Here is a 1,153,137-nt window from a genome sequence, read left to right on the forward strand (position 1 = left end):
GTTGGGAGGTATGGGAAATGGGATTTTCCCAGGTCTCAACCCAGTCTCCAAAGGACAATGCACTTTAGTTTCACTAAAGCTTGCCTAGGCCCAGCTACACCACGTGATGCTGCCACGGTGGAAGGATCAGCACCCTGGAATTGCAATCCAGAGGTCTCCGGTTCGACCTCAAATCCACTCCCTCCAATACCAATATCTGCCATTCCCCACGAAGTCCCGTTGACGTCACGACGACGCCTGTGCCAGGCCAGGTACACTTTGAGGCCACGTGAAGTGTCAAAGGCTCGCTGACGGGAGGTCACGGGACAGACCCAGGAGCCCATGGGGTTGACTTGACTGAGAAGATTCGTAGATCCACCAGCTCTGCCCCCTTACTGTGCCCCTCCCCCACACACACCTCCATCCAGCCAGCAATACAGCTGGGTTCAACACAGTTGGGTCAATCGGCAGCTCGCCCGATGGTGGGGTAAAGCGTGGGCGCTCCCAACACTTCACAAGACGTCTGGTCAGCGTGGAAGAGGGGAGCTCTCTCTCTCGAGCTCAGTTTGGTGGAGGCCCTTTCGCGAAGTGGGTGGAGCAAGCACGAAGTGCAGCGCTGCACCTTCACAATTTGAAGCCCAGCTGCAGATCCATGAACACGTTTAACCCACGTGGAGAATGTCGTGCGATTGGCATTGCAGCACACGTCATTAATACGGGCGGGCAGGTCCCACAGCACTGGCACGTACACGCAACACACTCAAGAGACTTAAATATACAGTTTAATGTACCTAAGATCATCATTATTTACAGTTAAAATCAATACAGTGTAAAAAAAAACCCGTTGCACACAATATATATTATTTCATATACACAGCGTAAAGTAGCTGAGAATAAATTACTATCTTTGTGTTTTTGTTTTGTTCTTCTGTAAATCTTACGATTATTAGTAAAGCGAACGTAATAATAACAACAGTAGTAGTAACAAGAGTTGCTGAATAATATAATACTCTTTGGTTCTTTCGGTTAAAGTCACGTAGGTAGAAATAAAATCGATCACGACGTTTCGATCGCATCACAAGCATTCGTCATCAGGCAAAGGACCGCTTGTGTTTCGCGATCGAAACGTCGTGATTTACTTGATTTTTCTACCTACGTGACTTTACCGAAAGAACCAAAGAGTATGGATTCCTGCAGTCACGAAAGCTTCAAATCAAGAGTGAATAATATAATGCAGAGCCAATCCGCCGCGTCCAGACACGTGGCGTCAATGGGGAGAAAACAGCCTCCCGTGTTCATGGATTTTTCAGGAGGGTGCTGCACTGGGAGGGTTAGGCCAATTCCTTCTCCGAGTGTTGGTTTAGATTTGGTGCCCTTCCCCGCCACCTCCCGATTAGCACGGTTGGCTCCGTACGGCACGAAAGGTCAACATACGCACGTTTTGTTCGCGGGAGAAGTTCTGATTTTATCAATCCACTGCCGGATTGAAGGCATCCTCCCCATGCCACGGCATGTTGACCATTTTTCACCACGCCGTTCAGTGTGGGCTGGCGAAGGGATCTGTCTAGGACAGATTTATGTATTATCACTCATCGCTGATGTTAACGAACTCGGATCGCCGGGTTCACGGCAAGCCACGATCTCTGTGTGAGCCTCCAACTCCGCCTCCAGAGGTGCCGGATCGCAGGCGTTTGTCTCTTAGGGTTGCCACCTGTCCCGGTTTTCTAAAGGCTCGTCCTCTTGTTGATGCAGCTGCTGTCCCGGGAAATCTGCGAGTCCTCCCAGGGACATTTACGAGTCCAGATTTGTTTTTTTGTTTAATAGTTGCCGAATCATTCACCACTCAGGACAATGAATCCACTTTTAGTTCTCCCGTCAAAAGCTTCACGCTTCATTTCTTTAACCAGGTGAGCACTAATGAGACCAGGATAGCCTCACAAGCAAGACTGGCTTGGGGCCATAGTCCGTCAGTAAAATGGGGCTATAGTACGTATGCGTGTTGAACTTCTTTCGCACCGTACGTAGACACCCGCGTTAATCGGAGGTGCGGAAATCTAATGCAGTTGCCCCAACTTCTGTCCTCGTGAACTATGACTTTTAGCGTTACACGCCCCGGTTTCGTTTCACATCTCGGCGATCTCGGCAACGCGAGCGACCGCCACACCCCGGAGGGTAGCTTTGGCGACGACTCACACTTGATTTATTTAGCAATTATTACAATAACCGAATCAATGTTTGAACTTATATTGCTCCCAACGCGCGCAAACACGAGCGTGCAGTCGTCGATCCATGGGCAAGGGCGCCTTGATGCGCAGCTGTTTGGCCAACGTCGGTACGCACGCGGTTGGAACCGTTGGACGAACGTCGGACAAACGTTGGCACAACGTTCCATGACGCCCGTGTCTCGTTTTCGGTGGAGCGGGCGGCGGGGGGGGGTGGGGGGCTCTTTTGTTATGGTTTCACGGGACGAACGTTTGTACGCGCGGTCGCATTGAGCGCGCGTGTGCGTGGTCGCGATCGTCACGAAACACTACAAGTAACAATGAGCACTAGTCGTTCCAATAGCCGTCGTTTTTAAACCCTTCGTCCTTGACAAACCACGCCGAGTCTCAAGGTTCTATTTCGGGGGTTTGAGTTGGGCGGGACCTTTGGAGAGTTTCCTGATTGAAAACGTAACTTTTTTTTTTGTTTAGCCTGAGCCGCGAGCCAGATATACTGCTAACGTTGGCGGAGGAGCTGTCGAGTGCGCAGGCTGTGCCACTGCACCAGGACCTATTTGTCGGAGGGGCCCAGGCAGACATATAAATGTTTTGCCAACCACGCCACTGGATTCCACAGCAAGCGCTTCATAATGTCGATCCCTGCCTTAGGACGTAGAGGAAAGCCCCACGCAGCAGCGGTAAGTCAACAGCGACCGCACGAGCCCAGGGGGAGACTGCTCCAACCAGAGCAACGTGGAATGTCCACCGCCGTCCCAGGGCAGCCGATGGCGATAAGCGTTGTTCCGCGACGCTCGTTTAAAACGGATTACAGCGCTGGAGAAAATGTGGCCGTGCTGATATTTGGTGAGAGAGAGAGAAAAAAAAAATGTTTCTGCCAATTGCCTAGATTTTGGCGATTTTTTTTCTGCCAAGGCTTAAGGCGCAGCCCCGCAAATTGCTTGCTCAGGCCACCGCTTTTTTGCCGCTCGTAATTTGCACGAAGAGAACATTCTGACGCATCGTTCCCACTGACTTTGCAAACCCCACAGAGCGCCGTACAGGATTTTTAGCTGCAGGCTATTCTTTGCGTGGGTTGATCTTTGTACCTCCTGCGCGCTTAATAAATGTTGCGCACGTTTTCCACGCGCTCGGTGGATTGTTGCATCACAAGACCGCGGGGGACGGCGGCGGCCTTGGTCGACCTTCAATCTAGCAGTGGATGGATCAAGGCTGATGATGATGATGAACACTTCACGACAACGCACAATGCATCTTTTTATATATATACGTCTGAGTTGCTTGGCGCACGAGACCTATGGTGCAAATGTGTTTACACCAATGGTATTGTCTGCTATAGCAGGGTTTTTTTTCCTCTCTCAAATATCTCGGGTTGCCCCGATTTATCGCCGAGATCAACACGTGCAACAGCGCTCCGTGACCTTTCGATGAAAGCCGCAGAATAACAATTAATTACGATCATTTTTTAGCTTTGCCCACGCAGAGAAACAGAAAAGAGCCCGACTGAAGTCAATTGAACCCCGCTGCTAATCAATAACCAAAGTCATTCAAAGTGCGCCCCACAACTCAAACGAACGTCGCGTGCCGCTCGTCGCTTTTGGCAGTCTCGAGCCAGTGGCGGCAATGCCACGAACCCGTGGCAAGGGACCAGTTTGACCCCAGAGGACGAGCCCCTTTGTTGGCATCGCCCAAGGCGGTGCCCATTTGTAACGACCCTCCCCCCCACCCCCCCCCCCCCCGAAAGAATCGTGGATTGACCCGAATCAACCGCGGAGGATCATGAGCCGCTTTCGATCGCGAGCCGCCGTGCCAAGCAGCTGGACTCGAAACACTCGACCCACACAAATCTCAAGATCCCCCTCCCCCCGTTTGTTGAGGAGGGTCCTGCTTGAGGTATTCTACCGGCTCCTCTCCACATTCCTTATTCGAGAGTAAAACCGGAGCGCCGGGGGGACACCGCGCACACGTACAAAGAAGGGAAGACTGCTCAGCAGTGTTTGCTTGCTGCTCCATCCTCTTATAGAGGCATCACTTTGCTGCCACCACAGTTTGGGTGTCAGAACCATTGTCATCAGCGGCGGGGGGGGGGGGCGGGCATCATTACCTTGTGATCCACCAACCCCCATTTACAAGTCGCTGCATGGTCGGCGTCTGCCATTGCGCCACCTTGCCAGGAGTGCCGTGACTCGATAGCAGTGACACGTGGAGATTTCAGGCACACTCCCGTAACGACGGGGTCACAGGGGCTAGAGGGGGCTTAGGGGCCTTAGGATCAAGGAATTACGAATGAGGTTTGAATTAGAGGCCAGGTGTTCAGGTTGACACATTTAACATGCGGGCTGTGGCGACCAATGGTACGATTCGTGATTGATGGTTTGGTGCAGATCGCAGCGTGATTACAACGCTGACGTGCGTCGGACACCCCTCTCCACCCGACACAGACAAATAAAGTCGTCACGTGGTAAAAAAAAAAAACGCGCCGATTTATGATTGCTTACGCACACCGGTTGCGCTGGAGAGCGATCCACACACGCATTTAACAATCTGGTACGACGTTTCGCTGGTAGTTACAACCAGGGGTAGTTGCTGGATGCTGCGAATGATGTTGGCTGTAATTGCCAATGAGACATCGTACCAACTTGTTAAACGTGCTGGATTTCGATGCAGCGTGCCGGACTGCTGAAACAGTAATACACTGGCGTCAGATGGTGAAGGGTGTATGACACACACACATTGGCATTGTGCTCACGTGGCGATCTGACCCCCCCAAAAAATATTTTAAATCGCTAAGGTTGATGTACAGTATGTTGAACTTCTTTCGCCCCGTACGTAGCCAACCGTGCTAATCGCAGGCGCGTTCGGGGGTCTAATCTAATTTTACATTTATAGAGCAACTTTATTATGGTTGTGGGTTTAGCATAGGGGTTAATTATGCTTAAGGTCGGGGGTTAATATGGATGAGGCATTGGGGTTAGGGTTATGATTGGGAGAAGGGAATAAGGTGAGAAGTTTAATTAAGGGGGATGCATGTCAGATTCGGCATGAAGTGTAGCGATAATAATGACGCCAATTATTAAACCAGGAATGACTCAACGAGTCTGACGACTATTTTTTGCAGAAGGGCCCTGGTGCTGCATTTGGGATGTTTCGCCAAAACACCAACGGCGAGTTCCTGGCTTTGTGTGGGAGGAAAAGCCGGAGCACCCGGAGAAAACCCACCAGACACGATCATCTCCTGGCCACCCAGAAGATGGCATTGGCTGGGAGGGCTGGCCATCACCTGGCCACCACTCCCAGCCCACTACGTCCACAACACCTGGCAGTAACCCGGTCACCTCAAATTAAAAAAATCCTGCTTAGCTTTCAAAATTCGACAAGATCGGGGCGCATTCGCAGGTGGTCAGGTCATCGGTAATAGTCATGGGCGGTGCTCATGGTCAAGTATCAATGATCGAGGTGAGTTGTTACACTTAAGAGGGCAATAATGAAAGAGGTTCGAGGTAGGTTGAAGGGTTATAGGTTCGGCCTCATACGTAAGGGCAGCAATTGAACCAGGGCATGGAGAGAGCCAGACGGTCACCGCATTGCGTGCTTTCAGATGCGCTTCTGCGGCCGTCTGGAACGCTCTTCCTTCTGATATTAGGAACCACTGGAGCTGTAAACTTTTAAATCTAGATTGAAAACTCATTCCTTTAGAACTGCTTTTTGTGTTAAGATTGTTGTCCTTATCTCCGCACCTCCGATTAGCGCAGTTGAACATACACGGTGAGAAGGGAGAGTTGCAGTGGCGAATTCTGCAAAGGCAGAGCAAGGGGAAGTGCAAATGCTTCGCCCCCACAGCGAGCCAGTGAGAATGGCCGGCCGGGCATGAAATCCACAGTCTGTAAGTCGGGAGGCAAAATCTAAATTTTAGCATTCCTGAGAGCCACAACCGTGATAGCAGATGTAGAACAGAGAGACAAGGAAGGAGTGGATCAGTGAGAGCGTTGAATCGTCGATCATTAAACAGGCAGGTGGGCGGCTTTAAAACGTCGAACCTCTGTCGAGTACCGGGAGCTCCGTCCCGAATGCGACAGCGGTTTAGGGGGTCTTGCGTATCCGGGGGCTGGGGGGTGGGAGGTGAGGGAGGGGAGAGGGAGGTAGGGAGGGGCGGTGGGGAACGCGTGACGAGGCGATGCTGCTCACGCGACGTGACAGGAGCGGTGGCAGCAGTGGTTAGCGGCAACTGCGCTACGAAGCCGTCAACCCCGAGTTCGTTTCCCGCTCACGGCCACGAACGCCGGTGACGATTATCTCAACCGGTCGTGGGCCTCCCCTAGGTCGACTCGGCCTCAAATGAGTACCTGGTGCGGTGTGCAAACATCGCCACTGGGGAGACAAAGGCGGCCGGGCGTGGCGTTGGCCACGGACCCCCCGGTGTGCCGTGCCGGCTTTCGTAGGTGCTCGCTAACAGCACTTGCCCCCGACAGTCTGTCACAGGCGACACGGCGGGCATTTTTGTGTTTGTCCCCTCCCTCCAGCGCTCCGCTTCGCCGCGGCCGCCGCTTCGAAGTTCGCGGCCGCTGCATCGACGACCACTCCCCGGGTCTCTCGTCGCGCGGTCCCAGCCGCACCACGAGGTTGCCGACGACGTGGCCGGGTTTGGGTTTTTTTTTTCTTTTTCCGGCGGCCCCTCCTCGGGGGTCTCCTCCGGGCGGACGCGTCTCCGGGCGCGTCGTTTCGCGCTCGTCCGCCTGTCGCTGTCGCTTGGTCGCCGGGCGGGGCGGGGGGGGGCGCGGGGCGGCGGGGTCGACGCCGAGTCTCTCCGGGTGAGCGGGCGCGCGTTCACGCCGCCGCGGCCTGAGCACCGAAGCGAGCCGCCACGATCCCGGTCGAGCGCTCGGCGCGTTCCGTCTCTGGCGCGTTGGCCGCTAACACTGAGTGTCTTCTTGCTGCATCGGCACGGGGAACGACACGCGTGGAACGATGGTTAGACACGACTTTTTTTTTTTTAACCAGGTAGGGCCCCCGCTGAGCTCTGTAGCTCTTTGTTTCAGAAGCCACCTAGGCCACAAATGATAGCTCAGCAAGGTGGCTTGTCGCGTGGACAATTTAAATCCGCCAAATACTCGGAACGCCCGTTGATTCTAAATGTGGGGGGCGGAGGGAGGGGGAACCGGAGGACAGAAAAAAATCCACACGACCACGGGGGAGAGAGACACGCAAACTCCAAATATGCAGGCGTCAGGGTCGTGATCAAACCCACGACTTCCTGTATACCAGGCTACCACCACACAACTACTCCCCACATTAATATACAAGACAAAGAACCCCCGTATAGCCGTAACAGACTGTTGGGGCAAGAGTTGTTTGCGAGCACCTATGAAGGCCAGCACGGTACACAAGGGGGGGGGGGGGGTGGTAGCACCAGACCCAGCCGCCTTTGTACAGAAGCACAGGAGGAATTAATGTGACGCGGTTCGGCAATATCGTTTCCGTTGCCCTCAACGTGTAAAAAAGTAAACGTGGAAAAACGCACGATGACCGTAATTGAATGGGCATTTAAAGGTTTTGCATCTTTACAAGAGCCATCGCCGGCGCTCGCTTCCGGCGCACCTCCGGTAAGCACCGTTCGGCTCCGTGCGGTGCTAAAGAAGTTCAACGTACACACACGCGTACGTGAGACGCGCGCGCTGGCTCGCAAAGGCGCATCCATCACGCGCTGCGCCGCCACGTTCATAGTGGAATACAAAAAAAATTATATATTTACATCGATAAAAAATATATATATTTCGCTCCACATCCTTCCTCACATCGTACATTGCAACATCCTGACGTGCCAGGCCAGTCGTCGCAGGGGGCATTGGAGGTATCAGCAGGCACACCAGACTCATCAGAGCAGGCCGGGGGGAGGAAGACATATGGGGGGTGGGAGTGGGGGCCAGGTCATTACCCTCCTGGGCTCAGGTATTTAAGACTGGTCTAAGATTTAGGAATGGACCCCGTGTTTGTGTGCAGTCTTCTTCCTCGTCTCTGAACTTACAGCTCGGATGCTCCAGTGCTGAGATTGGGCCTCCTGAATTCAGCCATCGAGTATGGGAGAGGAGAGAGGGGGGGGGGGGTTGTGATTCTTCCACGTTCTCAATGCTTTTGTTTTTCTTAAACACGGTGGACCCTTAACGATTTATCTCGGGGGCGATTACCGCTGGCCACCTTGCGGCCGAGATTTGCGCAGTTGGCGTGCACAAGCGTGCACGCGATCGTGACTGGGAGAGCAGCAAAGCACGGCTTTCTGGGAAATCCCAGTGAGGCGTTGGCCACTGAGTCATTCTGCGCTTTTGGCTCGATGTGAGAGATAGAGGCAAGGTCTGTACCAGTGCCGTGAGGGGGAGGGAGGGGGGTGCAGCCAAGAAGGAAAGGCAACGGATGCCCACGGGGGGGGGGGGGGGGCATGGAGCCAGCACTGCTGCTGGATCTCTGGGTTCGAATTAAATCATTCTCATCCACTCAGCCACTTACCCACCGACCCATTGAGTTTCTCTCCAGTTAATGATGGTTATTATGTTTGTAATTACGCTCGTTTACCCAGGAAAGCATCACCAAGTACCTACCGTATTACAATCCAGTCAGGTTGTCACGTGGGCTAATATACCAATTGATTTGGTCACCAGGTTTACAGTGCAGTGCACTAACCAGAGTGTACTCACCGTCAAGCAATGCTTTGACAAAGGCCTCTGAATGGATGATTAATTAAAAATGTACATAAATATTAAGTACGGTAATGTAGCATACAATGGATGCTACATTACCGTACTTCAAACCCAACATTCTGAGAGGGTGCTACATTATTTGCACTCATCATGTTCACAATAGTGATTATTAAGAGAATACAGAAATACAAATGAGATGGAACAGGTGCTAAGTGTGGCAGAGACGCACTTGCGTTCCGCATGCGCCTGGCACATATTTGTGAAATAAATTATCAAGCATTCATAATTAGTTCACGGAGCTTAACTCAACACCGCTAAGTGCTTGCCGATTTGAAACACCATTCGAATTTTTTTTCACAGAAACCCAGGCCTCCCTCGAACCAGCATCAGAATCTTCATTGAGACTGGAGGAATCTGATGAGCTATGAAGCTCTTTTTCACAGATGTCCAGTGTGGGTGGTACTGTCAAGTATGCGCGGGTCAACCAGAAACCTCTGGTGGCAGCGGGTCCATCAGCAGATCAGCCACGGTGTGCGATGAGCCGTCTGGCGCTGCACGCCAGCTGATTGTCATCGCTTGTCACTCCGGCCCGTGAACTTTGTGTAGCGGAAAAAAAATTCCAGCGGAGAAAGCGCTCGGTAACCATTGGGCCAGCTCGCATTATTTGCAAGACAGTATTTCCTCGGATGGAAATGACCATATATGGAAGTGACCCAAACATAACGTGACAAAACAACTGTGACACCTCCTTTAATTGTGTATTCACTTGTTATTCTTTCTCCCTAAGGATGTATTATCACCATCGGCCCTGAGCAGTCCACTGCGGAAGCCACTTCAGACTCTCACGATCTTACAATACGACAATCCACCCAGCACCTACTGCACATGAGCTCATTTCATCACTCCATCTCCTCGGTAGTCGTGCTCTCGAACGCGTTCCATCCCTTGGCTGCCCACTCCGTTGCTGTTCGATGCCACCGTTCATCATCGCTCCTATAGCGGGTGGTACCCTCCTACAGCGGGTGGTATGCACTGATTGAACGCTTCTCCACAAGTTTACTTTTCACTTTCAGCTTTCCGAAAGCATGACGACCTACTCTTCTTCCCCCTCCTTTTAAAATGTTCTTGATCCTGTTACAGCTTCAGAAGCCGCCCTACCATTAGCACGGTTGGCTACGTGTAGTGTGAAAGAAGTTTTCCACACATACACACACGCTCCGCTGGGTTTTCCCAGTGATGTCCCTCTGGCAGATGCGTGTTCTCCCCATGGTGGCGTGGATATTTCTTCGGGTCCTCGCGTTTTTCCCTCCACAATTAAAGAACGTGCGTTTAGAGTGTTTGGCTGCTATAAATTTCCACGTGATAAGCCACTTCGCTGAACTATCATTTGTGGCCAGGTCGCTTCTGAAAAAGAGCTAAATTAGCTCAGTGGGCGTTATCTGGTAAAAAAAAAAAACGCTTAGTTTCAGATTGTGTAACGAACTTGTTGCAAGTGACCTATAGTTTTTGATGGCATTTGTCCTGAAACGACTTTGCGGCCTTCTCTGTCACAGCCCTTATCACAATACACGGCAGTTCCTTCCCATTGGATGTGATCATGTTTTTGCCGTCAATATTCATTCCGTTGCATCTTTCCCCCCCCCCCCCCCCAATACAATTCTCAGAAAACAGTCGAATGTTTGATAACATTGGCAAAGATTATGATTTGCGGTGATATTAGCATTCATGATTGTGGGACCATTCGTGTGTATCTATCCTGGTGATCAATTGAACTGCTCACCCCCACGTGAGCACACTTCTCGTAAACTGCATTAAAAACTGAAAATACTTTACACAAAAGTCTCATTGATTCTGAGGCCAGATTTAAACCGAGATGTATAAGAGCATGACCACAGTTGAAATGGATGATGACGGTGACGATTAATAGCAATTCATCTAGATACCAGTGCTGGCTTTGTGGCCAGGAATATGGAATTAAAACTCTGCAGCGGTCACAATTTGGAAATGAACAGAAATCGGCGGTTTTGTTCCGGTAATTTCCACACCCACTGCCATCGCCAACCAGAAACGCCTTGCACGTGCATAAAATCTTACATTTCGCGATAAAAAAAAAAGATCCTGTTGCGTGCAGGCAGACTGGGGAGCAATGGAAACTTTGCGACACGTTTTGCTTGCACGTTCTGTTGCCATCACAAAATAGTGAAGAAACAGTTCCGTGATATTTGGCCTTTTTCGGATATATATATTTTTTTAAGTCATCGTGGCCCATATTTGGCTCTAGGGCCAAAGCAGGCACCTTTAACCACCAAAAGGTAGCAAAACGAGATTTATTCATATGTAATAATATGTAATAACCCACTCAGATCGTTGCGTTTGATCTTCTACGAAGCTCATGGTCCACTCTAAATCTCCTCCGCACAAACCATGGCAGATGCGGATGAGCTGATGCACTAATTTAAAATAACAAAAACTGTCCAGCGTGCGACTGTGGGCATCCACATATAACGACGCAGTTCCCAATCCACCAACACGAAGGAGACATCACAGCGACACACTCCGCTGCTCCTGGCACGAAATTGTCGTTGTTGTTCCGCTTCTATGTCAGCGATACGAAAGAGGGCCCACTGATTTTCAAGTGGGTATCACATGATTCACTGCCATTGGCCACTTAAGAAATTGGAACAGCTCGACCCGATGCCACCGCAGGTGGGTACCGACACAAGTGAGATATCCCGTCAGGGCTTACGTACTTTCTTTTTTAAGGATCTCACAACTATTTGAAAGTCGTGACCTGACTTCCAAAGGCCACTCTGATAGTCCTCATCACCACCACCACCACCACGGTCTGGCACCAGGTCTTCCCCTTGGTCGCAGACCTCTGGGTGGGTGCCACTGCAATGCCCATCTCGGTGACCTGCCCTGCTCCCTCCAGCCTACAAACGCGACCCACCTATTGCCTCAACCTTGCGTGACGCGATTGGAGAACCTCGTCTAAGCAATCGCCTTGGATCAGAATCCAGGATCACCGCAGTGGTGGCCGAGTGCCTCTGACACGGGCCGGTAGGAGCATTGCCGGCGCTGGGTTTTATACAAACGGAGCCACGGCGTCTGGAGACATCAGCCCGCGGGGATGCACAATGCCGCTTCATATTCTGCTTCGGCTCCGATGGGGGTGTAGACGTGTGTGCCGTGCGGGAGGAAGTGCCCACATCCTCGTGGGCACCGTAAGAACGTACCCGCAGCGGGTCTCCTTCTGGGGCCTGTGGCGCTTGCTTTCTTGATTGTGCTTGCTGTGGCAGACGAAAAAAAAGACAAAGATCCCCTGTTTAGCCTTAACAGACTGTTGGGGCAAGCGCTGTTAGCGAGCAGCACCGTTCAAGGGTGGCACGATACAGCGAGGGAGTGGGTGGCCAGTACCACGCCTTTGTCTCCCTAGTGGCAATGTTTACACACCGCACCAAGTACTCATTTGAGGCCGAGTCCACCTAGGGGAGGCCCAGGACCGGTTCAGATATTCGTCACCGATGTTGGCCGTGAGCGGGAATCGAACTAGCATCGACCGGGTTCGTAGCGCAGCGCCCTAAGCGCTCCACTACCGCTCCACTACCGCTACACTACCGCTCCCCACCCACACAACAGACTCCCACACATATAGCGTCTATGTTTTGAAGCCGTGGTGTGGCGGTTGTCACACTGGACTTGAAATAATGGGGAAAGTTTCTCAAATTCCACCCCCACCAATGGTGAGCACTCCACATTCCTATGGTGGTGTTCAGTCTCCGCAGGGCAATTTTTCACGTTTAAATATCGTACTATTGGAAGAAAAAAAACGAAAATGACATTTAAAAAACAACGGCCAAGATTACTATATTGTGAAAGTGGCAATAACATGCTGCGGCTTTATTTGAAGGCTGTCAAGAGATAAATTGGCCAAATTTTTGCCGATATCGTCTGGGGGTGGTGGGGGGGGGTGCGGGGGCGGGGGAAGTGAGCAATAGAAAATGTTGTGCATGGCTGCTGGAAAGATATTCAACTGGGTACATCCACGACTGTGATGCTACCGATCGTGGCGGTAATGGAAATATTTAGAGGTGGTGGTGATAATGATGAACATTGAGGAGGTGACGATTGCAGTGGAAAAGATAATGAGTGGGCCGAGTTGATCCGTATGTGTGTGTGTGTGCATGTGGAGCTCTAACTCGCGATCTACACTCACGTGCCTTAACAGACTGTTGGGGCGAGTGCTGTTAGCGAGCACCTATGAAGGCCGGCACGGCACACGAGGAGGATGTGCCGGCCAGCACCACGCCCGGCCGCCTTTTTCTCCCGAGTGGCGATGTTTGCACAACGCACCAGGTACTCGTTTGAGGCTGAGTCGACCTAGGGGAGGCCGTGGTCGTTGTCGTGTTGGGGCGTGAGCGGACAAACCTTGCGGGCTATGAGCCAGCCCAGGAGCATGCCCAGCAGCAGCGACGACAGCGAGCTCATCAGGCCGAGCAACAGCATGGTGCCGAGAGTGCCACCCGTGCCACCACCTCCTGCACCGGCCTGGCTGTGGTCTGCAGGGAGACATCACACCACCAGAGACATCACACCACACGAGAGACATCACACCACACGAGACATCACACCACGAGAGACATCACACCACACGAGACATCACACCACGAGAGACATCACACCACGTGAGACATCACATCACGAGAGACATCACACCACACGAGACATCACACCACACGAGACATCACACCACAAGAGACATCACACCACGTGAGACATCACACCACGAGGGACATCACACCACACGAGACATCACACCACACGAGACATCACACCACAATAGACATCACACCACGAGAGACCCCACACCACACGAGACATCACACCACGAGAGACATCACACCACACGAGACATCACACCACGAGAGACATCACACCACACGAGACATCACACCACGAGAGACATCACACCACACGAGACATCACACCACGAGAGACATCACACCACACGAGACATCACACCACGAGAGACATCACCCAACACGAAACATCACACCACGAGAGACATCACACCACACGAGACATCACACCACGAGAGACATCACACCACGAGAGACATCACACCACCCCCCACCCCGCGTGTAGCCTTAGCAGACTGTTGGGGGCAAGTAGCTGTGTGTTCGCGAGTAGCACCGATGAAGGCTGGCACTGTGGCACGCGAGGGGATGGTGTGGCCTGCACCACATCCCACACCAAAGAACAAATACAAAGATCCCCCGTATAACCTTAGCAGGCTGTTGGGGCAAGTGCTTTTTGCGAGCACCTATGAAGGCTGCCACTGTGGCACACAAAGGGGTGGGTGGCCAGCAACCACGCCCGGCCGCCTGCGCTTCCCCAGCGGCGATGTTTACACGCCGCACCAGGTAAGTAATTTGAGGCTGAGTCGACCTAGGGGAGGCCCAGAACCGGTTCAGATAACCGTCACTGGTGCTGTTGGGGGGAAACGAACTTGGGGGTCCGTGGGATTCGTAGCGCAGCGTAGCGCTAACCGCTACACCACCGCTCCCCACTGGAGGCGTGAACAACGCCGACGCACACGAACAACAGATGCAGTGTAACACAGGGGTCGGACACTTGCAGCTCCGAAGCCGCATGCGGTGGCTCAGCGGCTTTCCCCCTTTGCGGGCAGCCGGTTTAAAAACAATGAAGAAAAACCCCCTCCTTAAATCTTCAAACATAATTGAACGTAAACAAAATTGATCAAATATGGCAGAGGTGAATGGGTCATTATGTGGAATGTCTTGGTAACAACAGAATGTACAACAGTGTGTTTTGTTATTAAAAATAGCCACGTTTATTCCATTACCTATTTTGTTTAAGTCATCATGTGTTTGTCGTCTGCTGTATACCTGCGCTGCTGCTGCTGTGTTCATATACAAGGGGATCTGCGTGAGATGCGGCTCTCGAACTATTTTGGTCAAAGACGAAAAACAAACGTCTCTTCTTCTTTGAAAGGTTGCCGACCACTGGCGTAGCGTGGTTGGGCATGGGCCCCTCGTGTAAGGAACTAACATGGGGGGGGGGGGAGCGCCCCCCCGCCCCCATCCGCCCACCTCCCGCCCACCCCCCGAGTGCCAATTTCTGACCTCTCCTCTAAGCCCGCCAGCGACCGCTGGGAGGCCAGGTCGTGGTGCAGCGGCACCGCGCTTGGCACACGTTCCCAGCTGGGCCGCTGCTGTGGCACTCGTGCTGATACTGGGGGCAGTGCCCTTGAGGAGATGCGGCTGCGTTGCGACACCACGGTGCGCGTCTGCCCGAGTTGCATCGTACGCGGCGAGTCCTCGCCTAACGCGTGTTCACGCTTGCAGCGCGTTTTCGCGACGACGGGGTTCCTCCATTCGGGAACGGGTTTGAGCACAACGCGGAACGCGCACGGGTTATAACGGGGAACGCGCACGGGTTATAACGGGGAACGCGCACGGGTTATAACGGGGAACGTGCACGGGTTATAACGGGGAACGCGCACGGGTTATAACGGGGAACGCGCACCGTTATAACGTGGAACACGCACTGTTATAACGGGGAACGCGCACCGTTATAACGGGGAACGCGCACCGTTATAACGGGGAACTCGCACCGTTATAACGTGGAACGCGCACTGTTATAACGGAGAACGCGCACCGTTATAACGGGGAACGCACACTGTTATAACGGGGAACTCGCACCGTTATAACGGGGAACACGCACTGTTATAACGGGGAACACGCACCGTTATAACGGGGAACACGCACCGTTATAACGGGGAACACGCACCGTTATAACGGGGAACGCACACTGTTATAACGGGGAACTCGCACCGTTATAACGGGGAACGCGCACCGTTATAACGGGAAACACGCAACGTCATAACGGGGAACTCGCACCGTTATAACGGGGAACACGCACCGTTATAACGGGGAACACGCACCGTTATAACGGGGAACGCACACTGTTATAACGGGGAACGCGCACCGTTATAACGGGGAACTCGCACCGTTATAACGCGGAACGCGCACTGTTAGAACACGTCTTCTGAGCGGTCGATGACGAACTACTTTGTTGAGCTGCGCGGCTGAGCGGGACGGTGATACAGTACGCGGAATGATACAGTAACGCGACAGCGCATTCCTCACTGCTTAGTCCCACCATCTCACTGTGTGTGCGCGCAGTAGTACAATGTAAACCCGCCAAAATGTGTCGGCAAACTTTATCGTCACATTATTTATGGGGAAATTGTTGTCGCGCGTTTTTTTTTCGCTTAACGCGCCGCTCTTCAGGAACGCATCGACCGCGTTAAACAACGACCTACCCTAATTGTATGCGACTGCTGTTTGCAATGAAGATGATTATGTTGTTGATGACGATGTTCACGTGATATGCTGATGGTGTTGATGTCCTTGATTGTTTCCGATTCGACTGCCATTGCTGACCGAGACGATGACGACGATGATAGCGATGGTAACAGTGTTTTATCCATTGCCACCGTTGCAAATTAAATGAATAATTGCGTAAACAGTTGGACGTATAATCTAAATACCATAAGCATGTCAAGGCGCCGTGAAAGCGAAGCGAATAAATGTAAACGTCACACTCAAGACAACAAAGGACAACACAAATACACAAGCCGGGGCTTGTTGAGCGGTGTCGCTGCACTCATCACATTGTGACGACGATGATACAGCAGTGCCTCGGTTAACGGTGACATCGGTTCACGCTTTTTCGGTGAACGTACCGCCTCCCGTAGGACTCCCACGGTTTCAAGGAACGCGAGCATTGTGATCAAACGGTCACGTGGTTACGTTCTAAGCACGCGGGCGCCAATTTCGGCCAATCCGAGCGCTCGTAAGTGGGGGGGCTGAGCCATGCCCTCAGCCAATCAGCGACGCCCATTTATGAGCGGTTTAGACCTCGACTGGGATTTGTTTACATTTTAAGTTCTCTTTTTTTTTTGGCAGTGGAAAAACAGCTCTCTTGCAGACTCGGTGATGTTTGATTGTTGTTCCACGTCTAAGACAATTCGATGAACAGCTATTTCGGCTCACAGTCGTGGTACGTGGAACGGATTATGAACGTTAACCCGAGGAACTGCAGTAGTCCTCTTGAACGTGGCGCAGGGTGAAATTCACAGGCACGCTTTGGTAAAGCGTCGCAAAAGAAAATCGCCAAGTCTGGCTGATAGCCACATTTAAACCGGGCCATCCATTTTTGACATTGGGAGGAATCTCGTCTGTCTACCAAGCGTGCATTGTCCCAACACGGTCAGATAATGAGAATGTGTGTCCATCCCTCGCGTTGGAGCGTGGAAGGAAGTCCTCGCCTGCCTTTCGCTTTTCATAAAATCGTGCATTGCACCATGTGCCGCGTGCGTTCAGAGCCTCGGGGCGGCAAATAAAATGTGTTAACGATAAGGGAAGTCGTGTTTCCTTGAATCGGCGTGTTACAATTAATAAGTGCGAAACTAGGGAATGGCTGTGCTCACAATTGCTTAATTCTTCGAGAAGGTGGGGGGTCGAGTCTTCAGCATGGAGGAGGGGGGGAGCAGCCCCCCTCCCCCGCCCCCCTGCAGTCTTTCCAAAGCTATGGGGCTGCCACATTTGATTCTATTACCAGGCAAGGCCCACGGAGATATGTAGCTCTTTGTCAGAAGCCACTTGGCTATCACAAATGATAGCTCAACGAAGTGGCTCATCAACGTGGACACGCATAGCAGCCAAATACTCTAAACGCGTGATTCGGGATTCTAAATGTGGAGGGGGGTGCAAACCGGAGGACCCGGAGAAAAATCCACGCGGCCACGGGGAGAGAGACACCGCAAAGTCCAAATATACAGCAGGCGTCAGGGTCGGGGTCGAACCCAAGACCTCCTGTACACCAGGCGAGGTAGTTAACATCTCATAGCCACCGTGATGATGATGAGAGACACCGCAAACTCCGAATATACAGCAGCAGGCGGCGTCAGGGTCGGGATCGAACCCACGCCCTCCTGTACACCAGGCGAGGTAGTTAACATCTGGTCACAGCGGCACCCCACTGCCAAGCTCTGTAACTCATCACACTCCTGTGCTTCCATCTGTTGACCACCTGCAGTGCTGTGGGTCCACTGTCACGTGCTTGTCACGTGCTTATCACGCGCAGACACGTGCCGCACATAGATTAGCTCAGCATTGGATTTCATCCAACTTTGATTAAAATGGAAATGCACAATCGGCCACTATCTATTCCTTTTAAACGTTGAGCACATTTTTCATACATTTTGAAGACTCACAACTACGTGGTGTCAAGATAGCAAAGCTTGAGAAGTACCAACTTATTTATACGGCAAATGAGAGTTAATTTCTTTATGACCCCAATCAGTGCAAATGGTTATCGCGTAATTCACTGTTTTATTGGCCTTATGAAGGAATTGGAACTTCCGTAATATTTTTCCACCTCAGGTGCAAACGACAAGGGAAATAAATACCTGACTCTGCTGTGCCGTGAAGAATGGGCCATTGTCTGAAATGTCGCATGTCAATATTTTTTATACGAAGGCCACGGTGTTATCGACGAATGTGTTGAGGTTGTTAATTCTGCTCGTGTGCGTTTCACGCGCCAAATGTCATTATTTCTGCTCGCCGTTCAGCTGACGACCAATGGACGCCGTGAAGATTGTTCTTTAACTAATAAAGGATGGTCGAACCACACCGCCAATGGCTGACAGAGTGGGGAGGCCTTCATCCAGCAGTGTATTGACAGTGGTCTGTAAATTATGATATAGACCAAATATATATTCTGCAATAGTCTGACATTTCTGGCAACAGCCCTTCAGATCAGCAAAAACGACAAGAGAGATGGGCTGAGCGACATTTGGAGATCTCACCTAAATAAAGTCACGGTCCTATACAATTAGTAGCCATCGGAGCACCCCAAAAAAAGACAAAACACTCTGGAGTAAACCAAATATTACCACGAATGGATTTCAATGCCAATTTGGGTGAACTGCGTAACTTCTATCTGCCGGGTGGTTTAATGTCGGAGTCGCTCAAGGAGACTGCGTGCCCTCACAGCGCTGCGCCACGAAAATAATACTTCGTCGCAACGAGTGCGGTTTCTGACGAGCCATTGGCAAGGGTCGCTTCGAGTGTTCTGCCGCCGTACATCTCCACGCGATGAGCGACTTTGTCGAGCCGCCATTTGTGGCCCGGTCGCTTCTGGGAAAAAAATAAAATGAGGCTGTAATAGCCCGTTGGGCTTTACATGGTACGATTTAAAAACAATAAATATTTGTTTAGTTGAATTTAAAGTGATTACCTTTCCTGTATCGTGTATAGAAAAAGTGCCGGTTAAACCCGCCCCCACCCGACACAGCCAATCAGTAAGGTCTGTCACGTAAACATGCCAATTCGTGACCAGTACAGCACAACGTTGTGTTGGAGAGTAAAGTCACAACATTTACAATATGATCTTTCCTATACTTTGCACTCCTATCGTGCTTTTGTATTGTTTGTTGTTGCAACGTTTTGATCCGCCCCAAACTGGACATCTGTGAATAAGAGCTTTACATCTCATCGGATTCCTCCATTATGAATAAATATTTCTGCAGGGTGAAGGTGCGTCTCACCGCAGACTGTCCGCTTGTGACGAGGTGTAAAACCAAATATCTTAATTTACTCTTTACTTTTATGAACATGCTTTATGAAAGCAACAGCTGCAGTCAAGAGGAACGCGTGTTGTAATCTGCGGTTGTGAACACATGTCGAGGCCAATGTTGAGAAAATGTGGTCATGACCAGGGGAAGTGTGTATATATATTTTTTAAACTTCTAAATCGGATATTGAAGTTTCAATCGTCTCAAAAGCAGCTTTTGTTGGGGCTGCAACATTGACGATTGTTCGCAAATGAACCCCTGCCCACGACCAATCGTTATTGGGGGGGATGAAAATCGATTGTTACAGTCGTGATATATGCATCAAATTGAATATGAATTACTATTTATTCCACTATTTTCATTTTAATAGGTAACGCCCACTGAGCAATATAGCTCTTTTTTCAGAAGCGGCCTGGCCACAAATTATAGCTCAACGAAGTAGCTTATCGTCGTGTGTAAATGTTTCGCAGCAGCCAAAGACTTTAAACGCGTGATGGTGATTCTAAATGTGGAAGGGAAAAACCGGAGGAGTCGGAGGAAAATCCACGTGATCACGGGAAGGGATACATGGAGATTCCAAATATACAGTAGGCGTCAGGGTTGAGATCGAACCCAGGACCTCCTGTGTACCAGGCGAGGTATGTATGCTGTATTGCCAGGAGCAATTGGGATAGTGAATCGGTCTGTGTTGACCTTTATGTGTTATTCCCCACAACGTGAGAGTCACCTCCGAGTAGCAGTCAGTTTTTTTTCCCGCTAACACGTGAAAAAATAAACCTTCATGAAAACGGAATTGGCCTAACATCCAAATGTAGGAGGGCCCTAATGAAAATAATATTTGGACTTAGACGAGGCCTTCATTGACAACGGAATTTTATTGTTGTTATCACTGGGTGGACCCATTGACTCACTATATTTCAGAGCGTGATCGAATCACACAGCTGTCCGCATACTGGATCCATTCCCCGGGTCTCAACAGTGGCAGCGCGGCGTCTTTGGCGCAGCAATTACGCGCGCGTGTTGCACTTCTTTCACACGGAAGCCATCCGCGCTAATCGCATTGTGTGCGGGAAATCGGAGGCACAGACCCGCGCCTCCTCTGGGAACAATACAAAAAAAGGTCTGAAATGCTCTGCAGTTGAGGTGACCAAGAGGCTTACAGGTCAGAATCCGGGTTTCAGCCTCCTGCGAATATGCCGCGTGTCTCAAATGCCGTGAGTTTATTGTCTCAGCCCCGGCAACCAAATAATGACTGCACGCGAATAAAAAAAACACGTTTAGTTTTCCACTTGATTTGCGATCACATTTGTGCCCCTAATATCATGAAACTTTTTAAATATAAGTTTTGTTTTTAGCCATGGGGACTTTCTGATGATGGATCATCTGATGATGGACTCCTGATGATGGTCCCTCTGATGATGGATCATCTGATGATGGATCATCTGATGATGGACCTCTGATGATGGATCACCTGATAATTGGCCCTCTGATGATGGATCATCTGATGATGGATCATCTGATGATGGACCTCTGATGATGGATCACCTGATGATTGGTCCTCTGATGATTGGCCCTCTGATGATGGATCATCTGATGATGGACCTCTGATGATGGATCATCTGATGATTGGTCCTCTGATGATTGGCCCTCTGATGATGGGCCCTCTGATGATGGATCATCTGATGATGGATCATCTGATGATGGACCTCTGATGATGCATCACCTGATGATTGGCCCTCTGATGATGGATCATCTGATGATGGATCATCTGATGATGGACCTCTGATGATGGATCATCTGATGATTGGTCCTCTGATGATGGGCCCTCTGATGATGGGCCCTCTGATGATGGATCCTCTGATGATGGACCTCTGATGATGGACCTCTGATGATGGATCACCTGATGATTGGCCCTCTGATGATGGATCATCTGATGATGGATCATCTGATGATGGACCTCTGATGATGGATCATCTGATGATTGGTCCTCTGATGATTGGCCCTCTGATGATTGGCCCTCTGATGATGGATCATCTGATAATGGCTCCTCTGATGATGGACCTCTGATGATGGATCATCTGATGATTGGCCCTCTGATGATGAATGCTCGGATGATGGATCCTCTGATGATGGATATCTGATGATGGACTCCTGATGATGGATCATCTGATGATTGGTCCTCTGATGATAGACCTCTGATGATGGACTCCTGATGACGGATATCTGATGATGGACCTCTGATGATGGACCTCTGATGATGGACTCCTGATGATGGATCCTCTGATGATGGATTTCTGGTGATGGTCCCCCTGATGATGAAACCCCCTCTCCCTGTGCGGCAATGGTCGTCTCAGCACCGGCGTGCACGTGAGGGTGATGATTGCTGCCGGCGGTGATCCCGCTCGAGTCATTTGGCCAAATCCCAGCTGCGAGGAGGGGAAATTTACAAAAAGGGAGGAGCGCGCGGAGTGTTTGGGGAGAGGCACTGCGGCCCTCCCCCCGATGCCTGTGGGTTCAGTCCAAATTGATTCTCCATCTCGTGACGGTCACCGCTCGCTCCTTTTTGTGGTTTTATCGGCGAGAAAGCCAGAGAACCCAACGATGTCACGTTTTCTTTTTTCTTTTTCAGGAAGACCACAATCGGTGGCGTTGTTAGGAAGGATTCCAAATACGGTGGGGAGGGGGGGGGTGTCGTTGTGTATGAATGAACGTTACCCTCGGCTGTTCCAGCAGAGGGCACAACAGCCACGCGCATGCATGCCGGTGGTCAGTGAGAGAATATGAACGCGCTCTGTGCGTATACTGCAGGTCATCTTCATCATCATCATCAGACATGTTCTATCCACTGCATTGTCACCCCACCCCCGCATTGCTCGCGGTAGCCTGCGATGGCACAATCCATCTCAACGGCTGCGCTTTTTCGGCTCTCATCCACGCTCCCTTCTCGTTTGGCTGCCGTTCCCGTCTACCGATGTGCCCTGCTCAATGCCCACCACGCTCACTTTGCCTTCACACGCCACGCGAACTCCCTGAATTGCAGTCGCATGCATCGCTCTACGTTCCTTTGGGCACTGTTACGTTTTTATTCCATTTTCCAGTTATCCGATTAGTAGCCGGTAATTATAATAACTTCAGGACGCTGCGAAGTTATGCCCCCAATCTTAGGTAAACTCAACCTTGATTTTTATTTTACAAGGTAAGGCCCACTGAGCCTATCTCGCTATATTATCAGAAGCGACCTGGCCACAAATGATAGCTCAACGAAGTGGCTTATCATCATGTGGACATTTATCGCAGCCAATTGCTCTCAAAGCGTGCTTATTCTGAATGTGGAGTGAAAAACCGGAGGACCGGGAGAAAAATCCACACGACCACGGGAGAGAGAGAACAAATATATAGGTGTCAAGGTCGAGATCGAAACCGCGACCTCCTGCATACCAGGCGAGGTAGTTAACATCTCCTAGCCACCGTGGATTAATGAGGAAAGTTTCTAAAACACGCCCCCTCCCTGGCGCCCTCTGTCCAACCAGCAATATAAATCTATTTAAGGAAAACAGTTATAAAACATAATAGGGTTTTTTCCCCTTTTTTCTGGACGCCAAAAGGCGTCATCTGGTTGAGCACCAATTGGGTCGAGGCTAAAATGAAAGCCGTCCCTTGGTGTGGACCAATCAGTTTCAAGGACAATGCATATATTATCATAGTATGTTTTTTTTGCATTTTGACTGCAGGTATTGTGGTTAATGCAGACATGAATCCACGTAAAAAGGTTTCAGTTTTGTTGCCAGAAAAAAGGGGAAAACCCCTATTGTTATATTTTTGTACTAGCAAAAGGGATCTAATGAAGTTTTAAAACAGTTTAGAATCCAGCTGGCACGCCAGGACATCGAATTGAACCGACGACCCTCTGGATGGTAAGTCCAGTTTACCAAACCATTGCAACGCCGTGGCAGCAGCATCTGCAAGGGGGATTCGTGCGAATCAAAGCTTCTGGGCCATTAGGTACAGGTGGCGGAAGAGGAGGAGGAGGAGGAGCAGGAGGACGAGGAGGAGGCAAGTTTGGCGTCGTTGCCTTCCTGGTCACTCTTCGCGTTTCCCCAAATCTCCCGGCAACCTCCAGGGACCCCCGAGGCTCTACTCACACGCGGTGGGACACTCGAGGTCCCTGGCGGGCGGAGTGGTGGGCGCCACCGCAGGCCACCCAGTGGGCACCGGCTTCGTCGTCTTCTTCTTCAGCGTTCCTTCATCTACTCCTCCTCCACCTCGCCTCCATCCTGAGGTCGGCGGCATCTGAGAAGTTCTGCTCGCCGAGCTGGGCCGCATTGGCGAAATGCCGTCACCACCACCAACGCCACCAATGCCACCAACGCCCGCCTGCACCACCGTTCGCCTCCCGCCGCTCGGCTGCGTTGTTCTTATCCCCTCCTTGCCATGGCCGGGGTGGTGGTGGTCGTGATTAGAGCCGTCGTCCGGTCCCTTGGTCGGTGCAGTGTGGCTCAAGGTTGGGTCATTGTCGTGGGAGAGGTCTGGCTGAAGGAGCTGTCCATCGGCTGCTTGTGAACGAAGCTGCTTGTCTGTCTGATTGCTCGCGGGGTTGATGGTGATGTTGGCCATGGTGGTGATGTTGGCCGTGGTGGTTGTGGTGGTGTTTGCCATGGTGGAGTTGGCGATGCTGGTCGCTGTGATCGTGTGAGGCCTTCCGGCTCCCCTCGTCGAACCCGTCCAGTTTGTCGTGACGAGGTCGCTGCTGCTGCTGTCACCACCACCATGACTATCGTCATCGTCGTCATCATCGTCACCACTGCCATTTCCATAATCGTCGCCGCCGCTAAGATCGCTCGTTGATGGCCCCGATGATGATGATGACGACGACGATGATGGTGGTGATGATGACGACGATGATGGTGATGATGATGATGATGACGAAGATGATGGTGATGGTGATGATGATGACGACGACGATGGTGATGATGACGAGGATGGTGGCAGCGATGCCTGTGACGGCACCGCCTGCCCCGCGGTCCGTTCCACCGGATGCGCCGTGGTCCCCGTTTGACCGGGACTCGAACCTGTGCCCGAGTCCCTCGCCGTCGCCGCGGAGTCGACGGCGCGCCCCGCCTCGCCGTGGCGGGGGCACGCGGGCGGCCCGCACGCCAGGTCCCTCCCGGGGTCGTCGAACGGGCAGCTCGAGTCGAGCGCCCGCGACGCCGCCTCCATGTCGGAGCGCAGGCGCGAGAAGAAGTTCCGCTGTGGAATGGAGGAGGAGCGCGTGCACCCCAGCGGCAAGCCCTGCGCTCGCGCAACGTGTTGGGGTGGGGGGCGGGTAGAGGGGCCGGCGGGCAACGCGTGTGAAGGGGGGGGGGGTTTGTTTGTTTATCGTCATCATCGTCGTCGTCAACAACATCAATCGCCGTCCTCATCGTCGTCGTCATTGACGTCAACTCCAGCCACCGTGGTGTCAGGACCAGTTTAAGCATCATCCAGACCACCACCACCGATTAGTACGGTGGGCTATGTACGGTGTGAAAGAAGTCCAACACAGGATACATACACCGAGACGAGAATTGTTAGTGCCATTATCAGAAGCAGCTATCCAGTGATGCATTAGCGATAGCAGAAGCATCAGCAGATGCGACGGCGATATCTGATCATTATAATCATTCATCAAGCAGCAGTGGCATCAGCAGTAGCCAGGAACAGCATCCACAATGTGAGTGAGCACATCAGTAGCGTTCATCATCATCGATAATCGGCAGCAGCGTCTGCATCCTGAGCATCATCAACATAATCATCACCAGTAATTTCAGCAGTAATCCGACGGTGATGATAATGACGACGACGATAATGATACCATAATAATTATTTATATTTATAAGGCACCCTTAACGGATGCCAGAGCGCCGTGCATGTAAATGCGGACCTTGAGTGAGAGGTAACCGGGGGGAGAGAGGGAGAGAGAGGGAGACTAAAGAGACACAGATAGAGAACGAGAGAGAGAGAGGCCGTGTTAAACACGTGGTGGGGTCTTCTTACTCATCTCTGAGGACAGGGAATTCCAGAGCCTGGGTACTGTGCGGACAATTGTCCGGTGGTCAACCCACGTTCGATGCTTGGAGTGCGTTCACGCTGAGTACAGGGGGCATCATCGGTAGCTCTCAATGATTGTCGATGATGATGACGATGATGCCATTTATAATGATTTTCATTGATAAACATGGTGATCAGTGTCATGCTGATGATGATATCGTTGATGATGATAATGTTCACATTTATGACATTGCTCGCGGTGACGATCGGAGTCATCACGATGATGACGACTCCATGATGATGATCACGACGGTAACATTCATGACGATGGCGACGATATTCATGTTCAGCGATGGGCCGCCGAGCGTACGCTGAAGTGCACGTATCCGTAGAAGGCGAGGCTGCTGAGCAGGGTGCGCGTGCTGTTGTAGATCAGCGTGCGCTCCTCCACGTTCTCCTGAAGCCTCTGCAGGGTGGGCCGCAGCACCAGCAGGGCCCTCAGCGCCCTGCACACATCCTGCACAAGCCAGACAGACGTGGGGGGGGGGGGTGGAGGGGGGCGGGGGGTAAGGTCTAAGGGTGGCCGACACAGGACGGGATGACCCGCCCCTACTGGACGTCTGTGAAGAAGAGCTTCATAGCTCATCGGATTCCTCCAGGATGGATAAAGACTCTGATTATAATAAGGTGGCATCGCGGTGGTGACTGACACTTGTGCTTCAAGGCAAGGAATACCTGGGTTCGATTTCCAACTCGAGTTGGTATGATCTCTCCTCAGTGCTGCGTGGATTTCCCCAGGGGTTCTTCGCTTTGCTTTCTGGTATACTGTAACAAGCCTAGCTGCATCTTGATTATATATTTTTTTAAATAATCATTACGTTGCTTGTTTGCCCAGAAAAGCCTCACTGCGTCTTTTTTCAGGGGGGTCCTGCCAACTGTTCGCAGTAGGAGGGAGCGATGTTGCTTCTGGGCGTGATCCCAATTGAGTAATCCAATAACAAAACCATTATATTGTTTCCATAGCTAGTAAATAAAATAATTATTACCATGAATGGGCAAATGAAATAAAAAAGCACAACTGCACAAATGAGACAGAGGAAACCAGAACCGATATAAACGAGACATCAAAAAATGAGACGAATGGGGAATGCATGATTTTTTGTTTTTATAACATCGAAGCGCTGAATTGCGACCAATCACGGGTTCGCTGATCCTGCAGATCACTGCATGGCTCTACTATCCCATCCTCCCACTTGTCTCGTGTCGTACTTACCTGGAACAATCTGGCCGTGCACCAGCGCTGGCTCAAGCAAGCCTGGCTCTGCTGATAAGACACTGCATGTCGAAACCAGCCCAGAGAGTTTGCGTGTGTCGAACCAATTGCTGCTGAAATTACGCACTTTCAAGGGGGACCCTTGTAGGATTGTTGTGGTGTATGGGTCTTGTGGGCAACTGGTGGCTCTTGGGCATGAGCTTGTGACGAGGCTATGCCCGTGTAGCGTCATGAGATGTGGCCGCCTGCAGCGGTTCTGTAAATCCATGTTACCTTGCAATTGTTACGCGAGCATTGCGTTCACACGCGACACATCGAGGGCAATAATAAAGCCAGCGGGAATAATGAGCTCCGGAGGAGCTCCCCCGGAGACAAATTGGCATTGGCTCGGCTGCAGGTTCCGAGGCGGGGGTGGTGGGTGGCATGTGGGGGGGGGGGGGGGTGGCGGGGAGGGTGAATATGAGAATTCATTAGCCACAGTCCACGTTAGCGGAGTGTGCTGGGGCATATGGCCGGGTCGCTGGAGGGAGAGCAGTTGGACTGAGCCTTTGGAAGATGATGGACAGGGCGGACAAATAGATGGACAATTGGATAGACTGATACGTGAAAGGGGCTGATGAATGAGTGGATGCACGCGAAGGCATATGAGGCGTGGATTGAAAAGTTTGATAGACCGATATTTGGATGAGCGGGCAATGACGGATAGAGAGTCCGATGGACGGATGAACAGATTGGTCCACCAAGAGGCGTATACGGTTAAGGATGGACATGCTTGATGGACAATCTACTGGTCATACTGACGGGTGGACGTACTGACAGACAGATGGATAGGCTGATAGATTATTCAAGACGAGGACAGACGGTCAGACCCATTCATAATGTGGCAGATGGCCAGATTCGCGGATGAGCAGACGTGAAAAAAGGGTCGGCCTTAAGTATGAACGAACAGCCTCTTGACGCACGGAGGCAACGGCCGGACAGACAGATATTTGACGCACGGAGGCAACGGCCGGACAGACACACAGACATTTGACGCACGGGGCGCGGGCGGGAGGCCAAGCAGCCCGGCACGGCAAGCCCCGCGAAATCCCTTTTGCGGAACTTCGTGAAGAAATCCCGTAAGCTGCTAATAGCCTGCTCTCCGCCGCATTATCCCCCGTTCCCTAAGCCCGGACATCGGCCCAGGCGATCCATACGAATCAAGGGTGGACGGCGTGCGTAGCGCACGATCGCGGTGCCCCCAAGAGCCGGGTCGCGAGCACCCCTGGGGCGGCTGGCGGCCGAGGGGGCACCGCGTAGACGGGAGAGCGGCGGAGGCAGCGAACCCCCACCCCAACCCCCACCCGCGCTACTGCCCCTCTGTCATCGCTGCTACGACTAGACCCACGCTATGGGCCACGTGGATGGCCTCTAATTGGTGGTGGAACGCCGTGGTGGGGCGGGCAGGGGGGGAGAGCTGCAAGGGGATGGGTGCTCTCTGATCAGATCATCTCCTCAATTCCCGCGCTCTGAGGAGCCTAGGGTAGGAAAATTGGATCGGCGGCCATAGCGGTTGCCCACCCATAATCCACAGCCTTACAGGATGGAGGTTTGCGGATCACGCGGAGATCAGCGTGTGATTCCAAGGGGGGGGGGGGTCGGCTCAGTGGGGTGGGAGGGCGGGGGGCGGGGTGGGGTGGGAGGGTAGGAGGGGGGGGGGTGTAACGGACTTGAGTTGGGGTTGAGGGGTGGCGAGTCGGGGTTAAGTAGGGCTGTATGGGCAGGTGTTGATGTGGTGGTCTGTCGGTGATGATGTGGTCATGAGGTGGTGGCGACGTGGTGATGATGCCGTGGTGATAATGCGGTGGTGATGCGGTAATGATGTGGTTACTTAGAGGGGGTTGAGGTGTGTGTTCAGCACGAATTGAATTGAGGTTGGGTAGGCGATGGGTATGTGACCGTGTCGAGGTTGAGTCGAGCTGGAGTGGGGGTTTGGGGGGGCGGCGGGGCGGGTGAGCCGTGGTTGACTCCACTGTCCATCTCCGCTACCTTCTCCATGACGCCGGGGTGGACGGAGAGCGCCGTCACAACGTAGTCTCGAGGCAGGTTGTTGCTCTGCGCACGCGGGCACCACACACACACACGGCAGGGGCGTCACTGCGGAGTGACTCACGCACGCACGCACAGACCCCCGGTGTGGGTAATGCGACACCGGGAGCGGTGGCGCACCGGTTAGCGCGTTTCGCTACGAACCCGGTGACCCGAGGAGCAATGACAGTGGTGAATGTTTGAACCGCTCCTGGGCCTCCCCGAAGTCGACTCAGCCTTGCTTCGACGTGAAAACATAAACATCGGCATTGGTTGCGTTATTCTTATATATAGGTTAAATTCAACGACGAAAAAATAAAACGTAGACTGCGCCATGAACCCCATAAACCGGAGTCGGATTCTCGGCCACAGCTAAAATGTCAGTGGCGAGCGACATCCAATCCCACCGCCTGTTTCACCCAAACTGCGCTGACCGGCGTGGTGAAGTATGGTCAAGCAACCCGCACAACCGACACGGCATGGGGACGTCTTCGTCCAGCAGTGCATCAACAAACGGGGCTGAAAGTCATCGCTGTTGTTGTTTATTTATTTTCTAAACAAATGCAGAAATCATATTTTATTCGTCCCTTTCATTCTATAGAATTGTCTATTTTCATGTTTGAGCATCAACTGTGATGGTGACGCTTTGAGTGGCAGCTTTGAGCCAGAAAGGCGCCGCACGTGCTTGACGCGAGATCCCATGAGCACGGTTGGCTACGTACAGCGCGAAAGAAGTTCAGCATGCGGCACGTAGAACAAGCAAATTTACTGTTCAGCCGTCGCGGCAAGCGCTGGTAGCGAGCATCCATTCACTGAGGTACGGCAAATAGACGACGCATGACGCCGCGGCCGCCTTTGTCTTCCCCCACAGTGCTCACGTGACAACAACGTTGATCCAGCTGATATATAGATTCACTACCAGAATGCAGTGTGGCGGATGAGGATATTGAAAGAAAGTCCTTTTCAGTTTTTTTTTACGTGGAGGTACAGATATGTGAGGGAGGCGTATATACGTCCGCGGATTTGTTCTGTGGCTTCTCTTCTGCACAACGACGCTGATAAATATTTCAGGTCGAGGTGACCTAGGGGAGTCACGAGCCAGGATCAGGTGCCAATGAGTGCAGCCAGCATGGCCAAGTTCAGCTGCTCGCTCCCCCAAAGACAAAGCTCCCCCCCCCGGTGTAGCCTTCACAGGCCGTTGGGGCAAGTGCTGCCAGCAGAGCACCACCCGGTGGCCACGCGCCGGGTGTGGGATTCATCCTCGAGCCGGAGCCAGATGTGCAACGACAGACTTAGAGCATCGTTGTCCTCAAGAGGGGCGACCGTGAGGGATCAGCGGTGCAGCACGCGATGGACTGTCCTCGTAAAAGTTTGCCCAATGACACATTTTGGAGAATTTTAGAAAAAAGCAACGTGCAAATGCGGCCCCCAAAATGCCTCCCACTTGGATTTTAAAAACAACATTCAGAGATTTTAACAAACGCACGCACGCACGCGTTGGAATGTATTTTCCCCGCATGATGATGTTCAACAGCAGCTCAAAGCACAAAAGCTTTCACATCCAAACTCGCTCGATTATGTACACACTCTCACCACGTGTATACTAACACTCACAAACATACTAACACTCACAAACACACAGACTGCCCCCCTATGCAAACACTCCTGTAAACCCCTCGCATCCACATCCATTCACACGGCACACACGCACGCATGCTACATGCGTGTTTCTTTCTTAAGACCCACCCCCCGTATAGACGTTCTACAGATCTGTTGGAGCGAGTGATGTTCGCGGTGGCTCGGTGTGGTCATAAAAACCACGCCGGAGCCGCCCTTCGTCTCCCAAGTGCCGATGTTTTACACGCGCCATCGGGTACTCGTGTTATCGGCTCAGAGAGTTATCGTCACCGATTGTAGCTGTGAGCGGGAATCGAACTCGGGTCCGCCGGGTGGTTCGTAGCGCAGCGCGCTAACCGGCGCGCCACCACTCCCCATCCACCATCAAATACAAAGACAAAGATCCCCCCGTACAGCCTGAACAGACTGCTGGGGCAAGTGCTGTTAGCAAGCACCTATAAGGACCGGTAAAGCACACGAGGGGGTGGGTGGCCAACACCACGCCCGGCCGCCTTTGTTTCCCCCAGTGGCGATGTTTACGCACCGCACTTGGTACTCATTTGAGGCTGAGTCGACCTAGCGGAGGCCCAGGACCGGTTCCGATAATCGTCACTGGTGTTGGCCGTGAGCAGGAATCGAACTCAGGTTCGCCGAATCGTTCGTGGCGCAGCGCGAACAATCGAATGCACACACACACATACACGTGCGCACGCCTCCAAGTCACGTGTCGTCGTAAAACGAGACAATGAATGCACGTGACCGAGGGTTGTTCCTATCGACACATTCTTTCCCCATGCAGGTTGTAATTTAGTTTTGAGTCACGGCAATTGGCTTGCCGCGTGTTTATCCTGAGCGTGCAGTTTTGCATTCGTGCATATTTGTCGCTTTTAAACTTGAACGGGTAAAACTAAATCAGAGCCAACACCACCAAAGCTCTGATGCACAGATTTGTTTTTTTTGTTTGTTTGTTAAAATCACCCAGCAGTGTTGACCATGAATTAGTACATCGTAATGCCAATTCTTTTCAGCCCTTTTGTTGATTCACCGTCGGATGAAGGCCTCTCCATGCCGTGTCGATTGTGCGCTGTTGCTTGACCATACTTCACCACGCCGGTCAGTGCAGTTTGGTGAAGGAGGCGGTTGGGATTGAATATCGCTCGCCACTGATATTTTAGCTGTGGCTGAGAATCGAACTCCGATTATTGGGTTCAAAATATATGTAACTAAAGTTAGCCTACCAAATATAATAACGCAAACAAACGCTGATGTTTACCCATCGGCTGAGTCAACATAGGGGAGGCTCAGGATCGGTTCAAATAGTCGCCACTCTTATTGCTCGTGAGCGGCAGACGAAGTTGGGTCGCTGGTCTTGGTTTGAGCAGCGCGCTAACCACTGCGCCACCGCTCCCCATATCGCATTACACACATTACACATACTCATATGCAGAGCTCCATTGGTCAACTCCATCCGTAGGCGAGGCTGGCATCATGACGTCATAACGTGAGTGGCAGAATTAAGGAGGAGGAGGATGGTGTCCGGACGCGACCCACCAGTTCGGCGATGGTGGAGGCGAACCCCGAGGCGATGGGGTTGGTGATGGCGCACGTCCCGTCTCCACGCGTCACTCCCAGCGCCAGAGTCACAGCGAGCACGAGTGAGAGGCCAGCGAACTACAAAGACACACATCAGAGACAAAGACACACACCAGAGACAAAGATGCAGAGATACCCTGCGCACAAGTGGAGAGTGCACGTACAGACTCTCTCGCCTGTGCGCGACTCTACTTACGAACACCGCACCATGAATCCTGCAACTTCACACTGCCCCAAATACAAATGTGGAGGCGTGGGTGAGTGAATTCGTGGGTTAGTGAGTTCGTGGGTGGGTTGATGGATGAGTGCATGAGTGATCGGGTGGGTGGGTGTATTTGCAATGCACCAACTTTCAAGCCAAGCAACTGAATGTCTAAATCACTTGGAATCTGCATCTCGAATAGCGTGCTCTTTATTGGCCCACACGAGATCACAAGCGGTTGGTTCTGGTGCCTCGCCTCTGGAAGCCCTGGGGCATAGCCACGGGCACAACCACCAGGAGCAGCCATTCGCCGAACTGGCGTGGGGGCAGGGGGGTGGCTTGATAGCCAAAGCGACGAGTTAAGGCCCCCTTGACAACAACCATGAGATATGTTTTCAACAACAGTGCAATAGAACAAAACACGTATTTAAAACGCGGTTAATTGTTTTTTTGCAGAGCTGTAGTGGCTTGCATTTTCTTCGAAGACGGAGACGCCCCCCCCCCCCCATAGCGTTAAATGTTCGAGACCGTGAGCGTATCGACGATGTGGTTCAGGTAAGAGGAACCGCGATACGTATGAGCCTCGAGGGCGCGACCGTGCGAGACAAATCATAATATTTGGGCCTCCACCTGACCGATTGCCGCACCCCCCTGAGCTGATAATCTTGTCGACTTCGCCACTGAGTGTAGCGGCGGCAGCCATGCGCCCATGATCGCAACCCTCCCCGTCACGTTCCTTCGGTCGGCGAAAATGTTACCTAACGCGGGGCCCTCCTCTTGGGTGCGCTGACGTTTATAATGATGGTGTGCGACTTAGCGATTTGGTTTAAGCGCTGTTTACCCGGTCTCCCTGACACTCCGCCACCGATCGTGCACAGGATGGGGGGTAGCGTGAATTTCGTTTTTGTTTAAAAATCCTTTTCGACCGGCGGACTAAAAAGGAATTTTTTTTTTTATCCTTCTCGAGGATAAAAAATAGTTCACGTTTTACTCGACCGGCCACTAAAACGTGTTCTCCGCGGGTGATGTCATCGTGAGCACTTAACGGGGAGGGCGGCGGCGGTGGTGATGATGGAGGAAACGCGCTCTGAATATCTCGACATTGACCGCGATCAATCGATGCGCGGTGATGCGCGTGCATCGCCGGCTGCATTTCGGCCACTGAAGAGCCGGGCGTCTGCTATGCGTACACGATGTTCATGCGCTTCCAGTCAGGTTCGTGAGGTGCACACCAAAAAAATAGACGAAAAGGTGCAGCCCTGAAATTGCTTGCTCGCGTCACGACTGAGTGCCCCCACTTCAGAGGCGAGAGTGCAAATCACTTTACCCCCCAAGCACTGCGCGAACTGCTGATCGACTAACCGTGTCGTACCGATGATAACTGTTGGGTGGACATAGGCAAAGGGGATTTGAGACACACGATGTGAGACAAATATGCAACTCAAGCGTCGTAATCGTCGCAGCCAAAATGGACGTGCATTCTTAAGCGTGCTTCATTTTTTTCCCACATGTTATATTCCACCCGGAAGACCCCCTTTGGGATGTACGGAGCGACATCTCGAACGCAAAATGTCCAGGGTGCCGATTTGGCACTGAAACGTAGCGAGGCACCGCACGCGAAGCGTCCCTTTGGCAAGGGAGGTTCTGCAGGGGGACTTACATACTTGGCACGCAGACACGACGAACGCGCAAAGACAAACATCGCCCACCCCCCCCCCCCCTAGTGCTGATGTTTACACACTGCCAGCAGGTGCTGCTCATCGCGTAAGGCGGAGTCACACGTTGCGTTTTAGAACAGAAGCGATGGGAGGAAAGAAACGAAAACAAACATTTCTTAGAAGCGACACGGGAGCGAGAGAGGTTTTTTTTTTTTGCGACTCGGACGCAATCGGAAACTTGAGACGGTTTAGCCGTCGTCGGATTCGTGGCCACCACGCACAAAGCAAGGGTTTGCTGTGGAGGCTACTGCCATGGGACGCGTGGTGCCCGGCGGTGCAGGGAAATCAACTGTTGTACGGTACTACACTCCAACATCCGATGCTCACTCGCCTTCCCCAACCCGCGCTGATCGGCGTCGCGAATATAAATATCAGAATAAGTATTTAGACGGGAGGAATCCGGTGAGCTACAAAGCTCTCGTTCACAGATGTCCAAATGTGGTCAAATAACCGGGCCGTGGTTCTGCACGGCGTGGGTTGAGGCGGGGGGGGGGGGCCCACCGCCCGCCCCTTCCTATCCAGCAGTGGATTGCACATGTACTCAATCAGAATCAGAATAACGCACTCGTGCTGGAGGAATCCGATGAGCTACAAGGCTCCCTGCTCACAGATGTCCAGTATCGTGGGAGTTGTCCCTGGTGGACAAGGGAATGGTGGTCACTCCCGGGTCGGTCACAATGTGCGCGTACGTTGTGTTTGCACCTCTTTCGCACCGGCGCGTCGCCGGCCGTGCTACATCGGAGGTGCGGTCGACTCGCGTTCGTCCGTCCGCCTTTCTCTCTCTCTCTCTCTCGCTCCCTCGCTCGCTCGTAATTGCCGCTCACATGAATGTTTAATGGGCGACTGTGGGCGATCGCTGCTCAATCTCCTCCCTGCCCTCCCCCCTCCCTCCCACCACGCTTGGACCGCCGCTAAGAATAACATCATCACCTCGTCGGCGGCGATTATAAACCAACTGCGAGAGGGGGCTGGAAGTGCTGGTGCCGTCCCATTGGGGAGTTGTGGGGGGGGGGGCACCTAAAGAGACATCATATTGTACCCCCTCCCTACCCACAGCCACAATCCCTGCCCCCCCACCCCCACCGGCCTCTTTCGATAAACTCCTCTTGAGATGGCAGAAGAGTCGCGCGAGAGAGATGGAGACGAGTTAGAGATGGAATTCGTTGCTTACCGCGACTTTGTAGCCATGGAGCCACTGATGCCAGGTTGGTAGCAGGTGGGCACGTGCGTCTGTGCTACGCGTGTGCGCAAAGACAAAGATCACCCGTATTGACTTAGACTGTTGGGGCAAGTGCTGTTACTATACACCTATGAAGGCCGGCGTTGCACACGGGGGTTAGTGGCGAGTACCACGCCCGGCCGCCTTTGTCCCCCCAGTGCTGATGTTTACCACACCGCACCAGGTACTCATTGTTGAGGCTAAGTCGACCTAGGCGAGCCCCCGGGACCGAGTCAGATAACCGTCACTGGTGTTGGCCGTGAGCGGGAGTCGAACTCGGGCTGCCGGGGTTGTTCGCATCGCGCTACCGCTCCCACTCAGACGTACACATCATACACAGACACACACACACACGTGTCCACGTACACACACCCCATTCACACAGGTTCCATCTACGCTTCACAGCGAACGCTTTGAATATCACACGACGGATCGTAATCCCCAAGTCAAAGAAGCAAACGTCAAATGTAATCTCTCGCTGGCGGATGGCATCGTCTATGCTTCTCCCGACCTCTCCCCCGCAGCTTCTGCTTCGGTTGTCCTGATAATAACAGCCTTGACTCTCGGTTTGTTTACTTGGACCGGTGAAGACTCTGCTTATACGGGTCCCGGGAGAGTGATTTACAGCTCCACAATTAAGTCTGTGGCCTGGGGAAGTGTCATTCACCACTTAAATTGTGTTTAAATGAAAGGGGGGGGGGGGGGGGTGGAGGTAGGGGATTGGAGGGAGTAACAGGCAATAGTATTATAAAGATCAGAGGAAAGTTTGCGATGGAGAGCTGAGCTGCAGCAGTAATTTGGCCGTTCTGCTGCTGTTGTTGTTTTAGTTAAACGGAGCCCATAGGCTGCCGCTTATTGCTGTGTCTGGGAAATCGCCTTTCCCATCCGTCCGTAGACACAATGCGCGGTTTCCAGGAAAACTGCAATCACGCCAATGCGAATCGCTACGAAAGAGGTAGTGATTGCACCTCCGATTAGCGCGGTTGGCTTACGTACAGGTGCAAAAGAAGCGTAACACACATACACACCGACATACATAGGAAACTCGTGTTCGGGAACGATTAGCTATGAAATCGCGCATTGGAAAATGTTTGTGTATGTATATTTTTTTGAACTCAATTAATATTGAGGGAGCCAGGTGGCTCTTGAGAGTTCACCATGGGGAGCTGCCACACCTGGGATCCGGCGTTCTAATGCAGTGTTCATTACTCGATTGTCAGCTGGAGCGAGTGATTTCTCTTGTTCTATGCTGACGTACCACGGATCTACCATGCAAGCTATCTGGGTAACTGGCTAAAATTGGACTTTCCATGGAACAAATAAACATTGATTGATGATTGATTGATTGATAATGGTCTCAACACAGTCATCGCTGACCGCACACGCACACAAAATAATGCCAAGTCAAATTTGGTTCTGCACTTAATTTGGATATATTTCAGCTGTTGGAAATGAGATGATGAACATTCTATTTAACTTTTGTCGTGCTGTGACGAAGATCACTCTCATATGGCAGAGCGGGGTGGGAAAGTGCTGCCCTCTATCGAGCCGGCCAGAGGTCACGTGGACGGATCTCAGATGTAGCTCCGTAATATCTGCTTCCGTGGGCCGTCGTCTAACGTGCTGCTGTGCGAGATGTCCACACGAATTCCTCGTCTCTTGACGTGAAGTCAACTGCACAATTTACATCATTTTCATTTTTGGGCGGGGGGGGGGGAGGCATCAGAAATGACAAATAAAAAAATTAACCGCTCCCAAAATAAAAACGTAACTCACTCAAATATAGGAGTGGTTAAATGTTTTGGTAAAAAAAAACCACCTTCTTGAGATATACGGTAATCTTCATTTTTGTTTTTTAAATCCGTTCATTCTTGGAGTAACCACCGCTTTTGAAGAAGCTCCACACCTTTGCTCCCAGGCTTGAGATGTTAAAAAACCCGTCAAATTGTAAGCCTTGCACATCTCATTATCCGAGAGCTGAGTGGTCAGCAAAATCCACCATCAAAAGGACACCCACCCAGACTAAACTACAATTTTCATTGAACCAGGCAAAGCCCATTGAGCCATTGGCTCTTTTCCAGAGGCGACCTGGCCATCCCAATGTACGCATCTTGAATTTCTTTCGCGCCGTACGTAGCCAATCGTGCTATGCGGAGGTGCGGGGGAAGGACAACAAACTGAACACAAAAACAGTTCTAAAATAAAAGAGTTTTAAATCCAGATATAAAAGTGCCACAGCTCCCAGCGGCTTCCTAATATCGGAAAGAAGAGCGTTCCAGACGGCCGCAAAAGCGCATCTGAAAGCGCGCGATGCGGTGACCGCCGCCTTTGTTCGATGGCCAGCAGCCAAAAGCCGCTGCTGCTGCCGCTGCTACTGCCGCTGCCGCCGCTGCTGCTGCTGCGAGGATTTACCGGAGTTCTCGGGATGGTTTATGCTCCTTGTTCGAGATCAGCAAAGGTTATCGTGGTTCATTTGTGGCCATCACTTTGTGCGACCTTATCATGTGATGGAAACAAAGTGCCGTGCAGGTTTCCTCCTCGCTCTACATATACACACATATACACACACATATACATATATACATGCCATCGGCGTTAATGCTAAGCGTGCGTAATTATGATGGTATTCCTTACGCAGGTGGAGATCACGAACGCTCTACACTTCGGAACCTGGTTTGATCACGGACGGCTGGAGCCCGGATTCGAACCCAGATTTTGAACCCAAGAGCTCGGTGTCTCTGACACGGCTATTATGATCCCACTGAGAAAGGAAAAACACTCAGCCACCACCACCAACAACAACAAACAATGCCCGCCATTCGCCGCTAAGTTGCGGTGACATCACCACGGAGCCTGTGCCAGGCCAAGTGCACTTTGAGGCCACCTAACCCGAACGCACACACACGCACGCACACTCGAAACCCCCTGATTAGCATTGTCACCATCGAGGAACGCCGATTGTCTCGACACAAATCAGGCTGCACTTGCAGTTTCAACGCAGACCATTGTACACAGCAGACGCGCAGATGAAGAGCCACTAATCGCAACAACAACAATCCTAATGAACAACATCGACTTACAATCGCATGCGTATTTGCCCAACTTTGCAAACGCTCTGAACCGTGCCGTCGTCGTCACCGATGGAGAGGCAGTGCCACGCACGGTGTGTCATGTAGGCACACATCCACGCACATGTGTCATGTAAGGCACACATCCACGCACGGTGCGTCATGTAAGGCACACATCCACGCACATGTGTCATGTAATGCAACACATCCACGCACATGTGTCATGTAAGGCACACATCCACGCACATATGTCATGTAATGCAACACATCCACGCACATGTGTCATGTAATGCAACACATCCACGCACATGTGTCATTTAAGGCACACATCCACGCACATGTGGGTGTGTGCACGTCACACGAGCGGGCGAGTGGCTAGCACAACGCCCGACCGCCTTTGCATCCCCTGTGGCGATGTTTACACATTGCACCAGGTACTCATTTGAGGCTAAGTCGACCTAGAGGGGGAAGGGGGGGTTAAGGCCCGGAGACTCACTGGGACGCGTGCCCTGTGGGGAGCATGTTTACGTGTAAATGTGCACGCGCGCACACACCCACACACAAAGATCACCCGTGTAGCCTCAACAGAATTCCGGGGAAAGCGTTCTTGGCGAGTAACCTGTTCAGGCTGGAACCGCACACGATGGGGGTTTGGGTGGCCAGCAAACAACGCCCGGCCGCCTTTGTATCCCCAATGTCTATGTTTACACGTAATTTGAGGCTGAGTCAACCTAGGGGAGGCTCGGCACCGCCTCCGATATATATTCATCACAGATATTGGCCCCGAGCGAGACTCGAACTCGGGGGCCGGCCGGGTTCGTAGCGCAGGCGGCGCTCACCGCTCGCCACCAGCCGCGTGCAACGGAGATGCGCGTCCCACGCCGACACGGCCTGCTGCTGCTGCCTGCATCACGTCAACCACACACGCAGCCTCCGTCACGGACTCGCACGCTCGCCCGCTCGCTCGCCAGACGGCAACATGGGCGTGGGTCACTGACGTGCGCACGTGTGTGCTGTGTGTGTGTGCTGTATGTGTGTGTGTCGTGTGCGTGTGTGCGCTGTGTGTGTGTGCTGTGTGTGTGTGCTGGGTGTCATTGTGTGTGTGTCGTGTGTGTGTGCTCTGTGTGTGTCGTGTGTGTGTGTGCTGTGTGTTGTGTGTGTGTGTCGTGTGTGTGTGTGCTGTGTGTGTGTGCTGGGTGTCATTGTGTGTGTGTCGTGTGTGTGTGTGCTGTGTGTGTGTCGTGTGTGTGTTTGCTGTGTGTGTGTGTCGTGTGTGTGCTGTGTGTGTGTGTCGTGTGTGTGTCGTGTGCGTGTGTGCGCTGTGTGTGTGTCATGTGCGTGTGTCGTGTGTGGGCTGTGTGTGTGTGTCGTAGGGGAGCAGAGGTGTAGCGGTGAGTTCGCTGCGCTACGAATCCGGCGAAATCCGAGTTCGAATCCCGCTCACGGACAACACCGGTGACGATTATCCGAGCCGGTCCTGGGCCTCCCCTAGGTCGACTCAACCTCAAATGAGTACATGGTGTGGTGTTTAAACATCGCCATTGGGGAGAGAAAGGCGGTCGGGCGTGGTGCTGGCCACTCACCCCCTCGTGTGCCGTTCCGGCCTTCATAGGTGCTACTCGCTAACAACACTTGCCCCAACAGTCTGTTCAGGCGACACGGAGGATCTTTGTCTTTGTCGTGTGACGCGGTGGCGCACAGAGGCGGTGCCGAGCCTCCCCTAGGTTGACTCAGCCTCAATTGATGTGTAAACACAGGCATTGGGGAGACAAAGGCGGCTGGGCGTTGTTTGCTGACCACCCGAAAACTCCACCGCGTGCTGTCCCAGCCTGAAGAGGTCGTTCGCCCAGAACGCTTTCCCCGGCATTCTGTTGAGCCTACGCGGGTGATCTTTGTCTTTGTGTGTGGGTGTGTGCGCGCGGGCATGCACATGAACACGTAAACATGCCCCCCCCCCCTACTGGGGGCACGCGTCCCACTGAGCCCTCGCGTCCCCGGGGCTCACACGCAGCGCGGAGCAGCGCGACTGCGTGGGAATGCAAACCCCGGGTGGACCGGGTTGAGTCGGCGGGATGCGTGAACCGCTCGTGGAAACGGGCGCGCGATTTCATAACTTTTTAGTTCATCAACGGGAGGGAGGGGCGAGCGGTGGCGCAGTGGTTAGCGCACCGCGCTGTGAACCGCGGACGGCATCAAACCCGAGTTTGATTCCCGGCCGCAACTAACGCCAGCCGCGAGCGACCGTCACCTGCATCGAGCGACGTAAAACATCCTTCGGCAATCCCGATGCGACCAGCACGATGTGATTGATGTATGCTCAATCAGCAACCCACTGTGGCTCGAAAGACACGGTGTATTGGCAAATAGCCGTAAATTATTAAACGTGCATTGATTTGTGATCATATTCACGATGGCGACCGAATCCGAGTCGCATCTCTGGTGAGAGACCGGGCGTGACTTCTACCCCACCGAATATGAACCGGATCATTGGTATATTCAGTTCGTGGTGGGTATGTACTATGTTGAACTTCTTTCGCACCGCACGTCGCCAGCCGCGCTAATCGGAGGCGTCAAGCAAGCAGTATACTGGATGTAGTGTACTGGGTGCCGTTATACAAGGCATTAATAATACACACACGCACACGTGACGAAGCTTTGGCACCTCAGGAGTGAACTATGTGGTCTGCCTGAGCCCATGGACTAGAAGGGATGTCGAGTCTGGAGGTGATGGTGAGCGGGGATGGTTTGGGCGGGTGAGGAGTTGAGTCGGGCGATGAGCAATTGGTGAGCAAGGGATCGTGCTGGTGGTGCTGGTGGTGCTGGTGGTGGTGCTGGTGGTGTTGGCGGTGATGCTGGCGGTGATGCTGGTGGTGATATTGATGGTGCTGGTGGTGCTGGTACTGGTGGTGGTGCTTGTGGTGGCGGTGCTGGTTGTTCTGGTGGTGCTGGTGGTGGTGTTGGCGGTGATGCTGGTGGTGGTATTGATGATGCTGGTTGTTCTGGTGGTGGTGCTGCTGAACCTGGAGCTTGCTACTAAGACGTGGGGCCTTACCATCAAATCTAAGCACCTGCCTGGGTATTTTGTACCATCGGACACTCCACCCCCACAACTCCCAATTGGTGATGGGGCAGTTGTGGCGAGAGTGGAGAGTTTCCCATATCTGGGCAGTGTGCTCATGACCGGCTCCAGTTTGATAGCAGAGGTCTCACTCCGAATCAGTCGAGTGGCATTATCTTTTCGTCGGCTGCATAACGCTGTGTGGAAGCTACCTGGTCTGTCGCTCCGCACGAAGCTTCAGGTCTTCTCGGCCACAATCATTCCCTCCCTTCTCTACGCTTGCGAAACGTGGACCCCCGTAATGGAACATCTTCGCTGGTTAGAAACATTTAGGCTGGCCGGCCTACGATCCATCCTGGGTTTCACCAGGCTGGATTGTGTGAGGAGCTCACATATCCTTGAAAGATCTGGACAAAGTCCCATCGGTGAGCTCCTCCGGGAGGCAAGGCTGCGTTGGCTGGGTCATGTAGCCCGCATGCCCAGCCACCGCATGCCTAAACAGCTTTTGTTCGGCCGGATCGAGGGGGCTAAACGGGCGCGGCACGGGATAAATAAGAGATTGAGTGATGTGGTACAAGAGGATGTGGAGCTGAGTGGACTTGCCGATGACTGGTACCAGCGGTGTCAATATCGGCCTCTGTGGAGGAGGCTCGTGAAGGACGCTACTGGGCAGTTGGAGGCAGTCTCCCTCCAACAATAACGGAGGGCGGAGGAGCGACGCTCACAACAACGAGCGGAGCGCAGGGTGCCTAAAGCACAGCAATTTGGCACAGTAGGGGGCACAGGTGGTGCATCAGCCAGTCATCACGGTCAGTCGACCCTTGGCGTCTGGGTCTGCCCCGTGACTTCGTGGCAGCGGGCGTTCGATACTTCACGTTGCCTCAATGTGCACATAGCCTGGCACAAGCGTCGTGGTGACGTTACCGCCACTTCGTGGCGAATGGCGGTTGTTGTTGATGGTGGTGGTGCGTACGCAGAAGGGCGGCGTTTTGGCCGTGAGGTTCGGTGGGTTGTGTGATGAATGTGTCCGTGAGGTTCGTTGGGTTGTGTGATGAATGTGGCCGTGAGGTTCGGTGGGTTGTGTGATCAATGTGTCCGTGAGGTTCGTTGGGTTGTGTGATGAATGTGGCCGTGAGGTTCGGTGGGTTGTGTGATCAATGTGTCCGTGAGGTTCGTTGGGTTGTTTGATGAATGTTACCGTGAGGTTCGTTGGGTTGTTTGATGAATGTGGCTGTGAGGCTTTAGGAGTGAGGAGACGGTGTGTGAGAGAGGAGGCAGGGAGGGAGGGGAGTCGGCAAAAAACGCTCCACCCCAGGGCATACACACACACACACGCACATGCACGCGGCGACTGATGTGCAGGTATTTAGAGAATCATAATCGCACTGTAAGTCGGTGTAAACGCACCCACACTTTGTTCATCACGTCAAGAGACCGGCTTCTCTCGGCATTCTTTTTAACCATTAGCACGTCAATCCGAGCCGGTGGCACCCAGGCCAGAGAGCGAGAGCCGGGACGACTGACGGGTTCAAATCCTGGTTCGGCTCGGGGTCAACTCGCCGCCTTGTCGACATCGCCACCCGCAGAGAGTAGAGACTGAACGCCCCCGCTGCCCCTCCCCCCCCCCCACACACACACACTTTTTAAAAGTTGCTTATTCTCGCATGCACCTTATGTACGTTGAGCTCATTTCGCACCGTGCGGAGTAAAACCGCGCTCATCGGAGGTGCGGGGGGAAGGACAACAAACGGAGCTACAAAAAGCAGTTCTAAAAAGAATGAGTTTTCAAATCTCGGTGATTTAAAAGTGCACGACTCCAGCGCCCTTCCTCATATCGGAAGGAAGAGCGGTTCCACACGGCCGCAGAAGCGCATCTGAAAGCGCCGCGCGATGATGCGCTGACCGCCGTCTTTGTTCGATGGCTTAGCAGCCAAAAGCTGCCACCGCCGCCGCTGCTGCTGTGAGGTTGACCCGCGGAGTTCGCGAGATGGTTCATGCTCCTTGAACGTCGCATTCGGTCTGCAAATCTCAGCTCTTCCTTCTGTCACCTCGACAGGCACTACACGGGAGGCGCGGTACATATAATTTGCGATGACGGCGATTATGATGATGATCATCGTATGGTTGATTAAAAATAAGCACGACTTTGTAAGAGGTCAACCATGGCAAATCCTATGAAGATATATGCTGTTTTTTTTCTCCCCACCATAGGAATGTGGAATTTCCACCAGCGGCTCAGGACTGCCAAGGGAGCTGAATGGCCACCACGGAGTGATATGTGCGGGGGAGACAGTTCGACTCGAGTTTTTATGACTGTGTCACGCCACATTCTTACGTTGTCCCGCAGGCAGGCACGCACACAGTTGCCGTCCTGCTCGTGAAAATACACCTCTGTGCTGCGGTGCATGTAGGGTACAAGGCACGCCTGTGGTGCATGTAGGGTGCAAGGGATGTGTGTGGTGCATGTAGGGTACAAGGCACGCCTGTGCTGCATGTAGGGTACAAGGGATGTGTGTGGTGCATGTAGGGTGCGAGGGATGCCTGTGGTGCATGTAGGGTGCAAGGGATGTGTGTGGTGCATGTAGGGTGCAAGGGATGTGTGTGGTGCATGTAGGGTGCGAGGGATGTGTGTGGTGCATGTAGGGTGCAAGGGATGTGTGGTGCATGTAGGGTGCGAGGGATGTGTGTGGTGCATGTAGGGTGTAGGGGATGTGTGTGGTGCATGTAGGGTGCAAGGGATGCCTGTGGTGCATGTAGGGTGCGAGGGGTGTGTGGTGCATGTAGGGTGCGAGGGATGCCTGTGGTGCATGTAGGGTGCGAGGGGTGTGTGGTGCATGTAGGGTGTAAGGGATGTGTGTGGTGCATGTAGGGTGCGAGGGATGTGTGTGGTGCATGTAGGGTGTAAGGGATGTGTGTGGTGCATGTAGGGTGCGAGGGATGTGTGTGGTGCATGTAGGGTGCGAGGGATGTGTGTGGTGCATGTAGGGTGCGAGGGATGTGTGTGGTGCATGTAGGGTACAAGGGATGTGTGTGGTGCATGTAGGGTGCAAGGGATGAGTGTGGTGCATGTAGGGTGCAAGGGATGAGTGTGGTGCATGTAGGGTGCGAGGGATGTGTGTGGTGCATGTAGGGTACAAGGCACGCCTGTGGTGCATGTAGGGTGCAAGGGATGTGTGTGGTGCATGTAGGGTGCAAGGGATGCCTGTGGTGCATGTAGGGTGCGAGGGATGTGTGTGGTGCATGTAGGGTGCAAGGGATGAGTGTGGTGCATGTAGGGTGCGAGGGATGTGTGTGGTGCATGTAGGGTGCGAGGGATGTCTGTGGTGCATGTAGGGTGCGAGGGATGTCTGTGGTGCATGTAGGGTGCAAGGGATGAGTGTGGTGCATGTAGGGTGCGAGGGATGTGTGTGGTGCATGTAGGGTACAAGGGATGCTTGTGGTGCATGTAGGGTGCGAGGGATGTGTGTGGTGCATGTAGGGTGCGAGGGATGTGTGTGGTGCATGTAGGGTGCAAGGGATGTGTGTGGTGCATGTAGGGTGAAAGGGATGCCTGTGGTGCATGTAGGGTGCGAGGGATGTGTGTGGTGCATGTAGGGTGCGAGGGATATGTGTGGTGCATGTAGGGTGCAAGGGATGTGTGTGGTGCATGTAGGGTGCGAGGGATGTGTGTGGTGCATGTAGGGTACAAGGGATGCTTGTGGACAATTGATATTTGCGTGTTTATTTATTGGTATGATGATGATGGTCGTGACGCATGCAGTGATTCTGTCCTCCCCCATCGTCACGCTCGCTTTTACAGAATCTTGTCGCTGATGATGCTCGACGCAGTTTCAATCAAAGCGTCACGCACACAAACACGGGGTTGGGCCTGACGGGGGGGGTGGGGGGGGGGCTGGGCGTACTGTATCAGAATCCTATTTTCTATCCTGCATCCTGCAAGTGGGCATCCAGCGCACGCGATGAACCCCATCTCATCTCCGCCTGAGCCACCAACCCTCCCTCCGCGTTGCGCCAGCTACCCCCCCCCCCCCCCCCCACGGGGGCGAGATCGACGGTTCCACGAAAAAGACGCCCGCGCGCGCGTCATGGCCATTGGGCGGACGTGACAGCGCCTCGCGATTGTTGAATTTGGCGCATGCGACTTACTGTTTTGACAGGGGCGTAAAGCGACGGACGCGCACGGGAAACTTGAGACGCACTCGCGTCTCGCCCCCCAACACGCCGACACGCGCGCGCGCGCGCGCGCACGCACTGACACGCGCATTCATACCGACACGCGCGCGCGCGCGTTCCCACCGACACGCACAGATTCACACCGACACGCACACATTCACACACTGACGACACGCGCGCGCGCACATTCACACCGACATGCACAAATTCACACCGACACGCACACCTTCACACACTGACACGCGCACGCACACATTCACACCGACACGCGGACGCGCACACTGACACGTGCACACACTGACACGCGCACACACTGACACGCGGGTGTCACACCGCACACACTGACACGCGGGTGTCACACCGCACACACTGACACGCGGGTGTCACACCGCACACACTGACACGCGTGCGCGCACAAAGCAGCAACAACAACCAGCACAAAGACAATGACCCACGCTTGTACCCCACGTCTACTGCTGGGGCGAGTGCTGTTACGGCGAGAATCTCCTGAGGCTCGAGCGGGCGAAGCGGCCGGTTCCACGCTGCCCGTCTCCAATGCTGTAGATGAGTTGTGCCATCGAAAGTGGGGGGGGGGGGGGGAGCAAAACAACGAGGAAGAAAGAAGCCACGCACGTGCATGGACTCTCGAACGATTTCCAACACGCGTGCGTCCTCGTGAGTACGTGACGAGTGGAGGCACAACGTCCGCAAGGCTGCGATGGGACACCGGGGCGGGAGGGTGTGGGAAACACTCCGATCAATGGGGGGGGGGGTCTGGTATCGCCTGCGCCGAGTTCCAAACATCAACGCAAAATCACGCGAAAGTTTCGTTCACATTGGATCGTCTTTACGAGAGTTATCATGGCACACCCCGCCCGCCCGCCATCACAAACAAACATACCGATTTGCTCCGATTAGCACGGTTTTTGCTGCGTATGCTGCGAACGAATTTCAACATACACGGATGGATGGATGGACCAGACGGACATAGCTAATGCAGCAAAAAAATAACAACCTTTTCAACCCGAGTTGGGAGGTGTTAGAAAAATAAATGGAAACGTCGGAGCACGGTCCGAGGCTACGCGCACGCGCGCTCGGGGACATATGGAGCCAGGGGGTTTCCGGGAAGGTCCGAGCCGATTCATCACGTCGCAATGCGTTGAGTGCACATTGCAGTGCATTTGGGGTCTCGGCGCCAACGTGCTGTATTGATCATGTGGGTTCTGAGTGAGGTTCTTCGTGACGCTGCCTACGCAAGGTATGAGTTACTATGATCAGCATTATCAAGCATGGGTTTGGTTACGGATAGAGTTGCAATTTCCAGTCTGGAGACCCCAGCAGATACCTGTCAGTCCATTGTCGAGAGACCCCAGCAAAGAACGGTCTCTGTTAGTTCATTGTCTGACGACCACATCAGAGGCCGGTCTGTCCGTCAATTGTCTAGAGACACCAACAAAGGGCGGTCTGTCCGTCCGTCAATTGTCTAGAGACATCATCAGAGACCGGTCTGTAAATCTTTTTTCGAGAGACCCCATCGGAGAGCGGTTCGTGAGTCTATTGTCTAGAGACCCCATCAGAGACCGGTCTGTCAGTCAATTGGCTACAAACACCATTAGAGACCGGTCTGTCAGTCTGTTGTCTAAAGACCCCATCAGAGACCAGTCTGTCAGTCAATTGTCTAGAGACTCCATCAGAGACCGGTCTGTCAGTCAATTGTCTAGAGCAGGGGTGGGGAATCTTTTTTCTGCCAAGGGCCATTTGTATATTTATAACATCATTCGCGAGCCTTACAAAATTATCAACTTAAAAATTAGCCTGTTATATTTGGTCAAACATTTAAGTAACTCACCCCTAATGTGATGGCTGGAACTGCTCCTCTTTGGCGAGGCGTGTGATGATGTAAAGCTGGTATTGATGATGTTGCTACTCGCAACTGCTTTTTCCAGGTTTGCTCCTAGATTTATTGAATTTCGAGTCCCGCCTGCGGTTGCCTTGGCAGGGCAGGCAGACCAAATGATTTCGCGGGCTTTATACGCCCCGTGGGCCGGACGTTCCTCACCCCTGGTCTAGAGACACCATTAGTGACCGGTCTGTCAGTTTGTTGTCTAAAAGACCCAATCAGAGAGCGTTTTGCCAGTCAACTCATATCGATTCATCATTACCATCATCATCCAACCGGGTCAATAAGATTCCTACAACTTTGTGTGAATTATACAGAGCAACTTGTTGCCACCATTGGAGCAGCGGGAACTACGAGCTCCGAGCTGTCAATGATGGCAAACAGCCAAGGTTACATTTTCTGAACTTTTTCAGAAATGTGTGGTTCGCGCGTCCGACACGTGTCCTCAACAGTCACCACGTGGAATGTTGGCGCCATTTCTCCAGGAGGTGCAGGTGCGTCGCCGTCCGGCAATGAAGCCAGCAAGCCAATCATCAGCTGGGGGAGGAGCAAGGTTATTATGCCATGGGGCGTTGTTACATCATGATGTTTCGCCCCACCCAACAGACCAAACAGGCCAATCAGGCTGTAGGGCCTTCTCCCGCACATGCACACGCAATATAAACGTGGACACGTGTGCCTGTGTGTGAGCGGAAGTGTAGCGGTTATGCTCTGCATTATGAACCTGCCCATCCGAGTTTGGTTCCCTCTTCGGGCAAACACCGGTGACGATTATTTGAACCGGTCCTGGGCTTCCCCTAAGTCGACTCAGCTGCAAAGGAGTACCTGGTGCGATGCGTAAATATCCCTACTGGGGGGGCTCATAGGTGCACTTGCCCAAACATTCTGTTAAGGCTACAGACGGATGATCTTTGTCTTTGTGCAGCACTGACACCTGCAAATGTGGCGAATACAGCGCAAAGCATTGGCGAATTTGTGCTGATATAGGATCGATATGGCTGGTGGGAAAGTACACAGACAGAAGACAGATACAGCCCCCCCCCCCTAGTGTGTACAGGATGACAAAGTTCACTGGAAGGGTTTTTTTCTTCTTATTATTCTTCTTCTCAAAAGTCCTTGGAAAAAAGATGTCGTGCGTGACACTCTCTTGACACCGCCACTCCGTGAGGTCTTCCCGAACGGATCGCTCATCTCGTGGCGGCGATGGCACGCAGGCGGAATCAATTGGCGCGGGTAGCAAGACAAAAACAACAACAAAAAAGCCACACACGCACACACACACACACAAAACCCCGCACCAGACTACCCCCCTTTGCACTCTCGCCGTCTACTCGTTCGTTCTCTTTCTCCGAAAGACTCCAAATGCTCGGGTTGTGGCTAATGGTCGGGGCGCTGGTGGTGGGGAGGAGAGAGTCGCGCTAACGGCATTGGCACTTGGGGCTACGGCGCATTCGGCGCTTCATCACAGCTGCGATGCCGACGCTTCAAGTGCGGCGAGTCACTCCCTGAAATGTCAAGGCGCACTTTTAGAGAGGCCGGGGCCGAGTTGGCCTGTAACGAGAGGCGGGGGGGGGTGAGCCTTTGTGAGTGCATCCACTCTCCTCCAACTCCCCCCGCCGCAGGGACACATCTCGCGGGACACATTTCAGTGGTGACAAGCGGCGTGCATTAGAAGCCCCCCCCCCCCACCACCCACCCACCCTCCAACTCCTCTCGACGACGGTCATTCTTCTTCTTGTTCCACACTCACGTGGTGGAGGTGCTCCGCTGCCCTGGCCCAACTTCTCCACGCTGCCCTGTCCTGCGCCATCTCTCTTTCCGCTCCTCGTGCCACCGTGGTCCGGTCGCACCACATCGCCCACCACCACCCCACACCTCTTCTTCTGCCCTTCCTCTTGACCTCTTTCCTTCCACTTGCATCACCTTCTGACCCACGTCGTCTTCCTGTCGCCTCTTAACGACGGCGATTGGTTCCCACGAAAGCGGTCGTTAAGTGATTTTGGTCGTTAAGCGAGTATAGGGAGTGATTTTGATCGTTAAGAGAGTATAGGGAGTACACGGTAAAGGATTAATTCGTTCCGATAGCATCGAAAGTTACCCCTTTTTCACCCAAAAAACGTACTTTACAATATTAAAACGATGGATGTTAATGCACAAATATGCTAACAACATTATAAACTCATACACTTAAAAGAAACACGGTTAATAAATGCATTAATTAATATTTACTGTACCTACAACAGCCCATTGTTATCAGGGGAATGATCGGTAAGTAAACCAATTGGGCTCTATAGAGGCACTACACTATTATACACTACACTATACACTACACTATTATACACTACACTATATACTACACTACTATACACTACACTATTATACACTACACTACTATACACTACACTACTATACACTACACTACTATACACTACACTATACTACTATACACTACACTATACTACTATACACTACACTATACACTACACTATTGTACACTACTATACACTACACTACTATACACTGCACTACTATACACTACTATACACAACTATACACTTCACTATTGTACACTACTATATACTACACTATGCACTACACTATACACTACACTATTATACACTACACTATTATACACTGCTATACACTACACTACTATATACTGCACTACTATACACTACACTATTATACACTACTATACCCAACTATACACTACACTATTGTACACTACTATACACTACACTACTATACACTACACTATACACTACACATTGGGCTCTACGGCGGCCTGTCGATAAGCGATTAGTCGTTAACAGGGGTGGTCGTCTATAGGGGGTCTACTGTACGCGTTAATTAAATAAACTCAACTGACGTTCATCCACGAGAATTAGCTCTAAGCTTAGCTCTTAACTCAAACCAGAGGAGTGACCCACAGACCTAACGCTGGCTCTAATGTTTAAGCCGAACCGTCACAATACATTTTTATTTGCGACACGGCACTACTATACAGTCCCGTTCAGCCAGCTACCCAGCTAGTTTGCATGGAAGATCCGTGTGCAAGTTCTGGGGCGAATTTCTGCATCGCTTGACCACGAAGGATGGCGACGGCTTGGCGAGGCCTTCATCCAGCAGTGGACAGATTGTGTCTGATGATAGTGATGATGTTGATGATGTCGATGACCGACTTGTGTGGCTCTACCAGTGGGTCCCACCAGCTCTATACTCGCCAGCCAATCACCAGCGAAACGTCGCACTCAAATTGTGAATCTTGTGAGTTTAAATCTTGACTTAAAGCTTTCGTGGCTCACCAACACACCGATGTGCTGAACTAGTAACTAATTGGTACGTTCTGTTTACGTGACAAGCCTTACTACTTCGCTGCGTCGGATGGCGACGGGTGAACGACACATTTATAAATTGACGCGATCTAAATCCATAAATATTTATACCATGAGCTCTATCCCGAGCCAGGCTGCACCTGAACCCAACATCCAGCCTCTCCCATCTCCCTCCCTCTGTCTATCTCTCTATCTCTCTGTGTCTCTCTGTCTCTCTCTCTCTCCGTCTCTCTCTCTCTTCATGTCTCTCTCTGTGCTTCCAGTGTTCAGGGGCCTGCTTAAGGCGCGGCTCCGTCTGGATCACGCATACCACACAGATGCCGGTGATGTGCGCGTCTTCTTCGAACGCTGGGGAGCCGGACAAGCCCCTCTCTGTACCAGCGTGGACGGCACCCCACGTGTTCACCTTCTGAAGCGCTCGCTCGTCACCGTGGCGTGCACGATGACCACCACCACCACGTGACTTTTCTTTCGTGTTGTGCGCGGTGCATTTAGCGCCACAGCGCGTGTATCTATAGCGATAATTTTAATTTGTTTGTTGGTGACTTTGTGTGTTTCATATCAGAATCGCCTCCAGTGCTGTTGCTACTGGCGGCAATAAAAGTTGTTTCAGGGTCTCTCTGTCTCTCTCTCTCTCCGTCTCTCTCACTCTCTCCGTCTCTCTCTCTCTCTCTGCCCGTGTTATGAATCGATGCTCGCGTGAAAGAGAAAGGCCATCGATCTGGGATCCCGCTTTCTCTTTTTTTTGCTAGCGAGCTCACCGCCCAGTTCGATCTCGCGTGACGACGCCGCCTTTGAAGGGACCGCGGTTCCTTGTCTCGTGCCTTTTTTTGTTGTCGCTTTGATGAGGACACCCAGCAACGCCCCCCCCCCCCCACCTGCACCCCCCCCCCCCCCCCCCGGGGGTCTCTTTATCTGCCTTCAAGGGCCGTGGAGGAAAGGTTGGGTTCGCTGTTATCGATGATGGAAAGAAACGCTTTTGATAGGTAAATTGTGTTGTTCCAATGAACTAAAGCTCAATGTGTGTGTGTGTGTTTAAATGATAATGACGATGATGAAGTCATCAATGCCTGCACAAAGTCCATCAGGTTAAATTTGGTTCTGCGACCAATGTGGCTACATTCCACCTCTGACATTGAAGGCTAATACCTAGATGAGTGACATTGACGAAAAATACTGGCTTGACATTACTCTTTGTCGGCAAAGTGCGTGGGAATGCGTTCCCCTAGCCCTCCCCCCGTGTCGACCAGAGGTCATTTGAAGGGATCTCAGTGCTTGCTCTCAGTGCTAGCTCTGTGATATCCACGTCCGATGGGTTGCAACGCTCCGCGATGGTTCCGAAGGGATGCTGCTTTCGATGACAGTTGCATTACAGCGCAGGTGACTCCTGCAAACGAGGTTCTTATCCTTGGTCTCCAGAATTATAACTAGAATCTTGACTTAAAGCTTTCGTGACTGCAGGAATTCATATTCTTTTGGGTCTTTCGGTAAAGTCACGTAGATAGGTACAAAATATAATAAAATAAACGAAAAAACTACGACGTTTTGATCGCAACACAAGCGATCGTCATCAGGTGGAAAAAAGGGGGGGGGGAGCACTGATGACGATGGCTTGTGTTGCGATCGAAACGTCGTAGGTTTTTTTCGTTTATTTTATGATATTTTGAACCTATCTACGTGACTTTACCGAAAGATCCAAAATAATATAGTTCTAAGGTGGCTAAACAAATAGACTTGACTTGACTCTGAACGAGGCTATTTTTTTTTATTTACCAGGTAAGGCCAACTGAGCTCTATAGCTCTTTTCCAAAAGCGACCAGGCCACAAACGATTGTTCAACGACGCGGATTATCAACGCGTGGAGATTTGTAACAGCAGCCAAATGCTTTAAACGCGTGGATGTTGCTTCTAAATGTGGAGAGAAAAGTCCACGCGACCACGGGGAGAACATGCAACATCCAAATGTGCAGGCGGCAGTGGTCGTGATTTAACCCACGACCTCCTGTATACCAGGCGAGGTAGTTAACATCTCCTAGCCACCGCGGCGCTCGTAGCTGGGGTTGCCACCTGTCCGGATTTGACGCGGACAGTCCAGGAATGTTTTTATTCAAGTAAAAAAAAAGATGCAATGCTGTAACGTCACATTGTATTTGGTATTTTCAAATGCACTGTCATACGAATATATGTTTACGTTTGTGATAGCTTTTTTTTCAAACGCTGGCAGAATGGGTTGATAGAAAACACCAACTTGCTGTCACGATATCATCAGTGTTTTTTAAATAAATCGCCAAAATAAACAAACAGTCACGCTCGGCTAATTGTTTAGACTCCCTGAATGGATTTAGTTTTTTTTTCCCTTCACACAATGAGAGTGGAGGAGAAGGACGGAGCATGTGTCGAGGTACAGCCCAAGGGCGGCTCGGGTCTCGTGCCTGTATCGCTATTCAACTATTTTACTATTTTACCGGCAAAGACCCACTGAGCTCTCGGCTCCTTGTTTCGAAGCGACCCTGTGCGCAAACGATAGCTCAACGAAGTGGCTTATCGCGTGGACAGTTATGGCAGCCAAATAAGTATGGAGGGGGAAAAACTGGAGGACCCGGAGCAAAATCGACGCGACCACCGGGAAAGAGACACGCAAACTCCAAATATACAGCATGCGTCAGGTTCGGGATCCAACCCCCGCCTCTTATATACCAGGCGAGGTTGTTAACATCTCGCCACCGTGGCACCCTAGTGCTCGTGGGAACGCATCAGCAGCAGCAGCAACCACGAGACTCCCACAGTAACCCTCCTCTCCCCTCTCCCCTACCAGATGAGTTCCGTGGCGTAGAAGGTGAAACGTCCTTTCAACTCGTAGCGCGCTGCGGAGTATTCACTTGGCTATCGAAGAGTGAGCGACTCAGAGGCGCGAGAAAGAATCACAGCGCACACTGGAATGCAGCAGCAGCCAACGGTTACCCACGCTCTGCGATCCTCTACATACGAAAATATGCGATTATTGAGAAAATCGGAGCTCCCGGGGGGGAGGGGGGGAAATTTTGAAATCCGTGTAGCGATATTGGGGCGCGTTCGAGTGCATGGAGGATTAGACACCCCACACCCCTCCTCCTCCCCTCCTCCGTGATCGCTCCCAAGCGCAATAAACCCCACTCCCTGGGGGCTAGCGGCCTGACACGAAAATGAAATAATCGTGACGAGAAAATGGCTTCGTTCGCACATCGCGGCCAAATTACCGCGGCCACGGCGGCGCAGTGGCCCCGGGCGCCGTGACGCACGGCGGCGGCGGCGGCGGCGAGTTTGTGTCCCGCGGCGAGTTTGTGTCCCGCGGCGAGTTTCCCCAGCAGCGAGCCTGCAGATCGCAGAAGCTCCTGCGGCAAACATACCGGGGGTGGTCGAGTAGACATCGGATTCGCCTGGAATGCGACCACGTCGAGTGACCCGCATCTCCCCCCCTTCCACCCCCCCGCATTCGCCGCGATCGGAAGAAACGCACGCGGTAGCCGCTTATCCCGGAGGTGGAAACTGCGCCGCAAGGATGGACGTGTTGCCGAACTGCCTCGCCCAGCAGAAAAAAAACGCGTCGGGCCACCTTCAATGCGGTTGGAATTGTTGGACCAAGTCACCCGGAATGCGCCCCATCGCCCGATCTTGTCCAGACCACGCAAGCTCAGCAGGGGTTCAGCCTGAAACGTCGCTTGCACGCACGGGTGACGTCCACCGTGCATGCCGGGTTGTCATAGACGTGCTGATGGGGCTACGTGGTGGACAACAGAGACACAGAGAGAGAGAGAGAGAGCCGCGCAGCAAAAGCCATTGCGCCGTTACGTCCGCGTTCAGGGCCCATGAATTAACCCGCAACCGACCAGCGTGGTGAAGTATGGTCAAATTATCGCGGCGTGACAGACGGAAAAAAAATGTGTTCTTGTGACCATAGGGAACGGCGCCTCGCAAGTCACGAGACATCACGGCCACGTGTTTTGACTCTTGAGTTGGTGGTTTAAACAAGGCTGTGTGCGGTATGCACGCACAAAGTACGACGCAACAAGGCTGGATGCATGATTGTGAAATCATTGTCAGTCGATAGAAGAAGCCTCGAGGTCTTGCTAAATTTAGCAGGGACACTAAAAATAAATATTGTTTACAACAACAAAACACACAGACACCTCGCTCGCCCCCACCCGGACGTCCCCTCGAATCATCCTCCTCTGACATTCCCCCCCCCACCACCACCACCCCCCGCCGCCACCCCCGCCGCCACCACCCCCCACCGCCACCACCCACCACTGTCACCTCTTATCCCCCTCCCCGCCATCGTAGCTGCTTATGGTTACCCCCCCCCCCCAGCCTCTCGGCCACGTGTAGCGCCGTTCCATGCTGCGGGTGCCCATGGCGTGGAGCTTGCCACGAGTTGGGGCGGATGAGTCGTGTGAGGTGCGTGGGGAGCGGTGGCGCAATGGTTAGCGCTACGCTGCGCTACGAACCTGGAGACCTGAGTTCGATTCCCGCTCACGGCCAACACCGGAGACGATTATCTGAATTGGTCCTGGGCCTCCCCTAGGTTGACAGCCTCAAATGAGCACCCTGTGCGGTGTTTAAACATCGCCACTGGGGAGACAAAGGCGGTCGGGCGTGGTGCTCGCCACCCACACCCTCGTGTACCGTTCCGGCCTTCATAAGTGCTCGCTAACAGCACTTGCCCCAACAGTCTGTTCAGGCTATACGGGGCATCTTTTTTGTCTATGATATACAGTGAGGGAAAAAAAGTATTTGATCCCCTGCTGATTTTGTACGTTTGCCCACTGACAAAGAAATGATCAGTCTATAATTTTAATGGTAGGTTTATTTGAACAGTGAGAGACATAATAACAACAACAAAAATCCAGAAAAACGCATGTCAAAAATGTTGTAAATTGATTTGCATTATAATGAGGAAAATAAGTATTTGACCCCTCTGCAAAACATGACTTAGTACTTGGTGGCAAAACCCTTGTTGGCAATCACAGAGGTCAGACGTGTAGTTGGCCACCAAGTTTGCACACATCTCAGGAGGGGTTTTGTCCCACTCCTCTTTGCAGATCTTCTCCAAGTCATTAAGGTTTCGAGGCTGACGTTTGGCTACTCGAACCTTCAGCTCCCTCCACAGATTTTCTATGGGATTAAGGTCTGGAGACTGGCTAGGCCACTCCAGGACCTTAATGTGCTTCTTCTTGAGCCACTCCTTTGTTGCCTTGGCCGTGTGTTTTGGGTCATTGTCATGCTGGAATACCCATCCACGACCCATTTTCAATGCCCTGGCTGAGGGATGGAGGTTCTCACCCAAGATTTGACGGTACATGGCCCCGTCCATTGTCCCTTTGATGCGGTGAAGTTTTCCTGTCTCCTTAGCAGAAAAACACCCCCAAAACATAATGTTTCCACCTCCATGTTTGACGGTGGGGATGGTGTTCTTAGGGTCATAGGCAGCATTCCTCCTCCTCCAAACACGGCGAGTTGAGTTGATGCCAAAAAGCTCCATTTTGGTCTCATCTGACCACAACACTTTCACCCAGTTGTCCTTTGAATCATTCATATGTTCATTGGCAAACTTCAGACGGGCATGTATATGTGCTTTCCTGAGCAGGGGAACCTTGCGGGCACTGCAGGATTTCAGTCCTTCACGGCGTAGTGTGTTACCAATTGTTTTCTTGGTGACTATGGCCCCAGCTGCCTTGAGATCATTGACAAGATCCTCCCGTGTAGTTCTGGGCTGATTCCTCACCGTTCTCATGATCATTGCAACTCCACGAGGTGAGATCTTGCATGGAGCCCCAGGCCGAGGGAGATTGACAGTTCTTTTGTGTTTCTTCCAATTGCGAATGATCGCACTGTTGTCACCTTCTCACCAAGCTGCTTGGCAATGGTCTTGTAGCCCATTCCAGCCTTGTGTAGGTCTACAATATTGTCCCTGACATCCTTGGAGAGCTCTTTGGTCTTGGCCATGGTGGAGAGTTTGGAATCTGATTGATTGAGTGCTTCTGTGGACAGGTGTCTTTTATACAGGTAACAAGCTGAGATTAGGAGCACTCCCTTTAAGAGAGGGGGTCAAATACTTATTTCCCTCATTAAAATGCAAATCAATTCATAACATTTTTGACATGCGTTTTTCTAGATTTTTGTTGTTATTCTGTCTCTCACTGTTCAAATAAACCTACCATTAAAATTATAAACTGATCATTTCTTTGTCAGTGGGCAAACGTACAAAATCAGCAGGGGATCAAATACTTTTTTCCCTCACTGTATATGTGTGTGTGTGTGCTGTGTGAGATGTGTGTATTTTGTGAGATATCTGTCTGTGTACTTTGTGAGGTGTGTGTGTATGCTGTGTGTGAGATGTGTGTCTGTGCTATGTGAGATGTGTGTGCGTGCTGTCTATAATATACGTGTGTGATGTGCGTGCTGTGCGTGTGTACGTGCTGTATGCAGTCCGTGATGTGAGATTTGTGTGTGTGTGTTGTGTGTGAGATGTGAGCTGAGCTAACCGTGGGTGTGATACTCACAAGCTGGCAAACCAGCATAATAAGGGAGCCTCGAGCTCGTTCACGAGCGCGGTAGGTTCGACGGCACAAAGACATTGGGCGAACACAAACAGAGGAACACAACGCGCGCTCACGCAGACACGCGCGCACGTGTGGCACATAGGCACGCGTGCCGAACCCCCCCCCCCCCCCCCCCGGAACACGGCGTAACAACTCGCGATTTAAAAATAATAATAATAATAACCCTTCGAAAGAATCTGTTTTGTTAAATCTTGCCCGAAAAAACGACACACGGCTCGGGGCACCGCTATTGGTGAGCTGCGCGCCGAGATTGAAATGCGATTGGTTCATCGTGAACTTTTTTTTCGTGTTTGAGGAAATTCGAGCTTTGTCTTTCGATGGAGAAAGACAAAAATCCGACCCCGTGTAGCCTGAACAGAATGTTGGGGCAGGTTCTGTGAGCGAGCGTCTACGAAGGCCGGCACGATACACGAAGGGGTGGCATGGCCAGCACCACGCCGGACCGCCTTTGTCTCCCCAGTGGCGACGTTTACACACCGCACCAGGTACTCATTTGAGGCTGAGTCGACCTAGGGGAGGCTCCGGGACCGGTTCAGATAATCGTCACTGGTGTTGGCCGTGAGCGGGAATCGAACCACTGCACCACCGCTCCTCACGACTGAAGGGGGGGGGCTTACGCGTTGCTTGCAAGGGGCGGGGGGGGGACACAAACAATACGAGAAGCTGCTCCGTCAGTGACAGGCACACGGTCAGGAGTGACAGGTCGACAACAATCAGCCTGAGAGAGAGAGAGAGGTGTGGGAGCGGGGAAGCAGCAATTTAGATGACAATGGTGAGTGGATGTCCGGTGGGAGTGAGGTGTGGGTGGGGGAGTGACCGTGAATGGATTTCATCAACAATGGATCAATTAGCTGCACTTTCACTTTACTTTCAGAGCATTCTCGGGCGTTCTCTGGCCTTCGCTTCGGCATGACTCTGGCTGTCTGAACTCAAAGACTTTGTTTTTTCTTCATGTGTGCGAGCAATTTGTGCGTGTGTCTGTGTGTGTGTGTATGGGGAGGGGATAGGCAGGGATGAGCGCGCTGCGCTACGAACCCGCTGACCCGAGTTCGATTCCCACTCACGGCCACCGACACCCGTGACGATTATCTGAAATGGCCCTGGGCCTCCCCTAGGTCGACTCAGCCTCAAATCAGTACCCGGTGCGATGCGTAAAATATCGCTACTGGGGAGACAAAGGCGACTGGGCGTGGTGCTGGCCACCCACCCCCTCATGTGCCGTGCCAGCTTTCATAGGTGTAGTCTACCGGCACTTGCTCCAACAGTCTGTTAAGGCTATACGGGATTATCTTGGTCTGTGTTGTGTGTGGAGGAGGCTCGTGCGTCCGGCAAAAACATTTAGGACTGTGGCACATGCAGCTGCAATGGCCGCTTTGGGTACACGGTCCAGACCTCATCGGCTACAGTATCCTACGTCGGAGAATGAGGAGGCCTACCGCAGCCTTCGCTCGGAGGTTCGGAGAGCCGTGAGGCGCTGCAAGGATGGGTGATGGTCGCGGGTTGCTGAGGAGATGGAGTCTGCCTCAATGGCCCGCGATCGCAAATCGCTCTTTAACTCCGTCAGAAAAAGTAACCTGCAGCACCATACCTATTTCCATCATTTGGGAAAAGAATGGTGATCCAATCTCCGACCCCCAGGAACAGGTTTGCAGATTTCCTGAGCATTTCTGTGAGGTCCTGGGGGAGTGGAAATCCCTCAGCCTGGAAAACAACGTGGGACAAAGTGGGGATGACCCTGCTGAGGCTGCGGTGCCTCAAATATTTGAATAAGAAGTCACCCCCTGTGAGTGGCTGGCTGAGGTGCCATCTGTTGAGGAAGTACTGAAGGCGATCCGGAGTCTGAGACCAGGAAAGGCACTGGGCAGAGATGATCTCCCAAGCGATATGCTGAGGGAGGGTGGCGTTTGTGCACAGACTGCCCTACATGACATCATAACAACAGTCTGGACCACTGGACGGGTTCTGCAGGATTGGAAGGATGCCATGGACCGCACAGACTGCAACAACTACAGGGGCATCTCACTCCTCAGTGTGCCGGGAAAGGTCTTGGCAAGGATTATTCAAAATCGCCTTGCTCGGCACACTGAGGAGAGGCTTGCGGTGCCCCAATGCGGTTTTAGGAAGGGGCGGTCCTGCACAGATGTCATATTTTCTGTCCGTCTGCTACAGCAGAGTTGTAGGAAATTCGAAAAAGACCTACATCTCTGTTTTATTCAGCTGGTCAAGGCCTTTAATACCATCAGTAGGCCTGTGCTCTGGGTTGTTATTCGTGCTTTCGGAGTCCCCGATCCTCTGCTCTTGATCATTAAGGACCTTCATGATGGTGAGCGGGCTCGGGTAACACTACGTGGCCGGGAGTCAGAGTCATTATCTGTACACCTTGGGGTACGACAGGGATGTCCTCTGGCTGTACCAGAGGAATGTCCATCTGGTAAAGATACAATGAGAGGCTGATCAATGCCCGGGTGCAGTCAAAGGATGGCTCCCTATTGCTCAACCATGTTATGTAAGCCGATGATCTAGTAATTGCTGCTCACTCAGAGGAGGAGTTGGAGGCGCTGCTGCTGAACCTGGAGCTTGTTACTAAGAGGTGGGGCCTTACTATCAAATCTAAGCACCTGCCTGGGTATTTTGTACCATCGGACACTCCACCCCCACAACTCCCAATTGCTGATGGGGCAGTTGTGGAGAGAGTGGAGAGTTTCCTATACCTGGGCAGTGTGCTCATGACCGGCACCGGTTTGACAGCAGAGGTCTCACTCCGAATCAGTCTAACGGCGTTATATTTTCATCGGTTGCGTAACGCTGTGTGGAAGCTACCTGGTCTGTCGCTCCGCACGAAGCTTCAGGTCTTCTCGGCCACAGTCAATCCCTCCCTTCCCTACGCTTGCGAAACGTGGACCCCTCTAATGAAACATCTTCGCCGGTTTAACCAGGCTGGATTGTGTGAGGAGCTCACAATCCTTGAAAGAGCTGGACAAATTCCCATCGGTGAGCTCCTCTGGCAGGCAAGGCTGCGTTGGCTGAGTCATGTAGCCCTCATGCCCAGCCACCGCATGCTGAAACAGTTTTTGTTTGTCCGGATCGAGGGGGATAAACGGGCGCGGCACTGGCTAGAGACGAGATGCAGTGATGTGGTACAGGAGGATGTGGAGCTGAGTGGACTTGCCGATGACTGGTACCAGCGGTGTCATGATCGGCCTCTGTGGAGGAGGCTCGTGAAGGACGCTACTGGGCAGTTGCAGGCAGTCGCCCTCCAACAACATCGGAGGGCGGAGGAGCGACGCTCACAACAACGAGCGGAGCGCCGGGTGGCTAAAGCACAGCAGGTTGGCACAGTAGGGGCCATAGGTGGTGCATCAGCCACTCATCTCAGAAGGTCGACCTGTGGCACCTGGGTCTATCCCGTGACCTCGTGCCAGCGGGCGTTCGACACTTCACGCGGCCTCAACGTGCACATAGCCTGGCACAACCGTCGTGGTGACGTCACCGCCACTTAGTGGCGAATGGCGGTTGTTGTTGGCTCGTGCAGGCCGTGACTGGGCAGTCGGGAGGCAATCGGCCCTCAACAACAACGAAGGGCGGAGGAGCAACGCTCACTCAATTTCATGTGTTCGTTTATCGAGGAAGCGTCACACTTTACAGGCGGGTCTAGTGGGAGAGGTGAGTCAGTGGGTGAATGACTCGGTGAGTGGGTGAGTGTGTGGGTGAGTGTTGCTGTGACTTGCAGTGCGGTGGTTGGACACATTGTGGATTAGGCGAAGCGGTCACTGTGGTGAACCTGAGTATGGGGTGGAGGGATCAAGGAGTGTAGTGTGCATCTGTGGTACAGCTGGGCGAAAGCCGAGCTGTACCACAGATACCAACGTTGTGATCGCACCTTGCAGACCACGCTCCGTGCTGCCCCTAATGCGAATTACTTCACTTCGCCCAACTGCTCATCGTGGTTTACCTCCCCTCACCTGCGCCCCTCACCTACACCCCTTACCTGCGCCCCACACCTACACCGGCCTCCTCGCTTTGATGCCCTTCAGTGGCTTAAGTTGCGGTGGCTGAGAGGACCGCAGCCAACTTCGCTTAATCCGCAGGGCTCTCGCTCCATCTCGCTCCCTCTCTTTTTTTTTACGATCAGAGGAAACAAGAAGTATGCTCGGTGTAGTCGGCACTTTGCTCCGTTCATCATTTCGTTTTTTTATGCTTTGCTTCTCTCACTCGCCCTCTCGCTCCCCTCTCTCCCTGTCGCTCCCCCTCTCTCTCCCTGTCACTCCCATTCACTCCCTCTCTTGCTCCCTCTCTCTCACCATCGCTCCCTCTCTCACTCCCCCTCTCTATCCCCATCGCTCCCTCTCTCACTCCCCCTCTCTCTCCCCATCCATCCCTCTATAACTCCTCCTCTCTTTTTTTACGACAAGTGCTGCATCTGCACCCAGCCCTCCTCGCAGTCCTACGGCCTCCGACGGTAGCTCATATCCGCATGCAGAGCTCTCCGTCTTCTGCCACCGAGCACACGGCCTCCTCCAGCGCCCACTGCTCCTTGAAGGCCGGCACGGCGTGGGTCAGCCGCGCATGGCGGAACTCCAGCCCACACACCCTGGCTCCGACCAGAGCGCGGAAGATGCCCAGGCTGCTGGCCGGACGTTTCCCCTCCACGGCCACCTTCCTCGCCCTGTATATGACGAGCTTGGCGTAGCCGACAATTACGTTGACCAGCCCCTAAAGATGTTGGGATCCGTCGCCCTTCGGGTATCCAAAGATGAGGACCGTCGGGGAGAAGTGGAGGCTGAACCTTAGGAGGATGTTTCTCAGGACCTTGAACAGCGAGTTCAGGCTCTTGCACTCCACGTATTGGTGCGCCACCGTCTCCGCTTTACCACAGAACCGGCACTCTTTCCCAATCGCTCCCTCTCTCGCTCCCTCTCTCTCTCTCCCCATCGCTCCCTCTGTCGCTCCCTCTCTCTCCCCTTCACTCTCCCCCCATCACTCCTTCCCTCCCTCGCTCCGCCTCTCTCATCCCATCGCTCCCTCTCTCGCTCCCGCCTCTCACCCCTCTCGCTCCCTCTGTCGCTCCCGCCTCTCACCCCTCTCGCTCCCTCTGTCGCTCGCGTGTAGTGTGGACGTTCACCAATGCTCGTCACACGTTTGAGACGCGAGCGGTCCAAAGCGGAGCTTAAGACGACGTGGCGCCTCTCGCTCGCTCGTCTCCAGAACTCAGCTCGTGTAGAGGCGGTGCGTCTGTCATCCCATTGTCCTTCGATCGACAACGACCATCGTGACTGCGTGTCGGCTAAATTCCTCCTCTCATAGTTACAGCTCAGTCAAACGTCTAAACAGCACCCTTCTCATCAGTGAGCCGTGTGACAGCCGTGTAGTTTTAATCCGCCCGAGAGAGAATGTGTCTGTCTTAGATCGATGTTGGACCACATCTAAGTCTTTTTTTGTTTTGTTTAAAGCGATCTATTGTAAAACAAAGGGAACCTTTATGGCTAAAGACCCCCATCAGGGACCGGTCTGTCAGTCCACTGACAGCTCCGATGGATACAATACAATGCAATTTGAATGGATGTACCATCAAGATGTGACCTTCAGATCGAGGTGCATGTTTATGTAATCGTCAAGGAGTAGAAACGGCCACGCGAACTCCGGCTAACCATGGGACAGAGACGGTCACTGCATCGCGCGAGATGAACGCCCACGGAGGAGATGGAACGGTGAAATCGGTTCGTGCGCAGGGGCTCTGGGATTTTCTGCATCGCAGGATCCTGAGAGGTGGCGGTGGCTTGAGGGGAGGCCCTCAAGCATAGCTGATGACGACGATGATCGTGGTGGCGATGATGATGATGATGAGAGTGAGGCTGTCTGGTACTGTGCAGCCGCGCGTGTTGTCTCAATCCGCACCCCCCCCCCCCCTAGACACCCTCGCCCCCCTCGACACCCGCACCCCCCCCCCCCCCCACCCCCGCTGGAGCTGCCTCACGTGCGCCCCGTGTGAGCGCCAACCAAGGCGGGCATTTACGGGAGCTCACACTCCCACCCCCCCCACCACCACGCTACGACAACGGCGGGTGCCCCTGCACGGCAGGCGAATTGTGTGCGCGCACTGAATGAGGGGCGTGTGGTAAGAGGTGCACCACAGATTGTGACGGCTGATCCCCCCACTCCCCATACCCCCCCCCCCCGCCCCGCCACTGACAATGCCCCTGGAAGCGCTTTGTTGCCCGCCTAAGATTTGTTGCCTAATAGCTCGGAGAACGGTGGAGGATCTCGGCTGTGCCGCACGAACTGTCGCAGCGCCTCGACAGCCGCCTTCTCTAATCGCCGATTGTGTCGTGGCTGTGCTCTTGCTATTGTTGTTGTTGTTATTATTATCATCGGCAGCTCCTCGTTCTCCTCTACAATGCGTGCCGTGGGGAAGAAGAAGTAGCAAAGGTCACAGCGCGCCGCACTTGAAATCCTGCAAGGGCCTCTGCGTGCGGGCACAAGGGGGCTGGGTGCAGATGAAGGAGTTTGAGCAACGCTTTGCTAAAGCTTCCTCTTGCTTCACTGACAATCCCTGTTATGTTGTCTAAAGAAATTCGGTCAATCACGCGACGACGCTGGATAAATAATTGTAATAATCATAATAATATATTATAATGACTTGAAATAATAACTATTCATTAGGATAACTATTGTTTTAACAATTATACTATTATAATAATTATTTTTTTTGTGCATACATTTTAATTGTGTAATGGTTTGCCCCACACAAGTCACCGTAATAATATGTTTAAAAAATGACTATTGAGTTCATTTCTAGATTTAAAGCTTTCGTGACTGCTAGGATCCATACTCTTTGGTTCTATTGGGTAAAGTCACGTAGGTAAAAAATATAATAACAAAAATCACGACGTTTCGGCCACAACACAAGCGGCCTTCATCAGGTGAAGGGACGAGACTGTCTGGAGGACAGCGCTGGAGTGAAAAAAGCCACGCTCAGATCACGCGGCATCAAAAGATGCCGCGATCACAAGCTTAAAAGTTGTGATCTGAGCGTGGCTTTTTTCACTCCAGCGCTGTCCTCCAGACAGTCTCGTCCCTTCACCTGATGAAAGCCGCTTGTGTTGTGGCCGAAACGTCGTGATTTTTGTTATTTTATTTTTTGCCTACGTGACTTTACCCAATAGAACCAAGGAGTATTGAGTTCATCTCAGATAGGCACATTCCTTTAAATTATAAGGGAAAACGACAACATCGGATTGTTTTGTCAGCCACTGTCGACGAAGCTACATTTGATACTCCCAGTTCACGCTTGGGCAGCTGAACCCCAGATTCGAACCCCATGATCTCAGCGGTGTCGACTCAGTGGCTCTGACATGGCCATCGTGAGCACCACCCCCCCCCCCCCCCGAACCGCTTAGACACCTGTCGACCAGGTATTTTAGGCGTCATTGACCCTGTGGCATATAAAAGGGCCCCCTCCGTAAATATGCTCTGCTAACGCATTTCGGCTTAATGGAAATGCAAAATGTTACCTACACCTGCCAACGTTGGGTTATTTGACTGTTTTTCTTTTTCACGCTTTTAAAATTGCACGCGAAGCTGCGCTGCGCGCACGCTCGCAGACCACGGATGCCATTGTATTATTACTATCGCTTCTGATGCAGGACTGCCGGTAGAGAGGATGATAAGTCTCCAGCGGCTCCCAATGCGCATTTCATTGCGGTGGTGGTGAACCTTTGAAATCGTTACAAGGTGACTACTTTTGTTCAATAATCGCTGGCTTGTGTCCGACAATGGCTTGTATTTATAGAACGGGGTGGCGGCAGTGACTCAGAGGTCAGAGCGCTTAACTGACACCACTGAGATCTTTGGGAGTCGCAACTGGATTTCTTTTTGTAGCCAACTGTGAAGAAACTGGAAAGTTTGACACATTCGTCGATAACACCGTGCGTGGCCTCAAAAAGAAAAAAAGCATACAACAGGTGACGTTGTGGGCATTGGCCTTTCTTCGCAGCACACATAGAGAGGCCACGGAGAGAGGGGGCCAGACAGCTACAGCTGACTCAACCTCGCGTGGACAATTTCCACTCCAAAAAATCTCTACACATGGGTCTGCACCCTACTTGCCGTACTCGCTCATACAGGCCGACCTGTATCCACGCTGGTGGGAATCTCTCTGCGCGATTCCACTTGCTTTCTATTAAGGATGACGATGGCGACGATGATGATTATGATGACGATATGAAGAATCGTTCGGCGTGTGCGGCACCACACCACCTCAACCCCCTGAAACCGAATGTGCGGGGTCAAGGCCAGAGCCCTGAGGATGGAGAAGGATGGGAAACGGCAGGGGGTGGAGGAGGGGGGGGTGGTGTGAGTGGCAGGGGTAGGGTTGTCTCTGAATGAACGTTTCAGAGTTCGTGTTACGCACACAGGGACAGGGGCCGCATTAGAAGGGGTTAAAAAAAAAGGCACAATGGGTATTCAATGGGGAAGCGAACGCAGGGCAGTGACTCCCATTTCGATTGACGATGCCAAGCCAATGGTGGAGCCGCAAACAAAAACTTCACGATTATATGGCAGGGACTCCATTCTCAACTACCAGGAAAGAAACACGCTTTGCAATTTCAACCTGCGATTTTCATTCTAAAATGTTATGCTTTGCTTTCTAGAAGCACAGGTTTATGGAGGAGGAGGAGGAGGATGAGGTGTTTTGAGCCCTTGTACCTATTCATTTAGCTATTTGCTCGAACAAAAGAGGAGAGGGGGAAAGCTGAACAATGATGCGGGGTAACTCTACACACGGTGAGCATGACAGCGATCTGCCGCCTATGCTTGTTCACTCGCTCAGTGCAGGGTGAGGAGCTGGGGAGGGGGGGGGAGCATGCTGTCCCGTCCACTCGCTGACAAGCCAGGCCCAATCTTCCCAGAGACACCGACAAGCCAGGCCCAATCCTCCCAGAGACACTGATACACCAGGCCCAACCTTCCCAGAGACACTGACAAGGCAGGCCTAACGTTTCCAGAGAATCTGATAAACCAGACCAAAACTTGCCCAGAGGCACTAATAAACCAGGCCTAAACCTGCCCAGAGACACTGATAAACCAGGCCCAACCTTCCCAGAGACACCGACAAGCCAGGCCCAACCTTCTCAGAGACACCAACAAGCCAGGCCCAATCTTCCCAGAGACACCGACAAGCCAGGCCCAACCTTCCCAGAAACACCGACAAGGCAGGCCCAATCTTTGTCAAAGACATTGACACATCACGCACATTCAATGTGGTGCTGTCATACCATCGTTATTATTTATGGTGAGTCATTATTATAATGTTTAAATTATTTAACCATGTGGCTGCTGCGGTTAGAGCACTCGATTCGCAATCATCCCTTGCCCGGTGGCAAATACAAACACGTACCACTATGTTTAAGGTCACCAGAGGCTATCCTTCGGATAGGCCGGTCTCTGCCGAAGGTATGTGGAATTCCTATACGAGCTCGCTCAGGGCCACGAACAGAGTAGTGCGAGCAGAGCTGCGGCGCCCTGGGCTTCCGTGAGCACAGGGTTCATTCAATCTGCTTGCGAGTTGTCTTTATCGGAGCTTGACCGAAAGAATAGCTTCACGCTCGTGTAACCCGCAGGGGGGGATCCCAAAAACATTTTAACGGCTCACGTTTCACACCTGGGCACGTTCACGGCTGACGAACGCTCGCGATGAATCACAGGGTTTGGACAGGAAGGGCTTAAGGGATTTTCAATTACAATTGAAAATGCTGCTGAACATCTCTCAGCCTGTCCCTTGCTCTCACTCGCTGGCTCACTCACTCACAAACAAAATCTCACTCTCTAACAAGGTGTTTTGGGCGGTGGTGATCGTCTCGTTCTGACGGATTCTGAACTTGGCGTGGAAAATCCACATTCCTATGGTGAGGCCGAGTTGGGTCATGATTGCAACATAACCGACTCATTCAAATCCAACACTTTCTGTCAGTGATGAGGACGCAGCGTGCCGGATGCAACCAGAGGTAAATACTATAAGCAACGCGAGGGTGCGCTGCTCACAAACAGCAGCAAAAGCCACACTTTCGGTTCTCATTGGAGTTGGTGGTCTCGGCAAGGCTGCCGAGCACTTTGCTAGTGGCATAGCGTGCACACAAGGCGTATGTATGGGCGCCGGGCCCTCCTGCTCATTGCGAGTTGTTCATTCATTCAAACCACTTTTAACTTTGTGGCGCCACGGTGGAGAAATGTTGAACAATCTCGCCGAAGGTCATGGATGCAGAAGGTCATGGATGCGATCCCGACCCTGACGATGCCTGCATATTTGCAGTTTGCATGTTCTCTTCCCGTGGTCGCGTGGATTTTTCTCCGGGCACCTCCGGATTTTCCCTCCACGTTTAGAATCAACGTGCGGTTAGAGTATTTGGCTGCTATACATTTCCACGTGATAAGCCCCTCCATTGAGCTATCATTTGTGGTCACCTCGCTTTTGAAAAAGAGCGACATAGCTCAGTGAGCCTTACCTGGTAAAATAAAAAAATATATAGTTTAGTTTAGATGTCTTGTGAAAGTTCCCCATGAGCCGTGTGTGACTGGAAACGGATGACGATGATGATGCTGATAACAATGACGATCATTTGAACAAAAAAAAGGACAACTGAAAACCTCCCCTGCTCTACCAAATGTAACTACATCCGGGCCCAAAAATTGAGGATTACAGTAAGTACAGGTTCTTGCCCGGGGCGACCACCGCTCGATTGAGATTGAGATCCGATGATGACTCTTGAAGATTGCGCACATTGCAGCCCTTTGTCAATCCACTGCTGGATGGAGGCATTTTGCAACTAAAGCAGTGACAGTTCTCATTGGGCTCAACAGAGAGACCACACTCTGACGAACTGCCCAGGCATGCGTGGGCCCACTCAATGGACTATTTTGTCAGGTAGCTACATCATTGATGTTTCCTGTTACGAGACGAAGGGAAATAGAACATAGTTGAGCGCGTCATTGAACGTCGTCATAAATAATTATAGTACACAACGCTCAGGCCTCCGTCAATCTGCAGCTGGATGAATGATGACTCTCACCTATGCCCCGTCGCAGGCGTAGGCGCTGTGGGACGCGCCTGCCGCTGGCCAATCAGAGGGAGAGGGAAAGACGCAAGCGCCGTGCCGTCTGGACGTCCGCGCCTGCCGGTGAGTGCATTCGTTCCCCTTCGTTAATTCATTCATTCGTTCCCGACATTCATCAGGAAACAGTTGACTTTTGCAAACCGGTAACCGATTATTCCGAACGGTTTAACAACCCGAATCAGCGGTTGCTCCACACCAGCCAGCCCGTATTGGGCAGTGACCTCTGCCTCCTGCCTCCCCCCCCCCCCATTGGTGCCCCCCGTATTTGACTGTCTCTTGGAATTGCCAGTGGGCTCAGTCGACCCTGAACTCGCGATCACGGGCCCCACTGTTCCTCCGAACGGTCTCGGAGCCACCGCATGACTCGCGGTATTCATGGTGGGTTAAAATATGCGACCGATACCGGGAGGGGGCGGGGGACGAGGACGACATTAAAACGTGCGGCTGGATGGCCGTGAGCGACGTTGGCTCGTTACAGCCGCCCGCTTGTTCCGACCTCGTAAATGGGGCCGAGTCAAGCGCGCGTTGTCTCGGCAGAGCTGGGCACAGCAGACGCGGGGGAGTGGAAGAGGAGAGAGGGGGGGGGGAGGATGATAGCGGGGATTTCCAGAAGATTTCATCATCAGCCCGATGATTAAATCCCGTGGAACGTGCCTGATCTCATCGGATCTCGGAAGCTAAGCGGGTATGAGCCTGGATAATGATTTCGACGGGTGACCGCCGTGCAAAACAGGTGTTATCGGCTGCGGCGGGGCTACGTTACGGGCAGCAGACGGCTTTGCAGATACATCAAATGTTGTACTTTACTGTGATTCAACATCTATGCGCCCGCCCTTCATTCACCACCACCCCTCACCGGCACGGACGAGCGTGGCGAAGCACGGTCGAGCAAAAATCACGATGACGCGCACGGCGCGGGGAGGGCCTCATCCAGCAGTGGAGGGACAGAAGGAAGGGTCTCCGCGTGCGCTTGTGGTCATCAAGAGCGAAGCAAAGGCACGTGACGTGGGCAAGGTCGGGCGGCACCCGAGGTGAGTCTCACAGAAAACTGCCGTGGGGTCACGGGACCTTGTGGGGCCTGGCGCTGGGACTAGGTGGAGCGGCACAACATCCGGACATTTGTCCACGGCCCACAACCTCCAGGAGGGCCCCATGTCGGGTTGATCAAACATGTTTTTTACGTGTTGGGAATAAGTGTGGCTGCGTTAGTCATATCGTCGTTTTAATATGAACGTCATAGACGATGCTGTAGCGCAGTGCTCTTCATTGCGAGGCCCGTGGCCCACTGGCGGTTCCTGGTGGCCTTTAGTGCGGGCCCTGGCAATCCAGAAATGTGAAAGCCACCTCTGGCAGGCGGCGTGGCGGCCCACACATATATGATGATGTCTTATAGGCGAGAGTGACCCACCTGTGAAACGTGGTAAAGAACACTGTTCGAACGTGTAAGAGCATGTTCAGACATTGATCAATTCGCTGGAAACATCTTCACGTGTCGACAACAGCAGAGCTTGGGCACTTGTTCCAGCCGGCTCTAGCTATTTTTAAAATATGTTTTCACATTTTACCAGTGTAAGGACCCACTGAGCTAGATATCTTTTTTTCAGAAGCGACCTGGCCACAAATGATAGCTCAACGAAAGTGGCTCGTCATCACGCGAACGTTTATAGCAGCCAAATACTCCAAACGCATGAGGGTAACAACCGGAGGACCCGGAGAAAAACCCAAGCGACCACGCGGAGGTAGAGACGCAAACTACAAATAAACAGCAGCAGGCGTCAGGGTCGGGATCGAACTCCCGACCCTCCTGCATACCAGGCGAGCTAGTTAACATCCTCGCCACCGCCTGGCTGCTGCTGCCATCCAGCTCGTGTCCGTGGTTCCTAGGCGATTGTGCGATGTCATTTTGCATGAACGACGACGCGACGCTGTATGAGACTAAACATGGTGAGCTAAGAGTCGGACAAATGCCCTCTCGAGGGGCTCTTTGGCGCGTCGTCGAGTGAAGGTCCTCCTGCCAGCAGTGACCGCAGCAAGCAAATTTCACCTTTGCAGGACTTAGGCGTTTAGGCGTGTTTCCCTGATCGCTTTACCCGGAGCCAGTGGTGGATATTCCACATTCCTTTGGCGGAGGGGAGTCTATCTAAGGGTATATCAAAGAGACCACCCCCCCCCCCCCACCGTTGAGTTACGTACAATGTGGGATCGAACCCCCTTCCCCCCCTCCGAGGGATGGTAGCTTGGCGTCAAACCTCGACCCCAACCAGAATTTGAACTCGCGAGGACCTTCAGGGGGGAACAGGCGGTGGGTGGGAGGGGAGGGGAGGGTGGGGCGCGGCATTTTCTGCTCAGGTGTCCCGGGGACAAGAAGATCTAAATCTGGTCATAATTACGTAACACAATTATTGTTCCTGGGTACTAAGTGTTATATTTTAATTGCGTATGCCTGAAAAGTATAGAAAATTGCTATTATTATTATTCCCCATAAACTTTGCTTTTGTGACCGGGACTTTATGTGAAAGAAAGACACAAATGCACACGCTTTCTCATTGAAAATAGGTACATTTAAAAACATCACTGTCCTGGTCACAAAAGCAAAGTTTGTGGAAAATAAGCCTTTTTCTGTACTTTTGAGGCATAAGCAATTAGGAAATAACACTTACTATCCAGGAACCAAAAAAACATGTTTTTGTTACAGTGATTAGCCTGGCACGAGCATCACCAAAGGACAAAGACAAAGACCCCCCCCCCCCCCGGATAGCCTTTAACCGACTGTTGGGGCAAGTGCTGTTAGCGAGCACTTATGAAGTCCGGAACGGCACACGAGGGGCTGGGTGGCCAACACTACGCCCGACCGCCTTTGTCTCCCCAGTGGCGACGTTTACACACCGCACCAGGTACTCATTTGAAGCCGAGTCGACCTAGGGGAGGCCCAGAAGCGGGTTCAGATAATCGTCACTGGTGTTGGCCAGCGAGCGGGAATCGAACCCAGGGTGGCCGGGGTTCGTAGCGCAGCACGCTCGCCGCTACACGACCGCTCTCCACTACATACACACACGTGCATGCACACCGAGCCCACGCTCGCACACACACACACGCACATGCGGCAGATGACTCACAGCTATTGAGGCACGTGAACCGAAGTGGGTCCTGATTGTGTGAGCCTCGTTCATGAATCGGGGGCGGGAGGAGGTGGGGGGTGCTGGCCCCGGGTTCCCAGCGGAGTCACCCGAGTTGGGGTTGTCCGCGTCGCGTGACTGTGGAGTCGGGTGGCCCGATCCGCCGAGTTCGACTCCCGCTCAAGGCGAGCGCCAGCGACGATTGCCTGCACGAGCCAATCCTGCGGAGTGCCCCCCCCCAAAGAGTCGCCGCAAAAAAAGCGAACACGTGGTGCTGACCTCCCATCCCCTCGTGGGCCGTGCCGGCCTTCATAGCTACTCGCTAACAGCACTTGTCCCGACAACCTGTCAAAGGCTACACACGGAGGGTCTCTGTGTGTACACATCAGCGAGGTTGCGTGTGCCAATGTTACACGTATTGTGTGTGTGTGTGCGTGTGTGTACACGCGTGTGTCTGTTAATGGCTACACGGTGGGGGGGGGGGGGGGGTGGCCTCTTTGTCTTTGCGACTGTCGCGCCGCGCTCACCCAGCACCCAGCACGCAGCGCGGCAGGTGACTCCCGACTCGTGAGCAACCTGAGCCCTGATTGTGAGTAAACACTCAGGTGCTCGCGGCTCATCAAGGGGCTGGAAACTCTGCACCGAGCGGCTACACACAGAGGAGGAGGAGGAGGGTGAGCAGGGGGGGGGGGCGGCGGAGGAGGGAGGGGGGGGGGAACCGAGAGTTTTGGTGGCTCGAGTGCGGCGAGGAAAACGAGGGAGAGACGAGGCCACGTGAGAGACGAGAGAGTGAGCGCCGCAGCGCGTCTCTTGGTTCGGAGAGACGCCGCCTCTTATCTCCCTCCCTCGCTCTCTCCGTAGCACAATCTCTTTCTGTCCTACACACACACGCGCGCTCTCTGTCTGGCTCGCACGCCCTCCTGCTCCCTTTTATGTATCTTCCTCAACCTGTAGCTGTCACTGCTGACCTTTCTCAGATCTTGTTATAACCCCTTTATATATTTTTCAACTCTTTTTTTGCTCTCTCTCTCTCTCTTATGGTGTCCATCTCGAACACTTGTTCAAGCCCAGACTGCTTTTTGTGTTTAGTTTGGTGTCCTTCCCCCCCCCTCCCCGCGCCTCGGTTGGCTAAGTACGGTGCGAAAGAAGTTCAACACACACATTAAAAACACGTCACGGCAATGCGACTGTGGCCACGCAAGTTAAACTGTGGACCAATATCGCAGACAACTGTAGTCTGCGCTCCTTCAACGGAGGAGGTATAGTAACACTAACACGAACTCCAGTTGGCACGGTTAGGGCTACGCACGGTGAGAAAGAAGTTCAACGTACAGGGACTCCTCTATTTACGAACATTCGACTTGCGAACTCTCAGGGATACGAATAAACCTACATCATTAGACCTCCTTTGCCAGTGCCAAAATATAATAATAGGGTTTTCCCCCTTTTTTTCTGGCAACAAAACTGAAACCTTTTTACAAGGAATCATGTGTGCGTTAACCACAATACCTGTGGTCAAAATGCAAACAAAAAACACACTCTGAGCCTCGTCTCAAAAAGAAAGCCGTCTCAGGTGTGAACCAATCAGTTTCAAGGACAATGCATATATTATCAGTGTGTTTTTTGTTTGCATTTTGACCACAAGTATTGTGGTTAATGCACACATGATTCCTCGTATAAAGGTTTCAGTTTTGTTGCCAGAAAAAAAGGGGAAAACCCCTATTATTACGAAATAAACCTGTACATATGTCCAGTTGCCTGTTCGGACCGAGAGTCGTAAGTTCAACCGCCGTACAATAGATGGCGGTGGTGGAACCTACATCTGCAAAATGCGAAGAATCGGTGGCATCTACGTCTACAGGAGATTATACAACTTTTACAGCCATTACCCGTGTTTAGTGTACACGCCGTTCAACATGTTTGGAATCGACAGCAGTAAAATTGGACTTACGAACAAATCGACTTACGAACAGACCGCTGGAACCTAACTCGTTCGTAAGTGGAGGAGTCCCTGTACATAAATCTCCTGAATCCCTCTCATGGCTGGCAAACCTCCACATTGGCAGCTAGCCCCTGAACACACTGCTGCTGCCACCATACGAAATAATAGAAATGTCTCTGCCTCGCCCGTTTAATATCCCTCGTTATCTCCCGCTATCTGCCCCCCGCCTCTCTCTCTGTCCGTCCCGTACAAAGAGGAAAGTATTGGAGTCTGGGCTTGAACAGGAGCAGGAAGCTGACAGCACAGGTGTGGTTGGGAGGGTTACGGAGTTCCAGACTCTAGAGGCAACATGCGTGTCGAACTTCATGATGTTACTTGATATAAACATTCGCATTCAGAACCCTCGCAGCTAGCGGAGCACCACCCCGTGCCAGAAAAGGGCCCCAGAATATGACATCACAGCGCAACTTCAGACGTGACAGCAATAGGTCACTCACTCTCCAAACTGAAGGAGGCACAACTTGACATGCCCTGCCAAGAGTGGCCAATCAAATTCAAGTGTTGCATTCTCAAGAGAGAGAATTAACATGATTTGATTGAAACGCCAAATTCAAATTGTTATTATTTTGGGCAAACGCGAGTAATCTACGCATTCAATCATCGCAGGTGGCCGACACCGGGGTTCGAACCCAGGTTTCTCAGGCGTGCTGGCTCATCGCTCCAACACAGCCTCCTGCGCCAACCGCCACCTCCCCTGCTCTCTCTCTCTCTTTCAGCTCTCTCTCTCTCCCTTTGCCATCCCTTTTCTCCCCGCATCTCTCAGCGTCTCCCTTTCACCGCTTCTCTCGATACCTCGTTACCTCCCCCTCCCTTTCTCTCCAAATAAAACACTCACTGTGGATCAGCATTGGCCTTCCACAAAGCGGTATTCAATGTATTGTCGTGGCCCCAGATGTACGGATGAGCTGAGGTTACCCACTCTCCCACCGCCCCGATTTCTTTTTCAAATCACCGTTTTTTTGTTTTGTTTTAATTGTTGGGAGTCTAGCACGGACTTGATTTCTCTTTCTCATGGCTCTCGGTCGTCCCCCTCCCCTCTCTCCCCCCCCTACCTTCCTCTCTCTCAATAAAACTCTTGCGCTAACGGCGACCGCCTGGGTCTTCAATTCCCGGCCGAGGGCTGGCGTCGGTGGCGGCGGGTAATGTCTGAACCGGTCCTGGACCTCCACTAGGTCGACTCAGCCTTAAACATTTTTTTCAAAAATAGTACCTGCTATGCTCTGTCGAACAGCACTGGGGAGAAAGAAAGGTCAGGCCAGGCGTGGTTAACGGCCACACCACTCGCTCGTCCTCGCTAACAGCACTTGGCCCAACATTCTATGCTGCCTATACGAGGGGGTCTTTGTCTCTTCCGTATATATAGTGTGCCAGTAACTTAGCTTTGCTTAGCTCACTTTCCATCGGATTCTGGCCCCGCTCTACAAGAGGAAAAATTCTTGGTGCATTGAAAATGGAGAGGAGCGATGACTTTGGAATTCAAGATTTGGATCTTCAGGGGTTTTTAATCTTTTCTCATATTTTCCAGATGAATCCGAAAATTTGGGAAGACATCCCCGACAGACAGCGTATATATGTGCGCGTGTGTGTGCTAAGCATTTCGCTTAAATCGCATAGGTTTTCTGAATAATTCAAACCTCCTTCAAGCTTCCTTTCAAATGTCAAATGAAATGTCTCCGTGCTAAACAAGAGCGTCGCGGCACCACTCATCCGCATCGGTGGCCCTGAGCCAGAGGCGGAAATTCGACATTCCTGTGGCGGTGACGTGACGTCGCAGTTGCGCGTAGCACCCGGCTTGTCGCAGATGCTCACGGTTCTTTTCGAGCGGCGGGCGCCCTGATTAATATCGCGGGTTTAATTAACTGTAAAAGCAAGCAAAAAAGACTACTACTACCAGTGCCGGATTAAGCTGGTGTGGGCCCGTAGCATATGTTGTAAAGGGGCCCTAAATAAAAAAAACACGTAAATATTAAAACACAGATGTTTAACTTGCATAGTAAAGTAATTGTATTTTTTTCATTTGCTTTCCAGCCAGATAATACGACAAATGGCTAACCTTAAACACCGAGTCGTCCATAAAAGTTGAAGGCGGTATAGTACTATAGTAATAGAGCAAGTTCAGAATCACTGAACCGGAATTTATATCTTGAAGGCATTTAGCGCGGGGCCCTTGAAAGTGCGGGGCCCGTAGCATTTGAAGCGGCTTGTGCTACTAGGATCGTCCAGCACTGCCTACTACGACTGCACGCCGTCCGCTTCACAGTGGACGTTAAAGATCCCGTGACGCCATCCGCAAGAGTTGGTCACTGTGTGTGCGTGTGTGGCCGATGTCATTGTGTGTGTGGCCGACGTCATTGTGTGTGTGTGTGTGTGGCCGACGTCATGGCAGGGTGATAGGGCCGCTCGGCGTGCGCGCTTTGGGTTGACGAGTGAGCACGTGGTGCGTCAAACGCGGCTGCCCCCATCGGTGTCGCGAAGAGGAAGAGTTCGCGGGGCACGACAAGGCGGGCCGCCCCCACCCCTCATCCACCGCCCCCCTTAGTCACGGCAAGAGTTACGAGCGGGAGAAAGGGAGCTATTGAGACGTTTATTGCCCTGCAGAGAAGACGAGGGTCTTGTTTGTGGAAGTCTTTCATCTGCTTCGTAATCTCCTTTGTAGGCATTGAGGTGTTTCTCAGTGATGTTTCTCAATGACTACAAAAGAGGGTGTTGGAAAGTTCCCCCTCCCTCCCCCCCCCCCATTTTTATGCAGACGACGTTCTTAGCAGACGGCGTTCTTCACAGGCGACGTTCTTCACAGGCGACGTTCTTAGCAGGCGACGTTCTTCACAGGCGACGTTCTTCACAGGCGGCGTTCTTCACAGGCGACGTTCTTCACAGGCGACGTTCTTAGCAGGCGACGTTCTTCACAGGCGACGTTCTTCACAGGCGACGTTCTTCACAGGCGACGTTCTTAGCAGGCCGCGTTCTTCACAGGCGACGTTCTTCAGAGGCGACGTTCTTCAGAGGCGACGTTTTTCACAGGCGGAGTTCTTCACAGGCGACGTTCTTCACAGGCGACGTTCTTCACAGGCGGCGTTCTTAGCAGGCGGCGTTCTTAGCAGGCGACGTTCTTCACAGGCGACGTTCTTCACAGGCGACGTTCTTCACAGGCGACGTTCTTCACAGGCGACGTTCTTCACAGGCGACGTTCTTCACAGGCGACGTTCTTCACTGAGGACGTTCTTGTAAATCAATGCACCGTGCCACACGCCACGCGTAAATCTCGCAACGAGGCGCGCCAAGTGTCTCGCCGAGAAACCGCGCGCGACTCGGAGCCACACACACAATGCTCATCTCCCACTAGCAGCCCCTGCGCCGGTGGTGGTTGGACATTCCACATTCCTGCGGCGGTTTATGTCAGCCACTGTTTATTTCCTACTTGCTGCTGCTCTTTGTTAGTAGCAATAATATTAATAACAAAAGCACTTGTATTTTTTTTATTAATGTGGTGCCTCCGGCACATTTGCTGCGTTGATATTTGACGCTAAATGTCTCGTGCTGCATACATTCAATGCGTTGAGACATTCGCGTGAAGTCTATTTTGACAAGTACGCCATGCAAATGAAGATGGGTTCGTTCGTTCAAGGCGCGGCCCTGCAATTGCATCCATCGCTGCACCGCTGGCGGAAGAGCCTCCACTCGGGGGAGCTCTATAAGGCCTCTCTAGTGGGTGTACGTTACGCCTACTCCTCCCGATATCAATTGATGTATTTAGGTTCGCGCGATATCATGTTAACGATGCGGTGTAAACCTTCGCGAAATGATGATTCTCGTGATATCGATTTCCCATCACTTAAGATTCTTATTTCACTATTTTATTGCATTGTTTTTGTCCTTTGCTGTAGTTTTAAGTACGGATTTTAAATGTTTCAATTAATAGTCTTTGAATCATTCGGCAATTATATTCGCGAGATAACGATATTTTGCAAAACCGACGTCACCGGAAATATTGTTCGACGCAGCAATGATTGATGTTTGTGCACTCTGTTCGATTTCTCCAGTCACGTGGTTGTTTTTGTTTTGGTTTATATGTTATTGTTCTGCATCCGATTTCTATTTGCTTATTTGATGCTTTTTCGTAACTTCAGTGACCCGTATCTTTCTTGCAAATGAGACTCTTCCCTGGTCTCTCGAATTCTCACCCGGTTTAACAGAATCCACTTCATCAACGTGAACCTTATATTGCAGCCTTGCCATATCACGTCAACCCTATTATTCACATAGCTGTGGGAGGTTTGGCAAAGCCAGAACAGCGCACGCACGGCCACCTTTGTCTCCCTGTCTTTACTGATGCTTTTCGTCGCACCGTCACTGAACCAGGCATTGCTTTCGGCTGAAAATATGGTGCAATGCATCATGGCCAGGGATTGAACCCAGGTGGACGGCATTGTTGTGCAGAGCAGTAACCACTTCTCTAACATTGTTTTCACTTAGTTTGGTCAAACCCAGCTCCAAGCGCTATCGTGCGAATACCTGCTTACAGTAGAGTATACGAGATGATTGACATGTGGCCATACTTTTATAGGAGTGTGTGATGCAGACCGCATGCCTACGTAAGAGGTAATATACGCGTATATATACTGTATATCACACAAGCATCTCGAATATAGCCTACACAGACTGTTGGGGCAAGTGCTTTTAGCGAGCACTTACGACGGGCGGCACAGCACGCTTGAGGGGTCGAGGGGGGGTGGGCGCCTCTGGCTCCCAAGTGCCGTTGTGTGCACGCCACCTTAGGTACTTGTTTAAGGTTGAGTCAACCTAGGGGAGGCACAGTACAGGTTCGGATAAAATTCGTCACCGATGTTATCCATGGCTAGCAATTCGAATCCCAGGCCGGCCGTGTGGCTTTAAAGCGAAGTGCGCGGGCCACTCTTCCCACAACCCCCCCCCCCACTCCGCGTGTGATAGAGGCCATACACGAACGTCATAGGTGGGCACATGCGTGTGTCATAGGCACCACATGAAGATGCGGCACAGACACTTGCAAGCACACCCACACACATTCAAAAGCAAAGATTCGCCCATATAACTTCATAGGTTTATGTTCCAAGTGGCTTTTTTTAGCAGATGGCAGTGGTATAATGATTAGCGCAGTCATCCTGAGTTCAATTCCCGACCACAGCTCACATTAAGTTCCGCCAGTTCAGAGCCTCCCCTAGATGGACGCAGCCTTAAATTGGTACCTGGTGGAGGGTTGTGAACACGTCAGTTTGTGTGCACACCTGTGATCCATAACATTTGGAGGCAAAGAGTTCGCAGAGCACAGAGATTGGAGGTTCTTGAATGTGAAAACATTAATGCTCTTAGAGAAAAAAATAAAATTCAGCAATGAGAGAACGACCCAGTACGCGAGGTGACACTCATAGACGTGCTCCAAGAGAAATTACCGCAGTGGTTTGGAACATTGTGACGAGAATACATCTGGAAGGTAGCACGCACGCGGCACTAGACGGATCTAAGTGTGATTGGTCGACTGAGGCGAGCGTCGTGACGTCATAAAGACAGCAGGATTATTTGTCTTGCCCAACCCTCACCAACCCGGTCTGCTGATTGGTCGCATTCGCCTGTGGGATTCGTTTTTCCAGATATTCCGGTCGCGGTAATTTATACTGAAAACAAGCAGGGCAACAACAACAACAACACAACTCCAGTGCAGGAATTCGGCCCATGTGTGCATGCACGTGCGCGTGTGTGTGTGTATACGGGGAGCGGTAGTGTAGCGGTTAGCGCGCTGCGCTATGAACCTGGTGACAAGGTTCGATTCCCGCTCACGGCCAACAACAGTGACGATTATCTGAGCCGGTCCTGGGCCTCCCCTAGGTCGACTCAGCCTCAAATGAGTACCTGGTGCGGTGTGTAAATATCGCCACTAGGGAGACAAAGGCGGTCGGGCGTGGTGCTGGCCACCCACCCCCTCGTGTACCGTTCCGGCCTTCATAGGTGCTCGCTAACAGCACTTGCCCCTACAGTCTGTTAAGGCTATACGGGGATATTTATCTTTGTGTGTATGGGGAGCGGTAGTCTAGTCTAGCGGTTAGCGCGCTGCCCTATGAACCCGCCAACCCGGCTCCGATTCCCGCTCACGACTAACACCGGTGACGATCATCTGAACCGGTTATGGGTCTCCCCTAGGTCGACTCAGCCTCATATGAGTACTTGGTACGGTGTGTAAACATTTCCACTGGGGAGACAAAGGCGGGCGGGCGTGGTGCTGGCCAGCCACCCCCTCCGTGCACCGTTCCGGCCTTTATAGGTAAGATCGCTAAAGGCACTTTCCCCCTACAGTCTGTTAAGGCTATACGGGGGATCTGTGTGTTTTGAGGTGCTCGCTAACAGCACCTGCCCCAACAGCCTGTTACGGCTATGCGGGCGATCTCTGTTTTGTAGCTTGTGTACAGGACGTGTGTGGGCAAGGCGACTTATTAGAAAGACTGCTACAGTATTTCGCAGAACGGAACGGACTCGACACATGTATGTATGTAAAGGCAAAACTGCCGCGAGGCAATATTTGTCGCTCTCTCTCTATATATATAGACGCACTCATGCAGGTGCACGATGAAGGGCGGCTCCTTATACAGGTATTGCCGTCACGTGACAGCAGCACACCTCTATGGGGGGGAGGGGAGATTCTGGGTAATCGCCCCCCCCTCCCTCCCACGTACCCCCCAGGGGCCCAGGTGGGCTGGGGGGAGGGGGAGACAAGACACACCTGAGTGAGCGCAGAGGACTCTAATTGACGTCACGTGTGACGTCTAAACCGCTGACACGATGCGTGATCCCTGCACCCCGGGGGGTCGGGGGGAGTGGGGCCGGTGAAGGGGGGGGGGGCAATGATGGGGGAATTTGGGGGCGGGGACACGTGACCAAGGAGTCACGTTATGTACGTGGATGTTGTGCACTTTGTGTGTGTGTGTTGTGTATCTGCGTAAATAACTACCAACGCAGCTCTGTGTGTGTACTCCTGTTTTGGGGAGGAGGGAAATCGTTGGCGTCGTGGTTAACGCGCTGCACGACAACCACAGCGACGATCTTTGTTGAATTCCCAACCACGACTAATATCAGCGGCGGCTGAAGATCTGAACCGGTCATGGGTATCCACGAGTTAGATTCAACCTTAAATATATATTGCTCCTGGTGCGGTGTATAAACATCATCATTTGGGGGAGACAAAGGCGGCCGGGCGCGGTGATTGCAACACCACAATTGCAAGTTCACGCCACTGCCCGCGAAACGAAATAATCACCAGCCCCTCAAGGGACTATTTGGTCTGCTCTGCCACGCTCACGAAATCGTCTCGGAAGGGGTGGGAGCACCCATACTTCACCACCCCACCAGCCAAGGCCGTAATTATAATATATATTGGGGGGGACACACATCCCCCCCCAATATTCCAATATTCAAATATGCTCAAAATGTCCCCCCCCCCAATATATTGCTTTTAAATAGATGTATGTTTATATGATTGTGGTTATGGTTGTACTTTATTAATCCCTAATCTCTGCCATTACATACAATGAAACAAGAAAAGGTAAAAAAGAAAAAACAGAGCAATGTAATACGATACACTGTTAGACATTATTGTTAAAAATAAATAAAAAGTTCATCGTATTTGTTAGTGAATTTTTTTTTTATATTTTAGGCAGGAAATGGCAGGAAAATCGTTTTCAAATTTAGATTTTTTTCTGGGGGGGGGACCCCCACATCCCCTGGAAGATTTGGTCCCCCCCAATGTTGACTCCATGGCTACGGCCTTGCCACCAGCACGCGACCTTGCGATGGCGAGGCGGGAGAGGGGGGTGGGGGAGCTTATTTAAGAAACCTGCACCATTGTTTGAACATTTTCACCGGGAGACGGAATCGAACCGTAGCCCCGGACCCTGATAGGCCATAACATCTGCCAACTCACCGCCACTGATTCAAGCAAACCTTGCTGATGAACCGGCCCCGAGTTTTGCGAGTACTCAGACAATACTGCTGACAATTACGCACTCCCAGAAGGCCGCGGGGGGGGGGGGGGGGGCAATGGGTTGTGTTCGAAAACACGTGTAGATGTTTTTTGCACGTGGAGCGGCAGCGATACCAATTGGACGTCAATCGTCCGCTTATCTGTTACGCTTAGATTCTGCAGAACGCCGCTAATGGTTATGCTATGGCAGGTACCTGACTCAATAGGCTCTGGCTATCAGCACCTGCCACACTCAGCCAGCGACTTGTCAAAGGCTGCATGGATGGATGGGGGTGGGGGAGATCTGTGTGTGTGTGAGACGCGCACATTGGGGGGTGGGGGGGAGCGGTAGTGCAGCGGTTAGCGCGCTGCGTTACGAACCAGGCGAGCCGGGTTCGGATTCCCACTCACGGCCAACACCGGTGACGAGTATCTGAACCTGGTCATAGGCCTCCTCTCCTAGGTCGACTCAGCCTCAAATTAGTTCCCGGTGCGTTGTGTAAAATCGCATGCGTAGTGCTGACCACCCCCCCTCCCCTCCCTCGTGTGCCGAGCTGGCCTTCATAGGTGATCGCTAACATCGCTTGCGTAACAGTCTGGTGAGGCTATACGGGGAGAGGGGCCTTTATCTTTGTGAGTGTATATCTGGGTTTGAGTGCTCGCGCACAGCACTTGCCCCAAACGTCTGGTGATGATATAAAGGGGGTGGGGGGGGGGGGTTATTTGCCTTTGTCTGAGATTTGGAGAAGTATTCTACCACCTCGAGCCCCGCTGCTCACGCTTGAGCGCGCGCAGCAGGTGAGGACACCTGTGTGGAGGGGCGGAATGGCTCGCGTCTCACGTGGAGCTCTGTTCTGTTTGTCTTTGGGCGGCTGCTGCCTCCATTAGAGGACCGCGCGTCGTGAGTGAGAGGATTTGCGGGGATCTTGAACCGTAAACCCCTCCACAGCCACCACCACCACCCAGGGACCCCGCGGAACGCGGGCGTGAGAAAGGGGGACGCGGGGGCGGTGGTTGGTCCTGGTAATGGTTTTAGTAGTGTATACGCGTATATTACCTCGTGTTGGCGGTGGTGGTGGTGTTAGTATGGGGGAGCGGTGGTGCAGCGGATGGCGCATGCTGCGCTACGAATCCAGCGTCCCGAGTTCGATTCCCGCTCATGGCCAACACCAGTGACGATTATCTGAACCGGTCCTGGGTCTCAACTAGGTCGACTAAGCCTCAATTGAGTACCTGGTGCCGTCGGCCCTGGTGCTGGCCACCCCACCCCCTCGTCTGCCATGCCGGCCTTAATAGGTGCTCGCTAACAGAACTTGCCCCTCAACAGTGTGTTGGTGCTGATGGTGATATTAATCGCAGTAATGGTGGTGGTGGTGCTGATGGTGATATTAATCGCAGTAATGCTGGTGGTGGTGATATTAATCGCAGTAATGCTGGTGGTGGTGGTGAAGTTGTTGGTGCTACTCGTGGTGTTCATGGATGTGGTGGTGATAATAGTATCGATGGTGGTGATGGTGGTGGTTGTTGTGTTAATTTTAGTATCGATGGGGACAGTGACTGGAGTAATGATGGTGGTGGTTGTTCTGGTTATGGCCAAACATAATTAAAATCATTATAGCCACATATGGTAGCCGCGCTATTATCCATAGCGCGAGGCGTTATGATTCGCAGATGAGTTTACAGTCGTTTCACAATGTGATGGGGCGATGTTGCTCCTGCGGTATATGGTTTTACCCAATCATTGTAAATTTTGGTTAATACCACCGCAGCATTAATCGGTGGTGAGCGCTGGGCACTGGCCGTCAACGCGTTCACAAAAAGTGCACGACCCCGGAACCAGTGGCTGGAACAAATCGAAGCACACGGCTCGCCAATTCCAAACGCCCACATTTCGGGGGCAAAATTGCCAAAACAAATATATGGGACGTTGAACTTCTTTCGCACCGTACGCAGGCAACTGTGGGAATCGGAGGTGCGTGGAAGGACAACAATGTAAACAACGCAAACGCTGTATAACCACGTGTTCTTTTTTTTTACCTCGTTGTTTAAATATTTACGTTGAATTAAATAATGCGTTCTTTTTTGTGCGATCGTTTGGAACCTTTGAGAGATCGCGTGCACGAGAGGAATAAAAGGAGAGTAGTGGTCTCGAGAAGGAGACAGAGAGTGTGAAGGGCGACGAGAGAGCGAGAGAGAGCGAGCGAGCGAGCGAGAGACGCTCTCGAATGGCGATAGCTGATTGATGAATGCAGAGTGAGATGTCACCGCTCGCTACGTCGTGCCGCCAGGGACAGCCGGGACATTTGCAGACACTAGAATCTCCCACCTACCTAGCCGCCTCCCCCACTTAGCACCCCCTCCACCCCACATATCCCTCCCTACCCCCCACCTAGCCCCCCCACCTAGCCCCACCCCCCACCTAGCCTCCCCCACCTAGATCCCCCCCCTAGCCTCTCCCACCTAGCCCCACCCCCCACCTAGCCCCCCCACCTCGCCGCCCCACCTGCCCCCCCCCACCTAGCCCTAACCCCCACCTAGCCCTACCTCCCACCTAGCCCCCCCACATAGCCTCCCCCACTTAGCCCCCCCCCACCTAGCCCCCCCACCTAGCCCCCCACCTGCCCCCCCACCTCGCCCTACCCCCCACCTAGCCCTCCCCCCACCTAGCCCCCCACCTGCCCCCCCACCTAGCCCCCCCCCCACCTAGCCCCCCCCCCCCACCTACCCTCCCTCCCCGAGTTGCACAGAATGGCAGGCAGGTCGGCGAGGCCCGAAGTGGATGTTTTTGTTTAACACGATCCAGGTAGCCGCACAGATTTGCGGGGGAATTCACATTCCTGCGTGTACCTACAGACTCTCGTGTATTTCTGGTGTCGTTTCGTTTATTTTTATTATTAATCACCAGCGCTGTTGCTGTGGTCATTGTCAACGTCAATGTTACACATCACGGCGACAAACCATCGTCGTCTCAATCATCGTCACGAATTCGAAAACCGAATGATTCATCCCATGTCAGATCTAGGAAGCTCAGCAGGGGCTGAGCCTGCTTACCGCTTGAGTGGGTCGCCAGCATGCACAACGGGTTGCTATAGGCTGCTGCTGCTGCGACGGCTCCAAGTGGTTTGTTGTTGGCAAGTGCTGCAACAACGTCTGTCGTTGTTCTGTACTTCCATGCTCCCCCTGATCCACCAAAACAGCGCTGCGATCGTCCAACAACTCCCATGACGGGCACGGCACGGGGGTGGTCTTCATCCAGCAGTGGATTGACAACGGGGTGTGCATCACAGCGTGCATCCATTCTTACAATATTATAACAGCTGTTAACCCCTGGTGGAAGGCTATTGCCTGAAAGTTTAGCGTCGACTATGATCATACTATATGGTGCAGGCGGACGGACGTAATTCATGCATTTAGCACTCGCAAATTTGGTTGATTGGCATGTGTCAGAAGTGCAGAAGCTGCCAGCGTGATTTGGTAAGAAGGTAAACCAATTATTGGGGCCACGCGGTGGCGAGATGTTATTTGGCCTCGCTTGGTACGCAGGAGGGCACGAGTTTGATCCCGAACCCTGACGACGCCTGTTGTATATTTGTCGTTCGCAAGTTCTCTCCCCGTGCGCTTAGATTATTTGGCTGCTACTATAAATTTCCACGTGTGATGATTATGATATAAGCCATTTCGATTATGAGCTATCACGTGTGACCAGGTTGCCTCTGAAAAAGAGCAAATAGTTCAATGGGCTTTACCTGGTAAAAATAAAAACGTGGTGATGCTGCTGCTGCTGCTGCTGCGTTGGTAGTGGTGCACAAAGCAAAATTAACAACAACACAAATAAACACATTCGTTAATAACGCTGCCTGATCAAATGTAGTAGCTTTAAATAAGGCTCAATTGTTGCAGCCGGTAAGGCACCATGGCGCTAAACAGCTGTGTTATTATTATAATAATAATTATAATAATAATAATTATAATAATAATAATAACGACACTGGCCGAAGACCCCCGGGGCCGGCCCAGGACACAAGCTGCAGGCGGGACGGTGTCGCTCGGCTGGCCTGGGAACGCCTGGAAATGAATTCGCAGAATAAATTCGCTCGACATTATCATCAGCTATGATCTATCCACTGCTGCGCTGGTGAATATGGAGTGCATAGATGAGGGGGGCGGGGGCATCTAGTACCATTTAACAATTAATGCAGCTGCACTGCTACGGTCTGCCCACCATGCGGGGCGCACAGCCCGTGGCCTATAGCACCTGTAACACCTGTGACACCTGTGACACCTGTGATACCTGACACACCTGTGACACCTGCAACACCTGTGGCACCTGTGACACCTGTGATACCTGACACACCTGTGACACCTGCAACACCTGTGGCACCTGTGACACCTGTGATACCTGACACACCTGTGACACCTGCAACACCTGTGGCACCTGTAACACCTGTGATACCTGACACACCTGTGACACCTGCAACACCTGTGACACCTGTGACACCTGTGATACCTGACACACCTGTGACACCTGCAACACCTGTGGCACCTCTGACACCTGTGATACCTGACACACCTGTGACACCTGCAACACCTGTGGCACCTGTAACACCTGAAACCCAACCCTGATTTTTCCCGAGGTCCCGATGTGATCGGGTGCATCCACCTCCTCGCTGAGTCTCCTGACTCTTTTTCAGGGGTCATGCCGAGTTTTCGCAGTTGGGGAGGAGTGGGGGGGGGCGATTGCTATGAATCATTCACATTCAGTAATTTGTGGTGTCTTTTTTTTTCTTCAAGTTTGGCAAACACATGGACCATGACGTCGGCACACAAATCGCCTGCTCTTGTGAATGACATCACGGGACTTTAACGTCCTCCGTATATAGAAATTTGTATACGTTTTAATTACACCGGCAGTATTAATCAGGGCGGCCGCTGGGATTCGAACCGTGACTCTGCAACAAACGCCGAACGCGTCGCCGCTCATAGGCCGTGACGTTCTGGGGTTGCTTCGTTCACACAACGTCTTGATGCAATGTGGTCTTTTGAAAGTGTCACAACTTCTCTCAAACGAGTATCGGAGCGCCTGTTATCTCCGTTGGCCGCCCTGAGCCGAAGTAGGAAATTCCACATTCCATTGACGGGTACGGTCAATCCATTATAAAACTACGGTCGTCGTGGAATATGGGGTTGTAACGATTTGCGCATTACACTGCCGGCGATGATATATAGACGATATATGATATATATAATTGATGTATATCCGATATATATATCAATTATATATATAGCAATTCAGGGTCGCGGTTCGGTTTTTTTTATTGTTGGTGAATGTTGCGGCCTCTAGTGGCTGGAGGGGTCACGTGAACACACGCGCAATTCAGTCTCATGCATCGCTAGACCCACAGCAGCAAGAGGTTTTCATACGCGTATTAAATGCGTGCGGAGGCATGCATGGGTAGATCTTTCACCAACCGGCATTGACCAGGGATGGTGAAGTATGGTCAAACAACCCCCACCCCCCTCACCCTCCCTGCGAAGACCCGCGCGGTGTGCCGAGGCCCTCGCTCAGCGGTGGGTGGACGCACGTGGCCGTAGCGTGGCCGATAAAGGTCACCTGTCCGAAACGTCTAATCTATCTCTCGTTGAGCGAGAGGAATGCATCGCATTGAAATTGTTAAGATGCGTTTGTGAAGAGCGTCGATAACAGGTATAATACAGACATCGTGCATACTTGCGTGGGAGGGCATTGTGATGGTATCAGTTTTGCATGGATCACACGCACACCCTTACGCATACAAACACGGCATCACACGCACAAAGACAATGATCCCCAATGTAGCGCAGACTGGTGGGGCGAGTGCTGCTAGCAAGCATCTACAAAAGCCGAAACAGTACACGAGGAGGTGGTGTGGCCAGCAAACACGCCCGGCCGCCTTCGTCTCCCCAGTGCTGATGTTTACGCACACCGCACCAGGTACTAGGGAAGGCCCAGGACCGGTTTAGATAACCGTCATACGGTGTTGACCGTAAGCGGGACTGGAACTCGGATCGCAGGGATCGTAGCGCAATGCGCTAACCACGACGCCACCGCTCCCCACATACGCAAACACACACACACACACTTCCAGACAACAACGCCACTAAGTTGGCGGTGACATCGCCTTACGGCGCTTGTGCCAAGCTAGGTGCACTTTGAGGCCACGTCAAGCGCGGAATGCTCGCTGGCAAGGGGTTACTGGGCAGGTAAAAGTTATTGCGGGGTCACAAACGGAAATGCTTTGCAGATGTTCCAACCTCTGCTTCATACTGTGGCAAAATGTGCACGCACACCCAGCCACTAAGCCACTCCAACACCCGCGTGTACACACGCGCACACCGACACCCGTGTAACACTGACGCGCACACACAAACAGCCTCACTGATGTTGTACACACATCGACAAACAAAAATACAAAGATCCCCCGTGTAGCATTTGACAGACTGTTAGAGCAAGTGCTGTTAACGAGTAGCACCAATGAAGGCCGGCACGGCGCACGAGGATGTGGTGTGTGACCAGCAACCACGCCCGGCCGCCTTTGTCTCCCCAGTTGCGATGTTAACACACCGCACCAGGTACTCGTTTAAGGCTGAGTCGACACCCAGAGAGAGAGAGAGAGACACACACACAGGCGTCACGGGAATGAGTGTCGTCAGCTATCTGATGTACACTGCCATAGCCAGAGCTTAATTTGAACCGTGCCCGTCCGGGTCGTTGCCCCGGAAAATGCTTCAATGCCTGTTACACCACATCAAGCATTGCAAAATAATAATAATAATAAAAAACTCAACACATTCGTCAAAAAAACAGCCTTCGTTTTAAATAATGCAGTGAGGGAAAAAGTATTTGATCCCCTGCTGATTTTGTACGTTTGCCCACCGACAAAGAAATGATCAGTCTATAATTTTTATGGTAGGTTTATTTGAATAGTGAGAGACAGAATAACAACAAGAAATCCAGAAAAACGCATGTCAAAAATGTTATAAATTGATTGGCATTTTAATGAGGGAAATAAGTATGACCCCTCTGCAAAACATGACTTAGTACTTGGTGGCAAAACCCTTGTTGGCAATCACAGAGGTCAGACGTTTCTTGTAGTTGGCCACCAGGTTTGCACACATCTCAGGAGGGATTTTGTTCCACTCCTCTTTGCAGATCTTCTCCAAGTCATTAAGGTTTCGAGGCTGACGTTTGGCAACTCGAACCTTCAGCTCCCTCCACAGATTTAATATGGAATTAAGGTCTGGAGACTGGCTAGGCCACTCCAGGACCTTAATATGCTTCTTCTTGAGCCACTCCTTTGTTGCCTTGGCCGTGTGTTTTGGGTCATTGTCATGCTGGAATACCCATGCACGACCCATTTTCAATGCCCTGGCTGAGGGAAGGAGGTTCTCACCCAAGATTTGACGGTACATGGCCCCGTCCATCGTCCCTTTGATGCGGTGAAGTTGTCCTGTCCCCTTAGCAGAAAAACACCCCCAAAGCATAATGTTTCCACCTCCATGTTTGACGGTGGGGATGGTGTTCTTGGGGTCATAGGCTGCATTCCTCCTCCAAACACGGCGAGTTGAGTTGATGCCAAAGAGCTCCATTTTGGTCTCATCTGACCACAACACTTTCACCCAGTTGTCCTCTGAATCATTCGGATGTTCATTGGCAAACTTCAGACGGGCATGTATATGTGCTTTCTTGAGCAGGGGGACCTTGCGGGCGCTGCAGGATTTCAACCCTTCACGGCGTAGTGTGTTACCAATTGTTTTCTTGGTGACTATGGTCCCAGCTGCTTTGAGATCATTGACAAGATCATCCCGTGTAGTTCTGGGATGATTCCTCAACGTTCTCAAGATCATTGCAACTCCACGAGGTGAGATATTGCATGGAGCCCCAGGCCGAGGGAGATTGACAGCTATTTTGTGTTTCTTCCATTTGCGAATAATCGCACCAACTGTTGTCACCTCACCAAGCTGCTTGGCAATGTCTTGTAGCTCATTCCAGCCTTGTGTAGGTCTACAATCTTGTCCCTGACATCCTTGGAGAGCTTTTTGGTCTTGGCCATGGTGGAGAGTTTGGAATCTGATTGATTGATTGCTTCTGTGGACAGGTGTCTTTTATACAGGTAACAAGCTGCGATTAGGAGCACTCCCTTTAAGAGTGTGCTCCTAATCTCAACTCGTTATCTGTATAAAAGACACCTGGGAGCCAGAAATCTTTCTGATTGAGAGGGGGTCAAATACTTATTTCCCTCATTAAAATGCAAATCAATTTATAACATCTTTGAAATGCGTTTTTCTGGATTTTGTTGTTGTTATTCTGTCTCTCACTGTTCAAATGAACCTACCATTAAAATTATAGACTGATCATTTCTTTGTCAGTGGGCAAACGTACAAAATCAGCAGGGGATAAAATATTTTTTCCCCTCACTGTATATCTTAAGTGACGTTTCGGGCAATAACTCTTCTTCACGGAACATAGAGAGGCAAGAGAGGCCGAGTGGCCTTCTTCAAAGCATGTGATAATTTCAACTTAACAACATTGATGTGCTACGAAGAAGGGCCATTGTCCAAAACGTTGCCGATTGCATACTTTTAAAATATATTTTTTTCTTCCGATTAAGGTTTGCGGTGTAATATTTTGACTTTTTCCCCGTTTAATAACAATACGGGCGCCAATAGCAGCGGCAGCAGCAACAGCACGAGTGCTCGCGTATCGGGAAGACGCGCGCACACGTGGTGCCGAGCACGCGTCCTGCCGCCTGGTTTCAATAAAACCACGTGGAATGCTCTCTTCTAACACTCGCTGCAGAGATGAAACACTGCAATGAGCGCACGTCAGTTGAAACATCAAACGATTATCGCATTCAATTTCGCTGATGAACCCCCCCCCACGCTGTCTCGCCATCGCTTCCTTCCCTTTGCTAGAGCTCGTGAAAAAAAAAATCTGGTCTTAAAGTCGTCCACGACGTGGTTTTAAGGTCATTGCCTTCTGCTCGCTGACCTCTTGGGGTGCCCCTTCAATAACCGCATCGGTAACTTGGCCCCCTTCCATCCCGCACACGTGCACCACCCATCACAACAACCTCCTCTTAAGCGATTCAAGCATGTCGCATCGTCCACGTATCCCGCGCACGCATTCGAACGTTATTACACACGTACGTTATCGCCCAGCTATCTGACCCGAACAGTAACACGGCGGGCATGAATTGTACAAGTAGTCCCACACAATGTTGTTGTGCAGCGGAGTAAATCTAAGCAAACCGAGTTCGACTCCCCGCCACTGGTTCTGACATCAGCAGACAGGGTTCTGTGCACTATTACTTTAGTTTTTGACCGACCCGCAAATGACCAACGTGGTGAAGCATGGTCGGGGCGTGCAGAGGCCTTCGTCCAGCAGTGAAATTACGAGTCAATTATTGATTTAATCGTACGATGTTTCTTTTTTTACCCTACAATCATGAGAAGTGAATATTTTAAGCTCCAGGTTGGAAACACTGAATTTGTGAAATCGTAGCATCATTCTCACGCAGTGATGCCATTCCAAACACCAGAAACCTGTGATCTGTTTTAAGCATCGTACAGCTAAGCAGGAAATGGTGTCTGCTTCATGCATCTGCCTGGCTCTCCGAATCTAAATAAAAAAGAAAGTTGTTTGTTTTTTTACACAAGCAGCCCGCACATCATTTGAACGTGTCCGTCCGTCCAGCGTCCAGCCAGCCAGCAAAACTTTTTTTCTCATCTTGGTTGAAAACCCATTGGCCCCAAGGCCTTCTGGGAGTGCACACATTTCAGCAGCATTTTGCTTCGACAGAGGCAAACTCGGCATCGGTTTCGTCACTCGGTGTCTTATCCAGCAGAGTCAGGATGATGTCTGAGTTCGCTTGACGATGCGCGTGTAACGATAACGGCGATGCTCCGGGACGAGAAGCACAAGTGTAAATAACATAAAATAAATTTTTGCAACATCGAAACTGCGACACGAACACAAGACATCAGCTACCACAAAGCAGAAGGGTCGTCGGTTCGATTCCGGCCCTGACGCCTGCTGTATATTTAAGAGTTTGCACGTCCTCCACGTGGTCGCGTGGATTTTCTCTCCGGGTCCTCCAGATGTTTTTTCCACTCCACATCGAGAATGAACACGCGAGTATTTGGCTGCTACAAATGTGCACACGATGAGCCACTTCGTTGAGCTATCATCTGTGGCCAGGTCGCTGCTGTAAAAGAGCTACGTAGCAGTTCAGTGGGCCTTAACTGGCCAAATAAAGCATGGAACAGTACAATACGCAGAACAACTCGAGCTAGGTTGCGCCATCAACGCGACAACCCGCACCTCCGATTAGCGCGGTTGGCTACGTACCGGTGCGAAAGAAGTTCAACATCATACATATATACGTAGAGTGGAGGTCAGTTGAGGGACAGTCAGCGTCTGGCCTCCACTCTTGTCTGGCCTCTCTGGGTGCTTTGGAGAAGTGTCATTGCCCGAAACGTCGCCCATTATATATATTTTAAGGCAGTGTTATTGACGAGTGTGTTGAGTTTGTTGTTATTTGTGCTTGTGGATCACTGCCAACGCAGTTATCACAAACTAATCTGGGCGTGCATGTGTGTGTTTTTCCTTGCCTCTGCGTGCATGTTGCGTGCAAGTGTTCACGTGTGTGTGTGCGTTTATCCATGCGCGATCACGTATGCACGTATGTTGAACTTATTTTGCACCGTACGTAGTCAACCATGCTAATCGTATGTGCGTATGCCTTTGTGAGCGTTCATCCGTTGTGCATCTGTGCGTGTGCTCGTGAACAGCACTTTTCCCCGAAGAGTCTGTTAAAGGCTATACGTGGGATCGTTGTCTTTGTGTGTACGCGTTCGATTCCCAATCACGACTAACATAGGTAACGAATGTCTGAATCGGTCCTGGGTCTACCCCTAGGTCGACTCAGCCGGAAAAAATAGTACATGGTGCGGTGTGTGTGAACATCATCATTGGGGAGACAAAGGCGGCCCGGCGTGGTGCTTACCACGTACCCCCCTCCTGTGCCGTACCGACCTTCATAGGTGCTCGCTAACAGCACTTGCCGCAACAGTCTGGTGAGGCTATACGGGGGACCTTTGCCTTTGTGTGTGTGTGTGCGTGCCTTCGTTCCTGGTTAGCGGTAATGTAGCAGTTAGCGCGCTGCGCTACGAACCCGGCGATCCGAGTTCGATTCCCGCTCACGGCCAACACCAGTGACGATTATCTGAACCGGTTCTGGGCCTCCCCTAGGTGACTGAGCCTCAAATGACTACCTGGTGCGGTATGTAAATATCGCCACTGGGGAGACAAAGGCGGCCGGCGTTGTGCTGACCATTCACCCCCTCGTGTACCGTTCCGGCCTTCATAGATGCTCGCTAACAGCACTTGCCCCTACAGTCTGTCAAGGCTATACGGAGGATATTTGTCTTTGCCTTAGTTCCTTGACGTGTCTTGTAGCCTAGCGCGTGTTGTCGCGTGTGCGTGTTCCTCCCGACCTGTGAGTTCGCACACTGAACTCGAGGTTGATTCCCGACCCCGGCTCACAGCGGTGGCGGATGGAGTCAGAACTTGGTCTGAACCATCCATTAACTCGGCCTTAATCAAGTACCCGGTACGGTGTGTGTCGACATCGGTAAGCGGAAGACAAAGGCGGCCGGCCACGGGTTCTTAAATCACCACCACCATGTGCGCCATTGCGGCTTTAATAGGCGCTCGCTAAGATCACTTGCCCCCAACATTCTGTTATGGCGACAACGTCGCTGCAGGTTTTGTTCATGTACACAGAGCTGTCGTGTGTCCGTGTACACACGCGTCCCCGTGTCTATATAGACACGCGTTCTCGCGCCCATGCATACGCGTGCGTGTATCCGTGTACACGTGTACCTGTGTACACGTATACCCGTGTGCACGTGTACCCGTGTGCACGTGTGTGCGCGCGCGCGTGTACTCACCGACAGAGACATGCCTGAGTCGCTCCCCTCGCCGCCCGGCCTCCGACGCCTCCCAGGGCACTCCCTCCCCCCGCCCCTGTCCGTGACCACCTCCGCCGCTGCCAGCCACCGGGGTCCGCGTCTCGACCCCTCCTCAACAGGGTCCAACTCCCTTTACCCACCGAGAGACCCTGCCGGACCCTGATCGAGGGGTCCAGGCAACCGGGACCGACCCCCGCCCGCCCCCCCCGGCCCTCGATCACCGCGCCCCCGGTTCCTCGCAGAGTCGAGCTCCCTTGCGCGCTCGCCTCGGCATCGTCGCCACCCCGCGGTCTCACTCGGGGCACATGGGCACCTCGCGGGGAGAGGACTTCGTGGCTGCGGCGGCGGGCCGAGGCAGGAGCCGCTTGAGCGCGGCTTTTAAAAGAGCCACCGCCTCGCTCCTCGTCGAGGTTGACCGAGTCGCCCGGACTCGGTGTCGGGTGCGCGAGTGTCTGCGTCTACCTGCGTCCGTCTGTGCGTGTGTGAGGTTGTCTGCGTGTGCGTCTGTCAGTCGACCCGTGGCACCTGCTGGGTCTGCCCCTTGACCTCCTGCCAGCGGGCGCTCGACACTTCACGTGGCCTCAACGTGCACCTAGCCTGGCACAAGCGTCGTGGTGGCTTTACCGCCACTTAGTGGCGAATGGCGGTTGTTGTTGTCTGTGAATGTGTCAATCTACGCGTGCCCGTACCTGTATCCGCGTGCTTGTGTGTGTGTGTGTGCTGGTGTACGTCTGTCTGTCTACCGTGCGTCTACTTTGTGTGACTGCGTATGTGTGTGCGTGAGCCCGTGCCACTACTGTGTGCGTGAGCCCGTGCCGCTACTGTGTGCGTGAGCCCGTGCCGTTGCGTGTGAGCTCGTGTCATTGTGCATGAGTTCGTGTCGCTCTATCTGAGCCCGTGCCGCTGTGTGTGAGCCCGTGCCGCTGTGTGTGAGCTCGTGTCACGGTGTGTGTGAGCTCGTGTCACGGTGTGTGTGTGTGAGCTCGTGCCAGTTGCGTGTGCGAGTCCGCGTCTCTGTGAGTGAGCGGCGATGGTTGTATTTAGGTGGGGTGGGGAAGGAGGCGGCTTGTACGTGTGTTGCGGGGATGCGTCACGCGCGTCTCCACCCCCCATCACAGCACCCACGGCGCGCCCGCCCTCCGCCAACCTCCCAACACACACCTCACCCATCCACCCCCTTTCCTGTTGGTGGTGGTGGTGGCATGGAGAGAGAGGTGTGCGCTCATTACGATGTGCCACCACAACGTCAGGAAGCGCCGCCTCTCCCTGGTCGGACGAGCCACGGGGCGCGCGCGCGCGTCGTTGTGCCGAAATGGAAATCCCACGTTACCATGGCGAGTACAGTACATCCATGATGAAAACAAATGTACCCCCCACATTCCAGTGGAGAGTATAGTACTTTTATCCATAATGATAACAATGCGTCAAAGGAAGGAAGGAAGAAGAAAAAGAGGAATGCGTACGCGTCAAGTGTCTAACGCTCTCTACGCGCGCCTGTGTCGTCGGAAGCGTTCCATTAGTGCAGTGATTCTTCTTCTTCTACTTAACCCTGGGGTGCACGCAGCCCACTGGGGGCGCGAGATGCCCTTTCCGGGAGGTGGGAGACGTGGCCACATTTTTTGTTCGAGGGCAAATCATACAAACACAAATTAGTGCTTAATTTGTCGCGTAAGTACAACGACTTCGTTTCACCAAACCCTATGTATTTATTAACATTATTATAAATGTCTTTATTTTTACGACTGACAACCAAACGGGGTGCATGGCTGCAGTTAAACGGTTGAGGACCGCTGCATTCGGTGATGATAACGGGAGCGCCGGCGCCAGGCACGCGCGAAGCAGCATCTTGAGCGTTCGTATGGGGCCGTCCATAAATGACGTCACGTACCTATTGGGGGGGGGGGATCAGACATTTGTGACGATGTGTGACGAGGGGGGGGGGTTTGAGAAATGTGACGTCACGTAAAAATGTGAAATTTTAAATAAATATAGACAACACGTTCTATTTAATTAAATAGACTTTTGAATAAATGTTTTCTCCTACAACATCAGAGTGCAGCGCCACATTAAATACGCGCTACAATGACAATAGTTTAAAGCGATTTGAAGCATGTTTTATATATTTTGGGGGGGGGGCAGAGCTTTGTGACGTCATATTTGAGGGGGGGGTCTGACTTTTTGTGACGCCGTGTGACGAGGGGGGGGGGGGATCAAAAATCGTCCATAAGCGCGTGACGTCATTTATGGACGTCCCCTAGGCCGCGACGAGACACGGGAGCTCGGATGGGTGGCTCCGCCCGGGAGGACGCGCCTCGGCGGGCAGTGCCCAGAACCTCCTGAACGGTGTCGGGGCTCGTTCCCCACGGCGCGCATCCGATGCTGGTGTTGTTGATCTTGGTCCTCATTTGTTTGGCCAACCGCCTCATCGATGTGGCCGGGTTCTCCGTCATGGAACGACACCGAGAAGAACACACGTTAATACGAGCGTTGGGTTCACATTGCATCATTTGTGGCTCGTCATCGAACAAAGGCGGCGGTCGTTGCATCGCGCGCTTTCGGATGCGCTTCTGCGGCCGTCCGGAACGCCTCTTCCTTCCGATATTCGGAAGCCACTGGAGCCGCGCGCTTTTAAAATAATCTAGGCTGAAAAACTAATGTATTTACAACGGCGTGTTGTATTTATTGTGTCATCTTCTTTGGTTCTTTCGGTAAAGTCACGTAGAATGAGAATAAAATAATAAATTGATAAAATAAAATAACACAATAATATTCTCACGACGTTTCGGCCACAACACAAGCGGCCTTCATCAGGTGAAGGGACGAGACTGTCTGGTAGGACAGCGCTGTGTTGTGGCCGAAACGTCGTGAGAATATTATTGTGTTATTTTATTTTATCAATGTATTATTTTATTCTCATTCTACGTGACTTTACCGAAAGAACCAAAGAAGATGAATCATTGCAGTCACGAAAGCTTTAAATCGATATTTATTGTGTGTTCATCACTGCGCCATTGGCCGTGAGCGGCCACCGCTCCACGATGATACGTGATAGATCCATGATACGTATTGCACTTGTGCGTATATCTTCATGAGGAAGACCAAGTAGCCGAAACGTCGTTACCCGTCTCGTAGGGACATTAACACATTTTTACTTTCTCAGACTAAACTCGAGGGATTGTATCCTGAATTGTGAAAATAAAATACTTTAACGAAAATAAGTGGCAATCAATGTCTTCCCTATGTGCGTGCCCAGTATAGTTTGTGTGTATGGGCAGTCCCACAGATTACAAAGCACATTTCAGACACTTTGGGTGGATGTGTGTATGGGTGGGTGGATGGGTAGGTGCGTGGATGTGTGGGTGGATGGGTGGGTGGGTGGATGGGTGGGTGGGTGCGTGAATAGGTGACCAGCAAGGGCTTGCCGGGTGCTGTAGACTTGGTGCAGCGAGGCAGTCACGGCTGTGACGTCACTAGGTGCACCCACGAACAGTCACTTTGAACGCTCTTGTCTTCATATTTTTTGCTTCTTTCGGTATAGTCACGTAGATAGAATAATAGTAATAAAAATTAAGTGAATAAAAAGAATGCAAATAAAATAAAAAGATAATAAAAACCACTAATGTAGACTGTAGCCTGGTTCTTAATCGGAGTGAGTGTACTGGCAGTCTTTAATGTCTTGTCTTCATTTAAGGGCACGTGGAACTTAGTGGAACTTAGTACCACGTGCCTCCTGGGTGTGTGGCGTTAGATAGTTACGTAACAACTGCAGTTGTGTAAATGTAACGCACCACACGCACGCACGCACGCGTCTAAATACCGCTCCGTCGGTGTTGCATTATGACACAAAAAGCCATCAGCAGTTCCTGAATAAATGCATTGTTTGAGCTAATACGACCGACCAACGTTAGCAGCAGCAGCAGCAGCGATGTAGAGAATAGATAACCGCGGTGGAACCGGTTTCGTCCTCATTAGGACTCATCAGCACGGCGCAAGTCACCAATGTTCACTGCTGCAAAATCTACACGGCTGGGAGGGGGGAGCGGGGGGGGGGCCCACACGTATCGTCCGGGAGTTGTGGAAATACTGCGACGGCCTTAACTCTCGCTCAAAGACGCCTATATACTGTTAGCGAGCACCCATTAAGGCGGGCGCACGACGATTTGGTGCTCCGGCCTCCGGTCGCAACTGACGTGAGCCGTGGGCGCGATTCGAACTCGGCACGCCGGGATCGAAAAGCGGTGCGCCCACCACTACGCTGCCGCCTCGAACCCACGCACGCGTGCGCGCGTGTGCGCTTTACGACGACACGAAATGCCACTGGAGGCACCTCCGCGTAGCACGGTTGGCTACGAACGGTGCGAAAGAAGTTCGACATGCGTGTACAGCAGACTGTTGGGGCAAGGTGCTGTTAGCGAGGACCTATGAAGGCCGGCACAGCGTCTTTGTCTCCCGCTCCCCCCCCGCCCCCAAGCGCTAATGGGTACACACCGCACCGGTAGAGTGTCATGGTTCATGTTAGTCACGGCCAACATCAAAGTCAAAGATCCCCCGCAGAGTCGGTAACTGCCCGGCGGGGCCAGGTGCTGCTAGCGAATGCCTACGAAGGCCGCCTTGGCACACGAGGAGGAGGGGGGGATGAGCAGCAGCACATCCGGCCCCCTTTATCTATCTCCCTCGTGACGATGATTTCACAGTGCACCAGGTACTCATTTGAAAGCTGCGTCGACCTAGGGGAGGCCCAGGACCGGATCAAATAATCGTCACTGTGTGTTGGTGGCCGTGAGCGTGAATTGGAACTCGGGTCGCTGGTTTTCGTTGCGCAGCGCGCGAACTGCTACGCTACCGCTCCCCACAACAACAACAACAAAACTGACACACACACACATATACAACCCACATACGACGACCACCACACCTACATACGTACACACGGACGTGCAAGCACGCGCGTGTGTGCAGACGCAGTCGCACACACGCGCGTGGAGGAGGCCCAGCGGCAGGTAGCTGTCGGGTGAGTGGTTTTCGAAGCCTTTTAACAAAGGGTAAACTGAATGAAAAACGCATTAAATGTGACAACATCCACACACACACACGGAGAGAGAGAGAGAGAAGTGGCGAGTGATGATTGCGTGGTTGTGTGTGGCTTATCGCTCTCACGCAATTGAGAGCCGAGATAGGATGTCGCAACCGTAGAGGGTGTGAAGCAATGGAGCAGCTTTGTCAATCCACTGCTGGCTGGATGAAGGTCCTCTTCTATTCCCCGTCCCTGGTCGTGGGAGTTCGTTTGACCATACTTCACCACGTCGGTCAAGCGCGGGTTGATATAACTCGCCACTGGTATCGCCGCGGGATGGCCACGGTAGCAACAGTAAGAATGACGACGATTGCAAACTCTGATAATAATAAAAATAATAATGAGTATTTTAATCTTGATTTGAAGCTTTCGTGACTGCAGGAATCCATACTCTTTGGTTCTTTCGGTAAAGTCACGTACAGTGAGGGAAAAAAGTATTTGATCCCCTGCTGATTTTGTACGTTTGCCCACTGACAAAGAAATGAGCAGTCTATAATTTTAATGGTAGGTTTATTTGAGCAGTGAGAGACAGAATAACAACACCAAAATCCAGAAAAACGCATGTCAAAAATTTTATAAATTGATTTGCATTTTAATGAGGGAAATAAGTATTTGACCCCTCTGCAAAATTTGACTCAGTACTTGGTGGCAAAACCCTTGTTGGCAATCACAGAGGTCAGACGTTTCTTGTAGTTGGCCACCAGGTTTGCACACATCTCAGGAGGGATTTTGTCCCACTCCTCTTTGCAGATCTTCTCCAAGTCATTAAGGTTTCGAGGCTGACGTTTGGCAACTCGAACCTTCAGCTCCCTCCACAGATTTTATATGGGATTAAGGTCTGGAGACTGGTTAGGCCACTCCAGGACTTTAATGTGCTTCTTCTTGAGCCACTCCTTTGTTGCCTTAGCCGTGTGTTTTGGGTCATTGTCATGCTGGAATACCCATCCACGACCCATGTTCAATGCCCTGGCTGAGGGAAGGAGGTTCTCACCCAAGATTTGACGGTACATGGCCCCGTCCATCGTCCCTTTGATGCGGTGAAGTTGTCCTGTCCCCTAAGCAGAAAAACACCCCCAAAGCATAATGTTTCCACATCCATGTTTGACGGTGGGGATGGTGTTCTTGGGTCATAGGCAGCATTCCTCCTCCTCCAAACACGGCGAGTTGAGTTGATGCCAATGACCTCCATTTTGGTCTCATCTGACCACAACACTTTCACCCAGTTGTCCTCTGAATCCTTCAGATGTTAATTGCAAAACTAAAGACGGGCACGTATATGTGTTTCCTGAGCAGGGGGACCTTGCGGGCGCTGCAGGATTTCAGTCCTTCACGGCGTAGTGTGTTACCAATTATGTTCTTGGTGACTATGGTCCCAGCTGCCTTGAGATCATTGACAATATCCTCCCGTGTAGTTCTGGGCTGATTCCTCACCGTTCTCATGATCATTGCAACTCCACGAGGTGAGATCTTGCATGGAGCCCCAGGCCGAGGGAGATTGACAGTTCTTTTGTGTTTCTTCCATTTGCGAATAATCGCACCAACTGTTGTCACCTTCTCACCAAGGTGCTTGGCAATGGTCTTGTAGCCCATTCCAGCCTTGTGTAGGTCTACAATCTTGTCCCTGACATCCTTGGAGAGCTCTTTGGTCTTGGCCATGGTGGAGAGTTTGGAATTTGATTGATTGATTGCTTCTGTGGACAGGTGTCTTTTATACAGGTAACAAGCTGAGATTAGGAGCACTCCCTTTAAGAGTGTGCTCCTAGTCTCAGCTCGTTACCTGTATAAAAGACACCTGGGAGCCAGAAATCTTTCTGATTGAGAGGGGGTCAAATACTTATTTCCCTCATTAAAATGCAAATCAATTTATAACGTTTTTGACATGGGTTTTTGGGATTTTGTTGTTATTCTGTCTCTCACTGTTCAAATAAACCTACCATTAAAATTATAGAATGATCATTTCTTTGTCAGTGGGCAAACGTACAAAATAAGCAGGGGATCAAATACTTTTTTCCCTCATTGTAGGTAGAAAATAATAGATTACGACGTTTCGATAGCAACACAAGCAACCATCATCAGGTGAAACAAACACAGCAGGAGAACTGCTGACGTCGGAGAAAGAGCTGGTTGCAGCGTCGTGATCTAGTAATTTTCCATCTACGTGACTTCACGGAAAGGACCAAAGAGCAATGAGTCTTTTGTTGACACGATGGACTTATTTAACTGTTACGACGTCATTAAAATATGGGATAATTAAATGTCGTTGGAAATTGCACGGCTGTACAGACAAGGTGGCTAAAGTCGACGTTGGGTGATGTCCGTGACCGGTTCAAATATTTGCCAAACTCGGTTCGCCGGCTACTTTGCTCACGTGGATCAGAGGCACACCGCGAGAGAACGTGGAACCCACAAGGCTGACGGGTGCGAGAAGAATGTACTGACGCCACAACACACAATTGGCTTGTCTCACTTTAACATGCATCGGGGGTCATCACATTATACGTGCAATGTCATCTTTTTTGCCGTGCTCGAAACTTTAAATTGGTGTGTCAATCCACATGCGGAAATCCGCTCGGCAGCGGCACACGCGCCGATTTCGTCGCTCCATCTCCGCGTAGGGTCGTCCCCGACGGACGCGTGCCCTTCATTTGGCTCCCACTCCTTAGTTAGCCTCGACCACATGGGGGTGGGCATCATCCCCTGCTAGCCGTGACGTATCGTCGACAATTACCCACTCAAGTTTTCTTTCCAGTAAAAATAACAATAAATGTTAGAAACGTCAAAAAAAATATGACGTTTCTAACGAGCGGATGTCCTCTAATCCACGCGTTCCTATTTCTGCCCGTCAGTGAAGCCTTTTCAGGAAGTAATTTTTGAGATACCGAGGAACGACATAACGATACATTTTTAAACAAAACGGTCGATATGATTATCGCCTATCGTATACCGGAATATCGACATATCGCGGCGACCATAATTTGAGGTGCATCTATTTTGCTTCTTATATTCTCTACAGAGACGCTCATGATTATATATTTAAAAAAACTAAAATATCTGGTGACGCTATTGCGTTGTCAGGCGATAGACAAGCACCGTCAACAACAACAGCAGCATAACTCAAGGCGTTCATCAATACCCCTGTGAGTTTGTGCGGCCTTAAAGGACACACAATATATTAGAGACATCTCAGGTCAGAATTTTGACTTAGCCTGCGGGAGGAATCGGATGAGCTATGAGGCTCTCTCTTTTTTAATTAACAGATGTCCAATATGGGCGGGACAGCGAGTTACACCTGCAAACATCACAACAACAACAACAAACAGCCGATGGGAATGCAAAACAGAGGAAACGGTGAGAAAGTCGCTACATATTAAATATTTTCCTTTAATTTCATTGTATGCATCGGATTTATCACGGTTGGACAAGGCAGCAGGAACAAAAGAGTCCCAGAGCACACCAAAGGTAACATCATCGCGCAGCCGTAGTGCAGTGGTTCATCGCCTGTACTGCCGTCCTGTACCCCCTTCGGTTCTTAATCGTTAATAATTACCGAGGTTTGACGACGCTGTCCGTGCTTAATGTGTGTTTCGATGATTTCCCTTCTAAAAATATATATATCTGGCCACGTCTCGCACTCCCTAGGTTAAAACCCACCAAATAAAATGGTTCGTTAACATTACGCTACGCAGATGGTCCACTGTCCATAACGTCACCTATAATACGCGTTCGGTTTTTTTTTCCTTTCAAGGCCACACACACACACACAGTGCTGCTGACGGATGCTGTGTGGGTTTATAATAATTATTAGCGCTCGCGAACTCCTTCACTCATCAACTCACAACCGCCCACGCGCTCACGTCGCCCTCTGCTGACCGGAGCAATTGAACCATCGACTTTGAAATCGATGCCGCGATCAGCGCGCGCACCGCAAATCGTGCGCGTGCGTAATTCACACGTTACGTGAATGGGGGGGGGGGGGTCCCTCGGGCTAACGTAACCAGCGAGGCAAATATAGACGAAGATCACCCGTGTAGCCTTCACAGACTGTCGGGGCAAGTGCTGTTAGCGAGTAGCACCTATGAAGGCCGGCATGGCACACGACGGGGGGGCGGGGGGGGAGGGGTTGTGGCAACATCACGACCGGCCGCCTTTGTCTCCCCAGTGTTGGTGATGTTTACACAACCGCACCGAGTATTCATTTGAGGCTCCCCGTCCAGTCGACATAACAGCGCACCCCCTACTACAAAGATCAAAGATTCCCCCAGAAAGCCTTAACAGACTGTAGGGGCAAGTGCTGTTAGCGAGCACCTATGAAGGCCGGAACGGTCCACGAGGGGGTGGGTGGCCAGCACCACGGCTGACCGTCTTTGTCTCCCCAGTGGCGATGTTTACACATCGCACCAGGTGCTCATTTGAGGCTGAGTCGACCTAGGGGAGGCCCAGGACCGGTTCAGATAATCGTCACTGGTGTTAGCCGTGAGCGGGAATCGAACCCGGGTCGCCGGGTTCATAGCGCAGCGTAGCGCTAACCTGCTACACTAGCGCTCCCCACCCTACTACGTACACACAGAGACAGGACGAGCTTCATTAACCAACCGGTGTATCGCCGGTAAACGAACCACCCACGTCACCCTCACTCATCTCGCGACGCGCGTCCGCCACACGATTGGCCCCGCTGTGAGTGCAGCCGTCGAAGGGGCGAACGCGGATGGGGTTTGATGACGGCGGCGAGGATAGGAATTCGTCTCGGCAGAGAAGACAGCTGTGGCCCTCGGCTTTAACAGCCGGAAAGAGCAAATCCATTACGTGGGAAGAGATATCGCATCGTCGCAGCGTTATCGTGTCCCTGGCGAGCGGCGTGAGTGGAGACCTACAAAAAATCTCTAGGAATGCCCGCGTGACGATGATGAATGGTGATGGACAGAGAAGCCCCCCCTCCCCTTTAACTCTGCACACTTTCGGCGAGATCACCGATTTCGGTCTTCAAGGCCTTCAAATTCCGAGCACGTGGACATCTCCTAACTTCACAACACCCCACGCGATGTTGCAGACGTGAGCATTCGACCTGCGGTGAACCATTGATTGTGCCGATTAGATGTTCTGTCTGACATGGATTTTGTTCGCAATTACACCCGGTAAAAAGGGGGGGGGGGTGTGCTGGTGAAGATGATTCGATCAAGTTATCGCGTGTCGCGGGTTAGTACCGTGCTGCACTGCGAGCCCGGTGACCCGAGTTCCATTCTCGCTCACGGCCATCAGTAAACCTCGGTGAAGGCCCCCTCTCCCTTAGGTGGACTCAGCCTCAAATGAGGACCCGGTGGAGTGTGTAAACACCGCCACTGGGGAGACGAAGGCGGCCGGTCGTGGTGCTGGCCATCCATTCCTGCCTTGATAGATGCTCGCGCACAGCACTCGTGCCAACATTCTGTTCAGGAGATACGGGGGGAGGATTGTTTGTTTTAGATTGTTTGTTCCATCTGAAGACGTAGCTCGCATTTCCTCACACGCGACAAAGTTCACGATTAACCAATCGCAGTTCAATCTCGGCGCGCAGCTCATCAATAGCGATGCCGGCTTATTCGTACGGTCTTTGCTTGCTCTATCTACTGTTAGCCGTCGCCATCGACCACGGGTTGGCAGATAAAACGCTCCATTTAGGACCTGCCTGAGCGCCGATGTCACCGCTCCATCTCCGCAACGGACGCCCTCGCCGCTATGGTTGGGTCCATCCTCGTTTTGGTTGCCATTCTACTGGCTATGAGCAAAGATTCGTCCATGAAGTCATCCATATGTACAGACACAGGCATAATTTCAACCGAGAGGATGGTTATAAGCTCAGCAATCATTGGAAAGATGTCATCAACCACTTTGGGTTATGACTTAATTTGTGTTTTCTTGTCAACCTCCACCGTCAGCAGTGTGGGTGTGTGGAGCAAGGTGGGAATGCTTTGATTGGTATAGGCCTCCTGCCGGTGTCGGGGTTTTCTCGAACATTGACATCAGCTGCCCCGCCCATGCTGCTGACACACTTAGGCTCTGCCCATCTCTAAACCTTTATAAACAGTTTGCCTTTAGAGGCTAAAACCCATTTTCCTGATGACGATCGCTTGTGTTGCGATCGAGACGTCGTGGTTTTTATTTTTTTTCATGTTAATTTTATTTTATTACTGAAAGAACTAGAATATGTCTAGATTATAGACTGCCAGTGCACTTAATCAGGTTAAGAACCAGGCTACAGCCTACATTATAGACTTCCAGTACGCTCACCGAGATTAAGAACCAGGCTACAGTCTACATTAGTGTTTTTTGTTTTTATTATTTTTATTTCATTTATATTTTTATTCACTTTCTTTTAATTATTACTTTTTCTATCTACGTGACTTTACCGAAAGAACCAAATAATATGAATTCCTGCAGTCACGAAAGTTTTAAGTCAAAATTACCTCCCTCTTCAGTCTCGATCATTAGGAGATGGCGAACGACCTCCTTCCTGTTTACCACGTCCTGGTGACATGGCAAACATGTCCTGGTGGCATTGTAAACATGTCCTGGTGGCATGGTAAACAGAAAGGAGGTCGTGGGCTCGTTGCCGACCCTGACGCCTGCTGTATATTTGGAGTTTGCATGTCTCTCTCTCCCCGTGGTCGCGTGGATTTTCATCGGTCCTCCGGTTTCCCCCCTCCACATTTAGAATCAACATCACGCGTCTAGATAGAGTATTTGGCTGCTTATATACATTTCCACGCGATAAGCCACTTCGTTGAGCTATCATTTGTGGCCAGGTCGCTTCTGAAAAAGAGCAGCATAGCGCAGTGGACCTTACCTGGTACGTAAAAAAGGTTTAGTTTAGACATTGTCCCTCCCAGCGACGCATCCTGCCCAGTGCCATTCGCTTTTCTCAAGTCGAAATTGTGTTCGCGTGGGAGACAGGGTATAGACAAGACGGCGTGTGTATTCTTCTACACGGGGGGGGGGGGGGGTCTTCGTCGCGAACAGTGCAGTTAGAGTATCTGTAGGGAACATCTTTACGAATCTCGCGGTGAACCGCGAATGGTCGAGCCACAGGTGAGCGATCGGCGAACTGAACCTCAATAAATTTTCTTTGGTTCTTTTGGTAAAGTCACGTAGAATGAGAATAAAATAATACATTGATAAAATAAAATAACACAATAATATTCTCACGACGTTTCGGCCACAACACAAGCGGCCTTCATCAGGTGAAGGGACGAGACCGTCAGGTAGGACAGCGCTGTCCTACCAGACAGTCAGTCTCGTCCCTTCACCTGATGAAGGCCGCTTGTGTTGTGGCCGAAACGTCGTGAGAATATTATTGTGTTATTTTATTTTATCAATTTATTATTTTATTCTCATTCTACGTGACTTTACCGAAAGAACCAAAGAAGATGAATCATTGCAGTCACGAAAGCTTTAAATCGAAACTCAATAAATTTGTCGAGAATGGTCAAATCCAAAATAGGAAAACCCGCGATTGGGTGAGGTTTTGGTATACTTTTTTGCGTTGGAACTATGGCCCACATTTAAAAGAGGGTCCTTGCCCGTTAACGTCAATGTTATTCCTGTAACTTGGGTACATATTCTCGAATCCACACGTCCCCCTGTCTACCTCTGATTGCAAACCCAATCATGCATCTCACCACGCACGCCTCTTTGGTGCACCTTTCAGTGTGTTACACGTCATTTGAAAAAGTCCATGGTTCCTTTGCAATCATTGCATCAAAGCAGGGCAAAGGCACTCATTGGAACTTTTCCTTTGCAGGGCACATTTCCCAGATGAGCGTAAAGATTTGTTTTTGTATATATTTTTTGGCAACCTTTTAACCAGAGTATAACGATAATTGGGGTTGAGAAATGGGGGAGTATGTTCTTTGGACTATAACATTTACCAGAAACCACACCGTTTGATCTCGTACCGCTACATGCAGTTAAGAGACCGCGGAGCCAAATCCAATAGTTCCTGGAATGTATTAAACTGGAAACGGTGCCCCACCTACAATACACAGGCACCGATGTTAAGTTTGAAGCTTCTCGCAAACACCAAAATCCGGTCATGCAATTACCCAATTAATCAGGGCGATGATGATGCAATTCATATTTATGTGCTATGAAGAAGTGCCATTAGCCCAAAACGCCGTCTATTGTTTTTACTTTAAGGCCAGTGGGATTGACGAATTTGTTGTTGCATTGCATTACACTTCTTAATTTTACTAAATTTGCTTTTATCAAACTTTCGATTTTCTTGCTCTAAACCAGTCTCTCCTCCGGCCACTGTGGTCTGGAATTCCACGCTGCTCCCTCCTTGTCCGCTGGTCCCATCGTGTGTCCGCCTCCCCAGTCCTCTCTCTGCCCCCTCTCTCTACTTAAGGCCTCGGCACAGTCGTTGTCCTTATGTTTGTCTTGGTGTCTCGCTCGGTGTCTTTGTGTGCGTCTCTCTCTGCATGTGTCTGCCTATGTTGTTTCCGTGTCTGTGTTTTATCATTCATTCTTACCTGATGATGGTTGCTTGTGTTGCAATCGAAACGTCGTATTCTATTTTTTTTATTTTCTACGTGACTTTACCGAAAGAACCAAAGAGTAATTCCTGCAGTCACAAAAGCTTCGAATCAAGTTTGAATTTGTTGAGTTTTACTTTTTCATATATAGTTAATATAAGGTGGCCCAGATGGCTCAGAGGTCAGAGCGCTGACCTGGCTTAGCATAGGTGAGCTCATGGGTGCAGGCCCGGTAACTAAATAAAAGAAAATCCCACACGATATTCGACGTTTTCTTTAATCATCAAAAGTTGTAAATTCCAGCTCTGAGAATCGAAAAATGGCAGTTTTACTGCCATGCTACGAACACTACTCCATCGTGTCGACCAGAGATCATTTGCAGGTATCTCATAGGTATATCTGCAGTTGCTAGTTCTGTGGGCCGTTCTCCGAAACATAAAGGGTTGCACGCTCGAGAAATCCGGAGGTATCGCTCGTGTCGTGACACCTTTAGCACGTGATAAATTAGGCAACATGACAAACAGTACTGATAGATCGAATACAACTTAATGAAAGCCATTGTGTCAGATGCTCTTGATGTCACCACGCTCTGCCGGCATTTCGTTCATTCTGCCGTATTCAATAACTGTTGGGAGTCACACTCGACCTTCAATGGATGCTTTTACAGGCTCCATCTCACGCCGCTGGTTTTTAAGGTCTGCCTTGGACAATGCACTAGACGTTTGGATTTATAAAGCGTGTGATGATCGTGAAGAGCAATGTGCCGAAAGGATGATGTTGAACATCAGTTTTTTTCGACCTGTCAAAGTAAGACCTCTATCAGATACATGGCCACGAGAATCAAATCTGTAAATGGCGAGAAACCCCCCATGACAGAACGGTGCAGCTTGGAAACCCAAAGTGCATTGTGGTCCTGTTGTCTGAGATCACCACCACAATAAACGTCAGCAAATGTGACCGACCGACAGCAGCAGTGATGCAGTGGACAACTGCGGATCCTTTTTTTTACCACAATGAGGATTGCAATGCTCCGCCAAGCACCTCTCTTCAGGACATGCTGATGGGTGGAGTTTTTTTCACCTCACAATTCACAAACGACTGTGTGCCTTTAACACATTGTGATGTGTTGTTTAAAAACACGGCCAAACTGGAGCGGCTGGAGGGTGCAAAGAAACTCGTGCGTGCACGTAAAGTGTACGTGTAGACATGGTCGTGTTTTTGTGTGTATGGACGCATTTGTGTGTGCAAATGTGTAGGTTTGTGTTGAGGAGCGGTGGCGCAGCGGTTAGCACACTGCGCTACGAACCTGTCAGCCCAAGCTCCATTGCCGCTCACGACCAATAACAGGAGCAGATATTTGAACTGGTCCCGGCCCTCCCATAGGTCTACTCAGTCTACCCGGTGCAATGTGTCAACATCAGCACTGGGGAGACAAAGGCTGTCGGGCGTGGTGCTCGCCACCCCTCCCCCCTTGTGCCATGCTGGCATTCATAGGTCCTCGCGAACAGCACTTGCCCCAAGCAGTCTGTTTAGGCTATAGGGGGGATCTTTGTCTTTGCTTATGTGCGTGCGTGATTGATATTTGGTCGTAAAACTGATCGAGCACAACTGGTCAGCTCAGATTGTTGGGTGACAATTTTGACAATCACCTAAGCAATCTTGAGTGTCTTGTGCTAGGATTTTATCTACAATGCTCGGGCAAATTCGTTAACGTGTGATTCGCACGTGGCGATTGCCGTCTCCACACGTGTGTAACATGTGCACGGTAAGCCCAGTTCTTATGAGGCCTCGAACACGATATTCTACCATTGTTTCGTCTCTCTTGCCGTGTTCGTCTCAGTGGTGGAGCGTTGTGTGCATGGGCCTTGGTGCAAGGAACTAAATGCCACTCCCACCCCCCCCCCCCCAATGTCACCGCAGGGCAGCATCTGGGCACCTCGAGCCCCTATAGGCCACGTTGCAATTTCACCGCCTGCACATTAGATGGCTGATCTCCGAGTGGGGATCAAACTCTAGTGTGATCTTCCGAAATCTACCGGACTACAGCTCTGTATGTTAGAAAAACAGCAGTGCACAGAGGGAGATAACAATCAAAAGCCAACCACGAAACATCAGACGCCATACTTGTTTTACTGCCAATGCCCAACTTTCAGCTCAGCAGGTTTGGAGTCTCGCGCCCACAAATCATTGTGTAATCCACAAGCCAAAAGTCCTGAATTACCACAATTTGTTTGAACAATGTCTGTTGGACATCTGTGAGGAAGAGCGTTATAGCTCATCGGATTCCTCCAGTATAAATAAATGCACAGGTACACTTATTCATGGTCACGATGAGGAAACCACACCATTATTATCCACTTCAAAATCTGGATTTATTTCCATAAAGCTGCACAAGCGCCACCGCAAACCCTATACAACACGTGCCCCTCAGATCACAATCACGTTACCTTTCATCACTCAAATCCTACTTACATTGGTTATTAAATTATACATATATGTAAATGCCACCAGTATCATAATTATAAATGTAATCAAATAATGGATTACAGCCACCTTTGTAGAACAGCGGAGCTCAGCTGTCTGAACACGAGTTCAAATCCTTGGCAGGGTTGACAGCCTCATTATCATTCAAGCAAACCCGGGGGAGTGGGGGGGGTTAAATAGCATTGTAATTGCGCATTTCGTAATTAATTTGATAGACAATGAAATCAGTATTTTACATTGTTGTTGTAATCGTAAATATAACCGACCCTAGGTCTGCCAAAAAAACAGCGGCTGTCCCCCTGTAGGCAGACTGATCAATGCAAAAAAAAGATCGAATTTCCACGCAATGGCGACCACTTAATGCGAGGTCAGATTCACATTTCGGCAGGAAACACCATTTAAGCCATTTTTGGTGGGAATTGTCTGCAACCTGCGTGCAATCATTTTCCACCAAGCGGAACATTCCAATTCAGGGTTGCTCGGAAATTAATAACGAGCGGTTGCCAACGGCCGCTAAAACTTAAGAGGCAAACTGGGTAGGGGAGGGGGCATGCCGTTGAATTTTTAGACATTCTAGCTCCGAGATGGTGGTTAGCTGTGCCAGGCAGTGAGTAGCCACCACACGGAGGGTGGTACAGACTCCCTTGGCCAACGAATGCGCCCTACACACACACAACAGAGCCTCAGCGCCGCTTGCCAAATGTCACACTTCACGCTGCTCCTAATATTCATCACCGTATCAACACAGTGATGCGACTGTGAAGTAGGCCCCCTGCTCCACCACACCGGGTACCGTGAGCGGAGAGCGATGGCACCAGTTGTGGTGGTTTGATGCGGGAGTTTTGATGTGCGTTGTGAAACAATCGGCTGCAAAGCACGGACAACTTTGCTTTGCACTGAAAAGACATTGGTGGGAAAAACCGAGCTCATCAGCCTCAATCTCTCCGCAGCCTAGTGCTATGAATGTCATAACACTGCCTTGCGCGTTCGGCCCACCCTCTGGATGAGATAGCTGGCGAGTTTGCCTACTATATGCTCCTGGTTGTTGCATTTTGAGCACGGATATGCGACGGGGGTCTGCAGTAGCCGCTTTGTAGACAAGAGATACTCATTCGATTATGTGTCCTGTGAAGAGTGCCCTTTGAACTTAACGTTGATACAATTAACAAACACTGGTGGTAAAAGTTTTCAATTTGAAAGAACTTAAGTGTATACATGTTTTCCACTATTTTAATCCCCATTGTTACACCATGAGAAGCCATGTGATAATATTGCAAGCCATGTGATAAGATTACAAGGCACGGACCCAACATAAGACGGCGCAAAAAAAATGTATCTTTATAGGATTGGTTTTTGGCATTAAAATCATGCAATCGAGTATGTTAAACTTTAGCCTCCACAGCTTAAGTTGTACAAATTAAGTGAAATAAAAAATAAAGTGCAGTCATTATTGGTGACTGGGCTTAGACAATGCATTTGCAACATGCCTTACACACCTAGTTTAATCACCAGTGACAGGAACTAGGGCATTTTAAACCAGGATGTCAGCGCTGCTGACTTGGGGCCCTGACAGTCAATTAGCCTTTTGAGCAATCCAGCCATCTTAAATGAAGCACTTTTAAATATATATCTTCTTTTATCAAACACTTGCAAACATTGGCAGTGATCATGAAACTCAATATCATATTGTTTACAAACTGTGGTGAATGGGAAAGCCACATGTTGCCAACTGGGAAAACATTTTCAAAATAATTACACTTGGCAGTTGAGATCTGAACCACAAATATGCTCACTTGTGTTGGAGTAATAAATGAAAATCACAACCCAAGTAGGGAACATGTAAAGACGAAGCAAATCGCTCATCGTTGCCAATGCGTGATGTCACAAATCAGTCACGTTACTTACAAGGTTATCTCAACAGTTGGAATGAATCGACTTTTATCAAGTTTCGGTTTTTGGTGAAAAAGCACACCAAAGTAGTCGCACATGTTCGGCGCAATTCAAGCGTTGTTAAAATCCTTGGCAAGTCCAAAGTAACTTGCTTCCAACTCGACCGCAGATGGAACAACTTTCTTGTAAAGCTTCCCGAGTGAGTTGAGTTTATTTGCGGTGAAGCCTATTAAGCTAAGCTGCTGTTTTTTTCAAAGGTCACTCGGACAAGGGTAATATCGCCGAGTGAAGTTCACGGGTAAAACTTTGCTTCACGATTAAGGATTTGCTTTTTCTTTTTCACTGCCTGACAAAGCAAAAACTGAAATGGACATATAAATTAATTTAGCGTTACACAAAACAACAAAAAAATGATCGGTCACAATATAAGCACGAGAGGGATGCAAGGTTAAGTTTCGGGATTAGTAAGGAAAACTAAGGGGGGGGGGGGGTTCATGAGGAAATTAGATACTTGACTGATTATTTCCCCTCATTAAGATTTAAATAACAAATATTCAGCTCCCACCTAATCCATTGCTGGATGGTGGGCCTTCCGACCTCTTGTCGATTGTGGGGACATCTTTGAATTTACATAAACAAAGTAACAAAACATTAACTAATTCCCGCAGCACTGACACCATTGCTCACAAAGCCATACGCAGCTGCTTTGTTGAAACGAAGATATTCATAAGGGCGACCAAGCGATTGTAAAGTGCAACTAAGCTCCTCGTCTCATATTGCCAATAACATAGGGGGGGAAAAATACAAATGCAAAAACAGGTGATGGCATTAAGCCCAGTTCATAGACAGCGATTTTCATAGAATGACGCGGGATTTTTTTTCTTCTAAAGTCTCGCCCATTCTAAACCGCAATGAACTATTAACTGTCGAGCAAATCATTTTGGGGAGTCTAGAGAGACATTTGATAACACGGGAGCACACGTGAGATGATAACACTTACTTGAGTGAATCAGATCCATGCCACTGGTGGGACATCAAGTCATATATAATGTCAAATCAAATCTCTGGGGCCCTTGAACAAAACCAATGACAAGCCTTGCTGTTATCAATCAAATAACTTAAGACGACACAGAGCAGCGACAAAGCATGTGCCACCGAGACCATCGCACAATGATGTGACGCCAACGTTACACTGGACTATTTTGAGTGATGGTGCAATCATGGAAGGGCTCTGTCGATGTGGTGAGGTCATATCTTGCTCAACACCCCACCACCAAATGTTGATTCATTAATTTCAGCAAGATTGACATCAGTGTGTCAAAGGAAGTCGCATCACGTCGCGTCACGCCGTTATCTTATGTTTCTCTAGGCTCGCCGAGATCCTTCCGGTTGCGATCGGAGTTAATAGCCGGATTGAACGAGCAACCCCGTTTGGGATAAAACAAAAAAAAAAACGCTCAGACCAGAAATTACAAGCGATATAATCATCGCTCGCGACACCGACACGAGCATAATCTACACTCGAGGAGCGACAAACTGACTCCACGCTAACTGCTGGGTAGTTGGGAATTAACAATTTAGATTAGAGGAATCATATATATACTCTATGTTATGATATAAAAAAATAATTCAAAATATAAAACAAACGCAACTTGAGATTTAATCTACATCGTTACTGTGCTGAAAGTATTTTTCAACAACAAAACAGCAACACTGGTGGTTATTATTATTTTTTTGCAATAAAACGCTTTTCTTCTTCTCTTTTTCTTCTTCTTCACTTGAATTGTTTTGTCGAGTTCACAAAGGACCACTGGCAAATGCAGCACCAGAAAAAAAGACTTTCTCCAACAAAGTCACCCTATTTCAATGGCAGCTCTCAGGCTTCAGGTGGACAATCCAAAATCGAGTCACCAAAATATAGGACGCATCACCTCTTTCTCCTCTCCCTCAATTCCCACCCTCTGATCACTCATGCACGAGCACGCGTGTTTGTCTGTGGCACTTACCGTGTGTGTGTTCCTCGGAGTGCACCCAACCTGGCACAAGTGCCGTCACCGCCACTTAGTGGGGAATGGGGGCTATTGTTTGTTCACCTTTGCACGCCAAGTCTTATGTAGTGAGAAAGTTGTCGCAAAACTTGAATGCGTCTAATCAACTTTTTTTTTTAAGATCGACACACTTTTATAGATTATGCTAAAGTTGCTTCAGTGAGTTTATAAAAAAAAACATGTAATACGACTGGACTATTTAATCCATCTCTTAAGGCCCATCAGCCAAAAAAGGTTTAAGCAGATTGTCAGTAAACATACCACTGAAATAGGGTTAACATAATCTACTACGACTCCTTTGTTAACTTTCAGGATCCCCACGGGGCAGCTGTGATCTCCTGGGCCTGTAACACTTTGGGAGGTCATAGCTGCCGTCGATAGCTAGGTTTGCTGAGCCTTGTAAAAACCCAACAAAAGCGCTCTGGCCTCTCCTTGGCAGTTAATAGCTGGCTATGGCTCACCGAGAACCCCTTATACAGGTAAAAGGCATCCGCGTTTACATTTATGTAGAGGGCCTAACCTGTACTTGAACGTCTGTTGGTTAAAGGTGAAAAGTCAGAGTAATCCTCACAATGTATTTATCATTTAAGACCAATTTCAGAATCCTTTAGTTTCCAAAAAAATATATTTGACTGAGGCTATTTTGACATCCAATCTATACAACAACAAAAATCTGCTACCTTTTAAATAGTTGATAACATTTTCAGTGTCAACTTCCAGATAAAAAAATAAACAGGGGGTGTGGGGGGGGGTTAGTTTGAAACGGAGCAGATGGACAAAGAAGCTGTCGGGCATCATGGCGCGATTCCCAGAGGATCGCAAATGCAGTCTCGGCAAACAGGGCTGAGCCAGGGCATTCGGTGCCAGCCCACGATGGCGAGGTACGGCGGTGCCGGGTTCATCTCACAGCAGGTACGTTTTGATGACGGCCTGGATGGGGCTGCGGCACACGGGGCAAGGCTTATTACGGCGCTTCAGCTTCTTGGCGCACATGTAGCACGTCACCAGGTGGCCCGTCTTTCCGTGCACGATGGTGCAGCTCCTGGGCTCGTGCTGGCAGATGATGCACATATCCAGCAGCGTGCACGCGTTGTTGGCGCCGCCCGAGCCGCTTCTGCCGTCGTTCTGGTAGGCGGAGCTCGCGGAAGCCGAGGAAGCGGCAGAAACGACGTCGGCGGGCTGCAGCGCCTCCGATTTTGACGACTTCTTCATTTTGCCATCGTCGTCAACGTCCTCCTCGTATTCGTCTTCTTCCGGTTCCTGTTCGTCCTCCGAGCCGCAGCGTAATGTGTGCGTCGCCGCTCCCGATGGGCCCCGCATCCCCGCTTCCTCCTCCTTCTCATACTCCTTCTCATACACCTTCTCATACACCTTCTCATACTCATCGTCCTCATCGTCCTCATTGGCCGCTTTCTTGCTCCTCCTGCCGTCAATCTCGTCGTGGCCGTCGTCCGAATCGATGTCTCGTGCGAGCGCTTCCTCCAAGAGGGCGGTAGCGATGCCCGGCATAGTGAAGACGCCCCTCGGGGCAGCGGGCGACCCCATCGTTGTCGGCAACGTTGTTGTCGTCGTCGTGGTCGTGTGCTGCTGCTGCTGTTGCTGTTGCTCCTGTTGCTGCTGCTGCTGCTGGGCAGCGTCAGGAAGCCAGTCCTTACGGAGGCACCAGCATCGCTGGCAATAGCCGTGCATCGGGTGGTTGGTCTCCGAGCACTCGGTGCAGCGCCACCCATCCTGCGTGCGAGAAGCAGGGGCGGCGAGCGATGCGCGTCAACGTTCTGTTATTTCATATTCCACAATTAGTGTTTTTTGAATGACATTTTGCATAACATTTTTCAGATGGTATGTATTTAACAGGACTGAAGCCGATGGGTAGCTTCACCGCAAAAGGCGATTGCATAGTCGCAAAGTTATTTTTGCTCCGATTTGAGTCTCAAAGTTTTGGTAAATTCTCATGACTACCTTTGCCAGTATTCAATAGGGCAAGTCTCAAACAGCAAAACAACTTAATCATATATTTTCGTTCATATTGGATCATTTTTTAAGAGAGTTATACTCCTTACAAAAGTTTAATTTTGTGGCCAAGCGCCGGGGGTTGTGTGCGGGCTGTTTGACAAGAGGTGGAAGCAGCTTCATTAATGGGAAGGACATTAAATTGACTTTCAGTCATTCCACCACAGTGATTGCCATACCTTTGAATTATTCACCGCAGTGATATCACTAAAGGTTCTTCAGGACATATGCCGAGGCACACATCTACGTTAAAACAATTGCAGTATTTATATTCCGCTTTTTGTCTTGCTTTAATTTAAACAGATATTCCCATAGACATTATTTCTTGCAACATTTTTCAGTCTGTCTCGTAAATAGCTTCATAGCCTCCCTACGAGTCGAGAAACCAAAAATGGCACAAGAATGCTGATTTTAAAGTGACTATCTGGAACCCTTTAACAGCAACTGCCCCACAATAAGATTAACTCAAATCCAAGTCGATGAAACGAGTGCAAATTTCCAGCCAGTCAACACTGGTTGTCCTATGGCTGTCTGAGCCTCCCGTACGGGAATGTGGTATTTACCACACTTGCTCTGGGCCACAAATAAATAAGCCCCGCCACGATGCTCATCTGGGCACTTTGAGCAGAGTCTACGGTTATTTACATCGTTTGAGTCTAGTTCCGACTACCATGTTGCATGTATAGCCCTATTGCCAACCCACTCCGGGATGTGGGCCTCTCATGCCCGTGTAGGGCGTGAGGGTTATTTGACTCTACTTCACCACGCTGGTCAGTGCGGGTTTAAGGGAAGTTGTGCATTTTATACTAATCATAATTTTGGGGCCGTAAGCCTGAAACACCCAGTTGTGGGGCAGAAAGGTAATGCCTGCTGTCGAGACTTTTTTCTTCCTCATCTGTCGAGATGAAATGCGTAGCACTTTGTTGAAAGCCAACAGCGCTCGCTGTACTGAATGTACCTGCAGAATGTGGAATTTCTCACATTGATTACCAGTTGATATGAACACTGCCCCGATTGAGCACGCAAACTCTATTGGTCGGATTCATTTGCTGGTCAATGTTCCTCTCCTTTGAAATTTTTTTTGCGAGAACGTGCCTTCACCTGCGTCATCAACAATGGGTCAAACCACCCAGGCAATGTTTTGAAACATTACTTGCGCAAGCGACGACAAGGACGTTCACTTGCAAATTTATCAAGTGCCAAAGAAAATGTTACACCACAAATGCTTTTTTTCAGTGGGCACAACGGTTTCTAAACGGTGTGAAAAGATGTCTGTGGGGATATCTTTGAACTTACTTCTAAAACTAATCACCAATGACACTGTACAGCAGTGTTTCCCCAAGTTCAGTCCTCGCAGCCCCTTACAGTACAGCTTTCAGTGATCACCAACCGTCAGGTCCACGAATGAAGCGTGTGCAGTGGCTTAATTTGAAAGAAGAGATTGGTAATTATGGACGTAAAAGGGGTGAAGACATAAATCGGGGTTTTCCTGCAGATAATTTTATGCTGGAAACAAAGTCAATGTCAAAGTGTCTCCAAGCTCAATGAAGCACAGGGTGATTTGTGTTTGAGCCAGTGGTGAAAATTCCAAAATCCAATGCCATGGGTCAGTCCATCAAAATGACATCCACCCATTTAAAATTAACTGTCTATAAATGTGTAGTTTTCAGTAAGGAACACTTTTAATAATTTGGCTTATAGTCATTTTAGTAAGGAATTAAGACAGTCTGCAGCATGCAATATATGGATGGATTCTAAGACATCCTTCACCACGCTGGCCAGTGCGGGTTGGTATGGAGGAAGGCCAAGACATCACTCATCACCGATGTTGGCTGCCGCGAAGATTCGAACTCGGGTAAACGGGTTCAATACAAAATGTACGTAAACGCACAGGTTTAACAGTTACGGACATACTAAAAACAACAGAAATATTGTTACCTCTTCTGGAAACTCTGCGTCCGATGACTCGTTATAGGAGGACTGGGAGTCAGAATAAATCACGGTCACGTCGTAAACCTTTGGGTGCACAAAGAAAGGGAAACAATAAAAGTGAAAACAGTACCCAGGCGATGCCGAGACTTGCCCAACTGTGCCATTCTCCCCCCCCCCCCCCCCCCCACTTTGGACACGCAAAACACAATAACCGACTTTTGTAAAGGGGGGAAAAAAATTAAGCAAAACCACATGTACGCAAACACAAAGAAACCTACAGCGCGTGCTGCAATACTCCCACACATGGTCTTGCCAGAGGCGCAATCTCTTCCTGATTAAGCCTAAGTTTTCCTGCCACTCTCGTAAAAAAAAAAAATCCCAATTGCATTGAAACACATATCATTATCTACATATATCTTTATTGCTTTCCAAAGTCCAGCTCTCAAAGCCATACCTGCACGCAGGCATTAGCCCTACCAGAAACATGTTTAATACAAAGAGGCCCTTTACTTTTTCAAGGTGGTTTATGTAAATTGTATTGTGTGTGTGGTATCCACGAACGTTGGGATAGCAGTAGCTACTGCTTAGAAAAATATTTATTTAAATTTCAACTTAGTTTCCTTCCAATAGTATACCAGTGTGGTATCATGAGAGATGAAGTCACTTTTCGGATATCTCGCGGACCATCTGTGGCGAGTGATATCGGAAACATATCCTGGGCAACCCCCCCCCCCTCACTTTGGCAGCAGATACCAACTAGTGTGGTGAGGTTTAAAAGTTTATTTTGTTTAACCAAGTGACAATTCAAGAGACAAGGATAACCGCATTTGCAAGAGTGACCTGGAACATTAGTCTGCCAGTAGGGTGTGATGATTGCTGCTATCCGTGATCCCAACCCAGCAAAGTGCCGTGTAATTTAAAAACTTGCCAAATTTGGACCCCGAAGTAAAAACATTTTCGTGAAGTATGGTCAATGGACCGCCACGTAGGACATGACGTGGGGAAGCCCCCTCTTCAAGTAGTGGATAGACCAAGGGTTGCAAAATATTGTGAAATTACAAGGAAATGCAGTTCACCGTTCAAATTCAAGAGCAAAGAGGAAATTCTCATCGTAGCTGGTGGCCAAAGCCAATGGCGAAAAAACGCCACGGTCCTATGGTGGGTTATCTTTGAAAAGAAACATAGTTTGCAATATTATTATTATTCAGGTTTATTCGGGCATGTTTTGCGCTCACGACATGTTTTTTTGTGTAAAAAAAATGTCATGAGCTGCTAGGATTGCCGCAAAGCTGTTTACAAAATGAGCCGAGACTCCTTTCTGCTCACTGTCACCACCAAGCCCATACTTTGGGGAGGAGTGGGTGTGAGGGCACAATTGTTTGAAAAGAAACCATCAAATCTGTTCTCGCTGAACCAGTTCCAACAGTCTGGAACAAAAAAACAGTCTGTAAAAATAAAATTGAATGTGTTGACTTTTTAGGTATCTTTATTAAATTCAGAAAAACGCTTATCCCCTACTTCAATTTATACGGAAAACAGAGACAACCCCAATAATTTGCATGGCCTCAGGAAAGAAGCTTATGATACAGACTCAAAAGGAGAGTACAGATAACCCCATATTTGATGCCGTAGCACATTGTGAAGAAACATCAGTGCAATGGTGTGTGACAGGAGGATTTTGACATCAAGGGTAAAGTATATAATGCAGTAACAAAGCCAGAATTACTCTACAGGTCTGTATGAGCCTTCTGTCACTGCACAAAAAGCAAGGGAGAAGACTACGTGCTCCATAGAAACGAGGATGATGAGACGGATCTCAGGGATCACCGTATTGAATCGGATCAGAAATTAAGAGACATGGAGTAAGGTGGTGGTTGCCCGTCTCAAACGAGATGAAAGTCAACTCAGATAGTGGCTACCACATGTCACAAGAAGAGGAGAGGGGGGTGGAGGAATAGATGATAAACATGGAAGCACCACAGCGTTAATAAGACGTGAACCAGGACTTAAATGACTGCATGGAATAGATGTGGAGATGGCCCAATTGTCAGTAAGCGAGCGATATCTGAACCAGTCCTTGGCCAATTTAACCAAATAATAATTAAGTCATGATCTCGTATAGGAGTGCAACCCTTTCTGCTGGAGAATGTCCAACAAAGCGACTATTACAGAGCTAGCTCTGGGATCCCTTCAAGTGACCTCCATTCCACACAGTAGGGGGGGGGGGGGTAGCACTTTTCTACCCGTTCTGTCACCGAGACACGTTCGTCACATGAGTGACAAAAATATTTGAATTTCTCAAGAGCTGGAATTTGTCCAAATTAAATGCACAACGAAAATGTAATGTTTTTTGTGCAGTCGTTGATGACTAGGTTAAGGCCATCAACTCACTTCACTTGAGTACCTGGTTTTATTTACAAGCGACTGCCTGGATTCAAACCCAGGATTCTCAACGGTGTCAGCTTAGTGCTCAAGATTTATGAGCCACCTGGCCACCACCAAGTTTATCATACAGACCCAACACAAACTCAAGGCTTCAACACTAACACACAGCCTCAACACTAACCCCACAGCCTCAACACTAACCCACAGTCTCAACACTAACCCCACAGCCTCAACACTAACTCACAGATTCAATACTAACCCACAGCCTCCACACCGACCCACATTTTTTGGTTTCGTGTGATATTTTTATGGCCGTTTGTGAATCGACGCGAGACCTCATCGTCAGACGAGCGCTCCCCGCTCTCGCCGTCCTCGCCCTCCCCGTCGTAGTCCTCGCTGTGGATGGACTCCACCTCGAACTCCACGCTGAACTGGTCCGAGTTGGACTCATCCAGGAACCACAGGTCATCACTCGAGTCCGTGACCACTGCCGTCTCATAGCCCTGGGCACAGCAGAGGATGGCGGAACAGAAACCATATATAGACAAGTTTGCTTGTGTAAAATAATGTAAAGATATTCCCATAAGAAAATAGATAATTTGTACTGCTTGCCAACCAAGGCTGAGGATATTAGCTCTGCCTGTCGTTCTTGTCTCGTAGGGGGTCACGATGACTATCTTTAAGGGTTGTATTTTTGTTCATAGTTAACGCTGCTGTGAGAGACTCGCCTAATATATATAAAAAACAGACAAATTAATCAAAGTAAGACAAACAGAAATAAAACAGCACTTTCAGCCAAGGTGATGACATCACACACCACGTGCGTGTTTCTCTTCCCCGTGACATCATGCGCCATGTGACATAATCTCGTGCAACTCGGAATGTAATATTATCTTGGCTAATTATATACTTCCGAGGGTAAAAATACATTTGAAGTGTTGTGAAAACCATGCATATGCAAGTGTTTTTGTTTGATAATTCAAAGTGCTGTTTAATGATGCATAAAGTTGACTTATTTATCTACTATATTAACCCATAATACGTAGATCTGTCCTGTTCTCCTGTGTGAACTGGTCATTTAAATGGCCACGACTCTCAGTTCCACTCATTGCGAGCATCAATTTGCGCTAACCGCTACACTACCGCTTCCCATACTACTAAACAAAGACAAAGATCCCCCGTATAGCCTTAACAGACTGTAGGGACAAGTGCTGTTAGCGAGCACCTATAAAGGCCGGCACGGCACATGAGGGGGTGGGTGACCAACACCATGCCCGACCGCCTTTGTCTCCCTAGTGGCGAAGTTTTTACATATTGTACCAGGCACTAATTTGAGGCTGAGACCACCTAGGGGAGGCCCAGGACCAGTTCAGATTAAATATCATCACTAGTGTTGGACGTGAGCGGGAATCGAACTCGGGTCGCCAGAATCGTAGCGCAGCGCACTAACCGCTACACTACCACTCCTCACATACGCCTAAACTCACTCACACACACACACGTGTGCGAGTGCGTACCCGTCGGCTACAGATGTCAGTGGACGAGGCGGTGCTGACACGGTCGAGCGTGTGTGGCAGGGAGCGCAGGAACCACCAGGGCACGCCCTGGTCATCATCGTTCCAGCACGGCGGCGCAGGGCTGGGCGCACGCGGACGCTTCGCTCCGCTATCCTCCTCCTCCGGGGACCCCGCTGCCACAACTCCGCTGCCTGCAACGCCCAAACACCCGCACAGCGACAGCAACAGCTTCACCCCACGCCCAATGCGCGAGGGTGAAAGGCGACGATGCGTACGACGAGGACAGTACACTGGACCAGTGGCGCAGCGATGTTGATATGGGCATGGGTGCAAGAATTTAAGTAGGGTCCTCTGTCCGCCTCGGCCCTTTCAGCTTGTGGGCCCCGGTGCAGGTGCACTGCCTGCGCACTTTATCGCGATGCCGCCGCACATTACTCTGCCCTCTACCCAAGTGCACATCATATAACAGCACGGTCTGCTGTAAGAGGGGCCCAGACACATCCAGTTCAACCTATCATTCCTGCGGGTACGATAAAACTAGCACCACCTTGTGGGAATTCAACAGTGGTCATCCGAGAAAGAGTGATCTTCCTATGGAGAAGACTTCCACTGTCATGAAAAAGTGCAATCCACACCAACAAACCGGGGCTCCCAAGCAGGAAGACGAGTGCGACCCCATTTATCCAGGATAGTGTCAGAGTACCAGGACTACATTTCAGGAGGGGCTTGCATTGAGACAGATAACCGTTTTGTTTAAAATGAGTCATGTTTTACATGTGGGAGAAAGCCAGCTGTACCCAGACAAAACCCATCATACATAATACTCAAGAGTCTGCACAAAGTTTCACCCCACCCAATTGCTCTACAACATCTCGCAGCCCAACAGGTTTGGAAGTCTCACAAACGTCTTGTCACATAGCCACCAACCCTGGCCCTTAAAGTGCGAGATCACATGCGCGCACTGCCGCCACCACCACACCCGGGCTAGCCGAGCAGCGTGAGCCGCTGAGCGAGTGCCATACCACACTCCGAGTCTCTCCTGCGCTTCGCTGCAACAGTTGTGGTCCCTGTCATGGGGGTGGAGGTGGAACCTCCATGAGGAGAATCGCCCTGCCTTACCGAGTCCACCACCAGGGCCACCTGGAGACAAGAAACAGAAAAAAAACATTTTATGACTGTTCGAATCAAGTTATGTGCATACCACAAACCGCCATGCATTTCACAAGTGGAAAGATTTTAACTGGTGCGCAGGAGGTCGTGGATTCAATCTCGACCCTAACGCCTGTTGTATATTTGGACTTTGCATGTTCTGCCCATGGTTGTGTGGAATTTTCTCCGGGTCCTCCGGTGTTTCCCTCAATGTATATAAACATGCTTTTAGAATATTTGGCTGCAATGCATTTTCACATAAGCCACTTTGTTGAGCTATCATTTGTGGTCAAGTCACTCCTGAAAGAGCGCTATATAGCTGTGAGCCTTACCTGGTAAAAAATAAAATAGTTTAGTTTTTAAATAGTTTACTTTAAGTGTATAACACTTTGCTGGAAGTTGTCTTCCGACCATTCCCTTCGTCGTCATCATCATCAGCCACTTTCTAGTCACTGTTGGATGAACGTCTCCACATACCATCACCATTCCTGATGGTCTTGCGATGCCACAATCCGTGCCGCTTCTTGCGTATGAGCTGATCTCAACGCTCCATCTCCAAGGTGGTGGCGTCCTCTCGGGTGTGTTTTCTCATTTGACTGCCATTCTGTCACCAGTCTCGTCCATCGGCCATGATCCCCTTCTAGTGACGTGTCCCTGCCTGAGCCCATTTACGCTTATTAACAGTCAATATCATGTCTCACGCTGGGTGGTGCTGTGGTTAGAGCACTCAACGCAAAAGTCTGTGCTGAAATTCTGATAGGGGGTTGATGCGCACAACCTTCTGGGGTTCATAAAATGAGTACCATTTGTGGAAAGGCAACAATGGTTGGTCACTGCTATAGCAATGTGAAATTCCTGGTAAAGGGTTACCAAATTGAGATGGGCACTGCCTAGTAGTACATGGTGACAATTTGAGGGCTTCCTACACATTAAATGCTCCACATGGCAGATATAATCATTTGAGTATTTGCATGCTTAAATGAGTGTCAAGCGATGCTCATCTCCATTGGCGGTCTTGGGCCCATGATAGAAACTTGACATTGCCATAGTTCATGTGTTAGCCATGCCGTATAATTACATCCCAGTGGTATTCAGTTTATCTACTCCACGACTAATTAGTTCAGTTGATCCCTGCTACATTTACAGTCCTTTGTTAATCCAGTGCTGGATGTATGAAGGCCTTCCCCCCACCATGTCAGTCATTGCGATGGTTTGACCATACTTCACCATGCTGGTCAGTACGGGTTAGTGAAATGGGGGGGGGGGGCGGCTCTGGACTGGTTTGGATATCACTCGCCACTGACGTTAGATGTGGCCAAGATCAGACTCTGGTAGTCTGGCTCGTAGTCTAGTGCACTAACCACTGCGGCACTACAAAATTATACTCACAGCATAGGTACATATGAAGTCAACTACAAATGTTGGTTATCATTCAAAATGCATAATTGAAAAAACTATGCTATAGTTGACCTGCTAATTTATACACTTCTTATATTTATAGAGCACCTTAGCAGAGACAGCTACAATAATGGAACCAGCAAATAGTTGTGCACACTGCGGTGTTACTTTAGGCAAAGCCATCATATAAGGTGCGACACTGAGCTATGTTCCCATGCATACTCCACTTAATAGTGTGGCACCAACGTGGGTCCAAGAACTATGCACACAAACACAATTGAATGAACTTGTACATGTTTGGGCAGAAGCTTTGACACCAATTAAGCGGAATGAAAAACTATTTTTTCTCAACAAAAATAATTCTTTAGAAATTTACAGACCAAAAATGGCCGTCAGCGAAACAATCTGGCGGATGTCTGGTGGTTTGTTTTGTGAAAAAATTGAAGTCAATTGTCCCCAGTTTTACAAAAGAGAAAGCGCATTTTTTTTTCCTCAGAATCGTTGACAAAATGACAAGAGCCCATTTTAAGACTATGGGCGAGCTCCTCACAGAAGACAGAGGCAGACGGGTGCCTGTTGTTCCCTCTATGTGGGCAAGCCGACTACGGTGCAGGACACAACACGCAGACACACGCCGTCTCACGCAAGCACACACACACACACTCACGCACGCAGCCTCCACGTGGCGCTGCCTCAGGGCATGGGTGGGGACGACCCTTTTCTCTATTGAGGGCCGAATAAAAACTTTCAAATACCTTTTGGCAGCGCTCAGACATTAATACGCATTTCAGTCACTTATGCCACTGCAAGAGGAGGTTCTTGTCGCGAAAGAAGTGCCTTGAGCAGGCTGACATTATAAATCCAGCTTTGCCGAGTGAAGAGCATTCCCCTCTCGCACCCGATTAGTGCGGCTTCCAAGTGGGAGACCTCACGTGGCTGCAGGCCCGCACGATACGAAGTCGTAGCGAGCCAAATGTTTCCCCACCCCTCGCCTACAGTCGACACGTGCTAGCGAACACGCACGTCTATTAGCTCGACGGGGCAACACACAGAAGCGGGTGAATTCTTTGCATCGTGTGGGCCAACCGATTCCCACGCTCGCACCAACCGCACGCACAAGCACACACACACAAACGCTCCAATGTGCTCGTACGCCACACCTAAATTTACCTGCTTGTTGTCCCCGTCGGCTGCCGCTAATGAGCTTTCCTTCACGGCTCCGTCGCCCACTCCCGTGTGATCTGCATTCCGCAAAACGACACCCACCAATACATTAGCACGGCGACAGCAAGCCATCGTCGCTCCGGGTGCCTTGTGCTGTCTGACAGGTGGTCATTTGGCTCATTAAAGCAAATGCCGAAAATTATTGAATTATTTTAATGCAGGCCAACAGTGAGTGGGAGGAAAATCATCAAGCGTGACGATGACGACAACTGCTGTCCAACCACGACCGAAGAGGCACTACGATAAAGTCACCCAGTCGGAATGAAGACGTGGACTACGACAATTTTTGTAATGTTAACAGACAGAAATGCACTGTGGAAGACCACAAATGTAAAACCCTGGCTAGCCAGACTAATAGCGGCGAGGGCTGGTCCGGCGAGCTGACAAGTCCAGTTTGGCCACAGTTGCAATCCTTGTAAAAGAACAATACGCTTGTGTATGTGCATATTTCATGAATTGCATATACTATACATCATGTGCGTGCATAATAGTTACGTACATTAGTGTTTGAAGTGTGCCTCAGTGAAGACAATAGAAAGTACTTACGGTCTGCATGCTGTACAGTACTCTAGTTTTTGTGCCCATTAATCCATGGGTACCCAGCTCCCCCTACCACCAACACCCATCCCCCCCGCTCCGTGATAGCCCCTTTCCCCATCACAAACTTATTGCAATCATCTCTTTGTTTTTTTCGGTAAAGTCACGTAGAAATAAGACAATAAAATAACATAATACTATACTAATACTATACGACGTTTCGATTGCAACACAAGCAATCTTCATCAGGTACAGAAGAGCTAAATTTAAGAGAGAAACACATAACCGCAGATATATATACAGACACCCAAATAGAGGGAATTAACAGATACACAAGGTGATACAAAGACGTAGGAGCACACTAAATCAAACAGAGTTTAGCAAAATTTAGAAACTATATAAAGCAACACAGACGGTCGGTCAAAACAAAATTAACGCATGGTCTGGTTGAATATGTTATTTCAAAGATTGCTAAATTATAAGTTAAGTGTGAAATCCAAGAGAGTGCTGGAAAACATACAGCATACACATATATCGACATCCAAGCATCACGGGTTAGCACAGATACATATGGGGAGAGACACGCACACAGAGTGAAGCAACCTCTCTGTGCCGTGGCCTTTTTTATTGCAATCAGTAAAGAACACACTTTGCATATAATACACGTGAAATTGCATAGTGCATTTTGTTATGCAGTATGTATTACATAGGATATTCTTAGGTAATATAAAAATTCTAAATAAATTCTAATTTAAAAAAATTATATAGATTTTTCAATTTCATTCGTAATCGGGGTTATTTGAATGAGCTGACCTCATCAGGCTAAGTGAGAAACCTGGCTAGCCAGGGACCAGCTAGCTGGGGTTTTACCGTATATGTACATGAAAACATTTAGTGAGTTCATGAATTTGGTGACCTAACAACAAAAATTCAATAACTCAGTGGACGACATTTTGATGGCTTCAGTCGACTCGACTGAAAGAGAATGGCTAAATGAAATCCAGTCTCAAAGACTAGATGGAAATTCCACAGGTTCTCGTCAACTAGACGAAGACAACGATGATCAACACTGACTGAATAAACACTGCATCTTATCTGACAAAAAAAGCAATGGGCCGGTCAATTGGACTGTTTGTCTGCTACTATAGCAGCGCCAGGTATAATAAGTAGTGTGCGTACTTCTAAGGCCAGTCCACACGCATAAATATTGACAGAGAAGACTACAAACTGACTTCATCAAGACCGTTGCTCTTTGATGTAACAAGCATGTGATTTAATAACCATCTCTGGTTCGCCAAACAAGCAATCTTTGCCTTCATTCTGCTGTCACTACCCCATTCAGTTGAGCCATTTGCCACCGAGACAGCAACTGCTGACCACGGACAGGCGTGGTGGTACACGCCTTTAAAGCAGCGCTTTGAAGGCGAAGTTGGTGGTTCACAAAACGATAATCGTGCTCTGCAAGACTCCTAACCTGCTTAGGCTATGAGGTGGTGAACCAAAACTGGGTTCATGACCCATCTGTACAGACCTTTGAGTTTCCGTTCCCTTGTAAATGCGTGGTTTTTTTTCGGGGTACTTACATTTCCACTTCCGTGCAAAATAATATCCCAAGGGCATTACCTCCTGAAATAGGTATTATTATTGTGATAAATGCAGATCAAATAAAACCTCGGTTAAATGCGCTTATAAGGGGAGCCCTGGCGCAACAAACTCATATCTGGCTAACCGTTAAAATTATTCATATAAATTTAATACATCTCTTGTCATGAAAACTCTAACCAGCGTAAAAAAATACAATAAAAATTAGTTTAAATACAATTACTCCACCCAAAACACTGAGATACACAATACATAAGTCAAAAAGAGGATATGATGGGGGGTAAACACTCCAATCAAATAAAGCATTGTTTAAAAAAAATCGTATTTTCCATTTTTCCCAAACCATTTTGCAATCTGCTTAAACGGAAAAGGCTTACTGACTTTCATCAGTAGTCTTATCCGCTGTCCACCAAAACAATGCCTTCTCTCTTAATCCTTCATCAATATCTGTGTAATGGGGAAATAAATGGGTATAATTGGGGGTGGATTTACTTTTTTATCCTATGCTGCTCTTACTGTCTTGTTATGACCTCACCCCCCTCAGCTCTCTGTACATCCGACAGCACCGAGACTTTATTAAGTCCGGAACCAAAGATCCATCTGTTCTTTGCTGCCAAAGAGCGATTCCGGAAAAACGTAAACTTCCTCCGCTAGACGTATCAACCGTGATCATGTCTCTTTGTTAATATATAATGTGGCAATTGTGGATGGTTCTTTTGCACATAAACCCCCTCGTGTCCTCACGTCAATTACCACTGACCCCCGTCGACTCGTAATAATCAATGGCGGCTAGAATTATGTCATTGTCTCTTTGGCGGGCGCAGTACTACCAAGCGTCACGCGCTGCCACGTCCCTTAAGCGGAACAGGAAGGGCGCGAGATAGTGAGGCCCGGCACAGGGCAACAGTGACGAGTGAGGAGCCCACCTTTGCGTTTGTCAGTCGCAGCTATAAAGAGTGCCTTTGCCAGGAGTGCACCCACCGATCCGCTGGAAGAGCTGCAGACACAGGAAAGATCTTTGATATAACGCTGGAGTTGAGAGGCACGACCCAACAACACAAGCGCACGAGGCGGCCAGGGGGCTCCTGCTTGTCACGCAGGGGGCTCATTCATGACGGGCGTGTCGGAGCCATGGAGTCAGCACCGCTGAGATCCTGGGTGTTGGAATCCAGGCTCCCGGTCGGTCCAGTGTTTAAACGGGATTCTCAAGTCTAGCGAGTGGATGGTCTCAACCTGGTCACCAATGACCACAAACAAAAATCATCATGTTAAATTAGATTTTTCACCGTTTGCAACTCCAACTGAGGGTTAATGTGCATGTTCGTCCGATAGTCAATAATTGATTGCAAGCTACTGAACAACCATTTCACACACATGCTGGTTTACATATGAAACCGATTATAACACTTTCTGTAAACAATGAGAGTTTATTTTATTTAACCAGGTGAGAACTCAATAGTCCGGGATTAGTTTCATATGCAAGGGTGACCTGGATAACCAAGCTGCCAAAACCAAATCAAATAACGTGAAATACAGCAATCAAATAGAAATCAGAGAAAAAACAGTGTCATATGAGAAATGGGAAAAATATGGCAGATATAAACCAATGTTCAATAATACACTCTTTTGTAGTATGTTGGCTCAGCCATATTTTGAAACCGATCATAGTACAATTACAATTAAGTTACGGAATTGTTTTACAGGGTATGTGTGAAATGAACATTTTAAATTAGCACAAGCTGTAGCACAAACAATATTAACAATGCAAAGGTAGATTTTATACGGCAAATTGGAAAAGTTGTGACCATTAGATCAGTTCTCCCATCACACCTTGCACATCATGTGACAGGACCGATCCAGTGGTTACAACAGTGCCCTTTGCTGTCTATAGGTCATCTGTTGTACATATTATTGTAACCCTTGGGTCGCAAACTCCTTGACACAGCGGTCTTTCTCACCTTGGCTCTTTGAGGGAGAAGCTCTCCACACCGAACACCTCCCCCAGAGGGTCACCCTTGCAGTGCACGATGTGCTGCCTCTGCTTGTCGTAGAGTTGCTTCGTCTTGATGTACTGGCCAAGGTGATGTATGACCTGCGCAGGATACCTCCGTCAAATGAGAAGCCTCCTCCAAGATGGGTTATCTCTCAATATAGTAGACCATAGTGACCATGCCAGTGCACCAAGCGAGCAGTGCTGATAGTCTAGGTTAGAGCTCTGAATTGTCAATGACTTGGGCACTGACCTGGATCATTCCAGGGTAAATCTTTCTGCAGATGACACGATACTGATTACTGCTGGCCGCTCTCCGGATGACGTCATTGTTAAGCTCCAGGGTGATTTCAACAAACTACATCAGCTAGTTGCTCTTAAACTAGTCCTGAATACCTCCAAAACCAAGGTGCTATGCTTCTCACCAGGACTAAAGCAGGAAGATATTTTTGCCAAATTACATTCCTTAAATAATTAACAAATAGAGCAAGTCAAGATTTATAAGTATCTTGGGGTCATCCTGGATTCAAAACTGAATTTTGAAGATCATATTGTTTATATTGGTAAAAAACCAAAAATAAAAATTGGTTTTCTGTATCGATACAAGCACTGCTTCCCCCCTATGTTTCGTTTGGAATTGATAAAAGCTACCATACTGCCTCTACTTGTTTACTGTGACATCGTGTATAAATCAGCCCCAAGTACTGTACACTGAAGAAGCTTGATTCCATTTATCACTCGGCCTGAAGATTTGCATTAAACTGCCCATATAGGACTCACCACTGTGATCTCTACATTGGGTCAAACTTAACTTCTCTTAATGATCGACGGCTTGTGCATCAGATCTTATTTATTCACGATGCACTTACAAAAAAATCCGCAGACTACCTGCTGGACCTCCTCTGTTTCAAAGAACAAATTTGACCTAAGGTCTTCGCTCATTTACCAGCTTCACATTCCCTATTGCCGTACAAATACTGGAGGAAGAGCCTCTGCTATTGATGCCCCCAGGGTCTGGAATGCTATTGCCAATAAACTCCAACTTGAATCACTACCTATGAGATCTTCACTTAACACTGCTATAGAGGAGTTGTACACCCCTAGCTGCCACTGCTATTCAGTGGCCTAAAATAAAATGTCTCGTTCCGGATGACCGCTGTATTTTGATTTAGTGTGCTGACCTTAAAGGTGCATTTAAAAATGTGATACTCCGACTGATGCTCCTGCTGTTGTGGAGTGACTAATGCAGCCAGCCATGGCTGCAGGGTTTCGTGTTACTTGTTGTTTGTCGTTTCTTGTGAAAATTCGGTCACAGTCCCTATGATCACTGTTACATTGCTTTTATGGCTTTATTTTGGTGATTTCGAAAAGTTTTTTGGTTTGGTCATGTTTATTTGTTGTAGTACGGAGTTAGACTGATGGCCTAAACCTAAGTTGTCTTGTGGTTGTTGTTGTTTGACTTGCATCCCACTGGGCTTTTTGCACACAGCGTTGGTGTATGGTGCTTTTTCTGGAATATTTTGCTGTTTTTTCCTCGATTTTCTGTTTGCTCAGTCACATAGTCACTTTAAGATGGTTTCTTGTTCATGTTTTATTTTGTTGCGGTTGCCCCCGATTAAAGAGCCGAATGGCTCACAGGGCTATAACAAATAAATGAAACTGAAAACTCTGCTCTTCGATTGTCAAAAGTGCCTCCCCGCTCAAACAGGTATGGGGTGATGCTCAACTCTGCTGAATTGCCAGTGGTGCGAATTCCCCATTTATATGGCAGGGGTGTTTTTTTATATAGGACAACTTTGATTTTCCACGCAGTAATAGATTGTGATGGAGCACTGAGGCAGACGTATCAAGATCCTGGGTACAGGCCCTGAGCCTGGGTGGCTAGCTTCTCAGCAAGCACATAACGGCTGAGTAATGAGAACAGAGCCACCAATGCTGAGATCTGGGTTCAAGCAATTGAGCAGGGTGTGTCTCTGACTCTCAAGGGACTTATAATAACCATGTCTGAGCATGCAGTCTATAACCATGGGTTACAATCTGGGTTCCAGCCACCCATGATTTAAAAAGTTTGTTAATGGCTTCTCAAAATACCATAAAACATTTTTTTTAACTTAATTCAGCCTAACCCATATCTGCAGACTAAAACTTGTAAATATGTTTTATGATTGACTTGCGGCAAACCACTTTACAGGGCACGAAAGAAGGTGCCTTGCCAAGTGTTGGGTCAAACAGACACACTGCATTGAAGTTACTCCAGAAATAATACTGTGCATCATCTTCCAGAGCTGTTGCCCGACACCATGTGCTATGCCACAGGGCTGTGATAATTCATGAATGTTTTTTTGTGACTCATGACAGGCCTCCGTCACGACTAGCTAACTCCCATCATCAGAACTACATGTAGCTGTCCCGCTGAAACACAGAACATGTATCTTCCTCTTTATTTTCTTGCACAGCTTGGCTTTACAACTCCCTACATCTGTCTTGCAAGCCTCGTATTTTCTGTCTAATTTACGGCCCTTTACGATGACAGAACTTAACTAGATTAAGGCCTCTACCACACCATTCCAGTCATGGTGTTTGTGCGACCATACTTGGTCACACTGGTCAGTGTGAGTTGGTGATGGGGAGTGGTGTGGGCGCAAGGCCAGCCAAGATATGTCATCCGCCATTGATGTTAGCCATTGCCCGGGACTCGAACTGAGGTTGCCGAGTTCAGAGCACAGTCAACAAACCACTGTAATAATACACATCCTCATATAAGCTGACTCAAGATCTTTATCTAAAACCTAGTTTCTTTGTTGAACACCACTTTTGTTTGACAAGTATTATAATAAAACGCCAATTTGCCATATAATTGGATGTTCATCAATATTTTAGAAAATGTAATGAAACAAAAAGCGTAATGAGTAATGAAAACTATTTAAAAACTTGGGGCCAACAAAATGCAAAGATATGTAAAGTTGTTTTAAATGATGAGGCTTTTATTTTCTTACCAAATTTTTGTGATACTTTTGTATGCCATTTGCAAAACGATAGACATCGCTTGATTTTGTAAAACCATGTCCATGGCTTCTGGGGGTCACCAAATAGATGCCATTTGTACCTCCCGAAAAAGTGTGTTGAACAATAAGCGGCGCTGTTCTTGATGGATTGCACCTTCTCCGCAGGCACAATTAGGCAACTCCTTAATGACCCCACCCCCTTTAATGGAGGAGGGGAGGGAGGAGCAGCACTTCCCATTTTGTTGTTCCACTCAGTTAAAAGCCGGTGTCGCTGTGAATAGGCGAGGTCAATGAAATAGATATTCCTTCGTGAGAAGTCAACAACAGCAACGCTGCCCATGAAAATGAGTTGGGCCTCAATACTCGTCTGAACGGACACTTTTGGCTCGACGAGGGCATTCAAATTTGACAGCGAGTTCTCAAACGAGTGGCAAACGTCGCAGTGTTCATCAACGTGGTTTTTTTTTTCGTTTTAGCAGAATCGGCACGATTTTCGGCAATGCCAGGCAAGCGGCGGCATACCGCGCATGCCTCGGGACAGGCGTCGCGAGTGTTGGCATTTCACCTGCTGCACCGTGAACGTGTCGCTTTTCGCACCAACAGACTGCAAGAGACGCAGTAGTAGAGGCACAGGCCTTACCTGCAGAACAGACAAGACACAATCATTACGTTACTCTCGTATTCAAATCACCCTCAAAGAAATTTTGCACAAATCATAATTGTGCACACTTTTTAGCTTGCTGGATTGTTACAGAAGAGACGCACTCACGCCAAAAACACGCACCTCCGACAGTTGGCTAAGTACAGTGCGAAAGAAGCTCAACACACACGTGCGCAGACATACAAAGCAAAGGGACACAAACAGCAAACACACAGACATGAGGCATTGCAGGTGGGCAACCCCCTCAATGCACGCATGCTGTGCAAAGCTTAGGTTTATTTTACTGTTGTCTGCAAGTGGAGTGTCACATGCAAGCCTCAACATGCCCGGCGGCTCTCATAGACAGAGCCAGCTGTTCTATCCCTAAGACCAATTCCACAGCCTGCAGCCAGTCTTCCTCTCTTACCAGAGACACAGAGCACGTGCTGTCTAGCATCACATATCTACACTGCTCAGTAAGCCATCCGAGCAACATGCGAGCGGTGCACAAATTCCTCGTTTCCACGTCACAATGAACACCACATTTTAACCAGACTGTTCCCAGGCCATTCTCGTGCTGCTCAGGTCTCATGATATTCAAAGCAGGCCCATAACATCATAAACATTCCAGAACCATGATAATACGTACTACCAGGGCCGACCGGCCATCAAGCGGCCACCAAATACAATGGGACAATCACACAGAAATTCACTTGAAATCTTGATTTTAATTACACAGCCTAGCTAAACCAATTTACATCCCCCTCCCACCCCTGGGTGCATCAGCCGCATCAAGCAACCTTCGTGCAACAAAGCGCTGCTTTTTTCGCTCAGGTGGTGAACACAAAGTGCAGTATAGTGCAAGTCTTGTAAAGTCCTCAGAAACTGATCAGAGACTCACAAGTGGAATAAGCACAAACCTAGGCAAGGTCACAAAGACATTTTGCATGTGTGCATGCCCTAGCCGACAATAACCAACGCGACACGTTGCTGAAATGCAAGATCGTTGATTGGTACAACACTTGAGCGATGCCAACCCTTTGTGTCGACTTTACAATCGATAAAAGCCTGGATTTATAGTTGCAATCAACTCACCGGACTCGATCGTAAAATAAATATTGTGGTCAAGGAAACTTCCACTTTCATCTTCCGCTTTGAACAACATCCACCACCCCTCACCCCCTACCATCTCAACGAGAGTGATAATCCCAACCCCTCCCTCTTTACCAACGCAGTAAACCGAGCTAAGAGATTAACACCTTCAACCTTAGGTGACTCTTCGAGTTGTGGGAACCTAAGGACATTGGACATAGAAACAGCAAGGACAGAGTCCAACAAAAATCACACCAATTTTGGATACAAGACGTTTTAAAGCCTCCCTCGCAGATGTTTGACAGTAATCATCAAGCAATGGTCCTATGGTATTGATACATTCCAGCCAGAGTCCAGTGAATGATGCCACAGTGATTGATCACAGTGGGGTTCTGCCTGTACCTAAATAATTAAAAGTGGCCAGAGCAGGATGTTTTAAATGTGATTTCTCTAATATGCGATGTGCTGGGAGAAAACCCACACACACGCATGGCACGTACCATGGAAAATACAATAATATTGCATGTAAATGCGAGATACAGAGAAAAGGTTGCATGGAAATGCCAAAACATTTTCACTCAATTTGCCAAGTTTACTTAATCTGTCAGCTGACAGGCCATACACAGAGTCCACAGCATGGAACTGCCAGTGTGTTAGAGAAGGTGACACCGCAGCTCAGAGGAAGCGCGTGAAAATTGTTTAAACAAAATAGGAATGAAGGTATTGCTGGAGTTTGTTATGCATGTTAAAGCAAAAAGGTAGATATCAGTCTTTGAATAAATATTCTCAATGTTTATGTTCATATATTTTTGCATTTTTTCCCAAATAACTTTGATTAAAAACTCAAGATTGGATAAAAAAAACCCTTGTTATTGGGTAGAACGGTAGCGTAGAGGTTAACATAATTCTATATGAACTCGCCGCCGTGAATTCAATGCCTGGCCATACTAACATCAGTGGCGAGTGACATCTGAACTGGCTCTGGATTTCCCCACCCATTATCTACTTGCACGCTCGGAAAGCAAGGGGTGACCTTTATCTACTAGTGGATTGACAGTGCTGTTGAACTATCATTATTATTGATCAATACCAAGGATTTCCCAAAACCTTATGACACCAGATACTACCTTCCTTCCCCTCTCAGTGTCTCCTTTCTTCCCAGAATAGCCAGGCAATTGGAATGCATTGGTAAATTTGGCATAGCTGATATAATCTACTATAAGTATACATCAGCAGGCAGACACACAGAAGTCACATGTACACAACAAATGACGCAAGACGACCCAGTTACTTAACAACCCAGCCATGAAGTGCACGCAACAAATCTATTTGCAGCACTGGCATAGAATGCTTGTAATCACTGTCTTACTGTTCGTGACAAACATTTATCTCATGCATGAGGCTTACCCTTAATGCTGAAAGCTCACAAAAAGCACATTTCAATCGTGGGAAAACTGCAGGTAACCAGCAAGCAAACACTGTATACAATGTAAAAGGATCAAGTCTTTATTAATATAGACAATCTGAACTGGAAAGTCTAGGCTATTAAGTCCAGACACATGAAGACTGCATACAATCCACTTACTGCAGTGGAAACATCTCCGGCTGTTGTTCCTCATCTAGATTCCCTAAATTTTGATTTAAAGCTTTCATGACTGCAGCGATTCATATTCTTGGTTCTTTCTTTTATTATTTTACGGTTTGCCTTCTACGTGACTTTACCGAAAGAACCAAGAATATAGATTCCCTAACTTATGCGACCTGGCTGTGTTCACAACATGCGGCTTACCCAACAACCCACTCAAACCCGAAACAACACTCAGCCTAAAGCGATTTTCTCAAACATATTGTAAACACATGGCGAGATGAAAGCAATACCAAACACTTACCAGATCTTCCTTACGAACTCCTGAAGCCGAAGAGGCGGAGGGGCTGGCACTCATTATGATTACAACTGCAGAGACACACAGAGACAGGGACATGTCGGTTAGCCTTAGGCACAGTGATGATCGAGCCTGATAATCACCACCAATTAAGTGTGGTGTTGTTTTGCATCATGGTCCGGAACTGAACTTGACTTTTACAGATTGTAGCACGATGTAATAACCACTGCAACGCCATTTATTCATTAAAGTAGCAACGTTACACACATAAAGGAGACACGTTAATTATGACAGGAGAAAGGATGATAAATATATGTATGTTGTCGAGGATAAGTTAAAGCATTTTGGATTGGGGATTGTTGCAGCTTTTCTGATCAATGAAACTACATTTATTCCAAATTGTCAATTTTCTAGTGCTCCGAGATCATAAATACTAAAAAAATTTCTACCAGGTAAGGCCCACTGAGCTACATAGCTCTTTTTCAGAAGCGACTTGGCCACAAATGATAGCTGAATGAAGTGACTGATTTCGTGAAAATGTAATCGCAGCCGGAGGACTCAGAAAAATCCATGCGACCACGGGGAGAACATGCAAACTCCAAATATACAAACGTCATAGTCGGGATCGAACCACGCCCTCCTCCATACCAAGTGAGGTAGTTAACATCTCACCACCGTGCTTCAACAAAGCGTCCGGCTTCAGGCCTCACAGAGTGGTTTCAACTGAAGAGGTGAGATTAGTGCCATAAATACTGTTTAAAAAGTCTATGGTTTCCAAATAAAGTTTTACTATGTCCAGGCATAACCAGAAGGCATGAAGGTAGGAGTGGACCATGCCCGGAGAGCATCTATGTAATGTAGGTGCCATGTATGAACTTAATCTGGATAAGCCTTAGTAGAAACGATCTTGGGCCAGATTAAGGGGCCCAACAAATGTGTCCATTTCTGCAGGTGGATCTCATAGGACAGACACCTATTCCAAAGTTTCCGAGAGACCAGCCTGGTTCGGGAGCCCTCGCCATACATCAGGCGATAGGCCTCTAGCCAGTCCATATTCTATGATTGGGTAAAATAAATTGCTAAGATTATTTCCGGGGGCTTTCACAATCGCGTCTCTGATCTATAAATATATTTTTTAATGGGAGCGCCAGATATTATCCTTAGCCTGCACCTGACTAAAGGACAGCACACTGCCCGCCTTAGACAAGAAATAACCTACAATTTCCATGCCGGACTCACTCCAGCTAGCCCACATCATCACCTTCCCCCCGACATTCAAAGTCGGATTACCCCAGAAAAACGATCTTCTATGGAGAGGAACTGGGAAGGGGATACGTCTATCCCTTTGCAAATCCCCAGCGTCGAAGAGAGCGTCCACGCCAGATTCTATGCTCCGGGGTCTACCTCTGGGCAAGGCAAGGAAAAAACCCAGCGAGGGAGCACGGCCTTACATACTCCTCTTCCTAATTTTCGTAGGATCCAACTAGCGTTCCATGTTCTGAAGGGCTACCGCCCTATGGTATTTCAATAAGTCCGGGAGAGTCAAGAGCGCCCTTCTTCACCGGTAGAGTGAGAGAGAGGGGTAATCGATGCGTGCAAGTTTGCGATTCAAAAAAAAACAACGAAATTTTACAGTGGGGCACCCGAAAAATTACCTCGGGGAGGCACCCATCACCTGAAGCCAGGGGAGTGGAAATTATTCCGGAAGAGCAATGAGGAAGGGACCGTAACGCCGAGATATTTGATGTGGGATGAAGACCACTTAAAGGGCAACAGGCTCTCTGGGGGTTTAGGGGATATTGGTGATAGGGGCATTAATTCCGACTTGGTTACATTTCATTTATGTCCAGAAGCTCCCCCATACTCCTTCACTAGGGCTGCACTAGGGACTTAACTCTTAGACAATCATGGATGAAATGGAAATTATTGTGTAATATGCAAGAGCTCATGAAACCTTGTCAAGAACAGACTTCTCTGTCTCCATACACTCTAGGACATGACCTCTGCTTTTAACTCACTAGTACATACATTATGGTACCTCCACAGAGAATTACTCAAGGACCGACACCCGCTGGCTAAACCGACTAAGAAGACAATCACTTCCTCCAGGTTGATGCCAAGGCATCGACATCCACCTCTCAAGATCATTCATCACGTCATTAACAGTACACCTTTAAGGAATATTCATATTTATATGTACTCATGAGAAAGTCGGGACTCCAACAAATTAATTATACAACTAGAAAATAAATTCGACAACGTGCACACAAAAACCTGAGCAAAATCTCTATCACATGTACCATACGTTAAAAGGGTTGTACCCTAAACAAAACTCAAATGGCTGCACAGATAAACCGGATCCTTCACAGGCAATATTATTCCACTCCTACATCCCCAATGTCACGTGCATTCACAATCAGAAGAGGACCCTTTTCGCCACATCAATCGCTCTACCAGGACTCACAGAAGCGGTTACAGGATCGCCCACTGTGAGTTCAGGAATGCCCACTGGACACACGGTCGAGATGGATCGCTGACGAGAACCGCGTTGTGCATTCGGGTCCACGTTTCTCAAAACACTTGCAGGCTCTGTAGAATAACTCAATCAATGTTGGCCATCTACCTACCCCCAACCCGCTGCAAGCAAGAAGCCATAACAACACGCCTTCACAAGCTTGACACGCCTCCAAGTTATAAATAGAACTGCCACCAAATATAGCTGCTAAATACCAAGTAAAAAAATGTTAGCTAAGGCTAGGGTGTTAAGTTTAGAAATAGTGCTCCCACGCATAATATGTCACCAAACTATATTTATTTTTTAAAAATTTTGACAAGTAATGTAAGAAATAGAATGAACTCAAGACATACAGTGAGGGAAAAAAGTATTTGATCCCCTGCTGATTTTGTACGCTTGCCCACTGACAAAGAAATTATCAGTCTATAATTTTAATGGTAGGTTTATTTGAACAGTGACAGACAGAATAACAACAACAAAATACAGAAACATGCCTGTCAAAAATGTTATAAATTGATTTGCATTTTAATGAGGGAAATAAGTATTTGATCCCTCTCAATCAGAAAGATTTCTGGCTCCCAGGTGTCTTTTATACAGGTAACGAGCTGAGATTAGGAGCACACTCTTAAAGGGAGTGCTCCTAATCTCAGCTTGTTACCTGGATAAAAGGCACCTGTCCACAGAAGCAATCAATCAGATTTCAAACTCTCCACCATGGCCAAGACCAAAGAGCTCTCCAAGGATGTCAGGGACAAGATTGTAGACCTACACAAGGCAGGAATGGGCTACAAGACCATTGCCAATCAGCTTGGTGAGAAGGTGACAACAGTTGGTGCAATAATTCGCAAATGGAAGAAACACAAAAGAACTGTCAATCTCCCTCGGCCTGGGGCTCCATGCAAGATCTCACCTCGTGGAGTTGCAATGATCATGAGAACGGTGAGGACTCAGCCCAGAACTACACGGGAGGATCTTGTCAATGATCTCAAGGCTGCTGGGACCATAGTCACTAGGAAAACAATTGGTAACACACTACGCCGCGAAGGACTGAAATTCTGCAGCGCCCGCAAGGTCCCTCTGCTCAAGAAAGCACATATACATGCCCGTCTGAAGTTTGCCAATGAACATCTGAATGATTCAGAGGACAACTGGGTGAAAGTGTTGTGGTCAGATGAGACCAAATTGGAACTCTTTGGCATCAACTCAACTCACCGTGTTTGGAGGAGCAGGAATGCTGCCTATGACCCCAAGAACACCATCCCCACCGTCAAACATGGAGGTGGAAACATTATGCTTTGGGGGTGTTTTTCTGCTAAGGGGACAGGACAACGTACCGTCAAATCTTGGGTGAGAACCTCCTTCCCTCAGCCAGAGCATTGAAAATGGGTCGTGAATGGGTATTCCAGCATGACAATGACCCGAAACACACGGCCAAGTCAACAAAGGAGTGACTCAAGAAGAAGCACATTAAGGTCCTGGAGTGGCATAGCCAATCTCCAGACCTTAATCCCATAGACAATCTGTGGAGGGAGCTGAAGGTTCGAGTTTCCAAAAGTCAGCCTCGAAACCTTAATGACTTGAAGAAGATCTGCAAAGAGGAGTGGGACAAAATCCCTCCTGAGATGTGTGCAAACCTGGTGGCCAACTACAAGTCTGACGTCTGTGATTGCCAACAAGGGTTTTGCCACCAAGTACTAAGTCATGTTTTGCAGAGGGGTCAAATACTTATTTCCCTCATTAAAATGCAAATCAATTTATAACATTTTTGACATGCGTTTTTCTGGATTTTTTGTTGTTATTCTGTCTCTCACTGTTAAAATAAACCTACCATTAAAATTATAGACTGATCATTTCTTTGTCAGTGGGCAAACGTACAAAATCAGCAGGGGATCAAATACTTTTTTTCCCTCACTGTAGCCCAAAGATGGAAACATACGCTATTACCCTGGATGGAAAGAAGGCTTTCTCTGTGTAGAAGAGGCAGTTTCTATATCTATTCTTCATGGATGTATGAAAATCATTGTCCATTATTTCTTCTTCTCTTCACACTATCAAATGAATCTATTGCCATTCCCATTCAGGAAGGCCCAACTTCGGGATAGATGTGAACTCAGTTTATATGTGGATCATATGTTAATCATGAGAAAATCTGCATGTTCCCTTTTTCAGCTTTAAAGTCTGAAACAACATATTAGGGAGGTCTTAATATTATAACTCAAACTCCACAAAGTCTGAAAGCATTCCCCTGCTTTGTGACTCACCGCAACTTGTTAGATTGCATAATCTCAACAAAAATTCAACAGAGTAATGAGTCGAGTAGTGGCAAAATGGTTAGTGGTCACCTAATCCTTAAATATTCGTAGACCCAAACAAATACGACAAAATATTTTATTACAAAAAATAAAATATCCTCCTGAAATGGAAAATCCACACACCAACAATTCCAAGACGTACATCAATATAATGTACAAATCAGCATTCCTAAATCCTGGGCATGGAATTCAGAACAAATCGCACTTTTGTAAGGCACAATGTCCTTATTATTAACCACTTACTTGAAGTGCAAACCTGGCAATAACTCGTTATATTGCTGCATCTGTATAACGCACTAAATAAAGCAACAAACAATTGCGTTAAGCAGTTATGTGAAATATGCACAGAATCAAAAGGAATTTAGTACTGCTAACCCTGCAAGTGGGAAAATACGGCTAAAAAACGATAAGCTCTTAAACAGGATCTGCAGAGATGCGGTCCGTGCTTAGGCAGTCAGCTGTACTTACGTGCTGCAACCTGTAAATTGGCTGCACTGACAAAAGACTGGCCGTCCCAAAAGGGGTCGGAGTAGGCGCAAAGAGGCGTGAGCCTCGGTGGGCAGAAGAAGAGAAAAAAATCTCAAACGCGTGCACCCTTATAACAGCTTGACCCTAGTCCCCAGTGACTCATGCAGGAAAGTGGGCTGGTTTCAGCTGGTCCGTGTGACTTATCCGGCATGTGCCCAGACATGTCCACACACAAACGCAGAGACACGCACACACATGTTCACACACCTGCCCACACACATCCGCACACAAAGACATAGCCCAAATAGCCTGAGCCGACTTTTGAGGCAAATGCTGTTAGCAAGCACCTATGCAGGCCGGCACTGTATAGGAGGGGGTGTGTGGCCAGCACACGCCCAGCCGCCATTGTCTTCCTTGGGGCGATGTTTACACATCGTAACAGGTACTCATTTTAGGCGGAGTGGACCAAGGGGAGGCCCAGGACCAGTCCACATAAGTCACTGGCGTTGGCCATGAGTGTGACTCGAACTCGAGTTGCTGGGTTCGTAGCGAACCGCTACACTACGGCACATTCACAACACATGCTCACATACACAGTCCAACACAAAGACATATCACACACAGAGGATGACAAAGATTGCAAGCATGAGGGGTAGCCTTGGCTGGGAATCGAACTCAGGTCCGATGGGTGGAGAGTAGTGTACTAATCACTTCACCAGTACTCCCCCACACAGATGTCCTAACTTTACACTTTTCTGCCAAGACTATATCACATGGCCTCCACTTCACTGCATACTGACAAACACCACAACCAATGGCCCCATTCCCCAGGAAGTTCCCAAGTCTCAATTGTAAAAAAACTATAGCGTCTCACCACCTTACTTCTATTCGGTGTATTTGATAAATTGTTAAATATACAACAAATGGCCAGGAAGTAAGACAAATCCTCCTCCAATTCCAACAAAAATATATTGAGTTCCAGTGATTATCCATTGTTTGCTTTATTTAAAAAATATAGCGGGATACATGTATTTGAAAGACTGGGTAATGGATTCAATGTGATTAAATTTTAATAACTTAACAAATCTCTTATAAGTTAATGTATTGATTCTTGTTCGTAAATTACCCAAGTACTGACACACGATTTATTTTAAATGAATATATTTTAAAAAATGTGGCATGAATAGATATGAAGTGTAAGCTCTTGTGGTACAATAATGCCAAAGAATATGAATAAAGCTTAACATTTCAATTATAAACCATTCAAAGCATGAACGGTCGCCCCTAAACGCAATTAAAAGAACGTAATGAAACGAAAACAAACGTAACAGAGTACACAACAATGCTGACCACCCACTCGGCTAGCTTCAAACCTCACAACTATTCACCACATCCCCGGAAGCTCCTCTCATTTGATGTCCCCCAAACCAGTGCAAATCTTCCATCAACACCTTCTGCTAATGATCCATCATCAACCCCAACCCCCACCACCGAAAAAAAATCTTACTCCCACAACACTCCAGCCAGTGCCCCACCCCGGAGATGCCCTTTACTCAGAGCAAATGAGAACTGTGACATCAATTGAAAAAGTGTGGGCCTAATTACAAATATTGCTGGAGAAATAAAAAATAACAGTTGGGCTACTTAAGATATGTTTTTGCAATCAAAGTGTATCTGACTACGAGCGTTGTGCCGTGCTCATATCCACAGCTTTGAGCGAGTTGGGAAAAGTCCACATTCCTATAACAAGGATCTGCCTGTGCAATGACAAATGTTGGCGTGTGCAAAATAATTATTACCTTCAATGATGGCAGAGTAAAGATAACATTTAGTGATGCTTTTCTAACTATATAAACACGAAGACCATATCAAGATATACATATAGAGATAATGACTGATTTACATTCTACTGAGTTTTAAGGACTAAAACTATAAAATGTGGCAAAAGGTCGATTCTATGCTTAAAACCAAAAAACTAATCAAAATAACTCAATGCCATTATCATTAACACAGCATTTTTTAATAAACAAATAAAGACTGTTTCAGGCAGAGGCTCTGAAGGAGGGCCAAAGGTGAAAAGATGACAACACGTTCGCTTATTACGTTTTGTATTATAGTATAGCACCGATGTCAAAGGTGGTACGGTCTTTTCAAATAACGAATGTAAAAACAGTCCTTTGTTTACCCAGGAAAGCCTCACCGAGTCTCCCGACGCTTTCTAATCGTAAGCTTGGAATGTTTATTCAACGACTTACCCTGAGTATCCGTAAATATGGGAGGAACTCGATTAATCAAAGAAACACTCAACTCAAATGTTGCATACAAGTGCCTAAAACAAGCAGCAGCTTCTTAGCCAAGGAGGTTGGAATTGTCACAAGCACTCACAATGATCATCACGATCCACCAACCCCACCCCCTCAAAGCTGTGCCTGGCAGGCGCCATCAAGGCTGGAAAAATTATTTTAACAAAGCAGGCGGTGACTAATTAGGGTGTTCACATGCCTGTGGGGTCGTGAGGGCAGGGCCTTGCCCGGGCTAGCTCACTGCGTGTGGGGACCTGCCCGTCTTCTCACGCCTTATGTGTTTAAAAGCCTTGTATGTGTTTAAAAGCCTTGTATGTGTTTTAAAGCACTGTGTTGAAGGTACTCTGCTCAAAGTCCACCCGTTCTCACAAACTCATGACAACCACATTGATACAAAGCCATAGCAACTCCTTTAGACATATCCAAAAAGACCAATTCCAGGGCTCAAGTTCGCATTCATTATTTTCTAGGACCCCCCCCCCCGCGCCAGATGCCCTGCCCCCCCTCCAACCCTGCTCCCCTCCTCCCTGAATGGCAGAGGGAGAGGAAATATTTTCCAGAGCTCAGCCTAGGACAACTCCAGCTGAAGTAAAGCCCTGTCACCATTATTTTAGACATTTTAGGTGGCTAACTTCACATTTAAATGGGGATCAGTAACTTTTCCATAACTTTGGTTGCCACTCCGTAGTTCAGTCTCGACCACCAGCCAATTTCCCTTCATCGGGACATGTCCTGCCAAAGCCCCCTTTTCTAAACAATATAAATTTTGTGTCTAACTAGCATATGCCCGATAGGATGTTTTCCACAGAGGTAAAGGGATTAAATCAGCTCATGTGCAGGAGCCAGTCAGATTATTGCATCGCAAGAGATGGCAACAGCCTGGGCGAGTTTCAACCAGCAATGGATAAATCACGGCTGGTGATTACTTTTTTTTCTACGTAATGTCCACAGAGCAAACAGAAACCCAGGAGCGGTGTGTATCGTCAAAAACACAGCATCTGTAAACCCACTTTTGAAAGAGTACTCAGGGCGCCAGGCAAGTACTTCCTTGCACAACACCTATCACATACCAAGCCATGGTAGTTTTTAATGTGTAGGGCTCTAAACTTACTTTGCAATTTCAAAAAGTCTAAAATTTGTCTCATGCTCAAACGAGCAGGTCCTGATCTACAGGTGGAAATTCCAAGTTAATTTGTATTTCAATCGCGCAACCACTGCTAACTTCCTGTAAAGGGGTAAACATTTCCTCGACCTAGGATCTGGATGGAATTGATTGGTATTTGAATTTGCAACCTTCAAATTTACCAAGCACTACCACAGCAGTGCATAGCCAAGCTCTGTATACGCAAGGTGATACAAATTTATTTTGTAGATATGTACATGACACGCTAACATAGCCATATAATGAAATAAAAAATGCAGCTTTCTTACATTGCTTCCAGACCATCATCACCCCTATAAAAGGTGGACGTAGCAAAAATATCCATTACGGAAAGGTTAAAATTTAAATACCCTATAAAGGTCAAAAAGGCTTATTGAAATTCCTTATAAAGGTCAAAGTGGAAATGTAATGGTCCCCCCCAAGTTGAAAGCTGTAAGCACCACCGCTTTCACGTTTGCAGACGTTCAATATGCACAATCCACCCCGCATACAATGCATGTAACCATCACTAAACAAATATATACAGAGAAAACAGCACATTTAAAAAACACCTTTGATAACAAAAATTCTCCAGTGAATAAAGCTCTATCATATAATGTAAACCTCCCATTAAAGCTCAAAAGTTAATACAACACTGAGTTTATTGGACCTGTTTTTAAATTACATTCACTTCCTGTTTAGTTGCTCCTGTCTCAATGCGTGAGAAGCTGAACAGCTTTTGGCCTTGGAAAAGTGTCTTAAACAGAGCTGTCAATCATACACCTGGTCACACCCACACACTTGGCTCCTCCCTCTCTGGCTGCAGCTTTCCATTGTAATTCTTTACAGCGAATATTAGATTACAATCTTAACACTCATGCAGTATTGCCTATAGGTTTTTTATGTTTAAAACCTAGGTTTTGTTCAGATTTCGTTAGGAAAGGCGATTTACAAAATCAAGATTATGTCAGGGCCTCATGGCACATCCGCCCAATGTTGTCTACGGCTACTACTAACACTTCTCCTTTTAAGTAGGCCAGCCGTGTCTGATGAGGTGCACACCCTCGTTTGTGATGTGGGTGTCCACCTCCATAAAATTAACTCAGCATTTAGTGACAACAGCGAGAGGCCTGCAAGAAAAGAATGCACGAGAGTGAAATGTGTGTATTGATGTCGCTCTGTGGAAACGCAATATTGTTCGTTTTAAAACTTTGTAGTACAGCCATATTAACTATGCTAGGAATTATAATACTGTAGGGTTTTTGCCTTGCTGGCAATAACACAGGTGTTAAGATCTTCTTTGATTATTTCGGTAAAGTCACGTAGAATGAGAATAAAATAATAAATTTATAAAATAAAAGAACACAATAAAATTCTCACCAAACTGAAACCTTTGCAAGGAATCATGTCTGCATTAAAACACATATACTTGTGATGAAAATGCAAACAAAAAAACATGCTCTGACAGTATGTGCATTGTCTTTGAAACGGATTGGTCCACACCAGACAGCTTTCTTTGCTAGGAATGTCGATGTATGCTCGGAATGTTAAAGCTGATGACGTGGTAGAATTAAATGCTAACTGCGCAAACAACCACAATTGTATACCAAAAGAGCTCAAAGAACCACAACCATACACCACGACGACTCCAACTAAAACCATACACCGCCACAACTTAAATCAGAACCAACCACAATTACACACCATAAAAAGTTCCCTAACAACTACATATGCAAATACAACTGCTCACACAAAACAGCCACAAAGACAAGCAACAAACAATTGCTCAAACACAACTACAAAGAAAAAAAACGACCTTCGACGCATCTGTGTGAGAGTAACGGTCGACATGAGTCTGCTCCTGACTATAGTCCCAAACTTTCTCATATATATTTACCCAATCCCATCTCCCCCTGCACACACACTGCATCCAAGCATCATCAACCTTCAAGCACGCGCTCAAGGCTCACCGGTTCAGGATGGTATACGAGGGGGGGGGGGGGGACTCTTTTGACCTCTGGTTCCGTGCCTCCGAGTTTTCGAACAAGGCGTACGATTCGCCAAACGTGAGCACGTTATTTTAAATTGTAATCAATGTTACACTTCACCAGCATACATACACTTAAATACTTGCTACATTAATAAACAAACACTCACTAATACAAACTTTACATCGATTCATAATAAATAACATACAGTGCATTACAGAAACCCTTTTATAAACAATTAACAGAGGTACATTCAATAAGTAAAATGCAGTTGCATACAACACATACAATATTATTTGATGACGTTGCGTTGGCAGTGCTGCACAAGTACAATGGGGAAAAAAGCTCATTCGTCAATAACAGTCTAAAAATGCAACTATATAACAGGAGAATTTATGGGCAACGTCCCTTTTTCATAGCACACGTGTTGTGCTCTGAAGAATAACACTGGGTAGGTAACACGTAACACATTTGATTGGAATAAGCACATTCAGTAATCCATTCGCATCACTACGCGCGTCTTAAAATGTGGAGTAAAAAAAATGTGCGCGTTGCCTTTATAAAAAACAGCACAAGCCGATTGGACAGGTGGCGCATAGAATGGCTTGGATAACATCTTTACCTGTGTTATAAATAACGCACGTGTGCATTTGCTGTATCCATGAGGCATTTTGTCAAATGCTCGAGAGAAACGCTGCTTTATTATTGACGGCGGCATCCGGTATCGAACCCGATGCAGACGCTCAGTGACTCCCAAGGAAACGGGGTTGGAACGCACAGCATTGTCCGTCATTTAAAACACGTAATTCAGCTTTAAGAAAACATACATACTTTAAACGAATGCAATTGTTAAAATGGTGTTTATTTTTACATGGCATCGGTTATGAAAACATACGTGCCTACGCAGACCGGGAGATCTCCGATGCGAGGCCGCGTGTCCCGATTTCCGGCCAAAATTCAGGCGAGACCGAGGTTTACGAGCAAAACCGGGCCGCGGCGGTCGCGGTAAGGTGTTTTATTCGTTTAAACCCCAAAAAAGTTGCATTCAATTACCGACTAGAACGTAATTAAAGCTACTCTAAAAGAGCACCGACATGCAATCGTTTGCAAATAATACACATTTTTGGACAGGGTTGTTGTTTTTTTTTATTAGAAAATTAGGCCTAATTAAACAGGCTTTTCGAACACAAAAGGCTCACGCGCGGGCGAGGTAAACAAAGCGCCTGCAGCGTTTTGTTATTCAATAACTCCACTGTGCTCGCTTAACAATAAACTAACCATTCCAACACACCATTTCAAAATCAATACATTCAAGTTACAGCTTAAAACAATTCGAATTAAATTCAAATGAAATCAACAACTCGAAGCGCTTGAGTGCGGCCTAGCGACTCAGGCGACGCTGCGCTCACACACACACAAAAAACCACTCGGCAGACTTCCCGTATTTAGAACACAATTCCTGACATTTTGTTACACTGATAGCCTTGGGTTTAGCATTATTTATACGCAATAGCAAATGTTGCGAGTTTATTTTTGTTTAGGTGCTGTTGGTTATCGAAGGATGGCTGAACGCCGCTCAACTTACCGAGTTGGAGGATCTTGCCCGGGCAGGTCTGGGCACGCGGCGGACGTGAGGGGCCCCGGAACGCGCATGGAGCCAATACGCCTGAGATTCCGCCAATGGCATCCAATGGAATTTGATCGATTACACACGCCTCAATTCAACTTACCAACGATTTTGCCAATCGAACAGCAGGCGTGAAGACGTTAATGCACAAAAACTGAAACCTTTCTTCAAGGATTTCATGCCCCGCATTCGCCACATGTGCTTTGTGGTGAACATGCATGCAAACAGACAAAAAAAACGTGGGCTGGTAGTATGTGATGCATTGTCTTTGAAACTGATTGGTCCACAGCAGAGACAGCTTTCTTTAGAGCCCAGTCTCCAACAGTGTTAGGCCAAAAAGGCGAACAGCACAAAGACAATGCACTATCAGGACATTGCGAACTCAGGGTAAAACATCTCCATATATATAAAAGGCAGAGTTGTGAATATGTGTGTCTGTTCAAAAAGTTTAGCGTACTTCCCGACATGCAACAAACTTGAAATTTCCCATGTGGGTACTTTCCAGACTGCACACCATGCAAACATTATAAAAATACACTTTTGTTTTTTCTAGGGGTGGGTGGAGCTCATTAATGCATTTATTTTTTGCACGGCAAGTGAGCTGTGACGTCAAATCTGTCACGTGACCCTCGCATGTGGAAGCCTAACGCATTGTAGTGTAGCGGTGAGCACGCCCCGCTACGAACCCGGCCACCCGAGTTCGATTCCCGCTCACGGCCACCACCGGTGACGATTATTTGAACCGGTCCTGGGCGTCCCCTAGGTTGACTCAGCCTCAAACAATGACTGTAATTGGTGTGGTGTGTGAACATCGCCACTGGGGAGACAAAGTCGGCCGGGCGTGTTGAATCCAAGTCCCGGGCGAAGCGATGTTTAGTGTTTTTTGCCAAGCAAAGCCAACACTGAGCTGCTATATAAGGCACTTTTAGTTTGTTCAGAAGCAGCCTGGGCCACAAATGTTAGTCCAACGAAGTGGCTTATAATGTCGAAATATGTAAATGTTGTGGATTTTACTCTGCAACACTGCACTAGTAACGAATTTGCATGTTCTGTTTACGTAACAAACCTTACTAATTGGCTGTGTCGAGTGGTGGCAGTTTTATCGACGCATTTATATTTACACGATCTAACCCAATAACACCTGTATTATGGTAATGTATTGCAGGTTCATTTACTCTAAAGGTTGACCTAAAGCGTTCGTGACTGCAGGAATTCATACTCTTTGGGTCTTTCGGTAAAGCCACGTAGATAGAAAAATTATAATAAAAAAATATTTCACCTGAAGACGATTGCTTGTGTGGCGATTGAAACATCGTGATTTATTTTTATATCTACGTGACTTTACCGAAAGATCCAAAAAGTATACTCTAAATGCATGTTGATTCTAAATGTGGAGGAAAAACAGGAGAACCCGGAGAAAAATCCACGCGACCACGGGGAGAGTAACATGCAAAAGTCTAAATATACAGGCGTCGGGGTCGGGATCGAACACACGATCTCCTGTATGCTCGTGTAATGTATTTAATTCGGATTAATTCGACAGTTAAATAACCAAATTGATTAAATGCAATGCATATAATCTATTAACATTAATGTAATATATTTTGAATTAAAACTTTCGTGACTGCAGGAATTCATATTCTTGGCTCTCTCGGTAAAGTCACGTAGATAGAAAATAAAAATCAAATAAAATTTTAAATAAATTAAAAATAAAAGCAAAAACCCCACGACGTTTCGATCGCAACACAAGCGGTCTTCATCAGGCGGAGAGAAAAGAGGGGGCAAGCCTCCAAATGCAACTGCTCCTAAGGGCTTTCAAAGTGAGCAAAGCTGTGCGGCGTAAACAGTATGGGCGGGGCAGCCAGCACCAATGTAGGAGCACGAGAAGTAGGACTAAAGCGCGCAGTCCAAGTGTGTTAGACAATTGGGGGGAGGAAGGGAGTAGAGATAGGGGGGAGAGAGGGAGGTAGAGATGGGGGGGGGGGGGCATTACACCACGCTACACCCATCCACACTGCTGACGGTAGAGGTTAACAAAAAAACACAAATCAAGTCATGACCCAAAGTGGTTGATGACATCTTTCCAATGATTGCTGAATTTATAACCGTCATCTCGGTTTAAATTGTGTCTGTGTCTGTATATATGGATGGCTTCATGAACGAATCTTTGTTGATAGCCAGTCGGCTTGCAAAATACCATAGTCTTAGAGAAAACAATTTAATGTGAGCCAGCCGCATTAAAGTAATGATCAGCCACGACAGATATATTGGTCCTGCCGTGTTTCAGATCTGCCTTATGTTCACGAACACGGTTCGAGACATGTCGTTTAGTTTCCCCAATGTAACTGCAGCCGCAGATACAGCTTAGTTTGTAGACGCCGAGATATTGCATGTCAGGAATCTTGTCCTTCACAGATGGGATCAGATCACGAATTTTATCCACTGTTCTAGATTTTAAAGCTTTCGTGACTGCAAGAATCCATACTCTTTGGTTCTATTCGGAATAGAACCAAAGAGTATTTATCCACTGTGTTAAATCGGACCTGGAACTTGTGTTTGTTCAAGATTTTGGAAATATTTTTGGTTATCCCTGCTATGTAAGGCAAGGTGATGATTTTAATTGGATCTTCAGATGGCTCCTTCCTCACGGTTGGGGTGATGGCTTTGCGGATTGTGTAGTCAGAATATCCAAGCTCTCAAGACAGCTGGAGCAGCAACGGCGAGTTGTCTTCACTCCTGGTTCCCGGCAACAACTCCCCTCACTCACACACACTCCTGCTTATATCCCCCTGCTCATCCAGAATCCTCACATTCTTTCATGTAAGCTGCCGCCAGGCCGACGCCAATTGTCCCATTATTCTCTTATCATCACCCCCCATCTCCCGTCTTCTAGGCGCCAACCTCCGGTCACAGCATAGCACCTTCTTTGGTTCTTTCGGTAAAGTCACGTAGAATGAGAATAAAATAATAAAATAACACAATAAAATTCTCACGACGTTTTGGCCACAACGCAAGCGGCCGTCTTCAGGTGAAAGGTATAGAACTGTCAGGACGACAGAGCTTCAATGAACGATGTTAAGATTCGTAGCGACTTTTAAGCTGGTTGGGAGAAGTGAGGCACCTTGACAAAGGGGTTTACATATCAATAGCTGAGGGATTAGCTTGTGACTGGTCACGGAAATGGCTATGTTAAAGTCAAAACCTACACATCCACAGAGGCAACTAGTAATTTAGCATTGAAATAGCTAAGGGATTAGCTTGTGACTGGTCACAGGAATGGCTATGTGTGTTATTTCATTATTTTATTCTCATTCTACGTGACTTTACCGAAAGAACCAAAGAAGATGAATCCTTGCAGTCACGAAAGCTTCAAAGCGTAGCATCTGTTCGACCTCGGTTGCACCCGCTTCTCCCCTTAACTACTGTCGGTTTGTCTGTGCAAACCTCATGTTGCAACACGCACACCTGTTTGCCCTCCGTTGCACCCGCTTCTCCCCCTAACTACTGTCGGTTTGTCGGTGCAAACCTCATGTTGCAACACGCACACCTGTTTGCCCTCCGTTGCACCCGCTTAACTGTGCACACCGTGTATTTCTCTCCTCTACACATATATCATTTATTCTGAATACATCTCTTGCCTCCCTCATCTGATTTCTGAACACATATCATCTCTCATAGCTCTTCTGGATACATATCTCTTGACCCGAGCGTTATATTTATATATTCTATAGTTGTGACCTAGGGCTGCCAGAATGCTCGTCTTATTCAGTCCACACAAAAAGTTTGCACATCCTGCATTACATAATAGGCTACATACAAGCAGAAGGGACCCATAAAAGGCAGTTTTTTTTCCATACAGACTGCTCATATGAGCTGCTGTGTTATTATAGAGAATCTGTTAAGGTCAACACGTGACTGGAGCATGGTGGGGTCAGCCCCATGATCCCAGTAAATATGAAAAGTTGTGCCAACGTTCCATGTTTTCTGGGATGTTTCATGATCAGGGCTTGATTTCTAACTTAATATTTTCCGGAAGGGTGCTAGGCTGGTTTGGAGTAGGGATTCGGAGCCGTTCATAAATGACGTCACGCACCTGGGGGGGGGGGGGTCAGACATTTGTGACGATGTGTGACGAGGGAGGGGGGGGAGGATTTGAGGAATGTGACGTCACGTAAAAATATGCAACTTTAAATAAATATAAACACGTTCTACTTAATTAAATGGACTTTTTAATACATGTTTTCTCCTACAAGATCAGAGTGCAGCGCCACATTAAATACGCACTACATTGACAATAGTTTAAAGCGATTTGAAGCATGTTTTATTTTGGGGGGGGGGGGCGCAGAGCTTTGTGACTTTTTGTCACGCCGTGTGACGAAGGGGGGTAAAAAATAGTCCAAAATTGCGGGACATCATTTATGGACGGCCCCTTATCGATGTGAGGCACTACGAATAGAGGACATGTTACATCTATCCATAATTCAATATGATGTCCCAATTATCATATGAAACGTTTATTTAAACAAAAAAACATTTTTTAGATGGATGTAGCGTGCCAAATAATTCCAGGGAACAGCAAGTGTTCTGGACTGTTCTGCCTGAATAAGCACCACCACCACCGCACATCTGGTATTAATTTCAGACCGAGTCGATGTAGGGCACGTCCAAGCCACATCCACGTGTAGTGACATGGAATGGGTCACTATGAAGCATAGCGCGGGTTGCTGGCAAGGAAAGGGATCTGCGGTTGCAGCAGCCCCGTCTGTCAGCAGGTCACGTGATAAGCAGAGAGGGGGCTATAGGGCAAAAGTGATAAAGGGGGCACGTGAGGCAAGTCCAGGAACTCACGAGTAGGTTCCAGAAGGGTGGCGTGGCCGGGGGCGGAGTGAGGCCACGGCAGGAGGATCAAAGGGGACCCCGAGCGAAGGTTCGGGGCTGTTTGGAGTGGAATCCCATCGGACTGCTAGAGTCTTCATCATCGTCTTCACCTTTTCGGCGTTGTCAGTCAGGCAGTCTGTTAGTTGTCCTCACTGAAGTTTAGTTTCCCCTTGTACTCTGTGAAGGCTACAATAAATAGACTGCCTCCTATTCCTAGTGTCTCCGAGTGCATCACTACACACGTATGCAGGAAGTGAGGTGGGGGGGGGGGACATGTGCGTGGGTAGGTCACGCCTCTCCGAGTATAGCGCCCTCTAATTATGTCATTAAGTCCCTACTGTGTCGCATATGTCAAAGTCTTCTCACACGCTAATCCGTACCCTGTGCCGCTGTTGTGCGGTGGAATTCATTGGGTAATGGCTACACTTGAGAGGAGATCTCCCAGTACAGCCGCTCTCTCATAAGCAAATTGCTCAGTGAGTCATTCATTTGGGACTTGTGCTTGACCCCCACTAACCCTGTACGTGTAAACTGTTTGCACGCACCTACCTTGTGACCATCTCGAAGCGTCGTCATCGTCATTATTTAATAATTTCCATTTGTGCATCAGGTATCCACATCTGCCATGGTTTGTGCAGATGCGATTTAGCTCACGGCTCACCCTAAATCGCATCCTTGCAAACCATGGCAGAAGCGGATACCTGATGCACAAATGGAAAATTAAAGACTCTCCAGTGTGCGACTGTGATCATCCAGAACAGACCACACACCATCACAGCGATACACTCCCCTGCTTATCACGCAGTTATCTGGCTTGTCCACCTGAATGTTCAATTGTAGTTGTTGCCCTGCATCTTCATCAGCCGTACGAAAGAAATAATACATTTCAACTGTAAACAATCACGTAGGAAACGTTTGCTTCCCGTCCAGGTAGATGGCTTGCACATGGAATATTCAGCCTTGGAAACAGCAGTGATTTAGCCTACATTTGGTCCTCCACGCTCACCTATCAATTGCACTGCCATTTGTGCCAATGTCGATATACAGACTTTTTAGTTTAAATCGGCATCCACAAGTGGCAACAAAATCACAGATTTTTATTGGTTGGGGGCCCAATGACGATGCGCTTCCGAACCAAAGCTCCAAGCACTGTGGGAAATTCAAGTTTTGTTTAAAAAAACATTCTCCCAACCACTCCTCTTCTGTAGCTGGGACGGCCAATTGAGTACTTGGGAAACCTCAATTACAATGCGTGAGACGTAGTATTGGCTGACCCCGTGACAAGAGGGCACCCAGGAAGGTGGGGGACGTTGAGGGTGGGGGAGGACCGTCGTTTGACGGGGGTTTAATATTATCCATACAGTACTCCGTTATAAAATAAGGTTTGCTGATTGGTTCGGGAGGGAGGGACAGACGGGCGGTCACATCCAAAGAATGGATCCGTTCAGCAGCATTGGGTTCAATGCCCATCAGCAAAGTCAATCTTGCTTTTAATCGGTTTGCTTGGCGAACTGACCAATTTCGATTTAAAGCTTTCCTGACTGCAATGATTCATCTTCTTTGGTTCTTTCGGTAAAGTCACGTAGAATGAGAATAAAATAATAATAGAATAAAATAATAATAAAATAATAAATTGATTTATCAATTTATTATTTTATTCTCATTCTACGTGACTTTACTGAAAGAACCAAAGAAGATGAACTGACCAATGCTTAAAGGTAATGGCTTTCTTTCTAACAGCAACTTTCATACTGGGTATGGTGGGGGAGTGGCAACCGCCTCAGATGTGATGTCCGCACATCATCATCACCAACACCACCACCACCATCACCATCGCTGTCGCGCTCTGTTACCCACTCACTCTCCTTGGAAGGATCCCAAAGCGCGCCCGCTTTGAGCCATTCAATATTCGACATCAAAAGGGGGGTGGATTATTGAGTGTTGGCTGTTATGCGCCCGGATTTATTTTAATTATTTCGTGTGTAGTGTCGCTTTGCCCACCTCACCTTTGTTCTTCTTTGTGTGGCGTGTGTGCGAGGCGTTGTAATGCTAGTAATTATTTATTAAAGTGCGGCATCGTTATTTATTTATTTGTTGTGTGCATATGCGTGAGTGTTGTTACAAAGCCGCGCGGTTCAATGATGGGCGGAGGTTTGATTCCTTTGATTTTTTTTCAGAAGGGGGGATGGGGGCATGTGTGTGTGTGGGGGGGGGGGGAGTAACAATTCTAGGGGGATCAAGGGGACCATTCGCTTCCCTGTCAGATTTTTTAATGTGTCTGTATGTATGGCGGGCTTGTATATAGGTGCTCGCTAACAGCGCTATACGGGGAGATCTTTGTCTTCGTACGACAGGTGCAAGGGGTTAGCGCACTACGTGCTCCACAAATCAACCTGGCCACCTGAGTTCGATTCCCCCTTTGGCTAACATCAGTGGTGCCTCATATCCAAACCGAACCTGGGCTTCCCCATTGTCGACAAATCCTTAAATGCACGTACCCGGTGCAGTGTGTGTAAATAAGCGGTTGGCGCACTGTGCTACGAACCCGGCCAATCGAGTTCGATTCCAGCTCACGGCCAACACCGGTGACGATTATCTGAACCGGTCTTGGGCCTACCCTAGGTCGACTCAGCCTCAAATGAGCGGCTCGTGTGGTGTGTAAACATCGCCACTAGGAATACAAAGGCTGCCGGGCGCGGTGCTGGCCACCCATCTGCTCGTGTGCCGTGCCGGCCTTCATAGGTTCTACTCGCTAATGGCACTTGCCCTCACGGTCTGTTAAAGGCTATATGGGAGACCTTTGTCTTTGTTTGTATAACTTCCATGCGGGAAGAGGGGGAGTGCCTGCACCCCGCCGCCACGTCGCATGATTGTGGCCGCGTCTCTGTTGACTTTTCCCCATTTGAGTTTTCTCGAAAATCCACCTCGTGATCTCCAGTAGCCACATCACAAGCGACATTCTCACACATTTTGCGAGGGGCTTTATAATATAAATATGCTATGTATTATAACACGTTTTGAACATGTGAGATGACATTTTTAAAAAAAACACGCACGGGATGACTTTTTTTGGTTGAATATTACGAATAAAATAACGTGATTAATTTACAAATACCCCACCGATTTCTAATTAACCACAAATTTTCATTGAAATGATTTCGAAAAAGTGAGCTACAGAAATGTTTTGGCTGCCAGATGTCACCGCTACCCCCCTCCTCCCTCCACACCGCTACCATGTGTGCGAGTGTACACGTACGTACGTCGACTCAGCCTCAAATGAGTACCTGGTACGATGTGTGCACATCGCTGCTTGGTGAGACAAAGGCAGCCGGGCGTGGGGCTGGCCAACCCCCCCCCCCCCCCGTGTGCTCGCTAACAGCACTTGCCTCAAGTCTTTTTCAGGCTAAATTTGTCTTTGTACACGCACAGCTTTTCTCAGTCCACTCTTAGTTGAAGACCTCTAACACCACGTTGTCACTTATATATATAGGGGGGGGTTATTTCTGACCTCCCTTACACCGCGCTGGTCGGTAGCGGTTCGGGAAGGAGACCGGAGCAGGGGGTGGAACAGCACCAGTTGAGATACCATTTGACCGGGGATCGAACTCAGGTGGCCGGGTGTTTTTTTTCTCTCGTACAAAACACGCGTTCCGATCACGGCCTCAAACGAGAGACCGAGAGAGCGCAATGCGTGAGGATCCGCGTCGCGCAGAAGTTGACCCTCCAAGGTAACATTCATCATGCAACGCTTTTGGACGTCAAAGAGATGCCGCCGACGTGATCCGCCGCCGAAGCAGTCGCGCGTGAGAGCGGCGCCGGATGATCATAGTAGCAAAAGTATAGCTACATATGTAGCTACTACACATGTGTAGTAGCTACATATGTAGCTACTACACATGTGTAGCTACAACATATGTAGTAGCTACGGGCCCCGCACTTTCAAGGGCCCCGCGCTAAACGCTTTCAAGCTATCAATTCCGGTTCAGTGATTTTGCACTTGCTCTATTACTATAGTACTATACTGCCCTTCAACTTTTACGAACGACTGGGTGTTTAAGGTTAGCAATTTATCATATTATCCGGCTGTATATCAAATGAAAAAATACAATTCAATATGCAAGTAAAAAAAATGTTTTAATATTTACGTGTTTTTTATTTAGGGCCCCTTTGTAACATCATATGCTGCAGGCCCCGCACGAGCTTAGTCCGGCACTGCGTGAGAGGCGTCCGTCCGCTCAAGGCTTGCCGAGAGTTGCGCCGCCGTGTTGAATGTGGGCAACAAAAACGACAACAACAACAACAACAAAAAACCACAGAGTTTCATTTCGTTGAACCGCGTGAGAGCTTTCAAGAGACGCGCATTGGCGAAGCCTCGTTTGTAAGAGAGCGACTGAACCTTGGGCGCCAAAAAAAATGAGAAAAGGTAGTAAAGGGGGAGAAATAAAGTTAAAAAACCACCCCAAAGTAAAAAATGTAGTACGGCAATGAAGCGAGGAGAAATGAGAGGCGAAAGCAACTGCGAAGCGTCGGCGAAGCACAACCCTGCGCGTGTTTATTCAGGGCTCATCCTTGCCAACTGAATGCGGCTCGTTCTTGACGCTGGTGTTTGTGTTGCTGTTGTTGATGTGGAACGGTTTGTTGTCCGTCCCACGCACCTCCCATTAGCACGGGTGGCTATGCACGCTGCAAAAGAAGTTCAACATACAGTACATACAGACCACCAAACAAAGACGAAGATCCCCCCCCCTATAACCTATAGCGGCCTGTTGGGGCAAGTGCTGTTCGCGAGCACCTATGAAGGCTGGCACGGCACACGATGGGGTGGGTGGCCAACATCACGCCCGACCATCTTTGTCTCCCCAGTGGCGGTGTTTACACACGGCATCATGTACTCATTTGAGGTTGAGTCTACCTAGGGGAGGCGGCACATGACCGATTCAGATAATCACCACCGGTGTTGGCCGTGAGCGGGACTCGAACTCGTGCCGCCGGGTTCGTAGCGCAGCGCGCCCACCGCTGCACTCACCGCTCCCCACAACGCATCACGTGCATCAATACAGGCGTAACGTTTCACTACAAGGCACCCACAAAACCCTGCTATATCTGCATCCTGTTCAACTAATAGCTATGTTTTAACACGCTGTCATTATATTTTAAAAAAATACCTCCGTAGCCGTAAGGGAGGAGCGGTGGCGCAGTGGTTAGCGACCCAAGTCCAAATTCCCACCCACATCCAACGTCTGAACATCCTCCCCCCCATGTCGTCAACCCGCAATGCTCAGCGTGGTGAAGTATGGCGCAATCACGGCTTGGGGAGGTATTCACCCACCACTCCGTAACACTGGAATTGACAAAGGAGCAGTTAGTTGTTATTATTACAAGGCGACATCACAAGTAATTATCATTCTTCGTAATCACTATTAATTATATAACGGTTATGCAACGTCAATTATAGAGAGAGTGACATGCGATAACCTGATATGCTGTGATTTCCAAATGTCTAGGTTAGAGAGGCGTGTGTTGTTTGGCCGCTATACATTTCCACGCGATGAGCAACTTCGTTGAGCTATCACACGTGGCCAGGTCGCCCCCGGAAAATAGCTGCATAGCTCAGTGGGCCTTGCCCGGTGAAATTAGAAGAGTTTAGTTTCGTTGTTGGCGAGCACCTATTAAGGCCGGTGGAGCTCCGAGCTGGCCGAGTTGAGTGAGTGGAGCCGGGCTCTCTACTACAGCCTCCTCTCCATCCCTCCCTCGCTCCCTCGCTCCCCCGCCTTCCTCCCCGTCTCACCCCCAACCACCAACCCCACCCCACTCGCCTCCCCTACACTCGCCACCTGTGCAAAGGGCGCGCCACGCCTCGCTCGTGCGCGCCGCTCTTCTAAACAAAACTTGTGAGCGGTGACCGCCTTGACAGACGACAGGTGCGAGACGACGGGGGGGAAGGAGGTGGGTGGGGTGGGGGGTACCGAGGGGAGGGGGTAGTGGAGAATAGGGGAGGCGTGCTGAGGAGGATGAGGAAGCAGGAGAGGCGAAAGAGGAGAGTGAGTGGGGGGAAGAATGATGGAAGATGAGGGTAGGAGGAGATGAGAGGGGGGTGAAGAGGAGATCGGGGGGGGGGGGGTGGGCGAAATGAGAGGGGGGAGGCGTCATGAAAATGTGGGAGAGAGGAATAGAGGAGGTGAGATGGAGAGTGGAAGGGGAGAATAGATGAGGAGAGGCGAGGGGGATGGTGGGTGAGTGAGAGAGAGAGAGAGGCCCGTGTCCCTTACACTCGTGGTTCTCAACCGAGGGTACGCGGACCCCTGGGGGTAACCACGTGGCAATGTCCTAGGGGGTGCGTGGGGTGATTTATAAACGTATACAATTATATCATACATGAGAGTCATTGGTGAATAGTCATGTATCACGTATCAATCTGCCAATATAAAACATAGTAACCTATAGAACGTTATAAAATATATTTTTAAACTCATTGATTGTAAACAATCTGGTTTCCAAAAGTTGCCAGCGAGCACGAATAAATTGCCACATGCATGCAGAGCGTCCGTTGCTTTGTTTCTTTATGAATGTGCAGTTACCAGCTAGTTGGGATACCTCACAAAATGGTCAAACAAAATATTCATGTCCACTATTCATACATTTATTTCTCAGAACCATGTTGGGTGAGGCTAGGTTTAGGGTACTCGGTTGAAACAAAATTCAACTAGGGGGGTACATTCCACATATCTAAACCAAACAGAGGGGTTTTAGTGTGCTTAAAGCTATTGATTTTGCTTCAAAGGTGTCCATGTACAAATTCGCAATCGCAGGGCACAAAGAAGAGCCCATTGCTGCTTCTTTTGTTTATAGAAGTAATCTTTCCGCGAGAAATAGTTGTTCTTTGGAAAGTGCTCAGCTAGTTGTGGGATATCTTTGGCTAAATTGGAATGTGTCGGGTGGTAGCGGGTTTAACGACACATTTCTATCCGTAAGAGGTGTTTGGCTTAGATCGCGTAAATATAGATGTGTCGTTAAACCCGCCGCCACCCCACACGGCGAATGAGTAAGGTTCGTCACGTAAACAAAAACACGCCAATTCGTCACTAGTTCAGGCACACACCGCTTGTGTGTTGGAGAGTAAAGCCACCACAACATTTACAATTCGAGTACCGTGACGAGCATCATCAGGCGTCACAGACAGATTTGTGGATAAATCCTCCTGCTTCGGTATTTTTTTAAAGGGATCAATGTTACGTCGTCACTTGTGAGAGATCTAACCTTAATAAAAAAATACCTCTATTATGGAGAGCATTGGTCGCGAACGCCTCACACGTGTTCAGCTAAAGGGGGTGGTACAGTTTGCAACAACAACATTTCGTGGATGTACTCTCCAACACACCGGTGTGCTGTACTAGTGACGAATTGGCGTGTTTTGTTTACGTGACAAACCTTACTATTTGGCTGTGTCGGGTGGTGGCGGGTTTAACGACACATTTATATATTTACGCGATCTAACGCCCCCCCCCCCTCCCTGTATGATGGATAATAGTGGTCGCGAAAGCCTACGTGTTAAACTAAACGAACAACAACAAAAAAGATCGCTACCCCCACTGTAGACTTAAACGACCGCGCACGGAAACCTTTTAGCTATGCGGGGCTCTCTCGCTCGCTCGCCTGGTCCAGCTTCGAGCCGCAATGCTGGCGACGGCTGCTCGGAGATCTCGGGGGTCAGGGGGATGGCGCAGGGGGCAGTCGCGACGGGGGGGGTTAGAGGGGAACGAGCAAATTGGCCCGGGTAGGAATTGGCCCCGGGGCCGAGTGGAACATTGCGAGCCGAGTGCTGGGAGGCGAGCCGAGGGGTTCGGTAGGCGAATTGAAGGCGGCGGGGGGTGGGGGGTGCGAGTGAGAACGTGTCTTGTGTGTCCTGGATCTCCACTAGGTCGACTCAGCCTCAAATGAGTACCTGGTGCGCAGCGCGTGAACATCAACACTATGAGAGACAAAGGCGGCCGGGGGTGGTGCCCGCTACCCACCCCACTCGTGTGCAGGTGTTCGCTAACAGCTGCTCACTGAATGACTGTACGGGGGATCTTGTCTTTTTGTGTCTCTTCCGTGTGTTTATGTGGGGGAGCGGTGAGCTCATTGCCTTACCAACCCGGAGACCCGGGTTCGATTCCATCTCACAGTAAACATCAGTGGTGAATATCTGAACAAGTCACAGGCGCCCGCTCGGTCGACTGGCGCTTAAAGGAGTTACAACCTGAACGGTGCTGTGTGTAATGTACGTATGTATACGGGTATGTCGAACTTATTTCGCACCGTACGTAGCCAACCGTGCTTATAAAAAAAAACACTGGGGAGCGAAAGACGGCCGGTCGTGGTGTTGGCTAACACGACCCCCTCGTGCGCCACGCGTCGGCCCTTTATAATAGGCGCTCGCTAACAAAACTTGCCACAAGATTCCCGTTGTCGGCCCTACGAGGAGTTCGTTCGTCTTTGTGAACGGCGAATCTCTGTAACACGCGGCTAACGCGTCACCGCAAGTCCGCATGTCAATTGTACAATTAGCAACTAATTTGTATATACAAATTAGTTGCTAATTGTACAATTGGGCTAAAGGGGCTCGGCAATACTTTACAAACAAGACGGAAAGAACGAGAAACAGGACGAAGGAGCCGATCAAAACGACACAAATATAATCAAGATCGGAATAATCATCGAGTGCGGATGGATCGATGCTTTTAGAAGTACGTTGTTGCCGTATATGCGTCGCTGAATTTGAGCAGGAGCTGTCCGAGACTGAGCCCCGGAAAGTACCCCCCCCCCCCTCCCACCATTGTAATCGCTCCCAATAACAGAGTGGAACGCGTCCTAGAGGGCGTCCAACGGGGGCGAGTGGAGGCACGACGTTGGCCCAGGCGCACGTGGCAGCGGCTTGGCGGCGGAGGCCATCCTCCAGCGGTGGATTGAGCATGGCCGATGGTGAGGATGAGCGGCGCAGGGCACAGCTGGGAGGCGGTGGCGCTGTTTGGACTCGCAGGGTCCCGCGGGCCCACGGCGTGGCGGTTTGCGCGCCTTCACAGGAATGTGTGCGAGTGTGCGTGTGTGTGTACCACTGTGTATGTGTGTAGTGGGCATGCATGTACCTGGTGCGATGTGTACACATCAGCACTGGGGAGACAAAGGCGGCCGGGCGTGGTGCTGGCCACCCACCACCTCGTCTGCCGTGCCGGCCTTTCAAAGGTGCTCTTGCCCCAACATTCTGCTAAGGCTATACAGGGGATCTTTGCCTTTGTGCACGTGTGTACGACTGTGTATGCGTATGTACGTGCGAGTGTGGGGAGCGGTAGTGTAGCGGCGAGTTCGATTCCCGATCACGACCAACACCAGTGACGAGTTTGTGAACCGGTGCTAGGCCTCCTTTAGGTCGACTCAGCCTTAAATGAGTCCCTGGTGCAGTGTACAGGCATCGTCTATTGGGAGACAAAGGCGGGTGACCCGCTCGTGTGCCGCGCCGGCCTTCATAGGTGCCACTCGCTCAACAGCACTTGCCCCGACTGTCTTTTGAGAGAGTGTAAGTGCGTAAATTGTTGTGGTCACTGCTCTCGAGAGAAACTCGGCCACAGCCATGAGTTCGACTCCAAACCACGGCTAACATCAATGGTCCCTGGGGTCCCCATCTGGATTCCTTCCTCCACCAACCTACACTGATCAGCGTAGTGATGGGGGAGGCCTTCATCCAGCAGTGGATTGACTGTTCTATATATATTACAAAACTATGACTCGACTCGTTTAAATATTCTGTGACATTCCTCTAATTACGGGGCCACGTGTGTGTCTTCACGGGTGATGCAGCTCGTCGCAAATTGTCAGAATCAGAATGCGTATTCATACCGGAGGAATCCGATGAGCTATAAAGCTCTTTTTTCACAGATGTGCAGTAGAAATTAAATTGTAGCTATGGTGTGGGGAGGGGGGTGCGAACGGAGGGGCGGAGCGCGGTTGGGGGTGGGCTGTACGAGTCGAGGGCTGACTCAGGGCGCCGTGACAGGAAGAACATCACGACAAATCGCCAGATATGAAAATGACACATCAGAGACAAACGCAAAACGAGGTTCCGCCTTTAATCGAACGGCTCCGGTAGGCTGGGTTGGTGGATCACGCGAGCACCGTCGAGCGCGCGTGGCGCCCCGTGCGCGTGACGCTGTACGAGGTCGAGGTGGCGAGGCCATGTAGCACCGTACCGACATTAATTTGCGATATAATATAGAGTTAAATATAATTACTATTGTAAGGCCACACTTAAAACTCTTTTTAAAGAGGGTCCTGCCTTGTTTTTGCCGTGCGGGCGGGGGGGGGGCGATGGCGCTGCTGGTGCTGTGTGCAATCCCAATTGAGTATTTCGCAGGAAATTTGAATCATTTCAGCATTGGGATGGTTTGGCCAATTTCATTTACATTGGATGGTTTTTTTTAATTTTAATTAGCTATGAGAGGAGGAAACAGGAGGGAGGATCTGGAGAAATCCCGACGTAGAAAAATCTGAGAACGTCGAGTCCGCGCAGAAAGGCGCCCAATTCGGGGAATCAATCCGAGACTCTTCTTCCTCTCAGACACATGTGTGACTACTGCGCCACCCTGCGGCCCATTAGCTCTACACTCTCTAAAGAATGCTGATACATTGAGGTTAAGCCTGACTGCTACGGATACGTTAGAGCATTCATTTGCACGCGTGCGCTGTATAAAGCTTGGCAGCGTGCGTTTGTCTTCATGAGTATTTAATTTTGGGTAGAGTTTTTGGTAAAAACATAGTTAGACTCTCGTGGTTTAGAGCCCAAGTTACATTGCCAATGTTTTGTGTTGAGGTCCGGGACTTGCGGGGCCATGTCGGCAAGGAAAGTTGGCTCTTGACAACAAAAGCATCGTTATATATACACAGAACCAACGAGTATGTAAATACGGAGCAAAAGCGCGTACGTCAATCGCATTGAATTTGTCGCCGGATTACTCGGGCACGAGTTGACACGATGTGTGAATTGGATACATCAATCAGGAAATCGACCCCTCGACTCATCATCGTGGCGGCACGCGTAATGAATGGAACGATAGGGAAGCGTCACGGTATTGCCAGCCGACGTGAAAATTGCCGGTTGGACACCGCCCCCTGGCGGGTGACGGTTGACATCTCGCGATTGACATGGCACTTTGACATCTGTGCAAAAGTGTCAATGGGTCGTCGGAATTCCTCCGGTCTGAATAAATATTCTGCTAGATAAATTAAAAGAAACACAAATCGTGATTTCGCAGTGAGTCCCTCGATATAGTTGACCCACTCTTCCGCACCATCGGCGGAACGAACTCACGCTGGCTGCAACACTGCCAACCAAAGAAAACGCTCGCGTCGTTTTGCTGCCACGATGGTTTTGCTCGTTTGAGCTTTGCGTTTTAATTGGATTGATTCGGGAACATGTTGCTGTTGTTGTCTTCTTGCGTGCAGTGGCAGCAATAACTTCGGGATCAGAAATGCCAAAGTCGAGCGCCCGTGGTCAGATAATTATCGGGGACATTTTTGTATCTCGAACAACTTCGGCTGTTTTTGACTTATGAGTCACGATTCGTAGCGAGAGACATCGTGAAGAAAGCGAGAGAGAGAGAGGGAAAAAAATCTCAGATTTCAAAGTATTTGTTGTTTTCCACCAAAGTAGCTACGCGGGAATGGAACACGCTGAGACACGCTGCCAGTGAGAAGGAGCACGCGTCCAAAAAGACACGGCTCACTTTGCGGGCACGTTGCCTTGTGAGAACTCGGGGAGCGCGCGGACAACTCCAGCTCCGGGTTTATTTGAAACCACTCATGAGCAGTGAGTCGGGGTTTTGTTGGTGTTGTTGTTGCTGTTGCTGTTGTTGTTCTTCAAGACAACACGTGGTGGTTAGTTAAGACCACTGCTGCGCTACGAACCCGACGCCGGCCCAGTGTTCGACACTCGCTCACGGGCCAACAACCGGTGACGATTCATCGAACGGGTCCTGGGCCTCTCCTGGGTCGGCTCAGCCTTAAATTAGTAGCTGGTGCGATCTGTAAACATTGCCACTAGGGGGGGGGGGCATGATCCAAATATGACCCAAGCATGTGTGTCTGTGAGGCAGACTTCCAACACTGTGGGATTTGGCTAGGGCCCCGCACCCACCCCCACCCCACCCCACCCCCCCCTATTTACGGCCCTGCCTACCACCCTCGACAATTCCATTCCAATTAAACGGTGTTCATGTAAATAGTATGCACGTGACATTCTCGTGTTACAAAGAGGGTCGAACAAAGGCGCTCCCCGCATCGCGCGCTTTCAGGTGCGCCTCTGCGGCCGTCTGGAACGCTCTTCCTTCCGATATTAGGAAGCCACTGGAGCGATGTGGCTTTGAAATCACCTAGATTGAAAACTAATTTTTTTAGAATTGCTTTTTTATGTTAGTTTGTTGTCCTTCCCCCGCACCTCGGAATAGCACGGGTGGCTGCGTACGGTGCGAAAAAAGTTCAACGTACACACGCAGGGGCGGAGCCAGGATTTTGACTTTGGGGGGGGCTGACTTCAATATTCTGAGATATCCAGCGTATGTTTTCCAATGGGCGCCACAAATGTATAAACATTTAATATTGTATTTGAACGCAGAGTTTATTAATAGGTCGGAGCCGCTGATGTGGCTAATAAGTTCGACACGTTCGAAAGGCTGCCGCTCAAGCAGCCTGCAGGGCAGCACAAGGTGGCAGCCAGCATTTTGCAGCAGCCGGATATCCAGTTATCCCGATTACCGACTTTCCCAAAATTTCAGGGGGGCTAAGCCCCCCCCAGCCCCCCCTGTGGCTCCGCCCCTGTACACACAAACATGCATGCGTTACATTCAGGCAAATGGAGCGAACAAAGGGGCAAAAACTAGACGAGGCATGAACACATTTAATTTAAAAAATACAAACGAGACGGATAGAAATGGGCACCAACAGCATCGGAAATTCTGGAACAGATTATTAAATGGAATGTCGATACCAAGTCCACGGCAATCCGTTGAATCGCTGGTGGTGGACGGGAAGGGAAAGTCAGGACCGGCCTCTATGGAGGAGGCTCGTGAAGGACCCTCCTGGGCAGTTGGAGGCAGTCGCCTTCCAACAACAACAACGGAGGGCAGAGGAGCGACGCTCATAACAACGAGCGCAACGTCGGGTGGCTAAAATACAGCAAGTTGGCAGAGAAGGGGGGCACAGCTGATGCGTCTACCAGTCATCTCGGTCAGTAAAACCCATGGCACCTGCTGGGTCTGTCGCGTGACCTCTTGTCAGCAAACGAGCTTTCGACACTTCAAGTGATAAGCCTCAGTGCACCTGGGCTGGCACAGGGGCCGTGGTGACGCCACCGCCGCTTATTGGCGAAGGGTGGCCGTTGTTGTTTTTCTCGTTGAAGGGAAAGTGAATCGTTATGCCGGCTGTGTGCAGCCCATCAATCCACTGCTGGACGAAGGCCTCCCCATACCTTCGCTAACCACGGGGGTTGTTTGACCAGACTTCAGTACGCTGGTCAGCACGGATTCGTAGTGAAGGGCGAGCGTGAATTTGAACTCGGGTAACCGGGTTTGATAGCGCAGTGTGATAACCGCTGCCATATACGGAATTCCTTGTGCCAGGATGCAAGTGGCGTGGTTATCGCCTCTTATAACCGCGGACGTCAGAGATGCAAGCTCCATTGTCCCTGTATCTTATCTTTCGTAGTGCGCGTCACGTCCTTGTAAGTGGACGCCTCGGGTTAGTGAGGCCTTGGAGCATTTTTGGATAAAGCAGAAAAGGCTCTTCTAGTGAGGCTGCGGTGCAATAGGATTGGAAGCGATCAACATGACCCCTGTGACCTCACAAAACCCCCACGCTCGCACCGTACGTAGTTGGCCCAACCGTGCTAATCGGAGGTGCGGGGTAAGGACAACAAACTAAACACAAAACGCAATTCTTAAGAAATTAGTTTTAAATGTAGATTTAAAAGCACATAGCTCCAGTGGCTCCTCATATCGGAAGGAAGAGAGCGTTCCAGACGGCCGCAGAAGCGCGTCTGAATGCGCCGAGCGATGCCAGTGACCGCCGCCTTATGTTCGATGGCTCAGCAGTCACAGCCGCCGCTGCGAGGGTGATTGCCGGAGTTCTCGTGATGGTTTATGCTCCTTGACGAGATCAGCGATTGTGGTTCATTTGTGGCGAGCATTTTATGTGTAATGAGTGCGACCTTCTAATGAACGAGCACCATGTAGAATAACGCAGCGGACATGCGATCTTTATGAACCAATTAAATGCAATAGAGTAGACAGAGCACAAATACCACCAATGCGAAATGTGCGTCAATCCGTGTGCTGAACGAAGGAGGTCTCCCCGCACCGTCCCAGTTGTAGGAGCTGTTTGACCATACTTCACCACACTGGTCAGTGCGAGTTGGGCGAAGTGGACTGGTTATCACACTCACTGCGCTCTAAACCCGGCGGCATAGAACTGGGCTTCCGGTCACGGCGAACATCAGTGGCGGAGCGATGTCTCGAAAACGTGTCCTGGTTTTCTAACGCCTTCACCAACCCGCGCACTGAGCTAGCACGGTGAAGTATGGTCAAACAGGAACCCCTCGACATTATTGACGCGGCATGGGGAGGCCTTTGTCCAGCAGTGGATCGATGAAGGGCCGCTCATGTGGGACTCGGGGCGGATGGCGAGGGGGGGGGGGACCCGGAGACATCTGGCAAACAATTTTCCGTGAAATCATATTTTCCGAATTATTTCACTGCCGCTAAATCATAATTTCATGATTCAAACAAAACATCGTAAAGTTAATGATGCCAGGTGTACCATATGCAAACATGCCAACACCTGCGTCGCTGCTGTAAAGTAACATATCAAGCAAGGCCTCTTGGCCACACTCTCAGGTTCCCGGGTGTCAGACACGCGGTGTCGACACACGTGGCACAGGTGTACGGTTACGAGTTTGGAACCTGGTTCGGCGTGGGTGGCACGAGCCAATTATCCACCCTAGGTGGGTACAATCAGTACCGCTTTGTGGGAAGTCGCCTATTGTGACAATGTCACCTTAAATGCGTCAAATCTCGTCAAATTTCAGGTTTAGCCAGGATGTACACTGTTTATATATACACATATATATACAGTGCAGTCCTCACGCTTGGATGGGTGACCACCAGTGGAATGCTGTCCCGGACATTATGCTGGCACGCCGCAACCATCTCGTGGTGTGTGTGCAGTGGTATGCGGTGGTGTGTGTGCAGTAGGGATCGGGAGTGTAGCGGGTTAGCGCGCTGTGCGACTAACCTAGCGACACGAGTTTGATTCCTGTTCACGGCCAACACCGGTGACGATTATCTGAACCGGTCCTGGGTCTCACCTAGGTCTACTCAGCCTCAAATGAGTGCCTGTTGCGGTGTGTAGTTAACATACACGACAACTTCAAATCTAGAATGTAGTAAACATCGCCACTAGGGAGACAAAGGCGGCCGAGCGTGGTGCTGGCCACCCACCCCCTCGTGTGCCGTGCCGGCCTTTATAAGTGCTTCTCGCTAACAACACTTGCCCCAATTGTTTGTTCAGGCTAGACGGGGGATATTTGTCTTGTGTACGGTGGCGTTTGTAGTTGGACGTCATCAAACGTACGTGAATATTGGTCAAGGTTGTCAGATGTCCTTGAGGGCCGCACTCAAATATAAATGTCTCGTCCTCAAGATAAAGCGCTTTGAACAAGGACACGGCGCATATGTCCTGCGATGTCAAATCACGATGACAAATCACGATGTCAAATCACGATGTCAAATCACGATGTCAAATCACGATGTCAAATCAAGATGTCAAATCACGATGTCAAATCAAGATGTCAAATCACGATGTCAAATCAAGATGTGAAATCACGATGATCACGATGCCAAATCACGATGCCAAATCACGATGTCAAATCAAGATGACAAATCACGATGTAAAATCACGATGTCAAATCATTATATCAAATCATGATGTCAAATCACGATGCCATATCACAGGATATCTGTGGTGTCACGCCAACCGAGAAGCGAGTGGAAACTCAATCCCTGTTTTTTCAGTGTGCACACACGCACGAGAAAGGTTGCTTCTGCTGTGGGGTGTGCGAAGGTGCTACGTGGTGTAGCAAAATTTACTGTGGTACTGCACTTCTATGTACCCCATCTTAACCAAACCCCCAACTCGCCAACGCGGTGAAGTATGGCCAAATAACAGCCGGCAACCCTCACGGCGTGGAGAGAGAGGCCTTAATCCAGCAGTGGATTGATAGCTGCTGCTTTCATGCCTAACCTAGAGATCCTGCCCATATCGTAAACAAATCCACCTCTAAAACCACTTTGGATTGACTACGTAATGTCTGCCTTTTGCGTTACCGAATTCGAAAAAAAAGTATTTTCTTGTTATGTTTGGTTACAGACCTCTGGTCTGGAGCCTCTACAATTCCCTCCATTGGCGGCCCTTCCGCCAGCAGTGGCGTAAGCAAGCAGTTGCAGGGCTGTGCCTTGACCACGTGAGACAGAGTGCTGTTCAGCAAGCGGCGTTCGTTTCCTCCGAGACGGCTGTTCACCTCGTCCTTTAAACGGGAGGCAGAATCGTTGGCCCGAGTTCATCTTGACTGCAAACGACAAAGATCCTTTGTATAGCCTGTAACAGACTGTTGGGGCAAGTGCTGTTAGCGAGCACCTATCAAGGCCGGCACGGCACACGAGGGGGTGGGTGGCCAGCACCACTCCCGGCCGCCTTTGTCTCCCTCGTGGCGATGTTTACACACTGCACCAGGTACTCATTTGAGGCTGAATCGACCTAGGGGAGGCGCAGGATCGGTTCAGATATAATGGTCACTGGTGTTGACCGTGAGCGGGAATCGAACTCGAGTCGCTGGGTTCGTAGCGCAGCGCTCTAACCGCTACACTACCACTCACCCACACATACACAAACACACCTATAACCCTGTCCTTTACCTACGTATGTCCAAGGTATTTATGCAGGACCAACATCCTCGCACTCTTAGACAAGTACAACTCACCCGTTCGCCACTCAATCTCTCTGTGAATGCCCCAAAAACACCTGGAAACCCATCGCTTCACAAATGTCCCCGGGTTACTCTCCCATCGAGATCACAGTTCGATGCCAAGCTGTCGATTCTCGATGACAACGCTAGCTTGTCACCGCGTTCGACTCGCATGCCCAAATTGACCGTTTCCATATCTCAGTACATTAGTCGCCCCATGTGTGTTTAATGCTTTGTCCTGTAACTTGTGCTGTCATTCTCATCCGGAGGTCAACTGCCCGAGCCGATCCGCGCTGTGGAGGAATTATGTGTTTGCAACATTTTGAAATCCTCGTCATGCGATGCACAACCTGCCTCTGTGTTGTGTACGCGTGTCGATGCTTGCACAGGGCTCGGTGTGGGGACCACTCACTCGAAGTGCCGAAGACACAGAGGCCTGTGGCGTGGCACGAGAGTCCATCTCGCGGCCTGCCAAGGAGGCTAGAGGTGAACGAACACGCGATATACTTGAAGTTGTTGTTTTTGTGCCGATTTGTATTTTTGTTTTGCTTTGTTGGTGACTCAGGTGACTCTTGCACACGTGACTCACCCTGCATGGGTCCCTTGAATTGTCACCTGGGAAAACTAAATAACCTTAAAACTTGAACAATCCCCAGTCATCATATATATGTGTGTAAGAATACGTATCTCATATATATAATGTGCACACCCTCTCGGCTGTCTGCGGCTGGCAGTGAATCAATGATCTTAAAAAAGGTTGTGCGATGAGATTTTAATTCTATATGATCCCCTTGTGCCTTTTGCTTGGTTTTTTTTTACTCTATCAGTGGATGTGAAACTCTCCCCCCGTGAGGTCCTTTATGGCCAATAAACGTGAGGTGCCAGAGCGAGAGGGAGCAAGTGCCGAGGTTCGTGCCCCAAACCCCATCGTGCGCAGCCCTCTGTGGACACAGCTGCGATTGTCTACCAGCCACTGAGGTGCTGCATCGATTTAAAAATCGATTTGCAAAATCGATGCAGCATAGCCGGTGGCGAGATGTTAACCACCTCGCGCGGTTTACAGGAGGTCGTGTATATCTCTCTTTCAGAAGCGACCTGGCCACACAATGGTAGCTCAACGCAGTGGCTTAGCACGTGGACATTTATAGCGGCTACATACTCGAAACGCATGTTGTTTTATTAAAGTGGAGGGAAAACCCAGAAGACTCGGAGAAAAATCCACGTGACCACGGAGAGAGCGACACGCAAACTCCAAATATACAGAAGGCGTCAGGGTCAGGATCAAACCCACGACCTCCTGCATTCCAGGCAAGGTAATTAACATCTCGCCACCCGCCACAATCAACATCAGTGGCGAGTGATGCTTGAACTGGTCTTTCCCCCCCACCTCCCCCCCCCCCACGCCATCCCTGTCATCGTCACCAACCCGCAGAGACCGGCGTGGTGAAGTATGGTTCAAAACAAGCCCCGTGACCAAAACGGCATGGAAAGGCGTCCCATCCATAGACAGTTAAAGTGCACATTAAGATGACAGTATCATCACCGTCATCATCGTCGTCATCGTTTTTTCTTGTTTATGACGCACGCACTGAAAGTGTGGGTCTACAGTCAATCACGTAGCCATGCCTTGGCGCAGCGCCCGAGCAAGCGGCGGGCAGCCTCCCCATTCACCAGCCGTGTCGAACGCGTCCACGCAGGTGTGCGCACACCGACGCCCTCGCATCTCGGGCTCGTGCGGCAGATTCCCCGAGGCCGACGCAGTCACAGAGATACGCGTGAGTCGACGACGGAGTGACACAATAAGCCGCAGTAGCGGTGCGATCCCCCCGTTCTGTTCGAGGGGTGCCACGGTCAGCGTACACTGGACATTGCCACACAGGTTCGAACTCTCCCCGCGTGGCAAATTGCTCCAATCTTCCCCCGCCTCCGCCCAGCCAGCGGCGTAAATAGGAACAACACGGTCAGTCCGTTCGTGAAATCGCGTGTGGTGGGGCAAAATAAGGGTGCTCCCACACACCCTCTCGAGGTGGGCTTCTCTCGAGTCTGGAGCGGGGGTCGGCAACCCGCGGCTCCTGAGCCGCATGCGGCTCTCTTAACGACTGCTTCATGACAGTCGTTTATTAAGGACCCATCACCGTCTCGTATTCGCGCGCATTGCGGCTCCGTGAAATATTGAGCGCTTTTTTTTTGCGTTACCGAATTCGAAAAAAATAATTGTAATCTTCTTGTTGTTGCAGACCCCTGGTCTGGAGCCTCTGGTTCTCTACAATTTCCCCCATTGGCGGCCCTTCCACCAGCAGTGGCGTGAGCAAGCCATTGCAGGGCTGCGCCTTGACCTTCACTACGTTAACCGTTTGAGACAAAGTGCTGTTCGGCCAGCGGCGTCACCCCTTGCCTCTGTTTCACCGGTGCCGAAGGTTCACGCGCGGCGTGGGCGACTCGTCTGACGCTGAGCCGAAATAGAGCGGTGGTTCTTAACGTTTACTGCAGCCTCGCACCCCCTTTGGTTCTCAAATGTAGGGAAAAAACACGTGTAATGTTAACAAATACATAGGGTTTGATGAAACAAAGTTGTACAAACGTGCCCGTGCTTAATTTGCGTTTCGATGATTTACCTTCTAAAAAAAAAATCGGCCTACGTATCGCACCCCCCCCTCCCCCCCCCCAGAAAGGGCATCTCGCACCCCCAGGGGATGCGTGCACCCCAGGTTAAGGAACCATTGCCACAGAGGTTGGCCCAGGGCTGGGTCACACGGCCCCAATAGAACTCGACCAGCTCTGCGTAAAGGAAGGCCGTGGCCCAAATACCGTCGGCAGTGGCGGGAGTTAGAGGACACTTGCAGGGTAAGAATGTTCAAACAACAAAAACAACAACTAAATTTTGATTTAAAGCTTTCTTGACTGTAGTGATTCATATTCTTGGTTCTTTCGGTAAAGTCACGTTGAAGGGAAACAATGAAATAATAAAATATATATAAAAAATACAATTCTCACGACGTTTCGACTGTAACACAAACAGTCATCATCAGGTGAGAAAAAAACCAACGGCAAGAAGCATTTGAAAGAAGTGGCGGTTTGTATTTATTAATTTATTTTAAACGTTTGTATTTATTTATTGTTTCATATATATTTTATTATTTTATTGTTTCCCTTCAACGTGACTTTACCGAAAGAACCAAGAATATAAAAAACAACGGTACATTTTTTTGCACCTCGTTAGTTGAAGCGCAGAGGGACATTGAAGAAAGCCGCCACCACCACCACCATTCGGGGTTCAGATGTTCGCCATGGCTGGGAATCGAACTCGGGTGCTATGGTTAATGGCGCAGTTCACGAACCACTGCGCATTCACTTCCCACGGTAAGTCGAAGACAAAAACAAAGATCATCCGTATAGCCTGCACAGACTGTTGGGGCAAGTGCTGTTAGCGAGCACCTATGAAGGCCGACACGGCACGCGAGAGGGTGAGTGGCCAGCACCACCATCGTCACCTAAGTTGGCCGTAAGACGGGAATCGAACTCGGGTGGCCGGGTTCGTAGCGCAGCGCGCTAACCGCTACACTACCGTTACCCACCATTCACTTCCCACGGTAAGTAAACACGCACACACACGCGCGCGCGTGTACCGCACTGGAAGCACAACCGCCATAATCTAACACCACCCTGTGCACAAACATACGTGGCAAGGTTACAACACACACACTCTCTCTCTCTGACGCAAGATTACGCTATCACCTGCTCTTCACACCCGGGTCATAATCACGTTTCAAAACGCCTCCGAGTATCACGTGATCCTTCTACGTGTGTGTAGGTGCCTCGCTTAGGTCGACTCGGCTTCAAATGAGTACCGGAGGGGAGGGGGGGCGGTGTATAAACATCAGCACTGGGGAGACAAAGGCGACCGGGCGTGGTGTTGGCCACCCACCCCCTTGTGTGCCGTGCAAGCCTTAATAGGTGTTCGCTAACAGCACTTACCCCCCCCCCTTCCCCCACAATCTGCGAGAGGCTATACGGGGAGCTTTGCTTTCTTTGTTTGCTGTGTACGAGCGGCTGCTAAAAAAAAACCCTACACACTGCTCATAAAAATGACCCAGAGTCTGTGGAAGTTAAAGTCAACTAAACACATTTTTATTTCAACAGGTAAGGCCCATTAAGCTGCTGTATAGTTATTTTTCAGAAGCGACCTGGCCACACACGATAGCTCTACGAAGTGGCTTTTCACGTGGACATTTTTTTCATTTTGATTCTAAATGTTGCGGGTAAACCCAGAGGACGCGGGGAAAAATCCTCGCGACCATGGGGAGAGAGAGAGACACGCAAACTCCAAATATACAACAGGCGTCAGGGTCTGGATCGAATCCACGACCTACTGCATACCAAGCGAGGTAGTTAACATCTCGCCACCGTGCCCCCCACCCGCCCCGAGAACCTGTGTCAGAAGACCCCGAAGGGACACGGCTTCCACGACGTCCCCCCTTGGCCAAAGCCCCCCATTTGGTGGAACCAGAGGTGTGGAACCAGGAGTGTGAAGCCACCATCCCAACCCCTCCCCACAACTCCCGCCTCCCTCCCGCCGCCACTGCCCCCAGATTCTGGGACCTCCAAAAACAACAATCAATTGTTATCGCTGGCCACGTGGAATGTACAAACACCCGCTGGGTGCAGTTGTTGCAATTGCTACGGTCCCCGTATGACGGTTGGGGGAGGGGGGGTATCCTACCGGGGCATAAGTACGGTATGAGCAGAAACCTGTCCTGTGGTCCCAGTACGCCACGGTGGCTAAGAGATGTTAGCTACCTCGCCTGGTACACAGAGATGTCGTGGGTTCGATACCGACCCTGACGCCTGCTGCATATTTGGAGTTTGCGTGTCTCCTCTCTCCCCGTGGTGGAGTGGATTTTTTTTCCTCCGGGTCCTCCGTGTTTAGATTATTTACATGATTTGGCTGCTATATATTTCCGCATAATAAGCCACTTCGTTGAGCTTTCATTTGTGGCCAGGTCGCTTCTGAAAAGGAGTTACATTGCAGCCCAGTGGGCCTTACCTGGTAAAATAAAAAAAAAAACTTCACACGAAGGCCTATCCTGCACAGTAGACCTTTTTCGCGGTTACCAATATTTTAATATTCATGTGCAAATTACAGCCACTGCACACTGCACGCACCTGATAGTTGGTAATCGCGGAACGTCGTGCCTTGTGGGGAGGGGGTGGGGGTTCGAGATCACTGGCATTGAGAGACTTTGCCTTCATCTGTGGGCAGGGTGATTGGGGTGAGCTAAAGACAGACATGTTTAGGGGAGAGAGATTACACTGGCAGGTGCTCATTTACATACAGGTGTCCTAGGTATACACACCTGTGCGTGTGTACGTGTGTGTATTTGTGCGTGTTAGCGCCTGTGGGGAGCTGTGGCATAGTGATTAGAGCACCGGCAAAACTACGAAACTGGAAGAAAAAAAACTGGTTAGATTTATGCCCACGGCCAACATGGGTGGCGAATATCTGAATTGGTCATGGGCCTCGCCTAGATCAACTCAGCCTTAAATGAGAACCTGGTGCGGTGTGTAAACGCATCTCCTCGTAGGGCTAGCGCCACCCTCCGTGTTGAAGAGTTTGCACGGAAGTGGATACTGCAGAGCTTCCTTGGAGATCCCTTCACGTGACCTCTGGGTTCTCATAGTAGAGGGCAGCACTTCTACAGCCTCTCTTCATATGAGAGTGATGTTTTGTAGCATGACATTCAACCAGATATTGTTATTCTCAGAGCTGGCATCCGGTCAAATTTAGTGGAGAACCAATTTAATGTGATGACTTTTGTTGTTGTTTCTGCAGCCATTGGTGACCGGGCTGAGACCGTCAACTCCCTCCACCTGAGGACCCGGTTTAATAAGAGGTAGCTGTGAGCCACAGGCAGCTGCGATTAAACCGCGATTAGAACCCACGTGCTCTGACCTCTGGAGACACCCAGCCAGCCCTTGCCAGGTGTACGGCTTGCCAGAGTGTAGCCGGTGACTCGGCCTCACGGGAGCGCGCTAGCCGCTTGTTTCAGAGGTCCGCGGTTCGAATTCCAGCGGCTGCCCTGATTAATACTGCGGCGGGTGTTAACCGTAGACGAAAAAAAGATATTACTCACCGTGTGCTTGACGGTGGACGTTAAGGAGTCCGTGACCTCGTTCGCAAGGTGTTAGCCATCGTATGCCAGCGTCCACATGTGAACAATTCTCCCGCTGCTTACTCATTGGGGAATCGCAAGTGGAAATCATTCACCCACCGTTCACCCCCTCCGCATGATAACGAAACTCGGTGGGATTAAAGAAGCGTGGTGGTGATGATAATAAGAGTAATAATAATAAATAAAGTGTGCGCCCAGGTGCCATGAGCCATAATCTGTCCAACGCACCTGGGGGTGGGAGAGGGTGGCTGTGTTTATAAGAAGCAGCTGTAGCATTGGAGTCCCCGCTCATTAACTTGCATGAACCACCCGTTCGCTATCGCAAAAGCAACGTGAATCATTGATAGCCTTCGGGGGTGGGAGGGGGGGGGGGGTGACCCGGGGGAAGCAATGTTGCTGTCGGAAACACTGAGCCTATACCCATAGATTATATTATTATTATTATCATTAGGGTTTATGGTGGTGCAGACGACGCTGACAGAGAAGAGGTTACAGCCGCTACCATAGAGCAGCGGCAGGGTAACGGTGCCATTATTGATCCATCAGTTAAGATCGGTTCTAAAGAAATCACGATCATGTCGGCATCGACGTTACGTGGCAGTGGCTGAGTTGGATTCCCAGCCACGGCTAACACCAGTAGTGAGTAGTATCTGAACTCTGTCCGCCCGCCCCCCACCACTACACCAACCCGCGCTGACGAACGTGGTGAAGTATGGTCATTCCATCTCCGTGACTGACGCAACATGGGGAGAGACCTTTATTCAGCCCCGCAGTGTATTGAAGCAGGGTTCTGTAAATGATCTATTTTAAATTTCAATAGAAACAATACATATATTATGATCGTTTGTAATATTAATCCAGTATCCAGTGTTACATCGTAATCGCTGACAGACTTGTGGTGTTAATGTCTATGGGTCATCGGGCCTGTTTGACCATACTTCACCACACTAGCCAGTGAGGTTTACGGTGAGGGAGTGAAGAGAGCCCAGCATTTGGTTCAAATCTCACTCGCCAACAGAAGCCTCGTGTATCCGTGTTCACAGTGGTGGCCCACTCCAACCCTTAACACCTGCAGGCTGAAAGTCAAACGGAAGTGCATGAATACGTAATGTGCGTGCGCCTCGCTATTGTTGAATAATTGATTAAGGAAGCGGCTATTGACAGCGGTCGTGGTGGGAGTCGATTTTATATTTTGCTGAAGGCACCGCGAACGATGACTGATCGGTAACGTGGATTTCGCGTCGTCGCTCCACCCCCTCTCTCCCCACACCCTCCCCCACTCTACACCCCCCCCCCAGCTCTCTGTCTCTCCCCCCACTCTCTCCCTACACTCTCCTCCACTCCTCACCCCCAAAGCTCTCTCTTTCTCTGATGCGGATACTTGATGATGATGATGATTCACTGGTTGAAAATGTAAAACTCTCTTATATTGTACGGTAACTGTGGTCAGAGCAGAGCCATGGAGCCACGGGACGTATATCGAGTCAATGGCCCATTCACAAACACGAACTACATTAAAATGAAATTTTAATTATTTCACCCGGTAAGGTCCACTGAGCTATTTAGCTGTTTTTTTCAGAAGCGACCTGGCTATCACAAATGATGAGCTCAACGAAGTGGCTCATCATGTGGAAATTTATAGCGGTCAAATACTCTAAACGCGTGTTGATTCTAAATGTGGAGGGGGGAAAAAAACTAGAGGACCCAGAGAAAAATCCACGGGGAGAGCACGAAAACTCGAAATGTATAGCAGGCATCGTCAGGGTCGGGATTGAACCCAGGCCCTCGTGCATACCAGGCGGGCGACAGAGATAACGTCTCGCCACCGCGTCTTAAGGAGGAGGCGTCATCACCGCGATGAAACCACGCGGCTACTCCTGACTCCGCAGTCATCTGGCTCATTAACCATCTCGATGTAAACTTCCGGATGTTGTTCTGTCCCGGGTCTCGCCACTGGGTCGACTTCAACCTGTTTTCAATTACCGCTTGAGTAACATAATAAGAGAGTAATAACATTCGTCAAATAACTCGTTAAATAATCGTAAAGGGGATTATATATATATACATCATCACTGAATACAGGAATAATTCGATCGTTGGATCCAATTACCATAATCATATGAATGAGCATCGTCGTGTTTTGGGGGGAAAAAAATGTCAGTTAACCAGAGTGGCCAAAATAGGTGCTCGCTAACAGAGCTTGCCACGAGAAGGGTGTGGATGGTCCTGGCATTGTTTAATAAAGCCCTTTGGTGTGTTTGTTTGATTCGTATGACGCATGTTGTGAAAGGTAGAATTGTGCATCCATCTCACTTCCACGCGACACAAGGTGCGAGTGCGCGCGTGTTCGGCGCGTGTAAGTCTGTCGCAGAGAAGAGACGGAGTGATGCGGTACAGGAGGATGTGGTGCTGAGCGGACTTGCCGATGACCGGTACCAGCGGTGTCAAGATCGGCCTCTGTGGGGGAGGCTCGTGAAGGACGCTGCTACTACTGGGCAGTTGGAGGCAGTCGCCCTCCAGCAACAACGGAGGGCAGAGGAGCGACGCTCACAACAACGAGCGGAGAGACGGGTGGATAAAACGCAGCGAGTTGGCGTGGTGGGGGAAGCACAGTTGGTGCATCTGCCAGTCATCTCTGTCAGTCAACCCATGGCACTTGGAACTGTCCCGTGATCTCCTGCCGGCGATCCTTTGACACTTCACCTGGCCTCTAGGTGCACCTAGCCTGGCACAAGCGCCGCCGTAACATCACCGCCACTTAGTGACGAACGGCGGTTGTTGTTGGTATGTGTAAGTCTCTCACTGTGGTGTGTGTGTGTGGTATGTGTGTAGTCCTCTGTGTGTTTAAGGTAATACCGGTATTTTTGGGTTAAATCGCGTAAATATAAATGTGTCACCTGATGATGCTAGTTGTAATTACTGGCAAAACGTCGTACTCAGAGTGTAAATGTTGTGGATTTACTCTCCAACACACCAATGTGCTGTACTAGTAACGAATTGGCATGTTCTGTTTACGTGACAAACCTTATTAGTTGGCTGTGTCGGGTGGTGGCGGCTTTATCGACACATTTATATATGTACGCGATCTAACCCTAAAAAAACTGTATTGTGGATGATATCGGTCGCGAAAGCCTTCGTGTTAAACTATGTTGAAGGTGTGCGTCATTCTGTACGTGTGTGCGTGTGTAATACTCAACGTTACATTTTAATTAACGGAGTTTAAAAACAAAACATCCTGTCCGAACAAGACAGAAGGATCGAGGTGGTGCAATACAAACGCGGGCCAAACAAAACTGAAAACGAGCGGTGAAAGTCATTGCACATTTGATTCTGTGCCGCTTTCCGACGCGAGTTTGTCTTCGGAAGCATTTAATTAGCAATAACACCGGTCGCCTAGGAAACGGAAGCAATGAACCCGTTCCACATGCCCACTGAATCAATGAATGCAATTGCTTTGCCAGCCACAAAATCAGCTCGATGGCTGCTTGCCCATTTCGGAATGAGCGCGTTGCCCGCGCGTGCGGCTTACACGAGCGGCAACGGACGCCGGTGCCAAAGGGGTTTCGCTGGGATGGGCTCTGCACCGCAGCGGAATATTCCATTTGACTCCCAATGCTTCGGTTCACTCTCGTACAACAGCTTGATTACCCCTCTCCCCGATCACCCCCCCACCCCCGCTCTCCCGATTACCCCCCCCCCACACCCCACCCGCGCGCTCACCAGATTGTTTGGTCATGAAGGTTGATGCGCGGTGGATTGCTTCAGTGCCTCCGCTGAGTTTACGGAGTTCGCCGTGAGTCACCGCTGCGTGGTCTCGCACAGAGACCCACAAACTCACGCACGGTGGTTCACAGTAAGGCACTACTGTGTAGCTTCGCATAACTCACCCAGACACTCTCACGGAGACCCACAAACTCACACAGAGACCCTTAGACGCACATGAGAGACCCACAAACGCGCACAGGGTTCACAGTAAGACTGGCATCGAGACTCGTAGACTCACACGGAGACCCACAAACTCACGGACAGAGTTCACAGTGGTGCTCGACTTAGTGGCTTCATACGGAGACCCATAGATTCACGATGGACACTCATAGACTCACCTCCGATTAGCACGGTTGGGTACGTACGGTGCGAAAGAAGTTCAACAAACATACATGCAAAGTGTCTTGACATTCAGTGAGGTCACAGACACTCAGCTGAAAGGCTGAGTTCAACTCTTGAGCTTTTGCCCACCAGTCATCAAACCAGGTTCTCAGATGTCACTCATGACTGCGTACACAAACAGAGGCTCACACGGATGACCCACAGAGTCACGCACAGGGTTCACCGTGGCCCACCACTTTGCGGTCGGTGCCGGGTTCAGTTCGGTGTCTGGCAGGCGAGATTGTTGGGACGCCAAGCGCCGTGTCAGTGAGGGCTGGGGGGGTTCATCGCGCAGGGCGGCGGCATGCAGGGGGCAGCACTCGCAAGCGGATGACGGCCAGGCAGCGTGCGTCCTGCCCTAGCCCGCCTCGAAGGGAGATGTCAACCAGAGCAAGCGGAGCCTTTGTGTTGGACTGGAGGAATCAGATGAGTTATGGAGCTCATTTTTTTCATAGACGTCCAAGTAGGGCCGGGTCAGAGAGTTACAACGACGAGCGGTCCAAAAAGCGAAGAGAACCACGTCAATAGTACCCGGGTGTCAGCCTGGCCATGGGCATTAAAAGCGAACCTTTAAAAAAAAGCAAAAGGTGCAAAGAGAGATAGAATACACCAGACGCTGGCTGAGAGACGCAGAGGAGACAACAAGAGATACGCAGATATGCAGAGACAGGCACACGGAGACACTGACACTGGCAACATGGAGAGGTTCGGAGGCGGATTTCTGGGGACTTTCCCTAATGGCCACGTGAATGCAAACCCGCGACTCCTTTGAACCTACTCCAAAAATGCGTACGTGCAGCGTGGGGGGAAGGCCCTCATCCAGCAGTGGATTGGCTGACAAACGGGCCGGGCCGGGCTGGCTGAGGCGCGCGTGCATGTACGTGTGTGTGTGCGCGCGCGTTCGCGTGCGGTAGTGTAGCGGTGAGCGCTACGCTGGGCTACGAACCTGAAGATCCGGGTTCGATTCGCGCTCGCGACCAACACCGGTGACGATTATCTGAACCGGTGCTGGGCCTCCCCTAGGTCGACTCAGCCTCAAATGAGTACCTGGTGTGGTGTGTAAACATCGCCACTGGGTGAGACAAAGGCGGCCGGGCGTGGTGCTGGCCACCAACCCCCTCGTGTACCGTGCCGGCCTGCATAGGTGCTCGCTAACAGCACTTGCCGTGCATCCCTACGCTACCACCCGAGGGCGCGTTTGCAATTAGCAGGGGAAAGAAAAAGAAGTCTATTTACGGCTGACCCCGACAGCCTCATGGGCCTGGCATGTGTGCAAAGAAGGAAAACAACACAACACGTTCGTCAATATAACTGTGGCCGTCAAAAAGGAAGAATAAAACGTGTATAACAGGCGACGTTTCAGGCAATGGCCCTTCGCAGCACGTAGAATGGCAGCGTGATTGGCGAACGTGTTGTTGTTCTCGTTGTTTTTGGTATTGCACCACTGCCAACGCAGCATGCAGCAGCAGCGTCACCAGATCGCCTGCGTATTTGGCGAGGCGAGAGAGCCGTTGAGTGGGCGAGAGGAAGGCATTGTCCTTGTGGGTCGCAACAAGGTGTGATGCACCAGGTGTTTTGTGATGTAAAGGGTGCGAAGTGCCAGGTATTGTTGTGATGTAATGGGTGTGACGCACCTGGTGTGTTGTGGATGTGATGGGTGTGAAGCCTCAGGTGTGACATTCCAAGTGTGTTGTGACGAACCAGGTGTTTTTTTTATGAGATTCCGGGTGTTACGCACCGGGTGTGATGCACCAGATTTGTTGTGACGCGCCAGGTGTGACGCACCTGGTGTGTCGTGGCGCGTGTGTTGCCTCTGGAACCGCTTACACCCTCCACATCACCTGGACAGCTGTGGAGCAGCAGCAAGGAAATTTAAACATCTCCACTCAATTATTCATATCGAGTGAGATAGTGCAAAGAGCGCACACACACAGGTGTGTACATACGTGCGTATAACTTGCCAATACAGTTACACACACACTTTACATACCACCTACCAACATAACAAAGACATGCGTACAAGGTACCAACACACACATACAGACAACACGCAGAAAGGCGCCTGAGTCGGGAATCGAACCTTGCTCCTTCTTGCTGTGAGCCACGAGGGTTATCACTGCGCCACCCTGTGGTGCGGGTTTTTGCTGGGTGAGATTTGGGTGAATGGATGAGGGTGTGTGATGGTGGTGATGGTGGTGATGGGGGGGGGGGAGTTGGGGCGTGGGGTGATGGGGGTTGGTGATGGTGATGGGGGGGATGAGTTGGGGCGTGGGGTGATGGGGGGGGGGTGATGGTGGTGATAGGGGGGTGAGTTGGGGCGTGGGGTTATAGGGGTGATGGGGGGGATGTGTTTATAGGGGATTGATAATGGTTGAGTTGGCGCGTGGGGTGATGGGGGTGATGGGGCGGCTGTCGGCTGGAGACGCCAGATGCACAGCGGAAACCCAGGGCCCCGGTGGCCCCGAGCGCGGGACCTGAACCCCGACCCCACGGCCCACGACCCCCCCCCCCCCCCGTTGTCCAGACCCCTCCCTCTACCCCGCGTGTCTCACTCACTCCGTGCATTTCTAATGAACGTTCCGTACGCCCGTGTTGAATGTGAACGTCGTGGCTTGCTCAGTCAGTCCAACTGTAGTGACCCACATCACCGTGGGAGATGCAAAGCAAGTAAAACTGGGTACGGAATGGGATCTGGTGAGATATTTTTCCAGTACAGTATATTATAAATAAAACAGCCTATAGCTAAATTATCCATGACCGATCTCGTCAGATTTCGCAAGCTAAGCAGTTGTTGAGCCCGGTTCGTACTCGAGTGGGAGACTGCCTGGAAGTCATCAGGTATTGTCGGCTTGTGCTGTGCGGCGGTCAAACAGTTGGCGGCACAGCGATGGATTTCTTGAATGAATCCGTGCGAAGTTTTTTGAGCGTGGTCTTTGTTCTCCATCATATGCGTGGTTGGCCTTTCTCGATTTATCCAGTTTCCTTCCACGTGGCCAAAAAAAAATTGCAGCAGGATTCTCTTGACACCTCTTATAGCTACTGTGCGCTTTCATATGGAGACCCATAGACTCGCATCGAGACCTGTAGACTCACATGGAGACCCACAAACTCACGGACAGAGTTCACAGTGGTGCTCGACTATGTGGCTTTATGCGGAGACCCATAGATTCACGATGGACACTCATAGACTCACCTTCGATTAGCACGGGTGGTTACGTACGGTGCGAAAGAAGTTCAGCATACACACAAAGTGTTTTGAGGCTCAGTGAGGTCACAGACACTGAGCTGGAAGGCTGGATTCAACTCTTGAGCGTTTGCCCACCAGCGATCAAACCAGGTTCTTAGATGTCACTCATGACTGCACACACACACAGGTACACACCAAGCTATCATATTAAATTAGTTTTTGTTTTACTTAATCTTGCTACATTTATGCTCTCAGGGCTAAAGTAAAACATTTCTTTGCCCCCTGCCTGGGCTACGACGACTCCCGGCAAGCCACACAAAGCCACCCGTGCCACCCACCGCTCTCCCTACCTGAAGCACAAAGCCGTACACAATAAGGCCTCGGGGCACGAGATAAATGACACCTATCACGCAAACACAAATAAACACCGCGTACAACACACGCGCACACAGAGATATAAATACAAATGCAAGACAATGGTCCGCTCTGTGGCCTTTGACACGCTATTAGGGCGAGTGCTGTTAACGAGCACCTATTACATCCAGAAAAACACGCGATGTGGGGGGGTGGAGGGGGGCACAACACGGCCATGCCGAACCGTCTTTGTCTCCCCACTGTGCTCTTAACACCACACCACGCACGCGCCAACGATTAGCCCGGCTGGCCACGTACGGCGCGAAAGAAGTTCAACGGACGCACACATGCATCGAAGGCTCATGGACTCACGCGGATGGTCCCACAGAGTCACGCACAGGGTTCACAGTGGACCACCACTGTGTGGTCCATGCCGGGGTCAGGTCAGTGTCTGGCAGGCGAGATTGTCCGTGATGTGCATAATAACATAGCATTTGCGACGACGGTTTTTTTTTATCCGTTAATCATCTCAAATGCCACGACACAAACGAACGTTTGCACTCAACAATGGACATACTCTTCACGGACAAACTCCCCTGCCGTTGGCAAGAGTTGTTAGCGAGCACCTATTAAGACCGGTAGCGGTCGAGTGACTCTGGTCGTTCTGTGTGCTGTGAAGAAGGGCCATTGCCCGAAACGTCGCCTATTATATACATCGATGTTATTGACGACCGTGTGTTAGTTATCGTTCTGTCGTTCGTGCGCTGTGCGCCACTGCCAACGCAGCGGGCAGACGCATCGCCACCAGATCCTTTAAAATGTGTTCAATTGTGTTTTGAGAAACGATTCGTCACTTGCTCTCTCCGGGAAAAGTTTAATTCGACTCGATTTCACTTCCATCGTTTTAATTTTAATTTAGCGCGTCGGAGCCAGGGATTGAACCCGCGTGCGTGGGTCACCTTTGTGTTTTTGTTTTGCTTGTCCTGTCCACTGCAGTGAACACCTTCGCCTCGTCCTCCCCGAGTCGCCTCCACCTGCCAGCGATTATACAGTACACGACCCGTGGCTCACCGAGCCCCCGTCCCGAGCCACTGCGCGCAGCATCACCCCCGAGCCACACGCCGATCGTTGTTTATGTGCGCAGGGCTGAGCGCCCCTTCAGCTAGCATTGTTTAAGGTAAATTGCCAGCATCAGCCCCCCACCCTCAACCTCACTTGTCTTCTGCACCCCCCCCCCCAGCCCCTCGTCGCCCCCCCCCCTTCATATTTAAACAAAAAAAACCCTCGCCAGAATCCGGACGCGAGCTACCGGCTAGCGCAGGGATCGGCAACATCAACACAAAACAACAAGAAGAAGAGACATTTTTTTTTTATCTTGTTCGAATTCGGTACAAAACTCAATAGTATTTTCAAGAGCCGCATTGCATTGTGTTTAGATATACACAGAACGTACATTACGACACCGATCCCGGCCGTGAAAGAGCCGCGCGCAGCTCTGGAGGCGAAGGTTTCCGACCCCTGTGCTCGTACAGCACCCACCGTGTCTCCTATAATTAATTAATCTACTGCTGTCGTTCCATCATCGTTATCTTCCTCTCTCCCAAGGGATCACCATTCTTCGACTCGTTGAACGCGGAGTCGACCTGGAAGGAAGAGCAAGAGATGTATTTTTAAGTGTCATGAAAAAGAGCCATTGCCTAAAACGTCGCCTATGGTATTGTTTGCGATTAAGACCACGGCGTTATTGACGAATGCGTTGAGTGTTTGTTGTTGTTGCAGCATCAGCAAATGATTTGTTGCGTTTTGAAGGAGGCCAAGACGGGTTCAGATAGCACGTGCGGCCACAAACAACCGCATGAGTGTCTGGGGTGGCAGTACGAGTGACTTTCGTGGTGGATTCAAGGTAGTGATTTGTGATCGCGGACTGCTGGAGAGGCCACAGGCCGCCGCATCAACTCTCTCGTGCGGAAAATGAAGGTTGCGTTAAGTCTCCCCTCATCATCGGATGTTGCGAAATGACCCTGAACACCTTACTTCGTCGGCCGAGGTATCTGGCGAGGTGGGGACCTGGCTACCCATCGCATGGACGCATCAGCTGCGTGAGCCACATTCCTCAACCTTCACCCATTGCCCCCTGCAAGCGCTCTTTGTTGATTTTGTTCAGCCAAATGAGAAATCAAAAGATGATGATAAAGAGTCCCATTTGCGAGAGTGACCTGGGTGGGACATTAGTCCGCCAGTAGCGGTGGGGGGGGGGGGGGCGGAGGTGTCGATACATCATGCGTGTATTGTCCCAATTGAGTCATTTGCGGGTTTATATTCGAAAATTGGCAAATTCATGACGGGGGGGGGGGGGGGGGTAGTAAAGATGCCAGCTCCAGCTGCGAGTGGCGAATGATGGCTCAATTATTGCATGCAACTTTTCAACAGTTGGGACCTAACTACTGTGGGTTTGGATGGGATCCGCGGTGAACGCCAACCCCCGCCGTGAGCGCATGTCTTTAAATTAAAAAGCCAAATGGTCAGAAGATAGGCCAGCTCCGTGGTAGGTCACTAGTGAAAAGCACGTGGACTCACATTCACTCTTCCTAGGAGGGGCTAGCGGAGGGTGACGGGATGAGGGGGGCTACGGGTGAATGACTATGGGATGGAGGCTTTGGGGTGGTTGACTAGAAGAGGGTGATTAAGGGAATGAGGGGCTCGGGGGTGGGTTTGCTATGGGAGGGTGACTCGGGGATGGTGAGTAAGGGACGGGAGGTTAGGGGTCAGGGGAGGGTGACTAGACGAAGGTGACTAGGAAATGGGGAGCTATGGGAGAGTGACGATGGGACGGGGGGGGGAGGCTAAGAAATGGGGGCTAGAGGTCAGGGCTAGGGGAGGGTGACTGGGTGAGAGCTAGGGGGTGGGGGGCTAGAGGAGGGTGACTAGGGGAGGGTGACTGGGTGAGAGATAGTGCATGGAGGGCTAGGGGAGGGTGACTAGGTGAGGGCTAGGGGAGGGTGACTGGGTGAGGGTGACTAGGTGAGAGCTAGGGGATGGGGGCTAGGGGAGGGTGACTAGTTGAGAGCTAGGGCATGGGGGGCCAGGGGAGGGTGACTAAGGGAGGAGGGTGGGGGGCGAGGCGATGAGGGCACTGGGATGGGGGCACTGAGAGGGGTGTCTGGGCAGGATGGCGGTGAGGCTCTCAGCGCACATCCGTGCAGATAACATCGCCACTCGGGCCGGGTGCGCGCGTGCGCGTGTGTCTGCGCCGCGTGGTGTAAGTCAGACTTGTGTGTATGCTGCAACGCATACACACAAGTCTACATCAAACTTGTGTGTATGCTCCAACGCATACACACAAGTCTACATCAGACTTGTGTGTATGCGTTGCAGCGTGTGTGTGTGACTGTGTGCGTGCGTGTGTCCGTGGCTGTGTGTGTGTGTAGCTGTGTGGCACTTGCCCCAACAGTCTGTTAAGGCTATATGGGGGATCTTTGTCTTTGTGTGCGTAGCTGTGTGTGGGTGTGAGTGTTTAGTTTCATGACGTCGCGGTAATTATCTTGGCCCGTGATCGACAGCACCTGCCGCTGACATGTACGGGTGTAGTAGGGCTCTCCGTCTCGCTCTCTCTTCCGATTGTGTGTGTACGTCCGTCCGTCTGTCTGCATTCTCCGGAGTATAAAAAAACGCTCCGGAAAGTAAGACGCACCCTCAAACTCGTGCCCGGTGTCAATAAAGTTACGAAAATCTGGTCAAAGACACGCAGACACACCTACCGGATTATAATAGGCGCCCTCCACTTTCACTTGATAATTGTTTTGTTATTATAATAATGACGCTCGTTTTACCCATGAAAGCCTCAATGAGTCTCTTGATTGTTTTATTTTTTTTCAGAATGGTCATGCCAAGTTTCCGCAGTGCGGTACGCCGAAGCCACGGAACCTGTAACGTCCGCTGTGGTTCATGAACCCCGCAGTATTAACCAGGGCGGCCGGCGGAAATTGAACCGTGAGCCCCATGCAACGAGAGCGCCGAACTCGCTCCCGCTGGGCCAGGTCGCCGCCCATAATACGGCGCAGTACGTGATTTGTCCTACTGGACATCTGTATATAATTAAATACGCTTATTCTGATTCTGAAATTACAATATAATATAGGTCTGCGTGCCTCTAATCGATTGCATTGATCGACTGTTTTATATATATACACACGCAGGGTTCTTCAAAAAAATGTTAACACTTCGGGGAATTTGCAACAATACCACGAGAAATGCGCCTTCGGGCTCTCGAGACCACCTGGAGAGGATTCCAGGCACGCGTTGACAATGATGGCGAACAAGTGGAGACTCTGACTTTTTGAAACTATTAACATTCCTTTGTTATCACGTTACAGTGTATTATAATTTGTATTTGTTCTTTTTCCATTAAAAACGACAGTCCCATACTCGTGTTAACATATTTTGGAAACACCCTGTATATTAAAACAAAACGATGCAAATGTATATATCTAGAAGAAGCCTCGCACAATCTCAAGACACGTTGTCAGGAGTAGGGGGAGATAGGGAGGGAGGGGGGGGGGGTTGTCCTGCTGCGTTGGGGATGTTTTGGCCATTTCCACTTGGGCAGAGGAACTGGAGAGTCCGGAGAGAATCCACCACGTGGTGACCCCCAGCGCCGCCACCTCCCGGCCACGCGCCCACAACGCCCCGGGACAAACGCAAAGCGCTCGCCAGGCCTGACGCCGCCTGCTGAGCTTCCGCAAATCCGCGAATCGAGCGCGTGCGTCCACACCTCACCGAGAGGGAATGCACCACCGATTTGCGCGGTTGGCCAAGGTAGGGCGCAAAAGAAGTTCAACGTAGAGATGCGCACACGCATGCTCTCCACAACGGGCGTTGATCGGGCTTGCAATCCAGAAGCCTCCGGTTCGATCTCCGGGCGCGGCGGCAGGTTCCTTAAATGGTCCCGCCCAGCGGGCCACCTGCAAACGTGTTCCACCGCGGCGGTTCCGTTCATCTCCGCGCGGGTCGCGTGCGGTGAGGCAAAGTGTGGGGACTCGCGCCTCTTCCGACGCGGTTCTACGACCAGCACGGAAGAGTAGGCCGAATATCCTCCCCGGCGGATCTCGAGAGCTCCCTCTCGTCGAAGGCCCCTTGCGCCAGTCGTGGCGTGAGCAGGCAATTTGCAAGGCTGCGCCTTTATCTTTCTTTTTTTTAAAACTGACAAAGCACTGGTCTATCTTGACCCCCCCCCCCCCACACACACACCCCCCCCCCCCTTGCTGAACCCTCTTCCCAGCTCCCCCCCCCACCACCACTCTCTTGAAGGGCTCAGAGGGGGCTTGAAATCCGGAAGGAAGCTTTTGCGACAGAATGGGTCTCGTCTCGGGTTTCTCTGGGGGAAGGGGGAATAGGAGGGGGGGGGGGTGAGGTTGGGGGGGGGGGTGATGTGACCCGGCCCCAAATCCCCCCTCTCAACATTCCGCTCACTCACAAAGCACCCAACCCCAAGATCGCCCCTATAGCTTTAACAGACTGGCTGCGTTGAGACCAGTGCTGTTAGCGAACTCCCCTTAATGTAGGGCGGCACGAAGGGCTGGTGGAGTGCAGCAGCAGCACGTCCGGTTGCCTTTGTATCCCCAGCGCTCATGTTTACACTTAGCGCCAGGCAGTAACGTTGTAAGGCTGAGTCGACCTAGGGGAGGCACATGATCGGTTCAGATAATCGTCACTGGTGTGTTCCGTGAGCGGGAATCGAACTAGGGTCACCGGGTTCGTAGCGCTCCACCCAATGAGCCCACTCACGAACCAACCACCACCACGGGTTCGTAGCGCGAGTGTGCTCACCATTGTGCCACCGCTCCACTGAATGAACACGCGCGTGAACCAACCAACCTCTTCGCCCCATCACCCACCACTAACCCTAACCACGACCCCCACGAACCCCCAACCACGACCCCCGTCTCCATCAACTCCCTCCCCAAAGCCGACCCCTCATCCCTATGGGTTGGATGAGGAGCGCCGTGCGCTGGAAACAACACAAGCCGACAGCCCGGTCCGTTAAGGGAGCCTCGCCTCTGTTACGCCAGCGAGGCTCCGCGTACTGAACGCTCTCATTCGCAGTCATCGCATTACGTGAAGGCCGCACACAATGTAAATTGATATATTTTCACAAAAATCCTTCAGACGGGTGTTGGGTTTGGTTGGCTTGCGCCGTGGTGGTGGTGAAGTTTCGGTAGTGAATCTCGTCGTGGGGTCTGATCATGGCGTTAGGGAATAAGGCCCCGAGACTAGAATCGACGCCACGCGCCCAATGGTGATGCTCGTGGCTGGGAATCGAACACACAAAGACAAAGACGCCTCCCCCCCCCCCATAGCCTTAACATACTGTTGGGGCAAGTGCTGTTAGCGAACACCTATTAAGGCAGACACTGCACCCTGAGGTGGTTGGCGGTCAGCACCACGCCCGGCCGTCTTTGTTTTACCAGCGCTGATGTTAATCATACACCGGCACCAGGTACTCATTTTGAGGCTGAGTCGACCTGGGGGAGGCCCAGAACCGATTTAGATATTCGTCACCGATGTTGGCCGTCGTGATGCGAGGCCATCGAACTCGCGCTAGCCTGCCTTTCGCCATGCGGTGCGGCGCTAACCACTTGCCCCACCGCTCCCTGCACGCACGCGCGCGCACGCACGCGCGTGCTCTCACACAGACGCACTCACAAGCGTGAACGTGAGCGCTCGGTAATTGCCGTATCTCCTTACTTAAAAGGCTCTCTCTCTCTCTCGTGTTCCGTGTCGCTTTATCTAAACGCTATGGGACTGCCGATGGGAGGAATGGTGGGGGGGGACATTGGATGGAGGGGTGGGTGGTGGTGGTGGGGGGTTATTGGAGGAAGGGGTGGGTGGTGGTGTTGGTGGGGGGCATTGGAGGGAGGGGTGGTGGTGGTGGGGGGTTATTGGAGGGACGGGTGGGTGGTGGTGTTGGTGGGGGGCATTGTAGGGAGGGGTGGTGGTGGTGGGGGGATTATTGGAGGGAGGGGTGGGTGGTGGTGGTGGGGGTTATTGGAGGGAGGGGTGGGTGGTGGTGGGAAGTTATTGGAGGGAGGGGTGGGTGGTGGGGGGTTATTGGAGGGAGGGGTGGGTGGTGGTGGTGGGGGGGGGGGCATTGGAGGCAGGGGTGGGTGGTGGTGGGGGGTTATTGGAGGGAGGGTGGATGGTGGTGGGGAGGGGGCATTGGAAGGAGGGGTGGGTGGTGGTGGGGGGTTATGGAGGGAGGGGTGGGTGGTGGTGGGGGGGTTATGGAGGCGAGGAGTGGGTGGTGGTGGGGGGATTATTGGAGGGAGGGGTGGGTGGTGGTGGTGGGGGGTTATGGAGGCGAGGGGTGGGTGGTGGTGGGGGGATTATTGGAGGGAGGGGTGGGTGGTGGTGGTGGGGGGGTTATGGAGGCGAGGAGTGGGTGGTGGTGGGGGATTATTGGAGGGAGGGGTGGGTGGTGGTGGGGGGTTATGGAGGCGAGGGGTGGGTAGTGGTGGGGGATTATTGGAGGGAGGGGTGAGTGGTGGTGGTGGGCGGTTATGGAGGCGAGGGGGCGGTGTTGGGGCTCGAAGCAACCCGAGTCGGATCACGCGACTCGACTCGACTCGGGTGTTTCGCGTTATGCTCGCAGTCACTTACACCCTCACTTCTTACACCATCACCTCTTACACCCTCACTTCTTACAACCTCACCTCTTACACCCTGACCTCTTACACCCTCACCTCTTACATCCTCACCTCTTACACCATCACTTCTCACACCCTCACCTCTTACACCATCACTTCTTACACCATCATCTCTTACACCCTCACCTCTTACACCCTCACCTCTTACACCCTCACCTCTTACACCCTCACCTCTTACACCATCGCCTCTTACACCCTCACCTCTTACACCCTCACTTCTTACACCATCACTTCTTACACCGTCACCTCTTACACCATCACCTCTTACACCCTCACTTCTTACACCCTCACTTCTTACACCATCACTTCTTACACCATCACTTCTTACACCATCACTTCTTACACCATCACGTCTTACACACTCACTTCTTACACCCTCACCTCTTACACCATCACCTCTTACACCATCACCTCTTACACACTCAGTTCTTACACTCTCACCTCTTACACCATCACTTCTTACACCATCACTTCTTACACCATCACTTCTTACACCCTCACCTCTTACACCATCACCTCTTACACCATCACTTCTTACACCATCACCTCTTACACCCTCACTTCTCACACCATCACCTCTTACATCATCACTTCTTACACCCTCACTTCTTACACCCTCACTTCTTACACCCTCACCTCTTACACCATCACTTCTTACACCATCACCTCTTACACCATCACTTCTTACACCATCACTTCTTACACCATCACCTCTTACACCCTCACTTCTTACACCATCACTTCTTACACCCTCACCTCTTACACCCTCACCTCTTACACCATCACTTCTTACACCCTCACTTCTTACACCATCACTTCTTACACCCTCACTTCTTACACCATCACTTCTTACACCCTCACGTCTTACACCATCACTTCCTACACCCTCACTTCGGGCTAAGTTACGGGCGCTTGTGAGATCGCCATCATCATCAGCAGCAGCAGCAGCAGCCATGTCTATCCACTGCTGGAGGATGCCCCCAATGCCGTTACCATCCGACACCATGTCCCCGCGATGCCACAACCCGCACTCTGCCTGCCACGCGTCAGCAGACCCACTTCGCCGCTCCCTCTGTGCTGACTGGTTTGATGGTCGTCCTCTCAGGCGTGAGGGAGCTTTGTCCGCACTTTGGCTGACATTCAGGCACCGGTCTCGCCCATCGGTCATTAGCGACGATGGGCCCTGCCCAAGGTTATTTGCTCTTTCCTCAACACCCCCCGACCCCACCCCCCACCCCCCATTTCCCGAATTACAATTAACGACCCACAGCCCTACCCCCCACCCTAGCCATAGACCAAGTCCTCGAACGTGTGTGTGTGTGCATTGCACCTTTTTCGCACACCGTGCGAAGACAACCGCGCTTCACGTCAGCACCCAACCCCCTTGTCGCGGGATCGAAACCGCACTCAGCCAGCCGGAAGACTGCCGCGCGAACCGCCTTGGCCCACCGAGGAGCAAGCGGGCACAGCGACTGGCCACACTGCGCGCGTCTTCTGCAGAGAGCGGTGGCGCAGTTATGGAATTGCGCAGGCGGTGCAACTGCGCCAGGGCCCACGGGCAGGACAGAGCCCAGGTTGTCGGTCTACGGAGGGGAGGGGGAGATTGGACATGCGGGGGGCGGAGGCGGGAGGGTCCCCGTTTAATTTGTTGCACCCAATGGGTCCATGCCCACCCACGCGTCACGCCACTGAGACAAGGGGATCAAGACGACCAAGAGGAAGGTGTTGGCCAACGGCCATGTCTTCAGAGAGCCATGCAGGTGAAGCGGCGTGACGTGGCTCACAGAGGAGCGAGGGGAGACTCTATGCCCCCCGCCCCCCACTAGATAAACAGGCAATGAAAAGGAGCGCCAGGCGGTTCGTTTGAGACCAACCAAGGAACGTGGACACGTTCCAAGAGGCTCGGCCGGGCCGCCTCACCCGAGCTGCTCAATGGGAGTGTCACGGGAGATGGTTCCCACCGACTGCTGTCCAGTCTGCAGGGGCCTCGCCTGCCGCAGCGTTGCACGGGGTGGACTAACATACACCACGCGCTGTGTGTGTGTGTAGTGGGAGGGGGGTTCCGCCAGCTCGGTTTAAACTAAAATGAGTCCCTCTTGCGATGTGCAACTATCGCCGCTCGGGTGGCAAAGGCTCCTCGGGGTGGATTCTGGTCACCCACCCGTCCGCCCGGGTGCCGTGGCGGGCTTCATGAGTGCTCGCTAACAGCAGTGCTGGATATCTGTAGATAAGAGCTTCGTAGCTCATCGGATTCCTCCAGTATAAACAAATATTCTGATTTACTCCTAAAGTGTGCTAAGGTTATACGGGGGAATGTTTGTCTTTGTCTCTGTACGTGTATGTGCACGTGTGTGTGCATGTGTGTGTGCATTGTTTTGGAGGGAGATAGCGTCCATTCCTATGATGACTGTTGGCTTTATCTTTGTGAGTTTGCAAGGCGTGAGAGAGCGGGTATAACGTGAGGTGTGGGGTCGGTTGTGTGGGTGTGTAGGTGCGCATTGAAAACAGTGTGTGTGGAGCGGTGGCGTAGTGAGTGGCTCGCAGAGTGAATACGGCGATCCGAGTTCGATTTCTTTTTTTCAGTGGCGTACATCTGAACCGGTCCCGTGCCTCCCCTAGGTCGACTCAGCCGTATATGGGTACCTTGATGCTCGCCACCCGTGTGCTGTTCCGGACTTAATAAGTGCTCGCTAACAGGAGGTACAAGCGCAGCCCTGCAATTGCTCGCTCACGCCGCTGCTGTCGGGAGGGCCTCGCCAAGGCAGGGCTCTAGAAGATAGCGGTAGCCATATAAATATGTTTTTTAACGGGGTTTTATTATTTTGTGTTCTGTACGTACCGACATCCCTTCGCAAAGCACCTTTAATCATTAAGAAGAACGACCGCGTTACTTTAGCACGGCAGTCTAGCAGGGGATCAAACCACGGCTGGTAATCGGGACAATGGGGCCTCGTGCGCACGTGATCCTCGTTGTTGAAGGCTGGCGTGGCGCCCTCTAGTGACAGGGCGTGTGCCACGTAGCTGCGGGGCACCCGATGGCACGTGCTGGTGTTTCTCTTGTCGTCGTCGTCGTTGTTGTTGTGCAGAGACTGCCCAGGTTTGTTTGTAAACCAGCATCGGTAAGGAGATAGCAAAGCACGTTAACAATATTCTTGGATCTTTCGGTAAAGTCACGTAGAAGGGAAGTAATAAAATAATTAAAAATATCTATATAATATAATAAAATGAGAATATTTTATGCTTGATTATTATTTTATTATTTCCCTTCCACGTGACTTTACCGAACGAACCAAGAATATTAATCCCTAAAGTCACGAAAGCTTTAAATCGAAATTTAACCAGGTTAACAATGTTAGACCGGTGGTTCTTAAAATAATTGTGTATGCCCCGCGTGGCGAGATGTTAACAACCTCGCCTGGTATGCAGGAGGTCGTGGGTTCGACCCTGACGTCTGCTGTATATTTGGAAGTTTGCTGTGTGTGTCTCTCTCTCTCCGGTGGTGGTGTGGACTTTTTCCTCCGGGTCCTCCCGGTTTTTTTGCTCCACATTTAGAAACATCACGCGTTTAGATTATTTAGATTATTTGGCTGCTATACATTTCCACACGAGAAGCCGCTTCGTTGAGCTTTCATTTGTGGCGGCCAGGTCGCTTCTGTAAAAGAAGCTAATAGCTTCGGGGGCTTTACTTGGCAAAATAAAAGGGTTTAGTTTTAACCCAATTGTTTTTGTCATGTCCCACACTTTGCACTCCCATCGTGTTCTCTTCGCGTTTCTTGTAACGTTCTGACCCGCTTCTTGCTGGATGTCTGTGAAAATAAAAGCTTTGTTGCTTATCGGATTCCTCTCCTCCAGTATAAATAAAGATTCTGATTCTGGTAAACACGTGGCTCGCTCTCTCTCTCTCTCTCATTGCTCGGCACGTCGGCGTTACGTCCCGTTTTGACACATTAAGGTTATGCCTATTGACGATACAAACACCGCGGTGACTTTTATTAGCCTTTTATTGAGGAGGGGGGGGGGGGTCTCGAGGTTGGGGGGTAGGGCGGGGGATGAAAGGGGAGGGGGAGATGTTTAAGATTCTTGCTGAGAGTAACAGCGGCGTAATAAAGTGAGGTCTGGGAATGCGTGGAGTGTTGGGGGTGGGGGTGCAGTGGGTATGGGAGGGGGGTGGTTGGATGAGCGAAGCGGTGGGTGTGAATAGTGTGGGGGGGGGGGGGGTGGGACGATTCGATTAGTGAATACTCCAATTAACAAATAATCTGTCTTTACTGGCGTGAAGACTGGGCTCCTCTCCACCCCAACAATAACTCTGTTGTTAGTTTGTGGCCGCGGGTCGTTGCCACCGGAACTAGCTGGGTAGCTGGCTAAGCGGGATCTTTATTTTTTTGTCCGTGGACCAAATGCACACTGAGTTTATTTAAAACGGCGGAAGAAGTTCGGAGGACGTAATTTATTTAAACAACAATACTAATAGATAGCGACACTGAAGAGGCGGTAGTAACGAATACAGAAGGCTGAGCACAGTTCATTTAGAACGGCTCTAACTTTTCAATGGCGTGCTCCTATTGGTATTATAATTTGGCCAGGATATTCTTTTAATCTCTGAGAATATTACAAAAAAAACACGTCACAATTAATATTATCTTGCCATTTTATCATTACGCAGAAAGGCAGATTACTTCAAGTGTTCCGAGTACAGGAGCGTGGTCTGAAGAGCATAAAAATAACAGCCGTGTCTTATTGCCAGTTGCAGAGCAAGGGATTATATCCGAGTATGTTCTCAAAAAAAGTATAAATTTCAGCAAATGTAGCGGCCTCCAGTGGTTGCAGGGGTCACGTCAAGACCCCATTACATACATAACCGCTACACTATCACTCTCCTTTTCCACCACCACCAACACCACCACCAACACCATCCTAACTCTGGCCAGAGGCAGGAAGAATAGTGCCACATTTGTGAAGTTGCACCAGTCCACAACTTAAGGAAGTTCACAGTGGACGTATTTTTTTTCGTCGTGATAACTACGGATATACTTGTTCCCGATGCATGAATGTGGAATTCTCCACCGCTGGAACGCGCCAAACAATAGAAGGGGAGAGACTCGGGCCTTTTAAATCGCATCTGCGCTATCACGCACCTGCCTGCTTTGAAATTTCAAACATTTTTCACCCGACGATATTCTACCTTGGGGCAAATATTTGTTCCTTCTCAGGCTTGTATAAACCTGTAAACCCTCACATCTGTCTCGTAAATGGTTCTGCGGCAAACACATAATCGGACCGAAGATTAAACTCAGGACTCTAAGCGTTTAAATAAGAAAAATAAGGCTTGTCCCCCCACCCCCTCCCCCAGTCTCAACGTAATTTTTTTTCTCTGTCGGCTTCGCGGCACGCGACGAACAAAGAATCTGTTCAAGGTCCTTCGGGCCCAGCAGCCGAACCCGTCGCCCGCGGAAGTGGATATCACTGAGCTACTTGCAGAGGAGCCCTTCACCGGCCGCTAGTTGACAAGTGTGGCTATCTGACCATGCTTCACACCACACTGATGCTGGTTTACGGTGAGTTGGTGAGAACGGGGGGGGGGGGGTTGCGTGGCCCTGGACTAGTTCTGATATCGCTCGCCGCTAATGCGAGCTGTGGTCAGGAATTGAACTCGGATTTTTGTTGTTGTAATTTTTGCGAGGTAAAGCCAACGGAGCCATGCAGCTCTTTTTTTCAGAAGCGACCTGTCCACAAACGATAGCCCAATTAAGCGGCGTATCACGTGGGCATTTAAATCCGCCGCACCCTCTAAACGCATGTTCATTATCAATGTGGAGGGGAAAACACGCCACCACGGGGAGAGGGAGAGATAAACAAACTTGAAATATCAATAGGCGTTAGGGTCGGGATCGAACCCATGGCCTCCTGTACATCAGGCGAGGTAGCGAACATCTCATAGCCACCGCGACGCCCCACATCGCCGGTTTGATAGCGCGGTGTGCGAACGGCTGCACCACCTCTCTGCCCGCCCACCTCTCCAGCACTGCGATCACCCTCAGCATTCGCCCGTTGTGAGGCAGAGTTAAGACGACTTCGGTGCGGTGCTCCCATCCATAACCGAACATACGCATTTAGCCCCGTTGAAGGAGAAAAAAACCCCACACACAGAGACTTGAAACATTTCTTCAAACATCAGACCCCCCGCGGCACTGGCATTTACAGCCCAGCTGCAGCAATTTTTTTTAAGTTTCACCGGCAGCTGTTGCTATATAGCCAGGTCTCGTTTGAAGCAGATGATTTAAAAGTGCTGGAAACACCGTTGTGTTTTACTTTCCCTCTCCGCGCTGGAGAGAAGTTTTGTTTTCGTTGTTGGCGTGCTGCTCGCCTCGTGCTGACATGAGCCATGGGGAAAAGCGGCTCGCCTTCATCCAGTTGGTCGGTCGGAGCGGTCTCCACGTGTCCGGCGCACCCAGGGGAAGACCTTTCAGGTGCAGATGGTGCATGGGAGCAGCATCTCACCCACGGTCAGCCAAAAGCCGCCGCTGCGAGAATGACCGGAGGTTCGCGTGATGGTTTACTCGTCTTGACGAGATGATCGAGACTAAGAAGGCAACTTGGCCAAAGCCATTGCTGCCGCGACCACCACCACTACCACCACAGCCACAACCAACGCCAGATCCCGTAGCTGCTGTGGTGGTGGCATTCCGGTCATCCTCGCAGAGGCGGCTCTTGGCTAACCATCGGACAAAGACAGTCACGCGCTTTCAGATGCTCTTCGGAAAACTCTTGCTTCCGATATTAGGAAGCCGATGGAGCTGTGCACTTTTAAATCTGGACTGAAAACGTATTTCTTTAGAAAACGTACTTCTTTAGAAATGCGTTTTGTATTTAGTTTGTTGTCCTTCCCCCGCACCTCCGATTAGCACGGTTGCCTACGTGCGGTGCGAAAGAAGTTCAACATTCATACATCTCTGTTGGCAGGTCCTGATCGGGTGCCGGAAATCACGTGTCTCACTTTCAGAAGAGTGGGGAGTGGTGGTGGGGGGGCGGTCGTGAGCACTGCCCCTGAGGAGGCATTGCTCGACAGGACAACCAACATTGGCCTCCCACAAAGTGCTACTCATTTAATCGACGACCAACCTGGTGGCAAGACGACGACAGGGATAGAGAATTCACTTGGAACGTAACATTTCCCCGTAAGCCGCAGAGACGAGCGAGGCGAGTGCCGTTGGCAAAACCCCGTCCCCCAGCGCACCGTTATGTCGACTCCCTGTCCCCTGTTTAAAGTTCAGGCTCCAAATTTACTTGACCACGATGAGTCTCAATTGCAAGAGTGACCTGGGGGCATTAATCTGCCAGTAGGGGGTGATAAGTGATAGATTATATTTACTTCTCGACCTCAAACAAAGTCAAAGTGATCTTCTGCTCAAAATGAGAATTGAGGCGATGCTCATCACCTCTGTACAGCCCTGAGTCGGTGGGGGAAATTCCACATTTCTAAGGCAGGGGGCAACTCTCCCCATACGCCAACCGCTCCTGATGGGCTGAGTCAGAACCAAATCAGGATTTGAGCTCACAAACTTACGATTTAGGAGCCGCAAATCGGAAGGTGCCAAGGTAGGTGCACTCTGAGGCCACCGTGAATGGTCGAATGCTTGCAGGCCGGAGGTCACAGGACAGACCCCAGGAATAATACAGTGCTCTTAGTGAGCACCTATGAAGGCCAACACGGTACACGAGGGGATGGGTGGCCAGCACCACGCCCGACCGCCTAGCGATGTTTACACATCACACCAGGTAATCATTTGAGGTTGAGTCGACCTAGGGGAGGCCCAGGACCGGTTCAGATAATCGTCACTGGTTTTGGCTGTGAACGGAAATCGAACGCCGGGGTGCAGGGTTCGTAGCGCAACGCGCTAACCGCGATGCCGCCACTCTCCCTCCCCACTGGCACAATACGCACACACATTTCTCACATCCTGACCACAGCAATCCCCTCTACGATAGGGCCACGTGGGGAAGTCAAACAGTGGCATTGGCACCCCCCACTCCCACGCGGAATGCAGTCTTCAAAGCGTCGTGGGGGTCGACTCCTTCTCCTCCTCCTCCATGGCGTCATGAAGCGAAACTGTTTCCTGGTCGGGAATGGCCTGGCAGGGAGAGGAGAGTGACTATCCTCCTCTGCACCGGGGATTCCTTGGGACGTGAAGAGCGTGGGAGACAGAGAGCCAGGGCCCGTCCTGGCCATAGGGCAATCCGGGCATCTCTCATGAACCATCGGGAAAATGCTCGGTGAGCCGGTCCATTCCGAGGGCCGGTGGGCGGTTCTGTGTATGGGAAATTGCAAAAGTGATCAAACTGCAAAAAAATAATGTATAGATAAAATATTGCATTACCTCGAAGGTGTACGCTTCATTGCTTATTGACGCTCTCAGTTGGCATGAAGTCTCCATATTCGGCAGCCCCGAAGATTCCCTCTCACCGGCCAATTTGTGCTTTTTTGGACCCAGCCCCAAATGGACTAATTTATATCGCATGACAAAATCACGCTCATACATCGCATCGCAAATCTATTTCAGATAAGTACACAGTTTGGCGCACAACTCATACACAAATTAGTTGGCCATAGCCCGAATTTGGGCCGGAGTGTTTACAAACGGCTGGGGCGATTTTTATGTTCCGGTCAGTTCGTTCACGAGAGGCAGCATACGAAGCCAATCGACGAGTTTGGTTGGCAGTGTCCAGGATTGGCCCCAGTCGCGGTAAGCCGTGGCCCAGGATTATCACCAAAGGCCCCTGGGATGAGTGTCCCCATGCTCCGCGAGGCCGCGAGGCTCGAACCTCAATCGCTCTGCCACTTTGCCCTGCAAACGAGGAGTCTGCTTCAATGATTGACCGAGAGGGCCGTCCGTTCCGCATCTGGCAACGCGAGGGCTTCGTTTCGAGTGGCCGGGCCGTGCCCTTGCCCAAAAGCAGACGAGGCGCCGCTGTGGCGAGATGTTAACCACCTCGCCCGGTATACAGGAGGTCGGGGGTTCGATCGCGACCCTGACTCCTGTATATTTGGAGTTTGCATGTTCTTCCTGTTGTCGCGTGGATTTGTCTCCGGATCTTCCGATTTATACCCTCCACGTTTAGAAACGTGCGTTTAGAGTGTTTGGCTGCTATAAATGTCCACACGATCATAAGCCACTTCGTTGAGCTATCATTTGTGGCCAGGACTCTTCTAAAAGAGAGTTACATAGCTCAGTGGGCCTTACCTGGAAAAGTAAAATTAGTCAAGTTTAGCATGGCTTACCGCGACAAAACGAGGCACAGATTATTATTATTATTATTTAGTGAGATAAACGACGAGAGATATACCAAGAGATAAAGATGGGAGAGCTGCGAACGAGAAGAAAGCGAGATACGTAAGGGAGATACGAGTGACCTGGAAAGATGAGAGGTGTCGGACTCGGCTGAGCGGTATGGCATTTGCTGCTTGTTGCAGAGGTTCGCGGTTCGCACCCCAGCGGTCGCCCTGTTTAATATGGCAGCTGTATGAGTCATAAACAGTCGCTGCCTGCATCGCAACATCACGCTGTCCCATAACGCATGTACACGTCACATATACAGTGAGGGAAAAAAGTATTTTATCCTCTGCTGATTTTGTACGTTTGTCCACTGACAAAGAAATTATCAGTCTATAATTTTAATGGTAGGTTTATTTGAACAGTGAGAGACAGAATAACAACAGAATCCAGAAAAACGCATGTCAAAAATGTTATAAATTGTGCCAGAACGGCACACGTGGGTGTGGTTGGCCAGCACAACGCCCGTCCGCCTTTGTCTCCCCAGTGGCGATGTTCACACACCATTCACCGGGGGCTCATTTGAGGCATCACGTGGCTCGGCAGCACACGCCGATTTGCATTTAGTGAGCCACCAGCAAATGCCGTTGAAGAATCCCGGTCGGTGGGTTATGAATGAACCCGAGGCAAGGATGTCACTCCACTCGCAACGTGCTTGGCCATCCCCATCAGCCGCCCCACGGGCCACCCGTGGGATCCTCCACACTTCGACGACAGGGGCAAGTTCATCCGGAGCGCAATCACTGCCGACATTTAAAAAAAAAAGTCGTGCTCACCAAATCAGGATCTCGATAGGCACTCGGCCAGTAAGCCGGAGAAGACTGCCGCACAATCCGACAACTTTCGCAACTCTGACCTCCTCCCCCCCCCCCCGGGTCGTGGAATTAGACAACCCTGGTGGGGGTCGGAGTGACCATCGATGTTCTGGCTCTGTGGGCACTGCAACCACGGTGCCCGGCACGAGCCCACGATTGCGCGACCGCGTCCGCCAACTAGCGTGTTGTCTTTGGCTCTCGCCAGATTAATGTTTTGTTGCCGTTGCGGCCACGGAGAGGGAGCTCGTCTATTGCCCGCAAGGCCCTTTGAGAAGGCCTGGGATGATGCCGCACAAGGAGACCTGGAGATGCGCTGACTTGCCAAAGACTCGGTACCTGTAAGTGTCAACAAGAGAGTCCCTCTGGGGAGGCGAATGTTGAAGGATGCTATTTGGGTGGCTGGCAGCAGCTGCTGCCCTCCATCAACAACGGAGGTATGGAGGCGAGTCTCTGACAATGAGCTGAACTTCAGGCGGCTAAAATACAGCAAGGTGCAGGCACAATGTCGGAGTGCAGTCACCTGAGGCAGTAAACCCACAGCACCCGGGGTCCGTCTCGTACCTAGCCTGGCACAATCACCACGTTGACGTCACCCAGCACTGAGTGGTTTCCTGTCGTGCGTGGAGCAGTGGTGCAGTGGTTTCCGTACTGCCCCACGAACCTGGCGACCCAGGTTCGACTCCTGGCCATGATGCGACATCAACGAGGACCTTCTCCACATCGATGCAGACTGAAATCGAGTGCTTGCTCCAGCCTACGAACATCGGCACTGTGCAGAGTTTGGCTACCTGTGTGTGTGTGGTTCTCGTCGTACCACCCCAATAAGTGCAATGTCGGCAGTGGCGTGGCAAGGCTGGCACATGCCCTGGTTCCAGGAATGAAACGGGGTGGGCTCGCTCCGTCCAATTCTCTTCTCTCTTCGTAGCCACGGCTCGTGGGCATCCCCCCAGTCCTTGTGCCCCGGTGCAGTTTCACCGCCTGCACCCTCGGCAGCACTCACCGCTGGCGTGGCGGCTTTAAACAATTGCTCACTAATGTAACCCTCGCCGCTCACAAGTGCCATCCCGGTGAATGTGCCAACAGAGGGCCGGCTGAACAGAGGACACTCGTCCATCGCCTGTTCAAAACATTTGCTCATTGCAGGTTAGAACAAAATGAAAAATAAAGTAGAGGAAACCTGCCGTGCGTCTCCCCCTCTAGGTCGACTCAGCCCAAACAGAGCACCTGGCGTGGCGGTGCATTTTTCAGTTTTCAGTTTAATTTATTAGGTATAGCCCTGTGAGCCATGCGGCTCTTGAATCGCGTGCAACCGCAACAAACAAAATCCTGAACAAGGAACATCTTAAAGTGACGACGCGCAACAGACAAATGACCATCAGCACCGCAGGGGGATACAAAGGCGGCCGGCCAGTCGGCCGGCTGTCCGTGCGTAGCCAACGACAAACACCCCGCGTGCCAATGTTGATGTGGCTGATGTCGGGGGTCATTTCGCGGCGATGTGAGATGACAATGCTGCTCGGTCCGTCACTCTGGATAGCAACAGGCGGTGAGTGGGATTGGCTAAGCTGGCTCCGGGGGGGGGGGGGGTGGAAGGAGGAGTGGGGGAGGGGATGACGGGGGTGGGGATTGGGCAGAGTTGGTGGTGGGGGGGATGAGGAGGAGGTGGACGAGGGGAGGAGGGATGGAGCGGGGAGGTGGAGGTCTCGGGGTGGAGTTGACACGTGGCAAGGTGTGTGGATTGGGGGAGTGGTGGCGCAGCGGTTAGCGCTACGGTACCTGGCGACCCGAGTTCGATTTCCCGCTCAGGCCGACACCAGTGACGATTATCTAAACCGGTCCTGGGCCTTCCCTAGGTCAACTCAGCCTCAAATGAGTACCTGGTGCTGTGAGTAAACCTCGCCACTTGGGAGACAAAGGCGCCCGGGCGTGGTGCTGGCCACCCAACCCCTCGTGTGCCGTGTCGGCCTTAATAGGTGCTCGCTAACAGCACTTGCCCCAACAGTCTAGTAGGTCTATATGGGTGATCTTTGTCTTTGATTGCACGGTAAGGATTCTGGTAACTTTCAATGACGGAGCCCCCCACTTTGACCCCCCCCCCCCCCCATTATATACAGGCAGGCTGTCGGGGCAAATGGTATTAGCGAGCACCTATTAAAACTTCCACGGAACAAGCACGGGTGGTGTGGCATGCGTCACTCAGGCCTGACCTGACCCTCTGTGCCTGCCCATTACTATTGATGCTCACACATTGCTTTAGGCATTCATTTAAGGCTGAATCGACCCAGCCGAAGCCCAGGACAGGTTCATGTAGCACTCGGCAATGGTGTTAGCCATGGCGAGGAATCGAACTCGCTTTCGCTGGTGAAATAACGCTAACGACTGCGCCGCACATACGCACGCGGAACAGTCCCACGTGGTGCGATTAGCGAGCACCTATTAAGGTCGAAATGACGCACGGCTGTGGCCAGCACCACCCACGCCTGACCACCGTTGCTGACGCTTGCACAGCGCATCAGGGCACTTGTTTAATGCTGAGTCGACTTAGGGGAAGTCCCGCGGCCACGTGTACGCACAAATTCGCCACGTGGCTTCGAATGCTCAACGCCACTGCCTTACGCACAACAGCCAAGGGACTTGTGCCAGGCTCGGTGCAATTTGATGCCGCTTGCAGTGACAAGGGCTTGCTGCAAGACAGGAGGCGGGGGGGGGGGTGGCCTTACTAATTGGCTGTGTCGGGTGGTGGCGGGTTTAACGACACATTTATATTTACGCGATCTAATCCCAAAAAACTTTATTATGGTTATTATCGGTCGCGAAAGCCTACTGTGTTAAACTGAGTGGATTGATCATGGCCGATGATGATGATGTCCATGGGCTGCTACGTACACCGCACACAACATTTACCAGCGCGTGCCATTATCTCTCCGCTTCGGTTTGTATGCAGTACCTTGATTCCTCAAGTGCAGTCGTACGCGATATTACTCCCATTTTTTTATGCTTTCCTTTCTGCACCGTTTCATTGTTGCACCGCCCTTTCGAATCACGTTCCGTCGCTGCGGGCTATTGCCCTCAGCGAGGAATGCTATTGTCAGCACTTGTATTCGGCAGCCGTGTGAACGCTACGATTCCCCCTCCGTCACTGCCGTGTGAGTGACGAGCCGAGATCGGCAGCAGCTGCAGCAACAAAAAGCATCACCCGCAATGCGCACCGATCTCGTCCGAGACCTCGCAAGCCAAGCAGGTTTGACGCCTGGATAGCGACTGCCTTGGGTGCGACCAACGCGCATAGCCGGCGGTGCAGGCTGCTACGGAGCAGCAGAGAGCATTGCAGCGACACGGGCTGTTGTGATTCTAACTTCGATGCCCCCGGATCAACTAACCCCGCACTCGCAAGCGTCGTGGCGACCTGTGACCCAGTCACCCACGCGCGGCGTGGGCGGGGACGGGCGGGCGTGCGGGGGGCTGGGATTTTCTAGGTCCTCATCCAGCAGTGGATAGACCACGGAAGGGGCCGTGCCCACGAAGGGGCCGTGCCCACGTACACGCCACCCACCTGTGCGCCCACGGGTGGGACTCGGTGCAGTTGCACCGCCTGCGCACTCGAAACGCACACGGCGCTGTCTGTCGCTTCCTCGCGGCGGCGGCGGCGGCCGTTTGAGGTTTTGTTTGCGAGCGGGGGGAGGGAGTGTGGGAGGCGGGGGGCGGGAGTGGGGGGGGCGGGGGGCGGGGTTGGGTGGTGGGGGGCACCCCCGCGTATTTGCACTGCGGATCTGCGCGACAGGGCGACCCTCACTCACCCCGAAAATACCGAGCGGATGGCGTGGGTTGTGACAACTCGACACGCTCCTCAGTAACAGCGTGTGGCCTTAAAACCGGAGTGCTCCACTGCAAGGCCCCGCGGGTGCTACTGGCGGCCCCCGGTGGCCTTTAGTGCGCGCCCCCCTCCCCCAACAAATACACGCCACGTGACAACACTCACCCCCAGCGTGCTGCCAACCCCCTCCAACGGTGTCAAATGTGTGGTGGGCCCTGACACCGACGATGTGTTATCGGCAAAAGTGGGCCCACCCCACCCTCTCTATCTGAAGATGAGTGAAGAACAATTCCCTTAAACGGAACGAGATATCATGGGCGCAGTTTCACGCAGTGTGCCTTCTTCACAACGCGCAAATGATCGCCTAAGTTGAGCGTCTTGTTTTGTGTTGTGTCAGCTGTGCACCCCTGCCAATGCAGTGTCAACAAACCATTTACGGAGTGGCGAGGCCTGGGGAAAGGTGAGGATGTCACCTGTTTATACAGGTGAGAGAGAAATAAAAACACATTAGCGTCAGTTAATAATTTGCCTCAATTGTGGGTAGCAGCCACCAAATTCCTGGAGTTGGTATATCAACATTATTTCTTTTACTAATCTATGAAAATATAAACACTTTTTTTTACTTTACCAGGTAATGCCCACTGAGCTACGTAGCTCTTTTTCAGAAGTGACCTGGTCACAAATGATCGTTCAACGACGTGCTTATCGCGTGGAAATTTATTGCATCAAAATACTATACACGCTTGTTTATAAATGTGAAAGGAAATTCCAGAGGACCCGCAGAAAAATGATCTCGACCACAGGGAGAACACGCAAACTACAAATATACAGACATTGTCAGGGTCGGGATAGAACCAACGACCTCCATGCATACCATGCGAGGGAGTTAACATCTCGCCACCGCGACGAACGCTGCTGCTGAGGCCCATTAGGGCGACATCGTGTTTAAAATTGGCGCTGGTTAACATCAGCCTCGAAGGCCAACAGGCACATTGAGAGACTCCAACGTGCGGCACGTGAATCCGACGGCCCGAATTCAATTCCTGCCCATGGCCCAACATCGGCGGCGAGAGCGCGTCGCGAACCAGCCCTGATGTCTACTCCGCAACCTCCATCGATCCCTCCCACACTTAACAGCGCGGGGTGAAGTATGGTCAACCCCGCCCACGCCACCCCCCATGTCCGACACGGCGCGTGGGGCGGGAGTAAAGGGATGCCTTCAATCGTTGGCAAAGAGCTAGTAAAACATATATATCAAAAGAACTGAAGGTTTACGCTTCGTTGGGACATTACCAAGTTGGCAGACCTGGAACGCGCCCTTTGTTGGGACCAGGGTTGAATGAAGCTGGCGTAAGAACTACAGAGGGATGGGCGACCCATCCCAGCGCACTTCTATATAGGCCACGGAGTTACATTTCAAAGGTAAGCCCGCCTTGCCCGCGTTAAGACGCAGTGTAAACACTACACACAACGCGACGGCGTTGACTCGGTTGTACAATGACACGCGGCCCCCACTCCGTTGTTAAGTGAGAAATCACGACGAACGCCCACAACGGGGCGACCGAACATCCGATCATCGATCCGCCGGTCTCCAGAGCGACGACGACGACGACAACAACAACAACAACAACAACACGAAGACACGCTAAGGGGCCCTTCTTCAGGGCCAAACGACGACGCGCCCGTGAGGGCCCCGGGGACAAAGATCCTGCAACTGAACATTGCGGGAGGAATGTCCCCGGGCGAAGTGCGAGTGTCTCGCGATCAGAGCGGACGGCCACGTCGCATTTGATGTCCCGAGGCACGCTCATAGAGACCCCCACGTCTCGGATGTCCCCCCGACATGCCAGCCGCTAAGCATGTATCCATTGGACGCAACCTCACGACATTAGCACCCGAAACAAGGCGTGGGCCATGTACCCGTGATACATGGCCCACGCCAGTTCCCGTGTCCTCCACTCTGAAAGGACCACCTGACGGTGGAATCAAATGCGCGCCACCCCTGATTTACTGCCACGGGAAAGTGTCTCCGAGTCTCAAGACTGATTCGAGGAGGCTCTTGCTTGGATTTGTTGTTGTTGTTGTTGTTGTTGTTTTATTCTGGGTCCGGTTCATCGTCATCATCGAGCGGTTTTTGGGCGCGAGAGAAGCGTGCACGCCGTGGAGAAGCCCGTGCACGCGATGGAATGACCGCGCAAACATGTGCTCGCGGGTTGGATTAAAAAAAAAAAACCTGCTTGCTGTACTGCAGCATACTCCTCTCGGTTCGGGTGTCTCGTGTAGGCGACGATGCCCGTGTGAGCCACCAACTGCGTGGCGCGATCAGCGTGGTTGGCACGAGTTCTGCTGCGGTAATGAGATGTTAACTACCTCGCCTGGTACGCAGGGGAGGGGGGAGCATTGGGATGTTGCAGAGTGGTTGTGATAGGATGGATGGTGAGTGGTATGAATGAGGCTCGTTAAGGAGGCTACTGGTCAATTAGAGGCAGTCGCCCTCCAACAACAAAGAAAGGACAGAGGAGCAACGCTCACAACAACGAATGGGGGGCGCCGGGCGGCTAAAACTGTAGTAAGTTGGCACAGTAGGGGGGGCACAGCTTGTGTGCATCTGCCAGTCATCTCAGTCAGTCAACCCATGGCACCTGGGCCTGTCCCGTGACCTCCTGCAAGCAGCGAGCCTTCGACACTTCACGCGGACTCAAAGTGCACCTAGCCTGGCACAGGCGCCGTGGCGAAATCATCGTCACTTCGTGGCTAATGGCGGGTATTGTATTGGTGAGCGACATGGTATCGAGTAAGGAGGCATGCCGTGCTGGGGGATGCGCGTGTGGGGAGGGAGAGAGAGAGAGAGTAAGGTGTGATGGGAGGGTGACCGACTTGGCACACCTCTGCTATTACAGGAGGATTATTCTCCAGGAAGGAATGCGCGTGGGGGGGGGGGAACCACGGGGCGAGTGTGTGCGGACACGTGAGTCGTGTTGACGCATTTCATGGCGACCCGTCCGGGGCGGTGGGAGGTGAAACGTTTGACTCCAAAAGTAGGAAAGCATCGCGGCCATCGAACCTCCATGAATTATCTCCGATCCAGCTACAACCCCGCTGATGTTCCACAGTCGGCACTGCTCTGTGGCATGCGATTGGCATGTGACGTGGAATGAATTCGTTTATTGAAAGAAAAACAATGTGTCCTTGAAGAGTCTGTGAACTGTACGGTCTGCTGTGTATGTGTCTACAGCCTGTCGCCTCACCTCCTGCGTGTACAGCTCCATTTCTGGTCTGATATGTGTACCTTGTGTGTGTGTGTTACGTGCAGAGCCAGCTATGCCTGTTATGTTGTACATCGAGCGCAGTGGTTCGTTACCTTTACTACAGCATTGCCAACCTTTGATTCTCAATCGTCAACAAATTGATGACGTTAAAAAATACATAGAGTTTGATGAAACAAAGTAAGTTGTACTGTCGTGTCCGTCCATAATTTGTGTTTCGATCATTTACCTTCTAAAAAGAATCTGGCCACGTCTCGCAGCCCGAGAAAGGGCATCTCGCACCCCCCACGGAGGATGCGTGCACCCCAGGTTAAGAAGATGAATCTAGATTTGTAAGAAGAAGATGACCCACTGGCATCGCTCGCGGACGCTGCTGTGTGATGCCACCCTTCTGCTGGGGGGTCGGCTGTATCTCAGCATCTGCGTATCCACTGCATCTATGCCTCCGATTCCAAAAAGCGGCCTGGTGCGTCGGCGGTAGAACGTTTGGCTCGCAATGGGACGGTTGCGAATTCAAATCCTAATCGGTGCTTCGCTCGGCTCATCCTCCATCAAGGGGTGATGAAATGGGTAACCACTTTCTGGCGACGATTTGGGTGATGGTCATTCTTTATTGCACATCAATGTTCTATGAAGAATGGCCATTGCTTAAAGTCTCACTTATTTTTTTAAGTAGTGCTACTGACAAAAAAAAGACGTTTTGTTTTTCGTGCTTGTGCATCGCTACCAACGCGATATTGCCAAATAATTTGTTTAACCACTTTCTCGGGGAAGTCAGCCGTGGCCGTTGTCCAAGAGATAGACTCGCTCCGACAAGAGGAATGTTGAAATTCCACCGTCGGCTAAGAGAGCTATAAACAGAAGACGAGCAGCAGCACCTCGATGACTCGTTTGAGCAAGGAATAACTTTGATTCCCCCCCCCCCCCCCTCCTCAGCAGCTGAAACGCTCTACCGGATGCAAATGCAGCCTCCACGCGCTGCAGTGTGCTGTGGGCCCGCAGCACGAGTGGAGAAGCGAGCGCCACAGTGTTTACAGACAGGTGGAGGGACCGCGGGGGTGGTGGTGCTGGGTGCTCGGAAAGTCCCTGGAAGCCCCTGGCTATCCGATCTGGCATTGTCAGGTCACCTGGTAGAGGCATTGAAGCTAGTGACCCCTTTGTGTGTTAAGGTTATTTTAACGCTTTCCAACGAATGTTGAAAGCGATTATACATTAGCTCTGTCCATCTGTCTGTAACGGCGGGGGAGGGCTGGGTCACTATAACTATTGTAAAGCTGATGCAGCCCGAACAAAAGCTGAGTATTAAAGTGTGTTGCTGTTAAAGGGACTTACCCGATAGGAAAGCGGCTAAATAGATCAAAGATTTTCTTTTTTTTCGCTCTCTCTCCAAAAACCTTACGATGCGAACCGGAGCCGACGGGACAGCGGCTCTGTGTGCAAACAAAGCTCGCAGTAGTCGAGTCTGCGAGTTGGTCGAGTCCTGTGTAACAAAAAAAAACCAAAGCGCTTTGTAGCTCATCGGGTTCCTCCAATGTAAATAAATAATTCCGATTCCGTCGCGCCGTCGTCGGACTTCCGCACTGACGACTAAAACGATTCCCGAATCCACGCGCACGCTGGTGAGGACCACGTAACCCGTGTGTGTGTCTGTGTTGGGGAGCGGCAGTGTAGCGGTTAGCGCGCTGCGCTATGAACCTGGCGACCCGGGTTCGATTCCCGCTCACGGCCAACACCAGTGACGATTATCTGAACCGGTCCCGGGCCTCCCCTAGGTCGACTCAGCCTCAAATGAGTACCTGGTGCGGTGTGTAAACATCGCCACTAGGGAGACAAAGGCGGTCGGGCGTGGTGCTGGCTACCCACCCCCTTGTGTACCGTTCCGGCCTTCATAGGTGCTCGCTAACAGCACTTGCCCCTACAGTCTGTTACAGGCTATATGGGGAATCTTTGTGTCTGTGTTTGCCATAACTCTGTCGTGGACAGTGCTGTGGGGGGAGGGCCAATTCCGATTGACTCCTCCCCTCATGGCGTCTGTGACCACCACAAAACCACGACGGAAATATGTAACTAATAAGCTTGTGCTGGAGGCCCCGGGGGGACAGGCGTCTATGACGTCTTCTGGCCAAACCCCAATTTGCGGAGCCAGGAGATTGAATCTCTACCCTCGGGGCTCCTCCAGAAACAACGAAAAGCCACTTCGTGTGGCCACGTGGAATGTTCGAACGCTCACTGCGGAGGAGAGGCTGCCACTCCTCTGTCGGGAGCTGGACCGGTACCGCCTGGATCTCTGTGGCATTCAGGAGGTCCGGTGGACCGGTTCTTGCTCCTGCCACCATGAGGGTTGGACAGTCCTCTACTCGGGGCAGCAGACTGATAAACAACAGGGTGTGGCTCTTCTTTTGAACAAAAGAATGAAGGGGGCATGGGAGTGTGGCGGTGAGGTGTGGGAAGCTGTAAGCCCTAGGCTACTTTGGGCTCTCCTTTCCATCAACCGGAGGCGAGGAGTGGTGGTCGAACATCCGTGGAGGGATGCAGGCAAAGCCGATGAGTCAGATGCTTTCTATGACCTCCTGTCACAGGTGCTGACTAAAGTGGCCCCTCGGGATAGAGTCATCTTGTTGAGTGACTTCAATGCCCGAGTTGGTCATGATGCTGGCACCTGGTCTGGAGTGATTGGAGGGCATGGGTCAGATCAGCTCAATAACAACGATAGGAGGCTGCTAGATTTTTGTGCAGCCCATTAATTACCAACACGCTGTTCCGGCATCGGCGCATCCACACAACATCATGGATGCATGCCGGGTCCAAGCAAGAACATCTGCTGGACTACATAGTGACAGACCAGCGGATGCGAGCCCATGTCCTTGACACCAGGACCTACCGTGGAGCTGATCTGCCCTCTGACCATCGACTAGTCATCTGTAAGATGCGCCTGCCATTCTTCCACTCCGGTGGTGGGTGTACACCCAGGACCCCATTCCAACCTAAAGTGGCCTGGTCTCAGTTATCTGACGAAAGTTGCAAGCGAGAATTTCATCATCGCTTGCGGCTGGGGTTGGCATCGTCCCCCACTCCTCCTGATGTCGAGGGTAACTGGGCGAGGTTTAGGACTGTGACTCATGCAGTCGCAATGGCTGCTTTGGGTACGCGGTCCAGACCTCCCCAGAGACCCTGGCTGACAGAGGAGGTGTTCAGGATGGTTGAGAAAAAGCGACAGGCCCACTGTCATCGGCTACAGAATCCCACGTCAGAGAATGAGGAGGCTTACCGCAGCCTTCGCTCGGAGGTTCGGAGAGCCGTGAGGCGCTGCAAGGATGGGTGGTGTTCGTGGGTTGCTGAGGAGATGGAGTCTGCCTCAGTGGCCCGCGATCACACATCTCTATTTAACTCCATCAACAAAGTAACCTGCAGCGCCACACCTATTACCATCATTAGGGGAAAAAACGGTGATCCAATCTCCGACCCCCAGGAACAGGTTTGCGGATTTGCTGAGCATTTCTGTGAGGTCCTGGGGGAGGGAAAATCCCTCAGCTAGGAAAACATCGTGGCACAAAGTGGGGATGACCCTGCTAAGGCTGCAGTGCCTCAGAAGTCACCCCCTGTGAGTAGCTGGCTGAGGTGCCATCTGTTGAGGAAGTACTGAAGGCGATCTGGAGTCTGAGACCAGGAAAGGCACTGGGTAGAGATGATCTCCCAAGAGAAATGCTGAGGGAGGGTGGTGTTTGTGTACAGACTGCCCTATATGACATCATAACAACAGTCTGGTCCACTGGACAGGTTCCGCAGGATTGGAAGGATGCCTTGGTGGTCCCCCTCTTTAAGAACGGGGACCACACAGACTGTAACAACTACAGGGGCATCTCACTCCTCAGTGTGCCGGGAAAGGTCCTGGCAAGGATTATTCAACATCGCCTTGCCAGGCACGCTGAGGAGAGGCTTGCGGAGCCCCAATGCGGTTTCAGGAAAGGGCGATCCTGCACAGATGCCATATTTTCTGTCCGTCAGCTACAGCAGAGGTGTACGGAATTCCAACAAGACCTACATCTCTGCTTTATTGACCTGGTCAAGGCCTATGATACCATCAGTAGGCCTAGGCTCTGGGTTGTTCTACGTGCTTTTTGAGTCCCTGACCCTCTGCTCAAGATCATTAAGGACCTTCATGATGGTGAGCGGGCCCGGGTAAAACTACGTGGCCGGGAGTCAGAGCCATTCCCTGTACACCTTGGGGTGCGATGGGGATGCCCTCTGGCTCCCACATCATTTAACATCAATTTTGACCACGTAGTTCGTGAAGCCTTCAATAGCTGTACCGGGGGCTCTCCATTTGGTACAGATTTAATGGGAGGCTGATCGATGCCTGGGTGCGGTCAAGGGATGGCTCCCTATTGCTCAACCACGTTATGTATGCCGATGATTTGGTAATAGCCGCTCATTCAGAGGAGTTGGAGACGCTGCTGCTGAGACTGGAGCGTGCCACTAAGAGATGGGGCCTTACCATCAGCCCTACCAAAACTAAGCACCTGCCTGGGTATTTTGTACCATCGGACACTCCACCCCCACAACTCCCAATCGGTCTCACTCCGAATCAGTCGAGCGGCAATATATTTTCATCGGTTGGGTAACGCTGTGTGGAAGCTACCTGGTCTGTCGCTCCGCACTAAGCTTCAGGTCTTCTCGGCCACGGTCATTCCCTCCCTTCTCTACGCTTGCGAAACGTGGACCCCCCCTAATGGAACATTTTCGCCGGTTAGAAACATTTAGGCTAGCCTGCCTACGATCCATCCTGGGATTAATCAGGCTGGATTGTGTGAGGAGATAACAAATCCTTGAAAGATCTGGGCAAGGTCCCATCGGTGAGCTCCTCTGGCAGGCAAGGCTGCGTTGTCTGGGTCATGTAGCCCGCATGCCCAGCCACCGCATGCCGAAACAGCTTTTGTTCGGCCGGATCGAGGGGGCTAAACGGGCGCGGGACGGGCTAGAGAAGAGATGGAGTGATGTGGTACAGGAGGACGTGGAGCTGAGTGGACTTGCCGATGACTGGTACCAGCGGTGTCAAGATCGGCCTCTGTGGAGGAGGCTCGTGAAGGACGCTACTGGGCAGTTGGAGGTAGTCGCCCTCCAACAACAACATAGGGCATAGGAGCGACGCTCACAACAACGAGGGAGCGCCGGATGGCTAAAGCACAGCAGGTTTGCACAATAGGGGGCACAGGTGGTGCATCAGTCAGTCATCTTAGTCAGTCGACCCGTGGCACTTGGGTCTGCCCCGTGACCTCCTGCCCACGGGCGTTCGACACTTCACGTGGCCTCAAGGTGCACATGGCCTGGCAGAAGCGTCGTGGTGACGTCACCGCCACTTAGTGGCGAATGGCGGTTGTTGTTGTGTTTGCCATTGGGGAGACTAAGGCGGTCGGGTGGGGAGCGATAGTGTAGCGGTTAGTGCGCTGCGCTATGAACCTGGCGACCCAGGTTCGATTCCCGTTCACGGCCAACACCGGTGACGATTATCTGAACCGGTCCCAGGCCTCCCCTAGGTCGACTCAGCCTCAAATGAGTACCTGGTGCGGTGTGTAAACATCGCCGCTAGGGAGACAAAGGCGGTCGGGCGTGGTGCTGGCCACCCACCAACCCCTTCGTGTGCCGTCCCGACCTCCATGGGTGCTCGCTCACAGCACTTGCCCCAACAGCTTACTCAGGCTATACGGGGGATGTTTGAATTTGTAAGGATGATTCTTCTCATCAGCCAATCACGTATTGGCGAAACGTTCCACCACGTGCTGTGTACATCGACAGACCCTTGGTCAATCCACGGTACAACGAGGGGGTTGTTGCGGCCAGAAACCACGCCCGGCCGCCTTTGTCTCCCCAGTTGCGATGTTTACACACCGCACCAGGTATTCAATTGAAGCTGATTTGACCTAGAGGAGGCTCAGGATCGGGTCAGAAAAAAATCGTCACTCGTTTTTGGCCGCGAGCGGCAAATCGAACTCGGCTCGCCGCGTTCCTAGCGCAGCGCGCTAACCACTGCACCACCGCTCCCCACTACATAAACACACCCTTTTATACACACACACACACCCCGTGCCTCTCTCACACGCACACTCGCACATCCGACAAGACATCGCACACAGCGGCGCTGAGTTTCGTTTTCCATCAATCACGCGGCTGAGAAAGCAAAGTGGAAATATTTGAGCCCTCCCCTAACCACCCGTACCACCTCTAGCACCGCTCTCCCCTCCACTGACTCCACTGACGAGATGGGGGTGGTCACACCAAGGTTTGCTCGTGAGGGTCCTGCGATGAGGGGAGCGGTGGCGGTCTGGTTAGCGCACCGCGCTACGAACGCGGCGACCCAGAGTTCAATTCCCGCTCACGATCAATTACAGAGGCGAATAATTGAACCGGACCCTGGGCTCCCCCCCCCCTCCCCCTAGATCGACTAGGCCTTACATGATAACCTGTTGCGGCGTGTGTGAACATCGCCACTGGAGAGACAAAGGCGGTCGGGCGTGGTTTTGAGTGCCGTGCTGGCCTTAATAGGTGCCTAAAAGGCACTTGCCCAAACAGTCTGTTACAGGCTATACAGGGGGATCTTTGTGTGTATATGTGTGTATATGTGTGTGTATATGTGTGTATATGTGTGTGTATATGTGTGTGTACGTGTGTGTGTACGTGTGTGTGTGTGTTTAATTGCGTGTGTTTGTACGTGTGTGTACGTGTGTGTACGTGCGTGTGTATATGCGTGTGTGTGTGTGCACATGTGTATGTACGTGTATGTGTGTACGTGTGTGTCTGTGCGCGTGTGTGTGTACGTGGGTTCGATTCCCGCTCACGGTCCAAACAGCAGCGACGATGATCTAAAACGGCCCCTCGTTCTCTCCCAGGGTCAACTCAGCCTCAAGTGAGTACCTGGCGCGTTGTGGATTCAACATCGCCACCCGGGAGACAAAGGTGCAGGTGGGTGCAGGGTGGATCTTTCTCTTCGTGCACTGAAGGTGCACGCCGGTTCAGCTGGAAGTTTTGGGTATGAAGAGTCGGATGGTGAGTGTTGGGTGGCGAGAGGGGGGGGGGCATTGGGGGTGGTGGTGATGTAGGACACAGAGAGAGGGCTAGCAAGAGAGACTTTTTTTAACTTCTTCTTTGAACGGAAACTCAAGATTAAGAGGCCACAATGGCAGCAATCAGGGAGGCCACAACGCGTGGAGGTTTGGGGGAGGGGGGGCGTGCACTGCTCCCGGAATGTCTGCGGCTCGGTGAGCCGTGCCACGCCACACACGCATCCATCCACCCCTCGCTCTCTCTCTCTGTGAGAAGGCGCGCCAACGCGACGTTTCCACTGAGATCAGACTTAAGAGCCGAGCCGTGCCAGCTCGATTGGGGATGCCACGGTGGCGATATGTTACAACTACCTCGCCCGGTATGCAGGAAGGTCGTGGGTTCGATCCCGACCCTCTGACGCCTGCTGTGTATTTGGAGTTTGCGTTTCTCTCTCGCCGTGGTCGCGTGGATCTTGCCCCAGGGTCCCTCCGTTGTTTACCGCATGCTGTCAATTCCCACGTGATAAGCAACTGCGTTGAACTATCATTTGTAGTCTGGTCGCTTCTTAAACAGAGCTATATAGACTTGAAGCTTTCGTGACTGCAGGAATCCATACTCTTTGGTTCTTTCGGTAAAGTCACGTAGGTATAAAATAAAACGTGATTTATTTTATTTAAAATGTGATTTATTTTATTTTAGACCTACGTGAATTTACCGAAAGAACCAACGAGTATAGAGCTGTATAGCTCAGTGGGCCTTACCTGGTAAAATAATAAAATACATATCTTAGCTTTGCTAGCTTGGCTTGTCTGTGTATCGTCAGCGATGGTGAGATTCAATGTCACATGAAAGGTGCTCACCCTTCAGTACATGCATCGGAACAGCATTACATAAATTGCCCTATCGGCACGCAGCGTGTGCTTGTGTGGTGTTAGCCCGGCTGCTACAGACTCTCACCTGACCATTCCGCTCAGGGCAGGATGAGGTTGGAGGGCTGTCCATCGTTTAATTTCCATGCCGCTCAGCTCAACCACCGCCCCCCCTCCCACTCCTTTCGCCCCCCGATGTCCGAGCCATACTCATCATTGGCTAAAACTTCAACACATTCGTCAATAGCACAGTGGCTTTAAACAAATAAAAGTCGACGTTTCAGGCAATGGCCCTGCAATGCAGAAGAGCCATTGACCGAAACGTCGCCTATCAAATGTTTTGTTTTGATGTTAAGGCATCACAGAGTGTGTTAATAATGTATGTGTTGAGGTGTCGTTGTATCCCTGTGTATACAGTTGAACGCAACTCAGTTTTGTCATTTAGACCAGCGATCCCCAACCTTTTTGGCACCAGGGACCGGTTTCGTGGAAGACAATTTTTTCACGGAGCGGGGGGGGGGTCATCATTGGGTTTTTCCTCCTTTTTAAAGAAGCTCTCCAGCGACGTTTGTTTTTTTTACTAATTTTGGCTACTAGGGGTTAGAGCTTGTGGGCTTACCAAAACTTTGATTGAGACAAGTGCGCAGTGCGGGAAAGAGGCGCGGACGGAAGTGGTAAATAATAAAATAATGTGGCGGGCCACGTGCGGACTCACCGCTCACCTCCTGCTGCTGTGCGGCCCGGTTCCTAACAGGTTCACGGACCGGTACCGGTCCGTGGCCCGGGGGTTGTGGACCGCTAATTTAGGCTGATCCCCGGTCATTCTTGCAAATGAGACTCTCCCGGTCTCTCGAGCTTCTCACCTCGTTAAACAAATGAACTCCACCTGAACTATTCAAAATGCAAATATGACTTGGATTTTTTTTTCACGAGAAATGTCACTGGGCTATTTACTCCTTTCACGACGGAAGGACACATCCTCGTCTGTGTTGTTTTAAGGCTGAATAGCAGTGACGAGAGTGATCGGGTATTTTCAGTGTGTTCGGATTCACCACTGCAAACGCAGTGGGGTCGCTCTTATTTGTAGTTACTCAACCCCACTCACATACTCAAAAGATCCCCCGTATAGCCTTAACAAACTGTTGGGGCAAGTGCTTGTTAATAAGTAAGCACACATACATGAAGGCCGGATTGGCACACAAGGTAGTGGGTGGCCAACACCACGACCGGCCGCCTTTGTATCCCCAGTGGCGATGTTTTTACGCACCGCACCAGGTACTCATTTGAGGCTGAGTAGACCTAGAGGATGCCCAGGACCGGTTCAGATAATCGTTACTGATGTTGGCCGTGAGCGGGAATCGAACTCGTGCCACCGAGTTTGGAGCGCAGCGTAGCGCGAACCACTACACCACCGCTCCCCACATAAACTCACACACAAAGTCATACGCACACCAACTCACACACCCATGTAAACAAACACTCAGACACCGATACAATGCACACACAGACACACCCATTACGGGGAATATGGCACGGCCATCACACACCACTGCATGCCTCTCTCCAGGTCTCCCTTTTCTGCCGGAGACCAAGCGGAGCGAGTGGGAGCAGGAGGGGGGGGCATGAGGGAGCAGGAGGGGGAGGGTACGAGGGACCCAGCATTCGATTACCCGGTCCATGGCAACAGCGCTTAGTGCGTACACGCCCAGTGCATACAGATCACAGCGGCCCCGACACGTCACCGTCGCCATAGCCATGCTCAATCCACTGCTCGATGAGGGTCTCCCCACGCCGTGCGGATTGCGAGGTTTACTTGACCATACTTCACCGCGACGCTGGCCCTTTGCTGGTTGGTGAATGTGGGGGAGCGAAGAAGACGTGGGAGCATAGAAGTCCATTACAGCGCACCGATGAGTGTTGCTCCATTGTTCTCGTCTGCCCACCACGTGGACCCGCAGACTGTAACAACATGTCATGCATGGGTGAGTGGGAGGGGAGCGCCCATCCGAGCACTATTCAGACTTCAACCTGCTTAGCTTCTGAGATCTGATGGGATCGGACACAGGAACGGTGACCTGGCCTGGCGTTCATACATTGGCCGCTTGTTGGAGATGGTCGCAGTTCGAATTCCAGAGGCCGCCCTGCTTATAACTGCGGATGCAGTAACCATAACAATACGCGCCGTCTGCTTCACAGTGGACGTTAAAGATCCAGTGACGTCTTTCGCAGGAGTAGGTCACTTTGTGTCCGGCGGCGTCATGGTTAAAATCTGCCAAATTTGAAAAAAATGTCGCAAATTACGCAATTCGAATACATAACAATCATCACCCGCTACTCCAAAAAAATTGCCAGGACCCTTCTGAAAAAGCATCACGAGACTCAGCGAAAATCATTCCTGGGCGGATTCAAACGAAATCACAACAACAACAAGTCCGGGTGATATTTGGCCGCGGCGGTTATTTTTTTTTTACCCTAGACGCCACGTAAACCCAAAACTGCATTGTTGCACCCCTTGAAGCCCCCCATGTCTCGACTGAGTTGGGGGCCACCGTGGGATTTCAATGCGAATTCCAGAGTTCAGAGAGAGAGAGAGAGCGCGCGCACGGGGTGGTGGGGGTTGTGGGGTGGTGGTGTGGTGGCGGGGCTGGGGGAGACACGCGGAGGGGGGCCCTGTTTTTACAGGAATGGCCGTGAAATCCCACGCATTGCAGAGGAAATTGTGGCTCGACTGCGGCGCGAGTGAGTTGCGCGCGTTTGAGACAACCTCGTTGCGGAAATATTGGTAAAGGTGCAGCCCTGGAAGTACTTTTGCTCGCGCCAAATAATTATGGGAGGGCCTCCGATGTAAGGGATCTTGAGAACTGCCATTTGAGGAGGGGGGAGGGAGTTTTGGCCTACTCTTCCACGCTCGTATCAGCAAAACCACGGGAAAAATGTATATTTCCTTTTATAAATAAAACACTGTTACCCGACTCGTGACCCCGAGTAAATGCGCGTGGGATGCCGTCATTCCGTCTCGTTTCTGGGTGGAATGTTGGTCGCTTGTTTTTTTGTTGGCGGAAGATTATCCCAGTGGCACCACTGTTCGCCATTGACGGAAGGTCTCATTTCAATCATCTTGACGAATCCCATTCAGCAGCTCATCATCCAAGTGGACTGGGTTAGGGGTAGGCGCCATGAATCACGGTAGTTAAGTATCCACCATTGGAGGAAGAGTGAATCCGTGTAATATAAAATAAATAAACCTACGTCAACCAAAATGTGTGGACGTGGCCACTGAAGGGAGCGCCAAGCTAAGCTCAACAATGTTTTATTTGACCAGGTAAGGCCCACTGAGCTGTATATCTCTTTTTTAGAAGCGATCTGGCCACACATGATAGCTCAACAAAGTGGCTTGTCATCATGTGGACATTTATAGCAGCCAAATACTCCAAAAGTTGATTCTAAATGTCGTGGGAAAACCCGGAGGACCTATACAAAAATCCACGCGACCACGGGGAGAACATGCAAACTCCAAAAATACAGGTGTCAGGGTCGGGATGGAACCCAAGACCTCCTGTATAACGGGCGAGGTAGTTAACATCTCACCACCGTGGTGCCCTGACAAGGCGTTGTCGACCAACGACCGAGAGGATCTCGCTCGGAATCACAGCGCCACCCGTCTGGGTGTGAAGTGAGAGGAGTTCGGTGGAGAGGCGGAGCGATCAACGTGCAGTGGTCAGACGACGAACCATGGATGGCCTCGCGCGCTCAGCGTCTCACGGCCCTGAAGGTTTCGGGGTCTCTGATGCGGGGGCGGGGGTTGGGTTCAGGGCGCCACGGTGGCGAGATGTGAACTCCGTCACCTGGTATGCACGGAATTCGTGGGTTCGATCCCGACCCTGACGCCCGCTGTATATTTGGAGCTTCCAGGTTCTCCCCGTGGTCTCGTGGATTTTTCTTCGGGTCCCCCGGTTCCCCCCCCTCCCCCCCCCACATCAATAATCAACGTGTGTTTAGTGTATTTGGCCGCTATGAATTTCCACATGGTAAGCCAATTCGTTGAGCTATCATTGGTGACCAGGTCGCTCCTGAAAAAGAGCTAAATAGCTCAGTGAGCCTTACCTGGTGAAAATGTAACAAATATTTTTTCATAGTGTTAATTGATAAGAGGGAAGGGAGAGAGGGAGGAGAGGTGCGGATCGACTGAGGGGAGGAGGTGATGAAGGAAGAAAGACGGACGAGTGGTGCAGAGAGGGGGGACATAAGAGATGGGACAGGGATTGGAGGAAGCAGGGCGAGTGAGGGAATTGGAGGGCGTGGGTAATTGGAGGGGAGAGAGGGATGCACGTGGAGGAATTGCAGCCACGTGGGGTAAAACGAGGTCTTCGTGTTTGGTACAAGGCCACGATTGGCGGCAGGCGGCATCATTTTTTGAGACCGTGACATCACCGTCAAGAGCATTAACCACAAATGACCCTGCGAGAGCATCGTGTGGCTTCCGTAGCAGCTATCGAACCTTCGACTTGGCGCTGACCGGCCTCCGTTGACCGCAAAACGCCTCCACTTCATAGCCGCCTAATGACTCGTTCAGTGGAAAGGTCTCCAGTAATTAGGGGATAGCGTCACGAGCTGTGGCTAAGACGCGGTCGGTGCCTGGGGGGGGCGGGGGTTTCTTGGGTCAAAGGGGGCTCGCAGCTCCACTCACAGCCCCGGTACAGCTCGCCACGTCTCTGCATGCGCCCTGCACGATCTGGGATTGGATGAGGCCGGTCTGGGCTTTCCTCCTCCTCCTCCTCCTACCAGTGTCCCGTCCCCCCCCCCCCCCCCCCCGTGTCTCCCTCCTCCCCATGCCTCCCATCCTCATGTCTATCTCCTCCTCTCCGTGTCTCGCCTCGTATTCCCCGTGCAATCCTCGTTCTCCCTGTGTCTTCCTCACTCCTCGTGTCCCCTCCTCCCCAGGTCCACCTCCTTCACCAATTGTCCATCTCCTCTGCCCCGTGTCTCCCTCCTCCTCCCCTTGTCTCCTCCCCCCGCCTTCTTTCATCCCCCAGAAGTCCCAATAGTCCCCTATAAACAGACATAAGCACTCACAGGAATCGCCCCACCACCACCATCACCTCCCCTAACCATCGCCTGCTTCCCCCTCAACTCCCCCCCCCAACCCAAGCCCGAAACAACCCCGGTCTCGTCTCGTTTTACAGCATCCCTTCCGTCGTGACAATCGGGGGAATGCGTTCTCTCCTCTCAGTGGTCCTTTTTAAAGGAGATACTTAAAGATCTCTTCCGATGATTTAGATGCCAGCCAGCTACGCGCGGGTGGGCTGCCGGGAGGGATATCCATTACAGGGATGTAACGAATCTCCCCACCCGCTACCCCCACCACCACCCCCAGCGATTTGAGGAATTGTCACGATCCCGGTTCCGGATTCAATCCAAGTATCGTTTATTTTCTTTCGTTTTTACACACACACGCGCGCGTGCGCGCGCATCATGGTGAATGCAGAGGCATCTAGTGGCTGCAGGAATTGCTGAATCCCATTACGTACAATGCACAGCATCCAGTCATGATTTTAATTGCTGTAATATGTTCCGTTTGGCTTGTAGGCTCCAGCAGGCGAGTGATTCGTGGCCACAGCCATAGCGAGAAGTAAACAAAAACACTCCTGTTGTGATTTTTGTATTGCTTGTTGTTGTGAAGAGCTGAACCCGCCACTACTGGACATCTGTGAAACAGAGCTTTACAGTTCACCGGATTCCTCCTGTATGAATGAATATTCTGATATGATGGATGTGATATGCCGGGTGTGGATACATTTTCCGGATCACCGACCCGAACAGACCCTTGCTGTTATTGCGCCTTGGTAGTCTTGATAGTTAGTAGAAGTGGTCGTTAGTCGTTGGCGTGTTTTCACGTGTCGACTTAACTCATCACGTGGACTGCGAATTGCGACAAGGAGCGCTTCGCGAAACGAGGCTCCTCCAACCTCGCTACCCATTGGCTCCCGTCCCTGCGCGTGGTCACCCACGTTCCCCATCAACAGAAAAAAATTAATGATGCTAATAAACTCAACACATAAAAAAAAAATCAACACATGACCTGAATTTGAAAAAATATATAATAATAATTGGTCTTCCTTTATCAATGTGCTATAAGAAAAGGGTCATTGCCCGAAACGTTATCACGTGTTCAACGAGCTCGCTCGCGTTAACGAGCACGTGTTGAGCGAGCGTGCGGAGTAGTCGAGGTGGCCGCGTGGTGACTGTCGCGCAGACGCGTTTACTTAGTTGGGTCACGTTCGGGGAGCTAGTCCCCGGGCTGGTGAAGAGCGAGTGCGCGAGCACGTGATGCCCTAACAAGCGAGCTCAGATTAATGAGCACAATTCTCCCAGCAGCCTAGGAAACCGACTTTAGCGAGATGGTGGGTGGTGGTGGGTGGGTGGGTGGGTAGGGGGGGGTGGATGGAGGGAGGGAGAGAGTCTCGGGGGAAGGAGGGGAGGGGGGTACAACCCTGCCTTACTTCCCTCCCCTGGAACATCAAAGGGTCAGAGTGTGACCCGGGCAGCGAGGTCAGATCAGGGGCCAGTGGGTCGGGGCAGGAGGCCCCTGCCCCTGCTTGCTGTAATGGGCAGGGCATGGGAGGTCTGTGTCTGGGCGGAGGGGAGGGGGGGAGGTCGGGGTGGGTGGGCGCTGGGAAGGGAGGATAGGACTCGGAACACTGGGACGCAAGGGCGTATCTGTATTTGCAGGCCGAGGCGCGTTTCCATGCTGCAAGTGCCAGCAAGAACAAAGTCGCCGAGATGCAAATTGACAATTAATAAAAAAAATACGCCTCCTTCACATAGCTGTGCCTCTACAGAAAACATACACGTGTTCTTAACGCATCCCGTCGGCTGCACGGCTTTTTGGAAGTGCATCATTTCAGCAACATGAGTCTAACACAAGCACAGTCTGGACCGGTTGCGACATGCAGTGTCTTATCAGCAGAGTCAGGCTCGCTTGAACCAATGCTGGTCAATTGCCAGATGTTTATGTGCAAGTACCCTCTGTTACGTAGCGTCGGGAGGGTAACCTTTAAAAATTACTCGGCCTTTCATTACGGATTAGAAGAGGTGTGTGAAGTGAACTGACGTCCTCCCAATTTTGGCGTTTTCGCAGAAACATAATCTAATTACTGGGCTGCGTTTGATTGCTTTAAGGATCGAGCTATTGAAATGAACACATTTGCTTTCTTTCATCAGCAGCAGCAGCCATGGAGATGAACACTGGGACGCAAGGGCGTATCTGTATTTGCAGGCCGAGGCGCGTTTCCATGCTGCAAGTGCCAGCAAGAACAAAGTCGCCGAGATGCAAATTGACAATTAATAAAAAAAATACGCCTCCTTCACATAGCTGTGCCTCTACAGAAAACATACACGTGTTCTTAACGCATCCCGTCGGCTGCACGGCTTTTTGGAAGTGCATCATTTCAGCAACATGAGTCTAACACAAGCACAGTCTGGACCGGTTGCGACATGCAGTGTCTTATCAGCAGAGTCAGGCTCGCTTGAACCAATGCTGGTCAATTGCCAGATGTTTATGTGCAAGTACCCTCTGTTACGTAGCGTCGGGAGGGTAACCTTTAAAAATTACTCGGCCTTTCATTACGGATTAGAAGAGGTGTGTGAAGTGAACTGACGTCCTCCCAATTTTGGCGTTTTCGCAGAAACATAATCTAATTACTGGGCTGCGTTTGATTGCTTTAAGGATCGAGCTATTGAAATGAACACATTTGCTTTCTTTCATCAGCAGCAGCAGCCATGGAGATTATATAACACACGATGTAATGGACTACGGCATTCTCTTCTTGCCTGTGGCAATATGTTCATATGAGCTAAATGCCAATGTCGAGGTCTGCTAACCACGAGAGTGCTTCGGGAGAGAGACTTTGTGTTGATTTGCTCTTACTCCATTGAGCTGCATGGCCACAGTCGCACTGCTGTGGCTTGTGTCTTTCGTTTTTCATTCACGAAGGAGGTGTGCGCATCGGCCTGCTGGTGTTCTGATGCGGTTTTTGGTGACACCGCCGTTGTCCTCGAGGGATGCCAAATCCAGGGGATTGTGACGTTCGGGTGACTAAAGAGGAGGAGTTTATCCTGGAAGTCCGCATTGTTCCACCCTGTTCGCCAGCGTTCTTTTGGATCTGCGTGAGGTTCTAGGGCAGTGACAGCAGCGCGATGCCCAGAACGGAGATCGGGACTTGAATCGGCGGCACATTGTCGAGGTCTTCGTTGATGGGTAGGTGGTTGTGGTTGGCGAAAGAACGTGACAATTCCATTGCAGTTAGCACGTCTCTGCGAATATTTGGTGGCAGGATGTTCGCCAGAACAGGGAATCCAGGAGGGGGTTGGTGTCGGTTGCAGTGTTCTGGTTATGACGCGAAATTGCCTCACTTAACTGCGCGTCGAGCAGTTTTGTGTAAGAGCTCCCCAAACCAGGCCTGGGACGCATTGACTCTACCACTGAGTAGATCGTCGAGTGTGTGGCAGGTCGCAGTACAACAGCCGAGGCGCCCCCAGGTCGTTCCTGCAAGTTTCTGGACTCGTCTCATGGTGGAGGGGGGGGGGGGTGTCGCAGTGGCTAGCGTATTGCGCTACGAACCCAGCATCCCGAGTTCAATTCCCGCACACGGCCAATATCAGTGGCGAATATCTGAATCGGTGCTGAACCTCCCACCCCAAGTCGACTCCGACTTAACATAGCCACTGGAGAGACAAAGGCGGCCAGGCGTAGTGCTATCCACAACACCCTCTTCGTGTGCCGTATTTGCATTCATAGGTGTTTCCTAACAGGCACTTGTCCCCAACAGTCTGTTAAAGCTATAGGCGTGATCTCTGTCTTTGAATGCATATATATGTATGGGTGTGTGTGTGTGTGAGAGAGAGAGATGGAGTGCACGAGGCGTGCCCACAATAGAGCCATCTCCCCGCTCGCCCATTGGCATGGAAATGTGGCTTTTGTGCGCTGCGCGGCTGCCCCGGTTAGCAGCCTTGTCGGAGCCGCTCCATTCACTCACTAATCGCCCGCGGCACCTTCAAGGCTTTGCTCCATGCGCCACTGCTGGCTCATTGTGTGTGTGTCTGTGCGTGTGACAGCCCAGCCACCGCATGTCCGACCGCCGCATGCCTGGCCACCGCGTGTCCAGCCACCGTATTCAGTCACCGTAGAGCCATCACATTCCCAGCGACCGTATGCCCAACCACCGCATTCAGTCACTCAACAGCCACCACATTCCCATCAACCGCACGCCCAACCTCCGCATTCAGAGTCACTGCACCGCCACCACATGCCCAGAAACCGCACGCCCAACCGCCGCATGTCCAGCCACCACGTGGTCAAGCGGCTTTTGTGTGGCCGGATAGTTGGGGAGGAAGGTATATGTATGGGTTGATTTGTCCAGTAATGTCGAGCCATCATTATCATGATCAACAACCGTGATCCATCCACTATTCTATGCTTGTGTATGATGACGATATTATCAAGAGCTAAATGCCAATGTCGATGTCTGTTCGTAAAGTAGGTACAGAAGAACTTCGCATATCTGACTCGTTGGAGAGATATTGGTGGATAAGTGAAAAGGTCGGATTTGTGAATATCTGTTTAACACGTAGGCTTTCGCGACCAGTAGTATGCATAAGAAATGTTTTTTTTGGGTTAGATCGCGTTATTTATTTGTTCATATCTATACACAAAATGACAGTTAATCGCACGCACACACACACCGCACCGTGTGCGGGCAACTTAATTGGTCAGAGCGGATATGCGGCGGTCGGATATGCGACGTCCGACTGCAGCGACGGGATGAGAAGGGCTGTTTGCTTTTCGAGTGGTGGCTTGCTCAGCGAGGCACGATGCAAAGGGCGATGTTGCGCCACTAACTTGAGCGACGTATTTAAGAACGCGCCTCGGCAACGTTCTTTAGAGGAAGTACGCACTTACTGCGTGACACGCCGAATCCAGGCCTGCAAAGCTGTTTACTTTGGTTTAAACATTGTGCCGAATCGAATTTGTAATCGACGAGAAAACCTCAACAACAACAAAAAAACATATTGTAAAAACATTTTTGTGTAAATGTTGTGCGTTGACTCTCCATCACACCTGTGTGTGTTGAACTAGTAACGCATTGGCATGTTGTGTTAACGTGACAAGCCTTGCTAATTGGTTGTGTCGGGTGGTGGCGGGATTAACGACACATCTATATTTCGCGCCATCTCACCCTAAACAGCCCCTATTATGGATATTGGTGGCGAAATCCTTGCTACTGCTGCGTGCTAAACTAACATCGCGTAGCAAGCACATGGTCATTGTGCATTACTGTATCCCCCCCCCCCCCCCCCCATAGCCATGCCCTGAAGATGAACATCTTGGTACATTCCAGTCCTGGTTGGGACGACACCAGCGTCCAGCCATAGGTGTCCATCACTGCGCATCGCTGCCCCGCTGTCACTCGCTCACGCCGCGTCGCGAGGGTGACGTGAGAGGAAAGCGGACCACAATGCACTGCTTCGGCAAGTGCTGCTCGTTGTTTCGCACGACGCGTTGACGTGCCTTACTTTGAGATTCGCCGTGGTGGGGGGGGGGGATTGTGGCGACCTCCAGTAGCTTGGCGGTTTGTCATCAGGATCGAGGTCACTCTCGCAAATGAGAAGACTACGGATCCAGGTCTCACCTCGTTACACGAAATCAACGTGTTACGCAATTAACGAAATGAGACGCGGGATCACAGTGGCAGAGCCGTGGTGCTAACGGTGGCTGCGGCGACGGTGGCGGTGGTGGTGGCGGTGGTGGTGGTGGCGGTTGTGGCTGCGGTGACGGTGGTGGTAGTGGCGGTGATGGCGGTGGTGACGGCCGCGTGTTTGATGTGAGGCTGCTGGGTCTCCCTGGACGCTGGGTCTCGCTCGAGCCGCGAGTGTCGCTTAATGTGATTTTAATGTGGCGCGGGCCGGCCGTGGGAAACATTCCCCGCATTCCGCCACGGGAGAGAGAGACGGGGGTTGGGGTGGTCGCGTGGGGGAGGGGGCGAGGTTGGGGTGGATACGGCGAGAGCTGATCCAGCCTTGTGGCGATAAGGCGGATTTGGCGACCACCAGCCCCCCCCCCGCCATCCTATCCTCCCCGATCGTACCCGCACACCCAGCCGCCACCTACAGCGTTGCTTTGCCCACCGTGCTCTCTGCCTACCACCATGGCCAGGCTATCTACCTCATCGCCCGAATGCTCCGCCAGACCGTGCGCCACCGTGGGCCACGTTTCCTCCGCCACGGTCCGAGCGCGTGCACCCCGCCGTGCGTAACCACACCGGAGGGCTTCGTGTGACTTCACCGTGGCGGCCAGCTGCTGCTGCTGATGCCCTCATTGAGCGCGGCAGTAGAGCACAGGAGACTGGGTCACATTTCCGTAATAACCCAAATACAAAACACGCGTTTCTCCGCACTGGTGGTGGTAGCCGGATGAAAAGACGGGGGGGGGGGCTGGGGGGGAGGAGGGTGAGTAGCAGTTTTGGAATTGGGATGCGTGATGCGCCTCTTTCATCAATTTCCATTCAGAAAACTGCTCGCAGGCACTTCCAGAGTCACGGCTGGCCAGGGCTCTGTGCCAGGCCCCTAGTGTGGGAGGAAGGGGGGGGGCGTGAGCCCCCCTCCCCCACATGTTCATGGTGGTTTGTGGATAAGTGGTCAGTGGTAGGTGGATCATGGTGATAGGTACACCGTGGTAGCAGGTAAATCTTGGTAAGTAGGTGGACCATGGTGGTACGTGGTAGGTAGTCGGCCTTGGTGGGTAGGTGGAACATGGTAGTGGTTGGTAGGTAGACCATGGTGGTAGGAGGAGGTCGAGCATGGTGTTATGTGGCCCATGGTGATAGGTGGTAGCTGCGAGGTGGTAGGTTGACCTTGATGGTAGTCAAGTAAAACAAACTGTTGCATGCAACAGTAGATGCGGGCTGAACTAGGTCAAAATAAAAATGGGTATAGTTTTAACAGCGGGCATCGCAGCCTCTCCTGCTAGACGCGGGGCAAGCGAGAGTGGCACGCACAAAGCGTCACGGCGGCGAGAGGTGGACTCTCTCGCCTGGTATGCAGGAAGACGTGGGTTCGATTTCGACCCTTGACGCATGGATATTTGGAGTTGGCATGTTCTCTCTCCGCGTGGTCGCGTGGATTTTTTTCTCCGGGTCCTCCGGGTTTTGCACCCCGCGATTTGGAATGAACATCGCGCGTTTAGAGTTATTTGCCTGCTGTACATGTCCACGTGATAAGCCACTTCATTGAGCTATCATTTGTGGCCAGGTCGCTTCTGAAAAATAGCTATATAGCTCAGTGGGCTTTGTCCGGTTAAAGAAAAATAAATAAAGTAGTTTAGTTCCGTATAGTTACTCATTCTGTTCATCATTTAAATGTTTGTTTCAAGTTTATTTAACATCGCCTGACTTTTTTGTATGCCAACCCCTCCCCCCCTCTTCCTGCCCCCTTATGCCGGTCCTCAATTGAGAGCATCTGTAGGCGAAATGTAGATAACTGTGGTCTGTGGAACTTCCTAAACCAAACTGTGGGAGGTGGAAGTTTTGTTTTAATAATTCACGGAGAGTCACTGGTCCGGCATTTATACTTTCCGTCAATAAAGCTGTCGTTCGTGAGGTGGGGGGGGGGTCGCGTACTAATGATGATGCACACGTAGACCACGGGGCCAAACCTGTGAATAGGATTTGCATTGTGCGTTGTGTTGGTGTGTGAGTGTGTGATTGAGTGAGTGTGTGGGGAGCTGCGGTGCTGGGGTGCACGCTGTGCTATGAACCCGGCGAGCCGAGTTCGATTCGTGACCACAATAAACGTCAGTGGCGACCGATAACTAAAACTATCCTATGTATTATTTTGTTTACCAGGTAAGGCCCACTGACCTAATAAGGTCTTTTGCAACAGCGACGTGACCACAAATGATAGCTCATCTTAATGGCTTATCACGTGGAAAATTATAGCAGCCAAATAGTCTCAAACGCATGTTGATTCTAAAGGTGTAAGGGAAAACCCGGAGGACCTGGAGTAAAATCCACGCGACCACAAGGAGAACATGCAAACTCCAAATATGCAGGCGTCAGGATCGGGATCGAAACCACAACCTCCTGTATACTTGGCGAGGTAGTTGACATCTCGCCGTGGCGCCCTGAACCGATCCTCGACGACCCCAAGTCAACCCCCAAGCAGAATTTGAACTCGGGTAAACTTTCCAATTGCGAGCCGCACGCCTCACCGCTGAGCCACGTGGCCGGTAATTTTTTTTTTAAATGTATCCCAGCTACACGCGCGTTTCGGTTGCTCATCAATCAACAACAACAACAATACGGGCGAGGCTTCTCTCCCGTTGATTCTCACGTTCTCCACCCCTCTCGCTCTCTCTCTCTCTCGCTCTGGCTCCGTGTCTCCCCATAAGTGCAGCTGATTTACAACCCGGAGGGGCAGGCTAACTTCCTGGCTTTCGGATTTCAAGAGAGAAACGATATATATTTTAGATGTGTGCCTCCTCCTCCGCCCACCAATCTCTCTCCTCCTCCCCCTGCTCACTTGGAGAGAAGGAAAAAAAGCATCGTGAGTTCATCTCCCAAATACCTCGCTTAAGTTCTCACTCACACCACCGCCGCTGCCGCCACAATCGCAACCATAATCACTTGTGCCAGATCCATCTTCTTTATAATCAGGACAATCACCGCCAACATCACCAGCACAATTGCCACTACCACCGCCATAACCACCACCGCCACCATCACGAGCAACATGTCCACTATCATCAGACACCGGCACCATCACCACCAGAAACACCATCATCATCATCAATACTTGTACTACGATCACCGCACCCGGTGGAACAATTTGCTATTAATCACGATCAGCAACAACCACCATGATCACCACCACCATCAGCAGCAGGTTTTCGTGAGTTTTCCCTTCGAGGAAATTGAAGATTAATGACCGACGCTGAGTTAGCCCTGCGTGGATGAGCCTCGCACACAAAAGACAATGATCCTCTGTTAAGTCCTAGATCCAAAAGTGGGAAACTACTGTTAGCAAGCACCTATTAAGGCCGGCACTGTGCGCGAGGGAGTGGCGTGGCCAGGGCAACACCCGGTCATCGTTTTCTCTTCACTGCTCCTTATTGTCACACGTGGCACCCAGGAAACAGATTTATGGCCGAGTCAATCTAGCGGAGGCCCAGGACAAAGGTTCACATCCCTCGCCAATGATGTTGTGCCTGGCCTGGAATCGAACCAGGCAGCTCAGCGCGTGAACCACTGCATCGCCAATAACGACAGAACTTCTCTTATCCGTGGTGATATGGGGGGGGGGGGGGGTGCAATCGGCGATTTTACTCATATCAGCGGGGTAAATAATCGCGGATGACCCCTTTCAAGGACCCAGCGGATAAAAGGAGTCGCGGGTGTTAGGACCGCGGATTACTGGAATTCTGTGGACACATTGACACACATATGAGATGAATATCCCCCGTACAGCCTAAACGGACTGCTGGGGCAAGTGCTGTTAGCGAGCACCTATGAAGGCCGGAACGGCACACGAGGGGGAGGGTGACCAGCACCACGCGCGACCGCCTTTATCTCCCGAAATGGCGATATTTACACACCACACCAGGTATTCATTTGAGGCTGAGTCAACCTAGGAGAGGCCCAGGACCGGTTCAGAGAATCGTCACCGGTGTTGTCAGTGAGCGGGGATCGAACTCGTGTCGCCAGGTTCGTAGCGCAGCGCGCTAACCGCTGCACCACCGCTCCCCACCGTACACACACACACACACCGAGACAGACACACGCGACATCATCGCATCTCTCCCCACCAATGGCCCCAAGCGCCAAACCCTGGCCCCCACGGAGCTTCGGCCCAAAAACATCTGCCAAGATTCTGGCCTTTGTTCGGGTTTTCCCATGGCCGCGTGTGATGGGATTCCGCAGTGGTGGGAATGTTGAAGCAGCGAGAGAGTGAGTGAGTGGAGGGTGGGGTGGGTGGGGTGGGGGGAGACGGGGAGAGAGGAGAGAAAAGTAGAACACAGTGTGACAGAGCTGTTACAAAGTGTTTATTAACAAGAACCCGGAGTGAACCATTCACACGCGGAACGGCACAGACACTGAGCGAGAACCGATGACACGGAGTGAGGGATGGACAGGCGAGATACTTGTTATCATCATTATGAGCCATGATCAATCCACCAATGATAGTTCGCTTAATGATCACTGTGTGGTGTCTGGTCTCAGTGGCAGTAGCATCAGTCACGTGGGATCAGGCCAAGCTGTGCCGTTCAGGCATAACTACGGGGCCACAGCGGATATGGGCAAAATACATTAATGTCACAAGTTACCGGAATAATGTAATGTATGTAAGCAAATGAATAGTTACAATAAGGCGCGTAATTTATATACAAATTACAATTGTGTTGGAATTACATGTACGTACTATGCTGTATTGGGGGGTGGACCTAAGTTTTGCTGGCTGACGCGCCGGCGGGCAAGTGCTTGTTGGTGACGTCAGCGCGCACGCGTGCGCGCTGACGTCAGCCGCATCGCACAGCCTTGGGCCGTGTGCGTGCATGCTTACGTTACGCATACCCCCCCCCCGTACACCCAGCCCCTCACCCATGATCCACACCAGCCGTGTATCCAGGGCGGGCAGTGTCTCGCAGTTTCGATGACTGAATACTGTACTGAATACGATGGCGATGCTGTGTCCCCTCTCTGCACTATAACAATAATTCAAATGTATAACGCGCATTCCATCCTAGGATCCCAAGGCGCAAACGCGAGTTCGGCATGTGGATGTGTCAGCAGTTCGGCCGTTGGCGGCCATAGCTATCGAGTGCGCAAGCGGTGCAACTGCACAAGGTCCCACGGGACATGTGTGTGGGGGGGGGGGGGCTACGGATAGAGCTTCATTGCTCATCGGATTCGTCAAGTAATAAAATATTCTGATTCTCGAGGCGCGAGTATAGGAAGAGTAGTGGAATTGGACAAGGGCGGGAGGGGATGTCCTATTGTATTGCTCGAACCAGGGCCCACGTCAACCAACCACACAATGGCACTGGGATGGGGACGCGATTTTCTTTTTACACCTTTGAGTTTTACAAAATATACGAAGGTCGCGCGCGCGCCGCACGCACTATACTGCGCTCCTCGCATATCATACGTAGACAATCGGTGTTTGGGATGAAGGCGTCACATCACTCGAGCTATTTCCGGAGTCCATGGGAGAGAGAATAGCACTGAGGAAGAGACCCACTAGCGTAACGTCCTGGAACTCTTCAACCTTGACAACTTTTGCCAGTGCAGTGCAAATGTGACTTTGTCAGAAGGATCCTCGATGCCGGCCAGCGAGGTTGCTAGGAGATAAACATTCTCCCGTGCTTGCAACACGCCTCTGCCAGTGAATGCCCAGAATTTTGGGCAAGACAGCGCTGGTGGAATTGAAATTGTCCGAGGTGTCGGATGTGGCGACTGTACGGAGTCCAGGGCCCCACGATGCATGGCACCTGGCGCATTTCCCAACTCGCTGCCAGAAAAGTACCCGACGGGGCTCGTGTTCGCCATTCATGAGCGTCGCTGGGCGCCCTGCCGGCCGGCGGAATGGGTGGAGATGGAAGTGGGGTACCGAGCCCCGCTCCTTTTGGCGTTAACCAATCATAGCCGGGTAAGGGAGAGCAACCACGGCGTTAAATGTTGACTTAAAGCTTTCGTGACTGCAGGAATTCATATTGTTTGTGTCTTTCGGTAAAGTCACGTAGATAGGTTCAAAGAAAATAACAAAAAAAAACTACGACGTTTCGATCGCAACACAAGCGGTCGTCATCGGGAAAAGGGGGTTAGCCTCTAAAGGCAATTTGTTTATAAAGGTTTAAAATGGGCGGAGCCCAAGTGTCAGCAGCATGGGCGGGGCAGCTAATGATTGTTGCTGTGTAGACTGGGTCTTTTTCTTTCGTATTGATAATAGCAGAATAAAGATGCAATTTTAAATTTGTCATACCCTCAATTGCCTGTTCAGACGCAGAGTGAATCTCGTCCGTTCCTCCTTTAGAGGAGTGAAGGCACCAGCAGCGGCAGTGGCGGAGTGTTCACGATGCGGTCGACGGTTTGAGATTCGTGGCCACACCACTCGCAGGCCGCCGAATCTTTGACGCGCCATTTGTGCATCAGGTGGCCGCATCGGCCACGTGGCCCGGTCCTGATTCGGTTGATGGTCGACCATTTGCGGCGTGGAAGGTTGAAGCCGGGAGGTTCGACAGTAGGGTCGCTGTACGAGAGGTTCATCTTTGACGTCGGCCACAGTCCAGGCTTGCTTCCATATCCAGCTGTGATCCAGACGGGTGTGGGCATTTATTTTTGTTATGTGTATGGGACAGACGCAGCAGGGATATCGATCCAAGAGTGGATTTAAAACGAACTGTGCTTCATATAGATCATGTCTGAACCTCACTGTGGTATCATTATCACATGGTCGTAAAAATGTATCCACATGTCCACTGCATTTCTATTGTCGAGATTTCGGGTCGCGATTTTATTTCAAGAAACAAATATATTTTAAACATTTCGGTGAATATAGCGGCCTCTAGCGGCTGCAAGGATCGGGGTGACCCATTACATACAACGCACACTAATAAAAAAGCATAAATGCACATGCCCGTGAGTTTAAATAATCGCTGACAATAATTGATGCACACGTGTGCACGTGACCGGGGAACGGTGTCGCAGCGGTTCGTGCACTGCGCGATCAACCAGACAACCTAAGTTCGATTCCCGGCGATGGCTTAAATCAGTGGCAAATCCCCATATTTCCCAACCCGCACTCTCCAAAATGATGAAATATGGTCAAACAGCCTTCATCCAGAGGGGCTATAATTTATATATATTTACTGTATATGTATATTTCTAACACGTGTAAGACTTGATGCCATCGTACGACTGTAGGCCAAAATACCCTCCAAAGGGGCTTTTTAGAGCTATTGGTAGCCGAGGCCCTTATTGCAGCAGTGGAGCGAGCAAGCAAGAACTTGCAGGACTGCACCTTCACCTTTTACGTGTGTGTGTTTGCATGTGTCACACGTGTCACTGAGCAACTCAAGCGAGAGGAGCAGGGGACGTTGATGGAGGAGGAGAAGGAGACGTTGGCTGGGTAATGGGGGGTGGTGGAGCTATAAGGGAGGGTTTGTGGAGAGAGGGGTTGAGTCAGGGGAGAGAAAGGGTGGTTAGTGGTGGGTGTTGGTGGGGGGAGGCGATGGGGAGTGGGGGGGGGGTGATGGAGGGGGGGCCTCAGTTCGCTCCTCCGCCCTTTGAAGTGTCGCGAGGTTTGCTGATTGGCGCTGGAAGAGTCGGCGGAGCCAAAATAAACATCCTCATTCTAACCCTGGGATTCCAAAAACTCGGTCGGGGTCACGGTGCAGGGTTGGGGGAGGGGCAGAGGGGGAGGGGGTGGGTGCCGGGGGAGGAAGGGAAGGGAGGGAGGCGTCGACGGCAGCTGAATAGCGGAGGAGCTCGGTGAGGTTGTGCGCTTATGCATCGCGCGCCAGTGAGTCGTCATAATCATCATCGGCCATGATCATTCCACTGCTGGTCGAAGGCCCTCCATAAAGCCGTCGCCATCCCACGCTCTCACGATCCGACAATCGACCTAGCCACCCTGCACGCGAGCTCATTCGTCGCTCCATCTCCGCTGCGATGAACGTCCTCCCCATGCATGTTTTCCTTTTTTCGGCTGCGACATCGTGGTTAGCTCCCGATCGCCGGCCACCGTCCCTTTTAGCGACGACGTTACCTTGCGCACGTCAACTTTTTTTTTCCTTAAGTGCGAACAGACATCTTTAACTTGCGAATGGTCTCTAATCCTCGCGTTTCTCTCCCTCTGTCTGTCGCAGCGTAATTCCAAGCATGCATCCAATCCCTGCTTCTTTGCGCAACTTTTCGGCGGTTTTTTTTCCCACTCGTGAGGCTTGAGTGAGAATGGCGCTGGAATGTGGGTGGAGGTCGTGTGGAGCGGGGGGGGGGGGTCAATGGGTAGGGTGGGATGGGGGTGATGGTGAGTTTTGAGTAGATGGGGACAAATGGTGAATATACCATTGAGAGGAAGAAAAAAACATCTTACATCCGTAAACGGTTATGACACAAGTGGTCGAGCTCTGATTTGTTTTGATAATCTGACCTGACAAATATTACTTTAGAACTCCGATTATTATGGAATTTAGAACTCACACCTACAGTATATGGAAGTGGAACTCAGATTAAGTATGGGAGTAGAACTCAGTCTCGTCTTATTCGTCTTTCGTACGGTTGATGTAGATGCAGAGCAACAACTACAATTTCACATTCGGGTGGTCAAGCCAGACAGCAACCGCGTAAGGAGAAGCACAGTGTGTCGCTGTGATTTCTCCTTCGTATATATGGATCGGCCATTGCATCGTTATATGTCGTACGGTCTGTACTGGATGACCACAGTCGCACACTGCTGAAGAGTTGTTAAGTTTCCACTTGTGCATCAGGCACTATCCGCATCTGAAATGCTTTGTGCGGATGCGGTTTAGAGTCGATCATGAGCTTCATGGAAGATCGGTCTAGTTTGAGATTAGAACTCAGACGATTATGAGATTATTATCATAGGCAAGTTGGGAAATATTACGTCTGTCCATTTGTTTGTCCTAAGGCAACACGTGTTTTCACAAAATTTTAAAAAAAACCCGAACCCCGTTTTGTATAAACTCACCACGCACCTCACTCACCACCAGTACCCAGATCTGCACCATTTTTGGCCGAAATTGGCACACACACAAAAACACATTTCCAAAAAGCGCTTCAAATTTTCTCGACCGTAACGTTAAGCCGTGCACACGTGCGCGCGTGTGCTTCTTTGCGGAAAACGTTGCCCTAAAACGATTGGAACCCCCTGAAAATATCGAGGCTCACTTGATGGACTCTCGTACCGGCTTGTTTTGTTTTAGCTTTAAATTCGGTATTATTCCATTGGGCACAAAAGCCTTCAGAGCAGTCCACAGGGGAGGCGTTCGAGAAATCGCCTCTTCGCCTTGCATCTTGGTGCATTATTTAGTTTCTTTCACAAAGGGGGGGGGGGAGGTTCTGGAAGGTTTCTTCGAAGAAGCTTGCAAACTGTTCTTAGAAAACTGTCTCTTTCCCCCAGTCCTCCATCTCAGCACTCTGTTGTTTATGAATGAAGTCATTGAGACTTAAAGGCCTCCTCCTCCACGGGGGGTGCCGTGATGCAGGCAGGGCGGGCGGGCGGGTGTGAGCCCCCCCCCGTACCCATGTAAGTGCATCTGCAGTAGCTTCCTGCATACATATGATTTACTGAAAGGGCAGCCCGTCCTAGGATCGAGATACATCTTCCCCGTCGACACCCTTCACACCCTCGGATTCTTCCTATTTTTGAGAGAGTTACTGTCCCGTGGAATCTGTACGTATTCCAAGAACATTTAAAGTCCCGGTTTTGCCAGTTGCGTACCCATGCACCACTCTGGGCAATGCATTCACACTTCGTCCATTCCTCATTTGGTGTTGTAATATATTCTTCTTCCCGTCATGTGTCCTTTTATTCTTGTATCTGAAATGGAGAAAACTCTTCCGTTGATCGCTTCCACTGCTTATATATATGCACAGCTGTCAACCCATACGGGTTACCCCGTATTCTTGTACAGGGAAATTGAGTTTTAAGGCCCATACGGCGTACAGACGTTTCAATCCGGCCACATTTTTTTTGGTCTATTTGCGTTTCTCCCTTGTGATGGCACTTTGTAGGAGGAACGTTGCGATTTCTAAGGGGCACGGGGTGACCAATAAAGTCTGAGTTGGACTGTAATAAAGTAGGTCACTGATAAGGGGCATGTATATGGCAACATCCCTTTTGTCAATCCACTGCTGGATGGCGGCCTCCCCCCTCCCTCCCCCACACCAATCTGCGGGTCGTGAGGGTCATTTGACCCCCACACAGAGTTCAACACGCGCTGGTGGGCGCGGGTTGCCGATGTTGGGGGATCGTCAAAGCGACGTAAATAAATATTCGACGCGAGGCAGAGTTGATCCTGGCGAGTAACTCAGATGAGTTGGGCCACCATTTGGGGCTTTTGCAGATCCGTGGCTGCGCGGGATCCCTCCCCCCACCACCAACACGAAGCCATAACGCTCCGATGCAGAACTCTCCTGAGTTAAAGGTCTTGAGGAATCGTTGAGGCTCGCCTGAGTAAATTATTTGCGATGGTTTTTTTCCCCCTCCCCCCCCATCGGAAACAAAGCAACTTGGTCTGCCTCTTCGTTCTGAAACCAAAGTTGCAATTGCCGAGCCTCTGTAGTCAATCACGTCTGCCCAGTGACCGGTCGGTTGCATGAAAAGGAACACGTTAGTGGAAAATCTCCCTTAATTGACACTGATTTAAATGGGGGCTAAGTTGTACTTATGCTCTTTTATGTAGTGACACCCCCCCCCTAAAGGTCCTTTAATCATTCACCGAGCAGCGGCTGCGAGGCCCGACCCCCGCCCCCCCCCTCCCCCTTTGCCTGGGGAAACCAGCAAGGGAATCTAGGCGAAGAAAGGCGCCATTTCGGCCCATAAATTAAAGACATAACCACGAACTTTAGATATGTAATTGAGGTGCAAATGAGAAAGTACACGGTGAACTAACTAATTCGAGTGCGTTACATTCATTAGGATACATTTACTTTTTTTATATCGCCAAATTTCATTGTTATACCACTGCTTTATTTTGCATTATTATGGCCACCACGTAACCAATCAGAGAGCGTGGTTCTTGCACGGCAAATTTTTATTTTAACGTTGAGCGCAGAGTCTAAATGTTCGCATTTTCGGACGATGTTACAGAGGAAACGACACCCACAATATCAGTGGTTTTTAACGAGATCACACTAAGCTTTGAGGCGGCTGGGAGATGTAAGTGCATACAAATTATAATTAGATCCAATGGTGCGGAGCTTTGGGTGTTGCCTTTATGTTAAGTTTTCTGCATAGCAGAGCTTTGAACGTTATGCGAACTTCTATTTGTGATTTCAATTACGACTGTTAACTGGTTAACTTTCTTAAAACACACATACAGTACATGGCACCACTTACACACTGCATACGCACGCACATCACACCCTACACACAACACACATACAGGGCCGCATTATCTGATAGGCACAGTATAAGCAGTGTGCCTGTAGCCTATGCAAACTAAAGGGCCTGCGAAATTTGACGATTTTGTTTGTATGATTAACAAAAATGTAACCAAGATATCTTCTTGAATAAATATATTACATGTGAGTAAATTATTTGAAATAAGAAATACACAAAGCAAGAAGCCAATAACAATCTCTGAACAGCCAGACCAAACAGGAATTAAAGAGAGACCACTAAGTAAGGAAAAATGCAATGACGCTAGATTTCTAATAAGGATAGACCCAAGGTCTAAGGCACTCATGTTTTTGCTAATTTAGCCTAAAATAGCAGCCAAGTAGCCCTAGTCCCTTCCACTTCAGAAATTATAATATATAAGGTAAACTGGGGGAATATGACTTGTTTATCTATGCAGTCATTTTGTACTTTAGAAAAAAAACGAATTAAAATGGGGTTTTTTCATTCTTTTTAGCCAGTTAATTTTTTGGCTGCTCTTTGCAATTTCTTTGCAGTGGCAACAAATTCGTTGACTCGTGAGGAATATTGCATCTAAAATAACAGTCAAACAAACCTTTAAACGAAGGTAAAGCAATATGGCGCTTGCCATGCGTTCGTCCTGTCAGAACGCTGAATGTTGTTGATGCAAATGAACCAGGGGCGGAGCCACAGGGGGGGCTGGGGGGGGCTCAGCCCCCCCTGAAATTTTGGGAAAATCGGGATAACCGGATATCCGGCTGCTGCAAAATACTGGCTGCAACTTTGTGCTGCCCTGCAGGCTGCTTGAGCGGCAGCCTTTCGAACTTATCGAACTTATTAGCCACATCAGCGGCTCCGACCTATTAATAAAGTCCGCGTTCAAATCCAATGAAATTTGTTTATACATTTGTGGCGTCCATTGGAAAACATACACTGGATATCTCAGAATATTGAAGTCAGCCCCCCCAAAGTTAAAATCCTGGCTCCGCCCCTGAACTGAACGGTATCCTTTTAAACCTGCGTATTCTGATATGATAATCATGGTATAAAAATAGTTGAAGACATTTTCGTTGATAATATTGTTAGGCTTACCTTTTTTTCCCTCTCAATAATTTCATGTTAAATCTGCTTATCTGCGGCACACAGCGCGTTCCCATCGAATTAGGGCACAGACGAAATATTGAACGTATCAGGTACGACATCTGTTCAGCGACTGGACGAAGTACGCGTGAAATAAGCAAGTGACAGCGATGGTAGTAACATGGGGCAGCAGCACTACCAAATGTAGAAAGTTATCACTGAAGCCCTACGAAAAATAAGTTCCTAGGGCCTACAAGAACCTTAATCCAGCCCTGCACACATACCACACACACACTACTGACACACATCACAGACACACCACACGTATGCCACAAACAGACCACTGGCAAACAGCAAGATACACACAACACAGACACCCCATATAGAATAATCAGAATTAGAATATTTATACTGGAGGAATCCGATAAGCTATAGAGCTTTTTTTCACATATGTCCACACACCGCGCTCTGCTCTGAATCTCTACTTTGGTCCCTCCCCTTCCCCCAATCCTTCTACATCCTCGACCACATTTTGCTCCCTCTTCCACACAACTCCCCCCCCCCCCTCTCTATTTAAGGCCTTGACACAGCGATGTTGTCTTTGTGTGTGCCTATGTGTGTGTCTCTCTGTCATCGGCTACAGAATCCCACGTCAGAGAATGAGGAGGCTTACCGTAGCCTTCGCTCAGAGGTTCGGAGAGCCGTGAGGCGCTGCAAGGATGGGTGGTGGTCGCGTGTTGCTGAGGAGATAGAGTCTGCCTCAGTGGCCTGTGATCACAAATCTCTATTTAACTCCATCAAAAAAGTAACCTTCAGCGCCACACCTAATACCATCATTAGGGGAAAAAACGGTGATCCAATCTCCGACCCCTAGGAACAGGTTTGCGGATTTGCTGAGCATTTCTGTGAGGTCCTGGGGGAGGGGAAATCCCTCAGCCAGGAAAACATCGTGGCACAAAGTGGGGATGACCCTGCTGAGGCTGCGGTGCCTCAAATATTGGAAGAAGTCACCCCCTGTGAGTGGCTGGCTGAGGTGCCATCTGTTGAGGAAGTACTGAAGGCGATCCGGAGTCTGAGACCAGGAAAGGCACCGGGTAGAGACGATCTCCCAAGTGAAATGCTGAGAGAGGGTGGCGTTTGTGCACAGACTGCCCTATATGACATCATAACAACAATCTGGACCACTGGACGGGTTCCGCAGGATTGGAAGGATGCCCTGGTGGTCCCCCTCTTTAAGAAGGGGGACCGCACAGACTGTAAGAACTACAGGGGCATCTCACTCCTCAGTGTGCCGGGAAAGGTCCTGGCAAGGATTATTCAACATCGCCTTGCCAGGCACGCTGAGGAGAGGCTTGCGGAGCCCCAATGCGGTTTCAGGAAAGGGCGGTCCTGCACAGATGCCATATTTTCTGTCCGTCTGCTACAACAGAGGTGTAGGGAATTCCAACAAGACCTACATCTCCGCTTTATTGACCTGGTCAAGGCCTATGATACCATCAGTAGGCCTGGGCTCTGGGTTGTCCTTCGTGCTTTTGGAGTCCCTGACCCTCTGCTCACGATCATTAAGGACCTTCATGATGGTGAGTGGGCCCGGGTAAAACTATGTGGCCGGGAGTCAGAGCCATTCCCTGTACACATTGGGGTGCGACAGGGATGTCCTCTGGCTCCCACATTATTTAACATCTTTTTTTACCACGTAGTTCGGGAAGCCTTCAATAGCTGTACCGGGGGAATCTCCGTATGGTACAGATATAATGGGAGGCTGATCGATGCCCGGGTGCGGTCAAGGGATGGCTCCCTATTGCTCAACCACGTTATGTATGACAATGATTTGGTAATAGCTGCTCATTCAGAGGAGGAGTTGGAGACGCTGCTGTTGAGACTGGAGCGTGCCACTAAAAAATGGGGCCTTACCATCAGCCCCACCAAAACTAAGCACCTGCCTGGGTATTTTGTACCATCGGACACTCCACCCCCACAACTCCCAATCGGTGATGGGGCAGTTGTGGAGAGAGTGGAGAGTTTCCCATACTTGGGCAGTGTGCTTATGGCCGGCTCCAGTTTAACAGCAGAGGTCTCACTCCGAATCAGTCGAGCGGCAATATCTTTTCATCAGTTGCGTAACGCTGTGTGGAAGCTACCTGGTCTGTCGCTCCGCACTAAGCTTCAGGTCTTCTCGGCCACGGTCATTCCCTCCCTTCTCTACGCTTGCGAAACGTGGACCCCCTTAATGGAACATCTTCGCCGGTTGAAATATTTAGGCTAGCCTGCCTACGATACATCCAGGGTTTAACCAGGCTGGATTGTGTGAGGAGCTCACAAATCTTTGAAAGATCTGGGCAAGGTCCCATCGGTGAGCTCCTCCGGCAGGCAAGGCTGCGTTGGCTGGGTCATGTAGCCCGCATGCCGAGCCACCGCATGCCGAAACAGCTTTTGTTCGGCCGGATCGAGGGGGCTAAACGGGCGCGGCACGGGCTAGAGAAGAGATGGAGTGATGTGGTACAGGAGGACGTGGAGCTGAGTGGACTTGCTGATGACTGGTACCAGCGGTGTCAAGATCGGCCTCTGTGGAGGAGGCTCGTGAAGGACGCTACTGGGCAGTTGGAGGCAGTCGCCCTCCAATAACAACGGAGGGCGGAGGATCGACGCTCATAACAACGAGCGGAGCGCCGGGTGGCTAAAGCACAGCAAGTTGGCACAGTAGGGGGCACGGGTGGTGCATCAGCCAGTCATCTCAGTCAGTCGACCTGTGGCACCTGGGTCTGCCCCGTGACCTCCTGCCGACACTTCACGTGGCCTCAAGGTGCACATGGCCTGGCACAAGCGTCGTGGTGACGTCACCGCCACTTAGTGGCGAATGGCGGTTGTTGTTGTCTCTCTCTGTTTGTCTCTGTGTGAGTCTCTCTGCTTGTGTGTCTGTCTGTGTGTCTATGTTGTGTGTCTCTCTCTCTGTGTGCCTCTGTGTTGTGTCTGTGTGTCTGTCTGTGTGTCTATGTTGTGTGTCTCTGTTTTTCTCTGTGTGAGTCTCTCTCTGCTTGTGTCTGTCTGTGTGTCTCTGTGTGAGTCTGTCTATATATGTCTCTGTGTGAGTCTCTCTCTGCTTGTGTCTGTCTGTGTGTCTCTGTGTGAGTCTCTCTCTGTGTGTGTCTCTGTGTTGTCTCTCTCTGCTTGTGTCTGTGTGTCTATGTTGTGTCTTTCTCTGTGTGTGTCTCTGTGTTGTCTCTCTCTGTGTGTCTGCCTGTGTGTCTATGTTGTGTGTCTCTCTCTGTGTGTCTCTGTGTTGTCTCTCTGTGTGTCTGTCTGTGTGTCTATGTTGTGTGTCTCTCTCTGTGTGTCTCTGTGTTGTATCTCTGTGTGTCTGTCTGTGTGTCTCTCTCTGTGTGTCTCTCTCTGCTTGTGTGTTTGTCTGTGTCTATGTTGTGTGTCTCTCTCTGTGTGTCTCTGTGTTGTCTCTCTGTGTGTCTGTCTGTGTGTCTCCATGTCTTTGTTTTATCTCTCTCTCAAATTTAGCAATCTTTGGAAGAACGTAATCAACCAGGTGGGGTGTTGACTGTTTTGTTGGCCGATTCTCTGTGTTGTATTTCATTATATTTCTAAGTTTACTAGGTTTGTTTTCTCATTCATTTGTACCTGATGATGGTTGCTTGTGTTGCAATCGAAACGTCGTATTCTATTATTATTTAATTTCATTACTTTCTACGTGACTTTACCGAAAGAACCAAAGAGTGATTCCTGCAGTCACGAAAGCTTCGAATCTACGTGGTTTTTAATACCGTAAAACAACAGCATCCTTCCACAGGAAACACATTCCTGACCACAATAGCATCTGAGTATTTTGAAGACTCTTGGTTGAAGATAAATATAGATGTGTCTTCCTGTCAATCGCAAGTTGGGTGGTGCTCATCCAACAACCCCGATACACTGGTGAAAACTCCACATTCTTAATGATGATGCAGTCCAGTCTCTGTATGGAACAAATTCAGATAACCTCGCCATGCTTGTTATTATTTGATTTGCACTTATTTCCAGGTTAGCTCCTTATTGCTTATTTGATTTTTTCCATAGCGACAAAGACTGTGGGATTCCCACAAAAGCTGAACATTATTTTATAGTCCTCTAAGTGTTGAGGGGCCAAGTCAATTGAACATTGGGTTTTGATTAGCACATACATGGAAATTATTTATTCAAATACAACACTTGGAGGGCTGCATAGCAAAGAATGTGAACTTTTTTTAAATACATATTTTTTCTGTTACACAGCCAATTAGTAAGGTTTGTCATGTTAACAAAACATGCAAATTCGTTACTAGTTCAGCACACTGGTGTGTTGGAGAGTAAATCCACAACATTTACAATCGAGTACGAGGTTTCGCCGGAAATTACAACAGGCCTCATTAGACGTACAGCCAGAATTGTGGATAAATCATCCTGTTTTGGTCTTAAATAGATGGGATTAATGTAATGTCGTCACTTGTGAGCTAAGCAAGACACAGCATGGCACTTGAGCAGGTGACACGTGTCAGGTGTGTCCCCATGCATGTTTTGCGCCGTGTGAGTGTGGAGTTGAGGTGAGGTATCATTAGCATAATGTTTTTCTTCGGTAGGAGCAATGGGGGGAGGGGGGGGGGAAGCGAGGGGTGGGGGCTACGGGGGGAGGAGTGGTGGCTGCGGGGGGAAGGGGGCTGTACATTGTCGCTCTTGAACTCCGTTATCACGGCGCGTTCTTGTGCAACCGCCGTGCCGTGTGTGGGTGTGTGATTGACGCGAGTTGCCACCTCGGACAACAAACTGACCAGGGAGGAGCCCGTGTCAAGGCGGGGAAATCATCTTCTGATGGAAGCCGTGGAGTTATCTTTTTTTGTATCTCTTTCCTCCATGTGTATCCCAATTGCGCACCCTTTAGCAGCGTCATGGCAGAGCAATACGGCTGTTCATGCCGGAGAATGGCCTCGCGGAAGGGGATATCACAGAACTGCGTTTGAGATTTTTCTGAGATGACTGGACGACTGAAATTACGGAGCCGCCTCTGGGCACCTCATAAGTGGCACAGTTAACCCGATTTTTTTTCCATTCTCGGGCGTGACATTTTACTTATATTAAGGGCAGAATAAAAACAAAAGTGTGGTTTTATTTCTGCAGTCACGAGAGGGTGGCTGAAGACCGTCAGCTCACTCACTGCACTTGATGATCCAGTTTAATCACAGGCAAATGCCTGCAATTAGAACCCAGCATGTCAGTATTACCGGGTCAGCTGTGCAGTTAATAGCGAATATACACATCAATCAGATTATTAGATTCATCATAGCGGATTTTTTTGTTACATTTCTTCGACACATTTTTTTTCTTCCCCGTTTTCTGCAAAGCTCTTCCAATTGTCACTAGACGTAGAAATTCCCATCCCGAACTTTCACAAGCAGCAAGTGCCCCTCCTTGTGCACCATGTGCAAATTATATTTTTGAATTAAAGCTGGCTTGTTCCGTGAAAAAATGTTCGTTGCGTGACACTGCTGATTTCCAGTAGCGATTTCAGCTTCGACTCCCGATGATGGCATGTTGCCGATATCACAATTATTGTACGATTGGGGAAATAGCATATAATAACAACAACACATGCATGTAAAAAAATGCAAAAATATCCCAAGATTAAACCTCATACCTCTTTTGTTGAAGTATATAAACTTAGTGAGGCTCCCCCTACCTTAACACACGTAAATTACCATTATCTAATGGTTCTGCTATCTTGTGTGCAGGCGGTGCAATTGCACCCGGATATCACGAGCCGGGGGGGGGGTCAGCCGCTGGCTTTATGAAAAGGGTGAGGGGGGGTGCAACGTATGCGAGGACACTTGTCATGGGAACGTGGAATTTCCACCGCCTGCGTTTGCAGCAACAACCCGGTCGGTCGTATTTCCTCCATGTATCAGTGAAAGTCCTCCAAAGGTGAACTTCCTCATACCAGTTCTCCGTTAGACTTTGCTATTGTTTGCGTAAGGAATAGGCGGGCTGTATCCGAGAGTATGCGTGCGTGCGTGCATGTTACCTGCCTTCCCGGTTATTCGCGACCTATCCGTTTTACTCTGACAGCGAACTTTTGTTGTGCTTGCATTTTTTTTTTTCCTGTTTACAGTTATGGCTCGCTTATCTCTCTTTTTTTTACGGTCAAACTGCCTTTCCCATGACCGCTTATCGACGAACTCACGGGGCAGCAGTTGCTCCTCTCGCTCACTCATTTGCACTTTCACTCGCTCTCTCGCTCGCACTTTCAGTCGCTCATTCTTTCCTCGCTCACTCGCCCACTTACTCTCTCCGTTGCAAACTCGCTCGCTCATTCACTCGCCCTTTTTTACGCACGCACTCACTCTTTCAATCACTCAATATTTCAGTTCACTCTTTGCACTCACTCGCCCTTTCACTCACTCGTTCATGCCTTCACTCACTTACTCAACCTGTCACTCACTAAGTCATGATTTAATTAACTCAATCACGATTTCACTTTCTCACTTCCTTTTTCACTCACTCACTCACTCACCTTTTCACTCAATCACCGAGGGTCCAATTAAATAATTTCCCGATTTTTACTCTTGTGAGGGTTAGGGTAAAATGCATTTTGCGAAGTTACTTGATGAGACAGATCAAACTTTATTCCTGTGCAGGTGCCTACGACGTGAATTGTTCCACCGGCCCCGTGGGATATGGTACAGCTTGGGAGGGTTTTCATCCAGCAGCGGATCGATCATGGCTGATGATTTTTTTCATGATCCCACTCAAGTACAGGACACACATTACACCTGCTTATTTAAGGCAAGGCTCTGGGTTCCATTCAGCAGTAAGATAACGAATTCAACGTCATCACTCATACGAAGCACAAACATCCTCTCGATAGCCTTAACAGATTGTTGGGACAAGTGCTATTTAACGAGCACCAATGAAGGCCGGCAAGGCATACACGGAGTTGAGTGACCAACAACCACGCCCGGCCGCCCGTGTCTCCCTCGTGGCGATGTATAAACTTGTACGAACATCGCCACTAGGGAGACACGTGCGGCCACGAGGTAGAGGCTGAGTCTACCTAAAGAAGGCCCAGGACCAGTTCAGAAAATCGTCACTTGTGTTGGCCGTGAGCGAATCGAACTCAGGTCGCCGGATTTGCAGCGAAGCGTGCTAACCACGACACCGCCGCTCCCGACACATGCACAGAAAAACAAAGATCCCCCGGATAGTCTTAACAGACTGAAGGGGCAAGTGCTGTTAGCGAGCACCTTGGAAAGACAACCTCCACCCCCTCCCCCCCCCCCATATAGCCTGAACAAACTGCTGGAGCAAGTGCTGTTCGCGAGCACCTTGCATAGATACATGCATACGTACACTCGCATGCATACACCGCTGTCAAACTATCTCAAGGTCAAAAAGTGAAAGCTGGAAGCGTGCAGCAGTGCTCATATCTGCCTTTGAGGCCCCCGAGTAAGTGGTGTAGATTACACGGTCCATCCGTAGCAAACCCACTGTTGATATTCTCCCACAAAAATCGTTGCTCGTTCATTATTTTCAATACAGGGTACGCTTTTAAAAAAAAAAATGTTATCACTTCTGGGAATTTGCAACAATATCACAATAAATGTGCTGCTGCCTCCGGGCTCTCGAGACCACCTGGAGAAGATTCCAGGCCACGTGTTGACAATGATGGCGAACAAGTGGAGACTCTTTCACTTTTTGAAGCTATTAACATACATTTGTTTTGTCATGTTACAGTGTCGTATCCGTTCTTTTTCCATAAAAACGATAGTCCCATGTAATTGTTAACATGTTTTTGAAGCACCTTATGTATATATGTGTGTATATATAAAAGAGCATTCATATTTATTTAGCGTTAAACTAAATAAAAGAGCATTCGTATTTTTTTCAATCCTCTGCTGTGTATCGGTCATTGGGGTTGTTGGACCATTCTTCACCGCCCTCGTCAGTGCGTGTTGATAAGGGAGATGCGGGGGGCGGGGGTTGAAGCGGTTCAGATATCACAGATGTTAGCCGTAGGTGGGAATCGAACACGGGTCGCCTGGTCCATAGTGCAGTGTGTTAACCACTGCGCTACCCCTCTTCCCCTTTCAGTCTGACGCACCCCTACTTTCTCTCACCCTCACGCGCACTTTTGCACTTTCACGCATTCACTCTCCCAGCCAGCGGCTCCCTTATTCGTTCAGCCGCTCAAACACTCACCGACACATGAATTCACTCACCCACCTGCACACGCGCGACCCTCACTCACCGACTCACCCGGTCAATCCCACACCCACCAACACATTCGCTCACCCAAACACTGCCACACTCATCCAGGCACGCGCGTGATCGAACCTTAACTTGACCATTGACTTACTCGCACGTACACTCGGTATCTCAACCGTTAAATCCCTTACCCACCTACTCACTCGCTGTATCACCCCATTCAATCACTCACACCACCCACACGCCCGCGCATTCACTAAATCACCCACCCACCAACTCCCTCATTCGCCCGATCACTCACACGCCCATTCACTCCCCCAAATATTTTCCAACGCCGACTTTATGGTTCGCTCAAGGTCGTTTCAAGTTAAGTGAAACTATGAATGGGTGTACTCCAGGCGGGGTACAAACTACAATTTCCTGAAAGCGTGTTGGAAGTTTTTTTTTATTGCAGTCTGCTTTATCAGTCTGCTTATCTCTTACGACCTTATGAATTGGCCCGCTATCATCGCGAGCAATAGTCTTAATTATGGGCGTCGGGGTAAATGCTTAAACTCTCCCTCTCTCTCTCTCTCTTCACCTGTTACTACGGTTATAAGCTAAAGTGTTGCGTTTTCGTTTCAAGGAACTCACGCACACACACTCACCTGAGTGGGTGCACACGCACGCATACTCACATACTCACGTACACACACACCTGGGTGGGTGCACACGCACGCATACTCACGTACACACACACACACCTAGGTGCAAACTCGCGCACATGCGCACACAGACACACATGCGCACACAGACACACATGCGCACACAGACACACATGCGCACACAGACACACATGCGCACACCGACACACATGCGCAAGCTGCGGGTGAGTACGCACACTCACACACATTCACGCACACTCGCACACACTCACGCACACTCGCACACACATTCACGCACACTCGCACACACTCACGCACGCTCACACGCGCACTTACGCGCGCAAGCACGTGGGTGCGCCCTCACGCACACAAAACAAGACGAAAATCTCCGTATAGCCTTAACAGACTGTAGAGGCAAGTGCTTTTAGCGAGCACTTATGAAGGCCGGCACTGTGCCACACGAGGGGGTGGGCGGCCAGCACCACGCCCGGCCGCCTTTGTCTCCCCCAGTGGCGATGTTTACACACCACACCAGGTATTCATTTGAGGCTGAGTCGACCTAGGGGAGGCTCAGGACCGGTTGAGATAATCGTCACTGGTGTTGGCCATGAGCGGGAATCGAACTCGGGTCGCCAGGTTCGTAGCGCAGCTCTCTTAACCGCTACCTTACCGCTCTCCACACGCATACACCTTGGTGAGAGCAAACACACACGCATACTTACGTACACACACACTTGGGTGCAAACTCGCGCACATGCGAACACAGACACATGCGCAAGCTGTGGGTGAGCACTCACACACATATTCACACACACACACTCACACACTCACACACACTCACTCACTTACACTCACGCATACTCGCACGTGCACTTACGCGCGCAAGCACGTGGGTGCGCACTCGCGGACACAAAACAGACAAAGATCTCCGTATCGCCTCAACAGACTGTTGGGGCCAAGTGCTGTTAGCGAATAGCACCTATGAAGACCGGTACGGCACACGAGGGGATGGGTGACCAGCACCACGCCAGACCGCCTTTGTCTCCCTAGTGGCGATGTTTTTACGCACCGCACCAGGTAGTCATTTGGGGCTGAGTCGACCTACGGGAGGCCCAGGACCGGTTCAGATAATCGTCACTGACGTTGGCCGTGAGCGGGCTTCGATCCAGGGTCGCCGGGTTCGTAGCGCAGCGCGCCTAACCACTACACTACCTCTCCCCACACTCACGCACACACACACACGTGTGTGGGTGTACACACACTCCATTCCAAGAATCACACACACTCATGTGTGTGCACACTCCCGCACAAAGACAAAAGTCCTCCGTATAGCCATAACAGACTTTTGGGGCAAGTTCTGTTCCCACGGCTCACATCCGTAACCAGTGATATCTCAACCCACACACTCACTAACTCTCACACACACACACCTACACGTGGGTGCACACTCGCACTCACGTACACTTACACACACCGCGCTACCAAACTCGCTACGTTCTGTAACGTGTACTTTTATTGTGTATGTGAATTAACACAACCGCAGCAGACTGTCAGCACTTTCAAACGCGCATTTGATTAAGGAATCGACGGCCAGTGTGGAAGGCGCCTGCGTTATACAATCCTCCCTTGCGTGGTTAGACCTGGGTTAAATACGACGGGAGACGATGCAATTCAAGGCAGGTAAACTCACGGACTTAAGCCCATCAGACCTCCGAGGTCTATAAAATGAGTACCGCTTCGCGTGAAATATATCGTGGGTGTCGGTAGGGGAAGCCTGGCTCCCTCGAGGGAAACCTGGGACGTTCTCAATCATCCAATCCTTGCTATTCGATTAATTATCGCGATTACATTCAAGGATAGATTAGGGTTTTTTTTAGCGGCTGCAGGAGTAAGCCGTGTTCCCATCGTAGACGGATATAAAAAAAAAAACATCGACTCTTGTTCGAATCCGGTTGACGCAGTCTCGGACAATTTCTTTAAAAAGAAAAAGTGACGTAAAATGTTGTTTTGTTATTAATGAATATACAGTATGAACAATTAAGTGGGTCGTTCCCCCACCTCACCCCACCATCCCACCCCCCTTCCTCCACCCCGCTCCCTCCCTCACTCCTCGTCCCCAAAGACAAAGCTCCCCCGTGTAACTTTTACAGACTGTAGGGGCAAGTGCTGTTAGGGAGCACATATGAAGGCCGGCACGGCACACGAGGGCGTGGGTGGCAAGCGCCACGCCCGACCGCCTTTGTCTCCCCAGTGGCGATGTTTACACCCCGCGCCAGGTACTCATTTGAGGCTGAGTCGACCTAGGGGAGGCCCAGGACCGGTTCAGATAATCGTCGCCTGTGTCGGCCGTGAGCGGGAATCGAACTCGGGCCGCCGGGGTTCGTAGCGCGGCGTAGCGCTCACCGTTACACCGCCGCTCCCCGCTTCTCGTCCACGTCCCACACCCCCTTTCTCCGCTCTCCGTTACACACACAGGTTGGACTACGGAAGCAGAAAGTGACACGTCGAACAAAAACACAGAAGTGCGTTTGTGGTGTGAGATTTGGGTGGTGGCGTGAGCAGCGGTGGTGTTGGGGGGGGGGGAGTGTTCGAGACAGTAGCGAAGAAGGGACCATGTGGTGGGGTTTGTGGTGGGGGTAATGAGGAGATGAGTGGAAGATTTGGGGGGGGGGGTTGGGAGGGGGGCGGTGGGGAATTGGTGGAAGAGGGGGGTAGGGGAGGCTTCCCCTTTGCGCGCTCTCGGCTTGCGGGAAGCGGCCTCGCCGTTTCTGGGAAGGAACGCTCTTGCGCCGCTGCGGTCGGACACGGGGTCACGATCTGTAACCTGCGGGGACACGCCGAGCCCGAGCCGCGGGGTTCAAAAGGTTGAAGGCCGCGTGATGACCGCGTCCCGTGGCCATCGGGATCGGAATATCTATTTAGAGCGGAGGAATCCGATGAGCCGTAAAGCTCTTTGTTGCAGATGTCCGGTAAGGGAGGGGCACGGGGTCAGAGCGTTGCGAGGGCAAATCATAGGAAGGAAAAAAAACCCGACAGGAGTGCAGAGTATAGGAAAGTTAAACAAATCACTTTAAAATATATATATAAAAAAACTCAACGATGTTTTAAAATCTCTACCAGGTAAAGCCCACTGAGCTATTAACGTATCTTTTCAGAAGCGATCTGGTCATGATGGTGCTGCGGGACTCCGTGGTGAAGCGACGTGCATGGGGTCACTACGCCCCACCTCCTCACCCCCCCCTCCACTTCCCAATATAGTACCGTCATACCCCGGTTTACGTCGGGGGATGCGTACCTGAAATTTACGACAAATATCGAAACGACGTAAATCCAAAGCGATTGAATACGAGAACAGACGGGTGATGCTGTCAGCGATGTCAGTGTGGAGTTTGAGGCGACGCAAATCGGGCAGTGGCATTAATAAAGTGACGATCTACACACACGGCGCTCTGAGATCCATTGATTAAGGACGCCTTGTACATCTAAATGACAATAATTATTGCATTGCATAATTCCCTTTTATCGGCGATTTGAAGATGGTTCGTACAACTCAGGGATTATCATCTCCGGTGGTACCAGCAAGTCACGTGTGTGGTCTGGGCTCATGGAAAAACACTCCCAACATCATCATCATCATCTCTGCTCCAGTACCACCTTCCGGCACCACCTCCGTGTGACCTCAGCTGCACGGTCACCACTCCGCTTCCCCGCTTTTACGACTTGCCGCCACTCACTCTCGCCCTCGCAGAGAGGAGAGGAGGGGAGAGTGTGAGAGAGTGAAGGAGGGTGAGGGAGAGAGAGATCTGAAGAGAGCGAGAAAGATGGAGAGAGAGAGAGGGCGGGAGATAGAGAAAGAAAGGGAGATATATAGAATGGAGGGAGTGGGATAGATTGAGAGGGATCAATTCTCTCCAGCTGTTCCCACTAACGACACTCAGATCACAGCTGCTGAGATGTGTATCTTTCTGCGTGCGTGCGTGAGTGCATTGCGTCTGTGAACGTCTCTGTGTCTCTGTCATTGCTAACAGAGAGTTACTCATGGCTGGGAATCAAACTCAAACAGCCGGGATGTACGCGTGTGTGTATATATATATAGCGCAGTGATTAGCCTGCTCCGCCACGAACCCGGCCACCCGAGTTCGATTCCCGCTCACGGCCAACACCAGTAACGATTATCTGAACCGGCCCTGGGCCTCCCCTAGGTGAGACAAAGGCGGCCGTGCGTGGTGCTGGCCACCCACCCCCTGGTGTGCCACAGTGCCGGCCTTCATAGGTGCTCGCTAACATCACTTGCCCCAACAGTCTGTTTACAGGCTATACGGGGGATCTTTGTGGATGTGTGTGTGGGCTTGGAGGCGTGAGTGTGCCCCTCATGTATGTTCGTGGAGCGGTGGCGTAGTTGTTAGCGCACCATGTTACGAACCCGGTCATCTGGGTTCGAACTCCGGCCGCGGCTAACATCAGTGGTGGGTGACATCTGAATCCGGTTGTGAGTCTCCCCCGATGTCAACTCGGCCTCAAATGTGCGCGTAAACGTCAGCACTGGTGAGACAAAGGCGGCCCTTCGTGTGTCATGCCGGCCCCGCTAACAGCACTTGCCCCAACAGCCTATGCGGGCTTCACATGTAGGATCTTTGTCTTTGTCTCATGTATGTACTTTGGGCCATGTATGAGGGAAGTGTGGAGGGGTGGGGGGGGCGAAACAGGGAGAGGGGTCGTGGAGGAAGGAGTGAGTGGTGGTGGGGGGTATGGTAAACTTGGGGCCCCAAAGTGGGGACACGGAGACAGACAATAGTGGCCATTATGAATCTGCGTTGGCAGCGCTGGTACGGCCAAAGATGCCCTGTCGCAGCTGCGTGTGTCTGCTGCTCAACATTCCTCATAGCACACTCAACGCTGGAAATAAAAAAAATATATATAACGCGGAGCCTCTTTGTAAATCCACTGCTCGATGAAGGCCTCAACATCGGGGCCGCCTCGACCGGTCACCGGAGCTGTTTGACCCGCACGTAATCACGCTGATCAGTGCCGGTTTCGTGAAGTGAGTGGCCCAAGGCCTAGCAGTGTGCTCGCCAATGCACCACCGCCCCCCCCCCGCCCCCCCCCCGAACCACCCAGGTATCCTTTTGAGTCAAGCAAGGGGAGGTCCAGGACAGTGTTTTTTGTTCTAGCGGATATCTGTGGAAAAAAGCTTTATAGCTTATCGGAATCCTCCAGCATAAGTAAATATTCTGATTCTGAGATGTGGTCTGGTTCTTTGCGCAGTGTGCTAACCACTGCGCCACCAACCCACAATGCTCACTGAATAAATGTGCATGCGCCAGGGACGCTGGCTCCATCACTCTTTAACGGCAATATTTGGCTAGAAGGTTCTATGCATTGCATAATAGCGAGGTGGCCAGGTGGCTTGGTTCGGGGTGGGGGGGGGCATTCATAATGGACGCGTTTAAGCACTCAGTCTGCATCTTGTAGAAACTGAGCCTGCGGGTTTGAAATCCTGGCTAGAGCCGCACTATCATTGCGCCGGGCCAGGTGAAAGTGCAGCGAGTTGAATCGGTCTCAGTCAGGTCACCCATCACCTCGCCGTATTGGCCAATCCGCTGCTGGACGAAGGCCTCCCAACGCCGTGCGGGTCGTGGAGATTTTCTTTGGGCCAAGGTGGTGAGTCTGCGCGTTGGTGAAAGGCGGGGAGCATAGAGATGCGGCAGCATGGAAGTATAGTACAACAATATGTTGTTTTCATTGTCCTTCCACCGTACTTCCGATTAGCGTGGTTGGCTGCGTACGGTGCAAAATAAGTTCAACATACATATACAACTCATAAATACGCACCATCGTCTATAAATTATCACTTAATGTAAACAAGCACAGCTCTAAAAGCTATATGTTCTACATTACAAGATATATGGTGACGGAATGGTGGCGCAGTGGTTAGCACATTGCGCTATGAATCCCGCGACCTGAGTTCGATGTCCGGCTATGGCTGTAACGTGAGCAGCGAGTGATGTTTGAATCAGTCCTGGGACCCTACCCCCCGGGCCTTCACCAACCTGCACTGACCAGCGCGGTGAAGTATGGACAAACAACCACCAACATCACCAGCACGGTGTGGGAAGATCTTCATCAAGCAGTAGATAAACAAAAGGGTTGTGTATGTACATGTACTTGCTGTAACAGATGCAACTGGAACTCAAAAGCAAGGGTGTATATATATAGTTGGTTTTGATGATCCAAGGTGAGAATTCAAGATAATTCTCACCTTGGATCATTTGCAAGAGTGCCACCTGGGGCACTCAAACTGGCAAAAGGAAAACAAATAAAAAAAGAGCACTGTACAGCAATGAAGCAAATAAAAACCGGAGCAAAAGCAACTGCGTCACGTGAGAAACATAGGCACACCACTACCTTGGAGCAGCGCTCATATTTTCTCGCGGCCCTGGCAATTCGACATTCCTACGGCGGGGGTCAGTCTGTCCATTGAACCATCACCATCACTGATGAATTACCACGATGCAGTGTCGTACTCAGAACGCGAACTAACTCGATGCACAGCACCCGGAGTGGGCGATCCGCAAGACTGACTGAGGCCAGACCAGGTCCCCATCCAATACGCGAAGCCGGCCGTGAGTTATTGAACAAGTAATGCCGATTCTAATGACGTTCTAGAAGGGCCAAGGAGATGATTTTTTTTTGTGCGACAGATGTTGAAGAGTCTTGAGTTGGGCCGTGATTTTTGGTCAATTGAGCGAGCTTCGCCCGCTCTCGCCCACTCGCCTGGCTCTGGCGCACCAGCTGATTGCGTCGTTCCGTCTCCATAGTGGACATCCTCTTGCGGTGGGGGGTTGGGGGGGGGCGTGTTCCTCTCACGTGGCCACCACTCCGTTATTAAGCCCCCGACAAACCCAAGCGCAATGGTCGATGCCATCAGGCGCAGGTGTCCGTCCACATGACGGTGCTGCATGGCCCCGTGGCCTGAACCCCCGCCCCCCCCCCCCCCACTTGCCCGCACACTTACGACACAAACCCCTTAAACCGCACTGCGGGAGAGCCGGGGTGGGGGGGGGGGAAGTTGGCTCAGAGGCTCCCGGGTCCCTCGCGAGCCCCTCACGCTGCGAGACAGCAGGCACAGTGCCAGTGGAGAGAGATGGGGAAAGCAATCTGCCTATTTGGACATATAGATGCGGGGGGGGGCACATTGTTAGGAGAGGGGGGGGCAGAGCAGCCTAGCCAGCCAGAATCTCGCTGTACACATAATTATCTTTACATTAATCAACCAGACACTGCCTCTACCCATAGCTCTAACCACACCAGCCATTCAGACCCTATACTTTTACCTATTGCCTTGACCACCATTCATATGTTCACACAGTCCTTTTTGTGAATTCATATAAAAAGAGTTAATTAATGTGATTGCAGTGCTGTTGCAGGCTGTTTATTCATACCGTAGCATATGTTTGTAAGACGTCGCGGACCGGGTTAGGTGAGTTGGCGGATTGGATTAGACCTGCACGGAACGCACAAACGTTGTCAACGTGATTCGTTTCGAGAAAGACACAACCTTGCGCACAATGAGCAGCGCTTATCGTGCGCGTACATGTGCACGCGTAAGCTGTGTGTCCAGGGCTTACTCAATGCGGTGACATCACAAAAATGGATATGACGGAGCGACTGTGCGTGAACGTTTGTTTTTACATTCTTTAACCAATTTCATCCCGATTGTGCTATTGGCGGCATGCCGCGAAGATGACGTGAAGCTTCTATTCGTTTAAAATCTCTCACGGAGCAGTGCAAACATTCACGTTAGAGAACGGCCCGCGGAAGCGGATAACACGGAGCTACTCCTGAGATCATTTCAAGTGACCCCCTGGTCCGCACAGTAGGGGGCAGCACTTCCCCACCTGGCATGCGACCGAGAACAATGTTCGTCGCATGAAATTCCAAGGAAATGTTTTTTTGTTTGGTAATTCTCAGTTACTGAGTCATTGGTGACATCGCTGGCACCATCAACTCAATAACCTTGAGAACACATACTCTTTGGTTCTTTCGGTAAAGTCACGTAGGTGGAAATAAAATAAAATAAAACAGAGAAACCAGTTCGTGCACGGGCGGCTGCGTGGATTCGAGCCCCCAGGACCGGTTCAGATAATCGCCACTGGTGTTGTCCGTGAGCGGGAATCGAACTCTCCTCGCCCGATTTTGTAGCGCAGCGCGCTAACCATTGCACTACCAATCCCCACTTCCCTTCACCCCGACACCTCCATATCCCCATGGCCCCCAGAAGCCCCGGGATAGGCGCGGGGTCCCTTCCCGGCCTCTCGTGCCCCCCCCCCCCGTGTACCCCGGGGACACGGGGGGGCGACTCCACCACGGGCAGTGTCCAGACACGTCGATGCGGGCACGCGTGTGCGACTCACGTATCTGTACGCCTGTCGCAGCCAGCGTCCACGTGCAGGTGAAACAATGATAAAGATGCAGCCCTGAAATTGCTCCCTTGAGTACACTGCTGCCGGCAGAAGGGCCTCCACGAGAACGGAGCACCAGAGATGCCCTCTCAGAGGGCATTTATCTTACCCGCACTTCGGCCCGCCACACGCAACTTGCCAATCGACTAACTGCGGTGTACCGATATGTATAATACAGAACTGTACTGACGAATGGACAGGAAACATGGGGAATTAATAAACCTGAAGAATGTTCGACTGTCGCGTCTGGAGATCGAACCTGCGACCTCTGGGTTGCAGGTTCGATCAAGAGGGAGGCATCTTTACAGCGACACGCACGGTCAACTGCGCTACGAACCCCGGCCCCGCTCCTACTCGTCTCGAGCAGTGGGCGAATGACATCTCGGCCGTTCCTGTGCGTGCTCCCACGAGGCCGACTCGGCATTCGATTATAACAATCAGCGCTGGAGAAACAAAGGCGGCGCCGCGTGATTGCTCGCCACACCATTCCTCAGTGCGGCTCGCGAACAGCGCTTGCCCCAAGAACAGTTTGTTAGAAAGGAAAAAAAAGTCTACACGGAGGAATCTGTGTTTGGTGGGGAGCGGTGGCGCAAGTGGTTAGCGCTGTGCGCCGCGATTTCCGTGCCGACACGAGTTTGATTCCCCGATGTCTTTATTTGTTTAATTTCGGGCATGCTGGTGTGGTCGTACGCGTTCGCACTCGTGTGTTCACGCGCGCGTGTGTCTGTGTGTGTGCGTCTACACGTTCATTTCGTGACATTGAGAGCGTGGCAACACGTGCACTGACCGCGAGGGATTTTCTTTGAAACGGCATAAAAGAGAAAGTGCTCCTTGCAAGTTCTGTCTTGCCAACCCTGGTTGTCTCACGCACTCGCTGGGGGGGGGGGGGGGGGGGGTAGGTATCTAAAGATCGCAAACGAAGGAGACAAAGGCGGCCGCGCGTGGTCGTGGCCGCCTACCCCCTCGTGGTGCTGTCCCGACCTTCGTAGGTGCTACTCGCGAACAGCACTTGCCCCAACAGTCCGTTAAGGCTATACGGGGGGGGGTCGTTGTGTGTGTATGTGAGGAGCGGTGGCGCAGTGGTTAGCGCAGTGCGCTACGAACCCGGCCACCCGAGTTCCCGACACCAATGACGATTTTCTAAACCGATCCTGGGCGTTCCCTAGGTTGGCTGAGCCTCAAATGAGTTATTTACCTGGTTCTATATGTAAATATCGCCACGAGGGAGACAAAGGTGGCCGGGTGGGCGTGGTGCTGGCCACCCACTCCCCCTCGTGTGCCGTTCCGGCCTCAATAGGTGCTCCCTAGCAGCAAACACTTGCCCCAGCAGTCTGTTAAGGCTATACGGGGGATCTTTTTGTGCGGGTATGTTGAGCGCGTGTATTTATATCCAAATGTGCCTATACACGTTTGCGCATACGTGTGGGTGGATGGGTGGGATGTGGTGGATGGGGGCGGTAGCGGTGAGCGGTGAGCACACTTCGCTACGAAACCCGACGCTTTGGATCGATTCCCGTGAGCGAATACCTGAACCGGTCCCGGGGCCTCCCCTTAGATGGACTCAGCCCTGCGTACCTGCAAGGCCGAATTCGATCCCTGACCATGACTCACACACACACACAACGCGAGCGCGACACGTGGAGATGTGGGCCTCCCCTAGGTCGACTCAGCCCTAAAACGGTACGGTGTGCAAACCACGCGACTCTGGAAACGCTATCCGCTCATTTTACAATCTACACGCACCAGGCATCTTATGTGTGCAGTGTCAACGATTCGGAGACAGAGTTTGTAGGGGGCACTTTCTTTGTTAACCACGCTTCCACGGTCTGGTCCACAGTAGCTCAGCCGAGCCTGTACACAACACCAGCCGTCTAACACTGACGGCGCTGACTGAGACATACAACTACTCTCCTTTGTAACGCAATGTCTAGCGAAAACGTTTTAACGACGACGAGACAGCAACGACGAGACGCGTCCACTCCCAGAACCGGCAGCCTCGAGCTCCCCCCTCTCGGCTCCTTTTATGCTCCCGGCACGAGCCTGGCAACGCCCTGACCGCGCCTCCCTTCTCGAACCCGCTAGCAGGTTCCAGGGGCCTCCAGATGAGGTCCTCCGTGACCCTTGCCCCAGTTCCTTCGCCCTGCCCACACACACCGTGCACACCATCACCGGCGTGTGTGCTGTCTGTCCACCACAGTTGCCGCTGCTGTCCACCAGCCGGCGCTATTACACTACACGTGCATAACTGCATTGAGGGCGTCCACCAGGAAGATGGAGTGATCATATCAGTGAATGTATGTGGCTAGATACGCGAGTGATCATGTATGTAGTGTGACTGAGTGCGCATGTGACTGGGTGTGTAAGTGGGTATGTATATCGGTGAGTATGGAGCTGAGTACGCGAGTGGGCATGTGAGTGTGTGACTGCGTGAGTAATATTAGTGTAGTGGTTAGCGCTACGCTGCACTACGAACCTGGCGACCTGGGTTCGATTCCCGCTCACGGCCAACACCAGTGACGATTATTTGAATCGGTCCTGGGCCTCCCCTCGGTCGACTCAGCCTCAAATGAGTACCTAGTGCGGTGTGTAAACATCGCCACTAGGGAGACAAAGGCGGTCGGGCGTGGCACTGGCCACCCACGCCCTCGTGTGCTGTGCCGGCCCTTATAGGTGCTCGCTAACAGCACTTGCCGCAACAGTCCGCTAACCAACAGTCCGCTAAGGCCATGTGGGGGATCTTTGTCTTTGAGTTATGTTTGCATGTGTCGTGTACTCATTCAGAGACACGAGCAGGAGGCGTTATCCCTCTTGTTTATTCCGACTATCACAGCCATAGGGGATAACTCCAAGCCGGGTCGGGATAGCCAACATGCTTCCAGACCCACAGCTTGGAGAGGCGAACACCACGACGACAGCAGCATGACGAGTTCCATTCCCGATGGCAGCAGCCCCGACTGTCAGTCGGAGCTCGCCTTTTATTCTCCCAGCGTGGCCAGGCCCCGCCCTCGGCCACGCCCCCTTCTGGATCCCCCAGAAGGCTCCGGGCTTGGCCCACGGGCCCAACTGGTAGAACGGGCTGCTACCCCTAATTCCATTGTCTACCAATCACCCAGCGCCACGCGCTACAGTGACTCATTCAATGTCACTACACATGTTATGTCATTTGGGTTAGAGTGTGTGTGTGTGCCCTGCCTGCCTGCCTGCATGGTAGCGTGGTCGCGTTGATTCACCGTGGATACTTTTGCGCGCAAGTCCTGAGCAACCCATTAACAATCACCGTCATTCGAGCTGCTGCTTGTGAAAATAACAACAAAATAACAACATGCGGAGGCTCACAAACGACCGCCATATTCACCGCTGTCGGAATTCTTTCGCGGGCTTTCCGGCCTGCTCGACTGTGGGTCACTCGGCTCTCTCGATACGTCATCTGTGGTGACCTAAACTGTCCCGGACCGACTGGTTCTGGTAGCGAAATCAACCAGTTGATCTCGCCGAGATTATCGGCGGTCGCAGTCGAACCCGGAACGTCAGCGGCGCAACATGTCGCTTGGGATATATTGCTGGATCGCTTCTTTACATCCGCCAATGCCGTAACTGTGGCTGACGTTATCAAAGACGTGGGCGTTTCGGATCACCGTCTTGTGAAATGCAAAGTGGCATCATCGATTAGTCGCCCACCCGTCACAACGATATCATTCAGAGGCTGAAAAGGACTGGACCACGATTGCTTTCGGTCAGAGGATCCCGGTCTCTCGTCGGTTTGTCTAAATCCAGCATTGACAGTCGATGCATTTGCAGCTCAATTAGAAAATGTCATCACTGCTGTTCTTGATGAACCCGCGCTCATCCGAACAAGCACAAAGAGAACAGGGGAACGAGCAGTAACTGGCTGTCGTCAGAGGCGACTGCTGCGAAGGAGACGCGGAGGAGGCTGGGGCATCTTTGGACGAAAACTTATTTCTAGACCGTCCGACTCGCTTACAGAGCGGCGTGCAGAGCCGCCAACCGGCTCGTTGTTGAGTCTCGCAGATCGTTTCACGCTCTGCGCGTTGATGAGTCGGCTCGCGACCACCGTGCTCTGTGGCGCGTCGTGAAGGGTCCTGTCTGCACTCCAACGACCCGCTAACTCGTCAAACCCGGTCTGTGCACAGTACATGCGACGCTCCTTCTTCAATGAAAGTGACGATGAAGACGGCAGTTTCTAACTTGACGGCAACCACATTCTGCCGGTCTGCCATCTGAGTTTGATCAACCTGAATCCAATGCAAAACTCGAATCTGTTGAGGCTATACGGGGGATCTTTGTCTTTGTAAACCCTGTGCCAACCACACACACACACACACCAAGCGGCCGCAGTCCAAAGATGAACATGCAAGGAATGCGCCTGACCGTGTGTGTATTAGCGGAGCGGTGGCGCACACGGTTAGCGCAGTGGCACTACGAACCCGGCGACCCGAGTTCGATTCCGGCTCACAACGCACGAACCCGGCCGCACGAGTTTGATTCCCGACCATTTTTAGCATCGGTGGCGTATATTTGAGCCAGCCCTGTGACTCCGCGAGGTCGACTCAGCGTGAAATAAATACCTGGCTCAGTTTGTTGAAACGTAAGCGTAAGCAAAGGCCGCCCCGGGCGTGGTTCTGGTCACAGCAACTCCCTGGTGTACCGTGCCGGCCTTCATAGGTGCTACTCGCGAACAACACCGAGCCTGTACGGGGGATCTTTGGCTTCGTGACTCGAGTCAAACGGCGGTGTGCGCCAAGCCACTCTTGCAAACGAGACTCGATCATCGTCTCCTGGAGTTCTCATCTGGCTAAACAAAATACATTGCAACTTAAACACCGATGAAACTTGTGGTGGCGAAAGAAAGCACGACATCGCTAGAGGTTCTGCTCCTGCTCAAGACGCACAGGTGCCGACGCGTACTGTCCTGGTGCATCGAATCGTACGCGCGCGAATCAATGTACAAGCTTCTGTCACCAACGCGCGCTGTCCAGCGGGGTGAAGTATGGTCGAATAACCCCCCCCCCCCCGGGGGAGCCCTCATCCAGCAATGAATTGACAACTCCACTTGGACTGTTCTGCCCCCCACCCCACTTCCCCTCGCCCCCCCCCCCAAATCCGCGAACCTTCGTCCTCCCTTCCCCTCTCCTTGTGCCCCAGAGCCCAACCCTCCCCCTCCCTTCCAACCCATTGCCCCCCCCCCTCCCCACGCTGTCCCTCCCCTCCAACCCATTGCGCCCTCCGGCCCCTGGGCAGTGCTGCTTGATGTGCCTGTCCGCCAGCTGTTCCACATAACAACAGCCTTGCGTCACGTGACGGGCGGCGCAGGGGCTGGCGAGCCGCTCGGGGTAGTGCGTGGATGGTTTGTGTCGGACGAGCCGGTCCCGGGCCTCCCCTAGGTCAACTCAGCCTTGAATGAGTGCCCAGTTGCGGTGTGTTAAACGTCGCCACTGGCGAGACAAAGGCGGCCCCGGGCGTGGTGGTGGTGGTGGTGGCCACCCATCCCCCGTCGTGCACCGTTCTGGCTTTTCAAAGGTGCTCGCTGACAGCACTTGCCGCAACAGTCTTAAGGCTACACGGGGGATCATTGATCCTCATGGCGGTACCCCGGGGTACCAAATAACACTAAATGGCCGAGGCAATTAAATATTTGTATTTCTGGAACACTTTTTTTTTCCAGGGCTGTACTGAACTCCGCGACTCGATCCGAAATCAGTGCCACTATGGGATGTCGAAACGCCAAACAGCATAAAAGAAATCCGTTATCGATAAAGTCAACTTTGAATAGTGCATCGTGTACAGCTCTTCGAGATGAGTCGATTGCCGCATCGCCGACCATCAACAGACTAAAAGTGACTGCATCACGGACATTATCCGAGAGCCGGGTCACCATGGTACCCCGGGGTAACATCATAAGGTTAATTTGTCTTGTGTGTTGGACGATGGTGGATGTGGTTGGTGTGTTGATGGGTGCTTGTGTCGGTGTGTGTTTGAGTGTGTTGATACGTGGGTGTGTGGGTGTGTTCATGGGTTGGGGGGTACAACGGTGTGTTCAACTGTGGCGGGTGAGTGCGTTGACGGGTTTGCTTTGTCGGTGTGTCACATGGGGTGTTGATACATAGGGGGGGGGGGTGTGGGTGTTGCTGAACTGTGGTGGGTGGCTTACGTCGGTAGCTGGGGGATGTTGCTGGGTGGATGTATCGGGAGGTGGGTGGTTGCCTGAGTGGGTGGGGAGTTTCGTCGAGTGAGTGGGTGGGTATGTTTCGGTTGGTTCGTAGGTCGACGCCGGCGGGAATCGACGTAACGTCGGGTGGGTATTCGGGTGAGTGGATGTACCGGTGAGTGGATGCATCGGCGTTGTGGGTGTGCTGGTGGGTGTGTTAGCGGCTCGGTGGGTGTGTTAGCGGCTCGGTGGGTGTGTTAGTGGGTCGGCTCTCGTATAGGGTGAATGGGCCCGTGCGTGTTGGTGCAGACCTCCCGTTCGCCCGACGGACGAACGAGCAATCCGTCCCACTCCTCTGCGCGTGCGGCCGCCACCACCACCACCACCACCTCGCTCAGCCACATTCCCATTGTTCCACGCAGCGCCAGGGAGCAGCAACAGCGACTCTCTGCAAGCAGCAGCAGCAGCGGCAAACAGCAGGAACACACACGCAGAGACCCTGGCGCCGTGGGCTTGTTCGCACGGACGGGCGGAGACGGGACAATCGTAGTTCAGCAGCAGCCGCCGCCGCAACAACCACCACCACCACAACCGAAACAACAACAGCAGCAGCAGCAGCAAAGCCAGCAACGAGGCACGGGGGGGAACGCGGAGGAAGAAATCGAAAGAACTTTCGCTGCTTTGTTTTGGGGGGAACAGGGGGGGGGGTGGAGGGGGGTAATTTTCTGCGGCTTTTATTTTTTATTTCTGGTGAGGGGTGAGCTGCTTGCTGAGTTGGTGAGCTTGCTGGTGAGCTGCCGCTTTGGGCTAGGCTGCCTAAATTGATTAGCTGCTAGGCTGTGCTCGCTGTGGCTGGATTATTGGTGATCTGCTGGCTTTGCTGACTGATTGACTGGACGAGCTGGCTGGTCTTGCCGGTTAGTTAATTGTTGAGCTGCCTGGATGATTTGCGACCTGCCGACTCTGCTTCTCGGGCGGCCGGCTGGCCGATTGCGATTCGTTTGAGCCCTCTCCTGCGGTGTCTTTGGCTGTTTTCTTTGTGAGCTGGCTGGCTGCTTGATTGCGGTGGAGTTGTGAGCCGCTTAGCTTCTTCTCCTCCTTCTCCTTGCCTTCGTCGAGTGGAGGGAGGAGGGGGAGGGAAAGGGGTGAGGAGCGGGGGGAGATGGACGCGGGCCGCCTGCTCTGCTGGGAGAGCGAGCGACCGGAGAAGGTCCATAGGGCCCGCCTCGACCCTCACCTCGTGTGCGACCGCGCGCTGCGCAACCTCCTGCTGGCCGAGGAGCGATACGCGCCCAGCCACAGCTACTTCAAGCACGTGCAGCGCGACATTAAGCAGCCCATGCGGCGAATCGTGGCCACGTGGATGCTGGAGGTAGGTTTCGGCTCGAGGAGCTTAAGCCGCGTTTCGATCTGCCGGCAACGCGGTTGAACCAACGGGGGGGCCAGAGTTTGCTTAAATCTTAAATTCGCTCCCTCCGCCCCCCATCCCGCTCGATCCACATCACCCACCGGCCTCTTATCCGGCCACCCAGCCAGCAAGCAGTGTGAAGGGGTGCACCACCACCGTTAATCATCGATCGGTATGTCGCGTGTGGTGGGGTCAAGTGTGGGTGCTGACACGTCTGGCAAGGGTGGAGGGTGGAAGAGTAGGCCAAATAGCCTGTGGAGGAGGCCTCCCAAGAGCTCTCTCCTCTCGTGGTGGGGCCCCGCCTACCGCTAGCAGTGCCGTGAGCAAGCAATTGCAGGGCTGCACCCATTTCCCACACAATGCCATCGGTTCCTCTCGACGGCAGGTCGTGCATTCGTCTCCTGTAGGACTCCCATCTTCTCCCAGCCTTCCGTGCTGTCGACCCCCTTCTCCCCTGTTCCAAGTGTAGGCTGCCGAGACTCTTTTCATGAAGCATCTTCTTGAGATGCGGTCGCATTTCATTGGCAGCCAGGGGCGGATCGCTGCCATTTCGGCCGTGGAGGTTGTTTCTCCATACTTCACCACGCTGGTCAATGCGTGTTGGTCAAGGGGAGGTCGAGGGGGGAGGGGGCAGCCCAGGACCACCGCTTCGTGGATTATTAACCAGATCATTTGCACCGTGGCAGGGAATCGAACCCATGTCGCCCCTGTCACTGTGTTGTGCATGTGCAGTGTTCTTTAAGTAGCAGGAATCAAATGTTATCCGAGGGATATATAAAAAAGGAGGAAGTGATGGAGAGCATGACATGAGTGGGTTTGTTAAGGCTTTGTTATCTTGCTTGTTGCACTTAAATACAGCGCGAATTAGTGGAGGAGTTGGTGGAGCACGTAGAGATGGGGGGGGGGGAGTACGCCTGACACGTAGCGGCGTTAACGATGCATCGATTGGTATCGATTCTTAAGCCTCGCAATGTATGAATATAATCGAGTGCCAACCACAAGAGGCCGCTGCAGTCACAGCATTGTGTTAAGATGTTTTATTTTATCTATATATTGTTTTAATCGATTCACGACCTTTAACCAGGGCGAAATTATTATTTATTGCTCCGCCCGTGTTGATGATTCTGTGGACCGGAGTGCTTTGTCTGAACCACAATGTGGGTTCAACCACCAACGCTGATTCTAAATAAACAATAATAAAATCCCCTCGCGACTCGAGAGAGCCAAAGCCGAGGCATTGTCTGCGATTAACTCGAGATCACGCGCAATGGGCACAGAATGCTCGTCGAGCAAAACTTTAATTTCAAGTTTTGATTTAGTCTAACCGAGGGGCGAGATGACTCAGAGACCAGGATAGGAGAGTGTCCCAATTTGCACGAATGACCACTCGGTCACCAAAAATGACAAATGCAGCAGCAACAACAACAACAAAAATATATAAATTACTGCAACGAAGCAAATAGACTTCCGAGTGAGAAGAAACAAAAACAATACCCCAACTGTGTCGCACGAGAGATAGAACCCCCCTCCCCCCCCCAAATCTAATAATAATGTTTTAAGAAACAAGCCCATGGAAATTTCCAAGAGCAGTGCGCGCGTGGACAGGGGTCCACACCCCGATCCGACCTGGACGGCTGCCTTATTGCTCTACAATGTTTCCCATGTGGTGCGTGTGGTGTGGGTGTGGTGTGGTGTGCGTGTGGTGTGGTTGGTGTGGTGTGCGTGGTGTGTTGCTCACGGCCAACACCGGTGACGATTATTTGAACCGGTCCTGGGCCTCCCCTCGGTCGACTCAGCCTCAAATGAGTACCGGGTGCGGTATGTAACATCGCCACTAGGGAGACAAAGGCGGTCGGGCGTGGTGCTGGCCACCCACCCCCTCGTGTACCGTTCTGGCCTTCGTAGGTGCTCGCTAACAGCACTTGCCCCTACAGTCTGTTAAGGCTATATGGGTGGGGGGGGGGGTCTTTGTGTGTGGTGTGTACGGAGGCAGCTATGGGTACACAACCCCAATACGGGGGGGGGGGACGGGACTCGAACACCCCCCCCCCCCGTTTATTTTTTGTTTGACCAGGAGTACAGTGAGGAAGTACATTGGGCGACGTGAATAACTTGCAAGATGATGGGGAAGGGGAGGGGGGTTGACTCCTCGTTGCGTGATCTCATTTCCTTCACCCCCCCCCCCAAAAAAAAAAATTCAGAAAAAAACCCCAACGCGCAGACCACCGCCACGGAGGCAATGGCGTCGCGTAAGCAAGAGAGAGTTGTGTTGTTTATTGTTATTGTTTACTTTGCTGTCCTTCCTTGCCCGCCGCCCCCGCACCTTTCGATGAGCACGAAAGACGTTCAACATGCACGCGCACAGGAGAGAAGGACATTTGCGGAACTCTCGCTCTCTCTGCCTCAATGTGTGGTGGTGGGGGGGCGATGATTATATCTCTCTGTCCCCGTTGACTTTCACACCGAGAGCTGTTGAAGCAGTGTCTGGGTTCACGCTCGCTGCGACCTATGACGGGACAGTCCCCTCAATCCAGCACGGGGATTGAGGAAGGGGTTTGCCCATTGTTTTCTTCCTTCGAATTCGGTGCACAACCACAATCAATATGTCAAGAGCGCGCAATGCAACGTGGGGGGGAATACGAGACGAGTGATAGGCCCCTAATAAATGACCGTCACGAAGCAGTAATTTTAATAGTCGCATGTGGCTCTGGAGCCGCAGGATTCGCCGACTCCCCCTTCACGAGCGCGTTCCAGTGGTTTCCTGTAGCCGCAGCAGTCGCCGTTCGTCTTCATCGCGCGTCCGTTACGTTCCAAGTTCCCTATGGTAGCTGATTCTTGGACTGGTTCTTCGTGTCGATTCCTTCCCAGGACATTCCTCGTTCGTTTGCTTTCGTTTTTTGTCGAGCACGAAACGGTTGAAATGAACGTTTCACGTAACTCGATTAGTGAGTCGTCGGTTTATTTTTTTACTCAAACCCCTATCCCGAATACTCACCCCAGTACTGGATTATCCTAGTAGCAAAAGTATCTACATGTGTAGTAGCTACGGGCCCCGCACTTTAAAGGGCCCCGCGCTAAATGCTTTCAAGCTATCAATTCCGGTTCAGTGATTCTGCACTTGCTCTATTACTATAGTACTATACTGCCCTTCAACTTTTACGAACGTCTGGGTGTTTAAAGTTAGCGATTTGTCGTGTTATCTGGCTGTATAGCAAATTTTAAAATACAATTACTTTACAATGCAAGTAAAAAAAATTGTGTTTTAACGTTTTGTTTATTTAGGGCCCCTTTATAACATATGCTACAGGCCCAGCACTAGCTTAATCCGGCACTGACTAACCCTAGACTGAGCCCCCCACCCTTTGGCAGACGATGTGAGGAGAATATTCCAGTGAAGTCTAAAGCTTAAATTTACACTTGCCGAAATTGGCCAATATCTCCTGTTCGTATTGGATAGAATTGTTAGTCATAGGTCTTGACCGTGACCAAAGAGTATTTGTCTGCTATAAATGCCCACGCGATCAACCACATATGTTGATCTATCATTTGTGGCCTGGTCGCTTCTGAAAAAGAGCTATGTACCTGAAGTGGGCCTCACCTGGTAAATAAACAAAAAATGTGTTTAGTTTTAGTTTAGACTTGAGCCGCTGTGTTGCTTCCAAATATGCATTTGATAGGCTCATCCATGGCTCAGCTCAGGCTCAGCTCCGTGCAGATCCTGCCTGACTGGAAGCGCAATGCTCCAGAGAGCCTGCTCAAGTTGAGCAGGGCTTCTGTGAGCCGCCTCACTCGGTCAAGCCTGAGCAGAGCGGTGACTTTAAAAAAGACGGGGGCGGGTGGAGGCCCCATAGTCTCACCACCGTAAACACATCCTGTCACGTGCATTGTGTTCTTGAAAGTATGAAGTGGTCCTAAATGACCTCGAACTGCGCCTCCCACCCATTGGCACATCAAGGCGTCGCCAACAACAAAAAAGCATTTCAACGTGGCGAAATCGTTACTTGATTTGTGCACGCAAGTGCGCCGCGACTTGTCCACGCAAGTGCGCCGCGACTTGTCTCGTTCACGCAGTGCGCGACTTCGCGCACGATGCCAAAACAACAACAAAACGTTGACACGCGGCCGGGTCAGGACGGGCTGGCGGCACGGCACAAGTGGCACATCTCTCCCCGACTCCTACCACATCGACTCCCCTCCTCCTCCTCCCCCTGTTCTCGAGCTGACGCGGATGTTGTTGTTGTTGTCGTCGTTGTTGTTGATGTTTGTATTTTGTTGCGTGTGTGTGTGTGTTGAACTTCTTTCGCACCGTATGTAGCCAGCCGTGCTCATCGGAGGTGTGGGGAATGGGAGAGGGCAACGAACTAAAACACAAAAAGCAGTTCCAGCAATTAAAAAATTGTATCCACGGCCTTATTAGTCAGCGGCGACCATAACCCGGGGTTGTTATGAGTCTTTAAGTCGAGACCTAGCCTCCCTCTCTGTGGAAATGTCATCCGAGTCCATCCGAGTCCGTCCATCTCGCTCCTCCTTCCGCCCGGGCTGTGCGGCGCTTTTGCCCGGAGTTGCCCGTCCTGTCATCCGCAGACCGCAGCGCTAGCCTCGAGACGTTCGTCCGCCCCGTTTTTGGCCAAGAGCACCCCTCTCTAGTGGGGCGGTCATGAGACCCCTCTCTAGTGGGGGGGGGGGGAGACCCTTCTGCAAACAGTGGCATGAACGGGCGATTTGCGGGGCCTTTTGTCTCCGCCCATTTTTTTATCGTCGCCATTAGGAAAGATGTTTTGGGTGATGGTGCTGCTGCTGCTGCCACCGCCGCTGTGTTGGCAGCGGCACACAAGCAACAAAAACCCGACACGTCCGTGAATGACCCTGCGGCCCGGAAAAGGAAAGAGATAACATAACGGGCCTTGTTTTTTTGGGCAGTGGGCCCCATCTTCATAGCGCACAGACAAAAGGAGTCATCTGCGTGCTATGAAGACGGTCCATTGCCTGAAACGTCACTTTATTATACATTCGCCCTAACCACAGCTGTCGTTGACTAAACTTCGTTAAGTTTGTTCTCCGTTCCACCCGCGCGTCCGATTGGCACGGTTGCCTACGGACGGCGCGAAAGAAGTTCAACGTACAATTCGGTCAACTGAATTTTCCATCGAACGCCGGCGTGCGCCCCCCCCCACACCCCGGCCCGCCAGGTGTGCGAGGAGCAGCGCTGCGAGGAGGAGGTGTTCGCGCTCTCCATGAACTGCCTCGACCGCTACCTCTCCACGGTGCCCACCGCCAAGTCGCGCCTGCAGCTCCTGGGCGCCGCCTGCATGTTCCTGGCGTCGAAGCTGCGCGAGACGGTTCCGCTCACGGCCGAGAAGCTCTGCATCTACACCGACCACTCGGTGCGGCTGCACGACCTGCTGGTGAGGCGCTCGCGCGCGCTGCCGCCCCGACGCGCCCCGACGCGCCCCGCCGTCCCCCAACTAAACACAAAAAAATTATTAAAAAATATTTTACCGGCTATTTTTCAGAAAGTGGCTCATCGTCGCGTGGAAATTGATAGCAGCAGCCAAATACTCTTGAACGCGCGATGTCGATTCTAAATGTTGGAGAGCAAAACCGGACGACCCCACGTGACCACCGGGGAGAGAGACATGCAAACCCCAAATATGCAGAATCGTCAGGGTTGGGATTGAACCCACAACCTCCTGTAGACCAGGCAAGGTAGTTAACATCGCACCACTCTGGCACCCTAGCCAACCCCCCACCACAGCCCTGTGCGTGAAACAAGCCACAACCGGTCTATGACAGCTGCGCGCACGACCGCCGACCATGGCGCTCCTCCGCGGTAAACGAAGACCTGAGAATTGTTTTCTGGCCGCGGCTGCAAACGTCGGTGGCAATCGATTATTATCCGAACTAGTCGCGCCCGTCCATCCCGCCGCACTGACAAAGGGTGGTGAAGTGCGGTCAAGCAACCGCTATGGCTGACACAGCGCCGGGGGAGGCCCTCATCCAGCGGTGGATTTGCACTGGGCTGCAAGCAGTTATCGTTATCGCTGTATCTGATAATATGTTACGGGCCCAATTCCTGGTAAAACTCATTTTGTGGGCGACGATTCAGCGCGTTGTCATCGGTGATGGAGAGACATGGGGCAAGTTTTTTTCTTGCTCCAAAAAATTGGATGCGTGGATCTGGCCTCTAGCGTGCAGTGGTTCTGGCGCCACAAGGAGGTACTTGCCGGAGCCTACAAAGCTGATGCCAAGCGCTGTGGGTGGTCACTGCGGATCGTTGTGCAAGGGCGGAAGGGAAAGGGGAAAATCAGCACAGTGGCGACCCCTGTAGGGACCTCTGGTCGGTGGTGTAGCGTGGTGGGCAATGGGCGCCGGAGCGAGGAATGAACCTGGGGCCTCTTGCCCAAATGTCCTTTTTCCTCTGTAGCCCACCACCCCCTCCAGCCCATGGACCCTGGTGCAGTTGCACGGCCTGCACATTACTGATAGCTATGCCCACAGTTACAAGCTACTATACCCCCCCCACCACCCTTTCTGGTGGTGGTGTTTGTTGCAGTCCTGAGCCACAAGTTGGAATTCCACATTCCTAAGAGGGAGACTGTAGGGAGGGGGATTGTACATACCTACATTCGTACTTACATCAGTAGATACCTGAAGCGGTCCTGAGACACCCTGCCTTCACTGACCTGTGCTGACCAGTGTGTGGTCAAACAGGTCCCATGAAAGTGTGGTCAATCAGGTGTGTGGTCAAACAGGTGTGTGGTCAAACAAGTGTGCGGTCAAACAGGTGTGTGGTCAACCAGGTCCCATGAAAGTGTGGTCAAACAGGTGTGTGGTCAAACAGGTGTGGTCAAACAGGGTATTGAGTGTGGGATGTTTGGCAAATGTAGTCATTAAAGAGACTTGAGTTAGCAACGTTATCATCATTGGGGAATTTTTTACACTTGGGTTTTCGCGACCAATGGATCAAATCGTCACGCGAGTTCAATGGCAATGTGTGTGGTACACCCTCCTCCACCTGACACAGCCACTTGAATACATTTGTGACGTCAACAAACGCATCAACTTAGCATTGCTCTTTGGTTTTTTCGGTCAAGTCACGTAGAAATAATAAATAATAATAAAATTACATAATAGCACACGGCGTTTCGATTGCAACGCAAGCAATCATCATCAGGCATAGAAGAGCTAAATTTAAGAGAGGAAATACAAAACCGCAGATATATATACAGACACCTAAGCAGAGGGCGTTAACACAGAGACACAAAGAGACACGACGCATGGAGCACAGAGAGATAGGGTCTCCGTGCCGAGGCCTTAGCATGTAGGGGGTACAAAGAGAGGTGGAGAAGCACATCAAATCGAACAAGATTTTGTAAAATTTGGAAACAATATAATGCAGCACAGAGGGTCGGTCAAAACACAATTAACACATGGTCTGGCTGATTACGCTATTTCAAAGATTGCTAAATTATAGGTTAAGAGTGACCTATAATTTAGTCACGAAAGCACCAAATCAAGTTTGAACTTAGCATTGCTTTGGCACACCGGTGCGCTGCAGAGCGATCCACACACAATTGAGCAATCTGGTATGACGTTTGACTGGTGGTTGCATCCAACATCGTCAGACTATTGCCAAAATTATGGAAATCGCATGATGATGGAGAGAGAGATGTTCTGGCTAGGTTTGGAGGAAGATTGTTTGATTTATTGGTACTCTTTATATAAACCATGTGAGGATCCCTTCTCTCAAACGATATGGATGTAAATCGTCATCTCTTGACCTGACACCCGTAGAAATATTTGGGAGAGAACAACATTTCCATAAGTTTTTTTCAACCGGTCGTCTCTGGGGTTGATAAATATACGAAAAAAATTTGAGCACAACTCCGTGGAAACTCAACAGCTTGCCCCTCCGCCAATAACACGGTTCCCGCAAAAAGAATGTGGAATTTCCACCACTGGCTCACTTGAGTCAGCATCCCACCCAGCTGCAACAGCATGATGACGCCATCTCTCCGTTCGGCCGGGGCTAGCGCCGCAACTCTCATTGAGGGGAGGACGGGGGGGGGGAAGGCAGGCAGGGCAGGCGGTGGGTGGTGGGGGAGTTGACATCTTAGATTGGACCCAGTGGGGAAGCAAGAGGAAGAGACGGGGGGAGGGGGGAAGGCAGGGAGGGTGGGGTGTTGAGGCTCGTGGTTTTGTGGAGATGTCGGAGATGCCAGCAAATCCTTGATGTCGCTGATTTATAAGACGAAGCGATTTGCGAGCCTCGGTTCTCACGCCCACGCACGCTGGGCACGTGGACGTGCAGATTTCCGATGGCTCGCCCACGAGCGTCAGCTGTGGAAAGCGGCGTTGGTTCATGATCAACGATGACGACAATGATGCTGACGACGACGACGACGTTGACGACGGCGATCGTGCATGAGGTGGTACGATCAGATTTGGCGTAATCATCATTGCTTCCATTACTCATCATCATCAGCCGTGATCTATCCGCTACTGGATGAGCACCTCCCCGAGCCGTCGTCATCTCTCCCACGGTCTCGCAGTGCAACAATCCGGCATTCCATCTCGCTCTTGTACGCACGCACGACGCAGCAATTGATTTTGTCGGCAGTGCTGCGCAACTCTCCGAGACGCTCCTCACCACCACCCCACCCTCCCCCTCCGGGTTGTTTGCAACGCGCGAGTCGCTCGGCACGACGTCCGACGCGTCGCCCCCCGTGTGCTTGGGAGCGTTCTCCCGGGCAGCACGTCGAGCAAAACTTTGGGCAGGCGTCGTGCCAAAAGGCTCGCGGCGCTTCGCAACACGGGAATCGTGAGAGCGAAATGCGACCCTCGCCCTGAAAACTATTTAACTCTTTTATTTTAGCCATGCAGCTTTTTCAGAAGCGACCTGGCTATGGTAAATGATAGCTGAACGAAGTGGCTTGTCATCATGTGGAAACGTATTGCAGCCAAATGCTCTAAACGCACATTGATTCGAAATGTGGAGGCAATAACCGGAGGAGCCGGAGAAAAATCCACGCGACCACGGGAGAAAGAGACACGCAGGCTCAAAATATACAGCAGCAGGCGTCATGGTCGGGATCGAACCCACGACCTCCTGTAAACCAGGCGAGGTAGCTAACATCTCGCCACCGTGTGTATATACGTTGAACTTCCTTCACACCGTACGTAGCCAACCATGCTAATTGTGGCACCCACCCGCACCCCCCCCTCCCCATTACCACCCCCGCCCTTCCACCGTCGTCGTACCCCAGGACATGGAGCTGCTGGTGCTGACACGTCTCAAGTGGGACATCTCGGCAGTGACGCCGCACGACTTTGTGGAGCACGTGCTGCACCGGCTGCCCCTGCCTCGCGAGAGCGTGGACCTCGTGCGCAAGCATACGCAGACGTTCATCGCGCTCTGCGCCACAGGTCATTACCGCGCTCGTTTAACCCCCGCGCTCCCATCCCCCCCCCCCACCTACATGCGGTTTCTCCCACGTCGTGTCATTTGTAAGTAGGGGGGGGGGGAAATTTTTACTTTTCAAGTCTGTCAAATTCGGACCGTGACGCCGGCACACGGTGGCCTAACGGGGAATCTCTCGCGTCCACTGTTAAGCAGACACGCTGCGTGGTACCGTCGCTGTCATTACCGCCGAGCGGTGTTAATCAGGGCGGCTGCTGGATTTGGGAGATTTTTGTTGCCTTTGTAGGGGAGCGTGCACCCACATGGCTGCCACGGTGGCGAGATGTTAACTCCCTTGCCTGTCATGCGGAAGGTCGTGAGTCCGATCCCGACCCCGACGCCTGCTGTAATATTTCGGGTTTACGTGTTCTCTCTCCCCCGTGGTCGCATGGATTTTTCTTTTGGGTCATCCGATTCTTCCCTACACAATTACAATCGACGTGCGTTGTGAGCATTTGGCTGCTATACATTTCCACGTCATGACAAGCCTCACCGTTGAGCTATCGTTTGCGGCCAGGTCCCTACATAGCCTTGTAAAATAAATAATAAACATCGTTTCGGTTTTTTTTACTCGAGCCATGCGGCGAAAGCGCCGCCGACGAGGCCCACATCGCCGCCCCCGAACAACGCGTCTGGCTTACGGTTCGCTCGTTGAATTCCCCCGAACAACGCGTCTGGCTTACGGTTCGCTCGTTGAATTCCCGATGGCCAAAAATCGCCCGGCATGCGCCTGATCTCGGACGCATAACCGCGAAGACCGTAACAACCCCCAACTGGCATTTGTCAAAAAAAGTTCGAGTAACTTTTTTTTTTTTGCTTCATGAAATCCGCTCATTGAGCAGGGGCGCCGGACAGATCGCCGAACCGCTGGTGCCAGGAGTGGCACGGTAGCGCGGGCGCCAACGGTACGAGCAGGGAGACTCCCCAAGCCGCCGCCGTGTGCGGTCCCATTGTTTCTGCTCAGCGAGTCACAATATCTCACGGACGGAAACTTTTGTGCTTACGTGCGCAGTTGTTCGAGTTTCTGGCAGGTGTTCGTCACACAATCGGCGGCAATTAAGAGCGCCTGGGCCCCATCGACGGCACCACCTCGCCCCCCCCCCCCCAATCCTCCACCACCCCCCTTCCTCCGCAACACAATCTCCAAATTGGGTTAAGGCCGCAGATAGAGCGCCCGAGGAGTTTTTTTTTATCTATTCTAAAAACCTTTAACAAGAGTAAACGACACGTAGAAATGTCAACAGCTTGCGCCGCCCCGGTCGGCGGTGGGACGGAGCAGGTGGAATCTGCAGCTGGGCCGGGGGTCAAAAAAATGCCCTAGGGGTAAGGAGAGAGAGGGAGAGCGCGAGCAGGTGAGGCCTGCGTGTGGAGCCCCCACCCCCTTCCAGGGTCAAAGGTCGCCCAGATCAGCTGTGCGGCAACGGCTGGCTATTGCCCCTCAAGTCTCAAACAGATAATGACCGTGTAAATAGCGCGGGTGGGGATAACTCGTTGGGTTAACTTTTTTCTTTCTTTCTCAAAGCCAAGGCAGTAGACATCCTTCAATAGAACCCTTTGTCTGCCATCCTCTTATCTGTATGTAATTCCTGTTGTACGTGCTATCCGGCCAATCTGATAATCGCCCTTTCGGCAGCTACTCGGCTCTTCTCCTTGGCTCTCTCTTCACCTTGTTTGACATGTCCGACTGCAGGGTGCCACGGTGGCGAGATGTTAACAACCTCACCTGGTTTGCAGGAGGTCGTGGGTTCGATCCTGACCCTGATGGCCTGTTAAATTGGGTGTTTGTGTCTTCTCCGTCCGGCGTTGCATGGATTTTTCTCCAGGTCCTCCAGTTTTTCCCTCCACATTCGGAGACATGCGTTTAGAGTATTTGGCCGCTCTAAATTTCCACACGATAAGCCACTCCGTTGAGCTATCATTTGTGGCCAAGTAATTTCTTTTGAAAAAGAGCAATATAGCTCGGTGTTTGTAGTAGAACAAAAATAATTGTTAATAGTTTTATTCACTGTGCAGGAACCAAACCCTGCAGCTCCCTCTCTCGATGATGATGATGCAGCATCGCCAGCTCCTACTGCTGCTGGTGGTGGGCACGGTCAGTTCTTGGCTCAGCTCTCTGACGTAGAAGCGCACGGCACGTGGAGAGAAATGTCGGACACCGTGCCGAACAACGCACGGAGCTAGCAACCCGAAAGCGTGTCAGAGAGCATTGGAGCTCAACTGCGAGACCTTGCGCAGTGGTACGGCTCGTCCCATTATCCGTGTGTTCACTGATATCGGGAAGATCACCGGTGTAGTTGGGATGAATAATGATAGAGTCTCCCCTTGATCTTTTGTAAAAGAATAAAAGCAAAAACCCAACTCGTTGCATTCTTCCACACTCAAATAAGCATGTGGCAGTGCTCATTCTCATGGCAGGGCCCAGTCTATCCCATACACAGGACACCGCACACACTGGAATGTGTTTGACTTTGAGAGCTTGGTTCTCAGGGTCTCCTAAAACGAGTGCAGTTTGTTGGCAAAACGTAAATAACCGCGCAATACCAATCGCGAAAATACATTTTTTTTTAAACCCACGCTCCCATCCACCAAATCCCGCGTGCACGAACCTGACGTTATTTTTGCCGTGACGGTGGGAATTTGTGCCGACTGAGATGGCCGTCACGTTTTATTACCATCCCTCGTGCGTTCCAGCCTGAGGGTTGACTATCGTGGGCTTTGTGGAGCAGAGGAGAAAGCCTTCTCCTTTCGTACGGCTGCTGATGTAGATGCAGAGCAGCAACTGCAATTTCACATTCAGGTGGTCAAGCCGGACAAACGCGATGGGAGCAGCGGAGTTGTGCCGCCATGTCTCCTTCGTATTTGTGGATACGGTCTGTTCTGGATGACCAGAGTCGCACACTACTGGAGAGTTTTTATTTTCCATTATCCGATTCTACCATGGTTTGTGCAGTGGATGCGGTTTAGGGTGCACTAGCAGAGAAGATGTGCAGAGAATTAGGGACATCGCCGCAAAGTGTGGGATTGGTGGGTGGGACACGCGATGGTGGCCGTGGATTGAAGCTAACGGCGGACCGGCAGTCAGAGGGACTTCTACCGTAGAGATGGAGCGAGGAGATGAGATCAGGGTCCCGTGTCTTGTGCGTGAGCCAGATCGTTACATTACGGGGCCATGAGAGATGGTGACAGATTGTGGGAGGGGAGGCCTTGTTACATCAGTGAAGAGTTTATATTTTTTTGACTCATCAAAGTCATCGTCTTCTCATCAGGGAGCAAAAACCATTACTTGATCTCCGATCATCCTCGCAGCAGCTTTTGGCTAGCCATCGAACAAAGACGGTCACAGCATCACGTGCTTTCAGATGCTCTTCTGCGGCCGTATGAAACGCTCATCCTTCCAATATTAGGAAGCCATTGGAACTATGCACTTTTAAATGATCTAGATTGAAAACTAATTTCTTTACCACTGCTCTTTGTATTTCGTTTGTTATCCTAACCCCGCACCTCCGATTAGCGCGGTGGATACGTACAGTGCGAAAAAAGTTCTACGTACGTACCCGGGGCAGGGAGTTGAGTGACGAAGAGAGGTTTGGTAGGGGGAGAATGACGGAGAGAAAGACGAAGAGTGTGAGAGAGAATGTGAGAGAGTGAGGAATGGAGGGAGGGAGGGAGGGACGGAGGTTGCTCGTGAGAGAGTGAGGAATGGAGGAGGAGGGTGGGAACAGGCAGCAGGAGGCTGTCTACAGATTCATTAGGCTCAAGGTAACGGCCAGCTGTGGCAAGCCCTGTCCACGGCAGGGAGGGGTGGCTGCGATTGTAGGCCATCGAATGGAACTGGTGGGGGTGAGGAGGAGGATTAACTATTTGGAGTGGATGAGGCAGAGGGAGGCCCCAGGTGGACAGTGGTGGCATTGTATGTATGAACTTCCTTCCCACCGTACGTAGCCAACCGTGGAGGTTGCTGGAGAAGGAAAACAAGCTTAACACAAAAATAAGCTCTCGAGAAATGAGTTTTCAATCTAGATTTAAAAGTGCATAGCTCCAGTGGTTTCCTAATATTGGAAGTGAAGAGCGTTCCAGACGGCCGCAGAAGCGCGTTTTGTGACGCATTGGTGAGCCACGTTTGGGGCAATTGCTCGCAAACGCGGTGCAGAATTCTCCTCCCGCTGTACCCCGGCTCACTCTGACCGTGGTATTTTTTCCCCCAGGGGTTGGCAATGGCACTTCGTGCAAGGAATGAACGAGTGGTTCGTTCCATCGCTGTGCCCCCTCCCCCCCACTCCTCTCAATGCTCGCGTCCTCCAACGATGCAGGCCATGGCGTCTCAGTCTCGCGCGTGCGCACCCACCAATCCCAGCCACCCAACCGTGGAACTGAAACTAAAAACTACTTTTTATTTGATTTTACCAGGTAAGGCCCACTAGCTATGTGGCATATTTATCAGAAGCGACCTGGCCACAAATGATAGCTCACCGAAGTGGCTTATCGTGTGGATATTTATAGCAGCCAAAATACTCTCATGATCTCCTGTATACCTCCTGTACACCAGGCGTGGTAGTTAACATCTCACCACCATGGCACCCCTCCCCTTTTTCCCGAGTCCCAAAAATCTGCCAACGCCCTGGGCAAATGTCTGCGTTGTCTGCGTCTAAAACCGGCACTGCCAGGCTTCCCAAACCCAACCGCCAGCACTCGCCTCCGCCCACCGCACCCTCCCAAACTCAACCGCCAGCACTCACCCCCGCCTACCGCACCCTCTCCGTAGCGCAGCGCCCGTTGCAGTTTCCCCGTCCGCACACTCTCGGCCGCTGCGCCGCTGACATTCGGATCTCTTAATGGGCCGGTCGAAAACCGCCGCCTAAAACAGTGGGAGGCTCGGAAGGGCATTTTATGGCTCGTTGCTAGAAGTTTGTGGTTCGAGCCCAGCGGCTGCCCCGGTTAATAATGCGGGTGTATTTAACCCCGGCGGGTGGTAAAGGTCCCGTGACGTCATCCGAAGGAGTGTAGGCCATGTGTGGCAGCGTCACGGTCCAAATCTGCTGAAGGTGAAAATCTACCCCCCCCCCCCAATTACTTAATCGGGTAAAGCAAAAAAATGCAGACGTTACTCACCTGTGAGTAGCGTCTACGCGGTGTACTTAGGAAACATAATCAACGTTACTGCGGGAGGATATCGATCAGGAAGAGAGCGATTGTGCAGGACCACGAGAATGTGGACAGTTAGAAGGCATGGGGGGGGAGGGCGGGGGGTGGGGATCGCGGTAGATTGCGCGGACTGCAGTTGAGAGACACGGATGTCGAGAACCTGGTGGGAATTGCGCGAAAGCGCGACACTGATCGTGGCAAGAATAAAATAATGCGAAGGTATGAAGGTAAGGATGAAGATAAAGGCGCAGCCCTGCAATTTATTTTTAGTGCAACTGCTGGTGGAGGGGCCTCCAATGGAGGGGAGCTCTGGCGAGAGAGCACTGTGCAGTTGAACATAGACACAGCGTTTAAGTATAAATATTTGCAAGATGCTCCCGTGGTTTAAACACGTGGCACAGCATCAATGACGGGCAAGCTCAAGAGTAATAATACTTGTAAGTTATGATATCGAATTACGCGTGTGTGTGTATATATAGTGGCGAGTGAGTGATTTCATTCTACGGATGTTATACTTGGGATAGAGAGCTGACATTTGAAATAATAACTTATAACTGTGAATATTGTGTTCTATAACTCAATTTCCCCCCCCCCACCACCACTGAAATTAAGAGGCAGTGGTGGAGGAGGATTTAAAAATGTTCTTCAACTTTAACATTTTTTAAATCTGGGGTGTAATTGTTTCCATCTGGGAGGTATTGAAGAATGCCTAGTCTGCGTATGACGTCAAATTTTGTATAACTCCCGATATTTTTCCGTGTACTTTGTTAATGGTTGCGTGGATTTTTTTCTCCAGGATCTACGGTTTTCCCCCTCCACATTTAGAATAGAACGTGCATTAACAATCTTTGACTGCTGCTATAAATTTCCGCACGATAAGCCACTTCGTTGAGCTATCATTTGTGGCCAGCTCGCTTCTGAAAAAGAAGCTAATAGCTCAGTGGGCCTTACCTGGTAAAATAAAATAAAAACATTTATTTTGAATTATAATAAAATTAAAATATTTATTCATTAAAAAAATGTATCCTTTTATTCGATTTTTTTGTGTGATTAGCTTGCCTTTCCTATACTTTGCACGCCTGTCGTGTGTTCGTATCGTTTGTTGTCGTAAAGTTCTGACCCCGTGCCCCGACTGGACATCTGTGCGAAAAGAGATTTATATAGCTCATCGGATTCCTCCTGTATCAAGATAAATTTTAAAAAATTCCGATTCTGAAGGTTTGCAACGCAGCACGCGTCCGTCTGGGGACCCCGCTGTCTCACGGCGCTCCCCACCGCACGCGCCGTGCTCTGCGCGTGGCAGAGATCCTCGGAGCCTGGGGTGCAGGAAGTGAGGGCGCGCAGGCGGATGGGCAAAGGTGAAGGGAAAATGGACAAAGAGAATTTACGATGTCAGCTTGCATGGGGAGAAGACGGCGACAGAGATGTGGACGAATGGACCAAAACAGACGGGATAGGGGGCGAGGCAGGCACAGACGAGAAAGGCAGATGCAAAAAGACAGACTGAAAAAGGCAGACAGATAGAGAGGGACAAACGGACAAAGAGAGATGTGACAGACAGAAATAAAGCCGAGTGATGCACAGACGGAGACTAAAAAGATGGTACAGACATATTGAAAGACAGACAGAAGCAAGAAAGAGGGATGCATGAGAGACGGAGAGACGGAGAGAGGAGTAAATTAAAGGCACACGGAGAATTCAAAAGAGATGGAGGAGACGGGGGAGTGCGAAACACAAGCCGAAAAGTGTTATGATCCGGAGAGATGGTTTTACGGAAGAGAGCATTTACAAAACCACTTAGACACTGATGGAGGGAACGGAAGGACAGAGGATTAAGATGCAAAGCATATGGCGAGAGACTTGAAGAGAGAGCGAGAGAGATGGAGAGAGGAGTGGGCGATGCGATGGAAATGTAGAGCGAGGGAGAGAGTGCGCAGATGAAGGTGGTTATTAAATTAACTTTCCCATACCCACCCCTCCTTGTATCTGAGCCAAAAAGGGGCAGTTTCTGAGTTAGTTGCCCTGACCACGCGGTGAAAACGTGTGTGCGTTTCTGTGCGTGTGTGTATGTACGTGTGTACGTGTGTATGGGGAGCCATAGTGTGTCCCAGTTAGCGCGACCCTAGTTCGATTCCTGCTCACGGCCAACACCAGTGACGATTATTTAAACCAATCCTGGGCCTCCCCTAGGTCGACCCGGCCTCAATTGAGTACCTGGTGTGGTGCGCAAACATCGCCACTAGGGAGACAAAGGCGGCCGGGCGTGGTGCTGGCCACCCACCCCCTCGTGTGCCGTGCTGGCCTTCATAGGTGTTCGCTAACAGCACTTGCCTCAATAGTCTGTTAAGGCTATACGGGGGGATCTTTGTGTGTGTGTGTGGAGCGGTAGTGTAGCGGTTAGCGTGCCGCGCCACGAACCCGGTGACCCGAGTTCAATTCCCGCTCACGCTCGCCACCAGTGACGAACCAGTCCTGGGCCTACCTCCCCTAGATCGACTTGGCCTTACTATGAGAACCTGATGGCGATGTGTAAAAAAACATCAGACCGGGCGTGCCATTGGCCACCCACTCCCTCGTGTGCATGTGCCGGCCTTCGTGGGTGCTCACTCCTCGCTCACAGTGTGGGCGGTCCGGATCTTCGTCTCTTGCGCGCCTCTATGCGCCAGTGCCCGTCGGGCTTCATGTGTGGCATCGCGCTTTCTACGGTCCGAGTTCAATCCGACGCCACGCCTCGCAGTTGGCGTTGGCGTCGTCCGTACCTGGCGTGGGCTTCGCTTGCGTTGACTCGGCTACGAGAAGTGAGTAGCTGGTGCCCCGCGTCTGAACATCAGCAACCGGCCCAACTGTCCCCTTCCCGTGCCTTATCAAACCTCAGTGGGGGCGTTCGATACCTAACAGCACCTGGTTCACGTTGTGAAAAAAAAAGATACCGGCCAGAGCGAATGTTAGGTTGCACGGTTATTCCCCCTGTATAGAGGCAATGAGGAGTCTAATCCGGGGAGGGATGGGGGGGGGGTGGTCGGGTGGCTTTGGTGAGGGGGGGGGACGGTGGGGGGGGGACAGTGGACTTGGGTGGGGAGGGGAGGTGCTGAGTCGCAAAATTAATCGTGGTCGCTGGGCGGAGGAGGAGGAGAAATCCTTTAATTTCACTTCATTCAATGCTGACTGAGGCCACCAGATCCTGGGGGGGGGAGGGGGGGCCCCCTCGCCACCGTGCCACCTGTGTGAAACTTTAGCCACCCCCATAGAGGTGGCTCCACGCGGTGAGAGGAGAAGGAGGGGAAACAAAAAGTTAGAAAAGAAGAAGAGAAGGGAGAAACAACATGAAGCACGGACAAACTAAATTGCCCTCCTTTGAGTTTGTGGTGGGTATGGTTTTTTTTGGCGGGGGGGGGGGGGGTGTGCAAGGGATGGGAGGAGGAGACGAGAGGGGTGATTTGGGGGGGGGGAGTCAGCCATTGTGCCAGGTTTTTTTAATCTTTGAAGCCCTCCATGAAGTGGAGTGATTCACAAAACTCGCACGCAGGAAACCGGGACGAGCATCTGGATGGGGGGACAAGTAGGGGGCGGCCTGTGATCGGCCTCTCCCCTTCTGATGTCCCCACGATCCGATTTCTGCAATCAAAAGTTTACGTTCAAACGTGGCTATTTACTTATGTGTTTTGTTTGTGGTGTGCTTTCAAAGTGCTCGTTTTCAAGGCCTCCAGGGCCAATTGACATTGAGCAGGCCGACACCACGGCGGCGGTGGTGGTGTCGGGTCGGCAAGTTGCCTTGCGTATCAACTGCTGTCAAATTGTTGTTAATCGTGGTCCAAAAATGTAATCGCACCTGGCTGCTTCGCTGCTGGATGAAAGCCATTCCTTCCCACGCCCGGGAAGGTCGTCGATGTTGTTCTGACCGTGCTCCGCCGCGCCTGTCAGTCCGGGTGGGTGCAGGCGGAGAGCGTGGACATGGCAACGTAGAAGTATAGTCCGTCAACTAATGTACAGCTTCGTGGCATACTGTTGGCATGAATGACGCTGTATAAAACGAAAGTATTATTATTAAACTGATTTGCCTGCGCTGTTGTCTGCTGCCCTCAATCGTAGCTGCACGACAGCCTGCGACGCCTGTGTTTTGCGTCTCATGCACGGTGGTTGATCGTCCGAGCACTGTGCAGGCTCAACCTTGATCGGCTTCCAAGGTCGGCCTCCAAAGCGTTGGACTACACTTAGCTATGCACTTGGCCTGTGATCCAGCACTGTGGAGCCAGCAAGGGTTGCCGGATCGCAGCACAAATCTTGTGAAACTCCCTTCTTGTGGGCATCGAGATGGAGCATGTACCCCCGCTCGCCAGAAGGCAGTACAACAAAAATGCGCACCCCACCTGTTTCCGCCTGTATGGGATAGAGTGTTTCCCCCTCGTATGTGAGGTTTTTTTTCCCGGTTGCTCCCGTTTTTCCTCACAAATGTAAACGCTCATTAAATGGCCGATGACACTTTCATATATATAGAGGACCGCAGAGCTTGGTAAATTGTTGGCATCGGCTAATCGCGTGGCTGCCCCTTCCCGCTGGTCTGTGGTTCCTCGCACCTCTGAGTTTCTCTCAACTTGCGACGCGTCACAAGTTGACATTATTTCTAATGTAACAGCCAGGCACCGCCTCGCCCCGGCTATTCTGATTATTATTTGACGTTCGTGTGAATGTTTCCCTGCTGCTGCTGCTGCTCTCGCGTGCTAACCTGCGTGCGTATGCGTTCAGATTTCAAGTTCGTGACGTACACCGCGTCGATGGTGGCGTGCGGCAGCGTCGCGGCGGCCGTGCGAGGTCTGCGTCTGCACGTGCGGCACCCGGCGCTGTCCCCGCAGAGCCTCACGCTGCGACTTGCCAAGATCACCAACGCCGACCCGGTGAGCTGACACGCGCACACACGCACACACACGCACGCACCGAAGTCGACTGGCGGATGCACCGCCTGTACTCCACGCTCGTGTGCCACCTCGCTGCGTGTTTAGCCGCCCAGTGCTCTGGTCGTTGTTGCGAGCGTCGCTCAACCGCCTCCCGTTGTCACCGCCTCCGTTGCCCCTTCTACGGAGGCCGATCTTGACGCCGCCGGTACCGGTCGCCGGCAGGTCCACTCGGATCAAAGTCCCACACTGGCGCCTCATTCCTTCTGTGTACTTGCACATGAACACGAAGGCACACGCGATCATAGCGCGAGGGCGCAAAGTTGTTTATGCCACTCTAAGCCTGTGAGTGGTCGGTCGGGAGGCCCTGGCCCTCTGGGCCTCGTTGAGTCAAGGAGGGGGGGGGGGGTCCTCGACGCTCATCTCGGCTCCCCTCTCTCATCTCCATCTCATCGTCCCGCTCGAGTGCGGAAGGCATCGCGAGCCCTCCAGTGCCACTTGTCCGAGGGTGGGCAGCGTCTGGGTGGAGCCTGGCCCCGCCCCGCCGGTCAAAACACCGGGGCCTGGCTTGCACACCGAGCGTACAAAAGACAAAGATCCTCCCCACCCCCACCCCCGTATAGCCTTAACAGACTTTTTGGGCAAGTGCTGTTAGCGAGTAGCACCTAATGAAGGCCAACACACGGCCTTCGTGGGTCTAACCCAAGAAACGCTTTATTATATGGGTATGGTGGAAATGGGACGGGGCCACTGACGCGCCGTGGCGGCGTGCGTGCCGGAGTACATGCCAACCGGCGTGTCAGCGTCTTACCTGGCACGCGTTACCAGCGCGAAGGGTTGCCCCAACCTCTTCGAAGGAACGAACCAACCGAGACGTCGCCTCCAACAAAAATTAAATATCTCCCAAGGTCCCGGCGCAAAGGAGGGGAGAGGTACACGTTGAGTGCAACGTGGTTCGCCGTTAGGCAAATCGACACGTCACCGGGGAGTTGCGAACACTCGCGGATTTTCCCAGGGCGGCAGCTACCTGAGCAACAGGACGATGCTGGCAAAACCCTGGACAGGTGGCGATCCTGGCAGCACACGTCTGGGTGTGTGTGTGTGTGTGCGTGCGCGTTGTTAGGGGTGCGTGTGTCGGCCGGTGTTATTACGCTATGGGAATGGAGGCAGAGATCTGTGTGTGTGTGTGGGGGTGGTGGATGGGGTGGGTGGATAAGGTGGGGGGGGGGGGCTCGCAGACCGTGGCTGGCCCCGTACGTGCACATTTTATTCGGCATAAGTCATTGTTTTTCTTTCCATTCCCACGGGGGCAGCTGGGAGGGAGGGAGGCGGGGGAGGGGGTGATGGTGGGGGGGCCCGCGGGTTCAGGGGAAGGGAGAGAGGGGGTGGAGGGAGCTGGTGGGGGGGGGGAGGTTGTGGGTGCAGGAGAGGGGGAGGGAGGTAGGGAACCGGTGAGAGAGAGAAGAACGCAAGAGGGAGGGAGTTGCGCGCGCGGCATCGTACGCGCACGTCAGGTGACCCTCGGATTACAGCCCTCGGAAATCCTGTAGGCGCATCTCGTCTGCCCCGCTGCCTTTCATCTCCCGCTTTGTTTCAAATCCTCCGGCGGGCTGGCGAGCGGCGGCGGCGGCGGCGGCGGCGAGCGGGAGAGACAATGACCACGCCACTGAAAGCCCCATTGTCCGCCCTCCCCGGAATTCCCTCTTAAAGCAGCGGCGGGCAGTCGGTCGGTCGGTCGGTGTGCTTGTCGATGTGCCGTCTTGTTGGCCACGGGCAGCCTGGTGCGAGGCCCCCTCGCAGGAGTTGGGAGGTAGCGGGGCGGGGGGGGTGGGTAGGTAGGTGAGTGGGCGGCAAGGAATGCCGGGCTAATTTACGGCTCGCCTTGTTCATTTCCCAACCAGCTCGTTGGATAGTTTCGTTTACTGGCCTTGAGGGACACTGTAAAAGGCGAGAAAATGATCTGTCGAGGTGCAGGATGGGGAGTCGGAGGAGGAAGTGTTTGATGATAAGGTGACTATACGCGATGCAATTCGATGCATACGTCTCTGCTGCACAACATCTGAGAGCGCGTTGCGCGGCGCTTGCAGATGCGCTCCTGCGGCCGTCTGGAATGCTCTCCCTTCAGATATTTGCAAGCCACTGGAGCAGTGCACGTTTCAATCTTGATTCCTTAGAACTGCTTGTTGTTGTGTTTAGTTTGTTGTCCTTCACCCGCACCTCCGATTCGCGCAGTTGGCTACGTACCGTGTGAAAAAGGTTCTGCGTACGTACAGCACCACAGGAACATTTGCACCTCCTGCGGACCTCTAAAAGACGCACACGTCGACCGAGCCTTGCACGCAAGCACAGAGGTCCCATGTATGGCCCCAAAACTGACCGCTGGTGCAAGTGCTGTTAGCTAGAACCTATTGAGGCCGGCACACACACTTGTTTTCCACGGGAAGCGAGACTGGGCATAGCAGCAGCAGCAGCAGCAGCAAGGGGAGGCACAGTCGGATGTGACAAAGCCCGACCGTGACCGCTGGGACCGTCAAAGAGTAATTTAAACTTTCGGAGTTGGGGGGGGAAGCGCTTTAGGCAGCCAAGGTGGGAACGACCGAAATTGATAAGTACAGAAAATCAAAGTCAAAAAGCCTCGCCGGGTCAAAGAGGCGTTCATCTCCATTGGCAGCCCCCGAGCCAGTGGTGAAAATTCCACATTCCAGTAGTTGTGGTGGTGATGGTGGTTGGAGGTGGTGGCCAATAGCTGGCATAGTCCACTAACTAGATATGTTAATAGTGAACTGCGTCTGTTTGCGTGACGCCATTCGGTTCGCGTGGGAAAATGTATTTATTCATGAAGCCGTTGACCGGATTTTGATTCGTGGCCGCGGCTAATGTGCGGGACGGTGAGCGGTTATCTGAACTGGTCCCAAATCGAATGAATGTCAATGCTGACAATTAATAGCGAGCAACTAAATAGGCTCAATATTTGTGATGGGTCGGCTGAGATGCACACTGTGGCATGCTCGTGAATTCCCACTGCTCGTGCCCGTGTGCTTGTCAGTGGTTCTGAGAGTGCTGGTTGTAGGTGGTGCTGGTGGTGGTCGGGGAGCCAGTGCCGCATCGGTTTTCTCGCGACGCTACAAAACCCGGCCACCCGAGTTCAATTCTCGCTCACTGCCAAACACCAGTGGCGATTATTTGAACCGGTCCCGGGCCTCCCCAAGGTCGACTCGGCCTCAAATGACTACCTGGTGTGGTGTGTAAACATCACCACTGGGGAGACAAAGGCGGACGGGCGTGGTGTTGGCCACCCCACACGCTCGTGTGCTGTGCCGGTCTTCATAGGAGCATGCTAACAGCACTTGCCCCAAAAGTCTGTTCCAGGCTATACAGTATGGGGGATCTTTGTCTTCAGTGGTGGTGGTGGTGGTGGCAGTAGCCATTGTGGCAGCAGTTGTGGTGGTGGAGGGTGGCCGGGGTGACAGATGGCGTGGCTGGGCGTCTCGCGTGACCGTCACCTTCACCTGCGGAACCTAGAACCATGGAAATTTCCGCAGCCACTGAACTTGGAAATGCGAGCGAGAGTGGGGGCACGGAGTGTGTGGCACGGAGTGGGGGCACGGAGTGGGGGCACGGAGTGGGGGGTCGGAGTGGGGGCACGGAGTGGGGGCACGGAGTGGGGGCACGGAGTGGGGGCACGGAGTGTGTGGCACGGAGTGGGGGCACGGAGTGGGGGCACGGAGTGGGGGCACGGAGTGGGGGCACGGAGTCGGGGGTCGAGTCTGGACCAGGGGGGCAGCGTCTGCGTGGCAGGAGAGTGGCGCGGCGGTGTGGTGCTTTCGCGCACTTCGCTACAAACCTGACGACCTGTGTTCAATTCCAGGCCGTGGCTAATATCAGGAAACCGATCTCGGGTCTCCCCTAGGTCGGCTGGGCCTTAAATGAGTATCTCGTGTGGTGTGTGTCCCATCAAGACTGGGTAGACTTAAAGGTGGGGTGCTGGTCACACCACTTCCTTGTGCGCCGCCGTGCTGGCGAACAGCACTTGCCCTAACAATCCCCCTAAAGCTGCCTGGGGGAACTGCATTCGTGTAATTGGGTGTGTGCTTGTCTAGATGTGTGTGTGTGTGTGCATATCTACGTGTGTGTGTGTGCTTGTCTAGATGTGTGTGTGCTTGTCTAGATGTGTGTGTATCTACGTGTGTGTGTGCGCCAAACGGTAGCGAAGGCGGTTGGCGCGCTGAGCTACGAACCCGGCCCCCCGAGTTCGATTCCCGCTCACGGCGAACACCAGTGACGATGATCTGAACCGGTCCCTTGCCTCCCCGAGGTTGACTCGGCCTCATATGACTACTTGATGCGATGTGTAAACATTGCCACTAGGGAAACAAAGGCGGCCGGGCGTGGTGCTGGCCACCCACCCCCTCGTGTGCAGTGCCGGCCTTCATAGGTGCTGCTGCTCGCGAACAGCACTTGCCCCAACAGTCTGTTAAGGCTACACGGGGGATCTTTTTCTTCACGTGTGTGTGCTTGTGAGTGGAGGGACCTGCTCAAGCATACTTGCGAAGATGTATTCCCTTCACCCACCCCTACATCACCCTTACTACATCATACCCCCCCCCCCAACTATAAAGCCTCACCACTCGTAAACGAACAAGCCCCCCCATTCATCCTGGCCCATTCTACATCATCCTCTCTCTGCAAGACTCTCTCTCATCTCTCCGTCTTTTGCCCTTCCCACCATAAGTTTTCCCCCCACCCCCTTGCCTTGTGTTTGCGTCACCTCTCTTGTCACCTCTCATCTTACCGTGTCGCTCTTCGTAACTTGCTGGCCTCGTGCCCCTACTGGACATCTGTGAAAAAGAGCTTTCATAGTTCGTCGGGATTCCTCCGGTCTAAGTAAAGATTCTGATCCTTCGGGTGTTATGGGTGTTAATCGGGAGCTTAATCCTCACTCGATGTCTTTCGGAACTCTGGCTCCGTTGGCTTCGGGTCTATATTATTGGCATAAGGCACTACCACTAGAGAACAACAATCCTATATTCTCGTACCCAAAAGTACATGTCCGCATCCGTTGATGCTCTTAACCAGATGTCCAAACTCGATCTACTCTTGTGATTTTGCTATTTCCACTTTCGTTTATAATTTAGGGTACAGTCGGCGAAGAGGAGAAAGTGGTGCTCCGGTTTCCTCCCACGTGTACAAACGGTCATCAATTGGCTGAAAACATCTTCATGTGTAGAGGAGCGCAGAGCTTGGGAAATTGTTGATACCACTGGCTGACCGCGCGGCCCGTTACAAGTTGACGAAATTATTATTAATTGTTATTATAATCCTATGCAGAGTCGTTATGGGTGTTCTTTTCTTTAACGGAACCGGATTCGCATGAAACGAATGTCACCTTAACCGCATTGACGAAGGGCTGGTAATTATGATCAGTTAATACGCGTTACGCACGCGATGAAATAATTGTGAGTCTGGTTTAACGCCCACGTATATATATCCTGGATTCCACCGCTTATGAATAGGTCTCACTCTTTTTATACCCTAACATTTGCAATCGTATTTAATCGGGTGATTCGGTCAAAGCTGTGTCTCTCTCTCTCTCGTGTGATTTCTGTTATGTCTCTTTTTCCCCGTCTCTCTCATCGTCCCATCTCCCTCTGTCTAACGCTCTCCCTTATCTCTTATCTCTACGTCTTGATTACTTCTCTGGCTTTCCCTTCTCATCTTTCTTTCTCGTAGAGCCCCTTCATACTTTCTCTTTCACGTTCTCTCTCGCTCTCGCCCCCTGCCTCCCTACATCACCCCGACTGCACACGTACGCGCACGCACGCGCTCGCCCTCGCGCGAAGACAAAGACGCCCACGCATATAGTCTTCTAACAGCCCGTTGGGGCAAGTGCTGTTAGCGAGTAGCACCGACGAAGGCCACGCACACACATGCCCCCACACAAGCACTCCCACCCAAACATGCACTCATACGTGTACACACATGCAGAAACATGTGCGCACGCACACTCGCACGCACGCCCACACACACACACGCACGCCCACACACACGCGCACACACACTCGCACGCCCGCACGCACGCACGCCCACACACGCGCACACGCGCACACACACGCACGCACGCGCACACGCGCACACACACGCACGCACACGCGCACGCGCACCCTAGGCCCTGGCGCTCCCCGGCCGGGCCCCGGATTGGGCTGCAGATCTGACACCCAAATTCCACCCCTTGGGCCCCGTCATGGGAAAGCGGTGGCGTCTGACCGCCTCACGGCTCATGGCCAGCGGGGGGCCGGGGGGGAGGCACAATCTCAGTCGCCACGCACAAAGACAAAGGTTCCCCGTATAGCCTTCAACAGACTGTTGAAACAAGTGCTGTTAGTGAACAGCACCTATGAAGGTCGGGACTTTGTCTCCCCAGTGGCGATGTTTACACACCGCACCAGGTACTCATTTGAGGCTCAGTCGACCTAAGAGAGGCCCAGGACCGATTCAGATAATCGTCACTGGTGTTGACCGTGAGAGCGAGAATCAAACTCGGGTCGCCGGGTTCTAAGCGCAGCAAGCTAATCATTGCACTACCGCTCCCCAATACTCACCGCCCACACCCACTCACTCACTGGCCACTCACCAACTAGCCACCGGTTCACTCAAACACACTTCAACTCGCCTCATTGCGCATCAGGCACACCGGCCGCTCACGCGCATGTTCGCTCACCAACGAATCTCTCGCACACCAGCCAGCCACTTGCTCACCAGCCGCTCACCACCCACTTATTAGCCAGCCTCTCACTCATGCAAATAGACAGAGAGACACCCGTCACCGATTCACACTCACTCAAACACGCATACATACATACATACACAGACTCACTCACCACTCACTCAAACTTGCATACACCCACTCGCCAACCAGGCACTCACCACTCACACTATGCACACCCACTCACAACCTACTCGCCGGTCGCTCACCATGCACACGCATTCATCACCCACCCACTCACCGCTCGCTCTCAGCTTGGGCACAACTTCACACACTCGCCACAGGTTGCACCCTTCACGAAGCCATGCACACAGCTTGACTCAATAGGGACGCATGGCTACACTCTACTGATTATATATTATTTTCAATCGGCAGTGAAACACAGTTATGTAACGATCTCTCATTACCTTTCAGGCCCCCGCATTAATAATATAATTACCACTCTGTGTGCCTATACCCCATACGCCCTCTGCAGGTCTCTCGTTGCCATTTGGGGTTTTTTTTTTATCCCATGATTCCGTGTGACCTAAATATTGGGGTTGTGATCATTCACGACCACCGTCACTTGCCCCGGCCTCACGAGTCAATGGCTGGGAGGGGCTTGCGTGAACCCATCATGGTGCGCCGTGATCAATCTACTGCTGGATGGGAGGCCTCTCCTCTTGTAACAGCCCGCACCCGGCACCTGCAACGCGAGATGATTTTTTGTTTCACGGCTCACTCTCCTCGGTTAACGAGTCGCTCCTTGCACGCGCAATTCGATGAGTGAAAGCATCGCGAGCTTCAATGCACACACACACGAGCGCGTCACACCCCAGCATTAGCCACAGCGAGAGGGTGCGTTCCCACCAACCAGTCTCCAAACACAAAAGGTCCCCTGCACAGCCTTCGCAGACTGCCGGGCACAGTGACGGGTTTGACACTGTGCGCGTTTTTTTTTTTGTCCCCGTCTCGTCGTGGGGGTCGGCAGGACTTCCTGCGCGCGTGCCAGGAGCAGATCGAGGGCCTCCTCGAGCACAGCCTGCGGCAGGCGCACGGCACGGGGCCCACGGGCGGCCCCGACGGTGACCCCAAGGGCCTGGAGGAGCCCGACCTGGCCTGCACCCCCACGGACGTGCGCGACGTCAACCTGTGACGAACCCAACCGCTGGCAGAGCCGCCGCCGCCGCCGCCGCCGGCGGGCGCCGGGGAAAGACGACAGAGGGAAAAACGCACGGCGGGCGAGAGACGGACCTTCGACCGCGGCAGCGTGCGTTGCCTAATAATACGACGACCCGCCGCTTGTGCTACCCCTCCTCCTGTGCCAGCCGGTGACTCCTCGCGGCGGCAGCACCAGCAGCAGTTCCGTGTGCCTTCCGGAACAGGGCGGCTCGTGTCCATCGCGATGCGGCATGGGCAGGTGTTGTGACGCGGCCGGCCAGGTGCCGGATGCTTCCTATCCGCCCGCTTGGGGTCTCGCTCCGTGTCCGCGCCTGCCGTCCCCTGCATCCATCAAAAAAGCGATCGCGACTGGGGGGAGCGGGGGGGAGCGGGGGGGGGGGTCGGGGGGTGGAGCTCGTCTTCTCCGCTGGTGGTACCCAACAAACAAACCCAGCAGCGTCAATCGCCGCATCCCTTTGGCGTGGACTCGCTTTGGTGCCCGCAGGACCGACGCTGTGGATTTTGTCGCGCAAGATCGTGCTTGTTGTGTCGGCGGCCTTGGAGAGGGGGTGGGGGGTGGGGAATAAATATGGTATTTGAACTTGGAACTCTAGGATTGAATTGAAACGACTGCCTTGACGACGTCGTCATCAGAATGGGGGACGAGTCGTTGGCAAGGAAAGAGACGGTTGAGGGAGAGCGGACCATGTGCGCGCACTGCAAGATTTCAATCCCTGCAAGATGCGCGTGTTTATCTCGCACGTTGCAGGAGATGTGATTTTGTGTGTTTTTTTTTACGATCGTTTCGATGTTGTTTTTTTTATGGTTGTTGGGGAGTTGCTGCGAATGTGGTCTATTGTGGGAGGGGGTGAGGGGGGAAGGGAGAAGGAAGACGACAGAAAGAAGAACTGAAATAAATTCGCCCATTACCCGCTCACAAAGGGACCTCTGAAAGGGAAATGAAACAAATATAAAATTAAACAGAGCACCAGCGCTGGCGTGGCGTTAGCGACGTGCCATGCTTTGCCGGTATTTGGGACAACTCCCTGAACAGAGAGTGAATGGGCAACAAAAAATGTCAAAGAGAAGATCTTTTATTTTTGACGGAAAATAATTCACCTGGAAAATCCCCTTGCTGAGACGGAACATCTTATTTGAAAGGTTGTCCAGGTTGTCATTTGAGACAATGTGCACCCTCGCCGCATGCAAATCGGCGTCGTGCAAACCCAAACCTGTTCTGAGAGCGCTTATTTTTTTTCAACCGCATTGCGCAGGTACTTTGGAAGGGCTTTGATCGTGCTGTGGCGCACAATGTTACCACGCTTTTGATATCCAACAAACCTTCTGGTTCAAGTAGCAAATCACCTCCTTTGGTCAGCTGACAAGGGACTCGCGAGTGCACGAGTCATCCTTGATCTGAGCGCCGCATTTGTCTCCATCGATCATCCAAATTCTTCGCCCACGCCTTGAAACCTTGATGGGAATTTCTCTGCTCAGCCCTGTGATTTGGCTTCGCTCCTTCACCAGAACCCAATATGTCTCCCAAAAATGGCTTCACATCAACCGGCGAAACAGTCCTTGTATGGTGTCCCACAGGGCTCCATCCATGGACTCCCGATTTTCAATATTCACCTCGCGCCACTGGATTCATTGCCTAAGGAACTTGGACTGACGTCACGCAGATATATCCCCACCTCTCCTCCCACCCGCGATCCACTGCAGCCGACTCCCAACTTCACTATAATTAATGAAGTCATGGCTGAACCAGAACTACCTATACAACTGAACATAGCCAAAACCAAATATGTTTCTCCTCGATCTCGCCTTCTCTCGTGTTGACTATCGCAACGCTGTTGCTCGGGGTTCCGACCAATGTCTGGGGCCGACTGCAGCTGGCCCAGAACGCGGCCGCCGGGGTGCTCACGCAGACCCCATCCAGCGAGCACGCTCATCGCCCCAATAATATTAATAATAAAACATCCGCATTGGCTTCCAATTAAATGGTGCTGGGGTGACCGACGGAGGCTGTGGATGCGCTGCGCCGAGACGATGGAATGCCCTGCCCCACCACCAGTTGTTAAGACAGGCGAGGTCGCTTGCCCTGTCTCGCTCTTCTCTAAAAACCTAGACCTGTTTTGCCTGCAGGCCTACTAGTGAACTCCAGACTACCTTGTAGTATTTATATTTCCTAACTCCGTGCATGGAGCACCAAGATCCCTGCATGAATTGCGCCTTCATAAATGTCAATTGTGATTATTATCACAGTGCCTTTCTCGTCTTGTCGGATGGGGAGCATCTTTGCTTCGGTATACCGTCCTTGCCTTCATAACTTTGAGAGGAACTCGTGGAAAGGGTGGGGTGGGGAAGGAACCCTTGACCCTCCTGCCCTGTCGGGGGTGGGGGGGGGGTCTCGCCCACAGGACTTGTTTTGTGGGACCACGTTGCGTGCCATTGCCGACGCGTGACCACATGACCAACGATCGGAAGCATCCGTCTGTTTGTGCGGTCTTGGAAATGAAAAAAAGGTTTTCTCCTAAAAGAGAAATTGCCTCGTAAAATGCGTTGTGGCTTTAGTGCTACTAAAAGAGGTGGCGTGCGGTAAGGGCCGCCATTTCACTCCGTTTAAATTTGATTTATTTTGTTCCATTTGAAACTTTTAATTTGTTGCCATTGTACTGCCGCTGTCAGCGCATTCACTGCCAAGTTTGTGCCTTCCCTGCGCTCTGCATTCGTCGGCAAACAGCAACACTTTAAAGCGTGTAACCTTTCACTGCCTAAAGGGCGCCGCCCCACTTCTCCGATTGAAATCGAAGCCAATAAATCAAGAGCTCCTCGTCGGTCGATAGGCGTCGGCCGCTTCACGTTCGTATAATTTTTGCCGCGAATTAATCACGAACGTTTCTGTCTTTTATTTAAACGAGCAACAAGCCCCCCCCCCCCCCCCCCGCCAAAATAATGCTGCTCGGGACTCGTTGGGAGAATGAAGCCACGTGTCTTCGTGAATCACTCCGCATCAAATCACACAGCAGAGCACTTTTTTCGCCTCTCTTGGGTCGAGATTTTCGACCCCAAACCCAAACCCCCCCCCCCGCCCCACGTGTCGAGGCAGGAAAATAGCGATGGGAGTGTTTCGAGATGAGGGAAGCACACGCGCCACGTGGCGGGGGTGCCTTCTCTGTTGTTACCTCCTCGTGGGAGAAGGAGCAACCGACGCTCTCTGTGTGTCGTTAAATTTTCGTCAAAACATTCCAAAAATATATAAATATATAGCGCCTAAAACAAAAGTTGGGGGGAGGGGGTAAAACAGGACAGTCGTAACCAATGATGCATTCCGCAAGCGTCGCCTGCTCGTTTTGTGTATAAACTAGCGGCAACTGTTAACTAGGTAAATCATAACGGTGTGTTAAACATTCCTGAGTCGTGATACGCCATAGAAAGATTGTAGACTAGTAGGGAGGCGCTAGGCATAGTACTGTTCGTAGGGGTGAGAGACGAAAATAATATTTTGCGGAGAAATATCTCGATTATTTGCTGTCAAGTGTGGTTACAGTTCTGCCGAAGGACTCGGTTGGTCTTTACGAGGTTGTAGGGGCTTAGGCGGTAAGCGTTTCCCCGCCGGGAGTGAAATGAATGTGACAAGTGTGTTTCGTGGAGGGCAACTCCGGTGTACGTTGGCTATTTTGTATGTGTTGCGTGCAGAGGCGAGAGGTGGGTGTGGAATGGAAGGTGCGTGGCATGCTGCGTTCGCCCGCGGGCACGCTGGGGAGCGAGAGGTTCTGGCGGTTTAGGCGGCAGGGTTGTTGTATGTTTGGCGTGCGCTGGTGGCGCGAACGCGACCGCACGCGTCGCGAGCATCAGGACGTCGCGTGGCATCCGTACGCGGAGGGGCTCCTCCCGCGGGGCCGCATCGGGTCCCCTCGGAGCTGCGCTGCCAGTTGGAGGACCGATCCCGATTTTAACGGTGGGGGGGCGGGAGACGAGATGGGAGAGGAGCCCGGAGGAAGAGGGACTTTGATGAATAAGAGACACTTCGTGGGGGTTTTGTGTAGCGGTTTGGGTACATCCCTGGCATCTGCCGCACACGGGCAAAAAGCGAAAACGCTGATGTGAGCGCGGGGTGCGGGGAGTAGGGGACTGAAAGGACCTCGCGAGACGAGCGGCGCGAGTTGCTAAAGCTGCTTGACATTTTTTTTTTTATAATCAGTGCCTGTTGCCGTGACGTCGGTTTATAAATATTAACCTTGTGCTGCTATTTTATTAAACACGTTGTTATGACCTTTTATTATTATTATCATCATCATCATCAAAACAATGACCTTAAATGTAGTAGACCACAGTTCATTTTAAGTTTTTTTTTATTGGATCAGAATGTTAACGTCGCCGCGTGTGTAAATTAAACGTGCCCGTTTTTGTGTAACCATCGCTAACCCCACCCGCCCCCCCCCCCCCAAAAAAAAAACCTACGCTGTGCCACCAACAAACCGGATCCACCCACCCCTCACTTTGCCCAAATCCGCAGAATGATGAGGTACTGTGCAGTCACATCAAGGTGGCTGGCCGGGCGGGATCAGGAGGGGGGGACATTCATAATGGCCCGTGTCAGAGACACTGAATCGGCACCGTTGGCGAACATCGTTTCGACTCCTTCCTCCAGCCACCAATGCGTGAGATTGGCTTATGAACGTGTAGTGTCCTCGGCGGTCTGATTGTTGCCCGCAAACACGTGCACCACTAACCGTATGAATTAACAACTCTGTTCCCGCTTAAATTGGCCAACCCCAGCTCTTGAGGGCTGGAGTAGAAAATCAAAATAGTTCGAGTGGCTGACAGGCGGCGAAAAACTGTTCCTTTGAATCATGGATTCGCCTTCTGATACTGAACTGGTGGAAGGAAAATCGGTGATGAAATCCCAACTCTCCGTTCGTGTTTTTTTGGGGTCGTCGTACCGCACGTCTGGTTCGGCAAGATGTCCCGACGTTTCGCTCCACGACGAGCTGGGAGTTTAGTCGGGAACTAGATCGTTCACTTTCGGAAGAACGCTGAACATGCAGTGGAGGTCTTGTCGACAGAGACCACCTGCTCATTGTCATGTCGAGTTGAGGTCCCTGCAAAGTCAAGCTTGGGAGTGTGCCAGTATGCCTGTTCCATTCTAATTTATCGATTTCAGGCACGGACATAGGTAGTATTTAAGCAAGTTGCTAACGTGGTGCGCATGTTTCTAGCAAACTTTGGCAATGTGGATCGATCAACTCTTCGTCCGTCCTCCCCTTCGATTCGATGTTTTCCCATACGGTGGGGGGGGGGAGTTTGATCAGCCACGGTTTATTATGAGTTTGTGTCCAGTTTGGCGAGTGAACCGGTGGACGGCGTCACGAGTAGCCTGGTGAATATCTGAAACTCTGCCGGTGAATGATCGAAGCGGGCAGTGGCGTTAACTGTGTGGGTCGATGGTTTTGAGTTTGGCGTTCGCGTTCCAACGGTTGGATACTGTTACAGTTTTGCCATCTGTGCAAGGGGTTTTATATTCCCATGGAACAGGACACATTCTTGACTCAACTCCGTTGTTTCGGCCACTCGCCGTAGATAGGCCGCCCGGGTTGGATACATTTCTCCGTGCGTGCACTCCTCCTTAAACCGCACCGCCGTTAGCCAACGCTTCACTCCCGTCAACCGCGCTTTAACGATGAACTCAAGTTTTCGTTTAGCTTAGTCGCATCGGGGGGCGGGGGAGGGTGGGGGTGTTGGTTTTTTAAACAGCTTTTGAAAGTGAGAAGCAAATTGAGGGGAGAAGTTGCGCGTTAGGGGTGGAGGGAAAAAGATTTCGCTCGACTGCCGCCACATCCCCCAACAGCTCCGACACACGACCGGCAAAGTTGACCCGACCGCGCGACATTAACACATTAACAACGACTTTGCATTGTTGTTCATGTGTCTCGCACGGTGGCGACCAAGGCACAGGATATGGCTCGTTGAAACCTCTTCAAGTGATGATGATGATGTCTCGCTTTTTGTTGTTGCTGTTATCGTTTTTAATTGTAAGCATTTTGGTGGATGTTTTCGATTTCATCGTTCTTACTCTCCAGAAAAAAGAAAAAAAATGCCATATTCAGTACCTCACCTGAGCTGCTAACACAGATCACACGGATGAATGGGTGCGTCCGCTACGATGGCCGCTTTGTTTTTGTGACGTTTGCTGCTCTTCTCACCACTGGTGCTTCAGTGCCACCACGATGGCCAGGGTGTCCTCCTCATGCTGGCATTCACAAACCGTACCCCCACCACGTTTTCGTGCCCCCCCGCCCACGTATACACGAGAGGGTTCAAGCCGCCCCATTGCAGATGTGGACACATGACAAACCGGTCTCCAAACAGGGTCTTTAGACGATAGGCCAAAGAGAGAGAGAGCTCTAATGGCAGCTTACGACCGTGGGGGGGGGCTTTATGTGATGGACCAAGAGACCAGTCTGGTGGGTTTTAAGACCACGGACTGACAAGACTATGATGATCGTCTTCAATGCACCGACACACTAATCCCCAATGAGATCTTGAGAAAGTATTGTAAATTGACAAGGTGGGTCCTCCGATGGCCATTCGTTCTCCTTTTTCATCTTAATATTGTTGCTTCATATAATCGGCTGTTTCTGCTCTATGCCAAATCGATTTGGGGTAGCATCATTCTTGGGTTGATTTGATTACGTAACCCTTGCATTGAAACGACCCTAAATTTGCAGTTTTTGTGATCGCAATTACCTTGCGGTGGACATACAAGGTAGTTTTGATTTGGACACAGCTCAGCTGGTGGAACGGTAGAGTCCCATTCAAGAGATCGCGAGTTGCGATTGTCCATTTTGAGTCCGATTAAAATGAGCATGACCTGGGGCAATGCCTCACGGAAAGTCATGAGCCGTTGTCCATGTGGAGTTTCCAACACGGTCTCGCCAGCCTCTTTAAGATGCGCCGCTGTCCAATACCCTTTGAACTATGATCCCACATTTGAAGCTTTCGTGACTGCAGGAATCCACACTCTTTGGTTCTTTCGCTTACTTCAGCAGTTGTTTCTTGCTGTGGTTGTCTCACCTGATGACGATTGCTTGTGCTGCGATCGACACGTCGTCATAAATTTTTCTACCTACGTGACTTTTTCCCGAAAGAACCAAAGAGTATGATCCCACAATTAAAATTCTGATTTAACTGGGCAAAGCCAGTGTGCCGGTGGTGGGAGTACGGTTCGTAAGTGTGCATTCCCCGTGCCACTCTCGCAATAAACTTGAATGCAAACACTGAGTGCGGTGTCCGTGCGCGACGTTGTGGGTATTTGTCGGTCACACAGCTTGGTATGTGTGCGTGGAATTTTAAAAAGGGGCATTGAGTGCTCACAAAGTTATTAATTCAAACATTTCTTTTAATGGAAATGTCCATTTGACCATCTTGCACAGCCTTTGTCAACACAATAAAGTTTGCAAGGAATCGTGGCTTTTCGTCGCTTTCTTCGGTTCTTTGTAAATCCCTCCCGTTGTCGTTGCAACCTCCGCAAAGTTCATACCGAGAAGAGCTGTAACCCATGAATACCAATGGAAGAAACGACTCGAAAACATACTGTGTTAGGAAGCGTCTAAATGCAACCGAATCCTGCTATCTCGAGGAGCATAAACTATCACGTAAACTCTGGATCCTCGCAGCAGCTTTTGGCTAACCATCGAACGAAGACGGTCACTGCATCACGTGCTTTCAGACGCTCTTCCGATATTAGGCAGCCACTGGAGCTGTATGCATTTTTAAATCTACGGGGAAAAATGATTTAGAACTGCATTGTTTAGTTTGTTCTTCCCCCGCACCTCCGGTTAGCTACATACAGTGCAAAATAAGTTCAACAGGATGACGTGGATGGAAAATAAATGTTACAAGTTGCACATGCCTGATCATTGCAAAACATGCTCCACGTAACTGAGGGCTCATTCAAATTAAGACCGAGATCTTGTGTGCAGAGCTCATTCAACTTGGGACTGATCTTCTGTGTGGGCGTGATTAAGAAGTGTGCCGTAACCTGGGGCTATTCCACAATATTGAGGCGTAGCATCGCATGTGAAGACTTGCCTATCTCAATGGAGCAGAGTGATACACTTCAAAAGGTCGACTTGTTATAGTTGAAATTGCACTGGTGCATAACTTAGAGCTCACCACGTGTATTTCAAACACAACCAAATCGCTTTAGAAACAAGTTTAATATATGTTGTAGAACGCCTGCAGAGTATTTGTGGCTTGCAGCATAGAGCAGTAAGTTGGCTGCTGGCCTGTCTGCAGATTTGTTCCGTGTTATTCTCATTTCTGCATTTTCTTCAGACATTCCAGTTTTTTGCGTGTGTGGGAACCAGTTACATGTGTATTGCGATATGGAATGGGTGCGCACTAGCTATCTAAAGCTAGATATGTATTTTTTTTATATAGTTTGTGGGTGGAGATTTACATTGAATCCCGTGAACAAGATCCAGTTGATCCAGTTCACATCTGATACGATGACATCAGATATGATGTGAACTGACAGCTCAAGTGTAAAAGCAGCTACAGTTCCAGAAGTGACATTTGTGGGAAGAGGAGGGATTAGGAGTTATGGGGTCAATGCTTTGCACTGTTCCCACATTACCACACCCAGTTTTATGCGTGCCAAAGCAACGCTGCTGCCTGAACCATGCAAGTAGCGTGCCAAGCCAGTCCGAGGCGTGTCCTCAAACCGCACGACCTTGTCTCGCGCCCTAGGCCCCTGGCACACGTTTTTTTTTTTACCCACCCACCACTTTCTCCACTGCTCTTGGCCAATGTGGCCCGATCTCAGGAATTCACTTGCCCGCTTGGCAGAAATCTAGCCGAGGTTGGGGTGGTGGTGATTAGCAAATGCTCTTTTAAAGATAATTGGTTATAGAGTTGAATGGTTGCACATCTTAGCTTATGGTAAACTGATTACAATTCCACTTCTTTTTCATTTTGAAATGTTGTTGCCATTATTGTGTGTGCTTGGTGTCAGACGAAGTATGAAATCAGGTCTCGTAGAGAGCAGTGCAATCCTTGGTGTTAGAGAATGATCCAGTCCAAGCAGATGCCACACAGCTACCTCTAAGATGCTTTGAAGTGATCTTGGTCCTCAGTCAGGGCCAACACTATCCATCTCACACCGGGAGTAGCCTTCGCTATGAAATTCAGGTTTATCTTTTGTAATTCTCAGAGCTAAAAATGTGATTGTTTTTTAATGTTCATTGGTCACCAGGCTGAGAACTTCAACACACTACACCTGAGAATCCGGTTTAATCACAGGCAGCTACCTGGATTTTAACCCAGGCCAACACCTTGACCTCTGAGCCCCCTGGGGACCTCATCACCAAGCAGTCTCAAAGCCAATGTAGCCAAGTTATTGATAGGAGGTGAGTGATGCAACATCATCGGTCTCTCAAAGCCGAGTTGACTTCATAAGGGTTCAGACTGGATTAGAAGTTGGTCCGTGCAGAAGCGGTGTGCACAGTATTGGAAGTACACCTCCACACCACGGTTCTGGCCAGGTTTGAAAATCAGAGAAAAGTCCAACGAGCACGCATATTAACGTGTGCGTAGAGACATCAGAATGTGGTCCCAGATGCTGATGGTTGGCTCATATGGATGGGGACATTGATCAGCGAGCACACCTGCAAAAAAAAGTGGGAGGCAGCACACACACACACACAAAGGGCTGTAAACATTAGCAATATCTCAAGTGATTGCGCAGACCAGCAGCCAACACTTGCCACTGAGCCATTTCTGACACCCATACAGCGATCATGCATTCCCAGGATGTCGAATGCAATACTCCTTCCAAGAACAGTGGTCTGGCCCACTGACTGAATCACCTAACCGCAGCAACGTCATCATCATGGGCTACAGTATGACCAATCCAGATCTGGATTAAAGCCCCTCCAACATGGCCACCTCTCACGGTCATGCGGTGTAATAATCCATCTTGCATCTATTATGACTGTGTTCCCACAAAAGCCTCGCAGAGTCTCCTGACTCTTTTTCAGGAGGGCCCTGCCAAGTTTTCGCAGTAAGAGGCGACGATTGCTAGGAATATTTCAACCGGGTCATTTGTAGGTATTTTTTCAAATTTGGACTGCGATGCCAGCACAAAATGGCCGACTTTTGCAAATGATGTCACGCGGTCTACTGCAAATCTGACGGTGTATATATATTTTTTATCATTAATACACCTACAATAGTCAATCAGGACGGCCAATAAATTTAAACCATGAACCTCTACAACAAGCGGCAAACACGTTAGCGCTAGGCCATGTCACTGCCAATGAATCTGCATAAACAAAAGCTTGGCATTTACACTGAAAACTGTCACCTGCTTGAATTTAGCCCGAATCTTGTCCAGGTTTTCCTGCAGCTCAGGATGGGTCGCATCCTGGACCGGACAGGTACGGATGAGCAAGGATAGCGCCTCCAAAGCCTTGAGTTTCCGGCTAAAAACACAAGCAATTCCACAGGTAAGGGCACATTCGTACCGGGCTTTATGACCCAAAACCACATCCACCTCCACAACCGTACCCATCATGATCACCAGCAATGCTCTTATCCACTGCTGGATTAAGGCCTCCCCGAGCCATCACCCATCCCTTATGGTCCCGCAATCCTCTTGGACGTATATCCTCCATGACCTGCCACTCCATCACTCGTTTACATCATCCCAACTACGTGTCCTGCCCAACACCGCTTACTGTTCTTAACAGTAAATACGATGTGTTTAACCTGCGTATGTTTTCTAATCTACGTGTTCCTCCGTCTCTCAAGAATAATTCCAAGTACGTTTTTCAGCTTTTGTTACAATTTCTTTGCCATTGTCCATGTTTATGATTCATGTGACATCGCAAGTAATACAATCACAAAACACTTTTTTTAGTAAGGATATTGGTATGTTTGTTGCTTGATCTGTAGGCAGTAGTAAAACGAGAAGGATGCCGACCTAACCGTACAGATTTAGTTTTTATCTCCTTCTATGTGTGGGATATCTCCTGCCACTCCGGTTTACTCCTGCAAGCAAAGATAATTAATCAATTATTGGCCAAAAATTGACAAGGAAATGGCCAAACATTACTCTTGGAAAAGTGTGCCAAATCTCAAATCAATAAAGTATGATTATTACCTTGACTTGACATCGCTTTCACCTCCTCTTTGCAGTAGGCTCTGCCAGGTAACCGTGAAGCCATAGTAGAATGCTACCTGATGAAGATCACAAAACACAGTCCACTTACCTCATTACAATAAAATAACTAGTTACAGCCCTTTGTCAATTCGCTGCTTGATTAAAGCCTAAAGCCTCTCCATATCGACTCATATCAATCATGGGGGGTGGGCTGTTTGACCACACACTGGTTAGTGTGGGTTGGAGTAAAGGTGGCGGCAGTGAGAGAGAGGGATATAAGGACCAGAATGTGCTGTCTGTCTGATACAGCAGATGCAGCATAGTGTATGTAACAAATGTGGAAGCAGTGACGTACATATTCTTTTGGTCTTTCGGTAAAGTCATGTAGATAGGTTCAAGTAAAAAAAAAATACGACGTTTCGATCACAACACAAGCGATCGTCATCAGGAGGAAAAAAATGATCGAAACGTCGTAGTTTTTTGTTTATTTTATTTTTATTAATTTGAACCTCCAGTCACGAAAGCTTTTAAGTCAAGATTCAGTGACGTACAGTTGACATTTCTGTACTGCCCTCGACTGCCCAACGTGGAGTGGGGAGCATGTTTCTAAAGGGTAGGTTAAACCTCCCTCCTAGAGCGAGACGTCTGCTGGCAGTCGAATGATCAGAGTTTGCAGGTCATGATAACGAAAGGGGCTTTGTGATTAACATCGTTGTGTTTAGTTTGTTGTCCTTCCCGTCCGCCCGCCCGTGCCCGCCCCAGCATCTCCGATGAGCACGGTTTCAGCTCCGTACGTTACCTCGGCCGCGATGGCGCCTCCGTGCCTGACGCCGAGCTGCCAGCCCTCGACGAGACCCTGGCGTCGGCCTCGCTCAAACCCCTCCTCGTAACCCTGAACCTGTATCCTGTGGTGGCAATGGGGGCGAGACGGGGAGGAGAGAGGAGGAGGAGGAGGCATACACACGGGCATGTCGTTTCATGGGCACGCGCGCGCATTTGTAAAAAGAAAAACACGCACATTGGCAACATGGCTCAACGTGCGCATGAAACGGCTAATCCAGACACATTCCAGTATGATGGGAAAGTAGTTAAGCCTGCTCCTTTACACAGTTGCTGCCAACAAACGTGACTTTTGACAGCCGTGTGCGTCGCTGACAATGGCCGGGGCAAGTCAACGCAGTGTACATTCACGCCGCGTCTTAATGTGACCGCATCTCAGAGGTGATGTATGGCAACAGTGGGCATGGGCGGTCAAAGGCAGAGGGGCGGCAAAATTCGTTCTTGAGCATGGACTTGAATAGCGGCAGGGAGTCAACAGCACGGATGGCAGGGGTAAGGAAGTTGCCAGACCGTATGGGCAGCACAGGAGAATGAGCGATCTCCTGACATGAGAAGGGCTTCGATTAGAAAGCCTCGATTATCGGAGCGGATATTTCATAGAGGGGAGTAGAGTGAGATGAGAGGGGGAGAGGTAGGAGAGTGAGTGGAGGGGAGTGGAGTGAGATGAGAGGGGAGAGGTAGGAGAGTGAGTGGAGGGGAGTAGAGTGAGATGAGAGGTAGGAGAGTGAGTGGAGGGGAGTGGAGTGAGATGAGAGGGGAGAGGTAGGAGAGTGTATGGAGGGGAGTAGAGTGAGATGAGAGGGAGAGGTAGGAGAGTGTATGGAGGGGAGTAGAGTGAGATGAGATAGGAGAGGTAGGAGAGTGAGTGGAGGGGAGTAGAGTGAGATGAGAGGGGGAGAGGTAGGAGAGTGTGTGGAGGGGAGTAGAGTGAGATGAGAGGGGAGAGGTAGGAGAGTACGTGGAGGGGAGTAGAGTGAGATGAGAGGGGAGAGGTAGGAGAGTACGTGGAGGGGAGTAGAGTGAGATGAGAGGGGAGAGGTAGGAGAGTGTGTGGAGGGGAGTAGAGCGAGACAAGAGGGGAGAGGTAGGAGAGTGTGTGGAGGGGAGTGGAGTGAGATGAGAGGGGAGAGGTAGGGGAGTGTGTGGAGGGGAGTGGAGTGAGATGAGAGGGGAGAGGTAGGAGAGTGTGTGGAGGGGTGTAGAGTGAGATGAGAGGGTAGAGGAAGGAGTGTGTGGAGGGGAGTAGAGTGAGATGAGAGGGGAGAGGTAGGAGAGTGTGTGGAGGGGTGTAGAGTGAGATGAGAGGGGGAGAGATAGGAGAGTGCGTGGAGGGGAGTAGAGTGAGATGAGAGGGGAGAGGTAGGAGAGTGCGTGGAGGGGAGTGGAGTGAGATGAGAGGGGAGAGGTAGGAGAGTGCGTGGAGGGGAGTGGAGTGAGATGAGAGGGGAGAGGTAGGGGAGTGTGTGGAGGGGAGTGGAGTGAGATGAGGGGGGGGAGAGGTAGGAGAGTGAGTGGAGGGGAGTAGAGTGAGATGAGGGGGGGAGAGGTAGGAGAGTGAGTGGAGGGGAGTAGAGTGAGATGAGAGGGGAGAGGTAGGAGAGTACGTGGAGGGGAGTAGAGTGAGATGAGAGGGGAGAGGTAGGAGAGTGCGTGGAGGGGAGTGGAGTGATGAGAGGGGGAGAGGTAAGGGAGTGTGTGGAGGGGAGTGGAGTGAGATGAGAGGGGAGAGGTAGGAGAGTGAGTGGAGGGGAGTGGAGTGAGATGAGAGGGAGGGAGGCAGGAGAGTGCGTGGAGGGGAGTGGAGTGAGATGAGAGGGGGAGAGGTAGAAAATATCGCAAAAGCCTCAGGCACTCCTGTCCCTGGATAAGTAAATGGGTGAGAACAACTCCTGGCCTCGATGTTGAGTAATAACACCAAGTTAGTGGTGCCTGAGCACGTTGTAGTACAACTAAGTCAATCCACTGCTAAAACGAGGGTCTCCGCACATCGTCATGCAGGGGTCGTGGGGTGAAGTTATTTGACCATACTTCACCACGCCCGTCGGTTGGTGAACGCACGTAAAAAAGTGGGGTCAATAGAAGTGCAGTACAACACTTGATTTGACTGCACCGCCGACCCACGTGGAGTGATTATATTCTGCAAACGCTGCTCTTGTTATCGCGAGATCGAATCGTATTTTAATATGATTCTAATGAATATGTATGTGTTCATAACATAGGTTTTTATTTTATTTGGGTTAGATCGCGTAAATGTAATTGTGTCGTTAACCCCGCCACCAATTCGTTACCAGTATAGCACACCGGTTGTGTTGGAGAGCAAATCGGCAACATTTACAATATATGTGTAAGTATTTGTCAACAACACAACAACAACACAACAACAACAAAACAACAACACAACAATAATCCGTTCCCGTCCCATCACCGTTCCGGAGCCATCACGATCGGGTCGAAAATATCTCCCGCGACGTCTCCGTGATTCTCCATGGATTACAGCCTCTCTCCCCCTCGCCGTCATATGCTACACATATATATTAACGTGTGCGAGTGTGTCACTGTGGTAATGTTAATTGTTACAACAGTGGCACACTTTAATATTGTCGCTCGGCTTGCCCTGCCGCCTCATGCCGACGGCTCGTGTCGCCTCCCCTCCTCCCCCTCCCATCGAGCGTTGCGAATCGCCATCTTGGTTAGGGCACCATTGACTGTTCGAGGTTTTTGTTGTTTAATTTTGTTTCATTTGTGTTGTCTTTCTCTCTTTTTTTTTAGCGCAGCAACAACTTAACCCGTTACGGGTTAACTCAGTTGTTCTTGTGTAGAAAGGGAAGTTGAGGTTTTTTTTTCCGGGTCAGTGCGACGTTTTTAATGCGGGCCAAACCAAAAACAAATGCCCCTTGTGTGTTTCTCCGCTTGTGATGGGACTTTGTAAGGGCGAACGTTGAGATTATAAGGGCCACGGGGGTGACCAATACGGTCTGTAATCATGTAGGCACTGATAAGGGGTGGACAGGTATGCGCGTTAAATAAAAGCGTGTAAAGAAAACACAGTGGCCTTAAAAGTACAAATGTTTACTATTTTTTTATGTTACCAGATAATGCCCACTGAGCTATATATGTAGATATTTTTCAGAAGCGAACTGGCCATCGCAAATGTTAGCTCAACGAAGTGGCTTATCCATCATGTGGACATTTATTGCATGGTGACGTTTCGGGCAATGACCCTTCATCATAGCACACAACACTGTTTTTGACAAATGTGATTTTTATATCATTACCTCTGCTTGTGCACCATTACCAACGCCACAACAGCAGCAAATTATATGTTTAAATGTTGTAGCGTTGTATAGTGATATAGCGTACTGTACCACCTCAAGGTTCAATACAAATTATAACGGCGACGTCCCTTAGAAACATGGCCGCCAAGTTGCAGAGCCTCGTGTCGCGGGACGCTACGGAACCCCCGGGGGTTCAAAACTCGCTTTGTGAAATGGATCACAGACAGGGTGTCCCGTGCGTCATTCCCCTGTTGCATGAGGATTTCCCTCACCTCCCACCCCTCGCTTTCCCCCCCACACCCCCCACAAACCCCCCCACCCACCCCTCGCCTCCCACCCACCCCTCACCTCCCCCCCAATCCCCCACCCACCCCTCGCCTCCCCCACAATCCCCCCACCCACCCCTCGCCTCCCCCCCACCCTCCCCTCGCCTCCCCCCCACCCCCCCACCCACCCCTCGCCGCCCCCCAAACCCTCCCACCCACCCCTCGCCTCCCCCCAAACCCTCCCACCCACCCCTCGCCTCCCCCCAAACCCCCCCACCCCTCGCCTCCCCCCAACCCTCCCACCCACCCTCCCACCCACCCCTCGCCTCCCCCCCAACCCCCCCACCCCTCGCCTCCCCCCAACCCTCCCACCCACCCCTCGCCTCCCCCCCAACCCCCCACCCACCCCTCGCCTCCCCCCAACCCTCCCACCCACCCCTCGCCTCCCCCCAACCCCCCCACCCACCCCTCGCCTCCCCCCCAACCCCCCCACCCACCCCTCGCCTCCCCCCCAACCCCCCCACCCACCCCACGCCACCCCCCAACCCCCCACCCCTCGCCTCCCCCCCACCCATCCCTCGCTTCCCCCCACTCGCCTCCCCCACCACCCCCCTCACCTCTCCCCCTCGCCTCTCCCCCTCGCCTCTCCTCCCTACGCTGTGCGTTTCGTGGGGGTTGTACTCATTTTATCGAGCTCTCAGGGATGATTGTGAGCTGAATGAACTTCCCATCCAGAATTGAAACTCGCACGCTCACAATCGCAGGCGCGCTCTACCGCTGGGAAACCACCTGGCCGGATCGACGGGAGGCCCTGCCCACACTGTTGTCGGTCATGGGGGTTGTTTGACCATACTTCACCACAATATTGTGGGCTGGTGGATCGTGGATTGGTAGATCCATGGATTTGTCGAACTCTGGTTTCATAGCAGCAACAAAAAATGTAGAATCACTGCAATGGCTCCCCCACCAACCACTTGGCAGGCATTATGAATTATCTTAACACTTTATATATTTTTAAGTAAGATTTATTTAAAACAGAAATGAATATGCAGAGTGAAAAATATGTTAGGGGTCAATTAATTGGGGGTCACAAGACATCGGCACCACCCTGTATATTTGTTGCTATGTTTGATTATATAAGTGGCCGTCCATAAATGACGTCACGCGATTTTGGACGATTTTTGACCCCCCCCCCTTCGTCATACGGCGTCACATAAAGTCAGACCCCCCTCAAATATGACGTCACAAAGCTCTGCCCCCCCCCCCCCCCAAAAAAAAACATGCTTCAAATCGCTTTAAACTATTGTCATTGTAGTGCGTATTTAATGTGGCGCTGCACTCTGATGTTGTAGGAGAAAACACTAAAAAGTCAATTTAATTAAGTAGAACGTTTTGATTTAAAGCTTTCGTGACTGCAGGGATTCATATTCTTGGTTCTTTCGGCAAAGTCACGTAGAAGGGAAACAATAAAATGATAAAAATATAAAACAATACAATTCTCACGACGTTTCGACTGCAACACAGACCTAAAACACGGTAGGACCAACACCTCGGTCGTGGCAGATCACTGTTATAATTCAGTAGGCTCACATGACATTTCATTTTTAATTTCATTTCATTTATTTGGTATAGCCCTGTGATCCATTCGGCTCTTGAATCGGGTGCAACCGCAACAAACAAAAAAACAAAAACATGAACAAGAAAACATCTTAAAGTGACTTTGTGCATGTGCAAACAGAAAATCCAGGAAATAACATCAAAATATTCCTGAAATAGCGCCGTACACCAACGCTGTGTGCAAAAATCCCAGTGGGATGCAAGTCAAACAACAACAAGAAAACTTAGATTAAGGCCATCAGTCTAACTCCGTACTACAATAAACAAAAACATGGCCAAACCAAAAAACTTTTAGAAATCACCAAAATAAAGCCATAAATGCAATGTAACAGTGATCATAGGAACTGTGACCGAATTTTTAACAATAAACTACATAAATAACATGTAACACCAAACCCTAGAGCAACAGCTGGCTGCATGAGTCACTCCACAAACAACAGGAGCATCAGTCGGAGTATCACATTTTTCAATGCACCTTTAAGATCAGCACACTAAATCAAAATACAGATAATACTTTGCAGCGGTCATCCGAAGCGAAACATTTTATTTTATTTTAGGCCACTGAATAGCAGTGGCAGCTAGGGGTGTACAACTCCTCTAGAGCAGTTTTGAGTGAAGATCTCATAGGTAGTGATTCAAGTTGCAGTTTATTGGCAATAACATTCCAGACCCTGGGGGCATCAATAGCAAAGGCCCTTTCTCCGGTTTTTGTACGGCAATAGGGAATGTGAAGCTGGTAGATGAGCGAAGACCTGAGGTCAAATTTGTTATTTGAAACAGAGAGGAGATCCAGCAGGTAGTCTGCGGATTTTTTTGTAAGTACATCGTGAATATATAAGATCTGGTGTATAAGCCGTCGAACATTAAGAGATGTTAAGTTTGACCCAATGTAGAGATCACAGTGGTGAGTCCTATATGGGCAGTTCAATGCAAATCTTAAGGCCTAATGATAGATGGAATCAAGCTTCTTCAGTACAGTACTTGGGGCTGATTTATACACGATATCACAGTAGTCAAGTAGAGGCAGTATGGTAGCTTTTATCAATTCCAAACGGAACATAGGGGGGAAGCAGTGCCTGTGTCGATACAGAAAACCAATTTTTATTTTTGTCTTTTTACCAAAATAATCAATGTGATCTTCAAAATTAAGTTTTGAATCCAGGATGACCCCAAGATACTTATAGATCTTGACTTGCTCTATTTGATAATTATTTAAGGAATGTAATTTGGGAAAATAACTTCCTGCTTTAGTCCCGGTGAGAAGAATAGCACCTTGGTTTTGGAGGTATTTAGGACTAGTTTAAGAGCAACTAGCTGATGTTGTAGTTTGTTGAAATCACCTTGGAGCTTAGCAATCACGTCATGCGGAGAGCGGCCAGCAGTAATCAGTATCGTGTCATCTGCAAAAAGATTTACCCTGGAATAATCCAGGTCAGTGCCCAAGTCATTGACATAAAGAGAGAACAAGAGGGGACCGAGGATGGAACTCTGTGGAACCCCTTTTGTTATCTTAACACTGTTTGACCTCCAACCATCTGTGAATACAGTTTGGGTGCGAGAAAAGAGGTAATTTTTTAAACCATTTTACTGTGTTTTTGGAAAAACCGAGGCAACTTAGTTTACCAAGCAGGGTGTTGTGGTCTACTGTATCAAAAGCTTTGGATAGGTCAAGTAAAAGACAGGCACAGTACTGCTTATTATCAAGGCTACTGTAAATTTTATTCAGAGAGTCTAATGCAGCAGATGTGGTGCTGTATTTTTTTTCGGAACCCAGATTGTTTTAGATGTAGTAGATTGTTGGTGGACAGGAAACTGCTAATTTGGTAGTTCAATAATTTTTCAAAAATGTTCATCAATGGGGACAAAATTGAGTTAGGTCGGTAGTTATTGGGATCATCTTTAGGGCCCCCTTTGTGAAGTGGACGGACATAGGAATGTTTCCATTCTAGAGGAACTGATGCTTCTTTGATGGACAGGTTGAAAATATCGGCTATAGGTTTGTATATTAGGTGACCAACAGTTAGTAGAGCAAAGACGGGAAAACTATCTACTCCGGTAGAGGAGAACCCTTTGAGGTAGGACAGCTGTTTCAGAACATTACATGACTTCTCCAAGACAGAGGTTATTTGCAAGCCATCTGGCTACAATGAGAGATTCGTTCATGAGGCTATTCACATATACAAACACAGAGACAATTTGATGGATTCTGGCTTAGCAATCATTGGAAGGATTTGATCAACCATTTCGGGTCTTAATTGATTGTTCACGCTTACGGTGGCTTTCAGACCACATTCATTATTTTCGTCTCCCCCCTCCTCTTTTCCGAACATAGATGGACTCGTCCATCTGAATAACTGCCAAATCGCCCTCCGTGGTGCTAACGTTAAAAAAACGCCACTTTTTAAATTTTCTTGCTGTGGTTTTCACACCTGATGATGATTGCTTGTATTGCAGTCGAAACGTCGTGAGAATTTATTGTTTTACATTTTTATTATTTTATTATTTCCCTTCTACGTGACTTTACTGAAAGAACCAAGAATATAAGTAGAGCGTGTTGTCTATATGTATTTAAAGTTGCGCATTTTGATGTGACGTCACATTTCTCACCCCCCCCCCCCCTCGTCACACATCGTCACAAATGTCTGACCCCGACACCCCCCCCCCAGGTGCGTGACGTCATATATGGATGGCCCCTAAGATAAAATAATTGACAATTGAACATATCCTCAATGAACAACATGAAGTAACTTAATGTATCCGTAATTGTATTGTCGACGACATTAATTCCAAGACAAATATTGTGCCACGTAATTGGAGGCAGTGCGTTGAACTGTCGTCGCAGCATTGGCGTGGTTATTTACTCATGAGCTGATGAGATTTGCCATGAGCTGATGAGGTGTGTAATGATTTGGTCAGGTGGGTGATGATCTGGTCAGGTGGCTGATGAGCTGGTCAGGTGGGTAATTATCTGGTCAGGTAGGTGATGATCTAGTCAGGTGGGTGATGATCTGGTCAGGTGGCTGATGAGCTGGTCAGGTGGGTATTGAGCTGATGAGGGCGTGGGTCGACCTCGTCTATAAGTAAGGGTGGTGTGGCCGTCTTCAGCTCCGTGTTCTTTGTAGTTTTTCGGTCCCAACTCCGTGGGCTGGGCCTCCGCTCTTGCTCCATCCACTTGGCGCACGCTCTTGCGCCGGTGTGTTGTACCGCGTGTAAGGAGAGTACAATTAGAAATCGTCATCCGCCAAGATCGAGCCACTGCTGGATGAAGCCCCCACCTCCCCGCATTGGTCCTGCCAATGTATCAATGCACCGAACAACTTGCAAAAGAGCCGATATATCGCTCCATCTCCGCGGCGCGCGTAAACCCCTTGAGTTGCAGAGGGACTTGGCTGCCAATGTTTTGTCAGTGCAGTCGGTGGCGCAGTGGTCGGAGAACCGCGGTGCACAAACCCAGCAACCTGCGTTCAAATCCAGGCAGTGGCTCGTCTCGGAAATATCCAGGACCCTCTGCTTGGTCAAATTCCACCTTAAATGAGTTGTTTTGCGGCGTGTGAAACATCGGGATTTTGATACAAATGCGATCAGACGTGGTTCTGCCCACACCACCCTCGTTTCTCCGTCGCGTCGACCTCAATAGGTGCTCGCTAACAGCACTTGTCCCCACAGTCGGGCGTGCCTTGCGCGTGAACTCTTTGTCGTGTGTGTGTGTGTTTGTGCGCGCGCAACGGTGTGCTTGCGTCGCAGGTCGCAATGAATCGGACTTTTCTTCCAGCTTGGCCAGGAATCTGGATCTCCTGTCTCCTGGTCGCAAATGTCACCTCCGTTGGGAGTTTCCCACCCCTCAACCAAGGTACGTTGCCGCACTGCCGAGAGCTATGTCACGCACCCAGTAAACTTGCCAAAGTTTGTGCGCCAAGATTGGCTCAACATTCCTGCAAATGTGGTTCATTTTAACGATCGGCGGAGTTTTGGGGGTGGGGGGGGTACGGGGGAACAAGCCCCCTCCCCCCAAAATGGGCACCGTTATTAATTTATTTTCAATAGTTTGCAATTGCGATGAGCAATTAATTATATGCTCCCGCAATTTCCAATGTGAACGACAAAGCGAACCCCGCCCCCCCCCAAATATAGAAGTCAAACTCCGCCTATGCTTTTAATGTACTGTACGTAATAAAGTTGAGAGCCATCATTTTAGCGGGACCCTTTGTGGTGCAGTTAATTGCCTCTGAGGGTTTCAGCCGGGTTCCTGGTGCCTCCTGCTGGGCGCGTTGCGGTATTTGATTTTGCTGCATGAAGCCACTGCGCAAAATTTGCAGCTAAATTAATTGCCTTGTTTTCGTGGAGCTATTGAGGTCTCGCGATCATGAATTTAAGCCGTGATCTCAGCATTCCATGACAATGGAAGTCCGCTTCATGAAGCTATTTTCTTATATGGCAATTTGCATTGCCACAGAACATTTACTAAAGATCTGACTAAAGTTTAATGCCTCCGAAAGTACATGGTGACACGATGGCCCAAATTGTTGATCCTGGTGAACATTCAAGTAGTCGTCGTTATTATTAAAGTTGTACGTGTGCCGCTTTTTCGTTACTTTCACTCGACGACAGCATCAAAAGTGACATGTTGTGTAAGTTGCAGATATTCAAGTATTGCCCAATTAACCCATCCACAGCTAACATCAGTGTCGAGTGATTTTTTTTCAATCGGTCCTGGCATACTCCTAAACGAACGCGCACTGACCGTTGTGGCGAAGTATTGCCAACACAACCCCCATGGCCACCGACATGGCATGGAAAGCCCTTCATCCAGCAGTGGATTGACAAAGGGCTGTAAATTATTATAATTACACGAAGCCTTGTCAGCATTGTGGAAACATCAGGCTCCATCGTAATTTGACAGAACTGTTGCTACTATTCTCCACGAATTTGTGGTTTCTTTGAATCCAGAATAGTTTTTTAAAGCGTTTATACATTCTGTTAAGACCTAATGTGCACGTGTTGAATGTGCAATGGTGTGTGCGTGCCCTTCACAAATTCGGCAACCTGAAATGAATTCCTGGCCATGGCTAGCGTCAGCAGAAAGATGTATCCGACCCTTATCATGCGCCTCCCGAATGTTGATTCTTTCTCAAATGACCACCTGGTTATGGGGTGAAAACATCAATACTTGTGAGACACAGGCGGCTGGGTGTTGCGCTGGCCATGCCCCGCCCCTTTGTGTGCCGTGTGAATATTAATAGGTGCTCGCTAACAGGACTTGCCCCACCAATCTCTACGAGCATAGGAGGGATATTATTCCTTGTTGCACTCCACAGATGAAGAAGGCGTTTTCGCTGACCAACGGCCACTTGGACGGAGTGAAGAGATAGGTGGGTGTTGTGAAGATGAATGTGGTGTGTAATGCGTGTTTTCGGTGTGAAGATACCTACATTTTTTATGATGATGTTGGTGAAGGTGTTGTCGGATTGTTGAGAGAGCAACTGTGGTGATGGTGTGGCGATGAGATGGTGTGTGGTGATCAGATGATGATGTAGTTATGGCCAGGCCTTAATTTCAACCGGGTCTGTCTGGGTCACCACCGCAAAAATGTCTCTGCACCTGGCACACCACATCCAGTACATATCTTGCCAAGGTTGCGGCTACTGCTTATAAGGGGCCTACTACAGTATGCCGGCAATCTGGAAAATACTTGAGAATTGCAGCCCTGGTTATAGTAGGATGGTGAATTGTGGATGGACTGGCGAGACGATGCCATGCGTTAATGGGTGAATTTTACGTTTTAGGTTTTTACAGTTGTGCTCCTATTGCTTTTACGGTGTTTTTTGGTTATTTACGGCGTGTTTTGCATTGTCCGATAATTCGCTCAATGTGCAGGGAGCTTCAGAAATTGAATGACATTCGAGGAATGACGGTGACATTCAGTGAACGATATTAGGTTCCTGAAGAAGCTCCCAGCATGTGGGGGCGAAACATCTGACATTATGTTGAACAACATTCGGTTCAACCTGAAAACGCTGCGGAAAGCTGTGGGTGGACTTTGTTTTACCGGCCCGAAATTCACCCTCCTGCGGTATCCGCCCCTCTGTCGACTTGGCAGGTGTCGCCGAGCTTGCGGAGAGCGCAGATGCGCTGGGCCCGATTGAGACCATGAAGAACAGAACCAAGATTCTTCCCTCCCGGCTTGGAGAAGCACCCCCAGGAATTCTCTACTCAAGCCCCCAGCCATCCCCTCGGCACACCGTCACTCAGCCATCCATCCACTCTGTCACCCAACCATCGACGCATCCAGTCCAAGAGTCTAGAGCTTATCCAATAGTCCTGAACAATTCTACAAACTCAATCCCACATTCCTCCAGTATTCCAATCCCACAGTCCCCTTCTCATGCAGTCTCACAGTATTCCACTCATCCAGACCCACAGTCTTCCACAAATCCAATAGTGCTTGCTTCCACTAGCTCCGCACCAAGGTCTTCCACGAACTCAGGACCACAGTCTACTGTTCCAATCCCAGAGTCTTCCTCCACCGGCTTGGTCCCAGAGTCCTCCTCCACCGGCTCGATCCCAGAGTCTTCATCCACCGGCTCGGTCCCAGAGTCTTCCTCCACCGGCTCGGTCCCAGAGTTTGCATCCACCGGCTCGGTCCCAGAGTCTGCATCCACCGGCTCGGTCACAGAGTCTTCCTCCACCGCCTCGGTCCCAGAGTCTTCATCCACCGGCTCGGTCCCAGAGTCTGCATCCACCGGCTCGGTCCCAGAGTCTTCCTCCACCGGCTCGGTCCCAGAGTCCTCCTCCACCGGCTCGGTCCCAGAGTCCTCCTCCACCGGCTCGGTCCCAGAGTCTTCCTCCACCGGCTCGGTCCCAGAGTCTTCCTCCACCGGCTCGGTCCCAGGCTGTTCCACTAACTCAACCTCAGAATTTTCAACAAATCCCACATTGCCCTCTTCCACTCCCTCTGCTACTGGCACAAACTCCTCTCGCCACCAGCCACAGTACATATTTAACGGCCACTCGATCCTGCGCGAGAGAACTCGGCGATACATCGACTACGGTAAGCTGGTAACGTGACCGATCTCGCCGCCTATATACATGTAAGGCCCATTTGTCGATCCACTGCTGGATGAGGGCCCTCCCCATGCCGTGCAGGTCGTGGAGATCATGTTTTTTACCAGAGCTTCACCACGCCGGTCGGTGCGGGTTCGTGAAAGGGGGTGAAAAAATGTGCGCAATTCCGGGATTCAATCTCTGGTGGTGGATGCCTTTCAATCTGTAATGCCTTTAATTTTCCATGGCAAAAATGATACGCTTGTATGAGTAAAATGGTGAAGTAAAGTTTGATTTCGCCAAAGAACTTCACACATTTGTCAAAACACACTGCCTTAAAAAGGGGAAAAAGTACGTGATGGGTGTGACAATTCAGGCAATGCCCCTTTGCCCTGTGGACAGTAATCTGACCTGTGGCCTCTTTGGCCTCTTTGGCCTCTCTGTACTATGAAAAGGGCCATTGCCATAAACGTGAGTTTTTAATTTCATTGGCACTTGTGCGCTGTCAAGGGCCGTATCGCCAAATATTTTTTCTTGCGTCACCAAGCGATGGGGGGGGGGGGGAACATCGGTTAAGATGACATGAAACGTGGTCTTAATCGCACGTGTCCTGGGTTAAATCGTACACGTTTGACTTAAGAATCGCACATGTAAACAAAGTGTTACTGGCACTGATGATAATAATGACCAAGTTCCAGACCACCACTTTAAGCTCAACACGGGAGGAGAGACCCCCAGAGGCCACGCAGGTAAAAAGCCAAGTGGGGAAATTCACGGCCGAGGCCAGGAGGCGATTTTACGCAAAGGAGCGGTCGGAGTTACTGGAATCGGCTGCATGGGAGGTTTTAACGAACGCATTCTGAGATTCTGGAATCGATCTGTCTGCTATGAACAACCGAGCGAATCAGATTTGTGGAATGCTCCCGTCTCGTTTGTAATCCTTCGTTATGTTCTTGTGTTCTCAAATCTGATCGACAACAAACCGTAATTCCTTGTGGTGCACCACAGTACTGCTGTTCACGTTAACCAATTTACCTATTTGCAAACGCACATTGAATCGTTACATGCTGAGTATATACCCGAAGGCTAAGCACTTTTTTTCATCGCTCAAATGGATTTCACATGCGAGCTCAAGTTCATTACTGAAACTTGGAAACAATTGTAGTTTATTAAGCCTTTGTTTTTTGGGGGGAATTGACCTTTTGCTCTGTGCATTTGCAGGAATTTTGGATTTCGAAGTGCCAGGTGAGCACGCGTTTTCTTTGCAAATAACTTAAACCTCAATCGCACATCTGGCCTCTAGGTCTCAATTGTATGTTTTCAGATGGGTATTTTAATGCGAACGCTTGTGGCGACTGTCCATTGGTGAACGAATGGAGTGCGCATTGTCTTAGATTCTAGCAAGACATCGAGTAAATACTTTGTCTTATAACACCGATGGCGCAATCACAATGAAATTGGTTAAAAGGACGACGGCAAGAATCTTAAAACAGATGCTTTCTTTGTTGGTTTGCGGTGGGTGCCGCACCAAGCAGCCAAGTGTGGCAGCCGCCCGTTCGAAGAGTTCGCAGGCATCGGACCCCTCCCGTCCGCCCCCGTCAACTTTGTCAGCCGCATCGTTGGGGGACGAAACTCTGAGCCTGGAGGGCAGCCCTGGCAGGTGAGGTGATCAGATCCGTATTCCTCACGTCGAACCAGCTGCTGGATGGACCTTGGTTTGGGGGGTAGGGGGGTAGGATAGCGCTTGGCTTACTCTCCCAGTTCTCACTGTGGCGTGTGCTCAATTCCTGCAGTTGCCCGGTGGTGCGAGCAAAGACGCTTCGCAGAAAGTGGAACATGTGCAATTGCGGGTGCGAAAAAGAGATGTATTTGTATGTGTAGTGACGCAGATCGGAGAATGTAATAACTGGAGGCGCTTCTTTTATTAAACAAGCACCATCGGGATAATACGCACCCTACGTGGGTGCACGCTAGTATTATTATTATTAAGTCCGTCTCTTGTCGGCGGCACTACTTAGAACAGTTGGTAGGCTGTCTGACTAACAGCGCCCCGGGATGGTGGAGATGGTGACCACAACGACGAGATGGTGACGACGGACTTGAACAGCACGACGGGGATCCCACTTACAGCAACAGCCACGTGCGGGAGCTGAGGGGGGCGGGGGGCCCTCTTGTACCCCCCCAGCGTGGCCTTGGTCTGCCTCGGCCACGCCCCCTTTCTGGAACCTACTGGCAGGTTCCCGGGGCTTCCCGATGGGCCCCTTCTGTGACCTTTCCCCGAGATGTCCCCCTCTCGTGTATATCGTGGCCTGCTGACGCGAGTACTGCCGTACACAGCAGTTGCCCTTTTCCACCAGCACCCAGCGCTATACCACTACGTATGTAAAGTTTGGTGAGATTTAAACCACCTCATAGGTCGGGGGGGGGGGGGTAGTCGCGAGGAAAGGAAGGTTTTGCGCTTTGTCCTGAAAAGACGCAGGGTTTGGCAGGATGGATGGTCTGGGGGGAGTAAATTCCAGCTTGTGAGAAATATTGAGCAAAGGTTTATTGAGTTTTTGCCAGAAAGTCAGTTTGTCCAGCAAGCAAGGCTTTGTTGAACGTTCACACCGTACAGAGCCAACCGTGCTAATCGGAGGTGCTAGGTTATGACGACAAACTAAACACAACTTGGTGTGGCAATGAAAACTGTTTAGCCAATAAAACATTTTGAAAAAATGTTTGAACAATTGGGCAAAACAGAACAGTACAGTACACGCCTCTTTTTAATGTCTACCTTGTGCTGTGTCGTCACCTAACCTAGGTCTCCCTAAAGCGTGGGTCAGCGCACTTCTGTGGAGGGACCATTATAGACACAAAATGGGTGCTCACTGCGGCGCACTGCATTCCTCCCAGGGACAGGTACTCGTCGACCGATCGCTTCCAGCTCGTCGGCACTCCATTTGGGGGGGAAAAAAGGCCCTCTATACATCATCCCTTGCCATTATTGGGGGTTGGTTGACCACGCTTCACCACACTTCACCACATCGACATCCTCGCAGTGCCTTTTTGCCTTGCCATTGAACAAAGACGGGGTCACTGCGTTGTGTGATTTCGGGTGCACTCGCGGCCGTTTGGAACACTTTTCCGTCTGATATTAGGAGCTGAATTATCACAACTTTAGAACTGCTTTTTATCACCAGGTGTAGAGTGCGATGCGTTAACCGCTGCGCCATTACCTCCCACACTTTAACAGTAATGTTCATCGGCCATGATCAATCCACTGCTGGATGAATGAAGGAACGCCTTCCCTATCCATTACCGCCATATCTCGTGATCTGACGATGTGACAGCCAGTCCGAGTACCTACACAAGCTGATTCCATCTCCCCAGCTCTGTCGTAGACTTGGCCTACTCTTACACGCCGGCCGGATGTCTCGGAAGAGGTGGAGTTTACCCACACGTTACCCCGCCAAATGTGGCCTTGCGATCGACTAACTGTGGTTTTAACACATTTACAATCTTTCCTGTGCCATGTTGGCCTGACCGCCTCGCTCCCTCACACCCGTTCCCTTTGCGGTGGACAGGAACTTCGAGAAGGCGCTGAGCGTGGTGGTGGGCGAGTACGACATGGAGACGAGCGACGACGAGGAGCAGACGCTGCGGGTCTCCCGCGTGATCGTCCACCCCAAGTTCCGGCCGCTCAACCCGGTCAACAACGACGTGGCTCTGCTGGAGCTGACCAAGGACATTGTGTACGGTGAGGGAGAAACCGCCGAGCGATGGCGATCACAACCCCCCCAACCCCTCCCTTCACCCCCCCCCCCTCTTGGTTGTGAATTGTCATCCAGGTGCACAAAACAAAACAATCTCTTTCGTTATCTTTCATTCATTTTATAGGTACACGCCGTGAACACAAAGTCGCCGTGTGGCTGTTTTGCGTGATTTGTGTGTGCGCCTGTCGTTTTGGGGAGTGGTGGCGCACAGTGGTTTCCGTGCCACGCTACTAACCCGCCGACCAGAGTTCGATTCCCGCTCAAGGCCAATACCGGTGATGCGTTGATGGATAATTTGAACCAGTGCTGGGCCCTCTAAGTAAATACCCGATGCGGTGTGTAAAATATCAGCACTGGGGAGACCAAGGTGGTCGAGCGTGGTGCTGGCCACCACCCACCCCCTTCGTGTGCCTTGCTGGCCTTCGTAGGTGCTACCCGTTGAACAGCACTTGCCCCAACAGTCGGTTAAAAGGCTGTTATGGGATTTCGTTGTCTCTTTGTGTTTTAGGGGTGATGGTGCAACCGGCGTGCCTCCCGTACCAGGACGAAGAGTTCCTCGCGGGCACGCTGTGCACCGTGAGCGGCTGGGGGAAGATGCAAGAGGGTGAGGGCCCAGGCTTTGGGGGGGGGGGGGGGCGAGAGAGAGGAGGGCAAGGGTGGCTCAGAAGTCGGGGCGCTGTGCTTGATAGGGTTGAGAAATCCCTCTGTGTTCAAATCGAGGATTCGGCCACTGCCTGTGCTTCTCGAGGTGTCGCAAGTTGATGACCTCAGCCTGGTCATCGATGGCACGAGTTGTGACCGACCATAAGAAGGGGGTAATGTTGCAGTTAGTTTGCACGTTAAGTCATTGGCAGGAAAACTTTGAAATGTAGCAAATGTTGGCCGTGAAGCTAGCCAGACTGCGTGTAGTTTTTATGGTTAATATAATTTGCCATATTAACCTGGGGTGGGTGTGGGACCCGAACCGGGAACGTCTCCAACAAGCGGAGAACTCTTTACCGTTTGGCCACGTCACCGCCCATTCACCATGCCATTGTTTGTGGTGGGGAGTGGTGGTGTAGCGGATAGCGTGCTGCGCGACAAACCCGGCCACTAGAATTCAATTCCCGCTCACTACCGACACCAGTGACGATTATCTGAACCACGCCTGTGCCTCCCCTAGGTCGACTGGGCCTTAACTGAGTACCTGATACAGTATCTGTAATCGTGTGCACTGGGAAGACAAAGGCGGCCACGGGTGGCCCTAGCCGCCCAGCAACCCCCTCCCCCCCACGCCCCTCTTGTGCCGTGGCGACCTTCATAGGTGCTCGCGAACAGCACTTTCCCCAACCGGTCTGTTAAAGGCTTTACGGTGTGTGGGTGGGGGGGGTGTATCTTTTGCCTTTTCCCCTTCAGACGGAGAGATGCCCAACATCCTACAGGAAGTGTCCCTGCCCTTGCTCGACCCGGAGCTGTGTGCACGCGTGCTCTCAGCTCAGCACCTGCCCGCGATGGACCGCACCATGCTGTGCGCCGGCTTTCCCAACGGGGGCCGGGATGCCTGCCAGGTGGGAGGGGCGGTGGGGGAGTGGGGGCGGAGGGGCGCCAAGGGCAGTGGGAGGGGAATATTGAACCAGTGGCGTAGCGTGGGTGGCATGGGCCCTGGTGCCCATTTCACCTTTTATTTAGAAACATCCATCTATGGGTGTTATTATTTTGCTGCTTTCAATTTCCACGTGATGGGCCGCTTCGTTGAGCTTTCATTGTGGCTGGGTCGCTTCTGAAAACGAAACTAATAGCTCAGTGGGAATTACCTGGCAAGATACAAAAATAGTTTGGTTTTATTTGTATATATTTTTAAGTGATTTTGTTTATTTTTCCTATACTTTACACTCCTATCATGCCTTCGTACTGCTTGTTGTAACGTTCGTACTGATTGTTGTAACGTTCTTACTCGCCCTTCTGGACATCTGTGAAAAAGAGCTTTATAGCTCATCGGATTCTTCCAGACTAAATGAATATTCTGGTTCTGAGCTCCCCCACCCCCCCTCTGCCATCCTCTTTGTAGCCCGGTGCCTGGGCCCCTACATCTGTCGATGTGTGTTCATCTGTCAGTAGCGTGGGGTTCACCAGAACGCTTGTATTGATGAGCCCAATAAACTACATTTATAATTGTGTTGCTAGGGGAAAAAACAGCCTAATCAATGGGGAGCTCACAAAAGGAAGGTACAATCAGTACAATAATTATTTGCAAATGTGCAAACCGTACTGCTAAAATACTTCTGCCGACAAAGCTTTGTGGGGGAGCATTCCAGAATCCATGCGTATGCACGGTTTTTCCTCATTTTTGTAACATTAATTGCTTTGAAGCGGCCGTTTTAGAGGTTAGGGTGTCTGCGTGTGTGGTTGGCCAGCGGTGGTGTAGCGGTTAGTGCGCTGCACTACGAACCCTTCACTACGAACCCGGCGACCAGAGTTTGATTCCCGCTCGTGGTCAGTACCCAGTGACGATTGTCTGAACCGGTGCTGGGCCTCTCCTAGGTCGACTCGGCCTCAACATGAGTACCTGGTGCTACTAGGGAGACAAAGGCGGTCGGGCGTAGTGCTGGCCACCCACGTGCACCGTGGTGGGGTGGCCTTCGTAGGTACCGCTCGATTAACAGCACTCGCCCCAAAAGTCTGCTAAGGGCTACACGGGGGATCTTTTTTTGTGGTGGGGGATCCAGGGGGACTCCGGGGGACCCTTGGTGTGCCAGCGCCCGAGTGGCGCGTGGAGCCTGCACGGCGTGGTGTCCTGGGGGGTTGGGTGCGCCCGGGGCTGGGCCGGGGGTGCCGGGGGTGCGGGGGGCACGGGCGGCCCGGGCGGCCGTGACGCCACACGGCAGGGCACCCCGGGAATCTTCGCTCGCGTCGCCAACTTTCTGCCATGGATCCAGCAGCACATGGATGGCGGTGGGTGGGCTCGCGGTGTGACGGTGGGGGGGGGGGGTCGTGGCGGACAAATGGGGGGGGGGGGTGGGGGCGGTGGGGAATGTTCCCAGGGTGGCTTTCGAGCGAAAATGTCTTTTAGCATATTGGCAAATAGTTATTTTTAGCACTGGGTTTTTTTTTAAATTCGTGATCCGTTTTAAATTTAACACAAACAATTGAGCGTTTGTCTTCCCCCTCCCACCCACCCCTGGAAGCTGGTTTTCTGTCATCCTTTTAATATTTTTTCGTCATTAAACAAGAGCCCAAATACAACGCCATAATGACTGCAGGCAAGGAGAGTACACACACCTTGCGAGTGACGAACACGGGACCAGGTGCGCTGGGAGTAGGGGGGGGGGGACCCTACTTGGGTAGCGGGCAATGATCGGGAGCCTGGTATGTTTAGGGGAGGGAAGGATGAGCTGTCAAATCTTTTTTTAGAAACCTCAACATTCGCCGTTCCTGCAGCCAATACCGTTCCTGTAGATGCAACCTGCTCTGCACAGTGTAAACCTCACCCATGTGTCTCGTTGCACGTCTGCTCCATTGTACCCACAAAACGGTTGTGTGCCAAAGTTAATCGTGCTCTTGTGTCGCAGGTAGCAGAGGAAGAAGTAATCTCGGTGAGTACTTTCGAGTGAATTGGGCAGCTTTCTCGCCTGCTTCAGCAGTTTTATTGCTGTGGTTGTCCCACCTGATGAAGATTGCTTGTGTTGCGATCGAAACGTCGTGATCTATTATTTTTCCTACCTACGTGACTTTACCGAAAGAACCAAAGAATATGGATTCCTGCAGTCACGAAAGCTTCAAATCAAACAATTGATGACGGAAGTTTCAGTAGGATGGCCATCCACGGGGGGGGGGGAAGTACTGAACTGTGTGCACATTAGCCTGATATTGGTGTGCCGCCTTTTAGAAATTGTTTCTTTATTTAATGATGGGTGGGCCAGTATATATGATCCACGAAGTATCTTGGAGTGGCCTGCGAGGAGGAGATGGAGAGATGCAGATTTGTGGGCGAGAGATCTCGTGCCGTGTCGTGTTGTTCTACGTCTGTGCTCGTGGTACACGTGGCCTGCTGCACCGGGCGCTGAAACGTGACCTGCCACACGTGCAAATATGTATGTGTATTTTTCGATTTAAAGCTTTCGTGACTGCAATGATTCATCTTCTTTGGTTCTTTCGGTAAAGTCACGTAGAATGAGAATAAAATAATAAATTGATAAAATAAAATAACACAATAATATTCTCACGACGTTTCGGCCACAACACAAGCGGCCTTCATCAGGTGAAGGGAGCGAGACTGTCTGGTAGGACAGCGCTGGAGTGAGAGAGCCACGTTCAGATCACGGCTTTTTAAGCTGTGTGAGAGGAACAAAGAGCCTTGACGAAGGAATTAGCATAAAATTTTGCATTGAAATGGCTGAATGATTACCTTGTGACTGGTCACAGAAATAGCTATGTTAAAAGTTAAAGCATACACATCCGCAGAGGCACCCATTGTTAAAAGGAATTAGCATAGAATTTAGCATTGAAATAGCTAAATTAAGGCATACACATCCGCAGAGGCACCCCTTGATAATGGGATTAGCATAGAATTTAGCATTGAAATGGCTGAGTGATTCGCTTGTAACTGCTACAGAAATAGTTACGTTGAAGTCAGAGCATACACATTCACCGAGGCACTTAGTACAAATCAAACAGGAGAATTTAGCATTGAAATAACTAGGCGAATTTAGCATTGAAATAACTGGGTGATTTGCTAGTGACTGGTCACAGAAATGACTACACATCTGAGCTATTCACAGTACTATATAGTGAACCAATAAAAACTAAAATATAAATTACCTTCATGTTATCAATAAACTCTATATTCTCCAATCAGCTAAGCTACCAACCATAAGTCGTTATATATCACATGCTATATGGCGAAAAAAAGGGTGGATTCTTACCCTCAAATTTCCGTACCACGGATAGCTACGGGCCCCGTTCAGACGGACGAGTTCGTCCATGGTCGGAACAGAGGAGGGGAGAGAGACAGCTGCGAAGCCTAGTATACTCCATGTTGTAAACCATACCATTAACGTGGTGTGAGAGGTATTAAGAGGCAATGCTGGCGAAAGAGCTGCGGTCTGAAGGTCATCGTAAAATTACAATTAATTAAATTCGCCTAGTTATTTCAATGCTAAATTCTCCTGTTTGATTTGTACTAAGTGCCTCGGTGAATGTGTATGCTCTGACTTCAACGTAACTATTTCTGTAGCAGTTACAAGCGAATCACTCAGCCATTTCAATGCTAAATTCTATGCTAATCCCATTATCAAGGGGTGCCTCTGCGGATGTGTATGCCTTATTTAGCTATTTCAATGCTAAATTCTATGCTAATTCCTTTTAACAATGGGTGCCTCTGCGGATGTGTATGCTTTAACTTTTAACATAGCTATTTCTGTGACCAGTCACAAGGTAATCATTCAGCCATTTCAATGCAAAATTTTATGCTAATTCCTTCGTCAAGGCTCTTTGTTCCTCTCACACAGCTTAAAAAGCCGTGATCTGAACGTGGCTCTCTCACTCCAGCGCTGTCCTACCAGACAGTCTCGCTCCCTTCACCTGATGAAGGCCGCTTTGTGTTGTGGCCGAAACGTCGTGAGAATATTATTGTGTTATTTTATTTTATCAATTTATTATTTTATTCTCATTCTACGTGACTTTATGTATGTGTATGTTGAACATCTTTCACATTGATGTAGCCAACCATGCTAATCGGCGATGTGGGCACATTGTAAAATGTGGCCTGCCGGAAAATGTCGTCTCAGAACTCTGGCAGTGTCCCACTCTTCTTGATTAATGCCACGGTTCTCGGTTTAACCATTTGGAAATATTATGGGCTTTTCATAAATCCTTTCTCTATCTGTTTCTTCCCCCCCCACCCTTTTGCGCTCGACTCCAGGGAACTGCAACGCGACCGGCGTGATCCTGACGGGGGAGTCTGGAACCCTCGCCTACCCTGTCCAGACAACACGACCTACCCTGACAACACGTGAGCTTTTGGCTCGGACGGCGGGGGAGGGTGCCTGGCGGGGGATTGCATCGATTCACTCTTTTACAAATGACACATCCCATGCTGACCTAGCCGGGAGGCGGCTCTCAATTGTTTTCCACTGGCCCTATGCCAACCCAGAACCAAACCGTGCTATGCTGGCCTTACAAGGCATCCTAATTGATTGGGCTCAGGGGCCAAGCCAGGCTAGAGGTGGGGCTAATGCACCCGATGCATATGACATAAGTGGCATGGCTGTGGTTCTGCAGTGCAAAGGGGGGGGGGGGGGGGGTATCGGTGCAGGCGTGCATGCGCGAACTAAACTCTGCCTTATTTTAGTACCTGGTGGGGTATGTAAACATCGGCTCTAGGAGACAAAGGCAGCCACACATGGTGTGGGCACAACACCCTTCGTGTTTATAATTGGTGCTTGCTAATGAGAACTTTCTCTGTTGTGAGGTCGTACGTGTGTGTGCTCGGTGGTTCGTGCATTCGGTTGTTTGTGTGTAGTTGGCATATGTGCTGGTGCAATGGGTAGTGTAGTAGTCGGCATGCATGTTTGTGTCTTGATGGGGTGGCCATTGTGTAGTTGTGGACGTGTGTGAATGTGCCTCTGTGCGTGTATCAGCCAGTCATCACAGTCGATCAACCCACGGCACCTGGGGTCTGGTCCCGTATTATTGTTGGTTTGTGGTGGGTGCCGTGAGCGTTCGACACTTCACTTGGCCTCAAAGTGAACATACCCTGGCACAAGCGCTGTGGCGACATCACCGCCACTTGGTGGCGAATGGCGGTTGTCGCTGCTGCTGCTGCTGCGTGCGTGTGTGTACGCCTGCAGATTCTGCGTGTGGACGGTGCAGGTGCCGGCAGGCAAGTCGATCGTGCTCACGTTCACGCGGTTTGACCTGGAGCCGCACGTGAGCTGCGAGCTCGACCACCTTGCGGTGTACACGGACATCGACGTCTACTCGGGTACCCCCCCCCTTCTCCCCCCCCCACGCTCGTCAAACCGCTTTGCGCTGCGAAATTCCCTCGTCGATGACTGCCTGTGCTCGGCAAATGCTCGGGAATGTACTGAATAATGCTGCTAGTGAACGTCCTACGTGATAAGCCGCTTTGTCGAGCTATCATTTGTGGGCAAGGTTGCTTCTGACAAATAAGTTAAATCCTTGGTGGGCTTTACCTGGAAAGATACAAACATTGTTTAGTTTAATTTGTATTTTATTAAGTGTTTTGTTCCATTTAAAGCTTTCGTGACTGCAATGATTCATCTTCTTTGGTTCTTTCGGTAAAGGCCTTCATCAGGCCGCTTGTGTTTGTGGCCGAAACGTCCGAAACGTCGTGAGAATATTATTGTGTTATTTTATTTTATCAATTTATTATTTTATTCTCATTCTACGTGACTTTACCGAAAGAACCAAAGAAGATGTTTTGTTTGCCTTCCCTATACTTTGCACTCCTATCGCTCATCGGGGGATTCCTCCAGTATAAATATTCTGATTCTGAATGTTGGTGGCCGCGCGTGTGTGTGGCCGCGCGTGTGTGCACTCGCAGGCCGCTTCTGTGGAACGTCGCTGCCAGTACCCATCGTGATCCACTCCAACCAGACGACCCTCAAGTTCGTCTCGGACAAGAGCACGGGCGGGAGAGGCTTCTCTCTGCGCTTCGCAGCCGGCGACCCCTAGTTCCCTGCCGTGTGAGCGCGAGGGGGGAGGGGGCAAGGCAGCAGATGTGGCACGGCTGTGTGGGGCCAGTCATGGGCTAAGTAAAAATCTGAATATTTGGACGAATCCGATGAGCTGTCAAACTCTTTCACAGATGTCGAATAGGGGCGGCTAAGAACGTTACAAGGGAAAACATACTAAAGCATGATAGTAGTGCAAAGTACAAGTCGTTTGCATTTGAATCCTCTTAAGAGTGGCTCTTTCATAGCCTGTACGGAAGAAGTGGTCGGAAAATCACGGCTAATGTTGGGAACGGTCCTTAGAATTTACACGTGAAATCGCTGGACATGTGCAGACTTGTGGGGGTTATTTTACCATACTTCACGCTGGTCTGTGCGAGTTGGAGAAGGTGATGGGGGGGGGGCATAGAAGTACAGTACAGCAGTTGATTTTTCTGTGTTCCCTAGTGATGCCCACCACAACGGCCCATCCTCTAACACGCCTGTTAAATGCACGTCGGCCACCCGTCCTCGCTCTATCCAGGCTCAACCCTGCTTAACATCTAAGATCTGCTCTGATTGGCTGTGTTCCCAGTGATTCGGTCATGAGCACGCGCCGAGAGGGCCTTTGCTGCAGAGGCGGAGAGATGCAGTCTGCTCGTGTGCAGGTGTTCGGATTGTTGCATTGCCCAGACCGTCAGGATGGTTCTAGGCTTGGGGGGGGGGGAGGGTGGGAGGCCTTCATCCAACAGTGGCTAGATCGTGACTGACGATGATGCTTGTCCTTGGCGTAAGTTTACATTGGCGGTGTGCGTGGTGTGCGCCGGTGGGGAGCGGCAGTGCAAGCGGTTAGCGTGCTGCGCTACGAACCCGAGTTCCGTTCATGGCCACCCCATCAATTTGCATACCCGGTGCGGTGTGTAAACATCGCCGCTGGGGGAGACAAAGGTGGCCGGGCGTGGTGACTGTCCAACCCCCGCCCCCCCCCCCCCCCTTGTGATCCGGTGCGGGCCTTCGTAGCTGCTCGCCTATAACGGCAGCCTGTTAAAGGGCGATACGGGGGTGGGTGTGTGTGTGTGGTGGGGGGATCCTTTGTCTCTGTCTTCGTGTGCCGGTCGTCATCCCTCGGTGGCACGGCGCGCTGCGAGAGAAGTCTCCGGCTGCGGTAGCCTCGCCGTGCTGCGGCGCGAGGGGGAGCTGCAGTCCCTGAACTACCCCCGCGGACGCCCGGCCGCCGCCGCGGGGGTCACCTGCCGCTGGCTGCTCCACGCCCCTCGTGGGAAGCGCCTCCAGGTGCGTGGCTCCCCGGCAATCCCCTGGTGGCGGTGGGCACGCAGTTGGGGAGAAGGAGGGGGGGGGGTGTTTTTGTGTTACTACAACAACGGGCTCATTTATGTTGCTATGTTTACGCGATCTAACCCCCCCCACCCCCCACCCAAAAAGAAACCTGTGTGGATGATATTGGTTGCGGAAGGCTTGCTATGTGTTTAGTCTAACAAAATACGTTATTTAGATGAGTTGTGAAGCGTTTTCACAGATGTCCCAGTAAGGGAGGCGCACGGGTTGAGATCGTTATAACAATAAACCATTACAAACGTACGATAGGAGTTAAAAGTATAGCCAAGGTAAACAAATTGCTTAAATATGCAAATAAAACGAAACAATTTTTATTTTACTACTGAGCTGCTTTATAGTTTTTTCAGAAGCGACCTGCCTACCACAATGACAGCTTGACGATGAAAGTGGCTTATCACGTGGTATATTTATATAGCAGCCAAAATACTCTGAATCTATGTTGATTCTAAAATATTGAGGGGGGATGGGGGGGGGAAACAGGAGGTCCCGGAGGGAAAAAAAACACCCCACTACTGGGAAGAGACCTGCACACTCTGTATACAGCAGGCGTAAAAAAAATCAGCCGAACCCACAACCTCCTGTAAACCAAGCGAGGTAGTTGACACTCCGCCGTGGCGCCTTGTGTGCCTCCCCAGCAAGGAGGCAGAGATCTGGGTTCGATTCCTGACTCGGGCCCCTTGTGTGGAGCTTGTAAGGTCTTTCCCTCTGCTGCATGAGCTTTCCTTCAGGTTCTCTCTGGTTGCCTCTCCTAGCTTAACAAACAATAAAAAACGGTGTAACCGGTATTGGCCAAAACTTCCAAATGCTGAAAAATTACCTGCAAAATTACTCCATTGAGATTGCACAGCAGCAAGATTGACCCCCCCCCCCACCAAGCTGCTAAAAACGTGGCAGGACCCTCCCGAATAGGGGAGGAGACTCATCGAGAATTGAAGAAAAATGTTTGCATGGTTTTTGGGTTCTACTTTGTTGCCAGTTGTACGTGCAGAGCATGGCTCAATCTGGGTGGGGGGGGGGGGGGCGCGGTTGGATGGACACGGTGGCACGTGAACGATAACAAAATCCACCGTCCCTAACAAATATACCGTGCTCCACAGCTTCGCTTCACCGACTTTGAGCTGGGCTCGAGCCCCAACTGCACGGACGACTACGTCGCCATCTACGGCGACGTGGAACGCACGCTTAAACTCGGTGAGTTTGTGTGGGGGGCGCGCGCGCGCGTGTTTGCCAGTGTGCTTCGCCAAGGGGGCGAGACCCCCCCCCCCGTTTGGAGGGGGGGGACGGCAGGATGTGGGTAGAAGTGACGCTGTGGATGCTTCTGGGTAACGTGTTCGGTACGGAAAGGGCAGAGTTTCTCTCTTGCGAGCTGTGGAGCGGAGGCTGGGGGGGGGAGGGGGTGGTGTGTGGGGATCCAGGGCACACGGAAGGTTCGCTTGACGCACGGCGAGGGGAGGGTGCGACGATTGGGCTTCCCGGCTCGGGTTTAAAATCCGCGTTTTTGATACCGTTGCACGCTGAATTACATTTCTGAAGTAAGCTCAATAGCGGGCAACAACAAAGTTGCCCTGCGTGTGTTTCCTTTGTGCTCGGAGTCTGGCTTCGAGATGTTTACATGGCTGGTATCCAGTTTTGAGGTTGGGACTATGCCCTTGATATTAGCGTTCACCACCCAACGCCAAATGCTCGTCAGCTGTCGTATCTCCATGCCTCCATCAGCTCCCCCTGTTCTCTTGTTTTCTGCTGCCGGTGTGCAGTGCCAGATTGAGCTAGTGCAGGGGCCTGTAGCATATGTTATCTTTTTTTAAACACAAATTGAAACGCTTTTTTTTACTTGTATAGTAAAGTAATTGTGTTTTTATTTGCTATACAGACAGATAATACGACAAATCGCTAACCTTACGCAGTCGTTCATCAATGTTGAAGGCAGTATAGTACTATAGTCATAGAGCAAGTGCAGAATCCCTGTCACCGCCCCCCCCTTGTGTTCCCCCTGCACTTCGCAGCCCAATTGTGTGGGGCTGGGCTCCCGTCGCCTGTGTTGAGCCCCGGGGAGACGATGAGCGTGGTGTTCGCGTCCGACCACGAGAGCTCCCTCAGAGGCTTCAAGGCCACGTTCTCGTTCCTCGCGCCAGGTGCGTCCCCGCCGCTCGCCCCCCCCCCCGCCGCTCCCCCCGCCGCTCCCCCCCCGCCGCTCCCCCCCTCCCCCCTGTTTCTCACCACGTCGCTCCTGTGGCAGTTGTCTAAAAACTCTGAATTTAGTTTCTGTCAGGGGCCCCGTGGTGTTTAGCGGAGTCTACAACTTGTTTGCTCTCTGCTATGAAGTGGCGGCACCGTTGTCTGACGTTCCACCCGTGTAGCTTTCCCGCTTCGGAGCAAAATTATTTCGGTCATCGGTAAGAAACTCGTGACGCAAAGTATTTCACCGGACCTCGTAGACGCCAATGCCCCCTGTTGCTACGTGCACACGTGTGTGAGTGAATGCTGTGGTGTTTACAAGCGTGCACTCGTGCCCCAACGTGTGCCTGTGTGGATAAGCGATTGTCTCTCCCCCCCCCCCCCCCCCCCACTAGAAGAGGCTGCTGCTGCAGTGGCAGAAGCGAGCGTGGACTCTGCGTCACCGACACCGCCCTTGCCTACGCTCCGCCCTGTGCCTCTCGGTACCGCAGACCCACAACCTCAGACTCTCTCGCTCGCAGACACGCGCACACCAGCGGCGATGCGTGCTCCCCTCCGGAGACACCCAAGTGCTCGTTGTGTGAGCCTGCACATCTCAGAATTAAATTGAGAATTTGTAATTCTCCTCGAGGAATCCGATGAGCTGTCAAGCTCTGCTTCACAGATGTCCAGTAGGGGTGGGTTGGCAAGTCAAGTAGGGGTGGGTAATCTTGGGGAGGCCCTCGTCCAGCAGTGCATTTCCACAAAGGGTTGTATGCGTCAAGGAGCACAAACCATCACGTGAACTCCGCGGCTTATGGCTAACCATTGAAACAAAAAATGGTTACTGCATCGCGCCCTTTCAGATGCGCTTCTGCGGCCGTCTGGAATGCTCTTCCTTCCAATGTTAGGAAGCCACTGGGGCTATGCACTTTTAAATCGTCTAAATTAAAAAACTCATTCCTTTTAGAACTGCTTTTTGTGCTTAGTTTGTCGTCCGTTCTCCCCGCACCTCCGATTATCGCGGTCGGGCTACGTACGGTGCAAAAGAAGTTTCAACCGTGTGTGTGCGTGTGTGTGCGCCTCCATTCCCACCACCCACACCGCCAGTGGTGCGGTGTGTGGCACGCCTCTACACATTGCGGCGTTGGTGACGTTGCAAACCGTGGTGTGTGTGTGTGCGTGTGTGTGCGTGCGTGCGTTCGTACCTCCACCCCCCACCCCCGTACCGGCCAGAGTCGTGCGGCGTGGCCCCCGTGTCGCCGCGCGCGTCGGCGCGCGTGCTCGGCGGCGAGGAGGTGCGGCCCAACTCGTGGCCGTGGACGGCGAGCCTGCGCCTGCTGGGCGACCACGCGTGCGGCGCCGTGCTCGTCCACCCCCAGTGGCTACTCACGGCCGCCCACTGCTTCCGAAAGTAACGACCGCTGCGCGGGTGGGGCGGTGGGTGGGGCGGGAGAGACGTGGAGGAGGGGTGAAAGCGCGGTTGTGTTCGTGGCGACGTGTGGGGTGGGAGAACATGGGGGGGGGGGTTTTTAACGCTGTGTATTTGGAGTTTGCATTTCTGCGTGGATTTTTATTGCCTCCCCCGGGGTCCTCCGGGTTTTCTCTCCACATTTTGGAACCATGCATTGAGATTAGATGGTATTGATGCTATCGTTTGTGGCCATTATAGGACATCTAATTCCTCCTATCTAAATAAATATTCTGATTCTAGCAAATGGGGGGGGGGGGGCGGGGAGGCGCATAGCAGTGGGTGTGGAATGGCGTGTGGGTTGAGCAGGGCCATTGCTCATGCCACGTTGTGCGTGCCTCTCCCATGGGGGGGGGGGGTGGGGGGGGGGCCTTGATCTCTCTGAGCTTAACTCCCGAGTTTCTTAATGCGCCGCTGTGGTTACAAGTAGGGGGTGCTCGTTTAATTAATGGTGCGTCTGGGCACATTGTTGCGTGGTTTTTTTTTGTGCAGCGTGCGTTACCCCCTGTACTGGGAGGCATTGCTGGGAGATCACGACCGAACCCAGCAGGAGCCTACGGAGCAGGTGTCCGGGGGGGGGGGGAGTGCGCACGTGCAATCTTACAAATACTACCGCACCCAACCTCGCCCTCTGTTGTGTGTGTTTTAAAATCCTCTACATACTCACCCCCGTTCCTCTACCCCTATCATCTTGCTCTACTTCCCCGCCCCCCTGCACTCTCTCTCTCTCTCTGCTCTGACATGCACATGCATTAGAGGAGCAGTGGTGGGTGTATTGATTAGTGCACTACACCAACAGCCCTTGCCTGACTAGTCTCTGTGTACGACTCTAGGTAGGTAGGTGGGGTGGTGGGGGAGTGGGATGTTTCTCTCGTGGCTTTTGTCCGCGTGAAAGACACGCAGGGTGTCTCTGGTCCTGTGCCACGAGCGCTACAACGAAACCACGGCGGACTACGACGTGGCGCTGGTGCGCCTGGCGTCGCCGGCACGGCTGGGCGACGCCGTGCGGCTCGCGTGTCTTCCGGAGGCGGCGCGGGACGTGGCGCCGTCGTCCGTGTGCGTCGTCACGGGCTGGGGCGCGCTTGTCCAAGGTAGCCCGCGCGGGTTTAGTTCGTGAGTGCTTTCCAGCGGAGGTTTTGATGGTTTGGCTCGAGTTCGCAACCTTCCAGCTTCCTGGAGCCCGCACGCAGTTCAGTACGGACTGCTTCGTGACGGCGGCAGCGATGCACTCGCGTGCAGTCGCGGCTCTTGAAATCTTCAGTTTTGTACCGATTTCGATAAAAATAGCTCGTTGTTTTTTGGTTTCCGACTCCTGATGGCACTGCGCCGTATGCTTTTTAGGTGGCCAACACCGCGCCCGGCCGCCTTTGTCTCCGCAAGTGACGATGTTTACACGCGCTCATCCAGCCGCCTCGAACGTATCTTTATCATTGCCGAGTCGAACGGCACCGAGGGTCCAACACCGTGGAAACGACTTCCCTGTTCCCATCCTCCCTTCCCCACCACCCCTGGCTGTGCCCCCCCCCCCCGCGCCTAGACGGGGAGCCGGCCGAGCGGCTCCAGCAGCTGCAGGTCCCCGTGCTGGACTCGGCGCTGTGCGAGAGGGAACATTACCCGCGCCATCCTGGCGGCATCTCCGCCCGCATGCTGTGCGCGGGGTTCCCGTCCAGCAGCAACAAGGACACGTGCCAGGTGCGCGCTCGCATGAAGACAAATATAATTCCCCCTCCCCCCCTTTGTAGCCCTTTGACGGACTGTTGGGGCAAGTACTGTTCGCGGGCACCGAATGAAGGCTGGCACGTCGCACCCTCGTGGTGCTGTGCAATGCTTCACGGCACCCCACGCCCGGCCGCTTTTGTCTCCTGAGTGACGTTGTTTACACACACACACACACACGTGCGTACACGCAAAGAGGTGCAAACGTGTTTTGTGTGCACGTACTACAAATGCGTGCGTGCATGTGTGCAAGCACGTGTTTGCTTCTATCACGACAATACGGTTTAGTCGTGCCGATTGCGAGCACCTGTTAAGAATCGGCGGTGCACTTCATGTGGTCGTGCGGCTGGAACAAAGCCTGGCAATCTCTCTCCCCCTCCGTTCCGCTGATGACATGCGGTACCTGCCCCCCCCCGTCTCGAACGACTGCCCTCCACACACTCTGCTCCAGCAATCAAGGCGTTCCATTGAAGCCCCCCCCCCCCCCATTCAACATTTGCTCGGTGAGACATCGCTCCATCTCCTCTACTCCTACAGCCTGGAACTCCCATCCCCCTGCAGTCTGTGCTGTCGACTCCCTGCGTCTGTTCAGAGACCTCTTTCTTGCCTATCGCCTACATGGGCATGTGCAGACTATAACTAAAATGTCCTTTATCTAAACGTTCAATTGATGTGAACACGAGCAAAACGAAATCCAAAAGCTCGGACGGACAACACCCAAACAGACCCCCCCCCCATCTCTCGCCCACATGGGAGGAACTCTGTTCTCGCTAATAAACAGGACCCCAAAGCGTTACAGAATCCATGCGCGGCTCTGCTACTCGGCTCATTTGTTCGTGTACCTTGCACCAAATGAAGCTCCTCGCTTGTCCTCCCTCCCCCCCCGCCGGGGTGTGACTGGCTGGCGCAGGGCGACTCTGGCGGGCCGCTGGTCTGCTCCTTGACCAACGGCTCCATGGCCGTGTTCGGGCTGACGAGCTGGGGCGAGGACTGCGGCAAGCAGGGCCGTCCCGGCGTGTACACGCGCGTCGCAAGCCTCCTGCCCTGGATACAAGCGGCGCTGAGCCGTGAGGGCACCACCCCCCCCCCACCCCTTCCCCCATTGCTCGCCATAAAACTTACAACCAAACTTTTATTATTTTACCAGGTAAGGCCCCAGAAGTATATTAGCTCTTTTTTTTTCAGAAGCGAACTGGCAATCGCTAATGATAGCCGCTCAACGAAGTGGCTTGTCGTCATCGTATGGGTATTTATAGCAGCAGCCAAATATTCTAAACGGCAATTTCTACAGACTCGTAGACACCCACAGAGCTTTACACCACAGTGGCCAGTTGGCAGCAGTGGCCCGGCCGTTAGAACAAATACTGTGCCATGAACCCGGCAACTCCGGGTTCATTACGGTTAACACCAGTGGCGAGTGGGTGACATCTGAACCGGTCCTTCTGCCCATTGTACAGCCCTGTGATCAACGCTGACAAACAAGCCCTGTGAACAACGTTGCTGAACAGCCCCGCTTGTGATATCTTCACTCTCATTGCCTTTCAGCTCCTCCCACGGCTCCTGCCCCAGCTCTCGTCCGCAAGTATAAAGCCGGTCGACCCCACAAAATGGGTACGCGTTTGTAGAACGTCCCTTGGGTGGCTTAAACACGTGTGCCCTGGGACACGTGTGTGTGTGTGATGGGGAGCGGTAGCGCAGCGCTTAGTGCCGCTGCGCTACGAACCCGGAGACCCGAGTTCGATTCCTGCTCACGGCCAACACCAGTGGCGATTATCTGAACAGGTCCTGGGCCTTCCGCTAGGTCGACTCAGCCTCAAATGAGTACCTGGTGCGGTGTGTAGACATCACCACAAGGGAGACAAAGGCGGCCGGGCGTGGTGCTGGCCACCCCACCCCCTCGTGTGCCGTGCTGGCCTTCATAGGTGCTCGCTAGCAGCACTTGCTCCATCAGTCTGATCAAGCTATACGGGGGGGGATCTTTGTCTTTTGATGGGGGTGGCCCCAATCTCCCGATAATATCCTGGGATTCCTTGGTGCGGCTTGTCCCTTGCAATCATCTTTGGTGCAGAGTGTATCGAGGTGGAGAGGATTTAAGAAACCTACCACCGATCGTTTCAGTTTCCTCGCCGAACGATTTGAGCTGGTGACCTGTGGATTTCCGGGCACGCGTTTGCGGGGGGCCCTGTGCAAACTTTTGACGGTCTCTCGCTGCGCGCATGCGACAGCGTGGGACTGCTCGGGCGTTGCGCAGGTGGCGGTGGCGCCGTCGACGGAGGGGCAGCTGTCATCGCCCGGCTACCCGGACTCGTACCCGGGCGGCCGCAGCTGCAGCTGGCTCCTGCGTGCGGGACCAGACCCTAACCCCCCGGAGGTTGGCACGGCGTCGCCACCGCTCTCTGTGGCGCCACCGGCAGCGGCGCGCGGCACCGCTCTGCAACTGGTGCTGGAAGACCTGTCCCTGTACAACTCGACGGGCTGTGCGCAGGATGCGCTGGAGTTGTACGATGGGAACTCGCTTGCCGCTCCGCTCCTGGGTGGGTGGGTGGGGGGGGGGGGGGGGCACACTGTTGTGCGCTTAAAGAAAAAAATCTATGGGGGGTGGGGGACGAATTCGAATTTATGAAAGATCACTAGGCTTTTTACGATTTACAAAAATAATACAGGTGTTAAGTTGCTCCAACACCAAATGGACACCTTTTGCAAGGCAATCGCGTCTGGATTAACTATTCGTGCGCTGTGGTAAAACATGCAAACAAACGTGCTTTGAATAATGTACTACACGTTGTCTTTGAAACTGATTGGCCTACACCAGAGACAGCAACCTCCTTTTTTATGGCCTTGTCCTCACCAGATTGACAAAATCCGAACAGCGCAAAGGCAATGCAAATATCAAAGCATTAACAGCTCTGGTTGAGCAGCTGTACGAATGGGATACATTTTTTTTTCCCAACAAAATATTTCGTCTTTCCTATATTTCATCCCAACTTCTATTGGTGTTGTGTCAAGTGACCAGAGTGATCCATTCAGATATCCCACAGCAGTGCAGCACTGAGTGTTTAATAATGAGAATACTGTAATGATTTAGTGCTTTTGGTGTCCGTGCCATTTGTTGATGCACAGGCTACCGCCAAAGGTGCTATGTTTCACAGACGGCTGTGGTGTTTTGTGAAGAATTGCTCGCACAAACGGATCCCGCGCAGCTACCTGTACGAACCCAGTCCTGGGCCCCTCCCCTAGGTTGTCTCCGCCTCAAGCAGCACTTGCACCACCAGCCAGTAATGAGCTATGCCTTGCATATAGGTGTCTGTCAATGTGTGTGTGCGCATAGCTGTAGGTATCCGTCAGGGTGTGTGTCATTCAGCCTTAATGAGTACCTTGCACGATGTATACACATCAACACTGGGGAGACGAAGGTGGCCGGGCGTGGTGCTGGCCACCCACCCACCCAGTCGTGTGCCACGCGCCAGCTTTCATAGCTGCTCGCTTAACAGCACTTGCCCCCCAAACATTCTTGTTAAAGGCTACATGGGACGGGGGGGTGTGTGGGGTTGAGGATCTTTTGTCTTTGTTCTTGCCACCTCGTGGGTGTCGTCGCCATGGCGCAGGCCGGTTCTGTGGGCTCCTGTCGCGACCGCTGCTGGTGCGCAGCTCTGGACCGCGAGTTCTTCTTCACTTCCGCTCCGGGCCACTGCCTCTGTCGTCCAACCGTGGCTTTGCAATCAAATACCTGGCGGTGCAAATGCCAGGTACCTTTTTTTTTCTTCCCCCGACGTGAGAAAAGCTGTCTCGTTTTTGGTGTTTTTTTAACAACGTACGAGGCTCTAATGCGGGGGGTTCAACCTCATTACTTTTTTTATCATTTTCATAAGAACGAAAAGTGATCCCACATTTGCCGCTTCCGAAGCGGTGTAGCCTTGAACCCTTGCCAATTAATGACTTGGAAGGCCACCTTGAGTTTGGTTCATTTAACCTCGTGGCAATTTTCAGGACCTCCAGTGCAGCTGCTGGATGGGATGGTGCCGCCAACCTCCAACTCCACTCTGGTCGTCTCGGCATCGCATGGCCCAGCGGCCCCCACCGCCTCCGCGGCCCCCACGTCCCCCCCCGTCTCCCCTATTCCTCCACGACGACCTCCTCCACTCTACCACCGTCCCTCCGAGGTAGCCGCCAGCCCCCAGTGCGGCGATCTGGTGCTTGAGCAACCCGCGGGGACGATCTCTTCTCCCGCCTTCCCGTGGCCCTACCCGCCACACGTACGGTGAGTTGTCGCGCTTGAGGCGGCTCCACGCCTGAGCAAATCGGTCGCTCTCAACTTTGTTGCGTGCAACGGCGTTCTTTGCCGTGTGAACGTCTCTGCAACCAGTTGCGAGCGGTCGGGCAAACCGGGTTGCATACAAGCAATTTTTCGCGACGTATTTCATCACGTGCACAATCAAGCTATGATTGGTCGTTAAAATCCTGATTTGGGGGGTGGGGGCGGTGGAGCTAACTGGGAAAAGGGGTGTGGGGTGTTACATATTTATTGTTCAACTACTTGCTCAACTGTGGACAAAGCAGTTACAGGCGAATGTTGTGCAATTTGGGAGTGATTTTGTCGTAAACTTCTCGCGCCGGCGTGGACCTCAGGCCCTTCTCGCGGCCCCCCCCTCCCCCGCTGCGACGCGTCGTTCAGCGGGAGCTCCAGAGCTCCGTGTCCCATGCACAGCTGACCCTTCTCGCTGCCCCCACCCCCGTGTGTTCACTCTCATCAGATGCTCGTGGCGAGTGGTGGCCCCCAACTCTGCGCTAATCCGCCTGGACTTCGCGAGCTTCTCGACGCGCGTGAGCTCCGCCGGCGACTGCACGGACTCGCTCTCCGTCTACGAGCTCAACGCCACCGCCGACACGCGCTCCCTCGTAGGTCCGTCCCTCGTGCTGGCGTCCGCCGTCACATCCTCGGATGAGTATCCGCTGGCACGGGTGGTGGGCCAGCCCGGCATGGTGCTGCCCCCCCCCCCCCCCCAACCCTCTCGTATTCCGTGCCAGCCTTCGTAGGTGCTCGCCCTAACAGCACTTTACCCCCAACGGTCTGTTTAGGCTACACGGGGGGATCTGTGTCTTTGTGCGTGTTTCCCTACATGTGAACGTGCCGCCTGCATACGTACAGCACACCTGTGCGGTCAAACGCTGCCCCCACCACTGAAGACGGGTCACGACATCGCGTTGGAATTTGTGGCGGGAGGTCCGGGGAAGCCAGGGGAGCTGAGAGGTTTTGCTGATGACCTGGGATTCAACTTGACCTATGCATTTCAAGAGCCAATTGCAGGTAAGACCACCCCCACTCACCCGCACCTCTCCGCCACCTTGTGCACTGTCACCTGAGGGTTATGGGAGATTTCACTGGCAGGACCAAGCCCCTCCCCCACTTCTTGATGTGTGAATTAGTTTGTTTTGCACATCTTGCTGGCGATGAGCCCAGCGGTTTTCACACTGGACTTTGATCTGGGTTATCGCAATTTGATTTCCACCCATCTCATTTTGATTTCCAGCCACAGCTACCATCGACGTAATATCTAAACTGGTCCAGCCACCCCCCCCCCTCCTTTTTAACTAACCCCCACTAACCAGCACGGTGAAGTATGGTCAAACAAACGCCATGACCGACAACCTTGTGAGGGATGGCCCTCAGCAGTCATTTGACAAAGGGCGGTGAATAAATAATGATTTATTTATGAAGTGTGGTTTTGTGGATCGACTTGCATTTGCTGTAGAATTGTGGAATTTCTTACACCGCAGGCTCAGGGCTACAGCTCCCTCTCTATTGGAGAGGCACTGTTTAGTGGTCGACAAACATTGGTATCCACCGTATTCAGGTCGCCCTTGTCGTGTACACGTGCTTATGTGGGTATTAAGTGGTTACAACTGGTCCTGGGCCCGTCCCCTAGGTCCGACTCTGCTTTTAAATGAGTACCTGGTGCTGTGCGGAGTCGTGTGGCGCTGCCAACAACCAAGGAGCGTCTCGTGTGCCATGCCGGCTTTTAAAAGACGCTCGCTAACAGAATATGTTCGGTCTGGTAGAGGCTACACGATGGATATTTTTGTTCATGCAGAATTACCCAGTGTGCCAAGTGGCAGCCCATCTGCTCCTGGAGAAACGGGTGAGTGACGTTCACCATTGGCAAGGCTCTCGCCCTGCGTGTGAGCTGCTCGCAAAACGACTCGCTAGCTCATCCATAACAATGCCCTCTGTATCGTCGTTCACACACACACTCTTGCCAGGTTTTCCAATTCACGTATACATTAATAAACAAATGTGTTCATCCTTAGAAAGCACTGTATATTCTACTTTAAAATATAATTAAAAAATGAGGTTTTCTAATAGGATTCATGACACAGCAAATACGTTTTCAGTTTAATCGGGCTGCACGTGAATTCTTACACGGTCACCGTTACAATCGGGGCACGGCCGCAGAAACGACGTGTACATCATGGACACGCGCGACGTCAGTCGAACACGAGAAACAACTCCTCATTTCGAAAAACAGAACGTTACCCGACTTGACCAATTAATTGTGAATCGCAATACGCCGTGTGTGTGTGTTCCCATTGCGCGTGGCTGACCGATGGCCAAGGTGCGATTGCAATCGTGAAGGTCAGAAGGTTGAGAGGACGCCCTCTACTGGCAGTTCCAAGCTTATAAATAGACGAGCGGTAGACAAAGGGGCAGTCCCACTGAACTGTGATGCTAGTGGTTGGAGGCCCCAGGCTGCTCTATGTAAGCAGGACTCAATTTCTCACTTCTGGAGTGCTGGTCCCGCCGGCTTGGAGTAAGAGCTTACCAGCGTGTAAGGTACCAACCACTACAAGAGCATCAAGGAATGGCTATCCATAACCCTTTATTATTGTTATATCTTGATGTGAAGCTTTCGTGACTGCAGGAATCCATACTCTTTGGTTCTTTTGGTAAAGTCACGTAGGTATAAAATAATGTATTATCCTGTGAGAACTACGTACCATGAGGACAAGGAGAGCTGGATGGATGTGGCGTTGCCAAACTTTCCCAGAATAACATTTTGAACTGTTTTGGCTGAAATTTGGAGCTGCTGACGTTTTAACCCCCCCCCCCCTCCCTGCACCTCCACTCCACCAGCAGGCTGCCTGGCGCTTGAGGTGGTGCGCGCGGGCCCCGCGGGGGGCTTCGTGTCGTCGCCGGCGTACCCGCAAGCATACGGTGCGGGCCTACAGTGCACGTGGACGCTCTACTCGGTGTCAGGCGCTCCGCTCCGCGTGCACGTCCTCGACGTGGACCTGGAGACGAGCCCCGGGTGCGCGTGGGACGCGCTGAGCCTGCACGACGGGCCCGACGTTAGGGCGCCCCTCCTAGGTGAGTTGCAGCAGCGATGGTGAGGGCGTGTCCCCCCCCTCCCCTCCCTCTCCTAGGTTAACATCTCGCCACGGGGGGCCATGTTAAATACCTCGCCTGGTATGCAGGATCTCGTGGGTACAATCCCGACCCTGACGCCTGCTGTATGTTTGAAGTTTGTCTCCTTGTGATAGCATATTTTTCTCAGTGTTTTTTCCTCTACATTTAGCGAAATTTCCACATGACGAGCCACTTCGTTGACCTAATCATTGTGGCCAGGTCGCTTCTGCAAGAGCCATGTAGCTCGGTGGGCCTTACCTGGTAAAATAAAAAAATTGAGTGGCGGCGATGATGAGGGGGCAGCCCCTCCTAAGTGAGAATGGCGGTTCTCGCCGTCATTGTGCGTGCGTACGCTCGTAGGTTTGTTCTGCTCGCAGAGCCCCCCCACGTCCGTCGTCTCTTCGGGGCCGCTCCTCACCGTCGCCTTCCACTCGGACTTCGCACTTGGGGGCCGCGGCTTCCGCTTGCGCTTCGAGGCGGGCGACGCACTCGAGGCCCTCCCCAGCGTCCCACCCGGCAGCAGCCCCGCACCGCCGACCCCTGTCCTCGGCAGGGCAGCCGTGGGCGGTGGACGACGCCTCCTCGGTGCCACCGGTCAGTGCCTGCTGCCAGCCGGATCGACACCGCTCCTCGTGAACCTGGCCAAGCAACATCCGTGTCTCCCCCCCCCCCCCCCCCGTTTGTCCTGCATCTTGCCCCTCGTGTCTCCTCCCGACATCCCCCCCCCCTCTTGTATTCTCCCTCGCGTCCACACGTCTCGAACGTCCACCCCCCGCCCCGTGGTGCCGCACAGCGTCGTGCGGGGCGCCCGTGACCCGCGGCCTGCACGGGACTGCGGCGGCCGGCAGCGCTCGCGTCCTGGTGGACCCCGTGCTGGGGCTGTCGCGCGTCGTCGGCGGAACGGAGGCGGCGCAGCGCGCGTGGCCCTGGCAGGGCAGCGTGCAGTACGGGCAAAGAGGTCACTACTGCGGCGCCACCCTCATCCACCCCCACTGGGCCATCACGGCCGCGCACTGCGGTGTCAGGTGACCGCTCATGCGCAACCGAGCAGTCCTGGTTTTGCCGGGACAGTCCCAGTTTGTAAAAATCGGAATTATTGTCCTTAATTGTCAGGTGTTCTGGATTTCAGGCTTCAACGCGCATGCAATGAGCTAAAAATGTGCAACTGCTTGAGCATAGTGTGCGGAGTTGTCCGAGTGAGCAGGGCCTGAGCAGCAGGCGGGGCCAATGACGGGGCTAGCGGTTGAGTGTGGTGTGGCTGTGTGAAAGTGGGCAGGGCTGACGGAAGGGAGTTGCCCAGCCCCCGTCCGTGTGTCCTGGTTGAGCCTCCCCAAAAGCTGGTAGCTTTTACTTAATGGGGGGGGGGGGAACTATGCTACGTGTTGTCTTTTTGCGCGTGGCCAGCGCTGCCTCCGACACACTGGTCCTGGGCCTAAACGACCTGCGGGAGCGTGGAGGGGACGGGCAGCGGCTGCAGGTGGCGCGTGTCATCACCCACCCGGGTTACGGGGGGATGCCCCCCCAAAACGATCTGGCGCTGCTGCAGCTTGCAACACCCGCTCACATCGGTACGCCCTCCTCCTCTTCCTTCCATCACACCTGAGGTCAAAGGGCATCTCCCCCCCCCCCCCCCCCGAATACAAACCACCACTACTAAGCAGTGAGGTTTGTACCCATACACGAATAACTGCTGTGTTAACTCTCGATCATCTGCAGGTTGCAAATGAAGGACTGGTTTGGATACCGCATGCCAAGTGATGTTAGCCATGGCCGGTAATCAAACTCTTTAATCGCCAGGTTGAGAGTGCAGTTCAAAGCGCAGTACTGCAGCAACTAGCAGGGAGACGAAGCTGGCCCATTCAGAGTCGTCCACATCGCCCCTTCATATACGCCCCTGGGCACCCTTGATAGGTGCGTGTTTTATATAACGATGCTTGTTTTCTGGAAGTGTGTAGGACTAAATGGGTTTGCCAATCCTTGTTTTTTTTTGTTGTGCGCAGGTCCCAGTGTGATGGCTGTGTGCCTGCCCAAGGCTGGAGAGGAGTTCGAGGAGGGGAAGATGTGTGTGACGACGGGATGGGGGTCCACAGACCCATTCGGTGGGTGGGGATTTTCATTCCATCATCATTGGGATCCTTGGATGGCAAGTGTGGGAGTTGTATTGTGACAGTCAGTCATCAGCAGCCATGGATTTATCTCCTACTGGATGAATGCCTCCCCGAGCCATCCGCTATCCCTCCATCGTCGACACAATAATCCATGTGGCACCGGAGCACGAGCCGAGTTCATCGCTTTCCACCTTCTGCGATGAATCCCTTCTAGCGACGTGTCCTGACCCAGGTAGGGTCCGCGTCCTTTTCTCAAGTCGATGTACTGTGCGCGTTCTCCGATCCACGTGGGTTCCCCTTTGTGGTTGCCTCAACGTAATTGCAAGCAGTTACATCTCCTTGGTGTTTCTTTGCGCTGTGTTCAACCCGTGCTCCGTGTCCTCCATCAATGGCCGTGCACGTCTAGCAACACTTCAGGCTTCACCGCTGTCCCGGAGTGCAACTTGGGGAAAAAATGAGCCAATCCTTACCGCTGCCCAGCTGAGGTTAAAAGCTTTTCCGCATTGGCTCTGCCGGTCCTCGTGCAACGGGCGGGCGCGGAGGGAGTGGGCGCACGATAACACTCGTGAAGGTGATCGTGCATATGAAGTAAGTTGGAGTGTGAAGTTGTGTTGCTATCCAAGGACTTGCTCAACAGAAAACCTGCCCAAAGGGGGTTGCTGGTTCCCCCCAACAGTCTCTATCAGAGCCCCGTGTCTCCTTGCAGCCTATATACATAGTGGGGAGTGGTGATGCTAGCAGTTACCTCAAACGGTCCTGGTCCTCCCCTAGGTCAACGCGGCCTCAAATTAGTACCTGGTGCCATGAGTAAACATCTCCACTAAGGGAGACGAAGGCGACCGAGTGGTACTGGCCACCCCCCCCCCCCCCCACCCCTTGGTGCTGTTCACGCTTACAGCACTTGCCCCAACAGTCTGGTAAGACTATACGGGGGATATTTGTCTTGTGTAAATCAAGTGCCTGCGCGTCTGGTGCAAGCAACTGCCACTGCTGTTCTCGCTAATGAACAGGACCCCAAAGCGTTACAGAATCCATGCGCGGCTCTGCTACTCGGCTCGTTTGTTCATGTACCTTGCACCAAATGAAACTCCTCGCTTGTCCCCCCCCTCCCCTCACCTCTGCAGACGAGGTGTACCCTGACCAGCTGCAGCAGGCCACGCTGCCCCTCATCGGCACCGAAGAGTGCGGGAAGCGCTGGGGGCTCGAGGCGGTGACGGCCGAGAATGTGTGCGCGGGCGCGGCGGGGGCGTCCTCGTGCTTGGTGCGTGCCGAGGGGGGGCGGCGGCGGCGGCGTCGCGCGTCAGGGCTAGGGTTTGAGTTTACCTGGCGCTTGAATTACAGCAGCGTCTTTTCTCCGATGCTCTTTAAACTCTTTTATTTTATTTTACCAGGTGAGGGCTCACGGAGCTGCTTCATATAAGCTGTTTTTTTTTACAAGCGACATGGTTATCACAAATGATAGATGAACAAAGTGGCTTATCGTGTGGAAATTTATAGCGGTCAAATACTCTAAATGCACGTTGATTCTAAATGTGGTGGGGAAAAACCAGAAGATCCGGATAATAAATCCACGCGACCAAGGGGAAGAGACGTGCATACTCCAAAATGTCCAGCAGACGTCAGGGTCGGGATCGAACTGACCTCCTGTAATACCAGGCGAGGTAGTTAACATCTCCTCGCCACCGTGGTGCGCATCTCACTTGGCACGAGGCCACCCTAGAAATGATGCCCACGGGAAAGTTATATACCCTACAGTTGTGTGGTTCTGTGTGCTTGCGTACTCTGGGCCACCCATCCCCCTCCCCCCCTCGTATGCCGTGCTGGCCTTCGTAGGTGCTCCGTTAAGGGCACTTGCCACGAAAGTATGTTTATGTTATATAGGGGATCTTTGTCTTTCTGTACTCTCGTACCCCCTTCCAAACACATCAGGGCCCCGTGCTGGTGCGGGGCCCTGATGGTGTTCTGACGGATTTGCCCACTTTCTATTTTCCGAGCCAGAAACGAACCGTGAAGCTAGCGAGACATCTGAAATCGGACGTTGGACCAAGCAGTGCCCAGAGGAGGGGTGGAGGGCGTTAGTCGAATGTTTCATTTCGTGTGACGTCGGCAATCCAGGAGCACGTCTGCAGTGGAAAAACAACCTGGTGCCACTTGAGTTAGGCCAGGCTGGCCCAACTGTAGGATGGAATGTAGGTCTTTGTCATCGCTGTTCTGAAAGGGCACTTGTGTTCATCTAACAAAAACACGTGTGTGTGCATCTGCTAGTCATCTCTCAGTCAACCCTTGGCACCTGGGGTCTGCCCTACGACCTGCCAGCAGGTGTTTGACACTTCACGTGGCCTAAAAATGCACACAGCCTGGCACAAGCGCTGGAGTGATGTCACCGCCACTTAGTGACGTATGGCGGTCGTGGTTGTGTGTGTGCATTCCCCCCTCCACTATTCCCGTGTAGGGTGACTCGGGGGGACCGCTGGTGTGCCACCGCGGCGGGTTGCACGTGCTGGTGGGCGTCGTGAGCTGGGGCAGCGAGACGTGCCAGCCCAACGTGCCGTCCGTCTACACCAACATCGCCAGCCACACCTTGTGGATCGCTGAGATGACGGGAGGTGTCGTGTGAGCGGGGCTTCGGTGGTGTATCCCGCCACCTCCCACCCCCCCCTGCCTGTACTCCGTTTGGATGTTTACCCAACAGAGCTTCGCTTCTGGTTTGGAAGCACCTGTGGAATGACAGGCAGCAGTAGCAGCTCGACAGCAACCCAAGCAATTTGTGAACTTCTAGCAACCCTTGCAGCTTGGCCTATCGCATTCTGGCAACAGTTTACACCTTTGCGACATTTTAGCAACCCTTACGGATATCCTATCACATTGCAGCAGTCATTGTGTAGCAGTTTTGCATATTTGCAGGCAACTTCTCAATGCGTTTATTTGTAATTGTAATTTTTTTGTGATGTGGGGGGGGAGAATCTGTCTGTTTCCACTAAGGTGGCGTTCTGCGTTTTATCAGTGTATTCTCACAGCTGCTATGCGGTTGACCTTAATTTGGCACGTGTGGTTTGATAATGAATAGTGTGGATTGTTTTTCAAGAAACTTGTATACTTGGTACTCGGCTAAAATCAATTACTCTGCTCTTGTTGCGATTTTATTTTCGCTTCTGTTCAGTAGTTGCCATCGGGCAGGTATTGGACGGTCATTTGCAAGCCACACCAGTGATTGGGGCCTGTGAATCTGTCGGGAAAGAGGGGGCTCAACTATTTTCTGACTTGTGTTGAGCACAGGTCCCGCCCGAGGACCCGCAGCATGCTCCTTTGTGATCTCTGGCTCTGTCAACTGAATATGAAAATAAATTCTCATTTATTTATTAACCCTCCTTCAAACAGGGTCGGGGCAAGCAGCAGCTAGAGCAAGCTGCTTGCCGTTTCTTGTGGGGGCCCCTTTGGTTTAGAGCAGAGAATGTGGGGTCATGTGTCCTGGCTTTTAGGGGCCTTGTTTCCCCCCCTCCCCCTCTGCTGTCTCTGCCTTTCAGCAGTGGTGGTGTTTTAATGACAATGACAGTTAATGTACGATTGTGGTTTTGGCATGAGGGAATTTCCAAGTTACCTTTTGCCTAGGTCTGTAACCCAATTATATTTGATCTCGCTGGGGTGCACCTCTTAGTGTCCTGGAAAGGGGACGGGGGTGGGATACACGATTTTGAGAAGCTACTTAACCCTCGTGCAATAAAAAATATATATTTGTCTGTTGTACAATATGTGCGTGTGGTTCTTTTTTGCCTTCATTGGCCACATTGTGTTTGCGAGTTGGTGGAAGTGGCACAGGGCCTGTTTTGGGCACCAGGCCAGCACTTTGAGGATGTGGAGATTTGTGGCTGCTGATGACTCGTATAGGCACTGATCTGCAACTTGCAAATGCGTGGTTCATACCATCGGATAACAGCTGCTGTTGACGAAAATACGGTGGGTTATGGTTGAATGCGCCAACAGCCGTACCCGGGTCATATCTCAGATTGATTTTGCAGTGAAGTGTGCTAACCACTGTGCCACCACTCCGTTTAAAATAATTCGGCCCCAGTAGTCTAACACTTTTTTTGGGGGGCGGGGGGGGGTCTTTAGTTGTGGTGAGCGGTAGTGGGTTAAGCTCTGCTCTCTGCACCAGGTGACTTGGATGTAATGTCTGGCCATGTATGGTGGTGGTGAATGGTATATGTCCGAGCCTTACCTGGGCCTCCCTTAGGTTGATTTGGCCTTCAAAGAGCACCTAATATTCGCACGTTGGCACGGGTCCATTTCATGGCTAGGGGATTACTGATGTGGGCCAGCTCGCCGAGCCGTGAGATTACCGGTGAGTGCACCACAGCGAGTGGGTAAATAAAATAACGGCGTGTCGGATATCGTGCATCTGGGCGATATGGAGCATAACGCCGGAAACCCACACGGTCAGAGGCGCATTTTTTTATCCATTGATAACGTTGATCTGGCTTTAAGATTGCGATGTATGGAAGGTTTCGGGGTGGATTGGGAACGTTAATCTTGATGTGGTTTCACCCACGGGAGTTTGGGCCCTGTGAAAATTACTCTTTACCCCCCCCCCCCCCCACCAAAGACGGCGCTGAACAGGATGTTTATTTTCAATTAGCAGTGTCACGCAGAAATTAAAAGGTGGCCATCTGCAAAGGACTGAGATGAGACGGAGATACCCTCGATGGTGCTTGGGGGGAGGGGGAATGGGAACACCGCGATGTGTTTGCGCGTCAATCGTTAGGGCATTGGACGGGGATGGAAGCGGCCGTAAGAAATGTTGTGGCGAGGAGAGCGCATGGCAAGGAGCGATGCCCGCTCGAGGACCTGGTCGTGTGACGGAGGCCAAGTGAACTTGATTGGAGAGAAGACCGTTTATACGTATAACGGTGTATAATGACAACGGCGCTGATTTAAAACATGCATATACGTATAGCGCAGCCAAACTATGTGCAGTATAATAAACTTGATGTAATGGCAGCAATGCAAATTGTGCATTGCAATATTTTTTTGGTAAATGTGCAGAAAAGATCATTGCTGTGAAACGGCAATAATAGTAAACTATATTATTGGTGAGCGGGGGGGGGGGGGGCATTTCCAGTCCTTGTAACTCACATTGACCAGGATGGTGAAGTATGGTCAAACCACCAATGGCTGATGTGGGGAGGCATACATAAGTGGATTTGAAAAGAGCCGTGTAAATATGTTCGTGTAACAATCAATCGGTCATAGAAATATGTAAATACGTGGGAATTTAAAACAAGTCTCGTATCTCCAGGAACACACTGCAGGAAACCCCGTTGCAATGATTTGCATGCACAGGAGCTTGAGGAAATGTGTGGAGCTGCACAAACGGCCCAACCAGTAACGAGCCGAGTGACTTTCATGCCCAGTGTTATTTTTGCGGCGTTATTGTATGCAGCCCAATAGCGCGAGTCGGAGCGGGGGGGATATAGGGGGGCTAAGCCCCCCCCCCCCCACGTTGTTGAAGGTTAGGTCCCCCGTGATAATTTCTTCCGCTTTAATACAGTATTTTTATGGTAAACTTTTTTCGCACCGTACGTAGCAGACCGTGCTCGTCGAATGTGCGGGGGGGGGGAAGGACAACATGAGTGTAATTCAGGGATGGGCGTCTCGTCAAATCCTGAAATGCACAAGAGACGCCGCAGCATTGTGCTTATGCACGTGCACAGCCTTTTGTTGTTAACACGCTAGTGGCAGAGAGCCCTCCCCACGCCGTGCCAGGTCACGGCGTGGGGGGGGGGGTTATTCCCCTCCGTACTGCACCACGCTGGCGGCCGCTTGAAGGCGGAGGGCAAAGTGCCGTGACAACGTCGGAGCGCACCGGACGGGGTAGCAATGCCCTGCTGTTCTCTGGTGCCCACCGTGTAGCCCTGCAGCCCTGCCACGCCTGTTCGCGCAGCCGCGGTCACGCATCCCGACCACTGAGTGCAGCTAAGCGCACGCGGGGTTCGGCTTTTGAGTTCTTGATGAGATGGGGTGCGTATGTGAGATCGGGGCGTATGTGTGCTGTCGCCACTACACTGCTCTCGCTCTTTCGTTATCGTACACAGGTGTGCGGTGTGGTATGTTTTCTGCCTGTCGCCCAACAATGGTCGAATTCCTGGAATCGAAGGGGGCTGCTGCTCTGATTCTTTTTTTCCGGTAAAGTGGCAGCCCGGGTGAATGTTTTCGGGAAATGTAATTTAAAAAAAAAACCCTGGTAATGTGTGGCCAATGTTTCAAGGAAAGCAGCCCGTTAATTTGTTCTTGCTTTCATGATTAAAATCCCTATCTTTAGCCTGCAGTTACCCCAATAATTTTTTTTAAAAGTATCCGGTTTTTTTCCTTCTTAAAAGCCATTGTCAATAATAATGTCACTTATGCACCAATGAGAGCCCCGCCGAGTCTCGCAAATCTTTTTTTTGGCAGGAGTCTCCTTCGTTTGGGATGTTTGGCATGTGGGCGCGCTGGGTTGTACTCCGAGCTAAATTTCTCACGGAATACTTTCCGTTTTGCTCGTAGCTTCGAGTAGGGCATGTGATGAGTAGTAGCCATAAGCAAATAGGAAGAGGTGTTGATGGATGTTGTGTGCTGGATGCGAGATTTAAAACAAACATAGAAACCGGCTGAAACTAAGCGCTGATCGTACTCCGTTTATTGCCGTTCTGAGCTGCTGACGGGAGTTCCACGTACTGGTTTCGACGGGTCAATACGACAATACCGTTGTCATTGTTTATACTTTACCGCAATCGTCCGTGTACAGCGTTTAGTCAGGTGAGAGCCCACCGACCATAATCACTTTTGTAAGCTCAACCCTACACAAACATCAGCCGTGGTCTCTCCGCTGCTGGGATGGACGCCTCGACCAAGCCATCGCCAGATCTCGCGGCTCTGCGATGTAACAATCCTCATAGCTGCTGCACCTCCCCAGTGGATGTCCTTTCGGGCGAGTTCCATCCTCTGGCTACCACTCCGTTATTCGTCTTCACCGCTGGCGACCTTGACAGCCATGTCCTTGACGGTGAGAGTGATGTCTAACCAGCCTGTGTAAGTTCTCTAATCGACGTGTTCCTCTTTCCGTCTCTCAAATGTAATTTCAAGCATGCGTCCTTCCCTGTGCTTCGCTGCCCATTTTTTTTGCAGCGTTTGTGCGCTTTTTTGTTGTTGACTCGCATCAATCGTAGGTAATATGCAATGATTGTAACGCTCTGTTTAGCCACACCGTTACGTTGCCTTTCGACCGGTTGTTACCGCCTGCGAATCGCTGCATCAGCACGTGGTGGCCGTCAGGAGCGAGTTCTGGAGTCATTTAAAATGTGAGCGAGGGTGACGATGCGTGTGATGCGTGTGTCTGTCGCCGGTGAGTTTGTGGTGCCCGTACAGAGGAGGGGTGGCGGCGGCGGGCTACTGTGGTCCCGTCAAGCACCAGGCGGCCGTGTGTTAAGAGTGTGAGCATGCATATGGAGGAGGCTCGTGAAAGTACGCTACTGGTCAGTTGTGGCCCTCCAACAACAATGGGGGGCAGAGGAGCGACGCTCACAACAACGAGCGGAGCGCCTGGCAGCTAAAATGCAGCGAGTTGGCACAGTAGGGGGCGCAGCTGGTGCATCTGCCAGTCATATCAGTCAGTCAACCCATGGCACCTGGGTCTGTCCTGTGACCTCCTGTCAGCAGTGAACCTTCGACACTTCACGTGGCCTCCAAGTGCACCTGGCCTGGCACAGGCGCGGCGGTGACCTCATCGTCACTTCGTGAGACGTGACAGCTCGCTACGGCTGGAGAGTTGCGTGATTTGTAGTGCATTTAGTGCGTGTGTCTGAGGACGCGTGATGACAGAACGGAGGCCCTCTACTGATTGCTCCTGATTAAGGCATGGGGACATGTCCCTGAATACTCGTACCTCTGACTTCTTATACTGAAGTCTATAATGCTACATGTAGTCTCATGAAAACCAGATATTTCCACTTGAAGGTGCTACCTCAGGTGGGGGTAGCTGTAGTGGTTGCAATATTTTGCAGTGATAAATAACAGTGAATTGTGTAATAACCATTTGAAATGGGTGATTTATCAGGTACTATACTGTACACGTATTTTCCCTTTAAATAAATAAATACGACTAAAGTATTGCCACCTTAGGTGGGATCAATTTCTCCTCTGACCCATGGACTATGAAGATGAGAATTATTGTGAGGCCCTCTTGCAATGACTGACAGTAGTTGTGGTAAGGCCCTCATCCAGTAAGAGTAGAATACTCTGATTTGAAGCTTTCGTGACTGAAGTAATCCATACTCTTTGGTTCTTTCAATAAAGTTACGTAGGTAGAAAATAATAGATCACGACGTTTCGATCGCAATACAAGCAATCGTCATCAGGTCGGCCTACTTCAGTTTTTTTCTTGCTGTGGTTGTCCCACCTGATGACGATTGCTTGTGTTGGCAATCGAAACGTCGTGATCTATTATTTTTTTACCTACGTGACTTTACCGAAATAACCAAATAGTATAGAGTACTCTGCTCTGCCCTACCACCATTAATCGGTCAAGCTCCTTCCAAATGTAACCCGGCTTTTGGCAAGTCACAAAACAAAGACAGTCACTGCATCGCCCGATTTCAGATGCGCTTCTTCGGCCGTCTGGTATGCTCTTCCTACCGATATCAGGAATAGACTGGAGCTATCCACTTTTAAATCATCTAGATTGAAAACTTATTTTTGTGTTTGGTTTGTTGTCCTTCCCCCGCACCTCCGATTAGCACGGTTGCCCACGTACGGTGCGAAAGAAGTTCTACTTACATACAACCCCAGGTTCATACCATGCATCTGGCTCCGATTGATTAAATGTTTGTGTTTCAAATGGGTGGGCCAAGCTTTTTCCTGAAGCAACTTTTCGCATATGAATTCATATTGATCACTGACCTCTGAACTTCCACCTTCACCAACACGCAGCATTCACCAGCGTGGGGAAGTATGGAAAGATAAAATAAAGTCCACTCTCAACACAGTGTGGAAAGACCCTCATCCAGCAGTGGATTAACAAATAGGCCTATACCTTCAGATGTATTTGCAAGAGGCTTGGCTTTAGTGTGAGCAAGTGAAGATGTCCTGCCATCGCAATACACTTAAATTCAAGACTCAAGTCATTCATTGGCAATCAATTGTATGTATGTAGAACTTATTTCGCACCGTACGTAGCCAACTCTGCTCATCATTAATGTTGGTGTTTCTGATTATCAGGGTGGATAGGGGGGAATTGATATCTGAATTGGCTCTGCTTGTACTCGTCACCAATACACACTGAACAGCGCAGCAAAGTATGGTTAAATGTCCCCAGCAGTGGGCTGATAAAATTAGTTATTTTTTTGTTATTATTGACTTTATAAAAGAGACCAAGATTGGGTGTTTTGGTCATGAAAAGTGAACACACAAATGCGCTGAAAGACGCACATGCTTAATCAGTGCGTACTACCTGCTATGGGGTCTGAAACACCGTGGCCCGCTGAGGAAAAAATATTGAACATAAAGCTAAAAAATGTGCAAAGAAGTACGTGGCTATGCACGCTTGCAAATACGCCGAGACAAAAAGAGGAACACGTGGATTGGAGAACATACGCAGTACATACACGGCAAGTTTACAGTCGTGTTATGATTCACTAAGTTTCTCCATGGACACACGGGGCTTGCGATTTACGGGGTCAAAAAGTTCAAAACCAGGAGCCGCGTTGCAGTACGAGGTGCTGCCTCTCGAGCAGAATCAGTCTTTATTTATACTGGACGAATCCGATAAGCTATAAAGCGCTTTTTCACAAGTGTCCAGGCGTAGAGCGATGAGGAGGCCCCAGAATAAGGAGGTTCAAATGAACGAATACAAGCTGGACATGTGGCAAAGATGGAACAAGACCCGTATGAGATGGGCGAGGCTACAGGAGCTCATGGTGGAGATGTTGAAGATTGCTGATGAAGGAGGAACCTTGAGAAGGGAGATATGGAGAGATAGACCCGAAGGGACGAGTAGTGATGTCCTTAATGGATGGTTTCCTATTTACAGTATTGATGCTACACAAATTTAATCGAACGCTTAAGTGACTTAAATTATCCAGTCGTTAGGTTTTAAAAAAAACTCAACGTTCATATAGTTTTTCGATCTTTTTTACATATCTATAAAATTAATTAAAATACACTTTGGTTGTGGCACATTATTAGGTTATCAGAATATAAGTAACAACAAAGATAAGACATGTCTCCTTTATAAAACTCCACATATTGTTTTACACGCGTCAGCAACCCCCACTGCCTTATGGAAGTGAAAACAGTTGCGGTAATTACGGTAAACTTAGACCAGTTTCGACATTCAATGTTTCTTCATTAGCAAGAGTCAGACGTGTAGATACATCATTCAACGTGTTCGTCAATAGCACTGTGATCTTAAAAAAAAACGTATACGGTAGAATATGCAACGTTTTTTTTTAAATATTAATTAGCCTTCATCATAGAACAGGGATAGGCTCAACAAAGAATGAACAGATACAAGTTTGAATAATTAAATTATCAGTGATTTATTTTAAAAAATATGTTTATTTTGGGGTTAGATCTCGTAAATATAAATGTGTCGTTAAACCCGCCACCACCCGACACGGCGAATGAGTAAGGTTCGTCACGTAAACAAAAACACGCCAATTCGTCACTAGTTCAGGCACACACCGCTTGTGTGTTGGAAAGTAAACCCACCACAACATTTACAATTCGAGTACCGTGACGAGCATCATCAGGCGTCACAGACAGATTTGTGGAGAAATCCTCCTGGTTGGGTCCAAAAAAACCACAAACTCTAGATTATTGATACTGGTCGCAAAAGCCTTCCTCAGCGTTTAACGAATTTATTATTATTGGATATTTCGGTAAAGTCGCGTAGAAGGGAAACAATAAAATAATAAAAATATAAAACAATACAATTCTCACGACCTTTCGACTGCAACACAAGCAATCATCATCACCTGATCATCATCACCAATCATCATCAGGTGAAGCAATCATCACCTGATGATGATTGCTTGTGTTGCAGTCGAAACGTCGTGAGAATTGTATTGTTTTACTTTTGTTATGTTTTTATTGTTGCCTTTCTACGTGACTTTACCGAAAGAACCAAGAATATGAATCCCTGCAGTCACGAAAGCTTTAAATCAGAATTTGTTATTGCCAATTTACCAGCGTGGGCGTGGATTATCGTGACGGGGCGTGGCTTATCACCACGAGGCGTGGCTTGTCAACCAAGGGTCGTAGCTTGTCATCGCGGGGCGTGGCTTATTGCCCAGAGGGGCGGGGTCCGTTAAGGGGGTGTGTGTGTGAGAGAGGCGGGGGGGGGGTTACTTAGTTATGGGCGGGGCTTGTTGTCAAGGTGGGGAAGGGCGGGCGGTGAGATGCTGGGGGGAGGGAGCTGAAGGCGTAGCCCTCGGGTGACGTCACGCGTTTCGAAGTTGTAAACAGGGGGCGGGGGTAGGGCGGGGCCGTTCCCCCCCCCCACCACCCAGCCCCCCCCCTCCACCGCCTCCTCCTCCTCCTCCGGCTTTCGCGTGTTTGTTCCGTGTGCTCGGCGTTGGCCGGCCCGTGTGTGTGTGTGTCGCGCGCGTGTGTGTGTGTCGTGTGTTAGCGATGGTGGTGTCTGTGTGTGCCTGTGTGTTTATTCCTGCGTGTTTATTCCTGCGTCTCCTCGCCTCTTGTTGACTCTCTCCGCCGTGTGCTAAGGGGGGAAGGGGGAGGCCGTTGCACACTCTCTCGTGTGTGTGTGTGATTGTGTTTGTGTGTGATTGTGTGTGAGTGTGTTGTGTGTGCAAGTCTCGCTCTGTGTGTGTGTACGCAAAAGTTGTACGTTTGCATGTACTGTAAGTCTTGCCTGTGTTGTACGTGTGCTGGGTACTTTGTAATGTGTGTACGATACAGTGTGCATTACATTACTTTGCGTGTGTTTCCGTGTGCGTGAATCCGTTTGTGTGTACCCAAGTGTACATTTCGTGTACAGTACTGTGTGTGTTCTTGTGTTTCTTTGTGTACATTACAGTATACATTACACATACAGTACTGTGTATTCTTGTGCGTGTCTGTATGTGTGTATCTCTATATGTACCTTGGTGTGTGTGTGTAAGTGTATAAGTGTGTATGCGTGTCCGTTCATCGCAACCACCTCCGCCTTGACATCTCTTCACCTACAGTGAGACCGGCTGCTGGCGGCAGCATCGCGTTATCTTAAACGGGCCCTAAACATCGTGCCCTAAACACCGTGCCCTAAACACCATGATGGACTCGGACCAGGACTCCAACCAGGACGAGGCACCCTCCTGGGGATCGGCGGCCGCCCCGGAGGAGCCGCGCCGGGCCGCAGGCCGAGAGGCTCCGCGAGGCCCCCCCGAGCTGAGGCGGACTCTGGAGCAGGAGCGAGCAGCGTCACCCGCGCTGGACGGGCCCCGTCGACGATCTCCAAGGTACCTGGATGCGAACCTGAACGAGGCGTTCCCGTGGGACGAGGCCCAAGACCGAGCAGCCCCACCGCGATACGCGGCCCAGCACCGCCATGCGGACCCGCTCAACTGGGACCAGGACCAGCGAGACCTACGCTACTGGGACCAGGCTCCCGCTGCGGGGTCGCTCCGCGTCGACCAAGAAGGCGAGCGGGGTGACCCGCGCGACTGGCGGCTGGACCCGGAGCCCGCCGCGTCCCCGCCGCGGGTCCCGGGCCAGCGTGGGGGGTCCCCGCAGCTGCGCGCCCGCCGCCGCCTCTTCTCGTGCCCCTCCGGCGCCCGCGGCTCCACCGCAGGTGCGGACGTGCGGCAGCAGCTGCGCTCGGTGGCCGAGAGGGACCGCCTCAAGTGGAACTTCGACTTCGAGTCGGAGCAGCCGCTGCCCGGCGGAGACTTCGCGTGGGAGGCCGTTCCCGCGGCCTCGGTGTGCGCCTTCTATCGGCCCGTGAACCTGCGCAGGGCCGGTAAGCGCGTGTCGGACAACGTAGCGGCAGCGGCGTCGTCGTCTTCTTCTTCGTCTTCGTGCCCTCCTCGTGTGTCCTCCTCGTCGTCCGCATCCTCCTCCTCCTCGTCGTCCAGCTCGTCTCCCTCATCGGCCACTGTTAGTCCAGAGCCGAGTGGGCCAGGCCCTGGACCGCCAAGCTCCAGGGAGGCGAGCAGAGGAGGTAGGGGAGGAGTTGGTGGAGATGGAGGCGGTGGAGGAGTCGGTGATGCCACGGGATCTCCTGCAGGTAGAGGTGAGTGGGATGAGAGTCGGAGGTGGTAGCGGAGTGATAGTGGCGTGTTGTGGTTGGCATAGGCCCTGGTGCAAGCAATACAACTCAACGTCCTGTACCTTTGCCCCCTTCTAGCCGTGAGTCCTAAACTAAAACTGTTTTTTTATATTTTACCAGGTAAGGCCCACATAGCTATATGGCTCTTTTTTCAGAAGCGAGCTGGCCACAAATGATAGCTGAACGAAAGTGGCTTATCTTGTGGAAATTTAGAGCAGCCAAATACTCTGAACGCGTGTTGATGATACATGTGGAGGGAAATCCCAGAGGACGCGGAGAAAAATCCACGCAACCATGGGGAGAGAGACAAGCTCCAAATATACAGACGCCAGGGTCTGGATCGAACCCACGAAATCCTTGTATACCATGCGAGGTAGTTAACAGCTCACCACCGTGGCGCCTCTGGTGCAGATGCACTGCGTGTATGCTCTATAAGTCTATATCTATGCCACTGAAGGGTTGATGATGCCATATGCTATTCTCGAGGTAGAGGTGTGGTGTTTGATGGGAGATGATGGTGGAGACACGGGTGACACCGCAGGCTGGACCTCCAGGTTGAGTTCAGTGGGATGAAAGATGAAGTTGGTGAGTGTGATGGGAGAGGTGAGTGGGATGGAAGATGAGGGTGGTGAGTGTGATGGGAGAGGTGAGTGGGATGGAAAGGGAGATGCGAGGCGATGGGCGCTTGAAAATTGCCAAATCCTGCTGATATATTTTTCAACAAATACCTCCAGAGTTTTCTAAATACTCTCCTATTGTTTTACTCAATATAGTTGAAAAGTACAATAGTTGCAGATACACGCAGTTTGCCTGACAATCTTGCAGGTATCTTTTTAGATGTTGATTTGTGTCAATATGTTAGCACACAATGGCATAACTCTTGACCGACGTATTTTTGCAAATAATTTTCCAAGATAACTTTAAAAACTATTAAACAATAAAACCCAGCGATTGAAATTAACCGCAAAAAAAACCCCTTGTGTAAATTTTTACTAATTTCCCTGAATGCAAAATGAAAAACAATAAATTTGTAGACCATGTAAGAGTGAAAGTGGCTGGGTTCGCCAATTTCCCGGTAAAGCTAAACAACTTTGCAAGAAATCCACAATTCTTTTGCCGCATCAACACGGCAGTTTCTGTTTAGGACATTATCACCTGCATTAGAGGAGCCATGAAACATCTTGAGGCGTTATTCTCAACCATTGACCAAATAAATGTTGGTAGTATCAGTTAAAAAAAATGGATATATGCTGTGTTTAACCAAATTTGATTGGCTATTTTTTTGCAAGGGAGACCCAGGTAATTATAGTTTCACGTTATGGAAATATGCGGTCACATTTAGCATCTGTGTAAATCCAAACAAAATTGTATATTGTTATTACAAGAATTCTGCCTTAAAAAGAATGAGTATATATACAGGTGACGTGTCATGCTATAGTTCTTCACAGTGCATAGAGAGGCCAGAGAGTTTCAGGCAATGGGCCAGGCCAGAGAGGCCTGGCCCATTGCCTGAAACGTCATGTATTATATTTTTTTGTCTTTTTAATGTGGCAGTGTTATTGATGAATGTGTTGAGTTTTGTTATTTTTGCTAGTGCACCACTGTCAAACGCAGTATGACCAAATCATTTATTTTATTACGATGTAGTTTGGAGGATAGTTTTCCAGATTTCAATTTGTGCCATGACCCTGGCCTACAGCGTCTTACTCTGAAGGATGATGCCAAGGGATCTTTGATCCCCCCCCTACGTAAGGGACTGCACTTTTAAATGGTTTTACGCTGCACAATTTTAACCAGTTCTTCTCGCGCATGCATGCCCGGCCGAGCCAGTCCGAAGCGCCTTCGTGTGCAGCGTCCGGTGCTCTCAGCCCACCATCCAGCCTGGTCAGAGGGCAATCCTCCTGCTTCCACATCATGCGTCACAGTCTGCACCTGTCTGCATTCACACTCTGGGCAATCCCAGATGGCCCATCTGGCATCGTTGGCCGCGCAATGACCTCGTCCAGTTACAAAAACAATTCGGTGGAGCCCATGCACGGCTCGGTGGTCCCGTGCCCTGGGTGTCCTCGAGTCTGTATGTCTCCCCATCTCCCTTGCCCATGCACGGCGAGGCCACAGTGGTGAGGTCATAGCAGGGCGGTGGTTGCGCACGCCTGTAATCCGGCGCTGTGGAAGCCGACGTGTTGGTGGATCAAACAAATGTCATGAAACTCCCTTCCCGTGAGTGTTGAGGTGTGATCTCCTGACACGACAGGACAAGGTGGTACAGCAAGTGTGGACTAAATATCCATCTGTCCCATCTATGTTATGGGGTAGAGTTCTTCTCGCTTGCATGTGTGTGTTTTCCCCAGGGGCTTGTCTCCTTCCACTTGTTATAGACACTCATTAATTGTCTGAAATCACCTGAACATATATGCACATGCATGTTTCGGATTACACTGCGTTTTCTGACGTTGCATACATTACGCAATACAAAGCCCTAAATATGTTTCATTGTTGACGGGGCTCATTCTGTCCACTGCCAAGTTGTTGGTGAGAAGTTGTGGAGTTGCAGCTCGGACCACTGAGTGTCATGATGCAAATCAAGTACAAGGGTGAGGTTGGAACGGTAATGATGATTTGATCTATTGACTCCATGCGATGTGGCTCAATGGTAAGCTCACTAAACAACTGCAGGTCTTTCCAGTGGGGCAATCCATAGCTTAATCTGATTTTCCAGGTATCACTAATGACAGACACAATGAACAATGCCAAAATGGCATGTGGTTATAAATTAAGATATTATTCCCATGAATTATGTCTTCGATTAAATATGTCTTCTGTTTCTGCGCCCTGCTGACTCTTACCTGCCTTGCACGATTAAGAAGTTAAACCTGGATGTAAACAGCAGTGTGTCCTGAAACAGGACCCGTGCATTGTCTCTTTGACACAACACAACTGATTACAGGGGGTAGCCTGGTGAAAGACTCCCATCGTTCAGCCACTTCACTCGTGGTTTTACAAAGTCCCAATTTCCCATGGCCTTAAAACTAGCTTAAGAGAAATAATCACAATGCTCTTTTAATTTGAAAACAAAGGGTCGTCGCTTAAAAACGTGGGCAATTCACCAGCATTGGTTCAAGCAAGCCTGAATGCAAATGAGACACTGAATGTCAAAACAGGTCCACAGTTTGCCTGGATTGAACACATGCCGCTAAGTTGCAATCTCAGAAGGCCATGGGGCCAATGATTTGTGTACAACATTCTTTTATTTGTTACGTGAAGAGACAAATGTGGAAAGGAGGCATTATTTTATTTTTGTTTATTTTTCAAAGATCCAGCAGCATCATTTGAAAATGTATGGCAGTATCCTGATTAACATTTGCCAATACAACGTTTTATTTCAATGCGGAGTTGGGACAAACATTTTTGTGTTGGGAGTATTGCACATTGGTCGAGACACATCTCAGCAGTTTTATCCACAGATCCAAGGGTTAGATACAAATGTGATGGCTCTAAAAAATGTGATGACGTTGTTCATTAGTCTGATGCTTTTGTCATTGAGATCCTAAATTCAAAGTCTGAACTTCCACTTAATATTATAATAATAATGGCCTTTACTTAGGAATGCTTCACTTAGTATCAAGACTGTCTTACAGGAGGGTTCCAAATAGGAATGTTTGACTCGTTCCATTTATGAGTGGCTTGTGAAAGGAAACTAGAGTGCCCGAAGAAAACACGTGCACAAGAGGGCATAACACTAAAAGCTCCACACGGATGGCTTGTAGGTTAAACCACGATTTCACATGCTGGGAGTTTGTCCAAGTCCATTCACCAAGGTCTGTCCTGAAATGTTAACTATTTTCTCAAGTTATTGGGTTTGCACCTCCGATTAGCACGGTTGGCTTACGTACGAAAGAAATGTTCTGGGGCTCCATCGAGCAGCTGAGGGCAGTGTAGCAAATTCCTCTGTTATACTGTACTTATATGCTCCTACATAAATTATCTCCACCTTCTCCAGCCCCAAATGACCAGCATGGCAAAGCAGGGTTAAATAACCTCGGCATCCCACAGGTGTGGTGGGCTGCTGTGGGGGCTATGCTCTCAGTAGTCGGTGGTGCAGCAAACTATACTTTACTCCACTATCTACTGTACTCGCCGTCTTCACCAACTAGTACTGATCAACGAGGTGAAGTATGGTCAAATAACTTTCATGACCTGCGTGGCATTTGTGAGGCCCTCATCTATCAGTGGATTGGCAAATTAGCTGTACAGATGCATGGACTCATAGACGAGTGTTGCACATCAGGGGCACCATAACGCGGTTGCTTGGAGAGTCGGCCTGCGGTGTCTTTGAGCTGCTTCCCGAGTGTGACACTTGACAAGGTGCAGTTGTCCCGACCGAGGACTCGGCCTCAACTGAAATTTCCAGGTCCAAGGTCTTGAGCCCAGGATATCAACGGAACCGGCTCAGCCTCACGGATAGTTCCCAGAGAGACCCCCCCCCCCACGTCCCTCCCCCACCCCACCCCAACCTTGAACTTTTGACCTAAGTGGCGCCAGCTCAGTGTCCGATGGTCCTTGGCCATTGGTGCCTTGATGGAGCTTGGATAGGTGACCTGCATGCCAAACAGGTGTTACAAGCTGCTGGGCTACATGGTGGGCAGCAGATGGGGGCAGTGCAGCAAAAATACATCGTTGTGCTGTACAGGTTTCTTCCCTCGCTTTACGCGGTAGTAGGAGATGCGGTACAAAAAAGGGGGGCGCACAAAGAGATATCTCGTAGGTTGGACCGCACCATCACCCAACCCACAATGCACTGCACGAGACAGCTGCCTGCCGAGTAGCGCACACAGTACACAGAGTACAAACACACAGTACACACTCAATACACACAATGTCCCACGTCTGACTGCATATCCGCCCGCATATGAGTGAATTTGAACCGCATATATATAGATAATTTTGGTAAGCGAGCCGCATATACGCAAAATTTCACAAACCGAACCTGCGTGAAGAAAGGCAAACCTGTACAGTACTTCTAATGCTTGAACATATATTCTGTCCACCTTCACCAACCTGAACTGACCAGCGCGTGGTAAAGTATGGCCAAACAACCCGTACGGTGTAGGGAGGGCCTTCACCCATCAGTGGATTGACAACGGGGCTGTACGAGAACGTGCACTTACGTTTGCATTGTGTGGAGGTGGAAGTTTTTAGGATATTGGGAAATCATAATTCAACCGTGGCAGTAAAACGCGTTTTCCCACACGCATTTCCATGCAAGATAACTGCCGCAATCTGTTTTTTTGTACGGAAATTTGTATAGATAAAGCGTACGTGTGTGGGAGCAAGGAGAGATAAATAGGCAACGATATCTGAAAAAGGAACGTTGACAGATTTTGATGCTTGTATTCTGCACAATGACGTGGACGATTATTTTATGTTACGTATTACATCGTTTTTGCGTGAACCAGGGACCCTTTATCAAACAGTGAAAGGGTCCTTGCCTGTTTATCAGCAAGCAGTTGTGACCAGTGTTGGTTCAAGCCAGACTCAACTGACTGGGCACTTAGCTGATGATGTTGACACCGGTACAGAGTTTTGCTTGTGTTGAACCAATGCTGCTGAAATTATGCGCTCCAAGAGAAGGCCACGGCGGCCGAAGGGATGTAGTATCTAAATAATCATCTTTAAATATTATATATTTTTTTAGAAATGAAAGCTCAACACATTCGTATAAAAACACACTGTGCTTGTGAAAGGTGGTGGGGGGGGGAGGATATAAAATAGGTGACTTTTCCGGCAATGGCCCTTCTTCATAGCAAACATTAACTTGTAGTGTTATGTGGAGGCAATTGAAAAATGTAAGTGATGCGTGTTGTCCGCATGTTTGTTTGGAACCTTATATCCTTCCACAGCGACGCTAATAATAATTTTGCGTTATGGATTACGTGTGACAAGAGACTGGCGAGCGTACACGGGGAGGTGGGGGGGGTGGTGCTGTATGAGAGCGAACCGAGCCAGTCCGGGTAGCGGTGCCTCGTGCTGGAATTTAAATAGCGTGTGGGTGCGGCGTGACTGTGAAACTGCTGACACGGCAGAGGGAACAAATCCTCAGCGTAAACAAGAACGCGACCCCCCCCCCCCTCCACTCCCGCACCCCCCCCCCGCCTCTGGCCCATGACGCTTCTCTCGACTTAGCCGGCACGCACGCGCTACGCACGGTACGCACGTGTGCGTGTGTGGAGCGGTGGTGCATTGGTTAGCGCGCCGCGCTACAAACCCGGCGGCCCGAGTTCGATTCCCGATCACGGCCAACACTGGTGACGATTATCTGAAGCGGTCCTGGGCCTTCCCTAGGTCGACTCGGCCTCAAATGAGTACCTGTTGCTGTGTGTAAAAAAAAAATCGCCAACTGGAGAGACAAAGGCGGTCGGGCGTGATGCTGGCCACACCCCCCCCCGGTGTGCCGTGGCTGCCTTCATAGGTGCTCGCTAACAGCACTTGCCTCAACAGTCTGTTAAGGCTACACGGGGGATCTTTGTCTTGTCTAGCAGTGTTTTCCTCGTTATTCATGAGGGATACGTTCCGGAGATGCTCGTGAATAGAAAATTACGCGGACAATGATAATTGGCCGACCAAAACCTGTCTTGTTTTTAATGAATTGCCTTAAATAAAAATACGTAAATGATTCTATTAAATGCATGAAAATTGTCATTAAAACTAAAAATCTGTAAATTGGTTATAATAAATATCTCATCGTTTTATCTCGCATCACTTTCTCTCTCTCTCTCGATGCAGTCGTGTAGAGTCCCAGATGCGATTTGCGTATAGCCAAAATCGCGGATAGCAAGTTCGCGAATAACAAGAGCGTACTGTATATCTCTATTTGAACCGGTCCTTGGTCGACTCGGTCTCAAATGAGTACCTGGTGCAGTGTGTAAAGAAAACATCGCCACTGGTGAGATAAATGCAGCAGGGCATGGTGCTGGCCAGCCACCCCCATAGTATTTCACAGCCATGTGTGCATATACATTTTCAATTTATCTCTCGTGTGTGTATCTCAACACGTATATGTATGTATCTGTTGTATTCCATACCCATGTGTGCCTTTCCATCCCTCGTGTGTGTGTGTATATAACTCAACTCTGGCATAATTTACATCTCATAGCCTTGAGCTTGGAGTTGAATGGGGGCAGAGTGTCGACAACACGAGACGCTTGTCAAATGTGGGATCTCGGTTTATCTGATCGCTTGCATCTTGCTGTCACATGCCAGGCTGGTTCAGAACAAACGTTTCATGTCGTGAACTTGGGTGCACGATTGGTTTCCCAGTGTTGCAGCCCACGTCAGAGGGAGTCGTACACTTGAACGATGTCGCAATAACCGATTTTGCAGAATGCAGCGGTTGCGCTGTTTGATGTCCCCGTTATTCCGGAGATAAACGTGCGGGAAATAAAGGCGGTTAATTCCGACGCAAACAAATATTGTTTTTAAGACGTGTTGGAAATTTAGTAATTGTGCAATTCACTGGTCGTATTTTTGATATCGAGAAAGCATGTAAAATAATTCCTGGAAATTTCTTAATTTATTGTCATCCCCATACACCAGTGTTCTTCAGTGTTTTTTTTTCTCTAAGAGGCACCACAATGAAACAATTTTTAAAATAATATTAGCATGTACTGACGGGCCATGTGATGCTCCCGTCACGTGTATCGACAGTACGACAGACGGTACGACATCACATGGCGTCACCAGAGTTATCGCATCTGTACACGTGACCACTAATCTGTCCGTCTTTTCTCCAGGCCGTTCTTTTTTTATCTCGCTCATCTTTATCTCCTGTCTACAGCTCTCCCTTCTCTTTGTCTCATTGAACTCTCCTTTATCTCACTAATCTGTATCTATTTACGGCGCTGCTCGCCGGATATCTCGGAGGGTGTCGCACGGCGCACCACACCGAAAGCCTTAACGAGCCGCGTCTGGCCCTCGGTACACCGGTCGAAGAACCCTACTCTATGCAATTATTCTAAATAAAAATTGTGGCTTCTTGGTTTGTTTCCCCACACCTCGTCTGTACATTTGAATACAAATTACCGTGACAAGATTGTAGCCTTCGTCATAATAAGTGTGGCTGGGACCAGCGCTGTGAAATAAATGACTGACGTGCTTGTGTGTGCACGCGTGTGCACGTGTGCGTGCAGAATGCTCCGTCACCTGCGTGCCGCGCAAGAGGAGCAAACTCAGTGGGTCGCGGCGACGGGCTAACCCTGCGCTGTGCGCCTCACGGACGGCGTCCCCCGCAGCCCGGGGTTCCACCACGTGAGCGACGTGACCCCCGCCGCCTCCTCCGCGCCGCCCCCTGCCCCCTCACCCCCGGCGCTCGGGGTCAAGTCGCGCCTCGGCACCCCGCGAGAGACGCCCGCTGCCCTCGCATGGAAAAAAAAACCCCACAACTGCGGTGCCAAATTTTGCGGAAGATTTGCAGGCACTCTTGATGCGCTTGAGGATATGGAAGAGCGAAAGTGTGGGCCCGTTAGTTTTTATGACTCGTCCGGAGCTGAAGTGGCCGAGTGGCCCTGGCGGTCGAATAATTTTTTCAGAGTTATCTTTATCTAGGCGAAATCTGATGACCTTTGAAGCTCTTATTCACAGATGTCCAGTTTGTGCAGGATCGACGGTGTGATTCCTTCCCCGCCGCCCGCAAACTTACGTGGGGAGTTAACGAAACACTCTGTCCACTGCAAAATTGGAACAATGAAATCCCTATGATGTTATGTGCCAATTTTTGGCCCATTGCGTGCTGGATTCTAAATTCCAACGAATAATACTGTATTGCTACTTTTGTCATGAAAACAAATCCCAGGTGTCTCCCCTGCAAGAACCGATGATGGAACTAGGCTCTCGCACGGCTGCCCTGAAAAAAGGAAGTCTCTGGGAGGCACAGACAATGGGGCCATGGCCATTTGACAAGAGGGGGGCACTCGCGTGACGGGTAGAACTCGAGGGGGGCCCTAGCATGGTGTTCGTGTTGCCCAGCATAGGTTGAAGAGGACCTTGAAGATCAGACACGTTTGCAGCTAAAAGTCGTGACCTCTGTAGTCCTATAGAATTTGAATTGACTCAATTTTTATTGGAGTCGACGTGTGTCCTGGTCTACCATCACAGCCTCCGATCGGACAGCGCCATAATGAATCCTGTGCGATACCAAGTGATTTAGAAGTGCCCCCCGATAGGACCGATGGTAGATTTTTGTATTATGCGTTGTGTGCCTCACAGCAAAAAGGGCCTGGGTTCACTTCCCGACAAGTGCCTTTCTGTGTGTATGTGTGATTCTTTTCTGTACTTTCTCCCCCCCTGTTCTGCACGGGTTTCTTCCGGGTTCTCCGGTTCTCCTCCCCTAGCTCAAATAAAATACAATGTATACTGGTCTTGGCCAAATATGCCGATGTTGAAAGAATGACCTCCAAATGACGCAATAGGGATAACACAGCAGCATCGCCCTCTACCGCAAAAACGTGGTAGGGGAACCACTTTGATAAAGCATCTCAAGACTTGGTGACTCTTGCCTGGGTAAACCAGTGTAATAATAGAGAATAATAATTCTTAATAAAGATAGTGGAAGCGAATACTTTGAGCGTGCTATTTAGTACAGGTTCGCTTAGAAACTCGAGACACTGAGACAGAACGCCAATACACCAAGGTAAAACACACATTCAATCACGATCATGTTCCATTAGCAAATGCTGTACGTGGCGTTTGGAAGTAACGTGTTACTGAAATAATATTCACAAAGGGAATTAGCGGTAATGCATTGTTAACCCGTGTTCATTTTTCACTAAATTGTTACTTGGCATGAACTGGTTCACAATTATTTATGAATACTTTTAAACAATTACAAAAAAAACAATTAAAAGCTTGGGTTAATGGAAGGACAGTAGCAGCCAATGAGTATATAGAGCACCTCCGATTAGCCTGAGTGTCCAGAACATACGGCCTTAGGTCCGATGATGCAATTATAAAGTCAATCATCGACCTTCGGCCCAAGGTGCTCTGGGTACCAAGTACACTTATGAGCATTCTTGTGTTCGAACATGGTGTTTGTTATTGACATTCCGTGACTAGCGCAGAATCCCAATAACATGTGACAATTTTGGTCAAAACAGGGGGCCATTCCTCTCAATAACGCCTCTCCAGCTATCTCCATCGTTTCCCACGTGAGCATTGAAGTCGCCCAGTAAGACTGTGGAAGGCCGAATACTCTGAGCTGCTATTTAGTGCATAAGCACAGACAACAGTCAAGAGTTTTCCTTTCTGAGACCCGGAAGTCTCATTTAGGCGACCCTATGGTCCACTGGGACAAACTCCAGTGAAACAGCAGCCAACCAGGGGCTTGTGAGTATACCCACACCTGCCCGGGACCTCTCACCAGTGAATACTCCGGAATAGGAGAGAGACCACCCCCTAATTAAGAAGTTTGGTTCCAGTGCCAATGGCTGTGTGTGGAGGTGAGACGAACGATATCTAGTCGGTACCTTTCCACCGGCTCTGGCTCCTTTACACCCCCCCCCACCTCCAGCGATGTCACATCCCATGTCCCAATAGCTAGTGTCCATCGCCAAGGTCCAGTTCGTCTGAGACCATCCATACTGGCATCGCACACCCGCCCCTCACCCTTCGGACGGTGAGCCCACAGGACAGCGCCACGTAGCATTGTCGGGCTGGGCCCCACCAGGTTACGTGGGGGGGGGGGTCACCCGGCCACCAGGCGCTTGCCGGCAAACACCACCCCCAGGCCTGGCTCCAGGGATGTGTCCCGGTATTCCTTGTCCAGGCAAAGTTCTCTGATTTCGGTACTTTGTTACCATTCCATGGGGGAGCTTTATTTTGGACCGTTATTTGTTTGGAACCTCTTCCCCCCAGATCTGTTCTCCACGGGAGAACTTAGCAGGAGTACAAGACTCTAGGCGACATACAGTGAGGGAAAAAAGTATTTGATCCCCTGCTGGTTTTGTACGTTTGCCCACTGACAAATAAATGATCAGTCTATAATTTTAATGGTTGGTTTATTTGAACAGTGAGAGACAGAATAACAACAAAATCCAGAAAAACGCATGTCAAAAATGTTATAAATTGATTTGCATTTTAATGAGGGAAATAAGTATTTGACCCCCTCTCAATCAGAAATATTTCTGGCTCCCAGGTGTTTTTTATACAGGTAACGAGCTGATAATAGGAGCACACTCTTAAAGGGAGTGCTCCTAATCTCAGAATGTTACCTGTATAAAAGGCACCTGTCGACAGAAGCAATTAAATCAGATTCCAAACTCTCCACCATGGCCAAGACCAAAGAGCTCTCCAAGGATGTCAGGGACAAGATTGTAGACCTACACAAGGCTGGAATGGGCTACAAGACCATTGCCAAGCAGCTTGGTGAGAAGGTGACAACAGTTGGTGCGATTATTCGCAAATGGAAGAAACACAAAAGAACTGTCAATCTCCCTCGGCCTGGGGCTCCATGCAAGATCTCACCTCGTGGAGTTGCAATGATCATGAGAACGGTGAAGAATCAGCCCAGAACTACACGAAAGGATCTTGTCAATGATCTCAAGGCAGCTGGGACCATAGTCACCAAGAAAACAATTGGTAACACACTACACCGTGAAGGACTGAAATCCTGCAGCGCCCGCAAGGTCCCCCTGCTCAAGAAAGCACATATACATGCCCATCTGAAGTTTGCCAATGAACATCTGAATGATTCAGAGGACAACTGGGTGAAAGTGTTGTGGTCAGATGAGACCAAAATGGAGCTCTTTGGCATCAACTCAACTCGCCGTGTTTGGAGGAGGAATGTTGCCTATGACCCCAAGAACACCATCTCCACCGTCAAACATGGAGGTGGAAACAGTATGCTTTGGGGGTGTTTTCCTGCTAAGGGGACGATGGACGGGGCCATGTACCGTCAAATCTTGGGTGAGAACCTCCTTCCCTCAGCCAGGGCATTGAAAATGGGTCGTGGATGGGTATTCCAGCATGACAATGACCCAAAAAACACGGCCAAGGCAACAAAGGAGTGGCTCAAGAAGAAGCACATTAATGTCCTGGAGTGGCCTAGCCAGTCTCCAGACCTTAATCCCATAGAAAATCTGTGGAGGGAGCTGAAGGTTCGAGTTGCCAAACGTCAGCCTCGAAACCTTAATGACTTGGAGAAGATCTGCAAAGAGGAGTGGAACAAAATCCCTCCTGAGATGTGTGCAAACCTGGTGGCCAACTACCTGAAACGTCTGACCTCTCTGATTGCCAACAAGGGTTTTGCCACCAAGTACTAAGTCATGTTTTGCAGAGGGGTCAAATACTTATTTCCCTCATTACAATGCAAATCAATTTATAACATTTTTGACATGCGTTTTTCTGGATTTTTTTGTTATATTCTGTATCTCACTTCAAATAAACCTACCATTAAAATTACAGACTGATCATTTCTTTGTCAGTGGGCAAACGTACAAAATCAGCAGGGGATCAAATACTTTTTTCCCTCACTGTAGCTCTGAGGGTCAATGAACACACAAACCCCACCACCACGATAAGGTTACGATACTTTGGTGGTTATCGAGAGTCGCTCGTGCATATGAGACTCACTCTGGTGCCTTGATTTCTTACCCTTGGTTAAACAACGTCAACTTAATTTAAACTCGGCTCCTAAAAAAACAACAATCTTGAGACTGATGCTTTCTTGGAGAGATGTTGCTAGCAAGCCTTTGCTTCAAACTAAATCTCACAGTTTGTGGAGCGCTGGCTCAGTGCTATGACACAGGGCGTAGCATTCGCTCGCCAAATTTTTGTCCATCTCTGAATTGGATTGCCTAATTTTGTTATAAGAGTACAGCAATTATGTTTCATTATTTAAATTATACATTGTTTGGTGTGGTGTTAAATAAATATGTGTGCTCTATATTCAAGTGTATCATATCCTAGCTGTGCCGGCAGATGTAGTATTTACAAAGAGTTATGACGATTGCCACGCGCCTATTAAGTTGTGACAGTGTATCCGTCTTATCTAAGAAGGATAGTTACCAAAAAGTTTACAGTGTCGTGTTTATACGTTCGCCTTTGATGAACTCATGGACACGTGCTGAATCACATTGAGGGCAATGCAATCGCCTTTCAGGCAATGTTTTTCACCCAGCTGTTTAATTTCCACCACGGCCAAGTAATTTTGAAGGGCATTAACGATATTACCAAAGCCATTGTGCGATGGTATCATAGCCCAAATTTGATTCCGACTCCTATCAACGTCATGACATGAGACAAAGAATTCCTTCGGATCTTTTGAATAGCAGTGCAACCCTTCCTGTTAGACAATGGCCCATGGAAGCTGTTGTCAAAGAGCTACTTCTAAACATTATTCAAGTGACCTCTGGTCTCTACATTAGGATGCATAACTTTTTTAAAAATAGTTCTATAATCTTTTTTTACAGAATACATTATTTTTATATAGTTATACAGTAACTCTTCCGATGTAAATGTGGCATCCAAGTCTCCTTAACAAAAGAGGTTCTTTATCTCAGCGAGAAAGAAAACAAGATGACAATAGTCATGTTTTATACATGTGTGTATGCGCAGCATTTCGTAGGCTAGTTGTGTTGTACATACACTGTAAATGTACACTGTGTGTAAGTGTATATAGATTTTGTCTGCAAACCTGGAACATGGCCTTAGACACTTGGTGAAGAACATTGGGAGCTTCAGAAGATGTTTATATAGGCCACGGACTCGAAGTGAACGAAATTGCCTGCATACTTACACGATCTCCTCTGATGGTCCTAAGTCAGTGGCAGATATTCCACGTCTCTGTGACAGGGACTACTCTCTCCATAGGACAACCACCGCATGATGTCCTCTACAAAGTGGTACACATTTGATTGATCCTGGAAAGATCGATTATCAAAACTCACAAGCCACCAAATTGTGATTTGGAAACTGATGTCCAGCACTGAAGTCATTGCACCACTGGATGTAGGCCTCCCCACACCACGTGGGCCATGGTTGGTTAATCGTAACTTCACGCTGCCAGTCAGTGTCGGTTGGCGAAGGGGGGGCCCTGGGCCGGTTAACAGATCAGTCACCAGTGATGTTAGCTGTGACCGGTAATCAGATCTTTGCCATGTCAGGTAACCACACTCATATCACCGTTTCGTAGCGCAGTATGATAACTAATGCACCATCGCTACACTCCAATAAAGGCACACTGTCTTTGTTATGCTGGGCACCATTGTGGTGAGATGTTAACTACCTCGCCTGGTATATAGGAGGCCGGGGGTTTCGATCCGAACCCTGGCGTCTGTATATTTTGATTGTGCATATCTCTCTCTCCCCGTGGTTGCATGGATTTTTCTCAGGGTCCTCCGGTTTTTCCCTCCACATTTAGAAATATGCGTTTAGAGTAATTTGGCCGCTCTAATTTTCCACGACGAGCCACTTCGTTGAGCTATCATTTGTGATAGCCACTTTGCTTCTAAAAAAAGAGCTATACAGTTCGGTGGGCCTTACCTGGTAAAATAAAATAAAAAAAAACGAATGAAACTTTTAAAAAAATACGATCCCACGCAAGATTCCATAATTTCTGCGAACAGTTGGTGATCCAGGTTCCGCAAAACCTTGGGAGAAGCCTGTGACAATGAAAACATTTGCAGGGTCCAGCGCACATCCTCGCTCTGTTTCTGCTAAGAATGCCAGTGGATCCCCACAAAGCCTTTCTGAGAATAATCTTTAACTTATCTGTCATCAGCCTTGACTGTGTCTGCTACACTACACGGCGGTGATAACGCCACAATGGGCCACATTGCTACAACCTGCCGAAACATGGCAGAGATAAAGCCAAACTGCCCACATAACATCAAAGTAGCCCACAGACCCCACCAACATGTTGTAGTCTCACTTGCCCGATGCCAGATGCTTGAGCTCCCCAAACAAAAAATATCGTGTCGTGTGTACTCTTATTACCCTCGCACTTTGTCCAGTAATAGATTGCTGATGAAACAAGCAGGCTTCTGACAACTCGGTGCATGAGTAAATGACAATCTTGATGAGAGCAAGTCGAGTTTTGACCTTTGTTTAAGTTGGTACTGCAGTTTTTGGAACATTTAAATGACCGCAGTGCTGTGTCTTTAGAGCTGAGTTCATATTTAAAGGTTACAAGTTCGAATCTCATTAGATGGTTGCAGTGGCCCATTGTCTTAGAGTTTGATACATTGAGTACCACTTTGTGAGATCTCAGTGGTGGTTGTTTCTTGGACACAACTGACCCTGCCATAGGAATGTAGAATTACTACCGCTGGCTACGATGATGGAAAATTGACACTTCCTTAAATTGCCTTGACTTAAAACAACGTTTGAATGGGTGAAGTGCCTTGATAATGACACGACATCATGATCAAGAGTTCACTCCTGATCAATGCCATCCTGAATCGGTCAGACTGAGCACACAATGCGTTTGTCATGCTACGAGTACCTTCCGTTGTGAGGAGGCCCTCATCCAGAAGTGGATTGACGTGACTAAACCATCACTGACGGCCGCAGAGTTGTGGAATCCAGCAAGGTTGACACTCATCAGGTGAAACAGTCTTTGAGTTTGGAATGTTGGACTTATGAAACACAAGTATACTCTCATCAGCTAAGCGTGTATGTGTGCGTGTGTGTGTGTATATATGTTAACATAGTGTATATTCATTCTGAATTATATGTACATTCCCTTTGCGATTGCTTCAGCCAATACTCTCGGTGGGTTGAACATCAACGGGCCAGCTTCCAAGGTCTGATGTCGCTGATGACCCTGGTATGTTGTCGGTGGGGGCATCCCCCTGGTCAGTGACCTCTGTCTGTCACTCCAATGCCCGTCTCAGGGACCTGCCTCTTCCATGCTCCATCCTCACATTTCCAAGGTGGTTGATCATGTCACACCTGCTACACAATGAGTCCTGGTGGAGGTGATTGATCCTCAGCTGACATCCCAGGAAATTACGTGAATGAGATGGCACAGGTGACTCTGGTTTGCATTAAGTTACAACTATGAAACGTGTGGTAAGACATTGTGCATGCTGTGTGTTTATGCACATGCATAGGGGGTGCTTAGTGCTGTTGTATATGACTGTTCCTCGCCGATAGCATTCCAGGAAATTATAGGAGAGACGGCACAGCTGAGTCTGCTTGGGATGGCGTGACAAGCCTTGTCCTTGACATTGTGCGAGGCGGGCATGTCAGCTTCCAAAGTGCTCCAAGCGTGCATTCGTCACATGTATTTATGTATATACATTAGTAAAGAGTTTTTATATATAAAAATATTATGGGTTATTAGAAAATGACCTACTTTTTCACCAGAAGTAACATTCAAAAGTCAATGTGTGTGTGTTTTTTTATTGTGCAACACAACACGCCTGGACTGGTTTTGGACGCATAACACGTCGGTTAAACCACAGTGTGTCACGCGCTTAGCAAAGGCAATATGTGCATCGTGCACGATATTGTAAATATATACATTTCATGTTGATGTGAGATATATTTACGTCTAAAATATTATTTTGGTTTTTTTATTATTAAAATACGATATTGTTGTTGGCTTCCGTGTCTTGTTACTTTTTAACGCGTGAAATATTAACGTTATCAAATGAAAGAGGGATATTTAATACTGCCGTGAACAAAAACATGTCAGTTCAAATTGTCCATTTATCAATTTTATTTTCTCAGGGCGCCACATTGTAAAATGTGATCTACAACTCTGGTCAATCACTCTACCTTCTGCTCTAAAGATTGCCCCAAGACTTCCACCTATTATAATTTTGCTCTAATATAAGATGGTGTTAATGACAAATGTGCTGATTTTTTAATGTTAATCTGTATGAATGCACAACTACCAATACATACCCATTTTGTATACAAGCCTGGCATGCATTACATATATTATAGGGCAGTGCTATTTAAAACGATACTACACTGAGAGGTGACCGAGTCACTCACAAGGCTCATGATGCCCATGCCAGGGCACCGAGAGGACATCACGTGGGTCCTTATTTGGATTCATAGGTATCCACATTAATGAGCTCAGTCTGGTCACCCAAATAATTCATGCAAAAATAAGATAATTAACTTCAGCTTATTTCAGTGCTGAGAATTCAAAACAGCATGGTTATCCGATGACTTTTACAGGGCATAAATGTGTGCCGTATAGTATTGGATAGAATAAGCTTACAGTATTTCCGTGACTTCAAAGGTGGCCACGTTCGAAATCTGTCCAACACTGCAATGCATGACTTGGTTTGGTGTATAGATGTGGATTTTAAAAATACAAATATTTTAAAAAAAACGTGACAAAAATGATTGTGCGTAGAATATTGAGACTGAGCCTTTTATTCTGGATAAACAATTACCATTGCAAAGACAAGTTTCTCGTTTCGTTTATACTGCAACAATTGTGCAAAATAGTAACAAGGTAAGGAAGTGGTTTTGTTTCCAGCCTCAACCAAGCATGTGATAATTATAATCAGCACTCTGCTGTAATACTGTGGGACATTGCTCGTATATCTATGGGGTTTGCTGCCTGTCATAGTTTTCCCAGGATCCTCAGGAAACTTGTCAGTCTTCCCAGGACGTAAATCCTGATTTTTGTCAGTTGATCAATACACCATGCAAGACAATTTAGAATGAGATATTCCTCTTCATGATATGTACCGATATTTTTTGTTTATCACAATCTTTATTTAGACTGGAGGAATCCGATGAGCTATGAAGCTCTTTTTCACAGATGTCCAGTATGGGCGGATCAGCGCAAGTTATTTCGGAGGTTGCAACCCTCCATGTTACAGCGTATGTCAATGAGAATTCGAACACGTGCGGCAGCGCGTGCGTCTTCTATATATAAAGACAAAGGTCCCCCGTACAGCCGCAACAGACTGTTGGGGCAAGTGCTGTTAGCGAGCACCTACGAAGGCCGGCACGGCACACGACGGAGGTGGATGGCCAGCACCACGCCCGGTCGCCTTTGTCTCCCTAGCGGCGATGTTTACGCATCGCACCAGGTACTCATTTGAGGCTGAGTGGACCTAGGGGAGGCCCAGGACCGGTTCAGATAATGGCCACTGGTGTCGGCCGTGAACCGGGACTCGAACTCGGGCCGCAGGGTTCGTAGCGCAGCGCGCTAACCGCTACACTACCGCTCCCCGCCTATTATTTATACGCGCTGCACGCACGCAACGTCAATTGACGCAATCGTGTTCCTCGTTACTTAGGAACGCCGCGTTGCAACACGTGCGCCAGGTGCCGCGGGGAGTTTTGCGTTCGCAGCCGAGAGACGCACGATGGCGGTGCCCGAAAAATCGCGGAGGAGTCGAAGGAAGCTTCGAGGCGCGGCGCCTCTTAGATGTCAGGGTCAGTTCTCGTGCCCGGGGGGGGCGGGGGGCGGATCAACAACACGGGGGCGGGGGGGGGCTGGGGGGGATCAACAACACGGGGGGGGGGCGGGGGGGATCAACAACACGGGGAGGCGGATCAACAGGGGGGGGGCGGGGGGGATAAACAACACGGGGGGGGGGGCGGAGGGGCCGGATCAACAACACGGGGGGCGGGGGGGATCAACAACACGGGGGGGAGGAGGGAGGGGGGATCAACAACACGGGGGGCGGGGGGGGGTTAAACAACACGGGGGGGGGGCTTTAAAGGCTGCAGCCCGGACTTTGAGGGCGCTCCCCATAACGACATCTCGCTTCAGTTTCGGGTTGAAACTCAACGCTGATAGCGCCGGAGGTAAATTCTTGTTAGTGGTTCGTATTGGTCATTAAAGACGTAGCATCCCATATCCCTTACGCGCTGTTTACTGCCAGTAGTGAGGCAGCGTCAGTATCGTTTTTTAAATTTATTTATTCAGCATTACAATTCGTGCAAAACACAGAGACTGACACTAACCGATGTGAATAACGACGGGGGTGTTTAGCGTCGGCGATGTGTGGTGGTTCAACGTTACAACCCCGACGAGGCGTCAAGAGAGCCAGACATCCCTGATGCCCAAGGTTTAGTGGGCGTCACGGTGACTGGGAGATGTTAACCACCTCGCCTGGTGTACAGGAGGATCGTGGGTTCCATCCCTGTTTTAGGGGCCGTCCATAAATGACGTCACGCGATTTTGGACGATTTTTGACCCCCCCCCCCCTTCGTCACACGGCGTCACAAAAAGTAAGACCCCCCCCCTCAAATATGACGTCACAAAGCTCTGCACCCCCTCCCACACAAAAAAATTAAACATGCTTCAAATCGCTTTAAACTATTGTCATTGTAGTGCGTATTTAATGTGGCGCTGCACTCTGATGTTGTAGGAGAAAACATTTATTAAAAAGTCAATTTAATTAAGTAGAACGTGTTGTGTCTATATTTATTTAAAGTTGCGCATTTTGATGTGACGTCACATTTCTCAAACTCCCCCCCCCCCCGTCGTCACACATCGTCACAAATGTCTGACCCCCCCCCCCCTAGGTGCGTGACGTCATTTATGGACGGCCCCTTACTCTGTGATCTCAAGTGTAGTTGAGTTTATGGTATCAGCCCGGTCACCAATGATTTAAAACGGAGGTTCTAAATTTTGTTTGGCTAAATCCCAGCGCTGAGAATAAACATTCCAGTCTCTTACAACGCGTTATAATAAATAATAGAGGGGTAAAGCACAGTCCGCGATAACACGTGAGATGCGTGTGCATGCTGAGCAACGACTGAGGCGCGCGGGCAGCATCCAGAAGCATCCAGCAGCATCCCGCCCTTGTGCGATGCTTCGCAGAGGCAGCCGTCCCAATCGCTTATTCCTCCTCGCGTGACGCAGTTCTGTTCACTCCAAGGCCGTAATTCAAATATGCTCAAAATGCCCCCCCCCCAATATATTGCTGTAAAATAGATTTATGTTAATATGATTGTGGTTATGGTTGTACTTTATTAATCCCTAATCTCTGCCATTACATACAATGAAACAAAAAAGGTAAAAAAAAACAGAGCAATGTAATACACTATTAGACATTATTGTAAAAAAAAAAAATTAAAAGTCCATCCTATGTGTTAGTGATTTTTTTTTTGTATTTTAGGTAGGAAATGGCAGGAAAATAGTTTTCAAATTTAGATTTTTTTCTGGGGGGGGGGACCCCCAACCCCCCTAGAAGATTTGATCCCCCCCAATGTTGACTCCATGGCTACGGCCTTGGTTCACTCGATCGCGTTGTATCCAATTCGGATCCGCGTTATAAACAAATGTGTTGCCTAATACATTCGTCACGTTATATCCAATTGGCGTTATGTTAACAACACGCGTGGTCGGGGAACAGATTGCACAAACACAATTATATGCGACGAACACTGCTCTCAGTGGGGAAGTGCTGCACCCTGCCGTGTGGAACAGAGGTCATTTGAAGGTGACCTCACAGCGGGTAGTAGCTCTGTGAGAACCGCTTCAGCGGGCCAGTCTCCGACACGGAAGGGGTGCGTGGTCACTGCTGCTCAAGACGCGTGACGACGGTTGACGCGGTGAATACAATCAGCGAGAATGTCCAACACGGCCTTGCGTTCGAGAATAAAATATTAGTTTCGGTTCATTTGTTAATTCGCGTGCAAGTGGCTCAGCGTGAGCCACCCGCAGTCGTCGGCAGCCCACTGACGGCGATTGCTAATTGCAAAGCGCGTCGCGTCATTTTGAAATATTTCGCAACGCGGCTTCGTGCCCGCGCCCCGTTCTCACGAGATACGCGTCTGAGAGGCGTCGAGAACGGTCGAGTAGAGCATTGGGACACATGCGGGTGCCTTGGGTCATGCCCACGGCTGGCTCTTCTTGCATGTGCCTGCAATGGATGCATTACATCAGTGTCTTCCACTGTACTTCGAGGAATTCTAATATCCGACTGTGGCCTTATTGCTGAGTGAACGTCTCGTCGAGTGGCTGATGTCTGGGTTGGAATACGAAGCCGGGAACGTGCTTATTTATTTTTGTTCATCTAACCGTGCTGACCTCCAATTAGCGCGGTTGGCTACGTAAGGTGCGAAAGAAGTTCAACATACATACATGCATACATCTATTTTTCCCCCCAATTCTGTCCTGATTGTGCCATCAGCATCAAGTCACGAGACGAAGTTTCAACTCAGCTCAAACTGTTGCACAGCACAGAACGGCCCCCGGAAGCAAACGACACAGAGCTCCTGCGGGGATCTCTTCAGGTGGCCACTGGTTCGTGCAATAGGGGCAGCATTTTCGTACTAATTCTACTACTGAGAGTACTGCTCATGGCCTGACAGTCAGATATTTTTAATTATCAGAGATGGAATTTAACCAAATTAAGTGCAGAACCAAATTGAATGCGTTGGCTTTTGTGCGACCAGTTTGAGACCATCAGTTCTCTATTTGATGATAACCAGTTGGCTGGATTCGAACCCAGGATCTCAGCAGTGCGAACTCAGCACTCTAATCTATGAGACACCCGGCCACCTCACCGAACCAGTGACCTGACGGTCTGGGTTCAAGTTCTGGGGCTGATTGTCTAAGAGGCACGGATTGTCACGGGGATAATGAACCAGCACTGATGAGATACTGGATATGTGAGAAATAGCTTCATAGTTCCTCCAGTTTAAAGTTTCTGATTCTTTTAAGAGATTCGAACCATAACCGGACTCCAACCGCACGATTTAAACAATATATATCTCAACACATCCACACCAGATGGCGCTACTAAACTGGGTGGTGTTTATGACCGCAGTACATTGAAACGTGTTTTTCAAAGGCAATTATAAATACAGTGCTTAACCCCGAAATGACAATGAGCCGATGGTTAAAACTGTCGACAGTTATCGCCAATGGGGGGTGGCGGGGGGGTGGTGGGGGGGGGGTGGCGGGGGGGTTTGGTGGGGGGGGGTACGTTTCCCAAGAGGTTGCTGCTCACTGCAGAGATGGAACAATGCAATCAGCTCACGTGCGGGAGCTACACAGTTATACCGCGGGAGCACGCGAGAGATGGCGATGGCTTTGGGAGGGCTTTCATCCAGCAGTGGATTGATCATGGCGGTTGATGATTTATCCGGTAAGAGAGGTAATTAACAATGCTCTGCTTTACATAATTCAATGGTTACGTCACGGTTCGGATTCGAGATTCGATCCCAGATTTGACACTGGTTAACCCAATGGTTTATACGCCTGCACATGATAGCGTGATATCGGACCGTCACGCACTAATGTAACGAGCCCAACAATATCTCTGATCGCTTGAACACTCCCTTCCCCCTGCCATCCGTGCTGTCAACTCTATGCCCCTTGTTCAAGTCCGGGTTCAAGACCTCCCTCATTCCCCTTTTGCCTATGACTGCCTGCCTCTCTAACACAAATTCTCCTACAGTTTTTGTACATCCTCTTCATATGAAGTCGCATGTATATGCTATACTGTATACATACACCGCTGCATGTATATAGGTACCGCTTATATGAACACAGACCTGGTACAATCAACAACACATTACACTGGTGAGAAAACACAAGGGCAACTTCCGATAAAATCACACTGTCTGCAATAAGCACACCTCACCGTGCTCCCAATGGGTGTCCTTAAATGGGACTGTGGCATGGGCTGGTGGTAGCGAGGTCGCCGCTTGTTGTAGCGGTTCACGGTTCGAATCCAGCGGCCACCCTGGTAAATACTTTGGTGTGTATTAATAATAAAAAATACCTACTAAGTTAAATATCCTGTAGCGCCGTTCGCAAGAGTAGACCATTGTGTGCCGGCGTCACGATCCAAATTTGCCAAATTGGATTTTTTTATATATATACGAACAAATGACAAGTTTATTTGATGGATGGTTCCGTTCAGCCATTTTCCCGGCTATATTACAGGGGGAGATCGGTGGTGCCGTGATCACTGCAACAGTTGTGAATAGAGTAGAGTACACAGTAATATAATATTGTACACATAGCAAGCATGGCCCCCCCGAACTTGGCAGGACGCTCCTGAAAAAGAGCCGTGAGACTCAGTGAGGTTTTTCCTGAGGGTAATGACAATGATATCCCGCTCCGACTGCCTGTGTATCCGCAGTCGAAACCTCTGATCTGAACATCCAGTGGGCACGGAGATAAGGCAGCAGAGGGCCAAAAATAGTGGATGGCAGGACTCTGGGGGATTGGGGGTAGACTAGGGGTAGAGAGGGGTCTGCATTTGGACTTGGGGGCCGGGCAGGTGGAAGTGTGGTGGGGGGGGGCTGGGTATATCCCTGACAGTGCGTTGCTAAGCACCCGCACACAAAGACAAATATGCTCTGTGTAGCCTTTCACTTGCTGTTGGGGCAAGTGCTGTTCGCGAGCACCTATGAAGGTCATCGCGGCACACGACGGGGGTGGGTGGCCAATGATCATGCCCGGCTGCCTTTGTCTCCCCGGCACTGATGTTTACACCACCGCACCGCGTACTCGTTACGGCTGAGTTGGCCTAGGGGGGAGGCCCAGGATTCGTTCAAATCAAATGTTGGTCGCGAGCGGCAATCGAACTCGGGTGGCCGGGTTTGTAGCACAGCGTGCTAACCACTGTGCCACCGCTCCCCACACACACGCGCATACATCATCATCATCGTTGAATAATTTTAATGCGTTTCATGTGTCATTTCAAATGAAGCTCATTTGACACTGAAGCTGCGTTGGTGGTGGTGCAAAAGCACACTCAACACGTTCGTCACGAACAACGCTGTGTGTGGCCTTAAAAGGGGAAAATATATAATAGGTTACGACGTTTCGGGCAATGACCCTTCTAGACAGCACACCAATCATGCGTCATTACGCCTTTAGGCACATGAAAACTTGTTTTTTTTACGTGTGAAGCAATTGCCCACAGATCCATGAACATAAAGCCACAACCGTAGCCAATTACTGTTCAAAGAAATACCATGTCACGGAATATTTTTTGTGATTGAACTTGTTTGCCCTCGAAATCCTCACCGAGTCTCGTGACTCTGTTTTCAAGGAGGTTGCGGCAAAGTTTTTGTTTTTGCAGTAGGGGGAGACAATTTTTGGGTTTCAAAATTACGGTCAGTATTTTCGTGAGCAAATTTCTTTTTTCACATAGAACGTGGCGAGGGCACACAATGGTCAACTCTTATTCTTTTTTTCAAATCACGTCACGGATCTTTTTAACGTCAACTGTCAACAACAAAAATGCAATATATGACTCGTATTTTTTGGGGGAGGGGGGGGGGTGTTTATCCACTCGCAGTATTAACCAGGGTGGCCTAACGGGTGCCGAACCACGAACCTCTTACAGCTAGCGGCGTACGTGCCACTGCTGTAACGTGCCGCTGCCCTAAAGCGTCCAGTGGTAGACAGTAAGTCCTCGCTTAACGCGTGATAAGCCACTTCGTTGATAGCCCAACGAAGTGGCTTATCGCGTGGACATTTATAAGCAGCCAGATTATAAATGTGGAGGGAAAAACCGAAGGACCCAGAGAAAACCCACGTGACCACGGGGAGAACATGCAAACTCCAAATATACAGACGTCAATATCGAGATCGAACCCACGACCTCCTGTATACCAGGTGAGTTATTTAACATCTGGCAGCCGTGGCGCCCAGAGTCGACACCGCTGAGACTGTGTCCAAATCTACGGCAACCGCCTGGTCTCAGCCCAGCCACAAATGACCTGCACAACGGCCAAAAAAACCAACTCATCACATTAAATTTGTATCTGCACTTAATTTGGCTAAATTCCAACTCCGAGAATTACAAATATAGCTTTGAGACTGTCATGCGACGAACATTACTTGGTAGAGTGGGTGACAAAGTGTTACCACCTACTCTGTGGGCCAGAGGTCACTTGAAGGGAACGTTGAAGGTAGCTCTATGACATCCTCTTCTGTGGGCCGTTCGCGAACACAAAGAGTTGTTCTGAATGCGTTCTTAAGGCTTATAATGGCGAAAGAACAATTTGGATAAAACTGGAGGCTGGGAAAGATCCTGAATGAGAAAAAAAAAGAACAAGATAAAATGTTGGCTCGCCAAGAGAGGATGTCGTGGGGGACGGCAGCATCTGCAGCCAATTTCGCCAGGCCGCTGTTGCTACATCGCGACGGGCACTCACTTTGAGCTCCGAGAAGACCAAAGGGAAGCCCGGACCAAGCTTACATTTCATTTACCGCCCATGTGCATGGCCAGGACTTGAACCCCGAACAGCTGACAGCTGGTGTATATTGTCACGCGGCGTGCTGGGCCGAACACACAGCGGGCGGCACTTTGCACGATCGAGCGGGCGTGACGCTCGCCAGGGCCGATGGTGCTCCTCGGCCGAAGGCTGCTGGCAAATAATTTGGCCGAGACATTAGTGCCAAAGTGCGGCACATCACGGGGGGCGGGGGCGGGCTAACGTGAATTCCGTAGACCCCTGTGATTTGATTTGTGAGAGATGACCGTCGCGTACCACGGCGACAGAAGAGAGTGGAGAGATTTGAGTTCGGTGGTGGGGGATGGGGAGTAAGTTAACGGCGTGGATATTCGGACAATGAACTCCAAACAATTGGATAAGTGCAAAATGAATTTTAATTTGAAGAAAACAAATCCGGAACACAGTTCCAGCAATTACTTTGGCAGACCATATCCATTTCACTTTAGTATGCCCCGATGATACTGCCGTCGTGTTCATAACATTATAGGAAAATCAGGTACAATCATATTGGTTTATTATTGATTGGCATGGCTTGAACTGTGGTGGTAGTGCCTTATGCCGATAACCCCTACTCCAAGCCGGGGATAACGAGACAAGGATAACGAGGAACTGTTTGGAAAGGAATTGATGACGGGTTTTTTTTGGACTGGCTGAGTGGAGTCGATGAAAGTGTGTTTCTTTAAAACCATCACAGGTGACTCAGACAGTGTGCTCTCTGACGCCGCGAGCCAGAGGCCACATCGTGAAACGAGTGAGTCACTTAAATTCGCTCTGAATGATGAACGACACCTACGGTACAGGTGACGCGTGAGGTTTGCACGTTATTGAAAGACGATCGTCGTTAGTGAAGAGGAAAAGTTAGGCCGGCGACTGATGGGTCAAGGCAGAACCCTGAAATAAATCAGTGTTACTCAGGGGGGAAAAAAAGGTCTAGAGCAAGGACCGTCAACATTGTCAGAGATGTGACTAAAGACAGCTACACGAGCAGGACGCAAGCGGGGGGGATGATTGCGCAGTGGTTAGCGCACCGTGCCATCGACTCGGTGAGCTGAGTTCGGCAAGTGCCGCAAAATCCATTGTTGTGCTGTTCTAAGCTCCAGCGTATACGCTCCCCTCCCTCACCAAATTACCCCCACGACCCGCAGGCGTTGGGGAGGCCCTTATCCAGCAGTGGGCTGTAGATGTACACAATTACAATAATTAGACTGGAGAACATGTTTGTTTTTATCATGCAGCGGGGGAGGGGGTGGGCCACTTTTGAGCCCCCTTTGCATTAGCGGTGATGGCTCAGTGCTCCGGCGCGGATGTTTGAAGATGCGAACCCAACCGCTTGTCAGCTGAATCTCTTGAATAGTTCTACGGCCGAGAATGGCTTCGGTTATTGATTGTGTAGCGAGCAAGCAGGGCTGCTCAATCACCGTGACTGCCCATTCAGTGAATTACCACAGGAACCATTCTCTCTGTGGCCAGCTCATCATGACACCGTTTTCACCAACAGCTTTGGAGGCCTGAAGGTGGCTTAGAAGAGACTCGTGCTAATGTGCAGATCGTTTTTTGTCAATAGACAGATGGATCAGTGGGCCTTACCTGTTGAAATAACAAAAAAATATAGTTTCGCTTTAGTTTGGATCAGGGCCTTCCCTTATGTCGTGCAGGTGATGGTCTTTGTTATTTGGCCCTACTTTACCACACTGGTCAGTGTGGGTTGGTGAAGGTGGAGATCAATAGATGTGGAAATTTATGGATTCATAATTTCCTTTATTCTACGATAAGATTTGACGGTAAAGTTCAAAACAATATCAGAGCAGAGTGCATTAAGAAAGTGTGCACCCCCTATGATGTATGGGACAAAGGGGCGTCACATCAAGGCATTTTAGAAGCCCTGGAACATTACTTTTCAGCAGCCATTCTCTCACACAAAAAATACACTGCTCTGTGAGAATACCAAATATGGATTATGTGTCCCATGACATGACACCGATAGTATTATTTTTTTTAAAAATCCGTTTTGATGGGTTTTCGATCATATACAGATTTTTATTTACGCTGAATAAAATAAGCACATTTTCAGCTGTTATAATTCACATCCCTCTTTGTCAAAAGTCTTCTTCACTCAAACTCTGTTGGTCGTGGAAGTTGTTTGACCATACTCCACCACGCTGGTCAGTGTGAGTTGGTGAAAGGGGAGACCGAGAACCGGATCAGATATCACTCGACACTGATGTTAACCATGGCAGGGAATCAAACTCATGTCATCGGGTACGAAAACCAACACATGTATTTTATCTTGGGTGGGAAGGTGGGATGTGAACCCAGGATTTCATTGTGCTTTGACCCTCTGAATTACTCACCTTCTTCAATAACTTCATTAGCATCCTCTTCATCGTATTTGAATAAAGGGAACGGAACAACCTGAACAAAAAACAAAACTATGCAAAGAAGCATGTAGGGATGCATGCTTGGAATTGTATTGAGAGACAGAGAGATGAACGCTTGGGGTTCGGGAGCATAAGTAAGTCAGAGACATAATTATTGTCGTAAGTGTGCTTGGGCAGGACATGTCGCAAGAAAAAAAATGATGGCCCTTAGTCGAGAATAATCACCAAGTGGTACAGCCAAAATGAAGGCGCGTGTCCAAGAGGCGGCCAGTCACAGCGATGAAATCAGTTCGCGTGCAGGATTGTTGCATCGCAAGACCATGACACGGAGACGGCATGGGGAGGAAGGCATTCATGCAGCAGTGATTTGAATATGGCTGATGAAGAATCGTATTATCTGCGCGTTGTGCCTCTATCAACAATCATCGTAGCTCTTGCAACACTGGATAACATCAGTTTGTTGTCCTCACCCTCTCCGCCGCCCGCACACTCCGATTCGCACGGTTGGCTCCGTAAGGGGCGAAAGAAGCTCAACATACAGCGCGTTACGCAATCGCGGTATGCGTTTGGGTAAAAAATAGCTTTCGAGGCTGGCCTTTAAGGGCATTAAGAGAATTTGCAATTTTGAGCGGCGTAGGTAATGCATTCCACGGTCACAAAGTGTGCAAAGCCAGCATCGCTCCGCGACGGGGAGCTCGGGTCGAGTTGTTCGGCATGGTGTCTAACCGTTCGCTTCACGTGCCAGGAGCTTCTTCAGGAACTGAATGGCGCAAGCCCGCATAATCTGATAGATATTTTACCGGCTGCTGCTGCTGCTCGTGGTGGTGTTTCATTGTAGGGGGCCGGTCGATGTTATTTCGTCACCTGTGCCGTGACAACTACGCGCCAGCATTGAGCAGTTAATCCACAGGGGCTGCCTGGCTGGGTAACAGCTCAGCCCCTCAGTCCCTGAGCCTATACCTGATGACAGCCTGCGTCCACAGACTAAGGAGGTGCCACCTGGATTATTCATGAAGTGCATTTCATTAAACAAATGTACAGCCCTTTATGAATCCACTGCTGAAAGAGGGCATCCCGATGGCGTGCGGGTCGTGAGGATTGTTTGACCATACTTCACCAAGCTGGTCAGTGGGGGTTGGTATAGAGGCGGGTAGCATAGAGGTGGGAGCGTATAAGTTGAATGCAACAATGGATTTCACTGCACTGCCCCCTGCTGCCCACCGTATTATTTGTCGTATATGTGGAGTGGAGCACACCTGACTCCTCTTTAACTTGTGCAGATGGCTGAGTGGATGAGTCCCTCTGCTTACACACGAGCCTGATGAGAGGGGGTGGCGGTATTACCTATTGAGGCCCCAAGCTCAAATTTTGTACCGGCAGCCCTATATTTCTCTCTCGACGAGCCAAGCTTTTTTTTTGTATTGTTTGCTCTTGTAACTTGGTGACCCGCCCATACGGGGTATCTGTAAACAAAAATAGCTTCATAGCACACCGGATTCCTCGAGTCTAAATCGAGATTTCAAGTCTGAGTTACACGAATAGTTGCACAAATGCGTTGTGAACGTTCATCAGTGACTCAGCTGATGTCATCAAATGCGATCGATTTTAGAATGTTTTTTTTATTATCTTGGGTGGCAGCCAAGGATTTAAGAATCCCCCGGATTTCAGCAGTGCTGGTGCTGGCTCGCCGCTCTGGCACAGCGGTTTTGTGAGTGAGTAAATGAACTTGCGTCTCGTCAGCTGGATCTCGTGAATCGCTCCCACGCTTAGGGCGGCTTCCGTTATTGATTTGGACCGCGAATGAAATGGCTCCGCGGGTCAATGGCTTAGGTGTTGTTATCGCACGGCGGCGCCCATGCGGGGTGCGGGCCCCGGCGAACGTCCTCTGAAACGTAACGCGGCCACTTCGAGCCCCACGTTACTACGCTCGACCAGGAGAGTGGTTCCGAACCTTTGTGGTCCCGTGGACCGCTCGCTGCTCGCCAGAAAATCCATGGGAAGTGAGCCACGGAGATGTTGCAGATTTTAAATGTTTATATAAACATTTTGTAAGTTTTTTTTTCTGCCAAGAGCACAATTTTTATTTTAGTAAATATAGCGTGAGTTCATCGAGTTTTTTTTCCCATGGATTTTTATTCATGTTTTTTTTAAGTTGCTTTAGAGACGTTTTCATATTGAAAAGTGTTATCGGTGCACGGATGGTTGACTATGGTCCACGGGTCCAGCAAGGTGGGGAAGCACTGCACAAGAGGTGGGCGTTCGTCAGGGCGAGTGGGTGAACAGGTGAGTGGGTGAGCGGGTGAGCAGGTGAGCGGGTAAGCAGGTGATTGGGTGAGTGGGTGAGCGGGTGAGCGGGTGAGTGGGTGAGCGGGTGAGTGGGAGAGCGGGTGAGCGGGTGAGTGGGTGAGCGGGTGAGCGGGTGAGTAGGTGAGCGGGTGAACGGGTGAGTGGGTGAGCGGGCTGTGAATGGCCAGGTGAGGGGAATTAGATGGGGAGGATATAAGGAGATGTCACGTGCCACTGAGCCACCACGTCGCTACAATGCAATACATTAAAAGTGATTATATGGCGTGCTTACAGTCAGTCGATTGGCAGGTCAGGTGTGGAGGGGCAAAGTGTGGGTACGCCCACCTCCTCCAAGACGTCTGGCCCAGCGTGGAAGAGTAGGCCAAATAACCCTCTAGGGTGGAGGCCCTTCCGCCAGCAGTGGCGTGAGCAAGACATTGCAGGGCTTCACCTTTACACTTTACCATCATCTTATAGCACTCTTAATGCAGAGCATAAGAGGGCACTTTACAATAAAAACTCAAGCAAACGTAAAAATAATCTAACTCAAAGATTGTGTTCTTATATTTAATTTGAAAGATTTGTGCCGACAGCATTCCTGATATGACTTGTGCGGAAACAGAGCTGCAGAGCCAAGGAGCAGAGCAACCAAAGGCTCTCGTCCATTCTGATTTTTTCAGACGACTTCTTACGTCTTTTATTTCGTGAGTCACAAAGAGGTGCGCGTGGTGAACATTGACCCACATGTGAATGTTCATAATAATGATACAGAAGTACTCCGAAAGGTGGGGAGCTTTATGGCGCAGCGATCAGTGAACGGTTTGTACTAGTAGGAACCTCCTGGTTACACCAGCCCACAGGGGATTATTGTGTCCGTCCGTCCGTCGTGCAACCAAAAATGGGAGGGGTGGGGCTGGGTGGAGAGGGTAGGGTGGGGAGGGGCTGGGTGAGGAGGGAGGGAGGGGCTGGGTGGGGAGGGTGGGGAGGGGCTGGGTGGGAAGGGTGGAGCTGGGTGGGGAGGGGAGGGTGGGGAGGGGCTGGGTGGGGAGGGTGGGGAGGGGCTGGGTGGAGGGTGGGAGGGGTGGGGCTGAGTGGGGAGGGGCTGGTCACCCCGTGGTGCCCTTATAAAACTCAACGTTTAACCTACTCACGCCGGCTTGTGCCCGCCCTCACAGTCGGGCATATTTGCGGAATACACCACGTGGTGCCGCCGTTGACCCTGGCCATTGACCGAGCAACCCAACGTTCCTACCAACTCCCTCCGCAGGAATGTGTTACGAACTTCGCACCCCGAGTACGATTCCTGGTCACGGTTAACGTTAGTGGTAAACTAAATACACACAATAGTGTGCGTGGACGAGGCATTATCTTTACGTAAATCTTTGTGTGAACCTTCGTGTTATATCTGTGTGCACATGTTTATAAACACATACAAACCTAGAGCGCCAGGCGGCTAAAACACGGCGAGTTGGCACAGTGGGGAGCGCAGGTGAGGAATCTGCCAGTCATCTCAGTCAGCCAACCCATAACACCTGGGGCCATCCCCGTGACCTCCGGCCAGCAGCGAGCCTTTGGTACTTCAATTTGTGGCGTTGACGTCACCACGACGCTTGTGCCAGGCTAGGTGCATTTTGAGGTCACATGAAGCGTCAAATGTTCCCTGTTAGCGAGAGGGCATGGGACAGACCCAGGTGCCATGGATTGACTGACGAGCATGACTTGTAGAGGCACCAACCACATGGGCTCCCTTTTGTGTCAATTTCCTGCATTTTATTCGCAAAGCGCTCCGCTCGTTGTTGTGAGTGTCGCTCCTACACCCCTCCGCTTTTACTGGAGGGCGACTGCCTCAAACTGCCCAGTAGTGCCTATTCACGTTCCTCCTCAAAGTACACCTAGACTGACACAAGCACCGTGGTTGTCACAGCCACTGAGTGGCTATTGGGTGTTTAGCTGTTGCTAGGAATTCAACTCAGGCCGCCGGATCAATCCTCTATGCAGTATGAATATTTTGCAATTATCTAACTTTTCCTGAAAAATAATCAGTCCGTTGAGAATTAATGTCACCATCTGTTCACATTCCTTCCCAGGGACGATAAAATGGTACTACTTTGTTGGAAGTCAATAGCGGTATTCCTACAAATAGACTGGCCCCTGACATGGGAATGTGGAATGTACGCCGCTGGCTCCGGGTCGCCAATGGGACTGAGCACAGCCGCATTGCTCCATTTGAGCAAAAGCCAATTTGATTTTGAAAAGAAACGCAATTGAAGGGAATTGAATTGGATTAGTGGTGTGTGGTTGTGATGGATGGGTTAGGGCTTAAGAAGACATGTATTAGCCATAGGATGGCTAAGGGGGCATTCCCTTAGGAATTTGTGGGTATGGATAAGAGGGCATTGAAACAACGGTAGCAGCAGTGGGTAAGCAAGAGGGCATACCATTGTCTTAGGACACAAGTGAATGGATACGGCTACTTTATGGGCTGGCAAGAATGGGTGAGAGGAAATCCCTACATTGCCTTAAAGGTGCACAACAGGTCATTGCATTAGCGATTGCAGCGATAGTTAGAGGCGTTAAGAGGGATGACGGAGTGAAGGAAAAGGGTTATTGTCTTCAAGATTTCGGGAGAAAGTCAAGGGGACATTCGATTTGGGAAATATTTTCGAAGGGGGCAATTATTGGACCGGCCAGGGAACAGTCTTGAAGTTGGTGTTGCAGGGGACCAGGTATCCATGTTGGCCCACGTTCATCAATGAAGAGGAGGAGGAGTTCATATGAAGACTCTTCATTATTACAATCATCATCGTCAGCAGCTGTAATCCGCTGTTGGCTGAAGTGCTCCCCGCTCCGTCGCTAATCGCTCACGGTCCTAGCGACGCAACGAACCACAACTTAGGCCGCGGCGCGCAATTCCATCGCTCCATCTCCGAGGCGGTCGAACCTCTTTGATGAGAAGCACCGAAGCAGAGGCGTCGATTCCATCACCCCGCAACGAGATCCCCGGGCCAGGCGGGCGACTGCCAACGCAGCGCTGTGCAAGTGGCACCCAAACGCCACGCCGACAGGCAGCCTCGGAGATCCAGAAATGACGTTTATTTTCACATCAGCAAAAAATACACTGAGCACAGCCTTTCAAAGCAATTTGAAGTGGGTGGTTGGTTGGTGGTGGTGGGGGTACACCATATGGCCTAGCAGCTTGCCCCCCACCAACCCAATCAACTCCCGCCCCCTACTCCCCCTATATTCTGACCATCATAAGTCTGGCTGAAAAGGGGTGGGGGCGGTTGGGTGGAGGGGGGAGCAGTCTGGGGGGGGGCATGGGGGGTGGGGCTATTAAGGTGCGGGTGGGGGGGTCAGGTCGGGGGGGGGGGCAGAAGCCGTTGGGCGGAGGGGGACCCAATGGGGGGGGGGGTGCTTAGTGGGGGCGTGGGGGTTAGGGCCGTGGGCAGAGGTCGGTGGGGTGAAGGGGGGAGCCGTTGGGGGGGCACGGGTGGTTGGGCCGTGGAGGTGCCGGTGGGGGGGGGGGCGGGTGGGGGGGGGGCAGAGGCCGGTGGGGCGGATGGGAGCCCGGTGGGAGGGGGCTGGGGACCCATGGGGGGTTGGGGAGGGGGTCGTGGGGGACATTCCCCGAGGCAGAATCTGACCCCTGCGCCTGATCCGTGGCCGCGCTGGTGGTGCCCGCAGGCGCGCGCTCCCATTGGCTGCCGATGACGCCACGCGATGACGCCACGCGCTATTCTCACGGCAGGTGATGTCATCGCAACCGGCCGCCGAAGCTCGCTCGGGGATTATTTATATCAGCTGGGGGGGGGGGTAGTGAGGGGGTCTCTCTCTCTCTGTAGCCACACACACACAGGGGTCCAGAGCACACAAGCCGCATACGACAACAACAACATCATCATCAACAACAGCACCACCACCAACCAACCACCATCATCTTGATAACCAGCAGCGGCTTGTGGACTGTCTCGCGATGATCCAGCGAATGGATTCATTAATTTAATTGCTGCTGCGCCGCCGCCGCCGCTGCTGCTGTTGTTGTTGTTTTGCCCCCCCTCCTCTGCTCGCCGCTGGGATTAATGGCTCTGGCTCGGCTTTCAGGAGGGAGGAGGCAGTAGCTTTGAGAAGGAAGAAGAGAAGGAGGAGGAGGAAGGAGAAGATCGCTGCTGCTGCTGTTGACGAGGAGGTGAGAGACGCAGCCCGCGGATGGCGCGGTTAGGGATGGCGATGTCGAGTGTGGTGGTGTCATTGTGTGTGCTGTGTGGACGTGTGTGTGTTGTCTGTGTCGCTGTGTGTGCACATGTGGTGTGTGTGTGTTGTTGTCTGTGTCGCTGTATGTGCACATGCTGGTGTGTGTGTGTGTTGTCTGTGTCGCTGTGTGTGCACATGTGGTGTGTGTGTGTTGTCTGTGTCGCTGTGTGTGCACATGTGGTGTGTGTTGTCTGTGTCGCTGTGTGTGCACATGTGGTGTGTGTGTGTTGTCTGTGTCGCTGTGTGTGCACATGTGGTGTGTGTGTGTTGTCTGTGTCGCTGTGTGTGCACATGTGGTGTGTGTGTGTTGTCTGTGTCGCTGTATGTGCACATGTGGTGTGTGTGTGTTGTCTGTGTCGCTGTATGTGCACATGTGGTGTGTGTGTGTTGTCTGTGTCGCTGTGTGTGCACGTGGTGTTTGTGTGTTGTCTGTGTCGCTGTATGTGCACATGCGGTGTGTGTGTGTGTTCTCTGTGTCGCTGTGTGCACGTGGTGTGTGTGTTGTCTGTGTCGCTGTGTGTGCACATGTGGTGTGTGTGTGTGTTGTCTGTGTCGCTGTGTGTCCACGTGGTGTGTGTGTGTGTTGTCTGTGTCGCTGTGTGTGCACATGTGGTGTGTGTGTGTGTGTGTTGTCTGTGTCGCTGTGTGTGCACACGTGGTGTGTGTGTGTGTTGTCTGTGTCGCTGTGTGTGCACGTGGTGTGTGTGTGTGTTGTCTGTGTCGCTGTGTGTGCACGTGGTGTGTGTGTGTGTTGTCTGTGTCGCTGTGTGTGCACATGTGGTGTGTGTGTGTGTTGTCTGTGTCGCTGTGTGTGCACACGTGGTGTGTGTGTGTGTTGTCTGTGTCGCTGTGTGTGCACGTGGTGTGTGTGTGTGTTGTCTGTGTCGCTGTGTGTGCACGTGGTGTGTGTGTGTTTGTGTCGCTGTGTGTGCACGTGGTGTGTGTGTGTGTGTGTTGTCTGTGTCGCTGTGTGCACATGCTGGTGTGTGTGTGCGTGTTGTCTGTGTCGCTGTGTGTGCACGTGGTGTGTGTGTGTGTTGTCTGTGTCGCTGTGTGTGCACGTGGTGTGTGTGTGTTTGTGTCGCTGTGTGTGCACGTGGTGTGTGTGTGTGTGTGTTGTCTGTGTCGCTGTGTGCACATGCTGGTGTGTGTGTGCGTGTTGTCTGTGTCGCTGTGTGTGCACGTGGTGTGTGTGTGTTGTCTGTGTCGCTCTGTGTGCACATGTGGTGTGTGGTGTTGTTGTCTGTGTCGCTGTGTGTGTGTGTGTTGTCTGTGTCGCTGTGTGTGTGTGTTATCTGTGTCGCTCTGTGTGCACGTGGTGTGTGTGTTGTTGTCTGTGTCGCTGTGTGTGTGTTATCTGTGTCGCTCTGTGTGCACGTGGTGTGTGTGTGTTGTTGTCTGTGTCGCTGTGTTTGCACGTGGTGTGTGTGTGTTGTCTGTGTCGCTGTGTGTGTGTGTTATCTGTGTCGCTCTGTGTGCACGTGGTGTGTGTGTGTTGTCTGTGTCGCTGTGTGTGCACATGTGGAGTGTGTCGGCGTAATAGGTGCTCTCGAACAGCACTTGCACCAACAGCCGGTGACGTGCAATGTTATGCGTGGGGAATCTTTCTCTTTGCATGTAGGTGTGTATCTATCTGTCAGTGTGTGAGCGTGTGGTATGTGCGTGTGTGTGCGCATAGCTGTACCATAGCTTGTAGCTGTGTGTGTGTGCATAGCTATCTGTGTGTGTGTCATTCAGCCTTGATGAGTAGTACCTGGCGCTGTGTGTAAGCATCACCATTTGGGAAGACAAAGGCGGCCGGGCGTGGTGTTGGTCACTCACCCCTACTGGTGTGCCGTGCCGTGCCGGCCTTCGCCTATATCAGCACTTGCCCCCAACAGCTGTCAAGGCCGTACGGGGATCTTTGTCTTTGCGTGTGACTGTGTGTGCATGTTAGGTATTGCCAGTGTGTCCACACGTGTGTGTGTGTGAACATATAGGTGTGTGTCATTGTGTGTGTGTGTCTCCGCACTAAGCTTCAGGTCTTCTCGGCCACGGTCATTCCCTCCCTTCTCTACGCTTGCGAAACGTGGACCCCCCTAATGGAACATCTTCGCCGGTTAGAAACATTTAGGCTGGCCTGCCTACGATCCATCCTGGGTTTAACCAGGCTGGATTGTGTGAGGAGCTCACAAATCCATGAAAGATCTGGGCAAGGTCCCATCGGTGAGCTCCTCCGGCAGGCAAGGCTGCGTTGGCTGGGTCATGTAGCCCACATGCCCAGCCACCGCATACCGAAACAGCTTTTGTTCGGCCGGATCGAGGGGGCTAAGCGGGCGCGGCACGGGCTAAAGAAGAGATGGAGTGATGTGGTACAGGAGGATGTGGAGCTGAGTGGACTTGCCGATGACTGGTACCAGCGGTGTCAAGATCGGCCTCTGTGGAGGAGGCTCGTGAAGGACGCTACTGGGCAGTTGGAGGCAGTCGCCCTCCAACAACAACGGAGGGCGGAGGAGCGACGCTCACAACAACGAGCAGAGCGCCGGGTGGCTAAAGCACAGCATGTTAGCACAGTAGGGGGCACAGGTGGTGCATCAGACAGTCATCTCAGTCATCTCAGTCAGTCGACCCGTGGCACCTGGGTCTGCCCCGTGACCTCCTGCCAGCGGGCATTCGACACTTCACGTGGCCTCAAGGTGCACATGGCCTGGCACAAGCGTCGTGGTGACATCACCGCCACTTAGTGGCGAATGGCGATTGTTGTTGTTGTGTGTGTGCCCCTGTGTGTCAGTGTCATTGTGTGTTTGCATATGCAGTACTGTATATATAGGTGTGTGTCTGTGTCACTGCACATTTGGGTGTTTGGCATTGTGTCTACACGTGTGTGTGTATATATTGAGGTGTGTTTCTATACTGCCTTACTCATATTTAGATATGTGTAACACTCGGCATATTCACGTGCGTCACTGTGTACATGGTTCATTGTGTCATTGTGTAAACTTAAATTTGTATGTATGCATATTCCTTTGTATTGTGTTCAGATGTGTGTCTGCATACTGTAATGCAATGTGTATATGTGTCACTGTCCGTCTTTATGATTTTGTGTGCCATATTTACACGTGGTATAAAGCACAGTTGTGTGTCATAGTGTATGCATGTGGCAAAATTCCTAAAAACATTGTCTTCCAAAAGTCCACGAATCCTGAAAGTCACGGCGTCCCTGTGCTTCAGGGAAATGCCCATAATCTGCATTGGCGAACATCCTAAAAACCGGGTGTGTTTTTGTTGTTGTTGCATATTTGACAAAAAAAATTGTAGGGTGGCTAAAAACTCATGGAATCCGCACAAAAAAAAACACCGTGCAAGTTATAGCAGCCAAAAATTATCCTAAAATTCGCGAGAGACTGCGATGGGATGATTTTGTGATTGTAGTGTTGGCTGGATTCGAAGGAGCCGGTCGGCTTTTAAGTGTGGCGGTTGCACTTTAACAACAAGAATCATTCCCATCTTGTTTGAAACGCTTCAAACACGTGTCTCACTCGAACTCTGCCTTTGAGAGCAGCAGAGAGAGAGAGAGAGACAAATGGAGATGCTTACGTCTCACGGACTTTTAGTGATTTTTTTTATTTATTGTTCTCAAATAAAGATCCCTTTAGGACGTTTTCCTCCATTTAAATTTTTTTCCAAAATAATTCGGGAACCTCCCAACAATCCGCTATTTTTTTTCCCCTACAAATAATTCGTGCTTAGTCACGTGCCCCTCTGATCCTTTACTTAAAAAAATATTTCAGTGCGGATTTTTGAGTTAATATCGCACGCAATGTGCCCCGGATTACAGGGTCCGCGAATCCACCATGCCCCTCCCCCCACATCACTGCTAAATATTTGGAGTTGTACTCTATTTAGATACATGTGTCACTGTGCATATTTAGGTGTGTGTCGCTGGTGTATATATTTAGGTGGCTGCTGTTTTGCCAAGGTGTGTTTTATATTTATGTATGTCTAATAGCGACGCTTGAGTTCATGACATGAATCAAATAGCACGTGCAAGAATACATATTTTCTATTCATAGGTGTGTCTAGTGGGTGAACGTGACCCTTCCTGCCACTAGAGGCCGCTACAATAACCACAAAGTACAAAATCAAATCGACTCTTGTATCGAAACATCGAATTGTGATTTTGACAAATCTTTACACCCATAATATTGTGTATATGCGTTGCTCGTCACGTGAATGTCGCTGTGCATATTTGCAACTGTGGTCCACTGTATTGTGTTACTGTAAACTTGTGTTAAATGTAACTGTTCACACCCGCAACTGTATGTAGGTGTGTGCCATTCATGTATAGCAACTGTACTGTTTCCATACAGTGAGGAAAAAAAGTATTTGATCCCCTGCTTATTTTGTACGTTTGCCCACTGACAAAAAACATATCAGTCTATAATTTTAATGGTAGGTTTATTTCAACAGTGAGAGACAGAATAACAACAACACAAATCCAGAAAAACGCATGTCAAAAATGTTATAAATTGATTTGCATTTTAATGAGGGAAATAAGTATTTGACCCCCTCTCAATCAGAAAGATTTCTGGCTCCCAGGTGTCTTTTACACAGGTAACGAGCTGAGATTTGGAGCACACTCTTAAAGGGGTGCTCCTAATCTCAGCTTGTTACCTGTATAAAAGACACCTGTCCACAGAGGCAATCAATCAGATTCCAAACTCTCCACCATAGCCAAGACCAAAGAGCTTTCGAAGGATGTCAGGGACAAGATTGTAGGCCTACACAAGGCTGGAATGGGTTACAAGACCATTGCCAAGCAGCTTGGTGAGAAGGTAACAACAGTTGGTGCGATTATTCGCAAATGGAAGAAACACAAAAGAACTGTCAATCTCCCTCGGCCTGGGGCTCCATGCAAGATCTCACCTCGTGGGGTTGCAATGATCATGAGAATGGTGAGGAATCAGCCCAGAACTACACGGAAGGATCTTGTAAATTATCTCAAGGCAGCTGGGACCATAGTCACCAAGAAAACAATTGGTAACACACTACGCCGTGAAGGACTGAAATCCTACAGCGCCCGTAAGGTCCCCCTGCTCAAGAAAGCACATATACATGCCCGTCTGAAGTTTGCCAATGAACGTCTGAATGATTCAGAGGACAACTGGGTGAAAGTGTTGTGGTCAGATGAGACCAAAATGGAGCTCTTTGGCATCAACTCAACTCGCCGTGTTTGGAGGAGGAGGAATGCTGCCTGTGACCCCAAGAACACCATCCCCACCGTCAAACATGGAGGTGGAAACATGCTTTGGGGGTGTTTTTTTGCTAAGGGGACAGGACAACTTCACCGCATCAAAGGGACGATGGACGGGGCCATGTACTGTCAAATCTTGGGTGAGAACCTCCTTCCCTCAGCCAGGGCATTGAAAATGGGTCGTGGATGGGTATTCCAGCATGACAATGACCCTAAACACACGGCCAAGGCAACAAAGGAGTGGTTCAAGAAGAAGCACATTAAGGTCCTGGAGTGGCCTAGCCAATCTCCAGACCTTAATCCCATAGAAAATCTGTGGAGGGAGCTGACGGTTCGAGTTGCCAAACGTCAGCCTCGAAACCTTAATGACTTGGAGAAGATCTGCATAGAGGAGTGGGATAAAATCCCTCCTGAGATGTGTGCAAACCTGGTGGCCAACTACAAGAAACGTCTGACCTCTGTGATTGCCAACAAGGGTTTTGCCACCAAGTACTAAGTCATGTTTTGCAGAGGGGTCAAATACTTATTTCCCTCATTAAAATGCAAATCAATTTATAACATTTTTGACATGCGTTTTTCTGGATTTTTTTGTTGTTATTCTGTCTCACTATTCAAATAAACCTACCATTAAAATTATAGACTGATCATTTCTTTGTCAGTGGGCAAACGTACAAAATCAGCAGGGGATCAAATACGTTTTTCCCTCACTCTATGTGTGCCACTGTGTGGGCATGTGTCACTTAATAGGTGGTCCCTATGGTGGCCCCCTTTTTAATAAGGATGACCGCACCGATTATAACCACTATTAGGGGCACATCGCCTTTCTCAACATGCCAGGAAGGATTCTGGCGATTTTTTTTTTACATCATCTTGCCAGACATGCTGAGAAGAACCTCCCAGATCTCCAATGTGGTTTGAGGCAGGAGCAACACTGTACAGACACCATATTCTCTGTCTGTCTGCTGCAGCAAAGCTGTGGCTATTTCTACATGACCAACAACACCTCTGCTTTATGGACCTGGTCAAAGCCTACAATACCATCCAGAGGCCAGGGCTTTGGGTTCTTCATGTTTTCTGAGTATCTAACCCTTTGCTCTCAATCATTAAGAATTTTCATGATGGTGGGCAGGCCCAGGTAAAGCTGTGTGGCCAGGGGTCAGAGCCATCTCCTCTTCATTTTAGGGCATGAAAGAGATGTATTCTGGCTTCTACACTGTTTAACATATTTTTTATCACCCAGTTCGAGAAGTTTTCTAGGGATGTAACCGTGGCATGTCCTGCTACAGATAGAATGGGAAGTTGATTGGTGCCCAGGTGCTGCCCACTGATCAGTCATGTTATTTAAACAGTGCTGACCATATGATATTTGCTGCTCACTCCAAGCAGGAGTTTGAGACTCTTGAAGTTGGATTTTTTTGCCACAAAGAGACGGGGCCTTACCATCATCATTAGAAATGCGGAGGCGAGGAATATCTCATTACGTCAACCAAAGTGTCCACGTTTCACCGCATTGTGGAAAGGCATCCTGCAAAGGTTATTTTATGAGGTTATTCTCATCAGCCCCACCAAAACAATGTGCCTGCTGGCGTCCTTTTGTCATTGAACACTCCACCCCCTCAACTCTCCATGATTAATGAGGTGGTGAGGAGAGAGTGGAGAAGTTACCATACCTGGACAGTGTGCTCATGGCCAGCTTCAGCTTGGCAGCGGTGGTCTCTAAATCATTAGTGCGGCATTATTTTTTCATCGGCTACGTAATGCTGTTTGGAAGCTGCCTTTGACTTGTCATGCTACAAAAAGCTCTAGGTTTTCACCACCACCAATCATGTCCTCTCTTCTCTTTGCCAATAAAACGTAGAACCAAAAAAATTACCCCTTTACAGGAACATCTGCTCTTGCTTGGACATGCAGCATGGCCTGCCTACGATCCTTCCTACGTTTAACCAAAATGGATTACGTGAGGAACTCGCAAATCCTTGAAAGATTATAACACAGCTCCGTCAGAGAGCTCAGTCACCAAGTGAGGATGCATTGGCTGAGTGTTGTAGCCCACATGCTCAGACAGTAGCATAGTTACAGAAAAGATGGGTTGATGTGGTACAGGAGGAATTGGAGCTGAGTGAACTTGGCGACAGCTGGCCAGAGGTGTCTAGATTGACCTGTTTGGAGGAGGCTCGTGAAGGACACTGCTGGTCAGTTGGAGCTAACTGGTACACCAACAACAGAGGGTTTGGGGATCCATACAACAACGAGCAGAGCACCCGGTGACTAAAAACACAGCAAGTTTGCTCAGTGGAGAGCGCAAGTGGTGCAATCTGCCAATCATCTCAGTCGGTCAATCTGTAACATCTGGGTCTGTCCTGTGACCTCTTGTCAGCAGCGAGTCATTGATGCTTCACGTGGCTTCAGAGTGCACCGAGCATACCATAAGCAGTGTGATGACATCACCGTCACTTAGTGGCGAATGGCGGCGGCGGCTGTTGTTGTTTAATGCATGTGTCAACATATTCATGTACGGCACCATTGTGTTTAAGGGTGTACAACAGGTCTGACCTGTCACTGTTGATGTGCCATTGTGTGTGTGTGTCGAACGATATGTCTAGCGTTCAATCATTTAAATGCGTGGCACTGCATTTTCACACGGCATGAACGCACGCGTGCTCCCAATGGCACGCGCGTGTTCATGTTACCGCCTCTGTCTAGTACGGTATTGCAGAGTGCGATGCAGTGTTTACAGTGTTCCGTTGTGTTGTCCCTGTTATGACCTTCATGGATATCGTCACCCAGTTTGTGTGTCCCTGTGTTGGTGTGTGTGTCTGTTCCATATAAGTGGCGTGGGACCTGTGTGTGTGTGTATATGTGGGCCACTGCGTATTCATGTTGCGGTACGTGTGTGTGTGTGCAGTTGTGATGTCACTGCGAATTATTGTACTCTAGTGTACCGCGTTTGCGAGGAGCAGTGGTTACCGTACAGCGGTTTGACACGGGTAACGTCAGTTGTGAGTGCTATCCACACCAGTGTGGTGAAGTATGGCTAAGCAACTCCCACGTGACCGACACGAGGCCATCATTTTAGCAGTGAATTGGCAAAAGGGGCCGTCCATAAATGACGTCACGCGATTTCGGACGATTTTGACACCCCCCGCTTCGTCACGACGTCACAAAAAGTCAGACCCCCCCTCAAATATGACGTCACAGCTCTGCTCCCCCCCCCCCCCAAAAAAAAAGAACGTGTTGTTTTATAGTTGCGCACTTTGATGTGACGTCATATTTCTCAAACCCCCCCCCCCTCGTCGCACCGACCAGGTGCGTGACGTCATTTATGGACGGCCCCAAAGGGGTGTACATTTTTTTAAAATCTAGTATCAATGTATCCATTGTGTGCATCTGTGTTCAGGTCGGCTCGGCCACAAATTAATATCTGATGCAGTGTGTAAACGTCAGCGTTGGGGAAACAAAGGCGGCCAGGCGTGGTGCTGGCCAGCCACCCCCTTCGTGTGCCCTTTCGGCCTTAATAGGTGCTCGCTAACAGTGCTTTCCCCATCAGTCTGCTTAGGTTACACGGGTGGAAGGGGGAGGGATCTTTGTGTTTATTCGGTGAGTGCACACAATTTGTGTGTTACGGTATCATTGTGCTTGTGTAGAGGTGTAAGTTTCTACAGTTATGGCAATGTACCTGCCTGTGTATGTGTGCTGTTGAATCTGTGCCACCACTGAGGGTTTAAATACATTAACTGCGCTCGAATAATCCATTCAATATGATGCCCACATGAAGGCAATTTTTATAATGATAAGATGTTGCATCATCAGCCAAATGCCAGTTTGGGCCCACAAGACTTGATTGTACAATGTGGAGTCATTCAAACGTTGCGCGGATTTCTCAATGCGCTTTGAAAATTGCACTTCTGCATTTTCCTTTTTGCATTGTGATTAAATATAATTGCCGGTTTTTCGTTTTACTTCATATTCAACATGCAATTATTACAAAAATAAAATGACAACACTGTACAGATACAATGTAAATTATAATTTACTAGCCTTTGTTAATCCCCTGCCTGCTGGCTAAACCCCTCCCCTTGCCATTTTGTCCAGGAGGTCGTTTGACCATACTTCACCACGCTGGTTAGTGCGTGTTGGTGAAGGTGGGGGCAACCCTGGATTGATTTAGGTACTTTTTGCCACTGATGTTAGCTGTGGTCAGGAATTGAACTCGGGTAACCGCTGCAGCATCCTCGCTCTCTCGTGTTAATGGATACCTGGTAAAAATTGCGTATTTGTTGAACAGAGGGTTGGTACATTTAAGCAGCAGTGAACATATTTGTACAAAGGAACAATATAACAAGCCTTGCATGAACTGCCCTTGGTAATATTTCACAAACAGATGTAAAATCTGTAGACACTGTTTAATATCACTATCAATGTACTTGAACGTTTAGCAGGTGAGAACCCATCGATATTTCGGAAGGGTACTTTGATTATATTTTTGGCACTTGGCGCTCTGCGGAGCAGCATTTGCATAGGATGAGTTTTTGCTGTTTCATTATGAGAAATTAATCTGTCTGGCTGGGTGATATTGTGGCAGAGATTTTGATAAAAAGGTTATAAGTTGAAATCCTGGCCAGGGGGTCGACTGTCCATCATTACTCTGGGGTTATTGTCTTTTTTGCGTGTTTTTTTCTCAGTTTTGCCCTGATTTTGCGATGTGTGTGACATCATGAGACAAAATATCCACTCGGATATCTTACAAAGCTGTGCTGCCATTCGTATCGCAGAACAGCCCACGGAAGCAAACATCACAGAATTGCCTCTGAGATCGCTTTAAGTGACCTGTGTTCTGCACAGTAGGGGGCAGCACTGTTCTCACCCGCACTGTGCGTATGTATGTTTTTTTTCGCACCGTATGTAGCCAACCGTGCTAATCGGAGGTGCGGGGAAAGGACAGCAAACTAACACAAAAATAACTGAGAGTGACGTTCATCGCATGCCATTAAAATGTATATAATTTGTTAGTAATTTACAGAGTTGCAACTTAACCAAATAAAGTGCAGAATAATATGTAATGTGATGGATTGTTTGATTTTGGCGCAGCCATTGGTGACCGCATTGAGACCATCAACGCACTGCACTTGTGAACCCGGTTTAATTCCAGGCAGCTACCTGGATTCAAACCCATCACTTGTGTGGCGTCAGCTCAGAGCTCTTGACCTTTGCGCCATCACAGCCACCTTTCTACCCAGGGGTCAATCCTATGAAAGTCAACGGAGGTTATCCTATGCGGACCATGAACCCCACCATATAAATGTGAAATGTCTACGCTTGGCTGAGAGCCAGCAACAGGGAATATTAATTTGCAGGGAAACCGTTTCACTTGGCTTCATCTCATTTGGGATATGGGTTATGACTCGGGAGCGCATTGGCTCTCCTGAAAGATGACCCAGGGTCTTTGATGTCAATGTTACGTCAGGCAGCAGACACGACTTAGTTAACTGTTGCACACACATTGCCAGGCGGATGCGGAAATTTAATTCTGGCAAAAATGTTGTCATATCCAACAGGAATTGCTGAGCGACTCTCAGGAACTAACCTTTTACTGTCACCAAATCGGGCTTTGTGGTTCGTTCGCTGACCGCGTTTTATGTAGTTATCTATTTGTACATAATTGTGTAAAATAACGTAGAGCCCTTTGTCAATCTTGTTGATGGAGGTCTCTACACCACATGGCAGTAATGAGGATTGTAAGGCAATGCTTCACCACGCTGGTCAGTGCGAGAGAGTGAAGGGGTGGTGCCCAGGTCCAGCTCGGATATCGCATCGCCACTCATTTGGAGCAAAGTGCGCTAACTGCTGCGCCACCACTCCGCGTGTGTTATTGCTTAGTTAGAACCGGTAAGCACAGTGCTCGCTCCATTCATTGCTTGTCGAGTCGGCTGTCATTGACCACAGCCGCCGGTGGTTAATTAAAGGGAATTACCACAGTTACCCGTCAGATATGAATTGGATGCTAAAGGCTTGTGACGTTAGTTTCAGGAATTAATACGTGCAAATGTTTTTTTATTAATTACCTGTGCGTCAGTTTCGACACCCTATGCAAACCTCACTGTCAAAACATTTCCTAATAATACATATGGTGGAGGGGGGGGGGTTAAACTTTGAATGCAATTATAGTTTAATTAAATTTGTTTAATTTATTGAAGAAGACTTGCTTGACACATGTGTACGAAAATGAATGCATCCTCTGCAAAATCGTAAGATGTAAAAGTGAGTTCATCCGAGTACGTGCCACCGCTGTGGTATGTTCGCATTCCTTTCTCCCTTAGGTGGAAACATTACTTATATCTCAATTACTCTGTATATTCCTAATTGGTTGACATGCTTTGCCCAAGTAAAAAGCCCCGTTGTGATTTCACTGACGATTATCAACACCTTTAATGTGCCCGAATTGCACGTCCGAAATAGTGGAATTGCCCTGTGATTAAATGTTCATAAAAAACACAAGAAATGCAGTATTTAAATAAGGTTTTCTAAGTTTCCCCTAGGAAAACGGTAATCTCACACTGGTTAATTGGAGCTCACACAGTAACATTAAGGACATTTTTGTTATAGTGTATTTAGTTAGGTCTGTGTATGTCAATGCTGTACATTATGTGGATATCGATTTTCACACTGTATACAGTACAGGATATTGATTTCCGGCCTCGACTACCACGAGCGTGACTGTCATCCGAACCAGTCCTGGGGACCTCTCTCTCTCTCGTTCGCGTGGTGAAGTACCGTCGAACAACAACGCAACGCGTACACCCGCATTGGGCAGCGATGTGGCAATGCCGTGCCGCGCCGTGCACAATCCGTGGCGACCACCACGACCACCCCTGCGATGTGCAAATTATTGGAGAACAGCAAATGTCGCTTAGGTAATGAAACCGGGGGGGGGGGGGGGGGTATATGTAACAAACCTCAAAGATTACTGGCCATTTATGAAAATGGTGGTGTTTCACAGCAGTTGATATTGCTGCTAACTGCCGCTGCGATAATCAAAATCAAATGTGAAAATTCGTTTCAAGTCTGCGTTCTCGCTTATTCTCGAGGGAGCACTCCCCAGACTTGGCAATGTGAGAAAAGCAATATTCGAGGAAAGCCGAAAAGCACCTAAGCTGGTCGAGTGGGGTTCACTGCCACGTCCTTGATTTACCCAGGACGAGAGAGAGAGAGCGGCATCGGTGTTGTTTTACAGTAAGTCATCTTATTTGCTGAGACACATTCGTCACCGTTGACAATTGTGTGGGTACATTTGCATATATGGGATGTTGGGCTCCCAACATCAACGTCAACGGCAATGATTGCACGTCACTGGCTTCTCACCGTCCACCACCAGAAAGCAAATGGCAAGCGCTGATAGTGCAGCACTGTACTGCAATGCACTCATGAGATTTGCCAAAGAGCACTGGAAATTTAACTCGGCCTGACACAGCGAGGAAGAGCACCGTCAATACTGGGGGGTGTAGCTGTTCGTATTCCACGCGATTCAATAATCGCTATTCATTTTCGCAATTCAGGGTCACGGTTCACCTGCAGATTCTATTTTGACATTCAGTTGAATGTAACAGCTTCTCCATGGCTGGATGGGTCATGTAACCCTGTTACATACAACATGCAAAATATTAATCAAATGTTTGATTGCTGCACACATGTGACGCGATGCCTTATGGGTATATTGTGTGTAAGAAGAATGACTTCATCGACACATCAGCGCATCGTGACACCCCGCGTAGTCATGTTAATGATGCTGCTGTTGCACTGTGGTGAAATGAAATGCGCTCGAATTATATGAAAGTATGATGAGTGGTAAATTAGCAATGAAAAAGGTAAAAAAATGCCACGCGTATTTGACAGTCATGGGAGAGGGACGTCTCATTAGGGGAGCGTGGCACAGTGGTTCGGGCGTTTCACCATGGTCCCCGGCCACCGGAGTTTGATTCTTGGCCGTGGCTCGCATCAGTGGTCCTGGGCGATTTCTTCGCAAACCCGCACTAACAAGCATGGTGAAGTATGGTCAAACAACCCACATTGCTGACAGGTATGGAGATACATGCACCGTGCTAAAGAAGTTCAACATACATACATCCAGTGGTGGATTGACAAAGGGCTGTTTATTATATTGCATTATTATATAATATGTTGTATGTAATGGATTAACGTGACCCCTGTCGCCGCTCCAGGCTTCTAACGTCACTTTAAGGTAAACAAAACAAAAAAATCGATTTTTTAAAAATCGAACACACGGATCAGATAACTTATCTATTTTCGAGACATCATGTTGACTGTGAAGTAAACCAAATGGCCTCTGGCCGGACGAGACGTTGCGAGGAGGGATGATGTTCGGTGACCGAGATTAACAACAAAAGGGAATACATCCAAGAGCACGTCCACTACAGAGATGGAGTGGCGAAATCAGCTTGTTGGCAGGAGCTAGATGGATTTGTGTGTTTTGCATCGCGACACCCGTGAGAGATGGTGTACGTTTGTGGACGATCGTCGCTTTGATCAGAATGCTAAGGACCGCACATGGCAAATGTTGTCAGGCGTGGAGATTGATTCACTTTTCTGCTGTGGAGATGAGGGGCAATCACTAAAATTTTCATGAGCCTCATGACATCGCAGACCAGAGGACGGCCCCAATATTCCTTCCCAATATGTGACATCTGCGCATATATAACGCACGTGTATGATGTGTCATGAGGATTGCTTGACCATACTTATACTCAGTATAAGTAAAAGAAAAGTTTGTGGGGAATAATATCCATTTTCTATACTTTTTAGGCATAAGCAATGCAAAATAACACTACCCAGGGACAAAAGTCGTGTTGCATACTGAATTATCCTAGTAGCAAAAGTAGCTACATGTGTATCTACGGGCCCCGCGTTTTCAAGGGCCCCGCGCTAAATGCTTTCAAGCCATCAATTCCGGTGCAGTGATTCTGCACTTGTTCTATTACTATAGCACTATACTGCCTTCAACTTTTACGAACGACTGGGCGTTTAAGGTTTGCGATTCGTCGTATTATCTGGCTGTATAGCAAATGAAAAAATACAATTACTTTACTATGCAAGTGAAAAATTAGTGTTTTAATATTTGTGTGGTTTGTTTTAACTAAGGGCCCCTTTATAACATATGCTACAGGCCCCGCACTAGCTTAATCCGGCACTGCTTATACTGCGCTGGTCATTGCAGATTGGTGAAGGGAATGTTCGGGAACCGGTTCGTGCTTTACTTCATACCGATGTTAGCCATGGTCGGGAATTGAACTCAGTTCGCCGGGTGTATGGCACAGCTTGCTAACCACGGCACTATTCCATCTAGTAGCTTACATTGCTGTAGTGCTGTTCTTGTACTACATGTAAATGTTGTTCCTGGACTGCATTAGGTACACGCTGCATTATTGTACAGTTACTCTTACGCACAAAAGACAAAGATCCCCCGTATAGCCTTAGCAGACTGTTGGGGCAAGTGCTGTTAGCCAGCACCTATGAAGGACGGCGCTGCACACGAGCGGGTGCGTGGCCAGCCCCACGCCGGGCCGCCTTTGTCTCCCCAGTGGCTGAGCCGACCTAGGGGAGGCCCAGGACCGATTCAGATCATCGTCACCGGTGTTGGCCGTGAGCGGCAATCTCGAACTCGGGCCACCGGCTTCGTAGCGCGAGCGCGCTAACCGCTGCACCACCGCTCCCCATGTTACCTGCGTGCAACAGCGGCACGTCCATCAGCTGTCCATTCTGACGAGCTGTATCTGCATGCGTGCAACAGCGGCGGTGGTTTGGAGTGCCACCTGCCCGTAATCGGCGCGGACAGTACGTATTTCAGGCGGGTCTCCGCCTGGGCACTGTTGCGACTCCCTTTGACTCTCTTTAAATATAGCCTTGCCGTGATTTGATCACGCCATTGTCCCAAGCAGCTGGTTCGCCAGGATGGCACCACTTTGGGTTGTTCAGACAAACGCCTTCATTCGCGTGCTTCTGCGCTCTTTCTCCAGCACATTTGCTTTGTTCAATTCGGAGGTGGCTACCATAGCCGATGGCGCATGCCCATTGATTCATGGGCGCCGTGGTTAAAAGCGTTTGGGCATAGCTGTGTGCCAGAGGCACAGGGGGCCTCGGTGGGTGTCATGTGCATTTGTGTCCAGACACCACTCCCCACGACCCTTTTTTAGCTGTGACTAAGACACCCACAATAAGTTTGGATGAAAAAAATCATGGTACATATGGGTCTGCCGTTTTGTCCGCCTCTGAGAAGGAGTCGTAATTGCCGATGATGCTGATGATGTAAGGGACCGTCCATAAATTACGTCACGCATCTGGGGGGGGGGGGGGTCAGACATTTGTGACGATGTGTGACGAGGAGGGGGGGATGAGAAATGTGACGTCACATCAGAATGCGCAACTTTAAATAAATATAGGCAACACGTTCTACTTAATTAAATAGACTTTTTAATAAATGTTTTCTCCTACAACATCAGAGTGCAGCGTCACATTAAATACGCACTACAATGACAATAGTTTAAAGCGATTTGAAGCATGTTTTATTTTCAAAATGGAAATATGGTTTTAGGGGGGGGGGGCAGAGCTTTTTGACGTCATATTTGAGGGGGGGGGGGCTGACTTTTTGTGACGCCGTGTGACGAGGGGGGGGGGGAGTCAAAAATCGTACAAAATCGCGTGACGTCATTTATGGACGGCCCCTAACGACGCAACCTTGAAATGCACAGTGGGGGCACGGAGAAGTAGGTTCAGCTGAGTCCGGAGCCAGTGGTTGCGTCGGTCTAGTGTCGACTTGGTCTACCAAGCTGTTTCATCTCACGCAGGCTGGGTTCAACCATCGCCATAACCGCTGTCCAAAACACTTCTCATTCTGCTGCTTATCCTCTCACGGCTCAGCTCTTTAATTCCCTCCCGTTGTCTGTTGTCTCCAAGTTGAGAGTATTTGGCTGCTAAAAATGTCCACGTGATAAGCCACTTCGTTGAGCTGTAATTGAGCAACAGCTCGTGAGCTCAGAGGGCCTTACCTGGTGAGATAAAAAAAAATATTGTTTCGTTTAGTGAGCACTTATAATAATTTTGCTCGAATTTACCTGATCTCTTACACATCCAGGAGTGCTGTTTGTTTCTGCACACTCGGTGTTATCGACCTTGGGGCCCTATGTTCAGCAAACATAAAAAATAGTAACAGTATCTATAACCAAGTAGGGGGGGGGGGGGGAACTTTATGATAATCATTAGAATTTGTTTTATTTATTGAGTGCCTTTTACGCTGGGGTATCTCAGAATTCTTGACATTACATCTCGTCTCAACAATTTGCAAGGGCACCCCTAGCGGCAGCTATCCTTGAAACTCGGCACCTGGCCTGCAAGCGGTCATTGGTCTGCCGGTAGGGGGCGATGATTGTGACGCGTAATCCCAATTGAGGAATTTCTCGGCTCCTATATAATTGACCTGTTTATCCAGGAACGCCATGCTGAGTCGAAGGACTCGTTTTCAGGTGGGGGCCCTGCATTGGGTTTTTATTTTAAGACGTTTTCAGCCAATTAATGACAATGAGTGTTTATTGTACAAGTGGGAGGAAACTGGAGCACCCGGCGAAAACCCACGGGTGCAACGCTCTATCGCCGTGCAGATGGAAACGGATGGCGATGAGTCCACGTGCTGTGCCGCCATCTTCTGGTGAGCCAGGGTTATGGCACGTGGGAAGGAAGTTTCAACAACATTGGTGTGATCTACCAACCCTTGCGTCCACAGTGCTAGATTACAGGCGTGCATGGCCACCACCGCCTGGTTAAATACCTCCTGTAATCACCCAGGAATGTCTGTCCTTAATGTTCGTGACGTCACTCCACATCTAACAGCCCCCCTCATTAATAATTATGAGCAGATGACGTCCCCCAAATTGACACCCCCCCCCCCCCCCCCATTATTATTACCTACTATAATGAGCCAAGAATGTCTGTGTGCAACGCTCGTGACGTCACTCCACGTCGACCAGCTCCCCTCATTAATAATCATGAGCATGTGACGTCACTCCATATGGAGCACCCTCCCTCATTAATAATCATGAGTAGGTGACGTAACTCCACATCGAACAGCGCCCCTCATTCATAATCATTAACAGGTGACGTCCTCCAAATGGACACCCCCCCCCCCCATTAATAATAATTATCGACTGACGTCACTCCACGAGGGGGGGCCGAGGCGCCTCCTCCCCCCTCCTCGGCGTCAACTTACAACCCTCACTACAAAGGCAGAACCCTCACGTCATCACGCGATCTCCGTCACGCTGTTGAGACATCAAAGTAAAAAGGACGTCATGATGAACAAGGGATTATAACCTTTAAATGAAATAGGTTTGTGTCACCGCGCCCTTACAAATTGCACACGCATTTATGCAATGAATATCACGTCGAGGTCTGCTTTTCGCTTGCAAGTTTTAGATTTACTGCAATACACCCGTCCTTGGACGGGCAAAAGGCTAGTTTAAACATTAACAAGCTATGGGAACCATTTGCGACTAGGACAGCCCCCAACTTCCAAGTGTGTGGCTGTGCCCCTGCGTGGCGGCGTGCTTGTGCGTGCCTGTACGTGCGTTGCCCACCACTCCAGCACCCGCCACTGTCAGGGTATTAATAGGAATTCGCTATTAAAGGGTGTCCCAGCCATGCCTGGCTTGGAGCTCACTGTATGACGGACTCGTTCTCTCTTTAGCTCTTTGCTGTGCGCGTGTATGTATGTGTGTGTGCGTGTGTGTGCGCTGAGCTGTGGTGCAGGGATTCGTGCACTGCACTGCAAACTCAAGTGGCCTTGGGTTCGATACCTATCCATGTGTATCATCAGTGGTGCTTCTTTTATGAACAGCCTGTACCAGACCTCACCTAGGCTACGTACGAGTGTGCGGCCCTTTTGTCAGTCCGCTGGTGAGTGAGGGCTTCGACCCCAACGGCGTACGAGTCATGGGTGGTTATTTAGCCATTATCACCTGATCATCATCACCTGAATGATGATTGCTTGTGTTGCAGTCGAAAGGTCGTGAGAATTTTATTGGTTTATATTTTTATTATTTTATTGTTTCCCTTCTACGTGACTTTACCGAAAGAACCAAGAATATGAATCCCTGCAGTCACGAAAGCTTTAAATCAATATTTATCCATACTTCACCACGCTGGTCAATGCGAGTTGGTGAAGGTGGCGAACATAGACGTGGGAACATAGATATACAGTATAATATTTTTTTTGTTGCACTGCCTGTAACGACGAGGTTAATGCATGATGGTGGTTACCTATCCAAGTATTATCCAGGATTAAATTTGCTTAGCTTTTCCAGATGCAATGAGATTGGCTGCATTCTAGGTGGTCATAGGCCCCCTAAGTTCACTGTGGCATAAAAAATATCAGCACTAGGGATATACACAGGTGGGACTTAATGAGTGCTTGTTAACACCACTTCCCTCGACAGATTGCACTTCTGAATGCGAGATATTTGTATTCAGGGTTAGTGTGAGAATTGAAAAGTGGCGCATTGCGCTACAATATCACCATCCCGGGTTCAATCGTTCACCTTTACACCGGCGGCAATTGGTATCTGAACCTGGCCTGGGCAACCCCTAGGTCAACTCAGCCCTTTAATGATTACACTCGGATGTAGCTCCCAACTTGAGCACCAAACAGATGTATGCAAACGTGGTGGAGGGGGAGAGTATGGTGCTGTTCTCACCATCTTTTTGTAAACTCGGCATTGGTTGTAGGGCCTTTGTGAACGCACACCTGGATGAAGGCCTCCCCGTGCCGTGTTAGTCGTGGGGTTTGTTTCACCGTCCTTGCCTACTGCTGGCCAGCGTGGGTCTGTGTGAAGGAGGGAGGCCCAGGATCGGTTCGGATGTCACTCGCCACTGACGTTAGCCGTGGCCGGGGACTCCCAACTCGTGTCGCCGGGTTCGTAGCGCGGTGCTCTGCCCGCTTCGCCACCGCTCGTAGCCAGCAACAGCTCATCCTGCCCAAACAGGCGGCCGTGGTCTTGGGTGTCTCCGTGTGCGCGTGTGTAACCGTGGGGGGCAGCAGCGTTGCAATTAGCGCGCTCCCTTACAAACCCTGTGACCTGCGTTCGATTCCTGCTCACGGCCAATGCCAGTGACGATTACGTGAACCGGTCTTGGGCCTCCCTGAGGTCAAGTTGGTGCGGTGTGTAAACATCGCTACTGGGGAGACGAAGCTGGCTGGGACGTGATGCCGGCCACCCACCCCCTCGTGTGCCGTGCCTGGCTTCATAGGTGCTCGCTAACAGCACTTGTCCCAACAGCCTGTCAAGGCTCTATGGGGGAATGTTGTCTTTGATGCCTGTTAAGGCGATAATGAGGGATCTCTGTCTCTCTGTGTGTGACTGTGCGCACAGGTTGGAGCAGCATGGCACTCATGCCTCCTACGGGGTGACTTCTCCCTCCTCGAGGTGGCTTCTGTCCCCCTTGAGCTGCGTTAACGTTGAGGTTCGCATTAAAAACCGTGCGCAGGGAGGAGGACGAAGGTGTGTATCTTTCTCTTTGGACCTATGCATGGTGTGCGTACAGAATTCGTTTTTCTTTTTTTAACACTCAACTTGCTGCGACGTGTTTCCTCCTCACCTTCGCCAACCCGCACTAATCAGCATTGGTGAAGTATGGCAAAATGACCCCACAATACCCGTACGTTGTGAGAAGGCCCTCATTGACTGTTAAGGCTCGGGGCACCTGAATCAAATTGATGATTATCAATTCATGAAAATTGTTTGCAAACAGGCTAATCGAGTAAACAATACAAACGAGATGGTAAGAGGTAAAAAAGTTTGTAAAAAAAAACAACAACCATTTATTGCATCGAATAGTGACTTTTAACTTTGACAATTCATCGAATAACGGGGGAGGCGAATCATCACATTTAATATGCTGTTGTATGTGAATGCATATTCGCGTCTGCGCATTGCACTTGTGTGCTTATGTGTGTGTTTGTAGGGGAGCGGTAGTGCAGTGGTTAGGACGCCGTGCTATGAACCCGGCGACCCGAGTTCGGTTCCCGCGCAGTGCCAACACCAGTGACGATTATCTGAACCGGTCCTGGGCCTCCCCTAGATCGACTCAGCCACTAATGAGTACCTGGTACGATGTGTAAACATCGCCACTGGGGAGATAAAGGCGGCTGGGGCGTGGTGCTGGCCTGCCCACTCCTCCGTGTGCCATGCCTGCCTTCATAGGTGCTACTCGCAAACAGCAGTTGCGCCAAGAGTCTGTTAAGGTTATACGGGGGGATCTTTGTCTCTGGAGAGACGCACAGCAGTGGTCAGTACACACCGCTCCACCGTCGCAGCGGCCCAAATGCAATTCCTGGCGACGCATAACGGTGCCGCCAGAACTTGGCTTGGGTCTCCCCCAAATCCACTCTGCCTGGAGCGCCGTGTCGAAATCACCGCCGCTGGCGAGACAAAAACGGCTCTGCGCGTTGCTAAATCCACCACCTGTTAATCTGCCCTGCCGGCCATAATAGGTGCTCACTAACAGCACTTTCTCCTACGGTGCGATGCAGGCTAAAAATGGGATCCTTCGTCTTTATTCGTGCGCCCTGTATGTGCTAATGTTAATTAAGCTTGCGTGCGTGTGCTTGTTAAGCCCCAATCCCCAGGAGGAATTTCCATTCTGAGAGCGACCACCACCACCACCAGCACCGCCAGCACCGCCAGCACCGCCAGCACCGCCAGCACCGCCCCCCCCCCACCGCCACTCAAGATGGGGCCGTCGCTCAGATACGACGCCGACGCGCCATCGTCCAGGCTGGCGGAATTTTCACCGGCGCCGCTTCTGCTGACGCTGACGCCGCCGCCGCTGCCACCGACCTCGTCTGACCTTGCCTGACCTCGAGGTCGACCCTCGTCAGGTCGACCGGCAGATCCGCTGCACCCCACCCACCCCTCTCCCGCCCACTGCCACGGCAGCCGCTACCAACTGCCGCCCGCATCCAGCCGCCCTCTCTTTCTACCCCCCCCCCCTTATTTTTTTCTGCCGTCTGCCGCCACCTACTGTCGCGCCTCTCTCTACTTCCGCCGCCGCGTCGCTCACCTGATCGTGTTCCGCCGCGACGGCACGGCCGAAGCCGGTTCCTGCGATCGACGGCTGCTGGGGCGCCATGGTCGGAGGGAAGGTGGTGGGGCCCCGGCCGATGGAGGCCGACGCCCTGGCGGCCGTACTGCGGCGGCGCGACTCGCGCTCGACGCTCATCGTCGACAGTCGTCCCTTCGTGGAGTTCGCCTCGTCGCACATCGTCGGCGCCGTCAACGTGGGCAGCTCGACGCTCGTGAAGCGCCGCCTGCAGCAGGACCGCGTGAGCGTGCGGGAGCTGGTTCAGCACGCGGCGCAGGTGGGCGAGCGAGCACGTGACTCGTTGCTGTACGAGTGTGCGCACGCACGTTCAACTTCTTTCGCACCACCGCCGTACGTAGCCAACCGTGCCGATCGGAGGTGGGATGGAAGGACAACAAACTTAACGCAAAGAGCGGTTCTAAGGAAGTTAGTTTTCAATCTCGATTATTTAAAAGCGCATAGCTCCAGTGGCTTCCTAATATTGGAAGGGAAAGCGGTTCCAGACGGCCGCAGAAGCGCATCTTTAAGCGCGCGATGCGGTGACCGTCTTTGTTCGACGGCCAGCCAAAAAGCGGCTGGGAGGAAGACCAGAACGCACGCAATGGTGAGTTGTTTCTCACCCCGCGGCACGTAACTCACGGGTGATCGTCTAAGTTGAGCTTCCCAAAAGCTCTCCAACCAGCTGTCACCCTCCTCTTTATTTTAGCTTTTTGATTCCATTGCAATCATTGCCCGAGGTATACATATTCAGTTTTTCTCCCCATGTGGGTTCCCGGAAGAGATACCTTCAGATGTTTAGAGACCATGGTGTAATTATCTTGACCCCAACCTTACGGCCCTATGTATTAAGTACTCCGGTTGTCGTGAGGTGTCATGTTTTCCAGTTTTTATCCAGTGTATGTAACCCACTGGAGTATTATGCATTCACGTAGAAGTCCCTTCTACGTGACTTTGCCGAAAGAACCAAGAATATGAATCCCTGCAGTCACGAAAGCTTTAAATCAAAATGTATTATGCGTTCGCCAAATTAAAACGTTCAATATTTCCGAGGACAAGAGGATGTTGGAATCCATGCGTATGCATGCCTGATTTTTCTCGCACGCACGTCGCTTTTCTCTCTGAATTGATCCCCGACCGAGCTATTGGCATCGCGTCTTGGGACAAAGCATCCAGTCGGATCTCTTTGCAGAGTAGCGCGAGATCTTTTTCGTGTTGGAAAACTGTCCACAGGAGCGGATACCACGGATAGTTTGAGATGCATGATGCACGCGTGCATGAGAGAACGCGAGCAAGTTCGAGACAGCGGATTGACTCTTGAGAAAAATAAGCGGGCTTGAGCAGGACACGTTGCTAGAAAGGATCGTGGCCAGAGGTCAAGACTGACGTTGGAATGGCAGCCAAAGGAGGAATCCGCGCTTGAAAGGACATTTACTGGAGGACACGAAGCAGTCAAATCAGTTCTTGTGTGGGTGCCAAATGGATTTCTACATCGCAGGATCATGAGTGTTGGCAGTCAGTTGGGGAGGCCTTCATCCAGCAGTGGATTGATCATGGCTGCCACTGCTCCTGTGGCATCACGCTCAAATTCATTCTCTAAAAGTTTAGTTGAAATTGCCGTTGGCGCTCGACTCGGCTTATCAACCATATGGGGGCTGATCAGCCTTGAGTACCACTTCGTGGGAATTTAAGATTGCAGGTGCTTGTGTGCGTGTTGTTAGTGTGCTGCGCCACAAACCTGGCGACCGTGGTTCGATTCCCGCTCACAGCCAACACCAATGGGCCTCCCCTAGGTCGAAACAGCTTTAAATGAGTACCTGGTGCAGTGTGTAAATATCGCTACGAGGAAGACGAAGGCGGTCGAGCGTGATGCTGGCCACCCACCCCCTCGTGTGCCGTTCCAGCCTCCATAGGTGCTCGCAAACAGCACTTGCCCCAACAGTCCGTTAAGGCTATACGGGGAGAGGATATTTGTATTTGCGTTGTGTAAGTAAGAGCGTGCATGTCGGGAGTGTCTCCATTGTGTTCACGTGGGTGCCGCGTCTTGCTTTCCTTCCTCATTACTTCACTTTAATAATATCCCAATGACGCAAGTCGCCTGACATCACGCACGCGCGAGCACGCACCCAAGTCGCCGCTCGATGCTGGTCAGACCGGCATCTCCTGCCCCCACCCACCCACGACACTGGTCGCGGGTGGACGGGGCAGGGTTTTTACGAGCGAAGAGGAGAGCCTCCCAGGGAGGTGTTGGTTGGCTCGAGGCGCTCATGTTCTTCCCCGTTAAAACTGCTGAGCCAGCGGTAGCACTCAACGCGTCGTCACCACCACCAGCAGCAGCTGTGTCCTCGTTTTCCTGGAATCGTCTCCTTCTTCGAGGTAGCCGCTGTCCTGGGAAACTCACAATGTTTTTGTTCCAAGTTGCGCAACAGTGCACCGGTCGAGACAATGCGTTCACGTACGTACGTACGTTGGACCTCTTTTGCGCCGCACGTAGCCAACCGTGCTCATCGGAGGTGCGATTGTGGTCTCGGCTTTGTCACCGACGTGGTGAGGTATGGTGAAATAACCTCCCACGATCGATATCGCGTGGGAGGCCTTCGTCTAGCAGTGGATTGACCAAGTAAGCAATTTCACCATTTTTTAGCGAATCCTGGAAAACCCAGATCTGGGAATTGCCATTGCTTCCTCAAATAAAACATGGGCCACGTGCCACTTGACTGCCACACTGTGCGTATGAAGGGGTTGGAAATGGATCTGGAAAAGTAAATTTTCGAGGTGTGTGGGTAGCCCATAGGTTTGGATGCTCAGCTGACACTGCTAAAGTCGTGGATTGAAATACAGGCAACCACCTGTGATTAAGGCAGTTTTCAAGTGTAGAAAGGATATGGTCTTAGCCTGGTCACCCGCGTTCCATTCTTGGAATATGAGCAGGAGTTACATGCCAATGTTGAGGTCTGCTAGCCATGAGTAGGTCTTCGGGAGAGAGTTCTTGAAGTTTTGCTTTTTCTCCTCTGAATGAGCGCAGACCACAGTGGTTTACCACGTGGCAACAGGTTTCGGTTGTGTGGCCACAGTCGCACCGTGGTTTTGTCTCTCATTTCCCATCCTCCAATAGGAAGCATCCAACAGATGGATGCTTCCTATTGACACGATAGCCCGTGCGAATGAACGTACGTGTTTGCGGGGGCGCAGGTGGACACGACGGAGTGCCGCAGCGTGGTGGTGTACGACCAGAGCACGCGCGACGTGCGCCGGCTCGCTCCCGACCACTTCGTGTGCGTGCTGCTCGCCAAGCTGGAGCGAACCTTCCCCGGCGTCGCCCTGCTCACGGGTAACGCACGCAAGCGCGCACGCAGCCACGCACGCACGCACGCGTTCACGCGCGTTTCGTAGGTGCTCACTAACGGCACTTGCCCCCGACAGTCCCGGTTCAAGGCTACACGGGGGGGATCTCACGCGTTTACACAAAGTGAGTGCATGTGTAATGACAGGGTGACACCTGCTGGCCTGGAAGGGGAATCACGGGTAGTGGCACAGTTAAGTAACAACTGATGATCAGAGAGGGAGGTGCATCTGGGGCAAAGGTGACAGGTGGGGCTGGCCGAGATACTCCGGGAACCTGCTCGAAGTTTCCACGAGAGGGCGTGGCCGGAGGCGGGGCTTAGCCACGCCCGGGGGGATATAAGGGGGAGCGGACCGGGGGCTCGGGGCTCGTGTGTGGGGTCCTGGGTGCGTCGCTGCTCGCCGACATCTCTCTCCGTCCACCGGCCACGAGCTGAGATTAGGAGAACACTCTTAAAGGGAGTGCTTCTAATCTCAGCTTGTTACCTGTATAAAATACACCTGTCCACAGAAGCAATCAATCAATCAGATTCCAAACTCTCCACCGTGGCCAAGACCAAAGAGCTCTCCAAGGATGTCAGGGACAAGATTGTAGACCTACACAAGGCTGGAATGGGCTACAAGACCATTGCCAAGCAGCTTGGTGAGAAGGTAACAACAGTTGGTGCGATTATTCGCACATGGAAGAAACACAAAAGAACTGTCAATCTCCCTCGGACTGGGGCTCCATGCAAGATCTTACCTCGTAGAGTTGCAATGATCATGAGAACGGTGAGGAATCAGCCCAGAACTACACGGGAGGATCTTGTCAATGATCTCAAGGCAGCTGGGACCATAGTCACCAAGAAAACAATTGGTAACACACTATGCCGTGAAGGACTGAAATCCTGCAGCACCCGCAAGGTCCCCCTGCTCAAGAAAGCACATATACATGCCCGTCTGAAGTTTGCCAATGAACATCTGAATGATTCAGAGGACAACTGGGTGAAAGTGTTGTGGTCAGATTATACCAAAATGGAGCTCTTTGGCATCAACTCAACTCGCCGTGTTTGGAGGAGGAGGAATGCTGCCTAGACCCCAAGAACACCATCGCCACCGTCAAACATGGAGGTGGAAACATTATGCTTTGGGGGTGTTTTTCTGCTAAGGGGACAGGACAACTTCACCGCATCAAAGGGACGATGGACGGGGCCATGTACCGTCAAATCTTGGTGAGAACCTCCTTCCCTCAGCCAGGGCATTGAAAATGGGTCGTGGATGGGTATTCCAGCATGACAATGACCCAAAACACACGGCCAAGGCAACAAAAGAGTGGCTCAAGAAGAAGCACATTAAGGTCCTAGAGTGGCCTAGCCAGTCTCCAGACCTTAATCCCATAGAAAATCTATGGAGGGAGCTGAAGGTTCGAGTTGCCAAACGTCAGCCTCGAAACCTTAATGACTTGGAGAAGATCTGCAAAGAGGAGTGGGACAAAATCCCTCCTGAGATGTGTGCAAACCTGGTGGCCAACTACAGGAAACGTCTGACCTCTGTGATTGCCAACAAGGGTTTTGCCACCAAGTACTAAGTCATGTTTTGCAGATGGGTCAAATACTTATTTCCCTTATTAAAATGCTAATCAATTTATAACATTTTTGACATGCGTTTTTCTGGATTTTTTTATTGTTATTCTGTCTCTCACTGTTCAGATAAACCTACCATTAAAATTATAGACTGATCATTTCTTTGTCAGTGGGCAAACGTACAAAATCAGCAGGGGATCAGATACTTTTTTCCCTCACTGTAAGTGTTGGCCTGTGTTGTGCCCAGTGTGAGTGATAAAGAAGGAAGTACCCTCTACACGACGTGTCGCGTAAGTCGCTCATTGCACATGTGAACGTAGCCTCAACAGACTGCTGGGGCAAGTGCTGTTAGCGAGCGCCTATGAAAGCCGGCACGGCACACAGGCGGGTGGGGTAGCCAACGCCACGCCTGGCCACCTCTGTCTCCGCAGTGCTGATGTTTACACACCGCACCAAGTGCTCACTTAAGGCTAATTAGACCTAGGGGAGGCCCAGCAGCGGTTCAGATATTCTTTGCTGATGTCGGCCATGAGCGTGAATCGAACTCGGGTAGCTGAGTTCATAGAGCAGTAAGCTAACCAGGTTGTGTTACAATATTTTGAGGTCTTGGCACGCGCGCGCACACCCGTGCGTGTGTGTATGTGTGTGCAGTCTCATCGCGTTATTTCGCTTGCCACTGTTGTGGCGATGGAGGGGGACGGCAGTAGTGGGGAGAGAGAAAGGGTTGCCCAAGGGACGATGGTTGCCAGGCAGTGACCCCACAGGTACCGTGTTTACCAGTTTGGCTCACCAGACCATTGGTTCAGATGCTCTCTGTCGAGCCACTTTGTACAGAGCCAACAGTCCGATGTTTCCAATTTCCATGGATCGTTCTTAACAAAGTGCATTGTCTGCGAATTACAGCTATCATCAACATCAGTAGACATGTTCTATCTGCTGCTTGATGAAATCTCCCCATGCCACGGTGCCGGTCAGGCTATCCCATTGGCGATTATGTCATGATAACTCCAGAAAAACAGAGCTAGAGCGACGAAATTTACGGGTTACAGAGTCGTCACTGGGAAAAGAACAACATCTCAGTAGAATTTTGATTTAAAGCTTTCGTGACTGCAGTGATTCATATTCTTGGTTCTTTCGGCAAAGTCACGTTGAAGGGAAACAATAAAATAATAAAATATATATAAAACAATAACATTTTCACGACGTTTCAACTGCAACACAAGCAGTCATCATCATGTGTGAAAACCAATTCACACCTGATGATGACTGCTTGTGTTGCAGTCGAAACGTCGTGAGAATTTTATTGTTTTATACATATTTTTATTATTTTATTGTTTCCCTTCAACGTGACTTTACCGAAAGAACCAAGAATATAACGTCTCAGTAGCCACGTGAGTGGGGAAGCGATCAGGGAGCCCTCTGCCCAGCGGTGGGTAGATACGGGGACCGATTCAAACTCGTGCAACTTGGCATCCTCTCTGGATCTCTACCAGGCGCCGAGAAATCGGCCCGCATAGTCGCTGGCCGGTCGAAGTTTCTCGTGTCAGCCTCGGTCGCTATCCGCTTTCTGGATGCCCTTCCCCGCTGCCGGTCTTCTTCATCTCTGGCTTGTTGTTGTCGTCGTCGTGGTCGTCGTTGTGTTCAACAGCCACGGCTTGGCCGTCCGCGACGGACACCACGTCACTCGGCGTCCCCGCTGAGCGCTGGTGTTTCCTGACAGCCCAGTGCGTGTACACGTGCGGCCCTTTGTCAATATTCATTGCTGGCTGAAGGACCTTCTAACACCCATGTGGGTTGTGGTGTGGGCAGGGGGGGGCTCCTTCAGGTGGTTGGGTGTGGGTGGGCAAAGGCGAGGAGCATACATGTAATAGCATGTAAGTATCGTATAACAATGGATTTACTGCAGTCAGCTGCCCACCACGTAGCCCGCTACACGCGTACCATTTTTCTTTCCGTGCGTGTCGCCCACAGAACCCTTGGACGTATGTATGCATGTTGAACTTCTTTTGCGCTGTACGTCAACCAACCGTACAAATCGGAGGCTCGGGAAAAGGACAACAAACGAGACGACACTGGAACGTGCAATGTGACTTCCCGTGAATGTGTTTGCTGAAAGCAGCACTTTGTCTGACAAGCCTGACACTGCTGATGAGAGCCAGAAGGTCAAAACGGGTCCAGAGCTTGCTTGTTGATACAAATACTGCTTGCTCATATTGCCCTCGAAAGAAATCGACTGCTATACCATTTGTATGCGGAGATACAGAAAAGGCTTCTGCTGACACGTGCTGTCCTTCGTGATAGTCAAAGGGGTGGGCAGTTGGCGCTGAGGCTGGACACGATGACATAGTTGTCACTGATTGGCCTGTTGATTACAATGTGCCAGGCAAAGCCATGCCCTTTTTATTACCCGCTTTTATTGAACTCACTCTGTCCGTTGTTGTCATTGTTGTACCCTCAAATCTTGTAACTCAATTTTAACCCACTTCCCAATGTGGTATCGACTGCAAACTTGGTATACTTATGTCATACCGATGACAATATTTATATTCTAAAAAAAATGTTTTTAACATTATTTTTTAGATCTTATGTTTCGGCTAATTGTCCACGCTCAACTGACGTTGGCTGTAAATCACCACGGTCCCCTTACGTCTTGGCGAGCTTCGGGCCCACTTCCTGGAGTCGCGGAGTTCTGTCATTACTAGTACGGTACATTTCATTAAAGCGTGTTTTAAAAAAAAACATTTTTAAATATTACTTCTTGCACGCTGAAGTCACCAAAAATCGTAACCCCCGATGCCACGCAGACACCGCCGCCACCAGAGCAACAGTCTTGACGATGGGCGCTCCGTTGCTCTGTGCAAATCGCTCCTCGCCGACTGCGTTCTAAGTTGCTGAGGCCGGGTTTTTGGCCACGTCAGGAGAATCGTGCCTCCGACTGAGCAGTGCGCCGGTGTTTTAATGCTGTTAAGTACGATTAACATCTCACCCGTATGACCATATGAAGCAATTGGCGGGACCCCGGGGTCCCATCACTGCCCCGGGGTGGGAAAAACCGCGTAGCGACACGAGTTTTGTTGCCTTACCGACAACAAAACTAGTGTCAATCGATTGGCCTCGTCGAGAGCTACTCGGGGCACTAAGTTTCGTAAAAAGTTTAAAAATTACATAAACACGTTAAATTCACTGCGGGGGCAGGCTCGCTTTGGCAAAGAAGCTGAGGATCGACGGCTGACCGGAGGGCGGTGTCGTCGCCGCGCGCGACTGCGGCGGACGCCCCCCGGGGCTCGCGTTTGGCCGGTGGGGTGGCGCCCATCGTGTCGATCGCCGCCTGCTGCTGGCGCTTGTTGGCGCGAGTCTGGGCGGGCGGCGCGTTGCTGTCGGGATCACGAGTGGGCGGACTGAAAAATATTATTGACCTGATTTTTGCGGGACCCCGGGGTCTGTTTTTAGCTGCTGTGGGGCTATGTGGTAGGCAGCAGAAGGCATTGCCACGGAATCCATGTTGTACTGTACTTATATGGCCCTGTGTCTCTGCTCCCCGCCTTCATCAACCTGCACTGACCAGCGTGGTGAAGTATTGCCACACTGTGCCACTGCTTACGATAGCATCAGAAGTACTGTAATGTCATTTGAAGGCTATTTTCAGGAGAGCCTCCGTTTAGTTTACAGGGTGTTGCATGGTGTCTGCAGCAGGGAGTTGGGTTGTGAGGTCAAATCCTTTCTGAGTGGGCCGTTTCAAAGGTCCTTGTAAAATGTGCCGATTGAAACAGATTATCTGGCGATGCTGCTGCTGCTGGATTGGCAGTGGGTGCAAAAGCACAACTCACAACAAAACAACTCAACACATTCGTCAATAAGACGTGGGTATACTTTTAAAAGACACGCCCTTGGTAATAACAGGCGTCGATTCGGGCCAATGGCCCCTCCCTTCTTTACAGCACAATTAAAAGGCAATGGCAAAGGCCCGCTGCCCGAAACGTCGCCCATTATATACTTTTCCCTTTAAGGCTACAGTGTTGTCGACGAAGGTGCAGCTTTAAGTGTCGCAGTGCTTGCAATGTACGGGCATAAAATATGAATTGCACAACGCCCTGCGAATTTGTTATACAACAGTGGAAGGCTGTGTTGCCTGAAAGCTACGTTCTCACCAGCCTAGCCTTGACTTGCGTGCGACTAGATTGTGGAATTAAATTGGCTGGGATGCTTGCGTATCCTGGTGGCGTCACCGAAATAATACTCGCGTTGCTCCGGCACGTTACTGAAAGTTATGCGGTGATTGTGTAATGTTTAGATCGTATTTGTGTTGATCCACTGCTGGATGAGGGCCTCCTCATGTCGGTCGTAGGGGTTTTGACCATGCTGGAGCATAGAAACACAGTACAACAATGGATTTTACTAAACTGCCCTCTGCTGCCCACCATGCAGCCCTGTAGACCTATGACAGCGTGTTTGTTCATGGTTGTCACCCATCCAAGTACTGTGCAGGCTTCCATGCACATTCCAGGTGATTTAATATTTAGGTTATCTGGAGATTTAAAAAAAAACATTCACATTTAAAATTAGTGCAACTGACTTGAAATAACAAAAGCATATCGCCCATTAAAACCTGATTAAGGCAGCCGTGCACACCAGCTTGAGACATGTCTTCCGATATGATCATTTTCAATCCGGAGCACAGCATGCAGCCATGTGTGCGTAATCACCAGGTTGTTTTTTATTTCCATGTTTTGCAACGTTGCTTTGAGGGGGAAGTGCAAATCGTCGTTTCTTAAGTGGGCGGCAAGGTCATACAGTCGTAACGTTTGCGTGTCGCAGCGAGAAGGCCCTGGGTTCGATTCCTGACTCGGACGCCTTTCTTGCGTGTGGCATTGGTATGTCCCCCCCCCCCGCTCCCCCCCCCTGTCCGTGTTTTGCATGGGTTTCTTCCGCGTTGTCCTGGTTTCCTCCCATAGTTAAACATTAAACACACACACAATGTAACTGGTATTAGGCCAAACATACCAATTCTGCGATAAAAGATTCCTGCAAATTACTCAATTGGGATTACGCACAGGAGCAGCATCGCCCCCTACTCCTAAAAAAAGAGTCTTCAGATTCATTGAGGCTTTCTTTAGAAAACAAGCGTAATAATAATAATGATTAACTGCCATTTTGTGCCAAATTAATAGCGGTAAGTTACGTAGTTCCGGAGCATTTGAGACGAATGTAAAACATTTTGTCTTATGTCAACACCCTTGACAATAGTATCTTCATCGGGGAATAAGTAAGATAAGAACAAATGTTCTTACGTTAATCTTATTATTGAACGTCCATATCGTCCGCTTGCACGTCCGCTTGCAGGGTGGGGTCATGCCGCTGCGGTTAGCGCACTGCACTGCGAACCTGGCGGTCCGAGTTAGATTCCCGGCGATGGTTGAGCGACATCGGAACAGGCCCTGGGCCACCGCTTCACCAACCCACGCTGACCAACGTGGTGGAGTATGGTCGATATATATAAAACATTAAACTAAAGTTGTTGTTTTTTTTACCAAGGAGGTGCCCCAATGGGCTATGTGGCTCTTTTTTCAGAAGCGACCTGGCCACAAATGATAGCTCAACGAAGTGGCTTATCGTGCGGAAATTTTTAGCTGCCAAAAACTCTAAATGCATGACTTGACACAGTGTGGTGATGCAATCATTCAGTCCTGAATGAACATTAATTCAATTATTGCACAATGCACTAGGTTATTGGCAAAAATGGTGTGGAAAATTGCACGGTAATCAATGTTTGAAAACATTTACAGGACACAATATTCAGACAAAATCAACCGTGAACCCACAGTCCGTGACAACTTTTAACATTCCGCGGGGGTGAAAATCCCTAAATTCGTGAGTCGTGTGGCTAAGAACTCACGGTGTGTCACGGACTTAAGGACCCATGAACAGCATTCCCAACATTAACGCTACATTTTTTATGTTTATCGTAATTCACAACTTTACAAGTGGCATAATTTTGGTATTTTTTTGTTTCTCTGTTACGTAGGCATGTATGTTGAACTCCTTTCGCACTGTACATAGCCAACCATGCTAATCGAAGGTGTCTTTATTTAATCCCAGAGTTCCATTCACCTATTAGCAGATGACATCTGGGCGACGATCGCTGACAATCATTGTAAATGGATTGTGTCTTTTTTAGACGTTTTGGCTATAAGGCCATCCTTCAATGACTTACCGTAGCAGACGATGTGACAGGTATTTACTGCCCATTTTAGAGAAGAAGTTGGTCATAAAAGTGCTTTCCTTTTACAAGTTTCTGGGTCTTCTTTGAAAACGCAGTCATTTGTCTTAAAATGGCCTGGCGGCTCAGAGGTCAAAGCCTCAGGCCAGCAGCGCTTAGATCATGGGTTTCAATCCAGACAGCCGCCAGTGATTGAACCGGTTTCTCAAGTGTAATAAGTTGATGGGCTCAGCCCGGTCACCAATGACTTAACACGCAACAAAAACCCCTCATTGTATTAAATTTGGTTCTGCACTGAATTTTGCTCCAGTCTAGTTCCGAGTATTACAAAAAACATTCGTTTGAAAGCCACGTGACGCACATTCGTCTGGAGCAGGGCGGGTGGGGAAATGCTGTCCACTACTTCATAGAAGAGAGTTTTCTCAGAAGCAGCTCTGTGGTATCCACTTCAGTGAGCAGTTCTCGAACACAAAGAAGAAACCCAAAGATGGGGTTTTCCGTCTTGTGATGGGGGGCTCTGATTGAACAATTGTTTTAAAGTTGGTTAAAAAGACAAAATGCCGTGCAGCAATATAATTCGCCCTGTTGTAAATATGTGAGCTGTTGCATTATTTTCCTCACGTGACTCACTGCCCCTTTAGCCGGGGGCTGGTGGCGCACGTGGCCTGTAACCCCGCACTGTGAAGGGAGCAGCGAGGATTGGTGGATCACACATTCCTGAAACTCCCAATCCCCTCTGTCCCGCGAGGTCACCATCTCCTGGCGGGCCAGGGTATGACGGCAGTACAGCAAGTGGACTCATTTTCATCTGTATTCCATCTGTATGGGGTTGTGCCTACCCCTACGGTTCCCCTCAATCCACGTGTTGGTTTTCTCTGTGTACAGTACTCCAGTTTTCTCCCATGTGTATAAACACTCGTTGATGGAGTTGGACAAACATCCCAATATTGGGCCACAACTATAAACTAAACCATTTTTTATTTTACCAAGTAAATCCAACTGAGCTATATAGTTCTCTTTCAGGAGTGACCTGGCCACAAATAATAGCTCAACGAAGTGGCTTATCATGTGGAGATTTATAGCATCCAAAGACTCTAAACGCATGTTTAAAAATTCGGAGGGATAAACCGGAGAACCCGGAGAAATTTCCACACGACCATGGGGAGAACATGCAAACTCCAAATGAACAGGCGTATACGAGGCGAGGTAGTTGACATTTTCTAATTGTTGGTAGCGCCACTTCTGTCTGCGGTTTCTCACGCCAATGAATCTCCCTCTCAGTGAACGAAAACTGCTCGCATTTATTATTTGAGCCACCCACCCAAGCTGAAGGCTCGCGAACAACCAGGCTCTCCCAAAAGTTGTCGCCTCGCCCCCCCTCCCCCCCGAGTCTCAGCATGAGCCCCTTATCGCACGCTTCCTGAGCCGCACAGACCCAGGGTTTGATGAACTCGGGGGCTTCCCAGCGGTGCTCGCCGAGTTCCCCCGCACGGCCATCGGGCGCCGTGAGACCAAAACGCGAGTGCAGGCTGCCTGCAGATGCTCACGAGAAAAGCATGCACGGGTGAGGTCATGGCGCCTGTGAAGTGCAGCTGGGGAGTGGCGTTTATATGGGTGGTGGTTGGGAGGTATGGGGGGGCGGTTGGAGGGGGGGGGTTGCGAAGAGGAGATGACTCAATTTGTTTGGGGTTACACCTTGTGCAGGAACACACACACAACACACACACACAACACACTCACACACCACACACACACACAGCACACACAACACAACACACACTCACACACACAACACACACCCACAACACACACCCACACACACAACACACACTCACACACCACACACACACAACACACACACAACACACACCCACAACACACCCACACACCCACACACACAACACACACCCACACACACCCACACACACCCACACACACAACACACACCCACATACCCAACACACCCCACACACACCCACACACACACAACACACACCCACAACACACACCCACACACACAACACACACTCACACACACAACACACACCCACACACACAACACACACACACAACACACACTCACACACACAACACACACTCACACAGACGACACACACTCGCACAACACACACACAAACACCCACAACACACACCCCACACACACCCACACATAACACACGTATGCAAGCACCACACGTGCAAATGCACACTCTAAACGAGCGCGCGCTTTTGCACGCATGGTGCAGTATATACGGCGCGGTCCGTGTTCAGACACCACAACTGATTTCTAATGATCCTCTTAACTTTCTTGTCAGCAAATCGGACCACCTGTAATTGGACGAAGCGCCTAGAATATTACGTTGGACTAGCATCCATCTCTCCTTGCCAATAACATCTGGCAGTTCACCAGCATTGGTTCAAGCAAGCCTGCGCACTGATGAGACATTGTCGAAACCACTCCAGAATGTTCTTGTATTGAACAAAAGCCGCTGAAATTGTGCACTCCCAGAATTCCTTGTAATTGATGGGAACCGTCGAAAAATACTTTGGCTTTTTTTATGTGGAGAAACACGTATGAAGGAGATATATTGCCTACTTATTTATGATGTTTGACTAAGTATATCAGGAGAGTGTTACGTGGAGTGAGACCGGTGTTGATTTCTCTTACTTCTTCAAATTACTTTAGTGCAGTATCTCTAAGTGAATCAACACTCCACATGCAGAACAGCGTGTAAACACGCAATGCCCGTACACACACACACCTTCACAGAGGCTCCTCCGTGTGTGTGCGTGTGTGACCGTGGAATGTGTCTGTTTTTCTTGCTTGCACACGTGCGCATGAGCTAATATATGTGTGTGTAAGCAATTACATACATTTACAAGTGGACATAAATGCGTATGTACGTACGTGCTTGCATGTGTACAAGTGTGTGTGTGTGTCTGCACATAAGGAAGTCGCCCTCCAGCAACAGAGGAGCGATGCTCACAACATCGGGCAGAACGCCGTGTGGCTAAAATGCAGAAAGTTGGCACAGTGGGGAGCACCGTCTGGTGCATCTCTGCCAGTCATCTAGAAAGCACATCAAGCGATATCTGAACCGGTCCCGTGCCTCTCTGTCCTCTCCGAGATTGAATCGGCCTCAAACAAGTGACTGGTGAAGGCGTACAAACATCAGCGCTGGGGAGAGAAAGGTGGCCGGGAATGGTGTTGGCCACGCCACCCTTTCATGCGTCGTGCCAGTTACAATGAGTGCTCGCTGACAACGCTTGCCCCCAACAGTCTACGCATTACAGTAGATACGGGTAGGGAGGAGAGGATCATTGTCTCTCTGTATGCACGTGTCTGCTGCACGAGTTTGTGTGTGCAGGGGGCTTTGCACACGTGTGCGTGTTTGCCTGCTGCACATGCATGTGTGCAGGAGGCTTTGCACATGTTCACAATCACATGTGTGCGCGTGCAGGGGGCTTTGCTGCGTTCTCCGCGTGTTTCCCGGGGCTGGTGGAGGTGGCTCGGCCGCCCGCCCCCCTCCCGTCCAGCATCTCCCAGCCGTGCCTCTCCTCCTCCTCCTCCTGCAGCCTGGGCCCCACCTGCATCCTGCCGCACCTCTACCTGGGCTCGCAGAGGGACGTGCTCGACCGGGTGAGAGCGACGCGCACACAAAGACAAAGGCTCCCCTACCCCCCCCCCCCTCCCATATAGCCTTTATCAGGCTTTCAGGGCAAGTGCTGTTGGCGAGCACCTATGAAGGCCGGAACGGTACACGAGGGGGTGGGTGGCCAGCACCACACCCGACCGCCTTTGTTTTCCCAGTGGCGATGTTTACATACTGCACCAGGTACTCATTTGAGGCTGAGTCGATCTAAGGGAGGCCCAGGACCGGTTCAGATGATCGTCACCGGTTTTGGCCGTGAGCGGGAATCGAACTCGGTTCGCCGGGTTCATAGCGCAGCACGCTAACCGCTACACTACCGCTCCCCGCACAATCACTCGCACACAATCACACATTCACACTTACATACACCCGCACCTCTGATTAACACGGCTGACTACGTATGGTGGGCAAGAAGTTCAACATACATACAGTTCAATATACACGCAATTTCATGCACATACACACACACATTCACACTTCTATATACACACACGCATGCCACAAATGCACAAACGCAACAATCACACTTGAACACGTTCACTTGTGCACATTAAAAGACAAAGCTCCCTCATATATTATTTAAGCGACCGTTCGGGCAAGTGCTGTTAGCAAACGCCTATTAATGCCGACTTGGCACATGATGAGTGGTGTGGCCAGCTGGGCCGCTGTTGTCTCCCCATTGCTGGATTGTTTACATGCAGCACCAGGTACTGATTTTCAAGCCGAGTTGAACCTGGGGAGGCCCAGAATCTATTCAGATATCGCTCACGGTTAACGTCATTAGCCGTGGCCGTGAATGGAGCTCACGCCCCGGAGTTGCACTAACCACCACGCCACCGCTCCTCGTGCACAGTCAACAACAACATCAACAACCCTGATTCGCCACCAAGTGGCGGTGACGTCACCACGGCGCTTGTGCCAGGCTATGTGCACTTTAAGGCCACGTGAAGTCTCAACGCCCGCTGGCAGGAGGTCACGGGACAGACCCCGGTGCCATGGGTTGGCCGAATGAGATGTCCGGCCGATGCATCACCTGTGCACATTTACAAAAGACAAAGATCCCCCCCGTGTAGCCTGAACAGACTGTCGGGGCAAGTGCTGTTAGCGAACACCTATGAAGGCCGGCACGGCACACGAGGGGGTGGGTGGTCAACACCACGCCCGGCCGCCTTTGTCTCTCCAGTGACGATGTTTATACACCGCACCAGGTCCTCATTTGGGGCTGAGTGGACCTAGCGGAGGCCCAGAACCGGTTCAGATAACCGTCACCGGTGTTGGCCCTGAGCGGTAATCGAACCCGGGTTGCCGAGTTCGTAGCGCAGCGCGCTGATCGCTACACCGCCGCTCCCCACATTGACACACACAATGACATGTGCGCGCTCGCACAACGCACAGGCAATCACAGCGAATGACACAGGTGTGTGGTGAAGTCATCAACTCACACAGTGCCTCTGTGTCCGCGCTAATGATATTGAGCTCTGTAGCAGAGCAGGTGCTCATTTTATGTCAAGTCGACCTATGGCAGGCTCGGAGCAGATCCACTTTAGCACTTGGCACTGCTTGCGAGTGAAGTGACCGAGGATTATAACCCTTGAGACTCACGGTTTTGAGTTGTCTCACGTCCGCGAAATGGATTCTCACGTTTCTCGTCGTTGTTGTTGTGGTTGTTTCCCTGATGTAAATACCTCAACTCAGCCCTAATTACTGCGGTCCACGGGCAGCTGTTGCCGATGATTCAGGGTCATATTTAAGGGTCAGTTCCGACAGTTGTGTCGTTCCTCGCAACCTTTTCTATGAGAAAGCAACAGGCAACGAGTAAAAAAAAAAAGTTATCCAAGGTTATTCTTATTAAATCGTTGGCAGTGGGGGTGTTCACATAGTGGTGTACGTTAACCCATTGCTGCTACACAAACTCCTTCATTAACCCCCCCCCCGCCCCACTTCTTTTGTTCAAAGTAGACTCACCCTTGCCTCCTGCGTGATACGCGATTCTGTGCCTCAGTTGCTTGAATGTCAGGCTCTCGTTTCTTCGGAATCTTGGGTTTCTGTTTCCATTTCTCGAGTTTTAGTCTCAGTCTCTTTTGGGGTCCCCCCACCCCGAGGTCTTTCAGGAGGGGGTCTCACGGCTTCCAGAGCCCCTTTTGGGAGTTTGACGTGCACGGCGCTGTTGCGAGTGGTCAGCGATCGAACCAAGGTTGCCGGCGCTTGGCCGCGTTGCGCCCGTTTGCTGTCGTGCCATGCACTCTCTCAAGCAAGCGCGCGTGCACATGTTATATATATGTATGTTTTTAAAAAACATGAACACGGGTACATGCGCAGACTTGCAACCACACAAACGTGTTCGCTTGCGCACGCTACGAGGTGGGAAACTTTTGTTGTCCACGTGGTATAAGTGGAGCTGCTGTGGCGTCGAGCAATTATTTTTGGGTGGCAGGGTGGTGCAGTGGCAACACATCAAGAAGGGCCTGGGTTTAATCACCATCTCTGGCAGCGATCTGCACGGAGTTTGTACGTTCTCCCGCTGCTCTGCTTGGGTTCCCGAGTTCTCCGGTTTCCTCCCAAAGAAAATCAAAACCATACAATGTACATGTTGTTAGCCGTACATCCCAATGCTGAAAAGTGACCTGCAAATCACTCAATTGGGATTAAACACTGCAGCAGCAGTATCGCTCCCGACTGAAAACTTGGCAGGACCCTTCTGAAAAAGAGTGTTGAGACTCAGTGAGGCTTCCCTTGTTAAATAAGTGTAATGATGAATCGATCAATTGTCTAATAAACTGTGTAGGCTGGTTATTATGGAGCTTTGAGATAAGTTCATGCCTTGGAGTAAGATGGATTGTGGCATGGTGGGATCGTAAAGGGATGACGTGGGCATGGTTAGGCCTTCATCCAGCAGTGGATAGACAATGGGTGATGATGATGGCGTGAGTCTGGTATGCATTTATACCAAGTACACTGAACAGCGTAAATCTCAAATCGTCAACAAATTCATAAATGCATTAAAAAAAACACATGCACGTAAGTGCACTAAGATCCTCCGTATAGCCTTAACAGACTGTTGGGGCAAGCGCTTTTTAGCGAACACCTATGAAGGCCGGCACGGCATACGAGGGGGTGGGCGGCCAGCACCACGCCTGGTTATTATTTTAAGTGCACGTACACACGCGCACCAACACGTGTACCAACACGCGGATGTGCTCACACTTGCAGGCAAACACATAGTGTACATTTATGCATAGTTACGCGCACACACCGTGTAAACAATGACATAAAGCCAACTAAATACGCTCTTTCATAAATGCACCGACCGTTTTAGTAACAGCCAGACGTAGGAGTGGTGTAATAATGATTAGCACGGGTACAATTACATTCCCTTTTGTCAGTCCACTGCTGTAAAAGGGTCTCCCTATGCCGAGTGGGTTGTGGGGGGGTTATAATGCTGTACTTCACCGCGCCGGTCACTGCGGATTGCTGAAGGCGGGGGAGCATAGACGCGGGAGCGTGAAAGCACAGTACAGCACAACGGTGGATTGTTTCGCAGCACTGCCCTGTGCTGCCCACCACTTAACCCCACAGCAGCCGATAACACCCTGTCACACACGGCGGTCGCCCATCCAAGCACTATTCCTGCTCATCCCTGCTCAGCGTCCGAGATCTGACCAGATGGGTCACAATTCAGGTGTATTATTTCATCACGGGCGAAGGCGATAATGATGATGGTGAGGAAGATGATCTCACTGCCAGTGACCTCCCAGGTGTCATTCCTAGCTGCGGGCAAAAGCCGCTGCTATGTGGTTAATAATAAAAGCAGTACTTTCCTGCTCGAGTGAGTTCTGCGGCGTCGCTCATCACCTACGTCGAGTGGTCTGAGCCAGCGCTGGATATTTCGTATCCTCGTGGCAAGGGCCAAGTCTCTACGTCGGATCAGTGGTGGCACTAAGCCCAAGCAAACCAAGCAAAAGTTTTGGGCTCCAAGCGGAGCAAGGGGGCTTCCAGATTCACTGAAAAAAATAGGGGTGCATGAAATATCAGCTGATAAGTAAAATTTTCATGAACAAAATAAGCCGATTAACGCAAACGAGCCAATTCATCTTGGTCATCTCTGTCTCGTCTGCATCTCTCATCACATATCACTACATCTCAATCTTTTGCTTTTGCCTACATTTCTCTTGTCTCGAAAAGGAGCCTACCCCCCCAAAAATTGTAAGCTTAAGGTTCCCCAATTGCCTAGAACTACCACTGAATGTAACCAACACTATAGCTTTCTTACAAAGCGGTACTCGATTTATCGACCCCCTCCCCTAAGGAATGATGGGCCATTGACGACCACAGACTGTGATTGTCGCTCGTGGCGGTCCAGTTGCCGATTTAGGCGCTTTACTGACAAGGCCATCCGGCCAGATTTCACTTGACCTCAAATAAGCATCTTCCACAAATGTATGTTGACATTTGTTAACATGCATGTCAACATGCATCACTGCAGGGCCGTGGTGGACGAATGGCTAAGAATGCTCATCTAATTTCCATGTTGGAACACTGAGCCCAACGCTGGTAAGAAACTGGGTTCCATTGCGGGTTCACGTGGCGATGGCACACAATGGCCAATTATCTTTCTTCTTCTTCTGCTGCTTCCTTCTTATTCATATTCTTTGGGTCTTTCAGTCAAGCCACGTAGATAGTAAAATAAGAATATCATGACGTTTCGATTGTAACACGAGCAATCGTCATCAGGTGAAAAAATATAGCGGGAGAGCTGCTGAGGCAGGAAAACATATTCTTATTCTTCCTGATTCTTCCTTCATCTTCCTTCTCTTTGTCCTTCTTCTTTGTCCTTCGTCCTTCTTCTTCCTTCTTCATACTTCTTCTTCCTGCTTTTTCCTTCATCTTCCTTCTTCTTTGTCCTTCTTCGTCCTTCTTCATTGTCCTTCTTTGTCCTTCTTCGTCCTTCTTCCTTCTTATTTATCCTTCTTCGTCCTTCTTCCTTCTTCTTTGTCCTTCTTCGTCCTTCTTCCTTCTTGTCCTTCGTCCTTCTTTGTCCTTCGTCCTTCTTCTTTGTCCTTCGTCCTTCTTCTTCCTGCTTCTTCCTTCATTTTCGTTCTTCATATTCGTCCTTCTTCTTTGTCCTTCGTCCTTCTTCCAGCTGCTTCTTCCTTCTTCATACTTCTTCTTCTTCGTCCTTCTTCCTGCTTCTCCCTTCTTCCTTCTTGTTCTTCTCCCTTGTGGTGGTGGTGGGGGGGGGGGGTGGATCAGCCATGTTCACGAGTTCACGTCGAGGTCGGTGGTTGATCCAGTGGACGGTTACAGATGTAGCCTCATGGTGGTGAACATCTGAAACGCTGCCTGCGAATTGATCGAACCCTGGCACTGGTGTTACCGTGCGGTCCGTGGTTTGGAGACTGACTGGTGACTACAGTCGCGCTGTGGGATATTGACACCTGCGATAAGCCCACAGACTCGCACCGTGGAGAAATTCTGACATCGGTTGCCGTTGGCTGCACAATCGAACCTTAATTTAACGTTGCCCAGCTCCGAAGGTTCATTCAATCGATAGCCACTAAGTAGATGACTTTATTACACATTTCAAGAGAGTGCGGTTTTATTGCACGTGTAAAATGCACCATTAAAGGACATCGGACGAAGGCTTGCGAGTCAATTTCTTGTTCGTTTCAACATTGGCAAGCGCGACTGCTGTTTGTCGACAGAATTTAAATATCCATAAATGCCGATGGAGCATATTGCACAGTGGGATTGATGACAATAAGTAATATTTAAAAGAAAAACACTTTTTTTAAAACACGCTTTCATGAAATGTACCGTACGCGTAATGGCAGGACTCCAGAAAGTGGCCCCGAAGCTTGCCATAACGTAAGGGACCGTGGTGATTCCAGTTGAGCGTGGACAATTAGACCCAAGCCGAAACATAACATATAAATAAATGAATGTTTAATAATATATACTTTTTATTTTTATGATAGAATATAGTGTTGTCGTCAGTATGACATAAGTATACCAAGTTTGCAGTCGATACCACATTGGGAAGTGGGTACAAATTGAGTTACAAGATTTGGGGATACAACAACAGACAGAGTGAGTTAATAAAAAGCGTTGTAATAACAAAGAAAGATACTGCAATGCCGCAGGGGAAGTACGCGGGGTCGCTTGGGACGTTTCTCCTGCTCAATACTGACCCTGCTCGCCTTATCACAAGGCGAGGCCGCGGCCTGGAATCGTTTCACCTGCGTAACCTGTACACTTGCCTGTAAAATATATAAATATATACAAGTTCTTGGTTCTTTCGGTAAAGTCACGTAGAAGGGAAACAATAAAATAATAAAAATATAAAACAATACAATTCTCACGACGTTTCGACTGCAACACGAGCAATCATCATCAGATGTGAAAACCACAAAAATTTTCTTGCTGTGGGTTTCAACGTCGTGAGAATTTTATTGTTTTATATTTTTATTATTTTATTGTTTCCCTTCTACGTGACTTTACCGAAAGAACCAAGAATATTAATCCCTGCAGTCACGAAAGCTTTAAGTCAAAATATATACATGGTTTAGTTGCAGGATGGTCCTAGACCAGGGGTCGGCAACATGCAGGTCCGGAGCCGTGTGCGGCTCTTCAAGGACCGCTGCTTCGTGACGTTGCTTATTAAGCACCAGCTTCTCGGAATTATTCACGTGCATTGCAACTCTTGAAATATTGAGGTTTTTTTAATACCGAATTTGAAAAAAAGTCTCTCATTATTATTCTGGTTGCAGACCCATGTCCTAGACTCATGACTTACTCTGCGGATGTCTCCAAGCTGCATGGGTGCCGCGGTGGGGAGATGTTAACTCCCTCGCCTTGTATGCAGGAGGTCGTGAGTTCGATCCCGACCCTGTATATTTTGAGTTTGTATGTTCACTCTCCTCGTGGTAGCGTGGATTTTTCTCCGGGTCCTCTGATTTTTTTTCCCTCCATATTTAGAAACATTCATTTAGAGTATTTGGCTGCGATACATTTTCACGTGATAAGCTTCTTTGTTGAGCTATCGCTTGTGGCCAGATAGCTTCTGCAAAGAGCTGTATAGCTAAATGGGCCTTCCCTGGTAAAATAAATACGTTGTCTGATCCACACGTGTCCCTCCTCCTCCTCCTGTGCTTGTGCAGGGGCTGATGCTGCAGACGGGCATCGCGTACGTGCTCAACGCCAGCACGTCGTGCCCGCGCCCCGACTGGCTGCCCGAGAGCCGCTTCATGCGCGTCCCCGTCAACGACGGCTACGGAGACAAGATCCTGCCCTGGCTCGAGCCGTCCGTCTCCTTCATCGGTGCGCGCGTCCACACTCGTGCATGCACCCACGCGCGTCCACTGAACTCGCGCACGCACGTCCGTGGACTCTTACGCACGTATGCACCTCTCCTTCATCGGTGCGCGCGTCAACGCGTTTGCGTGCACAAAGACGACAAAAGATTCCCCCTCCGTAAGGTCTTAGCACAGACTGTTGGGGCAAGCGTTGTTAGCGAGCAGCACCTACAGTGAGGGAGAAAAAGTATTTCATCCCCTGCTGATATTGTACGTTTGCCCACTGACAAAGAAATGGTCAGTCTATAATTTTAATGGTAGGTATATTTGAACAGTGAGAGACAGAATAACAATAAAAAAATCCAGAAAAACGCATGTCAAAAATGTTATAAATTGATTTGCATTTTAATGAGGGAAATAAGTATTTGACCCCTCTGCAAAACATGACTTAGTACTTGGTGACAAAACCCTTGTTGGCTATCACAGAGGTCAGACGTTTCTTGTAGTTGGCCACCAGGTTTGCACACATCTCAGGAGGGATTTTGTCCCACTCCTCTTTGTAGATCTTCTCCAAGTCATTAAGGTTTCGAGGCTGACGTTTGGCAACTCGAACCTTCAGCTCTCTCCACATCTTTTCTATGGGATTTAGGTCTGGAGACTGGCTAGGCCACTCCAGGACCTTAATGTGCTTCTTCTTGAGCCACTCCTTTGTTGCCTTGGCCGTGTGTTTTTGGTCATTGTCATGCTGGAATACCCATCCACGACCCATTTTCATTGCCCTGGTTGAGGGAAGGAGGTTCTCACCCAAGATTTGACGGTACATGGCCCCGTCCATCGTCCCTTTGATGTGGTGAAGTTGTCCTGTCCCCTGAGCAGAAAAACACCCGAAAGCATAATGTTTCCACTTCCATGTTAGACAGTGGGGATGGTGTTCTTGGGGTCATAGGCAGCATTCCTCCTCCTCCAAACATGGCGAGTTGAGTTGATGCCAAAGAGCTCCATTTTGGTCTCATCTGACCACAACACTTTCACCCAGTTGTCCTCTTGAATCATTCAGATGTTCATTGGCAAACTTCAGATGGGCATGTATATGTGCTTCCTTGAGCAGGGGGATCTTGCGGGCGCTGCAGGATTTCAGTCCTTCACGGCGTAGTGCGTTACCAATTATTTTCTTGGTGACTATGATCCCAGCTACCTTGAGATCGTTGACAAGATCCTCCCGTGTAGTTCTGGGCTGATGCCTCACCGTTCTCATGATCATTGCAACTCCACGAGGTGAGATCTTGCATGGAGCCCCAGGCCGAGGGAGATTGACAGTTCTTTTGTGTTTCTTCCATGTGCGAATAATCGTACCAACTGTTGTCATCTTCTCACCAAGCTGTTTGGCAATGGTATTGTAGCCTATTCCAGCCTTGTGTAGGTCTACAATCTTGTCCCTGACATCCTTGGAGAGCTCTTTGGTCTTGGCCATGGTGGAGAGTTTGGAATCTGATTGATTGATTGCTTCTGTGGACAGGTGTCTTTTATACAGGTAACAATCTGAGATTAGGAGCACTCCCTTTAAGAGTGTGCTCCTAATCTCAGCTCGTTACCTGTATAAAAGACACCTGGGAGCCAGAAATCTTTCTGATTGAGAGGTGGTCAAATACTTATTTCCCTTACTAAAATGCAAATCAATTCATAATATTTTTGACATGCGTTTTTCTGGATTTTTTTGTTATTCTGTCTCTCACTGTTCAAATAAACCTACCATTAAAATTATAGACTGATCATTTCTTTGTCAGTGGGCACACGTACAAAATCAGCAGGGGATCAAATACTTTTTTCCCTCACTGTATGAAGGCCGGCACGGCACACGAGGGGGTGGGTGGCCAGCACCACGTCCGGCCTCCTTTGTCTCTTTGGTGGCGATGTTTACACACCGCACCAGGTACTCATTTGAGGCCGAGTCAACCTAGCAGAGGCCCAGGACCGATGCAGATAATCGTCACTGGTGTTGGCCGTGAATGGGAATTGAACTCGGGTTTGCCGGGTTCGTAGTGCAGTGTGCTAACCACGACACTACCGCTCCCCATTGCACACACACGCACACGCGCATATACACGGACGTGTGTGTGCAAACTGAACTCGCGAACGCACGCACGCCCCTTGGACTCTTACACATGCACGCACATCGTCGTCGGCGCGCACTGTTAACGCTCGTGCACGGACACACGGACTTACACTGATGCACACGCACAGATACAGTACGCGAGCATGCGTGCGCACATACAACTTTTCCGTGTCGCTTGTTATGTAGACTTGAGGAGGCCTAGAGACAGATTCGCAGAGGGGAGACTAAGCTGGAATTGGGAAGTCAGAGATAAATTCAATGGCTCAGCATTATCATCGCACAACGTTGCAACACCTGGACAAGGAGATGACTACATGGTTCCACATGCACCTCATGTTGTTGTCGTATTTTATGGCTCACCGACCCAGCTCAAATTGACCGGTGGTGAATGTAAATTTGATGTGTCGTTGTTAAGTGTGGGTTTATGCACAATGTTTTATCGGCATTGGTTGATGTTCGATGGCCGACGGGCGTGTTCGTTGGTGCGGCAAGTTGTCGGTGAGAGTCGTTGATGCAAGAACGCTGAAGGTGACCGCTGTTGCGATGTAACCCCCATACGATGCGGCTTTCCAAAGACCTCGCCGCTTACCGTGGGTGAGGTTGGCGACGGTTACCAAGTGCTGATTTGGCCGCGCCTGCGTCGTTCTGCAGATCACGTGCGGGTGTCACAGTCGCGCGTCCTCGTCCACTGTCTCGCTGGGATCTCGCGATCGGCCACCGTGGCCATCGCGTACGTCATGCGGACCACGGGGCTATCGTCCGACGATGCTTACCGGTGGGTGTGCGCACACAATGATCACTCCGCGTAGCCTTCACAGACTGTTGGGGGCGAGTGTTGTTAGTGAGCAGCACTTATGAAGGCCGGCATGGCACAAAACGAGGGGGCGGGGTGACCAGCACAACGCCCGTCCGGCTTTGTCTCCCCAGTGGCGATGTTTACACACCGCACCAGGTACTCGACCTAGGGGAGGCCCGGGACCAGTTCAGATAAACGTGACTGGCGTTGGTCGTGAGCGGGAATCGAACCCGAGTCGCCGGGTTCGTGTAGCCCAGAGCGCTAACCGCTGCACTACCGCTCCCTGCGGTGTGTGCACACTTACCCACACTCTTGGTTTGTGGGCCGTTATGCTCATGTTTGTACAGCACACTGGGTACTCATTGTAAGACTGAGGCGAGCTATACGGGAGGCCCAGAACCGGTTCAGATATTTTCCACTTGTGTGGAGAAAATGTATTCGCCCAGGTAAACAGTGGAGTGACCTTTTGGACGATCACGTGAGAGGGTTAATAGATTCATAATAATCAGTGTGCGTTATAATGAGTGGCCAGAAGCAGGAACTAAGAATCGTTGTCATCTCGTTCCACCCCCCCCCCCCCCCACCCTTGACAGCTTCGTGAAGGAGAAGCGACCCTCCATCTCGCCAAACTTCAACTTCCTGGGGCAGCTGCTGGAGTACGAAAGGGGCCTCCGTGGCTCGAAATGGAGCAGCATCTCCATTCCCCAAAACTGCCTCGGCCCTCCGACGCCTCTGCCCGCCAATAGCCACGAGCGAGTTCCAAACGACACGCCGGATGATGTGCGCGCGACCGGGAGGCCCGCCGCCTCGTTGTGCAATGGCAGGGGACACTCCTCCTCCTGCTCGTCCTCCTCCTGCTCGTCCTCCTCTTCTTCGGAGGGCAGCGGCGGTGGCCGAGTGGGGCCCCCGGTCCTCATGACGAGTCCGCCGCCTTCGCCCGAGCGCGTGCACAAGTACAGCCTCCTCAAGCGGTCGTTCTCGCTCAACCTGCGCTCCACCGTCTACCCGGCCGGCGGCGACTCGGCGCTGACGATTCTCACGCCGACCGAGGACACGGCGCAGGCGCTGCGCGGGTTTTGCCTCCGCGAGAGCCCCGCTGGGGATGGCAGCGACGGGGAGGACGGCGGAGGCGTCGCGCGGCGGCCCAAGAAGAAGCTCTCGCCCGACGAATCCACCCCGGCGAGCCCGATGGCCGTCTTTCCGCGCGGCCAAGCCAACGGCTACTGCGACGCCCCGTGGCTGCCCGTCTCCTGCGACGGCGTTGGGGCGGCGGGCGGCGTCGCGCCGGGCCTCTGGGACCATTACCGGCTGCTGTCTCCCAGCACTCCTTCGACGCCGCCCAGCCCTTGGGAGAGCACCCCACCCCCCTTGCCGGGACCACCTCTCGAATTCCTGCCGGGCGCTCCTACCTCTCCGTTCGTCGCTCCGTTCCCCGGTCCTCCACCGGACTCGTCGCTCCTACCCGCGAAGGCGTCGCACCCGCGATGCGCGCGGTCGCCCGCCGCCGATGGCCGCCAGAGTTTGGATTCCCCGCGGCTGCCGGTCCTCGGCATGGCGTCGGTGTCGGCCAGCGGCGAGGACGGGAAGGAGGCCGGCGCCTGCGAGCGCGTCTCCGCCGGGAAGGGGAAGAAGCAGCAGGAGAAAGTGGAACCGCAGCCGCCGTCGTTGTTGATGTGCGGTGGGGGGGCGGGGGCGGCGCCGGGTGCAGCGCGGCCCTCGGGAAGCTGCCGGCCCGAGGAGCCCCCCTCGGTACAACGCTGCGGGAGCGAAGCGCTGGAGCTCGACGAGTCGAACGTCGTCGGCAGGGCGACGTCGGCGGACGGTGCCGAGGTGGGCGCGACGCCGGGCCCCAACGCTAACCCGAGCCTGCATTCCATTAGCAAGCAGTCAAGCCTGGAGGCCATACAGGTATTGTGAGCAGGGTCACAATTTGGAGAGGGGGGGCAGCCCGCTCGCTCGCGATGAGGCTTCAGAACACCAGAGTTACAAATGGCCTGGATTTGAGGCCTGAAGCGTGTTTTGTTCACTGCTGCCTGGTGGTAGTGACGGTGTTTGTTTCGAAGCCGTGGTGCTTAGCGGATGGCCCAGCAGAGTGAGCGGCGGATCACATAGACGGCAGGCAGCAGGCCGCGAGCCGGCCATCTTCTTGAAATGCACTCCGTGAAACCTGCCGAGTGCGTTGTGCTTTTTCTTTGAAATATGATCTTGAGTGACCAGTTGGCGAGGCTCCTACCCTCCCACAAATGTGTTCTGGAGTCCAAACATCTGCAATCCTGAGAAGAAGAAGAATGAGAAAAAAGGTTGACAAACGATACTCCTCATACCAAAAAAATTGTTAGCTTGCAGGAGGGAAGCACACTTAATTACTGCAAACGCAGGTGATTTGCCTCCAGGTGTTCTGAAGACTCTACGTAGAGACGGGACTTGGCCTGAAAGCTGGAACAACTTTAAGGATTGCAACGGCTGCCCTCCTCTGAATAAACTACAAAGACGTTCTGTCGACTAATCTCTGAGCAGCTGCCGTGGAAGTCCACGTGAAACATTTTATTTATTTTTAAACATTTTTTTTTTCTCTCCCAGGACAGATGTGAGACTCTGCCTGTGTGTGGTGTCCTAGGTGCATGGTGATACTTTGGCGTATTAGGCATCGTGTTTGAGCGTGTGAGTGTACCTTACCGTGGGTTTGCGCACGCGCGTGTGTGCATAAAGTATGTGTGTGTGAGAGAGAGAAGGTGAGTCTCTGTGAGTGTTTGTTTGTGTGCGCGTACTTGCGCATGCCTGACTACCTAACTGCATGTGCGCGTGTGCGTGCCCGTGTCTCTGTGTGTATACCCGTGTACATGCTTGTTCACGCACGTACGTTTTTGCATGCGTCTGTGCATGTACGTGCGTGTCCCTGTATGTATGTGCATGCACATAACTGAAGCGGGGCTTGCATGCACACTTACGGATGTGCGAGCGTGGGTATGAATGCTTGAATCCACTTGTGTGCGTGCGGGTACAGATGTTTGAAGGTGTGTGAGCGTGCACGTGTTAAAGTGTTTGTGTGTCTCCTCTCCAAAGCTTTACGTGATAATTCATCTGATGATTATAATTAATATCTATGAGAGGATCAACAACAATTTGTGTTATTTAGGTGATTATTTATGAACACTCCTGAAGCACTTATGACACAATTCTTCTCTTAATCTGGAATTTGGATTTAAGGGATTTAAATTATAATTTATTGACATTTACGTTGTTTCACTTTATAATTTATATCGGTCGTAAAACTGTAGGTCTCTGGGAACTTCTGTATAGTTTTCAGTTTTCGCTTCTTTGTACAAACTATCGTGTGTATTTCATATACATACACACACACAATGGCAAAGACGTTTTAAGAATGTGACGTGAGAAAAACACTCGCTCTGACCTAAACAATGAGCTTATTTTAAACCCCAAATCGGTGAGCGGTAGGCGATCGTGTCATGTGATCACACCTGACAAAAAGGTGGGCCGCATTACAAACCTCCACAGTCCTTTGGAGTTTGTAGAAAATGTCAATGTCCTTTTCTCAAAACCCCTCGGATGTAGAAGTAAAAATGACCACGCAACTCCTCTGAGCCTTGGCCACGTGCAACTGTAACTGTGAATATTACGGCAAGATGAAGATGTTTTGTTTCGTCAAATGCCACGATCGTAGCAGCAATTGCAGCAACGTGACAGAACTTACGCGTTAATCTCTTTGGGCTGTGGTTTTTACTGCAGATAAAATGCATTTGTGGTCAGTAGGAGTTAGAGATAACAAACTGTGGATGTAAGGACTCTCTTACATTGTTTGTGTGTGTATATATATACAAAAGTTGTGTTTTCCATGACTGGGGTAGCCATTGATGTTATAAGGCCTGGAGCTGGGCAGAACACACTGGAGACAATGGCCTAGCGGATCTGAGGTTCGTTAGCCCAGGGACATGAGCTGTTGGGAGATTAAAAGCGCCGTTCTGCCCCGGCCTAATCTCCAGGCCTGACCCAAGCCTTGATCCAACCCGTTGCCACTGATTAGGCTGGGCCAGCAAGGGATTTGGGGCAGGCAGGGCCCACATTTAAAAATCAGAAGGTTCCCATGAAAACAAAGTTTGTTTAATTCATTTTTTAATGTTAATTTTATCGCCAATCTATAAGAAGTTTTTTTGGGTTATAATGCATAAAAATATAAATGTCGTTAAAACCCACCACCACCCGACACAGCCAACTAGTAAGGGTTGTCACGTACACAAAACACGCCAATTCGTTACTAGAAGAGCACACCGGTGTGTTGGAGAGCGACGCCACAACATTTGCAACCTAGGTACGACGTTTCGCCAGTAATTACAACTCGCTTCATCAGGCGACAGCCAGATTTGTGGAGAAGTCTAAGCCTTACTGTTGGCTGTGTCGGGTGGTGGCGGCGGCGGGTTTTAACAACACATTTACGCGATCTAACCCAAAAAAAACTATTATGGATGATATTGGTCGCGATAGCCTATACTCCGTATTAAACTCTATCGCCAATGTTACCTTCATTAGTCCCCGTTTTATCGGGCTGTTTTCATTTCATTCTCCAGTCTTTTTTTTTGTTTCCCAATCTGACATAGGATCCACCGTCCTGCCTCCTGAGGCATGCGTCCCGGGGGGGGGGGGGGGGGGGGGTATAGATAGCGAAATCGCGGCCCTGGCCCGGCCGTAGGCTGTGAGGGACCGGCGGTCAGCGTGGAAGAGAAGTGCGAGGGCATTAATCTTTTTTAATACGAGCTCCACCATCTCTTGAGAGGCCACGCCACGGCCCTACCGAGTGTGCGGGTTGTCCATGGGCCGGCGAGACCTCGAGGCCAGGTCGCTGCAATACCTCAAGAATAAGTTATTCACGGCTCATCCGAGTTTTGCGCTCCCTCCGACAGGGGTTGTGAGACCTCGTGACGCTGCGTGGGGTCTCCCCTGCTCTCCGCTCTCTCTCTCTCTGTATCCTGCCCTTGTTCTCTCCCTAAACGCACTTATCTTCCTCGCAGTTTTTCCGTGTTCATTTACATTTGCTTTGGTTTTGCTTATTTTTCTATCGCATTCCTCGCTATCGCCCCCCTCGCTATTGCCCCCCTAGTTCATCCTATCTATAGCTCTCTGGCGACCTTCATATTGCCCCCTTCGCTGTATCTTGGCTTCCCTCGTGTTTCTCTGCATCTTCCTGTGTCCCATTTCTGAATGCAGCTTTCAATCGATTTGTGTCTGCAAACGTTCTCCCTCTCCGTCCATCTCTCATCCTTTCCCGTTCCGAGACGACTGCAAGTTGCTGGGTGGGTCCAGTTCGCCGCTGAATTGCGGAAAGCGCAAAGCGGTTCAGCCTTCATTTTTATTTAGAGAGGCAAAACGCCGTTGTTTTTAAAGACCTTTGCACTCACCGCAAAGAACTGTAGCGACACGACCGCACTCTATGATAGCTGGCGTCAAACTGTGCAACACGCCCTCCCGCATAGCCTTGTGGGAGCCTCGGTACCAATACATTTATTTTAGTTTAGTTTTTCAAAACCGGAAGAAGTGCACGTACGTCATCAGAACGGGAACGGGTTAAACCATCCACCTTTCCACCCTCTTGGTGTTTCTCCACCTCTGCCTTGCTCTTTAATATTTGTCTCCTACCCCCATCGTCACCTCTATGGTATGAATGTGTGTTCCGGATGCTGTCCTTGTTGTGCAATACAAGCGGCCGTTTGGCCTTCTCGCCGTGGGCCCGTCCCCCTCCCTTTGTGCTGTATTGTTGTGCACACACAAATTACCGTCTCGGCTCGAACCTCAGCGTTCTACCGCGGCAAGAGGCCGTTCCTCCAGCCACACGTGAGACAGGGTGGGGGTTTCGGGAGGATGGATGTCGGGTTTGGGAGGGTAAACAGTGGGGGGGGGGCTCAGACAGCTGAGCCTGTCTCGGACCCGTTAATGTGCACGTATTTAATTTTACTTGATGCGATTTAAGTGCGTGATTTTTCGTATTTCTGTGTCCCCTTGCCTAGTGCACCTACATTTGTGATATGATTATTGTAAACGCACGCGCACGTGCTCGCACGTGAACACGCAGGGACAGTTTCACAGGTGCGCAGTCTCGTGTACGCTTGCATACGCATGCACACGCATCACGTGTACATGTGCAGTCAACTCTCGATTACCTGGGGCAATGGGGGTATGGGTGGCCAGGATAAAACGCAAAACGTACGTAAGCTCAGCTATTAAACATGTATTGCTTACATGCGTAGATTGGGGGCGAAGTCGTAGAATCTGTCATCTGTTGTATTTTTTAAGTAATCGGTTTACTGGCTGATGAGTTTGCGGCCATGTGGGCACTGAATCATTGACCCTCGACGAGTGGGGAGCTGCTCATAATGAAACCAGTGTGCGCACGTAAAGGTATCTTATTTTTTTTCACAACCAGGATAATCTGTCCACGGATGTATCGAGATTTCACTGTACACATGCATGAAAAACACAGGCATATACACACTTCCACAAGCGCACACACACACAAACAACAGGGCAGCCAAGACAGGACAGGAAGCGACCATAACATTTGTTTTTGCGGGGTCTGGATAGCTGCACCAAGGGCCCAAAATTGTAGTGAGTTGGGCGATAAACCGTTTGCTGTGTGGACGTGCGAGAATGGAGAGGGAGCCAGACCGAACAAGCACAGCACCCCGGGTGAAGGTGCTCCATCGCAGCACCCCACTTCAGCGTTACCGAGCTTAAGTCAGTGCGAGGATAGTCGAAATTATTTTTGTAGCTGCCAGTGGTTTAACGCTGGCAAAACATATCCACCGCTCTCTCAGACGAGAGATACTGTTGGAGTAAGTGCTGTTCGCGAGTGCCCGTTGATGCCAGTGGAGGGCACAATGGGGCAGTGAGGATTCAACCAGCCGTGCATGCCCGGAGGCATTTCTATTCCCACGGTGAGATGCACACAAATTAGCATGAGGTCAAAGTAAGTGGGATTAGGCCGGAGCCTAGCGATGGTGAAAACTGTATGCCAAGTTCGCGCGCACTTTGGCGTTAATAGTGGATAACATTAAGGTGTGCGGTGATGGGGAATGAAAGGTCATTTAAAAATGTGTGAAATATGTTCCCCTCCCTCGGATGTATACACCATTTGTCACGTATTCACACGCAGGGATTGAACCCAGGTTGAAGAGATTGTAATACAAGAGTGCTCCATTAACTCTGGCACCACTCCTCACCGTGCCTGGGTGAGAATGGCGTGACGCCACGTTGACAAATTCGGACGCAAATATTCTCAGCATTTTTATTAATGGTTCCTTGGTGCAGTTATGCTTAAACGTAAAAACACATTCGATAAGAATAAAGTGTCCGAATGTTTTTTTTTGTTATATACAATTACATTAGATTATGTTTTACTCCGTGAAGGCGAGCATATCAAAGTCTTAAGCTGAAGTTAAAATCTACAACTTTGTTGAATGTCATTTTGTCGGGTCTACAAAAGTTGTGTGGCATTCATTGTTTGGTATTGCAACTTCGTGAACGTTTTAGGTTGTGTAATGCATCATAGATGCATGTAATTTAGCCACACGACCCAATCACGGCAAATTTAAAAACATTTTAAATAATGAATATAGGATAACATAAGCCACAGGCATTTGACCCCCAACATACCCCTCTTGCCTAGATGCCAAAAAAAAATTGGCTCTGTGATCGAGGCAAACAGTTGCGGCCTACTCAAATATACTCGGGTTATAAAAAAAAATCCATAGGCATTGTAGAGAACGAAAAAGCAACTGTGTAATTCAGAATTTACAGATCAGTATATACTAACTATAAGTCACTTAATGGCATGTAATATTTTAATATGCCATTTTTTAATTCACCCACATGACCTATCGGTCACGAGGGTTGTTTGATTACACTTCTCCGCGCAGGTCAGTGAAGGTTGGCAGAGTCAGGGCCCAGAACTGCTTCTAATTGTCACTCACCACGGATGTTTTCGATGGCCGGGAATTGGACTAAGTTGAACGGGTTCATAGGGCAGTGCACAAACCATTTCGCCGCCACTCTCCATGGTTTTACTTTTCACGTTGGCAATTTTCCAGAAAATTCAGGCACATTTGCCACGATAACACTGACACCTTTTACAGCTGTGACATGGCTTTTTGACGTGCCTGTCAAACCCATATTACTTTATTACAACCGATCACAGCAAAGTTGCATGAGGGGAGTCGCATTTCCAAACTGGTTTTGGGGAACATCGTTTCAGAGCCACAACCCCAAACGCAAACAAAAACATTCCCCCAATGGTTGCAGCCCTTGTTAAACTGTTCAATATAAAACGACATTATTGCAAGCAACAATAATGCATACAGATTGCACTGTATTCACTTCACCTTAAGAGAGGTTTTGGCTTGGATGAGACACAAATGAAAATCATCATTGGATAGCTGTACACGCAGTCCTGATTCGCAATTAAGGACATATTCCTCGTCTGTTGTTAAAACTACTGCCTTGTCACGAACTATGTTAACATTTCCTGGGAAAATGTAAGGTCTCCAGGACTTCATGTCAAGGGTAGCATAAGCTGTTGTTTTCCACACGTTTTTGGTGTTAAAAGTCACCCCTGTGGTAAGTGTAAGGTCTTGGAGGAAGTGAAGAAAATCCTTGGGTGTTTAGTTAATTGAAATAGTAAATCCAATAACGTCCGGGTAAAGATACGAGAGCTTAATGATTGCTACGATGAGTTTGACATTTTCAGCAATTTCACCTGCGTGTTTTTCAAGAGGATAATTAAAACGCGCGTGCATTAGGTTTGTGTTTATGGCGAACGTCAAATGTATAATTTAATCTTTTTGGGCAACTTCTTAAAAAAGAAACAACGTTCGCATTTTCTTGGAAAATGAAATCGTTAAATTATGCGGTCGCTCATGCAGAAAGGTCACCGTACTCACTCACCGGACCGGATCAATTCCCACATCCTCCGCCGGGGAATTTCTGCAGAGAACTATAAAATCGTTGTGTTTGCTGTCGAGAGAATGGTAAGGGTCCTGCGTGGCGCCATGAAGGAAAGGCACTGTGCGCTGGCGTCATGAAAGAATGCCACATTTTATCATCGGCAGCAGTCTCCCAAAAATACCAACTCTTCCCCCCCCCCCCGTCCCCTTAATCAGTATGGTACAATTTCTCGGGTCATTGGTATCAGTGGGCACTCGCTTTGATCATGGACGTTCAATCCAATGTAAAAAAAAAAAACTAATGGTGTTGTTACAGAATATATGTAACGTAAAAACATGTTTAATCACTGGCAATTTATTTTCCAATGTGAACAATTATCAAAGTTGCATTTTTAAAATGTTATATTCTATTGTAGCTATTGATGACAAATCACAGACGTTTGCACAATATCCTTTAAGGCTCTGCCCTACCTTGGCCATGAGTCTATACAGATGAATGAGTTTTCACTGTGCCTGCTTACAAAATATGCCCTCAAAGGAGAGGCTCGATAAGCACTTAAAAACTTTCAAATACTCTTTTACTGTTGTGCCATAATTGGTGACCTGACTGAAGATGATCAGAGCCTGCTTCATTTTGGAACACTGATAATCAATTGGGAGGCCCTTCAGACACCCAGCCACATCTGTACCTAACCATCCTTAAGTTTATCACATTCTTAATCTGATCGTTCATAAGACAGCGGTGTTTAAAAACATCGTCAAATCGTAAAGGTTTAGTTTCCCTGGGGGAATTTTTTTTTTTAAACGACAGTGGTTAGTAGAAGTGGTTGTAATGAGTGGTGTGGTGGAGAGTATTTTGCCATGTATCCACTTAGTTTTTAAAAAAGAAATAAAAAATATAGCATATGCCTACTTTTTTGTGAATTACACAGGCATGTTCTGCAACAAATTGTGTATCCCTGTATAAACGATGTAACATTCAAATAAAAAAAACTCATTCGTGCATGTAAGCAATGTTACCAAAATCTTACACACATCTAAAAACTGCAAAAACAAATGCGATATATACATTTCGAGCTTTGAGCAGTAGCTCATCTCCCTTACAGCCATTGGTGGAAAGTACGCATTCCTGTGCCGAGTTGAGTAACTTCACCAGACGGTACTTGTTTTATTAACATTGACTTTGGGGGATGATGTGGATGATGATACATTGCGACTGGATGAACCCCAAAAAACAGATGATTGGCAACTCTGCTTTTCCAACAACTGACGTGTACTCATGTGATGTACGCTCATTTAAATCTTGGCACATTTCATTCGGGTTTCTAAAACGTACCGAGCATCATTTTGTCTGTATTTTAACACGGGACAGGAGAACGCCGACTGAATCTTTGGACATTAAAATGCGATGTCAATGAAGCGAATTCAGGAAGTTGGGTATACGTGCACATGTGAAGTGAACAAGTCAACAACCGCACACACAACACGCGGACACACACAAAACACTCTCATTGATACAATTACCGAATGTGATGGCACAAACGGCATCTGCACAACAAGGTAATCACACCCGCGCATTGCTACGAGATGGACAATAGCCTGCTTCGCCGGTGTTGACAATGGCTCTTGCACTGTGGGTTTTAACGCGAGCCGAGCAGGCACAAACGACTACACAGCAATTATTTATGATGTGATGTTATGATTATTATGTGCTGTTGAATAAAACAAATATGTTTCCCTTAATACGTTGTCGGTATTGTGTGGTGTTCTCTCGTTTCCTTTTCTTCATTGCAATCCTAGTGGTTTAAACAGAATTCCGTCTATTCTAGGTTGGTTTGACATTTGTATCCTTTATCCCAGCATCTCTTTTCTTCATCAAGCCTTTATCCATAAGAGGTTTTATGGGTTAGATGAATAATATTTGTCGCGAAAGCCGACGTATGAAACTGATCAAGCCTTTGTCTGAAAACATCTTAATACATAGAGGACTGCAGAGGTTTTCGGGAATAGATTTCACTTCCCAATATATATTTTACAAAATTGACTAAGTATATCTCTCCAGTACCATATTACAAATTCAATGTAGTGTTTTTGTAAGTTTATCGCCGGATATATCGATTATATGGACACCACCAACCACCACCACCCGCAATGGAGTGGCCGCATGAAACTCGCCACCTATTGTAAGTGGACGTGTTCGTTAATTTGTTAATCTACCTGCATAATTATTGATCATTTATAACGCGTGTATAATTCTGTAGTGCCCACGCCAATTTAACAAGTTAAGCGTATTTAATACCGAATATTAATTGCGTATTACCGAATACTTTCAAAATAAGTATATTTCAAAGCAAACGTTGTGGGTGCGTCTTACATTCCGGTACGTATTATCCGGATAAAATATCAAGTAATAATTTCTAAACAATATAACCGTAGTGCTGGTTATTTATTTATGCTTAAAATGTGTACGTATCACTTGCGCATTTTTGCTCGTGCAACGTGACGTTTTAAAAGTTACGGATTGTGCAGTGAACGATCAGGAGGCATCTATGACGGTCATTTGATGGGTGAGCTGCGTCCCAGGAAACATCCGAAATCTTATTTATATATCTTTGTTATTCTTAGTCAGTCCAGCAGAGGACAAAACGACACACGTGACAAATACAATTACAAAGAGATGGGGAAACCGATATAGAGATACTCGACATCGCGAAATTTTACATCGTCAAACAAGGTTAACCTCCAATAACGGTGCATGATCGATGACTGACAGGTGATGTAATGTTACCCAAAGTTAACGCTCGTGTACGGCCCCTTTTTGTCCATCCACTGCTGGACGAGGTCCTCCCATGCAGTGCGGGCTCGTGGGGGTTATTTGACCATACTTCACCACGCTTGCGCGGATAGACGAATGATGGGATCATAGACGGTAACACTGCAGCCACCGTACTAACAATGGGAATTTTACTGCATTGCTCCCCCTGGTGACCGCCACTTTAAGCCTCAAAACGGACCACAAAAAAAGCAGCAGCGTCTATTCATGGTGGCCAACCCATCCAGGTACTATCCAGGCTCAAGTCTGCTGAGCATTACGGGTTACTTGGCTTGCCACGTTGATGTGTCAAACTGCTGTCATGTGATTGGATGACCATGTGCTCACCCACACAGATATGATACCAGTCCACTCGGGCATGTCTTGTGCAACAAAACTCCTCGTGCTCATGCGCTGCCACCTGGTGTCACGCAGGCAGTAGTGGCGTGGTTGGAGGGCATCAGCAGAGATGGTGGTGGGACAAAGAAGGGGGTTTTCACCTCCTGCAGTGTTCTTCATTGCAAGGGGCACGCGGGCCCAATGCTGGCCACTGGTGGCCTTTGGTGCGGCCCCCGACAAATCACAACATGTGAAAACACCCCACATCGTGCTGCTGTCAAACCCCCAACAGTTAAACAATAGTGTGGCGGCCCGCGCACTGATTATGTCTTATCGGTGAAAGTGGCCCGCCCTCTGAAAATTAGCGAGGACCACTGGCCTGCTGTAATACGTAATGACTTTGACAGCTTCAATGCTGTTATTTTATCGTCCCAAATCATTATCAGTCGTCATCAATCAGCTGCAAAAGAAATTCCTCCCACACGCCGACGCCATATCGTAAGTATTGCAATGTCACAATCATTCTCACTCCTGAAAGATGGATCTTGTCTCATTAAATCTAACTCGACTCAAATTTCAAAATAAATTTCAGCCCCAACATCTTGTCAACATCCAACCACCTTCAGGAGCAAGCATCTGTGACCACCACTTGTCAGAGGTGAAAATTCCACATTCCTATGATGGGGGTTCGTGTCACGACAGAACCACCACTGTTGACTTCCCACTGTAGTATGGAGGTTTATCAAACCCCCTATAGTTGATGAGCCGAGTTGACCTCCAACCACAATTTTAATTCAACCTGCAGATGATATATTGATAAGGATGCCACAGCAACATGATCACACATTATCGGTCCACTGCTGGATTACGTCCTACCCAAGCCATCTATTATATGGTCAAGCAACGCAACATTCCATCTAGCATCTGTACGGTATGCAACTTGATTTCGTTGCACCGTCTCTGTAGTTCGTCTTCTCATTTGTTCCTTCTGAAAATGGCAGCAACACCCCACCGGCTGAAAGCAGTAAACCCCCGAACAAGCCACGCCCAAAACCCACCAAACAGCTCCCGTCTAGCGGCACACGCTGGAACTGGGGTAAGACTTTATTTTGTTGTTAAACTGTTATCCATTTCGTCGAGTAATCACACCGTTAATCGACAATTTAAATAACTGGATATTCCGGCTCCACATGGAAGTAATGTTTACAACACGTGTGGTTTTCAATGCATGGAACATATTGACCAGATTTGTGCCCGTCCAATGACATCATCCCCCAAAGTCTGCCAGTTAGGAGCAATGTTGCTACGTTTCAACAATAATTTGTAAATTATGTCTCATTTGTAACATGAAACTAGCACATATGGCCTACAATATTAAACATCTGAATTCTAACAATGTTGAAGATGGTGCCACCCCCCATAGCTTTTCCTGACATAGCAGCCTCTCCGCCTAGGACATATTTAACAACCGGAGAACAAGAATAACGCATGCATGTTCCCTTGATTGAACAGAAATATGGTTTGTGGAGGCTGGGACACATTGGACAATACACACACCAGAAATAAACATCACCAGGTACACATCACCTTGGTATCAGCTTTTTATTAAGTTTTCAAAGATATCAGTAGAAAATACATAATACTATCATATCAATTTGCCAAAAAAATAGGTTGTGCAGTATATGGTTAGAGTTTTGTGTCGTCGGGTTTTAACAACTTTCTTTGTAAAACTGAAAGGAAAATTGTTTTTGCCACCGTGGATTCACTTTGCTATTGGCGTTTGACCAGAATTCGGACAGGTCGCGTTTTAAGACGATGACATTACACATTTTATATTTCCTACAGGACTCCACTTTTTAAGGGTGGTTTGATAAAAAAAAAACCCACATCAACCCACAACGTTACAACAGTTTGTGATTTGTATGTTTTTATTCCCCACTATTTTCTGTCATCGCACAGTGCCATGCTTCCCAGCGATGTCTCGTCATCACAACAAAAACAACACACGACTAACCTTCGTTTCTTTTAGAAGTACGGTCTGAAACATTGCAGTTTATCTTTTGTGATTTATTTCCTCAGCCCTTTGTAAACCTCCCTCAAATAGCCCAATTTACCCCCAGCTGTTACACCTTTCTCATCACTTTCTTTTTATGTCGCCACTAATATCCCAGTTGAGGGTAGAGTGGTAACGCAATGGTAACCACGCTGCTGTAAAAATCCAGAAAATTGTATTCCTGAAAATGAGCGGTGGGCACACTGATTCTGAACCCAATTATCTTTTGTTCTTTTGCCGGTTATTGGAGATCAGTGGCGAGTGAAAATTCGAACGGGTCCTTAGCGCCCCCTATCGTCAAACTCCCGTCACCGCCGTGGCATGCCGAGGCCTTTTTTTCTGCACAGAATTAACAAAGGGTTGCCAATTATTGTCAACATCGCGATTGTGTTAACGGAGTCACGTCACAATACAACTATCCTGGGAACGTTGTACAGATTCTCACACCCAAGGTGTCACAAAAGCGCACAAGAGACACCACAGAGGCACCTTGGCATCGTTTCTTCGCGAGGGCCATTTGTTGCCACAACCACAAGACGGCGCTTCGTCGTGCCCTGTGAAGCGTGGAACGCCCCGAATCCATCATCTTTATTACACACATTTACAATCGTCTACCTCAGAGCTGCGCTGGGCCACGTCTAATGCGAAACTTGTCACATCTATAATAACACCCGGGTGGCACTGTGGTGGGCGCGCTTGACTCACAATTGGTGCAGGGGTGGGTGGGTGGGTGGGGGTGTTACTAGTTGAGAGTTCAAATCGGATTTCAAGTTTGCCTTTCATCCCTCTATAAGAAGAGTACTGCATTGTGGGAAGTCACTCTTTTTGGAGTAACTCAGTCCTGCCATCAGAATACGGAATTTCCACCACTGGCTCCATCACTTGCTCGAGCAGGGAAAAGCTCCAGCGGATTAGTGAGTACACACCTGCACAGTATGGTGTGAGAACCAGGTTTAACGTGTCACAATAACCTTACAATCCAAAGATCTCAGCAGTGCCACCTCAATGCTCTGGCCTGGGCATGACATTGATCTGCACAACTGACGCGAGTCACCAGTCCACCTGGGTTTTAAAAAAAAATATCAATTGATAAAAACCGAAAACACATCAACTCTTAGGGCATGACAACTTTGAAGCATGGTGGTGTAAACGGAAGTGGCGAGAAGGGTGAATCTTCTCAGCGAACTTGTGAAGTACTGGCCAGTTTAAATTGTCGAGGCTTGGGGGCTGTGTACACGAGTCACGTGGAGCTCTCAAGCCGTTTGGCTCTTTCCCTCTCCGCCAAAAGGGGTGTCGAGATCTCCAACCCCATTTGACTTGGTTGACATTCACATTGCAGCAGTCGTAGTGGTACCGTCCAATCCCAGTTCACTCAAAACCACAATGGGAAATCCAACCTCGCATAGAATCGAGTAATTCTGCGGCCAATTGCGTAAAACCGCTCGAGTGATTTGCTTCACCTCAACTCGTGTCGAATCTGCTTTAAAATATAAACGTGTTTTCAGCAACCAGCCACTGATCTGACGTGAACTCAAATATAAACTTGAGATATAACCTAAACCATACCACCAACTCTATCCATAATGATAAAGCTAACTTCAATTGTACACATGCCTATAGCCATAGCCAACAATAACGCCTCTAACCTACCCTGCTACACACAAACCTTTGTTTATAAACCTAACCCTTACAGTAAAGCTAACTCCACTAAATCAAATCATAACGCTTACGACAGAGCCAACCAGAACCCCCTAAAAGTTCAACTCATGACCTGTATGATCAGGTTTGGAAAGCCGACATCAGAGATACCACCTGTCTGGTTGTCCTAGGTGTTGTGTGGTGGTGGTGGCGGTGGCGAGGGTGAGGGCATGAGAGCGGTGAAGTATGGGGACTCAGTTGCTGCGGAAAACCGCAACGAGCGACCCCATTCGCCCATGCAAACGTCCCCAGGTTCCTAAAGCACACGGGGCACCAAGTGAGGGTACGACGCAACCTCACAGCTTACTAACAACTACACCTAACCAGCGGACAAGGCGCATCGCAACGACCTTACCGACGCAAGCTACGTAAACATTAACGATGAAAACAGAAAGAACACTGAACTCCTAATCTACGGCATTGGTGCGAGCGGCGCATGAAAAGCGGTCGCAAGCTTTTGTTCTGCGCCACCTCGAACTTAACCGAACAAAAGCATTGATTCGGCGGTGGAAAGCAGTCACATCTTGGGGCGTACTCGACTAGCGTGCATCACCAAAGGGGGGATGTTGTTGTTGTGAGGTGGCTAGATTTATCGTCTATATTTGTCTGGCCACCGGTTGTGTGTAAAGTTTGGGCTATGGCACTGGCCACACAATGGCCAACACCTGCACATGAGTTATCGGTGAACATGCAAATCACGAGGTCACATATCCTCACACACAACGGCCATCTGCACATCCTTATATGTGATGAGACGCATGATATATATTAAGCATTTGTATGCTACGGCGATGCTGCCATGGATAAATCTTAGTGCAGCAGCTGAAGCAATGGGCACGTTTCTTAAATGAACCCATCTCCGTCAACCCAGTCAATCGGCAGGTCACGCGTGATGTGGGTACTCGCACATATTCCAAGACGTCTGGCCAACGTGGAAGAGAAGGCCAACTATCCACTAGAGGGGTTCTCTAAAGCTCCACGTTGTGGGGGCCATGCTTCTTCGAAGCAGCGGCGTGTGCATGAAATTGCAGGGCTGCATCTTTACTTTTTGCCTTTCTGTTTGGATGATGATCTTCCTTGCCTTGCAGCAGCTTTGCATCTCAAGAAGAATCAAACAATATTCCTACGTGAATACTAAAAAAAAGAGCAGTTATGACGACAACTTAATCTTAACATTATTTTGAAAACTACTTTTGAACTATCTTTTTTGAAAATGTAATCATTTAGTAATAACTTGCTTGAGATGGACTTTTTTTTCTTCCCTTGCGGCTGATGGCCACACCAAGAGTTAATTATCAGCCAGTACATTAAGTCCAAACTTGGGTGTGCAATCCATTAGCCCACACAGACATAACTGGTTGAACAGGAATATCGAGTGCGGTGATCACAGCCCAGTTTATAGTTTATGCACAATATGCACCATCACAAGAACTATGCATTACATTCAGAGCAGCTTGGCTCCGAGGGCTAATTCAGAATAGGCAAACCGCCCACCCATCTGCGCTGGTAATTAAAGCACAGGTAAGCGATGGTAGGAAAAGAGGCCCTCTAAATATTTCAAGCAAAACCCCAACAAAAAATTGATCTGTTCTCTACGTAGAGGGATTCAGAATGGGGGGGGGGGGGGGGGGGGAAATGCTGCATGTTGCATGTAAATGCCAAAGGCACAATCGGGATATAACGATTGAAAGTTCCCAAAAATATATACCTTTCATGTAATGCTCTTCGAACGGCCTGCAGAAAGCCAGCGAAGCAAGTCTGACATAGGCCTGCACTAGAATCAGCCAACGCCAGAGCCCGTTTCGTACAAACGGATTGCGGTCAACTCGACAAGATTTATTAACTTGTAGGAAAACAAAAATATTTGTTCTGAAGAGTTTCAGGCTCAGAAATTTTAAGCTAAAAGCTACAAAAATGTATCGGTCTGTGTACCCAATCGGCTGCCTGTGGGTTTAACTTCCAGACCAGACGTGTCACTCGATTAATTTCTAGCTTGAGATTGTTGCATGCTTAAATGTCTCAAGATATAGGCCAGCATGCCACGTCATATTTCCCAACTGCAAATATTTCAAGAGTTATGACTTAACGACAGTATTCAACCGATGTGGGTCTGCATAACGTCATTTTGTTGTATTTTTTGGTGGCAGAATGATCATCTAGAAGAGGTAAAATGCTGGAGTGTAGATTACTTGCAAACATCAACTCCCTTTAATGACATGTTCATTCAATGTTTCAATATTGTTTACAATGCAGGTTATTACGAAAAGTTAATAATAATAATACATTTCCCTAACTGTGAAACAGACAGGGATTTAATTCTGCCAAGTCCCATCTACAAACTTTTCACATGCCAAAGGTTAAATCATTGATGTGTAAACTCTAGATTCAAAAGGCAAAGCTTCGTTAGAGCAGGTTGCACAGTAAACTGTTTTGAAACCCCCATGTCACCAAAAAGGCCAGGCAAGCTAGAACAATTTGGAGGCAAACCATTCGAGGCTCTTTGCGATGCACAAATTGGGTGGCGCAGTGGTTAGCAACCTACGCTATATGAATCCATTGACCATAAAGCTCATTCCCGGGCACGGCGAACTTCAGTGGCAGGTGATATCAGTACCGGTCATGTGCTCTTCTCCTTTACCGATCTGCATTGACTAGCGTAAAGTTTGGTAAAAAAAACAATTACCCACAGTGTTGTGGGGAGTTTAATTAAATGTTATCAGCTGGGTGGCACCACATTTGGCATACGTCCCAATTAACCAGTTCGCACGGAGCTTGCACAAAGAGGACGGTTCAATTGCAGTCACTCGTTTGTTTATTGGCGGCAGAATTTTCCCCAATCCACGTGGCACTGTGTCCCGATGCCCAAACTGGCAGTCAGAAGCCAATTCTCATTGGTTCAAATGCTGGTTGGGGGTTAATTTGACCCATAATCCCAATGGGGGTTGATACTACAATGAGGGAAAGTCAACCGTTGTCATCCTACGAACAGGCTGGCCCGTTGGCTGAGCAATGTGGAATTTCTACGACAGCCTTCGGATCAGCACCGGTGCACACGAGGCGGGGACACCGCGAATGCATTTGTTACCTCAAGCATGCCACCTCCTGCAAAGAAAATGCTGTAAATTGTGATCATTTGCACAAGGATGGTGCGAGAGTCGCAAGTTTTCACATTTGGGAATTATCCCCCCTCCCCCCCAACTTAAATGTAACAAAAATGAATTAGTCTTTATGCAATTATGGTTACACACAAAACCTGCCACGGTAGTGAATTCCAACAGGTCCCTACCTGGTTAAAACACAGGCCATAGTAATTGAAATGAAACAACCAATTTAAATAATGTTTAAAATAAATAAAGGCATAATCGTTAACCAAGATTTAAAACCCTCGGGGGAAATGCAAACCATACGGAACTTCGATCGGATTGTCACCACGTGACCTCTGCATTTCAGTTTGTGAGCCACTCCGAAATGGAAAGCGCTGTTCACGTGACGACAGACTACGTGTCGAGAGCAGCGAGTGTACAACTAGTATGAAGCCCAATACAAACTTAGAGTGCAGCTAGAGTAATAGCACAGGGGATGCAAGGCTCGGCGATGTCACGGCTGCAAAATAAAAGAAGCTGTGCAGTTTGGTGCAATGCAGCCTTTAGTCGAAGACTAAACTATGCCCCGTTCACCTTGCCCAAAGCAATCAGGGGGGACAAAAGAAAACTCAATGCTTTTAAACGTCTTAAAACTACAACTTGAAACCGTCGCGCCAATCCAACTCAAAGTGACTGCGATGCCGGATTGTTGAGCACGAACAACAAGAGGTCACTTATTCAGGATCATTTACAGGAAACTGGATCTGATGACACTTTTGTAGTGCCGAGAAGTCATTGTGTTTAAATAAATATTACTTTAATGCCAGTTGTTTCAGGATTTGCTCAGTAATCCTTGCTCAGATAAATGTGTTGCTGGATGAAATATATTTCTTTGTAGCGATCCCAATGCACTGTTAAGCAGACATGCGTAAAGAAAGCACAAGACAAACGCTTCAAACACTGTGATGGATCCATAACCTCACTCCTCTATGGTCTCCAGGAATATCTCATTAACACATCAAACATATCATGTGGACATCAATAGGTGCCATGGAGCCTCAAACCCTTCTATAGCATGTGCCCACAGCTTGGCCCAAACCCCTGTCTTTCAGAACGGAGTTTCAGGACACATTAGAGCTGTGTTTCTGTATCGTAAATATGCGTGAATTGTGTGTTAGCTGCGTGGCAAACTCAAGATAATAAATGTCACAGCAATAAGCCAAACTGCTAAATTGATGAGCTCTGATCTGGGCCACCTGTGATTAAACCTCATTATCAAGTGCAGTGAATTTATCATCTCAGCCCAATCACAAAATGTCCGATTGTGACATGCAAAGAGCTGCTTCTTTTACTTTTACTAAACACAAATCAGTGCAGCAGTTTAGTGTTGCGTTAGAGAGATCATCCATAAGGTGACGCTAGGAGCAGTTCTGAGATGTCATCGCCCACATATTTCAACACCAACGTGAGGTCCCCCTGGCTAGTAAATAAATCCCAATATTATTTTAAATATGCACATATTGTTAATGTTAGTGGTTTTTAGTAACACCTGACGGATACAAGGAAAATGGCTCAGTTTTTCTGTTTGAAACTATGTTGCAAGAGACCAGGTTTAAAGCCACTGTGTGGATACCTGAGGCTCCAATAAAAGCCAATCAGAACAAAAATGCATTCCAAAGTTCCTCCAAGCTACCGGAGGAGTTTAACGGCAGCTTTCTGCATTTGAAGCATTCGTCTGAAACTTGCTCTTTACACCCTAGCTTTGAAAGTGAAATAACAACAGAGGTTTCTACCAAAAAAATGAGTGCAACGTTACAACATCCACATCCCATTTCTGCCGTTTTTTTTCATAAACCAGACAAGACATGATTACATTCTAAAACATTGCTGGCTAAAGCACGATTGTCTCCAGGTGAAGTCATGAAAAAAAAATAAGCTCTGAAAATGTTTTTTATCCAATGGGCTAATTAAAATTCGAAATCACGGATCGAGAAGTGGCTTTATTTTCACAGGAGAGTAGATGGGAGTTATTGGGAGGAATTTTTCACGTGCCCCTTTCCTCGAGCCCCCAAAAACCAAGTGTGAATATCTTTAACAAGTCACCCCCCCCCCCTTGCCTCACCCCTGCTGAAAACAGCACCCGATCACTTAAAATGTTTCTGAACATTTTGAAATAGGGCATTGCGATGAGTTTGTCCATCAGCAGATCGCATGTGGCGAGGTAAATTGTGGGTTCGCCTACCTCTTGCTAGATGTCTGGCCAATGTGTATGCGTAGGCCAAAGCACGCTCTGGAAGGGCTCCCTATAATAGAGGCCCATCTACCAGCAGTTGTGTGAGCAAGCAATAACAGTGCTGCACCTCTACCCTTTATTCATTAGGGCTGCGGTGACGCACATCGTCGGCTGTCCAAAAGCAACAACAGTAAACCGAACACACGAACGTGGCAAAAATGCGCATAAGACGCCGACAACGCAATCAAAAAATAGCGATAGAAACAAAAACAAAAAAAACACTTGTATTTGCAGCGGGGCGGGATAGATGGTGAGCGATAAGGGACAAGAGGCACGCACGCGAGTCACACAACGAGAGCGCAGAGAGACAGGGAGGCCGAAGGTGTGAATCGCATGTCGATCCAGACCCCTCGTCTCCGCCCTGTAATCCGGCGGTCTAACCATGCGCGCGAGTCTCAGGTCGGACTTGGCTCTTCGATGTTTTTTCGGGTTGCACTGCGTGTTGCTCGACATGACGTCCAACGTGTTTGTCACTCCACGCGACGAACAACACGTGGTTCAACCAGAAAACACATCGGGGAGAGCTATACAGCGCAACTGTGAAAACCTACGCGGCAGTGTTATTCAGTCGGACTTGTCTTTCTTCTTTGGCACAAAGGGGACTTTGCTGCTTACGGCCGATCCCATGGCTGAGACCCCGCCGGCAACGGCCGACACGCTGCCCTTCACCAGCCCGACCCCCGCCGCTGGCACCGTGGTCACCACCGTCTTGGTCACCTCGTAGCCCTTGCCGCCCAGCCAGGCCACGCCGCCTAGCGTGGCGCCCACCGCCCCTTTGGTGGCGCTGAATATGCCGCCCGAGACCCGCCAGAGCATGCCCGGCGCGGGAGCCGGCTTGCCATGGTCTCGCTCATCATCTGGGGGGGGGGGGGCGGAAGGAGACAAAGGTGGGTTGGGATTCAAGCGACACAGAGTATTTGCCATCAGTTGGTTGCACTCAATTGGAACAGAGTTGCGCTAAGGAGTTGGGGAACCTAAAACAAATGACTGAATTTGACCTGAGCGAGGAATGGTATTTGACCTCACATCTCTCTTAAACGATAACCCCATGTCACAGGATCAGTTCGTTTCTAAGAGTGGTCCAGGTGAAAGTATGTTGCGCATGCTTATGACAGCGAGCAAAGTAGGCCAGGGCACCTACCTAAAAAAAAAGCCACATGGTACGGACGAGTCCAGTTATTGCTCCTGACCAGCTCCGAACAAACTCGGCACCGAGTCTAAAGGCTCAAATCAATGAAGGGTTTGGGGGCTCAGAATGTTTTTTTGCACCACCAAATTAGAAAGCGAGATGCCTGTTCCCACTCAGGCCACCGGGGGAATCGCAGCAACAACAAAATTGCAAACTTTGTTGTTAAAGGCAACGTCCCTGCAGGGCTGTGATAAATATATCGGGACCCAGGAGGCACACGTGTTTAGTGCCTGTACCACCACCCTTTTACACTCCCTGTACAAGACGGACATGTCTGCATGTGTGTATTGGTCTCTTTGAGAATACAGCGAGGGAAAAAAGTATTTGATCCCCTGCTGATTTTGTACGTTTGCCCACTGACATAGAAATGATCAGTCTATAATTTTAATGGTAGGTTTATTTGAACAGTGAGAGACAGAATAACAACAAAAAAATCCAGAAAAACGCATGTCAAAAATGTTATAAATTGATTTGCATTTTAATGAGGGAAATAAGTATGACCCCTCTGCAAAACATGACTTAGTACTTGGTGGCAAAACCCTTGTTGGCAATCACAGAGTTCAAACGCGTTTCTTGTAGTTGGCCACCAGGTTTGCACACATCTCAGGAGGGATTCTGTCCCACTCCTCTTTGCAGATCTTCTCCAAGTCATTAAGGTTTCGAGGCTGACGCTTGGCAACTCGAACCTTCAGCTCCCTCCACAGATTTTCTATGGGATTAAGGTCTGGAGACTGGCTAGGCCACTCCACGACCTTAATGTGCTTCTTCTTGAGCCACTCCTTTGTTGCTTTGGCCATGTGTTTTGGGTCATTGTCATGCTGGAATACCCATCCACGACCCATTTTCAATGCCCTGGCTGAGAAAAGGAGGTTCTCACCCAAGATTTGACGGTACATGGCCCCGTCCATCGTCCCTTTGATGTGGTGAAGTTGTCCTGTCCCCTTAGCAGAAAAACACCCCCAAAGCATAATGTTTCCACCTCCATGTTTGACGGTGGGGATGGTGTTCTTGGGGTCATAGGCAGCATTCCTCCTCCTCCAAACACGGCGAGTAGAGTTGATGCCAAAGAGCTCCATTTTGGTCTCATCTGACCACAACACTTTCACCCAGTTGTCCTCCGAATCATTCAGATGTTCATTGGCAAACTTCAGACGGGCATGTATATGTGCTTTCTTGAGCAAGGGGACCTTGCGGGCGCTGCAGGATTTCAGTCCTTCACGGCATAGTGTGTTACCAATTGTTTTCTTGGTGACTATGGTCCCAGCTGCCTTGAGATCATTGACAAGATCCTCCCGTGTAGTTCTGGGCTGATTCCTCACCGTTCTCATGATCATTGCAACTCCACGAGGTGAGATCTTGCATGGAGCCCCAGGCCGAGGGAGATTGACAGTTCTTTTGTGTTTCTTCCATTTGCGAATAATCGCACCAACTGTTGTCACCTTCTCACCAAGCTGCTTGGCAATGGTCTTGTAGCCCATTCCAGCCTTGTGTAGGTCTACAATCTTGTGCCTGACATCCTTGGAGAGCTCTTTGGTCTTGGCCATGGTGGAGAGTTTGGAATCTGATTGATTGATTGCTTCTATGGACAGATGTCTTTTATACAGGTAACAAGCTGAGATTAGAAGCACTTCCTTTCAGAGTGTGCTACTAATCTCAGCTCGTTATCTGTATAAAAGACACCTGGGAGCCAGAAATCTTTCTGATTGAGAGGGGGTCAAATACTTATTTCCCTCATTAAAATGCAAATCAATTGATAAAATTTTTGACATGCGTTTTCTGGATTTTGTTGTTATTCTGTCTCTCACTGTTCAAATAAACCTACCATTAAAATTATAGACTGATCATTCTTTGTCAGTAGGCAAACGTACAAAATCAGTAGGGGATCAAATACTTTTTGCCCTCACTGTATATGCGGTTGTTCAAGACTGTGGGTCTCATTTATGCTTTGAACGAAAGACATTCTGCAAATAGTCGATGGAAACTAGGCCAAATGACTACGATTTTTTTTACCAAATATACGTTGCATTTTTGTCAAAATGTACAGCACCACCGTATTTCTACCAAATATTAAAGGATGCTACTTTTTCATCAACAGATTTTTCGGGTCTATCAGATGTGCAGGATTAATTAAAGCAGTGAATGACTGCAAGTTATTATCGTATAATACTTTGCATGTACTTGCAGTACTTGCTCAGTATTCGCCATGTGCAAAATATTTGTAGTATTCTGTGTGTGGTGTGTGTGCGATGCTGTTGTTATGCACGTGTGTGTTGTTGATACTTGTGTGCAGGCTACGCTGGTACATATGAAAACTTTGTTGGCACTTGTTTGCGCTTATTGTTAATGCCCGTGTGTATTAATCCTGTGATCATGCCATTGTAAGCTGCGCTTGTGTATGTTCGTGTGGTATCGGTTTGCATGCATGCTGTGTCAATGTGAGTATAAGCTGCATCTGTGTGTTCGTTAGTGTGCGTGGTGTATTCTTGTGCAAGCATGCTGTTGGTGGCATTTCAAGCTGCATTTGTGTGTGTGTGCGTGTTGTATTATTGTGCATGCGTCCTGTAACGGTGTGTTTCTTGTGTGTGTAAAATTGATTGCTTGCATACCATTTTCACATGTGTAACTGTGCCCTGTGTTACTTGTGAGCATGCAAGCACGTTGTTTACCCATCATTTATGCATTCCTGAACACATACGCGTGTGGTTCTTAACGCACACACATAGCAATGAGGGTCAAATGGCTCCACCCAACATCTGCTAAAAATAACCAAGGGTGGTTTTGTCTTGCCAAACTGGGAATATTTGCTGGAAAACGAATCGCCTCAGGTTGGAGGATCACTTTCCTCGTCACTGCAGGAAAGTATTTTTCCAGGCCATGAGTAACTGGGCTGGAGTGTCTCCTTGACTTTATTGAGCCTATGACCTCATCGGCTCAATACAAATGTCACGGAGACCGTCAGTAACATAGGCCAGGGGACAGTACCATCTCCGACAACTCATTTGGTGACGCAAAAATATTCCAAGCAAAACTCTCCACGTTAAAATTGAGACAGACTTAGGGAGGGCTTCACCGCAATCCTCGTGCAGAGTTTTTTTTATTGACAGTTGGCCAGGAGCTAGAACTGGACTAGGCCACACCTGTGGTTTTGTAGCCAGAAGTGTTGATATGTTGTCTTCACTTGAATTTGGACAATTGATGGATTAAGTCGATTAATCGCAACAACGATTGTAATCGACTACATTTTTTTAGGTAAATTACTTGGGTCCCTTAATAAAAATGTCAGACGCCCTGACACCCTGCCTCCCGAAGGCAAAAAACCTCTGACAATTCACGCCAAGCGAGACAGCTGGTGATACGTCCCCAAGCCACGCCATTCACCTCCCGTCCAGCGGCGCACGTGAGAACAGAGGTTAAACTATTTTCGTGCTATCCGATTATGGCGGATAAATATAATTTAACTGATAATCGGTCATGGTAATCAGCGATTTGAATAATCAGACAGCCCGGCCTGAGTCATAACCATGCTTGACAATGAGCCCTGCCGATTCCTCCGAGCAAGAGAGATGGGCGCTGCGTATTCGGGCCAGAGACTTCACGATACCACTCTTGCCTGCAATCATTTGTATTGATAACGCAGAGCCAAATGCACGAGAGTAGTTTTGTGTCAATTCAAGTAAGAGATAAGGGCCATTGTTTATCAGAAGGAGAGTTCAAGTAATTTTAAAAGCACAGTTGTTAAATTATTGAATGCTTTACGACCTACATTCCTCCTCCGATATCTTTCCCACCCTAACGTTGTCTAGGTGTATAATACGCCTGGCAAAGGTGCACATTCTGCCAGTTGGTTAATGGGCCGTAAGCACGGGGTGGGGGTGGGTAAATTAAGGAAAAAAAGTATAGCCATGCCATCCCCTCGATACCTCTTTGCCACTACATAACCAAGCCGTGCCAAGCCAGCCCTGCATGGCTAAGCAGATACCAGGTTGTTTTTTCAATGCAGAATCCGAGCAGTGCACCTGACATTACAGGCAATTAACCAGTCGAGTCGCGTGTAGATGACACGGAGGACGCGATTAGCCCCATCCCTGGCTCCTGCTTGTCCTCAAGCCAGATTCAGACAGACGTCTTTATGAGACCAGCGTATCAGGTTTTGGATCCGGGTCGACAGGGGAAATAGACAGTGAAGGACCACGTGAGGGCCCGCCCGCGTGCTAGCTTCTGATGTGCCAGTGAGAAAAGGAGTACGAGATCTGACGTGGTGTTAGGCCATATCGGGGGGCCACGAGTTTCGCGGTATGGAGACGCTGGAGGGTTGTGTGTGTGGGCACGGTTTACCTGTGGGCGGTTCAGTCTGCAAGTGAGGAGGTGTGCCCATCATATCCGCATTCATGCTCTCCGTTCCGTTTGGGCCCTGACGTCCACACGCGGACAAATGCGCACATGCACGCACGCGCACAGAAAAAAAAGACATGCCGTTAGTCTCGTAGCGTGTTGAGATGTGCCATTCGTGAGCGCCTATTCAGGCCGATTCAGTAAGACTCCTTTAATTCATGATGCTAACATCCACTCCGATAATTCACAGTCCTAGGCTGATCCGAATATATTCCTATTGTCGCGCAGGTCTATTTTTGTATTATCGATTCTTCTGCGAATTAGGGGGGGGGGGAATCTATAATTACAGATGTCACAGATAATAAGGCCTGCCAATGGCAGTCTCGACATCATTCACGGATAGTAGGCGTCCCACCGTACCTGGCAAGCGCAAACAGGCTGTCCAGCACCACCCACCACACCTGCTGACGCCGACATACCTCACCAAGTACTCATTGAAGGACTACACTGCGCGCAGGACTCTGTGTGTGCCAAGGTGCGAGTCATAGCGAATCACGAATCTGCGAGAAGGAGAATAAACTTCGTCGAGGTCAATTATATTGTCATTGTTTTCTTGCTGAATATTATAATCCTGCTATCAGCGGCACGATCCGAGATGAGACGTAAGGCTCTATTCGGAACTAGTGCAGCTTGTACTGCATCACAGTGTGTAAAAAAACAACCTCGAAGCTAACATCACAGGACCTTTGAAGAAAAATTTGAGCGTTTTTTGTTACATATATGTGCCCTGCAAAGAGCGTGTTCCTTCACATTTCAATTCAATGTTATTCTCACCTGGAATTTGCCAAATCAAGTGAAAACCATATCGAATACATTTGCAATTGTTTTGATTGGTGACCAGGCTGACACCATAAACTTGCCACACTTGACAAGCCGGTTTTAACCAAGGATAATTGCCTGGATCCAAGCGAATGATTGTCAGCAGTGCCAGCTCAGTGCTCTGACATGTTATTAGCCCCGCGAGCCACCTCCAGCCACCCATATGTAGAGTGCATATACACGTTCATGCGTTTTTCCTTTTTAATTACGCGTACTGCATCAGGCACTCGAAGCCCACATGTACGTGCGGTGAGCGGTGTTTTGGCAGAGTGAGTGGGGGGGTTGAGTAGGGGTTGGGGGACCTTTTTGTACGTCTATTTTTTTAATAGATTGAAACCAGTTCATTCGGTTGTGGGGGTGGGGGGGGGCAATACACATTTATATTCCTTTGCAAAACCAAACAGAGGGCAATCACATACCCAGCAGCAATACTGCGAGACCGCTTTCATCTCTGCTCCTCTTATCCATGACTCGAGTTATTCATGGGGTCAGTCAGGTCAAATCAATGAACCGGCCGTTTAGACGGCTCAGTGCCATTTAAGTTTGTAAGTGTAGGTTGATTTTATTCGTTACACGGATGGTCCGGTTTAGCCAGTAGGCTGGCACTTTTACAAGGGAGATCGTCGGCCGTGTGTGAGCACAGCAACAGCAAAAGAAAGACAACACAACTTCAATATTGCAGAGAACGAGGACAGGGGTCCTTCAGGAATATGGCACAACCAACCGGAAGGAGTTCAGTGATAGTTCCACTCTGTAATCGTAAATCTTTGCGTAATTAAAAGTTCACGTGAGGGTATAAAGGTTCACGTTTTTAATGTGAAATGCCAGATATGTCTCGTGTCGCAATTGCACACACTGCACTTTTCACAAACTTTTGCGTTCGGACAGTGTTCGGGCAAACTGGACAGCAAGTTGTGTAATGGGTGTTGCAAAATGCACTGCTTGGCAATGCCCACAAAGGCCAAGTGGGTTGCATGTATTTTCCAAGTTTATGGTTTTACATATCGTAACCCACTGTGCGCAACACAAGTCGAGTTACAAAGTCATCCCCTTATGCACTCTGTTGTGGATACGGTTGGTAAAGGTGCAGCCCTGCGAACCTCGAGTGACGCCACTGCCGGCGTACGGGCCTTTGCTATGGGTCAGCTCTTCTGTGGAGGTTATTTGGCCTACTCCTCCACACTGCCCAAACATTTTGGAAGAGGTGAATAGAGTCGGCGGTGGGGGGGGGCAGGGGAGGGGGGGTTAAGAATCTTGCCCACCGGGAGATGCAACCCGGCCATCTGTGGCTTGCAAGTCCAGTGTGATAACAATCGCACCACGGCAGCATCAGTAATAAGAGTAATAGTTCACGACGTAACATTACAAGCATTTACACGGACAAAACCATTGTGGTTCTCAATGCGATAACAGCAACCACTGTACATGGACACAGCCAGTGATTTATCTGACACCCCCTGCAAGTCCACTGACACACATAGCGGTCCTCACAGCGGAACACTAAACTTGAAGCAGAAATGCGCCTTCGCCACATTTTTCAAGATTCCCCTGCAGGGGCAAAACTGTATTGTGTGTTCCAGTCAATCAACCGTTGCCCTTTGTTTAACCAAGCGATTCTCACATTTAAGCATTGCGCTGCGACACCCTACCAGCAGGGAAGTGGCCCACTCTTGTCAATGACACCCCAGGGTCTTTAACAACCACTTTAACAGCTCAAGAAACCAATGGGGTGATGGTCAGTATGGGTTGGTGAAGTGGAGGTCCAGGACAAGCCCGGAGATCACTCGACAGTGACGTTAGCCGTAGCTCCGAATCGAACTCAGGGCACCGTGTTCATAAATCAGTTTACTAACCACCACAATTCCATAGTAATATAACACAATTTGTATTTATGAACCATCTAAATGCAACCGCATCTCAACGTGCTGTGCGAAAGAGTGTGACATGTTGGTCATTGGCGGATGGAAGGTGCCGTTAATTTATATAAAAAAAATTCTCAAGAAATGACGCAGTTATAATCGAGAAGAGAAAGACCCTGAGGCAGTACAGAGGCAGGGAGTTGAAAGCACGGATGGCCGGGGGTAGTGTATTTTCAACCAGACCTCAGGGTTAGCAGAGGAGAGAATATCCATTGAGTGAATGTTCACGAAGAGCTTCAATGTTCATTTACACCTAAAAACTATAAATAACTTTTATTTAAAGATGTGTACGTTACATTTTGTATAGTTGTCCAGCACAAGGTAAGACCAGCACACAGCGTATGAATGGGAAACTGATGGAATGTTGATCGGTAGTTGAAATTTTACTCAGCTCAGTGGCACTGGCAATCCTCTCCAACACAAACCACATCACTAGCTCCCCCGCAAACCATCCACGATTTCCCACTGCAGTCTATTCATGTTTATCATTTTGTTTTCTACACACAGCAGGGTTCTGCTTCCACTATGCAAATGATTCAATTTTTTGCATTACATCTGATACCAGCCCCTGCTGAATTATTAAAGTCAAGCCCAAATATCTTGGCACAACAATTTGTTTCAGAAAGTGATTAGTGTCATAGCCTTTCCTCGTATACATAAGGGGTTGAGAGCAAGAGCAAAACGCACAACAGACACAAAGCAGATCATGCACATTGTGTTTAGTGTTTACACATTCTGTGTTTAGTGTTTACACATTCTGTGATTCGTGTTTAGCATAAATAAAAAAATGGTTTAATATTGACTTTGCCATGTCCCCCCCCCACCCCGAGTTGTTTTATGCCCCCTCTTTAAGCAAGGTCATGCTGCAGAGTTGTCAAATGGCAAAGCTATGTCCCTGTAATTATCGTTCGTGGTGAATTAAATTCCAATTGCATTTTTTTGCAATTATGTTTGTATTTATGTGGCAATCGGTTTTTTGGCTGAGATGTTGTTTTTCATGCACATTCATAAGGAGTATCAGCCAGCTAACAGACAGCCCCCAGGGTTTGAACTCAAGGGTTGAGATGTGCGGGACACATACCCAGATCTCGGCAACGGCGTACTGACAGATTACTAGCCCTGGGCCTCAAACCCACAAACTCAATCGGTGCTGCTGGCTCAGAGACTAAAACAACAATTTATATAACGTCTAAACACAACAATACCTCAAGACACTTTATACAAGCGGATGACTACATAATGGTGGAAGTCGGGTCGGTTTTAGGGAGTAGGTCAAGATAGTCGAGGTGACAAGGTTGAAAGTGAATTTCTCATCCACAGTCCAGTTTATCTGCGATTCATCTGGAATTGACAGATAATGGGAGTGTAATTTCAGTTCTATAACTGAGCTTGCACCGCTGAGGTCCTGGGTTCGAATCCAAGCAAACGCTCGTGACTAAACCAGTTTCACAAGTGTAGTTTAGTGGTCTCAGCCCAGTGAAAAAATGAGTGCACAAAAAGCAACACTAAAAGTGTTGCACTTCGTTTGGTTAAATATTTTAGAATTTGCCTGCCAAATTAAGAACATTTTTCTCTGTAGCAGCACACAGGAACTATAACAGTAATAGAAGTAACAAAGTAACTGCAGTACCATATACCGTACTGCCAAGGACCAAGTCAACCGCAATGCATCCAATTTCATCAGATCTCAGCAGTTAAGCAGGGCTGAGCCTGTATACTTTTTAGATGGGCGACAACCATACATAACAGGCATTATAGGCAGTGGTGACTACATTTTTTATACCAGAGGGCAGCGAAGAAAAATACAGTGTTGTACTTAATGGAATTTCTAGGCTCCTGTGTGTCTGTGGTCCCTGCCTTCACCGACCCGCACTGAAAGCGTGAAGTATGGTCATATAACTCCAAGAACCCAAACGGTTTGGGGAGACCTTCATCCAGCAGCGGGTTCACAGAAGGCGTCGTACATGTAAACAAATACTACCTACAGCACCATGTTATGTTTGTATAAAAGTACCACGTAGGTTTCCGCATGTTCAACTCACTTTAAAGCAGCGATACATTTTGAGTGGTTACGACACATTTATAAGGGTGACGTGGCGAGAGAAAGCTGCGTAAAGCGAGTGAGGGCTTTGATTCCGTGTGCTCCGTTCTAAAAGTATAAAATTCAGATATGCACTGACAAAATCTCATTGACTGATATAATCAATGAAAGCGTGGCTGTAGTCAACAGCGAATAGAAGAGGGGGCCTTGCGGTTCAGTCAGCGCATCAATTATTTTATGAATTCAACACACACGTGTGCTTGTGGTTTGCATAAAGAAGCTAACGCAAATCTGGGCTTTGGAGTATAACTCGAGAGGTCTGGCCGCACTAGTCTTGGTATCGGATAGGCCGCTGCAGCTGTGGGACGTGGCTGATCGATGCCACCATTTCCACTCTAAATGCTATTCTCCACTCAAATAAGTCGACAATTTTCACGACGAAACAATAAAAATGTACGGCTGCCCGACAGTTATCGTAGCACGATTTCAAGGGCCTGGTACTGGATGGGGTTGTCTCGGCCATGTGATGTGGGCGATTGCAAAGACATAATTTCCACTGTAAACTCTATTCTCCAGGGCAAAGTGTCTACTCATTTATTTTTTCACGACTAATCAACAAACCCTTGTGGCTGCACCTAAAAACACCAGCCAATATAATAAATTACCCCCGTAATCCAGACTCAAATAACCTTTAAAGCCACGGTACCTTTTATTCGGAATTAATGGTTTTAAAAGCAAGCTGTGGGAGTTAATAAACTGAGTGTCTGGCCACATTCGCAAATTAATAAAACAAGCCTTCTTGTGCAGGGATGAAACCAGAAGGTTTGTGTTTTTTAGCTGTTGACGTTGCAGGATATTTAATCACGCTCCTATGGTTTTTAGAGATTCTAAACATTTTCTACTGCTATGCGATCCAATGCAGCTGGTCATTCATCTTACAGTGAATGAGGTTTACAGGAGAACGCCACCTCTTAACCATAGTAAAGTAGGGAGCGAACATTGCGGATATTATTATTGACAGGATTACTCGCGAATCTACTCCACTTATCTACAGGAAAGAATCCGCAGATAATCACATAATCGGATGGGTTTGCCGATGAACTTGTATCCAGAAAAACGTTGTGAATACTTGGAAGCCATTGCAAAGCAGGATGGGAAAATGCATAGATAAGTGTAAAAACAGAATAGAGTCATGGATAACAAGTTTCCCTTTACTCAATGAACGAAAAAAGTCAAGAATAAAGATGTTATTTCTCTTTCATGTCATACAGTATCATGTAAATAATGTATTTCATAAGGACACTTCAAACGCTGCAAGCCATTTGTGGGCCTCACTATGATTTATACGAGCATTAACATATTCAATGGATTATCCTTTGTTGGCCATCATTGTGAGTCCACCCAATGGCCTGACCTGAATCCCAGTTTCCTGGCTACAATGTGGGTCCCGTTTCCACCACACAACACAATAACGAACATGATATACCACATTACCCAACGCACAGCTTGACTTTAACAACACCACCACGCTCTTACACCAAAACTGAATGCAACATGGACTTTTATCTTTATCCACGATCGTATCAGGCAGGGCAAACGCTGGGTTTGTTTGAAACGCAGTTAAAGTGTAAGTCTTCACAACTCAAACCAACATTTAACCGAACGTGAAACTTGACCTCATCTTACAATACGCTTTGTGTCAATCCCAAGCTTAACCAGAAACATTCCCATCACATAAACCTCATTCTGATCACTGCTAATCCCAGAGCATGATGCTCACCATAACTCCTAATGCAAATCTATCTCAATAAACAGCATACAAAATCACAAAACTCCATAATCTGAAATCATGTTATATCCAGTGCTGAATGAAGGCATTATCCAACCATCACTCTATTCTTCTAGCTCCACCACATGATCTTCACTCCATCTCCACGATGATCAACCTCGGGGTAAACCAAATTAAAACCTTACCTCCTCCTGAACCGCAATACAAACTCCCATAAAAATGTTAACCAAACCCAACATTTACTAATTCTGAATTCCAGACTCAAGCAGGTAGCCCATCACCCAACCTAACCCTGTCCTAAACAAACCCTGACCATCAACTCACCTAAAGCCATAGTACTGACTGTATAGCTTGAACGCTAACCACAAACCCAACTGTCCTGTTAACTCAATCCGTTTCATAACCGCAGCTAAACTCTAGCTTAGCACTAACGCAGATGTTAACTCAGCTAAACTCAAGCTTAGCACTAACACAGATGTTAACTCAGCTAAACGCGAGCCTAGCACTAACGCAGATGCTAACTCAGCTAAACTCGAGCTTAGCACTAACGCAGATGCTAACTCAGCTAAACTCAAGCTTAGCACTAACGCAGATGCTAACTCAGCTAAACTGGAGCCTAGTACTAACGCAGATGTTAACTCAGCTAAACTCAAGCTTAGCACTAACGCAGATGTTAACTCAGCTAAACGCTAGCTTAGTACTAACGCAGATGTTAACTCGGCTAAACTCGAGCCTAGCACTCGCTCAGATGTTAACTCAGCTAAACTCGAGCCTAGCACTAACGCAGATGCTAACTCAGCTAAACTCGAGCCTAGCACTAACGCAGATGTCAACTCAGCTAAACTCGAGCCAAGCACTAACGCAGATGTTAACTCAGCTAAACTCCAGCCTAGCACTAACGCAGATGTTAACTCGGCTAAACTCGAGCCTAGCACCCGCTCAGATGTTAACTCAGTTAAACTGGAGCCTAGCACTAACGCAGATGTTAACTCAGTTAAACTGGAGCCTAGTACTAACGCAGATGCTAACTCAGCTAAACTCGAGCCTAGAACTAACGCAGATGTCAACTCAGCTAAACTCGAGCCTAGCACTAACGCAGATGCTAACTCAGCTAAACTCAAGCTTAGCACTAACGCAGATGCTAACTCAGCTAAACTGGAGCCGAGTACTAACGCAGATGCTAACTCAGCTAAACTCAAGCTTAGCACTAACGCAGATGCTAACTCAGCTAAACTGGAGCCGAGTACTAACGCAGATGCTAACTCAGCCAAACTCAAGCTTAGCACTAACGCAGATGTTAACTCAGCTAAACTCGATCCTAGCACTAACGCAGATGCTAACTCAGCTAAACTGGAGCCGAGTACTAACGCAGATGCTAACTCAGCTAAACTCGAGCCGAGTACTAACGCAGATGCTAACTCAGCTAAACTCGAGCCTTGCACTAACGCAGATGTTAACTCAGCTAAACTCAAGCTTAGCACTAACGCAGATGTTAACTCAGCTAAACTCGAGCCTAGCACTCGCTCAGATGTTAACTCAGCTAAACTGGAGCCGAGTACTAACGCAGATGCTAACTCAGCTAAACTCGAGCCTAGCACTAACGCAGATGTCAACTCAGCTAAACTCGAGCCAAGCACTAACGCAGATGTTAACTCAGCTAAACTGGAGCCGAGTACTAACGCAGATGCTAACTCAGCTAAACTCGAGCCTAGCACTAACGCAGATGTTAACTCAGTTAAACTCGATCCTAGCACTAACGCAGATGTTAACTCAGCTAAACTGGAGCCGAGTACTAACGCAGATGCTAACTCAGCTAAACTGGAGCCTAGTACTAACGCAGATGCTAACTCAGCTAAACTCGAGCCTAGCACTAACGCAGATGTTAACTCAGTTAAACTGGAGTCTAGTACTAACGCAGATGCTAACTCAGCTAAACTCGAGCCTAGCACTAACGCAGATGCTAACTTAGCGAAACTGGAGCCTAGCACTAACGCAGATGCTAACTCATCACCATTCAGAACACAGTGCAATGTTAATTTTGTTCATGAAAATAGTGACGAAAATAACTTCGACAAAGTGTTTTTTTTTTCAATTAGCAACGGCTATGGATGACAATCACCAAGAGTGACATTCACCATGGACTATCCGCCGAAGGGCTAAGCATGATCGACTGATTTTAGAGATTAAATTAACAATATTCTTGGTTCTTTCGGTAAAGTCACGTAGAAGGGAACACAATAAAATAATCAAAATAGAAAACAATAAAATATAAAACTTTTTTTTAATTTTATTGTTTCCCTTCTACGTGATTTTACCGAAAGAACCAAGAATATGAATCCCTACAGTCACGAAAGCTTTAAATCAAAATTAAATTAACAAGTTAAGGAAAATACAAACTACGATAACTTGGTAACGCTATTAAGACTGCATTTCACTGAAGGCCAAACTTGGCAATACAGTATATTAGCTATACAGTATATTCTTTTAAAAATAAGTTTCACATACTCTACATTGAATGTCTGACCGGATAGTATTGTTGAGAGGAATTTGCGTCCCCTTCACCAACACTGATTAATAACGAGGGCTCTTGCATTGTCTGCGCGATCAACGCGACTTTCGGGAAACGCCTAACTTAATCCGCGGACTAAAGACTGCGCCAACATCTTCAAAAGTCTGTTGCCGACTAAGAACGTGACTAAAGTAAAGACATTTTTTGACTAAACAACCAGTGCCCAAGTCGCTGCTGCTTGCCTCCGTCGCTATATTTGCACGGGGGAGGGAAATGACCACGTACCGTGTGGACGCCTTTGCCACGTGTGCACCTCCAGCAAGAAAAGCTCTCTGCCCCCAAGGCTCACTCACTCACGCCCACCCCCCCCTCTTAACCACCAATCGGCAGGCTGAGTCTCAGGGTTGTGTGTAAACCTGGAAATGTGAGCGTCAAAACCTCAAAATTCGCCGCCACCGTCATCATTATCAGCGGCCACGGTCGATCCACTGCTGGATGGAGGCAGCAACCAATCGGCCAGCGCCACTTAAATCACCCAGCGCTGTGCCCGAGCGTGATCGCTCCATCTCCCTCTTGTGGAAAGTGCTGATTTCTACTTCGTCAAATGTACTTCATCGCGTTATATAACGCAAACTCCGACTCGTGCGAGGAAGGTTAACGCCATAAAGCTTGGGGCTCTGTGGCCTTTAAAAAAATAAATACAGGGGCCACGATCATAACTCGAACTTAAGCCTTAATCTCAGTCTGATACTTCACAATAATGTTACACCTACCTTTCGTGCTAAGCCTATCTATAGACTTAACCGTAACGGTCAAGATAACCTTATTTCATAATACTAAATTTAGCTTTAGCGGTAAACAATCATAACTCGTCTTTATTCGGCCAAATAAACTAATAATATCTCTGAGCTTAACCCCAACATGTAATACGAACCATAACACCTTACCCTAACATTAGGTGCACTAAAAAGCGTAACCTTTATCAGCATCCCTTAATAATTGGCATAATTCAAACCAGAACAAAATCACAAGCTACATAGCAGAGGCAGGTCCACTTTAGTGTAATACCAATGAGCAAAAACCGAACCACAGTGTATGTTAACACAACCAACGACACGAAGGCCCTTAACAATCAAACCCACCAACCACAAACACACCAACGACGTGACCCCCAGATATAAACCACCACGTTCACCAACAATACCACTCACTTTCCAACGCATACAGACTTTCAAAGCAAAAATTACATTACAAAAAATCATAAATTGTATGAGGTGGCACGATTAGCTTTGAAAATGGGTATGCACTAAAGAAGGATTGAAAAATTGCAGCAAAGTCTTAAATCGATATGGTTGGCAAGTATACAAGACTTTAAAATCGCTAACCCAATCGGAGCTAACGCTATCAACGCAAGCAATGACAAAGGAATCCCTCATCACACAACCACACCGCCACCAGCAACACCCCCTCTCTTTCCAGAACAATGACAACCACCCCTACTGCCGACCTTACATCTCCGAGTGTCGTAAACACGTCCCGCGTGTCCCACCACGGCATTCGGTTGAGCAAATACTTAATTGCGAACATCCAGGGCTTAATTTAGGCGAGGTCTGCCCATGTCAGTCACCCAGAAAATAGGGCACGCCGCATCCAATATACCTACCTCTTGTTTTCACTATCAGACACGTGCCGACTATAAACCAGGACATTGAGAAATTAAGCAGTGCCTAACACCGCATTCACAAGTTCAGCTATGGAGATGATATCCGTGACCCTTCAGGATGACCTTGCCTCTTGCAATGGATCTCATTTCCCAATGAATGTCTGAGTATAGTTAGTGCGAGGCAATTATGGCTTGCCTTATTTCAATACAGTCTTGACCTTAACCTACCGAGGACACATTATATTGAGTTATATGCCTCTTGGTCTTATGATTAGGACTATGTTTGAAATTGGGGTCAGGGGTTCTGGGGCTAGGCCTGGATTTAGGTCTGGACTACAGTTGGGTTTAGAACTAGATACAGGATAGAGCTGCTATCGGTAATAGCTAAGGGTTCTTGATAGGAGCAGTGTATAAGGTTAAGTCTAGGATTGCGATTCGTTATTAATCAAGGGATAGGAATTATGACTTGAACATTATGTTATCGTTAGAACTATGGTTAGGTGGATAGAATTAGGCTTATCGTTAGTACAAGTGTTGGTGGGTGGGAGGGCAAAACACTGAGCTCGAATTCGGTTGAAGGCGAACTGTAGGTTGAGGGCCCGATATTGGGGTTAGAGTCGAGAGCAGAGGTAATGGTAGGTTTGGCACCGGGGCTATGGTTAGGGGGTAGTGTTGGAGTTAATTTGCCATTCGCTCTCATCCTTCACCTCCTAACAGAGCCACTTGTTGCTCCCACCCCCTGAGTGACAAGCCTCCTCCAACACCACCACCACCCAAAGACCCCACCCCATAGGCAGCAAAACGTGGCACAGGCAAAGCTGGGGTCATCCGACCCAAACCCTGACCTGGTGTCAGCCAGAGGCTACTTTTTTCCCTCTCCCCCCGTATGTGTGCGCCATGTGTATATCATCATCAGCAGCCCGGTTAAATACACTGCTGGATGAACGCATAAAAAAGCTGCCCATCCACCTCACAACCCTATAGTGTAATAATCCACCTGGTACCTGGGCACGAGCCGATTAAATCGCTCCATCTCCTCCGCGGACGTGCTTACGGAAGCGTTACTTTCCCTTGGCTGCCACTCTCTACCTACATTGTCTTCTACGCGCCGCAGTACCCAGTCTAACTCCCTTCATCTTCCTCACCTTCTGCAAATCCCTTCCCTCGACATATCGCTCACTATCTCCCACACACAACCATGACCCCCCCCCTCCTTCTGCATCTACAGCACGTTCTGTCGATACAACATTAAATATCTTCCTCCATCTCCCGAACTGCACAACCATTCCCTATGCACGCACACTCTATGTACCATTATGTGTGTGCATCTCTCTCTCTCACTACAAAGTCCTATCTTTTTCTCTCTCCCTCCTCTGCCCATCTCCTCCGCCTCTCTCCATCGTTCGCTGTAACCATGCCTTCTCTGCATCTCTCAACATTTCCAGCACCATCATCCGCTGGGCTCCTCTACAGTGTCTCACTATCTCACTTTAGATTATGCCAGCCCTCCCCTCGCTTTATACAAATGCGTTACTCCTATCCCCTGCCCGGTCCCCTTTAGCCACATCTTATGCAACTCTTCCCTTGTTAAACAAACATCTTATATCTCCTACCTCATGTCCCTTACCTGGAAGGGCCTGGTTTTACTCCCACCTATGAGCTTCCTTGCCTGCACAAACCTGCACTGACAGGCGTGGTGAAGTATGGTCAACCACCCCACTGCCTCTCCCCCCCCCCCACACTCACAACTAATACAGGCATCATCCAGCAGTGGATTTCCCCCCCAAAAAAACCCCGTCGTGTATTATTACTTCCACAGCAACAGACAACCCAACCCCACTGCGGTATGGCAGACAGTGTAATGCAGTATATACACGGCGAATAACTCGTGCGACACACTGAACGCGGAGGAAACTAAATCCATCGACGCGTCGCCTAATCGATTTACAGGTAACATTGATGATCGAAAAGGTCACTCGGGCAAACATCCACCAAAGTCGACCGATGGTTCGAACGGTACACACACGTTGCGTACACGCTGCACGTTACTCCCGGTCCACCCCCACACCACCACCACCACAACAGCTGCAGCAGCCACAGAAAGGGGGGCACAATTTCGCGACGATGTCAATGACAACGAACGCAGGCCAAGAGGGACTGTGTTGTGCAGGAGGGGGGTGTCGACGACATCGAGACGAATGTAGTGGCGAGACGAACACGGATTTCACCCCAAACCCTTCCCCCCGACTTTGCAAACAACAGAGCCGCTTGCTTGCTGGGCTGGTGGCTTCGTGGGTCGCCGTGATAAAGCAGAGACAGTAGCAGCAGCGGGGCCCGTGCCCAAGAGCAATTAGACGGCACTACAACTCCACACATTCACACGTGCGAGTACACTCCCAGGGCCACACACTAGGTACAATGCCGCAAGACGAGACGCGGCGTTTGTACTCTCACACAGAGGCAGAGAGACGTGGCCGATGGCTGTTACAAAACTAGCTCCGGCCAAACACCATCATCATCACCACCACCATCATCTTCTTCTTCACCGCACCAGTCAATGCCCCGCGTACAACAACCAAATCCCTGTTGTGTGTGGTGTGCGCGTGTGTCTCTCTCACCTTCATGGCCTTGTTGAGGTGCAAGGTAAGAAGAAGGGGAGGGGGAGAACACGCGCACCACTGGGAAGATGGACCGTGGTTAGAGACGCAGAAGGTGATGGTGGAGAGATGGTGCGAGATGAGAGAGAGACAGCCAGCCGAGAGCAAGCAGGAGAAGTAGGAGAGGGACCCCCCCTAGTCTTCACTGCACCGAGCTTGCTTTGCCTACGCCACCGCCGCCGCCGCTGCTGCTGCTGCCTACGTGGCCAGGCGGGGGGTGGGGGTGTGACGTCGTCAGTGTGTTTACAGCGGCGGTGGTGGTTGGTGGTGGCAGTAGCAGCAACACGTGCGGGCGAGAGGCATTGATGTGTATTTATAGTGGAGGGATCCGATGAGCTATGAAGCTCTTTTCCACCCCCCACCCCCGCAGATGTCCAGTTTAGGAGGAGGGGGGGGGCACGGGAGGGTCAGAACGTTCAAGAAACAATACAAAAAAACGCGATAGGAGTGCAAAGTGTGGGGAATGTAAACGCATCACTTTAAAAAAATATATACACAAATAAAACCATACAATTGTTTGTATCTTACCAGGGCAAAGCCCACTGAGCTAATGAGCTTGCTTTTCAGAAGCGACCTGGCGACAAATGATGGATTTTTGCGTAGAAATTTCTCGCAGCAAAAGAATAAAAATAATCTCACCCACCCAACTCCCTCTTCCTCATTCTCGTCATGAGACGGCCTCCACTGCTGGGGTGGATGTTTTAGCATTCATCGTCAGCTGTGATGTACGGTGCTATTTCAGGGATATTTTGATAGTTTTTTCCTGGATTTTCTGTTTGCACAGTCACATAGTCACTTTAAGATGTTTTTCTTGTTCGTGTTTTTTGTTTGTTGCGGTTCCACCCGATCCAAGAACCGAATGGCTCACAGGGCTATACCAAATAAATTGAACTAAAAAAACACTAAACTCCACTGCAGAGTGGACGTTTGGGCATATTTTTCATAAGTCATGGTCTATCCACTGTTAGGTGGATTAATATCCACAGTTTATATGGCTTCAGTTGATGTGCAGTGGATAAATAACTTCACTGCCTTCAATTAATTGTTGGAGCTCACATTGGTTCACTACTGCATGGTCTCACATAGTGACCCCTATACGTATAGACTTCTAAAGGGACCCAAAGACCCACAAGCTCACGTAGAATTCACAATGGCTCACGACCATGTGGCCATCGGCGTGGTCATTGTTTCTGCAATCGCACACCAGGCTTGCTTTGAATTTATATTTGTGGAGGTCGTATTGGGCTGATCCGCCGTGAGACATGCAGATTGTATTTAATACGGACCATTGTTTTGTGACAAAGGTTTACTCCCCCTGTGAATTAATTTTGGTCCATAGTCTATTGATCTTGCCATATTTACACTGCACACTCTCAGTTTGGTGATGGAAATGAGATGTGGAGAGGGAGGCAGGATCAATGAAAACCTCAAAGGATCTACTTTGACACGAATGAACTTCAATGTTATGAAGGGTAATATTTTACAAATGCAGGAATTATATAGTTTTTTCGTCTGGGAAACAAACATTTCCACTGCTTAGGTTTTCTCAGTTATGCTGTATATCTCTCCGATATTTTTTCAGCTTTGTACCACGTGTTGTTCGGCACGATGCCCGACGTTTCGCTCGACGTGCTGGAAGATTCGCCAGGAACTGAAGATTATTCTGGAATTGAAGCTCCTCAATTCCATACATTTAATTTACAGTTCTTTGTCAATCTGCTGGTCGATAAAAGCCTCATGCCATCTTCGTCGTAGAGATTTTTTGACATTGGTCAGAGCTGGTTGATGAACAGAAGGTCCAAGAACGGTTCAAATATATACTCTTTGGTTTTTTCGGTAAAGTCACGTAGGTAAAATAAAATAAAACTAAATTACTTGACACAGATATTCTGCTGTGACTATTCCACCTGAAGACGGAAGCTTGTGTTGCCTCCGAAACGTCGTGATTTAATTTAGTTGTTTTATTTTATTTTACCTACGTGACTTTACCGAAAAAACCAAAGAGTAAGAATCCTTGCAGTCACGAAAGCTTCAAATCTAGGTTCAAATACAATTTACCATCGATGTTAAACTGTGGCTCGGAATTTCACTCAGATCGCTAGGCTCATAGCGTACTGTACAAACCACTGCCACCATTCTCCCATCTTCCACATTAGGCAGCGATTATAATTATGTGTACGTAACTGTTGTGTAAATATTTAAGTGTATGTTCAAGTGTAAACATATGCGTGCAGTATCCTTCAATAACCCTCTCGCTATGGTAGGGTGTGACAGTGACATCAGGGAAAATGCTAAGATTAGTTGGTCCAACCTTGGGCTGTAAGGTCACACCTCTCATGGCGAGTGAACGGAGGGGCCATTTGTGGATATTTATTTTCGTTTTCCCCAAATAACATTCGAGCTGCGTTATGTCTTGATATGAAGACGTTTGTATTTGGAACTCCGCAGCGAACAGTGCATCACACTGTCAGAGAAATGTCTGGCAAGACGCTGTCGAATATCGAGTTGTGCATTCCCATTACAGATCTCTTTTTCTCACAATAGACACATTTAATGCATTGCGAAAACTTCCTGTTGCTTATGAAGATAAATATGCCTTAAATCAGTGAAAAAGTGTGTTGATTGCTCTCTTCAACAGCAGCCTGATGCCTTTTGCCTATTTGCTTTTTTATTCTTCATTTTGTGATATAATAAACATTGCTTTTGAATATTTCCATTTCTCTTTCCGAGTCAATAAAAAAAGAACATCAATGATTGTTTCGATATTTTAGTGTAAATCGATGTTTTCTTTCAAACCACGAAGTACGTAGTCTTACGAACTCCCATCCCCACTCCAATCGCTCGTTCACCGGCGACCAGTCGCCTCCACATCACTCTTCTCTCGCTACTACCATGATTTGAGTTCCCGTGCACGTCACATTTCATTATCATCCCATGTTGTTGAGGACTCGGGTCTACCAGACTTGGCTGTTGCCTCTGATCCACGCGTTTCCACCACGCTGCTGGTCACAACACACTCTCATACCTGTCAGCCACTGATCAGTGCCTAACTTATTACAGACCAATTTAGATCTTAATTGGTCACCCCGTGACCCTATACATCTCAACGTTCATCCTACCAAGTGCCATCACAAGGTAGAAACACAGACAAATGTGGTTTTGGCCGTATTGAAACGGGTGTACGCCGTATGGACCTGAAAACTCAATTTCCCTGTACAAGAATGCGGGGTAAACCGTGATGGGTTGACAGGTTTACACTCACTAGCCACATTGCAGATCACAGCACTTCTCCATCCGCTTGTTCCATAGCGCTGCTCCCACGTTTAGAACTACGTCCTATCGTGTTTTCGCCATGCTTTTACAACCTTGCACGATTCAAGAAAGATGTCACATGACTCCATCTATTAAAATTTTCATCATCGTACTACGAAGAAGGGCGTTTGTCCGAAACGTCGCATTATCTATGCCTTTTAAAGCAGCACGTGTTATTGACGATTGGTGTTGATTTGTTTTGGTGCGTGCGTTTAAATTTGCCTTTGTGCACACACCGCCAAAGCAGCAATCGCCCCCCCCCCCCAAAAAAAAGCGTCTTCGTAAAATTAGTGATAGTGCTGTTCGTCGCTAGCCGCTTTGACGTTTCGGGGCCTTTGTGTGTGTGTACAGAGGGACGCGCTTGCTCAGGCTCAGGGAGGCGGCTCCGTTGTGGCTGTGAGAGAGAGCGCGCGCGCCTTCGGATGTCCACATTGGCCCTTCGTCGGCTCGTTTCTCAGTCCGCCAGTCCTCGTGAGGGTCGCGGCGGCGGCGGCGGCGTGTTGATGAGTCGTGGCGGTCCCAGAGCGCCCTTTCCCCGGCGACAGATACCGACAGCCTTTGCCCCCTTTTAACAACACAAAGCGAACGAGGGGATGCGGCTTCCCTCGGTAAAATGGCGGAAGGGGTTAGGGCGTGGGGGCGGAGCCGAGTGCGAGGGGGCGGGGCCGAGCGGGGGGGAGGGGCACGTGAGGTCATCGGCGCGCGACCGCGTGCTGTAGTGGCGCGCTGCACACGTGGAGTGGTGGTGCGGTGTGTCGGAGAGGTGGAGTGAGTGTTGGGTGTCTGTGTAGGGTGGTGTGTACAAGAGGAGTGTGTAGAGTGGAGTATATATAGGGGGGGCGGTGTGGAGAAGCGGTAGTGCAACGGTTAAGCCGCGCCGCGCAACTACGAAGAACTCGGCCAACAACGCAAGTTCGCTTCCCGCTCACGGCCAACGTCAGGTCACATAGGTGCCCGCTTACAGCACTTGCCCCAATCGTCTTAATATGGTTATACGGGGGATCTTTGGAGCGGGCGGGCGGGCGGGGGGTCTAGAGTAATGTTTAGAGTGGTGTGTGTACAGCATTGTGGGGAGTGCATAGATTGTGGCGTGTACTGTAGTGTCTATAGTGTGTTGTAAACAGTGAGAGTTGGATGCATAATGGTGTGTGCTGCAGAGTGGAGCAATTTGTGTGATGGAGCGATTTCATATCTTGTAGTGGTGGTGTTTATGTTAGTATCCTGTAGTATGGCGTGTTATAGAGACGTGTTTAATTGTAGTGGTGTGGTACAGAGTGGCGTGGAGTTCGGTAGGGTGGCATGCTCAGAACAAGGACCATTGCTTGAAACGTCACCTTATTTTTAACGTACAGCATATGTTGCAAGACAATGCTATTGACTTGTGTTTTTTTATGTGAAGTTTACATTCATGAGTGTACTTGCCTTATGGACACAAAGGTGTCCATATGTAATTTAGAAGGGACTTTTCGTGTGGCGCACAGTGTAACGTCGCATATCCGACCGTCACGTATCCGCCCTGACACAATAAGCCACCAACACCCAGTCTCTATATGTCTACATGGTGTTGCTGGCATTTCCTATCGATGTTCACGTATCCGCCTGATACCTCAGTTCCTCCAGCGAGTCGGATATGCGACGTTCCACTGAAATAGCACGCTGCTGTTCATTGTTGAGGATACTGTAGATGTCAGCGCAACGTGGTGGCACGGTGGTTGGGCGTTCGCAAAGTCGCGAGTTTAAATCCTGCTTGGAGGTTGACAACCCATCATTCAATCGGGGGTCGATAAAATATGTACCGCTGTGGGTAAGCGGTTATATATGTATGGAGAAACGCCCTTGACGTCAAAGTACTGGGGATTTTACATGGTTGATTCATGGCTGTGAATGCATACCTGTCAACTCCTTATCAGAAGCCTAAGTTATTACAGACCAATTCAGACCTTTTAGGTCACCCCGTGCCCTTATACATCTCAACGTTCATCCTACAAAGCTCCATCACAAGAGAGAAACACAAACAAATAGACACGAACATTTTTGCCCGTATTGAAACGGCTGCACGCCGTACGGACCTGCAAACTCAATGTCCCTGTACAAGTACACGGAGTAAAACCGTATGTGTTGACAGCTGTGTGAACCGGAGATGAGCGCTAGCTCTCAACTGAGAAGTGAACTCGCGTTGTTGGTGTCGCCGTTGCAGTGACCTTGGCGTGAGCCCAGCAGCATGGAGTATTTCGAGGAAGATTTTGCCAAGCTGACATCGGAGCAACTTACAGCACCCATCAGGACCATTGAGGTGGGCAGGATCCGTGGATAACGCTTCCGCGGTTGTGCTGCACAGCGCTTAGCCCGCAACCTCTGTTCCCATTCCACCGCGCTCGTATTCGAGCTCGCTCGATCGTTCACGACACAACGAACCATAAACTCACCTTTGGTCTGGGTTGGGTGGTTGGGTTTGTAGGGGGGTGGGTGGCGGGGGGCAGCTGTCTGCTGCTGTATTGCGCCGCAATCGATGGAGAGGGGGGGTGGATGGGTGGGGAGGGGCTGGATCAGACACTGAATGGCACGGAGAGTTCATCTTGTCCGAGTTTGCTAACAGTGAAGTTCCAATGATTTTGTTTTTGTGGATCACCGCTGTACAGCACTCTGATGGGTGTTCGGGTTGTTGCCGCACATTGATTGGCGTGACATTTGACCTTTTCGTTTTGCGTGCTGGGAACTTATTCTGAAATGTAGTTGCTGAGCAACACAATGCACGGTACCAGTTGATTGTTAAACCAATGCGACTGTGCTAGATGCCATCTGTATGAAATTCGTATCAATATTCATAACTTTTGGAATGGTTTTTTTTTGTATTCCAAACATAATACTTTCCTGAGAGGCTCGGTGAACCAGTGTAATGTTACATTGCTACTTGGAAACATGAATCGTCTCTGCCTGTTGATGGGTTTTGCCAGTTCAGTTTAACAAACGCTACCTGTTTTAATGTAAAACGTGTAGAGCTGTCAAATGAATTCTGGCCGAAGGCCTCTCCATTTCGTGATGGTGATCGATATCCCACCTTGCTGATCAGTGCAGAAAATGGTGAAGGGTGAAGAGCTCAGGACCAGTTCAGATATCATTCAACACTGATTTTACCAGTAGCCTAGAATCTAACCAAGGTCGAAATATTCATAGTGCAGTGTGCTAACCACTATGCCACCGCTCTACCCCATGGTTTTTATATTGCAGCATGTTTCGCCAAAGCAGTACAGCTATTTTTTAGTATGTAATGAATTGTATACTAACAGTTAACATTTGCCTTGACAGGACAAATGGAAACTTCTTCCAGCATTCTTGAAGGTATGCAGATCTAAAATCCTGCACATTCATAAATACATATACTTATTCAATATTGTCTGACCTCCCGAACCACGTAATATAAATGCGGTCTGGAGCATGTAAAGTCACATATGATGCTCCTCTTACTTTTGTGTGCAATTGCCACGTGTCCTGAGACGATGCGTCGTGTAGGAATCTTTCCGTAGAGTGAAATAAATTGACCGTGGAAAGCTTTGCATGAGTGATGTTGCTCATGTGCCTGTTCCGCATGACACATAGCGGACTTCGCATACAGAGGGCACAGCGAGTTCCTTGTGTTCGCGGCATAATAGGCTTTGTAGTAAAACACATTTTGTTCGCCTTGTTTCCACCGTGAAGATATGTGGTTGCCTTATCAATTTCTGGGTATTTTTTTTACCTGGTCTGGGTTAAAGAAATGTGTCATGTCTGCAGGTGAAGGGTTTGGTGAAGCAGCACATAGACTCCTTCAACTACTTCATCAATGTGGAGGTGGGTGCATTATTTCAGACAGCATGTATTTAACAGTAGCACCTACCTATCCATGATACCTATCCATAATTGTAACACTTTTCTTTAACCAGCATTTACTCTAAACCTTTATCTAATCATACAATTCAACATACGAACGTGCCTAAGAAAGAAAGGTGACGTTTTCCTGGCCATGACCTTTTGACCCTAACCATCTTTGGTTTCACAATTGGTTCCGGTTCATCATCAGTAATGATCTGCCCATTGCTAGATTAAAGACTGCGCAAGTAGTCGCCATCACTAATGGCCACATGATGCAACATCCATCTAGCTCTTACACACGACGCCGATTTCATCGCTCTGCCTGTGGTAATCGTTCTCTTGAGCATGTTCCTGCCTTTGGCTGTCACTCCGACGTTAGTCTTGACCATCAGCCATCGTCCGTTACCAAGCCCACTTAATTTACTTGACAGCTAATAGAATAAATGTAATGTGCGTGTATTCTCTTAACCACGTGTCCTTCCTGTCTCCGTATAATTCAAAGCATCCACCTCTCCATGCTTCCTTTTGCACTTTGCAAGTTTCCCCTGCACCTCCGATTAACGCAGTTGGCTACATACAGTGCGAAAAAGTTCAACATACATACAGACATTGTTGATGTGTGAGCCACAGTTCCGTGAATCTCCATCCTTTCCGACCGCCTTACGTAACCGTTCCTCTGTAAGATTTGCCGCCATCGCCTTAACAATATTCAACTACCTCTTTGAGAAGAAAGTCAAAGGGTCATCGGAAGTCAATGGGGTATTTGTAACTTATTGGATCACCATGCGTTTCCAGCTTTTCTCTGCTTACAAATCAGCCAAGGGGTTTCCTGCGGGCGAATCATGGACTCTTGCGCTCTCGTATGCAGATCAAGAAGATCATGATGGCCAATGAGAAGATCACGAGCGACGCTGACCCCATGTGGTATCTGAAGTAAGTCCCACTGTCGCGTTGGCCGTGAGATTTCTGACTCGCGATGTCTTCCATCTCATAACCTGGTTCCCCGCACCTCCGATTAGGACGGTTGGCTATGTACGGTGCGAAATAAGTTCAGCATGCATACAGGTTAAGTCTGCTCTCTTACCTCGTGTAGTAAATACATGCATTATGCTGATATTGTGAAACATGAGTAAACTTGCTACCCATCCCAGTGCAATAGAAGTTCAACATACACACATAAGAGGCAGTGACTCACCATCCGCCTCCTCGGAACAAGTCACTTGCCTGAGTAAATAATTAATTCAAACACTCCACTCTCCCCCATCACATTGAGTGGCAGGGTGGTTATTGTGAGGGTAGAGAAGTTTCCATACCTTGGCAATGTCTACGTGGCTGGATCTGGGCTGTCAACAGTCTGTACAAATTACAAACGCATGAGATAATTTTATCAGCTGCACATTGCTTACTGAGTAGCTCTACATTTGTTCTCCGCTTGGTTTATGCTCTCATTGCGACTGTGCACATGGATTGTCTGCATTTGCACCTATGCTGGCTTTAAACAGACTTGCCATTACTAAATCTAGCAATGTCCTGGTTTCGCCAGAGCTGTTCCAAGATTCAGGCATGCTGTCCTGGTGTTCCAAGGCATTTGTGAAAATTGATATCTAGTCTTGGTCAACTCATGATGTGGGAAACGGTGGGGATACCTGAGTAACGGTGGGGATACCTGAGTAATGGGAGAGGTTGGTAGCGGAATGGGTGGGGGCTGTGATCAGTGGGTGGGGGCCAATTGTCAGAGAGTGAGTCCACTCACTGGGTGGGTTTAGCGGTTCAGTGGGTGTGGCTTTGTAAAAGTGGGCGGGGTATACAGAGGAAGCGACTGCCAGCTCGACGGAAGTCCTGGTTGAACCTCCTAAACATTTGCTAGCCAATGCCCAACATGGGATTTCTGAGGTTGAAATGTGTAAGGTGTTCAAAGGCAAAATGAAAAATTGGGCAAAGTCACGCGAGTAGGTATATCCAGCGTGCGAGGCAACATTGTCCGGATCATGGAGCCTGGGTTCCTGTATAGATTATTACCAAGCAGCTTCTCTTTGGATGGAGAGGTCCAAACAAACACAGAATGTGTTCAAGAGCAGGCATATCTGTTCGATGCAGGAGGAACTAGAGCGGTATTTCTCAACTCCAGGCCTCAACAAACGTCACCGCGAGCAGTGGATCCCAAGCGCCGTTACGGTTGCGAGGCGTTTCTAACGGCACTCGCAGTGCCGGTCGGTACGGTATACGCGCGCTGTGCTTGTGTGCTGTCTGCATGCCAGGTACCTGAACATATACGTGGGAACGCCTGACGTGGAGGAGAGCTTCAACGTCACGAGGCCCGTGGCTCCTCACGAGGTCAGTGCGCTCGCGTGGAAGCAAACGGCAGCTCTGACACAATAATGCCCCGTTTGTACACGCACACAAACGCATTCAAACGCATGTATATTAATGTACAGATTTGCTAACCCATGTATTCATACATATATGCACACACACACACACAGTGTCGCTTAAGGGACATGACGTACTCTGCCCCCATCACGGTGGACATCGAGTATACGCGCGGGAACCAGAGAATCATCCGCAACGCCCTGCCCATTGGACGGTGGGTTCACCCGCGCACAGAAAATCAAGATTCCCGTATCGCCTTTAACGCACTGAAAGAGCAAGTGCAGTTCGTGAGCACCCATTAAGGGCCTGCACTGCGCACAAGACAGCCGTGTGACCAGAATCGCGCCTGGCCATCTTTTTCTCCGCATTGCCCATGTTTATACACCGCAAAAGGCAGCCAGAATTAGTTCCAACGTTTACCCAAGCTCTGTGATCCTATATTGGGATATTTGGCCAACTCCAAATTAAATAAACTTAGTAAGAAGCGGAATGGGGCCTGCAGAACCGCATGGAACATTGGGTGGGGGGGACCGATTCAACCCTAGAAATGGACTGGATTAGCCCAGTTCCCAACGGTTGTGGAAATGTAGCATAAGAACCCAGGTGTACACGTACTATGAACACGCTAACGTACCATATGTAGTCGGTGTACCTTGTTGTATTGTGTACCCTACTATACAGTGAGGGAAAAAAGTATTTGATCCCCTGCTGATTTTGTACGTTTGCCCACTGACAAAGAAATGATCAGTCTATAATTTTAATGTTAGGTTTATTTGAACAGTGAGAGAAAGAATAACAACATAAAAATCCAGAAAAACGCATGTCAAAAATTGTATAAATTGATGTGCATTTTAATGAGGGAAATAAGTATTTGACCCCCTCTCAATCAGAAATATTTCTGGCTACCAGGTGTCGTTTATACAGGTAACGAGCTGAGATTAGGAGCACACTCTTAAAGGGAGTGTTCCTAATCTCAGCTTGTTACCTGTATAAAAGACACCTGTCCAGAAAAGCAATCAATCAATCAGATTCCAAACTCTCCACCATGGCCAAGACCAAAGAGCTCTCCAAGGATGTCAGGGACAAGATTGTAGACCTACACAAGGCTGGAATGGGCTACAAGACCATTGCCAAGCAGCTTGGTGAGAAGGTGACAACAGTTGGTGCGATTATTCGCAAATGGAAGAAACACAAAAGAACTGTCAATTTCCCTTGGCCTGGGGCTCCATGCAAGATCTCACCTCGTGGAGTTGCAATGATCATGAGAACGGTGAGGAATCAGCCCAGAACTACACGGGAGGATCTTGTCAATGATCTCAAGGCAGCTGGGACCATAGTCACCAAGAAAACAATTGGTAACACACTACGCCATGAAGGACTGAAATCTTGCAGCGCCCGCAAGGTCCCCCTGCTCAAGAAAGCACATATACATGCCCGTCTGAAGTTTGCCAATGAACATCTGAATGATTCAGAGGACAACTGAGTGAAAGTGTTGTGGTCAGATGAGACCAAAATGGAACTCTTTGGCATCAACTCAACTCGCCGTGTTTGGAGGAGGAGGAATGCTGCCTATGACCTCAAGAACACCATCCCCACCGTCATATATAGAGGTGGAAACATTATGCTTTGGGGGTGTTTTTCTGCTAAGGAGACAGGACAACTTCACCGCATCAAAGGGACGATGGACGGGGCCATGTACCATCAAATCTTGGGTGAGAACCTCCTTCCCTCAGCCAGGGCATTGAAAATGGATCGTGGATGGGTGTTCCAGCATGACAATGACCCAAAACACATGGCCAAGGCAACAAAGGAGTGGCTCAAGAAGAAGCACATTAAGGTTCTGAAGTGGCCTAGCCAGTCTCCAGACCTTAATCCCATAGAAAATCTGTGAAGAGAGCTGAAGGTTCGAGTTGCCAAACGTCAGCCTCGAAACCTTAATGACTTGGAGAAGATCTGCAAAGAGGAGTGGGACAAAATCCCTCCTGAGATGTGTGCAAACCTGGTGGCCAACTACAAGAAACGTCTGACCTCTGTGATTGCCAACAAGGGTTTTGCCACCAAGTACTAAGTCATGTTTTGCAGATGGGTCAAATACTTATTTCCCTCATTAAAATGCAAATCAATTTATAACATTTTTGACATGCGTTTTCTGGATTTTTTTGTTGTTATTCTCGCTCACTGTTCAAATAAACCTACCATTAAAATTATAGACTGATCATTTCTTTGTCAGTGGGCAAACGTACAAAATCAGCAGGGGATCAAATACTTTTTTCTCTCACTGTATAACCCCGGGTAGAGGTTTGCTCTGGTCACTATGCACCATGCACATGCATATGCCACGTGAGTGCCACGCACACGTTTGTACAACCCTATGCTCTGCGTGCATGGTCTGTGCCGGCATACCCCATGTGTTTGCCACATGTGTGCCTGCGCGCGTCTGCGTTTTTGCGTATGCTATGCGCACTCGGGCTATGCGGCAATCACCACTTGTGTGCCGTGTGTGCTGCATGTGTGCTTTGTGCGTGTGTAGGATGCCTATTATGTTGAGAAGCTCGAACTGCGTGCTGACGGGGAAGACTCCTGCCGAGATGGCCAAGCTCAATGAGTGCCCACTGGACCCGGGTGCGTGTGTTTTTGTGCGCACAATAGTTGTGTGTGTGTGTGTGGTGAATGTGTGTGTTAGAATGTATAGGTCGACTTAGCCTCAAATGAGTACCTGGCACAATGTGTAAACATAGCCATTAGGGAGACAAAGGCAGCCAGGCATGGTGCTGGCCACCCACCTCTTAGTGTGCCGTTCCGGCCTTCATAGGTGCTCCCTAACAGCACTTGCCCGAACAGTCTCCATGGGCTACACAGGGGATATTTGTCTTTGCAGGAGGGTACTTTGTGGTGCGCGGCGTCGAGAAGGTGTGCCTCATCCAGGAGCAGCTCTCAAAGAACCGCATCATCGTGGACATCGACCGCAAGGGCAACGTGGGGGCATCGGTCACCAGGTCAGGGGGCAGGGGGTGTCAGGATCATTTCTGGACCAGAGGCCAGTTTCATCGGTATGTTTGTATAAATCGTGCGTCCAATCTTTTGACGGCGCTGGTTGTGTTTCTTTGGCTGCGGTTGCCCCCCAGCTCGACGCACGAGAAGAAATCTCGCACGAACCTCGTGATGAAGCAGGGCCGCTTCTACATGAAGCACAACACCCTGGCCGAGGACATCCCCGTCGCCATCATCCTGAAGGTGACGCAGCCACAGCAGCAGCAGCAGCGACGCAGCGTGACATGGCGGAACCCGGCGACGTTACACCACGCTGCATCGGGTCGTGGACCCACGGGTGAACCCTTCAGTGTCCTAATGGGGGGTGACCTGTGGGTGTGCGAGGATGGTGCTGGCTGCATTCGGGTTGGTGACGGCATTAGTTGCGATGTCTCACCTAACAGAGTGGGCCTCGTGAAGGCTGATATCTTCCACTCAACATCAGCCATACGAAAGAGGAACACTAACAGCACATCCTGTTGTGCATTTTTTTTATTAGTGTTCTACTTTTTCACCCAGGAAAACCTCACCGAGTCTCATGACTCTTTTTACAGGAAATTTTGCCAAGTTTTTTTTTCAGTAGGGGGCGATGTTGTTAAATATATAATCCCAATTGAATGATTTGCACGGAATTTTGTCAAATTTGGATCACGACGCTAGCACGCAATGGCGAACTCTGGCGAATTGCGTCACAGGATTTTATAGCGTCCACTGTGAGTTAAGAAGATGGCGTGGAATATGTGATGGTTAATATAACCATAGTAATGTCCAGGGCGGCTGTTGGATTTGGTACTATGAACCTCTGCAACAAGTGGGTGCCACTGTGGTGAGATGTTAACTACCTCCCCTGGTATACAGGAGGTCGTGGGTTTGATCCCGACTCTTAACATCTGTACATTTGGAGTTTACATATTCTCCCCGTGGTCACGTGGATTTTACCCCGGGTCCTCCGGTTTCTCCCTCCACATTTGGAAACATGCGTTTAGAGTATTTGGCTGCTATAATTTTCCACTTGAAAAGCCACTTCGTTGAGCTATCATTTGTGACCAGGTCGCTTCTGAAAAAGTGCTACATAGCTCATTGGGCCTTACCTGGTAAAATAAAAAATAATTTAGTTTACTTTAAGAGGTGAACATGCTGCCGCTAGGACATCCCCCTGCCCATTTATGGATAATGTGTGTGCCACCATGCCTCGCAGGCCATGGGTGTGGAGTGTGACCAGGACATTGTGCAGATGATCGGCACGGAGGAGCGCGTCATGGCTGCGTTTTCCCCCAGCCTGGAGGAGTGCCAGAAGGCACAGGTCTTTACTCAGCTGCAGGTGAGGATCACTCGCCCTATCCTCAGCTCTCTTCCACTGCTCACCATCCACTCTACTTCACCACCTGATCTCACCACCTCGTTCACTCACCTCTCCAGAAGCTCAACATCTCTCCACACACCCACTCTCCATCCCACCTCTTTTCAGCCCTCCAAGTATGTCTTCTTTTGTCTCTTTTTGTCTTCTCCAACCTCGTCTTGTCTTATTCTGACGAACACAATGAACCCTGTTAACTGACCCTGTCCCTCACAAGTTCTCCCCTCCCCTTATCTACCTCTGCATCTCTCTGCCCTTCTGTCTCACCATATTGCTCATCTCTCTATCCTCCCTCTCCATTTCTAATTTCTTACTCAGCATCACACTTATTCTTACACGTCTTCTCTTCTATCACCCTCTCTATTGTTCTTTCCACTTCTCTCCAATCTCTCTCTCACCCTCATTCCCTCTTTAAGTTTCTCTTTGTTTCCTGATCGATGTCGTGAACTCTCTTCATAACGTACCTCCCATCTCTCTGTCTCTCCCTTCTACTGCCATCGTCATCTCCATCTGTCTCAACGTATTTTTCTTTCCACGTCTTTCCCTCCTCCTGTCCCTCAGTCTCCTCCTGCCGCCATCTCCCTCCCCCTTGCTTCCCCTCCCAGGCGCTGCGCTACGTTGGTAACAAGGTGCGGAGGCAGCGCATGTGGGGCGGCCCCAAGAAATCTAAGATGGACGAGGCACGGGAGCTCCTGGCGACCACCGTGCTGGCGCACGTGCCGGTATTCACATGGGGAGAGAGACCCCCCCCCCCCCTTGTAAAGTGCCACCGTCGCGGATAATCGAACGATTCCTTTAGTCCTGGTTCAAGTGAACCCGGACGGCGTTGTTTTATCCGCAAATAGTTTTACGGATAATCGGCTCAAAAGATTTTTACAGCACCGTCGCAAGCATTGGATGTGGGTTTAATTGATTAGAATTTTCTCACGTGAATATACTAAACCGTGAATTGTCTCCTATCCGCATTGATATGGGCAGCTCTACTGCAGGATCCTGTGGGCTGCATTTATTTGTGCACACTGCTCCTGTTGTTTTCCTTGCAGATATACAGGAGTAATAGGATGCATTTGCCACGTTTCAGATCAGTCCTCTTATCTGGGGATAAAAGTGGAGAATGAGACGAACTTTGTGCCTCTGCAAGACTATATCCCAGCGGTTACACATTTGCGGATAAACGCATTTCATCAAAAGGATTTGCTGCCATTCCTGGGCGACCCCTCCTTCCCTGAGGCTAGAATAATGAATTGAGCGCTTCTTCTGCTACGCCACTGGCGTCACCACCACCGTCCCATTGAGTGAGTCCCGGTTCCGCCGCAGGTGAAGGAGTTCAACTTCCGGCCCAAGTGCGTGTACGTGGCCGTGATGGTGCGGCGCATCATCCTGGCGCAGGGAGACAACCGCGTCGACGACCGCGATTACTACGGCAACAAAAGGCTCGAGCTTGCCGGGCAGGCGAGACCCACACCAGGCCCGCAACAACCACACCTAGCGCAGCTCTCATAATGGGCCTTAGGGTTGTTAATGTACTTATTGAATTTTCAGTAACAGTAAAAACAAAAGTGATTATGGACTCGAAACGGTCGTGAAATCGGAGGTCAAATTGCATTCAGTTTTATTGGCGGTCGAATCGATTGGCACACACAAGAATGTTCAAACCGTATGGAACGTTCCAATGTGATTTTATCATTACACTGCTGGATAAAGTCCTCAGCCCACCGTGTTGACGTTTGGGCTTCTTTGACACAACTCTTCCACACTAGGCAGAGTCGATGGGTGATTTTTGGTTAACCAATAATATTTTTTCAAAATATGTTTTGCATACCATTATTGCTTACGCTCAAATAACTTGTAATGGAATAAAACGGCCTAGCATTAAACTGGGCCTCAACCCGGTTTTCCTTAAAAATTGTAAGTTACATAACAGAAATCTAGTCAGGGCCCAGCACAGCCTAACCATTAACCAGGCCCGATTTAGCATTGTCATAAACCAATCTTGAATCTACCCTATGCATCTAGTAGGTTCTACATTAATTAATCCATTGCTTTCACCCAGGTATAATCCCAACTGCTAATAGACCTACTGTAGCTTAGCCTTTATTCAGCCTTTCCTCACCTAACCATCCCCCATTCCTAGCATAGCTTATTTGTAACTGTGCCTAACATAAATATGTTTTCCACGCAATACCTAACAGAGACCTAACATATTCTAGCACTCACTTTGGCTCTGTAATTCCTGTTGCTCTCCAAGGCCAAACATACCATATACCTATCTTGCGTCGAGCAATTGTGGGTACGTTCATAACCAAAAAGGCAATATTGGTGCAATCCCTTAAATTATGTACATTTTTGGTCTATGAATCTAAATCTGAGTGACCCAGCAGGTTGACTTTGCTTGCATCAGTGCACTGAACTAGTGCTCGTGAGATTTTGGCTTTACATTCCTAACTAGTAAACCCTGGTTGTGCGTGACACTCCGCTTGTTATCTGCCCTGCAGCTCCTTTCGCTCCTCTTCGAGGACCTCTTCAAGAAGTTCAACTCGGAGTTGAAGAAGATCGCCGACCAGACGATCCCCAAGCCGCGCGCCGCGCAGTTCGACATCGCCAAGCACATCCGCCAAGACCAGATCACCAACGGACTGGCCAACGCCATCTCCACGGTAGCCGGCCAAGCCAGTGGCGCCACATATCGACGTGTGTCCCTCTCTTGTTGGCCATTAGACGTGGTTCATCTACCATGTGCTCTTTTTTATCGGTGGCCTTGAAGCAGTATAGCCATACGATCACTGTGTTCGCCCTTTCCCGTTCCAAGATGTCCGCGAGTTGCAGGCTGGTTCCCGTTCACCGCTGAATCTCGGAACGCACAAGCTGTTAGCGTCGATTTTATTTAGAGAGGTGCAGCACTGCTACACATGACCGCACTCCACGATAGCTGGCGCCAAACTGTGCCACACGCCCTTGTGGGGGCTAATGTCCCCCCCCACTCCCCACTATGTGGGGGCCGATCCCCCCTCACCCACCATGGGCGGGAGGGGCGCCACATCTACTTGGTGGGGGCTGATGCCCTCCCCCCCACCCGCCATTGGGGGGGGGTCACTCACCTCCTCCCCCTCCTCGCGTGGGGGGGGGGGGTGTTTCCCTCCTCCCCCCGTCCCCTCCGCATTTGTGTCACTCGTGCCCCCCGCCCCATCGATCGGGTGACCCCCCCTCCCCCGCATCAGCGTCCTCTGACCGACATAGCTAGCGGCTGGCCGACACCGCCTAGGGGTTGATTACGCGCGTGCCCTCCCCCACTCGCGCGTCCTAACCACGTGGATTACGTAATTGTTTGACTCGCCGCTGTGTGGGGTTTAATTAATAATTTCCACTAAGCCGTTGTGTCAACAAGGCAAACGCTCCCGCGCGGTCCGGATATTAATAAATAAATCGCCACTCACGCGGCCCCCCCCACCCATCGCGTTTTCTCCGCGCGACACTCGCGCGTGTCTCACCGTCAACACTGCGGTGCGCGCATATAGACACACGTGACACTCGCGTGTGTCTCACCGTTAACATTGCGGTGCGCACATAGACACTAGTGACACTCACGCGTGTCTCACCGTTAACACCGCGGTGTGCACACAGACACTAGTGACACTCGCGTGTGTCTCACCGTCAACACCGCGGTGCGCACATAGACACACGTGACACTCGCGTGTGTCTCACCGTCAACACTGTGGTGCACACACAGACACACGTGACACTCACGCGTGTCTCACCGTTAACACTGCGGTGCGCACATAGACGCGCGCCGGCGTGGGCCACCGTTGGTATTTTAATATGCGCGAGCGTCACCCCCACACTGAGTTATAGTCACCCACACACCGTCGTATGCCGATCGCTGTCCCACCGCTCTTCACACGCACACATGCACCACGCGTCACAACGTCAGTCTGTGCTACGATTTATTTCCAGGAGCGAATAGGGACCCCTGTTTATGGCCCCCTCCAGCCAGCACCCTTCGGAGAGCGCCTAACCTCCTATCACCTGGCCGTCGCAGAGTGCGTCTATCCCCCAAGCTCGAGCTGACTGCGAGCTGGGCTGAATTGGCCCTTGGGGACGTTTTCTGGCCGATCGTTTCCAGCTCCACCCTGCATATGTCGCACGGACGCTGAGGATGGCTGGTCTCTTCCACCGCTCCAGAAGAACTCGGATCCAATTTTCCCTCCTTCCCCCCTTATGTTCCCAAAGGCCGTTAATCCCCGGGTCATATGACGTCATCCTGCGCGTCCAATCGAATCCTCGTTGCGGCCGTTTTGAGCGCTCTGGCCGTTGGGTGGGGGGGGGGGTCACTTCATCCCCCCCTGTCCATTGTCTCTGTACCTGCGTTTCCCGCCGGTGACTCACCGATAATCCCCTCGGGCCCTCTCTCTTAAATCCTCCTATATGCCTAGGGGCTTTTCCCTCCCACCCCACTGTTTACACTGCCGCAGGGTGCTTGCCTTGGGGTACCATCCCCCGTGCTGTGTATGCTTCAACGCGGCCGGCCTGGAAAGCTCTATGCCCCCTTTTAGGGGGCGGCCGCCATGTAATTCGGTCTGGGGGGCTCAGCCAATTTCCTGGTCCGGGGAAACCGTGGAACGTCCCTGTTAATGGGGTCCTCGGGTGAAAACCCATCGCACCAGGTGATCCCTCCTCGAGACCCTACGGGGGTGCATGTGAGTGTTTAGTGGGGCGTGCGTGCGTTGGGGGGGGGGGGTGCAAGGAGAGGGTAGCGCCAGCCGAGCTGCTCCGCTGCTGTGGCACCACACCCTCCCACATGGCCTTTTACTTACGACTCTGTTTGGAATGGATTGAATCCGTTCGGAAGCGATTCCGTTCCAATGACATACACGTACGTATGTCATCGGAACGGGAAAGGTTAACTCTGCACAAAGTGGTACCTCTTTTATCACCCTCAAATGGATGATGGACTCAGTAGGCCCCAAACCGGTATTTTAACTTACTATAGGCAGAGAAATGGGCAGATAAAGGACAAAAGTTTTGAGCCTGAACTAGAACAGGGGCAGGGAATCATTGGCAAGGATCGCTCTGAGCGTTGAGACAGGGGACAGCCGAGAATGGGTGACCTCTACTGCTGCCATTACCTGGAGTTCCAAACGACGGGGGGAACACCTGTGGAGGCAGCCTATGCAGGCCAATCAGGGGAAGCCTGTGTTGTGTGTGCAGGGCAACTGGTCCCTGAAGCGCTTCAAGATGGAGCGGCAGGGAGTGACTCAGGTGCTGTCGCGCCTCTCCTACATCTCGGCGCTGGGCATGATGACGCGCATCTCCTCGCAGTTCGAGAAGACGCGCAAAGTGAGCGGCCCGCGCTCTCTGCAGCCGTCGCAGTGGGGGATGCTGTGCCCCTCCGACACCCCCGAGGGGGAGGTGAGCGATATGCGCCCGTCCGGCGAGCACGGCCACTGGCTGTGCAGACGTGACACGTGTGGGTGCACACGTGTGCACAGATTAAATATAACGTGTGTGTGTGCATGGGGACACGTGGGGAGCGGTAGTGTAGCGGCTAGTGCGCTGTGCTACGAACCCGGCGACCTGGATTCGATACCCGCTCGCGGCCAACACCGGTGACGATTTTCTGAACCGGTATGGGCCTCCCCTAGGTCGACTCAGCCTCAAATGAGTACCTGGTGCGGTGTGTTAACATCGACACTAGGGGAGGCAAGGTGGCCGGGTGTGGTGCTGGCCACCCACCCCCTCGTGTGCCGCGTCAGCCTTCATAGGTGCTCGCTAACACCACTTTCCCCAACAGTTTGTTAAGGCTATATGGGGGATCTTGATATTGTGTGTGTGTGTGTGCGCGATCATTCAGGCTTGCGGGCTTGTTAAGAACCTGGCATTAATGACCCACATAACGACGGACATGGAGGATGGGCCCATCCTCAAGCTGGCCTTCAACTTGGGCATTGAGGACCTGTCCTTGCTGTCGGGCGAGGAACTCAGCTACCCCAACACCTACCTCGTGTTCCTCAACGGTGTGTGTGTGTTTGTTGGGGAGTGGTGGCGTAGTGGTTAGAGCACTGCACTATTTCTTTGGGGCGCCACGGTGGCGAGATGGTAACTACCTTGCCAGGTGTACAGAAGGTCGTGGGTTCGATCCCAACCCTGACGCCTGTATATTGGGAGTCTCTCTCCCCGTGGTCGCGTGGATTTTTCTCCGTGTCCTCAGGTTTTTCCCTCCACATTTAGAATCAACGTGCATTCATAGTATTTCGCTGCAATACATTTCCACGTGATAATCCATTTCATGGAGCTATCATTTGTGGCCAGGTCGCTCCTGTAAAAGACCCGTTTAGCTCAGTCGGCCTTACCTGGTTAAACAAACAAAATGTTTTAGTTCATAGCTTCGTTCGCCTTTAAAGTTGCTGGACTCCTCGGCAGTCCCCGTGCCCTGCCGCTCGAGTGAAAACGCGCGCCGTGCTCGGGTGTGTTGGTGTGTGAACGTGCGCACACGTGCAGGCAACATCCTGGGAGTGACACAAGACCCGCCCAAGCTGGTGCAGACGTTCCGGATCATGCGCCGCGCCGGTTACATCAACGAGTTCGTCTCCATCTCCACCAACCTCAACGACCGCTGTGTCTACATCTCGTCCGACGGCGGGCGCCTCTGCAGGTGCTCGCAACTGCATCTGTCATCATCGGGCGTTAACAAAAGCTCAACCTGACATACCCAATGCACGGTCTAACCCAAGAGAAACGAATTAAGAATCATGATGTTGGTCACAGAAGCCTTCGAAACGGTTGCGTTTGTAGAGTTTTTTATCTCTCCCGTGCCTTGTGTGTTCCTGTTTCTCCCTCTTCCGTCTTCATCCTGTCTAATTCTTCTTTTGCTCTCTGGCGTTCCCTCGTTCCCCCTCACCACTGAAGGCCGTACATCATCGTGAACAACAGGCAGCCCATGGTGACGAGCAAACACATCGAGGAGCTGTGCCAAGGCTGCCGGTGAGTGGGCGTCACGGGTCCTATAGTGCGGCTTGAGTTTGATGGGGTCCCTCTCGTGTACTGGGCGCACCGCGCGTGTTATATTCATAACGAGGTGGTTGTGTAGAATGCAAACGTGGTGTGTCGTAGGTGTGGTGAGGTGTGACGCGGTGTCGTATCGTGCGGCTTACGTTTGCTGTGGTGGGGTGCGTTGCAGGGTGCACCAGTTGCGTCGTGCAGTCGAACACTCGGTGTGTTGGCTGGAGATGAAGGAGGAGGCCTGCAATATGTCGATGGAAGCGCGTGACGTTGTTGTGGTTATAACGAGTTCTTTTATGTATCGAGTTCCAACTCGGTGTGACGTAGTCGTGATGAGGTGCGTCAATCATGGAGAGGCCTCAAACGTTGTGTTCTACAGTTGCCGTGTGGCCCATCTTTCAGCCATATCACTTTCCGCTTGACTTTGACTGAAAGCGTTTGCCTTTCTTCATGGGCACACGCAGTTTTAATGTCGAGGACATTTTCGTGCATATGTTGTCGTTGTGTTTTAAGTGTCAAGTTTACTCTTGTTTAACCAGGTGGGAGTTCAAAAGACCACACTAGTCTTCATCTGCAGGAGGGACCTGGGTCACCAATATAACAAAACAAAAAAAGTACAGCAAAGAAGCGACATTTTAATTGGATCAAAATAACTGTCTCGTGTGAGAAATCTAAATTAATGCACAAACATAAATCGCCATTAAATAACTTCCCTGTAGCTTGGGCAGATTATGTATAGACTGATCATAGTGTGTGTGTGTCGATACTGATGTACCTGTGTGTGTGCTGATGTGGCATGTGTGTAACTGTGTGTTTGATTAGTGGGGAGGGTAGTGTCGTGGTTAACGCACGACCGAGGTTCGATTCCCAACGTCGGTGACAAATATCTGAACCGGTACTGGGCCTCACCTTGGTCGACTCGGCCTTAAATGAGTACCTGATGCAGTGTGTGAACATCAGCACTGGGGAGACAAAGGTGATTGGGCGTGGTGGTGTTGGCCACCGACGCCCTTCGTGTGTCATGGCGGCCTTCGTGGGTGCTCGCGAACAGCACTTGCCCCAACAGTGTTAAACGCTGTACGAGTGGATCCTTGACAGTGTCTTAATAACAGCTTTGCCCCCTGCGCTTTATAGAGCTACACGGGAAAATCTGTCTCTACGCTCCCATTGGTTACAGGACATTTGAGGACTTCCTCCACGAGGGACTGGTCGAGTATCTGGACGTGAACGAGGAGAATGACTGCAACATCGCGCTCTATGAGCACATCATCAATCCGTAAGTGGGGGGGGGGGGGGGCGGCACGTCGTCACCGTGCCGTGACTGCTTCATCGTTGTGTGTAGCCCGTGTGTATCGACCATGTGTCTACCATTTGTGTCTACCCTGTGGCAACGTTGGGTTGTGTCCGTGTTGCCCCGTGTCATCCTCAGTGCTCGTAAAGCACCTCCGATTAGCACGGTTGGCTACGTACGGTGCTCAACATGTTCAACATGCATACATACTTAATATATAGCCAGTATGTGATTTCCTTGCAACTGCGCTATGTTAATTTCATGCTGTTACCCGCGTGCTATTTATGCAGGCATGTGTCATCACTGTGTTTTCTCTGTGTCTGTCACAATGTCATCTCCAAGTCTTGAATAGCGCTCATGTTTATCTCCACGTGTTTTTGTAATCTAACGAAGTGCCGGGTTGTGCGTTGTTGTCCCCTTGTTCGTATCAGCTCTGCTGTCTCGTGCCATTCCGCCATTATCCCCGATGTCATTTGCGTGATCTCAAATTTGGTACCCCTCTTCCCATGCCATGCGTTCCCCTGTCACGCGCCTCCATCATACTGCGTAATTTCCCTTGTCAACGTGCTACAACCTTCCCTGCCGCCTGGATGTTGTCTCCGTGTCACCGTCGTTTCGTCCGCTTGTTGCGGTGTTCTCCGGCACTTCGCTCCGCGTTGCGTGTCACGTGTGTTATCTTCAGTGAGTCTTTCTTTTACGTTGCGAATGTAGCCCTCAATAAAATAGGCATCTTATTGTCACATTTGTGTCCCCATGTCATGTCTTGCCTCATTCCCTTGTTCCATCGTGCTGTCACGTGTCTCCACTGTCCCATTTGGCCGCCAACCCCCACCTCTCATTCCCACATAATCCACGCTGTTTCCTTGTTGACTATTTTCCATCGTCGCCATTGCTGTGGCATTCGGGAATGCGTTTGTCCGCACCTCGTTTCCGTGTCACGCCGCTGTTTTCTGCCCGCCTTGCGCCGTGTCTGCCGTCGTCCCCCCGCGCCGTATGTAACACTTCCCCGCGGGCGGCAGGAATACGACGCACCTGGAGATCGAGCCGTTCACGCTGCTGGGCGTGTGCGCGGGACTCGTGCCCTACCCCCACCACAACCAATCCCCCCGCAACACCTACCAGTGCGCCATGGGCAAGCAGGCCATGGGTGAGTGAGCGAGCGAGCGAGCATCCGCCCCAACGGGAAACCGATCCAACCAAAAGATTTACAGTGTTTAGGGGATAAACTGCTTCCAGATTCGGCACCACTTGCTTGTCGAGTTATGTAGGCCGGCTGGCACTAATTGTCACCCCAATCCTTAATGTTCTCTCTGCACGAATCTGGACACGTGATCGCTTTCTTCGTCATGCATCTCACGAGATCGGCTCCTCGTATCACCCTCCGTGTACTCCTGTGTCCGTGAGCCCATGAATCTGCGTCTCAGTGCAGCGTAAGTCCGTGACAGAGAATATATGTTCCCTGCCTACCCCCAAATATTGGTTGTTCCAGGAACATTCATTTGTTCCCCTCCTGAATATTTGGCATCATGATTAGTTACAAATCTAGCAACCTAAATTTGAGTTGTGGCCACGGCTAACATCAGTGAACCAGTCCCTGGGCCTACACCAACCTGCACTGACCGACATGGTGAAGTGTGGTCAAACAATTCAGGTGGCTGACACTTAATTCGGCAATGTATTGACGGTGGAGCTGTAAATTATTATTTATATTCTTTATCTCTTCTTAGTCTGTATGCATTGCAAAAACCTGTTTTACTTGTGCATCTTGTTGTAGCGGGCTGAATCGCACGCCGGTTGCATCGACGAGATCGATGCTAATCATCGCTGCAACCGACCTCCCCTACCCCCTCACCCCTGTTCCGCCAGGCACCATCGGCTACAACCAGCGCAACCGCATCGACACTCTCATGTACCTGCTGGCCTACCCGCAGCGGCCCATGGTGCAGACGCGCACCATCGAGCTCATCCAGTTCGACAAGCTGCCGGCGGGCCAGAACGCCACGTTGGCCGTCATGAGCTACAGCGGCTACGACATCGAGGATGCCCTCGTCCTCAACAAAGCCTCGCTCGACCGCGGTGCGGCTACGTCACGAGCGGGCGGCGGGCGGTGCGCGTCACCGGTTGACCCGCCGGTGTGAAGGGGGTTGGGGGGGGGCGGGATGTTTGCGTTAGGTGCTCGACATCAGCGCTTGCCCCCCAACAAAGTCTGTGTGATGAAGGCCGCTTGTGTTGTGGCCGAAACGTCGTGAGAATTTTATTGTGTTATTTTATTTTATCAATTTATTATTTTATTCTCATTCTACGTGACTTTACCGAAAGAACCAAAGAAAAAGTCTGTGTGGCTATAAAAGTTAAACAAATATTTAGGGATGCTGCATTGGCAGTGGTGCACAAAACCAAATAATGAAATACGCAAACACATAAGTTACGTGCTATGAGGAAGGGCCTTTGCCCGGTTATATATTATATATTTTTCCTTTAAGGCCACGGTGTTATTGGAGAATGCGTTGATTTTTGTATGGCTATGGAGGGAATCCTCTGTGTGTGCGATCTTCTCCACCGAAAATGGGTTATCTGATGCAATGTGAACAGCATCAATGCAAGAGTGACGCAGGCAGCTGTCCACAGGGGGCGGACCACTGCCCGCCTCCTTGCGCGCCCCGGCAGCTTTTAGACTCTCGACGGCACTTTCCCTGCTGCTCCGTGAGGCTGAACACCGGGGGATCTCTGTCCGTGTGCGCAGGCTTTGGCCGCTGCTTGGTGTACAAGAACGCCAAGTGCACGCTCAAGCGCTACACCAACCAGACCTTCGACCGCGTGATGGGGCCCATGCTCGACGCGGCAACACGCAAGCCCATCTGGCGGCACAAGGTGCTCGACTCTGATGGGATCTGCAGCCCAGGTCAGGCACGCATGCGACGCACGCGCGCGCGAGCACCGTGGAAATGTGGGTGTGCTGTAATACATTGCCAAAATTATATCTGTCTGTGTGTGTGTGTGTGTGCGCGTAAGTTTCCAACAACGAGCAGAGCGCCGGGTGGCTCAAACACAGGAAGTTGGCGCAGTGCCAGTCACTTCAAGTCAGGTCACCCATAGCACACCGCTCTGTTGCGTAACCTCCTCTTGCCAGGGAGGCTTTGACACTTCACATGGCCTCAAAGTGCATCGAGCCTAGCTCAGTTAGTTGGGAATGGTGACTGTTGTGTGTATGCGTGTTTGGTTTGCGGTAGCACCGCAGTGACTAGTGCACTTTGCACAAACCCAGCAAGCAAAGTTGAATTTTCAGCCTTGGCTAAAATCAGTGGGGAGTGATATCAGAACCGGTTCCAGTCAGTTAGGTTGACTCAGCCTTAAAATAGTACATAGTGCAGGTGTGTGAAGCATCAGCAGCATTCTTAGGTGCTCACTAACATCGCTTGCCCCAAACAGTCTATGCAGGGGCCAGTGTTTATATTTTTTTCGTGAGTGTGTGTGGTGTACCATGGAGCGGTAGTGTAGTGGTTAGCGCGCTGCGCTATGAACCCGGTGACTCAAGTTCAATTCCCGCTCAAGGCCAACACCAGTGATTATAATCTGAAGCGATCCTGGGCGTCCCCTAGGTTGACTCAGCCTCAATAGGTGCTCGCTAACAGCGCTTGCCCCAACCAGTCTGTTACGTCTGTACGGCGGGGGGGTGGGATGTTTGTCTTTGACCGGTGCTGGTGCAGGCGAGAGGGTGGAGAACAAGCAGGTGCTCGTGAACAAGTCGATGCCGTCGATGACGCAGACGCCAATCCAGGGCGCGAGCGCGCCCACACAAGTGCAGTACAAGGACGTGCCCATCACGTGCGTTGCCCGCACGAGCGCGAGATGCACGCGTGCGCTCGCGGCCACGTGCACACGTATACATGAGCCACCTCGCCCATCTCACGCACACCCGGGTGTACGGTTGCGACCATGTGTGCGAGCGCACGTGCGCTCGCACGCGTGTTTATTCACACCCATACACGCACACCAGTGTTAACAGCTGGTACCCCTGTGCAGTTACACGTGTGCACAAGGCGCACACGTACGCACGCTCGCACACATGCAGAGCTGCCACGATTGAAACGCTTCACTGTGTTTTGTGCCAAAAAGACCCCTGACGGAACAGGAAGTGGAAATTGTGATATTTAATTAGAGCGTCCATTCTTTGAACAGTTTAGAGTCACAATCCTGCCCCCCTTCTTTCTCTATTCTCATACTGTACGCGCGTGTTCACGTGTCCGCCTCTATATTTATCGCTGCGCGTGTCACTCTGCCGGTTTGCCATGAACGCACACATGTCCACTCGTTGGTGTCCATTCGCACCCATGCGTCTACATTGTCCCCCCGTGCATCTGCATCACAGTCTCGTGTCTGCTTGTGAGTGCCTCTTTGCCCGTGTGAATTTCACCATCCCACTTGTGGGCCTGCTTCTCTTATTGCTTACGTGGCCCTCTGTTTGCCGCCTTGTGTATCCATCTCTTCCGTGTCCATCTTCGCGTCCCATCCGCGCGTATCCTCGCTTCCGTTCTCACGTCGCAGGTACAAGGGGTCGACCGACTCGTACGTCGAGAAGGTGATGATCTCCTCCAACAACGAGGACGCCTTCCTCATCAAGATGCTTTTGCGGCAGACGAGGCGCCCGGAGATCGGAGACAAGTTCAGCAGCCGCCACGGGCAGAAGGGTGGGGGTCTCACAGTCCTCTTCACCACCGCGCCGACACCGTGACTGCGTGCCGTCGAGAGCAACTCCCCCCCCACCTCTCATTCACCCGATGCACGCCCAGCCACCGCACTTTCGATTAGCACGATTTGCTATGTGCGGTGTACGTGACTTTACCGACAACCAAAGAAAATGTGCGAGAGAAGTTGAACGTGCATCCATGTCCAGCCATCGCATGTCCGGCCACCGCATGTCCGCCGGCCCTTTCCGACCAGCGCACGCACGCAGCCGATGCCAACCACTGCGTGCACAGCTACAACAGCCCACCAAATGTCCAGGCCCTTTGTCGTCCACAATATGCACGGCCAAATGCATGCCCAGCCACCGCCAACCGCTATGTCCAAAGACCATTGCGTGCTCAGTGCCTGCTAACCATTGCACACGCAGCCAACGCATGCACAGCCCTCGCACGTTGGGCCTTCTTTAACCAGCGTATGCACAGGCAGTATATTCTTGTCTTTTCAACCGTTGCGTGCACAGCCAAGGCATGCCCAGCCAGGGCCGGCCAGCTAATGCTCATGTCGACGCATGCTCGGCACTCGCCAACCGCTGCATGCGCAGTCAACGCGTGCACGGCTACCACATTGTCAATCCCTCGCCACCAAACCCAGCCCTCTCCCTGCACTGTACATGCACACTGAGAAACCGGCGGAGGGACACGTGGGTCAGAGGAAAGACAGGCTTGAGCAGGACGCGTCACGAGGAGGGGTGATGGTCAATGGTCTCGGCTAATGACGCGAGTGGCAGCCAAAGGAAGGAACATGATCCGAGAGGTGGGGCAACTGTGGAGATGGAACAATGAAATCGTCTCGTGCGTGGGACCGAGGTGGAATATTGCATCGCGGGGCTGTAGATATGGCGACCGTGTGGGGAGGCCTTCAGCCAGTAGTGGATGGATCCTGGCTGTTGACGATGATCACTGTGTGTGTGCAGGCGTGTGTGGACTCATCGCCTCCCAAGAGGACGTCCCGTTCTGTGACTCGGGCATCTGCCCCGACATCATCATGAACCCCCACGGCTTCCCCTCTCGCATGACGGTAGCGTGTTCCGTCTCGTTATCGTGTTACACGTGTCGGTAGGGATAATTTTGAAAAGTCACCCAGCTCTGATTATAGGTTAGATGCCGGGTTTCAGTAGTGATGTCAGTAACGCAGTGTACACAGTAGCATCACGATGTGACTGCAGGGGGGCAATTTTGGCAGCAGAGGGCAGTGCAGCCAAATCCATTGCTGTGCCCGATGACGCTCCAGCGTCTTTGCACCCCTTCATCGTTAACTGAATCGGTGGCAGTTATCTGTACCTGTCCTGGCCCACCTTTTGATCGACTCGGCCTTAAGTTAGTACTTGGTGCGGCGTGTGCCCATCAGCACTGGCCACACTATCCCCTGGTGTGCTGTTCTGGCCTTAATAGGTGCGCGCGAACAGCACTTGTCCCAACAGTCTGTTAAAGCACACACGGAGGTGTCTTTGTCGTTATGTAAATGCTTGTGTACGTAACGTGTACTCACCATAGTTGTACGCGCATCTGTGCGAGTTCACGCATACGTGTGCGTATGTGCGCGCGCATTTTGTAAAGATGCGTTTTTGTCCGTACGCATGCGCGCTTGTGGTTGTAACCGTACGGCCGGCTCTGTATGTTGCGTGCTTGTGTATCTGCATATCCGTGCGTGCATATACGTGCTGCAGGTCGGGAAGCTGATGGAGCTGCTGGCCGGCAAGGCGGGCGTTCTCGACGGACGCTTCCACTATGGCACAGCGTTCGGGGGCAGCCGCGTGCGCGACGTTTGCGAGGACCTGATCCGACACGGCTACAACTACCAGGGCAAGGACTTCGTCACGTCCGGCATCACGGGGTACTACGCCGTGCCGGCAATCGCGAGAACATACGGGGCAGTGTGCACGCGGGCAAACGCGCACACGCACGCACAAACTAATGAACGGACTAATGAGTGAACGATTGAACGCGTGCGCACGCACGCAACCAACCATCAAATGACCCACGCGTACACGGACAGGGAAGCACCTGACCACCCACGCTCGCCCGTTCACAGCCACACCTGGAAAGGCCACGCACTAGGCATGTAACGACACATCATTCCACCGATTCCGGTTTTATTTTTACGTTTTACGGCAATAACAAATCATTGCCAGTGACAGGTAAACAAAATGCAAGATTGGCATCGCGTGTGCAACGCGATGCAAACTGCGCATGGCACTTCCCAAACCGACATGTCGTACGTAGGTTACGTGACATTGACCGAGCCCCCACGTGCTATCGAATCCAAATCTTAGCAAACCGCGTGCTGTCCTTCACCTCCACGTTCCCCGCCCCCCCCCCCCCGTCTCCCTCTGTGTGCCCGCTGTCTACGTTTGGCCGCTCGCCCCCCGCCGCAGGGAGCCGCTGGAAGCGTACATCTACATCGGGCCCGTCTACTACCAAAAGCTGAAGCACATGGTCCTGGATAAGATGCATGCACGAGCACGAGGACCAAGGGCCGTGCTTACCAGGTAGCCCGCGATAGGCGGAGGGGTCCACTGCGCACCGCACGTTCGACCCTGTGAGATGATCACCACACAGGGGAGGTGTGGCCTGCCTCCTACATAAGCGGGGAGGGGGGGGGGGGGTGAGGAGAGGGGCCGGTTACGGAGTCGTCGAATTATTACTGTGGTGAAGTGCAGTCATCGCTCGCAAGCACGTTGCGTTGTACAGCATGGATCTCGAGGTGTGTCAAGGAGAGACTCATTGGATGCCCTCCGCTTGTTGTCATATTTCACGGCTTCGTGACACAACAATCCCCTCGGCTCCTGTCGTTGTGACTCTCTGACCCGCCCCGACTGGACATCTGTGCAAAAAAGAGCTTCATCGCTCGTTGGTGTCTGTATACGAGTGTCATTATCCATACGTTAGTCTCTTGGTCTCTGTGAGTCAGTGGGTCTCTATGACCATGGACTTCAAAGGGGCGAGTCCACGGTTCATCTTAAACACTGCGAACTTGAAGTTGATCCGGGAGTGGATTTAGGAGCCAGTGGATGGATCGGAGTGCTGGCGCCACGTGGTCACTTTGACGGGCGCGGAGTCCGGCAGGGGCTGCTCGGGATCGCGTCGCCTGCCGTTGCCTTGTGTTTCCCCGCGCCATCCTCGTGCGCGCGACAGGCAGCCCACGGAGGGGCGGTCTCGCGACGGGGGCCTGCGACTGGGCGAGATGGAGCGCGACTGCCTGATTGGCTACGGCGCCAGCATGCTGCTGCTGGAGCGGCTCATGATCTCCAGCGACTCCTTCCAAGTCGACGTGTGCGGCACCTGCGGGCTCATGGCGTACTCGGGCTGGTGAGCGTGCCGTGCATGCACGCACGCGCGTGCGTGTGTGCATGTGTGCGTGCGTGCAGGCGGTTTAATGCTTCACCACGTGGGAGACGGAAGTCGGCCGGGCGTGGTGCTGGCAACCCACCCACTTTGTGTGTCGCGCCGGTGTTCATAAGTTCTCGCTAACAGCACTTGCCCCAAAAGTCTCTTGAGGCTATATGGGGTGGGGGGGGGGTCTCTGTCTTATGCTCACTCTCGCTCCGCAGGTGCCACTACTGCCGTTCGTCGAGGCAGGTGTCGTCCCTGCGCATCCCGTACGCGTGCAAGCTGCTCTTCCAGGAGCTGCAGTCCATGAACATCATCCCTCGCCTCAAGCTGGCCAAGTATAACGAATGAGACCGAGACCTAAGGGGTCTGTGCTTGGGGCCAAACTCATCACTGCAAAAGCGCCCGTTACACCTTTCCCACGGTCCTTTGCAGAATCATGCTGTTTTGTACCGGGGTCCCCCAGGCCCCCACTCACCTACACAGAATCAGAATCTTTATTTATACTGGAGGAATCCGTTGAGCTATGAAGCTCTTTTTCCCAGATGTCCAGTATTTTTTTCACAGGTGTTCACTGGGTCCTCACTCCCTACACAGATGTAACATCAGAGTTTAATTTGCTTGTAATTTGCATATATTGTAAATAGTGTATTGTTACACGCCGAGGAAGAGAATCGAGTTTAATGAATGTTAAACTTCTTTCGCACCATACTTAGCCAACCGTGCTAATCGGGAGGTGCGGGGGAAGGACAACAAATTAAACGCAACAACAGGCGGTTCTAAAGAAAATTAGCGGTTCTAAAGAAAGAGTCGTTACGTGCCTACAGCGGAGATCAGTCGGGAGCAGACGATCAGGGAGGGCACAATTTCCCCTCCCTCTCCGTAGCGCAGACCCCCGGGGCCCTTCACTACGTGGGCCCCGGTGCAGTTGCACTGCCCGTGCACTTCATGTAGCTCCGCCCACTGCCTTGCAGGTAGCCAGCTGCTCTGCATACCTCTCGTTCACTCTTGTTGTAGCCAAGGTCCATTCCACCACGAGGTGGCCACGGCAGGACAGCCCAAGTCGATGTAATTGCCCGTCGCTGTGGGTTGGAACCCTGCTCGAAATCGGACGGCTGCGAGTCCCACATTCCTAAACAGGGGTCACCTCGGCCAGACACTTGGGGGGGGTGGTCTATTAAAATAAGTACCGCTTTACACGAGGCCCTTTGGAGAGACTGTGACCCTGTCATTGATGTGGAATTTCTACCACTGGCTCAGGGCTGTAAATAGCGAGATGGGCATTATCCAACGCATATTTGAGCAAGCAGACACTTTTTGAACTCGATGGGCTGTCATCTCGTGAGTGCGGAGTGACCTGGATTCGCTGAATCAACGTCGAAAAAGAATGAATAGGCAAAATTATTCGAAATCAAGTTTGCTGCCTGTTCATGTGTACATACGAATAAAACACAGCGCTCGCCTTTATATGTGACTCTTCAAATGTGTGCATGTGCATGGCACGAAAACGAAAACAATCTGTGTATCGCTCTGGGTTCATCCCTGGATGGGTTGCATGGGAACATTGCAGACAGTGTTAAAGTCTGCAATAGTCGTGTCCACGTACCCATTTATCAAATTCAGATGCAGGTTTTGTCCGGCGATAAAAATGGAATCAACTGGGCACATCATCGCCAGAGATGCAGGGGTGGATGCAGGGGCTTCCATTTCAGCCGGGTCTACCCGGGTCAGCCATCCGAGAAAAAAATCTGGGCTCAGCACACCATATCCATGCTATGGCCGTGGCGGCTACTAGTCACATGCCTATTCCAATATAGAAGCAACCCGGAAAATATTTGGTGGGAAGTCCCGGGTGGATGTGAATGTAGGGCATGAGGACTCGAAGGTAGTGGGGGCATTTCAACAGCCTCGTATCAGCAGTGTCGGCACTGGCCCGTGGAGAAGGCTTGCACAGTGAAACTCTGGGTCTCTACTATCCGTGCTTCCGATTACTCATGTTCCTGTACAGGATCCCCACACACCTTCCGATTCATGCCGCTGATTTGCTATTATAAGAGCCTTTGTAGCGATGAGAGGAAGTGACCCATCTTCATTATCCGTGATTTCCTGCTGTGATACATGGATCAGAAATGTGGACACGGACAAAGGAAATGTAACAAACGCTAAAAAGTGTGCAAAGAAGCCCACAGCTGTTAGCTTCTTTTTTTAGAAGCTACCTGGCCACACGATAGCTAAATTTATAGCAGCCAAATCATCTAAATAATGGGCTTTGGAGGCCATCTAGCAATGGATCGATAATGGTTGGTGGTATTTGTGTTTTAGCTCTAGCTTACGTTTCAGATATAAGGAGTAAAGTTTGTGGAAAATCATGGAAATGGATCTGCCCATAGCCACCCCCTCCTCCTCGACCTCCATATCAAGTCGGTTGAGATGATTTTTGATGTAAATGAAAATGCCCATTGGCCAGACTCCGGCAAGGCAATAAGGAAGCACACCGATCGCAACACGGGGAAAACAATGCCATGGTGTCAGTGGGTAAGGGATATGGTGCAAGGGGCTTGATACAATTACCAGTACACCAACTACGCATTTCTCTCCGGTCAGTAAGCCTTTGGCAAGGCCATGTGTCCTCGCAGTAAACCTAGCTTGGCACAGGGCCATGGAAACGTCAGCACCACTTAGTGATGAATGTCAGCTTATGGCGCTGCGCTTGGCTGTGGTGTGTGTGTGTGCGAACTAAAATCCACGTCTCTGTGTGAGTCTGTACGTGCCCCGTGTGCGCGTCCATCTCTTATCTGCGCTGTGCACACCTGCGTGTGTGTTTGCACGCGTGCATGACTCTGCATGTTCGTGTGGGTGGGGGGTGTATTATTGTGCATACTTGTGTTTTTGTGTGGGTTTTTTGTTGTCCGTCCATATGGGTATACGTGTGTGTTTTCACGCGTGTGTTATCTTCTCTGACCTGGTGTGGTGTGTCAACATCGGCGATGGGGAGACAAAGGCAACCAGGGCATGTTGCTGGCCGCACCGACCCCCCTTGTTCACAGTGCAGGCTTTTAAAGAGGTGATTACGAACAACGCTTGCCCCAACAGTCACTTAACGGCTGTAGGGCAGACTGCTTGTCTTCTGTTGTCGTCAGGAGCAGCAACGGCGTGAATATCGTTTGCTGGCATCTTCATCATTGGCCGCTTATCACCGGGAAATCGCAGATAATGGAAATAATTTTAGTGCCCACCACAATAGCTTCCGGTGTCTAGTCTGATTAGAGAAAATTTGTGGATGTTCTGAGGAAAATAACAGCCGCCGTGACTTCTGATTGGCTCTTCCTATCCGTGTTGTTGAAATTGATAATTGATGAACGGACAATTTGGTTGTGGAAAAGAGTGCTGCCATGACAACAACTACCACAACCACCGCATCGCAGTCACCGCCAACATATCACCACCAACCACACCACCACTTTTACTACCACCATCCGAAACCACCGCCCCCAACATCACATTGTGACCCCTATGATGTGTACTCAACATCAGAGGTTCACATCTCACAAGTGTCTCAACAGGGGGCACAGGTCGTGAGATTATGGCAGGAAGGATTAGTTGGAGAGATGCCTGGCGTTTCTCCCAGAGCTGCCTACGTATCTGGAGTAGGAAGTACACGTTTGTAAAACAAGTGTCTGAAAAGTGATGAATGAATAGATGGAATTTTGGATGGCCCTGTATTGATAACAAACTTTTCTCTCTTAACTTTGCACATTAGGGCACATAGGCATTCTAATATGTGCCATCTATCCTTCTATGCATAGGTGCTGGCCGCGGATAACAGAAGTCACAATACCTTGCTGATTGAACCGCAATCACCTTGCTAATCTCGTCATGGAACATAAACCACCACGCGAACTGGGGTCATCCTCGCGGGGGCTTTTGGCTGCTGGCCATCAAACAAAGACGGTCACCGCAATGCGCGCTTGCAGATGCACTTCTGCGGCCGTCTGGAACGCTCTTCCGATATTAGCAAGCCACTGGAGCTGTGCGCTTTTAAATCATCCAGATTGTAAACTCATTTCTTCAGAAGCGCTTGTTGTGTTTAGTTTGTTGTCCTTCCCCCGCACCTCCGATTAGCACGGTTGGCTACGCACGGTGGGAAATAAGTTCAACATACGTACATACACATAGGGTCTCGCACAAGGAAAGCTCCGCTGCTTGAAATTTGTGGTGAGTGGGGAGGTGGCTTCACCCCCAACCCCCCACATTACCCACCCACATTACCCACCCACATTACCCACCCACAACGCAATCCGCCATTGGCTCGGCGTGTGCGTGAACGTAGAACAGCATTGGGTGCTCGCCGATGGACGGACGAGGCACGTGCAGCTGGGGCCAGAATTGGAGGAATGTTAAGTGGAACGTGCAGGACGCGCGGTGGACGTGCACGGGGGCACGGGCTCCAGTGGGGGAGGGGGGAACATTTATCAGTGAACGATCCAACAGCGCCCCCACTCTCCCCCCCCCTTCCCCCCCCCCCCGATCAGACGACCTTGTCGCGGGACATTGAGCAGCGGGGGTCTCGAGGCCCCCTCGGAACATTAGGGTGCCTGATGTCCCCATTGAGGTGCAAGCACCTTGTTTCCCTGTCGCTCGCTTGCTGCTGCTTACTGCTTCTGTGTCCAGTCAATATACACCTGGGTCTTTTGCTCGAGCCAAGGATACAACGAGCGGCTTCTACGACTGCTCCTCCTGTACTTGATTTGCAAAGGGGTCACTCGCAACAGTCCGTGCTTCCGAGGCCAATAAGCCCGTGTCTCACACTCACGACACTCGAGTTTAAATGATTGGGTAATATTCTTGAAATTCCCATGACCGGGTCCAATCTCGCCCGGAGTTCGATGGCTGATTATTTCCCACGAAGTGGTCCTTGTTATATACACCCTGGAATGATAACTGAGTCGACGCCTTTACCTTATGTAGTTTTGTATTCACCAGTGTTACTTTCCTGGGTAAATAGGTGAATTATTTTTTATTAGGTTGGCATCGGCAGTATTCGTCAACAAATGAGCCAAACTATGGCATATGCCATTAAAAAAAAACCTTTACGTTAAAATTACTTCTGCAACTGAATTTGGTTACATTCCAGTTCCGCAGATAAAAAAAAATATGGGTCCTAGAGTCACGCGACGAACATTATTCTCAGTGGCGGGGCTGGGGAATTGCTGTTCCCTGCTCTGCTACGTAGACCAGAGGTCACTTGGAGGATACCTCAGCAGATGTAGCTCTGTGATATTCACTTGTATGGTTCATACTCTCACAAAGTGGTTCTTAACCTTTATTGCAGCCTTGCAACCCCTTTGGTTTTGAATAGTAAAAAATGCATAATGTTAATAAATACAGTGGGGTTTGATGAAACAAAGTAGTTGTATACTCTTTAGTTCTATTCGGTAAAGTCACGTAGGTAAAAATAAAATAATAAAAATCACCACGTTTCGGCCACAACATAACAAAAATCACGACGTTTCGGCCACTTGTGTTGTGGCCGAAACGTCGTGATTTTTGTTATTTTATTTTTACCTACGTAACTTTACCGAATAGAACCAAAGAGTATGGATCCTTGCAGTCACGAAAGCTTCAAATCTAGAAAAGTAGTTGTACTTTACGTGCCCGTCCTTAATTTGTATTTCAATTATTTACCTTGTAAAACATGCTGGCATGTCTCGCACCCCTAGAAAGGGCATCTCGCACTCCAAAGGGACGCGTGCACGCCAGATTAAGAAGACTTACTCTGCTCTAACACGAAGGCATACCACTGCTTGTTTCCATGCCATCGGCATATGGGAACAATTTTGAAACTGGGAGGGCAATAATAAGGGGAGAGAGTTTGCGTGAAGACTCTTGAGAAGGCAGAATATAAATATGTTGCCCTAACCACTTGGCTCATACAACAGTTGGGCAGGCAGCTGCCCTTGCCTCAAAGGTTCCCAGGCCCATGTGATATGTAAGGAAGTTCTAAATGGCGTCCCTCTTCGTGTGTGCTTTGTATGACTGACGTAATAACCCCCCCCGCCACGCATCCCCTCGTGCCACGTGGCAGTAATTGATGTCAACATATGTTGAATTGAGGAGGTTTATAATGAACACGCTGGCATGGAATAAGCCTGGCATCGACAAGGCTGCATTGCGTAGGGAATGTTTTATGTTTGTTTGTTTGTTTTTAAAACGGGAATGGCATTTCCACACAAGGAGGAATTTAACCGCAATGACTTTCACCCTAAATATTGCTGGGGTGGTTTTCTCTTTGTCTTCTCACAATGGAAAAGCACCAAGGATAATTATATCCCAGTGGTTGTTATCAGCGTCTAAGCAAAGTGAAGTACAGGGTGGCCTGGAAAGTTAATGCCGAGAAGATAACAATAACACTGAATGTGTATCTGTCTTGGTGAATTAAATTTCTGGGCTACCCTTTACGTTAAACGGTGTTGCATTTTTTTTTTAAACCAAAAGTTGCGACCGAAAATATTTCGAAACCTTAATTTTATTTTCAGAAAAATAAAATAATCAAGCGTGACGATTGGCTATGACTGCCGCCCAACCAAAGACCAAATCAGCATTGATTATGCCGACACGAAATGAACGAGCCTGAATGAAGAAGTGAAGTATGGTAAGAACCAAGAATATGAATCCCTGCAGTCACGAAAGCTTTAAATCGAAAAGATGGTAATTTAGTGACGTTATTAGAGACTGCAGCACACCGAAGAAGACAAACATTTAAATTGGCCGTATATTGTATATGTAATATACACATTTACTGAGCTCACTTGATTGGCCAACCCGATAATATTTGGGGGGGGGGGGGCAGGGTGGAATTGCCCACCCCCTCACACACCAACGTTTGGTGACTGCCCAGTAATCACGAATCGTTAGGCCAATGGTGGCATACGGTTAGAACCTCTGGCCCAACGTTGACACAACGTTGCGTGTTGACTCGGTTAGGAGAACAAAATATTTGACCACTTCCGTGAAATGGACTAAGCCAAAGACTGAAATCCACAGACTAAGCGTTGACTAAAAACTGCCTCGGTTGTTGACCTGACCAAGGCCACGACCGACACAATAAGTGGCGACGACATTGACACTGCTTCTGAATTCACTTTGGAAGCCCCCTACCGTGAGCAGACCACCCTTCGTCGAATATTTTCCACGCGTCCGTCTGACACGAGCAGCACAAATGTGAAGGTGTGGCGACGAGTCAAAGTTGTTCGGTGTTGTGACTCTGGTCTGATGTCTGACTGCACGGTGTTCGTTAACTTGAGATCAAAATCAAAATGTTATGTTTTTTTTTTCTCCTGTCACCGTTGTCCCAAGTCGTTGCATCCTGCACATGGGTCCAAGACCTCGGCTTTGCTGGATCATTGCCCCCACATCAGCGCCTTTTGGCTAGTCGTCGAACTAAGAGCGGTCACTGCATCGCGCAATTTCAGCTGCGCTTCTGCTGCCTTCTGGAACGCCCTTACTTGTGAAAACAGGAAGCCACTGGAGCTATGGCACTTTTAAATCATCCATATTGCAAAGTAATTTCTTTAAAACTGATTTTTTTTTTGGGGGGGGGGGGGGTGTTTAGCTTGTTGTCCTTTCCCCGCACCTCCGATTAGCACGGTTGGATACGTGCGGTGCGAAAGAAGTTCAACATACACGCGTACATACAACAGCCCTGACCAAAAGACAGCCAGCCACCTCCACGCTTTCGGAACCATGCAACTGGCAGCGAAATGCGGCGTACTGATGACCACTTCGGCGCAGCAACCCGCGTCGCTCGCACGTAGAGAACAACAACAACATCACCACGTCACCCGGCTTATCGTAAATAAGGTACTCGCATTTATTAATGGTACAGTACATTACCAAGTCAACACACAGGGACGATAAGCGCCACGGGGCTTCTGGAGACGGGGGTTCAGCGCAGCGGCAAATTCCAACTCACAATTCACGCTTGGTTACACGCGTCGCGTTACAGCTCCGCACATCGCGCGCGCACGCGCACACGTGTTGAACTTCCTTCGCACCGCACGTGGCCGACCGTGCCAGTCGCCAATGAGCACGTCGCCTTGTCTCGCTTCCGTACGGTGTCCGTATGCCTTGGACTGAGGACGGTTCGGGCTGCGGATTCGGTAGCGGACTGACAACAATTGTGGACCGAGATTGTTCATAACTCGGGAATGAACGTGGCTGTGTGAGTAGCTGTCCCAACAAGTACGCTGGTGATAGACACAGCCGTGGAGTTCACTCTGCAAGGGAACAAAATCAACTGAGCGAGTGCTGTTGATCTCTAGCAAGGGCGATCCCAGTATGTGGATTTTCGTTGACCTTGCTGCTGCATAGATATATCGTCATGATTCCTGTTTAAAAAAAAAAGTGAATTGTACAAGATTGCATCGTGGTGCAATGCATCGTTGGTTTGCATCCCATTCTTCTTTTAACCTTGTGCCTCTTGCGTAGGCCTAGAGTTTACGCGTGCCTTGCGTCGATTTACAGTTTAACCAGGGTTTACCCGCTTCAGATGATTTCACGTTTACGGGAGACAAGGGTCGTGTCAAAATTGGCTCGCTGGCCAATTTGCCACGACCAAAAAAACCCCGCGGAGTCGAGAATGCAACGGCAGGTGGTGCGGAAATCTGCACCGCTGAACGGCGTTGCGTGGATTGCGGCGGAAACGCCGTTGTGGGTGCCTTTTTTTCGGGAGGGCGGAGGGGCGACGATCGGACGCACGTTGTGTGCGTGTGGGAAGCGCGTGTGTGTGCGCGTACCCGTTGCGCGCGCGTGTATAGACCTCCGCGTGTGGGTAGCACGTGCGTGCGTGTGTGGGTAACACGTGTGGGTACAGGTCCATGTGTGTACACGCGCGCGTGTGTGTGTGGGGAGAGGTAGTGTAGCGGTTAGCGCGCTGCGCTATGAACCTGGCCACCGGGTTCGATTCCCGTTCACGGCCAACACCCAGTGACGATTATCTGAACCGGTCTCGGGCTTCCCCTAGGTCGACTCAGCCTCAAATTAGTACCTGGTGCGATGTGTAAACATCGTCACAAGGGAGACAAAGACGGCCGCGCGTGGTGTTGGTCACCCACCCCCTCGTGTGTCGTGCCGGCCTTCATAGGTGCTCGCTAACAGCACTTGTCCCTACAGTCTGTTAAGGCTAAATGGGGGATGTTTTGTGTGTGTGTGTACCGCGTGTGTGTGGCTAACTCGTGCGTGTGTTCGCGTGCGTGTTGGAGCGCGCGTCGTTCAAATAGGAGCCCCCCTCCTCCGTTGGCGCGGGTGGAGGCCCCCGTCACTCGGGGCCCTTGTCGCGGTAATTCTTGATGTTGGCCATGATGTAGGACGAGGGGATCAGCATGGTGGCGAAGAGCGTGATGAGCGCGATCGCCTGCTCCTGTTGGGGGGTTAGAGTTGATTTTGCAGACCGTGGGATGGGAGAGTCGGTGGAGACGGGGGGTGGTGGGGGGATTGATATTGTGGGGAACAGGAGGAGGAGAGAGACAAATACAAAGGAGCGGTTAAGTGGCAAAGTGGTGTCGCAGCCGCGTCGGGAGCGTTTGTTTATATCCGGATTGCATTGGATAAAAATGTTTCCCCACCAAACCAAACAATTTCCGTTGGAATTTCATTGTGCGGGGGGAGTACATTCCCACCGAGGAGACGGAGCGATGATATCAACTCACGAGCATGACGTTATTATTGTTGCTGCTGCAGTAGCAGGGTCGTGCGATTTTTTGTAAGAGATGGCGACGGGTTGAAGAGGGCCTTCATCCAGCGGTGCGGAGACCGTGAATTGTGATGGGCAGGGGTGGTGGGGGGCGAGGGAGAGATCAATCGCTGCTTCTAATCACCAATAATATCGGCAATCCAAGTTGGCTTGGCTCTCCAACACACCGGTGTGCTGTACTAGTGACGAATTGGCCGCGTTCTATTTACGTGACAAACCTTACTAGTTGTCTGTGTCGGGTGGTGGCGGTTTTTAACGACACATTTATATTTTTACGTGATCTAACCCCAAAAAAACTCTCTATCAATATCGACAACCACTGCGCCACCGTTCCACCCCGCTCCCAGTAGCAGCAGGCTCACGCAAATCGGTGCCAGCGTTCATTTGGTAATCGGCCGCGTCGCTGGGGTTTGAACGGCGACGCAGCGATCGGCGCACTGCGCTACGAACCCGGCGACCTGAATTCGCTCCTCAGGGGGGGAAGGGAAGGGGCAGCCAACGACGGTGGTGGGCGATATGTGAACTCTGTGAGCAGTGTGGTGGAGTTTGGTCGAACCACCTCCGTGACCCAGCACGGTGTGGGGAGGCTTTCGCCCAGCGGTGGATTTGGTGAAGGACTGGGCATTGTTAATTCAAGGCACAGAATGAGCAAGAATGTTTAGGGCAGCATTAAACTTACTCCGCTTGAGAGCATCTTGGCTTTCACCTCTATTTGCTATTAGAAGATTAATCCCTGAACCGGATGTGCCCTGACATGGACGCAATAGTCCCACGCGATAAGACATGATTGGTCTTGTTTAGCTCACGATGTAATGTAGAACCCTTTGTTTGTCCACTGCTGGATGAAGGACTCCTGATGCAGTGGTTAGACTCCTGATGCAGTGGTTAGCAGTGTGCTAACCACTGCATCACCATTTCCGCCACATTAAATGATTACATATTCACGCACAAAAAAAAGACAGACGCGTAGTCGGCAGGATTCGAACCTGCGCGGGGAGACCCCAATGGATTTCTAGTCCATCGCCTTAACCGCTCGGCCACGACTACCCTAGTGCACGTTTGTGTACTGCAACTTCGAGCATCACACTCATTTAGAAACAGGGGCATCTCTCCCATTGAGGGCTATAATCTTTCAGGTTTTATTTAAAAAACTGAACTTACAGCTTGTTGTTAATCCACTGCTGCACGAATGCCTCCCTACACTATTTCGGCCGCGGTGGTTGTTTGATCGTTCTCTTACCAAGCTGGTCAGTGTGGACTGGATGAAGGCGAGGAGAGCCCAGGACCGTTTGAGATATCATTCGCCACTTGATGTTAACCGTGGCCGGGAATCAAACTTAGGTTGGCAGCGTTCAGATCGCAGTGCGCTCACCAATAATCCTATTGGTGATCAAATTCAAGGTAGCTCAGGACGCTGCTACAGTGGTGTAATGGTTATCACAGTGGGCTTACACTCCAGAGGTGGTGGGGTCAATCATGCAGCTCGGCGTTTGAAGCAACGGATCATCTTATAGTCTTGGTTCTTTCGGTAAAGAATATGAATCAGTGCAGTCACGAAAGCTTTAAATCAAAATTCAACGGATCATCATTGCGATCCATGGACAGATGGCCCGTAGGTGTCCACTGCGCATCACGCCATTTGTGTCCACTCTCCTCTGTCTTCGGCCAATGTACTCAAGTGGTGCAACATCTTTCTGGCACCAATCTCTGATGTCGTCGTGAAGTCATTTCTTTGATAGGCCTTCTTCTCTTTCCGGTTCCTTCCCTTTCTCCAAACAACACACTTTAAAAATTTCCAGTTTTTGTCCATTATACAAATGTGTCCAAATAGTGCCAGTTTCATTCTCATCACTGCCTGCATCATCAGATCTCCTTCGATGTGCAACATTATTTTCTAACGTCTACGTTGGTCACTCTTTGGGTCCAGCTGGCAATGCAGTAAATGCGGCCGACACACCCGCCGCCTCCGTCAACCCGGCGGTGCACACGTGTGTACACCGCCGTCGATCGGCAGGTTCTACGTACGGCGGGGTAAAGTCTGGGTAAATCTTCGATGGGTATTTTCGGAGTTGCCTCTACTGGAGGCCCTGCCGCCAGCAGAGGCGTGAACACAACAATCGCAGGGCTGCGGCCATCCTCACGAGGTTCCACGGGTTTACGATCTCCAGGCGTCTTGGCTGGCCCGAGTAAAACAAAACCCCGTCTCGGGGCCTTACGAACGACAGCTTTGGTTTTAATTGCCCCAACGGAAAAAAAAATAAAGAAAAAACATGTGGGCCGAACGTTTCTGTTTACTGACCTTGAGCAAGATTAATGTATGTACTCAGCTATGCGCGCGCGTGTGTGTGTTTTCATGCAGTATGCATACCACCTCGGGGCAGCTGTAAATGCCGGACTGTGTAGAGGGGTCGGCCCGCTAATGAGTAACCCGCTCCTTTATGTGTTCTCACCTTGGCGAAGCTGCCCCAGCGGGGGAGAGGCTGAGAAAGGGAGCTCGCCAAATCTATTCTAAGGGTTGGGTCTCGAACTCGCAGCCATATCCAACGGAGAGGTTCCTTGCCGATAAACATCTGGCGGTTTACCAGCACCTCCGATTAGCACGGAAGGATACGTACGGTGCGAAATAAGTTCGACGTGCATACATGCATGCAAGCTGTAGAGACCCTGAGTGTCGAAATCGGTCAAGAGTTTACTTGTGTTGAACCAATACTGCTGAAACATGTACTCCCATAAGGCGTTGTGGCCGATAAAATACGTACGTGGAAGGACAGGTATGGGAATGAGGCGGATTGTCTGTTCATGTCCACGAATACGTTGCATTTGGCGGAGCGGAGATGAAGTCAATTCGTGTGCAGGTTCTCCTATGTCGTTACATCGCAAGATGGTGAGAGATGGTGACGGCTTAGGGAGAGACAATCATCTAACAGTGGATAGGTCATGGCTCGTGATATTGTCTAAAACGCGGACATATTTTTTTTACGTATAGATTTTTAATTGAGTGGGGGGCATCAATTAACGCATGTACACATTGTGGGCTCGTGTTAAGGTCTCCGGATACCTCGCCTTCAGTATAACTTACGAGTTAGGGCTAGCTATGAGTAGGGTTGAGGTTCATCTAATCGAAAGAGCAAATTCTCTGATTACAGCGAAGTCTCTGACCTAGCTTCAGGCTAGAATAAGCATGATGGTTGCGGTCAAAGTCAAAGCTTATATCAGGATTAATGTTAGAGGTTTCTAACAATATTGAAAAGCTACAAGTTCCACTAGTAATTATTTGTTATGGAGCATCGTGGATAGGTAAACAAATGAACATTAATCAAATTGTATTTTCGCAATATTATGATCAGTCCATGAGCTTCACCGGACCAATATTATCTAACAGCATTTGTTCAAACAAGCGTGGTCTCATTAGCAAAATCAGGCTCGTTATACACATACCGATTGGCTGCCAGATGTTATTGGCACGAGCGCTTTGTCCACAAGAGCCAACACAAAAGCAATGATGGATAAATTACGGAAAAAATAAAAAAACGCATTACGCGTTATTATGGAGCATGAGGGGTAATGATGTTTTAAGTGGCTCTGGTTACAGTTATGGCTTTGATTGTAGCCAGGATTTGGATTAGTGCCCAGGATTATGGGCTCTAGTGTTACAACTAATGCACAGTTCGTGTTTGAGTGAGAATATTTGACGGTGCGACTTTGAATCCCTGTAAAAATTCCCACCGTCCACGTTTTTGAAAGCCACCGCAATTCTGGGAGAAGGGACACGCGATGAGCCACATCAGACCCGCCCACTTTTACATAGCCACGCCCACTCAACCACTCGCCCCGCTCATACAGGGAGTGGATTGGCTCTCCATGACTCAGGCCCCACCGATTGCTTGTAGGCCCACGCCCACACCGCTGGAAAGCTCCACCCACTGTCCCGATAGCTCCACCCACTGCTCAGGTAGCCCCACCCTCTGACAGTATCATGAATGGAGCGCGAGGCCAGAGCATTTCAAAGTGTGGACAAAATCTCGAATTTAATTTTTTTGACTTTTCTGAAACCGCCAGGACTGTCCCGGCCCAACCGTAACATTTGGCAGCTTTACTCTGTGACCATCAGCTTGAGGTCTCTTAAGTGTTGTGACAGCATTAGAGGAGTGTCAGCGTAATGCATTCATATGGTCAAGAGCTGTGGGCGTGTGGGTTATGTCACAAGCCACATATTCTAAGTTTATCTGGATTTTGCCTAAACTCGGCTTGAGCAAGATCAAAGCTTTCATCTGGCGCATGCCGCGTACCCGACTTGGTACGGTCAAAATTCCGCTCAACCGGTTCTCGTATTAATAGCCAGTCGGGATTGACCGATGACGCATCGATTGATTAATTAATATTCTCCATTCTTAAGGCTGTCAGAAACGCAATACGTATATTGAATTGTGCGTGAGCGGATCGATTATCAAGGAGCGGTCAAAACTGCACAAATGAAACAAAAAGCATAGAAACGGGACGGCATATAATCGTGACAATTGATCGAATCGCAGTGTTCGCGCTTAATCGGCACGCCCCCCTGAGTGAATGATGGATTCATTAACACGCGCCGACCGCCGCGTGCATTGTGAGCCTTTTAATAATTGTCGATACGAATCGATGGAATCGTTACACTCTTGATGCCCTGCTGCAGGCAAAAGATGCGGAGTCCACCGTTTTGGCAGCAGAACAGGGCACGCGCGCGCACCCACTCAGGCGTTACGGTCTAAATCTGTCCCTCGTTCGTGTTCCGTGCCTCTGGAAGATCGACTCGATCTGACGGTCACTGCATCGCGCGGTTTCAGATACGCTTCTGCGGCCGTCTGGAACGCTCTTCCTTCCGACATTAGGAAGCCACTGGAGCTGTGCACTTTTAAATCATCTAGATTGAAAACTAGTTTCTTGAAAAACTGCTTTTTTAAAGTGTGTTGTTCTTCCCCGCACCTCCGATTATCGCGGTTGGCTACGTACGGTGCGAAGGAAGTTGATATTACTGAATTGGAATTGGGCTGCCACTCGATGAGGCCCCCGGTGGTTCATTGGATTAACTTGTTCCTTTGCATATCGCTTCGCTCAACTCGTAATTGTTGGTTAAACAATAAATACAGTATACATTCTAAACTGTATTCAGTGCATGGATTAGCAGCAGCAAAAGGAGAGAACAATCTCGAGAGATATCTACCACGAAGATTAAAGGAACAATTAAAACCGCTCGTCTGCACGAGCTAAACGTATGCATCGCTTGACCATGATGCATGGTGGTCACCCCATCCAAGCACTATCCAGGCTCAAACTTGCTTCGCTTCAGAAATCTGATGTGATCCGGCTCATCCCGGGTACTTCTCTCGTCAGCTGTGCAGGTGCGTTCAAGCGAATACAGGTTGAGTGCAGGAGCGTGCAGCTTTATACAGCTTCGATTGTTCAAGTTAATGCGGCTAGGTGCAGGTGCAAGGTAGGTGGACGCCAGTTTACTGCAGGTGTGATCAGGTGAGTGCGGGTAAACTTAGATGGATCGAGTGCAACACAAGCCAAGAACATGGCGCGGATACGGGTGAACGTAGGCGTCGGCCGGTAAACGCGGGTTAACCGCGAGCAGCATCGAGCTCGAATGCAGGTGTGCCCAGGTGTGCGCAGGTGAATGCGTGCGTGTACTTGACTGTAGTCGTGTACTTTTGTGTGCGTCGTGCAGGTGCGTGCGTGCATGTGAGTGGATACGCTAATGGGTAACTTGTAACGCCCAACACTCGTAGAGAGAGAGAACGACTGCTAGGCGCACGGAACCACAGACGAGCGGGAAGGAGCAGCCACGCGATAAGCGGGCGCCAACAATTACCCAAGTTCTGCGGTCCTCTATATATTGAGCTGCTATCAAACAATCGATGAGCGTTTTACACGTGGGGAGGAAACCGGAGCGGCCGGGGAAAACCCACGCGTGCGAGGGGGGAACACTCGATCCCATACGGACGATACCAGTGAAGTCCACAATCTTGCTGTATACAGCCTTCTCTTGGCGAGCCAAGAGCATTGACACCTTGACGCCCACGGGAAGTGAGTTTCTAAACAGTTGCGCGATCCGCCGACCCTCGCCTCCACAGCGCTGGATTACAGGCGCGCGTAAGCCACCACCCGCCCGGCTATTAACCGTGCGCGCGTGCGTTCAGACGATTGCCCGCGTGCAAGTGCGTGCGCGCGAGTGCGCGCGAGTGCATATTATCACGTGCGCGCAGGTACGTGGGTTACGGCGATCGCACGCGTACTCGTGCGCGTATACGATTAAACTGCACGCACGTGCACACAGGTAGGCGCGCGATGGTGGATAGCTCCGCGCAACGGGCGCGCGAGGGTGGGCGCGTACAATGTGCGTAAAAGATGACTCGATATTTGCAGGTGCGTGCAGATGTGCCCTGGTGCGTGAGGGTGGATCGCTGCACGTAGGTGCGTGCAGGGGGTGCGTAATGGTGAATCGCTGCACGCAGGTGCGTGCAGGGGGTGCTTGATGGTGAATCGCTGCACGAAGGTGCGTGCAGGGGGTGCGTGATGGTGAATCGCTGCACATAGGTGGGTGCAGGTGTGCGTGATGGTGAATCGCTGCACGCAGGTGCGTGCAGGGGGTGCGTGATGGTGAATCGCTGCACGTAGGTGCGTGCAGGGGGTGCGTGATGGTGAATCGCTGCACGTAGGTGCGTGCAGGGGGTGCGTGATGGTGAATCGCTGCACGCAGGTGCGTGCAGGTGTGCGTGATGGTGAATCGCTGCACGTAGGTGCGTGCAGGGGGTGCGTGATGGTGAATCGCTGCACGCAGGTGCGTGCAGGTGTGCGTGCAGGTGTGCGTGTGGGTGTCTCCACGTGCGCGCACTCACGCCCGCGGGAATGCTGCCACCCTGGGCGCCGCCGCCTCCGCTCGCGTGCGCGCACGAACGCCGCGCCACCCACGCCACCTGCGGCGCTCGCACGCCGGACCTCTGAGCCAACAGTTGCCACCACATCGTCTTCTTTGGCCTCTTCCTCCTTCTCCTGCTCCTGCTCGTCAGCCAAGGGTGCAGTCACCGACAGCCGCTGCGGGACTTTTGGGAGATACAATTATTTGACGCCCTCTCTGTCGTGAGCCGGAGCCACCACGGGGGAAGCACTCGCGGACAACCCGGGGTGGGGTGATGTGATGCGAAGGAGTTGGAGCTGCCGAGAGGGTGGGTGGCGAGAGGTGATGTTGATGGAGGGTGGGTGAAGGTTTGTGTGCTGGTGTTTGGTGGTGATGTGCAAAGGGAGGGTCGAAGCGTGTATTCCGCCCACCCTTGCGATTGGCTGGGAGTTTATTCAAATATTGGATTTTTTAAGGAACCCGCCATTGCAGCACGTAGGAAGAAGACCACGCGAGATATTTATAACTTTGGGGGCGGGGGGAGGGGCGGGGGTGTGAGGGGTGTTTGATCAGCCGCCCTGAATGGTCATTGTTATATTCTGTTAAAATGTGAGGAGCCGCGCCCACGACACTGTGTTTTTGACAGGGGGTGTGCGCATTTATATGTGTGCGTGCAGGGGTTGGTGTGGGTGCAGGGGTTGGTGTGTGCAGGGGTTGGTGTGTGTGTGTACAGGGGTTGGTGTGTGTGTAGGGGTTGGTGTGTGTGCGTGCAGGGGTTGGTGTGTGTGCGTGCAGGGGTTGGTGTGTGTGTGTAGGGGTTGGTGTGTGTGTGTAGGGGTTGGTGTGTGTGCGTGCAGGGGTTGGTGTGTGTGTGTGTGCTCGCTAACAGCACTTGCCCCTACAGTCTGTTAAGGCTATATGGGGGATCTTTGTTTGTTCTTTGTTGTGTGTGTGTAGGGGGTGGTGTGTGTGTGTAGGGGTTGGTGTGTGTGTGTAGGGGTTGGTGTGTGTGTGTAGGGGTTGGTGTGTGTGTGTAGGGGTTGGTGTGTGTGTGTAGGGGTTGGTGTGTGTGCGGGCAGGGGTTGGTGTGTGTGTCTTGGGGCGGACCGCGCTACAAACCCGGCGATCCGAGTTCGATTCCCGGCCAACACCAGTAACGATTATCTGAACCGGTCATGGGCCTCCCCTAGGTCGACTCAGCCTCAAATTAGCACCTGATGCGATGTATAAACATCGCCACGAGGGAGACAAAGGCGGCCGGGCGTGGTGTTGGCCACCCACCCCCTCGTGTGCCGTGCCGGCCTTCACATGTGCTACTCGCTAACAGCACTTGCCCCTCCAGTCTGTTACAGGCTACACGGGGGATATTCGTATTTGTTCGTGTCCGTGTATGTTCAGGTCAGGGTGTGCGTGCAGGTTTCATGTTCAGGGGTGTGTGTGTGTAGAGTTCAATGTGCATGTGTGGTGGAGTGGTGGGGAGCGGTGGCACAGTGGTTAGCGCACCGCGCCACCACTTGCTGAACTCGACTCCCGGCCACGGTTAACATCGGCGGGCAGTGATATCTGAATCGGTCATGGGCCTCCCCTAGGTCGACTCGGCCCAAAATGGGGTACCTTGCCACCCACCCACTCGTGCGCCGTGCCGACCTTAATAGGTGTTCGCAAACTGCCGAACCTGTGCCGTGAGCTTCGGCCACATTCCTCCTCGTTTCAAAGTGCACCTAGCCTGGCACAAGAGCCGCGGCTGACGTTACCCCGTTTCCACTTACAAATAGTGTTAAAAAAAACAACCTGTTGCCAACAACTGTCCCCAATATTCGTTTCATCCTCACGATGGATGATTGTGTGTCACCGCGAAAGAATGAGGAACCTGGTCATGCTCAATTAGGGCCGTAGGCAAACATCGGCGGCGCTGGGGAGACAAAGGCGGCCGGGGGCGCGCGCGCGCGTGTTGCTGAGCCGAACTGATCCCAGGTCCCGCACACCTCTGAGCGCGCCGCCGCTCGTAATAGGTGCTCGCTGACCATAGAGTCTTGCCAATATATCCCTCCCCCACTAATAATAATGTTAAGCCCCGAGGTGTTGCGGCGTTTGTGTCTTCAACGTGGCGCTACATCACCCACGGACGTGCCGTGGTGTTGTTGTTGTTGGGCAAGAGCAGCAAGGCGGTTGCCACGTGGCTCAAGATGGACCGATAACGCTGCAGTGTTATTGTTTACAGGCGGACTTTGTCATGACCGTGGATGACCCCCCCCCACGCTTCCCACCACCCCCACCCTCCCCTACCCCCCACCCCTATCCTCCACCCACCCCTATCCTCCACCCACCCCTATCCTCCACCCACCCCTACCCCCCACCCTCTTCCTCCACCTTCCCTATCGCCCCTCCCCTACTCTTTTACTCTTTAACCCCCTCCCCCCCGCGAGGCACGTGACTCGTGTGTACGTGCAGAGCGTGGGTGGTGTGAGAGCCGTCCGGTATTTCGTTGGTTAATAATAATAGTTAATAATAATAACTATTAATAACTATTATTAACTATTATTATTACTAATGACAATGTTTATTATTATTATCTACTCTTATTATTATGAAAGATACTTTCTACGGGTGCTGTTTAACGTTGAGCCCGAACTTTAGTAGAACGTCAGTAAGTGTCGCTGTGATAAGTCGCGCAGAAGGAACGAGGAACTTTTTGAGTGTTGCGTGGGTCAACATTGGGTAGGCAGCCACGCCCAGGCCTTCTCTCCGTAAATTCACTCGAGGACAATCACTTCACTCCGCTCATCACTTCTCGCGAGCCATCCGTCAAACGTTTGCATCACTCAAAACCAAGGCCGTAATTATAATATTCAAATATGCTCAAAATGTCCCCCCCCCCCCCAATATATTGCTATAAAATAGATGTATGTTTATATGATTGTGGTTATGGTTGTACTTTATTAATCCCTAATCTCAGCCATTACATGCAATGAAACAAGAAAAGGTAAAAAAGAAAAAACAGAGCAATGTAATACAATACACTATTAGACATTATTGCTAAAAATAAATAAAAAGTCAATCCCATGTGTTAGTGAATTTTTTTTTAATATTTTAGGCAGGAAATAGCAGGAAATGAGTTTTCAAATTTAGATTTATTTATTTTTCCGGGGGGAGACCCCCCAGACCCTCTGGAAGATTTGGTCTCCCCAGCCCCAATGTTGACCCTATGGCTACGGCCTTGCTCTAAACCACGCTTGCGCCGCGCGAGACACGCGCATCACGTGAAACAGTAGCGACATCCTCCCGTACCATTCAGCTTCATGGACACTTCCCTTCCTTCACCAGAGACCTCGGCACAAGATGCTGCTGCTGCTGCTGTCGCCACAACATCTAGACACAGATTCTCAGTGTAGCCTTGACTGCTGGGGCAAGTGCTGCTCGCGAGCACCGTTTAATTGCCAACACGGCACACGAGGTACTCATTTGAGGCTGAGCCGGTCTAGGGGAAGGACAAGTTCAGATCATTGTCACCGAGCCGGAATGGGTCGTCACGGCGCGCTAACCACTGCGCCACCGCTCCCACGACGCACGTCACCCTATTCACCAGCCTATTTGAATTCCCCTGGCTGCAAAGACTAGGAAGCGATTGATTCCTTACGATTATCTTGACCGAAAAGTGTAGGTTAACATTGAATCACCCACATATATATTTAATGGAAATTTAAAATAGTATTTACAATTTGCCAGGATGTGATGTGCATCTCCGTTGGGTCATTGGTTTAAATCCACATTCCTGTGCCAAGGGGCAGTTCGTTGACGGACAACCGCTGCTGCTATCTCTTTTATCGACCCTGGCAGCATGATGGGTTGCGTCAAGTACTTTTAAAGGATAGCGTCACTTGGCCAGATGTTGTTTCCTATGCCATCATCATTATGATAAAAAAAAACATTGTTAAAATGTGCCGATTGAATACCAACTGATTATTTATAACGAACACACTGAATCACAAAGGTACCTTTGTACAGTACAGGTACTTTGCGATGTAAAGTAGTGACTACAATGAGCTTTGAGCTTGTACTCACATAAAAAAAACCGAGTGGCCTTACAAGTTGCGTTGCTAAGTGATACGATGCCAGCGGCTGCGTTATTGTGGTTGGGCAAATACCAGCACCCCTACAGGTCCGCATTTCGCGTACTACACAATAAAGTACTGTCCTACAATTATTATTCGTAGCTAATAGTTGTCGGTCCTTTGTTACTCCACTGCAATCTAAAATAAGGCCTTCTCGGTACGGCTGGGGATTGTTTGACCATACCTCACCACGCGGGTAAACGTGAGGATTGTTAAAGCGGAAGGGATGCTTAGGACATTTTTTAAAAAATATTTCACCTTGGCAAATTAAACATACTCCTGATCCCTTCTGGTTCTCGACTGGTTAAATGGAAGAAGAAGAAAAGAACAAACTTGACCACTCACCAATGGTGTCAGCAGCCGTGGTCGGAAATCGACCTCGTGGGGTCGGGTTCACGGCGCAGTGGGTACCAACTTCCGCGCCGCTCTCTAAAAACACGGTGCCGAAATGCAAGCCGTGTGGCAATACAAAACTCCGTAACAATAGCGGGAAGGGCATTGGGGGGAAGGAGGCAGTAAACGTTATGGAAAATGTGAAATGGTGGGGGTGGAGATGGGTGGGATGTTGAGTGACAGCTGAGAAGAAGATGGCTTCTGTGTCACAATGAGTGATGCACCCAACTCGGCCACTTTTAGTGGTGGACGGCGGTTGTTGTTGGTGTTGTTCAACGCACAAAGTCTATGTGTGTTGAACTTCTTTCGCGATTCTAAATTTACAATTGTAACTGGTGTGGGTTTACTCTCCAACGCACAAACCGGTGTGCTGCTGTACTCGTAACGAATTGGCACTTTTTAGTTGACGTGGCAAACCTTACGAATTGGCCGTGTCGGGTCGGGTGGTGTGCGGGTTTAACGACACACACGACACACCCCCCCCCCCCCCCCAAAAAAAAAACACGAACCTCTATTGTGCGTGTGTTCTCTCATCGACGCGTTCCTCTTTCAGTCTCTCAGTGTAATTCCAAGCAAGCGCCTCTCTCTCCTATTCTTTGCGCACATTTCACCTCGTAGGCTTTCCCGTGCATGCGGGGTGGTGTATAATAAGAGCAGTGGTTCTTAACCCTTGACTGCAGCCTTACAACCCTTTGGTTCACAATCGTTAAGCAAATGTTATGTGAATACAAACAGAGGGTTTGATGAGACAAAGTAGGTTGTACTGACGTGCCCGTGCTTAATTTGTGCTTTCGATTATTTACCTTCTTGAAAAAATCTGGCCACGTCTCGCACGCCCCCTCCCCCACACCCCCCCAGAAAGGGCATCTCGCACCCCCAGGGAGTGCGTGCACCCCAGGATAAGGAGAACCACTGGTGTATAACGTACCGTACCTTTAGGTGTGTGTGTGTAATGCATTGCTTTGTATGTACACTATGTTGAACTTCCTTCGCACCGTACGTAGTGGCCAACCCCACGCGGGCTGCACCATGGAATATTTTGCGCGTAGTCCCGCAACGCTCACGGTTATCAGGTCGTCAACACGAGGCCCCAAGGAAACGCGGTCAACACCGGGTAAGAGCACACGTTGCGGCGGTGCGAAGTGGCAAGCAGGCGGTTGGGTTAGCGCACTTATTAGTCAGCCTGAACATCAACTTTGGGGCCGTCCATAAATGACGTCACGCGATTTTGGACCGTTTTTTAACCCCCCCCTCCTCGTCACACGGCGTCACAAAAAGTCAGACCCCCCTCCTCAAATATGACATCACAAAGCTCTGCCTCCCTCCCCCCCAAAAAATGCTTCAAATCCCTTTGAACTATTGTCATTGTAGTGCGTATTTAAAGTGGCGCTGCACTCTGATGTAGGAGAAAACACAGTATTAAAAAGTCTATTTAATTAAGTAGAACGTCTTCTTGGTTCTTTCGGTAAAGTCACGTAGAAGGGAAATAATAAAATAATAACAAAATAAAACATAACAAAATAAATGATGTCAGGACCAAGATTATTATCCTGCAACCGATGGGGGGGGAGGGGCGAGGTACTCGTGAAGGCACACGCCATTTCAGAACCACAAACTCTCTACCGTGTTCCTCCCACCCTCTCCATCAACTCGTACCATGCCTTTTCTGCATCAAATGTTCCATTTTTGTCCATTGGTCTAAATATCAGCTCGTGTTGTTGTTCTCCTTCGAGGTCCATCGACTGCCATTAACTTCTTCCTTTTAGTTCAGCCGCTCCAGGAATTACCAAAAAGCCACGTTTCCTAACCGCAGACGCATTCCTCCGCAGCGAGGGGGAAGCACGCGGCAGTCACTTCTGTGCGTTCAATTAGCCCCGCGATTCGAGTTGAACCGTGACATTAAGTCTCCCGAGAGGAGGCAGCAAGAGGGAAGCCAGCCCTTCTCGACGGAGAGGGCTCGCGAGAAAAGAGATTCGCGATGGTTTATTTACAACATCCATGCCCGGCTGGCGCTGCGGTTACAACGTGAGGCTCAAAATCGTAAGATTGTGATTTCAATCCCCCGGTGAGCGATGAACACACCCCATCATTCTCGAGGTTGATATAAATGAGAACTACGGTGTAGGTTTTGTTTTGCGATTGTGCTGAACAGCTGCCCGATTGCTGTTCCAGGTTGTACCACGTGTTGTTGTTGTTGAGCACGATGCCTGACGTTGGTTGTTGTCTACAGCTCTCTCTCTCTCTTTCTGCAGATGTATCTTACTACAGTGCAACTAACTGTAGACAACATCAAGTTTATTTTGTTTAACTAGGTGAGAACTCAACAGACCAGGATGAGTCTCATTTGCGAGAGTGAGCTGAGACATTAGTCTGCCAGTAGAGGGCAGTGATTCCCGTGTTTAATCCTTATTGAGTCATTTGGCAAATTTGGGCTCTGGCGCTGGTATCATTGGCCTACTCTTGCCAGTGATGCCAGGCGATCTTTAACGTTCACTGTGAAGCAGACGTGGCGCGTATTCTTACGGATATTCCACTCGCAGTAATAATAATCACTGTCTATGTTTGTTGAATTTCTTTCGCACAGTACGTAGCCAACCGTGGATAATCGGAGGTGCGGGGGGGGAAGGACAACAAACTAAACACAACAACAAGCAGTTCTTAAAGAAATGCCCTTTTCAATCTAGATTATTTAAAACTCCAGTGGCTTCCTAATATCAGAAGGAAGATGCGTTCCAGACGGCCGTAGAAGCGCAGCTGAAAGCGCGCGATGCGGTGACCGTCTTTCTTCTACGGCGTAGCAGCCAAAAGCCGCCGCCGCCGCTGCGAGGATGACTACCGGAGTTCACGTGACGATGGTTTATGCCCCTTGATGAGATCAGCGTTGTGGCGAGCTCTGCGTTGTGCTACACGTACCAACGCTGCGAACCCAGCGACCTGCGTTACCTTCCCGGCCACAGCCAACACTGGTGGTTGGGTGATAGCTGAACTGCTCCCGGGTGTACATGTCACGCAACCTGGAATGATCAGCGTATCGTCAAACAACCTCTCTTGGCAGTCAGGGCGTGGGCAGGCTTTCACCCAGACGTGGCTTAGCAAACAGCTATGCACATCATGGTTTAATGTTTAACTCGGAGCCTCTGTTGTGGGAGGTTCTCTGCGTTCTGGAACTGGCCATTACGAGTCACGTGCAAAGGACTGCCCAGCCACCTCCTCTCCTGGACATCTGTGAAAACGACTGGACATCTATTAAAAAGAGCTTCATGGCTCATCGGATTCCTCCAGTGTAAATACAGATTTTGAAGCACCTGTTCTTGGTGCCACCGTGCTGCGTGGCTTTCCGATGGCCGACATTCTTCGCTCCACGTGGCCGGGAACCTCAACGTGAACTAAATATTCAGTTCTAGATTTGAAGCTTTCGTGACTGCAAGGATCCATACTCTTTGGTTCTATTCGGTAAAGTCACGTAGGTAAAAAAATAAAACAACAAAAATCACGACGTTTCGGCCACAACACAAGCGGCCTTCATCAGGTGAAGGGACCAGACTGTTTCGAAGACTGCGCTGGAGTGAAACAGAGCCAAGCTCAGACCACGGCCTTTAAGCTGTGTGAGAGGGATTAAGGTGCCTTGACAAAGGAATTAGCATAAAAAATTAGCATTTAATTGGCGGACTTAGCATGATGAAAGGTGTAGAGAGGGTGAACATGCGGGTGCACATGCTACTCTGTGCATGTGCACCCGCATGTTGGGCTACCACTACTTGAAAATTTTTAATCGGCGGACTTAGTATGATGAAAGGTGTAAAGGAGGTGAACATGCGGGTGCACATGCACCTGCATGTGCTGCGAAAGTTTGAGGTACCACTACTTGAAAAAAATATACCGTACCATTGAAAATTAGTTTAATGTTTGGTTCGATTTAGAACATCTTTCCAATGGTTGCTTAATTTGAAACCATCTTCTCGGTTGAAATTGTGTCTGTGTTTGTAGATCTGAATTGCATGTGCACCCGCATGTTCACCCTCCCTACACCTTTCAGCATGCTAAGTCCGCCAATTATTCAAGTAGTGGTACCCCAAACTTTCGCAGCACATGCGAGTGCATGTGCACAGAGTAGCATGTGCACCTGCATGTTCACCCTCTCTACACCTTTCATCATGCTAAGTCCGCCAATTAAATGCTAAATTTTTATGCTAATTCCTTTGTCAAGGCACCTTAATCCCTCTCACACAGCTTAAAGGCCGTGGTCTGAGCTTGGCTCTGTTTCACTCCAGCGCAGTCTTCGAGACAGTCTGGTCCCTTCACCTGATGAAGTCCGCTTGTGTTGTGGCCGAAACGTCGTGATTTTTGTTGTTTTATTTTTTTACCTACGTGACTTTACCGAATAGAACCAAAGCGTATACATATTCAGTGCTGGTGCCATGATGCCCAACGACAGCAGCACAAGCAGAAAGACCACACTGCGGAGCCATTACAGCAATAGAGATGTAACCGCCGAAAGGCCCTGCGAAACATTATATGACGTACTCTTTGGTTCTATTCGGTAAAGTCACGTAGGTAAAAATAAAATAACAAAAATCACGACGTTTCGGCCACAACACAAGTGGCCTTCATCAGGTGAAGGGACCGGACTGTGTTGTGGCCGAAACGTCGTGATTTTTGTTATTTTATTTTTACCTACGTGACTTTACCGAATAGAACCAAAGAGTATGGATCCTTGCAGTCACGAAAGTTTCAAATCTAGAATTATATGACGTCCCACCAGTGCCGAATGAAGCTAGTGTGGGCCTGTAGCATACGTTATAAAGGGGCCCTAAATTAAAAAAAAAATATTCTTGGTTCTTTCGGTAAAGTCACGTAGAAGGGAAAGAATAAAATAATAAAAATAAAAAAATAAAATTATCAACGACATTTCGACTGCAACACACGCAATCATCATCAGGTGTGAAAACCACAGCAAGAAAATTTGAAACGTCGTTGAGAATTGTATTGTTTTATATTTTTATTATTTTATTGTTTCCCTTCTACGTGACTTTACCGAAAGAACCAAGAATATGAATCACTGCAGTCACGAAAGCTTTAAATAAAAAACAAATATTAAAACACAATTTTTTTACTTGCATAGTAAAGTAATTGTATTTTTCATTTGCTTTACAGCCAGATAATACGACAAATCGCTAACCTTAAACACCCAGTCGTTCGTAAAAGTTGAAGGCTGTATCGTACTAAATTAATAGAGCAAGTGCAGAATCACTTAACCGGAATTAATAGCTTGAAGGCATTTAGCGCGGGGCCCTTGAAAGTGCGGACCCGTAGCATATGTAGCTACTTTTGCTACTACGATAATATAATCCGGCACTGCGTCCAACTCTCTGGCTTCCTCTGTCTCCCACGCCATTCGCCCAACCCACATTGGTACACGTTCGTGCGTTGAGCAACGTTTGTCAATTACGAGAAAAAAAACGCGTCACAACAGAAGACATTGTGCAGGCCGGAAACCCATATGTTTCAAACAATACACACAAACTCGTGCAACAAGTAAGCACACAGCACAGCCCTTTGACCATAACGCAAAAACCACTATCAGTTCCTGAAGAATTGCATTGTGGTCCTCTCGTCTTGGGTCACCATTAGAATACGTTTGAGCAAACGTGACGGACTGACGGGCAGCAGTGATAGACAACGGTGAACCGGTTTTGTAACTATTAGGACTCATCAGTACACTGGGCCGTATTATTTAATGTGCACAGTAGGCACTGTGCCTAGTGCCTACGAACAACTAAAGGGCCTACGAAAACAATTGACCGTGTTTTTTTTGTATGATAACAAAACATGTAACCAAGATACCTTCTTAAATAAATATATTCATGTTTAAATTAACGGCAACCTTGTAAAGCTGCGTCATCCGATGTGATAATCAGAGTAAAAGATAGTTGAAGAAATTTGCGCTCACAATATTTTTAGGCTTACCTTGGGTTTTTTCAACAATTTCAAATTAAATCTGCTCATCCGCGGCACACAGCGGCGCTCCCATCGAATGAGGGCACAGACTAAATGATGAACGTATCAGCAGTAACGACATCTGTCCAGCGGCTGGACGAAGTATCGCGTGAAGCAAGCGGCGATAGTGACAATGGGGCAGCAGCAGTAACAACTGTAAAACAGTTATCACTGAAGGCCTACGAAACACAAGTGCCTATGGCCCAACAAGAAGCCTAATCCGGCCCTGTCAGTACAGCACAGTTCACCAATTCTCACTGGTGCAAAGCCTGCCTCTGGGAAGCATCTATTTTGTACAAAGATGTGCAGTCCCCGCTCCCACGCCACGGGGCTCTGTAGCTTGGCCAACGTCGATGCATTAGCCCGTGGACTAGGCAGCTTTGCACACGTTTAAGTCCCGTCGGTCGGCTTTGTATTGTTTTCATGCTCTGAGCCTCGGGCTATTATGTTGAACGGCAGTAACCCTGAAGGAAGCGTGCGTGGCCACACGCACGTACACGACGCTGGCCGACTCCAAGAAGAAATGAAACCACATTCCTTATCTTTTTTACACACCACCGGTTCTTGCAGTCGACCCAGGTATGCACCCGTATGATAATATTTTGGTACTGGCAAAGGAGGTCCCATGATATATGCACCCGTAGGTAGGTGCATATTTCGCTCTTGAGGCAAAGGAGGATAGGTGGTGTACCTTGATGTGCCAGTGAGTCAACCGCCTGCCTTACGATGAACTTCACACATTTTGCAATTCCAGCCGTAGTCAAATGACAAACAACCACGAACTACCATGCCGGGCCCCCAGCTCCGTCTCGGATGGGAGTGAAAACGAAAAGCTTTGGTCAAACAAAGCCAAAGGCGAGACATGGCTTAACACTTGCAACGCTGTAGTCCACGGGCAAATGTCGAACGTTTACCAATGTGGATTGGGTGTGCCAGTAAAAGTAGTGGTGCTGTAGAATACCGCTAAGGAGAGTGAATTTGAGTGGCCCAAAGGGTAGATTTTGGTGGTTTAGGGCCCACGCTTTGCACTCCATAAGCCCCCACCCTGATTACTATCCGCATGGCACGGAGAGACCCATCATCTATCCAGCTGTGGATTGGCAAATATCTTTACAATAAAGTAATTTATATTATTTTTTGGAAGTAGTTGCAACGCGCAACCTTATATGAATTTCCACAAAATGTCCGCTCCCTTCTGCCCCTCCACCACCAGCAGCACCAACTACCCCTGCTCCAATTCCAAACGCTCCAAAAGTTTTCAGCCGTCAGCGGCACCCTTGGGCTCCCCCCCCCCCCCCCCCCATCGTTGCTCCGTTGTGGTGGTGGTGGCGGGGGGGTAGTCAGCAAGCAACAGTAGAAGCATCGCGTGACCTCACGCACGCATCGGATAACGCGCGGCTTGTGGAAACGTGTGCGGCCTGCGGGGCCGCGCGCGACAAACTCAGCGCACGGGCCACGTGGCGAGATGAACGACTTCTCCACGCAGGAGGTGCCGTGGGGACTGTGGGATAGGACTCCAGGCAGGGTGGTCCAGATGTTTTCTGATTCCCCCCCCCGCCGCCGCCACCCCCCAATTAATTGACCCCGAACATTTTGTTTCTCGTTACATATTAATTTCTGTTTTAAATTCACCTTTCTTAACCAAATATATATTAACTTAAAGCTTTCGTGACTGTAGGAATTCATACTCTTTGGGTCTTTGTCTTTCGGTACAGTCACGTCGATATAATTTTTCACTTGAGGACGATTGCTTGTGTTGCCATCTCAACGTCGTTTTTTAAAACTATTTTTGTAATTATTTTTATATCGACGTGACTTTACCGAAAGACCGAAAGAGTATGTAAATAAATATGAAGCGTTAGAGAAGTAAATGGGGGTCACAAGACATCTGGACCCACCCTGCACATACCCCTTCTTCTGTCAACCCACTGCTGAATGAGGACCTCCCCATCAGCCCTATAACGTCGGATTGGGGTGGGGGGTGAGTTCCCTCCCAGCCCTCCCCCCCTTTTTCAAAAGTCTTAGACGTGGCCGAAAATGTCGGTTCAATATTTAACAGCAGTGATGGATTTTCCTTCGGCATTTCAAATGCTAACAACTAACACGAGCGTGGGAGACATCGAGCAGAGTGGCACGATCGACAAAGGCAGATCGTGTCGCTTATACTCATACCGTTTCGGCGTTCAACACTTGGTTAAAGTTTATTTAACATTGACTGTGTGGTAACCCACCTCCCATAACACTTTAAACAATGTTACTATTGGGCCGCTCCTCACGCCGTGTCGGTCGTGGCGGTTGTTCGACCATACTTCACCGTCCTGGTCAGCACGGTGGGTATGTTGCTGTACAAGTACAGTACTGCTCTCTGCCCCCCCCCATACTGCTCACGGCGTATAGCCCCGACCAGCATTGGATGAAGTCTTGTCCGGAAATTCGGTTTCCGATGCAAACTTTGCTGGACACTGAGTGAAGTTACGTTTTGTGAGTTTACCGAATCTCAGAACCGGGCAGTCATATTTTTATGGTGATATACAGGGTGCTTAAAAAAATGTCAAACTTATATGGGCCTATCGATTTTCATGTAAAAAGAACGGATAATACATTGTGACATGATAGCACATGCATGTTAACAGCTTCAAAATGTCAAAGAGTATCCACGTGTTCACCATCATTGTCAGCACATGCCTGGAATCTTCTCCAGGTGGTCCCCAGAGCATTGTGGTATTGTTGCAAATTCTCACAAGTGTTAACATTTTTGTAAAGCCCCCTGTATATTGTTTTTTACCACCAGGGCTGTGAAGTCTTACAGGCAGCTGACCCTGTCACGTGTTTACACGAGACGGCGGCAACCCTTTGTTACCAAAGAGGGGCATCTCTCGTGGACCATGGCTCCCTTCCCGTGACATCGCTGATCTCGCCAAGAAGCACAAACCATCACGCGAACTCACTCCGGTCATCCATGCCACAGCAGCAGCTGATTTTGGCTCAGCCATCGAACAAAGACGAATCACCGTATCGCGCGCTTTCAGATGCGCTTCTGCGGCTGTCTGGAGCGCTCTTCCGTCCGATATTAGGAAGCCACTGGAGCTATATGCACTTTTAACACTGATTTATTCACAACAGCTTATTGTGTGCTTAATTTGTTGTCCTTCCCCGGCACGTCCGATGTCCGCGGTTAGCTATGTACGGTGCGAAAGAAGTTCAAAATACATTGTTTATATAAAGATACCTATTTTCTGCCTATCTGTTGTGTTACTTATTTTATCCACAACGACGCTGGTATGTGGTGTGCGTTGTATAATTTTGCGTTTTTACGAACACATACAAAAATGATTTTACAGTAAGTGGCCAGAGGCAATGCGTTATGCAGTAAAGAGCCCGAATGTGTGTACATTGGACAGTACGAAGTCACAGCAATAAATGTGAACTTTTACATGAGTGGTCCTGATAATATCCAACTCATAAATCTCAGTCACACTTTTACGGAAGAAAAAATGGATCGCTATATGTCACAAAGTTGTGGGGCGAAACCCCATTTCCTCCGCAGAGAGATGTCTCAAATATTTCAGTGTAAGGATTCCATCCACAGTTCACAGCATTCCATGGCCTACGCGGCCTTCTGGGAGCGCAATAGCTTTGGGCTTTTCGCAATATTCGTTCAAGCCGAAGCTAAACTCCGAATCGGTTTTCGACGGACGGAAAGCGCATCTTCTGTTTGGGCTATAACGGGGATCTTTGTCTTGTACGCGCGTGTATATGTATGGAGAGCGGTGGCGCAGTGGTTAAGGCGCTGCGCCGCAAACCCGGCGAACCCGAGTTCGATTCCCGGCTCACGGCCAACTACAATGACGATTATCTGAACCGGACCTGGGCCACCCCTAGGTCGACTCAGCCTCAGATGAGTACCTGTTGCGGTGTGTAAACATCGCCACTGGAGAGACAAAGGCCGTCGGGCGTGGTGTTGGCCATCCACCCCCTCGTGTGCCGTGCCGGCCTTCATAGGTGCTCGCTAACAGCACGTGCCCCAAAATAATGTAAAGGCTATACGGGGAGTCTTTGTCTTGAACGTAACTGGTATGTGCTTTCTTTAACATGCGGAGGGGTCTCCTGCTCTTCACTACTTTCCTCTCGGGGGGAGGCGGGGATGAGCTCAGAGAGTCTCTCTGTTGACCGTTGCGGAGTGTTTACCCTCACTGCCAATGCGATCAGTGGTCGAGTTGTATCAAATATCTTCAGTGACATTTTCCCTTCACTTCGATTCCGATGTAAAATCAGTGTGAATGAAGGGGTCATTTTACGCAACTTACCACGTGACTTAATTTCAGCTGCATGGGTTTGTCCGGGTCAGCGAACTGAAAAAAAAACTAAACCATATCCGGCATACAACATCCAGTATACATCTGGCTCTGGCTATGGCTGGTCGTCACGTGCCACCTACTCCAAACTACCGGACAGCTGCAAAGTATTCAGTGAGAAATTGAACCCCGTATGGGATCAGACAAGACTCGTTATTCGCTGGCATTGCCCGCATTGTCAAGGATGTCTGTATTAGAATCAGGATCTTCATTTACACTTAGAGGAATCCGATGAGCTATACAGCTTTGTTTCACAGATATCCATTAAGGGCGGATCAGAAAGTGACAACAATATTCAACAAATTTCAAATCCACGATAGGAGTGCATAATATAGGAAAGGTAAGAAAATCACATTCAAAAAATTATATTTGTATTTGACCAGGTAAAGCCCACTGAGATATTAGCTTCTTTATCAGGGACGCATCCCTAGCCGATTCTCAAGGCAGGTGCTGTTATGGCAGCCAAAGGAGAGACGATGCTTGAGAGGGTGGACACCCTGCTGTTATGGCAGCCAAAGGAAACTGTTTCATCCAGCAGTGGCTGCTGCTGATGATGAAGATGTACGCACGTTTGCGTGTATCCATGTCACTCACTGTGTATGAGCTATGTTGCCGTCACACCGAGCCCGTTCGCTTGGCCCCCGGGGGTCGTGAGAACTTGGCAGCGGTGCAAAGGGACGCGTTAATGATTGCCGAAATTCCATGAGATGTCCAGACTGTGACACTTTTGGAGGATTGCGATTTATTCCGCCTGCATGCGGCTTATTAAAGTCGGCGGAGAGACCGAGAGAGGCACGGGAGGGATCTGGAGAGACGAGCAGACAGGAGAACGGCAAGCGGGAGACGTAAATGTGCCGTTAGAAACAGACCACTGTGCTGGAAAGCAGGAATACATTGCAATAGGATGACCGACATTACGAAGAGGAAGGGAGAGGTGCAAGGGTACCGGGAGAAAATGTTGTATGGTTTGTTATTGTAACGTTCTGACCTTACCACCGACTGGACATCTGTGGAACAAAGCGCTCTATAACTCATCGGATTCCTCCAGTGTAAATATTCTGATTCTAATTCTGAAACACAATCGTGTAACGGCACCGGGGTGGGAAAGCATTAGGTCCCTAGTGAGACTTCTGAGAAGCTGAGAGAAGGATACACGTGGGGACGTGCTGTACGTGAAGACAGAGACAAGGCCGTGGACGGAAGGGCTTGAAAACGGAGATAGGGCAGGGGCGTAGCTATCGAGTGTGCAGGCGGTGCAACTGCACCGGGAAACCCGTGGACCAGAGGAGCTCTCAGGTGCTACGAAGTGAGTGGAGTGGGGGGGGGGCATTTGGACCGGGAGAGGCCTCATTTCCTTGCTTGCCCCAGGGCCGATGCCACCCACCCATGCTGGGCCACTGAGACGAACAGCGGCGGACGGAACAAAGAGGGGGGGGGGGGCTGCTGAGTGTGAGGGGGGGTGGGCTGGAGGCAGGAAGGAGGTCGCTGTGGGGAAGATCGGAGAGGGTTTAGGGAAGTTGTTATGGCCTTTGGAGGAAACGTTCCAGCCCGGGCCGCGGCGTCTGACCCACAGGTTCGCATCCTGAGCCGGGTCCATGGTACTGTGCTGAGCAGGGAGTCTTCTTTGCGGGTAAGGGACCTCTCCTCATCACATTATCATCATCGTCGTCGTTCTCATCATCGGCCGTGGTCAATCCACTGCTCATGTTCACTGCCGGCGTTCTCATCGTGGCTCACACTCATTGTCTTTTGAAGCAGCTGAAATTAGACATCGATTTATAGTTGCTGCTCAAGTCAAAAAGTAGAATCCCCCTACTGTATGTATGTTGACCTTCTTTCGCACCGTACGTAAACCAACCGTGCTAATCGGAGGTGCGGGGCTGTGTTTGTGTCACCTGATGACGGTTGCTTGTGTTGCAATCGAAACGTCGTGATCTATGCGACTTTAGTGAAAGAACCAAAGAGTATGGATTCCTGCAGTCACGAAAGCTTAAAATCAAGATAGTATTCGTTATTTTTGCTGTAATCAATCTTGTCCATCCCTTCACGTCTGCCCCCTCTTTGTTTCTACCGCAGCCTCTCCCGAGCTACATGACCTTCGTGCAGAAGGCCACCCTGTGGGGTCAGGGTCCTTTCGCTACCGCGGTGAGTGAGTCCAGCGTGAAGTCTTCGCTTTCAAAAGTCTCGCGCCTCTGTCCCCTAAAGTGTCCATGAGACTATTCGTAATTAAGGGTTTTTTATTGTTTCTTTGGGGGGGGGGGGTAGATCTCGTAAATACGAATGCGTCGTTAGTCCACAACCACCCTGCAACTTCGGGCTGGCGGAGCATTGGCGCAGCGCTGTGTCGCTTCATCATTATCACCATCAGCAGCCACTGCTGGATGAAGGCCTCACCTCAAGCCGTCGCCTCTCTTCACGGTCTTGCGATGGCGTAAATTAATCTCTTATCTGTTTATTCGCTGGTCACATTGCCCCAGCTCCACGGAGGGCTTGCCCCTAATTCCACATTCCACAATCTTGAGAGGTTCCAATACCTCGGGGATTGGAGCGCTGAGATCCAGGTTTTAGCCGCCTGTCATACAAACTATATATTTGTATTGTACCAGGTAAGGCCCACTGAGCTATCGGGAGGTCTGTTTTCCCAGAAGCGACCCTGACCACACATGATGGCTGAAACGAAGTGGCGTTATAACAGCAGCCAAATACTGTACTCTAAAACTCCAACTCTGAGAATGAGCTTAAGGGTCGCGCTGACAGCTTTCGTCCTGCAGCTGGGACGGGTGGTGAAGTGCTGCCCCCTCGTGTAGTGTGCATCAGAAGTCACTTGAAAGGATCTCAAAGGCAGTTCTGAGATATCCACTTCTGCGGGCTAATTCTTTGACCCGGGGTACGGTGCGCGGGGGGGGGTTAAGGAGGCGGGCGTTGGGCTTGACATGGACAGAGCTCAATCGGGATAAGAAGAGGTTGATTTAGAAGCCAACTCCACAGCCAAGTCAAGGCTGACACCCAGCAGCATGCGTTACTGAAGCGAAGCACTGCAGGGGGCGCTACGTGACAGTAATGTGCTGTAGTTTTATTTACGAAAAAAATGCAGTCAACTGCAGCGAATGAGACAGAAATGAAACCGCGCCTAGGATGATTGAAGAGGCTTAAGCGACGGTGGCTTGTGAAGTTGGCCACAAGATAGATGAGAGAAAATCAAAAGTCACTTAAAATCGGTTCGCTAAACAAAATAAAATACGAGTGCCGTAGGGGACACGTCGGGAAGACAGCCGAGAGAGTGGTAACACCGGGAGCGATTGCTGAAGGTGGAGTGGCAATTAATAAACACATTAAATACAGTTTGCAGAGAAAATTGCAGGTGCGGAGTGTTTTTGGGGTAATTGAAGTTGATGATCAAAAGCATAGCAATGTGCCCAGAGAGGAAACATTTCAACAGTGGGAACATAGTCTGTTATGACACGAATGTGGAACACGTGGTTCAGGGAACAGACACAATCTGGACACGTAACATTGCCTATTAAACTACAAAACTAAACTATTTTTCATTTTACCAGGTAAAGCCCACTGAGCTATATGGATATTTTTCAGAAACGGTATGGCCACCAATGATAGTCCAACGAAGTGGCTTATCACGTGCACATCTATAACAGCCAAATACCCTAAACGCGTGTTCATTCTAAATGTGGAGGGGAAATTCGTAGAAAAATCCACGCGACCACGGAGGGAGAGAGAGAGAGAGACCACACGCAAGCTCCAAATATACACCAGGCGTCAGGGTCGGCTTCGAACCCACGACCTGCTGTGTACTAGGCGAGGTAGTTAACATCTCGCCACCGTGGTACCTCTTACTTAAGCAAAGTAAGTGGGGCATGGGCGCGTGCAGAACACGTCGCTAGATAAAGGGCCTCGTGGCTGATGGTCGAGACTGGCGACTGAATGGCAGCCAAAGCAGGGAAACACACCCGAGGGGACGACCGTGACCGAGATGCAGCGATAAGATTGGCTCGCGTGTCAGAGCGAGATGTCCCTGTGACATCATCGTAAGAACGTGAAGGGATGGCGCCTGAGAGGGGAAGCCTCTTCATCAAGCAGTGGGTGGATGATGACACTTTACGATGATGATGATGATGGATGAAAAGTGGCAATAATTGAAACCTTGGAACCCACTTGCAAAGCGAGATGTTCCTTCCATCTCGAGGGGTTTTTCAGGTGATTTTTTTTAAAACTCTTACAAATAATGACCCGCACAAAAGTCTAAAAAAATCTCTCCGCCGGTGCGACCACCTTACCTACCCGTTCGGATTGCCCACAATGCAACAGTGCACGTTTGTCAGCCTCGAATGCGAGTGGTGAACAACAACAACAAAACCAGTCACGGGGAATTGCTGCCCCCCTCCCGTTGAATGTCTCTGATTGATGTCTCCCTCTCTCTCTCTCTGTGTGTCGGGGCCGCGCTCTTTGGCTTGATAAAAGCGAGCCATATTTTACGCGGCAATCGAGGCGCTGGCTGGCTGGCTGGCTCGACAGTGACGCGTTGCCCGCGTTTCCGAGCCAGCGCACCTGTGCTTTATAGCCCACGTGTGTGTTCAGGTGTCACGGACGTGTGCGGGGAGCGCCAAGTGCGGCGACGCTGCCAAAACCTCGGGCCCCCCGGTCCGAGTTCGATTCCGGCCCGCGGCCACCAACACCAGTGACGAATATCTAAACCGGCCTCCCCTAGGTAGACTCAGCCTAAAATGTGTATAACTGGTGCGATGTGTGAACATCGTCACTTGAGAGACAAAGGCGGCCGGGCGTGGTGCTACTCCCCCCCCCCAATTCCCCCCCCCCCCTCATGTGTCATTACGGCCTTCATAGATTGTTGCTAAAGTCCGTAAAGGATATACGGGGGATTACGGGTAGGATTTTCGTCTTTGCGCTTGCGTACGTATTCCGCAAGCTTACAGACAGTTACGGCAGCTGACCTTTGCACCCATTGTTGCATTGTTGCCGGAGCGATTCCATAAATGCCCGAGACCTTCAGATGCTCCGGACCCATCAGGATGCTTCGCTGACTGTGGCAGCACCGTACGCGGTGCTTGCTGTCTGGCTTTGGGGCCACATTTGTGCGTTTTAGAGAGCCACATACGTTCGGGAAAAAAAAAGATGCATATCTTATGCCTTCCAATTGGTGTCTCTCTTTGAGAGTGTTTAATTAGCAGTAAGGTAACCCACGGGTAGCATGCGTATCTGCGAATAGGAATCTTTTTAGATCTGTTTTTTTTGTCTTTTTAGGAGCAATCGAAAAACAGTGCACAAGCTGAACTAAAACTAAACATTTTTTTTTTATTTTACCAGGTAAGGCCCACTGAGCTATATCGTTCTTTTTCAGAAGCGACCTGGCCACAAATAATAACTCAACGAAGTTGGCTTATCATATGGAAATGTATAGCAGCCAAAAATACTATCAACGCATGTTGATTCTAAATGTGGAGGGAAAACACGGAGCACGAGGAGAATCATCCACATGGGCACGGGGAGAACATGCAAACTCCAAATATACAGACGTCAGGGATCGAAACCACGACCTATTGTATACCAGGCGAGGTAGTTAACATCTCGCCAACATGGTGCCAAATTAAAACATGAGACCCTGTTGAATATGGTGTGGTATCATCATCATCACAAGCCATGATCTATAAACTGCTGTATGAAGGCTCCCCCAAGCCGTAGGGTACGAGTTACACATGTACCTGCGTGTGTGTGCCTCTCTGTGTGCCGGGTGTTAGTGGGGAGCGGTCGCGTAGCGGTTAGCGTGCTGTGCTACGAACCTGGCGACCCGGGTTCGATTCCCGCCAACACCAGTGACGATTATTTTAACCGGTCCTGGGCCTTCCTAAGTCGACTCAGCCTCAAATGTGCTGTGCCGGCCTCTTTAGATGCTCGCTAACAGCACTTGCCCCTACAGTCTGGTAAGGCTATACGGGGGATCTTTGTCTTTTGTTGTCGCTGCTGCTGCCGGGTGTTTTATGTTCCGACTGTGCTGCAGCCTGCAGGTCGCTCAGCGGAGAGAGACGAACCGTGTCCACGCTACTTGGCCCACATGCTCCTGACCCCCAAGGCTCCCCCCTGCAGGTCGCACCGAGCAGCCCACCGCCCCCAACGTAGCGACCCCAATCCGCCTCTGCGCGCTTCGAGGGGACCTCCACGGACACGGGACCCCGGGTGCCCGGCTCCCTTCTGCAAGTGGCCCCCGCCCTGCGGTGAGTGGCAGTGCAAGCGTCTGGGAACCACCCCTGCCCGGTTATACGGTTGTGGTATCAATTCTAGATTTGAAGCTTTCGTGACTGCAAGGATCCATACTCTTTGGTTCTATTCGGTGAAGTCACGTAGGTAAAAATAAAACAACAAAAATCACGACGTTTCGGCCACAACACAAGTGGCCTTCATCAGGTGAAGGGACCGGACTGTCCAGAGGACAGCGTTGGAGTGAAGACAGCCAAGCCCAGGTCGCATCCTTTAAGCTGTGTGGGAGGAAACAAAAAACGCCTTGACAAAGGAATTAGCATAAAATGATGTACTGGACCGGCATGGTGGGGGGGGGGGGGTTACATAATGTTGTTGTGAAGGGAAATAAGCTGCTGTGAAAGTTTGGGATACCACTACTTGAAAAAATATACTATACCATTGAAAATGAGTGTAATGTTTGGTTTGATTTAGAACATCTTTCCAATGATTGCTTAATTTGAAACCATCCTCTCGGTTGAAATTGTGTCTGTGTTTGTAAATCTGAATTGCCTCGTGGACAAATCTCTGATAAAAAAACGTGGGTTTGCAGAGAACCTTGGTATCGGAGAAAATTATATCGTGATCACGAACAGCGTTGTAACAGTGATCAGCTACGGCAGAAGAATTCGTTCTGCCGTGTTTCAAATCTGATTTCGTCTCCCCCGATATAGCAGTCACCACAGGTGGTATCATCATCGTCGTCGTCGTCGTCATCAGCCGTGATCTATCTACTGCTGCACGAAGGCTCCCCTCTGTCCGTCACAATCTCTCACGGCCTCGCGATGCAGCAACCCATCTCGTTTCTGCACGCAGCACGGGGAAGGTCTTCATCCAGCAGTGGATTGACAAAGGGATATACATTTTTTCTAAATGATTATTCTCGGGTCGTGGTGTCTCTATGTTAGTGGGGGGAAGGGGGGTTCTCTTTGCTATATATCTGATTTTTTTTAAGCTTTCGTGACTGCAGGAATCCAGTTTGCATGTTCTCCCCGTGCTCCGGGTTTTCCCTCCACATTTAGAAACAAAATACGTTGATAGTATTTTTGGCTGCTATACATTTCCATATGATAAGCCAACTTCGTTGAGTTATTATTTGTGGCCAGGTCGCTTCCATACTCTTTGGTTCTTTCGGTAAAGTCACGTAGGTATAACAGAAAATAAATCACGACGTTTCGGGCGCAACACAAGCGTTCGTCATCAGGTGGGAAAGCACCTGATGACGGACGCTTATGTTGCGCCCGAAACGTCGTGATTTATTTTATTTTATACCTATGTGACTTTACTGAAAGAACCAAAGAGTATAAGTCTGCTTTTTTTCTCTCTCTCTCAATTCAACTTGCACTATGGGCATCATGCCGTTCGGCACATTTTCAGCAAAATTTCAAAAATGCAGCGAGCGGTGCACCAAAACGTGCCAGAGAGAACATCCCCCGGAAGACGACGTCAAAGGGACTGCCTTCAGAGGTCACTTCAATCGACCTCTTTGTCTAAACGAGGGCATCCATTATCAACGCCCTGTTCCTTGTGCGTCGGTCGAAAACGAAATGTTTAATTCTCAGAGCAGGAGCTTACTCAAATGAAGTGACAAACCGTACGTAGTATGGTTGGCTACATACGGTGCAAAAGAAGTTCAATATACATCCAAATTAAACTTAATGTGATGGGTTTGTTTTGTGGCCAGTTATTGGTGACTGGCCGGCGACCAGCAATTGAATCACAGGGCGGCTACCTGGATCCGAACCCAGGATTCTCAGCAGTGCCAGATCAGAGCTCAGACTCCTAAACCATCCGGCGAACTCTACGTTGGTGTTATTAAGGAAACGTTTTTTTTTACGATTTATTTACTGTTTTATGAGTTGACAAAGTGCCTTTATTGTTCCAACTTGCAAGCCTACAAGCTTGTGTGGCGTTGCTTTAAAGGATGTTAATTTTACAGGAGCCAGTGCGGAGATATTTCAATTGAACATACTTTCCATTGGCAAATGTGAAAGTCATTCATTTGCATGTTTGTGTGTATGTGTGTGTATGTGTGTATGTGTGTGTATGTGTGACCGGCTCCAGTTTAACAGCAGAGGTCTCACTCCGAATCAGTCAAGCGGCAATATCTTTTCATCGGTTGCGTAACGCTGTGTGGAAGCTACCTGGTCTGTCGCTCCGCACTAAGCTTCAGGTCTTCTCGGCTACGATCATTCCCTCCCTTCTCTACGCTTGCGAAACGTGGACCCCCCTAATGGAACATCTTCGCCGGTTAGAAACATTTAGACTAGCCTGCCTACGATCCATCCTGGGTTTAACCAGGCTGGATTGTGTGAGGAGCTCACAAATCCTTGAAAGATCTGGGCAAGGTCCCATCGGTGAGCTCCTCCGGCAGGCAACGCTGCGTTGGCTGGATCATGTAGTCCGCATGCCCAGCCACCGCATGCCGAAACAGCTTTTGTTCGGCCGGATCGAGGGGGCTAAACGGGCGCGGCACGGGCTAGAGAAGAGATGGAGTGATGTGGTACAGGAGAACGTGGAGCTAAGTGGACTTACCGATGACTGGTACCAGCGGTTTCAAGATCGGCCTCTGTGGAGGAGGCTCGTGAAGGACGCTACTGGGCAGTTGGAGGCAGTCGCCCTCCAACAACAACGGAGGGCAGAGGAGCGACGCTCACAACAACGAGCGGAGTGCCGGGTGGCTAAAGCACAGCAGGTTGGCACAGTAGGGGGTACAGGTGGTGCATCAGCCAGTCATCTCAGTCATCTTAGTCAGTCGACCCGTGGCACTTGGGTCTGCCCCGTGACCTCCTGCCAGCAGGCGTTCGACACTTCACGTGGCCTCAAGGTGCACATGGCCTGGCACAAGCGTCGTGGTGACGTCAGCGCCACTTAGTGGCGAATGGCGGTTGTTGTTGTATGTTGAACTTCTTTCGCACCGCACGTCGCCAACCGTATTAAACTGAGGTGCGGGGAAGGACAACAAACTAAAGGCAGAAAAATTATTCACGTGAACAAATGTTCATGATTGTCCTTTTTAAAACATGGTATTACCTTACTTAAAGCTTTCGTGACTGCAGTAATTCATACTCTTTGGGTCTTTCGGTAAAGTCACGTAGATAGAAAAATAATAAAATTCACGACGTTTCGATAGCAAAAATGCAGCAGGCGGACAATAGTCCGCCTGCTGCATTTTTTAACCTGAAGACGATTGCTTGTGTTGCGATCGAAACGTCGTGATTTTGATTATTTTATGATTTTTCTATCTACGTGACTTTACCGAAAGACCCAAAGAGCATGGTATTACCTGATATGATGTGTAGGTTAGAAACTTAGACGAAGACACTGGAATGAAGGATGCATAGCGCGTAAAGAGCCGTGGAAAAGTGCACGCTTGAAATTACACCGAGAGACAGAAAGGGGAACACGTGGATCACGGAACGTGCATAAATGAGACTTTATTTTGATTGTTAAGAAAAGGAAGTGGACTTGAGCAGGACGTGTCACGCGAAAAGATGGCGGAAACTGGCAGAGACGAACGACAGAATTTCGGCCAAAGGAGAGAACACATCTCAGAATCAGAATCATTAGGTTCACTGTTGCATCGTACATCCTGCCAAAAGCAATGGTGCAATAAATAAAAAAATATTCTCATGTTTACGACCTCATGAATAGCGTTCCTTCCACGTTTATGTGCAATTTGCCCACTAACAGATCACTTTAATTATTTCGTTGCCTAGAAAACACTGCGAATGTAAAAAAACAAAACCTCAAAACTGAACTCTACATGGAATTGGTCGCCCCTATAGTTGTGGCTGTCGTTTAATAGGACCCCTCCCGCCCCACCTCGCACCAGAACACCCCCCCCTCCACGTCCCACCCAGTATGGCGAATGGATGCCATGGCCTCACTGAGTGCTGGTGCCAGTATGAATGGATGCCATGGCCTCACTGAGTGCCGGTGGCAGTGTTAATGGATGCCATGGCCTCACTGAGTGCTGGTGGCAGTGTTAATGGATGCCATTACCTCACTGAGTGCCAGTGTGAATGGATGCCATGGCCTCACTGAGTGCCAGTGGCAGTGCGAATAGATGCCATGGCCTCACTGAGTGACAGTGGCAGTGTTAATGGATGCCATTGCCTCACTGAGTGCTGGTGGTAGTGTCAATGGATGCCATGGCCTCACTGAATGCCAGTGGCAGTGCGAATGGATGCCATGGCCTCACTGAGTTACAGTGGCAGTGTTAATGGATGCCATGGCCTCACTGAATGCCGGTGGCAGTGTTAATGGATGCCATGCGAACACTGCCTGGGTGCCTGAGGTGGATTACGGTGACCCCCGCATCTTGCTGCTAAAGCATAACTTTACATAACCCCAGGGTCAAGGCCCAGGCAGGGGCCGTGATACAACGGGCCTCTAAAAAAAACAAACGGCCTCTTTCCTCCCCGTGTCGCTCTGTTTGCCTGTGCGTTTTACGCGCTTTATTATGTTTGGAGACGGTGGCAAACCTCATCCGTGCAGAACTTGTGCACGGTGATGTTATGCTGCTGTTCCCATCCCCCGTGGTGTTATCCATTCGTTTAAACATCAAACCTGTTCTTTTTCTTTTTACATTTCAACAATTTCTACGCCTATCGTTTGAGGGCTCAGTCCTGGTCACAGTTCACGGTGCCGCGCTAGAGGGATGCCACCTTCTGCGGCGCAACAAAAATAAACGGGGGGCATCACAGGAATAAGGAGAATATCTCACGATACCGGAGGAGGAGGAAGGAGGAAGGAGGACTGTCTTGAGTGGTGTCTCGCAAACTGACAAAAATCGGGGCTTTTCGTGTTCCAGAAAATCTTCATATTTTCCAGGGCAGCCCACCTCGATAAGAGGACGATCCTTGGAAGACAACGAATGGCAGTTGGCAACCCTCGCTGACGTCGTACTCCTGACCCAAAAGATAAAGATGCCCCGTATAGCCTCAACATATTGTTGTGGCAAGTGCTGTTAGCGAGCGAGCACTTATGAAGGCCGGCACGGCACACGAGGGGGGTGATGTGGGTGGCCAGCACCATGCCAGATTGCTTTTGTCTCCTTCATGGCGACGATTACGCACCGCATTCAGGTTCTCATTTGAGGCTGAGTCGACCTAGGGGAGGCCAAAATCCGGTTCAGATAATCGTCACCGGTGTTGGCCATGAACAGGAATCGAACTCTGGATGCCGGGTTCGTAGGGCAGCGCGCTTACCACTGCGCTTCCGCTTCCCAGATTGCATTCACACACCCACAAACGACTTGGAGAACATCACTATTATACCATTATCGCCAGCCACCAGTTATCCACCACTGGATGAAGGCCTCCCGAAACCGTTGCCATCATCCCACAGGGTCTTGCAATGCAGCAATCCGTCAAACTCGCTGCATCTATGCGGCAGACCTATTCTCGGACGCATTCCCTACTTGTAGAAGAATATTACATTCATTATTTATTTGAGTCAGTATATATATTTTTAAAATCCAGACTGTACTGCCTTTAAACGTGAAACATTAGTCCATGATCGCTCTGTATCTTTATGATTAATGACCCTCCCATAGCTAAGCCTGAGCAAATTAAACACGACATTAATTACTTGTATTCACAATGTTATGCCTTTGCTGTGTTTTCACTGGTGACTATGCATAGGCCATAAAATACGGGTGCACCCAAGTTCCACTGAGGTTCTAACTCCAGTGAGAGTCTGGGGTTTGAACCTAGGATCTCAGCAGTCCCAATTCACTACCTTGAACACAGACACAGTGTTACCTGGTCATTTGTTGCGGGGTTTTTTTTCGTTCGTTGTTTATATATCGCCGACCAGCGCAGGTGTTGAATGAGCCCAGGTGAGAGCTGTATAGTTTTGTGATCGTGTGTTCGTGTGTGCGTGTTTCGGAGATTCTTGTTTTGCCACAGCTCGTAGCGGGGTAAAGATAACGCGAGACAGACTTTTCTTGTTGTCCTCAAACGTCACCAAAAGCCGCACTCGCACCTCCTCATCGACGCGAAACACCCCGAGTCCCCGCTGGTGTCAGCCGAGCCTGAGCCAACGTGAGGCCCTCAAGGCACGGGTGCTTTTCCACCGGCTGTTTAGGGTGCCGAGCCAGGAACAAACCGTGAAACCTCCTTTTGGCTTCACGACAACATCTGAGTCTGGCTCAAGGCTCGGGTTCTGCAGTGAAAAGAGACAAAAAAACAACAACAACCTGGCCCCGGCATGGCTAAGGTTTGAAGTGGAAAAAAAAGAGCAAAAGCACGGGATGCTTTCGTTTGATTTTCATCGTCAAATATGGTCAACATTTTACTACGACTATCACGGTGGATAGCGCTGGCACAGAAGTCAGGCGCGCTGTGCTTTGAACCCAGCGACCTGAGTTCAAATTCCTGGCCACAGCTCACATCAGTGGTGACTCATATATACGTACAGTATATGTGCATTTCAAAGGATGATATGTAGGCAGTAAAGAGAGGGTGAAATATTTCAAGAACAAATGTTATCTCTCATGAGCAATGGCAGATAAAGATCTGTAGAGGGTAAGAGAGAACGCAGAGCGAAGAGGAGCAAATAGTGTTACTGCAGAGAGATAACGGAGACAAATTGTTGCGCACGGAAAGGTAAAGAAAGACCGATAACGAGAGATAATGCAGCCACTGTTAATGACAGATAAGAAAAGAGTGGAAGAAATTTTCCATTTACCACCCAAAATTGTAACCCCATTGTGTCATCAGCATCACACCATGAGAGATGTCCATTTGGAGATCTGGCAGAAAGGTGCAACCTGTCTTTGTTAGAGAGCAACACTACAACGTGGATAAAGTAGAATGGAGGAGAGACGAAATAGGCGAATGCGTTTTTCGTGAGCAAGGGAATGAGAAGTTAAATTTCGATTTAAAGCTTTCGTGACTGCAAGGATTCATCTTCTTTGGTTCTTTCGGTAAAGTCACGTAGAATGAGAATAAAATAATAAATTGATAAAATAAAAACGTCGTGAGAATATTATTGCGTTATTTTATTTTATCAATGTATTATTTTATTCTCATTCTACGTGACTTTACCGAAAGAACCAAAGAAGATGAATGAGAGTTTGTAAATGAACGGGGACCTGGCAGTGCCCTCCTAAAAAAAAAACTTCACTGTCTCCGCAGCGACCCTGCCGAATCGGAACCTATGGCCACAGCACTGGAGCAAGCACCGCGTCCTCCACCCTCCTGCTCCCTGCTCACCACAGGCCGAGTGGCCTGGGAGGCGAGCGGAACACAAGAACCGGTGCACTGCGGAGAAGAAGACGCCTGAGGCAAGGGGAAGCTGGACACCTCTAGGAGAAAGGAAGCGGGCTGAACCTCTCCTGGATGTCCCGGAGGCCACGGGCAGAGCCGGGGTGGGTGCAGGGGACAGCTGTGGTGGGGCACAGCGTGAGGAAGACCATCGGGATGATCCAGTGGGTATGCGGGGCATGGTGGCAGAGGAGGAGGATAAGGAGGAAGAGGGGGAGAAAGAGGTTGGTGCTCGAATGGAGCAGAAAATGGAGACGCGTAGCCTTACATCTGAAAGGGAGTCGCTTCTGGATACTGGTGAGCCATGCTCCGGCACAAGTATGCACGACCTCACTTTTAATTCACGTGCGCGCACCTCGCACGCACGCGAGTATTATTGATACCGCGCGTCCCATGCAGCACGATGCCCGCATGCACGGAGGTCAATCTTCCTTCAATACTAAGCTCCTCCCTACCCCAGCTGGCCTGGAATCACCCCCCCCACCCCAGCGATCCGTGCAGTCGACTTCCTACTCCCGTTCAAGTCTGTAACCTCAAGAACCTTCCTCTCCTCTTCTCGGTCTCTCCTCGTCTTCTTTGTTACCACGAACACGCTCGGGAATTCCGCAACAGCGTCTCGTTGTGGCAGTTGCAGCTCCATGCTCCAGTAATCCGCACTGTACACTTCAGGTTGATCCAGATGTCTTGTGATCCCCCCCCCCCCATTTAATTCTCTACAACTTAAAAAAATGTGTAAATAAGGTTTATTTAACACAACAAATGAATGTGCAAAGGTGAAAAAATAATGTTAGGGGTCAATTAATTGGAGGTCACAAGACATCTGGACCATGCTGTATTGTATAATATTGTGTGGGCTGTACACAGGGCCGGTGCTAAGGGGGTGCTGGGGTGGGCCCTGCACCACCAAATATCCCCTTTGGGCCACCCGAGGTCACTCTCCTTAGCGGTTCGTCACTGCTCTTGTGGCCCCCCACGAAACAGATCTACTGAGCCCCCCCCCCCCGCCGTCCCCCTATCCGGCCTGAGTTGGGAGCCAGCCCTGGCTACATAATCCAAAGCAATTTGGATTCGCTTCCTCTTCTCGCTTCGTTATGATTTCTTCATTAAATGTCTTCCCGATTGATTCCCACGCCTTTTTGTTAGAAAGAGAAACAAAAACGTGCGTCTCTCATCCGTCTCTGACGTTTGCTATCAATCGTCCGTTCCTTAATCTCTCTGCATTGCTTAAAATATACGGTTGGATGTTATCACCGCGTTCATACATACGAGTTAAAGCATATTAGACCGGACTCGAGCTACAAGGTGCTAGACGTTGCGTATCCTGTTCACTCCCCACGGACACCAAGGGCCATCAAAGCGTGACAACCGTAATTAGGATGCAGTTTCTTGCCGACCCAAACAACAGCCGCCACGGGTTTTAAGCAAATGTGTTTCGCTCAGGACTCCGAGTTGATGAACAGCCCTGATTGTTGAAGCCAAGCTGTTTTTCGACGATTGCCTCAGTTCCTCGAGGTTATCGTTTGGGGGTTGGGAAGGTGTTTTTGTTTACCCAGAAATGTTCGAATGTCAGAGCCACCTCGAGAAGGGAAACCGTGTGAGACGTTGTAGCCCAAGCCTATGGCGTCGGTAGTTAGCGCATCGTGCTACCAACCCATTCACCCGAGTTCGATTCCCGCTCACGGCCAACACCAGTGACGATTAACTGAAACCGGTCATGGGCCTCCCCCTAGGTCGACTCAGCCTCAAATGAGTTCCTGGTGCGATGCGTAAATGTCGCCACTGGGGAGACAATGGCGGCCGGGCGTGGTGCTGGCCCAACCACCCCCTCGTATGCCGTGCCGTCTTTCATGAATAGGTGCTACTCGCTCAGAGCACTTGCCCCAACAGTCTGTTCAGTGGCTATACGGGGGAGGTGGGGGGGGTCTTTGTAGCCGAGGCATAGACCACAAGGTGGCAGAGTCTGACACACGACCGAGGAACGTTGGTGCCACTCCCTGGCTCAGGTCACACGGTACGGGTATATCGTGGGGTTTATTTAACCAAAGCCCGCCCCGGCTACAGCTTCTCTCCACCGAGCGACGCTTTAAAAATGTGTCGCTTTTTTTTCTTCTTTAAACGATGCGGTGTGCCTTGTATGCCTTTGCTTGGCTGTGAAGGAGATGAGGTCGTTTGAGCGGGGACCTCCCTGGGCTCTCTGCCACCTACCCAGTAAACGTGCCAACGTTTGAGACAACGTTGGCATGTGGATGCAACCGTTGGCCCAACGTTGGCCCAACATTCCATGCCAACCCGTCCCTCCTCATCCCATGGCCTGGTATACAGCAGGAGGTGGTGGGTTCGATCCCAACCCTGACGCCTGCTGCTGTATATTTGGAGTTTGCGGTGTCTCTCTCCCCCTGTGGTCGCGTGGATTTTGCTCTGGGCCCTCCGGTTTTTCCCTCCGCAATTAGAAGCAACATACATTTTAAGTCTTTGGCTGCAATACATTTCGACGTGATAAGCCACTTCGTTGAGCTATCATTTGTGGCCAGGTAACTTCTGAAAAGGTTACATAGCTCAGTGGGTCATACCTGGTAAAATAAAAAATAGTTTTACTTTTAGTTTATGTTTTGGACTTTTCATTGACATAAGCTAGCGGAGTAGAAGGCAGATATAGGCACACACCTTGGCATCTAGGCGAGAGGGCCAGCATAGTGTTAGGGTAGGCCCCGTGGTCTATCCAACGTGAACACACGGAGCTTTCGACAGACAGCAAAGTTTAATAATGAGAACGTGAGATGGAAAATCGTTTATGAGCAATAGCTACGCCGCTGCCCTCACCCCCTCTGCCCAGCATTGCTCCCCCGTATTACCAAACCCCGAATGCCCACGCCATCGTCCGTCACCACTTGCGCCACCCCCACCCCCCAACTCGCCGCCCTCCGCAGATGATGATTTCTCGGGACGCGTGACGCCGCTGAGCGGGCTCTGCTCCTCCCTGGAGGCGAGCCCCGGCGCGGGGAGCTTCTCCGGCCGTTCTTCTCTCTCCTCTGCCATCCCCAGCGCGCGCGACAAGTGCCGAAGGTTCCTCGAGGACTTCCCTGACGAGGTGGTGGTGGTGAACCGGTGTGACGTTCAGGTGCAAGGCGCTCAAGGTGTATCAGCGCTGACCAGGTGTGTTCTCGCTGGTGGGGGGGTGGGGGGGCGGTGAATGTTCTTTATTGCGCCTACGAGCAACTTCACAGGGAATTCGCGCGCCCGGCGGACGTGCGGATGGTTGAAGCTGAGCAGAGTCGAGAGCGTGGTTTGGTGTTTTGGATGGCAGACGGCAGACAGCAGGTGAGCTGTGGGCGTTGAGGCAGGAGGAGAGGGCCCATTCGGCATTGCTCCACATTCAGCATCCCGCACTGACCAGTGCGGTGAGGCATGGTCAAAATAACCCTCCATGATACAGGTTTTTTTTTTTTTGGGTTAGATCGCGTGATAATATATACAGTGAGGGAAAAAAGTATTTGATCCCCTGCTGATTTTGTACGTTTGCCCACTGGTAGGTTTTTTTGAACAGTGAGAGACAGAATAACAACAACAACAAAATCCAGAAAAACGCATGTCAAAAATGTTATAAATTGATTGGCATTTTAATGAGGGAAATAAGTATTTGACCCCCTCTCAATCAGAAAGATTTCTGGCTCCCAGATATCTTTTATACAGGTAACGAGCTGAGATTAGGAGTACACTCTTAAAGGGAGTGCTCCTAATCTCAGCTTGTTACCTGTATAAAAGACACCTGTCCACAGAAGTAATCAATCAATCAGATTCCAAACGCTCCACCATGGCCAAGACCAAAGAGCTCTCCAAGGATGTCAGGGACAAGATTGTAGGCCTACACAAGGCTGGAATGGGCTACAAGACCATTGCCAAGCAGCTTGGTGAGAAGGTGATAACAGTTGGTGCGATTATTCGCAAATAGAAGAAACACAAAAGAACTGTCAATCTCCCTCGGCCTGGGGCTCCATGCCAGATCTCACCTCGTATAGTTACAATGATCATGAGAACGGTGAGGAATCAGCCCAGAACTACACGGGAGGATCTTGTCAATGATCTCAAGGCAGCTGGGACCATAGTCACCAAGAAAACAATTGGTAACACACTACGCAGTGAAGGACTGAAATCCTGCAGCGCCCGCAAGGTCCCCCTGCTCAAGAAAGCACGTATACATGCCCGTCTGAAGTTTGCCAATGAACATCTGAATTATTCAGAGGACAACTGGGTGAAAGTGCTGTGGTCAGATGAGACCAAAATGGACCTCTTTGGCATCAACTCAACTCACCGTGTTTGGAGGAGGAGGGGGAATGCTGCCTACGACCCCAAGAACACCATCCCCACCGTCAAACATGGAGGTGCAAAATTATGCTTTGGTGGTGTTTTTCTGCTAAGGAGACAGGACAACTTCACCGCATCAAAGGGACGATGGACGGGGCCATGTACCATCAAATCTTGAGTGAGAACCTCCTTCCCTCAGCCAGGGCATTGAAAATGGGTCGTGGATGGGTATTCCAGCATGACAGTGACCCAAAACACACGGCCAAGGCAACAAAGGAGTGGCTCAAGAAGAAGCACATTAAGGTTCTGGAGTGGCCTAGCCAGTCTCCAGACCTTAATCCCATAGAAAATCTGTGGAGGGAGCTGAAGGTTCGAGTTGCCAAACGTCAGCCCCGAAACCTTAATGACTTGGAGAAGATCTGCAAAGATCAGTGGGACAAAATCCCTCCTGAGATGTGTGCAAACCTGGTGGGCAACTACAAGAAACGTCTGACCTCTGTGATTGCCAACAAGGGTTTTGCCACCAAGTACTAAGTCATGTTTTGCAGAGGGGTCAAATACTTATTTCCCTCATTAAAATGCAAATCAATTTATAACATTTTTGACATGCGTTATTCTGGATTTTGTTGTTGTTATTCTGTCTCACTGTTCATATAAACCTACCATTAAAAATAGACTGATCATTTCTTTGTCAGTGGGCAAACGTACAAAATCAGCAGGGGATCAAATACTTTTTTCCCTCACTGTAAATGTGTCGTAAAACCCGCCACCACCCGACACAGCCAACTAGTAAGGGTTGTCACATAAACAGAACGTGCCAATTCGTCACTAGTACAGCACACCGGTGTGTTGGAGAGCCAAGCCACAACATTTACAATCTGAGTACAACGTTTCGCCAGTAATTACAACTAGCTTCATCAGGCGACAGCCAGATTTGTGAAGTCCACCTGTTTCGTTCCTTAAATAGAGATGTGTTCGACAACTCTTGTGCCCTCTTCTTGCGCGAAGGGGGGGGGGGGGGATTAAGGACCCTCATGGCCACGCAAGGCGTGGGGGAGGCCCTTACTCATCCAGCAGTGGATTGACAATAACGGACTTCACGCTTACACATTACACGTTGCATTTGGCTGATTAGGATGGAGCAGTAGCGCGATGGTTTGTGTACAGCAGTAGTGTGAAATGAACCCGGCGGCCTGAGTTTGGTTCCCAGCGACGACCAATGTCAGTGGCGAGTCAAATACTGGATGTCTGTGATATTGATCGTCTGTGACACTTGACGTCTGTGATAGTGGACGTCTGTGACACTGGACGTCTGTGACACCGGACATCTGTGATATTGATCGTCTGTGATAATGAACGTCTGTGACACCGGACGTCTGTGATAGTGGACGTCTGTGATATTGGACGTCTATGATACCGGACGTCTGTGATACCGGACGTCTGTGATAGTGGACGTCTGTGATATTGATCGTCTGTGACACTGGACGTCTGTGACACTGGACGTCTGTGATACCGGACGTCTGTGATAGTGGACATCTGTGACACTGGACGTCTGTGACACTGGACGTCTGTGACAGTGGACATCTGTGATAGTGGACGTCTGTGATACTGGACGTCTGTGATAGTGGGCGTCTGTGACAGTGGACGTCTGTGATAGTGGACGTCTGTGATACTGGACGTCTGTGATAGTGGACGTCTGTGATAGTGGACGTCTGTGATACTGGACGTCTGTGATACTGGACGTCTGTGATACTGGACGTCTGTGACATTGGACGTCTGTGATAGTGGATGTCTGTGATATTGGACGTCCGTGATATTGGACGTCTGTGATAGTGGACATCTGTGATACTGGACGTCTGTGACATTGGACGTCTGTGATAGTGGACGTCTGTGATATTAATCGTCTGTGATATTGGACGTCTGTGATACTGGGCATCTGTGATACCGGACGTCTGTGAAAAAGAGTTTCGTATCTCATCGAATTCCTCCAGGATAAATACAGATCCTAATTCTTAAATCTCAACCGGTCTTCCGCCCTTCACCAGCCCACACTGTACGGGTGCCTTATCTGCCATTCTACCACTCATCGCATCCAGTCCACCCATACTGCCAGGCGCCATCCCATTCACCACTCCACCGACATAATGGAGGAGTCAACCTGGCACGAGCACCTGTTGGAACGTCACCGTCCCTTGGGAGTGATTAGCGGCTGTTATATGTTGTTGACACGTTTGTGTGTGTGTGGATGCGCCGTGTGTGTGTTTATATCAGCAGGAGCAGCTCCAACTGGATTGAGTGCGGATCTGGTCCCTTGAGCCGGCGGAGATCTGGTGAAGCCGATGCGGGTGGATGCCCCTACCCTGTCTTACCACCCATCTCTCCGCGTGTCGGTGGGTCGACAACCGTGCGCTTTCGAGACTGATCTTCCAGTGCTCGAGGACACACAGTCCCAGCTCCCGTGCTTGACCTTGGCATCGCGGTGGGGGGGGGGATGTGGACTTGGTCCGGGAACTCGGCTCGTGTGTAAACCCCCATTACTATTTTAACCACAGCTGGGAATTGAACTCGTCCGTAATGGAGTTTTATTTGATTTGGGTTACCCGACACAGCCAATTAGTAAGGTTCGTCACGTAAACAGAACATGCCAATTAGTAAAGAGAACATGGCAATTGCTTTCTCATTGCGAATTAGTTACTAATTGGCATGTGCTGTTTATGTGACCAACCTTACTAATTGGCTGTGTTGGGTGTTTCCGGGTTTAACGACACATTTATATCATTTGACCTCTTTTGCCAGTACCAAAATATAATAATAGTGTTTTTCCCTTTTTTCTGGCAACAAAACTGAAACCTTTTTACAAGGATTCATATCTGCATTAGCCACAATGCCTGCAGTCAAAATGCAAACAAAAAACATACTACACCAAGGGAAAGCCGTCCCTTGGTGTGGACCAATCAGTTTCAAGGACAATGCATATATTATCATAGTATGTTTTTTGTTTGCATTTTGACTGCAGGTATTGTGGTTAATGCAGTAACATGAATCCTTGTAAAAAGGTTTCAGTTTTGTTGCCAGAAAAAAGGGGAAAAAACCCTATTATTATGACACATTTATATTCACGCGATCTTACACACACACAAAAAAACCAACAACAACTCTATTATGGATAATATTGGTCGCGAAAGAGCTATGTGTTAAAAGTAACTCGGCGCGCCAGGTCTATAGCGCAGTGCGATCACCACCACTGCGCCACCGTGCTGGACATGTGTTTTCGCGTCGTTGTGTTTCTCGGACAGGCTCAGCGTTTGCGTGCGTCAGCGACACGGCGGGGGACAAAGCAGTGGAGCGAGCATGCGAGGAGGAAGGCGACTCTGAGATCCCTCCTGATCCCGCAGCCCTGAGCCAGGAAGCAGGTAACACATGTTCACCCGACATTGACCAAAAACGTCAATATCTGCAACACAAATTCAAAGGGAAATGAGCGCGAACGTTTCCATTCTCTTGCAGAGCAGTGGCACCCTTCAAGTTGGACTACAACCGAAGGAAGTGGATGTCACGGAGCATTCTCTTAGATCCCTTCAATTGACCTCTGGTCCACAGGACAGGGGGCAGCGCTACCCCACTCACCCCACTCCCCCGTCGGCAAAGTGCTCCCCCTGGGCACATGTAAAGTCACACATCTGTTTTGTTTCAGGAGACACCGCGGGCGAACTCCCAGCTGATTGCCAGGGGTCACCGGACAAAACGAAACACGCAGAGGGGCCACGAGCGGGAGAAACCACAAACTCCGGGCAGGAGGGGTGGGGCATCCTCCTGGACCTTCTCCCCTCGGGGGACGCGATGGACTTCTGGTTGGCGAGAGCCGACGAGGCCTGGGGCGAGACGGGGGAGCGGGAAGACGACGACGACGATGGGGAGGTGGTGGTGGAAGAAGAGGAAGGGGAGAGAATGCTCGCTCGCAACGAGCGACACGACGAGGCGGGTGAGGCCCGGTTTGCGAACGACGTCCGTGACGCAAGTTGGGAAGCGCACGTCCCCATATCCATCTCATAGACAATCCGAATCTCAACGTAGACTGTGGCAATCCGATGAGCTGTGAAGCTCTTTTTCACAGATGTTCGGTGGGGAGGGGGGGGGGTGTCAGTAAGTTACAGATAAGTAAGTGGGTGGACAAGAGGAGTTTGGCTGTTGGGTCCAGCGCGGTGATGTCTGGGTCTCTGCTAGTCGCTCCCCAATGTTTCACACGGCAATGTTGTTGTCAAATATCGACAACAACAGTGGTGAAGATAAAGGCTCAGCCCGGCAATTTCTTACTCACGCTACTGCCGGCAGAAGGGCCTCCTCTAGACTGGACTCCGGATGATAATTTTAGCCTGGCAGTGATGGCTATGCACGCCTCTAATACAGCACCACGCAGAGAATAGGGTTGGTGGATTACGCAAATGTGGCGGAACTTCCTTCCTGTGGACATCGAGGTGTCATGCCCTGGATTGCCAGAAGGCAGTTGAGCAAAAATGTGAACTTCACCTGTTCCGTCTGCTTGGGATCGAGTGTTTCCCCCTCACACACGTGGGGTTTTCTCTATGGGCGACGGTTTCCTTCCACGTGTAAACACTCATTAATTGGCCGATAACACCTTAATCCACAGAGGATTGCAGAGCCTGGGCAATTGTTGGCACGGGCTCATCACGTCGCTGCCTTGCCGCTGGTTCCTCGTGCTTCTTAAGTGTTCTCTCTCTGCTCTCCAACAAGAGTGAGCGATTACTGTGCGGCGAGTTACAGGTTGAAATTATTATTTTTGTTAGTCTTATATTTTGGCCTACCTTTTCACACTGGCCAGGGGTCTTGCAAGAGGTGGAAGGTCACCCACGATTTACCCCACTACACGCGACCTTACACAGCTGGCTGGACCACACTGGCGGCCTCTGGATCGCAAGTCCAGCGAGCTGCCTGTAGCATCGCGGCATTCGGAGTGGAAGGTGGCAGGCAGCCTTCACGTGGCGCCACTGTGTCGTTGAGTGAGAAATCACGACGGAATTGCCATCCGCACGGCGACCGAACATCCGATCGTCGATCTCCCCGTTCGCAGAGAATGAGCGCGGTCGGAACTTACCCTGAAATGTGTGGTGTTTTGCTTCCGCAGCGGATGCACGTGATGGCGTGAAAACAACCACTCCTGACATCTGCCACTCATCACCACCAGCAACTCTCGTGCGGGTACGTTTGTGCTCCTCATTATCCCTCGGGTCACCTTGGTGTCGCACTCGCGTGGTCAACACCTGCACGGGCATTTAGCCTCACCGAGTCCCATAACTCTCACGTGATTGCTATGCCTATTGAAATGGCGGTAATTTGTCGGCTGAGATTTAGAATGTGGCTTATGACGCCCGCACACAACGGCCTACCTACTCTTGCGAATGACGTCGCGGGGTCTTAAACCTCCACCGTGAAGCAGACAGCACGTAGAACAGTTAATACACCTGCAGTATTAACCAGGACGGTCGTTGGAGTCGAACCGTGAACCTCTGCAGCGAGCGGTGAACCACGCCTTTGCTGGGCCACACCACTGACCACACATCACGGCGTGGCCCCTCCATGCATTGTGCTGCGTCGCGCTGTGTTGCGCTGTGGTGTGCTGTGTTGTTCTGCATCGTGCTGTGTTGTGCTGCCTTGTGCTGTGTTGTTCTGCATCATGCTGTGTTGTGTTGTGGTGTGCTGCATCATGCTGTGTTGTTCTGCATCATGCTGTGCTGTTCTGCATCATGCTGTGTTGTTCTGCATCATGCTATGTTGTTCTGCATCATGCTGTGTTGTTCGGCATCAAGCTGTGTTGTTCTGCATCATGCTGTGTTGTTCTGCATCATGCTGTGTTGTTCTGCATCATGCTGTGTTGTTCTGCATCATGCTGTGTTGTTCTGCATCATGCTGTGTTATTCTGCATCATGCTGTGTTGTTCTGCATCATGCTGTGTTGTTCGGCATCATGCTGTGTTGTTCTGCATCATGCTGTGTTGTTCGGCATCATGCTGTGTTGTTCTGCATCATGCTGTGTTGTTCTGCATCATGCTGTGTTGTGTTGTTCTGCATCATGCTGTGTTGTTTTGCATCATGCTGTGTTGTTCTGCATCATGCTGTGTTGTTCGGCATCATGCTGTGTTGTTCTGCAGCATGCTGTGTTGTTCTGCATCATGCTGTGTTGTTCGGCATCATGCTGTGTTGTTCTGCATCATGCTGTGTTGTTCGGCATCATGCTGTGTTGTTCTGCATCAAGCTGTGTTGTTCTGCATCATGCTGTGTTGTTCTGCATCATGCTGTGTTGTTCTGCATCATGCTGTGTTGTTCGGCATCATGCTGTGTTGTTCTGCATCATGCTGTGTTGTTCTGCATCATGCTGTGTTGTTCGGCATCATGCTGTGTTGTTCTGCAGCATGCTGTGTTGTTCTGCATCATGCTGTGTTGTTCGGCATATGCTGTGTTGTTCTGCATCATGCTGTGTTGTTCTGCATCATGTTGTGTTGTTCTGCATCATGCTGTGTTGTTCTGCATCATGCTGTGTTATTCTGCATCATGCTGTGTTGTTCTGCATCATGCTGTGTTGTTCTGCATCATGCTGTGTTGTGCTGCATCATGCTGTGTTGTTCTGCATCATGCTGTGTTGTTCTGCATCATGCTGTGTTGTTCGGCATCATGCTGTGTTGTTCTGCATCATGCTGTGTTGTTCTGCATCATGCTGTGTTGTTCGGCATCATGCTGTGTTGTTCTGCATCATGCTGTGTTGTTCTGCATCATGCTGTGTTGTTCTGCATCATGCTGTGTTGTTCTGCATCATGCTGTGTTATTCTGCATCATGCTGTGTTGTTCTGCATCATGCTGTGTTGTTCTGCATCATGCTGTGTTGTTCTGCATCATGCTGTGTTGTTCTGCATCATGCTGTGTTGTTCTGCATCATGCTGTGTTGTTCTGCATCATGCTGTGTTATTCTGCATCATGCTGTGTTGTTCTGCATCATGCTGTGTTGTTCGGCATCATGCTGTGTTGTTCTGCATCATGCTGTGTTGTTCGGCATCATGCTGTGTTGTTCTGCATCATGCTGTGTTGTTCTGCATCATGCTGTGTTGTGTTGTTCTGCATCATGCTGTGTTGTTCTGCATCATGCTGTGTTGTTCTGCATCATGCTGTGTTGTTCGGCATCATGCTGTGTTGTTCTGCAGCATGCTGTGTTGTTCTGCATCATGCTGTGTTGTTCGGCATCATGCTGTGTTGTTCTGCATCATGCTGTGTTGTTCGGCATCATGCTGTGTTGTTCTGCATCAAGCTGTGTTGTTCTGCATCATGCTGTGTTGTTCTGCATCATGCTGTGTTGTTCTGCATCATGCTGTGTTGTTCGGCATCATGCTGTGTTGTTCTGCATCATGCTGTGTTGTTCTGCATCATGCTGTGTTGTTCGGCATCATGCTGTGTTGTTCTGCAGCATGCTGTGTTGTTCTGCATCATGCTGTGTTGTTCGGCATATGCTGTGTTGTTCTGCATCATGCTGTGTTGTTCTGCATCATGCTGTGTTGTTCTGCATCATGCTGTGTTGTTCTGCATCATGCTGTGTTATTCTGCATCATGCTGTGTTGTTCTGCATCATGCTGTGTTGTTCTGCATCATGCTGTGTTGTGCTGCATCATGCTGTGTTGTTCTGCATCATGCTGTGTTGTTCTGCATCATGCTGTGTTGTTCGGCATCATGCTGTGTTGTTCTGCATCATGCTGTGTTGTTCTGCATCATGCTGTGTTGTTCGGCATCATGCTGTGTTGTTCTGCATCATGCTGTGTTGTTCTGCATCATGCTGTGTTGTTCTGCATCATGCTGTGTTGTTCTGCATCATGCTGTGTTATTCTGCATCATGCTGTGTTGTTCTGCATCATGCTGTGTTGTTCTGCATCATGCTGTGTTGTTCTGCATCATGCTGTGTTGTTCTGCATCATGCTGTGTTGTTCTGCATCATGCTGTGTTGTTCTGCATCATGCTGTGTTGTTCGGCATCATGCTGTGTTGTTCTGCAGCATGCTGTGTTGTTCTGCATCATGCTGTGTTGTTCGGCATCATGCTGTGTTGTTCTGCATCATGCTGTGTTGTTCGGCATCATGCTGTGTTGTTCTGCATCAAGCTGTGTTGTTCTGCATCATGCTGTGTTGTTCTGCATCATGCTGTGTTGTTCTGCATCATGCTGTGTTGTTCGGCATCATGCTGTGTTGTTCTGCATCATGCTGTGTTGTTCTGCATCATGCTGTGTTGTTCGGCATCATGCTGTGTTGTTCTGCAGCATGCTGTGTTGTTCTGCATCATGCTGTGTTGTTCGGCATCATGCTGTGTTGTTCTGCATCATGCTGTGTTGTTCTGCATCATGCTGTGTTGTTCTGCATCATGCTGTGTTGTTCTGCATCATGCTGTGTTATTCTGCATCATGCTGTGTTGTTCTGCATCATGCTGTGTTGTTCTGCATCATGCTGTGTTGTGCTGCATCATGCTGTGTTGTTCTGCATCATGCTGTGTTGTTCTGCATCATGCTGTGTTGTTCGGCATCATGCTGTGTTGTTCTGCAGCATGCTGTGTTGTTCTGCATCATGCTGTGTTGTTCGGCATCATGCTGTGTTGTTCTGCATCATGCTGTGTTGTTCTGCATCATGCTGTGTTGTTCTGCATCATGCTGTGTTGTTCTGCATCATGCTGTGTTATTCTGCATCATGCTGTGTTGTTCTGCATCATGCTGTGTTGTTCTGCATCATGCTGTGTTGTTCTGCATCATGCTGTGTTGTTCTGCATCATGCTGTGTTGTTCTGCATCATGCTGTGTTGTTCTGCATCATGCTGTGTTGTTCTGCATCATGCTGTGTTGTTCTGCATCATGCTGTGTTGTGTTGTGCCGCATCGTGCTGCGTCGCCCAGGCTGCATCCTGTGACGAGCGCGGAGACGTCCAGGCCTGCGCTGTCCCCTGCCACTCCACGCGTCGCCCCTGCCGTGCCGCGACGTTCCGCACGCACCGCACAGGTGCCCATTGCGTGCGCGTAGCGGCTCTGTCCCGTGACCTTCTGCCAGCGAGCATTCGACACTTCACGTGACCCCAAAGTGCACCGAGCGTGGCACAAGCGCTGCGGCCACGTCGCCGTCACTCGGCGGCGAACGTTGCCGTCATTGTGTAGCGAGCAGCGGTGGTGGCGGCGTCGTCGGAGTCGTGGTCGCGGAGCAGGGTGCCTTGTAAGCGTGTGACCGTGTGTGACTGCTCGTATATCCAGGGACTCCTCTACTTACGAACGGGTTAGGCTCCAGAGGTCTGTTCGTTAAGTCGACTTGTTCGTAGGTCGAACTTTACTCCTGTCGATTCCAAACACGTTGTACGGCATGTACACTAAACACGGGGAATGGCTTTAGAAGCTGTACAATCTCCTGTAGACGTAGATGCCACTGGGTCTTCACGTTCTGCGGATGTAGATGCCACCACCGCCGTCTATTGCTCCGGCGGTTGAACTTACGACTCTCGGTCCGAACAGGCAACTGGACACACGGCCCGGGTTTGTTCGTACCTCTGGAAGTTCGTAAGTCAAATGTTCGTAAGTAGAGGAGTCCCTGAGTGGAGCAGCTGCACGCTGGCTTGTGAATCGCAGTTCAGTCCCCCGGCGACCCACGCTCGCGTTGTTGCACGATGCCAAGCGAATTGTTAACGTTGGTATTGGTAGGTGTTGTACTGGATCTCCTTTAGGTGAACTCAGCCTAAAATGGGAACACGATGAGGAACCATCTCAACGTCCGGTTCTCGTACCGTCCCCGAGTTGTCTCTCGGACGCGTCACGTCGCCCTGAACGCCTTCATCCAGCAGCGGATTGATCCTGACTGATGATGATGATGCCGCCCCAGGTGATGTGACGTCCAACGCGTCGTTAGTTCCCGCCGCTGAAGCCTCCTCCAATGCCGAGGGACTCTCTCCCGGTGAGTTTCAGCATCTCGGCGGGCGCTCAGGTGATGAATTTCTGAGCCTGCGGGACTCGATGCGAGTCTGCGGGTCTCGATGCGAGTCTGCGGGTCTCGATGCGAGTCTGTGGGTCTCCATGCGAGTCTGTGAGTCTCCATGCGAGTCTGTGGGTCTCCATGCGAGCCTGTGGGTCTCAATACGAGTCTGCGGGTCTCGATGCGAGTCTGTGGGTCTCCATGCGAGTCTGTAGGTCTCCATGCGAGTCTGTGGGTCTCTATGCGAGTCTGTGGGTCTCTATGCGAGTCTGTGGGTCTCTATGCGAGTCTGTGGGTCTCGATGCGAGTCTGCGGGTCTCTATGCGAGTCTGCGGGTCTCGATGTGAGCCTGCGGGTCTCGATGCGAGTCTGCGGGTCTCGATGCGAGTCTGTGGGTCTCCATGCGAGTCTGCGGGTCTCGATACGAGTCTGTGGGGCTCCATGCGAGTCTGTGGGTCTCTATGCGAGTCTGTGGGTCTCGATGTGAGTCTGCGGGTCTCCATGCGAGTCTGTGGGTCTCTATGTGAGTCTGCGGGTCTCCATGCGAGTCTGCGGGTCTCGATGTGAGTCTGTGGTCCTCGCATCCAGGTCACCCAATCTCCTTCGTCACGTGAACGAAATCTGTCGGAGCCCAACACTGGTTGCAGCATCCTCCCCAATCCCACACTGCCTTTGGGACCCGTTGATCAGTGAATCCAGTTGCGTTCTCAACCCGGAAGGCACGAACCGCCACGAAGCAGCAACAACAACAACAACGACAACAATAACAAACACTCTTAAATCTCAAAAATGCTAACGTCAAATCTCTCTTGCCTTTACCCCTCCACCACGACCCCACACCTTCCCCCTTCCACGCCTCAGGTGGGGAGAAGGCCTGCGCCCGGGAAGCGGTGCCCGAGGAGCGAGAGCAGCACGGGAGCGGGGAGAGGGACACGGGCGTGATGGAGGAAGGCCCCGAGCGGGGACGCGAGGAGTCGAGGGAGGCCCGGGAGCGACGGTTGGAGCGGGCCGAGGGCGTCGCGCGGGCCCAGGCGCTGCTGCAGCGACTGCGCGACGCCGAGCGGCCGGCGGTGCCCGCGATCGGCGGGGTCGGTGGCGGCGGGAGCCCCAACGTCTCCAACTTCGACGACTGTGAGACGACTCTTGATTGATTTGCCTCACTTCCACAACGTGTCTCTCTCTCTCTATCCCCGTGGTCGCGTGGATTTTTCTCCAGGGTCCCCCGGGGTTTATTTCCTCCCCTCCACGATTAGGATCAGCATCACGGCTTTAGAGTATTTGGCTGCTATGAATACCATTAACCATTGCTAGATGAAGGACTCCAAACCCCGTTATTTAGATTATTTGGCCGTATTAAATTTCCCACATGATAAGCCACGTCGTTGAGCTATCGTTTGTGGCCAGGTCGCTTCTGAAGAAGAGCTATATAGCTCTGTGGGCATTACCTGGTAAAATACTAAAACTAGTTTGCTTTTTAGTTCATGTTTTGGACTTTTCAGTTAAATAAGCTGGCGGAGTAGAAGGCGGATACGGACACACACCTTGGCATCTAGGCGAGAGGGCCGGTATGGTGTTAGGGTAGGCCCCGTGGTATATCCAACGTGAACACACGGAGCTTGCTGCAGACAGCAAGGTTTTCTAATGGGAACGTGAGATGGACAATCCAAGTTGACTGTTGTTTTGAGAAACTGGAGGCGTGAGTTACTGCTGCTGACCAAAGGACTAATTACCCTGGAGGAGTTGTTTTAATGTATATTCTGTACGTGAGCCGGCTGGCTGGGTGGCTCAGAACTAATAAGTCAACTGTCTCCTGTTGTTCTCGATTTCAGTCGATTTTCTGGCCAAGTACTGCATCTTCAACCAGCAGGCCCTGGGAGAATACCAGCGTGCATTCTCTGCCGTGAGTACAAGGACACGCGCACGCGTGCATGTTACGGTCGTGACGATGGATTGATTCATCGACGATTAGAATTGCTTCTCGCGCTCCCGATACACGAAAGTGTACAAATCATTTAGGGGGCTTCTTTTTATATATATGATGAAATTGAATTAACGTCCCATCACAATTCTAAACATTCAGGGTCAAACCGAGGGCCCTACATGAACACCAATGTCTGGGGTCACAATGGGGGATGGGGTGGGGGGGGCGATCGGCCCTATTGCCCCGCCCCTTGGGTCCTCCAGTAGATTCACGATTCCATTCAAGAGTCAATTGTTTAACATCGTTAGTGGAGCGGCCTCTAGTGGCTGGCGAGGTCATCCACCGTTCGTTGAGGCGAGGTGAAATGTGCAACATTACGCGAGGGTCTACGGCGGCCTTCTTCTTTCGTGTGCGCCGCCGGTGGTGTAGATGCAGAGCAACGGCTTTTACAATATCACATTTCACGTTGTTCAAGCCAGACAACCGCGTCGGGAGCAGTAGCGGAGTATCGCTGTGGTGTCTCCGCCACACGGTCTGTCCCGAACGACCACAGTCGCACACTGGACAGTTTTAACATCTTCCATTTGTGCATCAGGTATCCGCATCTGCTGCCATGGTTTGTGTGGATGCGGCTGAGGTGAAGCCATTCCACAGCCTCTGTGGAGGCTTGGTGGATCTCGGTGATACTGCCCGTGAATCGGCGGTGCGTAGGGGCGGTGTTGGCTTCTACGATCGATCGTCTGGCTGTGGTGACCGCAGTCACATTCACATGCGGACCCACGACGTACAACAAGCATGAATAAACCAAATGTTAACTCTCACATGCATGCAAATCGACACGAGGATCACAAAGCTAGGAGGTTCAATGAGGATCGATCGATGAATCGGTGTGTCGTTGCACCGCTAATGCTGCACGTGTGCGGTAGTGTAGCGGTTAAGCGCACTCCGCTACGAAACCGGCGACCTGAGTTCGATTTCCACTCATGAACAACATCAGTGGCGATTGTCTGAACCGGTTCTGGACCTCCCCTAGGTCGACTCAGCCTCAAATGAGTAGCTGATGTGGTGTGTAGTAAACATCGCCACTGGCAAGACAAAGGTGGCCGGGCGTGGTGCTGACCACCCACCGCCCTCGTGCGCCGTGCCGGCCTTCATAGGTGCCCGCTCGCTCGCTGACAGCACTTGCCCCAACAGTGCGTTAAGGCTACACGGGGGCACCTTTGCCTTTGTGTGTGCGTGCAGGTGGATGAGGATGAGGACGGGTACCTGTCGGGAGCCGAGGTGTGCGTCGCCCTCAAGGCGGTGCTGCCCCCCGGCTCGCTGACCGACGCCGAGGAGATCTACGTCTACCGTGTACGTCTCCCGCCGCGTGCGCGTGCATATACACGCGCGTGACACCAGCCGGTGGCCCAGCTGTCGAGTGCGTAAACATTTGTGCGTGCACGGCAGTATTTATATTCGCCTCGTTCGGCCCCTGCGTTGAACGCGCCCCAACTGTTGGATGCAGCGTCTTGAAAGTGAGGGCCTCCAGGTATAAAGTGTAAGTCGTTTGCAGCCCATTGTCAATCCGATACCGGACGAAGGCCTCATCCAATAACGGCAGTGAGGAGTCGTTTCGCCACACTTCACCGCACTTGCCAGCGCTCGCTAGTAGATGGGTCCAGACGTTCCCGCGCCCCTCTGTGCACCGATGGGCCGTGTGTCGCCGCAGGTTTTGGAGATCGTGGATTACCGCGTCGCCGACGGGCTCACCGACTTCCGCCTGTTCGCCGTCATCGCCAGCCTCGCTCGTCGCATAGCTGCCCTCGAGTGAGTGGGTGACGAGTGGGTGACGAGTGGGTGACGAGTGGGTGACGAGTGGGTGAGGAGTGGGTGACGAGTGGGTGACGAGTGGGAGACGAGTGGGTGACGAGTGGGCGGGTGGCTCCACTTACACGGACTCGCTCGCGCACACCTCTGTATTGGTTCTTGAAGTGATTCCAGTCGTGTTATTGTGCGACCCGTTACGAGATGATGAAGAGTCCATTCGGTAATCTCCTGGCGCAGTGTGTCCCACGTGTGAGAGAGATACCAGCGGTAGGTGCCTCCCTGAAACATATTCACCGGTCACACCTCTTTAAGATTTGTTTTTGCCCTTCCCCAAAATGTACGACTCGTGGAAGGGATTTGTCGCAGGGATTGTCCAGGAATATCTGTCAAGTGGATGTCAATTGTCAAGGTAGGAATTCGGCCAAATCAAGTGCAAAATCAAACGTAATATTACGGGGTTTTTTTAATGCAGCCATTAGTGACAGCTAAAACCGTGGCCCAGAATCAAACTCAGATTGGCAGGTTTATAGCGCCGTGTGCTAACCACTGCACTGCTGCTCCGCACATACACATACAATGATTGCCCGTATAGCCTTAACAGACTGTAGGGGCAAGTGCTGTTAGCGAGTAGCACCTATGAAGGCCGGCACGGCACACGAGGGGGTGGGTGGCCAGTACTACGCCCGACCGATTTTCTCTCCCTAGTCGTGATGTTTACACACCGCACCAGGTACTAATTTGAGGCTGAGTCGACCGAGGAGAGGTCCAGGACCGGTTCAGATGATCGTCACCGGTGTTGGCCGTGAGCCGGGAAACCGAACTCGGGTCGCCGGGTTCGTAGCGCGGCGTAGCGCTAACCGTTGCACCACCGCTCCCCGCCGCACAGACAACACCCTCACACACAACCACGCCCGCCTCCGACGCTCATTCTCTGATCATTATTTGTGTCAATATTAGTGATGAACGCCATCCACCCCCCCCCCCCCCCCTTACCACCGCCGTTATCCACACAAGCGCGCAGGTGTCCGCCCACACCCCACCCGAGCTGTAAAACAGGTGAGAGGCGCGTGGCCGCGCACCTGTGATTGCCGCAAGATCAGCACGCGCCTCCTGCTCCCGCGTCGCACCTGCGCCGTGAGCGCTGTGGCAGGGCGGGCTGTAACTCACGAGAAAGAGAGAGGCAGACACACACACACAGTGGTTTCAGTGTTTCTCGAGAGAGAAAGAGAGGAGAGAGAGAGAACAAAAACCGCCCGCACACACCTCCAGGGTCGTGAAGTGAGCCTCCGGTGAGCTCTCTGGGCTCGCGGTTGTTTTAGACTTTCGCTGGTTGACATCTAAGCTTTCCGGCTGGTTACTGTGATTCGGTAAAGAAATTTGAACAAAATTCCCGTTGGGGTGTTCGGTGGCTGCTTCGACCGATCGCAATGCGCACGTCAAGTGGCGGTTGTCTTGGACCACGTTCACTGCCGCGCTGCGTGTCGCTGAAGATGGGAAGGAATAGACACTGGAGCATAGATGTACACAGGACAATCATTTATTTTTCTGCCGTCTGTTAACATCGTAGACTCACAGCAGCTTCTCACACTTTTTGGTTTAATGAAGAATGGCCTAAATTTCGATTTCAAACTTTCGTGACTGCAAGGATTCATCTTCTTTGGTTCTTTCGGTAAAGTCATGTAGAGTGAGAATAAAATAATACAATTGTGAGAATTTTATTGTCTTATTTTATTTCATTATTTTATTCTCATTCTACGTGACTTTACCGAAAGAACCAAAGAAGAAGAATGGCCTACCCATCAAAGCACTCTGCAAGCCCAAACTTGCGTAGGTTCATAATAGATGTTTTTGGGTTAGATCGCGTCAATATAAATGTGTCGTTAAACCCGCCACCACCCGACACAGCCAATTAGTAAGATTTGCCACGTAAACAGAACTTGCCAATTAGTAACTAATTAGCAATTAGTAAGTAATTGGCATGTTCGCTTTACTAGTACAGGACGCCGGTGTGTTGGGGAGGAATTGTAAATTTGATTGGAATTCTAAATGTTGTGGGCACAACCCTGTTCAGGTTGCAGGATCGGATGAGACCACGTGCACCATGTAGTCACGTGACCAAATGTAATGGCAATTAATTAGAGCACAAAGAAGGTTGGAATTTTAACGCTCCAGTGCCAGGGCCCGGCAACAAAAATACAAAGAAGAGCCATTTGTTTCGAATTCTGTTGTAAAAAAAAACAACCCTCAGTATCTCAAGAGCCACAATGCACTGTGTGGTGAATACGAGACCCCTGGTACAGTGGGTTGATGAGTGGCTCGCGGCCAGACCTGTTCTCCTGGAAGGCTGTATCGATTTCTGGGCTGCAAAACCTGAGACGGAGCTCACTGCCTAACCGAGAGCCACACATCACGCCAGCGGAATCAATACCTGTCAACCCCTTATCAGTGCCCTACATTATTACAGACCAATTCAGACCTTATTGGTCACCTCGTGCCCTTATAAATCTCAACGTTCATCCTTCAAAGCCCCATCACAAGGGAGAAACACAAACAAATCGGCAAAAATTATGTTTGACAAAACACAAAAGCTGTTTTGTGTGTTCATTTAGAAAATGTGTGTCAATGATGCTACGTATCATGCTCTCTGTGAACATGCATGCTGATGCTGCTGCTTGCTTGATATGTGGATGGAAACGGCTGTACGCCGTATGGACCACAATTTCCCTCTACGAGAATACGGGGTAAACCGTATGGGTTGGCTGATATGGGAATCCCTCAATGATACCACAGGAGAGACTGTGTTATGTTATGTTTATATAACACCGCTCAGAAATCGCCACATCTCCTTGGTTTCTGGGCAGCGCCGTGCCGCGGTCAATGAGCTAGACTCAACAATTGAGAGTTTTGTTGAGTTTATTTTGGGTTTACTCAGCTTATCAGCCCCCCCCGCCCGCCGCCGTGGGACTGATAAGATGAATAACGCTTTTTGTGCAGTCGACGGTGGCGATGACCACACCGGGAGACGGCTCCCCACTGGGGCCTTCCAACGGAGATGGACGCTGCTCAATTCGCTTCCTTTGAGCAGTGGAGACGCTCTGAAGATCGCGCGCAGTCTGCGTGAGTGGTCGTGGCTGAGCGGTTAAGGCGGTGGACTGGAAATCGGAGCGGGGAGGGTCTCCCCGTGCAAGTTCGAATCCTGCCGGCTATGCAGTAATCTTTTCTTTTAACAATCATTAATATATACTTTGTAAACATTGGGGGTGAAAGCCGTATACTCCAGGAGTTGGTGCACTGTGTTGTGAACCCATTGCCTTGAGGTTGATTCCCGGACATGGCTGGCATGAGTGGCGAGGCATATCTGAATTGGCTCTTGATCGACTTTCACAACTTACACCAGCCAATTCTAGATTTAAAGCTTTCGTGACTGCAAGGATCCATACTCTTTGGTTCTATTGGGTAAAGTCACGTAGGTAAAAAGTAAAATAACAAAAATCACGACGTTTCGACCACAACACAAGTGGCCTTCATCAGGTGAAGGGACCAACCTGTCCGGAGGACAGCGTTGGAGTGACCAACCTGCGTTGGAGTGACCAACCTGTCCGGAGGACAGGTTGGTCCCTTCACCTGATGAAGGCCACTTGTGTTGTGGTCGAAACGTCGTGATTTTTGTTATTTTATTTTTTACCTACGTGACTTTACACCAGCCAGTCGAGTGAGGTATGGTCAAACCAACCCCCATGGGTGAAATGGTGTGCGGAGGCATTCATCAAGCATTGCAACAAGGTCGTAGCCATGGAGTCAACATTGGGGGGGACCAAATCTTCCAGGGGGTTTGGGGGTCCCCTCCCAGAAAAACATCGAAATTTGAAAACTAATTTCCTGCCTAAAATATAAAAAAGTTCACTAACACATGGGATGGACTTTTTATAATTTTTTAACAAAATGTCTAATAGTGTATTGTATTACACTGCTCTGTTTTTTCTTTTTTTACCTTTTCTTGTTTCATTGTATGTAATGGCAGAGATTCGGGATAAATAAAGTACAACCATAACCACAATCATATAAACATAAATCTATTTTATAGCAATATATTCGGGGGGACATTTTGAGCATATTTGAATATTGGGGCGGGGATGTGTCCCCCTCAATATACATTATAATTACGGTCTTGCGTTGCAATAACACGCTGTAAGTTCCGTTTTCTAAAACCTGCAACATCACAGCCATCAATGAGAGTAATGCCCCTCGGTTTTGGCCTTGTTGCCCCTGTTTCTAAACGAGTGTGATACTCTCAATTGCATCACCTGAGTAGTCGTGGCCGAGCGGTTAAGGCGATGGACTAGAAATCCATTGGGGTCTCCCCGCGCAGGTTCGAATCCTGCCGACTACGTGTCTGTTTTTCTGTTTGTGCGCGTGAATAATGTGTGCTCTTGTAACGTTGGGGAATGGGGGAGCAGTGGTTACCACACACCTCCATGAACCCAGCGACCAGAGTTTTTATTCCCAGCCAAGAATGTTGTGAGATGGATTCGACAAGTCTGCAGAAAAGATATTACGAGGAAAGAACAAGTGAGATGACAGGCGAAAGGTAGCCTGGATAGACGATGGGGACAAGATGAGTGAGAATATGTCGGAGAGGCTGACCCCCATCTCCTCGCTCATGTGGGATCCACTGCTCCCCTCTTCCGTGTCCTGGGAAGGGTTGCCGCTCACCGGCTTCGCTGGGGCCCCTCGGGGCATGATTCGCGGCTGGCGCGTAGCCACCTGGGATTAATTCGCTCCCCCCTCGCGTGCTCCTCTAAACGTTACGCACGCCGTAACGCGCCCGCAGCCACCAAAATTCGACGCGGCTACCTGCCCGGCGCCGCGCACCAATCGCACGCGCGGGACCCGGGGTCGGGGGTCAGAGGGCGGGGGCGTCACTCGTACGCACGCCGCCGATTGGAGGAGGCGACCCCGGAGCTGATTTAAAGGGCTGTACGAACAAACTCACAGGTTACGCCGCCCGTGCACCTCTCGCACACGCTAACCACGAGCTACACAGCTAACCTCGCGTGCACGCCGCCCGTCTACCTTGCGCACACGTTAAGCAGAGGCGGCACGGGTGATCTCGCGTGCACGATGCCCGTCTACCTCGCGTACACGTTAACTACGAGCTACACGCAGCGGCGAGCGCACACACGCGGGTAGAATACACGCTCGTGCGCGAACACAGGACACCACAACGAGAAGGCTCACAGCACCGTGCACTCCTCTCCGCACTCGCAGGGACGACACGACAAGGTTCATTGACTACCGGCGATTTATTCTCCGCGAATAACGAAGCTAAACTACCCGTGACAGTGTGGGCCAGCAGGGCAGGTCTAACCTATCTCCCGGTGGTCTAGGACTCAATCTGTCCCGTCTCTATCCTAATTACTCTTCCTAAGGGATGTTCCCCTTTACCTCACCTCCCTCTTGCGTACTCACGGTTCCGCCTCCGAGGTGCATGAAGCCGCGGAAAGGCGAGGCTGTACGTAGTCCTCGCTGGGAACGGGGCCTGGCTGTGCTGCGACTCGTCTCACGGACGATCCAGTGGCAGGCACGATGACCCCTCCGCTCCTTGACTCCTGAAGAACCCGGATCCCTACCACTACCTCCTCTACCCTTTTAATCGTACTTACATCAAAGATAACGTGCTGCTAATCCGCTGGCCTCTCGTCCAATCAGGAGCCTCGGATTTCCCGCTCCTCGCTAATCCGATCGGTGCTCTCTCCGACGTCCGCTTTTTACACACGCTGTGCAAGGGGAGGGCCCCCTGCCTTCCCGCCGCTCGCTACTCCACCCCACCCCTTACATGCCTGCTGACCCGTGTGTGTTTTGGGTGCCTCCTATCCGCGGTGGCTCAGCAGCCCCATCGTGACCACGTGATTACAACCCAAGTCACGGCGCCGTGGTGCGAGTTAGCCTCGGGGGAGGTCGCCCAATTCCCTGGTCGCAGGAAACCGTGAAGTTTGTTCCCATGAAAGGGCTTCTGGGTGAAAACCTGTTGGCCAGGTGACCTCCCCTCGGGGCTCTATGTGGGGGTGTGTGTGTTCATATGGGGGCTCTATGTGGGGCGGGGGGGGGGGGTGTGTGTTCATGTGGGGGCTCTATGTGGGGGGTGTGTGTGTTCATGTGGGGGCTCTATGTGGGGGGGGGGGTGTGTGTTCATGTGGGGGCTCTATGTGTGTGTGTGTGTGTTCATGTGGGGGCTCTATGTGGGTGTGTGTGTTCATGTGGGGGCTCTATGTGGGGGGGTGTTCATGTGGGGGCTCTATGTGGGTGTGTGTGTTCATGTGGGGGCTCTATGTGGGGTGTGTTCATGTGGGGGCTCTATGTGTGTGTGTGTTCATGTGGGGGCTCTATGTGTGTGTGTTCATGTGGGGGCTCTATGTGAGGGTATGTGTGTTCATGTGGGGGCTCTATGTGGGTGTGTGTGTTCATGTGTGGGCTCTATGTGGGGGTGTGTGTGTGTTCATGTGGGGGCTCTATGTGCGTGTGTGTGTGTGTTCATGTGGGGGCTCTATGTGGGTGTGGGTGTGTGTTCATGTGGGGGCTCTATGTGGGTGTGTGTGTTCATGTGGGGGCTCTATGTGGGGTGTGTGTGTTCATGTGGGGGGCTCTATGTGTGTGTGTTCATGTGGGGGCTCTATGTGGGTGTGTGTGTGTGTTCATGTGGGGACTCTATGTGGGTGTGTGTGTGTTCATGTGGGGGCTCTATGTGGGGGGTGTGTGTGTTCATGTGGGGGCTCTGTGTGTGTGTTCATGTGGGGGCTCTATGTGGGGGTGTGTGTGTGTGTTCATGTGGGGGCTCTATGTGGGGGTGTGTGTGTGTGTTCATGTGGGGGCTCTATGTGTGTGTGTGTTCATGTGGGGGCTCTATGTGTGTGTGTGTGTTCATGTGGGGGCTCTATGTGGGTGTGTGTGTGTGTGTTCATGTGGGGACTCTATGTGGGTGTGTGTGTGTGTTCATGTGGGGGCTCTACGTGGGGGTGTGTGTGTGTGTGTGTTCATGTGGAGGCTCTATGTGAGGTGTGTGTGTGTTCATGTGGGGGCTCTATGTCGGTGTGTGTGTGTTCATGTGGGGGCTCTATGTGTGTGTGTGTTCATGTGGGGGGTGGTGAGGGAGGATCAGCGTGGGCCACGTCTCCGACGGAGCGGCCTCGCTGCTGCGGCACCACAAATAGAGTGAGACGATTCGGGAACGTTGCCAGACACGAGATTGCATCAGAAATAAATTAAAACCACGACCGTTGAAGAAGAGGTCTAGAGGAAGGGACAGAGGAGTGCGTGGTGAGAAGTTGTTCATTAGGCAGAGAGACCAAGCGGCTGTTGCTGTGAAGAGGATGGCGATGGTTGGGAGTCTGTAGAGATATAGGGGGGAGGGACTCAGAGAGAGAGAGATGCACACTGGGACAATGGCTCTGAAGAAGAAGTAGGGTATAGAGGCAATCGGTTTGCGTGAGTAGTCGTGGCCGAGCGGTTAAGGCGATGGACTAGAAATCCATTGGGGTCTCCCCGCGCAGGTTCGAATCCTGCCGACTACGCAAGGAACATTTTGTTTTAACAATCATTCATTTCTCTCCTTTGTAAACATTGAGGGTAAGAGCCGTATACTCCAGAAGTTGGTGCACTGTGCTATGAACCCATTGACCTGAGGTTGATTGCCAGCCATGGCTTGCATGAGTGGCGAGGCATATCTGAATTTGGCTCTTGCTCTACTTTTCACAACTCACACTGCACAGCAGAGTGAAGTATGGTCAAAACAACCTCCATGTGTACACACTGTGTTCATCAAGCAGTGGATTGACAACACGCTGTAAGTTCCGTTTTCTAAAACCTGCAACGTCACGGCCATCAATGAGAGTTATGCCCCCTCGATTGAGGTCTTGCAGCTCCTGTTTCTAAACCAGTGTGATGCTCTTAAGTTACACAGCATTTTTGTATTCATGGTATTTAGAAAGATAAGTAAATGCGTTTTGTCACCAGGGGTTGGGGGGCTGGGTGATCCTGCTGAAATGTTTGCATCAGCTGAGCGATCCGCGGGCCAGTAAAGTTCGAGACACACCGTACCATGACGATGTCGCCACAGATGCAACGGTGGCGTTGTCTGTGTCTCTGCCAGTCATCTCAGACAGCAAACCCACGGCACCTGCTGGGTTGCGTCCCGTGACGTCCTTGCCTGCGGGCGTTCGACACTTCACGTGGCCTTAAAGTGCACGTAGCCTGGCACGTCACCGCCAATTAGTGGCGAATGGCGGCTGTTGTTGTTGTTTGTGTGTTGTCGTCTGTGCGCAGTGACTTTATGCGAAATCTCATCAACCACATGGACTTCAAGGCCCTGGAAATGCGCATGAGTAAAGCCAGGGTGAGTGAGCCACCGTTCTTCGCAATCGATGGGGGGGGGGGGGGGGATGCCAATCAAAACACCCACACTCAAGCAAAGCCTTTAACAAATAACGTTAACCTCAGAAAGTGATGATTTGATTTTGAAAAGCCCCCCCCAGTGGCAGCTCTCCCTGTGTGGCACAATGTGTCACACCTCCTCGCCAGCAAAAGGGCACCCGTCTGCCAGTAGGGGGAAGCTATGAATGCCGCGTGCCATCAAAATGTTAGTCGTTTAGCAGGCAAGTGAAACAAGGAGACACGCGTTTTGCCGATGCGTGCCACAGAAGATGGTTTCCTCTATTGAATTGGAGAAACCAAAGGTGCAACTCCACCGCAGCCCCAGGCATCAGGCTACAAAGAAAGGGGGGAGGGGGGACGGGTGACCAAGAACTTCTTTCGCACCGTACGCAACCAACCGTGCTAATCGGGGGTGAGCGCGGGGGTAAGGACAACCAAACAAAACCTGCCACGTTACGCCACTGACGGCGACGGCACGGGTAAGGAGGCCTTCATCTTCCTGCTGCCTCTCTACCTCCCCGTGGTCACGTGGACTTTGCTGCTCCGGGTCCTCCTTCTCCAGGTTTTATTTCTCCCCACCCACCCCCTCCCCTCCACATTCAGAATCAACGTCACCGTTGCGTTTACTTGGTCTTTGGTCGCCGTTATAAATTCCCACGCGGTGATGGTAAGCCGACTTCGTTGAAGCTATCATTTGTGGTGGCCAGGTCGCTTCTGGAAACAACAAAACCGAGCTATATTAGCAGCTCAGCTTGGGGCCCCTTATCTGGTCAAATAAAAAAAAATGTGTTCGGTTTCGTTGACGAATTGGCACGTTCTGTTAACGTGACAACCCTTACTAGTTGGCTGTGTCGGGTGGTGGCGGCTTTTAACGACGCAACATTTATATATTTACGCGATCTAACCCAAACAAACGCCTCTATTATGGGTATTCTTTGGGTCTTTCGGTAAAGTCACGTAGAACATTTTTTTTTCAAAAAGCTACGACGTTTGATGATCGTCATCATGATGATCGTCATCAGGATGATCGCCGTCAGGATGATCGTCATCAGGATGATCGTCATCATGATGATCGTCATCAGGATGATCGTCATCATGATGATCGTCGTCGTGATGATCGTCGTCAGGATGATCGTCGTCATGATGATCGTCGTCAGGATGATCGTCATCATGATGCTCGTCATCCGGATGATCGTCATCAGGATGACAATTGCTTGCGTTGCGATCGAAACGTGACTTTACCGAAAGACCCAAAGTAATATGAATTCTCGCGGTCACGAAAGCTCTGAGTCTATTGTGGGTGTCTAGTTTCGTTTCGTTGTCGAGGATCACGACGACGAAGACGACAACGAACACGATTCTCCGTGCGCACGCGCCCGCCGGTATCCCGCGCGTCACGCAGGCCCTGTTCGAGTGCAACGTGGAGGCACACACGCGGCGCATCCAGCCGGCCCAGCTCGCGCTGGAGCTACGCGCGGGCGGCGTGAGCGGCGGTCCCCAGGACCGGTCGCTCGACCTCCTCGACTTCCTCTCCTTCCTGCCGCTCTTCGTGCGCATCCACGGCAGCGTGCTCGCTCGCCCGCTCGCCTCCCCGTGACTCGACGGCGGTGGTGGCGTCGGCGCCGCTTCTCTCCCCCCCCACCACCACCACCACCCCTCCCGGGGTCCCAACCTCGGGGCTCAACGGTTTGGGGAAAATCTGTAATAGACATTTTTCTGGCGGATATTTGCGATTGCGATGCGATTTGCGATTCAATTTGTTGAAGTCAAGCTTCAGGTCAATATTCACTGTGTGATAGATTTAAAACACGTGATGGAGCAGTACCACGTGATGTCATCAAAGTATGAACTGCTCTATATATTCTGGGGCCGTCCATAAATGACGTCACGCGATTTTTGACCCCCCCCCCCTCGTCACACGGTGTCATAGAAAGTCAGACCCCCTCCTCAAATATGACGTCACAAAGCTCTGCGCCCCCCCCCAAAAAAAAAACATATTTACATTTTGAAAATAAAACATGCTTCAAATCGCTTTAAACTATTGTCATGGTCGTGCGTATTTAATGTGGCGCTGGACTGATGTTTGTAGGAGTGTTGATTTAACAATTATATATTAATTTAAAGTTGCGCATTTTGATGTGACGTCACATTTCTCACCCCCCCCCCCCTCACACATCGTCACAAATGTCTGACCCCCCACCCCCCCCCCCCTAGGTGCGTGACGTCATTTATGAACGGCCCCTCTAATGCAAGGATGAGAACTTAAAATACATGAATTGCTTCCAACATGTATTTATTAAAATGTTTTAATTGAAATGGAACAATCAAACATAGAACAATTGTTAAGTTAAATAAATAAAGTGAGAAGAATAAAAAATAAACAATTCTAATAAGAAAGTAATAGGACTTTTCAAATCACAGCCTTTGCGATTTGCCTAATCGCATTGTTTCAAATATGCGACTTCGATTTGAAATCGATTAATCGTTCAGCCCTACCCCAACCTACGGACGTCTCCAGGGGCGTAACAGCGTTGGTCGAGGAGCGGCGGCAGCGGCGGAAATTTTGGAACGGCCGCGTCGTAAAACGAGACCCCCCCAACCACCCCTCCGCCACCCACCGTGTTGGTTTTACAGCAACGACAAACGCGAGTTTTAAAATTTACGTCCATCCGCCCGTGGTCAGAGGCAGGGTCAAGACTCTCTCTCTCTCTGCTCCAGGGATACCCAGCAGAAATAGGAAAAGACACCACCCCCACCACCACCCCCCACCGCCCCCACCACACCTCCACACCCCCACACCCCCTTCATGGACTTACAAAGACAAAGATCACACATGGAAGCCGTTGGGGCAAGTGCTATTAGCGAGCACCTATGAAGGCTGGCACAGCACACGAGGAGATGGGTGGCCAGCACTACGCACGGCCGCCTTTGTCTCCCGAGCGGCGATGTTTACACATCGCACCAGGTACTCATTTGAGGCTGAGTGGACATAGGGGAGGCCCAGGACCGGTACAGAATAGTCACCGGTGTTGGCCGTGAGCGTGCATTGATCTCGGGTTCCTGGGTTCGTATCGCAGCATGCTAACCGCCACACTACCGCTCCTCATCGACTTACAGATACATACAAACGTACAGATATCCACACTATTCCCCAGCCCTCACTGCCCCCGATGTCTGGAACGACTTTCTCCAGCTGGGGTGCCATCTATCGTTGGATCCTCATCATAAGCCATGATCTATCAGCTGTTGGATGAAGGCCCCACTAAAGCGATTTCCCTCCCTCTAGATCTTGAAACGCAGAGTTCCATCTGACTCGTGCGCACGAGCTGATTCCATCACTCTGTCTCCGTGGTGGATGTGTTCCCTACTTTGGTTGCCGCTTTCTCGTTACATTATCGTCCAGTGGTTCTTAACCTGGGGCATCAAGCACCCCCTGGGGGTGCGTGATGCCCTTTCTGGGGGTGCGAGACGTGGCCGGATTTTTTTAGAAGCTAAACCATCGAAAACACAAATTGAGTACGGGCACGTGTACAACTACTTTGTTGTCACCAAACCCTATGTGATTATTAACATTATACCTTTTATTTACGATTGAGAACCAAAGGAACGTAAGGCTGCAGTAAAGGTTAAGAACCACTGCACTGCACTATACACCGCATACAATACACTACACTACTTATACACTCCCCTATACACTACACCAGTGGTTCTTCTTCTTTACCTGGGGTGCACGCACGTCCTGGGGGTGCGACATGCCCTTTCTGGGGGTGCGAGACATGGCCGGATATTTTTTAAGAAGGTAAATAATCGAAACACAAATTAAGCACGGGGACGTCAGTGACAACTACTTTGTTGTCATCAAATCCTATGTAGTTATTAACATTATATATTTTAAAAAGTACGATTCAGAACCAAATGGGTGCAAGTCTGCAGTTAAAAGGTGAATAACCGCTGGTCGAGTCAGAGGCCGATTGAAAGGGCGTTCTGTGATGCCATCTTCCGTGGCTGTGTTGTCATCCCACTCGCCCTCAGCGTGTTTTAAAAGTCTCCGGGCTAAAGTGAGTGCTAAAACTAAAACGATATCTGAACAGTTCTTGGCACTCCCCGGCATACCCCGCATTGGCTAGCGTAATAAAGAATGGTGAAACTAATCCCATGACGTGGAACGGAGTGACGACGCCTTCATCCGGCAGCGGAGTGATGAAGGACCGCAAATTATTGTAGACATGCAGAGGGCGTGACCATATTGTATCTCCCTGGAAAAGTATCATACGAAATATTTTAAATGATCAGGATGAGGGCCCTTATCCAGCAGTGGATCGCCAAAAAGAGGGCCGCACAATGTGCACGTGCGCATCAGAGAGGTGGCAAAACGCATTATCTGCAAACGGCCACCAACCCCCCTCCCCCCCACATCGCTACAGATAAGATGCACTCCACTGCAGATTTATTGACGGTGCACTCCGTCTTATCCGTCGATGTTTAATCTGGAACTTCTCCTAAACAGCAGGTGCTGGACATTTTATGGCTCTTGTGAATTGTGAGGACCTTAACGATCTGGGTCGACACTTGGCCAACGCTGTAATCTAAACCCTAGGCGGGTGGCTTTTAGCAAACTAGGGAAGTTGAATTGTGGGGAGAGTAAGGTGGTGGGGTGGGGTGGGGGGGGGGGCATTGTTGCCCAATTATTGCCTGTCGTCCGGCGCGTGGATTTATTTGCCATTGAAAGCGACGGTGGCTGTGGCTTGGGCGAACAGGTGCGAAGCGGGCGGGCGGGCGGGTGGGTGACGAGGTGGAGGCAGGTGCGGTGGCGCGTGGCGGCCACACTGGCGTTTTTGTATTTCCCCTCCGGCTGAGAGGCGGTGGTGTAACGGTGCCCCCAGTGTAAACACGCCACAGCGTTAAGGGCACACGCGCGCTTGCATAGACACGATAAACACCCCAGCCTATCAGATAAGCCCGAAAGCCAATGAATTGATTGGTCTGTAAAGGTATCTCTTGTAATACATTATATTGTGGCGGTGTTTCAACAAATAAGATATGTTTAGTCCTCAACCCTCCGGGGTATTGCCGGTTTCGGTAAAAACAAAATAAATTGGTTCGGAGCTTGGAGCGCCGAGCTGACTAACGCGGAGATCCTGGGTTTGAATCCAGGCAGGCAAAATGCCTGTGATTAAACTGGGCTCTCAATGTGAAGCAGGTTTGGGAGGGTGCAGGGCTATTTGAGATATACAAATGGATTGCTGGCTGGCCACCAAAAGCACAATTCATATAAGATTAGCAGAAAAGACAAAACATATATTTTTAATAATGAAGCATCGAAATAAGATATTACAACAATGTTTAGTAATCGGGGCATTGCCCTGGTGCTGAGTTGATATTGTTGATCAACTCAGTGATAAACAATATCAACTGATATTGACTGATATTGTTTATCAACTCAGTAATAGAAATGCCTGCTTTGGCATCTTGATTCAGGCATTCTTCGGAGGAGCTGTCCAGCCTGCTGAATCAAGAACAGGGGGGGGGGGGGGGGGGGGGTTGGGTAGGAGACCTACCTACCGCCCGCGATATCGTTCCACAGGGCCTGTAATTTCATTTGACACGGCCCAAACCTTGCTCTTGAAGGATGGATATTCGGAACACAAGCTCCAGCGAGAAAAAAGAAAGTACTGATTGACAACGTGAGGATTGGAGGCCTAGATGATGGAGTGAAGCGTTAAAGCACAAGCGTGGATAGAATGGTCTCATATCATGGAGCCTTTTTGCCAGTGTCTGTTTGGTGCTTGAACATCTCAACACATGTTTTATTGCCAGAAAGGGTAAGACACCTATTCTTATTTTTCATAGGATGGAGGATATTTGAGATAACAGGGTACTCTCACTTAGGCAGAGAACGCGACCAAGAGAAGGAACTGTTTGGTTGTAATAAATGGCATTTTTTTTCGTATGAGTCAATTACAGTACATTATAACGGGCTGGGTGGTGTAACCTTCCTGTGTGAGGCTCGCATTAGGAAGGTTGTGAGTTCAATCTCTTGTCGCTGCTTGACTCAGCCTCTCATTTCTCCGGGGCACAATGAAACGAGTACCATTTTGTGGGGGGAAGTCGACATTATTTGTCCTCTTGAGAGAATTGCCCCTGTCATGGGAATGTGGAATTTCTACCACTGGCTGCAGGCTGGAAACGTTTGGCCAGTGTGGAGAAATGTGGCCAACATACCCTCAAATTTGGGGCCCTTCTGCCAGATGTGGCGTGGGCCATAAAAGGTGATCATAGACCAAATGTACAGAGCGTGGGACTGAACACAACGTGCCTATTTCTGACCGGAAAACAAAACAGAGGTTGAAAAATCACGTTGGGCGTGTGAATCAAGAACAAATGTGGTGCTTTATCTCCCCAGAAAACCACGTTATTTCTGCATTAAACTTGCGATAAACCCTAAACTGAAACTATTTTTTATTGTGATAATAGGTTTTCTCCTTTTTGTGGCAACAAAACAGGTGTTAAGATGTTAAAACACCAAACTGAAACCTTTTACAAGGAATCATGTCTGCATTAACCACAATGCTTGTGGTCAGAATGCAAACAAAAAAACACACTGATAATATATGCATTGTCCTTGAAACGGATTGGTCCACACCTGAGACAGCTTTCTTTTGAGCCTCGTCTCAAACGGTGTTAGACCAGAGGACGCCAAAAGGCGTACATCTTAACACCTGTTTTGCCAGAAAAAAAGGAAAAAACCTATGATCATATTTTGGTACTGGCAAAGGAGGTCCCAGGATATATGTTTTTATAATTTTACCAGGTAAGGCCCACTGACCTATATTAGTTTTATTAGAAGCGACCTGGCTATCACAAATGATAGCTCAACGAAGTGGCTTATTATCGTGTGGACAATTATGGCAGGAGCCAAATACTCTAAACGAGTAATGTTGATTCTAAATGCGGAGGGAAAAACCGGAGTAGCCGCAGAAAAAGCCATGCGACCACGGGGAGAGAGCGAACATGCAAACTCCAAATAATACACAACAGGCATCGTCAGGGTCGGGATCGAACCCAAGACCTCCTGTATACCAAGCGATGTTGCTAACATCTCGCCACCGCGTTTTGACGCGGACAGGAGCACGTGGCAAGCCGCGATGATCGTCAGTGGTCGAGACTAGGACACGACTACAACCACCACGACTGTCACTTTCTCCTCCTTCAATCGCTCCCCCCCCCCCACCACTCCCACACCGACACCGTTCCCCGCACAGATATTCGGGTCACCTCAAAGCCTGCCGATTCTTTACAATATCAGCGCACCTGTGCACACCTGGGTCGTGAGTGGAGAGGAGGAGATTGGGTGTGGAGGGGTTAGATAACTGGTGGGGGGGGGGGGATTTGAGTGGATGCCTGGTGATGGTGGGGGGTGTGTCTATGGGGTATAGGGGGGGGGGCTTGTGGCCCGTGTTGAATTGTGCGATAGTGTGCGTGCACCTGTGTTTACCTGCACGGGGCGGGCGGTCTACTCTCTCGGGCAGGTGCGCTATGAGCTGAGCAAATAAAGGTTGTGTGGATTGGGGGGGGGGGGGGGGGATTGCATGAGTCTGTGTTTGTTTGTGTCCGTGTATATGTTCGTTTCGTTGTATTTAATTTACAGCCCCTGCACGCCTCGTCGGTCTTGGAGGTTGTTTGACCATACTTCACCACGCTGGTCACTGTTGCTTTGCGGCCAGGATTGGCCTTACGTGTAACTTGCCGCTGAAGTTAGCCGTGGCCGGAATTGAGCTCATGACACCCATAGCAATAACAATGCAACCTAAATGTGACACTCCTACATACGTTGACTACGTATGTATGTCGACCTTCGTTCGCACCATATGTAGCCAACCGTGCTAACCGGAGGTGTGATTATCTACTGGACATCTGTGAACACTAACTGGACATCTGTCAAAAAAGAGCTTTATAGCTCATCGAATTCCTCCAGTTTAAATTAGTGTTCTGACTACGATATTTCGCATATATTGAAAACTATTTATTTTAAAGCTCGCAATGCGGTATCGTGAACCTTAAGAATCCAAATTAATTTGTGCGCCCATGCATCGTTGCGCCTCCAGTTGATTGTAGAGAATATGAATCCTGTCCTGATGCCTCCCCAAATTACAACGCCCCACTTAGAGCCCGAAGGCTGCTTGCTGTCCGTTGTCGATGAGGATTGACACATCTCATTGATTTTGCTTTGCTGTTTTGCAACAATAAAAGGCATTTCCAGACAGAAGTGGATGATAATAATCATATAATGACTTCGCTTTTCCACCCAGGGAAAGCCTCGTTGAGTCTCACAACTCTTTTTCGGAAGTGCACTGCCGATCTTCTTTGGTTCTTTCGGTAAAGTCACGTAAAATGAGAATAAAATAATAAATTGATAAAATAAAATAACACAATAATATTCTCACGACGTTATATTGTGTTATTTTATTTTGTCAATTTATTATTTTATTCTCATTCTACGTGACTTTACCGAAAGAACCAAAGAGGATGAATCCTTGCAGTCACGAAAGCTTTAAATCGAAATGCGCTGCCGATGTTTCGCAGTAGGGGGCGATGTTGCTACGGATGTACGGTTGTATGTCGAACTTCTTTCGCACCGTACGTAGCCAACCGTGCAAATCGGAGGTGCGGGGGGAGGACGACAAACTAAACACAAACAGCAGTCCTAAACAAATGAGTTTTCAATCTAGAGTATTTAAAAGTGCATAGCTCCAATGGTTTCCTAATATCGGGCGGAAGAACGTTCCAGACGGCCGCAGAAGCGCATCTGAAAGGGCCGCAATGCGGCGACCGTCTTTATTCGATGGCCAGCAGCCAAAAGCCGCTGCTGCTGTGAGGATGACCGGGTGAGTTCGCGTGATGATTTATGCTACTCAACGAGATCAGCGAGGTATTGTGGTATATTCCAATTGAAGAAATGTGTGGGTAATATTAACGCTTGCGAATGATGTCAGGGGATTGTTAACGTTCACTGTAAAACAGAGGGCACTTGCTTTTTTCCGGTTAATACAACCCCAGTATTAACAAGGGTTGCCGTTGGTTAGAACCGTGAACCAGTTGCAACAGGCGATGAAGGCGCTACCAATTAGGCCTCGCCACCGCTCTGAAACTATAAACTAAAACTAAAATTTTTAATTTTACCGATAAGGGCCACTGAGCTATACAGCTCTTTTTCAGAAGCGGCCTGGCCACAATTTATAGCTCAACGAAGTGGCTTATCATCAACGTGGATATTTATTTATACTCTAAACGCATGAAGATTCTAAACGTGGAGGGGAAAATACGGACGAGCTGGAGAAACATCCACACGACCACGGGGAGAGAGACCATGAAAACTCCAGATATACAGGAGTCGGGATCGGGATCGAACCCACGACCTCCTGTATACAAGGCGAGGTAGTTAACATCTCATAGCCACCGTGGCACGCACTGCGAGTTCTCCACCCCGCTGTGAGCCGTGAGCGAGACTGAATGTACAGTGAGGGAAAAAAGTATTTGATCCCCTGCTGATTTTGTACGTTTTCCCACTGACAAAGAAATGATCAGACTATAATTTTAATGGTAGGTTTATTTGAACAGTGAGAGACAATAACAACAAAAAAATCCAGAAAAAACGCATGTCAAAAATGTTATAAACTGATTGGCATTTTAATGAGGGAAATAAGTATTTGACCCCTCTGCAAAACATGACTTAGTACTTGGTGGCAAAACCCTTGTTGGCAATCACAGAGGTCAGACGTTTCTTGGAGTTGGCCACCAGGTTTGCACACATCTCAGGAGGGATTTTGTCCCACTCCTCTTTGCAGATCTTCTCCAAGTCATTAAGGTTTCGAGGCTGACGTTTGGCAACTCGAACCTTCGTCTCCCTCCACATATTTTCTATGGGATTAAGGTCTGGAGACTGGCTAGGCCACTCCAGGACCTTAATGTGCTTCTTCTTGAGCCACTCCTTTGTTGCCTTGGCTGTGTGTTTTGGGTCATTGTCATGCTGGAATACCCCCACGATCCATTTTCAATGCCCTGGCTGAGGGAAAGAGGTTCTCACCCAAGATGACGGTACATGGCCCCGTCCATTGTCCCTTTGATGCGGTGAAGTTGTCCTGTCCCCTTAGCAGAAAACACCCCCAAAGCATAATGTGTCCACCTCCATGTTTGACGGTGGAGATGGTGTTATTGGGGTCATAGGCAACATTCCTCCTCCAAACACGGCGAGTTGAGTTGATGCCAAAGAGCTCCATTTTGGTCTCATCTGACCACAACACTTTCACCCAGTTGTCCTCTGAATCATTCAGATGTTCATTGGCAAACTTCAGACGGGCATGTATATGTGCTTTCTTGAGCAGGGGGACCTTGCGGGCGCTGCAGGATTTCAGTCCTTCACGGCATAGTGTGTTACCAATTGTTTTCTTGGTGACTATGGTCCCAGCTGCCTTGAGATCATTGACAAGATCCTCCCGTGTAGTTCTGGGCTGATTCTTCACCGTTCTCATGATCATTGCAACTCCACGAGGTGAGATCTTGCATGGAGCCCCAGGCCGAGGAAGATTGACAGTTCTTTTGTGTTTCTTCCATTTGCGAATAATCGCACTAACTGTTGTCACCTTCTCACCAAGCTGCTTGGCAATGGTCTTGTAGCCCATTCCAGCCTTGTGTAGGTCTACAATCTTGTCCCTGACATCCTTGGAGAGCTCTTTGGTCTTGGCCATGGTGGAGAGTTTGGAATCTGATTGATTGATAGTTTCTGTGGACAGGTGTCTTTTATACAGGTAACAAGCTGAGATTAGGAGCACTCCCTTTAAGAGTGTGCTCCTAATCTCAGCTCGTTACCTGTATAAAAGACACCTGGGAGCCAGAAATCTTTCTGATTGAGAGGTGGTCAAATACTTATTTCCCTCATTAAAATGCAAATCAATTTATAACATTTTTGACATGCGTTTTTCTGGATTTTTATTGTTGTTATTCTGTCTCTCACTGTTCAAATAAACCTACCATTAAAATTATGGACTGATCATTTCTTTGTCAGTAGGCAAACGTACAAAATCAGCAGGGGATCAAATGCTTTTTTCCCTCACTGTAGCAATGAATAGGACGGGTCAACGTGTGGCGGCGACCATAGCATTCCACGCAGATTTACGTCAACTTTTTATTGTTGATTTGTTTGTTACAACTTTATCTTATAAACTCGCGAAATAAAGCTACTTGCAACAATTCCTGAACAAGGGGTCATATATACGAGGGTCATGGAGAAGGTGAAACCTGCACTCTTAGTTTGAATTCTGAACGTGAATTGAAGGTGAATGAAACTCGCCCAATATCCTCCCCCCACCGAAACGCGTTCGCATTTGTCACGTGGGGTGCTGTGATGCCTTCCATGGCAGAGCCATGGAGTTGTTTGTCTTTTTTAGAGCACACACGCGCACAGCCATTTCAGGACATCTGCCTGTGTTCAGTTTGTTGTCCTTTCCCGCACATCTGATTAGCGCGGCTGGAAACGTGCGGTGCGACACACGTTCAATATGCAACACTCGTCCATTTGTCTCGCTCTTTGCATCGCTCAAACACGCGAGAACCACGCGGACCACCCAAACTGCTTCGATATCCTCCCGTACATTTCAGCTTCCCTGGACATTTCCCTTCGCCGGAGACCTCGTCAAACGACGCTGCTGTCTCACAGCGCAGGGCACAATTAATTATGCCCCCCATACATTGGGAATACCCAGGCTGCGTTGCGCCGCTGTGTGTACGTTGAACTTCTTCCACACCGTACGTAGCCAACCGTGCTAAAGAAAATAGGCGGTCGCGCGTGGTGCGGGCCTCGTGTACCGTTCCGGCCTTCATAGGTGCTCGCTAACAGCACTTGCCCCTACAGTCTGTAAAGGCTATACGGGGTGTCTTTGTTGTGTTGAACTTCTTTTGCACCGTACGTAGGCCCACCGCGCTAATATGGGAGGTGCGGGTGGTCACCTCACGGAGAAGTTGCCGGATTGTGCCACTTGCCACCGCACAACGTTGCAGCAGAGGACTGCCATTCTTTTTACAAATTAACTGAGAACCATGCAAAGTGCAAGGAAACCACGAAGGGTTCCTCATACGAGAGCAATTTCATAATGGTCGCGGAATAATGCGCACATTGCGGGCGTTATATCGGTTAATGCGTATACTGCACCACAAGTCTGGCAGTGTCATTTTAATAACATCGCTATCAACATCAACACAGCATGTCGCCAACAGAGTTATTCATCTTCCTCCTTCGTCACATGCAAGTGAATACAAATACTCTTTGGTTCTATTCGGTAAAGTCACGTAGGTAAAAAATAAAACAACAAAAATCACGACGTTTCGGCCACAACACAAGTAGCCTTCTTCAGGTGAAGGAACAGAACTGTCGGGACGACAGAGCTTCAAAACGCTGCTAAGATTCGTGGCGTCTTTTTAAGCTGGGTGAGAGAAGTGAGGCACCTGAAGAAGGCTACTTGTGTTGTGGCCGAAACGTCGTGGTTTTTGTTGTTTTATTTTTTACCTTCGTGACTTTACCGAATAGAACCAAAGAGTATGGATCCTCGCAGTCACGAAAGCTTCAAATCTAGAATTGAATACAAATAGTGGGTTGTCCAGGACATATATACACAACTGTTAACCAAGTTAGTGCCCAATTGGTGATATCTTTCAAAAGTTGCAATGTTTTTTTTACATTACCAGTCACAAATATTTAAAAAAACAAAAATAACACCAGGGCGCATTGGTCTACTGGAGACTCGAATGACGCCAGAAGGACCGTTAGAAAATATTTAAACGAGGAAGCCGCAGATGTCCCGCGAGTTCAAAGCACTGAGCCGGCATCGGTGAGAACCCGGGGATTTTCACGTTCGTGGTCTCCGCCCAGCTACCAACGGCTCGCACACAGAAAAAGAAAAATAAACCCGCGATGCAAAATCCACTCCGTGAAGTGGGACCAATGATCATCAGAACCTCGAATGTATGAAATAAATAACCCTCCTTTTTGTTCCATATGTGCACATAAATATATATTTTGCCATATCTGTTTGCTGACTTAAATAAATAAAAAACTCACGATAGCCAGCGTATATTTATGCAAGCAAACTCTCGACTGGTTTCGACCTTCCGGGTCTCATCAGCAGTCAGACTCGCTAAACAAATAGTGGTTATCCAAGGCTTTATTTATTTTTGTCCAAGGAATTCAGTTTTGTTCATTGTTCACCTCGGCTCTTTCCCATCACATTCAAGCACAATCATTTTAAAGTCACTTAGACAACATTGTAAAAATGTGGCTATTTGGCTCGCTGATGAGTTCAAAGCGTATTGCATTCCACATGTTACCCGTGACAACAAATTTGATCTTTGACGGCTACCAACAGCAACGATGATAACTCCTTTCAGAGAGGACAAATTTCGTCAAATAAAGTAATTATCCCCAAATTCACATGAATATTAGGCAGTTAAAACGGCGTCTTTCTGTTAATATTCCTAAGGCAGTGGTGGAAATTCCACATTCTAATGACGGGGACCAGTTCATCAATAAAACACGAATCGAACACGATATGCATTTCGTGCTGCGTGCCAAACTATTGCGTAATCATCATCATCATCATCGGATGCATTTATCCATGCAAAGCCACGCACGTGCAGCCTAGAAAACTGGAGGTGATATAATTCGATTTAAAACTGCATTTTACGATAACTGATGACTGAGAACACACGCGAGTCAGGCGCATCGTAACGACTGTCAAGTGAAGAGAGCGAGGCTTGGGCAGCACGGGTCGCTGGCAGTGATGGGGGACCGGTGGTCGAGACTAACGACGGAGCGGCAGTCAATGGAGGAAAAACACCGCCCCGATGGAACGCCCTCCGTGGAGTCGGAGCGATGTACGGCGGCCAGATGAGTTATTGCATCGCGAGAGGGCGATCGATGGCGGTGACCCCGAGTGGCGGGGGGTGGGGGTGGGGTGGGGGGAGTCACCATCCCTCGCAGCGAGAGGAAGGTGACCGGCGTTAGAGATCCGACGCCTCGGCGCCTTGTTACGCCGCACGGAAGCGCGAGGTCAGAGACGACGGAGGAACCTCGCGCCGCGGAACCCGTGCCCTCAGTACGAGTAGGAAGACGAAGCCGACGATAATGAAAGTCCGAACGTGCGCTGGCTTCCCCAAGTGTCCGTGGGGAGCGGGGGCGCGGGAACTGCCCCGTGCCCAACGTAACGGGGCTGCTCTGCCGGTGCCCAGCCCAGACCCGGCTCCTGGGAGGTTTGAAGAAAGGAGCCTCCCGCGCTCTCCGCGTGCCCCGCTCCCGTCCAGAACTCGTGGCCCGTCCAAGCTGGAGAGGCTTCGTGCGACTGCTCGTGCGTGCCGAACAACGGATGGTACTTGGCGTCCAAGCCAAACCAGCTGGCCAGATGGCAGGGCTCGGCTGCTCCACTGCCAGCGCGGCTCGTCGTGGAGAAGGCGACGGTGGACGGGGAGGAGGCGGCGGCGCTGGTGGTGGTGGTGTTGTCGGGGCTGGCGGTGACCTCTGGATAATAACGGGGCGACTCGGAGAGCATCAGCAGACGCTGGAGAGCGCGGATGTATTCGGCGGCGGCTCGGAGTGTCTCCACCTTGCTGAGCCGAGTCGGCCCCGATGACCCGGCGCCTTCGCCCGACGACCCCGGCGAGAGCGGCCCCCCGGGGCAGGGGTCTTGCTGCGGGGTCCAACTGGGACCCAGGGCAGCGGGGACGCGGTCTCGCAGCGCGGCGAAGCCTCTGTTTACCAGCGCCACGCGGTTGCGTTCTCGCGCGTTGCGGCGCGCCGTGCCGGGTCTCCTGCTGCTGCTGATGCCGCCCGTGGCTCCAGCCGAGGTCCCCTTCCCAGATCGCTCTCGCACTGGGAGCAGTAGCCGGGCCCCCGCACCGCGACGCGGGGACCCCACTTCTTGACGAAACGCAAGGCGCCTCTCGCAGCTTCGCAAGAGGCGACAACCGTCGTCATCGTCGTCATCACCGCCACCGTCGCCGCGATCATCGTCACCACCATCATCATCATCATCTTCGGCGCCGGTGTCTTCTCGGGTCGCGGGCGGAGGTCGACGGCGAGTAGCGGCGGTGCAGCGAGGGATTTGCGGGCTGGTTTGGGGGGCCTCCCATGGATGGGGGCGCGTGCCGTGTGCAGCCCCCCCAGACGACATCGCCGTCCCGCGAGAATTTTCGTGCGCGCTTGGCGCGCTGGTCTGTAGCATCGTCGTCGTGGTCGTGGTCGCTTGCGCGCGCGTGCCCGCGTGCTTCTCTCTTGACGGTGGAAGTCGCGTCCCGGATATTTGGTAGCAAAGTCGCGAGTTAGACGCTGTCCGGGACTATTCTTCTTCGCTGCAAGCCGCACGGGTTTGACTCCCAGCAGCGACGGTAGACGCGGCCTTTTGAGAGGTGGGGACACGCGGTCGAGGGTGGTAGTAGAGACTCGTGGTGGGTGGGTGAGGCGGTGGGGGGGGGAGAGGAATTACCTGCAGGGTCAAGGGTTCTGCGGTTGTAAATACACTTCGGCAGCGGGTGTATATATTTGAGTGCGCAGGCGGTGCAACTGCGTGGCCCATGCCAACCGTGGCTAAGCCACGTTTTTATCTTCTCCAGCCAGGCAGCGATGTGCAACATCTTTATTATTTCAGAATCAGAATCTTTATTGTCCTGAAGAAATCCGATGGGCTATGAAGCTCTTTTTTTTGTTTCAAAGATGTCCGGTACAACGCTAGTCCTATCACACTCAGTGGCGGAGCTATCGAGTGCGCAGGACGGTGCAACTGCGTCGGGGCTTACGGGGTACCGGTCGAGGTGGCCCACACCAATGCCCACCTGGGCCCGCCCGCCCTCCCACTTCACCGGCCTGCGCTGACCAGCGTGGTGAAGTATGGTCCAGCAACCTCCAGGACTAACACGGTGTGTTCAGGACTTCATCCCGCAGTGGATTGACAATAAAATGTGAATACATTGTATTGTATGAATCGTCTGTGTGAATGAAAGCTTCAAATTAGTTTAACGCTATTCAAAGTTAAAACCGTAAAACAATATTACGCATTCGTATTTAATTGGTTAAAAGTATACACTGTGCATACCGCACCTCCGATTCGCACGGGTTGGCTACGTACGGTGCGAAAGAAGTTCAACATGCATGCAACATTAAACTTGGGACTTCTTCTGATGTCACTCGCCACTGACGTTAGCCACGGTCGGGACTTGAACTCAGAGAGGGTCGGGGTTCGCACGTTAGCGGGCAAACCACTGTGCCACCGCTCCACCGCAGGGGTTGAAAAACAACCAGCCCACACATTTTTCCCAAATGCAAACACATAACAGATTTATAGGCTGTTGGGCAACTTTCTGCAGGATGTATGTTGGGGTCAAGATTGCCACACGAGGTGCGCTGTGGAGGCCTTTGTCTCACCGGTGTTGCGGTGCACTGACTGCCAATCACCGGAGAATCGGGAGGAAACCCATGTGGAACAGGGAGAGAACATACCAACTACACTCACACACTGTAGAATATGGAGAGAACATTCCAACTCCACACTCTCACACTCTGTAGAACAGAGAGAGAGAACATACCAACTACACTCACTCTCACACTCTGAAGAACACAGGGAGAGAACATACAAACTCCACTCACTCTCACACTCTGTAGAACAGAGAGAGAACATACCAACTACACTCACACACTGTAGAATATGGAGAGAACATTCCAACTCCACACTCCCACACTCTATAGAACATAGGGAGAGAACATACCAACTACACTCACTCTCACACTCTGAAGAACACAGGGAGAGAACATACAAACTCTACACTCTCACACTCTGTAGAACAGAGAGAGAACATACCAACTACACTCACACACTGTAGAATATGGAGAGAACATACCAACTCCACACTCTCACACTCTGTAGAACAGAGAGAGAACATGCAAACTCCACCCAAACAGGCGTCCCAGTCGGGAATTGAACCATGAGCGGAGTTTGACTTCGATATTTGGATGGGCAGGGGTTCGCTTTGTACCTCAACATTAGGAATCACGGGTGCATATAATTCATATTTTTTTCCTTACTTGAAAACCACTGAAAATAAATTAATACAGGCGTCCAGTTTGGAGGAGCGTTGCTTCCCCTCTCCCGTACCCCCCTCCCCTAAATTCCGCCCATGACATTGAACCCATGGCCACTCTTGCTGAAAGGCCACACGGTTCCGACTGCGCCACGCTAATTTGGTGGAGCTCAGCTCGGAGTGATTTTGCCCAGGAGGAGGCGAAACGGGCCCTGTGCCGGACTAAGCTTGTGCGGGGCCTGTAGCATATGTTTTAAAGGGGCCCTAAATAAAAAAAAAACATAAATATTAAAGCACAAATTTTTCACTTAAATCAGTAAAGTTTTTGTATTTTTTCATTTGCTATACAGCCAGATAATACGACAAATCGCTAACCTTAAACACCCAAGTCGTTCATAAAAGTTGAAGGCAGTATAATACTATAGTAATAGAGCAAGTGCAGAATCACTGAACCTGAATTCATAGCTTGCAAGCATTTAGCGCGGGGCTCTTGAGAGTGCGGGGCCCGTAGCACGTGTAGCTACTTTTGCTACGAGGATAATCCGGCACTGCATGGACCGCTCCACACGGCCGTGGAAAGCGACCCCGAGCCGTGCTGGTGAGGACGCCTTCACAGGTGGTGGTTCGTGAGCCCCGCACCGGACATTTCACTTTGTCGGCACCACGCGAGCGTGGAGGTTCGGGGGGGTCGCGGTCGCGTTCCCCTACTCGCTCTGCGTGAGGCCAATAACGGCGAATTACGTGATAGCCATTTGCAATGAGCGGGCTAATCAATACGTTCACTCGTATGAGCCGTACAATAAATACATTTGCACCTCAACTGCAAAATATGGACGGCACCACCCAGGGGACTTGATGCGCCTGCCGCTGGCCGTCTGTGCCGTCCGCGCCTGCTCCATCGGCGCGTTCATTCATTCATTTCCAGCATTCTGCAGGAAACGTTTTGCTTTTGCGGGTCCTAACTTTCTGGTAACGGCACACCGCTATAATAAATACGAGCGGTGACCGGTTAACCGATTGCCGTTTGACAAGCCTACTTTTTAAGCGGGCACCTATACATTATGCTGAATACAGTGGCGGCGCCAGGATTTCAGGCCGGGGTGACATTTAACAAATGTTAATTTCAAGAATGATTTAGAGAGTCAGGCTGTTGAACTAGACGCCAACGGTTGGCGACACACTCTGACAATGCAGTTGCACGGAGTCCGCCAGACCGAGTGTCGTACACTTATACAGCAGAATGTCACCCCTGTCACCCCCCCTGGCTCCGCCCCTGGCTGTATACATATAACATTAAATGTTCTGGATCACCTTTGATCAATCACTAGATCGAGCGCAAAGCTTACACGCTATCGTGTGTAATAATAATTATCGATGGGCCAGAGCAGGGCAGGAATCGGTGCCACCAAAAATGGAAAAAAACTTTATCAGGAACCGATTTATATCCGTGGCCAATCAGGGTGAATTACTCGATAACCACTCTCATTTCAAGTGATTGTCACAACAAGGCCACTGTCACTGGCCACGTAAAGACATTGGAACTGGTAAAGTTACTCCACCTCAGGCGCTACCAACAAGTGAAATATCAGGTCAAGGCTCATTGCCAACAGAAAAAGTTCGGGATTCGCGCACCTCCGTTATCCTCATCGCGCATTGTGCTAATCAGGATAACGCACCTCCGATTAGCACGGTTGGCTACGTACGGTGCGAAAGAAGTTCAACATGCATATATACATACAATGTGGTTGATATACGTCAACTGCCGTGATGCGATACTCCAAATGCCGCGAGCGAGTTTGAGTTCACCGAGCTCCCAGTGCCCTCTTGTGGGCACGGGCGACTCGTCAAGACACCCACGATCGGGTTGACGGTGGAGAAAAAAAATGTAGCATGCCGTGCACACACTGTTGGTCTTTATTACGGGGGAGGCGGGGTGCTTTATCTGTAACGACAGAAGCGGTGGCATCGTGGTTAGTGCATTGCGCTATATTAACGTTAAGTTCGATTCCCAGCCAGGGCTATCATCGGTGCCAGGTGATATCTAAACCGGGCCCAGGTCCACCTTGCACCATCCCAGTGGATACACAGACACACACACATTTATATTAAATGGCAACAATTCACAGCTGAGATTTAATGGAGACAGTGGCAACATACCAAACGTAAGGAGGAGTCAAACAAGGAGATACACACTCTGAACAAAGTCACTCGTGGCAACATTATGCTACGTAACATATCTTACAAATGGCGAATCACGGGAACGCGGAGTCGAGCCAATCATATAAATGTATGGAAAGAGAAAGATGATCGAGAAGAGAGAAGATACGGGCACAGCTAGGACAAGGGGAATGGAAAGGGGAAATGATTCCGGGACGGAAATCCTTAAGACAACCATTCGTTGTAATGACTTACTCTTTTTACCAAGCAAGGCCCACTGAGCTATATAGCCCTTATGCAGAAGCGACCTGCTCACAACTAAAAGCTTAAATTAAGTGGCTTATCGTGTGGAAATGTTTAGTAGCCAAACACCCTAAACTCATGATTCTAAATGTGGAGGTAAAAGTTGGAGGACCAGGAGAAACAATCCACGTGGCCACGGGGAGAACATGCAAACTCCAAATGGACAGCAGGCGTCAGGGTCAGGATGGAACCCACAACAACCTGTATACCAGGAGAGGTAGTTAACATCTCGCCACCGTGGCGCCCCAGACAAAGAGGGCACGGCTCAAGATGAGCAGCAGGAAGAAACGAGGAGGAGCGCTGGGCAGGAAGGGCAGGAGCGGGAGAAGGAATAACCGGGCTAAGATGCCGGGGGATGAGAGGTGATGCTGAGAGGGGGGAGGAAAGAGCGAGATTCAGAGAGAAGGAAGGAGCGGGCAGAAATGAGCTGCACGGAGCAGCGTCAGTTTTCGCAGTGGGCGGGGACAGGGGAGGGATTCACAGTGGGGGTGGTGATGCATGAATCACGTGATTTACGGGAGGCTGAGCCGATTTAGAGATTTACTCTTAAAGATAGATTTTCGAAACTGAATTGAAGAAACAAAGGCATGAACACAGACGGTGGTAGTGTTGACCAGCTTAGATTTTCTGATTACAGAAATATATTTAAAATTACGGATATACATTCACCTGGATACTGTAATCTCTTGAGATGGAACTTCTCGATTGCAAGGGGGGGGGGGTCCAGATATATTAAGCTCATGAAAATAAACTACAGGACAATGCGAGACTGAAGAAGACTGCAGCGTTGAACTTAAGATGCATACGAGAAAAAAAGCGATACATATGCCAAACCAAACAGAGTTGTTATTGGAGGGACGCAACTGAATAGAAAGCAATAGAAACATCGGACGATTATTGAAACGCTCACATGGATCAAGATTAATTGTGAGTTCAGAACCCTGTACTCGCACACACCGGTATAGACAGTACTGGTACTGCATCACCAGATCTCGCTGTGTGCGTGCGGTTTTTTTTTGGGAATTTCCTCAAGTGACCTCCTGTAGCTGGCAGTCTGTGAGTAACGGCCACGAATTTCGGCTGAAACTGAGGAAAATAAATCACGGCCGATTAGATCAAAGGCGGCGCATCTCGCGGGCAATAGCAGCAGCAGCAGCAGCACCACGCTCCGTCAGTCGGACCTGACAATTTTCTGGAGCGGAAATGCTTTTAAAGAATGAATTAATTAATAAACCCCACAATCACCACGCTGCAATTAACGGGCAAATGTCCACGCCACGTGCCTGGCGCGTGCTCTTAGTGCCACCTGCTCACGCGTACACGTGCACAGACGGAATTTCAGCATTGATGACCTTTGCTGATGAGCCCCCGACAAACCAAGGCGAAAACCGGTCCAGAGTTTGCGTGTTTATGAAGCTGATGATGCTGGTTTAACACAAGTCCAATAAATGCACAGGCTAAACTCGAATTTATTTTCTATGCGGAGGTACCAGCATCGGATGATTTAATCGCACCGTCTCCACGGTGGAATCGCCTCGTGTGCAGGAGCGAGATGGATTGTCAATCCACAAAGACCGCGAGAGATTGCTACGGCTTAGGGAGGACTTCAGCCAGCAGTGGATAGACCATGCACTACGATGCTCAACCGCAGATGATTTTGTTTTAATCATCGCTGATGTGTAATGCAATGGGGAGGTGGTGGATTGGGCGGATTGAAAACCGTGAGGTACCCAGTTTAAACCGCTGGGTGGACAGAGAGGCAAGAGCAATGTAGGAAACTTGCCCCATTATTTCAAACTGCCGCGCCCTGGAGATCTAACGGACGGGCGACCTACGGATCGCCAAGTCCAGTAGTGCTGACCATCGACTCACGATAAATGGGGCCTTATGGAAGTCAACCGAGACATGGCCACGCCACGTCAAGCCAATACGTGCACACAGAGATGCCAATGAAAGTGCACGCACTCTCGCGGTGACTCGGTCACCGTGAATGCGCCAGATCTCGTCGAACCTCGCAAGCTAAGCAGGAAGTTTGGAAGCCTGCTTAGCGCTTAGATGGGTGTCTACTAGGGGTTGCCAGGTGTTGTAGGTGTGCCGCCTAGGCAAAGTGTGGACAGGAGATGGTAGTGGTGAGTGTCATCATCAGCAGCAGCAGCTGTTGTCTGTCCACTGCTGGATGGAGGCATCACCAAGCCGTTGACATCACTCACGGTCCAGCAATCGTCTCACCGCTGCACGCGAGCTGAGCTCACGGAGCGCCACTTTCTCGTGTGACGCCACGTGGATGTTTTTTTTATTCTCCTCCGGGTTCTTCGTTTTTCTAATCACACGAAGCCAAACACTCATTGATACGATCGGTCCCAACATCCCGATATAATCAGGACCCCTCCTGACAAAGAGGTGTGAGACTCAGTGAGGCTTTCCTGGAAAATGTATCGGCCGAAGACGTGAGGATTGACCAATCACACCAGGTATTTTATCTTGCGTGCAAGTCGACCTCGAAAGAGCGCGTCGAGCCTCGGCGTCTTCAATAAACAGATTGAGCCATCGATGCTGGCGAGCTGTAGAGTGTGCAGGCGGTTCAACTGCACCGGGACCCACAGGCAGGTCGAATGGGCCGAGGGCATCGGTCTACGCAGGAGGGGGACAGGGTAGGGATGGAATCTTGACACGGTGCCCAATTTCAATCCTTGCCCCAGGGCCCATACCAACCATGCTCCGCCATTAACTTCAGGTAGGGTGTGCACGGTATAAGGGGGACGCACGTGGCACATGGAGTCAATTGCCATCATCGGTGACGATTGTGACCTGACAGGCACCTGAGATCCAGAACAAGTTAATTTGCTTGCGCGTGACCAGGTGTTCCCATACCTGGGCCGCTGGGATCGCTAACCGCTCGCCCACTAACAAGCACACACAAACAAACACACAAAGGCACCCCGCGTGCGAGGCCATACAGACGATGTTGGTCGAAGTGTTGTTAGCGAGGGCCTATTAAGGCCGGTATGGTACGCGAGGAGGTGATGTGACCACTAACAACACCAACCCAGGACTCCTTCGTCTCCCACCGTGGCTGATGTGCACGCACGACACACACGCGCATGCACTGCACCCACACCTGTCCATCCCTGCGCATGGCATAGAACAACACTTTTACGCTCTACCAAGTTCCATTTGCCAAGCGCTTGCTAATGGCAATCGAGCAATTAGGCTAAAAGCAGTGGACACCACTCGCGTTTGGCTTCGAGTTGAGAATGTTCCGTGGCACGCGGCGAGCGCGTGCAGCTAGCGGCTGATCCGTGATCGTAATTCTGACAACGACTGCAAAAAACGATATATTTTTTGAGCGAAAAAAAAGTTGGGTGGAAGCTCCGAACGGGGTATATAAGCAGGCGCGAAGATCTCCATCAGCCGCACAACTTCGTCAGTCGACCAGGACAGAAGTTTCACCTCCCAACAGCTTTCGTCAGCACCCGCCGGCCTCTCCGACTCTACGCAGGTAAGGTGACAGATAACCCCAATGCGTGATCTCTCGGCCACACTCGCTCTGGTGCACGCCTTCCCTGGGTCGTGTGCCCGATGGCAGTGTCTTTGTCTCAAACGACCCTCAAAGCCTGTCCGATCTTGAGCTCTCTTCTTCGTTTCCCTCTCGTTGCAACGTTCTTCAAGTCACTGAGCAGCATTTGCCGAATCCGTATCGTTTTCACTTTCTTGCATTGTTCCTAAGTGGGGTTTATCTCCTCCTCGTCTGCTCTAGAACTGTCTCATTACTCGTTCTCTCCAATTTCATATCTCCATCAGACGCCACAATCCATAACTGTGACACAGGTCTTCGTATGTCTCCCTTTCTGGGAGTCCAACCTTCTGCACTTTACACTCGGCTCTTCTTAAGCCATCTGTTGAAACTCTGCCACAGTGGCGAGGGGCACCACGGTGTCTAAGAGATGTTAACTACCTCGCCTGGTATACAGGAGGTCGTGGGTTGGATTCCGAGCCTGCTGTATATTTGGAGTTTGCACGTTCTCCCCGTGACCACACGGATTTTTCTATGGGTCCTCCGGTTAATTCCTCCATATTTATGTGGCTGCCATACGTAAATTTCCACGCGATAATCCACTTCGTTCGAGCTATCAATTGTGGTCAGGTCGCTTCTGAAAAAAAGAGCTATGAAGCTCAGTGGATCTTACCTGGTAAAATAAAATAAAAATACTTTATAGTTTCATTCGTCTTTGTCAGCAGCAGCAGCATCCTTCTCTTCTGAAATGCCGCTTTTGCTTCCCCCATGGCGATCCTGGCTCCAATCTCCGTCGAGCTGCCGCAATCTGTTTCTTCAATCCACTGCTAGATGAGGGCCCTTGCCCCCCCCCCCCCCCCCCCCCCCCCCCAGCCCGCGTATCGACACCGTTTGACCAAAACGTCACTTTTTGCTTGTCGGGCCAGGCAAGTGGAGAGCCCAGGACCGGTTGGGAGACGCCGTTCGCCGCACTGGCGTCGATTTTTTCCGACCGCGTCAAACGTTCGCCGGGCTCGTCGTGCCCGGAACGTTCGCCGAACCCTCGCTTGGGGAAACGCGGTGCCGATGCGAAGAGACCTGCAATTGTGACGTCATATATATACTTCTTATTACGACGGGGGCAGTTCCCGATTAAGCTAGTGCGGTGCCTGTAGCATATGTTATAAAGTGGCCCTAAATAAAAATAAAAATAAAACATAAATACTAAAACACCGATTTTTTTTTTCACTTGCATAGTAAAGTAATTGTATTTTTTCATTTGCTATACAGGCAGATAATACGACAAATCGCTAAACTTATACACCCAGTCGTTCATACAAGTTTAAGGCGGTATAATACTATAGTAATAGAGCAAGTGCAGAATCACTGATCCGGAATATGATAGCTTGAAAGCATTTATCGCGGGGTTCTTGAGAGTGCGGGGCCCGTAGCTACTACATATGTAGCTACTATATATGTAGCTACACGTGTAGTAGCTACATATGTAGTAGCTACATATGTAGCAGCTACATTTGTGGCTGATGTCTGAAGGGGTCTTGGGCAACCATTTTTGTTTCAACCAACACGCACTGACCAACGCCCCTCTCGCCCCCCACGACCAACTCGGCGTGGGGGAAGTCTTCATGCAGCAGTGGGAATGATCAAAAGGAAAGGCTGACGTACGAATGGCTCTGCATCTTACCCCTCGGTGGAAACCCGCTCAACGCGACAGCGTGACAAACGACGTCGTGATGCTTTTATCGATTTATTCGTTTTGCGATGTTGCCCTGCTCGGCTCTGTTCCGACGATGCCCTTGGCGAAAGTAAAACTGTCTCGCGTTAAGGAACGTCCCGCAGAAACAGCTATCAACGGAGCTACCTACGAGATCTCCTTCGCAAGTGTGCCGCTGTTTCGCACAGGAGGCGATACCGCGATCCAAAGGAGGCGAAGAACCGAAACGCAACGTGACGGGGAGACGTTGGGTGACGTTCGGACTCGGAACCATCGACCCACTTGCACTTTGCGCGCTCGTGGTGACCCGAGCTTGTTGGTTTCCCGTTCAGGAATCAACTTACGCTGGACAAACCCCGGGTTATATCACGGGGGCGGCTGAATCCCGCGTTCGGAATCAGAATCTGTATTTACACTGGAGGAATCCGATGAGCGATAGAGGTCTTTTCCACACAATGCCCAATGCATCTCTGCGTTGCCGGCTGCGAGCCACCCGCATGGGCTACCTCTCTAACGCCGCAATATTCCCCCACGCCTGTCCTGTTGCAGCCTCTCCACCACCACCCACCACCCACGATGTCACCACGTTCTCCGAGGGCGCCGTCTGCCATGCTCACCCTGCTGCTGCTGCTGCCCGCGCTGCTGCTGCTGCTGCTGTCGCTGATGAGTCCGGTACCCGCCCACGCGTCGGCGCTGACGGGCGCCGGCGGCACGCACCTGTGCGGCTCGCACCTGGTGGAGGCGCTCTACGTGGTGTGCGGCGACCGCGGCTTCTTCTACACGCCCAGCAAGACGCGCAGGGAGCTGTCTGACGGTGAGCGCCCTGCCCCCCCCCCCAAGTGCCTCTGCGCCGATTGTGTGTGTCTGTGTGCGTGTCTACCTGTGTGTGTCTACCTGTGTACCTGTGTGTGTGTCTCCCTGTGCGTCTTGTGTACCTGTGTGTGTGTGTGCGTATGTCTCCCTGTGCGTCTGTGTGTGTGTGTGTGCGTGTGTTTCCCTGTGTGTGTGTGTGTACGTGCGCATGTCTCTGTGTGCGCGTTTACCTGTGTGTGTCTACCTGTGTGCCTGTGTGTGTGTGTCTCCCTGTGCGTCTTGTGTACCTGTGTGTGTGTGTATGCGTGTGTCTCCCTGTGCGTCTTGTGTACCTGTGTGTGTGTGTCTCCCTGTGCGTCTTGTGTACCTGTGTGTGTGTGTGTGCGTGTGTCTCCCTATGCGTCTGTGTTTGTGTGTGTGTGCGTGTGTCTCCCTGTGCGTCTGTGTGTGCGTGCGCATGTCTCTGTGTGCGCGTTTACCTGTGTAGGTTTGTCACGTAAACAGAAGATGCCAATTCGTTACTAGTACAGCACTAACCGGTTGTGTGTTGGAGAGCAAAGCCACAACATTTACAATCTGACCTTGACCTAAAGCTTTCGTGACTGCAGGAATTCATATCCTTTGGGTCTTTCGGTAAAGCCACGTAGATAGGTTCAAAATCAATAAATAAGTAAACAAAAGCAACGGTCATCAAGTGTAAAACCGAAGACGGTTGCTTGTGTTGCGATCGAAACGTCGGGGTTTTTGTTTTTTGTTTTTTTATAAATTTTGAACCTTTAACGAAAGATCCAAAGAATATTTACAATCTGAGTTCGACGTTTCGCCAGTAATTACAACGAGCCTCATCAGGCAACAGCTGTTGTGGCTTTGCTCTACAACACACAACCGGTGTTGCTGTACTGGTAGCGAATCGGCACGTTCTGTTCACATTACAAAACCTTACAAATTGGCCGTGTCCGGTGGTGGCGGGTTTAACGACACGTTTATACATTTACGCGATCTAACCCCCAAACAACAAAAAAAATCCCCCTCTATTATGGATGATACTTGGGTTGCGAAAGCCTTACCACGTGTTAAACCGACCAATCGACTTGTTGCCTTTATAGTCTTTAAACCTTACAGCCAGTGCTGAATGAAGCGAGTGCGGGGCCTGTAACATACGTTATAAAGGGTCCCTAAATAAATAAAATACATAAATACTAAAACACAGATTTGTTTTAACTTGCATAGTAAAGTAATTGTATTTTTTCATTTGCTATACAGCCAGATAAATACGACAAATCGTTAATAAAAGTTGAAGGCTGTATAGTACTATAGTAATAGAGCAAGTGCAGAATCACCGAACCGGAATTGATAGCTTGAAAGCGTTTAGCGCGGGGCCCTTGAAAGTGCAGGGCCCGTAGCTACTACGTTGGTAATTTTGATAGCAGGATAATCAGGTAATGCGTGCTGACCCCCCACCCACCCACCCACCTCGTTCGCTCGCAGTCATCCGGACCGAGGCCGACGCCGGCGAGCAGCAGGGGGGGGTGGTGGCGGAGGGCGAGGGCGAGCTGTGGGGAGGCGCCGCTGCTCCGGGCGCCCGAGAAGAGAGCCCGAGGACTCGGCGCGGTATCGTGGAGCAATGCTGCCACCGCAAGTGCTCCATCTACGACATGGAGAACTACTGCAACTGACCGAAAACGCCGAACGCCCGGCCACAAACCCACACCCTGGCCCTAACCTCCCCCCCCTAACTTCTTAGTACCTAACACCCCCCCCACATTACTACCACAAAAGCTGTGATCACCCAATAAAAGAAGATGGTTAATTCATTTCGCTCGGCTTGTTGTTACGTGTGTGTGTGTATGTGTGGGGAGCGGTAGTGTCGTGGTTAGTGCGCTGCGCTATGAACCCGGCGACCCGGGTTCGATTCCCGTTCACGGCCAACACCCAGTGAAGATTATCTGAACCGGTCCTGGGCCTCCCCTAGGTCGACTAAGCCTCAAATTAATACCTGGTGCGATGTGTAAATATCGCAACAGGAGAGACAAAGGCGGTCGGGCGTGGTGCTGGCCACCCACCCCCTCGTGTACCGTTCCGGCCTTCATAGGTGCTCGCTAACAGCACTTTCCCCAACACTCTGTTAAGTCTATACGGGGGATATTTGTCTTTGCGCGGATTTACAATTTTTGTTTACGTTTGCTGAGTACAGTTCTAAAGGCCCAAATCGCGAATTGAAGTTTGGGAATAGATGACAATGTATACGTTTTTTTTTAATTGGGGAAGATTGTGAGATCTTGGTGGGGTCGGGGAGACGATGGCGGTTTAATTGCAGAGTGGAACGGTTCGAGGAATGAAGCAGAAAGAGAAGCGAGGTGACCGGGTGGGTGTGAGAGTGGCTGAATGCGTGAGAGAGTGGGTAAGTGAATGGCTGATTGAGTGAATGGCTGATTGGGTTGGTGGATGAATGAGCGGACGGGTGACTGAGTGGGTGTGTGTGAGCGTTTTTGTGATGTGCAGTATGGTGGTTGAACAGTCAGTCTGTGAGATCGAGTTCTCAACCTGGGAGGAGGAATAATTTGAGTAAAGTGTTCACGGGAACAGCAAACTATGGTAGTAGCCATAGGAGAGTGACAGTGTGTGCGCTTTATCACGAATCAACCTCTGGTTGCCTTACAGGTTGCATGAATTAGTGTAAAAAATGCCGAATTTCTGGGAGGCTCAACTCGGTCACACGTGTCAGCTTGAAGCAGCTCCCATTTAAGAGTTCAGCCCGATTGAACGAATTATCAGCAATTCCTTCAACCATGTTTCTCAGTCATATATATTGCATTTAAAAAAATCTCCTTGGCTATTCCATGAGCAGCTCTTCCTTCCTTACGTAGATAAATACAATTGCAATATGGCAATCCACTGCTGGACGAGCGCCACCCGATGAAAGGGGATCGTGAGGTTAGCTGACCCTACCTCACCACGCTCATCGGTCCGGTTGCTCAAGGTAGAGAGAGGGCTCAGGATTCAGGAGACTCAAGATTCCACTCACGGCTGATGGAAAACCTCACTGAGTTCCAATATTTATTTCCTTCTTTTTCAAGAGGGTCTTGCATTGGAACGTTGGACCATATAGTCGCGTGATCAAAAGGTTTCATCAGATGGCGCATGGACGGATGAGGGCCGACTGTGTGGCGGCCAAAAGGTGAATGAAACGCCATAGAGGACTTCCACCTTTGAGATGGAGCGATGAAATCAACTCGTACGCGGTAGCTAGGAGTGATCGTCGCCTCGCGTGACAGTGTGGGGACGGCTCGGGGAGGGATTCATCCAGCGGTAGACAAATCATGGCTGACGATGATGATGATCCCATTCACAGTTTTGCTTAACAACAACAAAAATCACTCCTGAAGTCCGCGTGGCTGAATGAGATGAGTTAACAACAACAAAATAATACCTCTTCCCTTTGTTACGTCGAGGCACAGAGAGTGGAATTGAGGCCGCCTGCTCATTTATTTACATTACTTGGGGTGGCAGGGTGGGGGGGGCCTTCATCGAGCAGTGGATAGATCATGGCTGCCGATGATGACGACGTAAACACCACGCGGTGACAGCCGCAGCCCCTGCACGTCGACTGCGCGCCGCGCCACGCCCTCCACCACCCAGCATAGCGATCACTATCCAGGGGCTCGACCAATCAGATGACGTGCAGACCCCCACCCCCACCACCCCCAATCCCTTTAATTACACACGGATGACCCGGCATCTCACCTGTGCTCAGACGTCAGGTGTGCGCGTGCTGTTGACTCGTCAGTACCAGGGGTTGTAGGTAGCCTGCAAGGGCTAGCGGGCTGTGTATAAGAAGTTCGAGGTTGTATGTAGAGTATAGGACTAGCGTGTGTGTAATAAGACTCTAGTACAGGTGTGTGTGTGTGTGTTCAAGACTCGAGGAGGGTTTGCACAGAACAAGGTGTGTACAGAACTAGAGTGTGTGTGTGTGTGTGTAGGGCTATTGGTGTGTATGAGTACGCGTCTTCCAAGTCTGTAAACGGTTGATATCGCAGTACCTACACACACACGCGCGCGCGATCTTATCTACAGCAGACGCGTGTAGACTGGAGGTGAGGACACCAGGTGTGCGTTGAGGACTCCAGGTGTGCGTTGAGGACTCCAGGTGTACGTTGACGACTCCAGGTGTGCGTTGACGACTCCAGGTGTGCGTTGAGGACTCCAGGTGTGCGTTGATGACTCCAGGTGTGCGTTGAGGACTCCAGGTGTGCGTTGAGGACTCCAGGTGTGCGTTGAAGACTCCAGGTGTGCGTTGAGGACTCCAGGTGTGCGTTGAGGACTCCAGGTGTGCGCCTGTAAATCGACGACTGAAGCTTGCTACGGACATGGCCCTGAGTGACGCGGACGTGCAGAAGCAGGTAAGCGCGGAACGTCGCGACAAACCCGAACACACACTCACAAGAACAGCGGCTCAGGTGTTCATAGTTCTATTGCCGTTACCTGCATCGTCATCTTTCTCATCATTGGCAGCCGTATCCCGCTAACCGGCAATGTAACGAATAACCTCCACACTCGATGACTTCATGTCATCACCTTTCTCCCCGGTGGACGTAAAGTCCTCCCGGGCGCGTTCCATCCTTTGGCTGATGGCTAGTCCGTCCTTATCCTTGGCCGTCGGACATTATGTATGTGTGGGCACGTATGCACGTTGAACTTTTTTCGCACCGCACGTAGCCAACCGTCGGAGGTGCGTGAGGAAGGGCAACGAACTAAACACAGACAAATCAGCTCTAAGGAAATGCGGTTTCACTCGAGGTGGTTTAAAGTCCCATGGCCCCGCGGTGGCTTCCTAAAATCGGAAGGAAGAACGTTCCAGACGGCCGCCGAAGCGCGTCTGAAAGCGCCGAGCGATGCCGGTGACCGCCGCCTTATGTTCGATGGCTCAGCAGTCAAAAGCAGCCGCTGCGAGGGTGATTGCCGGAATTCTCGTGATGGTTTATGCTCCTTGACGAGATCAGCGAGGTGATTGATTGTGGTTCATTCGTGGCGAGAACTTCGTTGTGCAATGCGCCGTGACGTGACCTGCCCAAGCCCACTAACTTTTCTTAACAGTCTGGATGATGTCCCCAAACCTTGCGCAACGTCTTCTAATCCACGGGTCGATGTCAGCAAGCCACTGGGAGCTGTGCACTTTAAAATCTAAATTGAAAACGAATTTCTCTTCGAACTGCTTGTTTTGCTGTCCTTCCCGCGCACCTCCGATTGGCACGGTTGCTTACGTACGGCGCGAACGAAGTTCAACATCCATTGACCTCCCCACGCGTCATCCTTTGCCTGCGCTCCCCACCCTCACCGACCCCGCAGCGACCGAGCGTATGGCCCAAATCAGCCCAAGCGTGGCCAGGAGGCCCTCGTCCAGCAGTGGAGTGGCAACAAAAAAACGGGTCCGGCGCATGTGCAACGCGTTGTGACTTCTAGATTTGAAGCTTTCGTGACTGCAAGGATCCATACTCTTTGGTTCGTGACTTTACCGAATACCGAATAGAACCAAAGAGCTTGGTGACTTCTCTATCGCGTAGCCGTGGGGGGTGGGTGGGGGGGGGGGCGCTGTTGTCGTTATCGCTGACTGGCCCCAGCCGGTGCCAGCAGACGGCAGCCAGCGAAGCCAGCGAGGAGGAGAGGAGGCGCGCCAACTCCGCGCGGTGTTTACACAACACGCGGCATTGCGCCAGCAGCCAGCCCAGCAACGTTACGACGGTCATCATCGGGTGAATTACGTTGAAGGTTTCAGGCCTTTGAAGATCGCTTGCCACGCCGAGACTGCTGGCGGAAGGGCCCCCTGCACCTGATGGAGCCGTTAGGGGGCCAATGTTGAGGATCTTGTCGGCCTGTGCTGCTTTCACGCTGGCCCAGACGTCTTGGAAGAGGGGTTGGAGTTATCCCACGCCTTTACCCCACCAGCGCACGTGACCTAGCGATAAGCAAACTGCGGTGCACTGCCCATTAATACTGCTGGGTGGACAAGAGGCGTTTTGAGTGATTGCAAATAAACTGCCCCATTACTTCGGACGCCTGCGTGCCGGGAGATCGAACCGGCGACCTGCGTGCAATTCGTGAAACGTCGCGTGTTTAGGAGTCATCAGCCACGAGCTGTCATGGGCGTTGGTAAGGGACGTTTAGGATTCAGTGGCGATGTCAATGACTCAAAGCCAAAGTTGATGCCACCAAACCGAGAGTCTTCTGGGCTAGTGTCAGGTTCGTGCGAGACGGCTGCCAATGATGAGGATGATGACGATGATGCATGTAACGGGAGTCGAACTATGAGCTCTGCACCACCCGGCCCCACGTGAGCCGCTGTTGTTTTTTTTTTGTCCTCTACTGCAAGGCCCCGCGGGTGCCACTGGCGGCCCCCGGTGGCCTTTAGTGCGGCCCCTGACGCGTTGGAGGAGGCCATCGGACCGCTCTCTCCAGGCCATTTTTAAAAAAAAATTGAAATTCAACAAGAGCCCGGTGCAGCGCGTAACCCGTAGCAAAGGGAGGGAGGGAGGCACAGAATCTCCGCCTGACAAGAATCCTCGCTAGCTCAGTGCTCCTGGGCTTGGGGGGGGGGGGTACACAAAATATACATGCTTCCGCTCACTGCCCTCCCACCTTTGTGGGAGGGCAGTGAGCGGAAGCATGCATATTTTTTTATATGGGGAAGGAAAGATAAAAAGAGGAAGGAGGACAAAAGTCAGGGGGATAGAAGGGACGGGGATGGTGGGAGTGGGGGGGGGGGCTCTCCAGGCCATTTAACAAATGTTCACTAACAGAGTTGGTTTTGTTTGAGAGGACGTTACATGGCAGGCCCTCAGGTGGTTTGCGTGGAGTGGCGAGGACCCAATGATAGGAGGTCATGGCGTAATGATAGTTCAGGGGACGTTGCTGTAGAGTGGTGAAGGCCCAGTGAAAGGTCATGTGGCAGTGCTTTGGAGTGGTGAAGGCCCACAGGTCACGGGGCAGCTGTTTCGAGTAGAGGTGATTGCTTTCTTCTCTGAGGAGGAGGAGGATGCGAGACGGATCCAGGTGTTTCGAGCAGAAAGATCGAAGGCTCGACGTGAGGTCATGCATGGGACTGGAGTGACGAAGGCCCTCAATGACGGGAGGTCAACGGTAGAACGTCGTCTCGGCGAAGACGGAGACGTCACGGGAACCGGGATTGGGCTGATCCATTCGGCGTCCGTCAGATTGTCCCCGCAAAAGCCGTCGAGTGTTTTGGCGTTCGCTGTTGACACGACAACTACCGCGGCGATAGAATCACCCGGCCACTCTCAGGGCTCAACAGCCCCCACCCTTCTCCATCCCATGCCCCCCCCACCCGCTCTATCTACACCATCGCTTGTAACGTTACACGTCGCTTTACGATGCATGCATGCACGTACACGTGTATGTTGAACGTCTTTCGCACCGCACATCGCCAACAGTGCTAATCGGAGGTGCGGGGGAAGGACAACGAACGAAACGCAAAAAAATCAGACTGAATGCTTTCGTGGCTGCAGGAATTCATATTCTTTGGGTCTTTCGGTAAAGTCAGGTGGATAGGTTCAAAGAAAATGGCAAAAACTACGACGTTCTCATCGCAACACAAGCGGTCGTCATCAGGGGTGGGGGGGGGGGGCATAGCTCCGGTGGCTTTCTTAAAATCGGAAGGAAGAGCGTTCCAGACGGCCGCAGGAGCCACATCTGAAAGCGCGGCGCGATGGTTAAAGCCAAAAGCCGCTGCCGTTGCGAGGAGGACCGCAGCTCGCGTGGTGGAGCATGCCCCTGGACACACGTGATGACACGTGGACTTGTGCAGCTCTTTTGGACGATGCACTGCAGGGTGACAGAGCCTCCCCACACTGAGCAGATTGTGGGAGTTGTTTGACCATACTTCACCCACATTGATCAGTTCAGGCTCGTGAAGGGCTCCTCCCGCCAGGACCAGCCGAGACATCTCTCATCACCGATGTCAGATTCATGGCCGGGCTATCTGATTATTACCCGACCGTTTATCCGTTCCATCAACTAATCGGATAATACGAAGATAACGGATCATGATCAAACTATCACCTCTCTTCCCGCGTGTACCCCTGGACGAGAGGCGATGGGTGGGGTTTTAGTGACGCCATCAGCACCAGCGGCCACAGCACGCTAGGGGTGGCTTTATAGGGGGGGGGGGGGGTTCCTACCTTCCAGGGATCCCAAAAATATTATTATAAAAAAAAGTATTCGATTACAAATGTAAGCCGATTCATTGACTAATCCGTCCCAGCACCAGTTACGCGTGGCCGGGGTTTGAAGCAGGGCATCGGGTTCAGAGCGTAGTGACGCCACTACTCCACCGCGGATGCTACGAGCGGAGTGCGATCGTCACTGTTGTGTTTTACGCTCTGCTCGCAGATAAAGCAGATGATGGCATTCATCGAACAAGAGGCGAACGAGAAGGCCGAGGAAGTCGAGGCTAAGGTGAGGGGTACAGCATTGACAACTGTCCCAGCACAACCATTTACTCATCATCAGCCATGATTAATCCACTGCTGGATGACGGCTTCCCCAAGCCACTGCCACCTCTCACGATTCGGCGACGCAACAATCGATCCAGCACCCGCACACGAACCAGTCTCATCGCTCCATCTCGTGGTAGACCAAGGCGTGCTCTGGGAGTGGTGGACTTGTTCTCTCTTGCTATGAGGTGGCGAGATGTTAACTACATCGCCTGGTATACAGGAGGTTGTGGGTTCGTGGGCTCAATCCCGACCCTGACGCCTGTATATTTGGAGTTTGCCTGTCTCTCTCCCCGTGGTTGTTTTTTTTATTTTTTCCTCCGGGTCCTCCGGTTTTCCCTTCCACATTTAGAAACATACGTTTGGAGTATTTGGCTGCTCTAAATTTTCCACGCGATAAGCTACTTTCATTGAGCTATCATTTGTGGCCAAGTCGCTTATCCAAAAAGAGCTATGTAGCTCAGTGGGCCTTACCTGGTAAAATAACAAGAAATGTCTTTAATAGTTTAGACTGCGTGGGCTGAGGTGTGCATAACGCGATCCGGTGAATAGCGATAGAGCTATGCCAAGTCAGCCCCAACCACCACCCACCCACCGCCGATGATATAACAGCGGTCTCTGAAGCATACCATTTCTTTATTACTTGTTGTTTACCCAGCAACTATTGCACATTCCAACTACCACCAATCACTTTTCTAATATCCACAAACAGCCACCCGCCTTTGGGACGTTTGCAAACTTCAAAGGTCATTCCTGCAGGGCCAATCAAATAAGAGACTGGCCCTTGTCATGGGAACGTGGAATTACCAATGAGGGCAATGTACCCAACGCGTATTTCAGCATGGAGATGGACTCTTGCCACACCGCCTAAAGGAGTTGTATAGCTCTTTTTCAGAAGCGACCTGGCCACAAATTATTGCTCAACGAAAAGTGGCTTTTCGCGTGGTAAATTGATAGCAGCCAAACGCTCTAAACGCGTGATGTGGATGCTAAATGTGGAGCGGGGACAAACCAACAGGTCTTGTGCTCGCAAACTAATCAAGACCCATTTGAACTGCCGCGCTGGGAAATCGAATTGGCCACGTCCGTATTGCACGACCACCACCCCACTGTGGGAGCATCCTCGAAGGAATGAGTGTAATATTACTCGTGCAAATGAATGAATGTAATATTACTCATGCAAATGAATGAGTGTAATATTACTTGTGCAAATGAATGAATGTAATATTACTCGTGCAAATGAATGAGTGTAATATTACTCGTGCAATAGAATGAATGTAATATTACTCGTGCAAATGAATGAGTGTAATATTACTCGTGCAAACGAATGAATGTAATATTACTCGTGCAAATGAATGAGTGTAATATTACTCGTGCAATAGAATGAATGTAATATTACTCGTGCAAATGAATGAGTGCAATATTATTCGTGCAAATGCAGGCAGAAGAGGAATTTAATATCGAGAAGGGAAGACTCCTTCAGACGCAGCGCCTCAAGATCATAGACCACTTTGAGAAGAAGGAAAAGCAGATCGATATGCAGAAGAAGATGTAAGTGGCTTTACCCATGTCTGTCTGATGTCTCTCTCTCCGTTTGTCTGTGTGCAAGCTTCTCCTTGTGCCGAGGTTGAATGAACATTGACAAACGGAGTCCGATTGAAGCCAGAGCAACAGTCTGGAAGTTTGTAGGACAATGGCATTTGTTGGTGAGCCCTTAGAACGTCGAGAAATATCAATGCTCACCAGGATGCACGGGGTCAGCCAACTTACAAATAGTAATCGGTTTTTACCCTTTTATCTGGCACCAAAACTGACACCTTTATACAAGAGATCATGTTTGTAATAACCACAACACAAGCAGTCAAAATGCAAACAAAAAAAAGACAACTCTGATAATGATATGCACTGTCCTTGAGGACTGTCCTTGAGGACAGTGCATATCATTATTCTTGAGGACAGTGCATATCATTATCAGAGTTGTCTCTTTTTTGTTTGCATTTTGACTGCTTGTGTTGTGGTTATTGCAAACATGATCCCTTGTATAAAGGTGTCAGTTTCTTTAGAAACTGCTTTTTTGTATTTAATTTGTTGTCCTTCCCCCGCACCTCCGATTAGCACGGTTGGCTACGTACGGTGCAAAAAAAGTTAAACATACGTACATACGGTAATACAAATGTGAAGATTCTATTCTTGGAGTAGACGGTTGAGCGAAGTGCTATGGACGAGTGCGGACTACAATTGCAACGGAACGACCAGCAGGTTTAACAGATAATGATTCTTAACACCCATCCATACCTCACCGGTGTGCGACGGCGATGTTTATTTTTTTAATGGGAATGCGGCAACATTCGATTCCCAAACGCCACCACCGCGGCACTGGTGCCGAACGAGGCTGAAAGGACATTGGCACATGCGGTGGGGGGCTGTGAATATGTCTTGGTGCTTTGTAACTTGGCTCTTCCGTGTATTTTTTTGCGTGTGCACGACAACGTGTTTCGCATTTGTTGTTTCCGTGTGCGCGCGCGCGCTCGCGGGGAGACATTACCCGTGCGCGCGTTTCCACACCTAGCCCAAGCTGTCCCTGGTGCCATTCTTGGTGGCCGACGCCTGGAGCAGGCTATTTTCCGAGCCGAGTTCACGGACCCTCGCTGCAGATCACGGACAACTTAAAGAACGAACTTTGTGTGAAACGACGGCGCCTCATGCCGCCGGTTCTCTCGCACAATTTCAGCCGGGGCTCTTTGATGCCACGTTGTTAAATAATTACAGCAGCTGTTTGCGGTTACAATAACCGTTTTGGGGTGTGTATAACCCACGACGTGCCGCATGAACGATTAACATGATGATGATAATCGATGTGGTCATTGTGATGACCGTTGTGGCTTGTGTATGCGTGCCACGTGTCCACTCGCAGTCAGGTGTCAAACCTGATGAACCATGCCAGGCTGAAGGTGCTCAAGGCTCGTGAAGATCTCATACAGGTGAACTCATCTGGTGACCTCAAGCCACCCACCGTACCCACACCTAAACCTGCCAGCGGTGGCCTCATCACACACACACAGAACACCGATGTAGCAGGACCCTCCTGACAACGATTCTTGAGACTGAGTGAGGCTTTCCTGGCTCAATAATTGTTCAGAGAAAACGGGTTAAGGTGCAGCCCTGCAACTGCTTGCTCACGCCACTGAGGGGCCTCCACTAGACGGAGCTCTAAGGAGCCCTTGTAAGATGGCATTTGGCCTACTCTTCCACGCTGGCCAAACATCTTGAAAGAGACGAGAGTACCCACACTTTACCCCTCCACACACGCGACCTACCGATCGAGTGTGGTGCGCCCATTTATACTGCTGGGTGGACAGAGGCAAGGGGATTTAAGAAACCTGCGCGCTTTTTTTTGTTATATTGAACTGCGGCGCAGGAAGATCAAAGCGAACCGTCGCCCTCTGGATTGTAAGCTCAGTGTGCTAACGAAACTAAAGCGAAACGATTTCAATTTACCAGATAAAGCTCACGGAGCTATATAGCTCTTTTTTTCAGAAGCGAGAATCGGCTATCACTAATGACAGCTCAACGAAGTGGCTTATTAGAGCAGCGAATGGAGGCAAAAACCGGAAGACCCGGAGAAAAATCCACACAACCATCGCTATACCGCAGCAGCAGCAATACTTGCTATCATGATATTATTAGTCTGCCTTTCATTGCCACTATCCTGTCACATCTCAGTAAAACATGTAACGTTGGGTCAATGTTGGCATGTGGTTGGCCGGACGTTCTACGTTGACCGGGATGCGCCTGACTCGTGCGACGCCCCGTGTGTCCTCACGCAGGACCTGCTCGCGGATGCGAAGAAGCGACTTGTGACGGATGCCCGGGATCCGGCCCGGTACCGGTCGCTCATCGAGGGCCTTCTCATGCAGGTGCTCGTCCAGGCTGGGAGTTCCGTAAAAGGAAAAAACGAGATTTTCTCGCCTCTGGATGTGGCGTCTGGCGCGCGTTTCTCAGAAGCGGCTCCGTGAAACGAACGTCTCTCGTGCTGCCGTGCTCAAGACAACACGGGGTCGCATTTTGCTCTCCAAAGATTTCCGAATGGATTCTTCTCCGAGCGACGTGACGTCAATAGCACAACATGTGATGCAATTGGGAAAACGACGTTTTAATTTTTTTAAAAAATCTGAAATAAGTATGCAAAATGATGGTTACTCATTGGTTCTTTCGGTAAAGTCACGTAGGTAGAAAAATAAAACGATATAATGTATTCTTGGTTCTTTCGGTAAAGTCACGTAGAAGGGGAAACAATAAAATAATAAAAATTTTAAACAATAAATTCTCACGACGTTTCGACTGCAATACAAGAAATCATCATCAGGTGTGAAAACCACAGCAAGAACATTTTCTTGCTGTGGTTTTGCCACTATCCTGTCACATCTCAGTAAAACATGTAACGTTGGGCCAATGTTGGCATGTGGTTGGCCGGACGTTCTATGTTGACCAGGATGCGCCACAGCAAGAACATTTTCTTCCTGTGGATTTCACACCTGATGATGATTGCTTGTGTTGCAGTCGAAACGTCGTGAGAATTTTATTGTTTTATATTTTTTATTATTTTATTGTTTCCCTTCTACGTGGTGACTTTTCCGAAAGAACCAAGAATATGAATCCCTGCAGTCACGAAAGTTTTAAATAAAAAAATATATAATATATCACGACGTTTCGATCGCAGCGGAACAGCTGGCTCAGCAGTTCCACTGCTGGATTATTTTTTTCCGCCTGAGGACGACCGCTTGTGTTGCGATCGAAACGTCGTGATTTTTTTTGTTTGTTTTTGTTTTATTTTTCTACCTACGTGACTTTACCGAAAGAACCAGAGTATGGATTCCTGCAGTCACGAAAGCTTCAAATCAAGATAGTACTAATTATTTTTTGCTTTAATCAACCTTGTACATCCCTTCGCGTCTGTCTCCCTTCGTTAAAATGATGGTTCCCTGGCTCGAGCTTAGGGCAGGGGTGGTGGAACCGCGGTTTCACGAAACGCGTGCGGCTCCCGGCCGGTCCACGTGTGGCCTCGAGTTCGACGCGACTAATTTGTGACTTTTCACGACAACTTTATTTGAAACGGGAACAAACAAACTAAAAAAAAATCTGTGGAAACGCGAGCGACCTGGGGCGGCACTCGCTTGTGTCAGGCCCGACACGAGTACTCCTCGGGGTGCTCCCGCAGATTTCTAAATTCACAAACTCCACAGCCAAATTAGAATCACAATAAGCAAAGCCCATTGAGCTAAATAAGCTCTTTTTGTTCAAGGGCGAGCACAAGGGCTGCGTGACCACCCCGTGTAACCTGCTCAGCACCTCGTGGCTCTCGGCCGTATACCAAAGGTTGTGGCGTGAGGCTCGCAGGGTCAAGATGTTTTGGTCTCGGCCACACCTTTGCTCCTCGTGTCGTTGACCACACGTGCGTATTACATGACCCCTCACCACTTCCCTCCCTCGGTCACCCCAGGGATTGTTCCAGCTGCTGGAGCCACAGGTGGTGATTCGGTGCCGGCAGCAGGACGTGACCCTGGTGAAGGTGGGCGTCTTGCGCAGACACGCGCGTGTGTGCGTGTGTTAACTTATCCTCGCCTGCTCACCGGCATCACAATAACACAAAGATCCCCCGTGTAGCCCTTTTAACAGGTTGTTGGGGCAAGTGCCGTTAGCGAGCACCGATGAAGGCTGGCACGGCGCACGAGCCGGTGGTGCGATGTCTAAACTTTTCCATGGGACCTCCTCGAGATTGACCCAGCCTTAAACGGGTATCTGGGGCGAAGCGTCAAAAATCAGCACTTGGGAGAAAAAAGGCGATAAAGGAGCGTGGTTCTGGCCACCCACCCCACCCCCGTCTCCCCCTCGCGTGCCGCGCCAGGATTCATGGGGGCTCGCAAACAGCTCTTGCCTCAAAAACCTACGGTCGGGGATATATTTTCGGTTCTTTCTTTTTTGTGCGCGCGGGGCGTGTGCGCGTGCAGGAAGCCATGGAGAAGGGGAAGGCGGAGTACAAGGCGTGCGTCAAGAGGGACATTCACATCCGCATCGATGAGAACGACTGCCTGCCCCCTGACGTGTAACGCTGCTCACACTCAACCTGCCACACTCGCACACCCTGTCCCATATTAGTACGAGAAGGAACACCCGATACTGCTTTTTTTACTATTTTTTATTTTACCAGATAAGGCCCACTGAGCTATATAGCTCTTTCAGAAGTAACCGAAAAGCTCAACAAAGTGGTCTATCATCACGTGGAAATGTATAGCAGCGAAATACTCATAAGCGCATGTCGTTTCTAAATGTGGAGGTGAAAAACCGGAGGACCTTGAGAAAAATCCACGCCACCAGGGGGAGAGAGAGAGAGAGACACGCAAACTCCAAATATACAGCAGGCATCAGGGTTGGGATCAAACCCATTACCTCCTGCATACCAGACGAGCGAGATAACATCTCACCACTGTAGCATTATAAGGCCATGAACCACCAATCGAGAGATGTGCCAGGTGTGGCTCGTGGTTAGCGTGGTCGACTAAGCACCCGTGACCCTAATTCAATGCCCCGGCCGCAACTAACACCAGCGGCAAGTTCAGAATCTATCCTGGGCCTCTCCTAGGTTGACTCAGCCTTATAGCAGGGCAATGCCGTAGCCATGGAGTCTACGTTGGGGGGGACCGAATCTTGAAAACTAATTTCCTGCCTAAAATATTTAAAAATTCACTAACACATGGTATGGACTTTTTATATATTTTTTTTACAATAATGTCTAATAGTATATTGTATTACATTGCTCTTTTTTACTTTTTTACCATTTCTTGTTTCATTGTATGTAATGGCAGAGATTAGGGATTAATAAAGTACAACCATAACCACAATCATATAAACAGAAATCTATGCATTGATTTATATGAAGACAAGTCCAGATATTGTAGCCAAGGTTTAGCAAATTGTTGTTTTTATTTATATAGCATCGCAATTATTATTAAAACAAATATTTTTATAGCAATATATGGGGGGGGGGGGGGCCTTGTAGCAGAGAGTACCCTGGTGCAGTGTGTGAACGTCAGCACAGCAGGGTAAGATGAGGGGGGCGGCGTCGTTGGGCGTAGTGTAGGCCACAACGCTCCCCTCGTGTGCCGTGACGGCCTCAATAGGTGCTCGCTAACGGAACCTGCTTCAACAGTGGTCCGTGTCCTGTGTTCTGCGTGCGCGCAGGGCCGGTGGGCTGGAGATGTACAGCGGGGACGGGAGGATCAAGGTGGAGAACACCCTGGAGAAACGACTGGAGCTCATCGCGGAGCAGGTGCGATCGCTACGTGCAGCCCCTTTGTCAGCCCACACACGTGGCGAGGGTCTCCTCGCCACGTGTGGGGTCGTGGGGGGTTATTTGACCGGACTTTAGCGCTCTGGTCAGAGCATGCTGGCGAAGGCGGGCAGCGTAGGTGTGGCAGCACGGTGGCTGTTGCTGCGCTGCTGCACTCCATGTAACCCCGCAGCAGCCTTCAGTAACCTTCTACAATCTTGATTTGAAGCTTTCGTGACTGCAGGAATCCACACTTTTTGTTTTTTTCGGTAAAGTCACGTAGGTAGAAAAATAATAGATCACGACGTTTCGATCGTAACACGAGCAATCGTCATCAGGCAGGCCTACTTCAACAGTTTTTCTTGCTGTGGTTGTCCCACCTGATGACGATTGCTTGTGTTGCGATCTAAACGTCGTGATCGATTATCTTTCTACCTACGTGACTCTACCGAAAGAACCAAAGAGTAACCTCTTCTATACTTAAGTTGTCGTCCATCCAAACACTGCCCAGGCTGAATCTTCAGAGATACAGGATCGGGTGCAATCTGGCTGAGTTGGTTATTGGTGGGAGTACTGGCACCCAAATCTACGTAACAGCCCGAGCACGCGTTCAAAGCGTTAGGATTGAGATTCGGCGACGAATTTCTCGATACATAAGCCATTAAAAGCTGGACCGATCACGTATAGGCGGCGGTGTCTATGTTAATAAATCAAACTGGTTCATAATTCACGTGGCCCCATGGAGTGAAGGTCAAGTGATGATGACACAACACCCGGCCACGGGCTTGTCTCGTATCAACATGGGACACCGAGACCAGCAAGCAGAGTGGAAAAGCCACGGGACTTGACCGTGCCGCGTTATCACCGTTAACCTTTCGATTGACCGTGAAGCCAACGCGCTTGCGTTGTTAATTAAGATAAAAATGCCGACATCGGTACAAAAAGCCAGGTTTTTTACTGCTAATTGATGACACCTTTAAAAGAGACTCGCCACCATTGTTTTGCTGTTAAACAATTAGAATTTTAGCAGGTAAGGTCAACTGAGCTATATAGCTGTTTTTCAGAAGCGACCTGGCCACGAACGACAGCTCAACGAAGTGGCTTATCATGTGGAAATGTATAACAGCCAAACACCCTGAAGAGCATGTCGATTCTGAATGTGGAAGGGAAAACCAGATGACCCGGAGAAAGGGACGCAAATTCCAAATAAACAGGTGTCAGGGTCAGGGTCGAACCCACAACCTCCTGTATACCAGACAAGGTAGTTAACATCTTGTGACCGTGCCCATTACACTCCCAGCCCGATGGCCTGCGAGATGGCTGTAAAGAAAATGTATTTCCTGACCTACGCAGGAGATTCCTCCAATTTTGTATGTATTCTTCATTCCCTCCGAGTAAACAGCGTGTGGAAAGGAACCGAATCGCAATCACGTCAAATGTTTGCACGCCGCGCAGTTTCCGTTCACTCGGGAAGGAGGTGCAAGATTGCCCCCCCCCAAGCTCTGCGGTCCCCGATATGCGAAGGTGTTATTCTCGCCAATTAATGGGTGCTTATATGTGGGAGGATACCGGAGCACCCGGAGAGATGGTTGTAAGTTCAAATTCTGATTTGGTGGGGGGGGGGGGGTGTTGACTCATATTCCTCCAGGGTCGATCAAATTGGTACTATTTTGTGGGGTAGGTCTGCAGTGGTTGTCTGATGGGACGGATTCACGTCTGTCATAGGAATGTGGAACTTACACCACTGGCTTAAGGCTGTAAATAGATTAGCACCACCTCGATAGTCATTTGAGTAATGGTTTTCACATGCGAGAAGACAACTTAAATGGCGCTTACATTATCTCTCTTTGCTCTCTCCCTTCCCATTTACTTTTCCACCTGGAACCGTGGCTGCAGCTGCTCCCAGACGTGCGAGTAATGCTCTTCAAAGTCAACCCCAATCGACGCTTCTTCGACTGAGCACAGCTCAGCACATGGCGCGATAGCACCCACAGACCATAAACATTAATACACGATTCATGTACCATCCTCTACACACAACGTGCATCACACACACCATCTCTACATAACACACATCATATACATACAATCCACATCATGCATGCATCATCTCAACACACATACATCACATCATACACCACCTTCCACACCCATCACACGGTCATCCAGGCATCACACACACCATGACCACCATGTCAACACAACACACCTATTACACAACATACATTGCCATCGACTATAGCTTGTGAACACGTTTGTTGGTGCATTATTCAATAAACATTTCAATGTCCGAACCAAAGTTTAGGGCGTGCAACTCAAATCTGTTTATCCGGAACTTTTAACTTTGTCAATTTAATTCATCACCTTCCGATGCATTGTAAATGTTTGGGTATCAAAAGACCATGAACTGGTGGTTAAGTCACCGTTACCGTCAAGGTGAAATAAACCCTATTGAAGTTGGGGTTCTAATTAAAATCACAAAATTTACACAATTCGTATTCAGAGCTTCCGCCTTCAGAATATTAACACTGTAGGAGTGCAAGAACCTGGTTTTAACTGAAACTGGGAACTGCAAAACATTTCAAAATTCTGGACCCTGGCCAGTGTGAGGTCGACAACGCCTGCATTAATTCCAAGACACACGAGCCAATATTCTTTAACTTACCAAGCTTTTAGAAATACAACTTGTACCGTCAAGAAAAATCAGAAGACACATTTACCATAGAATGTCACTGTTGAAAACTTAATTTACGGATGTTTTATTCTTAAATGAATCTTTGCAATTGATCACAAATTGATTAAATCCATCATATTTAAACATACGAGCCCATTGAGATTTAGCATCTCCATTGAAAGAGAGTTGTTACATTATAAGGAAAAAAACATTGCTGTAATTATTTTGCGTATGCACTTTTTAATATTGTTTTATTTGGACTAAGACATTGCACAATGATTTACCCTTTCTATTGAAATACAATGGTCGATTCATACCAATTATATTCCAATTGTGCTTTCGGCATTTACGCACAGAGCGAAGGATCCGACATTTCCAGTTCCCCCATCTCATGCATCTGGCCACATTTCGCTGGGCAACATCCCAGAAGCCAGCAATCACATCATGGGTGGTGCCAATATTTGACAAGCACGGAATTCCCCGACTGCAAAGAACAGGGGGGAGCAGGTGGCATGGGTACGACGGGCCCCTTCTTTCTCAGTGATGTTTAGTCAAAAAGATACTGCATTTCGGAGGAAGAAGATGCTGTAGTCAGGAGGATGGGACAATTAGGCAGGCTCACGTGACACAAAGGAAAAATGTTTATACTGTTTAGCAGTTTTATAAATATGTTCAGGTTAATGAAGGCATGTGAATAGAGTACGTGAACATGTTTTTAACATTAAGAAAACCGAAATCGGTACCATAACCGTAGGCCGAATCTGTATCCTCCACATGGTTACAAGAAGGTCCCTGTCACAACCCTGCAACTACAACATCTTTTAATGGAGCGACACATTTTTTAAAATGTTTAAAAGTGGATTGAATTAAAGATATTCGACAACAGATAAAAGTGCAGGTAACGTTTGATTTACTGGTAAAATGTAGTCAACTGGTTCCTGCACACCTGTCCCATAATCACCCATAAGTTCAGTGAGTGGCGGGGGTAAATGATTTCCCCCCCCCCCCACCCAAGTTAGTCAGGATGTGGTTAACAGCCCCCACTGCCTCATGCGTGCCACCGTCCGTGTGCCACTGTCCGTGTGCCACCGTCCGTGTGCCACCGTCCGTGTGCCACCGTCCGTGTGAAAGACTTTGGCCCGAGATGTATGAAGGTCCCATTTTCACACAGCCAAGACACCGTGTACTTCCTTCATCTGCACGATGAGCGAGGCATTCGCTGTGCCTAAAACTGCCAAACGATGAGCCCTGGCATCTTGGCGTGTTGGGCAAATTAAGTTCTGCCACCAAATTTCGATAGGTTTTTACTCGTTCTTTTTTTTGTTCTGGTGCAGTCATTCTGTGCTGCAGCCGAAACTGTCGAGCTGGCTACACGCGGAAGAACTCGACCTCACTTTCGGTTGGGGGGAGCCTGGGAATCAAACGCAGGATACTTCAGTGGTTGGCCCCAAGTGCTCCGACATCAGCGTCTCACGAGGCACAACCCTGAGCCACTTCTCGTGTTGATGTTTTACAAGTGTAGGAGGCGAAAATGAGGTTTTGCAGTCAAATCTCAGAACTGAATCAATTCTGGAACGAAGTATTTAAATGTTTACACGCTGGGTGAAGGCAATTGGGGGGGGGGGGGGTGTCTGCTCTGAAATTTATCAACGTGGCCATTGAAAAGCTGCTAACGCCCTCTGCACAATGAGTGCACAATGAAGGGAGGAACGAAACGCAAAACTCAATGCATTCCATGGATTGAATATCATTTGAGTCGAATCAAGGGGCATTATTGTCATCAATTGGCTGCTTATGCCTGTTAAGGGATACCTATGCAAACATTTAATCGCTGAGTGACTTGAAAACTATGTGTCAGATTACCTGAGGTTATTAGGGAGAGACTCATGGCCTCATCTGATCCAATGGGAATTGGGGAGGCTTCCAGTGTTGACATACGCACGGATCATGGCGAGCGACGTTTAGCGATGGGTTTCACATTGCGCGAACCGCCCACAAAACCTGCAGCTTTTACACAATTTGGCAAACTTGTGGAATAAAACACGATGCACTTCTCGCGCCAGCCAATTCGATTTCGTTCAGCGTTATATATATAAAAAAAATTACGTGCGCGAGGTTGCATTGTCCAGATTGTATTATATATAAGAATGTATTCTTATTTCATATGCACGGGACAATGTTGTTCTTTGTATTGTTACAAAAAGATTTCACTTCGATCAACGCAAGATGTGCACCGTCCTTCAGCTGGAAACAAACGTCAACCCACCCCGATCCGAATTAAAAAAGCGGCCCCAAAGTTTCAGAATTCGAGTGTTTAAAATTCAAATGATTAAGGTGGGGCTCGTGTCAATTTGGGACAGCAGTGCTGTAAATGTTTTCAATGGTTTAAACCCCCACTTCGCCATGCGCTAAGGCGACACGGGGAGTACTTTAAAATCGGGCCAAAGCAAACACACTTGAGGTCACGCTTGCCTGCCGTAGTTCTAGTTTTGCACAGTTCGAGATTTCAATTTCCACAGCGTATTGCACGTGCTAAACACAATAACAATGTTTCCCGTAAAGCAGATGTTAAAAGACCATGTGACATCATTTGCAAGGGTAGACCACTGTGTTCATGTTAGAGCCCAAAGCTCAACAATTAAAATTACATTAAAATTACAAAAATTTAGTTTACAAATGAGAAAAGAGATACGCTTATCAATGGGCTTTCACTTTGTTTTAAGGGTAAATGGTTTAAAAATGTTGGTTCCAAGTGGTTTTTAGGCAGATATATTAATATTTCCATGCCAGACATACAAAGCTCATATGTTAAATATATTTCATAGAGATGTGCATATCTCACACTACATTTTTCATTCGTAACATAACTACACTTGTGAACAATTAAAAGACTTGGGCAAAGACGGTGGTACCCAACCACACCCTTGTAAATGAAATCACAGGCTCCTAAACCTTTGCCGTGCTGTGGGTGGCAATCCCTTCAAATGGCTACAGGAATCATGACCATGCGTACTACGCAGCCACTCTGAACACAATGGATCTCGCAGAGACGTAGGTGGGGGATGGATGTTCGTAGCTACGTTGTAAAACACCAGAACAGGGAGAACTGGCCATCCATGAAGATTGTAATCCACCGATACGCAGTTTCTCACCCAGTGTGTACACGTTGACGGGCACGTGAACCACAAACACAACTTTTCCCACAGCAAGACCTCCACAGTGCTGAGAGGTCATACCCACACTCGATTTCAGTGTCGCAAAAACAATGGCTTTAGCTACATTGGGTACAGATGGTGTAAGCCTGAAACACTCTTAATTCTACAGCAATGCCCAGGTTCGATACGAAGGCCTTGTTAAAATGGGCTCCACAAGCTGATGTGTTTGCAGGTTGAGCAGAATCAGAATATTGAATTATACTGTAGGAATCCAATGAGCCAATAACGCTCTTTTTTGCAGACGCCCAGAGAGCATCAGAACCGGCCACTATGTTGTCCAATGGAAACGGGAACAGTGACACACCACCGCAGTGTACGCTACTCGATGGGATTTCTTGTCACCCAGAGAAAGTAATGGCCAGCCCGAAGCCATGGAAGAAGCGTGTCACGACTACATGGGGAGGATGTGGGGGGGGGTGCCACAAGGTTGTTTAATATTTTCCAAATGGAAAAAAACTAGTTATGAAAATGACATTTTGTAAAATTTGACCCAAAAATCGCACCAATGGCTCCAATTTTGTTGACGCCTTTAAAAACTTTGTGCATCATGATGTATCAATGATGTGATTGGCTTAAGATTACAGCTGCACCAACCAGCACGGTGAAGTATGGTCAAATCAGCCCCATGACTGAGACACCGCATGGGCAGGCTTTCATCCAGGGGTGGATTGACAAAGGGCTGAAAATTACATTTTCTGGGAGCGGTGATCTGTATACCACGAGCAACCTGCAATGTTTTCATAGGTAAACAACAAAGTAGGCACCCAATGCTGCTCATTGAAATTTCGAGGCTACAAAACAGCTACAATGCAGCCTTGTGTAACGAGGAATTCGTATATCTTCAGAACGTTAGGCTACATGTGTCCGTAAGCATATCCCTTGCCAAACACACTGCTGGTTTTTTTCGTCTGAAAAACTTGGAATTTCTAATTCGGGGTAAACAATTTTTTCTCAATAAACCACACACAAATGCAATCCAGATTGCATGTGTGGAGAGGTCGCAGGCTCACGAATGGCTGCTTGTGGCCAGATAATAAGATTTCTCACAATCTTCAAATTTAATTCAGTTCCAATTTAATTTTAAAAATACATCTCTTACACAGGCTGTTTTTCACTGATGTGTTTTGTAGACCACTGTCTGGTCTGCCATGGCTGCTGTATGTTCTGCAACTCCCGGCTGTTACATCCATGTTATGCAGTAAGAAAGCGAAATTTTGGACACCGTGAACAAATATTTTTAACGCCTTTAAACTGTAATGCACATACTTGCCTCTCGAAGCCTAGCACTGCGCTTCAACCTGGGTTCACACCATTAGTTGACCAATGAGGTTGCATGCAACCGAATAGACGTCTATGCAATGCAGTCGTGATCACTTGTGCAATTGGTTCCTTACAGCAGAGACTGCTTTTAAGCAGTCTGAAGCTATGTATTTCATCGTACGCTACACATTTGGAACTTCTTGATGTTACAATCCTGTAAAAATGTCTTTTTTTGCTCAATTGCGTGCTCAGATGTGGACAAAACGTTTGCAGGCAATAGTCGTGCAATTTCAACGTCGATTTGGTTGCACAACCTATGGCTTCAGGTGTGCACTCTTTTCGACTGCCTCTTGGCGTTGGGTTGGGGAAGATGGGCTGGAGATGTCTATATAACCTCCCAGCAAGTATCTCAAGACACCAGGCCTTCACAAAACACATAAGCCAGACAGAGATGGGGAACACCGGCCAGCCTGCCACGGTAAATCACACATCGGATGTAAACCAAACAAAGAAAGGTAATCATAAAATCTCAAGTGGCACTGATAAACCAGTCTCAACTACTGTATTCAGGTAGACAGCAAACATCTTAATAGCTTCGATTTAAAGCTTTCGTGACTGCAGGGATTCATATTCTTGGTTCTTTCGGTAAAGACACGTATAAGGGAAGTAATAAAATAATAAAAATACATTTATTGCTTTATTTTTTATTATTTCCCTTCTACGTAACTTTACCGAAAGAACCAAGAATATCTTAATAGCTGGCTCGCTTAATGAGCTGGCTAGCTTAATAATGAGCCGGCTAGATTATCAACCAGCAAATCAGACAGCAAGCAGGTGGTTAAGCTAACCAACCAACCAGTCAGCCAAACAATCCAGACAAGCTTCCAACTGCCAAACCTACCAGCGATCCAACGAATGAACGAGCCAAAGCCAGCACATGCAGCCAACCGGGGAACAATCCAACCCGCCAAGTTCAAGAGGCAACCCAAGGCGTCAAATGCAATCCATCCATCCCAAGCGCGAACGACAACTCCGTAAGGTTGCTCCGTCATCTTCTGCTGCCGACCACAAACACTTTAATATAAGCCACTCAAGCCAAGTGTGCACAAGCACCACTAATCGTACACATACAGGCACACCTCCTTAACGACTTCGCATGACTGTACCTTTCCAAGCGAGTACGAACACAACTCTCTCAACGACCCAGCTTGGAGCATACTTTCTGAATGCATTATCCAAAAAAAACCACTTCCTCTGATGCCATCCTGAACACCCCCCGTCCCATAGATGCAACTCCATTGAAGCTAGCCACCCGGACAGATGTCGATGTGAACACAGCTGTCGAAAAAACCTCTCCACCTGAACCACCAGTTTGCTATGCCACTCCTCCACGAAATCACATTTTGCTATGAGCCTATTCTCAACGCAGCTACTTTTGAACACACCTTCATGTGAACAGATCGTGCTGTGACAATCCCTCCTCGTTAAAACATCTCCCCATAACACTAGTGTCAAGCACACCTAGCTATGAGCACACCACCTTTATGAGAACAAACCTATGAATACCATCTATGCGAACACACCTCTCAATACTAGCCTGAGCACACCTAACTATGGACACACCATCATGTCAATATATCTATTAAGACACCTCCGTATGAACACCCGTTCAACCAGACTCCCCACGACTATGTCAACAGTTGCTGCGTTCTGAAATAATAGTGCCCACCGTCCATCCAAGGCTTGCCCTACAAGCTCAATACAGGCCAACGTGAACGTTTATCACGCAACAATACTGCTCACATCGTGTCCCCTGCCTCCCCCCACCCCCCCCCCACGATGGGAAAGGCTTCATGGGATAAATCCCAAGAGATTTCTGGAAGCCGCCTACTTCCACCGAGTCCCGATAAAGCCTCATCCTTGGTTTCCAACCGCAACACTACCACCCACAAACCTACTTCACCAACACCACTGCCACGAATGGGCATTTCATCCTGATAACTGTCGAAAAAGACTAACCGTGTTCACAAACACACACGCGTGCACGGCAGGTCAAAATAATCGTTATCCTTGTGCTCAAAATGGCTTGAAAAGCTTCTCATCTCGAGTGGGAGACCTGAGCTAGAAGTGTAAATGCCACATTAATATGGTAGGGGACAAGTTTGTTTTTGTTTGTTTTCCTAATATATATGTACGAGATGGGCACAAAATTCTGCTGGTCAAAGTAAAGTGTGGTGGTGCGGATGTACAGCGCCAATCCCTTTTATCACAAACTGTATAAAATCTGCAGATATCCGCCCAGCGGATTTTTTGTTTTCAACCAATAAAAATGTGCATGATTGTTGTTGTTGTTGTAGTAAATGAATGCACGCGACTTAACGTGGACGTGCATGGAGGTGGGAGTGTGTAACACTCCATCCGAGTGTGTACATAGATGGTGGGGGGGGGGCATGCCTGAAAGTGTCACAATGTGCATGCGTCTGCAGCATCGACCTGAATGTACCCTGAATGTGCACAAAGGGGGGAGGGGGAGAGGGCATATCTGCCAACATATTTGTTGGTCTCGGGTGTAATGCACGTCAAGGTACGCGAGTACGTGTCTTGCACGCGTCAGCATGTGTGTAATCCCAATGAACACACCGGTGTATTCCTTGTTTTTTTAAAGAACAGCCCGCTGTGTTTCAGCAGATGAGCGTACAATATTTAGTAAGTACAATGTGAAACCTAAAGATGATAACACCGGCAAACACAAATTCGGTATTCCGCATTCTGATCACGTCAAGATTTATGGTTTTGCAAAGTTTGCAATTCCATGCCCATCCCCTACATAAACATGCACATATACAAAAGAAGGTAACCACACACACTTATGTATACACACAAATATAGAAATGGTATATATATACCAACATATGTTGAGAATATGCCGCATATATATACACGGGTAATATACTGCTGTAGAAAAGGGACAAATCAAATTTTGATTTGGGAGACAATAAAAACCACAGCGCCCAGTGCACGTGTTACAATATACAGGGGGTCCTCTATTTAAGAACGAGTTAGGTTCCAGATGTCTATTTGTAAGTCGATTTGTTTCTAAGTCCAACTTTACTCCTGTCGATTCCAAACACGTACGGCATACATGTTGTACGGCATACACTAAACACGGGGAATGGCTTTAAAAGTTGTATAATCTCCTCTAGACGTAGATGCCACTGGTTCTTCAGATTCGACAGATGCAGATGCCACCACCGCCATTCTATTGCGCAGCGGTTGAACTTACGCCTCTCAGTCCGAACAGGCAACTGGACATACGGACAGGTCTGGTCGTATCTCTGAAAGCTCGTAAGTCAAACGTTCGTAAGTAGAGGAGTCCCTGCATCTAACTAAAGCATCATTCAGCATTTCCCACTCAAGGAGGCAGCGTAAAAGGAACAGGAAATGCCCACGTTGCCCAAGATTTTGAGAACGTTACACATCGCTCCCCAAGTCTGTTATTGTTAGTAATTCGTGATAATGTGGCCAAAAACATCAAGGGAATTACATGGTTGAGATGAAATAAGATCCTGGAAACATGGGAATCCTGCAAGGTGAACGCAAGATATCGCAGATTTCCTGGGTACGATCCACACACAAAATTCCTCTCTCGTACAAATTTAACCCTCACCTCTCATGACCCGTGGATAAGCTCGGCTGTACAGGGCCAAATGCGAAAGAGCAACGGGAGGATTCATCCCCTTTCTAACATTTTCTAAAAAATGATACAGTATACATAGCACGCGCACACACACACACGCATTGATACATTACATGTATATGCATATACTCCCGACATCTAACATCATGAATAATAAAATATACGTAATGTAAAATGGCATTAACTTCACGTTGTATTATTCTCGCTAATGCATCATCTTAAAATCATGCCTAATATCCCATGAAATATATTCTATATGTGCACACTACAAACTGTACATTACAATGAGCAGAGCTGAGCCTGGGAGACTAGTGGCGTGGCCAATACAGGACTTTCACACTAAGCAAGGAGAACACACGCGTGTGTGAGTGAGTCTCAGTGCACAAGGTGGGGGGGGGGTTTCCACCTTTTTGGTTGACCAAAGCCAGACCCACAAGGTGCAAGTTGAGCAAACACAGGTCCAGCTGCGTAGCACGGTTGACTACGTACGGTGCGAAACAAGTTATCACACACATGTACGAGACATTGCGGCAAGCAATGCAATTTGGTTAGAGACGCATTATCAGACCATCATGCCGATGCCGCATTCATCCTGCAAGACAGACCCAAGAGTGATGATATTGTGGACTGGCCAGATTCAAAACCAGAGAGATGGAAACTTATTGTGCACCGATCACTCATACCTGTAAGAGTTTTGGGAAAATTATTTTAAATTCCAGTTTTTACATAAAACCTTTCTTTCTAAACACCGGGGCAAACAATGACATCTACCTTCACCTTTCTGAACAACGGTTACAGTAGTAAGCATGAAGCGATTCATACTTTGCCCCCTCCCTCTCCCTACCACTTCAATTGTATCACTTGTGGAGGCATCAAAGAGGTCTTGAAAGCTTGCACTGTCCATGTCTTTTCAAATGTCGTTTGTATCATTTCATTTGTGCCGTCTGCATTGTCTCCATTGCAGTTTGTATATTAATACTACAAACAAGAAAGTACAATCGAGACCTTACCAAAGCACAAAAACAGACCGGCCGTCTCCATGGCTCCATCGTTACTGTTTGTACGGTACTATTAATCTCATTTTAAAAGTCTGAACTGTCTGTTGTCATTTACAATTTGTGGCTTATTTGTTGCATTAGCTATAAATGAAACCTGGATGAACTGCGGGGCACGAATCGAACGTTAAAAAGATCCCAACATGCAAAAGTCAATGCACGAATTGCGAAATTAAGAATTTGAATCGACTAATCTATGAAATGTTACATCCATTCCAGGAGCCTACTTCCCCAATTGTGCCACCCCCTCACCGCAAAACAATTTTCCTTCATCATCACATATCTCTTCCCCTGACACCAGGCCAGACAGAACGCCAGACAGACGGCCAAAGAGAGAACCGAGCAAGACAATGGGCATAAAAGGACACTCCCCTATACACCAAGTGAAAGAGGACGACACACAATCCTGGCACAAACACTACGTCAAACACACGACCCTCCCCCTCCCAAATGCCAGGCAAAACAATGCAGCCCTCCGAGACACCGGGTCTAAAGGGAACCTCCTGGAAACACCACGCCAGACGAGCAGTCACAGTACACGAGGCCACACATTGACCCCCATCTCACTGGACATCAGGCCAACTCAGGTCCTATGGAACACCAGGCCAGACATCATGCACGTTTACAAGGACACACAGGGCCACAATGGGATTTCCTCGAGCCACTTAGAAAGGGGACTTCTAAGACACCAAAGACAGAGCAGCCTGTCCTAGACATGCACACTGCAGGAACTGTGGTTGGCAGGCTGGCAAGTAGAATCGCAGAGCAGCAGCAGCACTCCATCCATTAGACACAAGACACAGTGTTACAGCAAGACAAATAACTATTTATATATAATATATAGTGTGTATATATAAGGCACTGGGACTGAACATTGACTCCACCTCTTGAGTGAGAAGGTGAGAGTGAGGAGGAGAAAAGGGAACGAGTAGGGAGGGGGTTGGAGAGACGCGAGTGCAATGGGGGGTTGAGGGGGGGGGTTGCGTGGAGAGGGGAGGGGGGTAATTTTCCCCACTGCCCCTGCATTCAACCTTTGCCCCCGGTCAAAACATTTGGAAGGACCCCCCCGGCCATCCCAAAACCCCCAACCCCCGCCACAACTCCATTCTCCCCCCGCCACTATAAGTGCGCTTTTGCATTCCGCGCAAGTGAGCTAAAACGAGCTAACACGGGTTTACACAACTGCGTACACAAAACCAACGCATTACGACCATACCCAAGCTATGATTCTGCAACACCAGTATATATACTAGGTCATGTTTTTTCTTCGTCCAAAAATCAAAAACAGCACGCACACACACGGACGCATATAATAAGACAACAATAATAATAAACCAAACGGCACTATTTTTGTTTAAGAGTGTACGCGCACTCGTACGCACACACACTTCAAGCATAATAAACATTATCGGATCGCCTACAAAAAAAATGCACGGCACACCACCACCAAAAACACACGCATAAAACCTAGAGCCGACACAGTGACGCCGAGTAATACACGATTAGCACACCACACCGGGTGACGATAAACACATACACGCGAGGGCTTAATAAAAAAAACAGCCCCGTGTCAAACTTAGTTACAATTAAGAAGATTTACTTAATTAGTAAAACGATCACGTGGAGACAATAGTAAAAGTTTAAAAAACGTAACAAATAAAACACAGGCCACATCCGCTGGCCTACGCAGATCCCACATGCGTAGTAACTAGCCCACAGCACAACTGGACACGTTAACACAGAACGGTCGGCTCCAGCCATGATTAAGCATAACCTCTGCAACCTCGAACACCTAAGCAAAAACTTCGGACTCCTAAATGCTATACGAATACATTTCAGCCTCTTTTAATTATTGACGTCTACACCTTAAGGCCTATAAAGCAGCTCTAAGCTTTTGTAAAATCTTTACTGTATAGCCACCCGTTCTGAAAACTTTAAATGTATAACGTCCAAAACTTAATATCGGTCCTGTAACCCCAAGCTTACAAGCGCAATACCTGACTATGCTCACAGCCAACAAACAGAACTGGCCTTCGTTTTTCTTTATCCAATACGCACGTAAAGTACAGGGGGGGGAGGGGGGTCGGCCAGGGGATCGATGCCTCTTTTAAAATTCTCGACCCAGGTCGGGTGTCACATGTACAACTCGGTTTCATATAGCGTCGAAATACAAAAAAAGGGGTGGCAATCCGTACGCTGCACTCAATTGCGCGCGGGCGCGAATCGCGGGAAGGCACCGCTGGCCGAGTGAAATCAGTGAAATCAGTGAAATCAGCTCGCGCGCCATTCCGATCGGCGTCAATCCACCAGGCCTTACCGCACACTTTTCGTCTATTGCCTGTCACGTAGTCTCGATGCATGTAACAAATGCCTATTGCTCTCTTACCACCACATGGGTCTCTCAATACGTACACACATACAAAACACGCACGGACGCAGACAAACACGTACAGCAGTTAAAAGTTGTTCTTCTAGACACACACTGCGTGCAGTAGAGAACAAAACGGCACGTAACGCCTAACATGATAGAACGTGTACTTTGAATATTGAGAAGGGTATGGTTGGACCAACCCACCAAACACTTAATCAACAGAGAGTTTTGTTTAACATTTTTGAAATAAAAAAAACTAGTAAAAGCCATTAGGTTTTAAATAATAACAATTATCACCATTACCAATACAGAGTAAATCCATCAACGCTCTTTTAAGTAAAAGGAATATACCAATTAAAACATAATTTCAGTATCTACACGAGCATAGACAGTGGACACAATAAAACATCCCTAAATAGACCTTGGGACGAGTGCTGTTACAGAGGTTCTATTGAGGCCAGCATGGCATATAAATCGGTGGTGTTGGTGGTGTTCAGAACCATACACATCCGCTTATAAGAGTTCCCGGAGTGCTGGTGTTGGCCAATATACACTGGCTGATTAAATTATGCTTAAGCGGACCAATTGTAGACCAGGGTTAGGTACCGCACCCTTTGTCGTTCCCTCGCCCCTCCGATTAGCACGGTCGGCTACGTACGGTGTGAAAGAAGTTCAACATACATACACACACGCACACAAGCAACAGACAATAGTAACCACACACTCAAAACACAATCAAACTACCCACACTTTAAAAAACACAAATACCGGACACACTTGACACACAAATTCATAACGGATCAGTGAAGTTCAAAGCCGACAATCAACAGCATTGCCATGGCACTGCTTTAAGAAGGCCAACCATGGCAAGTTAGCTTCGATATATATATAAAAAAAAAATTGTTCAAGCACGTACAATACACACCACATCTAGAGATAAATGTGTATTTTGACGCTATAAAAAATTGTATTGCATACATAGAGTTCTGCATTTTTGTCATTGTTACAAAATTGTTTGTCGTTAAATGCTTACTCTGATGAAAAAGATAAAAATGCAGTTTTGAATGGGGTCGCATTAATGATCAAATTTGTTCAATACAATTTTCATTCACGACAGAAAGTGCACATTGGCAGCGGCTTGCACGTTGAGTGTGAAGAATGATTTTCACTCTTCACGAAATTACAAAGTTCGTGAAAGCACAACTCATAAGTCAATATTGTAAAATATCAGCTCGTAAAACGTTGCATTACGTAAAAAAGTACATACATGATTAAAACCTGTTAAAGTCAGAGTTGAAAATACATATTTCTTATTTGAATTCCCCCAAAAATATTTTCTTGGAAGAAACATTTGGTAAATATTACTGCGTGGTCTGAAGGTCAATGCATCCACAAAGGTTACTTTTTTTTTTAAACCAAAACAGAGCCCAGTTCCATTCTTTGGTAGTTTCTCAGGGAGCATTACTCAGAAGCTCTGCTGTAAACCTATCCATACCAAGTGGGCACTGGGTGCTACTGCAATAGTGTAAATTAAAAAATGTGAAAAACACCCTCTGGTAATCACGAGCCACGGCTCCAAAGCAGGAAAATTAAATTAATGGAAAAGGTCTCTCATGGGCCTTAATAAGTTATATTAAAATACAAACCTTTTGACAATGCAGAACTCTAGATAAACAAATGTACATTCCCAGATGTAAACCACATTCTGTATCACGGAGGAACAGATCATTCAATCCTAGTTTGAATGTTGAATTTCGATGGGATCCACCATCTTCGTACTCCGACCCCCTACACCCCTCCCCACCCCACAAACCTCTAATAAAAATTCGGAGACGCCACTCGCTCAGCCCCCCAAGATCATCACATGTAGGTGAACGTGCCGATCTTGCCGGGGCTGAGCGGGTAGCCCGTGTAGATTGCCGAGCCTTGCGATGCGCCTAGGTACGGGGCCCTCACTGGCAGAGCGGCAAAGTGCGGCGAGGGCAGCACGCGGTGACCGATGGCCACCAGGGCCCCCGGGAAACCACCGCCAGCGCCAGCGCAGCCACGACCCTGGGGGGGTGCGGCAGGGCCCCCGGCGGAAGGATGCGGGGGCCCCACCAGGTGGGCCGCGTAGGTGTAGAGGTGCGTCTGTGCGGGCGGCGGGGGAGGTGCTGCCAGGTGGGTGTGCAGCGCGTGCGGGGGGCTCGCGTGCGGGAAGCAGTAGGGAGCGATGTACGCCTGCTGGCGACGGGCGCTTATGCCTGACGGGGGCTAAGAACGAACACACACACGCACATGTACGTACAGTCGGATACACGGAGGCAGAGGTAAGCATTGACAACAGCAGCAGCAGCAGCAGCAACGACATCCGCCATTCACAAACAGCACCTTGTGCCAAGTTTGGTGTACTATGCATTTCCCAATTAAAAACTAAAGCAAGGATGCAAAAAACACGCACGCGCAGCCACGCGCAAGAACAAGGCTCATCATGAATTGGACAAGAGTACAGGGTTCCCCGAGCCACCAGGGCACTTCTCTTTGTTACGGCTCTCACCTGGCTGAGGTTTAAGGGCTGCTGCTGGTGCTGATTGTGGCTTCCCCGGTGAGGAAGGCCATGCTGCCCAGCCCCCGGCAGACCTAACCTGACTCCCCGGCCCCCAACACCACATGCATCTGTTTGGCGCACACACACACATATATATATATATACAATGACACCCAATTTAGTCTTAAACCAAGGCTCTTCAAATGTATCTTTTGGCAGGCAACATAATAATATAAGCGTGTTCTGGTGGACAATGCGATGTCATGTCAGGTGTATAGATTTTATCACTTAACATGGCACCGTGACGTCACAGCATCTGTGCATGTGACCAATCATCTGGATTGCTCATCTACAGGTCACCGGTTCATCTCTGACACTTGGGTGTTATCTTTCATCTCACTCATCAGAATCTCTTTACGTGCAGGCGAGCTAAGACCGATCATAGCTCGGTGGGGTTCATTCCGGGAGCTCTCACGAGCCACATCTTGGAAGCAGGTCGCCACTTGAAGAAGGTTGGGGCCAAGTGCTGTTGGCAAGGCACTATTACAAACAGCCCAGTTGGATACCAAGCATGAGCCAAATGCAACGTGCATCGGCCAAGCTTGTCTCCGCGGAAGTGGTGCTGATGCACAGCACCAACTGCGCACTTTACGTAACAGAGCTGTGTAACTTATTAGCCATGCGAGAGGACATTAGGACAAATTTCGATTTAAAGCTTTCGTGACTGCAGGGATTCATCTTCCTGGTTCTTTCGGTAAAGTCACGCAGAATGGAAATAAAATCATAAAAATAAAACGTAGTAAAATAAGATTCTCACGACGTTTCGGCCACAACACAAGTAGCCTTCTTCAGGTGAATAAACAGGACTGTCCAGAAGACAGCGCTTGAGTGAATTGCCGATCATTAGGACAGAAAAAAATGTGTTTGCAAGGCAGACCTGGGATGCAAAGATCATACGTAACACGAAAGTCAATTCAGAAAAAAATAAAACGATCTTCCCTCAGCATAGAAAATTATTTCCCAATAAAACATTAACTGCGTGAAAACAATCAGTATAATACTATTGATGTATTGGAAGAGGTTTGTAATTGCATTTATAACTCGAAAACTTATACGCCAAAAGAATGGCATACAATTACTATTTTTACACTATGTTCTTTGAAAGGGCAAATGTAACCTTCACCTGGAAAATGGGCACATTTAATATGGAGAGATGGTGGAATTTCAAAAACAATTCTAATCAGTCATTCCATCAATAATGTATTTAAAGAAAAACGTCTTTCATTATTTCAAGAATAAAATGATTCATGATGATTGTTTGCAATTAATTTCCTCGTTTAAGCTAACATAAGCTAACCTTTAATTCCATTTTATTGATGATACATTTAACATTTTAGATTTGGGCGAAATAATGTCACAATGATCTCCCTTCTTCCACTTCACACCCTACGGGTGATTGTAGATATTGAACCTTTTTTTTTTACAGGTGCGATATATATCTCTTTTTTTTCGAAGCAACCTGGCAACAAATGATAGCTCAGCGAAGTGGATTATCACGAGGAAATATATCGCAGCCAAATAATCTAAACGCATTTTGATTAAACTGTGGAGGGAAAAACCGGAGCGCACGGAGAAAAATCCACACGGCCACGGGGAGAGAGAAAATGCAAAATTCCAAATATACCAGGCGAGGTAGTTAACAGCTCTCCACTGTGAAGCCTGTACATGGTGCGGCACCGTACGTACCTAGAGTGATCTTGTCTGTGTGCTGGTGCTGCAGGGGCTGCACCATGGCTGAGGGGGGCGCTAGCTTCCTGTACCCCCAGTCCCCTGCGGGCGACGGACGGCCTGCGGGTGATGGGGAGCCACTCTCGGGGGAGTCGCACACCGTCACACAGCCGATAGGGGTCTGCTGGTGGCCGTTAGCTTGGCTGCAGACAGATTAAACGGAACGAGTGCACAACACACATGTCCACGCCATGAGTACAAGTGCATAGACAAAGATCCCCTTACAGACTGTTGGGGCAAGCGCTGTTAGCGTGCACCTATGAAGGCTGTCATGGCACACAAGGAAGGGGATGGGTCTCCAGCACCAGTGACGATGTTTGCACACATTGCGCCAGGCACTCAATTGAGACCGAGTCGACATAGGGGAAGCCCAGGACCAGTTCAGGTATTCGTCACTGGTGTTGGCCGTGAGCGGGAATCGAACAACTGTACGTTTAAAACAACAACAGCTCAGGCGCTTGCCCGACAGCCCGCACCTGCACGTGCGCTCCTCCCTTTCCGTGTCCGTGTCGCTGCTGATGGTGATGACGCTGGTGCTGGGGCTGGGCGTGTCCGTGATGACGATGGTGTGGGCACCCCGGTGGGCCCCGGGCGGGGCGCACCACACTGCGCCTGAGCTGCTGCCCTGGGACGGGGGGCTCCCGCGCACCACCGTGCAGTGCGGGAGCAGCGCGGTGGCGGCGGATCCCGAGGGGGCCAGAGGGGGCGTTGGCGGGGAGCAGTTCTCCTTGTTGCTCCGCTTGTGCTCCCCCCCGGTTTGGCTGCAGGCAGCACTGCGCACGCGCGGAACGCAGAGTGTAGAACGGAAGGCGCGCGAGCGCAGAAACGCAATACGATTTTACTTGGTGTCTCAAGAAGCAATGTTAAAGTTGCACAGGGCTTGGGAATCTATCGGCCGTGGGCTTTATCCGATCCACAACTTCATGTCACCCAGTCTTGCAGCCACACGACGCTAGTTTGAAACAGCCTGCAAATGATATGTCTGTCAATGCATCTTAGCCCGCACTAATTGGGTAACAGAGGGGAATATTTCTGACCTGACAAACTCTTGTGTTTGTAATTTTAGCATGCTCAGGTCACTTCCGTCACTGCCAGGGTCTTGTGTTAGTAAATGAAAGTGCGAATTAGCCACGGGAAAGAAAATGTTCCCCCGCAGCCCTGTTATAGAGAAGCGATCAGTCATGGTCAGAGAAAACGAGGTCCTATTCTTGTTCTCTTCCCAAACACATCTGGACGTGTGTCGGTGCAGCTGTGAGTGCAACCTGTACGTATATTCAGTGTGCTGTCCACGTACACACACGTGTGCATGTGTAATAGTACATGTCAACGTTTTCAGGGAGAGCGTTCTTGCATGCTTGCTTTTCACGCACTGGTAGACACCTGCTTGCTATTGCATGCACCTGTGTATGTGTACCTATGCGGTTCTGCATGTGCTACCTGTAAGGTACATGCTAACGTATGCAAATGCTAGTGCACATGCATACACATATGCTGCAAATCGGGTGTACAAGCTTGTGTACATTCACGTGTGTGCACTCACCGGCAAGACTTGGGCTTGTGCTTGCGTGTGCCGTGAACCAGCGATGGGGGCTGCTGGTGCTGCTGGTGGTGGTGCTGCTGTTGGTGCCGCTGTTGCTGTTGATGCTGCTGCTGTTGGTGCTGATGCTGCTGGTGTTGATGCTGCTGCTGCTGTTGCTGTTGATGCTGCTGCATCACGTGTGGCCCTGCCACTCCCCCGACCCCAACAGCCACACCGACGGGGGGTCCTCCAGGGAGCGTGACGCGCCCTGCCAGGATCGGCGGCTGCTGCACCAGCGTCCCGTACGACGTTCGATGCGCATGAGGTGCCCTGTACAGAACATGCAGCAGGTGGAAGTCAAGTTGATACTGGAAGTGTGTTTACTCGCCGAATGCAACAATATTTCTCGCCAGCCAATTTGCTTTTTATCATTTGGATGCTGTTCATTTCCCTCCTGAGAAATCTCCTATTTGATAACCAGTCTCCCACACTGGAAGGCTAATGGGTGAATGATTGGCTCATCCTAGTCAGGTGGTCAAGCAATACGACGACAGAATCTGGAAGTACATCGTTTTAAAACTATAGTTGTTTTCCTTGCTTGAAACACAACTTTACAACATTGATACGAGTGACAAAAGAGCAAGTCTGCAACCAGTGGGATCAGATTAGATTAGAACTCTAGAGATCAAGTTAGCCCCATTTTCAAGAGTGACTGAGGTATCTGGCTGCAGCAGGAGCAAAACACAAGTATCAAATAAAAGTGACCTCACATTCGTCAATAGTACTGCCTTATTCTTGGTTCTTCCGGTAAAGTCACCACGTAGAAGGGAAACAATAAAATAATAAAAATATGAAACAATAAAATTCTCACGACGTTTCGACTGCAACACAAGCAATCATCATCAGGTGTGAAAACCACAGCAAAATTTAGTACTGCCTTAATAAGAGGGAAAAATAGATCAATATTAAGTATTCTTTATACATAATATGGTCAATTATTACACGTGGTGAATAACACAGACACTCAGTGATACAAGAAGTAGAAAGGATAAATATAAATTCAACGAGATAAGAAATAAAAGACAGAATTCCAAGAGAGTTAAGAATCTAGAGACAATGATCACTCAATTAAGTATCCACTCTACAGCTTTTTTAACATGACCGACAATTACCCAGTCTTCTCCTAGTTTCGGGGAATATCATAGTTATGAATTAATTATTCGAGCTCACCAGTTTCAAAACTTCTCTAGAAAATTATTTGTAGATAACAGCTTCAAAAGCATATGTAGGATGGGCTGCACTTGGGGATTTTTTAAATGAAATTTCTTGCTGCAATTAAACATGTGCGAAAATTGAGTGTTTTACAACTTTATAGCCCAATTAGGTTTATACACTAATCTGGAGCGTTGAACTCATGCTGCCCAGTGGTACGTGTAAAGATAAATATGACGCAAGCGCCCAAGCAGCGGGCTAAGCGAATGCGATATGCGGCCGTTAGGGGTCACTGTTGTCTGTGTTGAAATTTCCCCTCCGCAGGTGCAAGGAAAGAAACGCTGTGAATGATGACCCGACGCATGCGCCAACCCGACATTCAGAAGAAAAACAATGCAAACAGCTTTGTGTAAAGTGAGCAGTAATTTATCTAAGGAATGGCTAACACTGTGGAAATGTGGATTTCCATCACTGCAGCAAGACAATTTCTCATGGAAATGAGAAGTTGCCAATGACTGCTTCTGCAAAGGGACACCAACATTCTTGAGTTTGGCACGACGTAGTAGTGCAGAGTATTGGTACAGTATGGTTTTGTACAGTGGCAAATGATACACATGCTGTTGTAGTGTGTAGGGTTGTATGATATGTTAATGCTATGGTATAGACGATATGAAAACCGTGGTAATTGCATCGTTAGTTTTGTTAAAATACCATCATATCATTAAAATTCATACCATATCGTTTTGTTAAAAATGACCTCGCGGCAATAATAGGGGTGTGGCATGACGTGTGAAGCGACGTAATGAGGTGAGGTTACCTCCAGTCGGTGAGGGACTCGGCGAGAACCGGAGGAGGTGGGGGAGCGGCCAACTGCTGCCAGGTTGGCAGGAGAATCTGCTGGGCTCCGCTGGGCCATGCCTGCACAACATCCAAATACAACACGACCACAATAACACACGTCACCACAGTCAGATACACATTCAAGTTACAATCACAATTGCACACGTAACCAGAATGACAATAACAATCATACCTACATTCACAACTACAAAAAGACAATGACAACGACACAAATGACCAATGCACACACCTAAAAAGATATACATAATCACCGTTACACAAGTACTAGCACATATATACACGGCCACAATTAAACACTCAATTATGAATGCACATAACCACAATACTGGCACACAAATCGACACAAACGGCAACTAAGCACAACCACGCATAATATAAATTATACACATTCAAATGCTTGACGACATAAGAGATTGATGCCGTCAAGAATGGATTGACCACATCAGAGATTGGTGCCAGAAATATGCGCACCACTTGACCATATTGGTACAAGACAGAGGAAAGTGGAAACGAAATGTACAGTGGAGAGACCTCTGGGCTATCTGCCCACAGACTGTGATGATGATGATGATGATAATGACATTCAAATGCACCATCGCAATTGCAGACATCACTTGAAAAAATAATCCTCATGCAAGACTCTGAGAGCGTGCGTGCTGGTGTCCTCACTGTGCCAGTGTGCAGCGTGGCGCGGGGAGGCGGGTACGCAGGTAGCACCAGGGTGCCGCCGACCTGTGCCAACAGCCCTCCCTGGGCCAAGAGGCCCCCTCCCTGGGGCGCCAGCGTGAGCGGCTGGGCTTGGCTCACGACCGAGAAGCCGGGCGGCTTGCTGGGGGAGGCCTGCAGGCCTGCGAGCGTACACACAAAGATCCCCGTGTAGCCTGAACAGACTGTTGGGGCAAGCGCTGTAAGCGAGCACCAATGAAGGCTGGCATGGCACACGACGGGGTGGATGGCCAGCACCACGCCCGGCCGCCTTTGTCTCCCTAGTGGCGATGTTTAAACACTGCAACAGGTACTAAATTTGAGGCTGAGTCGAACAAGGGGAGGCCCAGGAATGGTTCTGATAATCGTCACTGGAGTTAGCCGTGAGCAGGAATCGAACCAGGGTCGCCAGGTTCGTACCGCAGCCCAATAACCACTCCACCCCCAAACACACTAAATCAAAAGGCCGACATGTTCGGTAATTTTAATTTCATAGCTAAAAAGCATTGTTTTATAACTTATAGCAGTCATACAATATTTTTCAGCCTTACACATACACAAAAACAATACTGAAACCTACTCTTCCACTACCTGTGACCACATCACCCATAATATGCCCGAGGTCATCAAATCTCAGAAGCTGTATGTATCTTGGCGCTTCTTTCGCACTGTACATAGCCAACCGTGCTAATTGGAGGTGCGTGAAGCTAAGCAGGTATTTGGGCCCAGATACTGCTTGGAAGGGTGGATATACGTAGTGGGCAACAAAGGCCGGTGTAGCAAAAGCCATTATTGTAATAGACTATTTTCCCACATCTATGCTCCCCACCTTCACCAATTCATACTGGCCAGCATGGTGAAGCACTGTCGAATAACTCCCATGACCTGCACTGTTTGGGGGGAGGCCCCCCCATAACAAAGGGCTGCTGGGAGGCCTTCATCCGGCAGCCCTTTGTCAATCTCCTGCTGGATGGGGGCCTCATCAATGCCATGTCAGTCACGGACGTTGTTTGACCATGCTGGTCCGTAGAAGTCGGAGGGCACACAACCAGTTCAAGTGTAACTCACCCCTGCTATTAGCCATGGGCAGGAATCCAACTCGGTTAAAAGGGTGAAAAGTGCAGTGCATGAACCATTAGGGCACCCTTTGTTCAATTACGCCGGCATAAAAAAAAACAAAATAAACTACTTCGCAGTAATTGGAATAATCTTTACAGCAATAATGACCACTTGCGCCGCAAGTCGGAAAATCAGTACAGAATGACAGTGGTGGTGGCGACGCTCACCAGTGAAGGTAGGAGGCGGACACACAATGAGTGTCTGCTGGTAGGTGTCGTGGCGCGGTGGGTACTGAGGGGGCCCTGCGGGGCCCAGCGTCACACCGCCCCGTGCCACCGGCTGATAGAGGGCGGACGGGTAGCCCAGCAGGGAGCCGACCTCCGGGCTCAGCAAGGACAACGTGGCCCCACCAGCTGACGGAGGCCCGGCCGCCTACACGCAACACACGGGCGCACCATATACTACCCGTCACAAACCACATGCAAAAACTCGTTTAAAGCATACTGCACGGCACAATGGTCAAATTGATGGCTTTAACTTGTGTATGTTCTCTAATACGTGTTCCATTTTCTGTCTCCCCGTGTAATGCCAAGAATGCATCTCTCAGTTTAACACCTAGGCTTTCGTCACCAATATTATCCATAGAGGTTTTTGGGTTAGATCGCGTAAATATATAATAAAATTCTCCATGCTACTTTTTTGAGTTTTGAGATTTTGTTCCAGTCTCTTTGTCACGTGTCCATCTTTCTGATCCATGTTATAGCAGGTAATACACAGCGACTACAAACATTCCTATTTAGACACATTGGTAGCTTCCTTTTGTTTATTATCAAGTTCGGGTTTACCAAAGCACTCCAACCCCTGCTCTCATCTGCTTTTCGCAAGTGTCCCGAGTTATATTAAAAAAGACCAGTTAAAGGTTTAAAAAGCATGCAGGTAAAGAAAAGCATTCATAACACATATTAACATAAACAAAATAACAAGCATGAAATTACATTAAAAATTCATAAGAATTAAGTATTACATAAGGATAAACGTTTAAAGCAGTTGCATTTAGGAAACCTAATCATTTAGAATCAAAATAAGCTTCACTGTGAACTGCTTTGAGACGCAATTGGAATGCAAAGTTAGTCCAAAAAATTGATCAGACATGAAAAGATCGATTGACCAAAACTGCCCTTGGAACGGCGTTGTGGAACATCTCAAGTTGCGTACATACAAGCGGGAAGGCGTGGCCAGCCGGTGCAGACTGCAAAGTAACTTTGACCTTGGGAGTTGGCGTTGACCTTGTGGCGTGCGCTCACCTGTGTGTGCATGGTATTGAAAGTGACCGTGAGGTTTGTCGACGGTCCCTGTGCCACCTGCGCGAGGAATGGGGCCTTGCTGGGCCCCAGCTCGTACAGTTGCAGCCGCCGCTTACACACCTCCATGTTCTGAAAGCACGACTTGATGCTGCGTACGGGGTGAAACCGCAATAATAACAAAAACAAACGCATCGTCATTTCACCCCGATGTATTTAAGTGTACTTTATTGTTTAAACGTTATTTTACGTTTTATTGTGAAGGGTTATCTTTAGTCTCCTGCAGGAAGGTACTGCCAGATTTTGTCACAAGCACATATTGCATGTGTGCATATGTCATTTTTACGTCTACAGGCGATACAAGAAAAATACTTATTGCTATAAACCTGGGATCAATATTAGCATTGAAAATACTCCTCCAACAAATAAAGTTTCACTCTGGTAACTTTAGCATTTGAAAAAACAATCGAAATGTCAAGTATTCTTTTTTTTAGAAGAATTGAAAACGTGCAGACGGTTTCATACATAATGAATTAAGTCACAAATCAATTATTCATCATCGTTCACCAGCTATTCAGGTCTATGTATGCCTAAAGGGTAGTTGGGTGTGTAACAATGACAGCATTAAACAAGCCTTACAAAAAAGGGTTCGACACAAAAGACCGGCTTGGCTTAGGCGTCCAGTGCACTGAACTGGCTACACCGGTCCAGACTTCAAATTCAGGTAGTCAGTTGATACAGTGATTAAACTGTGTTGTCATTGTGTAGTAAGTTTCCAGTTCCATCCGACTCCCCTATGACTGCTTATATATCCACTACCACATTGAAGTTGTATTTTTGCTTAATTTAGCCAGTCTAGCTCTGACAGTTAAGAACATCCATTTGGCAGCAATGTGATCAACATTTAGGATATGGATAAAAGGTAACTTGAACAGCACTCAAGAGTTCTGTTATGATCTGCTTCCGTAAGCAATTTCCTAATGCATGAAGTTGCAATGCTCTGCAAAAGTTACGAATGGATTCTACATCTTGTGCCACGACGAATATAGCACAGTGAGAATAAAACTGGGAAAACACAATAAACCATTTGACAGCACCTGTGCGCTCATTATGTGATCATGGTATCGTGAATATTAAAATTATGAGTATTACTGTATTTCTTTTGTCATGTTCTACTGCTGTGTTATGTTAAAATGACTTCACTGTATGTGTAGTTCACGTAATTTCATTATGCTAACATATTATATCATTACGTAAATAATTATATGACACTTCTAGATTTGAAGCGTTCGTGACTGCAAGGATTCATACTCTTTGGTTTTATTCGGTAAAGTCACGGAGGAAAAATAAAATAAAATAAAACAATTAAATCACGACGTTTCTGAGGCAACACAAGTCTCCCTCAGGTGGAACAGACACAGCGGAACATCAGTGTCAAGTGGACAGCTCAGAGACCGGGTCTATATACAGGTCAAGGGGGGGGGGGGGGAGGAGTCAAACCGGGATGTGGGTGGGGGGGCTGAGCCAAGCCCTCCCTTGTCACGGTGCAGGGGGCTCGGAGGAGCGGAGGTGCCTCACGTGCGAACACGGGTAAAACCCCTTTGTTATGCTGCCAGGGGTTGGAGGAAAGGGATGGCGCGCTGCAAGGGTGCAAGTACAGCTTCATTTTTTTAGAAAGCATTAGAAATGGCTGTATAATTATAAGGTAGCTGAAGTTTGACATACAACCACTGAGAGATGGAAATGGCTGTACAATTAAAAGGCAGCTAACGTTCGACTTGATTTATTACCTCTTTCCAGCGGTTGCTCAATTTGAAACCATCCTCTCGGTTGAAGTTGTGTCTGTGTTTGTAAATCTGGATGGAACCGGACCTGCATCTTGTGTTTGTTTAGAATTTTGGAAAACGTTACCATACATAGCAGGCGTTACTAAAAGATTTCCAAAAGATCCAGGTCCGGTTCAACACAGTACACAAAATCCGTAATCTGATCCCATCCGTAAAGGATGTTATCCCTGACTTACAGTACCCCGGTGTTTACAAATTGAGTTGTACCTGCGGTGACTGCTATATCGGGGAGACGAAGCGACATATCTCTGACCGAATTCGTGAGCACAAATCAGATTTGAAACACGGCAGAACAAATTTTTCTGCCGTGGCTGATCACTGTTACTACGCTGTGGTTGATCATGATATTGTTTTCTCCGATACCAAGGTACTCTGCAAACCTACTGGTTATTATCAGAGATTTGTCCACGAGGCCATCCAGATTTACAAACACACACAACTTCAACCGAGAGGATGGTTTCAAATTGAGCAACCACTGGAAAGAGGTAATAAATCAAGTCGAACGTTCGCTGCCTTTTAATTGTACAGCCATTTCCATCTCTCAGCGGTTGTATGTCAAACTTTAGCTACCTTATAATTATACAGCCATTTCTAATGCTTTCTAAAAAAAGAAGCTGTACTTGCACCCTTGCAGCGCGCCAACCCTTTCCTACAACCCCTGGCAGCATAACAAAGGGGTTTTACCCGTGTTCGCACATGAGGCACCTCCGCTCCTCCGAGCCCCCTGGGCCGTGACAAGGGAGGGCTTGGCTCAGCCCCCCCTCCCACATCCCGGTTTGACTCCTCCCCCACCCCCCCTTGACCTGTATATAGACCCGGTCTCTGAACTGTCCACTTGACACTGATGTTCCGCTGTGTCTGTTCCACCTGAAGGAGACTTGTGTTGCCTCAGAAACGTCGTGATTTAATTGTTTTCTTTTATTTTCTTTTACCTACGTGACTTTACCGAATAAAACCAAAGAATATATGACACTTATTTACTCAGGAATATTAGGTTTCAGTGGAAGCACCCGAGGCTCATTCGACCAAGTGAAAACATTCAGGATTCTTAAGGCTTTTATGAAAATAGGATCATAATTAGTCTGAATAGGATCGGATTGCATCCAAGAGAGGCAGCACCATGAATCACGGTGTCGCTGTACGACGACTCTTTTGTTACGGGTGCTGCATAGGGAGCTGTGGGTGATGGGAGGTCATATTGCACTGTTGGTGATAGCTTTGAGTATACGGACAGGGGAATTTGGTGGTGGTTGTCCTATTGTAAGAAAGACGGCAATGCATCGTTCAAAGGACAGGTATGGAGTAGCGTCACAATGTGTGTAAATAAATGAACTCCTAACACTGGATAGCAACTGGTTGGCATAAATGATTCCTAAATAATTGGCTCAAAAGTGGCACCTGTGCAACCCTGAAACATGAAACTCTGTTACCTGGTTGTATAATCGGACCATGGAAACATTTGACGAGCCCTAAAGAGCATTTCATGAATTTCTAAAATAAAATAAAAACTAATCATTTAGATCACGTAGATAGGTTCCTATCTACGTGACTTTACCGAAAGACCCAAGAATATGCATTCCTGCAGTCACGAAAGCTTTAAGTAAAAAAAACTGTGAAGAAAAAAAGATGCCCCACCATCCAGGAATCTTATATTTACAGATATGAACAGAGGGCAGAGTCTTGCACATCATGCCAATGATAGAACCAAGACTGACTAATTTTAACTCGGGTAAATGTGCTAATTACATAAGAGTTTTAGACCAAAGCCAGAACCAATCCAAGTTTCCTCTGTGAACAGACTCCCATATAAACTGCACACCTGCTGTCAGCAAGCCTATTAAATGCTAGCACGGCGCATGATGGGGTCCGTTGTGGCTGAGATGATAACCTTGCTACCTTTGTCTCGCCAGAGCTGATGCTTGCACACCGCACTAGGTACTCATTTATGCATGTTGTGTATATTCAACTTGATTCGCACCATACGCAGCCTAGCCAACCGTGCTAATTGGAGGTGCTGGGGAAAGGCCGAGTCGAGTCTGGGGATCGCTCGCATGGTCACTTCGTACTGGTTGGTGCGTGGGAAGTCGACAAGGTGGGTCATGGTGACGAAGGGATGCGCCAGTGTCTCGAGCGGTGATATGCGCTTGTCGGCGTCCATCGTCAGCATGCGGCGCAGCAGCTCGATGAACTGGCGCCGGTCGGCTTTCTCCGCCAGCACGTCGCTGCCCTCCAGGTCCGACGCTGGGTTCACCTGCAGGCACAACATCGGCCCATTTTCGGATGCAAGAGCACAACAGCCGCCTTTCACCACGAAGCGACAGCGACGTCACCACAGCACGTGTGCAAGGCTAGGTGCATGTTTGGACCACAAGATGTATCGAAGGGTCAATCGTAAGTACATCCTTGAGACTAATGATGGCGCGGCAGCCAGAGGAGTGAACACACGAGAGAATATCCACTGCGGAGATGAAACCATGAAATAAGGTCATGCTTTACTACAAGACCTTGAGAAGATTGTGGCAGCTTGTGGAGGCCTCCATCCAGCAGCGGATTGATCATGACTGATAATGAAGACGAAGGACCTGCCGGCTAATGATGATGTGAAAGAATATCAGCCTGTGCCTCACTTAGGCACGGATGTGAAAGGACACGGTTCCCTGTTCCACGTACCACCACACTTTCCCCAAAACCTAACACCTTTTCCACTCACCTGGCCCATGTCCTCCAGGCAATTAAACATGTACTTCCTTGCCTCTTTAGATTTGATTCCCGTTTCTGCCTCGTGCTCCTCTGGGGACTGTACAGACAAACAAACCCATGCACGCACATCAAACAGATATTTGCATCCGAGTTCATCATGTGTGTGCAATCAGGGGTGAGTGAGCGAAGTGAAGCCGTGTGCGGTTGCAGTTGTAGGCATATAATTAAAAGAGCTTATATGATGTTTCAAACTAGAACAGATGTACTTGTAACATTCAAGCCAGTCTGCCTGTGCTCAAAACCTGGTTTTAGCAGGTTGGATTGCATAAGGAGCTCACCAATGTTAGGAAAACAAACCAAAAAGTTAAAGTTCTGGCAAAACTGACTCGCAAAGCTTGGCGATACCAACTACTTACGTGTCCAAAACGTTATTTTTGCCAAACAAAAAACACCATATGAAAACAGCAGTGGCATTACGCTACTTTTTTTTTCATCACCATTTCATATCGGACCTGAACATTCCTGTACCGGCCCAGCAACCAATATAAACCTGGCGACACAAGCTGTCGGTTCTCCTATGCCCAAAACATAAACGAACAGTCTGTGGCCTTGGCCTGCTCCAGCTCCTTCCCATCCTCCCCGTTCCTATGCCCACCCACACTCACTCTTTAACGCCATGGGGTCTGGTGACAGACACAGGGAGAACTGTACCTTCAGTGGGCAGTAATCCAGGTTATGATTGGGGGAGGGGTGGATTAGACGCATTGCTTTTATAAATTATTTTGTGCGACTGTATTGGCAGTGGTGCGCATGCACAAATAGCTGAATACATTTGGCAATAACACGGCCTTAAAATAAAATATCAAATGAAAAATAGATATTAGGCAACAAGTTATAACAGGCAACATTTTAGGCAATTGTCCTTCATAGCACAGGCGTGTAAAGAAGGTGAATTGCCTCAGCTTATTATGTAGTTTGATCATGGGACCTCCCTTGCCAGTGTCAAAATATGAGAATAGGTTTTACCCTTGCTGGCAATAAAACAGAAAGAACCAAAGAATATAAATAAAACAGGTGGTGTTAAGATGTTAAAACACCAAACAGAAACCCCTTTGCAAGGAATCATGTCTGCATTAACCACATGTACTTGTGGTGATGCATTGTCTTTGAAACAGTTTGGTCCACACTGTTTGAGACTATAATCGGAAGAAAGCTGTCTAGTGTGGACCAATTAGTTTCAAAGACAATGCATCATAATAACATGGTCCCAAACACAGTTCGACCCACAACCTGGATGATTTGCTCACAGATAATTGGGAATGTAACTGTATTTGTACAGCTAAGTCTTTGCGCAAGCACCTTGATCCTCCACAGAGGGTATCCTGCTCCTGTCTCGCGCTGGAAGAACCGCCCCGTCTTGGTGCCGGCACTGAGCAACTGCTCCGGTGGGAGGCCTTGAGTTGCAGAAATGTAGCGGATCTGTGAGGTTGCAAGCACATTACCATCAATCATCAGCAGCAGACGTGCCCAATCCACTCATGGATGAAGGCTTCCATCCACCATCGCTATCCCTCCTGGTAGTTAGTGGTCCAGGTGGAAGTTCTGGTGATCAACCCCCAATACCAGCTAGCTGGCATCGGTAAAAACCTCCACTGTAACATATTACATAGATATTGGCTAATGAATTTCAATGGTGATTCTTAATTCTGACGCTACAATGGCAACAGCATCACATCCCTCCGCTCACCCCACAATTTCACAAATCCTGCAATCCAATGAAGAACAGTATTCGATGTTAAGGATGGAATTGTGATTCCAGGCAAGGAATCGTTGCTAACCACCCAGCTATAAAAGCCCCCGACCCGGCCCCCGAGAGAAGTATCCCAACTGACATTAAGCGATCCAAGGGTCTAGCCACTTCGGCACCCAGCCATTTCACTTACCAGTCACCCATGGATCCAGTCACCCAGGTAACAGCCATCTATAGACCCAGCCATATTAGCACATACCACCGTATTTAGCCAGAGACCAAAGTATTCTACTGCAAGAACTCGACCACCCAAAGAGCAAGCTTCCAAGGACCCGGCCACTCAGGGACGATCTACTCAAGGTGCTCAGGAGAGGCTGACCTGGTCATACTCAGAGGCGCCAGGGTAGAGAGGCCAGCCCAGGAAAAGCTCCGCTATGACACAGCCAAGCGACCACATGTCGATGGCCTCGCAGAATGGCAGACCCAGAATGATTTCCGGAGCCCTGAGGACATATAGATGTAGTTCGCAAGAGATCACACACCTGCACATCATCCAATACTAAATATACATCAGGAGCAGGGGCTCTGTCATAATGCTTTTTTCTAATCAATCGTCTAGATAGACATTTTACCTTTGTAGAAATATGTAAAAAAAACCCACAAAGCACTCCACACCCCTTAGCTAAAGAAACAGACACTAACTTACTAAGATTAAGGCTCATGTACAAAAAGGACCCTTTCTCACCTGTAGACTTCCCCCACTCTCTCCTAAGCCTAACCCCCACCTCCCCCCCGTTCCCTCCTTTCCCCACCTGTAGTAACGAGACTGCAGGTAGGTGGAGCACACGGCCTTGGAGACGTGGCTGGCCGAGCCGAAGTCAATGACCTTGACACGGTAGGGCTGGCGCACGGGGTCCACCAGCATGATGTTCTCTGGCTTCAGGTCGGCGTGAATGAGACCCAGGCTCTTGAGCTTCATGAGTGCGCTGGCCACCTGCTGCAGCACGGGTCGGATGTACTTGAGGGGCAGCGGGCTGAAGTTGTTCTGCTTCAGGAAGTCGTAGAGGTTCTGCTCCAGCATCTCGAAGACGAGGCACGTGTGGCTCTTATGCTGGAAACACTCGTGCGCGCGCACAAAGTTGTAGTCATCGGCGCTTTCCGAGCTCAGGCGCGCGAGGATGCCCACCTCCACCTGGGCACGGGGCGCACATTGGGAACACAGAGGGAACACAGAGGGAGGCAATTATATAGTCTCTGTGAAAGACAAAATTACATTTGAAGTCAAATACCCCCCTCTGCAGTAACCAGGATTCTTCAACTGTATTTTTCAGTGGACCACATAATAAAATTAATGTGCGTTGGGTGGGTCACCTGACATATATCATTCACACAAGATACTGTGATGCCATACATCATCATGCCTTCACAACATCTGTACCTTTGTCTTACAGTCTGTTATTGTTCACATTTTTTCTTGCTTTCATCCAAATCTCGTCTACAACTCTCTAATCTCTATTTCCTGCTTATTTCTCTTTCATCTCTCTGTATCTTTGTAATCACTTAACGTTGGACACGGTGGAAGCAAAAGCCGATGTGGGGGGGAAAGAGGGCAGCCAGGCTCACCTGGCCCTGTCGAGCGTAAGACGGGTGGTTCTTCAGGATCTTGATGGCCACGATCTCGCTGGTGCCGCGCTTCCAGCATTTCACCACCTGGCCGAACGTACCGCGCCCCAGAAACTCCAGCACCTGCACGGGGAGGGGTGGGGAACACGTCACGGCAACAGCACCCGTTACCATAAGCATTACACGCCAGTCGACGTGTCCCCCATCTCAAATAAGCATGACACGGTTCCAATCCCTGTGGGCGGTCGAGGCAGTGGTAGAACTGACACGTTTGCCATGGTGGAAACAATTCCTTACTTTTGGCAACCCAATGTCTATCAAGTCAGCAATGTCATCATGAGCCAGGATCAATCCACTGCTGGGTGAAGGCCTCCTCAAGGCTTTTCCATCTCTCATATTGTACCAATGAACACATGTCTTTATTCTTGCCCACCGACCACCTTCCCTTCCTGTGACATGATATGCGCAATACAAATTATGTAAATACTCAGTCTATAACCCAGGAGTTATAATGATGCATCTGGGATGGCCCTGGATGAGATTTAAACTCACATGCAACATTTCCACCAGTGGTAAGCAGCTTCACAACCGACATACAGCCAAAGGAAGTTACTTCACACCAAAAATGTATATCGTGCAAGTTTACCTCTAACTGCAATGTTACACGGTCTAACAACGTCTCAACCCGGCCCCATATTTTTACATTAGAGAGATGATGACCCAAGGAAGTCTTCTCTATTGGGCCATCACTGAATATTCCGCAAACAGTGCTCCAACACTTGTCCTCAGACCACTGGCCCATACCTCATAGCTGTTGGTCATGGAGCGCAGGACCTCGTGTTGCACCAGTGTGTAGTCCCCATCCGCGGCTGGCCCCCCCGCCTTCCCTCCGCCACCCGCGCCACCACCGGGCACCGTGCCACCTCCACCTGCATTGCTCTGCAGCAGTGGTGGCGCTGCATGCAGGGGTGGCTCCTCGCCGACCATCAGCACGCTGCTGCCACCTCCTCTCCCACCACCTGTGCAACCACTGCCGCCCCCCATTGCGCCACCACCACCACCGCCGGCGGTGGTGGCGGCAGCAGCAGTGGCGGCGGCAGCAGCACAAGCGTCCAGCTCCTCACTCTTACGCTTGAGCCCGCAGCGCGTGTAGGTGTCCAGCAGGCTGACCGTGCTGCGCCGCATCAGGCTGTGTGTGGGGCCCCCACCCGCAGCTCCCGGCACGGCTGCCCCACCTGGCAAGGACCCTGCCCCTCCGACTGGTGGGCCTGGTCCACCGATGCCGCCCGCGAGTGGCCCCGAGCCTCCGCCGTCGTGTGGAAGGAGCGACGAGCCGGGGTCGCTGGCAGTGGCGGCGGCAGCAGCAGCAGCAGCAGCAGCGCCAACGGGCCGGAAGGCAGGGTGTCCGTGGTGGTGCTGGTGCTGGTACTTACGGCGGTAGGCAGCGGCGCCGTCATGGCAGCCGTAGCCGCTGGACTCCACCTTGAGCTTCTTGGCGCTGAAGAAGGCTCCCAAGTGTGGGGAGAACACCTGCACCTGGGAAGCCATGCCTTGGGAGTGGGGATCCGCAGTGAAGAGGCAAATATTAGTCACATGGCACTACGATTGTGAAGCATCAGCAATAACCAACATGCTTTCAACAATAACTCTCCTCTGATACGAAAGATTCCCAGATAAACCGCATTCTCATTCAGCCACATGCCCGATGGGCTGCACGCATGCAGAATTTATTTTTTCGGGTGAGGCTTGCGGCAAATATGCCATGCCTCCAACAATGTGCGACGCTTGCTGCAGTGCAATTACCCCTCTTGACCCATTCTGCTCCATGCACTCTCCCGCTCCACTCCTACGTTCCCCTTTTCCACAATTGATGTTTGTTTGCGTTGGTCCATTTATATAGCATGAACTGTTTATTCCCAGTTTGGTCCAACCCACCCAGTTAGTGTAGATTCAAGTCTAGTATATAATCCAATGGTGAAATATTAGCGCATATATACAGCATAACACTTCGAATTTCATAATGCTCTTTGAGTAAGCGGATAAGAAATTATAATTGTAATCAGCAGCCTGCTAAGGTTTAGGAAATGAAACTGACAGTAAAAAAAAGTACATTTTAATAATGATGTTGTTGCTGCAGATAAGTTCCCAAGTTTCTGAGCGTAATGTCCACTCCATGCGATACGCTATGAGGTAGAGGGCTTCCATACTTGAAGCTTAAGGAACCCAAGTGACTTTGGCCAATTATAGGCGGGGGATCGATAGGCTTGACAGATAACTCCTATTATGGAACTTTGTTAATCCACAACAACGGTGAATAATTATGCAGCGCATGTTTCACGATGCTGTACGATGAGAAAATGGTGTTATGGCCTCTGCAAAAGAGGGCAGTCGGGAAAATTTTATTTCTGGTCTGTACCACACTCCAATGTCTATGCTCCCTCCTCCATCAACCTCCAAAAAACTACAAAATTAGTAATCATGCCCCACATAAAATACCACAAACAGCTGAGATGATTGCGATATAATTCACCGTTTAGACTGTCCATCAGTGGACAACTAATGACAGGTTTCCAACCCAAAAATATAGTAATTACACCTTTGGAAAAGTATTTAATTAGCTACACGTGTCATGACCAGTTGTTTATAATCTGTTTATTGGTTTATTTTAACAACATACGAAGATGTGCATTGCCTGCACAAAAGCTCCCACCATGTGTTTATCAGCAATTTAATGTAAATATTGTATTATCAATCCAGCATTCCAACATCAAACCCCACCGTTAAGCCCCTGACACTCACTGCTCTATCAATAATCAACTGTGCTTTCATCAGTGATAGCCATTGCCAACTTATGAGCCAAGAATGTGCGACGAGAGATGTTGTGTGGTTGTGTCTCTGACGGGGTTATTCCTGTCTTGGAACAGAAGCTGCCCCGTCAGAGATGCCGCATTTAAGCCTTGGGGATAAATCTCTCTTTCTCAAGGGGCTCGGCGCTGTTCGGGGCAGTTATCCAAAACCTGTGATTATACAGACTTCAAAGGCAGTAGAGCTAAGTGATTTCCAGTCAGATAATATCCATGGTGAATTGTGCAACAAGTTCCTCCAACACCCTGGCTGCAACCCATATTCTGGGAATTTCTCAACTGTTGTCAAATGTTGATACCCACATGAAAATGTTTAACCAGGTAACCTTTGGCAAATGCCGAGTTAACAGAGTAGACTGCCAATGCTAGATAATTCTACAGAACTCAAAAACGCGAGGCTCGCCACGTGATGTATAAAGCAAAGATATTATGGTCAGTGCTGCTGCCATGAAGCACTGACATCAAGATACACACACTAACACTATGGTTTTACATACATGTTAGTTTTAAAATGTGTACGTGACAAATAATAGAACGAAAGGTGACATTTGCTAACGTTGTGCAGCATTATGCAATTTTACCGACAATACCTTGCATATGTGCAGGACAGCCTAAGGTACAAACCGTTATTTTCAAATGGAATGGCATAAATGCGTATTTAAAATAGCTAACATTCATAATGGAGACATGATGTTCAGACAGAATGTCAACTCGTTAAAAAAAATCCATTTCCACATCATGAATGAAAACTTGTACCGTTACCCACATGTTTACACATACTATATAACCACACACGCACACATACACACACGTATAGATCCCAAAGCCACTGACATCGACACAAACATATACAAGACGAAGATCATCTGACACAGGCAAATTCAATTAGTGTGTAGCTGTTGAGACTGACAGAGCACTTAAGGCATTGGCATAACGAGCACCACTCTCAGATGTCTTTGTGGGCCCCACCTGCACCACTATTTACATACCAGAGAGCATGTACTCAATTTGGCAAAACAAACAAGAGATACACCAGATTCGGAGTGGTGGCAGAGTAATTAGCACACTGCGCTAATAACCCAGCGAGCTGAGTGTTGACTCCCAGCCACGGCTAACATCAGTGAGGAGTGACATCTGAAATGGAATTGGATTCTCCCCTTCACAAAACTGCAGCAATGACCAGCAAGGTGAAGTATGGTCAAACAACCACCATCACTTACCAAGCATTGTGAGGGCCTTCATCCAGCAGAGGTTTGACAAAGAGTTGTAAATTATTATTATTCATAAACCAAGTTCAGATAATTTCCACTGCAATTGTGCATGGTGTGGAAGCAAACCCTTGTTGTTCGGGATCCCAGCACAGTGCAAAAACCACCATGTATACGCGAGGAGGGAGCCACCGTCCTTACATCACACGTACATGCATTATAAAGATACCCATTATAGCCTTAACAAACTTTTTGGGTTAAGTGATGAAAGTGAGCATCTATGAAGGCCGGCACGGCAAATGAGGGGGTGGTGAGTGCCCAGCACCATGCCCGACCGCCTTTGCCTCCCTAGTAGGCGATGTTGACACACCACACCAGGAACTAATTTGAGCCGACGATGTAGGGAAGGCCCAGGACCAGTTCAAATAAGTTGGCCATAAGCACAAATCGAACTCTGGTCACCGGGTATGTAGCGCAGAGCGCGAACCGCTACACTACCACTGCCCAAACCCACACACATTATGCAACCTAGTGATATGCCATGCCAGGACTTTACCATCACATGGCAGGGTTGGCATTTTCAAGGACTGTACCACCATTAATGTTTTTGGGATTATTCGGACGGGCCAGGCTACTGAATCCCCACTCGAGACAGCTGCTGTTATATTAGACCAAATGACGGTACTGATTTTACACTAAAGAACACCATTGCAAGCTGGTACACTTTCAATACTCAGAGCTCCTGCTATTATATTATAGCAGATGACTGATACTACACTAGAGATTATCTTAAGGTCACAACTAAAGCAGCTTAAGTTATATTTTAGTCTGTGCACTCAGACTAGATATTACACTTGTCGGTACCAATGGAGGTGGAAAATCTTAACTGTTTTTTGGAAAATCCCGAAAATAGACAATCCTCTTCTTTCATAAAGAAGGGTGTTATGTGCAATGCTGATATGTTCATGTCAAGGTTGGTGAGACAGAAGACAGCTTCAAGAGTAGCCTGGTGCATATCTGAAATGCTGTCAGTGAATAAAACAAGTGGGCAGTGGTTGAAAAAGACTGAGCATTCAACTATCACACGTTTCAAAACTGTCGCTTTTCCATCCTGTCATATGATAAAAGAGGAATTGCGATATTATGCTCGAAACAGGCTACTGATATTACACTTGAGATAGCCATAATACTCTTAACAGTTATTGCCCAACTGCTAAATAATTAAGAGAAGATCACCACCAAATAAGCGACACAAAATAATGTATTATGTAAGATTAGAATCGAATGCATTCATTTAGTTAAACTCCAGCACTGAGAATAAAACATTGATTTGACTTTCATGGCAAACATTTCCATCTTTGGCAGGGTGGGTAAAAAGGTGCTGCTCCCTACTGTGTGGAACAGAGGTCATTTGAAGGAATTTCAGAGTTAGCTCTGTGATATCCGCTTCCGTCCCATCGTTCTCTAACATTTAGGGTTACAATGCTCTGTGAGAAGTCTGAACGAATGCTTCATCTCGAGGCAGGTTGCCGACAGCACAATCAGGATAGCATTTGGGGAAAAGATAAAAAGAAAATTCGATGAAAATAAAATGCACAATTAAGAAGCATTCAGTGGAGACAAGGTAAACAAATGTATAGGCCATTAAATCAGATGCCATAAAAACCAATGGCATTTAGTAAAACCCTAAAATGTAATGTAGATGTGGAAGTAGATGCCTAGTTTAAGATTATTATAGACAATAGGTGGAGTAGACGGGAAGGAGCTCAACAATGGTTGAGACGTAGCTTTCAGAAATGTGGGACATGAGATATAAGAGATTAAATGGAGTGAGAACATGCATCGAAGACAATGAGACACTGCTGAATTGAATGCACTAGTGAATGGTTAGTCCGTGCGTAGCCTTGGGGACAGTTGTATTGTGGACACTTTTACAAGCATTACAAAGGAGTCTGCAAGGAGCTTTCCGAATTATGTGTACAACCATCTAAGCCCCGGGACAGCTGGACGGCCTCGTTGTTACCAAGTGCTGCCTCAAAGCCAGTTTTGAAACATTGCAGCACTGCTGAATACAAAACACAGTCGCAGATTTCATTAGAACAATGTTCAGGCCACTCAAAGGGAGACAATTCCACGGTGGTGAGATATCAACTACCTCGCCTGGTATACAGGAGGTCGTGGGTTCAATCCCGACCCTCACGCCTGCTGTATATTTGGAGTTTGCGTGTCTCTCTCCTCCTAGGTTGTGTGAATTTTTCTCCGGAGCGCCCAGTTGTTCCCTTGAAATTTAGAAACACTTCGGTGAGCTATCATGTGGCCAGGTCGTTTCTGAAGACGAGCTATATAGCTCAGTGGGGCCTTACCTGGTAAAATATAAAAGTATAGATTAAAATTGTTTTAACATTTTATTGTAGTGAAGTTAACTCAAGTATGAATTGTCCTAGCTTTAAATGACAACACATCTTTGTGTTAATGTAGATTTTAGTTTATTTATGGGTAATAAAGGGTGAAGAGTTCACGAAACCGTTTAAGGTACCATGGCAATATGAAACTAAATTCACTTTCATAACTATCTCCAGTTCAAGAAACGTCCTGTTCACGTCCACAAAAATAAGTGTAAAGCAAAATCCAAAGTACCATATTGTAATTTTTTCATATTTTAAACCTTGCGGTTAGTGGTAATACTGCTTTCGTGTTTCTATGTGAAAATGACTTTATTGAAAAGTGAACGGAAATAACAGAAACAGCACCTCGGAAAGTGTCGAGGTTGACATCACCACACATTCACAATAACCTCTTTATTGGTTCCATCATTTATTGGCCATCATTTTATGAGTATCTGTCATTTTCAAGGAATAGCAGAGAAGCCCGTTTTGTTTGTGTGTACTGTATATATAGTCATCTCAATCAGTCAACCCATGGCAACTGGGTCTGTCTCGTGACCTCCTGCCAGCGGGTGTTCGACACTTCATGTGGCCTCAAGATGCACATGGCCTGGCACAGGTGCCATGGTGATGTCACCGCCACTTAGTTGTGAATGGCGGTTGTTGTTATACATTTTGAATGTTGTAAATTTTAAATTAAAGCTTTGTGCCCTCCCTTATAAATAGGGTAATCCAATGTAACATTAATATACAGACATATTAGTGACTTAGCAGTGCAATTCTTTGTTGTAGCATTGTAAACACTCAAATATATGAGATGGCTTTTCAAGTAAATCTGCCAAACACAAACTTGCAAACGATTAAGCCAAAAAGGGTTTGATAGAAAAAACTCAAGTGTCTAAGAATAGCAACGCCTCCTCTTATTTAAATTGTATTTTACTCACCTCCGTTTTGGACTTAAGACTTATCACCAGCCTGTGATAGTTTAACACTTCAAAGTGTTTTCATTCTGAAAGGTGCACTGGATAAAGCTTATCTAATGTTGGCAGCCCTGGGCCAATGGTGAAAATCACACATTCCTATTGTCAGGGGCCAGTCTACGTAGATAACCAACATTGCTATATTATTGTGCATTAACCTTCACCCATCATTGGACAAATCTTGGCTGATGATGATTACATATAGCATTTTATATTTGCACTTTGTATGATCACGCCAGCCTTGAAAAAGACCAATACACACACCCACACATATACTTTATGCTGGGGCCGGGCCGCGTTAGTACTTTTCACAACCGCACATACTAAACATACCAGCATTTACCACTAAAAAAGTGGCCGACGTCACTTTTGCTGCCTTGCCAAGTTTGATGCACAGCAAGGCCACATAGCGTGGCGAAGGGGCAGTTAACCAGGAAGCCATCGCACGGTACAGTAGTGGGAGCTGACAAACGGGTATGGCTAAAACCCAAATATTGGGTGTCTTACCATAGCCGTGTGCTGTGTTTCAGCTGCCTGGTTTGCTGCTATACAAACACGCACTCGTATATACGCAACAACATTGTATATTCATTATTTTTTTCAAGAAAAAAATACATTCGTATTCACATACCGTGTAAAGTAAGTTCACCGCAAGGTACAGGATAACAAAGGCAAACAATAAACTAAAGAAATTATAAGGAAATACATAAAAGACCGGTTGAGGTTGGGTTCACACAAGATAAAAAAGAGGGAATATTAGATTAACGTTTGGAATAATACTGCAGTATGACGCCAGCTGATTTGACATCCAAGATTCGTACGTTCCCATGGGGACAAAGAAGAACAAAATATGATCTCACAGCGCTGAAAATGGAGATCAATTCAATAGTTGTTGCTGGAATAAATTAGTGTGATATGTGAACCTAACAAATGTCAAAGGTCACGCAAGGTATGCTGTGAAGGCATAAAGAGCAATAACTATGAGTTAATTAGTCTGCTCGTGCAGCTATGAGGACTGTCATTTGCACATATGAACTCGCAGGTGCATCATCTCGCAAGTTTGTATAAGCAGATGACATAGTCCTCGTTGCACAAAGCACAAACCTTGAGAATATTGGCCAATACTCTAACATCAGATGAATTTTGAGGGATATTTCCATCACTGGAGACTGTCCAAATCTCTCCAAAATTACGAAAAGTGTGCTTTCCACCTGAACAATCATGCAGCATATGCTGCTCTTCTTGTGTCCTTTTGTGGTAGCCAAGTGCGCTATGACCCCACTCCAAGATATCTAGGGGTTATCATGCACAGAAGCCTAACCTTAAAATCTCATAAAAGAGATCTGTGAACATACCAAATCAAAAATAGCCCCGCTACAGAAACTTGCAGGCACAACCCGGGGTATCTCAGCTGACGTGCTGGGAACTGCCGCCCAATCACTAATTTACTCGGTGATAGAGTACTGCACTACAGCCTGGTTTGGGAGCTCTTACACAACACTGTTAGATGAGCAGGTAAATAACACAATGCGCATCATAACAAGAACACTGACACCGACACCAATTGTCTGGCTTCCTGTTCTGGCAAACATTATACCACCAAATATCCACATAGACATGCAAGGGAGCCGACACTTTTCTTGCAACAACAACTGCCTTCACATTAACCAAGACCTCAACAATGTACTTTCGCTGCCAACTCAAGTTCCAATCGCCCCTTCTGGAATCGTGCTGTCAGCATTCTAGAATCTGACCCAGATCCAGAAGAACGCTGGCGAAAGGAGTGGAACACGGACATCCAGAATAAGCACCTAATTCGAGACCCAAATATTGCACCGCCTGGATTTAAAATTGGTCGAAGGCACCAGTGCACCATCCACAGTATCATATCATCAACAAGCTGATATGCAAATCTCCTTCATAAATAGAAAGCTAATGAGCAGCCACAGTGATATTGTGGATATGCAACCAAAACTAAGGACCACATAGTAAACCACTGTGGTCTGCACCCATTAACTGTAGAAATAGCAAAACATTTTTTGTTTGCATTCTGACCACAAGCATTGTGGTTAATGCAGACATGATTCTTTGTAAAAGGTTTCTGTTTGGTGTTTCAACATCTTAACACCTGTTTTGTTGCCAGAAAAAAATGGGAAAACCTATTATCATGTCCACATACTATTCTCCATTGGTGGCTCTGAAGCCAATGATGGAAATTCCACAATACCACGACATGGAAAATCTGTCAACAGAACCCGTAACTGCAATATTTTTTACTTTGAAACTTCCCATTGTGGGCATGCAATATCCAGAATCACGCAGCGAGATGTACTTTATATACATGTACGCCTTTTGGTCAATCCACTGCTAGATGAAGTGCCTCCCACACTGTGCACATTATGCTGGTTGACTGTACCTCACGACGCTGGTCAGTGTGGGTTGGTAAAGGCAGGGAGCATAGGCAATGTAGCACAGCATAGTAAAATGGATTTTTCTACACTGCCCTTTGATGATAATGTATTCCTGTAACAGTCTAGAACACCTCTAACTGTTTGTGCATGACAGTCGGCCGTCCAAGCACTTGCCAGGCTAAAACCTGTTTAGCTTCTGATATCTGAGGGGATCGTGCAAATTCCAGGTAAAATTTACACAACTTGGATTATTAAAAAAAAATCCTTTCAAGTGTCGAAAAGACTTCCTCTTCTCCACATTAAGCTGTTCTTTATCCCGGGTGATTTTATTAAAAGCCTTCTACTTCTGTCACTCCTCCACACATATCTCTCTGGACATATTCTCAAGGTTGTATATATAAATATCAACCCTCTGTAACCAACTTCCTTGGTAAAACCCTGCAAACCACCCAAAGAACATGTTCTTCCCCTGTTGTCAATGGTTGCATAACCTTCCCCCAATTTTGTATAACAAAGTTCAGCCTTTGGACAATGCATAAATAGACGGCCTCCCTACAAACACCACATCAGACATGGAAGCTGTATGACCACACAGTTCACCATGCTGGACAGGGCGGGTTGTTGAAGAAAGCATAGCCGAGTCCTGGACTGGTTCAGAGTTCGCTCGCCACTGTTAGCCCGAGCCAGGGATCAAACGTTTGTGGTAGGGATCATAGCGCAGTGCGCTAATCGTTATGCCATTTCTCCCCTGCCACCCAATATTGCGTAGCATCTTTCAAAGGTTAGGTATTAAAATATATTGAGTGCAGTAGCTAAATATGAATGCATCTCAAGACGTGGACAAACCATATGGAATAAACGTGCTCATTTAAATAGCCGAAATAATCCCTCACGATCCTACGAGGCAACGATCCACCTAGCAACCCACACACAGTATAATTTTGTCGCTCCATCTCTCTATCTGGTGGACTTTAACTCGGCTGCATTGTATCCATTGGCCGCCACTACCTTGTTAATCTTAAACATCAGTCGTCATCCCCTGGAGCGATGCCCTGCCCCTAGTCCACTTTTCTTAACAATATGAATTATATCTTTAAATCTGACGATGTTCTCTAATCCATGTGTTCGCCATCACTTCTGCAAATGCTATTCGAAGCATGCATCCCTCCATGCTTCATTACGATATTCTGCAAAGTTTGCTGCAGGCGTAAGCTGCATATACAAAAGTTGACACTGCAGGCAGCTGCATGTAACGTGAAAGAAAACATGGGCCACCAAGGGGCGGGGAGCATTGAATTGGCTTGGATTTTGGAACGTCTATAGTTTCAGTTTTTCAGTTTATTTATTTTGGTATAGCCCTGTGAGCCATTCGGCTCTTGAATCGGGTGCAACTACAACAAAAACTAAAACACGAACAAGAAAAACATCTTAAAGTGACTGACTGTGCAAACAGAAAATCCATGAAAAAAACAGCAAAATATTCCTGAAAAAAGCACCGTACACCAACGCTGTGTGCAAAAAATCCCAGTGGGATGCAAGTCAAAACAACAACAACAACAACCACAAGAAAACTTAGATTACGGCCATCAGTCTAACTCCGTGCTACAACAAAACAAACATGTCCAAACCAAAAAACTTGTCCAAATCACCAAAAACTAAAGCCATAATCGCAACGTAACAGTGATCACAGGGACTGTGACCGAATTTTAACAATAAACTACATAAATAACATGTAACACCAAATCCTAGAGCCATAGCTGGCTGCATGAGTTACTCCACAACAACAGAAGCATCAGTCGGAGTATCACATTTTCAATGCACCTTTATGATCAGCAGGCTAAATCAAAATACAGATAATACTTTGCAGCGTCATCCGGAGCGAAACATTTTATTTTACGCCAATGAATAGCAGTGGCAGCTAGGGGTGTACAACTCCTCTATAGCAGTTTTGAGAGAAGTACTCATTGGTAGCGATTCAAGTTGCAGTTTATTGGCAATAGCATTCCAGAACCTGGGGCATCAATAGCAAAGGCCCTTCAGTTTTTGAACGGCAATAGGGAATGTGAAGCTGGTAAATGAGCGAAGACCTGAGGTCAAATTTGTTCTTTGAAACAGAGAGGAGATCCAGCAGGCAGTCTGCGGATTTTTTTGTAAGTATATCGTGAATAAATATGATCTGGTGCACAAGCCGTCGAACATTAAGAGATGTTAAGTTTGACCCAATGTAGAGATCACAGTGGTGAGTCCTATATGGGCAGTTCAATGTAAATCTTAAGGCCGAGTGATAGATGGAATCAAGCTTCTTCAGTACAGTACTTGGGGCTGATTTATACACGATGTCACAGTAGTCAAGTAGAGGCAGTATAGTAGCTTGTATCAATTCCAAACAGAACATTGGGGGGGAAGCAGTGCTTGTGTCGATACAGAAAACCAATTTTTATTTTTGTCTTTTTACCAATATAATCAATGTGATCTTCAAAATTAAGTTTTGAATCCAGGATGACGCCAAGATACTTATAGATCTTGACTTGCTCTATTTGATAATTATTTAAGGAATGTAATTGGGGAAAAATAACTTCCTGCTTTAGTCCTGGAACCGTTGTTTGTATACACGTCATGTCGTCATCAGATACAATTCGATGGGCTATGGAAAATATGGATTTCCTCTACATTAATTCAGCTACGCTGTTTTGTTATACCCTCCCAATAGAATTTCACATTAACACGTACGAAACTGTGGAAGTGTCAAGTCGTACAAACTTTTCGACAGTACCTCGCGTTAACGTTACGTCTTGGCCCGAAATGTCATTGCGAATGATGCAAATAATACATTATACAACGCGTCCTCATGAACTACAAACATATATACAACCAAATAATGTTGACCGGATGCTATTGGTCCCACACGATGCTACTGTTGACATTTTCCAACGTTCATTGTTGTAGATGCTTACTAGTCATTTACTTATTTCGCTCTTGAGAGCTCTCAATTTCTAAAATTTTGAACAGATTTTTAATCACTATACATTACTTGCCTTTGTGTCCCAGAGTCCCCTTTCGTATTATTTTTTTAAAAACGTTCTTTAATTAAACACAGGCTCTTGATCTCAATGGCTTCTCACCTGGTTCCACAATAAAGGCTCTCTCAGCTGCTCCGCACATGATACAAAATACAGGCATCCGCACGGCGCTAGGAGCATACATCCTTACCCCACGTATACCCCACAACCTAGATGGTGTGCACGTTTCGAGATCTGCATTTTGGAAAATCATCGTTAAAGGCTGCCCCTCGCGTTCACGAAGGCACCGCGAAGCGTGCTTTGTCGAGCCCGCGATGGGGCGGCCTCGAGCCACCCGGGGCCCCACGTGGCTCCGCGCCGGGCGGGGAAAGCAGGCGAGACCGGGGATGAGGCGTGGGTAACACCGGGGACTCGAGCTGGTGGAGACCCGAGAACTAGGGATCCCCCCCCCCGCCGCCAACCGAACACCGAGAACCTAACTCGAGCACAGGGGAAGCCGTTCCGAGCCCTGTAAACCCATCCTGCTGGACAAAGGGAGCCCTCAGGACAGGCGGTGTTGTGACCCGGACACCGGGTCCTCACTGCCCCCACCCACCACCATCCAACCCCGAGCCAGAGGGTGCCTGCCTCTCCCGAGGCCTCCGCCGTGAGAACGGTGGTGGGTGGAGTGATGAGGTGGAGAGAGAGAGAGAGAGAAGTGGATGAGATGGGAGTAATCACCTTCGTAGATGGGGGCCATGGGAGAGGGAGGAGGAGGAGGAGCGCGCGGCGTGGACGAGATGCGCCCCGCTCATTGCGCGCTCGGGCCCGGCCGCGCCGCTGCTACCGCCGCTGCCATCTTGGCTCCGCGTCCCTCAGCGTCTCTCCCTCCTCCTCCTCCGCGTCTCTCTCGCTCTCTCGTCTCGTCCCCTTCACCCGCTGTCTCGCTCCGTCTCCGTCCCCCCTTGTGTCTCGAGGTGTCCCGTCTCGCTTTTGGGAACAATCTCGCCGCGAGCGCTTTCGTTTCCCTCTCCTCGTGTACTCGAGCCCAGCGGCGCTCCGCCTCACTACCAAATCCTCGCCTCGTCCGCCTTCGCCTTTCTCCCTCGGCGTTTTGTCTCGCTCTCGTTATCTCTGAATCTCTCCTCCCAACTCTCCCACCCTATCCGAACTCTCCCCGTTTCACTTTCTCTCCTTTTCCTTTCTCCGTCGTCTCTTCCCACCACCACCCCCCCACCAACCACCGCCGTGGTCGTCTCCTCCTCCTCCTCTCCCCACCCCACGGCTCCGCGCTCTTCACTGCTCGGGACGTAAACAACTCTCCTCCTCCTCCCCCCACAGCCCCGCCCCTCATCACACCCTCCCCCTCTCCTCCTCCTCCCCCCACAGCCCCGCCCCTCATCACACCCTCCCCCTCTCCTCCTCCTCCCCCCACAGCCCCGCGCCTCATCACACCCTCTCCTCCTCCTCCCCCCACAGCCCCGCCCCTCATCACACCCTCCCCCTCTCCTCCTCCTCCCCCCACAGCCCCGCCCCTCATCACACCCTCTCCTCCTCCTCCCCCCACAGCCCCGCCCCTCATCACACCCTCCCCCTCTCCTCCTCCTCCCCCCACAGCCCCGCCCCTCATCACACCCTCTCCTCCTCCTCCCCCCACAGCCCCGCCCCTCATCACACCCCTCCCCCTCTCCTCCTCCCCCCACAGCCCCGCCCCTCATCACACCCCTCCCCCCTCTCCTCCCCCCACAGCCCCGCCCCTCATCACACCCTCCCCCTCTCCTCCCCCCACAGCCCCGCCCCTCATCACACCCCTCCCCCTCTCCTCCCCCCACAGCCCCGCCCCTCATCACACCCCTCCCCCTCTCCTCCTCCCCCCACAGCCCCGCCCCTCATCACACCCCTCCCCCTCTCCTCCTCCCCCCACAGCCCCGCCCCTCATCACACCCACCCCCTCTCCACCTCCCCCCACAGCCCCGCCCCTCATCACACCCTCCCCCTCTCCTCCTCCCCCCACAGCCCCGCCCCTCATCACCCCCTCCCCCTCTCCTCCCACAGCCCCGCCCCTCATCACACCCCTCCCCCTCTCCTCACCCCCCCCCCCCAAAGCACCGCCCCTTATCCCCCACAGCCCCCACTCCTCATCCCTCTCAGCCCCTCCCCTCTCATTGTCCCCCCCCCCCGAGCCCCTCCCAACACCCTCCCCCTCTCTGTCATCGCAGTGACAAGGACCCTCCCCACCGTACAGACTCACCAGACTTTTGGGGCTGCTAGCGAGTAAGCAACCCATGAATGCCGTGGGCACGGCACACGAGGGGGTGGGTGGTCAGCACCACGCCCGGCCGCCTTTGTCTCTCGAATGGCGATGCTTACACACAACGCACCAGGTGCTCATTTGAGGTTGAGTCGACCATCGCCACACACACCAACTCCCTCGTAACACGGCTTACCGTGTGAGCACATATAGATACTGTATACGCCTGAACGGCAACCACTCCTACCTACCGCACAACACACTACACGTATTTTTACTGCACAATGCACTGTCTACACACACACACCAACTCCATCCGACCACACCCTGGGCTGTGTACACACACCACACAACTGTGTGTGTACACATACACGCATGTGTGGCGGGGAGCCAATCACAAAATTGTAAGTACATTAATGAAAAAAACACATTCAATGTATTTTTTTCAGTGGGGGAGGAGGCAATGCCCACCATAGCACTCTCCCCACCCCTGGATACGCCACTGCTGGGAGCCAGGCAATGCCAACCCTCTACCAGCCCTTTTCTGGCTCAAGTTCAGTACCACATCTTCTGGGTTCTTTCGGTAAAGTCACGTAGAATGGAGACAAAATAATAAAAAAATGTTGTCTCCATTCTACGTGACTTTACCGAAAGAACCCAGAAGATGAATCCCTGCAGTCACGAAAGCTTTAAATCGAAATTCAGTACTACAGTTTCTGTTCTCATGAGACTCTGTGGGCTTTGGGTCTTCCAATTATGTCCCCTCCCTACATCAGCCAGGGGTGTTGTTTGACCTTACTTCGCCGTGCTGGTTAGTGCAGGTTGGTGAAGGTATGGCGGGATCGGTTAATATATCACTTGCCACTTTTAGCCGTGGCCAAGAATTAAACGTAGGTGGCTAGGTTCAAAGCACAATACGTACGCCAACGGCAGTGCCACCACCCCCTCCTGTTCATATACAGGGCATAATGAAGTTCAAAAAACTAAATTAGTTGGTAATACATCCACGCAAAAAAATAACAATTTGGGTTTTCATCTTGTTCTACCAGGGGCCATTAGAGCTGTTCACAGTCCTAAACCACACTGTGTCATACAGGCTATAACATAAAAAAGGGAAGTTTGTTTCTTAATTTTTCATTTTTTATAATAATTTTGCAAAGTGTACATTTCAGGCTTTAATTATCCGAATATTTGTTATTCAACCATTTTACTTAAAATATCTTAAAATTGTCAGCTGGGTATCACGAGCATGTGCAAAATTATTAGCAGACCAAGGGTATGATCTTGAGGACCACCGGGCAAATTTAGAATTTGAAGCTGGTGACATCGGAGATGACGGGTAAGACTGAACCAGGGACTGCAGAGTACCAGAAACAGCAATTAAATGCTGTAAGTCGACTCAGGTTTTAAATGAGTACTGTACCTAATGCGGTGTGTAAGCATCAGTACTGGGGATATAAAGGCGGCCGAGGCTAATCTGGCCACACCACCCCATCGTGTGCCCCGTGACTGCCTTAATAAACTATAAACTTTTTTTTTTATTTTACCAGGTAAGGCCCATTGAGCCATATAGCTCTTTTTCAGAAGCAACCTGTCCAAAAATGATAGCTCAACGATGTGGCTTGTCGTATTATGGCTTATCGTGTTTAAATATAGAGGAGCCAAATGCTCTGAACGCGTGATCTTGATTCTAAATGTGGAGGGGGGAAAAACCCGGAGAAAAACCCACGCGACCACTGGGAGAGACACGCAAACTCCAACTACCTCTACTGCTAAACTGGAGGTGAAGTCTCGACACCGTGGCGCCCCGATAAGTGATCGCAACAAAACTTCCCTTGAGCAGTCTAGTTGTGTAGGCTGTATGGAGGTGGGGCGTTTGTTATTTGTGTACATGCAGTACAGTATTTAAATACCTTCCCCGTGCTACTCTGTGTAGTGGTTAGCGCGCTGCGCTACGAACCCGGTCACCCGAGTTTGATTCTCGCTCACGGCCAACATTCGCGACGATTATCCAATACTGGTCCTGGGCCTTCCCCTGGGTCGGCTCAGCCTCAAATGAGTACCTGGTGCGGTGTGGGGGAAAAAAAAACATCGCCACTGGGGAGACAAAGGCGGTCGGGCGTGGTGCTGGCCACCCACCCCCTTCGTGTAGCCGTTCCGGCCTTCATAGGTGCTTCTCGCTGACAGCACTTGCCCCAACAGTCTGTCAAGGCTATACGGGGGATCTTTGTCTTTGCAGCAGCCCCTCCCCTCCGCGCCCACTCTTCCGCCCCCTGTCCCAGTACTCCACTTCCGCTCCAATCCCCTCGCCCCCCTTTGCCCCCCCCCCCCATTTCCCTACCCCCCACCCACCCTCTTCTCCATTGATCTCTCTTGTCACAACACGCCTGACTCTGCTGATGAGACATAGTGTTGAAACGGGTGCACGGTGTGCTCGTGTTAAAAAACGGTCCTTCCGAAATGACGCACTCCCTCCCAGAAGGCCGCGTGACTAATGGCAAGGAGATTGACTGAAGACGAACGGCTTTAATTCGGTTTCTTTTATTACGTATGCTGAAGAAGGCAGCTGTAATCTTAAAATACATTCATTTCAAGTGAGAATTCAAGCATGCATTCGCCTTAATGGAAATCAGTTTGAACCCCTATGTTACGTGTTAAAATAAATATAATAACCCTACGTGGCCTGACTGTTGGGCCACCCTCAACTTTGTTGTTTCGTGTGCAATCGAAGTAGGTTATCCGTATCTGTCGGTGCACAATTCTGATGTAGCGACGTCCCATCCGAATCGGAACATTCCCAGCGCACATTCATAAATTACAGTGTTTTGTCCATCCACTGCAGGATGATGGTCCACCACGCAGGTCGGTTCGCTCTGGTGAAGAGGTGCGGATTCCCAAAGACCGATTTCAAACATCACGCGCCAGAATAGATGTTAGCCGCGGCCGGGAATCGAACTCGGTTGACTGGGGTACATTGATCAGGGCGCTAATCACTGCGCCACCGCTCGTCCTTCATTTCCATTGGCTTATACTGGTAGGAACGAAGTTGTAAACTGAGTGTACCAGCCTGCAATAGATTAATGTGTCCGTCCGTCCGTCCCCTTTCAATACTTTAACGAAGTGAAATCTCGTGCTGTTGGGTGTAAAATCAGCAATAGACAGCGCAGAGACTTGTCCTACCAGCCCACCCTGCAGGGACCTGTTATTGAGAAAGGGCTGTGAACTCTTCCCTCGTTGTACCATTTGCATACAGCTCTGGGGTATTGTGTACACAGTAATACTCCGTTCAAATGTTAAATTAAATGCTTATGCCACGAACAGCAGAATATAGTTAATATGAACTAAATCCTGTTTCAGAGGTCTGTACATAAATTCATACAATTATTTTTTTGCATTATTAATCACAACTTCTTTGGCAAGCATCGAGGTTCTATTTGTCACGTTTTATTTAAGGGCATCGCTTCAACTCCGTGATGTTGACATCACGGTTACCGTCTCCTGCTACCCTTCATTCCACTGTCAACAACAAAACGTGCACGTGCACCCCCGGTAAACAACGTTGGGCCAACTTTGGTCCAACAGTTTACTGGGCATCTGCATTCTTTTGTCAATCCACTTCCGGAGGAGGGAAAGCTTTCCCACGCCATGCGGATCGTAGGGGTTGTTTTAGCCATACTTCACGACGCTGGTCAATGTGAGTTTATGTAGGCGAGGAGGGGGTGCGTGGGATCAGGGCAGTACTGTACTGCAGTTGATTTTGCCGCACTGCCATCTGCTGGTCACCATGCACCCAAAGTCACTCGTGACAACCTGGATGGTATCCAAATTCATCCATGCTCAGCTTATGAGCTCTGGCAAGTGTCGCCGTATTCTGGGTGGTTTCGTCATAAGCCAGCACGATCACAAAATAGCATTTATCACTCATCTCCTCTTATACGCTAAGTAATAATTACAAGTATTTACTCTGAAAGCCACACTGAGCCTCCAAAACGAATATTCAGGAGGATCCTACTGCACTACGATGTTTGTCCAATTCCGTTAATGACTGTGGTTCGTGTGGAAGGAAACCAGAGAAAACTCGCGAAGCGTACGGGAGGGTGGCACTCGGCACTGCCATCTCTTGACCACCTTGTAGCCTCGAGCCTACAACATTTGGCAAGCCCTGGTGGTCACACATTCAAGTACTATCCAGGTTCAGGCCTGCTTGACTCTTTCATGATCCCATGAGGTCAGGCACATTCAGGGTGATTTGAACATATGTTGAAACATTATACTTCTCTTTTTAAGGCCGTGCTACAATTGAAATAATGCGTTGCGCTAATAATGGGTGGCTTCAATACAAGGGTAGGTAAAAAGTGCAGAGATTAGACGATGACTGACAATTTGGCGTGGGAGTGAGGCACAAGATAGGAGAACGTCTATTACATTTGCAACCAGCAGTGATGTGAAGATAATGAACTCATTTTCCCAAAATAAGTGTGGAAAGATCGCCATATAGTAGCCGTAACTGAAAAATGAGAACTGAATTTTACTTTATCGCAGATAAAACCTTATTGTAGGCTTCATAGATAACTGGAAGGTCTACCTCATGTTATCTGCAGTCGGCTGCGTGGAAACCTTGACACGGTGAAGTTAAAGATTCCCAAAGCGTGACCAAAAAAAAATCCAGATAAGCATTGAGAGCAGGTTTGCAGTTCTTGCAAACATTTACAGAAGAATGACCACCCAAATTCTGGTATTTTTTTCAAACGATTGGATTTTCAAAAGACGAGTTGTTGCTGCATTAGAAATATGTATCGCTGTAAACGCATTTCAAATGTTCTTGCACATTTTTGGAAAATGTAGGCAACTTGGTAAATTTAACTCTTTAATTTGGCCTAGTGTCCTACTGCGATTGAGCATCATCATCAGCCATTATCTATCCACTACGGTGCTGGATGAATGTCTCCCCAAGCCATTGCCATTTCTCATCTCTCACGAAGCTGACTGTGCAATCCACTGAGCTTCGCGACAGGAGCCAGTAGCGGAGTTCCTCGCGCCACCACCGCCACCCCCCGCGATGGCCAAAGCTACGAGTTGGGCCCCCCTTGACAACCACAATGTGAGATATATTTTCAACAACAATGTAAAGCAAGCACAAAACGTATGTAATGACGCGATTAAGCAAGAGGCGCTGCGGTATATAGCCTAGGTGCGACCGTGCGAGACAATTCAAATATTGGGGCCACACCTGACCGATTGCCGCACACCCCCCCCCCACCACCTGAGCTGACAATGTCGTAGTTACTACGCCACTAACACAAGCTGACCTCATCGCTCCATCTCCGTGGTGGACGTATTCCCGGGTGCGTTTCCTCTCCCTCGGCTGCCACTCACTCATTCGTCTCGACCACCGCCGACCATCATGACGAAATGGCATCAAGTCTTTACCGTTCATGCTCGGCAGTGTCCTTTGCTTTATCTCACAATTGTCACAAGGCAGGATGTAAAACCGTCCCAATGCAGTGTCTTATTGACCACTGAAATAGGCTTCCCATTTCTCTCCCCATGCATAGTCGCTAAATTTAGCAACCTACAGGTGCTATTTATAGCCTCCTCGGCATGCGTGCGTGTGGGTCATTTATTTTCATACCGCTCATATTCGTGGGTGTTACTTTGGGACTGTTATGAAGATGCGGGGCTTATGCATATATACACGTGCATGTTTATCGTTGCTGCTCATAAATAATGATTGCACATGTGTAAATCACCTGCATGTTTAGTACCAGATGGGCACCACTTGCGGTGTTAAGGCAACGTTCTCAAACCCATTGAGAATCGTAAAAGATTTCCCGTTTTGCAAGGGCGACCTGGGTTAAAATATCACTACGAGGGTACAGAGGCATATTTACTTAATGCAGGTATTTTGTACTTGGTAATACCCATACGTTTCACTATTTAAAATAAGTATGCGTTAGTACACATTAAAGCACTGTTGTAATATTGTTTAGTACTGCTCGTGTTCTTCAGATGAGACGCTGTAGACTTAGGGACAGAACACTAGGGGGCGATACTCAATATGCGACGGTTATGGACATCTCGAGGTCGGGCAGCAGCCCGCAGCAAGTCCATGTTCCGTAATGCGGCACTCAAACCTGCAGGGCACCATCATCAGCCATGATCAATCACTTGGCTGCCACTGTCATTATTTCGCCCAATGGCCATCATCCCGATAAGCGACGTATCCCACTTCAGTTTTCGTCCGTAAAAAATAATGATCTAAATGTCTTTAATCTGCGTATGTTCTCTACTCCATGCATTCCTCTTTCTCTCAACGCACTTTACAGCCTTTGTTCCATTTTCTTCGTTAAGGTCCGTGTTTCTAATGCAGTGCATCACTTGTTCGCCAGCAAAACCCACACACAAAATATGCCGCCCACAAATCGTTAAGCAGTTTCTAAAGGGCATTGAGACTCGTTAACATTTTCAGGAAAGTTTTTTTTCAAGCAAAGTAAATCTATGGAATTCTACCAATATCTAAAGCAAATGAAAATAGTTCACATTTATAAATGCATAGAAACATTGTTAAAGAATGAAACCTAGCATCACGTATTAGGATTAAAAACTTTATTCAGTACAATCAAAACAATGCCATTTCTGACAAAGATTGGCAAAGTGCTTCAATAAAACAAGCAGTATAATAAAATCACGTTTAAAAATATATTTGTAAAACGAAATAAAAATTTGTGCAAAATCTAAGATTGGCTTTAAAAAGTCTACAATGTGTATCACTATATACTGTGGCACAAACGCAGGCACACGAGGCTCATAACAAGCATCAACTGTGTAAATTCACAGAGTGCTGGGAAAGTTCAATCTTAAGGCACATTTCTATGGCATTGTCTACAGGATCTTAACACAAGTGATAAACCTCAAGAGCGTTAGTTTACTATTTAATTAGTGTGCAATTAATGCTACATTAATGCTTTGTTTCCATAACTAATGTCGGTGAATAGGCCTGAGAGCAGTCTATCCCCGCACGGTAGTCCAAGTAAGCCGCAGACCGCATTTTTGGAAGACACTACCATTGTCAGCTGGTCGATTCTGTTGTCATCAGATGTAAACAAAACGCATGCCATAATATCACCAACCTCACTCAACCAGCAAGAGTACTGGTGTTAACTGTACAGTGGAAAATTTTAAAGCAGATGATGATTTACAGCCCTTCATCAATCGATAACATCACCATGCTGGCCAGAGTGGGTTGGCAAAGGGGGCAAGAGTTCAGGACTGGATCATCTATCACTCACCACCTGTGTTAACTATCGAGAGGAATTCAACTCGAGACGCAAGTAAAGTACATTGCGCGATGTGCTATAACCACTGCGCCACCACTTCACCCCAAATAAAATTAGATGTATACTTAAATATCCTCACCACAAACTATGGGTACATTAGATTTCTCGAAAATATTCATTAAGATTGCGTCTGAACCGCCACCACCACCCACCAGGGGCAAGGTGAGGTAAATTGAGGAAGCGTAGGGAGTGATACATGGGAATGTGAGAGAATGAGGCTGGATGACCCAGGGGATCTAACTTGGTCTGGCTCAGCTGAGCTCGGGTACAGTAGTATGTAGGTTGAACTTCTTTCGCACTGTACGTAGCCAACCATGCTAGTCGGAAGTGCGGGGGAAGGACAACAAACTAAACACAAAAGCTTGTTCAGGCACCAGTAAAGGTTTTGGCCCAGATAGAACCGGTAGGCATAAACGTGGGTTGAGCTATAATCCCAATGACCTGGTTTCCATTTCTGTTTTATTTGCATCATACGCACCAAGTGCTGGTGTGCGCGTCTGCTCGGTTGCCTCATTTTAAATTAAGTACCGTCCGGATTACGTTCACAAACACCAGAGCTGGGGAGGAGAATGTGGCCCCCACATGCATGACGTTTGATGTATCACCTCATGTACTTTGCAGGCCTTATTAGAACCATGCAAACAGCAATTTTACCATCAATGCGTAAAGCTTTTCACGGGATCTGAAGTTATTTTGCAGGCAAAGACACGTTGTGTGTATATAATGAATGTCTTTGCACTGTTCACACTCACAACATTTGTCCCTCCAGACTTTAAGGCTAAATGAAGAATAAAAGTACATGAGCATTGTACAGAAAGAGGAAGATATGTATATAAGATGTAATGATCTGTGCATGTGTGCAGGAAGGAGTGCATGTGAATGTTGCGTGACTACAAGTGAGAAAGTTGTGTGTGTGTGGCTACAGCAAGAGAATGTACGTGTGTGCATTCATGTGTGCATATCCAGTGTAGAGACCGGGCTTAATATCTGTTGGGTCTGTCTGGGTCAATGACACGGAATATTTCCGGACATCCAGTATACCTCTTAGCTGACTCCTCCATTTTTACCAGGGACCCAGAACAAATTCAGTGAGAAATTAAGCCCTGGGTAGAGCGGGGTGTGATTTGTGCACGTGTATTCAAGCAGTTATTACAGATGGGGTGCATGGTGTAATGGGATGCATGGTGGTGTGTACTCAGGTCTTTATATTCCTGCCTGCTTGTACCCAGGTGATATGTTCTTGTAGAGCAGACAGGAGAGGAGCAGCACCAACAACTGACAATGGGAGACAAGGAGAGACAATGTTCTTTGAGTGACACCAAGGAAAATCTGGAACAGGAGTTTTAGATACATTTTTTTTATAAAAATGTGGACCAGTGGACGTTTGCTCAATAATCACTCATCGCCGTATTTATTTATAGCCCGTTTAAATCGCAACTTACAAAGCATATGTAAAATGCTGTTAACATTAATGTATGCGTAAATCAATTGAACCAATTCCAACAGACACGTGAAAAAAACAGGAAAGGTGTGAATGACTCATAGCCTCAATCCCACACATTTCTCTGATCTCATTTCCCTTGTATTTTCCCTGCAGGGCTTTTCTCCAAAACTCTCATCATCAAACGCCAAACATGATGAGAGGGAGGCTTTGCTTTCTCCTCTGTTGTTCCTACAAGTCTGGAGCACCATGAAACTTGTGTTCCATATATTTGATGTTATGTATTCTTTATACAACCGATTATACATCCCAAGGGATGCTGCCTTGGTATAACGCATTGCACACTGGACTTGCAATTGGGAGGTCACCAAATTCGATCTCACAGCATGGCAGATGAAACAATGGACACGTTCCTTAAATCTTACTCTGCCCTTGTCCACCCAGCAGTTTTAATGAGAACACGCCAGTTACTTTGGTGGTATAAATTGTGGGTGATGCCGCCTCTTCGAAGGCATCTAGACAGTTTGGAAAGGGGCTCTCTAGAGCTCGATATAGTGGAGGCCCTTTTCTAGCGGTGTCGCAAGCAAGTAATTGCATTACCACCCCTTTACATTATATCAAGTTGTGGCACGGTGGTTAGCACATCGCACTATAAACCCTCATTCTAAGTAAAATTATTGGATATGGCTAACAGGAGCGGCTAGTGATATACATAGGGCACACTGTTATCCTGTTCTTCATGATCAAATAAAAGTTTCCAAAATAAATCCATCCTTTCATTATTTTGATCCCAGTCCACATACAATAATTGCCCTAGACAGGCACGCACACTTTTGTGTTTTATAGTTGCGTCCCTCCGAAAATTATAGTTTGTTTGTTAAGCGAACGTGTATGGATGAATTCAATCGCGTTCAGTCAAGCATTACAACGGTAACATTTATAGTATCAGTCCAGACCTAAAAAATATATTTAAACTTTAAACGCCACTGGACTGTATATCAATGTTGGGGTTAATTGGGGGAGAATAACCTATTGCCAATAAACCCAAACTCCAGGCTACTTGCTGCATGTTTAGAACTTGATAAAAAAATTAGGCTTCCAAAATAGGTATAGAAGATATGATGGCAGATAAAAAAAGAGTGGAAGATGTTGGTGTATGTATGCGTGTTGAACTTCTTTCGCACCGTACATGGCCAACTGTGCTGATCAAAGGTGCGGGGGAAGGACAACTAAATCAAAAAGCAATTCGAAATAAATAAGTTTTAAATCTGGATTTAGAAGGAAGAAGCGCATCTGAAAGCGTGCAATGCAGTGACCGTTCGATGCCTAGCCAAAAGCAGCCACGAGGATGACCAGAGTTCGTGTCATGGTTTATGCTCCTTGACGAGAGCAAGGTATTGTGGTTCATTTGTGGCAAGCACTTAAGTGTGTAACGAGTGCAACCTTTTAATGTAATCGATCGACAACCGGAAGCCAATGCAGTTTGTCGAGCATTGGACGGACATGGTCAGATCTTGCAGTACCCGTCTTGACACGTGCCAACGAGTTTTGTGTGTTACCTCAAACACTGCAATGGCCACGCAGACTGCGAGGATGACAGACATGTTGGCTTGCAGCCAATCCTTGATGTGCATTTCGCACCCCTGTGGAACACAAATACACGAGCTTGTAAATACCCATGCACACATTCACACATAGGCACAGAGGGGATAGAAACCTTTATAACCCCATAGGCTGCTGGACTAGTGTTGTTATTTCATATTCAGGTCAGCTTGCCACACAAGAGGGTGGATGGGTGAGCTTCACGTGCAGTCATCGTTATCCCCCAATGCTGATGATGGGCACGTGGTTTAATTTTAAGACCGTTTACCTCGATGTCCAAAAATCTAATTGCACCATTGGCACCTGCGAACCCAGGTCGCTGGCATTGCAAAGGAAACAAACTACAATTACACACCTCTCGTTTTTCTTGGCATTTTCACATTTCCACACATTCCACATTGTCAGATGCATGAACACACAAAATCATAAACAGAGTGGTTTGCAATGTGAAATAGTGGCATCACTAGATGCTCTGCCATAAAAGCAACACAAAATACACATGAAGTGAGGCATACAGAGACACAGCACACAAATACAATACAGCAACACGTTGACATGAGACCCAAACCAAATCATAACCAATGAGGAAAAGCAGTGAACCTTAAGCATAGGCATACGCAGTGGGCGAGACAGTGAGATGAAGGCCACTCAAGACTGAAGGTGGAACATACTAAGGAATTATTCTGATCCTGATGTTTTCAATCAAGCACAAGACTAGTTCACAACGAAAAAGTCACCCATTCAATAAGAACAGGCTGGTATCAGCTAGCATTAGAGCTTATGCTGCCCTCTAGTGGCTATATGATTGCATAATCTATTTGCAGTCGTGTTTTTTTAATCTACACAAAAGGTCATAAGGTCGCACAAGAGTCATCTTCAAAACCATGTCTGTGATTCCTTGCAGTCAGAATGAGTCGTTACTGACTTTGTACTATGAAAATTACTCATGTGCGGTGGCTGACAGACGGACCCATTAATGAGTTGTTCTTATTATATGTGGGGTCTAGATATTGCCCGATTCAGATTGAGTGTTTTTAGGACACAAAGCCATTGCAGATATGGCTTTGTAACTGTTGCATTGGGAAAAAGAGACAGTTACAGAGGAACAATTGCCCCTTACCTGCTCGGCAATAGCAAATGTAGGCGACGAGATGCAAAACTGCGTGTTATTGTGGTCTTTCTGGACGGAACTACTGTTGTTGAAGCAGCTGCAGGGATAGGTGATATCCGGGTATGTTGCCTGGTCACAAATGTAGACGTTGTCCTTCCAGTCTTCTGTGCCGTTCAGTCCACAGCAGTTGAACTGTGTAATGGTAGGAGAGAACAGATGCGTTTCATAAGCTATGGACAGCGTCACAATTCGGACATACACTTGCGACACTTTAAAGATATGGGAAATCAATGGGCAGTGACATGACCCAAGCGGTAGCACATCAGCTGCTTATTGTAGTGGGTTTCAGTTTGAATTCAACAGGCTGCCCTAATTAATAGGACGCCGCGGTGGCAATGTGTTAACTACCTCGCCTTGTATACAGGTCGTGGGTTCGATTCAGACCCTGACGCCTGCATATTTGGAGTTTGCATTTTCTTTCCGTGGTCGCATGGATTTTTCTCTGGGAAAATAGTCTTGAGACCCAGTGAGGCTTTTCTAGGTAAATAAGTGTAAAATGAAATGATAATTTGTATAATCATTAGCCAACAACGACTGTAATTCAGATAAGAATAATTTGTATACCGCTCTTGATGAGAGAGAAATGCTCATGAAATTTCACGGTGTCGGATATACTCTGACAAACTGACTTTTTCAGCTATGGTTGGATGGTGGTGATGGTGCATTCAGTTTCATGTGTGCGTAAAACTACCGTCATATTCCACTATAAGCCATATTTTCGAAAACCATAGATAATAACTTTCAAAGTGACACCGTAAGATATATTCGAATGATTTTAAAATTTTGACTGCGTTTTCCTAATTTATGGACCTATACTTTCAGATAATATTCCAAATGTACTTTATTTATAGACAATGGAACAATGGTTTTAACTTGACGACAAATTAAGTGGCCTTAAACCCTCGATATTTTAACTGGAGACACTTTGTAATACATTTCTTGCAAAAGGCACATGTTTAGCATTTGGAATTGAACCAGCGACCTGAACCAAATCAGCATGATAATCAATATATATCTCTAACCGCTGCACTGTTCAATCCCCAGTAGAAGCAGTGCTAATTTGTATTACTTTACAAATTAAGTTATAAATGTTTTCGATGGGTGGGGGGGGGGTGATTTATACTCTTTTACACAAAATCCACGAAGCTTTGGTTTACAGACAAAATAAGCCACCACCTTTTCACATACATTTTTTATATCCATTACATGGCTTGTGTGGTGCCATATGAAGAAGGATGAAGAGTCTAAGAAATCTTTCTCATGGTTTTCCAAGACGATACCATCTGATTCGATATTCCCCCGAGTGACAAAAGTTGAAAGATAGTACAGATGGGGCACCATCTTCAAAGACTCTCTTCCATAATTAAACACAATCCACCACTTCTCCAATCATGGAATAAGATGGAGCCGATTAGCCAAATATTTCCATTTCTGTGTGGATTTTTTTGCAGGCTCATTCCCTGCCTTTGAAAATATTTTAAACTAGATTCATGCTTAAGATTTATCCATTATTTTAAATGCCCAAATTGGTCATCCTAAAAACCATCTACTTTTAAATGATAACAATAATAATTTACACTTCTAAAGCACCTTTCACCCGGAGGCCCAAGGAGCTGTACAAAACATGCATGCGGTGAGTATTCATTCCGAGTCATTATAGCACTGACGTTTCTGTCAAGCTATAGACTTACTGATCATTGATTAAAAAGCTAAGTTCTCAGATGCAGAGATTTTGATTATCTCAGCCCAGTAACAAATTAAATAATAAAAAGATAACAGAATTCAAATTAGCTTTATTTAACTCAAGTCGGTCTCATTCAACTATCATGTTGAGTGGAGGGTGTGCCAAGTCAAGCGTAAGGTTGCTCAACATAACTTTTACTTCTGCTGTAAAAACGGGGAAAAATACTTCCACGTGCCTAAATAGATTGGTAACAACTGAGATGTAATTACTCAATAAACATGCCATTATTTTTAAACCCTCAGCCTCTGCATTCTTTCCTCTACAGTGTCAGTGGAAGAGCCCATGTGACAAGGCTGTCCCATATGCCTGACTGACCCTTAGCCTCTGAACTGCGACGCTCGAGCCAAGGGTATCGTGTCGCTGCTAAGTTGCCGAGCGATGACCCCTGAACCCCAGGATTTCACACCTTCTGCTGGATGCTGTCCCACAGTCTCCATGTGTGCAGGGGATCCTCTGTGCTCAAATTCCAATAGGATTTGATGATGTTAAATGCGACGCCGTTGAGCTTGTTGTTGATCTGCATGACAACACGCATGCACACGGTCAAGTACAGAGATGTGCGGTGACGTGAGGTGATGTATGATGGTGTTTGATTTTGTTTTTTTTGTTTTCCCAAATTGTATTCTAGCTGTGCTCTCGACATCATGCTAAGAAACAAAATCCATTAAGAACTTTTAAGAAATGTTTGTCGTATGACAGTCTCAAAGCTGGAATTATCCAAATCCGAGTGCAGAATCCATTTTAAATGTGCTTTTTGTTTTTTGCACAATCTTTGGTGACTGCTGAGACCAACAACTAGCAGCAGGGCGCAGTAGCGGCTCCTGGTACCAGCTTGAGATTGAGAAAAATGGAACCTTGGGTTTCCCAGCTTCAAGAAACATCTGAAGTTTAACTGGATAATTGGAATGTGATGGCAGTGGCTTCATCAGCTTCACGTAGCATCACAGAAATGTTCTGATGAAAGGCTGGCAATGGTGCATTATTGTTTTTATTATGAATCTAACTACAAACATTCCTCTATTTCAATTATTTACTAAAACCACATTCACAACGTAACTTGAAATTTGGTGGAGATTTACATACCCCATCAACTGGAGCCTCAAGTAACTACTATCAAGAAGTTACGTGTGATGGGGAGAGTAGAATTGGAGTGTGATATGAAGGTGTGATGAAAGGATAATGTAACCCAATGAATTCCCATAAAACATGGCTTCTGTGCTATTTAGTAATAGTTGTGGTTCATCATGGACACATTGTATGTTGTGTACAGTGTGTATATGGCAAATAGGATGTAGTTAGTATGTTGTGTGCAAAATATGTTTGGCTCTCTGAGTGGTCAGTGAAGCTATGAACATCCGAGAGATATGGCTTGGCAAGAAATGAGATACATTAGTGAGATGAAAGAGAAATAACAGGAAAGAAATGAGAGAGCTGTAAACAGAAACAGAACAGTGATATGAAGGAGAGAAAGACAAGATTAATTATAGACTTAAAGACAAGGAGTACAGATTAGCAGTCACATGTACTGATGCTATGTCAGATGACCCAGCAGCACAAAATGTAAATGAAAGTTGATGAACCCTCGTGTAAAGTGTTCAAGATACGCATGTAGCATTGACAATGTGTGAGATAGGTAGGTACGTATGTATGTTGAAGGCACATCGTTTGGTGTGAAAGCACTCACTTTCTCCTTGTTGATGTAAACAACAGTCCCTATCGCCACTTGGGCCACGAGCAATCCCACCAGACATATAAAGTACTGCACAATGAAGCGAGCACAGAGAAAATGGCAAATGAGCACCACTCTACAGACATGAAAAAAATACAGGACACAGAACACAGCGCACTAAACTGCACACAGTACGACAAATGCAACAACCACAAAATAATACGTGAATATAAGGCACAGCACACAATAAATTATGGAACAGCACAAAGAACATATGATGGCAAAAGAGATACAGCCCTGTGTCAATATAATGCAGGAAAGAAAGCCTCCCCATGCTGTGGTCGATCATGTAAGGTTATTTTTTTTATCATACTTCCCCATGCTGTGTGCTAGTTAGCGAAGGGAAGGGCGCAAGATATATCGCTTGCCATTGATGTTAGCCATTGGCCACCAAACTTAAGTTGATTGGGTTCATAGCGAAGTACGCTGGCCACTGCGATACCTCTCCAACCCAAATGGGAATTACCGCTCCGGATATGAATCACAAAAAATGTGAAAAAACATAATTTACAGACAAATAAAGGAGCACTGCTTTGTGTTTGATTACAAAAGCCAACTGAAGTGACTACTGAAGCAGTTCTGCAGCATCTTCTTACAAGGACATTCCCTGATTTTATTCAACGACCTATTGGACAGGAGTGTCCCATGTTTCTTGGACATTTGTAATCCTCCTGAAGTGACTTGCATAGCATCAGTGCAATAAAAAATAACTTGAAAATAAAAACTAACTACTTGTTAATCTTGTGTAAGCTAGTATAATATTCATTACAAGTTTGGAATTTTATTCCAGGCTTCTAGATTTGAAGTTTTCGCGACAGCAAGGATCCATATTCTTTGGTTCTTTCGGTAAAGTCACGTAGGTGAAAAAAATAAATGAAATCACGACGTTTCGATTGCAATCATCATCAGGTGACGTGGTTGTCACACCTGATGATGATTGCAATCGATTGCAACACAAGCAATCATCATCAAGGTGATGTGGTTGTCACACCTGATGATGATTGCTTGTGTTGCAATCGAAACGTCGTGATTTAATTTATTTTATTTTTTCACCTACGTGACTTTACTGAAAGAATCAAAGAATATTTATTCCAGGATCTCAGTGGTATTGGCTCTAACTATTCGTCTCTTAACCAAACCCTGCCAAGTCAGTGGAGTAATGACAGCTGTGCTGTGCCACACCGTGATATTAGTGTCGTCTCACTCACCACAGCCAGTAGACAGCGCACTTCCTTGCTGGCACCCAAGCAGCCAAAGAGTGACACCAGGCACGTGATGCTGCCTATGCCAACAAGGGCATACGCTGGAATGGTGAGTTCAACGTTGCCGTCAATTACTGCAAGGTAGAGGCAGAAGGTTTCGAGAATGAGCTCAGAATGTGTGTCAACACGTGGTGTTATGTATTGTTTGTTTAGTTTCGCAATTTAAACACTGTCCCTCATGCCAGGTGTCCCGTGTCCTATTTTTTGTTTACAATTTGCTCACACACACACACGTGCATGCATGTATATAGCGTAGTCAATGTGTGTGTTTGTATCAAGGTGTTTGTGGTATGAGGTGTGTATAATGCCAACAGAATTTGCCCCAAAAGTACATGCAGGCTATATGGGGGATCTTTGTCTTATTGTGTATCATGTTGAGTGTGTGTGCATGTAGGACCATCATTTTGGTTTGGCCAGAAAAAAACATATGACAGCCTGCCCCCCTCGTGTATGAGAACGAGTAAATGTGTAAACATGCAAACAATTTTTTACGCATGCTGGCATGGTCCATACGAGTGCATAAATGCATACTGTTGGACCTGCTGACAAATGGTATCTACTATGTCAAGACTGGCCTCTTTAGCGGAGGGCTCATAAAAGTTGCCCGTCATTTACTACTGACAGTTGAGAGATAGCAGCCCTTCAACATTAAAGGAGGGAGGAGGACCAACATTCACAAGGAGCAGAGTGCCCGGCATCTAAAATAAAGCAAGGTGACATGGGAGCACACCGGGTGCATCTGTCTATTGTCTAAGTTAGTTCACACGCCTGGGTCTGTCCATTGACCTCCTGCCAGTGAACCTTTAAAACTTAACCTGGTCTCAAAAGTGCACTTTTCCTAGTACAATGCAGTTGTGACATCACTTATTGATAAATAGCCATTGTTGTACGGATGTAATGTACTGTTTTAGGGCTCACCTACGGTGTTGATAAAGCTTTGCTGGTCGTATACGATCCACAGGCCAAAGCCCATTATGATCAAGCCCAGCAGCTGCATGTGTGTACAGATGGGTTAGTTCCACAAATCAGGCAAACTCAAGTCACAATTTCAAAATTGTACTAATAACTATGCAGTGTCGTTTTGAAGGTAATTAATTATACTTAAAAAAAATCTGGATTTTTTCTGATTTGAAACACATCCGAATCTGAATGCACATCACCATTTCAGTCGATGAAAACGTGGGACGGTCGAAGTACATCCAACACCAATGACACTAGACATAGTATGTACAGTGAGGGAAAAAGTATTTGATCCCCTGCTGATTTTGTACGTTTTCCCACTGACAAAGAAATGATCAGTCTATAATTTTAATGGTAGGTTTATTTGAACAGTGAGAGACAGAATAACAACAACAAAATCCAGAAAAACGCATGTCAAAAATGTTATAAATTGATTTGGATTTTAATGAGGGAAATAAGTATTTGACCCCTCTGCAAAACATGACTTAGTACTTGGTGGCAAAACCCTTGTTGGCAATCACAGAGGTCCGACGTTTCTTGGAGTTGGCCACCAGGTTTGCACACATCTCAGGAGGGATTTTGTCCCACTCCTCTTTGCAGATCTTCTCCAAGTCATTAAGGTTTCGAGGCTGACGTTTGGCAACTCGAACCTTCAGCTCCCTCCACATATTTTCTATGGGATTAAGGTCTGGAGACTGGCTAGGCCACTCCAGGACCTTAATGTGCTTCTTCTTGAGCCACTCCTTTGTTGCCTTGGCTGTGTGTTTTGGGTCATTGTCATGCTGGAATACCCCCACGATCCATTTTCAATGCCCTGGCTGAGGGAAAGAGGTTCTCACCCAAGATGACGGTACATGGCCCCGTCCATTGTCCCTTTGATGCGGTGAAGTTGTCCTGTCCCCTTAGCAGAAAAACACCCCCAAAGCATGTGTCCACCTCCATGTTTGACGGTGGAGATGGTGTTCCTGGGGTCATAGGCAACATTCCTCCTCCAAACACGGCGAGTTGAGTTGATGCCAAAGAGCTCCATTTTGGTCTCATCTGACCACAATACTTTCACCCAGTTGTCCTCTGAATCATTCAGATGTTCATTGGCAAACTTCAGACGGGCATGTATATGTGCTTTCTTGAGCAGGGGGACCTTGCGGGCACTGCAGGATTTCAGTCCTTCACGGCATAGTGTGATACCAATTGTTTTCTTGGTGACTATGGTCCCAGCTGCCTTGAGATCATTGACAAGATCCTCCCGTGTCGTTCTGGGCTGATTCCTCACCGTTCTCATGATCATTGCAACTCCACGAGGTGAGATCTTGCATGGAGCCCCAGGCTGAGGAAGATTGACAGTTCTTTTGTGTTTCTTCCATTTGCGAATAATCGCACTAACTGTTGTCACCTTCTCACCAAGCTGCTTGGCAATGGTCTTGTGGCCCATTCCAGCCTTGTGTAGGTCTACAATCTTGTCCCTGACATCCTTGGAGAGCTCTTTGGTCTTGGCCATGGTGGAGAGTTTGGAATCTGATTGATTGATAGCTTCTGTGGACAGGTGTCTTTTATACAGGTAACAAGCTGAGATTAGGAGCACTCCTTTTAAGAGTGTGCTCCTAATCTCAGTAGTTACCTTTTAAGAGTGTGCTCCTAATCTCAGCTCGTTACCTGTATAAAAGACACCTGGGAGCCAGAAATCTTTCTGATTGAGAGGGGGTCAAATACTTATTTCCTTCATTAAAATGCAAATAAATTTATAACATTTTTGACATGCATTTGTCTGGATTTTGTTGTTATTCTGTCTCTCACTGTTCAAATAAACCTACAATTAAAATTATAGATTGATCATTTCTTTGTCAGTGGGCAAACGTACAAAATCAGCAGGGGATCAAATACTTTTTTCCCTCACTGTAGTGTCATCCTCATAACTGTCCGAGAAAGATGCTTTTGGTCACACTATGGCCAAGTAAAAAGGCATTTCATGATTATACTTATATTATATACTTATAATAATCTGCTTTAAAGTGTCTGAAATATACGTACGAAAAGGGTAAAGTGCCCACATATGAACGCAAATATACACACACACACACAAGCTTCATTCACCATATAATAGTGGCAATGTCAACCACTGCAACTTTGCTAAGCTTGGACAACAGCAAACTTACATTCAAAGGCAAGGTACCCCGACGGGATGCGAGGGGAGACACTAGGGCAATGACGGGACTGGGATGGCCAGAAAATTAGCAATGTCCTGTTTCTACAATGCGATGTTCATCATTGTTTGCATAAAGTTTGAACCAAAGTTGGAGGTTATTTACAACCAGTGTTATTTTAATAGGCGAGTTCTGAGATGGTAGTTACCAGGTTTCGAAGTAAGCACACTCACCTCTTTATTGGGCATCTGTGAAAAAAAAGCTTCATAGCTCATCAGATTTCTCCAGGATAACTAAAGCTTCTCATTCTGCGAAGTCTGTACTGTATACTTTGTGTTCCTTTGATCCCGCTGTAGTTAATTGGGCTCACTGTAGCCCATAACACCTGGGTGGGTCCCACGACCTCCTAAGCCTGCGAGCTTGTAAAACATGTGGACTATTCATCTTCTTTGGTTCTTTCGGTAAAGTCACGCCTTCATGAAGGCCGCTTGTGTTGTGGCCGAAACGTCGTGAGAATATTATTGTGTTATTTTATTTTATCAATTTATTATTTTATTCTAATTCAACGTGACTTTACCGAAAGAACCAAAGAAGATGAATCCTTGCAGTCACGAAAGCTTTAAATCGAAATTTAAATGTGGACTATTGCATAGGTCACAATGCCCCGAGTCGAGGATGAAATCCAGGCAGGGGAGCATACAAAAACACCCCACAAAATATATCAGCAGAAGCGGATTAAAGATTTAAATGTTGCGCTGCCATACTCTTATATAAGCGCACAACTTTATCTATCTGTGATGAACGCTGCACTTTCGTCGTTATCTTGCAGGGGGCGCTGCAAACCTACGCGCGCCCTGCATATGAACGACGGAGGCGCAGGGACAGACGTTTGATTACGATGGAATCGATCTGCAGACGGCGGTCTTCTCGAACGGCCAGCAGCTCTGTCGCCTTATCTCGATCCCGCAATACCAAACAGGCGAAAGTCCGCATCGAACCGAATACCCAGCAAGGCCATCTACTTAACGACGAGAGAAAATTCACACGAAATGTCCTTTTCAAATAAGCCTTCCAGATGTAAAATGACATAAGCTTTTAATGAAGAAATAACATTATCTAATTCAAAACAATACAATTCAAAACGGAGCATCGGGTGCTTTGCGTGAATGCGTCGTTTCGTGTGCAATTTTTCGTGACTTTCCTGGCCTAAGGCCGTAAATGGTTGTGAGGGGGGCCACAGGCGAACCCGAACAACCCCGAGTTTCCTGATAATCTCGCAGTCGGCTTTCTGTACCCATTGCAGTCATTATCACCTCATTATCACATGTTATCGCGTGTTTTGCCACAAGTATCTGTGGTTTAATGCAGACTTGATCCCTTGCAAAATGTATCTATTTGGCGTTTGAACACCTTAACACCTGTTTTATTGCCAGAATGGGTGAAAAAAAACCCTATTGTTATTTTTCATCATTTTGGATACTAATTTAGCAATCTTTGAAATAACGTAATCAACCAGGCTATGCGTTGTGTTTTGACCGACCGTCTGTGTTGCTTTATATGGTTTCCAAATTCTGCTAAACTCTGTTTGGTATGCTTCTCTCTGTGTCCCCTATTGTGTCGGTGTTAGGTCCCCCTACTTGGGTGTCTGTGTATACATCTGGGGTTATGTGTTTCCCCTCTCTCGTAAATTTAGCTCTTCTGTACCTGATGATGGCTGCTTGTGTTGCAACCGAAACGTCGCACGCTATTATGTTATTTTATTATTTCTTATTTATACGTGACTTTACCTAAAAAAAACAAAGATTAATTTTGGATACTGGCAACAAAATGTCCCACAGATACTACCACCTCGATGCCCAATAAGTCGGGCATCATTTCAGCCAAATCATCACCATGGCTCTCTTCCCAGGGCGATCCACCAACCCCGCCCTCAATGTCCCTCGTATCCATCACAAGCGTACATGCCCAAACCCACGACCGCCTCTTCGCAAGCACTTACAAAGAAGATGACATTGAAGATGATGATGAGGTAGCGCGTGGCGTACAGGCAGCCCCGGGACGCCATCGCGAAGCCTTCCGAGTGGAAATTTTCTGTACAAAACGACGACAGATACAGCGTGAGGAGAGACGACGGCGAGGGGTTGGCAGTGGTGGTGATGAGGAGGATGTGCGAGACGGACGATGAAGAGGAGAGACGAGGAGGGAGAGACGTACAGCACCGTATTAAGGGACTTTCTATCGCGCCGTACGTAGCCCAACCGTAGAGGTACGAGGAGGAGGGGGGTTGTGAAGGACAACAAACTAAACACAAAAAGGCAGCTCTAAAGAAAGGGAAGGGGGGGAACGATAGAGAATAACGAGGCGTGAAGTAAATAGACGAAGATTATGAGGAGGAGGAATGAGGAAAGACGAGGAGACGAGGCTGTACCTGGCTCGAGTTCCGTGTTGCTCCGTTGCCCAGTCGAGTTGCGGAAACGCAAAACGCCCTCGGGGCGACTTCAATAACCAACTCACGCGCAGTTCACACAGGTCCAGATGTCTTGTGACCCCCCCCCCTCCCGGAATGAATTGACGCCTAAATGTTTTTTTTCTTTTCCACATTCATTTCCGTTTTAAATAAATGCTATATATATTTTTTCATTACATTTTAGATAATTGAATGTGGGGAGGGGGGGGGGGTCACAAGACATCTGGACCACCCTGTGTGCAGTGCCAGTGACGTGTGGCAAGGCGTGCTAAAAGTGGCGCCATGTTGCCTAGGGATTGTCTGAGAATATTTACTTAGACTAGTATGTAGCATGTAGACTAGTATGTAGCATGTAGACTAGTATGTAGCATGTAGACTAGTATGTAGACTAGTATGTAGCATGTAGACTAGTATGTAGCATGTAGACTAGTATGTAGACTAGTATGTAGCATGTAGACTAGTATGTAGACTAGTATGTAGCATGTAGACTAGTATGTAGCATGTAGACTAGTATGTACCATGTAGACTAGTATGTAGCATGTAGACTAGTATGTAGACTAGTATGTAGCATGTAGACTAGTATGTAGCATGTAGACTAGTATGTAGACTAGTATGTAGCATGTAGACTAGTATGTAGCATGTAGACTAGTATGTACCATGTAGACTAGTATGTAGCATGTAGACTAGTATGTAGACTAGTATGTAGCATGTAGACTAGTATGTAGCATGTAGACTAGTATGTAGCATGCAGACTAGTATGTAGACTAGTATGTAGCATGTAGACTAGTATGTAGCATGTAGACTAGTATGTAGACTAGTATGTAGCATGTAGACTAGTATGTAGACTAGTATGTAGCATGTAGACTAGTATGTAGCATGCAGACTAGTATGTAGCATGTAGACTAGTATGTAGCATGTAGACTAGTATGTAGCATGTAGACTAGTAAGTAGACTAGTATGTAGCATGTAGACTAGTATGTAGACTAGTATGTAGCATGTAGACTAGTATGTAGACTAGTATGTAGCATGTAGACTAGTATGCAGACTAGTATGTAGCATGTAGACTAGTATGTAGCATGTAGACTAGTATGTAGCATGTAGACTAGTATGCAGACTAATATGTAGCATGCAGACTAGTATGTAACATGTAGACTAGTATGTAGCATGTAGACTAGTATGTAGCATGTAGACTAGTATGTAGCATGTAGGCTAGTATGTAGACTAGTATGTAGCATGTAGACTAGTATGTAGCATGTAGACTAGTATGTAGCATGTAGCCTGATTAAAAACATGTTTTAATTTAAAATGTGATGTGCTGTATAGTCTAATGCGAATAATCAATACACTGTGGGTGGCATGCGTGCATACCCATTCAGTTTTTTTTAATTTAAAGCTTTCGTGACTGCAGGGATTCATATTCTTGGTTCTTTCGGTAAAGTCACGTAGAAGGGAAACAAAATAATAAAAATATAAAACAATAAAATGTTGAGGCTCTGCGGCCAACAATAAAATGTTATTATTTTATAAAACAATAAAATTGTATTGTTTTATATTTGTATTATTTTATTGTTTCCCTTCTACGTGACTTTACCGAAAGAACCAAGAATATGTACCCATTCAGTGTTGATGTGGAGCGGTGTTCTTCATTGCAAGGCCCGCGGGCCACAGGGGCCCCTTGGTGGCCTTTAGTGCGGCCCCGACAACACACAACGAGTGACAACACTGCCCATCGTGCTGCTGTCAAACCAAAACAGTTTCAAATGTGTGGCGGCCCTGACACTGTGATGGTGTCTTGTCGGCGAAAGTGGCCCCCCACTAAACATTTGTGAAGAACACTGATGTGGAGTGTTGACTAGTTTCACTCCACCTGAGCCTCACTGCTGATGACGAGCCATGAGGATTAAAACCTGATACGAGTTCGCCTGTTTACACACATGATGGAAAATACAGTCGTGGAATGTAAAGCCCAATAGGTGAAAGCAAGCAAATTAGACTGGTTTTGTTTGACCTGGGTCTCATCAGCAGGATCAGGTTTGCTACACAAATACTGATAGATTAGCAGATGCCCTTGGGAAGAAACACTACACGGCCTGTGAATAATGGCCACATTTTCTATCACAAAGGCAAAGATGACAATAATTATAGAGTGTAATATTAGTCTCCAAGGGAAAGTGTCGTTTTAAAATTTAGCACTTCAGATAACGTTGTTCAGCGGACATTGAGGCTCTCCGGCCACTGCATTGCAGGTACACAGGCCCGCTACAAAAAAGACTTGGACTTTTAATATTCCGGTAATACTTACACATTTCCCAGGTCAACTACAGTACAGTACATCAAAAACAGGTTGATCATCCAGGTTTGACACAGTCTGGACCATGATATCCAAGTCTCAGAAATGAAGCAGCCCGGTCTACACGATGTTATTTGTGTTTTTGACCCAGCCAATGCATTATATTGTGCAATGTCACCATCTCCCTTTGCTAATTACCACACTCATCACCCCTTGCCCCAAAACATTGCCCCCATCCTTCATCAGTGTTTTTTTTCCAGTCCTGTGCCCGAATGTATGGCAAAACGGATTCATGGCAGCGATATTTGGAAGTAATTTTCCAATGTTTCACGAGGGGATTTGGAATATAATTTTTGTTTTAATCAATGTGGGTGTTTGGCGGGTGGGTCAAATTGGTGGTGGTGCAGTTCATTTTTATTTGTTCACGCCACTCCTGGTGGAAGGAAGGGCCTCTTCCACTACAGGGAGCTCTTGGAGAGTATTTGGCCTACTCTTTCACATTGACCAGACGTAATGGAAGAGTTAGGAAGACCCACCTTTTACCCAACCACATGCAACCTACTGGTGTACAGTACCAATGTATGCTCTTGGCAAAACAAAAAAATCTATTGCTGGAGATTGTTTTAAAACTAGCTTATGTTACCATGATATTGTAAAGCTTTTTGTTGAGCAACGCGTGGCGTTTTGTTTTTGCTGTTTCATGTTGTGAGTGTTATCAGCTCACGGAGGCACTAGAGTAGCATGTGTTAGTAGTCTGTGGATCACTCCAGTATATAGTTTAATATTTTGACTTAACGCTTTCGTGACTGCAGGAATTCATATTCTTTCGGTAAAGTCACGTAGATAGAAAAAATGAAAGATAAAAAACCACGTTTCCATCGCAACACAAGCAACCAGTCGTCATCAGGAATTATTTTTTCTACCTACGTGACTTTACCGAAAGAACCAAAGAATATAGTTTAGTAATGCGTTAATTACGTGGACAATTAGAATTACATTTATATTACTTTAAATACTGCATATTAATTAATTTACGTCAATGGGCAATTGATAGTGCAGTGACACGAGTAATATAGTTAATACTGTCGTTTTACTAGACATAGCGTGATATGCAAATTATGTTTTAACCCATTATTTATTTCTTCATATGTATGTGTGTTTAACTATACATAAGAGATTGGTGCAAAAAAGATGTTCAACACTTGAGCATATATAGCACAAGGCAGAGGAAAGTGGAAACAAATGAAATGTGCAGGGGACACACCGTGATCATGATGAACCATTCATTTATTTGCTAAATAGCATGAGTACCGTAGGCCACCTAACAGGTGTTTTTTTACCTGCTGAGATATAAAAAATGTTTAGTTTTATTTGTATAAATATTTAATCGATTTGTTTACTTTTCCTATACTTTACACTCCTATTGTGTTTTTGTATTGCTTGTTGTTGTAACGTTCTGAACGTTCTGATCTGAACTCCGCCTGGACATCTGTGAAAATTGCTTTATAGCTCATCGTATTCCTCCAGTATAAATATTCTGATTTTTCTGTTTGGTAGCCTACCGGGTTGCCGTGTCCTTAGATGGCCTATCGATCTAATGGGGTTGCCGCGCTTCTGGGCGTGTCCAGCGGCGTCACGTGGCCGCCGTTGCGGTGACGTCATCGCTCCCTGGGCTGTCGTCACCGATGACGTCAGACGGAGGGGCGGGGCGAGAGAGAGAAAACTTCAGCAACGGGAAATAGTTCATAGTTAATTTATTTGGTATAGCCCTGTGAGCCATTCGGCTCTTGAATCGGGTGCAACCGCAACAAACAAAAAACATGAACAAGAAAACATCTTAAAGTGATTATGTGACTGTGCAAACAGAAAATACAGGAAAAAAAATATCAAAATATTCCTGGAATAGCACCGTACACCAACGCTGTGTGCAAAAATCCCAGTGGGATGGAAGTCAAATAACAACAACAACCACAAGACAACTAACATTAAGGCCATCAGTCTAACTCCGTACTACAATAAACAAAAACATGGCCAAAACAAAAAAAACTTTTCGAAATCACCAAAATAAAAGCCATAAATCCAATGTAACAGTGATCATAGGGACTGTGACCGAATTTTTAACAATAAACTACATAAATAAATTATAACACCAAAATCTAGAGCCATATTTTAGGCCACTGAATAGCAATGGCAGCTAGGGTTGTACAACTCCTCTAGAGCAGTTTTGAGTGAAGATCTCATAGGTAGTGATTCAAGTTGCAGTTTATTGGCAATAGCATTCCAGACCCTGGGGGCATCAATAGCAAAGGCCCTTCCTCCAGTTTTTGTACGGCAATAAGGAATGTGAAGCTGGTAAATGAGCGAAGACCTGAGGTCAAATTTGTTCTTTGAAACAGAGAGGAGATCCAGGAGGTAGTCTGCGGAATTTTTTGTAAGTACATCGTGAATAAATAAGATCTGGTGCACAAGCCGTCGAACATTAAGAGATGTTAAGTTTGACCCAATGTAGAGATCACAGTGGTGAGTCCTATATGGGCAGTTCAATGCAAATCTTAAGGCCGAGTGATAGATGGAATCAAGCTTCTTCAGTACAGTACTTGGGGCTGATTTATACACGATGTCACAGTAGTCAAGTAGAGGCAGTATGGTAGCTTTTATCAATTCCAAACGGAACATTGGGGGGAAGCAGTGCTTGTGTCGATACAGAAAACCAATTTTTATTTTTGTCTTTTTACCAATATAATCAATGTGATCTTCAAAATTAAGTTTTGAATCCAGGATGACCCCAAGATACTTATAGATCTTGACTTGCTCTATTTGATAATTATTCAAGGAATGTAATTGGGGAAAAATAACTTCCTGCTTTAGTCCCGGAGAGAAGCATAGCACCTTGGTTTTGGAGGTATTCAGGACTAGTTTAAGAGAAACTAGCTGATGTTGTAGTTTGTTGAAATCACCCTGGAGCTTAGCAATCACGTCATCCGGAGAGCGGCCAGCAGTAATCAGTATCGTGTCATCTGCAAAAATATTTACCCTGGAATGATCCAGTTCAGTGCCCAAGTCATTGACATAAAGAGAGAACAAGAGGGGGCCGAGGATGGAACCCTGTGGAACCCCTTTTGTTATCTTAACACTGTTTGACCTCCAACCATCTGTGAATACAGTTTGGGTGCGAGAAAAGAGGTAATTTTTTAACCATTGTACTGTGTTCTCGGAAAAACCGAGGCAACTTAGTTTACTAAGCAGGGTGTTGTGGTCAACTGTATCAAAAGCTTTGGACAGGTCAAGAAAAAGACAGGCACAGTACTGCTTATTATCAAGGCTATTGTAAATTTGATTCAAAGAGTCTAATGCAGCAGATGTTGTGCTGTATTTTTTCCGGAACCCAGATTGTTTTAGATGTAGTAGATTGTTGGTGGACAGGAAACTGCTAATTTGGTAGTTCAATAATTTTTCAAAATTTTTCATCAATGGGGACAAAATTGAGATAGGTCAGTAGTTATTGGGATCATCTTTAGGGCCCCCTTTGTGAAGTGGACGGACATAGGAATGTTTCCATTCTAGAGGAACTGATGCTTCTTTGATGGACAGGTTGAAAATACGGGCTATAGGTTTGTATATTAGGTGACCAACAGTTAGTAGAGCAAAGACGGGAAAACTATCTGCTCCGGTAGAGGAGGACCCTTTGAGGTAGGACAGTTGTTTCAGAACATTACTTTCGTGGATTGGTTGGAAACTAAATTCGTTTAATGTTTGGACAGGGGTGTAGGAATTTGCAGGAGCAGGGGTGACTCCCAATACATTATCAAAAAGATTACCAGCTTCAGAAAAATGAAGGTTAAAATTGTCAACTATTTTTTTGGGATCTGAAAAATATTCCCCATTTCGGTGAAGCTCAACGGGCAGATTTTCTGTTTTGGATGCCTTTTCGATAGATTTGATTGTTTTCCAAAAAATCCTGGCATTTCCATGTGATTCCAGGAGAGTGGAGGAAAAATAGGCATTTTTTGCATGCCGTATTTTTTTTACGCATCTATTCCTTAAATCCTGTATTCTAGCCAGTCATTTACCAAATTACTTTTCTGAGCACATGCCCAAGCCTTGTCCCTAGGTTTCATGAGCTTTGTAATCAAAGGATCATACCATGGTGGGCGGTTGCCTTTAGTTTTAAATATAACCAACGGAGCATGTTTGTTAAGAATTTGGAGAAACGTGTACCTGAAAGTCTCCCAAGCCCAAGCCGCTATCAGGTTGGGGATATCACAGACCTTATAAATATCCGAGTGAAGCACATCATTTGTAAATGCCTGAGTGCTGAAGTGCCTCAAAGAGTGCTTCTCAACAATTTTAGGGGGGGGCTTTGGGTCTGGCTGATGATATCACACCAAAAATGAAATCAGTCGCAACGACAAGTCGCTCGCTCAGATCATCTTTCGAACAAAAAACATTTATTTATTTTTAAAACATATTTACACAAATATTTTAGTTTTCTTCCTCTTCCAAGTGTCTTCGTTCGGGCCCGCCTCTTCTCTCGTCGAGAAAAACCTCGACCATGGGGTGGCGCTCGGGCATCGCGGGATGGAGGCGCCGGTGGAATTCGCCGATCGTCGACCGTGGCTCCCGCCGCCGCCTCCTCCGCTAAGGTCCCGCGATGAGCTTGGCCCCTCAGGAGCCTCCACTCCCTTCTTCCCCTCCGCGTAGCCCACCAACGCACGAGCCAATGCTCGGCGTTCCCGCTTCTCTGTGTGTGCCTGTGCCGGTCAAAAACATTGATCGGCCAACGGGGAGCGACGTTTCGATGACACCTCCGAACATCGGGGGGGGGGGGGGCGTTTTTTTTGTTTGGTGTGAGTTGTTTCGCCTCGTGGGTTGTACGTACCCGTTATATATATACAATTAATCTGGCTTGCCCCGTTAGTTTTACAAGTAAAAAAAAATCGTGTAAAACAGGGCAATTATTTCAATAAAAATGGTCATTAAAAAGCGCGTTGCCGTGTTAACCGATTGGAGATGTCCGCTGGGTGCGCCGAGTTGTAACGGGGGAGGTGCTTTGGGGCCGTCCATAAATGACGTCACGCGATTTTGGACGATTTTTGACCCCCCCCCCTCGTCACACGGCGTCACAAAAAGTCAGACCTCAAATATGAGGTCACAAAGCTCTGCCCCTCCCCCCCCAAAACCATATTTCCATTTTGAAAATAAAACATGCTTCAAATCGCTTTAAACTATTGTCATTGTAGTGCGTATTTAATGTGGCGCTGCACTGTGATGTTGTAGGAGAAAACATTTATTAAAAATTATATTTAATTAAGTAGAACGTGTTGTCCATATTTATTTAAAGTTGACGGACGGCCCCTTTAGCATTTTTTTTTTTAGCAGGCATGTTTTATTTGACATAAATATGTAATTGTGAGCCATGTCTATACGTACAGTAGGTTGTTTTCACTGTGTTCATACATATTTGACAAGCGCACAGCGTTAGACACCCCGAGATCTCGCGAAGACGGAGATTACCTAAACCTGGTGAAGTATGGTCAAAGCAACCCCCTTGATCGACATGGCGTGGGGGGCGGGGGGGTGGCCTTCATCCAACAGCGGATTTACAAAGGTGGCTGCATTGTGCGCTAAATAATATATTGACTTGCTTTTTCCTCCCCTCAGGCAAAAGTTGAAACTGGAGTGGAGGTCGTGGGAACGGGCCTAATGAAAGCCTGTGGCGATAGGGCCAGCAAGGCAGTGAAGGCACTGGCCAAGTGAGTTTTCTATACCCTAATGGAAACGTTTACTTTCATTCTATCTCAGTGGAGAAAATGTGGGGTGTTTTTTTTCGAGCTCACAGCCATCCATACGCAATTATATTAATGCGTGAAAATATTTGGACAAATTGCTCCCTTTCTGGAAATGGTTACACCTTACGATCATCATCATCAGTCTACTGATGACATCGCGACAATGCCTTAGGGTTGTTTCGATGCCACAGTCCATCACAGCACATGAACTGCTCCGATTGCTCCATCTCTGCCGTGATTGTCCTCTCTGGCACGTTTTATCATCAGTCACCCACCGGCCATCATCACTTATGGCATTTGTGCCCTTCCTGAGCCCACTTTTGTTCGCAATGATGGCTCGGATTTGTGTTTGTGACGACAATTTATTTTGTATTTATCGTTACCAATTTATTGTTCATCCATTCACGAAAATGACAACTCTTCCTTTCCCAGGCTTTCCATGGCTGGGGGTCATTTTCCCCGGCTGGCCGACTTCCTCCAGGGCAACGAAGACGTTGAAAATATCCAGGTGTGCTGCTCCCACTGCCTGGGGTGGCATCGCATTCGGCACAAACTCAGTGCACACGCTTTGTTCCACGTATGCTCGTCACACACCCCACCAGACCTGGGGTCATTTATAATAGTAATACAAATCAACCTTGATAACTGAAATATTTTCATTTGATGTTTCTTTTTTTAATGTAACATTGCATAGTTCTGATATTTGACCATCGCTCGTGCCGCACACTTGCTTCGCCAGGTCGACAACCATGACCTCCACCTGCTGTCGAGGGACGAGGCGTTATTTAACATCCCAGCGATCGCGGCAGCCGAGGTGATCAAGCGCCACGTCGCTCAGACGTCCGACGAACTTTCTTTCGAGGTGAGTGGCACCTGTGGTTGCCGTTTATTTCATATACGTTGCAAGTCGCTTTCCCACCCACGCGGGCTCATGCGCAACTGAGGCCTGTGATATCCATGACACCAAAAGTCTCCTCCTGGACCCCCCCCCTCCACCCCGTGTCTATCTCAGGTTGGAGATATTGCATGCATCACTGAGATGCCGCCCAAGGAGGTGACCCTGTTTTGGAGGGGAAAAGGTGGCTTTAAGGTAACACGTCGCATGGAATCACAGCACAACATGGCACCGATATTGCACCACTTTATGGATACTTACATCAATGAAATTGTATTACAACAAGTACAGTGTACACCTCACCAGTGACATTGTACTATGGCACTGTCATTGTACCTCTTCATGAGTGTTGTGTGCCCTTGTCAGTGACACCAACACTGCTTCTGCAATGTACCAATGTGTATACGAATTTCCCCTCTCACAATCTCCCCCGTCCTCCACAGATCGGGAATTTCCCCAGTGGCTCTGTTGAGCTTATCAACAGAGACACTCAACTGTCTGCCTTGGGATCGGATCATTCCACCAAACTAGGTAAATGCAGCCCACATGCCCTGAGCCCTCCACCCACCCCCCTATCGTTCATGCCACCAAAGTCACAAATATGAAACACTTTTGTCACTCTGTTCCACACAGTAGAGGGCAGCAATATCCCTCCAACCCAGCTCGAAGAGTAATATTTGTTGTATCACAGTGAAACCCATATATTTAATTCTCGGAACTGGAAGTTAGCCAAATTCAGTGCAGTACCAAACTCAGTGTGATGGGTTTAACTATACTATACTGGAAAACTTGGGTTAAATCACAGCTTCCTGTACTCTATTCAAATTTAGGTTCTAGGCAGTATGAGCACAGCACCCCAACCTCTGAACCACCTGGACACTTTAGTTTACATTTTTTTTTAAACAGACAGCTTGTAATCATTGCTCAAACAATATGATTGTAAGTGCTTTTAACTATATCTTGCCTCCCTCCTCCCACAGTTATTAAGAATCAGGAGAAAGTGTTTGGCAAAGACCTGGCTCAGCACCTGGGCAACTCGGGACATGATGGTGAGCGCTGCCCATCTGCTAAGCGCTCAAATTTATCCTGCAAATCTCTGCGTTATCTGCCCATACCTTGCCTCCTGTGAAGCACTGAATCTTGGGGATACATGCGCCAATATGGCCGACCTTGTTACTAGAATGGGGTGGCGCAGTGGTTTGCACTGTACGCTATGAGTCCGATTTCTAGCCATAGCTAGCACATTAGTGGCGAGTGATATCTTAACCAGTATTATTATAAATAATGAGTAGTTTTGTGGTAATTCGATTTGGGAGGGAAACATTTGATTCTGGCACGTGCATATGAGAATATACTTTATTCAGTGAACTCCGTGCGATTCGGAACCGTGAGTGATTGGTCAACCATGTCCCTCGTGCAGTCCCACAGGTGCTGACGATGTGCACCGAGCTCATTGAGAAGCACGGCATCGTGAGCGGCATCTACCGCTGCTCCGGGCTCGTCACCGACATCAAGCAGCTGCGGTAATGCCATGCAACACTGGACCCCCCCACCACCATTATCACCACCACCAGCACTACACACCACCATCATATGTACTTGTACAGCCATATTGTCATCTACTGCTGGATGAGGGTCTTCCCACGCCGTAGAATATACATGCTCATGAATTATGCATGGCAGTGCATGTAAAATGTATTATTTTCAGTCCGTATCATGTAATTTATTAATGTCATTGTGGTGACATGCACCAAAATGGCAAAATATTTCAATTCGTAAATCTAATCATGACTCTGCAGGAGGCCTTCATTCGGCAGTCTATAGACCATTGCTCATTACTATGAGCATTAACTTAGTGGTTGTCCATCAGCACACTGACTAGACCCAACCCTATTTAGAGGCCGAGCTACGACAAGACTGAGCCCTCACTCCCCCACCCCCCACCTCCCCACTCACGCAGGGAGGAGTTCAACTCGGGGAAAGTGCCCGACTTGACGGGGATAGTGCAGAGAATTCACTGCTTCAGCAACCTCTGCAAGCTCTACTTCCGCGAGCTGCCTGACCCATTGCTCACCTACAAGCTATATGACGACTTTACCGTAAGCATGTGGTTATCGGCACACACACACACACTCAAAACGCTCGAATGTACAACACACGGATAGACACACACGTACAAGCATACTCACCCATGTGCGGACACACACGTGCATACATTCATTCACACCCACGCATGCACCCACGCATAGGACAAACACTAAGGTTGTTTAAAAGCTCTGTCCAATCGAATCATACTTATAATAGATTAAATACTGTGCGATGTTAGTACAACTACTATTATTAATCACACGTAATGTATCCAGATGAGTACATATGTTAAAGCTTAAAAAAGTTATTGCAACACAAATAAGTAGAGTGCTTTCCAGCTCAAACACACGTGGGGTAGGGCGTATCTCGTACTGCAGCCAGTGGTAGAAATTCCATATTTCTATGACAGGGGCACGTACATTAGAATAAATTCTTGCCTTCCCTGCAAAGGGACACTGCACCTTGGAGGCCGTCACAATGCCAACCTTAGTACTTCACTAGGAAGCAAATTCACGAATATAGGTTTAACCACAAACGAGTTATTCGGTCCGTTGTGCTGCTGCTGTTTGTGTTCCTATCAGTGATGTGCGTTTTGTGCAATGGCGCAGGAGGCGTTGGTTGCCCCAACGGAGCACGAAAAACTCCTCCGAATGCAGGATGTCATCCAGCTGCTGCCTGGACCTAACTACAGGTGCACTCACATTAACACACGTGCGCCAGCAACCAAAACACACACACGACAAGTCCCATCAGCCAACATAGAGACAACCAAGTCCTGGAAACCAACAAAGACACACACGGTGGGCCATACAAAGAGGACATGGCACACGTGGTGACATACGCAATGTGGCGGTGCGTTTTTAACATTGCAGGACCCTGCAGCACCTGATGAGACACCTGTCGCTCCTGGAGTCGCATGCTGATAAAACCAAAATGACCAGCATGAACCTGTCCATCGTGTGGGGGCCCAACCTGCTCCGGTATGTAGCAGAAGCACTGCCTTCATTGGCACTGCCAGTGTCACTGCAACCTTCAACGCTACTGGCACCACCGCCACAACTGCCCATCTTCACCGCCATAACCACCACCACAACCACTCTCATCACAACAGCCATCATCACCACCATCACGGCCACGTGCTTTGTGTCCATCAGCAGGCAGACGGTGGAGGAGGCAGTCTCTGACCCCAAGATGGTGGCAACAGAGATGTCTAGGCAGTCCATGGTCATCGAGTTCCTGCTGAAGCACACAGAGGAGCTATTTGGTGACCGCTGCAGACCCATCGCGTGTGAAAGTGCAGGTGATGCTCACCCCAACATAACTCTCCAAATTCCTCTTCCACTCGCCACTATCACTTACAATCCCTCGATCACTCACCGCTCTCTCAATCCCTTAACCATTCACTAGTATCACTCAATTCCTCTACCACTCACCACTCGGACACTCCCCATCCCTCTACCACTGACTATTCACAGTGCACGATGGTGACCTCTCTAGATGTATTTTCCTGTTTGATTGTTTACAGGTGGCAATTCCCTTCTGAGCCCCGAGCCACTCGTGAGCTCCCCCTCCATCACGCTGTTGAGTTTGGAGGAGGCCCAAGCCCAGAAGGGAATTCAAACTGGCGTCGTTTTCGCCGATGCCATCACTGCAGTCACCAACGCCACCACCGCTGCCACCGCTGCCACCGCTGCCACCACCGCTGCCACCACCGCTGGCAACACCGCCGATACAACCAATGCCACCACTGCTGCCGCCACCACTGCCATTGCCAATGAAGCAGGCAGCCGTGGCCCCGGCATGTAGCCGTTGGTCTGGTTGGTGCGGTTGGAGCTGACACCCGGTGTTCTTCTCGGCTCAACTGGACAGGCTTGTGCCCGGGAACTGGCGGCAGCACCATGAGCATCGGCAATCGTTGCCGGACTTGGCTCACGGCGCAGTGCGCGGTGATCGCAGGACTGAATTTCAGCGGCGTCTGGCCGAACTAAAAACTATTCTGCTCATGGCCACACCACTTACGACACCACATGCCTGCGTCGGTCTACCGAATGGACTCTTGTTGGAGCGGCCATAAAATTGTATAAAAGACAAAAATATGTATTTATAAACATTTATATGGCTTTGAAGCCAGTGAATATTTTTTTTACAAATGTATTTTATACACTGAATTGTAAATATATTTGTGTTAAGTGCCGTGCGGTGAAATGATTTCTTGAAAGTCTTGTAAACTAAATTATTTTTTCTACAATTTTTTCTTGTAAATAAATAAGTATTTTATGGCTACATTTCTTCTATTGTTTTGTTTATGCTACAAATATAAATATAGCAGTATACATAATTTATTATTAGATAGCTTTACATGTCTCTATTTGAACAGAATAAGTGCACATTCATATACATGTAAAATCCCAATATAATGCAGCTCATTACACGGTGAATTTAACTTTGTCTGCATGAGAGTTTAATGTTTCTGTGCCTCAATTCCTTTGGTATTTTCCCAATATGTTTCAGTCGGGGTCTCGCTGATTTTAACCCTTCGGGTTGACAGATCTAGACTAAAGTTCGCATTTGTGGTCCAAAGTGTTTCTCTTTGACTTAGCAGGTACCCAAATGTATCATCATGAAGAACACAGTGCCAGGAGACTAAATCGCACACTGTGAACACTGCACAGGAACTGCCTAATGGGGGCACAAGTATAATTAGATTTCAGTCAAAAGCACTTGAGTGGTTTGAAGTGCTATGTTGATCAAACGGGTGTCTTACATCCTATGTCCATGAAACCCTCTGCCTGCCTGCTCATCAATCACAGCTTCCAAAGTACGCAAATGAGGAAACATTTTCAAACAGCACCCAAGAGGAATTAAAGTACGGCAATTTGACAAAACCGAGCTGCATATCACGCAAAGACTTGCGTGATATGCAGCTCAGTTTTGTCGGTAGAGGGTGTCACAGGTAATGCAAATGCATGGATATATAGTTTTCATCCTATTATTTGCAATTAGAACTGCCCTTATGCTGAATTATAATTTGAGATGCACTGTCAAGGGAGAAAACGCGCCAGATAAGACGTCCAACGGCGTCGATGGAGCAATGATAATCGGGTCACGTGAACAGGTGCAAGGTGGATTGTCGTTACGTCGCAAGATCGTGAGAGTTGATGACGGCTTGCTTGGTCGAGGGCCTTCTTTGTCACTGTCTATTATTCCGATTCATACTTCAGCAGATATTACGTGTATGCGGTGATCTAAAACACTCTTCAGGCGCATCGGTGTGTTGGTTTTAATGACCAAATTATCTTAAGAAACGGACCCCTTCCTACTCTAATTCGCCCCTTAAAGTCATATTTTAATCCCAATCAACTTTCACGCGATGCTGCCGTGACGTAATGGTTATCGCGCTGGACTCGTAATACAGAGGTGGCAGTGCCGGATGAAGCCAGTGCGGGGCCTGTAGCATGTGTTATGAAGGGCCCCTTAATAAAAAAAAACGCAAATATGAAAACGCAAATGGTAGGTAAATTGTATGTTTTCATTTGCTATATAATACAAATCGCTAACCTTAAAACACCCAGACGTTCATAAAAGTTGAAGGCGGTATAGTACTATAGTAATAGAGCAAGTGCAGAATCATTGAACCGGAATTGATAGCTTGAAAGCATTTAGCGCGGGGCCCTTGAAAGTGCGGGGCCCATAGCATGTGTAGTAGCTACTCTTTGCTACGAGGATCATCCGGCACTGAGAGGTGGACATTTCGATCTCCTGGCACGGCAGTGGAATGTGAAAATCGATTAACCCCCCCGCCCCCACGCACCCACCTCTATCCACTCAGCAGTATTAATGGGTACACCACCATTTGATGAGGGATGTGTGGTCGGGTAACGTGTGGCTGTTCCCACCTCTTCCAAGACGTTCGGCAGCGTAGAAAATAAGATAGGATAGTATGAGGCTCTTCCGCCAGTGGTGGCGTGACAAGAATTGCAGTGCTGCACCTTTACCGCTTTCAATTGTTGCCCAAGGTGTCCATGTTCTGCTGCCTTCCAGGTGTGTCAATCCAACAATCGTTTTCTTTTGTTCAGCAAAACTTGTAGGCAGCTTTTGCTCGTATTTATTGCGAGCGGAGTTTTTCAGCCGTTTCTTTGTTGGTGTTTCAATCGTTTCACGTAATTGCAGTAATTTTCATGTGGCTGTCATAATGACGATGCCATCATTTGGCTCCAACTGGTGATTATTCTGGGGACATTTGATGACTGAGAAAATAGGAACACGGAACGGTACACAGTCATGCTTCAGAGGGCGAAGTTGCACCACATTGGTAAGTGAACCCAGCGACTTCAGTTCGCTTCCCGTCCACGATTAACATCAGCGGCGAGCAATAAACCATTTCAGTGCTACTGAACCATACTTCACCAACCCGCACTGACCAGAGTGATGAAGTATGGTCAAACAACCCCCCTGATCTACACAGCGCGAGGAGCACCTTCGTCCAAGCGCGGATTGACAAAAGGACGCACAATTTATTTTATTGAAACCCTTTTGTCAATCCACTGGCTGCATGAATGCTCCCTCACTTCACCTAATTGTCAGTCATGGGAGTTGTGTGGTTTGGTAAAGGGATGGGTCAAAACATAAATATATTATTACTACAGCAATTTTCTTACTATAGCTGATGTTGCAGACAGCAACAACTATAATTTTACACCGAGGTGGCCGGGCCAGATAATTGCCTAAGGAGTAGCGGAGTGTATCGCTGTGACGAAGCCTCCTTCGTATTTGTGAATCGGGCGCCGACCACAGTTTCACGGGCCTGTTCTGGGTGACCAGTCGCACACTACAGCAACAAAGAGCCATCACACGAAGCCAGCAAAAATAAACTTTGCTTAATAACCACTCGAGACACGGTGTTAATTCAGCCAAAAAAAAGAAAATAGTTTTAATGACAACAGCAGAAAAGCTCTCTGTGAACGCACAGATACAAATACTGCAACCAGAAAATCACACGTACGAGGACGTTCCTTATGAGTTATACATCTACATAAAGACCGCGGATTTGTATTAATTTATTTGAATTCACAGAAAAAAAAACCCGCACCATTTAAAAACTCTTAAAACAAGCGGCAATTAGATTACGCCATCTTTTGCCTTTTAATTTGGACAGTCAATTGAGATTATAAACTGATATAAAGATAGAAACTGGGACACATTATTACTACAACATTGTGAATGACAAATTTTTGCTTTATCAACTCGTCACAATGTTATTCTGCTCAGTTGCATTGGTGAATTTACATCTTCTGCAATTTTAGTTTTTTTAATCGTTCAACCATTATACAACTTACGGGCATTCAATGCCTGTGGCACTGGGGGGGTCTTCAGTTGTACATGTAATACGCATTATATAACACAGCGACGAACAACTAGAGTACTCTTGCACCACAAAGTCTGTTATTCTCCAAGGCTACACGGCAACCGTTTTCGCAGGCTTAGAATCGCGATGAGCAGGGAGCGCTGTGACCAAAGTGGGTTCCTTATAAAACCCAACAGCTCATTTGGTGCAAAGCTTGTACGCTTGCTCTACGGAAACATGCAGGCTCATTAGCTCACGCCAGTAAATTCAAAACCTAATGAAAATCAAAAGATAAAAATGGATTTAATACAAGTGCAAATGAAAATGATTGTGCATTAAAACTATATATTAGAATAATGTATTTAATATGATTATGGCACTTAAATATTACTTGTTTACAGTAGTTATTTTCCCAGCAGCATTGCTGGTTACTGTGTGGGGTTTTGCAGTTTTGCTCTCCAATGTGTTTTTGGAGTTTTTACTGCGTGCTCTGCATGCTGTCCGATGTTTCGCTACACGTGATGGGAGCATCTTAAGGAGCTGAGCTTCAGCTTCCAGCACATGGAGCAAAATGAGGGCGATACTGCCGAACGGCACGCGGTAAAACCCGAAAACACATCGGGCAGCTAGCATTGTTGGCTGTCCCACAATTACATGTAAACAGTTTTCAGCATGTAATTATAAACAGTGGTATACTTGAAGTCATGCTGTAGTGGCGGAGCACTGAGAAGGCAAGTTTCCGTGAGACAAGCATGCAGCTGTACACGTGAGATTAAATTGCACAAAATCTGCTGTATGTGGCGACCCAAGGATTGCAAGTAATCTTCTGTGCAGCCTGGTGTACGAAGGCCTAAATGCTCGATATTGAATTGACAGGTGAGTACAGAGAACGGCAGATGCTATCGGACAGTCTGTGTGTTGCGCGAGTCTTGAAGTTGTGTGTCACTTCATTAAAGTTTAATCGATGCGATGCCTTTGCTGTGGCCTGCAACAACTCACACAAAAAAACACTCATCCTAGAAGTACAGTACAACAATGAGAACATTGACCCATTACGATAAAGTGGTCCTCACCAAAAGAAACATTTTTAACATTCACGAGAAAACCTTAACCCTCAACGTGACAAATTGTGATGGGATGACAACAGGGTGAAATTGCTGCCTTAAGTGCTATTTGAAAAGAAATCAAACTGGCGATTTGCTCTGATCAGCCGTCAACGTATATGGATGAACCCAGCAAGCTATGTGGCAATGAAAGAGTGATGAGTTAACTGTTGTAGTGAGTTTCTTCATGACACGACAACGAATGGTTGGCAAAAATCACCCTGTTGTTGCCCTGATAAGAGTTGTCACAAGTGGAATGGGCTTGAAATGAACAAACCTCGCCCTTAACAAACCTAATCCTTAACACCTCGGAATACAATCCCTAGCCTAACCCTGACATTAATATTTATATCTTGAGGTGATGAGGTGGCCCAATGGCAGGGAAAGAGTACTGAACTGACGCTGCTGAGAGTCAAATCTGGGCAACTAGCAGTGAGTAAACTGGTTTCTCAAGTGGAGTGAGTTGATAGTCTCAGCACGGTCACCAATGGTTGCAACCACAAATAAACCTCCATCACGATAAATTAGGTTTTTTTTCTCACTTCATTTGGTTTATTCAGGCTTTGAGCATTTAACATTTCGGTTGCATTGCCATGCCATGCAACTAACGCAACCCTGCAGGGCATATTAAAAAATAGCTATTCCTGTTGAGTTCAGAATGAGTTGTGATGTTCTTTTTCCGGGACGGTTCTCCTACAAAGTGGTGCACTGTTGCCCGCGAGTTTGAAATGGAAAATTCTTCATCTCTATAAGTGTACGCTAAAACTAACATTCAAGTACACTGTAATTGGGCCCCCCCCCCAATTTAAAAGCCTATTCTAACCTTCAGCCTCAACAAGCCCAACCCTTACCCAAATGTCAAACTAATAATTTACCTTACAAGGCTAAACCTAATTCTAACCAGTCTTGATGAGCGAACGTGTTTAGCGACTATGTCTAACCATACGAAGCTCAGCCCTTTCGCCTAAAAACCTAGAGCCCAGTCCACGTGAAACAATGTTTACAGAACAACACAGTGCGATTGTCACCTGGGTTTTATTTTTGGTGGAACCAACTAAACCACTATGTTAACCAGAAAAAAAACATATTGACGATTGTATATTTTCATCAGACCTATAACAGAGCAATGTCACATAGCCTTCTGATGGAATGAGCACGTGGGCTAGGAAGGGGTGTCAAAGCCAAAGATGTCAAATTCTCCATCTCCGATTGATCTTTTGCGATGAGACCACGCCAAGCCTTGGTGCCACTGGAAATAGCGGTCTGCTTGAACGACTCTAGCATGCAGCACGCATTGCCACGCATTGCCACGCAAAAGCAACGGCGAAGCAACGGCCTCATTGAGCTGGTTACCAGAGAGACAGAGCCGGCGGCGATCTTTGTTGCGTCGGTGCTCTCTAAAGCCAGAGCGAGGCCTTGGAAGTTATGGCCGCTGTACACCCAGTATGCGTGCAAAGTTGGGGCCCAACGTTGGTGTGTGGTTGGAACCGTTGGGCCAACGTTGGCCCAACGTTCCGTGTTTATGGGGCATTTATATTTATTACTGCGCCGATAATTTTTTCTCTCAGATGCCATTTTTTTTGTATCACTTCAGCACATTTAACATTCATCACCATCGTGTCACTGTAATCATTACATTTTGTATAAAAAATCTTACAGTAAAAATTCTGCAAATTAGACATTGTACTGTACATTAGTCGAATACAAAACCCTCCCTCGCCCCCCATCAATGTGAGCATTCATTTTTACTTTCCTTATGAACTTATTATACAGTTATTTCTTTAAAAACAGTTTCGTTTAAATCAAGACAGCTGCACCACGTTTAAAAAGATTTCAATGACTTCTGGGAAATTACACGTTTAAGTGGAAAATGGTGACAAATTCAGGGGGCTTTAGGAACAAAGCTTAAGATTGTATATTTGTACTGTGTAAGATATTTAAATGGGTGTCACTAAACGTGTGTTATTAGGCCTAAGAGATGTTATTTAATCTTCTTCGGCCTTTCACGCACCGGAAAATACATTTTCTGTTGCAAACTATTGACCCTTTGAGAGTCGCACAGCGAAATTAAAACACATTACAGGCGCACTGACCAGCGTGGTGAAGTATGGCCAAATGGCCCCGTGCGAGCCGCGGGGAAGCCCTCATTCAACAGTGGGATTGACAAATGGCCAGTACTGCATCAGTGGTGTACAATCAACGCGTGCATAGTATAACACAAATACCTTTATAAAATTGTGATGTGCGATTGAAATGAAATTGAATTTAATTTCAAATCAGTAAATTGTTGTTTTCGATTATAGCAATGAATTACAGCACTTGCAAATGTTAAAACAATTCTCTCCCTTGTTGTACAATGTTGTATACTGCATGCACAGTATTTTCAATAGCAATGTGTCGTGAATTGGTGTGGTACATTGTATGTATTCCATACGGGCTTTTTTCGTGTAATCATGCCCAACGTTTGAATACAAAACGTATGCATGTTGTACGTATGTTGAATTTCTTTCGCAACCTACGTAGCCAACCATGCTTAATCGGAGTTGCAAAACAGGGGGTTATTGGGAGATATGGAAAGGTCCAGATTAGGCGATGTTAGGGCAGTGTTTAGTCACGTGACTCATTCATCAAACCATATATATTCACGTTCTCTTAGTGGAAAACTCAACAAATTCGTCAATAACCTTAATGCGTGAGCTCCTCCTGCTCACGATTGGCCATAGCCCACTGTGCTCAAAGCAACACAATCATCAGCCCCTTCCCTGTGATGAAGTCTGGCACTGAATTGATAATGCAGTGTACTGCTGAGGCAAGACAAAAAAATACAAATGATCAGATTTTAATAGCCTAATACGTTATTATCTATGTTATGTTTGTTGCGTATATATCTATGAATGTATTTATTGCACATGTACACTTTGTAAGCGCTCAAGATGGGAGGCGTGCGATTGGCTCATGTTGGCGTGAGAGTACAACAAACCACAGCAAGGACATGGAAGGCCATCCTTGTCTCTTGAACCCGAACGGTCATTTTTGCCAGCAGGTTGGAGGGGAAGGGGTTGTTGCTGTCACAGAATTTTAGGCATTTTTAAAACCGAGGCACATGGGAAATCGGAACGTTTTAAGGTTTTTTTTGGTGTGATTTTCTGGTCCTGGAAATTTGGCAGCTTCAGCGTGAGACCGTGATAAATTGTAAAAAAAAATGTACGAGCCTCACGCCAAATACGCGAAACTAATAGAGGTCTAGCACACACACGCTGTCAATGTACGTTAGCATTGCACCAGAGCCATCATTTTCTGATTTTCTACTCTGGCCAAATCAAAGTAATCAGCCAGCTCACGGCTGGGGCAAAGTGAAACGAAGCAAAGCGAAAACACACACACACACTTATACAAAGGCACACACATACACGAACACATAACACAGACACATACACACACACAACAGAAATGGACACAATTTACACATATATCCACATGTATAACACACAGATACACATAAGCACATATAAATCCAAACACAGACATTACACAAGACAAAAAACACAATCACGTGACGTGGACACGTATACACATATAGACAAAAACACGTACTTGTAGACAACACACACAAACACAACACAGACATATTTACTGTACACGCACTAAAGCGTACACAACAAACGTGGGCATAACATACTTGTGCACACGCCAACACAGACATACACCCCCCACCCCAACACGCACAAAGACACAAAGTGCACACCTACACATTCACACAGACAACGAGCTACCGGCCCTTGGCCATATAAAGACTGGATGAGGAAAACAAATATTCGGCTCGATATTTGTTTAAGCTGAATATGCAGGGCATCTCTATTCCATACTACGGCACATTTAAGGAATTAAGACATGTAACGATTTACCACCGCAGTTGCATCATTTGATTCAAGAATTGGTTTTCTTTCATAAGACTAGAACCAAGAAGAAGACTAGTTTCCTTTTGCCACTGCTTTATTTTCCATGTCTTTGCGGTGGGGATGCGTTCCTGCTTTGTGGCTGACTAGGTATGAAAGTTCGATTTTTTTTTTAATTCGGATTGATCTGATCAGTGTCACGTGGTATCGAAATGTAAATGATTAGAACATCTAATCTGAAACATCTCTCTCAGCCTAAAGGTGACATTTTGAATGTTCATACATAGTAGATACTGTTATCGATTTCCCACAGGCGACATTTGATGCACGTATCGTGAGCAATAAGTTGCGCCAAACAAAGGATGATGTTGTTCATGTCGCTCCGTTTAACACAGGTTGCAAAACGAAGTCAATAAAAGTTCCGCGTGTGACTCTGTGACGTGTTGTGTTGCACGCCCAACAAAGCATTCTGATTGACCGTAACGGGGTCACGGTGGTGGGCAGAGGAAATCGACAGCTACTATATTGAATCTAAGCTATATTTAACGTGGCTGCATTTTTTTGTATGCCTATTACAGCATATATATGATTAATAAACGAAAGGTATTAATATATTTAAACATAAGTCACTTGTGTTTTTTTCTTATATATCTTTTTTTTACGTTCGCTTTCTTTACTTATCTAATACGGATAAAAAAAATGTTTTTAATTAATAGGCCAAGTAGGCACCTTTCATGCCGAAATCCCCTGCCAGGCTCCCAGGGCTGGACAGTCTCCCAGGCCAAAATGTATTATGCAGATATTTTGCCAGACAGAAGCAACAGATTTCATTCTTTGAAGAGAGTTGCACGCACTATTTGAATAATGCAAAATTAAGTGTAGGAAATCTGCAGTGTTTAAGTTTAGCCTAAGGATCAGGTCAAGAAAGTGCATTTGATTAACCAGGTGAGCATTCAGAGATTAGGATAGATCCAATTGGTAGTGGCCCAGGTCACGACAATGTCAATCAACATTCATCAAAGCATCTTTGCATCGTTACATGCCTATAAAGTTATTGTGTAGACAGTGTTTTGATAAGTGTGGTATAATAATACTGAATACAGTATTGTAATATGTGGACATACAACACAGGTGCTTATGCAATGTACGTTAAGTATATACAGAACTGTAAAACAGTAATGTGGTCTTCCTATTGACAGACTAGACCAGGGATATTCAACCACTGTATATTGGGTGGGTGACAATAAAACCAGCCTGTGCGAGCAGGCCACTTGATGTCATACGTCACGTGTACATAAGTTATGACGTGCAAAGCCGTTGTGAGATCATAATGCCAGTACATGTGGCCACGAATGGTGTACCTCTTATCTCTTGCTTTGCTTGTCTCTCATCTCGATTAATCTATATCTGTTAAAATATCAGCCAAACCGTATCGGGCCATAGCACGGCAGGCCACTCCACATAAGCCTTCTCAGGTCACGTTTGGCCCACGGGCCACTGGTTTAAATTACCCTGGACTAGAACCACCGTATACGTGCAGAGTCCTTTCAGCGTTGCCTCAGGACTTGATAGACGATATCAAGACCACACGATGCTCCCTTGAGCACGGGGATCTTATTGAGTGTGCACAAGCATGTGCCAAACAAACCCACCTCCAGCTGCTATTGCTTAATTGTGAAATAACGGCACAATGAGAGAATTCGTCACACAATGTCCGCGCGTCCTATCAGGGGTGATCACGAAGTTGTGGGGCTTACGAGACCTCCCGACTTCATACTCGGTTGCCATCAGTGGGATTCAGAAGTGGGTTCAGATTGTCAGGCCCACGTGCCACTCTGTCCTTTTGCAACTCTGTTTCTCTATGCGTCTCAATCCATATTCCTCTTAATACATTTTTAAACCTATTTCTGTTATATGTCTCATTGTCTTTGTTATACGTGTCTGTGCTTTTGTCTCTTCATGTCTCTTTCTATGTTTGTCTCCATTTCTGTCTCTATGTCTGTCCCTCTGTGTCTATTTATGTGTTTCTCTATTGTGTTGAACACGATTTGTTTCTCTGTATTTATCTTCATGTTTCTCTGTATTTCCAACGATGTCCACCATGTATGCTTCGATATGTTTTTGTCCGTGTCTTCCTTATCTCTGTCTGCTTCACAACGTCTCTCTGAGTCTCTCTTTGTCTTTCTGTTTTTGGATCTGTCTCTGGTCATGTTTTTAATGCTACAAGTTACACATGAATATCGAGTTAAAAAGGGATTACAGTGTTATGGGTTTAACCTGCCCTCCTTCCAAAAGCAAGACTCAAGCAATGATTGGAAGTCGACAGAAATATGCCGCTGCCACTTCTCATAACAGTCAGTGTTCAAAAGTGTCAAGAAAATGCTTAAGGAAGGCTTACATGACCACCCTTTCACAAGTAAATTCACGGAAACATTCAAAATATGTTAGAAAGGAGGCGAGTATCACGGAGGCCTGGAGACTGTGTCGGAGAACTGAATGAGCAACGCTAGAAATGATGATTTGAACCGCAAGCTCCGACCAGAGATGAAGTCATTTTCCCAAGCGCACTGCACATAGTCTCCCATAGACAAACGTGGGTTAGAGAACCTCAAGTTAAAGAGACACCATCTCATTAACTGTTAGGAAAAGCAATTGGGCATGGGTAGAACACATCTCCGGACGGCATGATCGCCGGTGGTCTAAACAAAATGAAGGAATGGCAGCCAAAAGGAGGGAATACCCCGACGGCATTTACCGTACAGCTGGTGCCATGAAATCAGCGCCTTGTGCAGGAGCTGTATGGACTGTTGCATCGCGAGACCGTGAGACAGTGTTCTTCACAGATTTTCCGAGGAGGGCCACTTTCGCCGATAAGATATCCGTGTGAGGGCCATCACACATTTGAAACCATTGGGGTGTGACAGCACGATGATGTGGGGTGTTGTCACGTGTTGTGCATTGTCAGGGGCCGCACGTCAGGGGCCGCACTAAAGGCCACTAGGGGCCCGCGGGCCTTGCAATGAAGAACACCGCCGTGAGAGAAGACGATGACCGGTGAAAAAGAATTAATACAAACACAAGTATATAACGGTTTGTTTTTCCACTTACTATACCGCAGCTTTAAGGACAAGTAGGGAAGATGGCACATTAACCACTCGGTCACATCGACGTCTTAAGAGTAGGGCAGTTTAGCAGATGTGTAAGATTGATGCTTGAAGCTGTTTCATGGCCTGAACTATCACTTTTGCATTTGTCCCACTGTTTGATGTTCACCCTTGTTTCGTGCAAGGTTGATGTCGGATGTGAAAATGTTTTACTTGAGCCTTAGATGGCAAGAGCCATGTGTGCCACAAGTGGCAAAGCACACATTTAACATGGCTGAAAGGGAGAGAGAAAGACATAAAGTGAGGAGGAGGAGGGAGTGGGACGTGGTTACTGTGGATCAATTCTCCCACCAGATTGCTCTGCAGTTTCCCTTTATACGGTTGTTATTGTTTTATATATTGATTTTTTAACACAAAAACTCACCAAGTGCTCACACATCGCGATGTATTAGTGCAGGAAAAATCTCCGGGTAAATGTGCTTTCAAATACATTGTAAACTATTTTACTATTTGTTTTACCAGGTAAGGCGCACAGACTACAAATGATAGCCCAATTAAGTGGCTTATCACGTGGAAATGTATAGCAGCTAAATACTCTAAACGTTTGAGTATGTGCCACTGATATTGTATTACATTTGGGGGTTTCACTAAATTCGGAAACAAATGACAAATCTAGAAAATCTAATTTTTTTAAACTAATATCCGGCGAACGTGTCTACAGCGAGTCAAGTTTATTCGTTTAACAGAGTGTATGAGAAAGTGAAGGGCCATGAGCGTGGATAAGAGGTCACTTGATGGAAACCAGAAGTAGTTTTGTGACATCACCTTCCATTGAACATTCTTTGGCATGGGCAAACGCCGCTCTGTGAAAGTTCCAAAATGGTCACGTTGTCTCACGACGTGAAGCCGACTGCACGATTGGAATAAAATTGGGTAATATATATATAAGTTATAAACAAGATTAATGGAATAAAATTGGGTAAATATATATATAAGTTATAAACAAGATTAATGGATATTCATATTCTTGGTTCTTTCGGTAAAGTCACGTAGAAGGGAAACAATAAAATAATAAAAATATAAAACAATAAAATTCTCACGACGTTTCGACTGCAACACAAGCAATCATCATCAGGTGTAAAACCCACAGCAAGAAAATTTGAAAAAAGTGGCGTTTTTTTAACGTTAGCACCACGGATAGCGATTTGACAGTTTGTTCAGATGGACGTGTCCATCTATGTTCGGAAAAGAGGAGGGGGGAGACGAAAAATAATGGATGCGGTCTGAAAGCCACCTTAAGCGTGATCAATCAATTAAGACCCGAAATGGTTTATCAAATCCTTCCAACGATTCTGGCTTAGCAATCATTGGAAGGATTTGATAAACCATTTCGGGTCTTAATTGATTGATCACGCTTAAGGTGGCTTTCAGACCGCATCCATTATTTTTCATCTCCCCCCTCCTCTTTTCCGAACATAGATGGACTCGTCTATCTGAACAAACTGTCAAATCGCTGTCCGTGGTGCTAACGTTAAAAAACGCCACTTTTTTCAAATTTTCTTGTTGTGGGTTTCACACCTGATGATGATTGCTTGTGTTGCGGTCGCAACGTCAGAATTGTATTGTTTTATATTTTATTATTTTATTGTTTCCCTTCTACGTGACTTTACCGAAAGAACCAAGAATATGAATCCCTGCAGTCATGAAAGCTTTAAATCAAGATTAATGGATGCCTATCGTATGTACAGAGCAGACTGGGGTTGGTGAGGGGGCATTCTGGATGGAGTTGGTATAACTGAGAAAAAAATCTACCGTTAATGTGCATTTGAAAAAACGTTTGCTGCAAATGGGTTCATTTGTAATTTGCCAACAACTTATTGTCTCATGCCACATTTGCTTCAGGATCTAGAGATAATGTATTACATTATGTATTTATACTTGTTTACCAGGAAAGGCTCACAGAGTCTCAATACCCTTTTTCAGGAGGGTCGTACCAAGTTTTTTTTTTCGCAGGAGGGGACGATGTTTGCTGCTGCTGTGTGTGATCCCAATTGAGTAACTTTCAGGTATTTATTTTCAGCATTGGGATGTTTGGCCAATTTCCAATTACATTGTAGGTTTTGCGTTGTTGTTGTTGTTTGTAGCTGTGAGAGGAAACCGGGGAAACCAAAACAGACCAGGGCAGAACAGGGGGGAGGACATATAAGCTCAACCCAGAAAGGCGCCCGAGTCAGGAATTGAACCCAGGGGCTTCTTGCTGCGGGGCACGAGTGTTACCACCATGCCACCATCACAAACGACACGAGGGAACAGCAACCTGGGGCTCCGAAGCCGCATGCGACTCCTTAAGGACTTGCTTGGTGATGTTATTTATGAAGGACCATCACCGTTAAATTTTGACTTAACATCACCGTCTCGTATTCACCATCACCGTCTCGTATTCACCCCACGGTGCATTGCGGCTCCTGAAATATTTGCGTTTTTGTCGTTACTGAATTCGAACAAAAAAATGCCCCTTCTCGTTATTGTGGTTGCCTACCCCTGTACTAATTACATTTCCAAAAATCAAACACTGCACTATACATTTCAACGTAATTTAATCAAATGTATAGTACTCTTATTATAAATGGGGACATACAAAGATAATGTGATACGCGCGCTTCGGATCATTAGCCCGAGCGAAAAGATATAAGAAACCACGCGGAGGAGAAAAAACGATAATAAACGGTGAAACACACAAGCGTGAACAAACACACAACACTGCGAGCAAAACGACAGGTAGAGAGAACAATCCTCAAAATAAATAACAAAATCGTGCTGCTTTGGCGCGGCAATTATTGCTGCGGATGAAGTCCGATGCGCGGAACGCAGGCAGTGTCTGTCAGGGTGCTGCGGCAGGCGGTGCAGAAACGCGAGATGATTTAGAAAGGGCACCGGCCATTCGGGTCCTGTGAACGCTGCCTAACAAGCTGAAAAATTCATTGCGTGCAAATTTGCGCTCCAGAGATGGAGGGGGGCTGGGGGCAGCCCCTTTGAAGCGCTGCCACTGCTCAGAGTGTTGAATTGCAACGTGCAGTTTTTTTTTTTGTGTGTTGCTTTAGATTTTAAGATCGCGTTCGTGAAATAACCCCGATTAAAAACACCAAATTCAACGACCGCAAGGATGTTACAGATGGTTGTTGTTATACGCTTCACAAACAACTGTAAAAAAATCTTGTATCTGTTCCACCTGATGACGGACGCTTGTGTTGCGATCGAAACGTCGTGATTTATTTGATTTTATACCTACGTGACTTTACCGAAAGAACCAAAGAGTATGGATAACTGTGAGAATAGCAAAATAGGGGGTGGAACGGTGTCGCGCGGGGATGTACCCGGCGACCTGCGTATTGCTCCCGGCCACGGCGACACTGGTCCCGAGTGATAGAACTCAACTCGTGCTGGGATACTCCCTTCGCCGATCCACGCCGACCAGCGTGGTGAAGTATAGTCAAAGAACCCCAGCCGAACCCGTGACTCGCATGGCGTGGGACGGCCTTCTTCATCCAGCAGCAGATTGATACAGGGCATTACATTATTTATTATTTACTCACAACTGTCGGGGAAGCACCTGGCTGGTATGTTTGGTCACCTACGGTTTGAATTTATTTCGGTAAAGTCACGTAGGTACAAAATATAAATAAAAAAAACTGGATCACGACGTTTCGATGGCAACACAAGCAATCATCATCAGGTGTGAGAAACTACTGCAAGAATTGTGGTAAGAGGTTATATAAGAGAGGGGGGAGGGGGCAAGGGAGGGGGGAGTAGGGGGAGGGTAGCGTTGTATGGATGCTGCTGGACGGGAAGTGGGCGGGGCTAGAAGGGTGGGGGGGATGGTGCAAAAACGCGTGGGTCTTGCTGTAGTTCTCACACCTGATGATGATTGCTTGCGTTGCAATCGAAAAGTCGTGATTAAATTTATTTTATATATTTTTTTACATATATTTTATACCTACGTGACTTTACCGAAAGAACCAAAGCGTATGGATCTCTGCAGTCACGAAAACTTCAAATCTAGATTGAATTTATTTATTTCGATTTTAGACAGGAGACAGGAGTGCCCAGAGAAAACCAATGCGTACGAGAGAAGACCCACACTTCTTTGTACAGGCAGGTCAGTGATCTACTTGCTGTACCGCCTCTTACAAGCAGGGCCCAAGCAAGTGGGTGTCTGGTGGGGTTCACTGTGCAGCCATAGTCCTGGGCACCCACCAACTTGCACCGACTAGTGTGGTGAAGAATGTTCAAACAATCACCACGGCTGACCATGGCCTTCGAAAACTCCTCGTTTAAAAGCAGTGGACCGATAGAATCGAAATGATTGTGATATCGCAGTGATCTCAGACGCACTAATAAGGACATTGCTGTACTTTTAATTTCCATGCCCTACCTCGCTGCCCAGCTATTGCGAAATATAATTGAATCCCAAGTCGCAGCGATTAGGGGCCGTCCATAAATGACGTCACGCGGTTTTGGACGATTTTTGACCCCCCCTCCCCTTGTCACACGGCGTCACAAAAAGTCAGACCCCCCCTCAAATATAACGTCACAAAGCTCAGCCCCCCCAAAGAAAACATGCTTCAAATCGCTTTAAACTATTGTTGTGCGTATTTAATGTGCCGCTGCACTCTGATGTTGTAGGAGAAAACATTTATATAAAAAAGTCTATTTAATTAAGTAGAACGTGTTGTCTATATTTATTTAAAGTTGCGCATTTTTATGTGACGTCACATTTCTCAACCCCCCCCCCCTCGTCACACATCGCACAAATGTCTGACCCCTCCCCCCCACCCTAGGTTCGTGACGTCATTTATGGACGGCCCTTACTCCATCCGTGGGGAAATACAAGTTTTACCTCGGTTCTCCATGTGTGACGCTGGCCGGGAGGTCATGGCCTTTTAAGGGGTTTCCTGCCTTCAAGAGGTAGCAATATGAATTTGGAGTCGCTTAGTTTACTAAGAATTATATATCGTCCCAGATTTCGTTATAAGGAAATACATCCTGACGTACAGTGTATGCGCCATAGATTCACTAACGCTGTATAATTTATCACTTTGGATATTTTAACTACACGATCTTTGCATTCACAGAGCCTTAAAACACACGCACACGCACACAGGTGCGCACACGTCCACGTGCGGACAACACCTGGGACTCGAGGAGGAGCAGTCGAGAGCGTGGCCCTCATTAACGTGCAGGCACGAGGACGGAGCGTTCGAGCGTGCACAACGCGAGTTGGCAGGGTAGATTAGCGCTCTGAAATTACGCTTGCCTTTAATAGCTACTGTCACGCCCTGCCTGTATAATTTACCTGGATATGTTATAAAAGTGTAATGAAAAAAGATGTACACGTGGCTGAGAACAGTGTGATTTTTTTTACGTTGATAAATTATTTCAACTCCGCGATTTTTTATTTTACCATTCAGCTATACGGCTCTTTTTCAGAAGCGACCTTGCCACAAATGATAGCTCAACGAAGTGGCGTATGTGGAAATTTATAGCAGCCAAATACTCGAAATACTCCAAATGTATAGTCGGAGGACATCAAAAAAGTATTGGCAACTAAAAACCTCAAGTCTTAACAGTCCCCACCCCCATATTCACGTGTGTCAGCGGTGCTGTTTAACTTTACAAGAATATGTTTGAATTCGAATGAAATACTGAAATATCCTTTAAGCAGTCGTGAGCATGCTGAGATGTAATTGTCCCATGTAACTTGTTCCGTGGGAATGATTTATGTGTATATATATTTTTTTTACAATTACAGCTTTAAAAAGTTTGGGGTAGCAGCTATTACACGGGCACAAACATATTTTTTTAAAATTGAAGTCACAGGGTCTTTAATGTCGACCTCACATGTGACGGTGCACTTCAGTAATTTCCTTTCGTGCTCCACGTGGCTCTCCAGTGTGTTTTAGGGCCGTGCCGCGTGATGTTCGATACGATGTCTGACGTTTCGCTCCACGAGCTGGGAGCTTCTACGGGGAACTGAATTCAGTGCTGGGAGCTTCTTGACTTCAGCTCATGAAGACGCTCCTGGCATGATAAGTGAAATGTCGGACATCATGTGAAACAACACACGGTAAGGATATTACCAGAGGGAATTTGGGAATTAACTGGCGAATTAGTGCCAAATGCCTTCGTGGCAAGTGCCCCCACACGAGTTTATACTGCCACCGTGACTCACTCAACTGCTGTGTCAGTTTCTGCTCACCATACAAATCATTTGAAGTTTCGCAATTTTCGAGTTAGTGTGCGTATCTAAAGGCTCTGACCAAATCATTCGGAAATGAGCCTGTTCTCGAAAGCTAAGCAGGCGTTGAGCTTGGATAGTGCTTGGATGGGTGACGACTATGCAAAACAGGCGCTGTAGGCTGCTGCAGGGTCATGTTTGCGGGAAGCAGAGAAGCGCAACATCCACTGTTGTACTGTACTTGTACTCCCTGCCATCACCAATCCACACTCACCAGCATAGTGAAGAATGGACATACAACCCCTATGACCCATGCACTAGGGAAAGGCCATCACTGAGCAGCGGAGTGACGAACGGGATATACATGTTTTGCGCAATGTCATTTTTCACGGCTGTGATGAAGGGGCCGTGGCCATGCAGGCCATGCGAGAGAGACATCGCCTCCCCGTGCGGCCTTACATGAAGCCACTTAGTTTTGGCATGGGTATCTGGGCATAGAACCTGCTTGAATGTCACAGCTTACATGCGTGTGCCTGTCCCCAAATCACCATGAATGTGCACGATCTCATCGGATCTCATAAGCCAAGCAGGCTTTGGGGCCTGGCTCGTGCAATCAGATAACAAACCCTTTCATTCAATATTATTCCTAGAATGAGGATGGCGGAGTACAGCTTATTCATATTGCCGCAAATTGTGCTTATGATTATTACATGAAACAGCCTTCCAAACACACACACAAGAGGGCTTCAAAAAACGAAAGTGTCATTGATTAAAGTGTGGAAATCCTCTGTCTGGAAAAGAAACGGTGAACAACGCACGCTGCGGTTTGTGAGTGTTGTCCTGTACGTAAAATGAATTAACTTTTATATTATTGGTTCTTTCGGTAAAGTCACCTAGAAGAGAAACAATAAAATAATAAAAAAACGCCACGTTTTTCAAAATTTATTGCTGTGGTTATCACACCTGATGATGATTGCTTGTGCTGCAGTCGAAACGTCGTGAGAATTTTATTGTTTTATATTTTTATTATTTTATTGTTTCCCTTCTACGTGACTTTACCGAAAGAACCAAGAATATGAATCCCTGCAGTCACGAAAGCTTTAAATCAAGAATTAACTTTTGTTGGCGATGAAGGGACCAATGTGTAATTTGTGAACGGCGTTCAATCTCGCCCGATTAAACTCCATACAAATGGCCGAGGTGTTGGAGAGAATGTTGAACCCGCGGGGGAAAAAAAAAACCCTCCAGTACGCACTAAGAGGTCTCGTTACAATGTCCACTCAGGCTAATGAGGCAGATGAAAGCAATTTAAGAGGAAGGAGAAGAAATTACACATTACCTCTCAAATTCTGTCTCTCAGCTTCAACGAATAGGAGTCGCTACGCCACTTTTCGCGGCCCATTCAAAATGGATTATGCAATTGCACAATGCAGCTTAGTGCGTAGGGGGTGTGGGGGTTCTCAAATAATAAAAATCTGATATAATTATCAGGAAATCAACAAGCGTCGCATGAGGCGGCCTGCAAAACAAAACGGATGTTTCATCGTCGGTAAACATCACGCCTGCCACCCCCTGCCGCCGCCGCTGGTACTATGGCGAGAGATTCTATGGCGATATAGCCAGGGATGTATTCGAGTTTTTTGCTCACGTCTATTGTACACTGATAACGGACACACGCTGCAAGAGACAATGGCAGAAAAGCTGCGGGAGTAATCAAAATGCTGAGAACCCAGCCGTACGACATTTGCACGAGGATGATGTTGCGTTGCTGCAGGCTCTAAGGTCGCTTACGCCAGAATTTCACTGTTGGCTGTCGATAACATGTAGGTTGCAAGGGTGACCTTGCTGTCACAAGTGTAATGTGCAATATTCACAGCAAGGGCAAGTTTGTAAACATCTCGGAAAAAGTGTCATCTTTTTCCTGATTTCCTCCACCTGGATGATTCCCTCATTTACAGAAACAGGGTCACGCGTCGGTGACATCACGAGTTAAAAACGGTGGCGCTCGCAAACCTCATAATTCCAATCACCTAAGCGCACTTTTCCCAGCAACGATGCTTCCCACTTGCGTCAGATGAGCGGAGACATCGTAAAGGTTACTTTGTTATTGTGTCGTGCGTTGTGGTTTTTTTTTTGGGTCATCCATTCCTTAGGGCGTGAATCGTCAACCCGTGAAAGAAAGCGACAGCCCCCAGTGGGCAAAAGTGCGGCAAGCACTGTGGGGGCGAATAAGTCTTCGCGATCGTGACCTTTACGTTAAGCGTGAGCCTCATCCGAAAGCCTGAAATTTGCGTGCCCTCGTGACGTCGAATCGACGAAAACCAGCACACTGTCATCGCCACCAGCAATAAACGCACAGATATTCTCTGTATTTATATAATTATATATTAAAACAAAGTACCTTTTGTTAAACGCATTTCAAAGCACAGGTAAAAACACCTACACACTGCAAACAACTACACACCTTCCAGAAAGCAACTCCCCAGTTTAAAACGACAAGATGCTGAAAAGTCTCAGAACACTGGGAAGCAAGTTTTACCCAGCAGTGTTTCAAGACGCAGCACGAGGGGCAGCCCTTTTGCACCCACCCCCCACACACCGTGACACACGGATGCAGATATTGCAGCGGGAGCTGCATGAGGCCCTACTGTGGGCTCCAGTGGCAAAGAGCATCGCCTGGGGTTTTTCTCTTCAGCATAAAAGGGGCGATATCAGCCCTGCAAGAGAGCAAGAGAGAGAGAGAAAAAAACAACTAGCCAGGGTGTTCTTGCAAGTGGGCTTTACTTTGCGGACTTTTAACGATTGTGAACGGGAGGTAATGTGTTAATAGCCGATACGTGTTAAAGTAAGGAACACATAAACCATGTTGAGTACTCGATGAAGGTCAAAGAGAGACTGTCGTGGCTTTTGCTCATCTGGGAAATGGTTCCTCTGGGAACAATTTTAATCCATGAAGCCATGAGCAGCCAAACACGAGACGACAGGACTTAATCGTCAAAAAATTTATTTAATTGCGACCTAAAAGAAAAACCACTCCTGCTATCCGGACTTTAACGTTGCTGCCAGTATACACAGGAGTGCATGCGTTTGCAAAACGTGATTTGCCGACAGATGTGTTCTAACTGCATGCTTCCAAGTGTTCGGAGGCCTTTTATAAAGGTCACGAGGACAAAGAGTATAGCCACTTGGTGGCTTGAAGCGGAGTTTCAGGAGACTGGGTTCCTGGCCAGGGTGTGAGCACACCAGAGGAGGCGAGTGTCTCCATCGCAGTCGACCGAAGACAGGGCATTCAATTATAAACAATCGCCTTCGTCTCTCTCATGGAAGCAATTAGATACACCCCGCCGTTGTTTAAAGTGTCGTTTTAAAATTCGCTGGCTTCGTGGATGTCATGTACAATATAAATAGTGTCCCATACTATCGTGTATGTATCCATCACTTCCACCCCAAAGTGAAATTTGATTGAGTTTTATTTTACGTACCCCGCTCGGGACTAAGTTTGTACTGCTAGCACTTATTTTGTTAATTTTACCAGGCTGTTGAGAATAACAATTAAATTGTTGTCAAGATTCATTCATGCGTCAACCTTGAGTTCCAGTCTCTTGAAATGTAGATTCAAGTCACTGACAACATAATAACACAAAATTGGTCAAAACATATTTTGGCCACATAGCATCACGGAAAATACCTACGATGCCATTTTTTTTTTAAGTGGCTTTCTGTCCCCAGGACTTCATGAGCAAGACGGCAACCGGACAATGACTGTGAAAAGAACAAAGCAATTTTTTTTGTTTAAACCAAACCGCCCCCCCCCCCAAAAAAAAAAAAACTGACAGCAGGCGTCTCTTGATGGCAAAACGGATCTGTAATTTTTTTTATACCCCCTTGTTCTTACCAAAGAGACAACAGAAACGTGACGGACAGGCTAGGTAACGCGCAGTGCTGCGCAAGTACCGAGGCCGCATTTTGTGCCTTGCCTTACGCACGAGCACGTTATTGCATGCTTTAAATAACTTAAGAAATAAATAATCTCAATGATAATTTGTAAAAAAATATATAAAAATATTTTAGAACGCCTTTATTTTCTCTCATGATCATTGTCTTCTGTTTAATTTTTTTGAACTTTTTTTTTTTACGTTTACCAGTCTTTAGCATTATTACTGCTAAATTCAATATGGCACTCTTGAAAACATGGAGAAATCCCTATACTGAGCCACACATTTATCCAATGAACAACGAACCAACAACCCAGTCGCTGTTTAATCTCTACCCAGTCTCAACTACTGCAGTGGTGGGTGATACCAATGCTTTTGGTACCCACACTATATACAATTTATACTACAGAATATCAATATTTTAACGATACCTTTACGTGATAGGCACATGGGGTTAGGGAATTGTGGATTGGTGTTTATTGTTGTCCGTGAAAGGCTTCAGAAGATTAGGGTGGACAAATGTTGCTATTTCTTTTTTGCTGATATTGAAGTCCCATTGTCAGCCTAAAGACTTGTGTGGAATGCAAGTTATAGATACACGAAGACCCAAAAGTTAGTTTACCGAGACAAAGTGCAACAATTTCTCAATGTTTTGGCAATTTGTTTATAGTTTTTTTAATCGCCCAAGACAACTAATGCATGTGGATGTTAATAATTATTATGTAAATAAATAATAATAATGATGTAATTTCCATATAAACAGGAATACAATGTAAATCCTAATCAGTGTATCAGTAAAACAACCTTTGGGCCACACAGTATGTCCAGACCACGACCTCTTGCACTTGAGCACGTGATCAGTTTAATGAGTTTTCTTCTAAAGGGTTAATTTAGTCCGAATTGTATAACTTTTTGCATTGAACAGGGTTCCGTCGTTTAGATATGATACTCAATATCATCATATCAACCCTGCGGCGTTTATTAAAGAAGCCTGACTGCTGATGAGGCTCGGGAGGCTGAAACTGGTCCATGGTCTGCTTGCAGAATTAACCTCATGCTGCTGGATTTTGGTCTGCAAAGTCAGGAGACTGATGGCCTCAATATATATTTTACTTGCATGTGGAGGCCTACTCCTAATAAAGACCCTGACTAATATATTGAACGAATTTAAACAACGAGCTCTCTGCTAGGATAGCCTAAGGGCAGTCTGTCGTCTTTCCTGTTGTGGCCACAGATTTTGCAGCACACCGCTGTTGATGCCCTGGCTCCACAGCAACTCTTGGACACAACCGTTCATTGTGTGCATCCTAACATTCAGAGGCCTTCAGGGGTTTAAAGTTCATGGTTATGGATTGAACTAAAGGTCAAATGTAAGGTGAGCGATAGGATTTAGTGTAAAGGGGTTCGCATTATTACGTGGAGATGTGGAGGGTTTGAGATCAAAAGTAGCGTTATGTTTATTTTAACATAATCTGTAATGTATAAATTTCGTTGGGTATCGAGAACAATTGCCAAAGATCGATCCACAGATCGATCGATCTTGTAGCAGTATTAGAATATTGATAATTTGAGTTAATAGACACAGCCATAGTATAAATCCTAATTTACAAAAAGCCCTCTGTACCTAGGGCAAAAAAAAACAAACACCAGCACTCTCTCCCTCACAGCTAAATATTTTGTATATTCATTTAATTTCTGTAAACGTCTGTCTGCAATTAATGACTATTCCTGCACAAGATCCTGCACGCGTGTCTTTGCACATATATATGTATATTAGCTTCGAAATGTTTGGATAAAAAAGTAATACCTTAATACAGTGCCACAACTTTCTAAAACTACACAAACACTTCAACAAAGACACAACTACCGTATTTATCCGGATTATAAGACGTAAGTTCTGCCCGTGTTTTACTTTCCGGAGCGTTTTATAGTCCGGGAAAATACGGCAATCGTAGATATTGAGTGAAAAAACAAGCGTGAAAATTGTGTCGGCAGTACAAGAACGTCTCCCCAAATGATATTTGCTCTTCTTTATTATGCGATGCCACAGTCCTTACGGCAAATTGAACACAAACAAACAAAAACTATCACCCGAGGAGGTATTTTTTTGCCTTCGTGCCAGAATGCTTATCACATCCATTTACAAAGGAGGTGCAGCCAGCCACCTGTGATTTCGCTACTGCGTGGGGGGGGGGTTCTGCGTTTGTGCCGTGTCGCTCTCCCAACGCGTTTCCGGGCTCCGCCGCGTGCTGTTCGGCACGATGTCCGACGTTTCGCTCCATACGTGTTGAGAGCTTCTTGAGGATACCCCCGACGACGTTCTTGAATATTTTCCCGAATAAGTTTGCAAAGAAGCTCCCAGCGCGGCGGGGCAAAATGTCAAATGTCGCGCTAACAACGGCAGGGCTCTACTTGGGAACGACTCGGCGAGCACCCAGTTTGCGAACCGAGGCAGCACCCATCCTGGTGGCCGTGGCAACGCAGCATGGATCTGAAGGACCAGGGTAAGATTCAAATGTGATCCTATTCTGGCTCTGACGGCTCCGACCCATTTCCTCCTTCGAAAAGGCGATGAAGCCTATTTGTGGAATGATTGATCACATTACACGTAGCCGTTCAGAAATTAAAAAAAGATTTTACCCAAATATTTCAAAGCATATGTGTGTGAACATAGGGACATGTATATAAAGACGACGTCATTCCTCTTGCTGTTTATTCTTCCGTTTTACCCTGTTGCAATTTCCCTGCTAAAAAAGAAGGGAGGCCCCACACTGTGGCTCAACAGACAACATAAATTGTAAACCAAACACAATTTTTTTTCTTCTCTCGGGCAAATCGTTTGCTGAAGGAAATCGAGTACAGCACTGCACACATTTCTGAGGCTCACAAAAGCGTAATTTTTTTTTAGGACTCAACCAAGAACACAAGGAGACAGGGAGGGCATGAGGCACCGGGCGCGCAACCTAAAAACAAACACGCGCCATCCACCTGCAATATTACGGTCGCGAGAGATCTCGCCATCTCGGGATACAAATTTTCGATTTTCTGGGAGATCCCACAATTTCAAGACATCCCGACGATTCGAGAAAATCGCGGAGATTTGAGTCGAGATTCTACGATGTTTGAGATTCCACCACAATTATGGGAAAGTCCTATGACAGAGATAAACATATCTACATCTCACAACTTTGACAGAGATCCAACAGTTACGAAGTGTCCCATAACGTTGATGGTGATATCGTTGCTAATTCCACGAAACAAAGTGAAATGCTGGGATATAAATAAAAATCTCTAATTTTAAGAGTTTACAATATTAATAAATCAGATTATTATTGGTCGGAATCCCACAACAAATTGTGCAATATTAAAGCATCCCGTAAAATTGGATACTACACAATTTCTGAAAATCCCCAAGGGTAAAAAAAAAACATCCCCCGTTTTAATGAAATGTGATTCCATTTATTTTGATAGTCTTATCAAAACAAAATGAACGAAATTAAAATCTATTTTGCACGTAAAAAAACACACACCATCGTTTTAAACAAACAAAAAAATAGATACCCCGTTATTTTAGGGCGATTTAGATTTGTTTAGTTTGATTTAAATAAAATTAGAAAAAAACACGTGGAGAAATCTGCACAATATCAGGGCGAGAAATTTTTGCGCACGATTGTAACTGCGATCCCACAATCTCGGGGTCACACTTGGCGACTTGCACTACGAGGAAGCCCGCGGGTGCCCTAATGGCACTATTGTAAACACACCTGGGGCGTGAGCTCCTAGACGGGATACGAGAATGCACCTCAAAAACCGCACAGCAAACAAAGGACAAGAAAAAACACGCACACACATCACCGCGCGTAAAGGTGGCCAATACGTTACTTAAGCGGAAAAACCGTTAACAATAAACCAAACTAAAAACGAACAAAAAAAAATGTATATTATGCATCTATATATAATTCAACTTTGAGACGGTAACACCTAAAACAAACTTCTCTCAAAAGAAAATGAATACTTTTTTACTTCCTTAAACGCACATCAAAAAAAAAGAACAAGAGCTCTTTAAAAAATAAAAAAACACCAACAAGAAGAGATAGCGAGAGTGCGGCCATGTCAAAAGTGTTATACTCGTTAAGTAGTTAAAGCCCCGTTATTGTTAATGAGCTATGCTGGCAGTTACCAAGCACAGGAAACAAAGAGGAGGAGGAGGAGGGGTAAAGGTGGACGTGGAAACCCTCCGGCCACAAGGGAGATGGAAGTGCGACGGGGAGATTGGGAGGAGCAACGGAGGACAGCCCGGAGGATATAGGGAGAGAGATCCGGTGATGGGAAGACAGCAAGATGAAGAGAGAGAGAGTGTGGAAGAGCGAAAGATTGGAGAGAGGGAAGAGATGCAGAAAGGGAAGACTAAAAGGGGATAAAGATGGTGCGTGGGATGAGTCGAACATGGATCAAGGTAAAAACGAGAGATGCTGAGAGGGAAGGAGGGATGGAGGAGTGAAATCGAGAGTGGGAATTAGCGATCGGCAGGATGGACCAGGTGATGGCGAGACAGAGTGAGGGCGGAGAGGAGTTGGAGGGAGGGAGACGACCCTTCAGTAAGGCTTGCCGTCGCTCTTGTTGCGCTTGAGCTGCACCTTGAGACGCTTCATGCCGATCTGGAAGCCGTTCATGGCCTGGATCGCGGCCTGGGCTGACACCGGGTTATCATAGCTCACGAAACCTGCACGGCCAGGGAAGACAGGTGACAGGGACGAACACGAGTGATCAGCAAATGAGCGAGAGGCAGAGAGAGAAGAAGGCTTTCGAGAGACCCTGCAATTGCTTCCTCGTGCCACTGAGAGTCAAAAATACCTCACTTGAGGGAGCTCTTGTTGACACAAGAGAGCCCATTTTATTTGGCAGTCTCTTCGGGAAACATTTCTTAGTTCTAGATTTGAAGCTTTCGTGACTGCAAGGATTCATACTCTTTGGTTTTTTCGGTAAAATCACGTAGGTAAAATAAAATAAATGAAAACAACTAAATTAAATCACGACGTTTCGGTAGGCAACACAAGCTTCCGTCTTCACTTGATACAGCAATTTTGCTGTGACGATTTCCACCTGAAGACGGAAGCTTGTGTTGCCTCCGAAACGTCGTGATTTAATTTAGTTGTTTTCATTTATTTTATTTTACCTACGTGACTTTACCGAAAAAAAACAAAGAGTATTTGTTAGTTCCTTGTGTTCTTCCGACTTTCACCGACCCATGGCTTGATGTGAACACACAGCCAAGCACAGCATTGGACAAAGCAGGTGACCAAATACAACGGGGTCCTTGGCTCAAACTACTATGGTGTCTCCCATCGCAGCTAAACACGAGCCCCTGCGTCATTTCGTACAATTCTTTCAGCAGTCGGCTTACACTCTAACAACCTCGATGCTCCCATAGCCATTTACACCAAAATTGAATCATGCGCTCACTTAAAAGTCTAAAGAACAAATCCAAAGAACGTCCGCATGATGCCAGACCTTCCCAATATAACGTCTGGCAGTAAATATTTCCATCGGGCACACACCCTCACTGTTTTAAAGCCATGCTGGTTTTCCCTTAAGTGTCATTATTTCCGCGAGCAATACCCTGATACACTCCTTCCATTGAATACACGGTGAGCAAAGTCCTCTACAGCCTTCCCACTCTTATCCATCTTCCTTATAGCAGTCCCCTGCTATGGCTTCAACGACATGATGCAGCTCGATCCTGATATGCAATCCTTCCAGCGTATAGTTTTATTCTTTATATCAACATCTCCGTGAACTTTAACTTCTTTAGCAGGTGTCAGCTGTTACACGGAAGCATTGAGCTCTTTCACTCCCTTTGCCAGCTCTTCAGCATTCTCCGCCCGTTGCAAATGACTCTTCACCAGTGGGCCTGCCATCGCTCAGCGGACTTCTCTGCTTCCCGTCGTTTCTAACCCGCTTGAGAGTCGGCTGCACCAGCTCCGCCAACCCTCCAAGACGTCTTCCTCTCGTGACTGTTCCGTCGCTCATTTTCCTTCTGCTGGATGAAGTCCTTCCCACGCCGCGTCGGTTATGGCGGTTGTTTGACCATACTTCACCCACCGCTGGTCAATGCAGGCTGCCGAAGTGGGTCCCAGGACCGGCTCAAGATATCACTCAGCACCGACGTTAGCCCTGGCTGGGCTCGTAGTGCAGTGCGCTAATCACAGCGCCATCGCTCCACCGCTCCCCGTGGCATTTGATCCCACTTAAGACTTGGTGCCTTCTTGTCCGGTGACATCTCCTGAAAGTAGTTGAGCATGATGGCTGTGCAGTGACAACCGACACAGCAGTTTTCAACAATAGGAGTCTTTATTTCCTTAGGCACGGTCTTCAAGGATTCCCTTCTCTCCATGCGTCCCGAACGCTCTTGCTTCTATCGCTTCCCATTTATACACTGCTCAAGCACCGCTTTCCCTCCAGCCAATCAAATTCCACTTTTCCTAACGGATTCCAACCGTCCTCCCTGTCAATTAGCCTCCGTTTCCCGCTCTTTCCATTTGTATTTCTCCTCAAATCCCTTCAATTCCCTGCCTCTAACCAATCCCCTTTCAGGCCCGTTGAGTACCAATCAGAGGGCTTGTTTTACTTCCTTACTGTCCGTATCATGCAGGCCGTGTCGATGACGTAGGGTGAGTATTTTCGGTTGTGACTGAATCACTACAGTTGTACATCATATGCAAGAGGTACCGAAATTCTATCACAACTGCCCTCCAGAATAATAATCTTCTGCAGCCTAAGTTGGGTACGAAGGCTGCCACTGCTGCAACAACGCCTAAAAAAATAAAAAACCTCGCTTAACCAAACACACGATTCGGCCAATGGCAGACACAATGTGAGAGGACATCTTACGAAGCAAAGGAGCGAATGAGTGAGAATGAGGACGCGCTGAGAGGACGCGGAAAGAGATTTTGTCTCGTGCGAGGGAGCGAAGTGGGGTGCAGTCCCCTCTTGCCGTCCCCCGAAAGTGCTTTTTATCTACGCTCGCCTGGGCTCGACACAACCGATTGAATTTCACGCAATGAGACATGTGCAGTGAACTGCCCCTCCACCACCACCACTCCATGCCATCGGTTTGTTCAGCTTCTTTTTTTTTATCAAGAAACGCACGAATTTGGCAAGAGATGCGCATATGCGTACAACGTCGAGACGTGCAATCGTAAATTGGGTAATTTTCAGGTGATTTTTTTGTTCGCGCTGGGATGTTTCGGTCAACGTCGGTTACATTCTACGTGCTTGTTTTTTTTAGCCAAGGGAAAAAACCAGAGAGCCCAGCGAAGACACATGCACAAGAGAGGGAGAACACACGTACAAATTCCGCGTAGAAAGGGCACCCAAGGTCAGGAATCAAACCGGCGTTTCACGATGCAAGGGACAGGCGCTGCTGCGGCGCCACCCTGCCGCATCGTCACCTTGGCTCGCCCCTCTCCTTACGAACTGGCGTGGTGTCGAGAGCACCGACCGCTTGGGCTCGCGGCTCACCGAAGCACTTGCTGAGGTTGGTCTGCTTGTCGATGAACACCTTGGCCGAAATGACTGCGCCGAACGGCACGAACATCTGCATGAGGTCCTGGTCTCCAAACTCCTGGGGGAGGTGGTAGATGAACAGGTTCGCTCCCTCGGGGCCTGGCGCGACACAGAGACATACACGCGCAGACACACACGGACACACACGGACACACAAGACGCACGAACATGGACGCACGGACGTGGACAGACGCAAACGCACTTCTGGACGGAGACGCACGGACGCACAACCGATGGGCAAGATGGCTTACAACTCAAGTTAACAGACAACTGGATGCGTACACAGAGGCAAAGACACAATTAGGCGCACGGCGACGACGTGAACAGGAAAATGGACACACAAAGGTCGTAACAGATACACGTGAAACACAAACACATGGGCATAAACACATACACGCTATCTGTACAAAGACGCCTGAAGGCAGATGCGCAACAAAGATGTGTGACAAATGAACCACGCAGACGTCCACAGGCTTGCACGACTGCACATAGACGCGTGGATGCAGACACACGGGCGCAGCGACATGCGGAAGTGAACATGTGTGCAGGTGCATGCGCAAACAGACCCAGTGCAGAAGCATACACACACACACAGCCGCACGTGCGTCCAAGTGCGGTAACGGCACAGCGTCTCGTCACATCTGCCAATCCAGCGGGCTTCGGTCGTCCGCTTGACGCGCGCTTGGGGCTGTGCGCAGCCCGCTTCACCGTGACCAACGGCGTATTTGTGACAGCTCCGGAGAAGCCACGCGACGATGCAGCGGGGCGGGACACTGACGTCGCTAATCAGAAGCCAGGGGCCGCGTTTCCAATTAACAAAAAAAAAATCTTGCATCGGTCACCAGTGCGGCGATGATTTGTGACCAGGTCGCGTTTGAAAAAGAGCTTCATAGCAGCTCTGTGGGCCTTACCTGTGAATGTTTTTTTTTTAGTTTAGTTTTTAATGTGGAGGCTTTTAGTTTCACATTAAACTTGGTTTGTGCCGAATATTGGCAAATATCCAGCTCTGAGACTTAAAATTATTGCCATAACGTTCATGTGAAGAACATGTATGTATATTATTTGGGTCTTTCGGTAAAGTGGCATAGATAGAAAAATAAGAAAAAAATCACGACGTTTCGATCGCAACACAAGCAATCGTCTTCAGGTGACAAAATACAGCAGGAGAACTGCTGAGACAGGAGAAATATGACACGCATGTATGTTGAACTTCTTGCAATGTACATAGCCAAGAGTGCGAATCGGAGATGCGGAAGATCACTCTGTAGTAGGGCAAATAGAAGAGTTCTGCCCCCTACAGCGTCGACCGGAGATCAATTCGACGGTTCTCAGAGGGAGCTATGTGATACTCGCTTCCGCGGGTCGCTCTCAAACACAGAGGGTTGTGCACACTGCTCTTGCCGGCGGAGTCGACCGGATACTCGTCTCCTGATGGCGTGATCACAATAAAAATGAGCAACGTGCATTTGACACAAAAAAAGGAAAGAGCCCCTACCCTCCTTCTGGCTGCCCGCCACTCCCTGGCTCTGCACCAGGTTGTGGCTGTAGAGGCCGGGCAAAGCAGAGGCGGCGTACTGCTGAATGCTGGAGTACGCCTGGTTCAGTGCATCCATACCGCCTCCACCGCCACCGCCTCCTCCCCCTCCACCGGCACCGCCCGTGCCATTGGAGAGACCCGAGCCCCCCAGGCCGCCATTGAGCGAGCCCATACCTAAGGGCATTTGATAATCAACAGCATCATCATCATAATCACCACCGCCGCGTTATACGTACGTAGACCTCCCAGACAGTACATCTCGGGGCGCTCTACGGCAGGGGACAACCCCTCTCTCCCCCCCCCCCCCCCGTGGCAGCTGTTCATTTGCGGCACCAGGTGAACACAGCGCCGGCCCTGCAAGTGGGCATTAGTCTGCCGGTAGCGGGGGGGGGGGGGGGCATTGGTGCTGTTTTGTTTGGATTTCCCCACTTGTGTAATTTTTTTTCAAATGCGGACCGTGACGTCGGCACACGCGGCCAACTATCTCGTGAATAACAAAAACACGGGACGTTAAACGTCCACTGCGAAGCAGTCTGCGCGTATATTCACGTTAAGCAGACCCGGCGGTATTAACCAATGGGTGGCCACTGGGCTCGAACCGCGACCCTTTGCAACTAGCGGCAAACGCGCTGCCGCTGGGCCACGTCCCCTTAACGACGCGCGTGGGGCTTAGCGAAGTACAATGCAAATGGAAAGACAACTGCGTGTTAGTCGCCTCGATTATTAACGGCGTATCGGTTCACGGCAAACAACAAAAAATCTGGTAAGCAACGGCAACTCCTGTAGGAGTGAAACAAATAAAAAAAAAACTCATTTAATTAAACCTCTCAGATCGAAAGATTTTCAATCACGGGGGTTCCAATTCTTCACCCCCCCCGCCCCCCCCCCCGCCCCCCCGCCATGCGCCGCGGTACCTCACTTACATGCAACAGCGCCCCACCATGCACCACTCGTCGTGTTATCTGGGGGTAAACGGGGGGGAGGGGGGAGGGGGTTTCTCACCTTGCGAGTGGAGGTGAAAGGACTCCAGTGCAGCTGTGGGTTAGTATCGAGGATGTGCGTTAGTATTGAACCTTCACGGATGCCCCACCCTCTGCAGCTGTGCGCGCACGTTGTGTACGCACATGTTACAGCCCTGCCGGTCAATCCACTGCTGGACGAGGGCCTCCCCACGCCGTGCGGGTCCGCGGGGGTTAGTTTACCGTAACCCGAGCAACGCTGGACATTGCCGGTTGGGAAAGACGGGCAGCATTGGACGTGGCGGTGTAGAGGTAGAGTAACAGCAGCGGATTTTGCCGCACTGCCCTCTGCTGCCCACCACGCTGCCCCGCAGCAGCCTATAGCAACCCGTTATACAGAGTGGTCGTCCATCCAAGCACTATCCAGGCTCGACCCGACTTAGCTTCTGAGATCGGGCAAGACGAGGCACATTGAGGGCGATTTCATAGGAGGCAGTTGTCGGGGGCACTAACGTCGCGTAAATGAATCGTCGAGGGGAGGTTGGTGTCCCTGATATCACTTGGTCGCTCCTCTGTCTCTACCCGTTGTGGTCCGGGGCCGCGAATGGTGTCCCCAAAAGCCATGCTTTCCCCCTCTAGAAAACATTTAACGATGCCTAAAACTCACATTGGACAGCCTGGAGCACACGGCCTGTGTACGCATTAGAGGGCGCGATGATGCGCCAATCAGATTTTTAAAAACCTTCATATATTGTTAAAGCGTGCGATACAGGCATCCGATTGCGTTCGTGAGCGTCAACGTTTTCAGAAATTGACTACGATGAGAAAGAGAAGAAAGGAAAAAAAAAACAATCGGCTCTCCGATGGAATCGCGACCCCCGAATTGCGACAGCCAAAACCGACTCGTCACAGCCCCGGTGCACGTGGCAAGACGAGCCACGTGCGTGTCTCCCTCACGCGAGGGCCATTATCACAACGCTCTCTTGATTGCAACGCACGCACGCACGTACGTACGTACTCTGGACTCCTTTCGCGCCGTACATAGCCAAGCGTGCTAATCGGAGGTGCGCAAAAAATTTCCGATTGCCGTATATACGTACGGCCTTGGCCAGAGAGCGAAATCGTCGACGGCGTGGGGCGCGTTGTGCGCGGGGGGGGGGGGGGGGGGGGGTTGATATCGACGGCGCAGAGGCTGCCAGGCAAAAGCAACCGTCCCAACACCAGTGGCTCCATCAGCGGCGCCACGATGCACACGACGCTGTGCGTCGTCAATTTGTGTACGTGAACCATCGCCTGGGCCTCCTCTTTGCGTCGACTCGACCTAAAATGATTGCCCGGCGGAGCGTGGCCCATTGTCGCCAGCACCACCAGGGAGACAGGGGAGCACGCAGTTTGCGGACTGAAATGAGTCGATCGCTCCCGGCACTTGCCGCCACAGCTGAAGAGGCCAAATTTGCGGGAGGGGACACGGGGTGATCTCTGTGCGCTAATGGACGCGCCGGCAAATGCTGTGGCCCTGTGGCTGCAGCGGCAAGGAACAAAATGCGTATTGTGTGCAGGGGGCTTCATTTCTCACTCGGTATTTTACGGGTCACCGGTAAACCGGGTGAAGTAGGCACGTGACGGGAGAGATATAGCTGTAGCGAGAGAGGGATGTGATGGATGTGGCGTGACTGGCGTGGAAATATTTTTAAGTGTCGGTGACCCGGATAGATCCCGGATCGTAAGCACTCATTACGGTTTCACGAGCCCAGATCGAGTCTTTCACTTCCCCCGGGTAGCACCTGAGGTGGTATGACTTGTGATTCCAAGTTCGCTCTTTATTAGGATTGTAAATCAATTGGTACGACTAAAGTTTTGCAACCTTATGCGGTGCGGATTTCTGCGCCAGCCCATGGATGACGAATGTGAAACAGGGGGCTGCTGTCTCATCACATCAGTGGCGGTTGTCAACGGCGTCTGGGAGGGAAGGGGCTTTGTCATGAGTGGCATCGACTGTGAGGGCCTGGCCTGGTTCCGTCCTCTGCCTAAAATCGCCCCCCCCGCCCCCCCCCCCGCCCGATTTACCTGCCAGAGCGCCCATGGTGCTGAGCGCCGAGTTGCCCCCAAGGCCCTGCAGCCCGGCCAGCGAGCCCATGGAGCCGACACCGGAGCTGGAGGAGCTGGAGGAGCTGCCACCTGGAGCGCGTGACCCGTGACCCCCCCCCACACACCCCCATCGTCGGAACAGCCGTGCACACGCACCGACACACGCACCGACACACACACACACACACGCACCGACAAACACACACACGCACCGACACACACGCACCGACACACACACGCACACACACACACCTCCGATTAGCGCGGTTGGCTACGCACGGTGCGAAAGAAGTTCAACGTACATACACACATGCCACCGTGCATGTCTCCGCGTGTACGACCAATTGCGCGTATCCATGTGCTCCTAAATGGGTGCGTCCTCCTCATGAGTGTGCCCACTATGTACATGGGGAGCGGCGGTGCAGTGGTTGGCGCACTGTGCTACGACCACGGCCATTCAACGCACGTACATGCATATGTACAGAGCGCACCCTCTGATGAAACTTGGTCGACCAGGTTGATTGTTGGTTCGGCACGATGATGAAAAAATAAGAATAGGCTTTAACCCTTTCTGACAATAACGCGGGTTGTTGAGGTGTTCAAACATCGAGTCTGCATCAACAACACGTACTTGTGGCAAAACATGCAAAACAAACGCACTCCGATAATGATATTGAATTGTCTTTGAAACTGATTCAGCACTCGCAGATGCACTCCACTGACTTGCGGTTAGTCACCTCCTTATCACACTTCTTTTGCTGCTACTACTCCAGTGACTGTTCCCATGTGCTTCACTCACTCCTTGCTCCACCAATGTTGTGAACTCGGTCTACCAGACTAACTGTTTCGTCTCATTCTTCACACTGTGTTCACCCACTCAACACCCTGCAGGTCACAACAACAACAACAAGGCACTCACTCACCCACCCACTCACCCACCCATCCACCACCACACTGCTTCTGCTTCAACCTTCGCACTGCTCACCACTGGAATTCCCTCGTATCGTCTCCTTACAATAACCTTGCTCAGTTCAAACAACGTGTTTACCTACAGCACCTTCAATCGTGCCGTTTGTTGCTGGATGCTTGGCATTTCGGGATTTTGGATCCTTGCTCAGTAACCGTAAAAGTGCTGCAAGCAATCATCTGTGTGCGGTATATATACACACACACACACACCCCCACCATACAAAGACAAAGATCCCCCGTGTAGCCTTAACATACTGTTGGGGCAAGTGCTGTTGGCAAGCACCTATGAAGGCCATTACATACTACTACACACACACACACAAACCAATGGAAACGAACTACATTAAATGTTGTAACAACTTAACCAAGGCAAGGTGTTCACAGTGCCCGTTTGGCGAGGGACCCGTTAACGCCAGGTATATGGCGATCACAGGAGCCGGCAGTGGCGACGCTGCGTGGCAGGGCACACCGCACCGAGCGCTCGTTTTAATCTAGGCCGATGGGGAACAGCCAGCCAGGCCAGTTTCACACATCACTCGCCCCCAGTGTTGCGCTTGAGCAGAAATAATCCCAGGTCAAGGAGCTCATCTCGGGGACGAATGAGATGTCTATGCCATTGCTCCGCACACAAAAGTCACAAACGCGGGGTGTGAGTGTGCATGGGCCAAAAAAGTAATGAAAAATAAAAAGTTCGGACGTACAGGCTTGCTGGGGCGATTGCCGTATAAAGGCCACCACACAGCACAACGGTGGGACGGTGCTGACCAGCGCTACCTTAAGCCGTTGTTTGTCCCCACCACTGTGAATTTTGACACTTCATCAGCGACTCATTTCAAACCGAGTCGGTTCCAATTGGGGGAAGGTATTGCATGCGGCAATGTTCGTAAACCCTGGTCTCTGTCAATACAGCGCAGTGCATGAACTGCCGTGTCACCTCCCATCAAGCTTGCACACACACACACAAACACACACACACACGTAAAAAAGTCAGTTTCCCCGTATAGCCTGTAACAGGCTGTTGGGGCAAGTGCTGTTAGCGAGCACCTATGAAGGCCGGCACAGCACACGAGGAGGTGGGTGGCCAGCACTGTGCCCGAGCGCCTTTGTCTCCCTCGTGGCGATGTTTACACATCGCACCAGGTACTCATTTGAGGCCGAGTCGACCAAGGGGATGCCCAGGACCGGTTCAGATAATCGTCACCGGCATCGGCCGTGAGCGGGACAGGAGCCGGGTTCGTAGCGCAGCGTAGCGCTACCCACTACACTACCGCTCCCATATGCACACAGGCACGCGGAAGGTCAAAGACACCCCCACTTCCTTGGCGCATACACACAAAAGGACAGACGCATTACCAACGAAACAAAAAAAAGCAGGGCACACGCGGGGGGGGGGGGGGGGTTGGTTGGCCGGGGGGGGTGGTACACTGTTGAAAATATTCACTCACAATCAAAGGACTCGCTCACGCAGAATTTATGCATCCATAGCCATCGAGCCGAGCGCCGGGGCTTCTGAGCTGTGCGCACCACCGCCGCCAGCGCGTCGTGCCAATCCCTACTGCACTGTGCCAGTCTCCCGGTGTCGCATCCATCTCACTGCGGTCCCCGCAGTGTCACTGCTGCCTCAGTGTTCCCGGAGCAAACCACCGCTGTCGGACTCGTCTCACCGGGACCCACTGGTGCTGAGTGGGGGGCAGATCTGGGCCCAATTACAATTATATTTAGGTTCAGCATTGCGAGCCGAAATTATGATTGCCGTACATGTGCGGTACATAGATATTACACTTGCGTACAGAGATATGAGTCCATAATTCAGGGTGCTTCAAACAAATTTGAACACTTAAATGGGGCGATCGTTTTTAATGGAAAAAGAACGCATAATACCCTGTAACTTATTCTTGGTTCTTTCGGTAAAGTCACGTAGAAGGGAAACTTTACCGAAAGAACCAAGAATATGAATCCCTGCAGTCACGAAAGCTTTAAATCAAAATTTTACACTGCAACTTGATAACAAAGGTATGTTAATAGCTTAAAGAAATCAAAGAGTCTCCACTTGTTCGCCATCATTGTCAACACGTTGCCTGGAATCTTCTCCAGGTGGTCTCCAGAGCCCAGAGGCTTCATTTCTCTTGGTATTGTTGCAAATGCTCAGACGTGTCAAATCTTTTTTTTAAGCATCCGGTATGCTGAGTGCGTTTCTTACCGGCACCTCCGAGAGCGCCGAGGCCACCCGTGGACGAGCCGAGCCCGCCGCCCGAGGACCCCGAGCCGGGAGACTGTGACGCAGCTGCTGCTGCCAAAGCCAAGAGGTTCTGCAGCTGAATGGCGTTGAGACCTTAGTGCAGAGACAAAGATGCCCCCGTATGGCCTGAGCAGACTGTTGGGGCTGTCGCTGTTGGAGAGCACCTATGAAGGCTGGCACGGCAACACGAGGGGGCGGGTGGCCGGCACCACGCTCGACCGCCTTTGTCTCCCAAGTGCTGATGTTTACACACCGCACCAGGTACTTGTTTTGAGGCTGAGTCGACCTAGGGAAGACCCAGGACGAATACAGATAATCGTCACCGTTGTTGGTCGTGAGCGGGAATCGAACTCTGGTCATCGGGTTCGTAGCGCAGCGCGCTAACCGTTACACTACCGCTCCCCACAAGACTTTAGTGCGCACACAAACACACGGATCGCTCATGTAATGGTTGAGAATGTTGCGGCAAGTTTTAGTATGGCACTCAATAGGGATGAAGTATAAGCCAGAACCATGCTATAATTTTAGCTGGGTCTGTCTGGGTCAGCGACCCGGAAAATATTTCTGCAACCGGCACACCACAAATCAGCATACCTCTCGCTCGGGCTGCGGTTCCGAGATACACACACACATATTCACACGTAGAGATGCGCGCACAGATGCCGATACACAAACACACAGCGACCCGGAAAATATTCAGTGAGAAACATGGGCAGAGTCGTGCATGCCTGACTGGCTTTACTGGCTATGATGATGTTTACTGGGTATTCAATTTCGGCCGAGGTGACGTATTCGAGGCTGAGATCGGGTTCAGATACCCATTTGCCAGTGGTGTTGTGCAAGGCCATGTATGATTTCAAGGATCACAAGACGGGATCGCGTCAGAAATGAAGACATGAGGGAGAAGGGCGAGAGAGCTGTATTTTCTCACGCAATCTAACGGGACGTTGACTCCTCAGATGGCGACGGTGTGAGAAGCGAGGGACACCACCGGGAGAATAAAGATCACGAACGAGGGGGCACTCGGGTGGAGACAGAGAGGCGGACAAAGACAACGTGAGGTTCGAAACTGTGAACCAGAATGTGAAGGCATGTGGAATGGACGTGGAAATGGCCCAGGACAGGAGTGAGTAGACAGAGAAAGGAAGACCCCCCCCCCCCAAGAGTGGGGATGGATGCCAGGTGAAAAAAAAACGAAGTTAGCTCTACACCCTAAACGTCAACATGCATAATGGGCGGGGGGGGGGGGGGGCGATGGATTGGTCGTTCGGTTGTTGGTGTGACGCGCTTTGGATCTAGCCGACCGGTGACAGAATCCCGGCCATGGGCTAACATCGGTGGCGAGTGATATCTGAACCGATCCTGGGCCCTCCGCCTTCGCCAACCTGCACTGGCCAGAGCAGTGAGGTCAAACAGACCCTCATCAACAACACACGGCATTGTGCAGGGAATCTCATTGACAATTTTCTTGTATTTAAAAAAAAAACTAAAATATTACCACCGTCGAACCTCGCTTATCAACCGATACACTCAACTGCGATGCGAGACGTCCCTCCAAACGACTCTGCCACCATACCAATATCAACGCGGCCTTCGGACCTGATAACAGCTGGCTCGGTGCTTCTGACAACCGTTGGCATTAGTAATAGATCCCTGCAAGCCGCGAACGCTGCGTCAGTGCTCCAACAGCTTAAGCCTGCGAATGCGCCCATGCTCTTGCATCAATGTATGTATTGTTTACGGCGGCTGGGCAGAGCTTAGCGGTTCGTGCGCTTGATACAGAGCCAGTTTTGCAGAGTCAAACATTTTCATTCCTGATCGCAGCCGCAGGGTTATTTTGGCAGGAGCCGGTATCGTCCCAGCGTGTCGTCCGCTGTATCAGACGGCGTGAAAACAGACCTTCACGTGCTTCAATCCTAGACCAAGTCCCGACTGCAGAAATGAACCTAAATTAGCAACCGCAGTCATCTCGACTTCAGAGGTTGCGATGCAAGCGCATGATCTGCCAAGTTTAATACCGTCTGTTAGTCCCTTTGCTGATCATACGCAGGCCTCCGCGAGCCGTCGCCATCTGACACAGTCACGTGATCTAGAAAACCCGTCGACAAGCTGCACATGCGCTGGTCCCATCACTCCACCTCCGAGGCGGGCAACGAGTCAGATGCCGTCCCTCCTTTGGCTCCCACTCCGTCGACAGTCTTAACCACCAGGCAATCGTCACAGCGACGTGTGTCCCGTCCCAAGCTCACTCACGTTTCTTCGCGGTCGAGGCGATGTCTCTCACTTGGGGCATGTTCTATAATCCACGCGTTATTCCGAGTATGAACGTCTCCGCGTTTCTTTGAATGCTTTTCGGATTTTGTTCTCTGTTTTTTTCTGTACAGTACATGTATAGTAGAACTCCTGCTAGCGCGTCGCGCCTATGAAGGCCGTCACGGCACACGAGGGGGTGGCCGGTCAGCGCCACGCCCGGCCGTCGTTGTACTCAATTGAGGTTGAGTCGACTTACGGAAGGCCTTGAACTCGTTCAGATGATCGTCACTGATGTTGACCGTTAGAAGGAATCGAACCCGGATCGCTGGGTTCGTAACGCAGTGCGGTAACCGCCTGCGCCACCACTCCCCACGACATTTGAGTCTGACACGCCAACACACGTACGTTTGTGGATATGTCAATTACTAAATATCCAAGTGGCTTTTGTGTAAGTTCACACGAGGGCCGAAGCAGGCACTCCGCGGGCTGCAGAAATAGAACGTTGAAATCGTAGACGCCGCCGCAGACCCTGAGGCTCGGGCAAGCTGCTACTGGGCATTTGCTAAGTTTCTGCCCTCGTGCACCAACAGCAGAAGTGAGAGAGACAAAAAAATGGGTCAACGAGCAGTGACAGGGAGTAGATTAAACGGGCAGTGCTGAGTTTCGTACAGTGGAGCAGGTTAGGCACGATTGGAAGCACAGTTCCTGCATCAGCCGGTCAAACGTGCTATAAAAAAAAACCTGCATCTGTGGCATAACCATGCTGCTAATGAGCCTCTGCCATGTCACGTGGCCTCGCAGTGCACCTATCCTGACATCGCTTAAGTATGTATGCATGCTGAACTTATTTCGCACCGTACGTAACCAACCGTGCTAATTGTGTGTGTGTGTGATTCCCCGCTCACCGGCCATCTGCTGGAGACTCCCGTAGGCTCCCAGATTTCCTGTAGCAGCTGCCTGCAGAAGCTGCAGGTAAAGCTGAGTGCGCACAGACAGGGAAGATAGCGGGCGAGACAGCGAAGGGATAAGATGTAGTGACTGGATGCTGGTATTCAGGATTCTGGGAGTGTGTGTGTGTGTGTATGTTGAACTTCCTTTGCACCGTACATAGCCAACCGTGTATATCGGACAACTAAGCACAAAAAGCAGTTCTAAAGAAATTAGTTTTCAAGCTAGATTTAAAATTGCATAGCTCCAGTGGCTTCCCAATATTGGAAGGAAGAGCGTTCCAGACGGCCACAGAAGCGCATCTGAAACCGCGCGATGCGGTGACCGTCTTTGTTCGATGTGTGTGTGTAGTGGTTTCATTTCTGAAACATAGAGACAGACAGAGGTACTCTCTCACAGCATGTACGACCCAGAGCTGTTAAAATAAAACAGACCGGGCATATTACAGGTGTGTTCATTTTACGCAAAAAAACACTACAACTGAAAAATTACACTTGGTTTGCTGCATATGAAGAATCAATGAAAATTTTAGCTGGGTTATAAATAATAACATCCATGAGAGCCTACGAGCTTCAGGGCAGCGATTGACATCAAACGTGTGTGTCCGTAAGTGAACTCAGATTAAAATACTCAATCGGGAAAGGACGTGGCAACGTCGCTGCACAAACACTGCGCGAGACGACATCAGACTGCGTGCAACGTAGCTGCTGTCATCGTGTTCAGCCTTAGCGCTGCAAGAATGGCGAGAACGCCAAAAACATTATCATTGTTACCCAGGCTCAAACCCGGCGTGTTGGCTTCTGAGACGGAAGGATATGGGCAGCAATTACGGTGGGATTTGGCCACAGTCGATTCAAGCGGAGCTCGTCTGACCTCGTCTCCGTCCCGGCGGATTGAAAAATCGCGATGTGGCATTTGGAAGCTCTGATCTCATCTGGCAATGTGAAGCTGTGATTTAAGATTTAATTTTTTTTAATTACAATCTTCCTTGTACATAAACATAGGAAAGTTGGGATGAGGAGCATTGTCGTTGTTTTGGGCATGGAAGAAGCTTCAGCGTGTATTTGTTTATTTATTTATGAGTAAATGTCAAGTCTAAGACTCAATAGAAAACGGCAAGTTGTCCTGTGATGCGAGTCCGTGAAGCGGGAATCCTACACACTCAACCAAATTCGTACAATAAATTAAAATGTATAAATAAGAGGTGACGTTTTGGGCAAATGGCCATTCTTCACAGCACACAGAGAGGCCACTCTGAGCCACCCACCTCCCTTGCCCCCTCCGCGTGCTGCGAAGGAGCATTGTCCCCAAAAAATGTCGCCTAGTGAATACTTTGTCTTTTTTGTAAGGCAGCATTAAATTGACGAATGCGTCGAGTTCTCTGTTCTTCGTCCGTGTGCGCCGCCGCCGCCGCGAGTATCGCCGAATGCATTTGTGTACGCAAATCGGGGTTCGTGGAAACGTTCACCGAAGAGCTCGTGGCAGAGTGTGGCTGTAGAATGGTCCCCGGGGGGGGTTGGGGGGCTATAGGGGTCATGGATTATAGGGTGACAAACAAGACGAGTTTCACTTGGCGCGTTTTAATTTACTTCAAAAGGTCTTAAATCATCAATTGTTTTCAAGTTTAGTGCTACGGCGTTCCAGTATTTCGACAGAGCAGCTGCTGAACCATCATTCTGCCAGTATCACTCTTCAAAGTTGGCACTGCATATAATGACGCACATCTGCACGCGTGTGTCCGTGCACTCCTGCGCGTGCGTGCGTGCGTGCGCACCGAGTGTCCCTGCATGCAAAGCGGCACATCGGTGCACGTACGGACGCCGCGCGTCTGCGTGCCTCGCTCCCTGCACGCAACTTCTTTCTCTTGAGGCCTCTGCCCAATAGTATAGGTCCTCGGCTCAACTCCCTAGATCCTGAACTGATGCCGAGCTCCTCATTTCCAACTTCGTTCCTTTCGAGGAACGTCCGTCCCTCTAGCTTTCACAACTGAGAATGTGCCCCGATCCATGTCCTCCGCATTTTGCCTTTATTTGTTGTAATAGCAAACAAAGTGGATTGAGATACAGTCTCAATGCGACCGCATGTCGACACGCCACGCGCCAGGCTGGGGCGCATTTATTTCAACAAAAGAGGGGCGGCTGCTCACAGGCGGAGGAACAGGGGAGGGCCCTGAGCCTGGAATTGAACAGGCGGCAGGGAGTCGACAAAACAGGGACGGGCTGGCCGCGCGCCCACTCACCGCCAGGTACTGCGGTGCCAGCGCTCCCATGCCGGCCATGCCACCCCAGGCGTTGAGTTGCTGCATCTGCTGCGAGATCTGCTGCTGCAGCCTCTTGTGCTCCTTGTCCTTCTGCGTGTCGGCGAACTTGACGACGAGCGGCGCCGAGCAGCCCTGCGTGGAAGTGGAGGGCCATTACGACGAGGCCGGCGGCAAATGACCAGGCAATGACGTCATTTGCGGGGGGGGGAGGGGGGTGTCGGGGGGAACGTCTCGCGTTGCAGTCGGGCATTTCGGTTGATAAGCGAGATGTGATTATGACAATCATAAATTATTCAATTTATAAATTAATAAAATACGAGAAAATGTACGTGATTCCCAGCACAATAATAATTTGAATCAAACAATTAATTATTCTTAATATTTTATTATTTACAGGCATTTTGTTGATCCGCCGCTGGATGGATGCCTCACCCATGCCGTGTGTTGGTGGTTGGGGTCTGTTTGACCTCACTGCTCTGGTCAGTGAAGGTTGGCGAAGGCGGACGGGCCCAGGATCGGTTCAGATATCGCTCGTCACCGATGTTAGCCTGTGGCCGGGAATCCGTCACGACTAGATTGGCATTCGAAATGCATTTCTACAAAAGGATGCTGCATCCTCGACTGGACTCGGAGAGTGACCAACGCAGGAGTAAGACAACGGTTGCACACAGAAGAAGACCTGATGATGCTGGCCTGGACCGCAGCGGGACACTGGAACGGTGTAGATGAGGTGTGCCTGTAAGGTGCTTTGAAATGCCGAGGCAAGCATCCCTAGAAACGCCAATGCTCCACCTCACCCAATAAGCACGGGCACTATTTAATTAACACGCGACCACCAATGGTGGTTTTCAGTATGCGTATGTACGAAAGGTTGAACTTCTGTCGCACCTTACGTAGCCAAGCATGCTAATCGGAGGTGCGGGAAGCTAAGCAGGAATTTTGGGCCCGTTATACTGCTTGGAAGGGTGGATATACAGTACGTGGTGGGCCGGTGCAGCAAGAGGCATTATTGTACGAGACCATTATTCTCCCACATCTATGCTCCCCACCTTCATCAATCCATAATCGCCAGCATGGCTAAGCGCTGTCAAATAACCCCCACGGTTGTACGACAACAGAGGTTTCACTCAACTTCAAAGAGACAACTACGGCCTTGAAAGTGCCGAGACGTGGCAAGACGTTGAGGGGATGTGGGGAGACTTTGGACGTGCACGGAGGTCCGGTCACTTTTGCAGGAATTGAGGACGCCGAGAGAACTCATGGTGTCGTTTCAGATTTGGAGAACAAACGTGTTTAATAATCATAAAATGTATAATGCGCCAGATTTTCCAGACAAGTCAACAACTCAGAGGCGTGTAGCCAAGGCAGGGCTGCTCGAAAGCCTGACCCAACAGATAGGCCTTTAGATGTTTCTTGAAACTCAGAGTGCATTGATGTTGCCGATGTGCAAAGGGATAAGAGAGTTCCACACCGAGGGGCGACAGCAGAGAACGGACGTGAGGCTGTGACAGTTCGAGACCTTGGTGTCCGAAGCAGATTTTGAGTGACGCTGCGTAGGGTTCTACCGTGAGCCTTCAGTGCAAGGCGAGAGTAACGAGGCAAGGTATGGTGGGGGACCGGTGGTGAAGGCGCGACGACAAAGGCAGGCGATTTTATACTTTTTTTAGCATCGGGAGGTCTTGTGTGCGGTGGCTACGTGTGGAGCGGTCGGGGAGTTTGATTGGGGAAGGATTTGAGGAAGTTTGGCGAGGGCTTAGAGGGTGAAGTAAACAGATTGTCGGGGCGTGATGAGGTCTAGGAATCTGTCAGGGAGGGTTTGTTGACGAGTGCTCTTTGCGGGTTTGGGGAGTGCCGGCGAGGTCACGGTGGTTGATAGCAGGAAATCGGCTGTAGAGCCGTCGCTTTACTCACCTCCATGGTCTGGGATTGGTGCATCGCCTTGATGGCATTCAACGCCATGGCTCTCGTGGAAAACGTTACAAAAGCACAACCTGGACGGACACGAAACAAATAACGACAACAACAGCAGCAATGACAATTTGACAATTACAATGTGGTGGCGTCCTAACTACACCCGCGCCTCAAGACGCTGGACAGATGCAGCGGAACACGTTTTGAGCGCAAACGTCGGCGCGAAAACAACCGCCAGGGACAATGCGAAGACGGAGACCGCCACCGTCGCCGACTTACACACTGCGCTCTTATTTTACAAGAACATGAACCACATCGTCACGATCCGGTTACGTGAAGGTGGTATTTTAGTGGATCGCGCAGAGACTGAGCCGCTGCGTGTGAGGAACCCACGTGCGAGGGCGCGTGACTTTACAAACGATCTCCACGGCTGTCAACCGGAAACCTCGACGCTTGAGAGGCGCCGGTCCGAGGGGGGGAAAGTTCAAGGACGTCTCGAAACTCTCGCTGTCTCTATAAACCCATCACCTGATCTCTAAATCCCTCACCAACAGGTTCCCTCGCCCGGCACGGCTCTATCAAAATTACCTCCGGCCCTTCTCCGGACCGTGTGCCTTGGCGAGGAAGGAGATTGGCAGAGAGGCAAAAACACGAATCTACGCACTGCCCCCCTCCCGGCGTCGTGCGGCATAACCTGCCGCCAACACTCCGCTTTCCCGGAGTCCGGTGCAAAAAAATAATCGCTGCCCTCCGCCGAAGCGAAGAAGCCGACTCTGCGGTGTCACCTGACACGAGCGAGCTGCTACCTCTCCTGACGCCGTCCTCGCTCAGAGGAGCGCTCGCCTGAGTCCAGATACCCCCCCACGCCCCCCCCCCCCCACGCCCCCTGCTTAAACCAATCCAGCATCTCGTGGCCTATTCTGGCAATGCGATGGGCTGCCTGACAAAACATTTTGCCTCTGTGCCTCAGCTGCGCAAGCAGCACGCCTCCCACACGAGCAACCCCGGTGCCTTGGGGAGGGGAAGTCACTATTCTTTGGGTCTTTCGGTAAAGTCACGTAGATAAGTTCAAAGAAAATAACAAAAAATAACAAAAAAAAACTACGACGTTTCGATCGCAACACAAGCCTTCGTCAGCGGTCGTCATCAGGAGAGATCAGGAGAAATGACGACCGCTTGTGTTGCGATCGAAACGTCGTAGTTTCTTGTAATTTTTTTGGTTATTTTCTTTGAACCTATCTACGTGACTTTACCGAAAGACCCAAAGAATACAAATTCCTGCAGTCACTAAAGCTTTAAGTCAAGGGGAAGTCACCGTTTACCGATGCGACCGCAGTGGCGTTGTTGAAGCGCGCCGACCCTTCCAGTGCGCCCAGAAACGTCCGGAGCTCCTCGCCGAATTACTTCTGAGCTCGAGGAAGTTTACACTTGGCCACAAAAATCTGCACGGAAGCATTGACCCTGATCTGTCAATCAAAGTAAATGATCCCCCCCCCACTCACTCACCCACCTAGCACCACTGGCTGACGTTGCTCTCTGTTCCACGGTTGTAATAACATTTTAGATTGCCCCACCGGCACCAAAAGTCCCTCTTTGTCTGCACTCGAGAGAATCGATGCCCTCAGGGGGGATCTCCCCCCATTTTATTGTGTCAACTGCTGCAATAAACACCGCTGAAGCGCGCTGACGAAACACACTTGGGATTTGTAGAGCGTCGAAATGTAACCGTTGCCTCAAGAGACTCAGCGTACGCAACGGTGGCAACTGGGCACCCTGGTGAAAGGAGGTCATGTCTACTTTTTTAGTTTTCTCAAGGGAAACGGGCGGGCGGTCACAGGCAGCGGAAAAATAGGAATCTCCTGAGCCTGGACTTGAACAGGGGCAGAGAGCTGTACTATGGAAGTAAAGTGAAAGGGGAAGGCCCTTGGCCTGGAGCTGAACAGGGTGCAGGAGTCGGCTGGGAGAAAGGGGAGTCTCAGAGCCCCAGGAGCAGTGGAGGAGAACGAGTGACCTCCCACTCAGCCAACATCACTTGCCGTTGATAATATTGGTGGCCGAGAATCGAATTGAGCTCGCCGGGAGCTGTAGCTCAGTGCGCCAACCACCACTCTATAGGTACGGTGGTACACACACACGCGTGCAGACTAGAATGTCTGAAAAAAGTAATCTTTTGTGTTAATAGATTTCCATCCCACGTCTATTTCTATGCCGCTCTTCAGCAGTATGGAGTTCTCCCCCCGTCCCTTCTCACCTCGATGAGACGAACTGTATCCCAATTTCTTTCAATAAGATGGCAATGGCTTGGAGAGGTATTCATCCGGCAGTGGATTGATCATGTATGATGATGATTTTTAGACAATAAATTGGTGCTATAAATTATCATGAATAATAAAGCCATGTGTTCTCAGTCACTTAAAATAGCTTGGAAAGACCTACATCCAGCAGTGGATTGAACATGGCCAAAGATGATGATGATGATGACTTTTGTCATAAACGAGTGCTCTGCTTGATCAGGAATAATGTGATTCTGTGTTTAACACCGTCACTTACAATCAGTTGTTTACCGTACGAAGTGTATGTAAATGAACTTGACGAAGTTTCTAAAAAAAATGTAATCAAATTGTCGGAAGTTGGCAGTAATTACCGGAAATTTATCATTCCAGGTGTGTGCGCGCGATATGTCTTAATTAGCGCATAATCTGGATTCAACGCATCACACAAACCGCATTTGCCTTCATGCACCAGATGTTACTAGGCAATACAATTGATGAAATATGATGCAACCCCCCCCCCCCCACATCAAAATAACTTTTAAACCAAGATGTAATTAAAAAAACGAAATTTAAATAAAACATTAATTAACCCTTCTGAGCCATATTGACACATTTAGGCAAAACTTCCACCATGCGATGCTAAACAACGCTACAAAGCAATAATAACGCAGCAAAAAAATATGTAAATTGTGTAATTAAATTCCAATTTCGAGTCATATTTTTAACCACTAATGAACTGTGAATGTAAGCACTTTCAAATATCATTTGCCCGCAACTGTAGAAGTGAACAAGACTGTAGTTTTTTTTTAACAAAAGCAATCTGATGTAACCCTCAGGCACGATTGCGTTTTAAAGCTAAACGAACATCGACGATTATCTCCAATGTCGGCAACAGGTTCTGGAATTTAAATTTAAGATATATTGGCCAGGTGTAGAAAAGGCCCGTACTGTGTTTCGCAAATTCATAGTGACAAACCCTCGAATGTTTCTTGTTTCTCCCAGGGTCCTTGGGCCTCCTTTTACCAACCCGCATTGTGGTGAAGTATGGTCAAGGAACCCAAACCCTTGCCCTCCACCATCCTAACGGACCGAGCGTGGGGAGGCCTTCATCCAGTAGTGCCTTGACAAAGCCCTTTAAACTGCGTTCTATGCTATCCTCCTCACTACGAAATAAATAAATGAATACAAATAAAGCATTTTGGGTAATAAAGCATTTTGGGTAATGCAGCATTGGCAGTGGCGCACAAGCACAAATAACAATAGCAACAAAATCAGCGCATCCGTTGATAACGCTGCCTTAAAAGAAAAATATAATAGGCGATGTTTTGGGGCAATGGCCTTTTTTCATAGAACATGAAATACTCTCGCGGTCTTTATGTACGATGAAGAACGCCCATTTCCTGAAACGGTGTCTATTATAGATATTTTTTATATGCGTAATGTTTTTTTAAAAATATATTTTTTACCTTTCAAAGGCTGTGTTATTGATATGTGTTTAAAAATAAATATTCTCAAACGATTTCTGAACCAAAAGGCCTTAACTTCAATGAAATACAAACAAATCACGATTAACAATGCCTCGCTGGTTCTCCGGGAAAATAAAAAAAAATCGATTCACGCAAACAAAAACTCTTGAGAAAAGTAAACTTCTGAGCTGGCCGGGCGGCTATGAGGTCAGACAGAGCACTCAGTCGGCAGCACGCAAATTCCCCGTGTGTGAATGTGGGTAGCTCCCCCCTTTAATTAGCCTCAGTACACAAGTCAGTACGCTCTCAGCTCAGTCACCAAGATGGAACGTACTCATGATGGAAGCTCAAGAAACTGCTCCTGATGCGGTTGCTGTCTGGCTTGGCCACCTGAATGTGAAATTGTCGTTGTTGTTCTCCATCCACATCGGCCGTACGAAAGAAGAAGAATTGTCCGGTAACACCCCGAATTACATCTCCTTTCACGTCGTTTCCCAAAGACGTCGATACTTTATTAACACTGCGACCCTATTTGCGTCGCATCAGCCCGCACGCTCACGTCGCTGACGGCATCATCACCCGTCGTTTCTCGTTATCCGTCGCCTCTCAGCCTTCGCCTCCGCCACCTGCCCTGTAAATCGCTTGGATTGACGTCGTTTCGATATTCGTCGTCGCACCTTTCAGGAGCGCATCCCCCCGACGTAAACCGGGATATCGCTGTACTACATTTGGTTTGTGGCTACATTCTATACCTGAGAATTAATTATAAGGGGTTGACTGTCACGCAACAAACATCTCATTCTAGAGTGTGTGGGAAAGTCCGACGCCGAATGTGCATGCGATTGAAAATACCCATGGAAGGATTTTGGTGGAGAAGTTTTGTGAAAGATCTCTTGCGCGACCGTTCTCTGACACAAATTAGTTCACACATGCCATACAGATGAATTATAAGGCCTATACTGCACTGACGAGGCCTAAAAAGTTCAACGTAGTGCGCAATTATATTGACAAACAATGCAAATGTGCAGCGCTGCGATTGCTTGCTCACACCACTGCTAGCGGAAGGGCCTCCTCTAGAGTGAGCTCTATAGTCGTTGGCCTACTCTTCCACGCTGACACGATAGCTATCTTGGAAGAGGAGATGGGAAGGCCACACTTTACCATTCTATATGCAACCAGCCAATCGAGTGACTGTGGTGGGGTGGGGGAGATTTAAGAGACGTACCCGTTGTTGTTGTTGTTTTAACTACCACGCCGAGGGGGAACAATTTCAAACGGTTGACCTTTGGAGGCCCAGAGGTCGCGGTAACGTCCTATCACGGACAGTGACTTACCAGTGACTTAGTGATGCAAAATATATACACACGCCCCCCCGTTTCAAACATTCCAAGGCAGAAAATCTCTTCAATCAGCCTTCAGGCTTCCCTTTCCGAACGTGGCAATATGGTGTTGCGTCCCGTTCCTGTCCCCCTTAACGCAGCGCGTCAGAAGTGCAATTCGCACGCTCGCGGTACGACAGTCACACGGGGGGAGGGGGAGGTGAGGAAAGGGAAGGACGGAGGGAGGCCAGGGAGGAGAGAGGTGAGGAAAGGGAGGGGGGGAGGGAGGGGGGGGGAGGGAGGGAGGGGGAAAGGGGAGGGAGGGAGCCCACCCCGGCTGAGGCCGTCGGGTCCACGCAGCACGCGGCACTCCTCGATGTGTCCGAACGCAGAGAACATGACCCGCACGTCGCCCTCGTTGCACTTTTTGGACACCATCCCGATGAACAGCTTCCGGTCCTCTGTGGAGCAGTGGCGCAGCGAGAGAAAGACAGAGAATCGGAGTGTTTATTTAGACTGGAGGAGGAATCCAGTCTAAATAATCACTCTGATTCTCTGTCACGTAAGCAAAATATGCCAATTTGTTACCCGTACAGCACACCGGTGTGTTGGAGAGCAAATCCACAACATTCAGAATTCACAACTTACTAATTGGCTGTGTTGGGTGGTGGCGGGTTTAACGACACATTTTATATTTAAGCGATCTAACCCCCCAAAAATAAACCTATATCATAAATAAATAACATGGCATTCGGGGGCGATGACGTCACTGGTGTTGGCCATGAGCGCAAATTGAACTCGGGTCGCTGGGTTCGTAGCGCAGTGCCCCCAACCACTCCACTGCCGCAGGCCAGACACGGGCACTAACACTGACAAAGAGAAACATGGGCACACGGATAAGCTCAGGGCTTCATTTCAGTCGGATCTGTCCAGGTCGCTAATCCTCAAAATATTTTTGCAGCCGGCACACCGCATCCAGTATACATCTAAACTATGGCTGCGGCTACGAGTCACATGCCACCATCACGTGCCACCTACTGCAGTCAACCAGCGACCCAGAAAACATTCAGTGTGGGGAATCATGCAGGGAACGATGCTCTGTAAATTCGAGGAAAGTTAAGAAAAAGATCACAGTTGGGGACCGGCTTAAGACCATCATCACACGCCTCTACTGTGTGGAATATCCACAGCATTTGCTGTTTGGATTGATGGACCCTGCCATAGGAAGGTGGAACTTTCACCACTGGCTTAGGGTTGCTAATAGTGATGAGCACCACGCAAAAGTTCATTTGACTTGTAGATTTTTTTAAAAAAATGTTATTCCGCTTTCAAATTAGCCTGAATAAGAACGGCGTTGACATTTGTGAACTACACGGGAATTTCTTGATAATAACGCCCACCTCAAAGGATGCTCTTAATGAGGTCATCAGTGACAGACAAGCAGGGAACATAAAAAGCGTAACACACAAGGACACATGCAAAGACGAATGAAAGCAAAGAGAAAGATCTCCCATGTAGCCTTCAGAAGACTGTTATACCTAGTGCAGTTAGCGAGCACCTATTAAGGCCAGGTCAGCACACAAAGGGGTGACTGGCCAGCACCACGTCCGGCTGCCTTTGTCTCCCCAGTGTTGATGTCTACTGCACCAGCTAGATAGATTAGACATATTTTACTTATTTCATGGGCTTTCTGCAACGGTACAGATGTTATACAGTGCAGACTTCTGATACAATCATGGTTACATAGAGATGCAAATTCACTTAAGGCTGAGTCAAACCAGGGGAGATTCAAGACCACTTCAAAAACCCGTCAGCAATGTTGGCTGTGAGCGGGAATCGAACTCGGTTTGCCGTGTTCGTAGCAAAACGCGAACCACTGCACTACCACTCCCCATGTACATAGTAGGCAGATACATAAGGACACACCGAAGGCATAACACATGGATACCCACAAATAGCGGTTCACGCAGAGACATGCACGGTGACATATACATATATATGTATATATGTTGAACTTCTTTCGCGCAGGACGTAGCCAACCGTGCTAAACGGGAGGTGCGGGGCTAATCAGAGGCACAAGTACGCACGTTTTGTGGAATGCAGAGGCTCGCGAACACATGGGGGAGGCTCAACAACTGGTCGTACAGATGGAAAGCTTTAGACCAAATCACCGAGAAAAGGCCTGAGACATCGTCACAGCTCTCAGATGAAAAATCTCTCCGCTGCGCATGGGTCCTGTGTGCAGGACCGTCCATAGGGGGGAGGGGAGGGGCGTGCGAGGCCCGGGGCAAATCCTACTGTGTGCCCCCCCCCACTCCACCGAGGCCTTCAAATTAAACCAAAAGTATTACGTCTAACACCGTGACGGTAAAGTGCGGGGGCCCCGCAAAAGCGCGGGGCCCGAGGCGGTCTCCCCGATTTGCCGTGCCCTAGGGGATGGCTCTGCCTGGGGGTCATGTGACGATTAGGCCGAGTACCTAGATGTACCTATCTCAGCACTGTCCGGGATCAAAAACCTGATTAGCCTTTTTCCGAGACCTGCCAAAATCGGGAGCCATTCCGGGTGATTTGGTTATAGCCTCACAATGGGCATTTCATGTAAAACACAGGTGTACACGAGAGAGCGCTCACAATATCCTTTACATAGAAGGACACACACATGAATGTATACATATAGGCGTACATGCGTTAATGTGCATAAGTATATACGTATATATGTGCATAGAGTGAGGGAAAAAAGTATTTGATCCCCTGCTGATTTTGTACGTTTGCCCACTGACAAAGAAATGATCAGTCTATAATTTTAATGGTAGGTTTATTTGAACAGTGAGAGACAGAATAACAACAAAAAATCCTGAAAAACGCATGTCAAAAATGTTAAAAATTGATTTGCATTTCAATGAGGAAAATAAGTATTTGACCCCCTCTCAATCAGAAAGATTTCTGGCTCCCAGGTGTCTTTTATCCAGGTAACGAGCTGAGATTAGGAGCACACTCTTAAAGGGAGTGCTCCTAATCTCAGCTTGTTACCTGTATAAAAGACACCTGTCCACATAAGCAATCAATCAATCAGATTCCAAACTCTCCACCATGGCCAAGACCAAAGAGCTCTCCAAGGATGTCAGGGACAAGATTGTAGACCTACACAAGGCTGGAATGGGCTACAAGACCATTGCCAAGCAGCTTGGTGAGAAGGTGACAACAGTTGGTGTGATTATTCACAAATGGAAGAAACACAAAAGAACTGTCAATCTCCCTCGGCCTGGGGCTCCATGCAAGATCTCACCTCGTGGAGTTACAATGATCATGAGAACGGTGAGGAATCAGCCCAGAACTACACGGGAGGATCTTGTCAATGATCTCAAGCCAGCTGGGACCATAGTCACCAAGAAAACAATTGGTAACACACTACGCCGTGACGGACTGAAATCCTGCAGCGCCCGCAAGGTCCCCCTGCTCAAGAAAGCACATATACATGCCCGTCTGAAGTTTGCCAATGAACATCTGAATGATTCAGAGGACAACTGGGTGAAAGTGTTGTGGTCAGATGAGACCAAAATGGAGCTCTTTGGCATCAACTCAACTCGCCGTTTTTGGAGGAGGAGGAATGCTGCCTATGACCCCAAGAACACCATCCCCACCGTCAAACATGGAGGTGGAAACATTATGCTTTGGGGGTGTTTTTCTGCTAAGGGGACAGGACAACTTCACCGCATCAAAGGGACGATGGACGGGACCATGTACCGTCAAATATTGGGTGAGAACCTCCTTCCCTCAGCCAGGGGATTGAAAATGGGTCGTGGATGGGTATTCCAGCATGACAATGACCCAAAACACACGGCCAAGGCAACAAAGGAGTAGCTCAAGAAGAAGCACATTAAGGTCCTGGAGTGGCCTAGCCAGTCTCCAGACCTTAATCCCATAGAAAATCTGTGGAGGGAGCTGAAGGTTCGAGTTGCCAAACGTCAGCCTCGAAACCTTACTGACTTGGAGAAGATCTTCAAAGAGGAGTGGGACAAAATCCCTCCTGAGATGTGTGCAAACCTGGTGGCCAACTACAAGAAACGTCTGACCTCTGTGATTGCCAACAAGGGTTTTGCCACTAAGTACTAAGTCATGTTTCGCAGAGGGGTCAAATACTTATTTCCCTCATTAAAATGCCAATCAATTTATAACATTCTTGACATGCGTTTTTCTGGCTTTTTTTGTTGTTATTCTGTCTCTCACTGTTCAAATAAACCTACCATTAAAATTATAGACTGATCATTTCTTTGTCAGTGGACAAACGTACAAAATTAGCAGGGGATCAAATACTTTTTTTCCCTCACTATACGTACATACATACATGCATGCGTACATATGCACACACATACATATGTACATACATGCGTACATACATATGTACATACGTACATGAAGATGTTTGACGCCGGCACGTCGCAATGTACCACAACCGACAATAACGCGATAAGATATCAAGTTTGTAAAAAAAAAATGTCATCTAATTACAGCTTTAACTCAAAGCTGACGTCTGCTGACGTGGGTGTAGACATTTACGACCTCATCGGACCGTTTAGTTGCTCAGAGGCATCAATGGAAGTCCTGCATTCTGCTCACGTTTTGAAATGGCAACGCAAAACGTTATGCACAGTCGTCAGATTTAGATAGGTAAGTGCACTGCGTTGCTTTTTTTTCTTATTGAAAGCATTTTCACGTGAGCCAGGCTTCTCCACTCACCATTTGACTTTTCACTGTCAGCTGGCTTCATCTGAATTGGGTGGTGCATCTGCGTGGGATGGGAACACAAAACGCAAGATTCTGCCATTAGTCATCGATCCCGCGCACACCACCAGGACCAGCACCGTCAGAAGGGCCGATTATATATTAAAAAAGAGCCACAGGAGGCGAGATGTTAACTACCTCGCCTGGTATACAGAAGGTCGTGGGTTCGACCCCGACCCCGACGCCTGCTGCTGTATATTTAGAGTTTGCACGTCTTGCCTGTAGTCGCGTGGATTTTTCTCCGGGTCCTCCGTTTTTTTCCCCTCCACATTTGGAATCGACTTCACGCGTTTAGAGAATTTGGCTGCTATACATTTCCACGCGATAAGGCGCTTCATTGAGCTATCATTTGTGGTAGCCAGGTCGCTTCTGAAAATGCGCTGTATATCTCAGTGTGCCTTACTTGGTTAAAATAAAAATGAAAAACTGTATAAAACTTTTCAGTTTTAGTTTTTAAAGGGTAACACGGCATACGAGACGATGTTTGGACCATTACCACGGCCAGCTGCCTCTGTCTAACCAAAAAACGATGCTAACACACGGGCACCGAGCGCTATGTTTTGTTTTGCCGAGTCAACAAAGTGGAGGCCCAGTTCAGGTTCAGATAACTAATTGTCGCGGCTGTGATGCATGGCCAGGAATAGAGCACTGGCTGCAGGCTCGACTAATGACCACGGCACTGCTCCTCATATCCCTGAGCTCATAAGCACGCTCATATTAATGACAGCAACACACACAGGCGCACAGAAGAAGAAAAAAAAAAACCTCCAAGATGTGTTTAGCAATTGGACTGTAGGGACACAAGTGCCCTTAGTGAGCACCAACGAAGATTTGTGCGAAGGCGCGTCAGAGCGATGTGGCCAACACCACACGCTTGGCCGCATTTGTCTCCCCAGGGGGCGATGTTTACACAAAGAGCGCAAGATTTTAAGTTTTCGTGACTGCAAGGATCCATATTCTTTGGTTATTTCGGTAAAGTCACGTAGGTGAAAAAAATAAAATAAATTAAATCACGACGTTTCGATTGCAACACAAGCAATCATCATCAGCAAGAAATATTTTTTTTACTGAAGATTTCTTGCTGTGGTTGTCACACCTGATGATGATTGCTTGTGTTGCAATCGAAACGTCGTGATTTTTTTTTTCCACCTACGTGACTTTACCGAAAGAACCAAAGAATATCAAGAGCGCAAGTGCCCATTTAAGGTTGAGTCGACCTAGGGGAAGTTCACGAGGAGTTCAGTGTCGATTTAACATTTGATGGCAATCTTCGTCTGGGAATAAAATTCGCATTGATTTTATCACAGCACCGTGCACGAACCACTGCAACCAAACACAAACAAAGAGACAGGATCCCCCGAATAGCTTAAACAGACTTTTGGGGGCAAGCGCTATTCGCGAGCACCTAATAAGGCCGGCACGGCACACGAGGTTGTGGGTGGCCAGCACTATGCCCGGCTGCCTTTGTCTCCCCGGTGGCGATGTTTGCACACCGAAGTAGGTACTCATTTTGAGGTTGAGTCGAGAAAACACACACACACACTCGTATGTATGTATGCATGCATATAGGCCCATGTTTCGTCTGGACAGAACAAAGGTCAGGAGGGTCAAGTGAATCCATTGCATTTCCCCCAGTGCTGATTCTCACTAGATCGTAGTCTAACTGGCCTTCCTGTAAGCATCGTTGTTAGCGCTGGCAATGTGGTGGTTGCTGTTGTTTGTAATGTATTTGGCGATTACATTGCTTCTAGTTAAAAAAAAATTAAGTTGTTGTAATTGCTGGCAAAGCCTTTATAAGTCACCGGTTACAATTGCTGTTGGTTTGTTACCGTTCTTGTAATTGTTGTTAAATAGTCGAAGGGCACAATTCACGAAAATCCACAGTTTGAGATTATTATAATTTTTCTCCAGAAATTCTGCTGGCAGGAATGGGTAGGGTGCCTCTCCACACCGAAACCCGGCCGACAAGCTAAGGATAGGACCAAGAGCATTTTGTGGTGGGGTGCGAAGACATCGCGACAGAATTCCCACCCATGGCGAGAGCGAACCAATCAGGATCTAATCTCTCTGATTCAAATACAAAAGGGCAAAATGGGACCGTTTTTGCCTATAAGACAATGCATATATGATCAGAGCATGTTTGTTTGCATGTTCACCACAAGTACTGTGTGTGTGGTTAATGCAAACCTTGATTCCTTGCAAACAGTTTCTATTTGGGGTTTGAACATCTTAATACCTCTTTTATTTCCAGAGAGGGTAAATCCTAATCTTATTTTTTCAAACAAAATACAAAGATCCCTGTATAGCCTGACACACATACATACGTACGTACACAAACGTGTGCGAATTATTCTGCAAAGCCATGGACAACCTTGCTCAACACTTAACTCGGCAGCAATCGTCGTAACGACACTCCAAGTTCAAACAATGTCAACGGCAACAGAAATGAGCCAGATTCATGGATGAATTGGATTGAAAACGAATTTCCAGTTTGAAAACGAATTTCTTGAGAACTGCTTTTTGTGTTATAGTTTGTTGTCCTTCGCCCGCAACTCCGATTAGCACGGTTGGCTACGTACTGTAGGAAAAAAGTTCAATATCTATACATAATCATCATCTTCATCACTATCGTGCGGGTGGGCTAATCCCACCATGACTGACCTCATTCCAGTAGTATTTACGAGAGTCTGGCAGACAGTATTTTTAAACTGCACTTTCTGAGTCATCGTGCTCAATCCGCACTCCCTTAATTTCCCAAGACCACGGGGAGTTCACATCGTAGGGGATTCCACCTCCAATATCATCCAGAATCTTGGTACAAAAGTTGCAGAAGGATGTCTCAAAGTCTCTGTCCCAACTCTGCTCTAAACCTTCGACCCATCATTGCAAAAACGGCATCTGGTGAACTGCTAAATGCAGAGGAGCCAACAATGATTCATGTCAGCATGTACGTTGAACTTCTCTCGCACCGTATGTAGCCAACGGAGTTGCGGGCGAAGGACAACAAACTAAACACAAAAAGCAGTTCTCAAGAAATTAGTTTTCAATCTAGAAATTCGTTTTCAAGTGAGAAATTAATCTAATTCATCCATGAATTTGGCTCATTTCTGTTGCCGTTGACATTGTTAGAATTTGGAGTGTCGTTACGATTATTGCTGCAGCTGCTGCTGGTGCTGGTGCCAGTTGTGGTGACGGAAAGGCAAAGGCGCTCACCCCAGGGAGAGTCTTGATGTTGTGCAGGGCATTTTGGGCGTCCAATGCCGACTTGCGGGTGTAAAAGGTCACGAAACAGCAGCCTGCCCGGCACACCGACCCAACGCACGCACGCATTCACGCTCCGCCCAAAAAAAACACAAGAGCCATCGGCCGCCAGGCACGCGGGGTGAAACGTTGTATGTACGTTGAACTTCTTTCGCACACCGTACGAAGCCAACCGTGCTAATCGGAGGTGCGGGGGGGAAGGACAGCAAACTGCAAACACAAAAAGCAGCGATAAAGAAATGAGTTTTCAATCGACATTGATAAGCGCATAGCTCCGGCGGCTTCCTCATACTATCACGCCGGACAACACGCGACACAACCCGGCGTTGACGCTACGCCCACGATGATGTAACTGCAACTAAAGATGCTACGAAGCAATGCAAACATTCCCGCCAAGCCCTTAAATAACGCAGGGCCTAGATACAGCAGCAGCAGCAGCGCTCGCTGGGCCCGCTCTCGCATCCCCCTCCCACCCCGTCCGCGTTGTTTGGACCTCTGCTCTGCGGGGGGTTCTGTGTGCGGTCGCGCAGGACGTTGATCTCGTAGACGGGGCCAAACGACTCGAACATCTCCTTGAGCTCCTTCTCGCTCCAGGCGCGAGGCACCTGCCCCACGAACATCTTGATGGCGTCCGGGTCCGGCTGCTCCATGTGCTCCAAGCTCCCGTTCATCGTGGACTTGTTGAGGCTGCTCTTGCTGCGTGCAACAAACAAAGACGATAAATAGATCTCACCCACCGCCCACCCCCCCCCCACCCTTATAGCCTGCAACAGACTTTTTTTAGTTGACCTGCAGAGTCGCCGACTTGTCCCCCTTCACATGTAAATTTATCGAACCGTGACCACGTTTGACACCCATTGCTCCCGCCCAAAATCAAAAGAAATGATCACTTGTGCCCATGGCCACACGACCGTGCCTTACCACGTAGGACGTCTCTGCTAGGAGACCAGCACTTTATCGTTTCGCATGCTTTATTTTAATTGTTATTAATCTCGAATTCTTGATGGTGGCTACACCCATTGACGTTTGCATTTTATTGTCTAGAACAGCACCATCTGATCCCCTTTCCCTTTCCACCCTTTGGGGAGTGTGTTGTAGCCGTTACCACCATTCCCTTTCCACCCTTTGAGCAATGTGTTGTAGCCGTTACCACCTTTGCCCTACATTTTTTTATCATGTATTTCTAAAATGATGTACGCAGCTGCGGCATGTCGGCTGCTCTGACTCACTTATGTGTGAGAGTGTGAATAAACGATTTATATTATAAGTGCTCTTAGCGAGCGCATGCGATGGCCGGCACGGTACACGAGGGGTTGGGTGGCCGGTACCACACCCTACCACCCTTATCCCCCCACCCCCCCTGGTACGGTGTGTGATGCTTACACACACCGTACCAGGGATTCATTTCACGCTGAATTGACCTAGGGGAGGCCCAGGACCGGTTCAGATCATCGTCACTGGTGATGGCCGTGAGCGGGAATCGAACTCGGGTCGCTGGGTTCGGAGGGCGGTGCACTGACCGCTGAACAACCGCTCCCCGACACACAAACAGAAACACATAGACGCACACATAATGTGAAAGAGAGACATTAGTACATTGTTTTTTGACCATGCTTCTATGTAGAACAAGGACTGGTGAGACAATTCAAGACTCAGTGAGAAGAGGTGAGGCAGTGGCGTAGCTCTTGAGTGTGCCGGCGGTACAAGGGCACCAGGGCCCTCGGGACAAAGTGGCAATGGTATGAAGGAAATTAGACGGGGACAGGGTGATGTTTTTTTTTATTGAAAACTCACTACTTCAGAACGGATTTTTGTTGTCCTTCCCCCGCACCTCCGATTGGCTACGTACGGTGTGAAAGAAGTTCAACACGCGTACACGCAATTAATTCCTTGCACCAGGGCCAACGCTACGCTGCTGAGGTGAGTGGAGAGATGCGGGTGGTGTGCAAGGGAGTGGAGAGGTGGAAAGGTTTACTGACAGAACCGGGTGTTTTTAATGTTGAGCAGCGAGGTATGGAAATGCACTTGTGCAAAAGGAACTCTTTCCCACAAATAACTACACCACCCCCCCCCCCCACAGAAACATTCACTCACATTATATGCCAATGTGCTGCCCCAGCATGGAGGCTACAGCACTGCAATCTGGTGGGACGTGGGCCCTCTGTTTGGCGCAACGGGGCCTTCGTCACGGACTTGTTGCTGAATGATGACAATTATGGGAAATTGACGGCAGCTCACACAATAAGAACCGTTCATCGAAGTCAATCTCATCCCTGGGACACAGCATGGCTTTTACTCTGGCTCCAGTTGTTTCCAACCCCTTTTGCGACACTTGGGCCACTGTCAAACCTTCAAAACATTTCCACGGACCAGCGCACAGCAAAGAAAAATATATGTGTTTTGTGACAATTAAATAAATCGTGTTCTATAACGGTTACGTGGCTTTGCGGGACCACCAGTGTGTCCAGAGACCACACGTTTGGAACCACTGCCTGGAAGACTCATACGAGCAGTACCGTATATATTCGCTCGCCGAAAGATGACTTGGCGATTCCTTTACGTAATAAGACATTACATTCCTTGTGCAAGGTCGTGCAAGGGGCCTCTGACATGAATACCTAAGACGTTGTGATGGGTCGCTTTGGCCTAGGGCCGTAGCCAGCCAAAAGCCCTGACCGGCGATCAACTCTCGCCCGTGCCTCTCATCCATTGCTCCACCCATGTGACGCATCACTCTTCATTTCTTAATGCCCACCACCCCGCGTGCAGAGGGAACCCAAATGAAAACGACTCTGCGCTCAGCTTGCTAACGGCACCAGTTGTCATGCTGGGCAAAACACAAAGCGAATCTCTTAACTGGACCGTGAAACAACGTCGAGACGTAATAATGCAACAACATGCCCGTGGCCTGTCATGGGTATTACCCAATAACAAGTGCACGTACACAAGCAACAGCTTAATATTCCCCAAGGCTGTGCCTGCGTTTAGCAAAAAAAAAAACGCAAGCAACAGATTGGATTTATAAAGGAACACTTTACGACGCAGGCAATTCCAAGCCGTCGCTATCTATTTTTCTACGCGGCTTCGGGGGACCGGGTTATCAGTGTGCACTTGAGCATACTATGAGCGGTGAATCACAGCTCGTGTCCCATCGCATGTTATACAATGCCTGGGGCTTAATCAAAATATCAGTCCAATAGATGGGAGTGTACATAAATGTGTTAAGCGTCTGTATCATTCCAACATTTTAAGTACAGTACTGCGCGTACTGGACAAGTTGTACTCCACGTGCTATGGTTAACTTTGTGGGCTGTAAATGACGTGCAAAAAGTATTACAGGGAGACGCACTGGCACAGTGGCTAACATACTGCATGACGTATGAACCCCGTGACCCGAGTTATTATTCTCAGCCATGGCTAATATCAATAGCGATTGATATCTAAAACGGGATTTTGCATCCCCTTCACCATCCCCCCTCCCCCGCCGTTCCTCCACTGATCAGCATGGGGAAGTATGGTCAACAACCCCCATTGACTGACACATCACCCTCGCAGCGGCTTTTGGCCGCTCATTAAACAAAGACGGTCACTGCACCGCGCGCTTTCAGGTGCGATTCTGCGGCCCTCTGGAACGCTCTTCCACCCGATATTAGGAAGGCACTGGAGCTGTGCACTTTTAAATCGTCTACATTTAAAATGCACTTTTTTTAGAAGTGCTTTTTTGTGTTTAGTTTGTTTTCCTTCCCCCGTACCTCTGATTTAGCGCAGTTGGCTACGTACGACGCGAAAAAAGTTCAACGTACGTACGTGCGTACAAGACGGGCGAGCGTGGCCTGGGCGAAAAATCCCAGGCAATGCCCCATTACGATTCCCTACATGCATCATCCGGCGTCTTGGATAGATTGTGACTGCTGCTGCTGCTGATTAAAAAATTAGAACCCTCAACGTAGTATGCACTGAGCTGATCTATGCGGTCATGCGGTCAACGAACACTTGAGCAACTCAGACGCGTTGTTGATATCGCTTGCGCGATAGCGATGCTGTTGGCACCGTGACACGCGGGGGTTTCGACAATCCTCGCTCCACGGGGTAGGGTCCTCACCTTTCCGTTTTGCCAGATCCAGATAAGGCTCAAGTTTAGGGGAGGTTTTGTGGGCGGTGGCAGCAGAATGCTGAGCGGTGCGCTGTGGGATGCCAGGCCAAACGTACAATGCGTGCCGTCCAAATTCACAGTGGACGTTAAATATCCCGCGGTGTCATTTGAAGAAGGTGGAGGCCACTGTGCTGACTTTAAAGTCCAAACTCCTCAAATGTTTTTAATTACTCGAAAAAGACTTCATTGAGAAAGGCATGGGTCAATCGTTGTCCCCCGCCCCCCCTCTGTACTGTAAACATTTGCAAGGCTTTCCTGGAAACGCGTCTTGAGACTCAGTGAGTCTCAAGACGTGTTTCACTATTTCCCGCACCTCCGATGAGAACGGTTGGCGACATACGATGCATATGTACAAGAGGGGCGGCCATTGCCTGGGCAAAAATCCCAGGCAATGCCCGATTATGATTCCCTAATCATGGAGCTGTGCACCATAAATAAGTTTGCACCACCACCACCACAACAGCATATGGTGTGAATAATTTGGAATCTTTGCACAATGTTTGGGGGGATTTTATTATAAATTCTAATGCTATTACAGGCATGGGCAAAGGCAGCGAAGAGTCCATCTGAGTGCCCTCCTCGATAAATAAATAAAACAAGTTTTAGTTTTAATAGGTACACCACCACGCACGTGAGGAATCCAGGAAACAACCCCGAAACGACCACTGCAGAACTACCCACCTGAGCCCCACGAGTTTCTATTCGCCGTCAACAATTGTGTCGTACAACCGACCCGAATGTCTGGAGAACACGTCTCGAAGCGATCCGCAAATTCCAATGAACGGAGTGCAATTGGAAAGCTTTCTGCTACGCGGTTTACGCAAATTGGGCTAACATTACGGCAACAAAAAAATTGTACCTTCCTCTTCTGCTCAGCCCTTAAAATGCCGACCCACGCTGCCACTTACAATAAGCCTGTTACATGATGCTGCGAGATTTCAAAATCATACAATAGCTAGGCATGCGCTGTTTTTTTTTGGGGGGGGGGGGCACACGGGGGGGCCGGGATGCCAGGGGTAGGGGGGGGGGGGCTGTTTCCGAATCTCAACGGGCTTCCCGCTACATCGTATAAACCGAGGAGTGCCTAGGGTCAGCCGAGTTGATGACCTGCGAACATGGACGATGATTATATAATGGCTGGCGTAGTGATGACCGCGACACTGCTGCTGTCAGTCACGAGGCAGGCAAAGAGTTCCGTATCGGCAGCCGTGGGCAAGACCACGGCGCTCCAGTCCAGGAGAAACCCCAAACGCCTCTTAACGACGGTGATTGGTTCCCACGAAAGCGGTCGTTAAGTGATTTTGGTCGTTAAGCGAGTATAGGGAGTGATTTTGATCGTTAAGCGAGTATAGGGAGTACACGGTAAAGGCTTAATTCGTTCCGATAGCATTGAAAGTTACCCCTTTTTCACCCAAAAAACGTACCTTATAATATTCAAACAATGGATATCAATTCATAAAGATGCTAACGACATCATGGACACATACTATTAAAAGAAACATTGTTGATCAATGTATTAAAATTTACTCTACCCACAACAGCCCATTGTTAACAGGGGAATCGTCGGTAAGCGAACCAATTGGAGGCCTGTCGCTCAGCGATTAGTCGCTAACTGGGGTGGGTCGAAAAGAGGGGTTCTATTCTACAATACACTGTTGTACACTACTATACACTACACTACTATACACTACACTACTATACACTACACTATACAGTACACTATACACTACACTATTGTACACTACTATACACTACACTACTATACACTACACTATACAGTACACTATACACTACACTATTGTACACTACTATACACTACACTACTATACACTACACTATTGTACACTACTATACACTACACTACTATACACTACACTATACAGTACACTATACACTACACTATTGTACACTGCTATACACTACACTACTATACACTACACTATACAGTACACTATACACTACACTATTGTACACTACTATACACTACAATACTATACACTACACTATACAGTACACTATACACTACATATTGGGCTCTATGGAGGCCCGTCTTTATGTGATCAGTCGTTAACTGGGGGTGGTCATTAAGAGGGCTTCTGCTGTACTCTGATCGCTGGTCTCACACTCCTCCCCTCCCGCGTGCTCTCTTCGTCCCAGCAACCAAGGTTTCCTGTTGACGCCCCCAGTCAATCTTCACCCCGTTCAAGTCCAGACTCAAGAGCTTGATTTTCTGCCCTCTGGTCGTCTGTTCCTCTACAAATTACGGCGACTGATTTTGTACCGCGCCTTTCAATTCGGTCGCATTCAGACGCAGCTGCTTTTGGCTGAGCCATCGAACAAAGGAGGTCTCACTGCACCGCGCGCTTTCAGATGCGCTTCCGCGGCCGTCTGGAACGCTCTTGCTTCCGATATTAGGAAGCCATTGGAGCTATGCACTTTTAAATCTAGATTGAAAACTAATTTCTTTAGAACTGCTCTCTGTGTTTAGTTTGTTGTCCTACTCCCGGCACCTCTGATTAGGACGGTTGGCTCCGTATGGTGGGTAAGAAGTTAAACATACATACGACTTCATATTGTATTGTACTATATGTGGGTCCAACCCCCAGTTGTCAAAATCGAAGCAGAGTGCAGATATAACGCCACTGCTTCTCCACTCTACGTTAATAAACCATCCTCACTCATGCGACACAGGAGAAACGCATACACGCGCACGCACGCACACACACTCACACGCATTCACACGCACGCGAACATAAAAAAAAATTGGGACACAGCCACTCGGGGTATATTTAGTTCCTAAGATGCAGCGACAAATGATACACGGAGCATCAATCAGACGGCGGTATTGGTTGCAAAGACCTGAAAACTAAACTTGTGAGGAGCAGCAACAGCAGAAGCAGCAGCATTAGGGTAGGGCCTAGGGGACAGCATGACCTCTTGCCCAGGTCGAACTTGGGGCTGACGGAGTACCTCGTGAGATCAGGTGATGGGAGCCACAGCTGCTTCCAGCTTATAACCCATTCAGCACCTCCACTTTGCTGTAAGGGCACCAGGGTGGCTAGGAGATGGTAACTACCTCGCCTGGTATACAGGAGGTCATGGGTTTGACTGCCTGCTGTATATTTGGAGTTTGGGGTGTCTCTCTTCCCCTGGGTCACGTGGATTATTCTCCGGGTGCTCTCATTTATCCCCCCCCCCCCCACGCTTAGAATCACGCGTTTAGACGACTTGGCTGCAATGAATCTCCACGTGATAAGCCACTTCGGTGAGCTATCGTTTGTGATAGCCAGGTCGCTTCTGGAAAAGAGCTATATAGATCATTGGGCCCTTGGTAAAATAAATATAGTTACGTTTTAGTAATGGATAGAGTTTTAAAACCTCTTATACGGTTAAAGACTCCCACTTTTGCAAACTTTCACCAGAACACAAATCGCAGTCGACTGAAGATGCCTCGCTCATCCGCTCCAGCGTCGTCTGCTGGGGGAGCCGTGCGCAGCCGATGATTTAACCGCCGGTTCGGACCGTAACGCTGGGGGCCCCGTGCCCCGACACAAACGGCAGTCGTGGCCCCTAACTTAAGTTGGTCTGACGATGACAATAAAGTAAATCGTATCTGCAACGGTTCCTTCGATTTGGGGATCACCAGCGTGTCCAGGGACCACATGTTTGGAACCACTGCCTGGAAGACTCATACGAGCAGTCATGTATAATCGCTCGTCGCAAGATGACTCGGTAATTTCTTTACGCAATAAGACATTACATTCCTTGTGTAAGGTCGTGCAAGGGGCCTGTGACATGCATATGAATGGAATGAATCACCCCTATAGCCCGCGATGAATGTTCTATTAACATCAGTAACTCTTGATAGTCTGCTAGTGTATGATGTTGGACTTGAAGTGCTTTTGCACGTGAGGGTGTTTGGCTTCACGCAACTTTGCGAGATCGCGCAGCGGATGACGATGACGACGATGATCATAATCGTGTATGTTTGTTTGTTGAACCTCTGTCGCACGGTACATAGCCAACCGTGCTAATCGGAGGTGCGGCAATTGCATGAGCGAAGCCTGAACAGAGACTCATTCGCGCGGATGGACACAGGGAGGCCGATAGGATCCAAAATGAACTGAAATTGTCCATAACTTAGAGTACGGGCACGATCAGTGCCTCCACAGTGACAGCATGAATGGGCTGCAGTGCAGCGCAGTACACCTTTTTATCTGTTCTTCCTATTGTCCGTGTCTCCACACAGATAGTCCTTTCATCCCTAGCACTTATCAGCGCTCACCCACGGATACGATTTTAATGAATTCTACGAAAATCTGCAGCGAGGACGAATAACCCACAAGAAGTGGCAACCTCGTCCTCTCATCTGCGTTCCGTCCACGCTTCTTCACGTGGATGAGAGAAAGATGATGCACGGATAAGGGTGGTAAATAGAATATGCCAATGGGCAATGGCTCGAACCGCACCCCCCCCCCACTTCCCCCTATCCGATAAGTGGGTACGAGGAGGTCTGGTGTATTTGGAAAAAAGATGAGCAGAGATTTGCGCTGCTACTGCACACGGAAAAAAGAGGAGAGTGAGGCCGATAAGATAAAACAACAACGGCTCAGAGAATCCACTCTGTAGGACATTAATCGATGAATAAAGCGCTATATTATTGGGTCATTCGGTAAAGTCACGTAGATGTTTTCTTTGAACCATTCTACGTGACTTTACCGTTGAAAGACCCAAGAATATGAATCCCTGCAGTCACGAGAGCTTCAAGTCAAGATTTAATAAAGCGCTAATTAAACTACGCAATTTAAATGTTTAAGGCTCAGCCACCTCCTCCAGCTGTAGCATCTGCTTTGTGGAACGGTGACATTAACAGCATCTCTGCACCTGTGACTCTAAAAAAAAAACAATCACGCTCAATTGCAACGCCAAGATGCATCCGTCTCAATAACGAGGGAGAACGATGGCACACATCCTCCATAGCACCGCGTGCTGACGTGGACCACTGCTCTGTGTTTGAGAAAAATGGCCGGGATGCTGCAGCTGGGCCACAGTAAATATCTGACGGAGCCCGTAACGGGATTTCGTTGTAGGGACGCCACGGTGAACGGACTCCTCCGTTGGTCTCGCAGAGGGTTGCAGGCGCGCTCTTGAATTAGACGGGACGAGCTCGCGGAATCATTTATCTCCTACGTTTTGGACTCTTATCGCTAATTGTTTCCTCCCCACTGTGCTTATCAGTCACGGCTTGAGGTGAAGAGACATCCTACTGGCACCCCTTAAGTTAGCACAGCGTAACACCACATCATGGCGTCTCTTTAATAGGCCTCTCTCTCACTGGTAGTATAGCCACCCCCCCATCCCAGGCCCCCCTCCCATGTCCGCCTTTCACCCCTCCTCTTCGTAGCCAGTGGTTATGTCACTGTATCAAGTCATGGTGTCTCTTGAGTAGGTCCCTCTCACCACAAAGGCAGACGAGCCATCGAACAAAGACGGTCATTTACATCGCGGGCTCTCAGATGCGCTTCTGCGGCCGTCTGGAATGCTCTTCCTTCCCAAATTAAGAAGCCACTTTGCCCCCCCCCCCCCGCCCACACCTCCAATTAGCACGGCTGGCTACGTACGGTGCGAAAGGGGTTCAACATAAATGCAATATCCCCTCCATGTAAATAGTCACGTTTCCGCAACGCTTTCATTTGATGTCCGTGCACGCACACGCCACACGCCTTTAATTGAGATGGCTGGAAAAATACAAATTAAGTCAATAGCCAAAGCTGACACCCGGCCTCGAAGGTGCACTCACACACCGTGCCCCCCACCATCTGGCTCCAGGTCTTGCGCTGGCTCGCCGACCCCAGGGTGCCACTCCACAATGCCTGTTTCGGTGGCCAGCCCTCCTCCATCCCGCACAAGTGTTATACGCACACCACGGCGCCTCCGCTTCCCGATTATAATCTATAACGCTGCAGTTCATTGCGACGTCTGTATGTTATTTGAAAGATGACCAAATTGCTTAGCCTATCCTGCCGTGCCATTCCGAAGCATGCACTTGCATTCAAAGCTCAAAGGTCAGCTTTCTTAATGCCAACAGACAATGCCAAGTTATAGGCCGGCATTTTGAAGAGCAAGGATTAAACCTCTAAATAATCTTCCAGAGATGGGAGTGGGGGAGGGGGGTGGTAGGTCAAATGATATCTCAAACAACATTAATACGATGGTTTTGGTATACTATGGTATATTACTCTTTGGTTCTATTCGGTAAAGTCACGTAGGTAAAAAATAAAACAACAAAAATCACGACGTTTCGGCCACAACACAAGTGGCCTTCATCAGGTGAAGGGACCGTGCTGTCACGAAGACAGCATTGGAATGGTATATTGATAAATGGCCGAGGCCATCATACTTTCGACTTGAGAACCTGCTTTTCACAATAATGATTACAGGCAGATATGCACGTCTCCGTCAAAATGGAAAGTTAAAAGACACACGCCACAGCGGTGCGACTGTGGCCATGCAACCAAAACGATGGACCATAGAGTAAGCCCACTGCAGTCTGCGCTCCTTCAACAGAGCAGGAGGAAGAGCAAAACCACAGGGACTCTCTCCTGAAGCCCTCTCATGGCGAGCAGACTTGGACAGCTTATATGGCGTCTTTCATCATTTAATCTTAAGGCGCTTTATATCAATGGCAATGGAGGGGAAGGGGTAAACAGTGGCCATAAAGAGAAATGTTTTTGAGCGGAACAAAAGTGAACCAGGCTCCCTGACAGCCTTCGGCAGTGAGTTCCGCAGTCCAGGTGCCACGGAAGCAAAGGGCCCGATCATACCATGGACTTCAGCTTCGTTCTGGGGATGCAGAGGCGATCGGGGTCAACCGACCTCAAGAGTTCTTGTTGGAACGTAGGGGGTGAGAAATCATTCAAGGCCTTCGAATGTGTGGAGGACCTAGAATCACAGGGGTCGGTGGTGGCCCGGAATTTGATGACAGTTGATGAGATGGCTCTCAGTGTGCAGCCATTACGAGCCACCCCGACACCCAGCTGCTTCTGCTAAGCATTGAGCAAACGAAACCAGAACAACGGCTCACTGAGATTTAAAATAAATTAGAAACGCGATGACTTTTAAAAGATCCATTCTCAAAATTGCAATCAGGGGGTGGGGGTGGGGCTGAATGGCTGCGATATTGCCCCGGTCTATCTGTGCGCGACTTGTGCTCCGAGGATCACATTCGCTTTAGGAGTTTCGATGCCGACGTCCCACGGCTTCACACAATCAAAGGGGTTTAAATCCAGGGCATGGGGGATCACGAACGAGGGGGGGGGGGGATCCTGCAGGCTCCTAGGGAGCTGAGGGGGGCATCATCAGAAGACCCCGTAAAGGTTAAGGGGGGCCACAAGGGGTTCGCAAATTGACAAGCGGCTCTGCAACGGCAAAAAGGGGGGGGGGGTCTGTGCTGGATACACAGAGGAGCACCCCGCTGATACTCAGGCCTCAGCCGGTTTGGCTTCCACCAACAGTGTATTAACGGCGGTAATGTTATTGATTAATCTGGTATCTTTCATGAGGGTTTCTGCCTAGAAACGTCTGGCCAATTTCCTTCCATAGCACTATTGCGAATACGACTTGAGTACTCTGAACGTGGGAGGAAAGAGTATCGGGAGAAAATTCACGCATACAAGGTCACAACACACAAAGCCACTTGCTGTACTGCGCCACCTTTTGACCATTCCACGGCCAAGTGGGTTTGAGGTTCACAAATATCAGCAGCCACGGCGGCGATGACAAAAACAATCCACGACCATCACCGCGAGCTGTGTCAGCGGTGACGACTGTGGTAACCAAGGCGGTGACCCATTGTCATATCTGCAACCATCATTGTCCCCCATCATCACAATCACTGGTAACAGAACACACGTGGTCTTTCACTGCCTTCGTAGCCTTGATATCATCTGCACACCCCGAGGATAATCATGTCATTTGAGCACCCATCCGTGGTTCTTTCCTGTCATCTGTGCAATCACGGATGGTTGTAAGGCTGATCCGCTAATAAACGGGAAGAACCGCTAATCAGCCAGACCCCGCGGATATTAGAAGTTGTGGATCACTGGGCCACTGATATTGGGTTTAACGATACAGTAATGGGATCGGTGAGATTTTGGTAGTGGTTGTGAAGGTCTTTAAGTCCAAAATATGGTCAAAAATCATATATTTTTTATCAGACCGGTGAAAACAACAATAAAAAAGTGTACGTTGAAATATCACAAATCAATATTGGTTAAAAAAAAATCAAGTGTTAAAAAGCAGTGTAAAGTAAACAAATATAAATGTAATCTCAAAGTGCTGGTAAACCTTTAAAAAAAAGTTTATTTCATTTAATTTAAAAAGAAATATTATACACGTGAAAAACTTGACCCACATGGCAATGCAACAGCGATGGTGGCCAGAACAACATTTTTTACCCTCGTTAGGTTATGTTTGCACCTCAAAAAAGACAGAGACCAATTCCACTTAGGCCCTGCCTTCAAGATCATAACGGAGGCACACATTCCATACACGCGTGCCGTGAAAAAAATGTTTGCACGGCAAAGCTTAATGACCTGCTTGCTGCAGATGTTGCGTAACACGCGGCGGGTCCCTGTAAACCTGAACACTCGCACCAGGGGAATGCGCACGTGCTCTTGGAGGGAGGTGTTCTCAATTAGCGCGCCTCAAAGCCGTGACAATTCCCGCTGTGTGCGGAGGGTAAAAAAAACACATTCTCCAACCGAATAACTTTACATCTAGAATTGAGCCAGAAGTAGACCCGGATCCTCGCGGAAACGGCAGAAGGGCGACTAAGAAGGGATGTCAAAAAAAGCGTAAACAGGCACCCATGTTGCTTCACTGCCTCCAGTTTTCGACCGGTGGCTTAAGCCCTGGGTACCGCTCTTCTCGTGGCTAACGAAGCCCCCGCCGAGCCTGCAAGGACACGGTCGATTTTGTTTTTACTCTACTCACGCTGCACGGCCTTAAACATCTTCCACCTCGGTGCACGTCACTTGATAAATGTGTCCCCCTGCAGAAGAAGCGGCGAGACTCTAAAGATTCGGGGTAGGTGGGTGGGTGGGGGTGGGGGGCATTTGCGTTTACGGCTAACAGCTGTTTTGGCAGCATCGCTCGCGCCCGGCCGCTATTTTTAAACCGTCAGGAATACCGAGGGGTCAGCGCGCGCGTCAATAACCGCGCTGTGGGCGCGCGCCGCTCGGAAGCCTTTAATGAAGCGGCCTGCCGCGCTCGCTGCCAATTAACAAAGTGGCGCATATTGACCGGATAATTGGCGCGACGGCCGTTAGTGGCGACGGGGAGGCGGTCCCACAATCGTGGGAGGACGGCGAATGAAAAACGAACGCACCGGCGCAGCCGAGGCGGCAAGGTCAAAGTGAGCGGGGGGACGTTCGCGGCGGGCAAAAGTTCGCGAGAGACGAAAATCGCTCGCGCGAGAGAGAGAGAGAGGGAGCGAGCGCGAGAGAGAGAGAGCGAACGATAGTTATAGAGCGGGGATTCTCAAGCTTTTTGGGAAAGAGGATCCCTTTGGCAGTCTGCAGACCCCCTGCAGGCCCCTTACCCTTTCAGAGACCTTCCTAATGTGGCCTCAAGGGGGTCTCTTCTCTGCACCCTCTCAATTGTGAGCCCTTGGTGGTGAGAACAAAAGCGGGACATACAGCAGGAGGAGATGTTGGACAGACGGATGGTGCCGTTCGGTGTAACGGTTAGCGCACGAGGCTTGCAGTTTCCTGGATCGATCTTCCGACGCGGCAGTTTAAACAATGGGCATGTTTCTTCAATTCCCTGCCTCCCACCCCCCCATGCCTCTGTCCAACCAGCAGTGTAAATGGGCACGACCTGCAGTTAATTCATTGGCAGGCCACGTGTGGTGGGGTAAAGTGTGTGGGTAATCCTATCTCTTACAAGACGTGGAAGAGTAGGCCAAAAATACCCCCATGGGGGGGCTTCCTTCTGCCAGCAGAGGCATGAGCAGGCAATTAGCACGGTTGGCTATATGTACGGTGCGAATGAGGCTTTTTCCCTTCCTTTATATATTTTTTTGCTATGGGTTTTTAATTGTATTTGTTGTTGGAGTGTTGTTATCACTCGCCTGCATGCTTGTATTCGGTTTTTACTGGGTTTTTGTTTTACTTTGTACAATTTACTTCTGTTTTTACCTTTTCGCAGTGCCGTATGACGTCCGGGTAAAAGGTTCTTTGCAAGCATAAATTATTATGGTTATTAATTATTAATTGCAGAATGGCACCTTTATTTTTTACTTCAGTTTTACCGCCTTTTTTTCTTGTAATCCAGTTGCCAAAATACAAAATATATTGGACTTTAAGTCAACTCTCATACAAACACACACTCTGTAATCCTAAATGCATGTCTAAAAACACATCACCCCTTATAATAATTCTAACCCTGACCATAATGCACAAGAACTGTTGTCGAGACTAACAGCAGAGTGGCAGCCAAAGAAGAAGGATTCGATAAAACAAACTCGCGGAAAAATGTACCCTACCCGTACGTGTTCAATTAATTAATATAAACACATTCAGCTAAATCATGGGACCTCCTTCGCCAGTACCAAAATATGAGAATAGGTTTTTCCCCTTTTTTTCTGGCAACAAAACAAGTGTTAAGATGTTAAAACACCAAACTAAAACCTTTTACAAGGAATCATGTCTGTATTAACCACAATACTTGTGGTCAGAATGCAAACAAAAAAACATACTCTGATAATATATGCATTGTCTTTGAAATTGATTGGTCTACACCAAAGACAGCTTTCATTTGGAGCCTCGTCTCAAAAGGTGTTAGACCAGAGGACACCAAAAGGTGACCACAAGTATTGTGGTTAATGCAGACATGATTCCTTGTAAAAGGTTTCAGTTTGGTGTTCAGCTAAGTTCCTGAATGCTGGGCACGGAGATGGAGTGCTAATGTGTATAGCGTGTGTTGGTGAGCACCGTATCATTAGAGATGGACGTTTGCATCGCGAGACCCCGGGAGATGGCTCTGGCTTTTGGAGGCTTTCATCGATGATGACGATGATGATGGCGGCGGCTGGCGTTGGCGGCTGGTGGTAACGGTGCCTACGAATGCAAATATTTCACACTAACCCCAACCACCTAAACTCGTTCAACGGAAATCCTGGACGCTGACCCATAGCTGCCTACCGTTAATTTCCTACGGCCACGAAGCGTAGCTCAACACACTTGCGGGGTGTTAGGGCACCGGGGAGGGGGGGGGGGGGTCCTGGCTATTTACGGAGCCCTGTGCCCATCTCAACGAATAAAAAAAAACCTTGTGGGAGCAAAGTGCTCAGGCAAGCAGGGGCAGCGAAACCTGAGCCAAAGCGGGGGGGGGGGGGGGGGTTGGGGGGGTGACACGCCCACAATTGGTACACGGGGTCCACACTGGCGGAGATCTCTGCGGAGATCTCCGCCAGTGTGGACCTCGACGTCTGAGTGTTGGGGCAAGTCCTGTTAGCGAGCACCTCTTAAGGATGGCACGACGCACGAGGGAGGGGGGGGGATGTGGGCAGCCTTTCAAGAGCTGATGTTTACAGACTGCACCAGGTACTGAATTTAGTCGACCTAGGGGAGGCCCAGGATCGGTTCAGATATTCACCATCGATGTTGTTAGCCTTGAGCGGTAATCAAACTCGGGTCACCAGATCTGTAGCGCGATTGCGCTAACCACTACACTACCACTGGCCACATGCACGCATGCTCATGCGCGCGCGTATGCAAACGTGAAGGTTCCTTTTTGCCGCAGCTAGCACAGACCGCAGGGGTGCCGTACTGCTCACGATGTGGTGGACAGATCAAGGCCTCGCTTAGCCGGCTATCTTTCGTCTACATCTGCGCAGATGTGAATTATAATCAGTCCACTCGAACGTGGTCCTCGGTTGAGGTTATGTCAACGTAGGCAAGGAGGATGCTGCCGTGATGAGATGGCGACGCTGGACTTGCAATCCACCGGAGTTCATCGGTTCAATCTCCCGCTGCGGCATTTGACACAATGGCACACATCTCGTAGATTCCCAAACTGCCTCTGGTTCACCCAGCAGTTTAAATGGGCACGACACAATTAGTGGAATTAACAGGTTGCATGTGTTGGACTACAACGTGGGCACATATTCCCACCTCCTTCCAAGACGTCTTAGCCTGCGTGTAAGTTGTCGGCCAAACTACCCATTTGGAGGGACTCGATAGAGCTTCCTCTCACGGAGGCCCTGATGCCAGCAGTGGCGTGAGCCAGCAATTTCAGTGCTGCACCTCTCTCACGGACTGAAATATCTTACATCCAGCTGCATGGCACTGAGGGACGCCATTATGGCGAGATGTTGACTACCTCGCCTGGTATGCAGGAGGTCGTGGGTTCGATCCCTACCCTGACGCCTGCTGCCGCTGCTGCTGTATATTTGGAGTTTGCACGTGTCTCTCCCCGTGGTCGGGTGGATTTTTCTCAAGACTCCCCCTGGTTTTTCTCTCCACATTTAGAATCAACAAGAAGCGTTCAGAATATCTGGCCTGCTATAAATTTCCACGCGATAAGCCACTTCGTTGAGCTATCGTTTGAGGCCAGGTCGAGGTCGCTTCTGAAAAAGAGCTATCAAGCTCAGTGGGCCTTACCTGGTAAAATAAAAAAACACATAGTAAAATAATAAGAATGGGTAGATGTACCGATCGCGTATGCAGGGTCAAGAAAGGAATCAGGCTCTCTAGGATCGTATCGTGTACAGTATTTGCCTCGTGTATTTTTACCCTCCCCCCCCCGCCGTTTCTCCTTTGCCAAATAAATGTGTCTCAATGGGCTCACATCGGATTACGGCGTTGATTGACTGATAATGGCGCGTGTTAATAACGACCGCGGCAGCGTTAAGACACACGCACACAAAGACACCTACAGTGACTCAATACAACCGACTCACATGCCAAATAACATAAACCAACAATGGATCCACACACCGACATAGAATTATAGACTGGTCCACAGGCACACAAGACACACAATGACCAACACTGACATTAACGTAGAAATATACTGACGCGCAACACGCAGGCTATTATTATTCGGGCATGTGCCTGTTAGCGAGCAGCTATGAAGGCCGACAAGGCGTACGGGATGGTGTGGCCGGTACCATGCCCGGCCACCTTCAATGTTTACACACGACACCAGCTACTCATTTTAGGCTGTGCAGACCTAGGGGAGGCCCAGGACCGGTTCAGATAATCGTCACTGGTGTTGTCCCTGAGACAGAATTGAACTCGGACCTCCGGATTCGTAGCGCACTACGCTAGCCACGACACTGCCGCTTCCCATACAAAGACAACTATCCTCCGTATAGCCTTAACAGATTTTTGGGGCAAGTGCCCCGTATAGCCTGAACAGACTTTAGGGGCAAGTGCTGTTAGCGAGCACCTATGAAGGCCAAAACGACACACGAGGGGGTGGGTGGCCAGGTATTCATTTGAAGCTGAGTCGACCTAGGGGAGGCCCATGACCGGTTCAGATAAACGTCACCGGTGTTGGCCATGAGCGGGAATCGAACTCGGATCGACGGTTTCGTAGCGCAGCGCGCTAACCGCTACACCACCGCTCCCCACCATACACACACAATGACACACAAATACATATTACACGACTAGCCATTACACTGATAAAACTCACACGCAGCACACAAACTGACCCACATACTTCCATACAGTGCGATGTCAACACCGCATGACATAATTGCCCGGGCGACACGAAGAGTTCGACTTGGATGTCCCTCCACACCCATGCACACAAAGACAAAGAGCCCCGAGTAGCCTCGACAGACTGCAGGGGCAAGTGCTGTTATCGAGAACCTATGAAGGCCGGCACGGCACACGAGGGGGTGGTAGTGGCCAGCACCATGCCCGGCCACCTTTGTCTCCCTAGTGGCGATATTTACACACCGCACCAGGTACTCATTTGAGGCCGAGTCGACTAAAAAGAGGCCCATGGTCGGTTGAGATAATCGTCACCGGTGTCGGCCACGAGTCGAACTCGGGTCGCCGGGTTCGTAGCACAGCGCGTTGCCCGCTGCTACAACTACCGCTACAACTACCGCTCCCCACACGGCTGCTCGCGATTTGCGAGCAGGCGCGCGCGCACACAGCTGCCCTGCTCAGCACGGTATGCACCACACTGCCATCTCGAGCTCCGCGCGTGCAAGGCTACGGCTACTCGGTTATCCGTGTCTCTCCTTGCTCGCAACAAGCATTGGGGGTGGGTGGTTGCTCATCTCCGCGCTGAGCCATGTGCTCGAAATTCCACATTCCCACAGCAAGGGGCCAGTCTATTCATAGGCCAACCGCTTTTGGGCGGGGTCAGAAAGTGGTACTCGTTTTATAGACGCTTGAAAACGACGATGGCCTGGCTCAGTTGGCCGCCGACTGGGATTTGACATCACAAGCTTCCAACTTAGAGTTAGGGGTACTCAATGCCATGCGGCTGGATGTAAGAGGTGGGTCCATTCAGTCAGCAAAAAAAACAAGAACAGAACCATGTTGCGTGTGCACAACCACTGCTGCATGGGAGTCTCTCAACGCCGTGGTGGTCATGTGGGTTGTTTGATCGTATTCACCACGCTGGTCAGTGCGAGTTGAAGGGAAACAATGGACCCAAGAAGGGACCCAAGAAGGCTTTGCCACTGACGTTAGCTCAGCCTAGGGATCAGACGCGGGTTACCGGCTTCACAGCAGAGTGCGCCAACCACTGCACTACCACCCCACCCCTATCTATGGAACCGTTAAGACTTTACATTTTACACGTGTATTATTTAATGCAGTTCTACACCAAATCGGTCCATTGTGGCTCTTCCTCGTGAATGTATATCGGTGGCATTTGCCTAAATATACTAACTTGTACATTATTGTACGTATGTTGAACTTCTTTCGCACCGCACGTAGCCAACCGTGCCAATCAGAGGTGCGGGGGAAGGACAACAAACGAAACACAAAAAGCAGTTCTGAAGAAATCAGTTGTCAATCTAGATTATTTAAAAGTGCATGGCTCTAGTGGCTCGCTAATATCGGAAGAACGTTCCAGACGGCCGCAGAAGCGCATCTGAAAGCGCGCGATGCGGCGACCGTCTTTGTTCGATGGCCGGCAGCCAAAAGCCGCTGCCGCTGCTGCTGCCGCTGCCGCTGCTGCGAGGACGAGCGGAGTTTGTGTGATGAAGGTTTGTGTGATGATGGTTTGTGTGATGATGGTTTGTGTGATGATGGTTTACGCTCCTTGACGAATTATTACTGAGGCTCCTTGGGGAGCTGTAGCCTGTTAGAGCAATTCCACTGGGCCAGATGATGTTTTGGGCAGAAGCCCCCATTTGCAAGCTCCCACTTAAAATGGACAGTTGCAAGCAATGGGGCCCGACGATCGTGGGGTGACCATCCATTTAGAACGTACGCATGGAGGGGGGTTAACCCAAATGCGTACGCTTGCGTATGGGGGAGGTCTACTGATAATGTACGTACGCATAGGAAGCGGAGGGGGGGGGGGTGAAGCCTCGATAATTTGCCTACATTGGCCTTCAAATGAGTTTGCTTAAACACGTTAATATTATTAATCCTTGATCGTTTCTGGGTGTATTAAATATCGGCCGTTCTATAGGATTCGGGGGGGGGGGGGGGGGGTGCGTCAGGCGTCCTTACGCAGGTGGCAGGGGGGGAGTAAAGAGTACGTGTGCGTACAGATAGGGGGGGAGGGGTCAAGTTTTGACAGATTTTTGCGTACCTACTAAATGGATGGCCCCGACACGGACGGACAGCGGTGGCTGTCGCTACCGCCGAACGTCAGGGAACCTCGTGCCACTGCAACTGGCCACGCAGTGCTGAAGAGTCATCGGTGAACGTGAAGCCAATCCGTGGTTGCCACAATGGAAATAGAAGATACTGCGATATACGGGGCGCTTCAAAGAAATGTGAACACTTCGGAGAATTGGCAACATTCCCACAAGAAATGAGGCCTCCAGGCTCTGGAGACCACCCAGAGAAGATTCCATGGCACGAGTTGACAACGATGGCGAACAAGTGGAGACTCCTTTTTGAAGAGATCAACATTTACATTTGTTATCATGTTACAGTCTGTTATCCGTTCTTTGTACATTAAAAACGACAGTCCCATATAAGTGTTAACATTTCTTTTAAGCACCCTGTACAGACGAATGGATGACACGTTACTTCCTGCAAAAGAAAACCCCGCTGCCGAGTTTGTGAACTCTCACCCGTTGGTTTCCATTCGTCAGTCCGTTTTGTTTTTAGGTCGGCGAGTTTAAATGCCTACAACCCAAAAAATGTTGAGCCTGTACTTGTGCCGCCGCAGCCTCTCCGTGCATCTGCACGGCGAGGCATCCGTGCAGCGTCGGCACAAACCCACAGCCGCATCTGCAGTCCCTTTCAGCTCCACTGAAAAGGTGGGAACCCTTGCAGCCATTTCACAACGACCTGGACACGGCCAGCGCACATAGCTCAACGTTAATTTACGGAGCCGAGTGAGCGGAGGGAAGTTTCGATCCCGTACAAGGATGGCGATCCGCACTGCGGCCAGGAGGAAGGCTATGCGAGGGAAAGAGGGCAGGTTTCTATTTAAAGAACAGCTGCTTTGTCGCGCAAGGAACCAGTAAAGAAGTTACATGTTTTCCAATTGTCTATATCGAACAAATAACCCCCCCTCACATGCGTCAATAACACTGCGGTCTTAAAATAAGAAAGGCCCATTGCCCGAAAATGTTGCCAAATATATATTTTTATTTAAAGGCCCACAGCGTTATTGACGAATGCTTTGAGCATTTTTTGGTTTTGTCAATCGTGCTTGTGCACCACTGCCAACGCAGCAGCAGCATCACCAAATAATGTCGCTCTCCATGGAACGAAGTATGGTAGGGGGTAAGTCGAAGAATTAGGTGAAGCAATGAAGAAATAAGGATAAGGACAGGGGTATCCCGTCGATGCCGCTGCTCTTAAAGCCGCTGCTGTTAAAGCGAAATGGGCAGGGACGTGTCACGAGAACAGTTGAGATGACCAAGGCAGCAGAGGGAGAGAGCGAAAGGGATGGCAGTGAGATGATACCAACGAGTTTGGAGGCCGCGACTGGACACGAGCAACTGGGGAAGGGAAATAGTGGCAGAATATTAACCTTTGTTTAATCTCGGGTGGCTACGACAATCTGAACTCGGAAACTCAGTGGCGATGGCTCCGTGCTCTTCCAGAATAATTTTCCCGCACCTCCGATTATCGCGGTTGGCTACGTACGCCGCAAAAGAGGTTCAACATACGTACATGCATACATAACCCAGGAAGCCGCCATGATCCTATAACGCTTCCACGTCGCGTGGAGCCTTGCGAACGAACGCGAGCGCACGTTTCCGACAGAGGCAGCTGGGCCAGGTTGTCTCTCAGGGTGCCGACTCCTGCGCCGGAAACAATGAGGCTGACGAGTGCCAAGATCCCAGAATTAAACTGGTGGGTTGCCCAGCCATGGATAGAACACACTGTATCATCCAGAACCGCTCATGGTGTCAGCATGGGATAGGGGGTGGGGGGGGGGGGGAACCCCTCATTGTAATACAAACATGAACCAACATTCCACGGTCACTGCTTTTTCCAAGAAAGTAAAAAGCGGCCCGCCCGCCCGCCCGCCCGCTTGCTCTCGACAGAAAAGAGAAAACTCGCGCCCGTGCTAGCACTTAGGAGGAGACGGCGGTAAAACACAGTTGGGGCGCATCCTCAAAAAGCGCCGCCTCATTGTTCCCGGGCCAAGACGGACAGCCAGTCACCTCGGGGCGGAGTAGGGGCGGGGGGGGGGAGCCACCCGCGTGCGCTTTACAAATCAAGGCGGCAACATTTTGAGACTGCTCGCAGATTGGGAAACCTTTAAGGGAAAGGGAACAGAAATCCCCCACCGCAATTAAAGAGAATGAATGGCCTTGAGTGTCCGCAAAGGTCAGTCGCGCACACATTTAGGTCACGTACGCCCACGTCCTTCCGACGGTGTGGGGGTGGGGGGGAAGTGGAGACATAATCAAGAGGATTATAAAAAAAAAGCGGTTGGATAGCCTTGGGGGGTGGCGGGGGGGTGGGGGTGGCGGGGGGGTGGGTGGCGGGGGGGGGGTGGGGGTGGCGGGGGGGGGGTGGCGGGGGGGGGTGGGGGTGGCGGGGGGGGGGTGGCGGGGGGGCGTATTCACCATTCGGCCAAGCTGAATGGAGGCGGTTCAACGCTTTAATTCGGGCAAACCGCCTGGCGACATCAACGCCTCCGGAGTAGCACGGTTAGCTACGTACGGTGCGAAAAGAAGATCAACCAACATACATCGGCAGCAAAGTACAAAGCAGATTCCGGTGTCTCCGCATAATGATTAAAAAAATAAGATTCTAAATACGACTGTGAAGGTTTCGCGGAGTGTGGCGATTTCGCGATGGATCGCGTGCCGTTGGACACAACGCCCGTCCGACGTTTCGCCCTCGGACGTCCTGTCGGACAAACCCACGGCACAAGAACCCGAAACACACATGGGAGAGATGACATATCCGGAGTATCTCTGAAGCCCTTGACCCGGTTGGCTTTTTCCCCAACCCTACGTTAACCCGGCACTATGTTTAGGCACGAAACACTCCGGGCTGGTTTCACCCGTACGGTGTTCATCAGCAGAGCCGGCTAGACGTGCCGAGCAATTACCGCTGGTTAACCAGGCGTTGTGGGTAAGTGCCCTCTCCCGACACTGTGGGCCGTAGGTGAAAAAAATCAATAACACCTCGCCGAGGTGACCTGTGCTATAAACATAGCGTTTAGATTACAGTAGAACCCCCAACTCCTCTTAACGTCGGTAATTGGTTCCAACGAAACCGTCCGTTAAGTGATTTGGTCGTTAAGCAAGGATGGGGAATACAAGTCGAAGGCTTAATTCGTTCCGAGAGCATCGAAAGTTAAACATTTTCACCCAAAGAACGTACTTTATAACGTTTAAACAATGGATATTAATACATCAAGATATTAACCACATTATAAACACAATATTTTTAAATATGGTTAATCAATGCATTGATTAATATGTACTGTACCTACAACAGCCCTTCCTTAACAGGGGAATGGTCGGTAAGCGAACACTTTGTGCTCTATGGAGGCACTATACTACGAAACACTACTTCACACTGCACTTCTATACACTACACTATTATACACTACTCTACACTACACTACTATACACTACACTATACACTACACATTGGGCTCTATTGAGGCCTGTCATTAAGCGATTCGTCGTTAACAGGGGTGGTCGTTAAGAGGAGTTCTACTCTACACTACTATACACTACACTACTATACACTACACTATACACTACACATTGGGCTCTATGGAGTCCCGTGGTTAAGCGATTCGTCGTTAACAGGGGTGGTCGTTAAGAGAGGGTTCAACTGTATTTAGATAATTTTTCTGCGATACATTTCCACGTAATCGGCCACTTCATTGGGCTATCATGTGGCCATGTCGCTTCTGAAAAAGAGGCTGATGTAACTCAGTGGGCTTGGCCAGGTAAGATAAACAGGTTAGTGTATTTGAATCTTTTTCTCAAGTGGTTTGTTTACCTGTCATATACTTTTCACTCCTATCGTGTTGTTCTACCATTTGTTATTGTAACGTTCTGATATGCCCCTACTGGACATCTGTGCAAAAGAGCTTTATGACTCATCGGATTCCTTCAGTATAAATATTCTGATAAATTAAATACATCGCATCCCTGTTCCCTGATTCGAAATGGCAGGAAAGGGAAATGACAATTTTACACAGAATTTTCCGCTATAGTGCTCAGTGAGGCTTTATATAAAACGGTGAAATCGTCTGGGACATGAGCAAATATTGATTTTGGAATGAGAATATGTATCAAGGAATGGACGTCCACCGGGGAGATGGAGCGGATGAGATGGAGCAAGCACATGCAGGCGTTAAGTGGATCGTTCCCGTCGCAGAACGGCGAGGGATGGCGACGGCTTGGGGCGGCCTTTATCCACCAGTGGATTGATCATGGCCTATGACGATTATGTGTTTTAAGTGATAAGGGTGACCGCATTCTGCTGCCTAACGCAGACTATGATATATTTACTCATCGTACCATTCAGTGGAACTGCTTTAAGAGTCAAATTACGGCCAATGACTGTGTGTTATATGTCGGTGGAGCAGTCCCAAGCCACCTTGTACAGCTGTCTCACTTTTACGGACCATCTAAGATTTTTTTGTTGCTTCATTTTAGATTTTGACAATCATTTTTGATTGGCTAACATGACCTTGAAGCTCACGAGTTTCCCGCGAACAGCCGGCGGTAAGTGAGCGAGTGAGAGCTAGTGGAGCTGCTGGAATAATTTCAGGAAGAAGCAAAAAGAAGCTGCTCGTGGTAACGTTGAGAAGCTGTAAAAAAAAAATGTGCATCTCCGTGAAATGAGGGCTTAACAGATCTCGATTTTTTTTATGAACAGTAGCGGTGTTGCTGCCTCGTTACTCGAATTCTCTGCGGGTATCATTATCGCTGCCAGGGCCACCGCGACTGTTTATTGCCGCATAAATCACGTGCTAGTAAGCGAACCGGCCCCAACGTGTGGTCAATGTTTGCCGTCCCTACGGGCCGCAGTTGTTTAAGTTAACTGGAGCTGACAATTTACAACAGCAGCAGCAAGCACGAGAAAACTGCGACTGAAACGTCAACAAAAACTGAATATGAGGGGGGTGGGAAGGCAAGGGTTAAAACAAACCCACCGCTTTGAGATGGTGAAGACGTTGTTATTCTGGTGGATAAGGGAAATACAGACTAATAGCGAGGTGGGCACAACACTCAGCACGAAGTGAGTTTGCAATTCAAGCCTGCCTGGTGATTTCTAAGAGGCATTCTGCTTGTGGTCCAGCATTTTGGTGAAGGGCTCAGTGCATTCCTTCAACATCGCTGTGCGCATGAGAGATGCCTGTTTCCAGGGTAATGGATTTTGCCTGTGGGGAAGGAGTAGAGCAAATAGGTTGTTGACCTACTTGTGTGAAAGTTGATTATGTTCGTGAGAACGTTTGTCTGGATTCTCTCCCGAGCACTCCGGCTTTCGTAGCATGGAAAAAAAATATCACCCCAAAAGAATACTCTTGCCAATTCCTTGCCCTGAAAAGGACCCTTCTAAGAATGCTTACCCGTACCCGAACAATGAGCCTAAAAATATTTCCGCATCGGCTATATATTGAAGACAACTAACGGGACGACCTAAATGAAATAAAAAAGGAGCTATAGCAACAATTAAAATAGCGATGTTTATTTTGCTGTACGATGCGTCGCCCATCTGCAGCAATGTGATGCCCACTGAAGGAAGTTGATTTTGCGAGGAGGGCCCTGGAGAAAATTCTTTATAAGGAAATGATAAGGAAAAATCAGGCAGTGGCATGGAATCTGTAAACGCTTTCCAGCGCACGTTTTGTCCTCAGAAGTGTCCACAAACAGCGACGACGTCACACGGCACATCTGTGACGTCGCTGGGAGGGGGCGTTGTGGGGGGGGGAGGGCACACACGTGACCTGTGACATCATCGCCTTGGCCGGCAAGGAAGGATCAGTTTCGTTTCGCGATGGGGGGTTTTTATCGCCAAGCTTTGGACAAACTATTCAATCCATTTGCCCGGGTTATCAATTGGGTGAGCGTCTAATAGCAACGCAACTTTTTTACACTCAAATGTAATTAACCTTTGTGTTATCTTTACGAGAGCGTCCTTGTCCACCTGCCGGACGGACAGATGAACAGAGCTAATGCACGCACGCTTTCAACATTAGCTGTTGGGAATCATTTCAAACAATGAATATTCATGCAGGCATCGCAATTACTGTAAAACCCCTCCAAATGGAACAGCTTTGGAGATAAGCAAATTAGCAGGTATGAGGAGTTTTAATTGGATCATGTAAATGTTCTGCACACTGTGGTTTATTAAAACCGTGTGTCATTAATACTGCAGTAATGATCGATGATTTGGCAAACCAACTCTCCTGAGGCTTACTCGACCACAGTGCTCTGACTCTGGTCCAAGAGATAATTAATCTCCATATATATGTAAAAGGCAAAGTTGTGATTGTGTGTGTCTGTTCAAAATGTTAAGCCTACTTCCCGATATGCAACAAGCTTGAAATTTGCCATGTGGGTACTTTCCAGACTCTACACCATGCAAAAATTATTAAAATACACTTTTTTTTTGGGGGGGGGGGGGCCTCAATAATGCAATAATTTTTTGCACGGCAAGTGAGCTGTGACGTCAAATCTGTCACGTGACCCGCGCATGTGGAAGCCTAACGCATTGTAGTGTAGCGGTGAGCACGCCGCACTACGAACCCGGCGACCCGAGTTCGATTCCCGCTCACGGCCACCGCCGGTGACGATTATTTTAACCGGTCCTGGGCCTCAAACGCGTAACTGGTGTGGTGTGTGAACATCGCCATTGGGGAGACAAAGGCGGCCGGGCGTGGTGAATCCAAGTCCTGGGCGAAGCCGGATAATTAAGCTAGTTAATTTATATACGCGGAGTGGAGATAACATTGGCCATAGATAGCAATGGAAACCAAGTGAGGTCCAGCCTGAATAAAACATAAAAATCGTACGTAATATTTAGTTTTTTTATTCAACCAGCAAATCTTCAACCGAGTCCCAAGACTCTTATTCTCGGCTGTGCTGCTCAAGATTTTTGTTCAAATTAAGTGAAGTTCAAAAAATAGACACGATTCAAAAACGAATTATTCGGACAAAATACAACGTATTAAAACGTTTACATTCTGTAAGATGTGCAAGAACCCCACCCATCATTTGTAGACCCGGCAGGAATAACGGAGCAATCAAGACTAACGGCAATCAGAAGCACATTTATTTTTGTGATAATATATGCGTAGGATTAATTATGGCTACAAGTTGTACAACATGCTGCGACGAAGGTTCCAAATAAATCTAAGACATCTGTTCACACGACTCAAGTATGGTGGGGAGTAAAGTGTTGAGTATTTCCACCTCTTTCCGAAATGTCTATTGAGCATGGAAGAGTAGACCAAATACCCTATGAAGCTCCCTCTTGTGGTACAAAAAAGCACTTCTGCCCTCACCACACTGGATCCCGGTTCATGTTTTTCATCTTTAAGCTTAAAACTAAACTTTTTTTTTGTTTGATCAGGTAAGGCCTACTAAGCCATTAGCTCTTTTTCAGAAGCGACCTGGACATAAATGGTATCTCTACAAAGTGGCTTATCATGTGGAAATGTATAGTAGCCAAATACTCTAAACGCACGTTTCTAAATGTGGAGGGAAAAACCGGAGGACCAGGAGAAAAATCCACGCGATCACGGGAAGAACGTGCAAACCCTGAATGTACAGGCGTCAGGGTCGAGATTGAACCCACGGCCTCCTGTATACCAGGCGAGGTAATTAACTTCTCGCCACCGTGGCTGAATCGTAATCAGCCAAGAACTACCCACTGCTGAAAGAAGGCCTCCCCAATCAATCGCCATCTCTCATGGTCTTGCGATGAATAAAGCCATCTACTAGCTCCGGCACACGAGCTGATTCCACCGCTCCATCTCCGCCGTGGTCGCCATCTCAGCTGCGCCCCTAACGCCTTTGGCTGCCACTCCATCCTTAGTCTCGACCACCGGCCACCATCCCTTCCAGCGACGCGTCCTGCCCAAGCCCCACTTGCTTTACTTGACAGTTTTGACTCACGGTAACATTTGGACGAACGGTATGTGCCCTGTTATGCCGATTTCGGCCAATCCGAGCGCTCATACGGGGACTGAGCCAACGCCCTCAGCCAATCAGTAACACCCATTTAGAAGCGTTGAGACCCTCGACTGACTTCGTCAACTTCCGATCGTCTTGGAAAGGATGAATGCTTTTAACGCGTAATTCCTTCATTCGATTAACAGTTATTTTGGTTAACAGTAGTTTTTTCGTGGAACGGATTAAAAGCGTTAACCGAGGGACTAATTACTGGTGAAAGGCCGTACTCAGATTGTAAATGTTGTGCCTTTGCTCTCCAACACACCGGTGTGCTGTACTAGTAACGCATTGGCACGCTCTATTGACGTTCCGAACCTTACTAATTGGCTGTGTCGGGTGGTGGCGGGTTTAAAGACATATTTACGCGATCTAAGCCAAAAGAAAACTCAATTATTAGGGATGAAAAGAGCCCACCTCGACCTGACCGGGGAGGGACGTCAATCGGCAATGCATTGGACGGGACGGAGGAGGTGATCTCTGTTGCAAATGTGATTTGTAACTTTCGTCCTTACCCATGTATCGATAGTTCAATTTGAATTGTGCAATTTTGTTGAGGGATTTTTTGCACACAGCGTTGGTGTACGGTGCTTTTTTCAGGAATATTTTTGCTGTTTCTTTTCCATGGGATTTTCTGTTTGCACAGTCACATAGTCACTTTAAGATGTTTTTCTTGTTCGTGTTTTAGTTTTTTTGTTTGTTGTGGTTGCACCCGATTCAAGAGCCGTATGGCTCACAGGGCTATACCAAAATACATAAACTGAAACTGTCACTGTCTTGGTGTGTTTTGATTTAAAGCTTTCGTGACTGCAGTGATTCACAGTTTTGGTTCTTTCGGTGAAGTCACGTATTGTTTAATATTTTTATTATTTTATTGTTTCCCTTCTACGTGACTTTACCGAAAGAACCAAGAATATGCCTTGGTGTGGTCTGCGATTGGTTTTGCTGTTGTTTTGTTGCCTTTCCCAAGCTTGTGATTTGATGTACCAATGCAATTTGAACTTCTATGCTTTATGTATTTCTGTTTATTTATGTTTAGTGGTTTCCGTACCCTTGCTATACTTTGCACACCTTTCCTGTTTGTTGCGTTGTTTGTTGTCGTGGCTTTTTGACTCGCTCCTACTGGACAGAAAATGAGATTCATAGCTTTTCGGATTCCTCCAGTCCAAATGAAGATTATGTTTCTGCAGAAAGAGTTATCCTTTTTAATGTCGTAAAATGGCAAGAAAATGTGTATTCCTGAGGGGTTTTTGAAAATGTTCTCTAGGATTTAAAGATAAACTCACGTTAATAAGAGCGGCAATTGAAAAGTTATAGAAATTTTAAATGAACCGTGGTCAGTCTTCTGTAGCCGTTACTCCCACCTCTTCGATGTTGCTATCTATTATACGTCGACCGAACTTCTTCCGCCGTTTCAATTCAATTCAATGTTTATTGGTTACATGATAAACAAATCCCATGTAATCTGGATTTGAAGCTTTCGTGACCGCAGGGATCCATACTCTTTGGTTCTTTCGGTAAAGTCACGTAGGTAGGTATTAACAAGTGACCGGTGATGACGGTCACTTGTGTTGCGATCGAAACGTCGTGATCTATTATTTTCTACCTACGTGGCTTTACCGAAAGAACCAAAGAGTATGAATCCCATGTAGCCAGTTACCATGGCCTGCAGCCACCAACTACAGAGTTATTTTTGGGATGGAGAGGAGCCCAGCCAGCAGCCAGGCAGGAAACTCGGGGCATAGATTTTTCATAGTAACATCATAACCCATGCTTCCCCCCTCCAATTAGCACGGTTGGCTACGTACGCTGCGAAATAAGTTCAGCATACATACGTACATACGTGCTCGTCTGATTGGAGCACTTTATCATCCACTTTTCAACATATCATCTCCCCATAGATAGCCACACAATCAGCTATATAATCCATTTGTTTAATCTACTTAAGCTGCCTGCTGTCATCAAAAGGCAATGCAAGATTGTGGATTATCTGCATTACCCAGGACACCAATGAGGGATAATCTTAGTAACCCTACATTTGACCCCCCCCCGTCATCCCATCCCATTGAGCACAAGCATCCAATTACACCGCGAAGAGCTCAGTGTGACATCAAGAGCCATCCTATTGCATCGTAAACCATTCCATCTCATTAGGAACGTACAACCTCATCAAGAGCATTTCAGCCTTTGAGACAACATCTTCCATAAGAAAACTGGCTGCTGCGTTTACGTATTTGCTGTAATTTACAGCACCGGAGACCCAAGCACACACCATGCACAGAACCTCCCATGCATTAGAATTCTACCTCCGGAGTTAGCGTGGTGCTAAAAAAAGATGGCAGTACAGAAAGTAACCTATCGATTAGTTTAGATGGCGTCAATATAAATGTGCCTTTAAACCCGCCACCACCGGACACAGCAAATTAGTAAAGTTTGTCACGTAATCAAAACATACCAATTAGTTACTAGTTCAGCACACCAGTGTCCTGGAAAGTAAACCCACAACATTGACCACTCGAGTATGAAGTTTTGCCGGCAATTACAACCAGCCTCATCAGGCAACAGTCAGAACTGTGGTGAACTCATCCTGTTCCGGTCTCAAATCTATCTATTAAACTACCTATCTATGAATTCAAAAGGGGTGTTTTTCAACCGGGGTCGTCTGACTTCACTCCATGCTCAAAGTTCTCAAAAGCAAGAAAAGTATACGCGTGGATTATGTAATACAGACACAGCTAATGCATTAATGCTTTCAATGTTCGCTGGAAAGTGTTAAAAAGGAACAGAGCAAACACCCAGAGGAAGAGTCTATGATTATCATCATCGTCATCAGGGACATTCCATGCTGTCAATAAACAACTTTATCATATTCAAGATTATCTTATTCCATGTTGCATTTCACGAAGGGGGAGTTTTCATTAATTTCAAAAAATAGGCAACGGCAGACAGAAACAACAGCCGATATTTGTGAATGACACAAATCTTGACTTAAAGATTTCGTGATTGCAGGAATTGATATTCTTTGGGTCTTTCGGTAAAGCCACGTAGATAGAAAAATACTTAAAAATACAAATATTACGACGTTTCAATCGCAACACAAGCAATCGTCATCAGGTGAAAAAATATAGCGGGAGAGCTGCTCAGCAGCTATCCATCTACGTGGTTTTACCGAAAGACCCAAAGAAAATTACACAAATGTTCCTTAACCTTCATGTGTGTGTAAATCATTGTCATGCTTCTCTAATAGAGGCATAATTCAATACGAACACAGGCAGTCAAACTTACATGCAGTGCGGACTACGCTGGAATTTTCTTCACTACTGCTACGATACACAATACTTGCATCGGCACCCACGGGGGGGCTGGGAGGGAGCGGTGGCAGAATGGTGAGCGCAAAATGCCCCGTGAATCCGGCCATCATAGTTCAAATTCTTGCCCAAGGCTGGCTTAGATGGGTGGCGAGTGATATCTGGAAGGGTTCTGGGGCCCCCTTACTTCACCAACCTGCACTGACCTACATGGTGAAGAATGGCAAACCCCCTCCCCCCTCCCCACGAATGCCATAGCATGGGGGAAGGCCTTCATCCAGCCGTGAAATGACAAATGCCTGTAAGCAAATCCTTTTGCTTATACTTTATGCGCCTGTAATCGTGACCTCCGGAAGACGCACTTTTAAAATGTAATTACAAAATCTGCCCTTTTTGCAGTGAATCTCAACATACCCTCAAATGCCTAATGAAAGGGCACCGACTTGAGTGAAACTTCAACGTGAAGTCAAGAGGGCACGCCGAGTTAGTCAATCAAAGGCTCAAATGTTTCCCGGGGGGGCGGGTCTAAATCATCCGCCCACAGCACAGCTGACACAGGAACTCTGAAAACCCACACCAGGATTATTTTTAAACCCGCATCGTCACCACGTCACACGTGAACCATGCTTCTTCTCAGCTTCGCCAGAACACGTGCGCTTTCGCCACAGCAGTCTGGTGAACGAGCGAACATTTGTTCATTTAACATGTAGGCTTTCGTGACCACTATTATCCACGGAGTGCACGTTTGCCGATCACGGAGTGCACCTTTGCCGATCGCGGTGTTTTAAGTCACACCGAGATCCCTACTTGGGATGTTTTGGCCAAATCCCTTCTCTTTAAAAGTAGTTTTTTAACATGTGACCAAAATAAACAAAACCTGTCTCGCTAAATGGGGGGCTCGCGAAACCCAAAACCATCGTCGCCTTCATCGCGGCAGATGGGCAAACGTCCTGGGCAGGGTCCTTGGGATTTTTTGGTTGTGGTACCCTCGATGGAGTACAATGCTGGATCGCAAAAAACGCTTACGAACATGCAACCAGGGCTCCAATATTATTTAAAATCATCGCATCCAAACCTCTATATGGAAAAATACAAAAGTTCTCCTTTAACATAAACGAGGGGGTGTCCTGACAAAAAATACTCGGGGACCCACATGGATGTTTATATGCACCGCGGGCACTATGGTGGCGAGATGTTAACTACCTCACCTGGTATACAGGAGGTCGTGGGTTTGATCCAGACCCTGACGCCAGTATATTTGGAGTTTGCATGTTCTCCCCGTGGTCGTGTGGATTTTTCTCCGGGTCTTTTGTTCTCCCCCCCCCCCCCCCCCACATTTAGAAACACGCATTTAAAGTATATGGCTGCTGTAAATTTCCACTTGATAAGCCACTTCGTTAAGCTATCATTTGTGGCCAGGTCACTTTTGAAAAAGAGCTATATAGCTCAGTGGGCCTTACCTGGTCAAATAAAAAAAAAAGTTAAATTCTTTATATATGTTTAGATATCCCGTGCTAGTCTAATTGCAGCTCTTTACAATCCACCTTTGCTGTGTTGGACAACGCACGACAAAAGTTGCCTATTTGAAAAGTCGTTTTCCTGAATAATTTTTGACAACAGCTTTTTAAAAAGGAACACACTGCCAATTTGCAGCGTGAAGGCACCCAACCGGCCCTGCCGCGCAAGAGCAATTTCGGATAAGCAATAAGGAACATGTTTTTTTTTGCAACTCTTGCTAACATTGAAGAGGAAGCTGAATTGGAAGGAGAAACAACGCGAGAAGGATTTTAAATTGGCCGTGGTTGAGGTGGTCAATGTTTTAACTGAGTTATATATTGTTAAGATAAGGTAACTGAAACCATCCATGTTCAAGATCGCTACGAAGAAATACCTTTGTATCTGTTGCCATAGCCTTCATGCAAGCACATGATCCTGTTTGGGGAAAAAGGGAACTTCTCAGTTTTTATGGAATTCTGGGTAAGATAGGTTGGCTAATTAAGAACTTGTACAATGGAACCAAAGCTTGTGTGCATTTAAGGGGAGTCATAAGAATAGTTTGAGGTAAGGACAACAACGTTGAGTGTAATGCTTGACCTTGTGTTCAGTATAGACCATGAAGAATAGTCCTTAGCAATCACAATGAGTCATCTTTATATGATATGACATGCACGTTTAGTAGGTAAGGGACCGTGGGGGAATGGCAGTGCTAAACACTCAGGACAAGAGGTTTCCCGAAGCGGAGTTGATGGGCCACGGTTAAAGTGGGGCTCTCACATCTTTATCACAGTTATCATTGGGAAGCGTGAAGTGTGGAGACAGGAGGGGACTATTTGCAAGCGTACTGTAATTTGCGTGACACACAGGGGACTGCGAAAAGGCGGTCAAGCTGAGGTACAGGAGAAACCCCTCCTCTTAACGACCGTAATTGGTTCCCCAAAACCGGTCGTAAAGTGATTTGGCCATTAAGCGAGTATAGGAAATACACGTTAAAAGGCTTTATTCATTCCGATAGCATCGAAAGTTACCCCCTTTTTCACCGAAAAAATCGTACTTTATAATATTTTTAAAATGTATATCAATACATAAAGATACTAACGACATTATAAACACATACTATTAAAATAAACACGGTTAATCGATGCATTAATAAATGTTTACTGTACCTACAACAGCCCGTCGTTATCAGGGGAATGGTCGGTAAGCAAACACATTGGGCTATATGGAGGCACTACACTACTATACACGACTATACACTGCACTATACACTACACTACTATACACTACACTACTATACACGTCACGATGCATTATACTATACACTACATATGGGGTTCTATGCAGGCACTATGATACTATACACTACACGCTACTATACACTGCACTACTATACACTACACTATACACTACACTATACACTACACATTGGGGCTCTATGGAGGCCTGTCGTGAAGCGATTCGTCGTTAGCAGGGCTCGTCGTTAAGAGGAGTTCTACTCTACACTACTATATACACTACACTATACACTACAACACTATACACTACACTATACACTACACATTGGGGCTCTATGGAGGCCCGTCGTTAAGCGATTCGTCGTTAGCAGGGCTCGTTGTTAAGAGGAGTTCTACTCTACACTACTATACACACTACACTATACATTACAACACTATACACTACACTATATACTACACATTGGGGCTCTATGGAGGCCCGTCGTTAAGCGATTCGTCGTTAGCAGGGCTCGTTGTTAAGAGGAGTTCTACTCTACACTACTATACACACTACACTATACATTACAACACTATACACTACACTATACACTACACATTGGGGCTCTATGGAGGCCCGTCGTTAAGCGATTCGTCGTTAGCAGGGCTCGTTGTTAAGAGGAGTTCTACTGTATTGCACTCTTCTTCTCGTGAACGAGTTGCTTGGCTGAGTCAGGCCACAGCGTCGCCGTCTGAGGAGTTCAGTCCTCATAATGTATTGTTTTAGCAGGCTGAGGTTTTGATGGACCTGCCTAAATACATTTGGAAGAGAAGAGAGGCCAGCTTTACTGTTAAGGCTGTGTGTGGCAGAATAATATCACTGGTTGTGTCTGGGTCAGAGCTACACGATGATAACAAGAAGAACGACAGCTTCTAGTGTTTGAATATTTGTAGAATGCTGGGTATTTATCAGGATATGGTGTGTAACAGGAGTACAATTAGGCAAGAAAGAGTTAAAAAGCTAAAGAAGGCGAAGCTGTACAGGAGGGCATGTGACCTGGATGGAGGAGAACAGGATATCGATACAGGCCCTGGAGAGGGCATCCAGAGGTTGGCAAACCAAGAAGGCGACGTAACTCTGGTGATGTGGGACACGAATTTCCGTGAGGAGTGACGCGCATGACCACAGAATGTGGTTTATTGTCAAGTGGCCCTGTGTCTCATGGCTTTGACTGGGCGACTCAAGCGGCCACACGATGTCCACAACGGGGGGCACTGAGCCAGCACAGCCAAGGCCTCAAAAACCCCGGGATCTCAGGTGTGCTGGCTCACTGCCCCGTCATAGACGCGAGCCTTTTCAGAGACACCCAGGCACGGGAGTAGAACCCAAGGCAGAGGTGGCAAAGTGCTTTGTCTGACATCGGTATTAGCCCCCAGAATCACCCCGGTCACGTCACAGTTAAAACATTTTGTTCACGCAAGTCGAATGCAGAATGCTTACATGCGTGAAAAACAACAATTTCTTTTCAAAATGTTCACGGGAGCATAGCGGTGTGTCGTTTTATTGTATGAAATGTCAACAGCGCTTTACGAATGCAGCGTTCAGCTGATTATACAGCGGATGTCTGCACTATCAAGTATCAGTGAAAAAACACACGCACACGACACATTTATACAAGCACATACGCACACACATTCACGCACACATTCACGTAAGGACACAGTTACACGTTCATGCAGACGTGGATTCACACATGCAGTTACTCTCACAAATGTACACATGCACGCACACGTTCACACGCAAATACGGTCCACAAATATCCCTATTTTATCAATATAGTTCATCCAGGCAAGTGCCAATGTAGGCCAATATGCCACACCAAGGCATGTCAGACATATTCTGAACCCCTATCTCTGTAAATTAACCATGTGACATAATTACTTTGCATGCTGCAATGCTTTTTCAGGACATTAAATATTAATTTGAGTGCCCACGAGAAAAAGAAACTTTTAATTTAAAATAAACTACTTTACAAGTCACACAGTTCAAGTAAAATACTAAATTTTGATCGTACTGCACTTGGCACACATAGCGGTCGTTGGAACTAGGTTCCTCTTTCCATTCAAATTTAGAACCAAAACTGAAATATCTGGTGAGCTGAAACCAAACTGGTGCACTCATCACTCATGCAACACTGTTAAGTATAAAGTTTCCAATGTGGTTAAAATAAGAGGATTTAACGTTCGCTTTTAGAGGTTCCCATGTTATGCTTTTCAATTAAATTTGGGCTCCCATAAATTCAGTTTGTCTGAGGTAAAATTATACTTTTGATAAAAAAAACATTAGAATATGGAAATCATGTCATACTACAATATAATTACATTGTAACCATTCGTTGAAAAGTGTATCTAGAGGAACAAGCAAAGAATTACGCTGAAAAAAACAGAAAGAGGAACCCCCCTGGATCAGAGAAGAAACGGAAGCTAGAGACAGCAACATTGACTGTAAAAAAAAAACAAGTTGGGCATGTCGCGAGATGGGACGGTGACCGGTGGCCGAGACTAAATAAGGAACGGCAGCCACACAGTTCCGTGACATAGTTAAGGCGCTCAAATGTAATGATAGTTACAAAAAACACGAAAGCAATCGACATATCATACTTTGAAATATGTTTTAAGTTTTCACTCTTCGGCCAGATCCAAATAGTGAAAACATGGCCAGATACCAGATGGATCTCAAATTGAAGTGTCTATCCAGTGCACTACTGGCAGGGGCGGAGCAAGGATTTTGACTTCAATATTCTGAGATATATCAGTGTTTATGTTTTCCAATGGGCGCCACAAATGTATAAAACAAATTTTATTGGATTTGAACGCGGAGTTTATTAATAGGTCGGAGCCGCTGATGTGGCTAATAAGTTCAAGCAGCCTGCAGGGCAGCACGAGGTGGCAGCCTGCAGGGCAGCACGAGGTGGCAGCCTGCAGGGCAGCACACAAGGTGGCAGCCTGCAGGGCAGCACACAAGGTGGCAGCCTGCAGGGCAGCACAAGGTGACAGCCTGCAGGGCAGCACACAAGGTGGCAGCCTGCAGGGCAGCACGAGGTGGCAGCCTGCAGCATTTTGCAGCAGCCGGATATCCGGTTATCCCGATTACCGACTTTCCCAAAATTTCAGGGGGGGCTAAGCCCAGCCCCCCTGTGGCTCCGCCCATAACTACTGGTATACCTCGTGGTATTTGTTTTTAAGGCCACACTCTGCTGACGACACGAAACGAAATCAAAACTGGCATAAGGTTGCCTTGTTTAGACAAATTGCATTGGATAGCAACACTTTGGAAGGCCTACAGGTCTGTAGAATACATTGCATTTCCTTAAAGCAAATTAAAATTAAATTAAATGAGAAGGAATAGCTGTGGATGATCCCATTTGACCGTTTTAAAGTTTGTAATAAGAAGCAGTAAAGTTATAAAACACAGGAGAGAATCTAACACTACACACGAGATCTGAACTTATTTATTTCATAATGTAGTTAAGCATCATTATCAGATTTTACTTCTCGGTCTTGCCAGTCTCAAACCTGGCCTGCTCCATCAAATGATGTCATTGGAGGATTTTAAATGCCTACTTGTGAAGCAAATTTCACCCTTTGGATAATGCCCGCACTCAGCAGACCTCCGCAGACATTACCACGGAGTAATGAGAACCGGAGTCACCGAATTTGTGGAAAACTTCTCTCAGACGTGTTTTCGGGTTGTGCCGCGCGTTGTCCGACGTTTTACTCCACGTGCTTCTTCAAATTCGGGACATCGCGCCGAGCAGCAGGCGGTACAAACCGAAAACACATTTGGGAGAACCATACAGTATGCGGAGCTACCAACACGTGCCATCTACTACAAAGTGTAACATGAATACTCGACTACATTAACTAGTGTAAGCAGGTGTGGACTTTTGTTGTTGGTAAAAAGTTTATAATTTCTCATAGTTTAATGAAAACAAATAATAATAATAATAAAAAACACTGCTACTGTGATGTGGATGGCGAGCACACCGGGCTTTCAATCCAGTGGTCGTCAGTTCGGTTTGACCTCCCGGAGTGGCAGTTCAAAAGGATGGAAAAAGTTTCTTAAATCACCCAAGCCCTGTTGCACCGAGCAGTACAAATTGGGTACACCACAGCCAGAGTCGATCCGCAAGGTCGAGCAAAGTTCGAGAACTCCAAGCTCATCCAAGTCGTCTGAACGAGTAGGCGAACGATACCACCCTCGAGAGGGGCTCTCCAGAGCTAACTCTCATGCAGGCCCCTTCAGCCAGCAGTGGCGTGATTAAACATTTGCAGGGCCCCACCTTTTTGCCATTTTAACAACGAAAAAATTAGCCTAACTATTTCCTCCACCTGCTGTAACTAGTGTTATTTTTTTTAAAAATGGCGTTAAATGTGTGTTTCTACTAAAACAGTGCTTGCAATGATGATCCTACAACAGCCATAATAGCGCACGTCTGGTCCTGTCTGAAACCTCACGGCTCGGTGACTTGGGGCCAGACGGAAGGACCCTCACAACCATTTTGAGTTGATTAGATCACGATAACTGCCAACCCGTGTCCATCCATTAGATTGAGTTAACAATCGATCACTGTCCAAAAGATCTCCGTCGCCTTCGATAAGCCTCCATTAGATTTATGGCACAACCAATGCGAGCGTGTTCAGACTGAAGTTACAGTCAATTCGTGTTTCTTAGTCGAAGACCATGACCAATCTGGGCCCGACAGAGCACAACGGGCGTAAACCCACATGCCCTGCGAGGGCCCTATTACACGGAGATTACAAACCGAGTCCATTATATCGACGTCAAGTTGCGTAACTCAACGAACGGGTGGTCCCCGACGAGAGAAAAACACTCGGGTGGGTCTGTCATCACGTGACATTTTGAACGGGGGCAGCACGAAGGGTTATTTCAGAATCAGAATATGTATTTATACTGGAGGAATCTGACGAGCTGTGAAGTTATTTCTTTTCGCAGATGTCCAGTAGGGGCGGGTCAGACCGTTACAGCAACAAACAATACGAAAAAAAAACACACCATCGGAGTGCAAAGGTAAGCAAATCACCCCCAAAAAATTCGCTAAAACTAAGCAATTGCTTTTATTTGACCAGGCAGAGCCCACCGAGCCATTAGCTTCTTTTTTCCGAAGCGACCCAGCCACAAATGATAGCTCAACGAAAGTGGCTTATCATTTCACGCGCTCAACGGCGTCAAGGTGAGAGAGGAACACAACAGTGGGGGAAAGTGTGACGGTGTTGGGCGGGTGACCTTGGTACTCACGAGGGGTTTAGAGAGCAGTGCTCCACCATCATCTCGGGCAGGAAGTCGAGCTTGAAGCAAGTCATTCTGGCGCTCTCTCCTCACGTCGGCCTCGCAGACTGGAGCCCTCCCCCCACGTTCGGATGAACCGGCGACGTGACGTCGACTAAATGCTTGGCACAGTAACAAAAAAACCCCTCAACTTTCGCGACCTACTTAATAGCGACGAGGTCTAAAATAAACTCCGGGTTCAACGTGGACCGAAACGCTCTCAAGGTCACCCGGGCTAAATGCTACGGACTGGGGTACTCATGACTGGACAAAAGGATTTTTTTTTTACAGAACACTCAAGAGGAAGGAAAAAAAACTAACGCGAATGAAAATATGACGAAGCACTCAGAATCATTGAGACAATGCTCTCGGCAACACAAAGACTCGACACTCAGGATGACGCAGAGCGAACACTCTGTGGACACAGGACTATAGAGAGACTATGGTCACAGCACGCAGGCTGAAACGTACTGAACTCGGTACGGCGCACAAGCGGCTAACATCGAGTGCGCAGTGAGCAGGGGAAGGGGGTTGAGGCAGGCAAGAGGGAGGGAGGGAGAGGGTGAGAAGGGGAGGGAGAGACGAGAGAGACACACACGATGGGGTGGCAGAGAATTGGGGACGTGAGCGTTTTTGGAAGTTTGATTGTCGGGGTTTGGGTGGGAGGAAAAGAGGCGCGGGATGATGCGACGGGGGATGGGTGACAGGCAAGCCACTGGGTTCCCCTTACAGAGGAACGGACAGGAACAGGTGGGTGGTTAACCCGCTCCACTCTCGCACGCACACATGGGCAGACAAAATCAACACGTGCGCCAAGACTGGATCTGTGCAGCTGCGTCAGTAGCAACTGGGCAAACAGCATGGACACGCGCGCACACGCAAAGTGAGACGTACAAAGCTGAGCGTCTTCTCGGGAGCAGTTTTTAAGGCAGCAAGAGACGGTCGAATGTAATTGGTGGCACGTGGAGATTGTGTCCAAACAATTTTTTTTTTTAAAAAAGCGATGATGTAATTCAATGTGCGGAATAAATGCGAGATTGACAAATATTAGTCTCCGGCCGGTCGCAAGGAAGAAACAAAAACGCCCCCCAAGTATATTCACAGACAAGAAAAAAAAAGAGAGAGAGAGAGAAAAAGCAGTAACCAAACACAATCAACAGCAAAACGTAACGCCGAACAAAAGCAAGGAGTTGCGAGAGGAGCACAAACGATGTCGGTCTCGACAGGGAGCGCACGACGACGACGCACACGTGGCAGACCACTGGCACCGCCGCCGCTGAAGAGGGCGGCTTTTGTACGGCGGCGGTAGCGGCGAGATAAACATCGCGCAGCCTCACCGAATCGTCGGGCGGATCACAGGCACGGAACAATGAAATATGCCGACACGAGCGGAGTGGAGTGGTCCGTTACTCGCCCCGGTGACCGCGTGCGCACGCACGCACGCACGATCGCTCGCTCGCTCATTGATTCTTTAATACGCACGCCCATATTTATACACACACATATATACAATGTATAGGAACTAACGCAAACATTTACGGCCTTTGGCCAGGAAAGTCACGGAAACAATTGCACTTCGAACGACGCATTCACGCAAGCACCCGATGCTCCGTTTTGAAGTTTTAAAATGAAACATTTTGAATTGTATTGTTTTGAATTAGATAATTTTATTTCTTCATTAAAAGCTTATATAATTTTATCATCTGGAAGACTTCATTGAAAATGGCATTTCGTGTGAATTTTCTCTCGTCGTTAAGTAGATGGCCTTGCTGGGGGTTCGGTTCGATGCGGACTTTCGCCTGTTTGGGATTGCAGGATCGAGATCAGGCGACACGGAGCTGCTGGCCGTGCGAGAAGACCTCCGTCTGCAGATCGATTCCATCGTAATCGAACGTCAGTCCCTGCGCCTCCGTCGTTCATGCAGGGGGCGCGTAGATTTGCAGCGCCCCCTGCATGAAAACGACGGAAAGTGCAGCGTTCATCACAAATAGATAAAGTTGTGCGCTGATATAAGAGTATAATAACACACATGCAGGCACACTAACGTGTACACGACGAACACGATCCCAAATCAGAAATGCAAAAGGCAATGCTCCGACAGTCGGGCACAGTCGCACCTCCGATTAGCACGGTTGGCTACGTACTGTGCGAAAGAAGTTCAACATGCTGCACATACATACATACATGCAAAGATGAACCGGTATAGCCTAAGCAGACTGTTGTGACAGGTGCTGTTAGCGAGTCCTCATTAAAGTAGCCAACACCACGCCCGGCCACCTTTGTCTCCCTGGAGCTGATGCTTAAACACCGCACAGCGCATTAATTTATAGCTGAGCTGATCCACAAGAGGGTACACAATTGTTTCTGATATAATTCGCCATGGCCAGGAATCAGGTTCAGTGAAAAGCGATAACCACTACAGCACCACTCACTGATACACAAAGACAAAGATCCCCCGTATAGCCTTAACAGACTCTTGGGGCAAGTGCTGTTAGCGAGCACCTATGAAGGCCGGCATGGCACACGAGACGGGGTGGGTGGCCAACACCACGCCCGACCACCTTTGTCTCCCCAGTGGCGATGTTTACACCCCACACCAGGTATTCATTTGAGGTTGAGTCGATCTAGGGGAGGCCCAGGACTGGTTCAGAATCGAACTTGAGCAGCCGGATTCGTAGTGAAGCATGCTAACCGCTACACTCCCACTTCACACACACACACATAATAATACATACACCAACACAAAGATATCAATCCACTGTTATGAACTCATACACTAATACACAATCACTTAAACAATACTCAACATTCGCATATAAGGAAAACAAACCTCAATTTTTCACACACACACCAAAGACAAAGAACCCCCGTATAGCCTTCACATACTGCTGGGGCAAGTGGTGTTAGCGAGTACCATCTATGAAGGCTGGTACGACATACGAGGGGGTAGGCGGCCAGCACTACAAAGACAAAGATCCTCCCTAGACTGTTGGGGCAAGTGCTGTGAGCCAGCCAGCGCCACAGGCACCGTCACACATACGCACAAAACCCAGCATGTAATCACACAATCACACACTCACCGAATCACAAAGACAAAATATCTTCAGTTGAGTCTATACAGATGGCTGGGGACTGCGCCGTCTGTGAGCACTTTTTGCTTTTTTGTGGCCAGCAAGGCACACTAAGGAGCGGTGTGGTGAGCACCTTTATCACTCGGTGCCGATATTCAAATAAATATAAATCACACGAGGTACTCGTCTCAGGCTGTGCTGTTCTCGGCGAGGACCCAAACCAGAATCGGCAAACCCAATTGTCCCGGACGTTATGCATGGCCACCAAGTGAACGCAGGCTGCTGGGAGAGTAACCGAGGTGTGTTGGCTGTCAAAGGCCGCATCTCCCAACTCACACACGAACACGAGCACAGTTACTCACTGGTAATAAAACAAAGATCCCGTGTGGCCTGTAACAGACTGTAGGGGCAAGTGCTGTTAGCGAGCACCTATGAAGGCCAGAACGGCACACAACGGGGGGTGGGTGGCCAGCACCACGCCCGGCCGCCTTTGTCTCCCCAGTGGCGATGTTTACAAACCGCACCAGGTACTCATTTGAGGCTGAGTCGACCTAATGGAAGCCCAGGACCGGTTCAGATAATCGTCACTGATTTTGGCCGTGAGCGGGAATTGAACTCGGGTCGCCAGTTTCGTAGCGCAGCGTAGCGCTAACCGCTCCCCACTTATGGGCCAACACACACACACACACGTGCTTCCCTCCCTGACAACGATGTACACGTGCCCCTGCTTTGAGGGTACGAATATATTCGAAATATATTATGCATACACACAATGATATATCAATCGTATTGGTAGAGGTGCAGCCCTGTATTTTGTTGCTCGTGCCACTGCTGCTGGAAGGGCCTCCACTGGAGAGAGCTATAGAGAGCCCCTCCAGAGGTTATATGGACTAGTTGTCCATGCTCACCAGACGTCTTGGAAGAGGTGGGAGTAACCCACCGTTTTCCACGGTGTTGAGATGTTAACTACCTCGCCCGGTGTACAGGAGGTCGTGGGATCCATCCTAACCCTGACGCCTGTATTTTTGGAGTTTGCGTGTCTATCTCCCCGTGGTTGTGAGGATTTTTCTCCGGGTCCTCTGGGGTGTTTCCCCTTCACATTTGGAATAAGCATGCGTAGAGTATTTTTGGCTGCTATAAATGTCCACGCGATAAGCCACTTTGTTGAGCTATCATTTGTGATGGCCAGGTCGCTTCTGAAAAAGAGCTACACAGCTCTGTGGGCCTTGCACCTGGTAAACTAATATTTTTTAGAGTTTTACTTTGTGCCCATCACGTGAGTGATCTGCCCATCGACTCACCGTGGTGTGCCCATTTATATGTCTGGGTGGACGGATGCGGGGATGATTAAAAAAAAATTCTCCCAAATGTTTCCACCGCGATCGAATCGAACGTCTGGATCGCAAGTCCAGCGTGACAACCATCACACATCGCTGTGGCACTCACAGCATCCTATCGTAGTAGACATTTTTTTATTGTAAAAATAAAGAGCGGCTGTGTGAATGCGGCGAGTGAAACGCGAGGCTGACGGCGTTGTCGCTTTTCATTGCGTCCAACGCGAACGGCACAATGGGAAGTGCTGTCGAGGGTTAATCCGCGCGCACACACGCACACACGCACGCGCACACACGCACGCGCGCACAACTGCACCATCAGCTCTCGCGAGCAGAGACAATGTAATAAATAAACAAACGGTAATTATTGTTTCAATTTTTTTTTCAAAGGCTACTAACTACTGGGATGCTGCTGCGGCGGTGTGACGTATTCGCACGCCCGGACTCGCAATCCCCTGAGGTCGCCGGCTAAACTCCATCTCCTGGCGCGGCGGCTGAAACGATGGGGCGAGTTTCATAGCCCACCCCCCCCTCCCACCGCCCCCCCCCCCACCGCCCCCCCCCCCCGCCTGTCCACCCAGCAATTGAAATGCGTGTACTAACGGTAAGTCGATCGGCAGGTTTGCGTCTGCTGGGGTAAAGTGAGAGTACTCCCACCTCTTTGAACACGTCTGGCCAGCGTGTAAGAGGGGGCCAAAATACAATTTACATTGGCTCCCCAAAGCGGCCTCGAGTGGAGGTCCTTCCAGCAGAGGTGGTGTGAGCTGGCAATTTGCTGGGCCGCACCTTTTCCCGCTCCTTGGCATCCAGGTACCATGATTGTGCATTCATATTTTTACAGCAATAATGTATAGCCCCTTTTGTTATCCACTGCTGGATGAGGGTCTCCTAACAAGGTGTAGCCAATCCACCACTCAAGACCACTTGTCCGAGTTTTGTCAGGATCCTCCTCTTTTCGAGGTAGCAATCCTGAAAAATATCCAGTCATGGTCAGCTATGTGTTGACAAGACAATTAAGTTACAGTGAGGGAAAAAGTATTTGATCCCCTGCTGATTTTGTACGTTCGCCCACTGACAAAGAAATGATCAGTCTATAATTTTAATGGTAGGTTTATTTGAACAGTGAGAGACAGAATAACAACAGCAAAAATCCAGAAAAACGCATGTGAAAAATGTTATTAATTGATTTGCATTTTAATGAGGGAAATAAGTATTTGACCCCCTCTGAATCAGAAAGATTTCTGGCTCCCAGGTGTCTTTTATATAGGTAACGAGCTGAGATTAAGAGCACACTCTTAAAGGGAGTGCTCCTAATCTCAGCTTGTTACCTGTATAAAAGACACCTGTCCACAGAAGCAATCAATCAATCAGATTCCAAACTCCCCACCATGGCCAAGACCAAAGAGCTCTCCAAGGATGTCAGGGACAAGACTGTAGACCTACACAAGGCTGGAATGGGCTACAAGACCATTGCCAAGCAGCTTGGTGAGAAGGTGACAACAGTTGGTGCGATTATTCGCAAATGGAAGAAACACAAAAGAACTGTCAATCTCCCTCGGCCTGGGGCTCCATGCAAGATCTCACCTCGTGGAGTTGCAATGATCATGAGAACGGTGAGGAATCAGCCCAGAACTACACGGGAGGATCTTGTCATTGATCTCAAGGCAGCTGGGACCATAGTCACCAAGAAAACAATTGGTAACACACTACGCCGTGAGGGACTGAAATCTTGCAGCACCCACAATGTCCCCCTGCTCAAGAAAGCACATATACATGCCCGTCTGAAGTTTGCCAATGAACATCTGAATGATTCAGAGGACAACTGGGTGAAATGTTGTGGTTAGATGATACCAAAATGGAGCTCTTTTGCAGGAACTCAACTCGCCGTGTTTGGAGGAGGAGGAATGCTGCCTATGACCCCAAGAACACCATCCCCACCGTAAAACATGGAGGTGGAAACATTATGCTTTGGGAGTGTTTTTCTGCTAAGGGGACAGGACAACTTCACCGCATCAAAGGGACAATGGACGGGGCCATGTACCGTCAAATATTGGGTGAGAACCTCCTTCCCTCAGCCAGGGCATTGGAAATGGGTCGTGGATGGGTATTCCAGCATGACAATGACCCAAAACACACGGCCAAGGCAACAAAGGAGTGGCTCAAGAAGAAGCACATTAAGGTCCTGGAGTGGCCTAGCCAGTCTCCAGACCTTAATCCCAAAGAAATCTGTGGAGGGAGCTGAAGGTTCGAGTTGCCAAACGTCAGCCTCGAAACCTTAATGACTTGGAGAAGATCTGCAAAGAGGAGTGGGACAAAATCCCTCCTGAGATGTGTGCAAACCTGGTGGCCAACTACAAGAAACGTCTGACCTCTGTGATTGCTAACAAGGGTTTTGCCACCAAGTACTAAGTCATGTTTTGCAGAGGGGTCAAATACTTATTTCCCTCATTAAAATGCAAATCAACTTAGAACATTCTTGACATGCGTTTCTCTGTTTTTGTTTGTTGTTTTTCTGTCTCTCACTGTGATTGCCAACAAAAATTATAGACTGATCATTTCTTTGTCAGTGGGCAAACGTACAAAATCAGCAGGGGATCAAATACTTTTTTCCCTCACTGTACATGTATGTATATTTCAATTCTTTCGCACCGTAAATAGCCAATTATGCTAATCAGAGGTGCGGAGGAAGGACAACAAACTAAACAGAAAAAGCAGTTCTAAAGAAATGTATTTATTCAATCTAGATTTAAAAGTGCATCACTCCAGTGGCTTCCTAATATCGGAAGGAAAAGCGTTCCAGACGGCCGCAGAAGCGCATTTGAAAGCGCGCGATGCGGTGACCATCTTTGTTCGTTAGCTAGCCAAAAACCGCTGCTGCTGCTGCTGCGAGGATGACCGGATTTTACTCCGAAGATGAACGGAGTATTGTGAGATATCCTTCGTTGTGGTGCTGGGGCTCACCCGGGACTAACCGATGCTTGGCCGCGCTGATTCCTGGGAACTCTGGGCACGCGCTCGTCCTGGTGACGCCGGAATCGCCAGGGAGCGGCTGGCGTGTTGGGGGCGACCGGCCGGCAGGATCGAGGTGGTTCGAGTGGTCGTTTGCAAGAGTTGCCACCTGTTATACAAAAAAACCGGGACATGTCATGACAAGAAGAATATCTCACAAAACCAGAAGTAAGGAGGAACTACATGCAAATGAGTTGTCTTTAATAGTGTGTTATTAAGAAAATGACAAAATATGGGACATTTAAGGTCCTGGGAAGACTTATCCAGGACAGCAACTGCCCCAGCAAGAGGACTAAACTAAACTTTTTTTTATTTTACCAGGTTCAGGCCCACTGAGCTATCGAGCTCTTTTTTCAAAAGCAACCTGGCCACAAATAATAGCTCAACGAAGTAGATTATCACATGGAAATTTATAGCAGCCAAATATTCTAAACACGTGTTTATTCTAAACGTGGAGAGAAAAACCAGAAGACCCGGACGAAAATCCATGCGACCACGGGGAAAGAAAAATACAAAATACAAATATACAACAGGCGTCAGAATCGGGATCGAACCCACGATCTCCTGTATACCAGGCGAGGTAGTCAACATCCCCTAGCCACCGTGGCACTCCTCATCGTTGAGGTCACCGCTCGGTACAGTTGACGGAGTTGCCAGTGATCATTTCACTCTCGGGTTTTATTTCCCTGTCTCTTGGCCAGTCTCACCTCGCTTCGCATATCTGCGTTTATGATGCCGTGCTTAGCATTGCGATGTAAATTTTAGTTGCTGCATTGGGTTCTCATCTGGTTAAATAATGGTTACAGAATGTTCCCTTGTTTTGAGGCTTACACCTGTAAAAAAAAAATACATGGTCAGCCCTTTGTTCTGCTCTGGCCCACAGATGATATCTCGTGACATGACGCCAAAGGGGGGGGGGTGAAAAAAAGCCATCAAAACCTCGGAAAAAGAGGACGTCAAATTACAGACCGCAAAGTCAAAAGCTACCGCAGGCAATTAGACGATCGCATGAGAATGTGCGTTGGACTTCTTCCGCAACGTACGTAGCCAGCCGTGCTAATCGGACTTGCGGGGACAAGGACAACAAACTAAACACAAGGAGCAGTTCTAAAGAAATTAGTTTTCAAACTAGCTATTACAAGTGCATAGCCGCCAGTGGCTCCCTAATATCGGAAGGAAGAGTGTTTGCAGACGCGAGCCCCCAGTGCACGCCGGCAGACGATGAGGACTTCGAGAGAACGCGGAGTCTCTTTTTTGAGCAGCACAGCGAGAGGCGGGAGGCGACGCTAAGCTAGCTGTTCACGTTCTAGCGGGTGCTGAGGCCATGGGTCAGAGGCACGGGAGAGGCATCTCGAACATGTAGGGCAGGCAGCTGTCACTTGTAAAGTTCGTGGCCTACAACATTCCCATTGTTCGTGGCCCCCCCCCACTCCCCGTCCAACCTTTCTGTATGTATGTATTTATGTTGAACTTCCAACCGCGGCAAGCCAATCGGAGGTGCGGGGGAGGGGGGGAAGGATGACAAACAAAGGAATGACAACAAACGAACTCTCTGACCTCATCTCACCCCTCGCTACTCCCACCTCGCTCGGGCACCCACCGCCTCTCCCACTCACAGCTCCAACGATAAGGAGGTAAGACTCCCGACTCTGCTGCCACAGTCCCCCGCTGTCTGGAGCGCCTTCGCCGTTGTCAGCGGACTTCCTCCAGTTGTTAAGAGCGTCCTAACAGCTTTCCCTTTCTAACCCACCGCGATAGAATAATGTACCGCCCCCCTTTGTCAATCTGCTGCTGGATGGAGGCATCCCCATGCGGTGGCTCCACTTCACTATGTCTTTCATTTACCACGTGACTGGTCACCCCCCCCCCTGCCCCCCTTTAGAGTTTTGGAAGATTGTAATAATTTGGGGTTGTGATTTAATGCAAGAATTAATTATTTTTGGTTTAATGTTTGCCATTTTGCTTTTACTGTTTATAGTTTCCCTTTGGTATCATTCGTACTGTCAAATTCTCACCATTAATCTAAGTAATCCTTATGGCGGTACCCCGGGGTACCAAATAATACAAAATGGCCGAGGCAATAAAATACTTTATTTCTGGGACACAATTTTTTTCCAGGGGTGTAACTTCACTCCGCGACTGGGGTTACCAATCAATCCGAAATCAGTGCTACTCTGAGATGTTGAAACACAGCGAGGACGATTGCGCTGAAACCCTGAACGCTCGCACGTACCGTAGTGGCGGTGCGTCGTGAGTACAGCTCGTCGAGATGAGTCGATTGCCGCATCGCCGACCATCAACAGACTAAAAGTGACTGCATCACGGACATTATGCGAGAGCCGGGGTCCTATGGTACCCCGGGGTACCGCCATGAGTTTCAAATGTAACATCAGATCGCAAAATTTGCACACAATTTGCATAAACTGCGAAAAATATTCTCGAATGCACGATTTGGACGCACGGTATTTGCGAGCATGGAAAATCGATTCTAATCGGCGACACGATGCCCTGTCGCATGCCTTCCTGTCACACTCAAACACCAGATGGCACTCAATGCTCTGTAAATAGTGGTTCGCGACATCCGATACACAACGCGCATGGGGGACGCACGGACAGACACACAACGGGAGCTGCCGCGGTGTATTGGGGGTGGCAAAACTCGGCTCGCCAGTGCAGAGGGTTCCCGATTCGACTCCATCTCCCGGCACGCACCTTCGAGCGGCGGGGACGAGTTTCTCAAATCCCTCCCCGGCCGCCTCTGTCAACACCAGTGGCGCAAAAGAGGCGCACCGTGGTAATTCGATCAGTGGGTCACACGCAGTGGGGTAAAGTGTGGGCCACGGCCCACCGCATCAAAAACATTCCGGTCAACGTGGAAGAGCAGGCCAATGAAGCCTCTAGAGTTTACTCCAGCGGAGGCCCTTTTTTCTGCCAGCGGAGGCGCGAGCAAGCAGTTGTAGGGCTGCACCTTTGCGTCGTATACGTATTCATACGCTTCAGCTGACGCTGCGCTTTCAAATGTCCGCCGTGACATCACCAACCGCCAGTGAATGAATGGGCACCGCGCCTGAATTGGTCATTTCCATTCATTCGCAACCTGTAAAGAATACAAAAATTGTAACCGCAATTTGGAACTGCTTCACTCTGCGTATTTTTACGGTTAATGCAACCGCAATAACAACCAGTTCCTCATGTTGGCGTTTAGTTCCTCCACTTCAACTAAACTATACTCTTTGGTTCTTTCGGTAATGTCAAGTAGGTAGAAAAACTAATAGATCACGACGTTTCGATCGCAAGAACAAGCGACCGTCTTCAGGTGAGAGAAAGACGGTCGCTTGGTTTTGCGATCGAAACGTCGTTATCTATGATTTTTTCTACCTACGTGACTTTACCGAAAGAACCAAAGAGTATGGATTCCTGCAGTCACGAAAGCTTAAAATCAAGATTCAACTAAACTATTTAAATTTTACTATGTAAGGCCCACTAGCTATATGGTTCTTTTTCAGAAGTGACCTGGCTATCACAAATTATAGTTCAACGAAGTGGCTTAACACGTGGAAATTCATAGCAGCTCAAATACTCTAAACGCGTGATGTTGATTCCAAATGTGAAGGGAAAAACCGAAGGACCCGGAAAAAAATCCACGCTACCATGGGGAAGAGACATGCAAACTCCAAATATACAGGCGTAAGGGTCGGGCTCGAACCGACAATCTCCTGTATACCAGGTGAGGTAGTTAACATCTTGCCACCGGGGTGCCCTCAGACATATTAGGCCTTGGTGCAGAACTAGGCTACATGCAGTGAAAAGAGCATGGCGTTTTGTGCTAAGATCATGGTCTAAATTTTCAAAACGTATTCCTCGCAAAATAGTCCATCAGAATATACATTACATAGCTATAAGTGCCCCCTGCCCTCCCCCCACCTAATCTGAAAACTTAGCGGGACCCTCCTGAATCCTAAGACTGACATTCCTGGGTATCCATTAGTTGGCAGCTCAGTGCTACAACACGTGAACTACAACCCCCGCGGGACCTCCCAGCCACATCGTGAGGGGGTCACCATTCCATTCGCACAGTCACACTCGTTTCGACCTATTCGCCTATACAAAGAGAGGATTTACTCACGAGAGGTCCGTAGGTCATTCGACTGCATAAAGGAAGGGGCGCCTGGGTACATCCTCCCGCAGCACTGCCTACCCGCCCCCCCCTGCTCGCTAATGATTCAGTTCCGTTCGGTAATAATAACGCCGTTCTTATGGCACGGGGCTATCACGAAGGCGCTACATTTCGCACGCACAGATATAGTCTGCCAGAAGGGGCCCATGTTGGTGTGTTCTTTTTAACCAAATTGAGTAATTTACGAGGACATTTAAAAAAAATATCGCAAATCTGGACGGTGGCGTGCTCTGGGGCGACACTCCGCCGCCTCAATAAATCATTCTCACGTCTGTATTCTGGAGGATTTACCCGGAGAAAAAACCCCCAATACATCGTCCTGAACGAACAGCTAGCCTTCACGGATAACAAACTCCATTTCTCTTTAGGGTGGGGGGGGGGGGTGATGGTGGGGGCGGTTGGGGTGAAATAATGCGAGGAAATCCTCCCAATCTCCGCTTCAAAATCCCGCCGGGGCCGGCTAACAATCCCGACGGCGGCGATATCGTGGGGAAGGATCGACGTTGACGGAGCCGCGAGGCGTCCGGGAAAAACTCCACGAGGTCCTCGCGGCGCCCGCCGTCGCCTCGGCCGCAAATTTCAGGACGCGTGTACGCGGGCGTGTTACGGTGGCGAGATATTTACTACCTCGCTTGGTACATCTCAAAATATTGGTCGTATAATATTGACCGACAACCGGGATAAGTGTAGCAATCTGAATGAGCTCAAGCTGCCTGTAAATCGCGTGAGTTCCATGCAGACGGCCCCATTGGATCTCTCCATTCTCTCCGCCTTCTTTAAAAAACAGACACTGCTTCGATGTTGTGTTGTGGGGCGCCGTGGTGGCGAGATGTTAACCGCTTCGCCTGGGATACAGAAAGTTTGTGGGTTCGATGCCGACCCCTGACGCCTGCTGTATATTAGGAGTTTTGCGTTTCTCTCTCCGCGTGGTTGTGCGCATTTTTCTCCGGGTCATCCCCCCCCCCCCCCCCCACATTTTAGAATCAACATCCGTTCAGAATATTTGGGCTGCTATAAGAGTCCACGTGAGAAGCCACTTCGTTGAGCTATCATTTGTGGGCAGGGCGCTTCTGCAGAAAGCGCTCACACCTCGGAAGCCAAGCACCATGGCTGACCCCCGGATACTGCCTGGACAGGTGATGAGCGCCATGCATTGATAACAAGCGCCGCAAGGTGCTGCGGAGGTATGGCAGCCACCTGTCCGAGTTTCGCCATTATCCTCCTCGTTTTGACGTAGCTATCCTGAACAATCATTCCAGCCTCTGATTATGGTCACCTCATTGGTAATGAGAAGATAGTAATCGACATTTAGTTCTCACGCGCTTCCGGTAATTTGAGATGTTCTTCTTTATCTGTGTATGCAAGCAAGGGAAAGGCCCTTTGGAGAGACGCCGGATGAAGTGGAGCCCACTTGTTCTGTCATCTCCCTTCCTGGGTGCTTTCTCCGACAGCATTTAGACTGCGCTGGCCGTATTATCTGGCAGTAAAGTGAGCGGCTCGCAAAGTTACGGTTCAAATTACGGTTGGCACAGCCTCCATCATCTCTCTAGGGTCAGTAAATTGAGTGCCGCTTCGCGGGGAGGTGAACAATGGTTGTCCTTAATAGAGGTTTTTGGGTTAGATCGCGTAAATATATAAATGTGTGTCGTTAAACCCGCCACCACCTGACACAGCCGATTAGTAAGGTTTGTCACGCAAACAAACATGCCAATTAGTTACTAGTTCAGCACACCAGTGTGTTGGAGAGCAAACCCCTTTGTCAAGGTGCCTCACTTCTCCCAACCAGCTTAAAAGTCGCTACGAATCTTAACATCGTTCATTGAAGCTCTGTCGTCCCGACAGTTCTGTACCTTTCACCTGAAGATGGCCGCTTGCGTTGTGGCCGAAACGTCGTGAGAATTTTATTGTGTTATTTTTTTATTTTATTCTCATTCTACGTGACTTTACCGAAATAACCAAAGAAGATGAATCATTGCAGTCACGAAAGCTTCAAATCGAAGGTTTTGAAACAATCAACAAAGAGATAATGCAATTGGAAGCCCTGCATACAATGTACATGCCGTTCAGTTTTTGTCCATCATAGATAAGAACGTTTTCCCCAGAGATTAAATATTTCAGGACAACCTCCTTTTGGTATGCCTTACATATGTACACGTGCGGAATGGACCTATTCTCAACACATCTCAGATGTTAAACAGGGGTGAGTGTGGATAGCGCTTCGATGGGCGACAAAGCACGGGGTAAAACAGGTGCTACACGCTCTGGTTTGGGGATATGTTGCCAGCAGAGGGCTGCGTGGCAAAAATCCATTTCTTGGACTGTACTATGCTCCCACGTCTGGGCTACCCATCTTCAAGAAACCCGCACAGACTAGTGTGTGTTCAAGTTTGGCCAAACGTCCCGCAGGACCCGCACGGCGGGTGGAGGCCACCCACCCCTCACCCAGGAGTGGGATCGACAAGAGGCGCTGGAAGTTATTTAAGTAGGCCGAGAGATGGCGCTTGTTCGGGAAACTCCAGAAGGCAGAGACCACCACGGCTCGGACATCGTCTCGTAAGGCACTACATGAAGGAAGGACTCTACGCATTCTAGCAAACCGTCTATCCGAATGTTGTACGAAGAAAAGAAGAGAATCGGAGGGAGACGAAGCATGAGATTGATCGATCTATCGAAGATCTATTGACGATGGATCGATCTACTGAAGAACGACATCGAGCAGAAGCATGAAGGCTGAAGCAGGAACGCTGCGAGAGTAGAGGCAATGATCGAGGAGGTACTGTAGTTCATTCAGTCTCATCGCCACTTAAGCTGACGAATTTAACCAAGTTTCCCAAAAGTTTTCTTTCCGTTTTAAATTTTACGATTGTAAGTACGTATCTTTATATATATATTTATTTGGGGGGGGGGAGGTTGAGTTCTAAAATAAATTCCTATAAATGTCCAAATATTTTCACAAGATTTTCAACATCCACTTTACCCCAACACTTAATTTACTGCAGTGGCTCCCAATCCAATGTCAAGATCTCCCTCACCATCATCAAGATCCTCCTTGGACTCGACCCGAGCCACCAGCCTCTCCGCTCTCATCTCACTCTACCCCCCCCCCCCCTCCACACACTCTCCTACCTCTCCCCTCTCATCTCACTCTGCTCCCCTCCACGCACTCTCCTACCTCTCCCCTCTCATCTCACTCTACTCCCCTCCACGCACTCCCCTACCTCTCATCTCACTCTACCCCCCCCTCCACACACTCTCCTTCCTCTACCCTCTCATCTCAGTCTACTCCCCTCCACACACTCTCCTTCCTCTACCCTCTCATCTCACTCTACCCCCCTCCACGCACTCTCCTACCTCTCACCTCTCATCTCACTCTACACCCCTCCACGCACTCTCCAGCTCAAGCAACCAAGGCTTCCTGATGAAGCCCACAGTCAACCTCCTCTAAGTGGGAGGTCACTGATTCCTCTCTGTTGCCCCCCATTGTCCGAAACTCCCTTCCCTGTCCATGCATGCGGTCAACCCCCTGTCCCTGCTCAAGTGCAGACTCAAGCAAGCCCTTCCTTCTTTCCCTTTGATCGACACCGACGCTACACAAAATAAGCTGCCCACTTGTTCCGCACAAAGTATTACGATGCCGTCGCTTTCAGAGGGTCGCTGTGTAAATCTACAATGCGTTGTATCGATGAACCACCACCGTCAAAGGTAAACCTCTCGTACAGCGACCCTACCATCGAACCTCCCGACTTCCACCTTCCACGTCGCCAATGGTCGACCATCAACCGAACCAGGACTGGGCCACGTGGCCGATGCGGCCACCTGATGCACAAATGGCGCGTCATTTGTGCATCGTGAACACTCCGCCACTGCCGCTGCTGGTGCCTTCACTCCTCTAAAGGAGGAACGGACGAGATTCACTCTGCGTCCGAACAGACAATTGAGGGCATGACAAATCTAAAATTACATCTGTAATCTGCTATTAATCCATACGAAAGAAGTCCACCCCGTAGGGTATTTGCTCGCAGTCTGAATGTTCTTCGCTGGCATGTGTGTGGGCATACTCTAGGTACTCTGCTATACCCCCTGTACACGTGCAGGGCCTTCAAGAAACGATTTACAGTCTTGTAGGTTGAGTGGTGAGTTCCTGATTATATATTACAGTAGTAAGAAAAAAAAGTGGCCACGGACAGCAAATCCTCAAGTCAGCATCCCAAGTGAGTAATACTGAGAAATAAATAGGTTATGGTCTGCAAAATGAAGTTTATAATCCACATAAACCAGCACCTTGCGACAATGAAATACAATTCCTATCTCAAATAGAAATCATTTACGGTGTTTTTAGGCTCAGAGGGCTGGGGAGAAATAAAAACTAAGCCCATCTATTAAAGAATATGGTCGCGAACCAGTCCATTGATTGAGGATATTGCTCTGTAATACGACGCCAAATGATACAAAATTGAATTGCGCGGTATATTGCTTTGTGCCTTATTGATGCGCGTAGTGCGAGCGCACTCCCGCAAGCACACGTGCAGACATGCTTGCACAAAGACAAAGATCCCCCCCGTATAACCTCAACAGACTGTTGGGGCAAGTGCTGTTCGCGAGCAGCACCTATGAAGGCCGGCACGCCAGACAATGGTGTGGGGTAGCCAGTACCACGCCCGGCCGCCTTTGTCTCCCGAGTGGCAATGTTTTTACACGTCGCACCAGGTGCTCACTTGAGGCTGAGTCGACCTAGGGGAGGAGGACCAGGACCGATTCAGATAATCGTCACTGATGTTGGCGGTGAGCAGGAATCGAACTCGGCTCGCCGGGTTCGTAGCACAGCGCGCTAACCACTGCACCGCCGCACATTGAAGACTAATTTCTCTAGATTGAGAACTCATTTCTTTAGATCTGCTTCTTGTGAATAGTTGTCCTTCCCCCGCACCTCCAATTAGCACGCTTGGCTACGTACGGTGTGAAAGAAATTCAACGTACGTACATAGGTACATTCACACACACACATAGAATGACCGTTGAAGATGTGTTAATTAGCGAACGCCTATCAAGAGCCAACACAACGCGATGCAACACAGCAAACACGACGCGCCTACGCGAGCTCTACACGCGCGCACACTCACACACGAGAGAGACCGCACACACACGCCGGGTCGTGCTGGGATTACAGCACAAAGCCAGACTCGCACCCATTCATCTCGGCATGAGCTGGGAGCTGGCAGCCCCCCCCCCCCCCCCCCGGTACCACAAGATAAACAAGGAGGGAAAAATAGAACACATCAAGCGGGGGAAGACGCCCGTTTGTGCGTGTGTGTGTGTGTACGTGAACGTCGGCGTAGTAGTGTGCGTATGCACGGTACTATAATACATGCATACTCATGCGTGCGTTATCGTGAGTACCGACGGTGGCGTCGGTAGTTAGCGTTCTGCGCTAAAGAACGCGGCGCTTTTCAATTCGATTCCAGGCCACGGCGAACCGCCAGTGGCGAATGCCGTATCTGGACCGGTCCGTGGGCTCATCTCGGTCGAGTCGGCCTCAAATGAGTCCCTGGTGTGGGGTACAAAAAACACCGGCACTGGGACGCACACGATTGCGCTCACGAACAACACCGCTTGCCCCAGCCGCCTGTGTAAGCTATACGGGGGATCTTTGTGAGTGTTAGTAAGTGTCTTGTGTGGATGCGCGTGCGTGAGAGCGAGAGAGCGGTGCACATGGTAAACGCTGCACGGGTGTGGTGGGACTCACAATGGGAAGGAGAGAGGGGGGGGGGGCTGTGTTCCCACCTGCCGCCCACAAAATCTGCAATAAATTTCAACAACAACAGCCCAACAGCTCCTAAACGAGTCTCGAGGGACGAGCGGAGCAGCATGCTCCGCTCGTCCTCACTCCAACTCCCCCCCACCTCAACGCCCGACACACACACACCCCTGGCTCTCCCTGTCTCCAACTCCCCCCTGCCTCCCCCTGTCTGCTCCTGCCTCCCCAGTCTCCATCTCTCCCTGCCTCCTGCTGTCTCCTCCTGTATCCCCCTGCGTCCCTGTCCCCCTCCCTAACCTGTCTCCTGTCTCACCCTGCCTCCGTCTCTCCCTGTCTCTCCGTCTCCCCGTGGCTCCCCCTGGCTCCCCCTGGCTCCCCGACTCCTGCCTCTTTCTCCCCTCGCCTCTCCCTCTGCCTCCACATTTTTACTAACGTAAAAAATAGAGATCAATTAAAACAAATCGATAGTCGTTTGGCATACTGCCTTGAGATAATTAAATTGATTACTCGATGTCTACAGTAATTCCAGGTTAGCATTGCTCTGTAAAAGGGAGAGTAAATGACAATGGCATTCATCAATACTCGGCCTGGCTTGGTATTGCATACCCAAGCAAAGAGGCATTATTAGTAAGGCATTGCTACACTAGTTACCAATACATCCCGAGAGTAATTCTACGGCTGTAACGCATTCACAGCACTTTGTTGATCAGAACTGCGGTATGATGAATCCAATCGATACCTGCAGATACGACCCATATCTCACGTGGTGGATATAAGGTACCTCTGAAAAATAAGAATAGGTTTTTACCCTTTCTGGCAATACAACATGTATTAAGATGTTCGAACACCAGATAGATATATTTTCTTCTTTGGTTATTTCGGTAAAGTCACGTAGAATGAGAGCTTCGTCCCGACAGGTCTGTTCCTTTCACCTGAAGAAGGCCACTTGTGTTGTGGCCGAAACGTCGTGAAAATTTTATTGTGTTATTTTATTATTTTATTCTCATTCTACGTGACTTTACCGAAAGAACCAAAGAAGATGAATCCTTGCAGTCACGAAAGCTTTAAATCGAAATTTAGATATATTTTGCAGGGAATCAAGTCTGCATTAACCTCACGCACGTGTGGTGAACATGGATGCAAACAAACATAGCTCTGATAATTTTCGCATTGTCTTTGAAACTGATTGGCCTCCACCATAGACCGCCTTCTTCGTGGTCTCATCTCACCGGTGTCAGACCAGAGAACACCAAAAGGCGAACCGTACAAAGGCAATGCACTATCAGAGCATTTAGAGCTCAGGATGAGCAGCTATACCATGGGATCTCTTTGCCAGTTTCAAAGTATGAAAAGTATGAATCGGTCCCGACCGGCCTGCCAAGTATCTTTCGGCACCCTCATGGAATGGTGACGTGACACGCCTCAACTGGCATGGCAACGCAGTTAGCCTTAGAGGCCGTCAATAAATGACGTCACGCGATTTTGGACGCTTTTTGACTCCCCCCCCCCTTCGTCACACGGCGTCACAAAAATCAGACCCCCCCCCTCAAATATGACGTCACAAAGTTCTGCCACCCCCCCCCAAAAAAAAATATAAAACATGTTTCAAATAAACTATTGTCATTGTAGTGCGAATTTAATGTGGCGCTGCACTCTGATGTTGTAGGAGAAAACATTTATTAAAAAGTCGATTTAATTCAGTAGAACGTGTTGTCTATGTTGATTTAAAGTTGCGCATTTTTATATGACGTCACATTTCTCAAACCCCCCCCCCCTCGTCACACATCGTCACACATGCCTGACCCCCCCCCCTCCTAGGTGCGTGACGTCATTTATGGACGGCCCCTTACATGGGTGTGCCTCCACGCCACGCGCTGCCGCGTGACCCATTCTCAACGTCTGGCGGCCACAGCTAAACAACATTCACGCGCGACCTCAGGGTCATGTTTCAAGTTGTATTTGTTTAACCACGTGAGAACTCGGCGAGATGTTCACTACCTCGCCTGGTGTACAGGAGGTCGTGGGTTCGATCCCGACCCTGACGCGAGATGTATATTTGGAGTTTGAATTCTCTGACCGTGGTCGCATGGATTTTTCTCCGGGTCCTCCGGTTTTCCCCTCCATATTTAGAAACATGCGTTTTGAGTATTTGGCTGCTATAAATTTCTACGTGATAAGCAACATTTTTGTTTTTTTAAATAGTTTAGTTTAGAACTCAGCGAGGGGCCAGGGTGCGTCACCCGGGACATCGGTCGACAATCAATGTGCAATGATTGTTGCGTACAGCAGTCCCGGCACGCAATGGCCTGGGTCTCGTGATTGACGTCAGAGGATATTTAATTACACCCGCAGTGTTAACCAGGGCGGCCGCCGGAAAAATTCGAACCCGTCAACCTCTGCAACAAGCGGCGAACCTCTGCTAACCGCCGCGTCGCCGGCCCCCAGATCGCTCTCTTGCCACGCTACCAAAGTCATTCCTGTGAACGTGAACTCTCCGGGTCTCTCGCATTCTAACCTGGCTCAACAAAATGAACATGAACACAAGCCCAACAAGCAGCCGCCGAACACCGCATATTGCAGGCGCGTGTGCCCCTTTGCGACGGCTATTCAAAGCGAAACATTCAAACGCCGAGGTACGTGGCGCACACCACACCGCCACGTTCACAACGTTCCACGCGCCGCCGCAGTACAGGACACCGATACGGTTTGCCTTTCACCGTACGTGGCTCCGTTACTCTAAGAATAGCGTGCGAACAAACGTGGCGGTGTACACGCGCGCACGTACCACTGGGCAACTGTTGTCGATACACTTTTGGATGGGAGGCCTCCCGACGCCGTGTGGGTCATTTAAACTAAACAGTTTTTTATTTTACCAGTGTAAGCCCCCACTGAGCTATATGTAGCTCGTTTTCAGAAGCGACCTGGCCACAAATGATAGCCCAACAAAGTGGCTTATCACGTGGAAATTTATAGCTGCCAAAAACTCTTAAAAGCATGATTCTAAATGTGTCGGGAAAAAACCGGAGGACCTGGAGAAAAATCCACGTGGCCAGGGGGAGAGACCCACCGCGAACTCCAAATATACTGCAGGCATCGGGGTAGGTATCGAAACCCACGACCTCCCCTGCATACCAGGCGAGGTAGTTAATATCTCGCCACCTTGGCGCCCTTTTTGACCATACAGTACATGCTGGTTGGTGCGTGTTGTGGGGGAAAGAGGGGAACATGGGCGTAGAAGCGTAGAAGTTGCAGTACTGTACACGCAATGAGTAGGACGGTGGATTTTAACGCACTGCCCTCTGTTGCCCACCATGTAGCTCTGTGGTGCATTGTGTCCACTCATCCAAGCACTTTCCAGACCTAAAATGCTGCTGAGTTTCTGAAAAGATTAGGAGATTGTGCACATTCTAGGCGATTTCGGCAGAGGCTTGCCCTTTGTTCCACGCCTCCGATTAGCATGGTTGGCTACGTACGGTGCAAAATAAGTTCAACATATACATACTGCTCCAAAACAAAGTACCAATCCATAACGCGAGCTATTAGGAGCGTGCACGACATTATAAATCTTTCCTTAAGTCTCCATTATTTATCGGACTATCGAAAGTTATACACGGTGTTTATAGAAGACGATCAATGATGTTCGTTGCAACTTCCAAATCAGACCCGAAAAGCTGTCATTCAGAACCGGTATTAGGTGTTGAGTTTTATTTGCGAGTCGTTTTCAACATTTGCAACTGAGAGTAGACTGGGTTCAATGAGCACCCACTAAGTTGGGGAGACATTAGGATTAATTATCTAGCATGGGGGATTGAGGCATGAATAGTAACTCACGAACAGGTTTTCACATTTGCAATTAATTTTGGATAATTATCAAAGTTGGGATCTGGGCCAAGACAAGGAACAAAGTGGCCTAGTATTGGGAATGAAGTAATTGGGCATTCATAATAGCTATACCCAGAAGAGCCACACCGACGCTCAAAGTAACTTTTCAGGAGTGTTTTGCTCCGATTGCCACGCTAATTTGAACCGGCTAATTTGAGCCGGCTAATTTTGCACGTGAAGCGTACGAAGTAATTTTGTGATTTGCGTGGACGATTTTTGCACGCGCGCATGCGCGTGTGAATAAACCAGGGGTTGTGAGGAAACGCCCACACACGTGCGTGTATTGGGAGACAGTGAAGCTTCACGGGGAGTCGGAGGCAAGTCCAAGCCAATGCGATTTCCTTCTCAGGTGAGCACCGAGGTGGCGATCATCTCCGGTTTAACGATCCTGAAGACAGTGGTGAAAGTTCCACGTTTCTACGGTGGGGACGAGTCTTTTCCAAAGCAAAACCACCGCTTGCTTCGCCACAAAGTGGTACAATTTTTTTTTTATATATCAACCCAAAGTCAGCCACGCAACCCTCCGAACGCGGGCTGTTCACTCTGCCACCGAGCCACGTGACCACACAGTGCACCTTCCACAGGCCACCCGCACCGCTGTGGAGGTAGTTGCCTCGGCGTGCCACGATTCCACCTCCGTGTGCTCCACCAAACCCTACCTCAGGCGTGCATCTCCATCACGTCGAGCAATCCACTTTACAGCAGGGCGTACGTAGCTGTGGGAATTGAACCGGCGACCCCGCACAAACTGGCTTGGAGCGAACGGCTCCGAAGTGGCTGCTACGGGCTATACCCATCTGGTTCTGTGAACAAAAAGCCGCAGGTTTTTGAGGTCACTTGCACCCAGAGAGATGCCCCCCTCGTGAAGGAGGGCAGCATCTGCTGCCTGGGTAAATGCCTGATTTGCCAAAGCGAGAGACGCAAATGAGCAGCGAACAGCACGCTCGTGACCGAACCACTTTGATACCGCCCGCAGGAAATGCAGTGAATTCACCGTTAGGGGATGCTTCCGTGTTCTAATGGTCAGCACACTGGACTTGCAATCCAGAAGTCGCCGGTTTCGATCTGTACACCAGGCAGTGTTACTGGGCACACCACAGTTAGTCGATCGGCCGGCCCGCGTGTGGTTGTAGTACACGTACGTGCGTGCATTTTGTGGGGAGCAGTCGTGGAGCGGTGAGCGCGCTGCGCTACAAAGCCGATTGCGATTCCCGCTCACGGCCAACACCAGTGACAGTTATCAGAAATGGTCCTGGGCCTCCCCTAGGTCGACTCAGCCTCAAATGAGTACCTGGTGGAGTGTGTAAACATTGTCACTCAGGAAACAAGGGCAGCTGGGCGCGATGTTGGCCGTGCCGGCCTTCATAGGTGCTCGCTAACTAACAGCACTTGCCTTAACGGTCTGTTAAAGGCTATTCGGGGGATCTTTGTATTTTGTACGTTGAACTTCTTTCGCACCGTGCATAGCCAACCGTGCTGAATCGGAGGTGAGGGACACAATATGAGTAGCGCCAGCTGGAAGAGGAGGCCAAATACCACCCGGGGGGGGGGGTAACTCTTTGGAGCTTGCTACAGTGGGGGCCCATCCCTTCCCAGACGTCTAACGAGCATGGAAGAGTAGGGCAACCGTTCCTCGAGAGGCGTTTCTCTAGGGCTCCCCTCTAGCGGAGGCCCTCACGCCAGTAGTGGCGTGAGCAAGCAATTGCAGGGCTGCACTTTGATCAACTTTGCCATTCACCATTAGCGTGGGGGTTGCAGTGGTTGCGACGGAGTTGTGCCTGGTGTTTAGCGCGGCGAATAAGGCTGCACCAAGTCACGGTTTGAGCAATGTACTTTTATTTTCTTACCCCTTGAAAAATTATTGTTTGGTGTTTGTGCCACCATTTATGTTTCTAAAGCTATGTCACCAGGGGATATGAAATTTCGAGCACTATTTTTCCCATTAACGTTCATGCTTTCATCCACTCCAATTTTCGTAAAATACCTTCTCTAACGTTGCTGTGAATAGTTTGGGTGAGAACATATCACCTTGTATGAGATTAATTAGCCATATATCCCGAGTTTGACTCTCATGAGATATAATCTTGTAACATTTCACATTTATGTGGGGCGGAGAGGTTTAAATCTGACAAAACACATTTCTAAAATAATAAATGCCCCCCATACAACAATGGCCATTTAAAAGTCTCCATCGAAAGAGATAATTAATCACCAGGGGTTTCCACTTTGTTATGGGATCTCACCTGGTAATATAAAGTATACTGAAATTAATTGGTTGCCAGTTCGAATGATGTATTCCCATCTATTTCCCCTTCCACATCCCTTTTGCTTTCACAGCTGATTATTGCTGCTGGCCCCTGTGGATCGTGGTGAAGTGAAGGGCTTTCTTCTGTAGCCGCAGAATGGAAAATGCGCCACCCTGCTAGGCAGGCAGTGTTGTTTATCTCATGACGCTTAAACCGATGTATTTTTTTTTATTCTCAGAAGTGGAATTTTGAGCAAATTAAGTTCAAAACAAAATTTAGCGCGATGGACTTGTTTTTCTCCGTGTGTGACGACATTGAGGCCATTATCTCACTACACCTGAGAACCCGGTTTAATCGCAAACTCCTACCTGTAATCAAACCCAGGATCTCAGCGGTGTCAGCTCAGCACTCTTAACTGATGTGTATATAAAAAAAAAATCCAATCCCCATTTCTATGCACGCTACTTGATTAATAATTATTAAGATCCGTTTCTTTGAAGTGAGCTTTGATAGTAACTTCCCCCTGTGCATGCACCGCAGTTGGTCTCTCCTCACTCCGGCTCCCCTGGTTAATTGCCAGGTGGTGGAGAATTCACTAAAAAAACAAAACAAGCCAGCTGCTGCACTGCGCTAAGCACGATACATTTTTTTGTTTGTTATATATATCTCGTGGTTGCTTAGCAGAGGCTCCAAAGGCACCAAAAACGGCAAGTGGGCAGCATAAAACAGCTTTGTGAAGTGGTAAAGAGATGAGAGTTAAATACTAGCTAATCATCAAGGGCAGGGGGGGGGGACACGGCGGCTAACACACTGCGCTACGAAAATCTGGCTAACCTGAGCATCATTCCCAGCGACGGTTAACATCGGTGGCGAGTGAATATCTTAATCTGGGCCCAAATTCACCAACCTGCACTGACCAGCGTGGTCAGCAACGGTCAAACGCAACACCCGTTAACGATATGGCATGCGGAGGGCCTTAGATATAAAACTTTGTTTCGTACCTGTAGCAGATAAGACGTGTAAGTATGTGAGTGGATATGAGATATAACACATGATACGTAACAGGTTAACACATCGATATTGAGAAGCACTTTAAGGTTCTAACATTCATAATGCAGGTTTTTTGGGGTTCCTTAAAGGAACGAAATAGGAGGATTTTTCCACAAATCTGGCTGTCCCCTGATGATGCTAGTTGTAATTACTGGCGAAACGTCGTACTCAGATTGTAGATGTTGTGGCTTAGCTGTACTCGTAACGAATTGGCATGTTCTGTTTACGTGACAAACCTTACTAATTGTTTCAGTTTCATTTATTAGGGATAGCCCTGTGAGCCAAGCGGCTGTTGACTCGGGTGCAACCGCAACAAACAAAAACATGAACAAGAAAACATCTTAAAGTGACTATGCGCAACAGAAAAATCCAGGATAAAACAGCAGTCTTCCATAAAAAAACACCGTATATCAACGCTGTGTGCAAAAATCCCAGTGGGATGCAAGTCAAACAGTAACAACCATAAGACAATTTAGATTAAAGTTATTAGGCTAACTCTGTACTTCAACAAACAAGGCTAAACCAAAACGTTTTAGAAATCACAAAAAAAATGGCTGTTTAACACGTCGTACAATTGGCTGTGTCGGGTGGTGGTAGGTTTCACGACATTTATATATTTAAGCGATCTAACCTCAAAAAAACCTCTTATGGATGATATTGGTCGCGAAATCCTCCGTTTTAAACTGGTTCTAACATAAAACAAAAATGTATAATTGGTTATCACAGCTCTCAAATGGTGTCACAATACTACTGCTACAAAGAGAGAATTTTGCCTTTGAAAACGTAATTGCCATTTTTAGATTACATTTTCTTCTTCTTCTTCAGAATTCTTCTTTGTAAGGTTTTTAGTCGGGCGTTTCGTTGTTTTGCGCCGCTTTACAAAACGTTCTCAACGTCCCCGTCACGTCTTTGTTTTTCGCCGTCAAAATCTGCACCCGAGGTCCCTTGTTTCCCAATTATCCTTGGAATTCTTCCCAAACCAAAAACGGCCTTCGTTCTCTGCCTATGACCGACTGCCTCTGCAGAGAATAAATAAATACGCCCGCAACCTTCTGTACAGCGTCTGCACATGCCGTTGCATTTTAGACGCAACATCATTCCAAGTTGTATTCATGTGCAGGTATTCCTCGTGACGTACACCCGTTGTCTCGTCGGGCTTCTCTATTGGTGATGTGAAGGAACGCTGATTGTCTGGTTGAAGCGTACAAATATTATCCGGATTAAAAAGCCAAATGATAATCGTAATAATGCGATTGCGCGCACGATGTTTCACAGACGTAAATAACCGTTAGGGAGGTGCCGAGCAAGGCTCGGAAGCCACGTCAAAGAGGTGACCGGGGCCTTTAAGTGTCTCTAAAAAGTCCTACGAATGTGCAGCGGGGAATGGCGTTCCACATGGCGGGGGGCTGCCTGGCAGTGAATATGGTGCTGGTCCTAGGCGTAAAGAGGAGGAGGAGGAGGTTGTGAGTCGCGCTGCCTGCCTGCCTGCCACAGGCAGACGATCTCGCAGCCGAGGTGCAAATAATAAGCATGCAACGTGTAAACGTTCAAGCGCGAGCATGCGTAGGTCAGTGCGAGGTTCTGGCTCGAGTCAGCCTTAACAGCTGCGATCCCATCTCCTCCCACCAGCCCCTCCATCACCTCCTCCTCTTTCTGCTATTCCTCTCCCCGCGTACATCTTTAGCCCCCGAGCAGCAGTTATTTTTATCGCATCTTCTTCGGCTGCGAGATCCAAAGAGCCCACGCTTTCTCTCCGCACTGCCGCTCGTCTAAAGACGCCTTCTCCATCGAATATTTGGCGGACACTAAAAAGTGGTCGTGTGCGTTAATGCCCATTTCGTAGCAAAACCGCCAAGATCGCTTACATTTCAATTCATCACTGCCCACGGAAGGTTAAATAAAGCAGATTCCCTTGTAGAGCTGGCAAATCACAATCCCGTATCACGACGCCTATATATCACGTAGTAGCAAATGCCCCACCTGTCATCATCGCAAGCACAAATCTGATATTGGATAATGTGTCAGAAATACAGCCACGTGTATTGTGACCATTATCATTATCGCCTGCTGAGTTGAACAGCAAAGACAAAGATCCCCCAGTATAGCCTTAACATTCCGTTGGGGCAAGTGCTGTTCGCGAAAACATATGAAGGCAGAAACGGTACACGGAGGGGTGGTGGTGGTGAGGGGGGGGGGGGCAGCACCACGCCCGGCCGTCTTTGAGGCCGAGTCGACCTCGGGGAGGCGCAGGACCGGTTCCAATAATCGTTACTGGTGTTAGCCGTGAGCGGGAATCGACCCTGTGCCGCCGGATTCGCTACCGCTCCCCATTATCATTATCGCCTACCCGAGTTCAACAGCAATACACTACATACACAAATAATAATCCCACCTCACGATCACCGTGGAGGGAGTGCGAGTGCAAGCAGTTGACTGGCTCCGCTATGAACCAGACCATGTGAACCGATATCAAATTCTGGCCATCGCCAATATCAGTAACCCCCTTGGTCAAACGACTCCTATGACACGGACACAGCATGGAGAGAGCAAAAGGCTGTACGAACATCATTATTAGCAGTATGAATTCATGACACTATCACCATTACTTCCAATGGAGGCAGTAAATAATTATCCCTCTAAGAAAATTGATTGCTTAATAAAGGCACACGACACCTTGGTCTTGCTTGCATTGCCTCATGCCTTTGGATAGAGAACATTCCAAGGGATCGTAATCCGAGAAATGGGCAGGTAATGCCAACGTTGTAAATTATTAACGGCACTATTCAGGTTCTTAATGCTGGCTATCACGATGCCAACTGGTTGTACCAATCCTACGATTGTGGGCATGGAATACAACACGTGTCAATATCGGCCCACAGTAGTGGGTTTTTTAATGGACGAGCTCACCACCGAATGCAGAATCGAACGTGGCCCTTTCACTTTATTTAGCCCTGCACAGCTCTGATGACCACAGTAGTAATGCTGTGGATATAAATGCATTAAATATTACATTGTGGGGGCTACGTGGTAGGTATCAGAGGGCACTGCAGCAAAATCCATTGTTGTACCGTACTAGTTTCCTCTCGTCACTATGTCTGATAACAATAGAGAAGGGTTCTTTTTTTTCTTTTTGCTATAATGTTCATTCATCTCCACCTGCTTTTGCCAACTGGTGCTATTTTAAGCCAGTCGACTGTATTTATGTTGAACTTCTTTCACACCGTTCTAATGCGTAGACTTTCGCGACCAATATTATCCATAAGATGTTTTTTTTTTTGGGGGGGGGGGGGGGGGTTAGATAACGTAGATAGAAATGTGTCGTTAAACCCGCCACCACCCGCCACAGCCAATTTAGTCAGGTTTTGTCACGTAAACAAAACGTGACAATTCGTGACCGGTTCAGCACGCCGGTTGTGTGTCGGAGAGAGGAGGCCCACGACACTGACAATTCAAGCACGATTTTTCGTCGGTCGTTCTTTCGTAGCCAACCGTGCCCATCGGAGGCACGGTCTTGCCTTTACTTTAAATCCTCCAACTTTACCCGCGTCCCCTCGCCCCACTCGTCCTCGGGAGTCATCGGGGAGAGAGCACTGTCAAGAAGCGTCGCTTGATTTCACGCGACATGTTTTTAGTTCGTTTGCTTGTTAACGAGCACCAATTTGCAGTTCAACGTTACACCGGGCATCCCTGTCGCCGCCCAGAGCGTCGTTCTCATTCACTCCCGGAGTGTTTGCAGTTTCGATTCACCTTCCCTTGTGCGCTTTCGGAATGATTGCAAGCTCACCCCCCCCCCCCCAACTCACGGAAAAAAACTCGAAGTGAAACCGTCGTGCTTTTGTAAATCTCAAAACTTCACCTGCCACCTATCCACCTGTCCACCTGTCCACCTGCTGCTCGTCTGTCTCCAAACATTGCTCTTTTACGTCTGCGTCAAACAAGGCGATCAAATAATCTGAAGATATTTCTGCAACCATGTAAACTGTCGTAATAATAAAAAAAAGAGTCTTCCCGTCCTTTTCCCGAATGAAAGCCAAATCAGCATGTTTGAGCGTTTTATCATCCGGTGATGTCCACGTCATTTTGCGTGTCCGTTTCTTACGCAGCTGGTTATTACAGAGGACTTCGGCAATCGCTACTGCAACACACACCACAAAGCGACCCGGTTACATAACCATCCCGTCGTCTTATCCTGCGCCGACCGAGCACACGTCCTCTCCCATGCTACCTGCCCGTGTACGCGAGTAGCAAGTCTCCTAAGAAGAGGACGGCACGTGCAGTGTGGGGTGCTGCAGCATCCAAAGGCGTTCTGCGTATTCTGTGAATGAATACAACGATTGAGCGAACGACACGCATTAAACAGCTCGCTGCAGAGCAAGACAGATTTGGCATCTCGCGTTGGTTGAGAAAGAACCTACTGACTCCGGAATTAGCTCTGCGTTGTCAACTTCATCCCCTGGGTTCATTCTTTGATGATAATGTTGTTCGGCGGTCTAAGGAGTCACATACATATTCCTTTGCTTTGCCTCATGCCTTAATAATGAAGAGCATGGATAGAATATAAATGGTGATACAAATCTAAAATCCGTTGGTCTGAATTTCTGCGAGCTCAAAGTGACTCCTTGACCTCTCTCCCCCTGTCTCTGCGGTTCTAACATTCAATGCACCACGTGACTAAAATAAACATTAAAGGCACTCCTCCCTCACCAACGATCAATACGTCAACTTGATGCACAGAAGTGGTTACCAATCATCAATTTAATATTGATGGGGGTCACCACATACCAAGAAACCATGCTGGCATTTAACATATTTTTTTAATTTTACTATTTTGTGATATGCGGTATGTTGATATTGTTGTCTAAACCCGAGTGACTGTTGCAGATGGCAAATAAATCAAAACAAAGCTAAATGTATTTCATATCAATAACAAACAAAATACGTTTCGATTTAAAGCTTTCGTGACTGCAATGATTCATCTTCTTTGGTTCTTTCGGTAAAGTCACGTAGAATGATAATAAAATAATAAATTGATAAAATAAAATAACACAATAATATTCTCACGACGTTTCGGCCACAACACAAGCGGCCTTCATCAGGTGAAGGGGGCGAGACTGTCTGATAAAATAAAATAACACAATAATATTCTCACGACGTTTCGGCCACAACACAAGCGGCCTTCATCAGGTGAAGGGGGCGAGACTGTCGTGAGAATATTATTGTGTTATTTTATTTTATCAATTTATTATTTTATTATCATTCTACGTGACTTTACCGAAAGAACCAAAGAAGATGAAACAAAATACGCTCATTTTGTCACGAACATTGCACTCCGGTTAATAAATAACAACGTCCAGCGTCACGACCTGTCCAGGGCTTGACCCAGACAGTTTGAGAACCGGATATTGTAATCCACGACACAACAATGTAGCAACCCGGACATTGCAATGTCTGGATTTCTGGCAATGACCGAAGGAACAGCACGGGATTTCGCCCACGCAATTCCACAGACCCCCTGCCCATCCCATCCCCCCCCCCCCCCCATAAGCCCCGCGTCCTGCACGAACCCTACCCTTGCTCAGCTTTGCAACCATTACCGCCGCCTCCCCACCCCGCGCAGCCCCTGGTCTGGCACCACGCCCCTTACCCTATTTGCTTTGGCCAGATCCCGTGTCTGGATATTCCCCCCCCCCCCGAAACGAGAACGATGGCTCTCGTAACAACACCCCGCAATTATGCACCGGGCAAAGTCAAAAACCGACCTTCCGTGGCCCAGCACGGCAATTCAGTGGCGAGCCTCTGACCCCCGCGAAGTCACCAAGCTTCCCTCGGTGCCGGCTATCGTTTAATACCCGCCAGCAACACAAACATAATTTGATAATTATCTGGCTTTTGTGTCGGCGCTGCGCCATTATATCCCCGGCGCGGGTGGAAAATGTCCAGCGTATGCTTGAGCTCAACGACAATTTCAAGTGCTGAGCCAATGAAATATAACAACTAAAAATCCTTGACCAAACACCCATTGGAAGTTATTTTTCAAAACAACGGAACTGTATATAGTCATTTGACACCCACACCAAGCAAAAGCATTATTCAATATTACTTAATCTTCTCGAATGTGCCTAAATTAAGTCGAATAGCAGCTTAAAGTGTTAGTTCCAGGCTATTTAGCCGGTTGATGGCCGATTGCATTTCCGCTACTTCTCCGTTGAAAGACCGAAAGAGGGGCAGTGATTAACGGATGTGATCCATCGTTTGTAAACGTGCCAGCGCAGTCACCCAGCTAGGGCTATTTTTCCATTTGGGCATGAGGTGGTCGCGCATCTGCCCTCTGATGTCCTCTCGCGATCGATGGGCGACCATGGCCACCTTGGTCGTGTCGAGGCTCCGGGAGTTGTACTGCGGCGTCTGGCACGATGCGCTTGTTGTCGACGTCCGCCCGCTCCGAATGCCGGAATTCCTCCGGCGCGGATCGAGACCTCTCTCGCGTTCTCTCTCTCTCTCTCGCGTTCTCTCTCTCGCCTTCGCGCGGCGCCAAATAGATTTCAGTGAATATATTCAGGCGGGCCTTCGGGAGGTTATGTGTTCAGCCGTGCCCCGATTTACATCTTCCCTTTAAGGTCGTTTCGCAAATACGTCGTCACTTGATTAAGTCCGCTACCAAACCGCACACTCACGTCCCTGACATCGTCCGTCCTTTCTCGTTATCCGTCGCCTCTCAGCCTTCGCCTCAGCCACCTGCCCTGTAAATCGCTTGGATTGACGTCGTTTCGATATTCGTCGTCGCACCTTTCAGGAGCGCATCCCCCCGAAGTAAACCGGGGTCGTTGCTGTCCAACTTTTCACGAATATTTCCAACAATTTTTTTCTGTGATGCACTTGCTAAGGATGTTCGGACAAGTTTGCTGTTGCTGCATGTTATGGTAAAGCCACCTATCTACGTGACTTTACCGAAAGACCCAGAGAATAGGGTGGTAGGGTTGAAGAAATCCACCCGCCTCTGTCCATACCAACAGTATGAATGGGTACACCACGGTCGATTGGCTGATCACGTACGCAGCGTGGGGATTCCCCTCCTCTTTCAAGAAAGTGCGGACAGCGTGCGAGAGTCGGCCAAAATACCCTTTTCGTGGAGCTCTCCAGGGCTCCCACTTGTGGAGGCCTTTCTCCTGCCAGCAGTGGCGTGAGCAAGCAATTGCAGGGCTGTGCCTTTACTTATATTTTATGGAGGGGTAGCGGCTGAAAAGCAGAGGGTCCCCGTTGGCCACATTTTACATTATACTTGGTGTATAAATAAAGTGTGTACATAAACGACATTGTTTATTTCGTAATAATTAACCTTGCTGCCAGACCTGGAACCGTACGAGACTAAAATTATATTTAAAATGTAAAAAAAATAAAAATGTGATTTTTCACTCGCCAAATTTCTCATCCGGCTCTAAACCACGTCTCGTCGAATCAAATTCACGAGTAAATGTGCTTGTTTATTTTTGCTTGAAGCCTGCAGCGGCCCAGTGTGTCTGGTTGCATCAAGATTTCAGACGATGTCGTCCTCTCGCACTCGCTCGGGGAACGTGACGGCTACTTTGTATGGACGATAGCCACCGAGAAAATATATCAATCCATCAAATGATTTATTTATAAAATTATGAGAGCCCAATTAATCAATCCGACATCCTTGCAAACTGTTGGGGCCTGGGCAGGGGGCGACACCACTGGTAGGGACGACGGCCGACAGTTAACAATGGTGACGGAGTCGCAGCCAAGGAATGGTCTGAGAGAACGTCCGCTAGGGAGACGCAGCAATACAATCAGGTTGTGCGCACGTGGTGTCAGACGGATGGCAACGACTTGGAGAGGCCTTCACCCATCAGTGGAGTGAGCATTGCCGATGACGAATGATGTTGAATGTTACTGAATGAATGAATGGCTGATAATGATGATGCATGAATGTGTCTCTTTGAAAGGGGCGAGCCTGGTATAAAATACATGCAAGGAGATATTTCTTTTTTTTTTAAACGTCAGGCATGCCAGTGGAACACATATGCAAAGTAAAACACATCAAAGGCTCTTGCTTATGTAGTCATCTGGTCACGGTGGGGTAATGCAATTAGAGGACCAGTAAGGTGCTCTTCAAATCTCTCCTCTGTATTTGTAAAATACAGTAGGTCAGTATAATACAATGCCACGGTATTGAAATATACAACTGTAGAATACACTGGCCGTTGAATGGCACGACAAACATTTATCAGTACTATGATCCATAATTTGTTTATTTTTGGTTATATTGTGTATGTATGGCGATGTTTAACTGCGACCGTCCACTACCTGACTTAATGCATATGATAACCCTAGCCCTAAGAACCAAAAGCCTATTGCTCATTCTGACCTTGACCATACGTCTATGTCAAAGCTAAAGTGCAAACACTGGTTGTTATTCACCATCATCATCAGCCATGGTCAATCCACTGCTGGATAAAGGCCAACTCCCGTGATCCTGCAAAGTAACCAGTACCTGCCACTCGGCACACAAATGACGGCGACGTCACCACGACGCCCGAGCCAGGTCAGGTGGCACCTGCACGGCCAGGTGAACTTTCGCGGTGCAGGAGCAGGCGACGTAACAAGCCACGTGGCACCCGCACGCGGCGAGCTGGTCATTACCCTTCACACTGACCATAATCATAACATAGGACCCCGCACAGGCCCGACGGACCCCAACCAAGCACCTGATCTCCAGCAACTTGAAAGGTTGGTGACCATACTCTCTGGTTCTTTCGGTAAAGTCACGTAGGTAAGAAAAATAATAGATCACGACGTTTCGATCGCAACACAAGCAAACGTCATCAGGTGGGGCAACCACAGCAGATCACGACGTTTCGATCGCAACACACGCAATCGTCATCAGGTGGGGCAACCACAGCAGTTTTTTTTCTTGCTGTGGTTGTCCCACCTGATGACGATTGCTTGTGTTGCGATCGAAACGTCGTGATATATTATTTTTCTACCTACGTGATGACTTTGCCGAAAGAGTATGGATTCCTGCAGTCACGAAAGCTTCAAATCAAGGTTGGTGAACATTACGCTTCTCTGCAGATGGCTCCGAGGCGACAAGAGCGAATTGCCAACGTTAAGAATAACAATGCATGCCCGTACGTTGAACTTATTTTGCACCCGCGCGTAGCCAACCGTGCCAATCGGTTGGCTACAAAGATGTACGTTTCCTGTGACACTGGTATAAAATAAACCCCGAAGTCTTCAGGACCTGAGAGAAAAAGTTGGCAGATCACGCAAAGACAGAGCCATCACCGGCCGTGTGTGTATGGGTCTCAGACAGCATTGCAACGAGCCGCCTTCGAGAGGCAGTACAGAGAGTAGCCTGGCTTCCACTCTGTCTTTGTGTGTGCAGTTTGTTTTCTCTCATCCGTGCATGGGGACGCATTCAACCTGCCAGCCCCCTTGCAGCATGACCTTGTTTAAAGGGAGAAAAGGGGGGAGGAGGGTGGGTGGATGGGGGGGGTCACACAGTCAATGTTGAACACATTTTAATCCGTAAGAATTTTAGCAGGGGGGCTGATCCTTCAATGAGGAGGGGGGGTGGGCTCAGCCCCCTCCAGCCACCCCTCCCCTCCCCCAGCCTCTCCGCTGACGCTACAAGGCTATCACACGCACAAACCCCTACCAATACCTAACGTTATAATTGGCCAATAAAAAAAAACTTAAGCCAGGACACTCCATAAAAATAATTGTGAGACTTCGGCGAGTTAAACAAATAAATATTGACTCTGCAATTATTCACGTGAATGGTTTCCACTATGGCCTGCCGGTTTCACGTTTGTCAATGTTCATTACTCAAATGCAATTCAGGTCACTTATAAGTGGCACGCTCGAAGTGTTTCTTCGTCACAAGACGATAGCCCATTTCAGAGCGCAGAGGAAGACCAAGAGATGTGTGTTTTCAAAGGGTTATGGAGAATGATACGACTCACTGCGTACCGATTTTACACACCCTAAAAAAACGAACGGCTTCCTTTCCCTACCAGCAATGCAATCATCTCACCGTGACCGTTTGCCCGAAGTTAAAGTTCATCAGCTCACAGGAGACGTGCGCAAAAAGCATACACCTGCGCTGAATGACAAAACTGTCATTGTACTCGGGGTTAAAAACAAAAGGGGGAAGATGGGAAACGGATCGTTGCATTGCAGGACGACGAGGAATGACGACGAGGAATGTCAACGGGTTTGAGAAGGCCTCACAGTGTGGCAGTGGATCGGCCACGACCAGGGGGCTCGGCCACGACCAGAGGGATCGGCCACGACCAGGGGGATCGGTCACGACCAGGGGGATCGGCCACGACCAGGGGGATCGGTCACGACCAGAGGGATCGGCCACGACCAGGGGGATCGGTCACGACCAGGGGGATCGGCCACGACCAGGGGGATCGGCCACGACCAGGGGGATCGGCCACGACCAGGGGGATCGGCCACGACCAGGGGGCTCGGCCACGACCAGGGGGATCGGCCACGACCAGGGGGATCGGCCACGACCAGGGGGCTCGGCCACGACCAGGGGGCTCGGCCACGACCAGGCGGATCGGCCACGACCAGGCGGATCGGCCACGACCAGGGGGCTCGGAAAGCTGCGGCTCCGAAGCTGCGTGTGGCTCTTTCAGTGACTGCCTGGCGACGTCATTCATGGAGGGCCGTCACCGGCTCGTATTCACCACGGTGCATTGCGGCTCATGAAATATTGCGGCTCGTGAGATTTTTTTTCTTGCCATATTCGAAAGAAAAAAAAGTGACTTCTTGTTATTCTGGTTACCGACCCCTGACCGTGACTGATGATAAAGAGTTAAAAAAATAATTATTTCATATATTAGTCTGTGCATTGTGTGTACAAATTACACGCACATTTACAGAACGAACAATGCTGTATTTCTAAGAGTAAATAAAATTGAGTTCAAATCATGGATTGGTTTCGACTTTGCCCGTAAATACTCTGCCACTGTATTAAATGAGTACCACTTTGTGGGAACCAGTTGTGGTTGCAGAAGAATGACGACTCAAAATAGGAATGCGTAATATTAGGAATGTGTAATATTCTCGCTCAACTCAGAACTGCCATCGCACATGAGCACAACCCAAGGCTCATTTGAGCTTGGAGACTGATAACCGATAACAACGAAATAATCTGACTCGATTTCAGATCGTAAATAAGCACGATAATGTACAGCCCTTTGCCAATCGACTGCTGGGTGAAGGCATCTCGAAGCTATCGGTCATAGGGTTGTTCGACCACACTTCACCAAGCTGATCAGTGTGGCTTGACGAATACAGAGAGGGGGGGGGGGGTGGGGGGAGAGGCACCCAGCGCTACTTTCAGATGTCACTCGCCACTGATGTTGCTCGTGGCCGGGAATCACGCAGTGGTACGACCATGCACTGCGCTACCCCCTTTCACAAAATTTCACGCCACAATACGGCCCGGCGAACTGGACCGAAGCGTCCCGTTAAGACACTTGCCTCGTGCTGTTTCTTGTTTGGTAAAAGTTTATGAATCCGCAAGACACTGCCACCTGATCACGGCGCCAATTACCGCCGGTGTCCACCACGACACGAAACATCACACAACGGGGGCGGGGAAGCAGGGTCGACGGCTTCTCCGATTCATTTACTCCCTCACCCTGCCTGCGGTCGGCCCATTAATGGGAAGAACCTGAGCGCCGGCTGCATCGTGTGGAGCAAACCCTTCAAATTGGTGCCATTAGCGCAATAATGAATTCTGCAGTCGCGCTCCTTAGGAGACCCATACAAGCAGGCGCATAAATTAAACACGCCCATTACATATGCTACTCTGGCGGTCTAAAAAAAATGTCAGAATGCATCAGCCCGGTATCCTTTGGCTGCCTTAACCCCCCCCCCCTGCCGCGAGTCTCCTAAGACATCCCTTTGCTTGTCTAGAAAATTACTGCCTCCCACTCTCTCCTTTGTTTTCAGACTCTCCCGCGGGGAGCACTACTGCTGTCAGTTGCATTTACATACGTGTATCCGTACACAAAACGTCTCTGTGACGGCACGAGCTGCGATTACACGGCGCGCTTTCAAACGGCAGGCAGGGGACCGCCAGGTTGGTGCCCGCTCGAAAAATGTAGCTGGCTGCAGATGATATTTAAGGACGAGAATTTCTACCAAGAGAACGTTTAAAATGTCTCCACGCTTGGAATTGGGCTGAGAGATGGACAAGGGAACGTGTGGAGCAGGGAACAAATGCAAATTCGGGAGGCATCCTGATGACTGTGAAAGCGTGTAATTGGGCTTGGGCAGCTCACGTTGTTAGAGGGGATGGTGGCCGATGGTCGAGACTCATGATGATGAAACGGCAGCTAAAGGGGTGAATACATCCGATGAACACAGTACCACCACCACCACAACAAAGTTAGAGCAATGAAATGAACTAATGTACAGAAGCTAGATGCATTGTTGCATCATGAGACTGTTAGGAATAGTGAAAGGGGGAGGCCTTAATCGAGCAGTGCAAAGCTCATGACTGATGATATCAAAATCAGGTTATGTTTAAATCCACCTAGGATTTCTCTGAAGACAGAACAGCCACGGGATGTAGCATTTCTTTCAAAAGGTGTTTAATATATGCGGCCGCTTATAAAACCACTGCCTCTCCACACCGTGTCAGTGATAGCGGTTGTTTGACCATACTTCACCATTCTGGTCAGTGAATATTGGCAACCAAGGCTGGTATAGATATCACTCACTACTCATGCGAGCCAGCGCCAAGCATCAAGCTCAGGTTCATCAGGCTTACAGCATCGAGTGCTAACCTGTGTAACACTGTGGCACCCCTCTCAAACGGTAGAAATGAACAAATTCAGTTTTTGCACTCATTTGGACCGAGTCCAATTACCTCATCATAATGACTGGAAACGTTTTTTTTTATTTCAAGTGGAAATCCAGGAGATAGACCCATCTCGGGGCACTGACATGGGACATTGGCGTTGGCCATCAGAGCCATTCAGTCATTTCGACAAAACCACCATTCATTTAATATCTATGGGACCTTTTTTTTTCAACGAAAAATATTAACTTTCACAGCCACCGCGCGGCTTGGGCATCTCCAATTGGGTTCACGCTCACTTCCTGAAGACTGTGCCGGCACCACCGTGTTCCCAGGTTTTGAAAATGAGCGAGTTCGTTCTGCGATTCAACCAAATTCTCAAGCGCAAGGAGTGGAGCGCTCCTGCCATCACCGGTCACAGTGTTTTTCACTTTTCCTCACCTCTCTTACTTTCTCTCTCTCTCTCTTACAGGAGCAGTAAAGAAGTGATGCGGAGAGAAGCCCACCCATACACAAGCCAGTGCACTATATACGGCAGACTCTCGATTATTCGCGCTAATGACGGGGAGCATGGCTGCTGACAATTCAAAATCGCGGATAATAAAAAAATATACCCGTTTGGCGCGGATCTCTAACAACGCGCTTCCATTTCCCTGCCATCGCAAAATTTCGTAACTAAACATTTTTTTTTCGAATAAATCACTCAAAATGAAGCACAACTGACGACGTCGATTGTTACTCTTTTGATTTAGAACGAATACATTTTGATTTAAAGCTTTCGTGACTGCAGTAATTCATATTCTTAGCTCTTTCGGTAAAGTCACGTTGAAGGGAAACAATAAAATAACCACTTTTTTATATATATTTTATTATTTTATTGTTTCCCTTCAACGTGACTTTACCGAAAGAGCTAAGAATTAGAACGAATACTTAACGATGGCCCGATCGTAACGTGTGCTCAGCGATAACACTTGCCTGCTCCCACGCAGAAGACTCGGCCCACTTCAGTGGATAACAGAGCCACAGCCAATCAACATCAAAGTACAGCTAATTCTGTATATTTACTACAGAGCACAAAGTAGATGTCATGTGGATGGGTGATGCGGCTGTTAAAGCAAATGGCTCAGTTGGAGATCAGTTCATCCCTGCAAATCTGGTACCAATTGAACGAGTGTCACTTTTTTTTTAAGTTAACAGTGATTGTCACATGGGTAGACTGACCCTGTCATAGGAATGTGGAATTTCACCACCAGCACGTTGTAATTTTTAAAAAAATCTGAGGACGTTCCATGCTTGTTTGGTATCGCGGCAACAACACCTTCGCGGCTTCACCGGATGTAATCTTGTGATCATGTGCAGTTATTCTGGCTTTGGGAGGTCTGTACATTTTTTATAGCACAAGTGAGACGTAACTAAGGATAAAATAAAAAAATAAAACACGGTTTAATTAAAATACCCAAAAGCTCATCCTTAATAGTCAGTGTTGTTTACGTTCAATTAAACTGGCATTAATGTTCTAATCAATTCAATGGTGCCTCTGTTTTCGTCAGCTATTATTAAGCAGTGCTGTATACTAATAGTCAGGTGCCTCAGGCAGCTGTGGGGACAAAATAATTCCTTAATAGTGTATTGGGGAGTGAATGTACTCTCACGAGACATTCATATGACGACTTTAAGCACTCACATTCAAGCGCCTGTCCTCTGTTTAGAAGACGCTGCCACGCCGCCTCTTCGAATCCCCAAATTGCAAACAACTCGTCCCGACTCTCTCCAGTCTTTGGCACGTTGGAGGTGGAAAGACACGGCCTGTGCATCGTTTAGTTGCGCAGACGCCTCTGGAGTGTCGAAACAAATGGTCTTGGCGACAAAGGGAGTGTTGGGGGGGGGGGGGCAGTACGATCTCCTAACTTGTATGGAATGTCAAAAACCACCTTACTCCTACGCCAAGGTGGCAAGTAAGATCTTCAGAAGAAGTGCCTCATCCCTGTGCAGCACCGCAAAGGGAGCTGACGCCACCAAGGCCACCCCTGCAGGCCGACGTTATGGCGGGCAAGAACACATTCCCCCTAAGGGATGTAAGATTCTCCGGGCATGTCGCCAAGGGCTCGCGTGGCGCGATCCACAGAACCTTCGGCACAAAAGCGCGGAGATCCCCCAAGGCGCAACGTGCGAGGGCAAGCAGGAGGATTCCGGACGTGCTTCTCTGTCCTTTTCACTGCCGAAACGCCAAGCTCGAGTGCCCAACGGCAACACCGTTTCACCTTTTTTTGTGGACCAAATGGCCACCGCCGGTTAAACACACGGAGGCTTACAGGAGGAAGCCCTTCACGAATGCTTCCACAGCTACAAAGATTTGCTTCGTGCACCACATGAAAAAACATAAGCCAGTGACCACTGTTGATGGCCAACTAGAATGTGAAAGCTGGTCCTGTACTGCCCCCTGACAGCCCTAACTTGTCACACCTATAAACCTAAGAAGTGCTGATATGCTGTCAAGATTTCTGATGAAGCCCTCCGAGACACTCAGCCTCAGAGCTCAAACCCATGATCGCACAGATGCCTGTTCGGTGTCATTACAGGCATTAGCCACCCAAGCCCGAAAGCCCACATCCTGTGTGTTCCAGACTTGTCATTGAGATTCTAAGGGATACACTCTGCCACTCAGACAGGTACTTATTCAGGAGTGCTGACTACTAATGCGGGCATGAGCCTCCTGATGCCTCCCCTATCCATGGCATTGTGCCAGGCCCCTGGACAAGCTGGTTCCATGCCAGAGTTGTCCCTGTGAATCAATAAGACTGGTCCCACGTCACGTCGTTGACATGCCGTGGGATGGGGCCGTGGCACCCGACACTCCCGTAAAGAGGAGTGGTCCCTTGTTATTACTCGCCTCGTTCAAACACTCAACTGTATTTTGGTTGATAATCTAAGCGGTTAATATTTATCCGGAAAGTACATATTTAAGTATTCCTGGCAAAATACGTAACACCCGAAAAATACGTCCACCGTGCAGATGGAATGATGAAATCAGTTAATGTGCCGGTGCTGGGCGGATTATCACACTGCGGGATTTTGAGAAGTGACTGCAGCTTGGGTAGACCTCCATGATGAGGCTAAACTAGGCGACACGAGGCATGTAAGAATGCATCGTTTCAAAAACATCGATTGTTACGCTCACGACACACGCGTTGAATTGCGAGTTCAAAAAGTGGTTATACAACATTTGCGCGCATTCGACGCAATAGACATTCCAACGTTACGTTTAAGCCGGTGGAGTCTACAAAACTGTGCATGAGGGAAAACACATTTTTTTTTTGGAAACAATAAAATCGAGACAGCAAAAAAACGAGACGAATGTATGTGTATATATTTTTATTGTTTCATCCTGAAATCAAATCCATTCAATCAATGCGGAGGTGAGGGAGGGGGTAGTGGCAGGAGGGGATTGGGGGGGGTGGTAGATCATGATCGTACCTACGACCTACACATAAGACAAATTTGGACAAAATTATCACCACACGAGAAATACACTGAAGTGCCGTATGCAGAGTGACGGGTGGAGGGATGAGACTCTCGGGGTTTGGGAAACACAGATCCCAGCCGGCTTGCCTCTGGTGCGAGTCAACCTGAGTACGGCTCGGCCTGAAATTGATCGTTGATGTGGGGTGGGGGGTGAGTGGCACTCAGTTGAAGGGCTTTGAATTTATGACCTCAAAAAAAGACGCTGATGTCTATCAGTGGCCTAGCAGTCAGTTGCTGGTTCAATTCCTCCAACGTGGGTATCAGCCCCCTGGGAAACATGTGTAGAGGTGTTACGGGAGGGTGACACGCGGTTGTAGGGCGGTGGCCACAACCACGTCCGCTACGGTCACCACCCTGGGGGACTGTGGGGGATGCTGAGATCCCTCCCAGCCCCACCCCTCAGAGAGGGATAGTATAAAAGGTGGGACCCGGAGAGCTGAGAGGCAGTTCGACTCAAGCAAGATGAAGAGCCAGTGAAGAAAGAAGACCGACTAGCTAGACCCTATAACTCCTTTAGCCCGCTGTCCTTTTGAGGGCCGGGCAAAGCAAGCCAGGGGGTGCGGCATCAGAGCCGCGAGGGCCGATGTCCTTCTGAGGGCCGGACTCGTGTGGCTGGTGATCGGGACCTGCGCCGGAGCTGGGCCAGGTCAGACAGCCTCCTGAGAGAAGACCAGGATAGAGGGAACCAGGGAGCTAGCGTGGGCTAAAGCTCGGGGAACGTTCCCTCTGTAGAGTTCGGGTGAAGAGGCCGTTACCTCTTCAAGTATCAGATTCGCCACTGTGTTGCCTCCAAAGAACAGTCTCCGACGTCAATAAGGCCACTACACATGTAAACATCAGATGTTGCAATATCATTAACGTTGTGTTTGTCTTTAAATAGCGCATTCAACAAAAGGTTAATGTAAAATTGCAAAACATTTACATTTTTGCAGCGTCCAACACGGCATACAAATAGAAAACATGCGTGTCCTAGACATATATAGATATTTTAGGATGCGTCATCAGATGTAAGCATTTCACTGCAAGCTGACACCTCATGCTGTGAAGTGCAATATCTGATAACAACAACCATGCTGCTGTACCTCATTAGTATAATAGATTCCATCTCACGTAAAGGAAGCAATGTGCTGATTTACAACAAAAAAATAATGCACCAGCTCTGCAAAACATTTTCCATGCAGGCCTTTGTGTTAAAAAAAAGCCTGCCAACAAAAAACTCGCGCCACTACCTTCTCCACAATCATTCTTCGGACCTTCATTTTTTTCTGCGCTTTGGACGTACATCCTTACATATCAACACGAGAGTCAAACATATATTTGTTTCATAATTCAATGTTTCCGTGACTTAGTGTTGTAATTTGTGCCACGATCGGTCCCGGAGGTAGCCTTCCCGAGCCGACTGGCGCTGCAGTCAATTGAATATTTATCTTTGATTTGAATATAAATTCATGTTCGCAATATTCTTTTGATTTCCCGTGTTAGAGTAGTTTTTGTTGTTTCTTGCTCCGATTTTCTTCACTTCAATTGCTGAACTTTCTTTTTGCTTTTGTGTTTTTTTGGTCCTCCCCCCCCCCCGGCCCCCCCCCCCCGCCCCCGGGTCACTCCTGATCTCTCAAAGTTCTCTCACCTTGGTTACACCAAGTAACCTTGGCAACCTGACATCTCGCAACGTCGCCGCGGTGTGTAATATATTCGCATCGCTGGCCTTGGCATTGCAGAGGTCGCCGGTTCGATCTCCCGACATTGGCAGTTGAAACAACAGGGCACACGTCTCTTAAATTCCCACCCCCCACCCCCACCTCTGTCCACCCAGCAGACCACGGTGGTGTGGTTACTACGCCCTTCCCTTCACCAGACGTCTGACGAGCATCGAAGAGTAGGGCAACCATTCCTCTAGAGGGGTTCTCTAGGGCCCCCCTATAGCGGAGGCCCTTCTGTCGGCAGGGACGTGAGCAAGAAATTGCAGGGCTACACCCTTACCCGCCTTTGCTTCTCTCCCTTCTCACTTTTCTTTATCCCCCTGCCAACTTTTCTTACACATTCTCCAAAAATCTCCACCTGAAAATTCCACGACAATTCATCATCCCCTTACTTAATGAGCAGATGACGGCCAATTGACATTCATTATGCCGACATGACTGGGTTTCTCTGGGAGCTCATAATGGCCACGTGAGAGCGCTGAGTCAGTAGCCGTTGAACGTGCGGATCCAATCCGGGCAGCCACTCGTGATTAACAAAGACTGTCGTGCACGGCGAATTGATGGTCTCAGCTCAGTCGCTAATGATTGTACAATAACCGTAATAAAAAAACACAAAGATATAGAGGGACGTGTTGCCAGTGGTACACAGGCATACATGAATATCTTGCCACATTCATCATTAAACGCTGCCTTGTAATAGAACAACATATTATACGCTGGCATTTTTGGAGATTTGCCCTCATTCAAAGCATAAGGAGCAGCAACTTTGACTGGCTGATATAGCTGGGGATTGAGAAAACTGGAAAATTCTAAGTTGACAAATATACTTTTTTAATTAACATACGAAAAGTTTTCTATTAGTAGATATTGAGATTTTGTTTTAAAGCTTTCGTGACTGCAGGGATTCATATTCTTGGTTCTTTCGGTCAAGTCACGTAGAAGGGAAATAATAAAAATAAAACAATTAAATTCTCACAACGTTTCGATTGCAACACAAGCAATCATCATCAGGTGTGAAAAACCACAGCAAGAAAATGTTCTTGCTGTGGTTTATTATTTCCCTTCTACGTGACTTTACCAAAATAACCAAGAATAGATATTGAGAAGCAAACAAACCCTTAAAAACTCAAACTAAATGCACCGATTTGAATTAAAAGTTAAATTATAAAATGTAACCAAAACCTGCACCATGGGAAAGTCGATGTCACCAGGTGGCAGGAAAGTGCCCATTGTTATGATAAATAATCCACTTCTTGGCTGAAGTTGTAGCTTCTGTTTTACTTTGACTGCACATCATTAGCATTTTCCAATGTGGGAACAAGCCTGCTCTTCTGCAATTACGCAAGCTTTAACGATTAAGGATATCTCTTTTTTAATTTCAACTTGCTTTTTACTGCACAGTGTGAACGAGAAAGCAAAAGTACTCTGCAAACCGCTGAATTCCAATTAAGCGGGGAAAGTGCAATTTTTGTTAGTTGCCGGCTGCACAGGACAGCGAAAGGAGGCGACACTGGACGACGCTCGGGGAAGAGGAAGACCGCGGGATCTGAGTGGACATCAAACTCTGGAGGGCAAGGAAAGCTGTCGCAATTAAAAGACTCGGCAACGAGGAGGGAGCTCGAGAGGTGGGGGAAGACCACTACCAGGAGATTTCAGTTAGGAATTGGTCATGGCCCAAAAGAGGCCAAGGTACAAAGCAAAAGTTAATGCAGCTTTTATGTTTTTCATGAGTACACGAAGGAGGGTGACCTAAACATTAAAATAAAAAAATACTCCAGCAGTAGCTGTGCGGTGGCACCTTCCAGGGATGTTCAATAAAATGCTGTGAAAGTTATTCTTAGAGGGCATTTTGAAGGGACAATCGTCTTGTGCGACTGAAAACGCAACAGGAATTGGCGATACCATTTGTTTACGGATGTTGTATCGAAGAAGAGGAAAATTTTCCTTTTTTTGCATGTAAGAAATTGGGTTATCATATCTAGGTAAGGTTATAATCATTTTTAATTGGCAAGCAATTTTGAAATGCGGGATTCTGACTATGACACCAGCGCACAATAAACCTGCTCATGGGATTTACATCAAGCGGGGTGGAGCCATAGTGGTTAGCACAATTACGCTGTAAACCCGGCAACACGGTATTCCATTCCCTAACCACAGCTTGCATAAGTAGGGAGTGAGAGCTGGGGATACTACCCCACCGTCACCAATGGGCACTGACCAGCGTGGTGAAGTATGGTCAAATAGCCCCCATAACTGACAAAGTATGTAAGGGGGGGGGAGGGGGGGGGCTTTAATTCTGCAACAGATTGAACATTGTGCTGTAAATTATATATATTTTTTTTATAGCAGTCATACAATTTTATTTATAATCCCTGCCAGAAATTACAGGAGTGGTGGTTATAAGAATTGAACGGTCATGATCTCCGTATAAAAAGGTTGCAAGGACGCCAACCGCTTGGGCTATACGGATGGCCTGGGGAATTCTATTACGAGGCTCCTCTCTCGTACAGGAGTCCATGTCACGCGTATCCTTAAAGCCTCTCTCCGCTGGCTTCCAATTCGCAGGGCGCATCGACTCCAAAATCTCTCTCATCGGTTTCAAAATCCTTCAACGGCTTCACCGCTGGTCACCTTTTCTGATCTCATTTCTCCCTAATCTCGCTCATGCTCCCTCTTGTTCCCAAAAAAAAAAACCGTGCCCTTTCTCTAAAACTTCCCATCATCAATCTGCACGATAGGACGTCTATATTCCTCGCGAGCTGTTCCCACTGTCTAGAATTGCCTTTCCTCTTTCGCTGCAAGGCGCCTCTCTCTCTCTTCGCGACACTTCATGACCGCATGCAATTTATGTCATTATTTTTCATGACTGCGTGCAATTTGTGTCGCGAAACCAATCCTTCACCCTGCACCGTAATAACAGTGATATCAACCAACGGTTTCTTAAGTGCCTAAATAAAACACTTGGTTTCAGACGTGCTGTTTTTGTGGGACTTTCTGCGCTCCGCATTCCATGTGTTCGCGCGTGCATGTAGTTTGTACGGTTGTGGTGGTGGTGGTGGTATGCACCTGTAATGCATCAGCTTTGTAGGCAGTATTCGCAATAAAATGCGGAAAAAAATTACGCAGTATCGGAGAACTCATCACAACTTTTCCATTCTATTACAAAATAGCCGAGGCAATTAAATGTTTTATTTCTGGGACACTATTTTTTTTCCCAGGGGTGTTACTTAACCCCGCGACTGGGGTTACCAATCAATCCGAAATCAGTGCTACTCCGCGATGTCGAAACACAGCGAGGACGATTGCGCTGAAACTCTGAAAGCTCGCAAGAACCGTAGTGGTGGTGCGTCGTGAGTACAGCTCGTCGAGATGAGTCGACTGCCGCATCGCCGGCCATCAACAGACGACTAAAAATGACTGCATCACGGACATTATGAGAGAGCCGGGATACTATGCTACCCTAGGGTACCACCATTAGGTTCAATTGAGTTATCTCCTCATATGTGTGGGTTTTCCCCCAGGCACTATGGTTTCTACGGAAACTATCATGCAACAAAATTTCCAGGAGGAAATGTTCGTCACGTTTTCACAGATTATATCCACACGTGGCCAATGTGTTGATCAAATTCTGACCAATAAAGCTCTTCCCTCCTCACCGGTCTGTTGTTTCTCTCAAACTGCTGTGAGCCTCTTTCGGCTGGCGGAGCTCAGAGATGGAGGCTGCCGCTTCAGCTGACTCTGCGCTTTAAAATATCCACCGTGACGTCACCAACTGCCAAGGAATGAATGGGCACCTCGCCTAAATAGGTCGTTTCAAGTTATTCGCAAACTGTAAAGAAGAAAAAAATCAATTCGGAACTGCTTACTGCACGTATTTTATGGTTAATGCAACCGCAATAACAACCAGTTCCACCTACCTGGGTTTAGTTCGACCTACTTAAACTAAACTAAAATATATTTTTCAGGTAAGGCCCACTTGAGCTATATATATATAGCTCTTTTTCAGAAGCGACCTGGCCACCACTGATAGCTCAACGAAGTGGCTTATCATGTGTAAATTTAGAGCAGCCAAATACTCTAAACGTATGTTGATTATAAACGTGGAGGGGAAAACCTGGAGGAACCGGAGAACAATCCACGCGACCACAGGGAGAACATGCAAATTCCAAATAAACAGGTGTCAGGGTCGGGATCGAACCAACGACTTCCCGCATACCAGGTGATGGAGTTAACATCTCGCCACTGTGGCGCCCCCTTGGTCAGTGAATTCTGGGAGCCCGCTCCACACCTTTCTCAGCCCTCTCCTCGGTCCACCCTGCACATGTCCGTCCGTCGCAGTCTCCTCCTCTGAATGACACCCCCAATAATTTCTTGCCAGACCCTAATCTGACCAAAGGCTTCCTTTCTAGAATTCAAATGAAGGAGATCAGCAGTGGCGGTTCAGTACTCTGACAGGGGCATTACCGCCCTTGATCCATTACAGCATAATGTGTTTGCATACTGATGCTAGATACATCCACAGTCAAGTCTACACATGCCTCATGTAGTTTGAGAATCTAATGGTATGTAATGTTGATCCAGCACGGGTTGTGAAAATTGAATGTTCCTATGGCATGGATCACCCGGAATGCACCAAATCTCACCAAAGCTCGGAAGCTACGTCGGCCTGAGCTTGGACAGTGCCTGGATGGGTCACAGCCATGCACAACACAGGTGCTATAGGCTTCTGCGCTGCAACGTTGTCATTAGAGGTCAGTGCAGCAAAATCCAGTTATACTGTACTATGCTCCGTCTATGATCCTCACCTTCACCAACCGGCACTGGCCAGCATGGTGAAGTATGGTCAGATAACCCCCATGGCCCATACACTGTGGGAAGGACCTCAACCACCGCTGACTTCTCTGCAGTATGGAACCCTCCGAAAGGTGATGCTCATTTTAAGCAGCGATGACTCGGATCGGGATCGCAGCTCGCAACCTCTCACAATTCGGTAGCTCCGCTTCGAAAACCAATCGTGGTAACATTCTTGTGGTAACGCAGCGATACAAAATATATAAATAAAAAGGTTGTACTGCGTACAGAGAAATGCAATGCTGCACAAAGAGACACCATCAATCAATATTTTTTTGAACGGAAAATTAAGGCGCTAATTTTGGCGCTTGCCAGTGCGCTGCCCAAAATGAGAAAACATAATGGGAGGAGGCTTCACGTCTCCGCGGTCGAGCGGCGTCAAGCGGTGGGCAGCCCAGCACGTCTCAAAAAGTTTTAATTCAACGACAAACTCGTGAACAAAACGAGGTGGCACGGTGGCCTACGGCGGGGGTCACGATCACGTGGAAGCACCCCCAGCCACGTGTATTTCGAGCTTCGGGATGATTCAAACACTCGGTTCTCCTCTAAGGGGAAAAGCAAACAACAAAAAAACCTCTAAACCTTCGTCATCCGACCCATCGTCTATTATACATATCTCCCCACTAATGGTATGTAATGTTGATCCAGCACGGGTTGTGAAAATTTAATGTTCCTATGGCATGGATCACCCGGAATGCACCAAATCTCACCAAAGCTCGGAAGCTAAGTCGGCCTGAGCTTGGACAGTGCCTGGATGGGTCACCGCCATGCACAACACAGGTGCTATAGGCTGCTGCGCCGCAACGTTGTCATTAGAGGTCAGTGCAGCAAAATCCAGTTATACTGTACTATGCTCCGTCTATGATCCTCACCTTCACCAAACGGCACTGACCAGCATGGTGAAGTACGGTCAGATAACCCCCATGGCCCCATACACTGTGTGTTATTGGCGAATGTGTTGAGTTTGTGTTGATTGTGCTTGTGCACGACTACCCACGCAGTATCAAATGTAATTTAATTCGCAAGGTAAAATCAGGCTCTCTCATTTGCAGCTATTGCTCAACGGACCAATGCCATGTGGCCCCACGCGGCGGTGGTGGACGAATATTTATTATTATTTTTACACGCTTTTATTTAACTCACTCTGTCTGTTTTGTACGCAGCATAAACAAATGGTGCTTTTTCTGGAATATTGTATTGTTTTTGTAGGGGATGTTTAAATTTGCGTACGGTAAATTTTAAATGTATCTTGTAATTTTATGGTTTGTTGCGGTTGCACCCGAATCAAGAGCCGAATTGCTCACAGGGTTATTCCAAATAAATGAAACTGAAAACTGAAACTGTTGTTGTTGTCGTATTCTGAAATCTTGTAACTCACTTCCCAATGTGGTATCGACTGCAAACTTGGTATACTTATGTATGTATACCAAGTTGGCTGTAAATCACCACGGTACGTACGTTATGGCAAGCTTCGGGGTCACTTCCTGGAGTCGTGGCGTTCTTCCATTACTAGTTCGGTACATTTCATGAAAGCCTGTTTTAAAAAAAGTATTTTTTTATATTACTTATTTAAAATGTTTTTTTTATTTCAACTCAACGTGAGCCCCGATACAATACGCAAAACGGGGGTGGGGGGGGGGTATATGAATTTAATCCTGTGACCTGGATGGGAGGTTAACGTGTAATCCTGCAGTGAAAATTCTCGTAATTTGATTACTTGCTAATTGTGTTTTGCAAACAATTGACATTTTTCATAATTCAATAATCTAATAACATCCTTGCCGCTATCAATAACGGTGTTCTCTGGTTTTGCGGTCACATAATGAGGGAGGAGGAGGTAGAGTGATGGTGTAGTGGTTCAACGTTCTGGGTTCTGGCCACCTGAGTTCCATTCCCGGCCACAGCTAAGATCGGTGGCGAGTGATATCGGAACCGCTCCCAATCCCACTCCTTCACCAACATTCACTGACCCGCGTGGTGAAGTATGGCCAAACAACTCCGATATATGACACGGGGTGTGAATCCAGCAGCGGAATGACAAAGGGCTGCAAATTATTATTCTATGCTTTCACTTTATAGACTGATCCAGGATCCAAATAGGAGATCTGGCTGATGTAGCACTCGGTGTGAACAATGGTTATGGTGCGGGCAGGGGCTGGCAGCAGAACAAAGAGAGCAAGGATTGAGAGGGCAGACGGCGGAAGGGATGGGGGGTGGGAGCCAAAAGGCATCACAGGGCTTCTGAGGATGCGCGGCTGCACGCGTGTAGTTTCGCTGCTCCTTCTGCAGCCACTTCAAGAGAACGATGACGTTAGGGGATGGCTCTTACAGAACTACCGACATACCTTTCAGTGTAAGTGAAACATTTTTTATATAAATTACAGCGGTCTGTCAATTCACTTCTCGTATGAAGGCCTCCCCACATGCCGTGTTGGTCATGGGAGTTATATGACCACGCTTCATCTTGCAAAATTTGGTACGGGTTGGTGACAAGTAAAAGGTGGTGGGGGGGGGGCTGAGGTTTCATGCTCACGCCGCTGTTGGTGGAAGGGTCTCCGCTAGAAGGAGCTTTAGAGCCCCTCTATAGGGCGTTTGGCTACTTGGCCTACTCTTCCACGTTGGCCAGACATCTTGAAAGGGGTGGAAGTACCCGCACTGTAACCCACCATATACTGAGCGTGATGTTGCCATTCATCCTGCTGGCTGGACAGAGGTGGAGGGTTTCAAGAAACTTGCTGCATTCTTTTAAACTTTAAACTTCCACACCGGGAGGCGGAACCGTCCAGCTCTGGGTCGTAAGCCCAGTGTGCCAACCACTGCAAACCACGGCAGCATCCCTCCGCTGACTGTCTATAAATACAAGTTGTAAAAAAGTGCAATTTCACGCAAGCTCATGTCGGTGGAATCACGCAGAGCGATGCTGCCTTTACCCAAAGTCGCACGAACGCGCAGGGGGAATGAGCTGCGGTGTACTGGCCCGAGTGTTCTCGACAAGCGCTGCTCGCTGTGTACAGCCGGAAGTAAAAAAACAAATACAAACATCAAATATCCAAATCAGTCGGAAAAAATCCGCGCATGAATTATCGATGCGGCCCCACATGCAGTGGCTGATAGCAGCAGCAGCAGAGGCCACCAGGAGCGTGTGACAGCCTGGCAGAGGCGTTTGAAAGGGCGGCGGGGATGGGGTTGGAGCTGGCAAATGTGCGTGTTGACTCTCAACTACAACAGTGCTGTTTGTTGCTAGCCGCTTGCCGTTTTTGGTTCTGTGCTTGGCAACCGTGATTTAAAAAAAAGAGTGGACCAACTAATTTATTTTCCCAAACTTATCACGTTCCCCCCCCCTCCACTGCCCCTGTCACTATACGTAAATAGGCAGCAACACATTCCTGCGGAGGGAGCTGGTAGGAACGTTGGGTTGCTCGGTCAATGGCCAGGCGTGGTGTATTCCGCAAATATGCCCGACTGTGAGGGCGGGCACAAGCCGGCGTGAGTAGGTTAAACGTTGAGTTTTATAAGGGCACCACGGGGTGACCAGCCCCTCCCCACCCAGCCCCACCCTCCCCTCCCCACCAGCCCCACCCTCCCCTACCCACCCAGCCCCACCCTCCCCTACCCACCCAGCCCCACCCTCCCCTCCCCACCCAGCCCCACCCTCCCCACCCAGCCCCACCCTCCCCACCCAGCCCCTCCCCACCCTCCCCTTCCCAACCAGCCCCTCCCTCCCCACGCAGCCCCTCCCCACCCTCCACTCCCCACCCAGCCTCACCCTCCCCTCCCCACTCAACCCCACCCTCCCCACCCAGCCCCTCCCCACCCTCCCCTCTCCGCCCAGCCCCACCCCTCCCATTTTTGGATGCACGACGGACGGACGGACACAATAATCCCCTGTGGGCTGGTGGTGTAACCAGGAGGTTCCTACCAGTATAAATGCTGCCTGCGAATGCCTCCGCCAATCTACGTATCCACCAATCTACCCGGCCAACGTTATTGACTTGCACACACACACACACTTGATGACAGATGGTAAATTCGCTTACAGTAATACTGTTGGGAGGCAAAAATAAAATAAAAACACACAAGCGAAGATAATTACAAAACGAACCGCAGGAAATCACAAACGTAGCTGGCAGATGCTGACTGTGAGGAGGATGCTGCCGTATTCATTAGCTCAACAGAACACGAGTTAGGGACGTTCATGAAACAATTACACAAAGTGTAAACGCAATTTTATTAAACAAGCCGTGGACGCTTTGCGGGGGGGGAGGCAAATGTGCCGCTTGTTGCGAACTCCTTCGGTGTCTGCTTCGGGCGACACAATGAGCAGCACTACAGTCTATATTATAGACTGTCAGTACACTCAGGTTAATAACCAGGCTACAGTCTATATTATAGACTGTCAGTACACTCAGGTTAATAACCAGGCTACAGTCTACATTATAGACTGTCAGTACACTCAGGTTAATAACCAGGCTACAGTCTACATTATAGACTGTCAGTACACTCACTCAGGTTAATAACCAGGCTACAGTCTACATTATAGACTGTCAGTACACTCAGGTTAATAACCAGGCTACAGTCTACATTATAGACTGTCAGTACACTCACTCAGGTTAATAACCATTGATACAGTCTACATTATAGACTGTCAGTACACTCACTCAGGTTAATAACCAGGCTACAGTCTACATTATAGACTGTCAGTACACTCACTCAGGTTAATAACCAGGCTACAGTCTACATTATAGACTGTCAGTACACTCAGTTTAATAACCAGGCTACAGTCTACATTATAGACTGTCAGTACACTCAGGTTAATAACCAGGCTACAGTCTACATTATAGACTGTCAGTACACTCACTCAGGTTAATAACCATTGATACAGTCTACATTATAGACTGTCAGTACACTCACTCAGGTTAATAACCAGGCTACAGTCTACATTATCGACTGTCAGTACACTCAGTTTAATAACCAGGCTACAGTCTACATTATAGACTGCCAGTACACTCAGGTTAATAACCAGGCTACAGTCTACATTATAGACTGCCAGTACACTCAGGTTAATAACCAGGCTACTGTCTACATTATAGACTGTCAGTACACTCACTCAGGTTAATAACAATTGATACAGTCTACATTATAGACTGCCAGTACACTCACCCAGCCTAATAACCACTGCTACAGTCTACATTATAGACTGCCAGCACACTTAGCCAGCCTAATAACCAGGCTACAGTCTACATTATAGACTGCCAGTACACTCACCCAGCCTAATAACCACTGCTACAGTCTACATTATAGACTGCCAGTACAATTAGCCAGCCTAATAACCAGGCTACAGTCTACATTATAGACTGCCAGTACACTCACCCAGCCTATTAACCATTGCTACAGTCTACATTACAGACTGCCAGTACACTCACCCAGCCTAATAACCAGGCTACAGTCTACATTATAGACTGCCAGTACACTCACCCAGGTTAATAACAAGGCTACAGTCTACATTATAGACTGTCAGTACACTCAGGTTAATAACCAGGCTACAGTCTACATTATAGGCTGCCAGTACACTCAGGTTAATAACCAGGCTAAAAGTCTACATCATAGACTGCCAGTACACTCAGGTTAATAACCAGGCTACAGTCTACATTATAGACTGTCAGTACACTCACCCAGCGTATTAACCATTGCTACAGTCTACATTACAGACTGCCAGTACACTCACCCAGCCTATTAACCGTTGCTACAGTCTAATTTATAGACTGCCAGTATACTCACCCAGCCTAATAACTAGGCTACAGTCTACATTATAGACTGCCAGTACACTCACCCAGCCTATTAACCATTGCTACAGTCTACATTATAGACTGCCAGTACACTCACTCAGGGTAATAACCATTGCTACAGTCTACATTATAGACTGCCAGTACACTCAGGTTAATAACCAGGCTACAGTCTACATTATAGACTGCCAGTACACTCAGGTTAAATAACCAGGCTACAGTCTACATTATAGACTGTCAGTACACTCACCCAGCCTATTAACCATTGCTACAGTCTACATTATAGACTGTCAGTACACTCAGGTTAATAACCAGGCTACAGTCTACATTATAGACTGCCAGTACACTCAGGTTAATAACCAGGCTACAGTCTACATTATAGACTGCCAGTACACTCAGGTTAATAACCAGGCTACAGTCTACATTATAGACTGCCAGTACACTCAGGTTAATAACCAGGCTACAGTCTACATTATAGACTGCCAGTACACTCAGATTAATAACCAGGCTACAGTCTACATTATAGACTGCCAGTACACTCAGGTTAATAACCAGGCTACAGTCTACATTATAGACTGCCAGTACACTCAGGTTAATAACCAGGCTACAGTCTACATTATAGACTGCCAGTACACTCAGGTTAAATAACCAGGCTACAGTCTACATTATAGACTGCCAGTACACTCAGGTTAAATAACCAGGCTACAGTCTACATTATAGACTGTCAGTACACTCACTCAGCCTAATAGCCAGGCTACAGTCTACATTAGTGTTTTTTGTTTTGTTTTTATTTTTCATTTCAATTTTATTTTGTATTATTTTTATTCACTTTATTTTTATTATTTTTCTATCTACGTGACTTTACCGAAAGAACCAAAGAATATACGGAGCCACTATTTGTGCCGTAGCTTCACTTAATCGCGGCCTACGGCACAAATGTTACGCGCGTGCACAGTTCCGTCAATCCACTGCTGGACGAGGGCCACTTAGGTCGTGGCGATTACGTGACCGAACGTCCCCACGCAGGGCCGTGTCGGGTTGACAAAGGTGGGGAGCACAGCAAGTGGGAGCATAGAAGTACACTGATACCCCTGCAACAGAACTGTTTTTAACCGGAGCTGATAACATCACCGTTTGAATCCTCTTATCCGGGAAAAAAAAGACCCCCACAGATAAGAGGAAAGTATTTCTGTCATCCATTCAAGGTATATAGGTGGTCAGCCTATGCCACGGACAACATATAAAACACTTTGGTAAACGTGAGTACAAAGCGCTTTTCCAATGCTTTGTAGACGGTACGTGCAGGGCGGATGATAAAATCAGCTCGTATGCAAGGTGCCATGACGATTGTGGCATCAAGAAATCATGAGATGAGGTGACAGTTTGGGGAGGACCTTCATGCGGCATTGGATTTATCATCGCTGGTGATGAGGGGTACCGGTTTGTACCCTGTGGAATTAGCAGTGACGACAATAACATTTTCATCATCCTCATCACCACTGTATTATCTACAGGCACCATCATAAACTTAATCGTGCATCATCATCATCACCATAATTGTCGTCGTCTTCATAATCATCTTTCATTATTATCGTGATCATATTAATTCATTTTCCCATCTTCCATTGCCGGTCGTCATCACTCGCAGCCATTTCACAGTCGACCACCATCCTCCAAGTTTCGCGATTAAGAAGAGTACTGTACTGTCCCACCACATGGGTTTACAGAACCATTACTGAACACGTGTCCACCACGTGTTGGCTGACCCCTGGAAGGCCACTCGAGAGCCAGTCTCAGCAGAACGACTCCGTAGCCGTCTTGTGACGATGGCCGTCCCCGTTACGACATCATCAACATCCTGATGCACATGTAGAGGCGTTAACTACTCACTGTTCGGCAACCTGCATTGCCACCAGGTATCAAAGGGGCAGTGCAGCGTTACCTCTGGGTACACAACGGTTGGGGTCAGACGAGGTGAAGTGGATCGTAGCCACGGTTTGGTAAGAACCAATCAGACGGTTCCACGTGGGAATGTGGGATTGGTTGTACCTGGTCACAAACGAGTATAAGAAGGGTGACCACGCAGAACTCGAGGAGTTCTCTCCCTACACGAAGACCGAAGACCGGGCTGAAGACTAGCTAGAACCCTGGACCAGCCTTCCAGCCCTTCTGAGGACTAAGGCTAGGCGTATCCAGTGGTCAGGACCCACCGGGCCAGCGGTGGGTCAGATAGCCTCCCCTAGGTCCCAGCCGGAGGACTCTGGGATAGGGTAGCGGTAGACGTGTCAGTCCCGCCAAGCTAGGAGGCTGTACCTCCTTAGGTATCAAGGAGGTTAGCGGTAGACGTGCAAGTCCCACCAAGCTAGCAGGTTAGCGGTAGACGTGCAAGTTCCGCCAAGCTAGGAGGTTAGCGGTAGACGTGCAAGTCACGCCAAGCTAGGAGATTAGCGGTAGACGTGCAAGTCCCGCCAAGCTAGGAGGTTAGCGGTAGACGTGCAAGTCCCGCCAAGCTAGGAGATTATCGGTAGACGTGCAAGTCCCGCCAAGCTAGGAGGTTAGCGGTAGACGTGCAAGTCCCGCCAAGCTAGGTTAGTGGTAGACGTGCAAGTCCCACCAAGCTAGGAGGTTAGCGGTAGACGTGTGAGTCCCACCAAGCTAGGTTAGTGGTAAACGTGCAAGTCCCACCAAGCTAGGAGGTTAGCGGTAGACGTGTGAGTCCCGCCAAGCTAGGAGGTTAGCGGTAGACGTGTGAGTCCCACCAAGCTAGGAGATTATCGGTAGACGTGCAAGTCCCGCCAAGCTAGGAGGTTAGCGGTAGACGTGCAAGTCCAGCCAAGCTAGGAGGTTAGCGGTAGGCATGCAAGTCCCGCCAAGCTAGGAGGTTAGTGGTAGACGTGTGAGTCCCGCCAAGCTAGGTTAGTGGTAGACGTGCAAGTCCCACCAAGCTAGGAGGTTAGCGGTAGACGTGCAAGTCCCGCCAAGCTAGGAAATTAGCGGTAGACGTGCAAGTCCCGCCAAGCTAGGAGGTTAGCGGTAGATGTGCAAGTCCCGCCAAGCTAGGAGATTAGCGGTAGACGTGCAAGTCCCACCAAGCTAGGAGGTTAGTGGTAGATGTGCAAGTCCAACCAAAGCTAGGAGGTTAGTGGTAGACGTGTGAGTCCAGCCAAGCTAGGAGGTTAGCGGTAGACGTGCAAGTCCCACCAAGCTAGGAGGTTAGCGGTAGACGTGCAAGTCCCGCCAAGCTAGGAGATTAGCGGTAGACGTGTGAGTCCCGCCAAGCTAGGAGGTTAGCGGTAGACGTGCAAGTCCCGCCAAGCTAGGAGATTAGCGGTAGACGTGTGAGTCCCACCAAGCTAGGAGGTTAGCGGTAGACGTGTGAGTCCCACCAAGATAGGAGGTTAGCGGTAGACGTGTGAGTCCAGCCAAGCTAGGAGGTTAGTGGTAGACGTGCAAGTCCCACCAAGCTAGGAGATTAGCGGTAGACGTGTGAGTCCAGCCAAGCTAGGAGGTTAGCGATAGACGTGTGAGTCCAGCCAAGCTAGGAGGTTAGCGGTAGACGTGCGAGTCCCACCAAGCTAGGAGGTTAGCGGTAGACGTGCAAGTCCCGCTAAGCTAGGAGGTTAGCGGTAGACGTGTTAGTCCAGCCAAGCTAGGAGATTAGCGGTAGACGTGCAAGTCCCGCCAAGCTAGGAGGTTAGCGGTAGACGTGTGAGTCCAGACAAGCTAGGAGGTTAGTGGTAGACGTGCAAGTCCCACCAAGCTAGGAGATTAGCGGTAGACGTGTGAGTCCCGCTAATCTAGGAGGTTAGCGGTAGATGTGTTAGTCCAGCCAAGCTAGGAGCATAGCGGTAGACGTGCAAGTCCAGCCAAGCTAGGAGGTTAGCGGTAGACGTGTGAGTCCCACCAAGCTAGGAGATTAGCGGTAGACGTGCAAGTCCCGCCAAGCTAGGAGGTTAGCGGTAGACGTGCGAGTCCCGCCAAGCTAGGAGGCTGTACCTCCCTAGAGTATCAGGTGAGGGGACCGTATACCCCTCTGTGTGTGTTAAGGATTGTATGAGGAAAGAATAACAATAAACAGAGTGTGCCTCCTAAGAAGTTTACTCGTCTTTACAACACTACACACATATGAAGAATTCTAATGTAAATGTATAATCCCTTCTATGCATTGCCAGTTATTGATGTTCAAGAGAGAAGGTCACGCACCCGAAATAATATTAGTATTCTTTGACAATACTTAAGGCAGGGAAAGCCAGACTTAAGGCACTGTTCATTTCCCAGCATGCAGTATTGATGCCAGAGGCTGAGCGGGCCAGGATAATGATTATCTGTTTATGAATTAATTCAACATCAATATCTTTAGGGGTGAAGCGGGAGTGCACACTGCGCCATGAACCTGACAACCTGAGTTCACGGTTAATGTCAGTTGCGGGTGATATATGAACCGGTCCTGGGCCTCTGCCCCCTCACCAACCTGCACCGACCAGCGTGGTGAAGTATGGTCAAACAAGTTCCATGTCAAACACCGTGCGTACAGGCCTTTTGTCAAGCAGTGGAGGGTTGTAATTTGTGGTTATACCTGTGGTGGTGGTAGACAGAATAAGGCATATATAGATCATTTCTACGGTTAAAAGCACAATACGAACACAAACCTAGGATTTTGATAAAGAAGTGTGCCTATCTAAGGGCCAAACTAAGGCACGTGCACCCCACGTTTCTGCGATCGGTTCTACGTGGAGCAATATCCTCGAGACTTTTGCACAAAGAAGATTCTCAGCAATAATTTTTTTCAGTTTTCAGTTTATTTATTTTGGTATAGCCCTGTGAGCCATTCGGCTCTTGAATCGGGTGCAACCACGACAAACAAAAAAACAAAAACACGAACAAGAAAAACATCTTAAAGTGACTATGTGACTGTGCAAACAGAAAATCCATGAAAAAAACAGCAAAATATTCCTGAAAAAAAGCACCGTACACCAACGCTGTGTGCAAAAAAATCCCAGTGGGATGCAAGTCAAACAACAACAACAACCACAAGAAAACTTAGATTAAGGCCATCAGTCTAACTCCGTAATACAACCAAACAAACATGTATAAACCAAAAAACGTTTCGAAATCACCAAAAAATAAAGCCATAATTGCAACGGAACATTGATCACAGGGACTGTGACCGAATTTTTACAATAAATTACATAAATAACATGTAACACCAAATCCTAGAGCTAAAGCTGGCTGCATGAGTTACTCCACAACAACAGAAGCATTAGTTGGAGTATCAATTTTTTCAAGACACCTTTAAGATCAGCATGCTAAATCAAAATACAGATAATACTTTGCAGCGTCATCCGGAGCGAAACATTTTATTTTATTTTACGCCAATGAATAGCAGTGGCAGCTAGGGGTGTACAAGTCCTTTACAGCAGTTTTGAGAGAAGATCTCATTGGTAGCGATTCAAGTTACAGTTTATTGGCAATAGCATTCCAGAACCTGGGGGCATCAATAGCAAAGGCCCTTCCTCCAGTTTTTGTACGGCAATAGGGAATGTGAGGCTGGTAAATGAGCGAAGACCTGAGGTCAAATTTGTTTTTTGAAACAGAGAGGAGATCCAGTAGGTAGTCTGCGGATTTTTTTGTAAGTACATCGTGAATAAATAATAGCTGGTGCACAAGCCGTCGAACATTAAAAGATGTTAAGTTTGACACAATGTAGAGATCACAGTGGTGAGTCCTACAGTGAGGGAAAAAAGTATTTGATCCCCTGCTGATTTTGTACCTTTGCCCACTGACAAAGAAATGATCAGTCTATAATTTTAATGGTAGGTTCATTTGAACAGTGAGAGACATAATAACAACAACAAAATCCAGAAAAACGCATTTCAAAAATGTTATAAATTGATTTGCATTTTAATGAGGGAAATAAGTATTTGACCCCCTCTCAATCAGAAAGATTTCTGGCTCCCAGGTGTCTTTTATATAGGTAACGAGCTGAGAATAGGAGCACACTCTTAAAAGGAGTGCTCCTAATCTCAGCTTGTTACCTGTATAAAAGACACCTGTCCACAGAAGCAATCAATCAATCAGATTCCAAACTCTCCACCATGGCCAAGACCAAAGAGCTCTCCAAGGATGTCAGGGACAAGATTGTAGACCTACACAAGGCTGGAATGGGCTACAAGACCATTGTCAAGCAGTTTGGTGAGAAGGTGACAACAGTTGGTGCGATTATTCGCACCAAACACAAAATAATTGTCAATCTCCCTCGGCCTGGGGCTCCATGCAAGATCTCACCTCGTGGAGTTGCAATGATCACGAGAACGGTGAGGAATCAGCCCAGAACTACACGGGAGGATCTTGTCAATGATCTCAAGGCAGCTGGGACCAGAGTCACAAAGAAAACAATTGGTAACGCACTACGCCGTGAAGGACTGAAATCCTGAAGCGCCCGCAAGGTCTCGCTGCTCAAGAAAGCACATATACATGCCCGTCTGAAGTTTGCCAATGAACATATGAATGATTCAGAGGACAACTGGGTGAAAGTGTTGTGGTCAGATGAGACCAAAATGGAGCTCTTTGGCATTAACTCGCCGTGTTTGGAGGAGGAGGAATGCTGCCTTTGACCCCTAGAACACCATCCCCACCGTCAAACATGGAGGTGGAAACATTATGCTTTGGGGGTGTTTTTCTGCGAAGGGGACAGGACAACTTCACCGCATCAAAGGGACGATGGACAGGGCCATGTACAGTCAAATCTTGGGTGAGAACCTCCTTCCCTCAGCCAGGGCATGGAAAATGGGTCCTGGATGGGTATCACAGGATGACAATGACCCACAACACACGGCCAAGGCAACAAAGGAGTGGCTCAAGAAAAAGCACATTAAGGTCCTGGAGTGGCCTAGCCAGTCTCCAGACCTTAATCCCATAGAAAAAATCTGTGGAGGGAGCTGAAGGTTCGAGTTGCCAAACGTCAGCCTCGAAACCTTAATGACTTTGAGAAGATCTGCAAAGAGGAGTGGGACAAAATCCTTCCTGAGATATGTGCAAACCTGGTGGCCAACTACAAGAAACGTCTGACCTCTGTGATTGCCAACAAGGGTTTTTCCACCAAGTACTAAGTCATGTTTTGCAGAGGGGTCAAATACTTATTTCCCTCATTAAAATGAAAATCCATGTATAACATTTTTGACATGCGTTTTTCTGGATTTTCTTGTTATTCTGTCTCTCACTTTTCGATTTAAAGCTTTCGTGACTGCAATGATTCATCTTCTTTGGTTCTTTCGGTAAAGTCACGTAGAATGAGAATAAAATAATAAATTGATAAAATAAATTATTGTGTTATTTTATTTTATCAATTTATTATTTTATTCTCATTCTACGTGACTTTACTGAAAGAACCAAAGAAGATGTCTCTCACTTTTCAAATAAACCTACCATTAAAATTACAGACTGATCATTTCTTTGTCAGTGGGCAAACGTACAAAATCAGCAGGGGATCAAATAGTTTTTTCCCTCACTGTAGTAGATTGTTGGTGGACAGGAAACTGCTCATTTGGTAGATCAATAATTTTTCAAAAATTTTCATCAACGGGGACAAAATTGAGATAGGACGGTAGTTATTTGGATCATCTTTAGGGCCCCCTTTGTGAAGTGGACTGACATAGGAATGTTTACATTCTAGAGGAACTGATGCTTCTTTGATGGACAGGTTGAAAATATGGGCTATAGGTTTGTATATTAGGTGTCCAACAGTTAGTAGAGCAAAGGCGGGAATACTATCTGCTCCGGTAGAGGAGGACCCTTTGAGGTAGGACAGTTGTTTCAGAACATTACTTTCGTGGATTGGCTGGAAACTAAATTAGTTTAATGTTTGGACAAGGGTGTAGGAATTTGCATGAGCAGGGGTGACTCCCAATACATCATCAAAAAGATTACCAGCTTCAGAAAAATGAAGGTTAAAATTATCAACTATTTTTTTGGGATCTGAAAAATATTCCCTATTTCGGTTAAGCTCAGTGGGCAGATTGTCTGTTTTGGATGCCTTTTCGATACATTTGATTGTTTTCCAGAAGATCCTGGCATTTCCATGTGATTCCAGGAGAGTGGAGGGAAAGTAGGCATTTTTTGCATGCCGTATTTTTTTGAAGCATCTATTCGTTAAAATCCTGTGTCTAGCCAGTCATTGACCAAATTACTTTTCTGAGCACATGCCCAAGCCTTGTCCCTAGTTTTCATGAGCTTTGTAATCACTTTGCGGCAAGATATACCGGAGTCATCATAGATGGCATGGATTAGTAAATGTGATAGACTTCTCATCGCCTTGCAATGTAAAGAGCGACACATGTTAGTACATACGTTGCATGTTTACCTTTCAGAGCGGAGTTCAAGTGAACAATGGCTAAAAAAACCGACGTTCATACGACGGTTTCATGTTCTCAGTCATAAGTGAACGTGCCAAGACCATCAATGCGACTACCCAAATGTTGCACATGAGAAGAAAAAACTGAGCTGAAAAAGGATTTTTAATCAGGGTATACAGTACAAGTATACAACGTGAGATGACATGGATCAGAAACATGGACATTGGCATAGAAAATGGAACGAAAGCTGAAAAGTGTGCAAACCAGCACGGAGAGGTGTATGTTTAGAATTACAGAGAGAGAGAGATAATGGAGAAGCACATATATTATAGGACGTACGCAATGCAAATTATAAATGACTAAAAATAATAGTGAGTGGGCTTGGGTAGGACACAGCGCTCTAACAAGCCTGATTTATACCGCTAGAAAAATTCGTGCGGCAAATAGCGAGCGCAAGTCAGAGGAGACGACGGCCAGTGTCGCTTTGTGAGGCCGTGAGATGTGGCGACGTGCTTGGCGAGGCCTTCATCGAGCAGTGGATTGAGCACGGGCGATTGATGATGATAGGATGGACAACCGTACTCAGCGGGGGAGGGGCGGGGGGGAGCCTGGGAATCGCGTCCGTGATCTCAGCCGCACCGGTTTGGCACGCCGATGCGAAGCACAGGAAATACCCCTGAAGCAACGCTCTCACCTACACTGCCCCCCCCCCCCCCGTTTCTAACTGATGGGCACAACATGTCGGGTTATGTTTCCACCGAAAAAGCATTACAAGTGGGGAAGGGGGGGTGGGGAGGTGGCGGTCCCACGTGGAGCTGGCAGAACACTCCTCACACGCGTGGTACGCGCGGCACGCACGAGACCCGGTGCCCGATGCACGCACACACGCACGAGACCCGGTGCTCGATGCACGCACGCACGAGACCTGGTGCTCGATGCACGCACGCACGAGACCCGGTGCTCGATGCACGCACGCACGAGACCCGGTGCTCGAAACTCGCGTAGGACACTGAAGAAGAAGAAGGATGGTTGGTGCACCGTGCTCTGCACCCCGCAGCGAGCACTTTTGCGGGCCGGTGACCAAACCAGCCGAAAACGTTGCCCCCATCTCGTCAGATCTCGCCCGCTAAGCAGGGCTGACGACCCCTTTGTGCTTTTACAGGAGACCAACGAAGCATGCGTAGCAGGCGCTATATGCTTCGGGTGGGCTATGTTGGTAGCAGTGCAGCAAAATCCATTGTTGTACCAAGCGAAATACAAGTAATTCGACGTTGAATATTTTATGCTTTCGGGCACTTCGAATCAATTGTTCCAGCAAGGCATATTTGGACAGATTATTTCACTAGCTCTCATCAGCAAGGTGCAATGGTTAACACACTGGACTTGCAGTGCAGAGGTCGTCGGTTCGATCTTCCGGTGAGCCAGTTGAAAAGGGAATTTAAAAAAAAAATCCTCCGGCCTCTCTCCACCCAGAAGTATAAATGCGTACACCAGTTGGTCAACGGGCAGGTCACATAAGGTTGGTAAAGTATGGCTACTCCCACCTCTTCCAAGGCCGGTGTGGAAGAATAGGCCAAATAACCTCTCGAGGGGCTAATTTTTGGCAATATTAGTGGAGGCCCTTTCCACTAGCAACTGCAGAGTTGCACCATCACTGACCATCACTACCAACATCGGTAAGGTATGTCCTGTTTCAGGAATAACACCGAGTATGTGACGTGTTTGGCAAAGGCTGTTAACAATGTAAAAAGCCTATGAAAAAAATAGGTACTGTATTTTATTGGCCACTGAGAGATGAAAGCCCAAGTTGACCACCCCAAGCGGGGCTTGGACTCGTGACCTTTCCGACTGCGAGTTTTGCGTTCAGACCACAACGCGACGCTAATAAAAAATATATATATACAGCAGCTGTAGCAACGCATATAAAACACTGAACATAAGTAAATCATATTTAAGAAGACTAAAACAGGAAAACTTTTCCACAATTATGTCTGTCGCCTGATGAGGCTGGATGTAATTACCAACCTAACGTCGTACTCGATTTCTAAATGTTGTTTACTCTCTAACACACCGGTGTGCTGTACTCGTAACGAATCGGCATGTTTTGCATACGCAACTTTACTAATTGGCTGTGTCGATTGGTGGCAGGTTTGACGACGCATTTATATTTACGTGATTTAACCGAAAAAAAACCTCTTATGGATATTGGTTGCGAAAGCCTGCGTGTTAAGGAATCCTTCTACTAATGTTATATACATCACTGACACTAATTACACTGTGTAACACATATTTTTGTTGGTCCCTGGGTAGAAAGGTGTGAACGAAAATACACAAATCCGCCAATTTTCTCATTGATAATAGGTACATTTCAAAAAATCAACTGTCCTGATCACAAAAGCAAAGTTTGTGGGGAATAATAGCCATTTTCTATACTTTGTAGGCACAAGCAATTACGAAATAACACTTACTACCCAGGAACAAAAATTGTGTTACAAAGTGTGATCATTTACAGGCCTTTTGTATTATTTCCCAGTGACATTTATTTCAACAATACAACCATAGACCAATCTCACCTTGGCCAAGTTCAGCTCCTACTTCATCTCACCAATAAGATGAAACGTGTTAAACCAACGTCACTGGGTACTTGTGCAGCCCTCTGTCCACCCACTGCTGGATGATGGCCTCCCCACGACATTCAAGCAATGAATGAGGGTTTGAAGCTTTCGTGACTTCCCATCATACCTGCCGGGTACTAGAATATTTTTCTGAGTTACTTCCCCCCCATCCCCAGCTTCCCACTGCTAACCCCGCCTACTTCTCCCCCCCCCCCAGCCTAACTTCTCCTCCCCCTAGCGCTCACTCAGCCCACCCCCTTCCCCCACCCCCTTCCCCTACCCCCCACTCTCTCTCCCTTTGCTCCTCCCCCCTTTCTTACCTATATAACCTCTTGCCACGGCAGCTCTCTCGCCTTACTTCAGCATTTTATCTTGCTGTGGTTGTTCCACCTGATGAGGATTGCTTGTGTTGCGATGATTACTTTGATTTCGTGATTACTTTGATTTAATATTATTTTATTTCTACCTACGTGACTTTACCGAAAGAACCAAAGAGTATGAACGAGGGTTATTTTACCATACTTCACCACTCTCGTTTTATATGGCTTTGGTGAAGGCGGGGAGCATCATAGTCGTTGGGAGAGTAGTACTGCACAACAATGGGATATGCTGCACCGCCCTGCGCCGACAACAAAGCCCTGCAACAGCCAACGAAGAGAAGCATGGTGGTCATCCGGCTTGGCTTCCGAGATCTGATGAAATCGGGCTTATTCGGGGTGGCCACAGGCTACCAAGTACCCTGAATTCAATTTTCTGAAAATACAATTGTGTGTGGGGGAAGGGATGGGAGTGGGTAGCCGAGAGTGTGCTGTGACAACACCACTATCACATTCTACTACTTGTTCAATTAAATCCCCTGCCCGAGTTAGGTGAGAATGGAAACAGCCAGGTAGCCGCCGCATGGCCCCACAGCACGCAATTGTCGCAACAGTGCTGCCCCCTCCTTGCCCCAAGCAGCGGCATTGGCACTCACACCAGCGAGCAGCCAGCACTCGCATCACTCAGCGTGACTGATGAACTCAATACGTCCCGAGTATCAGGGCAGCCGGGTCAGCGACAGCCGACCTGCGATTTCCTACGCGGAGCCTCGACGAGACTCAGGGCGAATCGCCAAACCCACACAGGACAAGCGTGGTGGTGGTGGTGAAGCTTAAGAAGGCGTGTGGTCAAACAAACCCCAGAACTGAAAACTCCCATGCCTAACGCGGGCATGGGAGTTGACAAACAGCTGTAGTTTATTAATTGCCTTCCTCCAAAGAGTATATGGGTCGGTCTCCCGAGCCAAACAAGACCGCGCATTCAGCAAGAACACTACTTTAGAAGGATAAATATATAGCAAGCACATTTTAGGTGGCGACAATTTTTTTGTTGACATCAAATGAAACCGAGATCGTTCTCTGAAGCGGCCGGCAAACGACAGCCACATTGAAGGCTGTGAGCCACGTATCCTCCTCACCAAGCCCTGTTGTGATGTGGAGGCCTTCAACCAACAGTGGATTGACGAACAGATGAATAATACAACAAGGGCAGCGTCAAGCATTATTATTTACACGAGCAGGTCATTGCGTGCCGGTGTCAGTCCAAATGTTTTAATCACCGACGTCTCTTTTGTAAGCAAATAAAAGTATTTACATTATGAAACCTCCTTTGCCAGAAACAAGATATAGGAATAGGTTTAACCCTTTTAACTGGCACAAAAACTGACACCTTTATTCAAGGCATCATGTTTGCAATAACCACAACACAAGCAGTCAAAATGCAAACAAGACTAGGCTCTAAGAAAAGCTATCTCGGGTGTGGACCAATCAAATTCAAGGACAGTGCATATTATTATCAGAGTTGTCTTTTTTGTTTGCATTTTGACTGCTTGTGTTGTGGTTATTGCAAACATGATGCCTTGAATAAAGGTGTCAGTTTTTGTGCCAGTTAAAAGGGTTAAACCTATTCCTACAAATAAAAGTAGGCGATGATAATGAACCGACCCAACCACCGCCATGGCTGAGAAGGACTTCCACGTGACAATAAAATAAAATAGTCTACGCGACGCTCAAGTGGATAAACAACGGCGAGTTTAAACAGACATGGTGACATGCCAGGCACTCGTGATGATAAATAATGGAGAAAAAACAGAAAAGGCAATTCATTTAAAGTATTCATATCTCCTTAATGGGGGAAAAAGCACACCAGACTTTGCACTTAATTTTTTTTTTACACATTTAAATATTTCACCTCGACAACCTCTTGAGATGGAACATCGCCTTTGTAAGGGTGCGCAGGCTAAGGCACTGTGTTAAGCATGGAATCGTCAGTAGTGAAACTTAACGTGCAAATGAATGCATTCGAATACAAAGACAAACATCCCCTGTATAGCCTTAACAGACTGTAGGGGCAAGTGCTGTTAGCGAGCACCTATGAAGACCGGGACGACACACGAGGGGGTGGGTGGCCAGCACCACGCCCGGCCGCCTTTGTCTCCCCGGTGGCGATGTTTACACACCGCACCAGGTACTCACTTGAGGCCGAGTCGACCTAGGGGAGGCCCAGGACCAATGCCTGAGTCATTCTATTAAAACGTAAACATGTAGTCACTCTATATGTAGTCACTCTACATGTAGTCACTCTACGTACTTATACGACTGACTTGCCGCGTTTTATTTTGGAAGGTGAAGGAAATTGGTTAATTAGAAGAATCAAAAGAATTCAAATGATCAATGGAAACAATTCATATTGTTGGGCGGCATGGTGGTGAGATGTTAACTACCTCGCCTGGTATACAGGATGCCGTGGGTTCGATCCTGATTCTGACACCCGTATATTTGTAGTTTGCATGTTCTGCCCGTGGTCGTGTGGATTTTTCTCCGGGTCCTCCGGTTTTCCCCTCTACATTTAGAAACACGCGTTTAGAGTGTTTGTTTGCGATACATTTCCGCATGATAAGCCACTTCGTTGAGCTATCATTTGTGGCCAGCTTGCTTTTGAAAAAAAGCTGTGTAGCTCAGTGGATCTTACCTGGTAAAATAAAACATAGTTTAGTTTATATTTCTTTCTGGCAAGACCACTCCTACCATTACAGTATGAATAAGACACAGCAGAGTCCAATGAATCTATTTTGGAAACAAATAGCACACAAAAATAATGTAATACAGAATCCAGATCTTAACTTTTATAATGGACTGTAGCAAATGTAGCGGCCTCAAGTGGCTACAGCGGTCACGTGAAATATATTTCCATATGACACGTATATACGAATAGAAAAACATTGATTCTTACTCGCAAGATCTGTTAATCTATCAAGAGCATACATAATTGATGTTAACCAATGAGTTGATGCACTGTTTCACCCAGAGTATGTATTACTGTGTTAATGGTCCCTCATATGGAATTGATTTGTCATTTACTTCTGTATTTGGTTGATGAATCGACCGGGGTGGTGCTGCGGAATAGCGTCCGATTCGCAATCTGAACGTTAACAATTTCAAATCCCCATCGCGGGTTCATTTAGCCAATCACCCCTGCAGGCTTGGTAAAAAGAGTACCAACGTTTGAAAAGTCAACAGCGACCCTCTATCGTAAATCCTCGTCGGTGTCACGGGAATGCAGAATTGCCACGAAAACCAGTTTAGTCTATTGTCCCCTTTTGAAATCGAGGACAATTTGACTTTTATGAATGTGAAAGAGACTGAATTTTGGGCCTGCGTGCGTGAGGCTGTGATGTGCTAACGCCAAGGCTAGGACCTATTTTAAAAACTGTCCTCAAGAGTCAAGGCCTGCGAATGGCCGAAATCGGAGTCAGACATTCAGTAAAACCTTGGATTGCGAGTAACTTGGCCTGCGAGTGTTTTGCAAGACGAGCAAAAAAAAACACGAATACTTGTAGCGTACGCACCAACGGAAGCGCAGCCTGTGGTAGTTACAAAGAGGGCCTAATCTAGTCCCGCCAAGCCCCACACCCCCATAACCCAGCAGGTCAAGCAAGCCGCAGATAACACTTTATTCCTCAAGCATATAACTTACACGTATGGCCCTGGGGTCAAATAATAATAATAACACCCTTCGACAGAAGATTTAACAGGGCAGACACAAACTCACGATGCTCGATAGCCGATAAACACTTTCATACTGGTGCATTCTTCTTCTTTGCATTTAGCCGACTAGTGTTGGGTCTGCCTTGCGGGTCCTCTTTATCTACTCATTCCTGTCCTGAGCAAATCATCTCCACATCCACTCCACATTCCTTCCTATCCTTGTTCACCACTTCGAAGCACCCTTTCTCTCAGCCCGCCTCTCGGTTTCCACCCTGTTTGCTTCGACGTCCATCGCCTTTTTTCCGGCGTGGTTTTCCTCTCTGCTTAGAAAACATCTAAGCAACTATAGTCTACACTTTAATACTGTAATTGTAAAGTGATGATGACAACAGAAGCATCAACGTCCAGTTCACCATTGCTGCATTTAAGATACTGTATGTCTGAGAAAAATCCATAGGGCACTGACCATAATTCAAGCACAGTTTGGTTACTACAAAATCAGGCATGAACACCTATCGTGTGCTGCTGTGCATAATCACCTACAGCGTAGCATGAGAATCCAATAAACGGGGCACTTTAAAGGAAACTTTTTTTTTTATTTTACCAGGTAAGGCCTACTGAGATATATAGCTCTTTTTCATAAGTGACCTGGCCACAATTGATAGCTCAACGAAGTTGGCTTATCATGTGTAAATGTATAGCCAAATACTCTAAACGCATGTTGATTCTAATGTGGAGGGGAAAACAGGAAGACCCAGAGAAAAATACACGCGACAAAGGGGAGACATGCAAACTCCAAATTTAGCAGGCATCAGGGCCGGGATAAAACCCAAGCACTCCTGCGTACCAGGCGAGGTAGTTAACATCTCGTCACTGTGGCGCTCGAAACAACATGAACAGTAAAGGCTGATACGAGTTCAATAACGTTGAGTTACCAAGTGCTTTTACAAATACATTTAAATGTTATTGCTTCATGCGAACACAATGTTGTTTTCGTGGAACACGGCTTGTTGGGACAAGTAGGATGAGCGAACAACTCCTAGGCAGTGACACAGCCGCATTGCGTTGTCACTGTAGACTCCAGTGTTGACGTGTACTCACTGCACCAATTACTCGAGTGTCCGGCACCTTATTTTAGGCCAGAGTCTCCTGTGTTTGACGAGAAATCGAAGCCACGTGACAATCACCTCAAGTCTCTTATTATATAGATAGCCAAAAAAAAATCGGTAATTTCCCATTGGGACCAAAAGCCTATTTTTCAACAAGATACCCGGTTTAACAGCAAACACAGCATCATAAAAGTATGGTATGCAATACAAAAAAAACTACAACGCTTCGTTGTAGATGCAAGGGCTCCCCATGCTGTTTCCATCATGGGTGTTGTTTGACCATGCTTCACCGTGCTCGTCAGTACAGGTTGGTGAAGGTGACCCAGAACTGCTTCGGATATCACTTACCACTACCGTTAGCCGTGGCCAGGCACACAACTCACAGTTTGACGAGTTCATAATATATTTTCAAGTTCCCAGTTTCTTCTGTTTAACCACGTGAGAACTCAAGAGACCAGGATTAGTCTAGTTTGCAAGAGTGACTTGGAGTATGCGTCTGCTAGTACGGGGCAATGAGTTATATGTAGAGTCTAAATTGAGTAATGCAACGTTTTGCTGGCTGCAATTAAAAAAGTATCAATCCGTGGCATAACCTAAAACCAAATATGGTTCATTGCTCGCTGTTGTTGGCGTTTCCGGTTCTTGATGCCAATTCGCTCAGTTCCATCAACGTCATTGCATCGAACAACCTGAAAATCCATCGGAGAGAACGATACAGACCTGTGGTTCCACTCAATGGGATTCGGCACGGCAGGATGGCATCGTGGAAGGCGATCACCATTGAAGCGTTCAAACGGTGCTTAACTGAACTGCAAACTCTCCATGCATGACAAAAGGCAGATCTCTTAAATAGTATCTGTGTAACCATACCACACCTTGTTCGGGCTTGCCCGAGTAATCAGCTGGCTGTTGTCAGTCTTCCAGTGGTTCCGGCAACATGCCGCGCTATCGTATTACTGTCTAGCGGCGTAAGTCGGATTCCCACGTGTACAAATCAAACACGACGCTGTAGTACAATACCTTTCTACGTTAAGCGGTATTACTTGCGCTGCAAATGCAATTACCGTTCGCAAGCACATATTACAATTGATGGAATGATACACGCTGCCATTTTGTACATTTACCATATGCTTCGGAACGCTTTCTGGATTAACATAAATTTAACAAATTATATTGAGAGAACGCAACTGTTTCCAAGTGCTGCTTCCCATCGAGTTTTCACAGCCCACCTTAGCCTGCTGTGTGTGCTCTGCATCTTGATGAGTTTCCTTCCCTGCCGCACAGTGGGGAAATATTTCATGTCTGCCGCAATTGAGCTCCATTTAAAATTTTCGTGCCGGTAATAGTAGGGGTTTTTTTTTTTTACACCGCAGGTGGTTTGCGTTTTCACACCACCGTAATCTTAGCCACTGCACCAACTTCTCCAGCAACAGTAGCTGCAAGACAACAACATAAATGAAATCAACACACTCGTGGCACCGAAGGAATTTGACAAATGCATCTTTTTCAATTCCACTTTGACTGTAAACTTATTTTTTGTATTAAGGGCGATAACACAGGAAACTTAAGACGTCTCCTCTCATGACTGCGCGGTGTTAAATGATACAACAATTGACTTGCCTTTTCAGTTGAAATAGTTCCTTGTTGCAATTGTTAACCTGTTATTATATTATTTAATTTTACACATTTACAAAACGTGATATCCTGCAAGAGTAATGTTATGGCAGGACTGGTTATGCCCTCTATTTTTCTTGGTAAAAAAATTTGTAAGCCTTACCCTTGTAACTGCAATGCCCCATTTTTTTAGCTTCTCCAAGTCCTCTGGTAAAATAAAAATAAAAGCTTCACGTAAACTAAACAACTACCATCCTGCCTATCCAATAATGAATCTATGTTCCTCATATGGCTACCTGCACACCTATAATATATGATTAAATGCACACCAACAAACCTGCACATCCGTGTAAAATGTGTTCAGCATTTATCTATCAAAAGAAACACTGCCTCCTCACATTACACCTGCACAAAGAGCTCAACACATCCATTTAATAACACTGTCTTAAAAAACATATTTATATATATTTGGCGACGTTTTGGGCAATGAACCTCATTCATAACAAAGGGCAATTGCCCAAAACGTCACCGATTATATATTTTAAAGGCAGCGTTGACAAATGAGATTGGGTTTTTGTTGTGAATTGCACATCGCCAAATATGCCTTTACATTAGACCGGTGTTCTTTACGAATTTTCAGAGGGGGGCCACTTTCGCCGACAAGACGTCATCAGTGTGAGTGCTGCCACGCAACTGAAACCGTTGGGCTTTGACAGCAGCACGATGGGGGTGTGCGTCAGGGGCCGCACTAAAGGCCGCCAGTGGCCCGTGGGCCTTGCATTGCAGACTGCTGCATTAGGCGTATGACAAGTTCAATCGTCAGAACTCGGAGAATCTAAGCAGCATTCAGCCTGGATAGTGCTTGAATGGGCAATCACCATGCATGGCAAGTTGTTGTTAAAAGCAGCAAAGGCGAGTGGAGCCAATTACCTCGTGTTAAAAAGCTGTCCCTAGGCTCCAGGACAATGTGACGGTCAGCAAAAGCGAGCGGAGCAAAATACCGACTGTGGAAAAGGCTGTCCCCTCTTCTTTCTCTCTCCACAACATCCCATTAAAACCTCGGGCGGTCACTCATTCTCGTTGGTAGTTCGCTAGGTCTGGCACACCATTCCCTTGGCTCCCTTTTCACCAACTGCCCCCTTCCTCCCACATTTTAATTAAGTCCAAGCTAAAGTGCAGAAGCTCTAAAAGCATCCATTCGCTGACCCAACTCCCGGTGCTGTTCTCGAATTGATTACTCTATAGTTTACTTGTCTGTGTACCAGACATTGATTTGCACCATCTGAAACTTTCCTCAAATTCTGTGGGATGCTTGCTTTTTTTGCTTCACCTAGCTATTTCTATCACATATATAAAATACATGACAATTTATTTTCAATGTACTTTATTTAACCCCGTGACAGCCAAGGGAGATTTCTTTGCGCAAACAGAATGCGCTTTTGTTACTTTTGATATTTGGTTGTGGTTAATTCTCAAATTTGAGATATGAGTTCACAGTGAACTGATGCTTTATTTTGAATAGAACCAAGGGGCTTTGAACATATATTTTAAAGCAAATGTGATGGTGTTGTAATTCCGACAAAAATGTATGAGCAACTGTGGGAATCAAACTGCTGATTACATCAAAACTCGTTCCGTTTACCAAACACTATCGGTCGTGGAATCCTAGCTCAGACTAAAGTATAATAGGAAATTCTTATTCTTCGTTCTTTCGGTAAAGTCACGTAGAAGGGAAATGATTGCTTGTGTTGCAATCGAAACGTCGTGAGAATTTTATTGTTTTATTTTTATTATTTTATCATTTCCCTTCTACGTGGTGACTTTACCGAAAGAACCAAGAATATGAATCCCTGCAGTCACGAAAGCTTTAAATCGAAATTTAATAGGAAATTCTGTTTTATACTCAGTCTATACTTTTTTGTGTAAGGTCCCGTGGTGTAATGCTCCGTACAATTGACTTGAAATCCAGAGTTCGCAAGTTAAGTTCAATCTTCCAGCGCAGTAGTTAAAATGATGGGCATGTTACTAATATTCCCCCACCTCTTTACAACCAACAACATAAATGAGTGCCTCAGTTAGTCGATCGGCAGGTCACACATATGGCATAAAAATGAAAGAGTAGGTCAAATACCCTCAAGTTGGGCTCTCTAGGCCTGCCTCCAGTAGAAGCCCTTCTGCCACCAGTGGCATGAACAAGCAATTGCAGGGCTGTGCCTTTACCAACAAATACAGTTACTTTTCATGCTTAAATAAAAAAATAAGATTGAAATATAGTTGAAAGTATGCAATGGCGCTATATGTCGAACCGTAACAGGGGGCATGATGACTTTGGCGAAGACAATTCCACGTGAATCAATCTATAAAATAAAGTTATGTCAACTATTATGTAAAATGTATCAAATGGTTGTCCTAAATTTGTATACTAAAACCAGAGCAAAAAAAACGATTGGAAGAAAATACATTTTGCACAGAGAGCTACCCATCAGTTTAACGCGTAGGCTTTCGCGACCAATATTATTTATAACAAAGGTTTTTGGGTTAGATCGCGTTATTTATACCCATCAAATTATCAGCCTCCATACTGATAATTTTATACTTCCGAAGACAAAAGAATATTGAAAAGCGTTACATAATCCCATGCCTATGCATATTTTGAGGTGTTTTAGTATAATCACCCGCAGGGCTGTGCTGCTTAGTCCTTAATTTTAAAAATTAAGTAGACGGCTGAAGTCATGTACACTGCATAATGGTCGCATGGCTGGTGAAATAACAATATCTACGGCTTAATGAAGACCAATATGATCTCAATGTCTGGAGTGCTGCAAGCCCCTTTGGAACTGTTCTAAAAGTGCCAGACAGCCCCACAGTGAGCAGTATTGTTTTTTTGTAACACATCTTTTTTTATTGGGTGCAATTGTGAACAATAGCCATATCAGACATTGGTCCATCTAATAGGCATAATCATTGGTTCACTGCAGCTCAAAGGTGAAGTTAGGAGATGTCCATGTGCTTGGCATTTGAAGGCCTGAACACCAGAATCAGTGATTTCGCCGAGAATGTGTTCAGGGAGGCAGTTTCCATATCCGGGCAGCAGAGTGAAGGGAGCTTCTGTCCAGGGAGCAATGTTCTGGCAACTGGGGGTGCAACGGCGTGGCTTGGCAGGGTAGTGCATAATCGGGTGGCAGAGCATCTTTCATATGAGGGTGGTGCAGAAGTAATATAAAACATCAATGGCTATAACAGCCCGAGCGGAAGAACGAGTACAGAGGTACAAGGGCTGAATGGGTTGCAAGTCGTGGGAGTGTGTAAATGACGAGTGTGTTGTTGTTGTTTATTCTGGTACTTGGGGTCTCCAGCCGATGCTGATGCCACCACGGCCAGGTGGATAAGACTCATCACACTTAGACCACTTCACTATACCCAGTGGTGGATGGTCTTGTATGGGGCGCTGGGGCGGTCAGTATCCTACCTGAAGAGTTTGCTTTAAACAAACCATCCATTAATTTGTAAAAAAAAAAAAAACAGTTTAAAAATAGCTTATGTAAGTCATTTTTAATTTTCAAATCGAATCAGATAGAATTAATAAAAAAATAAAAATAATAATTGACGTTGGGATTCTCCTCAGTCTCAACACCACAATGGGATGGTTATTTCTGCATCCCATTGGCCAATGTAAACTACCCCGACAGAGTGCCAAATCAAAGCAAAAGGGGCCTATATAATTCTCCCCTGGCCAATAACAAGCCCCCCCCCCCCCCACTCTAAGTCTATTTGCATATGGACATCCCGATGCAAATTTCTATATGCACTAATCCCTCCCTCTAACCCACACCCCCTAGCCACTACAGCACCAATATTGCCCTACAAAAAAAGGTACAGTCAGGTCTCAGAGAGTACCGGGGGCTCAAGAGTACGCGGACCCGTTCATACGCGACCGACCCCGATTCATACTTACACTTGTGACTCACACTTGTGACTCGTACTTTCGCTACACACACGGGGTGGGAAGCGAGTCAAATCCTCGCCGCCATCACGCGAACGATGTATTTTAGGGCGTGCAGCTGAATCGCCCGTGCAAACAACGAGTCCAAAGAAATCTCTAGCGTTCTATCTGACCTGGATGCTAGCGATGATTTGTGAATCATTTACTGTACTTTATTAAACATGTACATTTATATAAATTTTATATAAAAAAAAAACTTACATGTTATAAACTACACGCGTATAGGCGAACCCCAAATTACGCGAATTCACCCTAGGTACACGGAACCTAACCCCCGCGTACTCTTGAGACTTTGCTGTAATCCATCAGTCGCCACCCCAGAAAACATGCAACTCTGGGTCAACATTGGCATACACTTGGAACCACTGGCACCAGTTGGCCCATCAATCCAAATTTACTGGGAGGGGCTGGGTGGGGAGGGACTGGATGGAGAGGGTGGGGCTGGGTGGGGAGGGGAGGGTGGGGTGGGGCTGGGTGGGGAGGGGAGGGTGGGGCTGGGTGGGGGGTGGGAGGGGTGGGCTGGGTGGGGGGTGGGAGGGGTGGGGCTGGGTGGGGGGTGGGAGGGGTGGGGCTGGGTGGGGAGGGGCTGGGTGGGAAGGGTGGGGAGAGGCTGGGTGGGGCTGGGTGGGGAGGGGCTGGTCACCCCGTGGTGCCCTTATAAAACTCAACGTTTAACCTACTCACGCCGGCTTGTGCCCGCCCTCAGTCGGGCATATTTGCGGAATACACCACGCCGCCGTTGACCCTGGCCATCAACCGAGCAACCCAACGTTCCTACCAGCTCCCTCCGCAGGAATGTGTTTGGATACATTCTGACTGCAATTGCTGTGGGACAGTAGAGATTGCCAGGGTGATTGTGAAGACAATGGATGTAGAAGATGAGGGCATGAGATATTAATATATCAATATTTCACAATGCTGCGGATGTCACATTCAACTGCCTTCTCTAGTCACTGTTGATCGTTTTACAGCTACAGGTTACCGCACATTGCACTGTGCCTCGTGACAAAGTCAATCTATTATCTGCAATGTTGCGGATAAGGGGAGTTGAAAAGTAAATAATAGGATAGAAATTCCTTCTACCCACAAATTTGCTTATCTGTAAAGTGGGGCCTCCCCAGCAGTCGTGGATAAGAATTCAACTGTGGGATAACTCAAACTAAGGAACTGATTACAACATTTAGGTATTTTTTTAATCAGTGATTTGTAACCATCGAAGAGTGCGTGCTATAGCTGAGAACATAGTTTGGGGGTGACTATTCAGATTTAATCACCCCCCCACCCCCCCAGTGCCACCCAGCCAACACCTCTCTTGTGACTAACTTTCAAGCTGCAAAGTTGCTCCGAGTGTCCATGGCTTAAGTGAGCAAGTGAAAGCTTGTGCATCCAGCTGCAGCCGAAACGGACGTCTGGAGCATGCTAAACACGTACGCTGGGCGCATTTTGTAACCAACAAGCTCGACACGTGACTTGACATCCTTCCAAAACTTTTCGCGCAATAATTCTTCAAAATGCGTCACATGGGTATTTCTCGCATAATTCAGACAGCCGCCCGACACGAAGTGACTAATTGGTTGCACACGTTTATATAGTTCTAATTCAGTGTTAATCACGTTCACGTTCCTGAAAGCATGCTTTGTCAAGTGCTGTATACCACATTTTTGCATGTATCCATAAGTGACAAATGGATGGTCTAACGATCGACACCACATCCCTCGTTTGCACGGAGTCAGCGGTCCAGTTCCTACAGCATCCCATGGATTTATAACGGAGCTGTTTCTACCAAATTGGAATTCAAAGATTCTTTGACATCAATCATTTACAACAGCAGCCCACCGCACCGCATGGTAATGTCAGAGTGCAATTTCTAAACAAAACTAAAACTTTTTCAAAGGTGCTTAGGTAACTATGTATACCACCTTGGAATTTTGTCCTGAATCTGTATGAGCTCTCACCTAATTAAAGGGAATCAAACTGAATAAAAATGTAGGATGCCATGGTGTCCAACATATCATGCATTCAAGTGAGGGTTGCCCTCGGAGGTGTAATTGGTATTCCTTTTATTCTAACCATAAAAGCCTTACTGAATGGATTTCAAGTGTATAATATATTCGGCCAGAATGTATTTGCGTAAACAAACGCTGCTGCCTAATAATGTAAGTCTAACAAACAACAGCCCGACAAGACAAAATGTCGTTGTTGCGTTGGTTTATATTTAATAGCGGTGTGACGATAATGATTCATCTGGGCAATTTGATGAATTGTCACAATTCCAGAACCAATTGCTTTTGTGTCGTTTTCACTGTCTCGTTTCTAATTGTTTACGTTTTCTTTAATTTGCACAGTTTTGTTCGCACCACTAGCTATCGTTTGCACTTTTTTTTTGTTTAGAACCAACGAGTTTTCCCGAGACAACTGAATGCGCGTGTTGTGATGAATCGATGCATCTTTATACCCCTATTTAAATAACATGGGAGATCTGTATCCTTACATTATTCTCTTAAAACAAGAGACGGCGGAAGAAAATGTTATCATGAGATAGGGTCTCTCGAGAGCCATGTGATACCACCAGGCTCTCATCAAGCAGTAAGATTTAAAAAAATGGGGGGCTGAATATGTACACGGCAGCGTTGACAGGTATTTCCATAGATCCACTGGTGATATTGGATGAGCCCCCCCCTTCCATCCCATGAAGGTCGTGGGGGTTTTTTGACCTTTCTTCCCCGACGCTGTTCAGTGCGGGATGGTGTTGGCGGGGAGCATAGATGTTTGGGGGCATTGACGTAATGTGCAGTACAACAATGGCTATTGTGACACTGCCCTCTACTGCAGCGCCACAGCCCCTATTACAACCTGTTTGTGCATGGTGATCACCCATCCAAAGCCCTATCTAGGCTCAACCCTGCTAATAGAACAGGTCCATAAAAATGAAATTCAGTTGCTCCTCAGTATTAAACCGCGTGAATCTAAACAGAGAAGTTTAACACGTAGGCTTTCGCGACCAATATTATTCATAATAAAGGTTTTTTGGGTTAGATCGCGTTATTTATAAACGTGTCGTAACCCTCCACCACCCAACACGGCCAAACAGTAAAAATGTGTCACGTTTACAAAAGACAATTAGTTCACTACTTTAGCCCACCGGTGTGTTGAAGAGTGAATTAACATCAGTAAAATTTTTGAGTACGACGTTTCGCTGGTAATTACATCCAGCATCATCGGGCAAGTTGCGGTACCCACTAATGAGTGTTGTTCAACGTTGTGGCTTTCTCGTAAAATCACTGGCGCCCGGAATAACTGGCCGTTCAGGAGCCCCAACTAACAGGAGTTTCAAATAGACAATTCTGACAAAATCGCCCGATGATGCTGGATGTAATTACCAGCGAAACGTCACAGTACTCAAATTGGAAATGTGGATTTACTCTCCAACACACGATGGGCTTGAGTCGTAACTAGCTGCCACGATTTGTTTACGTGACAACTCTTACTAATTGGCTGTGTTGGGTGGTGTCGGGTTAACGACACATTTATATTCTTAGCTCTTTCGGTAAAGTCACGTTGAAGGGAAACAATAAAATAATAAAATACATATAAAACAATAAAAATTCTCACGACGTTTCGACCATAACACATATATTTTATTATTTTATTGTTTCCCTTCAACGTGACTTTACCGAAAGAGCTAAGAATATGAATTACTGCAGTCACGAAAGCTTTAAATCAAAAGACACATTTATACTTGCGCGATCTAATACACACAAATCTTCATTATGAGTAATAGGGTAGAAATCCTACTATCTGTTGACCCTATTATCTGCCAGACCTTTCAGGTCTATGATAACAGTTTGTGCCCCGTATTCTTTCTTTCATCCGCGATAATCCACATTTGTTTCTCTCTCCCATACTTCATTGTTGAATGTCGTCCTATTGAAAATAAATTTGCGCACAAGTAAGGAGTTCATTGGCAAATTCGTCTGATGATCCGCAACGATTTCCATGGATAAATGGGAGCAAACTGACGAAGAACACTGTGAATAATAGAATCCGTGATGTTAATCCCCCATGCCATGTGCAGGATTAGAGGCCTTATACTTTATTTACCACATTATCTCATTCACATTTGCCCGCCACTGGTGTCTCTGGGTGACTTAACAAACGCAACCGCTGCAGTTTAACAACTAGCACGGCTATTGCAGCTTAATCCCTCACCTATACAGCAGTCTTTCGCTTCTACAACCACATTGCCACAACTCCTATTTATAACTGCGACAAACGCAACTGTAACTTGCACACCACTAGAAGCCTTAATCTGCTCTATAGAGATCAGGCACACTGGGCCACCCTCCAATGACATTTAATTTGACCGCAGGAACGACTTTGACTAATATCGCCCTGGTATAGAATATAGAATATATAGCATGAACACAAAATCGAATACTGCGCAAGTAACAACAACTTAATCATTTCCTCTTCGATGTCCACGTAAAGATTGACTGGACGGTTTCACATTTTTCCATTCGAACCTCAATCATCAGCAACAACAACAATTACTTAACCAGATAAGGAGGTCACTAAAACATCAATGTCTACTTTTACACGGTTGACCCTGGGCCAAATAGGTGACATCGGTCACAGGGCAATTCCAGTACAGTTCTGGCTTCATGTAACAACGTCAGACAGACAAATTAAATCGCGCATTAATCAAAGCAAGCAAAACACATCACATTTATCTAACACAACTGTCTGTAACTTACACGTTTGTAATCATTGCTGCAGCAGCTTGGTGCATTCCTGGCTTAAAGAACCAAATGGCAAACCGACACCTCACTCCACCTTTACAAAAAAAATGTTAGTAACTGCAGCCGCAGGCAACAACATTCAACTTAATCCTGCGATTCAAATCATATAACACCGTGCACGCAGATTTACATTCGTAGCAAGTGAAATAAATTCAGCTAGAAATTAACGATTTATTGCAAAATCAATGGCTGTACTGTTGTTACGTTACATTACAATTACCACCACATGCACAATTGCTATACATTACTTTGCCATGATAAAAGCAACAACGCAATGCAACTGTAAATGAATCCCCAATGGTCACTTCACAGACACCATATGTACCAGCAATATAGTATACTTCACAAGTTTAGTTTTAATACAAACGTATTCGTTTGGTAATGCAAGTTTTTAATGATTTTTTTATTGATGGGTTTGGTACTCAACATCTAGGTAACTATTCTCAATAGCTAGGTAACTCATGGGTAACTATTCTCAAAAGCTAGGTAACTTATGAGTAACTATTCGTACGCCAATTTTAATACAAATGTTCTTCGGGAAACATATTTTTTTAAATTTATCATCAGGTCTCATGGGGTAATCAAATGAAGTCTCCAGCAATTATTCCCCCGGAGTAAGGGTCCGTTGTCTGTTTCGCAGAGTGGCAATCTCCAATAATTTATCATCAGATCTCTGAAATAATATGTCAACCCATTCGGTTTAGCTGTAATCTTGTACAAGGGAAATTGGCATATACGGCGCACAGCTTTTCAAATACGGGCAAAAACATTTTTTTTGTGTCTATTTGTTTGTGTTTCTCCCTTGTGATGGAACGCTGTAGGATGAACGTTGATACCAAATACGGTCTGAATTGGTCTGTAATAAGGTAGGGCACTGATAAGGGGTTGACAGGTATGGAAAACGTCGCATATTATATATTTCATTTTAAGGTCACGGTGTAATTGACGAATGCATTGAGTGAGTGGGGATGGTTGTTTCTGCTCAAAATAAATATCCTTAACTTTTAACCAAGCAAACGTTTGCAAACATTACAGGATGCGAATACAATAGCTTGATGCAGTTTGAATGTCCAGGTTTGAGCAACGTCGACAACTATAGTTGCCTCAACATCTACCGCGGAAAGTTGACCCAACCGTAGCGCAAAATAACACCCTCGCAAATGATAACAGCTCGCCGTAATTATCGGCAACAAAAATGAATCGCAACTTTTGAAGGCGATTTAAAAAAAAAGCACCCAGGAGTTACCAAATTATGAAACAAAATACTAATTGCCGTCACCGAGAATAGAATGTGCATCACCCATCACCTCCACATCCACAATGGAACGTTGTGACCCCTACACCGTGTCCCTCCCCCTACCGGATACCCGTGTGAAGGAAAAGAGCTTTATAGCTCATCGGATTCCTCCAGTAATATAAAATATATATATAAAGATTCTGATTCGATGCAGGAGAGTGATCGCGACTGTTGTATTGGATTGTAAAATATCAGTCGCGTGTATTAGTTACAACAGGAAAAGTCGAATTCTTGTTTTATATATACGGTACAAAACGACCACACAGCCACTCATTCAAGTTTAAAAGCCTCAATCAATTCGGTACAATACCACAGTGGTAGCCACCTACTGCACTATATATATTTAAAAAAAAATACTGCTACGAAATGGCACAAATGGCCTTAGCAAGCATTTCAGGGCCGAAATGCTCAATGTTTTAACCCACAGAAACATAAGTTTTCCGCTTATTGAACCACACCACTCATCATTGTGATTACACTGCGTACAATTCCACAGCAGAACATCAAGGGCTGCTGGAACAGTTGCCACCGATTGGAGATTGACACTCTGCGAAACAGACAATCCCTAACCACAATAACCAACAATCGTTTAACTACCCTCAAATGACACACAAAAGTCACACGGAGACGAATAACCTTTAATCGTTATATATATTACAGTAGTTTATTTATACCCCCCCACCACCACCCACGTCTCCGAATACTTTAACAACCACCACAAACACACACTCTCTCATCAGCGCTGTGCTGCCAAATGAAGTTCTAAGTGATGGGAGTAGTTTGGGAATAAATGGTGAATGTCACTGACTGTCAATCATCATCAGCACCACCACCACCATCATCAACTTTCCCTCGCAAGCCCTATGCCCTTCTGGTTAACAGCGCCACAAACAATTCCATACACTCGACCACTGTAATAATGGATTGATCACAGATCAATGCTCAACATTCCCGGCCTCCGAACACCACCGACGCCCTCAAGGCGTGGAGCCACGCACATCCATGCACGTCGGACTTCATTCGCACCGTACGTAGCCAACCGTGCTCACCCGGAGGTAGCGAACACGCACGAAACAACACTGACACAACACTGACACAACACACAGAACACTGACAACACACAACCCTGACACACCACACACAACACTGACACAACACTGACACAACACACACCACTGACACAACACACACACACGCAACACTGACACAACACAGACACAACACAGACACAACACAGACACAACACACACAACACTGACACAACACTGACACAACACACACAACACTGACACACAACACTGACACACACCACTGACACAACACACACACAACACTGACACAACACACACAACCCTGACACACCACACACAACACACACAACACTGACACAACACTGACACAACACAGACACACCACTGACACAACACACACAACACTGACACAACACACACACACCACTGACACAACACACACACACATGCAACCCTGACACAACACTAACACAACACAGACACAACACTGACACAACACACACAACAATGACACAACACTGACACACAACACTGACACAACACTGACACAACACACACAACACCGACACAACACACACAACACTGACACACAACACTGACATAACACACAACACTGACACAACACACACAACACTGACACACAACACTGACACAACACTGACACAACACTGACACAACACACAACACTGACACAACACCGACACAACACACACAACACTGACACACAACACTGACACACACCACTGACACAACACTGACACCACACACAACACTGACACAACACACAACACTGACATAACGCACAACACTGACATAACGCACACAACAGTGATACAACACACAACACTGACACAACACACACAACACTGACACAACACACACAACACTGACACAACACTGACACAACACACACAACACTGACACAACACACACAACAATGACACACAACACTGACACAACACACACAACAATGACACACAACACTGACACAACACACACAACACTGACACACAACACTGACACAACACTGACACAGCACACAACACTGACACAACACTGACACAACACACAACACTGACACAACACTGACACAACACTGACACAACACACAACACTGACACAACACTGACACAACACACAACACTGACACAACACACAACACTGACACAACACACAACACTGACACAACATCCCAGGACCCACCGGCATGTCCACTCCAATACAGGACAGCTGCTCCTCAACATCTGCCCCCATGCTCTCCCCAAATGCCCTTGGATAGCCTCTCCCCAAACCGCGTCCTCCTCCTCCACTTCACTCCCAACAAAAACATCTTCCCACTTTTATTCACCGTCTCGCGCCTGAATCCCGCGGTCAACGTTTCGCAACACCACCACCTCCACTCGAAACCGCCCCCCTTTCCCGAATCTACCTTTGTTGTTGTTGTTTGTTGCTGCTGCTGCTGCTGATGATGCGAGAAGCGGCGTCTAGCGTAGCCAGCGATCCAACAAAGAGGTAATAACGAGGCGGTCGTTTAGATCTTCCCTTGCTCCTGCTGCTGCTGATGATGCCCCTGCTGCTGCTGATGATGATGCCCCTGCTGCTGCTGATGATGATGCCCCTGCTGCTGCTGCTGTCTCCGTGTGTCGGGGTGAGGCTGGACACGGCGCGAGGCTTTGCTGTCACGCCCCTCTTTCTTCCCTCCTCCTCCTCCTGTCTTTCCCTCTCTCTGTGTGTGTGTTGTGTGCCTCTGTCTGTTTGCCAGAGCTCTTTACTCCAGGGGGTGCAAGGCTACAGTGCAGCACTGTATGTTGTGGCTCAGGGATGGAGCGTCGCCTCCGTGCGCGTTCTTCACGCAACCCCCTGAAGCACCCCCTCGGTCTTGGAGCCACCAGGTGGCGCTCCAAGTGGATAAAGACACCACCCACCACCCACCACCACCCACCACCACCACCCACCACTACCCCCACCACTACCCCCACCACCACCCACCACCACCCACCCACCACCACCCACCACCCACCCACCACCACCCACCCACCACCACCCACCACCACTACCCCCACCACCACCCACCACCACCCACCCACCACTACCCACCACCACCCACCACTACCCCCACCACCACCACTACCACCACCACCACTACCCCCACCACCCATCACCACCACCCACCACCACCACTACCCCCACCACCACCACCACCCACCCACCACCACCACTACCCCCACTACCCCCACCACCCATCACCGCTACCCCCACCACCACCACTACCACCAACCACCACCACTACCCCCAGGGTTAAGCTTAATTGTGGGGATGGAGTTGGCTCTAAGGACACGCGTGTGAGGGCTGAGGCTAGGGCTTATTAGACCGATGTTTTTAGGCTTTGCCGCACCTGCGATTAGCGCGGTTGGCTGCGTAAGGTGCGAAAGAAGTGCAACATGCGTCCATTGACTTTTTTGGGGTAGGGGTTAGCGCTAGGGGTTTAACTTTCAGGGCTTGTCTAAGTTATTCTAAGCGGATAGACTTGTGAATGATTGTTAGGTGAATGGTTTTGGGCTGGTCGTGTAGAGATGCCGGTCGAGGTTGGGAGTGTTTGGGTAAGGGTTAGGGGGTAGGAGTGTGATTACGGTTGCCACCTTTACCTATATTTCCCAGGATGGTCCTCTTTTTTTTTTAAGAGGCAGCTGATGAAATCGGGAAGCCTTCCCAGGACATGAAAGTTACATGCTAACAATGATACACGCCTCAAGGTAATGCATTTATATGTAAAGTATTTTTCTTATTTAGTTCTTCCCTCTTGTGAGAAATGTTTCTGCCCATGACATGTCCCGGTTGTGTGTGCCTGAGAGATGGCCAACCCTACTTGCAAGCGTAAGGAATGGTTGAGTCAGGGTAAAGGGGCATTGTTGATCAATCTTGTTAATTGTTTATAATTTAATTGAGCAACAACCCGATGAGAAGATCTTGTTTGCAAATGACAATCGATCAAACTCTAACGTTACACAGGAACAGCTGGTAATTTAAAATTCGCATCTAGTTTCGCAGTGATTTCAACTTTAGGATTATAAATGACTGAGAGAGACTAGAAAACAAACGTAACAACTGCAAGTCTATCTCTAGCGTTTAGCCACCGAAGGGCTGAAATCGTGGCTAAGAGCTTGAATATGGAGAATGACGTTTATTCTAATAGAGCACATCATTACATCTTTTTGACCATACTTCAGCACGCTGGCCAGTGCTGGTGGATGGAGACGGTGTGAGCATAGAGGTGTGGAGCATACAGTCACAATACGACGATGGATTTTGTTGTAAAGTACTGCCCTCTGCTGCCCATCATGTATGCCCACTGGACTATAACACCTGTGAGACATTGTGGTAGTCCGTTAAAGTACTATCCTGGCTCAACCCTGCTTAGGTTCTAAGATGTGACGAGATCAGGGACATTCCAGAAGAGGCACAATGGGAATCTACTTGTTTGAGAAAAGTTGATTTGATCTAAATCAGCAGCTCTGTGATCACAGTATCTCCATGATCATCATCCTGACATTCTTTGGTTACAAAGTAAAGCGGAATTGGTCCTTGTTTGCAATGCATTTTCAAAAGCATACAAGTAAACCAATTAATTGTACGGTGTGGTTATTGGAATTGTGTGTACACCGAAGACATATTATGGCCAAAGGTAATTTATAAGTACTCAAATAGGTTTTGTGGAATGTCCTTGCATCTTCACGTCACGGTGCGGTGACGTAGTTGGATAGTAGCGTCGTTCCTGCTCGTTGCAGAAATTCGCAGTTCGACCCCAGTGGCCGCCCTGGTTAATGCTTCGGTTATGTTAATGATAAATACGGGCTGTCTAATTCACAATGGACGTTACAGATCACGTGACATTCTTTCAAAAAGAGTAGCGCATGTGGGCCAGCATCAAGATTCAAATTGTGAAATGTTGAGAGAGAAAAAACGACTCGCAAATTACTTAATTGGGTTAAAAAAAACATAGCAATGTTGCACTTTACTAGCATACCATACCCGTCTGTGAACCTTCGAGATAGCCTGGCACCTTAAGAATGGCACGAATACCAAATGTAACAAAACCCAGAGTTATATTGTTAACTGTCTTCTCTTCAATTGAAATCAAATGGTCCATCCTGGATCATACGATTGCTCAGTTTGATCGAGTCGCTTTAAAGTATTAATAATTTTGTCACCCATTGTAAATTATTAACACTGTACATTTTAATTGGATATTGTGTGCTTCCTGGTGTTGCTTCTGTTTTTTTTACTTGTTTGTTTAAAGACATCTCTATCTGCAACGGGCTGTTGTGCTGATATCTTTTCAGAAAGTAATTTAAAATAATAGTGAATATAATGGATGAAGTCAATTCTTGTCTTGTTGGATTAAGTGTGAACCCATTAAGATACATTATCTCTTCCAACAGAGACCTGAAAAAATCATACAGCATATAGAGCAAAAATCTTGGGTGTCATATCAAATGCATCGATAATAATTGATAAATCCCAAAGGGTGTCTGCTCTCTCCTCGTTAACGCGCCATCGTTTCTGAAACGATCTAATGATTTGTGAAAGGGCTGCACGTTCGTCGTCGCAGACACAATACGGCGAAAGCCTTGGACATTATCCGCGAATATTTGTTTGTTTTGTGGAACGGCAGCTGACGTTGTGTAAAAGTCAGGCTGATGATTCCGCGTTCCGAAATTTCGTAAAAGGACCACCCTGCCGCAGAGGGACCAAGATTTCGCCACTCCACTAAAGTCCTTCAGTGTGGTGCTTCTCAACCGCTTTGTTTTCTGCACGGCTGACCGCCCGACTTGCCGCGTGTGCTACCAATTTGAGTTTAGACGACCGGGGATGGGAGGGTGCAGTGCCGGATGAAGCCAGTGCGGGGCCTGTCGCATATGTTGGAAAGGGGCCCTAAATGAAAAATTAAAACACTTAAATATTTGCATAGTAAAGTAATTGTATTTTTTCAATTAGCTATACAGCCAGATAATACGACAAATCGCTAACCCTAAACACACAGTCGTTCGTGAAAGTTGAAGGCGGTATAGTACTATAGTAATAGAGCAAGTGCAGATTCACTGAACCGGAATTGATAGCTTGAAAGCATTTAGCGTGGGGCCCTTGAAAGTGCGGGGCCCGTAGCAAATGTAGCTACTTTTGCTACGAGGATCATCCAGCACTCGGGGGGGCGGGGGGGGGGGCGGGATTGACGGTCTCTATTGGCCACTAAGCGGTACGGAGAGTTCACATGTCCTGGATTGCGAACAGCGAATCTGAAAATACCTCGGCATGTTTGGGACTTTGCCACGGAACGCCGGGGAACGCTGGTGTGCCGTGACGAAGCGGCTGCTAAGCACTGCTTCGTGGACTTGGATACATTTGGTGGGTCTGCAGAGTAGACTTTGCAGCGCACCGAACACTATTCACAAGAGTATTCCACTGCATGTAGTCTGCCACGGCAGATAGGCTCTGCGGTGGCGAGTTGTTAACTCCCTCGCCTGGTACACAGGAGGTTGTGGGTTCAAAGCCGACCATGACGCCTATAAATTTGGAGTTTGCATCTTCTCTCGCTCTCTCTGCCCGTGGTTGCATGGATTTTTGTCCGGGTCCTCCTTTTTTTCCCTCCACATTTAAATAAAAAAAGTTTTCGTTTTTTATAGATTCCATTATGGGGGGGGGGGGGGGGGGGAAGAGGGGATCTATACCGTCAATGTCCTCGTAAACGAGATGTTCAATTTCAAGGTATTTTCCAGGTGAAATATTTTAATGAACACAATCCCATCTCTGGCTGGACTTATTCACCACCAGTGATGCCTCCAACCCAGACAACTCACATGAGAAACATAGTGACGCTCATACAGAGGAATGCAGCCATACATGTACATACAAGAGCTGTCAGCTGAGACATCATATACCGTACTCATTATTATTATCATCAAGAGTAGTAGCGAGATCGTCAATAGCAGCATCACCATCAGCAGCGGTCTCGTCATTACCAACACTGTCAGTCTTACCCTCATGAGAATCAACAGCAGTAGCAACATCACCATCAATCATGATAATCAATGTCATATTCACTTTAATCAGTAATAGCATGAGTACTAGGCATGTAACTACGTGACCCCTTGCGATATCACGAATAGTCACAATTTTGCTTCGCCATTAGGTTGAAGAGCAGTGTTTTTACATTGTGATGATGATAGTGCATCGTGTCCACAGGGCAACACATTCATCCCAATTGTAAACTCTTCCACGCATGACTCGAATCACGTATTGTTGGCGTGAGAATCTATTTTCATTCATGAATCGATTAACCATTACGTGCCCAATCATTACGACATTACCATGCCAATGAACGGCAACATCGCCAACTTTGTAAGCAGCCTCATCACTAACATATATGTATGTTGAACTTCTTTCGAACCGTATGTGGCCGACCGTGCTAATCGGAGGTGCGGGGAAGGACAACAAACTGAACACAAAAAGCAGTTCAACAAAATAACCATCATCATTCTCCACAGCATCAACGTTGTCACCATGTTGAACAGCAGCAGTGACGGCACCATTATCATCGTGAGCAATATCACTATCATTGATATCATCCCCAGCAGCGTCAACATTGTCGTTATCATCAGCAGCAGCTTTATCTCCCTCAATGTCAGCTGTATCAGCGGCATTGTGTAAGCATGTTGAACTTCTTTTGCACCGTACGTAGCCAACCGTGCCAATCGGAGAGCATTCGCTTATCTGTTTTTTTTTTTTACACGATGAATGTGACAACACATTTGTGTCATAATTTCACCTTTTTTTTAGTGTATATTCTAAGCCACTAATTGGCTCAACTTCATTGAAAGGGGACAGTTCTGCTTAATATACGAGGGTGATCCAAATTACAACTTTACACCTTAAGGGATGGATGCAACATCAGCAATGACACGGAGGAATGAACAACGCAGCTGCTCGTAGCCAGGCATAATCCTGTGTCGCGAAAGGAATTAATTGGGGAAATTGGCAGGGCCCGGGCATTCATTTCTCTGCTCAAGAGACGCGCGCTGTCATTTGCTGTGTGCTTGCAGAGACGACCCTGTGCAGCAGCGGCAGCAGCAACATGGTAGAAGGCGAACTGCTTATTGTGATGAATGATATTTCTTGCACAAAAGCGTGGGAGTCGACGTTTCACACTGTCGTCACGTTTGTCAAGAATGTCGCGCGTGCAGGCGAGAACTACATTGGGAGCAACACAATGAAAACATTCTCCTGCGGAGGGATGAGCTGGTAGGAACGTTGGGTTGCTCGGTCAATGGCCAGGGTCAACAACAGCGGCACCACGTGGTGTATTCCGCAAATATGTGAGGGCGGGCACAAGCCGGCGTGAGTAGGTTAAACGTTGAGTTTCATAAGGGCACCACGGGGTGACCAGTCCCTCCCCACCCAGCCCCACCCCTCCCACCCCCCACCCAGCCCCACCCCTCCCACCCCCCACCCAGCCCCACCCTCCTCACCCAGCCCCTCCCCACCCAGCCCCTCCCCACCCTCCCAACCCAGCCCCTCCCCACCCTCCCCACCCAGCCCCTCCCCACCCTCCCCACCCAGCCCCACCCTCCCCACCCAGCCCCTCCTCACCCTCCCCTCTCCACCCAGCCCCTCCCCACCCTCCCCACCCAGCCCCTCCCTCCCCACCCAGCCCCTCCCCACCCTCCCCACTCCACCCAATCCCACCCCTCCCATTTTTGGATGCACGACGGATGGACACAACAATCCCCTGTGGGCTGGTGGTGTAGTAACCAGGAGGTTCCTACCATACTCTTTGGTTTCATTGCGGTAAAGTCACCTAGACAAAATTAAATTAAGAACCAATTAAATCACGACGTTTCAGAGGCAACACAAGCTTCCGTCTTCAGGTGGAATAGTCAACGCAGAATATCTGTGTCAGGAGCACAGTTCAGAGACGACCGGGATTATATACAGGTTAAGGGAGGGGGGAGGAGTCAGTAAGGGGGCGTGGGTGGGTGGGTGGGAGGGCTGGGTTAAGCAGCCTTTTGATAGACTGCTGCGGGTAACAACCACTTCGCACTGCACGAGAGTGGGTAAAACTCACCTTTTGTTTTGCTGCGTGGGGGGTCGGGGGGAGGAAGAGACATGCTGTATTATATTTTTTGAAAGCGGCGGCAAACGGCTGTTCAATTAAACAGGTAATGGGTATTACCTTGTTGTCGCAGTATCTTTTGAGGAAGGTCAGCGTCTCGATGAGCTGTGACTTCTTATCTCGTTGTCTGTTAAAAGTTCTAACATATAGGTGAAAATCCTCCCCGTGGAGGTTATTAATTCTAGATTTGAAGCTTTCGTGACTGCAAGGATTCATGCTCTTTTGGTTTTATTCGGTAAACACCGTTCAATCAGCCACCACAAGCGTAGCCCGACTCCGATCCACGCACGGTTAGCCCGGCTCGCCCCATCCCCACCCCTACAATCAACGCATCCTTGTCCGTAATGACAGTGCCCGGGCCATGCAATTCCGCACGTGTCCATGCATGAGGCCTGGTGCAACGAATCAAATCTGTCCCACCTGTCCAATTAACCGCCCCTGTTCGTGTCCAGCGCAGTTGCGTCGCCTGCACACTCCGCTTTAATGTAATTTTACATTTGTAAGGCGCGTTGCATCCGTAGATTCCATTACGCCACCGCGTGTTGAATTAGGTTCAAGGCTTATTTATGTGCCCCCTGCTTTTCGTTTTGTAAGCGACAAACACGCGTGGCGGTGCGGTTTCTTGGGTATCGTATTTCATTTCACATTTGAACTTAGGACTGATTAAACTCTAAGATTTAATTATAGCACGAACGTAATAGGCAATACGTTTCAATTACGCGTTTTTATTCTGAAATAAGAAAAATGTTCCTTTGAAGGAAACGGCCTAATAAAGATGAAGATTAAATGTCATAATATAGATTAGGCTTTCCTTCCAATTAATCCAGCTCTCTATTTTTTTGGCGATGTTGCTCGTTCATCGTAAATGAACTACTATCTGAAACAGAAATCTTGCATTCATGATGTTTCAGTGCAATGGTAATTGAGAATTTACTTTTTGATGCAATTATTCAAATTGTGTATATGAAGCAAATGTAATTGCTTGTTTTTTTCATTTATGAAACGAATGCAATGAATTTAAACATAGTGGAGGGTGGTATTGCAAATTGGGATGTCCATTTCATCAAGAATAGTATGGTTAGGTACCACGTAAATAAATAACAAAAATAAATAAGAACATTACATGTATTCAATATGCCTTCATAAACATGACACCTTTAATGAACTGGAACACTAAAACTATTCAACTATTTTTTTTATTTTACTAGGTAAGGCTCACTGGGCTATATCGATATTTTATCAGAAGTGAACTGGACACAAATGATAACGCAACGCATTGCCTTACGTGGAAATGTATAGCAGTCAAATTCTCTAAACGCCCGTTTGTAATTATGGAGGGAAAAACCGGAGCACCTGGAGAAAAATCCACGCGACCAAGGGGAGAGAGAGAACATGCAAATTCCTAATATACAGGAGTCGGGGTCAAACCCACGACCTCCTGTATACCAGGCAAGGCAGTTCACATCTCGCCACCGCGGCACCCCACAACACAACATGGGAGCAAGCAGAAGTGAGACGCATGGAGGAGTGTCTGTGTTTTAAAGGAGACGGAGAAAAGGGGAGACATTCAATGGGGCTTGCTGTACACGAGTCACGTAATTTACGGTCAGCTTGAGCTCATTCAGATAGCTCCAGTCATTCCGGTGTTGGACAACATCATATGACCAACGTTATGAGAAATAGGTGTTTTTTTAAGCTGCTGTGATGCTGCACCTTGAAAGATCAATTTATGCAAGATCCGTGTGATTGGCTACTGATGCCTCCACAGGTCGTGTCTGCGCGCCGCACAGAAACCCAAAAATATTTCTCTAATTAAGGCTGCATTGCCGCTTTGCGAAGCAGCAGCAGCAGCAGTTGTCATGCATCAGGCTGCCCTTGGTTCTCCCAGGATCGTCCTCTTTTGAGGCAGTTGTCCTGGGAAATCTGTAAGTCTCCCCAGGACATTAAAAGTCCCAGTTTTTGTGAGTTGCATAATGGAACGCAATTCAACATAATGCATTTACATGTAATTCTCCCCTCTTGGGATATTGTGAGAACGTTTCCTTCCCGTGATATGTCCCGGTTGTGTCTACCCCAGAGGTGGCAACCCTACGATGGGCTGAGCCAAATGAGGCCTGAGACTTGGCAGAGTTCTGCTTTTGTTGCGCTTAGAAGCAAAACACGCGCTTCCGTCCTCGTGTACAACGCGATAGAACATTTATTAATATCACTTTGAAAATTGCGATACCAGATGGTAACACTTGCAGGCGTCGCCAATCCTGGAATCACGTGAGTCGAACGCCATACCCACGCAGGATTCTCTCTCATCACTGCGATTGGCTTCTCTTTGCTCAGTGCCAGGTCTACTGAAGGCTCGAGTACCATAGCCCGCCGTGAATTGAGCAACATGCGTTTAGATTATTTAGATTGTTTTGCTGCTATGAAGTTCCACGAAGTAAGCCGCTTCGTCGAGTTATCATTTGCGGCCAGGTCGCTTGTGAAAGAGAAGCTCATAGCTCAGTGGGCTCTGCCTGGTAAATAAAAAAGAAGTAGTTTTTGTGATTTTCTTACTTACCTATACTTTGCACCCGTATCGTGTTTTTATATTGTTTATTGCTGTAACTTTCTGACCCGCCCCTAACTGGGCATCTGTGAAAACAAGATTTATAGCTCATCGGATTTATCCAATATAAATAAAGATCTGATTGTGGTGAATTATGGATGTCGATGAAAATGCCCCTGGCAAGGAGTTTATCAGCAACGATCATACTTTAATGCCGTGGTTGGTAAGTGAGCCAGTGAACGCCTTTCAAGAGTAGCCTGGTGAATAGCTCAAATGCTCCTGTGCCATGGAGCAGCGAGACACACTCTTTGTCTCAAAATACAAATTATTTGCATCCATGCATTCATAGCCCTTCAGATTTACGATGACAGGGCAGGGAGCAGCAGGTAAGGAATGGATTGTCGGGGCCGCTCAAGGTGATGGGACTTGTTTTATTACCAAAGCAGTGAAGGCAGGAGTTACGGCAGCTTGGGAGACTCATTATGGAAAAAGCACGGGTCACCTTAAATACCCTAGCCTCTCCCCGCAAGTATCACGTGTGTGTGTGTATCTTATACACGCATGCATTTATTCGTCTTTCTCTCCGATGGAACGGCCCCAATTAGCCAGCGTTTCTGGTCAGATCTGGACTAGGCACCCAACATTGCCATAACAGCCGGATGAGCCACCATCCTAAACTTAATCCATTTTCCATCATTATCAAGCGGATGGGGGGACAAGCCAACCCTGGTTGTAAACACCAATTAAATGTATTTCTTGGAATCCTCAATAACTCGCTGAAACCAACTGTGCAGGTTTGAATAGAGTCCTAGGTGGACACTTACTCCAACTGTAGAAGAACAGCAGGCACATCATGTTGGTGTCATGTTGGTGAGCAATGTCACTTTTGCAAATGCGACGTTCTTTGTTTCTTGAGTTACCACCTGGTTACACAAAACAAACTTGAAGCAGGTTGCCATAGGTTCGAGGAGAGATCACCTCCATAGCAGGTGACAGTGTCAAAGACATGGGCTTGCATTCAGTTGTTCAGTCGCTACATAGTCCAGCAGATATTCTTGCTCGAAGCTCACATGCACCTATGAGAAAGTCTGGATTGCTCTGGCGATGGCATAGTGTGCAGATAATTACAAACCCATGGACAGACACGGCATACACGCACACAACAGTGGATATATATTGTGACTTAAAATATTGTACCATTAAGCTTAAATCGGAAAAAAAAAGAAAATTATTGGATGCGAATTTAGCAACACTGTGAACTGAACTCAGGGTAGTGATAGGGGATGGGGAAGTGATAGGGGCTGGGGTAGTGATAGGGGTTTGGGTAGCGATTGGGTTGAGGTAGTGATAGGGGTTGGGGTAGTGATTGGGTTTGGGTAGTGATAGGGGTTGGAGTCGTGATAGGGGTTGGGGTCGTCATGGCCATAGCTTGGGGACATGGGTAAGGGAGTAGCAGTAGGAGGATGGGCTAGGGGAGAAGATATGGGGGTTGTTTAAGGGAGGAACGGAAGCAGATCAGCGAACATTATTGTTTCATGTGCAGTGAGGGTTTGTTCCAGTGAAGGGGAGCAAGAAGGAAAAACGAACAAGAGCGAGACTGGGCGCAGGGCTAGCGAGGTACAGAGAGGGAGCGTAGATCGTGGAATGGGACATAGTAAGATATGAGAGAAGCAAGATGCACCTTGGAGATGCTATGTAGAGATGCGACACGAACCTACATCTTATTACAGTATTGCAATTAATTGTCACACATGCACGCAAAGGAAAACGTTCCCAAGCCAGTGATAAACAATTGATGCAAGCGCTTTTGGTACAACAACACTCAGTGGCGGTGATGTCACCGCGGCGCTTGTGCCAGGCTAAGTGCACGTCGAGGCCAGGCGAAGTGTCGAAGGCTCGTTGGCAGGAGGTCCCACACACACACACGTGCACGCAACAAATTGAGAAAGGCACAAGAGAAGGTGTTGCGGATAGCGCTAAGCAATCCTCATCCAATTTGTCTCCTCGAGTGCCGACGCTGAACACAAATTCGGACGGTGTTCATTCAGCTTAGGCTCATTTGACTCAACACAGGCCCTGGCTATGTTCAGATATGAGCTACGAGAGAGATTTGCACGGCCAAGAAAACGAATCTGGGTCACAAGCCGCTACACCCCCCCCCCCAACCAAGCACGCAAAATCCACACACACAGAGAGAAAGAGACGCGCGCACACGCGCACACACGTCAATGTCATTTATTTAAGCAGACGAGCGGCGCTCACTGAAATTCATTACCTCCGTGGCAACGTAGACCTAATTGAGCCATAGCTAAGCATTGATAGTTTCTCTTGCGATAATTGAGCTGTCGTTATCATCGCCGGCCAGGTGGGGGCTCTTGGCTTAGAGCGTGGATATCGCAGCAATATGAAGGTTGTGAGTTAAAATACAGCATCCCTCTGGGGTTGATAAAATATGTACCACTTTGAAGGGAAGTCAACAGTGGTTGGGAAATGTGCCACCATAGGAATGTGGAATTGCAGCCACTGGCTCAAGGCAAGATGTTAACTACCTCGCCTGGTATACAGGAGTGCGTGGGTTCAATCCCGACTCTGACGCCTGCTGTATATTTGGATTTTGCATATTCTGTCCGTGGCTACGTGGATTTTTATCCGGGTCCTACGGTTTCCGTAGAAACATCTGCGAAGAGTATTTGGCTGCTCTACCTTTCCACATGTTAAACCACTTCGTTGAGCTATCATTGGTGGCCAGGTCGCTTCTGAAAAAGGAGCTATATAGCTCAGTGGGCCTTATCTGGTAAAATAAAAATAAAAAGTTTCGTTTTATAAACGGGAGATGAGCACTGCCTTAATATTAATTTGAGCGGGGAGTTTGTTTTTGTTACAATATAAAATGACCCTCACGGCGTGGGGAGAACCCCGCCTAGCAGCGGATTGCCGAAAGGGCTTGCAAGATGCATGTACAGGTGAGACGCCGTCTTGCTGTAGGACATCACGCGCAGGCAGCTCCTCAGAATTCTGCAGGTGGATTCGCACGCCTCGCTCTTGCCGAGATACATGACGACTCCGCGTTTATATACAGGGTGTGCTCCCGACGTCTTGTGACCCCCAATTAATTGCCCCCCCCCGGAACATTTGTGTTCCTTTGCACATTCATTTCTGTTTTGAATAAACCGCGCTTTAAAAAAAAAAGACATGAAGTTTTTAGAGGATATATTGGGGAGGGGAGGGGGGTGGTGGGGGGAGTCACAAGACATCTGGACCGCCCTGTACGTACATCGAGGATATTTTAACGCTGACGAAGATGCCGCAGAAGCGATGCTCCTACACGGGCGTGTGTCCATGCGCACGGCAGAGTGGATTTGGAGTGTGGAAACGCGAAACGATGTCATTGCGCATTTCCCGCAACGGCACTCTGTGTGAGGGGGAGGTTTTCGGAGCTCATCAGTGTCTTCAACAACCTGAAATTATTTCACTTCATCCCCCGCGAGCCTGTAATTGATACTTCCTGCATATTTATTATTCCGAGCCATTTGCCTTAGAACTTGGAAGGAAAAAAAATGCAACTCACGTCTCTATCGCGTGTTCTTCTTTCTCCTGTCGCTCTGTCTTTGTTCAGTAAATACGTTCTGCCGATTCGTGTGGAGCACAGTACCGTGTGTGTGTGTACAGGGTGGGGCGGTGGCGCAGTGGTTAGCGCACCGCGCTCTGAACCCAGCGACCCGAGTTTATTGTGCGGTGTTCTCTCGTCGTTCGCCAACTTGCTATCCGCGTTTTTGGCTGTCCGCGAATAGCATCTGGAACACTACGCACACGACCGCATAGAAGAGGGAGAGAGAGATAAAATAACAAAGTGATGAGATATCGTGTTGAGAGATAAAGTGATGAGATGAAGAGATGTGTTATTTTGATAATTTGCATGTATTTGACAGCCTATTTTAAACACTTATTTAATGCAATTCATTAAAAAGTTTAACTGCATTATCCGCGAAATGTGCTATTCACGAGCATCTCCGGAATGTATCCCTCGCGAATAACGAGGTATCACTGTGCTTGCGAACAGCCTACGTCACTGAGGAATGTCTGAACAATTCCTGTTCATCCCTTAGGTCGACTCAGCCTTTAATGAATGCCTGGTGCTACGTGCAAACATCAGCGTTGGAGGCGATGATGGCAGCCGGGCGTGGTGGTCATGGCCACATCGCCCCCCCCCCCTCCCTCCCCCTCGTATGCTGTACCAGCCTCGCAGGTGCTCGCGAACAACTCTTGACCCAACAGTCCATGTAGGCTACATGGGGGATCGTTGTCTTTGTAGACCAGGGGTGGGGAACGTCCGGCCCACGGGCCGTATAAGGCCCGCGAAATCAAAATTTGGTCTGGCCCTGCCAAGGCAACCGCAGGCGGGACTCAAAATTCAATAAATCTAGGAGCAAACCTGGACAAGCAGTTGCGAGTAGCAGCAACATCGTCAATACCAGCTTTACATCATCACACGCCTCACCAAAGAGAAGCAGTTCCAGCCATCACATTAGGGGCGAGTTAATTAAATGTTTGACCAAATATAACAGGCTAATATTTAAGTTGATCATTTTGTATGGCACGCGAATGATGTTATACATATCCAAATGGCCCTTGGCAGAAAAAATGGTTCCTCACCCCTGTTATAGATCTAGTAAAGGGACCGCTTACTGAGCAATCTCAAAACGGGTTATGTATTCCACGAAACATGTCTTTCCCATGCATCATGGCCAGCGCTCGATATTCGTTCCTTGAGAATGTACTTACCGGATATCATGCTATTATTTCCACAGGTAAAGGTGCAGCCCTGCAAATTCTTGCTCATGCCACTGCTGGCGGAAGGTCCTCCACGAGAGGGAAAGAGCTGTGGGCAGCCCCTCTAGCACGTATTTGGCCTCCTCTTTGTACGTCTGCATGTTGAACTTATTTGGCACGTGTTGGAAGAGGTAGGGCTTCCCCACGCTTTACCCACCATACGTGACCTGCCGATCGACTGCGGTGCTCCCATTAATACCGCTGGGTGGACAGAGGTAGAGGGTGGTGGTGGTGGGGGGGGGGATGGAATCAAGAAACCTGCACCATTGTTTTAGCTGCCGTGTCGGGAGATCGAACTGGCGACCTCTCGACCGCAAGCCCAGTGAGCTACCAAGCATTCCACGATGAGTAAGCATCCCTACTTGAAGTGGGCCTTGTAAAAAAAATACATCGCATCTTTTTTTCCACGGGCTCTCATGTGCAGAATTTTGTTGTGACCCAGAGGGAATCCTTTCCCGAAAGAAAGAATGTCGAAGTTCTGTGTGGTTACTCAAGCGGTAACAAAAGGCATGCATTTGAATACTGTCAGTGCTGCATGAATTTAAACAGTTGACAGGGCTTTGCCCATCATCCTTTACCTCGGGGGTTCAAACAGACAGAGGCCTGGCCCTTATGCCTACAATGTTTAATCCCCAAACCGAACCACCTCCCCCATACCACCCTGTAGCATAATAACCATCATATTAATGCAGTTACTACGGGTCCGCATTCGCCTTTCTGGTGGTAAAGGATTCACACATCTGCTGGCTGAGATAAATAACGCCCAGCCATTCACACGCAGAAACACACACACACACGCACAAAGAGGCAAAGATTCCCCCCACTGTTTCTGATCAACTAAAAAAAACTGGTGCAGTGCTCAATGGGGAAGCTGAGGAAGGCACCCACTCAAACCAGACTGCCTTTGCCTTTCCGCATAACCAAGTGGAGGTGGGACGATTGGCGGATGAAGTGAATTAATCAACGTAAAATTGTTATCGACTACTTTTTGCATGAAAGCTCAACACATTGATCAAGGACAAAAAAATATATATAATAGGCGACGTTTTTGGCAATGGACCTTCTTCGCATAATGTAGGGAAAGTTTTTTTGTTTTGTTTTAATAATCGATGCCTATGCCCAATTAAAATGTATACCGCCCCTACATCCTGCCTCGCGAAGGCAGAAAACCCCCGATAGCCACGCACCCGTGCAATGCAGCTGATGATGCCGATTACATCACCAAGCCCCACCCATGTCTGGTTTCGACTTTCAATGTTCCTGAACTCGCTGATAATATAACATGTGTAATACACAGTCTTTTCTCCTATAACGCGGAAGTGGCGTTCCCAAAAGAACACCGCGTCGTGAATAAATGTTATTATAATAATCGATATATAATAGAGGGGCGAAGCGCAGTCCGCGATAAGACGTGAGATGCGAATGCAGGCTGAACAAAGACCGAGGCAGGTATGGGTAGCATCCAGAAGCATCCAGCAGCATCCCGCCTTTGTGCGATGCTTCGCCGAGGTTGCCGTTCCAACCGCTTATTTCTCCTCCTCGACGTAGTTCTGTTCATACTCTTTGGTTCTATTTGGTAAAGTCACGTAGGTAAAAAAAATATAAAACAACAAAAATCACGACGTTTCGGCCACAACACAAGTGGCCTTCATCAGGTGAAGGGACCAGACTGTCTAGAGGACAGCGCTGGAGTGAGCACAGCCAAGCTCAGACCGCGACCTTTAAGCTGTGTGAGAGGAAACAGAGCGCCTTGACAAAGGAATTAGCATAAAAATTTGCATTTAATTGGCGGACTTAGCATGATGAACGGTGTAGAGGGGGTGAACATGTGCAGGTCGGCGGGGAGGGGAGAGGAGGGGGGAGTTTACGTATTGATGGTGTGCAAAGGGAATTTAAGCAGCTGCGAAAGTTTGGGATACCACTACTTGAAAAAATATACTGTACCATTGAAAATTAGTTTAATATTTGGTTTGATTCAGAACATCTTTCCAATGTTTGCTTAATTTGAAACCATCCTCTCGGTTGAAATTGTGTCTGTGTTTGTAAATCTGAATTGCCTCGTGAACAAATCTCTGATAAAAACCCGTGGGTTTGCAAAGAACCTTGGTATCGGAGAAAATTATATCGTGATCACCCACAGTGTTGTAACACTGATCTGCTACGGCAGAAGAATTCGTTTTGCCGTGTTTCAAATCTGATTTGTGCTCGCGAATTCGGTCAGAGACATGTCGTTTCGTCTCCCCGATATAGCAGTCACCACAGGTGCAGATCAATTTGTAAACTCCGGGGAACTGTAAGTCAGGAATGACATCCTTCACGGAAGGGACCAGGTCACGGATTTTGTGTACTGTATTGAACCGGACCAGGATCTTGTGTTTGTTTAGAATTTTGGAGATCTTTTTAGTAACGCCTGCTATATATGGTAGTGTGATGGTTTTGATCGGAGTATCAAGTGGTTGTTTCTGTATGGAGGGAGAAACAGCTTGGCGGATGGTACGGTCAGAGTATCCATTCCTTTTTAGGGCCAGATGTACATGTTTTAATTCACTGGTCAGGTGGTGTTGGTCCGAAATGCAATGAGCCCTGTGGTATAACGTTTTGATGAGATAATTCTTTTGCGTCGGGTGGTGGTGGGAATCAGGTTTCAAGTAGGAATCTGTGTGGGTGGGTTTCCTCTAGACAGAATGTCCCAATGAGCCATCAGGTCTCCTCTCAAACAAAACACCCAAGAATGGCAGCTTGCCATCTTTCTCCACTTCCATGGTGAATTTGATGGCGAGGTGTCTGGAATTAATGTGGTCTAGGAAAAGGTTCAAAGCCGGGAGGCCATGTGGCCAAATGACGAAAGTGTCGTCTACATATCTCTTCCACAGGGAAGGTCTGAGGGTGGAAGTCTGGATGGCGTCTGATTCAAATTTCTCCATGAAAATATTGGCTATCACTGGTGACAAGGGGGATCCCATGGGGGTACCCTCATTTTGTTTGTAGAAGGAGCCATTCCAAGTAAAGTAGGTATTGTTGAGGCAGTGCCTAACCAGTGCAGGTGTATCAGGGTCTAGTCCATGTTGGACCAAATTTTCAATTATTTCAATGGTATCAGGCACTGGGACCTTGGTGAACAAAGAGACCACACTCGATCGCCTCGTATCCAAATTCGCGTCCGCGTTATGAACAAGACGTGTCCCCGAATACATTTGTATGTCCAATTCGCGTCGTGAACAACACGAGTTCAATGAGAACAGATTGTGTTTTAATTGAAGGGGGGAATAATGTGGTACATTGGTTTAATCGAAGGGGAAAAATAGTGGTAAAGGGTCAAACTAAGAGTGCACAACTGCGACAGCAATTGCTTGAGATAGACCCAGTCTGGGTGCTTGCACCAGACGTGCAGCCCAAGTTTATGATGAAGAACCCCAACAGGGTCCATTAAAATTACCCAAGGAGCCATGTGGGCACCGTGGCTTGAATTCCAAGGTTTGCGAGATGCTGGCTCAACCCCCCCCCACCACCCCCCCGCAGAACAAGCGGCAGCATGAGGCCCTCTGAGAGAAACCCAAACGAGGCTCGGGTCTGAACACGGGGAATTCACACAGGCCGCCAACAGGGCCCTCCACACCGGCCACTCAGGTGGGGGGGGGCTCCTGAGAAGCAATCCAGCCACATCGCCCGCGAACTCATATGGGATGACATCACCGCATGAGAAACATAATCTCATTCAAAACTTTATGTTTTCATTCAATGGGACTAACACACTGTATTTGAACTTTAAAATACAAAAAAACTCTAATTTCATTTGAAACATTGGTCATCTCTGCGCCTACCAATAATTATTAAATGCGATGAGCGCAGTTGGCTACGTATGGTGCGAAAGAAGTTCAACAGACGTACATGTAAATGCGCTCACGACACTGTACATAACCACTCGCACGAAATGTAAAATCGTCCATGATGCAGCAAAATGCATTTATGTTTTGTTCGATTCATTCCTGTGCGTTCATTTATTTTATTGTATTTGCTTCGGTCATTTTTGGTGATTCGGGTCACTCATCACGGTCTCTTGAGTTCTCACCTCGATAAACACAACGAACTTGACTTGATTGAGTTCAATTACCTTTTGGGCGCGGGGTACACAGCAGTAAGGGACGCTGCCGCTGTGGAATGCTGCTTAGCAATACCGGGCTTGCGATCCGGAGATCGGTGGTTCGACCTCCTGGCGTGGCAGTCTAAACAACGGTGGGATTTCCTTAACCCAAACGCCCCACCGCCTCTGTGCGCCCAGCAGTTTGTAAATTAATCATCACCGCAGTTAGTCGATCTGCAGGCCACGTGTGGTGGGGGTAAAGTGTGGGTAGTTCCCCGTCTTTCAAGACGTCTGGCTTGTGTGGAAGAGGAGGCTAAACTCTGCTCCGGATGGCCTCTTGGACCTCCTTTCTAAAGGAGGCCCTTCCACCAGCAGTGGCATGCAGTGGCATGAGCGTGGTAATTTCAGGCCTGCACCAGCACATAATTGTGCACTTTTTGTATTAAAATGTACAAGGTACACAATTGTTTCTCCAGCCTGATAGATGGCGCAACCTTGGTGGATGCGACGCAGAATTTTGTTGCTCTAATGCAATACTTGCGTGTGTAAATAGCACACTTTTCAGCGTCAATCTTCTTTTCCAAATAACTATTTAACATAATGTAATGAAACACTTACATCACTGAACGATCTGACAGGCAATTAAGCGGTGTCGCAAGGGTCAGCAGCTCGTTCATTAGGAAATAACGAGACATGGGGAGGGTCACGGTACCAGCTCTTGGGTTCAATCTGCAGCTCGAATCGGTCTCCGAGGGCTCGGGGAGAGGGGCGATCCACGCAGGACAGGCTACCCGTGATCCCAGCAGCGATGTCGCTGCCACTCTCTCGTTTTTAGCATCAAAGACAAAGAACCCCGGGTGTAGCCTTAACAGACTGGAGTAGCAAGTGCTGTTAGCGAGCACCTATGAAGGCCGGAACGGTACACGAGGGGCTTGGGTGGCCAGCACCACCCCAGGCCGCCTTTGTTTCTCTAGTGGCGATGTTTACTACACACTGCACCAGGCACTCAATTGAGGCTGAGTCGACCTATTAGAGGCCCAGGACCGGTTCAGATAATCGTCACTGGTGTTGGCCGTGAGCGGGAATTGAATTCGGGCCACCGGATTCATAGCGCAGCGTAGCGCTACCCGCCACACTAAACGCTGCCTCGTTTTTAGCATCTCACAGACAGAAATAAAGAGTACTCCCACGCTAAAATAAACGCTGGGTGCATTAAATCATTAAAGCCGGTTCTGTTCGGTTCGGTCGTCCGGAAACTTGATCCGCACCTTGTAAACACCACATACAGTCTACCTCTCGCTAAAGTTGTGGCTACCAGTCACGTGCTTACCTTCTGCCTACCAAAAACCCAGAATATCAGAATGAATATATGTATACTGGAGAAATCCGATGACCTATGAAGCTCTTTTTCACAGATGTCCAGTAGAACGTTGCAACAACATATAAATTCAGTGAGAAGTGGCTGAGTTAGTAGTTATGGTTTGTCGGTTGCCCTGATACAGTTGCAGAAATGCAAAAAGCCCGATGTTGACCTTTTACAAAGTCGAATACATTTTAGCAATCCAAAGAGCTTGATTGGCTGAGCTGAGCCTGACCTGCGATTGTTTTACCAATGGCTCCTTCTGTTGCAGCTAATGCACATGTTGGTCTTCCAAGCACATTGTGCGCCTCCAACTACTGTAACCACATACAAAGAGGCTGAAACCACTATGTCGCAGAGATAAAGACCATAATAGAGGTTAGCGGGTGAGATCGCGTAAATATAAATGTGTCGTTAACCCCACCACCACCCGACATAGCCAATTAGTAAGGTTTGTCACCTAAACAAAATGTGACAATGCATTACTCGTTCAGCACACCGGTTGTGTGTTGAAGAGAGTGTCGGAGGACCTAAATGTTAAACAGATCAAGTTCACTTTTATTTTGTTTTACCACGAGAGAACTCAAGAGACCAGGATGAGTCTCATTTGCAAGAGCGACCTGGGGCATTTAGTCTGTCACTAGGGGGGGGCGGGGGGGGGGCGGTGAGGTGGGCAATTCCTGCCGTGTATGATCCAAATTGAATAATTTACGGATGATTTTTCGAATTTGGCAAAAATCAAATCTGGACCCTGATCCTGGCATGCAAAGGCCTAACTCTTGTGAATTAGGTCGGGGGGGGGGGGGGAGGGGGCCTTTAACATTCCACTGTGAAGCAGACGGCACCTATTATCACAATCAGAATCCTTGTTTAGACTGCAGGAAGAATCCGACGAGCTACGAAGCTCTTTGTTTGGCAGCAGGGCAGCTGTTTCGATTCGAACCGTGAACCTCCCGCTTCAAGCGGCAGATGCCCCTTGTCACTGGGGCCAAGCCACGCGACGTCAGTACAGTCAAAGCCACAATAGGGGACCTTTCTTGCCAGTATCAAAATATAACAATAGGTTTTACCACTTCTGGCAATAAATCAGGTGTTGAGACCCGGCTCTAAAGGCTCTAAAGAAAGCTGTCTCTGGTGTGGACCAATCGGTTTCAAAGACAATGCACTTACTGTCAGAGCATGTTTTTTTGTTTGCATGTTCACCACAAGTACGGGTGGTTAATGCAGCCAGGATTCCTTGAAAAAAGCATTCTGTTTGGTATTTTATCATCTCAACACCTGATTTATTGCCAGAAAGGGTACACCCTTTTGGCCAAAGTTGTTGGTGCCACCGGGCCCCTCGCCAAACGCCTTCCCACCCTCCTGTCAGACTCCGCATCCAGCTGCACAACGGTCGACACTCCCCGCCTGCTCCTAGATGTGCCCTGGCAGTGCCGCCACCGTCTGCTCCGAGGTCCTCTCGCTTCCCTTCGATGGTCGGACTCGTGGAGACCACTCTGGTGCCGTGTCTCGGTAGCCGGCCCTCCCCTCCATCCTGCACGCACGTCCCATCCAGCGCAAACCCCTTTTGCTCTCTGAATCTCATCGATAACACTCACCCGTCATGTTCTCCTCCGGACCAATTGCGTCTCCTGTCTTGCCACGAATGCATGGGCTTTGGAAGAGTCGGCCAAAATACACGAGACCGGGGTTCGATTCCCGCTCACGGCCACCGCTGTTGACGATTATTTGAACCGGTCCTGGACCTTCTCTAGATCGACTCCGCCTTAAATGAGTACCTGGTGTGGTGTGTAAACATCGCCTACTCGGGAGGCAAAGACGACCGGGTGTGGTGCTTGCCAACGCTCCCTCTCGTGTGCCGTGCCGGCCTTCATAGGTGCCCGAAAACAGCACTTGCCCCAACGGTCTGTTAAGGCTATACGGGGGATCTCTGCCTTTGTCTTTGAATGCATTGTGACGTCTGTGCGATTGCGCTTGTGAACGACGGGATGAATGGCAGGCAACGAAAATTAAACTGAGGTCACCTGGTCACATTATAATCTCAGTCCTCTTCTCGCGGTCAGATATTATAATATACGCACACTAAATAAATATATAACCACTTGATTAATAACGCATTATTTGGCGACTTGACCATTACGCTTACAACTTAAGCACCAATTACTTCGGCAGTAATGGACATGATTACTGGTGCCCGCTGTATGTGTGATGGGGTGCATGTGTCAGCATTGGTTATGCACGCGGAAATATGTAAAGTAATCATCTGAATGTGTGTAGATATGTCATTATTAATAGTAATATACAGTACAGCCCTTTGTCAATCCACTGCTGGATGGAAGCCTCCCCCACGTATCGGCGCTCATGGGGGATTGTTTGAGCATGCATCGCCACCACCGGTGAGTGTACATCGGTCAAATGGGTACCCGGGACCGCTTTCAGATAAATATTACTCACTGGTCATGTGAGCCGTGGCCGGGAAATACAACTCAGCCGGGTAACTAAGTTCATCGCCCAGTGCACGGACAATCTGCGTTTACGATTTCACCCCCGGTCATGCTATTACTGCTTCATAAGATGTAAAAAAAACAATTAAAAAGTCCTTACAAAAAGGTGTGCGTGTCTGCCCGTGTGCACACTTAAAATCCAATCGATGAAAATTACCACATGCAGCACTGTGAAAGGTGGAGGGGAGAGAGTTGTGGATTGCTGTGGGCTGCGCCAATATTAAAGGGCAAGGCGTGTTAGCGTGCTGCTTCGGTAGCACTTACTTCCATGTGTAAAAGGTAAAAGCGCAGCCCTGCAATTTCTTGCACGCGCCATTGCCGGGCGGAAGGGCCTCCTTTTTGGCCGACTTTTCCACGCCAGTTCGGCGTCTTGGGAGAGGTGGAGGTACAGCCACCCCTACACTTGACCCCGCCACCACACTTGTGTCCTGCCGATGAAGAAACCTGCCGCGATGTCTCAAGTGCCGTGTCGGGAGATCGAACTGATGATGCCCTCTGGGTTGCAAGTCAGGTGTGCTGACCATGACCGTAACGGCGGCATCCCAGCTGCTGTGTTAGTACGACCAGAATGGGGGGGGGGGGGGTGGGGGGGGGACCAGAGTCGCGCAAAAAGGACGCCCCCTTACGCATTCCGCTACATATCAGCGGACTTTACTAATTACGTGTTGGTGTTGTCGTTGTGGGTGTGTGTGGGGAGCGGCGGTGTCGTGGTTAGCGCACCGCGCTATAAACCCGGCCACCTGAGTTCGATACCCGCTCGCGACCAATAGCAGTGGCGAATAATTGAACCGGTCCTGGACCTCCCCTAGGTTAACTCTGCCTTAAATGGGTACCGAGTGTAGTGTTCAAAAGTCAGCACTAGGGAGACAAAGGCAGCCGGGCGTGGTGCTCGCCCCCTCCTCTGCCGTGGGGCCATAAGAGGCGTTCACTAACAGCATTTGCCCCAACAGCCTGTTAAGGCTTCATGGGGTATCTTTGTCGATGCTTATAAGGGTATTATACAGTACTGTCAGTGGCGTAGTAATTACGTTATCAGCTCAGGGGGTGCTGATAATGTAGTTAGCGCTTGTCAAGGGGGCCCCAACTCGTAGCTTTGTCCACCGGGGTACGTGTGCATATTGGGAGGGGGCTGGGGTCTTGGCAAGTGATGGCAACTCAAGTTCCCGGCCACTGCTCACGTCAGTGAGCGAGTAGTATTTGAAACCGCCACCGATCTACGCATGTGCCCAGTCGCGCAACGTTCATTAGACGCTGACATACGCGTCCATTCCCGGGGAAATGAGGTCGGTTTCGATGAATATTCTGGCGAAAGGCATAAGCCCTTGTAAAAGACCTTCTGCTGCAGCAAATAAGCATCTCCGTTTCCCAGTTTATCATTACGGGCCTGTAATTAACACCGTGGTTATTTGCATTTGACTTGTGGCTACGGTAATTGTCAGTGATTCATAATTTATTTCCAATTATAATGCTGGCTGCAAAAAGCCACGTGTTAAGCAATTGTCAGGTTTTTGTATTTTTGGATTATGACAGTGTCCCAATGCCCTCTTTTACAGCCGGTAGCGACTTAGATTAATAATCATCACAGCACAGTGGTCACAATGAATTTCGTACGATTTGTGCACGTACAAGACTATACAAAACTTACGGCGTGTTGACATGCGCTTTATTAAGAGCAGGGCGAGTGGTAGCAACTTAGAGGTGAATTTAATTGACACGAGTTGGTTGACCTTATGGCTTTGATAAATGAAAATGACATTTTTACGGCAAGGCGTGGAGAAAAGTAACTCAAGGAAACATTTGCGCCCTATAAGCCACGGAAGTTAACGTAGATTAATAGTTCCTCTATCAACAGCTTGGTGTTTACATTGCCGCTGACTTCCTCTCGTGAAACGAGCGTACAGTACTAGAATAATATAAACGATCTAGATTTGAAGTTTTCGTGACTGCGGGGATCCATACTCTTTGGTTCTTTCGGTAAAGTCACGTAGGTATAAAATATTTTTTTATTTTATTTTATACCTACGTGACTTTACCGAAAGAACCAAAGAGTATAATATAAACGAGTCAAAGTATATAAAAAATAAATTAATGCGTACAACTTGCCCGGAAGCGCGCACCAAAGCTACTGGGTGGATTATGACATCGCAGGATCGTGGGAGGTTGTGGCAGCGGCTTGGGGAAGCCTTCATCCAGCAGGGGAGTGATTAATCGTGGCTAGTGATGATGATGATGATGAAATACTCTTTGGTTCTATTCGGTAAAGTCACGTAGGTAAAAAATAAAACAACAAAAATCACGACGTTTCGGCCACAACACAAGCGGCCCTCATCAGGTGAAGGGAGCAGACTGTCTCGAGGACAGCGCTGGAGTGAAACACAGCCACGCTCAGACCGCGACCTTTAAGCTGTGTGCGAGGAAACAAGGTGCCTTGACAAAGGAATTAGCATAAAAATTAGCATTTGATTGGCCGACTTAGCATGATGAACGGTGTAGAGGTGGTGTACATGCGGGTGAACATGCCGGTTGGCGAGGGGGGGAGGGGTGTTTACCTATTGATGGTGTGAAAAGGGAATTTTTAAGAGCTGCGAAAGTTTGGGGTACCACTACTTGAAAAATATACTGTACCATTAAAAATTAGTTTAATGTTTGGTTCGATTTAGAACATCTTTCCAATGGTTGCTTAATTTGAAACCATCTTCTCGGTTGAAATTGTGTCTGTGTTTGGAGATCTGAATTGCCTCGTGAGGGAATCCAACTTTTGGCTCAATCGAAATGAGCTCAACACTGAGTGCATTGCTCGGCAATGGTCAACAGGGCCACCCTTAGTCGTCGACGCAGCACAACATGTCCATCACATCAAACATCCAAAATCGATGCGCACATTTGATATTAACAACGAAACGTTTGTGTTATTTTTACCAGATAAAGGCTCACTGAGCTATATAGCTCTTTTTCAGAAGCGACCATGCTATCACAAATGATAGCTCAACGAAGTGGCTTATCACGTTGAAATGTATAGTGGCCAAAAACTTTAAACGCATGTTTCTAAATGTGGAGGGAAAAATCCGGAGGACCCAGAGAAAAATCCACGCGACCATGGGGAGAACATGCAAACTCCAATTGTACAGGCGGGTTTCGAACCCACTGCATTCCAAGCGAGGTAGTTAACATCTCACCACCGTGGCACCCCACAAGGCTATCACGAGGATGCCGGGTTTCACAAACGAGTACATTCTGCCCGGGGGGGGGGGTTACCGAATTAAGTAATCTACTAGCTATTTTTGTTTTAAATTTGGCAAAAAAATTGCACTGTGACGCCGGCACACGTGGCCTATTCCTTCGCAAATGACAAAACCGGGGATATTGGAGTAGACGGCCGTGTATCTTTGACGAGTGACAAAACCGGGGATCTTGGAGTAGACAGCCGCGTATCTTTGACGAGTGACAAAACCGGGGATCTTGGAGTAGACGGCCGCGTATCTTTGACGAGTTTTCAAAACCGGGGATCTTGGTGTAGACGGCCGCGTATCTTTGACGAATGCGCCCCACAGTACTCTGCGTTAACCAGGACGGCCCACTGGGTTCAAACCACGTGCCTGTCTGCAACAGGCGGCAAACGCGGTAACCGCTCGGCCATGGCGTCAGTGACCTTGATATAACCTCTCCCCAAAGCTATCGTTTTATGTCATTTTCGCCCCCTCCCCCCCCCCCCCAAAAAAAAAACCCACCACCACAAAGAACTAATTTTGGAACAATGTCATCTTTTTTCAATGCAGAGCCTTTGAAAGTGGGTGTAATCCCATCTCAATTTACATGATGTCGCACTTCGCACGTGTCACTTTGGGACGCAATTAACAACTGTCATTCTGGGGGGGGTGGGGGTTGGGGACAGGAAGATGAGGTGGCAGGAGCCTTGAGCGGGAGGAGATGAAGAGAGGGAGGAGGGGACGCGTTGGAGAAGGTTGGAACATTGGGTTACGATCAGAGGGACTCGGCTGTCTCATCACGTCCAGCGCTTGCGCTCACTCCGCACTGCTCGGCTTTTGTCGCGCGAAAGCCGATTATATTATTATTATTGGAGCGTGTTCGCCGGTCGCGGCGGCGCACGGTGTAATCCTGTGGCGTGGAGGCGCGGACGGCTTGGGTCGGCATCGGCGCCTTCATAACGCCCCCCCCCCCCCCGAAAAGACAAAGACGTTCCGCTGTTCTGCTTGGGGACCGAGAACACGTGGTGTCCGCCGCTTGATCCACCTGCGGTCGCTGCGGAAGGATCTGCGCGACAGCCGGATCGCTCTGTTCCGCCATGAACGCTTCCTGCGTCAAAAAAATGAATAAAGACCGCACGTGTGAGTGGGTTTAGTGGCTCGCGAAGGGAAAAGAGCGTGGTTAAGTGCATCCAGCTGCAGCATTACGAGGCGCTGCTGCCTGCGTACGCAGATGCAGCACGGCGAGATGGTATCTCGCCTGTAGGCGCGCGTGCAGGCGCCCTTTTTGTCAAACCATGGCCGGGTGATGGGCATCATCACGCTTATGCGGCTCATGGGGGGGTTGTTTGATGATACTTCACCCCGCTGGTCAGCGCGTGGAGGTGAGAGCTGGGAGCATACACTTTGGAACATAGTACAGCACTCTCCTGTCTTGACAACGTAGCCCTGCGAGCAGACTGCAAAGCCTGGTCAAGCCTTTACCAGGTAAAGCCCACTGAGCTCAAAAGCCATTTTTCAGAAGCGACGTGGCCACAAATGGTTGCTCAGCAAAAGTGACTTATCACGTGGAAATGAATAGCAGCCAAATACTTTAAACGCGTGATGTTGATTCTAAATGTGGAGGAGAAAAAAACCGGAGGAGCCGGAGGGAAAAATGCACGCGACCACAGTCGTCAAAGCCAGGCTCGAACCCACGACCTCCTGTATACCAGGTGAGGGAGGTAACATCTCACCACCGTGTACAGTGGTTGCCCATCTCGGCCGTATCCAGAAACAAAACCTGCTTAGCTTCCCGCACCTGAGGAATATCGTGCGCATCCTGGGCAATTTGGCCATCGTATCTGAACTATCTGTAGGATATGTTAGTATTCTCTCCACGTACACGTGGAGTTTCTCCGGGCACTCCCGGTATGATACTTATTATAACAGAACTCTGACAACCGCCACGTCCCACAAATCGTGGTAACCTCTGCGGATCGCGGCAATGTGCGTGGGTGAAACTCATAAATCCGCGAGTTTTCGCGGATTCTGGGACAAGCACACACGTGTGTGTGTGTGTTGTGCGTGTGTGCTTATTACGGTTGGCTACGTACGGTGTGAAAGAAGTTCCACATACAGTCCATACGTAAAACACATGTTTTTCTCTCTCTCTGTGTCTCCGCAAGAGACCTTCCCAATATCAGCTTGGATTAACGAAGTTGCACCGTAAGCATTGGACAGCACATTTGATATTCGCTCCGTTCTCATAGCACACATATGCCATCACGACAAAAGCAAAGTGTTTATGCCATGTAAGCTGAAACAGAACATCTCCGTCTGTAATCTACTACAGAACTGGCTGCTTTATAGTAGCAGCAACAATCATTATTTTTTTAAATGTCAATTAGCTCACGCCGGGGCCTCATACAACGAATGCTGCTGCTGCTGCGTAGGGCACTCCCGAATAAACACAGGGAATCTACCTCATTATACGTTCAAAAGCTTCTTTCTTCAGACACATCGCCCTTTTGAAATTGAAAGTTAGAGATTCATGCTTGCACCTTCGCGTGTAATGAACTCCGTTTGCGGAGGACGGCGCAGACAGGGGGATGAGACGCAACCTCACAGAATTTACCCTACGGCCGGTTGGAAGCAGAGTCGATTATCCACCTCGCGGTAATTGTCGTATCAATGCAAAGGGGAGCGTCCATCGCTTTTCAGCCACACCTCTCTGCTAATCAGCCCGAATGATGGGAGTGAGGGTTGAGTGACGGTGGGGTGGGGGGGAGGAAATTGAGCAGAGGGAAGGTACAACGAGAAAATGTGAGGATCAGTAACCTCTCTCGGTCTTTAGACTGTGCTGCGTTGACTGAGAGCACAGGACATTTGAATGCTTGTTTCATATATTTTTACGAAAGTAAATCTTCAGCAGTACGTTTCTAAACGATTTACAAAGCGTTGTGCCAACGTGTTGTAAAACCAAAAATAACAAGCCGTGCAATGAAGACAAATGTGATGGGACTGAGGTCTGGGCGGGGATGTGAAAATGGGGCGTACGCGATCATCTATAAATAATTGCGTACACGGAAAAACACGTGACTGTCCTTCAGAAGTAAGCGAATGTACGCGCGGTTAACAATACAGGACTGTGCATATGAAGGTCGGATTTGTGAACATCTCTACACAGTGATGGCTACATCATGCACACACAAATAAAATAGAATAGTACATCGGGTGTGGGCAACACGGTGGCGGATTGTGAACTACCTCGCCTGCTATGCAGAGGAGGTCGTGGGTTCGATCCTGATCCCGACCCTGATGCCTGCACATTTTGAGTTTGCGTGTTCTCCCCATGGTCGCGTGGATTTTTTTCTCCGGGTTCTCCGGCTTTCCCCTCCACGCTTAGAAACACGCGTTGAGAGTATCTGGCTGCGACAAATGTCCACATGATAAGCCGCGTCATTGAGCTATCATTTGTGGCCAGGTTGCTTCCAAAAGAGAGCTATATATAGCTCGGTGGGATTTACTTAGTAAAATAAAATAAATGTAAATTGATAACAGCGGATATGCCACATTATACAGTACAAATACTGATCATGGTTTCCCAATGGTGATCATGGTTTACCCATGATGGTTTACCCATGATCACCTCACGGAGTCTCAAGACGTATGTTCCGGGGATTCGTGCCAACGAGGATGATTTTCGCATGTCAGAGAGGAAACAAGGGCTGTCCAGAGTAATCCCACACATACACGCGCGCGTGCGCGCATTGTAAGAACACTCGAGGAAAGAATTGGCCCTCCTTGTCAAAATAACTGTTGGGCTCGATGAGGGCCATACCGGCTGGAATCAACTCGACTTGTGAACAGGCAAACAATTCCACACAGTCATGTCCCGTGGCCCGTTGCGCTCGGGTTTACGCAAAGCCTGCAATACGCGCGCGCGATCTCCCAAGTGTCAGCAGAGCATCACATCACATTAGGGTTAGGCGAGTCGCAGGATGACACTGCAGACCTACTTTCGAAGCCATTTCTGGGCTAAAGCCATCAAAATTCGTGCCACTGGCTTAATGGCAAGTGGCAACCCGCGCTCGATCCCAGGCATCTTAGCGGAAGTGGCTTAAAAAAAAATTACCTGTAGCTTGCGACCTTGTTTTATTTGTTAAGGGAGGTGAATGCAACAACTTCTGAGTGTTAAAACTATTTAAAATGAGGGTTAAACGGTCAACTTAAACGAGCGATCTGCCCTTTGTCGCGCATTCTCCTCGAGCCCCTTTAGCGTACTGGAGGCACGTCTGAAACGCCCGCAACTTCGTCATATTAAGTTTTATACCAACGTTTTTTGTTAATTTATAATAGTTCATCAGTGAGGATGAGGGAGGAGGGGGGGGGGCGAGTCTAGCACCCCACCCCGCCCCCCCACTATGGGACTTTGGCTCAGTGCTATAATACACTGAGGGCCTTACATTTAATATCTCAAGAACGTTATAATTTCGTTCACAATTATGACGACGAACGCCATTCACAATCAATGAAATGCGTCAAATTGGAGCTCGCTGTAGCAATGCTTCGATGATGATGATGAGAAGCATCCATACTACACAGGCTGGCATAAAAAAATAATCCTCCCCACAAGTACCTCCAGCCAACAAAGTGGAGGTGAAGTTTACCCCGGATCACCACTTAACACGCTGAGCGGGGACGTGAAGGCCGTTTAAGCCTCAACTTGAGGTGACGCCAAAGGGCAGTGCGATGAAGCAAAAGTAGCTACATGTGTAGTAGCTACATGTGTAGTAGCTACATGTGTAGTAGCTACATGTGTAGTAGCTACATGTGTAGTAGCTACATGTGTAGTAGCTACATGTGTAGTAGCTACATGTGTAGTAGCTACATGTGTAGTAGCTACATGTGTAGTAGCTACATGTGTAGTAGCTACATATGTAGTAGCTACGGGCCCCGCACTTTCAAGGGCCCCACGCTAAATGCTTTCAAGCTATCAATTCCGTTTCAGTGATTCTGCACTTGCTCTATTACTATAGTACTATACCGCCTTCAACTTTTATGAACGTCTGGGTGTTTTAAGGTTAGCGATTTGTCGAAATTATCTGGCTGTATAGCAAATGAAAAAATACAATTGCTTTACTATGCAAGTAAAAAATGTGTGTTTTAATATTAACGTGTCCGTTTTATTTATTTATTTAGGGCCCCTTTATAACACCATATGCTACAGGCCCCGCATTAGCTTAATCCGGCACTGCGATGAAGTGAAATGTGCCGCGACATCGTTTCGCTGGGTTCGACTTTAAAACGGATGCGTCAACGTGAAGTGTTACTGGCTTCAGGGTGGAGCGTGAATGCAGTTTAGTTGTGTTCACAAATTACGACGCGTATGACATATGCAGCGTGTGAAACTACAACATCAAATTCTCCTCCACTGCTCAAGGAAAATTAATTTATATTAAAGCAGCAACAATATACACGATATGAACATTATGCATGTACAGTACACGTGCGTTTGTTGTATACATGTTGAACTTCTTTCGCACCGTGCGTAGCCAACCGTGCTAATCGGGGGTGCGGAGTATGTACATACTACAATGGTAATAATTGTATAACAATGCCATCCTTTGTCACGCCACTGCTGGATAAATGCCTTCCCACGCCACGTTGATTATGGGGGTTGCTTGGACCATACTTCACCACGCTGGTCGGTGTGGGTTGGTGTTAGGGTGGGCTGGGTTCAGACATCTTTCGCCACTGATGTCGACCATGGGCAGGAATCGAACCGAGGTTGTCCGTGTCGATGGAGCAGAGCAAACCGGCGCATTGCATGCGACGCCTTCAAAGTAGAGTGCTCGCAGCGAGCACTCTACGCACTCAACTCCCTCGGCACGCCACATCGCGTCTCCGTCTGCATTCATCATCACCAGTTAGGAGCTGGGGTCTCGGCTTAGTGGAGTTAAGCTGTGGGCGGGGAGGAAGGTGGCTGGAGTGTGGTGCTCACCGGAGGGTTGAGGCTAAGGAACGTGCGGTGTAGAGGGACGTGTGGTTGAGGATCGGAGAGGCTGATTGCTGCCCATAGACGGAGAATGGTGATGGAGTGTGCTTATTTGGGGAGGGGGGAGATTTGACCGATGGCTGCGGAGCGGCGTTTCTGAAACTTTGTTGGCCCGTGGGCCACTGGGGCCTGATGCAAACATTTATGCGAACCACGCAGCCGGCCTCAACCCCTGGTGACAAAACGCATTCGCTTCTCTCTCTCTCAGGTTATACCAGTAATAGGAAATGATTCATGTTGCCGGAACATTAAAAATAACGCAGCTAAAAGGTGTTTTTTTTTTCTTAAGGGGGGTAGGGTAGTTTAATCGGGGTAGTTCACATGACAATTTTTTAAATTAAATATCATAAATAAAATATTAATGAATATCCGAAACAAAAGGTATAAACAATTGTTCATTACTGTCCGGATAAATCTGCATTTGCATCACAGCCCCGCGGCGTACCTGGAGGACCACACTTTGAGAACCACCGCTGGAGAGCAATGTGTGTAAGGGTGGCACGTGGCTTTGGGTGGTAGAGGCTGCCCGTATGAGGTGGAATCCTTCCAACTCGTGGAGTGATGACATCAAGGTTAGAGTGACCCTGGCCCCCTTCCCAAAGCCTCGATACTGGGAAGGGATACACTCTCTCTCTCTCTCTACACACACACACTCACATTCTCCTGTGTGTGTGTGTGCCTTGCCTCCCCTACCACCACCATCCCTCCTCACCCAAATCCTCGCCGCTTTCCAACGCCAACTGAATTCCCCCCATCACCTCCGGCCTCAGCAGCAGCGGCGGCGGCTTCAACGGCGTCGGTTCAAAGTAGCAATCTGCACTGGTATCAAAATATGCATTTTACACAGGGGCCGGCAACCTGCGGCTACTGAGCAGGACCCATCACCGTCTCGTATTCACCACACGGTGCACTGCGGCTCTTAAAATATGGAGTATCATTTTTTGTTTGTTCTAAACTCCCAAAAAATGGCGGCAGTGACATAATCAGCAGCAGCATCAGCAACTGCAGCGGCAACGGCAGCAGCATATATCAGCAAAGTGAAACTGTCACAATTAACATTCGGGGTGTAACGATCTTTCAATGCATCTATTAACGTCGATTGTTGAGGCTCACAATACCTGCGTCAAATCGCTTGGTGTAAGAATCGAATATTATTATGTTTTATCAACGTTTCTTCCGCAAGAGCAACTTTAGCAGTTTCACCAACTAAACTAAAACTATTTTACAAAAAAATATTTTACCAGGTAAAGCCCACTGAGCTATATGGTTATTTTTTTAGAAGCGAGCTGGCCAGATATAATAGCTCAACGAGGTGGCTTATCATGTAGACATTTATAGCGGCCAAATACTCTGAACGCGTGTTGATTTTAAATGAGAAGGGAAAACCCGGAGGATCTGGAGAAAATCCACGCGAGAATGGGGAGACAGAAATAAATGCAAACACCAAATATACAGCAGCAGGCGTCAGGGTAAGGGTCGAACCCACGCGCTCCTGTATCGCAGGCGTGGTAGTTAATATCTCGCCACCACAGCACCAACACTTGCTCAAGCAGTTCGACCACTACTAGTACTATCGGCGCAAGTAAGAGAGCAGAACCGCTCATACCAACTTGACACGAGAAATGTCATCACCCACCAGCTGCAGCAGCTCATACCAGCACCATACATAACCACTGGCACCACCAGCAAGATCAACAAACAATGAGCAATATTAGCACCAGTAGCAGTGCCATAACCAACAGGATCATAGTCAGCAGTATCACCTTCACTCGCGCATTTACCAGTTGCTAAAAATGTAAATGATGATAAAAAAACCCATTACACCAAAATAATAGTGCTATCCGGAAAACTATGGGTTTCAAACGACACTTAAAAACGTGTAAGAAGCACTCAGCTTATGTGCATATCCAACAACAACAACAAAAAACCATCAGCAGCTACTGAAGTAGGGGCAGACTTTGCAGCAATGAGCATTGGTGACGATACGGTGATGGTGAGACCTCGTTGGAACGAAACCGGTCTGCCTCTCTTTCTGCTGCCTGTTAGTCATTCACATCTTAGCGAATGTAAATTTGAGGACCACAATTGACTTCTTTAGAAACTGCTAATGCAGTTCTCACATGCGGAGAGGTTGAGTGTTATTTTAAGATTATTTCGATTATTTTCGTGCTATAAATGTCCAAATGATGGGGCTTCTTTTTTTGAGCTATAATTTGTGGCCAGGTCGCTTCTGAAAAATAAGTTAATAGCTCAGTGAGAATTTTATTGTGTTATTTTATTGTATTAATGTATTATTTTACTCTCATTCTACGTGACTTTACCGAAAGAACCAAAGAAGCTAAGTGGGCTTTCCTTGGTAGGATGGGGATGGTTTAATTTTGTTTGTATGCATTTGGATGATTTGTTTACCTTTCTTATACTTTGCACTACTATCATGTTTTTTAATTGTTTGCTTTGTACCGTATTAACCACCCCTACTGGACGTCTGTGAAAAATAGCTTTATAGCTCATCGGATTTCTCCAGTATAAATACAAATTCTGATTATGATATTTACACATCACCAGTAGCGTCATATTCATCTTCTTCACGATTCAAAATTCTTCATTGGCGGCAGCACTCCTGGAAGAAGTCGTGCCCACGCCGAATCGGTCACGGGGGTCGTTTTTGATCATACTTCACCACGCTGGTTCAGCGCGGGTTGATGAAGGGTCAGGGGTCACTCAGCTCAGATGTCACTCACCGTCGCTCTTAGCCAGAGCCAAGAATAACACTCGGGTCGCTACAGGGTTCGTAACGCAGTGCGCGCTAACCATCGCGCCACCACTCCCACTCCCACCTGCAACGAAAACAAAAACCTACCGAAAATACTGTGTCCGTGTGTACGGCTCTCGTGAGTGAACGCGGCCTCTTGTTGTGCACGTGCGCGCGCATGGCTTAGATCTGCTTGTGTCTCAGTGCCCGGGTGCTGGTATATTGGCACAGTGGGGGGCACAGGTGGTGCATCAGTCAACCCATGGCACCTGGGTCTGTCCCGTGACCTCCTGCCAGCGGGCGTTCGACGCTTCACGTGGCCTTAGAGTGCACATAGCCTGGCACAAAGCGCCGTGGTGACGTCACCGCCACTTCGTGGCGAATGACAATTGTTGTTATTGCTGTGGGTGCTGTGGTATGATCTAGCCTCGCTCGTCTCTCTCAATCAACGTCTCTGCTCCGAGCCCAAGGGAATACCGAGGCAGGCGCTAAACCCAGCCCATTATTTAGATTTGATTTTTGCTCTCGCCATCCGTCTGCGGCTACAATGAGTCGCGAGGCTTCGCCACTGCACTGCAAAACTCGACGCGAATTTGTAGCCCCTTGGTTGATTATTTAAAAGGGGGGGACGATGCAGAATTTGGTTTCCTCTTCTGACCTCGATCGGCTGAAGAGTTTTGTTAATTATATTTTATATGCCCTGGCTTTCTGAGAAATAAATGCGGTTGTTGTTTTTGTAAACAATCAATTTGCATAGCAAGGGAAGTTTGATGATGAATTTCAAGAGGGGATGACCCGGCTGCGGTTTAAGGGTTAGCAACTCGGACTGGCAATGCAGAGGTGGCTTGCCTGTAAATTATTTTTAGAAGGGGGGCTGATTCTTCGGCGAAAAGGGGGCTCAGTCTAATCTCCACCTCTTACCACTGCCCCTGCTGCTTCGGGGCAGTGGTAAGAGGTGGAATATTGTTTTCGAAGACTGTAATATGACAGATCAAGATATGCTGTGAGCGTTTTTCACAATCTCACTTTAGATGTCACTAAAACTTGATCTCCGTCTCTTCTTTATAACTATACAATGATACTATTTTTTTGTCGGTCACTTCGAAGTATATAACTTCCTCGGGTGCTGTGTACAGATGGACCTATGCATTGCTTCGAGAAACTCTGCAAAGTTACACGACAGCGCAGGTTCTCGCGGTTGTGCCGTGGGTACTCGCTAACAGCACCTGTCCCAACGGCCTGTTAAAGGCTATACGGGGATCTTTGTCATTGCGCATTAGGGTTGTACCGCGTGTTGTTCGGCAACTATGCCCACGAAGTTTGACTCCACATGCTGGGAGAGTCTGCAGGTACTGAACTCTTTCACGACGAGAACCTGAAGACGACTCCGGCACGTCGAGTGACACATTCCCAAATCACGGAGGACAACACGAAAACACACACACGCACGTCGCAGACCTCCACTAAGTTTTTTTGCCACTTTTATTTCGCACTAACCTGACCAAACGTCCACCCCCCCCCCCCCGCCGCCCCCCCCCCCCCAAACTATGCATTGGATTATCTCCTTCTTGAAATTCACGCTGCACTCTTCCCGGCATTACAAGCGTGACTCTCTTGCGAATGCCCTTCGAAAATGCTTTGCACACTTTATCCAACGTCGTCGTTTGTCGCTGTTCAAGTGGGAGCAGAGTCAGCCTCGACGTCAGGGTTCCTGGGATTCCCTCTCTCGAGGAGAACAATCACCCTGCTCTCGACCGCGATGAAGCCAGTCAATGAGATCCTGAGACTGGGCTTTGGGACACTCGGTGTTTCTTTTTTATTTCATTTATCTAAACATATTAAAAGGGTTAAATCTTCACTTAAAGCTTTCGTGATTGCAGGAATTCATATTCTTTGGGTCTTTTGGTAAAGCCACGTGGCTTTACCGAAAGACCCAAATAATATATTAAAAGGGATAGTTTCCAACTGGTCCTCTCGTTTGTGCCCGCTATGACGACGCTATACCGATGATGGACATTATTCGACGGTTAAGAAGGGTAAAGCAGGGGCTCGGGCAGGACACGTCCGCTCGAAGGGATAATGGCCGGTGGTGAGAGTTGTAGCCGGATGAGATCATTCACACGAGAGCAATGACTACCGTGGAGATGGAGCAATGCAATCAGCTCGTGTGTAGAGAGATGTTCTGACGGCTAGGGAGAGGCTTTCATCCAGGAGCAGATCGTGGCTCATGATGATGATGATTGAGGATGGTAATTTCCCAGTTTCTCTCTCGTCACAATCTTTACTGCTTCTGTCGCGATTCTCATATTGCAAGTCGCACCCGACGGTACTCTTCTTATAACGATTGCACATTTTTCTGATCCACACTTCACAGTTTCACTGAGGCAGATGTCCGCGATATTGTACATCGGTGGCCCTCTCAAGTACTGAGCTGCAAAGTCAACCACAGTCACAGTCCGCGCGCTTCCAAAAAGCGTCGATTTAACTCTTAATTCTGTAAATATTTCACGTGGCATACATTAATATTCAAAATTTTATGATGAATAATCTTTGCCTGTGAATAAACGAAGTTAGAAACACTTCACAGCTACAGTGAGGGAAAAAAGTATTTGATCCCCTGCTGATTTTGTAGGTTTGCCCACTGACAAAGAAATAATCAGTCTATAATTTTAATGGTAGGTTTATTTGAACAGTGAGAGACAGAATAACAATAACAAAATCCAGAAAAACGCATGTCAAAAATGTTATAAATTGATTTGCATTTTAATGAGGGAAATAAGTATTTGACCCCCTCTCAATAAGAAAGATTTCTGGCTCCCAGGTGTCTTTTATACAGATAACGAGCTGATATTAGGAGCACACTCTTAAAGGGAGTGCTCCTAATCTCAGTTTGTTACCTGTATAAGAGACACCTGTCCACAGAAGCAATTAATCAGATTCCAAACTCTCCACCATGGCCAAGACCAAAGAGCTCTCCAAGGATTTCAGGGACAAGACTGTAGACCTACACAAGGATGGAATGGGCTACAAGACCATTGCCAAGCAGCTTGGTGAGAAGGTGACAACATATAGGAATAGGTTTTACCCTTTTAACTGGCACAAAAACTGACACCTTTATTCAAGGCATCATGTTTGCAATAACCACAACACAAGCAGTCAAAATGCAAACAAAAAAGACAACTCTGATAATAATATGCACTGTCCTTGAATTTGATTGGTCCACACCTGAGACGGCTTTTCTTAGAGCCTAGCCTAGTTGTCTTTTTTGTTTGCATTTTGACTGCTTGTGTTGTGGTTATTGCAAACATGATGCCTTGAATAAAGGTGTCAGTTTTTGTGCCAGTTAAAAGGGTAAAACCTATTCCTATATCTTGTTACTGGCAAAGGAAGTCTCATAATGTAAATGCTCACCCCGAGCCCTCAATACTCTGATTGTGCGCTGTTTTTGAGTTGTACGCCTTTTGGCGTCTTCTGGTCCAACACCAATGGAGACTAGGCTCTAAGAAAAGCCGTCTCGGATGTGGACCAATCAAATTCAAGGACTGCTTATTATTATCAGAGTTGTCTTTTTTGTTTGCATTTTGACTGCTTGTGTTGTGGTTATTTCAAACATGATGCCTTGAATAAAGGTGTCAGTTTTTGTGCCAGTTAAAAGGGTAAAACCTATTCCTAAATCTTGTTACTGGCAAAGGAGGTCTCATAATGTAAAGGTGACAACAGTTTGTTCGATTATTCGCAAGTGGAAGAAACACAAAATAACTGTCAATCTCCCTCAGCCTGGGGCTCCATGCAAGATCTCACCTTGTGGAGTTGCAATGATCATGAGAACGGCGAGGAATCGGCCCATAACTACACGGGAAGATCTTGTCAATGATCTCAAGGCAGCTGGGACCATAGTCACCAAGAAAACAATTGGTAACACACTACGCCATGAAGGACTGAAATCCTGCAGCACCCGCAAGGTCCCCCTGCTCAAGAAAGCACATATACATGCCCGTCTGAAATTTGCCAATGAACATCTGAATGATTCAGAGGACAACTGGGTGAAAGTGTTGTGGTCAGATGAGACCAAAATGGAGCTCTTTGGCATCAACTCAACTCGCCGTGTTTGGAGGAGGAGAAATGTTGCCTATGACCCCAAGAACACCATCCCCACCGTCAAACATGGAGGTGGAAACATTATGCTTTGGGGGTGTTTTCCTGCTAAGGGGACAGGACAACTTCACCGCATCAAAGGGACGATGGACGGGGCCATGTACCGTAAAATCTTGGGTGAGAACCTCCTTCCCTCAGCCAGGGCATTGAAAATGGGTCGTGGATGGGTATTCCAGCATGACAATGACCCAAAACACACGGCCAAGGCAACAAAGGAGTGGCTCAAGAAGAAGCACATTAAGGTCCTGGAGTGGCCTAGCCAGTCTCCAGACCTTAATCCCATAGAAAATATGTGGAGGGAGCTGAAGGTTCGAGTTGCCAAACGTCAGCCTCAAAACCTTAATGACTTGGAGAAGATCTGCAAAGAGAAGTGGGAAAAAATCCCTCCTGAGATGTGTGCAAACCTGGTGGCCACCTACAAGAAACGTCTGAGTTCTGTGATTGCCAACAAGGGTTTTGCCACCAAGTACTACGTCATGTTTTGCAGAGGGGTCAAATACTTATTTCCCTCATTAAAATGCAAATCAATTTAGAACATTTTTGACATGCGTTTCTCTGTTTTTTTGTTGTTGTTATTCTGTCTCTCACTGTTCAAAAAAACCTACCATTAAAACTATAGACTGATCATTTATTTGTCAGTGGGCAAACGTACAAAATCAGCAGGGGATCAAATACTTTTTTCCCTCACTGTACATAGTATCTGGTTACATTTCTAGACATTCTATTGTTTCAGAAGTGCAGCCTCGGCTGATGTGCCGTCCTTTCACCGATCTACTCATTGGCAAAGTCAATGCACTCCAGTCTGGTCGGAGAGTTTGTTCACGCAATATTATTGCTAGGTGCACAGACAAAGATCGCAACGCGCATCATAACCAGAACACTGAAACCAACACCAACCCCCTCCTGGATCCCCTGTTCTGGCGAACATCCTGCCACCAAATATCCACAGAGACGTGCTAACTGCAATGGAATTGTCACGTTCTGTCGCCAACCACAACCACCTACCCATCAACGACGACCTCGACAATGTGCCGCCGATTCAAGTCCCGATCTCTGTTCTGGGCATCGCGCTGCTGTCACCACCCTAGAACCTCACGCAGATCCAGAAGAACGCTGGCGAGCAGGGTGGAACAATGCGGACGTCCAGGATAAACTCCTCCTCTTTCGTCACCCGAACGTCACAATCCCCTGGCTTTGGCATCCCTCGAGGACAACGGCGGTGTCACCAAAAACCGCATCAGAACATCAGCAGGCCGATGCGCACACCTCCTTCGTGAATGAAAAACGAAAGACGCACGCCACAGCAGTGCGACTGCGGCCACGCAGCTCACGCTATGGAATCATCCAGAATAGTAAACCACGGTGGTCTGAGATCGTTCAATGGAGGAATAGCAAATGAACACAACCTCTCTCCTGAAGTCCTCTCATGGCTAGCAGTCCTTGACATTGCCATTTATCTCCTTTAAATATTGCCACACGCAAGAATAGAGCGGTTAACGTGCATGTATTGCACCACATATATTCATTTCGTAGCTGAAACTTAGAATACATTTTCATCATTGGAGGTTAATTTAAATATACATTTAATTTCATGCCCTACTTGTTGTATAGTATCTTTAGATTCAGATGCAATTCGCAATTCTATAAATACACATCTAAAATTAGCACTCTCGTAACCCCGAATCATTCTCACCGTCTCTCTCATGCACACATCTCTCGCTGTCTCTCGCGCTATCTCCATCTCTCCTCTCTTTCTCTAACACCGTCTCTTTCTCTCTCTCTCGCATCTCTCTATATTTCGCTCATACACTTCTCCCCCCCCCTCCCCCGCACGTCCTCCTCCCCGTGTCTCCACGAAGGCGTAGCCAAGCTGTCATCTCCTCCCCACCCCCCTCGCGAGGTCCCGGGCGCGCATCACCTCCAGCTCCAGTCGAGCAGCGCGCGCGGGGGCATCTGTCGGAACGGTGGCGCGCGCGTCCGCGCGTCTGCATTTACGTGGGGGAGCGGTGGCGTAGTGGTTAGCGCACCCGGGCTACGAACCCGGCGACTCCCGAGTGCGCCAGGTTTGCGGTGCTGGCCAGCAACCACCTCGTGTGCCGTGCCGGCCTTCATAGGCCCTCGCTAACAGCACTTGCTCCCCCCACAGTGCGTTAAAAGGCCATCGAGGGGACCTCTCTCTTTTGTGTACGTGCGTGTGTTCCGCGAACAGCACCTGCCTCAGTAGTCTATGTAGGCTATACGAGGGATCTTACACGCGTGATTAAATCTATCACGAGCCTTACCGATCGATGTCGATGGATTGATGCATCGTTACACCCCCTTGTGTATATGTAGGTGCAGGGGTATGCAGATGAGTGTGTGCGTGCGTGCCCATCAAATCAACTTAAGTTTCTGCAACCTATTATTATACATATTGACGATATGGGGATACTTGTTTTTTTACTACCTTTAAGGAGTTCATTCCTGTGCATTATAATCGGGTCCCGCGTTCAACGCTTGTGTAATTCCTCCCAAAGGGGAAATCCCCAAAACTTGCGGAAAATCAGAACGACTACATCGTGAAAAATATTATCAGCGCTACGGTTTCCCGAGGTTTTTTTAATTCTAAAAAAAACAACGGAACAGACTCCAAACCTGGAGAAATTAAGAGAATGTCTAGAGCAGCGCTTCCCAAAGCCACGTGGGGGAGCGCCAACCGTGGCGTGGTAACCGTGCAGGAGAAATATCAAACGTCGGCGGAGATCGTCAACGCTAAGCTGTGGCGGCTGACAAAACATGAAAAAAACAAAGACAAAGATCCCCCATATAGCCTTAACAGACTTTCGGGGCAAAGTGCTGTTAGCGTGTAGCAGCACCTCTCAAGGCCCCCGCGGCACACGAGGGGGTGGAGCGGCTAGCACCACTCCCAGCCGCCTTTGTCTCTCTAGTGGCGATGTTTTTTTACACACCGTAACAGGTACTCATTTGAGGCTGAGTCGAACTAGGGGAGGCCTAGGACCGGTTCAGATAATTGTCACCGGTGTTGAGCGGGAATCGAACTTGGGCAGCCGGGTTCGTAGCGCAGCCTGCTAACCCCGAGACTACTGCTACCCCAAAACATACATACACACACATTTCACATACACACACATTTAACACACACACACACACACATTTCACATACACACATTTCACATACACACACATTTTACACACACTTTTTCACATACACACATTTCACATACACACACATTTCACATACACACACATTTCACACACACACACACACACATTTCATATACACACACATTTCACATACACACACATTTCACACACACTTTTTCACATACACACATTTCACATACATACACATTTCACATACACACAAATTTCACATACACACTTTTTCACATACACACATTTCACATACACACACATTTCACATGCACACATTTCACATACACACACATTTCACATACACACTTTTTCACATACACACATTTGACATACACACATTTCACATACACATATATTTCACATACACACACATTTCACATACACACACATTTCACATACACACATTTCACATACACACGTTTAACATATTTTACACTGCCAACCCGGGAGGTACCACATTATTTGTTTTACTTTATAACCGAGCCGTGCTACTGATAATGAATGCGGGTCGCGCGTAATATAACGTGGTGACGCACACTCTCTATATACGTATGTACAGTGAGGGAAAAAGCTATTTGATCCCCTGCTGCTTTTGTACGTTTGCCCACTGACAAAAAAATAATCAGTCTATAATTTTAATGGTAGGTTTATTTGAAGTTGCAATGATCATGAGAACAGTGAGGAATCAGCCCAGAACTACACGGGAGGATCTTGTCAATGATCTCAAGGCAGCTGGGACCATAGTCACCAAGAATACAATTGGTAACACACTACGCCGTAAAGGACTGAAATCCTGCAGCACCCGCAAGGTCCCCCTGCTCAAGAAAGCACATATACATGCCCGTCTGAAGTTTGCCAATGAACATCTGAATGATTCAGAGGACAACTGGGTGAAAGTGTTGTGGTCAGATGAGTCCAAAATGGAGCTCTTTGGCATCAACTCAACTCGCTGTGTTTGGAGGAGGAGCAATGCTGCCTATGACCCCAAGAACACCACCCCCACCGTCAAACATGGAGGTGGAAACATTATGCTTTGGGGATGTTTTTCTGCTAAGGGGATAGGACAACTTTACCGCATCAAAGGGACGATGGACGGGGCCATGTACCGTCAAACATTGGGTGAAAACCTCCTTCCCTCAGCCAGGGCATTGAAAATGGATCGTGGATGGGTATTCCAGCATGACAATGACCCAAAACACACGGCCAAGGCAACAAAAGAGTGGCTCAAGAAGAAGCACATTAAGGTCCTGGAGTGGTCTAGCCAGTCTCCAGACCTTAATCCCATTAAAAAAATCTGTGGAGGGAGCTGAAGGATCGAGTTGCCAAACGTCAGCCTCGAAACCTTAATGACTTGGAGAAGACCTGCAAAGAGGAGTGGGACAAAATCTCTCCTGAGATGTGTGCAAACCTGGTGGCCAACTACAAGAAACGGCTGACCTCTGTGATTGCCAAGAAGGGGTTTGCCACCAAGTACTAAGTCATGTTTTGCAGAGGGGTTAAATACTTATTTCCCTCATTAAAATGCAAATCAATTTATAACATTTTTGACATGCGTTTTTCTGGATTTTGTTGTTGTTATTCTGTCTCTCACTATTCAAATAAACCTACCATTAAAATTATAGACTGATAATTTCTTTGTCAGTGGGCAAACGTACAAAATCAGCAGGGGATCAAATACTTTTTTTCCCTCACTGTATGTTGAACTTCTTTCGCACCATACCTGGCCAACCGCGCCAATTGGAGGTTGCGGGGGAAAGACAGCACAAACTAAACACAAAAGTCAGCGGTTTATTTTTTTTCAATCTAGATTTTAAATTGCCTTTGCCACAGTAGCTTCCTAACATCGGAAGGAAGATTCTTTCCAGACGGCCGCAGAAGCGCGTGTGAAAGCGCCGAGCGTTGCCGGTGGCCGCCGACTTTTGTTTGACGGCTTAGCCACACGCAATGTCCCCACCGCACACGAGTGGGGGGAGCCGGGGTGGTGCTTGGGGGGGGGGACAAGTTGTCTCCGTGGGGGAGGGGGGTGGTGCCTAGGGGTCATACCCACGAGGTTGAAGCTGATGTCACCGAGTGAGGATTGACTTCGGCGAAGGGAAATCCAGGAACAAAAAAAAAACGGGAAGACTTCTTCACAATTTGCGGCTAATGGCCCGATGGAGCTGGTTGTAATCTCCAGCGAAACGTCGTTACTCGAATTGTAAATGTCGTGGGGTTCATTCTCCAACACACAACGGTGTGCTGAAGTAGTAACTAATTGGCACGTTTTGTTTACGTGACAAACCTCACTAAATTGACTTTGTCGGATGGCGGCGCGTTTACCCCCCCCCCTCCCGCCGCCAGCCTGTCCTGTCAAATGTCTGTGTCCCCCCTCTTGGGCTGGATGGGGGGGGGGGGGGCAATGGGAGTGATGGTGAGGGTTCTTCGGGGATGGAGGGAGACGAGCGAACGAAGGGTGCGGCTCCGAGGGCTTACACCCTGCAGTCGATTGAGAAAGGGTCTCTATGTGGAGGTGTGCAATGGTGGTGGTGTCGCAGTTCTGCGAGAGGTACTCAGGGGAGGATGCAGAGGTGGAGTGCATTTGTGTGGGCGGTAGGGGTTGTCATACGGTGAAGCAGTAGTGGAGCGATTTCCTGCTCGCGGCCAACACCGGTGACGATCATCTGAACCGGTCCTGAGCCTACCCTAGGTCGACTCAGCCTCAAATGAGTACCTGGTGCGATGTCTAAAAACATCGCCACTGGGGAGACAAAGGTGGATTGGGCGTGGTGCTCGCTGCTCCACTCCCTCGTGTGCCATGGGGGCCTTCAGAGTTGCTGCTACTCGCTAACAGCACTTTGTCCCAAAGTCTGTCGAGGCTACACGGGGGAATCTTCGTAGGCATTGGGCGGCTAGGGTTCATCACGCTGGTGGGCGGCATCATCACGACGACTGAACACATCCATTGCGAATTGAAGACAGACACGGTTGAGGCATTAATAAACCGACATCGGCATTCTGTCTGTCCGGACGGGATGGAATGCCCTCATATTTGGCAGTGGGCACTGCAGGCCGGCCGGCCGGTTGACCTGCTGGCTGGCTGGCTGAACGCTGCAACAGGCGAGCACAACGTCGCGTGAACGTCGAGAAAGACGGTCAAGAAAAACAGAGGGGGTGAGGGGGTAGAGGAGAAGATGACTTATTGGAGAAGCGTGAGGTTTGGCGGACGGGGGGCCACGCGCACAGCCACCATCTACTTTTGTAGGCATTTTGACTACGGCAAGGAAAAGTGCAGTCGTTAATAGCCTGAAATGTCATCGCCGTCTCAAGACGTATTTGCTAGGCACACGTACCCATGAAGAGGACGAGCCGTAGGGGGGGGGGAGTGCTGAGGGGGATGCATACAAAAAAGGCTACGGAGCGAGAGAGAGTGGGCTTTCGTCTTCCTCTTTATTGCCGCAAAAGTTTGTGCAGACGTGTGCATTGGGTGTATGTTGGCATTGCGATGGTAAAGTGGTTTAATAAACTTAGACGCCTTACTTTGTTTTTTACGACCAATATGTGGACAATGGCCACCGGGAAACATTCGTTCGCCCGGAGGACATGCCCCCTCCAACAATATCCAAAGTGTGACTGCGGCCCTCTCTGCTATGGGGGAGCGGTAGTGCAGTGGTTAGCGCGCTGGACTACGAACCTGGCGACCCGAGTTCGATTCCCGCTCACGGTCAATACCAGTGACGGTTATCTGAACCGATCCTGGGCCTCTGCTAGGTCGACTCAGCATCGCACTACCTGGTGCGATGCGTAAACATCGCTACTGGGAAGACAAAGGCGACCGGGCGTGGTTACTGGCCACCCACCCCTTCGTGTGCCGTGCCGGCCTTGATAGGTTGCTCGCTAACAACTCTTGCCCCAACAGTCTATTACGTCAATACGGGAGATCTTTGTCTTTGCATGTATGTTGAACTTCTTTCGCACCGTACGTAGCGGCATGGGCCCCACGGACTCCTGATAGATTCATCGTCGTGCGCCACGATCCATAATGCGCAACGCCAGCCCGTAGGTTATGTGGCCCCCTTACCTCTCGGGACAAACGTTGAACATTGTTGCTGGTTCTTTCAGTAAAGTCACGTAGGTAGAAAAATAATAGATCACGACGTTTCGATCGCAACACAAGCAATCGTCATCAGGTGGGACAACCACAGCAAGAACAAACTGCTGAAGTAGGCGAGAGATTTGCCCTGGCACGAGGTTATATGAAAGCTTCAAATCAAGATCGGTGTTGGTCTGGCCCCGCAACCTCTTTGATCTTCACAGTTGCTCGTTAAAAAGCGTTTTGCCGCGCCAGTCTATACATACAGTATACAAATTGATCTTTATACATCCGTGCAAATTGGCATTTTGTGCATATTCAGTTTGCGGGTGTGATGAGCAGCGCCGCAATGCAGTTCTTCAGGAATTGTTCGTGGTTTTTTTGTTGCAGAATTCGCAAAGGCGGAGTGCTTTATGTACACGTTTCCCTGCGCGTCGTTTGAAATTTGGAGTCGCCGTTGCGTGCACCTTTAGAGCCCCGTGCGTGTGCAATGAAAGGCGAGAGTTTGCGCCTGTGTGTGATTGAATGTGCACGCGCACTGGGACAATACGTGATGGGTTTAGGTGCGGCATGCTGCTTCGTGGAGCGCAGGAACAAACAAAAAACAGAGCGCTGTCCACGGTTCCTGAACAGGGGTCGCGCCGCTGTGAATAACGATTCCAATTTAAAGCAAGCAGAGACACGCGGAGGGAGATGAGGGGAGCAGAGAGGACCAGGGATGGAGGAGTCGGGAGAAAAGGGTTGCATTTAAATATAACGGAAGCCTGTGTGGCAGATAACTCGAGCATTGAAGGGGAGAGATAAATTGGCGAGAAAGGAGATTATGGGAAATCAGGGAGACGGGAAGGCAGTGCATCGGGGAGGTACGGAGACAAAAAAAGCAGTGGAGCAGGGAGAAACGCAGGGATGTTGGAAGGGGGGGGGGGGGGATGGGAAGGGGGAGATAGGAAACACGTGGATTAAGAATCAGAGAGGAGGAGAGATAAGGGAACGAAGTGACGGGAGAGTAGGGAGATGCAGGCATCGACATTCTGGAGGCGGGGAGCGGGGTGAGAAGGGTGCCGGATGTCCCCATGTGTCTCTTGCCTCCAGCACGAGCGCTACGTTCCTCCGCTCAAAGCCACGGTTATTTTTGCGCCACCAAAGACCCCTGCCATTTACGCACCCCGCTGACACACGAGCAGCCGTGAAACGTGTCTCTTGTGCGCGTGTGTGTAGGCGTGCGTGCGATTGAGGGCGTGCGTTCTCGGTTCGATGTGCAGACATCGCCACTGGGGAGACAAAGGCGCTCGGGCGTGATGCTGGTCACTATCCCCTACGTGTGCCGTGCCTGCCTTCATAGGTGCTCGCTAACAGCACTTGCCCCAACAGTCTGTTCAGGCTACGCGGTGCAACTTTGTCCTTGTCCGGATTTGTGTGTGGGGAGTGACGCAATGCGCAAATGTGCTAATTCGAAAATCTGAGTTAGATTCCTCGACTTAATGTGAAACGCCACGGGCTAAAGATACCTCCCGCTCGGTTGATGAGGAATAAAATGCGTCAATATGTATCTGGTACGGTGGGATCAACATCGGCACTTGGGAGAGAGAAAGGCGGCCGGTCGTATTTCAGCCCACGAGTCTTGCCGGGCCTTAATTATATCCAAACGTGTGGTAACGAATGCATTCCGACATGTGATCACACACTGTATAAATTGTACGTGTGCTGCTGCTGCTGCTGTTGTTGCTTCACGCACTCGTGTATGAATACTGTTCACGTGAAAACCCAACATCAACACTTTTTTTTACCAATAACATCTTATCAAGTTCCGTCTGTAGCTTCGAAGGGGCCTTTTCTTTTCTCTCTCGAATTTCTGAGTATGCTTGTGACGTCATGTCATTAGAGGAATATTTTTTCATTTATTTCTTACAGCTAGCAGTGTATCACCTTGCATGGAAGGTGACGTCACGTAACAACTTGTAAACTTGGCCTCTTTAGCCACACTCTGGGACGTAACTTACGTATATCCTGCAGAGAGCGCAAATTACATGTCAATCAAAACAAATAAACATTTTAAAATAATCAGAGCCCGAACTTTTGCTACATTTTGTCAATGCGACTAATTCAATACGATGAGCTATTTGTTGTTGTTGTTGTTGTGGAGTAATTAGTTACCGAGGTGAAAACCATGAATTCGCTGCACTTGTGAAGAAAGCCGGTGTGACTAAAATGAATGGTGTCTACTGACACAGGAGTTCAGCGGTCAGGCGTCGTGTCGCTCATCGCGCGTGAACGTCGTCAGTCTCACCGGTGACTCTGACCCGACTCTTCACCGCCCGAATTGGGTTGCCACCCGTCCTGGATTTCCCCGCCCCAGAATCTCCCTCTTGTTGAGATGGCAGCTGTCCTGGGAAATCTGTGCATCTTCCTGAGACATTAAAAGTCTTGGGGGGGGGGGGGGGTTTCCCTGGCTGGCGTAATAATACACCACTCAAGGTAATAATGGATTTGACGCGATGTTCTATACGCCGCGTCCCATGATACGTCCCGGTTTTTGTATCGCAGAGGTGGTAACCCTGTTTGTAAGAGTTATGACCGAGCATGTCGAGTCAGGATACGGGGCAGGCTTGATCAATACCGTTAGTTGCTTATAATTTCATTGGGTAACACCCCGCTGCGGTTATCTCTGTTGCAAATGACAATCGATCGATTCTTACGTGACACAGGAGCAGTTGGTATTCTTTAAATCTTATTTAGTTTGCAGAGCGACTGCAATTTTTTTGAATTTTTAAGCAAATATGCCGGAACGCTTGAACCTACTCTGATCATTCTTCCCCTGCACCACCAACCATTCCTGCGATACATTTCCATATATAGCCAACAAATTAGGCCGGGGGATGACTGTGAGAGATTTGCGAGTTCGCTGCTGCTGCTGCTGCTTCTCGTACAGATTTTGTTTCGCCTGTGGAAACTGGGCAGGGAGAGTCAAGCGCAGCTGGGCAAGTGGTGCTGGCGCTGTCAGAGTCACGGTGAAGAGGGGTTTGGGTGATGTTGACGAGTGGGGGAAACTCCGCTCTGACAGCCGCACCGACGTCCAAGGATGCACCCAAGCAGAGCCCACGGGCCCATATATGTACCCTTGAGAGCACGTCCACGCGTATCTCTGTGTGTGTGTCTGTGTGTGGGGGGAGCGGTAGTGTAGCGATTAGCGCTACCCTGCGCGACTAACCTGGCGAACCGAGTTCGATTCCCGCTCACGGCCAACATCAGTGACGATTATTTGATCCGGTCCTGGGCCTCCCCTAGGTCGACTCAGCTTCAAATGAGTACCTGATGCGGTGCGTAAAAACATCGCCACTGGGGAGACAAAGGCGGCCGGGCGTGGCGCTGGCCACCCACCCCCTCGTGTGCCATTCTAGCCTTCATAGGTGCTACTCGCTAACAGCACTTGCCCCTACAGTCTGTTCAGGCTATACGGGGGATCTTTGTCTTCTTTGTCTTTGTGTGCGCACCCAAGCGCCTCCATTGGCAGAGGTGGTAAAGGTGCAGCCCCGCAAGTTCTTGCTCTCGCGAACCTGCTGGCGGAAGATCCTCCACCCATGGGAGCTCTTACAGAGCCCCTCTCTACAGCCTCTGTTGCATTACTCCTCCATACTGTCCACAAATATTCGTGACGGTGTAAACCACCACACTTCTGTCCGCCGCACGCGAACCCACCGATCGACTGACTGTGGTTGTCCTGCGCCCATTTGTGCCGCTGGTACGGGGATTAATGGTGCAACGTGCCCCAGTGTTTCAACGGCTGCACCAGAAGATTGACCCGGTGACCCCTGTATTGCAATTTCAGTGCGCTAACCATCACGCCGTGGCAGCGTCTAGAGGTAATACATTTTTAACGTGCCATTTTATTGAAGGCCTGCTGCTGCGTGCTAGCTTGGTGTGGTCTGGGGGTTGTTGTTTTTTTGCTACCTCGCCAAAGCTTCATACATCGGACGAATGTAACACACGTATTATTTATATTTAATGACTCGCTTACCCTTTTCTCTACTTTGCAATCCTGTCGTGTTTTTTTGTAATTGTTTGTCGTTGTAACTTGCCATCTGTGAAAAAGAGCTTCATAGCTCATTAGATTCCTCCAGTCGAAATATTATGAATATATATGTAATACATATATAATAAATATGGACTAATAAATGTAATCCGGTAAGTCGTCATTGTTGAGGTTTATCTGTACCAAGATGTATCAATGAGCATGAGACCATAACTCTTTCACGTGGCTACTCTAACAACCTGGGTGCACTTTGACTATTTGAAATCGGGAATCGAACCCCAGCGTGAAGCTCAGGATTGCAGCAGTGTCGGACATTTCATTATTGTGCGGTCACCGTTTGATGAGGCCCAGTCCGTCGTATTGGTCATACAGCAGGAGCCGCATTTTAAATGCAAATATCTACCTTGTCATATTCTTGGTTATTTCGGTAAAGTCACGTAGAAGGGAAACAATAAAATAATAAAAATAAAAAAACTATTTATTATTTTTACCGAAAGAACCAAGAATATGAATCCCTGCAGTCACGAAAGCTTTAAATAAAAATCTACCTTGTCCGTGAGCCATTTAGCCTCAACGTGGTGGCTTATCGGTACCAGCCATATGTATTGTAGCAGGATCACTCAGATAGTTTATTTTTATAATAATAAAAAAATAAATCGGAACCTTTATTTTGAATGGAGGAATCCTATGAGCTGTGAAGCGCTTTTTCACACATGTCCAGTAGGGGCGGGTCAGCAAGTTATATCAACAATAATTGCAATAAGGGATGCAATAGTAAGATAGAGGAAAGTTAAACAAGTCACTGAAACAAAAATAACTGTAAACAAAAAATAGCATGGGAATACAAAACTTGCATTAAGTGCGCCAATCAAACAGGCAGTGTGTGCAGTATTACATGCTTAGCGTTCTTACCCCAGTGCACACTGCCCATGGTAAATGCGAGTGTTATTTTCCATCCCAGGCGGTAACAGACGAGAACCCCCTTCGGCTCGTGGGCTAAATCCTCTTAACGAGCGCTTGTCAAGGCTGGTATGGAACAATGAGGCCAAACAACATACTCGGGTGCCTTCATCATATTGTGTGTCAGGTCGACCAAGGGGAGGCTAAGGGGCAGTCCATTAATGACGTCACGCACCTGGGGGGGGAGGGGGGGTCAGAAATTTGTGACGATGTGTGACGAGGGGGGGGGGGGTGTTTGAGAAATGTGACGTCATATCAAAATGCACAACTTTAAATAAATATAGACACAACACGTTCTACTTAATTAAATTGACTTTTTTTTATAAATGTTTTCTCCTACAACATCAGAGTGCAGCGGCACATTAAATACGCACTACAATGATAATAGTTTAAAGCGATTTGAAGCATGTTTTATTTTTGGGGGGGCAGAGCTTTGTGACGTAATATTTGAGGGGGGGTCATTTATGGACGGCCCCTAAAGCCATGTTTAGACACCAGTTGCCACCACTGGCCAGGGATTGCACGTTGTCGAGATTGCAACAGCAATATGCTATCCCCCACAACGACGCATGCCTACATCCTGCATATGAGACGAGTGGCGTTTAATTAGGGGTGTAGCAATGCATCGATTCGTGGATTTACATCGATTAAAAAGGCTCACAGTGCATGCGTCTAATTCTGTGAGAATCACCATACGAAAATTATCATGCTCATCATGTGATGTAACATTTAGGCCACTGAAGCGACAAGAACTGTACAAATGAGACAGATACAACAACAATAAATAATACAAAGGAGATGAATTCAATCGAATCATCACGGCAGTCCCGAATAGTGACTGATCGATGAACGCATCAAACGGTTAATCAATCATTACACTCTTAGTGAAGTTAGCCAGCAGCCAACATGGTCTTGCACATCACTATGATGGGGGATGGAGTGGCCAAACTCCATGGCCAGCTGTATTAGATGTTGTGTGTCACTGCCAGGTATCTGGACACAAACCACAGTGTGACGACCATCACCACCACCACCACTTACCCACAAACCCCCCAAACAAACCATCCTCCCCCTCCTCGGGCCCTCTCCATGCAAGCCGCATCTCAAGTCAGAGCGGTTGTGCCTTGCTCTCACCTCGCTAATTAGCTGTCTGGCAATGCACGGCACGTGATCATGACCGCCTTTTAATTGGACTTCTGAGGACGGATACAGAATGTGCTGCGCGTGTCCGAGCGCCACCACCCCCGCACAGCCCAATCGCTCTCAAGCAAGAGGGGGGGGGGGGGGGGGAGAATATAAATAAATGCAATCCAAACAAAAAAATGGGACCATTGATACTGGTGGTTGTCAAGAGACAATTTAATGAATGCCCGTTTCGTTTCCGCTCAATTGTGCGACCATTTGCACAGTTGAAAGCCGAACCGAAAACTCGATGAAACCGAACCGAGTTCGTCACAGCAATTGTATATCGTCTCTTCGCTGCATTCCTCGCCTGTGGCATTGTACACTCATTCAACCATAACCACCTCGAACATCTACAACCCGTAACTGTTATTCAAATCCAGGCCAAACGCAGTAACGCTATACAGTATCTGTATAACCACCGCCCGTTATGTCCATGATTGGTGGAATGATTCAATCAGTTGTTATGATTCACGGCCATCATTCTAGAAACAATTACTGCTCGTCTTATTTCTTCTTTTTTACCGTCTCGTTTGCATCGCTTCTCATTTATTCAATCTCGTTTGTACACGTTTTGTTCTCTCCACTCGATGAAATGTAACATGAGCTCATAATTTAATACGATTGTAAGACATTGAAAAACACTTTTTTCTTTTTAAAAAGCAAAACATCACAATCTATCACAATAGCCAGGCTGGGGTGCCAAAGGTAGAGCCCAGGACTGGTTCAGATATCACTTTAGCCATGGCCTGGAATCAAGAGTGCGCGGTGTAGTGCGCTAACCATTGTGCCACTGCTCCACCGAGTAAATGTTGTATTATTTGTAATATTGATTCAAGGGTTGATACAATGGTACATGTGAATACAGGTATTGAATGTCTTATTTCTATGAAATAAGTGTAAATATTTATTGTTGATTTTATTTCTCTTTCAACTGTGCCTTCTCTGAGTCACATGGAGGTAAATAAACATACTTTCAGAACTCCTTGGATCAGCAGAACATCATCCCATGCCCATCGGTCTCCCTCACCCAACGTTAGACAGCACTCACTCATGCGCCTTCATTAATACATTCATTATAATTTGTATGTGTAAAGCAACTTACTGCAACAACACCTCAAGCATAGTGCACACAACAATGGAAAGTGCATCGCAATGCCGCTGTCCTTCCCCTGCACCTCCGATCAGCACGCTTGGCTACGTACGGCGCGAAAGAAGTTCAACATAGGTACCTACATACATACAATCAATCGAAAATATGTCGTCAGCAGAAGGAGAAAAGTTAACGTATTGAGCCTGTTAGTGGCTGGAGTTCCAGACGACAGAGGTGAAAGTAGAAAACCTCCCACTGAGAAAATACTGTTGTGACTTTTGGCTTCGACAGAATGCCTTTGTCGCTGGAGCGGAGAGTATGTGAAGGGGATCAGAGTGAGATGAGAGCAGAGTGGTACGTGGGAGCAAGTTCATAGAGGATCTTGAAGACAGGGAGTGTGATCTCGTGTGTCGTTGATTTGTTTATGGATGCGGGTGAGAAATCTGGCAGCAGCAGTTTGGATTACGTGGAGTTAATAGGTAAAGGGTTTTGGAGGTCATAGAGAGAAGGGAGTTTCAGCAGTTCCATAGAGTAATTTCGTAGATTTATATATAAATTAAAATATAAGTTTATGAATATTTTTTGTTCAGAGCTGGCTCAAGGAAATTAAACGACAATTTCAAATGAGAGTTGTAAGTGCAGAAAATGGTGACTGGGCTGAGACCTTCAACTAAAAAAAAAATGTTTTGGGGAGGAAGGCGGAGAGAATAGTCGCGACTGTAATAAAAAAAATACCCTTGTTTAATCACACGTGACTCGAGTACGGATTTGCATACACCTATTATAAAAGCCCGGCGTTGCGTTTGTCCGTTCGTTTGTGCGTCAACTAAATGATACGTCAGCAGTTCTCCTGCTGTGTTTGTTTCACCTGATGACGGTTGCTTGTGTTGCGAACGAAACGTCGTGTACTATTGATTTTCTGTCTACGTGACTATACCGAAAGAACCAAAGAGTATGGATTTCTGCAGTCACGAAAGCTTCAAATCAATATTAAATTATAAGAGCGTTTCAGAAGGCCTGGAGTTTCCTCCTCCCCGCCCCTCCAGACGTGGGGGTAAAAAGATGATGCAACAGGTTTCCAAAAATTGGCGACCACCCCCCAAAAATTTTTCACGCCCCCCCCCCCATATAGACCTACACACTCCAGATGTATTTCGTAGGCAGGAGCTAGAATAAGGCCGCCGAAATTATAATCTCGGAAAAGCTGGCTGACTGCCTCTGACAGCGTTGTGATCGAAACGTCGTGATTGTTTTTTTGTTTTAATATAATTTTATTGTATTTCTACATACGTGACTTTAACGAAAAAAACCAATGAGTAATTTTATGCAGTGACGAAAGCTTTAATACTTTATTGCCTCTGACAGTATCAGCCGTCTGAGCCAATCAATCCACCTCTGCTATTTAGAGGTCTTTTTTTTTTATTCCAGCAGACTCGCTCTGTGCGCATTGTGAAAGTGCTGCTGCTGCCGTTAGCTGTGGAAATTTGACATAAGAGTTATCCACAAAACCCTAATTCATACCCCAACCCCGTTATAATACATGACCCCAGACTCTAGTGCAGTGTTCTTCACTAATTTTCAGAGAGGGGGGGGCTAGTGCACTTTCGCCGATAAGACATCATCAGTGCGAGGGCCGACGCACATTTGAAACCATTGGGGTTTTAACAGCAGCACGATAATGATGATGGTGGGGGGTTGTTGTCACGTGTTGTGTCTTGTTGGGGGCCGCATTAAAGGTCACCACGGACCGTCAGTGCCCACCTGGCCCGGCAATGAAGAACGCCGCTCTAGGGCCTACACATTCAACCATCACCGTTGTACTAACCTCTACGAAATAAATTGAACTCACCCAAACCATACACACTCTCCTGCAACCCTAACTCATTGACCCTACAACGGTGACTAATATGATTGAATGTGATGACAAAGGGCTATTGTGTTGTCCATAATAGAGGTTTTATTGGGCGAGGTCGCGTGAATATAAGTGTGTCGTTAAACCCGCCACCACCCGACACAGCCAATTACTAAGGTTTGTCACGTAAACAAAACAAGCCAATTCGTTACTCGTACTGCAACATCGGTGTGTTGGAGAGTAAACCCACAATATTTACAATTCCGATTTAGTGATGTTGTAGCGGCCTCTAGTGGAGACATTTGCTTTCTCGTGAGCTAAACGAAGTTTTGAGTCCGGTGTTGTAGTTGTTCGTGTGATGGTCAGTGTACTGTAAATACAGGGTAGTCTACATTAGGGATGAACGATTTGGGGGAAATATCTCATTGCGATTTTTCTGACAGATATTGCGATTTGATTTGCGATTACATTTTTTTAAAGTCAAGCTTCAGTTCAATATTCACCGTGTAATAGATTTAAAACACGTGATGGAGCATTACCACGTGATGCCATCAAAATATTAACTGCTCTATATATTCTAATGCAAGGGATGAGAACTTAAAATATATGAATTGCTTCAAACGTCTTTTTATTAAAATGTTTTAATTGAAATAGAACAATAAAACATGGGACAATTGTCAAGTTAAATAAAGTTATAATAATAAAAAAGAAAACAATTCCAATAAGAAAGTAATAGGACCTTTCAAATCGCAAAAAATCGCAGCCTTTGCGATTTACTAATCGCATTGTTTAAAAAATTGCGATTTCTTTCTGAAATCGATTAATAGTTCAGCCCTAGTCTACATGTCATTTGACCCCCCTCCTCCAATTAATTAACCCCCTAACATTTGTTTTCCCTCTGCACATTAATTTCTGTTTTAAATAACCTTACTTAACAAAAAAAATATATTAAGTTTTAGAGAATTAAATGGGTGCGGGGTGGTGGGTCATAAGACATCTGGACCACCACGTATATCAAAACGTTGTCGACCACTGGCAGTCTGAAGCTCCTTCAGCGGAAGAGGAATAGTGGAACTACAACCAACTCTCTCCTGAAGCCCTCTTGTCGTGATTTAGCAGACCCTCGACTCTGGCATTTAGAGCCTCTCAACATTGCCATCATGGGCAGGAATATTTATGTTAAAAATAGGTCGACCCACACGCGGTATGCGTGCACTTGAGTTTCCACGTTTGCATTGCCCATCGTCGTTTTAATAAGCGACATTTCAGGTGAATGCAGTAATGTTGAAAGTCCTAACTTTGTCAATCCCACTGCTGGAAGGAGGCGCCCTCTTCCCGTGCCCGTCTGCTGGACATATGTGAAAATTACTGGACGCCTGTGCAAAAAGAGCTTTATAGCTCATCGGATTCCTCGAGTATATATAAATAAATAAATATTCTGATTCTGGTAAAATATGTTGGAGTCGATCCCAGAAGAACCGATTCCTTAATAAGAAATTACTGGAATCGATTATTTTTCTTTGAGAATGAAATAGTCAATTCCAACTCCACGATTGACTCCACAACTTGGAATCGAAATCACAATTAGCTTTTATTAATACAAAAAAATTGACAAAATTATTGAAGTAACTGCCACGAGGTCAACGAGACTCTTTGCCTGAAACTACAATCTGTAGCAGGATTAATTATTGGTGTGATGTTGGTTCATATGAAAACAGTTCTTGGGTGAATTGGCGACACGTTGGCTAGGTTTCAAAGCATAGTTATAGCTGTGAAGTGCTCTTATTTAATTGCTTATATTTTAATTGAGTATTTATTTTTGTATGGATTGTTATTATTTATTGTTTACTTAATTAACATTCAGGATGAGTTAGAATCGGAATCAAAATAAAAAAATATAGATTCCATCAATTCACAGATCGGGAATCCAAACATCTGGGAATCGACCACCGTTACTCGAGATGGAGCTAATCCCGATGGCGATGTCATAACGCCCTCTAGTGGAGGCATTACTCATGACAAATGTTGTGGGTGAGTTCGCGTCAATATAAATGTGCCGTTAACCCACCACCACCCGACACAGGCAATTAGTAAGGTTTGTCACGTAAACAAAACGTTCCAGACATTTGGTTACTACTTCAGCACACCGGTGTGTTGGAGAGTAAACTTTCAACAATTACAACTTTAGTACGACGTTTCACGGGTGAATACAACCAACTTCATCGGACTATTTTGCCAGAATAGCGAATTATTATGAATAATATTGGTCGCGAATGCCTACATATTAAACGGAGCCACTAATTGCATTATCGTGGGCCTATTTCTGTGTCTGCCGCGGTCACACAACCAGGTGCTGCTACATACACAGCCACACGTGTGCACTCTGTTCGACCTTACACGACGAGTCTACGGACCAGAGCAGAAATTGCTTACCGCCTGAGATCGAAAAACTCGAGTCGTATTTATTTATTTGGCGAATACGAGTTAATTAATTGAGAACGACACTCATTTCAAATGGTTATCACGTAAGTCACTGTTGCTGACCACATTCAAGAAATTGAAACCAGCAAAGTGATGGCACCTCAGGTGGTACCGACAAGTAAAATATCCGGCCCTGGCTCATGGTCTAAGAGAGCGCCCAAGGAAGGCTGGAATTCAGAATATCGCAGACTTGACAGGCGTTAAACGCAATCAACTAATAACCAGCTGATCTGTCAGCTTGAGAACCATACAAGGCTGAGGGAGACCACAACCAGAACTGCCAATGTAGAACTTTATTAACATGTTGTATTGGATTTATAGTTTTATGTTAAAGTATACCGTGATATGGACAATATCATTAGATCTTCAGAAACTAAGATTGACGCTAGCTTGTAAAAATCACATCATGATTATAATCGTGATGATTGCAGCGATTTTGACTATTTCACAGTAGTGTCCTGTGATATCTTTACCCAAGCTCAACAATTTACGTTACCTCCAAATAAAGTATGCTTTTTTAAAGTAAGAACTATTCTAAAGATCCTGATAATTGAACAAAAATCACATTGAGCTTTAACCTGACTAAACAAAGGACAATTATCATTGAGATCCACATTAGTTGCGCACAATTCACGACCTAAATGCGTAGTTCAACTTTATTTCGCTTAGCCAATGAGTATAACTCAATTTCCCTTGTCAGACCAGAGTACGTACACGTGGCGAACCATTCTACACACAACCCGAATAACATGCGCTGTCTGGTGATTGCAGTCGGAAAGATCTCTGATAATATCACCATTGAAACATTTCTTTGATGTCTCTGCCAGGGTCATTCGCAAATGCAAAAATAAGACGATCACCGCATAACTGGGTTGCCAGGTCTCCCTTGTATAATCCATTTGCATTTTAAAATGTTTTAATCATCCGATAACAACCTGTAAAGGACAGTATTTTTCTATTCATTAAACCATGTCATATAGATTGCAATATCACAATACTGTTGATGATATTAAAGTGATGACAATGAAGATGTCATGACAGTGCCGATTCTATGTTTGTTAAGCGTGTGACCTCGTTACCGGATCATTATTCACATCTTGTAATGTGCATGCGGGTACCGATATTCATCCTATTAACGCAATACCAAGTATCACTTGAGAATCGTTAGTGAAATGCACAGTGTTGCGTGTAAAAATATCATCGCCAACAACAATCGGTGGCATCATATATTAAAGCAAAACTCAGCAAGATATATGCTCGCTTTTAAAGGCAATGTCATGTTCAAGATGATGACACAGACCATGATGGTGTGATGGCCATTACTTACTTATCATCAATTACTGGCAATGTGATTATACTTGTGGGGCGTTTCAGGATTGTGATGCTAGTATTAAGATAAGTGAATACAGTACCTGCAGGTCAGCATAGGTTGTCCAATGAGGAAAGTGGTCTAGGCCCTGGGAATATTTAATTCGCACTACAAGTTCAGGTTCACCAGTGGAAATGTTTGCATCTCCATTTGTCATTTGAGCATTGAGACACTCGTCGGGGTGATGAATTTGATGTTTATGATTTGGATGATAATGATGATGATGTCTTCCTTAGCCCGTAATACGATCCATCATCCTCTTCACTCCAGTCACCTGAAAGCCACTGCCTGAAGCTGGGAGTTGAGGTACGGGAGAACGGGGGAGGTAAGGAATGAGCGATGGGGCAGCACACAGCAGCTAGTTGCATCACTGAGTCACAGTCACCCTTGAAATGATTAGGACTACAAACAATCCATCAGGGCGATGGATGTCGTTAAGCCTTCGGCAAAGCACATCATGCAAACAAATCTCGGACATAAACACGTGCGTGTTTCTGATCAACTTTCTTCTAAAGGGATCCGTTAATGAATATTAGGCAAAGGGTTCCATCTGATATAAAATGGCTCTTAAAAAAGAAAACACCTGCTATGCATCCAGAGAAGGCCATTTGGTGCTCGATTCCATAGCCCCAAAATCCAGATTGGAAAGGCAAATGCGATGGGAATAAAAACCCAAAGCAACCACACAGGCAGATATGCTACGGTTGTAATTTCTCGATAGGATGTATTAGTTGGGTTCGTCGAATTTGAATAGCATTTCCAAGGAATCCCAATAAAAAAAGTTATCTGTTTCATATTGGTTCAAGCACCTAATTGGAATCACAACAGTCACAGCTGTGTATTGTACAATTAATTTTCACACGCCATCTTTCGCGGACAGCACACACGCTGTGTTAGCATGAGCATGCGTATTTAATGGACGACCGTGGGTTTATAATGAAACGCATTTATCCCATGAGGACATGCAGAGGGGTTGAACTTCATTTAAATCATGGAACAATTTTCAATCCCCATCGGGAAAATAGTGTCTAAATTAGCCACTGTAATTAATTTGAAAGATTTGACAAATTTAGGCCGTAGCTATAGCACATAATGGCTTACATGAGCAACTGCTGCCATGGGGTGATTGATGAATTGGAGGTTTGGCTGATGGCATTTGTGGAAGGAAGGGGAGACTTGACTTTTAAGTAACCGGGGAAAGATTGCATGGTGGAAGTATAGGTGACTCATGACAAAAACACACGGAATGTCGCCGATCTCGTCAAATCTCTGACGCTAAGCGGGTTTGGAGGCTGCTGGATATTACTTGGATGGGCGACCTCCATGCATCAACACAGGCTGCTGTGGGATTATATTGGCAGCAGGGGGCGCTGCAGCAAAAAAAGCGTCCATTCTACTGTACACCTTTTAGTACAAACGTTTGGTAAGATAACCCCCACGACCTACACAGTTTGACGAGGTCCTTGTCTGGCAGCAGATTGAAATAAAGGGGATGTACATGTGCATGCACAGGTGAATTACAAACCAGTGGACTGACCTAGGATGGACATGATTTGAATCCTTTAAAGAGTTTACGTTTAGGAGATGGCAAGGTCGTTCAGAGGTCAGGGCACTGAGCTAGCACCACTTTGTGATTTTGGTTTCAAATGTGGATGGCCACACATGATTAAACCACGTTCTCATGCACATGTAGTTAATCGTCTCTGTCCAGTCACCAATGACATTACACACGCGCACACAAGACCGCAAGTCAATGTGTGAGTTTTTTCCTCGCTTAATTTTCGTAAATTCCTGCTCTGAAAAGTAACAAAAAAATCTATTTGCTGGACATGCAAAGAATACGCATTTCAGGGCACATTGAAAGCTGCACCCCGAGTGTGGACAGAGAGGCCTTCTGAAGTGACTTCTGAAATGTCATCTGCTGGGGCATTTAAGACAAGTTGTTGTTGGTGGTGGATTGATTGCTAAAAGTTGAAAATATACACATCTTTATTACACGACATGATGCCCATAGCACATATAGAATATGATTTAGGACAAAAAAGCAAACGAATTAAACAATAAACATTGTTTTATGTCAACAAGCATTTGGATTCATCTTCTGGGTTCTTTCGGTAAAGTCACGTAGAATGGAGATAAAATAATAACAGAATAAAATTCTCACGACGTTTCGACCACAACACAATTAGCATGCTAATTTATATGTAAACTCCTTTGTCAAGGCGCTCTGTTCCTCCCAAACAGCTTAAAAGACGCTGGCAAGCTTGACAGGGTTCACTCAAGCGCTGTCTTCCGGACAGTCCTGTTTCTTCACCTGAGGAAGGCTACTTGTGTTGTGGCCGAAACGTCGTGATAATTTTATTCTGTTACTATTTTATCTCCATTCTACGTGACTTACCGAAAGAACCAAAGAAGATGAATCCCTGCAGTCACGAAAGCTTTAAATCGAAAAATAAAAGCATTTGGACATTAGGATTAATATTCGCGTGAATAAGATGTTTACTTACCATAAGCTGTTCCAGTGTAGCCCCACCTGAAAGGAAGGAATCGAGACAAAGGAAACACGTGGTAAAGCTGCCTGCGGGGCGCCACAGAAGGGGATTTCAGACGTGTGCGTGCGCTCACGTGTGTTACGTCCATGTGTATTTGATAATGCGTTTGTATTTACACATGCTGCATATATCTTAACCAGTCCTGGGCCTCCCCTTACATCAACTTACCTCACCTAGGCCTTAAACGACGACTACCTGGTGCAATGTGTGAACGTCTACAATGAGAATGGGACAAAAAAAAGTGCCCGGACATGGTCACTGAGCTTACATGACCCGCTCATGCGTTATACCAGCCTCAATGGGTGCTCTCTAACAGCACTTACCCCAGAAGTACATATATATAGGCTGTGGTGTTTAGGGGCCGTCCATAAATGACGTCACGCGATTTTGGACGATTTTTGACCCCCCCCCTCGTCACACGGCGTCACAAAAAGTCAGACCCTCCCTCAAATATGACGTCACAAAGCTCTGCCCCCCCCCCCCCCAAATAAAACATTCTTCAAATCGCTTTAAACTATTGTCATTGTAGTGCGTATTTAATGTGGCGCTGCACTCTGATGTTGTAGGAGAAAACATTTATTAAAAATTATATTTAATTAAGTAGAACGTGTTGTTTATATTTATTTAAAGTTGCGCATTTTGATGTGACGTCACATTTCTCAACCCCCCCCCCCTCGTCACACATCGTCACAAATGTCTGACCCCCCCTCCCCCCCAGGTGCGTGACGTCATTTATGGACGGCCCCTTACACGTGATTCGTGTGTGTGTGCGAACCCACCAGTCCCAGCATCCCATGGGATTGGAGAGAGTGGATCGCGCCTGTGGGTACAGGATGATGATGTTGTTGAGGTCTCCAACCTCGTTGTAGCCCAGCAGCCGTGCGTACTTATCTCCCAGATTTTCCCTGGTCGCGTGCACAAAGACAAAAAGATCCCCCGTATAGCCTTAACAGACTGTAGGGGCAAGTGCTGTTAGCGAGCACCTATGAAGGCCGGGACGGTACACGAGGGGGTGGGTGGCCAGCACCACGCCCGACCGCCTTTGTCTCCCCAGTGGCGATGTTTACACACCGCCCAGCGGTGATGTTTACACATTCGCACCAGGTGCTCATTTGAGGCTGAGTCGACCTAGGGGAGGCCCAGGGCCGGTTCAGATAATCGTCACCGGTGTTGGCCGTGAGCGGGAATACGAACCCGGGTCTCCGGGTTCATAGCGCAGCGAGCTAACCGCTACACTACCGCTCCCCACACACCACACACACACAAAGACGGCCCTGTAAAGATCCACCCATTCGCGGCTTCAACACAAATCTCACATGGCCACAAGAATGGGAGTCACTGGACCTGGCAAATAAGGTAGCTCATTCCTACCCCGGCACAACAGCAAGCCCCCTGGTTTAAACTTCCCCAGGAAGGAGTGGGTCCACCCTCAACGGGTTCAGGACTGGTCACGGCAACACGCCTCGCCAAACTCAATCCGATGGGGGCATAAGATCAAGCCCCACTGTGTGCTTGTGGGGGTGGAGCAAACCGTGCATCAACATCCTCAACAAACTCATCGGAGACCTGCTCGCCCTCAACACGGCAGGACCGGAAGCAACCGCTTGGCTTAGGCACTTTGCATTCGCTAAGTGGTGGTGATGATGATGATGATAATAATACCAATGAAGGCCGGCACGGCACACGAGGTGGATGGGTGGCCAGCACACGCGCACACACACACACATGAAGCTGAGGATGGACAGCACAAGTCATGATTAGCCAGAACCATTGTCTACGTGGAGTGAAGCCCCAACAGTCTGTTGAAGGCTCTACGGTGGGATCTTCGTCTTGTTTTGTTACACTCACTTTCCCTGCTTGCAGCCATGAAACGCGATGTGAAGTTTGCACACTGTTGGGTTTTAAGTGGGGTTGGAGAGGGAAATCGAAAAACAGCAAGCAGAGTTAGTGCGAGGGACTGTCTGAATCACATACAAAACGTGTACTGCCACAGCCCATCGTTACATATTCACCATGACCAATTCACCACCCAAACACCCAAGTGCAGCATTGGTTCACGGTGGTGTAACGTTCAAATTCTATAGACGTTCACACAAAAATTAAACCTTTTTAGATGTCCGCCTGTACCTCAGGCCCCAGCGAGTCAGATATGCGACGTTGTACCGTACACGTTACATGTTATTAGTGAAGCCTTAGGAAAGCCAATATCAAAGACAATTTATTTAATAAAAACACAATAAAACGGCATGACTTTCAACATGAACAAAAGGTGTAGCAAGGCACTGATTCTGCCGGTTGAGGGTCTCCCAATACCATGCGAGTTCCTGCAAGTTATTCGTGGCAATGGTGGGAAGCATAGACTTGGGAGCATAGCAGTATAGCATAACAAGTTATTTTACTGCACTGCCCTCCACTGGTTCACGATGTAACCCCGCGTCCCAGGACGCCCTGGCTATGCAGAGCGGTCACTCGCCCAGGCGCGAGCGAGGCTCAGGTTTGACCTGCTGAGCTCTCCTGGCGAGAGTTCAGGTTTGACCTGCTGAGCTTTCCTGGCGAGGGTTCAAGTTTGACCTGCTGACCTCTCTTGGTGAGGGTTCAAGTTTGACCTGCTGACCTCTCCTGGCGAGGGTTCAGGTTTGACCTGCTGACCTCTCCTGGCGAGGGTTCAAGTTTGACCTGCTGACCTCTCCTGGCGAGGGTTCAAGTTTGACCTGCTGACCTCTCCTGGCGAGGGTTCAAGTTTGACCTGCTGACCTCTCCTGGCGAGGGTTCAAGTTTGACCTGCTAACCTCTCCTGGTGAGGGTTCAAGTTTGACCTGCTGACCTCTCCTGGCGAGGGTTCAAGTTTGACCTGCTGACCTCTCCCGGCGAGGGTTCAAGTTTGACCTGCTGACCTCTCCTGGCGAGGGTTCAAGTTTGACCTGCTGACCTCTCCTGGCGAGGGTTCAAGTTTGACCTGCTGACCTCTCCTGACGAGAGTTCCGATGGAGAAGACGGGGCGTACTTTGGGTGCTTCAATCCGAGGCGAACTTCGTTTCGGGTCAAATTAAACTCCAGGCACGAAGAGGGCATTGTGAATGCACTCTGGTTTTTTCGTTCGTCAACGTTTAGAGAAGGAAGGGGGGCGGGGGGTGATCGGGGAAATGGAATCTCACCGTTTCCAGCCGCACACGCGCGCGGCACGTACGCGTACCCGCTGTTGTCCATGCCATACGAGGAGGGCGGGGAGAAATTGAAATATTCCTTTTGGTCGAAGTTAATAAGCTGGTGGGTAGAGAGCGGAGTCGGGAGGTGGTGGGGGGGGGGGGGGAGAAATTGGTACGGAGGGAATGTGATTAATTGTCAGTGCATTTGAAATGTACGATATGAGAGGTACGTCATCGTTACCTGCTCTTCGGTGGATTACTTACAGAGAGAACTAAGGCAGTGCTTCTTTGTTCGCCCAGAAAAGTCGCACCGAGGCTGACTCTTTTCAGGAGGGCCTTGTCTTAGAAAGCTTTAAAAAAAATTGCGTTGTCAGTATGTTTTGCATGTTAGAGAGTGCCCGGATATGTGCCACCATTACATGTTACATAAACTGAAATTCCACACGCAACTTTTCAGAAACCTAGCTCCTGTGCTTCTTCCTGCAGACAAGCGCTTGTCTTTCAGGTGGGTGTCGCATGCAATTTATGGTGCCATCTCTACCCCCCTCTCCCCTGACTCCCCCCTCGTGTGGTGTGATGTACTGTAGCGTGGTGTGTGCGATGTGTGCGGCGTGTATGTCGTGTGTATGTACCGCACCCTTCGATCAGCACGGTTGGCTACGTACGGTGCGAAAGAAGTTCAACATACGTAGATGTCTACATGATTCACCAAGCCCCGCCTCCGGGGCTAGCTTCCAGAATCGGACCGTTTTCTGCTCACTATCCGACTCCGTGGCGAATGAGGTGATCCCTGGACATTAGCGGTAGCGTGTTTGGCATGGGCCTGGGTGCGAGGAGTGAAAGGAAGCCTCTTGCCCAGTATCACCAAACTTCATAACGTGGCATCTGGACTCCTGCGGCCTACGGGCCACGGTGCATTTGAAATGCCTGCACACCCAATAGCTACGCTACTGGATCCCTAGGTAAAGCAGCCAAAGGCAAAACTAGAGTCCCGTCTGTCAGTGTGCCACGGTGGCGAGATGTTGGCCACCGCGCGTGGTGTACGGGAGGTCGCGGGTTCGATCCCGACCCTGACGCCTGTTGTATATTTGGCGTTTGCGTGTTCTCCCCGTCGTTGCGTGGATCTCTCTCCGGGTCCCCTGGTTTCCCCCTCCACATTTACAAAACACGCGTTTAGAGCATTTGGCTGCGATAAATGTCCACATGATAAGCCACTTCGTTGAGCTATCATTTGTGGCCAGGTCGCTTCTGAAAAAGAGCTATATAGCGTCCCAGCTGAGTGAGATTATGAATGTGTGAGTAAGGGAAGGCATATCACTTACCTCTCCCTCAGGTTGATGAGACTCGCTGGGCCTCTGTGGAGAGATGAGACGACAGTGAATGAGGTGAGAAGGGATAGGGGTTTGTATTAGGATTGGTAAATGTAGCACTGGCATGGAGGCCGGTAGAGGGAAGAAAACATAGAGGTAGTCAGAAAATGAGATGATGGGACGAGATGACTAGAGTTGGAGGAGAGAGGTGGACGGAGGTGGTCAGAGACAGTGAAGAGTGAATGAGACGTTGGGGGACGCCATTTGGCCATCAGCGGGATGTTAACGGCTGAGAAGGAAAGAACCTGGGAAGGGACGCGATATAAATCCGAAAGAAAATAGACTAGAATCTTCCAAGGAGTAGAAGCATCGAAACAACAGCTGCAACTGGTGCATGCAGCGAGTGAGCAATGTTTACCGCCAAGATGTATGCAATCGGGGACATATGGCTCGACATGTGATGCAAACTAAATGAGTAAATAGATGACCAAAATAACAAAATTCGCCAGTGACTCTGATATGCAGAGAGCGGTTACCCGTCGCCTCACCTGGAGGCCCCCTCCGTAGATGTGGTTGAGGAGTTCAAAGGCGGCGTGGTAGCCACAGCTGTTGATGTAGTCTGCATTTTGGGAGCCACACGCTCCTCCCGCGCTCACCGTGGGCTGCGCGAGAGTGAGTGGAGGTGAAAGCGGGAAATGGGAGGGTATGTATATGCAACATGCTACTTATAAAGGGCTGACGTTAATAGTTCACGAATGTGTCTTCATATGAATAATTAGAAAATAGTCAAGAGTAAAGCATGGCGACTCTGTGTACAGTCCTGGTTTCATACTAATTAGGAGTCATGTGTGCGGCAGTGCCGGATTAAGCTAGTGCGGGGCCTGTAACATATGTTATAAGGGAGCCCTAAATAAAATAAAAACACGTAAATATTAAAACACACATTTTTAACTTGCATAGTAAAGTAATTGTATTTTTTCATTTGCTATTTCGCCAGATAATACTACAAATCGCTAACCTTAAACACCCAGTCGTTCGTAAAAGTCGAAGGCAGTATAGTACTATAGTAATAGAGCAAGTGCAGAATCACTGAACCGGAATTTATAGTTTGAAAGCATTTAGCAGGGGGCCCTTGAAAGTGCGGGGCACGTAGCTAATACACATTTAGCTACTTGTGCTCCTTGGATAATCCGGCACTGGTGTGCAGACACCGCTATTGTATGGGACAACCGTGTACAGGGGAACTTCTCTAATCTGTGGTAAAGTGGGGTACGAACATCGCGGATCATGTTGTCCGTTAAATTATTCGCAAATTTACTCCACTTTTCCGCGCAAACCCCCCCCCCCCCCCACGGATAATCGCAGATAATAATAAATAGAGCGAGCATAATATGGGTTTTTTTGTTGTTGTTGCAAAAAATAGAGTTATAGTAGAGAATCATAGAGAGGTGTAACTTACAAAGCCATGCTCAGCGGGGATGTCCAGGACGGTGCGGATGGAGCCAGCCGCGGTCACAAATTCCTGATAGTACTCCTGCACCTTGCCAATGATCCCTACAAAGACAAAGATCCCCCCATATAACCTGAACAGACCGTTGAGGCAAGTGCTGTTAGCGACCACCTAATTATCCCCTTCATGTACACACACACAACTGATGCACGCATGTCTTTGTGTCTCAGTGCACGTTCATCAACATCATCGTAGGGTCACGTAGCCCGGTTGGCATGGACAAGGGTGCAAGCAATGGCATGGGATTCCCTGCACAATCTCCCCCCACCCCCATCTCTTTGTAGCACATTGCCTTGGCCCCCTCTTGCCCGCACGCCCGATAGCTATGCCACCATAATAATATTTTTTTAATCGCCTTTATCACCCAGGTGAGAGGCCTGGGTTAAACCGGGGGAGAGTTTCTTTTTGTTTTTAAGACACAGCAGGAAAAAAACATCAATTACATCGAAAGCAAAGCAGCATATCGTACGTAACGTTGAGCTTCTTTCGCACTGTGCATAGCCAACCGTGACAAACAGAGGCGCGGGAGAAGGACAACAAAGCCAAACACAAAAAGCAGTTCTAGAAAAGGGAGTTTTCAATCGAGATTTAAAAGTGCACAGCTCCAGTGGTTTTCCCGAACATCGGAAGGAAGAGCGTTCCAGACGGCCGCAGGAGCGCAACTGAAAAGCGTGCCATGCGGTTGACCACCGTCTTTGTTCGGTGGCCGACCCGAAAGCCGCTGCCCGTGATCACACAGCGCATCCGGGCCGAACCGTCCGCTTACCCGGGTGGACGGTGGAGTCCTTGGTGCCCGCGAACAGGAAGACGCGCGCCGAGCTCATGTGCGACGTGTGGTCGATGGACAGGATGTTTTGGGCATTGCGCGTCACCTGCTGCAGGTAGGAGACGGCCACGCTCTCTGGCTTCTTCATGCACGTCCCCGTGGCTGTGAGCGCGCTGTTCTGTGCGCAGTAGTAGGGAGCTGGTAGGGAGAGAGGGGAAGAGGGAGAGAGGGAAATGATGATGAAGGCAAGAATGAGAAAAGACAAAAACTCGATATATTGTCCTTTTGGAACCTCCCTTTCCAGTATCAAAATATAAGAATATGTTTGACCCTTTCGTGCAATAAAACAGTTGTGTTAAGATGTTAAAACACCAAACTGAAACCTTTTGCAAGGAATCATGTCTGCATTAACCACATATACTTGCCCATGGGTCCTGGTTGCAGGACCCATGGACATGTTCGCCACAAGTCGACCACACTTCTGCGCAAGAGCAGGTGGACTTCTCCACAAATCTGCCTGTCGCCTGATGGAGCTAGTTGTAATTACTGGCGAAACGTCGTACTCAGATTGTAAATGTTGTGGCTTGGCTCTCCAACACACCGGTGTGCTGTACTCGTGACGAATTGGTACGTTCTGTTTACGTGACAACCCTTACTAGTTGACTGTGTCGGGTGGTGGCGGGTTAAACGACACATTTATATATTTACGCGATCTAACATGCAATGGATTCGCATGTCCCCTGCAGCCACTAAAGGCTGCTACATCAGCCACAATGTAGCACAATTATATTATTGTTAAAAATATTAAATATAAACCCAGAATCGCAACTTGTCATATAATTTTATTGCGACAGGGCTGAATCTTTACACCCCTACTATTTACCACCTATTTACCTTATTCCCATTTGGTATCTGGGAAAACGAATGTACAAACAAATCAAAGGCATACAGATGCCATGACTGGTCGCCAAATGTGTAGCTTCGTATCAACAACTCTCCCTTCCAGAAAATACCCCATCTCAATGCGTTCTCACCTCAGGAAACAAAGCTCACTGACCGGCTACTCACCGACATAACCTCTACGCGGCGCCCGAAGGCCCTAGATCCATGACTCCTTACCCCCTGCGATGACCGCGACGCCCATGATGCTCTTGGAGTGGGCCACGTGGAACTGAGTGGCCATGCAGCCGCCCGAAGACAGCCCCGACACTGACACTGCCGCCAGGTCCACCTTGTACGTTCCTGCACGGCAAAGCAACGAAGTCAAGGAGTGCCCTCCCCCACCCCCTTGTAGCCTTCAGTGCTGTTGGGGCAAGTGCTGTTCGCAAGCACCTTCGAAGGGCAAAACACGACACATTAAGGGGGTGGTGTGGCCAAGCACCACGCCCAGCCGCCTTTGTCTCCCCAGTGCTGATGCCAGCTATGGCTGCAAAGTTTGGTCGTACATGTTATGTATATCGTTTATTGTTCAATTTGAATCACAGTTCCTATGATCACTGTTACATTGTTTTAATAGCTTTATTTTGGTGATTTTGAAAACGCCTTGGTTTAGCCATGTTTGTTTGTTGTAGTACAGAGTTAGCCTGATAACTTTAATCAAAATTGTCTTATGGTTGTTATTGTTTGACTTGCATCCCACTGGGATTTTTGCACACAGCGTTGATATACGGTTGTTTTTTTCTTGAAGGCTTTGCTGTTTTTATCCTGGATTTTTCTGTTGCGTGTAGTCACTTTAAGATGTTTTTCTTGTTCATGTTTTTGCTTGTTTTGTTGCGGTTGCACCCGAGTCAAGAGCCCGCATGGCTCACAGGGCTATAGCAAATAAATGAAACTGAAACAAGACACCGGGTACTCATTTGAGGCTGAATTGACCTCCAGGGGCCCCAGGACCGGTTCAGATATTCATCACCAATGTTGGTCGTGACCGGCAATCGAACTCGGGCTGTCGGATTCGTAATCGGAGTGTGACAAACCAGTACGCCACAGCTCCCCCGCACGACATATGCACATAACGGACACGCATATGCACGAGCACAGATGGCAAAGAACCCCCCGTTAAGCGAGGACTGTCTACTCGAGAACAAGTGCTGTTAGGAAGCACTTGATTCGTGTGTTAAGCACGGCACCATCCTTTCGATTGAGTGCTCTTTCCCAAAAACATCTGGAAATCCGGGAGTTTGTGTGAAACAATCCTGACTCTGCTGCTGAGACCCAGAAGGTTAAACCCAATTGAGCGTTTGCTTGCTTAAACAAATGCTGCTGGATAATATTGTTCTGGAAAGGCGATGACACTGATGGACTAAAATTGTATTTCATGTATAATGTGGAGACACCCATAATGCTCCAATAATAACTCATACGGAGTGAGTGTGTTACTTAATATTGAGGTCGACACAGCGTGTAAGAAGATAATGTGCTCAGTAGGACACAGGTGATGCCAAACACGAAGAGACGACGTCGCTAACATCTGGACACGTGAACACACACATGCACACGTACACACTGGAAGATAATTGACGGAATTGAATTGGACTGTTGTGACAGCACGGGCAGGAGGACATTCGTACCAAGCCGGCTCTGCGCATCGGTGCCACCCAAGGCGAGGGCGACGAAGAGGGCGAGAGGGAACATCTTGTTCCGTCGAAGGAGAAAAGGCAGTTGTGAGCGCCTGTGGACGGCACGGAAACAATCATCTGCAGGATTCACTGAGGGCCTCTCTCAACTCTTCCAAAAGCGCACGGCATCACCTCCCAGGCAGTGGCGTATCTGTCGTGAGTGCAGGCGGTGCAACTGCACGGGAGGCTCATGCTATCGGCGCCCGAGGTGCCAATCCTATGCCCCCTCACCTTCACTAACCCGCACTGACCAGCGTGGTCAAGTATGGTCAAACAACTTTCATAACCACCACGACGTGTGGATGCCGATATCCTGCAGTGGCTTGACAAAGGACCTCCGATTTTCACGGTTGGCTACGTACGGTGCAAAAGAGGTTCAACATACATATGTACATACAAAGGACCGTGCATTTTAGGGTTTTTTTTACTCAAAGGGTGACAGCTGCAAATGCAAATTTCTACCAACGAGAATTTCGGCGGCCTGTGGTCGCCTGTGGTCGCCGAAATTCTGCCTCCTGCTGGAGGCTTCTCGGGGCTTCACGCCTCGCGCGTCACACCCCACTGATGTCCTCTTCACCCCCCCCCCCTCCATGTGTGCAGATACTGCTTGGCTCTATTGTATGCAGTGCGTGTAGGTATACATGCCTACTAAATACATTTCCTTTTTTGTGGGGGGTGGGAAGTGAAAATGTTTTTGGAAACTTGTTGGATCAACTTTTTTCCCTTTCATCTGGTGGGGGGGGGGGGGGGGTGTCCACTTTCTATAACTTTTTGATTCAGGCCTTCTGAAAGGCTCTCATAATTTAGTTGACGGACAAACGGACAAACGAAACTCCGGGCTTTTATAATAGCTTGTCATTCACCGTGGTCATTAAAAGGGGCCTGGTTGTATGGGGCAGTGCACAAAGAACTACGCCACTGCAGTCCATGCATGCACAAGCAGGGCTGAGCTGGATATGTTTGGATCAGCGGCCCGGAAAATATTTACGTTCCCGGCACACCACGTCCAGTATATATCTTCCTATGGCTGTGGCTAGAAACCACGTGCCACGTCCGGGTCTACCAGTGACCCTGAAGATATTAAGTGAGAAAGTAAGTACTCTTTATACGCATAAAAAATACACTAATTGCATAAACGCACAGTAATGTTTAAAAATAAACGTGCCGCACATAACCACAAATAATGTTTGTGCAATTCACGACTTTCTCCGGTGCCATACCTGTACAGCCACCAGGTATGCTGACCTCCAGTAAATGCAGGGCAGCTGAAGAACAATTGCAGTTACTCTAAGGCACATTTATACTACCCCATTGACCCTGAGCTGATTAAAAAAAACAAGTATATCCAGCCCCTTGTCCTTAAACAGTAGGATATGCCCAAACAAAACGCAGAGCCTTTGCCCATGACACACCACCTTATGTCACCTCTCACACCTCAGCCTCCACTGACTCACCCATGACTATCAGGTGCGTGAATTCCCACCTGCACAAATACAAGATAGAGACAGACTAAGAGAGAGAGAGAATGAGAGAAACAAAGACTGAGAGAGAGAGAATCAGAGAGACGGAGACATTATCCGCCTTAACACATTAATTCTGATAATAAATTGAAGGTTTAAGCTTACAATCTCATTATTAGGAATCCTGCTAATATGTCAAGGGATCTATGTTTTCAACGATTCAGACATTGGTTGCATAATACTGTGGACACAGAAAAGCCGATGCCATAGTCACTATAGCCGCTTTCATTTGCAACTGCTGAATGAAAGCCTCCATATGTAGCGTCAGTCATGGGGGTTGCTTAACCATACTTTACCACACTGGTCAGTGCAGGTTGGTGAAGGGAGGGCCCAGGACCAGTTCAGATATCACTTACCACTGATGTTAGCCATAGCCAGGAATTAATCAAACTCAAACCACTGCACCGCCACTCCATTCACGTACAAAGAGTTCCTCTAAATTATTGTGTCCACATTATTTTTTTCAAGAACCTTTCTAAAAAATATATGTACAGGCAAACACACTGCTTTAGGGAACATTCGCATAGTTCCCATCTTGGTACAGAATGTCATCAACCAACTGGGAGTGCCTCTTCTGAACAATGCATGAGATGGTGGTGCTAGGTTTGGGAAGCTGTGGCGTCCTGGCTTTTGTGGGCTCAATTGCCATTCAGATTGATAGTTGCCGTTGACTACACGGTGGCCACTCAGTATTCTTAGCATTGGATGAATTGGATATGGTAAAATTGACATCATCCAAACGGTGGTTCAGGTAGCCTCTCAGGACAGTTATCGTTTATTGTGACTGAAAGTATCGAGGCTCATGGATAAATAAATGGCATCAGTAGTCACGGTATTAGAATGGACACTCTCCTCCTGAACATGCGGAGATAGGTAAGGGTTCTCGTCCTTTTATTCCACCTTCTCCATCACACACAGCTCCCTCCTTCATCCACAGTTCTCTCCTTTCTATCCACAGCTTTCTCTGCCATTCGCTCCTGCCGACGTCCCCTCTTTATCCCCACGACCCCCTCTCCCATGCTCTCCCCTCATCCCTGTCTCCTCATCTCCAGTCACCAATCCATTACCATTACATCACGGACCATGTCAAATAATCTCCTGCCACCAATCCCCTCTCTTCATACTTCGGTGTTACTCCCGGTCAACTAGGTCTAGGAATCAACGTGAGCGTGTAAGGGGATAGGGAATGCCGACATTGTGTCGTGCAGTATCAAAGCACTGTGATTGTTACCATTGTCATGCTGTTATCGATGGATGAATACAAATACGATGCATTTGTAATGTGACTCCTTGTTCATGAAAAATTGCTGCTACAAATCAGATGTTTCATACATAACAGCTAGCTGCTTTTCAAACGTGCAGCCGTGCAAGGGTGCGTGCAGTCTTCTTTGATCATGTCATGTATGCTATCTAGTGTCAAATTTTGGTATAAATATATTGCACGAGCGGCAAGATCATGCCTCATTTGCTATATTTTTGTTTTTTAAACCAAAATCACATTGTTGACAATTATTGGAAGCACTGTAACAGCGTAGACACCTTGTATATCCAAATGGCATTGCAGTGTTTAGCTCTCCCTTAAGAGCATGTCATTACAGAAACTTCTGAACCGTGATGGAACTTTGAACGATGACCTCTAAGTGGCCATGAAACGTAAACGTGACCGAGGACAAGGCTGGTGAAGGTTGCACCTGGAGCAATTCTCATGCGGCACATGCCTTATTTATTCCTGTGCTTGGGAACAATGAGTGTGGCCAGTTGCACAGCTATCGAGTGTGCACGTGGTGTAATTGCACTGGGGCCATTGGGCCAAAAAGGCCCATGTGACAGGCACCGTATGCAGCCAATCGTGCTAATCGGAGGTGCGGGGAAAAGGCAACAAACTAAAGACAAAAAAGTGGTTTATGGCACCAGAGCCCATGCCAACCAACCACCCTTCGCCACTGGTAGGTGGGATGTTATCATTGCCAAGTAACTCACAATGTTATTCATTGAAATGATAGAGATAACAATGATGATGCTGGTGAAAAAGGGTGCCATGATGCTACTCTGGCTCACTCACCAACCTCCACATGAACCTGTGAACGTTGCTGGTTAACACCTGGCCATACTGAAATAAGTAAACAATATTATTTTACCGTGTAAAGCGTGCTGAGCTAAAGAGCTTTTTTTCAGAAGCGACCAGGCCACGAATGATAGCTGAACAAAGTGGCTTATGTGGAAATCTATAGCAGCCAAATAATCTAAATGAGTGTTTCTAAATATAAAGGGGAAAACCTGAGGACCCGGAGAAAAAATCCACGCAACCACGGGGAGAACATGCAAACTCCAAATATACAGGCGTCAGGGTCGGGATCGGGATCGAACCCACAACCTCCTACATACCAGGCAAGGTAGTTAACATCTCTCCACCGTGGTGCCAAGTGAGCAGTCAATAGACTGGATGACCAGGGGGGATGCAGTTCCAGATAAAGGCAGAACTGGAAAAAGTATGGGTCAGTGCATGTTGGTGAAGAATGCAGGCGTCCAGACTAACTCTCAAAACGTATTCTTTTTTCGCATGGTTGATGCAGAGCAGCAACACAATTTCACATGCAGGTGGTCAAGTAAGACAACTGAGTTCAGAGTTAGGGGGCTGATGTTAGCCAGGGCTATAGCAATCTCACTCAGATAACTGGGTGGTATTTCTGAACCACTCCGGCCGTGTCCCGCACAACTACCAGCGTAGTGAGCTATATTTCAACAACCTAAGCCATTTGCCTTTTACACAGTACAACTATATTATTTTAAGGCAGTGATTCTGGATCTGAGATGCACGCGCCCCCTGGGGGAGTGAGATGCCCTTTCTGGGGGTGCGAGACATGACCACATATTTTTTTAAAGGTTAATCATCGAAACACAAATTAAGCACTATTTAACAAAAAATACGATTTAGAATCAAAGGGGTTGTGGCAAGGCTGCACTAAAGGTTAAGAACCGCTGTTTTACGACCACGGGTATCATTCACAACCGCATTGAGTCGCTCTCATGCCGAATGAGATGAGTCGTTAACCCAATGGACACGCGAGTGGCCGCGTGCAGCAGGATGAAATGAATCGACGACGCAATGAACGATACATTCATTACGTTAATGTCGAAGGAAGCCAATCAGCGTCAAGGATCCATGAATCATGTGCGATCCACAAATCGTCGGTTTCCATCCAGAAATCATGTGACACGAATCACTTGAACGATTTAAAAATGTTGTATTCAAAATATCCAAACTTGTGTTCGAGCATGGATCAAGCATGGATCAAGCATGGTATCGTTAAAAATCGGTCGATTCCCGTAACAGTATTCCTTATATGGACAAGGCCACGCCCAATTACTCCATATATGGGCCTATATCATTAACATATATATTTTTATCATTCATTGCGTCGCGGATTCATTTGATCCTGTTACAGCACCTCCTCTTTTATACCTGCCACGGGGACGTGGGGGAGGGGACGCGGGCCACGCCTCCCTCATCGACCAATCACCAAGCGTAGGGGGGAGAGGCGGTGGGTGGGCTGGTGGGGGGCGTTGCAGTTTGTCCAGAGCGCGCGTCCAACCAAATCGCCGCCGCGGCTCCACGAACAACAACAAACCGTGGGGCTCCGCCCCCCCCCACCACGCCACCTCCCCTCCCACCACATCCCCCCCTCCCCTCACCGGGTTTTTTTTATGGGGGTGGGGTTGAGATGTGAGGGGGAGGGACGAGTGGGGGGGGGGCGGGCAGGGTTTCGCATGAAAGGCGGGGTTTAGGTGCTCGGGAGGCGGGGTTATTATGGTTTTGGGGCGGGGTTTATTGGAAAGAGGCGGAGTTTTGGGGCGGGGGTTAGGGAAAGGGGCGGGGTTTGTGGGGAGGTGGACGATGAGTTAGCGAGGGGCGGGGTGGAGTCAACAGAGTTCATTCGCTGGCAATGGCGACGGCGCTCGCCCGTGCGTCTCGCCGCCTCTGCGCGGCACGGCCGAGCCCGCCCGGGTCGGCGGCGGCGGCGGCAGGACGCGGTGTGCCCGGGGCTGCTGCGAGCTCGGCGGCCTCTCCCGATAAGGCGGAGAGGGAGGCCCCGCTCACCGTGCGCAGCGAATGCGACGGGGTCAGGCAAGTTGTGAGCCCCCCCTGTCGCAGGCACGCACTTGCACATCGCGTCATCGTCTTTTGTTATTGTTAGCAGCCGCAAACCGATCCGCCGCTGGACGCCAGTTGTTCCCGATCCGTCGCTCAAGGGGTTCTGCATGCAAGCATTGCATTGCATGCGTGTGAAGTTGCAAAAAGTGATGCAAATTAAACATTTCGGGTAAAGTTACGTGAGCGAGCGCCGAATTTAGGTGAGCGCCTACGCCCGGCCGTCTTTGTATCTACCCACACACCGCACCAGATGAAGGACTCATTTGAAGGCAGTCGAACCTCGGCCAAAATCGGAACTCGGGTGGTCGAGGTTACAGCGTAGCGCGCTAACCGCTGTGCCACCGCTCCTCCACCGGACACTCCGCTCACTGAAGGTTAAATGTTGAGGTGTGAAGATGCATCGATTAATATCGATCCTTAGCTCTCACGATACACGTTTGCATCTGACCGTTGTAATGTTATCAATGTTTTTGTTATTCGTGTGTTCGTACAGTGATGGGTTCACCGTTGTCCTACCCTCTTCGGCCACTAGAGGCCGCTACACCCACCCATAGTTTAAAACTTTGACCCTCAACCCGTGGACTTTACTCCTTTTGGGTGAGATGAATGATGTGTTTCGTAAACACGATGGAGGTGTGATGGATCGTCACACGTGATTGTTGCTGCCCACTCACGTAGCCCCCCCCCCCTCCAGCCTACAACAGCGAAATCAATATACTGATGAGCCATAAAGCTCTTTTTTTCACAGATGTCCGGTAGTTTTCACAGATGTGCATGGTGGTCATCAATCCAAGCACTGCCCACGATCATCCCTGCTTAGTTCCTGAGATCTTATGAGATCATAATGGCCAAAATGTTAGCCTGCTGAAGCATTTTCTTTTTTAAGACTATGCTTCTGACGGCAACGGAGACATTTTAAGTGACATACATTGGCAGTGATTTACAATAATTTATAAGGCACCTTAAACCTTGATTGCCATTCACAAGGCAAGAGGATCCTGGCCATTGCCATTGATTGGCACAACACCTCACTGAGTTTATTTAGCCAGGCCCCACTATTTATTTTAGTCTTTACTTGACCTCCAAAGTTTACTCTTACAGTATTCCAGCATCCGGCTTTATGTCATAATTAACAATGCTTCTTTATAGGTTACAGTTTGGGGCAGTGGCTTTGTTTTTAGAGTCGAGAATGGCAATAGTAAAAAGAGTGTTTTTTTAGCAGCTGTGCCTATATACCTATATTACTGTAAATTGGGCAATTTCTGCATCAAATAAAGCCACAGGAGATGGTATCAGATTGATACCCACAGTGTAACTTCTGGAGCAGTGGCAAATGGATTAGAGCACTGTGCTGTGAACCCGGTGACCGTGAGTGTGATTCCCAGCCACAGCTAAACATCATCAATGGCAAGTAAAAATCTGACGAAATAGTCTGGGTGCTTTGCTTCACTTGTATGGTGAAGTATGGTCAAACAACCTTCATGATGGACATGACATGGGGAAGCCTACATCCAGCAGTAGATTGACAGTAAACTAAGCTACACAAAGGTGTATCAGGACAAATAAAACGGTTCATGATTTTAACATGCAAGCTTAGTTTGTGGATAAGTGAATGGCAGGTAATTAATTGGACCTCTTTCGTATATTTTTCTCACCCACAGAAGCATAATTCTGAACAACCCTCGCAAGAGAAATGTGCTGTCACTCGCCATGCTGCGCTCCCTCCGCAACGACCTCACTGATGGCCTCAACAACCCTGCACTGCGGGTCATAATCATCTCTGGTTTGTCTCTACCTTGCCTTGCTACAACACCACCACACCTTGCCACACCTAACCCAACATGCATGTGTCAGCTATAATAAGTCATTATTTTCTTTCTCTTAAAAAATGCAACTCTTTGTGTTCCAATACCACTCTTAGTCATACTCGAATAACCACATGTTAGTGTGACTTAATACATATTTTGTTTTTGCAATTATCCTGCATGGACTATTGCCATTTATTAATTTTATAATCTTCCACATTCATAGGCCATAACACTCCCTACCTTCATCCTGCACAAATAAAAAAAAATAGATATCCCATTTTTAAATGCTTCTTTGGCATAGTCATATGTCCAGTTTGTCAGTCAAATATAAATGTCAATTGTTTCAGTCAATTGTCTGTACTCAATCATATCAAATGTGACATTTACTTACACAGTGAAATGCCCCATCGCTTAGTGTGATGTTCCCCTGCTCAGCGCAGCTGTGGGTCCTGTCTTCTCGTCGGGCCATGATCTGTCGGAGTTGACGGCGGAGTACGGGCGAGAGCATCATACTCGAGTGTTTGAGACCTGCACGGAGGTGATATTAATATTCTGATAAGCCATCAGTGCATGCACAACCATGAGATGGCACACATGCTATGACATTCAGACCTCAACACAGAAAACTCCACACCATCTCTACTGACAAAGACAAAGATCCCCCGTATAGCCTCAACAAACTGTGAGGGCAAGTGCTGTTTGCAAGCACCTATGGAGGCCGGCAAGGCACACGAGGTTGTTGGTGTCCGACGTCACGACTTTTAACTACTCAATGCAGATTTGATTATATTGTGCAATTCTTCTGTCATTATTCAACCCCCTATTAACTTATTGGCATTAATACCACATACTTCTACTGCTTCTCCAGGTTTCAAGTTTTAATGCTGTTTTAACCCCTTCTCACATACCTTCTTTCTCCGGAAAATGCCATTTCACCTGGCACCAGATGTCTCTCACTGATTATACTGAGATTTGTTGCTCTTTGTTCAAGGGCTGGCTAAACTAGGTCCACCAAACCGCTTGGAATTACTCATTTCATGAATGGTCTGTTCCATTGTGCTTGAATCCAGATACACATTTCCATAGTCCTAGTTTCAAAAAATTTGTCTGAAATTTTAGGGAAACCAAATACTTGACAGGCAGCCATTGTTCAATAATAACAATTAAGAGTTTTTGTATGTTGTCATTTTCAGCCAAAAAAGTTCTAACCTAATTTTGGTTTTTAGATGTTCCACAACATCTTTAGAATTAACAATCGATCGCAAAAGATCAGCCATGTACGTGCTATTTGGATTTTTTATTGGATTTATAAGGTGCTTAAATGCCTCGGTAACTCAAAGCGCCTTATATAACGCCTCACCCAAACCATTTCAATACCTTGCTGCAACAGTCACTCTCCAGTACGCGGTTTACACAGTACCAGCCTGCAAATGGGGCATTTGCCAAGAGCGGGTATATCACCCAGCCTTCCTATGCGAATCAGCCACCTACATGAGGTGTGTGTGTTGTATATGCCGGGTATTGAAAATTTGATGAAAATAATAAAAATTTAATGAAATTGGGAAAAATGCGCAATAATTCGAAGTTATGTTAATTTTTGTAATTATGCGCATAAAATATGCTCATTAGATATATCATATTCATTTATGCTAATGTATGTGCTTATGCTAATGTAGACAGTTATGATAATTAGGCTTAGCTTCGTTGCCCAGGGTCGTATCATCAATTGGGATAATTGTATGAAGTTATGCAGGTGTGCTGTAAGTATGCCAGATGAAGCTCGGCTTCGTTGTCTAGGTTCGTATTATCGATCGGTATAATACAATTATTCTCGCTTTAACATTTACTGATTATGTATTAGTGTGTTATGTCAGGTCTCCAAATTCAAATCTCACTGCAGGATACAGTTCTTATAATTAAGATTATTATGCATGAACTTAGGAAAGAAACACTCAAACACTTCTGTGTTAAGCAATTTTAATTTCTAAACAAAACCTTAACACTCTAATATGTGAATTCTTATGCTTGAAATTGCCAACACAGTACTCCAGGAGATGTTCCCCTCATTGATCCATACATTTGGCCCTCAATGATCACGTTTGTTAACTGGGTAACAGAACAATTGATTACTTCATCAGAGTAACGCAAGCATATACGGCGATAGGAACCAAAAGTCCTTAAAAATTAATGCAACGATATCCATACGAAGGCAATAAAGAAACATGTCCTGAAGGCAAAGTATACGGTAATTAATTCATGAGCAAGATTACATAATTGCGAAATGTCTTGGAACCAGGGTGAGTGGCAGTATGCCTGCTTCAGCAAATACTCATTAATTGGCTGAGGTTTCAATAAATTCGCGGGCAGATTCTGTGATCAAAAGAAGATTTCAACACAATATTCTCCCTGTGAGTGTGTGGATTCATAACTTAGGTTTTTAAACGTTTAGTTTTCATCGATTAATTCGTTGATAATTTGTATGCAAATCAAAAATAAACAACTACTAAAATACTTCTAAACGACCGTTTCCCCGTAACCCAATGGCAACCGTGTTCTTCGTTATCAGTTGATACTTGACGCACTTAGCATGAGTCTTCTTATTAATGATTCGTGTATGTGTTGAGTGGGGATGGTATGGGTTGAGTGGGGATGTGTTCTTGATCGATTCTTTGCGTCAAGCAGACGCCAGGTGATGCGTTGTAATGCGTGGCAGTGTGCGTATCGTACGGATAGCTGGGTTCTCCTTCTTTCACACGGGCGATCTCGGAGCTCGGTCCACAGCCGGTTGGAAGGGTTGGCACGACGCTCGCCGTCTGTGCGCGATGATCCCGTCGTCAGGTAGCACCCACAGCTCGTCCGCTGGCAGCTGGCGCCCTTGCTTGGTGGCGCTGGTGGCGCTGCTGCGCGCTCACTCTTGCTCCGGCTCTCTGGCGACGAACGACGCTTTCGTTCGTTGATGGCAGGCTTGGTCGACGTTTGGCCCTCTCCGCCCTTTCTCGGGGTTGATTGCCTGACGCTGAGAATAACTTCCAGCGACACTCTGATCTCGAGGCCATGCCCCGGAGCTGGCTTGCTGTCCTCTTCTGAGCTGCTGTGTGTCTCCTTGTCGAGCTGATGGTCGCCATCTTCTGCCGCTGGTAGCTGCTGTTCAATGCTGGCTTGCGTCTCTTTTTATGCCAAAATTCCATACTCCGCTCGCCCTCTCACAAAGGACCGGAACTTCCTTTAATCTCGCTCTGCGTTGTGGGGGGGGGGGGCTATACGTGTGTTCGTGTGTCTCATTTATTAAGCCATCTGTGTCTCTCCCTGGCCTGATCACCGTCGCCCTCCTCAAGCCATCCCTTCATCCGTGGGACACAGATGCCCCCCCTGCAATAAAAGCTCTCTGGCGATGAGTCATTTCCCTCGCTCTGGGTGTTACATTCTTTTGCTATCCCGTGCTGCGGGAAGACAAAGACGGTTGGGAGGCTCTTTTCCTGTGGAATACAGTTTATCTTGGTTGTGTAACTTTGACCTATTTCGCCTCATCTCTTCTGGATAACCCTCGGTTTAATACTGCATAATTATTATTTGGTTATGTTTCCCAAGATTGTGATTTAATATTGTCATCACCACGTATTTCTTAGGGTTTATTAATTTCGTCCCCCCGTCTGTATCCGGGGATCGGTGCTGTTATGCTAGAGCAATTCTTTGATGTCCTGAGTTTTAGAGGTATAACTAAGCTTCGGTTAAGCTTCTTGAATGCTGGAATTTATCTCTTTGGTTTTTGTAAAGTCACGTAAACGGCAAGATGTAGTGTAATTTAAGGTGAATAACGTTAGTATCATATTCTTAGTTTTTTCGGTAAAGTCACGTTGAAGGGAAACAACAAAATAATAAAATATATATAAAACAATAAAAAATTATCACGACGTTTCGACCATAACTCAAACGGTCGTCTTCAGGTGTGTTGATACCTGAAGACGACCGTTTGAGTTATGGTCGAAACGTCGTGAGAATTTTTTATTGTTTTATATATATTTTATTATTTTGTTGTTTCCCTTCAACGTGACTTTACCGAAAAAACTAAGAATATGAATTACTGCAGTCACGAAAGCTTTAAATCAAAACGTTAGTATCATTATTATGTATGAGAAGTAATAACCCACTATTTAGATTGTAGTCTGGTTTTTAGATTGTAGTCTATCGTAGTGAGTGTGTAGATTCCCATAATGTCAGCTTATTCTTGTTGCTGAGTGTTTATTGGACTTTCTGTTAATTAAAATAACCAAAACTTGTCTGTCCGGTTTTCGCCTCCCTGGAAGCTGGTGAGGCTTTGAAGCCGTGTCGGGATTTTTTTTAGTCTCTCATTAGGAATTCCCCCCCCCCCTTCTCTAATTTGTTTTGGGTTTATTTATTTTTATTGCTTATCTCCGGCGGCCTGTTGTGTGTGTGGGGAGGGGGGGGCTGTATCACCCCCTTTTGCCCCAAGTGGCAAAATCATTAATATCAAAAACAAAAATGGAAAAAGGCCTATATACAACATTGTGTTTACTGGTTAGCGCGCTGCCCTACGAAGCCAGTAACCCGAGTTTGATTCACACCTACCGCCAACAGCAGTGACCAAGTTGTCTAGGTCGACTCGGCCTTGAATAAGTATCTGCTGCAGTGTGTAAACATCAGCCTTGGTGGAGACAAAGGTGACCCGGCGTGGCATTGGCCACCCCCACCCCCCCCCCCACGTGTGTGATGCTGGCTTTCATAGATGCTCACTAACAGTACTTGCCCCCCCCCAGTATGTTAAAGGCTATACGAGTTGGGGGGTGGGGTCCTTTGTATTTGTCGTCCAGGTCATGCGCACGATCCAGCGTTTGCCGGTGCCCGTGATGGCGAAGGTGGACGGCCTAGCGACGGCTGCGGGCTGCCAGCTCGTGGCGTCATGTGACCTGGCTCTGGCGTCGGAGCGCTCTCGCTTTGCCACACCCGGGGTGCACGTCGGCCTCTTCTGCTCCACGCCCGGCGTGGCCCTCGGCCGCTCGGTGCCCAAGAAGGTAATAGCGCGACTCTCGTTCGTAGATGGATAATCCGAGCGGTTGTGTGAATGACAGAATCAGCCAGAATGCACCCGATCTTGTTATAGAACTCATAAGCTGGGCGGAGTTGAGCCTGGATAGTGGTGGGATGGGTGACCGCAATGCACAACTACTGTTTATATTTTACCAGGTAAGGCCCACTGAGCTATATAGCTCTTGTCGGAAGTGACCTGGCCACAAAGGAGAGCTCATCAAAGTGGCTTAGCATGTGGAAATGTATAGCAGCCAAATACGCTTAAATGCATGGTTATAAAAGTGGAGGGAAAAACCTGAGGACCCGGAGAAAAATCCACGCAACCACGAGGAGAACATGCAAACTCCAAATATACAGGCGAGGTTATTAATATCTCGCCACTGTGGCGAAAGTTGTTACAGACTGCAAGGCTACATGGATGGCAGTAAAAGGCAGTTCGGCAAAATTTATTGTATTAAAATATCAATGCTCCCCACCTTCACCAACCTGCACAAAATTAACCCTGCAACGCACACGGCGTGGGGAGGCCCTCATCCAACAGTGCATTGAATAAAAGGGCAGTACATGTAACCACACTACACATACGTACAAACGTTCACAAAAACAAGTATAATACTTTGGCATATACACACAAAAGTGCCAAAAAAAGACAGATTCCCTGTGATACAATACAGACTAATGGGGCAAGTATCATTATCGAACTGCTATGTTGAGTAACTCCTATTATCCGTGAAAATCCACGGTTATTGGGAACAATTGTGCTGTGGATAATGACTTTTCACAGGATAAGAGTTGTGTTCACTGCACACAACGAGACAACATACAACACTTAATCCACTCAATACATGATGCAAAGTACACGATGCATGACATGTATCCTGTATCTATCAGTCCTGTAAGTTTTTAATATGTACACACGTTTCGCCGCACAGCTGTGTACGCGTGCATTCGTAACACAGCCATATCTAAATATGCATTGCATGTTTTGAAATATGCATCACATTTTTGCTCAGCATAACATACATGTACGCATATATACGACACACACGTTCTCGTTTTCATCCCCCAAAATATGAAATTACATGTTTGTTCAGCGCTCATATAAGCCCTATCTGCACCAATGTTTTCCAGCAGCATTGGTTTAAAAGCAGCACTGCCATGTGCTGTATTCCCCCTGGGGGTGGTCGCCTGCTTAAACAAAGCTGGCTGGAGATTATGGCTTGGCATCGCGATTCTCGGGCAAAACGCCATGTCCTGTTGTGGAGCAAGTGCGATCTCCGCATGTTTTTGCTTGGGCACAGCGACGCAAGAGTCTTGATCGTAAAATTGAGCGTAATCGGTTTTATAGAAATGTTTAATTGTCGGAACATTAGCGCAAGGCACATACCCCCCCTTGCCCAGCTCGTAAAGGACCAGCCTGCATCCCCATTGTTTGGTAATGTGCTGTGGAATTTAAATGCCCGTTTATTAAAGCCCTTTTGTGCTGGAAATATTATTTTCTAGGGGAAAAATTAGGCATTGCTAGTTGGCCGTTTAGTGGCTCCTTTTTTGGTAATGTTATAATTTAAAACCCATCAGATGTATTCGTAAGTGGGAGGCGAACGCTTGGCCTCAGGCATTTTTCGGATGGCTTGCATGCCCAGTATACACGCACATACACACACTTCAACCCGTGTGTGGCTGATTCACACACTTTTCCCACCCCCGCACACTCCCCATTCACACCTGCATCCTTCCTCTATCCCTTGCGGCTGATATATTTTTTACGATGTTTTAATTAACGAAAAAATTGTGCTTATTCGCAAAAAAAAAATCCCCGTCAGTTATTGCACACCCACTATATATGCATGATGGATGGCGGTAGCATCCCCTTGCGGGATGCGGGATGCTACCGTGGGATGCTACTGCCATTCATCAAGCTTATATAGTGTTAGCGACATCCCTGTGCATGGGAAACTGAAAACGAAAAAGCAAATAACGCCGGCCGCCCACTTACGACCTTTCCGCGCACACACTCGTTTCCGCCCAGGTGGCCATGGAGATGCTGCTGACGGGCGAGCCCATCTCGGCGTCCGAGGCCCTGGCGCACGGGCTGCTGAGCCGCGTGGTGCCGGTGGAACGTCTCGACGGAGAGGTGGAGCGCGTGGCGCACTCGGTGTGCCGCCTGAGCCGCAGCGTGCTCGCGCTGGGCAAGCGAGCCTTCCTGGGCCAGATGAGCCGTGACTGGGACGCCGCGTATGCACTAGCACAGGCCGCAATGCTCGATAATCTGCAGCTGCCCGACGGCCAGGAGGGCATCAGGGCGTTTGTGGAGAAGCGGACACCTCAGTGGGAACTGGTGCCCGGGCCGGTTCATGAGGGCAGTGGTCGTGGGGATGGCACCAGAGAATGAGAACACCCCCCCCCCCCCCCCAGTGGTGTCATAGGTATTGAATTGGCATCTTTAGTTCTGGGTTGAAGCATTCTGGGTGCCCCTGTAGTGGCGAATACGAATAATAGACATGCCTGGGGACTCGGTGTCTCTGTGCTAAAACTCTTGAGGATGGGTTCCTTTCTTTCGTGGCCCATATTGGCATCGTGGGGTGGAGCGGTGGCACATTGGCTAGCGCAACGCGCAATTAAACTAGTGTCATAAGTTCAGTTCCCGGCCATGGTTAACATCAGTGGCGGTCGACGTTTGAACTGGTCCTACGCCCCCCTTACCTAACCCGTGCATACAAACAAGGTCTTTATCCAATTCTGGGTGAAGAAAGGGCTGAAATATATTCAGAGCTTTGCTATCCGATTATTTAAGTGACTGACCATTATTCCGATATATCGGTTAATTTACTCCTATTGGAAAAAAAGTCTCACCTCTATTTCCATTTGTGCCGCTGGTCGGGAGGTTATTGGCGAGGCTTGGTGATGTCATCGGCATCATCAGTCTCTTCACACTGGATGTGGCCTTGTAGGGGGTTTCCTGCCTTCAGGAAGCAGGATATCGAGGTGGTGCTATCTTTAAAGGGGGTCCAAGTAATCGACCACAAAACACTTCGATTATAACTTTAAGCCAATTAATCGACTTATTCTACAATTCGTACTGGCTCTAATACTATCAGAATTAAATGTAATGGCTTGGTAGCCATTTGAACTGTTATAGGTACGACAGCCCTTGTTACACAGCACTGAACCAACTCGGTTTAAACCCTCTCCCTCTGGGTGTCTTTCCAATTATTGTATCTATAGGTACTGAGCCACCACCTCTTGACATTCTGGCTTCAAGCCGTTTGGAAAACGTAGATTGAATTCTTGGTTCTTCTCATACAAATATATGTTAAAAGACTTGTGGTATTGCCATCTTATACAGTTAACATTGATCAAGGTTCACCCTGAAAGCTTTTACAGTATTTGGCAGATACAGAACAAATAATCCATCAGCATAGGTGAAGACGGTGCAGGCTAATATGTAGGTGGACCCCCTGCAGGAGGAGAAGAGCCAATGATGGCTCTTCCAGGGTTGTTCTCCGACGTCACATACAGCACCTCTGCTGCTTTCAGAGGAATCGGGAATTACGATTTTGCCCAGACTCACCAAACGGTGCAGATGGAATTAAGATGCTAAATGCAAACAAAAAAAGTGCTTTAATGTTGACCTATGCACCTGTGACTTATTGATATGTAGCCTTTGGGGTATAATTAACTGCCCGTTTACATTTTGAATTATATCCCAGCTATCCAACATTGAAACCATGCGCCAGTTTCATTCTTATTGCAGGATCATCGGCACATTATATCCAAACCTCAAATCGAAGTTTTTTTTAAATTGCCTTTTAAACTGAGGCTGCCTTGTTTTGTCTGGTTTATGATTCTTAATGAGAGAAAATTTCCTTCAGAAATATTTAACATCTGCCGTGCACAATGAAAACAAAGTGGCTTATTAAGCAGGTGCACACATCTTAACCTAATTTTGTTGAGTAATTTAACACTAATGCATTCATACGTAAAAAAATACACTTGTGGAGTGTTGAGCATATAAATTTATGGACCCCACCTAAAATGCATTTTTAAAAGGCGATGTTTCAAATGCAACAGAATCGCGGTGATTCCAAATTCTGGGAGCGAAGATGGATGGGATATATATGTAAAATACAGCTGGTTTGCCCTTGAATTGTAAAATGCACGTATATGCTAAAAACAATGCCTGGAGAATAATGCAAGGTGATCATTTCTGGGATAACAATATTGTAATATTCAATTGAAGTCAGCCTAATTAACTTTCTGTCATCACTTGTTATTGATCAAGTTCTCTATGCCCACGACACATTGCCTGGCATCTTGATGATGCCTGTCCACAATTGTGTTACACTGTGTTACACTGTGTTCTCGTGATGCATTTTGTGATCTATGAGTTGTATATCGATCCAACACACCTGCACAATATATTTCTTTTGAAGTACCATCAAGCAACGTGGCCTTGTTTTAACTACATATACGTTTACTGATTTAAGTCTGAAATAGAAATGTGTACTCTTGTCAAGTTCTAAGTATTAATAAAATATAGTAGTTTAAAAGTGAAAAACGGGTTTGGCCTGATCATTATTTTATCACTCAATTGAGCCGATGTGCAAATGCTAGTGCTAATTCTACTCAAAACCCTGCTGCTAACCATATTCGTTGTCATAACCATCATCTTAACACTCAAGGTCACCATGGCCGATGCCACTGAATACTACGACACCGACCTAAAACTTGTCAGATCCACAAAATATTGTACAGTCAACGCCTGATTCTCCAAAGATGGCTCTTACAGTGTCTCACCAACTGGCTTTAGGTCTTCGTTTTGGTTATTTTTAAGCCCATCGCGATTGTTTTCTTTTCAGTAAAGTTACCATCACCTAACCCTGCTTTCATCAACTTCAAAGTATGCATGTTATGATCAAGTCGCCTTCCCCAGAGGTTTTATAAGTTGTCTATGTTCTCATATCCCGAAAGTAATTTGATCCGGCATCGGAAACTAAAATAGTTTTTAGCAGGTTCAATTCTTTCAGATCCTGGCCAATGTGGACTCTGTTAACGATGATCAAGATGCGCCTTGGACATTGGCCGATCCCTGAAAATCCTTCAGCTCCCATAGCCCATGAGCGCAGCACAAATCTTTCACTTGTCACTACCATCCAAGGTGGCACCACTTTCGCAGTTTCAATGTCTTTATGTGGACAACAGTCAATTACGTGATAATCATTAGATATGAGTGGGGTTTTCAAATAATGAACTATTAGACAAAGAAACGAAACTGTATGACTAAAGTCGTTCTGCCTCAGGTGATACCGATTTCCGCCTTGGCCCTTGCATATGATGGGATAACACTCAAAGCTCCACACATTAAATGCACAGGTAGACCCAAGAGATTCAATCTACCAGTGGACCACGATGATTGTACTGTCTTCACCTGGCCATCTTGCAGGACTTCCGCAAGCAGCACATGGTATGCTAACCTAAACTTTTAATTTATAATTTTTAGCCAGGTAAAACTCACTGAGCTTTATAGTTATTTTTCAGAAGCGACCTGGCCACAACTGATTGCTCAACGATGTGGCTTAATGTGGAAATGTATTGCAGCCAAATACTCTAAAACGAATGTTTATAAATGTGGAGGTAAAAACCGGAGGGCCCACAGAAAAATCCAGGTGTCCATGGGGAGAACATGCAAACTCCAAATATACAGGCGTCGGGATCGAACCCACTACCTGCATACCAGGCGAGGTAACATCTCACCAACGTGGCGCCCTGCGGTTACCCATTCAAGCACTCGAAAGGCTACAGCCCCTTTTTTTAAAACAGTGCTTTCTGGGTTATTTGGTTGTAGATTAGTTTGTCTGATGCCCATAAATGCCTTAAAGCTTTGTCGGCAAAAAAAATCCATTTGCAATCTCAGAGAAAAGGCAACGATGCCATGCCGGATGAGGACTGGAGTCTTCAGGCCACATCCTCACCTCCCTTGCTGAGCAAACCTTTTTTTTTTAAATAAACATCATGGAGGAAAAAGTTACGAAATAAACAAAACGTGTTTTTTTATTTTAAACAACACCATTTTTGTTACATTAAACTGCTTAATTTTTTTTTAAAATACTGTACATGGTTTGTTTTATTTACTTTCGTAACATCAACCTTTCCTTCTACCGTTGCCTCGATTCCTACCCAGTGAAAGCACACTCATTCCTTCCTTGTTGGGTTGGTCACTAGACCACAGGGGTAGGGGGCTAAGAAGGGGATTAGGAGACATTGGGGACAAAGCGGAGGGGGTGACGTCACATTGGAGGAGAACGGGGGACACGAAAGTTATTAGTTGAGAACGGGTTGGTGTTTCAAAAAGCAAGGCCCAACCGAAATCAGTTCCCCATACAAATGTTGGTCGTGGAATTGCAGCTCTTGGAGGCATCTCAAATGCCAATCTGCTCTCCCACTGCACTCGCATTGCATCTCACCATGTTTACCAACCTCCGAAGGTCAATGATTGGCAAACATAAAGAGAGGGACCTCTGGGCAAATGTGACGACTGCACTTTTGACAACTAGAAATTTAAATGCAATAAATTTTACATGTTTTCAAAAAAGTTGTCCTTGTGTACAACAATGGTAAAATAAAACAATCGATTATTTTTGTTGGTTTTGCTACAGCTGTTGAAGTATACATACGCTGTCCGGGTTTTCATCGCAGGGCCCGAACCCATCCATACCTCTGATAAAAAAATTTTTTACACTAGAACTGAGCCGTGCCGAGCCAACCCAGCGCTGGTCCAGGAAGCGCCAGCTGGTTTTTCGACTGCAGAACCCAAGCCTCGCTGCTGATGTCACACACATGCAACTTGTCATTATGCGCCGCGCTCGACCCTGCTAGGCCCTAAGCTCGATTCATATTTCTTGTGAGGGCTAGCCTATCACGGGTTGGCGCTGGCTTGGCATGGCAAAGAGCCAGTCGAAAACGACCTGTATTGGGAGAGCATCGCTCTGGCTAGGCTCAGATGTACCAGTGGAAAAGCAGTGAATTAGGTCCTGGGTTCAAACGTTGTGGCTGGTGGACTCAAGAGGGCCGATGTCAATGTTAGTACACTGAACAAGCATTTTTGAGATCCTGGGTTTGAGCACTGTTGCTGAGTGAAAGAAAACGAATTCCCATGTCAGGGCACACTCAGCCAGCGTCTCTTGAAGGCTCAGCCTGGTTGGTCACCAATCGACTGCACCAACATTCATCACATACAGGAGTAATTGCACTTAATATATTCAGGCCTACCTATCAAGTTTTAAAATGGCCCGTGGATAAATATAAAACTATTAACTTATCTGCACAACGTTGAGCACCACATTGCAATCCTCAGCAAGACAGACCATTTAAGCACCATAGGTTTTTTTTTGGGTTAAATCGCATAAATATAAATGTGTCATTAAACCCGCCACCACCCGACACAGCCAATTAGTAAGGTTTGTCACGTAACCAAACATGGCAATTCATTACTAGTTCAGCATACCGGTGTGTTTGAGAGTAAACCCACAACATTTACAATTCAAGTACGATGTTTCGCCGGTAATTATGACACATTTATACTTATGCAATCTAACCCAACAAAAGCTTTTATGGATAATATTGGTCGCGAAAGCCTACATGTTAAACATTTAAGGACATTGGATCAAAATCTGTGACGTTAATGCTCTGCTGTCTGTTGGCAATTCTAAATAAAGTTACACGTTTTTCCTCAGTACCTTAATAAACATAACGAAAAACAAATATCAGTAAAAAAAACAGGAACAGGAAAATAGCAACATTTGTAATATGGGCAGTGAAAACGTATAAAAGGTTTTTGATATTCGAGGAATTCCATAAGCTGACATTTAATTTAGCAACCATTTACATGAAAATGTTTTTGTTAAATAATACCAGCTCATAAATCAATGCACTAATTCTAAAATTATTACATTTCCATGGAGTCTATCTTTGAAGTGTCCATGTGGCTCAGAAGACATGCTATTTCCAGAGCACTGAGTCGGCACTGATGAAAATCCGAGTGTTCAAATCCGTGTTGGTAAAACAATTATTAAACCAGGACCCTCCAGTAGTGTAGCAGGTTGGAATTGGACACAGATGAGAGAGAAAACGCCAATTATATCAGTTCAGTTATGTGGTCCTTTACCAAGACAACGGATTTCTAGTAAAACCTGGATTTATTTTTTGTAATAACATTTTTAGCAGGGCACCATGGTGTATGGGGCAGTTATCAACTATTATTGACTCAATTTCTCGGGCTTCTCGATATGAAGGGCTATTCCCCAAAATGTCGCCTGCTAGATACATATATATTTTTTTCCTGTTAGGGCAATATTATTGACGGATGTGTTGAATTCTGTATCGAAAGAAGCAGGAGGTCAATTTCGGGAGTTGCGTCTGGTAAGAGTGGAGGCAGACTACTGTGCTGACGAGTCCGAGTAAGGACGGGACCTGTTGAGGGTTGTCTATCACTTTACCACTGCTGCTCTAAGCCGGTTACATTTGCGCACATTTATTTTCATATGCACAGCAGCTGTGCGCTTTGTACACATTTGTTGCTTGGTAAAGAGTGTGCTGGCTCAGTGCTCCGCCACAGGCATTTCACTGTTGTGTGCTTTTGTCTTTGTGCACTTTTGACAAATCATTCTCGAAGCCGCCTTTTAAACTGCCCCTTGTCATCTTTCACTTCCATCACCTAATGCGTTTAATTAGCTGCCTCATTAATTGTACTTCATGGCCGCACGCTATGAATGGTCCACATCGCGGACTGGTAACGTTAGCTGTCCATTCAGCAAGCTCTCTGTACGACTATCAATCAAGACGCGCAGCACACTTTCAAACCTTTCATTTGAAATGTTCACCACCTTACCATTTCACCGTTACTCTGACCAGCGCAGATAATTCAAACGAAGTGTTCACTTCGTCGATCGGCAGGTCGCGTGCTGTTGGGTAAAGCGTGAAGACGGACACGTCTTCCAGGTCGTCTGGCCGGCAAGGAAGAGTCGGCCAAATACATGGGCTCTGCAGAGCCCCTTCTTGGAGAGGCCCTTCCACCACCAGTTGTGTTTGACACTTGCAGGGCTGCGCCCTTACCTTTTCACTTAGCCATCCAACTCACCGAATGTCTGTTTACTCGGTGAACCTGGAATAGCTGTCCGCAGAGCAGAGCATGCACGCAATTGTGTGCAAAGGTATAATATTAACAGTGCTGCCCGTCCCAACAAAATGTCCATTTCGTTTTCCACAGCACAGACTTATCAATACATTTCAGCCGTGCATAAACCACACAATCTGTTGTCCAAGCATCAAACAAGAAGCTCCTCCATTATTTAGTCCATCATAATGATGATGATTTTCATCATCGTCGTCGGCTGTGATCCACTCACTGCTGGATGAAGTTCACCCCTCCCTCTCGACCAAGACGTCCCCATCTCTCAGGATTGTGAGATGTAAAGATCCATCCAGTAGCTGTGCTCCATCTGAAACGAGCTCGTGTGCAGGTGGACGGCCTCTCAGACACATTCCCTTTCCCCCCCCTTCTCCGTCTTGTGCAGTCCGCTTCTGAATAAATATCCACCAATCGCTCACTTGCGTCCATGCTGCTGCTGCTGCAGCATACGAGCAGCGAGGGTAGCGTGCAGTGCAGCGAGCACCCCTCCTCCTCCCCCAGCTCCCCCGCCCACCCCGCTGGACCCCACTCGCCCCGCTCTCCCTGCCCGGCCTCCCCGGCCTCCGCGGCCCAGCACCAGCGCCCGGAAGGCATCCTCGCCGGACAGCAGCGATGGCATGTGCTTGAGGAAGTATCCCTCGCAGAACACAGCCAACTGACCGGCGCCCACCTTCTGCAACCGTGACAGCATCGGCAGTAGAATCAGCGGCAGCATCAGCAGCAACATCAGTAGCAGTAGCAACAGCAGCAGCATCACTTCGCTACAACTAGCAGGATTCCATCTTGTAAGATCGGATCGTGACATAGCACTCTCCGGCAAGACGAAAGGCGGTGGTATTTGTTTTTACATTAACAGTGGCTGGTGTGTAGATGTCACAGTGATTCTGCAACATTGTTCTCCACTCCTTGAATCAATTTTTATAACCTGTAAACCGTTTTACTCGCCTCGCGAGTTCGCGTCGCTCATTTTGGTCGGAGTTTATTTGCCGCCTTGTCCTCAGGTTAAAGAGGCCCAACGCATGCTCGCCGATCAGATTCTGAGTGTGGAGCGAGCAAATCCAGATTCGTTGGTTATCGTACTTGGCGACTTTAACAAAGGTAATCTCAGCCACGAACTCCCCAAATACATACAATTCATTAAATGCCCAACCAGAGAAGGGAACACTCTGGATCACTGCTACACTACAGTCAGTAGAGCCTACCACGCCGTCCCCCGAGCAGCACTAGGACACTCTGACCATGCCATGGTCCACCTGATTCCTGCATACAGGCAGAAACTAAAACTCTGTAAACCTGCTGTGAGGACATCTAAACAGTGGACCAGTGAGGCTGTGGAAGATTTGCGGGCGTGCTTAGACTGTACTGACTGGGATATGTTCACGACTGCTACCAATAGTCTGGATGAACTCACAGAGGCTGTGACGTCCTACATCAGCTTCTGTGAGGACTGCTGTATCCCAACACGTACCAGGGTGAACTTTAACAACAATAAGCCCTGGTTCTCAGCAAAGCTCAGAAGGTTGAGGTTGGAGAAGGAGGAAGCGTTTAGGAGTGGAGATAGAGACAGATTCAAGGAGTCGAAGAACAGGTTTAGCAAAGCGGTGAGAGAGGCTAAACGACTGTACTCAGAGAGACTAAAACACCAGTTCTCTACAAACGACGCTGCTTCTGTCTGGAGAGGGCTCAGGCAGATCACCAACTACAAACCCAGAGCCCCCCACACCACTAACGACTCCCGCCTAGCCAACGACCTGAACGAGTTCTACTGTAGATTTGAAAGACAATTGGACTGTCCTGAACCACCCCTTCCAACCCAAGCGGCCCCATCCCCCACCAATACTACAGAGACGACTATCTCCTTTCAGGAGGGAGAAGTTAATAGACTTTTCAAGAGGCAGAATCCACGCAAAGCAGCCGGGCCGGACTCTGTCTCTCCAGCCACTCTCAGGCACTGCGCTGACCAGCTGTCTCCGGTGTTCACCAACATCTTTAACACCTCCCTGGAGACATGCCATGTACCAGCCTGTCTCAAGTCCTCCACCATCATCCCTGTGCCCAAAAAGCTAAGGCCAACAGGACTAAATAATTACAGACCGGTCGCCCTTACATCTGTGGTAATGAAGTCTTTTGAGCGCCTGGTCCTGGCACACCTCAAAGCCATTACAGACCCTCTCCTGGACCCCCTTCAGTTTGCCTACAGAGCCAACAGGTCTGTGGACGATGCAGTTAACATGGCCCTCCACTTCACCCTACAGCATCTGGACGCCCCAGCATCCTACGCCAGGATCCTGTTTGTGGACTTCAGCTCTGCCTTCAACACTATCATCCCTGCCCTGCTTCAGGACAAGCTCTTCCAGCTGAACGTGCCATACACCACCTGTAAATGGATCACAGACTTCCTGTCTGACAGGAAGCAGTGCGTTAAGCTGGGAACACAAGTCTCTGGCTCCAGGTCCATCAGCACCGGAACTCCTCAGGGCTGCGTCCTTTCCCCTCTGCTCTTCTCCCTGTATACCAACAGCTGCACCTCCAATCATCTGTCCGTCAAACTATTGAAGTTTGCGGATGACACCACCCTCATTGGGCTGATCTCTGGTGGGGATGAGTCTGACTATAGGTGGGAAGCTGACAATCTGGTGACCTGGTGTAGCCAGAACAACTTAGAGCTAAATGCTCTAAAGACAGTTGAGATGGTTGTGGACTTCAGGAAGAATACAGCACCACTCACCCCCATCACCCTGTTAGACTCCCCAGTAAAAATTGTAGAGTCCTTCCGCTTCCTGGGCACTATTCTCTCCCGGGACCTCAAGTGGGAATTGAACATCAGCTCCCTCACCAAGAAAGCTCAACAGAGGATGTACTTTCTACGGCAGCTGAAGAAATTCAACCTGCCAAAGACAATGATGGTGCAATTCTATACAGCGATCATTGAATCCATCCTCACCTCCTCCATAACCGTCTGGTACGCTGCTGCCACTGCCAAGGACAAGAGCAGACTGCAGCGTATCATCCACACTGCTGAGAAGGTAATTGCCTGCAATCTACCGACCCTCGAGGACCTGCACACGACAAGGTCTATGAGGCGAGCGAGGAAGATTATGGCCGATTTCTCCCACCCTGGACACTCTCTGTTTCAGCTACTCCCCTCCGGCAGAAGGCTTCGGTCCATCAGGACCAAAACCTCACGCCATAAAAACAGTTTCTTCCCATCTGCTGCTGGCCTGTTAAACAAGGCCAAGGGCTAACACTGTTTTTAACATTTGATCTACATAACGACACGTTGCTGATATTAACTATGTTTCCCTATTTGTATTTTTAAATTATATCTTAAAGCTATTTTATATTCGATATTTATTTAATTTTATATACTTCAGCCCCTTAGTGTTAGACTTTTAACCCTTATTATAGTAAGACTTGTTTAAAACTTATTTAAGATTTTAGATTCCTATATGTTGAATGTATGCACCATCCTGCCAAAGTAAATTCCGTGTCGGTGTGAACTTACATGGCGAATAAAACCCTTTCTGATTCTGATTCTGATGAGCAGCAGCAACATGAGTAGCAGCAGCATGAGCAGCAGCAGCAGCAGTATCAGCAGCAGCATCAGCAGCAGTATCAGCAGCACCATCAGCAGCAGCGGCGTTAATAATAGTATCGCACTTTCGATTATACTGCCGTTTGGGTTTTTTGTGTTTGTGCCGTACTGAGCGTCGTTGGGCACGTCGTTCGACGTTTCACCCCACGCGCTGGGAGCTTCGCCGAGAACCTTCTGTTGGAGGGACAGGAACGGACGAAGTTTCTGGGGCCCGGTGCAAAACGTCGGACCTCGTGCCGAACGGCTTCCATCGTGGCTGGTGGTGGCGATGTTTTAGTTGTTGAGCCTGATTTCATTATGTGCGGAGTGGTGGTGTTGCAGGTTAGCGCGCTGCACTACGAACCTAGTGACCCGAGTTTGACTCATGGCCAACACCAGTGACGATTATCTGAACCGGTCCTGGGCCCACCCTAGGTGGACTCAGCCTCAAAGGAGTAGTACCTAGCGCGGTGTGTAAAAACATCGCCACTGGGTAGACAAAGGCAGCCGGGCGTGGCGCTAGGCTGCCCACCCACTCTCATGTGCCGTGCCGACCTTCATAGGCGCTGGCTAACAGCACTCGCCCCAACAATCTATTACGACTACAACGGGGGATCTTCCTCCGTCTTTTTTGTTCCCGTTATGTGGTTGCGCGTGCCTTGGCGTGACGGTAAAGGCCCGCAGCGTTGCTGTAGGAGATGGCGCGGGAGCAGAGTTGCTCACAGTGGAGCTGCAGGGCGTCGAGCTGGAAGAAGCTGGCGGCCGACATGAGCTGCGACACGCGCGCAAACGGGTACACAGGCGCGGAGGTCAAGAGGTCGTCAAGATCGATGACGACAACGATGCCGTCGCCAACACTCGCTTTCTCAAATCACTTCCTCGTGGCACACGTTGTCACGATGAAAAGGCGACCAACGTACAATCGTACAAAAACAAAGATCCCCCTGTATGGTCTTTAACAGACTATTGGGCAAGTGCGGTTAAGCGAGCGCCTGTGAAAACGGGCACGGCATACGAGAGGGTGGCGTGGTGCGCACCGAGGGGAGGGCCAGGACTGGATCAGATATCCGCCACTGATGTTGGCCACGAGCAGGAAGGGAATTATCAAAATCCACTGTCTACTAGGACTTGTATGCTCCCCCTCCTTCACCAACCTGCACTGGCCAGCTGACCAGTGTGGAGAAGTATGGCCGAACAACCCCCACGTCTGACATGGCATAAGGAAGTTTTCATCTGCCAGTGGCTTGATGAAAGGTCCGTGAATTACTATTATTGTTTCATGGCATTATTTTCTAAGCCCCATCCAATCCCTTTCCAGTGGAGTTATTGGCTTAATACTCACAATTAAGAATCTAAACAGATTTCTTAAACTCGGCCATCACTACCGTATTATATTTCAACATCGGCGTTTATTATACACAACTGATAGTTGCGCATTTGTATCCTTTGTACAGCAATATTATCACAAAACTGCACGCACACACATATAATGACGTATGCACACGATGGGTGGCATGGGCCACGCTGTAAATGATCCAGTTGTGCTCTCCTTTTCTTACCTCCAAGATGTCTTCGTCTGCTATTTTGACCTCCTCCACGCCACCGTAATACACGTACCGCATTAAGAGCTGTGAAACAAAGCAGAGCGCATTGTGTAAGATTACATTTATATATTTTTATTTTTGTCTCTAGTGGAGGGTCCTTCTGCCAGCGGTGGCGCGAGCAATTGCAGGGTGGCACCGTCACCTTTGCTACCTTCTTTGGTTCTTTCGGTAAAGTCACCACGTAGAATGAGAATAAAATAATAAATTGATCAAATAAAATAACACAATAAAATTCTCACGACGTTTCGGCCACAACACAAGTGGCCTTCATCAGGTGAAGGGACGAGACTGTCTCGAGGACAGCGCGATAATTTTATTGTGTTATTTTATTTTATCAATTTATTATTTTATTCTTATTCTGCGTGACTTTACCGAAAGAACCAAAGAAGATGAATCCTTGCAGTCACGAAAGCTTTAAATCGAAACTTTGCTACCTTGTTCACTTTAATAGCGCTATCGTGAATGCGCGACTCACATATTTTGCTTAGCCCTTTTTCATTTATTAGGATTTACCCTGTGAGCCATTCGGCTCTTGATTTGGGTTCAACCGCAACAAACAATAAAATTCGTTGTACACAAATCTAAACATCACCACGTCACGTAAACAATAAAATCCTACAGAAAAAGCACAACCCGTCCATGCTGCGTACAAAAAGTGCAAAAAATTCCATTTCGATGTTTGATCCCAATAACAATCATAATACAATAAAGATAAAAAAATTAAGTATAAATCTATACTACATAAAAAAATCGGGCCAAACCAAGCCCGTCTAAAACTTACTAAAACAATGCTATATAAACAACCTAACAGTTTTCCCAACAAATGTGATTAAAAGTTTACAATAGCAAAACACACAACACACATCACTAAACCTAGCGTCCTTCGCTAGCTGCATAAGTCAATCCATAACAGCCAGATTAACAATAGCAGTAGCAGCGCACTATAATCAAAATACATGATAATTTAATACATCGGTCAACTATAACTATATTTTTGATTTCAGGCCATCGGATAGCAGTGGCAGTTATGGTTGTACGACTCCTCTCGAGCATTTTGGAGTGATTGTCTTGTTGGTAACGATCCAAGCTGTGTATGCACATACGGCAGTCCAGGTTTGGCCCGCAGAGTCCAAACGGTTCCATAAAAATCTGTCCCGGTGTCCTGAAGCTTTTCGTGAAATCCCAGACTTTGTACCCTCAATGCATACATACTTGTACAATTACATGCGCACATAACAACACGTGACTGCTGACCCACCTCGAGGATGTGGTATTTAATTTCCCCGATCTCAATGCTCCGACACTGATCCACAGAAGAGCCCCCGCCGGTCAACAGAGCCTTGAATCTGTACGACAGACGCGGCACGAGGTTGTGGGTATGAAATGTGCAGCACGTCGCTTTTATTTTTTGTTTACTGTCTCATCGTGAGAAAAGTCAGGCACAGCAGTTCGCAGGTGCCTGGCCTCCCAGGCAGAATGAACGCGAGGTGCACGACTGGGCGGGCGTTGCGCGACCTCGTGCAGAGGCGGGTGTCTTACCGTGGCGAGGCGGTCACAAGCAGCACCTTGTGGGCGTAGAGAGGGCGGCCCTCGGCTATGAACGTCACGTCCGACATCTCCCGATTGTTGACGAAGTGCGGGTCTGCGAGCGCCCACGGGTTGCGGCGGGAGAGTGGGTGTCGGTTAAGTGGCGTCAGCCGAACCGCGAAGATTCCGACACCGATGTGGGCTCCGGCCAGCAGATGGCAGTGTTGAGCATTGCCCCCCCCCCCCTCCCCCTGCCTCGTCCACGTGGTGGATTTTCTCCGGGCTCTCTGGGTTTTTTTTTTGGGCTCCGACGCGAGGGCCAAACAAATCAACTGACGGAAACGGCCCAAACATCACCAATGCAGGGCCCTCTTTTGAGAATGAGTCTTGATAATCAGTGAGGCTTTACCCAGATTAAGTAAGCGACATTAATTTACACACACGAGCAACGTCCAATAAACAACAAGCGCCAATGCTTCGTCGTGAGAATGAGTAGCCCCCGCTCGTTTCAGTCTTTGTGAACTAAAAGTACCGGTATCCCCAAGACTCTCTGCATTCAAATTCAGTTGCGTATGAGTTTGTACATCTCGAGATTATTTATCAGTGGACCGGAATATCGCAACGGTTTATACAGAATGAGTGGTGTACAAAACTTTGAACCCGACGTCATAGGTGACAAAAATAGCGAGGTGTCCTTGTAGCAGTCTCACGTTCTAGGACTGGGCTCCAGAAAGTAAAACCGCACCAGGTGCTCATTCACGGCTGAGACGACCTCGGGGAAGCTCAGGACTGGTTCAGATTATAATCGTCACCGGTGTTGGCCATGAACGGTGAATCGAATCCGGGTCGCCGGGTCAGTAGGGCAGCGCGCTAACAGCTATACCATACCGCGAAAGAAGTTCAACGCACACACGTACACGCACGCGTACGTACCGAGCCGAGCCCCCAACGGGGTGTGGTCCTCGGGGATCTTGGGCACAGGCTGCGGTCCGTAGCACTGGCTGAGGATGTCGGCGACTCTCTGTGTGATCGCCTCGTTCTGGTGGTTTACACACACGCGTGCGCGCACACAACGGGCAGGCGCAAAAGCCACGCAGAAAAATTAGCACACGCGTTTTTACGAGCGCAGAAATTATCATAACCGCGCCAGGTGAGAGGCAGCCTCCGGCCTGTGCCTGGCAGGCGACCCCATGCCACACGGCAACCCCCATGCCACACGGCAACCCCCATGCCACACGGCCACGCGAGGCCTACCACTTCGAAACGGCGTGCAAACGATATTTAACCATCGCTGCGAGCGCCTTTAGCTGGAGGAACTGGGTTACTGAGAGGGGGGGGTGGGGAATAATTTTGACTGGGTAATGACGTGTTGCTAATTTCCACGTCGCGCTCAGTCACTTATGTCACTGCATTGCCAGAAGTGACTGAGGTAAGTGTGTGTGTGTGTGAATTCACGTGTGGCCTTGCCAAAGGTATTTGAAAGTTCTATTCAGCCCTAAGTAGGGAACAGGTTACGCACCCCCTGTTGTACACAAACAAGTTCATTCATAAACATACGTGTGTGCTGTGAAGTACACCATAAGAACACTCCATGGTAATTACAATTGGCATCACAGTCTGCACTGATGTGAAACTGGGTTGCATGCTTATCGTGTGTTACTTTAGCGTTCCTTAAGCAAGCAACTTTATACAATGCATAACACTCAATTGTGACACAACCTCTCGCAGATTCTTGGGCAAAGTGAAATAAGGACAGTCTTCACAAACGATTGTGCCGAAAATTAGCATACTCCGGTTAACAAACCCAGGTTAACAACAACAATTACTGCCATGCACCACTGCGTGGTGGTGATGTCACCACGATGCTTGTTCCAGGCTATGTTCACTTTGAGGCCTCATCAAATGGAAGGTTCGCTGGCAGCGGATCACAGGACAGACCCATGTGTTATGCATTAACTGATATAAATGACTGGCAGATGCACCACCTGTGCTCCCCACTGCGCCAACTTGCCGTGTTTTAGGCCGCCCGACACTCTGCATCATTCCTCCACCCTCGTTTAATGCTGGGGAGCTGCGCCCTCAAACTGCCCAGCAGCATCTTTTTACGAGCCTCCTCTACAGAAGGTTCCAGTTGTCGATAAGTCCAATCACTCCTCCACCTTCCTTTAATGCTTGGGAGCTGCGCCCTCAAACTGCCCAGCAGCATATTTTTACGAGCCTCCTCAACAGGAGGTTCCAGTTGTCGGTAAGTCCAATCAGCTCCAAATCCGCCCGTACCACATCAGCCCATCGCATCTCAAGCCATTGCCGCGGCCATTTTTAGGCCCCTCCGGCTCACAACCGCCCAACCTCCCACAAAGTCTCGCCGGGTCACCCCCTTTGCAGATGAGGCCCAGTCCCGTTCTCTTGAGCTCTCAACCGGTAAAACGAAATATTACCCTGAACTTGAAACCTCACCGCGGCCAGCCACAAATCATCATCACACGGTCACTTATATGCAGGGTGCTTCAAAAAAACGGTGAACGCTTCAGAGAATTTGCAACAATACCACAAGAAATGTGGCCTCCCGGCTCTGGAGACCACCTGGGGACAATTCCAGGCACGAGCTGACAACGATGGCGAACAAGTGGGAGACTCTTCGACTTTTTCAAGCGATCAACATTACATTTGCCATCGTGTTACGGTGTAGTATCCGTTCATTTCCCATTGAAGCACCCTGTACACACACACACACACACGAGCGCGTTGGTGGACTGAGGTTAACCGACGGCCCCCCCCCCCCCCCAAGCCCATTACCTGCTGGCCTCGCAGCATGTCGAAGAGCAGGGGCAGCCCGCGTGCCAGCATGAGCTCCGTGAAGTGGACGCCGCCGGCGCGCACGCTCGCAAACTCGTCGAGCAGCGCCACCGTCGCCGCCGAGCGCGACTGCACGCACGACGTGTGCAGCGACTCCAGCCACACGTGCAGCGTCCACGGCACGTCTGCACACGTGGCACCCGGCGGCACGGAGACACCCCGCACACGCCACGGAATGAAACGGCGCGCACAAGATCCACCCCCCCCGCCCCCCCCCCCCGCCCCCCCCGTAAGGCCTCAACGGACACTTGGGGCAAGCGGCACCGTTAGTGAGCATAGACAAAGATCCCCCGTGTAGCCTTAACAGAACGTTGGGGCAAGTGCTGTTAGCGAGCACCAATGAAGGCCGGCACGGTGCGCGAGGGGGGGGGGTGGGTGGACAACACCACGTCCGACCGCCTCTGTCTCCCCAGTGGCGATGTTCACACACCGCTAGTGAGCACGCACACACACAGTCACAGACACACCAGGCACCGGGCCGCCACAGCTACGAGGATGATCCTTACCCTTGCCGCGCAGCTCCATGGTGACGTCCAGGTGTCCATGCTCGGCGCTGTGGTACATGGCCTCCTGCAGGGCCCTGACCCTCACCCGTCCGCCCTGACCCTCCGCCGAGACCCCCACGCCAAAACCCCCGGGGCCGCCCACGCCCTCGGCGAGGATCTCCTCCAGCGACAGCACGTCCTCCTGCTTCTTCTCGGGCTGAGACAGCAGCTTGCGCAGGACGTTCCTGAAATGGCAGCCGGTGGCGGCATCGGCCACGGTCGGCCGGCCGCACGTTCGACGTCGTGTTCAATTGGCTGTTTTAAACGTACACGGCGTGTGTTGTACATGTCGTGCGCGCGTGTGCTGAGGTTTGCACAGCAGAAAGAGTTTCATCGCAGCACCAGAGTTGTTCTTTACATTCTGACCTTGGGATGCCTTTCACAAGCGGCCATTGTTATAGGCCAAAAGCTGGAATGTATGAGAATGGTTCTCAGGCTTGTGTTATTTCTCAAGAAAAAACACATTTATTGAAGTGACACTTTGCACCTGTGAGTGCAGAAACGCTCTGTGTTCTCAGACAACTTAATATTAATTATTCGAACAAAATACACCCATACATGGTTGCTCTGGATGCACCATATTTGGAAGTTCCAGTCGAAAATACTTAGAAGCCATTCAGATTTCGCCTTTGGTCTTCCAATTCAATTTGCATCGGCCTCACCCAGTCGTAGGACATGACCGTACAAAGACATTCTTGTTCATAAGCAAACTCACTAACTCAACTCATGCTCAATGAGTGCGGAACAGTAGCACGGGGGCGTGTTACTGCAGAGCAGTGGCACGGGGGCGTGTTACTGCAGAATGACGCGTGAGAATTTGATGCCGACCAACGCGCAGTACGATCTAAAAACACATCGGGAGCAGCTATTCAAAACAACCGCGAAAACGTACGCAGTCCGGAGTGCTGCAGTGGAGCTCGCGGTCTCGCCTACATTTAGCGCATGGCCTCCTGCCCTCACTCGCGCCCAGTCTCACCTGTGCCCATGTGACGCTGCCTGGCTGAAGGAGTTCATGTCCCCTGGAGTGGCGGCAGCGATGCCGTTGCGTTGTACCGTACTCACGAGCGCGTTGGCTCCCTTCGCCAGCAGGAGGCTCACCAGCTCGTAATTACCTGGCGACGTACAAAGAAAGACAAACATCCCCCCCCCCCGTGTAGCCTTAACAAGCGCTATACTCTTTGGTTCTATTGGGTAAAGTCACGTAGGTGAAAATAAAATAACAATTTATTTTCACCTACGTGACTTTACCCAATATGGATCCTAGCAGTCACGGAAGCTTTAAATCTAGAATTAACAAGCGCTGTTAGCGAGCACCTATGAAGGTCGTGACGGTACATGAGGGGGGGTGGGTGGCCAACACCAGGCCCGACCGCCTTTCTCTCCCCAGTGGCGATGTTTTTACACAACGCACCAGGTGCTCATTCGACGCTGAGTCCACCTAGGGGAGGCCCAGGACTGGTTCAAGTAATGGTCACCGGTGTTGGCCGTGAGCGGGAATCGAACTTGGGACGCCGGGTTCGTAGCGCAGCACGCTAACCCCGCCACTACTGCTCCTCCAAAACATACATACACACACACATTTCACACACACACACACACACATTTCACACACACATTTCACATACACACACATTTGACATACACACATTTCACATACACACACATTTCACATACATACATTTCACATACACACACACACATTTCAAATACACACATTTCACATACACACACACATTTCACATATTTTCCATTGCCAACCCGGGAGGCACCGGGTTCGTAGCTCAGCGTGCTAACCGCTGCACCACCGCTCCCCGTACACACACAGACACGCGCGCTTCGCATCACGGCTCAAAACAAAAACAAAAAATCCTGCGCACGTTGCCAACTCTAATAAAGCCACGGCGGCGTATCTCTGCGCGGCTACGCACCTTTGTTTCAAGCGCAATCAAGCAACCGCTATGTTGTGGTCGATGAGATAAACTGGACGAACTTGCTCGGTTCGTGATAAAAACATCCAAGAACTCACAGGAAGATTATGACAATGATTGATCCACAGGAATACCACAAGGCATGCGTGTGTGTGTGTGTACTGGGAACCAGGGAACAGAAGAAAACCCAACCACTCACGAAAGGACTCGCCCAGGCACGTTTGCAGATGTTGAGCAGATAGCGACGTCGTCACTGGGACGTGGAAGCAAAATCCCCGCAAAGTCAAAGCAAGTGCCGATGTTGGGCCCCAGATGTATTTGAGCTCTCACGCGTCTCTTGCGGCGGCTTGACGTGCGTGCAGGCGAGGGAGTGCGGGCGAGCGTGTGCACGTGTCGAGAGAGAGAGACGCGAAGCAGTCGTTCGCCAATCCCAGCTCTACAATCGCTAGCAGCCAGAGCTGCATTCTTGGCCAGAGTGCACGATACCCCATGTCCATATCTGCTATCCAGCCGGATTGTCTAGGTGTACGTCCATGACAGACGCGGGCACAACGTACGTAGCCAATCGTACTAATCGGAGGTGCGGGGAAGCACAACAAACTAAACGCAAAAAGCGGTACTTAATAAATGAGTTTTTCATCTCGCGCGTACACGTGTAGATGACGCACGCGTACGCGCGAGTGCAAAACGCAAAGGGCGCGCGCTCGAGAGATGAGCGGACGAGCTCATCTCTCGTTGTTATTCTGTCTCTCACTGTTCAAATAAACCTACCATTAAAATTAAAGACTGATCATTTCTTTGTCAGTGGGCAAACGTACAAAATCAGCAGGGGATCAAATACTTTTTTTCCCACACTGTGTACATTCATTGAGCCCATGTGAGAGAGGCAGCCAAGGGTATGCGCCGCCGTGAGAGGTGCGCGGATGAGAAAGGTGTTCACATGGATGATGGTGCGCGTGCGTGGGAGGCGCGTGTGCAGGTCGACTCGGCCTCGAATAAGTTCCACGTGCTGTGTGCGCGTGTGTGTGTAAACATCGGCACGAGCGAGACAAAGGCGGCCGGGCGTGGTGCTGGCCACCCACCCCCCCTCGTGTGCCTTGCCGGGCTTCATAGGTGCACGCCAACAGCACTTGCCCCAACAGACTGTTGCAGGCCACGCGTGTAGGGTAACTGTCTTTGCGTGTCGAGAGAGCGAGCGTGTCACAGGTGGACGTGCACACGGGCGAGGCTCGCGCTCGCTCGCTCGCTCCACCGACCTGCGGCCGACGCAAGCTGCAGGGGCGTCTCGGCGTAGTTGGGATCGTCCGTGTCCTTGAGTGACCCCTCCACGTTGGCACCGGCCTCCAGCAGCAGCTACCGCAGCACAAAACGTAGCGGTGATTAATTACAAGCGTTGCCCATAGGCTGCCCATGAAGCGAACCCAACTTTTGTTGGCCGCGGAAGAGACGATGGGCTGAGGTGCTCGCCCCCGACTGGGATACGTATGTATGTTTGCATGCTGAACTTCTTTCGCACCGTATGCAGGCAACCATGGTAATCGGAGGTGCAGGGGAAGAACAACAAACTAAACACAAAGAGCTGCTCTGAAGAAACGAGTTTTCAATTTAGATTTAAAAGTGCCTTGCTCCAGTGGCTTCCGTATAGCAGAAGGAAGAATGTTCCGGACGGCTGCAGCAGCGCATCTGAAAGCGCGCGATGCGGTGACCGTCTTTGAGATGACGGTTAGCCAAAAGCCGCTGCGAGAGTGACCGGAGTTTGCGTGATGGTTTATGCCCCTTGACTCAGAATCAAAATATTTATTTATACTGGAGGAATCTGATGAGCTATGAAGCTCTTTTTTTTTACAGATGTCCAGTAGGGGCGGGTAAGCATGTTATAACAACAATACGAAAACATGACAGTGGTGTAAAGTTCAAGAAAGGTAAATAAATCACCCAAACACATACAAATAAAATTAAACCATCCCCATTGTGCAAGGCAAAGCCCACTGAGGTATTCACTTATTTTTCAGAAGCGACCTGGCCACAAATGATATCTCAACAAAGTGGCCCATCATTTGGAGATTCAAAGCATCCTTAGCGGTTGCAACTCAATCAGCGGTGTCGCCTGGCACAAACGTTTACTTGACGCCGGCCGGTCGGCCACGTGACCCCTCATGTTACCTGGGCTATGGAGAGGTGCCCGTACAGGGTGGCGAATGACAACGCCGTCCAGTGCCTCGTGCCCGGGTGCACGGACGGGAGCACGTGGGGGTCTCCCGGCACCTGAGATGTGAACACAAACACGCAATTAAAAACCATCAAACAATTTCTTTTTTTTATTTTACCAGGTAGCAAGACCCCGGCTGAGCTACATAGCTCTTTTTCAGAGGCGACCTGACCACGTGTGATGGCTCAACGAAGTGGCTTATCACGTGGAAATTTGCAGCAGCCAAATATCTGTGAACGCGCATTGATGCTAAATGTGGACGGAAAAACCAGAGGACCCGGAGAAAAATCCCCGCAACCATGGGGAGAACGACACGCAAACTCCGAATATACAGCTGGGCGTCAGGGTCTGGATCGTAGCCACGACCTCCTGCAGACCAGGCGGTGGCGGTGCATTCGCCGCTTTGTCGCCGATGCCCACGGCTTCGAATTGGGCGGCCGCCCTGGTCAATGCTGCGGTGAGCAGTGACCAGACAAGAGCCACGCGTCGTCCGCTTCACAGTGGGCGTCAAGAGATCCCGTGACGTCATCCGTAAGGGTGGCAGGCCGTAGTGTGAGGCGTCAGGGTCCAAATTTGTGACTTGTGCAGTGTGCTGCGTGGGTGGGGCTTGGTCTGCACAGTGTACGCAGTGTGTGCAGCGTGTGTACGGTGTGTACAATGTGCGCGCTGTGCGAGCAAGCACCTCCATGTCCAGCCTCGCGCCGGCGTCGATGAGCATCTGCACCATGGCCTCGTCCCCGCATGCGCAGGCGTACATCAGCGGGGTCATGCCCTTCACAAAGACGAACACACACGCGGACGCACTAGAGATGTAAAACGACACGTCGACTCGTCAATTAAAATCGATTCGTTCGCCCGCATGAAAAACAAAAAATTGTGTCTGTTGGAATCGAATACCGCACGCTAAATAGCTCTAATCTCAGCTGTGTGTCCCGGGCTGCCCAACACCAGTCTCAACATTCATTGCAGAGATAACGAGGTGAGCGTGCGTTCAGGGCGCTCCATTTAGAGCACCCATCTCCTCCCTCTGTTCCCCTTGGCCGCAACGAGCTACCTGGTCATTGAGCGTGTCGACCCCGGCGGGTCCCAGCAGGGCGATGGCCTGCTTCACCAGGTCCGTGCGGCCGCAGTTGAGCATCCGGAACGCGAGGTCCTGCAGGAAGCGGCCCTCGGCCGCCCGGGCGTCGAGACGGCGCCAGGCGCAGAAGCAGTCGTCCGTCCTGCGTTGACGCACGCACGCACAGGGAGGTGCGCGTGCAAGCAGCAATGTGCGCACACCACAGACACACACGGACACCTCCGATTAGCGCGGTTGGCTACGAACGGTGCGAAAGAAGTATGAACAATAAGAATATATATTTTACCCTTTCTGGCAATAAAACAGGTGTTAAGATGTTCAAACACCAAACAGATACCTTTTGCAAGGAATCCTATCTGCATTAACCACACACAGTACTTGTGGTGAACATGCAAGCAAAACATGCTCTGATAATATTGTTACGTGGGCATTGCCCTTGAAGCTGATTGGCCGACACCAGAGACAGCAGCCTTCTTTATGGCCTAGTCTCACCACCATTGTCAGACCGGAGAACGGCAAAAGGTGAACAGTACAAGGCCAATGCACGTGACAAAGCAAATTATAGCTCGGGTGGCGGGGGGGGTTAGCTACATCATGGGACCTTTTTATGCCAGTCTCAAAGTACGAAGAATAAGAGCAGGTATATTGTCAGAGTTTAACCGCGCGTACTTGAGCAGGCGCGGCTCGCAGTCGACGCCGGGCAGGAAGAGTCGCGCTGCCTGCCGCACGTCGTCGCTGTCCACCGTGAGGCCTCGCCGGTGCCCCGCGTGGGCCATCGCCACGCGCATCCACTCCATCAGCGGGGGCCGCAGCACGAACGGCCTGGGGACACGCGCGGCGGCCGTCAGGAAAAAAAAACCTCGCGTCACCCGCCGACATTAAAAAAAAAAATTCTTCTCGCCTGTCATATTGTGTCGATTTGTATCGAGCGGCCCCAATTCAGAGGGGCCGCTCGACAAGCAATTATGGAATTTGTACGCGAGGTGAGTGGGGTTGGTATTATTATTATTATTATTCAAAGTGATGGTGGAGTTATGGTGACAGGAGAACACGCGGGAGTGGATAAGGAGGGGTTGGGGTAGGAGGAGTGATAGGGGTTGGGGTTGTGATAGGGGTTGGGGTAGTGATCGGGGTAGTGATAGGGGTTGGAGTAGTGATAGGGGTTGGGGTAGTGATAGGGGTTGGGGTAGTGATCGGGGTAGTGATAGGGGTTGGGGTAGTGATAGGGGTTGGGGTAGTGATAGGGGTTGGGGTAGTGATAGGGGTTGGGGTTGTGATAGGGGTTGGGGTTGTGATAGGGGTTGGGGTAGTGATCGTGATCGGGGTAGTGATAGGGGTTAGGGTAGGCCTGGTCTTAGCTGGGGGGCAGGGAGTAGCGGTAGCAGGATGGATTTAGGAACTATCGTTGACGAATGTGGCGAGGTTAATTGGACCTGCCAGTAGAGGTCCCCCTCTCAGCCATCAGCGCCTGATATTGTCCACCAACCGTGCTGTTTGCTAAACTATAACTCAAACGTATCATGAGCATCGTCGTGGAGAATTAAAATAACAAAGTAAATAAGCACACGATATATCTCCACACATTCCGTCTCTCGATGTAAACAAAACGAAAGCATTTCTTACACACTCCCATCAGCCGCTCGGCCTTCTGGGAGTCCATTTCAGCAACATCGTGTCAAGACAAGCAAACTCTGGACCGGTTCATATTCGTTGGGTCTTTCGGTAAAGTCACGTAGATAGAACAATACAATTATAAAAATAAGAATGAAAGGAAAGTGAATATTTTTTTTAATTCACTTTATTTTCATTTTCATTATTTAATAAATGTTTAATTATGAAATTGTATTCCTTTTTAATTCAATCTATTTTCATTTTTATTATTTTATTGTTCTATCTGCGTGACTTTACCGAAAGACCCAAAGAATATGAATTCCTGCAGTCACGAAAGCTTTAAGTCAAGATCAGGACCGGTTATTTCATATATAGTGTCTCATCAGCAGATTCAGGCTTGTTGAATCAATCACCGTTAATCGGGCTGGCTCTGACTAGAATAGTTTCCTTTCAGGAATTGTATTATCCATGTTATCACTGTAGTTATGACCACGAACACAATCAGCATTATCACTGCAGTATCAGGGCTATCAGGCACCGTCGTTAACAACGCTCGACTCCTACCGCACAAAATCGCGAGTAAAAATCTGGGCCAGGGTGTCACCCAGCTTGTCAATCCTTCTGGGGTGGATAAAACAAATGCTAGTTCGTCAGAGGTCAAACGTGGTCGTTCTGTGGTAAAACTGGGCCCCTTGCTATCGCAATGTCGTATTTTTCACCACTGCTTCCGGACACCACTGGCTCGTAAAAGAGCCGAGAGACCGTGCCAATCAACGTTATCATTCATGCACTCATTGTTGATTTCAATAACGTATCTACTGCTGGATGAGGGCCTTATTCTTATTGTTTCGGTCATGAAGGTGTTTCGACCATACTTCACCAAGCTGGTCAGTGCGGGGCAGGACTCAGATATCATTTGCCACTGATGTTGGCCATGACCAGAAATTTGATTCCCCAGATCGCAGTGTTCAGAGTGCGGCGCGCTAACCACTGTGCCACCGCTAGGATTTGTGCGCATTTTGGTAAATCCGGACATAATATAAACAGAACTAAAGCCGAACGGAGAATATTTATTTTACAATGTGCCGCATGTTTGGTCGGATGAATTTACGTGCGTCTCTCTGTGCATAAAGCTCCGTGTCATCCCATAACCCATAACCCCCGGGTCTGTCCCGTGACCTCCTACCAGGCAAGCCTTCAACGCTTCACGGTGAAACCCTCAAAGTGCATCGAGCGCGACGCAAGCACTGTGGTGACATCACCGCCGCTCAGTGGACGAATGGCGGCTGCTGTTGTTGCTTCGGCACTGTGAAGGATTACAACGCAACGCGAAAACAAGAGGCGATTTCTCGACGGCGACATGTGCGGCCGGTGACCGCAGGATCGGTCCTCCCTGTCGCAGAAGCTCGGCAACCCCGCGGCTCTTCAAGCGGCCGCTTCGTGACGTCGGGCACGCGCATTGGCGGCCCTCCCAAGTATTGAGTCGTTTTTGCCGAATTCGATTAAAAAAAAAATCGCTCTTCTTGTTACTTTTGATTGCCGCCCGCTGTCCCATCGTGTCTCGCACGTCACGTCCACACGTGCGCGTGACGATGCGCGTTGCGTCTGTCTTCAACCGTGCGTGCGCGCGCATCTCGGCCCCGTGGCCCGTGAGAACTTTTAAAGTGCTCGCATCCATTGGGCAAGATGTGGTTACAGAAAAATTAAAATGAAATGGAAATAGGAAAATAAACACAAGGTCTTAATGATTTACTGGAGGAGAAGAGGGTGGGGGTGCTATGGGGGGGGGGGAGGCTTGGTGTGGGGGGGGTAAGCACAAGAAGCTCCTTGCCTTTAATAAGGCTGCCGTGTTTATGTAAGGGTGCGTACATCACAGCGGACGTCTTCGGTAATAAAGATAAACAGAGCCGGGAGGGCCTCATTATCATCGCTTATCTCTTCCTCCCATCCCATTCACTGCGCGGCTCCGGTTTCTCACAGCGCAGGCAGCAGCTTCTAGCGGCAGCACCGCTGCCCACCACCGCCCTCGTGTCACCGCTGCTTGCTACTACTGCTACTAGTTTATTCAAAATGCATTCTCGACCATACATGCACAGCCCCTTCGGCGAATCCGCTGCCTGGATGAGCACGGACCCCAGCCCCAACTCACGAACGCGTCCCGAGTCAGTGCGCAGGTGTTTGTGAAGTTTGTGAGATAGGGGAGCGTAGACGCGTGCGGCACAACCATGGACTTTGCCGCTCCTCCGCTCTCTGCTGGCTGACCAGCTCGTGACCCAGAAGCCCCTCGGCCGGTGATGGTTCGGCGTTTAAGAGGAGTTGGACTCTTCGCTGTCGATTGGGAAGGCGTGGGCGAGGAAGAGCGTCGATGCCAGAGGACAGCCACTTACTTTGCTTTCCACAAATGATATTTTAGCCTTGATGGAAATGCTTGTTTTTTTTTGTCCGTTTGTTCAATTTCTGTCGTACGTGTGTATGCTGAACTTCTTTCGCAACGTGCGTCGCCAACCGTGCGGGGGGTGAGGGGGTAAGAACCAAACTCAATGTTTGTTACACATTAATCCTTGATCAAAATATTGTAACACCCTAAATATATTGTATACAATACAATGTTGTATATTGTATACAATACAATATACAATATTGTACAATACAATGTTGTACATTGTACAATATTGTGTGTATTGTACAATACACACAATATTGTACAATATACAATATTGTGTGTATTGTGCAATGCACAATATTATGTGTATTGTACAATACACACACTATTGTACAATACACACAATATTGTACACTACACACAATATTGCACAATACACAATATTGTGTACACTATTGCATATTATTGTGTGTATTGTACAATACACACAATATTGTACAATATTGTGTGTATTGTACAATATTACACAATATATTGTACAATATTGTACAATATATTGTGTATCGGTTTCTTTTGTTGTTGTTTAAGGATTAGGGATACAATACAACGTTGTGCATCGTGCACAACATTGTGCTGTGCATTGTACACAACATTGTACTGTATCCTTAAACAACAACAAAATAAACGTCTCGACGTTCCCCGTGTAGCGACGTCGTCGCTTCACGCTCCTCCGTGGCTCTCAATCCTCTCGTGCGTGGACGGAGGACACCGACTGGGGGGCTGGAGGGCACTTGGGGGATGCTCCTCTCCCACCCCATGCCCCCCAGGGATTAACTCCCCCCCCACACACACTTTTCCGAGAGCTTTTACTGCCCTCGTGAACCTGATGGGCCATTTCCTGCATTACGGTAATTGTCAATGTTTACGCTTTGTTAATGCGCGAGATTTCCTGCTAAAATCCTGCCCCCCACCCCACCCCGGGCGGACTCCCACCGTGTCACGAGCCCAGCCCAGACACCAACACCAACAACAACGACGTCGACAACGACGTTGACAACGACGTCGACCCTCTGTCACCGTTCTTTGGGACCGCTCGCAAGCGTCGACCGAAGCACGCCGGCGAAATTTCAGTACGTCGAACAACAACAACAACATCAACGACAACAACATCAACAAACATCAACGACAACAACATCAACAAACATCAACAGCAAACCACATCAACGACAACAACATCAACAACAAACAACATCAACGACAACAACATTAGCAACATCAACAACAACATCAACAAACAACATCAACAACAAACATCAACATACATCAACGACAACAACATTAGCAACAACAACAACATCAACAACAAACATCAACATACATCAACGACAACAACATTAGCAACATCAACAACAATATCAACAAACAACATCAACAACAAACATCAACATACATCAACGACAACAACATCAACAATAAACATCAACAACAATATCAACAAACAACATCAACAACAAACATCAACATACATCAACGACAACAACATTAGCAACATCAACAACAATATCAACAAACAACATCAACAACAAACATCAACATACATCAACGACAACAACATTAGCAACATCAACAACAACATCAACAAACAACATCAACAACAACATCAACAACAAACATCAACATACATCAACGACAACAACATCAACAATAAACATCAACAACAACATCAACAAACAACATCAACAACAAACATCAACAACATCAACGACAACAACATTAGCAACATCAACAACAACATCAACAAACAACATCAACAACAAACATCAACAAACATCAACGACAACAACATTAGCAACATCAACAACAATATCAACAACATCAACAACAAACATCAACATACATCAACGACAACAACATTAGCAACATCAACAACAACATCAACAAACAACATCAACAACAACATCAGCAACAACATCAACAACAAACATCAACATACATCAACGACAACATCAACAATAAACATCAACAACAACATCAACAACAAACATCAACAACAACATCAACAACAACATCAACAACAACATCAACAAACAACATCAACAACAAACATCAACAACAAACATCAACAACATCAACGACAACAACATTAGCAACATCAACAACATCAACGACAACGCGTCTCGACGTTGCGCCCCCCCCCCCCCCCCCGATTGTCTTCGAATTCGGAGCGTGGCGCGCTAACCAACTCGTCGTCACTGCGTGGCCGGCTCACACACACACACCACACACACACTACACACTGTTCACACACACACCACACACACCACCACACACACACACCACACACACACACACACCACACACACACTGGTCACACACACACTACACACTGTTCACACACACAAACACCACACACACACACACCACACACACACACCACACACACCACACACATACCACACACACGCACTGGTCACGCACACACTGGTCACGCACACACACTAGTCACACACACACACACACTAGTCACACACACACACTGGTCACACACACACTGGTCACGCACACACACACCACACACACACACTAGTCTCACACACACACTAGTCACACACACACACTGGTCACACACACACTACACACTGGTCACACACACACACACTGGTCACACACACCTCACACTGGTCACACACACACACACTGGTCACACACACACACCACACACACACACTGGTCACACACACACTACACACTGGTCACACACACACTGGTCACACACACACACTGGTCACACACACACACTGGTCACACACACACACACACTGGTCACACACACACACTGGTCACACACACACACACACCACACACTAGTCACACACACACACCACACACTGGTCACACACACCACACACACACTGGTCACACCACACACTGATCACACACACACACACTGGTCACATACACACACCACACACTGGTCACACACACACACCACACACTGGTCACACACACACACACCACACACTGGTCACACACACACCACACACTGGTCACACACACACACATACCACACTGGTCACACACACACACCACACTGGTCACACACACACACACACACCACACACTGGTCACACACACACACACCACACACTGGTCACACACACATACCACACTGATCACACACACACACCACACTGGTCACACACACACCACACACTGGTCCCACACACACACACACACCACACACTGTTCACACACACACACCACACACTGGTCACACACACCACACACCGTTCACATACACTGGTCACACACACACTGATCACACACACACACCACACACTGGTCACACACACACACCACACACACACACTGGTCACACACACACACCACACACTGGTCACACATACACTGGTCACACACACACACCACACACTGGTCACACACACACACTGGTCACACACGCACCACACACACCACACAATGGTCACACACACACCACACACACACACACCACACAATGGTCACACACACACACCACACACACTGGTCACACACACACTGGTCACACACACACACCACACACACACACTGGTCACACACACACCACACACACACTGGTCACACACACACCACACACACACTGTTCACACACACACACCACACACACACACTGGTCACACACACACACACACACCACACACTGTTCACACACACACCACACACTGGTGACACACACACACACTGGTCACACACACACACACTGGTGACACACACACTGGTCACACACACACACCACACACACCACACACAAACCACATACACACTGGTCACACACACCACACACACACTGGTCACACACACACCACACACTGGTCAGATGCAACGCAGCTCCATCATCTTTACAAGGAGCACCCCCCCATCTGTGGCTCCGTCGCTCCGGTGCAGGGAATGCCATCGTGGCTGTTTGTCGTGCGGGACAGCTCCCATTTACCATCCCCAGGCTTTTAATGGTTGGGACATTTAACTGCGAACACAACTGTGATTTTTTTTAGTCTAAAAGATATTGATTACTTTCAGTCCATTAATTGATTATATAAGTGCTGAAACTTCCCCTCCCTCTCTCTCTCGATATATATGCGTCTTATGGGAAAGCCTGTTAAATAAATGGAAGAAGTGCCAAAAGGATACTTAACCGGATGGACCTAATACATTTGGGGAATTGCGAAAGGTCATTTGAAGTTGCCATTTGTGGGCCGTCGTATAGCCGTGAATGTCCCAATAGTGATGCAAGGGCCGCAGGGTCTGGTGATGACACACGACCCCAATAGAGTTTCCGGAGGAAGATTTGGTAAATCATTTATAGACAAGAGGCACGACGACGCCGACGATGGCGCATGAGACACCCAACGGCTGGACAATGAGGTGGTTGCATGTGGGCGACAGTGCAGCAAGTAGGTGTCCGATTAATAACCACGCGCAGCATCGTGCAGCCCGAGTGTAATCTCCCCCTTGCCCGCGTGGGGTTTCTCCAAGCGATTGGGCTTCGTCCCGCGTAAACGCCAAAGCAAACAACGAACGTTACGAGCACCCAATCGTTGTCATGAAGAGTCCCACAAACTCGGTGAGCGTCTGACAGCTCGGTTATTCTTGTGCGTGGTGGAGATGTGGTGAAGCAGTCGGTAGCAGACTGTTGCGATGAGCCCTACGGCCACCTGAGTTTGACTCCCGGCCGTGGCTATCGTGCGCCGGGGCTAGCGACATCTGAACCGCTTCTCGGTCCCCACCTTCCCCGACCCGCGTTTAATAATAAGCGTTTTTTGTCGATATTTCTCAATCCGTATGCAAAAAAAAAGAAACGTACTGGAATAAACACGCACACTTGTGAACGCCAGCAAACGTTTCTGTGCTCGATGTTTCTCCATGGATGTTTCAAGCGGGGGAGGGAAAGAGAGGGGTTGGCTTGCTCTGAATTTTGACTTTAACTGATTGAGCTGAAAGAGAATACAAACAAAAAACATCTATTACTGGGCATGCCATGAACATTACGTTTACTTAAAGTCAACAACCACTGCCCTTTTCTCAAAAGCTTCAGAACACTTGGATGCATATTGAGGCAGGAAATGTGTTTTCCTGCCCCATGTTGCTGTGTTTGTGAGTCTTGATTTGCATCAACTTGTCTGGGTGATTCTGGAGGTGAATGCTTATGACAGGGAACTAAAGCACCCACAACTAACCTGGACTGGTCACACACACACAGTACGGCCACCAATGATCGCACGAAAACATCTCAAAGACATAAATGACGGCCAATCTAAACTGCGTCACCAATTACAATAGATGAGGTAGTGTGAATAGCTTAAGATTATGTGAATGAGGTCGACATTTCCAAAAATAAATTACCTTTGATACAATAATTTTGCTTATCGGCGCTGACTGTCCACTCAGCAGGATCACCATCAACCAGGTGACCAGCTCACTGACCGCAAGGCTGACCGAAATGAGAAAACTAGACACACGGTTATTGCAATCACCCAGAATGCATCCGGCCTCATCAGATATCAGAAAGCAAGCGGTACTGAGCCTGGTTAGTGCTTAGTTGGGTGATCAGCATTCACAACCAGGTTGTTGTAGAGTTTGCGAGTTTGCGGGGCCACATGATGGGTGGCAGAGGGGAGTGCAGCAAAATCCATGACTGGACTGAACTTTAATGCTTGTGCATGTTATTCTTCACGAGCCTGCACTGCCCAGCTTGGCGATGTCTAGTAAAGCAACCCCTGCATGCATAACACAGGTCGTTAAACCCACCACCAACCAACACAGCCAACTAGTAAGGGTTGTCACGTAAACAGAATGTGGCCAATTCGTTACTAGTACAGCACACCGGTGTGTTGGAGAGCCAAGCCACAACATTTACAATCTGAGTACGACATTTCGCCAGTAATTAGAACCGGCATCATCAGGCGACAGCCATATTTGGCTGACGCCTCATGATTCTAACTGGCTGTGTCGGGTGGTGGCGGGTTTATCGACGCATTTATATATTTACGCGATCTAACCCCAAAAAAAACCTCTATTATGGATGATATTGATCGCGAATGCCTACGTGTTAAACTAACCCCTGCATGATTCGTTTTGTATGTACGTTTAACGTCTGTCTGTATGTAGCCAACCGTGGTGATCGGAGGTGCGGGAAAACCGTCACCCAGCGGTTGATTGACTAAAGGGCTGTAGACGATGTACAGAGAGACGTGAATAATGACTTGGGGCATTTGTAATTCTTCTCATGGAACGCTTAACAAGTTGCCTAAGTGTAGCCGTTTGAGCCATGTGTGTGTTTCCACTGAATCTTAAACAATACAAATACTTCTCAGTTTGGCTTCGTCAACTTACCGTGACCCACAGCGCTTGTGAAAATATTTTCTCTTCTTTTTTTTACATTTTAAAATAATTTGCCGATATTCACTCCCTCGCTCGCGCACCCACTCACTGGGATCCAGCGCACACCGCACACACCCTATGTGATCGTAGGGGCCCAGCGTGATATCAAGTATGATTAAACCCCCAGGCATTTAACCACTTTGTAGGGACCGCTCACCGCTCCCACCCGTCATTATCATCGTTATCCATCTTTGCCAAAATTCATTGTTTTCATCATCCTCTTTCTCATCTACAATTGTTAACATTGGCGCTTGGATACTAATGATATAACCCACTTCGTTGCACTATCATTTGTGGCCAGGCCGCTTTTGAAATAGGGCTGTATAGCTCAGTGGGCCTTACCTAGTAACTAAAAAATGTAGGTAAAAAGTGAAAATAGTTAAGGGTTGCACTTGGATACGAATTCTTATTCCAATAGTTGGTCAATGTTATGCCTGGCCCGTAGACAATTCACATGTTTTCACAAAAACTCGAAAATCCCTGATTCAATCATTATTAAGCTTAGCACGCAGCTTACCAATACCGTTGCCAACAATTACATCATTATTTGTGGGTAAGATTGGCTACAAAACAACTTAACAAGAGACATTTCCCCCACTGCGTCACCACCGCCACCCTCACCAAAAAATTCCAAAGTGGAACTTATATCTGCCTCGGACAAATTGTCAACCCAATCATCATCATGTATGTATGTAGAACTTCTTTCGCACCATAGGTAACCAACCGTGCTAATAGCCATCACAAGATGCCAGGGTAGTAGAGACACGCACGCAAAACAAGCTTCTTACATCAGCGACTTTAAATGATTATTTGTAACTAATGTGACAGCGTGATGAGGATGGCCAGTCGGAGGGGGTGGGGAGAGGTTTGAGGGGGAGTGGGTGTGGACGCGAGTATGTGGGCGGATGGGGTGGTGAACATGCACATTTATTAAATAGAACTAAAGATGCACGCCTTGATTTATGATTAAAAATATAAAGGCGTCGGCTTTAATCTTGCTAGCTACCAATAAACGCATGCTTACTTCACCATATCTTTGTGTGTGGCGATTTATTTTATTATTATTATTCAAGAATACCTTGTTTACCAAGTCTCAACAATTTCAGGACAGATCTGCATTGCGACATTTGGCGTTTTGCATGGCAAAGGAAGCCAACGGTACGCTGAGGACACACTCACGCTGAAAGGGTCCACACACAGTGGGTTCATGAACCCACTTGCTGTACCGCCGTCCCATGGTCGTTTCGTAGGCCGGAAAATCTCCGCATGATGCAACCACTGTCACCTCGGGGTCGGAGACGAACGGGCTCGGTGGCAAAACCATCGTGCGAATCTAACCTGCACTTCGCCCAGATTTGAGGTGTTTCGTTTATAAACACAGCAGCAGAGTGGCGTGTGTTAAACTCCTCATAACATGACCTAGGGAAGGCCCAGGATCGATTGAGATCATCGTCATTGGTGTTGGCCGTAAGCAGGAATAGAACTCTGCTCGCCGGGTTCTTGATGCAGCACGCTAACCGCTGCGCCACCTCTCACACACAAGATAAAGACAAAGGTGCCCCAAATAGCCTTAACATACTGTTGGGGCAAGTGCTGTTGGCTAGCGCCTATGAAGGCAAGAACGGCACACGAGGGAGTGAGTGGGTGGCCAGCACCGCGCCCGGCCAGCTTCGGCCTCCCCAGTGGCGATGTTTACACATCGCATCAGGTACTCATTTGCGGCGGAGTCGATCTAGGGGGGCCCAGGACCGATTCAGATAATTGCCACCGGGTGTTGGCCACGAGGGCGACTCGAACTCGGCTTGCCAGGTTCGTAGCGCAGCGCGCGAAACGTTGCACTACCGCTGCCCCCTAACGCACACAACACGCACGCACGTACACACATTACGCGCGCACACTCTCACAAGCACGCTGCACCCACCCCCCCCCCACCCCAACTCCTCCCTCACCCCGCACCCACCCCCGTCTTCCTCTCTGCGCTCACCTCTCATAGGTGAGGCTCAGCTTGGGCGGCTCCAGGTTGGGATCCTCGATGCACTCCATCCGCGGGCAGCGCATGAAGTAGTAGAGCGCGTGCAGCGAGTCCCAGCCCCAGGCCGCCTGCGCGGGGGCGTTCGCCTGGGTTGCCCGCGAAGGGCTGACACCGACACTCGAGCCGCTGCCGCCGCCGCCGCCGCCAAACCTCGCCAGATGATGCATGGCGCGAGAGACCAGGTCTCCTGGTGGGGGACAGGCGATGCGGCGCACGTTACTTGGAGGAGCGGGGGGGGGGTTCACGAGGATGTCGAACGATACCAACGGGCAGAGAGTCAACCGCCCCCCTCCAGAACCGGCTTCGAACGGCGAGAATTGTTTTTGTGCCGCCGCGTAGGGGTTTTGCTTTCTGCTGCCGTGCGGCTCTCCCGACGTGTGTTTCTCGGGTCGTCACGCGTGTGGCGCGCAGAACGGGTTCAGGGGTTTGATAGCGCGTGCGCTGTGTGGTCGCAAGCGCGGCGTGAAATCGCGCTAGCGTTCAACGCGTGCGCCGTGTGGCGCAGGGTGCTGCACGTGGACCGATTCTGAGCGGCCAAAGCTGTTGCCGCCGACAAATTTAGTTTCCAAGAGAGGCACGACCAGACGCGTCGAGAGAACCGTGAAACCTTGGGGCGCTGTCGTGGTGTAAAGGTCGTTCGCACAAAAACTTGCAAGCCAGGGGTCGCAGGTCCGATCTGATCTCATGGAGCGCTGGTTGAAACAATGGGGCCAGGTTTTATAAATCTCCCCCCTTCCAGCAGTGGAAATGGGTGCACCACAATTAGTTAGTCCATCGGTAGGTCACGTGTGGTGGGGTAAAGAGTAGGTAATCCCACCGCCTATGAAACGTCAGAGCAGTGTGGGAAAAGAAGGCCAAAACACCTCTCAGAAGGGTTCACATCCACAAGTAGAGTCCCTTTGTCCAGCGGTAGTGTGAGTAAGCAATTACAGGGCTGCACCTTTGCCTATTACCGTCATCCTGTACGGAGCATTGTATGTAAAGCGGCATCTCACAGCAAAAGTAAACTGCACGCCAAGTCGACAAGATCGTGACTCGTTCTGCCAAAGGCCTTCCTTCCACTGGTTGCCAATTGGTCATTGCAGCAACATCGAATTGCTTCCCACACATTGCAAGTGTCACAATCACTGGCAGAGGAGGGCATGACAAAAGTCATTACTATTCATACGGCAAGCGGAACACTGGGTCCTGGCAAACGACCTCAGCTTAGATGCAGACAGAAACAACACACAATGGCTCCTACACGAAGCCTGATAGACACTCGAGGGCAAGAGCTGTGTGAATTGCCAAGGCCATTCCATAAGCAGCGGCGTTTGAAGCTATTCAGTGCTTTGAATACAGATATTAGTATATGTTTTGCATTGAATCGCGAGGAGGAGAAGGTGGCTATGAGCGGGACACGTGTGCAGGATGGGGGAGGGCAGGATGCTAAGTTGGGCATTCGAGTGGCGCCCAGAGGTGAGATACTCTAATAGTGGTGCTTGGAGGTTAGGTGTCGACTTTGCAACAATTGCTGAAATCAGCAGAAGGAAGGAAGCAGTGACGGGGTCACGGTGGCATCAATGGCATTGGCCTTTTGATGACTTTCTGGTCTTGGAAAGGATCGTGTAATTACTCGCGTGGCATCTTTTTAGGCGGCACCTAAGCTAGCAGCGGAACGTATACATTCCTAAAACGGAGGAAAGAAATCACCACGGAATAACAATTGCTGACTCGTTACAATGTGGAACTTTTACATTGTCGACCACGGATGACGGATCATGGCCTGAGTTTATATTCGATTGGCGCGCTTGGACAAGCGCGGTTGGCTACGTATGGTGCGAAAGAAGTTCAGCATGCACACGTTAAATTTGAGTCGAGCATTCTGCTAAAGCTCCACTCGAGCAGATCGCAAGGCATTTACTCATTGCAAGGCTAAATCCATCGGCGACACCGGCACACAATTGCTTACGCGTCCACCGCGACCATTTAAGCAGGCCTCTAACAATTCGTCCACCCCCCTCCGAAATTCTGTGAATCGTCATGACACGGCGTCGCGAATCAATTCGAGTTCCATCATAATTTATTGTTATATTTTTAATCTATTTTGTATATTTATTTTTATTTGAATGTGTCACGAGGCGACATGCCATTCCAAAAACCACGCCGCGTTCGCGGAGCCTCGTGCCACGTCGCTGAAAAGCTCCAGAGGAAACGACGCTGCAGAAGTTACATCTGGTGAAAATTCAAGAGCCTTCACCCATCTTTTAGCCAACTAGATCTTTGATTGAAAAGTGCCTCAAAGGGACAGCAGCATGCGTCACGAGAACTACTTTGGGTGACTACAGACTCGAATATTCCCCCCCCAAAAAATTATTCACAGTTATAATATATCGGGAGCATAGGAATTGATTATAATCGACGACGCACCATTGCACCGCCGACGCATAGCATCAAAGCGACACACCCGATGGGATATGGCAACATGGAATCGGCGTCGTTTACGTTTCGCTTGGCGATGGTTGCTCAACCCCGAGCCCGGCGCACGACTGCTCGCTGAAGCTTGGTTTGGGGGAAGACGCCCCCCCCCTCCCCCCGCCCCCCATCCTCCCGATCCTCACCGAGCTCGGCGACGCTGCCCACGTAGGTGGCGAGTAACGACTGGTCCAGCGTGCGCAGCTCCGCAGGGCCGTACGGCTCCACGGACATCGTCCCGCTGGTGCCGCCTCCTCCAGCCATCGATGCTGCCCGCTCTTCGAACGCGCTGAAGTGCAGCGGCAGTGACAGCACACCTAGACGGAGACAAGGGTGGGGTGGTGGGTGAGTGGGGGGGGGGGGAGCACGGTTATGGCCTTGTAGACACGTGCAGGAAAAGCGTGACCAAGCAGGCGTTGAAACCCTCGTTTTGAAGTCTCGTTATACCGGCGGGAGAGCAAGTGGCTCGCCGTCGGAAGGTAGCAGAGTTCACGTACTGGTTGAGGTATTCTTAGCTCTTTCGGTAAAGTCACGTTGAAGGGAAACAATAGAATAATAAAATATATATAAAACAATAAAAATTCTCACGACGTTTCGACCATAACACAAACGGTCGTCATCAGGTGGTCGAAACGTCGTGAGAATTTTTATTGCTTTATATACATTTTATTATTTTATTGTTTCCCTTCAACGTGACTTTACCGAAAGAGCTAAGAATATGAATTACTGCAGTCACGAAAGCTTTAAATCAAAATTTACTGGTTGAGGCTTGACTTAGCCCATTCCCCCTCCGGGGTCGATAAAATAAGTAACCACTTTGTGTGGAAATCAATGGAGGTTATCCTGCCCAAGACTCGCCCGCATCGTAGGAATGTGGAATGTTCACGACTGGCTGTAAATGGAGAGGGATGAGCGCCGCCTCAGTGCTCATTGGAGCAAGAAATCGCTTTAGCTTTTGTTTGCAAAACTAACACACTCCACCATATACGCCACGCGCTAGGCACATGGCAAAACGTATCGGTAAGCTTTTATTAAATAACGGGAGTCGCTCCAGGTCAGCTCCGTACACTAGAGAGAAAAAATGAACACGTTTCAAAATATTTTTTTATAAAAAAAAAGCCGAAAAAACTGCCCATTTAAGAACGTCAAATTAACGACTGGAATACAAAACCGCAGGATGAAATGAACTTCTTTGTAAGATATGCGTGTGCGAGCCCCCATGTGACTGGCCCACTCGATCGTCCCTCCGTGCTCATCGGCCCGAGTCAAGTCTTTTTTGTTCGACGCCGCGACGTGATCGCTCGGAGCACTCGGAGAGATTGAAATCTTAAAAGTTACACACGGAGCTTTATTTTGCTCCTTTATTATTCAGCCTCACTTCCTCTGGGACCGCGAGCTCTCTTGTGTTTTAGTCCTAACGCTGCTCGCCCGGTGCTGTGTTTTTAGGCATATTTGTCATAATGTTCATGACATCAAAGCCGACACAATACGCAAGAGACTGGTGCACACACACACCACACACACACCGCACGCACACCTACCACACACACCAGACACCCACCTACACCACACATACCCACCTACCATCATACAGACGCACCCATCACACACACAACAAAGACAAAGATCGCCCATATAGCCTTCAGAGATTGTTGGAGCAAGTGCTGTTAGCGAGCACCCATGAAGGCCGGGACGGCACACGAGGGGGTGGGTGGCCAGCAACATGCCTGACCGCCTTTGTCTCCCCAGTGGCGATGTTTACACATTGCATGGGGTACTCATTTGAGGCTGAGTCGACCGAGGGGAGGCCCAGGACTGGTTTAAATCATCGTCACCGGCGTTGGCCGAGAGCGGGAATCGAACTTGGATCGCTGAGTTCGTAGAGCAGCGCGTTTACCACTGCACGACCGCTCCCGACACACCCAACACAAACACACTTACCACACACACACACACCCAACAACACACACCTACCACACACACACACACCCAACAACACACACCTACCACACACACACACCAAACACACACTCTCACTACACACACCCAACCAGATTTGCTTCAAATCCAGTGCCGCTGGCTATGACCAGGTGCTCATTTTAAATCTAAGAATAATCGGCCAGGCTCTGATACCAAATTAAATTAGTTTTAAATGCAAATGAAACCTCAGGGACTGCGTTAGCAGTGGCCTATTGATGCTAGACGCAGGCAGATCCATTTATAGGCACCCAACTTGAACAAACGTGGAAAGATTATAAGGAAAATAATATTGTGTTTCAAATCCTCTGCCCATCCCCTCTCGCCAGTCTCAGTAAGGAGGAGGTCATCAGATATCAGTGGGGTATCGAGAAATGGTTCACCCTACACACTACCGTACACATAAAAACACACGAATGCTTAGGACACAAGGGCCATTTCTCTTCTGCCTGCAAGAAGGAGCAATACCTAAACACGTGGAGTTGTCCCACACCTCTCCACTTTCCGGGTTGCCTGGGATATAAATGCAACATTATCCACGACGCACAAAATATGTCACGGTGCAAAATGCACAAAACGCGCGCACAAAATCCACGTGCGCATCTGGACGGGGTGCGCACGTGCTTCATGCATGAACAGAAACACATGGACACACGTGCACACACTTGCACCTGAAACGCGAAACAATCCGCGTGGTGTCACAGCAAAGCGCCAGCGCAGATGTGCGCCGCGCACGCAAGTAACGTGCCCCCCTACGCGTCCAGTCGGCCAGCTCCTGCTGCCGCCACCACCACCAAGCGCAGCCACGGGTGCCCACGCGAAGCCAAGGGACGGGCCGCAACCTCGCCCAAGACGAAGACCCCCCCCGGTGTAGTCTTGACAGACTTTTGGCGCAAGCGCTGCGTGCGAGCACGAATGAAGGGCGGGCACGGCACACGATGGGGTGGGGGTGGCCAACACCACGCCCGGCCGCCTTTGTCTCCCTAGTTGGCGATGATTACGCGTCGCACCGGGGGCACTCATTTGAGGCTGAGTTGACCTAGGGGAGGCCCAGGACCGATTCAGATAATCGTCACTGGGAATTGATCTCAGGTCTCCCGCTTCGTTGCGCAGCACGCTAACCGCTACGCTACCGCTCCCCGCCCACACACACACACGCACGCGTGTGAATGCACCCACACACATGCCCGCACGCACGCGTACACAGGAGAAAGCAGGAAATAGCAGGAAGTAATCAGAGCAGGGAGTGCGAGTTGTGGGTACGTGTGTGTGTGTGTGTGAATGGCGAATGTACACATGCACATGTGTTTGCTGTGCAATATGCATTCATGCAGGTACGCGAGCCGTCCGGGATATAATGATGCATGTGTGTTTGGACGTGCAGGTGTGTGGTCATGTTTATGTGCGTGCGTGTGTGTGCGGGGAGCGGTAGTGTCGCGGTTCCCGCACTGCGTTAGGAATCCGGTGGCCCGAGTTCGATTACCGCTCACTGCCAACACCAGTGACCATTATCTGAATCGGTCCTGGGCTTCCCCTAGGTCGACTCAGCCTCAAATGAGTACCTGGTGCGTTGTGTAAAAACATCGCCACTGGGGAGACAAAGGCGGTCGGGCGTGGTGTTGATCCACCCACCCCCTCGTGTGCCGTCCCAGCCTTCATAGGTGCTCGCTAACAGCACTTGCCCCAACAGTATGTTAAGGCTATATGGGGGACCTTTGCCTTTGTGTAGGTACTTCAATTCGAATTCTATTAAAAACATTGGGAATTAATTGACAGTGGGACTACACGTACGGATATATATTTCGTTTTAAAAAACGTCGCAAGTTGATTATCAGCAGCGCCGCATAATGAAAAATACAACACACGGGTTAGAGAACTTGTGAGAGTTATAGGCATTATGTTGACTGTTAACAGGTCACTCGAAGGGTTGATTTGAATGATGGAGTGGCAACAAGTGTACAAAGTCATACGTAGGTGCGGTATGCATTGTATGGGCTCAATAAAAGCATTCGTTCTAACCGTTTATCCTGTTAAATTGCCAGGATATATGTTTCCATACCTATGCACACACGTGTGTATGAATACAGTTACCAATTATAACCTGGCTAGAAAAGGATCTTTGTCTCTTTTTGCGCGCGTGTGTGCGCGCGTTCACGCGTGTACGGCTGTCTGCGGACTGTATATAAACCCCTGCCAAGTCAGCCAAGATTTCCGAGGTCGCTCCGTTTGGAAACATTTTGTAGAGTGTGGGGGGCGGCGGGTGGGGTGTGAATGTCAATCAAACGGGGTATGACCCTGGGGCCGGTTAATGCAGGTCGACAGCGAAGCCTGGGACGAAATGCAGACCGTTCGCTCGCTGCGTCGGGATAAGTGCACGGAGGTGCGCCGCGTGCGTTTGCGGCTGTGGCCGTGAGCGTGTTGGCACAGACATCCGAGTGGGGCGCCGGCGAGGATGTTAACTCCCTCTCCTGGTTGGTATACGGGAGGTCGTGGGTTCGATCCCGACCCTGACGCCTGCTGTAGATGTGTAGTTTGCGTGTTCTCCCCGTGGTCGCGTTGATTTATTTTCTCCGGGTCCTCCGAGTTTTTCTCTTCACATTTAGAAAGCGTTTCGAGTGTTTGGCTGCTATAAATTCCCACGTGATAAGCCACTACGTTAAACCCCCAGGCATGTAACCACTGTTGTAGAGACCGCTCACCGTATGTCAAAATTCATTGTTTTCATCATCCACTTTCTCATCCACAATTGCTGAGGGTTGCGCTTGGATACAAATGATTTATAGAGTAGTTGGCTGCTATAAATCTCCACCTGATAAGCCACTTCGTGGAGCTATCAATTGTGGCCAGGTCACTTCTCAAAAAGATCCACATAGCTCAGTGGGCCTTACTTGGTAAAATATAAATAGTTTAGTTTAAATCAGCGGCATGCGTCACTATCCGGCTGTGATTGTGTGTGTGTGCGCGTTCATTCTTAGTATTGTCCTTGCGCAAATAATTAATTTTAAGCAACAACCGTGGAGAACCCGTCGCTCCGCGATGAATAATGAGAGACATCCGTCATTTTCATACTCTTCTCACAATCCTGTACTTGGAGCGCTAAAAAGTAATCCGCTTGTTTTACGGAATAATACATTGCCAAGATAATATATATTGTGAAGTGGCTTTGCTTATTTATATTCTCTGGGATTTCATGAATATTCTGGTGAAATAAAATTGCATTAAAAGGCACAATGGAAAAGTTTGCGCAGTTTTAAACGAACCGTGTCAGTCTTCTTCTGCGGCCGTTACTCCAACCTCTTCGGTGTCGCTATCTATCATATTCCGAACTTCTTCGTCTCCAAAAAAAAACCCGGCGACCTGAACTCAACTCCCACTTACGGCCAACACGAGCGACGAATATCTAAACCGGTCCTCGGCCTCCGCTAGCTTGACTCAGCCTTAAATGAGTACCTGGTGCGGTACGGTGTCTAAACATCGGCACTGGGGGCTGGGGGAGACAAAAGATAGCCACCCCGCTCCCTTCGCGTCCAATGTCGGCCTCAATACGTGCTCGCCAACAGACGAGCCCAAACTGTTGAAGGCCCAAACAAGGGAGATCTTTGTCTTTGCTATATGCACGTATAAAATGCTTCAAATTCTCCGTGGGCCAGGACCTCTTTATGTAAATAAATCTATAACAAGAACCACTGCCACCTCCTCTCGGCCCCTCGTGGAGCCCCCATGCCCCGAGCTAAACATTTCCCAGCATGCTGGTCTCCCGGGTGCCGCCACCACCACCACCACCACGACGACAAGAAAGGCCGTCGCCTCCTCCTGACAAATCGTGCCCCAACCCTGGCCCAAGCCTGTCCCTCACACAGATGCCCCCCACGCCACCCATAGGGCAGCACAAATCACATATGCCTGCAGCGCCTAGCAAGTTTTGGTATTTTTCTTTTAAAAAAATCACCCTCGAGAAAAACTCTTTGAGCGTTGTGACTTTTTTTCCGGAGGGTTTTTAGGAGCCTATATTTTTGGGGTGGAAAGAGACAGAAACGGAGCGCGCAGAGAGGGGGGAATAGAAAAAAAAACGCTCCGGAAACTTTGACGGTCCCCCAAAACGTGTACCCGGTGTGAAGAAGGTCGTCCAAATCTGGTCACACGCAAACACTGCCGAGGTACTCAGAGAGGCAATGACTTTTAAATTTGGTTGACATGTACACGTATACCATTGCAGAGTTGAGCAGTGGCACTGGGACTCATTTTTTACCCAACGAACCTGGGTGACCTGAATTCAATTCCCGACCACGGATAACATAAGCAGCGAGTGATATATAACTGGGTCATGTGGGTCCCACTTTCAATGCTCAATGGCCAGTGCGGTAAAGTATGGTCACACAACCCTGCCATAAGTGACATGGCATGGGGAGGCATTCATCCAGCAGTGGATTGTCAAATGGATAAAATGTATCTTATTATTTTGCATCTTTATGCACAGAAGCCTCACTCATTCTCAAAAGTTAACGCTTTTTTTTTTCCTGGGCCAATTGCATTTCGACGAATATAGCACACTCCAAAACTCCGCCGCAAAATCATAGCGCCAGCTACCTACTTGCTGCACTGCATCCTACAGACACTGACTGCTTGCCTTGCAGGCGTCTCATGCCGGCTGCGACCACCGCTGCGAGAAGACGCCCCGGGCCGGCTCGAGCACCTGCATTTACTTATTATTTTAAAAAATTCAAATATATATAACCCCACAAAATGTGCTTTCCATGCATTCTTTACCTACATTCCAATTCGCAAACATCATGTGCGGAAATAAATTCTAAATAAGCGACACCTGCTCGCTAATGACTCCGGAGAAATACAAATAACCCGAGGAAAAGTGGTTTCGTGGGTGGTTGCTGGGCAGGGGGTGGGGGGAGGGAGGTTTGGCGATTCGGTTATTGCGTCGTGTTGGCGCGCTGTGAAAAAGCTGGACGTGGGACGCAGGCTGGGCACGCGAGTTTGGGCCACAAAAACCCGCCGGGGCAAAAAAAACTTCAAGCGCTGGGAATTCGAGGAGCGCCGCCGTAAGCAGATGCCTTAGGCGCTAAACCTGATATCGACTTTTCATAATTAATTAGCTGCCGACGAAAGCACCGCATGGACGAAGGGGAAATGTGGCCACCCCGTTGTTGACGTCGCGTTGGGGCGCCGCTCGTTGCGCCGAGGTTCGCCGTTCCAGGCCGGCATCCGCCCGCGGTTAATATTCAGGGGGCGGGGGGAGGGGGTTATGAGTGTGGACGTGGTGCTATTCGCAATGGGCTAGGCCGTGTGAGTCAACGTCATGTGACCAACGTTTGGCACGTAAAAAAAAAATTTTACTTCAAATTAATTGGGTAAAAAGCCACAGAGCAAATGTCGCCCACCTGCTGGCAGGCTATGCCCGTGTGCGAAAACACAGCGCCTCTAGAATAACATTGCGCTATAAGAACAGCGTGAATACCAAATGCCTTGAATTATGATTATTATTGTTAGCAGCCCCAGCCATCGTAAAATACACAGCTTAGACCATCCAGCAGGCTGAGGCAGCATTGAAAATGAACGCGACGGCAAGCCCAGTCTACGAAGAAAGTCTGCGTTGTAATGAAAAAATATATATGCATGTCATATCAAACATTGAAATTAGCAGCAGCAGTCTGAAGGAAGAGTTGTGTATTGGCAGATGAACGCAATGGAAAAAATGTTCACAAGATCTGTGTCTTGAAGACGCCAGCAATGTTAAGCGTGGCAGCCAATTATACGTCGCTCATCCTAGCCTCTTCATGATCTCATATAGAGCTGCTGCCCACACCTTAGCCCATTTTAGATTAAATTTTTTAGAAGGCGGTGTTACAGAGGGAAAGTGGTGATGGTAATGATGAACGCTAAGGGCAATGCATGGCTGATGAAGTCATCATTGTAATCGGGACACAATGAAACAAACCACTCCTTTACACTACTCAATCAATTATTTACAGGATATATTTCCATCGCTCTAATACATAGCTATACAGTATTGCTTCAACGCATTGTTTTCACCGGCAAGAAAATATTTTGGTACTGGCAAAAGGAGACAATGAGATCATTATTTCGCCACGGACAGTAGACGGTGCTGATATTTCAATAAGTCCGCCTAACTTAAATAATGTTGAACGACGACAATGAAAATGCGACAAAACCTCCGTAAACCCTTGTAACCTAGGTCATCACGAGCGCGCAATGTCGCACGAACGGTAATCACTCAGTGGGTGGGTAGACACGTGCTTGGAATGACGGCGACGGCAGGACGAGCGACGGTATCATATCGACTGTGAAGGAAAGACAAGCGGGCTTCGGGGCAGGACACCTCGCCAGGATCGAAGACGGCCGTTGGACGAGGCTCGGCAGAAGGAATGGCCATCCTAAGCAGGGCACACGGCCGAGCACCTCGGAGACGGAGCAACGAGACCAGTTCGTGTTCAGGAGATGGATTGTGGCATTGCGGTACCGTGGCGAGCGTGTATGTACGCATGTTGAACTTCTTTCGCGCCGTACGTAGCCGTGCTTATCGGTGGTGCGGTGGAGGGACGTGGAGTGATGTAGTGATGGCGATAGTATGGGGAAGGCCTTAATCCAGCCGTGGATAGACACTGGCTGCAGATTATGCATTTCAACGGGGAGATGCGGGAGATGGTGACAATTAGCTATTTCTGTCGCGACACGTGATTCGGGAGGATATTCCTCGGATAATGCAGTGCGGTCCATTTGTAGACATCCTGATGAAATAAAATAAATTAAGCGACTTCGAGCGTCTCTGCATGTCTCCCACCAATCTCAACCGCACTCAATTATTATTTAAGCACCTTCCTCTGCAAGATATGGACCCATCGCTATTACAACATTAATCACCTGCTGGGAGTAAAGTAAGTGGGTCATTAGAAATCAGCGGGGTATCGTATATATGTATTTTCCTGTAAATTACAGGTATCGCATCGCCATGTGGGGAATGTAAATCGCAATCAGGTATTGGAACTGTGTGCACCACCCAGGTCTACGGTAGGTGAATGTCAAGTTCATGGTTCGATTCCAGGCGATGCGGCTTTTATTGTTATTTATTTATTTATGGAGAATTGAGCCGATTGACCAAATTCTCAATTGACTGAAAGCGAAGACGTTTGGCCACGAGCTGCCCAAAAGTGAATTTTTCATGCTCGATTGCCTCCAATAGTCAGGTAACGCGGAAAAGGGCCTCGTTTTGGCTGTCCTTATGGTGAGCATGTGCAGTGCAGGTTTTTTTTAACTTCAGTTATTATTATTATTACGTGTGTGTGCGTGCGTTATAAAAAAAACTGCAGAGCAAGTGGCCCGGTGCCAAGGCAGCACAAATACTGCATTATTTGCGCGCTGAATATAAACACAGCTGCGAGCGCGGTGCACACTCGGAGCAACAGAACCTCTTCAGTGCAACTTCAAAAGGTACCTCCCCCCATCACCACCAAACGTTTGCATGCCTGGCTGTCTCCCAGTAAATATGCTAGAGGCAGAGGCAAAGGAATGGACGGAGCAGCGGAGACGAGAACGCCGCGGATCCGCGTGCGGTGACCTCGAGTGCGGGCGCTGCCACCTCCTACCGTGGCGTGTGGCCAGCGTGGAGGAGTAGGCCAAAATGCCCTCACTGGAGAGGCTTCCACTAGAGCTCCCTCTAGTGGAAGCCCCTTCCGCCAGCAGTGGCACGAGCGAGCAATTGCAGGGCTGCGCCTTTTCCTGCGCTGTCGGCATCAACTCACGAGGCGGAGTATCCGTTGAGGTCTCTCGCCCTGCAGAGCAGATTTTTTTTTGCATTCGTGAACAGCCCACGGAATGGATGTCACAGAGCTACCTCTGAGATGCCTTCAAGTGACTTCTGTTCCACACGTTAGGGGGCAGCACTTTCCGACCCACTGTGCCACTGAGAGTAATGCTTATCGCATCACCACACAGCTCATGACATAGCAGTCAAGACAATATACATTAGTTATAAGCATGTACCCAGCTATGTGTGAGCCAAAGCTCTTTTCGCAGATCGTTTAAATATACATCATCAGTTACTCGATCATGACCATCTAGACATATTAGATGATAAACTTTAAATACTTGAAAAGAAAAGTACACGAGTTTATACACAAAACAAAGATCTCCCGTGTGCCCTTTAGCAGGCCGGCACGGCACACGAGGTGGTGGGTGGAAGGCACCACGCCAAGCCACCTTAGTCTCCCCAGTGCCGATGTTTACACACCGCACCGGGTACTCATTTAGGGCTGAGTCGACCGAGGGGAGGCCCAGGACCGGTTCAAACGGTTGCCACCGTTGTCGGTCGTGAGCAGGAATCGAACTCGGGTGGCCCGAATTCGCAGCGCAGCGCGATGACTGCCGCTCCACCGCAAATTATAACGCACGCACGCACGTTGCCAACCTTATCACATGAGCCACATGGCAAACAATTATAATGGCAAATGGCCATACCCTGGCTATGACGCCCGGGCCACATGACGTTCACAAACACCGCAGTGCTTATTTCCTGCACAAGCGTTCTTCAATGCTTGTGCAGTCCGATTTATGTCCGTGTGCTCGCGCGTGTTTGTGCATGCATGCTCAGAACACCTATGTGTCCCTGCTTGGGTTATGCTCGTAAGTGGATACGTGTGCACGGACGTTTGCATGTGTTGCACGTGTGTGTGCGTAATTGTTCGACGTTCCATGTGGCCTCAAAGGGCACAGGGGCTTCCAGTGATGTCATCGTCGCTTGGGGAGCGGCGGCTATTGTTGTTGTTGCTGTTGTTGTGTGTACACAATCTTGTTCATTTGCTCTTGTGTGTACTTCTGAGTGCACGTGCTACCAAGCGTGTTGTACGTGTAGTCATGCACATGCGTGTTCCTGCGACAGTCTTGTGTAGGCTACACAGTGAATCTTTGTGTCTTGCTGTGTGCAGCATGTGTGTGCGTGCACACATAGTGGGGAGTGGTGGCGTAGCGGTTAGCGCGCTGCGCTACGAAACCCAACGACCCGGGTTCGATTCCCCCTCATGGCCAACACCGGTGACGATTGTCTGAACCGGTCCCGGGTCTCCCCCAGTTCGACTCAGCCTCAAGTTGAGTACCTGGTGCGGTGTGTAAAAACATCGCCACTAGGGAGACAAAGGCAGCCGGGCGGGGTTCCTGGCCACCCACCACTTCGTGTGCCGTGCCAGCCTTCATAGGTGCTGCTCGCTAACAGCACTTGGTCCTGCAGACTGTTAAGGCTATACTGGGAGATCTTTGTCTTTGTGTGCACACACGTGAAGCACGCACCTACAATAAATACAGTGAAGTATGCCTGTTAGTCACACACACACACACACCTCGCTCCATACCCCCCACCCCCGCCCAAAAAAAAAACCTCACTTGCACTTAATCCTCATTGTCAGAGCAAAATTATTACCAAATGAAAGCTGCTGTTGATATACCACTTTGAAATACATTTAAACGTCAAGGGCAAGCACGTATTATTTTGGAAAAAAAATTTCACCCCCTTAAGTTTGAGAAATACAACCTCACCCCCCACCCCCCTTCTCTCTCTGTAAAGAAACGCGATATATCCCACAATGCCGATCAACCTCCACTACTCTCGCCGGGGTTATCAACGCGGTTTGTACCTTCCCGCCAAGAGCTCGTGTCGTAGCCCTCGGAGGGTTTCGGAGAGGGGCGGTGGGAGAAGGGGGTGGGAGAAGGGGGGGTGGGAGAAAGGGGGTGGGAGAAGGGGGGGGAGAAGGGGGGGGGGAGAAGGGGGTGGGAGAAGGGGGGGGAGAAGGGGGGTGGGAGAAGAGGGGGGGCGGTGGGAGAAGGGGGGTGGGAGAAGGGGGGTGGGAGAAGGGGGGTGGCTGTGACTGCGGGGTTGCTCGTAGAGGGCCTCACACAGCTCCAGTGTCTAGCTCGACCCCTGACCCCACCCCGTGCGAGTAAAGGAAAGCGGCGTGACAGCGTGACGGCGTGACGGCGTGACGGCGTGGTGTCGGGGCCGCTGCAGGCCCCACGGTGTTCAGCTCGTCGTCTCGTCTGCTGCCGGAGTAGGAGGAGCACGCTTTGTAATGACTCGGGAGCAGGGGTCTATTGGTGGATGTGTACTTAAAATGTATTTTTTTTAAAACACACACACACACAAAGCACTGTTTGGCTTTGTAGACTATTGGGGGTAGGTGCCGCGCACGAGCAATTGTCATGCCCGGCGTCTATCATGTCTGGCTTCACACCAGAGCCAATGGTGGTGAGACCATCAACACGTACGACATTCGCCTGACGTCTCACTGTCAGCGCTATGTCACTGACTGGCATTTTTTCCGTCGTCGATTCAAGAGGGGAAATGTTCTCAAGCTTACGCAGCGCAAACATCACAATTCCATGACATACATGCGCGCTGTAAGAATGTTGCAGATACCAAACGCACTGAATATTATTTTATTCACCTCCCCCCCCCCCTCCCCCCCCACCGTGCTGACAACGCCACAAACCGTACAGGATTGTTTATTTTGGGTCGAGTCTACCTCGGAAAGTTCACCCACAAAAGCGGTCACCAGCGACGGTGTGCATCAGGCTGGAAGGGTGAGCGGTACACCAAAGACTCCGCCGCCGCGTGCGACGCGCACGCACGCACCTCCGATCAGCTAGGTACGGTGCGAAAGAAGTTCAACGTACGTACATCCATAGGCGGAAGTTTGACTTCTATATTTGGGTGGGGGGGGGAGTGTGCAGGGGATCGCTTTGTCCCTCACATTAGGAATCGCCGGTGCATATAATTTATTATATAATGATATATTACCTTCATTGTAAACGACTGAAAATAAATGAATTATGGTGTCCAGTTTGGGGGCACATTGCCCCCCGTGCCACCCCCCCCCCCTTCTCAAAACTCTGCCAACGCTACATCCCACCGTTCGAAACCAATTAGCTGTGGCCAGTACTACACACACCATTCCGACACGACCACAGCCTCCCTACCCCTCCTCCTCCTCCCGTCTGCCCCCCAGCTACAGCTCGCTCCCCACCGCCGCCACCACCACCACCATCACCGCAAACCATCCTCACCTCCCCAGCCCCCCAGAACACGAGAGTGGCCTCACTGTAATGTCACAATGTGGAATGCATTATGGCTGCACGTTTTTTTCCCCAAGTGAAACCTGGGATAAATCCCCAAAAAGTGAAGAAGATTTTAAAAACACCCAACGTATGTATCTGTAGTCACGTTACTTTAGAGTTCGGAGCGGTAAGTGGTGTAGCGGGTAGCGCACTGCACAACGAACCCGGCCACCTGAGTTCGATTCCCGCTCAGGGCCAACACCAGTGACGATTATCTGAATTGATCCTGGGACTCCCCAAGGTCAACTCAGCCTCAAATTAGTACCTGGTGTGGTGTGTAAACATCGCCACTGGGGAGACAAAGGCGGCCGGGGGTGGTGTCGACCACCCACCTCCTCGTGTGCCGTGCCGACATTCATAGGTGCTCGCTAACAGCACTTGCCCCAACAGTCTGTTAAAGGCGATTCGAGGGCTCTCTTTGTCTTTGTTATGACTTTAGCGCGATGTGTATTACACTGGTATTATTGCTTTCTTAGGGGTTGTTAACAATGACTGGGCTAACATCACTGTCTGGTGATTATTATCCGAACTGGTCCTATATGCCAATGCACACTGACCAGGCTGGTAAAGTATGCTCAAGCAAATCCATATAACTGACAAGATAAAGGAAAGGCCTTCGTTCAGCAGTGCATTAACAAAGTGCTGTAAATCATTGTTATTCTTAATTAAAAACACAAGCGTGTCTGTGTGCGCGCGCATGCACAAGTTGTGCGCTGCACATGTCCTCCAGTTTATAATTAACTCAGTAATGGGGTGGTTGTGTGGATAAATGGGATAATGCACGCATCAGTACAATGGGCCTTGATTGAGCTCCCTGGTTTGAGCCCCAAGGCTCATCGTGCTCTCTCAGGGGGCCCATTCCCAAGCCAGAACCCCCTAAGCCGAGCAACTGCCGAGGTCCTGATATGAAAGCCAGGGGCGCAAGTGGGGACCGATAGCCACGCAGGAACACTGAGCCAGCACCAGCGAGGGATTTAGGCTGAAGCTGTGGGGAGCTGGGTGATTCAATACGATGGGGCTTAGTGTCCGTGTCAGGGCAGTGATCCCCCCCACCCAACCCCCTGAGGTTCTTCTGAGTTCAAACGCGAGGTCAGCCCTTGAGGTAAAACATTAAGATGTGATAAGCAGACGGGGTTTCCTCATCGCAAGAGCAGATACGATGCCTACATCTTTAAAAAAAAACGGTGTCTGTATTCGATTAAATAATATGAAGTATATAAACAGAATTCACCATCACGATCAACGTCCGATGTTCACAATGCAGAACCCCTGAAAGTACATTCGCAAGGTAAAAATGACGACCCGGTGATACATATTACACAAAGCGAACATTAAAATGTAACACAAAAAACGTAGCTACTTGTAATGTAAAATCGAGGGGGTTTGCAGACAAATGTTTTCGCTTAATTTAGTTACGGAAAATGTGGAGCCAATCTGTGTATTGAAGCTGTTAGTTTGTGGAAGGCTTGGAAGAGTTTCAGGCCACGTCATAGGCGCGCCACAAGGAGGGGATTGTGGAGGCCTCCCTCCCAGCCAATCACGCGCGAGGAGCCTGCCAAGGCCCTCTCCAATGCCTGCGAGCGAGAAGGTAACAGCAGCCCTCAACAAATAAAGTGTTTGTCTAAAACTTGTTGCCTCTCCAATATTCTCGCTAACCAAGAGAGAGAGGGAGTGAATATGAATGAAACAAATAAAACACGTCGCACAAACACAATGCGCAAATCCAAATCTACTGGCTGCATTCTCATGATGTGCTGGTACTTTAAACGCCGGGCAGGCATGAATCACTTGCAAATGACATCAAGCGAGTGGGTTCAATAACAATACAGTTTTTTTATTTTAGGTTTTCCAGTTTTATTGCCTAATTGGGCTCTCGCCAAAGTAAATGGGTGAAATGCACCTGATAAATTGTTGTTATTATTATTAATTCAATGTATCGTTGCAACTCAGCGTTGTGCTTTGATGCAGGGTTCGATTCTTTCATGTGTTGTGTTTATCAACTCGCTTTTCCCGTTGTCTCATTTGTACCGTTTGTTCTCTCTCCGCGAGCCAAAAAAATGTAACCTGGGCCCATCGGTTGCATTTAAATAGCATTCAGTGAAAAATATTTATTTGCACAAACACGTTTCGCAACAAGTATCAGGAGCCCTGGCAATGAATATCGATGAATCCGAGGCACATTTACACTCCCGCTAAATTACTCACCCAACGGCAGCTAATAACGGTCTAACGGAACGTTGCCGGAAATTCTCGCGTTCTCACTAATGCGCGTAAAGAAAACAGATATTTGAAAAAATAATCCATAACAACTTAAAATGTGGTCACGCTGCATTGGCTGCGGTGCACAAAGCACAATTAACAAAATACTCGACGCATTCGTCAACGACGCCGTGGACTTAAAAAGAAAAAAATACATCTAATGGCTGCCGTTTCGGGCAATTTCCCTTCTTCATAGCACACATGTAACTTAGCAATATAGACTGAAAGGACCGAGGAGTTGAAAGCATTCCATCCAAACCCCCCTCGGTAAATTATAGAGGAGCTTGGAAGATTCACAATGGTGGAAGCTTGCCTGTGCTTCTGTAATTGCTGGCCACCCAAACATCCGTTACGTGCCTGCTAATGCCACCACAACTCGCCCTCTCTTCCTTCCTGCTGCCGAATCCTGCACCTGCTGTCAAACAGGCACATCACGTCCGATTTCTGTTGCGCAGTGAAGACATCCATTTCCGATGGATGTTGCACAGTCGGAAAGCCCACGTCTGATACACACAAATCTACGGGGCATCCCTGGCTAGACTGCAGAAGGGAAATGGAAAGGTTTAGAGGCTATTTAATGCAGGGCTTTATGAGTCGCGGAGACATTTAAGCGCCGTATATTAATGTAAATCCGCAGCCTTACCCTTGCACAGTTAGCAGCTGATCTTACAGCTCTGCTTTGGCAATATTCCATCATCTGCCCTCACCATTTCCCCATTGTCAATGACTTCTTGTGTGCCAACTCATGTGACCGTCCAGGTAACCTGCCCTCCTCCAATCTCATACATATACCCCATTTGTCGTAATACTGTACCCACTTCCTCATTGTGTACTCAACAACACAACGATGCGAAATGCAGCAACAGAATATCGGGGCTTTACGCATCATGCGAAACCAGCAGTTCAAAAGAAGCGCATTGTCGTCATTTTAACCATATTTGTTTTCTGGCTGGCACTAATTTTAATGCGGCGATGGGTTTTCTTGTTATTTACAGATGTGAATCCTCATTATATCTGCAATGCGCTCTTGCCACTTGCTTTATGCCAAGCAGGTTTGCAACTTTGCAAACCTGAAGTTTCTAGCGACCTCTACGTGACCCTATACTTTTTAAAGGCCAAATAATGCTTTTTTTTCCAGCTGCGTTGTTCGAGCTATATGTATTTCATCATTGACGAACACAAATCCTACCTCAAGCGCCCATTTCATAAAACGGAATTTTGACTCACTTTTTAAAAGTAGTTGATGTATCATCATCATCATCAGATATTCCTTAAGTTAACTTGCGATGATTGGGCCGAACAAATTTTGTCAAAATGCATAGAAATCTTTAGCTGGCGTCACTGCTTCATCCAATCTCAATCCTTTTCCTTTGTCTTTTACATAAAGTGGGTCATGTCGTCTGCCCTGCTAATCTAAAATTGCCTCTCGCCTGAATTATTAACACTTTTGTAAAGCTGACCTCAACAGCCAAGCGTACAATACTCGGCACGCAGAAGGCATCCGACAAGAGCACGCAGACCCATTCTTCCGCGCCTCCGATTAGCACGGCTGGCTGCGTACGTCGTGAAATAAGTTCAAAGTACACACATACTGCCCATGGACTAATATTACACATGGAGTAACACTACCCATAGACTCAGCACTGCCCATAGACTCAACACTGCACCTCCAATCAGCACGGCCGGCTACGTACCGTGCGAAAGAAGTTCAACGTTACATGCCCATGGGGCGGAGTGGCTCTGACAACAACGGAACTGAGGCAGAACACAGCGACGGAGCCCCGATAGGGACGGTTCAAGTCAGGCGGTTGTGCTAAAAGCGCCAGCTTGAACGTGCCGTGTGCTGGAACATCATCGCAGTGATTAGCGGGGAATGGGTCGCCACACCCCTCTCATTATTGCTACCACAACTCCCAATGTTCGACATGCCTGTGATTCCAATTGTGACACCACAGCAGCCCAGGAATTGTGGGGGCATTCCTCGATGTTTTACTTCCCGGCCTAGCTCTACTCTAGACCAGTCCCATTCTTATCACTTCACTCCCTGTACAGTATTCTGGGACTCTTTAACCCAAGCTGTCGACTCCCTGCGCCCGGAGAAAAATCCACGCGACCACGAGGAGAGCGAGACACGCAAACTCCAAATATACAGCAGGCGTCAGGGTCGAACCAAAGACCTCCTGTATACCGGGCGAGGTAGTTAACATCCCGCCACCGGAGCGCCCGGTCGCTCCCTCGCGTAGACGAATCAGTGGCGCACAGCCCCTGGCACCGTGCTTGCAAAAGCTTGGCTTGACTGTGCTCGTCGTGGGCTAGGGTTGCACAACATTTTTTTTTTGGGGGGGGGGAGTAGGTATTGAGCATGCGAGGGAGAAAAGAAAAACAGAGAGAGGTGAGGGCGGAGCGACGCCCTCGCCGCTCACATCTGGAGTTGCACGGGGGGCGAACAAAGCCTTTCCTTTGTGCGCATGTGGCATGTACCGCTACCCACCACCACCGCCGCTACCGCGACCACGTCAGCCTCCCCCTTTCCATCCACCCCATCGGTAACCCCACCACCCGGGGCCCCTAAATCCTCCTCCCCTGCTACCCTTCCCCTCCCCTAATAACCTACAGCCCCCCGCCCACCCCACCACCACCACCCAAGTCTGAAACAGCTTACAGCAATTGCGTAGGAACATTCTGAGGTGTAACAGCTACATTCACCGTTGCCAGCCCACGTACGTAAAGGATTTTGTGGCTGCGATGGCTACAGCTGTGTGTATATATATATAATTATATATATAAAATTTTATATATATAATTATATATGCACCGTGCATTCTTGCACACATGTGTGTGAAGGTATTTTATACATGTGGACTAAAGTGAGTATCAGGTACAATACCGCGGGCTTTGATTGGTTGGCACCGTGGTTAGCCTGCTGCTGCACTGCGAACCCAGAAAGCCGAGTTTGATTGCCTGCCATGGCCGAGACCGTTGGCAATTATCTGAACCAGTCCGGGGGCTCCCCCTAGGTCGACTCAGCCTTAAACGAATGTGACCGGGCGTGGTGCTGGCCACACCCACCCCCCTTGTGTTATTCCGGCCTTCATAGGTACTCTCGAATAGTACTTGCCCTCTGTTAGAGGTTACATTTGGGGATCTTTATCTTTGTAATTGTATGTGTGTCCACTGTGTTACAATTCCGAGTAACCCGGGTTCCATTCCCAAACATGGACATCATCCTCACCAACAACAGCACCACGTGCTTTCAGAACCTGGCCATGAGCCCAAGTCTTCATAAAAACGTAGGGCACATAACGATCCATCAGCTTGTCAACTGAAGTAAATTTCTCATGGTCGCGTTAGCTGTGGCTAAAAGTGCAGCTCGCTCCGAGGTGAAAGAGAATGCAGCAGGGCTGATGGGCAGTGGGCGAGAGGAAGTCAGGTGGCAGGGGTGGGCACACGGTGCCTGCCCCAAGCAGTTAACGTAAGTGGGGTTGACGAGGTGTGGCCAGAATCACGCCCGGTCACATTCGTGTGCGTACAAGTCCCCCGCGCGCGCGTGTATGTGTGTGTGTGTTCGCGAGCTTTCTCATGATGCGGTCATGAACAGGTGCCGGCTGACCCGAGGGTCATGGTAAAGCACAGAACGGTGGCTGGGTGGACACACACACACGCACAGTCACACAAATAAACACCAGGCCATGACACTGTAGGAAACGGGAGCGTCTTAAAGTAAAAAAAAACATATTCCTATATTTAGCTTCATCATGTAAAGTCTTTAAAACAAAATGTATACTTGGCTAATGAAGTTCTTGCATTATTTCTTCGACAGCTCTTTGGTAAATAGTTGTTTTTCCCCACCGTTGTCTGATTACTACATTTATTCGGTGGACTTGTGTGGCTTCTTTTTTAAAAAAAACTGATGGACTCGGTCGTACCTCGAGAAATTCCTCCTCCTCCTGCGCTGAAATATTCGTGCTGCAATCCTCGACTGATTGTCACGATGTTCTCGATGAACCCCGGTCCCCCTTGACAATGAGTCAATGGCGAAATGTTGGGATTGTGGTCTGGGGCATGGGGACCGAACGGATTTATTTTAATTTATTTTCCCTTTGACGATAATTTTCTTGTTACGTGCATGGTTTTTCTGGTTATTTATGTATTCAACTTTTAGTTTTTGATTTTCTAAGTAGTGGGGTTTTGTTTTTATATCGTCTGTGTAAGGGACTGGTTAATTGATGTGCATCGTTGCGGAATGCAATTGCATGAATGACGCCATATAAAATGAAATTATGATTATGAATGCTCTCCGTGTCATGCGTCTCAATGGGTTAATTTCACCTTCTGGTTAAATGGAGGATACATCAACTACTCATAACAAAAACTCTGGTCACCGTCAATTATAATTTCCTCCTCTAACTTCGATCAATAATTGCTCCAAATCCTCAGCCACTTTCGCTCTGAGTTCTTGCCTCTGCTCTTTTAACTTAGCCAACATCAAATGATAGCATTGCCTTTAATAATGAATTAATGTGTTGCTTCCTGGACAAGTTGAACGCATGCCAGACGCCTTCCACACTAATGACGTTCCTAGTTCTCTCACCCAATGTATAGGTGCAACTTTGTAACATTGGGGTGGCGGGGGGGGGGGTCGGAGGACGTAAAGCCAGATGGTGCGATAATGAAAGAGCTGACATTGGAAGTCATTTGTCAATTCTGCAACAGCTGAGGGATCTGGTGCAAGGAAGTGATGGAGAACAATGGTGGCATCGTCGGCCGTGATGACCACTTAATCGTGAGCTTTCGGAAACAATCAACGTTATCTTTTGACTGAATTATGATGTTGCGTACTCCACTGCGGCTGCGTTCCGGTTCATCTGTGGTCTCACACCTCCGATTAGCAGTCGGCTGCGTGCGGTGCGAAAGAAGTTCAACACACATACACGTACGTTCCTCACTCGCGCCCCGTTCCCTCTCTCTTCGAGAGCAGGCGTATACTGAGTGGCACCTCACGGGTTAAAGCGATTATTACGTGTATAATAATCACTTTGAAACTTGTAAATGAGAAACCAATCCAGAAATCTGTTGAAGAATTTGCTTAAATTTTGCTTCAACATTTGCTAAAACAAATGCTGCTGGGAAACACTGTTCTGGAAAACCTAAAAATAGATTTGAAAAAAAAATCAGTTTTGTTTCTTTAATTCAGCATCCAAAGATCCCTTCATGCACTCTTCCGTAACTTCTTGACCCTTCAACTAGGCTCAGCCCCTACCCACAACAACACCCCTCCACCCTTCCCGTCATCCATCCCCGCCATTATTACGCGAGCGTGGCTTTGCGTCGGGGAGGTATCTGGAGTGTGGGGTGACGGCAGATAAATTTGCCTCGACTTTGAAGGATGAGGTGGCAAAAGGATGTGCCCACGGTCAAAGCAGCATGGGGGGGGGGGGGGCCCTAGGTTTTAGTTTGTTTGCAAACAGCGAGCCTGTTTTGGCCTTGTAAACAAACCAAAAAATGCGGTCTTAATAAAAGCTTTGTTTTTATTGGGACATTTAAGAAACACTTTTGAAAAAAAAAACAACCACTCCCAATGTCCTGCTACAATCTCATCTAAATTCCTGCCCAGAAGCGTGTCCCTTTACACTGGGAGGTCAGCGTTGTCCCTCACTGGGGTCAGTCAGTCAGCCTCAGGCGAAGAGGGAGGAGAGAGGAAGGGTCAATAGCTTCCATTCAAGTCGCGCGCACACACGCACGCACATGAAAGGATTTGTTAACGTGGGGTTGAGTCACTCATTTGGCTTTCGAGGAAATGTAAGAGAGGGGGGGGGGGGGCTATCCTGCGAAGAGAAACTTGATGACCGATAAAATCTCAGCAGAAATGCGGCCTTTTTTTGTGTGTCTGAGCAGGCATATAAAGCGACGGGATAAAAGTTACGTGCAGTATGTTCTGCTACAGCGCGTGTTTTCACAATGGCAATTGGATATAACGCGATGAATGCATTAGGGTCACTTTTTTATATATATAACGTGGGGTGCGAATTGGAAAGACTTCATGGAGTGAACAGAACTGCGCCGTGCGAGTAGGAATAAGCGCCTCGGTCTTTTGTTTGCCCTGCGCACGCACCTCACGTGTTATCGCGGACTGTGCTTGACCCCTACATTCTATGTTATAACGCTATCTTTCCATAACGTGGTGTTCTTCTACCACCGCGTTATCGGAGAACAGACTGGATTAAGTTAATCTGTAAGGAGATGATACAATACGATGAAGCCAGCCAGTGTTGTCACCGCATTCTCCAGATTATAAGACCTCCCTGTCAAACTTGTGCCCGATGTCAATAAAGTTATACAAATCTAGCCATACACGTACACCTACCGGTGTCAATAAAGTTATACAAATCTAGCCATATATATATACATACACACACACACCGGTCTCAATGAAGTTAAACAAATCTAGCCATACACACACATACACCGACTAGATTATGTGTTGGACCTCCAACTTGCTTTTTGAAATACATGGGAGAAAAGTACGCATCTAATAATATGGAAAGTGTGGCACAGATATGAGGGTTATAGGCTATTTCTTTCCAGGACACCCCGGTAAGTGTGGGTTAAAGGTCCGGGCATCATGCTGTATTTTAAACCGGCTCGTAATAAGGTTTACGAGACAAACAGTGACGTTTATTAAAACGAAGGCTGACCTTCATTAAGTGAGGGAAATTAAGTAGATGTTTGTGTGTATGTGTGGGAGGTAAAATGCAGCAAGTTGCCACATTGGGGAGTACAAGTGGTGCATCTGTCAGTCATCGTGGTCAGTCAAGCCATGGCACCTGGGTCTGTCCTGCGCGATTTACTGATGGCGAGCCCTTTGAGACTTCACGTGGCCTCAAGGTACACCTAGCCTGGCACAGGCGCCGTGGTGATGTCCCTGCCATTTCGTGGCGGTTGGTGCTGTGTGGGAGGCAGGCGGGGAGGGGCGGTGCAGTGGCAAGCACGCTGCGCAACGAAACCCGACCACCCAAGTTCGACTCCCGCTCATGGCCAAGAACAGTGACAAGTACCTGTGGAATGGATCCCTTGCCTACCCCTCGGGTGAATTGACCTGAAACGAGTATCTGGTACATACAACAAAGAGCACTGGGGAGACAAAGGCGGCTGGGGTGTGTTGCTGGCCACCCCAAAAATTGGGCCACGTGGTCAAACGTTGCATGTTTACTGGAATGGGCTTGCAGTGCCTCGGCGATTGCATAAACTGGCTCGGTTACAAGTGACCTGATCTCGAGACTGATAAGTCCTTTTTTTGTTTAAGGCACTGAACGTTTATTTGCTTCTCGACGCATTGTTCCAGCTAGCAACACTCAATCATATTAAAGCATTCCATAAACGCCCCTTTAAGTGAACGATTGCTTCCTGGCAGCAGCAACTGACGACGCGGAGCCATCTCCGATCTCGCTCTCCACCACCCCCCCCAGCTCCAGCCTTTCTGGAATGCCGTAGTGACAGCAGTGGCATTGCTTCTCGAGCGTACACGCATACACAATTTGTTCCCGTCCAGAAGGAACAAAAACCCAGGTGCTTCCTCAAAAGTCACTTCAAGTTGTTCAAGTCGCAATGGGAGTCAATAGACTCAGAGTCTGCTTTGAAAACCCATCGCTTTAAAGTGGCCTTCCCTTCTTCTTTGGTTCTTTCGGTGAAGTCACGTGGAATGAGAATAAAATAATAATAAAATAAGACAATAAAATTCTCACGACGTTTCGGCTACAACACAAGTAGCCTTCTCCAGGTGAAGGAACAGAACTGTCGGGACGACAGAGCTTCAAAGAACGCTGCTAAGATTCGTAGCGTCTTTTAAGCTGGGTGAGAGAAGTGAGGCACCTTGACAAAGGAGTTTACATATCAAACAGGAGAATTTAGCATTGATATGTAAACTCCTTTGTCAAGAAGCCTCACCTCTCTCACCCAGCTTAAAAGACGCTACGATCTTAGCAGCGTTCATTGAAGCTCTGTTGTCCCAACAGTTTGTTCCTTCACCTGAAGAAGGCTACTTGTGTTATAGCCGAAACGTCGTGAGAATTTTATCGTCTTATTTTATTTTATTATTATTATTATTTTATTCTCATTCTACGTGACTTTACCGAAAGAACCAAAGAAGATGAATCCTTGCAGTCACGAAAGCTTTAAATCGAAATGTGGCCTTCCCTCTTTTAGTTTGGTCGGTGGCCCTGGTTCTATTTTTGTTTCCGGCTTGTCATGCATTGCGCAGTGGGATCCTCGGATGGATTTTAATTATTGTTAAGTAAAAAAAAAACTAGTTCCAGGTGATCCCTTTTACAAGCAGCCATGGCACACTCCGGCGGAGGCGTGAGATAGGCGCTCCACCAAACGGTGAAATTTAAAGGCGCAGCCCTGGCAACGTCTTTGTTCGTGCCACTGCTGGTGGAAGGGCCTCGGCCAGAGGGAGCTCTAGAGCGCCCCAAGAAAGAGGATATGTTGGCCTATTTCGACCACGTGACCTGCCGATCGACTAACTGTGGTGTACGTATTCTTTTGTTCTTTCGGTAAAGTCACGTGACTTTACCGAAAGAACCAAGAATATGAATCCCTGCTTTAAATCAAAATGTAACTGTGGTGTACTCTGTGGGACAGGGAAGGGGGGGTAAGAATCTTGCACCATTGTCGTTTTAACCGTCACGCTGGGAAAGTTAACTGGCGACCTCTGGATTACATGTCCGGTGCGCTCATTATTGCACCACAACAGCATCACCTTTGAGAACCGGTGTGCCTCGCGCCTACATTAGTTATACCGAGCCTTGCCAACAAAAACACATCTTGTCCACTCCACCCACACGACATGGATGTTACATGCAAACCATCAAACGCACTACGCGCTGAGCATATCAAATATCCCATCCATCAAATATCTATTCCAGCATTTGCAACAACAACAAAAATAGGTGGGAGTTGTGTATGCCAACAATTGTGATGCCTGTCAGGACGTGTAGCGGTGTAACAGCAGGAATACCGTTGGGAAAGGGTGAGCTTTCAAATTAAACGTGGGAAGAAAGTCTAAGATCGCAGTTTGCATTGGCAGAGCGTAGAGACAGAAACTTGGCAACGCCATCAACTTTGACTTTGTAATAACACTCACAGCCACTCCGAGCTGACACTCGGACAACCGATGCAGTCTCTCCACTGCTGCGCCTGTACAACCAATGCAGCAATAGGTCAACAAATGTAGCACCTGTTGCTGCTTCTTTGGCCCTAATTGTATTTCCTAGACTCAGCCTTTTGCTGAGCAATGGGACACCTGCAATCATTGGAAGCTACTCTCAGCTTCTTCGCAAATAGGTTGCAGTCATATTTTAATAAAACCACGAAAACCACTCACCACCACTTGTTAGAAACAGGACCCGTTTGTTTTTTGGGATGTCTGATAGTTTTAATTTGGTGTTGACAAGATCACACTAATTAATATATTTAACACCACATTTTTTCCCAATTTACTTTCATTTCCACTTATTTTTTCCTACACTCTTAGGGGGGAGCACCTTGATAATATACACGCCGTGCTTTTTAGATTATTTGAGCAATTGAATTGCAACTTTAAAATGTCAAAAAATAAGGTAATATGCTAACCTAACCTATAATAGAAAGAAAAAAATTGGTATCATTGTTTCCATAATATTAGATTTAAATAATCATAATACTGAGGAATAATTTGCAATTCTTTCTTCATTCCTGTCTGGAATGAAGGCCTCCCCATGGCAGATAATTTGGCAATAGTTCAGCACACCGGTTAGTGCTGATTGGTGAAGTGAGGGGGTCCAAGACCTGTTATTGGTAGGAAACGTAGTGGACTGGAAGCCCAACCGGGATTAATTCACAGGAGGCAGGGGATGAATTGTGTATGTCTGTGGATGTCTGTCCACGTGGGAGGGGTGGGGCTGGGTGGAGAGGGGAGGGTAGGGAGGGGCTGGATGGGGAGGGGCTGGGTGGGGAGGGGAGGGTGGGGATGGGCTGGGTGGGGAGGGTGGGGCTGGGTGGGGGGTGGGAGGGGTGGGGCTGGGTGGGGTGGGGCTGGGTGGGGAGGGGCTGGTCACCCCGTGGTGCCCTTATAAAACTTAACGTTTAACCTACTCACGCCGGCTTGTGCCCGCCCTCACAGTCGGACATATTTGCGGCATACACCACGTGGTGCCGTTGACCCTGGCCACTGACCGAGCAACCAACGTTCCTACCAGCCCCCTCCGCAGGAATGTGTTTAAATATCACTCGTCCCCTTCTAGCCACGGCTGGGAATGGAACTGAGATCGCCAGGTTTGTAGCACAGTGCACCAGCCACCGCACCACTACTCCACCACAATTCTAAATCAAGGCAGAGGTGCGTGGATAGCGGCGGTTGTTTTACTTGTGGGTCTAACAACAGCCTTTTACATTAATCACAGGCGCAGACATCAAGGCAGGCACAGGCCAGAGGTAATGTCACGAGATCCCTCTGATTGGCAACCCACAGTCGTGGCAGCAAGGTGTGTCTGGTCACGTGATGCTTGCGACGCAATGCGATTGGGCCACCAACACCTTTGGGGTGGCGGCCGGTTGCGGTGGGCTAGAGCCTGCAACCCCATTGGCCAACACCGCACGTTGCCATGTGCCCTGCAAGCGAGCCAGTCGGACCACGCTGGGAAAAAAAATAATAATCTTTCGATGCCCGAGGCAGCACCTTCTGTTTCTGGTTGCGCTCAGCGGGCAATATTTTAATGCGACTTTAAACTCGCGTGCAATCAAAACTACTCTCATATATCCGCGCATGCAAGCATGTTTATTTGGCTGTGCATCGCTGCACCCATTACGATTGATGCGCGTTCGTCAAACCTCACGTGTAAGAATCAATGTTCTTTGATTTGTGCATGTGCCGTATGTGATGGGGTTCACATTACCCCTGTGGTCACTAGAGGCCGCTACATATACCACTAGAGGCCGATGGCTATGTACGGTGCGGAAGAAGTTCATCATACATGCAACATTAAACATATTTTTTCACCTTGAATCATCAAATTTCCAGATGTTGGAGAAGGGAGCAGTGGATCAGACGTTGTGCTATGAGGGAGGAAATTGGATAGGGGGCCCCCATTTAATTCCTTGCACCAGGGCACATATACAAACCACAGTACATGCCACTGTTGGATTCCTTACGGTTGTGTGTGACTACATCTGCTCAGTTAGGAGTGGCGGTGCGGTGGTTAGTGCACCGCACTACGAACCCAGTCACCACAGAGTTTTGTTCTGGCTCACGGCCAATTAGAGTGACGAATATCTGAACTGGTCCTGGGCCTCTGCCAGGTCGACTCAAACCTTAAATGAATACCTAGTGCGATGTGTCAACGTCAGCATTGGGGAGACAAAGGCGGCCGGGCACGGTTCCGGCCACACCACCCCCTGGTGCGACGTGTCCGGCCTTCATAGATGCTCGTAAACAGCGCTTGCCCCAACATTCTTTTTGAAGGCTACGCGAGGGATCTTTGTACCAATGTCTTTGTTTGTGCATCTGCTCGGACATATGCGATCATTCCCACGTGCATCGTACACAGCTCGTGCAAGATTCTCCACGCACGTGCGTGCACAGGTCGAACGCGCGCCGCATACAGCCCTGCAGAGGCGGGCACGAGGTATGATACTTGTTAAAAAACGCACAAGCGGTGTGGGGGGGGAGGGGGCGCTTCAGGAGCAACTTCAAACACCAAGGCAGCCACGGCACCCGCTGTTCGTTTGACGCGGCACCATTCTACCCTGAGCCACCGCTGCAGGCACCAGCCGGGCCGCGTTTAAAACTCGTCGATAGATTTCAGCGAGAGACTGGTGTTTGTTCATGAAAAAAAAACACAAAACACCTGTCTCCATTTTCATTTGAAGCCATTAAACAGGTGTGGTGGTTAGCATCGACCCCCCCCGTCACCCGAGTTCAATCCCTGACCATGGATAACGTCAGTAGCGAGCGATAACCGAACTGGTCCTGGGATTTCCCAATTTCAACAACCCGTGATGACAAATACGGTGAGGTATAGTCACACAACCCCGATAATACTCGACCAATAAATAAGTCACGTTGCCACTTAAAGAAACATTATTAACACGTTGCTTCCACTGGTCTCAACATGCAATACATTGCACATTGCACACAGATGTCGCACCCCCCCCATCTTATCTACCCACCCCTTTCTCTAAGAACATCCATCAAAAGGCTTTATAACTGTTAGAAATAAAGACAATAATCCCAAAAAGCTTTTCATCTCCTCCACTTGAGGCATCACAGACATCTCTTGACTTACCTTTCCAGTTTAACGTGACAGCCCAGGGAACCCGTTTCCAGTTTGGGACACACGGATGGACACGGTGAGAGACGGGGCAGACAATGGGAGCGAGGAGAGAAAGCCACACACAGAGAGAGAGGTGGCCTGACAAAGAGGACGAGGAGACATACGGACATATGTAACGACAGCTGGCCCAGAGAAAGCCTGGCACGCGTAGACGGAGGTGGAGACAGAGGCATGCGGTCAGGTGACCAGTTGAATAGGGAGAGACAAATATTTAAAAAAAAATATTGCCCGATAGACACAGCCAGCGAGAGATACAGCTTAGGAAGCTAGTCAGACAGACGCACAAATGAGAGGATCCAAGCGGATATATTGAGAGACAAAATAACAAGATTGACGCAAAATAACCCAAGTACAAATGAACCACATAGCCGGATGGGCGGGCAGATTTAGAGACAAACTGAGAGGGGCATCGAGAGAGGAGGGATTCTTCTTCTTTCGCATGGCTGATGAAGAAGATGGAGAGCAACAGCTACAATTTCACATTCAGGTGGCCAAGCCAGATAACCGCATTCAGGTGGCCAAGCCAGATAACCGCGTTAGGACCGGCGGAGTGTATCGCTGTGATGTCCCCTTCGTATTTGTGGATCGGGCATTGCGTCGTTATACTTTGCGTAGGGAGGGGTAATAGTGCGGCGGGCAAGCACAGAGAGAACAAAGACGGACGCTTAGATAAACGGATAACAACTTTACACACAACCACGCAGAATGGAGAGAGATATTCACACAGGAGATGCCGATATAAACAAATAATTCTGGGCAAATATAGAGAACAGAGGCACAGGGAGCAAGAGAGAGAGTTCAATATACAGATGAATCACAAAACGTACAGAGACACAGAAATCGTGACACACGTGCAAAGATTCCCCGTATAGTCTTTAACATACTTTTGGGACCAGTGCTGTTAGCGAGCACCTATTAAGGCTGTCACGGCACATGAGGGGGTGGGTGGTCAACACCATCCCTGGTTACCTTCGTCTCCCAAGTGGCCATATTAACACATCACACCTGATACTTATTTGAGGCTGAGTCAGCCTAAGGGAGGCCCAGGACTGGTTCAGATAATCGTCACTGGTGTTGGCCATGAGCGGAAATCGAACTCGGGTTGTCAGATTCGTAGCGCATCACGCAAACCACTGCTCGCCACACCATGACACGCATACAAACATACAGACACACACAATTAGACAGGCAGTCAGACCAGCCGGCTAAGCACTCAACAAAGCAGACAGAAATGCACCTAGACCTGAGTGAGTCACCTGGAATGTAATTGTTCAAAATTACAGGTAAAAGCTTTAGCTGGTGCTGACAAACGAAATGAGTTATTGGCTGTGTCAGCAAATGTTCCAGGTGATCATCATCATCATCAGAGAGAAAGACCGACAACCACAGTCAGACAATAAGACCAAGAGGCAGATTGTCTAATAGAAAGGGAGATAGTCAGACAGATGTAGTCAGCCAGTGAGGCACAAATGGAGAAACAAGACATACGCACAAAAAATACAAAGCATTTATATAATCAGACGGGAATGCATCTAAAAGCATAAGAGGGAGAAGCACGTACTGTCCACAGGCATCCAGGGTGAATGGGCGTGAGACGGAAACATGGAAATATGTAGAACAGCCAAATAGAGGATCAGGCGCACAGCAAGATAACAAGGACAATCAATCCTACATCATCATGAGTGCAACCTCATCGGTGCTATCATCATTACCATCGTACACGGTAAAATGTGAGATTTTTTTGTGGATTTGGAATTTAGGTAAACCGTCTCAGGCGGCACATGTAATTCTCCCCTCTTCCCCTATTCCGGTATCGTGGGATATTCGTCTTTCCACGATGTGTCTCGGTTGTTTGTACCTCAATAGGTGGCAGCCCGAAGGAGATCTTATTCAAATAACATCCTGGGTCTGCACGGTAGCGGAGCGCCTTGTTACGAATGGACGGCCGTGGCCATGATTCCGTGCTTTGCTGCGCGCGGTTGTTTAGTCCACCGGGGGAGGTGTCCACAACGGAGGGTCGTCAAACGGCGCCAACGCACAGAACAAATGGGGCTCGTGCTTCTTCCTAAGGTCTCGCCAGACAACGTCCCATTACCGTAACTACTCACGACACAAACAAAGTCAGACTCCGTGTATCTGTCACCCGGTTATCTGTTAATTCGTCGGCAAAAACCGGTTTCTCTCTCTCCAAATATCCGGGAGGCATGGCCATCCGAATGTCTGGAGTCCAGACCACGGAGTTATTCGGAAAATACTTCCAATTGTCCGAGGTTATCCGTGGTCACGTCTCCCAGATAAATGAGTGAATCCCCGGTGAGGATCCCAGAGATTTGGAACTGGGGTACTTGTTGTCGTCCCCCCCTCCACCCGTTTACCCCGGATAAAAGGAGTTTGGACTGTGTATATTTAACTAAATAAATACTATATATACTTCCTTAATATATCTCTCCCTCCACATAAAAAATAAGGGAATTTTATACCTGTGGATGGGCAGATATTTTAAGAAGATAATATAACAACAACAATGTGAATGGTTACTTTGAATGATGTTATTTCTAAGTTTATTAATTTTATTTTGTATGCATGTGTGTGTTTGGTTTTTTCCCCGAGTGCCTCTAAGTCACAAATTGTTTGCACATGGGGTAGAACACAAATGCTAAAACATATTCTCTTGCCGTACTTATACAAACATATTCTCCGACTCCCAAGGAAATCCTGCACCCATCATCCAACACTGCTGGATTTAGCAAAGGACAAATGTCAGGACTAATGGAATTAAACTTTCAAAGCTCAAGGAACAATGCTTTGGATTTCAAGTTTCACCCGCAGGGCTGAGGCCATTATCGTTCGGTTATGTTTATGTACAAAGTGCCTGTACGTGCGTGTGTATGACGTGTGTGTATGTGGGGAGCGGTATTGTAGCGACTTACGCGCTGCGCTACGAACCTGGCGACCCGGATTCGATCGTCATGGCCAATACCAGTGACGATTATCTGAACCGGTCCTGGGTCTCCCCTAGGTCGACTCAGCCGTAAATGAGTACCTGGTGCGATGTGTAAAACATCGCCACTAGGGAGAAAAAGGCGGCCGGGCGTGGTGTTGGCCACCCACCCCCTCGTGTGGCGTGCCGGCCTTCATAAGTGCTCGCTAACAGCACTTTCCCCTACAGTCTGTTAAGGCTACATAGGGGATCTTTGTTGTATGTACACAATGGCTGGAAGAGCGAGTGGTTATGGCACTGCGCTACAGACCCAGCCACCTGGGGTTGACTCCCACCTATGTACAAATCAACCACTAGTGGTTTCTGAAACTGTTGACCATCCCAGCAGTGAATTAATAAGGGGCTGTACGTCATATTACATCAACAAATAAAGCCAAATGCATGTTTCCATTTGCCAGGCATGCAGGCAGCAGGTTTAGTACAGCCAGCCATGGTTCGTTATACGTGGTCTCCGTGCAGTGATGGAAATGCGCACACAGTGCACATGACACTTCCCTGAGATGTGCTCACGACAAAGACAAAGATCCCCCGCATAGCCTTAACAGACCGTTGGGATAAGTGCCTTTAGCGAGTAGCACCTATGAAGGCTGTAACGGTACACATATGGGGGTACGTGAACAACACCATGCCCGGTTGCATTTATTATTTGGCTGCTATAAATGTCCACATGATAAGCCACTTGGTTGAGATATCATTTGAAGCCAGGTCGCTTCTGAAAAATAGCTCTAGAGCTCAGTGGTCCTTACCTAGCAAAATAAAAAAAAGTTTAGTTCGTTTAGTTTATACACCGCACCAGGTTCTCATTTGAGTCAGATATTCGTCGATATTTGGCCGCGAGTGGGAATCAAACTCGCGTAGTTGGGTTCGGAGCGCAGCCCGCTAACCGCGGCTCACACACGCATGCGCACATTTCAGAAGGCAATTTTTCCATATGAGAAGCAGGGCCGGCGCTTGGCGGGTGTGCTGGGGTGGGCCCTCCACCAGGAAGTGTCCGTTTGGCCCACCCATGTTAACACCCCTCAGTGGTTTATCTTCAATGTTATGGTGGTCCCCCCACTCAACAGCTCTACTGCCTCCCCCCCTGCCCCGCCCCCCCTCCGGTCATGCGAGAAGAGCTGGAGTCGAGCCTAACTAGAAGCCTTAACTGTGACGTACATCTGTGCTGTGCCGCAAGAAATGGGTTTAGTGTGCAGGTCCTATTCTGATTAAAGAACGGAACAGCGGAGTCACACTGATTAAAATCACACAAAGGAGAAACTTCAACCGTACCTCTACATAATCTCTGCATGTCTAACGGGGCTTTAACAATTCCCTCGGCCACCCGCAGCGATTTGATGAGTTGCCACAAGTCGAGAATAGGTTTTTTTTTCCCCTTTTATACGGCACCAAAACAGGTGTTAAGTTGATAAAACACCAAACTGAAACCTTTTACAAGTGTTGAGGAGTAGAGTGGTGACGGGATGTCACACTCGCCTCGGGAGGAGTGACGTCATGTCCCCTCGGGGTATTTGAGGGGGGACCCGTGACGTGGACGAGGTCTTCGCCAGGAGCCGGGGTTGTGAGCGGTAGGAGAGTGGGGACCCCGGGTAGGGGTGAAAGTAGCACCAGGCTAGGAGGGGGGGCTACTTTACCCGGCTGGCCGAGTTTGTTGAACCATCGGTCAGCGCTGTGGGAAGAGCCTGTTAGCCTGGGAGGTGTAGGGATTCCCAGTACCCTTTACCCCTGGGGAGATTAGCTTAGCCAAGTCCTGTGTTATCCCTTCCCCTAAACCTAGGCGGAAAGCCCATAATAAACAGTTTGGTGTCAGCCCCCAAAACGACTGCTCTTCGTGTCGTCTTTACACCTCAACACAAGGAATCCTGTCTGCATTAACCACAATACTTGTGGTCAAAATGCAAACAAAAAACATACTCTTTGTTTGCATTTTGACCACAGAAGACATGATTCCTTGTAAAAAGTTTCAGTTTGGTGTTTTAACAACTCAACACAGCTGTTTTGCTGCCAGATAAAAGGGGAATAACCTAGTCTCATACTTTTGGTACTGGCAAAGGAGGTCCCATGATGTTGCCACAAGTTGTTTTGAAGATGACGATAACGCAAGCGTTGATCTTACGATGATGCTATAACATGGGACGCTGCCAGCACATACTATATGCTCGAATCGACCAATGCGGCTAAATTGGCTTTCTGCGTTCACAGTGTGACGTGCGTGCGACGGCGAATAACCTTCGTGGCTTCTGCAAGGAAACGGCATCACCGTTCTCGGACGCATCTCGAGACTTCACCACCAACGGCGCTTGCGTGGCACTTCTTGCACCGGGCTCAAAGGGCAACAAGGGGGTTGTTTTTAGGGTCAAGTGGCAGCAGTCCGTCTCACCCAGCAGTCAGCGAGAGGCTAATTTGGTCACAATTAGTAGGGCGCTCTTGTCAACAGAGAGAGAGAGAGAGCGGCGGGCACGGCGTCAGACATTTGCCAACACTTGTGTTTGAATCGGGTGTGGGGCGGAAGGTTTGATGGAGGAGAGAGGGCCTTGCTGTCTGTGTGTGTGCAGCTTGGCTTGTTTGATTAAACCCTTCATTGGGGGTAAACACATCTGCACAGGAGCCCGCGTTTAACAATTTCCTTAGTTAGACAAAAGCAAATATCTCTGTTGAGCATTACAGACTTACAGGGGCAAGTGCTGTTTTGCAAGCGCCGACTAAACCCAGTGCTGCTTAAGAGCCGATGGATGAAGTAGCACAGCACAAAATACGCCTGACCACCTTTGTCTTTCCAGTGCCAATGTTGACCACGTTGCACCGGGTATCAATGTTTAACCTACGTTAGCCTAGGGGAAGCCCAGGAATGGTTCGAATGTCATATTTCGCTGGATGAATTGCATCATGGCTTGGTATCATTAAACCAGGGCGTGGGGAACCTTCGCCTTAACAAGAGCCAAATAGGAGTTTCACATACATACATATATACACACTGCATATACAGTATATACATCTTTGGTGGGCAACCACCCATTAACACGTGCCTTAGCGTCATCCAATGACAATTCCAAAAATAATTCGAACTCAGCTTTACAGTTGGCTGCTCGTCGCGCTACGATGTACCTACGTGGAACTTCTTTCGCACCGTACGTAGCCAACCGTGCCAATCGGAGGTGCGGGGGAAGGACAACACACCGTGACAAACACAGTGTTTGCCAGTTCGAAAACACGTCCTCTCCATTCTCCTATGAGAGCAGCGAAGACGCCGCGCAGCAACGGATTAGCCCACTGCGGGTCGTGATGTGTACGAGGTCAAGGGCCGGATTTGACCACGTGGGTTGCGGAGACTTCCCCACTCCTTGAACCAGAAGCGTTAGGACTGCAGCGAAGTGGGTCTAGACCACGACAGCGCTACGCACGTACACCAGCGGATGCTGTGCAGCGTACGGACACACTGAGATACGCATCCTCCTCATGGTCCGCATAGGCCGTTGCTGCTCACGCTGTTAGCGGACGCTCATTAAGGAAGGCTGTCACGTCGCATCATCGTGTGTGGTGTGAATGTACACACGCCCTGGCGGCCTTGGGCTCGGAGTTCTGATATCCATGACAACGCCACTTGTACCGTCACTCATTATAGGCGAAGCTGATCCAGGGCAGGCACCGGCCAGGCTCATATACCGAGCTGCAGAGTGTGCATTGGTGGACAAACACAGCAGGCTGGAATCGCTCTGCAGTGTTCTCATAACCACTAAGTTCCCACAATCACATCAGGTACCCCATGACAACAATAGGGCAAAATCACCGTATAGAGAAGACAACAATCGCGTTTTATTTCAAAACCTCCACGTGCCTCCAATTGATGTTGCAGGCGACACGTAAAGGTATAAACACTTCACCAATGGAGTTGGCCAAACATCCCAGAGCTTGGACGTTTTAGAAACATGCGTTCAAAGTGTTTGGCTACGATAGATTTCCATGTGACAAGCCACTTCGTTGAGCTATCATTTGTGGCCACGTCACTTCTGAAAAGGAGCTACATAGCTCAGTGGGCCTTACCTTGGTAAAATGAAAAATCGTTGAGTTTTAAAATGACGGTACAGGTTCCCTGCTGCCTACCTTCTTGGCTGTCCTCTCCCCTGCGCGTTACGAATTTCTACAGCGGTCTGAGATGCAATCTCGATGAACGATGCCGTATAAAAAGAAAACAATGTTACTATTATTATTAACCTTGACACACTTAAATTCCATCTTTAACATTCTCCCAATAGACGCACCTTATCCCATATAGCCGGTCTAATCGTTAAATAAATATCAGTGGGGTATCTTTAAATCGATCACGCTGTACTTGTGCATGAATAATTTTCCCCATGAAAGCGCAAACTGAGTCTTCAGAAAATATTTGTGTTTAAGGAGGTGCCCACCCGCCCCCGGCTTGGCTATATTTGACCGATTGCTTTTCTCTGACTTTCTTTTTTTTTCATTCAGGTGTGGAGGAAATTTGAGTGCTTGGATAAATAAACCCATACACACAGGGAAATAGCAAAACTCCAGCTCTGCCACAGATATGTAAATGTACAAGCCACTGCTGGATGACGCCTCTCCATGGTATGTGGGTCATGGGGGGTTATTTGGCTGTACTCCACTTCACCGTGCTGGTCGCAGCATGAACGAGTGATGAGAAGCACAGATACAGGAGCATCCAAGTACAGTACAACGAAGCATTTCGCTGCACTCCCCTCTGCTGGCCACCCTGTAAGCCCTGCCAGCAGTCTATGACACCTGTTATGCATGATGGTCTAAGAGCTACGATTGTGGCAAAGAGCTTGAATATTTATCTTCTGACATATCAATAGAGCGCATCTTTACAGATATTTGACCATACTTCAGCACACTGGTCAGTGCGGGTAGGCGGAGGCAGGGAGCATAGACGTGGGAGCATACGGTCACGGTACGTAACATGGATTTTACTGCCCATCGCGTAGTCCCGCCAGGCTATGACGCCTGCTACGTGCACGATGGTCGTCTGTTCAAACACTATCAAGGATTAACCCAGCTTAGCGTCCCAAGATCTGACGAAACCAGGTGCCGATTGAAAGCTTTCGTGACTGCAAGGATTCATCTTCTTTGGTTCTTATTGTGCTATTTTATTTTATCAATTTATTATTTTATTCTCATTCTACGTGACTTTACCGAAAGAACCAAAGAAGATGAAATCAGGTGCGTTCATAGGTATCACACGTATAATCTGGCAACATCTGCCGAGTCCGACTACTAAAGGCACCGCCCTATTTTTTTTTCATCTCTGTGCCATGATGAAGGGTCACTGCTCTTCACGTCACATATTTGTTTTTGAAGGCAGTGTTGTTGACAACTGCACTGAGTTTTCGATATTTATGCTCATACACCGTGACCGATGCAGTATCACAAACAAAAGTTGTATTTTAAAGCAGGCGAGATGTCTCGCGTTCATTACTATCGTCACTTCAGCCCGTTTGCTCAAAAAATGGAAACTTTGGCCATCCCGTCCCTGCAAGATCCACCAGCTCAATCTCCAAATCACGGGGTTTAATTTACAATCCGCATCGCCATCACCACCACGATATTTGATTCTGACAAATAAAAAAAAAACGATCGCTCCCGGGTGCCAGGGAATTCCCTTTTCAAGTAACGCAAACGCGGGTGAGAACGACGATGATGACGACGACGACGACGAAGATGAATGCTGACAGTAGCGGTAAACGGGGTGGAGGTGAGGGATGAGGCAATTGTAAATGGGGGCGGAGCGGCCGGTAACATTTGGCGAGAACAATACACCGGGCCGGTAATAAGCAATGGGGGGGGGGGGGGGGGGAGGGTCTGAATATTGGATGAGCTATCCCCGGGGGCCACATGTATAATGCACGCAGAGCGTCGAGGACATTTGCGTGGCCGGGTGGAGACGATGGCCGGAACGATTTGGACCCCCCTCGTGATTCGATGCGGTGCAGCGATTCGATTTTATTTTTTATATGTTTCTTTGAATTATTTTCTCCACCCCCTACTTCCACTTTCGCATAATAGGGAGTGGATGTTTAATTTTATTTATTTTTTAAAATTATAATAAGAATGACAACCGATGGGGTCACGTAGACAGTTCAGTTTCCCAGTGCAGGCAGTTGAAAAACATGGGGTGAGTTTCTTAAATCTACTCAGCAGTATAAATTGGTACAACACAGTTGATTGATCGGCAGGTCACATGTGAGACGTCTGGCCAGGGTAGAAAAGTAGGCCAAAATCCCCTCTTAGAGGGGTTGCTCTCTCCTCTCTCTCTAAAGCTCTGTCAAGTAGAGGCCCTTCCACCAATAGTGGCATGAGCAAGCAATTTCTGGGTTGCACCTCTGCCCTTTGATATCATATCCACGAACCCGGCTGGGCGGTCTTCCGGAAAGGCACTTGACTCAAGCGGGAACCTGACTCATTGCCCTGACACAGGCATTGCTGCGAATCCCTTGGGAGGCAAGCGGCCACTGCTGGGATCGAGGCGTTCTATGGTGAATGTCAACCAATGCTCCCAACTTTGACCCCACTGACCCTGCCGTCCCTCCCTCCCTCCCCCCCTCCCTCCCTCCCCTACATTCCTATCCCCCCCCCCCCCGCATCCCAAACACCATGAAAACGCACCACTCACGCCAAGTCTAATTCGTGACCGTCATGGGATTTCTCGACGTGCCCTCGCCTGGTTTTACAATAAGCGTCAGTCGAGCCGAGGTGGTTCCTTGCGGTGCTCGTAATGGTCACGTGTCAGAGCACTCAGCTTACCCCTCGTGTGCCTCGGGTTGATCAACATGTGTGCACAAAGTAGCGACCAAATAGTAAATGTGGGTTTTCACTTAATTCAGCCTTACTTTAGCACTGCGGCGGGGGGGGGGGGGGGGGGGAGGTGGGCAGGGAGATATACGTTTTGTAAATATACTAGATAAGCTATTTACAGCCAACTGCTCTTCACAAATAAAATATATCAACTTCGGTTCATATTGGCCGGCCTTGCACTCTTTCATTAATCAGCAACATTTGTCTAAGCACACAAAAAACACTGGACCAGTTCCAATTGGCCAATAAGACTCAGAGATTTTATTTCAAAGAGGAAACAGGGAACGGAAGTCGACATAATTTGTTACTCATCGCGCACCCCACCAGGGATGCCGCTCTGGTTTGTAACGGTTCGCGCATTGGACTTGCAAACGAGTGGATGCTTTTTATTCGTATTCTATCTCTCGGCGCGGGAGTTGAAACAAGGAGGAAAGTTTCTCGAATTGTCCCCCGCCTCTGTGCAACCCATGCGGTACGCGAGAAACGGTGCACCCAATTGCACCGCTGCGTGGGCAGAGATCGCGTGCGGTAGGGTAAAGTGGCGGACACTACGACCATCTCTTGCCTTTTAATGCCCCGTTAAAGTGCCCGTTGCGTTTTAATGCTCTTTACAAAGCATAAAAGAGCAGCATCTATTGCTGGGTAACGAGGTTGTCTTCTGGGACCTTTCCCCAGACACGATGTTCTACTCCATCGACTATTCACCAAACGACATGACCCAATAACAAACATTCGGACACAATCATTGGGAGCGTAAAGAACATCGATTCATGATGAAACAACTGACATTTACCCACATAATGTGCAGGAAACCCACATGAACGGCGCCTGGCGCACAGGTCGGGCGGGGAGAGGAGAGGGGAGCGGTGGGGGTGGTCAGGATATCGTTATAAATTCGTGAGTGGGTGTCAGGTTGCGTGGCGCGGGTATCACGGGCAGCATACGTAAGGGGACGTGCGGCAACTGCAATATTGTGTTACTAATGAATTGCTGGCCATCCTTTATGTACACGGGCCTCTATACGACACTCTCATTGCCGGGTGAGCGAGGGAGCGTGATGGTGAGCATGTGACAGAGGAAGAGACACAAAGAACAAGCTGGCAAACCAGTCACTTAAGGGGGCCTCCGCCCCGTTTCAAGATTCCTAGGCCATAAACATTCATTGGGGAAACTTCGGAGAACCATCGGGTGCGGAGGAAAGGGTGAGCACAGCAGTACAGATGTACAGCCCTTTTGTCAATGCTTTGCTGGATGAAGGCCTCCCCATGCCGTGTCATCTATGAGGGTAGTTTGACCGTACTTTTCCACGCTGGTCTCTACGGGTTGGCAAAGTGGGGGAGCCCAGAACCGGTTCGGACATCACTCGCCACGGCTGTAGCCATGGCCGGGATTCAAACTCGTGTCGTCGGGTTCATAGGCCGGTGCAGCAAGGCCTATTTAAACGACTCATAACAACCGAAAATGGTCAAAGTTACATCTACAAATGGCCGCGAATAAAATAAGAACGGTAACGTTAGCAGCTCTGTATATCGAACTCTTTAGCGGCTGTAACTGTTACTCTATGTCTTGGTAGCACTGTGCTGCCGTATACGTACGCGATTACGTGATGCGAGTTCAGTGGTCAGCGTTAAAATGTCCTTAAAATACGCCACCGTGGTAGGCTGGCCATCACTATACCCTCCTCAAAGAAAGAATAACAGACAGAGAACGACACTGTAGCAGCGCGAGAGAGAAAAGAGGGTGAAATGCGAGACAGGAAATCGGAAGACAGCATTGAAGGGGCAGCGTGCGCGTGGTGATAACAGACAAAAGCAGAGGAAGGGAGGGCTTAGCAGTTTGCTTAGAGAGCACGGGGACGACGGGAAAGAAAACACAGAGAGGGAAAGTGAAATGTGTGGTGAGTGTTTGCGAGACAGAAATAGCCACAGTGGGTGGGGAGGTGGCACAGCGCTTAGCACACTGCCCTGCGAACCCGGCAAATGGAGTTCGATTCCAGGCAATGGCTTACATCAGTGTTGAGTGATATCTGAACGTTCCTGACCCCACCACCACCACCACCCCCCAAGTCACCAACCCACACTCACTGTTCCGGTAACGTATGGTCAAATAACTCACGTGGCTGACAGGGCACGAGGAGGCCGTCATCCGGCAGTGGATTGACAATGCCGTGAATTGCTGGCTGGGCGGGGGAGAGAACAAAGTAAAGAATGGCCATGCCGACAGAGGATCCATGGTCAAACAAATAACACAAAACAACCACACACGAACCCTGTGACCAGGGCCATGTGATGCGCAAATGTTACAAACTCAGTGGGACCCAAGCCCTACGCCTACCCCCGAGTTACGAAACGAGCCTCCCCACCGCGCCCCGACACTACTCCGCAGCAATTCATCAGTGGCGTGCGCTCGTAGATCTAAACGTGAGTTAAACGAAGAAGTGCCATTGCTTGGGAAGTCACCAAGAAAGTGTTTTCCTCCTTTTGGGGTCACGGTGTTATTGACGAATGTGTTTTCTCGTGTTGAGTCAAGAGCGAGCTACGATTAGCCTGCATGCACAAAATTACGTGCAAGTTTGCCGAAGTGACAACTTGATAACTTATCTTCATCATGAAGATGATCAGCCGTGTTCATTCAACTGCTGGATGAAGGCTTCGCTAAAGCTGTTATGTCGGTCATGCAGGAGGGACCGGGGGTTGACCACACTCGAGATTTGAGACATACCATGTTCCATAAGGAAATACGGTATATATGAGAAACGCACTGCAATCAGAGACAAAGGGAGACAGGAGGCTATAGAGATGCATTCAGAAGATAGACAGGATAACAGCAGAAACATTTACAGTGCTCATAAAATATAGAATGGCAATAGACAGTTGAGAGATGTATTTAGAACAGATGGCCACAAATGACGTGTAGGAGATGTACGGAGAAGACACGTAGAAAAATGTTCGTTGAAATATTAATACGTAAGACACAAAAACGTAAGTCGACAAGAAGGAGATGCTTTCACACGAGATAGAAGAGTTGACTCGTGTGAGATTCAGCCTCTTCGAAGCACGTCAATCCTGCACGAATTCATCACGCACACACATCATTTACTGTACACTGCATCAACCCTGTCTCAAAAGCATTGCAGTATATCACAAGGATGCTCCATCGCACCCATCTGGATACAATCACATAACAAAACCCCCTCCTATAACTTCCCAAAGTCAGCAGGGCAACACATCATGTGGGGAAATAGCCCCGGTGACACCACAGATTTATTCCTCATGTCTACAATGGGTTTCACCCAAGCGCACCAATTCGTCTTAAAACTTCATTGGCTATGCGAATGGATAAGAAGGACTGTTTGATATGGGGGGTGGGGAGGGGGAGATTATTAAAGGGCAGCTCAGACAAGCAGTTTGAGAATCTGGAGTTTGCGCCATTTGTTTAACCGAGAGTCACGTCGCAATTCGTAGGTGCCTCGCACACCTCGAATAAATCCCAAACCCGAATGTGACATTGCGGCTGTAAAGGTCATTGGGCGGCCCCCTCTTCAGCCGCTAAATGAAGCAACCGACTCGAATGGCCTTGAGATTGCAAGTCACGTGGATGCCACTTTTTCTTGTCACATAACTGCAATAGCCAGAGGAAGGCCAGGATTATTTTCTTTACAAGCTAACATTGTGTAAATGATTACTTGAAATCAGTTTTGCGCACTTTCAAAAATAAAGAATCAGAATATGTATTTAAACTGGAGGAATCCGATGCGATATAACGCTCTTTTTCACAGATGTCCAGTAAGAGCAGTTCAGAAAGTTATGATAACAAACAGTACAAAAAACACCATAGGAGTGCAAAGTATAAGAAAGCTAAACAAATCACTTAAAAAAATTGATTATGTGCCATTTTTTTTTTACTGACAAATAATTCTAAGTGGCTGGAACCACTCTCCACTTGTCCAACAAGGAAGCAAGGCTATGCAGCAGAGGTGGAACGGCGGATTAGTAAATAGATGCTTAAGCTTATGACGCAAGCGTGGCATAAAGCTTGCAAGAGTAGATGTTTTTCCCAGACGGACCGTATATGTCGCGTACTCCATCGCAGGATCGCAAGAGGTGGCGGCATCTTGGGGAGGCCTTCACCTAGCAGTGCGCTGGCCATGGCTGATCATCAGGGCCTATATTGCATGCAATGGATTCCCGTCACCTCACTGTATCTGCCTCTCCGCGTGCAAATGAAATAGATGTACAGTGCTCTAATAGATGTACAGTGCTCTAAAGTGGTAGGGCTGTAGTTGTGCACCGATGAGTCCAAACAGGTGACCAAGTCCGGTGCGCACCGAAGTGTTGGACTACGCAGTGCAACTTTCCTTTGTCACGCAACCTTTCAGAGAGTGATACCCACCCTCAGACGAGGGGAAGGGAAGTTGACTCAGACAGCGTCCCCGCACCTCGGATCAGCGCGGTTGGCTACGTACGGTGCGAACAAATTTCAACATGGGGGAGGGGAGGGGAGGGGGACGTGTCACAAGGGGAGAGAGGAAAACCACACGGGAAGAAAGAGGTGACGAAGATGTAAGCGCCGGGGCAGAGAACGAGAGCCGGGCCTCGAGAAACGAGGTGGTTCCAAGCGGTGAACCAGGATATGAAGGAATGTGGAGAGGACGTGGAGATGATGGCTGGCCCAGGAGGGAAAAGGACCAGGGAAGGCAGACCCCACACTAAGAAGAGTTATTTCATTTCAAATTCTCTCGCGTAGTCACCAGGTGGTGGGAGATGCTGTGAGGTTTTTGTTAGAGTACTGAGCAATGAATAGGTAATATGTAATGGAGCATTGTAACCTTGGGAGGAGGCTCCGGGGGTTAACCTTTAGGCGGACGATGCTGCAAATTGGCGAGCCCAGCGTTTAACGTTCGTTCCCCCCGGAGTATTGCGTGCCGCCATAAATTATTAGCGGTCCGTCCGGCAGGCGGGCATGCACTCCTTTCAGTCGTTAACCGCGGCCGCATTGCATTAGTTAAGGACGCAGGCCAAAGCGTTCACTTTCACGGCCCACTTCCACGCCCTCCCCTCTTGCCTTTCAAAATACTGGTAATGATAAATTAACTTTTACGTACCCACTGAAAGGCCCGAGACCTCTTAACTCTCCTCTTTAATGGGGTTCACGTCTGGATCATCTCGCCAATCGCTTTGATAATTTTGTTCCGCGTGGATGGCGATGAGTGCACAGAGTACGGAGAAACACGCATCACGCAGTGGGGAAAAGGAAAAGAAAACCCACTGAAAACTCTGCGAAGAGTGGTGAGCAACCTTGTTTCTGTACTGCCTCAGAGATGGCCGCTTTCTGACTTGGAGGTTGATGTCTCACATACATGCTGCGTGCATAATCCACGAAAAAATACATCCCAAGCATGTGCCACTGCATCTGATGTACCGTATTCTCCGGACTATAAGACGCACATTTTTTCTCCTGTACGTCCAGATTTGCATACATTTACTGACACTGGGCACATATTTTGGGGTGCGTCTGACTCTCCGGTGCATCTTCTAGTCCAGAGAATATGGTAATGAAATTACTGTATTTCTAGTCTGGATCGTGGAGAGTTAAATTCGTGGTATTTTTGGCTTGGTCCAAAGGCTGTGTGTAATAACACCCACAATAAATATGGTTTACAGGTTTGCAGTTTGCCTTTAATATTATGTACTGTGTACACATTTCCTGGCTCTAATAACAATTGCAGGAGTCAGTTCTTTCTGGAACAACGAGCGCGTTTGGAAAATTCAACGTGGGTTCATAACTGCACATTAATGAACCCTCTCTCGAAGAAGAAGAAAAAAAAAACAAATTCGTTTATTATTTTTTGCTTGAATGCATTGTTAGGAGTCAAAGGAATATGCTTGAAAATGTGCCGCACACTTTCAGAGTGGTCATAAAACTCGAAGCAGCCCACCGCAGTGGACGTGATGCAGGAGAGTGTCGCACGCTATCAGCGGGACTGTGTTAGCGGTAGATTTGGCACGAAAAGGGTATCGGCGTCCCTGCTGAAAATGGGGATACATTTATATTTTATATTTTTGTTACAGGAAATGCAGGGTCCGGGGGGGGGGGGAGGTGGATATTTGGCGAGATAAAGCTAAGCAAATGTTTGGTTTCAAAAAGTTCTCAACTAAACGGCCATTTCGCGCTCAAAAACTGCCACAAAGTGTTCAATGCCCGCAGTCAAATGGAGACGTTAAAAATTCGCTGAGCTGCCCCATAACTCTGATTCACGTCCCCATCGTCATCGGTCATGATCATATCTCTCCACTGGATGAAAGCCTCCCCAAGACGTCACCATTTGTCAGCGTCATGTGTGCGTGGCTGTAAATAAAAAAAACCTGGGTTTATCCGGGGATTTGTAACACAGTGTGCTCAACCGCTACGTCTTACAAACACCTCGCGGTGTAGCGCACTTACGCAACATCATACACACGCACACACGGCAAAACACGCCACTTCCTCTCCACTTCTGCTAACTTAATTAACTTACGCAACATACAAAAAGACAAAGATACCCCCGTATAGCCTTAATGGACCTTAGGGCCAAATGCTGTACGCGAGCACCTATGAAGGCCGGCACGGTACACGAGGGGGTGGGTGGCCAGCACCCTGCCCGGCCGCTTCGCTTTTGTCTCCCGAGTGGCGATGTTTAGACACCACGCCAGGCACTGATTTAAGGTCCGAGTCGACCGAGCAGAGGCCCAGGACCGGTTCAACAAAATCGTCACTGGTGTTGGCCGCGAGCGGGAATCGAACTCGGCTCGCCGGGTTTTTAGAGCAGCGTAGCGCTAACACCGCTGCGCTGCCGCTCCCCCACCACGCTCAAGACAGACGCACAGACACTCACGGCGAAGCACGCAAGCAGGCCCCATTTGCTTTCTAGGTCAATTCGATTGACATCTCCGCTGCCTCCCCCACGACCACCACCACTGCCCGCCCCTCACCGACAGCTGCTTACGAGCACCATCTCCACTTATTCCCATGGAGATACAGTGAGGCGAAGAACAGAGATGCAGTGAGTTGAGAAGTCCAGGGATGAGTCAAGAGTAACATTTCAGCAGTCGGCACATCTGCGATTCGCCAAGTGGCTGGCAAAGTCACCGCGGTCACATTTCTGCTGGGCACGCCCCGTGATTCCCGTAGACGTGCGATCATTGTGAAAGCATCGTGATCACCGTTACCAACCGCAGCGTGTGGTCTGCAGGCATTTAAAGATACCGCGTTTTCAAAGTATGGCAGAGGATGAGGTTAGGACTCGGATGAGATATTGCGGGAGTCAAGGCCCAATTTAGCTTTGAAGTTCTTTTTCAAGGGCGACCCGAGGTGGAGCGAATGAATGAAAGTGAAGAATAATTATTTAAGTAAAGGGCTGAGAAAGGGACACTGATGAAGGATTAATTGAACAGGTTGAGGAATTAATCGTAAAATTATTAAATAGGAGACAGCCATAGAGTGTGGGATTTTAATAAAGGAAATATCAGAATGTGAGGGAATCAAGTATTTAGCCGGCGGTAAAAGAGTGAGATGAGGAGTAAGATTTAAACCGATTGAATTTAGACAACGAATGTGAATGGTGAGAGGAATGGCGAGAGAGGAGGGGTGAAGGAGGAGATTGCGAGGGTGGCGATGGAAATGAAGGTGGTGGCGAGAGAGGTCGGCGAGGATGAAAGGGGGCAACACGACCCCGAGGGAGTCGGGTTTCTCTCTTCTCTGTCTCTCTCTGAGGAAAACCAACGACGTTCCGCCCACGTGACCATCAACACCCCCCCACCCCCTGCTTCCCACCCTGGTGTGACACATCGACACCTGGCAAAAACATCATTGTGGAACGACGACACCACAGGTTGTACCAGGGCTGACGTGTGAACCCACGTGAACGCGACCTGTTCACGACCCGACCTGTGTGCTCGGTCGCACGCAACGTTCCCGTGCACGTACGTGTCTGCGTGTGTGTGTGTGTGAATCTGTGTGTGTATCTGTCTCAGTCATCTCAGTCATCTCAGTCAGTCGACCCGTGGCACCTGCTGGGTCTGCCCCGTGACCTCCTGCCAGCGGGCGTTCGACACTTCACGTGGCCTCAAGGTGCACATGGCCTGGCACAAGCGTCGTGGTGATGTCACCGCCACTTAGTGGCTGGCGGTTGTTGTTGTTATCTGTGTGTGTATTTGCCTTCGTATTTGGTGACGCGTCGATTCCCGCTCACGGCCAACAGCAGTGACGATTATCCGCACCGGTTCCGGGCCTCCCCTAGGTCGACTCGGCCTCAAATGAGTACCTGATACGGTGTGTAAACGTCGCCACTGGGGAGACAAAGGCAGCCAGGCGTGGTGCTGGCCACCCACCCCCTGGTGTACCGTTCCGGCCTTCATAGCTGCTCGCTAACAGCACTTGCCCCTACAGTCTGTTAAGGCTATTAGGGGGGATCTTTGTCTTTGTCAAATGGTGGCGCAGAGCTTACTGCTGCACCGCTCGCCGTGATCGCGGCGAGGAAACAATCGACAAACGGATTCCATTTCCCGTTCTTTTGCCCAAACAGAAACGTTCCACTGCGTTCCCGCCCCGTTCCGGGCCTTGCTTAATTTCACGCAATGTCAATCAATCCGCGGGCAATTCTAAGAATCGTTCTGCAAGGTTACGTGGACACTCGAAGGAAGCCGGCCGGAGTGTTCCGTAACATTACGTCAGCAGAGGCTATTGACAAAATACCTCAGGCTCAGAGCGTGCGTAAAAATGTCAGGAGACTCCGAGAGCCGAACCTTTGTTTGTTTGCTCGGGTTCAGCGTGAAATGGTTAGAGACGCACAGGGCCAGACTCAGCCACCTTTACGATTCTCAGCACCGAGGCTAACAACGTCCGACGTTACGAAACCCTGGTTAAGGCAGCCCTGTGATCCCCGAGGTTCGGTGCGAATGAACCTCTCGGTGTCGATGCGCGACCCGGTGCAGTGTGCGCGCTGGGGAGACAAGGGTGGTCAGGCTTGGGTGCTGCCATGACAAACAGCTTGTGCGCCAAGCCAGCCTTGCCGGCTAACACCACTCGCCCTGAAACAAATGGCCAGCCATCGAACATTTTGGCCAGCCATCGAACAAAGACGGCCACTGCGTCGCGCGCTTTCAGATGCTCTTCTGTGGCCGTCTGGAACGCTCCTCCTTCCGATATTAGGAAGCCGCTGGAGCTATGCACATTTAAATAATCTAGATTGAAAACTCATTTCCTCTCAACTGCTTTTTTTGTGTTTAGTTTGTTGTCCTTCCCCCACACCTCCCATTAGCGCGGTTGGCTACGTACCGTGCGAAAGAGGGACATCTTTAGGTATGTGGCTTCGCTTGAGAACCTGGTGTCGTGACGAACGGCTGGAGCCTGGCGTTCAAATCCAGGGTCCACATCCTGCCAGCTCGCCAAGCTAATCGTTGTGACACTTTAATAAATGTCACGGTTTTGACATCGCGTTATTACAATCCGTCAGATGAACATGACGAGTGGTTTTATAATCACCTTTTTTCAGGCTATTATTTTTCAAGCCGCGAAACGCCATAAATAGCGAGGGCTGCCTCAGATCTTGCTGAGGCAACGCCCACCATCCATTAACACTTTGATCAAAAAGCAGCTGGGTATTCAGGGCATGAGAAATTGGAATCCTCAAATCCCTCCCAGCAAAGTGAACTCCAACCACAGCCTCAACCACAGCCCCAACCACAGCCCCAACCCCACCCAACCCAACCGCGGAGGCTCTGAGCTAGGGCTCCATCGGTTGTCACAGAGAGAAGCATCTGGCAAGATCGTAGCGAAGCACGTGGTCACGACTTTAGCATTACAGTAATTTCATAATCGCAGTGTTTACATTTTTTCATTCCTCTAAAAGCCAGCGCGTGCCATAGCATAGAGAAGAGTCATCAGGTTTTGGAAGAACAGATGGGTACCCAGAATGAGAGTGTTTTTGCAAACGTCCGCACGGAGATACGTCGGAGATAAAACGCTGCTTATAATCACCCCCTCCCATACAAGTCCTTTACACATGACCTCACGAACACAGCATTTAATAATCATAACGACATACGGTCATTTGAAATGCACGCCCGGGGAGGAGGCGCTCGCTTAGAATTACGGAGGGACGAAGAGAAACAAAAAGTGGACGCACGTGGATCAGAGAACGCACGCGAGAAGTGTCATGCTCGTGACTGTTCATACGAGTAAGTGTGCTTGGGCAGGACACCGTTCGGAGAAGAGGAGGCCGAGACAAATGATGGAGTAAGCAACCGAATGATGAGAAACAGCTGAGAGGCTGCCCATCGCTCGAGACGACACGGCGACAAAGCGTACTCGTGTACTCGGAGCCAAATGGACTGCCGCATCGCGAGACCACAATGTCTTGTTGTCCTTCCCCCGCACCTCCGATTAAGTGCGGTCGGCTACGTACGGCGCAAAAGAAGTTCAGCATACATCCATCCATATGGCAATGGCTTGGGGGGGAGAAGCCTTTATCCAGAAGTAGATAGATCATGGTTGATGATGATGAGGACCATGGCGACCCAGGAAAGGCCTGCTTATTGAGCTCACCGAGCCTCAATACTTTTTGCGGGAGGGTTTTGCCTAAATTGCCGAGACTTTCCCGTACGAGTCGTTCTGTGCTTGCACGCGGATGTAAAAAACAGGCAAATTTCCGGAAAGCGGGACAACCCAAAATAGCTAGTTACATCCCTACTTGCCCAGCTGCTTCCTAGGAGGCATCATAGCTGATGGGCTACATTGCCGTCAGCTCTGGCATTTGGTTCCGGTGCCCAAGTGCCGAACGAGGCCCCCAAAAGTGGGGCTTTGCAGAACCGAATTTTTGACGCGGTGGTTTTTTTTTCTTCTCTCCTCCCCCCTCAAAGTGAGTTTGCAGCCACGCGCGACGGAGCGCGGAGATCAAACGGACGATGGCTTCGTATTAACGATCCTTCGCGGAAGTCGGTACAGCGCCAACGGTTCGCTGCGAATTAAAAATGTTGCCGGATGAACCGACTCAGAAGAGACAGAAACCCCCCCCCCCCCGCGGTTTTATCTCGTATCATAAAAATATATATATACACGCTTAAGCTGAGCGACGCTGGGCTGTCCGACCGCAGGCCCTCTCCGCTTCGTTAATAATAAGAAAGTGGACGTCTTGACACGAACGGCGAAGCGTGCCGCCGTGGCGCTTTAATGATGCCGCCGTGACACTGCAACCGGAGATGTGAACTGCATTGCTGATGCCAGTGCTGAAGTGCCGCCTACGGCAGCGGGAAAAGTCAATTCTCTCGTGAGAGAAGATTTAAGCTCACGGCCGGCCTGCGTCTTCGTTTTACGTGGACTAGGCCACAACACACGCGCACAGATGTCGCTTTTGCCAAACAGTCTGTTGCCCTACACCGTTGCGTGCTGTTTTCATACCGCGGATTGGATACAACGCGACGAATGCATTAGGAAACGCGTTTTGTTCATAACGCGGATGCAAATTGGATTCAACGCGATCGAGTGAACAGCATTACGACGCGCGAGTAGGAAGAAGCGGTCGTACGGCTGCCTCGGCGTAGCATCGCACAAAGGCGGGATGCTGCTGGATGCTTCTAGATGCTAGGCGCACGCCTCAGTGTTTGTTCGGCATGCATGCGCATCCCAGGGTGTTACTGCGCTTTTCCCCCTATATTATACATGATTTATTTTGACGCGATTTTCCTTAACGCAACTATCACCGCGTTATTAGTTTAGCCAGGTGCTGCGACGACGCAGACGTTTAACCCGAGTTGCGTTGTTGCGTTAAACGTCGGCGGAAGGTGGGGAGCGATGGCGCAGCGGTGAACCCGGTGACCCCCGTGTTTGATTCCCGAAGGCTGACACGTTAGTCACGGCGGCTCGCCATGGCTCACGTTGGCGGCGAGCGATACCTCTGTACCGGTCACGGGGCACACCCCTCCCCCCCCCCCCCCCCCCATATTCTCTTCACCAATCTAAGCTAAACTATTTATTATTTTACCAGCTCTTCGTCGGAAGTGACCTGACCACGAATGATAGCTCAACGAAGTGGTTTATCGCGTGGAAATTTACGGCAGCCGAATACTCTGAAACGCGCGTTGTCCGTTCTAAATGCGCAGGGGAAAAACCGGGAGGGCCCGGAGAAAAATCCACGCGACCACGGGGAGAGATGGACACGCAAATTCCAAATATACAGGCGTCAGGGTCGGGGATCGAAACCACGACCTCCTGTATACCAGTCGAGGGAGTTAACATCTCGAAACCGTGGTGCACTGACCAGCATGGGGAGGTATGGTCAAGCAACCCCCTCCCTCCCCCCCCCCCCACGACTGATGTGGTGTAGGAAGGCCTTCATCCAGCAGTGGATTGACAGCACGCTGCAAGTTCACAATTACTTTCCATCCCTGTGCACGATGGCAATACGTTCAGGAGCTAAATGTCCGATGTCGACGATGACTGCTAGTCATGGACAAGAGGGCTTCAGGAGAGAGTTTGTGTACTTTTGTTATCCCCCCTCCGTCGATGGAGCACTTACTACGCTGGTTTACTGTACCGTCCATAGTTTTCGGTTGCATGGCCACAATATCATTGCGGCTTGTAAACGTAACACTATACACACACTGACTGTTTTTTAATTCATACTGCATTTGCCGTTCATACCACGTGCTTCCCCTGGTACCATCATGTCTTATTTTTCCAGCATTTCCCCCCACCTCCTGGAAAAAAAATATATTATCTCAATGGGCTCTCTCTCTCTCTCTCTCTTGGCTCCTCAAAGGATGTACAAAAAAAACCGGAATGGATTTTGGAGCTCTGCATTTGAACTCTTACGAGACCTGCAATGAACCTCCTAAGCCACTTCATCACCATCAAGATAAATACGAGCAAAACAAAAGTCGCGCGCGACAAGTTCGATAAACGGTCAAAGATATATGTTGGGTGGGAGCACAACGGGGGAAACACGGCGGAGTACGTACCCTTGTGGAAGCGATTCCATACTAAAACCCACTTAGCCATCTGACAGTCCTCGTTTTGTCGATCGGCTGAGATGTTCACCTTTACATTGGGTGAAGGGAATACCAAAAAAACACGAGAGACGGTGGCAACAGTGAGGAGCAGAGCACGGCTTCTCTCATTTTGGGCTAACGCAGGGCTGTAGGCACATGAACACAAACAAACACCGCCGTGCGTGTATACGTGTATTCATCGAGCGGACAAGGGCCATCTTTCGCTCCAGATTTTTTTTTATCTGTGTCTGTTGCTCTCCGTGTTTCTCCATGTCTCTCTCTCTCTCATTACCTGGACCGGACAGGAGTTTACAAAATCCACCAAGTACTGTACGTGGCTGTGCCTTACACGAGCATTTTAAAGGGATTCAAGTCTTTGTACCCGAAAAAATATGCCGAGCGCTGTGTTTTCGTAGCCATAATGCAGCTGGAGATGTTTGTGCAAGGGTGTAAGCACAGGTGTACGCGCGTACGTGAGTGAACGTGAGTGTCAATTCAGAGGTGTGTTTGTGTGCGTGTGTGCACGCACGCGCTTGTGCAATGCGGAGTGTTGACGTAGAGGTTTACACACGAGGCTACTGGCTACAATCCCGGCGACGACGTGAAGCCTTATTCCTGCCTGTGGCGCACAAAACGCAATGGCAAATTAAATCTGTGGCCGGGGACCAACGTAGGTAAAGCTAAACCTACAAATGAGTACGGCATGTGTGTACTGTGTCAATTTAAGCAATGGGGGGGGGGACAGGCTGTGTGTGGTGTTGGTCACACCACCGTCTTTAAATTCGCAACGCGGGCCTACAGAGGTGGCGGAACTAAATTGTGTCTGGATTGTACAGGCCCGGCAAAAGCGGGCAGGACAAGGGGTGGACATGGGGCAGGGCAAGAGGGCGGAACCCTCTTGCCCAGAGAGAGAGAGAGACAGACACACAGTGAGACACAGACGAGCGGAAGTGGACAGGGACGAGAAAACGCAATGCAGAGAGACAATGAGAGATAAAAAAGCGTAAACGTGTGTAGGGCAAAGAAGGCTTCCTGAGCAGAGAGAGACACACAGATACACAGCGAGACACAGACGAGCGGACGTGGACAAAGAGACAAGAATACAAACGCAGAGACACCGACGATGACGAGAAATAAAAAGGCGTGAGATGCACGGAGCAACAGACACTGGGACACAGATTGGCACGAGTTTCCAGACACATACACACAGACATGGTGGCGGGAAGTTTGGGGGGCAGACTGTGAGACATGAAACAGACATGAAAACAGAAAATGAAACAGACCCAGATATGAATAAAGACAGAAAGGGTTTGCGGCAGGACACACAAGAGTGACAATAACAGTGCACGCCGCACTCTTCTTATTATTGTCATTTAACTACCTGGGTGTTGGCATTGAAGGTTTCACCCAAGAAATTCTAACGGTGCCTTTGGCTGAACGGGAGCCTCGAGCATTATTAAGGCTGAACCCTAACAAATTCTTAAGGCATCGTAGCCTGACTCGAAGAATGTCCATGCGAGTGATTATATATATGCATGCGTGTTTCCGTGCAGTGACTGCTCACGTCTAAACACTTGTTCATGAATAGAATTCCAAATATTAAGCGACAATAATGCACAGGTGAAAGGGTTATTGAAGTAAAGTACACCAGGCATTGCGATGTCACGCAAGTCGATGACTTTGTGGCGCTCGACGCAACTTATTCACGGGATTTATTTGCTGCACTTTAGGTGGTTCAGTGCCCAGATAGTCAACCTACCCCCACATGGAAGCAATGTATCATCTTCATCCTTCTCGTGAATCATCGGTACTTCATTGCAACTGCTAGCTCAATGACGCGAGTTGCGTCTGGCGATGAGTGTGCGTCTCTCTGCTGCTCCTTCCATCGCCCGTTCACGAAACTTCCTCTGACTCGCCACCCTTCCCGTGCGCGTCACAATCGTGCACTTACTGGAGACGGTGGCACAATCGTAGGGAAGGGGGGGGGTGTGGAAATGACACGGCGCAACACCTTATCCAGACGCTCTAAGATGTGGCGGTTTGTGTTGACGGCAGTGCAAAAGCGCAAATAACAAAAAGAGGTTCAACGCGTTGGACAGTGACAGCGTGTATCGTCTGAAGAAGCCAAAATGGATATTGGGTGACGTTTCGGGCAATGGCTCTTCTTCATCTTCTTGGCGCATTAAACTCTGCTGTGCTATCAAGAAGGGGCCGTCGCCTCCTGAGACATGGTGTGAAGAAAAGCCATTTGCCCAAAACGTCGCCTAATATACATTGTTCCTTTCAAGGCCACAGTGTTATTGATGAACATGTCTCGTTTTTTTTAGTTTGTTATACAAGCACAGGTTTGATATAAGCAACGCGTCCTTGTGTTACACTTGTGAGGGGGGGGGAGGAGGCAAAGGGCAACATCAGATAGACGCCACACTACTTTGATTATTAAGCTTGCTCCCAAGGGCCCGTGCTTATAGCCCCACCCCTCCCGAAGCCGGCACAGTTTGCCTACTGGCTGGCACAGCGCTACCACGCACACCTCAGTGCTAAATTGCGCGTGCGGCGGCGGCGGCGGTGGTGGTGGGTTGGTGGTGGCGGAGACGGAAGGGAAGAGGAGATGCCGTACAAGGCTGGCGAGTGTTCTCCCAGCCAAGGAAAATAGACGCAACCAGAACGGGGGGAGGTGGGCGGGTGGGAGGAGGAGGGGGGGAGCTTCTTAAAGCGAAAAGCAACGTGGAACTGAAATCTCGAGAGCAAAGCACAGAAGGAGATGGAATGTAGAGTCGCAGCGTCAAGGCAGGAATATCGGAGGCAGAGAGATACGAAGCCGTGCGCGGTCGGGTTGTGCCGAGGTTTAGAGGGTTCCGCCGATCTTAATCTACGGGCTGTGAGTTCAAATCCCGATCGTGGGGTGGGGCGGGCATGCGGGCGGAGGGAGGGATCACAACACGATTTGGATTCGCAGAACATCGAAACGTGGCCGCATCGCGAGAAACTGTACAGAACTACAGCACGCGTGTTTATTTTAAAAAAAAGTAGGCTCGTCGTTGGTACAGGAGCGGCGGAGTCGACAGCGCTGATGGCGATCGAACGCAAAGCACTGCAGTCGATTAACGAGAGTACTCCCGGCATGCTGCAGCTCTGACTTACATACCCGTGGGCTTATTTTGGGTCTGTTCACTGTGTCAGGTCCGTGATGCGCGAAACACGAACAAACCCACCCACGTTCTGCATTACCACTCGAGGAGTGAACAAACGTTGTTCTAAGGATTAACCGGTTCTTGTCATGGGAATGTGGAGTTTGCACTCCTGGCTCAAGGCTGTTGGCAGAGACTAGCGAGACCAGACACTCATTTGAGACTCGCTGCACGAACGTCATGCGTGTTATAAACATAGGACTTACGGTATTAATGTGAGTAGTGAGGAAGTTTGATTGTCACAATGAAGGCGAAATGTTCAGCGGAACGTAAAGCGAACCAGTTGCGCCGAAACACAGGGGAAGTTCGGAGCCAAAAACAGAACATGAAAGAAATGCGAAACGGAATTGTGGCTTCATAATATAGAGGGGCGATCCTTTTATAGCAAAATCCCCAGTGGAATAAAGAGGAGAAAATATAAAGAGAGCAGCGCATCTTATTTCACGTCTCCCACACATCTCGATATCACGAAGTCACCGAAGCTATGCACTTTTAAAATCTAGATTGAAAACTCACTTTCTTCAAAACTGCTTTTTATGTTCAGTTTGTTCCCCCCCCGCCCCGCAACGGTTGGCGACGGATGGTGCGAAAGAAGTACGGCACACATATGTACAATCTCAACACACTTATTGAATCTTTGAACACTCCCTCCCCCCCCCCCCCCCCCCGATACACTCCTTCCAACACAGCTGGTGTGACTTGCATGCAGGCATTCAGCGGTGCGCAACTGAACGCCGTTGATATCTCACACCTCTCCGTCACGTGCAGGGCACCGCACGGCCTTTGATGTAACGCCACGGGGGAGGGGAAAGAAAAAAAGAAACAAGCCCGGTGGGTTCATATCGGGCGTACGCGGGGGCCACCTTGGCCATGGGAAGCCAGAAGGCTGAAATGGGAAGTCGACATTTTTATGGATACAGAGAAGAAAAATCAAGGATCCGAAATACGGAGCCGGAATGTGCGGCCAGCATCGTGGTTTTGGAGAGAAATAGGGAGAAAAAAACCAGAATAAAAATTGGAAGCAGAAATGTTGAGATAGAACACAAAGAACAAAGGAACATCAAGGGGAACAGATAGACAGCTTGAGACATTTACAATAACTCACAAGATCAGCCTACCCGGCTCACGTAGCTCAAAGTCCAAGTGATTTCCGGCACAATTGGGCATTGAGGTGGTGCTCATCTGCTGCTGACAGCCCTGAGCCACATTCCTATGGCGGGAGCAAAACACTTGTAAACTAATCAGGAATAAATACCCCATGGGAAGAATTTACAGTGCTTTGTCAATCCACTGCTAGATGAAGGCCTCCCCATTGCGAGTCGGTCGTAAGAGGTTTTTTTGGCCGTACTTCCTCACACTGTTTGGGACGATTTAGTGAAGGGCCAACAGTTCCAGGATGACTTCATATAACACTACGCCACTATGTTAGCCATAGCTAGGAATCAAATCAGTTGGCCGGGTGCATAGCATGATGCAATGAGCACTGCACCCCAGCCCCCAACTCCCCCTTCATTTGAATAAATAAACAACACGACTGTATAATTAGAAACAAAAAAATGAATAAAGAACTCGACAGGCAGGCAAGCAATAAATACTGCGCAGGGAAGAATGTGGACCCAGAACGTGAAGCTGGAACCACACTCACCCCTGACACTTGCTCGGTGCATTGTGGGGGACAGGTCACTCACACGCCCAGTCAGCTCAGGGAGCTCGAAATAACCGTGGCACGAGAGTGACCCCCAGCACGACGGCGATGGTCGGCTTGTGACATTAGCCACTTTGCTTGCTATCAAGAAAGGTCCCGAAGTGTATTTACACCTCACCCACCACCGATTTACCTTCCCAGTAAGATGATGGACAAACCTCTGTATCTTATTCTCTCCAAAATCTCTCAACATGTCTCTCCATATAACCACCTCTCTCCATCGATCCCTGTCCACCTTTTCTCATCTTTTTTCCACCCTCTCTAAGATTATTTTCTCCGCTCTCCCGTAGCCCTCCCCCGCCCCTCCCCACCCCCCTGTCCCATGCCCTTTGTGCCTTGTTGTATATTGCACCACTGTGTTGTCCTAGAATAATAATAATAATAAACACGTTTTAACCTGTAACACGCTGCACGGTATTCGCTCGCTCTGGTGGCGAGAGAGAGAACGGCTGAGAGGAGCGAGGAGGAACCCACAGACGAGAGGGAAGGCAGAAGCGGCAGCAGCAGCCACGCCGCGGGCCGACATCAACATTTGCCCGAGAGCTCCCGAGCTGACTTCTTCCACCACCACCCCCCCCCCCCCCCGAAAACGGTGAAGCGCACCCCGCACTACCCACGTCGGATCCGGCCACCGCCTCCGCGAGTGGGAAAACCGAAGAGGAACATCCGAGTGCTCAGCACACCGCCGGGTACGCCATGAACCAATGCCAACTTCACAAATTGAAACTCGAGACAGCAGCAGCAGCGGCGGCGGCGGCGGCGGAGGAAATGTATTCGGCCTCGCCTGAAGCTGTTATTTGCATGGCTTCAATCGTGGATAAGTTGTTATTCTTCTAAGCTGTGTGCAAGACGACAATGAAAAGCGTGGAGGGAACTTCGGAACAAAAAAACAACACTCATTGTTTTTTTCGTAATGGACTTTTCGTAACATACACAACCGCAATGTGTTTTTTCGTATTGCTTCAGGTTTGCTCCCTCCGCTCTGCGGTTGTTATCTCCGCAGTTGGCGAGGTGAACTTTCCTGCCATTGTGTCTTGAGACACGAGAGGTGACGGCAGGGGCCATTGATATTGGGATGAATGGAGCAAGAGGAAACGAAGGCTCAAAATCACAGCCAGACGCACGGATAAACAAGGAAATACGCAGACAGAACCCAACAGACGGACGGAATGACCAGACACATACATACACATACATACACATGCATACACAACAGACAATAGTTTAGTAACTAATGGTTGATTAATCAATCGATGCTAACCCTCACGAGGCATGCAACGAGTCTTGAGTGTGACAATCAACTATTTATTGTTGCGTGCAAATTGTATATCATCTGTTCCTTTGGGCGAAAGCCGGAGTGCCCGGACGAAAGCTACGAGTGTCATGTGCGGGGGGGTGGGGAAAGGGGGGGGCGCTAAATCCGCGTACATAGTCACACACAAACACACACAGAGGAACCCAGCACACAGCTGGAGATAAACTAAAAAACTGTTTCAAGTAAAATTTTCAGAAGTCACCTGGCCACGAACGACAGCTCAACGAAGTGGCTTATCGTCATGTGGAAATTCGTAGCAGCCCAATACTCTGAACGCACATTTACAAATATGGAGGGGGGGAAAACCGGAGGACCCGGAGAAAAATCCACACGACCGTGGGAAGAAAGAGAGAAAGACACCGCAAACTCCAAATATGCAGCAGGGTATCAGGTGGTCGGGATCGAACCCACAACCTCCCGCATAGCAGGCGAGGCAGTTAACATCTCACCACCGTGGCGCGCCCCCCCCCCCTCGCTCCACGGCTCCCTCCGGAGCGACTCACCGTGTGCGTTCCTCCCACAGATCAGATGCTCGTACGGCTGTAGGAGTCCGTAGAGCTCCGGGTCGTTTCCCACAGCTGCGTCCAACGCCTCGGGGCATAGCGGCCTACCACGGCGACGTCGGTGGGCCGATCCTCCAGACCCAGATCCCCCTCCTCCTCCTCCTCCACGGTGGTAGCTGTGGTTGTAGCGGCGGTGGTGGTGGTGGTGGTGGGCGGGCAGCTGAAACGATTTGCGCCGACAAACCAAACAAAACCTTGAACGATCGTCGACCATCGTCGTCGCGAGAATGATTCGACGGTAATCGCGGGGTGGGGTGGTGGTGGGGGGGGGGGGTTAACACGGCGGGGACATTTTAGAGTAAGACCTCCGTGTACGTGTAAAGCCCTTCGTCAATCCACTGCTGGATGAGGGCCTCCCCACACTTTGTGTAGAATGAATAACAGACTGGGAGAACGCTAGGTGCCATCGTGCCTTGTCGTGTTTTATATAATACCGCACTAGAAGCAATGATAATAACAGTAACAATGACAAAAGTGTACACGCACAGCCCTGTAACCCACTGCTGGATGAGGGCTTCTGTGCTATGTCAGTCATATGTGGGGTTATGACCATAGTTCACCATGCTGGTTCTTGCCGGTTAGAGCAAGCAGGGAGCATAGTTTCGGCATAGAAGTACGGTACAACGATGGATGTTTTTGCACTGCTCTCTCCAGCGCACAACAGAAGCCCCGCAGCAGCCTATAACACCTGTAACGCATGGCAGTTGCCCTTCCGAGGGCAGGCTAGGCAAATCCAGGCTGAGCCCTGCATAGCTTCCGGGACGTGACGAGATCGGCCACATTCGAGGGAATTTTCTCAAAGGCTGACGTCGACAGCTGACGAGATGCGTACTGCGCCGCTGTGAAAGATATTCTTACATTTGCCGGTGATAGAGCAAAAAGCGCGAGCAGAAGGTCAAATGAGTTAAACGTTTTCCCTCCGCGCACAGCCCAAGTGCACCGCGCGGACGCGGGCCAATCCCAAGAAAGGAAACGCAGGGTGTGGGGATTCCGCTGGAGCGCAAAGATGCCAAGGTGAAGACCCACACCCATTGAGCCAGGATGATCTAATCCGAGGCCGATCCATGTGGCACACAGGACACCCAAAAAAAACAAAGATCCCCCCCATATAGCCTTCGTAGACTTTTTGGGCAAGTGCTGTTAGCGAGCACCTATGAAGGCCGGCGCGGCAGCCGAGGGGGTGGGTGGCCAGCAACCACGCCCCGGCCGCCTTTGTCTCCTGAGTAGCAATATTTGCATACTGCACCAGGTACTCATTTGAGGCCGAGTCGACCTCGGGGAGGCCCAGGACTTGGTTCAGATAATCGTCACTTGTGCTGGCTGTGAGCGGGAGTCGAACTCGGGGAACCGGGATTGTAGCGCAGTGCGCTAACCACCCCACTACCGCTCCCACACGCAGGCACCACACACACACACAGACACCACACTACACACACAGACACCACACTACACACACACACAGACACCACACTACACACACACACAGACATCACACTACACACACACAGACACCACACTACACACACATAATCACCACACTACACACACAGACACCACACTACACACGCACAAACACCACACTACACACGCACAAACACCACACTACACACGCACAGACACCAGACTACACACACACGGACACCACACTACACACACACAGACACCACTCTACACACACACAGACACCACACTACACACGCACAGACACCATACTACACACACACAGACACCACACTACACACACACAATCACCACACTACACACACACACAGACACCACACTACACACACACACAGACACCACACTACACACACACAGACACCACACTACACACACGCACAATCACCACACTACACACACGCACAATCACCACACTACACACGCACAAACACCACACTACACACACACAGACACCACACTACACACACACAGACACCACACTACACACGCACAATCACCACACTACATACACACAGACACCACACTACACACGCACAGACACCACACTACACACACACACAGACACCACACTACACACACACAGACACCACACTACACACACACACAGACACCACACTACACACACACAATCACCACACTACACACACACAGACACCACACTACACACAGACACCACACTACACACACACACAGACACCACACTACACACACACACAGACACCACACTACACAGACACCACACTACACACACACAGACACCACACTACACACACACAGACACCACACTACACACGCACAGACACCACACTACACACACACAGACACCACACTACACACACAGACACCACACTACACACACACAGACACCACACTACACACACACACAGACACCACACTACACACACACAGACACCACACTACACACACACAATCACCACACTACACACACACAGACACCACACTACACACACACAATCACCACACTACACACACACAGACACCACACTACACACAGACACCACACTACACACACACACAGACACCACACTACACACACACAGACACCACACTACACACACACAATCACCACACTACACACACACAGACACCACACTACACACACACAATCACCACACTACACACACACAGACACCACACTACACACACACAGACACCACACTACACACACACAGACACCACACTACACAGACACCACACTACACACACACAGACACCACACTACACACGCACGTCCGCAGTGGTGTGGCAGTCGGCGCGATGCGCCACGAACCTGACAATCGCGATTCGATTCCGGCTCACAGCCAACATTGGCGGCGAACATATGAAACGGTCCTGTTCCTCCCCCAGGTCGACTCAGCCTTAAAAATGAGTCGGCTGGGTTGTGGTGCCCACCACACCAAGCCACCTTGTGCCGTACTGGCGTGTGGTCGATTGAGCCCATCGACACTTCACTCTGCACGTTTTAACTTGTAGAGGTGGGGGGGGGATAATAACATGCGTGTGTCTGTTTATGTAGTATTAGGGGGAGGATTATGCAACCATTCGTTGATTGATGAAAACTAAACTAAACTAAACGATTAAACTATTTTTTTATTTTACCAGGTAGGGCCCACTGAGCTATATAGCTCTGTTTCAGAAGCAACCTGGCCACTTATGATAGATCAACGAAGTGGCTTACCATCATGTTGACATTTATAGCAGCCAAATTCTCCAAGCGCATGTTTCTAATGTGGAGGGAAAAACCGGAGGACCCGGAGAAAAATCCACGTGACCACGGAAAGAGAGACGTGCAAACTCCAAATATACAGCAGGCATCAGGGTCAGGATCAAACCCACGACTTTCTGCATACCAGGCGAGGTAGTTAACATCTACCTAAAGCTAACGAGAAACATCGTCCACCGAGGCGACGGAGAGAGGAGATCAACTCGTGGGCAGGAGCTAGGATTGGTTGCATCGCAAGTCCCAGAGAGATGGCGACGGCTTGGGAAGGCCTTCAGCCAGCAGTGCAGAGATCACCCCTGATAATGATAATCGTGATACCTGCAGCTGTAATAGCGTTACTTCATACTCAATACCTATGGCACCAGAAGCGGTGATATCTGCAGGCATGGCGATGCCAACTTTGTGATGAAGAGGAAAGTGGTATTATTTGAACAGATTCTAATGAGCTGGGAATTGAAAAAAAAAACATGGCTCCTACACGTATGTAGGTACGTATGTTGAACTTGTTTCGCACTGTACGTAGCCAACCGTGCTAATCGGAGGTGCGGAAAAGGACATGAAAACTAAATTCAAAAAGCACTTCTACATAAAGGAGTTTTCAATCTAGATTTAAAAAATGAATAGCTCCAGTGGCTTCCTAATATCGGAAGGAAGAGCGTTCCCCAGAAGCCGATCTGAAACAATGCGATGCGGTGACCACCGTCTTTGTTCGATGGCCAGCAGCCAAAAGCCGCTGCTTCTGCGAGGATGACCGGAGCTCGCGTGACGGTTTACGCTCCTTGACGAGATCGGCGAGGTACTGTGGTTCGTTTGCGGCGGGCACTTTGCGTGCAACGGGTGCATTCGTTCGGCAACCGGAAGCCAACGCGGCTCGAGCCAATCGCGTAGCAGCGACGACGGGCGACCTCATCGACGCGTACCTCCTCTTTCTTCTCGTGCGCCCCATCCTGGCCCGCAGTCATCTCCGCCGCCGCCGCCGCCGCCGCCGCCGCCTCCTCGTCTTCGTCCCCGACGGCGCAAGCGGCCAGCGCCCGCACCGCCACCTCGTCCACCAGGGCCTCGACGCAGGCGGCGAGCGCGATGGCCGCGTGCTCGTGCACGCGCGCCGCCACGCGCGCCTCCGCCATCCAGCGGTGGAGCCGCCCCACGGGCAGCGAGAGGCCGCAGCGCTCCGCCTTGCCGCGCCAGCCGCGCTCGCCGCCACTCAGGCCGTAGAGCGAGAGGGCGCGGGCCGCCCCGGCCAGGCACGCGTCGGCCAGCGAGCGGGACAGCACGACGCGCGCCGCGCTCTCCACCTCGTGCCGCGTGCACCTGCGGGAAGGAGGTCAACACGGGGGTTTCATGGGTTCGTGTTCGTAATGCGATTTTTTTTTTTAGGGGGGCCCGGGGAGGGGGGGGGCGGGGGATTTGAATTGAATTTTTTTTGGGCCAAAACCGTAACGGTTTCGTCAAAATTGCGAAAAGGGCGGGCGAATCGTTTACACGCACGTATTAGACCAGATTATTTGCGCTGTTGGCGAACACCTGCGCATGTATGTATGTTGGACTTCTTTCGCACCTATGCGTAGCCAACCGTGCTAATCCTTTTCATGGGCCGTACCAGCCTATGAATTGCTGGCACGGCACACGGAGGGGTGGGTGGCCAGCACCACACCAGGCCATCTTCGTCTCCTCAATGGCGACGTTCACACATTGCACCAGGCACTCATTCATGGCTGGGTCGACCTAAGGGACTTCCAGGACCGGTTCAGATAATCGTCGCCTATGTTGGTCGCGAGCTGGAATCGAACTCGGATTTGCCAGGTTTGTGGCACAGTGCGCTAACCACTACGCTCTCCCTCCCCACAGGCATGCACACACAGACAGACTGATACCGAGGCACGCAGACACAGAGATGTCAGGCTGACAACACGGATGCGAAGTGACAGGAAGACATGAATACAAATAGAAACCGTGAGTGGTATTGTGACACACACTCCCTATGCCTCTAGCTAAACGCACCTCAACGACAATAACATTATCCGTTGCAGACAGTGTCATTACAACAATTTGATGAGAGGCAAAACAGCATGTCAACAAATGTTGCACGATTTACATATTATATATCGACTCACAACGGGCGACCTAAGTGATGCAAGTAAAACCAAACAGCGGGCAAAAGCAACCGAAGTCGCTCACCTGGCATAGACGAGGCTGAGCCTCTGCGCCTCGCGGGCCAGCCGCACCAGCGCCACGCCGGCCATCGACGACAGGTGGGCCACCACCTCCTGCGGAACCCGCCCGGCCGCCACGGCCTCGCGGGCCCTGCCCTGGGCCAGCATCACCGCGACGTCGCGCACGTTCCACGGGGCATCCTCCTCTTCCAAGCCGGGCAGGCGAGTCCAGTTCCCCGCGGGGCCCGCCGCGCCTTCGCCGTCCTCGGCGAGCGCCGTGTTCACCGTGTCGCAGCTGCCGTGGCCGCTGCGTGACCCGGCCGAGCCTTCTCCTCCTCCTCCTCCTCCTCCCACGACACCCGGGCCGTCGCCGCCAGCGCCGCCAGCGCCGCCGCCGTCGCCACCGCCACTTATTACTCCGCCGCCGCCACGGGCGGCACCGCCACTACCACCCCCTCCGGCGATTTTCCCGGCGCTGCCGCCGGTGCTGCCGCCGCCACCGTTCCCGGGGCTTCCGGCGCCGGCGCCGCGGGCCGTGCGGGTAAGCGAGCCGCACTGCAGCGAGGAGAAGCTGAGGGATCTGCACGAGCCGCCCGTGCCACCGTAGCCCGAGTCCAGAGTGAGGTCCTCGAGGGTACGCACTGGAGGAGTGGGGCAGTCCAAACCGGCCATCCCAAGCGGCGCCCCAGCGCGGCGGAACTCCAGCGTGCCGCGATGCCGAGCGACGGTGTCCCGACGACCTCCTCCCCTGCCGCTTAGGCCCTTCGTGAGCGGCTGCGAGGAAGCACGCGCGGCCCTCCCTCGGACGTTCCGTTTAAATCCGCACGCTCTTAACGGCTCTGGTCGTAAGACGTCCCAGCGCGCCTTTGTTGGCCCTGCATGTAATCCTGCAATTGACACACGAGTGCGCACGCACACACGTTCCCAACTTGTTTAGCGTGACCGAACATCGGGCGTGGGGTTGGGTGGGGTTGAGGTTTGGATTCTAGATTTGAAGCTTTCGTGACTGCAAGGATCCATACTCTTTGGTTCTATTAGGTAAAGTCACGTAGGTAAAAAATAAAACAACGTCGTGATTTTTGTTGTTTTATTTTTTACCTACGCGACTTTACCGAATAGAACCAAAGAGTATTGAAGTTTGGAAATTCGGCGCTGTTGCGTGTCTATGTTTTATTTTCTTTCCAACCATGGACGTTGTAAATTGACGCAGGCGATGCGACTTTGCTTTCATCCAGTTGAGATGGCACATTGAGAAGTGTCTCTTTTGCACGGATCCCGTGGGAACAGTTTTACCATCAGAATCGGAATCTTCATTTAAACTGGAAGGAATCCGACGAGCTATGAAGCCCTTTTTCACAGGTGTCCACGAGACAAAGTGCCCGTAGGGACATCGCGCAGGCTAGTGCAACCCTTCACGTTAGAGAGCGGGGAGATCACACGGTTGTCGGTTTTGCACGTTCTTGCACGTTGTTTGAAAGTTATGAGTTGGTACGGCAGAAAATAATTGTCTACAGCGAAGTTGGCATATTCGGGGGGGGGGGGGTATGTGTAAACCACGCGATAACGTGAAAATATAGCCCGCCAAATGTAGTAACCATGCAATTACGCCAAGTTCACAGAACATACGAAGGACGTGAAAATATACCCGCGAAATTATACCGCGGAAATATATACCGTGAAAATATACCCGTCAAAGTTCGTAACCATTCAGCTCGACCAAGTTCACAGAACATACGAAGGACAGTCTTCTTCTACCACGCATTTATCACACTCATGTGGGGTCCAATAAACTGAAGGGCAGAATATCGTACTAATCACATCTCCATCACATCGCCCCGTGCACACACATACAGCCCAAACATACATTCCCGTAATCTGCACAAACATAAACATACAAGCTTACACGTTTAGGCATACACGTCCCGCTAAACTCGAGACATAACACACTTCCAAACATATATACACTGCTCTAATACCATCAAACAATTTGCAATACTATACAGCAGAGTACATATTCGCAAAAGAGATAGATTCACCGTTTATACCGTAACTGTTCAAACACACATGCATGCCATGATGCACACGCCAAATTCTAAACGACCAACATGAATGTTAAACACACAACACGAGACTCCCCCACACACTAAACACTCCACTCTATATAATGAACCTTTTAAACACGCGCGCACACACACACCCCCACCCACCCACCTTTTCACACCCACACAGCTCTGCATACACCCATGCACACACCAAAGACAGAGGCACCCCATATAGCCTTAACAGACTGCAGGGGCAAGTGCTGTCGGCCAGCACCTTTGAAGGCCGGCGCGGCACACGAAGGGGGTGGGTGGCTAGCACCACGCCCGGCCGCCTTTGTCTCCCCAGTGGCGATGTTTACACACCTCACCAGGTACTCATTTCAGGCTGAGTCGACCTAGGGGAGGCCCAGGACCGGTTCAGATAATCGTCACCGGTGTTGGCCGTGAGCGGGAATCGAACCCGAGTCGCCGTGTTCATAGCGCAGCGCGCTAACCGCTACACTACCGCACCCTAAACACACACGCACAGGCGCGCGTACACACACACAGGCGCGCGTACACACACACAGGCGCACACACACACACAGGCGCACACACACACACAGACGCACACACACACACAGGCGCGCGTACACACACACAGACGCACACACACACAGGCGCACACACACATTTATATCCACACACACGCGCGTGCGTCCTGTCAATATCGGTTCTTCACCGTAGCCTGCAAATTAGCTCAAAGCCGTACAGCGACTGTAATGCGAAACACGTTTGTTTTTGTTGGGAGGGAGGATGGAGAGGCAGAGAGAGAGAGAGCGCGCACGGGCGCTCTGAAATACCGAGAGCTGTATGGTCATTGCGTAACACGATTTGCGTGCGTGCCGAGTCGGTCGTGGTGGCACGGTGGGGGGGGGGGGGGGGTTCTCGAAATTAATCATAGAAGAACGCAGCCCTTCGAGGGAAGCGCGTTACTTTCTGGGGTTTTAAAAGCAAAAATCTGGCGTGACGCTGGGGTGTGATCGGAACAGACCCAGGTGCCATGGGTTAACTGACATGAGATGACTTGGCAGATGCCGTCAACTGTGCTCCCCCCCACCGTGCCAACTCTCTGCGTTTTATCCGCCCGGCGCTCCGCACGTTGTTGTGAGCGCCCGCTCATCTGCCCTCCGTTGTTGCTTGGAGGCAGCCCCCAGTCCTCGCGCTCGCCGTCCAACACCCCCAACTAACACCCCCAGCCCTACTCATCACCTAAGTCAATTTCCCCTTCTCTCCAACCCTCAACCCTCTCCTCTAACCTCAAATCCACGCCCTCTCTACTCAACATCTTTGACTCACTCTGGCTCCAGAATATATATTTAAGTTGCTTTGCCTCTTAATAATAATAACTCTAGTGTACCTCGCCAGGCTTCCAAGAACGTCTGGCCTACGTGAGAGCAGTCAGCCAAATATCCTTTTCGAGGGGCTCCCCTGAGCTTCCTCTCGTCGCAGGCAATCCGATCACGAATAATAATGACAGCTTCTACAGCGCTGTAAAACATGGTAAGCAGGTACAATTGCAGGGGCTGTGCCTTTATCTTTCTCCTTTTACCTCATCAGTGTCGTGATTGTCATCTGTCCCGAGTCACCTGTGTCATTCGTCTGTGTTTGTATACCTGGCATTCCAGTCCAGTATCACTTTGAATTTCCTTCTTGTGCTGTTATTCCTCTGACTATGCCATTGTGCCTTTATCTCGTGTTTGCTGTACCTCTCAAACTCCCTCCCCCTGTCTGCGTTTAATCTCCACGGGCCCGCAGTCATCTGGCCTCCAAACGTTTATCTAACTGTAAACTCTAAATGGGAGGGTAAAATAACAAACTCAGGAACACTACATGCCATCCTCCCCTGCCACTTTGTATAATAATAGTGACGCTAATAATAGTGGTTATAATAACAACAATAATGTTCACATACAGCCCTTTGTTAATCCACTGCTGAATGAGGGCCTCGCCACGCCGTACTAGTTGTGGGTGTTATGTGACCATACTTCACTACTCTGGTCAGCGCCCGAGTGGTGGAGGCGGTGGGGCATGAATGCACCTTCTTAGAGCCGCAATGCAGCCGTCAAAGCATGTGAGTCATGATTTCTTACACGTTACTTAGACTAACAGACAGGACCTGAGTCTGGACACAAGATATTGTCGTGCCATAAACTATAGCCATCTCACAATTGCTTTATATGTGCTATGTTTAGTCAATAAATCAGCTCATCATTCCAGCTGTGTGTCGGATGGTAAGAGCGACGGTAGACCCTGGCGAGACCAGACAGCGTGCGCACACAACTCAGACTTAACAAACCTCTCAACACACATACACAGGAGAGGCTTTCTTCCCAGCAGGACAAAACATAAACAGACGGTTATCTCATCCACTTTCTTCCAAGAGATGTTATCGAGCAAGTGGGAAGGCCTCCTGGCCGGTGGGGTCGTGGGGACTCTCCCACCCCATACACACAAGACGTACACGCTACGACAGGGATGGGGTATTTTTTGTGGTGTTTTTAACCAACTGTGGGCTAAAGTCGTGGGTTTACACAAATAGCTCAGTGGACCACACGTTGCCTTCCCGTCACTCCTGTCACTACGCGAAGCCTTTCCCACTAAAATCAGAAACACATTGTCGTTGCTCGGTCAAAAAATAAATAAAGATTCTCCCTTCTAATCCCCGATTAGTTCGGCTGAAGGGGTAAATATTGTTTGCAGAACTTCTCGCCGCCGTACGAAAATTAAACCGAGGATCATTGGTCCCCCACACCAGGGTAATGCACTGAATACAAACAGAAAACAGAGAAACAAAGATCCACCGTGTAGAATGTTGGGGCAAGTGCTCCGAACACTTTATAAGACCATGCATGGGATGGGGGGAGGTGTCAGCGGCCATGCCTAGCCACCATTGTCTCTCCAGTGCTGATATCTATAAGATGCACCAGGTGATCATTTGAGGTTGAGACGACCTAGGGGAGGCCCAGGAACAGTTATGATATCACTCGCCACGAGTACTAGCCATGGCCGGGAGTCGAATTCAGGTTTCTGTGTTTGTAGCGTGGAACAATAACAATCGAGCAGGTCTTCTCTATTGATGTATACATAAAATACTGGATACATAAACAATAATACACTATACATGAAAGTATACACCTCAAATAATCTTCGCTGGTAACATTGAACCAGTAGTGGAAAACATTACCATGGCAGGCATCAATCTTTTCATTAAAAAAAACATCTATTTGACTTTTTTTCTCACCCCAGTAAGGTAACAAATTCGAGTTGACCCCCAAGAGGAATTTGAACTTATGCCTTTATGACGGCGGGTAGACAATTGCTGTAACAACGGCTCCACCCAGCCAGACATGCATGCTCAATGATACACTCAATATCACACACACGCACACGTACAGCGGCGGATGATGCAAGAAAACGCACCATGTATGGAATGCAAAAAAAACACAAACACGCCCCATCGCACACTCACTGACCACAAAAACACTGATACACTCTGCTGTGAGTGTCTGGTGCTAATGCTCGGATTATGTAGGCGTTGGGTGTAATTAATGGGGATGACGGAAGGATTCAAAATTCGGGATTAGGATAATTAGGATCATTCACGTTCAGCAAATGGTGAACCGTAAATGATATTAGGGTGAATGACAGAATTAGTAAAAAAGTGTAATTTTGTGTTTAGGGAATGGGCTAACGTTGGTGTTTGGGATTGATTTAGTGTTAGAAAATAGGATTACGGACAAGCAGGGGTAACCGTCAAGCATAATGTGTGGGCCCACGTGGGGCCACGTGGGACCGCCAGCTTCGTAATTTGGGGCCCACTGGCGGGAGTTGGGAGGGTACTGTTGACGGGGTTTTTTTGTTTGTTTGCAGGACTGTTGCATATTAGTCAATAACCCTTCAGCATGAGAATATATTATATTTCTCATGAGCCACACATGTAACGATTAGAACAATGGACTTGCAATCCAAAGGGCACCAGGTTCGATCTCTCGGCACGGCAGTTGAAACTATGAACAAGTTTCATAAATCTGCCCCTCCCCCACCCTCCCGCTTCAGTCCAGCAGTACAAATGAATAACCAATCGGCAGGTCACGTGTGGTGGAGTAAAGTGTGAGTAACCCCTGCACCTTCAAAGTCGTCTTGCCAGCATGAACAAGTAGGGCCAAATACCATCTGCAGGGGCCATCTAGAGTTACCTCTAGTGGAGACCCATCTACCAGCATGGCGGGATGTTAACTCCGTCATCTGGTATACAGGAGGTCGTGGGTTCGATCTCGACCTTGACGCCTGTTTATATTTGGAGTTTGCATGTTCTCCCCGTGCTTGTGTGCATTTTTCTCAGGGTCCTTCGGTTTTTTTTAGATTATTTTGGCAACTATACATTTCCACACGATAAGCCACTTCATTGGACTGTAATTTGTGGCCAGGTCGCTTCTGAAAAAGAGGTATATAGCTCAGTGGGCCTTACCTGGTCAAATATAAAAGTTGCATTTTAGCTTAGCTTTGGAAATTTTCAGAGGGCACAGGTCAACTCTGTGTCTTGCAGCCCCCGGGATAGCGTTTCTAGAATGTAACCTTGAGAGCTATCGCGCCACTCCTAATTTGCTCGGACTGTAATTAAGCATTCCTGCATAAGGTGTAGTTCCTGTATTGGGGTTAAACTGAACACATATTCTGAAATCAGTCCAGTAAAAAAAATCTTTTTTGAGTGTATTGTTTTTTCGGAGGAAGGGAAGGGGATGGCAGTGCAGTGGTTATCCAACTGCACTACAAATAATTATCCTTAAGTTTCTATTCCCTGCCATGGCGAAGTGATATATATGATACCGGGGCTGGTTCCCACTCTTTGCCAACCCACACTGAGCAGCGTGGTGAAGTACGGTCAAATAACCCCCGATGACTGACGCTGGCGTTGGGAAGTCATTCATGCAGCAGTGGCTTGACAAACGGCTGTGAGTTACGATGATGAGGTAACGTATGATGTTGGTGACTGTGTTAGCAAGTGGACCAGTGCAGGTTGCGTCACACGACAAAACAAATCCCAATCTCATCACTCAGAGTTATTACACACACAGGATACACAAATGCCATTGCATAAAGAGGAAGTTAAACAGTGCGGTTTTTTTTGTTGTTGTCGTGTGTGGTCAGGAATTCCCTGCTATTGTCATAAAATATCAACTTGAAAGCTGCACCTGATCGGAGTGGATGAGACAGAGTCAGAAATGGAGATATGGGAAAAACAAATGACTTGAGGTGGAGGCGTGCTTGTATGCAGCGAGATGAAGACACCGGGAGATGAAGACACCGGGAGGTGAACGTCAGCTTTGGATGCACATGTTGTCTTGAGGAGTTGAGAGAGAGAGGGAGATATTTCCTTGAGAGAAATGCACGGCGAACCCCTCGGGCTCCCGCGCACACGTACACAAAGGGAGTATATATTGTGAGAGGGATTCGCAATGCGAGTGAGAGAAGACATTGGTATGTGCTTAAAAAAAAATACGTGATACGCAAGTAATATTTTGAGAGAAACTGTGAGACTGGCAGGAACAAAATTGAAACAAAAAATGCTTTTGCAGAGAGACAGGGTGACTGAAAGAATTCCCTTAGAGAGACAGGAATATGCAAAACTGATCAACGGAGATGCTCAGGCACTGATTGACACATGTAAATAATGGGTTGAAAGATGCAAGGAGATAACAGAATTCCGTAAGAGAAGCGGAGCTAAACACAAGTCGAATGCCTTGAGGAACGCAGACGCGTCAACACAGTACGTCAGGAGACGTGCACAGGGAGAAAGACAGCGCAGGTTTTCACAGGTGTGCTGCGAAGCTCTCGGATGTATTGTCGGGTCGTAACGCGAGTTGTTTGGCACAAAGACTGACATTTCGCTCTCAGCACGTGCAGAGAAACATCTGACATCATGCCAAACAACACCGGCTAAAGCTCGAAAACACACATCAGAAGAGGGAATTTATTGCCAAAGAAAGACAACGTCTTGATGGAAAGGCGAATGATCAGGAGACAGATAACTGATCGGCAATTTACATATTGCTTTAGTGAGAAAAGGGTGTCTTGAGGATTTGGAATGAATGGCAAAAGAATGTTTATAGAAACGGAAGAACTTTAAAAAAAAATCCAATTGTTGTAAGGAACAGACCAACATCTAGGTACGACGTGTTAACCTATACAACGCAGGGCATACTCTACAGTCTGCACTGTAAACGTGTGCGTATAGAATCCTTCGGCTGAGAAGAATTCCAGAGAAGCGTTTGGCAGCCTGCAGCGCGCGAGACACAGACGCGTTTCACCCTCATGAAGGCTCATCAGCAGACCCACAGCTCCAGCTGCCCTCCAATGGGGGAAGAGCTGCCTGTGGGTTGGCCAACGTGAGAGCGATTCTCCGCTAAGGTGAGCGCACTTGGGTGGTGCCAAAGGGACATTTGGTGGTGCAGGGCCCACCCCGGCATCCTCATAGGGCCAGCCCTGCTCACCGGCGACGTCAGCGGCCTCCACTGCGCCACAATGAGCACAACGTTTAATAATATAATGTTGCTGTCCACATACATGCACGGACCATTGTCATTCTACTGCTGGATGAAGGCTTCCCCGTGCCAAGCAATGCGGGTTGTTGAGGTTATGCCGACTCCGCTTTTGGCATGCTGATCATTAGGGGTTGGTGAAGGTGGGGAGCATATATGCAGGAGCATATAAGTACAGGACAACAATGGATGTTTAATTCACTGCACTCAGCTGCTCACAATGTAGCCCCAGAACGTGTAACGCCTGTTATGCATAAGAGTCATCTTTCCCCAAGCACTATCCAGGTTCAAATATGCTGATCTTCTGACACCTGCTGAGATCGGGCGCTTTCGGGGTGAGTTTGGCCATGGGCTTAATAGTATGAGAGTACTTTATATCTTTTGTTTATAACCCGCTTAAGCAGCGCTATCAATCTCGCCGTTCTGTACGTGCTTACAACTTTCAATGCCATCCCCCCCCGCCTCCCTGCCCCAACAGATGACTCCCGGCTTTTGTCCCTGCTCGGCAAACCACACTCTGTGTTGCCTTGGAAGTGGCATGCCTGGGTGCGCTGATGAAGGTGAAACACATACATGCCTCCAGAGTCGCTGATTATTACCTAAAGCCAATCTCACTAATTACATTTTGTTTCCCTCTACACTTAACAGCAGAGGCGCACCGGGGGTTAAATGCCATGGACAGCTGATCTCAGCTCAGGACGCACCAGATTGGGTTTTTTTTCTCTCCACTGCAGAACCCAAGTCATGTTGCTGATGTTACATGTGTAGAGAGATGTCCTGTCAAAAATAATTGGCTAAAGCGATGGGGCTCTGGGGGAAAAGTCTGCACCCACATACGTAATGGACAACATGTGTGTACAGGCAATTTGATGAGTGGATTGGATAATTGGGAATTAATCGGAGGGTTGCAGAACTGGTTGGGACTATATAAGGACAGAGCAGGGTGCAGTCAGGGAGTCTTCTGATTTAGAGGCTGGAGCTGCTGTGGCCGTAAATTGTGGTGGTTGAAATAACGAATATATAGTCTACAATCTCGACTCGGGGAAATCCTTTAAAGTGTACTCGCTGATGCCAAGTGCAATGGAAATTATTAACCCAGCTTCCTGGCCTATGTTTGGATTCGGATGTATTTTGAGGCCAGAGTTTTACAGATTTAATGGGCAAATACTATTGGCAAAACCACATTAAACCACGAGGGTCCCATGCAGACTCAGCTTGGATGTACGAGTGGTAACGGAGTTAAGACCGTCTCTGGGGACAATTCACCGTCAAAAAAAATATCTCCAGGATAATCGTTCCACCATCATCGTGCAAAACTTGGTACCAAAGTTTGGTTACCATTTTTTTTTTTTGCTAGGAAAGGGTGGAGCACAATTCCTCACTGAACCTGACGGCTAAGAATCAGCTAGGGGAAGGAGAAGAGCACTCTACCATGGGCATCGTGACACCATGACACGAGCACCGCCCACGGCTCATGCTGGACATTTTAAGCAATTCTATGGCTCTGTCTCCAGCTACACCCTAACCCTGCCCACCTTGATCCGTTCCACCATTGCAGGCTGCGTCACGGCAAAAGTTGGCCGAGTTTCCACAAAAACAGCAGTTATTCCACCAAAACGGGGTGGAATAACAGTCTAAATAGCTTCATGTGAATCGAGCTCTTTGTCGGGCAAAAGATCAAGCTAGGTTCGTTAGTTACTGAATTTCAAATTCGAGGCAGGAAAGACGTTACTTTTATGAATTAAAAATATGTATTTCTTTTTTTCTTCCATTCACTGCAGCTCCATGATACACGCCTCGAATAGCGTGCGTGAGAGTCAACATTTTTGAATTCGTATGCTTTACATGCCGGGCTACGTAGAGGTAGAGCACAGGACGGTACAGCAAAATGAAATGTTGTGTTGTATTTCTATGCTCCCGCGTCTGTGTTCCCTGCATTGTCTGAGCAGAACTGACCGGCGTGGTGGTGAAGAATATGGTCACATAATCCTCCACGGCCTGCACGCCGTGAGGAAGCCCTCATCCAGCAGTGGACTAACAAATATGTCACACGTGTATGACTATATTGATGTAGAAACAATTCCACAGCCTGGTGCAGCATGGCAAGCTAAGAATACAAAGTCTTTGGGTGCTGGTGGTGGTGGTGGTGGAAAACCCAACACATCACATCACATTATAGAAAGTAAAAAAAAAATCACACATGATCCATCACTTGAGTCTCTCCTCTCAAGTAACAACAACAAGGTATGTTCACGTGTTCCAAAACCACGACAGCCCGGGCATTGTCGTCATCATCAGCCGTGGTGGTTAGCAGACGCGAATGTTGGAATAAACTTGCTCAGGAAGTTTCGCCCGAGTTGTGCTCAGGGATGAATACGAGAAAAACAAACGGCGCCAAAGGAAAGACGCCACGCAAGTTCGCTGCAACAATTGGAGAGAGAGAGAGAGAGCGTTTGCAGGGACACAATGGGAAATATCACGCCGAAATCATGTGCGTACTTGTCCCAACGCACGAAGACAGCGATCCCACCGCGAAGCCTCTAACGGACTTTTGGGGCGAGCGCTGTTAAGCGAGCGATCGCCTGTGTGAAAGGGGAATGCTCGTTTTCGTCCCAGGAGAGGACCGGTGTCAAATCATCGTAGATGGCGTTGTTGGAACCGTGAGCAGGAATCGAACTCGGCTTATTCCACCGCACTTGTATCCATCTACAAGAACTGCTCGACAAAGACGTCCCAACGTTTTTTTTTTTTGGGGGGGGGGGGTTCGTTTGACCAGCAAGTTGACAACGACGGGCTTAGTCGGTGCGAGTTGATGAGAGGATGATAAGCCGCGGGTGGGATCTGGGATGTAACTCGCCGCTGACGTTGTTAGCCAGCCGTGGACAGGAATCAAACTCAGGACACCGGGATTCTAGGGTAGCGCCCGGTAACCGTTGCGCGACCCCTATCTCTCTTTCTTCTCTCTCTCTCCATACCCATGCGTGCGCTTGCAAACACTCGGGTAGATACGCGAGCCACGTGGGGTTAAACTCAACCCATTATCTCTCAGGTCGATAAAACGGTTACTACTTTGTGAGAAGTCAATGGGAATGTCTCATTTCTGGCGCTAGCTCTGGCTATGTACTTACACGCACGACAGTACACACACACACGTGTACAACTAGACAGAGCAACCACAGCACACACACACACACGTGTTACTGTGCCAATTAAAGCTCAAACTCACACGTACTGCCTGGAAAGCACTTGTGACGAGCATATAGGGGAGCACACATAGACTGAGAATCAACACCGTTATTTGTGAGAACACAAGTCTACAATTACTCACAACAGCACGTTTCTTTTATACACGATGCAAATACACATGCAGCAAGCATACTCTCTGTGGGGCACAATACTCGCATGGTACACACACACACGTGCATGTGCAAAAGCACACATACACAAGTTCACATACTCGTTCTCCCAAGACGTCTGGCCTGTGTGGAAGAGTAGGCAAAATACCGTCTAGAGAGGGGCTCATTCGCTCCCTCTGAAGCCCCATATAGTGGGAAGGCCCTTCCGCTGGCAGTGGCATGAACAAGAAATTAGAGGGCTGCGCCTTTACCTTATACATCTACAGCACTTGCATAGCGCACGCACACACGTGTATATATGTACATGTGTGTACATATAAGGAGGCTTTGGTATCTACATACCATATGGAGAATACTCTATACTTCTCAACAGTATGTATATATCACGCGTACATCAAGAATTTCAACACATAAAGCGAATGGAATACATGTAGTAAACACAGATCTTACCACAATACAGTATTTGTAGTACTAGTAGTACTGTATACGACTATCCCAACACACACAAACAGTACACATGGGAAATGTCCGGTAAACGTACACGTGTATTAAACACACATACTGTGCTCGTGTACAAAGTGACACTGTTACACGTACATCGCAACGCATACGCTGAATCATAGTCCTTTACGCGTGGGTGGTGAACACACCACGCGTAAAGACAACCAGAGCACTTACCAAATAAGAGTCCCTTCGAACAGCCTGTTGAACTCTTGAGTGTGTCCACTGCTGATGTCTTCTCTCCCCTCTGTCTGTCTCTCTCTCTCTTTGCCTCTCGCTCGCCCTGCCTCGCTCGCTTCCTCCTCCCTGGGACTGCCAGGGCGCGTGCCACAGGGATGATTGAAAGGGGTGGTGGTGGTGGCTGGGCGAGTGGTGGGGAGGTGGGGGGGGGCGGTCAGAGTTGTGGGGTAGGGGAGAGAGGAAGAGGGGAGGAGGTTCCTAAGAGAGGGGGAGGATGGTTTGTTTGTTGGTGGGTGGGTGGGGGATGTCAGAGCAAGGGAAGAGAGAGAGAGAAGGAAGGAGGGGAGAGACGAAGCGGGTGTGGTTGGAGATGAGAGAAGCGAATGGAGGAGTGCTGGGGGTATTTAAGGAGGGATTTGGGAGTTTTTGGTGTACCTCCCAATTTTGTGCGTGTGTTATTACGCTCTTGTTGTGATGTATGTACGGACATTTTTTTTATTTTGTTTTGTGCTATATGTGCGGTACGTTGTGTGGTGCTGTGCAGCAACATCAAGTAGTATTTTACTGGACCTGTCTGGTCCCACATCTCAGCTCCCTTCACTAACCCGCACTCACCAGCGTAGTGAAGTAAGGTCAAATAATCCTCACGTCGACCTGGACGTCGCGAAGAGGATATCAGTGGATTGAAAAGTACAATTAAGTACAAGTGAGCTGTGTCATGACAAACATGCCAGTGCAGTTATTGCCATATTTATGTACGGTACTCCCAACAGTGGGATTTAGGCGTTGGAGTCTACATCCACATTTTTCAAATTACATTTTTCCTTTCGTGTGTTTGAGAGAGAGAGAAAAAAGTGTGTATTTCAACTTCAAATCCGGATTTGTTCAAACTTCAAACATCGAATTATTCAGAAAATTCTAACACCGAATGTCACATCGTAGGGGCCAATAATACACTAGCAGGGCAGTAACAACACGAATAAAACAAACCCCAGAAACTTGTTCATAAACCACCAAAGTTGAGTTACGCACGCGGAGATGAAAAAAATAATCTACCGAATCGTTTTATATTTTTTGTACAACAGCCTTTCACGGATCCAAAACATGCCGCCTTAATAATTAACACGCCTTATAACAGTACATTAGTTTAGTACGGGTTTTGATAAGAGCTGAAGTAGGGCCATTACCCGAAACGTTATCCTACTCCAGTACATTAACGATTATCTTTGACCCTATTGTCCACTCTTTGCCATTGTCGGCGCGCTCGGGCCGATGCGGGAATCTTCCTCTTTATCCACGAGTTTTGTCTTCCTCTTATCGGTTGCGAGATGTTAACGACCTCGCCTGTTATGCAGGCAGCCGTGGGTTCGATTCCGGCCCTGACGCCTGTATATTTGGAGCTTGCATGTTCTCCGCACGGTCGCGTGGAATTTTCTTCGGGTCTCCGGTTTTTCCCTCCACATTTAGAAACATTCATTAGAGTGTTTGGCTGCTAAAAATGTCCACGTGATAAGCCACTTCGTTGAGCTGTCATTTGTGGCCAGGTCGCTTCTGAAAAAGAGCCGTATAGCTCAGTGTGCCTTGCCTGGTAAAATACAAAGTTCAGAGATGTATGTACGATGAACTTCTTTCGTACCGTACGTAGACAACCGTGATAATCGGAGGTGCGGGGGGGGGGGTAAGCAAAGTAGTGTGATGCGTCAGATTAATCCGGTTATCCGCAGGTAAGAGGCACACCTGGAATATTTTTTCCGCTGTTTATAATTCATCCCATTATTACGTGATGATGGTAATAATGATTCATTGATTAAGTTGATGAATTTATAACAATTGTCATAATGGTGGAGAAGACGCTGAAGATTATCATGACATTCCACTGTTGTCATCTGGACACTCGACCGCTCCACACTAAATCTCTTCTACATCGTCCTATTATCCGCAGATTTTGCGGATAAGAGGAATTCGTGCAGTAAATTCACCCCACGGTATGTTTTCATCTGCGGATGTCACCCAGAAGCGTCCTGCTGAAAGTACGTCATGCACTCGAATGTCCGTGACAGATTTTTTTTCAAGGATACTAAGAACTGCCCCACAAAATCACCATTGCTTCCAAGTTCATTCATTTCACGAAGAGAAGAGAAGCACCTCTAGTTTATGGATAAAAGGATTGTCCAATAGTTATCCCATATCGCGGATTATAAGAGTTTTGATATATTGTCCTGCTAAAAGTCAGTACGATTGACGAACGTGGTCCCTAAGTCACTGATGATACAACCCATTTAAGATGTATTTGTTCCGGTTCATAGAAACCTTGCCAGATAAGAAAACAAAAACGCAGGAGGGTCGTGAGACGCGTCCAAGCAAACATATAACCACCGGATGCGCACCGACTTTTGTCGATGACATCGTCCCATATACAAACATCGACATTAAATTTTACTTGTAGCTCCTGCAGCCAAATTCTGTGGCGTCGTGGGGTACAGAATAATGGTGAACCGTGGTGTTAGCGGTTTTCGCACAACGCTGCAATTTCGGGGGATCGGGGTCCATACAACTGGTCATAGGCAAAGGAAAACAGGGGAGCATTTAACTTCGAATTGGTCAGGGTAGGGAGTCGACAGCATGGAGGGAAGCAATATCGAAACTGCGGGAACAGCAGATGCATACGAGTGACTTTCCACTGAGCGAAGGTTGACGGGCTTCGACGGGAAATCAAGTAAAGTGATTCATGTGACCGTCTGCAGGGTCCTACAGAGATTGTGAGTCATGAGTCTGAAATCACGGAACATGTCTGTGACGTTGTAGACTCGCATATTTTATAGAATGGTTCTAGAGCAGGGGTGGGGAACTTTTTTCTGCCGAGGGCCATTTGGATATTTATAACATCATTCGCGGGCCATACAAAATTATCAACTTCAAAATTAGCCTGTTATATTTGGCGAAACATTTAATTAACTCACCCCTAATGCGATGGCTGGAACTGCCTCTCTTCGGTGAGGCGTGTGATGATGTTAGCTGGTATTGATGATGTTGCTACTCACAACTGCTTTTCCAGGTTTGCTCCTAGACTTATTGAATTTCGAGTCCCGCCTGCGGTTGCCTTGGCAAGGCCAGACCAAATTTTTATTTCGCGGTGCCTTATACGGCCCACGGGCCGGACATTCCCCACCCCTGGTGTAGGGGTACGATTCAACCTTATTCAATGCACTGGTCGGAGGCAGAGGGAAATCGGAAAGCTTTTGAGTCTGTATTGAACGGGTGCAAGGGAGTCGACAATATGTATTGCTGGGGGAATGATCTTCTAGAATATACAGAAGGAGCAGAGGAGAGCCAGCGACGGTCTCACTGAGTGAAGGTTGACTTGAGGGCTTCGAGAGGAAATTAACTTCAGGTGTTCTGTGCGTTGTCCTAAAGGGTGAGTCACAAGTCTGGACCCGTGGGGAATTTCTGTAACGTTGAAGACTCACCTGCTCATAAGACGTGTATTTATAGAATGGCTCTTGACGTATACGACTCATCCTGAAGTACCCGAATGCACTTCCTCTCGACTTATGCTTTGCATAAAGGACGAGCTGTGAGCTAAGTGCTGACGCATTAGCCACTGATGAGACATAATTCATACTCGGTTAAACCAAAAGTATTACGTACATTCGGCAGTGCTGCAATTACCGGAGTCAATTACAGGATTACAGGAACGCGTATTTAAACATGTGACAAACATTGCACATAATACTCTGTTTACAAAATTACAAATCTGTTGTAGTTTATTAACCTGAGACGTGTGTTTATATTTGTCCCTAAAAATAACTTTCTAAATGTTGTTCATTTTAAGTTGACATGCCTTAATGTTATCTAGCTATCTTCATTTTCCAAAGTTACGGTACTGTGTTTTGATTGAACAATTGTGTTGTATAGATGTGTTGTGCCCGTGTCTATCCACACCCTTAACTCTTGACGAGACACAATCGTAGTGACGTCGCCAGACCGTAACAACGGCGCGACTGAAAGTAATTTTAATGAACAAACATTTTCTCCCTCTCGAAAGAAGCTTCGAACTCGTTGTCTGGCAGCGCCAAACCTAAATACATCAACAACGCATGTTTGGGTCCTCCATTATGTTTGTCCGTAAACAGGTGAAGGCCCCCCCCCCCTCCCGTGCGTGAGCTTTCTCCAGGTACCCTGGGTTTCTCCCCTTTTTCGGAAATGAATTGCTTCATACATATCCTCTTTTGAAGGAATGTATGTTCGGTAATGCTTTCTCGGAGTCATTATAATTGTATAAACTACATATTTTGCTGTGCAACTTTTTTGTACACACGATCACTAGTCTAAGCGCATACCTTTTTTTAAACGAATAACATGCAATTATACAAAAAAAGCGTATTCTTCAGGCACATCGGTATGTTGCTTTTCATGATTCCGTTCACTTTTCCAAAAGCATCTCCAAACTACCTCGATCTGGCTCGCCTCTTCATTTCATAATTTTATCCCATGGACGCCTTCAATAACTGTCCTTCGGTATACAGAATTAGAATCTGTGTTTATACTGGAGGACTGCTATACGAGCTGTGAAACGCTTTTTTCACAGACGTCCACAGTATATGCATACATAACGTACGCTCACGTTGTCTTCTAGTTGTGCCGGTCGACTTGACGTGATTATTCTTGTGCTCATGCAAGTGTTTCCTGCATCATCGACGGAGAACGTAAGCTTAAAAACACATTCGTCAATAACACTGTGGCCTTAAACGGAAACATAATAGGCGACGTTTTAGACAATGGCCCTTCATAACACATAAGCCAGATAGGAGGGGATGAGATTTGGAGACAGCATTTTACACTATGGGGCTTGATAATAATTAAATGTTATGTTTCCCAATGGACAGTGTCTTATCTCAGGTCAGTTCCTGAAGAAGCTATCATCACGTGTAGCGAAACTTCGGACATCATGCCAAACAACACTCGGTACAACCCGAAAACATCGATTTTTGTTTTGCTTATCAGGCCCTATGGTGCGCAGTGCAGTTTTCAACTCATATGCACTCTGTCTCTCTGGCCTCTCCATGTATGTGCTATGAGAAAGGGCCGTTACCCGAAACGTCGCATGTTATATATGTCATTAACGAATGTGCTGAGTTTTTTGTTGTTATTTGTACTTGCGCATCACCGCAAACGCAGCAGCAGCATCATCTGATCACATGCTTTGTCTTTCGCGTTCATCTTCTCGAACAATTGTGCAGTGTTGAGTTTGTGTATTGGGTGAATGGTTGATGGTTGGAGGGGCATGGGAGGAGGAAGGGCCAGGGGAGGAGGACACTGCGCGATTAGGGGCAGAACAATGAAGTCCTTGTTGTGGTGCAGAACGGTGGACTTTGAGCTCCCATACCCATGTCATTCATTTAAAAACTAATCGCGCTGAATCCTCGAATTTTGCTAATGGATAGCAGGCTACATTAACTCAAAACAAGATAGACACCTGATGATGATTGCTTGTGTTGCAATCGAAACGTCGTGATAATTTTATTGTTTTATATTTTTATTATTTTATGATAGATACAGTTAATCTCCCGTCGCGAAAGCCTACGTGTTATACTAATCTCCCTTTAGAACCGATTCGTCGTCTTCTTCGTACGGCTGATATTGACCTGGAGCTGCAAGGAAACATTTTACATTGAGGTGGAGCATGAGCCAGATGATTGCGTCAGGGAGTAGCAGATTGTATCGATGGGCACCACGGTGGCTAGGTGCTACAGTGAGGGAAAACAAGTATTTTATCCCCTGCTGATTTTGTACGTTTGCCCACTGACAAAGAAATGATCAGTCTATAATTTTAATGGTATGTTTATTTGAACAGTGAGAGACAGAATAACAACAACAAAATTCAGAAAAACGCATGTCAAAAATGTTATCAATTGATTTGCATTGTAATGAGGGAAATAAGTATTTGACCCCTCTACAAAACATGACTTAGTACTTGGTGGCAAAACCCTTGTTGGCAATCACAGAGGTCAGACGTTTCTTGTAGTTGGCCACCAGGTTTGCACACATCTCAGGAGGGATTTTGTCCCACTCCTCTTTGCAGATCTTCTCCAAGTCATTAAGGTTTCGAGGCTGACGTTTGGCAACTCGAACCTTCAGCTCCCTCCACAGATTTTCTATGGGATTAAGGTCTGGAGACTGGCTAGGCCACTCCAGGACCTAAATGTGCTTCTTCTTGAGCCACTCCTTTGTTGCCTTGGCCGTGTGTTTTGGGTCATTGTCATGCTGGAATACCCATCCACGACCCATTTTCAATGCCCTGGCTGAGGGAAGGAGGTTCTCACCCAAGATTTGACGGTACATGGCCCCGTCCATCGTCCCTTTGATTCGGTGAAGTTGTCCTGTCCCCTTAGCAGAAAAACACCCCCAAAGCATAATATTTCCACCTCCATGTTTGACGGTGGGGATGGTGTTCTTGGGGTCATAGGCAGAATTCCTCCTCCTCCAAACACGGCGAGTTGAGTTGATGCCAAAGAGCTCCATTTTGGTCTCATCTGACCACAACACTTTCACCCAGTTGTCCTCTGAATCATTCAGATGTTCACTGGCAAACTTCAGACGGGCATTTATATATGCTTTCTTGAGCAGGGGGACCTTGCGGGCGCTGCAGGATTTCAGTCCTTCACGGCGTAGTGTGTTATCAATTGTTTTCTTAGTGACTATGGTCCCAGCTACGTTGAGATCATTGACAAGATCCTCTCGTGTAGTTCTGGGCTGATTCCTCACCGTTCTCATGATCATTGCAACTTCATGAGGTGAGATCTTGCATGGAGCTCCAGGCCGAGGGAGATTGACAGTTATTTTGTGTTTCTTCCATTTGCGAATAATCGCACCAACTGTTGTCACCTTACTTATTGGTTTTTTCGGTAAGGTCACGTATGTAGAAATACAATAAAATTATATTAAAACAATCACGACGTTTCGATCACAATGCAAGCGATCTTCATCACCTTCTCACCAAGCTGCTTGGCAATGGTCTTGTAGCCCATTCCAGCCTTGTGTAGGTCTACAATCTTGTCCCTGACATCCTTGGAGAGCTCTTTGGTCTTGACCATGGTGGAGAGTTTGGAATCTAATTGATTGATTGCTTCTGTGGACATGTGTCTTTTATACAGGTAACAAGCTGAGATTAGGAGCACTCCCTTTAAGAGTGTACTCCTAATCTCAGCTCGTTACCTGTATAAAAGACATCTGGGAGCCATAAATCTTTCTGATTGAGAGGGGGTCAAATACTTATTTCCCTCATTAAAATGCCAATCAATTTATAACATTTTTGACGTGCGTTTTTCTGATATCTTTTTGTTGTTATTCTGTCTCTCACTGTTCAAATAAACCTACCATTAAAATTATAGACTGATCATTTCTTTGTCAGTGGGAAAACGTACAAAATCAGCAGGGGATCAAATACTTTTTTCCCTCACTGTAACTACTTCGCCGGGTATGCGGGAAGTCGCCTGAATATTTGGAGTTTGTATCTCTCTCTCTCCCCATGGTCGCATGGATTTTTCTCCGGGTCCTCCGGTTTTTCCCTCCACATTTAGAAACGTGGGTTTAGAGTATACATTTCCACGTGATAAGCCACTGCGTTGAGCTATTGTTTGTGATAGCCAAGTCGCATCTGAAAAAGAGCAATACAGCTCAGTGGGCCTTACCTGGTAAATAAAAATATAGTTGAATATTCTTAATGGTTGAATGTGATTATGCATTGTTCTGTTCTGGGTGGTGAACTAAACACCGTTCACTGCAGGAGAGTTTTAAATTTTCCATTTGTCCATCATCATCATCAGGTACATTATCAGTATCAACTGCTACTGCCACGGTTTTGTGCGGATAGCGGGTTCGCGGTTGTGCCCTGCATCAGCTTCGCAGAAGATCCTAAGCCAGGGATCTTCTGCATTGGATCTTTCACAAGGCGACTTTCAAGTATATATACACATCTGGGTGACGGTACTAGCCAATTCAGAGGACACATGCACACGTTCTCCCTCTGTAACATTCAAGCCGAACAACCTGCTGGTTTTGTGTAGCGATGTTGTCAGGACGTGTGTACTGCACTGCCAGTAAAAAATACCAGTTTAGAAAATGTCACGGTCGTGGTTCAAAAAAATAATCTGATGTCCCTCTCTCGTAGACTCACTCTGCCCCCTACCTGTGCTTTGCGATGGAGGTACATTCCTCAACGAACTGCTCTATAAATCATACAGGGAGATTCAGGGAATTATCTCTCGCACTGCATCCCATCTTAAATAACACTTCGTCGCGCTGGTCGCTGGCAGTGTGAAAGCCCTTCCTGTTGTTGACCAAATTCCCACTCCAAATCTGAAATGTGATCAATCTCACTCTGGGTGTCAGGCAGCAGCTGTTGTCGTCAGCTGTGATTGTATCCTGTGCGGTATCGTGGATGCACCAGTTGGCAATACGCACGCCTCCTTCACGTACTGTATCTGTCCCCCTCCGCATGCATGTGTCTTATGTATTTTATTTACACATCCCATCAACAACTAGTCATTCCAGCAGCATCGCTTCAACGCAAGCCACAACTGGGCCGGTTTGTACGGGGCAGTTCAGATGTCGTGTGACCCCAAATTAATAGACCACCTAATATTTGTGTTTTCTTTGCACATTCATTTCTGTTTAAAAAAGTACTTACTTTAAAAAAAATGTTTTTAGAGAATTAAATGGGGGGGGGGGGGGGTGGGGGGTCACAAGCCATCTGGACCACCCTGTACTTCGTTGCGGCTGACGGGATGATGTTTAACGAACCGCACTTTTAGTTGTAAGTGGAGGCGCACATGTGCCAAAGGAGGATTATTGCCCTCCTCCCTGACTATTTTGTCACCTCGTTAAAACTCCGGGACGACGACGACGACGCAGTATGGCCCTGCGTCGTCGTTTTGCAAGCGCGCCATCGATTTCGGGGGCTTTGTATGCGCGTCGTCCCCAACGGTGACCTCGGGGTGCGCGGTGCCTCTTTTTGCCGCGGTCCCTCGAAGGCTGCGCGAGAGTTTTGCGATTTTTGCCGCGGACCCCCCCCCGCCCGCCTCTTCCTCCTCCCACCCCCCGAATCCCGGTAGTGAAAGGAACGCCGTGGACAAGTTTGGTAAGACGCGAAATAGACACGGAGGGTCAGAGAGACACAGAGAGACAAGAGAGAGAGACACGCACGCACACCACAGGGGATAGATACAGAGACACAGGAGAGATGGGGACACGGAAGCGATAAAGGAGATCGGCGAGAGACGGAAAGAGATGGTGGACCGTCACGATGACTTTGGGGCCTTACGAGTAAAATATTACCTCACCCCCCCCCCCACCCAAGTTTGATACTATAACGTGTTGTTTCAGGGGCGTTTATAGAACCCCCCCCCCCCTGACGTCTGCTTCACCGTGGACAATAATAATAAAGATCATTTGGCAAAGAGCTGGCTTGGCCCACCGTGGGCCGGCGTCCGTCTCCAAACGTCGCCAGTTAACAACGCAAACGGCCGCATTTTGATTTTCACGTGGCGAGCATCGTCCCCTGCTGGGGGACAAGACTTCATGCCACTCGTCGATTAAAAGGGGACTTGGACTTCCTGTGGGAGGGGGCGGGGGACCCTCTGAGTTCTCGCCTGGTTAAAACCATATCGTCTTAAAACCTTTAAACGGTGAACGTCGCACTCTGAACGTGTCGTACAACTTGCTACGGCACCGCAGTGTTTAGAGACTGTGCGAGATCTGTGAAGCCTTTATACAGTCCTTCAGCATTTATTATGCTTCAGCGCCTCTCTAATCCTATAGAAAAGATAATGAATTCCCAGGAATGCATCGTACAGTACGGTGTATTGGACCGGTTTGCACACATTGCCATCGGCGTATAAGTCCACCTGCTGGATGAAAGGCCTCCCAAACCGCCCACCATCCAGCGCATGTGCCATGAGCCGAATCCGGTGTCGTCTCTGGAAGGCCTCTTAAGACACGTGCCATTAATTGGCTTCCACTCCGCTTTAAATCCGTTGGCTATCGTCCGTCACTCTCCCGAGGCGACCGGCTCAAGCACACTTTAGAGTTTGGATTATGTAATTAGCCTTGCCTTGTGCTTTCATCCATCTGGTTATTATCTGTATCTCAATGTGATTACCAAGCATGCATCTGTCCACGCTTGTCTGGGCACCTTTCAGATTTTGTTATATATTTTTTTGCGAATTGTGATTCTGAATGATATGCACGGCAATAAGTGTTGTGCACTGATTACACATTTTCTTCTGCAGGCACATCGGTATGTTTACTTCGAATTACCAAGTTCAGCTTTGCAAACGCTCTCCAACCTACTCTCGTCCGCCTTGAATAGCTGACCCAGGTACATATACTCCACGCTGTTCCATTTGTCTCCCTCAAGACAAATATCGAAAGAAATTCAACATACATAGATATCGCTGTCTGTTGAGCTAACTTGTTGTACATGACCTCTGTTTCTCTTGATTTATTCTGAGTATATTCTGTATTTCATGATAGACATACAACTACAATACCCCCTATAAACCATCGTAAATATTGTACTGTACAACATTAACTTAATTGACTACAGACCTGGGTTTAATAGTAAATTGCATCTGGTGTTGATTTAATCTAAAAAGCAGTTGATTAAGGCAACAGGATACTACCACCTCAACTATCTATCATTCCCTAGAAATGGCTCAAGTGACCCTTCTATGGAGTGTGACGTTTTAATTGGCGAGGAGTAGACGTTGGAAAATGACTTGATCTTTTGTTGTTGCAGGTGTCCCGAAATTACTCTTCCCATGATGGGCCGTGAGCGGACAAACCCTTTTCGCAGATTTTTCAAATACGACCCCGCCAAAGGTGCATCTATGTGTACCATTGGCGGCTGCCAAAGGGTTATGTCGGGAAACCACGGGGCCAATCTTGAGCGACATGTTCGCCGCTTCCACCCTGAAGAGTTTCATTTGGCGACCACCAATGTGAAATGCGAAAAGGAAGATGGGCCTCCATATGACTATGGGGAGCCTTCAAGCAAGAAGCCATGTCTCACACCAGGGACACTTCAGATACCTATCGATTCTATGGTATTCAAGAAGCCCAAGTGTATCCCCGTAAAAATTACCGCTGACCAAATCCTTGATGCCTGTACGGAGCTCGTAACCCTGAACGGTCACCCTTTTTCTCTTATGGAGGACTCTGGGTTCAGGAAACTCATTGACCCTGTGCTCAAGGGATTAGGAGGCTCCCTGGTTATCAATGCTGAAAACATTCGGGAGAACGTGAGCGTTGTTGCCGCTGCAGTGCGTAGTCATATTAATATGGAGTTGAAGGACAAACTCATCTCTTTGAAAGTGGACAGTGCTTCATATCTCGATCGCTCTGTCTTGGGGATCAATGCACAGTATGTCCGTGATGGAGAAATCGTAATGCATACCCTCGCGATGAAGGAAGTTAAAATAAGCCACAGTGGGGAAAATCTTGCAGCCATCATTGTAGATGTGCTGCACGAGTACAACATTGATGTGGGGAAGGTCTATACAATCACAACAGACAACGGTTCCAACATTATTAAATCACTTTCCCAGGGACAAATGGAGAAAAATTATGGTGATGACTGTGATGAAGAAACGGAGGAAGCCATTGCAGAAACGGAGGACATCATGGAGAGTCTCGAGCGGTCGAAACTGTGCTTGAGTGAGATAGCGGGCCCACATTCGGTAATGAGAGGAGTGCACTGTGCAGCTCATACGTTGCAGCTTGCCATCGACGACTTTCTCAAGGAGCCCTCTATCGCTAACCTTGTATCTAATGCCAGGCGGGTCTGCAAAAAATTGAATATAAAGATGCCTGTTTTCAACTGCTATACCAGGTGGCAGTCAATTTTTGACATGCTGGAATGTATCCTCGAACTGAAGGACTTCTGCCAGTACATGGCCATGTCTAACCCTGATCTAATGCTTGATGATAATGTTTGGGATCGTATTGAGTGTCTGCTGGCGGCTTTAAAGCCTGCAAAGATGGCGACAAAACATTTCCAGACAGAGCAATTGACCATCGGGGATGTTTACGGAGCGTGGATAAAATGCCATTTGGAAACTGCCAATGTCAAGTCAATATATTCCGATGCTCTGGCGATTGCCATGAAGAAGTGCGAGAAGCAACTGTTGGACAGCGACGCCATTCTGGCCGCCGTCTACATGGACCCAAGGTATAGTGTCCTCTTGACGGACAGAGAAGCAGAAAAGGCGAAGCAGCACTTGTGTCAGACGTGGACTGCGGTGGAGCTGTGCAGCAGGCTTGCGCGTGATTTGCAGACCGATCGGTCATCGGACGACGATGGGACCGACCGAGAATGCGACGAGCTCGAGAGGTTCCTTCGCGAGAAAGAGGACTCTCGTCGCCATTCAGGAAATCTGGCTGCCGCGCCCGCACTTGGCATGCACATAGGAACGGTGCTGCAGGTGTTCGCGAACGAGCCTCGCCTTAAAAAGGATGCAAACGTCCTCATGTACTGGGAGAGTTGGAAGCATTCCAAGCCAGAGCTCTTTCAGCTAGCTCAGCTCTCTCTTTCAGTCCCTGCAACACAGATCAGTTATGAGAGGGTGGTCTCTGCCCTCAGTGTAATTCTCTCCCCTCATCGATGCAATCTCGACAATGAGACGCTTGAAGATATATTGATGGTGCAACTCAACAAGAAATATGGACATTAGCGCATTTCTGTTTCATTTCCAGACTAACATTTTGGTATATTTTAATGGCATGCATTTACACTCAAGTATGACTGTATATATAGGTATAGTGTGTATGAAATGCGTGTAGGTGTTAGTAATGTAAAACTGAACTGAACTTGAATAGTTTGAGTGCTGTTTTTGATCTATCGGTATTTGATGTGTGTGCTTTGCTGCTGTTTGTACAATGGAACTTTGTTGGAAGATGGAGATTAAAAATGTTAGTGATGAAAGATTAAGAAAAAACTTGCGTCTTGGAACATGAGCGAGGCATTGGGTAGGACATCAGAAATTAAGTAATTGATAATGCTTCACTTACCGGTATGTAATTGCATTCAAAGCAATTGGTTCATCTCCCCGCATTGCACAATGAAATTCCTAAAATCAGTAATGCTCCTCAATCTCGTAACCCATCGCCTGCTTCTCCACAGTACACAAGGTGCCTTCGTTTAACGCCCAATGTATATGATTTGTAAAACACTGCTTTGGATTATCCAGTTTTTTTCTTTTTATTTAAATGTATTTTAAATAAACTCACGAATGTTTGACTCGGCTAATATGGATGTATATGTGGAGAACTTCTGGACCAATATTGGTTCCAATGAATGAGATGTAATTGTAAAGCTTATACTGTATGTATATTATGCAAGTGAGGTCATGTAAATGAGGCAATAACACAGGTCTGCACAGATGAGTTCATGTACTCGCTTTCCCGATGCAGGCCATCGTTCACTGCATGGAGCATGGTCACCCGCTGTGCACGGGCTGCAGTAGAGTTGCAATTTTAGTGGTACGGTGCCAAATTGATCGATGTGGCAATTATCGGGATATCAGTTTCCTGTAACTTTTTTATTGTATTTCCATTTGTATTGTATATATGTGCTTTGCTGTGCCTCCAGAACGAATTGATTACTTCAAATGTATTCAACTGTAGTTCACTTAACATAAGCCTACCATACACGTCTTCTAATCATTACCAACGCTACAATCTTCAGTGCTTATAACGCATATGCGGTAAATTCCTCTGAGCATTACTTTACAAAGCACAATTTTAATAGATAATATATACAAAACGTTTTATACAAATAAAATTAGCAATAATCGCGAGACAAACAGACGATTTGACTAACATTTAGATGTATGATAGATCGTAGGACACTTTCACCATATCCCGGGCAGCCCTAATGTGCAACTCAACTGCTGTGTACTTCACGGGCTGCCCTCTGAGGTCACGTGACAGTGAAGAGCAATTGCTCTGCGGATGTGTGAGATTGTAATGCATATGTATGCATATGTACACTACGCATATAAGTGTGCATATGCCTGTACAATCCAAGCTGGATACAGACAATCGGCACAGATCTGATATATCCTTACATTAGACTGGTAGTGGCAAGGCAAAGGGCAACTTCTGACACAAGCACAGTCTTTTGATTATAAGCACATGTGTGCTTGCTCCCAAGGGTTGTACTTATATGCAGCCTCTGCTGTAGACTGTGCTATATATGTATATACACTGCACACCAGCCATCATTTACCCCAAAGTGACGGTGTAAGGACACTGAGGCCATTGTTCAGTTATGAAACTATCCATCAGAAGATCACAAGACAATCTGAGCTGCAATTCGTGGGCAGGTTCCACCAGCTATTTTGCTATGTGGCAGATTGTCGCCAATATTCAACTTTGTTAGAGAATATTTCACATTCTATTGTATTTTATGTGCGCTTTGCTGTACTGTATGTTTAGTCCGAATAAATATGGCTTTAAGGTTTTTCAAAAGCAACCGAAAGATCACATTTCACCCCAGCTTAGTCTGTTATTGTGGAGTAGGCATGGCAAGGGCAGGAATTTGCATGGGGTTTGTTAAGTGTTGCCTCTCCCACCACGTGGTGGATTATTCATTAAAATTGTAGTAAAGCCGAAAATAATATTCTGGCCCCATTCTCCCAGAACCAGTGTGTGGTGTAATAAGCAGTTCTCACCAGAGACAAGCCTGTCCTGTACATTCAATAAACGCACGATGTTTGCAAGTTCCTATTAAGGCCAACACGGTTCATGAGGGGTGGTGTGGCAATGTTAAAGTGGAAGAAAGGAACCACTGTTTTGCTACATGCTTATGCAGATGTAAGATATCGGATTTAGTTTTTTGCATGTTTTGATTTTGTCTCTTTTGAATGTTTTCCCCCCCGATATCTTTCTAAAGTCTCCCTTGAAAGAGCTGTGTATCGATGAATATTTACTTTGTTATATATAAACAGTATCTATCTTGCTGTTGTAATATTGTACAGTACATATATACATAGAATAAAACAGACAATGTAAGTAATATACGCTATGTTCGCCTCATAAAAACACGCATACAAGAAAGCTTAAGTTACGTTTCGATTTAAAGCTTTAGTGACTGCAGGGATTCATCTTCTTGGTTCTTTCGGTAAAGTCACGTAGAATGGAAATAAAATAATAAAAATAAAACATAACAAAATAAAATTCTCACGACGTTTCGGCCACAACACAAGTAGCCTTCTTCAGGTGAAGGAACAGAACTGTCGGGACGACAGCGCTTTATTGAAATGATGGCTGGTGTGTCATTGAAGCGCTGTCATCCCGACAGTTCTGTTCCTTCACCTGAAGGCTACTTGTGTTGTGGCCGAAACGTGAGAATTTTATTTTATTATGTTTTATTTGTATTATTTTATTTCCATTCTACGTGACTTTACCGAAAGAACCAAGAACATAAGTTATGTTTTAATATTATGTTCACTGCAGTACAATGCATTCATTCATACAAATGAATGATTACGCATATACAACCGGGTGTCTTTTCATCGGGGTCGTCCATAAATGACGTCACGCACCTAGGGGGGGGGGGGGGGGGGTGGACAGACATTTGTGACGAGGGGGGGAGGTTTGAGAAATGTGACGTCACATGAAAATGCGCAACTTTAAATACATAGACAACACGTTCTACGTAATTAAATAGACTTTTTAATAAATGTTTTCTCCTACAACATCAGAGTACAGCGCCACATTAAATACGCACTACAGTGACAATAGTTTAAAGCGATTTAAAGCGTGTGTGTTTTTTTTGGGGGGGGGAGGGGCAGAGCTTTGTGACGTCATATTTGAGGGGGGGGTCTCAGTTTTTGTGATGCCGTGTGACGACGGGGGGGGGGGGAAATCATCCAATATCGCGTGACGTCATTTATGGACGGCCCCATATTGATGTGTTTGTGAAGTATGAATGTTGGCATGATAAGTTAAACTTCCTAATGACATGGACACAAATGTCCAGACATACAACAGGCCCACCCGCGTGAACAAATGTCCTACGAAGCCATCGCCATCTTTCACAATCTCGCGAGGCACCATTATTCCATCTAGCTCCTTTACACGAGCTCACGCCTTTGTTTCATCTCGAAGGTGGATGTCGTCTCGGATGTGTTTGTGGGGAGCGGTAGCGGTCAGCGGTCAGCGCGCTGCGCTACGAATCCGCCAGCGGACCGAGTTCGATTCCCGCTCATGGCCAAGACCGGTGGCGATTTATCTGAACCGGTCATCGGCCTCCACTAGATCCGACTCAGCCTCATATGAGTACCTGGTGTGGTGTGCAAACATCACCACTTGGGAGACAAAGGCTGCCGGGCGGGGTGTTGGCCACCCACCCCCTCGTGTGCCGTGCCGACCTTCATAGGTGCTCGCTAACAGGCTATATGGGGGGGGGGGGGATATTTGTCTTTGATCTCTCCTTCAACTGTCTTCATCCCCATAAATGCATGCGTGAACACCAAGAATAGCAACGCACTGCTCCGAGACTCAAAACACCGCGCTCCACGTCTGCTTGTTAAGCCCCCTATGGTGTGGATTCCTATCAAGTTTCTTCCTCTTTATCAGCTGAGATAAGAAACCGTGTTACTTCCGGCCAAAGTGGAAATTAGCCAAAAAGCGGGCGAACAATCACAACAATTGATCCCTCACATGCACGTATGTACGTGTGCACACTTAGCATGCTGTATTTGTTGAAAGAAACAGACGAGTCAAGGTTATAATACACCTGTTAGTTTACCAAAGTGTTTAACTGTTTTACTTGGGGTGCCCTCATAACAGGTAGAGGCAGCCACCAGAGGACATGCCGACTACAAGTCAGAGCAACAAAAAATAAGTAATATTAAAAAAAAACTTTTTTTATATTAAAAAAAACGTTCTTTTTAAACACGTTTTCATGAAATGTACTAGTAATGGAAGAATTACACGACTCCAGTAAGTGGCCCCGTGGCCAATTACAGCCAACGTCAGTTGACCGTGGATAATTAGAGCCAAGCCCAAACATAACGTATACAAAATAATGTAAAAAAATTATGCTAGAATATAGTAATTGTCATCAGTATGACATATATACCAAGTTTTCAGTTGATACCACATTGGGAAGTGGGTTAAAATTGAGTTACAAGATTTGAGAATACAACAACAGACAGTGAGTTAAATGAAAGCGTGTAAAAATGCTGGATCAGGTACTGACCAGAAACCTGAACCAGGTATCCAAACAAGGTGGAGCTCAAGATATAGGAATAGGTTTTACCCTTTTAACTGGCACAAAAACTGACACCTTTATTCAAGGCATCATGTTTGCAATAACCACAACACAAGCAGTCAAAATGCAAACAAAAAAGACAACTCTGATAATAATATGCACTGTCCTTGAATTTGATTGGTCTACACCCGAGACAGCTTTTCTTAGAGCCTAGTCTCCATTGGTGTTGGACCAGAAGACGCCAAAAGGCGTACAACTCAAAAACAGCGCACTATCAGAGTATTGAGGGCTCGGGGTGAGCATTTACATTATGAGACCTCCTTTGCCAGAAACAAGATATAGGAATAGGTTTTACCCTTTTAACTGGCACAAAAACTGACACCTTTATTCAAGGCATCATGTTTGCAATAACCACAACACAAGCAGTCAAAATGCAAACAAGAGACAACTCTGATAATAATATGCACTGTCCTTGAATTTGATTGGTCCACACCCAAGACAGCTTTTCTTAGAGCCTAGTCTCCATTGGTGTTGGACCAGAAGACGCCAAAAGGCGTACAACTCAAAAACAGCGCACTATCAGAGTATTGAGGGCTCGAGCCCTCATTACTCAGTTAAAAGGGTAAAACCTATTCCTATATCTTGTTTCTGGCAAAGGAGGTCTCATAAAGGTGGAGCTCCTTCAGAATACCCGGTGGTGCTTCCCCCGTGCAGTGTTTAGGACAGATCGTGATTTCAGAGACCTTCCACCTACAGTGGGATCTATTTATTTGTGGTGCACTGCGCTGTGATCCTGGGACCTGACATTAATTCCCGTTCACAGGTAACATTGCTGGCAAGTGGAATGTTAATCTATTTTGGGCCTCTCTACGTAAACCTAGCCTTAGACTCATTTCTGACGTGGTAGGCAAACATTAGGGAGACAAAGGCGGTCGGGAAATAGTGCCCACCACATTACTCATTTGAATGTGTCCTTGCAGGCCTAAGTAGGTGCTCACGAACATCACGTTCCCCAATATACTATAAGCCTAAACAGGTGATAGTTGTCGTGTGTGTGTGTGTACACAGACATACAATACAACTTTGATTTTGGCAGCTGTATAAGGTATCAGGTTTAGAAATAAATAATATTACTCTGAACATTTTTTAAACTTTATTTGGCTGCTCCTACAGCTAGGTACCTCGTGGCAATGGTTTTAATAATGGTGTAAATGTGAATGCAATAGCTATGTCTCAGAGGTTAGCACGCTGTGCTATGAACCTCGTGGGCCAAGTTCGATACCCAGCCAGGGCTAACATCAGTGAAGATTGATAACTGAGTCGGTCCAGGTGGTGTGAAGTATGGTAAAACAAAAATGCCAGTGACCAAGACGGTGTGAGTAGGCTTTCATCTAGCAGTGGATTGACAACATTTCGTAAATTGTTATTATTAACTAGCCTCATAACATCTGCACTGAGGCCCTGGTGACTAGCCAATGCCTTTTTTGACTCGTGTTATATTGACAAACAAAGGTGGCTGGAGAAAACCCATATTCGTGGAATAATACTATAAATGTAATTAATGATTGGTAGGTGATGTAAGTCATATTTTTTTATTAGAACAAACTGCTTTACATTTTATTTGTACGATTCAAACGGTTTTACCAAATAGCATACTGATGAGATTAATGAGACATTCAAAGGAACGACATCTGATAATTAATTGACTAATGCATAGACTGACAAAGGCATGAACAGCATTAACTCGAATAATGATGTGAAGCATATGAAAGCAATGTATGCTAACATGGATTAATGTTGCATGTGACGCAGTTAATAACACGAGTGAATTCAATAATAAGAGTATTAATAATTATTATTTGACATACAGTAGCTGCATGCTAATTAAAGGCGTCACATGACTGCACGCTTGAAGCCCCGTTTAGGACGCCCATCTCTTGCCATGGTAACAGCTGCTCAATAAGGCGCACACCCCCTCTCAAAGAATAGCCGAACCCGGCCTCCAGCGATGATGAATGAGATCGCATGGCCAAATGCTGAACACAAATTTGAGATTCAGTTCTTCGTGATTTTAGCCATTCAATCACTGTCTGAGAGTTGGTGAATTGCGGATGCACCCATCCACTCACTCACCCACCCACCCACTCACTTACCCACTCACTCCACTCACCATTTACTCACCTGCCACCCTTAAAGTTTAAATTTAGGGCAGTGCGAAGTTATACGCTCTGTAGTTTAGTGTTCGTTTGTCCATCAGGTGTCCGCATCTTCCGTGGCTTGTGTGGATCTGCATATAAGTGTCGCCCACTGTTTCCGTGGAAGATGTAAGGCCGGGTAGCCTTGTGGTAGGGTCGCTCGCCCGGTGTTTGTGGTATTGCGATTCGCCACTTGTTCCAGAGGTTCTCGGTTCGAATCCAGTGACGGCCGTGATTAATACCGGGGGTGTAATGACCATAGCGATACGTGTCGTTTGAGTCGAAGTTAAAGAATCCATTGTCATCGCAAGAGTAGGCCACTGTGTGCCAGTATCATGGTAAAAATTTGCCCAACTTGCAAATTATTTGCTCTAATTAAAATATACAGATTTAAAAAAAAACTTGGCAGGATCCTCCTGAAAAGTTAACAGACTCAATGAGGCTTTTCTGAGTAAACAGTCGTAATAATAATAACAACATAAAAGGCCTTCCCCAAGGCTGTGTTCTATGTACACTCTCGCATGAAGAAAAAAACATTTACTTAAAATCAACTGAAAAAGAGTGTTCGGACACATTGCGGTTTTTTTTTCCGAGTAAAGTCCATCCAGATAAAGTGTGAGTAATTAAGGAAGACGTTTCATATGTCACATTTGAAGAAGTGAAAACTGCATCTTCGCAATATGCAAAAAAGGGAAAGCTGCCGGACCAGATGGAATAACTTTGGACATTTTCAAAGAAGCAGGACCAGATGTTGAACCAAAATTAGCAGATTTATTTTACAAATATAAACAGAATTGAAAACTCAATTGTGGAATGATGTGTTAAGTATAATTTAAAAAATATATATACAAAACTGATTTGAAGAATTACAGACCCAGACACTTTTACAAATTGTTCGCCAATCCGAGGGACAATCGAACCACGATATTCTGGCCTCACAACACATATGAATCTGACTCGGGGCTAAGCAGAGCCTCGGATATTAACATTGATCATATGAATCATCATGGTGCCTTTGTCTGGCTCTCGGAGCCTCGGACATTGACAACGAATCACACGAACCCTAGCGGGTTGGGTGCCTTCGTCTCGGCTTTCTGAGCCTCGGCAATGTTTCCCATGAACGTTGCGGTGACAATTCACCGCTTGTGTTCGTATAGACGCGTGGCCTTGGCTGGCGCACACTCTGTCATACCGCTGACTCAGTGGGTGTCACAATTGCCTCGCGGAGCGACGCGTTGACACAACACACGACAAGCCTCCGGTGACATCACTGCTCTCCCATCACCACCACCACAACCACCACAACTCTCCATCCTCAACCACGCCTCCGTCCCTCCCAGCAAGGATATAGTTACCCACCCCCCTCTACATTTGCAGCCATCACTCCGCCCCATGCTTGCCCATAGCTTCTACGAATTCACCCCCCCACCCCCCATCATCATTCGTGAGCTGACAGTTGTGGAAGTCATTAATTGGAAACGCTAACTGCAGTCTCAGGGTCTTCTCGGTCGTCACTGCCACTAAAGAAAGGTGAGTGCGTGCGTGCGTGCGCACAACAGACCAAGAGCACCGTGATGTTACCGTGATTGAAGGGTCGTCCATCGAAACGTCGGTTTTTATTGTGAAAAGCATTACAGCGATACGGAATTATATTGAAACGCACGCATTTTAACCGAACACACGACCCCTACCGTTTCAGCGGTTTGATTTATTAAAATAATTATTTGTAATTTAAAAAAGTGCTTAAGTAAAGAATAAATCAGTGTAAGAATTGAGCGTCTTTGTGTGTTTGCTAAACAGCAGTCACCCCAACAGCTTTGTTTAAGGGGGGGCCTTTGTTTTTGTATACTGCGTACGTATTCCCGAGCGAATTTAGAAGTGTTTGTGAAACGTGTGCGAGTGTGCTTGTTGTCGTTATTGTTGCTATGATGATAATAAAGGCAAAATTAGGCGGCTAGCAAACTGGGTCTGTCATTGGCATAATTTGTGTTACAAGTTCTGTTTCCTATGCTTTCATGCTTTTGAGCAAATAGTGACAAAGCATCCGATTAAACAATCTACGATTAACAGAATAGTCTAGAAAGAGTCTCTCGGAATAAATAAGTAAATCGATGGCACGTTATTTATTAACAGCAACTATGTTTTTCTTCCTATAAGTACGTACATCATACCACATTTTCCATATTACAAGTCACACTCCCCCCCCCTAAGATTTAAAGTAATCTTTGGGACTGTGTCTTATAATCCGGTGGCTGTATCTGTGTGTGTGTTACCAGATATTAAAAGCTTAATCAACACAGGGCACGATATTGGGGTTGCTTCTTATTTTCCGGCGCGTCTTACATACAATGCGGTGGAAACGCGTTAACGATATTGTACAGGGACTAATGTTGTGTCTGATTTAACAACAACAAAAAACCGATACATGTTTTAAAAAATGAACTTATATATTAAATACCTGGCTTAAAATAGCCATAAGCATCGTTGTGGAGAGCACAAGGAATAACAGAGATAAGCAAACGTTGATATCTCCCCCACATACAAAAAATGAAAGTATTTGTTAAGAAAGCCATCGGGCCCACAGCCCTTTGGCAGCGAATATTATTCAAATTTGAGGAGCATTGATTCATGGGAAGCTCTGGACCGGTTTAGATCTTCAAGGTCTCATCAGCAGACGCAAGCTTGCTTAAATCAATGATGATGAACCGCCAGATGTTGTAGCTAGAAGCAAGGGTCCTCTCTCTATAAGATATGGGTCCCAGTTTGACACGAAATTATATATATAGTACTGTATTACATAACTCAAGTGTCGATGTCGCGAACATAGAGGTATACAGGCAATATATTTGTCCTACATTGATCTGTTTTCTCAGTTCCATTTAAAGAAACATTTTTTTACACGGCTACCCGATGCACGTTACAAACGTTTACGATGCTTGTTGAACGCGAGCTGCAGTAAATTTAATCCGAATCTTCTGTAAACTCTTGAGTCAAGAAAACTCTTTGAGAGTTGACAACTCGCCTTGGCTAATTGCGACGTGACAACATCAAGCTCGGGGCTCCACCATCGATTTATCGAAACGTCTAATCTCTCTCTCGTTAGCAAACAAACAATATATACAACCACGAATATAACCTTAAAATGCGGTGCGGGTGTCTGTTTTTTTGGTTTTGTTAAAATTGTTTCAACTTGATTTGGAGCTTTCGTTAAAGTCACGTAGAAAGAAAAATAAATTAAATAATAGCATACGACGTTTCGATTGTAACACAAGCAATCATCGTCAGGTACGAATGAATGAGAAAACAAACCTAGTAAACTTGGAAATATAATGGAATACAACACAGAGAGTCGGCTAACATAACAGTCAACACCCCACCTGGTTGATTTAAGTTCTTCCAAAGATTGCTAAATTTGAGAGAGAGACAAAACACAGACACGGAGACACACAGACAGACACACAGAGACACACAGAGAGAGACACACAGCATAGACACACAGACAAACACGCAAGCAGAGAGAGACACACAACATAGACACACACACAGACACACAGAGACAACACAGAGACACACACAGAGAGAGACACACAACATAGACACACAGACACACAAGCAAAGAGAGACAATACAGAGACACACACAGAGACACACAACATAGACACACAGACACACAAGCAGAGAGAGACAACACAGAGACACACACAGAGAGAGACACACAACATAGACACACAGACACACAAGCAGAGAGAGACAACAGAGACACACAGAGAGAGACACACAACATACACACACAGAGACACACAGAGAGACAACACAGAGACATACACACAGAGAGACACACAACATAGACACACAGACACACAAGCAGAGAGAGACAACACAGAGACACACACAGAGACACACAACATAGACACACAGACACAAGTAGATAGAGACAACACAGAGACACACAGAGAGAGACACACAACATAGACACACAGACACACAAGCAGAGAGAGACAACACAGAGACACACACAGAGAGAGACACACAACATAGACACACAGACAGACACACAGAGACAACACAGAGATACCCAGAGAGAGACACACAACATAGACACACAGACTGACACACAAGCAGAGAGAGACAACACAGAGACACACACAGAGAGAGACACACAACATAGACACACAGAGAGACAACACAGAGACACACAACATAGACACACAGACACAAGTAGATAGAGACAACACAGAGACACACAGAGAGAGAGACACACAACATAGACACACAGACACACAAGCAGAGAGAGACAACACAGAGACACACACAGAGAGAGACACACAACATAGACACACAGACAGACACACAGAGACAAGACAGAGACACCCAGAGAGAGACACACAACATAGACACACAGAGAGACAACACAGAGACACACAACATAGACACACAGAGACACACACAGAGAGAGAGGCACACAACATAGGCACACAGAGAAACATTAAAATGGTTTGTTGACAGGGCATGTTAAAGCAGGCGACTGAAGTTAGCACGTTTGCGTAAGTTAACCGTCGGCAGGGCAACTGTGTCAACTTATAAAGTGGGAGGAGGTGGTCGCGGAACAAACAAAGATTAGCGCGTTCACAACAAGAACCACCATCACCACCGGCTGTTGCTTGGCGTTCGGATGTACCGCGTGAATTCGTGAACGAAACCACCAAAACTTTGGGTGGTTTCGTGTGTCTCTCTGTCGTGAACTTGACCGCCAAGCTTCGTGTGTTCGACTCCCGGCCAGGGCTATTGGGGGACCCCCCCCCCCACATCCTTCGCCGTCACCCTTCCACCAACTCCCTGCTTGGTGTGAAGTACAATCGTGCCGCCGTAAGTTACAACGATGCGTAACTACAGTACCATCACGGTACTGTAGTTCTTAAGTGTTGTTGTTGTTGTCTGTGCGTACGGAGATTGTCACGTACATCGACGCGTGTGTTGTTGTGTGTAAGGGGTTGTGTTGGTGTGTATGTGTGTGTGGCCCGATTCCCCGTGCCACCTGAGTTGGATTCCCGCTCAGGGCCATCTCGAACAGCGGTGGCGACGATTCTATCGAATCTCTCTGCGTCCTAAGCATCGCCACTGGGGGAGACAAAGGCGGCCGGGCGCGGCTTGCCGGCCACAGTTGCCGGGCCCGCACGTGTTGCCTTCCACAACAGTCTGTGGTTGAAGGCAACACGTGCATCTTTGTACAGTATACAATAATATTATATAAACTATCAAGAGTCTGCCACTTGTCTCCTGTAGCCACGGTGACGACGGGGGTTGTGTTGATGGGGTTGTGTCTTGTGAGGCTGTGCACACAACCTACACCCCACACACACTACACCCCACACACACTACACACACTCCACTACACACACTCCACTACACCCCACACACTCCACTACACCCCACACACTCCACTACAAAGACCCCCCATATAGCTTTAACAGACTGTAGGGGCAAGTGCTGTTAGCGAGCACCTATGAAGGCCGGAACGGTACACGAGGGGGTGGGTGGCCAGCACCACGACCGACCGCCTTTGTCTCCCCAGTGGCAATGTTTACACACCTCACCAGGTACTCATTTGAGGCTGAGTCCACCTAGGGGAGGCCCGGGACCGGTTCAGATAATCGTCACTGGTGTTGGCCGTGAGCGGGAATCGAACCCGGGTCGCCAGGTTCATAGCGCAGCGTAGCGCTAACCGCTACACTACCGCTCCCCACAACACACACTACACACACTCCACCCCACACACACTACACCCCACACACACTACACACACTCCACTACACACACTCCACTACACCCCACACACACTACACCCCACACACACTCCACTACACCCCACACACACTACACACACTCCACTACACCCCACACACACTACACCCCACACACACTACACCCCACACACACTACACCCCACACACTACACCCCACACACACTACACACACTCCACTACACCCACACACACTACACCCCACACACACTACACTATACCCCACACACACTACACTACACCCCACACACACTACACACACTCCACTACACCCCACACACACTACACACACTCCACTACACCCCACACACACTACACCCCACACACACTACACACACTCCACTACACCACACACACCACACTTACCCAACCACTCTACCATGGGAGCGGTGGCGCAGTGGTTAGCGCTCGCTCATCTACGAACCCGGCGACACGAAGTTGGATTCCCGCTCACGGCCCAGTAACAGTAGCGAATATCAGAACCCTTCCTGGGCCTCCTCCCGCAAACCTTCAATGAGTGCCTGGTGCGGTGTGTAAACATCAGGCCTGGGGGAGACAAAGGCGGCCGGGCGTGGTGTCGTGCCGGCCTTATAAGGTGTCTCATTACGAGTCTGTTAAACTCTTAAAGGGATCTACAGAGACTTCATCCCCAGCACACTAACCACTTAGAACAACCTCTTCCCGCATTTGGCGTTTACCATCGCATGATCTCGGAAGCTCAGCAAGGATGGACCTGGCTGGTAGTGCACTTTGATGGGGGGGGGGGGGGGCACTATTGGAGGGTATAACTCAGTGTTGCAGCTGCAGGCTGCGGGGTGACCTGGATATGGTAAGAATATTGAATAAATCTGTGATGGAGCTTGGTGGGGATGCCTCGGTTTTTCCGATTTCCTTCGCACGAAGCCAAACAAACACTCCACGTGGTGGCATGGCCCTTCTGAAAATAATCTTGAGAATCAGTGAGGCTTTCCTGGGTAAATAATTAACATTACGGTAATTAATATTGAATTTGGCCCGAAAAGGGAGTATTATTGGTGAGGCTAGTTTCAGATACCAGTTGCCAGTTGTGATTGACGTGTGACTTGGCGAGGAATCGTACTCGGAGAATTAGAATATTTATTTACACTGGAGGAATCCGATTAGCTATAAAGCTCTTTTTTTTACAGATATCAGAATATTACAACAAACTCGATTGTGGGGCAGTGGTTGAGGACCACTACTACGACTGTTGACGTTTATATGTCAATTATCTTACCCATGAAAGTCACAATGAGTGTCAGGACTCTTGATCAGAAAGGGTCCTGCTACAATGGGACGTTTGTCCAATTCCATCCTTCGTGTGGGAGGAAAACCCCGAATACTGTATCCGGAGAAGCATAGAAGTTTTGACTTCAAACTTTCGTGACTGCAGGAACTCATATTCTTGGTTCTTTCGGTAAAGTCACGTAGATAGAAAATAAAATAATTAAAAAATAAAGATAAAATACAAATAAAAGCAAAAAACCAACGACGTTTCGATAGCAACACCAGCGGTCTTCATCAGGCGGTGCGATCAAAACATCGTTGGTTTTATGCTTTTTTTTATATAATTTGATTATTATTTTCTATTTACGTGACTTTACCGAAAGAACCAGTAATATAAACACATAAGTATATATAAGCCTACGGATACATGTGGTGTTCGTTTTACGTAGAGTTTTCACATGACTCCCACAGCCACTAGATCCCGCTATGTTCACCGCAGTTGAAAACCAAATCGACTCATGATGATGCAAATCTAAACACGTCATCTGTTCATCACGCGACATCTCTCGTGCCATGGTGAGCGTTAGAATGTCCACGAATCTCGCAACAAGTCACGTTAATGAAGACGACGTAAGTTTGTATTTTTTGCGGCCACATCTCTCATGGAACATTTAATATTTTTGCTCGATATCACAACGAAAGATAACCGATACAACTGTCGTTAAACAGTGTAATTAAGTGTAATTAAAACAATTGCCAACTCTTTGGCAATCCCACCCCTTGGATGTAGGATTCATCCTACTCCTGGATCCATCCAGGAGTGGGATGCTTAACCATACCTTCACCCCACCGGTCAGAGCGGGTTGGTGAAGGTTATGATGGGTGTGCTCGGAACCGCGTTAAGATAACACTCGCCACTAATGTTAGCCGTGGCTGGGAATCGAACTCAGGTTTAGCCGGGTTCAGAGCGCAGCGCGCTAACCGCTGCGCCACCGCTCCATCACTTAATCGGTATTAGCTGTGCCATAATTTTAGCATTTATGAGCGTAATGGTTCTCGCGAGTGCCAAACGTTACGTGTTCACACGTATCAGCACACACGAGCATTGTAAGTGTATCGTTTAAAAAAATAAATACCAAACGTCCGTTAGACGTCCGTTGGGTAAATCGCTAGAAAGTTTGTAATAACCGCACTAAAATTACTCAACGGGCCTGTATATAATAATTTTTTTCTCTCTCAGCGAGGCTTCATTTCTCAGCACGGCAGTTGCTTAATTATACGGCGATAAAAGCTTGCAAACAGGAACACCCGGTAGGCGACCGGCAGGCATCCCATGATCATATATACACCGTAGTACACTCGTGTGGAGTGGAAAACTAACTAAAGGTGCAGCCTTGCAATCACTTGTTCGTCCAAGCCATTGCTGGCGGAAGGTAAATCAAGAGAGCCCCTCGAAGGGGGGTTATTTAATCGGCAGCCGTCTTGGAAGATGTGTGAATACGGTGCCCAGATGTAAGAGAGTTATCTCGGAACAGGTAAGATTAGAAAGGTGAATTTTTTTTTTCGAAGTAGACCTGGAGTGGAAATGCCACTCTGCGTTGCAAAGGCAACTAACTCAAAGGGAGAGAAAGAACCTGGACTACAAAGGCAGATCGAGGGATAGAGATCTGTGATACACAAACACGGGTTATACATGAAGTGAGAGGGATTTGTCATGTCTACTTTGCTCTGTATTGGGTTTATATCTAACCGGTTTTTTATTGAAATGTGTTCGGAAAATCGATGATGGGTTAAACAAATGTATACAAAATTATATAATTCCATAATTCTCAATCCACCAAATGGCTGAAGGTCCCCAGTTCTGAGATCACTCGTCACAGATGCTAGCCTGGGTTCGAACTCAGGTGGCCAGGTTCATTTCCACCGCTCCACATTCATATTTAACTTACATGTCAGGTATGTCAAGTGTCATTTAGGACGGAGTGTATACGTTTTAAATCAAAACTAGCTACGCATGATTGATGACTGTATATCCAATTGTAGATAGTTAATGTAAATGTTGTTTTTTTTGTATAGTTGCGTCACTTAAATAACGTTTACTGATTTGAAAGTTGCGGCAACCGTCATGTGTCTGACGGTTAACGTAAAATCAATTTGCCTAAAATAAGTGGCCGGTTGGTGGCCGTTGAAGAGAAAACGACGGCTGATTGGGAAAAAAAAAGATCAAGTTTACTCAACGTGCAAGTATGTTTAAAACAACTCGAGACATTCGTAAATGCCGCTAAAGTGTGGATAATTGTACTTTTTTTTAAATAGTAGAATTTCTTGTGTTTGGCCGCTCGGCGACCGAGCCTCAGCCTCTCGATTCGCGGCTTTGCGATTTTTATTTATTTATTAGAAACTCCACATTGTGGTGGATGTGGCGCCTCTAGTGGCTGCAGGTTCGCTGGAACAAATTAAAAACCGAACAAACATGGGAATACATATAAATGTCGATTCGATGCGCATATATTATTTGAATTGATGCATCATTCATTGCATGCAAACTCAGTTTGTGAGTTTTTTTGTTGTTGAAATGTCATTGAAGCGTACATTTAACATTCTAAAATCAATACAGTATCAATGCAAATCCAGTCGCAGGTATTTAGAAAATGTATGCCATTTTACTTTTAAAAGGTTCTGATATTGGAGAGGTCTTCATCCAGCAGTGGAATCTTCTTTCTCACCTGATGCCGGACGCTTGTGTTGCGCCCGAAACGTCGTGATTTATTTTATTTTATTCCTACGTGACTTTTACCGAAAGAACCAAAGATTGAGAAGCAACGGTTGTGATTGAGAAGCAACAGTTCTGATTAAGAAGCAATAGTTGCTATTGAGAAGCAAACAATTGTGATTGAGAAGCAACAATTTGTGATTAAAAACAGTTGCTATTGAGAAGCAACAATTTGTGATTGAGAACCAAACATTTGTGATCGAGAAGCAAAAGTTGCCTCCGATCCCAGGAGACAGCATTGGACGCTGCTGCGCCCACCTGGATGGCGCCTCAGTGGGTGGCAACTCAGTGGGTGGCACCTCAGTGGGTGGCACCTCAGTGGGTGGCAACTCAGTGGGTGGCACCTCAGTGGGTGGCAACTCAGTGGGTGGTACCTCAGTGGATGGCGCCTCAGTGGGTGGCACCTCAGTGGGTGGCAACTCAGTGGGTGGTACCTCAGTGGGTGGCGCATCCATGGGTGGCAACTCAGTGGGTGGCACCTCAGTGGGTGGCGCATCTGTGGTTGGCACCTCAGTGGGTGGCACCTCACTGGGTGGCACCTCAGCGGGTGGCAACTCAGTGGGTGGCACCTCAGTGGGTGGTGGCGTGTGGATCCGACGACGGTTTTCACTTCAGCGAGGTCGCAGTTCGGCGATGCTTTGATCTTCCATTAATCGACGATGGACTCGCGTCTCCCACGTTGCGTTCGAGCGCGGTGCAGCGAGGTGCACAGTCGTCGTGGGCGAGAGAAGCCCGTTGCTTCCAGGTTCATCCAACTCGCTGAGCTTCCGAGATCATGGGATAGCAACGGTGTTCTAAGTGGTTAGTGCGCTGGTTGATGGAGTCTTTGTTAGGGTGTGTGTTGGGAGGGTGGCACAGACATATCACTGGTATATCCCTTTAAGAGTTTATCAGACTTTACATTATGAGCCCTCAATACTCTGATAGTGCGCTGTTTTTGAGTTGTACGCCTTTTGGCGTCTTCTGGTCCAACACCAATGGAGACTAGGCTCTAAGGAAAGCCGTCTCGGGTGTGGACCAATCAAATTCAAGGACAGTGCATATTATTATCAGAGTTGTCTTTTTTGTTTGCATTTTGACTGCTTGTGTTGTGCTTATTGCAAACATGATGCCTTGAATAAAGGTGTCAGTTTTTGTGCCAGTTAAAAGGGTAAAACCTATTCCTATAGTTTATCAGACTGTCAATGAGCCACCCACAAGGCCGGCATGACACGGCGCCCTGTCTCCCCCAGGGCTGATGTTTACACACCGCGCCAGGTACCTCGATGAGCCTTTTGTTTGCCACAGCCAGCGAGTTCCAATGTTTTATTTTCGGCTTCTCGATTGTCATTGGTTTATGATGATGATGGTGGTCGTTGTTGTACGTTGTCGTCGCATTAGTATGTTTCACGTTGACAAGAGCAGCGTCTGGAAATGCCGCTGCCTCCTATAATCTCTTCTTTTTGGGGACATTAGGGAGAATGTATGGGTCGTAAAATGTTCACGTGTGACACGTGGTGGTGCTTACCAAAAATAAAGTAATTTGCGCAATTGAAGCCACTTGGAATGGCACTCAACCGGCAAGCAATCAATAGCCCAGCCCAATGTGACCGACGGCATCCACGCCGCTAATGGGTTGACTGAATCATTCCCAAAGCAGAGTTTGATGCAGACTCGGGACAGGACACTGTGGCACAAGGAAGAAAAATCACGCACACGCACGAGTGCCGAACGTAACGCCTACCAACACGTGTTTGTCCTCAGATGTTTGCTAGCGTGTTGCCCCTACGGACGGAAACGGATGGGTAGCAGCTACCTGTTATTGTATCACTGGTTGTCTGTAGGATTTGGGCAACCCATATTTGGCTGCTTCTTCACCGGGGAAGTCCCCCGATAGCAACGGCACTTAACAAATGACATTTAAATGACATGTGCTACGTATCGGATGTCCTTTACGCGAGGTGTCGTGACACCCCTCCCCCCTCCCCCCCGTGTTGCACACAGACAGGAGGCAGGGAGGAGAGCTAATGGTAGAACGCTTTCAGCCTTATTTAGAGAGCGTTTAAAAGGGAGCAGGAGACAACGCTGCTATAGCCACGCGGGGCCGTGTCAACCGTGGGCCGCCCGGGCGTGTGAGCAAACTTGATAAATGGACCCCGGCGGGAGGGCCGAGCGCCTGTGTTTGAGAAGCGCCGACTTAAATGGCTCTCGAATGAAAAGTAACAAGTGCCCGTTCACGCCTTCATGCCCACCGAACCCCCACCGCCCCCTCTATCCCGCACCCTCGCATTATATCCCTCCCGACGCCCTCCTGCACTGGGCTGTGGTAACAGTTGTCTGTGGCAACGCTTTGCGTGGGGTGGCCTGATAGGGATAGTGCCAGGGGGGCCGTACACACATTAACAAACAGGCACGCACACACACACACAGTCTCTATAGAGCCACACTCATCTTACCCAATCTCGGACGCAAGAATCTCCGGGTTAGTCTTACAGGTTTGGAGAAAGTGCTGTCAGCGACAAGCGCACTGACACGTTCTCAAACGGCGCGAAGTCTGTGCCGACGTACAACGCAACGACACACACGTGGACACATTTACGCTCACACACACACATCAAAGTCTCACGCACAGACAACATGTCACGCACGCGCACGTACACTTCACATTCACGCAATAGCTCAGTCGCACATGCAAATCATCTGTACACTCAAGTCTCCCTCGTCGTTTAACAAACTTACCACACAATGTCACACTCGCGTGCACTCATTCTCACGCACACGAGGCTGTGCGCAGGTGGCTCCTGTAGCATTCAGAATTTAATTGGTGATTATAAAAAACAAAATTTTTTGACTGGATTTTAAGGTGAAGCTTGGATGAACGATCCGAATATCGGGCATTTATTTTGGGTCCCTCTGCCCACTTCACCAGCCCGCACTGACCAGCGTTGTGAAGTATGGTCAAACAACCCCCATAACCGACATGGCGTGGGGGAGTCCTTCATTGAGCAGGGCAGTGACAAGGGCCTGTACATTAAACAAATGGTTCACACCTCTTGTGGGAAAAATTCCATCAAGCCATCGGTCTTCAGTCTCTCTGCAGCCTTCCTTGCCTAACCCCTGAACCCTCCTTGCCCAAGGGAACCGTGAAGATGAGCGTCACCGCTGACCCGTATGTCGGCTCTTGGAGGCCCCACCGACGCCGTGGCCCCATCGCCGCCCTTTACAGCGGGCCTGGTCCCAAATATGCGCTCCCTGGAGTCACAGGTGAGGTTCCCCGAAGACTTTGGTCCATAGAGATACCTTGGATGTTTGTTTGTGAAGGTCTTGGAACCATCGACCGATGGGAAGGCCTGTTTTTTTCTAAGGGCGATCTAGAACGAAGTAGACACCTTGTAGCGTGTGTGATGGTCTTGGTTCAAATGGAACCCGAACACCGATGCAGTGCCAGCCCATGTGGAGGCCCTAATCTTGAAATTATATTTTGGGTGCATCCCGTGACTACACATATATGATGAACAAGCTGTATAATTTCACTACACTATATCACAGTTGCGTGAAATAAGTGAATCGTTGAATTACAATTAAAATAATTTGCGTTTTTGAGTTGTGTTATGCGAATGAACTTACACTTTTTTTTATAAGGATCTTAGTTTGATCTGATATATTTTATTGTTTCATTAATCCGAAGCCCCATTACTTGTTTTGGGCCCTAAACTTTTGCTTCGTTTGCTTGTGCATAGTTCCACGACTGACCTAGATCAAAAAGAAAAGGATGCTTAGTACTAAAGATAAACCTTGGCAATCTGAATGTTCTGTGGCCATCCGCATTAAACACCTGAAGTATAAATCTCCCTTAATTGACACTGATTTAAATAAGAGTTAAGAGAAATGATTAACGTATATTGTTTTATGCAAAACCACCCCTGATCCCTTGATTATTTTCATCTGCTTGAAATGAATGCTATAGACCTTATGATAGCATTTTCAAGTGTTCCAATATCATAGCCAAAATGCCTAATCTAAAAAAAGAATACCGTGAATATTGATGGCCTTTCATTTGGCCAAATGACATAAACAGAATAAAAGTCTGTTTTTGCATTGCAGTGGAAACCAGAGTGCCCAAAAGCTCCCACACTAACATGGAATATCATTCAAACTCTAGACGGGCGAGGAACCATGTGTGACATCCTAGTGCTTCCTGATGCTGAAGAAAAAGCCATTGGTGTGTTGAAAAATAATGCTGTAAAAGATGTACAATGACAATCCAATGATAATTGGTTTTGAGAGTCATCGCCACGTGAGAAGTGGCTTATTATTCACAGGACATCAATGCGCATTGACCAGATCGACTAGAAGCACTTGATGGGATCGTTTTGAGTCGACTTTGAATTGATTTTTCAGTCATGAAATGACCTGCAGATGACGAGTATTTTTTTACTTTTTCTCCATTGTATTCCAAATGTGCCTTTATCATGTCATGAGTCCGGCATTCCCAGTTAAAATTACCATTGTTCACCATCCCGTGTTTGGGAATGGGCCACCCCAGAAGAGAACGTTATAGAACTACCTCCAAGGTCTCTTCAATTGCCTATGACCTACACTCCTCATATCTACACTTGTGTACACCGTACCATATGGCAATCAAACTGAATTTCATTTTAATCTTCAGTTGAAAATTGCTAAATGAAGTGAAAACCAAATTCAATTATTTTTTTTGCGCGTTGAATCACTAGTGAATGGCATGAGACCATCAACCTAAAATTATTTGCAAATTCAGTTTAATCATGGGTGGTTGTCCATGATTCAATTTTGCTCCTCAGAGTGTGCAACGTTTTTTTGAATCAAGTGAAATTTTGTGGAAAAACAACATTCGTTTAACAATAATTTACATTTATTTGATGCCTCGCTGAGACCATTAAAGTTGCTCACTTTAAAAAGACGGTATGATGACCAGTGTTTGCAACCTGCATACAAAATCCGGATCTCAGCGCTGGTTTAGTTTCGACTTATTCTTGTGAGTCACCCGGCATGCCGATAGGCTTTGTAATTTTTAATTTAATTTTATTTTTAACTCGCTTTCAATGAACTTAATTGTACAATTTCCTAGTCTGTCATGAGATCATTTGCATTAAATAGATTTTTTCTCTCTCTGCAAGGTCACTTTAAATGCCTTTCAATTGACATTCCTGAAACTTAATCAATTACATGATTCCATGCTATTTTATACTTTGCAATTTAATTAATGAGCTGTTGCCAAAACAATTTTATGACTGCTTAATTGGATGAGGTCATTCATTTGTATTATTTTGGACCCGATGATACAGCCCTGGGTCCAAAAAACATGGCATGATGTCCTTGGTATATGTGTTGCATGACCTCATACAAGATGTTTAACATCTTGTTACATAAAGAGGTCACAAAGTAATCTTATGTGAGCAGATATATATTATTGCATGTACCGTACGAGTCTTCCAGTCGACCGCTGGAACACTGTTAAGAATTTGAGGGCTGCATCCTAGGTTTAATAGCAGCAACACGGTTGTAATGTAACGTCTGACATCGGTATGATGTCCGATGTAACATGGCACGCACTGGGAGCTTCTTCAGTTTCCGAAGAAGCTCTCAGCACACGGAGAAGCTCCCAGAACAAGGAATGAAACTTCGGACATGTCGGAGGGTTCAGCGCCTGTATTTTTAAATGCTCCACCGCATCATTGATTCGCATGTGGAACCTCTCGCACACACAACGGCTGCATCTCCTCTCTGCACGATCCGCCAACCTCACCTGCACATTGCCGACTAAAATGAATTCGCCGTTCATTCTCGATAGGCATTCGTCACGTGACTCGCGACACTGCCTACTCTTCCTCCACTGTTGTGTCCCCCGCTTGCAGGCCACAGCCTGCACGACCCGACCAAGTTCAAGAACCCGGCGTACAGCTTCGGCGCCCGCCACGCTCACTTCAAGGAGGACACCTCCCCGGGGCCGTGCTACCTGGTCCCGTCTGCTCTGACGCGCACCGGCCGCGCCGGAACGCCGCACTACTCCCTGTACGGGAGGCCTCGCGAGCCAGGCCTGTTCAAGACGCCGGGGCCAGGTGCACGAGTGTTGCGAATAATTGTGTGCACATATGTATATGTACATAGCCTGGCACAAGCGCCGTGGTGACGTCACCGCCACTTAGTGGCGAATGGCAGTTGTTGTTGTATGTACATATGATGGCGTCAGATGCGTATGCCACGTTACACATGTGATCAGCTGTAACCTTTATGACATGAGTGGCCTATGAGCGCATGGCAAGTAGTCACGTGTACCATTTATGATGCGGGGTCAGGTGTGACTATTACAATGAGAGCAAAGTATAATCTGCGTAACATGGGTTCCATGATCTGGACACATCTTAACATGGGGCAACTTGTGTGGATCTCTGGTAAATCTGTCACAGTTGCTCTGTTTCGGCAGATCCTGTGCTCCCGCAGGACGGAGCAGAGATCTGCCAAAGATTCGCCGATAGACGCGAATCGAGTCACGAGCCCACGTGACACACGGGCGTTTCTACCCTCCTCCCTGACCTCGAGCTGCATAGTGCACACACAGGGTCATGCTCTCACTTGCACTCACTCATCTCTCTATGCATACACTTGCACAAAGTCAGGCTCGACTACATTAAGGACTTTGAGAGTACTGTATTATCTTTTTGCATCTTCCACGGACATCATAGGGACTGACGTTGCAGTGACTGCTAATCGCACCTCGAATTAGCACGGTTGGCTATGTACGGTGCAAAGGAAGTTTAACATACATACACACAAAAGTAGAGGTCTTGGGTAGGATACATCGCTAGAAGGGTGTATGCGTCCGGGAACCCTTCGAGCAACGTGTCCTAGTGGTGATGGAGCGGCAGCCAGGGGAGGGAGAGCGCCCGAGAGGACAACAACCGTGGAGATGGACTGTGGTGTCGTGGGGAGTGGAAAAAAAAACATGGGGAGGCTTTCATCCAACTGTGGACAGAACACGGATGATGGTGGCTTTGATGATATTTGACAGTTTTGGGGCATAATGCTTCGGCTACTGTCACATTCCAAAGCCCAGCGGCCAACGGTGACGGTGACGATTCTCGGCTAGCAGTGATGTTTATCGGCACCCAAAAGTCAGGCACTTTTATTCTATTATTTGCATTTATCTGCGCTCCTTCACACAGATAAGAGGACAATGCGCAGATCAGCGCACGTAGTTTTTGCCAATTTCGCCCCACAAATATCAGTGCGGATAAGAGGAGTTCCATTTAGGGTCATCATTCTTCATTGTATTTGTTACAATGGATTGGGGGTTGGTCTTTGTAGTAGATTGTGTTACTGTTTGAGGGCTCTCTAAATCCAACCCCATTTGTCAAATGGAAGATGGGAAATATTACGTCGTGTTTCTTAAAGTGGCAGTTTGAGGCTCTAGCTTGGAGGTATAGAATCCCGAGAGTAGTACACTGATGAAAAGCAGAAAGACCCCCTAGAAATTGGTAGTGATCACAACAGGGCTGTGGGACCATGGGTAATTATAGCATTGCCATCCAGTTAGACAGTTGTTTCTATCAATGCTGGCAGTGGAGTACCGACCACTCACGCACAACCACCACACCGTGATTTTTTTCTTCGAGCCGGTCCGTTAATTTATAGCTGTTTCGTGGGCCATTACACGGGCCACTTGTAAATATGGGGTCTGCCCCCCACATGCTGCCTCCCGAAGGCAGGAAACCCCCTGCAGGCCACGCCTAGTGTGACATGGCCAATGATGTCACTCAGCCCCTCTCATCAGCTGCACGCATAGGAAACAGAAGTGCGACTTTTATCCCCTAACTATTTTCGGGTTACAGTATCCGATTAATCGAGTAATCAAACTAATTCGTAGAGTACTTGATATTTAAATAAACAGGTATCCCAGCGATTATTTGTTTTACTGTATTGCCTTATTGATACTGTATTTCCCACATGCTATACGCAAGCGTGGTTTTCCTCGAATTCAACAGGAGGTGGCAGTATTGACGTGTATTGAGCATAAGTGCTATAAGAAATATGCCCCCTTATCCTTAGGCTGCTAGAGCCTACAACAAATGGCGATGGTGACCATCTATCACGCAGGTCCACGCTACCGTTGCTTCCCCAAGTGCTTATGCTGGTAAATCGCAACTTGCCAGCGCACTGGGTGCTGATCATTCTGGGCTGAATCCAGCTAGGGAAGCCCCAGTCATGCTCAAATGCCCGGTACCGCATTGACACGTCCCCATGTGTACACACCCGCCCTCTTGTGTAGCACTTAAAACACATGCCTGTGCTTGCGTACACAGACAGCGGAATAAGTATTTATTTTGCATTTGGAAGTGGCTGGCTCGATATACCGGTGGTCAGCAAGCGTACAGTTTGCTTTCAGTGGACTTGCTGACCACGAGGCCTCCCTTGAAGAAGCTCCCAGCACGCTGCACGTGCTGGGAGCTTCTTCAGGAAACCGATTCATTTCAGTTCCCGAAGAGGTGCCCAGCATGGGGGAGAGAAACGTCGAACAGCGTGCCAAACGACGGCACGCGGTACAACCTGAAAACACACCGGAGCGAGCCATACAGCAGCACAAGCATGAAAATCTACATCACTGTGTGTTGCTCGTTACTTGTAAATAGATTATGAAAAAAATAGAAGCTGACCCTTGGGTGCAAAGCGCACGCGTAATCAAGGTATCAAACTTATGACCCCTGCATTCATTCGTCCTTGCTCATTTGACTGCTTACCCTGAATCACATCGCGGTATTGGATTTCAGCCCCTGAGTGGGCTAAAAGATAGATAAAAATCATTACTGGATGAAGTTTCACACCATGAGGATTTTCTATTCTTAGACCCTCTATAGCTGTAGACGTCTGCACACAGTGTACGGTACATACACTACGTCCCTACGAACGCACAAAACTCTGCCATGTCGTGCACTCTTTGCATTTGACACAGTGTGTGAAAGAAGGCCTTAATTGTGCAATGGATGAACAAGTGGATGATATGTTTTTTTATTATTATACATCCACGGATATACTGTAAACAGAAATATGCTTAGCTAGTATGTGTGAATATAGAAAAACGCACTATGAGGGAAAATGTATTCGTCAACTTATATTGCTGTCCTAGTTTAGAGTCAAGTGTATGTATGTATGTTGAACTTCTTTCACACCGTACATAGCCAACCGTGATAATTTGTGGTGGTGTGGTCATGAATATCAGCACTGGTGAGGGCTGATATTCATATCAGCACCATTGTAGCACAGTACGTGCATCACATTGTGTACCATATAACAACAAAAAACTTAACCTATTTTAATCTTACAAATGTCACCACTTGAGAACATTTTTTTTTATATAATTGTAGTGTGCATGTTATAACGAATACTGTCAATACATTATTTCCAATAGATTTCCCTTGTGTACCAATTTGGGGTTCACACCTTATTCTTGGCCAAGTCATGCAGCTTCTTAAAATAGGCTACACGAGAAATAATATCACTAACAAAGAAGTCAGGGAAAGTGGTCTACCATACCCCTTTTCTACAGGCACATCCGAACCATGCCAGTGTGGTGCTGTCACGGTAGGGGTAGTTTTCCATTGGCTATTTGCCAAGCAAGATCAGAACCAAATCGTGATACACTGACCTCACAAGGCTTCTGAATCCTGCTCAGGGCCAAGCAAGGTCTGAGCCAGTTTCGACTCTACTCGTTCATTACGTATGACGTCTGTGCCACAGTTTGGGACCTGCAGTGGAAAAACCTGCCGCCCTACATAGCCGCACCATGCCAGGCTGGCTCAGCATGGCTCCATTTACGGCTTGGTTTGGAAAGTGGAAAAGAGAGTACTTGCAAAGCGATAATTGAGTGTCTCATTCTGAACGATGCATACATGATTTTAACTTTCTCCCACGATGCCACAACAGGCAGTTATTCCCCGGAGAGAGCGGGCACCGCGGCTTTCCGTTCAGCACCCTCCTACTCACTTACTGCTCGGACCGACAGCTTCCATCGTGACCAGACTCCCGGTGAGACACATCCTTTTGAGCAGCATGAAATTGTGTTTTTTTTTGGTTCATTAACTTTTCATACTCCACCCCTCCTCCACTGAGAGCGTGTATCCCGCGAAAATCCACGGGCAGTGCGAGTATTAAATCAAATGTACACAAAGCCATCTGGCGTTGCTATGTAGCATAATGGGTAATAACATTAAAAATTTAATAAATAATAAGTTTCACGCATGACCTTTTCACTTTAAATTTCAAGTATACATTACATGCAATTACCATGAAGAGTGCTTTGTACATCATTAGGGCATGACAATGATGCAAACCATTCTACCATTATATGTCAGCCAGGGACTTGGATGGTAGGGTGACATAGGCATTAAAGCTGCGATGATGGTGATGATAACAAATGCATGGATGAATCGCCCGTACACCTGCTGGGCAAGAGCAAGTTTAAAGACTCAACATATTTATCGATATCACTGCCCCAAAAGAAAATATATATTCGGTTACATTTTTTGTCAATGGCCCTTCTTCATAGCCATATGGCCCTTCGTTACAGAGAAAAGGGTCCATAATACAGTTGTTTTGGGTCGTGAAAGCCTACGTATTAAACAGAGAAGGCTCATTGCCCAAACATCACCATATTTATATAGTTTTTATTTTCGAGCAGGGTTATTGACAAATGCATAAAGTTTTTGTCCTGTGTGCTTGTGCACGTCTGCCAATGCAGAAGAAGAAAAATTATAATTATTTTCGTTTAATCAATAACCGTGCGATGTTATACATTCACTACCCCTCTACCGCAAGCCAAACTCTCCCGCTCGCCAGCGAAAATATCTCCTTGCATCCCACAGGGCCTGCCAAATACATGCTGCCGGCCATGCTCGGTCCCCACGTGATCAATAAGTCTTCCGCGCCAACCTACTCGCTGTCGAGCCGCGGCAAGATCGGCAGCTTCCACGAGGATTTGCAAAAGGTGACAATAATAACGATGATGATGATGGTGGTGGTAGTGCTATTTAAAAAGAGCCTTTCATCAGTCGCACTCCCCAGAAATCCCCGGCGCGTTGTACCGGACTTCAATACAAACACTACATATGTGTATGTATTAAAAAAAAATCGCCTTTCATCAAGAATCTCAAAATTCTGTACACATGAGACACTCAGCGTGATAATAACTAAAAACGCATCCGTGAGGGAATCAACGCAACATCGCCTAGTGCAATCCTGATTTTTTTTTTACTTTTCATCCGCTTAAATGAAATTAACTAATCTGTAGTCACACAATGTCCATAATTTGTTGTTGTTAAAGTAATTGGAATGTTTTATTCTTTAAATGTGAAAAATAACTGCCATTGGGTAAGAACAGAATGAAAAATGTAATGATTAGAAAAGCTGTATCTGTAAATCTTACCAAATTATAATTGCCAGAATGTTCAATTACTTGAAATAATTTTACAGCCACAATCTCCACCAACACCATCTCACTTCTTGTCTTGACTTAGTTCCCTCGGGGGTTTAAATATTATTCTCAGTGTGATATTCCCCTTCAAGAATAAAAGGGAGAGTGGGAAGTGGAGCTGGGGCACAAAAGGGATGTTATATTGTATCTGCCCATTTTAATCTCTGGATAAACGGAAGCTGTAATATTTCGGTAGAGCAATAACCTCCCCTAATCCCGACAGCCCATCACTTACCTCTCACAATAATTCACAAACATCTCACGAAAGACACGACGCAGAAGATCAGAAGTTATGAAAGATCTTCTGCGAAGGCTGTGAGCCACAACTCTAAACAGCATCCGCACAAACCATGGCAGCTGCGGATACTTGATGCACAAATGGAAAATTGAAAACTCTCCTGTGTGCACCTGTGTGATCACACAGAACAGACCATGGAGCATTTGACACACTTTAATGCCTGACGAAATTAGCTGGCTCAACCACCGCAGTTGAAAATTTACAGCACTGCATCAACATCAGTCATAGGAAGAAGACTCACCTCTAAACTCATTATCATTGTTGTCGCTATTAAATCTCCACTCTTGACTACTAGACCCCTGGACCAGGCACATACCACATGGTGGAGTCCAACACTTACCGGAACAAGCCGCCGCAGTACAGCCTGACGGCCCGCAACAGCTTGCCGGGTGATACCACTCGCAAGCCTGGCCCGGGTGCCTACAGCCCAGAGAAGGTTAGTGTATTTGCATGTACATGCGTGTGTGTATATATATTTTTTGTGGGGAGAGGTAGTGTAGCGGTTAGCGACCTGCGCTACGAACCTGGCGACCCGAGTTCGAGTCCCGCTCACGGCCAACACCAGTGACGATTTTCTAAACCGGTCCTGGGCCTCTCCTAGGTCGACTCAGCCTCAAATGAGTACCTGGTGCAGTGTGTAGACATCGCCACTAGGGAGACAAAGGCGGCCGGGCGTGGTTGCTGGCCACCCACCCCCTCGTGTGCTGTTCCGGCCTTCATAAGTGCTCGCTAACAGCACTTGCCCCAATGGTATGTAAGCCTGTGCGGGCGTTCTTTGTCTTTATATAAATGTTGAGAGCGAGAGTGCAGCGATGAGCGCACTGCGCTACGAGCCTGGCCACCCAAGTTCGGTCTCCCGCTCAAGGCCAACACCAGTAGATTTGTGGACGGTCTGACAAAATCATGAGCAACTTGGACACATTATGGGGATCTTGTGGATGATTTCTTTCCACTTGGTATTGGCTTGGTGTCAGGTATAGACAGGTTTTGTTTGTTCAACTTTCTTCCCATTCTGATTGCCAAGTTCTTATTATCGTAAACATATGATGATGATGATGATATTAATAATAAAAAGTAGAGATAATTTTTCACGTTTATTTTTTTATCGTGGACATTATTCTAGAACACAATTATACTTGGATACAAGTCTCAAACTAAGTTGTTCTCGAGTGCAAACAGAACGCGTTTGACTGAATTGTTCCGGATTTTTGTTGACGATTTAGCCAAAAGTCCTTCCTTGATTGAGAATCTCGACATATTCATCAATAACAGCGTGGCCTTCAAAAGAAAAGATTTATGACGGGTGGAATTTCGGACAATGTTCCTTTTACTGCGAATCGGGAGGCCAGACAAGTAGAGTGGCTACTTTCAGACCGCATTCCATTCTCTTCCTCTCCCCCCTCCTCTTTTCCGAACATAGATGGACTCGTCCATCTGAACAACTGCCAAAGTCGCTCTCCGTGGTGCTAACGTTCAGAAAAAACCGCCACTTTTTACAAATTTTCTTGCTGTGGTTTTCACACCTGATGATGATTGCTTGTGTTGCAGTCGAAACGTCGTGAGAATTTTATTGTTTTATATTTTTATTATTTTATTGAACCAAGAATAAGAGTGGATACGAGTCCGGGACGCCACTTTATATCACGGCGTAGGTGACTGTGCTATTGACGAATGTGCTTAGTGTTTTTTTCTTACTGCCCGTGCTTGTGCACCACTGTCAATGCACGATCACCAGATAATACATTTACATGATTGAGCATAACATTGGTGACACACATATACAGAACAGCGGTCAACTGGGTGAGCATGTAGCATCCATAATTAGTAATAAAGTTAGGTTGGGGTTGAGGTAGGGTACAGTTATGGTGATGACAATGATTCTGGAGAGAGACTAGAGGTATAGTTTGAGCAAAAAATTAGCACGAGAGCTAGCACAAGGGCTTTGTTTCGGCGTGTGCATATAACATTAGTGACGACATCATTTGTCCCAGTCTCACTCTAACGTGGAGTTGTTTTTCAGGTGACGTTGACACATCTCCAGGCGCCAGGATATTCCTTTGGACTGCGCCACTCAGAGTATGTGGCTCCTCTCATCATTCATACGGAGGAATAAAAGGACCCCAGGAATAAAAGGACCCCAGGAATAAAAGGACCCCTGGCTATCCCACCGATGGAGTCCCCATCCACAGCAGAGCCAGGGCAATTACAATACAGTACTGGCACATTCTGGAATCAATTTCAAGCAGGAACAATATCTATTTTTAATAGAGCAAAATCTAGAGCGATCAGTGCGCTCATATTGCCCTTGTCGGAGAGCCAGCACTGCTGTGTTTGGGTTCTGCTCCTGGCTGGGAATAATTAAACCGACCTTTCAAACATATCAATTTCATGGTCTCAGCACGGTTACTAGTCACCCTATAAAAAGATTATTATATGAGTAGTTATTCACGTAATTTAGGAAAGCGCCTCTCTGTGGGACAAAATATATATCTCGCGCGATTGAAATGAGGTGAACCACTCTTTACAGAGCACGACAGAAAGGCGTCCAGTTTTATGTGTGAGAAGCCTATTCAGTGAAACCCACGGTAAGTAGTTACGTCACATTCAGGAACTATTCCCTGACGTGAAGCAATGCGTGCTTCGTGTTCGGCAGGATATTTGTTCTCCAATTTATGAATAGGCTTTGGCATTCGAATTCCATTTTTTTAAAGTCAAGATGACGGGGGTTGTCACGTCTAATGGTAGAAATAGTCCAATAATTTCCATCCTTGTTCGCAGATTGACATTTGATATCCACAGTCGCAGTCCCATCCCGCGCATTGAAATCGGGTTTTTACTTTTTAGTCACTGACCTTTTTTGGATGCCACTGAAACGCCTGTATCGGTGACCCAGCCTTCAGCACAATACTTGGTGAGGCCAACGGGAGACCGATGCATCCTTTGCATCATAGGCATGCTGACAGTATGTCTCCTTTACATGTCTATCTCTCCGCGTTTAAAAAAATATCGATATATTTTACACAATCCATTGGCTGCACGGCCTCTGGGAGTGCATCATTTCAGCAGAAATTGATCCCGTGCGAGCAGACAAACTCTGAACCAGTTTTCTACACACAGTGTCATCAATATAGTCGGCTTTGCTTGAATAAAGCCCAGCGAACTGCCACGTATGAAAGGCAAAGACCTCTTTAGGATATGGTTCTCGTAGTTCGACGCAAAATCACATTAAATAAAAATGGTGCAGATGTTTTTTTTCGCACTGACTCAATGAAGGCCATGGGGCTGATGGGTTGTGTAAAAATCACTTTTATATTATGTAGAGAGACAGATATGTGACAGGAGATGTATTGTATGCTTCATTTTTTTGTTATTTATATTCTCTTCAACGATGTAAATGCTTATTTCCGTGTAAACCTACGAGGAATTTAACACAAATGATGACATCTGGCAATTGACGTAATTTTTGGCAGGAAAATAACAGACGTGACATAATGTGATGTAATTTAAAGTGACATACCTTTACACCAACCCAATACATTTGTTTTGGATCGTCCAACATTTCATAACTAGGGGTAGTTTCCATATTTTTCGATTTTATTTTGTAAATCGGTAACACGCCCCAACTACCTACTAATGCCTTGCTGAGTCACTCAGTCCTGAAGACGTTGAAAGGGGAGCCTGTTTGGGATGCTGGCCAATGCAGGGTCAGGTGGTGCACACCCCGTCAGTGCTTGGAGGGAAGGGTCTCGTGGACTATGCAAATTTGTGATACTGTCTTACACGATGGGCCACTAGGTGGCCAGCAGACGACGGTAGAACATAGAATAGTTGGTTACCTGCCTGGGCGAACCTTCCAGTGCCGTCCACTCTTAAAGAACAGGTTTTTCTCCGAGTGCTCCGTTTATAGAAAATACTCTTTTAAAAAAGCATTGGCCAAACATTACATTTGCAGGAGCCTCCCAAATTACACCCGAGACTCGGTAAAGCTTTCCTGGGTAAATCAATTATATTATTATACATTCCTGGACTGTTTATGCTTGTCACGATATCAACGGGTATGAGAGAAAACCCAAACTTTGCCAAACTGGTTCAAGATCAAGATGTCACCAACGCCATAGCCGTAGATGTCACCGCACCTCGGCCGTAGATTTCCACCCTCTGCACGAGGTCCAGACACAGTAAAAAAGACATTTAAAAATAAAAAGTAGTATCTCAACTGCCCAGCAAATCACTTTCTCACATAATGCTTGTATATGATCTGCGTAAGTTATTTTATGCAATTAGATTTGACCACTAATTTAATTCTCAATTTTTCTCTCGGAGTAGAATAAAATTGAAATGATGAAATGTCCGTTCCTTGAATCCTGCGGGACAGTCGAGTATCGTAATATCACTTTAATAGGCCCTCTCTGACAAACACAATACAGCATTGAGTACATTGACTTCTGTGTCTTAAGTAAGTGTAACATGTTTCAGTCCCTCGACGTATTGGCCTTCGAGCCACATTTACGTGCACCATGTGTGTGAGTAAACAGAGCCTGGCAAGTTTTGATTTCTAGGCAGATACTGCTGGATTTAAGAGATGTTCTTGGAAAGGGTGCTCACTTAGAACGAATAGGCCTTCTGGCATCACATTTTTAAAATGATATTGTTTAAAAACCCATACACAGTAATCGCACGTTGTAGGCAATTGCATAAATAAACAATTACATTCTGTGATGTCATTCATAATTGTATACAAATGTATTTTGTTTCATTACGCACAATGCCTCCCCTCCCACCACAGTGCATGAGTTCCTATACAGCATTAGCTTGCGCACTGTAAACAGTGGTACATCGCGCAGATGTCATTGTGAGCTCCCTTCGCGCTCTCGTGCACGAATTATTAAAAGCAAAAACGAAATCTAAAAAAAAAACGTGTTTCATGTGAATTTAGTCAAAAGGAATCCCCCCCCCCCCCCCAGAATACGTTGAAATACCTTCACGAATTTTATCCACGAATCTCCGATGGTGGGCGTTACGGGTGGGCACTAAGCTCCCACCGTACACCTCGGGCTCCAATGGCAAAACTCTCGGCTTTACGCAACGCCTGTCCACCACTTGGCTGCCAAACCGAACGGATGACGCTCCGAATGCCGAGACGTGTTTCGCCGTGGCTGAAATGCCAACAGATGTTCGCCGTTTCACCGCAGTGGACGTGGTGTGCCCGGGAGGGGTGGGATAGGTATCCAGCCACCTTCAAGCGCTTTGTGAAGTTAAAAAAAAAAAAAATTTGAGCTAATTTGTCCCACTTGAACGCACCCCCCACCCCCTCGTCAATCAACACAAGTTGTTCTCAGTGAATGTTAATAAATATGAATACGTGTCCGTTTGCGTTGCCTTGTTTGAGCTGTATTTTTTTCTTATTGTGTTAATTTATTTGTTGCGACCGACACATGCCAATCGACAGAGAAACATTTGTGCTTCGTGATATGTCGTTTTTAATCAGAGTATATTTACAGGGTTACACAATAGTGTCATCACCCACGTTCTAACCACGCAGACGTCTTCAGAGTTGTAACATTGAATAGCTTGGTAACGGTGAAGGTGCAGCTCTGAAATGTAATGCTCATGCTACTGCGACAAAAAATGCTTCCCCGACTGCAGGCCAAAGGGCCTCCATTAGACATTCTCCAGAGGTCAATGAAAGGTTATTTTGGCCTACTAATTCCACGCTGCCCAGACGTATTAGAAAGGGTGGGAGTACCCACACGTCGCACTGCCACACACGACCTGCCTATCGTCTCGACTGTGGTGAATCCATTTATACTACCAGGTGGATAGTGGCTAAGAGGTGAGGATTTAATAAACTTGCCCCATTGTTCAACTTTTGTGCTGGGAGGTCGAACCAGCGACCTCCGGATTGCAAGTCCACTGTGATTACCATTACACAACGGTCGCATGCCTCCATCGTGACGATATATACACACATGTGGCAGTAAGGTAACTTTCACATTCTGGATCTCATCAGCAGTCAGTCTTGCGAAACAAACACTGCTAGATTACCAGATAATATTGGCAAGAGCACTCCATATAAACTATGGACACCTTTTCAAAGCAATACCACACACAAAATCATGCATTGCTGTAAGTATGGTGATGTATGTATGTTGAAATTCTTTAGCATGGTGCATAGCCAGCCGTGATAATCAGCGGTGCAAAATTTACGTGGAGTATCATGGGTAAAAGCAAATGAGTATTACTATTGAGCTGCTTTGCCTCTGATTCCCTTCCTACCGACCAACACACTTGCAAAGTAAAATCAGTAAGCGATGTCACTCATGGGAAACTTGGTTTTCCCGGTATTTCCTTTTTTTCGAGGGAGAGCTGTCCTGGGAAATCTGCAGGTCTTCTCAGGACAATTAAAAGTCCTGTTTTTTGTCATTTGCATAATAATAATACCAATACAACACTCGAGACAAAGCGTGTACATGTAGGGCTCCCCTCATCACGCATTCTGAGATATTCTCCTTCACGTGCCATGTCAAAGTTTGTACGTACCTCAGAGGTGACGACCGTAGTCCCAGAAGTGGCAAAGAAGGGCCACACCAAGGCATACAATTTTAAAAAGTAAACACTCAATGCCGACGAATCGGGAGATTCAGTAGCTGCACACAATTTGCGTTGGAAACACTTTGGGGAGCAGCAGCACGCATTTGCTGATTTTCTGTGACAGCACTTTGGAAGGCTCATTGAACGTCCTTGTTTTTATTTCTTCAGTAGCACGCACACTCCGTTCCGCTCTGCCCAAGGTGCCATGAGCACGACTCACAAATGTTGCCCCTTCCAACCGAGCGCTGCTCTGATAGCATCGCCAAAATGGCCTTCGCCCCTGCAGGCTGTGCCGCCGATCTTTTTTAAACGTTTCCACAATGTGAGTCAAATCCAGGCTCTTGGTGATAACCTCCAGCAGTTCCTCGCCTTTCTTGGCTTCCTTCCACAAACTTTTCTAGACTCAGTTCACCTTGGAGGAGACAGGGCACGCGAGAGAATGACGACTGCGTGTGGTACTTGCAGTGTTTTATGAGTACTGCATGGCTAGACCAACCCAACACCTCACCGCCTCAATTCAAATCCAATGTGTAAACGTCATTTAATATTGCGGTGAATGTAGGGCACTGTTATGCAATACATCTGCTAAAAGACGTCATCGAAGGCCGTTATGCATCGAGTGAATGTTTATCACCTGGCCAATGAGCACGTGCCCTGGCAGGCACCCGATCTTGTCAGAGTATCGGAAGCTAAGTCTGAATGGTGCTTGTATGGGCAGCCACCACGAATACAAACCGTTGCTATAGGTTGCTGTGGGTTTGCGTTGTCAGCAGAGAGCAGTGGGGATAAAAAAACCCCGTTGTACTGTATTATCCTCCGTCTATGCTCCCCCGCTTTCACCAACCCCCAGTGACTAGTGTGGTGAAATATCGCCAACATCAACCCGTCATCCCCCGTACAGAGTGCGGAGGGCCTTTGTCCAACAGTGGACTGACACCTTGTAGAATGTCACGCGTGGCTGGAGTTGATGTGGTACCGGCGTTGTAAACAAGCCAGATAAAATCGGCACTGCGTCTAAGCGAACGGCTGCAATCGAATGTCGAGCGAGGGGGACTATTAAGGCTGCCAAATATTACGACATGTACGGTAATTCGTTTCCTTTTTTTTTCACCAACCAATACCAACATTTTGAAAACGTGCCACATAAATAACTGAAATAAGTAGCGCTTTGGCGAACACACTACAATAACTATTGAAGCTTGAGAGTTTGGTATACATGTATTTTTGTTACACCTCGAAACCTTTGGACCACGTGCATGAGATCTATCCAAAAAAGTGACTTTCGTGTCGGGGTATGTATCGTGACCTGATAGTGGTTACCACACAAACTGCCCGCCGCACGTACCCACTGGGCCCTGCCTGGAAAGGGTACGAGATAAGTCACATTCACGGCTTGTTGCGGCCTGGCCTGGCCAACACATGTGCCATGAAGAAATGTCCCATTGCCCGCAACATTGACGATTGTATACAGGGATGCCTCTATACTTACGAACAAGTTATGTTCCAGAGGTCTGTTCGTAAGTTAATTTGTTCTTAAGTGCAAACTTTATTGCTTTCGATTCCAAACATATTGTATGGCATTTACATTCAACACGAGGGAATGGCTTTAAAAGTTGTATAATCTCGTGTAGACGTAGATGCCACTGGTTATTCATGTTCTGCAGACGTAGATGCCATTCGTTCTTCATGTTCTGCAGATGTAGATGCCACCACCGCCGTCTATTGCGCGGCGGTTGAACTTACGACTCTCGGTCCGAAAGGCAACTGGGCATACTGACAGGTCTGTTCGTATCTCTGAAAGTTCGCAAGGCGAATGTTCGGATTTTTCAGTTTAAAGCCACAGCGTTACGAACGTGTTTTTTTGGGGGGCAATGGTCCTTCTTTGCGGCACATAAGTACTAAGGCGAGCGAGATAAAGTGGACGACAACAATTGGAGACTGCACTTCACACAATAGGGGAAAGGGGGGTGGGCTGACGAGAATGACATGATAAGGGAGTGGGTACTCTACTACTGAACCTGCCGCCGCTGCTGCTGCTTTTTCACTGAACGGTGCTTGACCATCGCATCAAACAAACACGGTCGCGACGCCACGTCACAATCAACATCGTCATCAGCAACATCATCACCACTGCCACCACCACGACATCGTCCATCACAGGCGGAACCGCGCGTCTCATCGTCGGTGCTAAGACCAGCAGAGACGACGAGGAGAAGGAGAAAGAGGAGGACGAGGAGGAGCTCATTGTGCTCGTTCACCACCGCCACCGAATAACGCCGAGTCCACTCACCGTCCTCATTGATATCGATCCTTTCGAACACAAATTCTGTGAAGTCCTTCGCTGATAGTTTATGTTCAAAGCCGCTCAGCGATTGAACCGCCTGCCGAAAAGGGGGGGGGGATGTGCAGAAGTGAGCTCCGTCTGATCAGTGCGTTAAAAGGTGACAGTATGGGTAGCCACATTGATGTTTTCTCTAATTAGACTACTATTTAAAGTGATCTATGCCTCGAGTTTTTATGCCAAAGAAGGCTGTCTCTGGTGTGGGCCAATCCGTTTCAAAGACACTACGTATATTCTAATCAAAGCATGCTCGTTTGCACGTTGACTACGAGTGCGTGTGGTTAATTCAGACTTGCTTGCCTTGCAAAAGGTTTCTATTTGTTTTTTTTTAACATCTTAACACCGCATTGTTAGTGGCCACGGGCCGTTGCCACTGAAGCTACTAGCCGGGTGGGTGGCAAGCACCACGCCCGGCCGCCTTTGTCTCCTCAGTGGCGATGTTTACCAGGTACTGATTTGAGGCTGAGTCGACCTCGGGGAGGCCTATAGGACCAGTTCAGAAAATCGTCACGAGTATTATTGACCGTGAGCTAGAGTCGAACTCGGGTGGCCGGGTTGGTAGTGCAGCGCGCTAACCGCTCCACTGCCGTGTGTGTGTAGGAGACACGCGCACACACACACACGTATTGAGAATCTAACAAATGTGCGAATGAGACAGTGTGGTACCGCAGGTGTTGCAACGGCCAGACATCTCATTCGATCAACACGTGGCACCTAGGTCTGTTCCGTGACCTGCTGCCAGCGGGCCATCGACACAGCACGTGGCCTCAACGTGCACCTAGCATGGCACAAGCGCCGTGGTGGCGACACCGCCACTTTAGTGACGAATGGCGGTTGTTGTTGTGGTTGCGTGTGTGTGTGTATATATACCTGTATAATGTTATAGAACTCATTCTTGTCAATGCAGCCATTCCCATAGGTATCGTAGATGTGACGTTTAGTCGTGGCGGCTGTTTGACCAAACTTCATCACCACGCCGGTTAGTGCGCGTTGGTATACAGGCGGGAGAGAATAAATGTGGGAGCATAGAAGTGCAGTTCACTGCTTTCTAATGCGTAACACATAGTACTTACAAAAATATTTGTTTACGAGCATCTCAAGCAGGACCCTGCTGTCTTGAGACTCTGAGTTGTTTTGTTCATGCGTGGATATATTTTAAACTACTACAGTCATATGACTAAAGATACTGTATGCTTACGCTGAAATACTGCAAACAGTGTGATGGCTGAAGACCGACATTGGAGATGCCCTCATCGCCCTGCCGATGGGCGACTTACGCTTGAAAGACACCAAAGGAACCTCAAAGAGTCACGATACATCACTCGAGAGACCTCCCGAAGTGGACAAGAAAGTCATCGCTAGATTATTTACGAAGTATTACTGTGGCTCAACTGATATCTAGAATCCTTAACATCTGCACAGAATAGCTCGCAAATCTGCAAAATATCCTCTTGGCGGCTAGATTTGTCATCGGCCACTTTGATGGAACATTTGCCGCAAAGGGCAACCCCAAAAGTCACTCGATCCAGCAACAAACCTGCTGCGTGTTCCCAGTAAACATGCCAACGTTGGGCCAACGTTGGCCCAACGTTCAATGTTTGCTGGCTGTATTATCTGATGTGCAATGAGCAGTGTCAATACCAGGAGCAGTAGCAAATGAGGCGTTCTCCTCTCCTTAGTAGAAGTTTGCCGTGCTCGCTGGGAAGTGATCAACATCCCTCTCCATGGCAAGGAAAGAAAATCATAGCTTCACAGGCAATTCGTACTGCAAAAAGTTAATTTCTCGGATTTTTTTCTCCTCGACAGAATATTTCTACATTTTAAATGTGAAACAAACAAACCAAAAAACACGTGGTACTGCAGTCGGTCCCAGGTTCAACCGCAAAATATTATTCGCCAGAATAGCTTCGTGGTGGTCTCACTCTGTTTCCCTAAACCTCGGAGGGTGGGGGTTTTGACTACACACCGAGAATCATTAATGGGATCAGTTCGTCAAGCTTTTTAATTAAAGAGCATCAACGGCTATGAATGTCCGACTGGAATCAGAGAGTCGCTTTTCATCAATCATGCGGGGCTTTAGTTACTGCAAATGCCGCTTAAAAGAAAGACGTAGATGGACATGGGTGTCGCAATGTTTTGCACGTGCTGCGTGGAGAATAGGAATGAGTTACACATTTAAACATAGTATCAGATTTTAGTTTATTTTTTTCACGACAAATTTTGACCTTTTTCCCAGACATTTTTCATTTTCAGGTAATTTTACATTATTTAGCATTTCTTTAGGTGGCTTCGTGCAAACCAACATTTCGTCGCCTGGTGTCACGTGTGTGGCAGCAAAAGTATCGAGAGAAGAAATCGGACTTTCCAACATGTTGTATCTCGACCTGGATTTTTCGGATTAGGCCTTTAAAGCGAGATAACATCCATTATGGATACCGATGCGTTTAGGTCGCGTAAGGACAGCTGTTGATTACACACACGATAAACAGTTACAATGTTGACTGTTTTATGCGTAGACCAGATAAAAGCAGGTTATGTACTTCAGCTTGCCCCACCACTTTGTCGCCCGTTCTTTGATTGCAATTCAAAGACAGAAAACCCAATACATTTGCCAACAACACTGTGACCTTAATAATAATAATAAATAGGTGACATTTTGGCAAATGGTCCTTATTGATAGCAGATGAATTGAGAGGCCAGAGAGAGAGTGGGTAATAAGACTTGGAGACTGCACTTAACCTCATGGGGCCTGATGACAATTATATGTTTTGGCAGCTTTTATTGGTGAATGTGTTGATTTTTTTTCGCATGTGTCCTTGTGCACCACTGCCAATGCAGCATCACCAAATTCATTTGTTCACTTGAAAGAAATATCGGGTGGAGAAACTAAGCATTGCATGGCCTCATTGCCAATTGCATGTGACATTCAATGACCCCATGGACTTGATAATCAGAATCTGTATTTATCTTGGAGAAATCCGATGAGCTATAAAGCTCCTTTTTTCCACAAATTCCCAGTAAGGGTAGGTCAGAAAGTAACAACAGAAATTACAAAAAAAACGATTGGAGTGCACAGTATAGGAAAGGTAAGCAAATCACTAGCAATATGTGAAATGGATAAAGTATAGCAGTGCAAAAGTATGTCAATTATTGGCGAGTTTTCAACACTCAATGCAAGCTTGGACAATGCAGCAACACAACAACAGTCCCATACCACAGCAAGACAACACACCAGTGCCTCATAAAAACTGCACATTAAAATGTAACTATCGATACACGCGTAAGGGTCAAAGTTACAAATCATATTTGCAAACGTGAATATACTAGCAAGGCCGCACTAAGTTTGATGGTGGCCCAGGGCTCTTATAGCTAAGGCAAAACAACCCCCTACCTTTCGATTTAAAGCTTTCGTGACTGCAAGGATTCATCTTCTTTGGTTCTTTCGGTAAAGTCACGTAGAATGAGAATAAAATAATAAATTTATAAAATAAAATAACACAATAATATTCTCACGACGTTTCGGCCACAACACAAGCCGCCTTGATGAAGGCCGTTTCGGCCACAACACAAGCGACCTTCATCAAGGCGGCTTGTGTTGTGGCCGAAACGTCGTGAGAATATTATTGTGTTATTTTATTTTATCAATTTATAATTTTATTCTCATTCTACGTGACTTTACCGAAAGAACCAATGAAGATGAACCCCCTACCTCCTTGCGGTGCCGGGCGGGCAACTCTGTCGTGGACAGTGCTGTGGGGGGAGGGCCAATTCCGATTGGCTTCTCCCCTCACGGCGTCTGTGTCCACCGCAGTGGCTCAACGGGGGCTCTGGACGGGTGCGAGGGGCTGGTAACTCCTCCACCTTCAATTAATTACCACAAAACTACGAATAAAATATGTAACTAATAAGCTTGTGCCGGAGGCCTCGGGAGCTGGACCGGTATCGCCAGGCGTCTATGACGTCTCCTGGCCAAACCCCAATTGGCGGAGCCAGGAGATTGAATCTCTACCCTCGGGGTTCCTCCAGAAACAACGAAAAACCACTACGGATGGCCACGTGGAATGTTCGAACGCTCACTGCGGAGGAGAGGCGGCCACTCTTCTGTCGGGAGCTGGACCGGTACCGCCTGGATCTCTGTGGCATTCAGGAGGTTCGGTGGACTGGTTCTGGCTCCTGCCACCATGAGGGGTGGACAGTCCTCTACTCGGGACAGCAGACTGCCAAACAACAGGGTGTGGCTCTTCTTTTGAACAAAAGAATGAATGGGGCGTGGGAGCGTGGCGGTGAGGTGTGGGAAGCTGTAAGCCCCAGGCTACTTTGGGCTCACCTTCCCATCAACTGGAGGCGAGGAGTGGTGGTCGTGGTTACTTATGCCCCCACCGAAGACGAACATCCGTGGAAGAATGCAGGCAAAGCCGATGAGTCAGATGTCTTCTATGACCTCCTGTCACAGGTGCTGGCTAAAGTGGCCCCTCGGGATAGAGTCATCTTGTTGGGTGACTTCAATGCCCGAGTTGGTCATGATGCTGGCACCTGGTCTGGAGTGATTGGAGGGCATGGGCCAGATCAGCTCAATAACAACGGTAGGAGGCTGCTAAATTTTTGTGCAGCCCGCGGGTTTGTAATTACCAACATGCTATTCCGGCATCGGTGCATCCACACAACATCATGGATGCATGCCAGGTCCAAGCAAGAACATCTGCTGGACTACATCGTGATGGACCAGCGGATGCGAGCCCATGTCCTTGACACCAGGACCTACCGTGGAGCTGATCTGCCCTCTGACCATCGACTGGTCATCTGTACGATGCGCCTGCCATTCTTCCACTCCGGTGGTGGGTGTACACCCAGGACCCCATTCCAACCTAAAGTGGCCTGGTCTCAGTTATCTGATGAAAGTTGCAAGCGAGAATTTCATCAAAGCTTGCGGCTGGGATTGGCATCGTCCCCCACTCCTCCTGATGTCGAAGGTAAATGGGCGAGCTTTAGGACTGTGACTCATGCAGCTGCAATGGCTGCTTTGGGTACGCGGTCGAGACCTCCCCAGAGACCCTGGCTGACAGAGGAGGTGTTCAGGATGGTTGAGAAAAAGCGACAGGCCCACTGTCATTGGCTACAGAATCCACGTCAGAGAATGAGGAGCCTTACCGCAGTCTTCGCTCGGAGGTTCGGAGAGCCGTGAGGCGCTGCAAGGATGGGTGGTGGTCGTGGGTTGCTGAGGAGATGGAGTCTGCCTCAGTGGCCCGCGATCACAAATCTCTATTTAACTCCATCAAAAAAGTAACCTGCAGCGCCACACCTATTACCATCATTAGGGGAAAAAACGGTGATCCAATCTCCGACCCCCAGGAACAGGTTTGCAGATTTGCTGAGCATTTCTGTGAGGTCCTGGGGGAGGGAAAATTCCTCATCCAGGAAAACATCGTGGCACAAAACAAGGATGACCCTGCTGAGGCTGCGGTGCTTCAAATATTGGAAGAAGTCACCCCCTGTGAGTGGCTGGCTGAAGTGACATCTGTTGAGGAGGTACTGAAGGTCTGAGACCAGGAAAGGCAGCGGGCAGAGATTATCTCCCAAGCGAAATGCTGAGGGAGGGTGGCGTTTGTGCACAGACTGCCCTATATGACATGATAAGAACAGTCTGGACCACTGGACGGGTTCCGCAGGATTGGACGGATGCCCTGGTGGTCCCCCTCTTTAAGAAGTGGTCCCCCTCTTTAAGAAGGGGGACCACACAGACTGTAACAACTACAGGGGCATCTCACTCCTCAGTGTGCCGGGAAAGGTCCTGGCAAGGATTATTCAACATCGCCTTGCCAGGCACGCTGAGGAGAGACTTGCGGAGCCCCAATGCGGTTTCAGGAAAGGGTGGTCCTGCACAGATGCCATATTTTCTGTCTGTCTGCTACAGCAGAGGTGTAGGGAATTCCAGCAAGACCTACATCTCTGCTTTATTGACCTGGTCAAGGCCTATGATACCATCAGTAGGCCTGGGCTCTGGGTTGTTCTTCGTGCTTTTGGAGTACCTGACCCTCTGCTCACGATCATTAAGGACCTTCATGATGGTGAGCGGGCCCGGGTAAAACTATGTGGCCGGGAGTCAGAGCCATTCCCTGTACACCTTGGGGTGCGACAGGGATGTCCTCTGGCTCCCACATTATTTAACATCTATTTTGACCACGTAGTTCGTGAAGCATTCAATAGCTGTACCGGGGGAATCTCCATATGGTACAGATATAATGGGAGGCTGATCGATGCTCGGGTGCGGTCAAGGGATGGCTCCCTGTTGCTCAACCACGTTATGTATGCCGATGATTTGGTAATAGCTGCTCATTCAGAGGAGGAGTTGGAGACGCTGCTGCTGAGAATGGAGTTTAGTTCATTTCCGTAGTTCATTTATTTGGTATAGCCCTGTGAGCCATTCGGCTCTTGAATCGGGTGCAACCGCAACTAACAAAAACATGAACAAGAAAAACATCTTAAAGTGACTATGTGACTGTGGAAACAGAAAATCTAGGAAAAAAAACCATCAAAATATTCCTGAAATAGCACCGTACACCAACGCTGTGTGCAAAAATTCCAGTGGGATGCAAGTCAAATAACAACAACCACAAGACAACTAAGATTAAGGCCATCAGTCTAACTCCGTACTACAATAAACAAAAACATGGCCAAAACAAAAAAAAACGTTTTCAAAATCACCAAAATTAAAGCCATAAATGCAATGTAACAGTGATCATAGGGACTGTAACCGAATTTTTAACAATAAACTACATAAATAAATTATAACACCAAAATCTAGAGCCATATTTTAGGCCACTGAATAGCAGTAGCAGCTAGGGGTGTACAACTCCTCTAGAGCAGTTTTGAGTGAAGATCTCATAGGTAGTGATTCAAGTTGCAGTTTATTGGCAATAGCATTCCAGACCCTGGGGGCATCAATAGCAAAGGCCCTTCCTCCGGTTTTTGTACGGCAATAGGGAATGGGAAGCTGGTAAATGAGCGAAGACCTGAGGTCAAATTTGTTCTTTGAAACAGAGAGGAGATCCAGTAGGTAGTCTGCTGATTTTTTTGTAAGTACATCGTGAATAAATAAGATCTGGTGCACAAGCCGTCGAACATTAAGAGATGTTAAGTTTGACCCAATGTAGAGATCACAGTGGTGAGTCCTATATGGGCAGTTCAATGCAAATCTTAAGGCCGAGTGATAGATGGAATCAAGCTTCTTCAGCACAGTACTTGGGGCTTATTTATACACGATGTGACAGTAGTCAAGTAGAGGCAGTATGGTAGCTTTTATCAATTCCAAACGGAACATTGGGGGGAAGCAGTGCTTGTGTGGATACAGAAAACCAATTTTTATTTTTTGTCTTTTTACCAATATAATCAATGTGATCTTCAAAATTAAGTTTTGAATCCAGGATGACCCCAAGATACTTATAGATCTTGACTTGCTCTATTTGATAATTATTCAAGGAATGTAATTGGGGAAAAATAACTTCCTGCTTTAGTCCCGGTGAGAAGCATAGCACCTTGGTTTTGGAGGTATTCAGGACTAGTTTAAGAGAAACTAGCTGATGTTGTAGTTTGTTGAAATCACCCTGGAGATTAGCAATCACGTCATCCGGAGAGCGGTCAGCAGTAATCAGTATCGTGTCATCTGCAAAAAGATTTACCCTGGAATGATCCAGGTCAGTGCCCAAGTCATTGACATAAAGAGAGAACAAGAGGGGGCCGAGGATGGAACCCTGTGGAACCCCTTTTGTTATCTTAACACTGTTTGACCTCCAACCATCTGTGAATACAGTTTGGGTCCGAGAAAAGAGGTAATTTTTTAACCATTGTACTGTGTTTTCGGAAAAACCGAGGCAACTTAGTTTACTAAGCAGGGTGTTGTGGTCTACTGTATCAAAAGCTTTGGACAGGTCAAGAAAAAGACAGGCACAGTACTGCTTATTATCAAGGCTATTGTAAATTTGATTCAAAGAGTCTAATGCAGCAGATGTGGTGCTGTATTTTTTTTCGGAACCCAGATTGTTTTAGATGTAGTAGATTGTTGGTGGACAGGAAACTCCTAATTTGGTAGTTCAATAATTTTTCAAAAATTTTCATCAATGGGGACAAAATTTAAATAGGTCGGTAGTTATTGGGATCATCTTTAGGGCCCCCTTTGTGAAGTGGACGGACATATGAATGTTTCCATTCTAGAGGAACTGATGCTTCTTTGATGGACAGGTTGAAAATATGGGCTATAGGTTTGTATATTAGGTGACCAACAGTTAGTAGAGCAAAGACGGGAAAACTATCTGCTCCGGTAGAGGAGGACCCTTTGAGGTAGGACAGTTGTTTCAGAACATTACTTTCGTGGATTGGTTGGAAACTAAATTCGTTTAATGTTTGGACAGGGGTATAGGAATTTGCAGGAGCAGGGGTGACTCCCAATACATTATCAAGCGAAATGCTGAGGGAGGTTGGAGCGTGCCACTAAGAGATGGGGCCGTACTATCAGCCCCACCAACACTAAGCACCTGCCTGGGTATTTTGTACCATCGGACACTCCACCCCCAGAACTCCCAATCGGTGATGGGGCAGTTGTGGAGAGAGTGGAGAGTTTCCCATACCTGGGCAGTGTGCTTATGACCGGCTCCAGTTTAACAGCAGAGGTCTCACTCCCAATCAGTCGAGCAGCAATATCTTTTCATCGGTTGCGTAACGCTGTGGAAGCTACCTGGTCTGTCGCTCCGCACTAAGCTTCATATCTTCTCGGCAACGGTCATTCCCTCCCTTCTCTACGCTTGCGAAACGTGGACTCCCCTAATGGAACATCTTCGCCGGTTAGAAACATTTAGGCTAGCCTGCCTACGATCCATCCTGGGTTTAACCAGGCTGGATTGTGTGAGGAGCTCACAAATCTTTGAAATATCTGGGCAAGGTCCCATCGGTGAGTTCCTCCGGCAGGAAAGGCTGTGTTGGCTGGGTCATGTAACCCGCATGCCCAGCCACCGCATGCCGAAACAGCTTTTGTTCGGCCGGATCGAGGGGGCAAAACGGGCGCGGCACGGGCTAGAGAAGAGATGGAGTGATGTGGTACAGGAGGACGTGGAACTGAGTGGACTTGCCGATGACTGGTACCAGCGGTGTCAAGATCGGCCTCTGTGGAGGAGGCTCGTGAAGGACGCTACTGGGCAGTTGGAGGTAGTCGCCCTCCAACAACAACGGAGGGCGGAGGAGCGACGCTCACAACAATGAGCAGAGCGTCGGGTGGCTAAAGCACAGCAGGTTGGCACAGTAGGGGGCACAGGTGGTGCATCAGCCAGCCATCTCAGTCATCTTAGTCAGTCGACCCGTGGCACTTGGGTCTGCCCCGTGACCTCCTGCCCGCGGGCGTTCGACACTTCACGTGGCCTCAAGGTGCACATGGCCTGGCACAAGCGTCGTGGTGACGTCACCGCCACTTTGTGGCGATTGGCGGTTGTTGTTGTTATAGTTAAGGAGGCCTCTCCGTTTATTTAAATCCTCTATTACCTTCTTACCACAATCCATGCCCAAGGCAAAACACTCCATTGTTATTTATTTCAGTTATTTCAGATGGTGTTTTGGGTATGTGCATTGTAAAGATAAATAAAAGTTAGAACAAAAAAAAACCTGTTTTAATCTTGGCCCATAACGGGCTGCAATAAACAGTGATACTATGCCTTTAATTACCAAATTTCCTTTACGAATCGTCATGTAGGAGCCTTTATGGGCACGGTGTGGGCTCGATATTAGATGGCCAGATATGGTACATGAAGATTTTGAGCTGGTTGAACTTGCCAATAACTGGTACCGGCAGTGCCAAGGTCGTCCGCTGTGGAGGAGGCTTGTAAATAAACGTATTGTGTGGGTACACGCAGCTTTTCTCCGGCCACAAGCGGAGGAGGGACGCTCTCACAACCATGAGCAGAAGGCCGGGTGACTAAAACGCATCAAGTTTTAATCTGCCAGTCATCTCGGTCAGTGAATCCAGAGCACCTGGGTCCGTCTTGTGACCTGCTGTCCGTCCGCAAGCCTTCAACAATTCTCGCGGCCTAAACGTGCACCTAGCGAGCGAGGCACATAACGCAGTGGCGATGTCACCACCACCACTGACTGGTGAAATGGTGGTTGTTGTTGTTGTTGAAGTACTCACAGTGGTGGGTCCAAGGGGGTGGCGGGGTGACGTGGCGATTGCACCCCCACCCCCCAGACACCCCTACAATTGTATTTTATTGCTATTCACCATAGAAAATACATTGAATGATATTGTTTATACGATTCATACAGGGGCCACATTATGGAGCTTGAAATTTCGGGACCGCCTTTCCCCTTTGGGAAGTTTCCAGATCCACCTCTGAGCACTCAAACCATTCCTTGTCCGCACGCTCATCACACACCCACTCACAGGCTCCTCTGGCCCAAACCCGTATCCTCACCTCCCAAGCGCCTTCACTCTGTGCCCAAAGCCCAGCCCTGCTGGGGATCTAATCTGATCGTGACATCCCGCCTCGCCTCGTGGGGCCCCCAGCATGCACAGTGCTTGAATTGTCCCCTTAGATTACGAAAAAGGCGGACAAATTGATCATTTATTTGGCAATGGTGCGTCTGTTTTCGGTCAGAACGTGAATACGCAGACAAATACGCGTCAATCCCATGCTTGCTTCTCCACGTAAAACATACTTTTGACATATCTCGTCAGCATACGTATCAACCCATTAGTGCCGACCTTATTACAGACCAATTCAAACCTTATTGGTCACCCCGTGCCCTTATAAATCTCAACGTTCATCCTACAAAGTCCCATCACAAGGGAGAAACACAAACAAATTACAAAACATTTTTTGAAACTCAATTTCCCTGTACGAGAATACGGGTAAACCGTATGGGGTGCAAAGTGTGTATCAGCCACATCCTTCCTGGTGCAAAGAATGAATGGGACACAACTGTCCAATTCCAACCCATGCTCCCACCACACTTCATAGCCTTAGGTAGAGCCTCGGGGCCCTGACAGACTTTGTGCGAGCCGCTGCAATTGCACCGCCTTGCGCACTCAATAGCCACGAACAACGCCTACACAACTTCTGTACATGTCACACTCCCGCATACTCCACACGACCTATGCTGTCTGTACGCGTCTCATTACAACCCTAACCCCGAATCTGTACGACCCACCACGCACTGCACACAAACAATCGCACATTGAGGGGAGGAAGAAAATACACCCGCACACGCCCGCAATGTCGCGGTTTTGTAGAGGATTCTGGGCTGAAATAAATTATCCTGGTTTAAAACGAGTTCCAGCAGACCAATCGGGCTGATCAGCTAAAATATATATACACTCTTTGTAGTTTTTTTTTTTGCGTGGCGATATTTAACCGAGGTCTATTTGTTTTCTGCTGCAGTCTAACGACTCTTACACGCCCATACTTTACGATTCCATATTTAGTGCCTCCTTAACTTCCTTACGCTCTTGTTCCTCACGCCGACACAACCGACACTCCGATTTCCCACACCCACGCATCTTCATTTGTTTATTGATCTTAATCGGAATCTGTATTTAGACCGGAAGAATCCGATAAGCTTGAGACTCTGTATGCACACACGCGCCGCACGCCGGCAACCGATCCACTCCACCGTGGGCGAGTAATGAGCCAATCAGGAGGAAATAAGGGGCCGTCCATAAATGACGTCACACGATTTTTGACCCCCCCCCCCCTTCGTCACACGGCGTCACAAAAAGTCAGACCCCCCCTCAAATATGACGTCACAAAGCTCTGCCCCCCCCCCCAATAAAAAAAATGCTTCAAATCGCTTTTAACTATTGTCATTGTAGTGCGTATTTAATGTGCCGCTGCACTCTGATGTTGTAGGAGAAAACATTTATTAAAACAGTCTATTTAATTAAGTACAACGTGTTGTCTATATTTATTTAAAGTTGCGCATTTTGATGTGACGTCACATTTCTCAACCCCCCCCCCCCCTCGTCACACATCGTCACAAATGTCTGACCCCCCCCCCCAGGTGACATCATTTATGGACGGCCCCTAAGGTTAAGACGCAATATTAACCACTGTACAGATGGAGACCTTTGAGTTGATCTTTCTTAAATTAGACGGCTGCCTTGAACTATTGCCACTCGAGCAGGAAACCAAGAAACAAATGCGAGTACCGACATCCAACTCCGTGTAGACGTAAGTGAAGTAAGATACAGATTAGGGCCTGATATTATGAGGTGCCTCTAAATACGAAAAATTATCATAATAATGATGCAGAGGTTCAAGTAAGTTTGACATAATCGGATGAACAATTAAGGAGATAGGGGTAAAAAGAGGCTCTCTAAAATTGTCATTTCATTCCGGTACGACAAAAATATACAAGCATTCCTCTATTTACGAACCCTTAGCTTCACATAGCATGTCATACTCCAGCCCTGATCCCTGGCATTCTATCGGTCAATGCAATTTAGCAGATGGATATCTTGCAAAATAATAAGAAGTTGATCCTTTTGACATTGGTTCAAGTTGGACACTTATTTTTCTGTTTACAAATTATACCAGCCGCAGCGGTCATGGAATGAGATTGGTGGAGGAATGGCAGACAAAGGCGGGAACGCGCCCAAGAGGGCATCCCGAACCCGACTCTGCATCCGGTTAACGGGGTTCAGAGTGCAGTGCGTGAACCGCTGCCCTAACCTCCACCCTGTAATGAATAGTATTACCAGGTTAAGGTCATTATGTCACCGTGGCCTATGTTGTCAATGCCACCACGCCTCACCATGACTGCATTTATTGCCTAGACCCTGCAGCTGTTGCGCATTCGACACCAGCCGTTCAAGGTCTGATCCAATGGCATCTCACCACCACGTCGCTTTAAATCTCCCATGCTGGCCGTCTATGCAAGGGTCAGTGGCGTAGTTATCGAGTGTGCAGGCGGTGCAACTGCCCTGCGGACCACAGGTTGGAGAGACTCAGGTGCCATGCGACGAAGAGGGGGGGAGTTTAACAGAGAGGGACCATATTGTAATGTCTTGCGCCGGGGTCCATGCCACTATTCAGGGTATGCACACTCAAATGCCAGCCTTTTCCAGACCTGCACACATCCACTGCCCATTCCAGCCGTTTATTCAAAGGCCAGGAAGATTACTTTATTGTGGCTTTATTCAGTTCCCCAAGCTGCAACGTAACACAAACTGTAATCCTGCCTCAAATACCCGTGTCTTAACAATGAAGTAAAACTCTAGACTCTTCCAAAGTGGTTTACATAGGTGGTTAAAAAAAGTCCACAGCTCTGCTAAAGTAACATCTCTTGACCTCGTTCTCACAACCCAATGCATTATCCACATTCCCACCTGCCCAAGCCCAACCCTCACAACCCAATGTGAAGTCTCTCTGCCACTTTAGTCACTTCCTACTGACAACCACGAGGCTACGGACACCCATGATGTTCATGAGAGCCATCCCTCCACACGACCAGCTGTAATTTCAAAGATAGATTCGCTGTAGTGTGAAGGAAGCTCATTGCCAGGCAACATTTTTTAAAGCTTTTTTACAAGGTGAAATTGTAAATAAATAACGTATACTCATTGATGTTTTATTTTAGATACATTAAACATTGTATCATCAAAAGTTATTAATACGTTATTAATTAGAATGATTTGGCCCATGTTGTGCTGGGTATGCCACCGACGTCACGTGACCATTGCATCACCATTAGCATCATAACCACGATACTATGTATTTTGAATTTCTATCGCACCATACGATATCAGCACTGTGAGGCTGGGGGATCATTTTTTTCTTCAGTGAGAGGCTTGTTTACGCAGGAACGCCTCACTGAGTCTCAAGGCTTTATTTCAGGAGGGTCCTGCCAAGTTTTTTTGCAGCGAGGGCGACATTGCGATGGATATATCCAAATGAGTAATATTGAGGTCATTTTTCAGCATTGGGATTTTTGGCGAATATCTGTTATTGTTTTTTTCGAAGCTACCGAAGGTGCCTGGAGAGTCTGGAGGAAACCCACGCACAACAGGGGGAGAAAATACGCTCTCCGCACTATAAAGTAAACTATTTTTGTATTTGGCCAAGGTAAGGCCCACTGAGATATGTAGCTTCCTTTTCAGAAGCGACGTGGCAATCACAAATGAAAGCTCGACGAAGTGGCTTATCACGTGGAAACTTAAAGCAGCAGCCAAATACTGCAAACGCGTGTTTCTCAATGTGGAGGGGAAAACCGGAGGACCCGGAGAAAAATCCACGCGACCACGGTGAGCGAGAGAGAGAGACGTACAAACGCCAAATATACAGAGACGGAATCGAAGCCACCACCTCCTCCATACCAGGCGAGGGAGTTAACATCTCGCTAAGAGAAGACGCCCGAGTCGGTACTCGAACCCAGACAATTTTTACTGTGAGGCACAAGTGTTCAAACCCCACTCCACCACCCTAGTGGCAATTGGTATACAGTAGATAATCACCTGTAAACTGACGGTGGTGGTGGTGGGGTGAGCCCAGGTCAAGGGAGACTGCCGGCTAGTAATTTGAGGCTATCGGCGTGATTGAGGCTCTTGCAAGTGCTGATTGTGTGAAGGCTTGCGTGGCCGGTGGACACCGCCAGGTAAATATACAACGTTGGGCCAACGTTCGTCCATCAAGTTTCAACTACACGCTAACGTTGACTTAAAATTCGGTATGTTCGCTAAGGGGGTGGGGGTGGGGGTGGGCAGTGAAGCCCATGGTTGTGTGTTTCGTGCGATGCGTGAGAGCTGAGAGCCCTGTGTCGTGGTCCCCCTACCCACCAAGTCAATCGAGACAGCTGCAGGCTGTGTCGGGGGGCAATGCCTACCGATGTTGTGAATGGGGATTTTGAGAATTTCTGTATTTTGACTCGGTTTGTTTCAGTTAAGTTTACTTTGAAGTAACCCGGTGAGCTAAGAAGCTCTTAAGTCCGGTTTCATCAATAAACAAAACACACACACACACCGTTTCAGTGACAGACATGACACATCAGATACAAATAAATAATACAAATGAATATATTTAAAAAATGGTCAAAAAAATGATATAACTTCAAATATAATATGTATCTTTTAAAAGTTTTGAGCTAATTAAGGAATAAAAAAGTGCAAGATTATGCATACAAAGTGCCACTGTAAATGGAAAACGGTCAACAGCCCCTAAATAAGACGGTGGCCTTTAAAAGTAAAATATACATATAAATAGGCGACGTTCCGGGCAATCGCCCTTAATCATAACAAATGAACGGTCGTGCTATGAAGGTCAATTGACTGAAACGTCTCCTATAATACATTCGCCTTTTTAAAGATGCGTTATGAATGTGCTATTTGTGCACCACTAACCCAAGCAGTAGCACCCAATAATCTGTTCATTGTCGACGACAGCGTTCGTGCTGTTACGTTATCGTCCTCGCTTGCTACGTAGAATGATCGGGGGATACGATCCCGAACCTGACGCCTGAATCCTCCGGGTTTTTTCCCCTCCACATTCAGAAACATCCATCGAGATTAATTTGCTGCTACAAATGTCCAAATGATGGGGCCACTTTGTTGAGCTATAATTCACGTCCAGGTTGCTTCTGAAAAATAAGTGAATACCACCTCACTGGGCTTTGCCTGGTAGGATGGGGATGATCTTGATTTAAAGCTTTCGTGACTAAGGATGGGGGTGGTTTAGCTTAATGTGTTTGTGTTTGGGTGCTTTGTTTACCTTTCTTATACTTTGCACTACTACCATGTTTGTGTACTGTTTGTTGTTGTAACGTTTTTACCCGCCCCGACTGGACATCTGTTGAAAAAAAGAGCTCTATAGCTCATCGGATTCCTCCAGTAGAAATAAATGTTCCGATTCTGATAATGGCGTTGGTGGTAATCGCGATGTTGAGGATAACCGTGAGCCCTGGCAGCCCTGGAAAACAACGGCAGGATTACACTCCCCCCCCCCGCCCGTTCTTTTGCCTTCTTTTCGAACCCTCTCAGCGGAGTCTCTCGGCTCACCGGTTAGTAATCTCACACACCACCTGCTGACCGTTGCCATGCATTACCCACCTCCCAAGTGCGTTTGGTCTGACTCGTGTTGTCATCCATTCGGGAACAAGTGTCTGCAACGGGCACCTTAGACTGATAACGACATGATTTTAGCAGGAATATAACCGGGCATGTGGTGTCTACGCACGCCTGTGGAGACGAAGGTTGGTGGATCATAGGAGCGTTGTGAAACTCCCCGTGCGCGTACGAATGTTGAACTCGTGTCGCACCGGACGCAGCCAAACGCGCCAATCGGAAGTACCCCTGGGCTTGAGGGCCGTCCATAAATGACGTCACGCGATTTGGACAATTTTTGCCCCCCCCCGCCCCATCGTCACACGGCATCACAAAAAGTCAGCCCCCCCCCTCAAATATGACGTCACAAAGCTCTGCCCCCCCCCCAAAAAAATATATAAAACATGCTTCAAATCGCTTTAAACTATTGTCATTGTAGTGCGTATTTAATGTACCGCTGCACTCTGATGTTGTAGGATAAAACATTTATAAAATAGTCTCTTTAATTAAGTAGAACGTGTTGTCTATATTTATTTAAAGTTGAGCATTTTGATGTGACGTCACATTTCCCAAACCCCCCCTTCCCCTCGTCACACATCGTCACAAATGTCTGACCCCCCCCCCTAGGTGACGTCATTTATGGACGGCCCCTAAGGTTAAGACGCAAGATTAACCACTGTACAGATGGAGACCTTTGAGTTGATCTTTCTTAAATTAGACGGCTGCCTTGAACTATCGCCACTCGAGCAGGAAGCCAAGAAACAAATGCGAGTACCGACATCCAACTCCCTAGGTGCGTGACGTCATTTATGGACGGCCCCTTAACCAGGACAAGGTTGTACAGCAAATGTATACTCCACGTGTTGTGTCTGTACGGGATAGAGTGCCGTCCCCTAGACTTATTCCGGGTTCTCCGGTTTCCTCCCACATGTAAACACTCGTGAATGAATTGGTCGACAACACCTTTTAAATATATAGAGGACCGCAGATCTTGGAGGGGGGAAATTGGCGTGGGCGGACAGCCTGGTTGTTTCCTTTTCCGCTCGTCTGTGGTTCCATCTCGCACCTTTGAGTCGTTCTCTGTCTCTCAGAGAGCGAGCAAATACTGTGCAGCGCGTTACAAGTATACCATTTTTTTTAAGTATCTTCAACTTCATTCGCACTGTGCAGGGGAAGGACTACAAACTAACCACATAAGGCGGTTCTAAAGCAAAAAAAAACAGTTTTAAATCTAGATGTATATAATATAACTGGAAATGAACGTTTGACCAATGTTAAGATCGGGAATTCAATGACGATGTTATCAAGCCGTGTTGGCCACAGCACAGTCAAGTTGTTTACTGCACAGCGTCATATACTAAGTCCAAAGCTGTATATTTGTGATTTAATTTTTTTGTGCCGAAGACATAAACAGCCATTGCCAAAGACAGAGATGCGCAGAGATTGGAAATACGTGGAGCTGGAGGGGGGGGGGGGCAGTGCAATGTAGATGATGCGTGGAGACGTAGCTCTGACATGAAGACACAGACAATCAACTCACAATATGGAAGCAAGGTCACGTTCACAGTCTACAGACACAGTGCAAATACAGAAACGCATTTGCACACACTTATGTATGTTGAACGTCTTTCGCACCTTACATAGCCAGCCATTCATTGAAACGCACAGATACAGACACAAATACGAGGCAGTTCTGTGAGTCATCAACAAAAGTAAAATTATTTTGCTCGTGACATGAATCGTGCATGAACGACAGGAATATTTTTTATTTGTGCAAATTATATGCAATTTAATAATAGGGGGTTTCCCCTTTTTTCTGGCAACAAAACTGAAACCTTTTTACGAGGATTCATGTCTGCATTAACCACAATACCTGCAGTCAAAATGCAAACAAAAAACGCACTATGATAATATATGCATTGTCCTTGAAACTGATTGGTCTACACCAAGGGACGGCTTTCTTTTGAGCCTCGACCCAATTGGTGCTCGACCAGACGACGCCAAAAGGCGTCATCTGGTCGAGCACCATCTGTCATCATCTGCCAAAAGGCGTCATCTGGTCGAGCATCAATTTGGTCGAGGCTCAAAAGAAAGCCGTCCCTTGGTGTGGACCAATCAGTTTCAAGAACAATGCATATATAATCATAGTATGTTTTTGTTTGCATTTTGACTGCAGGTATTGTGGTTAATGCAGACATGAATCCTTGTAAAAAGGTTTCAGTTTTGTTGCCAGAAAAAAAGGGGAAAAACCCTATTATTTTATTTTGGTACTGACAAAGGAGGTCTAATGATATATGCAATTTATTTACTGCTACGTATTGCTTTCAGGGCGATGAAACGAATGAGACAGAACGTAACAAAATGTAACAGAAAGTTCAAAACGAGAGACGTAATAATAATAGTGATGATCTATTCTTCAATCAAATTGCAATCATAAATCGTGACAATTCATCGCATCGTACTGGAGCGAATTGTTATATTGGTTTTTGGGAGTCATTTGACCATATTTCACCATGCTGATCGGAACGTGGTTGGTGAGGGCTGTAGTTGAAGGCTGAGAATTTTTGATTGCTCAATTGACATTAGTTCCATGCAGACATTAATGAACTTTGAGTGGGGTTGGTTGCCATTATGACCTATAAAATGTCGTAACTTCTTATTACAATATTATTTTTGAAACAGGCAGCCGACCAAGCCGGCATAGATCATTATTTCCCTGCTCAATTAAATTTCCATTAACCTCTTGGATGCTTGTATTGAAACATCAACATTGTGACTGTTTGTTGATTGGGCTCTCTGGGTTTTTGGAGGTTTTAAAACCTAAGAATGTATGTATGTATGTACAGTATGTTTAACTTCTTTCGCACCGTACGTAGCCAACCGTGCTAATTGAAGGTGCGGGGAAGGTCAACAAACGAAACACAAAAAACAGTTCTACATTAATTAGTTCTCAATCGATATTACAAAGTGCATATCTCTAGTGCCTTCCTAATATTGCAAGGAAGAGCGTTCCAGACGGCCGCAGAAGCGCATCTGAAAGTCCGCGATGCAGTAACCGTCTTTGTTCGACGGTTAGCCAGAAGCCGCTGCGAGGGTGATCGTAGTTCGCCTGATGAGTTTGTGCTCCTTGACGAGATCGGCGAGGTGTTGCAGTTCATTCGTGACAAGCAACTTTGTGTGTGACGAGTGCGACCTCAACATGCCCCTAATAAGTTGGCCTGCCCACATCAATCTGGACATGTTCGGGCCCTGTGCACACAGGCCCGCAATGACGGCTTCTGATTGGCTGGGGGTGTACCTGAGATTGCCCCTAGCCCATTGCCCCTCCCCCCCCCTCTTGCCTGGCTCTGTGCACCGGGCTTAGGATCGGCCAATGGGATGCCGGAATATCAATTTTCGCGATGGATATGCAGGCACCGTCTCCGTGACATATCTGTCTCTCGACATGAAACAATGTTTATTTACGTCACGCACCAGATGCGCGTCCTTTTGGGATTGCGTCATTTCAGCAGCATTGATTCCGTACGAGCAGGCTTCGTGAACTGCCAGATCGACGCAACATTCTATAATACGTGACTTTAAGTGATACGTTGCGTTATTTGTCTTCTCCACCACGAGCCTGATGATCATTTTGAGTCACCATTTGGATAGAATTACGCACTCCACGAATCGATTCCTAAGTATCGATCCTCTTTCAGTGGCGTCTCTCTGAGTTCTAATAATATGTGGCTTAAACTTTTTTTTTAGGTTTGGAAAGAAAAGTTTAGAATTATTTATCCGGTAAATATTTTGCAAAGTAAGTTTGAAACATTTTTTTTAAAGAAAATATTCAGGTGGGGTGCCACCGTACAGAACCGGCGCCAATTTTCTTACCCTCGTCTTAGTCATCCTCCATTCATCATCATCATCATTTCCAGCCCGTGATCGCTCCACTGCTGGATGAAGGCCTCCCCATGCCGTTTAGATCTCGCACGGTCCACGTTTCTCCTTTCTCTGTTGTATTTCTCACATCTCTCTTCCTGTATGGTTGTCTAATTGTGTATCCCTGTATCTGTCTTGTTCTGTTTTAGTTATTTATTTTCTTTCTATCGATATGCCCCTCTCTGTGTCTCTGTGTCTCGTTCAGTGCTTCTTGTCTGATGCTTTATCGCTGTTTGTGTCCGTCTGTGTCTTTCTCCCTCGGGACCCCTTTGTGTCTCTTTGTCTCCGCGTCTCTCGCTGCGCGTCTGTATTTTTCTATTTATGTCTCTCTTGCCGATGTCTCTGTCTCGTTGTCTCCTTCAATATCAATACAGGTATCTCTTGGTCGCGTCCTCCCACCACAACGTGACTCTCCCTCCTAGCCCTCTCTCATCTTCATTCGCACTCCGTGACTTTCCCTCCGTCTCCCCCCCCATCCCCATCTTTCTCTTCTCCATCCACTGTATCTCTCCTTCCACGTTTCCCTTCCTCTGTCTTTTCCTCCATCTATTTTTATCTTCCCCTCCCACCTCTCTTCCTCC

The 1,153,137-nt window shown here is 48.8% G+C and overlaps 22 protein-coding genes, 1 long non-coding RNA gene and 3 other non-coding genes across 62 annotated transcripts; 14 read left to right on the forward strand and 12 right to left on the reverse strand.

Moving 5' to 3' along the window:
• Positions 1 to 743: 743 nt before the first annotated feature.
• Positions 744 to 93,806, reverse strand: LOC116952245 (uncharacterized). Its single transcript, XM_032971443.2, has 8 exons — positions 93,610 to 93,806; positions 32,089 to 32,208; positions 28,882 to 28,947; positions 25,951 to 26,097; positions 23,696 to 24,842; positions 13,316 to 13,446; positions 12,124 to 12,177; positions 744 to 7,129 (listed from the first exon to the last, which is right to left on the reverse strand). Exons 1-8 carry the CDS (start codon positions 93,619 to 93,621, stop codon positions 7,109 to 7,111), a joined length of 1,698 nt encoding a protein of 565 aa, XP_032827334.2. The 5' UTR covers positions 93,622 to 93,806; the 3' UTR covers positions 744 to 7,108.
• Positions 93,807 to 109,569: 15,763 nt separating this feature from the next.
• On the reverse strand, positions 109,570 to 148,438 carry MDM2 (MDM2 proto-oncogene). 3 transcript variants are annotated; one of them, XM_032971463.2, is made up of 11 exons: positions 148,310 to 148,438; positions 136,004 to 136,068; positions 132,948 to 133,022; positions 129,346 to 129,479; positions 128,314 to 128,384; positions 125,195 to 125,265; positions 122,500 to 122,617; positions 121,478 to 121,668; positions 120,296 to 120,463; positions 117,582 to 117,659; positions 109,570 to 115,364 (listed from the first exon to the last, which is right to left on the reverse strand). In XM_032971463.2, the coding sequence occupies exons 2-11, from the start codon at positions 136,055 to 136,057 to the stop codon at positions 114,537 to 114,539; spliced, it is 1,788 nt and encodes a 595-aa protein (XP_032827354.2). In that variant the 5' UTR covers positions 136,058 to 136,068; positions 148,310 to 148,438; the 3' UTR covers positions 109,570 to 114,536. The 3 variants fall into 3 exon arrangements, with proteins under 3 accessions (XP_032827354.2, XP_032827346.2, XP_032827363.2); XM_032971455.2 differs by lacking the exon at positions 148,310 to 148,438 and adding an exon at positions 147,347 to 148,303; XM_032971472.2 differs by lacking the exon at positions 148,310 to 148,438 and adding an exon at positions 141,293 to 142,746.
• Positions 148,439 to 157,345: 8,907 nt separating this feature from the next.
• LOC142929964 (uncharacterized) lies at positions 157,346 to 159,087 on the reverse strand. The gene is made up of 2 exons (XR_012946008.1): positions 158,395 to 159,087; positions 157,346 to 157,912 (listed from the first exon to the last, which is right to left on the reverse strand). It is a non-coding gene; the product is annotated as an uncharacterized LOC142929964 (long non-coding RNA).
• Positions 159,088 to 263,778: 104,691 nt separating this feature from the next.
• Positions 263,779 to 299,965, forward strand: LOC116952278 (G1/S-specific cyclin-D2-like). 3 transcript variants are annotated; one of them, XM_076072980.1, is made up of 6 exons: positions 263,779 to 263,850; positions 264,114 to 265,063; positions 270,289 to 270,504; positions 274,366 to 274,525; positions 284,445 to 284,593; positions 292,324 to 299,965. In XM_076072980.1, the coding sequence occupies exons 2-6, from the start codon at positions 264,854 to 264,856 to the stop codon at positions 292,486 to 292,488; spliced, it is 900 nt and encodes a 299-aa protein (XP_075929095.1). In that variant the 5' UTR covers positions 263,779 to 263,850; positions 264,114 to 264,853; the 3' UTR covers positions 292,489 to 299,965. The 3 variants fall into 3 exon arrangements, with proteins under 3 accessions (XP_075929095.1, XP_075929098.1, XP_032827377.1); XM_076072983.1 differs by having other exon boundaries at positions 263,794 to 263,838; XM_032971486.2 differs by having other exon boundaries at positions 263,802 to 263,866.
• Positions 299,875 to 307,163, reverse strand: LTO1 (LTO1 maturation factor of ABCE1). 2 transcript variants are annotated; one of them, XM_032971506.2, is made up of 5 exons: positions 306,926 to 307,163; positions 304,460 to 304,565; positions 303,661 to 303,733; positions 302,863 to 302,980; positions 299,875 to 302,164 (listed from the first exon to the last, which is right to left on the reverse strand). In XM_032971506.2, exons 1-5 carry the CDS (start codon positions 306,985 to 306,987, stop codon positions 302,152 to 302,154), a joined length of 372 nt encoding a protein of 123 aa, XP_032827397.1. In that variant the 5' UTR covers positions 306,988 to 307,163; the 3' UTR covers positions 299,875 to 302,151. The 2 variants fall into 2 exon arrangements, with proteins under 2 accessions (XP_032827397.1, XP_032827387.1); XM_032971496.2 differs by having other exon boundaries at positions 303,661 to 303,737; positions 306,926 to 307,161.
• Positions 307,164 to 312,905: 5,742 nt separating this feature from the next.
• Positions 312,906 to 348,057, forward strand: LOC116952297 (uncharacterized). Its single transcript, XM_076071947.1, is given in 39 exon segments — positions 312,906 to 312,956; positions 313,403 to 313,508; positions 314,974 to 315,027; positions 315,756 to 316,706; positions 317,921 to 317,944; positions 318,235 to 318,359; positions 319,500 to 319,597; positions 320,263 to 320,435; positions 320,960 to 321,055; positions 321,847 to 321,998; positions 323,157 to 323,382; positions 324,000 to 324,023; positions 326,351 to 326,440; positions 327,279 to 327,291; positions 327,294 to 327,412; positions 327,995 to 328,114; positions 329,257 to 329,396; positions 330,557 to 330,650; positions 331,463 to 331,591; positions 332,030 to 332,116; positions 332,850 to 333,027; positions 333,577 to 333,649; positions 333,980 to 334,175; positions 334,622 to 334,776; positions 335,711 to 335,867; positions 336,346 to 336,411; positions 337,026 to 337,334; positions 338,406 to 338,546; positions 338,788 to 339,058; positions 339,552 to 339,700; positions 339,947 to 340,105; positions 340,890 to 340,937; positions 341,930 to 342,163; positions 342,563 to 342,796; positions 342,996 to 343,227; positions 343,607 to 343,770; positions 344,203 to 344,301; positions 345,435 to 345,571; positions 346,763 to 348,057. Coding segments are annotated over 39 exon segments (6,024 nt in total). The 5' UTR covers positions 312,906 to 312,920; the 3' UTR covers positions 346,928 to 348,057.
• Positions 348,058 to 355,710: 7,653 nt separating this feature from the next.
• On the forward strand, positions 355,711 to 374,204 carry LOC116952310 (uncharacterized). The gene is made up of 2 exons (XM_032971547.2): positions 355,711 to 357,571; positions 365,794 to 374,204. Exons 1-2 carry the CDS (start codon positions 356,611 to 356,613, stop codon positions 365,913 to 365,915), a joined length of 1,083 nt encoding a protein of 360 aa, XP_032827438.1. The 5' UTR covers positions 355,711 to 356,610; the 3' UTR covers positions 365,916 to 374,204.
• A 16,995-nt stretch (positions 374,205 to 391,199) lies between these two features.
• LOC116952315 (dual specificity protein phosphatase 8-like) lies at positions 391,200 to 448,743 on the forward strand. The gene is made up of 8 exons (XM_032971563.2): positions 391,200 to 391,642; positions 411,370 to 411,498; positions 412,613 to 413,357; positions 416,270 to 416,408; positions 427,660 to 427,838; positions 435,009 to 435,168; positions 437,908 to 438,031; positions 438,646 to 448,743. Exons 3-8 carry the CDS (start codon positions 413,127 to 413,129, stop codon positions 439,967 to 439,969), a joined length of 2,157 nt encoding a protein of 718 aa, XP_032827454.1. The 5' UTR covers positions 391,200 to 391,642; positions 411,370 to 411,498; positions 412,613 to 413,126; the 3' UTR covers positions 439,970 to 448,743.
• Positions 448,744 to 451,738: 2,995 nt separating this feature from the next.
• On the reverse strand, positions 451,739 to 482,201 carry TMEM263 (transmembrane protein 263). 3 transcript variants are annotated; one of them, XM_032971632.2, is made up of 3 exons: positions 481,519 to 482,201; positions 464,803 to 464,878; positions 451,739 to 460,135 (listed from the first exon to the last, which is right to left on the reverse strand). In XM_032971632.2, the coding sequence occupies exons 1-3, from the start codon at positions 481,525 to 481,527 to the stop codon at positions 459,843 to 459,845; spliced, it is 378 nt and encodes a 125-aa protein (XP_032827523.1). In that variant the 5' UTR covers positions 481,528 to 482,201; the 3' UTR covers positions 451,739 to 459,842. The 3 variants fall into 3 exon arrangements, with proteins under 3 accessions (XP_032827523.1, XP_032827530.1, XP_032827540.1); XM_032971639.2 differs by lacking the exon at positions 481,519 to 482,201 and adding an exon at positions 478,218 to 478,562; XM_032971649.2 differs by lacking the exon at positions 481,519 to 482,201 and adding an exon at positions 474,222 to 475,338.
• Positions 482,202 to 482,240: 39 nt separating this feature from the next.
• Positions 482,241 to 510,003, forward strand: POLR3B (RNA polymerase III subunit B). Of its 7 annotated transcripts, none has more exons than XM_032971610.2 (29): positions 482,241 to 482,331; positions 483,766 to 483,861; positions 484,875 to 484,907; positions 485,340 to 485,396; positions 486,286 to 486,350; positions 487,676 to 487,751; positions 487,901 to 488,001; positions 490,318 to 490,409; positions 490,666 to 490,783; positions 490,913 to 491,021; positions 492,016 to 492,138; positions 492,780 to 492,896; positions 493,492 to 493,626; positions 494,670 to 494,831; positions 497,380 to 497,580; positions 498,023 to 498,185; positions 498,670 to 498,823; positions 499,078 to 499,152; positions 500,348 to 500,446; positions 501,481 to 501,608; positions 502,328 to 502,537; positions 503,205 to 503,363; positions 504,169 to 504,286; positions 505,007 to 505,149; positions 506,121 to 506,224; positions 506,874 to 507,040; positions 507,582 to 507,695; positions 508,342 to 508,515; positions 508,758 to 510,003. In XM_032971610.2, exons 2-29 carry the CDS (start codon positions 483,790 to 483,792, stop codon positions 508,885 to 508,887), a joined length of 3,399 nt encoding a protein of 1,132 aa, XP_032827501.1. In that variant the 5' UTR covers positions 482,241 to 482,331; positions 483,766 to 483,789; the 3' UTR covers positions 508,888 to 510,003. The 7 variants fall into 7 exon arrangements, with proteins under 7 accessions (XP_032827501.1, XP_032827483.1, XP_032827465.1 ...); XM_032971592.2 differs by having other exon boundaries at positions 482,260 to 482,336; XM_032971574.2 differs by lacking the exon at positions 482,241 to 482,331 and adding an exon at positions 482,343 to 482,518.
• A 9,249-nt stretch (positions 510,004 to 519,252) lies between these two features.
• On the reverse strand, positions 519,253 to 519,334 carry TRNAS-AGA (transfer RNA serine (anticodon AGA)). The gene has a single exon. It is a non-coding gene; the product is annotated as a tRNA-Ser (tRNA).
• A 22,121-nt stretch (positions 519,335 to 541,455) lies between these two features.
• Positions 541,456 to 584,666, forward strand: LOC116958074 (uncharacterized). 2 transcript variants are annotated; one of them, XM_076073032.1, is made up of 17 exons: positions 541,456 to 541,651; positions 542,098 to 542,166; positions 546,053 to 546,266; positions 553,434 to 553,859; positions 556,490 to 556,715; positions 560,136 to 560,254; positions 561,161 to 561,277; positions 561,559 to 561,846; positions 563,008 to 563,081; positions 566,796 to 566,898; positions 567,763 to 567,834; positions 568,714 to 568,983; positions 569,682 to 569,752; positions 571,016 to 571,126; positions 571,485 to 571,582; positions 579,902 to 579,971; positions 581,412 to 584,666. In XM_076073032.1, exons 1-17 carry the CDS (start codon positions 541,544 to 541,546, stop codon positions 581,604 to 581,606), a joined length of 2,631 nt encoding a protein of 876 aa, XP_075929147.1. In that variant the 5' UTR covers positions 541,456 to 541,543; the 3' UTR covers positions 581,607 to 584,666. The 2 variants fall into 2 exon arrangements, with proteins under 2 accessions (XP_075929147.1, XP_075929148.1); XM_076073033.1 differs by having other exon boundaries at positions 560,139 to 560,254.
• TRNAS-AGA (transfer RNA serine (anticodon AGA)) lies at positions 575,891 to 575,972 on the forward strand. The gene has a single exon. It is a non-coding gene; the product is annotated as a tRNA-Ser (tRNA).
• TRNAS-AGA (transfer RNA serine (anticodon AGA)) lies at positions 579,069 to 579,150 on the forward strand. Its single transcript has one exon. It is a non-coding gene; the product is annotated as a tRNA-Ser (tRNA).
• An 8,190-nt stretch (positions 584,667 to 592,856) lies between the features above and the next one.
• LOC116958086 (uncharacterized) lies at positions 592,857 to 595,699 on the reverse strand. Its single transcript, XM_076073041.1, has one exon. The coding sequence runs from the start codon at positions 595,273 to 595,275 to the stop codon at positions 594,151 to 594,153; it is 1,125 nt and encodes a 374-aa protein (XP_075929156.1). The 5' UTR covers positions 595,276 to 595,699; the 3' UTR covers positions 592,857 to 594,150.
• A 7,280-nt stretch (positions 595,700 to 602,979) lies between these two features.
• INS (insulin) lies at positions 602,980 to 607,436 on the forward strand. Its single transcript, XM_032980588.2, has 3 exons — positions 602,980 to 603,083; positions 605,359 to 605,623; positions 607,111 to 607,436. The coding sequence occupies exons 2-3, from the start codon at positions 605,386 to 605,388 to the stop codon at positions 607,296 to 607,298; spliced, it is 426 nt and encodes a 141-aa protein (XP_032836479.2). The 5' UTR covers positions 602,980 to 603,083; positions 605,359 to 605,385; the 3' UTR covers positions 607,299 to 607,436.
• Positions 607,437 to 609,348: 1,912 nt separating this feature from the next.
• Positions 609,349 to 623,755, forward strand: LOC116952381 (V-type proton ATPase subunit E 1-like). 6 transcript variants are annotated; one of them, XM_076073054.1, is made up of 11 exons: positions 609,349 to 609,565; positions 609,790 to 609,809; positions 609,930 to 610,022; positions 614,026 to 614,091; positions 615,571 to 615,680; positions 617,044 to 617,110; positions 617,957 to 618,046; positions 619,630 to 619,698; positions 620,138 to 620,232; positions 621,369 to 621,456; positions 623,353 to 623,755. In XM_076073054.1, the coding sequence occupies exons 3-11, from the start codon at positions 609,990 to 609,992 to the stop codon at positions 623,413 to 623,415; spliced, it is 681 nt and encodes a 226-aa protein (XP_075929169.1). In that variant the 5' UTR covers positions 609,349 to 609,565; positions 609,790 to 609,809; positions 609,930 to 609,989; the 3' UTR covers positions 623,416 to 623,755. The 6 variants fall into 6 exon arrangements, with proteins under 6 accessions (XP_075929169.1, XP_075929173.1, XP_032827643.1 ...); XM_076073058.1 differs by having other exon boundaries at positions 609,950 to 610,022; XM_032971752.2 differs by lacking the exon at positions 609,790 to 609,809 and having other exon boundaries at positions 609,910 to 610,022.
• A 444-nt stretch (positions 623,756 to 624,199) lies between these two features.
• LOC116952377 (homeodomain-interacting protein kinase 2-like) lies at positions 624,200 to 668,708 on the reverse strand. Its single transcript, XM_032971683.2, has 17 exons — positions 668,208 to 668,708; positions 655,425 to 656,170; positions 654,621 to 654,743; positions 653,810 to 654,189; positions 653,377 to 653,500; positions 652,607 to 652,726; positions 651,258 to 651,344; positions 650,614 to 650,798; positions 646,704 to 646,851; positions 645,627 to 645,831; positions 644,305 to 644,483; positions 643,592 to 643,692; positions 641,584 to 641,892; positions 640,520 to 640,816; positions 640,002 to 640,186; positions 638,265 to 638,383; positions 624,200 to 637,981 (listed from the first exon to the last, which is right to left on the reverse strand). Exons 1-17 carry the CDS (start codon positions 668,224 to 668,226, stop codon positions 637,589 to 637,591), a joined length of 3,720 nt encoding a protein of 1,239 aa, XP_032827574.1. The 5' UTR covers positions 668,227 to 668,708; the 3' UTR covers positions 624,200 to 637,588.
• Positions 668,709 to 676,308: 7,600 nt separating this feature from the next.
• CD82 (CD82 molecule) lies at positions 676,309 to 691,640 on the reverse strand. The gene is made up of 9 exons (XM_032971774.2): positions 691,533 to 691,640; positions 691,104 to 691,195; positions 686,922 to 686,994; positions 685,950 to 686,077; positions 684,697 to 684,771; positions 683,419 to 683,529; positions 681,218 to 681,400; positions 680,055 to 680,138; positions 676,309 to 678,329 (listed from the first exon to the last, which is right to left on the reverse strand). Exons 2-9 carry the CDS (start codon positions 691,167 to 691,169, stop codon positions 678,258 to 678,260), a joined length of 792 nt encoding a protein of 263 aa, XP_032827665.1. The 5' UTR covers positions 691,170 to 691,195; positions 691,533 to 691,640; the 3' UTR covers positions 676,309 to 678,257.
• A 4,634-nt stretch (positions 691,641 to 696,274) lies between these two features.
• On the forward strand, positions 696,275 to 704,972 carry LOC116952421 (rho GTPase-activating protein 32-like). 2 transcript variants are annotated; one of them, XM_032971776.2, is made up of 12 exons: positions 696,275 to 699,614; positions 700,083 to 700,158; positions 700,390 to 700,512; positions 700,663 to 700,740; positions 700,989 to 701,076; positions 701,526 to 701,594; positions 701,966 to 702,068; positions 702,506 to 702,644; positions 703,242 to 703,324; positions 703,506 to 703,613; positions 703,788 to 703,933; positions 704,159 to 704,972. In XM_032971776.2, exons 1-12 carry the CDS (start codon positions 699,565 to 699,567, stop codon positions 704,437 to 704,439), a joined length of 1,344 nt encoding a protein of 447 aa, XP_032827667.1. In that variant the 5' UTR covers positions 696,275 to 699,564; the 3' UTR covers positions 704,440 to 704,972. The 2 variants fall into 2 exon arrangements, with proteins under 2 accessions (XP_032827667.1, XP_075929196.1); XM_076073081.1 differs by having other exon boundaries at positions 703,506 to 703,933.
• Positions 704,973 to 707,534: 2,562 nt separating this feature from the next.
• Positions 707,535 to 885,065, reverse strand: CELF2 (CUGBP Elav-like family member 2). 6 transcript variants are annotated; one of them, XM_032971833.2, is made up of 16 exons: positions 884,928 to 885,065; positions 808,794 to 808,950; positions 801,398 to 801,549; positions 762,575 to 762,777; positions 762,034 to 762,116; positions 758,776 to 758,824; positions 754,371 to 754,499; positions 748,981 to 749,060; positions 747,049 to 747,201; positions 744,767 to 744,839; positions 741,570 to 741,701; positions 738,380 to 738,490; positions 736,356 to 736,388; positions 735,312 to 735,527; positions 733,772 to 733,874; positions 707,535 to 730,973 (listed from the first exon to the last, which is right to left on the reverse strand). In XM_032971833.2, the coding sequence occupies exons 3-16, from the start codon at positions 801,460 to 801,462 to the stop codon at positions 730,958 to 730,960; spliced, it is 1,446 nt and encodes a 481-aa protein (XP_032827724.1). In that variant the 5' UTR covers positions 801,463 to 801,549; positions 808,794 to 808,950; positions 884,928 to 885,065; the 3' UTR covers positions 707,535 to 730,957. The 6 variants fall into 6 exon arrangements, with proteins under 6 accessions (XP_032827724.1, XP_032827670.1, XP_032827707.1 ...); XM_032971779.2 differs by having other exon boundaries at positions 733,772 to 733,915; XM_032971816.2 differs by lacking the exon at positions 801,398 to 801,549 and having other exon boundaries at positions 733,772 to 733,915; positions 808,805 to 808,950.
• A 57,168-nt stretch (positions 885,066 to 942,233) lies between these two features.
• LOC116952466 (poly(3-hydroxybutyrate) depolymerase-like) lies at positions 942,234 to 956,551 on the reverse strand. The gene is made up of 12 exons (XM_032971846.2): positions 956,444 to 956,551; positions 955,176 to 955,276; positions 953,728 to 953,850; positions 952,609 to 952,806; positions 951,792 to 951,886; positions 950,881 to 950,994; positions 950,345 to 950,377; positions 949,032 to 949,140; positions 947,725 to 947,767; positions 946,656 to 946,781; positions 945,832 to 945,857; positions 942,234 to 943,618 (listed from the first exon to the last, which is right to left on the reverse strand). The coding sequence occupies exons 2-12, from the start codon at positions 955,237 to 955,239 to the stop codon at positions 943,557 to 943,559; spliced, it is 993 nt and encodes a 330-aa protein (XP_032827737.1). The 5' UTR covers positions 955,240 to 955,276; positions 956,444 to 956,551; the 3' UTR covers positions 942,234 to 943,556.
• Positions 956,552 to 960,651: 4,100 nt separating this feature from the next.
• ECHDC3 (enoyl-CoA hydratase domain containing 3) lies at positions 960,652 to 972,308 on the forward strand. Its single transcript, XM_032971860.2, has 5 exons — positions 960,652 to 960,869; positions 962,558 to 962,679; positions 963,145 to 963,242; positions 967,534 to 967,734; positions 969,780 to 972,308. Exons 1-5 carry the CDS (start codon positions 960,688 to 960,690, stop codon positions 970,140 to 970,142), a joined length of 966 nt encoding a protein of 321 aa, XP_032827751.2. The 5' UTR covers positions 960,652 to 960,687; the 3' UTR covers positions 970,143 to 972,308.
• Positions 972,309 to 978,808: 6,500 nt separating this feature from the next.
• Positions 978,809 to 1,082,885, reverse strand: ABTB2 (ankyrin repeat and BTB domain containing 2). The gene is made up of 19 exons (XM_076073101.1): positions 1,082,560 to 1,082,885; positions 1,069,928 to 1,070,789; positions 1,068,670 to 1,069,060; positions 1,064,485 to 1,064,704; positions 1,007,323 to 1,007,493; positions 1,004,675 to 1,004,909; positions 992,928 to 993,080; positions 992,235 to 992,400; positions 991,863 to 991,952; positions 991,135 to 991,236; positions 990,228 to 990,324; positions 988,020 to 988,155; positions 987,005 to 987,228; positions 986,439 to 986,623; positions 984,576 to 984,681; positions 983,655 to 983,757; positions 983,374 to 983,461; positions 982,071 to 982,139; positions 978,809 to 981,283 (listed from the first exon to the last, which is right to left on the reverse strand). The coding sequence occupies exons 2-19, from the start codon at positions 1,070,572 to 1,070,574 to the stop codon at positions 981,152 to 981,154; spliced, it is 3,315 nt and encodes a 1,104-aa protein (XP_075929216.1). The 5' UTR covers positions 1,070,575 to 1,070,789; positions 1,082,560 to 1,082,885; the 3' UTR covers positions 978,809 to 981,151.
• An 8,726-nt stretch (positions 1,082,886 to 1,091,611) lies between these two features.
• LOC116952491 (zinc finger BED domain-containing protein 4-like) lies at positions 1,091,612 to 1,097,638 on the forward strand. 2 transcript variants are annotated; one of them, XM_032971884.2, is made up of 3 exons: positions 1,091,612 to 1,091,701; positions 1,092,852 to 1,092,940; positions 1,093,361 to 1,097,638. In XM_032971884.2, exon 3 carries the CDS (start codon positions 1,093,383 to 1,093,385, stop codon positions 1,095,291 to 1,095,293), a length of 1,911 nt encoding a protein of 636 aa, XP_032827775.1. In that variant the 5' UTR covers positions 1,091,612 to 1,091,701; positions 1,092,852 to 1,092,940; positions 1,093,361 to 1,093,382; the 3' UTR covers positions 1,095,294 to 1,097,638. The 2 variants fall into 2 exon arrangements, with proteins under 2 accessions (XP_032827775.1, XP_075929226.1); XM_076073111.1 differs by lacking the exon at positions 1,091,612 to 1,091,701 and adding an exon at positions 1,091,708 to 1,091,886.
• A 5,780-nt stretch (positions 1,097,639 to 1,103,418) lies between these two features.
• Positions 1,103,419 to 1,129,007, forward strand: LOC116952500 (ciliary microtubule associated protein 1A-like). Of its 11 annotated transcripts, none has more exons than XM_032971936.2 (8): positions 1,103,419 to 1,103,565; positions 1,106,816 to 1,106,901; positions 1,114,983 to 1,115,097; positions 1,117,728 to 1,117,931; positions 1,121,791 to 1,121,892; positions 1,122,729 to 1,122,850; positions 1,123,930 to 1,124,070; positions 1,125,655 to 1,129,007. In XM_032971936.2, the coding sequence occupies exons 3-8, from the start codon at positions 1,114,983 to 1,114,985 to the stop codon at positions 1,125,745 to 1,125,747; spliced, it is 777 nt and encodes a 258-aa protein (XP_032827827.1). In that variant the 5' UTR covers positions 1,103,419 to 1,103,565; positions 1,106,816 to 1,106,901; the 3' UTR covers positions 1,125,748 to 1,129,007. The 11 variants fall into 11 exon arrangements, with proteins under 11 accessions (XP_032827827.1, XP_032827801.1, XP_032827791.1 ...); XM_032971900.2 differs by having other exon boundaries at positions 1,103,423 to 1,103,565; positions 1,114,971 to 1,115,097; XM_032971910.2 differs by lacking the exon at positions 1,106,816 to 1,106,901 and having other exon boundaries at positions 1,103,421 to 1,103,565.
• The last annotated feature ends 24,130 nt before the right edge of the window (positions 1,129,008 to 1,153,137 follow it).

This window comes from Petromyzon marinus, chromosome 3, assembly GCF_048934315.1.
Source record: "Petromyzon marinus isolate PM22_M1 ecotype Great Lakes invasive population chromosome 3, UKy_Petmar_22M1.pri1.0, whole genome shotgun sequence".
NCBI lineage: Eukaryota > Metazoa > Chordata > Hyperoartia > Petromyzontiformes > Petromyzontidae > Petromyzon > Petromyzon marinus.

What these genes read in the sequence shown, in the direction of transcription:
- LOC116952245 (XM_032971443.2), bottom strand. An exon ending in ACGGATACGTGCACTTCAGC is followed by an intron (nt 24,843 to 25,950) that starts GTACGCTCGGCG and finishes GCGCGAGCGCAG; the next exon opens with GGCTTGCCGCTGGGGTGCAC. An exon ending in CCTCGAGTGTCCCACCGCGT is followed by an intron (nt 13,447 to 23,695) that starts GTGAGTAGAGCC and finishes GTCTCCCTGCAG; the next exon opens with ACCACAGCCAGGCCGGTGCA.
- MDM2 (XM_032971455.2), bottom strand. Translation starts at nt 147,374, where the DNA reads ATGCACACGTGCGTTATTTATAACACAG. An exon ending in CAGGAGAGACTCGGAGTGTG is followed by an intron (nt 121,669 to 122,499) that starts GTATGGCACTCG and finishes TGGGCGTTGCAG; the next exon opens with GCAGCGGAGTTGTGGCAGCG. An exon ending in ACGCAGAGTTTCCAGAAGAG is followed by an intron (nt 115,365 to 117,581) that starts GTAACAATATTT and finishes TCTCGCACGCAG; the next exon opens with GATGGGTGGCGCTGCACCGA.
- LOC116952278 (XM_076072980.1), top strand. Translation starts at nt 264,854, where the DNA reads ATGGACGCGGGCCGCCTGCTCTGCTGGGAGAGCGAGCGACCGGAGAAG. An exon ending in TGCGGCTGCACGACCTGCTG is followed by an intron (nt 270,505 to 274,365) that starts GTGAGGCGCTCG and finishes GTCGTACCCCAG; the next exon opens with GACATGGAGCTGCTGGTGCT. An exon ending in AGATCACCAACGCCGACCCG is followed by an intron (nt 284,594 to 292,323) that starts GTGAGCTGACAC and finishes GGGGGTCGGCAG; the next exon opens with GACTTCCTGCGCGCGTGCCA.
- LTO1 (XM_032971496.2), bottom strand. Translation starts at nt 306,987, where the DNA reads ATGGAGAATCACGGAGACGTCGCGGGAGATATTTTCGACCCGATCGTG. An exon ending in ATCGTGATGGCTCCGGAACG is followed by an intron (nt 304,566 to 306,925) that starts GTGATGGGACGG and finishes TTGCCACCACAG; the next exon opens with GATACAGGTTCAGGGTTACG. An exon ending in GAGGCGCCATCGCGGCCGAG is followed by an intron (nt 303,738 to 304,459) that starts GTAACGTACGGA and finishes GATCTTCATCAG; the next exon opens with GTAGCATTCTACTATGGCTT.
- LOC116952310 (XM_032971547.2), top strand. Translation starts at nt 356,611, where the DNA reads ATGATGGACTCGGACCAGGACTCCAACCAGGACGAGGCACCCTCCTGG. An exon ending in GGGATCTCCTGCAGGTAGAG is followed by an intron (nt 357,572 to 365,793) that starts GTGAGTGGGATG and finishes GTGTGCGTGCAG; the next exon opens with AATGCTCCGTCACCTGCGTG.
- LOC116952315 (XM_032971563.2), top strand. Translation starts at nt 413,127, where the DNA reads ATGGTCGGAGGGAAGGTGGTGGGGCCCCGGCCGATGGAGGCCGACGCC. An exon ending in TGGTTCAGCACGCGGCGCAG is followed by an intron (nt 413,358 to 416,269) that starts GTGGGCGAGCGA and finishes GCGGGGGCGCAG; the next exon opens with GTGGACACGACGGAGTGCCG. An exon ending in CGGCGTCGCCCTGCTCACGG is followed by an intron (nt 416,409 to 427,659) that starts GTAACGCACGCA and finishes GTGCGCGTGCAG; the next exon opens with GGGGCTTTGCTGCGTTCTCC.
- TMEM263 (XM_032971632.2), bottom strand. An exon ending in GCAGACTGAACCGCCCACAG is followed by an intron (nt 460,136 to 464,802) that starts GTAAACCGTGCC and finishes CCCCCCCCCCAG; the next exon opens with ATGATGAGCGAGACCATGGC.
- POLR3B (XM_032971610.2), top strand. Translation starts at nt 483,790, where the DNA reads ATGGAGTATTTCGAGGAAGATTTTGCCAAGCTGACATCGGAGCAACTT. An exon ending in GAGCTGTGCCAAGGCTGCCG is followed by an intron (nt 499,153 to 500,347) that starts GTGAGTGGGCGT and finishes CATTGGTTACAG; the next exon opens with GACATTTGAGGACTTCCTCC. An exon ending in CAAAGCCTCGCTCGACCGCG is followed by an intron (nt 502,538 to 503,204) that starts GTGCGGCTACGT and finishes CCGTGTGCGCAG; the next exon opens with GCTTTGGCCGCTGCTTGGTG.
- LOC116958074 (XM_076073032.1), top strand. Translation starts at nt 541,544, where the DNA reads ATGGCCTTTGGAGGAAACGTTCCAGCCCGGGCCGCGGCGTCTGACCCA. An exon ending in AGGGTCCTTTCGCTACCGCG is followed by an intron (nt 542,167 to 546,052) that starts GTGAGTGAGTCC and finishes ACTGTGCTGCAG; the next exon opens with CCTGCAGGTCGCTCAGCGGA. An exon ending in ACCCATCTCTCCGCGTGTCG is followed by an intron (nt 560,255 to 561,160) that starts GTGGGTCGACAA and finishes TTTCTCGGACAG; the next exon opens with GCTCAGCGTTTGCGTGCGTC.
- LOC116958086 (XM_076073041.1), bottom strand. Translation starts at nt 595,275, where the DNA reads ATGCTACAGACCAGCGCGCCAAGCGCGCACGAAAATTCTCGCGGGACG.
- INS (XM_032980588.2), top strand. Translation starts at nt 605,386, where the DNA reads ATGTCACCACGTTCTCCGAGGGCGCCGTCTGCCATGCTCACCCTGCTG. An exon ending in GCGCAGGGAGCTGTCTGACG is followed by an intron (nt 605,624 to 607,110) that starts GTGAGCGCCCTG and finishes GTTCGCTCGCAG; the next exon opens with TCATCCGGACCGAGGCCGAC.
- LOC116952381 (XM_076073054.1), top strand. Translation starts at nt 609,990, where the DNA reads ATGGCCCTGAGTGACGCGGACGTGCAGAAGCAG. An exon ending in CTCGTGAAGATCTCATACAG is followed by an intron (nt 617,111 to 617,956) that starts GTGAACTCATCT and finishes GTCCTCACGCAG; the next exon opens with GACCTGCTCGCGGATGCGAA. An exon ending in AGGACGTGACCCTGGTGAAG is followed by an intron (nt 619,699 to 620,137) that starts GTGGGCGTCTTG and finishes GTGCGCGTGCAG; the next exon opens with GAAGCCATGGAGAAGGGGAA.
- LOC116952377 (XM_032971683.2), bottom strand. An exon ending in CTTACGCTCGACAGGGCCAG is followed by an intron (nt 654,190 to 654,620) that starts GTGAGCCTGGCT and finishes CCCCGTGCCCAG; the next exon opens with GTGGAGGTGGGCATCCTCGC. An exon ending in CTGCAGTCTCGTTACTACAG is followed by an intron (nt 653,501 to 653,809) that starts GTGGGGAAAGGA and finishes ATATGTCCTCAG; the next exon opens with GGCTCCGGAAATCATTCTGG.
- CD82 (XM_032971774.2), bottom strand. Translation starts at nt 691,169, where the DNA reads ATGGCGTCCCGGGGCTGCCTGTACGCCACGCGCTACCTCATCATCATC. An exon ending in CATTTGCTATTGCCGAGCAG is followed by an intron (nt 680,139 to 681,217) that starts GTAAGGGGCAAT and finishes TGTGTTCCACAG; the next exon opens with GGGTGCGAAATGCACATCAA. An exon ending in TGGCCATTGCAGTGTTTGAG is followed by an intron (nt 678,330 to 680,054) that starts GTAACACACAAA and finishes TCCCATTGTCAG; the next exon opens with TTGTTGGTGCTGCTCCTCTC.
- LOC116952421 (XM_076073081.1), top strand. Translation starts at nt 699,565, where the DNA reads ATGAAAGCCTGTGGCGATAGGGCCAGCAAGGCAGTGAAGGCACTGGCC. An exon ending in AAGACGTTGAAAATATCCAG is followed by an intron (nt 700,159 to 700,389) that starts GTGTGCTGCTCC and finishes TTGCTTCGCCAG; the next exon opens with GTCGACAACCATGACCTCCA. An exon ending in AGCTATATGACGACTTTACC is followed by an intron (nt 702,645 to 703,241) that starts GTAAGCATGTGG and finishes GCAATGGCGCAG; the next exon opens with GAGGCGTTGGTTGCCCCAAC.
- CELF2 (XM_032971779.2), bottom strand. Translation starts at nt 801,462, where the DNA reads ATGACTTGCTTCAAGCTCGACTTCCTGCCCGAGATGATGGTGGAGCAC. An exon ending in CACTGCTCTCTAAACCCCTC is followed by an intron (nt 762,778 to 801,397) that starts GTGAGTACCAAG and finishes TGTTGCACGCAG; the next exon opens with CAAGAGCAGCCTCAACAAGT. An exon ending in CACCATGGGCGCTCTGGCAG is followed by an intron (nt 736,389 to 738,379) that starts GTAAATCGGGCG and finishes ACTAACCCACAG; the next exon opens with CTGCACTGGAGTCCTTTCAC.
- LOC116952466 (XM_032971846.2), bottom strand. Translation starts at nt 955,239, where the DNA reads ATGTTCCCTCTCGCCCTCTTCGTCGCCCTCGCCTTGGGTGGCACCGAT. An exon ending in CTCATCAACCTGAGGGAGAG is followed by an intron (nt 949,141 to 950,344) that starts GTAAGTGATATG and finishes TCTACCCACCAG; the next exon opens with CTTATTAACTTCGACCAAAA. An exon ending in CCCATGGGATGCTGGGACTG is followed by an intron (nt 945,858 to 946,655) that starts GTGGGTTCGCAC and finishes CCTTCCTTTCAG; the next exon opens with GTGGGGCTACACTGGAACAG.
- ECHDC3 (XM_032971860.2), top strand. Translation starts at nt 960,688, where the DNA reads ATGGCGACGGCGCTCGCCCGTGCGTCTCGCCGCCTCTGCGCGGCACGG. An exon ending in GCGGGTCATAATCATCTCTG is followed by an intron (nt 962,680 to 963,144) that starts GTTTGTCTCTAC and finishes TGCTCAGCGCAG; the next exon opens with CTGTGGGTCCTGTCTTCTCG. An exon ending in TGTTTGAGACCTGCACGGAG is followed by an intron (nt 963,243 to 967,533) that starts GTGATATTAATA and finishes TTTGTCGTCCAG; the next exon opens with GTCATGCGCACGATCCAGCG.
- ABTB2 (XM_076073101.1), bottom strand. Translation starts at nt 1,070,574, where the DNA reads ATGGCCGGTTTGGACTGCCCCACTCCTCCAGTGCGTACCCTCGAGGAC. An exon ending in GCGCGAGGCTGGACATGGAG is followed by an intron (nt 991,237 to 991,862) that starts GTGCTTGCTCGC and finishes TTCACATCTCAG; the next exon opens with GTGCCGGGAGACCCCCACGT. An exon ending in ACATGCTGCGAGGCCAGCAG is followed by an intron (nt 984,682 to 986,438) that starts GTAATGGGCTTG and finishes GTAAACCACCAG; the next exon opens with AACGAGGCGATCACACAGAG.
- LOC116952491 (XM_032971884.2), top strand. Translation starts at nt 1,093,383, where the DNA reads ATGATGGGCCGTGAGCGGACAAACCCTTTTCGCAGATTTTTCAAATAC.
- LOC116952500 (XM_076073118.1), top strand. Translation starts at nt 1,109,655, where the DNA reads ATGGTGAGCGTTAGAATGTCCACGAATCTCGCAACAAGTCACGTTAAT. An exon ending in TGCGCTCCCTGGAGTCACAG is followed by an intron (nt 1,115,098 to 1,117,727) that starts GTGAGGTTCCCC and finishes CCCCGCTTGCAG; the next exon opens with GCCACAGCCTGCACGACCCG. An exon ending in GTTCAAGACGCCGGGGCCAG is followed by an intron (nt 1,117,932 to 1,121,790) that starts GTGCACGAGTGT and finishes ATGCCACAACAG; the next exon opens with GCAGTTATTCCCCGGAGAGA.